Source organism: Caretta caretta, chromosome 5, assembly GCF_965140235.1.
Source record: "Caretta caretta isolate rCarCar2 chromosome 5, rCarCar1.hap1, whole genome shotgun sequence".
In the NCBI taxonomy this organism is placed as follows: domain Eukaryota; kingdom Metazoa; phylum Chordata; order Testudines; family Cheloniidae; genus Caretta; species Caretta caretta.
Genome location: NC_134210.1, coordinates 111905585 through 112980209, shown reverse-complemented (window position 1 = coordinate 112980209; position 1074625 = coordinate 111905585). Strand labels below are relative to the sequence as shown.

Below are 1074625 nucleotides of genomic sequence, written 5' to 3'. Positions count from 1 at the left end.
CCCATTTTCTTTTACGTTCTTAGCTATCAGATAATTAATGATATAGTGTGGTCATCTCTTTGGTATTTGAACACTTGGCTTGTACTACTCCTGACTGCATACTAGAGGTGTGTCTCAGCATTCCAAAGGCAGAAAAAATGAAACTCCCAAAACAATGCAGTTGCACAAGCAAAGCATATATAAATTAAAATTGACGTTTGTGTGGGTCATTAATCATTAAAATCCCCCCAGGGCTCAATCTCACCATCAATCTGCTCACACTGAATTTGTTGGTGTCCCCAATGCATAAAACTCAAAACCTACATCAGCCTATGGTACATTTCTTACCAGCTGTACTCTGGAACAAGCAGCAGTCATAATAAACAACTTCCCGATGCCAACATAAATGTTTTCTAGGTTTTCTTCATTATTTTTATGTTCTTATTAAGCACTTTTATGGCTTTGCTTCACACAAAGCAACTGATATGACGGTGACCTCAGTCAGATAAGAAATGGGGATCACTTTAAAACAGTGTACCATTGTTTAATGTTTGGTTACTATCATATGACACAATCAGATTCCTGGTTCACTAGTGACTGCTCTAAGTTCTATGATAAAGTAACTAGATCTAACTGAAAATGTTGATTGATGCTACATACTCTAGGACTCGCTGCAAAGTATCATTTTGAAGGTGTCAGTTATAATTCTGCAGTGTTCACATTTCCTTTTTTAATATACATCTGATGAAAGTGCAAATCCTATACAAATATTGGATAACTTTGCACTCTTAGAACTCAAAACATACAAACCATCAATCCATAAGGTGGCTAGGCCCACTTCTGTTATTTTTGGGTCTATTTAAAGTGGTTGAATGGTTCACATTTGGAAATCAGCTTTTACAGATTCAAAAAGCTTTCCCCCATATGTCACGCCCACACTATGTTTTATACTCGGTACTGTGGTATAGTTTCATGTGATACTTAGCTCTATACTAAACGACTCACATTTTCAGAATGATAGGCCTTATTCTTATTTACACTAAGATTCCTTTACACCACTGTGGAAGTATAATGATATTTTATTTAATGCCTATTTACACTGCCAGAAAAGCGTAAATAGGCCTTGTTTTAATGAGTCTCTGGCCCAATAATTGTAAATGGACGGGTATTTCTGTGTGTAAAGATGAAAGGCAGTGTTGTTTATAATCTAGGCTTTCAAGATCTTTCATTATAAATTTTATGGTTTATTTATCTTTTCAATTCAGATTGAAGTAATGTGAATTTGCCCAGCACTGCATCTCTAAAGTAATATTAAATACTATCCTAATGAAAATAAGTTATGAGACCTAGCTAGGGTGTTTACAGCCATCTTTTTTCAAACTGAAAAAGTAATCTCAAATTAGGTGTTTTTTATTTTGCCAATTTAACAAAAAGAATTTTTCTGATCATATATTAAACCCTACCTCATCTTTTTTTCTTCATCACAGTAATCCTCCATACAGGATTTTTTTGTTAGGAAATGCACAGAAAAGTGGCTGCAAGAAAGAATATTTATTTGGGGCCAGAATGTGGCCTGTCACTCATATCCATGTAAAGGTGTAATGCGATGTAAAGTGCCCCCTTGACCTGTAATGGGGTGTAAGGTTCATAAGGTGCTCTCAATACCATTTTCATTGGTAATATGCAAAAGCAGCCTCTGCTGGGTTGTTACTCCCCCTGCAGGTGAGTGGGCAGTCAAAAGGTGACCCTGGTCAAAATGCCTGATCAAACGGTGACCCTGGCAGCCCTGGTCATTACTGCTGACTGGGCCATTAAAAGTCCGGTCGGCGGCGCAGTGGGGACCCGGGGCTAAGGCAGGCTCCCTGCCTGCCCTAGCTCCACGTAGCTCCCGGAAGCGGCTGCCTCGTCCCTGCAGCCCCTAGATGCATGGGCGGCCAGAGGGGCTGCACACACTGCCCCTGACCTCAGGGCTGGTTCTGAAGCTCCCATTGGCCAGGAACTGCAACCAATGGGAACTGCGGGGGCAGCACCTGCGAGTGCGAGAGCAGGGCACGGAGCCTCCTTGGCTGCCCATGAGTCTAGAGGCTGCAGGGACCTGGCGGCCGCTTCCTGGGACCTGTGGTAAGCGCCGCCAGGACCCTGCACCCCGACCCTCTCTGCAACACCCCAACCCCCTGCCCCAGCCCAGAGTCTCCTCTCATGCCCAAACTCCCTCCTGGAGTCCACCCCCAAAACTCCAACCCCCTGCCACAGCCCCCTCCCACACCACAAACCCCTCATCCCAAGCCCCACTCCACAGTCCACACCCCCAGCTGGAGCCCGCACCCCCTCCCGCACTCTGAACCCCTTGGCCCCAGCCCAAAGCCCCCTCCTGCACTGCAAACCCCTCATTCCCAGCCCCACCCCAGAGTCTGCACCCCCAGCTGGAGTCCTCACCCCCCACACTCTCCAATCCCCCTGCCCCAGCCTGGAACCCTCTCCCTCTCCCACACCCTAAACCCCTCATTTCTGGCCCCACCCAGAGCCCACATCCCCAGCCCAGAGCCCATATCCTCCTGCACCCTAACCCCCTGCTCCAGCCGGAGCCCTCTCCCACACCCCAAACCCCATATCCCCAGTCCCACCCCAGAGCCCACACCCCCAGCCGGAGCCCTCACCCTCCTCCCACACCTCAAACCCCTATCCCAGCCCAGTGAAAGTGAGTGAGGGTGGGGGAGAGTGACGGAGGGAGGGGGGATGGAGTGAGCAGAGGCAGGGCCTCAGGGAAGGGTGGGGCAAAGGGCGGGGCAGGGGTGTTCGGTTTTGTGTGGTTAGAAAGTTGGCAACCCTACCTCAAGGCGCCAGAGAGCACAGCAAAACTGGGCACCAGAGGAAGTAATCTGTACCAGGTTTAAGGTACTTATGCATTGCCCATTGCTCAGAACTTGTGGAAAAGCCAAAATCTTTATTTTGATTCATCTGGCACCTATCCCAGGCTCCAGTCCATAGGTGCCGACTCCAGGGGTGCTCCGGGGCTGGAGCACCCACAGCGAAAAATGATGGGTGTTGAGCACCCACTGGCATCCCCCTATCAATTCTCACCCCCCCGCCCCCCAGCACCTCTTGCCTGCCAGCGGGCCCTGCAGATCAGCACCTCTCACTCCCTCCCCACACCTCCCGCCCTCCATGATCAGCTGTTTCACGGCATTCAAAAGGCTCTGGTGAGTGAGAGGGAAGGAGCGAAGATGCGGCATGCTTGGGGGAGGGGACGGACTGGGCAGGAAGAGGCGGGGCGGGGGTGGAGCAGAGGCAGGAAGAGGCAGGGTGGGGTGGGCCCTGGGGGAAGGGGTAAACTGGGGGCGGGGCGTGGGGCTGAGCTGGGGGTCAAGCTCCCCCTGGCTCTTTGGAAAGTCGGCGCCTGTGCTCCAGTCATCTCACATCATATAAAATACAACAGTCACTGTAACATTGGAAATCTTCACTGCAACACTTTAGTTGTTGAACTATTGGACTCCCCACACGAATAATAAAACTATCCACCAGCCTGGAGCTATGCCAGCCTAAATGCCACAGTTCCACCTCTTAAAAATTCACAGTTTTCTCAAAAGCCTATGAAAAAAGATGGGCTTTGCAGCATAGCTGGAGGTATGTCTACACAGCCGCAGAGCACAATTTCTAACGCAGGTGGGTAGACACATGCTAGGTCTGCTCGAGCTAGTGTGCTAAAAACAACTCTGTGGCCCTGGCAGCACAAGTCACAGCTCAAGAAAGCCACCCAAGTACGTTCCAAGCCACTGCCCATGCCACCATGGCCACATTGCTGTTTTTGGCTTGCTAGCACGAGGAGGGCTAGTGCATGTGTTTTACTTGTGCCAGGAAGTACCCTACCGTATGCTGTGTAGTCATGCCCAAGAGGGTTAACAAATCCAGACGATGCACACGTCCAGTTGAAAAAGGGTTGATACATTAAAAATCATTGCACTGAGTTGACTACCTATATCCTAAGTTTGTGCCTGGTGAATACAGGTACAAATTATTAATTTCCAATTAAGTGGTGCATAGATTTTATGCTGTGTTTCTTAATGGAATGAATTTCCTCCATTAAGAATACTGTGCACAGATATATATATATTATGAATATGCAAAAACATCAGCAAATAAAATAGCATATGTTGGGCCAGAACTTCAGCTGGTGTAAATTACCATAGCGCCATTAACTACAATGGAGCTATGCTAATTTATACCAGCTGATGATCTGGCCTGTTATCTGAGTGCACCACAGATGGAATAACATTCAAAATATAGTATTCTTCTTATGGAAAGATCACAGCTAAATGGCATAGCTCCACAGATAATGGACGATCCCTAATTGTTCCATCTGTGACAGCACAATGAAGTGAGTTACAGATGTAGTGATTTGGCATTTCCTAGCTTTTGTTAGTTTAAATGATAGTCTTAGTGGTATATTAATATAATTATGTCTGTTGATTTAATGCATGCTACAATTCTGGAACCTTGATTTCATATGGAAAATATAAACTGGACAGTAAAATGCTTTTCTTTCTGACCATTAGGTGGGGCTAAATATCCTATACAGTTGAACCTCAGAGTTACGAACACCAGAGTTACGAACTGACTGGCTGGTCAGCCACCTCATTTGGAACTCGAACTACACAGACAGGCAGCAGCATGCAACAAAACAAACAAATAAACAAATAAATAAAAAGCAAATACAGTACAATGCTGTGGAAAATCCAAACTACTAAAAAAAAAGGGAAAGTTTAAAAAAAGATTTGACAAGGTAAGAAAACTGTTTCTGTGCTTGTTTCATTTAAATTAAGATGCTTAAAAGCAGCATGTTTCTTCTGCATAATAAAGTTTCAAAGCTGTATTAAGTTAATGTTCAGTTGTAAACTTTTGAAAGAACTACCATAATGTTTTGTTCAGAGTGATGAACATTTCAGAATTATGAATAACTTCCATTCCCAAGGTGTTTATAACTCAGGTTCTACTGTAAATGGAAAAGATGGCTTTTTAAAAGGTCCTCTCACAATACCAATGGGGCTGACCAAGATTTCATTTTTTTCTCCTCTGAATGTGGCCTAGTGCAATAGGTTGCATTCAGAAAATTCCATCCCGTATTTCAATATTACCTGAATAATTCTTTAGAAACTTAATAATAAAGTCTTCTTGAAAATGAAACCCTCTTCAATTATACTGTGTTTTTATCTGCCTGTATTTATTTTTACAGAATTTGAAGTGTAGTTGATTGCTTTGATGCTTTAATGGTAAGTCAGAGTGAATTAATAAAAGACATACCAAAAGGAATAGCCAACATGGATATGTCAAGAATAAATCATGCCAAGCCAATCCAATTATCTTATTTGAGAGGGTTAAAAGCCTAATGGATGGGAGGAAGCGGTAGTCATGATATATCTTGATTTTAGTAAGGCTTTTGACATAGTCCCACATGATATTCTCATAAGCAAACTGAAGAAATGTGCTCTAGATGTACTTATTATAAGGTGGGTGCACAATTGGTTGAAAGACCATACACAAAGAGTAGTTATCAATGGTTCTCTGGCAAACTGAGAGGGCATATCCAGTGGGGTTTCCCAGGGGTCATTCTTGGGTCCGGTTCTATTCAGTGTTTTCACTAATGACTTCGATAATGGAATGGAGAGTGTGACAGGTTCCCCCGAGGGTGACACCTGGAACTGGGATACCACTGAGCCCTCTGACTCACCAGCTTGGGCTCCTTCTCACATTGTACTGCTGTGACAAACTGCAAAGCCCTCTAATCTGCACTTTCACCAGCATTCACACAGGTAGGGAAACACCCAGCTGCAGTTTCACACAGGCTCTCTAACCACTAGCTTCCCAACCTCAGGCCCCAAAGCAGTACCATCCTGCCCTGGTCAAATCTGGCCAGTATATGGGTTTAATACCCAATCCGCCTCTACCTCAGTGTGGAGAGGCAACAGCCTTTCCCCCTTGAGCTACAATTTTCATACACTTCTCTCCAAATCATTGGTTTAGATAAAGCAAAAACAAGTTTATTAACTACAAAAGATAGATTTTAAGTGATAAGCGATCAGATCAAAGCAGATTACCTAGCAAATAAACAAAAATGCAAACTAAGCTTTATATACTAAATAGATTGGATATGAATAGCAGATTCTCACCCTAACTGATGGTACAGGAAGACTTGTAGGTTCTTAAGGCACGAGCTGCATTAGCTTTACAGCTTGGGTTTCTCAGGTCTTCACACACAGGCTAGAAATCCCTTTAGCCTGGGTCCAGCACTTCCCTCAGTTGAGTCTTTGTTCCTCAGGTGTTTCCAGAACACTTCTTGTGTTGGGAGTGCATATGGCGGGAACCCTTTGCTTCAAAGCTTGGTTCCCAGACTAGTTTGTGGAAAAATGCTGACATCCCAAGATGGAGTCTAGCATCATGTGGCCTGGTCACATGTTCTTGTAGCGTTGTAGCAGCCATTACTTACAGGTTATCTGTAGCGTTCTCAGGAAGGCTCACCAGGTGGGGGATAAGCTTCTCCTAAAGCCTATTGTTTTTCCTAATGGCCCATGGCCTTGAATAGGCCCTTACCCACCCGCTATCTAGACTGAAAGCATCTTGTCTAGTGAACATTACCCAGGTGTAACTACATTTGAAGTACAGATACATAGTCAGTATTTATAATTTCAGATACAAAAATTATACATACAGATACATGCATGCATGTTCAGATACATGTATACAAATAGGATAATCATATTCAGCAAATAATAACCTTTTCAATGACACCTTATGTGACCCGTCTTCCATACAATGCATCATAATTATGCCATAATCATATCATAATATCACTGTGAAGAATATGGGGTGCAGTGTCACAGAGAGTATGCTTACAAAATTTGCAGATGACACCGTACTGGGAGGGGTCGCAAGCACTTTGAAGGACAGGATTAGAATTCAAAATTACCTTGACAATTAGAGAATTGGTTTGAATTCAACAAGATGAAATTCAATAAAGGTAAGTGCAAAGTACTTCACTTAGGAAGGAAAAAATCAAATGCACAACTTCAAAATGGGGAATAACTTGATGACTTCTCAAGGTCCCTTTGAACCCTACATTTCTATGATTCTATAAGCTTTAAAATGCAGTATGGCCCAGATTCCATGAAACATTTAAGCACATGTGTAAATTTAAGCATGTGGGTAGAGTAATTGAAATCAATGCTTAAAGTTATTCACATGCTTAAAGTTACAGTCTATCTCAGTGCATCTTGAGCTTGATGCACATAAATTGCCTCTACATTGAGAATGAATTCAATGGAGCTAAACTCATTTACACCATGCTTTTAAGTGTAAGTGGTTCTAGATATCCTTATAATGCAGGTTTCAGAGTAGCAGCCGGGTTAGTCTGTATCCACAAAAAGAACAGGACTACTTGTGGCACCTTAGAGACTAACAAATTTATTCTAGCATAAGCTTTTGTGGTCTACAGCCCACTTCATTGGATGCATAGAATGGAACATATAGTAAGAAGATATATATATACATACAGAGAAGATTGAAGTTGCCATACAAACTGTAAGAGGCTAATTAATAATAATGCAGATTTTATTATTAAGTACCATGAGCTATAACAGTTGTCTTGTGTAAGGCCATGATCTTGCAGATGGATTCACGTGGGTGCACCCTTTACTCTGTGCAGTGTTCTATTGAAGTCAACTGGACTCCCCATAGGCACAGGGGTCTTCCCACCCAGATCCAATTACAGGACCAGGCCATAATTTGGCATATGTGTATTCCAGCTTTGTTTGTGTCTCGGAAAAGATATAACTGCTCCATGAAAATAATAATGGTCTTGTGATTTACAGGTTTTGTTATGCACTGAGGAAAAAAATTCAGATCATTCAACTTTAGAATTATTTTTTGTAGAATAAGGGAAAATAGTTCAAATTTATAGTTATTTCCCCAAATGCCTTGATCGTATGCTTTAGATGATAAATTATCCAAGGACAAAACCACAAGCTAAGTGTATATTTCTTAATGTTCCATGGAGACAGTACAAAAGATTCTTTCCTGTGGGAGAATTTTTGGCTGTTCTTTCTCATCCTTCTATGGTAGCCCTTCATGGCTCTGTGTAATAGTGTTATTTGTAATGTACAGGGCATTCATGTGGAAGTACTTCAAATGTCTTTTAATCCACCAAACAACATTGCAGGCAAAGATTTCTCTTGTGTCTCCAGTGAGACAAACTTATGTATATTTGTGTCACACAGGTGTAGAAGTTAATATTCTTTTTAATTAAAAAGTTTAATTCATGTGTTTTATATGGAAAAAATAAATTCGTGCTGCTGCTGATGATTTATGTAAAACCAATATAATAGGGCTGAACTGACAGGGTGACAATTGGCAGTCAGAGCTGAAGCTTCCATCTGGTTTCTGTGACAGTTTTATTGTGGGTGGGCAGAGTTTTAGCATAACTAGATTTGTGTCCACATATATAATTATTCTGTACTATTTTAGGGATTCATCTTGCAAATCATCACTCGCACAAATAGGGCTCAGTACTGCACCCAGTGAAGGCAAAACTTTCATTATTTTACAGCACTGTAGGATCTGGTCCATAGTCTTCATTCTCTTCAAATGTAACTCATCTCTGTGCAGAAAGCCAGTATAAAGCCTTGACACCACTTACATCCCCTGAGGGCTTCATTGTGACTGAAGTGTTGCATATGCACTTTCCTGACGCTCTACACTGGGTCAAATTGCCCCCTTAAATGTGCCACTGAAATCCATGGGCATTCTGCCTATGTTAGGACTACAGCATTTCACTAAAAAGGTTAGTAGTGATTAGACTAACATAGTGAACGCCAGTGAAAATGAGGTAGGGATCAGAGGCTAAAATAGGAAAAGAACAAGTTAAAAATTATTTAGAGAAGTTAGATATCTTCAAGTCACCAGGGCCTGATGAAATGCATCCTGGAATACTCAAAGAGCGGACTGAGGAGATATCTTAGCCATTAGCAATTATCTTTGAAAAGTCTGCACAGGAGAGATTCCAGAGGACTGTAAAAGGGCAAACATAATGCTAATCTATAAAAAAGGGAAATAAGGACAACCTGGGGAATTACAGACCAGTCAGCTTATCTTCAGTACCCAGAAAGATAATGAAGCAAATAATTAAGCAAGCAATTTGCAAACACCTAGAAGATAATAAGATAAGTAACAATCATCATGGATTTGTCAAGAATAACCTAATAGCTTTCTTTGACAGAGTAACAAGCCTCGTGGATGGGGAGAAGCGGTAGCTGTGGTATATCTTGACTTTAGTAAGGCTTTTGATATTGTCTTGCATGACCTTCTCAAAGGCAAACTAGGGAAATACAATCTAGATGGAGCTACTATAAGGTGGGTGCACAACTGGTTGGAAAACTGTTTCCAGGGAGTAGTTGTCAGTGGTTCGCAGACAAGCTGGAAGGGCATATTGAGTGGGATCCCACAGGGATCAGTTTTGGGTCAGGGTCTGTTCACTGTTTTCATCAATGATTTAGATAATGGCATAGAGAGTACACTTATAAAGTTTGCAGACGATATCAAGCTGGGAGGCGTTGCAAGTGCTTTGGATGATAGCATTAAAATTCAAAATGATCTGGATAAACTGGAGAAATAATCTGAAGTAAATAGGATGAAATTCAATAAGGACAAATGCAAAGTACTCCACTTAGGAAGGAACAATCAGTAGCACGCATACAAAATGGAAAACGACTGTCTAGGAAGGAGTACTGCAGACAGGGATCTGGGGGTCATAGTGGATCACAGCTAAATATGAGTCAACGGTGTAAAACTGATGCAAAAAAACCAAACATGATTCTGTGATGTATTACCAGGCGTATTTTAAGCAAGACACAAGAAGTAAATTATCCGGTCTACTCTGCCCTGATTAGATCTCAACTGGAGTATTGTGTCCACTTCTGGGGGCCACATTTCAGGAAAGATGTGGACAAATTGGAGAAAGTTCAGAGGAGATCAACAAAAATAATTAAAAGTCTAGAAAACATGACCTATGAGGGAAGATTGAAAAAAATGGGTCTGTTTAGTCTGGAGAAGAGAAGATTGAGGGGTGACATGATAACAGTTTTCAAGTACATAAAAGGTTGTTATAAGGAGGAGTGAGAAAAATTGTTCTCCTTAATCTCTGAAGATAGGACAAGAAGCAATAAGCTTAAATTGCAGCAAGGATGGTTTAGGTTGGACATTAGGAAAAACTTCATAAGTGTCTGTGGTTAAGCACAGGAATAAATTGCCTAGGGAGGTTGTGGAATCTCCATCATTGGAGATTTTTCAGAGCAGACAAATACCTGTCAGGGATGGTCTAGATCAATTGTGGGCAACCTGCAGCCTGCGGGCTACACGCAGACCGTCAGGGTAATCTGCTGGTGGATCGTGAGACAGTTTGTTTACATTGACCATCTGCAGGTATAGCTGCCCACAGCTCCCAGTGGCCACAGTTCACCATTCCTGGCCAATGGGAACTGTGGGAAGTGATGGCTAGCACGTCCCTGTGGCCCGCACCACTTTCTGCAGCTCCCATTGGCCGGGAACAGTGAACCGCAGCCACTGGGAGGTGCAGCTGGCCGTGCCTGTGGATGGTCAATGTATGTAAACAAACTGTCTTGCAGCCCGCCTGTGGATTACCCTGGCAGGCTGCGTGTGGCCCACGGGTCATAGGGTGCCCACCACTGGTTTAGATAATACTTAGTCCTGCCATGAGTGCAGGGAACTGTACTAGATGACCTCTCAAGGTCTGGTCCAGTCCTACAATTCTATGATTTGGCCCTCTAAGAATATTCAGTCACGAGAGTAATTCAGTTGCTGGTCATCCCCTTAGCAATTTGTAATAGAAGTGAAAATAGCAAAGTTAATAAGAAGAGAGACAAATAAAAAGACAGCCTACAAAGAAAAAAACTGATATTATTAAATACTACTAATGAAGCTAGTTCAAAATACCTTATGCCTAAACACTGACGTAACAGGAAAGATCTTTTCACAGCAACACTGAATACATGCTGAAACAGACAATACCTCTGTCCTGATAATGTGGTTAGAGTTTTCATATGTATTTTATATAATATTCTTTCATATGCATCGCAAGTCAATATTTAGGTTGATGCAGTGGATAGATGGCTGAACATTGAGGGTCGCAAGGTGTTGCAGTCCACACTCCAATCGTCTGATGGTGCAGACTCTCATCATGTTTGACCATCTGAACTGCTGCTCTGCACTCACACTGTGAAGACTGGACTAAGCCAAATTTCTGCATTGTGGCAGCCACTCTGGCCTTTCCAGACAGCAGTCCGTTAAGCCTCATCTAGGACCTGCATACTAAGTGCGAACAGGTGGGTATAAATTAGGGCTTCTGAAGTTCATCAGCATGCCTGACTTGCTATCCCAGAGCTGCTGCCACTCTGAGAGGACATAGTTGTTGCTCCTGATATACCGTTGTTCATCCACAGCTGGCACTGGCCCACCTGCACTGGACATGAACATATGAAAGGCTGTGGCAAAAGGATGTTGCAAAATCAGTCATGGCAAGTCATCAGGAACGGCAGGGGAAGGTATTTTCTTCTGGAGTTGGGCAGATCTTCTTGTGGGAAGTGTGCTTATTTGCACCTACTGGAACCATTGTTAGGATTCTGTGCAGCAGGTTGTTTTACTCAATCTTAGCCCTTCAGGCATTTTTAAGGGCGATGGCATCTCATTGAATTTTTGTGGAAGCTATATGAGCCAACACATATACATTATATGTTAATGTGTAGCTAACGGAACTACTGATGATATGGTCAGGCGTATTCAACTCTGAATCAACGAGATCATACGCCAACTTCGGTCCCAAACTGCTGCACAACATTCCAATGAAATGAATACGAGTGCAAGGATGGAGGTTTGTAAAACATTTGTTCTGCTCCCCAGGAGATTCCTGCTAGCTGCTGGATCAAGACATTGTGGGAAGTGATTGGGGGACAGGTGTACTGCCTCCTTGTGGTGTCACCCGTGAGTAGTGAAAAGCAAAACAAAAGGAAACAAAATGCAGAACATAGGCTACACTTTATGCAATGCTGCATGGCTGCTGTTGAATAATTTCCTCTTAAAACATTATTTCCACCTTTTATGGTCTTCATACTTTTATGATGATACATGTTTAACTGTACAATTTAACTATTACATAAGTCTTAAACTTTGGTCAGTCTCGTGGCAATTACACATTTACACTGCACATCTACTGTAGACTTTCACCTAGGGTAAAGGTCCCAGATTTCAGTGATGATGCCACTTGTGCTGTGTCAGCACTAAGGGCTTCTCTACATGGAGAACAAGCTCGGAGTATCTAATGCAGAGTAGTTAGTACACTTTATATTCACACCCTAGCTCACTCCACACTAACTTCCCTGTATAGACAAAACGTAAAAAATGGAATAGTTGCTCAAAATGGTTTTCAGCAAGAATCCCCTTTAAACCACAATTGAAAACAATTTAAAATGTGTTTCTATCCTCAAAAGTGACTTTGTAAAGATGTCATTGCAGCTGACTGAGTTCCATATCAAATTAGCTATTTGAAAGTATCTACATACAAACTTATATAACTGCCAACTCCTCCTGGACTCTGACTGTCAAGCCTGGGTTCTTTACATCTCAGAGAACACTAACAATAGAGGTTCTTCAGGCAAAACTATGCCTTTGCCTACAGTTTACCCCATTAACCTTGACTAGGTGTAACCAGGGGCCATTGAGAATATAACCTGAAGACAATGGGGTTGCACAAGTGTAGCTCAGGGTCTCATTTGGCCTGGAAAACAGCTATTACTGGCAATGATGGATGAGATGAAAAGAGTCTAGCTTGACTGTCAGAACCATGTGGAGTTTGTGGGGCTGGCAATTAGAAAAAAACTATTTTTAATCACTAAGTTTGATAAAGAAATCAGAGCCATAGTAAAAAGGAACCTCACAATGCATTTATAAAAAGTCATTATTGAAAACAGAATTGCACATAAAGTATTAGTATAGATATATAGACAAAACTGTTTACAATACTGTCTGGTCTACACTAGCATTTACACTGTTTTCAATATTGGTCCAGGGAGACTGTTGTCAAAAACCACTTCTAGCAACAGAGTAATTTCTAAGGCATTGCCTTAGCAAAATTTGGACCCATAGTTCAGCTCTTGTGTAGTTCCATCAGCAGTAACTACAGTAGAAGAGGTAGTGTAGGCAAAACTGGGAGCACCATCACATAGATGTTGTTGACTGGCACAGATGTTTGACATGCTCTGAGCAGGGTTACATGACCTGGTGGTAAAAACAACAGCAGCATCTGATGACTCATCTACTCTAGGGTCCCCAACATTGCTACCAGCAGTGGAGCTGCATCGGTGGGGAATTACAGGTCCTGTAGACTCATCCAAACTGTGTTGTTGCAGATGGGAATACTGTAACACATCCACACTAGTTATCCTATTTTGGTTGCTTATGCTGCATTACATCCACACATAGCACTCCTTATCGTCAGCAGAGCAGATCAGGATTGTTGCACCTCTTCCACAATGCCATACACAGATGCTTGGAGCTTCCTTGTAGCAGGTGCATAATATGTCTTTGGTATGTAGGCCTCAATTCAGAGCAAAGCACTTAACTATGCACTTAACTTTAAGTATGTGAGTGGCCTCAGTGGCTACTCAAATGCTTTGTTGCATTGAGGCCACAATGTCTGTTTGCACCTTGTTCACATTTTTTGGTTTGTTCTATTAGCTAATTTGAATGGTTAGATGAAAACACTAGGTGCTGTTTAATGCACTCCTTGGATGTGCCGGAAGCATGTCACAGGGCATCTAAAGTGTACAATAATTAGCACCATCACAAAGGCTTGTTACCTCTTTTTATTATGTATTTATATGGTAGAAGTGCCCAGAATATGCTACACACTTTCCAAATACAGAATAAGAAACAGTGCTGTATAACTGAATGGAGTAGGGAAAACAAATATTGCATCAGCTACTAGACATTCAACATCAACTTTAATATAGGCATCAACATTCAAATGTTAGAAGAAACATCAGACACCTTTTCATAAGAACATAAGAACGGTCATACTGGGTCAGACCAAAGGTCCATCTAAACCAGTATCCTGTCTTCCAGCAGTGGCCAATGCCAGGTACCCCGGTGCAGAGGGAATGAACAGAACAGGTAATCATCAAGTGATCCATCCCCTATCACCCATTCCCAGCTTCTGGCAAACAGAGGCTAGGGACGCCATCCCTGCCCATCCTGGCTAATAGCCATTGATGAACCTATCCTCCATGAATTTATCTAGTTCTTTTTTGAACCCTGCTCTTATCTTGGCCTTCACAACATCCTCTGGCAAGGAGTTCCACAGGTTGACTGTACGTTGTATGAAAAAATAGTTCCTTTTGTTTGTTTTAAACCTGCTGCCTATTAATTTCATTTGGTGACCCCTAGTTCTTGTGTTATGAGAAGGAGTAAATAACACTTCCTTATTTATTTTCTCTACACCAGTCATGATTTTATAGACCTCTATCATATCTCCCTTCAGTCATCTCTTTTCCAAGCTGAAGAGTCCCAGTCTTATTAATCTCTCCTCATAGGGCTGCTGTTCCATACCCCTACTCATTTTTGTTCCCTTTTCTGAACCTTTTCCAAGTCCAATATATCTTTTTTGAGATGGGGCGACCACATCTGCACGCAGTATTCAAGATGTGGGCGTACCATGGATTTATATAGAGGCAATAGGATATTTTCTGTCTTATTATCTATCCATTTCTTAATGATTCCCAACATGCTGTTCGCTTTTTTGACTGTCGCTGCACATTGAGTGGATGTTTTCAGAGAACTATCCACAATGACTCCAACAGCTCTTTCTTGAGTGGTAACAGCTAATTTAGACCCCATCATTTTATATGTATAGTTGGGATACATTTCATTCCATGGTTGTTCTTGATTTTTTTCTTTAAAAGTCCTGCTCCTGTTCTCATCAATGTAAATTATATAAATTTCATTTAAATCAATGGTTTCAGAGTAACAGCCATGTTAGTCTGTATTCGCAAAAAGAAAAGGAGTACTTGTGGCACCTTAGAGACTAACCAATTTATTTGAGCATAAGCTTTTGTGAGCTACAGCTCACTTCATCGGATGCAATGTGAGCAATAGTGGGTTTAAAAATCCATCATATTTTACTGTAAATCCAAATGACGTAAACATATAATTTAACACTGAGTATATCTAAATAAAATATTTTCCGTATATTTAAACAATACCCATAGATTATTCTGATACTAATATTTTCTTAGAAGTCAGTAATAAGAAATAAGAAGTATTTTTTGGAAATAATGTTTTAACTTTGTAAGAAAAACATTCATGTCTACAGTGAATTCTGTACGCATTACAACAATTACAAATCTATTGTAAAGTCATAGACAGCTGCATACAAATCACTTTTCAGACCATATAAAAATGTAGCAAATACTTATAACGCTGAAATCACATACATGAAACATGTTATGCAGAAACTGAAATGCTTTGAAAATAGCCTACCATTCAAATACTGTATCTTTCCTTTTTCATAAAACCAAACATTAGTTCTGCAGTAATTGTGAGGCATTTTGGAATGTTCTTTGAATCCATTTCACTTCAGTTCAGCTGTAAGTATGGTCCAAGCACTAACACAGAGTTCTCCAGAGAGAATAGCCATATTTGACTATTACTCAGAAAGGCATGCCAGTGATATGTCCCTAGGAAGAATGTAAGAGACCTGGACAACACCTCCAGGGGTGGAGTTAAAGTTAAGATGTTGAAGAAAGGAGTAGAATAGACTCTCCTAAAATAATCTGTGTCATTAAGGAAGAGAACAACTTTACTTGGTTCAACTTTATTTTTATACTTTGAAAAAGGCTTCCTAGGAAAAACAGGTCAGAAATGTAGGGGTGAAGAGAATCAAAGAAGGTATCAAAATGCAGTCAAGTTAAGTCAAAAAGATCAACATGAATAATACTTATACATTTGTATAACTAGCTATTACTTGAGCCTTTAGCGCAGGGACTCTCCGTTTTTAACCTAAATACAGACTGTGTTGGAAATTTACCAGGAGCCCAAAATCTGCATCTAATTTGGATAATATTAGAGGTCTAATCACATAAAAAGTTGGTATGTACTATGGGAGACCAGGAGTAGAAAGCTTGTGAATAACTGATTTTTTCAATTCATGGGCAGTTTAAAAAAAAAAAGTGGTTCAACTAGAACAAAAACTGGAATTTTTCAAAATTTTTGGCAAATCAAAAAAATCGTAACAATTTCATTTTGAGTTAAACAAAACATTGCATTTGGGTTATTTTTAATAAAAGCAAAGGAAATGAAGAGCCAGTTTCACAAAAAAAAACAACCTCCCCCCCAAAATGCGGAAGTAGTGTCCCCCTTATACTTAATAGCCCAGTGGTCAGGCTCAGTTTCCAGCTCTTCCACAGACTGTGTGTGTGACTTCTGGCATGTCACTTTAAGATATCTCTACATTGGGCACTAAGCCTGGGCCCTGGCTTAGGTTCTAGCCCAAGCCCCACTTCAACCCCCACAGAAATCAGTCTGTCTTGGGTCAGTAAGCACTCAGGACCTGCTATAGGGGTGAGTCAGAGGCCAAGTCCTAGTCCAAGCCCTGTCATTTTGCAGTGTGGATGCATCTTAAGCTGCAGATTCAAGTCAGAAGGTCTTTATCGTGCAGTGTGGACATGATAGCATAGCTGTGAGACCCAGGTCCAGCAACTGTAAGCCCAGATTGACACAGCAGGGTGACTGCTCAAGCATGGGCTTCTAAACATCAAGTCTGCAAGCCTGGGTCCCACAGACCGGGGTTTACAATGGCGTGTGTTGTGGGCCTGCGGGATTGGTCGACACTACGCACGGCTCATGTGGCACTTCATGGTCTCAGACATCATCCGATGGTCCAGGGACATCTACATCGAACACATCACTGACCACCGACAGTACCAGGAGATGTGAGCTGGAGTGACATCGTGCATCAACTATGAGAAAGGGACCGAGAGACTTTGTCCATTGGACCATATGAACTGGAACCATAAACTCACTGAACGTTAAATCTCACCAAATGAGGGTCAATCCATCCTCATCATCATATCCACTCATTATACTTCACATCTGAACATAGCCATTATATGAACAACATACCCTCATATCTCAGTGTCTGTACTTTGACCCGTCAACCTTTTACCCCCAATCGGGGATATTGCAGATTATGTATTCCTTATGCCATCCGATCCTAAACCAAACTTCACACCTCTTGATAATCTGTATGTTATTTCCTGATAACAAGAAACTTCTATGCTTCAACTCTGTACCATTCACTTTTTTAAAACATCATCTTAATAAAATTAGGGGGTGATTGAAAGACCCTTGAGGTCATTGACTTCAAGGGGCTTTGGATCAGCATTTAATCTTTGTGCTTCAGTTTCCCATTTGTAAAAACTGGGATAATACTTCCCTTTGCCCACCCTTTGTCTGCCTAATCTCTTTAGACAGTAAGGTCTTTAGCGCAGGGACTGTTTCTCACTATATGTTTGTACAATACTTTGCATAATGGGCCCCTGTTCTGAGCTAGGGCCTCTCTGTGCTACTGTACTATAGATAACAATTGTTATGGTCCTCAGCTACACTAATTTACACTAGGGAGCAGACCAATGCTTGACCTACTGAGGAGCATAAGCTTGTAAAAATGGATCAGAACCAGCATTGCAATCTCCTTTCCCAACTGCTCCAGGCACACCTGGCCCATCTATTGTAAAAGCAAAGTATTTTTATTGTAGAGGATGATGCTGTTCCAGTTCTCTGTAGAAAGCGCCATCAATGTGCCTGAAGAAAGCAGAGTGAATTTAGAAATATGTAGTGATGCAGAGAGTTAATAGTGGAGAATGAGAATTACGCATGGCTTCCTCCAGTGTATGAGGAATTTACAGCTGTAACTCCCATTAGTTAATAGTTCCTAGATTTAATGGTTTTTATGGCATAATTAAAATGACAGATCTGAGGTTGCTAGGATCTTATTGATACAACTGAGTTCCTTTTGGGAAAAATAAGTTTACAAAGAAACGGAAAATATTAGTATGATTCTTTTTGCAATAAGTTTTGGCTGAAGGACCCAAGATTTTTTTCTTTAAAATAAGAGATGCCTAAATCTTCATTACAAATTGGAGGATGGAAAAATATCAACATAGGAGATCAGAGGTGGAGAACAGGTAAGGAAAAGCTGATACTTATAAAATCTTCTCGGAGATGCAAGATGGTAAGTGGTGGTGGCGGCTGAGAAGGACACAGCCAATTCTGAAAGGATGATCATATTTGGGAGGCTGTTGTAACAGCCAAAGGTTTTTTTAAATTGTAAAATGGAACCCTCACGCCAGCAACTTCTTAGGCATGTGAGAGGGAAGGGTTTGCAGATATGTTTGTGAAGATATCTGTAATGTTTGTTTCTGTTGCAGGCTCCATGATCCTCTAACTTGATAGGAAAAATGGCATTGTTAGTGAAGGCCTACTGGAGGGATATAACAAGAGTTAGGCCATTGACATTGGATATCTGGTAGTTGTAAAGGGCTTGAAAGGTCAAGGATTATACATTTGTTACCTGAATATTTATGTCCTCAGTATTTGTATAAGTGAGGTTACTATGCAGGCAACTGATAAAGAAAGGGGGTTAGGGTGGGGATTGTTGTCATTAGTTACTCAAACTGTTCCCTTTCCTTGTCATCTTTGGTGATCAATGGACATTGGTTCTGATACAGGAGGCCTTAGGACTTTTGCAAATGGCAAGGAGAAAGGTACAGAGAAGTCAGCAAAAGGTGCAGTGATTAAATATGACACAGTCATAGTAAGGCTCTGCAACAAGCCTGACGTACCCCAGTCCCCACCATATTAGCAGGTGTTGATGCTGCAGGAAAAGAGTGAGTGGGTTCTTTTTACCCACTGAAGCACATGGTTTCTTACCTTCCACATCCAGTAAGCCTGGTTCTTTAGAAAGGGAAGATCTAGGATTTAACCTGAGCAGTTTTGAGGGAGAAACCCTAAGAGCCATCAAATCTGGGGAGAAGGGTGGAGGGGTGCTTTGTTATCTTATTGTTTTCTTTCTAAAGAAAGCCACGCCCCAGGATGGGGGTGCATTTTGACTCTACACAGTGGGCAAATTTTTTTTGTTGAGCAGATTAGCCAAAAACCTGCATGCACAGTGCTACCAAGATTGTGTAGCTAGAGCAGGGATTTTGACAAGCGGAAAAAAGAGCAGTAACTGTTACAAAAGTCACTGGAGACTTGGCAATTAATGTAATGAAGAACAGGAGAACCTGGGCTCCAGTTGGGTAGTGTTTGTGAGATAGTGGTACTTTCCCAAACTCTGTCCACAGGCCAATTTCCACTTGCTTGAGCTATCCAAGTGAGTTGCTCCTCACAGAGATTTCACAAATGTTCAGACTGATTGCTCATGCTCTGCTGGCTCTTCTTTGGTGAGGTGGATTCTGCGGGGCTCAGCACCCCCTTGATGGGACTCCATTCCTCCTGGGCACCAAAATGGAAGGTTTCTCATATAGAGTCTACAGACTCCTCCTTGCTTTGGTCAGCAATGAAGCAGCTAACAATATTCACAGGGAAATTATAATGAATGGATATTTGACTTAAAGCCTCATTGAGGTGAATGGAAGAGGTCACACCTCTAAGGCTATGTCTTCCGAGCATAGAGAAGCATAGGATGAAATGCTGGCCTTGTTTTCATCAGGCAAAAAGGTGTGTTCTTTCTTCATATTAGTTAACATATGGTAACTAAGGTGAGGTAAAATTCTAGTGAAGGTAAGGCAGTGCCAACACAAGTTAGCACATCAAGATAAACCCTAGGCTTCCCCAGATCTTTACCTCAACCTGTTACTATGAGAAAACTGGCATTCACAAAATGGCAGCCTAATAAAAAGTACCAGGTGGCCTACCCAGCCCAATTCAAGCCCTGGGGAGAACCCTGGATCATCTTGTATTTAGGAAATGTGGGAGGAGCACGTATGGTTTGGGGACTAAGGATCCTGGAAATCAGATGGATCACTCTCAGCAAGTTCTCAAGCCTGACCTGCTCCCTGTAGTTCTTCACTAGACTCTTTCCAGAGATATAGCTCCTCTTCTCCCGCAAGAGCATGTTCACAGCTCTGTTTAAGTAGTCATCTGTCTGAAAAGCCACAGTTGGGGTCAGTCATTATAACTAAATCTCCATCACACTTAGCTAGGTCACAGGCAAGATTGAGCCCAGCTTGTCATAAAGAGCCAGGCAACCTGTCACACTCCCACAGTCTTTAATTCAGTCTGTTAAGTCATGTGAAACCTACAAACTGCCTTGTCTGCACTAGGATTTTATCTTGAGTTAGTTAACTCAGTTGAGAAAACACCTTTTATTTCTGAGTAAAGACAAGGCCTCAGGAGCTGAAGATTTGATCCAGCATCCATTAATGTTAATAGGAACCTTTCCACTGACTTCAGTGAGCACTGGTTTAAGCCCTGAGCAGGCAGTTATTCCCCTGTTTGCTGGCAATGAGGAAGGGGCACCTTTAACCAGGGTCCAGTGACAGAATGGCAAAAGGAAGAGTGACCAATAGATCAAAAACTGGTTGTATGCACAAAGGGCCAAAACTTGCCTTTCCCACCACTGCAGACCACTGCCCTCTAGCAGTAGAATGAGCGCAGTGCCACTGCATAGCACAGCAGGGGATGGGGACCCTGCCTGCCCCAAAATCCCTGTGTCGGGGTGGCCCCTCCATGTTATTGCACATGAAAGATCTGGGGTGTCTGGAGCTGGTAGAGCCACCTCCGCACCAATCCACGGACCATTCTGCCGCTCAGAGGACCACAAGCAACACAGGTGGTTACTCAAGCCCTGAAACAGAATAGCCATTGAAAAGCAGCTGTTGTGCCACTCTACAGCCCAGAGGGAAGTTGCCTTCTTCCCCCTCTCAGCCCCGAGTGAACTCTTCAGCATATAGTGCAGATGTTCAGGCTGTGTTCTGAGCTCAGGGTTTGGGTCAAAAAGAGAGTTTGGCCAATGGGGCCTTAAAATCTTAGATGACAATATCAAAGTAGAATTTCAAATCAGTGCCAAAAAACAATGGTTGTTTACTAACTGCGAATAAACCAGCTGCCCTGGAAAAAGTATCTCATAACAGACTACACAGCAATTAACATTTTGACATCAGGAACAGAATTTCCACCAGAGGTGAAATTTACATCCTATCTTTACTGCTGTCTCCAATGTCAGTCCTCTGCATTTTGAATTTAAAGCCATCACTCCTAAACAACAGAGCACCTCAGAGAGTGGGAGCAATGTAGAAAGGCCTTACAGTGGTTTAAATAGCTCAATGTAGAGTAGATTTGGGCCAGTCTGGGACCCTCCAATCAGGAGACCTCTTTGCCAGTAGCCTCTCCCCTGGTGATTGGTCTGCTCTGGAGTCAGCCATGAGCTTTGTTTTGAATGCAGCTGTTCTCTCTACTCTTTGCAATCACTTCTGTCCCAACTGGAATGCCATGGAAGTGCAGCAGTTGGCCAGGGATTGCTTACATGCTTCCCTCTTTGTCCATCTTCATGGTGACCAGGCCAACTTTCACCTTGGGTCAGGCATCCCTTGTACCTGTGTTGCACAAATATATTGATATACAGTTATAGCTAGGCCTGAGCAAAAACTTTGGATCAGAATTAAATCTTCCCCAAAATCTGATGGCACTTGGTCAAATCTTAGTATTGTGTTTTGATCCACCTCTCTCTACAACATCCATGAAACCCACTCTGAACAGAGTGAGTGCTTTAATTATCCTAGCTAAAACTGTATAAACAACAGAGCCAGCTCTAGGTTTTTTGCCACCCCAAGCAAAAAATTTGCCGCCCAAAGCGCCGAGAGCGCAACTGCCCAAGCAAAAAAAAAAAAAGAAAAAAGAAAGGGATGGCCGGAATGCGGCCCCTGGAATTGTGCCTCCCCAAGCACGTGCTTGCTTTGCTGGTGCCTAGAGCCAGTCCTGATGAACAAGAAGCCTACAACTGACAGTTTATTCTTATAAATAACAATGACTAATAAATAATAATAATATAATAACAACAATAATAAATATTAATTAATAGTTATATTATCTCTACCTCCGTTTTCCCATCTGTGAAACTGGGAAACCCTCCTTTGTAAAGCACTTTAAGATCTATGGACGAATAGCACTACATTATCACTAAGAATGTATTGTTTACAGAGCATCTTCCATCAGAGGACTTCGAAGAACTTTATGAGCATTAATTAAGCCTTTGATTAATTAAGCAAACTGATTAAACCCCACAACATTTCTGTGAAACTTTTTACAGATAACACTGAGAAATCAAGTGACTAGTCCAAAGATACACTGAGTTAGTGTTACAGCTGGGTATAGAAACTTGCTCCCCTGATTTGCAGTTCTATGTTCCACTAGCAAGACCATGCCACCTCAGATACATGCTGTATAACAGGGGTCAGCAACCTTTAGAAGTGGTGTGCCGAGTCTTCATTTAATCACTTTAATTTAAGGTTTCACGTGCCAATAATACATTTTAACGTTTTTTTAGAAGATCTCTCTCCATAAGTCTCTATATTATATAACTAAACTGTTGTCGTATGTAAACAAGGTTTTCAAAATGTTTAAGAAGCTTCATTTAAAATTAAATTAAAATGCTGATCTTACACCGCCGGCCCGCTTAGCCCGCTGCTGGCTTGGGGTTCCATTCACCCTAGGCCGGCAGCAGGCTGAGCAGGGCCTGTGGCCGGGACCCCGGCTGGCAAGGGGCCGGCAGCCAGAACCCCAGACCAGCAGTGGGCTGAGCGGGGCCGGCAGCCGGGACTCCAGACCGGCAGTGGGCTGAGCAGCTCAGCCTGCTGCCGCTCAGCCCGCTGCCAGTCTGGGGTTCCCTCCACGGGCTCCTGCCAACCAGGATCCCAGCTGCTGGCCCTGCTCAGCCCGCTGCCGGTCTGGGGTCCCGGTCCTGTCCACATAGAGTAGGTACCTACCTTCTCCCTGGTGCTAGCCATTCTCTTCCTCTCTCTCTGCACTGAGATGAGGGTGGGAGTGTGCTGAGAACAGGGCTGGGGGTGAAGGAGCAGGCTGGGGGTTGGGGTGCAGGGTCTGGCCAGGAGCTAGAATGAGGGAGGGGGCTCAGGGTTGGGGAAGGAGCGCTTACCTGGGCAGCTCCCATTTGGTGCGAGGGCTGCAGGTGGGAATGTTTGTGTGGGGTGTGTGTGCAGGAGCTCCCGTTTGGTGCTCAGGGTGGGGGTGGGGATGTGGGGGGTGCAAGTGTCGGATCATGGGGTGTCGAGGGGCTGGGTATGTGTGGTGGGTGCAGGAGTCAGGGCAGGGAGCTGGGGGGGCTGGGGATGTGTGGGGGGTGCCGGAGTCAGGGCTGGGGTTCTGGAGGGGTTCAGGGGTCAGGGCAGAGGGCTGGGGTGTGTGGGGGAGGTGCAGGGGTCAGGGCGGTGGGCTGGGGTCGTGGGGGTGCTCCCAGCCCCCTGCCCTGAGTGGCTCATGGCAGGGGGCTGGAGGGGATATGCCGATTCCACCCCCTTCCCCAAGGTCCCTGGAGCAGAGAGTGCGCTGCGGCTCCACTTTTCCCTCTCCCCTCCATAACAAGGGTCCTCAACTGATCGGCGGCAGGGAGGGAGAGGAGGAGGGGCAGGAACCCAGCGCGCTGAGGGAAGAGGCGGGGGGAAGTTTGCCAGCCCTGCAAGGAGAGAGCGGTGGGCGGGGGGCAGAGAAGAGCAGGCCGGGCCGGGCAAGATTTTTAATGGCACGCTGCCATCTTTGGCACGCATGCCATAGGTTGCTGACCCCTGCTGTATAACTTTGGCGGACCATGGCAACTGTTTGCAGTACATTTCACCAACTAAAAATCTGTCCAAAGAACATTGTTTGATTTAGCAGGGTAGTGACCTTTGTATTCCAGCAACAGAGGAGTCATTTCTTATAAATCATACCATTGGAGCTAAGGTCCAGTGGAGTTTAACAAGGTTCATTAACATTTTGACACATTACGTAGTTGCACAACAGTATCTCATGTTGTAAACTGATTTCTTCTCAAAGGGACACTGCCCAATGTCTGTTCTGACAGTGACATGCTGCTGAAAAAACCACATCTGGCCCTGTTCAGCTGAAGAGAGACTAGCGTGACCAGATGTCCCGATTTTATAGGGACAGTCCTGATTTTTGGGTCTTTTTCTTATATAGGCTTCTATTACCCCTCACCCCCGTCCTGATTTTTCATACTTGCTATCTGGTCACCCTAAGAGAGACTTGATGAGATGTGGAGCCTTCAAAGGATGGTGAAGGGAATAAGTGGAGGGATTGGGGAAGAGATCCCAGAGAATCTCATTTCTGATGCAACAAAGGAATTCTTGCAATGTTGTTACCCCTACAATTTGATTTCCTTTCCAAAGCTTTTAAGGATAGATCCTCAGCTGTTTTAAGTCAGCATATCTCCAATGATGTCCACAGTTACACTGATTTACACCAGCTGGAAATCTGGCCCAGTTTTCTTTTTCTACTCCAAGGAAACCAAGGTATAAATAGAGCGAGTTTGAATGGGTTCATATCACTCAGTCCCCACTGCCCTTTAACTTTTCCTGTCATAACTTTTTCTTAAATATGTTTTCTCCATAACCCCTCTGGTAGCCTTCTTCACAATAGCTTCCCTTTATAGCAAGCCCTAGGGAAACATTTGTGGTTATTTGTAACTTTATTAATTAATGCTTTACCCTGATAACAATCACACAGTATATTTAACGGGTATATGTTGCAGACTTCTAAAACACACCCATCCCATGTGTTTGGGGGGCCTTGCACTTAATTAGGGCCAGTGGGTGACACTGTGATAATGCAGTGTCATATTATCAAGATCTATACCAGTGTTTGCAAAAGCATGAGGCACAGAAGATGTATACATAAAAGTTGTAGGGTGTTAAGAACTTATGGCAGGACTGCAGGAGGGATGCAATTGGCTTCATTTTCCTGAAGCTTTCAAACATTTGGGAAATACTACTTTAAATAATTCAAAACTGTATTGAACAAAGCACTGGAAAAGGTGCTATAGGGAACAAGCCTGCATTGCTAGAGGAACAGACTGGACTAGGCAACATAAAAGGTCATTTTTATTTCTAGTTTCTCTCCTTGCAAAGGTCAGGAGCTAAGTGATTCATAGTAACAGTTCCAGTGGAAATCCCCGAGTCACTGACCAAACATTTTTGAAGGATGTCCAGCTACAGGCAAGGATTCAAAGATCATTTCCCTGGGTATCTGAAGTGTTATATTTTCAGTGGTTGTAGTCCTCTTCAAAAGCAATGTCAAAACAAGAAAACACCACTGATAAAAGTTAATACAAACACCAGAATGAACCAATCCACCACACAGTACTAATTCTAGTAGAATTTAGCAACGACACCTATAAGTAAAGAGAAGAATGTTATGAACTTGTAACGCAGTAAGGCTACATTTTCAAAAGCTTTGCACCGTTAAAATGGGCTCTTGCACCCACATTTACAGGTGTAAGTAGAACTTGGGTTGCTGAATATTTTCAGCTCGGTGCAGTGGAGGCACAAGTGAATTATATTTGCCAGGAGTGGGGGTAAGAAAAATGTCCACACCATGGAATTTTCAACCAATCACACTGGGAGAAGCAGAATTTTCCCTAATCTGTATCCAGTGAGAAGCCCACACTTACCTTATTAACCCCACCATGTTTTGTGGGGCAGATGTTGGGAAACTAGAACCAACTGTCAATTGGTGACAGAGATAGCATGGAGCCTGTAAACATTTTGGGTGACAGCGGACACTGAGGTCCCTGAAGGAAGAAAGATCAGAGAAGGTGAAGGAGGGGGCCCAAAGGAGCCAGGCAAAAGAAAGAATCAAACTGTACTCTGCTAACAGGACCCACAAGGGGAGAGGTGGAGAAGGCTTCTTGGATTTATCTGAGGAAGAAATCATCTGAAGATACAAGTTTAACTCTGCAGTTGTCCTGCATTTCTCTGCAGTGTTGCCCTGGTTTTGAGACTCAAACACAGAAGAGCCATACTTTAACTGTAGTAGTCAAAATCACCTCAGCTCTGGGATTCCTTCACAACGGGAGTATTTCAGAGACTGAATGGTGGCCATCACAGGAATAAACCAGTCTGTCATCTACACCCACGTTAATCAGTTTCTTCATGCCATTCTCAACAGTTTAATTTATATTGATTTCCTCCCACCAACAGATGGCAAGTCCTATAAGATGTGGTCATCTGTGATGAATGCTGTACTCGTGTTCCCCCTAAGGGGACCTTCAGCCACTGAAACCCCCTTCAGGGACAGAAAAAAGCTCTACTCTATACATGTGCAGATTACCTACCATGCTAATTACATCATCACAGAAAAACTGACCTAGTACTCAGAAGAATGTCACAACTCCTCCATTGGCAGGTTCTCTGGACTAGCTGGGGAGTTTGGGACTGGGTGGAGTGCTAGAGCCTGGGTAAATACAGATAATTTAGCTACAGTAACCTTAGGAGTCTTGGTTATGCGTTTACCATGTGCGAGACTGGTTGATATGCACAAGGGAAATGTGCATATCAACCAGTCTCGCACATGGTAAACACATATGCACATTGATATGCACATTTCCCTTGTGCAGGAGTCAAGGCCCAAGTTATGGATCATAACTCACACTGCAAATCCCCCAGAAATAAACTATAATGCAGCTCTTCCTGACATCATTCTGTGACGCTCTGGGGGTTTCACCCAGACCAGTAAGAGGTTGTGTCACTCCCTGCTCTGTAACCCTAGATGCCGCTATGCTGTGCAGCTTTGGCATCAGCAGCCTGCTTACAGCCTCACCATAGCTTCCACCAGCCTGGTTACTCCTTGTAGGGTGACACTAACAGCCCTTCCAGTCCTGAGTGTCCCCAGAACTGTCTCCTCTGTCGTGCTCAGCCCCTCTCACTGTAGCAGTCACAAAACCTTATCAAGTGTGTTGCTCCTTTAAAGAGACAGTCCACAGCACCAGCTTGTTAGTTTGGCTGAAGATTTTACTCCTCAGTTTGAAACACTACACTAAGACAGTTGTTTAATAAAATAAGATTACATTTATTAACAAAGAATAGATTTTTAAATAATATCAAGTAAAATGAATTGGCTACAAACAAACAAACATACATTTTTAAGACCAAAACCTAAATTAACAAACTGGAGTCTTTTGTTCAAAGTAGTTTTCTCACCCCCAGACTTCCAGCATGGTTGGCCAGTTTTTACACAGAAGCCAATGAATAGCTCAAAGTGTTTGGTTTCTTTGTCTTTTTAGGTGAAGGATGCCAAAATGGCTTTTTCTCTCTGTTTACATTCTGAAAGTTTACCTTTGTTTTCAAAGCCAGGAAGCCCTCCTGGGGGTTCAGCTCGCTATGTCCCTACGGGAGCGGACACAATGTTAGTTTTTGCAGTCTCCTCCCCATATCGTGATGGTTAAGTGGCTATCTCCCCCACTTGCTAATTTAATCGCTTTGTTCACCTTTTTTGTAAATGTGCTCCCATGATCTCTCCTTGCTCAATTTACATTGGAAACCGACATTCGAGTAGACAAAACCACATTCCTTTGTCTAGGGCCAAGCAGATTTTAAGAACATATTTCCAGTACACATATAATTCTTTATACGTTAATGATACCTACTTCACATAAGGCTATTAATGATCAGTGAGATATTAGTTTTCCAGTGATATACTACAAGACACCTATTAAATTAATAGCATGACAATACTGTGTGATGTACACTGAGCTGGTCAGGCCAGCTGAGACTCACTCCTGCATACCAGGGAGCCCTCTGACACTGGGGTGTTCTTAGGGTCACACATTCCTTCTAAATTGTCCTTTTTTTGGATCGGCTCTGTTGCATTTGTCCCTGTGAATAAACACAGGAGAGTCACAGTGCTGCAGGGTCAGGGTGTGTGCTGGGGTGGGCTTATTGTGACATGCTGCAGTGTGACATGGAAGCCTGTAGTGATCTTCCTGGGAGGGCATATTGTTGCCATAGCAACATGCTTGTTGCCTGCCCAGTATTCTTCTGATACCTGGCATGGATGGACAACAGTGGCTGAAGGAATGGTGACCTCCTGAACAATATGCAGGTACATGCAATTGGTATTGTGCCTCCACCTCCAACATGAATGATCCACACCTCACTTCCCCTCCTGTGTGTTTTACTTCACCAGGCTTCTCCCACCTATGACTTTGAGCACTGTGCTGTCCCCTGTATGGACAATGGTGTTTATCTTTACCTAGTGATATTTTTGTTCATCCATGGCTATTTTGTTTGTCTAGATGCTATCCTCTAAATCCTTGGAGGTAACCACATTGGAGACGGGTGCATGATCACAGTGACCACAAACGGGATACTTCAACATTATATCAATCTGCAGATGATACTTCCTTATGTAATCACCTCCACCCTCTGCAGTCCTTTTTGTGTTTCATTTAGTCTTGCATCTGTATCTCTCCTGGGGGAGTAGGTCACTTCCCCTCTTCTTGCCATGCACAGGAAAAGAAATTCTTGAATTACTACATCTGTCCATGGGTCCTTAAGTCGTCTGCAGCCCAGTAAATTGGTCTTCTGCCACCTGCTCTTGCAGCTTAGGGACCGATCTCTTCCCTTCCCTTTCTGTGCTATATTTTCTAGAAATCAGATGTGTGGATGAATGTATGCTAGATACAGACAATTGTGCAATTCTCTCCCCACTTGCTTTTGCTCCCACCTGCTGTGCTCACAATTGTTGAGTTCCAAATGTTTGTACCATTTTGCGTATTTAAACTGACAGGACATCAGTGTAGCTCTAGTTTATGGCCTCTGCACAAACAACTGTAACTGCAAGCTGGCACTTTTGAAAATTTAGCCCAAAGAAGCAAGCTGTTGGAAAGATTTTGCAGTGACAACCACATCCGAAGGAACAGCATAATAAGACAATATCTAAAACCAAGATAACTTGTGAACAGGACATACTAAAGGTAATGGGAAATCTCAACAATCAAGTCACAAATTAGGATCAAATTCAACCCTGCTATAACTGCACTGAAGCCAATAGAGTTTCACTGTAGAAATAACATAGCAGTTTTGAGGACACAAGTACAAGGCTGCTTTCTTGCACAGAGCCACAAACAGAAACCCACAGGAGGCAATGAGATAGTCAGGAAAACTCTGTTTCCTTTAGTGTTTAAAGAAAGGAAATAGGAAAGGGGCAATTCTCAACTGTCACAGGAACTCAGTTCCAGTAGAATAGGTGACAAAGAAAAATTAGCAACTGGTTTTTGAATGTTATAATTCTTGACTTCTGATTCTCCGACTGGTTTTTGAATGTTATAATTCTTGACTTCTGATTTGTGTCCATTTATTCTTTTACGTAGAGACTGTCCAGTTTGGCCAATGTACATGGCAGAGGGGCATTGCTGGCATGTAATGTGCTCCTCGTATTCCCTCAGCTCCTCAGAGCAGGGTTACAAAACATACTGGTAGGAATGCCTGAGTTCATGTAAGTATTGTCTATGCATCAGTTTCTTCCATTGCTACCACTGGTAGAGGTGCATTACAAGGCCCAAGAGACTGAAACCTGAGTCAGTGTTTAGTAGGCAGGAAGCTATGATGAGGTTGTAAGAAACAACCAGCAGGCTAAAGATACAAGCTGGTTATCGTCCTTTTCCTTATCTATAGGTTGGTACCTCTTTAGATGATCTCTGACAGAGTTAGGGCTGGATATGTTTACATTAGGTATGTTCAGTCAAAATCATATAGTATAGTGATGGGTGTGATATAAGAACTTAGAAGATCTTTTAATATTATTTCCTAATCAATAATATTGTTTTAATAAGATGCATATGGCCTTAGTCTATCTTGTTGCAGAAATTCACACAGCACAAGTGATAACAAATCTTCAATCACTAAGTGACACTAAAGTAACAAAGGTGCAGACCCCCAGCCCTGCAATTTGTTGCATGAGGGTGGAGATTTGCACTCAGAACCACATTGAGTTAAGTGAGGCTCCATGCAGACACAAGTCACAGGATCTAACCTATACCTCTTAAGGTGTAGAAGGTAGGCAAGGACTATGTCTTACTGTGTGTTCATCTATCCTAGCACAATGGGTCCCTGATTTTGGTTGGGGCCACAAGCTGCTATTGTACTACAAATAATAATAATTAATGGTATCTGGAACCTAACCCTGCTCAGAAATGTCAGACAAAAGGCAACTGTCCTATAAGGTATGTTTTGGTCTTAGGGATATAATCTGTGTTACACAGGAAATGCCTCATTACTGTGGATGAGAATCAAGTTACAGGAGCTTAAGAACTGTCATGCAAGAAGAGATTTACTGCACCAGTAGGCAGCCAAAGTGTTTAATATAGGTTAAAGTGAAGAGGCAGAATAGAGACACTATGCTGAGATAAAGGCACCCCACTCTGGCTGGGCCAGGAAAGGATTCAAAGAAGCTTTAGAATAAAAGAAGAGAACCAGCTCCTCTACAGAAACAGCCTATGGGTGCTGTCTGGGGTCCTCTGCTTGGTAACTCCCTCTGGCTCTCTACTTACAGTTCTGTGACCTGTCCCTGTTTTATCATTAGTTGTCCCTTAGAATTGCTTGGGTTTTGGATCCAGTAGCTCCTCCCCTTAGGCTGGGGAGAGGAATCTTTAGCTGTGGGCAGGCTTGTACCCACCCATCCCTGGATTCCCAACAGGCATAGAAACAGCGCTGTCTGGGGTTCTCTGCTTGGTGTCCCCTTCTGGTTCCTTGCTTTTGAGTCCATAACCCTCACTCCCATTCCTGCTTAATCATGCGTTGTCCTCCGACTTTATTTGAACCCTAGGTCTAGTGGCGCCTGCCTTTAGACTGGAAGCCGGAACTTCCGATGCAGTGGGGCGCCAGCAACGGGTACCCTTAGCGGCCAGGCCCAAGAGCTGACCACAGGGGAATGCGAACTGATAATTGGCATCAAGTATCAGAGAGGTAGCCCTGTTCGTCTATATCCACAAACCCAACAGAGGAGTCCAGTGGCACCTTAGAGACCAACAGATTTATTTGGGCATGAGCTTTCGTGGGTAAAAAAAACCCCCACTTCTTCGTTCTCCATCCTCGCTTGTGTTGGAGCCGATAATGACTCGGAAGTAGCACAGACACACGCCAGCGCGGGGGGGACACGGGCAGCCAGTGGCCGTACGGAGAGCACTTCACGACGGCCTGCCTCCCTCTTCTCTTGCCGCCGGCGCCCCACTGCAAAGCAAACAACGGCACGACCGCAAGGGGGCGCTGGCTTCTCTCCCCGCATCAGCCAGCGCCCCGGGCAGCCCGGCAGCAGCGGGGCGTCCCCCGCCACGGGCAGGCCGGCCCCAGCGCTGGCTCCCCGGGCCGCAGCAGCGCACAGAGCAGCGCCCCGCCCGCACGCCGCCCAGCGGCAGCTAGTCACGTGAGAGGAGGCGGAGGCCGCCGCAGCCGTGACAGGCCGCCATCTCGCGAGAGGAGAAAGCGGGCCCGAGGCAGCCGCTCTACATAAATAGCCGGGGTAGGCTGCCCTGGGTCACTGCAGTGTCTGGGAGCCGGTGGGAGGCGTGAGGCGTGAGGGAGCGAGCCTGCCGGGGGGGGGTCCAGGGCGGCTTGGCGCTAGCGCAGGGGGTGTCTCTCGGCGCAGGAAGCCCGGCGTTGGCGGCGGATCCGCAGCGCTCTCCGCGCCCGGGTGAGTGAAGCCGCCCTTGGCCGCAGCCCCTCACCGACCGCGGTGGCGCATTTGAAGCGGCTGCGGAGCCGGGTTAAACCCCCGGGCTCTCCCCGCTTCCTGCCCGGAGCTAGCCCGGCGCTGCCATGGCTCTCGCCCTCCTGTGCCGCTAGCCCAGCTGCGGACAGCCCCGGGGCAGGGTTGCAGGGGGCTAGGGCAAAGCGTGGGGGGACAGGGGTGGGGCTGCATTTCTGGGGTGTCCCGCTGTCTTAATCTGGGGGGGGGGTTCCCCCTTTCCGCTTCCATCCTGCGCTCACCTGCGAGGCTGTTCAAGTCCGTCTCCCTGGGGGTAGAGGGGGGTTTTTGTTATTGCTTTAATGAGGTATAGAAAATTTTCGCTCCTAACGGTGTGTGTGTGATTCGCCTCCTTCATTCAGGTGGCCCTAGCAGGAGAACTCCGTTGACTGTGGTCCTTGCAGTTGGAGTAGCCTGTGAAGGTGACCAGGTGCCCCTCTGCTATTATCACACATGATGCTGGGCCAGTTTCTGCCCAGTGGGTCACTGAGAAGCTGCAGTTACGACATCCATAGGCAGGTGTTTGTCTGCAGTTTACACCGAGCTGATAGGAACCAATCCCTGTGTCCACTCAGTGTATTGAGTGGAAAGGGGGTTTCTAGACACCTTGCTGGATGGTTGAAAGCCATTCGCTTCTGTTCCTCTTTATGAAAGTAGGAACAAAACTTCTGACTCAATCTGCTTATTCATTTTCCTGTCTGAGCGGTCTCTAAAGTATGTCTTCATACATCTTGCAAAAGCGCTTCCTTTGGTTAGACCCACATTCCCTTTTAACTAGCAGGGACTGTAAAAGTGGCTGAAAATATACAGTAGAGTTCTTGTGGGGTTATATTCTTGTAGTGAACTCTAAAATATTTTGGGACCTGCAGTAGTTATGGTCAGGAGATGGCTTAAGCATTGGATTAGCTCCTGGAATGAGAGGTTAAAATCATGCCAGGAATGGCTAAACTCAATCCTTTCCATGAGAAAGGAATTCATTATGCCCTCTATGGTGTGGGTCTTTTGGACAAGACCTTTAAAAACTAAGGTCATGTCTGATCTGCATAGATATTAAAACTTGCATAGCTCTTCTCCTTGCTAGGTGCTGCTACCCCATCCCAGTGTTGCGGTACCTTGCAGTCCAAAGGTGGTGAAGTTTTTTCAGTTGTGTTCTGTGTATATAGATAGTCCAGGGTGGATTTGATTTAAATCACTAGTCAGGAAGACTCAATTTAATCATGGATTTCTACAGAAGTGTGTTCTTGTTTGTTGCAATAACCTTAATACATGTTCCTCACAACTCAGATGTAGGTTTCATTTTTAGAAGTACACACTACATTTTAAAAGTGACTTATTTAAAAAACTTTTCAGATTAGTGTTACAGCTGTATCAGAAAAGGAATGATTGTTTGGTTATTTCATTTACCAAAGGTAATTGAAGCAAATATTTATGAATTTATTGGGAGGTGAACTATTGCCAACTCAACAGGTTAATCATTAATATTTGGAAGATTTTCTTGCCATTATGTATTAAGAGGAGAATATCACCAGACAGGCATTTAAATTGTTTAGTTTAACTAAAACAACAACATTATGTAGTCTGGATTTTTTTTCTTCAATAGCAAACATATTTTAACAAAACAAGTATTTGAATTTAAACATTCAAGTTTTTTTTTAAAATCAGGTTTGTTTTTTATTAACTAAAATAGTTAAATGAATTAGTCTATTTAGTGTGGGGTGTGTGTGTTTTTTTAAAAAAAACTGTTAGCCAGGTCAACCTGAGAAACTTAAAATATTTACTTCTGGAGCTAACTCTGTCATATCTTCACTTTTATTTTCCTGTTTGTTCATAATCTGGAAAAGAAAAACAAGCTTTCCTGCTTTTTCAGGTCCCAAAAAATTTCTCAATTTGGAATGAATTAGTCCAAAGGAAGAAAATATTCTTTCTACTCCAGCAGAAGAAGCTACTGCTGTTAAAAGTGAGATTATTGCTGCAACAGTCTCTGAATCCAAGTGCTTAAGTAACTTCCACCAGTTCACTGGTGTGACTTTCTTTAAAACATCAACAGACCTATTTCTTGAATGGTTCTTATTCCCACACTGGGTCGCTTTTTTTTTTTTTTTTTTTTTCCAGCCTGCTGCCATTGTAGGTTTTTCCCTTCTAGTGAGAGAACGGTATGGTAGATAGCAAATCAATGAAGGCTACACTCAGAAAGACCTCAAGACTTCTCCAATATGCTGCTCCAACAGTTTCACTCTTGTTTCTGCTGCCTGTCCCTCCCTTCTCACATTTACCTCCAGACTTCTCCTTGTCCAGATCTATTCTGCCCTCAATCTTCTATTCATTGAACTTTTTGAAACTTTGCACCTTTTAGAGAGGTAAGGGATTGACTCTGTGTACACAAATTTGGAGAGGGACAATAGGGTTGAGATCTGTTTTCTCATTTCTGTATAGTTAACATTTTTGCTGTTAACAAGCATGTTCTCTCTGGAGACACAAATCCACAGTTTGAGAACTGCAAAACTAAGCATCTCCAACAGTATCTTCTAGACTGAGCCCTGAGACCCATTGGGTAGATAGAAAGATTAACCTTAATAATCTGTACAGAAGTCCCTGGGGCTGCATAAGATTGAGTCCCATGAACTATTGGAACTTATTTACAAAACTTTTATTTAAATATTACATGAATATGTCTCCTATAGAATTGGAATTTACAATCCCTATTCCATGATGAGACTACATAGCTCAAAGATATATCTTAATAAAAATTCTCTTTAGATAGCTTTCCTCAAAAAAGCATTTTTATAAAAAAATCTGATTTAAATCAAACAGTTCTTTTGTTAATCAATTATTTTTATCCACCCTGATATAGTCTATCAAGGAACTTAATAACATTTTACATGACTGCAGTATTTTATTGTCTGCTGATGTGGAATCTATCCTGTAAGCTTTAATACTCTTTATACTAAGTTTGTGTGTATGTGCGGTGTTTTTTGCACCTGTCCATTTGTAGTCCTTAATAATAATCAGCTGCATGCCACATTGGTTCTGCATACAAATGGTGGCTGATCTTATTACTACATGGGGGGGTTACAAAAGGCAGCTGTGCATGGTCATTCCCTGTGGGTCTTCCTGCTGTGGCCACTGTCAGAAGGCAGGATACTGGGCTAGCTGGACCATTGATCTGACAGGCACTCTAATGTTGACTACTGTAATGTGCACCAGTGTTCGTAAACATGGAACTGTTTGTCAGGAGCTCCTGACAAACCAATCCACACACAGTGTGGTGTGTGTGGTTTTTTTATAGTTCTTTTGTGGACTATATGGTGGCGTCCTAATGTCCTGAGATACATGGGTCTTGTGAGAACAAACAGACCCTTAAAAAGGCGCAGTCATGTTTGACTCTAACAAATAAAGAGCACTTGTTCTTGTGTCTTCTGTCATGTCTCTCGACACTATGGAAGTACACCATGATGGATCGTTCAGGAGTACTAGTATATCCAGTCCTAACTGAATTATCTACTCCCTCTATATTCCCAGAGAAAGGGATGAAAACCTGGCAGATTTAGGGGAGTTGTGTGGGAGGACTGCCATACTATCTCCCTGGCCCTACAGAAGTCCATCTGTGGAGAATCGAGATGGATGAGTCTTCATGTGACAGCTGCTTCTCTTCCAACCCAATGTGATTTGGCAATAAACATTTACCCTGCCAGCACTAATTCAGGGTTTTCTCTGCAGTGGGGAAATCCTACCCTGTATATGGGATAAGTGACCTTGGCACAGATAGCCCAATCCTAAATGATCTAGAGTCTGTGTCTTAGGAGCGACAGGCCGAAACCCTCTGCCATTTCAGTGCAGATGGGGAAGGAATCCAATACAGATGCCAGCTATAAAGACAACACCACTCTATGAATTTGTTTATGCTGCTACATTTTAAATTCTTTGTAGGAGGTGCAATGACACTACCTCTTGTACAGCAATATGTCCACTAGAATCTGATCCTGCAAAAACACATTTACCTTAATCTCACTAACAACAATACACAAGTAACTTGTGTGCTTAAAGTGACAAATGTGCAAGTGTCTGCAGGATTTGGGATTCTTAGATACATCAATTCTAACTTTTTTCCCCAAGATTCTCCTCTGCGTTGACCACCTTAAAATCTAGTCCATTTTGAAATATTGGTTAAAAGTAGCTGTAAAACCCTGGGTCCTCCCACCTACAATCACAATTTTTAGCTCTTCAGTATTTTTCTATTGCTATGTGGAAGATGCATCCAAACAGGGGTAACCTAGATTAGAAACCTAGTGCTGTCAAATAATGAAGTAATCAGTGAAAAATTTGTGTTACAAACCTCTCAAACTATTTAGTTGACCATCCTGTTTAGTATCTATTACCTGAACTAGTGAATGTAGCAGAGAAACTAAGCTTTAGCTATCTAAATTATTACAGTATAAGCTCTAATTCATTACAGCCCACACGGTCTGGAGCCTTCTCATGAAGGGGATGGTACACTCTCGTATTCAAAAGACTTTTTAGGTGCCTTTCTTAAGAATAACTGCTTTTTTCTCCAGAAGGGAAGGAACTCCAGCCTAGATGAGTGGAATGGTGGTATGGCTACTGGGGACTTAATGAATTTTTAATTTGGATTATCTTATTCTTGTAGAATCTACAAGATTCAAGACCTAAAAAAATGGCATTAGTAGCAGCTGACTCTCAACAGGTATGTATGAGTTGATGATTAGTCAGTCTTTGGTATGTAGCCAAGAAGGATGTGAGTTTAACCTTCTCTCTGTTTACACAGAATGTGGTAGCCAGGGTTGTCAACCTTCCCTTGGTGAGTTCCACCTATGACATGGTGTCCTCTGCTTATGTCAACACAAAAGATAACCATCCCTATCTGAAATCAGTCTGTGAGATAGCTGAGAAAGGAGTGAAGACCATCACTGCAGTGGCCATGACAAATGCTATGCCTATCATCCAGAAGCTGGAGCCACAAAGTAAGGCATGACTACTTTTCTGTGCATTTATGCTCAATTATTCCATTGAGTTCCTATATAAATATATAGGCTTTGGGGGTGGGGGAGCAGGGGAGGGTGCAGAAAAGAATCTGGGGGCACTATGTGAGGTTAAACCTACTTGTAACAAGTCCATGACAGCAGGAAAACTGTTACCTTGCTTTGTGCAATAAGCCATGAGCAACTGTAATTAAATGAGCTCTTATAAACAAAGTCTGAAGTTAAGCGAGCTCTAGATCTCCTAAGAGTGAACCTCTAATGACTTGTTCCTAACTAACATTGATTTCTAAGATGATTGCTTGAGCAAGAGGCTTCTTACTCAAGCAATCAACTTCTGTCCTAACCGTTCACAGTTTTTTTAGCTCTGCATCATACTTCCCTTTCACCTACTTCTGAGTATAACTTGCAGTTACAAATTTGGCAACTGTTTCATGGCTGCTTGCTCTGGGTTTAGCTCAGAGCCTGTTCTTATGAATTGGCAAATGGCCAGACATTTCATCAGTCTGTTCTCAAGGTCACTTCCTTGAAAAAGATGTCAATTGTTTTTTGCACTTGCAAAGTGCTTGAAAGCTTTTGTAGAATTAAGCTGCATAAACATTTTTTCTCTTTTCTTTTAAGGAAGAAACTAAACAAACTGTTACTTGTTTGGATTGGGCTTCCTGTTTCAACAAATGTTAACCTTTAGCTTTGTGGGTTTTTATTTTAACATCACAAGGGCAACTTAATCATTCTTGAAACTTCTTCTCTAGTTGCAGTTGCCAACAGCTATGCATGCATAGGACTGGACAAAATTGAAGAGAGGCTGCCTATCCTATATCAACCAACTGACAAGGTAGATTCAATTACTGCATTTAAATCCCTAAGTGGGATAACCAGAGAGATTCAGTAATTACTGATGTAGCAAGGCTGGGAGCAGAGCAAATGTTGAAAATCTGGAACTTTTGTTCTAACCCTGGGTTTGTCCCAGACACCCTATGGCCTTTGGAGTCACTTAGGGCCTTCTCTTCCTCCCACCCCCAGGTGTGAGTATCCAGAACTCCAACTGAAGTCAATGGCTGTCTGGCACTCTTGTGATTCAGACCCTCAATATGTTTCCCTCTCCCCACATTTAAATAGGGATAATACTTCCCTGGTTTGCCAGAGCAATATAAGGGTTAATGTTTTAGCAATACTTCAGATAGCGAAGCACTCTAGAAATGGCTTATATGTAATTGAAGTGGAAAGTTTCCATATTAAACTTGCATTAAAATGACTTAATCACTTCATAGAAAATGTTTATATAACTTAAAAATGAGCTAACTATGAAATGAAAGTTTTATAGCTTTCACTATCCATTTGGGTGGAAAGGAAAACTAAGTAGTGAATTTATAACTTATCTATATATTGCTGTAGTGCCAAGGGTCCCATTTAGGATGAGGACCCCATTGTGCTCAGTGCTGTCCAACACACAGGAAGACAGTCACTGCTCCAAGACCTTAATCTAACCTACTTCCCAGTGGCTCAGCATACTGCAAAGTAGGAAGATCTGCTTTCCTACACTGCAAGTACAATGGAAGAATACTGCTTGTGACTGAGCTCAGTTTTCAAATTTTCATTGCAAAGTCTTTCTAAAAATTTCTCTTGTAAGACACTTAACACTACTGCCTTCTAGCCTGAAGTCTTTCAAGGTCTTCTAACTAATAAAGCTCATCTCCTGGCCCTCCCTTCATATTGCTACTGTCCTCAGAGTAGTTGGAAGCTTCTTTGCAGGGGTTTATAGGTGTTTGGTTTGGGGGATTAGGGAACCTCTCATCAAGTAGTCTCCTACATGGTGCAACCAAATGGACCACATAGCTGGGTTCCTGTCTATTGTGATACTTCGGTTACTTTCAGTAGTGATGCTTCAGTACTACCTGGAAGGTTGGCTAGATATGGAGAGAGACTCAAACATCTATGACTATTTAGTATAAATAGCCTAATTATGACCTGGTAGTATAAAATCCACTGTAGGAAGAACAAATCTTCCTAACCCAACAGACTCCCTTGATCAGAACTAGGGCATTAATACTTGGTCCCTCTAAAGAGTTGCAGGTTAGGCACCCAAAACTTTTTTATTTTTTCCTATCCTACTCTTTCTAGGCTTGCATCAGTGTAAATTACAAATTCACTTTGTGGTAGAAATGCCTCCTCTAATGCTGATTGAGTAGCTGTAGCTTTTGGCTTGCTATGACAGTCAAATTTCTATCACTGTAGTGAATGCTTCTTAAAGAATCCTGAAACTAGTTGTCTCTACTTTTGGAAAGTGTGGGTGTGTGTAAATCCAGAACTTAAATACCTCCCCACTATTAAATGAGGAGTCTGCCTCTCTTCCTTGCAGGTGGTTGCCAATGCCAAGGATGTAGTTGTTGGTGCAAGAGAGGCTGTAACAATCACTGTGACTGGAGCCAGGGATACTGTTGCCCACACAATTACTGGAGTCATGGACAAGACTAAAGAAGCTGTGCATGATAGTGTGGAAATGACTAAGTCAGTTGTCAATGGCAGCATTAACACTGTACTGGGAAGCCGTGTGGTGCAGATGGTGAGCAGTGGGGTGGAGAGCGCACTCAGCAGGTCGGAGACTCTTGTAGACCATTATCTTCCACTTACTGAAGAGGAGCTGGGTAAGACTAATTGAGATGAGACTCCAACTGGGGATGGGGATTGGGAGTGGGGGAGAGACAAGTGGTGTCACTTGACAACCCTACTAGTTGAATGGAGTGGCACTGTATTGACACTAGTTTCAGACATGGCCCTTCACCATGCCAACCATGATGCCTTCTTGTCAGCAGGGAAGGCATATGAAGGAAAGTGCCTTATTCAGAATGAAGGGGTAGAGTTTTTGTTTGCCCTATCCAGATATATGTTGGACTGCTGTGTAATCCTCTAGAGGTTGGACTGCTAACCTAATTCTTTAAGTCTGACTAAAATAACCTTTTTTTTTTCTCTCTCTAGCAAAAGAAGTTACAAAGGTTGAAGGATTTGAAGTTGGAATTCAAAAGCCAAGCTACTACATTAGACTCGGATCCTTGTCCTCAAAGGTCCGCACCCGTGCCTACCAACAGGCCTTAATCAGGATTAGAGATGCTAAGCACAAAAGCCAAGAGACCATTTCACACCTCAATTACACTGTCAGTTTGGTAAGTTAAGAACTCTGATTTGGGGTGTAAATAAACTCTTGGTAGTCTTTTTGTCTTAGAGCTGGTTTGCCAAAGAAACATGGATAACTTAACCAAAATTGTTTCAATATTTAAATCAAAGGTTCTTAATGGTACAGAACACACCTATTATCTTTGAAGTTCTCATCTTACACTAAAACTGATTCAGTCTCAACTCCCAAAATAAAATTGCATCTCTTTTGCAAGACTAATAGAAAATGTACTTAATACCAGTTTAGACCCTGAAGTGAATGTCTTGCAGCTCTATTCAAGAATCCTACTCCATTCCATTAGTATCATAGCAAGACTTAAAGAATCCTACTCTAACTAAGACCTGTACATGATACTACTAGAAAACAAGAGAAGGCAGATTTTTTTTCTCCTGCCCCCTCCTTCTTTCTCTTCCCCCCCCCCCCAATCTTAATGTCCTTTCACCAACAAAACTGTCTCTTGAAACGAATTTTTTGCAAAAAGTGGGCAGGCTAGAGAACATTTATAATCGCCCTAAACTGTGTTTGGGATCCTTGCTTCACTACCTCATTGGTTGTTTTCTAGATTGAGTACACAAGAAAGAACATGAATAGTGCCAACCAGAAACTTCATGATGCCCAGGAAATGCTATATCAGTCCTGGGTAGAATGGAAGAAAAACACAGGCCAAAATGATGGTGGTGATGAATCTCACATCGCTGAGGTAAGTAAATGTACCAAGAGTGTAAATTACATATTGCAAAGTATATACATACAAGTAACTTGGTCCTTGTGTTTTCAAAATTATTCATGAAACCTCCTATGCTGCTAAGATGCACCACAAGCATGAAGAACCTGAATGGTGACTCTCCCTTTCTCCACTGCAGGGCCCCACTCCCTCCATAATTGCTCTGCAAAATTAAATTCAGCTATATGGTGGCCAGCTTAAGTAGTAGTTATTGGCGCCAGGCATAATTAGTGATGCAAGCTAATGGCTACACCTACTGAGTTCATTTCAACAACAAATTTTAGTTTAACTAGATGCAGATCTTTCCTAGAAGAACCCTGAACAACATTGCAGTAATGGCCTGATGTAGTAACTGGGTGCCATCTTCTACATTCTCCAAATGCTGCTATAATTTTAGCAGTCAAGCTTCAGCATACTTGTTTCAGAGTAACAGCCGTATTAGTCTGTATGCTCAAAGAAAAACGAGTACTTGTGGCACCTTTCGAGACTAACCAATTTATTTGAGCATAGGCTTTCGTGAGCTACAGCTACTGTCCAGATAGCAATGGTTTGAGCCTGTGAGTCTAGGGGACAAGCTATTGATGACTTGCTCTCCCACACCTAGTCAGGCACTCATATTTGTCCTGGACATCTTCTCATCTGATTTTCCAAAGATAAACTAGAACAACTTGGGTGGGACTGACAATGCAATTTTCCAATCCTCTTTCTTCTCCCCACCCTGCTAGACTATTCCCTTTCCTCCCAAGCCTCTTGGCAACCAGTCCTGATAACTGCACAAATGCAATATGAGAGAGTATTTTAAATTCAGCTAATCAATTAAGTGCTTGAAACTTTAAGCTGGAAGCATTAACTCTGTTTCAGCTAACTGTACTGTAGTACAAGCTCAGTAATTCACTTTGTTTTAGTGAGACAAACAGCCAGACAGTTTCTATATGTGACATGTAGTGCACTTCAGAGACTTGCAGCCTTCAAGGGTTCATGTATCCCAGATCTGTCGGACCTGTTTTCAAAAGCAAGGACCCTAGTAAACTCCTTCAAGCGAACAGCTTAATAGTTTCTTTCTAAGAGCAGGTCATCGCTAACTGCCAGATTGGCGGGTAGTGATCTATCTGTTGGGGAACAATTTATCGCATCTAGTCTTGACACATTAAATCAATCCCAGAACACGCTCCCTGTTGACTCCAGAACTCCAGCTTGTAAGAGGTGGAAGTGGAGTCAATGGGGGACTGTCAGTGGTCTACTTGCCACTATCCTCATGGCCAGTAAGTCAACCTAAGATGTCGACTTCAGCTACACTATTTTATGTATATCTTAGGTTGACACCCCCCCCCCCCGCAGGGTATAGACCAGGGCTATGAAATGAAGGCCCTGCTCTCATCTGCCACAGCTACAATTCTCCACACCATGGAATGAAGGGGAGATGAGCTTTCAGCAATGGTAGGGTTGCTGCAGCAACCAACCAACTCTCTGGTCAATGAAGTGCTTAACTCTAAAATGCTATTATGCTTTGTTTCCAGCACATTGAGTCACGCACACTAGCTATTGCACGGAGCCTGACTCAGCAGCTTCAGACCACTTGCCTCACCCTGGTGTCAAGCATACAGGGGTTGCCGCAGAACATTCAGGACCAAGTCCATCATGTTGGGGCAATGGCAGGAGACGTCTATAGGAACTTCCACTCTGCTTCATCTTTCCACGAAGTATCAGATAATATTCTCACCACTAGCAAAGGACAGCTGAAGAAAATGAAGGAGTCTCTGGATGATGTGATGGATTATCTTGTTAACAACACACCACTCAATTGGCTGGTAGGTCCCTTTTACCCACAACTGGCTGGGTCTCAGCATGCTGAGCACAAGGGTGAAGGGGAGAAAATTGCCAGCCAGGACAACAAACAGCCTGAACACAGCACAGATTAAATTGCATAGCGCACACATACTCTGCAGTCTGAGCTATCAAGGTGACTTAACTACTGTAGCTGTCACCTGACACCTATGGGGGAAAATATCCACAACATAGGGATGGTGGAGGCCTAAAGATCTGAATGTGTCCTTTCATTAGAAAATTATTTTGCTGTCCTGTCTAAGTGCCTCTGGAAATAATGACAAGCACCAAGTGCCTTGAGGCTTGACACTTCAGGAGCTTACAGCAGTGGTTCACCTTATTACTGGTTAAGAAGCTTCTTGTCTGACAGCTAAAGTGTCCAATATCATGACCTTAAATGGAACTCATTGCAACCAAATACTTTGACTAGTCAGGTGATCTATGCAGGAAAAATAGAGAAGTAGTATGATCTCGTTTAGCGCTCCATTTAAAAGCCCTGCAGCTCAGCAAGAACTTCAAACTTCCACTGTGGTGCTTATACAGACTGTAAGATTGTCTTAATCACTTCATTGGACAGCTCATATTAAGGCATTATGCTTTTGTGAATCTGCCACTTTGCTTTCAAGTAAGGACTCTAACTTGTTCAGCCAGAATTATTTAAATGCCATGAGTTTTCATTGCCCTTATTTTTTTCAAATCTTTCTAAAAAAAATCCTTTTTAACTACACAATAAGTCAACTAAAACCAGTACTGAGAATTAAATCTGCAGTATGGAATATGAACACATGTTTGTACCAGGGTGCCTAGTTTCACGTGTCTTTGTAGTGCCTTTTCACTTTTTTGTAATTCATTCTGTATGTTCAGTAATAAATGCTTCAGCAGCCAAAGTCTGTCTCACTTGACTGGTGTAAAAACAAGCATTATAGAACTTATTGAATTGGGTCCAGGAGAAGGCAGGCTTGAAATGCAAAAAAAAAGTAGATATCAACTACTGGTTACTAACCCACATCAGATTCATTACGCATAGAGATGGGTCAGATGTTGCTGCTGCATTTGTTTCCTACCCCTGAATCCCCATCCATCCTTTCACTCCCTCTTAGCTTTATTCCAGCTTGTCTGTGTGTATTGTCTGCCTTTAGAGAGAGAACTTGAACTGCAGAAATGGCTGCTCAGTAATGTTAAAGGAGGTGGTCTGTGCAGGATGGCCTGGACAGCTGTTTGCCCTGCTTGCAGTATGGGCATTCTTGCATGTGACTTCTAATACCTACTGCATTTGGCTGTAGGAGGACTGCCAAATACTCTTCATTGGAAAAATCAGAACTGAAAATAGATGGCTGTGATTAAAAACAAACATGCGTTTGAAACTACAAAGATCTGAAACTTAATCATACTATTTTAATTTGCTTACTACATGTGCTGCATATTGTACACTCTGGAGAGAAATGTAATTTAAAAAAAAAACTTCGGATCCAGTACTAATGGACACTAGTTAATTGTTCTACCCTAGGCCAAGCTTGGGCTAACCTGTTCAGCCTCTGGGCTCTCCATATTGGCCCAACTAAGTGTGGGTGGGTGGGTGAGATTTTTCTGCTGTTCCCTTTAGAGATTTCAGAAGGTAAAATACAGGTTAATCTTTTTTTTGGGGGGGGTTGTTCTGTTTTACAAATCTAAGTAGGACTGTGGATACTGGAACAATTGTTGGTAGCTCAGACAACATCCTGCATTCTCCCTCATAATTATCAGTGGAGGACAAAGTCCTAATTGAAACTAAGGCACTCCCAAGCTAGTATAACTTACATATTGAGGGACCAAAAAGGTGCAGGAGGAAAAGCCTAACAGGAGGATGTAAATTAAAGTAGGAGTCATAGTGCCTTTTGGCAATAAATTACACACAACTTAGATTGAGATGAATTCAGAGGATATATAAGGAAGTGTAGCACACCATGAATGAGCAAGTCTGTCTGTGTAACTTACTTGCTGAAGGGACTTGGAAGAAGGAGTAGAAAATCTACAGCTGCTTAGATCTCTGAATTGGCCCTAAACTTTCTCCATGGTAAATGGACAGTTTAAGAACACCTTTTAAAACACTTCTTTGCATTTTTTTAAATGCACAGGTCACACAGCGGAGTTTCATGATCAGTTGAACTGAGTTGTTTGAAGAGGACTGTTAGTAAAAGTACTTGCTGCTACAGTAGCAAGGACAAATGGGTTGTAGTGCTAGACCAGGGGTCGTCATTTAGACGATGGGCCAAATCCACACCACCAGACACTGTTGAACAGACTGCAAAATCTTATTTACTTACCATTATTGTTGCAGTATGAAAAGTGTTTCTGTAGTCTGGACCTTGACTATACCTTCAATACATTTGGACTCTGACAAAAATAGACTACCTCTGTGCTAGACCCCATACAAATGGGTGCCTGTGAAAGCATGATGCTGTCAGCTCTCCCAGTCTGAGCACACACACACAGAGTCTTGGTCTTCCCTCTACTGCTACTCTCAGGTAGACTGAGAGATTCAGGATTGAATTTCCAAATGTCAGCTGTTTGAGACTGGTGGGTCCCTGGGAGTGGAGATCTTGAGCAGCCCTGGTCAGCCAGTCTCCTGATCTATAAAACTGAGCAAAAGCATTTGGGTGACTTTCTGCACTGACACCTTTCCAAGAAGGTGAAGGGGAGCAGTGTGATTCATGAATGCCCGTTAGTTGTGATCAGTTAACTGATTCAGCTCTTTCCTTGCGACACAGTAGCCATGGGTATAAGAATGTTCCCAAAGCAGCTCCTGCTCCATGTACTAAGTCAGTTGTGCCTAAGCTCCTGTTTGCTAGCTCCAGTGCTAAATTACAACACTTAGCGTAGGTGCATCTGTAGGCTGTTCTAGGGTTTGACTGTATCCATAGTTGCCTGCCAAAGCATTCTGAACCAAATAACATTGTATCACATTTCCTATGGGTCTAGTTTGAAGCTAGAGGCTAAAAGCCTCTCAAATGCCCACTGGGGAGAATTGGTGAACCCTTAAAGCCTTGGTAAGGGCAGAAGCTGTTCACATTAATGTCTGACTCTTTAAACCTTTCTCACCATGCTTGCATAATGAACAGCTCAGCTACACTTTATAAAAACTCTCCACTCTACCATCAGCCTGAGAATAAACATGAGATTTAAACTTTTTTTTAAAGGCAGTGGGTTTGATACATTGCATAATGACTTGCTGGAATGGTGTGATTTCAGTGACACTTTGATTTTTCTCATACTAAATAGTGTTTTAGCCCATCTCAAACAATCAGATAATCTTCTAGATGTTGGTAGAGGAAAACAAAAAGCCAAACTACCATACATCTCAGCTATTGATTTCTGTGGTCCACTTTGCCTCCTTTCCTACACCATGACAATCATTTGTAAGCTACAAAAGTTTTAAATATACTGACTTATAAACAAGTGCACTGACCTCTAAAACAAAGAGTTAGAACAGTAACAATTTGTAAAGTTACACCTCGCTTAGTTGTAATGTAAGATCTTTGACATAAAGATAGGCCTGACTGACTCTACACCTGCTTTTAGATACTAGTTACTTTTCCTGTTTCAGTTTTTGGCTTAGAATAACCATTTAAGGTTCTAGAAAACACTTGTATGCTGCAATGCTTTTCTACCCCAAATGTGAATACTTAACCTGAGGAAGTTAAGTGCCAGAATCTGTACTTGCATAATCTTACAAAATATCTGTTGTTACTTTACACAGCGCTCTTCAGAACAAAGAGCGTTGTTTCCATCAGTAACAGTCTGCTCTATTGGAGTTGCACAGAACTAGCTGAGAGTAGAATGTGTTCCAAGCTATGAAAAATGAAGCTGTCTCTATCTTAATAAAACATATGTTGGTGCTCTGTAATATTATTACTGACTACACCAGGACTCTCATGCTCCTTAATGCATTGATTGAATGCTGCTTACAAAACTTTTTTTTCTACATGAGGTGGAAAAAATTGCAAAAGTCTCATCCACAAAACTGAGGACCAATATTCTAACCTGCGATTATCAATGAATTTTGCTGATTGCTTTCTCAGTAAAGTGTTACACTCAGGCAGTGCAGTGCTTGGTATTTTAACAATTGGGCAGTAGCATTGTGAATACTCTGGATATCAATATTTAACATTCTGAATTTATTATTTTTGTACATGAAGATTAAAACTTGTCTTTTGAAGTTTTCAGTCTTAGATGCATGCAAATAAAGGCTGAATCCATGTGCTAAAACTGTAAAGTAAGGAACTGCTTTTCTATGCTGATTGTATGTAGTTCTGTTTCAAAAGTCTCTTAATAGCACCCCATATTTTTCTTACTAAAGTTACAAAATACAAATTCTGATAAGACAGTGGCTAAAAGCACATATACTGGAGTGTAGTTTAACTTTTTATGGACTAAAGTAACTTAATAGAGAATGTAACTAGTGTAGATGGAGGGGGAAGGGATGCAAGAGAAGTTTTTACCTGGCTTTTTTTGGTCATGATCACAAGAAAAATGAGGGTTACATGTTCTCCCATTCCCCATCAAATATGAAACTATAAGGGCAAATACAGAGGTGATGTAGAAATTAGAGACTCTTACATTAGGGGCTTTTGCATTGATCTACATGTGGGTTTTCATAAATTTTTAAATATGTACTCCACTGGTGCAACTTAGCAGATTGAAAATAAAGATAAATCTGATGCAAATCCTGTTGTAGGCTGACATAGTGCATTTATACAGGGTTTGCAGCTGGAATCGCTAATGTTAATAGGGCCTAATTTAGAGTCTCTTAGAGTTACTTGCGTCCATTCTTCTAACATCTAAAGGAGTTTAAGTCCAAGTAACTTGACAAGGTGGCTGGAGAAGGTGTAAATGACTGACTCCAATGTAGACTCCCTTAAATATGCGTACAGGGAGTAGAAGTAGTTCTGCAGAAGTTTAGTATAAGTCTAAGGCTATGTGTACCCTGCACACAGTACTGCTACAGCTGTAAGGTACTCCAGGTAGCCCCTCTTTGTCGGCAGGAGAGAGCTCTTCTACCAACAAAATAAAACCACTTCCAATGAGGGGTAATAGCTTTGGGTGAGAGAGCGTCTCCCACAGACAAAGTGCTGTCCACGCTGGCGCTTTTCATCAGGAAAACCTTTGTCAGTGGGGGTGTGGTTTTTTCAAACCCCTGACCGACAAAAAATTTACTGACAAAAGTACAGTGTAGACATAGCCTAATTTACCATTCACCTCCAAATTTGGCTCTTGATATCTTGGTTACATTGTTTTAGACTTCCTAGTTTGTTACTAGTGTGGCAAGGAATGCTATGTACAGATCCTGAAAGTATACTGAAAGAAAAGGAGGACTTGTGGCACCTTAGAGACTAACCAATTTATTTGAGCATGAGCTTTCGTGAGCTACAGCTCACTGCATCCGATGAAGTGAGCTGTAGCTCACGAAAGCTCATGCTCAAATAAATTGGTTAGTCTCTAAGGTGCCACAAGTACTCCTTTTCTTTTTGCGAATACAGACTAACACAGCTGTTGCTCTGAAAAGTATACTGAGTTATTTTAAGTGTGTTACTAGGTGGAGTCTTTCTTACTATGTGGATGTTTTATGCAGCAGGGTGCAGAGCAATTTCTGCCACTAGGGGGACGGAGCCTCATTCTTGCTGCCATTTGGAGTCAGTGGGATTAATGACAGGTTTCAGAGTAGCAGCCCTGTTAGTCTGTATTTGCAAAAAGAAAAGGAGTACTTGTGGCACCTTTTAGAGACTAACAAATTTATTTGAGCATAAGCTTTCGTGAGCTACAGCTCATTGCATCACTTCCCCATATGATTTCTTCAGAACAAGATTGAGGCTACTGCCTCAATTGAGTGCAGCGTAGAAGAGCTTATGTTGATATCACCTGTGCTGTATCTGTTCTGTGAATAACCAGGCTCTCCATTAATTTTTTCTCAGTCCCTCATTCCCCTCTGAAGTTTTGAAGTGGACTGAAGATAAAGATGATATAGCAAAGATATATAACACCTCTAAATTGATGTGAGATATAATATACACTAAGTCTTTGCAAGAGACCAATCTTATTAGAAAACCTTCTTAACAGACCACCCCAAAATATTTATGAAATGTTCTGTGTTGAGGGCAGTTCTGTTCCACCTTTCTTATAAGAATGTATCTATTAATACACTAATTTATATTGCTTAAGATGTTTCTGTCACTCTAGGGCCTGATTTTTGAGGTACTGAACACCTGCAGCCCTGGTTGACTTCAGTTGGAGTCCTGAGTGTTCAGCTCTTTTTTTTTTTTTTTTAACCTTCACATTTATTTGGATTTCTTCTTCTGCAGGTGCCAGATTTCACTATCACAGACTTGTCTTCAGAATCTGATGATATTCCAGACATTTTGGGTTTGGATGAGGAAGACCAGCAAGATTTTTCACGCACAAATGGCCCTATCACCATGGAACCAAGAGCTGAATAAATATCAGGCACAAAACTGTTCTCTTGATTTGATGTTTTTTTTTTTTTGCCATGTTAACTTATATTTCTGCTTTTTAAAAAGAAATCTATCTAGCTCTTGAAGCATACAGTTTTTGGATCAATTTTGTTTCACTTAGTTGCATTGAAATTCTGATTTGCATCTCTTTTTTTTTTTTTTTAAGGACTGCATTTAATGTAACGCTATAACATTGGTGTCAAAATTCCATCCTTCAGGCCTCCTATGGCCCAATTGTACTGACTGGTGTACACATCCATTTAAAACTGCACTGCTATTTGGTTTGCTGTCAGCAACAGCCAAAACAGCACTCCAGCACTGCACAAAGGGCTGTCAGCAAAAAGGAAACTGACTAGGATTTGCTGATAAAAGTTTCCCTTTTTACTCTATGTGTAAAGCACTTCTGCATCTACCTCTTTGCTGCTGGAAAGGACTACAGGCTTGATCATGGGATCCTAGTCAGTTTTGGTGAGACTCTGTGTCTAAAGAGCTTGAAACAGTGTCCTTTGTAAGAAGTGTTTATAATGAAAGAACTTCATTTCCCACTGCCTCCCTTCCATGTGTAAGTATTTCTGCTGCTGGGGGGAGACTAAGAATGGGAGTTGGGGTTAGAAGAGCCCAAATATGGGGCCAAGTGCAGAAAAATGCAAATAAGAAGGCAGAGAACACAAAGGGAGAAAAAGGAAAGAGAAAAGGAGAAAACAAAGAAGTATGGAGGAGACATACAAATAATTATGGGCAAAAGACAAACAGAAAGAGGAGAAACTGAACCAAAGGAGAAACTGTGGTAATAGTAACTTAGACCCACACCATTTTTTTTTTTTTGCGCGGAGTAACCAAATAGAGCAATTAACTTTAATAACTTAATAGCCTGATACTGCACTTCTTGCATGCACCATTGACTTCAGTGGGAGTTTTGGAGTATGCGTGGAATGCTGCAGGATCAGACCCAGTGTTATGTTGTTATCTATAGATCATGTTCTACTCTTATTCTTTGTGCAAAAATCCTACTGTCATCACTGGGAAGCCATTGTGGATTTGTGGGTTTGAAATGGTGCTAATTTTGTAGACCAGGCCCACGGATCCTGATTAGGTTCTCGCTATAGAATGAGGTTGACACCCCTACTCTATCATAATGTACTATCTGATTTTTGTGAAAGCTTTGAAGTCTAGTCACTGAGATGCCTTGAAATAAAGTTTGAGCTATAAATCTTAGAGTTGGTGTGGTTGGACTTCTCTTCTTTGTTGTCTCCTGTACTTAATTCCTACCTAAAGAGCTCTCATTTTGATGATTTGAAGCAGGGGAAAGAATGCATTTTAAAAGGACCAGATGGGCTTCTGATTCACAAATAGTCACACACACTGAGTTGCACCTGACCCTATGCAGGCAAGGGATAGACTCACTTTTGGGGCTCACAGATATCCATTTCTGGGACAAACAAAATTGACTCCTGTATTCTGAATGCAGATTCACAGAGCTAGATAGGTACTGATTATATTTGTTTTAATATAACAGGTGCTATCGCAGGGGTTCTCAAAGTGGGGATTGGGACCCTTCAGGGCAGAGGTGGGCAAACTACAGCCCGTGGGCCACATCCAGCTTTTGGGACCGTCCTGCCCGGCCCCTGAGCTTCTGGCCAGGGAGGCTAGCCCCTGGCCCCTCCCCCGCAGCCTCACCTCACTGTGCCACGAGCGCTCTGGCCCGCAACTCCTGCTGAGCAGCGCAGTGGTGTGGCTGGCTCCGGTCAGGCGGCAGGGCTGCAAGCTCCTGCTGCTCTGAGTGGCATGGTAAGGGGGCAGGGAGTGGGGGGTTGCATAAGGGGCAGGGAGTTTCGGGGGGCAGTCAGTGGACAGGGAGCAGGGGGCGGTTGGATGGGGCGGAGGTTCTGGGGGGGGCGGTTAGGGGACAGGGAGTGGTTGGATAGGTGTGGGAGTCTTGGAGGGCCTGTCAGGGCAGGGGTGTGGACAGGGGTCGGGGCAGTCAGGGGACAAGAAGCAGGGGGGGGTTGGATGGGTCGGAGGTTCTGAGGGGAGTAGTCGGCAGCAGTAAGTGGGAGGGGGCGGATAGGGGGTGGAGCCCAGGCTGTTTGGAAAGGCACAGCCTTCCCTACCCGGCCCTCCATACAGTTTCACAACTCCGATGTGGCTCTCCCCTGCCTCAGGGGGTTGCGAGGTTATTACGTAGGGGGTTGTGAGCTATCAGCCTCCACCCCAAATCCCGGTTTGCCTCCAGCATTTATAATGGTGTTAAATATATAAAAAAGTGTTTTAATGTATAAGGGGGTTGCACTCAGAGGCTTGCTGTGAGTCCACCAGTACAAAAGTCTGAGAACCCCTGTGCTGGTGTGATGATTTTATTTGCACAGTGGTAGATAATGTTGTATGACAACAATGTAACATGAATGATTTTGACAGGGTATGTCTACGCTTAAAACGCTACAGCAATAGAGCTGCAGCACTGCTCTTGTAGCTCTTCAGTGTAGATGCTCACTACAAGTGACAGGAGCGGTTCTCCCATCACTGTAGTTAATCCACCTGACTGAGGCTATGTAGAAACTACAGTTTATGTTGATACACAAGTGCTGTTGCTTAGGGGTGTGAATAAGCCACCTCCCTGAGAGACATAAGTTACACTGACCTCAGCACCAGTGGGGAAAGCGTTATGTGGGTGGGGGAGCTTCTCTTGCCAACATAGCTACTGCTGCTGGCTGGGGCTGGAGTAATTAAGTCAGTGGGCGAGTTCTCTCCCATCGGCTTAGAGCATCTGCCTTAGCAGTGCTAGAGGGTGGCACAGTAAGCTATGTAGTGTAGCCATGGAGTGCTGCCTACACTGGGGGTTAGACTGTCATGGCTATGTCTCTCGGGTGCGGATTTTTCACACCCCTCACAGATGTCGCTACGCCAGTGTAAGTTTTCAGAGTAGACCAGCCTGTATTAAAATATTCCAAAAGATGGCAATAAGTCCAGTCTTTTGGGAGTTGCCCAACATCTGCCTGGCTGAGGGAGGTGTGTTTAATATGCATTAATGTTACAAATTGTAGTTTGTAATCTTCTTTAAAGGTGCTGTGTGTATGTGTGTGTGGGGGGGGGGGCGGGGGGCTGGTTCTCTGTTTGTTTATGACGTATAGAGAAGTCCTGGATGGTTATTGGTGGGTTGGCTATCCAAGTAGTAAACCCTCTATCCCCGGGACAGGCGTGCGTTTTACATTAGAAATCCAGAGCCTTGTTTTTCCCTGCAAGAGTCTCTCTGAGAGCTCCTGATGCATCCCAGCAAAGCCCGGGTTCCCCAGGCTGCCCTGGGGAAACCCCGGCCCCGTGCCTCCCATGGCCAGAACAGCGGCTTCCCTTAGTAGCTCATAGCCATCGAGACTACAGTTGCCAGCTGGCAACGAGGCCGAGACTACAGCTCCCAGCAGGCCATGCTTTACCCAGAAGGAAGGGAGTGTGCCGCGTTGCACGCTGGGACCTACATTTCCGCATCTACGAATCCTCCTGGTAGAGCGTTCTTTCTTACAGCTGCGCGGGAGGGGTTCTCTCCGGGCTGTGATTGGTCGGCGGCGGGCGCGCCCTTATGGCGTCACTTCCGCTGCGAGGGACGCTCCGCGCCCTGTGTTTTTTCTTTGGCGGGTTAAAGGAAATGGCGGCTGCGTTAGGGAGCGGGAACGGCGGCGAGAGAGGGCCCCGCCGGAGAGAGAAACCCTCGGAGTAGAGACGCACCCTTCCTCCGGCCTGCGATCCCGCCCCGAGGCCGGTAGCGCTCCCGGCTCTCAGCATGAGCGTCTGGGAGAAGGAGCATCTCTGGCACTGCCTGCTGGCGCTGGGCTTCGAGCCGGGAGCGGGAGCCGCCGCCGCCGCCGCCGGGAAGCTCAGCACCCACCTCAGCCTGGGAGTGTGAGTGCGCGGGGGGGAAGAGGGAGCGCCAGCCGGCCCCCCCCCCCTCCCCAACCAGGGTGCCCAGGCTACTGCGAGCCAGGGGGCATCCGAGCTAGTGCTGGCAGATTTGGCGCGGGGGCGGGATCCCTTGAGCGGGAGATGCCTTGCTCGGGTGTCCCCTGGCCAGATCACCTGGGAGCATCTCCTATGGTGCTGCGGGGTGCAGACGCTGCACAGTAGGGTTACCATATTTCATTCATCCAAAAAGAAGATGCTGTGGGGTTGGGGAGTTGAAGGGGGTATCTGTGGCGGGGGTACTCACTGGAGGTGGGGAGCAGTGCCGCTCCCTAACACAGTGGCAGAGTGGCTGGTGGAAGCCCAGGACATGTAAGTCAGCAACGTCCTACAGGGCCCCTTCCCCAGGGCTGGGAGCCAGGACCTATGTGGGCAGCTTTGGATACAGGGACGGGACCAACTAGGACATGGATCAAGTGAGGTTCTTTCTGAGCTGCAGTGTCTGCTCTGAAAAAATTCAAACATTTCCTGTTGTTTGAAAAATCTGCCCCGACGGAGGATGGATCCTCCAAAAAGAGGCAATAGCCAGAAAAACCTGGATGTGTGGTAACCTGCACAGGGCCTGGCTCTTCTCCAGTAAACCCTGCCCATGACAGATGGTCAAAAGGGAGTGGGGCTCCCACCTTGAAGGCAGGGTGGGGTGTGTCCGTTCTTCTTGGAGAAGCCTGTCCCTGACTTGCTGTGGCAGCACATCTCTTCCACCAACCCTACATCTGCCAACATGGAGCTAGCTGTCCCTGCAATCCCTCTTGTGGGTATCGACCAGCGAGATGTGATGTTATGCGTGGTGTTGTTCACGGGTTTGTAGAAAGGCCTTTCATGTGGAGCAGTCAGACTTTACAGTGCTGTGCACTGGATCTCTGGTAAACAAAATGGGCTTTTCATTGGGTTGCTTCTCACTACAAATAATAGTGTACATGATATTTGTCAGAAGAAATGAGGTCTGGAAATAGCAACAGCTATTGCTGTGTGGATTTGACACAATTCGATGCAGTTTATATGGAAACAGTCACCTTGGTAGTGTATTGACACTGAACTGACGTAACTGCTTTTAGGACAATAAACTCTCTGGATGGGATTGTCTAAATGTTATTAAGGAGCCTAGAATGCTGCAGAGTCCTTTATTGGATTAAAAATTGTTAAAATAATCTGGAAGGGTTCTGCCAAATTTGCAGACCAAAGAATTTGAGGGGTTTTGTAATCTTAAATTCATATACAAACCTTAAATTAGTTTGTTTGAATGCTTAAATTTCAATTATTTTGGTTGTTGTCACTAATTACTTTATATTTATCAGGAACATGTTTGACAAGCCGAACAAGGATGCTTTTCATGTGGTTGCGCGCTTCTTGTTTACTAAACTGGATCATTCACGCTCAGTAGAGGTTTTCCGGTACGCACAATTTTTGTGTAATTAATAACCGTGTTCTGTGCACACTCGCAATAGAATAATCACTGATGTCTCTGGGGTAGAGGTAACCTGTTTGGAGAATGTGTTACAAAAATCACTTACAAAATTACCATCTGTGTAGGTTTCTCACACTTGGGGTACAGCTTCTTAATGCGTGGCAGACAACTTACCTAGGTCAAATTTTTACGGCAGTAGTCGTAATGTAGACGATTTTGAGGAAGCTTTTATAGAGACGGCAAAAGGCACATCTCCTCACCTCTAACCAAATTTCAAGTATCAGGTTCAAGCTATAGAGCCTCTCAATGAAATGACAAGCATTTTTTTAACGTGGGCAAAAGATTTTCCCTGATCTGATTCTCAAACAGTGAAACAATTTTATCAGAAACTTTCTAAAAAGAAATTCCATCTAAAGCAGACAGCTGGCATGGAAAATTTCAGCCCAAGGAGCTGGGCAAATTTATAAGCAGTTGGAAACAGGGTCTTATAATAGGAAATGACAACCTGACCAGCTTTGGGTATAATGTATTAACTATGAACCCTAATAGCAAAAACCTGTGCGTGTGAACTGTTTCACTGCTAGTCATTTTAGCAAACTTCCAGGTACCCTTTGATCATAGTTTGAGTACTGTTACTTCTTTCCTCCCTTACCTTCCTCCTAAAAGGAATCACTACAAACTTTTGCATTTTTCAGCTACATACTTAAATAGGTAAATTAGATTATTTACAAATATACTGAAACTGACTTTTCTTCTTTTGGAATGGAAAGATTTTGTTGCCCTCCAGCGGATAAAAAGGGAGATGCTGAATTCAGGAAGCAGTGCTGCGAATGGCTAAAAAAAATTTCAGTAAGTATTGGCAAGAATGAAATGATCACTGCAGGGAATTCTTGTCTGTTTAGAGTACCACACGTATAAGTAGCGTTTTAGGTTATTAAACAAAGTACCTGCCATCAAAGAATAACTCTAACTTTCCCAAGTACAATATATGGCATAGGTCAATTTTTTAGACTTATTTGAACTGAAAGTTACAGCATGGTATGGTAAAGCTTAGACTGCAAAGCTGATACATTTGGGCTTCATGCATGCAAAAAGCTATAGCCATACACTTAGCTTTCTGTGTATTTCATGCCTCAGACAAACCTGTAGGTGAACAGGCTTTCTTAAAAGGTAAGTTGGGAAGAGTTTATTTCAACATAAATATTGTATGTTTCAATTAATTACAGCCACTGTAGAAGACATTGGTATTGAGAATGCAATTTGATATAAGAAACTTTGCAGCTCTAGAATATTCGTTTGTCCTGGGTAAGGGCAAAGCTGCTAAAGTTTAAACAAGCTTCTTGAATAGAAATTATAAACAGGCCCAAAGCAAAATTGGTTCCCTAACTGTATTCTGGGTTCTTCCTCTACGCTAGCTTCTGTCTAAATGGGGTTCTGCTAATCATTGCCTTTATGCTTAGAGGGTTTCCAGTATGTCACAAGATCCTAACCCCTTTCCTTAATGGCAAGTTGGGTGAACTCTGTTATGCAAAATCACCTGAAGAAAAGGAAAATAATACAGTGACTGCCTTTAACGTGGAAAAGAAAAAGTGGCAAAAGTATTTTCCAGGACACAGTGTAATTGGAATAGAGCACTTACCTATTAGGGGGTTGGGACAGCAGAGGAAATCTAACAGATATCCATAACTAATCCTGACCATAGTCTTGAAACAATTTGTTCCCATCCTGGAGATGGGGAGGAGGGGATCCAAACTTTCAAATTACTATATCACGACTGTCTACTCTTTTGACAACACATAGACTGGGTTTGCTTCAAAGTTATGTAGCAGCTAAAGACCTTTATCCCATTACAATGTTCTTGTATTTAATTAAATGTGTGGTAGTTTTTGCTTTGACAAAATCACTTCTTGGGAGAATTTATTAATAGTAACCAATTTCATTTCCTTAGGATGAATGTGGAAACAGCTTTCCCCCTGTTGTAGCTTCACTATTTCTGTCTCCTGGTGGTCCTAAATTTATTCATCTAATGTACCACTTTGCAAGATATGTAATAGTACAACATATGAAAAAAGATTGTGAAGGTAAGCTTTAGTTGTCTGATTTTTTTTTTTTAATCGCTTCATTCATAATATGTGACACAGTGTGAAACTGTTTAGGGCTTAATCTGTTATAAAAATCTTAAAAGGTCCTGAGCTGTTAATCCAGATCTTCATTGGAGGTTGGTAGGGAGTGGGTTCAGATCTGGTCTCGTTTTAAAACCCATTTTCAATTAGTATTGGTGCCCCATAGTATAATAGTTTTGTTTGGAAATTGATTTATCTAATATTATCTTTTCTAGTTCCTAACAAAAAGCACTTGTCTGTATCTTGATGCTAAAATTTATGTGCATGTTCTTGCTCCATTTAGTTCTAAAATACTCATCCTCACAGAAATGGCAGCCATTTAGAATTTCCTTTTTTTTTTCTAAATGGAAAACTGGTAATCAGGCAGTACAAATCTCCATAAGTGATAAAGGTGTGTGAGGTTCTAAGGGTTGATTTTTATTCATATGATGGAGTGAAGTGATGATAAATATTTCTGTCTGCATGTTTCAGAATATTCTGTGAACTGATCTGGCAGTTTGTCTCCAGTTGTCTGAGTATCAGTAGCACTAGCTGATACACTTGTTCAGCAGTGAGTCAAGATATGTGCATGAGCATGGAGACTAAACTACTCACTTCACTCTTGCAGCTTGTGCTTAGACAAGGTACACTAACTTAAATAAACTGGTCTGGAAACAGGTTTGAGGCACAATGATGCAGCTTAGGAATCTGCTGACTGTTCTGTCTTTATGTAGAGAGCTTCAGTCTTCTAGTGTGCACATCAGGTACCTTTTGTAAGTACTAAATGCACTGGTATGGGATGAGAGCAGCAAAACTTTCTTCCGTTATCAACCCCATCTGGTCCAAGCTAAATGAAACTTAATCATAGATTTTAAGGTCAGAAGGGACCATTATGATCATCTAATCTGACCTCCTGCACAATGCAGGCCACGGAATCTCACCCACCAACTCCTGTAACAAACCCCTAACTTATATCTAAGCTAGAATGAAACTAAGTGAAACATGACTTCTGAAATATCTTTTGCAAGTGCTTCAGAAATCATAATTAAATTCATTCTGATTCTGGTGCAAGTGAGGAAAATGCATAGAGGCTATAGCATTATACAAGTTGTGTAGGAACTTAGAAACTGCAGTCTAAACTCTTAGTAGTATTACCTGTTTTTGTATTGTTTCCAGTGTTAAACTTGTTTTGCTAATAGTGGCTGCAGGGAGGGTCTTCGGAAGATGGCAGAGTTTTATTACGGTCTAATTGGCGAATAGAACAAGCATGTTGTCAAAAATAAGACTAGCCTGCTATTCTTGGTGGTCTGAGTTACTGCTTACTAACATGCTCTTTATCACTTCACCTGTTTTTAAAATGGAAACTAAAAACACTTAGACGGATGATTGAGATCTCACTGTAGTTTCTTTGGGTAACTCCAGCTCTTATGAAAAGCTGCCTTAAGTTAAAGGGACACTGTCATCTTATCTGTATTTTTCACCTACTATTGTTAAAGTAGTTGGTTGTTTGTAACTGAAAGACAAGCTTTCCGTAGTTGGGTTGCTAGGCGCACCTGACAGTGCTTTGTGCGTTTATAGTGGGGTGGTAACACTAGTATAGTTAAGGTGGTTCTTGTGGAAAGAACGAGATGACATTTAAATGTGACTTTTACCTAAAAAACTGGCAGGGGGAATTTAGTTTCCCTAAAACTAGTTTAATCACTTTCTGAAATTGACTAAGTTGAGTTTCCCTCTGAGCAAACTTAGTCAAACACAACCAAATACCCCTCTGTTACATGCAAGTACTGTGAAGTAGAGGAACCAGTTTCTTCATGCTCTTATGAGATACTATGTTAGTGTTTCCTAATCTGGGGGTGAGTATTCACCATATTAATCCAAGAAGGATAGTGGCATGAAAGGTTATGTCTACAGAGCAAGCAGAAACCCACAGCAGTGAGTCTCAAAGCCTGGATCAACAGACTCAGGATTGCACTGCTGTGTAGATGTAGCTTTGGCCCTGAAATGTACAGAAGGGGTTGGGATTCAAAGCCCAAGCCCAAATGTCTGCACAGCTATTTTTAGTGCTGTAGCATGAGTCCGAATCTGTAGACCAGGGTTCTGAGACTCAGTGCTGTGGTTTTCTGCTTACCATGTAAACATACCCTCTTGTACAGTAGTGCTGGAAGGGAAAAGGGCATGTCTTTCTAGACTAGTCCTTCTCCTCCTTCCCGCCCCATTGCAAAAGTGTTCATGCAGCAGCAAGTAAGTCAGCAGGCAGGGTCTTAAAATCTGCCTTTCCTTCCCAGCTCCTATAGTGGTCCTTGCTGCAGGAGCAGTTTTCCTCTACTCAGCTTGGATAAGCTTGGGCAGGAAAGCTACTATCTTCTCTGTTCTGATGTCACTCTTCACAGCACATGTGGGTCAGCTCTATGGAGTCCCCAAGGAGCAATTTTCCCCCTTTCCAAGGAGCATATAGTCTTCTGGTGAGATGGTGAGGGAAAAGTGCAGAAAGAATAAATGTACCCTGAAGGGGAAAAAGGCGAAGAGAAATGGATAAAAGGACAAAGTGAATAGGGGCCACATATGTTGATCCATCCCATCTAAAGAGATGGGAACCTCTGTTTTATATTTTGCATTTAAATTAAATCACCGAAATTAGAAACATGTCTTGTTACCTATAATTTTGATGGCACATTTTGAACTTTATGTTTAACTGATTTATATAGACACCAATGTACATTTTCCGGAAGCCGTGAATTCAAGACCTCATGACTCATATAAGGCAGCAGCAAGATACAGGGTGGCATGTATTAGATTTTTACGGTCTATACAAAGGGAAGATTTTGTAATTCGAGAGTATCAAAGAAAAGCACAGTAAGTAACTCTTGTGGGGGAGGATATTTTTAATTGAAAGTCTTCATAAAAATTACTTATTACATGAGTGGCAATATAGATAAAGACTTTTCCAGCTTAAAGTAACATTTTTGCAAATGTCTTGCCTTCTAGTGTTAAGAACTCCCAGCTTTTTGCAATTAACAACACTTTGTGCATATTCGTTTCAGTTGTTCCCTGTGTGCTGTTTTTGTAGCCCTTTACACGTAACAACAGAGAAATTTTAAACATTTAAAATGTGATTGTTCATCCAGCAAAATGGCTGGAGCACTCTGGGATGGGTATAGAGTAGACTTTAAGTTATAGTGTATTTAAAGCCACTGCTGTTTAAAAAACAAATAGTAATTATTTTGTGGTTATAAGAGCCGTTTGGCCTCTGAGTTTATCAGAGTGGGATATACTTTGTCAGCATCATCCTTCAGTTGTCTTACTAAATTATCCTCTTCGGTCTTCAACCGGGACATATCCAGTCTCTTCCTGCTGAGGAATAATTAACATCCTGACTTGCACCGAGTTACATCTTTTCAAAGCTTCCACTTCTTTATTTTTCGCGTCAAGAAACTTCAGAATACTTGAAGATCCTGTTGTACTTCTAAAAATCAGGCCATTTATATATAAGTGGCAAAACAAAAAATCAAATTAGGCTGCTAGGCTCTTGGGTCTTGAAAAGTTTAGCCACTGCAGTTATGTAAATCCCAGTGCTCTGGCTCCTAGTGGGTACTAGTCAATTGGAACACAGAATTTGTATGCCAGACAGTTGAGAAACTGTGTATTAACATGTAAATTGGCCCTCAGCCATAATTTAAGTACTTGGATAGCTGAGAAATAACATTTCTGGTAACTATATCATTTTTGTAGTTATTGAAAACTATTTCAGTATAATGCAATGGAACACCGTCAAACTTCCAAGTCTTTGGTAAGATCTTTAGGAAAGATCTTGCACAAAATAACTTGTGTGAGCCTATACAGTGAACTGTGCAAGGCTTCAGAGCTATCTGGATATTCAGGTTTGGGCTGAAACAGCCTGAAAAGTAAATTACTATCTTCCCTTCATATTTTCCATGTCAATGACCATTAGAATTGGGATATCAGAAAAAAAAAATGCAAGCCTTCAGCTTGATATAGTAGCTCTGTTTTGCTCATTTGTTTTTTGCAGATTATTGACTAAACAAATAAGAGATGCAAGATCTGAATGTGCAGAGCTGCACAAACTGCTTCAAAAGTAGGTATTCCTTCCTAACTGTTCTTCAGATTTATGAAGCTAAAGGCAGACTATTGGAAACTTTTAATCGTAGTTTCATCATAGCTAACTCAATTATCTATTTTTTTAACTAGAATGGAGCAAAATAACCAAAAGCAAAGTAACAAAGCAGAGAGAGTTCAAAAGGTGAGGATTTTCTTCTTGATGGCAGATGGCTGACTTTATTTTTTTAGTTAACATACTCCTCCAGCAATTATTCCATCCCAGATACTGCTCTCTACTTCAAACATGCTAGCATTCCTCATTTAACTTTATGCATTTCTGGACTTGTCACCAGGATAGTGTGGCAAACATTTGAGCCATGACATTTTTTTTTTCCCTCCCCCATTAAGGTTCGCTCCAGGTGGGCATCTGTAATGGAAACCCTTACATTCTTGGAAAAGGAAAAAGAAGTTGTAGATTCTGTTGTTGATGGTCACGTGGACCAGTATGCTTTAGATGGAACTAATGTCACTATCAACGTTCCAAGGCTGCTGCTTGAAAAAATTGAAAATCAAATGTACAACGTATGTCATTGTCTTTAAAGTACCTAATACTTGTCTCTTCACATTTGTGCTTTTTATTCCTAGAACTCCTAGTTGCCTTACAAAAGTGACAAGTAAAATTATTCTCACTTAATGGAGCTACATGTCTGTTTTGCCATCTGTTATGAGCCCAGAGTAATGCAGCATACTGCTCATAGACCTGGGAACATGCCTTGATTAGTGTTGCATCAGATGCCAAGTATTCTTACGTAGCAAGGGAGAACGAATAAATCTGATCTGATTGTATTTAATGTCCTTACTGTAACCTGCCCTACAAACATGCACAAGCTATTCTCTTAAATTATCACATTTAAAAATGTTTAAACTGCAGTAATGATATCATGTTTGGGTGAAGGGAAGGCCTAGATTACTTTTGGAAAAACTCATAGCAGGAATTTCTAAGACATATATGGAAAACATGATCTTTCCTTAAATTAAAAAAAAAAAAAAGTTTAGGGAGGGAGATGTTGGTCATTGTCAAAATTGAGGAATAAGGAAAAGTAACGAAACAATTGCTTGGGGGCTTATTTTCTTCTGCATTCAAATGTACTTGGAGGTATTGAGGTAAAATGTCTTATAGTACGGTGTTAGGTATTCTTTATTTGAAGTCCTGTTTCAAGTGTAAATCTCACTAAAGCTATTAAATCAATAACTGCATTGCTAATCCCATATTAAAACGAACACTTAAAACTAATTTAATTTTTTTCTGATTATATTTTGCATTTCACTCTGCTTGGACAACAAAACTAGACTGGTCAGACTCATGCATTGTGTACAGTGATGTTCAGGTTCATAGAATTGTTGAGTGGTGATTACAAATGATGTTTGTTAAAATGCTTTAATTTCATATTAATATTAAGTTAATATATAACCCCTTCTAAGCACCCTTAATTTTCTGGATCTCAACCAAGGTGTGTGTCTCAATTTTTTTTAAAAAGTACAGATTCATAATCATAGGAGTTTTGTAGCCCTCTACTATACCTCCTCAGAGAAAAGGTAGCGATCTAATAACTGATGTATCTATGAAACTGTTTACTAATTGGTTTTCTCTTTTTTCAATATTTGAAGTTGCATATAGGAAATATATATGAAGCTGGAAAACTCAATCTGTTAACAGTCATTCAGTTATTAAATGAAGCACTGAAGATTTTAAGACATGAACGTCAACAAGTTGACCATGAGGCACTAAAATTAGATCTTCAGTACATTGAAGGGAAGACCAAATTTCAGAATAAAATTTTATTGGGTCTGAAGTTCATGAGGTAAACTGTTAGAATTTTTTCTGAGGCTCTTTATGCTTATTTTCTTGCACAAGGGAAGGTGTAGTCTCCTGCATGTCTCTTCCAAAATAACACAACACTTCATATTTTGGCCTTATTTGCTTTACTGAGAGAATATGCTGACTTCATCAGCTCTGCTCTTGATAGATATTTTGGCTGACAAATGTTTTGGTGTTACTTGGTGTTTTACATCTACAGAGGCATCTGCAAAATTCAGCATTTTCCCCTCTGCTCTCTTTATGAGCAAGCCAGTTGTGCTCCTGGCTGTGTGAAAACGGAAGCTGGGCATCTTAGTTCAGTGATGGTAGTGAAGGATTCTTACTCCTTTGATCTTAAATGATCGGTGAGAAGTCTATTGTACTGGCTATATTTTAGCATAGTAAACTGAAATTAAGATTTTAAATCTCTTGTATTCACCCTTTAATTATTTTAGGTATTGTGTTCTTTAAAGACTCTAATGACAGTTTTTGGTCAGCGTTTGTATTTTTAGTCAGTTATCTATGCTTTCTTTGCAAAGCTTGCATTTGGCATATAAAACTGGTTTGTAAAAAAAGAAACAATGGGACACTTAAGATACTCTAGAACCCTGTGTCTCGTTAAATTTCATTGACTATATATTTACATTATCTGACAACTGTTACAAGATAAACAAAACCAACACCCAAATACACTTTGATAGCACGAAGTTGTCCATCCCAAGCAATTGCAACATTACCCAGAAAAACATCTGATCTCTATCAGTCTGCTTTCTATGTAACATGATTTTACTTCCAGTACAAATACTTAGGGTCCATTTGTTTTTAAAATGTTGCAGGCACAAACTGAAGCGAGAGGATCACGTGTCGATAGTGGAATCAATTGCTGAAAAACAAAGAGATTGGGATATGAAGTGGGAAAACTTCCTTGGGCAGTCTCCCTTTAGTTTAATTAAAGATCAGAATCCAGTAAGTAATGAGTTTTTTGGAGAAGTAGAGTATGGCTGTTTTCTGGGGTTGGGAGAGCTGAAGCAGACTTCCTAACAAATATATAACTGCAGTAGAATCCTTTTAATGCTTCCAGTGTACCAGATATTAAAAATGTTCTAGTCTCCTTGGCCTTTTTAAGATGAGTAGGTGTAAGTTTAGTTCAAAGTACACGAGACCTTTATGATAACCAGTCAAAGTTGGTATCCTTGTAGGTAATTCAAAGTTGGTCCCTTCAGGTCAGGAGTGAGTCGTAGCAGCAAATCAATGGGCAAACTTGCATAGCAATTACCTCCTGTAACTCTCTGTAGTTAAAAGAGCACTTAATTTTCAAGTGGTGTCTGTCTTTGAGCATAAAATTTACTTCATAAAATTTGACCAGGTAAGTTTTTAGTCTATTTCCAGTGAACGAAGGATAACGGTTTTATAACATCTGCTAAACATTTGCTTGTGATCTCGCTGCCTCTGGCCTTTAGTTTTAAAAAAATACTGAATCACTTTTAGTAGTGTTAAATACTACTGATCTGGAGTTTTTCACAAAAATAATTGTTGAATAATTTATTTTTATTTTGAAAAGGTACTTGATTTGTTACCAGCTATGTCTCCTCTTTCTTTTGATCCTGCAACAGAAGAGGCTTATAAAAGCAGTGTCTTCTGTAAATATCCAGCATCAATTCCAGGTGAGTAAATTGGATAATGTTTTTGGTCATCCCTAAGGTGTTCTTTGTCTTGAAAGGATTCTCTGCTTGCCTTTGATACTCCAGTCCTCAATAGCTTCTTGTCATGGCAGTTGCCTTTCTGACAGATGAGTGCTGAGCACTGTTTCTTTGGAGCCTTTCAGTACTGCTCCTTGTTCATGGAGGAATAAGGAAACTTGGGCTGAGAACTCAGCTCTTATCAGAGGAAAACTGCTAAAACATGGATTTTAGTGCCACTTTCATCTCACTAATACATGATGAGCGTTTTAAAATATATTGTGTCTTGCAATTGTTATGAGCCTTGTTTCTCCCCCACTTAGTCAACATTCATTTAAAAAAAAGTAAAATCCTTATTAGATTTCTAACTGCAATAACTTAAACCTGTTTCTAGTAGAAACATGCATGTTTCGGCTGGATAGGTAACATACTACAAAAACCCAAGGAAGTCTCAGAATTCTGGTAACACTTCCATAGCATGTGTGTTTTCCTTGGCTTTCTTGCATACAGATTCCTGGCTGGAGGTTTTTTTAATTTGCAGTTTTTAATAATTCTAGAGAACCATCCTGGTTATTACTCTGCCTTTGTGATCTATGTGTCTGCTTTAGGACAGTGTGTTTTTAAGTTGGTTAAAATTGTGTTCACTAACATCCACTTCTACATAGAGCTGCCTGCATATTAACCGTAGCTAACTCCTAGAGCTTAATTTACAATGTATTGGCATTGTAAATATAGTGATATAATGAGAGGTTCCTGTGGTTGAAGTGGCAATATCTTTGATGACTTAATTCAGAAAACCCTATCATGTGGGTTGAATTTTTATGCCTGTAATGAATCAAAATACTGAATTTCTGTTAATTGAAGAGCGCTTGTACTAAACTGTGTATGTGTTTGCTATTTGATATCTGCACACTTTTCTGCCCACCAGCTTCGTTCTATAACTCATCTTCTGGTATTGGCAAATCACTGTAGAGTACATAAGGGCTTTGTTAAATTGACATTTTGAATAGCCTTTTGAACTAGTCTGCTTATAGCACTCCTAGATCTAAAATTGTTGTGTGTCACCTCTGGTCCTTCATAATCAAAGAAAATAGACGAGGCAAAAAGTGGTAACAAATCCCTTCCATTTCCTATTCTAGATACGCCAAAAAGGGATTGTCAAGCAAATGACGATAAGAGAGAGGATGCAGCATTGGAAAGTATCATGGACACAACATCTACAGTAAGGTATGATTAAAAAACTATCTTGGACCATTCAATGCATGAGTAAAAGAGGTCAACCGGTGCAGACTGTTACTTTCCTCATTAAGATTCTTCCTCTGAACACTTTCTTTTATGAAGCCTTTCCATAATCCCTACAAAGGGTGAAACTATATAACTATCCCTATTTTGGGTGTCCTGAGTTACATGGCAGCTGTTTACCCTAGGAGGTCCTCTATGGCATTTTAAAAGGTTGTATTTTTCATACACCCACATAAAGACTCCTACAAACACCTGAAAGCTGTTGTTTGGAAAAAATAAAGGGAGTAAAAATTTCAACAAATTTTGACTAGTTATCTCATTCCTAGAAATCAGTTCATATCTGCATCTGAGTTCTCTTCAGATTATCAAAGCAGTTAACGCTAGACTTGTGTTTACTGAGTGACTTTATATAACTTTCTGAAAATTCCAGTAAAGTAAATGTGTAACATGGACAGACAACTATGTTATAAAAGTGGTAAAACAGGTCGGAATACTACTATACATAATTAGATTACTTGCTTCCTAGTGAGTAAACTGAATTTTAATAGCATAGTTTTTAAAAGAGAAATAGGTAAAATTACTTAGATGTAGTGATGATATTTAGTTTAGCTTTCTTCTGCTTTTCTTTGCCCATCAGAACTGACTTAAACTTGTACTAGTAGCCAACTATCTGACTTCATAAAACACCTAAAACACAATTCAAATCCACAAGCACCAAAAGGCTTACAGGCAGGTTACTTAACACTTAAAGAATACATACTTTCATGTGGTGTGACAAGGGAACTGAAATACATTGATACTTAAAATGATGCATTTATCCTTCAACAGTTTGCTTTAGAACTCCAGTTGATCTCAAATTCCCAATATGAATAATACACATCTCTTTATATAAAGTTCCACTATAGAAGTATGTGTGGGGGTTTCATATTTATTACTGCTTGGGAGACTGATACACAAATAGGGCTAAAAATCCGCTCTAATTGTCACAAGTCCTCCCTATAGTAAAACTGCCTTCTGATGACCGGGATGAATTGAGGGAAATCATAACGGACAGGTACGGGGCAGACAGTATACTGAGCTTCATAAGACTTATATGCAGCATGTTTGGTTTAATTTCAATAACTGGAATGTTGTCTTTTTCTAGGATGCTCTCACACTTGCAGTCAGCTACACGGAGCTTTCTCACAGCTGAACCCAGCAGTATGGTACTTGAAAAGGTCAGTTTTTAATAGCTTAAATTGTCTTTGGGGGAAAAAGATAAACACTTGAGACGTTTGTATTCTGTCTGCATTAAGAGATTGCAAGGTAAACTTGGCATACTTTCCTGAGTCCTGCTGGTAGATTGAAAATGGTTATGATGTTACCATCGACACCTAGCAGAGGATTCCCCAGGCATTGGGAAAATCATCAGGCTGCATAGCACCTGTGATAAGTTTCCACACCCGGCTCCCAGCTTAGGAAGTGTCTGTACTACACCAGTAATATCTGGTTATTGGAACAGCTTCTTATGGGGGCTGTGAAGTGGCAGCTCAACTTCAGTAGCATCAGGGCCAATCCTAAATTATGCTTCAGGGTTTGCATGGTGGTCCCAGGTTGAGGAATGCAAGTATTGTCTAAAAAGCACCTTTGCTGCATCTTGGCTGCCCTAGACACAGAAAGGGCAAACCCAAGGGCTTACTGTTCTCTATATGCAACACTTCACCTACGTAGGTATGCTTTGTGTCAACTTAAAATCTGACTGGAATGAGTGTTTGTCAGTGTTTGATTTACTATTTGATTAAACGAACGCTGACACTACAGGTGCTGTGCAGTTGAGTTTGGTAGTTCCTTCAGATTGTGCATTTTTCAATATAAGACTTAAAAACTTCTTTATGTTCCTTTAGGATGTACATACTACAACTCCCAAAAGGAAAGAACGGTCGGTTTCTCAAAAAATCTTAAAATATGCAGTTCACAAACCTAGACCAATAGAAGCTTGGAAGAACGAAGACACTCATGTACTCCAATCACCAAGTGCAGTTAAAAGAGAAGATCCTGTTAAGAAAGCACAAGAGGAACTGGCAGAAGAGGTTAGGAGAAGCTTCCCTTCTTAATTACACTTCATTCACTAATCCTGATCTTCTAAAGATAATTTGATCTTGGTACTCAATTGTTTATAACTGTTCTTATTTAATTGTAGCTGTCTAAGCTTCATTTTTGACTTATGTAAGAAGAAAAGGATGAAGGCTATAATTTAAAAGTACACATTGCTCAAATACACATTGCTCAAGTACAATAGAATACTCTTAATTGGAATATCCTAGTGGGTGGTGGCCTTTCTGATTTACCAGGAGAAAAGTAATGCTGCTGTGCAGGAATCTGTAAACCCCATAATATTACTGGAGAGTATTCACAGTGCTTGGATATTTCTAAGGCGCCTCATTTCTGTATTTGTATTGGATTTCTGCAAATAGGCCTACTTCCACGGGAAAGGGCCTAAGCCTGTCCCTCTGTTGCATCTACTGCTGACATTGTGCAGTAAATAGAATAATAGTCAAGTATATGTAGCTGCCGTTGATGGAACAAACTAATAGCCCAGAAGAGGGAAGGTAGAAAGTTTGAATTCCTTTTGTATATCACACAAATATAGAAGGGACTGAAAGCTACTAAGGCAACAAACTATCAGAGCCAGTGTAAGACTCATGAAAGGGTACCAACTAAACTGTGGTGTTAATCAAAGATTACTTGTTCTCATTAAGCAGCCGCCGTTAGTCTTCCCTGGGAGAACTACGTGACTAAGCATACCCTGGTGACATAGAGCTGCTTATACCATTCATGTATTTTGTTTCTAGGCTTGACAGAGTTGATGCTTTTCCTTTGTTTCACTTACTGAAAGCTTTCTGCAGCTTACAAAACTGCTCTTAGGTCTATAACTATTACATATTTTGGCATTTAACTATAGCATCTGAATATTGTTCGACAAACATTTGGACATGGCAGGTGTGTGCAGGCACTTTAAGTCCTTCAAAGGGAATTTTTGTTACAAGAACCTGAAAGTTGTGCTATATAGTGAGATAGAAGACTAAGTGTCTTCATCCCTGAAATGGTGTAGTTAATTGTCAGCTGCACTCAAGAATATTTGTTCATTTATAGAATATTGACATCCCAAGTGACATGATTTTCCCATAATTGTTCAGATTGGAACTCTCGAAGTAAAAGCTTAATACTTCTCTTAAATGCTTTTCATCCAGGACTCTCAATTCCTGGTTGTTAGTTAATCTCACTTCCTCGTCTCTCAGGGAATCTTGTCTCCATTTTAAAGAAAGATGAACTAAAGCATGGGCTGAAACAAGTCAGTGATAAATTAGAGAACAGAATGCAGAATTTGACTTCCAGTTTCATATTCTGACCAGGAGGCTTTCTGTTCTTTTTCACACTTACTTACTTTAAAAGGAGCATTTTCCATAATTGTACACACACATTTAAGCAAGGGCTGTGGAACTCCTAATGCTCTGGAGTGGGTGGAGAGAATGGGATTCATTCAGTGCTATTATTGGCAGGAACAAAAGTTTTATAATCTTCCTCAAGAGTTTCCATTCTCTAAACTTTCTCCTACAGGTTGCAGATGTAGTGGTATCAGAATCGACTCAGGGCGGTGGTGGAAAAGGAATGGAATTAGATGACCTAATTGGCTCATTGGCTTCTAACCCTTTCTTAACAAGGAAACAGATCCCACGAACTCCAGAAAATCTGAGTAAGTTCTGTTCTCATAATGGAGAGTAGTTGAACTTCAGTGAATTTCTGTTGAATAGAGATGCTGCCATATTAAAGGACACCCCTCCCCCCCCCCAAAAAAAACCCCACTGCTCAATCAGAATGGCTTTAACTCTTAACAGTCGTCGTCATGATGACATACTTATTATAGGTAACACAACATAGTACCTGTAACAAAACAAACATAGTATGACTAAGGCGAGAGAGAGCAGTGTTTCTCAATGACTGGAGCACAGACTCGTACCAGACCCAAAGATCTCCCTGACACAGTTTAGGAAGGCAACAAGTGGTCTCTGGTATATAAAAGGTTGAGAAAGACTGGTATAGAACTCCTATGCCATCACCTCTGTGCCGTTGGCATTGGGGGCATGGGTGGGGAAACATCCATCATTTCAAAAGTAGCATGTTTACACTTCTATGAAAGTAGAAAAATAGGTGGGTAAACAGTATGTAATTGCAATTAAATATGTCCTTTATTTGTTTCAATCTTAGTTACTGAAATTAGAAGCTCATGGAGAAAAGCTATTCAAGCTGAAAATCCTTCAGATACAGAGTTGGTTCAGACTAAAATGGTGACAAAAGAAGCTCCATTGGATCTAGAGTCTGCAATTTGTAGCCGAATAGATACTAGTATGGCCTGCTTTATGTCTTCATCTCACATGTCTGACCTTAATGTTTCTAACTTATTAGAAGGGAAATCTTCATTAAGTTGGATGACACCTGCACCTAAAAAGCAGTTGGCGGTTAGCCACATCAGTGAATCGCCAACACAGATACCAGCTAAAAGAATGCCAGATAACGAAAGATCTTGGGAGCTTGGATCAAAACATACTGTTTCAAGTAAAAGTCTCTCAGAAGATCCAGAAGAATCTGTCTTTCCAGCTGTAGATAAGAGCATGAATCCTCTGGATAATAGTGCAGAGGAATATATTAAAACAGATGCTCTATCACCTTATCTTTGTCAGAATTCTTCAATGCATACAACTCTGTCGTGGGATGCTTCTCAAATGGTAAGTGGTACTAGTTCTGACAGTCATGAAGTTATCCAGTTTGGAATACTACATGAGACTCTTCCAGAGGAACTTGGCAACATAAGTCTTAATAGCTCTAAAAGTTTAGAGACTGATGATGAAGTCGAAGGTAATTCAAGGGATAGCAAGTCCTTAGCAAACATAGTGAAAAATGATTGGGCTGCTCAAGAATGCAAACTGGATTTACAATCTATTCGCAACAGGTATGAAGCACTGAAAAAGACAGTTTTTGGAAATGAGGCAGATTCATTTCAGTCACCTTCTAGAAAACAATTTCTGAGATGTGGATCTGAGAAAAACCTTACTCCAGGATGCACAGAAACAAAAGAAGTATTTAGTCCTGTAGGAAAACTCTATGCATTGGATGCAGAGTATATCAAGACACCTTCACGCATGTCTCTTTTTGAAAGAAGGCATACTCTTTCTCCACTGATTGCATTTTCTCCAGTTCAAGCACAAAAGAAACCTAGAGACTTCCTGCATAACTTGAAGGGTAAGCTTGTGTTTGTGCTTTTGACAGGATTGTGCCACTATCTGTACATGTAGAACTCTTCACTTCTGGGTTTCCTGGACGTAATCTGAGCACTTGGCTTCTGCTTTAGGAGTTAGGGGGAAGAAGGGAATCACCAAGGTAGTGGATTGTTGCCACAATTACAGCTACTGTCTTTCTCCCTGGAAGGAGCAATGTAGATGCATATATATATATATATGATCATGGAAGGAGGGAGAAAGATGCAGATCTGATCTTTGGGTTGAGTGCACTTTCTGATGTCTTAGTCTTTTCAGCAGTGGAGCAGAGGGAGCCTTTTAAACTTTTTAAAAAGTGTATATTCAAGACAGTCATCCTCCAATCTACTAGTTTCCAAAGATTCACATATGCATAATTTTTCTTCCTTGAAAAATGATACTTCTCCCCAGAGGTGGATATTTAAATTGATAAAGTCCATATCTTGCAAATTACTTTTTCCAGATATGGAACTATGGGAGTCTTTGCCAAACTATAGACACCAAAATGTGGGAGAGATCTAGGTAATACTTACGCTAATGAAACACAGTATAGCTTCCCACACCAGAAACAGAAATACAGTGGCACTAGGCACTTACTGGTACGCCTGTAAGCATAATTCAGTATACTTGAGTAATTAGTACAACAGGAATTAGCCTTGTAAGTGCACTAGCATTTAATGTGGATTTTACTCAACTGTCAGTCCACAGTAAGTATCCAGGACATTTTCACTTAAATGTCAAATGGAAAAGTTGATAAGTTGAATTTAACGGGCTTATCTTAAAGGGACAATGACAGACTGAGACTGCAATGCACTCTATGGGGCTGCATCCTGCAACTATCAATAAACTGAAGATAGTAATGAATGTAACTGCTTGGTTAAGTGGTCCTCCATAAATTGTACTTCCTGTCGGTTAACTTATAAACAGCTTAGATGACACCTGAAAGCTAAAAGTCCTAAATGATTTGGGACCAGATTGCTTATTAGAAATACATGCAGGCCCATAGAAGGAAATCAAGCAGATGCTTAAACTAGTTCTCCCTTGGCCCTGCTTGCTGGGAGCTCTGAGGAATCTACATTCAGTAACCTTCTGATTTATTGGAAGTGACTTAAAGATCATCATCCCTGTAGTCCACATTTGATAAGCCTTTTCTCCCTCGGTAGCAGGTAGCGGGTAGCGGGTCGTTAATATATATTGCTACATAACTGGTGCTGTTACATTTTTATTGCTACTTAATGTATGTAACACTTTAAATTGGTTGCATACAGGCTGTACTACCAATGCTGGTGCACACCAGAATCCTCTCTAGTTATTCGCTGCAACTTCTTTGGTTGTGCAGATATGGGAATTTTTCCTTTCCCTGATTTGGAACAATTGCCTCTGTAGGAAGTGTCCCCAAACACTAGTCTCTTTTTCCTAAGAGTATGGTATGTCAGATTTTTTTAATACTATACATTTATATAACAATACATTCTTTTTCTAGAAGAAGAGAATTTGAAGGAGAAGCTGGATGCAAAAGAATCCTCATCAGATATAAAGACACGTAAAGATGAAGCAGTTTCACACTTAATAGAATTATGATGCACTTGGATGTGTAATGCTTGTGTACTAAACAATTAGACTCATAATTAAAATGCTATTTGTTGTTTACATTTTTCAATCCCATTTCAGACTGAAATTCTGCCAATACGTACATTTAAATGCTTATTTTAACTAACCTGGGAAGAAATTTCCTTAGTGTACAGTGTCCATTAAGGCTCAGTTCTTTCTTTGGTTATTGGTCAGAGGGACTTGGAGATTTTTGACCATTGATATGAGAAGACTAGTAGTCGGATGTGTGGAATCAAACATTTGTTGGATTGTGTGGTTAAGTAATGCACCCTGAAACGCCTGAGGCTGACGCGACTTCCTAAAACAGTTCACATTTTAATCTGAAGTATTAAATAAAAATAAAAAAACTAGTCAAGGACCCTGTTGAAAAATGACATTTAACCATGTGCATTATAAGGTATGAAGGATATCATCCTTTAATTTTTGAAGTCTAGCAAAATTGGAACTTTAATTACCACACAAATTGTGAAGGGACTTTGTAGAAGAAAGAGGATGGATTCTTTTAAAGGCCGCCTCCTACGCAATTCTCTGTTTGGGAATGACGTTTGCCTCCCAATATGACTTGTCAGGTTTATTTTATGGAGGCCCTTGTTGGGGCACCAGCTCTGGTACTCTAACTCCACAGCAGCATGATTCCACTGGTGGTACCCTTGGTTATAGCATTGTTTGTCAGGAGAAATGATGGGGCTATTCAGAAAAGGCCTGGAGACCTTTCCAGGTTGGACTGAAGGGGGATAAATTTTTATCCATCCTACCCTGTCCATTGTAAGCCACAGAAAACTTCTGCATATTCAGATCAAGGTGTGGGTATGATTTAGCCTAATTTATTGACTTGCAAGGGAAGAGAATGAATTTGGTAAGATGGAGCACTGATGTCTGTGGTCTCCCATAAACAAACCCCTTGATTTAAAACTCTGCCTTTAGTTCTACTTGAACAGTCATGTCCCCAAAGTGTGGAAAGATTTAGGGAGAGTGGAGTCAAGTGGAAGAAAGGCATATGAAGAGTAGGACAAAGGAGTGCTCACAAACACTGTAACTGAGCCCACTAACAAGACCAATTAGAAATCCACTTGTGGGTTAAAGTAATTTAGGATTTTTTTGTCTAACTTTAGATTTCATGTTTGACTTTGTCTTGTGTTTATTTAAACTTTTTTTAAATAGTTAATTAAAATGAAACCGTTTTCAGTCTTGTTACAGAAATATTTAATTTTATAAACTTCATCCTGCAACCTCAGTCTAAGATTTGTCTACTTGTGTTCTAGGCAATGAAATGGGACTAGATATCTAAAGTGACTCTGCATTACTATGAAATAAAGAGAATTAACAGCATATTTACTCTAGAAATCATAAACTGAGCTCCAGTCTGGCATTCAGCTGAGGACTTTGTAGAGTTGTCTTTACCATTCTTAAACACCAGCTACTGTGCTCATAGTATACAAAATGATATGTTTAAATGAATTTCCATTTTAAATGGTCAAAATAATTGACACCAAATGACCAGGATTTGCTGGATAAGGTATTCTTGTAGAAAACAAGCAGGTGCTGTTGGAGCAAACCCAGTAAGATCTAGATAATCTTTTTTGTCTTCAGGAGAAACAATTGGATATAAAGTTTTAATTCCTAAACATGTTAGAAGGGTTGGATTGTTTAATCATGGTTTTTTCCATCAGCCTGCCTAAGAACAGACAGTGTGGCTGCCTCCCTTCTTATAATTCTCCATTGCTATAAAAATGCTTACACAAGTATTTCTTCATACTTGTTTTGTTTTTTCAAAATCTGCATTCCATGGACTAGGAAAGATGGAGTTCTCTTCAACAGACTATGCAAGAGTGAAAAAATAAGCCCTTTATACAAGTCTTTGAGCTCTTGGGTCCCCCATGTGAATTTTGCATTATGCCTTTGTGATGGCAGGTGAATTAGCAAATGACCATCACCTACTAAATTGCTAAGTAAAATGTAATCTCAGAAAAGTATATTTCCATCGTTTTGCCATCAACTTTCTCCTACCACATTAACTCATTAGTCCCACTTTACACAGTGAATTCTGATGACTGCTAAGTCTGAATTTGGAAGGCAGAGCAAGACTACTTTCACTAACTGAAGCTGTTACTCTGGAAAAAAAAGTACATTGTGGGCTTGTGTATCCTCAATTTTCAAATCAGTATGCATTGATCTAAACAATCAGTCACTCATTCTGTAATCCACATTTAGCTGCCACTGTTGATGCATGAATCTAGCTCACTGTTCGCTATTAAACGTGTAACTGTCACATTCAATGTACTGGTGCTTTGTGATATACTGATGGGCTACAAGGTGAGGATATGGAAGAAAAAGCTGAACGGTGCCATACTAAAGTTGCTTTAATCTAAGAATCTGAAATATGATATGAAGTACCTTTAAAACTGCATAACCCGTTCATCCTATAAACTGTGTGGTCCAGACTCTAGATGTTTGCTATATTGGCAGCATCATCATTAATGGAAGCAGAGTAACTGTGTTGTTCGATAGTCAAAGCGATGTTACCTTTACATTAAACTAGTGTGACAAATCAAGATTAAAAAAGAACATAGCCTAGGTGGAGGCCAGAAGCTGTGCCCTGCAACAGTTGAGCAGCATGTGCTGCTGTCAGGACTGTTCAGAGTGCCATCAGCAGCAGGTGGATTGCAGGATAAGAATTTGAACAGAGAAGGGAGAATTCAAACATACCTGCTTAACTTATTGACAAACACAAATTTCCTATTGCCAGCACTGGTACTACATTGATAGTTGATCCAGTGCATTTACTGTTTGTTACATATTTAATACATTTAAATATAGAAAAGGTTCATTATTGTTAAACTACATTATGCGCAAATGCATTTTGCTATGTATACTATAGTGTGTGTGTACTGCAGGCTACTGCCACAGTCACAATATGGCAGTAATATTAAGGTTGCAGTGACTTATTTGTAAGACAAAGCTATGGAATGTCCTTGCTGGTGGGGGAACCTTTCCATTCCCACCACAATGAAATAATCAGCTGTAGATGTCAGTTCATATTTTATTGATGCCTTTTTATTTAATCCTATGCTTTAGGTTATAAATGCATAACTCTTTTACACAATATTTGATTTTATGAGAAGTGGTTATAAGTGACTTTACTTTTATGTACCTTTTGCATTCTTCCACATCAAATGAGCTCTTGCGTACTTCAGTTGCTGTGTGTAGTGCACACACTACTGCCAGGTATCCATCGCTTTGGGAAGAAACATGTCTACTGAGTACCTAATACCTTCACCAACAATTCAGGACAGAAGAATGTTGTATCCCCGTGTTTTCTAACTCTTCTGTAGTTAGATGACTTCTTAAAACAAATGTACGCTGCCTAACTTTCCACTCTATCTCCTCTTCCTGGTGAGGTAGGGTGGCTGTAGTTTAAGAATTACTGCTATATCCTGCATGACAGGTTACAGAGTGGTAGCTGTGTTAGTCTGTATCAGCAAAAACAACAAGGAGTCCTTGTGGCACCTTAGAGACTAACAAATGTATTTAGGCATAAGCTTTTGTGGGCTAAACCCCACTTCATTAGATGCATAGAGTGGAAAATGCAGTAGGGTATAAATACACAGCATATGAAAAGATGGTAGTTGCCTTACTAACCTGAATCATAGAATATCAGGGTTGGAAGGGACCTCAGGAGGTCATCTAGTCCAACCCCCTGCTCAAAGCAGGACCAATCCTCAACTAAATCATCCCACCCAGGGCTTTATCAAGCCTGACCTTAAAAACTTCTAAGGAAGGAGATTCCACCACCTCCCTAGGTAACACATTCCAGTGTTTCACCACCCTCCTAGTGAAAAAGTTTTTCCTAATATTCAACCTCAACCTCCCCCCTGCAACTTGAGACCATTACTCCTTGTTCTGTCATCTGCTACTACTGAGAACAGTCTAGATCTATCCTCTTCAGAACCCCTTTCAGGTAGTTGAAAGCAGCTATCAAATCCCCCCTCATTCTTCTCTTCCGCAGACTAAACAATCCCAGTTCCCTCAGCCTCTCCTCATAAGTTATGTGTTCCAGTCCCCTAATCATTTTTGTTGCCCTCTGCTGGACGTTTTCCAATTTTTCCACATTCTTCTTGTAGTGTGGAGCTCCAAACTGGACACAGTACTCCAGATGGGGCCTCACCAATGACGAATAGAGGGGAACGATCTGATCCCTCGATCTGTTGGCAATGCCCCTACTTATACATCCCAAAATACCATTGGTCTTCTTGGCAACAAGGGCACACTGTTGACTCATATTCTGCTTCTCGTCTACTGTCACCCCGAGGTCCTTTTCTGCAGAACTGCTGCCGAGCCATTCGGTCCCTAGTCTGTAGCGGTGCATGGGATTCTTCCGTCCTAAGTGCAGGACTCTGCACTTGTCCTTGTTGAACCTCATCTTTTGGCCCAGTCCTGTAATTTGTCTAGGTCTCTCTGTATCCTATCCCTGCCCTCCAGCGTATCTACCACTCCTCCCAGTTTAGTGGCATCCGCAAACTTGCTGAGGGTGCAATCCACACCATCCTCCAGATCATTAATGAAGATATTGAACAAAACCGGGCCCGGGACCGACCTTTGGGGCGCTCCGCTAGATACCGGCTGCCAACTAGACATGGAGCCATTGATCACTACCCATTGAGCCCAACAATCTAGCCAACTTTCTACCCACCTTGTAGTGCGTCCACCCCCAGCCCATACTTCTTTAACTTGCTGACAGGAATACTGTGGGAGACCGTGTCAAAAGCTTTGCTAAAGTCAAGGAATAACACGTCCACTGCTTTCCCTTCATCCACAGAACCAGTTATCTCACCATAGAAGGCAATTAAATTAGTCAGGCATGACTTGCCCTTGGTGAATCCATGCTGACTGTTCCTGATCACTTTCCTCTCCTCTAAGTGCTTCAGAATTGATTCCTTGAGGACCTGCTCTATGATTTTTCCGGAGACTGAGGTGAGGCTGACTGGCCTGTAGTTCCCAGGATCCTCCTCCTTCCCTTTTTTAAAGATTGGCACTACATTAGCCTTTTTCCAGTTTTCCGGGACTTCCCCCAATCACCATGAGTTTTCAAAGATCATGGCCAATGGCTCTGCAATCACATCTGCCAATTCCTTTAGCACTCTCGGATGCAACGCATCCGGCCCCATGGACTTGTGCACGTCCAGCTTTTCTAAATAGTCCCGAACCACTTCTTTCTCCACAGAGGGCTGGCCACCTCCTCCCCATTCTGTGCTGCCCAGTGCAGTAGTCTGGGAGCTGACCTTGTTTGTGAAGACAGAGGCAATAAAAGCATTGAGTACATTAGCTTTTTCCACATCCTCTGTCACTAGGTTGCCTCCTTCATTCAGTAAGGGGCCCACACTTTCCTTGGCTTTCTTCTTGTTGCCAACATACCTGAAGAAACCCTTCTTGTTACTCTTAACATCTCTCGCTAGCTGCAACTCCAGGTGTGATTTAGCCTACCCTAGACTTTGCACTTCAACTTCCCCACTCTGGAGGAGGAAATTCCATTCTTTCTTACCCAGCAGTCCTGCTCCACCAGCTGGGGCGAGCGCAGGTGGCTAGTGCCTAGATGTGACTACCTCGTCACTGTCTAGAAGAACTGGTCCTTAAACCATTAGTGGCCAGTCTATACAAGTGTGCGTCTCTCTCCCCCATAACATTTTTAAGTAGTGTAGACGAGACCCAAGTGTTCTATCCAGGTGCCAATCCAGCCTCCTTGTGCCCAGCCCAGGGGGAGGGGAGTCATTAATTGCCTGCAGTGTAGGGACTACGCTGGCAGCAGAGCTGAGCGCTAGGGCTTTCCCTGGTGACCTCACAAAGGCTCCCTGGGGGACCGGGAGGTTGTAATCCCCTGGACCCCGCAGTGCTGTTGAGGGCTGGAGGAGAAGCGAGATTGAGGAGAGGCTCGAGAGCAGAGGTGGCCGCAGGGAAGCGGACCAGCTGTGCTATGTAGTTCACGCAGCGCCGTTCTCACCTGCTGCAGAGAAGCCGGCTTCTAGCCCTGCCCCTGGCGCTTAGGGGAACTTTCTCCGAACCAAACCCTTGGAGGGGCTGCCACCGGAGCGGCTCTCGGTCCCAGAGCTTTCCGCTGCGGGGAGAGACAGCGGCTCTAGCTCCGGCCCATCGCCGGGATGTCTCCTCCCGTGACTCCGCCCAAGACCCTGCCCGCCAAGAAGTGCATCTGCCAGCTCTGCTCCTGCGGGTATGTCAGAGAGCCGGCCGGACTGGCAGCTTCAGGGCAGGACCCTGCTGCGCCGCCGCCATAGGAGAAGTCTCGCCCCCCAAAGCAGAGGTTTCCAGGTTGGATTTTGGTTAGATGTTAAATTCCCCTGGGCCTGGGGCAGGTGTGACTGCATCTGGTAGCCACTGCCCCAGTTGCTAAGATTTCACGGCGGAGGGGGAGGGGGATGAGTAAAGGGAAGAGGGGGAGAGAGGAGTTGGAGTAGATTGAAATCTTTTCTAAAATAATCTTATTAAAATATATAGGGGTGTAATTTTTCTGCGTTGGATCCATCTGCGACTGTATCACTCCATTATTTATAACTTGTTTTGTTTTATATTGTAAAATCTTCATTCTAATTTTTCATTATTTATTTCTAAACTTTCTTGTATGTAACTGAAATGTTCCCCCAATAAGAGAGCTTTAAACTTCTTGGCTAGAGTCATTCTGAGGGACTAGTATTCTTGTGACAAGTCTTTGCTCTCCTGTAGTGAAAAATGATAGTGCTTCTTAAAATGTGCTTGCTCCACAGGGTATGCAGGGTGAGAACGGGAGAAATGGAGCAGACACCTAAAAATAACACTGTTCATTCCTGACTTTCTAAATCTCAGTTCTCTAGTGGCTGCTTGTTCACAGCAGTGGTCTAGAAATAACCAGATCTCCTTTTTCATAGGATCCATCCTCCCAAATCTGCAGACGAAAGAGTAAGATCATCAATCAATACAGTCTTTCCGACTGCAGCTCAGTTCTGATAGTCACCATAGATTTAAGACTATAAAACACTCCTAACTTCCCTAGGGTGACCAGATGGCCCGATTTTATAGGGACAGTCCCAATTTTGGGGGCTTTTTCTTAAATAGGCTCCTATTACCCCCCCACTCCCACCCCGATTTTTTACACTTGCTGATCTGGTCACCCTAAACTTCCTCTTAAGGCAAAGGAAAGCTCTGAATAATAAATGAGGGGAAATAAAAATACTATAGTTTATACATTTATGTGAATGTTATCCTGAGATTAGTCTATGCTCCAACTTGCTTGGGCTTGTTAGTGAAAAGAATTCTGCTAAACACACTTTTGTATTTCAACTATGACAATAGAGAAATTTTTGCAAAATTTCCTTCTTTATTGTTCCCCCTTATGGTCTGTCTAGTCTGTCGGTCAACAATTTAAATTATATTATGTTAATTATTTTTTATTTAACGTTTATATTGTGGTAGAAACTAAAAGGTCACAACCAGGTTGGGCCCCATTGTGCTAGGTGCTCTACAAACATAATAAATGACCATCTCTGCTCCCAAGAATATAAAATCGAATATAATTGTATTAATCTAATCTACCTGTCTAGGTACTTGTATCAAACTCATGGTAATATATGAGCATCTCTGTTCATTCCTTTCATCTTTCTAGCTCTACTTAAAAAAAAAAAAAAATCCATGTCGATACCTCCACTTTTGGCTCTGTCTGGGAAATGTGACTGACTTCAAACAATGGTGAAGCTCTCAGACTGACATTGTGCTTTGGATGTGGTGATGGAGCTAAGTTTCTAGCTTTATGGACTGGATCCACCAAGATGTTGCGCATTTTGTCCCCTGCAGAGCAAAGTACTTAAGCACATATTTATCTTCAAGCACGTGAGTAATCTCATTGAAGTCAATGGAACTACTCACATGCTTTAAATTAAGCACATGGATGTTTTGCTGGGTTTGGGCCTGTTTTGGCAAAATCTGGGCCATGTTCTGGTCTCTGGTACATTTATCTTTTGATGGCAATGAGCTAACTTGCAGGAGTTAAGAGTGTTGAACATCCAAAAATGTTTCCGGCTGGGTTGTGAAGCTCAGGTATGCGGTTAAGGCTGTATATTTGGCTCCGAGCGTGAAAGGGCTGTTCACTCCTGGAACCCTTTTACTGCTTGCTGACTTGTGGAGTTGTCCATGCTGAAGGCAGCTACTTGCCCGCCCCTTAGTTTAATGAGGTGTGCAGCAATCTTGTTTTAGCTTAACTAATGTAAAGTGTTTTTATAATTATGCAAATTAGCTATTAGCACTTACCCAGTACTAAGCAATGTTCTCACTTACTGAGGATTGTGGTGACTTTTGTCCCTTATGGCCAATAAGAGTTTAAAAGTCAGTCTGGCTGTATCTTTTTCAGAATTAAAATTGAAGCCGAAACAATGCACTCTGCTCCTCTTGGGGAAAGACTGCCTCATGTTGCTTAACTGAACAATTAAAGAGGTGGAGTTGGTAAACCCCCAAAAGATTCTTGCCAAGATGTTGGCTGCTGGGTATAGATACAGTGTTGCACACATCTTTGTGCATCTTATTATTTGAAAACCAGGTCTTTAGTGTCCAAAGCTATATCCCACTGCAGCCTAGCGCAACTGTCATGAATATGTCACAGCCCAGATTTGCCCACCTTTAGCATGCTGGTGTAAAAAGGACCATTTTACTTACCTCTCATAGTTTGCCCAAAACATCAGAAAGCTGTTCTTACGTCCCCTCCTCACCAAAGGGGATAAGCGTTGTCACCAGAGGATGTTCCACAGTGCAGAGTATACATTGGTTTCAACTAACATTCCCAAGCGTTCACTTTCTGTAATATAACATCTGGTGTAGGTAGCTATAACAGAATACATCTGTCTACAATTTTAAGCAGGACAGCAGAGATCAAAATGTGTGATGTTTCTATAGAATGTCCTATAAAAACGCTGCACTTCCAGTGCCAATATGTTGGGCCATGCTTTTATTCTGTGTTTAAAAATAAATAGCCTAGAGGACAACATGAGTGAGGTGAGGGTACCAATTTTGAACATGCCTAGGTTTACCCATATGTCTTGCCTGACTTTCAAACATACATTGGTCATAAAAAAGTACCCTCAAAAAGTAAGCGGGTGAAACATCCCCACTCTCAGAATAGGAATACCCATCCTCCTCTTCTAAGGGAGGGGACGGACTGGGCTCGATTGGGGGTTGGGGATGGGGACCACAATAACCCGCATGTGACTTGCAAAGCATCCCCTGATTGATAGAAACATCTAATAAGGGGGCATCGGACTGCATGGAAATGGCCAAATCACTGTGTGCCATAGACGTCGGCCCCAAGTGGTGCGGTGCCGTGGGCGGGCCTGGTAATAACAAAGCCCCTGCTGCCTGGAGATACTAATACTGGCATTAGTAGCTCTGCTGCTGGAGGAGTCAGAGCTGCTGTGTTAAAAGCAGCCACAGCAGCAGGCTCCAAATGCAAAGGCACAGACAGTGCTGCCCTGAGCACGCCTGGAGCAAGTCGGCGCTGCAGGGGTCCGTAACTGAGCTGGGTGTTGGAGGATGAGCACAAGTCAGCACGGCAGGAGTCTATCACTGAGCTGGGCGTTGGAGGACGGGCAACCTCACAATGAGCTGGTGGTGCAGGCTGACAGCTTGGAGCTGACCCAGAGAGCAGAGGAGCTGGCAGCAGACAGCAGCAAACATGGACACCTGTGAAGTCTTCTAGGCTGCTGCCTCCCACTGAGAGGAGGAGCGAGGGGCTGCTTCTCTTCTTTCTGGAGACAGCAGAGGGTGAACCAACCCCTTTTCTCTCTGAGGAGGTCTTGTGAGGAGATCTTCCTCTGTGCTCCTCAGAGCAGCGATGCCTGTCACTGCTCACAGCCGCCACAGAGGCAGGAGCAGGCAGATCTCTGGAGATTAAAGCCATCACTGGGACACTTTTCATAGAGGACTCTCAAAATTTACAGTTTTTTGGTGGGGGGCAACATCACACCTGATTCCCTTGTACAGAGCAAAAACTAACCCAGAAAAAGCTAACACTTCCTAAAAGCGTTATACTAATCACTATGCTAAATACCTCATCGAAATCAGTAATTAACCATTTACAAAATTGTAATAAAATTTGCATTTGGAAAAAAGAGTCGACACTGCTCCCTGGATCCATCTCACAGCCAGGAGTGGTTAAAAGGAACTGAGGGTCAGTTGGTTGCTCTGCCCCCTGGCTACCCTCAAAGGGCTAGGGGCTGTAGGTCATCAGGGGAGCAGGTGCTACCAATGAGCACTGCTGGCTGTCAGAGCCCTCTGGTCTCCGGTGGTGCACGCGCACCGGAAGTGGAACACATGTAAACAAGTATTCAAAGCAGAAAAGCTGGCTACTGTGTCTTTAAGAATGATTATAAGGAGAACACAAATGTAGTTGTGGTCTGTCTTCATTCCTCAACCAGAACTTCCATTAATGCCCAGGGGAGTTGTGCATGCAGTTTGAGAGAAGTATATGGCCCTTAAGGGAAACATGCACTGTCTTGTTACAGGTATCAGGGGGTAGCCGTGTTAGTCTGTATCCACAAAAACAACAAGGAGTCCGGTGGCACCTTAAAGACTAACAGATTATTTGAGCATACGCTTTCGTGGGTAAAAACCTCACTTCTTCAGATGCATCAGTACTCATCTGGATGCAGGGAAGATAAGATTTTTCTTTAACCACCAGGGGGAGTCAGAAGGACACTTTTGAAGCTCCAAGAATCTTATGTTCAATTTTGTTAGCACTTTAAGAGGGTAGGAAAGGAATCTTATTTGAGCTAGTTCTAGTATAATGAGTGAATTGCTGGGATGTTGATCCCATTTGGCTTCCCCATATTTTCTAAAAATTGTAATGATACTCAGCACTCATCTAACATGTTGTATCTGCGAATGCTGCCCAGACATCCGCTAATTAATTATAAATAGTATTTATGAATGGTTTTAGATCTGGTGTATATCTTTTATTCCTTTAGGGGCAAACCCAGCCCCCCTCCACATGAGTTCATAAGATCTGAAAAAATGGTGGAATGGCACGGACTTTGTTGCCTGGAGCATGTGGGAGATGATGCTGGGGTTCTGTCAGGTTCTGTGCACCATGGATCAGTGCTCCATGTTGGTTCTCTGTGCTGCACCGCACCACAGTGAGGAGGGGGTTTGGGGTAGGCCGGGGGAGGGAGTGTGGCCAGTGAGCTCACAGCTATGTGGATTGTAATGAGGCCCACACTGAATCAGGGCAGGGAATAGAGCAACGCTGGGCTCGGGAGGCATGTTCTTTGTGGAGGAACAGTTTAAAAGGACACTGGTAGCCCAGGAGAAGGGAGGAATTAGCTCTATATGGCACAAAGAAGCAAAACTGATGCTGAGAGCTGTGCAGGGAGTGGCAATGGCTTTGTGAAGGCTGCTCTAGCAGCAAAGTCTCGGGTCCCTGTGCCAGTCAGAGTTGAAGTCCCTCTCTTAGGGCCTGACTGAACTGGATGATAAGAAACTGAGGGAAGCCTACTAAGCCTGTGATCATGTGCCAAACTGAGGCACTCCAGACTAGGAGGAAGTGACTCAGGGGAAACACAATTTTGGGGTAGCTCAGCAACTGGGCTGGACACTTTGAGAGTCCCCTAAGGCCCTGGGTCAGGGCCCAGTGGAGTGGGTGGGCCTCAGTCCCCCTACCTTGTTTTCCCCTGTCATCTGCAAGCTCCTTGGTAGTAACCAAGCTCTGAGGGACCAATCAGAGCACAAGGGGGTGAATGAGGCTGCAGCTGGAGTCCCCTCTGGATGACTAGAGTGGCAGAAACTGTAAGGCCATGAGCTGACCACAAGGCCAGCTGGCCACCAGAACTTCCCTCTACATGGATCCATTGGCAAAAAACACCCCCTTGTAAGGTGACCTCAGGGACAAGTTGCTGTGGCCCAGCCAGCTTGGTGCTCTGTGGCCTGAATAAAAAGTTCTGTTTTACTTCTCCCTTGAGTATCTTGTGCAAAACCTATTTACTCCCATTGGAGTAACATTTGGCCCTTGATAATTACATTTGCCAATAGAGTGAAGCCGCCTTATCTGGTCACTCAAAGGATGAACAAAACTCAATGGAGGTAATCTTCTAATAGACTGGAGCAGAATTTTGTTCACTACATTTGGGGATATGTTGACGTGGTCTCCTAAGGCTGGAGCTTGCCTAACAATGACCCTCTGCTTTCACTGAATGCATTACGGGAAGAATGGGCTGAATTCATCTCTGGTGTAACCCTTGTGTGTTTTCACAGGGAGGAATTCGGCCAACAAAACTAACACTGCTTAACTATCCATGATAGTAAGTGGGAATTCTTGACCTGTTGGCTTAAATCCAGTATGGTATGATCATGTCTGATGCACCCTCTCTCAGGCATCCTTGCCCCTGGGGTGGGATGGACTCAGTTGGATGTATTCTGCCTCCTACTGCCATGATTATACTTCGGATTAAAAACTAGCAAACCCTGACGTCTTCATTTCAGTCTCCCCCAGGGGCGGGCATTAGCATTCCTTCCGTGGAATGGATTTATTTCAAAAACTATTTTAAGTATCTGCAAAGTATCATTTTGTGGGTCTTCTCTTTTCATTTTAGAGGGGGAGTGAGCATGAGTGGGATGATGGCCCCTCTGGGTATGTCTACGCAGTAATAAAAACCCCATGGCTGGCCATGCCAGCTGACTTGGGCTCACGGGGACCAAATTAAGGGGCTGTTTAATTGCAGTCTGGCATTTGGGCTGCAGCTCGGAGACCCTCCCACCTCGCTTAACACCGACCCTATAAGCCCAGAATTGGAGAAACTTTCTCTTCTTCCCACCCCCACCCTACCCTTGTAAGGAGGCCTGGATGTTAGTTGTCTCGCAACTTGTTAACTCCACTCCTCCTGCCACTTGAGCATGAACCGAGATGCACATCCACGTATCTATAGTGAGTGAACATTCTGGCCCCCTCCTTGCTGCTGGTGCAGGAAGTGAATGATGAAAGAAAGCCTTTGCATGGCTGTATGTTCCCTGCCACTAAACCACCAATCCAGATGTTTCCATTCTTTATTTTATTTTCTAAGCTGGGAAGGAATCCTGAGCAGTTGGATGGCTGTGTCAGTGTCGTCTTCATGTTAATTGTTTGCTCTTAAGACCGTCTGTGCCCGGTCTCAGCTGTCTTCCTCTGTTAGGGAACTAACTTTTTTCCTTTTTTATTTAAAAAAAAAATCCTTTTCACCTAGGAGGTGTATGTGTGCTTTGGTTAGGGGGGTCCAATGGGATCCTTGTTTGAAGGCCTGAGTGTATTTTTGGCCTGATAGATAAGCTGTGTCATAAAGCTAGAAGCAACACTCGCCCTGAGGAGGCTGCTGTTAGTTAAAGAGAGAATTGAGCAACTCCAGGGTGGATGGTGGTAGGGACAGGATTTTACAGAGTAATTACACATTGCTGAGGAAGGAAAAAAGTGAAACCTAGAATCTCTGAAGAATTACGCTTGTATTTTGTATCAAAGCCAGGGACTGGATTTCATATTTTCTATCTTGGGTACAACACTGAACAATTAACACCTGCAGATATAGGGTGAATATGAAAAATGGTCAGTAAGTTTAGCATTTATGGATCAAAAGATGAAGGGAGGTTACATGGGTAAATGATGCTGTGTAGGGAGGTGAGACGGCTCCAAAGGGTCCTGTGTGAAGATGGAATTTGTGGGCATTACAATGAGTAACTTGCCCCTTTTGACTTAGGTCGGCATGGTTCTCATCAGCACAGACCGCACCTCAAAGAAGATGGGCATCCGTAGTCTGCATTTGCAGTGGGGCCAATGTCATAAAGCATGGGGAGAAGGTGTGATCAGAGGCTGGTTTAGCTTGGTGAGCAAAGGCTCAGGAATTGGGGATGGGGGTGGGGTAAGTAGGTTTGCTCATCTGTGTGTAGTATATCACTCGGGTGGAGTTGCCATGGGTTACAGCTGCGCTGTGGCCTGGTGTGAGTTCTGCCTAGCCAGCTGCAGTGCTTGTGTAAGTGCATCTGGGATAACTGGGGACTATGCCTGGCTCTGGCTGACCCCTTGTTTTAAGAGTGCTGCGGCCTACACTGCTTCCATGTGATCTGTGATCACCGGATGCTGTCCTCATCCCTATGCCCTTCCCCCCGTCGCTTGTAAACTGCTCTACAATACACGTAGCCTCACGTGTCAATGGCTGACAGCATTTAGGAGTGATCTGGTTGCCTTGAGCAGGGCTTCATAACCTTGACGCCCCAGTCTGTGGGAAGCTGTTTAGCTGTCTGTGTCTGGAGCAATGTGTGTGGGCTCACAGCTGGGGAACTCCCTGTAACTATCACAGAGCAAAGAGACACACACATCGCCCACAGTTAGTCCATCTGTGTCTTTTTATTTTGGGTATATTAACACTTCTGCATAGCATTTCACATCTGGTGGTGCTTTTCCATGGTACTGACAGTGGTTTCTGATCATTTAAACACAGTCACACCAGCCGTCAATCTGGTCCATGATTGTCTTAGTCACTGGTTTACCTACTGTGTGGCTATTCAACCATCCCATCCAGCTGCATGCATTTCAGCAGTTAACATTACAGATGTCCTGCCGTGATATCTGCAAGAAGCTGGGTTTGGGTTACATGTACAACGCTGCACACAGCCAGCGGCACCATAACACTATTGTGCAAATGATTTGTGTTTGTGGCAAGACGCTTACGGTGTGCAACACAACATTGCCTCGTCAATAGGCAATATTTATTTTATTTTTAATTAAGCACTGACAAAGTATTTGATTCTGTACAAGAGGCAAATAGACACAGTTCTTGTCCCAAACATCTTATAGCCTAAAACGTAGACAAAGATCTAACTAACAAACAACCTCCCCTCAACAACAACAACAATAACAAAAAACAACCCACAGCAAACAAAACAAACAAGCACGCACACACCAAAAGAAACCCCACTGGGAGACCGAGAGGATGGATGTATTTTTAAAAAGTGAAATCAGGATGATCTAGTGTTTGAATAAAGAGAGGGAGGGAACCTGGCACCCTGGCCAGAGAGGTTGTTTCAGGCCTAAAAGGTGGCATGAAAAGGAGTGGGAGAAAGAAACAAAGGAAGAGGAGGGACTGGCATCACTGTTGAGTGGGTGAAGTAGGACATAAGAGACAAGAGCACAGATGTATGCGGGAGCAACGTTGTGCAGAACATAGCCTTCGATGTGACAAGGCACATAAGGGGGAACTTACCTGGTTCTTTGACATGGCCTGGAGCAGGATGTGCTAAAGCACCTACACCTCAGTGGATACTCTTTCCACATTCCCCCCTCCCCGCCCCCCCACCGGCTCTCTTACGTAATGCACAACCATGTTTAGGATCTAGGTCAGCTTGTGGTAATGGGAAGAATGCTAAGAACTCTTGACAGTAACCTCTCCAGGGGTCTTGCTCTGATTTGCAGTATTGGGTGCTGTTGACTTCAGGTGAGGGCATACTCAATTTGTAGATCATGTATGCAGTTGGCTGCATTTCTAATAAAGGAAAACCAAATAAGATCCCAATACCAATATGCAGAGCCTTACGCAGAAGTTGCATTGCCTTCAGTTCAGGTATGTAATTCATTCTTTTCAGAGGCTAGATTGCAGGGGAAAAAAGGTTGTACTTTTCCAAACTTTGTCCACAAAATAAGCTCCCCCCATTTAAGTTGTCAAAACAAGACTCTATTCATAGTAGATCCTACAGATGTTCAAAACATGATTGTGCAGCTCTCTGAGCTCAGCTGGGCTCCTTTGCTCCCTCTTGGTGGGTCTTGTATATGCCCAGGGCATTGCTAGGCTCCTTGGGCTTGGCTCTTTCTTGATTGGGGGAAATCAAGTGGGGGTATTGTTCCATGCCCTCTACAGATTCACATAGACCTCTCTACGTTAGTTACACTTCCTACACAGTTTTGAGATTTTTCTTCACAAACAGCTTCTTTCTGTCTTTTGAGTTGAGATTCTGGAGAACAAGATAGTAGCTTCAGAGAGGTGCTAGCAAGATATATTGGCATACACTGGCTGTTAACTCAGTTGTTGTATTTTTTTGAAATGATATTGTGGCAAAATTGTTGTCAGTGGGCACTCAGCCCCTTTGAATATCAAGCCATTTATTTTGGTCTCTAGTAAGAATATAGGAATCTAAATGCAGGTTTCCTTTTCCTTTTGGAAAATCTTGGCCTATAATGTTATGATGGCATTTTGGTACTTCATTCAGTTGTTACGGTCAATGAGGTATGAACAATCAACGCCAATCAGACAACACTGTATATTTTGATCAGGCTAGTTTTGCATATATAGGCATCTATAATAAAAAACATTTTTTAATGAGCTGCATGTCATCACTCTGTCATTTGCAAGAGAATTCTTCTTCCAATGCTGAATACCAAGTCCAAAAATATTGCTAATAATTCTTCTCCTGACATGCTTTTATACCAACTCCAGACATTCAGTGCAGTGATACATTGCCAGAAGCTGGAGACAGTAATGCTAGGATGCTGAGTGATTTCATTCCCCTGTGAAAGGGGAATTTTCCAGATTACTCTTGCCAGTTCTTTCTCTCTCCTCTAGCAGACCTTGCCAGATGGACTGTGCAGTTTTTAATATTTATTTTTAGATTTTTCTTGAGCCTTGCATGGAGCATTTACTCTCTTTTCCAGTGAGGGCTGGTATGGGATGGGGGCACCGGAATGGGGGGGGGGCAGTGGGCCATGGCCCCATCACTTTTTACCCCCCCTTAAGGGCGAGGAGGTGGAGAGGAATGAGCAGGGCCTCAGGGGAAGGGGCAGGGTGGGGCCAAGTTCTGGCAACCAGTGGGCCCCCCCCTCACTTCTAGGGAGCTTCCAGTGCTCCTGGGATAGGAACCATAAGGCTGAGAAACCTGCTTAAAGTTTAGATAAGCATTTCAGTGTTCCGACCCTTCACCAAACTTTTTCTGAACTGGGATAAGCTGAAACTTCAAAACTTATTGAGGATCAGAAATTCTGAATTTTTTTTCCTGAAACATTGAAACAATCCTTTTACAAATGTTTTGATGTCAAAATGTAATTATATGTGTGTATATGTAATATAATATAATATATAACATTGAATTCAAAGTTAATTTTTAAACATCATTTTGGTTCAGCTTCTAAACTCAGAACAAAATGAAACAAGCAAGTAAGTTGAAATATTGCTGAAATTGGCACAGTCCATGAAACATTTCAAACAGTATTTTCCAGCAGAAAACTGTTCTGTTGGACATTTTTTGAACAGCTTTAGTTATAATAGTGCTTGGGGATCAGCTGTCTGACAGCTCAGATAAGTGCTCTGAGATGCTTTTAGAGGCAGTTTTCAGGAGCTGTAGGTACTGGTACAGTTGTTCTGAGGCTGCGTAAGTCAGCTAGGAGTTTATGGCCCTCAATTCATTCTCCAGTTCCTTTCTTGGATCTTATCTTTCTCTTTGATAAAGTGTAGGTTTGAATTTTTTCAGGAGATATCTAAGTATTGTATTTCCTGTCCCTTGAGGTACCATAATATTTTTGACAGCCATGTGCTGTCACTTATGAGAGCCTCAGCTACATGAGGGGATCATAGAAAGCGTCACACCTAATCCTTCACTACATGACCTGCCAAAGTGCTGTGGCAGACAGTTCTTCGTTTTGTACCTTTGGTACTGTTTGAGAGTTAATTGACATTAATCGGTAATGTCTCCACTGTGATCTGTAACAGGAACATGTATTTTAACCTAAGTGTCTCATAGATAGTAGCCTTCATAGAACTTACATTTTGATCAATGAATTAAGTTCTAATTAGTTAATTTTTTAAAGTCTCTTGAGATCCTTAGAGAAAGGGTCCTAAATTATTTCAAATTATTATTATTATGTATTTCGTGTTCTGTTTGGAAATTTTAAGCATCTAAACTGATGCAGGAGAGCAAATTTCTGATCCCCATTTCTTATCTCCTCTCCCACTTCTACTGAGACAGAGAGCACTCATTTGGTTGGCTCTGCAGATGAATAGCTGTTCGTTGGAGTTAGGTTTCACATGCCCAAGTCCATTCTTGCCTCCCCTTGTAGAAGGGAATAATCACTCACAGATTTCTAGCATCCCTCTGTATTCATTGTCTAGTAAGGAGGAACTATGCCCAACTGTCTAGACTAACACAAAGAATGTAAAAGAAACAAGATTTCCTAGCTGGGAAAGTGAAATAATGGACCAGATCCTCAGCTGTTGTAAATCAACAGAAACTCTCTTGAAATCAATGGAACACCAATTTTCACCAGTTGAAGATCTGGTCAGATTTATACTTTAATTTGCTTAGCTTCGAGTAAAGTTAGTATTGAAGAATTTAATTAATATACATCCACAGTAAATGGCAGAATATACTTTTGACAAGTAGCTGGGCTGACTGATTTATTTGGCTAATTGAGTACAGTAACTGGTACCTTTTATATTGAATCAGGTTTATAACTCTGAGCATTTCCATACAAGTTACTTAGTTATGACCTCACTAGAGACGTTGTATTCAATGGGAAAATGAGAACTATGAAAGGAGTCACCACTTCACTACTGAATGAAAGAGACAGATTCATGCCTGGTTTGTGTCTCATGAGGTCTCTGTTACAGCACCTCATATACTGCTTGGATACTGTAAAGTATGACACAATGAACAGAGAGTAGGACTATCTAGGTCTAGTCTCTAGACTATGGTTCAGTCACCAAAAAGACTCATAGTTGTTTTTAGCATTGTAACTGTGAAGGTCCCAGGTTATGAGACAGACAAGGTAAGTGAGGCAATATCATTTATTGGACCAACTTCTGTTCCCTCAGGTGACGCTGGTCCAATAAACTATATTATCTCACCCACCTTGTGTCTCTCATAAAAGTTTCATGCATTCTTTAGCATCCTGACTTCTTCTAACCAGAAGATGGCAGCATTCTACTAACCAACCATGTGCTATAACTCCAGCCAGCGACTTTGTGTCATGCCTGTGTTATCCTCTGGCATATAAGAGAAGGAACAAATAATTCTAATCAGGCATATTTCTGTCACATAGTGTTGTGTGATGGATGGATACGGTGTTAAATACGTTGAGCTGAATAGCTTGTCACAGCTCAACAGTTCACAGTAAGAAAGAGGAAATTGCAAAGAATCAGGTTTCAAAGAGTTCAGTAGGTTTAGAGATTTATAAATCTCTCGGCATCACATAGCTTTAAATGGCACAGATTTTTAAACATAGACTTACTCAATTCAGACACAAAAATGTGCATTGTGCAAACTGATAGAGGGACTGCCATTTACCATGTGTATGTACAGTGACTAGCACAATGGGGTCCTCACATAGTAAAGGCCCCTAGGCACTTCACAAGACAATAAAGAAATAATATAAACAGATTCAAATGGTTTATTAGGCTCTCTGTGGCCAATCCTTAGACAGAGTGACTGGTATTAAAAGGGGGGAAAAAGTTACAATTCTTCTAGGGCAAATTTAATAGATTTTCTTTTTAAGTCCAGAAGGGACCATTGGATCATCTCTTCTGGCCTCCTGATGAACACAGGCTGTAGACTTTCACCCAGTAATTTCTGTATCAAGCCTAGAACTTTTGGTTGAGGTAGAAAGTCTTTTAAACTCTTGATTGAACGACCCCAAGTGATGGGGAATCCACCACATCCCTTGATATGTTGTTCCAGTGGTTAGTTACCCTTGCTGGTAAAAATGTGTGCCAATTTCCTCTTTGATTTTGTCTAGCTTCAATTTCCAGTCACCGCATCTCATACCTGTGTCTGTTAGATTAAAGCAGAGGTTCTCAAACTGGGGGTTGGGACCCCTCGGGGTCATGAGGCTATTACATGGGGGGTCGCAAGCTGTCAGCCTCCAACCCAAACCCCGCTTGCCTCCAGCATTTATAATGGTGTTAAATATATTAAAAAGTGTTTTTAATTTATAAAGGAGGTCACACTCAGAGGCTTGCTATGTGAAAGGGGTCACCAGTAGAAAAGTTTGAGACCCACGGGATTAAAGAGCCCTCTCCTATTAGAAATCTCCATGGGTTGGTACTTGTAGACTGTGATCAAGTCCCCTCCCTAACCTTCTCGTAACCATTTCTCGTTGGCAATTTGGGAACCTTAGTAACTTTTCAAATGACCTTGAGGGGGAGATTTTCTAAAGCACCAAGGGATTTGGGCACATAAACCCCACTGACTTTCAATTGGACATGTGTTCCTAAAACACCTAGTTGCTTTAGAAAATCTCCCCTTTAGCCTGTATATCTCTGGACATCAAAGGCAGACATAGGCTTATTCAGCCACACATTCGTCCTTTTCATGTCTCATGAACCCACCTGATGTGCCAGCCAGAACAGCCTGCACAGTCTGCTGTCCATACTCCCATCTGATTGGAGCCACAGGTCCTCAACAAAGCCAGAATTCTCTAAGGGCCTGATTAAAAGCCCTTTCCAGTAATGGAAAGACTCTCTTTGATTTCAATAGGCTCTGGATCAGGCCCTAAATGTCCTCTCCCGCTTTCTATTTGGAAAGCTCCACCATGTTGCCTCCTGATGCATGTAATAGGAGCAAGAAAGGTTGCAGAGCCTCATAAAAGAGAAAGGAGTTCTAACAGCCTGAGCAGGGGTTACAAGAAGGCCGTCATGGTCATTGGGTGTCCTGTTAGGGACATCCAGTCACAGGTGTGGGAGAGAGGCCCTGCATTTGTTGTGTTGGAGAAAACCTCGTCCAAGTTAGGGTCAGCTCAGGCACTGTGCATGTCATGAGACAGTAAGGAGTGTGGCACAGGGTTGAGTGTGACATACAGCCAGCATGTAGACCCTGTAGGGATCTAACAAGCAGTAGGCTAGAGAGAGAAACATGGAGTTAAACAGAATAAGATCCTGAATCCAGCATGTTGGTGTTTTATGCTGGGTTTTTCAAAGGGGCTGAAGGGAATCAAGTACACAACTCCCAAGGAATTTTGATGGGATCTGGGCTAGGGTGGCCAGTGCTGGCATTCCAGTCCTGCTTTACCAGAACTACAGGATGGTGCCATTTAAAGAGCACATCACCATGGCCCTGTCAGCCTGACCGTGTGCAAAGTCATGCTGGTGGGCTGGAGCAGCACACTCTTCAAAGCGGCATTCTTCCTGCGTGAAACTGGACAAAATCACGCCTTGGTTGATAGCAATATCGGACAGGAGGGCAAGCCTCCATAAAACCCCAGAATTGCCTGCCTTAAAACCAGATGAATGGCCTGCCTGATCTGGGCACCTGACTCCATTAGACTCTTCTGAAAATCCTGGCTTTCGTTGTTCCATAAGAGCATTTCACTGAAACCTGAGAGTCCCTGCTCCCTGGAGAATGCTATGACAGACCCAGAGCTAATAGAGCTGCGGCTTAAATCCTATTGCATTGGTTACGTATAGCCTTTTAATTCTGGAAAATGTTTGCTTCCATGCTTGGAATTAATTTCCCTGGCAATAAACTTTATTTAGTTAAATACAGTGCGTGTTCACTCTGAAACAAAGAGCGAAAATGAAGGCGAGAGGACTGGAGTTGATATTACGTTACAGGAAGAATTCTTGTTTTTAATGAAAAGCCTGTCTAAATATTGATTAAATAAAAGGTGACATTGAACAGCTTTTGCAGATACTGTGCAGTATCTCTGGTGGAAAATCGTCTCTGTGAGCCAAAAAGCAAAAGTTGTTTTTTCCCCTGCAGCCTTGAAGTAACCTTTATTGTACTAGCTGTTTTCCATGTTAATCAACGCGGTATGTCAGTGTCTAGATACATTATGGGTTGTCTCCTTTCTGTATGCTCAAAACAATTACAGATAATTTTGCTGTTGGCAAAATCTCCTCTGAAGAATGTAACCATCTGCATTTTGTTTTACTTCTCGTCTAAGAGAATCCAAAATATAACCTACTATCAACCGTCAGATTTCGGTTTGATAGAACTTTATTTCAAGCCCCGGAATTGGAATGTGCCAGGCAAAGGCCCTAGTCCTGCAAGGTGATCCATACAAGCAGATGCTCATGGAGTCCCACTGAGGTCATTGGGGCTCTACATGGGCACAGGAATCTAGATCAGCTTGCAGGACTGGGCATCAACTCACTGACTGAGACAGAGTTGCTTAGTTAGATATCTTGCATAACTGCACCAGACTAGCAATAGCATAGGCGCTGTTCATGGCGGCTGTTACTCCTTCCCACAAGTTGATATCTAACCTGCATCTTCAGTGGTGACATGCCAGAAGCCATTTTTACAATGCTATTTGACCTAAAAATCAATAGTCCCAAAACAAACAATGGGCCTGATCCAAACCCCTTGGAAATCAAGTCCTAAGGAAATCTTTCCAATGACTTCCATGGCTTCCTATGGAAAATGTGGTTATATGATCATGTAATTAAAGACTACCTCATAATGCATATATACAATGCATATATACAATGGGGGGGGAATTAAGGTGCCACAGGCAAAATTAAGGCATTTCCTAATTTTTGAGTGCTTGATTTTGCAACTTTGTTCTTTTAATGTAGTTTTAAAAAAGGTAATTATATGTATAACCTTGGGTGAAGTCCTCTAGAGAAGTATTATCTAAGTCAACTTTCAGATCCATAAAGTGAACACATCATTTGCAGTGATGATTACAGCTTTTGATGACTACTAGGGAAGAGGTTTAATTAATTCATGATGTGCAATTAATTTAGGATTTGCACCTTTTCTCCTAAAGGGAGAGGCTAGTGCACGAATGCCCTCACTGCACAATGTGTGTGTCTGTGTGTAATAAATACTCACATTTTCAAAGGGCCTTCAAAAATGTACTTACCTAAAATGTGTCTATTCACCTGTTTGCACAGTCAAAACCTGAAATTGCAATATTGGTGCACCTCATTACAAGATATTTGTGCACACATGGTTTTGTCCATCTTTATCTCAGAATTTTTCTCTTTTGGTTAGCCATACAAGCATGGGTATCGCTTTATTGCTGTGCTCATAAAGCTGTTGTTTCATATAAAGCGGGTCCTTTTGTGTCTTGTTTCTGAATGAAATCAAGTTCAGACCTGACTGCCCTAATTCTCTTGTCTTCCTTTTCCCTTCAAATAGGTGACTTCTACTTGTAGCAATTCTGATTTCTCTTTTTTTCTCCTCTATTACCTCTGTGAATAACTGTTGTCTTTTGCCCTTTGTACAACAATATTGGTATGAAGAAACCACATGGGCATGGTAGGGCCAAATAACTGTTTTCTCAATCACATGCAAGGCCTATTTCTATATAAATACACTCACTGCAGTTCTGGCTTGTTTGCAGAACACAGTGGGCACCACTAGAGGGTTCACAAACTATTTAAAGGGATACTTTTGTCTTTTGTTCCTTTCATTAAGTTTGTTGTGTAAAGAACTACCAGGGTTACTAGGCCCTCATTGCACCCAATCTACTAACTATAGATGACGTACAAGGCCTGTCTACCTATATACGCTGCTGCTCTGGCAGGGTTCTCTGGTGGCTTCTGCCTCACCGAAGAGAGGGAAGGCCCTAGAGGGCTCACAGACTATTTAAAGTGCTACCATGCAATTCCTATACACTACAACTGATTGCTAAACCTCTCAGAAAAGCTTGTTAACGTTCCCAGAACATTCCAGGACCCATATGCGGTGTGTAATTATTTGTGACCTTGTCCATTACAGTGTTTGTCCGCATTACATGTGAAGAAGTCTATATCTATCAACAAAAAGGTATTTAGTCTATGCTGTGGAGCCAGTTTTGGGATCTCTCTCATAGCTGTGCAGAGTGCTGGGAAGTGGTTCAGGAATGTGTGTGTCAACAACGTCAATACATCTGTGGTTATATATACTCTCCTGCGTGGCTGTGTTTAAATTTCCAGACTGATTTGCACTTTGCTGGAGAGATTTAATCATATGAGAAGCTATTATCCAGATTAGAGTAAAAGAAAAAGAGTAATTAAAATTCCACTCCTGTACATTGTGCAAGTAATTTGGAAAGTTGGCCAAATGCATAAAAATACCCAGTATGACAGATTAATATGACTTTGTTTACTTTTAAAGAAGTCATTCAGCACCTATGGGGGTTCCCACAATTAATTTGGATGAACAAGCAAAGACTGGACCCAATCCTTCCCACTGAACTCAATGGGAGTTTGCTGGGAACAGGAACAGACCCAGTAGTGGTATATAGAAAAAAGCTAGGTTAGGGCTAGCTTTATCAGCAGTATAAATATATATTAAAATTGCTGTTAATAGAATGATCTGTCATATTGATCCAGAATTCTGAACACCCTCCAAAGATTTGTTGCTGGTATCTGTCTGAGAAGGCTACTTACATGTCTATTATTATTATTATTATTTTATTTATTTATTTTTATAGCATTCATATATGGCTAGGAACTCCTTGGGAAACACCCATCTTTCCCTCTCCAGAAAGCGTGCACTGTACATATGCACCTGAGAGACAAGGGAGAGCAGAACCTTCCACAGGAATGGTTCTTCCCAAAGAGAACAGAGGCCCTGGTTACAGTAATAAGATTATACAGCTATTCAGTTTAGGAAACCAAGATGATTTGGGTTTGATCTTATTGTTTATTATTTGTATTACCATAATGCTTAGGAGCCTGGTGCAATTTCTTATCTTTACGGAAGCCCTCCCTTAATCTCTCAATTCTAACACTTCCTCTCTTACAGTTCCATGCTATTAACTCTGGGCACAATCAATCCCTCCTGCAGGAAGAGCCATGTGGGTCACTGTGGGCTCTCTCTGTGAGCTTTACAGACATTTCTCCCTTGTTGTTCTGCCTTGGGGGGCCTGAGGTTTGTCCCCAGTGGACAAACCACAGGACCTGTCTGCAAACCTTATGGGTCCCAGGGCAGACCTCAGGGGATAAGAGAGAGGTCAGAACCTTCCACACAGAGGCTCTGTGCCTCGGTAGCAGTTCTGGGCCCCTGTGCCTCTGGTCTAGCTCCTTGGCAGAGTGGATTCAATGGAGCTGCAATCCTGACCTCAGCTCACCCAGGGCCTTTGTGAAAGAGAGAAGCCCCAGTCACAGGCTATATTACTTTCTGCCAAGACAGGGAGAACTGTGTAGGGAGTGTCACCTCTGTACGGGGATCTTGGGGCCACATCTTTGGACCATCACCTTAATTATTATCCTGCAGACAAACACAAAGCATCAATGTCTACCTTTCTGTGGGCTGATTAATTCTCACCATGTAAATAGGAGTCTGTACACCTTACTACCTCTGCTAATTTTTGTTTGGTGCCTTCTGTGGCAATGCTTCCTTTCATGGTTCTTTTTGTATTCTTCATAAACGTGTAAAACAATGAGAAAATGGCACTGTGTTGTTTATTGTTTGTATTATGGGGACTCTCCATTGCACTAGGCACTGTGCAAACACAGTGAGAGACAGTCCCTGCCCTGAAGAGTTTACCATCTAGATAGTCCAGACAAACAAAGGGGATGCAGGGGACGAGACACAGAGAGATGAAGTGACTTGCCTGAAGTCTCTCAGCAGGTCACTGGCAGATCTAGGATTCTACTACTCTTTAGTATCACCATGTTTTATCGGCAGTGAGTAGCTTGGGTCTGATTAGTTCGAATAGAGATTAGTGGAAACAATAGCATTTTTTCTAGAGCAGTTTTTCCTATTTCTCATCAATTTGACACTGCAACGGGTTTCCACAGGGTGGCAATATACACTTTAAAAAGCCAGTGATTTTCTGTAATTGCATTTGCCTACTTTCACTGCACCCATACAGCTTGGTGCATGTATTTTAAACTTTTCTTTATTTTAGAACATTTTCTAAACATTCAAGCCAAAATTTAATAGGAGTTCTGGGTGCTCCTTGCCTCCATCAGACTGCTTTAATTTAGGTGGTTCAATATGGATTTAGGTGCCTAACTTTAGACACACATCCATGAACATTTTGGCCTCAGTTTATATTGATTATACTTTTTGCTACTGATAGTTTATTACACACAAATACTGTTTTGGTTTTTAAAGTAGCACAGACTAATACTTGTAACGTGATACATAATAATTTGGAGATTTCATTCCTGGTGGAGAAACTTGGGGAAAAAAAATAAATAAAAAGAGAAAATAAACCAATTTTCCCCCTAAGGATAACATATTTTTACTCTAAATAAGCTCACTTCAGCTTTTAATTAGGAGAAGTACTATAATCTAATGGTTAAAGAACAGATCGAGGACTCAGGAATGGGGAAATGGAACTGGTAAAACACCAAATTATGTACCAGTTGCTAAAAGGGACACACCCTCAAATTTAAAAAAAAGTGCTTTAACCCATTAGCACCTTAGTTATAAAAAATGGACTGACGCATACAATCTAATTTACTTGTCACTGTTTATGCTTATGATGCTGACAGCCTGCCAGAATACCGATTCATAGATTTTTAAGGCCAGAAGGGACCATTGTGATCATCTAGTCTGACCTCCTGTGTGGCACAGGCCACAGAACTCCCCCAAAGTAATTCCTACAGCAGCAGATCTTTTAGAAAAACATCCAGTCTTGATTTAAAAATTGTCAGTGATGGAGAATCCACCATGACCCTTGGTAAATTGTTCCAATGATTCATTACTCTTACTGTTAAAAATGTATACCTTATTTCCAGTCTGAATTTGTCTAGCTTCAACTTCCAGCCATAGTATTGTGTTTATACCTTTCTCTGCTAGACTGAAGAGCCCATTGTTAAATATTTGTTCCTCATGTAGGTACTTATAGACTATAATCAAGTCACCCCTTAACCTTCTCTTTGTTAAACTAAATAAATTGAACTCCTTGAGTCTATAAGACATGTTTTCTAATCATAGAATATCAGGGTTGGAAGGGACCTTAGGAGGTGATCTAGTCCAACCCCCCTGCTCAAGGCAGGACCAATCCCCAATTTTTGGCCCAGATCCCTAAATGGCCCCCTCAGGGATTGAACTCACAACGCTGAGTTTAGCAGGCCTATGCTCAAAACACTGAGCTATCCCCTCCTCCCCCCCTAATCTTTTAATCATTTTTGTGGCTCTTCTCTGAACCCTCTCCAATTTATCAACATCCTTCTTGAATTGTGGACACCAGAACTGGACACACTATTCCAGGAATGGTCACACCAATGTCAAATACAGAGATAAAATAACCTCTCTACTCCTACTAGAGAGTCATTTTTATGCATTTCAGGATCACAATAGCTTTTTTGGCCACAGTCTCACAGTGGGAGCTCATGTGCAGCTGATCCTCCATGACAATCCCCAAATCTTTTTCTGAGCCAGTGCTTCCCAGGAGAGAATCCCCCATTCTGTAAGTATGGCTTACATTCTTTGTTCATAGATTATTCTGAATCTGTGACCTGTCCTCTTCATTATTTATCACTCCCCCACTGCAACCTTTATCAGTGATTTTTGTGTTTTCTTTCTTTATCTTTAAGATAAGATACTGCCAAGAACTATCCCCTGTGGGACTGCACTGGAAACAGTCCTTCTTGATGACAATTCCCCATTTACAGTTACATTTTGAGACCTATCAGTTAGCCAGCATTTAATATGTGCCATGTTAATTTTATATCAGTCTCTAGTTTTTTAATCAAAATGTCATGCGGTACCAAGTTAAATGCCTTACAGAAGTCTAAATATATTACATTAACACAGTTATCTTTATCAACCAAATTTGTAATAATCAAAAAAAGATATCAAGCTAGCTTGATTGGATCTATTTTCCATAAACCCATGTTGATTTGCATTAGTTACATTTCCTTCCTTTAGTTCATTATTAATTGAGTCCCATATCAGTCTCTCCCTTATGTTGCCCGAGACCAATGTCAGGCTTGAGAGGCTTATAATTATGCAGGTCATCCAGTTTATCCTTTTTGAAAATTGACACAGCATCATCTTATTACCAGTCTTCTGGAACTTTCCCAGTGCTCCAAGACTTATTGAAAATCAACATTAATGGTCCAGTGATCACCTCAGCCAACTCTTTTAAAACTCTTGGATGCAAGTTATTAGGACCTGCTGATTTTAAAATGTCCAACTTTAGTTGCTTCTGTTTAAAATTCTCCTGAGGTACTAGTCAAATGGAAAGAGTGTTATCATCATGAGACTGCATCGTCTACTTTCCCCCCAAATACAGAACAGAAATATTTATTGAACACCTCTGCCTTTTCTCCATTATTATTGATAATGCTACCATTTCCACCTAGTAATGGACCTATACCACTGTCAGGGTTCTTTTTTTTTCTCCAGTATATTTTAAAAACTCCTCCTTATTGTCCTTACCTCTGCTAGATATAGGTTTCTCCTTGTGTCCCTATGCTTCCTTTATCAATTTTCTACATTTTAAACTTCTGATTTATATCCATTACTGTCAATATATTAATTACTATATTTGTTACCTTTTTTTTTTCATTTTTTACAACCGCCTTTACTTTTCCTCTAAAGCAGGTTGGTTTTTAAACCAACACAGCCTTCTGCTTTAATTGTGGCTTTGTGGGCCTCTAGTAAGTTGTTCTTAAATGATTCCTAATTATCATTCACATTTTTCTGATTAAGTTCTTCCTCCTAGTTGATTTGGCTCATAATTGTTTTCAGCTTTGTGAAATTATGAGCATCAAGTGTATATATTACTACTCCGTTTAATTCTGTTTGCACATTATTAATGTGATCAAGTCACCATCATTTGTACCTAAACTACCATCAACTTTTAGTTCTGTGATCAGTTCCTCTTTATCTGTTAGGACAAGGTCGAATATAGAATTCTCTCATGTTGGCTGCAACACTTTTTGAGTTAGGAAATTGTCATCTATAATGTTTAGAAATTCCAAGGATGTTTTAGTACTGGTTGCGTGATGCCTCCAGCATGTGTCACTCAAATTCAAGTCCCCCATGATGTCACTGTTATTTTTCTTACTTCTAGATAGGCACATAAGGAAGTGATCATCTGGTTCCCTAGTGTGATTTGGTGGTCTGTAGCAGATACCAATTAGTATCCCTCTTTGAGCTTTATCTGTTAAGACGTTTATCTATAAGTATTCAAAATCATTTTCTTCTGAGTTATCAGTGACTCGGAAACAGGTAATACCATTTTTGACACAGAGTGTCCCCTCTTTTTGCCCACTTGATCCTTCCTAAATAGGTTATAACCACTGATTTTTAACATTCTAGTTGTGCAAATCATCTCATCAGGTTTCAGTAATACCAACAAGATCGAATTTATGCTAATAAATCAGCAATTCCAATTTTTCTTTGTTTGTTACTCAGGCTCCTGGCATTAATGTGTAGGCAATTAAAGGTTTCAGAGTAACAGCCGTGTTAGTCTTTTTTCATGCTTTGTGTGTATATAAAAAGATCTTCTACACTTTCCACAGTATGCATCCGATGACGTGAGCTGTAGCTCACGAAAGCTTATGCTCAAATAAATTGCTTAGTCTCTAAGGTGCCACAAGTCCTCCTTTTCTTTTTTAGGCAATTAAAAAATTTCTTCTCTTCATGTCCTTTGATTCCTTGATTAATTGCATCTTGAATTTGTGCTGAGTGCTCATATCTTAAGTATGTATGAGTATCTCAACCAGAGGGGGGAGATCCATGCCTTTTCTCCTGTTCATGTACCACACATAGCAGATGTTGGGCATGTCACTTAATGCACTTCTGGAAGCCACTCAGTTACTATGGTGATGAGGGCAGTATAAGACTTATATAGACTAGAATAGCAGTCTTGATCATATAATGGAGTCTATATAATTCTAAGCACATAGTGAGTTGCATTTTTATCTTTTCCCCCTTACACTCAGCCTTGTTCTCAAGGCCAGATGGGATCATTATGTTCCCAGATTTAATCACAGGTTTCTTCTCTTGCTGCCAGTTCAGTATGTCAGGCATTGTGTTCCTTAACTGGACAAAGACACTGGAAGCTTTAGTGTATGCACAATATCAATCCTGTTTTATATTTATATTCAAACAGTTCTCTCTTGTTTACATATTCTGATGTACTGAGGCCTGTGTCTTGGTAGGCATGGCTGATACAATTGCAGATACTGAAGGAAGGCAAAAGGGAAATCCTCTCTAAAGTCTAGTTTCTCTTTTGAAAAGATGTGACATACTCCTGTGTGGCTCCTGGGGTCATGATCTGATACCTTGCAATTAAAAAAAATTATTTGAAATCATATAGTGATAATAGACTTCAGTGGGAACGGGGCCTCCAAATCCCTTAGGTGGCTTTGAAAGTCTCAGCCGTAGTTCTTAAGCCCAGATAAGACCATTATGTTCATCTAGTCTAATAGATGATCTAGTTTGACCTCCTATATGATGATTAGAATTTCACTCAGTACTTTCAGTATCAAACCCAATAACTTGTGGTTGAAATACAGTTAATAACCCTAGCTACTGTCCTGCACTCTGCACTCAGCATGCTGCTGATAGTCCATCTGTCTCTCATGTCAAACTGGATGTGGAGACAGATCCTTTTTCCCTGTCCACCCAGCGGAGGAATGCCAATAACTGAGCATTCTGCAAAAGCCAGGTCCAGTCATACAGCTTCAAGAGACCTAGTTTTAGTTGTCTCTTTTGTCATGTTTGTACTCATGAAACCATGTGCTTAACATTTTAGAGACAATTTGAGGAGATGCATACAAATCTTGGAGGGGATAACTACGCAGGCTACGTTCACTCTGCCTCGCTAGCTAGTTATTAGGTGTGCCTATTCCAACAGATTTTTTTCTGCCTTGCTTTGGCAATGGGAGACAATGACCTGTGTAAAGATCTTCTGCTGGATGAGGAGTTCAGGGTGAAGGCAGAAATGGAATCTAGGCACTCAAATCCTGTTGACTTTCAGTGGAGGCTGGACAACTTTCTGCCTTTGAAATTTCCTCTTTAATATATACTAAGATTAATTAAGCCTTTTGAGGGGAATGGCAGGTGAGGCAGGATCCATACATCTGCTGCTTGATTGTGTAATCTGGGGCAAATCCCATAGCATAACGTTTGGAGGCATGTACTACACACTCTAATCTGTCTTTGTACACAGTACATGCAGTAGCTTTAGCTGCTCTAGACAGACGCTGTTGTGTCATCCATGGTGTTTGTTCCTCACCTGGACTGTTATACACTCTTGGGTTATTGCAGTTCATTTGAGCGGGGTTCTGGCAGGAAAACTATGTAACTGGGGGGAGGAGGGGAGATAAGGAGGCAGCCTCTAAGCAGCTGGCAATTTAGCTTTTAGTTCTGCTTCCATAACAGCAACTCAGAGGGATGGCACACTGTATGTGGTCATGATCAAAGGTATCCTTCCCAAATTTCATGCATCCCGGGACCTTTACCAGAGGTAGCACCATTCAGTATTGTCAAAGGCCTTCTGGCATCTACTGCAGATAGCGCAGCATGTGACTTTTTCAAGGATCTTCTTGAGCAGGGTATCCTTTTGCCCTCTTGATGTGGTTATCTGTAGCTACCCTCATGTGGATAAAATAATGTGGCCTTCGGTTAGGGCATTGGGCTGGGACTCTGTCACAGGCTTCCTTTGTGACCTTGGGTAAATCTTACTCATGCTGTGCCTCAGTTTCCCATCTGTAAAATGGGAATAATATTTCCTTTGCCTGTCCAATTTATTTAAAGTATAAACTCTTTGTGGCATGGACTGTGTGAATGTAAGCTCCTAGCACAATGGGGCTTCAGTCTTGGTTTGCACCTCTAAGGGGTGTACAATATAAATCTCCATTGTACACTCTACAGTTTAAATGATCAGTTCATCGATCTCTTTTGCTTTTCTTCCACTTTCAAGAATTTTTGGACAAAATTGTAAAGTCATTGTTAGGAAGTAAAATGGCATGATAGTCACAGCATTCTGTTAGACGTGCTGCTTAGATGGCGCACTGTTGGGCACCTTGTAAATAAATTAAATTGGATATAAAGTGTGCTTCTCTACCTGCTCGTAAGATTTTGCACAATACCCTTATCAAAAACGTGGCTCTTTTACCTAGAAGAAGTTAACAAAACATGTAGTGAGAAGCCACCTGTGCTTATTGTTGTTTCCCCATTCAGTCGGATGTGAAAATGTTGACCATGATAATTCAGAACCCAGCTTTAATTTGACTGGTGAAAGTCGGCCAGTATAATAAACCGGAGATGAAAAATATAAAGGCCATTTTCACACAAGGTGATGCAGAGCTAGAAAATAAATCTCCCCCAGGAGGACTGAATATTCTTCCCTTTGAGAAGCATGGAAATGTTGAAACCGAGCAGCAAAGGAAAAGCAGTGATTGTTTCAGAGAGGAAGAGAGCTAAAGAATTTCAGGATTTCTGACTGATTTCCCATGGCTGAACTTCTTCTGGTCAGGGAATAGGTCAGCCAGAAATGTTGATTTTTCCTGATGTTTGGCCCATTTGTTTATATTTTTTCCTCCATATGATTTAAATTCAAACTCCTTTTTATGACTACAAAACTTCCATCCTGTGTGTGTGTGATTGGATCTTTAATTGTTCGCCAAAAAACTGCCTGTCGCACTCTCACCTAGAAAAAGTCTTAAAGCCGCTCACCTCCACTGGGGTTCTCTTTCCATGCTGTTTATATCATCAGTGGTGTATCTCCCTGTGCCTAGCCAGATTTTCCCATATTGAGTCAGCTTGCAGTTGACGAAGTGGGGGTGGCAGAAATAGGGCTTTTCTTTTGTGCTGAAAGGTGCCGTGTTGGTGTAGCGATGAGTCATTTCTAAATCCCTATTCCTGCTGCTTATTCCCGTGCACATTCTGCAGAAGATATTAGAAAGAACTCAGTGCACAGCAAATAGAAGTTGGAGACTGTCCGGCACAGTTTTATCAATGCTTCCAAAATGCTGGGAACAGTTGGTTAAAACAGCTTTGGAAATTGTTTTGGGAAGGCTTTCAGTTTCATGTGGCATCAAACAGCTCAGGTCTAATGGAAGAATACAGGGTCTGAGTCCCCTGTCAGTCACCTGTTTTACACCAGTGTCACTCCATTGACTTCAGATGAGTTACTTCTGACTTACATCAGTGTGAGAAGAGAATCAGGCCCCCAGAAGCATAGCCCCATTATCGGACCATCCACAGCAGTTTTTTTAAGCCCATTTAGCAAAATAGCTGTTTTTCCTAAAACCACTGGGACCCCGCCTCCTTTGTAGAAACAACTTTATTTTATGGGGCATTTTTATAGAAACAATATCCCCCATAGCCTTTACAGAACTAAATATGATGAGACAGTGATGAGTATATGGATAAATTACAAAAACGGGGGTATCAGGTATATGTGGATAAAGCATCTGCTTGGTTAAAAGAACAAGAACTAAGGGAGCGAGAGAAAAAAGCAAGCAAGCTCTGGGGCCTGGTGCTCAGCTGGTGTAAATCAGAGTAGCTCCATTGTCTTCAGTAGAGTTCAGCAGCTGAGGCTCTGGCTTGTATGTTTTCATGTGAGGTTTGGAAAGATATGGGGAGTCCTTGAGCTCGAGGGATGAAGGAAGGCTGTTAAAAAATTACAGAGAAGCTCTCATAACAATAGCAGTGAGGCTGTGAGAAGAGACATAAAGGAGTACAGTACTGCATGAGCTTGGAGAGCCATCCACCATGCTACTAATTCATTTTCTTCCATGGTGCAGAGGGAGACCAGGGTTTTCCTTTGCCATGTTGGTTGTTGCTTTTCTGTGATATCCAGGGATCAAATCACGATGTCTGACATTTATATTGGTAGGCAAATTGCTGTGTGTTCCTCAGGAAAATCTTTTTTTCTAAGGGCTGCTCTACACTGAGAATTGAGGCCTTTTCAAGTTTTCTTGCCAAAAGCTGCCTTTTTTTGACCAAACAGTGGGTGCATACACACTGCGCTTTGTGACTTGTGTTGGGAAAAATGCCGGCTTTGGTGACTAATTACATCCACCCCGGTGAGAAAGTTATGGCTCTTTCCTCTACATTTTTTTGACAAAGTGCCAGTGTAGACACCATGCTTGATTTCATCACTTTAATTGGCCTTCAGGAGGTGTCCCACAAAGCCCATCCTGAATGGTACTGAACCAAAACTTGAGATCTGAACCTTGAGCACTTTGCGTAAATCTCAGTCCAGACTCAGGTCTGACCTTTGTGGCTTGAACCCATCTCTTGTACAGACATGTCCAAATCTCTGCTTTAGTGACTACTGTGTAAGAAACACATGCATTCCTCAAACAATCAGAGTCACGCCCTTTTCATGGTCAGATCATTATCTCCTGTGGCTTGAGGAGGTAATATGTTTAGATGGCCCAACCTCAGGAGATTAATAGAACCAGAGCTCTTTGAGGAAGAATGCACATTATTTACATCCTGGTGGGACACCATGAGTACCCTTTGTCTTATAAGGTGGCTCCTAAAGTTTCCCCCTCTGTTTGTGCGGTCCTCACAGATCACTATAGTTTACAGATAATCTGCTGCTGCTGCTACTCCTGTGCAGGTAGTGGGAAGAGCTTTGGGAGGCAGTGTTGATCAGTGGATAAAGGACCGGACTAGGACTCAGGAGACCTGGGCTCTATTCCTGGCTCTGCCGCTGGTCTGCTAGGTGACCTTAGGTAAATGACCTCAACTCTATGTTTCAGTTTCCCCATCTGTAAAATGGGGATAATGCTACCCTTTGTAAAGTGCTAAAGATCTACTGATGAAAAGTTCTATATAGGTTTCCCTCTAGGATAGTGCAGCTATATACACTCCCCTTCCCCAGGGCTAGTGGCAAAGTCACTTTAGCCCTAAATGAATGACAACTCTCATATTAAAGCCCCTTTCCTGTTTCACTGCATTGACATTGTATTCAGTCTCATCTGAGTCGAGGTGACATTACACCTGAGAATTAAATTTACTTAACAGTTTACAGCAGTGGCTCTCAACCTTTCCAGTCTACTGTACCCCTTTCATGAGTCTGATTTGTCTTGAGTACTCCCCAAGTTTCACCTCAATTAAAATCTACTTGCTTTGGCACAAAAGTGTCAAAGCACACTATTACTGAGAAATTGCTGACTTTCTCATTTTTACCATCTAATTATAAAAGAAATCAATTGGAATATAAATATTGTACCTACATTTCAGTGTATAGCATACAGAGCAGTATAAACTAGGCATTGTATGAAATTTTAGTTTGCACTGACTTTGCTAGTGCTTTATGTAGCCTGCTGTAAAACTAGGCAAATATCTAGATGAGTTGATGTACTCCCTGAAAGAGCTCTGCATACTCCAGGGGCCCATGTAACTCTGGTTGAAAAACACTGGTTTACAGCAAAAAGAGGTAGGACATTCCCAAGTAAGATTTTTCTTTTTAAATTTTAAAATTGATGACTTTCTTTTTAAATTGGCATCTCAGATCCAGAAGGCAACATTCAGCTGATTATCCAAGCAGGTTCCATTTCCCACGTCTAATCCTGCTGAGCACCTGCAGATCAGTTTCTCCATCAAATTCAATGAAAGTGCCATTCAGGTCGGCTCATTCCAGAAGCCGTGCCTCCTACTAGCTGAGCCCTTCTGGTTGCCAGGAAAACTGCCCTCTTGCCTCAGGAACTCGGTGATCTCCCACATCCTTCCTCAGGGAAGCCTCTTTGTTAGATTTAGTTTATATTCCTTCCATTTGATGGGTATTTGGGGTCCTAATAGTTGCACCTGCTGGTGAGCTGTACAGTTCAGGCCTTGTCTATACTGGCAGCAGCATGTAGGGTATGTGTAGATACGCGCTGCAGTGAAAAGCAGACTGCGGGGTGTAGCTGCATGTGGCCGGTAAGGGCACTGGCAAGGGGAAGGCAGTGGGGAAAGTCTCCAGCAGTTGGGCACTATGCTGCTAAAAATAGCAGTGTAGATGGGGAGGAACTGATTGGGTGCATGGAGCCATATAGGTACATACCCATAGATTCTGGTGTGTCTGTTCTCTACTCGCCTAACCAGCGCCTCACCATCTACGCTACTATATATTCCTGTGCTAACTGAGCGTGCGGTGTATGGCGTATACACACCACAGTAAGTGTAAGTAAGTGTAGACATAGCCTTAGTTAGCTATTCTCCACATAGAGCCTGGCTCAGGTCCAGTACCCATCTTGTCTCATCATCCATCTTTTTTTGAAGAGTTTGGCCTTTCTGTAAGATTTTTTTCCATTTGCTATCTGGATTTTAGAAGGCTGCCAATGTATTCATTGAATTGTTCTTGTACTCTTCGCATTGGAACCGAATATGTGACTGACTATTTGCACTATTAAATCACAAAAAGTTCAGATTCAGAGTCCCAAAAAACAACTTATTTTGTTTGGGGCTGGTTGACACCTGCCCTCAGACAATCAGGGTCCTTTATGGTGTCTCAGGTGAGGCACCTCAAATCACTAGTCATGGCTTTAGATGAGCTGGGCCAGGGGCAACAGGCAATGAGGGCAGTACCCACCACAGGAAGGCAGAGATTTTAATGAAAATGCCTGCTTTTATTTCCATTGGACTTAGTTGTGCTTTGCACAGAAGGGAGAGGTGTGCTCCTTAGGCTGCATATGGGGTGGTCTTCAAGATTGAACCCCTCTTCCATCTTCCCTTGCTATAAGCGGGACTTTGCATGTACATTAATGCTGCTTTAGTAGTGTAGGATTCCATCATTGTTTATGGCTCTTTACCCTGTCCCCATTGTGGGCCAGAAGTTGGCCCATAGCTTTTAACCTCCAGTCAAGCTTTCTTAGGCCAGGAGGGCTTCCAAAGAAAAGTGTTCACATACCTTAGTCTTATCATGATACATTAAATGAGGCTGAACAATGCTTGTTCATTCATTGGTGTATATACAAATATACATAGTCAAAACACTTCTCCATCATGTCCTCTGTAACAGTGATAACCCTCATATCTCGCACTGGGACTGGAATTAGTATTATATTAATTTATTATGGTAGGTCCTACAGCTTTCACAAAGCGTGGGCCCCATTGTGCTAGGCATTCTACAAACAAAGGGCCTGATCAAAGGTCTCTGAGATCAATGGAAAGACTCCCATTAACCTCAATGGGCTTTTGATCAGGCCTATATAGTAAATGATAGTCATTGCTCCAAAGAGCTTACAGGCTACAAGACAAGACATAACAGGTGTCTGCTTGTTTGATTCATCCTAGTGCAGTACAGACAATGGGGTAACACACAATATTTTTAGCAGAGACAAATACTCTGTCTCTTTAGCATATGACTGAATACATAATTTATATGAGGAAATGTTTACTAGTAACCTGGTTTTCTGAGTTCTGTTTGACTTTGCGTAAGACATTTAGCCATTCCATGCCTCAGTTTTCCCATCTGTAAGGTGGGCATAATACTATCTACTTTACAGTGCTGGGAGGCTTAGCTCACCCCTGGGAGATATTTGATTAAAAAGTATCCTATATTTTACACAATAAAACTTATTATTTTGATGCCCTCCCAACGATAGGCTAGTCTCATTAGTTTACACAGTACATTCAGATTTTCAATACCTTCTTTCTTCACCGTTCATCTTAAGTCTGCACAGCGTCATTTGGTATGTGCTATGTTTATTTCCAGTGTAGTCATGACTTATTGTTGCTGCAGATGCTAAATTACTAACATAGAAAGGAGTTACCACATATGCCAATGAGGTACTCAATAGATACGTGGAGGCTGCACTTTTTAAATTATCACTTGGATCACTGGGGTACTCATTTTAGCTTGGACTTGCCAGTATTTTCTGCTGCCTGTGGGGTGCCAAATGAAGCCATCTGGAAGGAGGATCATCCAATAATCCAGGATGTTTCCTAAGCGTGGATATGGGGTTTGTATGACAAACTCACTCCATGTGTATCTGTGCATGCATGAGTGTATTGTGACAACAAAGGGCCTGATTCTTCTCTCTCAATGCTTTTACACCTGTGTCATTCCATTTCTTTCAATGGAATTACTCTCCACTTACTTGGGGGTGAAAGCAGCATCAAGTCCCATTATTCTGAAACTGGTGCATTTATTCCGTTGAGCTGCTTTCAAGTTTCACAGATGTTTCACTTCTCTCAGCCCAACTTCTTCTACTTCTCCCCCTCCGCTTCATCTTCCACGTATGTGTCATTAAACAGGATTTTGCTCTTATTCTTACAAGTGCATACAGTAAAACATGAATTGAAATGAGAAGAACTGTTAATAAAATATAACACGTAGAGATGGACTGGAATCACAAAGTTCTGCTCAAACTCCAAATCCGCCCCCCAAATCTAGGTGGTGTTAGGATGTTGGGTTTTGGTTCAGCCTGATATAAAGATAGAGGCCATACATGAAGCTTGGGTCCATACTTAAAGTCTGGGAAGTTCAGACCCAGGGATGTGATTCACATGCATCTTTAAATACAGAATCTACCCACCTAACTGTGTGCTTGTACGGCCATCAGCACTGAAAAAAAGTAAATCCAAAAATCACACCCACCCCTTCATGAAAACTGATATTTTCCCATTGATTTTTGTATAGTTCGACCATAGCCTGAACTTTTGAACAAGTAACAAATAGTTTGGGAGGATGGGGGCTATACTTATTTCCCATTTGCGATGATAAGGTAATTTTACTGCAATTAAATGCAAGTTAACATTTGAAATTTTGCTGTGTGTTTGAGAGTGAGACACACACACTTGCATCCTTCTCCTCCCTCCCCATCCCACACAAAGACCAGTAATAAACTGGTCCATGGTACTTACAGGAATTGTTGGTCACCTTTAAGCTAAATCATTTTACATTAGTAACTGTTCAGTATAGGTGCTGTATATTACTGCCATGTGAAACGCCAAATGATCATAGTACATATAGGAAATTAAGCATGAAAGAACCATTATCCATCTAATCCATTCCCCAGGACCAACTGGCCTTTCAGCAGGCACATCCAGAAATGTTGGAAAGCCCAATCTGTGACCTTTGCATTTATTTATATTTCATTATAAAGTCAACAGCCAAGAGCTTTTTACCAGACAGAGAGCCAAATACCGCCCTCTGTGGGCCGCACAGTGCTCCCATACATATCAATGGGACATGCAATGCTGTTCCAAGGGCAGAACCTTGCCCTAGACATATTGCTGCCCCTTCTCCCGACATCAGTGTCCCAGTCTCACATCAGCATTGCCTCTCTGCAGTGCAATAGCAGATGTCTGGGGCCTTGCAGGTTGCCTTCCCAGAGGAGGAGAAATCAGCAACAAGGAATCTGGGTATAGTCTTAGCATACCTTGGTTTATTTATACATATAGTTGTCCTGGAAAAAAGATGATCAAACAGCATGCAGAACAATCCCTTTTTTTCAGGAATCTTAACCCCCTACCGGTGCCCAGTTCCTAGAGAGCAATTCTGCTTCAAAAATTGACTCTAAGCAGAGATCAAGGCAGAGAACAAACTCTCCTGCTGGTCTCACAGATCTCTCTCCAGTGATCACTGGCTCTACACAATGCCTTGTACAGCCCCCAAACTAACAGTGCAGCATGTCTCTCTAAGACTGAACATTTGCTCAAATACTAGGAAAAAGAACTTGGAAAACTATACGTAAATGCACCTCCTGGTGATGCTTGCCATAACAATATTCAATTCATTATATGTCCTCTTTCCATCTATCAGTCCATTTATTATTATGAATAAGTCAAGTTCCCAAATCTGTCATTATGGAAGTTCCAATTGTGGTTCCATAGTGAGGGTTGAGTGAGTTTTGCACGTAAAGCAGGGATTCAACCCGTGTGTTGTGTGAGGAATACAGCATATTCTCCACAAAATTACTGCACTTACTCTTTGCGCATAGAATGAATTATCTGAGAATTTACAAGTAAATCTATGAATTAGATTGAATTAAAATTAATTAATTTAAAGATATTCTTTTATATTTATGAGTTCTCCCTCTTTCAAATATACATGAAGGGTGTATGTGTGTCTGTTAAAAAGCTTAATTTATGGTAGACCTATACAAAATAAATCAAAAATATGAGGGCTCATGCAAGAGAGAGAGTGATCCTGGATGTATATTTTCCTTGTCCTGAGAGAGGTGTGTACACATGGGAACAGAGTAGAACCTCACCAGTTTTCACAGTGGTAAGCCACAAAACCTATCATAGTGAGTTTGTGCAAAACATAATACGCAATGCATGTATTAATGTGTTTAAAATCTAGAAACCATTCAGCCATGACATAAGGAGGGCATTACACCATGTCATGGCAACCTGTGATTGCTCTCTCTGGGAGGATAAAATCTTAATCCTCAATAGGAAAGCACAGGTAAATCAGTATTTTTAGTTTATGAAAATAAACTCCGTAGCAGTTATCCACCAAATTTTAGCATACTTCGGATACTGATGTCTAGCTGCCTGCTGTCAAGATAATATCGTTTACCTATTTTAAAAGATAGCTTTCTTGTAAGTAATTTACTTAAATGATTAGAACATATTGTGGGCCTTCCTCTTGCTAATCATTTGAATCCAGCTGCCAAAGCTAACACAGCCTTAATACATTTATTCTGCACTCCCACTGGGCTCCTTGAACTAGTGAAGCACTGTGCTGGCATAATTTCATCACTGGTTGCTATATTTGCTAAGTTTAGTCAACTCTGAAAATCCAGATCAGTCACTCCCCTTTAAATCTAAGCAGTGTAATGCGATAATTTCCCCACCCTTGACTATGGATAAATGACAGCTAAAAACAAACATGCTAATTTCCATTGATTTCAGTGGTGCTGGATCAATCCCTCGGTTTGTCCCCAGACTCGGCGCTCAACATGTCTGAACTTTGGGAGTATTCAAATGCTGAACCCAGCTGTGAATTTTGAAAGTGGCCCAGCTCTTCATGAGAGGCTGAACCAAAACCCGAGGTCTGGACCCCTCCAATCTTTGGGCAGCTGGCAGGTGCACGTGCGCGCACATATGCTCTGTCACTATCTTTAAAAGATGTAAACCTCAAGGAGAAAGAGGAATTATTTAGGATGGTCCAAGAGGGTATAGCTAGGAGTAATGGGATGAAATCAAGAAAAGATATATTTCAGGCAGAATATCACAAAAATTCCCTATCATTGAGATGTTAGATTGTGGAATAGCCTAAGGGAAATGGTGAAAACCCCAGCTCTTAGCCATTTAAAACTTCCCTTCATGTCTGGAATGCTTTGATGACAAATCTGCTGATCTATGTTAGAACATCCTGTGCCAGAGCAGGGCAAAAATCACTCCTAAGCAAAACCAAACTCCCCATGTTCAATTGACTAGAATATATAAAATTGATGAAAAAATTCTCTCATTATCCCTCCCCTCAAAAAGTGGTTGCTCATTATTACAAGGGGGCCCTACTGGACTGGGGACTGATCCTACCCACAAGAGGGAATGGGCATTTTGCCTTGACTTCAAAGGGAGTAGGATCAGGCTCTGGTAAATGGAGATGATCCCAAAAGTCTGTTCAATCTTTTTTAAGATTATTAGGTCATTTGAAATCACCTGTAAGGGCTGTTACTTTTTGCGAAGCCATCAGTTTTAACCATCATTGCTATGCTCACTGGGCTTTCTGTTTTAAATGGTATATGTAGTTAATCTCTGCTTATATTATTATTTTATTATAACTCCAAAGGGGGGGACATAGCTGTTATAACAATAATTAATAAATACTCACCGTTTATATACATTTGAAGACTGTTAATGGGAACATTTGGACAGCAAAATGAAGGCAGACATATAGCACCCCTTGAAATGTATTGGAGCAGATGGGTTATTTTGGTGTGAGACAGCATGAAAAAAAAAAAAAGGGAAAAACATTTGTTCACAGTAGAGACTGTCTGTCCATACCAAAAAGGGATATTTGGCATCTTTGGGAGCAAATCTAGGAAGGTGAGGGTTGTGGGTTGTTGGTTTTTTTTTTGTTTTTTGGGTATAATCTTTTTTTTCTTGACTGCTAGAGAGAGGGGGAAAAGTGTGCATGAAGAAAATAGCTGCTAGGCATTGGGGCTGCCTTGTGAAATATAGTGACCTCATTGTGGATCTTTTGCTGACCCGGTGAACGTTCCGCAAAGACGATGACCGTGGCACATTATCACAAAATTCACAATGTTGGTTAACAACACACTGTTGTCCTCTTTTTAGGATGTTGAGCTCATTCCAAATGAATAAAATGTTCCAAATTGTTGATAAGTGGTGGCAGAATCTGTCACGGCCTTCAGAGGTGGTCAAGAACAGAGGCTAAGCTTTTGTCTTTCACAGTTGAACCACACTTAAAGAAAACCCACAGCTTTATTTTGCCCACAGAGTGCAGGCTCTGTGTACGTGTGCATGTACATGCCAGCTTCATGTGAAATAGAATCTCTCTTTACTGTTAGCTTTTTGTGTGATATGACCCATATTTTTTAACATGGGGGGGGGGGGGGCGCAGAGAAGTGAGGTTTATCATCCAAAGTGTAACATTACACCCATGACATTAAGAAAACTGTTTCTGAGCATTGTGGGAATTACAATTAGCCTGGAAAAGGTTTCAGATTAAAGTCTTTTTTTACAGTTATAATCACAGAAACGTCAAACTCCTGCTCTGCTGAGGGAACAGTTGCCTTTTATTGTGCATTTAAGTCTTATTTAAAACCATGCACCATCTAAAAGCAACATATTCTACATTCCATATGCCTTCATGTACAATGTGTTTCCATTTTCCTGGTAGTGTTATCACACCCAGTGTATGTATGTGGTATGTGATACATTTTGACACATTATGCATAGTATGTGTTTTTTTTTTCCTGCCTAAACATCTATCTATAATCTAATCATATGACCGAACCTCTGATTGTTCCTCCATGGCTTGGGAGAAAGGAGACGTCTATAAATATAGACTGAACTTCAGTGAATTGCTTTGCAGTCTGCCCCAACACTAGATTCCTGCAGTAGTGCTAGAATGTGCTCCCCAGTCCTTTGTTACCGCCTCTCTCACGCTTCCTCGGGTGTTGTCCTAGGGACGGTAGCATCGGCTCTGAAGCAGAGATTTGTAGGCCTGGCCAGCACTCAAATGAGAAACCTCCAAGGCAAACCCAGAGGCTGCAGGAAATAGTGCTGGTGACCCAGCAGGTGAACAGTAGGGGAGATTGTGCTGTTGGATGCAATATAAAACCAATGCTGTGAGAACCACTTCTGGTTAATTCATGAGACTTTGCTCTTCAGTACTAGTCATGGCACCCATTGATAAGTTATCCTCTGCTGTGTGTCCAGCTATAGACAATTACACGGAAATGCTTTAATTAATAATAGTTACCCAGTTGTCCTGGCCAAATTCTAATGTGGGTACTTAACATTTTGCTTACCTTACATTCTTGCTACAGTTTCAGCTGGATACAATATTCTCCTTCACTTTGTTTATTATTAATAGATTTTTCTGTGGAATCATTGCGCTAGTATGAGACGCTCACAAACATTACTGAATTTATTCTCAACCTTCTGTAACTATGTTATTAGCCACCTTGTACAGATGGGGAACTGGAGGTCAGCAAGACTGAGGTCTTATTTAACCATCAGATGACAGGTTTTAGCTGGCAAATCATCATGGCACAAAAGCCAGGCAATGACTTAGTAGCTGAAACATATGCTGTTCCATGTCTAAATAAGCTTTTCTGTAATACCTTGCACTACAGAAGGCATGTTATGATGGAGAGAGAAAGGTATGGCCTGCAGATTCTTCATTGTGTGAACTGACACTGGGAGGCGCTAGCCCTTTTGATTTGAGAGTTTGTAGGAAGCTAGGAATTGCATTCCAGATGACATCAGTGGCCATCTAGTCTAGTATCCTGCTTCTGATAGCAGCCAGCACCAGATGAATCAATGGGCAATTTGAAGTTACCCTCAGCCAAAAGGGAAAGAATTTTCTTATGCCCTGAAGCATGAGAGTGTATCACCATTATATATATTCCACTTTATCAAACAGTAGATGATCTTTCTCATTATCCATACAAACATCCAATCCTTTTAGGAATCCAGAAATGCTCCGGCCTAGTAGCAATGAGTTCCACAAGCTAATTCCATGTGTGGAAAGATATTTCTCTAATTTCATTTTTAAATTGGTCACCTTTCAAATTCTTTAAACATCCCTTTGTTCTTGAATCACGAGAAAGGGTAAATAGGAGCAGTCTATTTCCCTTCCATCCTATATACCAATCATAGTTCTGAATGCCTCTATCATGTCCCCTCTTATTTGTTTATTTACTAAACTAAAGAGTCCGGATCTTTTCAATCTCTCTTTGCATGCAAGTGTCTCCAAGTCTCTAGCCATTTTGTTGTCCATCTCTGCACCCTCTGTATTTCTGATAAAATCCTTTTCGAGATAGCCTGGCGAGAACTCCCCACAGCATTCCAGGTGAGGGCATATCATTGACTTATGTAATGATGATAAAATATTCCCAGTGTCATTTTCTATTTTATTTCTTATGCACCTTAATATTGTGTTTGGTTTTTTGTCCAATGTTGCACAATGAGCAGAGGTCCTTCCCCTGGTGCACTGCTTTGGGATCCTTTGGAATGAAAGGTGCTGTAGAAACATAAGATAGTATTGTTACAACAGGTGGCATCTTTGGCATTTTTACACACATCCTCCCAAGTTGTTTTTTGTATGGGGTGAGCAAGCTTTGACTCTTGCAAAGACATGCTGGATTGGTTTAATTTTTGGTTATGCAAAGTTTTGTGTAGAGGTGGCTTCGGGAGAGAGGAATCTGTGTGAGCAGGAGAGGTCGCTCTCTGCTTGGGCCTCTGATAAGAGTTAATTCTTGAAGCACTTGGTGTTTGGTGTTGGGTTAAGATTCCTGGGAGAAGAGATTGCCCTGCATGTTGTTTGACCACCTTCCTTCTAGGACTGGCTTGTATATGTAAATAAAGCAAATTACACTCAGAGTCTATCCAGACTCTATGTGACTGATTTCTCCTCCATTAGGAAGCTGACTTGCAAGACCTGCTACCCCCTCAGTAGAGGAGCAACACAGGTATCAGAACTGGACTTCTGAATAAGGGAAAACAGTTTTTTTACAGGGACATATTCTGCTTAGCAAGATAAGTGTCTTGAAGAAACTACCATAGTACTATCACTAACCACTTATATCATGCATCATAGGCCAAATTTGGCCTTCATATAAGTGGGTGAAATTTTGCTGTAGCACCCTCTTACACTAGGACTGAATCTGACCCTATGTCTTCAAAGATCTGTAAGAAAAAAAAAAAAACACCTTAACTCATCAATCCTAAAGTCAAGACCAGGTTATGGTGCTGGGAGAGAAGAATTCAAGATTCTGCCCTTTTTTATGGAGCCCCTGAAATTAATGGGCCTTAGTTGTACCCTACAGTGGGAGACTACAGTTGCTGAAATCCATGGGAGTTGGCAGAAGAGTAAGGTCCTGGGAAAGCTGTTGAACTCCGAAGTGACTGAATCATAATCTCAGCTGTTGGTAGATATGGATAGTAGCGGGCAAGCTACAAAACACTAAGTGATCAGCCACTGTTGTTCTAGCCTTGTTTCAGAGCAACTTCAGAACAAGCATTATTTACAAGCCCTTTCAAAACCATTTCTAGGAGGATGAAAAAAGCAGCCCATGTGTTTAGTGCATCCTAACTGGCTCAGTCAAAATGTGGGGCAAAGCCCCAGTCGGTGTAAACTTTCATTGCTCCATTGATGTCTATGAAAGCTGAAGATCACCCCCACAGTATTTTAAGATGGCTTAGTGGTTCATCAGTATAAAACTTGTATTCTGTATCTTGTTTACCCACAAAGAAAACGCTGATATGTGCTAACCACTTTCATGTTGGCAACACATTTACTTGTTTTCCTAATAGTGTCCATATAATATTGACTATGGGACCTGCATTTTTGTTTTCTTCCTTCTAAAAATTACAGAACTCCTCTATTTGGCTCAGAGTTAAGTAGTTGTATGAGACGCCATTATTATGACTATCTTATATCTACTGCTCTTCAATATATGGCTTAGCTTTGATTGATGATCACAAAACAATACTGCACATCTACCTCTAGTAGTGAGGACTCTTTCTTTCTTTGGATTTACATTTGGTTTTTCATATATGTGCTCTAATTTCATGGCCGGAGGATATAAAATTTGCTTGCTCTGTGTCTAATGGCACTTGGAAAGTTGGCTGCCCTATCATAAGACTTGATCCTGCAATACAATGAGCATCTTCTAAAAGGAGCCAAGTGACCTCAGGAACAAGACTGGGCCCTTTTAGGAATGAGTAGTGATTGCCTTCACTATGCTATGGTCTAATGTATGTGTAGTGTGCATTAATGTAAAGATGCCCATGAAGTATGATTAAGATTAAAGCATTCTAGTCTTTTGGGGTAACTGATGAAATGAAAATGTTAGCTGTGGATGGATAGGGTAGTGTGTATTTCTTATTTTCTCAGAGCATGGCCCTGGAGGCATTTAAGGAATTTATGTGCATTGTCTGAGACTTGCAACCTTAATTCTGCATTTCTTGGGTTTCTGACACTGCTTTTTCATTTTTAGTTTTAATGTTCTTGAAAGGTAATGTGCTCAAATTTCTGATATGTGCCTGCAACCTTAACCACACCACGGTTTTGTGTGGAAATATAATTATTTTGTTTACTCCCGCCCCATTCCGTAGCCTCATGACACTGTCCATAGAAAAATTGTTTTTTTGTTTTTTACATGACAAATCTCCTCAGCAATTGGGATGCACTTTGAGGTCTACCACTGCAAGGAAACGTGCGAGTGATTTACATTTTCTTAAATGAAAGCTTAGGTCTCTAGCACTCTCTGATGTCCTGACCTAAGCTTGCCCACACATGTACCCCATAGCTACATTATCACTCTTCTTACGGAAAAAAAATTATGAAAAGCCTTTTTGAACACTACTGAATATCGCTCTGTCTAGAGTTCCACCCTTCAGGAGCCAAGGCCCCACATCCTCATAGGTATTTAGGTGCCTAACTCCCATTGATAACCATGGGAGTAAGGCACAAAAATACCTTGGAGGAGCTAGGCCCAAGTGTCCAATCCACTCCATATTTTGTAGAAAAATTCTATGTTCTAGGCCCAGACCTAAACTACTAAATTTTGGAGTCAATATTACTTGAAGGATTTTGGGCTGCAAAGTCAGATTTACACTGGAAGCTCTCTGGTGGTACTACTATTGTTTCCTAATTATTAATAGAAATTAAAAACACAGGGACTGATTCTCCTATTACTTATACCAGTGTAACTCAATTGACTCCAGTGGAGTCATGTATAATTTGTGCTGGTGTACGTCAGAGGAGAATCAAGACTATGAAGCACCCCTGGGAGCATAACAAATGTCACAGGTTAGGGATAATCATGGGGTTAGAAATTAGGGTGCCATTGGACATATGTCGTACCAAAGCCAACAGAATCCATGAGGTAATCTCCTATCATCTGCCCAGCTGTATTAACTATTAAACTCTGACTGACATACCGACTTACCGTGTTCAGATAACAGTGTCTTCAGTGCCTAATGACCGTGTAATTGTTTTATAAATATTTATAGGGCCAGAAGGAACAGTAAAGTAGAGCTCAAGGTTTGCTTCAGTATTGGTCTACGCCTTGTTTTTAAGTATCTTGCTCTGTGATTTACATTAGTGTCCATTTAAAACATTTTTTTAAGAAAGGCTCTCTCGATGCAAAAGTGGCTTATTTTATCAGATGTCAGTTGTGCATTAACACCAGTTTATCCTTTCCCCTGCTCGTTCTGTGTACGGGATACTGTAAGTGTAAGTGTGTGCATACATCACAATTTTGGGCAAAGAAATAGAAGGCAAAACACTTAGAGATTTTTTTTTCTCTACCCTGCCACGGATGATTTATTTTGGGTAAGCACTTGCCTCAACAGCTAACTTTCAGACACCTCCAAGTGTTGTTTTCATAATCTGATAATAAATATAAAACATACACTTGTATAGCTTGGGGAATGAAAAAATAATTGAAAGAGGCTGAGTGTATATACTGAGGCAGGCAAAGAGTTTGGGTTTAAACCCAGGCCCATCTCCAGACCAAGATGGGCTCTGCTCAACACAATGAATGTCTGCCCCGGTCTGCCACAGTTCCATGGGCATGGGATGAGGCTGTTTGCAGGAGATTGAGGTTATTTCCAGGCCCTTTCCCATTACAAGGATCTTCTCCCTCCTGAGGTCCCCCATCACTCAAGCAATACCTTACCACTGTCTTCAGGGGAGCTGATTCCTGTGACCCCTCTGTTCAGCAAATGAATGAAGGAGAGAACCAATGATAGAACAGCTAGTGAGCAAGGTATGAGGTCAGGGTAGAGGAAGGAGTCTAGAAGTCACATGGTACAATTTCAGCTCTATCTGGTCAGGGATTCTGGGGCCGGAGCTCTGAGCAGCATTAATCATTGCAGATTTTTGCTGTGAATTTTAGGTCTCCTGTAATCTTGCCAGGAGAACCTGCAGCTTCACGGCTCTGCACTTCGTTGGCATGGCAAACTCATCTATATGCAATTTGTAGCAGAGCCCTCAAATGACCGATGTTCACATGGAGGGGCTGCTCCCATCTCCAGGCAGAGTGAGGGCCGTGCACACATAATTGCTGCCCCCTTCCAGGCTGTGCAGAGGACAGGAGTATCTGGTACCTATTAGGTGAAATTAAAAAGCATAATGCAGAGCACAGCTTTGTTGGAGGGCAACCAGAGAGGCACGACTGTTGGGGGCAATGTTTAGGAAAAGTGGGGAGTGCGGCTTACTTCTGCTTGGTTACTTCGCATTATTGTATGTTCTGTGTCTCTGTTTATCCTTAGATTTATAAATATCCGAGGAGCTGAGACGGATCAGAAAGGTGTTTCCTGTGTTTTTACAAATCCAAATAAGTAAATGAATGAAATCACTCCTTGAATTAAGGTTGTCAGCCTTTTAGGACCTTTGATTAAGATTGTTATATAGAAGAACAGAGGGGACCTATCTTTCGTATCTACTATCAACAGTATACCCAGGGCAAGTGGATTTTTAGCTAGTGCCGGTAAAGCTCTGTGTTAAGTATCCATGCTCCTTGTAAAGCACCTATTAGCTTGGCACTACCCCTGCTTGGTGGCATACCCCATACTTTAGGACCCAGTTCGGACCCAGTTCATTGTTGCCCTGCATTGCGTGCAGCCACCTACTCCAGTGTAAAGTGAACTCTTTGCACTTTCTTTGCTCTGGTGTAAAAGACTGCCCATGATGCAGGGCAATGACAAACTGGGCATGAGGTGTCCATCCTGCTCCGAATGCCTCCCATTTTTTGCAGCATAGATGTTTTCTCCATAGTCTGAGTAGTAAATAACAGTTGCTGCAGTGGATTCAGTGTGGTTCTGCTGTAACTGGCTGGGTATCGGGGCCTCGTGCACTCCTTGGTCACTGCAAAGCTGAACTCAGCATGTCCAATCCACAGAGGAAGGAAAGGAGCTTAGGGTCAGGCAGGAGGCCAGCACATTTGAGGCTGGAAGGATCCAGGGGCCATTTACTCCCCTGGAGGGCTAAGGAGGAATTGCTGGGGATGCTATGAGACTGCATTAGAGGTCAATGTGTGTCTGGTGCTTCTGAGTGGCCTCTTGTTTGGGAGGACTAAGTGTTTTTTCCATCCCCTCAAAACCCTCTGCACCAAGGCCAAGTTGGGTTAGGAGTGGGGGAAGATTTGCCCCTTATTCGGTTTCCTTTTTGTTCTCTTTCCATCTGTATAAAATCTGGGATTTTTCAAAGACACCTAAGAGTTGACCTTGAATGGGGATTGGTGCCATTTTCACAAGCCTTTCATTAGGAAATGGGTTCCTACCTCTCTTAGGCTTTTTTGAAATTGCCAGTTTAAACTTAATTCCTCAAACATGGTAACAAACTGGGATGATCTCCTTCATTCCACCATTCATCCAAGCCTTAAAGCCTCTCCAAGGCAAAGATGAATCTACCGGGGCTCTTTCTGATTTACGGTTTCATGGAAAGATTCATAGCCAGAGTAGAAAATTGGCTTGTCAAGCAAAGGCTGAATTTTATCTGAGCGCAGTCTGTCCTTCCCTTGTGACCTGCAGTTTGGAAAATAATTCAGAATCTATGTGACCCCATACATAGCTCAGCGGCTACCACTGTAACTTTGGGTAATCAGACATTTACTGACGCTAGATGGACAAACATTTGATTTAACAGCTACTTTATTAAGTATTGAAGCCCCATTACTTGAATAACTTGAAAGGAGCCTGGATAGAGCATTGGAGAACACACAGAAGGGAATAATCACACACTGGCAGGAATGATGCACTAGACATAAAAACCATAGGTCTTTTCTAGCTGTAATCCCTGTCGGCCCATTCCTGAAGTCTTTACTCAGCAAAACGCACATTGACATCAACAGGAGGTTGAGTTTAAAAAAGAAAAGAAAAAAAAGAGGACTATAAAGCCCCAAGTGTCAGGGCATGAACTGGTCACTGAGAACCTGGTCAGGAGCCTCTCTGAGACAATACGAGTCTTTCCCATACTGGCTTGTGAACACTGATACTTGGAACAAGGTGTAGCAATAGCTAGTCCCTTCATGCACTTTCCAGCACTCCCAGAGAGATATGTGTCTGCCTCAAGCCCTGGCTTAAAGCCACAAATGAGCCATTAAACTTAATTGTTGTACTCAACACCATTTCATTACTTCTACCATTGTCTAGAGCAATATTATTACAATTTACCAATTAAGTCTTTCATAACACTATTCTGAATCTGGTTTTAGATCCCATGATTTGGATGAATCCAGTTTTCTTTAAAGGGTCACTGCCACCTAGATTTGTAACCCTCTCTTTGGGGCCGTGCCTGTCGTCTTTGTGTCTTGTTTGTACAGCACCTGGCACAAAGGGGCTCCTTGACTGGGATTCCTGGATGCTCCTGTAACAGCAAAGATAATTACTACAAATAACTTGAAATCTTGTCAATTTCAAAATACAATTTAAAAGGAGCTCCTTTCTACACCTACCTCCAAGTCCCTTTGGGCCTTGGAGTGGGGGAGGGGGGTACCGTTACATTTTCTATGGGGCAGTCTCTCCTTTGTTGCAATGTGAAAGAGCCATATAAGCAAGAGGTGAAACTGAGTAACTAACCATACAGTGAAACTGACTATACGTAAAGTGCTGTCAATGCACAAAGAAAATATCAACCCTCCCCACCAGTTTCTTTTCAAGTGATTTCAGGGGCTACTTGGAACCATAGTATGTAAATACTTTCCAGACATAAGAGTGGTTTTTAAGTAGAGGGAGCCTCTTTAAAATTACAGATAGCATCAATCAAGCTTTGGCTAATGGTTTTGAAATGAGTATATTATTTGATGATTTCCATAAAGCCCCTGACTTACTATCACTGACAAATGGAGTGACTTTGACTTTGGTTTTGATTTGCTTAATCTGAAAGAGAATGTTTGTTTAGCTCAGCACTAGATGTAAGAATTTTTTTAAGCTTGTGCAGAGCATACCTCAGGGATCCATCCTGAAAGGTTTATTGTTTACAATGCTGGCTTATGACCTGCATCAACTTGAAAATCCAGAGGTATGCAGATGTTGCCATGCATTATGCTGCTTTGACAATGCAAGATGTGGCGAGAGCCAAAGAGATGGTTTTAAGTGTGCTGAATGCGAGTGTGGTTTGTAAATATGTTTAAAAGGAAGTAAAGCACTGTAAATTTGCCATTTGGCAGTAGATTGTAATAGAGTGTTTCACAACCTGATGGGCTTTCAGGGTTTCAGAAGACATAGCCACCACGTCTCAATGGGAATTGCGAGCACTCAGTGCCTTGAGTCCCTTTGCGTCTGCTCCTATTGATGGAAATGTTGTCACTGTGTCAATGGGAGCAGGCGTATGCTGTTAAGGCTGGATTCGCCCTTGTCTTGCACTTGCATAGCCCTTTAACGCTGCTGTGATGTGAGTGTGAAATGCCCCACAGCGGTGAGTGCTGACCTGGTAGTACTTCACACACACTTTGCATAGCTTTGGATAACTGCACAAGGTTCTGGCTGTGGAGAATCTAATCCTTAATCAGAACAATTGAGCAAAAGGGTTTAAATGGAGTGCCCAGCCTGGCACAGTAGGGTGTGTTTAGCTAGAATCAGTGAACCTTTTCTAGCTTGAGTTAACGCACTGTTCTCACTTATGGTTGGTGGTGTTGTTTTTTATAGGTTGTCATTATTGTACCCAAGGGAAGCGTCTCACTAGTTTCATAGGCCAGGACTTTGCCTGATGATTCGTAATGCCCTATAGTTAGTTGTAATTGGTGGGTGATTTGTAACCAGTGCTGCTGAAGCCCTGCACCAACATCTCTGCTCCGCCCTGGGGCTCAGTCGATAACATCCATGCTACTCTCTTGCACAGACGCCACCATTGCCCACATCTTCCCACCAGGATCTATGAGAAGAGCGAGAAGCCATGCTTCCTGTCGGAGTACGTGGATCAATACCCCCTGTATCCCTACGCCCATCCCAGAGACTCGTTCAAGCCCAAGGCAGAGTACCAGAAGCAGTCAGTGGCTGTGGAGGGAATGACAACTTTCAAGTAAGAAACAGTGAAAGGGCGGGAGGGTGAGAGAATGAATGTGGGGGTGGGGAATAAGCATTGCTTCCCTCAAGGAGAGCATGAGGAGAACAGTTAGTTAAATGCTCCATACTGGGGCTGTGATAACTTTGCTGGGGGTTAGGGAATAATGTAGGGAGCCAGAGTTTGGGGTGAGCTGCTGCTGGTGATCTGCTGAGAGAGCATGTGTGCACCACAGGGGCATGGTTGGGCTCTTGGCTTTCTCCCTAGTTTTTACTCACTTGCAGCATTGGGCAGATTCCCTGGGAAGTCAACAGGAATTCTGCACGAAAAAGAACTGAGTAAGGCTGGCAGGCCGAAGCTCATTGGATCAGGGATTGTCTTTTTATACAGGGCCCTGGTCCGAGAGTGGAGCTTCTAGGCGCTAAGCCGTACGTACAGTAAGTGGCCATGTGTTTTTAATGATGATGGGGGAAATGAGATACACACAGAGTACCATGCCGTGCAAAGCTCAACCATTTTTGAATCCCCGCTGTGCTGCTGTTCAGATTGTGAAATTTAAACACAAGACCTCGGGTTTAACTGTGCCCCTTCCTGACTTCCCCCTAAATTAATCAGCAAGCCTGCTCCCTGCTAGTGGAGCATGTGGTGTGTTATGCTACTGAAATGCAAGACTCTGAGTCTTCGATACATAGCCAGCAATTTGATTTCTCTTTCCTCAGCTGAAGGCCTCTGGCTGATGTTTGAATATATTGCTGTTTACTTTCTCTGTGACCTCAGGCTCTGTCATCAATAATCCCTTCGTCATCTGTGCTCCATTTAATGTGAGACCCAAAGAGCTGCCGGGGAGGGTACTTTTCAAGCCCACCTTCTCTCTTTGAGGGGGATGCACTGTTGTGTGATGGGTCAGGTGATCCCCATAGCAATTTGTGCAGCCATGGTTACATTCATTGCTGAAGCAGGAGCAGCTGGACGTGGAAAACTTGTCCAGAGCTCATACAAATGCCGGACTCAAGTTCCATGTGCAGGAGCCACTCAAGGCTTTCAATCATGGCATCTCTTTGTTAGTCTAGTGGAAGTGTAAATTTCCATCTGAAATTCAATTTCCCTATTTCCAAATTCTCACTCCTCTGGTTAGATTTGGTGACTTTTGTATAACCCGCAAAAGCCAAAGGCCGAGATCCTTGCTACACACAGCACCACTCAGGGTGGGGTGTGCTGTCTCACTACTGGGACAGCTGTTGTGCTGGTTTGGTCCTCTGGCCAGTGACCCCAGGGGCAGATGGAGCAGCAGGGTACAGAGAAGCCCCCGCTGTGTTCCCTCCATCAGCAACAAGGTGTAGTGGCACAATTGTTGCTATATTGTCTGATGTTGGAAAGATCCTTCAGGGGATGGTTACTGTAGCTTTGGGCTGGTGCTCTGGTGCAAAGTGGCTATGGTGCCCCAGAGGAGCTAAGCCATGACATAAGACCATGCTAACGAAAAGACCGGTCATCCAGCATTGGTCTCTGGCTGTTTATATACAAAGTTTCGCTGGAGGAAGGTAACTCTTTAAAGACATTGCATCCATTTTTTTTTATAATGCTACACACAGTAGAAGCAGATCCACACAACCACACTGAGAACAGAAAAACACCAGCTGAGGAAATGGTTAACATCTTTTTCATTAATAGTGCCCCATCCAGAAATGCAGGAGCCCCTTCATTGGCTGGGCTGCTGTGGAAGGCACCATCAGAGGCTATCTGCCATGCCCCCTGCACAGAGGGGGGTCTTGCACGTGTCCTCCGCAAAGTAGTCATGGGGCTGAAATACTTTGATTGGGCTTTTAAACGGCACCTAAGGGAGATAGGTGCCCAACTCACATTGAATGTCAATGGTATTTGGGTGCCTCATTTATTTAGGCACCTTTGAAAAATTCCAGCCTTAAAGAAATTATGGCTTGATGGTGTTGTCTCAGGCCATGCACATTACAAGCCCTGGCCCAGCTCAGTCCTTAAGAGAAACATGCCCCCCTGCTCCACCAATGTGGACCTTACCTATAACGTGGGCCTCCAAATAGAGTGATGGGCTTTGTGATGTGCACAGATTAGAATGAGTCCACGAAACTCATTGGCTAGATTCTTTCCTGGTCTAACTTCATTGAAGTCCATAATTAACTCTGTGTAAACCCACCGCGTTCGGACAAGGAGGAATTTGGCCCACCTGAAGGAGTCGATGGTCCTGTTTCACACATACTGTAATTACAGGAGTATTGCCAGCTTTCTACAAGTGAAAGTCTTGTGTATTGCACTAGCTACCCTTATTGCATTATCCAAACTTTCTTTGGGTGCCCAGCAAAAGGAACATACACTTAGTCCTCAAGGCAGACACAAATAAGATGTAGTGCCTTTATTATTCACAGGAGAGATTACGTACCTCATGAAGTGTTGCCAGTGAAATTCAAACCACCTGAAAAGTATGTCAAGAGTGATGAGAATATGGATTTGATCTCAACATATAAACAAGACTACAACCCCTATCCTATCTGTCGAGTTCCTCCATGCTTACCTCGCGAGACTAACTATACCTCCAATGTCAAGATGGACACAATACCTACGTACAAAGGTATGTACCCTTGCAGCTGTTTTGAAGGAGGGCTTCGCTTGTAACATCTTGCTTCAAGAGAACAGAATGAGGCTACACAGACTTCTGCATTTGCTATTTCTTATATTGGTTCTGTAGGAGCCTTAAGAGAGTGACTGAAAAGTTAACTAACCTGGGCACTTTGGGCTGGACTGAGGCTAAGGAGAGAATTTTAATCTAATTTAACGTTTTTCTAGGTGTCAAGTTTGTCAGGCCCTTATTTCAGGGTGGGAGTGGGCTGGCTGTTGGGTCTTTGAGGAGCCTTTCCCTTCTCTTGCCCCTTTCCTAGGGCAGTGCTGAAGGTCTCAGTGATGCTCTAACATCAGCCATGAGGGGAGTGGGGGGTGCTGAAAACCAATGCTGAATGCTTGCCTGTGTGGTCCAGGGTAGCCCAGGATCCTAACTCATTCCTGATTAGCTGAGCAACTCAGTCATTGGGGCCAGCCCAGTTCAGAATGCCGTCTAACACAAGGCCAGATTCTGCTCCCAGTGATTGTGAAAGTGACTTGGGAGCTGCTCCAGTGCTTGTGAATTAATTATATATATTTTAAAGAATGAATAATTGCTGCTGTTTCCTGTCCTGAGGTGTGTGTGTGTGGGGGGAGAGGGGCTCGAATGGCAATGGCATTCTCCTTGTCCCTCCAAGGTGAAGGAGTCCTTTAAATTCTGACAACTGCGCCAACAAATAACGCTCACAACTTCTATAGCACTTCAGTCATAGCCCACAAAACACTTCAAATAAGTGTGCAAGTATTCCTATCCCCATGTGACAGATGGGGAACTAAGGCATAGAGGGAGAGATTAAGTAACTCACCCAAGGCCACACACCCAGTCAGTGGCAGAGCCTGGTCTCCCAGTCTTGTTCCCTCTCTACTGGACCATTACACCCTATTTAATTTTTACTGCCCTCACCAGAAGGTATCATCTTTCTTGGGTCAATGAGTGCTAAATGCTACTTCCTCCCAAACCTGTAAACGCTACTCATGAAACAGCCATAGAATGGCTAAAAAGCCACCTGCACTGCTTCCTTCTTTCCCTAGGGGTTGAGTACACTGGATGAATACTGCACTCAGTTATACTAGCATGAATCCAGAGCAACTCTGCTGGCTTCAGAGTTGTTTGTCATATGACACTAGGGCATTTTGCCTCTGCTGGATCAGGGACTTGGTCTTAAATAGCGATCTGCTAGCAGCAGCCTGTTATGCTACCACTAGAGGGCTGGGCTAGCACTTTGTGTATTACTTTAAATAAGCGTGGAATATTATTGTTTTTCTGCTGTAAAACAAATAGCCTACTTACTCAGGCTGATTGCTAGTATGAGGGTTTGGCCCTATTCAGCATAAGTAATTCTCTGTTTAAAATAAAAATCAAGCAAGAAAATAAAATGCAAGCAAACCTATGTGAATGCAATGTTAAGGTCACACAATTAAAATGACAAAAAGCCAGAAAATCGGTGTCCATGTAAAAGTAGTTAAAGCACTCGAAGCCTCAATGCTTTATACCAGCGGAGAGTCTGTCCCTATGTGTTTAGATATGCTTACATTCGAACTAAGAACCATATGTAAATCTTTTTGTTTTAGCTGTGTTTAGGTCAGGACCTTTACTAGTGCGCTCAAGAGCTCCAATAAAATGCAGCACAGCCACATTTGGTTGTAATTTGCAGTATTTTTCAAAACACTGTGCAAATGGAAATCTCCATCTAACAACCCCACAAAGATTTGGTTCCATATTGAGTTAATTCATTTTAAAAGGCCACAGGCCACAAATGCGAAGGTTTTCAATGTGCTTTTACCTATTGAGCCTTATGGCACAAAATGGTTTTATTAATCACCTTTCAAGGTGCAATTTATTTGTAATGTGCTGCTCTATGAGGTTTCAAATAATGCCACTTTGGCAATAAATGCCTTTCATATGAAGTCGTGAGTCCACACAACCCAGTGGTATCACAATTAATGTCTGACAGCTTTGCAACTTGATTTCTTAACACTGCATGAAGCATGGTTTCAAAGTTCTCATCTCTTCTTAGTCGTGTGTGTCTATCTACAGGTATATAATCGAATTAAAACGTTGTCTAGCTTGGTTATATGGAGAGCTGCCTGAGCTTAGGAACATGTGGTTTGTATCCTAGGCTCCTTCCCATACCCCCTAAAGTTTTCAGGACGGTGATACATGGTAAACCATTAATATCTACTGGAAAAGAATTAGTTTCAATAAAACTGTAACATATTTTGAAGGGATAGTAGCATTGTTGGCTTAAACTAAAGTAAATTCATAATGCCTAGGAGGACTCCAAATGTGTGGCACTTACAGAAGTTTAAAATTGAAGACACATGGAAACTATTTTTAATATTTTGCAAAACTATAGTCTCAGTGAACTGCCTGGACTAGATTATTACCACTGACGCTGGGAAGCCCTGAACGGTTTTGGGGTGCAGTTCGGTTTTGATTAGCTACATGTGAAATGTCAAGCCTTTTCAACTGGATCTACACTTGCTTGAAGACTGCATGTCATAAGCAGTGGAGACTCAGAAGTCACCCACTTCTTAATAAGCCCCTACAGCCTCTCTTCTATGATTCATCTTAACATGTGCCCCTTGTTTCCCCTTCTGGACCACCTACCTTGGTAAAGTGATGTGGGCCACCAACCTTTCAGTTGGGTCTGGGAGGGTGCTCACGTCAAACTTCTCAGCACATGCCTCAGAGATCATGATGCATGTGTGTGAGGCTGGAGTTAGCCAGAGGTCCGGCCCCGCTGTGCTGGGAAGTGTGACGCGAGTGCCAGGGCAGCTTTCGCATTAGGCAGGACAGGTTGCCGTCGCCAGGATGCTACCACATGGCAGGGGCGGGGGTGATGGGATGACTTTATTTTAACTCCCTAAGTCCTTCTCTGAGAACCAAGCAAGGCTGATTAGGGGGCTAGTCTGAGCAGCCCCAAAGGAACGATACGGTCAAGTATCTGCATTGGCTTGAGCCAGCTGGAAACCGTGATGAGTGACTCAGCAGTCCCAGGGGTCTAATATTGGGGCTGGTGGCTGGGGGTGGTACCTTATACAGTTCATCTCATCAGAGCCACCAGTGGTGTTTGACAGTTTAGGAACACCAACCACACTAGGGACTTGGGCCTAGCTCTGCCTTGTCTTTGTGCAGTTCGACTGGCTGGCAGCCCCCTTGGCGGGGAGGACAAATGACTCCAATGTCTTCCCTCCCTCCATACCTGCATTGCAAGGCTTTAAAGGTAGATGGAAAGGGATCAGCAGAGGGGCTGGAGTAGCTTGGGGATCAGTGGGAGGCTGCAATGGGCAGATGAACTAACTTAGAAAGGACAGGTGGGATAATAGCGAAGGGCATTGATCAGAACGAACATGAGCCTATTTGGATCAGTCCTTATAGTTTCCAGGACTAGTCCACCCATCCATGATCATCACAATTTTACCTTTAGCTCATGACTCTCATCCAGGTGTGTACCGCATCGCTTTATATACTTAACTGATTGTGCAAGCTGCACAGAGTGGGCATGGCCATGCAAATAGTAAATTTCTTGAACATCATCAATGCCACTGCTATTTAGGTTCCTATCAGCAATCTGAGCATTGCTGATATCTTTGAGTGCCTGGAAAATTTAGGTGTGCTGTGGGTGGCAAAACATCCTTCCAGATCGCACTATGGCTAGACACCCCCACATATCTAGTAGTGGAGCCTGATCCAAAGCCCCCTGAAGTCAATGGGTGGCTTTCCATTGACTTGAGCAACATTAGGCCAGGATTTTAAGGCCATATTTTTAAAGGTATTTGGGCACCTAACGATGAAGATAAATGCTTAGTTTGGGAGCTTTTGAAAATCCCGCTATCTGACTCCCATTGATTTCAGTAGTAGCTAAACTTCTAGGCACTTTTGAAAATCCCATTAGGCGCTTATCTACATCTTTAGGTGCCCAAATACCTCTAAAAATCTGGTCTTTAGTACCTAAATACGAGGAACGCTGGTGCTATGTAAACACTTAAAATAAATTAGGCCAGATTAGATTAGACAGATCTTCAAACTGCGGAAGAAAATAAAATCCTGGCCCCACCGAAGTCACTAGGAGTTTTGCCATTGACTTCAATGGGGTCAGGATTACTACTGCCACTTCATGCTGGGCATCGGCGCAGAGGGACTGGAGAACAAATGCTTAATTTAAAAATAACCTTTAATTTTTCAACTTCTCATTGTAATAAGCACAGCTCTAATATAATTGTAATTGTGCTGTATTATAGCACAGTCAATACTGTTTGGACTGGAAAATTCCAGTTGCATCATTTACTTTCTGGTACTTTGAAACCCAGACTTCCTTCCTATAAAGAATCAGCTGGAACGTTGTTTGTCTCATGCCTCTCAATGTGGTTTGAAAGCAAAAAAATAAGACTTGGGTTACTGCCAAGGCTATTTCATTTCAACTTCCTACCAGTAACCATATTGCTCTCTAGGGGCAATTGCACAAGATTAGTAAGAGGGAAGAAAGATGGGTTTGTGGCTACAACACTGGTCTGAGAGCCAGGAGTTTTTGCCAGAGTTTTCCAGTGTGCTCTGGAAGTCACTTTAACTCCCTGTGCCTTGGTTTCCCCATCTGTGAAATAGGATATAATATGCACCCATCACACAGGAGTCTACAGAGAGTGTACTAATGTTGGCAAAGAGGTAGATTATACTTAGTCTTATACTTAAGATTGTAAGCCGTTTGGGGCAGGAACCAACTCTGTTATATGTTTGCACAGTGCCCAGCACAATACTACTAATTAATAATAATAATTGAGGTCAGGGTTCTGCACATGTTGATAGCACTGCTAACATATAGCACAGTGCAAAGAAAGCAGGAAATACTTCTCTCTGCACTGCTCTAGATGTCAGCAAGAAGAAACCCTGAACTCAGTTCTGGGCAGGGAACAACTGTCTAGCCCATTGAAAAAATCAGTTGTTATCGAAGAGGAAGACACAGCGAGGAAGGACTGCCTTGTAGCCGAGGCTCTAGATTGGGACTTAGGAGATCTGGGTTCAATTCCCAGATTTCTCCCAGACTCGGTGTGTGACTCTGAGCAAGTCACTTGACTCCCAGTGTCTTAGTTCATCATTTTAGTAAGATGGGGATGATGATAATACTCCCTTCTTCCCACCATTCTCTGTGTGGTATATTTAGATTGTAAACTCCTCAGGGGCAGGGATGGTCTCTCAGAATGTGTTTGTACGGTGCCTACCTGATTGACACGACTAACACAAACAACAAATACTAAGGATAATTAAAACTAATAACCAAAGCATAGGCTATTATATTTTTAAACTAACTACAGAACTTGTGCATTGATGGACACTTAAATTAGATTCTTACATTTCAGGTGACTATGTGCCATGGAATGAATCAAAACGAGAGATGATTAAACCAGACAATAAATTCCATCCATCAGAAGCAAAATTTGACTACAGAACCACTGTCCAGGATGATTATATATATAAAGGACCAGTCGCCACTCACAGCTGCAAACCTCTGAATCCAGCCCACATGACCAAAGCACCTTTGGAGGACCTGACAAATTATAAGTTGAATTATGTGCCACATCCCTTGGAGAAACGCTTTGTCCATGAGTATGAGAAGTATAAACCCAGTGAAACCTCATTTGATGGCCTCACCACACACAAACAGTCATACAAGGGGCTGGCTGGCCCGCCTGCCAAGATGGTGAAACCGTACCAGTCAATGCCGACCCACGATCTCCCATTTTCATCTTCCACAGAGTTTCGGGAAAAATACCAAGCTTGGCCACAGCACCCCATGGTCACCAGAAAACCTGATGTGTACGTGCCCCCCGTAGAGAAAATGGACCTTCAGACAACTACTCAGGTTCATTACACATACCCTAAGGGACAGCCAGCCAAGACATGTCGGCCCTTGGGCCATGTTCAGAAAAACACTGCACCCTTTGACAGCTGCTCCACCATGAAGGATGATTACAAGCCATGGCATGGTAAGAAAGCAAAACCCATCATACATGCCCCAGAACTTACTTTGCCAGCAGAACCAATGGAGAACCTGACCACCTTTCGGGCCCATTACGTCCCTCACCCCCCCACTTTCACGAAGAGCTTTAAGCCAGGTTGGTCAGTTGGGAGGCCTAACATACCACTCGATGGAGAAACCACCTACGCCACCAGCTACACGCCAAAGGAAATTGTCAAGTGCCTTGCCTCCTACAAAGAGCCCCCAGGCTATGTGTTTCAAGAAATCGATGCTGTTGGTCACAAGTTCTACTGCCCCGTATCGGAGGCTGAACGCCCACTGAGTTCAAAGACTAAAGAGCGAAGAAGCAGCATTTCTGGGAATGGACTATACCTACCTGGCCCAAAGGAACTACCCATGACAGCCTGATTTTGTTTTTTGTAACCCTCTTTTAAACTGATCATTGATTTTATTCCTTTAAAGAGCTTAAAATAGCTCCCAGGGCCTCGCTCCTGGTGGAACACCTGAATAATAAGAATCCTAGTGTCCAGGGAAAGAACATTTTAATCTTCTGGTTGTCAGTGTTTTTTCTATCTCCCAAACTCTGTCTTTAGTTAAGCAATGTCTAGGTCATGGTGACAGATTTCTTGTTCACAAACATATCAGGCAGTAAGTTTCCTCCATGATGAGTGTGGTACAGCAGCCTAAATCGATGGATAGGTAGACAGATCCCTTAAGTTACAATAAAAATAGAGGTTAGATGTGAGTGCAGGTAAATAGCACAAGCCCAAAGTCCAGCCTCATTTACTGAGTCCATAAAAGACAAGAAAAAAGGTTGCTTAAAATTAGATTTTTCAGCATTGTGTATCTCTTAATAATTACAAAATTGTAGGGCTGGAAGGGACCTCGCAAGGTCTAGCCCCCTGTGCTGAGGTAGGACCAAATACAGCCGCCGCCTTGGAAGTTTATTCCAGTGCTCAACTATTCTTATAGTTGGAAGTTTTTCCTCATAGCTAACCTAAATCTCCCTTGCTGCAGTTTAAGCCCAGTGCTTCTTGGCCTGCCTTGAACAGACACAGAGAGCAAATGATCACCAACCTCTTTAGACCAGCCCTTAACACATTTAAAGAATTATCAGGTCCCTGCTCCGTCTTCTTTTCTCAACATTAAACAGGCCCATCTTTTTTTTTCTCTTTCATCTTTCCTCATAGTCCAGCTTTTTGTTGTTGTCCTCAGAAATCTCCCCAACTGATCCACATCTTTCCTAAAGTGGGGGCACAGAATTAGGTGCCACAGTACTCCAGCTGAGACCTCACTAGTGCTAAGTGGAGTGGACAATTACCTCCTGTTAATATATCCCAGAATATTAGCCTTTTTTGCAACTGCATCACATTGTGATCCACCATAATCCCCAGATCCTTTTCAACTATACTACTGCCTCGCCAGTAAGTCCCTATTTTGTCCTTGTACATTTGATTTTTCCTTCCTAAGTGTTTTGCACTTACCTCGATTGAATTTTCACCTTGTTGATTTCAGACCAATTCTCTAATTCGTTGCGGTTGTGTAGAATTCCAATTCTGTCTTCCAAAGTGGAACTAGGGCAAATGCCTTCGTAAAATCAAGATATCAAGTTACATTACTGCCCAGAACTAGAACACTAAATGGGAAATCTTCAAATCTCACAAAGTAGGAAGGGTCAATACTTGGATAGGTTTACCTTGGAGGTCTCTTGCTGCAGGAAGTTGTACTAGTACTTGGAAGTCTAGGTAGCACAGCAGTTCTGAACAGGGGCCCTGCGGCTAAAACCCAGAGCCCGAGCACTGGTCCCTCCCACAGGGCTGAAGCCCCTATCCTTGGCGGCCCCCACGGGGCTGAAGCCCCTATCCTTGGCGGCCCCCACGGGGCTGAAGCCGGGAGCAGCAGGGCTGAATTCCGGAGCCCTGCTGTTCCCCCTGGGGCAGAAGCCCTGAGCCCAGGGGCAGAGTTGGAGGGTGTTGCACACCACGGAAATTACAGTGCAAGAGCAGGGCAGTCCCAGGGCAGCTCCACTCCCCCAACCTCCTTCTCTCCCTGCACCCTGGCCAGGTCAGAGGTGGGAAGCCAGAGCCAGGCAGTGAGGGACGGCTGATGCCATGGAGCAGGCAGCCATGGCATTCCCTCGCTTCCTGCTGCTGTGGGGGGTTGAAGCTACTCCTCAGCTCCCAGCCCCCTTTGCTCACACAGCCGGTAAGAGCTGCCTGGGCAGGGGACCCTGCTCCATGGCTGGCAGAGGCCTTGGGGAGCAGGGAGCCCCTCCCTGCACCCTCTGGTACCCCCCTGCCCTCACACAGCCCCTAGCTACCTGCTGCCTGCACCCTGAGCAGTTTTCAAACTTTTTGAGTTGAGCCCCCCCCACCTTTGTGTTATAATTTTTGATTGCCCCTCTCCCCCAACCAGACAGGCTGGGTGGCCTGCTGAGGGGAGTCAGGGGGTGGAGGTGGTGCTCCCTCCCTGGACCCCCCCTCGCGGAGCTGTCTCAAGCCCTGCTGGCCCCTGCCCACCCAAAATAGAAGTCAAACTACGCCTATGCCCGAGGATTCCCCCACTGGGCTCTGGAATTTTTATAGCATGTTGTGAGGGGCCTCAGAAAGCAAAAGGGTGAGAATCCCTGAGGTAGCACATTTCCCTCTGAGTCAGTGCTAAAGCAGTGCCCATGCATGTTGCTAGGTGGGTCACAGTGCAACTGGAGGTGGCATCTTCTGGCTGTGATGCAACACCAAGGCCCTGACCACCGGTGCTTATGTAAGTTCCCAGGGTGCTTTGCTGCAGGATAGATGCATTAGTTCTGTTATCCAGGCCAATTTCCTAAACTCCCGCCCTGAAAGCAGTTGTAACTTAAGCAGTGGTTCTCAACCATTTCAGGCTCTCAACCCATTTGTAAACCTTGATGGCTTGTCATGACCCAGGAAATAAGCGTACTGTGCATACCATAGTGCATCTGCTGTCCCAGGTGTCTGGCTGGGCTTAGCTCTCTGCTCTAGGCTTTGAGATCGCTGGAGTTGGAGTGCCATTCCGGTTTGGCCCAGCCCCCTGATGGGGGGGCTCATTGGACCACGTTTATGAGCATGGCATTGCAACCTGGAGTGGGGTTACAGCAGCACTCACTCAAATTTGGCCTGGACAGCTCCCCTCCCCCCCAGCATCAAGCAAAGAGGTGGCTGGGAGAAACCTGAGCAGCACTCTGACCCTTCTCTCTCCCTCCCCTCCAACCCCCTGGCTCCCGGGCCCATTCCCCACAGGTGCAGGAACTCCCTCCCCCACCCCCACGCCATTGACTCAATTTTGGATGGCTACCCACAGGTTGAGCAATCATGATCTAAAGTAGTGTTAATTTCTAATCTCAAGTGCTAAGCATTGCTGCTGTGCAGTGTTGCAGAGAAGCTCTTTTTCAACCATTGAGGTGGCTTCATTTAAATAGATTGAAGTGATCCCAATGTAAAATATGCATTTTAGTTATACGTGTGAAGCCCTCTGAAGCCCTTGGGAATGGAAGTTCTACATAAGTGGTTGGAAACTGAAGCTAGACAAATTCAGACAAGAAATAAAGTGAATATTTTTTTAACATTGAGAGTAATTAACCATTGCAACACTTGAAGTCTTCAAATCAAGACTGGATGCCTTTCTAAAAGATATGCTCTAGTTAAGCCAAAAGTTCTGGGCTTGATGCAGGAGGAACTGCATGAGATTACAGGGTCTGTGTTATACAGGGAGGTCAGATTAGAGGATAGAATGGTCCCTCTTGGTTTTAAAATCTGGTAAATATTTTCTCACCTCTGATGGTGCAAGAACTCTCTCCTTTTGCAGCTTGTGCCACCTGTAACAGACTTTATGGCGCATCAACAAACCATCTGAGGTCACATCTAAACTGAAAAGATTTTACTAGTCTCTCTCTTGCCGTTTGCTGCTATTTATTAAACAGTTATTTTGAAAACTCTCTGGAACACAGGTTCTATGAAAGATGCTACTCAGGGTAAGTGCTGGGAAAAGGATTTGTCTTTTTATACAGTAAAGCTCTTTAACACTCTCACTTTAACCTGAAAATGAAAATGGAGCAGTGTGTTTCTAGGATGTAAACCTATCTTTTTTACTGTATTTTGCCATATGGAATTTATCAGTATCAATATGGATCTAAGTATAAATGTTACAGCGCGTGAGTAACTGCTGGTTTTCAAACATTAATAACAAAAGTCCAGATTCTGCAAACACTACACCAACTTCCACTCCCCAAAAGCATGTGCCAAATCAGTGGAACTGATTTTTTTCCAGGGATTTCACAGCATGGGAGCTAGCTATGTATTTTTCCTGACTTGTACCTTAATAAAATGCTTTAATGTTTTAAAACTAAACCAAAATGATACAAGGAGCCTAATTTATTCACATGAATAAATAATTTGCAAAATCCCACTAGAATGTCCTTTGGTTGGTTTTTTTTTTTTTGGTCCACATAACACCTTAAGTGTACATGGTGCAGTGTAACAAGTAAAATGACAAAAAACAAACAAACCAACATTCCTGCCCTGAAGATCTACAAACTAAACACACAAAAGCCCCCCAAACAACAGGACTGCTACTACTTCTCAACAGAGGTTTCTGCTTAGAGCACAAGGAATTTCATGGAAAAGTTCTAAATTGCACGGTGTCTGTGTTGACTTTTAAAATGAGCTTTAGTGATGGGTCTAGGTTTGTCACATGCATAGCATGAACATAACTAGCATTAGGACTTAAGTTAGAACCGGTGACTCCAGAACAGTGACTTGGTTCTTTTTCTTTGCCCTCGTGTTCTACAGAAACTCAGCTTCTTTCCCATACTTGGGACACGGTGTACCCTCCCATTCTCTCCCTCCTGCATGACAGGGTTCCCCATTCTCTGTGTTCCCCCATTCCTGGATTTTTTTGCATTCTCCCCATGCCAGGGGCACTGGGTATCTCTTCCCCTCCCCACCAAATAGCTTTCTTCCCTTGGACTGCAAGGGACAGGCCGAGAGCTGGCATCTCTCCCACTGCATGAAGCAGGCACTGGAGATGTACTTGTGAGCTAGGAGGGAGGAAGGAATGAAGCCTCCTTTACTCTCCTCTCCCTCCTGCTGACTAAACAGCCACCCCATAGGTGTTAGGGATTTTACGGCGAGTTAAAAGCAACTTTTAAAATGATGATAGGTCTTCCAGTTTTCACTAAAGTCAATAGGGGTCTGCCTATTGATGCATAGAACATTGCCTAAACATTTGCCATCGATCAGACGTGGCATTCAGCAGTTATCATGTTTCATCAAGACAAGCAGGCAAACAGAGAAATGCTGGGCCTCGTTTCACCTAGTCCATGCCCTCATCAACTATTCATCCACTCTGCCCCTCTGAAAGAAGTAAATAAAATACCCCCCTTGAGCACAGCTGCATTTAATTTGCTGTGATTTGTATACAACGGGTTGACACGGAGGTTTTCTTTTTTTGATATTGAAACCACTAGGATGGCCTGTTGTTAGTTGAAAACTGACTCCATAAATGCTTCAGTAAGTGAAGTGTTTTAACAAGCATCCACCAACCTCAGAGGCTACTTAAACCAATAATGTATGCTTAAAAAAAACAGTGCATGGAAAAGGAAAAAACAAACCTTTTGCACAGCCCAAACCAAATTACTCCTCAGCCCAACCATTAAACGTTTCCTTAAAGAAGGCAAGGAAAATGTCCTGGCTCCTTGCTTGGTGATTAAGCTCTTCGTGGCTTGTCTGGTCTGATCTTTCTGGTTCAGGTTTTATTTTTGTGATTCACCATCAGCCCTGGGGATTTGTAAATGAGGTCAGCCCAAACCCCACATGAGATCTAGAGGCAACAGATGGTTTTATAGTACTGAGGAGGGTGCTTGGGGAAATGGTTTCCCATGCCGCTGTGATCTTAACCACGTATGTGTATCTAAATGCTGACCATGAACTCAATCACATCCTGCTAAGTGTTCTGCCTAAACAAACCCTATTTATGTGCACCAAGAGTACAGGCTTCCAGTGCCCACTTCCTTCTCAGCCACATAAAACTGCCCTGTTTTACTTATGTCGGAACACAAATAAAACATTTAGTTAGTAAAAGCTTAAATGCAGAGTTTATAGAACACATTTATATGTACAGCCTTAGCAGAAAGGCTGGAGGACCACATCCAAAACAAGTGACATTTAGCTTGTTCACCCTCCCTGTAGGGGCATTAACTAATAGCACACCTCAGCCATGCTCCTCCTGTCCCAAGCCAGCCAAATTGCCCTGTATGGTTGAGAGCAAATGCTCTGCAGTGTGCAAGGGGAGTGGACTCTCTGGGAAGTCTCACAGAATTGAACCATACCAGTTCTGCAGCAACCCCTGTATAGGCTGAAGGATTTAGCTGAGTGCATGGACGTCTCATTGGCATCAATAGAAAAAAATGTATAACAAACAAATGTGGAATATCCCATAATGCTCCACGGTGCAATTCCAAGGGGAGAATTTTGTCTCTAGTGAGGAACGAACCCTTAGTGATATCAGGATAACTCCTGTCCTTAGTTACACCAGTGTAGATCTGGAGTAACTCCCCCGAAGCAAAAAAAAAAACAAACAAAAAAACCGGGAACACAAAACCATCTTGCCCGTCAAATAGCACAAGTGGACACATCACAGGAAGAGCAGTGTTGTGGCCTCCTTCTTCAACCCACTTGATGATGGAGAAGGTAACTTTGGAGAAGACGTGGAGGGTGTGTGGTGGAATGGTACCGCGCCTTTAAAACATTTTAGTGTGCTTCTGTCTTTAAATGGCTTGGTCTTGAAGCTCATGAATAAGTTCTCACTGTGAACAAAGCTGCAAAAAAAAAAAAAAAAAAAAAAGGAAAGAAAAAAAAAAGTAACGGGGCAAATCCTAAGCTGCCTCAAAGTCAGCATAACTGGCCCAGGAGCTCTGCAGATGAGGTGCCTCAGCGGACAAAGACCTAAAGTAGCAACGACTGTACCATCATCCCACCTCCCAATGACTGGGACAGAGAACGTGGGTAGGGGTTAATGGGCATCCCCAGAGCAACCCAATGGTCTTAGTGACCCCTGCCTGCCATAATTGATCATTAGGGCCATTGGCAACTGGTGCAATTTAGAGAAGCCTTCAAGCTGTTCCAAGTTGTGCTGGGGGACTTACCTGATGTAGATCAGCAGAGAATCAGGGGAGCACAAAAGAGTCTTAAAGGCACCCTTGCACCACCCTGTCTAGGGAGGTGTGCCACGGACTCCTCAGCCACCATGCAGGATCTGGGCCAACAAACGTACACTAGTGTCAAACTGGTGTAAGTGAGGGAGGGGGAAAACCAGGCTCTGTATGCCTGTTGTGAAAAAAAATGAAGCATAAATCACATGGGAATGAAGGGTCTCTTTTTAATGTAACGTGATGATTATATTCAGCAAATATTCCAGCTTTTCATAGAATCATAGAACTGGAAGGGACGAGGTCATCTAGTCCAGTCTCCTGCACTCAAGCCAGGACTATGTATTATCTAGACCATCCCTGACAGGTGTTTGTCCAACCTTCTCTTAAAAACCCCAATGATGGAGATTCCACAATCTGCCTCGGCAATTTATTCCAGTGCTTAACTACTCTGACAGGAATTTTTTCCTAATATCCAACCTAAACCCCTCTTGTTGCAATTTAAGCCCATTGCTTCTTGTCCTATCCTCAGAGGTTAAGAACAATTTTTCTCCCTCCTCCTTGTAACAACCTTTTATGTACTTGAAAACTGTTATGTCCCCTCTCAGTCTTCTCTTCTCCAGGCTGAACAAACCCAATTTTTTCAATCTTCCCTCATAGGTCATGTTTTCTAGACCTTTAATCATTTTTGTTGCTCTTCTCTGGATTTTGTCCATATCTTTCCTGAAATGTGGCGCCCAGAATTGGACACAATACTCCAGTTGAGGCCTAATCAGCACAGAGTAGAGCGGAAGAATTACTTCTCGTGTCTTGCTTACAACACTCCTGCTAATACATCCCAGAATGATGTTTGCACCAGTGTTTCATATTAAGCTTGTGATCCACTATGACCCCAAGATCCCTTTCCGCAGTACTCCTTCCTAGGCAGTCATGTCCCATTTTGTATGTGTGCAACTGATTGTTCCTTCCTAAGTGGAATACTTTGCATTTGTCCTTACTGAATTTCATCCTATTTACTTCAGATCATTGCTCCAGTTTGTCCAGATCATTTTGAATTTTAATCCTATCCTCCAAAGCACTTGCAACCCCTCCCAGCTTGGTATCATCTGCAAATTTTATAAGTGTACTCTCTATGCCATTAGGTAAATCATTGATGAAGATATTGAACAGAACCGGACCCAGAACTGATCCCTGTGGGACCCCACACATTATGCCCTTCCAGCATGACTGTGAACCACTGATAACTACTCTCTGGGAATGATTTTCCAACCAGTTATGCACCCACCATATAGTAACTCCATCTAGATTGTATTTCCCTAGTTTGTTTATGAGAAGGTCATGTGAGACAGTATCAAAAGCCTTACTAAGTCAAGATATGCCATGTCTACCGCTTCTCCCCGCCATCCACAAGGCTTGTTACCCTGTCAAAGAAAGCTATTTGTTCTTGACAAATCCATGATGACTGTTACTTATCACTGTCACAGGTTCGGTCACAGACACTCACTTGGGACTGTCACCTGACATGCTGAAACGACCTCTGAGCCCGTTTTCTCTGTTAAGTTTGGGACTCCAGAACCCTGCCTTGTTGAGCCAGACATGCAAGCCTGCTGCAACACAGACCCAGGGTCTGAACCACGTCCTCAACGCTGCAGGCTTTAATTGAAAACCACTCAGTGGGTACTCCTGACTCCAGCACCCACACACCCAGCTCCCAATGGGATTCAAGCTCCAAATAAATCCATTTTACTCTGTATAAAGCTTATACAGGGTAAACTCATAAATTGTCCACCCTCAATAAGAGTGATAGAGAGATATGCACAGCTGTTTGCTCCTCCAGGTATTAATCACTTACTCTGGGTTCAATAATAAACAAAAGTGATTTTATTAAAAATAAAAAGTAGGATTTAAGTGGTTCCAAGTAATAACAGACAGAACAAAGTAAGTCACCAAGTAAAATAAAACAAAACACGCAAGTCTAAGCCTAATACATAAAGAAACTGGCACAAGGCGGGAATTCTCTCTCTCTCTCTCTGGGTCCCCCCACTCCTTCTAAATGGGAAAGCACCAGGTTAAAGATGGATTCCAGTATCATTTGACATGTTCACATGTCCTGTGAGACTTCATTACCCACTCGCTGGCACACAGGTATACAGAAAGGCTTACAAGTAAACAGAGCCATCTACAACCAACTGTCCTAGTTAATGGGGGCCAACAAGATTCCAAACAACCATTAACGGCCCACACTTTGCATAGTTACAATAGGCCTTCAGAATTATATTTCAGATTCCTAATTTCAGATACAAGAATGATACATTCATACAAAGAGGATGACCACACTCAGTAGATTATACGCTTTGCAATGATCCCTTACAAGAAACCTTTTGTGTAAAGCATATTCCAGTGATATCATATTTACACTTATAAACACATTGCCACAAACATATGGAGTGCAACGCCACACCCTCCTCCTAAACTTACTGCTGGAGTCTTGGACGCTGTCCATGGCAGAGGCAGTACATGTAAAAATCCCTGTTTGTCTCTGGTCACACTCCCTCCCAGTACCTTTAAACCCTGTGATGTCATTCATAGGTGTCCTAGCAAAGTTCTGGGTGCTTGAAAACACGTTGGGGTGTATTGCTATCAGAAGGCAGACAGCAGTATCTGTTGAAGTGTAGGTGTCTTTGCATTTACCCACCAATGCCATGAGGTGGCGTGCCTCAGTTCCCGCTTCCACACAGCAGTGTAGGCCTCTTATGCTTCTGCTGCTGTGCCAAGCTCTAAGCCTGTTTACAGGTATAAGCTGAAAAGCAACATGCTTGTGGGACTGTCTTGTTGCCATCCCTAGCATGTACAAAAGTTTTTTCCACAAATGAGGTATGTTACACATCTTTGAAGGGTTTACCATTAGTATTAACTCCCTTCTCTTGTCCCATAGATGAAGCAGCAAAAGACAAAAGATTAACAGCCAATTTATGACAGGCAGACTTTGTTCACACAGTTTGGCTTGTTCAGTGTCTATTCCATTTTCCAATCCCTTTGTGCACCATGGTAGGTGCTCAGATACAGATTCTTCTGCCCCTTTGGAGAAGGCTCTTAATTCAGGCATGTGTTTGAGGTTTTGGCAAGGAAAGGGTGCACTGCAACCATGCCTGCCCTCAGCCCCTCCCTCTGGAATCTCTTTGTGTTGGATGTCACCCCCTTGTGAAGCTTCCCAAATGCAAAGTTTTCCTTCTTCCAGCCTTGAAGAGACAGTGTTATCTCTCACAAGGGTAGCAGGAACAACATTTTTCATTGGAATGCTTTGGATTGGGAAGATCCCCTCGGTCACCCCATTCTCTGTTCCCAAAAGTTAGCTTGCTGGACTTGCCCCTCCAGGAGATCTGACCCCCGGTCTTCCCTTAAAACCTGATTCATAGGTGAGGGGTGTGGCATTTTAGATACAGATCCTTCACCCTCCTCCTGGGGAAAAGCCTTCCTACAAAAGGTGGGCGGATCCTCCTGTCCCCCCTCACCTTCCATCTGGGCTCCCCTCTGAGGCAGACACTCCTGTGTCCCTAAAAGGGAAGGTGACCCTGATCCAGCTGTGGGCTCACAGCTACCAGCTATGACAGGCTTTTCACTGGCCAGCAAAATCCCACCCTTTCACTCAGGTTGGGCTTACTTCCAGCTACAGAGACCTTGGGGTCTGTTCCCACCACAGCAGTCACCAGGACCCCAACTTCCATCTCCAGGATACATGTCTCTGTGCACCCCAGGACAGGACCTGTCCCCTGCTGACCTGCAACTTCCTGGCAGTCAGCAGCTGGGAAGGCCTCCCTGTTACAAGGTGGAACATCCCCCTCCCGCAGGGAGATAATCACAGGACAGGAGCTGGTTCTATCCAGCCCTTCTCGCAGGGACCTGCCTTGAGCCCCGGGGCTGCAAGAACTAGTTTCGACCACCCCTGCCCCCAAAGCTGCATTCTCCACTGCTAGAGGAATTAAAGAGACACTCTCTTATTCCCCCAGCAGCACATGTGACTTCAGCCTCCCGCCTGGGGCTTTTAGCACAAGATTCCTTCTTGCTGCTAACAAACCCTGGGGCAGGTTTTGCCACATCGAAGAAATCACTCCCCAGTAGAAACGATGCAAAATTGTGTGTCACTGCTGCAACAGTCAGTTCAGCCTGCAAATCACCAGTTTCCATGTGTACCTTAGCTAAAGGTGCAAGGACTTTGTAACCTCCCACCAATTCTAATTCTGCCATTTTTCCTGGTAACAAAACCTTCTCCTGGATCAGGTCCCTCCTGACCACAGAAATTTCTCCACCAGTGTCTCTCCATCCTTGGAGCACTTTGCTATTAAGCTTAACGGCATGCATATGCTCACTGCTTGGTTGTGTAGAAGCAACCTTTACAAATCCTGCGTGGAAAAAGGCAGCAGCCTGGGATACCCCTGTGCTCTGAGAAGCAGCAGCTTCATGTGTTACCTGCTGTCTCTTCCCACTTAGCCAAGGACACTTATTCCTCAGGTGCTCAGTGGACATACAATGACAGCACCTTTTGGGCTCCTCTGCTTGTACAGGAGACTTGGGATGAGTAACAGGGGAATGGGGAGGTGAACGCCCTGCCTCCTTTTTCCCCAGGGGTAAAACGGTGATTCTGCTTTCCCCCAACCTTGTGCCCCTCTGCCAGTGGTTTATGTTTAACTGCAGCTTGTGACTGCTCGTAAGAATCTGCAAACCCAGATAATTCCCCCCACTGCACCCACCTATTTGTCCCACAAATACTGCTTTACATAATCACTGCACATATTCAGGAACTGTTGCTGAGTAACCAAATCACACATTTCTTCCAAGCTGGTAATGCCTTTTCCCCTCACCCACTTGTCTAACAAATCTCTCATTTCATTTACATAAGCCACATTACTCAATCCAGATCTCCTCTTAAGACTCTTAACCCTGTAGGTTTCAGGTGTAATCTGAAACTGTTTCAAAACCAGTTTCTTAAATTAACCATAGTTTAAAGCATCAGCAATAGGCATCTTATTGACTCTCCCAGTCAATTTTGCAACCAAAGTGGTCATTTTTTGATCTTCAAGAATCGCATGGAGGGTGCACAGTCTCTCAAAGGTGATGAAATATTTAGCAAGATCACTGGATCAATCATACTGCGGGCATAATCGTTCCTATTTGTGGGGTTTTTGGGAAGTAGAGCCAGCTGCTGGTGGGTTTTATCTCTTTCACTCCATTACAGCCAGTTCATGCTTCTGGGTCTCAATCTGGGCCTGTATTCCTTTGTCTTTTAACTCCAGCACTAGCTGCTTCTCTCTTTCCTTCTCCACCTGGACAGCTTTTGGGCTTCAAGCTCTTTGTCTTTTAGCTCCATGGCTCTTTCATGAGCAGCTTTCTGTACTTCAGTTTAAGCCTGTTTCTGGGCCTCCATGGTTTCCCTGGCCACAGCTGCTTCTTTGACCCTCATTTCTGCCTGCCACATTTGAAACTCATGGTCCTTTGCCTTCTCTTCCACTTCCAGTCTGGCCAGCTCTAGTTTTGTAGCTGCCTTACTGGTAGTCATTTTCCTGCTTTCTTGTGCTTATTTCCCTCACTCAAAATAAACCAACAGAAAATAACAAACTAGCAACCACTTTGTCTGTTTTCCATCCACCACACTTAAAACTCACTTAAAATCACTACCAGTGTCTCAAAGCAATCAGATGTGTACAGATCCTGCTGATGACACCACTGTGACGGGTTCGGTCACAGAGACCCACTTGGGACTGTCACCTGACGTGCTGAAACTACCTCTGAGACTGTTTTCCCTGTCAGCTTGAGAGTCCAGAACCCTGTTTTGTTGAGCCAGAAATGAAAGCCTGCTGCAACACAGACCCAGGGTCTGAACCACGTACCGAAAGCTGCAGTTTTTAACTGAAAACCACTCAGTAGGTACTCCTGTCTCCAACACCCAGACACCCCGCTCCCAATGGGATCCAAACAAAAGTGATTTTATTAAGAATAAAAAGTAGGATTTAAGTGGTTCCAAGTAATAACAGACAGAACAAAGTAAGCCACCAAGTAAAATAAAACAAAACACGCAAGTCTAAGCCTAATACATAAAGAAACTGAATCCAGGAAAATCTCACCCTCAGAGATGTTCCAATAAGCTTCTTTCACAGACCAGACTCCTTCTTAGTCTGGGCCCAACCCTTTCCCCAGTACAGTTCTTGTTAGTTCCAGCAGGCATCTTAGGTGAAAAGCAGGGGATTCCACATGACTGGGACCCCTTTGTTCTGTTCCACTCCCTTTTATAGCTTTGGCACAAGGCGGGAATTCTTTGTCTCTCTCTGGGTCCCCTCCCCTTCTAAATGGGAAAGCACCAGGTTAAAGATGGATTCCAGTATCATGTGACATGTTCACACGTCCTGTGGGACTTCATTACCCACTCGCTGGCACACAGGTATACAGGAAGGCTTACAAGTAAACAGAGCCATCTACAACCAACTGTCCTAATTAATGGGGGCCAACAAGATTTGAAACCTCCATTAATGGCCCACATTTTGCATAACTATAATAGGACCTCAGAATTATATTTAATATCCTAATTTCAGATACAAGAATGATACATTCATACAAAGGGGATGAACACACTCAGTAGATTATACGCTTTGTAATGATCCCTTACAAGAAACCTTTTGGGTAAAGCATATTCCAGTTACATCATATTTACACTTATAAACATAGTTCCATAAACATATGGAGTGCAATGCCACAATCACCTCATTATCTTCTAGGTGTTTGCAAATTGATTTCTTAATTATTTGCACCATTATCTTTCCGGGTACAGAAGTTGAGCTGACTGGTCTCTAATTCCCCGGGTTGTCCTTATTTCCCTTTTTATAGATGGGCACTATCATTTTAAGTGTTTTTAAAATGTTGCTTTTCACATCTAGAAAATGTCTAGCTATTGCCAAGTTCAGGTCACAGGATATGGCCTTTACCTCAGTCTCCACAGCAACTGTGCTTATGGGGTTCTTTTATTCTCAAACACTCTTAGCCACAGAATAGCATGAAGCCATTTTACATAATGCTACCCCTGTCCCTCCTCTCATAAAATCACCCATTACAGGTGAAATAATATACAAAGTCTGGACTTTGGGAAGCTGCTGTTGACAACCTTATGTTAAATATGGCCCCATGTGCTACTTTGTTACCAGAGTCCACAGAGCAAGGTAACATCCGTCTTTGTGGAAAGGGGCTTTTGTGGAATCCTTTTGTCACTGTTGAGCCGTATTCAGCTGCCAGTAAACTCAGAAGTGACTGTTAAGGGTGAGGTTTTAATTAATCTCTGTTTGATTCTGATTTTAGATTACACGCCTCCCAGCCCCCCCCAGGCGCAAGTCCCCCCCCCTTTTAAACCAAAAACTTTTCCATGTGGAATTTCCTGTGAAACTTACAATTAAAAGCCACCTATTGGAAAAACTAGATCAGGTTTTGAATTACAGGAGAGTGAACAAAATCACAATTCCCTTTGTAAAAGAGCTGCAACCTTACTTGTTTGAAAAGGGCTACAGCAGAAACTTGGCACAGACATTGTCCTAACTGAGGTTAATACCTTTGCTTGCTTTAAAAAAAAAATTTGATTTAACGAATATATCACTTGTATCAGTCTGAGCATGCCCAGTGGAAACCAACAGCTGGGCACAAACAGATGCACCATACCTGTGTGTGCTGAATTTGGACTCATTGTTTATTCAGGATTTGTAGGGCTGGGAGGACAGAACATCTGCCATGGAATGACAATCCTCCTTCCCAGCTGGACCTGGGGTACGGATCAGCTGTACAACCACTGTACAGTCACTTCTGTTTGAAGCTATTCTAGTGGCTGCAGCATACTACTCTCTTCTTGCACAGCCCGTGTTTGTGAGCAAATCTGTGTAGTTCCTGACTCATGGCCCACCCCCTCTGCTCACATGGGGAGAGTTAGGAACAGTGCTTTTCAGGCTCGGTGTGCCCGTGCAAACAGAGGCAGGATTTTCCCCCAAGTATGCATTTGATTGTTCAAGAAACTTACGAGCTCCATAGCTGATGGCCCGGAGATGATTAGCTTTGCAAACCTGAGCAACTGTGGGGATAGGGGAGGAGGCTGGAGAACCTTGAAAGCTCTGCTACTCTGGTAGCTCCTGTTTTAAGGTTAATAAAGAATGAGTCAGACAAAAGTAGTTAAATAAATAAGCTGCATTATCTGTACAAAAAATGATATAAATACAGGTTTTTTAGGGGAGGAAATCCTACTTCTATAATACTCAGCAACCCTCATCATCTTATGGGGATACTGCCAAGTCACAATTCATAGGACAAATATCTGAAATTATATTTATACTGTGTGAAGGGGACACAGTGGCCTTGCCAGACCTTGGCTCCAAATGTTTATCCTAAGCACAGTTACACAGCTAATATCCAACATGGGATTGTCTGAATATGTTTTGTTATTAAAAAATGTAAATACTTCCCAGCACTGCTTTTCATTAGCTATTGTACTAGAAACAACCACCAAATTATTAGTAAGGAATTTGTCTTTCGTTCCATGCACAACTATAGTTTCACAAGTAGGAAAGCCTCTCCCCCCAGTTGTCATAGTTTACGAAGCAATCTGTACATAGTGAAATGTATCCAAAGTTAAATGAAAGTGCTGATAAAAACAGGAAAATTACACTATTACCACTGATTTTAGGGGAACAAAATTGCAGGGAGATCACAAAAAAATCCCCAAAATAGTTTTTATCTGGACAACAATGTACAATTATTAATATTGCACTTTTTATACAAGGAATCCTAATAAATATACACAAAAAGATATACATTTACATACATAAAAAGACTTTTTTTGTTTGTTTTTAAATAAAAGTTACACTGATTCTTAGCAATGTGATTTCTCAGAGACCCATTTGTAGAGAGAGTGTTCCCTGCCAGACACACTTTGGAATGACCAAACTGGAGGCAATTTAATGCAATGGACCTGGTGTTGACCTCACAAGAGAACTTCCAGGCTTGTTGAAAAATCCACATGTAAGGTAAGCTGCAACATATCAATACTTGAACAGTGTTTTATTACTGCATCACAAGAAGAGAGTCCCACTGGGGGTGACACAAGAGGCACAGCCAAACCTTACATTTAGAGATAGTCCTAAACCAAAACTCCGGATCTGGACACCTCTCCCTCAAACTTCAGGGAAGTTCAAATCCAAACTTTGTAGTTCAGGCTGATTTCTGCAAGGTGCTGAGCAACCTGGATTTCCACTGACTTGAGGATGCCCAGCATCTTGAAGGATGAAGCACTTAATTTTTGATTATCGATGCAATTAGGCGAGAGAATCACAATGAGCAGGCAAAATCATGTTATAATTGTGAAATTTGACTCTTACTTCTCAGATCACCTCTGACTGCAGAGTTCTATTCATAGATTGCTTCACTTTCTAGCATCCACCTTTTTTGTGAGTCTTTTAGGAATTTGTGCAACCACTTTGGGGACAAAGCTGATGATGCAGCATTCTGTATGTCTACGTGACAGAAAGAACTATAACAAATCAGAGCAGCTGTGTTCTCCTTCTTGATAAATTAATAATTATCACTGGAGGATTTGGCTGTAATGAGAGAAAAATTCCACACTGGCAGGACATAGAAATGATTTCTACAAATCTAAAGTTAGAAATAGACCAAAAGCCCAGATCTGAAAGCCCAATAACTCTGGGATCTCAGGCTTCTCTCTTCCCCAGATACATTTTAATCATGTTAAGATGCAGCATGGTAAGTAGCTCTTGTTGCCACAAATATATATAAAGCCCCTCCTATAAGTGCTCTGCACAGAGCTGTGATGGCAGGTATGCACGGCAGTCTGTCAATAGCAGATCATTCTGTCACTCACTTTCCTTTTCTGCATAATACTGTACTTCATTTTTTCATGTTGAGGGAAAAAAACTTGGTGCACTTATTTAGATGCATTTTAAACTCATTAATGCTTCAGCACAATGTTTAACCTCCTTTTCAGATCCTAAGTTCTTAGCATGAGAGAGAGAGAGAGAGAGGGACAGAGAGAGAACAGGAACACAGCTTTAGGACAGCAATTTTAAAAAACTAAAACCACATGCTTATGTTAACAAACCCTTCTAGGGCAAACGATGTCTCTGCCCATTGCTTAGCTGAATTTTTAGTTCAATCCCTTTTTTCAGTAGCCCATGATCTGTCAAGCTGTTTGATCCATGCCCTGGTGGTCTGATCTGCTGCTAATGGGAGTTTTTGCTTTGGTGTTTTCCGCCCATCTGCTGGTTGATGTGTATTGCAAGGCCTATAAAAGGATTCCTAGACAGCTCTGTTCCACTCAGGCCTGACATGTTGCTTGTCTTCTCTTTCTTTTTGGTCTCCCACCACAACTGTGCTTTGCTGCATTCCATCTCCCAGTCTCACTGAAGGGAAAACTTGCCAAGTCCTTTACAACAACGATTCAGTAAAGTTAAAAAAAATAAAATAAAAATAAATAAATAAAATGAAGAAAACTGAATTCTGTCCAATTTGTTTTGTAACAGTCCTTCCTGTAGTGAAGCAAAGGCTGATGCCTCTGATCCCCTATCTCAATTGCTCTCATCTTCATGCTTTTCCACAAGTCCCACAGCAGCGAGATTTGAACTGGGTGAGCTGGCAGAGTTTGAGCTGCTTCACCTTCTCACAGTACCTGGTGGTGTCTCTGCATTCCACTGGCAAAGGGGGAACAAAAAGGAGATGCAATGAAAGAACGGTAACTTACCTCCCAGTAACTGCAGCAAAGAGTCCTGTGGCACCTTATAGACTAACAGAAGTATTGGAACATGAGCTTTCGTGGGTGAATACCCACTTCGTCAGATGAATTTAGTGGAAATTTCCAGAATTTCCACTACGTGCATCTGACGAAGTGGGTATTGACCCACGAAAGCTCATGTTCCAATATGTCTGTTAGTCTATAAGGTGCCACAGGACTCTTTGCCGCTTTTACAGATCCAGACTAACACGGCTACCCCTCTGAAACTTGACTCCCAGTAACTGTGGTTCTTCAAGATTTCTTATCTGTGTGGACCTTCCCTGGAAGTGCCCATGCGCCTCAAGGATCTACACAGACATGGGTTTGAAGAATTGAACATCCAAAGGTTGCTTTTAGACCACACAATCAGAGAGGGGAGTCCTGGGTTAGTAGTAGTACTGTTGACTGGTTAGTGGGATACCTACTTCTTGGGGCTGTCACTGCACTCGTGGGGGTTTTGCTCTCCAGTACCACAGGAGATATCCCCATTGTCAAGTTGGCATTAAAAATATAAATAAAATAACGAGCTGCTTTTTAAAGAGAAGAAGTACTTGTGGCACCTTAGAGACTAACAAATTTATTTGAGCATAAGTACTCCTTTTCTTTTTGCGAATACAGACTAACATGGCTGCTACTCTGAAACCTTTTTAAAGAGAGTTGCTCCATGGCACCTTTATGTACTTTATCGGCTTGGGAGGTCCACACTGGTTGGTCTGGAGCTTGGGAGGTCCATACTGGCTAGTTCTGAAGTTATCAGGTGAGATTCTATGTTGTGTTTCTAACACGTGGAGCACTGAACCCTTCAGCCCAGGGACAGGGTTAAGCAACCTTTGCACTCTCCTAATCCTGGGCTCTTTCGAGGCCCAGCAACCCTCCCAATGTAACTTAGACAGCCCTAAGGACCTGTCTCATTAACAGCAGCCTCTTGGTGTTGCCCTATGGGCTGCAGCACTGCCTGGAATCTCCACAAGGCTGTGTGTCCTGGCCCCTACACACCCTCCCCCATGCCAGCTTGTGAGGGGATCCTCAGAGGGCAGCATTCTTGCTGTCTGCCATAGTGCTGGTGCCAAAGGAATTCTCCCCTGACTGGAGCTGTGGCTTTTAGGGTCCCTTTATGCCACTCCAAAGAAAGAAGCTAGAGTGCGGGTGAGGGTCTCGTGCACCTCCTTTAAACTCCACTCCTGTCCTCCCTCAGCAAGCCAAGCCATGCTAACTGTGTTTGGGCTGGCTTTACTGAGCACCTATATTTGCCTCTAGAGGTGGGAGAAGGCCTGTAGCACGCCTTCTGTAGTCTAGTGGTTCTGCTGCTGCTCCACAGCGCCCAGCCTCTGCGGAGATCCCCAGCGCCCAGCCTCAGAATTGCTGGCTGCACACTAGACTCCAGGTTCTGGCCCTTAAACACAATGCTTCAGAGTACTTGGGAGCCATGACTGGCAAAGAGGTTGTGATTTATACTCATGCTACTTGGTGTTCCCAGGTGAACACTGACATAACAGGGCTTGGTTTCCAAAGAGGCACATCTGTTCCAGATATTTATTCCTTTTGCAATATTTATAATGTGTGTGTTTTTTGGCAGGCCCAATTAAGTTCTAGTCACCTGAAAGCCTCATCCACTGCAGGAATTCCCCGCACTAACCAACTAATCTGCCTCAGGTTTGCTTGATGTTAACATCAACTAACTACCTGTTTATGATTTATTATTTCTCTCCATACCAATAATGGAAACTTAGGGCAGCACCTATTACTTTTAGCCCTATTACCAGGAAGATGAGATCCCAACTCTTAGAAAACAACATCAACAACAAACAATGCTGGAGACATTCCAGTAGGAACACTTGATTTTTCAGGCTGCAATTTGCCATTTTTCAGACAAATGTTTTCCCAAGCAGCCCAGCAGTGGGGCCCAACACCGCGCTCTGGGGACCCAGCTCTGCGGCGAAGATTCACAGGTGGCTCCTTTCTCCCACAGGAACGTACTGTTTTCGCAGGGGGTGATGTTGCAGCGTTGCCAGTTCGCAGGTCTTGGCCTCCAGGAACAGTAGTGCTCCTGCACAGGTTTGTTGGTGCGGACATGCACGCATTCCACTCGCCTGGACTGGAAGCCGTAGTTCCCACACGTAGCTGTACACAGGGTCCACAGACTGACCCTCCAGTGCACACCACAGATGTCTGTCCAGCAGTTCTGTGTGCTCAAAGGCCTGTTAATAAAAAGGACAGAGATATTATTATACCACCAGGCAGGAAATAAGAGGCTTAGTCACACTGGGTATTCCTCAAACACTGGGGATACCACAGGCCCTATAGCTCTGATCCTGAACCTCTCTGAATACTTGCTGGACCTGATCCACAGTGGTTGTAAATCAGCATAGATCCATTGTCTTAATGGGCTGTATTGAGGGTCTGGCCCATTGACTTCAACTGGCAATTACAGAACGGGACTCAAAAGGCCAGATCCTCAGCTGATGTCAATTGGCATAGCTCCAATGAAGTCTATGGAGCTATGTATCCATTTACACCAGTTGAGGATCTATCTCAAACAACTTTAGCACTCCTTCTGTCCATAAAGTAGTTAACGACCAGATACTACTGAGGAGTTGTAATGAACCAAGAAGTGGCTGATGTAAGCCACCATAGCTTTGTTAGTATAAATGCAACAAGCTTGGGTTTCAGATATTGTTGTTAGGGTTTTACAAATGGCACAAACAAAAACCGGTGTTCAGAACTCATCCTTTTCCTTCTGTACACTTGGTGCTCATTTAGTTATTGCACAGGAGAAATGTTGATATACTACCAAGCAGTGCTAACTGGGATGGCTTTGGCAATGTGGATGCTCATCCACTAGGAAAAACTTGAAGGGAGAATTGGGGTTTCTCTGTAAAAATGGTATCAAACATGCACAGAGCCCAATTCTCCTGTTATTCCTGAGAGATGAAAGGAGAATCAGGACCTCAAATCCAAAAACCTCCAAAGGCAGTAAAATCTCTGGCCTAATTCATAGGTCTCTGTACAGAAGAGCCGTTCTGATGATGAGGGATTCTGTAATACCTTGGCAGGGCACTGCACTGGTCAGAAGACACGGAATTCCCATCCCTGGTCTGGCAGAAAATCTGTCTGTGCTGTACAGCTAGTCGCGGTCCGATGCATGGCCCATTACACTGCAAAAGTAGAAAAAAGACATTCAGTGGCATAAAGAGAGAACATGCCCTGCTTTTATGAAACCCTTCTTGGGAGTCAATGAGCAGAGATGCATGTTGCTGAGATGCAGATGCTCTCAGTCACTTCATAGAGATCAGTAGGTTTTGAGTACAAGTGCACAGTCTTCTTGTATCCCACACAGCCTCCCCAGGGCAGCATTAAAACTCATTTCTGTATCTGCTCTCTAGATTAATTCCCCTCCCTCTTTGCCTGTTTCAATCTTAAATCCATCTGTTTGGACAAATAAAAAGCTCTCATCTTATTAGCCCCGAGCTTGTGATCCATATAGGAAATCTTGCTACAGTCCCTTTACTGTGTATTTTACAGCTTGTACTGTCACAATTTATAGTCAGGTGGTTCATAGCAAGACTGAATCGGGCCAGCAATGGTTTTTGCTTTAACACAAAGACATCCTAACTTACTCAAACCTGTCAGTCAGCCTCTTGTGGTTTAATTTGTTTCCCCTCTTCCCAGTTTAAATCACAGACAGCTAAAGGCATGAAGCATGTGACTTTGGCACCATCTTTCATCAACCCTTATAAAACTGCCTGGTTTCCAGGCAGCCAATATCTGGAAACTGGTTTTGGGAGGGGACTGCTGATTTGGAGATGGACGAGAAGGGAAATGAATGTAGGGATCAAGGAGTTTCCATCAGTGCAAAGGTGGAGCAGGTTGGGATTCCTACCTGGCACTAGCTCTGACCTGTGCTACCCGCCTAGTGCCAGAAACCCTCTTCCACCCTGGCATGCCCTCCTCACATCTGGTACTAGTTCTCAACCAACACCTGGACCAGGGTCCAGCAGAAAAAGAGGAAGCTTGGTTGAGCTGGAGTGGGGAGACCGATGAATTGATTGCAAGGAAGGGTGTTTTGTGAAAAGATAAGTAGGCAGGGCCCTCAGAAGGAGGAGAGGGAGTAATCACCAGCTTGGCTGGGGTCAGAGAACCGATTAGGTAGAGTGAGAGGGATCGAATATGCTCAAATTCATCTTGAATGTCCACCAAAGACCTAAGTGGTCTATAGAATAATACTCTACTGTTAGGCAGCCTAATGCTTTGGTGCAGGCGCAATAAGGATAGCACTTCCCCGCAGGCTGAAAGAGAGAGACGTAAGTCAATGCAAGGCTTTTCACAGGGGGCACTGGCTCAGGTGCATGTAGGTGTCATTAATTTGGGTACTTGGGGCAGGACTGCAATAGCTGTACGTGCTGGCAATCTTCATCATAAACAGGCCTGAGTGAATGGAAATCTTAGGGGATGCGTCTTGAAGCTTTGTTGGACTATAAGAAAACCAAAGCTGTGGAGGTTAAATAGCCCACAGTAATCCACTTAAAACTAAATGAAAGAAGGTGGGAGGTACAAGAAAGTAACAGGTTTTGAAGTGGGGTAGGTCATCTATTTATTTTCACTTTAGTCTGGGAAAGCTAATCACTAAACCTGACCAATATGAACCTGATGTCCCCCGGCGTGAAACCTATGATACAATGGAGAAATGTCACTGATCCACAGCCAGTGGTCTGTTCCTAATTGTAATTAATGTAATTGTCTTGTAGACATGTCTTGGAACAGAGCTGTATAGGTTTACATGGAGCTTGAGAAATGCTTTTTTCAGGTAGGAGAAATATTATATTATAAAGCACAAAGGTCAGGTATAACAGATGAATTCATGCGTCTTTGATGATTGAGACTTGGTATGATATCATAGGGAATGAGGTAAATCACCACGGGTTACAACCACCCATTTGAGTTAACTGGCCAACAGCTAGCATTACACAATCCTTACTCGAAATTTCAAAGAAAGTACAAATTGAGCAATTTGCTTCTCTGTTTTGAAAGAATGTTCAGCTCTTTACTCATAAATGCAGCATAACTCAGTCTATGTTCTGAGTGAACTTTCTCCAAAATACACAGACATAGGATTTAATGAAGTTATTTTCAGCTCGCTGGCAGTAACATGTCTCATTTCAATGATGGCACTGGATGCTTTGCAATAACCTTTGTCCTATGAACATTTCATAAAATGAGTTACCGACCTTGATGGAGCAAAACAGTCAATGTTGTATGCTGTGTAACGAGTAACTTTGGTCTACAAGGCTGTATTTAGTATATTCATATATACTATATATTATATATGAGATTATATATGGTCATATCAGAAATTACAGAATTTATGTGGCTAAGATCTACTATCATATCACTATGAAATCAAACAAAATGAGATCATGTGATTTATTTGCCATTGTTTCCACATTGACTTACCAGGCACTAATCATGAAAAGCTGCAAAATATTTCAGGGTAACTCAGTCTATATTGAGAATGAAGCCAATCCCTGCGTGCTCAAAGCTGACTCTGCATAATATTTTTATTAGGCTTTTGTTGTGTGCCCCTAAACTTGATTTCCTTAAGTGTTTCCTGATTAGTACTTTTTAAGGATATTGATTTAAAAGTATGACCTCTTCAGGTTTGTTATAGATGAACTGTTCTTCCATTGAAAACCTTTCGTAGGCCAAATGTAATGTTAAAATAACAACATTAATATCTGACTTTAACTCATATAATCAAGTAAAACTAGCCTGTGGATTAAACTCTGGCCTTCACTTATTCCACTCTGCCCCTGGATGAGTCATCATCAGGGTGGACTGAACATCGGACCTTTGCGTCTAAATATATGAACCTCTTCTACCTAAGCTAAAATTCTCACCAGCCTGTACGTGTGGGCCAGCTACAGCTGAGAGGGAGGGAGACAGAGTACCACAATGACTGGCTGTGGGTTACATTTACAGCACATATATGCCACAATCCTTTCTGGAGATCTGCTGACCCACAGAGATCCACAGACAATAAGGGGCTCTCCCATGGATCTCCCCAATAGGAGGATTCCACTCATAATACTATGAATCATTCACTATTTACAGAACAACTTTTTAGTATCTGAGCACAACATGAAGCAGTAAGGATAGAGTTTCAGACTGACTTGTGTGGGAGTCTTAAAATGCTTTGGACCCAATGTCTTGTATCATCATTACAGTTTCCCTTACATAGTGGTTCAAATAAATCCTGATTTTATGAGGTGTTGGTGGATATCCGAAACTTTTGTGAAACTGGGGGTTTGTTAAAAAACACACGACAGCCCAGAACAGGACCAGATATAAATGTTGCATAACAGAGACAATCAGGGTCTGGAAATGTGTGTGTTTCACTGTGTCCAGATACACAAGAGACAGCAAGGATTGACTAGGCCATGGAAACTGACCAGTTTCTCCAGGTCATTACTGAGGTACATTGGCAGAACAGGACGGGGAAGCTTGAGCTGCCAGTGTCCATGCTGCTCTGAGAGAAGAGGGAGGATTTTGCTCTCCAGGGTTGTGTCCATCACTACAAATAAATAAATACATAACAAGAGGCTGCAAGAAGAAGCCTCTTCTTCTGTGAAGACAGTCCAGTGGAGAGGAGTGAAGGGCCAGATCGTGACTAGCTCTTCTAGGGTGTACACAGATCTGGGGATGGGAGAAGAACTTTCCTCTTCTCCTTGCTTACCCCAAGCAAAGACTGGTCACAACCACAGTCTCTGTACTTGGAGGAGGGCTCGGATTGTTCCCTCAAGATTGCATATCTCCCCAAAGGAAATGGGGGAGATGAGGAAGCAGGACCACATCACCTTACAGAGCAAGCTTGGACACTGCAGGGGATAGGGAAAACAGGCCACACTATCCCAAAGGATGACTACTGCCCCATTGAGCACTGGGGAGCAGTTATGCGTGCCGGAGACATAATCCCTCCATGAGCTCCCCCTGGGACAATGTGCCTCCATACTCAAGGCAGTGCCGATCTGGCACAGTCTAGCCCTGTCTTTTAGGCTGCTATCTCTTTCATGAAACGTGTGAAGTTTGGTTATCCCAATCATCCAGTGCATTAAACAAAAGACATGAGTCTTAAAACCTCATACGATGCATTAATCACAGATGCAAAATTATTGCTCTCGTCTTCAGGCACCTCTTGTCACCCAACTGTACGAGAAGTTTTGTATGTCTGTGTGGCCCTTACCTGACCCCAGGAGGAGGCCACCCACTCCATGCACAGCTGCCTGTTACAGATCTGGGTATCCACTGGGCGTTTGGCAACCTGGGCACATGCCTCATTTGACATGGGGACGGAACTGCCCATAGCGGTCAACCTCTGACAAGTCACTCGCCGGGTCTGGACCCCTCCACCACAGCTCCGTGTACAAAGGGACCAGGATGTCACCATCCACCTGATAGGAGAAACGCAAAGGGGTCAAGGAGCAGTACAGAATCATCAGGCAGAAATGACAGTGTCACAGGGATCTCATAACACTGCTCCTCTAAAATCACAGAGGCACTTGCAGAAAGCCAGCCATTTGATCACTTTGGGCTCAATCTTGGGGGATGCTGAGCAGCCTCACCTTCCACTGAGGTCAATGGGAGCTGAGGAAATTCAGCACCTCGTGGGCTAGGGACTAAAGTATGTTACATTTTAGCACCTCTGTCAAAAGGGGTTGGGCCCAGAATAGAAACTATTCTATATTTTCTTGGCTCTGTTTGCAAAACCCATGTAAATACTTCTAACCCTGGGGTGCGGTGTGGTCACTTTGCAGCATCATGTTGGCAGATTCTGGACCTAAGGCCAGTATTACAAGCCATGGGAGGATCAGCCCAATAAGGGGACTCTTCAGTTATGTAAAGACCACACAGCAGCTCCCACTCTCAACTTGCTGCTGACATAGATGCATAACTTGTATGTCTCTAGCCCTGCTGACCCCTGGTCGCTATATTGCCTCCTTGGGGCCACTGGTTTCCTGGATAACTTACAGCAGCTTCTAGGCTGCTCTTACTCCAAGGGAATGGGCTGGTGCACAGCCAGACAGGAATTGGGGAAGCACAAAGGGCATTGTGCCATTTTCCCTGAGCTGCATGGCTGAAATAGAGGATCTGACCCTATATGTATTGACTTTTTAAAAACACTAAAACAAATTAACAAAATAACATTTAATACATAAATAAAGAAATATAATATTATTATACTGGTCTACCATCTACTACTAACTGGGTAACAGATTTAGTTGGTTGTTCAGAGATCAGCAACCTTCCTCCAATCCTGGGATAATGTGAAATAGCCTCCCACTCAGCTAGTCTGCAGCTTATTACTGGCTGTTAAAACTGCTATGCGGAATGTGTGAAAGAAGTGAGTCTCTTGGTAATCATGAATCACGGGCCATGTTCAGGCATGCACATGGTAGATAATGGTGATGCTGAACACTGCAAGAGCTGGGTCCATGTGCCAAGCAGTTGGCACAAGGAGGCAAAGAGAGTTGTTTCCCAATGGAGTGGTGCGATATTTACCCAGATGGTTTCTGAAGAGAGGTTGGAGGGAAGGAGGAAGGGAAGTGATTATTAGTTCCAGGGGGAGAGTTCTGGTCAAGTCAGGAGCTCTGCTGAAATAGGCTTCAGGCTACTTTGCAGGATTTATGTGTTCTGGGTGGCGGAGGGAAAGCCCAGCATCTCCCCAACCAGCAGCACCATATTTATGATTACTTTACAAAACAGGCAGTAGGTGCTTTCCAGTCCCTTGGAGCTCTGATACTCAAGTAAAGGCATCCATTATATTTTCATTAACGCTCTGCTGACTGATTCCCACTGTTACAGAAACAATAAAATAAATAGAGTTCTTGGCAAGGACAAAAAATACTTCTCCTCTGCGTATCATAGAGTTTGGCGAGGTTGATTCTGCAGCTTCTCTGCCCTTTGTAAAGCTCAGCTCTGCATTTCAATCAACTTTTATTTCCAAACATACACTTCAGCAGTTTTCTCGGGAGCCGGGAAGAGAAGCGTGGGCTGCATTATAGCTCAGGAAGGGGATAAAAGGACATAAATCATTCCTGTGGAAATATTCCCATCAGCAAGTCAAACTGCTGATATTAATGAGCATGTTTCATATTTCATCAAGTCTCTCGTGGTTTCAGCTGTTCCTTATGACTCAGCTGGCCATCCAGAAAACATTTGCCTAAAGAGAGGTGCAGGAACACATTATAGAAAGGTAATGAAAGGGCATCCTAGCTGCCCCCCCAAGCCACAGCCAAAGCAAATGGCTGGAAAGCTGGCTGCTCTCTGCTCATCAGGATACTTTCTGATTCTCAGCTTCTCCGCTCGTGTCAGAAATTGTGGCCAGATTCTGATCTCAAATATATGAGTGCAAAACCAGAGTCATGCAGGTGAAGTTACTGGAGTCACTCTGGATTTTTACCTGAAATTTGCAGTTTGGGCCTATCTCTAATTTTGATTTGTTTATTTCTGATTTGTTACAAATGTCCCATCACATAACATAATATTAATACCGATACCGTTCTCAGGGGAGTCACTAGTTGGCATGGTTACACAAAGTTTTGCAAGCAATGTACAGTCATTGAAGAAATGGTGTATTGTTAGTTTTGGGATGCAGTTTCATTTGAGGAAGCTGTTGGAGGCAGCTGGAGAATTTACTCTCTCCCTTTATCTTTCTATCTGAAGTCAATTCTTGGGGCAGAGTGGCTTCTTGGGAAGTAGGCATTGGTGCTGGGGCTGAATTTCTGAAACATGGGTTTGTTTGCATGCTGTTTGTGACCACCTCTGTTTAGGGGCTGGTATATATACAGTATAAAAAACCAGCCATGCTAAGGCTATGTGTATACTATGGGGACTATCCTGGCATGGTTATGTTGGCATAGCCAACTTCACAGGAGGAGTTTTTCTGTTGATGCAGGAACATCACCTCTCTGAATGACATTAGGTACCCTGGCAGAAGCACATGTCCACTGACATAGATGCATCTACACCGGGGGGCGGGGGAGAGGAAGGCGGGAGGAGTTTTTTTGGTCAGCATAAATATGTCAGTCAGGTGTGGTTTTTCACACTCCTGCCCAACATAGATATGCCTATATAACTTTGCAGCGTAGATCAAGAGTAAGAAAATAAACAGACTACATATCATTGATTTCCTCTCCAATGGGAAACTGACTTGCAGGGCCCTGAAATCTGCTACTGATTTGCAGAAGGACAAAAATACATATATATTATGGTAGTACCCAAAGGCTCCAATCAGGATCAAGACTCTCTTTCCTGGGTGCTGTACAAACAAATAGAAGGGCACAGTCATGCCCCCAAACAGCATATATTTAGTCTGGAGTTGACAAAGGTATGGTTAACTAGTGAGTCAAAGAGGAAAATTCAGTCCTCTAGCTAGCTTCGTCTAACAAACAGCATTCTTGGGCACTGATCCTTCCTGGGAAGGATCCAAAAGACCATTAGGTTGTGAACTTTGCTAATAAAAAGAAGACGATAAACCCCTTTAACAGAAGGAGTAGACATAATCTCTGCCATGTACTGTGAATGTTTTCCCCAATCCACCACCATGCCCTCTAATTTATCTGGATTAAGATTCAGTAAATTCACTTTCAGATACAATTGTTTCTTGGACAGACACTAGAAAAGCAAAGATAACATGTTGTCCAGGGCAGAGTATTATTAAATGCAGGGGTGGGCAAACTTTTTGGCCTGAGGGCCACATCGGGGTTCCAAAACTGTATGAAGGGACGGGTAGGAAAGGCTGTGCCTCTAAACAGCCTGGCCCCGCCCCCTATCTGCCCCCTACCACTTCCCACCCCCTGACTGCCCCCCTCAGAACTCCCCACCCATCCAACCCCCCCTGCTCCTTGTCCCCTGACTGCCCTGACCCCATTGACGCCCTCGCCCGCTGACAGGCCCCCCCGCTGGGACTCCCACGCCTATTCAACCCCCCGCCGTTCCCGGTCCCCTGACCGCCCCCCCCGCCAGAACCTCCACCCCATCCAACCGCCCCCTGCTCCCTGTCCCCTGACTGCCCCCGAGGATCTCCTGCCCCTTATCCAACTCCTCTGATCCCCACCCCTTTACCATGCCGCTCAGAGCAGCATGTCTGGCAGCCACGCCGCCCAGCCGGAGCCAGCCACGCCACCGTGCTGCCTGGCAGGAGCTCGCAGCCCCGCCCTCCAGAGTGCTGGCGGCATGGCGAGCTGAGGCTGCGGGGGAAGGGGGACAGCAGGGGAGGGGCCAGGGACTAGCTTCCCCAGCTGGGAGCTCAAGGACCAGGCAGGACGGTCCCGCGGGCCGGATGTGGCCCATGGGCCGTAGTTTGCCCACCTCTGATTAAATGCTTCGTAAAAGCATACACAATATACTACAGCGCAAGGACAAACCTTGAAGGGCAGTCTCTTCTGTTACAAGCAACAGGCTGTAGCACTGGCTTGGGCTTCTCTATACAGTGGGATGTGTTGACCTCAGTCCCATCCAGTAAGCACCTCAGTTGCGGTTGCTGCACTCCCCTGTTACCACAGGAGGCCGAACATGCCATCAGTCTGTCCGCTGACCACCAATATTCTGCCACAAGCACAAGACACTCAAGTTAACATTTAAAAATCAATCAGAAAAGCTGATTAATGGTAAAATATCAGTGATTGATACCAAGGTGCTCTGCCATTTTGGAGACGTTTTGTAAGATAAAAACAACAAGGAGTCTGGTGGCACCTTAATGACTAACAGATTTATTTGGGCAGAAGCTTTCGTGGGTAAAAAACCCACTTCTTCAGATGCATCCCCAGTCCCCAAATCTGAAACGGTTCGTCAGATGCAAAGTGGGTTTTTTACCCACAAAAGCTAATGCCCAAATAAATCTGTTAGTCTTTAAGGTGCCACCAGACTCCTTGTTGTTTTTGTGGATACAGACTAACACGGCTACCCCTCTGATATAAGATAAAAGTGACTCCTACAGAAATGTTTAAAATAGGTGAATTATGTATAGGAAAAGCATGTCACCCTATGAATCATCAGGCACTGAGCACAAACAGAGGTGGGATACCAGCCTTTGTTAGACCATCAATCCTCTCTGATATGGTAAATCCTATGTTTTGGAACTCATCACGATAAGGCATGGCGACTAGGTGATATGTGACTTCAGCACTGGCCAGTGGATGGGCCAGTAGTTAAGGTGGAAGCCTGCAACTCAGGAGACTAATTTAATTCTCTGCTCTGTCACAGATTTTCTGTGTGACCTTGGACAAGCCACCGAGTCTCTCAGTATCTCAGTTCCCAGTGTTTAAAATGGGAATAATAGCCCTTCCCTGTCAAATGGGGTGGTGTGAGGATAAATTCATTCCAGTTTTTTAGGTGCTCAGATACTGTGGTAATGGGGGCTATATAAGTACCTAAGATATATACATACCACACTGGGGAAACAGGGCCTGGGGACTATTGTATTAGTCCCACATGATACATATCCCTTACGGAAAAGTCCCACAGAATTTAACAGAAAATAAAAACCTTTCTACAGATTTTTTAAAATCATCCTGAGGAATTTAAAGGAGAACATCTCTGATACAGAAGAGTATAGGACACTTAAAATAGTATAGAAATTATTTCAATATAAAATTCTATCATTTTTTAGAAGAATTTCTGTAGAACTCTACAAAATTTCTATAGATGCCCTTTAAAGTAATCCTGTTAAATCCAATAAGACTTTCCCATACTAGATAGGAAATAAGCATATTATTAATCCATGCTGTAAATCAATCCTTCCATTCCTTTGCAGAAAGGCAGCAATCCACACACTAGATGTACTCCCGACAGAATTCTGTGCCCCTTTGGGGGTGTAAAATTCATAAGGCCCGCATTTTACTGTGCCCCCCGTGCAGAAAAAGGCAAAAATAAATCTGCCAGGGGACACGTGCCTCTTCCCAGGGTGCGCGACTGTTCCAGCATGCCTTGAGCAGCCACAGACATGGGGGAGGAGGGTCTGGGCATGCATGCCTGCGTGGTTGATCACTGTCAGGGTGGGGCTGGGTGTACGTGCATGCCAACAAGCGCAAGAGAGAGAGAAAGAGACACTCTGTCCTTCTCGCTTGCTACTGCAGCTCACTGGCATGGAAGGGTAGGGCTTTTTATTGTGCACGAGGCATGCTTAGGCAGAAATGTAGCAGCCTGCCTGTTAGTTAATTGATCTCATTCTCTGAGGCAGAAATGTAGCAGCCTGCCTACATAGTAACATTGTTAATGTTCCTATTGTTAGTTAACTGTTCCAATTCTCAGTCAATTCCCCCAGGAGCATAAAACCTGTGAAAGTTTTAAGGCCCCTACCAGAGTGATGTAAATGAGCCTTATTATAAATGACAGTAAGAGAATCCTCAGCTAGGAAGATCTATGTGCTTTCTCACTTTTTTCCTGTGCTAAAGTGACACAATGGGGTTAGATTACAGCTCAGGATATTTACATACCCATTAAAAAAAAAGACGCTGAGGGCAAATAAAACATTTACCAAGCAGCCAATAAAATGTCAGGACAATCAGAACCAAGCACTTTCCAAAGTACCCAGACAGTTCCAGGACAATGATTAGCAAAACTGTATGACTTTCATGTATGAAAGTCTGAGCAATTTAAAATGATGTACTTTTTTTTCCTGTTTGGTGTTCTCTAATGTAATTTAAATGAAAATCCAGAATTATAACTGGAATGAAGGGTATTAGTTACCAAGTGTTTGTAACTTAACTTTCATGTGTTTAGGAAATGCTGAATAGTTGTTGTGACTTTTTTCTGTATTGTAATTTAAATAAATTACCAAAAAAATTGAAACTGGAGCGATGCATTATTTTGACAAATAAATATGCATAATTTTACAGAATTTTGAACTTTTTGGTGCAGAATTCCCCCAGAAGTAAACATTCATCTTAATAATGGAAAAAGAATTCTCAGTGGGCCACATCCTGAGCTGGTGTAAATCATCAGAGTTCCATTGAAGGCAGTGGAGTTACACAGATTTACAGCACCTGATGATGTGGTCCAGTGTCACTCAGAGATAGGCTTAAATCAGAAAATTTGGACCCAGGTTTAGACACCAGCAAATTATGGTATTTGAATTTGATGTTTAGGTTTGGTCCTATTTCTAATTTCTGCATGAGACAGTTCACCCACACAGATTAATTAGAGAATGATTGTAAAGCACTTTGAAGATGCAGCTTCACTTACTTCAAGTATAATGTGCTAAATAATATTATTCAAGGAAAACATATCTAAATATAGAAAATAAATCAACATTCTTGATTTTAATTGTGCACTTGCATTATCATTAATTCCTAGACGCAAGAATCTCAAAAGAAAAACACGCAGTAATTTTGATGCATTGTACAAAGTTCTAGATGCATAGGTCCCATAGATGCTATGGGTGTCATGGGGGTGAAACTCCAATGCAATGCTTTCAAGGGACATAATTAAAGGGGCACCAAAACTATTTCACGACTTCCTTTGAAAAAAACCTACCCTTAAAACTTTAACATCAAAGCTTAAATTTAATGGAAATAACTACCCTAAAGAGGTATTTTTAAGAGGAAAGGAATCACGCATTAAAAGATCAACTTGTAAGATTAAGCAATTTTTTTTTATAGCACCTAGAAGAGATGCTGCCAAAATAAAATTCACATATTTACATTTAAAAACCCATTACTTGTGTTAATAACAAAAGACTCAGATCACTGCTTCTCAATTGGTGGGTCATGACCCCCCATGGGAGTGATAAAAGGCATTTGGGGGGTGGGAGGTCAGGAGATGTTGAAAATATTATTACACTCTAAAGGAAAGAAACTCTTGCTCCCCTACTCCTGCACACCCTTACCCTTGAAGTTCAAGTATTCCGTAAATTTCTTGGAAAACCCACACGTGCACACACACACTATGTGGCTTGATCGTTTTTCTCATTGATATATATTTCACTCTTACTGTTATATCAAATATAAGATGTAGCAAAATTTTTGGACTTCAGATAAGGTCCTCAGCCTGAAAAGGCTGAGAAACACCGTCATTAAAATTGGTGGCTTCTAATATTGGAGTGATCTGTATGTGCTCAACAACCCTGAAAATCAGGTCCAATGCATCTCAGTGTAGGCCTCTAAAAACCAAGATACCAGAATTATTGGGCATATCTACAAATTCACTCTTAGCGGCTACGGCACCAAAACATCCCTTGGATGCCATTTCTTGTGGCCTCAGAGTGAAGGAATCCAGAATGATGCTGATACAGTTAACAGCACCACCCTGGCCATGCCAAGATCTTATAAAGGCAGCAGGATAGAATTATTTTACCTCGGATTGTCAGAGATGTTTTTTGCATAAGTGAGCCAGCTTCATTCTGAGCCAGGCAGCTGAATTCACCCTGATAACCATCACTGATGTTTAGTAGCTGAAGAATCTGACCAGCTGCCAGGATGTTGTGTCTCATGTTGATGGGTTGACCAGCATAAAACCAAGTGATGTTTGGAGCTGGATGACCATCCACTGGGCAACCTAGAAACCAGGGAAGAGAAATAATAAGCCTTCTGCCAGCAAAATGACAGTAAAATCATCCCTGAGTTACCTACAGCAGAACATGCTGTTTTGAAATCAATACAACAAGAAAAAAAATTGCTATTCTCTGATTTTCCCTCTTCCGCGCAATAATCAAAGCGCTAAGAGACGTTTATAATGGGTGCCTTCCTATCAAAGGAAAAACAGTTTTAAAATGGTCAATAATGCTTTGCATTTCCATAGTGTCTTTTATGTGAAGTTTTTAAATCACCATACAAACCTGAGTGAATAATTCATGTTAAGCCTTGTAACCCTCCTGTGAAATAGGGCAATATGATTCCCCTTTTCGTGATGAGGAAACTGACGCACAGTGAAGTTAAGTAACATGTCCTTGGCAGAGGCAGAAACAAAACCCACATCATTTGATGCCTAGTCCTGTGCTTTAAACCACATGATCATCTTTCCATTTGTGATTTAATGGGAAAGAATTAGCATCCATAACAAGTGCAGGGATGTGCGTGTGTGCAGGTATGTGTGTATAAACACACAAACACAAAACTTGCAAAGTCAAGCATTCAAAACTAGGAAATGCCAGAATTAAGGTTGTCAGTGCATTTCCTAACTTTTGAGTGCTTGACTTTGCAGTATTTATGTTTTTTTAACACAGTGGCATCATATTGATGCCCACATGGTTCGTCCCTGACACAAAGGCCACACCCTTGCCAAATTTCAGGTTCTTGCTCCAAACATAGAGCATCTCAAAGCAAGGGTCACCAGAATTTTTTTTTAACATTGAAAAAAATATGTTTTTCCCCCCCAACCTCATTCTTGGAATTGTCTGAACCATTTTGGCTGACATTTACCCTGACTTCCCCCCCAACAAAGAAAAAAAATATTAGCCTGATGCAAACACCCAGCACTGGAAATTTTAGCCTAAATGTTTAAAATTCACCAAAGTTATAAGAAACTGAAAATAGGGTCTTATAATGGAAAGTGTTGGGCAATGTTATTAATAGGCGGGGCCACCAGCACCACATATAACATTCTAACATATATAGGTTTTTTTTTAGGTGATTACAAAGAGGTCTCTCAAAGGTCAACATACAGACATGCAGTTAATTCAGTTTTATTGTGTGTCTGCAAAATCAACCACCATGGTTTAAAATGAGAAAGTAGAAAGATCAACCCAACAACAAGCAAATACAAAGGGAACTGAAATTAACTACAATCCATAGCTGAGCTCTTTTGTTTCTTTTGAAGATTTTTGTGCCAAATAAATTAATTACTGCTCTTCCCATCACTGCATATTTTATTTCCATCATCTAAATTTCTTTCCCCAGATCTATATATAAAATAATGGGCTATGGGAATAGCTAGTAGCCAATAATAGGGGAAAAAATCAATCCCCCATTCTTTCCATATGTATTACCAATGAATAATTAGTAATTTTTTCCACTTCTAATGAAAAAACCTTGCCTGTACCTATGAGGCTCGTATGAAATGGATATTTCCCATTTGTGTACACAGAATGAGCATCAATCACCCTTCACAGGATGATATATCCTACATGTATTCACTTGGACAGATGCATAAACTGCGGGATCATATGTTAGGCATATTTAGCAAAGATCAGACTGTAATGAAAAATATGTTCCCATAACATCCCTTTCCCGCTCTCCTCCCAGCAATAATATGAATACCATTTAATGCAGATTACCAACACCTATTTTCCATTTCCTCCCAAACATGTCATCGTTGACTGTTTTATTCTTCCAGTGTTCAGCACCTGCCCCAAGCCTGGGCTAAACAGTATGGGAGTGAAAAACTGTTTTCATCTCTAGCCAGTGCAGTTACTAAGGGGTGTTAGTACAGCAGGACTCTTATGGCGGGGAAGCAATATTTGGCAACGTTTCCTGACTAGAGAGAGCCCTGGCAGTAGAAGGCCCTTCTCTATCAGCCCTTCTTAACCAGTGAAAGAAAATATTGCTTTTAGGCCTCCTCTTCCAGGTCCGTTGTGACTCTAAATTGATCTAAAGCCAGGGTATGATTCACAGATGTGTGAGATATTTTTTCTTTTTTTTTTGGAATTGCAAATAAAAATGTATATAAATTATACATTTCTGTGGGCGGTGGGACACCGGGGAGAAATGGAAAGTTAATATTTCAAAGTTAGCAAAAAGGGGTTGGCCGACAGGAGACGAAGGTTCTACAGCAATGCCAATGACTCCATGAGAGGAAAGAATAAATTAACACTGCAGGCCAAATCCTGTTCTCAGTTACACTAGTGCAACCTCATTGCATGGCTGTAACTGAAGAACAAATCTGGGCCAGCAGCGCTAAAGCTAAGGGAACAAATCACAGAACAGACATAACTCCTCTTTTTCACCTGAAGGACAGAAACAAATGAATCCAGCCACACTGCAGTTCTTCATTGGGTGCAGTTTGTTACTGCATGTGAATATAGAGCTCCTTTTAGAAGCCTGTTACAATTCCCAGCAGAGCCCTATGGACAGCAGTGGTGAGAACGCCAGATGTAAGCCTTGCATTTGAAAAAATGAATGGAATTTTCTTTAAAATAAAACAAAACAAAAACTAAAAAAACCCCAAACCCCAAAACAATTACAAATTGTTCTTAAGCTCCTGCGTCTGACTAACAAAACATTCTTTGGGATTCTTCTCAACCTAATACTAGTGCCCAGCAGATCTTTCTAATGGTTATTAGAGATAGGCCTAAAGTGCAGTGTTCAGATATGGACTGGATGTGGGAGAAGGGGCCTCTGGATTTTGTGTTCCTGTTTGGGCCTAATAATAATACATAACGTTTATGTAGAGGTTTTCATCCATAGACATTAAGTGGCTCACAAAGGAAGATATCTTAATCTCCAATTTAGCAATGCATAAACTGAGGCATGGGGAGGTGAAATGACTTGCCCAAGGTCATACAGCAGGTCAGCGGGAATCAAACCCAGGCCTTCTGAATCCCAATTCAGTGCTCTTATCACTGGACTATACTTCCTATTACAGGGACAAGCCCAAGTGGCTAAGTTTGGATCTAGATCCAAGCATTCCCAAAGTTCATGGTGGGACTTTAGGCCCATCTCTAGCATTTTCCTGACTACTGATGGCTAAATGTACATTTTTGGTCCAGTTCTTAAGCTTCCTAGAGCAAGATAGCCAACAAAGTGAAATGTGTACATTATGTTAGGTTAGAGCTGTTTTAACCGGCCAAGGTAATCGAAAGCTGAGAGTAGGAAGTATTCCAATTGGTCTATAACTGCGTTCCAGGGCACCTGAAAGCATTTTAATGCACCTTGTTCACAGTTAATGTTAGTCATCCCTGCTAGTCAGAACGTATGACTCTCGACCCCTGGAGCTCCCAGGTACTGGTCTACACAGAACACTTATACTGGCATAGCTATGTCGTGCAGAAGTGTGAAAAAGCCAACCCCTTGATCAACTTATCTATGCTGTCAGACCCCAGTGTAGATGCAGCTGTATCAACGGGAATATTTCTCTTGACATAGCTAACGTCGTTCAGGGAGCTATACTTTCTAGAACAGAAGAAAAACTCCTCCCGTCAGGGTATGTTGTGTCTACACTGGGGGGCTATGCCGACATAGCTATGCTGATACAGGCTCTGTAGTGTGGACGTAGCCTAAGCCCTTGTATATAGACAAAAGTGTGCTGGTTTAACTAAATCAACTTTTAAATACCCAATCAAGATAAATTGATTTAAGACCATCCACATAAATGGTTTAAATCAATCAGAAGAATCCTATTTAGCTAAACTGCTAACAATTTCATGTATATTCAAGATCTGAGGGCTGACCTACATGGGGAAGATTTTTCAGTATAATCTAAGGTGTGAATTTCAACTGATATAGTTGCTGTTTGCCCTTGGGCAAGTCACTAAGAGTTATGTCTACACTAGCACTTTTGTTGGTGTAACTTACGTCACTCAGGGGTGTGAAAAGAACAGGGGAGACGCTCCGGATGGGGAGAGGTGACACACACACATTCATGTACACCTCTCTCATGGGGGTGGGGTAGGAGGGAATGACTGACCGACCGACTGGACCTCTCCACCCTCCATGCTTGGCTGGGCCCCAAGGATGGACCTGCCTCTCCTGGTACCTGGTGCTGCATCTTCCCGAGGCAATGTGTGTGTGTGGGGTGGGCATGCAGGGTCACATCACCATCCTCCCCAGATTTCTGTCACGGTTCACATCAGAATGTGGCCAGCAGCAGCCTTTCAGCACTGTGCAGGAGGGAATGGATGGGAGCTGCTCCCAGGCACTGGGTGGGGCGGGGGAGAGCGGGATGACCTGGCCCATGTCTTTGCAGAGGTCATCTCTTCTCCCCCACCTCCTGGTGTGGCTGGAAGCAGCTTGTTCCTTCCTGCCTGCACAGTGTCGAAAGGCAGCTAACACTTCCAGGCTGCTGCTGGCCACTTACATAACCAAGCTGCCTCCTGTCCCCCAGCTACAGTGTGGGCAGGAAGGGGTTAAGCCCTAAGGATGCATTGTGCACAAGGGCCCAGAGAACCTGACTCTAGGGGCTTCAGGAAGGATCAGAGATGTGGCTCAGCAGGGGAGGGTGGGGACAGAACATATAGTGGGGGGGAGGTATGGGGGGGAAGAGGGTGCTAAGCCCCAGCAACGGGGGTTGCTGTGGAACCTGCAGGTTGGAAGTATGAACAGGCTTCCTTTCCCCACCCGCCACTCCAGAGCTTAGCTGAGGGGTGAAGAGACTTCCCCGTGCCAGTTCTGTGCGGGGCTTTGGCACACGGAGGGCTCAACTACTTCTGGCCAGCACCCCAGGACGGAGGTCCTTGGGATTTCCTGGGGTGCCGGCACAGCCAGAGGTAATGGGGGAAGGAAGGAGCCTGCCGGCCAGGCTGTTGGTGAGCTGAGCACTCTGACCAGGGGCTTGTTCTCTGCACAGTGCTTGGAGCGGGATGCATACCGATGGGGGAGATATGGAGGACCAGCAGGGATGGGGGTGTGAAGGGGCAAAGCACTTACAGCAGGACTAAGTATTATCTAGACTATCCCTGACAGGTGTTTGTCTAACCTGCTCTTAAAAATCTCCAATAATGCAGATTCCTAGGCAGTTTATTCCATTGCTTAACCACCCTGACAGTTAGGAAGTTTTTCCAAATGTTCAACATAAACCTCCCTTGCTGCAATTTAAGCCCATTGCTTCTTGTCCTATCCTCGGAGGTTAAGGAGAACAATTTTTCTCCCTCCTCCTTGTAACAATCTTTTATGTACTTGAAAACTATTATCATGTTGTCCCTCAGTCTTCTCTTCTCCAGACTAAACAAACCCAATTTTTTCAATATTACCTCATAGGCCATGTTTTCTAGACCTTTAATCATTTTTGTTGATCTTTTCTGGACTTTCTCCAATTTGTCCACCTCTTTCCTAAAATGTGGCACCCAGAACTGGACACAATACTCCAGTTGAGGCCTAATCAGTGAAGAGGAGAGCAGAAGAATTACTTCTCATGCCTTGCTTACAACACTCCTGCTAATACATCCCAGAACGATGTTTGCTTTTTTTTGCAACAGTGTCACACTATTGACTCATATTTAGATTGTGGTCCACTATGACCCCCAGATCCTTTTCTGCAGTACTCCATTGGGAGTCATTTTCCATTTTGTATGTGCGCAACTGATTGTTCCTTCCTAAATGGAGTACTTTGCATTTGTCCTTATTGAATTTCACCCTATTTGCTTCAGACCATCTCTCCAGTTTGTCCAGATCATTTTGAATTTTAATCCTATCCTCCAAAGCACTTGCAACCCCTCCAAGCTTGGTATCATACACAAACTTTGTAAGTGTACTCTCCATTTCATTATCAAAATCATTGATGAAGATATTGAACAGAACCAGACCCAGAACTTATCCCTGGGGGACCCAACTCAATATGCCCTTCCAGCTTGACTATATATCTTGGTTATATAATACTCCACGTTATTTTTCTTAGAAATCATGTATGTAGTGCTGTAAATTTATACAATATTTCACAAACATAGATACAGATATGTTCCCCAGAGAGATTGCTAAAAATGTTTCCAAATACATAACCACATAGTGGCCCCTTTAAGAGATCAAAGGGGTTTCAAACTGTTGAGGGAAATAAGACATTTGTAAAATAATTCTGAAAAGCAGAATCTTTTACACCAAGATACAACTTCACAATATCAGTAAGAGTCAGGCTGAAGCCACTTTACAGGTATGAAAAAGGGAAGCTGAAGTCTGAGAGGATGGAAACTGAAGGCTGAAACTCCATCCTTAACTCACTCTGATGTGTCTGTTCATGGAGTGACACAGATTGAAAAAGAATCTGCCATAGTTCAACTCTGCTCCACCACCACAGCAGCCGCAGGATAGCCATATATTTATACCTGAGATGAAGGATGATATTCAAAGCAGGTATCCTGAGAGGCACCACTGCACCGTATGGAGTTCAACAACAAGTCATGGGAAGGAATGACTGCTCAATATGAACACCAGAGTGGATTACCAAGGTCAGGGCTGCTATGGAAGTAAGAAGTCCTTTTTGTATTTATTAAGCTGATATAAGCCTGCTGAGTCCCGAGACTCTGGCAGTCCAGAAACTTCCCGACGAAGCAAGGAAAATCACAAGCAAGGAAGAGAGGAGGTGGTGGGGGAGAGCACAGGAAAGCCAGTGTTGTGTGTTTCTAAAGAAGCTGCAGTGTAACTTCTGTCCGGCTAACGAGGTGTTCTGACAGTGATCGACAGGCTTTGGCAACCAACCCAGGATAGTGTATGGCTTTTCAAAGCCTGTAGCAGAGAAGTCCTAGAGACCACAGCTCAGAAACCCCCCAGTATCGGAAAGGCCATCTGCAAGTTCTATTCTGCTTATCCTACAGCAATGCTTAGGGTGGGCACAAGAACCTCAACAAGACTGAAAGATCTTTTGACTGTTGTAGTAGGAGCCAAAAGAATGACAGATGCCCAGACTGTGATACACAGGGCCACACTGTGATCTCCCATCAGCTTTACACCAGAGCAATTTCATTGACTGTAGTGGAGCTATACCTGGTTTATGTCAGTGTGAGTGAGAGCAGAATCTGGCCCAGCTAGTCCGGACGGGCTTAAAGCCATGAGCTCATGAGTTGCAACCCTCATACATGGTATTAATCAGAAATGGCCCCAGACACTCGTAACATTATTTAATATGGCAGCATGTTGAACCATTAGTGCAGAAAGGGGGTTCCCAAATTGCTTCACTCTTGACCAGTTCTTAAAAATGGAGATCCTCTTCCGGACCACTTCCCTGCCTCTCCCAGCTCTAATCCCAGACCCTGACTATAGCAACAGCAGTGCTTATTACATGAAGACAAAGTAGTACTTATAGGTAAATTTGATCAAATATTTCCCCTTGAATCTTCTTCCCAGTGAACAGGTGATTTTTGAGTGGAAAATGTCAGCTTTCTTTAAGAATTTCCTATATTTTGGCCAGGTCAAAAACCTGAAATTTCATCAGAAAACAGAATTGTTTTGGTTTCTGTGCAGTTTTTGGCCAAATTTTTGGGTGTCTGGCAGTTTTGAGATAAATATTCTTGTGTTTTGAATGCTAAAAACTGGAAAAATGTTGGAGTACGGGCGTCTGGAAGTTTTGGGGCAAATATTCTTGTGTTTTGGATGCTAAAAACTGGAAAAATGTTGGAATATGGGTTTCCATTTTGATGAAAAGCCAAAATTTTCAGCAGAATGCCCTTCCCCCATTTTCTGATTATCTTTAATATTAGAAGAGTATAAAGGACACTCCATAAGAATCAGATACTACAGTAGAAAACATAACTGGCTGGTTGGATAGACCACTTATATGTGATGGGTACACTTCTAGAGGGTGTGTCTAGACAGAGGGGTGGCTGGCCAAATGCTTGTGCCTATTAAATTGTCAGTGTGGAGTATTGTGGGACGGCTTCTAAAAGTCAACTACACTTGATGTAAGCAACAGAGTGTCTACACACACACTGCGTCGACCTAACTACATTGACATCAACTCTTTACCTCTAGTGGAGGTGGAATTATTAAGTTGGTGTAGTGGGTGAGTTACGTTAGGGGGAGTGAAATTTTGGTGTAGAAACATAGGTCATTGTAAGCTGCCTTGCGTTGCCATAACTCGGTAGAGGAGACCACGGCTTTGGGTCTGTCCACCAAAATTGACTACACTTTGCAACATTTTTCAGATTTAGTGTTGTCTGCTAATTTGATCATGAATGAATTCACATCAAAGAAACATCAAGCAATGAATAAAGTTTTGCAGGGAAGAAAAGGACTTTTTAGGGGCTTAACTCAAAAAGTTTGAATGTTTACCTGAATCTATTCAATTTGGGAAACTGTGCTGGAAATCTCACAGGAGCAAGAATTCGTGAGAGACTACTAGTGTTTCCTGCTTCCAGTGAAGCTGGTCACACTGAGACCACAAACTTTCTTAGGGCATTTTGTCTCTTCCACTTTTGGACCCAGCAAGAACCAAGAACTGAAGAGATGAATGAAAATAAAAAACAAAATAAAAAAGGGTAATCGAACTTTTATTTTTTTCTCTTTGAACCTTTGAAAAGGTTAATTTTAAGTTTTGGACACATACATTCTGTTCAGGTCTTATTTTATCAGAATCTGTCCAAACCTCGTTATATGAATGTGTCTTCCACCTAACTCTGTCCCTGGTTTAATTTGGTCAAATCTGCAGGAACTAAGCCATGTGTGTTACAAAAGAACACAACCACCACCATTTATTTTGATCTGTTTTGACCATCTTAGACAGATACTATTGGAAAATCCAATTACTAGCAATAGGGAGTTGCCATTTAGTGCTAAATGTTTGACCCACCCTTAACTGGGCCTCCATTGTTGAGGATTCAGACTGTCATTGTCTCACAAATCAAGGACTTACCCCTCTACATGACCTAAATTGTGAGTGCAAAATTGTGACTGCAAAAAAGGAAATATGACTGAAAATCTGAACTTTAATGAACAAAGTTCTGAACGAGACTAAAGAAGAAATAGGCCAGAAAAGGCCCATCTCATAATAAGAGATGACTATACCCAAAAGTGTGTTATTTAGACACTGTCATTGGCATTGTGCTAAGTTCTGAGGCCCTTGTTTGAGCAAAACTTCCACGGACTGCAGTGAAAGGAATTTTAAAGGACCTAATTTTTGGCTAATTAAACATTGCCATGTGCTATGCAAGCTATGGAATGCTCCCAAGTATTGAGTGGTTAAGAAGAGCAACTGTAACACCGATAGACCCCGGTCGTTGGCAGGCAGGATCGAACCCGGGACCTCTGAAGCTTAATGCATGAGCCTCTACTGCATGAGCTAAAAGCCAACTGGCCATTAGCTAAGACTGTAGAGCAGACTCATTTTACCTCTCTCTCTAAGTGGTCTCGGTGCCACTAGATGGGACAGAATACGACACCCCAGAGGTATGGGGATTACATACTTCACCCGAGGGAGAAGCTGAGGAAGTGCGTCCTGAGCTTCAGAGACTTCCCAGTTAAAATCCTGGATGAGCCCCCACTTCTAATGCCAACAGAGCCCGGTTATCGGTGGGTGGAATTGAAGCTAGGATCTTTGGAGCTTCGTGCATGAGTCTCGACCACATAAGCTAAAAGCCAACTGGCTGTAGGGCCATTTTACCTCTCTCTCTAATTGCGCTGTTAAACAATAATAGAAAACTATTTATATAAATATTTTTGGATGTTTTCCACATATTCAAATATATCGATTTCAGTTACAACACAGAATACAAAGTGTACAGTGCTCACTTTATTTTTTATTATAAATATTTGCACTGTAATAAAAGAAATAGTATTTTTCAATTCACTGAATACATATACTGTACTGCAGTCTCTCTATCATGAAAGTTGAACTTACAAATGTAGAATTATGTACAAAAAATAACTGCACTCAAAAATAAAACAATGTAAAACTTTAGAGCCTACAAGTCCACTTAGTCCTACTTCTTGTTCAGCCAATCGCTCAGACAAACAAGTTTATTTACATTTGTAGGAGATAATGCTGCCTGCTTCTTGTTTATAATGTCACCTGAAAGTGAGAACAGGCATTCTTATGGCACTGTTGTAGATGGCGTCACAAGATGCACTAAAGATTCATATGTCCCTTCATGCTTCAACCACCATTCCAGAGGACATGTGTCCATACTGATGATGAGTTCTGCTCGATAATAATCCAAAGCAATGCAGACCCATTCTGTTCATTTTCATCATCTCAGTCAGATGCCACCAGCAGAAGGTTGATTTTCGGGTTCTGTAGTTTCCACAGTGGAATGTTGCTCTTTTAAGACTTCAGAAAGCATGCTCCACACCCTTCTCGATCAGATTTTGGAAGGCACTTCAGAAACTTAAACCTTGGGTCGAGTGCTGTAGCTATCTTTAAAAATCTCATATTTGTATCTTCTTTGTGTTTTGTCAAATACGCAGTGAAAGTGTTCTGAAAACGAACAACATGCTGGGTCATCAGCTGAGACTGCTATAACATGAAACATATGGCAGAATGCTGGTAAAACACAGAGCAGGGGACATACAATTCTCCCCAAGGAGTTCAGTCACAAATTTAATTAACACATTATTTTTTTAATGAGCATCATCAGCATGGAAGCATGTCCCCTGAAATGGTGGCCAAAGCATGAAGGGGCATGCGAATGTTTAGCAGATCTGGCATGTAAATACCTTGCAATGCTGGCTACAAAAGTGCCATGCGAACGTCTGTTCTCATTTTCAGGTGACATTGTAAATAAGAAGCGGGCAGCATTATCTCCCATAAATGTAAACAAACTTGTTTCTCTTAGCAGTTGGCTGAACAAGAAGTAGGACTGAGTGGACTTGTAGACTCTAAAGTTTTATATTGTTTTGTTTTTGAGTGCAGTTATGCAACAAAAAAAAATCTACATTTGTATGTAGTGCTTTCATGATAAAGAGATTGCACTATGGTACTTGTATGAGGTGAATTGTAAAATAATATTTCTTTTGTCTATCATTTTTACAGTGCAAATATTTGTAATAAAAATAATATAAAGTGAGCACTGTACACTTTGTATTCTGTGCTGTAATTGAAATCCATATATTTGAAAATGTAGAAAAACCTCCAAAAATATTTAACAAATTTCAATTGGTATTCTAATGTTTAACAGTGCGATTAAAACTGTGATTAATCACAATTAATTTTTTAAATTGCGATTAATTTTTTTGAGATAATCGTGTGAGTTTACTGCGATTAATCAACAGCCTACTTTATACCAGTGCTTAGTATCAAATTAGAGTGATAGCATCATATTGGTGAATGAATGATATGGTTCCTATGAAGTAATATATATCCAGTGAACTTCTATTTGTATTCAACTTTGATCTTCACAAATATACAACTTACAATGTGATTTATTATTTATATTTAAAAATCGATATGAATGGAAATGTTATCATTATGCAATCTACAATTGCTCAACTAACATTATTTAAAATGAATTCATGCTTTTAAAATGCACTGAAGTCCAACTTCTTATAATAATGAAACACCCAACAATGTTCTGAAAAACAGTCCCTTAGATATTCCTGAATTTATCTCACCCCTAATATGCAATTTCTGTCTGTTCTTTCTTCCTTGGTTTATATACTTAGTCCTGCCATGAGTGCAGGGGACTGGACGAGATGACCTCTCGAGGTCCTTTCCAGTCCTATTATTCTATTCCACAAGGGACCCGAGACACCTGATTTATCATAATTACATAAGCTTTTCCCTATTCTGTTTCTTTGTGCACAGTGTAAATTATTCTGTATTTCTATCTATAGTTTTTTAATCATAAGAGTAATTGCCAAGCCTAGGAAGATTTACATGAGAGAACTGGGAAGGGATGGGGGAGGGAACAGGACAGGAAGGTATTCAGGAAAATTTGGATGTTTCAAGTGGATGAAGTAATCGCTTTTGCATATATCATTGAGCTTCGCATTGGACTCATATCTACAGCTCTGATTATATTAAAGAGTATATTATTTTGGTTAATTTCACACTGATTTTTAACAAATATTGATACTCCATGTTAATAAGGTGAATTTTCTGATACTCTGATGTCCTAAGTCCAAGAAAGTGTTGATACATCAGTGTGGGTCTTTCCTGGTCAGCCAGCCAATCACACTGGACTGTACTCACCACAAAACACCCCACAACATCCAAATGAGACGAACAAACTCCTTCTGTTCATCACCAAATCCAGCTATACTCCCAAGTCTCCAGAGATGAAAATACTAACAATAGGGATGAGCCAAGCTTCCGGATTTGAACTCCTCTGAACTTTGAGTTCTGCAAAATCCAGGTCTCAATTTTTGCAGATTTATAATTAGTTGTCTAATCACACTGTGTAAAGAGAATGTGCCTATAAATAATAGCTAGATCCAGAAAAACAACTACACAAAATGACACCTAACTACTGAACCTGTGATATCTGCTCTCTATGGGCCTTATTCTCCTGCCACATCATCAGAGCATAGGAGAGAATGACTCCAATAGAAAATCCATGTGAGATACTGTTGTGGTGCAACTGAGCCATTTGTACCTTTCAAGTGAATTCTGCTTTCTCTACTGATGGAAACGGGGGTTGTTGGTTTTTCAAACTAGCATCACCACCAAAGAGCCTGTTTATTTGCAGAATAGGAAATTGTAGTCTAACTCTTCTGTCTCCTGAATCAAGAGTAAAGTTCGCAGCTAAGTTCTGACTCTCCAGTCATTGGGAATAAGGTATAAAAGTCAAAAGGAGATTGCTTTCCAAGACTTTGCTCACAGTGCTGGCAGTTAGGAAAATCTTGTTCTGACCTGTGAACTGAGCAAATTTGATATGGAAGTCACCAAGGGAGCTCACAATACATATGGAACAGCAGGATTTCCTTTTTACAGTCGATTGTACTTTTCTGGTCATAAAAAGCACACTTCACCATCTAACTTTACTGTTATTGTTCAGTATCCCCTACAGACAGGAACTTTGTTATTGTTTTAAGCATGCCACACTGAACAGGCATGTTATAGTTTGGACCCGCCCCCCAACGAGTCCAGTGCCTCCTCCTGAGGTGATGGTCAGGTTTCCATTGAAAGAATGGGTGTATTGTGATAGCCACACATTTTAGAGCTCCTAGTTATATGACCCCAGAGTATCTGGGCACCTCACCATCTTTTGATGTATTTATCCTTACAGCGCCCCTGTGAGGTAGGGAAGTACTATTACCCCCATACTACAGAAGGAAAACGGAGGCACAGAGAGACTCTGCCTGCATAACCTTGGACAAGTCATGGACCAGTGACTGTGGCACTAGCCTCGGAGTTGGAAGATTCTAATTCAGTTCTCTGGTCCATCCTCTTCTCACGCTCTCAGATACCCACTTTGGCTGATGGTCTGTGAAGGCTCCTCAAGGTAGGCGTTGCTCTCCTAGATTTGAATCCAGAACATTATGATCTTTACCCATACACTCCAGACTGGCTTTGAGAAAACCAGTCAGATTACAACCACTTAGCATTAATCTCCACAGGTTCCATGGCCATCATTTACAGCATGATTGCTAAACAAACTGCATCCCAGGGGCATTCCTCTGGCTCCCAGAGATTTCATTATGAGTGGCACAGGCACATCTGAGGGCAGCTGAGTCCAGAACAAAGTGAAAGCACCAGAAATGCTGGCTAGAGAACCAGCAACTACAGTTGTAAAAAAAGGTTTTGAAATAAAATATTACACTGAGATTTTTAATTGAAATATCAACCGGAACAACTACAAAATAAAGGCCAAGAATTTTCACAAAAATGTTGCATCCTGTATTTTGGCTAGCTTTTGAGCTAAAATGTTTAAAATTCAGAATTTCAACTCTATTTTTTGTCCAAAAAGTTCATTTCCCCCCTCCCCCCATGATAAAATACCATCCTGTTTTTTGACCAGCTCTTCCTGAATGTAGGTACCATGGAAATGTGTGCTTTAAAAATATACACCGACAGGCACAACAAACACCAGTGTCAGAATATATTGTAGGTATCATTAGCAGGGGTATTAAAATACCCAACATTTGTTTGCTATTTTCTCTCTTCTTTAGGATGATGCTTAAATTCTTCTCACAGTTCTAAGCAGTGGCTGGAGCAGATGGATTTACTGCTTTTGTTTCAGTTCCCAGCTATTTTAAATGGTACCTATGTTCCAGTCTCTCTAAATTCATGAGATTGAGCTTTATTCCAAAAAACTGCAGCATCTCTTCCTGTGGCTGCCTTGTAAATGCCGTCCAAAACATTTATTTGATTATATATCGCGCATGCTGCTGTGCTTCTCCCTCCTTCTATATACTGATCCTCGGGTGTGCATTATATTTTCAAAAATCACTACACATCAGGAAGATTGTATTTCTGCTGATCTGAAAAAACACATGCAGCTTGTGGACTGATGCTTTGGGGAATGATTTATCAAATGTTTTCATATCCATTTTCCAAGCAACAACAAGCTGCTAATCTACAAGGAAATATTTAAATGAAGAAACAGATGCCAAGTAACCTCATGCTATTTTAAAAAAGTGGTCAAAATATATTCTTCCTCCTTCTAGTGTCTGTCATCTCTGCATCTGATAGTTAATCACTGTTTTCATCTGCAATGCATCTTCAGACTCCAGTGAGCCTGAAGGCAAAAGCCCTCACGCAAAGATTATATCTCATGTATACAAAAAAGGAGCCATTAAAGATTCTGCATTCACCATGCCAAGTATCTGCTGTTACCATGGCATTTTACTATACTTCGATGAGGAGGTATCATTATACCATAATCATTGGGGAATTACACATATTATATTTTTAATGGCAACCTCTCTACTTCTACAAACTTCACTTAGGGCCCAAGCAAAGTTTGACTCCAACAAAACTCAGCTTTTCCAGAGTAAGGATTTCAGGAGAGACCCTGACTTTCTAGCTGACATCTTCTCTAATGTAAGAAAATGATGATCTTGGGCCTGAAATGATCAATTCTGTCTCTGTTGTAAACCTGCAACTTTTACCATGTCTGCCCCTTCATAAATGAAGGCATGAACTCTGCTGCCCTGAGATGCATTCTGACAGGTGCTGAGTGCCTTCTCAGACACATCAATGCACCATTAGACCTCACTGAATTCCAGGGGACCTCAGGCACCTCACTCAATGGGAACTGATGTGTTCAGTACCTGGAGGAGATGCCCAGTATTTTACAAGACCAGCCTCCTTGCTTGCACATGGAATACAAGCATGTGTGAATGAGTTTGTGTAGTTCCTGTCCCACAAATACACATAACATGCTATCACTGGTACAGTTTGAGATGAGAGTCCATTGCCCAATTCATTTAAAAGGGTTGCTCACTTCCACCATTCATGGGTATGATGTTACTCATGGATAAAACATCAGTCTTCTTTCCCCCTTATTACTGGGCAACCTCATTTCAGCAGCAGCTATCATATGGCATATCGCTCTACAGCATCACTTGCCACCATACTTCTCTGTGACATCTCTTCAGCATTAAGCGTCAGCAGCAATTGTTGTGTCAAAATACACCACACTACAAGCAAAACTGCTTGCTGACTTTTTGAACTCCAAACTTGGATAGGTCATGGAATGATATTCCAGTGAGACTGTATCCCAGTGATCCCATGTGGGCAGGCAAAGACTTTGAATTAAAGCACGGGTCTTAAAGAAAGCCCCCACTCCTAGAAATATGGATAAGGACTGACTGACGCTCCCATCGAGGTAACATAGTAGAAAATGTGTGTCTGCCTATTTGCCCAGAAGGCAGAGCCAGAGAGGAACATAGCTCTTTATGAACAATAGAAGTGATTTATTTCCTTTCTAGCTGGGGGAACCTTTGCAAGCACCAATGCAGAAACAGCCTGCCCCAGAGTCAAAAATAGGCACCATAGCAAGAAGACACTATTCTTCAGCATGAGGTAGAGTGTCCTCCATGTTTTCTCACATATGGGCAAGTAAGAGGGAGTTTCCCATCAAATCTACTACATTTCTTACTATTAAATTCAAGGGGAAAGGAACTTAAAAAAAAACATGCATGAGGAACAGTCAGGCACACAGCAGCAGAAGTAGGAACATGGGTGCAAAGATGCCCTTTAAGCCCTCTTTACACACCATGGCCCAAGTTGCACTCTGTAGTTTGATGGCAGCTCAGACCTGGCCCATAGATTACTCTTATGATTACATTTTGCCTATGAGCCAAAGGATGGGCAGATTGTGGTGACTTCCAGCAGTATCTTCCATAGAGCTACTTGTGTGGGTAACTGCTCTCACCAGTAGGAGTAAAGGAGTCACAGCCTGGCTCAGTTTAAGCAGAGGTGAAAGTAAGCCGGTGTACCGGTAAGAGCTGGTGTGCCGTACTGGGACCGGCTTTCCCAGATGGCAATTTAAAGCCCTGGGGTAGCGGCGGCGGGGATTTAAAGGGCCCCGGAGATCCGCTGCTACTGCCCCAGCCCTTTAAATCTCCACCTGAGCCCTGCTGCTGAAGCCCTGGGGTAGTGGCGGCGGGGCTCTGGCAGGGATTTAAAGGGCCCCGGAGCTCCAGCCCCCGCTACCTCCCCGGCCCTTTAAATCCCCGCCGCCACTACCCCAGGGCTCGGGCAGCAGGGCTCAGGCGAGGATTTAAAGGGCTCGGGGCTCCGGCAGCCGCTACCACAGCAGAGCCCCAGGCCCTTTAAAGCTCTGTCAGAGCCCCGAGCCCCGGGGTAGCGGTGGCAGCCTGGAGCCCCCAGGGCTCCTCAGTGATTTAAAGGGCCCAGGGCTCTGCTGCAGTAGCGGCAGATGGAGCCTTGGGCCCTTTAAATCACCCCCAAGCCCCGGGGTTCCCAGCCGCCTCTGCAGCTGGTAGCTGGGGGGTGATTTAAAGGGCCCAGGGCTCCCAGCCGCCGCTACCGCAGCTGGAGCCCTGGCCCTTTAAATCAAGATTTAAAGGGCCCAGAGATTTAAGGCCCTGCCTCTTCCGGTTCAGGCCACACCTCTTCTGGTTGAGGCCACACCCCCTGCTCAGGACTCCGGCGTACCGGTAAGTCCTTTAAGTTATTTTCACCCCTGAGTATAAGCCACATATTCCAATTTTGTTGCCTGAATAAAGTGGTGAGAAAATAAAGTTAAAAACAAGACAAAACAATGTCTTGAGAATTTTTTTTTTTTTTTAAAGAGTCTGGTATCTCTGAAAAGTCCCCTCTTGGCAGCTCTCTAGCAGCTATAGGTAGCAGCCTGCAGAAAAGGCAAGCTACAGTAAACACTTTAGGACAGCACCTAATAATAGTTCTGTTAGTTTCAGAATTTTGCTGAATTGGTCAAATTTGGCCCACATTTTAGCTTTTGTCCAAACATATATTTACTAGGGCTGTCAAGCGATTAAAAAAATTAATTGCGATTAATCGCACTGTTAATAATAGAATACCATTTATTTAAATATTTTTGGATGTTTTCTACTTTGTCAAATATATTGTTTTCAATTACAACACAAAATACAAAGTGTACAGTGCTCACTTTATATTTATTTTTGACTACATGTATTTGCACTGTAAAAACACAAAAGAAATAGTATTTTTCAATTCACCTAATACAAGTACTGTAATGCAATCTCTTTATCATGAAAATTGAACTTACAAACATAGAATTATGTACAAACAAGTTTGTTTACATTTATAGGAGATAATGCTGCCCGCTTCTTGTTTACAATGTCACCTGAAAGTGAGAACAGGCGTTCTCATGGCACTGATGTAACCGGCATCGCAAGACAGTTACATGCAAGATGTGCTAAAGATTCATATGTCCCTTCATGCTTCAACCTCCATTACAGGGGATATGCATCCATGCTGATGATGTGTTCTGCTTGATAACAATCCAAAGCAGTGCGGACAGATGCATGTTCATTTTCATTATCTGAATCGGATGCCACCAGCAGAAGGTTGATTTTCTTTATTGGTGGTTCGAGTTCTGTAGTTTCTGCATCAGAGTGTTGCTCTTTTAAGACTTCCGAAAACATGCTCCACACCCCGCCCCGATCAGATTTGGGAAGGCACTTCAGATTCTTAAATCTTGGGTCGAGTGCTGTACCTATCTTTAGAAATCTCACATTGGTACTTTCTTTGCATTTTGTCGAGACTGCTATAATACATGAACTATATAGCAGAATGTGGGTAAAACAGAGCAGGGGACATACAATTCTCCCCCAAGGAGTTCAGTTACAAATTTAATTAACACATTATTTTTTTAACAAGCATTATCAGCACGGAAGCATGTCTTCTGGAATGATGGCCGAAGCATGAAGGGGCACATGAATGTTTAGCATATCTGGCATGTAAATACCTTACAATGCCAGCTACAAAAGTGCCATGCAAATTCCTGTTCTCACTTTCTGTTGACATTGTAAATAAGAAGAGGGCAGCATTATCTCCTTTAAATGTAAACAAACTTGTTTGTCTTAGCAATTGGCTGAGCAAGAAGTAGAACTGACTGGACTTGTAGGCGCTGAAGTTTTACATTGTTTTGTTTTTGAGTGCAGTTATGTAACAAAAAAAAAGTCTACATTTGTAAGTTGCTCTTTCACGAAAAAGATAGCACTTCAGTACTTGTACGAGGTGAATTGAAAAATACAATTTATTTTGTTTATCATTTTTACAGTGCAAATATTTGTAATAAAAATAGTATACACTTTGATTTCAATTACAATATGGAATATAATATATATATGAAAATGTGGAAAAACATGCAACATATTTAATAAATTTCAATTGGTATTCTATTGTTTAACAGTGAGATTAAAACTGTGATTAATTTTTTGGGGTTTATCGTTGAGTTAACTGCGATTAATCGACAGACCTAATATTTACAAAACCCAACACCATTACAAATGGTTCCATGGGGCTGTTTTAAAAATGCCAGTGTTTTTTTATTGTAGTGTAGGCATACCCTAAGTACACTTAAATGGTTACTGCAGCTATAGCACTTCAGTATAGACATTTGCTATACTGACAGGAGGGGTTCTCTCATCAGTGTAGGTAAACCACCTCCCCAAGAGATGGTAGCTAGGTTGTTGAAAGAATTCTTCCATCGATCTAGTGCTGTCTGCACTGGAGGTTCGCTTGGCATACCTAGATCTCTCGGGGGTATGGATTTTTCACACCCCTGAGAGACAGAGCTCTGTCCTTGTAAGTTTCCAGTGCAGAAAAATTCACATCTCTGAGCAGCATAGTTAAGCCAGCCAACCACTAGCATAGACAATGCTAGGTCAATAGAAAAATTCTTCTGTCAACCTAGCTACTGTCACTTGGGGAGGTGGATTAACTACAGAGACAGGAGAACCTTCTTGTCACTGTAGTAAGGCCAGGTTTACACTAAAAGAGTAAAGTTGACCCACACCCCTGAGTGATGTAGCTAAGCCAACCTAACCTCTGGTGTAGACAGCGTTAGGTTGATGGAAGAATTCTTCTGATGACCTAGCTACTGCCTCTTAGGGATGTGGAATACCTACAGTGACAGGAGAACACCTCTCATCACTGTAGTGTCTACACTTCCCACATAGGCACATTTGAAAACTCCACGTATAGTGCTTATTACCACGTATAGGTCCCAGTGAAGTAAAAGTGACTACTCGTTGATGTTTGATAGCAAATCAATGTTTGATAGCAAATGTATCTGGCATGAGGCTCTTAGTTATTAAAATTATTTTAATTTGCATGAGTTTTTATTGGGACTGTAGGTAAAGGAATTCTAGTTGAAGTGTATTATTATTAATCTTAAATTGTCTTTTCAATCCAGAAAAATAATTCTGCATTTTGATAGTGGCTTAGAAAAGTGCCAAGTGGCCACAAATATGGTTATAAAATCCCAGCATGTGAGAGTTAACAGTAACAGCTTCTCTTTTTGCTTGCTTATCTCCCTCATAGTAATCTTGTGGTCAATTTTTGAAGAACTGTGTCCAAAATAAAATATTTTTGTATTTCTCACAGAAAATCTTGTAGAATAGGGACTAATCTGAAAACTTTCAAAGGAAATAAGTGGAATTGCAGAAATTTACTACTGTTTCCCAGATATAAAAATAAATGTTAATTTTCTATTGGTTTTCCATGAAATGCTAAGTTTGTGTCACTTTAAAGCACTTATGGAAATATAAAGCAAAGAACTGGACCTGTGACATGAAATCTTATTTTGCACATGCCACAAGTTAAGTAAACCAGAAATTATTGGCATACATAATATATGGCTCATCACTCATTGCCAGTTTCAGTTCATATAAAAATTGGGTAAGTTCCCAAACTGAGAGGTGCTGCAGGTTCTACTATGAGAAAATCTTGTCCTTAATAGTAGGAGCTGAGTTTGGTAGATAGCTGAGCAGGGCCTGCCATAGGGGCATCATAAAAGGGTTGCAGGGAGAATGGATGCATAGCTGGATGCATCTTACTGATGATTTGATAAGGAGCAATGGTACCCTCTGGTCACTACCTGAGAAAGATAACTATGGTGTGCTAACTAGACAGCTGGTGGGCACGGCTATGGAGACTACTGTCCCTTCACCTCTAAAGGTGGTTTGCTTCTGTGACCTCTAAAAAGGACATTGTTTAAGGGCCTGCTCCTCCACCTTTGAAGTCAATGGGAGTTTTGCCACTGACTTCAATGGGAAAAGGATGAAGCCCCAAAAGAACTCCCTCTCTGCCCCTGCAGCCAAAATGACACAGTTGGGAAGTGTGCTACTGAAGGATCTCTTTCACCTGGTGAAAAGCAGCCTGTAAAACTTGGCACCCACATTGTGGCCCCAAGACTCAGAGCTTCACCACAAGGGAGGTCCACAGGGGTTGAGATGGGATGGCAAATGGAATGGCAAATGGATCCATGTAGTCATTGAAAATATATTGGGGCAGACACACTAGAAGAACGTATGCAGCATAAATGACGGGCTGCAAGCCTTGTCCTTCAGCTTTTAATTCTCATTCAATTAAGTAGTACATTCTTCTTCTCAATGTGCAAATTTAGCCTTCTCATCTTCTCATGCTTCACATATTTTCCTCTTCCTGTTAAGGAAGCTGTGTTTAATGAGGTAGCAGGCAAACCTCACCAATTCAGATTCTCATTTCATGTAAATCCTGAGAAGTCTGGATACTTATCAGAATTTACCCAAGGGTTTCAAAGTTCTCTTCTTTCTCTTGTCTCTTAACTCCTTCTCCTCACTGAATCCTTCGCTTCCATGATACCCAACTTTTCCCTGAGAGAATTCTCCACTTACATCCTGTCTCCCAATCAGTTGACTCCCAGGTTCCTGTTTCCTTGCAATTCCCAACAGCATCCTCTTCATTCACCACACCCTCCCAGCATCAAGTCTTTTAGAATTAAATTAGAATATCACCATCCAGAGCATGTGAGATCTCTGTGTAGAAGATGGCTCAATGCTTAGGAGGCATTAAAATGGACCTTCTGGATTACAGAATAGGAAGGACTAGAGGGGACAGCCAGATGGGGTAGCTGTAGAGAGGGGTTATGGAGATAGAATGTCTATTAGATAGTTGCAGAGAAACAGAATTTGGGAGCAAAAGGGAAGGGAGTCTTTTATCCTAGTCCATGCTGACAAAATCCTAAAAATTAATCTAGTGTCAGTTAAAAGAATGGCTGAGGTGTGGGCCAATTGTTTTTGCAGAAGTAAGTGGTCTATCTGTAGCTGAATGCAGGTAGGACAATACGTGGCTAACTGCAGACAATAACTGGATAATTTGCACGTGTATCGAATGCTTTGCACACATGTTTTGGCTATGCCATGTTGTGTCACCCACTTACACATGGACAGTTTGGTTGTATCTGTATGAATTCTAGCAGACTGGATACTTCAGTCCCAGCCCATCTCTTATTAGAATATCTATCAAGAACTTTCTTATGTTTTTATAATATCAGGTCAACTTCAGCAATGTGTATCTCCACAGAATAAACAGAAGTACATCAAGAATAAATTTGGCTTGATATTGGGAACTCCTGGAGTTTCCTGTACCCTAAGCAGGAGCAGCAGGCTAGGGGATGATATGGCCCCATGAGACTAAAGTAGAGGTTATTATGTACAGACAGATGCAAAACACATTTTATGACTGGTGCATTATCACTTTCAGATCTCAACAAAAAAACTTCTAAAGACTTTGCTTGGAAAACCTGAGAGGAAATGGATGAAACAGAAGTGACCAAGTCCTAGGACTGCGAATGCAATAAAACCACACCTGAAATGATTTATTGAATGCTATCAAATACCTTCAGATATTTCCCCCCCAAAAGAGCTCCTTAACTGCAGGTTTGGTGGAAGCACAAATGCAATCCAGAGCAGCTTGCTAAGAAACAATTACAGATGGACACAGATGTCAGCACTGAGGGAAAAATAAACCCCAAACAAAAATAAAAATGTAAATAAAAATTCCCCTTATAGAAATATTTGCTATTGAATGTAAGCAAAGAGCTGGTAGGAGGCCTGTGGAAAGGAATACAATCATTCTTATCAGCACTGAGACAAGGTACAGATCCTCTGCTAAAGATTTACAATCCTGCTTCTGCCAGGTTAAAAATCAGTACTGAACTACTCGATGATTTCAGTGAGAGTCATGATAAGGCTGCCTGAGAAGCTGGTTGTTTAACTGAGCCTCATATTAAATATGACCTCCAAGATACTGGAAGAAAGGGAGCTTAGAAATAACAAGAAAAGAATGAGAATCTTTTTGCAAACAGACTGTGTCCATAGGCCTGAAAACACTCTACAATATACGGTAAGGGTTGGAGTGCAGAGGAAAGAAAGACAAAACAGAAACTAACTAGAAGATGGAGAAGAATGAAATAATGGAAGAAGAAGATCATTTCATTCAGAATTATTTGCTTGTAAAGCTTGGAGCACACAGAAGATTAAAACAAATACCACAATGAAACAAACAGCTTGCAAGAGCAAAGTAAATGTAGAGAAATGGACAAAGCTCTGGGAGAAACCCTGCAGAAAGGACAACAGGAATGGATGACTGAAAAGTAGAGACCAGTAGTTATGTGGAGAGGAAAAGGAGACCGAAGCACAATCTAGAGTACCTTTAACCTCATCCTGACTCCCTCATCCCTCTTTTTGTTACATCCACTTCCTGTGGCTCTTACTTCGTGTATATACAGTGTCCAGCACAAAGGAGCCCCTCATATGCCCCTGATCTGGATGAACATCTGGATCTGAATTTTGCATGTTCAGCCCATTTCTCATACTTTTATCCAACAAACTTTAGAGATCAACTTACCGATGAGGACAGAACTTCCAGGATTTAGCGCCAACCTTGTTCCTGAAGGAGAGGTCAGCACTGAGGGAATATCCGGCCCCGAGATTAAAAGCATTGTTGTCAAGTCTTCTAATTGAAGGAGGGTTTGTGGGGGGTCTGGAAACAGATTGAGAGACTGAGATGACAAAGAACACCATAGCGGATAAGGTATTGAGGAAGTTTTAAATCAGCCGTCACATTATTTGCTGTGCTGGATCATCAACATTCCAAAGGGGACATACTAGGCAGTACTGGACAGCGTTAGAGGTGTGCTTTGCCTGATGTGTCAGGCACACGAGGAGGCAGGGAAGAGGTTAAAATAATAATTCAGGGTCAGGCACAAGCCCTCAAATGCTAAGAAAATTTGCATTAAGGCTATTACAGCATCCTTACTGTGACTAGCTAGGCACTGCAGCACATTTAGTTCACTAACAGATAGAGTCGCTCAGAACAGATGGGAAATTCACACAGCACAGCCAATACAGTATCTAGTCATAGCACACTACTGCTTGAAGTATGCCAGGCCACACTCCAGGACTTTCACTGCTCTGTAGCTGTGTCCACATGAGACTTTACTGAATAGCAAGCTGGTGCAATGTAGATTCACCCGTTGGCTTGCCACCCAGAAACTTGCCACATAGAGAAGTCTCAAATCACAGTGACAATATTAATGGTCTGATCCAATGCCCACTGAAGCCAATGGGAGCCTCTTTATTGACTTCAAAGGACTTTGGATAAGGTCATAATTCAGGATTGTTTTAGCACTGAGCCAAATCTGGAAGGCTACTCAGGCAAAACTCCAAATGCCTAAGAGCCCAAGTTGCAGAGAGTTATTACTGTGAATACAGCTACTCTCAAGTAATACTGAAGTCAATGGGACTCTGTGCAAGAGTAACCGTCTGCGTGAGGATCACTTTTCACAGGATCAGTCCCTAAGGACTGTAGGATTTGGCCCATTATTAATTATAAGATGACAGTGATCCAATTTTTGTATTTTGTTTCCTGTTTTCCCCACCACTGTCATTTAAGTGACAGTAAATGTGATAGAGGAGAGAGAAAGTGGATGAGGTGATATCTTTTACTGGACCAACTTCTGTTGGCGAGAGAGACAAACTTTTGAGCTCACACAGGTCTCCTGCTGATAATAGCTCATCTGAATTAATTAGCCTCCTACTCCACCTTTTCATGTTCTCTGTATGTATGTATATATATATCTTCTTACTATATGTTCCATTCTATGCATCTGATGAAGTGAGCTGTAGCCCACGAAAGCTCATGCTCAAATAAATTGGTTAGTCTCTAAGGTGCCACAAGTCCTCCTGTTCTTTTTGTGGATACAGACGAACACGGCCGCTACTCTGAAACAGGTCAAGACATAGTTCAATGAAAGATACTACCTCACTCAGCTTCTCTCTCTCTAACATCCTGGGACCAGCATAGCTACAACAACACTACAAACATTAAACTTGATGTAAGTGAATGGTGGCCCCTTCCCATTCAGTTAAATGGGGCTGCAAGTTGAGCCAGGGTTGCTACTGTTATGTGTACTCATTATGACATATATATGGCTCAGGTGTTTCACACTATTTCTTTTTATTAAAATGATTGTGAAAGTGATTTGCCTACAAATGGGTATAAGCTACCTGGCAAAACAACAGTAACATTGTATCTTTAAAAAAGAAGCCATTTTTCGTGAGCAGGAAAAGGAAGCCATGTGAGAATTATGACCTGTAAGATGAAACTCAGGTTGTCATTTTTTAAAATCTAGGCAGATAATTTTTAGATCAAGTTTCTAGGGTTGATCTGAAGTCACATGGGACCCATGTGAACATCAAACAGAGGCTTTAGCGCTGTCCTTAAGACTGAGAACTTTCACTTTCAAATCTTCCCCAAGAACTGGAGGCTTTGAGGCAGCAGATTCTGTAGGGCCTAGGTTCACCCTGCAAGGTTGAATAGTTGAGATTTAAACAGGCAATATAATAAGCCCTGAAAACAGAGTTCTGTAATGGGCGCTTTTTAATGGTGTTGCTGCAATAATATGTACATGGTTACAAAACGTGCACACTTCATTACCCAACGTACAGTAGCGTTTACATAGTCCTGCCGGATCTTTCATCTCTCAGACAGCAGGAAATGACACAGATGTGTTATTAGGGAGGAAAATACATCAGCAAGCACAATAAATCAGCCGTGGGTAAAACTTCCATCCATGCTTTGGGCCTGACAATATCTTTCTAAATCACCCAGCTAGACATTCAGCCTGCCACCGTGAAACCCAAGACAAAGTAAACTTCACCCTTCAATGAACCGAGTTACTGTTTTGTAAAAGTGCACAGGGTTTATGCATCTGTTAGTGAGGTGTGAAATTGCTCAGTGTCACTCAGTGTTTTACCGGGGGGGGGCTGCTTCTTGGAGATGGAGCATTACACAGGATATTGCCTTCATTTCACGGGTGCCATTTTGGGGAATGGTCGGGGAGGGGACTGGTTCTTTCCTTAGCCATAAAATCTGAATGTGTGAAAATTACATAGTAAAGATTTTTTTTTAGCTTATTCTTTTTTTCTCTTCTAACCCACGTACCCTTCCCCCCTCCCTATTCCAATATCTTCTGCCTTCTCCACAAATGAAAACAGTCTTGTTCCTGCTTATGTAGGCTGCTAACACAATTAGCAATTTTTTTCACTGGAACACAAAGCGGTTTATATTACTCTCTCTTCTGTTATGTCCTCTGACTAGCTTCGAAGACAAAAATCTGTTTGGTGCCTAGGTTTCGTTACTACAGTGACACGTGGGAAATGTCATGAACAAATAGCCCTTCCATAGACAACGTGCATTTCTGCAGCTTACCAAGAATCAGCAGCTGTGTGCTTTCAGTCACCTCTCCACGAAGATTGGCTGCCTTGCAGGAGTATAACCCCTGATCAGACAGAGTTACATTTGCAATCAGCAATGAGCCATCATGCAGATGATAGGCAGGGGCCAGCTTGATCCTATTCCTCAACCAAGTAACTTCTGCTTCAGGTACACCTGGAAAGGCATTAAAAAGAATAGGAGCTGGATGGAGGTTTTACTACTAGGGACAGACAAAACAGTTGGAATAAAATAATAATCAAAACAAGCCTTTAACCAAACTTCCCGGCCAAGGGTTTTTGAGGTTCAAAAGAGTTTGGTCAACTCTTTCAATACATTAAAATATATATTAAAGATAAAATAAATGCCTTTGGATTTCCTGGATCCACTCTGGCCTGGAAACAGAAGGGCCACGCTTTTCTGAGGGAGGCTTTTCTAGCAGGATTTGTGTTCTGACTATAAGCAGGCAGCACCACTGGAAATCCTAAGAGAAAGCTGGTTCTTATGAGATTTTCAGTCTAATTTAGCAGAGGGAAACGACACCTTTTTCTATAGCTTCTTCTCATGTCATGATCTAACACAGGGGCAGCATACAAGGAACAGAACACCCCCCTCTGCAGCACCAGGATGGAGGTACCACCACCTGCGTAGGACTGTCTCACCTTCATTGACTGTTCTCTATGTAACATCACTGAAGAATGTTCTGCATTTTACAATGCTGTGCAGATAAACAGGGAAGATACACATCAGGATAAGCAGTTGATTTAGTGGAGCTACTCCTGGCTAGAGAATTTTTCAGATTTCCACGCCTATGGTTCAAATTTCAATAACTCCGTCAACTTCCAATTTGCTGTCTGATCCCAAGGTTCTTTTACTTTTTTCACAGTGCGAAGCGCACATGAAAATGGCAACTGTCTTGTGGGCCACCCTCCCAATCACGATCATATAACATTCTTGTGGCAATCGCTTACAGAGCAAAGTAATATTTAGGAACATGCTGAATGTATTTTTACTGTCTTTTAAGATGATTTAGAAGCTGAGAACATGGAACAGGAGACAACACCATGTGATGAGCCAGCTGTTCATGGGCCACTAGCAAGTGCTCTACAGACCATGAGTGGTCAATAGATGACATTTTGTGAACCACAGGTCTAATCCTTTGATATAGGCTGAGGAGACTCTTCCTTGGAGCTGTTACCCCGACAGGAATTTGACTGAATGAATGTTTATCTGTGACTATATGTTCAGAAAGGTAGATCTTCCCAACAAACTAATGGTTTGCAGCAGTTGGGAGGGTGCTGTACGTTCTGTGGTAAGAAGTCTATTAGACTGGAAGAGGTCAGTTATTTCTGGAGGGTATTAAGATACAAAGTGACCTTTTGAAATCCCCCAGACCTGCTGCAATTGACTATTAATGTGTGACCCTACCTTCCACTTCACTCCAAGTCAACTGGCAAGGACAGGGTACAAGAATTTAAATAAGGTTCGAAGTCTGCCTGTCAGTTATCCCAGTTTGTAAGACAGACAGGCTCCACCTCTGATCTCTGTACTCTTTCACATAACAAGGATACTTCTGTCTTCACTGGGTGGCTCAGGGGATAGAGACTTTTGCCTCTAAACCAGTGGTTTAAAGCCACCCCAGCTCACGTAATTCCTTGCCATCGGACAGCTGTTCAGTAGCGTAGGCGGAAGGAACTGGTGGTCTTGATACAATCCTTGTGGTAATGTGCCCACATCATGAAAACCATCATACAATTGGCAATTTTGTTGTCAGTCACAGCAGAAAGACAAGGACCCGGGGGCACAGAGAATGAACACATCTCTAGGGACTAGACAGGCACTGTGTGAAGTCTCAATGACTAACTGATTCTAAATGATTCGTGGGGCCAATAAGCAACATACAGTGCTAAGCAGTCAGAGCTTGAAAGAGAACAGCTTGCCCACTTCTGCAGCATCAGGGTGCACTGCCTGTTTTCCATCCCCGCTGCACCACCAGCTGACTTTGCCAGCATTTGGCACTTGCCTTCAGTGCCACCCCAATTTAGGCACAATCTATTCTATAATAGGTATTTCTGCTTTCTAGTCTAATACAGTAGCTGCACTACTTCAGGATGCTTACATTGAATCACATCTTCATGTTACCAGCACTGCCAACCCCAATCATTCAAAAATCATGAGCCAGGCTTCAAAAAAACAAACCTCCCCGCCCCCAGGAGATTTTAAAAAAATAAGGTTGGAGCTCTTTTTCTTTGCTTTCTGAGCCTTTTGGGTGCACGTGGTCACATTTTCAAACTTTTATCTGCAACTATGAGGTTAGAAATTTGCCTTTTTTTTGTTAATGAAAGTGAGATCTCCCATAATCACATGACCCCAGGAGCTGGGACTTTAAGAAAAATATCAGCTATGGCAATGCTTGTGATCACGACAGTTGACAACTGTGCTACACTAATTCACTTCTTTGCAGATGATTGCATGGCTGTTCAGATGGGCCAAATCCTGAAAGGCTTACCCAGCTCTTACTCTGGTAAAACTCTCATTCATGTCAAAGAGAATTTTACTTGAATAAGTACCACCAAGGATTGCAGGATCTGGTCTGTAACACAACTGTATAATCTGCAGCTACCTTTGCGACAGAACAGATAACTTTGCACATCCAGAGTCCAGAACATCTATAAATGTCCTTCTCTGACCACCTGTACAGAAAGGTCACTCTTCCTTTCTTCTTTAATCTAAAGCTTCCAAGTTAAACATAAATGTATTGAAACCAAATGTTATAGCTGCACAGAGAAAATTGGATGGGGAAGGATGAGAAGAAATGTACCTCTCAATGAGCAGCAACTTTGTTTTTGTGTATCCTTCTTACATGAGTGGCTTACACAGTTTACACCAAGGAAACAGGCAATGAAACCAAGATTACAGCAAGCTGGCAAACACTTCAAAAACTGAAATATAAAGATGCAGGTGCAAACATGTGCAAAGCCACTCTTCCAAAGCCTCACCACAAGGGGGAGCAAGAGCATTTCAGTCAGCCCCAGCTCTATGTTTTGTCATGCAGTTGTTGTCCAGAGGAAAAGTAGCCTAAATAATAATGTCCAATATAGGAGAGAATGCAGTTTAAAGAAAATAATAATAGAAAATGAATGGCTGAGAGAAGGGAACTCAAACCAAGTCTCCAGCATGAAGCCATAGTACAATATTTTTCATAAATGTGAAGGAAAGAGCAGCCTAAAATTAAAGTTTCAGATCCTCAGCTGGTGAAAGCTGGCATCATTAATTTGGTTTCATTGGAACTACATCACTTTACACCAGTTGAGGATCTGGCCCTAAGCCATTTAAATTCCCCTTTGGAAGTAAGATTCTTTTGTCTTTATGAACTTTTCTTTTGTTGAGCCTACTGGGCATTGAATGATGGTGTTTACCCCGGCAAGCCAATACTTGCTAATAGTATTTGTGCCCCCTGAAGACTTTCCCTTTTCTCCATTCTTCTTCAATAGCAGACATCAACAACTTTATTCCTCTGCCTTTCACTGGACTTAGTTTATTCCTCACACAAAAGGCTGACTGCTGTAAGTGACAAGCAGTGTGCTAATTCCCCTGCTCCTTTAGCTATATGATGTACATATTCTGTTAAAGGCAGCAGAGCAATTTGGAGATCTTACAACAAAAACTAGTTTCCAGTGCTGTGATGTTCTGAAATAGTGATACTTTTACGGACGGTGCTGTAGTCTGATACAGGTGATAATGAGCAACCAAGGCTTAAAGAGAAAGCCAGGAGCCCAAAAGAAAACTCCTGCATTTGAACGAACCACAGAGGGAAGAAACAGGGAAGAGTTGGAGGAATGAAAAACATAAAATACAAGGAAAAGAGAGAGTTTGCAAAAAATATTAAGTTGCCCCTTCTAATTTGTCCCGCGTCAGTAGTGACCAACACCAGATTTTTAAAACCGACCTCAACATTATTTCCAATTGTAACATCGACCATTTTGATATCTAAGGAACTGCCACGCAGATACAGTGAGGGTATTTGAATTTAGGACCTGAGCTGATGCCAATTGTAATGGAAAGACTTCTATTGACATCTATATGACCTAAATTGCACCCAGTAGTCATTATGTGAGTACCACCGAGCCCACAGACATTGAATCTTCAGACACAAAAAGGGTGCTCGAATTAGAGACGGGCTGCAGATTGCTTCCAAAAAGGCACTGCCACCTGCAGGCTGCCTCGCAGGCTAATGGATAGGCGTTGTTTCTCTTTGGCCTGGTCCACATGAGAAAATTAGGTCAGCATAACTGCATCACTCAGGGGTGTGAAAAATCCATATCCCTGCATGGTTACTTAAGGCCCTTGTTGACAGAAAAGGAAATTATTCAGCTTGTGCGTAACGATTGTGCTTCTAGATGTGTCCCCCCCTATAGTGCTCCACTGTAGGTGTATGTGTGTCCCTGCGCTTCTGATCAGAGATGTTTGGTAGCAGTATCTGTTCAGCCCACCCATGTGCTCTCCCCTCCTCATGCTCTATCACAAGGCCAATTAGTGCTGCATGGGCGAATCCCCTTCAGTTCCTGCTCTACCGCAGAGTCCTTACCAAGAACTCCGAAGTAGAGGGGAGGAGGGTGGGTTGTGGAGCACCCATCGGACACACATCTTGAAGAACCATCATTACTGCACAAGGTGAGTAACTTCCTCTTCTTCTTCGAGTAGTGTCCCTACAGGTTCTCCACTGTAAATGACTCCCGAGCAGTATCCCTAATGGGAGGGGGCTTTGGAGTCCAGTCTGTTATAGATGATAATACGGTAGAGCCAAACTATCATTGGAAGCAGAGTCTCCAGGAATCGTATAGCGTTCCGTGAAGGTATGTACAGATGTCCAGGTGGCTACTCTGCAGATTTCCGAGAGAGGGACTGTCATAAACATACAGCTAAGGGTAGCATAAAATCCCTCCTTTACCTGTAAGGGGTTAAGAAGCTCAAATAACCTGGTTTGCACCTGTCCAAAAGGACCAATAAGGGAAGAAGATCCTTTCAAATCTGTGGGGGGAGGTTTTGTTTGTGCTCTCTTGGGAAACAGAGAGGGACCAGGCAGGGAAAAAACCTCTCCTAAAACCCTACCTGAAATAAGCATCTAAGATTACAAAAATTGTAAGTAAATCAAGGAAATGGGTTAGATTATCTTTTGTTTTAGCTTGTGAATTTTCCTTATGCTAAGAGGGAGGTTTATTCCTGTTTTTTTGTAACCTTAAGGTTTTACCTAGAGGGGAATCCTCTGTGTTTTAAATCTTATTACCCTGTAAAATAACCTTCCATCCCGATTTTACAGAGGTACTTCTTTTACTTTTTTTTTTATAATAAAGTTCTGCTTTTAATAACCTGATTGGTTTTTAGTGTCCTAAAAACCCAAGGGTCTGGTCTGTGCTCACCTGGTTTACCTATTTGGTTGGTATATTATTCTCAAGCCTCCCCAGGAAAAGGGGTGAAGGGGCCTGGGGGGATATTTTGGGGAAACAGGAACTCCAAGTTGTTCTTTTCCTGAATCTTTGTCTAACTCACTTGGTGGTGGCAGCAATACCATCCAAGGACAACGAAGAATTTGTGCCTTGAGGAAGTTTTTAAGCTAAGCTGGTAGAAATAAGCTTAGGGGGTCTTTCATGTGGGTCCCCAAATCTGCACCCCAGAGTTCAGAGTGGGGAGGGAACCCTGACAGGGACATTCTTGAGGAAGGCGACAGAGGAGGAAACTGACCTTGTGGGGTGTGTGCAAATTCCAATGGAGGTACTATATTGTGCACATGCTGGCAGAGCTTAATACAGTTCGAGACCCACTTTGAGAGCTTCTGGGCCAATACTGCTGTGCCTTTAGACCAGAGGTGGGCAAACTATGGCCCGTGGGCCACATCCGTCCTGCCCGACCCTTGAGCTCTTGGCCGGGGAGGCTATCCCCTGGCCCCTCCCCCACAGCTTCAGCTTGCTGGGCCGCCAGTGGTCTGGGTTGGGGTGGTCAGGGGAGGTGGAACGGGGGCGGGGTTGGACAGGCGTGGGAGTCCCGGGGGGACTGTCAGGGGGCAGGGGTGTGGATAGGGGTAGGGGTGGTTGGATAGGAGGTGGGGTCCTGGGGTGTGCTTAGGGGCGCGGGGTCCCAGGAGGGGCCGGTCAGGGGACAAGTAGCAGGGAGGGTTGGATGGGTCAGGAGTTCTGAGGAGGTCTTTCAGGGGGTGGATAGGGGGTGGGAGCCGGGCTGTTTGGGGAGGCACAGCCTTCCCTACCTGGCCCTCCATACAGTTTTGGAATCCCGGTGTGGCCCTCAGGCCAAAAAGTTTGCCCACCCCTGCTTTAGATCTTTCCACAATGGAAAGGAAGAGCTTGGGAGATTTGCCAGAAGTCTTCATCCTGTCCAGGTAGAAGGCCAGGGCTCTCCTTAAGTCTAGCATGTGCAGCATGGCCTCTGTTATCACGGGGAGGCTTGGGACAAAAGGTTGGGAGGTAAATCAGTTGGTTCATGTGAAAAGATGAGGACACCTTGGGAATAAAGTTTGGGTGTGGCCTCAGAGTAACCTTGTTGTGAAAGAATACTGTAAAGGGGGTGCGCCATAAGGGCTGCTATTTCCTCTATTCTCCTCACTAAGGTGATGGCCACGAGAAATGCTGTCTTCATTGATAGGTGTGTAAGTGAACAAGTGGCCATAGGTTCGAAGGATTGTCTAGTCAGGCTCTTTAAAACTAGATTCAGGTCCCATGCTGGAGTGGGGCATCTGGGTTGGGGAAACTGGTTCGTTATGTCCTTGAGGAATCTCTTTGTAGTTGGGTATGAGAAAACTGAGTATCCCTCTACTTGTTGATGGAAAGCCGCTGTGGCCACCAGGTGTACATTGAGCGAATGGAGGGATAGGCCTGACTTCTTGAGAGCCAGTATGTAATCTAACACCACGGGGAGAGTAGCAGATGTCGGCATAATTTGCCTGGAGTTGCATCAAACCTGAAACCTGGTCCACTTTTGTAGGTAATTACGACAGGTAGCTGATTTCCTATTGTGTAGTAGTAACACTTCCTGTACCTCCTTGGAGCAGGAACTCTCTATGTGTTGGAACCATGAAGGAGCCATAGCCTTAAGCTAGAGTATCTGCATCTTGGGATGGAGAGTGTGTCCTTCGTTCTGTGAGAGGAGGTAAGGCGTGGGTTGAAGAGAGATCAGTGGACATGTGAACACATCGCCAGCTGTACCATGTCTGTCTCGGCCAGGTGGGAGCAATCAGTATAACATTTGCTTTTTCTCTTTTTATTTTCAACAGGACCTGCAACCACAGAGGGGGCAGGGGAAAGGTGTAAAGAAGGCCCTTGTCCCATGAAAAGAAGGAGAGCGTCCCCCACTGAGTGCTGTCTAAGCCCGGCCCTGGAGCAGTAGTGTGGGAATTTCCTGTTCAGGTAAGTAATAAACAAATTTATTGTTGGTGTCTCCTATTGACAGAATAAGCTGGGTTCAGCTCCCACTTGTAGTTGTGTGAGAACTTGCGACTGAGACTCTCTGCTATTGTATTCTGCACTCCTGGCAGGTAGGCTGCTGATATTAGAACATTATGGCAAATGCACCAGTTCCAGAGCTTTAGTGCTTCTGTGCAGATGGAGGATGATCTGGCATCTCCCAGACGATTTATGTGATGTTGTCTGTCATGACCTGTGTGTGTGTGTGTACCTCTGATCAGTGGGAGAAAGTGAGCTGAAGTGTTCCTGACTGCCCTGAGTTCGAGGAGATTGCTGTGGAGAATCACTTCCATGGGCAACCATCTGTCCTGAGTTGTGAGGCTGTTGAGGTATGCTCAAAATTGTTCCCATTGTGATTCTGGGAGACAGTCAATAAGGGTGTTTAATTTGTGTGACGGGGCAAGGCCAGATGGCTATAGAAAAGTAGTGGGAGATAGATATATTAGCTCCAGGCTAAACAAATCCCTGGTACCAGGTTAAGTGAAATGGAAGCTGCTCCAGGTCAATTAAGACACCTGGGGCCAATTAAGAACTTTCCAGAAGGCAGGGAGAATGCTAGGTTGATTGGGACACCTGAAGCCAATCAGGGGCTGGCTGAAACTAGTTAAAAGCCTCCCAGTTAGTCAGGTGGGGGTGCATGTCAGGAGCTGTGGGAGGAAGTTGTGCTGTTGGAGAGGCTGAGTAGTATACACCATATCCGGCACAAGGAAGGAGGCCCTGAGGTAAGGGTGAAGTGGAGCTTGAGGAAGTGAGGGCTGCTGTGGGGGAAGTAGCCCAGGGAATTGTACATGTCATGTTTCTAAAAGGTCAGCTACCATAGCTGATACTATTAGGGTCCCTGGGCTGCAGCCCGGAGTAGAGGGTGGGCCCGGGCTCCCTCCCTTTTGCCCCCTGATTAATCACTGAGACTGGGAGACAACAGAGACTGTGCAAGGAAGGATAACTTCTCCTCACCTCCCTTGCTGGCTTATGATGAAAGTGGCTCAGTAGACTGTGACCCTTGTCTCTAGAGAAAGAAGGGTTATGTGGAGGGTCACAGTGAGCCTCTGAGGCTAGCGAAATCCACCAGGAAATGTGGGACCCACGGAGGCAAGGACAGAGCTTTGTCACATTTGGTATAGTTCATATGTAGTCAAACTTTGTTGATAAGGCCTAGTAATTTGCAATTCTAAATTTCAGAGTAGCAGAAGAGTAGACCTTTCATCCAAATAAGTCAAGGTGCTCCCAATCCCTATCCTAAAGGGTTGACTTGGAATGATGTTGCCAGACATGGAAGTTCACTGCATCTACCATGATGGAATTAGGTGGAGTGTGGGGAAAAAAGAAATTCTGTATCCCTGGGAGGTACATAATATTGTTTAATCAGCCTGTTTGCATGTCAGTGTGGCCGCTGCTGGCATTTGCCATATAAATTTAGCTGGATCCAAAAGCGCCTCATTGATGGGGAGAGCTATCCTGGAGGAGAATGATGTATGTGGAATATCCAGAAGCTTATGGTGAGTGTTTTTTACCTCCTTGAGAGGTATTTGTAAGGTATCTGCCACTTTCTTAGTCAGATCTTGTAAGAATTTAAAATCATCTGCCATAGACGGTGGCTCATCTGGAGAGGAGGAAGAGATGTTAGTAAGTGGTGTAATCTCCTCCTCTAGTCTGACCTCCTGCTCCTCCAAGATCTCCTGAGGAGGTTCTGAGGCTCTAGAGATGGTGGCTGAGTGGGAATTGCTCACAGTCTTTCGGTCGGTCATGCTAGATGCCAGAGAAGCATGATGACTATAGGCTACCCACAGATCCCAATAGGGCTACTGGGGCAGTGGAAAAGGCATGGGTGGTTGAGCCCATGCTTGGTCATACTACAAGGGTTGTCCATACTCCGGCTATGAGTGGACAGGCCTAGGTTGATTGTGGGCAGAAGCATGATGGGAGTGGCGGGAGTGGACCGTCTCCTGGTCACTATCCGACTCTCCACTGGAAAACAATGAAGCTGATATGGAGAGTGGAGGTGCAAGACTTGGTGCTCGTGGTGATTCCTGGGCTCAAGATGCGCATGGTACCGGGAACCAGGTACCAATTAGAGGAGACACTAGTACCTCAGACAACGTGAGGTCCTTAGAGAAACTAAATTGCTGCAGTAGTTGGCACCATCAGTGGTTGCTGGTATTGAGTCGGCAGAACTGAGGGAGCCGGCAATCTTGTTCGCATGAAGCAGTCCAGTTGTCTCGCAGTTGTCGGTACTGAGAATGTCCATACCAATGCCATCTGCCTGAAAGTGGTATGGCTTCAACTTCAGGCCCTGACCCATGGTACTGCTGCTTTGGTGCCTGTGCCCACAGGGTCTTTAGGCATACGAGCAGTATCTGTTTCACTGGTCTTGGAGGTAGAAGGCTGCGGAGAAGTCTCATGTTGCCTGGGAGTCTCTGGGCATGGGACAGTTGCAGGCTGAAGAGCTCCCTCCATGAGGAGCAGCTTTAGTTTCAGAGAAAAAACTAAAGCAAGCCCCCTGAAATTAAGAAGAAAAATACTAAAACAAGCTAGGAACGAATTCCTAAAGAAGGTAGGTATCTGTGAGTGGACTGCTAATTGCTCTATGTCTAGCCAGCGGCGGTTGAGAAGGAACTAAGGGTGGTTCGCCTGTGCAGTGCTAATTAGCCTCGAGGCAGAGCATGAGGAGGGGAGAGATCATGTGTGGGCCAAATGGACACTGCTACCAACGATCTCCGATCAGAAGCGCAGGGATGCACATACACCTACAGTGGAACACCCATAGGGACACTATTCAAAGAAGAATTCTTTGTCAACCTAGCTGTCAGGGAGATAGATTACCAACACTGATGAGTTCTCCTGTTGTAAGGTAGCACTCCAAGTATAGATAAGCTCTTAGGCTCAGTACCAGAGGGATCCTGGGATTGGTCACAATCGCTTACCAAGTCTTCAAACACACCTTGGCCTCTCTAGACTAGGTGCAAAGTCCCATTAGTTAAAATATGTTTTTCCAGTATGATGTATAGTCCCAGTGGGGCCAACCCACAGCAGCATCCTGGAGAAATGAGAGCAGAACTGGGTCCAACAGCTGCACATGCCTTGGGCCACATTCATCCTTGGTGTAACTCAGTCAAGGTATATCAAGCAGGAAGTTAGCCTCTTTTAAAAACTACTATAATTTTTAACTACTTTTAAAAATATCTATAATTCATTTCAGACCACAGAATTTGTCAGCATTTATGCCTCCTAAAAGAAATTAAAGAGCTATATAAAAACAGTTCCCCAGGCTCTAGTAATGGTCCTTTTCATTATCTCTTATTCTCGAAGAAACCACGCTTATCAGCACCTGTCAGCAACCAGACCCTATTCCTGTCTCCTGGCTGCAGCAGCTACAGCAAATGTCATAATTAAGCCTTGCAGCTAATATTTCTTTTCTGTGTATGTTCATTCTGCTGCCCTGCAGACTTTTGTTAAAAGCATTTCTCTTCATGAGCCAGAGCTGCAAGTTGAGGTCCGTTAAAGCCCTCCATCACGGACAATTCAGAACAGTGCCATCTGCACAAAGCTTCTAAGGATGAGGTGCGCTGGGCTTTCAGTTCAAAGGAGAAAATGGCTCCATGGCTGCTTTTTGGAGCAATTCTCCAATTGTTGTGCTACTGGCTGTGGTGCACCCTTGAGATTCATAGAGAAAAGAAATAAGGTTTTACAAACTCTGGAAAGTTTCTGCCGATAGAGTTTCCTGACATTGGCTCTGAAAATATCACTTTGACCTCTAATTCTCTCCTCTTACCTCCAATATTCTGCTTCCTTTCCCTCAGTGTCTATAACAGGCTGTAGGATCAAGTACTCTATATGAATTTAGTAGCACTTTCCAACCATTCCTTTGCCTCTAGCACGTTGAACAAGATGTTCTGAAGAGCTGCTCATGACACCTGGGGAACTGTGATATTACATTCTGCCATCAGGTTTGTCTACACTGGGAAAATTCATTGGGTTACAATACATTTACTAACCAACATGTCACACGTGATTTTCTCCTTAGAGTGGACAAGGGCAGTTGTGTTAAACCACAATCAGATAACATAATCCTTGTCCACACTAAAGGCAAAATTGTATTTCATGTCATGATAGTTTGCTGACAAGTTTTCTAAGATGGTGCCTTTTCCCACAATAGACAAGACAGCAGACAGAAATCATTTTGTTTCTATGGCCATGTCTACACTACAAAGTTATGTTGATTTTATGTAAGTTGACATTGAGACCCCGATTTAAGCAAGTCGCTCTTGTGTGTTCCCACTGTGCTCATTGTGTTGGTGGAGTGCATCCTCACTAGGAGGGCTTGCATTGATGCACGGAGCACTGCACTATGGGTAGCTATCCCACAGTGCATGTAGCCGAGTAGAATTTTGGCCTGGGCTTGCAATGCCTTATGGGACCAAAACATTTGCATGGGTGGTTATAGGAACATGGCATTAGCCTCCCATGATGCACTTACCTCCCTCCCTCCCTGAAATCAATGGCAAACAAACCAAGCCTCTTTCGCACCTATTTTCATAAGTCTGGGTTACCCGTGCAGACACCATAGCACAATAAGCCCGGGCCATGCTCAGCTGTACACTTTGCCGTCAACTGGTTCTGTGAAGGGATAGGCTCCAGGGTTAAAAATAGTTTTTGGCTGTTGGGGACAATAGATCCTCCGCTTGCCTGTCTCACATTCTCCTCCTCCTCCTTGTTGTTGCTCGAGGTCGCCCGGAGTTCCTGGGAGGTATCCACAGAGTGTTTTGGGGTAGTGGTGAGGTCGCCGACGAGAATCGCATGCAGCTCCTCATCAAAGTGGCACGTCTGTGGGGCAGAACCAGAACGACTGTTCACCTTCCTTGTCTTCTGGTACACTTGCCGAAGCTCCTTTATTTTCACGCGGCACTGCTGCGTGTCCCTGGTGTAGCCCTCCTCCCCCATGCCCAGCATGTTTTTGGCATAGATGTCAGCATATCTTCTGCTGGATCAGAGCTCTGCCTGCACAGACTCTTCTCCCCACACAGCAATAAGATCAATCATCTCCCGTGTACTCCATGCTGGAGCGTGTTTGTGGCCTTGAGTCTCCATGATCAGCTGTGCTGGAAAGCTCTCCACGCTGATCAAACAGGAAATGTGTCCTTGGAAGTAAAAGATACTGCGGCAACTTCGCGCTGCCACATCCTCCTCCCTGGCAGCATCTCCACCAGGGGAGATTTGGTTTATGCTGGTGGAATCCAGTGTTAACTCAGGGTGAATTTAGCCACGGTTCCTTAACAGTATTCACCATCTGAATCAAGGGCATTTCCCAGGTGCTGCTGCAAAAAGCCCAGCATCCAAAAAAGGGAAAGCTATATGTCCATATTTAATTTGCTCTCCTTTATATTCCATCAATGCTGGTAGCCATGAAGGTGCTTTGGGAAAGTTAACAGAACCTTCCTTCTTCCCTTCCTTAGAAGGCACTGGGAATCAGTCTGATTGCAAGGGACTTTGGCATGAGAATGCTGCAGAATTACTGAGTTTAATCCTCCTTGAGCTGCCAGGAAGAGTAATAGTGTAATTTTCTTTTGTTAATCCCAGAGACAGTAATTAAATTATCTGGGATCCCATCTGAGTGTTGTACTCCACATGCCATTTGGACTGTCTTTATCCCCGCTGACCAGTACCACATGTACCTTATTAATTTAAAGATGACAACTCAGTGCAAAGATGCGTCATGCACTCGTTACAGTCAGGAATTTTGGGGGAGGGGACTGGAAGGTGGGGTGGAAGAAGGAAAGTTCACACAGACTATATTGTGGAGAGACATGCTGTTTCTCCATAGTTAAGGTTGAAACAAATCTCCTGTCAGAAGGCAGGATTTCCCTCCTCCTCCTGCTCCAATTTAGTCAAAAAGGAAGGAAACAATCAAACTTGGTACTTATCTTCCATGGCCACAACATAAACATTTCCTATCAACTTTGGTGTAGGTCAGAAAACTGGAGTTTGTGTTAGTAGAGCAGATCCTCCACCCCCATTCCAGCTGCTCTGCACTGTGAATACTTTTCCAGGTATCCCTTATACAAAGAAGTCCCAGCATGGTTATACCACCTCTGCGCCACACACTTCTGATCTCCCGGGTGTAGGGAGCATATTGCGGACTGGAGGGGGTATGGCCAAAGCACCCTGGATGTCAGAGGGGGCTGTTACTGTCAGCATAATTCAGTGATCACTCTATATCTGATCTATCAGTCCTCATCCTCAAAGGAAACCTGCACAACACATTTACAAAGATGAGCCCAGGAGCTTAAATTCATAACTTTGCTAGACACAAAAATCATGGTCTTAATAAAGATACTGGATTTATGGCTTATCACAACAAGCTAACCCACTAAACCCCCATTTTGTCTTATGACTACAAGGGTGTTAATAGGTCACTTTCACCTTGAATGGTCCCTTATAATAGGTGCTAACTACTTATGCTGAACGATCTGTTCCGTATTTAACTGTGACACTCTGGGAAAGGTATTCAGAGGGTATGTCTATACTGCAATTAGACACCTGCGGCTGGCCTGTGCCAGTTGACGCGGGTTCGCGGGGCTCGGGCTAAGGGGCTGTTTAATTGCGGTGTAGATGTTCGGGCTCGGACTGAAGCCTGGGCTCTAGCTCCATGTGATGCCCAGGGTTCCAGCACTTGGGCTACAGCTTGAGCCCAAATGTCTATGCCACAATTAAACAGCCCCTTAGCCTGATCCCCGCAAACCCAAGTCAGCTGGCACTGGCCAGCCACAGGTGTCTAATTGCAGGATAGACATACCCTCTGAATACCTTTCCCAGACCTGAGGAATGGCTCTTTGTATCTCAAAAGCTTGTCTCTCTCACCAACAAAAGTTGATTCAATAAAAGATATTACCTCACCTACCTTGCCAGCATAATTTAGAGTAGTTTTGAGCAGCTCAGTGGGTCCAAAGAATCTGGTCCATTGTGTCTGATATTGTAAAGTCCCCTCTTTAAAAATGATTCTAATGTCTTACTGGCTGCTTTTCTTTCACTTATTCCTTCAACTACATGCTCCATAATCATCCTGTTTTCTCCGTCTCCGTAAGAAATGGGGCCTTTCACTGTCCTCTCTCTCCCCAATTTATTGAATACCTGTTGTACTATTCCCATCTGTTATGAAGTAGAGACAGCACTCAACATGCCTTATGAAACATAATTTGATGTGCCCATTTGCATACTTTGCTACTCTGGACAGGTATTTTTCTATATACAAGAATAACTGCAGTGTATAATTAAAATCAATGACCAATTCAACAGGGAACGCATGCATTTGTATACGGAAATGAAAAAAAAAAGAGGTCACTTCTACACAAGGTAGAATAAAAAATGTGTAAGGCATATCAGCTCTCATGCTTCATGATAGAAGTCAGCCACTACCTGTCTGAGGTTAGGAGTAAAATTCCCAAATAGGCATAGAATCACAGAAATGCAGGGCTGGGAAGGATCTCAGGAGAACATCTGGTCCAGCCTCCTGTGCTGAGGCAGGGCCAAGAAAATCTAGACCATCCCTGTCAGGCGCTCATCTAAAATGTTCTTAAAAACCTCCAGCGATGGAGATTCCACCATCTCCCTTGGAAGCCTATTCCAGTGCTCAACTATCCTTATAGCTAGAAAGTTTTTTCCTAATATCTTACCTAAAACTCCCTTGCTGCAGATTAAGTCTGTTGCTACTTCTCCTATCTTCAGTGGATGTGGAGAACAATTGATCTCCATCCTCTTTATAACAATCCTTAAAATATTTGAAGAACTGTTATCAGGTCCTCCACCACCCCCAGTCTTCTTTTCTCAAGACTAAATATACCCAGTTTTTTCAACTTTTCCTCATTGGACAGGTTTTATAAGCCTTTCATCATTTTTGTTGATCTCCCCTGGACTGTCTCCAATTTGTCCACATCTTTCTTAAAGTGTGCTACCCAGAACTGGACACAGTACTCCAGTCTGAAGTCTTACCACTTCCAAGAATAGCAAGACAACTATCTTCCATGTCTTACATATGACACTCCTGTTAATACACCCAAAAATGATATTATCCTTTTTCACAACTACATTAATTTGTGATCCTCCATAACCCCAGATCCTTTTCAGCAGTACTATTGCCTAACCAGTTAATCCCATTTTGTAGTTGTGCATTTGATTTTTCCTTCCCAAGTGTAATAATTTGAACTTTTCTTTATTAAATTTCATCTTGTTGATTTCAGACCAGTTCTGTGATTTATTAAGATCACTTTGAATTCTAATAATATCCTCCAAAGTGCTAGCAATCCTTCCCAGCATGGTGTCACCTGCAAATTTTATAAGCATACTCTCCACTCCATTATCCAAGTCATTAATGAAAATATTGAATAGTTCCAGGATGCCCACCAATTCTCCATTACGGGGATTTTATACTTTCATCTGAAATAGTTGTTATTGACCTCTACTGGAGACAGAATACCAGGGTATATGGGCCATTGATCTGGCATGGGATGACAACTCCAATGCTCCCATGGTATGAAAGCAAAGAAAAATGTTGCTTGAGACCCAAAAATCTGAAACAATGGCACCTCTGCACAGACACTGACATGCCAAGGAACTTCAGAGGAAATCTATAGCTAAACCCAAACTTGATACCTGCTAGCTATAAGGACCGAGCCGTCTCTCACCTGCAACTTGGCAGCTAATGGTAACATTTGCACCTGGGATTGTTTTCACTGTGCTTCCAATGTCAACTGTGACAGCGGAGGACTCTGTGTTGATCAGCGTAGCTCTTGATGCTTTGATCAGTGGTTTTCCTGTACATAAAAGACACCTTAGTTCACAAAGCAAAATACATGGTAGTCACAAAGGGAAGACTGTGAACAATATGCTCGATATAGAAATACAAATGGCTGATGTGGGACAGCTAACTGCCAGTGTGTGATGCTGGAGTATGAGTAATGCAGGCCACCTGCTCTTGGCTTTACTATATTATTGAGGAGTTGCTCAATTTCATAGTTGACGTTGCTTTGAAAAAAATCACTTAAAGCAGTGAATGAATAGCATTAAAGTCATGCCAGCACATCTGAGAACCAGCTGAACTAATAAACAGCAATACAACCGAAGCAGCAGCAAGCTGTTCACCTGATCTTGCAAGGCAGACAGTACCATGTGCCAAGGACCAAACATAGGACAAAGCCCCCAAAGGATGGATACGGGCTCTTTAGCAGTGCAGGAGGCTTAGAACAACATGTGATCCATTTCTTTATCATCAGTCATGTTTTCCATAAACTCCGTTTTAGGTGCACAAAATAATTAATAATAACAGAAGCGAGACAACATCAATTCTGGATGGGAGCAAGGTATATGTGCCAAAAACTGACAGTCAAGAATTCTAGCCCTTGACTGCTGCCATTCTGTTTAACTATGGGGTTGTGCATCATGTTGCTCTGGGACATTCTCTTAATGTATGGCATGGTGACATCCTAAATGCTAACAGAGGGCAGCTGGCAGAAGAGAGAGAAGGGCAGTCTATGCAGCAAGCTCAGCACTTAGAAAGCTGCGCCTCGGGGGGACTAAGATGCAATGGCAGCTAGCAGCGTGACTGTAAGAGTGGCATGGGAGCAGCCGGTGGTGGAGGTGAGTGTGGTGTGTGTGATGGTGTGAGGGTTGGTACAACAGCATGACCGTGGGGAGGGGGCGGGGGGCGGGCAGCAGGGGAAGTGTGTGTATTGATGTGTGCATTGGGCCATAGGTGTGTTTGAGAGTAGTGGCGTGAGAGTTGTATCACAGTGACACGAGTGCAGGGAAGCAGCAGCCTGTGTATCTGCATTAAATGGGACTTGGGGTTGGTGTGGTGTATGGGTCAGTGCTAGGTTTAGGCAATCTGGGGCTCTAGATGCACTGCATGTGGAGCCCTGGCCCTGTATTTTGGCCCACTCCTCTTGGGAATTGCAGTGGCCACCCATAAAATGGCCGTCTGATGGGGGCCCACTACTGCTACATGTTACACAGGTTGGGCCTCTTCTCTCTGTTTTCAGGAGGCCTGGGTCCATCTTAGTGGAGGGAGAACTCCCACAACCAAACAGATGAGGGAAGGGGGTGTCTGTGTGGTCCCTGTTGAATCTTCTGTAGATCCATGACAGGATGGTAACAGCAAAATCCATCCTTCTTGGGTGATGGTAGTAAGGGACCCAGCTGTGGGGTTCAAAGTTAACCACCCATTAAAATATAAATTTCAAACCTGTCAGAGCTATTATTTTAGGATGTCTGCAGGCTCAGGCAGACGACATTGCCTCAGTTACATCTGACTTCATTTTCCAACTCATCTTCACCATCATAAGGGTTAGAAATATTTTTTTTTAAATGAAAGCTTAGATTGTGACACCATCATGCAACTTCAGGGGCCAGGGCCCTAGGCTAGTGCCTATATTATTTATGACTTAATCTGGCTGTAAATCTGCAATTGCAGCACAGGAGGAAACTGGCCTAAAAAGCCTGAGTGGAGGTAAGAAAGAGGGGGAAAAAAAACGTTCAGTTTGTTTTGGTTGGATGGATGATTTTGCTCAAACTGTTTCAATTGCCCCTAATTAAAATCCATAAACTGCCATGTGGATTTAGAGTATTTCCAGGACTGTTAAAAGCATTTTTGATATAGAGTTGCTAGTGTATCAATCCATCTATCCATCAACCTACCGTGTCTATCATGTGAATGGAATATCCAGCAACAAATGTTTTGCTTCACTGATGAAATGCTCACAAAGTTCTGATGTTTTAATGCAACTACTAAATCATAAAAGAAGGAAAGAGACCTCAAATAGCAACTCAGCTTTTATTTTCCCAGCGGGGGTTTCATGATCTCTTCATTAGATTAAAAATCTGTCAACTGTTCAACCAATAAAAAATAGCAAACCACTCCAAAAATGGAAGCACATTTTCTCTGTCTCTCTGCATATGCGAAATTCATCAGAGAGACCAAGTCCTTCATTTTTAATGAGATAAGCTTTCCCCACATTTCCCAGTTCCTCTGAAGAAGCTCTCTGGCCTTCAATGCATTTGGGAAAATACCTCTTTTGTGCCAAAAAGTTTTGTTGCGTTGTTTCAAAAATTACCCATTATCTCATCCGTACAACTGGGGATCATCTTGCAAGGTGCTGGCGGAAGATGAAGATGCACAGCACCTTACAGGAGGAGCTCGGGGCCACCAAGATCATGCCCAGGAAGTCTGCAGTTGACAATTCACCTCAAAGTCGATCCAAATTTTGGATAATTCATTACCTCAAAAGGGCTGCTGGGTCTGTAAAATCCCACGTGCACGTCTGAGTCTGTGTGGACGCTTCTATAGCTTGAGAACCATTTGTTTCCATAAATTGCCTGGGATGAAAACTGATTTGACCATCGAGGCTTCCAAATTCACATATACAGAACTATCCCACAAGGAATTCATCCATCAGGACTATAAGGACTGCAAAGCCTCTTTACCACTATGCCACTCCCTAAAGATGCCATTTTAAAACTGCATGTTAAATTCATCTCTGATGTAACTCCAGAACTACACTATGTATGAACTTTGTCTAATATTTTATAATATAGTATCAATACAAAATTTAGGGCCTTGCACCAGTTTTACTGTGACATCACTCCATTGAATTCACCGGAGTACTCCAGGTGAGAGTAAAATCAGGCCCTTTGTTTTTGCAAACTTTAAATTTTTAATTAAAATATTGTCTGATTTAGCTCTTCCCTTTCCCCCGCAAGAGCACCAGCTGCTTCTACTCCATGGGGTAGGTGAGGTGTCTTTCCAACCAATCTTATTAAATGAAAGAGCTGCTTTCAGCCCAGACCATGTCTCGCCTAGTGCTCCCTTGGTCTAGGGTCAGCCTGTGTTCTGGGTTGAAACACTCACTCACAAGTCCAATAATACACCTCTGCCTCTCTATTCAGCACACCCACCACTGATGATTATTATTTACATAGACACATACTGGGGACCTGCAGCAGTGAAACATGAGTGAGCTTTACTGTCAGATATGGAATTTCAAACTACTTATTGGTAGTTTTACTAATATGTTTTCTTCAACCCCTCTCTCTCCCCTTGACAAACACATTCCACTTCCTCTTGACCTCTTTGTCTTGCTACAACCCCTGAGCTTTGACTGCCTCTCCTTCCTTCTCCCCATCCTTCGCATCCATTCCCCATTCACCCTCTCGCTGCTTTGGTCTTCTCCTCCTCCCCCGCTGTGGCTCTGAACCTGCTGGAACCCTCTGCAGATGTGTTTCCAAAAAGATGAAGACAAGTACAATCTTACAATTCTCTTGTTTTTCCCAGGGAGGTTTTTATTAGCATTGACGCCTAAATGAACAAAGAATATTTAGTCTGGTGTGGAACTGAACCATTACTGGATACACATGAAGCAGAAAGTTAATCCTTTATGAATCTTTATTTCCCAGTGGGTGGAAGAATGTCAGTCATGATTTGGTGAGAACAGGTTAGAAAGGACATACAGCTTGATTCTGAAAAGTGCTGAGTGCTCTGATCCCAACCCAGTGAAGCACTTGCTTAATTTTATCTACTTGAACGTTCCCCTTGATTTCAACAAGACCATTCCCAGGTTTAAAGTCACGGTTTATGTGCTTAGCTGGATTGGGACTAGAGTGCGCAGCGACTACAGGATGGCGCTAACAGTAACTAGAGCCCCATAGGATGCATTCTGTGCAAGGGTGGTGAGAAAACCACTGATGATTTGAAATAGTCATTGAAAATGCAAATATTTTATAAATGAAAGCTCTCTGCATAATTTGAAGCTTGACCTTGGGACATGGCCTGCGGCTGTTCAAAATTCTGGATATTATCTGTCCGGCCTCAACACATATCTTCCCTCAAATCTAACTCATTCACTGGGGCACCTAGCTAAAAGAGCAATTTCCAGTGGAACAAAGTGGATTGATGTTATTTCCATACAGACACGAGAGGGAATAATTTATGTTGTCCATTTTGACATTCGGCTTAAGAGATCCCATGTTTTTAGTCACACAAGATTTGGGAGGAGGAAATGTTTTGGGGCACCACAGAAACTGCCTGGCTCCTCCGGTGTTCCCAGGGCAGTTGAGATTGTCCAAGGTGCTCAGGCTGCCACCCCCAAGTTTAATTATGCACATCGGGAAGAGGGGCTAGTGGCAGGGTGCTCTGGGTGTGGGAAATTGTGGAACTGTGGAATGCATTTCCAGTCTCAGTTTGCTACAGCTGGAACCTGCTCATCTTCAGACCACGCTGCAAATGCTATTTGACTTTCCAGGGTTTTTCTGGCAGGGAGGGATAAATTGGTGGGCATTGAGGGAGAGTTTGGGGATAATTTTGGTGAGCTTTGGAGAGTTGTTATTGTTTTTAGGATTTTGCGATTTGTGTTTTAGTTACATAGTAACTGAATGCGCGTACCCATCTGTACTTGATAACATACCGGTAGCAGAAAGAGTTCTGTATAATTGATCTAACTTTTCCGTTACCTGCTAAAGTGACCGCAATGGAGACAGAGTCAGATCCCAAAGCATTAGTTGCATTGCAGGTGTAGAAACCCACATCAGCTTCCACTGGCGCTAAAATCTGCAAAGAGTCATCTGGCTGAAGGAGTATCCTGGAGCAACAGAGAAATACAGAAGCAAAGGTCTCAGCAAGTCTGTGTGCAAACTCTTTAGCAAGGATTAAAGAGTTATATTTAAAGAGACACAGAATGACAAGTAAATTACATAGTTTTGCACATGTTGGGCCTGCAGATTTTGTTTAAATAAAGAAATAAAGTTATGAAAATCAGGGGTTAAACATCTTATGTGGTGATTGTGATTACATGCAAGTTAATTTAATTCTCAACACTGCTGCACCAGGTTGCTGATGGAAGAGGCAGAATGGTCCAAAGGCTGCGCACTAGTCTAGCACTTGGAAAAGTGGGGTCTCCACTCTGTCACAGACTTCCTGTGTGATCTTGGGTAAGTCACTTAGCTTTTCTGTGCCTCAGTTACCCATCTATACAAAGGGGATAATAGCACTGCCTTACATCCTGGGGCATAGTGAGGATAAATAAATAAATAATACAATAAATTGTTTGATGCTCAGATACTGTGGTACTGGAGGCCAGGTAAGTACCTTAGCTAAACAGGACCTAGCTCGCTAGATTAGCTCGACATGCCTTGGAGTGTGGGGCAGGTGTAGCATGTAAGAACAGCTAGCTGAACTTTTTGGACTGTATGAAAGCTGTCTTTAATTTGTCTGTATTGGACAATGACTCTGGTGAATCCTGAAGACCAATCAGCAAAAAATGATGGGTCTGATTCTGCTCCACTGATTTAAGAGGGATCAGGATCAGGCCCTACACTATAAATAACTCAAACATTAAGAATGATTCAATTGATTTTAAAGAAAAAGGTACCTTCACAACTGGATTGTAAGATACAATTTGTTTAAAGTCTCTTGCACTGGAAATCTTCAACGCTACTGTTACTTAAGTAAATCAATTCACACAAAGAGCAGGACTCCAGTCTATGGCATATACCGGTAATAACCACAAAGGCTTTCTAAACCTTTTATATTTTCCAGTCTTTCTTTACAGGTCACATTTTCAAATAATTGCCAGATTTTCTACAAATGATTTACCCACCTTTTAACAACACTGCACAATAAGGTGGTACATATTTTTATTTGGTCAAATTGTAACATCAAATTTTGCTTCTTACAAACTATCTCACAAAAATGATATAAATTGGGGACAACTGAGAGGCTTGAGGCACTGCTAAACTGCTACAGTAATTGCACTTTAAAACACTAATTTAGTTTTTAGAGAGATTCCAGATTCCAGCAATATTCCCCATTTTAAGTTTAGGGACTCTCTCTCAAATGGGTAGTATCTTTCAAAATGGAACAAATCTCTGTAATTAGTTATTGTTTGTTTTTTGGTGCTATCTGGATGCCTCAAGTGAAATTGAAACCCTACTGTGCTAGGCACTGTACAAAATCATAGCCAGAGAAGTCCCTGTCTCAGAATGCTTACATTCTAAAGAGACAAGACAAACAGAGGGTGGAAGTGGAAATGGAAGCATCACTATTGCCAATGCCACGTCTTCAAAGCCACGATTCTGGAGGTCCTAACTCATAAGTTTAGCTTGCAAATCAGGAGGTTTTAAAAATAATAAAACCTTTATTTGGGGTTCTCTTTATTTTCTGTCTCTTTCTGGAGCCTTTTGAAGTCACATTGTCAAGCTTTTCTCTGAAATAATAATAATAACCTGCTTTAGAAAAAAAGAAAACAAGAAAAGAAAACAGATTCCCTCATAATCAAAGGGACCTCAACATTGGGGGTTTAAGGAAAACACTGAACATTGAGAGACCTGTGATTAAATTGTGAGAGTTGACAACACTGGGCACAGAGTGGTGAAGTGAGTTGACCAAGGCCACACAGCAAGGCAGTGGCAGAGGTGGGAACAGACTCCAGGTCACCCTGACCTACACTGTGGAACTTTGTATGAGCTGAGAGCACAGAGGCTTGATTCTACACCCTCTCAAACTAGTTTTACATCAGTGTAACTCCACTGACTCCTGATTTTTGCTGTGTAAGTGAGATCAAAATGTAGCCCTGAGAATCCAACTAACACGTATATCAAATGTCCTCAACTGCAGCACTATGTATTTCCTGTTAAGGTAGGAATATAGAACCTACTTCCATTCATTCGTAGATTTAACTAATGACAAAACCTAATGACAAATTTGCTTTATACTTTCAGCAGCTGTTCTGCATAAAACCCTTAGCCAGGATGGTGATTAATACAGACAAGGGTGGGAGTGGGAGAGGGAAGAGAGATGGAAGGAAAAAGCCCATCCAAGTCATGCAATCGAAGTCTGATCCACTAACCCTGAGCTGATGAGGTTTTTTTTCTTGAATGAAAACTGCTGTCTCATGGACCACAAGGCTAGGGATATTTGATCGTGCTCAACACCATGGGTGGTAGTTCTCTAAAACAAACCAGATTCAGGCCACCCATTGAATTCTATTAGGATCAGAGAGGAGTCTGATTTCCTTTAAAACCCATTTTTAAAATAATAATCACAATAATAGAGATTCAGCTTGTGCCAACCATGTCTTGCAAGTGCTTAGTGAAATGCAGAGTCATTTACAAGCCAAAATGTTATTCATATTTAAATTGCTGACATGCTTGTGTAGCAAAAGAAAACAATAATTGATAGAAGCCCCTCCTCCAGACTTAAGGATTGTTTTATCTCTTAAAAACCTTTGAATTTAAGGGGCAAATTTTCAGTGAGCCTGTGAGATCAGGCCAGCAATTTTTGCATATGCAAACAGCTGTGCATGCAAAAATTTGGTAGTTAGAGGTCTATTGGTTCAATCAGCACATAAAAATTATTTTAAACCCACAAGACTTGGCAATTTTTTCCCAGTAGCATCCTTCCAAATAACAACAAGGAAATGGCTTCACCTTGCTTTCGGGGATATATCAAAGAATCCAGACAACAGCAAAGCAAACACGTTAGTGCAAAGCATTGTGTTGATGTCAAAATGAAAAACACTTGATGTTGATGCACAACAGGTATCCTTGTATCTTTCAGTCTCAGTCCATCATATTTAACTGTGGCTGATTTAACTGGTTCAAGCATTTCAGCTGACTCTTGATGAGCCTTCCTGAGCTAAAAATGTGTGTGTTACGCACCCACTCACCCCACAAATATAGACTCAGGGCTTTATATAAACTGACAGACTGATTGATCCCTAGGGTTAAAGTAACACACACACTTTTTTTTTTAAACAGACAGGAATCTTTTCTAAAAAGTCCACATCACCATCAGGGTAGGAATACATTTCTTTAATTTAGCTGGTTCTGGTTCTAATGCTACTATAGTGCTGGTACAACAGTTGATTAACTCTGGGTGTTTCCAATCTGTTTTGGGGTGAAGACAAAAACATAAGGGGCTAGATCCTCAGCTGTTGTAATTTGGCTCCATTGACATCAATGTAGCTGATGATCCAGCTTAAGTCCTTTTAGGAACAGGAAAAGGCCAACTGAGTTCAACACACTTGCCTTTAAAAAAATAAATCAGTTTCATTTGAGCTTCTGGTTTTTTCACCATGTCTCTCAATCCCCTCCTTATCTAGAAATAAATCTAAGTTTCTCTTAAATTCATTAACACTTTTTACTTCAATTGCTTTTCTTCGAAACTTCTTCCACATTATTATCCTTTGCATGAAACCATTGTGCCCTGAGATTCCTATTTACTCCTAGTCTCCTGTTTTTATTGTTAGGTTTTGAGTGTCTTATCTGTTGTAAAAAAAATACCTACCAGATGTAACAATCCTAGGTCATTTCAAAAACCTGTTTTTTTCCCCTATAAAAATACCCCAGCTCCCTTCACATTTTAATCTGTCTGATCTTGGTTGCCCTACACTGCATCGTCTCCAAGAAAATATATTTTGAGCCATACTGACTAATTCTGTAGTTCGGATGGCATCTAACAAATGCTTAATACAGAAACTCCTCATTCTCAGGTTCCCATATTCAAAGGGTTCTTACCACTGGAAATTAGAGAATATTTGGAACACAAGACACTTTTTATAAAGTTATTGAAGCTGGAGCAATTGAGCAATTCATAACCTCTTACAAAGATCGGTATTCCTCAGACTTGATTTCTCAAGTAGCTAATCTGACTACCTTCTTTGCCTATATTTACTTTCCATCATTTATAGAAGGCCCAGGTGCTGGAATTTGGACTTTCCTCCTCTGAAACTGAGTTGGCTCTGAATAGTGGATGAAGCTAGACAGAACACATGATGGTGTCACCCTGGGTAACACTTCTTTTAAAACTATAGTGTAAAAAGTGACAATGTAAAGTCAAGGATCAGAATTCCTGCAAGTGCCATCAAACATATTTGTCCACTGAAACTTTTTATGATGTATGTTTAGTTTGCATGAGCAAATACAAAAAATCACTGCTCTTATTTTTTTTTTGGCCTGTCCAGTATACCGAGAGAAGTAGAACTATATATCAGTAATCATGGATGCTTTTGGGTTGACTAGGTGGCTTGTGGGGCTTGGTAATGGGCTATAAAGTCTTCCATTGGAAGGTCATTGGTTCAAATTGAGCCCATATCATACAGTCTGAAAACTGAAAAGGAGTACTTGTGGCACCTTAGAGACTAACCAATTTATTTGAGCATAAGCTTTTGTGAGCTACAGCTCACCTCATCGGATGCATACTGTGGAAAACACAGATGTTTTTATACACACAAACCATGAAAAAATGGGTGTTTATCACTACAAAAGGTTTTCTCTCCCCCCACCCTACTCTCCATAAACTATTACCAGCAGGAGAGTAGGGTGGGGGGAGAGAAAACCTTTTGTAGTGATAAACACCCATTTTTTCATGGTTTGTGTGTATAAAAACATCTTTTGTATTTTCCACAGTATGCATCCGATGAAGTGAGCTGTAGCTCACGAAAGCTTATGCTCAAATAAATTGGTTAGTCTCTAAGGTGCCACAAGTACTCCTTTTCTTTTTGCGAATACAGACTAACACGGCTGTTACTCTGAAACCAGTCTGAAAACTATTACCACTATTCACGAGACTCAGTCCCTGACACAGGAGCATACAACCTAAATACACAGACAACCCAAATCAGACATCAACAGATGGCTTGGCCACCACGGTCAAGAGCTGATGCAGGAAGTGGTATCCACATTCTTTTTCTCCTTCCTTTTCGTCTTGGGAGGTGGGCTGGCAAATTATCTCCTCTCCCTTGTGTGGTCAGCCAAGCATGAAGAGGACAGACTGCAGACCTACTGGCTACATGCAGGCTGCCTTGTCAGACCTAGTGGAAAACACCACTTTTGCTCCCATTTACATGGGTGATTGACAGCTAGCAAGTGGCTATTTAGCCAAGAAAGGAATGCTGCTTTGAGGTACCTCGCAACTCATCTGTGGCCTGATTTTCAAATGTGCTGTGGTCGCTCAGTTACCACTAACTTCAGAGTTATTGGTCCTCAGCACACCGGAAAATCAGGGCACTGGCATTTAGTACTTCTCCCACCCAATCTGGAGGGAACATGCAAGGGGGGATGGCAGGATGACAAAATGAACACGGCCTGCCTGGCTGTCTGAAGTAGAGCTGCCAAATGGTACCATGGGCCACCAAATAACTGCATGCCCCTAAGAGCAGTTCTGATAATATGTTTCAGCATGTGTAGTAAGCAGTCTGTTGCCAATCCATCCAAAATGATAGCATATCATTTGATGCTATTTCAGCCAAGTAGAACGGAAAAAAATTGAAAAGCATAATATAGACTATTGCTAGGTGTCCAGTTTTTGACTGGAAAGTCTGGTTTTCAGAGGACCTATACAGTCTCCGGTCAGAAGTATTGACTGGATACCAAAAGTCTGGTTGCCACAGTTTCGTTGTCAAACCAGCCCATGGCCCCTTTAACCCAAGAGTGCTGGGCCCAGAGCCAGGGAGGGGCAGAACTGGAGGCTGCTAGTCCTGGCCAGGCTGAGGAGGGACACTTCATCTTCCCCTGCAAAGGCTGCTCCCGGCGCCAGATCAGGCCCATCTCTGGGAACCTCTCTCAGTTGCAGGAAGCTCCCGCGCCACAATTTCCTGCTCCCATCAGTCCCTGCAAACTCTTTGCCTCAGAGCCACTGCTGGACGGAGAAGGAGAGACGCAGTCCCCTTCAACCTCCCTCTTCTCTTTATGGTGAGTTCAGCCTTTGGATGGGGGGGGGGGGGGGGGGGCTTTGTTTTGTAGTGTCCAGTTTTGAGAAATTGGAAAGTTGGCAACCCTAAATATAGTAAATATATATTATTTAAATTAAATTTTAGAAATCAAAGGCTATTTGTTCTTTACCAACAAAACAGTAAACCATCTGTTGCTAAATTATGGTTTCTTATATGGTGTGGGATAAATATATAATTTTCTCATGAGTCTAATATTCAGCATAAACCACAGGTGGACTTTATGTAACCTATATTCTCTTTAAAGCATGCCACAAAAATCACAGTAGTTTCAAACAGAAGAAATCACTTGATGGCAGATTTCCAACAGGATGTAACCACCAGCAATGGAAATCTGTGCGTGCAACTTTTTGGGGGCCAAAAAGATATTTTCACAGGACTACGTCCAACCAAATGTATACTGTAGACCCAAGTCTTGATTAAGACTGCATGTGGTTTCCACAAGAGATACATTCTTGTTCTCAGAACCAAAAAAATAGTTCTCATTTTTTGTCAAACTTAGCACTCTATCTGCCAGAAAGAGAAAAGAAAAAGAATCAGAAAAAGCACAGTTGAAAGGGCAATGACACTGCAAGTGCCAATAAATTATAGAAACCATTGAGTCTGGAAGCGATTCAACCATGAAAGTGAGAAAGGAGCAAGCAAACTAACTGTATATCTAAACCAGGGACAAACTGCACCTCTGATAAATCAAGAATTTACTAGATGTTCCACAGCAACAGTGCTTGAAATTAATGTTAGCCTTGAGACTACACTCCTGAGTTTCTTCTCATTTCCCAGGCTGACCCTGGTGACCAGACTTAGATGTTTAACCTCACTCCTATAACTTATGCAGAGGGAACTGGCAGCATATTCTTGGACAGCTGGCTTGTACTACATCAGCTAATGTAGCTGCCTCCAGGCACACCATCACTTCTTGTATGCTACTTGGCGTAAACCATAAAATCCTGAGTATACATAGGATAACAGCATGTTACCAACATATAGCTAAGTACATAACTAGAATATAAAGTGGCTGTGTGTTTGTAAATAATGGTTAGTATGTACTAGTCTTTCATAGTGCTCCCAAAAATGTGTTGCAAATGGGTACTTGAGGGGTCAGTCTAAAGGTTTATAGGAGTGTGCAACTTTCTTTCCATTTAGCAAATAACAAAGATAGGATGCAGCATTCTTCACACAATGCATTATGACATTTTCATTCAGCAAAATTCTTTTAGCAACATTTCCAATGTTTAAGGGTTAAACAAAAAATGTGGCTTTTTCAAACCCAATTTCCTTTACCTGCCCCTTCATTTGAACTCCTGTCTAGTGAAAACACCCTGAAAAATAAATGATTCTTCCCACATCAATTCTATAGGGGCTAATGATGGCTAGAAATGCAGCTCAACCCAATCTGTGGCTACCAGTCTGCCACAAAGCAGCGGAAACAGCAATTGTGTATGTTCTGTATATGCAGAATGTATCAGAGAAATATGTGCTACGAAGCTCACTGGAGCAATCAAGGATAAAGGCTGGACTCAGCAGACATGGCAGCATTTCAGCCATTAATAAATTAACATGGAAGACCACGGACAGTATTTTTCCTGCAGTTGTTCTCAGGCCACACTCAAGGGCAGATTTTTGCATACTGGCAGTCATGATGCACCTAGTCAAAGCAGAAGACTAATGCCTTTCATGCAATGGAGCATCATGTTGTGCTTGTAGCAATGACGTCTGAAAATAGCTGTTAAGCATGATCCTGACATATTAAGAATAAATATGACTGACAATTGTTGGAAAACACAGCAGTAGCCAGCTCAGTTTGGTTCTCTGGTATGGACCACGCTTTGCTGATTTGCCCAGGTTAACTGAAACCAAGTTCAATGTCAAGACAATTACCCTACTGATGGACTGAATATTGTTTCCAATCATTGTTCTAGCACAACTGGACAATTGGTGATTGTGGAAGCAAACTATGTTGCATCCATCTTCTAAAACAGTTTTAAATATGGTTACAAACTCTAGGAATATAGCCTCATCAGAGAACCTGGTTAAAGTGCAGTTACAAACATCGCTCCAATTCATAGTGGAGATGGGACCCTAACCAGCAACCATAGAATTCACTCTTTGCCAGAGAACTGTACCCCAGAATCTCACTTTTACTGTTTCATTGCTGATCATTTTAGAAGAAACATCCAGCAAATGTGTTTAATCCACTACCCAAAATTGCTTCCTGCACCTCCCAATGTGTGGAATTTAATATCAAAATAAATAACACAGAGCACTGTGCTGATTGTCTCATTTTCACAATTAATTGAAAATTTCATTTTTTAAAAATTTAATAATTTTTTAATTTTATTTTAAATTTTAACACCAGACTGCTCCAGAATCCAGTTACCGAGCTATAGAGTTAAAGTCCAGCTTGCTACTGCATAAATGTGGCCTTATCTGTGCCATGTAATCAGACTAAAGCTAAATATGGTTCTATTAGTAATGTAGACAGGCCCTAAAAGAAAGGGAACTGAAAGTACTTCTCCTACCTGTCATTGTATTGCACCTCTGCTCCATTTTTAGCCCAGCTAATGGTGGGCTTTGGGTTCCCAACAGCCTCACAGTGAAGCAGCACACTTAGGGTCCCGCTGGCTAAGACGACCGTCTGTCCCAAGTGAGTGACAACTTCAGAGGCTGAGAGCTGCTGAGCTGCAGAAATCTTCCTGAGGATTGCAGGCTTTCGATGGGGCCTGCGTGAGCCATTCCCCAGCTCCACTGAAGTTGGCAGATGTGCTTCGGCAGACGACGTTCTCAAGGAACTGGTGAATCCAGACACCTGTTTGCGGAAAGGGAACTCTGCCATAGCTGAACCAATTCTTCTCCCCTGGACTTTGAAAACAGATTCTTGATTTTCCAAATAGCTCTTGAAGATGTCATCAGCTAGCTGCACAACAAGCTGCTTGCTGTAGACATCCTTAAGTTCCTCAGGCTGCTGAGACAAATTCCTTATGATGTCATCCAAGCGTTTCTGCTCCGTGACCATGGTAAATGGAAGGCTGTACTCCTGACTCTGCTCCTCCTCTGAAGAGGCATTTCTCTCTGTTGACTCCTGAGCCTCCCAGGATTCCAGGTTTTCCACAGGCCAGCCTCTCTGCTCCAGAAGTCTTGAGACAATGTCATCATACTGGCTGCTAGGATCAGCCAAATGCCCTCGTTTCTCGGCCTTGCTCCTGTTGAAGAGAATCCCATTCTGATGCTTCTCCTGAGTGTGCAAGGCTTCATTCAAACTGGACTTCCGTGTACCTTCTTCCTCTCTAATCCCAGCTGGTTGGTTGATGATGATTTTATTGTTGCCTCCAATTAGTTTAATCACAAAATGTTCCCGGGCTGGCCCTGCTATGCAGGTGTACGTGCCAGCATCCGAAGGCTTTAAACGGTGGATCTTTATGTACCCGTACGGTGCAATGGTAATGTGAACTGAGCTGAGGAGTCGCTTGTTGTCCTTCTCCCAGGTGATCATTGATTTACGGAACCTTCTCACCGGACATCGGAGGACAACAGAAGTTTTGGGCAGTAGGTAGGCATAGCCACCCACAATAAAGTGTAGCTTCTTCTGCTTCTTTGTCTGGATGTAAACATTCTTCAGGGCCATAATATGGGGGCTTTGCTTTTGAGCCGGCCTGTTGTGCCCTGAAATGTAACTAATAATATTAGGATGTGGGTACTGTTAAACAAAACAAGCCACTTATTTTGGCACTGGCAGTAATTTCAACTATTACATTTTATGGGAGTAATTGGTTACCAGCTGCTGAACATCAAGCTACCACCATCAAAATGCAAGAAATAACAAGGTGCCATTTAGCAACACAAATATCATCCTGCTGAGGTTAAATGTAGAAGCCGTAGTGCCAGGGATTGGACTGAGAAGGGAACTCTGTGAGGAAACAGAGTCCCTGTTGGGTGAGTATTTAAATGAAGAATGTGGGTTAATAGACACGGAAAGAGGACAAAAGGGAAGGAGAGTTCCTCTTGTTAAATATTTACCATTCAGGCCCTGCAAGGCACCACAACTTTGTAGCTCATAGCTCTGAGAAGGAGTGAAAGTGTTACGACCTCAGGGATTCATATTAAACAGAACAAATCTGTTTAGAGTAGGTTTAAAACCCCAGGGTGCATAATATTATACTTAATTAGTTATGTGGGTCCCTCCAGCTTCCAGATCTCTCTGCCAGACAAAGGAAAAACATGCCTCCATGGGAAGCACAGCATAAAGCAGCAAAGGTATATTATTAGCAGAGACGGATTGAATCTGGACATTTGGTTCTGGGTTTGGCTCTGGATTTCAAAGCTTCTGTTTCTCTTCCCCTCTCCATCCAAAGTTTATGAGGTTTTGGATCTGGGATTCTGGTTCAGCTCATTGTAGAGCTAGGGACAGATTTGCTTTTAAATCTCCCTGCACCAGACTATCCTGCTTCATCCGAAGGCAGGGCATACAGGAGTGCTGCCTACTGTCTTCCCAAAGGGTCTCCACCAATGGGAAGCAGCTTTAATTTCTGCTGTAAGGTCCCATAGGAGCCCAGCTGGCACAGGCTGCTGAGGGGATGTGCTAAATGAGCATGTCCTCAAACCATGACTACACACCCTCCCCAGCCAGTGCTGCCCACTTCATTGGTGGTTCTTACTCCCTATGGGCCCCTGGCAGAGAGGACATTGTAGCTGCCAGGAGGGTACTGTGCCTCTAATCCCTAATTGTGAAAGTTAGATCTGGGTTTCGGTCTGGATCACTCCTCACCAAAATGGAAGAGGTTCCCGTTCAGGGGGTTTGTTTCAGACCCACCTCTAATAATCACCATTAGAGCTCCCATTCCTTACTTTGTCTTGTTGCTAGGTTCACAGCTAACACTGGCAAAGCATCAGCTGCTCAGCTCTCTTTATAAACCATGGGAGAAAGCCCCAAATAAGAAAATACAGGACCCAGTTGTCATTCAAGGTGCTGAGCACCTTTGACTCTCAGTGAGGTAGTTGAGAGCGGAGGGCTCCCAGCACCTTGCGGTGCACTTAGCAATCTTAGTACCAGATACTTAGTGGTGGAGCTCCTGCCCTCTCTCTACAAACACGCCAAAGTTTCTTGTGCACTCACTTGTGCAAGCAGTTAGTGCACAGGACCTGACTAAAGAAGAGAGAGGCAAAGGTGGGCACATTGAGGAATTGATGATGACAGAACCTCCAGTTTTCAGCATCTTCCTGCAAATGGCATTTCGAGTCTGGGTGCCCTCTCCACAGCTCACTGAACACTAGAAACAAAACGAGAAACAGAATGTGAAGCATTAGGTTTGACATATATCCCCCTGCCCAGATATACTATGTAGTCAAACACAATGTACATCTATGTTATAGCCAACAAACCTATATATGGGGTCCTGTGGAAAAAGCAATACAGGACAATGTAATTAAAAACTTTATCATAATGGATATGCACAAGCAGGATGAATTAAGGTAGCATGGGTAACCATAATTCTGGCATTTCCTAACTTTTGAACATTTGACTTTACAACTTCAACATTCTTTTAATGTAGATTTTTTTCTATGTAATTTCCTATTTTTTTAAACAAACTGAAAAAACTAAAATAGTATTATGTGGAACTATACTGACTCCCCAGTTTGGGTCTTCAGAAGGGTTGGATCCATCACACAGGCTTCTGCCTCTTGAGACAATGTAGTAACTGATAGCAGTAGTAGGTTGTCATCCTCTGTGTAGACCCTGCACTAGCAGGGGGATGAGACACACACTTGCCAGTGGGTTTCATAGCTATTTGCTGAAAGCAGAGGAACGTAGAGACTCAGCCACTCTTGAGATCAACTCCAGATTTTGGAGGGGAGTGTCCTATATTGGTTATTCAAGCAATTGAAAACTGGGTCTTATACTGGGAATTGTCAGGCAACCTTAACTATAGTAGTGATGTGAGTGAGCTGCTCTTGTGAAGGCTGAGTGGGTGTTTCCATGATATATAAAATCCCACTGTCCATGTTTCTTTCTTTGTCCTCTTCAAATAAGCTTGATTTTGGTACTACATGTACCTTAAGATCTAGCTTTTAAACCACACCTCTGTAGAAGGGGAAGTGTGGAGCCATGCTCCACCAGGAGGAGTGTCAAAGGCACAATCTCTCCCAGCACCGCTCCTTCTGCCAGGGGGTTGAGCAATTTGATGCATTCATTGGAACAGAGCAGATTGCTCCCCTTGGTGCATTAGCTCAGCTCTGAGTGGAAAGAGGGCAGGGCCATAACCCTTCTTCTTTCTTGCTTTCTCTTCAGCAAACACCTCTCTGGAAAGGGGAGCAGAAGCAAGCAGTTACTGTGCTACTAAAGAGTAGGCAGCACAGCTATTGCTAATTGCGTGTGGCTGTTTTGCCAGTTTGCATCAAGGTACTTGCACACAGCCATACAAGGGCAACACACAATCTAGCCCTACCTTGTCAAATTTGATGCAAACTGGCAAAAATTCTTCAGACTGCATTAAACCTTTGATTTTCTGTTTTACTGTTGTAGAACTATTAAAAATTAACCTGGGAGACTAATGATGCAATGATCAGATGCAAAAGAGATGCCCGTGTGCAGTTGTCCTCAAATTATGGTCTGTGCATTATGGTCCATGAAGCACTTGCTGGTGGTCCACTGATATGATGTTCATGCTATGAAAAAGTTTGAGAGCCCTAGCTCAGAAGGCTTGACCCAATCCTGGACCTGGTACACAGTTTCTTGGGAGCTGCTATACCAAGTATTTTTCCACTGTGTGTGTGTGTGGCTGGCAGTCTATGTTACAGAAGTGGGCATGAGAGACACAATGAGAGGAGGGAAAAGAGCTGAGAGTGATCAGAGAAAAAGAACAAACCAAATGAAAGGCTACTTAGAGCAGAAAAAAAAATCAATTTAAAAAAGTGCCAGCATGACAAACATGAGTTGTATGGATTTTAATGTAAATAATGTACAGTAAAAATGTTAAAGCTGCACTCCTTGGGATGGAGGATAGGTTGAGGGGTAGGAATAGAATTACCCTCTTTGCTGCCAGAATGGGTGTGTGTCCTGGCAGCAGATTTCATTAGAAAATCCATTTATTTGACTGGAATGTCAAGACAGATCGCCACACGTGGGGTGGAAGTGGAACAGCTTCCTTCCCCAGCATGACTGGTGCCTCCTTCATGATGAAGTTATTAATCATCTCCTTGTGTGAAGGAGAAAGGGGGAATTTAAACGGGGAAGAGTTTACAAATATCCTTTCATTAAAGGACCAGAATCTGTTCTCAGGTATGCTGGTTTAAATGTAAAGTAATTCCTCTGAAGTCAAAGGGCCAAGTTCTGCTCTCAACTTGCAAACCATGCAGCCCCTTGACTTCAGCTGGGCCACAAGAGTGTAAGTGAGAGCAGAATTTGGTAAAAGGAGAGCAGGGGGAACGTATCAGGGTGTACTATCCCTTAAAGGGCAGGGACAGCCCAGTACTCCTGTCACTTGACCTTGGCCTCTCTGAGGCCAGGTATTCTGGGGGTTGTGGACTCATTAGGGAGCATGTGACTGGGAGCAAGGCTTGCTGAGAAGAGGGAAAGCAGGATAAAAGATGGGTTGTTCCTCAGTAAGAGGAAAGACTAGGGATTTGTCAGGACCTGGGGTAGGGCTCTGCTCTAAGGGAGCTGTAGAAGTAGCCCATGGAGGAGCTTGGGAGAAGGGCCTGGGAGGAGGGAATGCTGGGGAGGCACAAGCAAGTTCAGTGGAGTAAAAGTCTGCTTGTGACACTGAGGGGGTGAGGTTCAGAGGTGCAGGAAAAGCAGGAGAAAGCACTAGCCTGGGATGACAGAAGAGGTGTAGGACTGCGGCCAGGCATGTGAACCTTTTCTCATTTAGTGGCCCAGGCTGGTGCTTCGACAGAGAATCAGAAGAAGGTCCCTTCACTTCTCTGCATCCAGGGAAAATGCCAAGGTGGGCTCTATTGGCATCAGCCTGCATCCACAGAGGGAACCCTAACAAGGGGAGGAAGCCTGGGGGAGGGTAAACCACTCTTTGCAACCATCAACAGAAGTGAAGGTGGTGGCCCAGGAAAGCTCAGGTTATTGTTTTGTGTTTGGATTCTTGCTTACCCCAGAAGGAAAGGTCTTTAGAGTTTGGCTGGAGGACTGCTTCACATCAGTGGAGCCAGTCTCCAGAGAGGGGCCACGGAGTGAGTGGTCATACTGGATGCCAGTAAGATAAGAACCCCACCACAGGGATATAGCTGGGTAAAACTGACTCCTCTTTTTGCAGTCTGAACATAGGACTCCCATTGTTATAAATAGTTTCTGCTTCATCAGACCCTCTAGTGCTGAGGATTTGCCTTTTTCATTTCTCTTGTCTCAAGAACTTTTACCTGATATTAGTAACTCAAAAAAGACACTAGGAGATGGCCCCTCTGGACAATGAGGTTTATTTCCAGTATTGGACACCCCACTTATACAGATACAACATAACCACATACCTGTGTCCAGTCAGAAAGAAGCCATTCACTGGGACAGTCTTTGTTTTTGCAGGCTTGTTGGGAAACTGGCCTCGGAGTGGAGCAGAAGGTTTCTGGAAGCTCCAAAAAACTTCCATCTGCCATGCGCTGCTTACAGAGCACATCTCGCTTCTCAGTGCCTGCTCCACATGTCTGTGAACACTGGGGGAGATCGAGAGAAGCTGAGGGAGTGGGAGTCATCCATTCTGACCTTAAATTCTGACTTGTGGCCATTTCCAAGTAAAGAGCAAAGAAACAAACAGCACAATGGAAACTGCCTGTTGGTCTTTCAGCTCACTCTGAAACCATTCATTAATCAACAAACCCAAACTTAGCTCCCCACCTTAAAGTCCTGAATTTGAAATACATACTGCATTGTGGGATTTCTCAGATTTTTAATTCGTGGGAAAGCTGCACATGGCCTCTGATCTGCAGCTACACTAAACAATTGGTTTATAAGGTTAGTATAATAAACCCATTAAGCAACCACATAGCCCTTTATATTTATGATTGTCAGTGACAACAGTGTGTGCTGTTTCCAAAAGGGAAGGAGGAAGGTTTATTTGACTCGATGTAGATCTGGGAGATTAATTTCTAGGGATTCCAGCTACCCGCTCTCCTAATATAAATAACCTCCTCCATATCCAATTCCACCCAAGGAGGGTAGGAACTTTAGAACAAGCATATTTAAGAGCTTTCTTTGACCCTCTTCTATAAACGTGGCAGCTCAGCCCTACTTCCTGATGCACTTGTCATTTGGCTAGAAATACGCTCATTTTCTCCTGTACGATCCAACTAACACAGTTCCAGGTCTGTCTCATCCTATCAGAGGAGAAAAGAAAACCTGAACTAATCTTCTGAAATCAATGGGAGCTGCTTATAATCTGCAGCAGGGGAATGGGACCTGAGAAGTAGAGCATGAAGTAGAAAAATGTTAACAAACATATTCAAGTAGTTAAAAAATGAATGCTCTATAAAACATTGTAGACATCCTGGGGGTCTCTCTCTCTTTCTCACACACAGACATGCTTAAGTCCAGGCCTCATGTTACTAGAATGTAATTGGTCTTGAAAGACAAAGTGGGAAGTGTAGCCATTAGAATTGTGTAAAAAGATTTGCATTCAATTTTGTTTTGCTTTCTGAGAACTGAAGCCTTGTGGTCAAGAACAGAGAACAGGTAAAGTTTATTATTATTGTTATTGTTAGAAGTAATAGTATTGCAGCAGCACCGAAGTATTCCAGTCGGAGATCAGAGCCTCATTGTGCTACATACTGTACAAAACACCTAACAATAAGATGCTTCTTGCTCCAAAGAACTGACAGTCTAATGTCCGGGAATCACCCCTCCTTTCAAACCCCTTGAATTTATTGAGAGGAGAGGGAGAAAACAGAATTTTTCTACCAATTCTTTTTTCTCTGGCCAGTCAGGTAATCTTGTTCTGTGAAAATTAATCAGCTACTCTATATCAGCCTCGGTATTTCAAAACACTGGAAAGAATGCAGAGATGGCAACAGATTCCCTCTCTGTCCTGACGACTCTATCTAATGCAAGGCTAGACTAAAACACGGGCACTATTAGCTCCCAGAATCATGTTATTACTTCAGACTTTTCTTTTAATGGAAGATTCTAGCCCTCATGGCTTGCCCCTTGCATCTCCATGGTGTGCGTTAACTCTTTCTACTGCTCTGGGGCCCTTCATCAACACCGCTCCAGCAGAGGACTTTGTGAGTGTGGCAGGAGGAGAAAAGCCTAGAGGCTAGGCCCATTCACTTACGCAGGCACACTGGGTAAGTCCTGGGGGGCCACCGTGCTGCTAATCCTTCTTCCCCAGGGAGTGGTGCACAAACTGTGGAGAACAGAGAGGTGTGGAGAAAGAAGGTGGGGCAATGCCTCTGTGCCCCATCTTTGCCAGTTCATGGAGCTGGCTGAAAGTTCTGAGGGATGGTGCTGCGTATGCAGTTCTCCCTGCCCACTGGGGCATTCGGGAAGATACTGCACCTCCTAAGGACACCCCAACCATCCGCCCAAGTTCCTCCTGCAGCAATGCAGAGCTGCATTGCCCCCTACACAGTCTAGCCTTCAAGCATGGTTTTTACTGTATAAAATGACTTGCTTCTATGGTTCCGTAGCAAGGCAGAGCAGCTGCGATGGGAGCCTAGAGCAGGCATTTTCCTGCCAGCAGCTCTGCAGGATCCAGCTGGCTCCTAAAGCCTGCCACTTCTTAAATTTAAAAAGACATTTTAAAAGAAGGAGAAAAGTAGCTTGGAAAAGTTTGAGGAGGGCAGTGGTTTTCCAGTGCTGATCTAGGTCAGGCAATTGTCGCAGAGTAACCTTAGTGACAGGACAGCACTAAGCACCCACAGAGAGGGACAGGCCTGAGACTTTGGCCTTTATTCAGTAATAAAACCAAAAGAGATTAAGATTTATTAATGTGACATCTCCCACTTGATCCCTGTAGAGCAGATATTTACTAGGGCTTGTAAAAAACGAATACTTATATCCACTTTCCTTCAGAAACGCACTACTGAAAACAAGATAAACATCCTAATGGCTCGATCCTAGGGACACAGCATTTTTAAAATAAATATAGTCTTGAATTTATAAGGATGTATTTTTAATCATTCGGAATCTTACAGGCGTTGATGATTATCGGGACTTTATTTGCCAAGGACATTGGGGCTTTTAAACGCATCTAATTCAGACCATCTTCCTTTAACAAACAAATAGCCTCAGAGAAGAAAATATCATTCCTGAACCGTTGTAGGTTAAAACTTTTGTTGTTTAAAAATTACCAGGAGGGACTGCTATGAAAAGCAGAACCATAGACATTACATGGGCAAAATTCACAACTAGTCAGGAGGCAAGCACAAGGGCCTGTGTGGCACCTTAAGGGCTGATGTGGGACCTTAGGGCTTGTCTACACTAACAATTAGCCTGTGGCAAGATGGGGTGTGAATCTACCCTGCACTAGCCTGCCATGCTGTAGCTGTGGTGGACCCTGCTGACGCATGTTAACAGTTCGTTAAGGCGCTTTGATCCAGTTCTGTTCCAAAGAGGATTTCGAACTGCTAATGTGCATAAGCAAGGTCCACATGGACAGCTAGATCATGGCAGGCTAGTGCAGGGTAGATTCACAACCCAGCTTGCCACAAACTAAGTGTTAAAGTAGACAAGCACTAAGTGATTCATCAACTTTGCATGGGCCCTGCACAGTAGTAGATTTCACCCTATGTAAATTCTACTTTAGATAAAATGCTTATAGGGAAATTGCAGCCTATCTTGCTGTGGGAAAGGTGTGTGTTCCGATAGGGGCTTGCTTCACCTCTGCTGGAAATGAACCCTCCCCTGCAACCTGCGAGGGGGATTCGCCCTGAGTCAGGGTAGGCAGTGTTTGAACTCTTCATGGAAAGTTCTGCAGCTTTAAACTGTGGCCAGACCTTCACATGAGTCCGCCAGTGGAGGTTCCCTGGGAGATAAGCTGAAACAGCACATACCCCACCTCTCAGGCCAGATCCTGTACCCCATATCGTGAGGGATGCACTGGCCAGTTGTGGCTTCCCCAAAGGAGAAGTAGCTGCCGACACCTGGAGCCATCACCATCCAACTCTGGGTGTCCTTTCTACCATTGTATGCTCTGTTCCGGAAGCCAACCAGTGCACTGTACACTCCACAACAGTGAAGAGTAAGAGAACTCACAGCGAGGGACACCAGAGGAAACTCTTACTCTTACAAAAAGGCCCTAGAGTGCAGATAGGGCCTCAGTTTTAAAGCCTGCTTCCAAAAACCAGCCTCCTCAATGTCCTAATGTAGATAGGACTGCAGCATACTGATATTCTGATAGTTCTTAACTACATTAGAGCAGTTTGTACTCTGCAAGAACTTGTTATATGTTTTTGTGTAGGCACAGGCAACTTTAAATCTGGCATTTCCTAACTTTTGGGGCACTTGACTTTGCCACCCTAGCATTCTTTTAATGTAGTTTTTTGGATGTAGTTTATAGTTACAGTACGTATGTCCAGGGTGTTGGATAGACACATTTAAAAATGTGTGTAATATATATATACACACACACACACACACCCACCCCTTCATATTTTAAATGTGTAGATAACATTGAGTCTTTTTCAAGAGAAAGGAAGGACTCATGCTGTGTGGTTTTAGCAAAACAGCACACTAAATCAGAGACTTGTCGCCAAGATGGCTGCATAAGCCTGGAGCTCCCTCATGTATTACTGCCGTACGAGTTTAATAGCACCACTAGGTGAATATATTAACATGTCATCTAACTCAACTGGCTTTTAAAAAAGTGGCATACATTACAGCTGGAGCCAGGCATAGCATGGGAAAGTACTGGGTAAAACTCCCACTCATTTCCTATTGGGCAAAATTAACCCACATACAGAGGGCCAGCAAAAGGCAGATGTATCACTTAAATCCTACCCAAACCATATTTTGAACATTTAAATGGGAGGTAAGTGGTGCATTGGCCTTTTTTCTGGCCTCTCTGTTGGGGAGTGAATTTCACAGTCAGTCCTGACCCGCAAGACCTCTTGTTGTGCAGGATTACACCTAACTCAAGTACTCTCAGTTATGTCAAGAAGCTCAGAGTTTTCTTTTGCATCTAGATGGCAACAAATTCATTTCAGTAGTGATCTAAAACAGATCTTCCAATTGCCTTCCAAAAACACTGACCCAAAATATCACACAATTTAGAAGTAGCTTTTTAGACAGAAGGCAACTCGGCACCCAACTACCACTGAAAGTCACTAAGACTGAATGGCCGTTTGTGACTTTGAAAAATCTCACCCTTAATCATTAGGGGACAGATCTCTCCACAACTAAAGTATTTCTTTCATTTTCAAGGAGTGCCCACAAACTTGTTCTCGTCATTCTCTCCTCCCACATCTGGTCTCAATACAATCTCTGTATAGCTCGACTCCTATGGACCCCGAAAGCCGTATGATGGCAGCGAAGAATTGTGTGGTGGTGGCACCTCTTTTCATTCCTCGTGACTCTGATTTATGATCTTTTGGATCTGAAGCGGATTCAGAGACAGTAATAGTCAATATCTATTTGTGAAAATTGTAATTAAAAATTAATAAAAATCACTTTAGTGAAAAAAAATTCTCTGTCTCTTTGTTTTTATATTGACCTTGTTTAAGATGAGATAACAAGATACCACTGTCCTGGGATCTTCAAGATAGACATCTATGTTTCATTTTTTAAATGAACTTACCATGCTGCCCTGTGTGATAAATGAATCTTCTTGCCTACACTGAACGACTATGTATCACTGACTAAACTAGATCAGTCTGTTTCATGAGCATCAGATGGGATACAATGGATTAGGGGCACCCTCTTACCTGTTGCCATTGTGTAGGGTACCAGGATGGTGGGCAGTCAAAGCGATTGCAGGCTTGCACTAAGGTGGGCTTGGGTTTATGACACAGCTCATCTGCCGAAATTACCGTCTCATTTGTCTCTCTTGAGAGGAGGTGAGAGCAGAAGACATCTCGAGTCTGCAGACCAACTCCACAGGTGAGACTGCAGGAGCTCCATTTCCCAATCTCCCACCTGAGAAGGGGCAGAAAGAGGAAGCCTTGAGCGTACAATGAAAACAGCATCATCTACTTCCTATCCCAATGATAGCTGGACTGGAGAAGCTATGAGTGAATGGAAACCGCTGAAGCTTCACTTTCAGATTAGTTTGGGTTCTTTTGCCCTTCCTCCCCTGCAGCATCCTCATGTCTGAATTAAAAAGGTAAACAGAATCACTGATTGGTTATTGTTGTTTTGTATTGTAAATTCAAGTCAAATGCTCTCAGCAGCCTGCTGTCCCGTGAAAACATTTCTGCCTCACAAAAAAGGGTTATTGCTGGCTGGAGCACTTGAGGCTAAAGAGCCTCAAGATAGAACATGCTAAAACAGATTGGCTCTTTTGTGGAAGGACAGGGAGGAATAATCTAGCAACAATTTCATCAGTGTAAATGCTGCTGGCGCATTGGGGAGGAATCTCTGCCAGGAGATTAGGTTGTAGGATTCCTAATGACTTGCTGTTGTGGGTGGGAAATGCCATTGCCTTCATGAATGGCAGCAGGATGGCACCATTAGTGTTCCGAGTCACTGGCTGGATGCCGACAGCTACAAATGTCGCCTCTGTATCAATAGAGGGACTGTAGGTGCCAGTATAAACCTGGGCTGAATTTAGCCCTTAAAAATACCCTTACGTTCATCACAATAAACACAAAACTTTCTTGCACGTGGGTCCCGCCCCATCCCCACAGGTTAATTTAGGGAACTGACTGTTGAACACATTTACTAACATGGTCAACTATGCACAGACCCCAGCAAAAATAGCTGGGCCCGACACCACAGGAAGCCAGTGACTGACTTAAGGCTCTGACTTACACACACATTATTAAAAAGGAATCTTATGTTCATGATAGCAGCCCAAAATGTAATCTCATCAACCTTCCCCAAAACACTAGGGCTAGCCTTGAATGCTCCTATTTATGTATGGAAGACATGAGGGCTGGATTCTGCCACCTTTCCTAATATTGAGTCATACTTTCCTTCCTGTGTAGTCCCACTGAAATCAGACGGTGTGGGAGTAGGGCAATACTAAGGCGGAAGAATCTGTCACAGAGGAAGCAAAACAAGATAGAAACCAAAGGAAATGAGCATCAGGAGAGACACGGAAGTTGGAGACTCTGAATGGGACACAGGTAGAAACTGAAGGAAGACTGATTAAAAGCTGTAGAAGGAGCAGGAGGGAATCATTTAGAGAGCCATTTAACCTCACAAATCACAATAGTTATTCCGCCCATGACAATACAGAGCTGAATTAAACTGAGATCAGCAGCCACATGGAAATGGTGGGAGTCCGAACGTCGAGCACATTAAAGTTAGATAGAACACTGCACTAATAAATGCACTATCCAGAACCACCCTGCACTGGCAAGGAGATGGACTAGATAAAGTAGCAGATACATTCCATCTCCAACTCTTCTGGTTCTATGAGAAGGCTAGGTTCTATATTTGTTTTTTCTTTCTTACAATTATGTCTACATCAAATTGTTCAGGTTACAAGTAAAAAGATTCCCTCCCCCAAATGACAGGGCTGAGCTGCTCTGAGTGGGACCCAAAAGCCACAGCGTGCTCTTACTGGGCCAGATCTGTCAACAGGGCTCTGTCATTTGACACCAGCAGAGGCTATGCTTTGTACACCATCAGAAACAATAAAGATTCTGTAGTTGGAACTTAGATGCCCATTTGCTGGTGAAATCCAGCTCACCCTTCTTGAGCTGGTTTGGCTCTGCAGAGCTAGTGGCAATAATAAAAACTTGTTTTTGTCAACAAAATAACCCTATATAACATGGAGCACAGACTGAGTAAGAAGTTGCCATTTTTACATAGTCACTTTCCTGACCATAACACATTCAAGGCCAGTAAGTCTGATCAATGAACCAGCAGCTCTATTTCTTTTGAACAACAGTTGACATCTGGCAGCCAGTTCTGCTAATCCAGTGTGCTTCCCTTACAAATGAGAGTATTAAATCAGATTTCCCTATAAAGTTGTCAATCAAAATTAATGTGGATATCAGCTACCCTCTGTCCACTGAACATCTTAGACTAAGATATTTGAGTTGGATGCTAAAAAGAAGGCATTTTCCTCCTCATGGATCTATTTTGATACAGGGCTCATTATATCAGCTGCCAAAATTTCTTGTCTTCAAGAGTGGTTAGTAGCTGTTGCCTCCAGCAACTCGCTGTTTGTTTTGGTGTAAATGTTTCTGTTGACAGTTCACATCCAAGTGGATAGAGTGCCACAGTAACACTTCCTAACTCTTGGCTTCTGCAGAAGAGGATGTTTGTTTCTTTATACAAAGAATAATGTCATTTTTCGATAGGAAGAAAAGATTTGCCTTTGCAGCATTTAAATTTTTCTGTTGAAAGTTTCACCTATGTGTAACACTGGCTTGTTCAATTTTCTCCATTGACTCCAAATGGGAGAGTCTTAGAGGAGATCAGGAAATATGGGGTCAAATTCTTCCTTTGCTTACACTTGTGCAACCTCACTGACTTTAATAGCGTTTCAGAGGTATAAGTGAGAACAGAACTTGGTCCTTAACGGGGAGGTCTGAATAACCAGAAAAAGCAGGAGTTATGTGGATAATCAGTAGTATTTACAACCTACCAATGAAAAAGGACAAAGATCAGTGATAACATCACAGAAAATTATCACAGAATGTTTAGTACGGACAGGTTGGTTTCAACACTATTATTACTAGAACTGCCTAACACTTCCCATTATAAGACCCTATTTTTTCAGTTGCTTATAAAACTGTCCCAAACTTTTGATAATGTTCTTTTAATGCATGTGTGTGTGTGTGTAATTTTCTAGATTTTTAAAATACTATTTTTCCACAGGACCCCTGCCTCATTCAGTGCACCGGATGGGCCTCCTCTGGGGATAAATCGGATTTGTGTGGTGAAGAAGACTGTTGTTTGTAGGAGCCCTGTTTCATTTGTTGCAGAAATTGGAAGGTGTGTAGTGAATGAGGCAGGGGATTTCAGGAAAAGAAAGGATCGTCTTGTGGTTAAGGCAGCTGAATGATGCCCTAGGGAATCGGATTCTATCCCTGTCTCTGCCCCGGAGTTCTAATTTGATGCCAGCGAATTCACTTAAATCAAACTTCTGATAGGTGGTCACTAATAGCGTGTTCCTCATTTTCTGAGCTTGACCTCAGATCGTGGAGTCTGATTTGCAGAAATGCTGAGCACTCACAGCTGCAAATGAAGTCAATCAGAGTTGTGCTTTGAACATATAAAATGCAAAATAATGCTACATACTCTGAAAAACCAGGTTCTAGGAGTCTCATATAGGGCACCCAAAATTAGGGAACCTTAATATCTGTGTGTCTCAATTCCTCATCTGTAAAATGGGGGTAACGACTCCCCTCTTCTCACAGGGGTGTTGTGAAAATAAATTTATGTTTGTGAAGCACTCAGATACTATAGTGATGAATACCATAGTGAAGGCCATAAGGAAATTAATAATTCTGTCTTCAGAACAGGGTTTGAATAGTGTGCAGTAAATAAGATTTGGAGCCACACACTGAACAATGGGGAGAAAGACAATATCGAATAGCTGCTGATTAAATGAGCATCATCTATTCTGTGCTTCAGTGAGGCAAGGGGCATGTGGAAAATATATCATATGATCACGCAATTAAAGACTTTATCATAATTCATATGCACAAGGGGGCTCAATTAAGGTTGTGCAAGCAATCTTAATTCTGGCATTTCCTAACTTTCGAATCCTTGACTTTGAAATCTTGATAATGTTCTTTTAATCTGGTTATTTGCTGTGTAATTATATATGTGTCTGTCAAACTGCAGATATTTCAAAGTCCTTTATAAGGATGAGTTAAAGACTGGTACTTCAGAATGGCTACATAGGCAACGATTATACTCTCCCTGAGCTAGCCTTGGGCATTAAAACCTGTTTTACAAAAATAGAGAATACTGGTTAGGACAAAGGGTTAACTCCTGTTCTTTCTGAGATGTCATGGGATCTTAACTTACACTTGAACCACCAGTGATAGGCACCTGATGAGTTTAGAGACTCATCTGAAGAATGGCTGCTCTCATGACACTATGGTGAAAGTTGCTATATTAGGGTTAGATTAGATAGCACAACATCTCTTCACCCCATGGCTGTGGGCATAACTCAAATCCTGTTGCTGGTAACAGTACTGAATTATTATAGTCAGTTAAGGTCTGATCTTATACACTTGAATAAAGTATTTGAAGGGTCAGGAACTGAACAGAGAGAGGTTTGTTTAACTGGAACTGACTGTGGCAGTTAGAATAAAATAATATATAAAAAGCTATAAGGAATATTTATTCTTGCTAGTTGACAGACCAGCTGACAGTTTTGGCTTTGTACTCTCTCTATTGTTTCCTGAAAGCCAAAGAGAAAGATTGCATGATCTTTGTTTGAAACACACTCTTTGTCTCTCCTCCCCCACACATCTGCCAGTGCCCAAAGCAATATCAGTAAGTAGCAGCAGAACTGCAATGCCATTCCAGCTTTTTCCACAGAAAACTTTGGATGTGTGTACATCAAGCCATTCGGCTGTGCTTGCTGTAGGTCTATTAGTTTACCTGTAAGGGCAATGCCTGAAACAAGTAACCTCCCCAAAACCTTTCCCCACCCCACTTAACTCCTGGAAAGCAGTTTTATATTTTAAAACACAAATGAGACGCCTAAAAGATTTCAGCGACCATACCTCACAAGGACCAGAAGCAGAAAGCTTTTGACCTTTGCATGGACTTGCATACATACGCCACACTGAACTTTTGAACTGGCTGAAGAAAAACTGTTAATACTGTTACAGAAAAACAAAGGCATTCAGAGATTGCTGAAAAGAGGAAGGGAAAATAGAGGGGGAAAAGACTATTCACAGCGCTTGATGTGTTTGGGATTTTTTCCCATAGTTACACTTTGCAAATGAGCGTAAATGAAAGGAGGTTTATTTTCAAAGGTTCCTATGGAACTGCAGAGTATGCAGATGACAATCAAAATAATACATCCTGATTATTGCCGTTGCTAGGTCGTGTGCAAAGTTTATGACAAAACTGAAAACACCTGATTTTGTATCATTACAAACTCAAAACGGACCAGTTTTCTTAGAAGTTTATGATCCTTTCAAGTGAAGGTAGGCCACTTTCCTGCGGATCTTTATTATTATTTCGTATTTGCTCAACACTGACAATACACTTGGAGCTGTACAATACACATAAAGACAGCCATCAGCCCTTGTATGGAACCTGGGCTGGTTCTGCAATGAAATGGTCAAAAGGTGCAGTTTCCAATACATTTTATTTTGAGGTTATGGGTTCACGTGTATGCAGCTTCAGAGGTACATTGGAACTGGACAAAATGTCCATGCAAAGCCCTGAAAATCAAAAGCAATAAGTGTCATGTATCTCTAATAAGTGTTAAAGAATAAAAGAGGAGTAGTGATGTATGGTGTGATGGATGTTATAAAGTCTGAAAAATTACAATTTCAAGACAAATTATGTGCACAGAAAAACCATCCATTTAGGAAATCTAGAGATCAGCTCCTGCACGGAGGTGGACAAATAATCTGTAATGAATAATTTGACTAATTCCACCTTTTTTTCTATTTTTTAAATTGTCCATGAACAGACTGTGAGTTTCCTGAATGGATTCATTGTCCAAATTTAAGCCTGATCGAGCCAAGTACTTAAGTCTGTGCTTAACTTCAGGCATGTGAGCAGTCCCACTGAGTAAACTGAGGACCAGAGTGCTCAGCAATTTGCAGAAGAAAGAGAACAGGATAGAGATACAGACAACTCAAATATAGCAGCAAAAGAGCTAATGCACCAGAAAATGCCTTTACTCTGCAAACCTTCATTCATAATTTGGGCATTAATTATACTATATTATTATTATTACTCATAATGTGAAACTGAATAAGTAGTTTCTAAAGCAGAAGCACAGGTAGATAGTAACTTAGAGCTGCTCTAAATTAAGAGTCTGGTTCTGTAGCTGCTACACAGGAAAAGCTCCCAGCACAGTCAATGGGACTTTTGCCTGCAGTCCCTAAACCAAACGTCTTCATCATGTTACAAGGCATTTTTAGTTGTGCAAGGGCCTACAGCTTGGAATGGGAGAGGACCCAAAGGTTTACATTCAACTTTTAAGTTTTACAGAACCTAATATGAATGGAAAGTTTTTAATGGCCCTTTAAAATAATTTCAATAAAAGGGTGGTGTTTTTTATTTTTAGATTGAAAGAAAAGTAACAGAAATTATGGCCTTGCAGAACTGGATAGAGTCTCAGGACATCTGGGGTCAATTCCTGGCTCTGCCACAAACTCCAATGCTGATTCAGCAAAACACCTCAGCACATACTGGACTTTAAGCATGTGACAAGTCCTATTGACTTCCATGGGAGTACACAAGTGCTTAAGTGCTTTGCTGGTTCAGGGTCAATGGTTCTGTGCCTCAATTCTGCATCTGTAAAATGGGTATAATGATACTTCTGTTCTTTCACCCATTGTCTGTCTTAGCCCTGGTCTACCCTAGGACTTTAGATCGAATTTAGCAGCGTTAAATCGATGTAAACCTGCACCCGTCCACACGATGAAGCCCTTTATTTCGACTTAAAGGGCTCTTAAAATCGATTTCCTTACTCCACCCCTGACAAGTGGATTAGCGCTTAAATCGGCCTTGCCAGGTCGAATTTGGGGTACTGTGGACACAATTCGACGGTATTGGCCTCCGGGAGCTATCCCAGAGTGCTCCATTGTGACCGCTCTGGACAGCACTCTCAATTCAGATGCACTGGCCAGGTAGACAGGAAAAGAACTGCGAACTTTTGAATCTCATTTCCTGTTTGGCCAGCGTGGCAAGCTGCAGGTGACCATGCAGAGCTCATCAGCAGAGGTGACCATGATGGAGTCCCAGAATAGCAAAAGAGCTCCAGCATGGACTGAACGGGAGGTACGGGATCTGATCGCTGTATGGGGAGAGGAATCCGTGCGATCAGAACTCCGTTCCAGTTTTCGAAACGCCAAAACCTTTGTCAAAATCTCCCAGGGCATGAAGGACAGAGGCCATAACAGGGATCCGAAGCAGTGCCCCGTGAAACTTAAGGAGCTGAGGCAAGCCTACCAGAAAACCAGAGGGGCGAACAGCCGCTCCGGGGCAGAGCCCCAAACATGCCGCTTCTATGATGAGCTGCATGCCATTTTAGGGGGTTCAGCCACCACTACCCCAGCCGTTTTGTTTGACTCCTTCAATGGAGATGGAGGCAACACGGAAGCAGGTTTTGGGGATGAAGAAGAAGATGATGATGAGGTTGTAGATAGCTCACAGCAAGCAAGCGGAGAAACCGGTTTTCCCGACAGCCAGGAACTGTTTCTCACCCTGGACCTGGAGCCAGTACCCCCCCAAACCCACCCAAGGCTGCCTCCTGGACCCGGCAGGCGGAGAAGGGACCTCCGGTGAGTGTACCTTTTAAAATACTATACATGGTTTAAAAGCAAGCATGTGAAAGGATTAATTTGCCCTGGCATTCGCAGCTCTCCTGGATGTACTCCCAAAGCCTTTGCAAAAGGTTTCTGGGGAGGGCAGCCTTATTGCATCCTTCATGGTAGGACACTTTACCATTCCAGGCCAGTAACACGTACTCGGGAAACATTGTACAACAAAGCATTGCAGTGTATGTTTGCTGGCGTTCAAACAACATCCGTTCTTTATCTCTCTGTGTTATCCTCAGGAGAGTGAGATATCATTCATGGTCACCTGATTGAAATATGGTGCTTTTCTTCAGGGGACACTCAGAGGAGCCCGTTCCTGCTGGACTGTTTGCCTGTGGCTGAACAGAAATGTTCCCCGCTCTTAGCCACGGGGAGGGGGAAGGGTTGAGGGGGTAGCCACACGGTGGGAGGAGGCAAAATGCAACCTTGTAACGAAAGCACATGTGCTACGTATGTAATGTTAACAGCAAGGTTTACCCTGAAAGACTGTAGCCACTGTTTTATAAAATGTGTCTTTTTAAATACCTCTGTCCCTTTTTTTTTCTCCACCAGCTGCATGTGTTTCAATGATCACAGGATCTTCTCCTTCCCAGAGGCTAGTGAAGATTAGAAAGAAAAAAAAACGCACTCGTGATGAAATGTTCTCTGAGCTCATGCTGTCCTCCCACACTGACAGAGCACAGACGAATGCGTGGAGGCAAATAATGTCAGAGTGCAGGAAAGCACAAAATGACCGGGAGGAGAGGTGGCGGGCTGAAGAGAGTAAGTGGCGGACTGAAGAGAGTAAGTGGTGGGCTGAAGACAGGGCTGAAGCTCAAATGTGGTGGCAGCGTGATGAGAGGAGGCAGGATTCAATGCTGAGGCTGCTGGAGGATCAAACCAGTATGATCCAGTGTATGGTTGAGCTGCAGCAAAGGCAGCTGGAGCACAGACTGCCACTACATCCCCTGCCTCTACAACCCCTTGCCCTGAGCCTCTTCCTGAACATCACACCCCCTCCCACACCCCGCACTCCCTCCCGCACCCCAACCCCCTGCCCCAGCCCTACATTCATGGCCCTGCATGCAATTTCTCAACCCAGATGTGGCCCTCAGGACAAAAAGTTTGTCCACCCCTGCTCTAGGTACTACAACAATACAAATAATAGTAAACAGTTAATTTTGTTTTCAATAATCTTCTATTCACCATAAAAAGAAAAGGAGTACTTGTCGCACCTTAGAGACTAACCAATTTATTTGAGCATAAGCTTTCGTGAGCTACAGCTCACTTCATCGGATGCATTCGATGAAGTGAGCTGTAGCTCACGAAAGCTTATGCTCAAATAAATTGGTTAGTCTCTAAGGTGCCACAAGTCCTCCTTTTTTTTTTGCGAATACAGACTAACACGGCTGCTACTCTGAAACCTATTCACCACAGTGATTGGTGCCAGTATAAGGTCCTAGACAGAGACATAGATCATAGTTTTAAAGATATGGGAACTAGAAAGCGATGATAGCTATTAACTAACTATTCATAGAAGGTGAAACTGACAAATCTAGTTTCACTGTCAAAATTGTGCCAAAAAACTCTAGACTGCTCAGACACCATGGTGATAAGCATGGTATAGATAGATTAGATAGGCAGAAGTTTAAAAATGTGAATTAGCTGCTCCAAAGCCTGTTTGAGGCCAATGGAAAGAAGTCTTTTGGATCAGGCCATAAATGAGGAGCAGAAATGACAAAAAAACAAGTAGATTTTAAAACATTCTTAGAATTGAGATGTTATAAGAATGGAACAATTTGAAAGATATACAATTGTCATCTTGACAGTTTCCCTTCAAGTAATGCCAAGAAAATTGAACGGCACACGAGAAAAGCAAACAGTCTTCTACGCAAAGACCTCCCAGCCCAGTTATAAAAAAAATGAAGTTTTCATTTTACTTGGTTAAAACCGTATGAAAATGATACAAGAGGACTTATTATTTTTAAAATAAGCATTCTTCAGTTTGGAGTGAGGTTTGTCTGTGAGCCTCTTACCTCTTAACATCTGGTACCTGCACATAGAGACACTCTTTATTGTTCAGGGGCTGCATGGCAACAGTGTATATTCACAAACATCAGACTGAATTAATCACATATTACATCAATACTGGGCTTTTTCTCTCTGCCTCTCACCTACACATCCTGCACCAGACACTGGAGGCAGAGAAATCTCTGATGGGATAGCACACATCCTTTTGATTTTAATTCCAGTGCTTGATTTGTATTTGTGGCAATGCAACCCAATTCTCTGTGTGCATATATGCTTGTTGGACACTCGGTTATAACATTCACCAGGGGGTGAATCAGTTTAATCAATGTTAGATTTTAATTGCTGACAGGAAATCCAAGATCCAGTTGTAAACCTATCAGCGTTAATCCTGCAGAGGAAAGCATTGCCTTCTAATAGTTAGATCAGATCAGACAGGACTCTTGAGTTTTATTCCTGGCTGCTTACTCATACTGGTTTCAACCTAGGATGCTTTAAGTTAAGAACCTAAATCCATATTTGAGCACCTAAAGAAGTGGCCTGTCTTTACAGGTGCTGAATACCCATATTTCCCATTCCTTAGCTATAAGAGCTATGGATCCTCAGCACCTCCAAGAGCCAAGCCACATATTTAGGTGTCTAAATATAGATTTTGGGGTCTCATTTCAAGCACCCAAGTTTGAATTTTTTAATCTTATATTTCCATGCCTCGGTTTCTCCATCTGTAACACAGGGCTAATAATAAATACACACATACCTCAGAGAAATGTTGTGAGGTTTCACTAATGTTTGAAAAACTACTTTGAACCTCAGATAAAAAAGGGCTGCATTCATGCAAAAAGTTATTATTAACAACAATAATAACCATAAACAACATTATAACCATTCATGTTTATAGCATGTCAGTGCTAATCTGACAAACTAAGGCCCAGGGACTAAAGGTCTAGTGGTTTGATTACCAGTCTTGGCAGTGGATCAGAACTGCTCTGTACAACCTAGTGGGTTCTAGGGTTCTTTGCGAGCAAGGTAAAGAGATATGCTTTATCTCAAAAAGCATCCATCTCATAACTGAGGAGAACCTATGAAAAGTGATAATTGTACAGCATTTCAGCCTCTTTAAGCCAGTGCATACGGACATATCAAAGACTTACTGAGATTACTTTGGGAGCAGACAGAGGTGGCCTGCATTAACTCTGCAGTTTTATCAGTATCAGTGAACACTGCAGCTCATTATGAATAACTGTGGGAGGGAGAAATATTTCTATAACAAAGCAAAATAGAGAAAAACTGATGAAGAACTCTAAAGCCAAAGAGGGAGAGAAGTTACACAGAGCTGGTACTGCTGCCTCCTGGAAGCAGCATCTCCAGTACTGACCATCCTGATTAGCTCATGTTTTGACTTTTTGATGAAAACTAAAATATTTCAGGTAAAATGTTTTTGGATGAAAACAAAAAAAATTTGAAATTTGAATTTTTTTCATGAAAAAAATTATTTTATTTGAAGACACAATTTTCCATTAAAAACGGTACAGATGGAAAAATTTTGATGAGCCCTAGGAGACACCTCTTTTCCCAGTGTAAGAAGCCAATTAGATGGATGCAGTCTAACACACAATGTGGGTTTCCTAGTGGACAATGCCAGAATTACACACATCACATGGACCACAAGGGAATTTGCAACAGAAATACAAGATCAACGAGTTACAACAGTGAGAGAAAATGGCAACCGCATAGTTACTACACAGAGTTTTGTGACCCAATATAGCAATTGAGGCACTAAGGTATGATGGTGACAAGCATGATAGAAATAGGTAGACAGATTAAGTTAAATAGAGACACCCAACTAGCTGATTCAAATCTAGGTTCTCACCCAAAACAGTAGTGACGGAAATTAGAAGGCTGTTCAGTGGTATATGTGAAATACAATAAAACCTTGCCTTGCTAACATCTTTCATAAAAACATATTCCAAAAGATTTTACATAATTAAATAACACAATAACAAATTAAAATGCAAAATAGGAGCAGCAGGGGAGAGAAATTAGTAGAAATAGGAGCAAAGAAGGAGAACTGGTGAAGGAGATTTACAGCAAGGCTGTTATTACAGATGACAAGAGCTGCACTTGCACCATCAGAGTGAAGGACTGAGAGACAGCTAGTACAGGATGAATGTAAGGTACAGGAATGACAGAGAAGGGCGCAAGGCCTATCAGACAGAGTTGAGGTTTTTAAGATGAAGGAATGGTCTAAATCCAGTTTCCTAGTGGAAAAGTGTCCACACCACAAAACCTATCATCCTCTTGGCATTCTTGTTCAGAGTATAAATAGAAAGGCTACAGATTGAATGGGAAAGGAACTGTGAAGCACAATACTGTCCTAGAGGTGGTTCCTCCAGGAGTCAGAATGAGGAAGTTTGCGTGGTTGCTGTCCACGCTGTATCTGCTTTTTGGATGGAATGTGGATTTCAGCTGCCAAAACTGTCAATCCAATTGATATCCCCCTTGGCAGGGGTCTTTCAGAGACTCCATCTCCTTCTATGGTGGTCAAATAAACCAACACCTTTCCCCTCCATTAAGTTAACTGGAAAAAGTGAAAATGGACAACACAACACCACCCCCGACTTTAAAATGACTATTTGCAAAAGGATCCATTTTTAGTTAACATTAAGGCAGCCAGTAAAAAGTGAATTGACAAAAAGGCTGCCAATACTAGAGAGCAAATGTGTATGAAAGTGTTCAATCGGTGGGGGAGAAGTGTAAGAAACTTATTTCCTTCTCATGGAGAAAAACACGTTTTAGAACCTGCAATGAAATGTTTTTAAAATGAACAATGTACCATGTGTCAGCTTGAATTGTCTGTAAGCTGCATGGAAAAAAAAATCACAAGCAGAGCCTCGACTTCATAACCTGAAAGATCAATATTCATCAACATGAGATTTTATTCCACCATGTAACAAGACACTCATCTAGTCGAAGGATGCATGTGCTGAAATGGAGTCAGAGAAAAAAGGAGAGAGGAGGTGTTACCGAAACAAATGAACAAAGAGAGTAGATTCACGAATGAAACTGTGTTGGAAAAAGTGGTCTACAGATTGAAGTAACCCCCTGTCCAGTTGCACTTCTGCAACCAGCACAGATAATGCAACTCTCGGTGACCCTGGCTGGCAGCATTACAGAGATAATATTTGCACTGGGATGAACTGTTCTTGAACTATTTCCCTAGAGTATCAGGCACAAACAGTCTCTCTCTCAATTTCAGGCATGCAGGTCTTTTTGCACATTTTTCCATCATAAAAATATATTTACAGCATTGGAATTCCCAACCTCTACTTGTGTTTGAACTCCCCATCCTGATGCCCCTTTTGCAACATGCTGGTAGTGATGCAGCATAGAGGCTTGTTCCAAAATCATGTCCAAACCTGGTGTTCTCTCTTTAATTCTCCCTTTGAGATAATGCTGCCATAGCTGGACTAATACTCTGTTTAGTAACCACTTCAGTCTTTTGGAATAGAAATTGATTTTCCTCATCCTGGCATACAGAGATCCAAACACATGCGTGCAGCTGCTCCAGATGCAGAGAGCCAGATTGCAGTCTCAGTTACACCGCTATAAATCTGGAACTAGCTGATGAAGTCAATGGATATATAGCGCTGCAAATGAGATCAGAATCCTGCTCAGAGGGTCTGGAAGCAGCAGCTTTAATGGTATCCAGGATGATGGCAGCTGAAGTATCATTATGAATAACAGTAGACTTATGCTGAGGCACTTCTACCAGGTGCCCTGAAATTAGCCTGTTAGGCCTTGCCTACACACAAAATTTGTATTGCTTTAACTATATAGGCATAGTTAAAGTGGTATGACCCAGCTAATGTGTGGATGCCGTTACACCTGTATAGAAGTGTCTGTTCCCACATGGGACGGGGAATAAGCTATACTGGTCTAAGACACCTTTATACCAGTATAACTGTGTTCACACTAGAGGTTGTACTAGTAGTATCACTATTTCGGTAAAAAAAATTCATATCCCTATCCAACGTATTTAAACCAGGCCAAAATTTGTGCATAGACCGCGGGATGTGGTATTATTGTGTCAGTAGCATGGGGGGGGGGGGGTTCCATGGGTGGGACACAAATTTAGGTGTCGACTCCTGCCAACAAAACTCTGTAGTGTAGACCAGGCTTTTAGAGAATTAGATGGTCCAAGTGATTGTAATGAAATATAAATTCTTCACCAGTGGTTCAAATATCTCTCAAGGGTGTTAATAACCAAAAGTTGTAAACATCTGCTGCTATTCAGAAGTTTGTACGAACTGAGTTTGTCTTAGTCCTGTCCCTACTGGCAACAGTGCACATGACAAAATCTACTACTACAGTTGAACCTTTAGGTTAGCAGAGAGGCCAACGACTTCATGGGAATGGAGCCTAAGGAGCTACATCCTCATCCTCAAAGAAAGTTTGATGAACACGTGTGGGGAAGTAATCCTGCTACTCCCACGCTGCACCTACTTTGTGGATACAGAGCACTTTGTTTTATCAATCTGGCACTTTTCGTGGGAACGTACTTCACTCCAGATCCAATTACAAATGAAAATCAACCTGTTTCCTCCCTTTATTTGATGAATAAATGTGACTGACTGAATTAATTATACAATTCCTTTAGAGTATGTCGGGTTTGCTTTTATTTGTTCTTCTAATGGAAGCTGCCTGTTTTCATTAGTAAATCTTTATTGATTCCACAAATATCAGACACTCGTCAATTTACTACAGTAACAAGATGCTTTAACAGAGTTGTGATTGGAAGATAACGTGATGCCAAGATACCCTACTTCATGTTAGGCCTCACAGAGGCATACTGATGGGTTTTTAAAAAAATTAAAACTGGGAGATCATGCAAGGTATTTTGCAGGATAACACAATAAATCTGAAATTAACAAAGGCCATTGTTGTGCAACGTACTGGACTTAAGCAATTTTATTTTTGGCAGACTCCCTCTTTAGACCCACAGTTGGGAAATCATTCCTTTTGTAGTCAAAAATGTGAATTCCTTCTGCTGAGGCAATTAAGAGGAGACCAAGAATAAGAAGTAAAAGTAGAAAATGGGAAACGGAGAGCACATGTCTTTCAAACATTGAAAAATATTATATGGCAGCAAGTATTCGGTTCTGACTAGAGTGGGCACTAGAAAAGAGAGGGGTGGAGGTAAATAGACTGAAACAAGCTGGCTGCAACCAGGAAATCAACAGTGCCAGGAAAAGGCAAATGAGAAATTTTCCTCTACATGGCTTACAAAGACCCTATCATAGTGTAAGCACAAACTCATCACAAACTATTCTATGAGGAAAAGTACCAAATTATACTCCAGTTTGGGGATATACTAACATGGCTGTCAGTACCAAGATTTGTGACCATGAGATCTGTGCAGAGAAATGCATCTATCTAACTATCTGGTTCTCTGACTGAGTAGGGTGATCTGATGTCCTTAGAAGTAAGAGGGAAATGTGGAATGTCCAGAAGTCATTTTCAAAGATTATTTAAAGATGTGCTCTAATATTTCACAAACATATTGGACTATGAATTGAACACGAGCTGAAGTGAAGGAGAACATCCATGGGTAAAAACCTATGTTATTAAAGAACCAAAAAGGCTGAGGAAAAGATGACTATTAATCTAGAGGATTTGGATTGAGGAAAAAACAACTGCAAAGGAGTTTCTAAAGCTGTTTTATTCAAACAGACAATTTGGAAGTTGTTACATGGTTGACGTGTAACCTGACTCTTGGTAGGAATCTTAGTGCTGGAAATGAAGTCTCTGTCTGGGCATGATTGGGTAGGCGTACTGGGACTGCTACAGAATAAGATGTACAGGAGTACACATTTGATATTGAATCAGAACTGATGGCTATGAATATCCAAGGATAGCTGGGAAGGTAAATTTAAAAATTGAGCAGCTTTGGGCATGGCAGTCGCTTGATATCTTTCGGACAGCCACTAAACAGGATGCTTCTTGAAACAGAAGGGTTAACAATGCTTGCAGAGATTACAAAGAAGATAAATGGTTCTCCAGGTCACAGATTTATAGATTTTAAGGCCAAACAGGATCATCAGGATGATTTAGTTTGACCTCCTGCATAGCAAAGGCCATAGATCCTCACCAAGTGATTCCTGAACAATGCCCAGAACTTCTGGTTGAACTGGAACATGTTTTAGAAGACAGCCAGTCTTGACTTCAAGTGAGGGAGCATGCACCACAGAGGTGCTGGAACTAGGAGTGCTGCTGCACCCCCTGGCTTGAAGTAGTTTCCATCATACACAGGGTTTACAGGTTGGTTCCATGGCTCTCAGCACCCTCACTCTACAAGTTGTTCCAGCACCCTGGTGCGCCACATCCCTTAGTATGTTGTTTCAATGGTTAATTACTACCCGCCCCTACTAGGCAATAGCACAGAGAGACAGTGAAGACTGGCAATGCATGATATAACTCAGGCTTTTTCTGAGAAATGGCTGCAATGAGAATAAGAACAGGTATTTCCTGCCAGTGGCGCTGTATTGTAATATCAATATACCAGTGATGACACAACAAGAAATCACAAGTCACAATTGTTTTTCAAGGAACAGACTGAGAGGCTTCAATTCAGCCTGGCTGTGTAGGATGGGCAGACTTCTTATGGTCTCCCCCAGACACTGAGCACCTGTGTATGGGTCAGAGGAAGTACCTCAGGGTTTGACCCTTAGTACATGCCTAATTCATTTCAGTGTCTAGATGGAATTCACTTACAGTAGCCTTGACCCACAAACAATCTGACACCTCCTGATTCCCAAACAAGTAAAAAAATAAATTATTTTTCCTCCTGTATAGCTTGAATTCAATTGGGAAATGAGAAAGAACAAAACAGGGAAAAAATACAGCATCCAGAAGAGAAAACAATACATTTAAATGTGTCCTATGTTATACAAAAATAGAACAGGCAGCACCAGAGGAAAAAGAAAAAAGGAGGTGGTCGCTGAGCATTGAGTGGGTGCCCAGCCTGGCTTATGGTGCCTTGACACCTCAGCCATGTACTGGGTCCATCAATTTGCTCTTACAGTCCCTTCTCTGTTCTTATTAGAGCTACAGGCTTGAGAAAGAGGAGGTAGGGAGAGGTGGGAAGGAAAAGCTTGTGTTATTCCTGGAACTGTGCACTTTTTCTTCACTGTTTATCTGTTCTGTACCATTCAGCTGTTCTTTGTTGCACAAGAATAAAAGTTTAGTTCTGAAAGTATGTGAGAACAAAGCTGCAAAAATTGCCTAGAATTTCCTTCTTTTTCAGCCATCTGGCTTTCATTGCTTTGCTTCTCTCCCCTCCTCCACGCACGTTTACCAAATCTTTTCAACATGCAGTGACCAAGCTATTAAGCAGTTATAATTAAGAACACAGCCATGGCACACTCTTTCTTCCTTTTGGTAGTGTTCAATGGTTTATCATGAGCCTTTCATGCCATTGCAGTTATAACCCAGGGTGATTACATCTGATTAAATGATGACTGCCTTTGTATTTTGGGTTGGGGAAGGAAATGTTTTTAGACATGGGTCAATTTTGCTGTCAAAAAGAGTGAAGACATCACTGGAAATTAATTCTTCAGACTATTTTTAGAACAATTTAAAATACAAACATAGCAATCAGAAGAAATGTGTGTTTTTATCTCTCAAAGAAATCGCCCTCCCAGTGGAGTCGGGGGAAAACTTTTTTTCAATTTTTAATTGATGAGCTATTCTGAGTCTACTCTGTGTAGATCTAGTCTATCAATTGCTTACAGCTTGATTCTGCACACCTGTTACACCTGATTTACACTGATGTGAGATCAGAATTATGCCCTCGGTATCTCTCTGTTGTGTGCACTCAGAAATAACAAGTAAGGATACCTAAGGACAGTCCATTCTATTCTGTTAATTTCTAATGTACCAAAAACCACAGTATTGAGGCACCAATTTCAAAAATAAGAACTGCCAGTGTCCTCTACATTCCACCGTTCCTTGTTTCAACAGCTATTATTTACGGGGCGGTTTTGTTTAGCTGTATCCAAGAGAAAAGTCATTGGGCTTTTCTTCTGCCATTTTTCTTGAAGGAAAAACTTCCTCACAACAAAATCCAAAACCATGGGACACTCAGCTGCTTTGAGGTTTGAACAAGGAAACAAAACCAGCCAACTTTTGTGTTTAACGTCTCTGGGCTCTGAAAATCTTCTGTCTAAACTCAAAGCATAACTTTTTGTTGACTCCATATAGCTGTGGATTTTTGAAAACTTGAGTTTTGTGGTTTGGTTTTGGTTTCTCACCAATAGATGTATTTACAGTGTAAAGGTTCTAAGATAGCAGGCCAGATTTAGAAAGACCTTTAGGCACCTAAAATGCAGGTAGGTGCCTAGCGGTATTTACAAAAGCAGCTAAAGCAGGGTAGGTGCCTCATTCTATTGGAAGTTAGGGGCCTAACTCACTTAGGTGCTCTTATAAATCCCATAAGTCTGCAGTCCTTCAGCCTACTCCCCTTATCCTGACTTAGAGGGAGAAAAGTTGTCACACTGTAAAGATCCCTTCTCCCTGGGCTATCTCAAATGCCCAAGAAAAATGATGGAATAAAATGATGGAATAACAAATAGAGTGAAAGCCGTTCTTTTCAATTCCTCCTGTGGTAAGTAATTTTCTGCTTTGAAAGGGTCTTCTTAAAAAAATGGCCAATTATAAAAAATCTTCTAGAATGCAATTGTCCACTGCTCTTGCACTTACAGTATGTAACAAATAAAGCTGGTTGTTGCCCAGGAAAAGCTTGTTTTTAAGCCTTATGCCTGGCTGGGATAACCCCTTGAGAAGCTATGGAGATTGCCATCGATAACCCGAGAGTGTCTGTAGCAGAGGTAAAGCCCTTAAGCCTACAAATGTTCTCACTCTTAAACCAACAGGAAGTTCTTAAAGTGGATTAGACTCAAAATGTAACCATGTTTTGTCCCTTTGCTGGATGAATCTCCACTGAAGCAGTTTCCCCTGACTGCCTAAATAAAAAGGGAGGGAATTCTCATTTTATAGGGCAGGGATCCTCAGAATTTTTCACAGTGTGAACTACAGTCTAGTATCTTAAGGGCCACCTGCCACCCCATTTGCTATGTCCAATGGACTCCCTCTCTTCCTATTCACAATAAACACAACTACAGCAGTCACTTACATGGCACAGTCATATTAGGAAATCATTTAATATATTTTTAGCTTCTTTTAATGTAGTTTAGCAGCTGGAAACAAGGAGGAAGAGCCAGCACCAGAAGATGAGCCAGCTCTGCCCATAATTCATCAGCAAGAATACTGGGAATCATTATGGATTTCAGTTTGGGAACCTCTGTCGCAGAGGCCTCAAAGCACTAGAGGTGAAATCCTGTCCCCAATGAGGTCAATAGGAATGCTGCCATTGACTTTAGTGGGGCCAGGATTTTACTCTAGATTGCCACCAGAACTCCTGGATCAAGATTTCTTGAGTTAAGATTCTGAAGGATCTTTCATTAGGATGATAGGACTAACAAACAAACAAACCTTTCTGATGTCATCTGTGCCCCTTTGGAGGCTGCAGACTGTTGTTATACTATTACTTGGTAATTTATATTTATATAATGCCATTAGTGTAATGGCACTTTGTAAGCTTCTAGGAAACAAGGCTTCTGTCCTAAGGAAAGTAACGTCTGATTCTCATTTACACAGTAAATGTAATTTATGCCTACCTTAAGGCCCCTTTACATTGCCAGAATTGAGTTCAGAAGCCTTTAGCCCAAAAGAGAATCAGTCCCTTACCATCTAACCTAGATATACTTATCCAATTGAGCTATGCCACTACATCGACCACAACTGCTGTGGATCTGTCCTATTATACATATCACAACAGGTGATAGTTCAACTCCAAAGCAGTGCTGATAGCAAGAGAGAGGAGATTAGTGTTGGAAACTTTCATGAAATCATGTGTTAAGGGGGGATTTCAAAGGAGAAAGGAAGGTTGATTGGTGCATGGGGAGTGGGAGGCTGCCCCAAACCAGGAGGCAGTATAAAAAGTTACGAAGCCAAGAGTGCAAGGTGGGAGGTAGGCTGGAGAAATGCACAGGGAAGGAGGGTGGGGAGAACATTTAGGAGGAAATGCGAAGAGAGACATAGGTGTGAGCAGATTGGACCTACATACTTCCCCTTTTCCTATTCCCATCCTGACTTTCCATCAAAGGAGAGTTAGATATGGCTATGTCTGGAGACCCTATAAATCTGTTTCTTGTGTTCACCAAGAGGTGTCACTACAGAGTGACACACTCTCCCCACTGAGGAGATGAACCGGCTGCCTCCCCAATACTTCCAGCCGCTGCTGACAAGCAAGCAGAATAGAATCTGAATCCTCTGCATACAACTGACCACACACAGAGCAGCCACTAAGGCCAGATCCATTAATTAATTTATTATTATTATTATTATTATTATGTGTCTATTGGTATTACCTAGAAGTCTGTCATTGGCCAGAACCACATTGTGCTAAGCATTTACAAACAGAACAAAAAGACAGCTACTGTCCCAAAGAGCTTACTGAAATTCTTGTTTTGTCTGGATTTTTAAATAATATTGAAAAACCCCACCCTTTATATAATTCAGGCAAATTCTTCAGTGTACACATACCCTCCCACCAGCTGAAAGTCCATTTGGTGGGTCAGATCATCAGCACATCTGGACCAGTATCTCAGTCTATCATATCATCACTAAAAGGAACACCAAAAAGGGAATAACTCTAGATGAGCACCTCCAAATTATGTTTACTTGTCTATTTCATACTGCCAGCTATATTCCAAAAAGGGTAGTGCTTTCCACCCACATAGCCAGCTGTCATCATCTAGAAGGGAGAAGAATCAAACTCAGATCCTGCTGGCCTAGGGCATGCTCCAGGCCTCTCAATCAATGGGTATGCCTATTCTCCATGCTAGTCTTGGTAGGTGGGTTAGCTATTTTTTCTCTCTCTCTCTCTGTACTTAAAACAGGAACTCTCCAGCAGTGAATTCTGTCTCCATTAAGGTAAGGGTAAATGTGTGATACCTATGGACAGATATACTACTGCTTCTTAACATTTATATAATGCTTTCCATCGTCACAGTGCTGAATCAGCATTAACAAATGTGTGTGTGCTGTTTATACATCAAGACATGCAGGCTGAATAATAGAACGTAACTGCTCAAGAGTGCATTATTCTGCTTATAAAATAGTTCTTGTACCGTATTGGAAAAGCGGTTCAGCCCATTTGGCTCTCACTATTGCACAACTCAGAATCTTCATCATCCAACCAAATTATATCCAGTCCAAATATCTTTATTATTCTTGGACACTGGACACACTTGATTTCTAACTTTAACCTCACAGTGCACCCTAAATCTACTGATATACCAGCATAACCATACACCCCTGAGTATACTACTCACACATATAGTACCATATACGTGCATACGTAAAGGCTAAGAGCTTCTCATTTGCACCAGTGCCCATTTTATACCACTCTATCAATGTAAAGGGGCATTAAAGTGGACTTATGTTATGTTTAAACCCATTTTAAGGTCCTTTACATTGCCAGAGCAGTGTAAAGGGGCCTTGATGTAAAAAGAATCAGGTCCTAAATAATTAAAAACATATACATAATATGGAATAATTACTTACAGACCTGGAAAGGCCTAATCACATCTAAACAAAGCCCTAAGAATCTTTTAAAAGCCATTTTGCTTCATGAGTGACATAGATTTGACACCCTGCCTTTTTCCTGGAAATGGGGAAGTCTGCTATCTTTAGGGTGAGGGTTTTCCACAGCATCCTCCACCATAGTATCTAAGCACTGGGAGGAATAGGTTCTGGAGGACTTTTGAGGGCAAGGTGTATTGAGAGGAAGGAGGGCGGCCAATGTGGGCATCCAAAAGCTTCAGGTAAGTTTGGGTAAAGTTCAGACAAACAACCAAACATTTGGATGCTTATCTGATTTGAATGTATGAGCCTTCTGAGATATGCCCCTCCATTTTAGCACAGCTCTGTAGGGGTTGTCTACATTACCCGCAGGATCAATGGGAAAGAAATCGATCGCTGAGCACTCTCCTGTCGACTCCAGTAGTCCACCAGGACAAGAGGTGTAGGCGGAGTCGATGGGGGAGTGTCAGCTGTTGACTCACCGCAGTGAAGACACCACAGTAAGTAGATCTAAGTACGTCGACTTCAGCTATGTTATTCACGTAGCTGAAGTTGCATAACTCAGATCGATTCCCCCACCCCAGTGTAGACCAGGCCTAAGCAAAATAATACTATAAACTGAAAAGGTTATAACACATTACATTGTGTGTGTTGTGGCGTCTGTGTTGTGCGCATGTGTGTATTGCGGATATTGTTTAAATAGCTTACACTGAAATCACCTCATGCTAGTATATTTGATTTGCCTCTTCTGTGGTATCTTTAAATCGCATTGAAAAATCTTCAAGTAAGCTCATGCTCTTGACCCTTCCATCACTATGGTACACAGCTAATCATTTTTAAAGCCAGTAGGGACCATTAGGTCATCTAGTCTGACCTCTTGTATAACAAAGGCCATAGACTTTCATCCAGTTAAATTCTCTTTCTTCACTTTACAACAATTAAGAAGAATCATGTGGGATTGAAACAAAACATTTGTTTAGTCCAATTCACTGAATTTATGAGGTGCCATTGGGCTAAAAAGCTCAGGCCCTGATACTGTTCTCAGTTATACTCATATACACATAGAATTCCAGTGAAGTCCAGGTTCAAACCAGCAAATCTGGCCCCAAATGTCCTAGTTTCACAGACATTTAAAACAGTTTTAAGTGGGAGTTTGCGACACTGCAAATTAGTTTCAGACATCAAATAACAATAACAACAATAATAATTTCATAATACAAGAACACGGGGCCACCAAATGAAATTAATAGGTAGCAGGTTTAAAACAAACACAAGAAAGTATTTTTTCATGCAACGCACTGTCAATCTCTGGAACTCCTTGCCAGAGGGTGTTGTGAAGGCCAATACTATAATGGGGTTCAAAAGGGAGCTAGATAGATTCATGGAAGATAGATCCATCAATGGCTATTAGCCAGGATGGGCAGGGATGGTGTCCCTAGCCTCTGTTTGCCAGAAGCTGGGATTGAGTGACAGGGCATGGATCACTTGATGATAACCTGTCTGTTCATTCCCTTTGGGGCACCTGCCATTGGCCACTGTCAGAGGACAGGATACTGGGCTTCAGGGACCTTTGGTCTGACCCAGTATGGCCGCTCTTATGTTTTATATTAACTCTTCCTCTCCTGCATGCACAGGAAATCATGTGCTGCTGAAGGTAAGGATGTAAGCTGCCTACCTTGGGGGGCAGGGCTCCAGATTACAGGCTTTCAGTAGCTGTGGAGGACGGCGGCTGGTCACACACAGAGTTTCGTCTGCAATCTCTCTTGTCTGTTTGTTCAAGCACGTCACGACAGCCTCTTGGACACCTGCATACAACATTCCAGTCAGGACTCAATGCACAGAACTCAAGGGGTGATGAAGTGCAGACATGGCACCAGCAGGGGTCCTGCTAAATTGCTGTGGGGGCCTCTGCACATCAGAAAATACAGTTTGATACTCAGGATCATCAGTGGAGTCAGTTCAGACATTGCTACCAAACCTGCAGCTGAGGGCAAAGGGAGGGGCTCCCAACCCCGATGAGCAGGCTGACATGCTACTGTGAAGTTTTGCTGCTCATGCTTTACAGCCATGTAGTGTGCAGGGCGAGGTGTTCCATGCTGACTGGCAGCTCAATGAGGACACTAACATGAGCACCTAAAGGCTAGGAATGCCTCTCCTGGCATGTTGGCCCTGAAAGACTGGGGTGAATCACAGGCTTCCACTCCCTTCTGTTTTAACAGGAAACCTCCATCTACAATTCCTGTAACTCTCCAGAAACAGACATGCCTCTGGCCACATTCACCATTGCCTCTGCTTTCCTCCTGTTCCCCACCTACCTGAAGGTAGGGTGACCAGATGGCCTGATTCTGTAGGGACAGTCCTGGTATTCGGGGCTTTGCCTTATATAGTTACCTGTTACCCTCCACCCTGATCATGATTTTTCACACTTGCTATCTGGTCACCCTACATGAAGTTCCAATTAAATAACTAAAAAGGAGGCCCCAGCTTTGTTTCAATCAGCCATTGCTGTCAATCTCATAAAGCAACTTTATTAGGGTGACAAATTCCTTGGTCCCGCACCTTCCACAAGTGTCACTGAAACAAGCAGAAGCACAAAACAAATGTCCTTCTGACACTGAAACAATGAATGCAACCAGACTGCATACCAGCCAAGGCAGTGATGTGATCATTCAATTAAGAGGGGGTGTGGTGTTAAAGATGGCCCATTTATATGTTCTATTTTAAGTAGCAACAGGATTGTTCTAGGTGCAGAAAAAAAAGTGATGTGATAATATTCAACATTTGTGAACAACAGCTGTTGTCAGACTGCCGCATCCAGACACTACAGCTCTAACTTGCACTCCCCGAAATCTAATCCTTGAGGTCACAGGGACAAACCATCCCGATGTGTCGAAAGAATAGTAAAGATGGCCGGCGACCTGCTTGGCTTAACAGTGAAATCCTTGCTGATCTTAAACACCAAAAAGAAGCTTACACGAAGTGGAAGATTGGACAAATGACCAGGGAAGAGTATAAAAATATTGCTCGGGCATGCAGGAGTGAAATCAGGAGGGCCAAATCACACCTGGAGCTGCAGCTAGCAAGAGATGTTAAGAGTAACAAGAAGGGTTTCTTCAGGTATGTTGGCAACAAGAAGAAAGTCAAGGAAAGCGTGGGCCCCTTACTGAATGAGGGAGGCAACCTAGTGACAGAGGATGTGGAAAAAGCTAATGTACTCAATGCTTTTTTTGCCTCTGTCTTCACGAACAAGGTCAGCTCCCAGACTACTGCACTGGGCAGCACAGCATGGGGAGGAGGTGACCAGCCCTCTGTGGAGAAAGAAGTGGTTCGGGACTATGTAGAAAAGCTGGACGAGCACAAGTCCATGGGGCTGGATGCATCCGAGAGCGCTAAAGGAGTTGGCGGATGTGATTGCAGAGCCATTGGCCATTATCTTTGAAAACTCATGGCGATCGGGGGAAGTCCCGGACGACTGGAAAAAGGCTAATGCAGTGCCCATCTTTAAAAAAGGGAAGAAGGAGGATCCTGAGAACTACAGGCCAGTCAGCCTCACTTCAGTCCCTGGAAAAATCATAGAGCAGGTCCTCAAGGAATCAATTCTGAAGCACTTAGAGGAGAGGAAAGTGATCAGGAACAGTTAGCATGGATTCACCAACGGCAAGTCATGCCTGACTAATCTAATTGCCTTCTATGATGAGATAATTGGCTCTGTGGATGAGGGGAAAGCAGTGGACATGTTATTCCCTGACTTTAGCAAAGATTTTGACATGGTCTCCCACAGTATTCTTGCCAGCAAGTTAAAGAAGTATAGGCTGGATGAATGGACTATAAGGTGGATAGAAAGTTGGCTAGATTGTCGGGCTCAATGGGTAGTGATCAATGGCTCCATGTCTAGCTGGCAGCTGGTATCAAGTGGAGTGCCCCAAGGGTCGGTCCTCGGGCCGGTTTTGTTCAATACCTTCATAAATAATCTGGAGGATGGTGTGGATTGCACCTTCAGCAAGTTTGCGGATGACATTAAACTGGGAGGAGAGGTAGATACGCTGGAGGGTAGGGATAGGATACAGAGGGACCTAGACAAATTAGAGGATTGGGCCAAAAGAAATCTGATGAGGTTCAACAAGGACAAGTGCAAAGTCCTGCACTTAGGACGGAAAAATCCCATGCACCGCTACAGACTAGGAACCGAATGGCTCGGCAGCAGTTCTGCAGAAAAGGACCTAGGGGTGACAGTGGACAAGAAGCTGGATATGAGTCAATAGTATGCCCTTGTTGCCAAGAAGGCCAATGGCATTTTGGGATGTATAAGTAGGGGCATTGCCAGCAGATCGAGGGACGTGATTGTCCCCCTCTATTCGACTTTGGTGAGGCCTCATCTGGAGTACTGTGTCCAGTTTTGGGCCCCACACTACAAGAAGGATGTAGAAAAATTGGAGAGTCCAGCGGAGGGGAACAAAAATGATTAGGGGGCTGGAACACATGACTTATGAGGAGAGGCTGAGGGAACTGGGATTGTTTAGTCTTCAGAAGAGAAGAATGAGGGGGGATTTGATAGCTGCTTTCAACTACCTCAAAGGGGGTTCCAAAGAGGATGGATCTAGACTGTTCTCAGTGGTAGCTGACGACAGAACAAGGAGTAATGGTCTCAAGTTGCAGTGGGGAGGTTTAGGTTGGATATTAGGAAAAAATTTTTCACTAGGAGGGTGGTGAAACACTGGAATGCGTTACCTAGGGAGGTGGTGGAATCTCCTTCCTTAGATATTTTTAAGGTCAGGCTTGACAAAGCCCTGGCTGGGATGATTTAGTTGGGGATTGGTCCTGCTTTGAGCAGGGGGTTGGACTAGATGACCTCCTAAGGTCCCTTCCAACCCTGATATTCTATGATTCTATTCTATGATTCTAATCTGGACACTGGTCATGCAGGGGAGTAAGGCACCTTTGAGAGTTGGAGGCAGGGAACAGAGCAGGAGCAGCTGTGGGAACTAAAAAGGAGAAAGTATAGTCTTGTGATTAAGGTGATGGACTGGAACTTAGGAGCAGAGTTCGGTGAATAAAGCATTTTTGACGTTGCTGGACATTTCAAAGAATCAAAATAAATTTGTTTTGGATCAGACTGAAAATGATTTTTTTTTTTTGGCAAATTGAAAAGTTAAAAAAAAAGGTGGGGTAAACAAAACGTTTTGTTTTGCTTCTGACCATTTAAAAACTTTTTTTTTTTTTTTTTTTTTACAATTTTTAAAAATGAAATGGAAATTTTGAAACAAGTAGTTTCAAACAGAAAAATCAAAATATCTATTTTTGAGGGTTTTTTTCCAAAATGAAAAATTCTGTGAATTTACATAAACTCATTAAATGTTTTGGTGTCACCAGATCTGCATTCTTCACCTAAACAAATTTTTGGATGAAAAATTTCACCCAGGTCTACTCAGGAGATCTAAGTTCTGTTCCCAGTTCTGCCAGCTTCTGACTGTGCTTTTAGGCATGACAGTTTCTCTCTGTCTCCCATCACCCAAGTGTAAAATGGGGATATTAGTACTTCCCTGTCTCACAAGGATGTAGTGAGGTTAAAGTAATTAATGTATGTGAAGTGCTCAGATATTGCTGTGATAAGCACCAGAGAAAAACCTACATTTAAGAAAAATCCACGTAAACTAATTTACTCTTTGAGCCCCTTGAACTGGTCCAATACAAGGATTCACGTAAGTTCATGATTTGCCTATGCTACCTAGATAACCCAACCTTCAGTAATTCAAGGGAAATCTGAGCACACTTTCTATAATCATGACTTCACTTAACTGGGAAAAGTTTAACTAGACTTGTCCTTGAATAACTGGTCCACCATCACCACAACAGTAATCTGTTTTCCAAAACACGCCAACCCCTCTGAAGATGACAACTTTCACAAAAAAGTGTTTGACAGGCTTGAGTAACTATGGGAAAGCAGCCAGAATAATATTGCTGTGTGTATAAACAGAACCTGCAATACGCTGTATTATTTTTGAAGCTAAAACTGATGCCACTAGGAAAAAAACAGCACAATATTATTCACCAATATGCAACAACTTACAATAGTGCTTCTGGAGTGCAGTTTGTTCAAAGTCATAGATCTTCCTATTCATGAATCTATTGGTCCTGCTGCTCTGTCCTCTGCCCCCAACATACACTGCAGGCTAGGGTGGTGATAGCCTCATAAAGCACAGCTCCATAGTATGCAAGGGATATAGACATGAGTGGGCTGCTAGAGTGCTGCACATGCCTATTCCAGGTGTGCACAGGACTCCAGGAGCTATGTCATTCCCAGGTGTTCAGGTTGCAGCCACAGAGAATCAGAGTAAGGGAAGAGGGAAGGGAATCCACCTCTTACTGAATATTTACATCACGTGGGACACTACTGAAATCCCCAAAGTCAGCCAATATCATTGTGGGGTTTTTCCCCCTACCAGATGGCCCAGAGAATGGTATTTATAAACACAATATTTTATTAGACACTTAGAATAGCCCCCAAAGATGGTTCTATTTGATTTTTAAAAATAAAACAATAGAGTATTTGAGTGAGTAAAACAAATGTCAGTGATTTATGTGTACGAAGGGAAAGCAAACAAATTCCCTACATGTTCCCTACCTTTAAATGTTCAATAACTTTCTAACCAGGTCACTTGTCTGCTGAATGCATTATTATATGCTCTAAAGGGAACACTGTTTTGACCATCCAAGGGTCTTACAAATATTGGCTGAATAGTAAAGCATCATTGTGCTCAGGACACTGGGCAGTCCTTTGGGGTGGTTTCTTGTACAGACTTAACTGTACAGAGTGTGTTACGTGAAAACAACAATCAAGGTGAGAAGGGGCTGCCAATCAATGCGGATGGAAACCAAAGAAAATGGTTTCTACCACCTCCTATGAAATGAAACCAATGAGTTTCACAAAGGTCTTTGACAACTGGCTAGAGATAGGCCTGGACCACAACCGTGATAGGAAACACCTTCAAATGTTCAGATGTGGATTTTGCAGCTAAAGTCCATCTCTCCTATTTACTTTGATCTGGTAGCTTCAGTACCTCTTTGTGGCTTCCCCAGGTAGGAGTTTCACAAATAAATTGCTGTCTAATGTTATATGCAACATAAAAGTGTTAGCATTTTCACTGTGCTTGCCTTGGATTTGTAATCCACAAGTGGTCTAATCCTGAAAGTGCTGAGTCTAATCCCTCTCCCCAACCCTCACTACAACTGAGGAGTCTCTACAGTTCTCAGGATCAGTCTCTTAGGCTACTCTTTACCTTACAGTATTTTTTTTAAAACTTCCACGTCCTGTTTCTCTCTCCTCCTTGCTTATTCAGTCCATCTAAATTGTCTCTCAGTGTATGTCCAGTAGTTTTATTGTCTATCCTGCCAGGATACAGCCCCACTCATTAGAAAGCATGCTAACTTTTGAAGAGATTCCAGATTTTATTTCAAAACAGTTATGTCAATGGAGGGTGAAGTGTTTGAAACTTATTACTAAACATCCCCTATCCACATGCTTTAACACTGACAGCAGGTTTCAGAGGGGTAGTTTGTTTGTATTTTGCTGCAACAGGCCATTGCAAATCTAAAGTCATGTCAATATCAAAATATTTAGCATGAACTGCAGACATATGAAGTAGCATGTTCAATTACAGTTGACTGGCAATGCCAACAGAATGTTTAAATTAATATTCCAACATATACACTATCATAACAGATGCAGCCAAATATTCAAGATGTGTTGCATGCAGTCTCAAAACCTTCCAACAATTATCCAAGATAGGAACAGACTCAGGTATTATTTATTGCTTGTATTTGCCATCTAAGCGGCCTACAAGCCAACAGCATTATGATAACTTTGTAAATTGCACCGTACAACTTCTAGGGTTAAAGCCTCCCCCTGCTACACAGACAAATATGGTGGCAGAAGGGGCATAAGAAGTCAAAATGCAGTGTGGAAACTGTGGCGCTCATGATGTGGACTGGACACAACATCTAGTCATAGTGCATAAACTTGAACTTTCATTTCCCTCCACTTCTAATATGATGGGACAGGCACCAGAGCCACAGGGGTCATGATTATTCAAGCAGAGAGCATGGCTAGCACTCAGTCCAGCAGACATGATTTCTGCCACTATCAGCAAGTGCAAACAGCAAATAAAGGTCACAGCACAGTATGCTGGCCCTATTGTTAACACCTTGCCCGATGACTGCTGGATGTCTCTTGCCTGCCCTGTACATATCTGGCTCCAGTCTGCCTGCACTTTGCTGCCACAGGGAGTATTTGGATTTGGCCTTGGGAAATAAAAAAATCTCTACCTTTCTAACGAAAATGAAGAATTCTCAAAGGAACACATTGCAAACTCAATTTTTTAAAAAAAAAATTGTTTTTATCGCTATGCATGAAAAGCTGATTTCTCAATATAAATGTTATAGGCTCAATTCACTAGTGTGATCCCACTGATTTGAGTTACCACAGTAGCACAAAGGAGATGGAAACCTGGTTTAACTGGCACTAGGGAGACTCTCCGAATATAGGGGACTTCCAGTGGCACGGAACCACCATAGTGGCTCCAACACAGCCTGCCATCTTGTCTGCCAGTATAACTGTTGTGGAAAACCGGGGTGGTGGCTAAGAAGCCCATGAGTTCATCTAGTCCTTGGCTGCCAGACTGACTCCTGAAGGCTATGGTCAGAGGGTACAGCCTGTAGTAACTTGTGCCAGGAACCAAACAGTCTTCTGGCTTTCCCCAGTATCAGGGGAACATAAAGGTGGCTCAGAACAACTTTTGCCTGCCCACCCCTCCCCACAATCTCACACTTAGTGTGTTTCAGCAGGCTAAAATAAACTGTCCCTATATTTTGGGTAGGCCAATGCATGTAATTGAAGACAAGTGTTAAATCAATACAAGAACCATTGCTTAAGTCCTCCAATATTCTTCTTCCATTACCTGTCAGAAACTGTGCAGCAAAGTACAAATAAAAAGTAAGAAAAGGCTGCTCCTTCCACTTTCCAGAGGACACTTGTTTGAGGTTCACTTCTAAATATTATTTATCACACAACATTTCACCATAATGAAGCTGTCCTGCTTCAAACTGTTTTCTTTCAAAATACCTATTAGTTCATGCATGGGAAATTAAAATGTAACAAGGTGCAAGGATGGAACATGAATCTAAGAAGTTTAAATTCACTTTCAATATACCATCAAATGGGATTTTCTATGTTTATATCTACCAGAATCGCATAATTGTTACATGATATTTGATGACAGCTCTGGGAAATGCAGCCACTAATGGCAGACGAAATTACTAACTAGTTCCTTCTGGTTGCTACCTCTCCAAGGTGAAAGGTTACTTCTATGTCTATCCAATTTCATCTCCTGAGAGTACAAAACCAATAAAATTAGCTTGACCTGTCTTGCATCTGTAGCTACAAAAATTTTGATTTAGAATTTATTTCTTAATCTGGCCTATTTTTGGTTGACCAGATAACAAATAAATAAATAAATAAGTAAGTAAATCTCCCAACTAACCATCTTTGTCGATAATCCAAAGATCTTAAATTGGTAAAGTGTTTCTGTCATAATAATTTACGTACGTTCTATGTGAAAATGTCTACGTATATATATACACTGTATGTATTGAAATGATTTCCTTTTAGTTCAAGGGGACATTGCTTGAGCTAGTCAAGATTCCAGGTTCAAAACACAAGCATTACAAATCATTATTGGCCAGTCAGACTCAAAATACAGCGGTTGCTATTAAAAAGTCAGTGTTTGCCACTAGTCAACATGCACTGGTAAAATTAGTTATAATTAGAGCAGGAAATAATGGTGGTAATTGTTAGAAAACTGTATGTTAACAGCAATCAAATGCCAACTACTGTAGCCAGCAATATATAAGCACTTTGTGATATGCTTTGCATTATAGAATCACTGAATATCAGGGTTGGAAAGGACCTCAGGAGGTCATCTAGTCCAACCCCCTGCTCAAAGCAGGATCAATCCCCAATTTTTGCCCAGATCCCTAAATGACCCCCTCAAGGGTTGAACTCACAACCCTAGGTTTAGCAGGTCAAACCACTGAGCTATCCCTCCACCCTTTTCTATCTTCTGGAACCTTTTTCTATTGTATTTGACTGCTGGAGGATCAATATTTAGCCAATCATTAAACTTCAACCCACTATTGACCTCTTTCCAATTCTACAACATCATTCCTATTTAATATATAAAATTGATTCTTTTGGCCATATTTTTTATCTGCATTCTTTTGTAAATGGCCTGAAAATTGCCTTTAAAAGGGCAGCAGCTGGGAAAGCCTAGGATTTTAAACAATTGCAATGGGAAAATTTTTCAGAACCAATTGGACAAAAGGTAGCATAAACTCAAATTAATACTAAACAATGTGTAAATAATTATCATAATAGGCATAACCTTTGACTTTCATCAACTTTTAGACTCTCCAAATGCCAAGTCTGTTAAGCTTTAGGCAATCAAATGTTTGGCTATTTTTGCCATATGTTTTCTTTTTGCACTGGGATCCAAGCTAACGTCAGATGGTACTGTAAGCTACAGAAACCAGCTGAGCCCCCAGTAGTTCAGTAAGCAAATGCATCTGCAGTGGCAGAATTATTTGGTTCTGTATGTGTGTGCATATATGACCATATCAAGAGACAAGCACAGAAAATGATGCTAGTTCATCTCACTAGGCTGCTTTATGTTATTCTTCCTTGTGTGAATAAAAAATGTAAGTCATCAAGAAAGAAATGTAAACAGCAGTATTAGCTGCATTAATCATTCACAGCTGAGAGCATGAGCATGGCATTTGATATTCAATGGGCCCAAATGGGAAATACATGTAGTTTATTCTTAATAGCTTCCCATTGAAGCCTTTTTTATTCTTCAAACAGATGTAGCAAAGCCGTCTTTTAGACAGTGCGCATTGCAAAGCACCGTATACCGGAAAAGGGGAAAGCAAATTAACCAGAGCAAAAAGCAAATTGCCCTCACCTCCTCCACAGGATTCTGAGCATTCCGTAAAGCCCTCGTATTCCCAGTCATAGAGTTCATCAAAATCCTGGAGGCCCCCATAGATCAGTTCGGTTTCCTCAGGGTTAGATTCAGCAGCCTCCCCACTGCAGGGGCCGCCGTAACAGGCTCGTTGTGATGCAGGTTTGGGACCTTCACATTCGTCAATTGGCAGGTCAGCCACAGACTGAGAGAAAGACAGGAGCACCTGACATTTCACTGGCCGCACCTGGCTGCCCACCCCACATGTGACACTACAGGCAGACCAGGCCTCAGGAATAAACCTATGGTAAGCAAGAGAGAGGGCAAAGTAAGCAGCAATGTCCAAGATAATTGGGCAGCATCCCTTGTCCAGTGGTTGCAGAAAACATCATGATTTGTCTGGGAAACGAGTGCTTCATCTCATCATACAAGTACTTCTGTAAAGTGCTCATCACAGCCATGCATCTTGGACACCTTACGGTTCTTAGGGCAAAACTCAGTATAATCCTAACGTCTCTCTCACGCCCTTTCTCTCTCCTCTAATCAACACACACAACATTCAGAATCCCAGATGTGAGAAATGAAAGACACCTATTACATCATCTAGTCAATTTATACTTAAATAGATAAAATACACAAGCAGACAAAGAAAGAAATACTGTGTTACAGCATCCTGGAGCCCTTTAGAAATGGGAGACGCTATATAAATACCGTCTATTATTATATAATTTCACCATGCTTAGCAGCTGATAAGGCAAATACTGGAAATAACTTCAGGAATTTATATTTTTTGTCCAGCTTCCTAGACCCAACTTTTACATTATGAGTTCTAGGTCCTTTCTTCTTCTCTTTCCCTCCCGCTCTTTCAGAGGACTCACTCACTCACTCACTCTTTCAAGGGACCCACTATTAAGAAGAGAAGGGAAAACTGGAAAGAGGGCCCTTGGTGACCTTGTTCTGTTATGACTGACCTTATAGTGTCTGTTGTTACTGAATGTCTGGAACACAGTTGACATTATGGAGTCCAGCTGTGGGAAAGTCTGAAGGATGCCACTGTCTGCCACCCCCCAGAGGGCGTCTCTGTATTAGTGGCACTGACTAGTCCGTAAAAGGGGAGGGTTGGGATCAAAAGTGGAATACTTGACAAAGAAAAATATGAGTTAAAAATAAATGGTTCTTTTAAAGAAAGCCATGTACTTGTTCCTTTTAGGTGCAGACACCACACAGCCTTCTCCTATTACAAGAGTTTCCTAGGCTCCTTGCAAAATGACCTATCCTGTATTTAAAAGAGGCAGTGTATTTTCCTATAGGATTTCTTAGTTGCTGCTGTTAGGCATAGTGCACAGGACCCATTTCAGCCGAAAAGATTTTTGCTGTACCATTTAGTATTTATGCAAGGTTCATAAAAATGTAATAAATACAGCAAGCCAAACCGTGCACATTGCTAAGTTGAATAAACCCAGAGTAGCGTCATTGACTTCAATAGATTTACTCTGGATTGATGAGAGTTTGGCTCATTGGTTCTGTAACATACCTAACAAACCTTGATGAAAATATAGTTTAAGGAAATGTGGAAATTAAAACAAAAACAACATAGAACATGAATTTGTAAGGCAATAAATAACAGTGGGCCAAATGTTCAAAGGTCCCACCATCCAGCCTTCAGTTTGCACATACAATCAGTTGCATGTGCAAGTGAATAGTGCTTGTATGTGAAAACCCAGCTGTGCATGCCAATTAGATACACATCCATTTACCTACTTTGTGTATATTAGCACTATTTGCATATGTAGGCTTTTGCATGCAGAAATAATTGCACCTGCCAAATTGTGGACACCAGAATTTTTTTGAAAACAGGTCCTCATTAAATTCAATTTTAATTTTTCCAGACTGATATTCAAAACACAAGATGACAGTTCTCTTGTTGTCTCATGTGGTATGATGCATAGTATTTTATCTCTCTCCCTCTTAGTTTAGATAGCATGATCTCAGATCTTCTATAATTATGTAAGGGAATTTATTTCAAAATTCAACATGATTGGCACTCAGAATGTGGCTTTTCAGCCAAAGATCATCTCATTTATAAAAACAACATAATGGACTTTGCTATTTTAAACAGATATTTGTGGTGAGAACGTCCATACTTTGTTCTGTCATGAAATGATCACATTAATTTAACTTCAAAACTCTCAGGAGGGCAGCTGAGCAGCAGTGCATACTTTGCTTTGTGAAAGTAGCTGCAGGAAAACTGGTGAAGTGGGAGTCTGAAACATAGAGCCTAATCCAAGACTCACAGTTAACTCATGACTTCAGTGGACACTGGATGAGACCCACATAAAGGTGACCAGATGTTCTGATTTTATAGAGACAGTCCTGATATTCGGGGCTTTTTCTTATATAGGCGCCTATTACCCCCGCACTCCGTCCCGATTTTGCACACTTGGTATCTGGTCACCCTAGACCCACAGCTGGCCCTGTTGTCTTTATGGGGAGATCCAGACCATTCTGTATGACTGTAAGTACATGGGTGCTGCTCCTTGAGAATCTGCGTATCCAGGTATATTATGAAGAATCAGAATGAATACTGACTGACAGAACATACATGATCTAAGGTGCAGGGTGAAAACCTCTTTTCCCTTTCCTCACTGCCACTCCTCTATCTGTTCCATTATGCTTCCTTTTGTCCCTTTCTTAAGATACCATTTACATTTTTTTAAATCCTCTTTGGGTTACTCTGGGGTTCAGCTTTAAGATCTGGGTGCTCAGAACCTTTGAAAAATCACAGGTGTCAATTTAGGCACCCAAAAAATCAAGATACCCCAAAGCAGTGGCTACTTTTAGTGACTTGCCCAAGGTCACAGAAGGTGTCTGCAATAGACCCACGTCTCCTGACTGCCAGACCTGCACTTAACCCCAATACCTCCTCTCCTTCTCAATACGTGGCACTCTTCCCCTAAAGTACTGAACTAATGCCACAGCATTATCACAAAGAGCACTGTGCACTTGGATGAGATGTTCAGATGAGACATAAAACAAGATCACGATCACTTGTCATTCAAGATCCCAAGGCTCCATTTGCCTGGAATAGCCCAAACACACTGGTCAAATGCCAATCTGGGTAATTACATTCTTCCCTACATGTTCCTTGCAGTTTCAATTGAATGTAATATTTTTCTTCACATTGTATCACACCATTTTGTAGTCTCAGTGTTTAGTGTTAAACATTTACTGTTTTTCTCCCCAGTAGTGGATACAGCAATCTGATATACAGTATGTACATACTATACACGTTAACTCCCTAAGGCACTGTGGGATCCTTCTAAATGAAAAGACACAAACATTATCTAATGTTAGTTTAACACATGTATGATCTTTTATGCAGCTGCACTTACAGCTTAATTGGATATGATTAAACCCCAATATGGGAAGAAGTTTTCCCTGCTTTTGTTTCTTCTTCTGTTTCCTGAAATTGATGGAGAAAAGCACTGACAGACTGGTCCTGTTGGTAATATTTGTGTGTGTCATTACTGCCATCTTGCTCAGTCAATATATTTGGCAAAAAAAATTAAAAAATCATATATTTAGTATTTTTAGTCTATGTTGGAACAACTTTTAGTTCACTTTTAACCTGCTAATTAGTCAATTTCTATGTATAAATATCTAAAAGCTGCACTATTTTAATAGGAAAAATTGAATAAACTATATATGAATGTTTGCATACACAAAAATCTTATTTAAGAATGTGAAATAGTGCTTAGGTGACTCTGGTACACTGATCTTTCTGCCTATGTGAAATTCCCTGTGGGTTCTGTTCACACAGATGCATGTCAGGAATTTCCTTTTGTTTCTTACTGAATCAGCCCCATCACTAAGCTGGTGCCATCTGGCATCCAGATATTATTGTTTACCCTCTGTTTTTTATGGCTCACACCAGGTTTATTTATAGCAACGTTAAAAGCTGGGTATCAGGTTAACATAGAAAAGTGTTTTTAAGAGTTACACAGCAAAAAACCCACCTTCCCAACAAAACCAATCTGATTAAAAATAGAGGACCCCATACCTTTTCAGTCATGTCTGCGGCTCTTTCTGACTCTGGCTGTCATAGCGTGTTGGTGTAAAACTGAGCCCCAGTGAAAGAGCTCTCACATAGATATAAATATCCCTCATGTACGATTTTCTCGAGAGTGGTGAATGACCATTCCCCACATGGGTAATGTTAGATACATTATATATGTAATGACAAAGGAGCACAAAGACTTCTAGAACTACCTTCTATAGTTTTAATAACCATTATGTGATTTTCTTTTCATTCTAGGTTCATTCATATAAAAGGTGTCTAACTCATTATTAATTATTATTATTATTACATTAGTATTTCAGGAGCATGGCGAAAAGAAATCCTATGGCCTGTGTTATGCATAGGCTTGGAAGGATTAGATGCTTATTGGTAAATGTAGATAAACATCAATTTCACCATACAAAAAAAATATTTCCATCTATAATAATAGAAATTTACTGATAGGCAGAGTATGAAAAATGATACTTGAGAGCTAGGAGTTTGATGTAAGGATATTTACTTTCTATATTTTGACATGTGATGTTGACAATTTGTGTTTTAAAGGTTATAAAACTAACTTTTGAATCTCAGCATCTACGGTCACAAAAAAACTACTCAAATTCCAAGCCCAGAAAGAACGATTGTGATCATCTAGTCTGACTTCCTATACAACACAGACCATAGAACTGTCCCCAAATCATCCCTAGATCAGATCTTTTAGAAAAACATCCTATCTTGATTTAAAAATTGTCAGTTGATAGAGAACTTATCACAACCCTTGGCAAATTGTTCCAATGGCTAATTACCCACACTGTCAAGAATATATGCCTAATTTTCAGTCTGAGTTTGTCTAGCTTCAACTTCCAGCCCTTTGATTATGTTATACCTTTGTCCTCTAGATTGAAGAGCCCATTATAAAATAGTTGTTCCCCACGCAGATACGCATAGACTGTAATCAAGTCACCCCTTAACCTTCTAGTTGCTGAACTAAACAGATTGAGCTCTTTGAGTCTATCACTATCAGGCATGTTTTGTAATCTTTTAATCATCCTCATGGGTCTTCTCTGAGCCTCTCCCATTTATCAACATCCTATTTGAATTGGGAGCACCAGAGCTGGTTGTCTGATCTACCCCCATTGTTCTACCGCCTACCCCCACCCCCAATTATTTCCTGAAACGGTGAAAATTTAAATAAACAAAAACAAATGGTTAAAACCCATAACTTTGAGCATCTATGATAACTTAAATTGATAATAAAAATACTTCTAAATAAACATTGAAATCAAATTCTGCCAAGCCTAATTATGCAGGAGGTAAGACTAGATGATCATAATGGTCCCTTTTGGCCTTACATTCTATGAATCAATCAGACAGCTAGGTCCCATTATGCTAGATAGTGTATGCATATGAAATTTTTAAAAAAGAGTCACTGCTCCTAGAATCTTACAAATTTAGCATTGATCACAGACAACAAGAGGATACAACAAACAAATGGAAGGGATGTAACTGTGAAACACCCATGTTTAATATAATGCCACAGTCACAATGCACCAGCTGACAAGACATTGCTATGTGTCTGGTAGGCAATCAGGACAGAAGTAAATTTTATGACTGATGATGTAGTGGCTTTATGGACTTTTATGGGATGGCATAGTAGAAAGAGTGAAGGTGCTTGGGGGAAATTGGATTAACTGGCGACAATGGCTGGCATTATTTACAAAACAGAGGCAGGAGTTGATGGCTTCATAGCATATTAGAGATGACAGAAGCTATCTTGTCAAATGTATTGAAAGAATTACTATTTATTCACAATTAATCATGGGCTGGTACAATGTAGGCAGGAACATCTCATGGACATGGAATGGATGAACAGAGCAGTCTGACTGGCTGAAGAGACTTCCAATCCTTATAACGGTCTTCAAGAAAACACAGCCATCAAAACTGTGTTGTCTCTTCACCAACCAGATCACTACACTTCCAAATCTGCCACTCAATTGAATAACAGGGGCTTCTGTTTTAAAAACCATTCCCCTTCTCTTTCTCCCTCTATGCACTTCTTCTCCTCCCCTCCTTTCCTAATGAAAAGCGAAGAGGGGCTCCAAAGGAGAAGCCAACAGGCCTGCTCTCCTGAGCTGAGCCGGGGGGCTTCAACGGAGAAGTCAACAAACTTTCTCAGATGAAGTCCTGCTCCTGGAGCTCAGCTGAATGGAGTGGAATAAGATGGATGGCTTCCTTTTGGAAGCCCTCCTCCTCTCCCTGCCATATGAATAAGAGATGGTGAGGTAAAACTGCAGCATTTTTGGAGCTATTTTGTACAATGTTTACAATGAGTTGACATGTTAAAACAGAACTGTATCTCTTAGGTGGATGAATTTTCATAGATATATGATCATATTTCAGTGGTTCAAATTCAGAGCTGGTATAAGAGGCTGGAACTCCATTCACCGTCTTATACCAGTGCTGTATTTGGCCCAACGTCTAAAAATGTGTCTTACCCCATCCCACTACCCTACCCAATAAATTCAAGAATAAGGGCAACAATACTCCAGTGGGTGCTAAAATATGCACACTGTGGATATGCTGAGGCACATGATTCTAGCTTGTGTCTCAGTATACTCAAGAGGTGTGTATACTGACTGTCAGATTCACTCTCATGTATTATTGGGTACTTAACAACGAATGTTTATGTTGGTATTTTTTTTGTAATTCCTGTGTGTTAGACTCTGACAAGTGACTGTATAAAACCAGCAGTTTACAGCATCTCAGCAAGTCCAGAGTAAATTTTCCTCAGTTTTGTTTTCGTAACTCCAGCCCAGCAAACCCAGCTTGGGATCTGAAGGTTAAGGTTTGCTCCTTCTGCCTCATGTACCACCAGATAGGGACCCAAACTAAAACCCAAGATTTGGACATCTCTGCTTGTAGAAGATTGAATATGGATGGACCTTTTGCAACGTTGTCTCACATCTATTAATCACCATTAATAAAAACTCTGTGGTAGGATCTTATTTAATAACTGTGTTGATTACGCAAGGGCCATAAAAGAAACCTGCCCACTCTCCCAGAGTGTTCTACTTTTTGTAAAAGTGTTCTACATTTTACTCCTGTGCTGGCTCTGCAGGGCTAATAGGAGTAAAATGTAGAACACTTCACCCTGGTTTCTAGCATAAGCTCAGAATGGTGCGCCATTGATGTTCCACATGGGACAGGATCTGCCTATGCAGATCTCTTTGCAGGATCAGGACCTTAATTTGGTCACTAAAGTGAGCAAATATGACTCTACATACACACCAAGAGCAGATCTGTTCTGTAAGAAGGTATCATAACCACACTTTAAATATTATAAAATTCTTAGCTTCCTTTCATCTTATAACCCAAGCCCTGTTTTTATATCATGGATCATATACTCATTTTTTCTCCAGAGTATTTTGAAAAGACCTCTTCAGTATTTTCTCTGCAATTCATTCACCTTTTGCTAAGATCCAGCCATGCTGCAGTTCACAAATCCCTCATGTTAATATTAAAAAAAGAATGTAATAATATATAAAACAAATTAACATATTTTTTAAAGCAATGTCAAAATTAAATTCTCAAAATTCAGCTTAGAACTGTGGTCAATAGGCTAAGATCACAGCCTCCTCCCTTCGTCACTTTCCAGCAGAAATGTGGGCTGCATTTCAAATCATCATCATATTTCAGTTTAAGCAATATGATTCCTTTTTTATAAATTTGCTGACAATACAGCATTTTCATTATGCTTTTAGAGAGTAAATATAGTTTGTTAAATACATATTTAGAGAAGTGGTTTAATATGGTAGAAAAAAAATAAAAGCTGGAAGAAATCACCAACTGTTCTCCACAAGTTAAAAAAGATTCAAATAGGTTCATGTGTTTTTCTGGATCTTGTCTACGCATGAACAAACTGAACATATGAAGCACATAAAAGACTATGTATACACGTCACCATATTACATGCTACAGCTGGAACTCATCTGTATATCGGGGAGATGGGGTAAAAATAATTATTGTCTTGAGCACAATATTATACATTTCCTTTGCTTTATACCAGTACTCCAACTATAATCTACTTCAGTTTGGATTAACTGTGCCAGAACTGCAATTTTACTCCATGAAGGATAACATTTACGAGCCTAATAGATGGCTGTAGTTACGGTGGAAGGAGCCATGTGTTTAACTGCACCATTCTGATTAAAACTATCAAGAATTTATTATAAATACACATTTACCACTGTTCCCATGTCAAATAAAATAAAAATGCAACATGCTCATTATGTATTAGTAATTTCTCTAAAGAAGCTTCCTTTTCATAGCAATTTAATTGTCCTAAAGATGTTTAATTGTCAATAAACAGATTGTCTAAGAGACTGTAATTTATTAAACATCTTGAGCACAATTACATTGCTATGAGAAGGAAGCGGCGGTGGAAGTAATGGGATAAATGCGGGCAGTCTCAGCAGGGCCACAAAACTTCTTGAGAGAAATTACAAATACCATAATGAGCATGCTTCCTTCTCCCCCGCCCCCCATCCCGCCACACTGGAACGGTGGTAAATGTGTGTTTCTGATGGTTTTAAAAACCACTCATAATCCCATATTTATTACTGTATTCCTACTGTGAATAAATACCACACATACAGTATGCTGTAGTTCAATCTGGCTGAAGCATATCTCTTATTGTGGCTCTAACTTTGTGTGCATCACGAACTTGCTGGGATCAGATTCCTGCAATCCTGGTGCAATCAAAATTCCTACTGGTTTTACTAGGAATGCAGGTACTCAATTGAAGAGAAAGTATTTAGCATTTTTATCTCCCTTTTTAGGTTCTTGTTGAAATGTTTTGTTTTAATTTTGCAGCATTAGCTGTAACTGTATATTTTCCTTTAGTTACACTGCTAATTTTTCCACAGAAGCATTACAAGCACGAATAGGAACAAAATATCTGTGTGGTTTAGAATGCAAAAAATGCATAGATTTAGAAAAAAAGGCATAGGGACATTCATTCAGGAAATCCTGTGTTCTGACTTTTAATTTATGGATGTAGCCCAATCTGCTGTTCAAATGTGCCTGCCTCATGATGCAGGGATACTACCTGGTCACTGGGGAACAAGGTGTTAACCAAGATCAACTTTGCATAGGCACTATGGGGAAGAACTATAAACTAGATGCTCGGAAGACTAAGGGGAAGAACCCCTGTAGGGGTGACAGGATTGGGTTAAACCCTAAGGCTGTAGAGTTTTCTGATTTATTTTCTGCTTATGGTAATTAATTTCACTTGCTACTGTTGCATTAGCCCTTGAGGAAAAAAGCCCTTGCTGGATGCTTCTGTATTTTTCTCTGCTAAGTCATTTCACTATCTTACAGGGCTAATCCTGCAGCCTTTCCACACAGAGCTCCCACTGAAATCAAGAAGGAGTTTGCATGTGAAAGGACTGTAGGATCTGTAAAGAATGTGATTGAACATCATTAGTTTTAAAGTGATGCTGGTCATTGGTCCAACCTGTACTTTCCCAAATCTATTGTGTTGTGTCCACTTGAGAGGAAGGATGGTCCAGTGGTTAGGGCATTAGCTTGGGAGACCTGGGCTCAAGTCCCTGCTGTGCCACTGACTTCCTCTCTGACCTTGGATAAGTCACTTAACTTCTCTGTGATTTAGTTCTCTACCTGTAAAACAGGGATAATAGTGCTGCCCGACCTCACAGGGATGTTGTGAGGATAAATAAAGACTGTGAGATGCTCAGATAGCATGGTAATGAGGGTCATACAAGTACCATAGACAGACAGACTTTCCACACAGTATTATTTTAAATGCCCTAAAATAAACGGCATCATGATTATAAGTTTGCTTGAATTCAGTCTAAATCTTCAATGTACACCATAGTCCTGTACTCAGTTTCTCCAGCTCTTATCTAGAGCCTGATACAACTTCCACTAAAGCCCATTAATTTCATCAGGATTTGAATAAGGCCCTTCTTTCCTAATGAAAGAACCAAATACGATTCAAGGTAAAGTATTATTTTAATGCAGGCCCTGAATCCTGATCTGACCATAGCGTGTTTTCAACAAATTATGTTTTAAGACTTACGATGGTTCTTCAGACACCATTGCTCCTTCTTCCAGCTCTTGTGCCTGCTTGTACCATGGCAGTTTAGCTTCCACAGGAAGTTTCTCTAGAGAACATACACAGGCACATGAAAACAAAAACCATATAGCTATGCACACTGCTTTGTTTCTGTAAGTGACTATATCTGCATTTCTGTAATGTTCTTGTGTGTATGGATGTACATGTGCATACTGAGCAGCACAGAAGGGGCAAGGGAGAGAAGAGACACTCCACTATGGTACAGAATATATAGTCTATAAAGAAATATAGAGTTTCTGTGAAGAAAGAGAGTTTGTTTTTATAATGCTAGAATGGCAAATTAAATGCCATTTTAGAGGAAAGCCAAGTGGTCTACACAGGTGGGCACTTTAGCAAAGTATTTTTCAAAAACTCTTCTAACATCCAGGGGGAGAATCAGATTTTCATCTACACTGCAGAGCTACAATATTCATGATGGCTGTTTTGGCTTTGAGTTCTGTATTTGCACAATAACTGCACTGCCAATAATTGTACTTCCCACACGGAGACAAATAATTGGAAATTGCAGTGCATCAAATTCATCTGCTCAAGTAACAAAGGGGGAAGTCCACTTTTGTGCAGGGGGCCAGTCCAGGCCTAGGCATGAATTAACCTCACATAAGCCCTCAAACTCAGGCTTATTAGGAGCCTAAGTAATACATAAGCCCTTGTGAAGAAGGCACCCCAAAAGACTTTCCACGGAGTGTGTGTGTGGGGGGGGGGGGAGGGGTGAAGCAATCTCCATATTAACATTGTTGCTGACTCTAACCTTGCATAGCCCTGTGTGTATCCTTAAATTTTACAGCCTCATAAAGTACATTAAATTCACTTTTGATAGATTATGACATTGAAGAAAATCCACATCTGATGAGTGATACTGCAAGAAATAGAGAATCCAGAGTGAAATAGTTCAGTGATGTTCTCTGACTCTAAGCTTATCAGTTCATCAGCTATGTGGATTTAAAAAAATGGGTTGGATATTTTTTCTGTCATTTTTGATAGAAAACAGTACAGATGCTTTTTATTCTCCAAGATCTGCACTAAATATAATAAGTTGCTTTTGGGGAAAAAAAAAGTCCACGTTATGAGCCAAATTCTACTTTCACAGCAGTGTGAATTCGGAGTATCTGCATTGAAGTCAATGGAGCTGTTCTGGTTTTAGAGAGCAAATTTGGCACAATTTCTCTGAAATCAGCTCTGCATTTCTTCTGAGTAATTTGTGTCAGGATTAGGAAAAAACAGATGAAAATACAAAGAGTGGCATTCAGCCCTATACAGAGAACCAGTGCAGGGTCTATGTACCATCTGAGTTCCATTGAAGCCTTTTGGGTTTAAGTGGCAGACACACCTCAAGCTGGCCTGCCGCAGAGAATTAATTTCACCCCAAATACATGAGAATTTTCAGGAACTTGGTGCATACACTGGAATTTTTGCATAAACATGCAAACTACTGAAACCGTCAGCAGCAACATTAGCAATGTACAGGGATCATAACTTGCCATTTGATTTCACAGCTACTGCAGCTTCAGCTGAGCAATACAAAGATTTTTGGGAGTAAACCAGTGGCTGGGAAGAAAGGGTGCCGTAACAGTTATTATGCCTTCACCTCCAGAAATAGCAGGCCAGGATTCTACTCTGATATATTTATTAGTGACATTTAAGGATGAATATGTGCCCGCACAGCTTTTAGTTTACCGCATTTGTTATCCAAAATATGTAAGAGACATTTTTATTTATATACCATATAGCTTATTTTTATGAGGTTTGGAAAGCCAGATCTTACTCTTTTGCTTTCCTTTTTGAATGCAAAGTCTTGTAAAAAGCAGTTTGTGCTCTTCTACACAGCTGACTGCAAAGTGACTTTTATTTTAACCTTTCCTTGTTATATGTTGGTGGGGAGAAGTAGGTAAAATCAGTTCCAATAAACTGAACTGTAAAAAAAAAAAACACTTCTGTATTAGAGATGTTCACTTTTATTAAATAACTTGTTACAAATAATGAAACAAAACCAATTTCTAAAGTAATTTAGTGAAGAAACCAAGACTTTGGAGATAAAACAAAAGCCCCCTGCTTTTACAATAGATTCATGTTTTTAGCCTAATACAAACTCTTAAACTCTATGCCTTGTGTTGTGCAGGAGGACAACTATATGAACACAAAACCAACAAGGAGTCCGGTGGTACCTTAAAGACTAACAGATTTATTTGGGCATAAGCTTTCATAGGTAAAAAAACCCCCACTTTTCAGATGCATAGCATGCAGAGCCACTGAAGAAGTGGGTTTTTTACCCACGAAAGCTTATGCCCAAATAAATCTGTTAGTCTTTAGGTGCCACCAGACTCCTCGTTGTTTTTGTGGATACAGACTAACACGGCTACCCCTCTGATATATGAACATCCTTCCTAGCATTAGAAAACACAAATCACTATTTAACTTAGGGATATCTTAAATTTTCCCTAGGATTGTCCAGTACATTATGACACACCTAAGAGCTTTAATGAGCTAAGAGTGGGATAAGTTACAGCAACTGCATACCCTTCATTTTTATTTAGCAGACGTATATTAAGATAAAGACTTGCTCTATATTTTTTTCTTATAGTCTTGACCAGCCATAATCTCTGATTTTCTGCCCTGTGGTAATCCATTTTCAGCATAAAGAAAAGGAGGACTTGTGGCACCTTAGAGACTAACCAATTTATTTGAGCATAAGCTTTCGTGAGCTACAGCTCACTTCATCAGATGCAATGTAGCTGTAGCTCACGAAAGCTTATGCTCCAATAAATTGGTTAGTCTCTAAGGTGCCACAAGTCCTCCTTTTCTTTTTGCGAATACAGACTAACACGGCTGTTACTCTGAAACCTGTCATTTTCAGAATGCAATGGCAGGCTTTGTTGAAGCGTTGACTAGCAGATGCATACTTTGCCACAGGTATTGACTCGTTCAACTGTAATTTATAATTTTACATTTATTAAGCAAATCACCTCTTTTTGGATAGATTTCTAGCAAGTTTCAGCCCTGCAAGTGCATGAGGCAGGAAACTGTACCACCCGGCACTTGAAAGGGCAACTGTGAAAGAGGAGGCATTTGACCTGAAAAGGACAGCAGAGTGTATTTTTAAAATCACACCAAGCCCTCCCCACACCCAGAACAAAACTCTGCCAAACCAAAATGCTACACTGCATGCACAATTCTCCCCTCTGGGGGGATAAGAGAAAGAATGAACTATATGTCACAGATGTTGGTCACATCACTTAATGTGCTCCTGGAAGGCACTCAGATATTATGTTGATGAGGGTGGCATAAGAACCTACAAAGAACAGGACAGAACAGAATACTGGATCAGAAGAATAGCTTTGCCATGTGGATGGGGTTCCATGGGAGCCCCACCAGCAGAGGTTTCAAGGGTTGGCATCTTGGCATTGGTGCTCTCACTTATCATTAGCCATTGAGTATGGAAATAAAAATTCCAACTTTCTTCTTTCCATTTGTGGTCACTAAAAAGTTATAGGCCACTTTTATTTGATTTCAACCATTCAAGTGCCCTTAATGTGTATTATCCGTAGTGATTTACAAAATTATATTAGTTTTATTTCTGAGTGGATCATGTTGGGTCTGGAGCCTCCAACTCAGAGAAACGAAAGTCATATTTATCGTATTTTAGCCAGGAAACTTTCCATTAAAAATAAACTGACCTACACACATCACATGCATGAGAAAGTTATATCCATGTGGTTATATCCATATATATCCATCTATGTATAATTATAGAACCATGTGATAATTTATCAAGGACCTTTGCTGCACCTGCCCCCTGCCCATTACTCCATTTACCCCAGGATTTACTCCTACATTCCAACCCCATGAGCAGCTTCAAATAGCTGCCTTATAGAAATCAATATGCCTCAGCAACATTTCCTCCTCCCCTAAACCAAAGTGGGGAATTCCTCCCAATATCACTTGCTGTCTGAGGCTCAAGACAGGGACTATTCAATTCTGCAGCAGCAAGGGGCTCTCTACACATAAAACTGTTGTGATTTTCAAGTCTGTACAATCTTGTAGCCTGGCTAGTAATAGGAGCTTCTATATGGGACATAGAGCGCTTGCTTCTAGCTTAGTTAAAGCTGCTGATTTGTCTGAATGCTGTTTAAACCTATGGGTAAGTTTAAACCAGTCACTTTAAACATGTTTGTTTCCCTTTAATAAAGCACTATGGACCAACTTTAGCCCTGATATAGTCAGTGAAGTTGCACCCACTTACATCAGGGTTGAATTTGGATTTTTATCTAGGTTGGTGGATCACCAACTGACAGTAATAAGATCTGTTTTGTTTTGAAAGATCTACAGGTTGCCAGCATTTCAAACACCACCACTTACATCCAAACTGGTACAGCAATGGCAGAGTCTCTTGATAGAAAGTCATGAATTACTGCATTCAGACAGACTTGGGAACTTGCAGCCAACAAGCATAAACAGCTCCTTAATGTGGCAGAGCTGTAAAGATTCATCTGCCTTTTTACCTTTGGGTTTGTAGCAAGGAGTGGGAACAATGCATTCTTCTTTTATATGAGGCTTTGTTTTAGGGCTGCAGCCTCCTGTATGCATCCCTCTGTGATCAATGCAGAGCACCACACGGTATCTCAGCCCCTGGCCACACGTTACAGTGCACTGAAAGAAGAAAAGAAAAAGTACAAAGTAGCTTTTTTTTTTTTTTTTTAAACCACCCTGTGGGAAAAATGGAGTATACAGCAATAATGTAACAGCATCAGAGGGAAAAACTTGGATCAGAAACAGCCCATACTGGCCCATAAATTACTTGTTTGATACTGGTTAGGGACAAAGTTGACAAACAATCGCTGTTTTTTTCCTTTCTGTTCTGCACAATTGTTTGGTTTAGAGATTCAGCGGCTGGATTTCTCTCTCAGTGTCACTCTACTAACTCTCTCAGCATTGGTCACTTGGCCTCTGGCCATCAGTCCCATACTGGATGTATTCACTAACACCTTGTCAGTTTCAGCTGTGGCCACGTCTGCTCTGCTTGGACCAGGCACTGGAACTTATGGGTTAACGAGTGTAACAACTAAATATTTTGGAACATGGCACTGTATAGAGTGGGAAACAATTTGGGCTTTAAACTCCATGCATTTTCTCAAGCTGAATTCTTTTATATGGCATGTCATTTCCCCCAGGATAGTGGGTTTCTGAAGCTGCAGGCACCAACCAAACAGGAGAGAAGCAAAGAGTAATAATAATGCTTTGCACATATCTACACTCTTTAATCTGAAAATCACCAAGCACTTAACAGATAATAACCTACCACACCTCACATTTTGGTAAGGTAAGTAAGTTTTTAAAGTCAGTTTTATCGGTGAGGAAACTCAGGCATAAAGAGGATAAGTGACTTGACGAAGCTCAGACCTGTTGGAATAGGACCCAGACCTCTTTTTCCTCCAGTCTTGTGACTTCAGCACAAGTCTTAAAGAAAAAGAGGTGAGTCAGGGTTAGGCAAGCAGGTGGTGACTATGGTACTAAGCAGTGATTATAGAGCAAAGACTTTCATGACTATGCTTGCATGGCTGCTTATATTTCAGACTGCAGAGCAGCAGTCCAGGATATTTGACTTGTGGACAAAGAGTACAAGATAAATGTGTATTAGAACGTGTCCATTAACAGCTTGTGTCTCTCTGCCTGTGCATATATGTTTCTATTTCATCATTTATATCTGATCGTTATTTAACATGACCGATCCGATTTGCTCTTCCATCATTCTCCTCAGCTAATGTTATAAATCCTGAGTATTCACTCTGCAGTATTCACAAATACCATTGCTTGAAGCAGGAAGATCGGAAAATTCCACAAGGTAAATAAGCTTAGTGGCCATTCTTATTCTACTAAATTCTCACACACATTAACAAAACAGAAGATTTGTTCCCAATGCCTGGCTTAAATACAAACAACAACAAAATCCAACAAAGAACTGTGTACCGGAGACCACTCCTGGGCCAGCCATTTTGGGCAGTCAAATATGTTACAGGGCTGGACAATGGGCATCTTTGGCGTGTACATGCACTTCCACTCCTCCACAGGGCTGATGTGCCCCTGAATGTCTTCCTCCACACAAGAGACTGTGCGGCTCTGAATGCCCCCTCCACACGAGGAGGAGCACGCTGTCCATGGAGTACTCTCCCATCTGCAAAAAAAAAAAAAAAAAAAAAGGCATCAATGAAGGGGTAAAAACACCCCAAATGCTTGACCTTTCCTTGTGGTCTTTTTTTGATAAGATTATTATTATGAGCAAGACTTGTTCATTTATATGTATGGCCCCAACAACCACACACTCTTATATCTGGCTCCTTTAAAAGTTTTCTTGCCGTTAGTATTTAATTTACAAGATGCTCCCTTCTCCCCCACCCACCCAGTAGTCCAGGTTATTGCCACAGAGAATTTAATTTATGTTAATTAGGGAGACTATTATATCTTGGCACTATGTGCCACATATTGGGAGACCCAAGTTCCAAGATGCTGAAAGCTCAGGGCTTGTCTACACTTACAACGTTACAGCAGCATAGCTGCACTGCTATAATGTACATACTACCTACACTGATGGGAGGGATTCTCTCCTCAGCGTAGGTAATCCACCTCCCTGAGAGGCGTTAGCCAGGGCAGAGAAGAATTTTTCTGTTGACCTAGTGCTGTCTAAATGGGGCCTTAGGTCAGCTTAACGCCTCTGCTCAGGGGTGTGGATTCTTTTATACCCCTGACTGATGTAATTGAACCCACTTAATTTTCTGCTATAGACCAGACCTCAGTGTGCTATGAAGTTGATGTCCTTATTTGCTTTGCAAGAGGAAGGAGCAATGCCATCCTTAGCTGCTACAGCCATCATATGCACAGTGGGTGAGGGGAAAACAGAGATGGAAGCAATTTTCTCATGAGAATAAAATGACTGTGTGATGAAGTGTGCGCGAATGGGGGATAAAGCTATAGCTAGCGTTACACTGATATGGTTAGTGACTATTAGAGAAAGACAGGTTAGTTTGGGAAACACTGTTGCTTTTGTCTGACTGCTATTGAGGTAACAAGAAGAACTTTTTAATTTGATATATAACAAGTGACATTTTGTTGAGAAAAAACAGTGAAATGTGTGTGCTCTGGCTGCTTTATGAGAATGTCTATATATATACATATACACATAGATTTCAGAAAAATATATATACTGTATATATGCATAAACAATGTGTGTGTGTATATAGAATACACACACACACACACACACACACACAGAGTGACATTGCTTCTCTTGAAGTAGCTGTATTAGCCATTGTCACACATAGGATCAAAGACTAGATGGGCCCTGGGTCTGATCCCGACTGGTGATTCCTGTATATCTGCCCACACAGTGAATATATATTAGAGCTAGTCAACAGTTTTCAGTGAAACATTTTTCCTGGAGAAAATGCTTTTTCAATTAAAATGAAAGTTTTTGCAAAAAACGAAACAAAACAAAGTCTGCTTTTTGACAAACAAAAACAAAAATTTCATTTTTAGGAAAAACCAATATCTCCCCCCTCTCCAGTCTTTATTCCAGGAGATAAAAAAATAAGCAATAAAAAAGCAAGAGTGGTGCTCCCCAATCAAAACAAAATCAACATTTTAATTAAAAACAAATGAAAAAATTCACGGAAAAATTCAGACAGGATGAAAAATTTTCAGTTCTTTTCAAATGTTTCACCAACTACACTTACCTTTTTCTGACTAGCTCTAATGTATGTATATCTGCACCCACACTAGATAATGGCTGATTGTATTGTATAAAGGTTTTATTGACAACAGTGTGAAATGGCCACATTGTTTACCAGTGGCAAAGGCATCGATGCGTTATGTAGTTTATCTCAAAGGAGTGCCAATAAAACTTTTCCACCACACCCTCTATTCTGCAACTGCTGCAGAAGTTAAAGAAAAGGTATTCTTAGAACTTAGTTTTAAAATATTTTGCTAGGAAGTCTTTCCAGTAATGCTCCCCTTGTAGAGCCAGAGTTCCATAGTTACGCTGAGCCCATCTATACAGGCCTAAAATTGGAATTAATAAACAGTTAGAAAGCCTCTAATAATTACCTACAATAATTTTTCCATACATAAAAGTGTGATGATTAGAGTCTGATATCTTGGGACTTTCCATGGGAATCCAAGTCTGCCCTTTTACGGCAACTTTCCAGCTGCTTTGTTTTACCTCAGCACTACAAAGCAGCACAAACAGCTGGCCAAGAATTTGGCCCTCAGGTACTATTCCAATATAAAATTGTTGAAAGAGTTTCTGGGATCAAGGCTCTCAAAGCAGAGGTCACAGTCACCAGAGACTTAGGGAGGATGTACCAACTACCAGGAATTTGGGAAGAAAGTGGTGCCCAATGAGGACTCTGGTACCACAAGAGTGTATTACATGCAATAGACCACGTCATCCTCTCTCCATGATAAAAAGCATGGCAGAGGGAAGTTCCTACACGGATTCCCTTCCAGACCTCATCTCAACGTGCTCCCAACCTTTCAGATCCAGTGGAGCCTTGCTACCTACTCCACTTGGTGGTAACCAGCCATGCAGTGATTAGGCTACACAGAAAAGACAATATAGCCTATAGAGCTTACAGCCCCAAATTGTCTTCCCTCTGCATCCCCCTGATCCTGGTCCTGCCTCAAGTCTTCCTAAATCCTCCCTCTGGTCCTTTAACCTCAGCCCATTCCTTCCCCAAATGGATTCTAGACCTGTCACATCTAGAGTGGGAGTGGTGATGCCAAGGAGGGGTCTGACCATGATCCATGCACAGAGGGTTCCAATCCATATGTGGATTTGGGGTGAGGGAAATGATACCACCCATGTGTAGAATGGTGGTGGGGTTGAAGTAGTGGATCTAAAGGGATTGTTACAGGTTGAGACCAAAGCCCGGAAAAGCTGAGAAGCACTGCCTCAAGCCTTTGATCATGTCCGATGGACTGATATTTTCTTTCTTTTTGTGTTGCAGAAAGGCAAATACTTCAGGGCATGTCAACCCTTTATTCTGGATTTTCTTTAACTGTTAGAAAACCTCTGTCTAGCCGCCAGGTTCAGGATGCTTTTTGCTCAAATACAGTCCTTCCACTGCTGAGTGATGCTGGTTCATCCTGTGATCTATAAAATTCTGTCTCTTTCTCTCTTTCTGTCAATGTTCAAGAATTTTGTTCATAATGAAGACAAAATACTTTTTTACCACAAGACACTCAGATCTTATTAATGACTGTCCTTTACAACCCTTTTTAAATCTTTTGTAAATTTTTGAGATTGGTGGGTTTTTGTTTTATAGGAAAGAGAAAAGAGGTTTCCAGAAATGAGGGACAGAAAATGGATATGTATTATATAAGAGCATAAAATATAGCGAGATAAATGACCAATATATTAACTCTGTGTACATATATGTAAACATGCAGCCGTGGGAAAAAAAATCCCTAACCCACCCAAAATATGTATCTAACGTTAGTAGGAGGTGAGCAAGACAGGCATTTGGCATATAAATATAAACTATACAAATCATACATCAATGGTGACAATGTAAGCGGCAGCCACAAATGCAGGCAAGAGCTGCTGTCCTCCATGTCCTCCTAATTTCAACTGGGTGGTCTGTTGTGTGGTCCTATACCATATTTCAAATCTGAATGCGCTGCCTTTTTTCACACACTACAGCAGAGCTCTGTGGTACCTGTGTTAGGACTCACTGTGGTTGGGGAGGGATCACTTTCTCAGCGAGGTGAGATAAACACAGTGGCTAGTAGGTGCCTTTAGTGCTAGAAGGCCCAATGACACAATAAACTAACAGAAGGAAACAAGGCAGAAAATAATACTATTTCAAGCTATTGCCTCAAGACAGTGCAGATCCTGGTTATTGATGGGGTTGCTTCAACTGGGAGACCACCTTTGTTAGCGCTTTTACTCTTACTCTATTATTAATACAATCACCAATGTAACAGACCTATATTTCCTGTTCTTTTATATTCCAGGTTTCTAATGACACACAGAAACATGGCTAATTACATGAGATTTTCAAGCACCCCCTCATGCTTTAAAGACATTCTTAACCATAAAGTAATTAATAGGATATGTCAGAACTCTCTTGCATTGGCCATATTTTGATGGAGAGTTAATTCATCGCAAGCTGAGGTGTAAATTTATGATGCTCTCGCTTGCTGCACACTAACTGCTGTGTGGAACTTGCTACGGCACACTAAAAATTCCATAGTGCGCTTACTTTTAGTAGATGGTAGCAGGGTCCACTCAGCCAATAAGTGCGTGGCAAGCTATAGCACTGTAGATTTACATCCCAGCTTGATCCTGCAAATACATGTGAGTACATTTACCCATGGAAGGCAGGTTGGGTGCAAACATATGTAAAGAAAAGTTACTCATGTGGAAATGTTTGCAGGATTGGGACTTTGAACACTATTCATTTTAAAAAATAGAACCCCTCACAATTAATAAGCTTGTGACTTGTTTAAAAGAGAATTTAATATACAAAATGGAACTACAGAATCTGGAGTTCTACTTTCATAGCAATACAATACACTATGGCACATGCTAGATACTTTTGAGGGGGAAAAGTTGAACAGTTAGTTAGCCACAAAGCCACTGGTTTAGGTACCATTCATGGAAGGGCGGTGGGGGGAGGGAGGTGGAGACGAAAAAGAGACACAGATATCCAGTAGACAATCAGACTGAATTACTGCTTCAACTTACTTTGATGTAATTTTAGCTCTGCTTCAATAGTCTTTATAGCAACAAGTTTAGCGCTTGAGCAACTCATGATTATTCCATAGGAGAGTTCAGAACAAGGGGCAGGCAGCATCAATTGTCTTAGTTCTACAGAAAAGCAGCAATGCAGGAGAAAAGCAGTAAACTTATTTGCTAATCCTAGCGTCTGGTTGATTGTTTTACATACCGAGGAAGGGGATGGTAGAGGTCATAGGGCATGATCTGCTTGTATCCATCACTGTTAGGAACAATAATGCCAACCCTCTGAGTAGAAGGTACACACAATAAAACAAACACTAAATGATTACATTATACAATTGTTTTTACACGGTATTAAAAAACTGTCAAAATATTCTATCCACATTGCTAATGTTTTGAAAACAAAACATAAGAAGCCTTTCCAGAGCAATCCTCACAGTTCGCAAGTCGTTCTATAAGTTAACCATTTAGCATACCAATTAACCCTCTGCTTCTTATTAAGCTACCCACCATGTTACCAAAAAGTTGGTTCCACTGTTACAAATGACACCAATAAACACAAATACTCTCTTCACTTACAAAGTAATTACATGCCATGAGGGATCATTTTTATTAGTACTCGGAAAACTTATACATTTAGAGCTTGATTCAAAGTCTGTAGAAGTCAATGAAGAGACTCCCATTGACTTCAGTGGGCTTTGGATCAGGCCCTTACTTAACATTTATATGGTTGTTTCTGCCCTTCAGATGAAAGAGTCCACTAGATTTACAGCAACTTGTGATGCGTAACTAAAGGCATTTTCCATGCAGGGTCCTTGACACTGGGATTCACATCTCTCCAACCCAAAGAAACCCAATTATGTTCCTCTTCAGCCCTCATTTATTTACTTGGGCCTTTTTGGAAGAAGTGTTTTGTGGAGTGAGGAAGACAGCTGTTGTATTTTTTGTTGTTGTTGTTTAGCGACCGTTCTTTGGGGAGTTTATGGTGTTCTTGTCGGATATATTATTATTCATGTGTCTATAGATTGTGATAGGCACTTATGTAAATCAAAATATGTAAAACTGAGGATATCATGCAATATATGAAAATGTATGAAGTTGATTATTAAAAGGTGGACAGTACCTAGGAAATGGCCACTTGGGACGGGAGCAGGAAGGTCTAACTAGAGGGGTCTTATTTGGTTAGCCCAGGATTTTAAGTTTTGCTGGGGGGGGGATGGGGTTCGAAGAGCTTCTTACCTGGAGTGACTCTCTCCCTGATCCTTGGTCAGTGTTCCCAATGTCACCCATATACCCATTATCATTTTGTCAGGCTGGGAACCTGGCAGAGGCTTGAAGTAGGAGCTCACGGAAGAGCTGAAGTAAGTCACATTGGAATGAAGGAGCTGGATGTGGAGGCCAAGACAGGGATGATTTTAGAGAGGCTTTGATAGCTGAGAGAGGTTGGGTGAAAGGGGATGAGGGCATCTGTTAGGGGAACAGGTAAGAATAAAGAATTGAGAACAAGTATTCTTCATCCTCAGTGCAATGTACTGAAGAGAAGTTCTCCAAGAGTTAAAAAGGGTCTTGGCATGTTCAGGCTAAAAGGTTCTGTTCTCCTTTTGATGGGCAGAGTGTTTATGTGGATTATTCCTCCACAATGGGAGAATAGATCCCACTGTACTTCCACAGTGAGGAGTCACAGCTAGGTCAGTGTGATGGTATTTTCCAGCTAATGCATTAGAAGAAGCTGAAGCCACTAAAGTGTGTGTGATGAGAACTGGACTGCTCTCTGTCAGGTTAACAACTCTCTGAAATGACAGCAGTTGTGTGTACGTGCACTGAGTGGAGTCTGTGCCTCCCCATCGACTTAAAATCTGAGAGAGTTACAAGATTTGGGTAGGGTTGGAAATGGGAAGGATGGATCAGTTAAAGTTTGTTCAGTAAGCAAATCATTCCAGTTTTGTTCTGTCTGACGAGAGAGTGGTACTGATTTGGGAAGCTCTTGGTAATATTTTAAATATAATGGACATTTTGTCATGCTCTTGCAAAGTACACCCTCCTTCCCCACCACTCTACTAGTGCTGCTCCACTCAAAAGTTGTTAGCTCACTCCAGCTCCTCAACCTGCTGAGAAACATTCAGGAAAAGATTAATACCAAGTCCAGAACTGAAGCAATTATACTGCCAACGAGGCTACACTGTTTGAGAGCCAAACGAGTTTCAAATCCTAATTTGTAATTCTTTGCCGTAAACAATTAAAACTTTTTAATAAGTTTTTCTTCTAATAAAACTTGGTTTGAACAGTTAGTCAGGAGACTGAGTCTTGAGGTTACACACTGCCATCCCAGGGTTGTTGTGAAGATTAATTAGTTAATGTTTGTAAAGCACTACAGAAGGGCCAGGCAACACTATTATTCGGGATGTACAGAGTATTTGACATTGTAAAGCATTTTGGGGCCACAGTTTGTATTTTCATTCACATGTAATTTGTATCATATTGTTTATTAAATTGCTGTGTATTTGGGAAATATTGTCAAAGGACCATAATACCATCTCATAAATTCTGCAGCATAACTACCAGAAAGAAGCTGAAAAATTTATTGAACTAAACCCCAAGATGTGATTTTTCAAAGCAGAACGTATTTATCCTATTTCTTTGACAACTTTTACTACAATGACTTGTTTTGCCATTGTTATATGCTGACTAAATTCCCACCCCCCCTCCCCCCCAAAAAAACTACCTAAGGGTATGTCCACCCTGCAATTTATGGTGTGACAGCAGTATGCATACACATACACACACACCCCAGCTAGCTTTGATTTAGCTAGTGTAAACACAATAGCAGTGAAGATGAGGCACCATGAGCTGTAGAAACCCACCAGCTGGATGTGTACTTGAGTGGCTAGCTTGTACAGCAATTTTGCTGCGAATGATCAAAGCTAGCTCAGGTATATCTAAAGGTGCTGTAGTCACATCTCTGACTGCAGTGTAGACATATCCTAAAATTGGTTCTCATACAGAAGTATGCATACTCCTGGGGGTACACAGAGGTCATGACCCTGGGGGGGGGGGCTTGCAGGATGGGTTTATGTGGGGGTCGCAAGTGCAGGGCCAGCGTTAATGGGTGGCAAGTAGGGCAATTGCCCGGGGCCCAGATACCCTAAGTTACATGCTTCAGCCCCGGGTGGTGGGGCTCAGGCTTCAGACTCCTGAAAGGGGTACAGTAGTCAGGAAAGGTTGAGAACCACTGTCCCAAAAGACACAAAACAATACAAGACGATTACTGTAAAATAACTGCATCCTAGCTAGCCAGTTTACACAACATACCTGTTGCTACCAATCAAAACAAACAAAAGCAATTCACAAAAAATACATTTACTTAAAGATCTTCTCTACAGTTCTGAATTGTCTGGTTTCTGACTCAGGAAAGGGTATTTCTGGGTTTTTAAAACTCTTATTCATCAGTTGTAGCATCATTGAAATTAATGATGGAAGAGATCTACAGCCAAATCATGGACCCTGACTCTGTTCACTTTGTGCTACTCTGACCATGCCAAGGGGAGGCAAAGCTGGTCTAGGAGGGCAGTTGGATATTCCTCTGATGTAATGGAATCCCTAGGTAGTGTGAAGCTGGCATAACTAGCTCTGTGCCACCTGCTCCCAATTTTGGGCATAAGGAGCAAGTGGGAGTGGGTGGAAACAGAGTAAAACATGCACCAGAGGCAGAGAAGTCTCCAGGGAACTGCTTCAGCCAGTATAATTTAAAGCAGACCCCAAACTGCACTAAGATATACTGAGGTCCAAATGGAAAAGTGTCTTGACCCACCATTCCTCACCCCCCAGTTCCCGCACCAAGCACAGCTCAACTAGACTCAGGGGACTGGGCCCAAAACTTTTAGGTGACATTTAATAATACTTTGGACCTCTTATATATAGGGGGAGAGAGAGAAAGCTTGTTTTATAAGGCTGCTGTGGGAGAAACAAATGGGACTTTTCATGCACCACATGGCACAATCCTACTCTGGAAGGGGCATAGGCATGGACTAGATTTTAGAAGACTGTCCTCTCTCTAACATGTAGAATTATGTTTTCTCCCAGTTGACACTGCAGTTTTGCTTTATTCTACATGGAACCTAGCAGTTTGCTTTTTGAGCGTATCTGCCCTGCTGCCTTGGGAATGAAACGTGCCAAGGCTGGGTGCACTACAAAGGCTGGCTATCTACCTAGAATGTTCCTTTTTCACTGTTAAAGCCACAGAGCTGGTTCTAGAAGCTGCTGCTTTTCAACTGTATGGAAAAGCAGCACTGCACTTCCATGGGATGAATCTACCTTCTAGCCACCTGGGGCCCTATTCAGGGCTATGTCAGGGCCGGTGCCGACACAGGGATACAGAGCAGGCAGTTTGCCTCTCCCCCTGCTCATGGTGAGCAGGGCCTTGAACAGCCCCTGGGTGCTGGTTAAACCAGACCTCGGGGACACAGAATATCTGGGACACGAGCCTGTCCTGGCCATAACCCCTCTTGCCTCTGATCTGTTGCCCCTGGCATCAAGGGCTCATGTGGAAGTGGCTTGGAATATACTCGTGGGGGGAAATTTATACCTCTGGAGACAGTCGAGCATTGCTGATGCGAAGGGCCAGAGGCTAATGATGACTAAGCCCTGGTCTTTTTGCCTACTATTGGTTTAAATCAGAGATATTCCATCTTTTAGGGGCTGGAGCCCCTCCTTTGTGGTGGATCTGCACCTGGGCCACATATGTACCTAGAGCAATTGCTGCATCCCACCTCTTCCTCATTCCCTCCCTTTTCTCATTTTTAATGATTTTGCTGTCAATTTGTGACTCTTATTCTTCCCTTTCCGTGCCCCTCTGTGATGCCACCACTTCTTAACCTCTCTCTCTCTCTCTCTCTCCAAGTTCTCTCCCCAGATTCCTCTCCCCACCAGTTTCCCTTCACTGTTACTCATAGATCCCTCCCAGTAGGAAAAATGTGGCCAGGGACAATTCTCCTAATAATCAAGAACTCTGGGGTCTGCTAGGTCCCCAGCCAATAGACAGTTCTTCTGGCTTGGGGGTGAATTACAAGGGTGTTTTCTTCTTAAGACGTGCGTGAAGCATGGATAGAAAAATCACTGAAAACTCACCAGCATGCATATCAACCCCCCAGCTGTCCCAAATTTCTGGCTGATGTTTAGTGTAATTCCCTGAAAAAAGTGTTAGCCCCTTTCTCCTCCTATAGTCCCCTGGTCTCCCCTCCATCCCTTGTGGCTTAACTCATCTCCCCAAATGGCTTCCTTCCATAGCTCAGCCCATCTGCCCTGGAGACTCTGACACAGAGTGCAGGCTCCTCTCCTGGCTGTTAGTGGCCTCTTCCCCCACTTCACTACATGTGTCTGGCACCCAGATCTGCCACCTGTTGAGCTGAGCACAGTTCTAGAGGCAGCTGGGAGCAGCAACCAGCAGGAAATAGAGAAGGGGACTGCAGAACAGCCGTCTTCCTCACAATCTCAGGATAGTGAGTACAAAACTTCTCTGTGATGGGCTCCAATTGGGTCTGTTCTCACCTAACCAGGACTATTGGCAAGAATGCTGGTAGCTTTCAGTGATTACTGGAAGAATCTATGAAGAAGGCAAGGGCAGGATCTCTTGGTGCCTCTTGACTATCTGTGAGCTCCAAAGGGAGCAAAGAAGGAAAACTTGGCATGAGCAGCTGCTTGAAGAGAAGTCAGGTTGGCGGCTAAAAAGGAACCACTGGACCATCTCTTCTCCCTGGTTTCAGCCTTCTAGCTAGAGAGCATTGGAGGGCACGTCTGCACAGAGGGCAGGAATCCTGCAGATCCCTCATCCCCACTTCTCTCCCCCAATCTCTGCAAGACTTTCTGCCCCGACCCCCAAATCGCATTGGGCTAATTGTGGCACCTTAGAGACTAACCAATTTATTTGAGCATGAGCTTTCGTGAGCTACAGCTCACTTCATCAGATGTTTACCGTGGAAACTGCAGTTTTAACATCTGATGAAGTGAGCTGTAGCTCACGAAAGCTCATGCTCAAATAAATTGGTTAGTCTCTAAGGTGCCACAAGTACTCCTTTTCTTTTTGCGAATACAGACTAACACGGCTGTTCCTCTGAAACCTGTCATTGGGCTAATTGGAAACAGAAGCAGCCCCCTTAGACACTACAGCTTCTTTTTGTTTGTTTTTTACCCTGTGCTGCAGGCTACATGGCACCAGCAGTCATGCAGCTGGAACTGCTACATTTCCTACCCCAGGGTTTTGCACCAAGGGGGTTTAGATTGTAAACTTTTCAGGGACTTTGTCTTTTAAATGACATTCTGTAGGTCATCAAGCATATTGCGAGCAATTGAAAAGAAAAGAGCCAATGGTAGTTCAACTTGAGAGTGGAGTGTCACTCCTGTGGAACTCCTTGCCAGAGGATGTTGAGAAGGCCAAGACTATAACAGGTTAAAAAAAGAACTAGATAAATTCATGGAGGATAGGTCCATCAATGGCTATTAGCCAGGATGGGCAAGAATGGTGTCCCTAGCCTCTGTTTGCCACAAGCTGGGAATGTCACACTTCCACTAGTGGTCTGCACCTGAAAACGCTGCCATATAAAACTAAAGTTACTATAGAGGCCAATATTCACAGGAGAGTCATGATTTCATTGCACTGTCCCATGAGAAAGTCTCATATTTTAGGTTAGGCTTTCTGCCATTAAGTCACAGTGTGATGATGCTGCATCCTCACATTAAGAGGATGTGACACCACGACCATGTGAGACAATTGCATTGTGATTGTTTTGTCCTGAAGAACAGATACAGTACTCGCCCTTAAAAAGGAAGCATTTTCCATATATTACTATCTGAGATCACCACTCTTTCCCTGCAGTCTGAGGAGATATCTGTGTTAACTGTGTGGTAATGGTTGATAATTGCTTTTTCATTTAAACTTCTGTATGTGAGCAGCCTACTTCCAAAGTAGAAGCACTCCCATTTCTGGAATCTGGATCATCACGCTTAATCCCCAACTATATAGCCAAAAGACAAGTGCCTTGCACTTCACCAGTGTCAAAAAGCCACAAGTGTAATATTATATTTATTAAGTTGACAGTGCCTTACATCTGTCTGGTGCATTACAGATAGGTAAAAGCCAGTTTCAGCTCTCCAAGGAGCTTACGAAACTGAGCTGATTGTCAGTGGCTACTTAAATAGTCTTATAATAAAAAAACCTGCAGATGATCCTTTTGAGAAAGCCAACTTTTTCATAGCTCTGGCTCAGCATTCTAGAGTGTCTCATATCTAGATATTTGTGGATTCTCATCTCATTGATCTAGAGCTATAATGTCTTGTTATCGTAACAAATGAAAGCGACCTCCCTGGGGTGCATTTCTTTCATTTTCCCTTGCAGAAACGTTTGGTTAGTATTTACGGGCCATCGCTATAGACTTCTGAAGACCAGTTCCAGAATCTGTATCAGACCTTTTGAAGCCCTTGTAACTGAAGTTAATCAAAAGTGGCAAACTGATATATATATATATTTTTTTTTAGAAAAGTGGCAAACAACTGATTTTTTAAATTATTTTTTTCAGAGGGTAATGTTGTGCGTTCTGATTAGGCTTGGCAGTTTATTTAGATGCCCTGGAATGGGTATCTTCAATTTAAATTGGGAAGCAGTAAAAGCACAAAAGTTACTTTTCTTTCTGTGGCACATACAATAAAGCCCCTTAAAATATGCTGTGCCACCAATTAAAACAGAAGGTGTCAAAAACAACAACATTTTCATCTAGTTTAACTTTTCCATAGTGATTTAGACGAAATCTGATGCACATAGGGATTAAAATTTGCGATATCTTCTTCCACTAAACAGCTACAGCAGAATATCCAGCGCAAACCGGCCATGTCTACGCCGGCAAGCTTACAGCGGCACAGCTGCACTGATGCTGTTGTGTCACTGTAGGAGCGCTCGTGTAGCTGCTCTGTGCCAATGGGAGGGAGCTCTCCCGTCAACATACTTAAACCACTTAAACCAATGAGTGGCAGTAGCCGTGTCAGCAGGAAAGTATCTCCCTCCAACATAGTGCTGTCCACATGGGTGCGTCTGTCTGTGTAACTTGTGTCGCTCAGAGGGGTGTTTTTTCACACCCCTGAGCAACATAAGTTATATTGACAAAAGTGCTACTGTAGACAGAGCCAATCCCAGTAGCCAGCTGTCTTTCTATATTTGCTGGAGTTTCATTCTCAACGAGTAACTTGATTAGAAGAGCCTACACTCAACTTTAACATATCTTCTGCTAGGACAGACAGAAATCTGAGTTTGGTGCAAACACTAGCATGGAAATTGTTCTCTGCCATGTAGTTTATTAACTGCTGCTGATGGCACTCTCCTTGTTTCCTTTATCTTATCTCTTCCTTTAACATTAAGAGCCACTTGTACACTGATGTTACTCAACTGCACATAGCTTTTAACACCTTGATTAACACCTCCCAACCCACCCTTCCTACCTGTCCTAACAAAATCATCTTGTGGCTTCATTTCAGATTCCTTCAGCTCTATGCAGAGTTTCTGTTTTTTACCTACATGTCTGCAAAAGAAAACTTCTTCTTGAGGCAAGCAGAGCATTCCCAGGCACAATTCTATTTTATCCATCTTCCTGTACAACTCTAATGACCCACTTGCCATTACTCCGGTATCATCCTTGACTCTAACCTCATTCTCTTCCCATATTTCCTTTGCCTACAGACAAGGTTACGCCGACAGAAGCGCCAATGTGGACAGTGCTATGTTGGTGGGAGCTTTATTGTATGTGCCACAGACAGGCCAGTCCTTGCTTACAGACAGCAACATTGCTTTATTGCATGTGCCACAGAAAGAAAAGTAACAGTAACAGTTACAGACAGCTGCCCAACCTGAAGCAAATACTCACCAGCGACCACACCCCCCCTTAGTTTAACTTATGCCAGCCTCATTTCTTTAATCCACACAATTTCATCTGCATTGATGTGAGAGCCACCTTCTTTGCATGTCCTACCATCTGGAAAAGGCTTTCTTTGTTTCATCACCTCATTGACTTGATCTATTTCTAAATTTAATCCAAAATAATCTTTTTGCCTCTCTCTGGTTAAAGTCTGCAATTAAATTATGTACAGTAACTGTAAGGCCCTTTGGAGCCATTTTATATGGAAGACTATTCAAAATAAAGTTTTTTGTACATCCCACTGGAGGGCAATAGGGATAAGTGAACCATCATCTCTCAGAACCTCTTCATCACAGATTTATTGCTGCTACTGCATGCATCAGAGAAAGCAGGCCCCTTCTCTTCAGAAATGTGCCAGAACTCTAATTTCATTTATCTTCTGACAAAGAGTGCAGTGAAAACAGGAATACTGATTTACTGCGGTAGTTGCCTCATAATTGCTATCAAATTAAATACATTTAAAGGAGGTGATGACAAGCTAAAAGGAAGGCAGTTGGCAATTTCCTGCACTGGCTGCCAATTTGTAATGAACCAGAGACCTTTATGATTAGTTAAGAAAATGTCTTAGTCCGCTTTTTAATTGTATGTATTCATTCATGATACTGAAACACTAGCTGCCTCTCTGATGAGATTCACAAAAGGTCACCACACAAATGTCTTCTATTGTTTGTTGAAGAAATACTAGTGACCTTCACAATCAAATCATCACTGAGTGAAGTGGACTATAAAGTCCATGGGATCCTGTGCTCTGATGGGTTTCCAAGTACTTTGGTTTGATCTGAATGGTCATGACATACTTGGAATGCTTTCATGTGCTGTGATTTGTAACATGCTGCTGCTGTTAGAATAGCTAAAAAGTTAATAACAATTACAACTAAAAAAATAGGGACAACAATTTTTATTTAATATTGAGGTTTCATTTTGCTTCTTGGTACCTATCAGACACTGTACCAGATTAATATTACATATACTACATACACGCACATGCGCATACAGAAATGATACGTCAGAATGCTAAAGGAAGATGGTTTGTTGCAATTTTGCTGGGAATGCTAAACACCAAAGGTACGCTTGGGAATGACCGCAGGTATCCAGGTGTTGAAGGACATGTCTGAACCAGAAAATCTTCCAAAAAATTCCCACTAGTGTTAGCACCAGTTCTGGTGGGAACCATAGAGGCAAGGCTTCAGGTGACCTCTGGCCTTTTTACCAGTGTCAGTTAAGCAGGTGTAATTGATGAAGTGGTCCAGCTGCCAGGGGCTTGTCACAGGGAATACTTTTTAAGTACAGACAAGGCTTATAGGTGAAATTCAACTTGGTGAAGAGGACCTGCACAAAGCCATACATACCATTTAAACCACCCAATAAAGCAGTTCTCAACCAGAGGGCCAGGGCTTCCTGGGGTCGGGGGGCGGGGGGGTGGCATGGGCAGGTTTCAGGTGGTCCTCCAAGCAGGGCCAGCATTAGACTCACTGGGGCCCAGGGCAGAAAGCCAAAGCCCCACCGCATGGGGCTGAAGCCCGGGCCCTGGGCCCCGCCACCTAAGGCTGAAGCCTGAGCAATGTGGCTTCATGGGGGTGCTGTGGCATGGGGCACCAGGCAACTGTCTTGCTTGCTACCCCCTAATGCCAGCCCTGGCTTTTATATGCAGAAAACCAGTTGTCATGGCACAGATGGGCTGTGGAGTTATTATAGCATGGAGGGCGGGGCGAGGGAAAGCTCAGAAAGAAAAAGGTTGAGAACCCCTGACATAAAGGCCTAAGTAGCGCTTAAATGACTCAAAGGACCCTAGGTTCAGAAACAAAGGAGATAGGAATGGTATAAGATCATGGAGTATATAGAAAGAGTTCTGTGCATCAGTGAATGTCACCTGAGATAGCTTGGGAAGCTGGCATCTAAATGCAACTTCAATGCTGGAAATGGGGGTAGGGTTCATTGGCTGTAAACAGTGACCTGGAATGGTGTGTGAAGTGAAAACCTTTCAAACTCTTGTTATCAACACTGCTTTAAAGAATGTCTTTGAATTATGAAAGGAACAGTTTGTTCAGTTTACAGTACCTCAAAGATATAAGCAAGTCCACAGCACACATAGTCCAAACAGACTTCCTTTCTCAAACAGGAATAAAATTCCATTCTCCGGTCATTAGAAAAGGGAGTCATTTTATGCAGCCTTCGGGAGGCTATCGGAGACACCTGAACTTCCCATCAAGTCTTTTTTCAGCTGAAAGCTCTCCATCATGTGAATGTTTTGGAAAGTTAAAAGAGGGCTGCTATGAATTTAGTGTTCACGAAAACCTCAGAGACTGAAGTCCTGAATTTTGCCCAGATCAGGTACAGCACAGGATTTGGCAGCGTAAGCTTCCCCACGCTGCTCCTCAACTCTGAGCTGGAGCAACCACCCCTAAAGAAGAGCGGGTGGTTCGTTTTCCATGTCCATTCAATTCTTGGCCTCTCTGCTGCTGACACTGCCAAAAACGGTGCTAATTATTGCCAATAGGGAGCAACAAGCTAGAGGTAAAAGACTGTACGTTATAGGCACTGTAAATCCCCAGAACCACGGAACACAATTATTAGAAAACAATGCTGTCCTTCCCTTTCAGTCTAAATTCAGATATAAACTACACTACAGTAAAACCTCTTCATTTCTTTTTTCAAAACCACTTACTTTTATCAGCTTTCCTATGGCACTTATCACCATAGTATATGAGCACCTGGCAAACATTAGTAAATTAAGCCTCGCAGCAACCACGTGATATAGGGAAGAATTATTATCCCATTTTTACAGTTTGGGAAATTGAGGCACAGAGATTGTGTGTTTTAGCTACTCATATAGTGAATCCATGGTAGAGACTAGAACCCAGAAATCCTGATCCCCCCAGCCTATGCTTTAACCACAAGACCATCCTTATTGTCTATAGTTTTCTGAACCTTATTTTCTTCTTATCAGAGACTGTCCTTGATTCTGAGTCTGGGTTCCTGATTCTGTGTGTTCTCCAGAAAGCCATGGTTGTCAGTAACTTGGCATTCTGTGGAGACACTTCCATTAAGTTGAGTCATTTCTGGTACTCCCTGTACATTAGGATAGCATAGCTTTGTTTCTAAATGACTCTCCTCCCCAGGGTCTTTATGTCAACAGCTCTGCCTAGTTATGTGCCTTGGACAAAACAAAAATTACTTCCTGACATCTGCCCAAAAGTTTTTTTCCCTCTCTCTTTCCTCCCACATACCTTGCAGCCACCTGCCTTAACATTTGAGCATGTGGAATTTCAAATTATTGAAAAAAAAAAAAGTCTTGGGGTAAATGCCAGAGAGAAAAGACATGTGTGATCCAGAACTGGATTAAAAAAAAAAATAACAAAAACCAGGTCAGGTAACAGTTTATTAAAATCAATGCCAAAGTAAAATTATCTCATTACAGTAAAAAGAAAAGGAATACTTGTGGCACCTTAGAGACTAACAAATTTATTTGAGCATAAGCTTTCGTGAGCTACAGCTCACTTCATCGGATGCATGCAGTGGAAAATACAGTAGGGGGATTTTATATACACAGAGAATATGAAACAATGGGTGTTACCATACACACTGTAATGAGAGTGATCAGGAAAGGTGAGCTATTACTAGAAGGGGAGAGAGAGAGGGGAAAACAAACAAACAAACAAAACCTTTTGTAGTGATAATCAAGGTGGGCCATTTCCAGCAGCTGAGACAAGAGCGTGTGAGGAACAGTGTGTGTGTGTGGGGGGGAATAAACATGGGGAAATAGTTTTACTTTGTGTAATGACACATCCACTCCCAGTCTTTATTCAAGCCTAATTTAATGGTGTCCAGTTTGCAAATTAATTCCAATTCATCAGTCTCTCGTTGGAGTCTGTTTTTGAAGTTTTTTTGTTGTAATATTGCCACTTTTAGGTCTGTAATCGAGTGACCAGAGAGATTGAAGTGTTCTCCGACTGGTTTTTGAATGTTATAATTCTTGACGTCTGATTTGTGTCCATTTATTCTTTTACATAGAGACTGTCTGGTCTGGCCAATGTACATGGCAGAGGGGCATTGCTGGTACATGATGGCATATATCACATTGGTAGATGTGCAGGTGAATGAGCCTCTGATAGTGTGGCTGATGTGATTAGGCCCTATGATGGTGTCCCCTGAGTAGATATGTGGACACAGTTGGCAACGGGCTTTGTTGCAAGGATGGGTTCTTCGGTTAGTGTTTTTGTTGTATGGTTGCTGGTGAGTATTTGCTTCAGGTTGGGGGGCTGTCTGTAAACAAGGACTGGCCTGTCTCCCAAGATCTGTGCCATTAAATTAGGCTTGAATAAAGACTGAGAGTGGATGTGTCATTACACAAAGAAAAACTATTCCCCCCCCCTACTGTTCCTCACACACTCTTGTCAACTGCTGGAAATGGCCCACCTTGATTATCACTACAAAAGGTCCTCCCCGCCCCTCTGTCCTGCTGGTAATAGCTCACCTTACCTGATCACTCTTGTTACAGTGTGTATGGTAACACACATTGTTTCATGTTCTCTGTGTATATAAAACCCCCCTACTGTATTTTCCACTGCATGCATCTGATGAAGTGAGCTGTAGCTCATGAAAGCTTATGTTCAAATAAATTTGTTAGTCTCTAAGGTGCCACAAATACTCCTTTTCTTTTTGCGAATACAGACTAACACGGCTGCTACTCTGAAACCTCTCATTATAGTAGGTGCTGCTCACGCCTCCCTTTGAGCCAGTGGTGTGATTCCCAGCTCAAGTAAACATACCAACACTAGCTCAAATAAAGCTAACCTGCTAGAAAAATGAAGTGTTGCCATGGTGGTGCAAGTGGTGGGAGGGGCTAGCCAACATGAGTACGTGTCCACGGGAGATACTAGGTACGTATTGGGGGCAGCGAGCTTATGAAGCCTCGGCTGCGTTTTTGCTTTGGCCCACAAGCTGTATGAGAGCTAGCCTGAATAGGTTTCCTTGAGCAGGGAATCACATCGCTAACTCAAAGTAGAGACATACTCACAATACTTGAGGTTGTAAAATGGATTTCCATTATAACCTGCTGTTTTTCCATAGTCACACTTTCTGAAATGTTTTAGATTTAATAGTTGACCATGGTCGGTCTGTGCTCACTGGAAAATTTGTTTTGAGGAAAATCAAAACAGATTGTAATTGTTTCAGTGGAAAACCACAGAGAGCAAAAACCACACAAAATGTTGCCTTATCATCAAGGACAAAAGAACACTGAATCCATGGGAGGGAGTGGGGGGGGGAAACAGATCCAGTGATTTCAGTCTGTCTGCCTTTATCTAATCTATGGAGGGTTTTATATTGCTGCTCATTGCTGTAGTATCTGAGCACCTTCTATTTAAAAATCAACAGCCATAGCAAAGTCCCTAATGGACTTCATGGAATCTCTGGTTCTTCTCTCTTTCCGGGGTATGAAACCTTAGTTTGGAGCATGGTTATGGTTTGTTTGTTTGTTTTTTAATTTGTTTGTTACTTTGAGGGGTTGTTTTTTTGTTTATTTTGATCGAGGGCGAAGAAGGCAAGTAGAAGAGTGTGTTGACAGTGAGTGTCATTCTTGTTCTGGTGGAAAGGCTTCGTCAAAGAGAAGGTTTTGCAGTGTTTCCTAAACATGGCCAGCCTTTGGAAGGCCTAATCTTCTGTGGAAGTTTGTGCCATAACCTATTCTCAATTTGGCTGCATTCATCAATATTACGCTATTTTCTAATCTTTCATTTTTTTCAAGATAACGCTGCTTCTTGTACTAAAGTTTTGGGCATTGTAGTCTAATCCTGGATCTGTAAGACTCACCAAGGGAATAGTGAGAGATTGCAATACTATGACTTCCTTCTGCTTCCCAGCTCATTTCCCTTTGTCACGCCTAACTAAATATAACCCCTTATTAGGGTTGAGACACTGAGCTAAATTCTGCCTGTAGATTAGATGCACATGACTGAGAGCCAGCGCTGTGTGTTAGGGTGTGACAGAAACACACGAAAGCCAGGAATATCAAGTCCATCATCTCCCATTGCACACTCCCTTCTCATCACAGGGGCAGTGCAACTTAAGGAAGGTTGAGACCAAATTCTACCTTGACTTAAATCACCTGCAATCCTCCTGACTTCATCTTTAACTTTGGATTTCCTGCTTTTACACCAGTCTGTGTCACATCATTAAACATATCTGTGTGTTTTGTTCCCCTCTGTCTTTTTGAAAGATTCTACAAGGTGTATTTATTGGAGTCAGAGTGAATGTACTTCAGGTTTTTGTCAAGTGTGTAACACTACCTGTTTCCATGACTGTAGGAACTTGAGTGTTTTCCCAGTTGTGACGAACCATCCACACCAATGGCTCTATGTCATTTTTTTAAGGGATCAAGGGGCAGAGTCACCTAATGTGAGAGCAGCTTTGTGCTCCTCTGCTGGTGCAAACCTAGCCAAAAGCCAGTTTATCTGGTTAGAGGAGCACCACCCATAAGGGCTCCAGACCATCCTCCTCCTCCCTGAAGCTGGTGCTGGGAGGGGGTTTGGGGGTGTCCTTACACCCTGGTGTACCAGAGGGTATACATGCAGCGGGGCCACTGGCAGCCATTGAGGCTGCTTTGAGTGTGGTTTGAGCCTGGCACAGAGCAACCGCAGGGTAAAGGGAGAGAGTAGGTGTCTTTAAGGCATCTTTGCTCCTAAGCTGTATTGAGCACACTTATACACTTGCTCTGTATTGAGCAGAGCCATGAATTGGGACACAGACATTTAGAAGATACATGTAATACATGATTTGTGAACAGTTACAGCCCCACCATTCAGTGTGCTGAGCACCCTTAATTCTCACTGAGTTCAGGGTGCTCATTACCTCACAGGACTGACCCCTAAGTGGCTACCTGTTGAATTTTAAATGGATCAGAGAGCTCTAACAAGCTAGTGGATGCCCTGATTTTGTCCCTCTCCTGTTTCTGCAAGTTCTATGGGAAGGGGTTCTTGGCAGGGGACAGGGAAGAGGTCTTTTGCTTTTGGTGAAAGGTCAGAGGATGTTGATGATTAGACTACGTTCCTGCATTAAATTTTCACAAGCAGCTGTTGTGGCAAGGAGTCCTTTTTTCAAAGGCAAAATGTAATGCCCATAAAAACAAGATCTACCCCCTGCTAGCCACATGTTTTCCCCTTCAGGATTTGTTACGATCTTACTAACACTTTTAATGACCTGTGGTTATCATAGGATATTATCCTGGGTAGTTTGTTTTCCCACACATTACAATACATAATGAGGCAGAAAGTAATCTGGAGGGAAGAAACAACCATCTCTAAAACTGTTCTTTGCACTGTACATGGGATAAACACGCCAATTTTACTTTACCCAGTACACACTGCCCAGCGAAAAAGGCGGAGCTATTCTATAGGTCAATCAACAAACAGGAAGAGGAATAAATAGATATTTGGTTTTGCTCAAGTAACGCCTGGTCTCTTCTAATGCTAGAGCTGACTGACCTGGCAGGACAAGGGTCCAAGTTGCACTCCTGAAGTTTTGGCTTTGGCTTGATGTTTTCAGGGTAGTAGTGACAGTATTGATCAGCCACCACCCGGCTGCTTCTCAGATCATAACATTCAGCAGATGTCAGCTGGTAACCTGTGACATTCAGAGAGTCAAAAGACAGAGCATCTGAGCTAAATTTCTTTCTCTGTACATGTATTAAATACAAGTTAACTCTGGTTTTGTAAAACACTATCCAAAGTGACGCCCCCGCCCCCAATGTAACAAGAGGCTTACCCCATATTTAACAAACTTATTTTACAAAAAGATTAGGTGTCCCCCAAAACCTTCATAAAACAGATTTTCCCCCATACATTGCCCATTAAATCTATTAAATATAGATAGGATCAAGGTATATAAATAGATCTATAAAGAAACACATACTTTAACTCACAAAAATGCCTACACTACTGAAATTACTTCTTAACTTTTATTTATTTTATTTTAGAGCCACAGGAGCAATATAATTCTGTTAACACTGCAAAGATAATAGTCATGTCTCACAGTTCATACTATTGTATTTCTAAAAGCACATACATTAAAGACTCAAGAGCTGATTTGGCTCTGACATGAACTATTATTTGTAGAGCCCGCCGTGGATACAAATTTACACCCGCGGATGCAGATATCTGTGGATATAAATTGGTATCTACAAAACTGCAGGGCTCTCCCGGGCACCACAGTGGTAAAAGGAGCAAAGCATGGGGACGCCATTCCCAGGAGCCCAAGGTCCCACTGTGAGTCTGTGACAGTCAGGAATGGAACCCAGATCCCTTGAGTAACAGTCAAATACCTTAGCCACAAGACAATATTCCCTGTTAATGGTGTTATGCTGGTGTAAAATTTATTTCATTTATGCTAGTATAAAAACAGTACAAGTGAGATCTGCATTAAGGCAAGAAAGCCCGGTTTTCAAAAGCTTATGCCTAAACTGCATGTGCAAATGGGCATTTAAAGGATAACTGTGCACCTCAGTGGCCATTTAACGCATCGACTTTAAGGTCAGAAGGGAACATCATGATCATCTAGTCTGACCTCTGGCACATTGCAGAACACAGAACCTCACCCACCCACTCCTGTAATAGACCTCTAACTGCTGGCTGAGTTACTGAAGTCCTCAAACCATGATTTAAAGACTTGAAGTTACAGAGAATCCATCATTTATACTAGTTTAAATCTTCCAGTGGTGCCCCATGCTCCAGAGGAAGGTGAAAAACCCCAGGGTCTCTGCCAATCTGACCTACTTTTGAAAATTTTTACTTCAGACCCAACAACCCAGTAAGTAACACTGTACTGGCACTTCAGGGAATTTGCACATTTTCTTTTCACTGAGTTCCTTTTGATTTGTGTAGTGGGGTGTTCACCCCACCCCAGCCCTGAAGGGGTTAAAAGCGGCCCTGGAGAGGGCTGCAGCAGGGAAAGGGATTAAGAACCGCTGGGGGAAGCTGACTATATAGCTGGTTTAATCAGGTGTGGCTGGCTTAATCAGGGCCCAGATGGCCCTTATAAGAGGCCTGTGGGCCAGAAGCTGGAGAAGTCTCACTCTAGCCCTGGAGTGGGAAGGGCTAGCTGCCTGGGAGCAAGGTACCTGAAACTGGAGCAGTGCTGGGGAATAGGGCTGGGGAGCTCCAGCCTGGTAAACTCCCAGGCTGCAGGCCTTGGTGAAGGCCTACACAGGTAATGGGGTTGCAGAGGTGCAGCCCAGGGTTAGGCAGAGGCAGCTGGTCCAACCTCCTTGCCAATGATGAGTAGCCATTACACTGCAGTTTGCCCCTTAGTGAGCAGGGGCTAGATGATGACTGGCAGTAGCCACTGAGGCAAGGTAGGTTTAGAGGGTTGGGGGGTTCCCTGGGAGGGGAGACCCAGAGTGTGGGGACACTGCCAGGGGGCAGCACCCCAGGGTGAGGAGGCACTGGGGTCCGGAAGAGACATGGGGCCAGTGGCAGGTGAGACACCAGCCTACAGAGGATGCTCTGGGCTGGAAGAGCTAATTCCTAGGACAGCCAGCAGGAGGCGCCATGCCAGTGAGCTGTCACATTGCTACAATTTGCCTACATATCTAATTATCTTATATATTCATTGAATTGTGTTATCTATTATTGTAACTTACCCATATGTAATCAATGTGTGATGAATAGATTAAAGTTGTAGGTAAGAGTATAGGAATACATAGGGTAGTATTATGGAGGTAGAGGATTGATAAGGATGTATTATTGGTAAGAGTTTGTTAGGTATATAAGTAATATAAGGCAGTAAAGCAAGACTTACTTGCCTGAGGCCTGCCAAATTTCCGCTTAGCCATATCCGGCCTTAAATCTGAAAGAAGTTGACATGACTAGCTTGTAACAGTAAAGTTTCAAGATTATTGTAACAGATGTGTTAATAGGTGATGGGAAAATATGCCACAATATGCCCATCACTATTGCAAGATGCCCATCTGTAACATTATGGGAAATTTTGTATTGAGTGCAAATTACCATGGGGACTTGTTGATTTAAATCTTAACGAAGATAAGGGCAATTAAGAAAATGGCCTCTGCAAAGTGGAGGATCCCAATATTTATGCATCAGGGTTATGAGCGTGAGCGTAACTCAGGATAAAAGGAGTTCCCTGGCATGAAAAAGGGAAGAACCACCCATCAAGGGTACTTCTGGCTGAGGCATGCATAGTGCAGCTCTGGAAGGGGAAAGTAAAGAAAACCTTTGCACTCCCAAGATTCTGGGCCTGCAGAATGGCACCCTGGTCCCAGGAGTAACAGCTCTAAGGGGGCAACAGAGCAGCCACAGATCAGCATGAAAAGGAAGTGCCTGCCTATGTTCCATTTTTCCTTAGTCACATCCCTAGGCCATCAGCAAGGGAAGAGTGGAGCTATTGACTAATATATAACATGTGTTATCCACATCATGTATGTATGTTAATCATGCTGTTAAACAATAACAGAATACCATTTATTTAAATATTTTGGATGTTTTCTACATTTTCAAATATATTGATTTCATATATACGTTATTGATTTCAACTACAACACAGAATACCAAGTGTACAGCGCTCACTTTATATTTTTTTATTACAAATATTTGACTGTAAAAAACAAAAGAAATGATATTTTTCAATTCGCCTAATAAAAGTACTGTAGTGCAATCTCTTTATCATCAAAGTTGAACTTACAAATGTAGAATTATATATGAAAAAAACTGCATTCAAAAATAAAACCATGTAAAACTTTAGAACCACTCAGTCCTACTTCTTGTTCAGCCAATTGCTGAGACAAACAAATCTGTTTACATTTACAGGATATAATGCTGCCCGCTTCTTATTTACATCACCAGAAAGTGAGAACAGGCATTTGCATGGCATTGTTGTAGCAAGATATTTGCATCACAAGATATTTACGTGCCAGATGTGCTAAAGATTCATATGTCCCTTCATGCTTCAACCACCATTCCAGAGGATATCCATCCATGCTGATGATGGGTTCTGCTCGATAACGATCCAAAGCAGTGTGGACCAATGCATGTTCATTTTCAACATCTGAGTCAGATGCCACTAGCAGAAGGTAGATTTTCTTTTTTGGTGGTTCGGGTTCTGTGGTTTCCACATCAGAGTGTTGCTCTTTTAAGACTTGTGAAAGCATGCTCCACACTTCGTCCCTCTCACATTTTGGAAGGTTCTTGAGATTCTTAAGTCTTGGGTGGAGTGCTGGAGCTATCTTTAGAAATCTCACATTGGTACCTTCTTTGCCTCTGTCAAATCTGTAGTGAAAGTGTTCTTAAAATGAACATGTGCTGGGTCATCACCCGAGACTGCTATAACATGAAATATATGGCAGAATGAGAGTAAAACAGAACAGGAGACATACAATTCTCCCCCAAGGAGTTCAGTCACAAATTTAATTACAGCATTATTTTTTTTTAACAAGCATCATCAGCATGGAAGTATGTCCCCTGGAATGGCAGCTGAAGCATGAAGAGGAATACGAATATTTAGCATATCTGGCACGTAAATACCTTGTAATGCCGGCTACAAAAGTGCCATGCGAATGCCTGTTCTGACTTTCAGGTGACATTGTAAATAAGAAGTGGTCAGCATTATCTCCTGTAAATGTAAACAAACTTGTTTGTCTCAGTGACTGGCTGAACAAGAAGTAGGACTGAGTGGAGTTGTAGGCTGTAAAGTTTTATATTTTGTTTTTGAGTACAGTTATGTAACAAAAAAATCTACATTTGTACGTTAGACTTTCACGATAAAGAGATTGCACTACAGTACTTGTATGAGGTTAACTGAAAAATACTATTTCTTATTTTTACAATGCAAATATTTGTTATCAAAAAGAATAATATAAAATGAGCACTGGTACACTTTGCATTCTGTGTTTTAACTGAAATCCATATATTTGAAAATGTAGAAAAAAATCCAAAAATATTTAATACATTTCAATTGGTATTCTATTGTTTAACAGTGTGATTAAAACCGCAATTAATCAGAATTTTTTTATCACAATTTTTTGAGTTAATCGCATTAGTTAACGGTGACTAATCGACAGCCCTAGTAAAGAGATTTTATAATGTGTAAAATCATCACACACATTTCAGCTGTTTATTTATAACTTGGGAAGCACATAACGCTGTAATGTAAGGCTGCACAAGATGGCTTCCCAGAGACTGGTATCGTATAGACCCTTTTTCCCTGTACTATGTTGTTGTTGTTAGCTTAGAGCAATAAGCCTGGCTGACATTGGTCATTTGGCATCTTGAGTATATTTTATAACAAACCAAAGTGAGGTCAAGCAACTGACTAAACAATCAACAGTAGCCATCACACCAGCTTTATACCATTGAATCTGGGCCATTATTTGATAGCTGTGTCATTCACTATGGCCACATGGACTTCAAGGTTTCAGCAACCATAGAACTTAGGACCTTCTAATCCAAAAATACAGGCTAATACCATGGATTCTAATACAAGAGAATCTCCCTTCCCTGCAGTAGTATTCGTGCTCATGTTTTCTGTAGACTAGCCACGAGAAGGCACAGTCACAAATAACTGAGCAGGTCTGAGCTATCTTGTAGGTGGGATCGCGCACACACACACACAAAATATTACCTCCTCCACAAGATGCGGAACAAGGAAAGAAATCAGTTTCCCTCCATCGGTGAATGATGGGTTGATAGAAGATAAACTGAACCGCGCTGTCAGCAGCACCAGCATAGCGGACCTGAAAAAGACGTAATGGGAATGGAAAAGCTGCCACAGTTTGACACTAACAGTCATTTTGCTGTAAGGATCTTGTAAATACCATGCATTACATGAAATACCAGAGGCATTTTATAATTAAAAAATGAGAGGCACAAACAGAATGTTGCCTCTTGGCATTCAGACTGAACCACTGCCAGAAATTACACTCTCACAAACTGTTAGCGAGTTGGGGCCATAGTGTTTTACAGCCTGTGTTCTGTGATGAGGAAGGAACAGAAGTGTTATTGCTAGTGGAGAGCTACCATACAGAGGACCTGGACTGAACTTCGCACCACCAGGAGATCATCCACCGGCATTTACTGATTTAAAACCAACACCCCTTTCCCCTGCCTCATTCCAATGAAGGTTACATTCTTAAGAGCAGGAGTGGCTTCAAGACCATGAAAAGGCTAAATACTGTAGTAGCATAGAAAGAAAGACAGCAGATTGTACCAAAGAGAAACACATGTGCATAAAAGGAACAGATGCAACTATCAATGTTACTTTAACATGTAAAAAGAAGTAAAATACTTCAACTAGAGCAAACTAAAGCTTTCAGGCAGATCTAATTCTTTACTGTGCCAGGAGTATCTCTTATTCTGCCTGTAATACATTCATACTCTCTCTCTCTACTGTGGTACTGTTCTATATTATAAACTAGTCCTTTTATTGAATTGAATTTTGGATTCCCACATACAGTTTAGGATCCTACTTGGGATCCGATTGCATTTTTAATTACAGGCTCAGGTTCTTGGTCTTGGCCAAGGAGCATATGCTGACACTCAGGAGGGGTGCACGCGCATGTGTATTAGTCATTCTTTGTGCTCCTCTCTGCCCCCCCCCCCCTTCTTGGGTGATCTGTGTGCAGGACTGGTCCCCTGGCATAAAGCACAGTGCCTGCCTGACAATGGCCCCACGGGGTTGACCACAGCGAGGGACTGTAGGGAACAGGAAAGCCCTGGTGCCCCTCCCTTTCCCCCAGTGATGCTTCTTACACTGACAGTTGGAAGGGAGAGAGCATGGGAGCTGCTGTGCCACTAGTGAACCCCCTAGGCTGGGTGTCATTGTCGCTAGGGCTGCTCTGCACCAGTGTCATGGTGCAAAGGGGACACAGCACAGGGGAGAATCTGACTCACAAGTCAGAAATGGAGGCGGCTTATTAGGTCACCTAGTCCTTCCCCTTGCCAGTGCAAGATTGTTTCCTGAAGTGAGTTTTCTAGTGCTTTATCCAGACTAGTTTTAAATGTGTGTGTGTGTCTCTCTCTCCATATAGTCAAGTAGTTGCCCTGATTTTAATCTTTTGGGCTCGAATTGTTTTTAACGCTGTCTTTATTTCTCCCTCCAAAAATTGAGAGGCACTGACAAAGGGAAAGGGACTAGACAGAAAAACAAGAATGAAAAAAACCCACAAATCAAGTTGAATTGAACAGCAGAGTCTGTGTTGTGGGTTTCTCCCCTGCCCCTCCGTAGATGGACAGAAACATGATAACAAATCACAGCAAATCTTGAACTGCATGAAGGGGGAAGGAAGAAAACGGAAATGCTGCAGGATATGTTGGGGGCCACAAGAGTTCTGGTCCACTGAGAGTATGCTGGTCTCTTCTAATTAGAGTAAACACTGAGGTAAATTCCCAACAGAAAAAATACAGCTGTGACAATACAGGTTCCTCAGCAAATGAGAGGCCTCTTGTATGGATTCATATCATTTAGTTCTGTATGTCAGAAACAGGATATCTAATTCCTTGTGCTGGGATGGTCCATTAATCACACTCTTCAGAAAGACTTTTCTTAGTTCACAAGAGCCCAGCACGCTCCTGGGACTAGCACAGTATCATGCTGGAAACCATTAGAGAAGGTCTCTGGTTTGAACACACAGAAACAAAATTCACCTGGGAGAATTTACTTTTCCTCTTTAAAATAAAGATCAACAATGATGCTTAAACCAAAATGATCCACTCAGCTGTGCGGTCTTAAGTGGAACGTGATAAATGAGAAGATAGATTACACAGAGCTTAGTAAAAGGGGGGGGGGGAGAAAGGGTTTCACATCAAAAGTCAGGAAGACATAATAACCCATCTCCCCAAAGATTATCCGTGTGTGTCTGTGATTGTCTGTCTGATCCGACAGAGAGAAAAGGCAGATGCGGATCTTTTCCAGAGCTAGGTGGAAGTTACACAACCATGACAACCACATGGTACAAAGGAATTGCAATGAGCTACAGATGCGAACTGAATGACACTAAATAAGTCAGGTGAAAGAATGAGACAAATCACTGTTTATTTTCTCTGTTGAGTACTATAAGCATAGGAAGACCAGTGTATACTGATTCCACGCAGCAATGTCTTTTGAATGTTGTTTGACAATTTGTTAAAACTAAGGGTTTGATCCAGCAGAAAATATCAGTGGTTGTCTAATCCAGGCAAGATCCAGAGAGTAACACATGCTGGCTCTGTAGCACATCAAATGCTTCAGGAGACCGTTCAGATTGTTGCATAGGGCGAACTCCCACCCACAGACAGTCCAAACCGGAAGACTGGGGAACTTGTGAAGCTGTCCCATCTCCAATAGTCCAGCTGTCCTCCTCCTCGACTCCGCCCTGCCAATGGTGGAAGCCACCACCCTGAGAAGAGGAGGCAAAGTCTTGTGTATCTTTTAAAACAATAATTAGAAGAAACTCTTTAATTGACGTTGATTTGCTGTGTGGTCCTAGGGATATCATTGAGTCTCAAAATGGAGAAAATGGTACCCATTTCATAACGGCATAGAATGCTGAAAAAGTGCATAGCACTATCAAGACCAGAAGTGGCTAAGATGGTAAAAGCATTTAGGACGCTAGGCTGCTAGCACTGTGCTTAATCCTGGTAGCTGTGTGCGTAGGTAGGTTGAGCACCCCAGCCTGTTGCCCTCCACTCCCATTGAAGTCAGTGGGAATTGGGGGGAGGAGGCTCAGCACATCAGATAGGTGCTTAGCATCTTTCAGGAACAAGACATAACAGAAGACCACCAGTTCTGTGAAGATTTGGGGAGAATGCATATGCTCGTATCTGCCTCAGGGGAACCAACTGGTTACTTCCTCTTTGACAAACAGTCACTATTGATTTTTTTTCCCCTCCAAGGCAGAAAGGAAGGAAGGGCCCCCGTAATTAATTCTTACCCCATATTTCTCTGCTTTTTAAAACTGTTTTTGTAAATCATTTATCAAAGCGGTGTGTGTGTGTGTGTGTGTGTACACAGGCACCAGCTGTTTAGTTTCCTGTTGAATAACTGCACTTTGACTTTGATAAAATACAATATTGATCTGGGAAAAACTGCAACGTCCTAAATGAAAACCAACAAATAACCTAACATTTGAAGCACAAAATTAACTGTGTTTTGGAACAATTACATTTTCAAATGGCCCTTCTGTAGCAACTATCAGCAGATTGAAATATTTAGGCTTTATTTTACATGGTGCTGTGCTGTCCTTTGAGTCATCAGAACAAAAATTAGCCCATATCATTAAAAAAAACCTCTTTGGTTTTTTGCCTCTGCAATCTATTTATGTCTGTTATAGATCACAGTAATCTGACCTCCAGGACTGTACTAAGTTTACATCCGCAGTTGTGCTGTTTAATCAGCAGGCATTATTAATTCATCCTTTCCTGCCCATCAGGTAGTTGTCAGTGTACGATATATGGTCAAGTAAGGATGTCTGCATTCTAATAAAATGCCCAGAGACTTTATGGAATCTGTGCGTGTGTATGTGTGTGTTTGTGTTCTTTTTATGTATAATCCAAACCAGGGGTTGCATCACTCGCACTCTCTTTTGTCTAGTCAAGTTTGATCTGGCGTGTTATGATCTAACTCAGTCACCACCATCCCTATCATAAAAGTTCTGAAGGATTCTTCTGCATCATTATCACAGATGCTTTTGCAAGTGCCAAATCCCAAACCATCATGTTTGATTTCTTAATGGCATACTGAACATTAAAGCCTTATATTAAATAACATATAAGGGTGGGGGGGAGAGAAGAGTGAGCCACATCTGGCATATGTAATTTTGACCTTTTTATGTTAATAAAAACAAAAATGGCAAGATTCTTTTGTACAAAACTTTCCTTTCTATAGTTACAGTGCTTTAATATTCCTAATTATAGCTACAATTAGAGAGCTAGGGTGTGTAGGAGATTAGTTGCTGTTCATAATTTGTATATGAATTTATATAGGCAGGAAAAACAATTTAAGATGATCTTTTAAAATAAAACAATAAGCACAACAGACTAAATAAATAGAGATGCCGAAGGCTTTCAATTGTATAGTATAAAACAGAACTAGAGGCTGATTCCTTTAATACTTTTTCTGTCCTTGGAGGAAGAAATGCATGACCTTTGAGCCCCCCGGATTACTCTTCTTGTCCATTTTTGGCCTCAACTTCCCTTAGTTTCAAAGGTCCCCTGAGTGGCTCTCTTTCTGACAGAGGAGAGCTCCCTCTGGTGCCTGTCAATGTCACTTCTTAATCAGCCAAAGGAATCACCAAAAAATGACAGGAGGCACTTTTACTGACCAGGGACCAAGCACAAATCTTTGTAGTGGTGTCAGCCTCTGCTCACCAGGAAGAAGAGATCAAGCAAGAGCACTGGGGAGACTATTAAAACGGACTCTTTAAAATGTCTTTGAACGTAAGCTTTCTACAAGTCTAAAATAAAAAGCTATCAGGTTCAGATGACTGCTTGACTCTCAGTAAAGTCCCCAAGGAAAGAACCAGCATGCAAATGAATGGAATGGAATGAAATGGGGGAGAGTGAGAAACAGATAACTGCAATGAACAACCTACATCACTCACACTCACACATCCATCAAGCAGGCCAGGCAAGTTTTTTGTTTCATTTTTTTTTTCAATTACATTACTGAAATAGGCCCTTTCTTTGTTACTATGGACTTCATGAAGAAAAGCAAAAAAATATTTGTGAGGGTGTTTTAGTAAAGTTAATTAGCAGGTATTCATTAAATTGGTTGTAATATTCTTTACAAGGCAAGTAGTCCATATTTAGAAAGGCAGTAGAATGGGTAAAATTCAACCCTGTGCAAAGGGACAGCAGCCCTGAAGATTCAGGTAGCCCTATCACAGCTGTGACTGACAGAAGGATTTCAACATCACCATCATGGGAATGCACCCTTATCACGCACCTAATTTTGTTGGACTCCTGCCAGGCCTATTCCCCACACCTCAATAGCTCAACTCCCTCTCCTGAGTGACTTCTCTCTTATTCATAGAATCATAGGACTGGAAGGGACCTTGAGAGGTCATCTAGTCCAGTTCCCTGCACTCATGGCAAGACTAAGTATTATCTAGACCATCCCTGACAGGTGTTTGTCCAACCTGCTCTTCAAAACCCCCAATGATGGAGACTCCACAACCTCCCTAGGCAATTTATTCCAGTGCTTAACCACTCTGACAGTTAAGAAGTTTTTCTTGTCCAATCTAAACCTCCCTTGCTGCAATTTAAACCGATTGCTTCTTGTCCTATCCTCAGAGCTTAAGAAAAACAATTTTTCTTCCTCTTTCTTGTAACAACCTTTTACACATTTGAAAACTGTTATGTCCCCCCCCCCCCCCAAGTCTTCTTTTCTCCAGACTAAACAAATCCATTTTTTTCAATCTTCCCTCATAGGTCAGGTTTTTTAGACCTTTAATAATTTTTGTTGCTCTTCTCTGGACTTTCTCCAATTTGTCCACATCTTTCCCGAAATGTGGCGCCCAGAACAGGACACAATACTCCAGCTGAGGCCTAATCAGAGTGGAGTAGAGCAGAAGAATGACTTCTCGTGTCTTACTTACAACACTCCTGCTAATACATCCCAGAATAATGTTTGATTTTTTGTAACAGTGTCACACTATTGACTCATATTAAACTTGTGATCCACTATGACCCCCAGATCCCTTTCCGCAGTACTCCTTCCTAGACAGTCATTTCCCATTTTGTATGTGTGCAACTGATTGTTCCTTCCTAAGAGTACTTTGTATTTGTCCTTATTGAATTTCATACTATTTACTTCAGACCATTTGTTCAGATCATTTTGAATTTTAATCCTATCTTCCAAAGTATTTGCAACCCCTCACAACTTCGTATCCTCCGCAAACTTTATAAGTGTACTCTCTATGCCATTATCTGAATCACTGATGAAGATATAGAACAGAACCGGACCCAGAGCCAATCCCTGCGGGACCCCACTCATTATGCCATTCCAGCATGACTGTGAACCACTGATAACTACACTCTGGGAATGATTTTCCAACCAGTTATGCACCCACCTAATAGTAGCTCCATTTAGGTTGTATTTCTCTAGTTTGTTTATGAGAAGGTCATGCGAGACAGTATCAAAAGCCTTACTAAAGTCAAGATATACCACATCTACCACTTCTCCCTATCCACAAGGCTTGTTACCCTGTCAAAGAAAGCTATCAGGTTGGTCTGACTCGATTTGTTCTTGACAAATCCATGCTGTTATTTATCACCTTATTATCTTCTAGGTGTTTGCAAATTGATTGCTTAATTATTTGCTCCATTATCTTTCTGGGTACAGAAGTTAAGCTGACTGGTCTGTAATTGCCCAGGTTGTCCTTATTTCCCTTTTTATAGATGGGCACTATATTTGCCCTTTTCCAGTCTTCTGGAATCTCTCCCATCTTAAATAACTTTTCAAAGATAATAGCTAATGTCTCGGCTATATCTCTCAGATATTAACTCTCTCTGCTCACTTCCCAGCCATCTAGGGATGTGTGTATTGCAATGTAAGCCCAGGGTTAGCAGAACTCAAATTAGCAGAGCCTGGGTTTGTTAACCTAGGACTTGAACATCTACACTAATTTGTAACCCCAGGTCAGGAATGCTTGTATCCTGGGTCCCAATCTAGGTCTCCAGCAGCTACACTGCATAATGTGGGCTCGAGTCCCATCACCCATATCCCAGTCTTCCTAGCACCCTCCCAAAATGTGGCCACTCTAGCCAGAGGTGACACGTGGGGAGGGGGGGACACATGGGGCCATATGCCTCCCAGATTGCTTGGTCATATGATGTGGCTGGGTCCCCTTCCTGGGGGGGAACTGAACCAATGAGCTGTGAGCTATGCCGGTCAGGGAGAGGGAGAGGCAGGAGAAACAGCTGGAAGCTGAAGGGAGGGGGAAGGCTCATGACTCGAGCTGTTCCAGGGTTGTGCCCCCACCCCCTCACTATCAACAGGCATGGGTCATCTCTGGCTTTGTTCATGTTGCAATGTGGGAAAACTTGACTGTCAACCAAACTTGACTGTCCAGAGGACAAAAAAGTCAGCCTGTGATACTTTTGGCAGACTTTCAGAATATGAGTCCAGTGGGGTTGAGTCTACACTGCAAAGGTCCTGGCTTAACTCAGGCTTGGACCCCATACCCCATGAGGTCTAGGGACCCTGGGTCAATGCGATTTGTGTGTAGATGAAAAGGGAATTAGGTTGGAGTCCGAGTTCAAACTATGGACTTTCACTGCAGTGTAGACTTACCCCAAGAGGTTTTCAGACCTTATGGAGCTGGCTGGTCTGTTTTGTTCCTCTATTACTGAAGCCAGTCAATTATTCAGCTACTCTACCTCTTTGGACACTCGGGGTATGTCTACACTTCAATTAAGAACCCATGGCTGGTCATGCCAGCTGACTCATGGGCTGTGGGGCTGTTTAATTGCAGTGTAGACTTCTAGGGTTAGGCTGGAGCCCAGGCTCTAGGACCCTGTGAGGCCCATAAATCTACACAGCAATTAAAAACAGCCCCATAGCCTGAGTCCCAGTAGCCTGAGTCAGCTGGCATGGGCCAGCCATGGGTGTCTAATTGCAGTGTAGACATACCCACAGTCTACTTAGCTCTTTCCTCCTCTCCAAGAGCCCTATTTCTCCCAGCAACCAAAGCTTGGAGTAACCACTGGCTCCCCACACTGCCTGGCCACCAACTGCTTAAGTGGGAATTAAATGGAGCATTGGCCCCATGCTGGCCACTGTACAGGGGTGAGGAGTTTCACACATTATGGACACTAAAAACAACAACATGGAACTAACTGTCAGGACAACTCCAGGCTTTCCCTCCTACATTTCTAGAGACCAGGATTCTTTAAAAACGGAGTTGGAGTTTGCATTCAATTCTCCTGACCATTCATATATTCTATGACCAAATTGTGGAAGCAGATGATGGGCGGCTGGACAGCACACACCTCTCTTCCAGTGATCTATGGACTCAAATACACCACTTACTATTACAAAGTAAAAGAAACCAAAACAATTATTTCAGTACAACTCCTGTAGCATTTTGCATGCAGTTGCTTCCTGCAATTCAGAACAATCAGTACCTAACCGTAAATAAGCCCAAATTTCAGTCCTCCTTTGGTTTCTCACTTCTGGTTGGCAACTTTTCAGCCAGTGGGAATGTAATGCTTGCATACCTGGGATTAAAACAAGTTTGCTAACTTGACTCTTCTAAATGAAAACATTTTCAGCCAATCTAATAAAGATCCTAGGAGTGTTTCAAGAGACAACAAGCCCCTGAACTAGAGCCCTTTTTATTACATTTTCACTTAGCTCTGTTTGCACAAGAATTGCTTTTCCAGGAAAGTAAATCAGGGCACCCTTTGCGAGGAAAGCTGGCTGCCGCCACTGTAGGGCCTTTAATTGGCTTTTCAGAGATACATTCGCTCTGCACATTGCAGGCAAAACACTCAGCGCTGTTACGGGCAAGCCTGGTTTGGTGTGGGGATGCCTGCATTTGTATATTCTGCCTTCTGAAGAGTTAGTCTCAGGGTAAGCCTGACAGAGGGAAAATCTAGCAACTAAAGATTTTAAAAAGGGGACTAATTAAATAGCAAAGAATAATGGGGCAGGGTTTGTTGTATTTGAGGATAGCTGTTGGCTAAATACACATTCATCTAGTCTGCTTCTGCTCTTACACTTACTGTGAGTAAAAACTGAAATTGTCTACATATTTAAATAATGAAGTGTGAGAAGGATTTTATTCCTGCTTTAAGGGCCTGATCTACAGCCAATGCAATCCTTGGAAAGATTCCCAGGGACTTCAAAGGGCTTTGGTTCAGGTCCTATATGCAAATTTCTATGCAACCTTAATGAGAGATACGCTAAAATGCCTCCATAATTTTCTTGTGTGAAAAAAAGAGGACAGAGCCTGTCTTTGCTTTTTGTGTATTATGCAGCACCACGTACTTTATCAGCATTTATCAAATAGCTCCTTATCTTCTTCGTTTCTTATTCTGCACTGAACAATTCCATTTTTATACTGCAACACAGGGACATTGTTGAGTCAAATTTGGCCAAAAATTTACCAGCAGGTTTTGGGAAGATAAGCCTTTACATAACCTACGACCAATAGAAATGTTTCCCTGCATTTATTTATTTTTAATTCCAAATGAATATGTTATAAATAGAAAGCACAGCCATAACTTTCCCCTGGTACAACTGGAGCCCGTACATAGTGGCCTGGTGCTAGGGAAAACCTGAAAGCATTATGGACTAGAAACACATGATACCTTCCATTGAAATCAATGGCAAAATTTCTATTAAGGTCAATGGCAAGCAGGAGCAGACTGTAGAAGCTAAGCATTTGCAAATAACACCACCACTTAGCTCTTATATGGCATTTTTCATCCATGGGTCTCAAAGTACTTTATAAAAGGATGAGGAAATGGAGGCATGGAGAGGCAAAGGGACTTGCCCAAAGTCACATAACAGAGCAGTGGCAGAGCCTGGAACACAATCCAGCTGTCCTGATGCTCAGTTCAGCGCCCTGGACCATGTTGCCTCCAGCTATAATATTTCATTTGTCCAAGCCGAATGAAATTCCCAAACCACTAGTAAATAATGAAAAGTAAATTAAATCTAACAATCTAAGCGAGGGTGTAATTTGTAAAACAAGAAAGGATTTTTTTAAATATATAAAACATTTTTAATTGAGAAAAGTCTTTTGAGTTTGGATATATTCAATCAGTGCTGTGAGGTGACATTTCAAGGGTTGAACTGCTCTCTTTAAACTATTCCCGCCTTTGACCAGGAAGATATAACTTCAGCTTGTTTTCCTTTGGCTCTTTGTTCACCAGACATTTTTGGTTGCGGGGTCTGGACTGGATTAGGGGCCGCTACCATGCTGAGAGAGACAGAGGACAGTGCTTTAGTGCACTGCTCCAATCCAATCCAATCACCTATCACATTTTCCAATACAGCATTCATACTTCCAGCTGCCACAAGGTCATCAGCATTAGCTTAAATCAAACGTCCTCTGGCTCTAGGTCCCATGATGAAAAATTTATGGAGTCCTGGACATGGTACAAGTTTTACAGCTTTATGGATGAAATCCTTCAGGTCTCTCTGACCTACTGAAAAAAGGATTACAATAAAATAAACCCCCAAATGTTCAGTTTTGTGTGTGCATTTTTCCTACAGAATGTGTGCATTGCTTCCAGCAATGTGTTTTGTATTACCTGGAAGAACAGAAAAGCGCTAATGGGAGGAAACAACTTGATTCTTATTGCCAGTGCAACACAAAACAGAACCTCCAAACAATACAATGGCTTCTTGACCAAAGCCATCTTGCTCACTTTGGGGTCTTGGGGCCTAGTTCTCAACTCTATTACACCCATTTTACACTTTCAGTGGGGCTACACTGGTATAAAAAACATCAGCATAATGGAGTGAAAACTTGGGACCTCAGTCTTTTTTTTTCATGTCACTGCTTGGCTTTCAGTTTATACCTATCCCAGACAACATCTACGGAAAGTAATCTGCCTTCTCTTACCATTAGTCCGTCTTTTCTGCATAAGACACACATGGCATGTGTGTTCCTTTCCATAAACTCAGTCTCCTTCCCAAAGAGCTTCCAGTGAAACTTTTATAATCTATTTATCAAGAAATCCAGAGAGGGTGCAGGAAATAGCCTTCTCTAAGCCCTAGATATAAACATTTCCTGGCAAAGGATGCTCTCTAGGAAAGATCCCTGTGGTCTTTCTGCTGCACCAACCTGGTTTCAATATGGGTTTTTGTTTTTACAAAGCCATGTTTGAGCCACCTCACCTTGACTGTGAAGTCTGCACTGAGAGGCCCAGACATTCTCAGTATCTCCTTGTCCGGAAACTTCTGGAAGTCAACGCTAGAATTGTCCACCAGGAAAGAGCCTGTAGAGCTGAGGCTGTTTTCTCCCTTCACGCCTTGCAGAGTCTTGGTTTCCAAATCTGACAAACACAAAAAAAGATTACCCAGAGCAGGCGAGCTCATGACAGTTACAAAATAATAATACCATGGGGATGGAGTGTAATAAATAGTAAAGGAAAACCAGGCCCAAATTAACCAACATACACTCAGTGCCTCTCGGGGGCAGGGGGTTGGAGGTGGGGCAACCACCAGATTTGTGTTGCTGGCATTGGAAATGACCAACACTGATTGCTGTTGCGACCTTGTATAAAGGGTCACAGAGCCACTCAGGTTTGGCCTGGACGCCCCTCCATCATGACGGGGAAGGGTGCGGGGGAGTGGGATTGGTCTGGACAAATTTGAGTGAGTGGCATTGTGCCACGTGATCCAAATCCAAATCACAACCTAGTGATTTCATCTGTGCCCCACTGTCCCAAATCTTCGCTGAGGCAACATCTCATTCCAAAATAAAACAGGTCCCGGATCAACCTTTTCTCTCTTACTTCTAAAAATTGCCTCTCTTGGCTGCCATACAGCTTAATTCCATTGCAAAATTTTGCTAGCTTGGGAAAGAGCATGTTTGCTGGGAGAGAAGGCAGGAGCAAGGGAAGAGGTAAAGTCATTCACAGGGAAAGGAATAACAACTACACTAGAGCAGGCCAGGAATATCCAAGGGTCCACTTAAAAAATTATGCATTTCAGAGGATTTGAACTTTTAAGAAAATGTTATGTATTTTTTGTTCTAGTTTATAACCTGTAATTTGCTGGTGATTATTCACAGCTCTAAATCTAAACAGCTATAAAAATATTAAGTAACTACTGCTATCTCAACACAAATAGCAGATCATATACTGGGATTTCCAAACACACCCTTTCCATTGTACCAGGATGCAAGCACTTTGGCGTGATTTCCTATGCATTTCAGCTCCGTGCTATTACTAGTGCTCTGTTAACGTTGACATATGGCCTGCTGTCTCTTACTGGGTCTACGCTGTCAGAAAGTTGTGTCCGCACTTGGGGGAGAAAAACCACTACAGTATTTTGTAATTTCCCCAAATGCTACATCTTACCAGTTACACTCCTTTGAATGTTTGGGGCTATTGTTAGAGAATACTGCAGTATTTTCTTCTATAAAAGCAGGGGAAGATTACTTGGCTCACTTGCATTTTGATCTATCTTCAGTGCCACTGCTGAAAAAGAGGCAGCAGGCGGTTGGCTACTGCATAGGTATGCAAGAGAGGGGAAGAGTGCAAAGGGCTTTCCCGCCCTGTCTTGTGTCCTTGCTCACAGACCAGTCAAAAGTTATCCACTGTATGACACAGAACTTGTGTTCTCCTGAATGCAGAGAATGTTCTCTGCTTGCACAGTCTGGGGTACATGGCACTCCAAAAAGTGCAGGGAGGAAGTAGGGCCATCGTCCCCTCTCCTGCTCCCTCCACACCAGCTGCAGATGTTGCAACCATGAAAGGGTTAGTCCAGTCAGTGGGCTCATCCCCTCTGGGGCAGGGTGACTCCTTAACTGAACAGTTTGGCTCTACACATGTGTATCCTTTCCATTCTTCTCACTGTGGATGAATAGGGTGCATGTGGGATAAAGAGAGCAAGAGATTTAAAGAAGAACAGAAGCATGTGCTAAACTCACGAGCAGTTTGATGACAGAGCTCAGCAGCAGAGAAGCCTGTACTCTAACCTCCTCAGTATCTCTGCAGTCAGTGGGATTTTTTTTTTTTTAAAACAGAAGTGCTTGGCATCGAATGAGTCAGCCAAAAGATGAATACACAGAAACGGTTGAAAAACTGTGGAGGGACAGAAAAAGTCTGAGCCTTTGGCCACATTCTACTCTCTGATGCATGTGCAAGTCCACTGATTTCACTGGGATTGTCCAGAGCACCCGAAGGCAGAATTCTGTCCCGTGTTGAAATCAGTGATTTGAGAGAAAGAAACCAGACATTCCTGTTGTAAATAAAACACCAGAGGATACCAAGGATCTTATAAAGCAACACCACACCAGCTTTTTCTACTTACGTAAGTGATCAGGTCCTTTCAACACTAGACGAACATGCCTACTTCCATAGGGAACAGCGACAACAGTATCTTCCGCTGCAGAGAAATGCAAAAATGCATGGAGTCAGTAAGCAAAGGACACCCTCCTGTCTTCAACCAAGCATTGAAAGAGCTGTTCGCGGGAAAATTAAAAGCCAAGCTTTTGGTACCATAACCCCTCGTCCTCTCCCCGGCAAGTTCCAACAAAAGGCAAATGTCAGCAGTCATCTTAAAGGGATGTTCACATTCCAACCTACTGATTTCATTTATACTCCACTGTTACCCAAGTGTCTAAAGTGGGACTGATAGCTTTTTATTTCACCTGACCTCCAATTAAAACAAAGCATCTCTTACTCTTCCAAATTATTTTGGCATATATATTTGTGCTGAATTTGGGAAGTATAAAAATATTCAAATGCTCAAAGGGAAAAGTCAAAGCACTGAACTCTAGAACTCCCTGTTCCTTCACATACTACATGATCCACTCCCAGCTGAACCCTCAAAACCCTTTCCCTTCCATATGCCTTTGCATGCCACATGATCTCCCAGCTAAACTCTGCAACTCCTTCCCTATCTCACAGCAGACCCTACTAAGACATGCCCCTACTGTGGTGGTATAATTGTGTTTTCCTTTCCATACCACCCACAACAAGCCATGGTAGTACACGGGCCCATTAGACCTTCAGCATAAACAGGCTCTTGGGGCCTGATCCTGCACCATTGAAGTCTCTGGGAGCTTTGCCACGGACTTCAATGGGAGCCAGATTGCGCCCTTAATGAGTCCAAGGCAATAGTCACTAATCTGCTCTCTCCTGCAGTTTACATGCTGCTGTTAGATCAATGATGCTAAAGAACCAACTATCTGAATAGCATCTTGGTGCTCTGCAGGGGTACTAAAGAGGGGAGAGTGTTGTGGCTCCAGAGAGCAGATTCCCCACCTTCCCGCTAATCAGCTGCTAAGCCAGGCAGGCAGGAGAGTGCTCAGCTGCACTCAGTAGCAGCCTCAGGCTGTTCCCTCCTCCTCTCTCTGCTTCCTGTCTCCCCCGCGCCTCTCGAACTTGATGCTGACCGTTGGGGGCAGGAATGACAATAGTGTTGTCCCCCTCAAAGCTGAAATTTGCAGAGGATAAGCTATTACCAGCAGGAGAGTGAGGTGGGGGGAGAGAAAACCTTTTGTAGTGGTAAACATCCATTTTTTCATGGTTTGTATGTATAAGAACATCTTCTGTGTTTTCCACAGTATGCATCCGATGAAGTGAGCTGTAGCTCACGAAAGCTTATGCTCAAATAAATTGGTTAGTCTCTAAGGTGCCACAAGTACTCTTTTTCTTTTTGCGAATACAGACTAACACGGCTGTTACTCTGAAACTAACAGGAAGATCTGTACTGTCACTGGGACTTTCTGAACAGCAGTCAGACATAGGCAAGGAAAATAAAAAAATTTACAGTACTCAGGCCCAACCCTGGATCCTAGAATGTTGAGCATTTTTATTCAAAACAACTAATCATGAAATAGTTAACAAGGTCAACATTTTAATTGTCATTATTGTGGTTCAGAATCAATGCCCTGTTGCGATGAGTAGGGCAGTTCAAACATCTCTTAGAACTATTCTTTCGGTCTGCAGGCTCAAGAAGATGACATGTGCTCTGTTCTCTCTTCTGTTTTATTCATAATCATAACAGCCAAAAAGTTATCCACTGTATGACACTGCCTCACAACGATTTTCCATAAAGGAAAGCTTTGGGTTCTTCGTAGATATATTTAAAATGCTGCAGACAGTGGGAAAAAGGTTGATGGAGCCTTTAAAATTACATCTATGAACATTTTTAGTACAAATGTATGTTCATAAAATTTAATGGACTGAGAGTGCTGAAAATAGAAAGTCTCTGTTTACCCATAGGTCATGGAAAGTGCAAGCAAAGAAACTCTCCATTTTAGCCCTCAGTGTGCTCAGTTCAGCCTTCAAAGGGCTCCCCCCCATGATTCCCCACCCTTATTCTCTTGCAAAAAGTGATTCAGTGTCCACACTACTGTATGACCCTCTGATGACCAGATATTAGCACCTCTGTCAAATTCAGTGTATAGTTATGGAGTTTGTTTATAAGCCAAGTTAAAGTCTTGTAACTCAGTTCACTGAGTCATGTCACCGTCTAGACTTGTGGATGTAAGACCAGTTCAGTATTTACAATACTTTCTATCTAGCTGCCCGATCAATAGGCCGTGAATCTCATCTGGTCCAGACACCACAAAACTGTTCCCTTTTTTGGCCTGGTGCAGCTTTCATAGCATGAGTGAAATACTGAATAGAAGATACAGCTTTCATTTATGATTGGTTGGAATATCACTAAAGAAAGCTTTCTTCCTAGGGAAAATATTTGGGAGCCATTAAGTCATAATCAATTTAGGACTGTCAGTGCTGGGAAAAAGTTCAGCAAGCTTCCCTGCTGATGTCCTAAAGGATCTTTTATCAGCTGATGCCAGTGTGTTTTTGTGGAACAGTGGCCAAATAAGAGCTGACAGTATGTGTACATGCATGGCAAGGAGAGGCGGAGTAGGAGGAGTGGGAAGCCAGAGGAGGAAAAGACAGGGATTCTTTTATACAGTAATGATAGTAAGTTCATTCAATCAAAATTTGATTATCCAAACCCTGGTTAACTAGAACACTGTCTTATCAAAACTTTGGATATGTCCCTAAGGGTCTACTGAAGCTATTGTCCAAAAGATCTCCCAAATATTCAACTACCAGATCCTAGAAGCAGCACAAGTCTGAGCTGGGGTCCAACAGTACTGGACTGATCTCTTCTGCAGCACAATTGTGCAGAACCCTTAAGTGCTGCAGGGCTAAAGCTCCAGTCTCATGGAGCTCCTACACTTTGCAAAAGAGAAGCTTCAAAGCCAGCTAGACTTGGTGAAGCCAGCTAGTGTCTGTAACTGGGGGAGCAGCCCAGAGGATTTGAAGAGTATTGTTCAAGGTTTCCTGATGCTAATTAGTTTTCAAAATCTGCTGGGACAATTTTCTCTATTACCCTAACCCAATATTATCCAAAGGCTTCAGGTGTCTTCTGAGACCTTTGGAAAACTGAAGTTAAAACAGTCAACTGTGTTCTGTAATGTATCCTGCATGGGTGTGTATCTGGTATCATTCATGACAGCAAACACACATTTCTTTCATTTTTACACATAGGTTCTTGTTCAATTATTTGACCTGCTATAGATTCTTACCTGTTTCACTGTATATTAACTGATTTCCCCGTTACCCTTGTGGCAATAATGTTTAAGGAACCCAGTAGCATAAGTATCTTTTCTTGCATGAGGCTCATGACTATGACACGTAGTTTCCCTGCTCATCCAATTTTCTGAGTGGGTTTCAGAAAACAGAATATAGTGTCACATTTCCAAAAATGTTAATATTCTGTTTAAAAATGCTATATTTAAAAAAATCACTAGACCTCCCCATCTGTATTAGGAAGCTTATTGTTATTGTTCAGTAGCTCACACTGACAGCGTTCCCTTTGTTTTATGAGTTTTGTGCTGAAGAAAATAGAGAAAATTGTCCCAACAGATTTTGAAAACTGTGATTAGTGGCAGGAGACCTTGAAAGAGTCTTCAAATTAAAGACCTACTAATGTGCCATGGAACAATTGGAAAATCTTATTGTTTAAAGACCACTCAGATTATATCACATAACTTCTTTGCATTCTTTCTCTCTCCATTTTATTACTAGGGATATAATTCACTTGCTCCTATTGCTTCTTCTCCATGTGAAATCATAGCACATTCTTTGTGAAATGGCATCTCTCTAGGGGATTCCTTATTATCATAGCACATCCTGGAAAGTCTCAGCTTATGTAAAGCAGCAGCAAGACTGTAGTACCATTCTTGGGGCTTATGAGGAGGAGAAGGGAAGTGGACACATTTCTCCCTTGTCCCCAAGAAGAGACATGGTGGGAGTGGAAGAACACCTGGTGACTGAACTCACAGACAAACAATGTGGCAAGAAGAGGGTCAACTGGCTGCCCTATGAAGCTGAATGGAGAGAGGGTGGGAAGAATATGAGGCCTCTGGCTTCTTCCTCAGAAGATACATAGAGATATTGTGAAGGGGGAGCCCCTGGCTTGCTGGGTGGAGGGAGACAGAGGAATTGTGAAGGGGATTCAAAAGTCCATGATCACCCAACTCTTGATGTTTCACGACCATGCATAGAAATCCAAAGTCAGATCAATTCTCCTGGCTTTGGGTTTTGATGCAAAAAGTCTGCACAGTCCTATCAACAATACTCATGCTTAAGGGCAGGATCAGAAAAATAATCACCCTCTCCTGCACATTATCTAGTAGTATTGTATAAGGATGGGGGAGCTGTAACTACATTTGAAGCATATGAGAAAGACAAGGTAGATAAAGTAATATCTTTTATTGGACCAACTTCTGTTGGTAAAAGGTACAAACTTTCCAACTTTACAGAATTCTTCTTCAGGACCTGAAGAATGAATGCACTCTTTTGTACCAAGATCTTTTAATTATTTTAATGGGCGAAAAAGGGCATCAGCACAGGGGTTTCTCCTGTAGAAAAATGCAGGTGGGAAATCAAGGACACATCTTTTCCTACCCTGCTGCATTTCAATTGCTGATGCCTTTGGCACAGATAGACTGTCCCTATAAATACTGAGGAAGCCATTTCCGTAGCAAGTGCTAACTGTTTTAAAGTTCTGTGAACTTCTTCCCTTTCTGGCATTATCCTTTCCTCACCCATCTGCATGGTATAAAGAGTGTGGAGAACAGAGTTGGATACAAGCACCAAGAGAAAATGAATTCAGTGTGACGAGCACAACAGCACGTTTGGGATGGTTTTGAGAAAATAAACCATTTCCAGCAACTCTTGGCACAGTACAAAAAAGCCGCTGCCCAATTCCTCCTGCACATCCTGAGAAATGCGTGTTTGTAAGTGTTCCAACTTACATTAAGGGAAATAAAATCATATACATGCCCATGGGACACCTACGATGACTTCTAGCCACCTGCTTCACATACGCGCCTACTGATTTTTCCTGTCTCACATAACAACATGGCTCAAAAGTCTCTTATTGCTGCCCTCAGAGTTGTTCCTGGGGGACACAGGAAAGAAGCATGAGAAAGGAAATGTGTCCTTCCTGGGCCAAGCAATTCTTTTTAAAGAGAAGGCCTGACAGGGCCGGTGCAAGGATATTTTGCGCCCTTGGTGAAACTTCCACCTTGCGCCCCTCCCCCCCCCCTCACTTTCCCCTCCCCCGTCCGACAATCTCCGAAAACTAGTAAACTTAGCATTATAAACAACCTGTCAGAAAGCGTAACGGCTGTTGTAATGTTTCTTTTTTACCTTTAAGGCGTTTGTTTATATTTGCCATTGCCTCTGATGGTGTCCCATTCAAAGTCTTACTATTGTGCAAAGCTAAGCAACTGAGCCTTGCATTGCATCACCAGCCAGGTTAGGCAGGGTGACAAATCCCCCTTGCCCCAAAGGGCCATTATCCCCTGGTGACTAATTTCTACTCCAAGTCTATAAAGCAGACTTTTAAGGTAAATACATTATTCCTTCAATATGCACACATCTCACAAAGATTCTCACTCTTGACAAGTCACCAGCCTTGTGTAGATCCCTTCCACATTCCTCTTTGTGGGTAAGTGCCCTGTAAGACACATGTGGGGTGCAGCGAGTTTGTCAGGCCTGCGGTGACAGCTGTTTGTGAAGATCGGGGGCCCTTTGCCAAGGGCTGCTTGTGTCACAGTGAGCTTGGGGTGGCTGAGAGTATGGGGCAGGGCACTGAGGCTGGTGGGGCATGTAACACGCACTGGGCTGGAGGGCAGGCGGTGCTGGGATGGGGCAGAGGCAAGTACCTGTCAGTCTTCAGCGCTCGGGCTGTGCCAGGGTCAGCAGCCTCTTCACCTAGGAGTCTCCCCTCTTGCCCGGGGGCCACTCCTCCTCTCAGGCTCCCCGGACGCTGCCGCCGCGGCCACCTGGGACGATGCGAGCCGGGGGGGGGGGGGGGGAGGCACTATGGAGGAGACGTAAGGGGCCGGGCTCGGCTGGGGCCCTGCACCTGCCGGCCAAGAGCAGCAGGAACCAGGTGCCGCTCAGGGGGGGAGCCGGGTGGCCCAAGCCCAGGGTGGCGGCAGCCTCCGCAGCAGCAGGGGCAGGAGAGTCTGCACTGTTGCTGCTGCTGCTGTTTCGAAGGCTTCTGCACCATACGGCAGGGCCGGGGAGCCTGAGAAGAGGAGTGGCCCCCGGGCAAGCAGGGGAGACTCTGAGGTGAAGAGGCCGCTGGCCCTAGTGCGGCCCAAGCACTGGAGACTAACAGGTACCTGCCCCTAAGCAAGAGTATAAAAAAAAAATTTGGGGGCACCGCTTTTTGATGCCCCCAAATCTTGGTGCCCTAGGCGGCCGCCTAGTTGTTACACCGGCCCTGAGGCCTGAGATTAAACTGGCCACTACTCAAAAGTCACCACCCATCCCAGAGAACAGATGAGGCCCTGATCCTGTGAACACTTAAGTACATGTATACATTTTACTCTTGGAATTAGTCCTACTAACTTCAGTGGGACTATTCAGATGAGTAAAGTTATCCTTGTGCTTAAGTGCTTGCAGGATCAGGGCCTAAGGGCCTAATTCTGTCTTCAAACAGGCATGCATGACTTGCACTGGGTGAAATTTTTGGTCAAATAGTAAATTTGCTGAAAAACACAGTTTTGGGGCAACTGAAAATATTTGCAAATGTTGGTTAAATCAATTATTCCCTCAGTTCTATGCATGACTCCAGTTTGTTCCTCTGGAAGTCACACAGGTATATCCAAGAGGGGAATTGGGTCTAACTGAGTTTCTTAACCTGTTTTTTCTTGTCAGATGTTTGATGCATGCTGAATGATAATGGAGAGAGGTTACCTTGTACCTCTCCACCACATACATGTATCTGCCTGTTGTTTCTTGTCTTATACTTAATTGCAAGCTCTTTGGACCATGGACTGCATTTTAGTTACGTGTTTGTACAGTGTCAACATGATCCTTGTACCATGATCCTTGATGGGGGCCTTTAAGTATTACCACAGTACAAATAAATGATAATAAATATGAGCTATTCATAACATACATTTGTAAATAAATTCAGAAGTGATTTCAAGTCTGAGGACTGCACAATCTGCTCATGAACATTTCAGAGGTGAGATTCCACACCTTGCTTTATGAATTATTCCCTCGGCTCTGCCAGATGCAGTCCTACCTCAACAACGCCAACTCCTTCCACAGATGATTCTTTTCCCTCCTCCATACAACAGAAGGTCTCAGCCCTCTCCCTCCTGCCTCAGCTAGCACATTAAGATCCAGAAGGTCACTGTGTTAATGAGTGGTGTGTGCTGTGCTCCCTGCTTAACAAGTTATTCTCTGACAGATCAAAGATGATTCTGTAAACAAACGCCTCTTATTGTTCCCACAGAAACCAAATGCAAATATAAAGAGCAAGATATCCAACAGGAATCCACAAATGTATGTACACACCCTCACACGAAATTACAGTGTTATTTAAAACTTTTAGATCACATACCATGTAGCATTAAAAAAAAAAGAATGATAAAAATATAGAGCTGGCTCATGTAACTCCAATGGAAATCACTGAAAGCGTAAAGAACGTGCAGGAATTGTAGGACAAAGCATGAGCTCCCTTAGGGTTAGACTCAGCTGATAGCGTAAAGCATAGCTATACCATCCCAAGAGGAGCTCTGGTGTAGAAATGTGCCCAGAAAGACATGCCAATTCCTCCCCCGCTCCCTCTGGTACTGGTGGGGTGACATAAGTTACTTCTTCACCCCTAGTCAGGATGCAACACACTCCAGGCTATGTGCCCAACCAGCTAACCCGAGTAGTGAGTGAAGTGGATGAAGCCAACATTCTTCCCATTCCCTACCCACTACCTCGAAAGGGGGAGTAACGGGCAAGAAAGAGAGGCTTTCCCACTCTCTTCCCTCTGCAGAGCACCACAATCTGAGCAGTCCTTACTTGGCCAAGGAGGGGTTATTGAGGATGGGGAGGACATGGCCTGACTCCACCTTACTCACCTGCATGGCTTAGTAAGGCCTGGGGACAATCTAGCCCTTAAGAGGCTTGTGTACTTCACTAAGAGGAGGAAAGTTGGCACTTTACCCGCCTACTTGTCCCTCTGACACCTCATCACCACTTTCAGTTCAGAAGGCTTGTTCTTCCCTTTGAGGTTAAAGTCAACAGCTTACGTTTATTTGCTGAGAGCTGGGATTTAAACTGGCCTCGAACCAGCCGGCAGGTGGACCCATCGCCATTGCAGACCCCACAGTTATCTTCCTTGACAGTGCTTCCCAGCTGGTGATCACAGCCAACGATCTGACAAGAAAGAAAGATGTGCAGTTCAAACTGAGCACCTACGGACTGCTGGATCCATCTCTGCAGCTAATTACCGCCAAATTTCTCTCACATCATCCCCAGAGGGCCATAAAGTACATTAGCAATGAAAGAATCTGAATGAATCTGGCTGAGAGCTTGAATTGAACTCAGGAGCTAGATACTCAGCAGGTCTGCACTAAATGGCTTTTGCAGTTCAGAGAAAGAAAAAGCATGTTGATTTTTTTAGGGTCTTGTGAATGCTTCTTGGTAACGGTCCTATCAGAGATAACATTTTTAAAAGGTTTGTAAAGAAAAATATATGATTCTAGTTAGACTGATAGATACTTACAGAACAGATAACTAAAAAGCTCTGCTGTGATCTCAGTGGTGTCTTACCTGATATGCAGTTGGGAAAACCATGTGGTTTTAATTACATTTGACAATAATCCCACTCCACACAATCAAAGCCTGCATTCGGATAATGTTAAGGATTTGATGAAGGAGGGGAAGAATAGTTAAAACAAAGAACTGAGAGCCAGGAGATCTGGATTGTATTCCCAGCTCTGCAATAGGCTCTCTCTCTTTGGGCAAATCATTTTAGTTAAAATTTTTAAATTTGGGTGAACAAACTGGGCTCCTAGATCCAGATGTAGGCTCCTAAACAACCTGTAGTGTCCACTGAAGTAAATGGGATTTAAACTTTTTTTAAGCCTGGGGTGAATTTGGTCTTTTATCTGAACTGATCCTGGACATGAAATTATGGAGTTTCACCCAACATTGCTTTAAAGCCAAGAAAATAAGCAAGTCCATATTATACATATTAAATAAGCATGAAAGGCCTCCTAGCACTCTGGCTTCCAAAGCCAGCCATGGACCAGGCTTGTACATAAAATTCTTTTCTACAGTGTTTGTGCTAAATTTAGAATAGATGTAAACAGTAGTGAGTTATGAATAAAGTGTTCACCTTAATGCTAAATCTGCATGCTTCCGTGGGCTTCACTTAAATTCAAAGTGCCAAATTTTAGAAGGCGATTATAACAGGTGCGGCTGTAAAAATGTATGCTCATCAGCTGGGCTCATAAAAACACACATGTACATGTGCAAATTGGGTTACTGAGCACTACAATAATGGTGCATGCAAATGGGTTTTTAGACACAAGTCCCTGACTTATATGTGCATATGGTTGGTTGTGTTCTGCTGGGCTTTGCTGAAACAAGGGGTGTTCCAATTATTTTTGTCAGCTCCCCCTTTATGCTCTCCTGGGAAATATGTGGAACCCGTTTAATGTTATGACTTAATATTAACTTTTTAGTGGTTTAGTTTCTCTCTCTTTTTCTCTTTTTTTTTTAAAACTTAAAAATTGTGTAGTAATTGGCCCTCAATTACTGTCCCAACTGGCAGAGGGCACACCGTACCATAACCCACATCAGGCCTGACATACGCACTGCCCCAACACATTCTTTTCATAACCTGTATTTTAAAAAAAAGTGTCCTGTTAGGTATCATATGCAAACTCGTAACATGCTGGTCAAAAATGTGTATGGAGGTGTATAAAGAATTAGAGATGTGTGATGGAAATATGGTCTCAGAAGGGGTTTTGCAAGCAGGGCATACACACAGCCTGTCCTAGACAAAGGAATGCTGTTTTGCCTGTCTTCCTGCCTATTCACTGAAATTTAATTGAAATTCATTTTGGAGGACAATGAAAAGCAATCTACGTAGAAAGGAAACAGAGCCATAAAGCTAAACCAGCAGGGGGAAAGACCTCAAAGATCACAGGGGATGGAGCCTACACCCTCAGGAAGCCTTCTTGGTTCTTGAAATGGAGACAATAGACTTTGGGAAACATAAGCAAAGGCAGAAAGCCATTTTGGCATCCATGAGAGGGGACAAAGGATGAGCAGCATCCTAAGAGATCACGAAAAGTGGATCCTCTTAACCTAACAACAAAGAATAGCTGGAATTGACTACAGGTGAGAAACCTGCTTGGATAAAGATTATAAAGTGCTGAAATTAAGTTTTAGTCACTAGAAAGCATGTTTTGTTTGACTTATAACCATACCTGTGTTTTCTGTTCTACTTATTGTAACTTAAATATCTGTTCTTTGTTAATGAACATATTCTTGGTTTTACTACAAAACCATCTCAGTGCTGTATACTAAACTGAGGGGTGAAGTCCTCAGCTAAACGAACAGGCTGGCACGCTCTGCCTGTTTGGAGGCAGTAAACTTAATATCTTCTGTGAGTATCCAGTGAGAGGCACTGGACGCTGCATGGGAGATGGTTTTTTGTGGGGGGGGGGATCAGGACCAGAAGCGCTGTTGGTGTCACCCTGCCAGGAGTAACCAGGCTAGTGGAAGTTGGGCTGAGGCCATTGTGCTGCGAAGAGGCTGCTGGTGTCAGGGCTCTGATCTAAACCTGCACAGCACAGAGGCACCCAGGGTTACAGGTCACATGGTGACAACCCCTTACTGGTCTGCGTGAACCCGCAAAGTGTCACAGTAATAATAATGATATTACTCCCTGTACCATGAAAGCTCCTTCAATTAATGTTAGTCACAACACACTATGTAGACTTATTATAAAACACAATGGGGTCAAATTCAGACTAGACAGAACCAGACAATTTCTTTGACTTCACCCACTTCAACCCTGTTCAATTTGGCATATATATTTATGTGTGAAGCCATAATGACTCTATAGAAGCTAACAAAGGCCACGGGGTAAATGTTAAACATTTTTGATCAGATATACATGTATAAAAACTGCCAAGATAGAAAGAGACACTGTTCAGCTGTGTAGCAGATAAAGATGAAATAATCAAGTTTATAAAGTTACTTCTAACCTGAGTGGAAATTACTTACTCCATTTGAAGCTTCTGCATATAGGTTTATGAATCCTGTGGGTGGAGCCATACTAGACCTAATTTTACATTGTCAATCTTGACCATAGGTCTAGGGCCTTGTCTACATGCAAACTTATACAAAATAACTAAGCTGGCTTTAATTGGCACCTTTTGTTATTTCAGTACATATTCTGTGTGTGGACACTTTGATTCTGAAACAAATATCCACACACACACTTGCACTGAAACAACAAAAAGTGTGAATTACAACTGACCAGTCAGGCTATATATATATATATTTTTTTTTCTCCCGTATTAGGACACTAGGATATGAAATCAGACAGATACAACTGCATGATTGAAATACTTTTGCATGGAGCTGGATAACAGCCCACACCTACATACTAGGCAAAAAGGCTCCTGTTGAAGATCCTGATGCCAGAGGAACTGCAGGCATTTCCCCTTCCTCGATCCTGGCACCACACAATAATTTAAAGGTATGCTCCACAATGGAATGCAAATCTAAATGTGCCCACGCATACCTCATACTGCAAAGCACATCTGAATTCCTTTTGGTGTGAAAGGGCCTGGATATAAAAACAAATTCTGTTCCATCCATCCAATTTCAACATCAACTTTTATCCCCTTAAGCCTTCATAACTTTGCTTGTGACTCATCAACAGTCATATCACCTCTGGCTGTGATCTTATGATATCTCATTTATAAATTGAGCAATGTTGGACCAGGTCAGTACTTGGATGGAAGACTGCCAAGGAAAACCTCAGGTGCTGGAGGAAGTTGTGTTTGTGATTCATTATTCTTTTTGAGACGATATGGAGTCATTGACCCAGCAAGGCACTGTTCTGCTGGAAGTGCTGTATTTTAAATGGGACAAAATGGCGTTCTCTAACCGCTTGTATTCACTAAAAATCCTATGGCACCATATACAAGATCAGAGGCGTTAACCTCACTGTCTTGGCCAAATTCTAGTTTAGATCATTATATTCTGCCTGAGTAAATTCCTCTGCAGTTTTACCTGGACATAGTATTTTCTTCAGTTCTTCTCCTAAATTGCTGCCCAGTTTTGTTGTACTCTAAGTTATTTATGTCAAAGTATTTAAAATATCCCCATCCAAAACTCCAGGCCCCTTTTAAAGGTTATAATAAAAAAATCCTTATAGCAGATGGACTGGACCAATTGTTCCTTTCAAGACAACAACTGGACCAAAATTAAAAATGTTCCCCCCTGAAAAAACTTTCCCTCCATCTCATTCTTCACCCCCTCCCGCTCGAGGAAAAGCCTGGGAAAACAGATGTGTTATCTGTTAAATGGCTGCCACGTTCCATTCCCCAGAAGTATCTGTATTTAAGTGAGGTGGCTTGGGGGGAATGGGGAGAAATGATTTCTGCAGAGTTTGTAATGAGCTTGGTGATTCTTTAGGACGAAAAAAGATGTATAAAATCCTTTTGTGGAGTTTACAGGAAAGAAACTGTACAAGTTGGGTCTGTACTTGACTATGGTAAGTCAACTTAAAAAAACACAGAGCTCCTGAAATACCAAAGAGGCTGAAGCAACTCATCTATGAGTATAATCATTCCTTCCTCCACTAGCAGAGGGAATCTAGATCTGGTGGAGTTAGGGTAGAGGTGTGCCAGCTCTGTAACATTATTTTCACCTCCCTAGGACCTCACGAGGTCCTCTGCAAGGATCAAGAGCAGAAAGAGGGTGAGAGCAGGGCTATGGATATAACCACTATCCATGGCATTGTATCCCCAGAAATGCAATGCTCACTCAGTCAGCACTCTTTCTCTTCCTTCTCCATCTCTGTAATGTGAATCAATTCCAGAGAAGAGGTTCTGGGGTAATGGACATCAGTGCAGTAATAGGAGCACAATTCCTAGATAAATCCTTCTGCCATCGAGTCCAGGTTCAGTTGGGTTGAAATAGCTATGGAGTATTGCCAAGGCACAGGGCCCCCAGGCAGATTATTCCCAACCATCTGTCATCAGGACTAACTACTGAAAAGTGTACCATTGGAGATGTAGTATGGCCAGAGTTTGGCCCATGAGGGAGAATGGGGCCATGATGCACTTGAACTACAGCTCCCCTGAAGCCCCACGACTGCTCAGGTGGGCAGAGATTAATGTAGCCATGACTTGAACCAAAAAACTTTTTGACATTTCTGAATGATAATATTGCATGATTTTCATTCCACAAAAAGTTTTGAAATTTCTACATTTAATCCATGACAAAAACAAATGCCAAAAAATTGGAGTTTCCCTTGGATGGAAATTCTGGTTTTTTATCAACTCTAGCCCTGACTTTCATAGATCTCAAGAGAACATAGGATATAGGGTGATGAAATCCCTGCCCATTTCACAAAGGGTGGGGTAAGGAAAACCTGCCTTCTCCCACCCAGATAGAGTGATGAAGTATAAACTTTGCAAGTTGGAATTCTTGGAGTTTCTAATCCCTTCAGCGTGCTCTCACAGTGCTGGGACAATCTGTGCACTGCGATATGCTATAGCATAAAATGTCACAAGTAGCCATCATGCCGTTCATTTTGGGCCTGATCCCAAACCCATGGAAATCAACGCAAAGGCCATTACGTCAGTGAGTTTAGGATCAGGCCCTTATTTATTTGTATAGGCATTTCTATGGGGCTTATCGCTGTAGTACTTTTAATAGAATGAGACGCTTGAATACATCATGTCAAGCCTTGGAGGCACCCCGGCCTTTGTATAATATAAGGAAGATGACAGCTACTTTGCACACCCTACAACGTTGGGGAAATCACCAGTTTGATCAACAATGGTGTTTGCTCTCTGCACAACAGATGTTACCAAGTGTGTCATCTTCTGACAGTGCACACCCTTAGCTGAGCTGACTTTTAACTCTCCTTTTGGGGTTAGTTAAGAAACAGCCCAACAAGAAAAAGCCAGAACAGCAGCAGCTCAGCCTTAGTTGGCTCAGACTGTATTGTTCTCTGGATGCATCACAATGGCTCTGCTCAGAGGTAAAGGTTCAATATTGCATTTTAGGCTGAAGTCCCATACTTCGTGCTGCGTTGGATTCCTTCCCATCACCATATTTGACTGAACTGACAGCAAAATAAGCTGGAAGAGTTGGGATACTCCTGACATTTAGATACATACCTAAAAATATTTTTACAAGACACTACATGAGAAAAGAAGGCCATTGAGCTAACAACTGAGCTAACAATGAGCAAACTGCTTACGTGCAGTTTAAAGATCCCAAACGGAAGGTCTGAGAAGATGACTTGGAGCTGAGTGTATGTTGCCCTGGTGGACATGAACTCTGGCTCTGCTTAGCAGACTTTTCCAGGAATAAAACTGCACCAGCAATGACATGTTCTGGTTGAATCCTGCCTGCCTGCAAATGCCCTGGAGTAAGAAGTTTTCATAATCATTTCTTTTCAGCACTGAGAAATCTTGTGCAGGAAATAATATGATAAAAGTAAGCTTGCAAATCTAGCCAATTATAAATAAATCTGCTTTTCAAAGACCCTCTCTACACTACAAATACAAACTGCTAAGACCCCATTAGCAACACTGTTGTCCCTAAGCTGGTTACAAATAAGGGGCCAAAGCCTTGATTTGTGTGAATTGTCATAGCTCAATTGAAGTCAATGGAGCTGTGACCATTTACAAACAGCTGAGGATCTGGCCCATGGGTTCAATTTGGATCTTAAGCATGTTTTATAATAAAGCTGACATATTACGTGCCCTTGAACTTTTGTCTGGTTATGAAATAGGACTAAGGTCCAAGTTACTCTGCAAACTCACACCATGTTTGTTACTGAGTTATGGGACCACTGAGTTGTATGCCTTATATTCCTGGTCATGGCTGCATCTGCAGTGCAGATATGCAGTCCACTTACATTCTGCATTTGCACTTCTTGCAGTCTCTCTCAATATTTTTAAAATATTTTAAAAATACAGCCTTAATATAGTAAGTATGAGAGCCGAATTTGGCCTGCAGAGCCTTTGTCTCAGATTATTTATTAGTGGTGATGACGTCCAAGGACGAAAGAACCCTGTTTGCGATACAGATTCCAAGGTGAATTTGCAGAGTTAGCAGTAAGAAAACACACTTTTGATTTGTAAATCGAGTACAGTTTCTATAGAATTTGTTGCAAAACAAACACGGAACCCCACAAAGTCATTTCTATAATTACTTTTTAAAAATGAATTGCATTTTAATATTGCTGCCATATTTCTCTCCATCTTCCACTGTCACGATTATTATTCATTATTTGTATTATAGTTGCACCTAAGAGTCCCAGTCATGGACCTAGGGTCCCATTGTGGTAGACTCTGAACAAACACACCAGAAAGATGGTCCCTGCCCCAAAGAGTTTACAATCTAAGTTTGCTCTGCCTTTCTACCTATTATTTATTAATCCTTTGTTAAACCCAGACCATGACCTCAAGGAGCTGCATGCAGATGCCGGGGTCCACCTACCCAGACTATGCTGCAGAATCAAAGCCCAGGAGACAAAACAGCTACTGTTATAGCAGTAGGAAGAATGCTGTTGACATTCCCAGTGGTCAGAGAAGGAACCCATGGTGGCCATCATGCATCTTTGGTTCAAGTTACCCCATATTTAGAGGCTTCACATTTACTAAGCAAACCTCAGCAAAGAGAAATACAGGATACAAAGATGTAGCCTCCTTGTGAAACCACCCTTGATTTAAAGGAAAATCATCAGAGATGACCCTTCCTATGTGAAAAATGTTGCCTTTTCAGGCTCAATCATTATTAGCAGAACACAGCCAACCTACCCATTGGGGCCAGTCCACAGACGAGGACAGAAGAGTCTGGGAACAGAAAGCCATAGCTGGTTAGCTCTCTGGTTACAAAGAAATCCAGAAGCTGTCACGTTCTATAATAGGCACTATTTAAACAGGAAACAGTCCCCAATGGCTTATAAGCAGAGGATGAGAGGAAAAAACTGCTGTAGAAGAAAAAGGCTTCTGTAGTGTTTATTAACTCTTTTCCTTTATTTTACTTGGTTACTTTGTTCACAGTTTTTTTCTTTGTTTTGCTTCAGTTTGTTTCTGTGGACTCTACTTTGCCAGAGCAAAAATAAGTTTCTGGCCTTATCCCCTGGACATTCAGTAAAATCTGTGGGTTGCATTTTAGTGCTAGTGTTGACAAGTGAGAATGCAAGTGACTTTTTAAAAAAATAATAACTCGACTGTAGTAGATTCCTACTGAAATATTTATTGATTCCCTCTGTAGGAATCCTGCAGGTCCCTCCCTTGGATATTTAGCTCATTTAACTTTTTGAGGGGAAAAAGTTGCCAGGTTTTCCAGAAGAACAGGAAAATATCCCAGCAGAAGATCTAAGAATTATCTAGCACAGGACAGTTTAAGTTAAAACACAATGTCACAAGATGGTCAGGGCAACTCTGCACCAACATCCTCAGAAAAATGTGCTCTGAGAAGTTGAAAGTTATATAAAAAGTCTGCCCTCCAGTATCACTCTGGTCTCCCAGACTGTGAAGTATTATAACAGTGAGAGCATTTAATTTGCCCTTGTTTCACATTACACTGAATGTGATTCTTTGTCAATGGTGATGACTTCATAGCATACTTGGATATCACCACTAATATCCCCTTTTCTCTTGGGCATACATGCTTTCTGTTTAAACACAGGGCTCTTTTGTTGAATAGAGCCAGTCTTCTGTCCTGATGATAATGTGGGTTCTGCTGGAGTACGTCGTTATTGACAGAGACAATGCCAATGCAGGCCTTTCTGATGCTGCAGTCCAACAAGCAACCTGTCTTCTTGAGGAACAAATTGCATCCACAGCTCACATACTTAGAGATCCCAGTTCACCAAGCCGTTAATAAAACTCCTTGTGCTGTATCATTAAGCAATATGGTATCACAGCCTAACCTCCATGTTGTACAGGAATAAGTGTGTGAAAAAGGAATGAGATTCTCAACTATTTCAGAGGACTATGGCCTAATCCTGGGAGCTTTGCCATCAACTTCAATGAGTACAATCAACCCTAGGTCCCTTTCTTTGGAGATTTTTAAAACTGCTGCTCATTACAGACATCTCAGTGCAGGTCACCACAGCATTCTGTACATGACTTTAAGTTCATTAAGAAAAGATACCTTCTGAGGAAAATAATCAGAGCACCTTCTTCCAGCTCAGCAGGGGTGACAGAAACATTTCTTACTCTATCATGACCCCAAGAGAACAGGTCTCACCTGGAGCTATCATTTTTTAAGCATCTCCCAATTCTTTTTTCCGAGTAGAAACTTCCCCAGGAATCCTCACAACACCAAATATTACAACGTCTTTCCCTCCAGAAAAGGAAAGTGTGACATGTCTCTCTCTCTCTCTGTGGTGCTCTTCAGCGCTGTCCCTTGCAGCAGACATAGCTCTCACTTCTGAGCAACACAAAGTACTTGTTCTATTGAGTCACATGAATGCATTGCTGCTGCAATGCTGCCAATCCTGACTGGTTTAGGATGGGGAGATCTAAGCTCCGGGCCTGGAGAGAAAGGACCAAGCTAATGACTCAAATTCAGATTCTTCCACATGGCAGGGCCAACATGTCTCTTCGCTTTCTAGAGCGCCTATCCTCCTGCTAGCCCATACCACATGTATATTGGTAGCTGGCACCATGATGGCTATATGTGCATGGCCCTGGCTGACTAGAACACCTGTTGTGCTCTCCGCTTCATTCCTTTAGGAACAGTGCTGAAATTGCACTGAGAAAAGGCAATTTCTCCATGACAGAATGATGATTTTAAACAACAAACTCAAAATTAAACTACCTTACACACAAAAGGTCTTTAGATGTGGATGAATGTAACATGGAGAGTACTGGTCTAAGGATATGTCTAGACTCCAAGCTAGAGGCATGATTCCCAGCTTGAGGAGAGCAATGAGTTGGTGTGCTACAAATAGAATGTAGCGGAGGCAGTGTGAGGGGTGAGATAAGCGCCCCAAGTGCATGCCCATCAGAGATGCTAGGCATGTACTCGAGGCAACTCATCCCTTCTGATGCCCAGGCCACTGCAGCTACACTCTGTTTTTAGCATGCAAGCTTGATGAGAGCTAACACGAATGCATCTCCTCGAGCTGGGAATCACCCCCTGTCCCCAGCTTGAAGTGTATCCTAAACATTCAAACGACAATTAGTGATTTTGGGGGTGCCTCAGTTTTCAGGTGCCCAAGCCAAGACAACATAAAAGCACCTGATTTTCAGAGGGTGGGTGCTCAGCACTTTCTGAAAATGAGGCCCCATTCAGATGTCTCAAGTTGGCAACTAAAATTCAAAGCAGCCCAAAATCATCAGTAACTTTTTGAAGATATAAGTCTGGGAACCTACCACATACTTCAAGGGTCATGAAGCTATCATGATCAGCACAGGAGGATGTTATGCCAAGATAAAACTGATTAAAGACTGATCCCATCAATAATGCCTTCTAAATTTTTGGGAAGGTAGCCACCCTGGTACCTAGGAACTACAGTAATGGGTGCAACCCAAATATTAATGTTTCCATTTAAGAGGAAAAATTAAATTACCAAAAAAGGAGCCAAGGCAGCTGAATTACAGGAGACTGAAATCTCTGCAACATTTAACTAACTATGCTTTGTTTTCAATGCTTTCTTTCATTTCAGTCTGGGCTTCTGCACTACTTCTGTCATTGCCTTGAGAAAAGAAAGAAAATGTATCAACAGTAGCAGCTGGTACAGGGAAATCAAGTCCCTAAAAATTAACAGACATTGACAGCAGCCCAAATGCTGCTTGTTAGATAATTAACCAGAGTGTGTTTATTTCCAGTTCGCCATCAAAAGGCTTGTGATAATTGTTCCACTCCAGCCTTTCTCGCTATGGGAAGTGAAAAGCAACAACCCAAGTATGACAATCTCAGGGTTCAGTTACACTGAAACTTCAGTCTCACTTAGTTGTTATGGATAGTTAACGTGCTGTATTTAATTATATGGACATCTGCCATGCCTGGTCAGAAAATAATGGTGATAAGTGTTTAACAGCACTTTGCTGAAGCATATAAGAATATTTGCTACAATCATAGCCAAGATTTTGCAGGGTGTGCAAGGGTAACAACAACAAAAGTGAAAAAAAAACACTGGTGAAAAATGCACTTACATAAAAAAGAAATTCTTGAAATGAATGGTACACATAGAACAAGAGAAAGAGAATGAAGAGAGGAAGTAGAAAATAAAGCAGTCTGGAACTTTCAGTACTCTTATACAATTATAGACAATTGTATTTATTCTTCATGTGTTCTGTTTTTTTTAAAAATTCTTATATCGCCCCAAATCTTACCACATTATCATTCAATCAATATATCATCTGAAGGGAAGCCATTTCTCCCATCTACTGAAACTAATCTTTTACTATTGGCGGATCTGGATTCCATTATCTAGGTAGTGGTACAACAACTTTGCCAAACATAATACTGGTAGTGTTATATGCTTCTTCAACTGTGATAAATTCTGAATTGCAATGAAATAATGCAAGAATATTAAACTGTAATACCTGATGTCAAACTGGCTGTATCTGTGATCAAATCCAAAGGATAGGATTGTCTACTCGAAACCTCCCACGATATATTTAGAGCTCAATGCGCCTGATGCCTTATTTTGGACTGGACTGGACTAACCATATTTTACAGACTAGCTGAGTGTTGAGTGTTCTTTTTAGCACAACTAGTAAAATACTATTCCTCTATTTGCTTCAGAAAATCATTTCAGAGGACAACTGCGCTAAATCTTCCCTTATTTTAGATGTTTATTAGTTGTTCCATTAAGACCAGTTTAACGCTCCTGAAGAATATTTTACATTGAAAGTGGATTAATTAGTTCTGAGAATGTCATGTACGTTTTTCCCCTCCCCCTGGAAAACAGAGCCAATGCCAGAAGAATCAGACAACAGGGACATTGTACATAACAAAGCAATCCTAGCTTAGGTCAAAATTTTATGAATACAAGCTGCGTCTGGTTTGTGCTACTACAAAACATACCACATAATATAGCCAAATGCAGATTGACAGATTAGCAGCTAAGAGGTCCAGGACTGGAGCAATCAATGGTGTTGCAAGTCAGGACTGAGGAACATTGGCAGAGTTTGATGGGAATCTTGCAAAGTCCCTGCTCACAAACTCAGACCTGCCCAGACTTTTGCCTGAAGCCAGAGCGTCTTACATTTGAAACTTGATGCCTCACATGCAAGCCTTGTCTAATTTCTCATTAGCCTCTTTTGTTAGCTGGATGAGCACAAGTCCATGGCGCCGGATGCGCTGCATCCGAGAGTGCTAAAGGAGTTCGTGGAGGTGATTGCAGAGCCATTGGCCATTATCTTTGAAAACTCACGGTGATCAGGGGAGGTCCCGGACGACTGGAAAAAGGCTAATGTAGTGCCCATCTTTAAAAAAGGGAAGGAGGAGGATCCTGGGAACTACAGGCCAGTCAGCCTCACCTCAGTCCCTGGAAAAATCATGGAGCAGGTCCTCAAGGAATCAATTCTGAATCACTTAGAGGAGAGGAAAGTGATCAGGAACAGTCAGCATGGGTTCACCAAGGGCAAGTCTTGCCTGACTAATCTAATTGCCTTCTATGACGAGATAACTGGCTCTGTGGATGAGGGGAAAACAATGGACGTGTTGTTCCTGGACTTTAGCAAAGCTTTGGACACGGTCTCCCACAGTATTCTTGCCAGTAAGTTAAAGAAGTATGGGCTGGATGAATGGACCATAAGGTGGCTAGAAAGCTGGCTAGATTGTCGGGCTCAACGGGTAGTGATCAATGGCTCCATGTCTAGTTGGCAGCCGGTATCAAGTGGAGTGCCCCAAGGGTCGGTCCTGGGGCCGGTTTTGTTCAATATCTTCATTAATGATCTGGAGGATGGTGTGGATTGCACCCTCAGCAAGTTTGCAGATGACACTAAACTGGGAGGAGAGGTAGATACGCTGGAGGGTAGGGATAGGATACAAAGGGACCTAGACAAATTAGAGGATTGGGCCAAAAGAAATCTGATGAGGTTCAACAAGGACAAGTGCAGAGTCCTGCCCTTAGGATGGAAGAATGCCATGCACCACTACAGACTAGGGACCGAATGGCTTGGCAGCAGTTCTGCAGAAAAGGACCTAGGGGTTACAGTGGACGAGAAGCTGGATATGAGTGAACAGTGTGCCGTTACTGCCAAGAAGGCCAATGGCATTTTGGGCTGTATAAGTAGGGGCATTGCCAGCAGATCGAGGGATGTGATCGTTCCCCTCTATTCGACATTGGTGAGGCCTCATCTGGAGTACTGTGTCCAGTTTTGGGCCCCACACTACAAGGAGGAGTGTGGAAAAATTGGAAAACGTCCAGCGGAGGGGAACAAAAATGATTAGGGGGCTGGAACACATGACTTATGAGGAAAGGCTGAGGGAACTGGGATTGTTTAGTCTTCAGAAGAGAAGAATGAGGGGGGATTTGATAGCTGCTTTCAACTATCTGAGAGGTGGTTCCAAAGAGGATGGATCTAGACTGTTCTCAGTGGTAGCAGATGACAGAACGAGGAGTAATGGTTTCAAATTGCAGTGGGGGAGGTTTAGGTTGGTTATTAGGAAAAACTTTTTCACTAGGAGGGTGGTGAAACACTGGAATGCGTTACCTAGGGAGGTGGTGGAATCTCCTTCCTTAGAAGTTTTTAAGGTCAGGCTTGACAAAGCCCTGGCTGGGATGATTTAGTTGGGGATTGGTCCTGCTTTGAGCAGGGGGTTGGACTAGATGACCTCCTGAGGTCCCTTCCAACCCTGATATTCTATGATTCTCTTGCTTGCCCAGCAACTCCCCTTCACCACCCACCTCCAACCCTGTATCTGCAGAAGTTATGTGCGGCTCCATTAATCAATTCCTCTCCCTACTCTCACAATGGGCACCCTATAGCGAGAAGCTGAATGTCCATCTGAAGAGCGTTCTATGGTCAGTGTTCCCCAAATTACTCTAGGTTCCCTTCTGATCCTGTGTTTCAGGAAAAACAGAATGTGCTGATGATGGATTCCCTGATAGGAGGGTAGCACTCTTACCCTGGCAGCAAGAAAGGAGGCAGCTACTAACAAGAGAAGAAACAAATACACATTTACCGCGAGCCTCTGGTTGGAACCGGACAGCTCTTTGAATTTTGGGTCTAATTCTGCACTTTGGTCTACACTATGAGCCAAATGCTGCCCATGGTTACACCAGGGTAAACGTGGAGTAATTTCATTGACTTGAACAACAGGCAAGACTGTTAGCATCAAGCAGGTGTTTGTCAATGGACACAAAATCATAGATTAGAGTGGAATTGTTCCAGACTCATAGCAGTGTAACTGAAGGCAGAACTTGGCCTCATGCATCTTCCTTGATTCCTTGTGATATTTTATAAAATTAAGCAGTTGTTTTCTGCCTGCTTGTGTGTGTACCAATCTACCTACATTCTTCCATATCCAAACATGCACCTCTTCATGTCTGTATGTACATTAGTGACACTCCAAAAAGAAGCAGAGTACTAACAGGTTGCAATTCTTCATATGGTCAATTTTTTGTAAGTGACATCAGAATCTGTTTCATATGCATCGGTTTATAGCTAACAGACTTTTGACAGAATAACTTACATGCTTGCACCTCTTCAAATATTTAGCTAACAGGGAGCTATCTGCCTACATGTGTTTCAAAGTCTGATCCTTTAACCTGAAAAAGTTGGAAGTTTCAGAATGGGACTTCATTTAATGTCAAGACTGTCATCACAAATGGAGATAGATAAACCTCCCAACAACCTGGAGCCTCACAGATACTGAGTATAACACTGATTCACATACTTAGTCTTGGGCTGAGTTATCAAGAAGACTATTTGTGGAGTTAGCAAAAGTAGGAGACAAAGTGAAACAGAGGGAGAATAATGTGTGAGGGTTATGAAAACAGGAGGGACAAGCAAAGGGAAAACAGTGAAAACAGAAAAGGCGAGCAATGAAGAAGCAGCATTTCCCTGCTCACCAGAAGCAGAGCGAAATCCAAGGTTTTTGGTGGAAAACAGGGAAATGCTAGAAAGAAACTGGTCACTGTGTGACAGGATATAAGTTTTGTTTTTATTTTTTAAAAGTCTTAGTAACTTTCATGGACTATTGTTATGTGTACGCATCAATCAGAGAGGCCATGCTCCTCTCGGCTTCTGTGCTACAGACATCTGGCACTAACTTATGGTACATGTAGGCTGGGATTACGAGGGAAAGGAGAACTCCATAAACAGGCAGTTGATTGTTTGGATAACCAAGGAAAATGCTGCATCAGTTACAATGGGGACAACAGATAAGAACTAAGTCCACAAACTACAGAAATTTACTGAATGAATGCAGAGAGAATATGTAAATAAAAAACTATACATGAAACAGTTCAAGAACTTATAGATTGTTACTGAAGAAAACAACAATTCTACATGCAGTGCAGTGTTACTGAACACTGACTGGGGCCCAGACACTACTTGGGGCCTCTTGGTGCTACCATAATACAAATAGTGCAGGAACACCCCCATGTGAACCTTACAAACTTCCTTTGGAATACTGCCCTTGCAGGAGATCAATTTGGAGTGGGGAAACAGTGGAGGAGGGCGAGTATGAGACTTGCAAACTCTTCCAATCCTGGGGATCTGTGGGAAAAGGAAGCTGCAGAAATTGAATACTTATTAAAAGAGATTAACAGTCGATTTAAAAATCACACTTCTGCCTGCAAAATGTTCACCCTATTACTGCTTGCTAGAAGATTTACTACAGCTTACTGGAACTGAAAGAGGTTACAGAAAAAAAATATTCCACTGCATTTTCAGTTTGGTTCCTTTCAGCATATAAGAACATTTTTCATTCTTTTCTTCCGAACAGATAGTCACTCTTCCCCAATCTTTGCGTGGACCCTTCACACAGCAACTAGGGAGAGAAAACCATTTTAAAATGCAGGAAAATATGTTTGTAAAACCACAAAAATTGGGCAGGGAGGACTCATGGGCAGGTGTAAGACCTGAAACTACTTTAAATTCATTAAAAAAAAAGATTGTGAGCTGATGGTATGTACCTTTAAGTCTGCTTTCAAGTTAGGTGTGAGTTGCATAAAACAAAGTGACAATATAAGTGCTTTAACAAATGCTCAGAGTAGTTGGCTCACCCTCTTTGTTGCTGCTGGTGATGACGATGATTGAAGTATGATGAAAAATGGCAACCTTGATTTCAAATAAGTGTAATATGATATTTTATAAGAAAAGCAGAATGAAAGAACAAAGAGCCCTGTTATACAACTTAACCATTCAGCAGCCAAAGGAGAAGTTTCCACTTATATTCAAATTCCCATGTATTTTTTATTTTTTCATGCAGAATATTCTCTTTTTGAAAAAATATATAGCTAAACTGCTTTCATATCAGTTTACTTTGCTGTAGCTTATGCCTTTCTAATGCCAGGAGATCTTGATCCTTTGACATAGATTGAAAATTGAAAGTTATCAGTTATCATGACTCTAGCTAGAGTGACTGTTTCTGAAAGCAATTAGCAACTTCATTTCTCCATCAGCTCACAAGCAAAGTGTCAAAGGTAGCTACTGAATCAGAGATGGGAAGGCACCAACGATATCTGCACACAGTAGAGTCAGTGGATTTCTGATGTTCATTATGTTGGTGTAATTAAGAATCATTGGTGGAACAGAGATCAGAATGTAGCCTGTGATGCCAGGAAATCAAGATGGACCCATTAGTAACTCAAGATACTAAAGGGAGAGCTTCCAACAGCCTTTTGAGGAAAATCATTTTCACCCTCCCAAAGCCCAGATATATAGACTAGAAATAGGAAGAGCTGAAGTTAAAAAAGAAAAGGGACAGTTTTAAATTTCTCCCATCTTTTTAGTGTGCCAAGGCTCCACTTTCAGCAAGTTTGTAGCCCTCCAGACACTTTCTATTATAAAAACTACAATACTGATCCTGTAAACACATACCTAACTTTACTCATGTGAACATTTCCATTGACTTCAGTTCAAGTACTCATATGGGTTAAAGTTTACGGTTTGCAGAATGGGGGTCTAAACTAAGAACTGCTCAGTATTTCAGATCTGAATTTTATGACAGGAAAATGAGTTGAAGATAGAGACAAGAAACAGCTGCTAAAAGGCAAGATGAGCTTCTAGAAGATTGGAGGAAAGAGAAGGGGTTCAAATACTCCAGAAAACCAAAGAAAAAAGGAGATTTTAAATGGTTAGAAATAACAACAAACAGGAAGGGTGGGATTTTCAAAAGTCCTCAGTGTTGACCAAACATTGCTCCAACGGGGGTCAACAGCAAAACTCCCAGCAGCAATAGGCCACCGTGGAGCGCTTTTGAAAACCCCACCCTAAGTGTATTCTAAATATTAAGGAAAGTCTGTTTACAACATTATTCACACGATTCCTATCCTTCCACTAGAATCTGCCTTTCGTATCGATGGACACGTTGCATGACAACACACTAAAGCCACAATTAACAAATAGATTTATGGAGGATAGGCAAGGTAGGATTCTTAAACTTCTACTACTGATAAGAATGTACACTGTCATCGAGGTTTATGTGAAACTTCCATTTGCTTTAATGGGTATTGTACATCAGAACAAAGGCAAGATATGGCCCTTATGTGTTAGCAAATCGTTGCATATTGTAATCAAAGGGATCTGAAAAAGAAAAAGGGGGATACTGTGTATCTTGTAGGACTCCCTAAACAGCAGAGCCATCCTCTCTGCTTGCTACCATAGAAAGAAATAGTCAAAAGTGAAAAGGAAGCATTCACTGAATCAGCAACAACGACTAAATGGTACATTTCTCACACACACACCCGCCACGTTGTAAATAAAGATAACGTACGCATCTCTTCAACAACATCTAAATGTTCTCCTAATGAGTCTAGGATTCCTGATAAAGCTACTTCTAACTCCATAACACTACATATGATGCTAGTTTTGCTTATTCCGAATATAGTCAGAAGTCTGTGTTGATTTTATGCTAAACTGGTGGGTGGTCATATGTACAGCAAAAATGTCAACTTGCTTGTAATACTTATTACAAAAATCCTCATAAATATGACACTTAGCTACTGGGATCTCTAAACCTCTCAGCAATATGAAAAATAAGGGATAAAAACCAAAAATATATATCTTAAATTCTTTATGGAGCATCTTGAGAAGGAAATTAACAAATCCATACTCGCCAGTGGGGGGCAGAGAACACCACCTTCTACTTAGGGAATGGTAGTGAGTCACACACAACGAAAGCTAACTCTTTATTCCTGACATTATTACCTTTGGGAACAGCTTGTAGACACATGATATGCCACAGACTGACCCCAGTCACATAAACGAAGAAAGTCATCTAGCTGGGCTGGAAATTTGACACATATAGCTTATTGTTGGATCCACTGGAAAAAATGTACCATTTCTATAAAAGCCCATAGCTATCTTAATGTCACTGACACCAATGCAGAATTGTTACTAAGACTCATTAATCTTAGTAGCAATGTTTATATGCTTTATAAAGTGCACACATTTTTCTGTGTGCTATGTTGTTTCTATATTGTTTGTGACTTATAGAGAGAATAATTTGAATAGCAATATTCCAGGGCAGATTAATTTCCTCAATCTTGGGAAGTTCTAAAATATAGCAAAATATTAAATTGTTCCTTTTTAGGATATTTTTTCAATAGGATCAGCTACTATAGCTAAATGTATAAAATGCAGGAACCATAACCACATTTTTTTCAGGTGAAAAGAAGGGAAAGTCATCACCCCCAACCCTGAAAAAAAGAAAAGAAAAAAAGAAAAATCCCTTTGTTTCATGAACCAGCCCATCTCTTCCTATAGTAGTTTACAGAAAGCATATTAAAATGATTGTGAAAATAGAAATACATAAAAAGAAAACTCTACAGCTGTGCAAATAAAGAGGGGGGTGGAGGAGGAGAGGAACAAGGAGTGAGTGACAGCCAGACATTCAGGAAAGGAATCATTACTACACTTGCTAGAATAAGAACTCCCTGCTTACTTGGCACAAGCCGCTAATGCACATATCCAGTGACTCAGTGTAGCATCGCGTGCCGTCAAGAACCTTGGGAGCCAGTTCCACAACAAGGGTTGTCCCTTTGGCCTGGCACTTCAGTGAACATGGGTTGTCAGGGTCATTCAAGACAGGAAGCCATTCATAAAACTGTCCCTGGTACTTGACATCATTATGAGCAGAACACTGCTGGGCCCGAAAATCACCAGCTTCTGGAGGGCAGTCCTGAAGAGGAGAAAAGGGAGAGAAAAAGAGGTCAGCTCCAAAGGGGCTAATTACATCCTTGTCAAAGGATGCACAGCTGGCAGCACTGGAGTAACACACTTAGATGTAGGAGTTTTTCACTCAGGCACACACACTGGTCAAAGTATTCCTTGCCATTTTATCTGTCAGTAGTTCACCAGACTACTATGCATTCAGGCGGTTACTGTAGCAATACTGAAAAACATTAAGGCCACTGGGAAATGTTTTAGCATAGGACAGACATGTGCTTGTCTTACCCATAAAACTTATCAGTCATGAAACGTTCTTATTAACTTTAAAACTACCTACACACATGAATCTTTAGTGAACTTTTCTTTTTCCTTTGGGGAAAAAAAATCACAAATTACTCAATTCAAATGTTTGTTTGTATAAGCATTCCTAACTAGCTCCCCCCTCCCCACCCCCCAGTGACCTAAATCAGTCAGTGAAGCAACAAGAGCCAGAAAAATGCTACGTATATTTGTATTACTTCAACCTGACTAATACAGGCACAGATTTCACAATCCACAGAATCAGCAATTTTTTAGGTTTTGCTGTACAAATGTTAAAAACAAAATCCTTTGTTAAGCTCTCTAGGAAGGTTTCTGAAACATTTTGGGTGCAGACATAAATGCCCTAATTTGCAATAAATTATGTGATAAGGACTGCTAGCTGCTGACTATTCAGACCACCCAGTACAGATTTCACTTATTGGTGAATACAGATCTTATTTGAACTGCTCTCTCTGAGATAACAGTTGAATGCTTTCCATAGACAGAGATATTGTATCAGTATTGCTAAGCCTTAGCATTCAAAAATATTGAGTTGAGTCTCGTGAAATCATGAGATTCACTTAAAATCATGAGATTTCTAAAAATTGTAAAATTTGGGTTCTTTCTATTTATCATCCGCTTTTTGATCCCTTAGGGTTCACATTTTTAAGCTTTTCTCTGCAACCAGAGGGCTAAAAACTCCTCTTTTTATTAAATGGAAACAAAGAGTCTTGAATAATCACATGATTTCAGGCAGTGGGTCTACAGGTCAAACACTAAATTTCACGAGAACTGTGATAAAATAGCAAGAGTTTGCAATGCTGCTGCATTAGGATTTCAGTGGCCCTTGAGTCCTCCCTAACTCATCCTGTTTCTGCAGTCAAGGCTATTCTTCTTGGTGTTTGTTTAAGTGCTTGTTCAATGTTATATCCGTTACGTCCTTTATTTGGAGGCTATGTCTTTTATCTACTAAGGAGTATAAAAATGGACCCTGGTCTTGATTCAGTAGGTCTTTAGCATATCTAACTACAATGACCCTAGTACTCACAAAATTCTACGGTATCCTTATTAGCTTCCTGTATATCTAGTCTTGCCTTGAAGTAAACCTCTTCTCTGATGGAGATTCCAACATTTTTTGACAGCTTTGTCCAAAGAAAAGCCTTCCTGCTATTTAGCCAAAATGTGTCCTCTCTGTTTTATACCAGCACTCCCAGTTTCTTGTGCTAGCTATTTACAATACTTCCCTTGCACTTCCATTTGTTAACTCCTTGCTGGTATTTTTAAACAGTTCCAATTGCTACATTGTTCGGTAGGAAAGGTATAGTCATTGTGAGTGTTGCAGGTAAATTTTAAAACTTAAAATCTTTATGGCTTGTATTGATCAGGTTCTAAGAAATAGTATTTCTTACTTGGCAAGCTTTCAGATTGCTCTTGTCAGCAAACTGGGAGACATTTTTTATTGGTGCACTCAGGCTGCACAGAAAACAAATATTCTGTTTTGTGAAAAAATGCAATGTTTTGACATTTGTTTTTGTTCCACTTTGGAACTAGAACTAAAACTAGACCTTGCAAAAAAAAAAGTGTTAAAAAACAAGCAAGAACAGCCAATGGCCCTGTGTTTATGGCACTTACCTGGGATGTAGGACATCTGGGTTCAAGATCCTGCTCCGCCTGATTCAGAGTAGGTTCAATCTCTCCTGTTGGAGCTATTCCACTTTGTATAAATAATTAACTATTCATTGGGCCAGAAAGAAAGACTGACACAATAGCCAAGTGGTTCGCGCACTTCCTAGGAATCCTGCAAAGCCGGGATTTGAGCCTTAGTCTCCCATATACCATGCCCACACTGGGAGGGGATGGAAGTCTTCCATGCTTAAAGTGTGAAATGAATGGTGTTCCCACAGCATACCACAGACAATAGCACAACTTTATGACAGTCGGAGGAGTGGTGGGAAAAGGGACTTTGGCTGCCCCCTACTCTAGAGTAATGTACATCCAAGTTCTAAAATGATCCTCAATCGCCCTCTCCCTGTAAGTGTAGGGGATAAGGACAAAGTGGGTCTACTGCAGAACTCAGACAACATGCAATTTCTGTTAATCCATAATGGAAGAATACAAGAACACATACTGTTATGTCTGGATGCATTTATTTTCCATTCTAAAAAAAACCCTGTAAATTTTATACACAAGTTAGTTGTGCCCTTCCTCATGCTTCTGGCAAACTGCCAATGAGGCTCTGCTTGGGGCAAAGTTTGGGCACCCTTTACCCAGACCGAACAGAACAGATTCACATTATAGGTCTAGTTCTGCCTACATAGATGTGTATCTGCAGGCAGAATTGGGCCTTTGTTATGCTTTTAAGCAAAGGTGAACAAGGCAATCAAAGTTTGATCCAAGATCTGGTTTAACTATGTGTTCACTAACTAAGGAAGGGACAATCTGTGGCCTCACTTCCTGCCACAAAAACTTACAGTGCATATCCCTCTGAATTTTCCTGTCCATAAGTGGGGAGAGTCAGGTCTAATAGCTTGGCTTATGCTTTAGCTCACAGAGCCAAGCCAGAACTCTTGTTTGGTTCTAGCTTGGCTCTGCCTTCAAAACTTCCTGGCTTGTACAGCTTTATTTTTATAAAGACAAAAGGCCCAATAAAGTGCACAACATGGAGAGTTCATAATCCTTCTTTGTACACGTTTCACTACATTTGTTTATTTGGGTTTTATTTTTAAATCAAATAAATAAAAATACATAGTCAACATAACAAGCTCTCAGGACATTGCAGGTGACCAAGACCAAATGTTAACTACTTACAGTCTTTGATCTCCCTGATCAAAATAGAACAATGGATTTAAATAGCAGAGCTAGTTTTTAAAAGACGTTTTCATGGGAAACTTCAAGCCATTCAAAGAATAAATGTAAGCACCCATACATATACTGCATAAGCATACACATACTGGAACGCACATGCAAAAGAGGGTGAGAATTTGACCCTATTGTGCAGAGAACCAGTACAAGCCATATACGCCACTTCTTTCCCATTAATGCCCTAAGTCTGGCACTAAACATGTTTGAAGGCCTTGTTTGACCCTCTTCATTGGGCTTGGGGTGAATTTTACTGCCATGTACACACACACACACACACGTTTCTTTTGTGATTCTGCTTGGAAATGTAACCAATTAGTATCTTTTTACTTCCAAAGGGAGACCATTACGAAAAGTGACAGCCCAAATTCTTTCTTCCATTATATGGGGTACAATGAGGACACATGGAGTGAAAGTCAGTACAAAATTTGGCTCATTTTGTTTTCCCCTCATGTCCATACGTTGGGTTTTTCTTGGTAAGTATTATTATTTGTTGTTTGTATTATGGTAGAGGGCAGAGCCTCATTGTGTTGGGCATTGTGCAACCATTTAATTAAAGACAGAATACAGTCCCTGCCCCCAAGACCTTAGAGGCTAAAAATTGGTATTGTAGCTGCTGAATGAGCAAGCAAGACCAAGTCGTGATATTTGGCCACATGTTTGTTCCACCCTGTAAAATGTGATTTACTTCTAAACAATTATTACAACTTCATATAAGACAATAAGCTTTCTTTTCTTGTCTGTCACAATCTCCCTGCACCTCACTTTTTAAAATTTAAATGTCCAACCAGCAGGTTTTCAGTCAGCAGGAACCATAGGGTCTGATTTCATGATGCTTTCCCACTTCTGAAAATGCTTTGCACCAATGATTTTCTAAAAAAAGTGAAGGTCAGCTGTTGCAACTGGATGGGGTTGGAAGAGCTGGAAGATCCTCAGCTAGTGTAAACTGGCTTAGCTCCATTGCATCCCTGCAGCATCACACGGTTTTATACCGGCTAAGTATCTAGCCCTGGAAGAGTAACCTGCCAAACTGACTGAACCTGAGACGGGAGTTACTCTAGCTTAAGCACTACATTCAAATTTTAATATTTTTTAATAAAGATGGCTGTGGGTTTGTGTAGAAATAGGGCATAAAGGCCTTTCCTGGAGAATCAGAAAGAGCTGGATAAGATGGAAAGATTCATTCAACTTAAGTCTCTTTTCAGCTGCTTTCCCCTCCCTCCTCATTAAGGCTTCTCAGGGCAGGCAAAAGTCTAGTGAGTTTAAAAAAAAAAAAAGGCATCGGCTCCTGAATTAACTTTGCCTAGAATCACTCTGCTAGGTATAGAAGGCTGTTTCATGATCATCAACATGCAAAGGTTTGTGGAACATTTCTGACCAATGGAGTCAGTGCAGGATGTCTATAAACTCAGTTCATCCAGTCAGGTCGAGAATGTCTCCATCCCTGTGAAAACAGACTTCACTTTAAAGATGATCAGAAATCCCTTAGGTCTATGAAACCTACTATTTTAAAATAAACACAGAAGTTTCATCCTCATCTCTTACGCACCTAATCCTGACTGCATTATTAAGGCTTTATTCACTCCCTCCCCTCCAAATTGTTTTTTTAACCTGACCTCTTATTTGCCCCTATTGTAATTCATAAGGTCCGTGGAGTTCTGCCATAGTTGAATCCCATTCAAAACACTTTCTATTAATCAACGAGCCAGTGGAAAAGATAAGATGAATCCCAGATGTCCCTTGATGGCGATAGGTAGATCAGATTACATGGGACAAAAGAGGGTCAGGCTTTTTAAAGTTTACTTAGTGGGTGAAATGTAAAAGATCATATCTAGGCTGTTATAAGGTGGAAGCAGTTGTGGAGTCTTTAAAACAGTTTACAGTATAGATACTTGTATATTTTCAGAGGCCAAGAGAGATTTACTGTAGATTGAGCTTTTCCTTTCCACAAAAAACGGCTAACAACTGGACTATTCTGTGTAGCATCTGACATAACAGTTTATTGAATCAGTTCCATGGCATATGTGCTGTAGTTTGACTCCACAGTCAAATCCTGAGGTCCTCCTGCAGTGGGAGTTGGTCTGAGTAAAGACTGAGTAAGCACCTGAGAGTATGTCTACACAGCCTGCAGTAGTGAGCTTCCGAGCACAGGCTGACACACATGAACTAGCAGGGCTCACACGAGTAGTCTAAAAACAGCTACGTAGATAGTGCTTTGAAGCTGCAGCGCGGGCTGGAGCATGGGCTCTGAAACCTAGGAAGGGGGTGGGCTTCTCCACACCTATTTTTAGAGTGCCAGAATGAGCCTTGTTAGCCCAAGACAATCAACCCGGGCTGGGAGGCTTGTGGCCTGCCGCAGGTTCTACAGACATACAGTACCTGGAGATGCAAGCAATGGGAGAAGAATCAGCTGCAATAGGGGAGATTTTCTGTAAACGTAGGACTAACTTTACAGAGCTCTCACTACTGCTTAGCTCACTACTATTTTTCCCTCTGTACTATTCTAATTATTTTGCATAGCATCTTTGGGATTACACAACCTTAAGTTTGTTTGAGCCTTCCATAAAAAGTCTTTAAAAAGAGAGAAATTCATTGCATGATGTAATCCAAAGAAAGAAAGACCCACCAAAGTGAGGGGCATTTTTTAAAAAATAAGGTCAGGTTTACACCTATATTCTCTTTTGTTTGTTAAAAGCAAACTATCTAGAGGCTTTATCCCCACACTCTGTTCACATTGACATCAACAGCAAAATGCCCTGTGATGTAGTCGAACCTTCACTGGTCCCTAATGCCTTGTCTGTACTGGGGTTTTTTTTTGCACTGGTGTAGCTACTCTAATTCAAGTGCAAATTCCTAGGGCCTGAATATCCATTGTCCTGCCCCTTCTGTTGACTTTCATAGGACTTATGCACACGTTTAAATGCTTTGCTGAACTGGGGCCTATGTGGCAAACTTTCAGTGAGAACCACAGCAGAACTGCATCATCTAAAGAAGACGACAGCAATGTAGAATAAATAAATACTTACGAATAAATGAGGAACTGTCAACAGAAGCTTTTATTCTATACCAAACTCCAAGCTCTGTGTCACCACACAGTGACAGCACAACTAAGATAACCAGCCAAATAATGACTAAAGTCAGCCATTACTCCCATAAACCCACTAGGATTACATGGGTCTTATGTCAGGGTAGGATTTTGCTCTGAGAAGGCAAAGCTATGGTCACATATTTTTAGTTATCTTCAGAATAAATACACTTCCACTGCCTTTCCGAAGTTCATCCCTCAATGAACCCACTGAACTGAATACTATCAAAGCAGTTTCCAAGGAGGTTTGTTATCAGAGCTAGTTTGTGTTGTTTCTAATTGTAATTTTCATTTTCCTAAACCCAAAATACAATGAACATTTTCGCTTTATCTTTTCTAATTGAAATTGTTTCATTTCTGTTTTCAAAATGCAAACCAAAACACAATGTTCAGTTCAAAATGAAAATTTTGTTTCACACGTTTTTTTGTTGAATAATTTAAAATGCTATCGAAACTGAACAGGTTTCGTGAAAAAGTTTGAACTGGATGAAACAGTTTTTCCAAAAAACAAACATTTTCAGGAGAAAGGTTTTGACCTGTGATATGAGTTTTGTAGCTGGGATAGTACTATATCGTGCACTCAGCATTTGGAGTTTATCTATATGGAGACCTAGTGCCCGGCAAGCTGGGGTGTAAAATCTACGCTCTTACACTGTATCCACTGCATTTTAAAACCTATGGCAATGAGTATCAGAGCCCGGGTCTACAGCACTAGGAACAGCAGTATAGACATCTGGGCTCAGGCTGTGCAGCCGGAAGCGGGGGAAGCTTCGGATCCCATGCTTCAGCCCGAGCCACAACACTGACACAGCTGTTTTTAGCATCGTAGTGCGAGACCAAGCCTGTAGACCCAGGCTCTGAGACTCACTGCAGTAGGTTTTAAAATTCAGTGTAGACATACCCTAAATATCCATGTGGACCATGCTGCCATGTGCTAAAAGTTCCATAGTGCACTTTGATCTACTGCTGTTTCAGAGGGACAAGAACAGATTATCAAAGTGTTTCTAAATATGGGTAAAAAAATGTTTTCCAGGGGGGCAGTACTTTGTTTGTAGACTTCTAAATTTATTTCATTTCCAGTGCTGCTTATTTGTACACAGTGGTAATTCAACAGTTTTCCAAAGAAACATGAATCACTTCTGTTATCAAGTGAGATCAGGACATTAGTATGTACTTTACAGATGTACAGTAACTTGGTTTGTAAGCAGCACTGCAGATACCCCACAAAAGTCAACAGTAGCTCAACAGCACATACATTGGGAGGCTTTGTCTTTCTGCTAGCAGAAGCACCTGAAGAACAAGTTGATTAAGAATTCCCAAATTATCACAACATTGAGATCATATATGAAGACTGCTTTTCAAAGTCTAAGGGGAGTTTTTTTCCCCCCATCATACATAGTACAGCACAACATTCAACTTCTAATACTCAATGAGGAGCTTGTGGCTGACTATTTGAGGTCAAACCCAAAAAGTCACGCATAAAAATTCAAAAAAATTAATGAAGATCTTGAGAAAATTGTCTATCCAATTCTCTGACACAACCTTTAATTCAGGTTTCAGAGTGGTAGCCGTGTTAGTCTGTATCAGCAAAAAGAACGAGGAGAACTTGTGGCACCTTAGAGACTAACACATTAATTTGGGCATAACTCTCTAAGAAGAGTTTGCCTCTACCTATTACAAAAATGCTCACAACTGTAAGTTATGGTATAAATGTAGGTAGCATGCTGTCAAACTGAACTGCTCTGGGGTGTGTGTGTGTGTGTTTCAGGGGTTGGGATGGTGGGAATCTGGGGACACTTTTCTCATACTTCACTGAAATAGAGAAATTAAATGTGCAGTAAAGAATCACTGATTTGATACAGATTTGTATCAAATCACCTATTGTAGACTCTCTCATTTGTTATTTCATGTTAGCTGAAGAAGAACAGTGGATTGCAACCTGCATTTGCTTTGGGCTCTTGCTGAATAGCACAGCTATGTTGAGAAACAATATTCTGTCCAGCTGCAGAGCGATCTTCAATATGCCACTCTGGACACTTTGTGGTCTGAAGGGTGTATGAGAGAATAATATACTACAGAAAATGGAAATTCAAGGGTTTGAAATGAAAGACTTACCAGAAAAACTGAAAATGAATCCTATTAAATTATCCAGATCAATTATAGTCTGATCAGAATCCTAAAATGCCACTTGTGTAGAGGGGGCAGAGAAGAACACCTGCAGTGGTCCCCCTAGTCTGCCCTGCCAATCTTCTTGATGTATTTATTTAGGATAAAGCCTTCCTTAAAAAACAATGGTTGTGCAGGATCACAGTTATTTTGCTAGATGACAGGGAAACACAAATTCAGACCTTAAAGCATCTATCATTACAATAACATAGTTAATGGCACTTGTTCACTAACAAAGAAATAATTCTTAGGCAGTTACTATGAAAATAACTTCTGAAAATGGACATGTCCAGAGGAAAAACACAAACCAAACTCCTTCCACAATAAGGGATGTAGTCATAATAAGTGGTCTGAGTGCAGGAGAACTGTCATTTAAAACATAATTCAGTTCCTACTCTGGGAGTTTAAGTAAACTTGGTGTTAATAAAGAGACTCGAGTTGGCTTATGGTTACCTTCTTTACATGAGCAAATTTGCGCATGTTGGCAGCCTAGTCAAGTGCCTTACAGAATCATCCAAGTGAAGGAAAATGCCTACGTTTGTAACAAAGCCCCAACCTAGGTGGTTTTGTTACAAAAGATTTTATTGATATGCCAGCCACAGGAAGGTGGAAAAACTACACACTGCTAAATACCTGAACAGATCTGACATTCCCTCCGGCAAGGACTGTGCTGCCCACAAGTGCAAGCCATTACAACCTGTCTGAGAATATTGCACATCCCTTACAGGTCTGATATTTTGAAGTGTAACTATGTAACAACATTGCCCCTTTAAAAAAAAAAAAAGACGAGAGCGGTGTTGATGCTTGTTCACACAAAAGGATCACATGGTGGTAAGAAGCAGGAAGGGAGGAAGTCTGTATGAGAGTCAGAAGGTGGTGTAATCAAATAAATAGACTCAGATTACAAGGCCAGAAGGGATAACTGTGATTATCTAGTCCGATCTGCTGCCTAAACTGGCCACAGAACTTCCCCAAAATAATTCCTTTAATAAAATCCAATCTTGATTTAAAAATCATCAGTGATGGTGACTCCACAACATGTTCCAATGGTTAATTACTCTCTGTTAAAAAATGTACGTGTAGTGTTGTAGCCAAGCAGAGAAGGTAAGATTTAGGGGGAAGTGGTTATGGGCAATGCTCAGAAGGTTTGGTGGTTTGGTTTGAACTAACATCTATAGGTTCAACCTTGGGTCTGTATAATTGATCTAAAAGGTATTACAAATATAGGCATTCTTGTGAGATTTCTGGCATGTGCTTGTTTTCATTTGAGGAAAACACCACAAGAGCCTTATTTGTGGTGTTCGAATAGCCGGGAAAGATTCTTCAGTGTGTTATAACATACTGGCATGCTCGTGGGAAGGTGGAACAGGGTGGAATGTCAAACCTGCTCAAGTGCTCATCACTGTTTCTGTCTAGAACCAAGAAGCAGTGTATCAAAATGAAAAGTATTTGTGACAAATCTGAACATTTCAACTGTGCAAAAATGTTTGAATGTTGGGGACATCAGATGTTTGGGTCAGACAGAGAAAGCAGGGTGAAAGTTTGGTGATGGAGAGGCAGACAGAAAGGGTGACCAGGAGGTTGAATGATGGCCTTGACATGATAAATAGGAGAGAATCCGGTAGCTGAGAAATAGACTGAAGGAAAGAAAAGGCACAACTCATCAGCTCAAAAGAAAAAAAATCCATCTATAATCTGCCCACAATGCAGCATTGCAGAAGAATCCGGCTCCAGAAATTCCACCTAGAGTGAGAGTCCCTTTTTAAAATGTTTATTTTTTCATACCATAAAACGTATAATTATCAAAACATGTTTTTATTGCATTCAGAATAATTTTCTAAAGAAAACCAACTGGCTTCCCCCACCCCACCCGAATTTCTACAATGGTTGGAATCATATTTGGAATCAATATTAGTGTTTATATAAAAATGTTTCTAAAGTAATTAAGAACCCAAATCATCTTCAGAGTCTTTCATTCCTACTTTCAATATTTACACATGTGGCTTCATATTCATAATATTTCCAGTCTCTGATGGACATAAGGCAGTGTAACTGGTAAGCGTGCCAAATCAGATGTGTTCCTTTACAGGACTGCTCAAAAGCTTCCTAGACAACAGTGTCAACCTCTCTCACAGCCCCCAGCTGTGACTGGGGCTCTCAGAAGAATAATACAGGTCACTGAAGAAATAGATGCACTTCTCTATCCTCTTTCCTCTCCTCTCCCGTTCTACATTTCCCCCCCTGTAATCTAATTTCAGGATGAATTAAAAACAGCTGTGGCAAAAATCCCACAAATGATAATGTCTGTGAAAATGTGTTCATTGCCAAACTCCAAGAAGTACAGTTCCAGTTCTCTAATTTCATCCCCTCAAATAAAGAGTTTGCTTTTAGCATTTATAACTGCCCTTCTCCAAGAGAGGACAGTCATATAAACAAAGGCACATGAGCTCTGAGAGATAACTACAAATAAAAAGACTGGCTAATTTTATGTCCAGTTATACCACTAGTGCAGAAGTTATCCATGCTAACGTAGTGGTAATTGAAGCTCATGCATAAGTTGATCCCTCCAATAATCAGAAAGGAATTTTTCCATGTGTAAAAGAATGAAGAAGTGGCTAGATTCATTATGGATTTTGAAAACCCTTGCTAGAGGCAGAATGTTCATCCAGGATGGTACCTTCTCTGTTTTCCAGGTTTTTATGGAACAAAGTTTCAAAGCTGGATACTTGAGATTTGTGAGCAAAAATGCACATCCAACTGTGTCTCTACATTCTTGTACCTCGATACATAAGTAAGTAGCCATTTGCAGGACCAGTTATTGCATTTGCATGTATACTCATGATAATTGAGCATGCAAATACAGAGGGCATAGGTCAAAAGAAACATATGACTCTTACTATTCTCAAAGACATTAGGGATATCCTACTACCAGAGCTACATAGGGAATACATCTCAACCTGTTAAAAGAAAAGGAGTACTTGTGGCACCTTAGAGACTAACTAAGTTATTTGAGCATAAGCTTTCGTGAGCTACAGCTCACTTCATCAGATGCATCGGACGAAGTGAGCTGTAGCTCATGAAAGCTTATGCTCAAATAAATTGGTTAGTCTCTAAGGTGCCACAAGGACTCCTTTTCTATCTGGAAACTGTTTCTTGTTAATCAAGTATGCTAAGCATTCCAGTCAGATGCTAGGACCATCCAGATGACCAAAAGCATGCACAGTGGAGGTCTGAGTACACTAAGGTCTGAATCTAGAAGGTCTAATTAGGTTTATTTCAAATAGGTTTTTGCAGTGCTTGCACTATCTATTTATTGACAATAAGTGAACAATGGAGCAACATTCAGCATTGCACCTTCTTCAGAATAAGTTCATGTTAGAGTCACACAGTAGGGGTGAGATCCAGGCCCTACCAAAATCAAAAGCAAAACTCTCATTGACTTCAGTAGGGTCTGGATTTCACACCAGGAGTTTAAGTTTTGGCTAATTGATGTTGGATAATCAAGTGAATTTTACATTACTAACGTGATCAGAAGTTTGGAGCCAATATTGTTAAGTATTAGGTAAGTCAAGATATTTCTTCTAGGCAAAACTACAGGAGCTTTTATTCTAAAGAGAAACCATCCAGGTCCACAGGCCCAAAACTGAACCTAACCTAAAAATAACATTTACAAAAAAACCAAAAACCCTGTGTCTTGGAAAATCAGCTCAGCAACTCCAAAACACAGGGTTTTAATCTACATGAAATCACAGCTTCTCAGAAGGGTGATCCAGCAACAGCAAACCCATGCAGAGCAGGATCCTTGTACATTTCACTTCTCTCTCTGCTTACAGGAGCCAACCAGGCAGGGAGGAGGGCTGACACGATATGCATGCACTTCAAAACCAAACTAAAGCCGGTGGGTCTAATTTTAGGCCTATCAGCCTCGACAGTGTCTCTTCCCTTTGTTCCATGTCATATTCCGTGGAGCTACAGCTATGTGGCTTGACTGACACAAATTAACCTTCCTGCTCTCCTCAGTCCTGGTGTAGTGTAAGTGCCTCACAGTTGGAAAACAGCCCATGAAGCAGCAGGCAGGCTTATTTACTGAGGACTCAAGTTGTTGTCAGTTAGTGCAGCACATGTCTAGACTGAAGGAAGATTTCAGTGACCCAAAGAAAACCCCCCGGAGTAGCACAATTTTTGACTGAAGCAGAAGTGAAAGTCAAAGGGACAATAATTCTCTCTGCATGGTGATGCTAGAGCTGTGCAGAAATGACCAATTCTTTGAATTGTGCTCTGTGAAAAACATGAGCCAAATCCAGAGTAATTTACTCAGTTTTTTACCCTGCTGTTTCTGAGACATAGCTCCCATTGAGAGGCCTCTCCATCTGGCCCTGTGAGGTGTGAAAATTTGACCGAATGCATGACTGGCTTTAATTTAGATTTTTACCAGTGAAATTCTTGCTAACCCATGTAATCTGGGAATTTTTACAATTTTTAGCATAATACAAGACTTTCCACATTATAGTCCACCAGTGTAAACAGCTCTTTGTTCTGCCGAGAAGAGAAGTTAGAGATGCTTATTTTATTGTATTGAAAACTGCATTTCACCACCAGGTATAGCTGAAAACCTTTAGAATGGCAGACAATGGCAAAATATAATAGGTGAATGCAAGGGACCATCGCAAAACATCCTAATAAAATGTTCAAAACAGATTTCAACCCTAGGGAGGAACAGAAGAATGAGAGAGAGACACACAGACACATATTTCTCTTCAGCCACCACCTTCCTCCCATTCTCTGTGGAAGTCAGTCCTGTAGAGCTCAGTCCTGCAGCCAGACAAATCTCCTACTGAGGTCAGTAAGAGTTTTACCAAAGTAAGGACTAGAACAGGACCAGGCCCTTGCCTCCACCGAACTAGCTATACAGAACAGTGAATCCACTTCTCCATGCTTTATGGGTTTGGTCCAGTTTATAAAGGAAGTAAATAATCATGGCTGGAACAATGCTAGTATCATGGTTCTACCACGCCTGCTCCATACCCTCCAAATTAGCTCTAGAAATGGCGAGGTACATAACAGTATTCCCAAGGCACCCATATTATTTAAATAATTACATTATTAGTGCTACCATCCAATTTTTATTATTTACTTATTTTACATAATTATATTAATTACAAATACATTTTATTAGTATTACCATCATAAGTAAGGTTCACTTACCACATTGCTGCATGTTCTGTATCTAATATTTCGCCCTTCACAGCTCCTGTGTCCAAAAAGAAAAATGCCCCCACGCATTAATAACTTAATACCACAACAATACTTAGTGTTTACTGTATATTGCAACTTTTCATCCATAGATCTCAAAGCACTTTTTACAAAAGAGAGTAAGGATCATAATGCCTATTTGACAGATGGGGAAACTGAGGCATAACTGTTTCTTGAATGCAATTGCTTATTTGTTACTCCTAGCATTGATATTCCTAGCATTAGTTTCTTTTCCCCATTCCTTCCCTAAAAAACTCTCTCCTGATGTAGAGTGGGTTTCCTGAAGAAGTGCATCAACTACGTAAACAAAGTAAAGAAATGCAGCATCAGAAACTGAGCTTGAAGCCTATCCCTGAATTTCATCAGTAATTTTTCACACCTCCCAAGAATGCATAAATGTCCTTGCAGCAGCGTGTATCTGGCTGCATAACTATACTTCAGCCCCACTTCAGCCCAAATCCTAACACTGACGCATAGCCCTGGCAGCCAGACTGCATGAGGGGGTATTCCTCATGGGCTAGGAGGAAAGGAATCCTTTCACTAAGCCACAGGGCAGCAGTAGAACCGTACAACCTCCTCAGTGCTTGCCTCACATCTTACCTGGGAGGGCAAGAGGATCACTGTGTAAAAACAGATCCCCCAGCCCCACTCTACTCCCAAATCTGTGCTACAGAGCCACTGGGCCCTATGGAGCTTAGGGACTCCGCACCCCTTATATGGACTTTGCTAAATCTTTCTTTTTCCTCCCACACAGCAGAACCACACTAGCAGGGCCTTGTGTGTGTGTGCAGAAGACAGCTCCAGATCCGGATGTCTTTTCAGAAGTGTGGCTCCAGAACACACATCCCAGCTCACTGACCTCAAGGGGAGTTTCATAGGCTGCAGGAGTTCAGAATTGGAGCTCTGAAAATAAGGGATTTTTTGGGTTCTGGAAAAATCAAAATATTTAATTTCAACAAAATCAAAATGTTTCACTTTGATTTTTCCCCTCATTTTCAAATGTTTTGAATTTTTAAAATAAACTTAAAGGACATTTTGAAACAAAAATAATTTGAAACCAGCAAAGTCATTATGTTTTGTTTAAGAAAATGTTGAAACAAAGCATTTTGATATTGGGAGAATTTGTAAAAGGTATTTTCTGACCAAAACAATTGAGTGAAACAGACACAAATTTGCAAAATAGTTCAATTATGTTGAATCTGCATTTTTGCCCAAAAAAACGTTTGGGTTGAAAAATTTCACGGAGCTCTATTCAAAATATTCAGCAGAGGTTCTCAGTGAAAAACAGAATGGAGAACTTGGCCCTTACATTGTTCTTCATCTACACCAGAACGGAATTCCCTTCATTTTTAATTTCTCAGATTGAGCAAAGCATGCATTCCTTGAGGATTACACGCCTGCCAAGTCAAAAGTTTTAAACCCAAACCATTTTTGAATTATCCAAGTGCCAGGACAGTATCTGCCTGATTTTGAGGTTTTTTTTTTAATTATTAAATGATTGAAAAACTTTTTCCATTCTGAGTTAACTCTAAAGTCACCATATAGGTTTTCTTCAACCTACTCAAACAAACCAGAAAACTCACAAGGCTTAATGCTCTGCTGCCTTGCACTATGTGTAGCCATTTACACTTAAGTGAGTAGAAAATGCTACCAGATCAGAATGGGAGCTTTACACTGTATAAATAACTGCCCCAGGTGCTAAGGAATGGAGAAAAAATACCCATTCAGTCTTCTGGGATGAGAATGAGCGTGAGAAATTTCAGCCCAAAGGTAATAAGTTCTCAAGTAATTAATATGTAGGAAAACGCTGTGTGAACCATAACCGTAGCACTGCTGGTGCAATGCTTTCATGGTGCAAGAAAATTAATTCAGAGAAAAGTCTGACCATTTCGATATACAAGTTAAGGACCTAGTTCTCCTCGTAGGGCTTGTCTACACATAAAAAGCTATCCTGCTTTAAATATACATTAAATTTATATAACAGTATATTTAAAGCAGTACAACTTGCCAGGTCTGAGCACAGTGTATTAGTATAAAAGTACTTATACAGGTTTAGCTTATTCTGGTTTGGGAAGCAAAATAAGCCATATGGGAATATCTTTCTACTGGCAGATCTGTGTCCACACTAGCGCTCATTCTGATATATTAGTAAAAAACCACAACTCTAACTGACCTAGCTATACTGGTAATTTTTTTTTCTAGTATAGGGCCGTATACTAGTTAAACTGCACTATCAATAAAAGTGAGGGAAGAATGAGTCAGAAGACTCCCTTACTTGGTTTACAAGGCAGATTTTAGAACTTTTGCTCCGTGTAAAGTCACTTTTTTTTCCTACTCCAGTCACACCCCTTTCTGAAAGCATAAATGACGAGCATATAAGGCAGCGTATAGGCAAACTCAGTGCAGGCTTTGCAGCAAAAACTCTCATCAATCATATCAGAGCAACTCATTTGGCAGGCCTGATACATACCTCATTCATTAATGCCATGCAAACCATCAAAAATCTCTACCTCACACAGACCTGCTGTTATTGCAGCTTCAATTACTATAATTTATAAACCTCAGAACTGATGAACAACCATGGAAATGTAAACTTCTTTGACAGAAGCCTTCCCAAGGTTGGATCTCTGTTTTTTCGTATTGTCTGATCTAAAAATCAAGACTAACACTCATATTCATTCCCTGTATTTGGTGGAAAAACAAAGTACTGTACTTTGATTAGCCAACTGCCCCACCCCCAGCCATTTTTTCCTTCCACTTTCACTCCTTTGGCTGGCAGCTGTGCTTGTTCTGAACAAGTGTGCAGATCTGCATGGAACTAGAGCCACTATGACTCAGGAAAACTAGGAGTCGGTCTTGCAAAATCCTAATTATCCACTTGCCCAGAGTATGTAATTTTTCTTCTGTGTGACTACAGCACCTTTCTTCATTATCACCACTCATCATGATCAAGAGCAGGCAGGTAGATTTTTGTCTGGGCTGGTGCTTTTTCCTGGCACCTTTGCAAGGCTGCTAAGATTACTGAGCTATACAGGACAAAGTACCAGATAATCTTAAAAAATGAGAGAGACCTCTGTAGTCATTAAAATTTTATTCAAAATGGTGTGGGCTTAGGGAACCTCAAACCTGAAAAAGACAATGCTAGTAACCTCTGTACTTTAAACACGAAGTTATGTCTCGGAATATCTCAGCATTTAAAATAGGGCACTATGAGTATTTAATTTAGTTTGATAGAAACTGTTTGCACAACACTAACATTTATATAATTTCCTCAACTGTTTTTCACCCTGTCTAGATGCTGTGCTGCACTGTGGCTGCTTTGCAGTACACCCAAACCCAAAACTGCTTGAAAGCTGGCATGGTGGGATTGGAAGCATCCTCCTAGACTAGGAGGAAACCTCTGGGGGCACAGAACCTATGTAGCAGTGTCTTGACTCTCCTGCCATTCCCTTAGCCCCTGCTGACAAAGAGGTGTGGCTGAGAAATCCTTATGCTCCAATGACTATTAGCATAAATATTACACTGAGAGTCTAGCTCCATATCCGGAAAGTGCAAAGGCTACTGTTACACCTCTCCTCTTGAACTGCACTGTGCGCTCCTTGGCCAGACCTGACTATCTAAGACAATACATGCAGCAGAAGGCTGCCCTCTGTTGATGGATGTTGAAAGAGGTTGTACATTCCTCTGAAGTCTTTGAGACCTCCAAATCATTGTATTTTTTCAGAAAAGTGTCCAAAAGAACTGTATGTGCTGCAAAAACACCTTATCGCCAGGAAGAGCTAAATGCAGAGTTGTGGTCTAATCCTGCTCCCATGGATGGTAAAAGCATTATTAACCGCTGTGGTGCAAGATCAGACCCTTACTTCCATCAAAATAGGATTTATTATGGGTAACTGCAGCTATCTCCTGAAACTTGGTGAACATTCTAGTATTTCTAATCATACCCTTTTGTTCTCTGAGAAGGCATGTTTGAGAGCAATGATGATCCACAAAGTGTGCATCTGTACAACTGGGGCTGCTATCAGTAGGAACCAGACAGCAAATGTAAAAAATCAGGACGGGGGTGGTGGGTAATAGGAGATTATAAAAGAAAAAGACCCCAGAATCAGGACTGTCCCTATAAAATCAGGACATCTGGTCACCCTCGCTATCAGGCACAAGTTGTAGTGGATTTTACAAAGGAGGGGGCATGTTGGAGGGTGTGGCTTGATATGCAAATCAACTTGCAGGTTGTATTAATATGCAAATATGGAGGAAAAAACCCAGGCTGCTTGGATTTGAACAAGCAGACTTTTAAAGGAATACTAACAACTTCAAATTTGTTAAAATATCCACCCCTATTTAAAGTAAACAATGCCAAAGCTTTCTTACCATATTTTCTTAGAACATTTTCCCACAAAAAAAAGAAACCTCACTTTTTCTTTTTCTCTACAGATTCCTGTCTGCATGGGGGCTTGGTTCAAAGTCCCCTAATGTTCACAATGGAGGTGGATATGGTGCTCCTTGTGCTTAGCTGGATTTAGAAACCTTTCAGTGGGTCATGTAGTACAACAGCCCTTCTTCCAGTGCTGCAGCGGGCCCCTTTTCCTTGTATCTAGCAAGGGTGACACTAAGATTCGCCGGGACGGTATGACACCAGAGCCTATGGAAGTGTCCCTTCCCCCAGAGTTGCCAACATTTGAAATGTTTTTTTCCAGAAACAAATTGCCACATATGCTGGGGGTCTGGGCCACTAAGCTCCAGTCAGTGATGGAAATATTAATTTTATTTTTATATGACTATCCAGCACTGGGGTCTGAAAATGGATTTTGTTTTTAGATTGTTCTCATTCTCCTTTATTTGCATACACCTCCCCCCACCTTCCTTACCCCTTGCCCGTGTTGCCTAGGGAGATGTCTGGTAAGGTCCTATGTCCTCTGGGATTTCAGGGAAGTTTGAGCAGGCTACCTCCTTCCTTACCCCTGGAGGGGTAGATGTTAGGCATGCCCTTTGCACCACATATGGGCAACACTTCAGCCCTCTCTTTCCCCACAGTGAGGCCCTGACTTCCCTTGTTTAAACTGTTCCCTGGTATCATGTCCTCTCCCCGTTTCTGAAGTTCCCCATCTCTCACCCTTCCCACACCTTCACTTTCCTTTTTCCCTCTCCCACAGATTTCCTGTTCTTCTTCCATGTACAGTTCTTCTCTTTCCCCGTTTTGTGTTCATCCCCTATTCTTTGCTGCTTCCTGTGTCTCTGATCCTTTTTCACCTCTCCTGCCACCCAGGACAGCTACCAGAGCATTCTCCCCTGCTATGGATCCCACATGATTGTAGCAGTGAGGCACGTGGCAAGAAGGTAGCAGAAGCCAGTGAGGACTAGAAAAACAGGCAGCTTCTGCAGCCTATAGAACACACTTGAGAGTGGCAGTGGCCCTTGCTGGTGCGAGGCAGGACTGCAAAGGAAACTTCTGTCCTGTTCCAAGTCTTCAGAACAAGGTGGTATCTAACTGGGACCCCAAACCGCAAGATAGTGCTAACAAAAAAGGGTCTATCAGTAAGAATGATACCCCTGGGGAAGAGAACTCAAGTTATAGCCATGTCTTTCCTCTTAGGAAGAGGTATGGAAAGACAGCAGAAGCTCATTTCCTTTGCTGTGTCCCACTTCTCTCAGCAAGGAGTAAGGAAACAAAATGGGTGGCTCATTTCTCTTATATTCTTTTTCCTAGTCATGAAACATAGTGAGGGGGCAGGCCCAAGCGCTGAAAATCAAGGCAAAAAATTTGTTTTTTTTAAAATAACCTGGTGAGGTGTGCCTATATTGTGTGTGCAAAACATGCCATTAACATGCTCAAAATGAGAAATTGTCCAAAGAATTTACAATTTCCCATTGTTATGTTGCCACTGAGCTGCCCTGTGGTTTTCACATGCAACTTAGCGTTGCAGATTTTAGAAAATTTAGCTCTTTTAAGTTTAGAAGACTAACGCTTCTGCTAGACTCCCACACCTTGTCCCATGAAACATCAGAAATGTAATGGGAATAGGTTTCAGAGTAACAGCCGTGTTAGTCTGTATTCGCAAAAAGAAAAGGAGTACTTGTGGCACCTTAGAGACTAACAAATTTATTTGAGCATAAGCTTTTGTGAACTACAGCTCACTTCATCGGATGCAACATCCGATGAAGTGAGCTGTAGCTCACGAAAGCTTATGTTCAAAGAAATTGGTTAGTCTCTAAGGTGCCACAAGTACTCCTTTTCTTTTTGTAATGGGAATAGTTAATTTTAAGACAAGAAAAGGGGGCAGGGATAGACAAGCCAAAATGCCCTGGCAAATTTAGAAATACATCTTATGAATAACTTTCTGTAGCAGTAACAAAATAAACAACCAGAAGGCAAAATGCCAACTTCACTCACTGCAGTCAGCGAACTGGCTAGGAAAATCAAAACACAAGTCATACGTCTCAGGTTGCCAAAGGCCCACATGTGGGACGCGGAGTACGATAATGACCAGAAGTGAGAGCAAGCCTAGAAGTAGTAATGCAGGAGACTTAAAATAATTAGAGATTAATACCTGGGCATAAATAACATTTCCGACAATCTCAATTTTAGGGAATCAGCATTTCTGGTGTAACTAATTTATCATAATTAAAATGAAACAAACACTGGCCCTGTGTGTGAGGGCAATAAATATGGGTTTAAAAGGGCGACTCCATGCCAAATTCTGCTCTGTGTTACACTGATGTAAATCTACTGAAGTTTACTGAATTACTCTGGATTGACCCCAATATCACTGAATGCAAAATAAGGCTCTGTACTATAACAAGGGACACATTGTTATACAGAGTAAAAAGAAATAAATTACTTTAACTAAATGGCCTGAACCAAAATGAGGATGCAAACACCTTGAGACCTTGTGAGTGTTTGAAAATCTCAATTGCGCATGTAAACAATCTGTTTTTCAGACACTGAGGGTCTTTTTAAAATTTGATATTAATGCAAGGAAAATCTCTCTTCCCTGGTGTATGTCCTTTCATAGATATGAGCTGACTGACTTAGATCAGAGGTTCTCAAAGTTTTTCAGTCGGGCCCACACTTTAGCAATAGTCTTGTGGCTTATGTCATGCCCGACCCCTCCCGAATACAGAGCATTCCTACAGCAACTACAGCAATTGTTTCTATGGAAAAGTAATACCGCTAGCTCATTTTTAGCTGTTTTTAAATCCTCCTCAGTGGCACCATGGAGGAGAACCAGCCCCATGTTGACCAACCATCTCTTCACAGGACCACCAGTCACAGAACCACTGACCTGGATATAACTACTAGTAGAACTGATTGAAAAAGAAAAAAAAATGTTTGCAAAAGTTTTCATCTTTTGAATTCTGAAGGCAACTTTTATCAAAATTTGATTTTTTTTTGACAACTCTGCTCAGTGGAGAGCCTGATCAACAGTCAGGTATAAAAATTAGTGAACTTTAATAGTTTAATATCTTATTGTTAGGCAGGGTTTTCAGAACCCACAGCAGGGGCAACTTAACTATTTTACTCCAGGTGGTGTCAGGAATAAATTAATGGGAACACAGCAATTCCATTTGATAAGATTTATGCAGGTAAGCGTGCTTTACTTAAAACTGCAGTTTATTAGATTTAAGTGCACACAGACACAAATCTATAATAATAGATTTAGAGCATCCCAGATATTTACCTATATTCTGAGATGGTACTGAGTAATTAACAACGGGTCAGTGCTGGCCAAACGCCTCCTTGCTGGGGAGTAAAAATGTCAGGAAAAACATCTTTCCCATGATAGCTCCAGAGGACGGTTTCAAAGTATACTTTTTTATTTAATCTTTTTATAACTTTACAAAACACATAGGTTATAATGACCCCTATAAAATTATCAAGTTTTTTTAACTTAACTTTTAATATCAGACGTTTAAGACGTAAGGCTGTTTATTTACATTTTTTTTCATTTTTAGTTATTTACTTTTTCCCCCTTCTCCCATTCTGATTAGCAAAACTGCCCGTAGTTATGGCCTTGCTTCTGAAGGCCTGTTTTAAAATTAACCCTTAACTATGTAGCGTTTTATTTCATTACTTTATAGTGGCTGAGTGCACAAATATGGTTGCAACTAGCTTGATTACATTCTGGGGTATACACCCCTCAAATTCAGGGCGATATTATAGGCATGATCACTGCATCTTCCCTTAAAAAGCAGACACATTTTAGTCACCAGTGGAACAGCATATGAAAATGGGAGCACATACGCAATGCTGCTGAGCAGAGGAAAGGGAACTAAAATTGCTATTACTTTACTCTATTCAACCAAAAGAAAGTGATGAAGATAATGCTTAAATAAACTGCATTACCTGAAGATGCTAGACATGTGTTCAAACCCTAATCATTTATCTAACCTCCCTTTGAGCTTTGAGAATTCAGACAAACAAAGACCCTGGTCAATACCAGCCAGAATCACAATTTGGCTAACCAAATTCTTGACCAATGAGGTCTGGCAAAACCCAAATCACACCCTTGGTTTTGAGAAAAATGGGTCTGAGACCCTAATCACATTAGTTTTGGTTTTCTATAATCTTAACATGAGTTACCGGACTTCACAAAACCAAAGCCATGTCTGGGTCTTGCCTGTCTCTATAACTCAGAGTGGAATTTTCAAAACTGAGAGCATAGATTTAACTCCACTCCCAATGAACTCAATGGGGGTTTTACTATGGACTGCAACAGGAGCAAAGTTAGACCAACACTGTACATTTGAACATCTCACCCTAAAAATCTAATCATGAGAAGATTTGCACCAGGACTCCCACTGATTTCAGCAACAGTTGCAGAAAGAACCTACTGGAGACAACGAATGACATGGCAGTCAGCACAGTGGATGTTGCTATCTCTTTGAAGTGTCAAAATCAGGGATGGGTTGGGGACACAATTTGGATCCATATTTCAAAAACCCTGATATTTGCAGGCAAGGAGGGTTGAGATCCCAGAGTTTCATTTGGCCCATTACTGAAATAAAGGTTAGTAGCAAAATTTGGATCCTAGTTCAAATTCTAATATACACACCACACTCGTGTCCAGATGTGGGGTTTGGTCCCATAATGCTCTAGACCATAGTGTTTTGCTTTTTCCCCCCCATATGTGCCAGTTTCTACTTTCAACAACTCCCTTTGCTGTCTTACTAGCTATCTGAACAGTGAATGTTAGACTATAGTAATTATCTTCAGTAAGACATCTCTAGTCTGCCTAACTAAATTGGCAACAATAAAACTTGGGAGAAAGTTAGAGACTAATACAGATGGCTAAAAAGGAAAAAAAAAGTGTCCACAATTGGCCAGATTGCTTTTAGACTTCTGTTTATTTTCATATATTTAGTCTTTCTCTGGTTCGTTCGTCACTACAGTATCTTTGCTTTCCCTGAGAATAGTTTAAAACAATGCCTTTGGCTTTAGACTTATCAGTAAAATACACATACAGTGCATAGTGTATATACACACAAAGCTCATTACATTTGCAAATATTTTTGCAGTTGCTCACTAGCCAAGAGAGGCAGAGAATGAAAGGGTTAGAACTAAAATAAATGTTTTTCAGTAAAAAAACAATCACAGCTTTCTCCATCACTCCAATGGAAAGCAAGTACAGTACTAGAGGTTACTCTTCGAAACCTAAATGAATATAACCTGGCCTACTGTAGCACAGAGATGGGTCTGAGCCAAAAGCATCTAGAACATCTTTGGGACTCAGAATAATAAAATCCAGATCTGACCATGCCTGACCTCAGTAAAATCTCCGATCTAGATCCAAATTTTGTGGCTGGTCCCAATGGACCAAACTAAATCCTAGACTCTAAAACACAGGGGCCGCTAACAGGGAGTTTCGAGAGGGAGTTCTCCAGGTGAAGGAGGAGCAAATACAGGACCCTTGGGGTAAGTGGCTGTCTGTAGTGTGTGTTTGTGTTTGGGGGTTACGTGCTGTGTGCTGAGCTTGTGTTTGGCTGTCTGTCTGTGTTTGTTTGAAGGATCGTGTGCTGTGGCCGGCAGTTGGAAGCTGTGAGCTTCTAAACAAGGTTTGAAATCTAGAAGCCTTTGTTCATTGGCTGGGCCTTAGTCAGGGGGTGGGGCTATCAAGGAGGCCAGGGCTTTATAAAGCAGTGAGCAAGTGACCAGGGGCCGCTAACAGGGAGTTTCGAGAGGGAGTCTGGAAGGGGAGTGGGAAGGGGTGAGGTACACTTCTTTCATACCTTTACACTAAACTATAATCAAAATTTCTTGATTTAAACAAAAACCCTATCATTAACCTAGGTAACTGTAGGAGAAAATGCAGGCAGAAGCCCAGCAGCAGAGTGGGAGCTATCCTGTTTATTGCACTTAGTGAAGCATGTATGATTACCTGCCCTGTGGGCGGGTGGCGTATGTGTGCATTTGGTACAAGGAGCTCCTGGTCCTCAGAGACCACCATGTACGGGCTTTGGAGGCCAGGGTGGCGGAACTGGAGGAGCTAAGGGAGGTAGAAGGGTATGTTGATGAGGCTTTCCAGGACACTGTAGATTTGTCCCACCTCTGGTCAGACAGCCCCTGAGCTGTTGAGGAGGATGAAAGGCCCAGAGAAGGAGAGCAGTCAACAGGAACAGAGGGAAACCTTCCTATAGTTGGGATCCTCTTTCCAGATGATGTTGGGGTATCCTCTCTCACTGAGGTTACCTCTCTGGGGGAGGTTTCAGAGGAACAGCCGTGTTAGTCTGTATTCGCAAAAAGAAAAGGAGTACTTGTGGCACCTTAGAGACTAACCAATTTATTTGAGCATGAGCTTTCGTGAGCTACAGCTCACTTCATCAGATGTTTACCGTGGAAACTGCAGCAGTGTATATAAAGTCTGCTGCAGTTTCCACGGTAAACATCTGATGAAGTGAGCTGTAGCTCACGAAAGCTCATGCTCAAATAAATTGGTTAGTCTCTAAGGTGCCACAAGTACTCCTTTTCTTTCTCTGGGGGAGGGAACTCCAGCCATTAGGAAAATGCAGGTGCTAGTAATGGGAGATTTAATGATTAGAAACATAGATAGCTGGATTTGTGATGACCAGGAGAACCGTATGGTGACTTGCCTGCCTGGTGTGAAGGTTGCAGATCTCTCGAGGCATCTAGACAGACTTATTTGTAGTGCTGGGGAGGAACCGGTGGTCGTGGTACATGTAGGTACCAATGACAAAGGGAAGGGTAGGAGAGACGTCCTGGAGACCAAATTTAGGCTGCTAGGAAAGAGACTGAAATCCAGGACCTCTATGGTGGCATTCTCAGAAATGCTTCCAGTTCCATGCGCAGGGCCAGGTAGGCAGGCAGAGCTTCAGAGTCTCAATGTGTGGATGAGACAATGGTGTAGAGAGGAGGGGTTTAGATTTATTAGGAACTGGGGAAACTTTTGGGATGGGGGAGCCTATACAGGAAGGATGGGCTCCACCTAAACCAGAGTGGATCCAGGCTGCTGGCACTTCACATTAAAAAGGTTGCAGAGCAGTTTTTAAACTAAGAGATGGGGAAAGCCGATTGCTGCAGAGGCGCACGTGGATCGGACAGAGTCTTCTCTTAGAGGAGAATCTATTGATAGAGATTCTCTAGGTTTTAGTCAGGAGGAGGGGATGGAAGAGAATACAGTATGGGCCAGATCAGATGAGAAACATTCACATAAAGAATCTGACACATCAGAAAAGGGCAGACAAATAAACAGTGACAAGTTTTTAAAGTGCTTGTACACAAACGCTAGAAGTCTAAATAATAAGATGGGTGAACTAGAATGCCTTGTGTTAAAGGAGGATATTGATATAATAGGCATCAGAGAAACCTGGTGGAGTGATGACAATCAATCGGACACAATCATTCCAGAGTACAAAATATATGAGAAGGACAGAACAGGTCGTGCGGGGCGATATGGGGAGTGGCACTATATGTGAAAGAAAATGTAGAATCAAATGAAATAAAAATCTCAAATGAATCCACACATTCCATAGACTCTCTATGGATAGTAATTCCATGCTCTAATAAGAATATAACAGTAGTCATCTATTATCAACCACCTGACCAGGACAGTGATAGTGACGATGAAATGCTAAGGGAGATTAGAGAGGCTATCAAAATAAAAAACCTCAATAATAGTGGGGGATTTCAATTATCCCCATACTGACTGGGTACATGTCACCTCAGGACGAAATGCAGACAAATTTCTTGGTACTTGAAATGACTGCTTCTTGGAGCAGCTGGTACAGGAACCCACCAGGGGAGGGGCAACCCTCGATCTAGTCCTGAGTGGAGCGCAGGATCTGGTCCAAGAAGTAAATATGACAGGACTGTTTGGAAATACTGACCATAATATAACAACATTTAAGATTCCTGTGGTGGGAAGAACACCTCAACAGCCCAACACTGTGGCATTTAACTTCAGAAAGGGAAACTATGCAAAAATGAGGAGGTTAGTTAAACAGAAATTAACAGGTACAGTGACTAGAGTGAAATCCCTGCAAGCTGCATGGACACTTTTCAAAGACACCATAATAGAAGTTCAACTTAAATGTATACCCCAAATTAAAAAAAACACAGTAAGAGAACTAAAAAAGAGCCACTGTGGCTTAACAACCATGTAAAAGAAGCAGTGAGAGATAAAAAGGCATCTTTTAAAAAGTGGAAGTCAAATCCTAGTGAGGTAAATAAAAAGGAGCATAAACACTGCCAAATTAAATGCAAAAATGTAATAAAAGCAAAAAATGGGTTTGAAAAACAGCTAGCCAAAAACTCAAAACGTAATAACAAAATGTTTTTTAAGTACATCAGAAGCAGGAAGCCTGCTAAACAACCAGTGGGGCCCCTGGACGATCGAGATACAAAAGGAGCACTTAAAGATGATAAAACCATCGTGGAGAAACTAAGTGAATTCTTTGCTTCAGTTTTCACGGCTGAGGATGTTAGGGAGATTCCCAAACCTGAGCCGTCTTTTGTAGGTGACAAATCTGAGGAATTGTCACAGATTGAAGTGTCACTAGAGGAGGTTTTGGAATTAATTGAGAAACTTAACAGTTACAAGCCACCAGGACCAGATGGCATTCACCCAAGAGTTCTGAAGGAACTTAAATGTGAAATTGCAGAACTATTAACTATAGTTTGAAACCTGTCCTTTAAATCAGCTACTGTACCCAATGACTGGAAGATAGCTAATGTAACGCCAATATTTAAAAAGGGCTCTAGAGGTGATCCTGGCAATTACAGACTGGTAAGTCTAAGTCAGTAAGGGGCAAATTAGTTGAAACAACAGTAAAGAATAAAATTGTCAGACACATAAAAGAACAAATTGTTGCGCAAAAGTCAACATGGTTTCTGTAAAGGGATACCATGTCTTACTACTCTATTAGAGTTCTTTGAGGGAGTCAACAAACATGTGGACAAGGGGGATCCAGTGGACATAGTGTACTTAGATTTACAGAAAGCCTTTGACAAGGTCCCTCACCAAAGGCTCTTACGTAAATTAAGTTATCACGGGATTGTGGGAAGGATGTGGATAAATTGGAGAGAGTCCAGCGAAGGGCAACAAAAATGATTAGGGGTCTGGAACACATGAGTTATGAGGAGAGGCTGAGGGAGCTGGGATTGTTTAGCCTGCAGAAGAGAAGAATGAGGGGGGATTTGATAGCTGCTTTCAACTACCTGAAAGGGGGTTCCAAAGAGGATGGCTCTAGATTGTTCTCAATGGTAGCAGATGACAGAACGAGGAGTAATGGTCTCAAGCTGCAGTGGGGGAGGTTTAGATTGGATATTAGGAAAAACTTTTTCACTAAGAGGGTGGTGAAACACTGGAATGCGTTACCTAGGGAGGTGGTAGAATCTCCTTCCTTAGAAGTTTTTAAGGTCAGGCTTGACAAAGCCCTGGCTGGGATGATTTAACTGGGAATTGGTCCTGCTTCGAGCAGGGGGTTGGACTAGATGACCTTCTGGGGTCCCTTCCAACCCTTATATTCTATGATTCTATGATTAGAGGGAAGATCCTTTCATGGATTGAGAACTGGCTAAAAGACAGGGAACAAAGGGTAGGAATAAACGGTAAATTTTCAGAATGGAGAGGGGTAACTGGTGGTGTTCCCCCAAGGGTCAGTCCTAGGACTAAACCTATTCAACCTATTCATAAATGATCTGGAGAAAGGGGTAAACAGCGAGGTGGTTAAGTTTGCAGATGATACTAAACTGCTCAAGATAGTTAAGACCAAAGCAGACTGTGAAGAACTTCAAAAAAGATCTCACAAAACTAAGTGATTGGGCAACAAAATGGCAAATGAAATGTAATGTGGATAAATGTAAAGTAATGCACATTGGAAAAAAATAACCCCACCTATACATACAATATGATGGGGGTTAATTTAGCTACAACTAATCAGGAGAAAGATCTTGGAGTCATCGTGGACAGTTCTCTAAAGACATCCATGCAGTGTGCAGCGGCAGTCAGAAAAGCAAACGGGATGTTAGGAATCATTAAAAAAGGGATAGAGAATAAGACGGAGAATATCTTATTGCCCTTATATAAATCCATGGTACGCCCACATCTTGAATACTGCGTATAGATGTGGTCCCCTCATCTCAAAAAAGATACACTGGCATTAAAAAAGATTCAGGAAAGGGCAACTAAAATGATTAGTGGTTTGGAACAGGTCCCATATGAGTAGAGATGAAAGAGGCTAGGACTTTTCAGCTTGGAAAAGAGGAAATTAAGGGGGGATATGATAGAGGTATATAAAATCATGAGTGGTGTCGAGAAAGTGAATAAAGAAAAGTTATTTACTTGTTCCCATAATATAAGAAATAGGGGCCACCAAATGAAATGAATGGGTAGCAGGTTTAAAACAAACAAAAGGAAGTTGTTCTTCACTCAGCACACAGTCAACCTGTGGAACTCCTTGCCTGAGGAGGTTGTGAAGGCTAGGACTATAAAAGGGTTTAAAAGAGAACTGGATAAATTAAGTCCATTAATGGCTATTAGCCAGGATGGGTAAGGAATGGTGTCCCTAGCCTCTGTTTGTCAGAGGATGGAGATGAATGGAGAGAGATCACTAGATCGTTACCTGTTAGGTTCACTCCCTGTGGGGCACCTAGCATTGGCCACTGTCAGCTGACTGGATACTGGGCTGGATGGACCTTTGGTTTGACCCAGTATGGCCATTCTTATGTTCTTAATTTTGAATCTGGATCTGAACTACATGACTGTACTATAATGCTTGCTTTCTTTAAAGCTCCTACAGAGACAAACAGATTAGATGTGTAAGAATGACAGTATAACTTCTTGCCTGTAGATAAAACAGTTGTGCAAAATATTTACAATGAAACTCCAAACCACACAAAAAATTTGGCTGGTTTCACACTTTTTTGTTCAAAAATCAGAACAGGTTTGTTGAAAGGATTATGAACATGCAGAAACTCTTCAGGTGAACCCAGGCATATTTACGATCTAAATGAGGGATTCCCAAGCATTTTCATAGTGTGGGCTACATCTCAGTAGACAGATTGTTTTATGGACACCACTCCTATCATTCGCAGTTGCAGGAGCATCTTCTATTCCCATCCACAATCACATGGACCTCCTCTCCTCTCATTCACAATCATGTAACATCTCTGTGGCAACTACACCAACTGCTTACATGGAAAAGTAACACTAGGAAAATATTTCATGTACTATTACATGCTTTTTATGTGGTACAGCAGCTGAAAATTAGGGAGAGCCAACACCCTTTGACCAGCCAGCTCCTCAAGGACTATTAGCAAGTATGCCACAGATCATAATTTGGGAACTGATCACGTAAATTATGAGAAATGTACAGGGGTTTGCAGACTTTTGACTCAAAACTATGATTTAAAAATGGGGTTTTTGACATTATCTTAGTTGGAACCTGTAACATCTATGGAAAAATGGGGATGTTCCCCCATCAAATTAAAACAATGTAAGTTCTCCCAATCACTATGAAACCTTGTTTAGCCCACAGCGATTAAAACAAACAAAACAAAAACGATGCTAGGATGTTCAAATTAACCAAGTGAATTCTACCAAATAATGATATCAGAGTTTCTTGCAGATTTTAGATCTGTAATCACAGGACAATATTATGTGTACACACACACACACACACACACACACACATTCTCAGTTTCTATTCTAGGATGATGGTGTCAGTGAGAATCATTCTCCCAAATCAAATAACTTTGCCTGTACAAGCTGCTTAGTGATTCCACAAGTGTTATGATGACCCTATTTAATGATCATATGCGTTTTATTAGAACACTGTCTCTAAACTTTTGGATACATATGTTATTAATAACAATGCCACTTTTACCCCATAAACATTTCTGCTATGTACTGTATGGAATTTGTAATCCAGTGATAACAGAGGGAACATTATAAAGAATACATTTAAAAAGTTATTTTAAAAAAATCATTCCTACTCTGCTCTGAACATTTAAAAAGTGACTTTATGTAACAAAGGAAGCAGAGGGAATAATAACTAGAAGAGTTATTTATTTTAATTAGGGTGTGCACGTGTTACTTTCAAAAAGGACCCACCTCTAAATACAGTAACTGGGATGCCGTGAAATATGATTTAGAACAAAACTGGGACCAGTCCAGATGTAACCAGCCAACATAAATGTAGAAAAGAAAATAAAATTCAAAGGCAGAGATGATGACATAAGTGATTAAAAAGAGTCTCAGAGGGTGCCAACCAACATAGAAAAGCCAGCCACAAAGCCCTGGAGACAACCACTGATGACTACATTGCAATTAAACATCCACGGCTGGCCCTTGTCAGCTGACTTGGGGTTGTGGGGCTTGGACTGTGGGGCTGTAAAACTGTGGTGTAGACTCCCCTCTCATGGGGCCCCAGAGCTCAGGCTCCAGCCCGAGCCCAAACAACGACACTGCGATTTTACAGCCCAGCAGCCCTACGAGCCCAAGTTGAGCCAGTAACTGTTTAACTGCAGTGTAGACGTACCTTCAGGGACTCCAGATGTCATCCTCAGGGTAGGAGCTCCATTAAGAAGTCCCTGATCAAAGAAGGCCCTACCATCCAGCGTACCCTCTTGGAAAAGTCCCATACCAGGTTTTTGGAAACTACACAAAGGAAAAATAAAGCAGAGCTTAACAGAGAATGACAGCCATGTTAAAGAAGGTGTCATGTTCAAAACTGAGACCAGGAAATCTTTTTCCATGCAAAGCATAATTCGGCCTATGGAATTCACTGCCACAAGGTATGATTCACACCAGGAGCTTACCAGAAGTCAAAACAAAATTAAACATTTCTAACGAATAATAGAAATATCCAGAGTTAGAACAGTAAATATTAAAACGATAAGGAGTCATGGAAGGGCTATAAATCCTCATGCTTCAGGGAATAAGCCACCCCTCTAACTAGATGTGGGAGGAAGAAGGAGACTTTCCTGACGGCAGTTCAGCAAGTGTGCACTCTCCTTTGAAGCATGTTACTAGCCTCTGTCAGCAAGAGGGTACTGGACCACATGGGCCACTCTCTGATCTAATATGGAACTTCTTATGTTCTTAGAATTCTAAAGGTCGCTTTAAAAAAAACTATAGAAATTTTATTTCTAAAGAAATTTTTTCATTCTCTACTAAATAAGTTCTGTAGATAGTCTCTTGGGACAGAGAGAAAAAACCCTACCCATCTCCATTGTACTGGAAGGACACATGCTTTATATCTTCCTAAACATAAGGTTTCCTTTACACTACAACAAAAGAATTCTTACAATTTGTGGTGATCTGTGTTAAGATATTACAGATAAACCTGTCTATCTTCAGCTTGTCATTTGGTTTTTATGCTATTTGTTTCATGCGGCAAATATGCAAATACACTCATTGTATATGATCCAAGGTATAGTCTCATATTGTAAAGGTATACAAGGGCACCTCAGAGATCAGCATCATCATCACCCTCCCACCTTGTAATTATTATTCTTTACATCAATAATATACACCAGCTTTATGTGGCTGCATTTCTAGCCCAGTATTAGTTCGGCCTACATTTTTGCAGGTGCTCTGGCAATTGACGTTACTGAGACAGCTAAGTCCATGATTGCATCCACAAATCAGGAGTATAGACCTCAACAGTTATTCCGAACTAAGGCTTGGAAAAAGTGCTGGAGCACCAAGGTTAGTAATGTGATAATAGACTATGCTATGGACCTTAGAACCAAGGATATATTGCAGCAGTTCTTAAACACGATGTAGCATAACATATCTCAAACTCACAAGTACTTGGTGTACCATCTTCATAATGTTAATCAGTGTTGTTATAATGGGTTTTTGTTCTGATACTGCCTTTTAAAGCAGCCAGCGCACCACGTGAGTGCACCATACACACAGCAGTTTCAGGATCACAGGTCTATACGAGGTTGGGTTATTTTAATTCCTTAATTGATAATCTGCACGATCAAGAAGAGATGGCATCTGGTGGAACAAATCCACACCTAGACACTGTCCTGGAAAAATGTTACACAGGATACAGGCATCATAAAAGTATGCTACTTATCCTCTCTCATGCCACAAAGAAAAGGTGTCTGTCAATAGTTACTGTACTGAGTGACTGAATCAAGCTAGAGTAGAACCAAGGATCTTTCCAACTTAGCAGAGCCACTGGATCCGCTTCCCTAAAAATCCAACCCACTACGTCACTAGCTTCAAGCCCTCTGAGTGATGTGCATCTGCCAATCTGGCTCGATGGATAGCTTGCACCACTTGTAACAGCTAGTGAAAAAAAGAGTGGGACTGCTCCCCAGTGACAGCTGAATTCAGAGGTCCATTTTAGTCAGCAAAACAAGTGGGGCTGGTGCAGCTGGATTTGTGGTTTGGACAGATTATGAAGGAGAAGTCACCCTCAGGAAGGAAGGGAGGGATTTAAATAAGGGAAAAAATGAATTCAAACAAGTGACTGGACCAGCATGAAGCTGCTAAACAATGCTAGGATTGTGACTCACTCGTGTGGATTCCCTCCCTTTCTCACCCCCATTACTTTTATTGCTGAGTAGAGCTTGGCAGGAAGATGTTAATGTTTACTTTCTTTCCCTACCACACATATATCACCCATCTAATGTCAAGAAAACCTCCATCCTGTTAAGCAGTTTATACAGGATTTCCTAGAAGAAAGAATGATGATAATGGATTTTGACCCTTAAACTCAGATTCAGCAGGTCAGTATCCATGGGATTTCACATTCCACTAAGCATTCTGCTTTACATTCACACAGCCTAGCCCATGTTCCATCCTTCTGCCGGAAACAGCAGCAACAATAATGGCTCGGAATTCTAAGTAAATACTCTGGATTTTCAATTAACCTATTATCTCCTAAAATCATTCCTACAGCCCCATGAGTTTCAGCTTTCATGCTGTCTCCTCCTTCCTTACTTATTATAAATTCATGAAGAATCTGGAAGATTGCGGGGGAGGGGGTGAGAGGAGATCACATTTACCTTCCAGCCAAGACCAGAAGCAGCAGAATAATTTTAATATTATGGCAACACTTGCTAACATGTGAAGTACAATTCCAGAGCTCCCTGTGTATTTATAGGATTAGGGTGGGGTGAATTTAGATTAACAGAATTGATGTGACAGCTCTTTGCAATTGTAAGATATTTCCAATGAAAGTTGGACTCAAAACAGATTTGATATATACAAAGAGTTCCCAGCTAATTATTTTTCTGTGTAAATCCACTTGCATCAACACATGCGCTGGGAATATTCTCTACCTTGATTGCAATGTACACATATTCTTTCAGTTACAAAGTTGAAGGACATAATGTTATTTTCACTCCAGCTGGGTGCTGAAATAGCTTCAGTTTCTATAGTAGGCAATAAATAAGGGCTAGATCCTGGGGAATGGAGCCAAGCCAGTGTATAAGGGCTTTTCTATCTGGTCTATCTATGTCTTTCTAGGGCTCCCATAAGCATGGTATTTAGTAGCTAATACAAATTTGGTCTGTGTGAAAGCAGTGCCAGGGCTGCTACAACAAGGCATAGGAAGGAGCAGCAGATGTGACCTGCTGCTCTCCCATACCTGTGAATGTTGGATCAGTGGATGCATGTAATGTGGGGACCCACTGGACGTTCCCCGGGCTGCCATGTGTCAGCGTAATCTTCCTCTCCCTCTCAAGAAAACCTATAGAGATACTGCACGAAGATCATCCCCACAGTGCCAGGGGGTGTGGAATCTCCCTTCATCAGGTCTCCATTGCTGATGCTGCCTTGTGCTACCATACTGCAATTTAAGTACTTTGTGGCATTTTGTTGGCATACAGTGTGCCTTACCTACCCTCTTTACCTTAAGTCTCAAGAATGAGATCCAGAGACTGTGTCATCCCTTCTCCATAGCTCATGGATTTTAATATTGTGATGTCTTATTTTTTGGTGATAAAACTACTAATCAAATGGCAAGTCGCAGTACAGACAAGGCAGGTTGGAAGCTTCTGTTCTCCCTGTTTCCCAACACAAGAATAAGGGGACATTCCATGAAACTGAAAAGGTAGCCAATTTAAAATTGAAAAAAAAAAGAACTTCATATAAAATTAGACTGTGGAACTCGCTGCTGCAGGGCATCGTTGAGGCAAATAACTTTGAATCTTACTAAGAGGTATTAGACATTTATACAGAGAACATGAATATCCAAAGTTATAAAAATTTTTAATACTAACAAAGAATATTTGAAGGGATTAAAAGCCTCATGCTTCAGGATTTAAATCCATCTAACTACTATGGATTAGGACAATGTCTTCATGGAGCAGATTAAATCACATGTGGGAGTTCCTACACCTTCATCTGAAGCATCTGGCACTGGCCACTGTCAAAGACAGTATATTGGACTGGAGGGACCTTGGGTCTGTACCAGTCTGGCAATGCCTGTGTTCCTAATTTAGTTGTATTATTATTGGTATTACAATAGTTCCTGTAGTCCCCAGATGAGATCAGGACCCCTTGTGCTATGCACTGTCCACACATGCACTGTATGACAGTTCCTGCCCTGAAGAGTTTATAGTCTAAAAGACAAGCCTGAACATGTGGGAGAGGAAACAGACACAGAGAGGCAAAGTGACTTGCCCAAAAGTCGCAGAGCCAAGATTAGAACGCAGCTCCCCTGACTGGCAGCCCAATGGGCTGTCCACTGCAACACACACAAATAAGGATCACACAACTGGGTCCCACCTCTTAAATGTGCTGTACATGCAAAATACAATTGTGTGTGTGTGTGTGTGGGGGGGGTGACAGAGAGCTCAAAATCCACATCTTCTCATGATTTCTCCTTTGCATTTTGTAAGAAGTGTTAGAAGCAGTACAGCATAGCCCTTTTGTTTTTGAGGATATTATTTTCCCTCTCTTTTCTGCTCATGCAATATAATAATATACATTTGGCCAAATTCTTCTCTCATTTACACATGTGCAAGCCCCACTGACTTTACTAAGGGTTGTAACCATATAACTGAGACCAGAATTTAGCCATTATATTTAAAACCATATTTTCAAAAGGAAGTGGCTGCATTACTAATTAATTATATCTTACTTAACCACCAAAAACCTTACACCAGAACTCAACTCCAATATTCTGCTCCTCCTATAATACGTGTATTTATATCCCACTAGTATCAAAAGTAGCTCTGCACATGCAGAATATTAGTTTGGAGATAAACTAGGCAGCTCAGAGAGGAGAATTATGTCCTACGTACCCATTATGTTATTTTATTGACTTAGGCAAACATTGACTTTAATTGGAGTTTGCTGAATGTAAGAGCATCAGAATGTCAGAGTTAGGGTCTTCCACAGGGATCTGAAAACAGAATTTCAAGCTAACACTTCGTTCTTGCACAATTGCCACAAAGGCTTAATAGCAAAACAGTACTGGACCTAACAAATAGCAGGAGCACTGTGATACTAATCAGAACATTGGCAACTGCAAGTTGGAAAGAAATTGATTTCAGTTAGTCAGCTGCATTTCGTTTAAAAATGGAGCAAATATTTTTTGCATAGCTTCAAAGCTGACAAGATGGGCTCCCTCTCTGTTTTCCCTTGCTGTTCTGGGAGCCGTCACATACCATGAACATTCCTCACAGGAGAAGAAATCTTTAGGTTTGCTTTGTGGGTTGCTTTGTTCCACAATACTGAGCTAACCTGCCAATTTTTAATTTGTTAAAAAATTTCTAGCTTCCTCCTTTTAATTTGATTTGTTGTACAGTTCTCTGTAGCATGTACATTTCTGTAATGTGATCAAATGTATTAAGCAATGTTCCACACATATTCAGTCAGGTATTTCTTCATATAGTCTTGCCAGGTTGTCAACTGTCATATATTTAGGTTTATTTCAAAATCCCCAATGTTTGGGTGTATTTCTTTCCTCCCTCCCTTACGCCCCACCTGCCTTTTTTTTTTTAATTGTAAAATGCTTGCCCAGCACAAAAATTAATCATTTAACACTTTAAATTTGGAACTGCATACAAACCAGAAAAAAAGGAAAAACAGTTCTGCATTTATGACGGTGCTAGTTCAGGGTCAAATTTTACTGTTTACAATTTATTGTTACCGGCTAGCAGAAGTTGGTCACATAATAACCCCCTGCATTCCACATTAAAAATATAGATATCAGTCTCTGATTGGACACAAGCTCTCATCCGGTTTCATAAGGCAGAAAGAATAGATTCTGTATGAACGGGGCAGTGAAAACCTACTGTATTAAAGACAAACGGAACTGATTTATGAGTTTATTCCATAGACACTCTCTGACTCTGCCTTCTTCCTTCTCCTTATGTAGACACAAGGACCTGAAGAGCAGCAGACCCACTGGGACAGGAGGCTGCATAGGTGGATTCCACACACCCTTGTGCACTATGGAACATTGATCACTGCTCCTCCCTCTATCACAACACTGAAGGTAGCTGGGTGGGGCGGGGGACACAGATGTGGCCAGGAGGCCAGACATTACAAAGATCCTCTTGCCAGACATCAATCCCCACATAAGGGACGTGTGGCATGTAACAGATGCTACCTTAAGCTGGACTCAGTAGCATTCTTGATGTCCTGCATGCTTGAGAGTCACTGTGACTCCGAAGTATGGTTGGGTAGAGAAGGTTCCCATCCGGACATCTCCTGAGTGGATCTCCTGAGGAAAGCCTATGAGCTGTGGCTTTGCACAGGGACAAGAATTTGGCTCCCAGTATAGAAGCAGAACAATCCATTGGCACTTTTACCCAGGGAGGGAATGGAAATGTACAGTTTTCTCTTTGACTTCATGGGACACTCCCTTATCAAACAGAGCACTCTATGCATCAACCTAGTAATCAACAGTCAAGATCGTTGGGGTCAATGAGTAGCGATCAATGGCCCCATGTCTAGTTGGCAGCTGGTATAAAGCGGAGTGCCCCAAGGGTCGGTCCTGGGGCCGGTTTTGTTCAATATCTTCATTAATGATCTGGAGCAGTGTTTCCCAAACTTGGGATGCAGCTTGTGCAGGGAAAGCCCCTGGCGGGCCAGGCCAGTTTGTTCAGCCGATCGTGGCTCCCACTGGCCGCGGTTCGCTGTGCCTCGCCAATGGGGGCTACGGGAAGCGGTGGCCGGAACGTCCCTTGAACCCCTCCACTTCCCGCAGCCCCCATTAGCCGGGCACACTGAACCGTGGCCACTGGGAGCCGCAATTGGCCAAACCTGCAGATGTGGCAGGTAAACAAACCGGTCTGGCCTGCCAGGGGCTTTCCCTGAACAAGCAGTGTGCCAAGTTTGGGAAACACTGATCTGGAGGGTGGCATGGACTGCACCCTCAGCAAATTTGCAGATGACAATAAACAGGGAGGAGTGGTAGATACACTTGAGGGTAGGGATAGGATACAGAGGGACCTAGACAAATTAGAGGATTGGGCCAAAAGAAATCTGATGAGGTTCAACAAGGACAAATGCAGAGTCCTGCACTTAGGATGGAAGAATCCCATGCTCCGCTACAGACTAGGAACCGAATGGCTCGGCAGCAGTTCTGCAGAAAAGGACCTAGGGGTTACAGTGGATGAGAAGCTGGATGTGAGTCAACAGTGTGCCCTTGTTGCCAAGAAGGCCAATGGCATTTTGGGCTGTATAAGTAGGGGCATTGCCAGCAGATCGAGGGACGTGATTGTCCCCCTCTATTTGACATTGGTGAGGACTCATCTGGAGTACTGTGTCCAGTTTTGGGCCCCACACTATAAGAAGGATGTGAAAAAATTGGAAAGAGTCCAGCGGAGGGGAACAAAATGATTAGGGGACTGGAACACATGACTTATGAGGAGAGGCTGAGGGAACTGGGATTGTTTAGTCTGCAGAAGAGAAGAATGAGGGGGGATTTGATAGCTGCTTTCAACTACCTGAAAGGGGGTTCCAAAGAGGATGGATCTAGACAGTTCTCAGTGGTAGCTGATGACAGAACAAGGAGTAATGGTCTCAAGTTGCAGTGGGGAAGGTTTAGGTTGGATATTAGGAAAAGCTTTTTCACTAGGAGGGTGGTGAAACACTGGAATGCGTTACCTAGGGAGGTGGTGGAATCTCCTTCCTTAGAAGTTTTTAAGGTCAGGCTTGACAAAGCCCTGGCTGGGATGATTTAGTTGGGGATTGGTCCTGCTTTGAGCAGGGGGTTGGACTAGATGACCTCCTGAGGTCCCTTCCAACCCTGATATTCTGTGATTCTATAATTACAGGTACCAGGAGAGTCAGCTCTAGTCTCTGTGCTGTCTAGTTCTGATGCTAAAACACACAATGTTTTATTTTTGTCTTGTGATGTAATGTCTTATGCCACCTCATGTCTTTGCTAAGCAGTGTTACGTGTTGTAATATCAGACCTATGCAACATGTTCAGAGAATGCTTTTCTTGATTTGTTTTATTACGTTTTAATTTCATTGGTATGTGAAAGTAAACATATGCAGGATGGAAAATTATATTATATTCATATGCTACAATATAAAAGGTGTCAGAGAGAAGTTTTAAGCCACAAAAGTTACAGCTGGAGTTTTTCTTCATATACTTCTCTAGCAGATGTCTATTTATACCTATCACATAGGCTTGGCTTATGAGGGTTATATTGACTTGAGTAGATGTAAATAATACTTACTGGAAATATTTCAGAAATAATGCTTATCAATAGTACAAAGTGCTTTCATCTACACTTTACAGAATGGGAAACTGAGATACAGATAGGTTAAGTGATTTCCCCAAGGTCCCACAGCATATCAATAGCAGGAATAGAACCTAGGTCTTCCATCTCTCAGCCAGGTGTCCTGACTACTAGTGCATGCTGCCTCTCAGAACTATTTGGTAATTTTATCATATCCTGTGATGGAAGGAGACTTTATTGCATGAACTGTCTTTAGGGAACTCTGGTAAATTTGAAGAATACCATCTGTAGTGCTGTTATCAGTCTCACTTATACAGCCCAATATATTATTTTGTGTCTATGTGATGCATTTACAATCTCTATGCAGTGAAAGGTTTCAGGGTGCTAAACCTGAAGAATTAGCTCCAGTCCAGGATGTGGGTGTGAAAAGGATTACCACTCAAACACAGATGGTGCATGGGAGTTTCACTTCTCAGTAGCTGGCAGGGTACAGTACTGTGCAGAAAAGTTTGGTTCCTCTATGGGTTTCATATTTTAAATGGTTTAGTGGACTATCAAACCTGCTGGCTGGTCGCCCGAGTTAAAAAAAAATATGCAACCTTCTTCCACTGATGCTGAACTTTCAGCACCATCTAGCACATCCACTGCTCTTTATGCTGTGACATGTCAGCATGTTGTGTTCTAAGATAAAAGCATTTATCAACTTACTTGCTGCTCAGGCAGCGTCTGAGTGAATAGGAAGCCCCTCCTCCACAAGTGCGTGAACATTCGCTCCATGAACCCCAGGCATCCCACAGTGTATCTCGGTCTTCTTCAGATCGAGCTGTTCTGGAACTCTAGAAGAGAAAAAACAACACCACATAATCTAGGAGATTAGTGAAGAAAAAACTGTTTTAAATAAATCTTACTGTAATTCACTTAGCCTTTCTGCATATCAGATCTGCTGCAGGCCTTAGCAGACCCTGCAAAAAGCTGTTTTGCTGAAATTCCTAACTGCTTGGGATTAATGTGGTGTTCACAGTAGATGGTGTTTAAGGTACCTAATTTCATCGTTTTAGTGTTCACATTCCATCCCAGCCTCAAGACAGGGGAGGATTAATATGAAAGAGCATTTTATTCAGCAGTGAGATCGGGCATTTTCTGTGCTTGTGGGGAAGGGGACTGCCAGTAGGGCAGAAGAAAAAAATTCGGGGTTATTCATATGAATATTTTTGCTGCACTAGAAAAGAAGAAAACAAAGCTCATTTGGACAATTGGTTTTTCGAGGAGAAATTCCATAATCTGAGCAGGTGATTGGGCTTGTAAAGTATATGTGTACAAATGGAGGACAACTAAAGTATGCATTGAAAAACTGGCTCATTGCACTTTGGGCCGTCCCTAAAGAATGCTGCATTTTTATTTTATTTAGAACAGACTAGAGGAATGAACAAAAACAGGGGGAAAGCTTTTGTGGAGGACGATTTTAAGCATCATTACTAACCACTGGTATAGCGGTCTGGGAACCTGTGTTAGCTGTAAATCTGCAGGGATTCTTCTCAGAAGCAGAGACAGATCAACATAGAAATCAATCACCATAAACAGAGATATGTACAACTTTTGTAATGAAATCTGAAACCTGGCAAAGACTCCAGTGTTATTCACAGGCAGAAGAGAAAGTACGGACTGATCTGGGGCAGTGAACAGTTACATATATGTCTCTTCAGAACAGACTTAGAACATATCACAGCCCTAGACCTAGATCCAAATTCAAACCCTCAATATCCACTGAGTTGGGCATTATGCTTGCTACCCTCAGTCTTTAAAACTGTTAACCACCTGGGTCTTACATTGTGAGAAATGTGTTATTCAGTGTAAAGGTACCATTGTTTGTATTTGTAATGCAGGAACCAAGAGTTTATTATTTATCCTAACTTTTAATACTGAGGGAATGTTCTGAAATGGGAATTTTCTAATCCTATCAGAGATGGCAGGGTGTGCTGTAGCATACGTTCTCACAGTCACATATTATACAGGGTAAGCACCCAGCAACAAGGCTGGCTGAAGAGAAGACAACACTTTTACACAATGCCTCAACACTGAGCTCAGCTGGCTCTGCTCAAGCATCTGTACACATCTAGATTACATGGGCATGCTCAGAGGCTTAACTTTGGTGTTAGTGTAACCCCTCTCATATTAGTTACTTGATTACAAACAATTTGCCATGACTTAGTGGTACATTGTATGTACTTAACAAAATGTGGGGGAAATGAAAACTGAAAAGCAAACTGCCTTCAATGGAGTTGCACCCATTTACACGAAGATGAATTTGGTACTCTGTTCGTGCGTGTGAGAGTGTGTGTTCCTACGTCTGTGTTAATTCACGATATTAAATAGATGAACATTACAGAAATGTCTCTTTTTCACAATGATCAGTACACTATTAAACTCCCCACTATATTACAGTATGAGTTTACATTAATTGATGGGTCTCTATTCTTCCTACTTTATTCTGTTGGTTACATAGTGGTTTCTGCATTTGTTTTCCTTTAAGAAGTTGTTGCTACAAGTGTCTTACAATAAGACCCCTTATTACTTTGACATGTGTTAAGAAAATTTAGAGGTAGCTTACACTTTGGGAAATTATTGATTAACCCTATGCATGCTGTGCTGCAGAGCACATAGGAAAGCATTACATCTTTTTTCAAGGCATTCCTTTTAGTTTTATTGCCACAAACATCCATATGGCAATTCAGGTGTTGCTTCTCTAGGAACACAGTTAATCTGCAATCTCCAAATGCACTGAAGGGCTAAATTGATTGATAAAGATAGATTTTTGTAGTTCTCTGACGCCTCCTGAAGAGCCCCTTTCAGAAAAAAGTAACAAGTAATTTTTTTAAAAAATGCTTAAGTTTTGAAGGCTCACTTTTGCCCTCAGTTACATGAATGAGGTATATGGGAATGCACTTGACTAACAATTTAGTTCATGTCAAAATACTTAGACTTCACAGGTTGAAGAGATAATCAAATCGTATTGTTATATTCACTCCAAAGGCCTGATTCCACTTTCACTGATACTGATGTGAATCAGCAGTTACCCTGTGGAAGTCAATGGTGTTAAACCAGTGTGAGATCAGAGCCAGGCCATAAATTGGCAACTGTTAAGAAAAATTAAGATTTTCAGGGCAGCAATCAAGCCAATTTTTCTTCGCATCTCTGTACTTGTCTTTTATCTTGCTCAGTCTTGGAAAATGAGTCACATATATATGGGTGAAAAAGCAAGTTGTTACGCTCCAGCAGCAGCACTGAATACAGCTGTTTACTTTTAAAGAATGCCCCGAGTAAGTGGTGAGGCTAAGGCGCAGGGCTGACAGACAAGCCATATAACATCATTGTCTGCTGGACCCTGGCAATGGCACTGCATTCCTGGCACTATTGCTCACATATTCTTAGAGGCATAACAGTTTTGTTTTTTTTTAAATTAGAGTATACACTTTGAAATATACACGTGTGTAGAGCTCTGCCCCCCCAAGTAAACGGAGCTGGATATATTCGCCTTTTCAATTCTGAAGCCACCTCTATCCACTTGACACAATTCTCATGATACCAGATCCTCCTGATATACCCCTTTCAAGAGGGTATTAAGGGCCTGATCCAAAGCCCACTGAAGTCAATGCAAAAACTCCCCTATTATGTTTAATGGACTTTAAATGGATCAGACTTTAAAATTATAGGCTGCAAGCAGGCCCCAGCACAATTTGTAAGGTGGAGTGCAAAAGAGAATGTGATGAGTAAATGACTTGGTTTGGATCTTCTTTAAGAGATATGCAAGTGAATCTAGTGACTGAGGGATCATTGGATTGAGCCAGAGGCATACAGTGGGCAAACTTTTATCATGCAGGTCTACTAAAGCACCTCAATTGTGACCCTCCTACTCCATTACTGGACCTCTCCCATGCTGAGGTTGCCCGTCATGCCAAACTGTGTGGTGGTTTTGAGGATGTGGCCAGTCTCTATTTCAACTCTGCTGCACGGCATGGGTACTAGAAATGTTTCTTAAACAGGTGCAGTACTTTCTTCCCCAGATGCAGCTTTCTTAAGAGCAGGTTCTAATTTATATGGGTAATTGAATCATGTTTAAACCACTGTGACCAAGCAGGACTATACTGTTTTGCTTCGGATCCACCAGCTGTAAAAAATAGACTGAATTAATTTAGTAAGAGAGAACACTGGATCCAATCATTGTGTGTATTATATTGATTAGTCACACTAAATTCTATTCTCTCTTTCTCACCTTTATGAAAATGCAGCTCAACTTAATTTTGAATCAACCCTATAATTGCTTGGCATAAATGCAGCAATTAACATAAATATAAGGGATTAAACTCTTGACTATAGACAATCTTCCCCCCAGCTGCAAAAGATCACATATGCAATAGATTCCCAGATGCATTCCATCCCCTCGATGCAATATTATTAGCTTTTACATGGGAGATCAGAATAGCTGGAAGCCAGTTTACTGAGGTTATTTCAACTGGCTGTTTTCTGGCTACCGGCTTCATAAAACAAAATTGTGTGCTGCTTGTTTCTATTTTTCAAAGAAACAAATATCTTCAAATTGCATACAGATACATGTGCTAATTATTCAGCATTGGTAATAAGTCCTGTCTGAAGAGCAGATAAACAGGGTTACAAAGTGAAGCCACATAACTGAGGACTCTTACCTCATCACAAGTTACAAGCAGCCCAACTAGACATGCGAAGGGTCCAAATTTCTCTGAAATAAATTGCACACCCACCCAGAAGAGAGCCATGTGCCGGTTATTTGCATTCCAAGATTTGTTATAAGACCTATATATTCCCAGAAAGCATGTGATCTCAAGCTGGAACAGGCTCCAAGTTTTCTTTTAACAAGTGGAATAAACATAGTTCATTTCAACTCAATCCATGTTTAATGTTAAAGTAAAGTGAATTTCCCTCCTCTGAACTATGCATTTGAGACTGAAATCCTAGCATTGCCTTAAAAACCATTTGAAATCTAAAATCATTTGTTTATTGCAAATTTGAAGAGCCTGGAATATAAACATACAACATGTTTAATCCAGTTGAATCTATTTTCTTTTTGGTTTATGGCATTAACACTTAAGGATTTACTGTACAGTACAGATTTAAGACAAAAACTTATACCCCAAGGAAAATCATTTCAGTCCCACATAGTCAATGATTCTAGAAAGCAGATTTGACTAAACTGAAGAATGCATATTAAAAAAAAACAGCCTCCACATTGTTAGCCCAGAACATTCTACTTATGCTACTATACACTTTTGTAATATTTCAACCATTACCATAGAATTCTTTAGCAGATGAGAAGAAGCAGGACGATACCACGCCAGAGCAGCTGAGAAATTCTACCACCATCTGAAGCTTCCTTCAACTAACACTTATTTCCTTCTTGGAAAAGTCTATATAAGACGTTGGTTGCTTTCCTTCAGGTTGATGTTTCTCTAAATAGCACTAAATGCCAATTGCCCAGAATGCAGACTCTGGGCATGGCTCATTATATGTTTCCATTGAGATCAGAAGGGTTTTCCTCACGCTGGCAGTCATAAGCAGGACTCAGTTTGATCTCGCTTTTAGCCATCCACTGATTTGTCTACAGTCATTTCTATTATTTGTCCCACCAGCTGAGATATCAACTGCAGAAATATCACCTCATGCAAGAAATTCCCAACAATATGGTTACAAATGACAAGCATTAAAAAATGGCCAGGAATAACTGAAAGCAAATCTTTCCTTGTACCTCATTGCCTTAACATACACTTCACCTAGGACTGATCCTGCAACTACCATGTGACATAGCAACAGACCCCCGCCAGAAGAAAGGAAAGTGAAAACTGAAAAATTCTTTGAGTCGTCAGAGAAATCCCCATCATTATTGATTATGAAAGCTGGAAGAATCAGGCACATACATAAAGAGTGGTGAATGCACAGGGCTTATGGTCCCAGAGCCTTACAAAGGAGAATCAGGTTTTAAACTAGAGGACTGTACAAAACCTTTGCCTAACATATAAATAAATAGACTGGGTTTTTCAAAGGAGTCTAAAGGAGGTAGGCACCCAATCACAATAAACTCAGTGGGAGCTGGGTGCCATGAGGTACCTCAGGGTCTCCCTTAGGCTTCTCAGAAAACCCCATCTTCATTGTTTAACAATCAGCGTTTATTACAGTCTTCAGGTTTTCATGTTATTTGCAGAACAACAGGTCTTCCCTCCCCTAATACACAGCACGTAGTAGTCACTTAAACCATTTGGGAATAGTATGTGATACAACCCAAATGTCACACCTCTTGAGTTACAGCAGCTACGTCCACGGTGAGAGAACCATGTTTCTTCAGAGAGAGAGAGAGAACATGCATGAGCATATATGCGACGGGAGAATGGGATGGAGAGCAAGACCTCAATAAGCTCTATAAAAGAAGTCTGTCCCTAAGAAAATAAATGACTTGTTCACATACTGGAATTCAATTGAAAATTCTGTTTGGAATGTGAGCCTTCTTATTGAAACCAACTATTTGCTCGTGTCAAACAAAGACTACCACATGCAAACATAGATCACATAAGTTTAGTTCCTCCACCAGTTCCAAAGGTTCAGATTTTCCTCCTCCTCCAGTAAATTGCAGCTGGAGTCATATCCTCCAAGCAGCCAACGAGTTCTAGAGATGAACCAGTCACACAGCCCATTGAAAATGCCATTAACCCACTAACGGATGAGGATGCTGATGTGGAATCGGAGTCACAGCTATTCCCCAGATGATATTTGCTGCTGGTTTTGGTTAGGAAATTCAGATCATCTGGTTCTTATCACAGCCCCAGTTTGGGGATATGGTGATATGTCAGTGACAGCACTGAAGGCTCTTCTGAGGCCACTGCCCAAACTTGTCTTTTGCTACTGCAGAAATGAAGCCAGTAATAGAAAATAATATTTTCTCTATATAAAGCCCTCCCTCCCGACACACACAGTTATACCCCTACCTGGGTTTCTGCCAGGTTATGTATTCTCTCTCTTTTGCAATTGTTGGTGTTTCTTCTTCTTCAGGTATGTCTGACAGGTCAATAATTTGCTATAGTAAAACGATGCTGTCTCTAGTGCGTCAAGAATTAACAGCATGCAGGGCTTAGCTAGGTGCATAATGTCAGGAGACAGGAATAGTGACTTCATCCCTTTTTAAGGAATAAAGAATCACAATTTCCCCCAGTGTAAATATAGGTTTTACAAATTTTAACTTGCAAAATATTGTGCATCCTTCTTGCATTCCATCCAAGGTGACATCTGGATTAAAGCTCAGCTAGGAAATTGCTTGGAAATCTGTTTTTTGACAGAAGGCAAAGCTAGAAGATAACTTCACAGCCAGATAAATTAATATTGATAATTACTGTCAAACAAAAAGTTAGCTGCTAAGGCATTTCTGACTAGTAGTTGGAACTTCCTTGGCTATTATCTCTGGAAATCTCATGAATCAAATATTCTAAGAGAGTTTCTAGTGACCAGAGCATATGTTTAATATATTTAGGCACAAAGAGTTGTACACTGTCTGATACAGTACCACAGTATTGAGGGACATCAGCTGTACCAAAATATGTTACCATTCTCATATCTCACCATAGCAGGGAGCATAATGCTTATCAAGAATCACCAGGCTCTTCTGTGAAATGCATTAGTGGTCTCAGTCCAGCTTCTAGTGGACACATGCCCATTTCATGGAAACCACCACCACAACGGGTGACCCTCTGATGGCAATCTCAGTGGAGTTGCAAGGACTGAATGGGTGTGAAGACTGAACTAGCCTCTTACCTCAGAGGTGCTTCCTTCAGGTCAGGATGGAAGAACATTGGGAAGGTGGCGTGAGGTTGCTTGAATTGCTGTTACCCCTACTGTTCCTCTTCTAAGGCGAAATAGAAGACTCCAGTCTTCAGAGCTGCCAGCCCGCCAACTTTCAAGAGAGCCGCACAAACGGTAAGAGCTTGATCTTGGGCTCCTTGCACGTACAAAGTTACTGAATGCAAAGGGAGTTTTGCTTGCACAGAAGTTTTACTTTAAAAAGTAATGACAGGTTTCAGAGTAGCAGCCGTGTTAGTCTGTATTCGCAAAAAGAAAAGGAGTACTTGTGGCACCTTAGAGACTAACCAATTTAGAGACTTAGAGATGAAGTGAGCTGTAGCTCATGAAAGCTCATGCTCAAATAAATTGGTTAGTCTCTAAGGTGCCACAAGTCCTCCTTTTCTTTTTTTAAAAAGTAAAGAGTTAGCTGTCCACTGTTGTGGTTAGCAGCCCACACGTGGGGTTGTTTCATGACAACAACTCTGTTGGAGGAGGCATGATTTACTGTGTATTGCCTAATCAAAAGGATTTTGCTGCTTAGAAAAATACACAAAACCCTGAAAGCTCTTAGTTTTCTGGCAAGTACCATGGAAGGAAAGGGTAACGTTGACAGTAACAGTGAAGGGTGTAATTTCTTAGAGATAGAAGTCGTCATAGTCTGCTTGCCTTGTGGGTCTTCCACTTCATGGTCAGCTGTAGTTTCCTCCCATCTGCCAATGTGCCGCTGATGCGGCACTAGTTCAGTGCACTACAACTCAGCAGCCATTCAGCCTGGAAAATCCACTTCTCAACTGTGTCCCCTTTTGCACCAGCTTAACCCGGGCAAAGGGATCACAAGTCCGCCCTGTGGAATATCCTGGCACAGGACACCCCCAGTGAGCTCTCTCTGATCCACAAGAGAGGCTCCAGGGCAGAGGCATGGAGGGCATGTGCGGGGGGTGCAAGGGACAGCTGGCTATTTTGTGCTGGTGCATTGTCCTATAAGCCCATTTTTTAAGAGGACCGAGTTTGTTTTATACTATGAATGTGTTAAAAATTTCTAAACAGAAGATGCCTAGTTATTTCTAGATTTTTATTTTATTCTTTATTATAATTTGTTTGGATCATCCCTCCTGCAAAACAGGGAGAGGCAACTCAGGGGAGGAAATCTCCATGAGAATCCCTGGGCAAAAAAGTCTCTCTTGACTATTCTCTTTGTGTTAATGTGGGACAGAGTTCCCCCTTCCCCCAGTAGAAAAACTTGGCAGACCTGCACCAGCCCCAAGCTCCTGGCAGTGGAGGTCCAATGGAATTGTGATATCAGGGGCTTCCTCTGGCTGCAGCTACTCCAGAACTCCCATGGGGGAAGGAAAGAGCTCCATGGAAAAGATATTCCACCCTCCGGTTACACTAGCTTTCCTAAGGAATCGTTGTGAGGGCAACTGGGGTGCAATGAACCCTCCCCTGCACTCCTGTCCTTAGCCTGTATTAAGACCGAAGTCACCTTCTGAGCATCAGTGTCCTTAACACAGGATGACTAACCATAAGAATGGATGGACACACTTACTTCCTCTACTTATTCAGCAGCTCAATATGCAGAACAATATTTAATGGGAGGTGGCTGAAGGGAGCACATGGTCCATGTCATGCCCTCTGGCTTAGCCTCATGAGACTCCCATTGCCTGAACATGTGCCACGTGGCAATATGGCCACACAGCACTTCACAAATTGTATCCCTTCATGGTTTATAATGCATGCACTAGTTCACAGCAATAATTAAAAAGAAAAAAAAGCTTTCTTTAATAGCCAGACAACCATTTCTCACAGCTGGACTGGTGTTCGTATCCCAGGAGAAGCATGCCAAAGGTGCTCTCACTTGTTCCCCTTTAAAGGGCAGGAGCCAAGCCGGGGCGGGGGGTCGGAAAAGAGGGAGGTTGGGAGATTGGCAGAGTATGGCGCGGACACTGTATTACCTCAATATGTGGCACCCTATGCTCACCGTAATGTGTTATAACAATGCCTTATAAAATCAGTCACACTCTCATTCCGCTTAACCATGTAAAAATAAACACCAGTGGGGCAACACAAGTGAGAATAAGGGTATGTCTACACTATGAAATTAGGTCAATTTCATAGAAGTCGATTTTTAGAAACTGATTTTATACAGTCGATTGCGTATGTCCACACTAAGCGTATTAAGTCAGCGAAGTGAGTCCCCACTACCGTGGCTAGGATCAACTTACAGAGCAGTGTACTGTGGATAGCTATCCCACAGTTCCCGCAGTCTCCGCTGCCTATTGGAATTATGGGTTAATCTCCCAATGCCTGATAGGGCAAAAACATTGTCGCGGGTGGTTTTGGGTACAAGTCGTCGGGCCCCCCTCCCTCCTTCCCTCTGTGAAAGCAATGGCAGACAATCATTTCGCACCTTTTTTCCTGGGTTACCTGTGCAGAATCCATACCACGGCAAGCATGGAGACCGCTCAGCTCACCGTCACTTTACGTCTCCTGGGTGCTGCTGGCAGATGCGGTACTGCATTGCTGCACGGCAGCAGTTCCTTGCCTTCGTGGCAGATGGTACAGTAGGACTGATAGCCATTGTACATCTCCTGGCAGACCTCGGTGAGGTCAATCAGGGGCGCCTGGACAGACATGGCCATTCTCCTCTTAAAGCACTGAATGGGAGCCAGAGATTCCAGGTCATTCTCTTCTTTAAGTTTCGTCTCATGGAGAATCAGTCCTGCTTGGAATATCATGCAAACTGGAGGCTTCTGCCTCAGGCTGTTCTCTCAGCTGGCAGCACCACGCAGTCGCACCTACCCCAGCCTACTCCTTGCTCCCATGGCTCATGAAGTCTGGACAGTAGTAAGGAGCAGTTCAACTATAGGCTGAACAAGTGCAGAATGGTGGTAAAATTTGCCTTTGGATGTTTAAAAGCTCGCTGGCGCTGTTTACTGACTAGGTCAGACTTCAGCGCAACCAACATTTCCATTGTTATTGTTGCTTGCTCCATAATATTTGTGAGTAAGGGGGAAGACGTTTATGGTGGGATGGGAGGTTGAGGCAAATCGCGTCCAATTTTGAGCAGCCAGATACCAGGGTGATTAGAAAAGCACAGCTAGGCGCGCTGCGCATCAGAGAGGCTTTGAAAATTAGTTTCATCACTGGCCAGGCTTCGGTGCAACAGTTGTGTGTGTTTCTCCTTGATGCAAACCTGCCCCCTTTGTTGACTGTAATTCCCTGTAAGCCAACCACTCTCCGCCCTTCGAAATAAAGTAACTATTGTTTTGAAACTATGCATTCTTTCTTTATTAATTAAAAAAAAAAAGAGAGAGAAAATGGACAAGGTAGCCTGGGTGGGGTGGGGGAGGAGGGAAGGACAAGGCCACATTGCTTATTGTAGCCACACTAAAAATCAAACTGTTTGAATGACAGCCTTCTGTTCCTTGGGCCATCCTCTGGAGTGGAGTGGCTGGGTGCCCAGAGCTGCCCCCCTGCATTCTTGGGCGTCTGGATGAGGACGATATGGAACTTTGGGAGGATGGCAGGCGGTTATACAATGGATGCAGTGGGGGGTCTGTGCTCTTGTTGGCTTTCCTGCAGCTCCAACAGATGCTTCATCATGTCCGTTTGCTCCCCCATTAGCCTCAGCATCGCGTCCTGCCTCCGCTCTTTGCACTCACTTAATTCTTTCCTGGCCTCTGCCAGTGAATGCCTCCATGCATTAAGCTGTGCCCTATCAGTGTGGGAGGACTGCATGAGCTCGGAAAACATGTCATTGCGAGTGCATTTTTTTGCCTTCTAATCTGCGATAACCTCAGGGACAGAGATGATGAGGGAGTGTAGAAACATTCTACGCTCTACGATTCTGGGGGGACTGCATGGTCACTTGTGCTGCTTAGTTCGCCACGCTGACCAAACAGGAAATGAAATTCAAAAGTTGCTGGGGCTTTTCCTGTGTACCTGGCTAGTGCATCAGAGTTCAAAGTGCTGTCCAGAGCAGTCACAATGGAGCACTCTGAGACAGCTCCTGGAGGCCGGTACCATCGATTTGCATCCTCATTACCCCAAATTCAACCCAGCAAGGTTGATTTTAGTGCTACTCCTCACCGGGTAGCAGTACAGAAGTTGATTTTAAGAGCCCTTTAGGTCGACGGAACGGGGTTGGTTGTGTGGACGCAGTCATTTTTAAATCGACCTAATGCGGCTAAATTTGACCAAACCCTGTAGCGTAGACCATACCTAAGAGAGAGCGAACTCTCACATAGATGAAAGTTACAATACTCTCCTGTATTTTACTCATTCTTCACAAGTGTAAACACCAGAGATGGGTGATCCAATAGAGAGAAGAGTACAAGCTGGCTCAATGTCAGCCTTGTTTTCTAAATGAATCAGAACTGTTTTTAAGGCTTGGACTGGTTCAGTTTCAGTATGGGTGAAATCATTTTTGCAGAATTCTGAACCCATCCAAACATTGCCGGGTTCAGAAGTTTACCTTAAACTCCAGCCTTTTGGGTTCATATTCCATTTTGGCGACACTGGGGAGGAAGGGATAGGCAAAGAAGGAGCATAGAAAGGCAGGGTAAAGAGTAAATTAATTATTGTTTATGGTAAAGCTAGGTGCTTTGCAAAAACTCAAGAAGGGAAGCTGCTCCAAGAAGCTCACAGCCAAAGGACAGAGACAAGTGGAAAGAGGAACAACAATGAGAACAACAACAACGGGCAACTCAATTCACTGTAAGATGTGGGTAATTCTCAGAGACTTAAATATGCACAGGGCAGAGCAGGCATGTAAGGCCTGCTACTGGTACCACATAACTGATTATAACCTGCCACAGGTTGGGTGCTCCGCAACTAAACTAGGAACCTCGCCACTCATTGAATGATGTGCAGTATCCCAGATACCCATTGGAATGAAAAACAATATCCACAGAGGAATAACTCCATCTGGCATTGCTATCTTACAACTAGTTCTTGACTGAACAAAGGATAGGGGAGGAAAATCCCGAACTAAGTCAGCTCTGGAGAAAACATCAGGCAGTTAGCCCTGCAAGTCAGTTGTGCCCTACAACGTCTGCTGCAACTGTGCTGGCTTCCAAACATTGTGGTCTCCAATCTTTTGGGCACAGTCCGTATTGCTGAGGGTTCAGGGGAGGGCTTTGGTCCGAAGGCAAGCCTCTACCCTCCTTATTTTTTTTCTGCCTAGGCATAAATGCCAAAAGGTTTCTCATTAGTATGCCAAATGTTCTAGAGGAGATCAATGACACCATCACCAACAGAGAGCTGAAGAAGCTTGACATCAGTGTAGCTGCTCTCTCTGAAACCAGACTAGCTGACACAGGCTGTTGATGCAAGATGCATTACACCTTCTGGTGTGGAAAAAGCAAACAAGACTTTGAATACAAGGTGGGTTTTGCAGTCCAAAACGCATTAGCATCCATGGTTGAATGTCCCATTGCAACACCAGAATGTATCATATCACTAAGAATATCTACAACAGGTGGTTTTACCATCATCAGTACATATGTCTCACCACTTTCCTCCATCTCTCAAGAGAAGGACTTGTTCTAGCAGCACTGTCAGTAAGCTACCACTGGGTGATCAACTCTATCTACTGGGAGATTTCAGTACTAGAGTCAGCTCAGATAACAGGATGTTGCCACTGTGAAGCAGGAAAAATGGCTTATAATGAGCAAAGATTACTGGAGCTCTGCACCCACATTACCAGAACCTAATTCCAAGGGGTTCACCACTGGACGGTCTCCTGAGAAACCTTAGATCTGGACATTGGCACCAAATGGATTTGTCACCCATAAAAAAAAATATCCAGGATGTTCCCCATACTCACTGTTTTTCACAGTGTAGACTATTGCACAGACCATGTGCTTGTGTGCTGCAAAATAAGACTTTCATCATGGATATTTCATCATGCCAAACAAAGAAGTTGCCCATACATTAACTTCAACACAAAAGATGACTAAAGAAGGTATCACCAATTCACTATGAATCTCAGGGAAGCTATGCCATTGATTGCACCTCCTCTGAACGCTGATGCAGCATGGAACACACTCAGAATGAATATCCATCTAGGTGTAACCTTTTTTTTTGGTAAAAAGACTTTACAAGATAAAGACTGGTTTGCAGCATATCCTGAAGAAATACTTCCAGTTATTGAAGCAAAATGCACAGCAAGGCACCAACGCACAATGAATCCCACTCCTGAGACACATGCTAACTTCAGAGTGACTATGAGCACATTACCATGAACAGCAAGGCAATACATTCAGTCACGCTGGCTCAACCTGTGCGAGAAGACACAAACATCCTTTGAGAATGGAGATGTAAGATGTATGATGGAATCAAGAAATGAACAGGTGCCTCAACCAAGAAGACTGCCCCACTCAAATCTCTTAAAGGAGACAACATTATTGATAGAAGCAAACAGATGCAATGCTGAGTGGAACGTTATCATAAACTCAATTCACGTGAAATCACTGTTTCTGAAGCAGCACTAAATGCGATCTTCAGGCTCCACACTAGATCAACTATCAGCATGGTCTTCACACTGAGGCAACTGCAAGAAAAGTGTCAAGAACAAGGAAAACCTCTCTACATGGCCTTCACGGATCTTAAACAGGCTTTTGACCTGGTCAGCAGAAAGGGTCTTTTTTAATTGCTAGAGAGAATTGGTTGCCCCCCAAATCCTCCTCAGTCTGCTTTGATCCTTCCACAATGGCATGAAAGCTAGCTCAATATAAACAGTGACCAATCTGACAGCTTTGAAATCTGAAGTGGTGTCAAATAGGGATGTGTTTTGGCAGAAACACACTTTGGTATATTCTTCTCTGTGCTGCTGTGTCATACTTTTTCCATCTAGCATCCAACGTGTCCATCTCCATACAAGATCAGATGGAAATCTCTTTGTGTCTAAAGACAAAAAGCAAAGTCAGACACCTGCAAATAAGAGAACTTCTTTTCCTAGATGATGAAGTGCTCATCACACACTGCGAAGAGGAGCTCAACCAAATATGCAGTAGCTTTGTGCTAGCTTGTGATGAATTTGAACTACCCATCAATCTAAAGAAGGCAATGATTATGGCACAAGCTGTGTTGACTGCACCAGAAGTTTCAATAGCTAGACCACACTAGGACAAAGTTTTGCTATCTGGGATCAACTGCATTGAATAACTTATCTCTAGATGATGAGCTCAAGTCTCACATTGGAAAGGTGGCCAGTCAGTCAGTCAACTGACAGAGCATGTATGGGATAACAGAAAATTAACACTGAACACTTGAGATGTGGCTTTACCAGATGTGTGTTCTGAGCATGCTACTGTATGGTGGCAAGACCTGGACCACCTACAGTAGGCGTGAGTGGATGCTAAACACCACCTTCCAGATCCACTGCCTTCATTGTATTCTAAATATCAAGTGCAAAACCAAAGTTCCTGATACCAAAGTACCTGAGAAATCAAAATTGCCAAGTCTAATCCCTATTCTCAAACAGATGTCTCCATTGGCTTGGTTATCTGTGCGGGATAGATGACGGATGCATTCTAAAGGATCTCATGCATAGGGAACTTGAGAGACCAGTAGGCTGACCTAGGCTTAGGTTCAAGGATGTTTGCAAGGGGGACTTGAAAACTTTCAACATGGACACCACACACTGGGAAGGTGCAACTAGTAACAAGCTAGAGTGGAGAGTTGCACTGTGCCAGGGAGCAGAGAGGCTGAAGAGAGAGGAAAGCACACCAGGCCTCAAGTGCTAGTCTTGCATACTCTATGCCTTCCATATCAGAAGTGCACAATACATCCTGGGAAGGCCTCTGATTTGATATTAAATTTGAAATGGAGAGTGAAGGCTGTGGAATCTGCTTTCCAGCTAATATAAGAAGTAGAAGATCAGGTCACAAGTCCATGAGGTGGAATTCAAGGCTTGAGTAAACAGGTATGGCTGTAAAAGAAGGGTGATCACATGCAGGCTGGTTGATGGTTGGCAGAAAGAGTGAAAAACCAGGGAATAAAAGTGTAGCAGACTCATCAACTTTTATCTGGGGCTCAGCCATCCCTAGAGGGATGCAGAATATCACACAGAGGGTGAGAGTTATACACTTCTGCCTGGCTGGGGAAACTCATCCTGAGCTTTATAGGTTCACCCAACTCATAGCCCTATATGGGCTACTATCTGTAACACCTCCCACCCCACGAGTCATCATCTGCAGAACCTGAGATCTCGGGATCTAAAAGCATGAGTCTGTACTGCCTCAGCTGAAAATAGAGTGCTACACTGAGTAAGTGGGTGTTACAATAGGATGGAAGGGAAACAGGGAGACGATCTCTGGACAGTAGGTGGAAAATGTTTTGGAGTGGGGAGAGAGATCTCCAAAGATTTGTATAATTTCAGATAAGCAGCCACAATTTTGGGGCTGATCCAAAATAAATCAAACCTCCCAATCTTTTGAGCATCTCCCATCACTCACAGTTACCTCATGGACTCATATTTGTATTTATTTTAATGACGATAGGCCATTCAGAGGGTTCAGAACTTTAGCCCTACCAGAGCCAAAAAAGGGAAAGGCATGTGTTTATGTAAAAAATAAAGAGAAATAAAAAAAAAATGCATGAGCTAAGCTCAAGTTCCCGCATCAGAATTAAAATATTAAAAAAAGGGAGGGGGATGCATACAGAACACAAAGGAACTACTATAAATCTCGCAGTTTGTCTACCACATATTTTTCCTCTTAAATCATTGTAAAATATAGGTATGTTGACCTCATATTGGTGTGTGTATTTTTTTAAAGATGGAAAACACACCTTATCTCATTATTAGTTTATATATACACCAAGCAAAGCAAGGTTTGCTATGAGTAGCAGGGTTTTTTTTTTTTTAAATTGAACAACATAGAAAGAGAGAGGTAACACACATAAATTACCAGGATTTAAATTATAGCTGCCCTTACGAGTTCCCTCTGATATCACATGTGGAAAAATACATATTTGCACGGCCGCGCACTCTCTCTCAAAAAAAGTGACATATCCACACACTGGAGTCAAAATGTTTTTCATAAGGAACTGTTCTCCTATGTGTTCTACTCACTTTTGATATAAATCTTTGGTAAGAAGTTTCCACCCCCCTTCCCTCTTTTAAATCACTAGTTCAACTATTTAGTCTTTGAAAATCGCTGCCTGGGCTAGATCTTTAAGCAACACGTTGTTGATATCATTCTGACTTGAAATTTTCCTCTCTTTTTTTTTTTTGAAAGTTACAGTAACTATGAAAATGTCACATCCAAAGTACAATTATAATCATAACCCACCCACACACTGAAATGAAAAAGAAAGGCAGGGTGCGGCATGCATATCAGACAGTTATATTAGCCCTCAATGACAGATGGTTTTAACAGTTGGATGAAAGAAAGAAAGATTTAAATAAATAAATGAATAAATAAATAAAATTCTCTACTCTCATTTCAGTACCAGAGCAGTAGGAGTCCTTATTGCTTCCTTTATTCCTTTTCATTTCTGGTTCTATTGATGCAGCACAGGATTTGAACAATACTCTGGCAGACTTCAAATGGAAATGAAAATTATATCCAACTAAGTTGGGAGGGGAAATCTGACACCCCTACGGTACCTTCGTGTGGAAGCAAAATGACTTATATTTATTTTATGGGACAGTTTAAATTTATTATATGTTGCATATAATTTCCTGTCTCATTTCTTTCGTGTTCTTGGAATTTATTCTAGGATGTCTTACTTTATCACAAACCCGCACCCCTCTGCCCTGACACCCTCTGTTGAACTTGCTGTAAAGGAAAGCTCAGAAAGGCAAAAAGCCCAGAGCACCATTCTAAGAAACAGTTGAAGCCTTAAAAGAAATTCAGTAAAACCAATGAAGATGAAAATGGAAACTGTGTGAAAATTAATGTACTGTAGAATCAGTGTATATACCACTTATTTCTCTACGCAAATAGAAAAAGGAACCCGCTTATGAGATGTATCCAAATAATTCACAGGTGGTGAAACTATTAGAGAGAGTTCTGCAGATGCTTGCCTCATAAGAAGAATAAATCTCACATGCTACATACACTGCTTTCTCTCCTTTTTCCCCGGTCACCCGTCCATAATGCCTTCCGATTTCACCACAACTATTTTAGTTATTTTTACAAGAAATTGGGACAACGTCTATATCTGGCAGGCGAGAGAGGCTGCTCACATGTGAAAGGAAATTCTAACCAGTGTGTTTAAAAGGAAATAAAAGTGTTTATCCATTTCTGAGAAATGCAGCACAATCTGGGTACAGTGAAGTCTGATATGGTGAAACTCCATTGGACAGTGAAATAGAAGGAAAGTTCCAGATTGTTTCAATGGATTGCAGGGAGGCCTATGAAGTTCAGGTTATAATGAACCCCCAATTTACATACAAATTGTTCTGTGAAATAAAATGTCTCCACAATAAGACGATTCACAATCAAATACTACACAGAATACAAATCATGGTAATTGTGAATGATCACTTTTTAAAAGTGGATTCTCTCTATTACATGCACATGCTACACATATAAATGCTCACTTGAAATAGGTATTTTAGGAAGATACTTAGGCCCAGATCCTAAATTGGTATTTATCAGCATAGCTCCATTGAAGTGAAGAGAGGCAAACTGATTTACACCAGCTGACTATCAGTTTTCAGCTAGCACCACATTTACAAATGTCCATTTGAACTTAGTTTGGGCATTACTACTTTAAGTATATTTGCAGCTTGAACAGAGATGGGCAGATGTTTAAACACCAACTAACCAAATCCAGTCAAGGGAGACACTGCAATGACACCTATATACAGAGTTTTCTCTGTCATTCTTGATAGGAAGGTGAAGCATTTGAGAATGGCATTGCAGCACCATTAAATGGCATTAAATCTTTCCAGCACAACATAATCCCCACAAGAATCCTCTTCTGGATGTGTTCCTACAGAATGGATATGGAACTACTTCTCCACAGGTAACTAGATACAGAAGCTATGTTAGATTTCCATAGTGTGGTCCAAAGCAACACATAGCCTCAGGTTTTGTTACAAATGGAAAACCTCAGGCCTGCTGTGTAAGTTTGGAGAAAACCTGGAATAGGGTATATGTTTGGGTGGAAACTACGTGACACTCAGTAGATTTTTCATGGGTTTCAGCAGAAACTAGGCAATGCTAGGCGCCTTTAGCTGAGGCTTGGTTTGAACTTTTGGGGTTTCCCAAACCCAAAACCGCAAGGTTACAGTCAAGGAGTAAGAACTTATGTGCATTACATCTTCCAAGTTCCTACACAGCTCAGCAAAAAAAGCCAACCTTCTTGATGCTGGGGTGTGTGTATGGGGACAGGTAATACCCCAATGTTAATATCAAATATATATTTGCAACATCATGTCTTGATCATAAAGGTGAAATTCCCACCCAGGCAGAGAGACAGCACAATAGAAGTTTCCACTATGATTAACACTGCTCCACAAGGAGGCTTCTACCCCTCCCCCCAACTCCTTCATGTGTGGTTGCATCTCCTAGGGATGGACGGATTAGCCAAACTTTAGCCCAATCCCGGATTAAAATATTTTGTTTTGAGATCTTGATTTGTTCCAGAATCCTCTCTCTCTCTGCTGTCCACCAAAGACATCTCTATCTTCAAGGATAAAGATACAGGTCTCAGCAGGTGCAGCAGTTTCTCTGCTGGGCCCCCAGCACCTCAATGGCAAATCTCCCAAGCTCTAATATACAGTGAAATCTTGGCACTCCTGTCAGAAGGCAGCAAACCACGAGAGGGCATGATATCTCAAAAGATTCAGGTTCGGACAAGAATCGGCCATCACCAACCACCCAAATAAAATCTTGCCCATCACTAACTACCCCTTGCAAAGCTTTCTCCATCACTAAGCAGAGATGGGCTGGAACCTCCAATACATTACAGTGCATCTTTTAATGATTTATCTTCTCTGCCTATTTCTTCTTTTCCTTCTCTCTCCTTGCACGGTATTCTTTTTTCCGCTCACTCTCACTTTCCCTAAATTATATTTTCTACCTCCTCCCCCATATTTTCTATATCTTCTCTATATTGTATTCCTTTATTTCTACCTTAACCCATATCACACTCTCCTCCTACGCATCCCCATGCCCATCCTTGCACCCACACACACAGAGTTTGGAAATGTTACCAGACACCTAAAACCTAAAGGACTAAACCTAGTAGCCAGCAACTGATATGAAAGAGGATTCCCACTGACCAAGGCGATGTCCATGTGAGAAGCCAACTGCTCTCCTCTACAACTGCTAGAAAAGGGGAAGGTGTTGTGATTCCTAGCTGGGTGCTGTCCCTCAGTCCTATTTTGATGACTCCAACTTGTCTACTAGCGTTTGGATACATTTGAAGGCTGCCTCCACAACTCTGACTAGCTACCGAAAGAAAGATGGAACATTCTCTTTCTGCTGCTCTGTTCCCCATCTGGCCCCAGAGCATCCAGGTTGCAGCAAGTGGTGGGAACTGTCTTCACTACTCTACCCCGGGATCAGCTTGCTGGTTGTTGCTATGGGGATGACCTTGATACTCCATCCCTTTCTCAACCTCTGTTTCTGTGCCGGCCTCTGCTAATGCTCAATGCCATAGCAGAGTGAAATTGATCTGATTTTTCTTTTTTTAAAAAAATCAGCTTCACTGCTGCCAACAGACTGTACAGCAGTTTGAGAAAGCAGCTATGAGCAGCAGCAGAGGCAATGCAGCTGTCTGCAGTCTCAGACAGACAGCACTGCATCAGATATTCTTGGTTCACATTTGGATGGTTATCTTCATAACCCTAAAGGCTGGAGACTTTTTAAATGAAAGCATATATTATGTAGAAGTCTCCTCAAAAAGTTTCTTATTTCCTCCTGGTGAGTGGACTGTTCAAGCACTGCACTAACTGATTAGTCCATTAAGTTAATTATTGATTGACTAGTTCATTCAGTTAAACAGCATCCGGACCAACATTATTATGGCTGAATATGTTCTAGGCTCCAGATTCTCTAGGGTGTTTTATTGCCTGGCCTTTTTTATTTTCTCTTGCCAGGCCTAAGAATTATGCTGAAGACATAAAACCACCCGAAAAACCCAGCCCCTAATCCTCAGGAGACTAGTGACACCACTGAGCTAGCCTAATAGTCTTTATTCAGGTCCAAATCCCATTAATTTCAATGGGCATTTTGTCTGTGTAGGGATTTGGACCCAAAGAACAAAATCCCACCACTAACTCAGTTCATCTGATTAAAGCAGTTCTCACAAATCCTTGCCCTCAGTTAATGGAGGGACAGTAAATGATACACTTGGAAAAGCAATCTAGAAAAGTTCAGCAAAGCAAGTCTAGACATGAAACTCTAGAACAAGATATCAAGAAACCGACATATTACACACACTTACTAGTTGACTTGGCCATTCCTATCAAGAAACTGACATATTACACACACTTTAGTTGACTTGGCCATTCATATCAAGAAAATTGTATGTTGTGTGTATAGATGTGAAACATTCATATTGAGAGTTTATTGGCCAGGTTTTCAAATGCCCAAACTGTGCAAAGTTTTGAATGCACCCCATCTGCATGAATAAAGACTGACCTTGTACGTGCAAACTGTGTAGTTCAGCATGTGACTACCCAGTTGGAACGTTCAAATGCCAGTTTGTACACACAAATGAGCATGCATAGAAAGTGTACACGTGCAGGTTTGGAGGCTGCAAAATCCATCCTTATACAGCTATAAATGTAGAAACAGATGGGCATACATACAAGTGATAGAGAGACATATCTGCACGTGAAGAGAAATGAGAGAGTCAGCCTTTCTACATTCAGCTGTAAACAAGGAATTTAACATTCATTCCACAGACTAATTGTGCTTATGGTCATCCAAGACAGATCAAGTTAGATAATAGAGAGTAGAGTGCCAGAGAACCTGAAAGGAATGGACTATTTTGCTTGACTAGTTTCCATTTATAAATTAGTGCAGAGGAAAAAAAATAAGAAATTCTACAGACACATGTACTTTATTATAATTCCTAGTGTTATTCCTGCACAACTACCACAATAGCAGGCCAGAGAGCTAAAAACCACTAAAAAGAAGCAAAGAGCAAATGCAAATGTGATTAAATGCCTTTCTGACAAGAAGTGGCTTGACTTCAGGTTTGGATGAACACACATGTCAATGGCTGGTCTTAGACATTGTGGTTTGCTTGTGATGGGTTTTTATTTTTAAATGAATAGAAAGGGAAATCTTTGGAACAGGATGCCTGCTCATTTTTGTTTCCCTCAAAAGAGGTGTGTTACAACTTCCTCAGCATGCAAAAGTCTGTAGGACAATGAGCAAAATTCCCCAAATATCTCATCTTAGTCTGGAGAGAGGAAAATATATATTTGAAGTAAGTATCAAGTCTGCTTTAACTCTTCCAGACTCAGCCTCTGAGCACTATGTTCCAGGGCAATTAACAAGTTAAAAACCTGACCCTGCGGTCCTTCCTCAGGGAAAACACCCCATTGAAGTCAAAAGGAGTTTGCCCTGACTTAATCCTAAGGAGCCCTAAAGGACTGCACACATCAACACCAATTGTTACATCTTGGGGGGACAGATGGCTCAGTGGTTTGAGCATTGGCCTGCTAAACCCAGGGTTGTGAGTTCAATCCTTGGGGGGCCATTTAGGGATTTGGGGCAAAAATGGGGGATTGGTCCTGCTTTGAGCAAGGGGTTGGACTAGATGAGCTCCTGAGGTCCCTTCTATGATCTTTTTAGAAGGTGCAAACTGGTCTAATGGTCTGCCCTGTACTGGCTCTGCTCTGCTCATTGGTGTGAGGAGGCTGGGAGACTAGCACAGCAGCTGGCTCTAGAGTCCTCCAGTCTTTTAGCACCAGCAATGCAAGGGGTGGGGTTGTATCTGGACTGTACCAACATTCCATGCTGGTGCACCCAGGTAGACCAAGCCACTCGTTAGCCTTGAGCATGCTTTTCTTTCAGGAGGGTTTACTGCACACACATCTCACACAGCAACACGTGTGCTAAGTGACTTAAGAGACAGATCCTGTGAAGGCCTTCTACTGGGCGTAAACTGCTTACTCCCAGGAGCAGTCTCATTATAGTAAATGGGGCTACTTGCTGTAGTAAGGACCTCTCAGAGTGCTAACTTTTTGCAAGACTGAACTTACTTTTTAAGTACAGGTCCAAACTCTACTGCTGAGGTCAAGGGGAGTCTTTCCATTAATTTCAATGGGCTTTGCATCAGTCCTTTTATGAATATACTGTCTGGTATACTCTGGCAGTGACACATATATAAATATATCCCAACACTTCACCATATTAACATCCAAGTCAAAATCCTGTAGTCCTTACTCAGTCAAAACTTTCACTGAAACCAAATAAGGGATTTGCCTAAGTGAGTACTGAGAAAAAAAAAATGCCTGGACTCTGAAAAAGAAAGTTTTGCTTGTTTCATGTCACTATTCTTAAGGCACAAAAAGAGTTTTATTTTAAAAATCTCTGAAGGGGGAGGGGCAAAAAAATCACACAAACTGGTATAGTATTAAATATAATGCATAATGGTTGGCAGGAGAATGCACTATTTATTTTCATGAATTAGGGACTGAGTGTACAATTCACAAGCAGTGGAGTGAAGTAAGTACAAGTGGGTGAGGCTAGGGTTATTAACCTGGAGTCAAATCCTCCAGCCCTTACTCAGTCCTAACTTAGGAAAAACTCCTCCTGATTTTCCCTGAGTTAGGACTGCAGGATCTGGCTCATAATGCATAACAGTTGCTAGGCTAATAAACTTTTCATTTGTTAGGGAGAGCATGTTCAACCCTCTCATGCCTCTCTACAGTAATTTGTGTGGCTTACATTTCATTTTATATTTGAAAGAGCCTTTTTAACCATTTTTTTGTGTGTGGAATATATTCACATTTACAATTATGTTGGAAATCATATTTAATGATCTGCGACTAGCTGTTATTGAGACCTGACAAAGATCCATAACATGCATTCTGAATAGGGATATATTGATTTTAATACTCTCGTGGCTCTCAACATAAACATTAGCATACAATAATTAGCACATTTTGTTTCATTCACATGTATATGAAGACATAAACTCAGTTTGATCTTAATGGAAATAGATAATGAATTTGGAATAAAATAATGATTCTTCAGTTATTAAGTATATAAAATATGCACTTTGCATTAGAGTCAAAGTTGTAAATTAATGTTTTGTAAAAAAACAAGAGTTTTTGCTTTCGATCACTATTTACAAATTTAATCTAATCTTCAGATGAGGTTTACCTAATGTGCATGCCGAGGACACACTCCTGTTAAAAACGTGTGCATTACTATTAATGTTTTCACTGCAGACTTTCTGGAGAGTAAATGCGCAGCTCATACCCATAAAATTAAGTATGAGTCACAATGGAACATTTACTTTCAATCAAACAACGCAGCAATGGTGTTCAGCTGCAGAGCATCTTATCAGTCTCCTTGGGAGACACAATAAAATAAACAAACATCCACCAAACAATAACCACCAATTTTGCTTCTCTAATGTACACCTGAGATCACAGAACAATATTTTGCTTCCAAAACTTAAGAGTTAACTTCTCTCTAATAACTTACAGTAATTATCAGAGATAATCCGAGCTGGCTGCAGAAGTCCCAGTACATGCTGTACCTGGTTTCTCTGCATTTGCAGAGGAAAAAATAGTTTTTAAAAAGAGAAGAAAAACCCAACCCCCGAGTACATAAAATTCCAGGAACACTACAACATTTTACGGTTTGATTTCAACAGGGAAAAAAGGCTGTTGTCCAAATTCCAAGCACTCAATCCATCATTCACAGTCCATCTCTCCCCACGTTTATAGAATCTATGCCAACTTTAACCTTTTGGTTCTACCTGGAGCAACCTATCCTACAAGACCCCTCATAGTGTCCCGGAGCCTGGACATCTACAGTTTTATAGCCCCGCAGCCCAAGCCCTATGAGTACAAGTCAGCTGACACGGTCCAGCCCCGGGTGTTTAATTGCAGTGTAGACATACCCCTAGAACCCCTAGTTGGGTTAGAGGGGTTGATACCTGCAGAATCATTTCTTTTTACCTGGGTCTTAAAGATTTAGAAAAATGGATCTCTCGACTGCAATGGTTAAGTATTTATATAAAAGAAATGAAATTTACCAGGAGCAGAGACGCCAGAAGCAAGGTGCCAGCAGTTGCCCAACGGCAGCATTCCATGCTTGGATCCTTGCCGCAATCTGAATCGGACACTGAATAAGCTGCTAAGTGCTCCTCTGCCTGCTGTCACATCCAGTACTGGTGCTAACACTTCAGCCCTGCCTATCAGCTTCCATCAGCTCTGCTCACATTTCCTGACTAAGGGGTGGGTGGGTGGGGGGTGAGCTGAATGGAATCTCTCTCTGAGCAGGCAGCCAGCCAATCAGGCTCTTGCTAATCAGACATGCAGAATAACAAAGCCAAGGGGTCCAGGGAAAGTATAAGAGAGAAAGAAAGAGAGGAAGGAATGAGAGAGAGAGAGAGAGAGAGATAGAGAGAGAATGGCAAAGCTGAAGGGAGTGCTCTGCCTTTAGTTAACCCTACTCAAAGAGATCTAGTCCTTTACTTGCCACAAGCTCTTGTGGCTGTTGCGATTACAAAAGCGTTCCTTCTAACTGTGCATTGTTCCATTCAGGAGAGAAACAATCTGTGTCAATATGTAACACATGCCATAAAGGGCACAAATCATAAGAGACAGAAATTTGCCAGAGAAAAATAAATTCTACTTAAATAAGGTCCTCCTGTATTCCTTAAGGGAACATGGACTGTGCAAATCTTTTTGCCACTTTGTGGCAAAGGAGCGTATCTCCCCCTCACCTCTTGTCATTCACATATCTATCTATTTTTAACTGGTTTCAGGATTTCCTGCTTTACATGGATGGTGGCTGCAATGTTGTGGTAACCAAGTCAGCTGGTAAAGATGCTGGTCTGTAAAACAAAGAATTAAGAAAAACATTCTCCTCATCACCTAAAGAAAAGCAATTTCAATTATCCACATTCAAAAGGTCCCCAGATACTGACTGAGGGATGTGCTTGCTTAGCTCCTTCAACAGAGGAGTTAGGTAACTACCAGTTTAGAGCTATATTGACCAGTTTCTCACTGACGTCTGTGATGCCTATTATAGGTGCCTGTTAGAGCATAGTATCACCACCTATTAGTAAGGTTGCCACTTCCCGTCATAATACCTTGTTTTCAGTGGCTTATGAAAACTTGCCAAACTTTAACTGTTTAGGCAGAAATTTCCCCTGCTGGGTGTCTGCCTCATGCTGTAGCTTCCTGGAGAATTTCAGCCAGAATGAGTCAGCCATTGCTGAGAACAAGACTAAGGGAAAATAAATTGTTTTGCCCATGTTAAAAACTTCTGGGAAACTTTTCTTTCAGTAGCTCTAGCACCTTCTGGTTTGGAGCAAGGGCCTGAAGTTTGCCACATGGGTGGCCTTTGTGTCTGTGATAGGCCTCTTGCTGTCCTTGCTGCCATCTTATAAGCTTTTTTTTTTTTTTTTTTTTTTTTTTTAAAAATCACAGGTCACACATGACTTCCCACTTACCTATTGGCTCCCAGCCTCCCCACAGCTGGTCCAGCTCTTGTCCTCTTTGCATTCAAGTGAGGCAATTTTCTCCTCCATGCTGCAGGAGGGCCTCTCCAGTGCTCTCAATGACACTCCTGTGAGTAGGACAAGAGCTGGACCAGCGGGGAGCGGGACTGGCATAAGGAGCCCCCGGGGGAGGATACTGGGACTGGAAGCTGGCAGGAGATGGGGAAGAGACTGGAAGCGACTTGGCAAATTGATAGGGACTGGAAGTCAGGAAGGGAAATGTGAAGAAAGGTGGGGAAGCTAAGATAGGAGGAGGAGCTGTGGAGGTAGAATACAGTCAATGGTAAGAAGACTGGGACTGAGAACTAGAGGGATGTGTGCATGTGTGTGTGAGGGGCTGGGAAGGAGAGAGAGATCTGATGCAGAGCCAGGATGCAGGGGGAAACTGGCTGGGTGAAGAGACTGATACTGGGAGCTGAAGGGTTTGTGGAGAAGATTAGCTGGAGCAGGAGACTGGTACTCGAATGAGGAGTCTAGAGGGGTGAAACTAGGATTTGGGCAAGGAATGAGGGTTTGGGGCTGCTTAGGGTAAGAGAATGGGACTGGGATGAGGACCCAGGGGTGGGACATGGATGGGGAAAGCGCAAATGCAGTAAACCTTGAGGGAGAATGAACCAAATTGAAAGGTTCTAGTCCTGCTGATGAGCCATGTGGGTATCAATATATGGACTTTCTGGTTTTTTTCAGTTTGTTTTTTTTAGGAAGAAGTAAGAAAATACACAAGTTTAAAAACACTATGACAAAAGTACATTAAGGTTGCAAAATCAAGTACTCAAAAGTAAGGAAATGCCAGAATCTAGATGGCTAGCACAACCTTAATTCAGCGATCTTGTGCCACATTACGATAGCAATCATGTAATTAAAGATAGTATCACAATGCATACACAGCAGGGATCTGAATTAAGGTTGTTTGTGCAACCCTCAATTTTGGAATTTCCTAATTTTTTGAGTGCTTGACTTTGGAACCTTAATAATGTTTTAACACATTTTTGGTGTATAATTATAGTATTTTCAAAAGCAGCCTCTTTTTAGTGAGTTAATTTTTGGGCACTCAACTACCAGGAAACATTGTCATCATTAATACACTGGCTTGCAGTAGAATATATGAAGTGATCTCAGTAGGATGCTTCCAGACATGCACAAAATGCTGCTTTTATTTTTCAAAATCAAACTGCTCAATTCCTGACTACCTGAATGGTAGGGGATGTACCAATTAGAGATGGGCATGCCCTTTAAAATTCCAGTTCATATTTCTGACTGAAGCCAAAACACAATAATATATTCACTTGTTTGGTAGCAAACAGTTAATGTGGAAAAGCAGATACTGATACTACACATGCTCATCCCAGATTTACTGACCCTTGAAATGCCTTGTTCAGCTTTGGAAAAGGTAAATTGTTGCATTTTTCAAAGAAGACTCTCAAAAGGCAAATAACATCCTCTAACGCTAGTAAACTGGAGCCTTCACATGCACAATTTATTGTCCCACCATTATTCTGTGCATGGAATTCCCATTGAAGTCAATGGGAATTTTGCACGCAAAATCATGGCAGAAGAAATACATTGGTAGCGGCCAAATGGTGTTGCCTGCTATCCTCAGATGCCTAAAAAATGTGATTTGTCTGAAAAGAGCTCTTTTTTGTTCAAGACTGATATTCAAAACAAGAGCAGAGCTGTCCAAGACTTTCATAATGAAACAGAAAATGGCGCAAAACTCACATGACTTTGGATTTTGTTGCACATTTAAAACTCAGACCAGGTTCAGGAACTTAGGTCCTTTTTTGGTTCCAAGAGAAAGTCATGTAAAACCCAAGGTTTTGACATGAAGCCAGATGAAATGTCACAGTTCTGAGAGTTTGGCTTTGAGTTTGAATGCATTTGAACCAAGAACTCAAAGTGAACCTCAGGGAGTGGAAACTCACATGAATCAACTCCAAAGTAAAGGCCCATGCGAATCTTGCATTGCAAAAACATTAAGTTTCATAGACATTTCAGTCCAATCCTGAATCCATATCACTCAAAAACAAAACTCCCATTAACACTAGTGGAAGCAGGATTGGGCTCCAAGTCACAAGTGAAGGGCATCCACTCACAAGCCCTGAAAATGACCACTTCTGGTATCCATGTTGACCATTAACTACACTCCTTTTTCCCCCCCTTTCAGGTGTTTAAATTAAAGCAGTCTGCATATGTCTGTAAGCAGTGGTGCTGGTTAGCAGCACTACACAGCAATGACAGATTATGTGAAAGGAGAGCAGTAATGAAGGAGGGTGTCAGGACTGTCTGAAGCATCATTCCAAGCTGTACAGATTTCAACAATCCTTAATTTAAAAAACTTTAGCCCAGGAAGGAGAAAGTTAGTCACATCAAATATGCTTTATATCAGGAAAGAGTGAACTAAACTGTGGAGTTGCTCTCCCTGGGGAGAGTATGTTACAGTTTTCACTCAGAAGCCGCCTGTCTCTTCCCGGAGCTGAGCCTCCTTCCCCCCCCCCCCCCAATCAGATCTGCAGCAACCAATATTTTTTATTTCATTTTATTTTTCAGTTAGCAGTTATTCTTAGATTGCCTCCTTATAGTCTGGATTGGTTTCTGGGATGTTGGATGCTCACATAACCATGGAAAGTGGGAGGGAGCCAATACTTACGTAACCCTTCTGCCCATCAGAGTTGGCAGCAACAAGGGCCGGGTTCAGTATCTAGGGGTTCCAGTCCAATAACACAATTTGCAAAACCGGCTCGAGCCCCCACCCAGTGACCTGGGACAAATATACACCATCCCCGCTGGGCACCTCTAAGAGGCAATACTTCCCCTCTTGCAAGCAGAGTCTGAGTGTAGCAAAAGCCTTTTAATAACAGAGAGAAACAATGTGGCATTATGTTGGGGAAACACCACCAACAGGATTCATAACACAACCCATGAGCCAAAAGCCACCCCAAGCAAATTGGGCCATGTCCTCTTCCTTTGGTTCACAGCAACCCAAAAGTCACGCAAAGTCCCAAAAGTCCAGCAACCCAAAAGTCTCTGTTCCTGGTCAGTGCAGCCCCAGAGTTCGAAAGTTTATTTGCAGAGTTTTACCTCCTAACATGGGTGGAAATGGGGGAGGTTAAGGGGCACCTTATGTGGTCCGAAGCCGACTGCCCAACCTCTCCGTGGGGCTCCACTCCGCTCCACCAGCCGCCCCACGAATTGTTCTACTCCGCCAGCCATCCTGTGAGCCACTCCAGCCATCCCGCAAACTGCTCCGCTCCGCCAGCCATCCCATGAACTGCTCCGCAATATATCTTCAGGACCCCCCAATACTTAACACAACACTCAGTGATTTCAGCTTGTAGCAGGGGAGCCTCAGGACTGGTACACCATTGGCCCAAAGTGAATTCAGCTCAGCAGCCTGTAACTAGACTCCTAGTGGAATCAAAACTAGTGCTGATATTCCACCGTGGAGAGAGGAGACGATGTAATTAGCATGTAGGGCCCTCACCAGGGCCCATACCACCAGCTATTAATACCTGTCCCTAGTATCACTCTCAATACGCTGGGTTTTGGAACCCTAGCCTAGCGAGTTCTGCTTAGTTGATGGTGAGTCCCGCCATCATAACAAAAGACCAAGTACAGTTCCACTATCCTTGATTCACATAATCAGGATAATAACAGTTTATTCTTCCTGCCCCAATAACAGAGAAACTGGGGTTCCTACAGGAAGCCAAAGTGACCATCTAGGCGGGGTGGGTGTGCCTATGCAAATGAGACCAGTCCCTTAAGTGCTTTTCCATAGCCCACCACAATTGGCCACCAGATGTCAGGGTAGAGCTCATCCTGACTCTGCTTACACTTATAAAGGAGCTTCAGACAGGATTTGTGTGTGTGTGTGTGTGTGTGTGTGTGTGTGTGTGTGTGTGTGTGTGTGTGTGTGTGAGAGAGAGAGAATTTAATGGCTGTGAAAGATGTCAGATTGACAGCTGTGGGGACCACAATCTCCTGCAAGTTCACCCCTGTGCGCAAGGCTGATACGGCTCTTAAATCCATCATAATCACTTTCTTGAGGCTTATATGATGCATAGTCTTTGTGCAAACACTCCATACAGAAAGAAATGTCTTTCCACTGCAGTGTGCAGGTTTCCTTGCTTTTACCTGTAAGGATCACCTCCAGGGGTGAAAGGATAGTTCAGTCTCCAGATCCACTTGGTTCTTGGCCTTTATGCTGAGAATAACTGCCAAAAAGACTGCCAAATACTACATAAGAGCGGCCATACTGGGTCAGACCAAAGGTTCATCTAGCCCAGTATCCTGTCTTCTGACAGTGGCCAATGCCAGGTGCCCCAGAGGAAATGAACAAAATCAATCATCAAGTGATCCATCCCCTATTGCCCATTTCCAGCTTTTGGCAAACAGAGGCTAAGGACACCATTCCTATACATCCTGGCTAATAGCCAGGGATGGACCTGTCCTCCATGAACTTATCTAGTACCAGTAACCTGCAATGAGGAAGCCAGGGGATTGGACTGAGACTGTCTAGTTTAGGTACTTTTATGGCCCCCATCAGAATAGCAACTGAGCACCTTATAATCATTAATATATTTATCTTCCCCACCCCACGAGGTACAGACTAAAGAACACAGCAATACATGCATCTATATTTAACTGACTAGATATCAAGCTAATGGTATACCTTTAAATCATATGACACATTGTACCCCAACCTTGAAGAACTACAGTCTGCTTCATCCTCAAAAATGTTGGGAACATCTGAGAAAAGGAGTGGTCTCTCTTCTTTCTTGAGACGTGACTACATTGATCTAATTGGCGAGGTTGGAGCAATCCCTTGCATGTATCATAAAGCCACCAGCAATGCTATTTCACAGCTGGCTCTGGCTATTTTGAAAGGTTCTTAGCATATCCAGCAATGAGCCTGATATCAAGAAATAGGACAATTCCTCTGGATTACAGTTAAGGGAGGGAGTTAGTGGCAGATCAGGGAGGTGGACTGTGTGAAGTGGCTGTTTGTACTGCCTATTGTACAGCCTTGTTCAGTGGTAACAGTTCTTGAACCTTTGATACAACAAGACACCTCCCCTCACACACACAAGGAGCAAGAAAGATAAATGAATGTTAAAATAGTTCATAAAACTTGCATTGCACTCTTCACAATAATGTTATACTGTATTCACAGTTTTTGCACTGGTAAGGTGTGGTATCTTAGTGGCTTAACCAAACACCTTGATCAAGCGTGCTTCAGATCCGAGTCACAACATCAAAACAGGGAAATTCTGCATTAGAAAATACAAAACTGCTTTTCCATTCTATTTAGTAGGGGAATCTCAGGTACAATAGACAAGCAGATTTCCATCACTACACTTAGGCATGACTGGTTTATCCCCACTTGGTCTTCCTTGCACTGGCACCATTCTCCCTTGCATACCCTTAATACCTCTCCTCCCTTGTTGATAGCCCACCATCTTTCTTCTGGTCAGACTGAAAAGGTGAACACAGGCTTTTAACTCAATTTCAGGGCCAATCTGTGAGCTAGCACAATGTAATGCCCCGACATCAGCTCTCTATCAAGGTCTCCTTCAGAATGATCATGACATTTCTTTAATGCTCCACATTGAGCTCTGTCTCCTGATCACCTGACTACTTTCCCTCATCACTCCCTTCCTCCTACCCCCCATACCTAATTAATCACATAGTGGGAATTCCAGCCATCAGCTTGTCAGAAGCTATGTATTGCCCACATTTATGGTGCTGGTTCTAGACAACTGAAATATGTGGAGTTACTAAAAGTAATTAGTTTTGTAACCCTAACAACAAGTGCATTCGTCTTTGAAGTTACCACATCATCTTAAATGTCTTCAGCCTCCTTCCCCTGCCATTCTTAATATAGTGCTGCATATTTTACAATTCTGGAAACACTTGCTTCCTATCTTAGGTACTTTTATGGCCCCTCAATACCACAGTATCTGAGCATCTTTTGAATGTATTTATTCTCAGAACAGCCCTGTGAGGTAGGGAAATACTTATTTCCCCCATTTTACAAATGAGGAACTGAGGTACCGAAAGAGACTAAGTGATTTGCCCAAGCATGGTGGGGCAGGGAACTGAACGCTGGTCTCCCATGTCTACCAAGCACTCTAACCACATAGTACTTACTTTCATGTGTACTCCCAATTAAGTGAATAGGACTGCTCATGATATTAAGCCCTGCACCAGGGACAAGCATTTGTAAGATCTCGCCCTTTATTGTAGCTCTTTAGGGCAGGGTATTTCTCACTCTATTCTGTAAGGTGCCAGGCATACTTATGGCATTATATAAATAATAATACTAAAAGGACGTAAGGCCCCAATCCTGCAGTGAGCACTGTTCATACAGATGCCTGTGCAGTGCTGCCAACTCTTGTGATTTTGACATTATTGTTTATGTCTATGTGGAGCTCATTGAAAGAAAATGGCACGCACCCAACCCCCTCCCCCCACATTTGGTGAGCTTTCAAGTTAATTTGGACCCAGTTTGGGCTTTGAAAGTTATACCTGACTTTATTTAAAAAAAAACAAAAAACAAAAAAACCACACACACATTTAAGCCTCCTCAGCTCTTTAACCTGCAAGGCTGTGCATTTTCCCCCCTTGTAGGAGTTTGCAACGCCTACGTAATTCTTCGTGTGCTCTTTTGCTTTTCCAAAATGATACTCTTCTTTTTATTAACACAAAAACAAAAAAACAAAGCTAAAGACTCATGAGTAACCCTCAAATAAATCAGCGGAAACTGCCAAAAAATATCACTTTTAAGCTTGCAATAAATAAAGAGGAAGAGAAAAGAGGGTTTAAACTAGAGAAAGGCTCAAACTGTGCATTTTGGATCTGGATTTGAAAAACCCTTAGGATAGGGGAGGCAGGACTGGTGTTTGGCCCAGCTTAAAGACGGCCATTTGCAGTATTCACATCTGCAGCTAGATTCAGATTTCCAATGCTTCCAGAATCCAGGGGAGGGGTTTATGGTTTGGGCCCATCTCTAGTGTTAACAATTATGAAGAATGCCTGGACAGCATGAAGCAGAGTTTGAAATGATGCAGAAGGATTTTTGAATAGAGAACATTCTAAAGGAACCCCTTTTGTCATCTAACAGCTTTCATATGCCACAATATCAGTGAAGTGCTTCTGCAAATGGAACTCCCACCAAAGCTAATGGGAGCTCCCCCTGTAGAGGACTGGCAAGATTGGACATCAAGTCAGTAGAATTAATGCATATTAGCATTTGAAATAAATAGGATTACAGGTTACAGCATGGTCAATTTAAAAGCTGGAAACATTGTAGCTCCTGTGATTTGATGATAATGATTAGGGGTTAGTACTGGCAGAGAAGCCCACCACCCCCAATTTAAGTCAAAGCACATTTATATTAAAAAAACAAAAAAAACAAAACAAAAAAACTGCCATAAAACATAAAAAGATAAGTGATGGGATTCTGGAGCAGCACCAGACTCAAACTGCCTGCAACACATGCACGTAAATGGAAAAGGTATTTGGTGAAATATTTGAAACATATGGTTTTGTTTGTGTTTCTCGCAAATGTCTGAGAACAGTGAACAATTCCTACCTGTATACAGTCGTGACCATGAATGCACTATTATGTTGTAACAAAAATGTATTTATAAGCAACCAGTAAAATACTGGAAGAAATCATAATGTTAATAACTAAGAGGTTATCAAGTTCCATATCGAATTTCTCAGTGCTAAAGACTGCCATGCAAAGAGTAGCAATTTTTACTTGATGAATTAAACAGTTTTCAATATAGTAGAAATACAGGAAATGATTAAATAAAACAGATAAATTTCTCCCCTTAAGCTGAGCAGAAAAAATTTTCAGCCTCAGCTAAACAGGTGAAAAAGCAAATCTTTTCCGTATTCTAAGTTTCTCTCTATAACTGGAACCCCAGTGTGAACCCAAAAGTTTAGGGGATCTAAGTCCAAACCCAAACATGGATCAGAACTTCATCACTTAGGGCCATCACTCAGATTATTGAAAACCTGTTGCTGCTGATGCATCTGTGAAAGACTAGCTTAGCTTGAGCCATGCAGTTTGCAAGCTGATCACCCTCATCCTACACCTGCTGGATCCAATCTTCTCACTTACAAAGAAGAATTCAGGAACAATTGCACTGCAGTAAATGGAACTTTAACAGTCAAAAATTGATGTAAATGGGAGGAGAATCATGCCCTCAATTTATATTTTAGGCATAAAAGGATCAATTAATCATGGAACTCTACATGTGCAGGTACATTTTATTGGATAAAAGCCTATGTTATATTAAATAACTGAGCTGAAAGTCAAAGACCCTACCTCATATTAACTGAAATAAGTGGCAACAAGCATGACAAAGAATGCCCCCCCCCAAGTAATAAGGTTAGTGAAAGAAATGGACGTGACCAACAGTGTCAATGCCTTTCAACCTTGCATGAGGCTAACGTGACATTCCAGATAAATACATCTGCGTAATGGACAGGATCAGGATCCTGTGCCCTGCAACTGGTGGGAGATGAAAACAACTGATAATGAAGGACCATTGATGAGAAAATTCTTCCCAGATTTGTTTTATAAAAATGCTTTTCCTCTCCTGCAACATGTGTGTCTGGATCCAGCTCTGTCCCCAGATTCTGGGGGAAAACCACTTTGAGCTAGTCACGATTTTTCCATCAATGTTTTTTTTTGGTTGGAAATTTTTCATTTTGATAAAAAAACTTTTGATTTTCTACTAAAATTTAAAACTCATTTTGGCTGAAATCCTACCACTTTTGACTCCCTCCATCTTTTTTGCACTGGAAATAATTTTTATTTTTTGCTCCCAATTTAAATTTCTCCCACATCAAAATGAAATGAATATGTTAGAGGAAAAAAAATCACAAAAAGTTTGTTTCTTCACAAAATATATATTATGCTTTTCAAACAGCTCTCATTATTATTATTTGACTTTCAGTAGCACCTAGGAACCCCGGCCATGGGCCAGGACCCCACTCTGCCAGGTGCTGTACGAAAACAGGACAAAAGGGCAGCTCCAAAGAGCTAACAATTTAAGTATTAGACAAGAAACAACAGGTGGATGCAGACAGACCCATAAGGGAGCACAAGGAAACAACACCACAATTTTTAAACCTCCCCTTCCTTAAAACTGCAATAGCAGCATTCTTCTTTCACCTAGCTGGGAGAGAGGTGGAAGACAGCACTTCACAGACACCCCACAGGAACTAACTGGAAGGAGGTACTTATGTAGTAAATATCCACAGCTCTTTTACAGCCAGAAGCCAAACTCCACATCTCTGTGGCATTCCTGATTTCCACTAACCTGAGAACAAATAGTCCCAAGATTGTCCCTAAATCCAAATTCCAGGACTGAAACCTTTGCAGAGTCAAGGCTTAGCACTCATTTCTTCTCCCACTGATGTCAATGAGCATCACAGGCATGAAGCCAATCTTACCAACACTTTTCACTGTGTGGAAATGGGAAAGCACTTTGAATCCACTATCTTACCACGATTCCATTTTTGAGACGACAAAGAAAATCTGCACTCAGTTACACTGGTGTAAATCCACAATAACTCCACTAAAACCAACAGCGTAACTGTTACAGGATTTGACCTAGAGCTGAGTGAAAGTGGGCAGGGTTCACGCAAGCCTGTTTTGAATCAGTTTCATTTCAAGTATTCTGTGACATGCACCCTGCAGTCAGTTCTCTTGATTCTCCTAGTAATTCATTTGCCAGCCCAAAGTATGTGAAGTAACATGTCCCAAATTTATTAATCTAATTTATTAAGTTCTTACAGGCTACAGTTCTTTCTGGCTCTTCAGGCCCAAGCCTTTCTTCTTGGGGCTTCCAATTCACCTTTATTCTAGGCATTCAGATCTCATGTCCCTCCCCCACCTCTGAGCTCTGCAAGTCCCACTGTGGCCTGGAACAGTTAGGTCAGCTTCTACTTGGTCTATCTATTTACATATATTGCTCTCATCAGTGCAGAACTGAAACACCCCACAATCATTACTAAATCTAGTCTCACAACAGCCGTGTGAACTAGGAAAGTGTTACCCCCATTTTTACAGATAGGGAACTGAGAGACAGAGAGATTAAATGATACACCAGAGTCTCTGGCAGATCCAAGAGTTGACCTCATACTTTCCGAGTCACAGTCCAGTGCTTTGACCGGTGCAGGCCTTTAGGCACAAGACCATCCTTCAAATAAATCTTTGTGACAGTCTGAGCTGTGCCAACCACTAATGACTCCTGCACTACAGAACGCACAAGATGTGGGATTCTACCTCCCCTGCACAGGCGTGTAGAGACAGAAGGGAAAGGCTATCATGCCTTCCCTTGTCCTCACAAAAGAAACCAATAGCACCATTCCCACATAGTCTCCATTTGTCACCGATTCACAGTTTGCTCTCACTAGATAGTCCCTAATTTGCTAGTACATTTGACTTTGTTAGTTGTCCTTAGTTTTGCAACATCTAGCAGCTTGGATGCAGTCATAGTTATTGTAGGGTCTTCATCCTACACTCTTCTATATTCCCCATTACATATTATAACCCCCCATCCTTTTAAAGCTCCCTGCCTTTGAGTTTTACAACTTTTGCTGTTTGAATCTGATGCCATCTATTGCATCAGGGTATTTTGTGTATGTCAGTGTGTGTTTGTTTCCAGGTGCTACTTCAGCCCAGAACACAGAATAGCCTGCTGTATTTTTAGCTTGGAAGCATTTTATGCAGAGCCATCTTAATGAAGTTTTTGGCTTTGCCTGCTTCCTTTTATTTGAGTCCTGATTTATAATTGGCTTTTATGTATCTTTGACTTTAAGAATTGCTCTGAGCACTGCAGTCCATAATGTTATGCACCTGCAAATCAGCATTTGAGCTAGTAATCCCTAATCTACTGCTCGGGTATGCCTATATTCTAAATGTGCAATGGGAGCGTGGGGCAGGATTCACTTTCCTGCAAAAGCCTTACTACAATAATAGAAAGAAAGAAAGAAAGAAAAAGAAAGAAAGAAAAGCTGCTGAACCAAGGAGATGCCAGGAGCAGAGTCCGCTATAGGGAGCTGTAGATTAATCTTAATTGTTTATTGTATTTAGTATTATGGGGATACAGAATTTTTCTGCAGCACTCACCGTATTTTATAATATAATCACTGTGCACGAATTTACATTGCTGAACTACAAAAGCTGCCACTTTTTGCTTCCCACTTTGACCATTCCACCTATACAGCCTTGTGCCTCTGCCCGAGTTCAGAGTACGAGGAAAAGCAATGCAGACATGTTTGTACTGCTGGCCTCCACTGTAATTGGTCTGTGGATAACCAAAGCATTGTGATTTCCTTTGTTGGTAATTCTTTAACATTTATGAGCACAGACCTACACTACTCATTAAAAAAAGAGAGAGAAAGTGTAAATCATACACTGCTGGGTCATAAAAGGCTGTCAGCTCATCAATGGCTTCCTATGATGTCATCATCAACTGTGATGCTAAAGCAGTTAAGTTATAAGAAGCTGGAGATGAAATTACAGCTTTAGTATTGACCCAGCAATAGAGCTCAATAAGGCGAACAGAGTACACTTTAATATGCTTCCCTATCCCTATAAAATACATCAAAGGCTCAACTTTCAAAGGCTTGAGTATAGCTTGCCATTTGGAAAGACATATCCAGCACAAAAGACCTCGTTTGAAAATGCAGCCAGCAGTGCAATGTAACAGGTGAAATTTAGGAAGTGCAGTGCTCTACAGGATTGTAAAATCACTGAGTATTAGCACGGACTAGAACACTGGACATAACTACCGATTTTAGGTAATCTTAATGTACCTATCACAATGCCTTCTAGATACCAATAATATTTTGCATGTCTAGGGCCTTCTAAGAGAGAACTGAAAAGGGCTTGGATGCCATGAATTAATGTCGCCAATAATAAAACGTTACCTTATTTACCACTGTGAGGTAGGGAAGTACTGTATTATCTGGATTTCCCAGATGCTGAAAGTGATGCACAGAAAAATAAAATGACGGACTTGCCCAAGATCATACCAGAATTATCTAGCAGAGTTGTGAGTAGAACCCAGATCTCCTGACTCCCAAGCCTGTGCCTTATTACAATTTGTATTAATGTACCCAAATCACAAATGTAGTCTCTTCCTCCTTGGCTGTCTGGAATGTAGACAGAGACCACTGTTTTAAGAATAGACTTAAGTGTAGCATGCTTTGTGTACAACACTGGAAAAGTAAAGCTCCTCATAGCTACCTTAATTAAACTGCAGCTATCTCGATTGGGTATCCCAGATACCTAGGAAATCCAAACCCACAGATCCACACTCACCAGTGGGGAAATTTAACAACAAAAATAATTAGTTATGAGTAAATCAGTTACATGAAACAGTATTTTAAAACACCAAATTTAGCCCTGAGATGGGGGTACCTCTGGCTCCCTCTGCAGGCAGATTTTTGGTCCTTGGCAAAGTGTTAATTTGTTGGCCGGAGCTCTCTCAGTTCTTGGCCTGATTCTCCTCTCACACACGTTTGTGAATAAATTAGGAGCAGCTCCACTGGCATCTAACTGGTGTGGGAGAGAGGTAGGGTGACCAGATAGCAAATGTGAAAAATCGGGACAGGCGGTGGGGGTAATAGAAGCCTATATAAGAAAAAGACCCCAAAATTGGGACTGTCCCTGTAAAATCAGGACATCTGGTCACCTAGAGAGAACTGAATCAAGATCCTTAGTTGCTCACATTTTCCTGCATTTTTAGCAACACTTTTTAAAAATTAAAAAAAAAAAAGGATTTTATTGGGTAGCAAAAACTAGTGGACCCAATTCTAGCCTGACATCTATGCCCTCTGAGTCCAATAGGGATGCACTTGATATTAGCCAGGGCAGACTCCTACTGTGTAATTTCAAATTCACCGATTTGAAAATAAAATCCTTTCCCGCCTATATTTTTGTTCAACTCACAGTTCTTGTTCACGCTTATTCTTTTGGGGAAAATTGCATCTGCGTGCTTTTACCTCTATATCCCCATGCAACATGTGGACTCTGTAATGAGTCTGGTCAGCAAAGTTCATTGAACCTGTGTGGTGAGGAACCATGACATCACCCCAGTTTTCCAACAATATTTTGCATAGCACATAAGAAATCTTATGCATGTTGTTCATGACTATAGGTAGCTTAAAGAGAAAGTAATTAAAACAACATTTGTTTAGCAACAAATTAGCAAGGGTTTAATTAAACAACATACTTTTGAAAGTCCAAATAATTCCTTGCTTTGAGAAAAATTTCTCTGTCTCTCTCTGTACTTCAGTTCTTCTGTTTGCCATGCATGAAACATTTCAAAATTCAGGATCACTCTCACTGAATTTGCAATTCAGAAACCTGTACAGTTGACTGCATTACATTAAGCAGCATTCTGGGACCACGTTCCCAGCACTTTGGGTCAAGAATGAGGCATGAAACTCCTATCAAGAATAATAAGGAATTAAAAATAGAGAGCCAAATTCAAACCAACTGACACCCTCTCCCAACCATACTAGCCTCAAAGACATGACACAATATGCAGAATTTGACCCATATGCATTTACTTGACAACAATAAAAGGATTTATCTTCAGAATTCTATAGTATGTATTTTCAGAGTTTACAGAATACATACACAGCTACTGAATTCAGCACACAAAAATTTAGGTTTATTGTCACACATACAATGGAAGTACCTTGTGTGACTGAAAACAGTCCACGCATTTCTGAACATGCCCTAGTACATCTCTCGCTTCCTAATTGTGTATTTTAGCTTTTGCTGTGACTTGCCATGGTTCCTACCTGCACATTTCACATCTAGACGTAGGCTTTGTATGGAGCAACTGAAATCAGTTGAACAGTATTGAGCATAATGGGCCAATTTTTCAAATATACTTGTGCAAGAGTGGGCATGCAGCTTTGTGCACACCCAATGACTGGTGCTTGTGCCTGATTTGGGAGGTTTGCACAGGCATATGCCTAGGCACGTATGCACTTCTCACGTGCAGGCCGATTTTTGAAAATGTGAACCTAACTTTGCAAAGTCCACACACTGCTGACTGTCATGCCACTGCTGAATATGATTCCGATCCTGTGAAGTGCTGAGCACTTCCTGCCATGTGCTGAGTGCCCTCAACTCTTAGAACAACAGGATCAAGGCCTGCATCCTCATTAATAACCTCATTTGAGTATTCCCAACTAGGAGTTTCCACAGCAGGAGCGTGTAGTTAATCATATGATGTGATTATATAGTTATGTGATTGATTGCATTAATTTGTGTATTCACCTATTCTTGCAGTTAGTTTATGTATAAATCAATATGTGGTTAATAGGTTTAAGTTGCAAGATAAGGATAAGTAAGGTAAGGCTGCAAATTAAGGCCTACAGGCTTTAGGCCTGTAAGTGAGATTGTTTGGCCACAGAAGGTCTCAGGCCTGAAACAGGTTGACATGACTAGATGACCAAGGGATAACCCTGTGCCAGTAAAGATGAAAGATTACAGTAAAAGATGTGTTAATTGTTCATGTTCTGGAAAATATGCCCGAATGTATCTGTTAATATGGCACGATGGCGGATAGCAACTTTTCTGGGAATTCTGTAAGGACCTCATGTTACCACAGATTTCAGAGTAGCAGCCGTGTTAGTCTGTATTCGCAAAAAGAAAAGGAGTACTTGTGGCACCTTAGAGACTAACCAATTTATTTGAGCATAAGATTTTGTGAGCTACAGCTCACTTCATCGGATGCATCGGATGCTGTAGCTCACGAAAGCTTATGCTCAAACAAATTGGTTAGTCTCTAAGGTGCCACAAGTCCTCCTTTTCTTCATGTTACCATAGTAACTCAATGCATATGTTAATGAAAATACGGGAAGTTAAAGGGATCAACAATGAGAAATGGGGCACCCTTCTATCAGCGTGGTATACAAGCACAAAGAAAGAAAAGGGGCTGATATTTTTTATGCAAATACAGAAGATTAACACAGGATAAAATGTGCTGCCCAGCCTGAGTGTGTGTGTGGGGGAGGAGGGGGGAGAGCACATGAGCAGACACCCAACAGGACGGCCATGGCCACCCGATGATCATCTTACTCATCTATCTGGTTTCCCAAGGGATGAGAGTATGAAAGCACGGATGCTGGACATCCTATGGTTTATTTCCATCTCTGTGTATGTTTCAGTAGTTGGGGCATTGTTAATAAAAGGACATTTGATAACTTGTGAGTGTATGATGTATGGTCACAGTTCCTTGTGTATATCTAGAGTCTCTAAATCTAATGCTATTCCTAAGGGTGATTCTCAGCCTACTAATTCCAACATTGCATTCATTCAGGAGACGAAACCCTTCACAAAGGTCACTGGTTTAAGATACCCATTACTAATAATTGGTATTAGTAATGCCAACCCAAACATACCAATATTTTAAAGGCTACAAGTACATCCTTTTCAAAATATAGCACTGAAGATTAATTCTATAATGGTAGCATTAATAAAGCACATGAAATACCCATACAATTGATCTGCCTCCCACAACAAGTTTTGGATTAAGAAGCGATTTGCAAATTGAAATAGTACTTTCCTTCTGATGCCATAAAACCTACAGAGCAAGACTTCTGAAGCGGCACCAAATAGACACATGGATTCACGTTACATATACAGACACCCTAGTCCTTCCTGCACTGTAAGAAATAATGGAACCAGCTACCAAAAAAAGTCCGGAAGTGCTGGGCAGAGAGACACAGCAGGCAAAGAGTCATCTTGGTGATTATTTTTATAATTACTACCATACTTATTCCATTTGTTAGGCAGGAAATATCCCTGGACTATCATTTAAGGTTAACACACCTTTTCTCCTGTGGCATGCACACACTCAAACATAAACATACGTTTAAAAACTGCTACATGTTTGTGGAAATTTCAAAAGATACGGTCACTGTGCTTTTCAACAGCAGGGCCAGCCAGCTGTGCTCTGACTGCAGACCACAGCTAGGGAAGGGAATGCTACATGATAAAGACAAGCCACAACTCTATAGAATGAGAAAGCCATGCAGGAGCTTGATTTGCAGAGAGCAGTTCCATTAATGTAGACAGAATGGCCTAAATTCATCGCTGGGGTAACTCCACTGAAGCTGCTCAGGGTAGGTACGCCAGGAACGAATATGTCCTTATGTGTGTATGCAAGCACAGAAAGTGTGTAAGTGCATGATTAAGGGGAGAGCAAAACTTCAGCACTGATGTGCTGGCATAGAACCTCACACTAACACCCAACCTCACACTAACACCGTACTACAGCCCCCTCCACAGTACCACTGAGGAGCTGAAGAAGAAAGCAGTAGCAGGATGTGGTGGTGAGGAAGTGATAGTGGTGGTGGGAGACGTGGAAAGGGAAAAAGGAGAAGGAAAGAACGTGCAAGAAGACAGAAGAAGAGAGAATAAAAATACTTCCAGGGAGGAAGTCTGCAAAGTCCGGCTGGACATATAAGGAATAAATCCTCCACTGCAGTATCACGGGTATCTCAGTGATAAAGATCAACAGCACAGTGGGAGTTTGGGCTTCCCCAGTATGTGCCACTGGAGTCAATGGGAACAACAGCTGTTAAAGAGATCAAGCAAGACTTCTCCAGGTTAGGGAAAAAACCCACCATGCAATAAAAACAAGTTCCAGACAGGAATATTTTTAATATGAATTCCCATTAAATTATTTTGTCTCCACTGGGTTGGAGGGGGATTTTTTTTTCCAATTTGGCCTTTAAATAGGTCATTACTTAGAAGTGGCTTGTCTGGGTAAAAGAAAAGTTTGGCAATTTGGTGCACCAGTACAACCTGTCTTGTCCCTTCAAATGAGCACAGCCATGTTTACTTGATCTGGCCTGGAATGGAAAGGTGGGAGGGACTCATGTAGCAAGCTCACTAATGAGCAATACTGCTCTCCTTCCCCTCCCTCCCCAGAATGACTCGGGAATCCAGTGGAGATGGTGAAGTGCCCTGGAAATGCCATCTGGTGCTGGCTCTGAGATGATAGCAGAGATAACAGCTGGGTACATAAGTCATTTTCAAAAAAGGATTTAGTGGTAAAACTCAAGTGTTCAGATTAGGCCGTATATCAGACAGCTGTTGCTTTCTAAGCAGCGCTGGGCAGTGGGAAATGTCACATGGTTCCCTGGGATCAGTACCAGTATTTATTAAAATGCCTCTCATCACATTGTTAGGTCAGTGGCTTTGTTTCTAATTAGAAGATCACTTCTACAAATAAACCAGGAGACATGGCAACATGTGCTACTTGTCTAACCTTTCAGCATAGCTTATCCATTCACCCTTGACCATAAGCAGAAAGCGAGTGAGCATCCTGGACACAAATCCACTGAGCCAGATCCCCAGCAGCTGTAAAACGGGGTAGCTCAACCGACTTCAATGGTGTTGCACCAATTTAAACCAGAGGAATATCAGGCCCAAAGTGTTTTCAATAGCAGACGAGTAAAAGAACTCACAGCAGGTTATATTGATTCTATGTCAAATTAAAACTTAGACTGAATTGATTCAGAGGGCATCCCACAATACATTACACTGTTATTTGCAGTTGGCCAAATTCTCTCCTCAAATGAGTGCACAACTCCAGGTAAAGTCAATAGGACGTGGGCACAGGAATCCAACAGGCAGAATTTGGCTCACTGTACAATAGACTTTTCTTGCTGGCCCCTTCTTCCTAAAGAAACTAAGAGCAGGAAAATATAGGCTAAATATGAGGAAATGCTACCTGACAGAGAAATCTATTGGACTGTGCGACAGTCTCTAACCTGGCAATCACAAAAAACATTTCACTTGAGATAAGAGACAAAGCACTTATGCAGCTCTTAGGGGCAGGACCATCTTTTTATTCTGTTTGGGTACAGCAACTACCACAATGGGGTCCTGGTTTGTGGCTGAAGCTCCTAGGTGCTACCACACAATAATAAATACTGTACGCAGCAGGAAGATAGGAAAAGTCACCTAATAGGTCTTCTCCATCTCTAATTTCTGTCATTTCTTCTCTCTTGTTCAGGAGGAAAAACTAAAAAGAACTTTGTGAACTGACAGAACAAAATCGATGCAATCCTATCAGCTCAAAGAGGTAACTTTCTTCACAAGTAATGAAGAGATAATGTTGATGCATCACAATATTGTCACAGGATAATGGTTTCCTGCTGCTAGATTAATGCTATGGTAAAGCAGGGATGTTTATTTGCCCAACAGAAGACAGGAATCCTACAACAGTGATCAATTAAAATGACACTGTTTCTCTTGTATCAAATGATGAATGCAGAAAGAGACATTTTTGTCTCATAACGTTGATGTTGATACTGTGGGGTGAAAGCTGGTTCCTTTTACTATGACTGATTTTGAATTGGTTTGGGGAACACATTGTACGTGTGAATCTGTGTGCATGCACATATGCACTATAACCAGTCAGAAACTAGCTTATCCAAACACAAGGCCAAGCTTCATCTTTGGATATGCACAAACTGCTTCAATGGATTATAACGGGAGCAGCCCTGAATGCAGAACTTGGCCCATGGTACTACAATGAGCATGATAATTCGGCTCAGTAGAAACGCTCTTCCCCTCCCACTTACAGAAGCAGGGGTCAGATGGCCAGCAACACAGATTGCCTGGCAGAGAAATTATCTTTTTGTTTGTACATTTCCAGGGCTGACACGGTCTTGATCCTTGTCATGTTCAGCACCCAGCATATTGCTGTTTTTTTAACAAATAAATAAGTGATTATCCTCCATAGCAGCTCAGAGCTAAGCCGGTTTCAGTCCAAGAGCACCAGCTCTCCAAGACTGCGTTGAATAATGTATTACTTGTTTTATGATATGGAGTGTTATCAAGTGGAGAGACTCCTCCTATCTTAATCAAATAAGTTCTATAACGTGGGGTTACTATTTTGGGAATTTCAACAAAATAAATACAAAGTTAATGATTAGCTTGACAAACACAAATGGGGGTTTTAAAGATAACAAATATGGGTTCATTTTGATAATATTTGTATGAAAAGTTCACGTATGTTAATATTGATTAAATCATTTTTTTCAAAAAAAGGAAAGGTCTATATTTTTGCGATCTTCTTTACAAGGAGAACAATGCTATTGCTTTTCTGTCAGGGTTTACCCAGCGTTCCTTAATTATTTTTGGCACTGTGCCAAAAGCTAATAATTTTTCTTATGAAACTGACGAGCAATTGCTTTTTTTAATCCTCTGAGGAGACATTAGGAATAATAGACGAAATGTCAGGAATAAGTAAGAAAAATAGTGCTGTGTATATATACCCCTCCTAAAAGAAGAAATACATCCCTTGCTTTTAACCTTATTTTTTTTAAAGAATATAATCTGGGCTCAAACCAAGAGCCCAGTCGGGAAAGACTATTTTTTACCCACTAAATCAGCCTGCAGCATTTCATGACTTTCCTTCCAAAGATTACAATGATAATGTGATTGACACAAAGCGTAACCTTTATAGTGTACGCAGGAGACCATGAACAGCAGTGGTCAATTAACAAGCAGATATTTGGTGAAAAACAGAAACTCATGAAAAGTAAATTTAAAATTTGACTTATTTTAGGTAGTAGTTCTGAATGGCCAAAAATGCTCTCATTACAGCTGGATATCTTGGATTCAGGACTCCAGAGGTCACAATTACTTCCAGACATCAGAGATTTTAGCAGCCAAAGATACATTACACAATATTCCAATCACACACACTCCAGGATTTTCTCTTGGTCAGAGAATATTTTAAATATTAGCGATGCCATGGCACTGTTCAGAAGCATAGGCTGCTTCACTACCCTGGCCCAAATGTTATCTCCTGTAATTATGTTGTACCAAACTACATTCTCTCCTTTAAGACTAACAGATTAATAAATCTGTTCGTCTTTAAGGTGCCAGCGGACTCCTCATCCTTTTTGTGGATACAGACTGACACAGGTACCCCTCTGATAATTCTCTCCTTTGCTTCAACTGCATAAGTTCTTGTTCACCTTCCCTTCTAAACCCACTTCTTGTTCACTTTCCCTTCTAAAGTGGCTGTTTGTTGCTAGTGGAGAATGACTGCTGCATTCCATCTCAGAGTGGATGCACTTCAACAGAGGATGGCAAATTGATCCCTACATCTACAAAGCAAGGCACTTTGGGATGGAACACATTATAGCCATTTGAGAGATCCTTACTTTTCTGTTTCTCCCTCTAGGCATTGCCCTGTTCATCCTGTTCCAGTGCTTCAGTTATAAAATGTAGGACTCTCAGCCCTCTGTACACTGGAACACAGAAGAGTCTGAAATGAACATTGCTTACTTTAGGGTCCCCATGTCTTCAGGGGGCAGGTCTATTATCCTAAGGTAGCAGCTTTCAAGGCCACTCCCCATCTAGTCCCCTGGAAGGCAGAGAGGCATCTCTTTCTCTCTTTTTGTTTTTGAGGTTCTCATCTCTTTCCCCTCCATACGACCCCCTGAAGTTCACTCCTACAGTCCTTTCAACATGGGAGAGAGCAGCTTGCAATGAGGTAGAAGGCCAACCTCTCTTTTTAAAGGAAATTCAGTTTATAGTTCTGTAAAGCCAGAGATATTAGCAGCAGACAGGGAAATCAGAGAACTGGGTAGAAGGCCTCAGATTCCAGCCTCATGTCAAAGGTTAGCCAAGCCTCCACACGCAACAGAGTTCAGGGGTCTCATATCTGGTCGGTGTTTCTAATGTTTGTGAGGATCAAGCTGCTCTTAGAGGCTGTAAATAAATAGTCCTGAAGAAAGTGACACTAGACCCTGATGCATTAATGACTAAAAAAGTACCACAAAAATATCTGAATCTAACACAAGGCCCCTCCATTTGCAAGACTGGACAGCCAGGTACAGCTGGTTTGCCTTCTGCTGCTGCTACTTAGATCAAAGCAGTGATTTCTAAATAGGAGTTACTGATTTTTTTGAAAAGAAAAACACAAAACATAGATTGCAAATATGCTCTGGTTTTCTCCATTTTTAGTGAGCTCATAATCCTAGAAGAAAGAGCCTCATTCTCCTCTTGGTTTTTATCCATGTAACTCCATTGACTTCAATATGCCCTGAAATTTGATGGAGGCAGGCTACATTCATGCTTAACTCATTCCTTATCAGTGCTCATCAGTGAATGGAATAAAGCACCAAGAATTAATATTTAGGACACAAAACCCTGTTTACAGCATACAGTTGGTGGTGCTACTAAAAATGAGATGTTTACTAATCAGAGGAGGTACATTTACAGCAGTGTTAGCAATATTTCCCATTTTAAGGTGTACATTAGAGCATCCTGTAGCAAACCAAAACACCAGGGCATGGCAATGGCCCAGTATCAACAACACCCACAAAGATGCATGTATTATATTTATTGTTAATGATGCTCTGAATGCCATTCACCAGGTAAAATAATTTGGGAGTGTTACTCTTTGTGCAACTGCTCAGGATGTGCAAGATTCTAACTGATGCTTCCTAATTGTAGTATATTAATTTGGCTGGATTGTCTGGTGCTACGGAGACAATGCAATTCCCTTATGCCCTCATTATACTAATGTGAACACAATATTTTTAGAAGCCACGATTTTCATTTTCATTGATACCAAGTTAACTGAAAGCACCTCACAGAGTATTATTACAGATATTATGGAGAGTCTTACTGCTTTGGTTAACTGTTCATCAAGTAACTCCAAACCATTATCTCCTCCTCCAGTGCCCTAAAGAAAAAAGAAGAGAAAAGTAACCACAAGAGGAAAAGCTTTAAAAAGTAGGAATTAAATTAACATTTGGAGTGGAGGGACAGATCGACAGATTTTTTTCAATCATTCCTCATCATCAGTATAATTCTTTGCACTCCTACTACTTTCCGGTTGTCTCAAAGACATTTGCTGATGATATACTGCAGCCTTTACCACAGCTAAACTAAGTCAGCTATGTCACTCAGAAGCCAGCCTGTGTTCTTGTACTGGACACCCAATGGGAATTAGTTTATGCAGGACATAGCTTCCTTTAAATAAATTATAATCTTCCCATCCCATGAATGTTCAGATCCTGCATCTTAACATTTATTTTAGTTGAAAAAACACTGGCTGAGACAGCATGGTCTGGATCATGAGGCATATTCGTAATATAACCTACCCAGTTTAGAAACCTATGCTCTTTAAAGGGAAAGTTCTGCCTGACAGAAAAGCTATCAGAAAACTGAGGGAATGAGCAGTTTAAATATTGTGGACACTGAAGAACAAAATAAAAAAAGAAGAGCAGGAATATGGCACCAGAATATTCAGATCTTAAAAGATGTATATACACAAGGGAATATGGACAACAACTCATAATAGATTTGCACACGACTAATTTAAAATAAATTTGCGATGACCAATGCGACAAACTTTTGGCGTCATCTAGGATGCAGATACAGGATTTGATCAAAGGTTCTGTCAAGGTTCCTCCCCCACTCTGAACTCTAGGGTACAGATGTGGGGACCTGCATGAAAAACCTTCTAAGCTTATCTTTACCAGCTTAGGTCAAAACTTCCCCAAGGTACAAAATATTCCACCTGTTGTCCTTGGGCTGGCCGCTACCACCACCAAACTAATATTGGTTACTGGGGAAGAGCTGTTTGGACGCGTCCTTCCTCCCAAAATACTTCCCAAAACCTTGCACCCCACTTCCTGGACAAGGTTTGGTAAAAAGCCTCACCAATTTGCCTAGGTGATTACAGACCCAGACCCTTGGATCTTAAGAACAATGAACAATCCTCCCAACACTTGCACCCCCCCTTTCCTGGGAAATGTTGGATAAAAAGCCTCACCAATTTGCATAGGTGACCACAGACCCAAACCCTTGGATCTGAGAACAATGAAAAAGCATTCAGTTTCTTACAAGAAGACGTTTAATAAAAATAGAAGTAAACAGAAATAAAGAAATCCCCCCTGTAAAATCAGGATGGTAGATATCTTACAGGATAATTAGATTCAAAAACATAGAGAACCCCTCTAGGCAAAACCTTAAGTTACAAAAAAGATACACAGACAGAAATAGTTATTCTATTCAGCACAATTCTTTTCTCAGCCATTTAAAGAAATCATAATCTAACACATACCTAGCTAGATTACTTACTAAAAGTTCTAAGACTCCATTCCTGGTCTATCCCCGACAAAGACAGACTATAGACAGACACACAGACCCTTTGTTTCTCTCCCTCCTCCCAGCTTTTGAAAGTATCTTGTCTCCTCATTGGTCATTTTGGTCAGGTGCCAGCAAGGTTACCTTTAGCTTCTTAACCCTTTACAGGTGAGAGGAGCTTTCCCCTGGCCAGGAGGGATTTCAAAGGGGTTTACCCTTCCCTTTATATTTATGACAGGTTCAGTGAAGTCAATGGAAGTCTATTGACTTCAGTGGGCTTTGCATAAAGCCCATAGCATCCTTCTCTTGCTAGCAGACACAGGCACCTTGAAAGTCAACAGTCTCGAGCCTCTTGATTTGCATAGTGGCTTAAGGTTAGCACTCTTCAAGCATCTCCAACAAGAGATTCTTAAAATTAGATTAGTCCATTCTCCCTTTTCACAAATATGGGAACAGGGTTTTCAAAACACAAATCTGAAATTATTTGCAAATTGGAATGAAATAATCAGTTTCTGAAATTTCCCATCTGTTATTTTGAGAAGGGCTGGGTGGTAAGGGAATTTGGGACTGTTACTGTGCTACCTTACTCAAAACATGTCATCACCCCTCTACCAAATAGAGATATATATTTACATGCAGGTCAAAGGGCAACCTTTCTTGGAGTGCCTCCCTGATGCAGGCCATGGCATGACAGGCACAGTTTTCCCTCTCAGAGCCACCAGTAATTCCATGCAGGCTTATCCTCTCATTCAGCAATATGGTTATTACTAGAACATAGTTCAGAACAGTCCACAATAAGAGTCCCAAACATGTAGTTCATTTCCCATTCCAGTGCAAATGGTCATTAAGATCCCCTCACATCTCATCCATGATGCCCGACGTATCATAAACCGGTGCCTTCGACCATGCCTAGATTCTGTTGGTCCTCCTCTACCCTTGTACTAGGACAGCCACCCAGGCCTTCCATATAGAGTGAAAATCTGCTCTTCCCAATGGGAATCCCCCAGTCTCTCTGCTGGGAGATCATCCTTGCCAGGGGTGCATCCTTCACTTCCTCTGGCCCTCTCATAGCTCTTCTGGATCCAGCTCTCCATCCGTGGAGATGTCAGTGGGTAAGCTCCTCCACTACTCCCCTGCCTTCAACCCTATCCAGGCCTTCGCTCCAGCTCTTCAGCTTAGAAACAGCAGGTAACTTCTTTTTCCACTGCTCCTCCTCCATTCAGCCCCGTCCAGCCCTCTGATCCTGGCTTGGGGATGCCAGCCAGCAAGTACCTCTTGCTAATGTCCTGCTTTCAACCCTCTTCCAGGAACCAAACATACAGTCTCCTAGGCAATTCCTCTCTCTGCCCAGGGAGAGCCAGCAGAGAGCTTTCTGCAGCTTTCTCCAGAGAGCTCCTCCAGTCTCCTGACCTTTCCTGCCTCTCACCAGGACTCCCCAGATCCTTTATAGCTCCCAGGTACTACTCTAATTGGCTAATTAGGAACACTGGCTCTGGCTCAGGGGCACTGGATCTACTTTATTTACAGGGGCCAGCCACCCTATGACACATACACATCATATAGCTCACTCTAACTCTATATAATCATTAGTTGTATTAATATATAGTTTACTTTTTGTACACATTGATGTTCAATGTCAACAAGAAACCTAAAAACAAAAAGATTAAAAATTATCTCACTTTCCTGGAAACATGTTCACATTGTAGAGTTATTTTCTGTTAGTTTATTAATTATTTGCCTTTCTTTACTCTCCGTTCCACTCATGGGTTTACTTGTAACCAGCTGAGCTTACCTATTATCTCTTAGTTTTCTTACTGAAAGTGCTTTAATTATTTTTCACTTCCTCTCCCCTGAACTCATTTTTAGTGAGAGGATAATCACTTGGCCACTACACGATACCAATTTTTAATCCTTCATATAAGTTCTATTTGTCTTCTGAAAATAGGTATCATTAGCTGAATTCCATTTGAAAACAACTGGAGTACTTGTGGCACCTTAGAGACTAAGGAATTTATTTGAGCATAAGCTTTCGTGAGCTACAGCTCACTTCATCGGATGCATACTGTGGAAAGTTTAGAAGATCTTATTATATACACACGAAGCACGAAAAATACCTCCTCCCACCCCACTCTCCTGCTGGTAATAGCTTATCTAAAGTGATCACTCTCCTTACAATGTGTATGATAATCAAAGTGGGCCATTTCCAACACAAATCCAGGTTTTCTCACCCCCCCGAGTGAGTTCGTGTGGGAGGGGGGGAGAAAATCAAGTTGGGCCATTTCCAACACAAATCCAGGTTTTCTCACCCCCCCGAGTGAATTCGTGTGTGTGTGGGGGAAGGGGGGTGGAGAAAACCTGGATTTGTGCTGGAAATGGCCCAACTTGATTTTCTCCCCTCCTCCCACACGAACTCACTCGGGGGGGGGGGTGAGAAAACCTGGATTTGTGTTGGAAATGGCCCACTTTGATTATCATACACATTGTAAGGAGAGTGGTCACTTTAGATTCGCTATTACCAGCAGGAGAGTGAGTTTGTGTGTGTGTGTGGGGGGGTGTGAGAAAACCTGGATTTGTGCTGGAAATGGCCCAACTTGATTATCATACACATTGTAAGGAGAGTGATCACTTTAGATAAGCTATTACCAGCAGGAGAGTGGGGTGGGAGGAGGTATTTTTTCATGCTTTGTGTGTATATAATAAGATCTTTTACACTTTCCACAGTATGCATCCGATGAAGTGAGCTGTAGCTCATGAAAGCTTATGCTCAAATAAATTCCTTAGTCTCTAAGGTGCCACAAGTACTCCTTTTCTTTTTGCGAATACAGACTAACACGGCTGTTACTCTGAAACCTGTCATTTGAAAAGAACTGTAACCCCAACTATTTCCTCCCCCTCTCCCTGCCTTTTTTGACACAAGCTTGTTTTTGATTTTGAAATTATGTAAATTGATACCAACTGGTTTTGAAAAGCAATGGAGCAATACATACTAACAAAGCATCCACAAAATTGAAGGAAAAAAAAAAACAAACCCAGCAGTACAATACATGTTTATCTCTCTTTCAGACATGAAGAGAAGTGAAGAGAAATGAAAGGTCTGCATGATCAGACCCTATGTGGGACTTCTGTCAACTTCAGCTGGAGTTCAACATGTGGTGGGCCTGCAGAATCAAGCCCCAAAAATGTATGTGGAACCAGTAGGTGACTTTTGCACATGAAATCTGAGGCAATTAACTTACTTCACAGAACACAGAGAGGCCTTCAGGGTACTTCAGGGTAAAGTGTGATTTAACTTAAATCAAATTAGTGGCTGTAGAACTGAAAGATGAAATTTCATTTCAACTTAAAGACAACATCTCCTTCCTACCCTCAATCTTCCCCTATCACACACAGAGACACAAATTCCTCCCAAGCAAAAATGTAAACTATTTTTGGGGGGTGGGCAGGGGAAAAAAGAGGAGGTGTGCGCACATTTCCATTGTGCCACAAAAATCAATAATTTATTATGCAATAGAAATAAAGTTTTTGCAAAGGTAATACAATATGTGATCAAAGCTGCGAAAGCTATTAAGTCAAATTTAGAAAGTCTAAGCTTGTGGATTTTCAAGTGGAGTTGTGTAATATTGCCCAAAATAGTTCTGGTATTCTAAGAGTGATCACAGAATTTATTTATTGTATGCATATGTATAAAAGATTCTCCTTGAGGAAACTACTATTCCCTTTCATGGGAACATAATTTGGTATATTATGTACATTACAGATCTCACTTAAAAAATTGGGAAGACATTGTAACCTGTAGTTTACTTTTGATTCATTTTTACATAGTCCCAGCACATATAGTTCCAGAGAAACATTCACATATAGGTAACAGAAGAGCAATAGCTGAACTATGCAGTCTTTGAACTACTGTAACTGTTTTCAATTATATTTGGAAGATTTACAATGGGCACAGTGAGCTTTTCATGTATTTAGACACCACATTTCAACAATACAGACTGATAAAAATATGAAAAAACCTGGCTCGATTTTTTGAATACCTAAATATAATGCACTCTAGCATGACAACATGACAAGCCATACATAGCCCTTTAAGCTGTAGCTAATCACTTAGGTTGTACTTGTGACAACATGGCATGGTGCAGGTGTCATTCCACAAACAAAACTGCCTGGTGGTTGGGTGGAGACACACAAACCTTGACACGTAGTCTGGAGAGCCGGGACATCTCTAAAATGGGAGGGACCAATTCAGTTGGTGCTCCCCTCACCAAAACTCCCCAAAAAAGGTTATTGAGTAACAACATACTCAGCCAGTGAACTGTAAGATGGAAACATTACATCATCAGAACACGCTTTCACTGCCAAATAAGTGATTTTGAGAGCAAAGAACTATTGGCTGACAATTTCAAAGTGTTGTTCTCACTTGATTACCATTTTTGTGGGTGTCATTTACTCCCCCCGACATGCCATATACAGTACACAGATGACATGCACGACACATGCCACAACATTTTGCAGCTTCATCTTCTATTTTAGATAAATAAATCTTGTCCCTGTATGTTTGCCCACACTTGGTCTTGGGAACTCAAAAAGAAAACTGCACCCCTCGTGCTCCTTCTGGAAGCTATAAAAGATGACAAATTAAGTTCATAAATATATCTTAGTTTATGTCTCCTTTGAACAGCTTTTTATCTTTTGAAATTTCAAAGTGCTGGTCTTCTGAGGAAAACGAGTCAGGTTTCCTTTGACATAACGGGAGCAAGATATAACTGTCATGGAGGAAAATACTATATTTATGTCTCCACATAATCCATTTGTTGCTTTATGGAACTAAGGTCCTAAGGAGTGTTACAAATCCAGTTAATGCTTCTGCATGCTGTATTTTGTGTTTGGTTCTGTGATTGAGCTGACAGATGTGGAAAGCACATAAAGGTCTCTAAAGTAAATGTATACATATGCTGATGAGCTCAGCTTATTTCTGCTAAAGCTGGCATCAACCTGAGCTTAATTCTTTTCCTCCAGATAACGTTGCTTGGCTTGATGTGCTTTTTCTTACACTAATTCCACACATTCTGGGGCTCAACGAACATGAAAACAGAAAACACTGGGATACCATGTTAGTACATGAGCTCATACTCAGTCATCTCCCTACAGACAGGAGACAATATTGTTGAAAAAGAAATCTAAGTTAACCACTCCATTTCAAGGTCACAACTCAAACCCACAGCATTTGAGTTTTCTGCATTCAAACATCAGTGCCTCTTGTGATATCAGTGATTCACCTAATGTCACTCAGGGCCACCTGAACCTATCAGAGCTATACTGCCTTTCTCCAAAATGTGGGTGAGAGATGTTTAGGGCCTGGCTTTCAAAGACACACATGAAGTGACATGAGACTAAGTTCCATAGGATCATACACAGGTCATATTTGTACAAATGAGCCCAATGAGCATATGTTTAAATAATAGATTTTGCACACATTAGACATATATTTCTGACTATCTTGAACAGAGAAAGCCAAATTTCAAAGAAGTATCTTGTGTACTTCTAGTTGTGCTCTAATATTTCTAAAAAAGCTTGGGCGATATAGATTTCTTAATCTTCTCCTACATTTCCTATATCCTGTAGATAGAAGATCATAATAAAGAATGCTGTACTCACATGAGCATCAACTACCATGAGCAGAATATGGAGGACAGAGGACTTCATGAAGCAGGGCAACAAGGGCTTGGATCCACTAGTTCTATTCATACTAACTAGTGTACAAAAAGCTACAAAACATGACTGACCAAAGTGGAGCTGCTATGTAATAATGTTATGAATACTGAGCTGTAACAATTGTATGAACCCTGTCTGTGTTGTTGTAAACTGGGGTTATAAATCTTTCCTATGTGAATGCATTGATTTACTAAGACCTGAAGAACCACCAAGCATGGCTTCCCAGATAAGGACATCTAGGTCATCACTTGAAAGACAATGGGGAAAGTTACTGGCTTTATAGATTCTGTGTCCTGTCACCAACATGCTCTAAGCCTTGTTTTCCAGGAGCTGCCCAGAGAGTGCCAGCGAGCTCTGACAGAAAGACAAGGTAACACAGTGGAAAGCTCCGCAGAAAAGCCTATAGGCAGTTAGACATTCCAAAGTCCACACGTGGCAGATGGTCAAACATCTGGAAAACAGGCATGCATATAGGCTGTTTTATTGTTTTTAAGATCTGTTTTTCCTCATATGCTTTTGTTCTAAATAAAATGATACTTTGCTTTAAGAAGGCTGTTTGGTCAATGATTACAACTGTCACTGCTGCATAGGGAGTGGAACTGCAAAGTCTGAGCCTAAGGCCTGGTCTACACTACAGAGTTAGGTTGACATAAGGCAGCTTATGTCGACCTAACGATGTCAGTGTACACACTACCAACCTTGTTCCCGCCAGCGTAAGTGTCCTACTACTCTGACATAACCCCACCTCCATAAGAGGCGTAGAGCTTATGCTAGTGTAATTAGGGCGATACTGTGTCTGTGGAGAGACTACTTTCCTTACATCAACTGTTGGCTGTCTTGTCAATGTCACAGCTCTGCTGGAGCCATGAAATTGGGAAGAATGCTGGCTCCTGGCTCCCCAACTGGTCTGCTGCCAGGTCTCCACTCCAAGTCAGGCTACCACCCAGGCTCCTGGCTTTGCCTGCTGCCCCTGGAGTCCCAGCTCCCCGCTGGGAGAACGGCAACTGACTAGACTCTGGGCGCAGCTTACCCCCACACTCCCAGCTGGGAGCGCAGAGGCAAGAAGTCCTGGGGGGGGGAGGGCAGCTGGGCTCCCACCAGCCCCCCTCCCCCCCCACTGCCCCTCTTCACTGCGTGGAAGCGCTCCTGGTGAGGATGTGTACCTCCAACAGAAGGAAGGTAGTGTGGACATCGGGCTAATTTAAGATTGTAGTGTAGACAAACAAAGTCAGACTTGCTGAAGTAACCATGGGGACTGCAACCGAACACCTGGACTGAGAGTGGGAGAATCACATGATTCCACCCTGAGAGACAAGTGACTGCCAGAAGCCAGAGACCTGCAAGGGTGCACTTAGAGACACTAAAAGAGGTCAGAGGTACAGTTTGTCCAGTAACGGACAGTGACATCTGTGGTGAAACTCTCAGGATGGCAGATAATGTGTACAAACAATTTTTTTTTTTAACTGAAACCAAATTAGGAATGAAGTCCAACTGGAGAAACTTCCTTTCTGACCCTACTTGATGGAAGAGAAATCTCACATTGTCAGCATGATCTCCCTCCCCCAAAAGGATGTCTGCCACGTTCAGTAGAATGCTGCAGGCATGAGAGTTGCTTCAGGGGAGCTGGGGGAGGATAAGCCCAGAGAGAGAAGCGAGTGACTAGACACATTGTATAGCAATTTGAAAGCTTTTCTTTTAGATTATTCGATTCAGGACAAAATCTTTTATATATATTTTACACACACACACACACACACACACAGTGAATTCCTGTTTAAATTGAGCAGAAAGTAATTTCTCTCCGTGAAGCAATAAACCACCATGAGGATTTGGGCATGAGGCCAGATTTGCTCCTGAACATGAAATCCCTATGGGCCTTTAGGTCACCAGTGAAACGCCCTGGAAAATTTAATTAAAGTGGGTTACAGGAAGAACTATGGGGCTGATATAGTTAGTTAGCTACCACTAAATAAGAGAGTGTGTCTTATAAGCATGACATGCCCAAGTCCGGAATGAAAGTTAAATATTTCAATGACCTTGCTATAATACAAATAATATGGTAAACAGATGACAACACACACCATTTCTAGCTATTCTTAAATACAATTTTGGGGGGTAAAATTATTTCCTGCCTTTCCTCAAAGAAAACATTATTATTATTAGACACACAAAAAATGCTGATGCTACTCATTTTTAAAAATGACTATATTTTCTCAGAGTGAAATTATTTTTAGGAACTAATCAGCAGAAGTGGAATCAACTAACCCCTTTATATAGGAACTAGGTTTCAAATGATTTGAGAACCAAAATATCTGCCCAATGCACAGGGCACCTGATTCAAACAAACTATTTTATACAAAGAATATTAGAATAATTTTGAATGTAATTTTATTGTGGAGGCGGGGGAGAGAGGAGATGAGACTTGATAATGTCTCAGTAGTGAAAGAGCAAACAATAATTGGATAGCAAGAGCATAGACATTTATGAGGTATTTCATAATATTAATTAATCCTCAACTGAAGCAAGGCAGTGTGTTTTGTTTTTCCATATATAAAGAGCAACCATATACTTTCATCCAGAACGTCCTTAATAGAAAATAAAGAGAACAACCAAAACAAGAAAACAGGCAGATTTTCATGAGACAACACACAGGATTTGAGTCACTTTGGAACAAGGGGCCCACAAAATACAAATTGCTACTGTATGGGCTGATGGAACTTCTCTCCACTTAAAATACAGTATATAACAAACACATCATAACATCATATAACAAACACATCATCAAACACAATAGAAACAAGGAACATATACCAAAGTCAGCATTCACCCTCAGTCCCCACAGACTGATACCTGGGATAATACAATTATTTCCTAATTAAGTGCAGGGAAACTATTGTGATATTCCAAATACCTTGGATAACTCTGCCTAAATGATTTTTTTCAATGGCAACCAATTTAAGACATTGTATAATTCAATAGTTGTAATAGGTTTTTGCCTGGAATAAACAAAAAGAACAGGGTGATCTTACAGGACCCCTGAGAAATCTGCATCCAAGTTAACATATACTTAGGGCTGTCAAGCGATTAAAAAAATTAATTGCAATTAATCGCACTGTTAAACAATAGAATACTATTTATATAGAGATTTTTTTTGACAAAACTACTCGGCCACCCATTTGCAATAAAGTAATTCATGTATATCTCTCTTAAGATTCAGAAATGTAGCTACAAAAAAGACTTCTTGTTGCAGACACAGTATTTCCTCCTCAGATTTCTTCCTGCTCATAATTGCTTAATTTACCAATAATTTCTGGTTATCTAGGTCCTGCAGCAGGGGAGGGAGGTAGAGAGGCAGCAGGCCCAGGCCTCTAGTCCCTGGAGCTAGAGGAGGGAAGCAGAGAATCAGGGCACTCAGGTTGGACAGCACTTCCTGAAAGCTTTGTTCAGTTTCATGGGCAGAAAGTGAAGTTGACAAGAAGCCTTCCAGATGGGTAGTCCAGGTGTTTTCATGATAAATCAAAATGTTTTGGAAAAAACAAAATTTTCTCTTTGAAAATTTTGGTTTTGCAAAAAGGGCATTTTTCATCAGAAAATCATTCAGATGACATTTTTGACCAGCTCCAACTGTGATCCAATATTCCAGATTAAATGCCTCTAGTAGAGATGGACCTAACTCATGAAATTTGTATCTGTATCAAAACTTCTCCAAACTCTTAATGGATTGGTATCTGGTGTCAGGGCCGGCTCCAGCTTTTTTGCCGCCCCAAGTGGCAAAGAAAAAAAAAAGAAGCAGGGCCTGCAGCCAAATTGCCACCAAAGAGGGAGAGAGGGAGTGAAGCACCCGCCGCCGAATTGCCGCTGAAGACGTGGACGTGCCACCCCAGTCACGCACAGAGTGTCGCCCCTTTCTATTGGCCGCCCCAGGCACCTGCTTCCTTCGCCAATGCCTGGAGCCAGCCCTGTCTGGTGTTCAGCTCACAACCCATCCCTATTCTTGATTTTTACCTTCTGAGGAAGAAATCTCTGCAGCTACTTTTAAGGCCTATCTGGACACATTTTCAAAATGTGGCCTACATATTTGCAAAAAATCATTTGCTAATACCAGTGCTGGAATATACCCATGCAAAGAGAATTTGTACATTCTAGATTAGATGTCTGGTTGAGCCTGTCTATTTTAATGTTGTTCTTAATGCATGTTGCATTTGAATGCTCAAATTTGCTTTCCCAGCACAAGATGAAGAGGTGAAAACCTCTGCAACTACCTCAAAGTCTTCCTCCTGAAGTGGAGCAAATCCAAGATGGCAATCAGGATTTCATTGTTCCTGCAAAGGTGCATATTTTCTGCTGAATAAGACAGGACTCTAGCTACAGATGAATAAAGTGTATTTTAATTTGCCTCACACCCAGATAATACAGCTGCAAAAAAAGTTTGTAGGGCCAGATCCTCAGCCAGTGTAAACCAGCATACTGAGCATGCTAGAAGCTCAATACATATATTAGCACAGTCACATCCATTTTAGTGTTATATCGTCTTGTTTGCAGTCACCCTGATAGCAGTAATTTGATACCTGTTTCACAACCATGCTTCATTAAAGGGGAAAAAAAAAACAGCTTCATTTTCAGATATCATTTATTGGTTTCTGAGTGAGGGCGAGTTTGCTGTGCTGCCACTTAGAAACATGTTTTAACTTGTAGACTGAGGACTTTTGGGAAGAGGGCAAATGAGGGAGAATAAATATGGATCAGGAAAGTGATCTTTTACTGCCACTTTTTTTAACTGTATCTACCTTTTTTCAGATGTGATACTTTTCCTACAGAATGGATTACAGCTGGAGCAAGTCATTGGTTATTGGAGGAGTTAATTTATCATTATTTCCTATTACAACCCCTCTCCCCCAATCTTAAAACAGTTATTGTCTCTTTGCATTTTTAAATGGCATTTGTCCAAAGAGAGACTCTTTTAGGATCGCTAGGAATTAGGAGCTCAAATCCTATTTTCAGAAGTGATTTAGGAACTTGAAAGCCTAATTCCCATTAACTTGGAATGAAACAAAGGCTCCTAAGCACCCAAGGCATTTTTGAAAATGTCACCCTTTGTCTCTGATCAATACTGCTTAATTTCCCATGCTAACAACCTGTGTCTAAAGTCATCTAACTTTTCCCGTATAGGCTTTCTCACCAGTTCTTATTTTACGCAGGTTTCAGAGTAGCAGCCGTGTTAGTCTGTATCCGTAAAAAGAAAAGGAGGACTTGTGGCACCTAAGAGACTAACAAATTTATTAGAGCATAAGCTTTCATGAGCTACAGCTCACTTCATCGGATGCATACAGTGGAAAATATAATGGGGAGATTTTGTATACACAGAGAACATGAAACAATGGGTGTTACCATACAGACTGTAACAAGAGTGACCAGGAAAGGTGAGCTATTACCAGCAGGAGAGCCGGGGGTGGGGGGGGGCTTTTGTAGTGATAATCAAGGTGGGCCATTTCCAGCACTTGACAAGAACAGTAGGAGAGGAAATAAACAAGGGGAAATAGTTTTACTTTGTGTAACGACACATCCACTCCCAGTCTTTATTCAAGCCTAAGTTAATTGTATCCAGTTTGAAAATTAATTCCAATTCAGCAGTCTCTTGTTGGAGTCTGTTTTTGAAGTTTTTTTATTGAAGAATTGCCACTTTTACGTCTGTAATCGAGTGACCAAAGAGATTGAAGTGTTCTTCTACTGGTTTTTGAATGTTACAATTCTTGACGTCTGATTTGTGTCCATTTATTCTTTTACATAGAGACTGTCCAGATTGACCAATGTACATGGCAGAGGGGCATTGCTGGCACATGATGGCATATATCACATTGGTAGATGTGCAGGTGAACGAGCCTCTGATAGTGTGGCTGATGTGATTAGGCCCTATGATGGTGTCCCCTGAATAGATACGTGGACACAGTTGGCAATGGGCTTTGTTGCAAGGATAAGTTCCTGGGTTAGTGTTTTTCTTGTGTGGTGTGTGGTTGCTGGTGAGTATTTGCTTCAGATTGAGGGGTTGTCTGTAAGCAAGGACTGGCCTGTCTCCCAAGATCTGTGAGCGTGATGGGTCATCCTTCAGGATAGGTTGTAGATCCTTGATGCATTGGAGAGGTTTTAGTTGGGGGCTGAAGGTGATGGCTAGTGGTGTTCTGTTTTCTTCTTTGTTGGACCTGTCCTGTAGTAGGTAACTTCTGGGTACTCTTCTGGCTCTGTCAATCTGTTTCTTCACTTCAGCAAGTGGGTATTGTAGTTGTAAGAACGCTTGATAGAGATCTTGTAGGTGTTTGTCTCTGTCTGGGGATTGGAACAAATGCGGTTGTATCATAGAGCTTGGCTGTAGACAATGGATCGTGTGGTGTGGTCTGGATGAAAGCTGGAGGCATGTAGGTAAGTATAGCGGTCAGTAGGTTTCCGGTATAGGGTGGTGTTTATGTGGCCATTGTTTATTAGCACTGTAGTGTTCAGGAAGTGGATCTCTGGTGTGGACTGGTCCAGGCTGAGGTTGATGGTGGGATGGAAATTGTTGAAATCATGGTGTAATTCCTCAAGGGCTTCTTTTCCATAGGTCCAGATGATGAAGATGTCATCAACGTAGTGCAAGTAGAGTAGGGGTGTTAGAACAATGCTTCCTCAGGTCTCGTCCCCTAAGTCAGCCATAAAAATGTTGGCATACTGTGGGGCCATGCAGGTACCCATAGCAGTGCCACTGATTTGAAGGTATACATTGTCCCCAAATGTGAAATAGTTATGGGTGAGGACAAAGTCACAAAGTTCAGCCACCAGGTTTGCCGTGACATTATCGGGGATACTGTTCCTGACGGCTTGTAGTCCATCTTTGTGTGGAATGTTGGTGTAGAGGGCTTCCACATCCATAGTGGCTCGGATGGTGTTTTCAGGAAGATCACCGATGGATTGTAGTTTCCTCAGGAAGTCGGTGATGTCTCGAAGATAGCTGGGAGTGCTGGTAGCATAGGGCCTGAGGAGGGAGTCTACATAGCCAGACAATCCTGATGTCAGGGTGCCAATGCCTGAGATGATGGGGTGTCCAGGATTTCCAGGTTTATGGATCTTGGGTAGCAGATAGAATACCCCTGGTCGGGTTTATAGGGGTGTGTGTGTGCAGATTTGTTCTTGTGCTTTTTCAGGGAGTTTCTTTAGCAAATGGTGTAGTTTCGTTTGGTAACCCTCAGTGGGATCAGAGGGTAATGGCTTGTAGAAAGTGGTGTTGGAGAGCTACCTAGCAGCCTCTTGTTCATATTCCGACCTATTCATGAAGATGACAGCACCTCCTTTGTCAGCCTTTTTGATTAGGATGTCAGAGTTGTTTCCGAGGCTGTGGATGGCATTGCGTTCTGCACGGCTGAGGCTATGGGGCAAGTGATGCTCCTTTTCCACAATTTCAGCCCATGCACGTTGGTGGAAGCATTCTATGTAGAAGTCCAGTCTGTTGTTTCGACCTTCAGGAGGAGTCCACCCAGAATCCTTCTTTTTGTAGTGTTGGTAGGAAGGTCTCTGTGGGTTAGTATGTTGTTCAGAGGTGTGTTGGAAATATTCCTTGAGTCGGAGACATCGAAAATAGGATTCTAGGTCACCACAGAACTGTATCATGTTCGTGAGGGTGGAGGGGCAGAAGGAGAGGCCCCAAGATCGGACAGATTCTTCTGCTGGGCTAAGAGTATAGTTAGATAGGTTAACAATATTGCTGGGTGGTTTAAGGGAACCACTGTGGTGGCCCCTTGTGGCATGAGTAGTTTAGATAGTTTAGTGTCCTTTTTCTTTTGTGGAGAAGCAAAGTGTGTGTTGTAAATGCCTTGTCTAGTTTTTTTAAAGTCCAGCCACGAGGAAGCTTGTGTGGATGGTTGTTTTTTTATGAGAGTATCCAGTTTTGAGAACTCATTCTTAATCTTTCCCTGTTTGCTGTAGAGGATGTTGATCAGGTGGTTCCGCAGTTTCTTTGAGAGTGTGTGGCACAAGCTGTCAGCATAGTATATAAAAACTCTCCACTATATTGTCCACTGTATGCATCCAATGAAGTGAGCTGTAGCTCACAAAAGCTTATGCTCTAATAAATTTGTTAGTCTCTAAGCTGCCACAAGTACTCCTTTTCTTTTTATTTTACACAGTATCTCCAATCTAGCGTGCCACAATCAAATACAAAGCCTGATGATCAATATTACTTGTCTCCAAGCACATGATCATAGTTGACAGAGATGTCATAGCCAATGTTAATTAGCATGCAGTGGCCTCCAAAGTGCACAGTGGCAAGATGAGCTGCAGAGACTCATGCACTTCCAGATACCAGCTGCACGCTTCAGGTATGAAGTAAGGTATCAAATGAGTGGCCACTGACTTCAAAAGCCAGATTGCAGGTAGCAGCATTTTGACTAGGATTTCAATTAAATGAGAGTTTGTTAGTAATTTATAAACATATGTTTTCCAGCAGTCAGAGCCCTTGACATGGCTTGGAGAAGTGTTGCTCTTGTTCTTCAAAGCCTGTACATCACTGAGTATTTGTCCCAGTAATTGAAGTGAATTGAATATTGATGATATTTGCCATGTTCCTAACTCAGGATACTCAAGTTCTCCATTTAAAAAACTGATGCAGCACAGACATACAAGCTTCCCACGTTGCCTTAATGTGACTCAGCTTTGCCCTGGAGAGATCAGAGGGGAAATCCTGGCACCACTGAAGTCAATGGCAAAACTCTGATGGATTTAAAATGGAGCTAGAATTTCTCTCCCAGACTGGGGTGACTGGGTACTTTTCCTCCCAAGGTCCAGCCAATCCTTGGTCTCTTTACTTAGATGGCCATCAAGTGTATCCACTGATATAAAATCTGATCTTAATATCTGTTCACTAGGAACACCCTGCCCATGTGAAAAAGTTCTATAGTATTTAATAGAAAAATGATAACTTTTTATTGGTTTTTATTAAAGACCTTATGTTTATATCCCTGCTGAAAAATCCTATGAGAAAGCTCAAAAATCCTATAGAATGGATTTCATTGCCTACTGAATTCTGTAGTATTTAGAGAAATTTCTATAGAACCCACCTGGTTTAATCCCTGTTACATTCTATAGGATGTTCCCATAATGAAGGATTGAGACCACCAATTTCATTCACATAGACCAATGAACCACCATAAAATGGTGGTAACATTCCATCACTGCCAATCTGAGCCTCAGTCCTGCAAACACTTACCTACGTGACTAACCCTTTGCTGATGTGAGGAGTCATCCCATTGAAGTAACTAGGACTACTTGTGTACGTAAAGTTATACACATGCTTAAACATTTGTGGGCTCAAACTCCTAGGCTTGATTTGAATCTGTGTCCTAAAGATGAAAATAACCCAAGATAAGCCTTTTGCCATCCTTAGCGTTCTTTGTGGAGAGCAGCGGGCACCATTAGTAGATACAAGGGGAAGGTGTAGTAGCTAGGAGAATTTATTATGCACTCTATTTCTTCACTCTGCTAAAGAACTAGACAAACAACAGCAAAGCAGTACACAAATTCAAAGAAATTACACAAATATATAAATGATAACACCCCCTTTCTAGAGGTGGTGGGGTTTTTCCTGACTTGAGTCATCAAAAAATTCCTGAAGACTGTTAATTGCTATAATTTCACAACAGATTTTGCAAGAGTATACAAGCTTTGAAGTATCTTGGGTGTAATGATGCCGGTTTCATTTTTTGAAAAAAGGGAATGATATATGGCCTTTAAAATTTAGCAAACATTTTTTATACTAAAGGAGTTCTGATTTCATTCCATCAGATGCTTAAAAATGAAGCTGCATCAGCAGAAGTAGTGAACTGTTGCTATACAGAATGAAGGCAACACAGTAGATGGATGTCTGGTCAGCCTATGGTATTAAGGGATTTTCTGAAGAAATTCTGATGACCACAGAGCTTAAAACAATACAGAATTAATAAAATACTTATGCCAGCAATAGTAATAATGTATATTGCTAAAACATCTTTTATCCTGAAGGATTGCTAGAGCGCGGTTGCCACGCCTACTCCCAGAAAACCTAATGCTTAACACCTGCCAGCAAACCTAATGCTTAACTCCATTCTGGTCACCAAGATGCTCCAAAATACACTGCATATTACACAAAAGTGCTGCAAAACTAGTGACCGGACATCTTTCCAGTCCCCAGAAGACACACTTATTGTTGGGAGGAGCAGAGCTCTCTTTATCAACCCTCCTCAAAAAAAGGGGGTGGAGGGTTAGAGGCAAGAAGAACAGTGGGGCAAGCCAGCCAGTCTCCCCCTGAAAGCCCCAAAAAGTTGGGAATGAGCCATCTGTCTTCTCCTTTGGTATGTCTTGGCCAAAAGATAGAACTTCTATCAGTGGAGTGACATTTATCACCAGATTGGGGAAATGGTTCAGTACCAACTCAGAGGTTCACCTACTGAACTACAAACACATCTTGATTTTTTTCTGGAGGTCTCCCATACAAAGCCTAACCAGGCCTGTTCCTGCCTAGATTCTGAGCCTAAACTGAAGGTGAAAAAGAAGGAGCCCAACTCCTCAGTCCACACTGGACTATCTGAAATGTAGTATTATCATGCATGAAAATTCCCACTGTTATTCGTAGTATAGATTAGGTTTAAATTTTGTAGGTCTGGTGTTGTGTATAGATCCAGGATACACTGCACAATGGTTTTGCTTCATAATTTACTCTTTTAAAAAATGTACTAGCTTTGGAAGGAATTCAAATGGAATCCTATAGAGTATGCAGCCAACCTTCAAAGGTTCCATGGTTTGATTTGGATCTGACTTGAAAAATTGGAACCCTTATATGAATCTTTGGGAAATGAAGGAAGCTTGGAGGAAAAAACAAGAACACCAGGACCTTCTAAATAGTGACATGCCTAAAACAGTCTTCAATTACACACACACACACACATATAACTTCTGCACATAGTATATATATATATATATATACACACACACACACACACACATACATACATACTACTGTGTGCAGAAGTTATTAGAAACATTAATCAGGGATTGTATTAGATAGCTTCCAGTCCAGATTTATGCACTAATATAGGCAGTGTGGTCCAGTGGACAGAACATTAGCTTTGAATTAGGAGTCCAGAGTGCTATTCCTGACTCTGCAGCTGACATATTGGACTTTTTTTCAGTGTACCTCAGTTTCTCCATCTGTAAAATGGGGATAATGGTACCTGTCCTTCTTTGTAAAGCATCTTGAGATTTGCAAATGAAAAACATATACAAGAATTAAATATCATTAATTGAAATCAAAGTGTTACAAAACTAATGTCGACTTTGTGTGTATTGGATTTAAAATACTATTATATTGTGGTTTTCTGCTTTTTTTAGGAAGTAGATGGAGTTAAAAATATTTTTAATATATATATTAAGAATAATTGCTAATTGTAGCTTTTTTAATGTTCCAGATCAGAGAAAACAAAACATCTAGCATCCATGCTACACACCCTTAAAGAAACCCTGAAACAGCAGTTCACACAGTATAGGAACTGGCTGGATTATTGTTGCTCAGCTGGGCACTGTTTAACATCAGTAGCAGATGAACAGCTTTTTTGCTTGCAGGTTTGGGCATTTTTCGTTGCTTTTTTGTTTAAAAATGTATGTATTATCGTTATTAGTATGAAGGATACTAAAGAGAATGAGTAATTATTTTATTTTATTGTTTTTAATCTTTGAGAACCAACATTGCTAAAGAGCAATGCAGGGACAGAGCTTTACATGCCCACTAATGTTTGGTTAGAAGTGTGCTTGCTTTTATATAAAATGCATGAACAATGTCCCATTCTGCCTCAGATTCATTAGTGATTCTGCAAGGTATAAGAAAATGTTGTTTTAAGAGGTATTCCGGGTGTGCATGTGTAAGTAGCTGCACTCATACTACCCACCCTGCCAACCTGTGTACTTCATAGTGAGTTTTGTTGATCAATTGACATTAAAATATTACCAACTTCACGCTTCTGGCAAATGTCATTCTTCTACATAAAAATGTGTATCCCAAGAGCCCTATATTGTAAATATGCTGTTTAAACCTTAAGACATTTTACTTTCCCTACTTTATTTGTTCTGTTTAAATAGTCGAAACTTAGACCCCATATTGCAAGATGCTGAGCATGCTCAAATCTCATAGACTTCCATGAGTCTAAGATAATCAGCATCTTGCAGCATTAGACTTTATGCAAGCTAACTGGTTTCTGACACAGTCTCTGAAATGACAGAAAAGCTCCACGTCCCATAAGGGAGTGTAATTTGATTGATTTTACTGTGGTGAAGGTATGCCCATAGGTTCCCCATAAATCTGCTCATAGCTCATATGTGTAAGAAGTAACCTTGGTTTCTTTAATTCCTGGGGGTAAGGGTGGGGGAGGTTGTACTTTACATATGTTGACGATTGCTGTACAGTTTTCCTTGAGTGCCAGATACTAGTGCATTTTGCTTATGGAATACTTGCAATGTAACATAGCACCATTTATAAACATTAATAAACATTTATTTAACAAGTTAGACCTAAGTGCTCATTAAAAAAGAAATGTAATTTCCACACCATTTATGTCTACTCATAACTACTTCAGCAAAGATTCTTTAACAATCTGTTCTCTTGATTTTCTCAAATTAAATCTATATTCAAGGGAGGAAATCTCATCCTTGTTACAACGTGAAAGTCAGCAACCCTTATGTGTTTTCTGTTGCCAGCGGAACAGTTGTCCTTGAAAAGCCACAAATCACTGAGTATTGTTTTCTGGGGTCTCTCGAAAATCATTTTGCATTTATATCTCATGACTCCTCATTAAAACACACTTTTCTAGAAGCCTATAAACCCTCTTCCACCTCTCAAAAGAGTGTTTACCCAAAATATACAGATAATGTATTATAGAAAAAACAAAACTCATGGAAACAAGACACATGAGAAACTTGACAGCTTCAGCATTTTATTTTTTGTTGCATCCCATCTCCATCTGTACATGTTCTATTTTGATTTTTAAGCTCTTTGGAAGAGGGGTTGTGGGCCAGATCCTCAGCTGTGTAAATCAGCACAGTATACCCATTTATGCCAGCTAAAGATTTAGCCTCATATCACCTTATTGTTTGAAAAGTACCAACCACACTTTTGGCACAACATAGCTGTATCAAAATAATAATGTAATGGATGCGTTTTTGAACAAAACAAAGGATGAGACTGAATGCTCCATACTGTGCTCTGAAGGCAAAATTTGGCTCTGAAGCAGCTAAAATATAAGTTCTCCACTTATTCAGCTCCACTGGAGCAAAGCAGATTTAGGCAGAACCTTACAAAGTCACGTGTGGTCAGATGCATATTAAACCTATGTAAACTCACACAGACTTAATGTGAGCTCTTTTGAAAACAGGTTCACAAGACACTATTTCTTATTTTCCATGACATAATGCATTTGGATGAAATAATACTGAACCTGGAAATGGCTCAGAATGAGAATCAGAGAGAAATGACTGACAAAACTGTTTTGGGAATTGCTTGAGCTATTTACAAAATCTGAAAGTCAAACCTCCCAACACACACAGATCTAGTTAAATCTATATTTTCCAATATTAGCCATCAGTCAACTGTACCTAAGAATAGCATACAGAAGAACCAAGGAACAGTAAATGTAACATTATAACACTAAAATCTGCCAGTATGTTTATTACCCCCCCCCCCGCATCACAGTGTTTATAACTTGAATATAATGGGAAGCTTTCTTTTTTTGAGGGGGGAGGGGGAGAGGGAGCTGATTAAGTGTTCCATTTAATAGTGTAATGCAAAGATGCTTTTTTCTGTTACTTTACTGACCAAATGGAGCGCTATCAACATTTTTGTTTGTACTTGTTCAACTTGTATACAAAAGAATCAAACTGAATAATTCAATTATACATACACCAAGGTAAATCTTTCTGTGGCTAATACACTAAGTGCCAAATAGATTGGACCTACTTTCTTCTTTCAGCCCTCCTACCACCTAATCTCCAGACACATCTGACACAGCTTAAATCTGATTCCCTTTGGAACTCATCAGTGCCACTTCTTAATAATGCTAGAGGAGGTAACTTGTGTAATGTGGGGCAATTCACTCTCCCATTTTCTCCACACAGCAAACACAGAGCTTAAGTGTGCTGCTGCCTTTCTACATCTACCTACTCTTGCTGGCCAAAGCAACCAGGCTCACAATCACCTGGACCTAGGTGATTTGCCAAGGTCACATAGGTAGCCTGTGGCAGGGCTGGGCAGTGAATCCATGCCCCCTAACTCCCAGCCTAGCACCCCAACCACTGAGCCACCCACCCTCTCTAAGCCTTTTAAAGGTTTTCATCCACATGTACTGCCCTTCCCCCATTCTCTGTTCCTTCTCATTCCATTTTCCCCACCCTCCCATTAAGACTGTTTCTCCCTTGTGCAATCTGTTTCCCACATTATCCAAGCAACCAACAGGTACATGGCCCACATGATTAACATACCTTCTTCTCAAATACCTCAGCAAAATGTCCATGTTCCCTCTACATTGTTGGCCATGTCCTCTGGAACAAATGCTTTCATTTGATTCGTATCAGCCACATGAAATCAAAATGGGGATGGAGGAAAATTGGGAGCCATTGTGATTCATTTTGATTTATTGTTTTTCTCTCCCCCTTTCCTTCATTTTCTCCCATCTTGTGTGTCTGCTTTCTCAGTCTTCTCTCCCCCATTTGTGGCTCAATTTTCTCTCCCTTTACTGTCCTTTATCTTGTTTTCCTGCCAGCTCTGCCATCATTGCCTCCATTTCTCACTGTCTGCTGACCCCCTTGATTGCTTCCCTCGCTACCCACCATCCCCTATATTTTGCTTGTAATCAGAACAACGTGTTAGAGGTTCTGAGCCAGTAACATCCCAGAAATCTGAATCTTCACATAAAACCAGCAAACTAGAGTTGATGAGGCAGTAATTGCACAAAGATGGACTGCACCTTGACATCATACCACCCTACAGCTGTTGGTCCAGTAACCCGCATCAAGGCCTGTGTCTTGAGATCAGACCAGCTCTTAAGAAGCGCAAAGGCATTTCCCTCCCAGAGGCTCCTCCCTTGACATCAAACCAGGAGGCAGGTGGTGCTGATAAGCTAAGGAGCTAAAGAGAACTTGACATAAGCCTTGCAAGCTAGAGTTGTTTAGCCAAAACCCCAAAGAAAAGCCTTTGCCTTGATATCAAACCAGCAAGTTAGAGGCACTGACCCAGAAACATTGAGGCTTGTATGTTGATCTCAGAGAAAGAAGATAGAGATTCTGAACCAGGAACTTCAAAGAGGTTTCAGTCTTAACATTGTTACAGCAAGGTAGTTGTATTTACCAAGTAATCTCACAAAGACCCGTGCATTGGAATAAGCCCAGCAAGCTAGAAATGTTAAACCAGTGAGCTCAGAGAGGCCTGTCACTTGTCCAATGAGAGATACTCAGGAACAGCAGCTTGTGAGGGAGCCTGTGGGAGCATTGTTCCATCTCTACACCCTCCCTGAGACTTGGGGCAGCTTAGGTCCCGCAGAACTCTCCTGCCCCTTCACTGGCTGGTGAAACAAGGACTCACCAGGTGGAAGAAACTTAAGTGGGAACAGCAGGAGAAGCTGGTGCCTGGCTGGGGAGTTTATGGATCTCCAGAGCTTTCCACTAGAAATCTGGAGGCGCACCAGCACCTGATGGGAGAAGAACTGTCCAAACTGGGAGTCCAACTCCTTTCTTTTAGAGGAAGATTTCTCACTTTCCTCCAGTTCTCCCTACCCCACACTTCCCTCCCTTGTTTGGCTGGAAATACTCAGCTAAGGATTTTATTGCAGAAAACACTGATCATGTAGCTAACGAAAGGCAAAAAGATTCTGGAAAATGATCTGCTGTTTTGTCTTGACAAATTGGTCTGAAAGACAGTAGCACTTGGAATGCCAGTTGCCCCAGGCCCACAGTCTAACATTTAACTATCCAAACTTTGTGAACAGTCTTTCTAGCACAGCAAAGAAAAATGATGCCTAAGAACAAAACAATACACTTACTGTATTGTTAATAAATTCCAAAGTCTCATGCCAAAACTTAGAGGAGGAATGAACTGCAGTAAGAAAGATGCAGATGTACTGAAATAAGGGAACTTCATGCAGGTGTAAAGATCTGTCCATATGAACCGGAATGCAAGAGTTTTGCTTTGGACACTATGTCAGGTTGCTAGTTTCTGATGATAAATGCATTTATATCTCATAAGCCAATATGTATTTCTTTATTTTACCACCACAAAAAGGCAGGTAGGGGAGAAGTGGAGGGACAACTGAAAACATTAAGGTCAAAAGGTAACTGAAGTGACAGACAGTCCCATATCACTAAAACAAAATCCTGCCACTGTATTCTTAGAACAGTTTTCTTGTGCCATGTGTTGCTGGTTAGCAGCTCTAAATGTGGCAAGCATCAGAGAAAGTGAAATGTCAGCCAAGTTCTGCTTAGCAGTGAAGTACAAACAAGAGCCAAAACGACATTGTTAGATACTAGGGACTTTGTTTTTTAAAGTAATTAATAAAATGCTGCTTGCTGCAAGAATCTCAGGTTGTGATAAAAAAAAAATTCAGCTGCACTGATATCCCTAGATTTATTTTAATCACCATTGTTTGTTATTAATTCATCTGTATATGCAAAGTTCCTTGAGATCTTTCAATAAAAGAAGCTATTTTTGTGCAGAGAGCTATTATGTACGTATTTCTTTTGTCACAATAAGACTGGGCAAAGTGAATACAACTAATCTTACAGCCCTTAATCAGACATAACTGTCATAGCCAACAAAGGCCTCAGTCAGTTGGATCAGGCTTAAAGATCACCTATTAATTTTGTGAAGCTAACTAAGGGCCTGGCCCTGGTCCCACTGAAGTGAATGAAATAATCCCCATTGACTTTGATAGCAGAATGCTCAGGCCTTCTGTGTGAATAAAGGGCCAAATTTCCAAAGTGAGTTTAAATGGCCTCTCAAACTGTGTCTGCTATTTCTCCGGATAACATTTTTGTGTATTCAAAAACTTATAGATGGAAAATGCACCACCAGAAAGTTGGAAAGTGAAAAGTTCTGGGCTACTTTTGAAAGAAACTTGGCCTTAATAAACACGAGGTAGAATGATTAATTATTATTAAAGCAACACACAGAGTGAAAACAGAAATACTTTGCACTTTACAAATATAGGCCCTGATCCTTATGCATTTGAGTAACTTTAAGCACCAGGGGCCCCAATCCAACAAAACACTTAAGCATGTGCTTAATTTTAAGTACCTAAATAGTCCCACTCAATTCAATGGGACTTCTCCCCGGTGTAAAGTTACTCACAAGCTTGAACTCAGCAAAATTAGGATCACTGTGCAAGACATGGTCCCTTGCCCAAACTGCTTGAAATCTTTATATTCCTTTTACAACCTAAGTTTAAAAGTGGGATTTTCACCCTCTGCTTTTACCAGGATGACTTAAACACACTGATTTTTAAATGAGAGGCAGTTTTATTTATAAACAAACCAAACATGGACTTTTTTAAAGAGAACAGAAAAGATTGAAGTTCTTGAGGAGGAAAAAAAGAAAAGGAAACAAGATTTAATGTTTACTAAACCTTCTCTGTTGTATTAAAATCATTTATGTGATGCACCTAGCGCAAATAGCATGAGCTGGAACCTCTTACGCTGACAGTCATTTGTTGTTTCCATTTAAATTGAGTTTCCTCTATTCCTCTGGCTCTTAATGCTGTTCAAGATGACAATATAGAGTGTTTGGATTCAAAACACTCTTTTCTAAATCATCAAGCAAAATGGTTCCCATTGAACTGTTGCTTCCTAATGGCTGTAAAGTACTCTTTTGTTCAGCAGGATATATTGGCCAAAGAAAATTACTGGCCCTCTACCATTAAAGAAAATTCATTCTCTCGGATATCTGATCCTGTTCCCATTGAAATCAATGGCAAAACTCCCACTGACTTCAGTGGTGCCGAGACCCTAGATGAACTCTAAATGTTATGCCCTTCTTATTTTCATGCTGATTCTGATATTTCTGATATGACAATAAAATATTATTCATAATATTTATAACATTTATAAGCAGGCCTCCTCCTGCAAAGCAACCCAAATGAACATCCATATTCTGTGCACACAGCCAGCAAGATGCTAAATGGTTATGTTTATTAAAGGAAAAATGAAGTCTTTACATTACAGCCAAAGGGGGGAAATGAATAAGCTTCACATTTGGTCTGGATTTTGGATTCAGACCCCCAAAAACAATTGGCTGAATTTAAAATTCTAAATGGATACTAAGCCTGAAAAGAATGCACAGTGTGTGGGGGTGGGGGGGGAGAAGGGAGATGAACCTAAGAAAGGAGGAATGGGGTGGGTGTATACAATGCAGTGGTTAGCAATGGATTTGGCAAACAAATATTAATATCACTAAGATACAGCGTGATTATTTTCTCTGTTCACTCTTAAAACATTCCGATGTTTAATCACTGACCCTTCTTTACATCTGCAACAACCCAGAACACATTCCCATAGCCACTGCTGCTTTAAAAGCAGTGCTGATCCACTCCTGAATTTTGGCAGGAAACTGTGTTGCTGAATGCTGGAATTTTTCAATGCTCCTCCACCACTCTGCCCACCCCCGCAGTGAAGAACCAGCTCCCTGACACCTACTAACTCCTGCCAACAGAGATGAGAACTGGAAGCTCACTGTACTAACAACATGGAGTATTAGCTTCTCATATAGACAACTATCCTGGGCTGTAAACTAAAGCTGCCACAGACAGGAAAAAAAACAAACACACCATTTAAGGTAAAAGAGTAAGTTTAGCCCCACTTTATTAAACAAATACAACTAACCCCTGAATGTGGGCAATTTAGACCTGCAAAGCCATTATAAGGACGTCACACCTTGCAAAGTCACCATAGGCCTGTCACAATGCTTACAGGAGGTCAGCACCTGAAAGAACAGCTGGTTCAAACAGCCCAGCCAACTTCAAAGAGATACTGGTTGGAAAGGAACCTTCAAAGAACAAGCCAGAACACTGTCCTCCACTGCCATGAAAGACATCTGGCCCATTCATCAGAGTGAAATGAAGACCTGAGGACCCATATAATTCATTTCTAAACCTATGTGATCAGGCAGTTTGCAGCGAAAATTCATTTTTCCCTACCTCGCTCCTTACTCTCTGCTCTCAGTTATCCATTAACTCAACATCTCAGCAGTCTGCCTGGACATCAGCTGAGCAGGCCAGTAACCCCAGACATCTGTGTCTTGACATCAGCCAACTATGGTAAAGCTGTTAAGGTAATGACCTTACGGAGAGCCTTGTGCCTTCATAGCAGACAAGCAAATAGACATTCTGAACCAGTAGACTCAAGAGCCTGTGCCTTGAGAGTACAACAACAAGATAGAGAGAGATAGAAAGATATCCTCACCAAGGCCTGGGCCTTGACATCAACCAGAAAAATGAAGGAGCTCAGGCAGTGAAGTCACTGAGGTTTGAGCCATGGCATCCGGCTCACAAGCTTAAGCTGTTGCAACAGAGAGTTTAGAAATGTTGCTTTCTAGTTCTCCCTTCTCTGGAGGGAAAAAAGGGAGATCCTGCCACCCGATTCCCTAACTAGGACCCAGAAACAGAATGGTCCTATCTGTTCTTATTGCCCTCTTGGCATTGTAGTAGGGTATATGGATGGGAGCATGAGAGTTGATCCCCAAGAACTGCACACACTCTGTGCACACCTGCATGAACACACATCTTTGTAAAAAGAAAAGGAGTCCTTGTGGCACCTTAGAGACTAACCAATTTATTTGAGCATAAGCTTTCGTGAGCTACAGCTCACTTCGTCGGATGCATACTGTGGAAAGTGTAGAAAATCTTATTATATACACACAAAGCATGAAAAAATACCTCCTCCCACCCCACTCTCCTGCTGGTAATAGCTTATCTAAAGTGATCACTCTCCTTACAATGTGTATGATAATTAAGTTGGGAAATGGCCCAGACTAACACGGCTGTTACTCTGAAACACATCTTTGTCTACGCGCTTGCTTGAGGACATGGACTGTTCAGGTACAGCTTGTGCCTACTCTCTTCTCCCAGCCTATCCCATCTGCCAAAACAGGGACATTGTGAAATTGTTTACAGCACATGGGACTTATGCAAATAACATATTTGAAAATAGATGGAAAGTAAAATAAAGTGGGTCAAAATTCTCACGTAACTGCTGATTCCCATTGGCTATAAAGTCAAAGATCAGTCAGTCCTTACTCCTGGAAATCTCCCATTAGTGTCAGTGGCAGTTTTTCCTAAGGATAGGAGAACTGGCCCCACGGAGTGCGCCCAATTGGCCTTTAAACTGATCTTAAATGGATAACTTTGGAGGTTCCAACATCCTATACAGCATTTCTCATTGGCTGAATGGACACATCGCTCAGGGAAGTCAGAGTCAGTGATTCCTTCTCCCATCATCAGCGATTTGATTCTGTTTTCTCAGTTTTATCTTTCCTTCATCTTCCAAGAGCAAATGACAGCAAGGCTATGGAACAAAAACTTGTCTCTCAACACTAAGAGCTAGACTAACCCAAAAGGTAGCAGTGGAATGTGAATAATGGCAAGGACGGGGGCTCTGGGTAGTTGGGCGGGGGTGGGAGGAGAAAGAGGGTATGTAATAGATGGAAGAGAATGTTTCATTGAATAGCATGAAAGTGTTCTCTCCCCATAGTGACAGATTAAGTATAGGTCCACAATCCCACACACACAGCACTGTGATCCTTATCTATTCATTGCAAGCTCCTGTACAGTACAGTAGTGGCCAGTGGGTTCCCTGTGATTCTGCACACAGGAGATAGCTTATGCTTCTAACTAGCATAACCTCTCATTGTACTTCTAGCTTGGCGAACACACTGGGCAGTACATTCTCACTAGATCGCCTCGCCAGAGTCATCTCAGTCCCACTCGAATACAGAGAAGAATGTTTTCAGGCCTCCATTAGGAATGCAGTAGGTACAAAACTTAAGTAACAAATGCTAAAACATTAATATACTGTGACCTCAATTATGGTTGCCCCCAGGATCCTCTCCCTCACATCAGTGTTCTAATGCAGAAACCAGTCAGTATTCATGTTGCTGTGGGGCTTGTTAATGTATCTAATACTACTGCTCAGACACCAAGCTGAAAGTGTGGCTAGTCCTCATATGGCAGCGGTCTGGTGCTGAAACACTGCCTCCAAGGCACTGCCTCCAAGACCTCCCGAAGCCATTTTAACAGTATCTGACCTGCACTTGCAGAAAGATTTGGGGAGACCGCTGCTGCTCTGTTCCCCTTTCCTCCCAGTGCACTTCTGACAACAAGATTTCAAAATACTGACTGTTCTCAGTGCCAGAAATCGATGTAAGCAGTGTCAGGATGAGCTCCACCCTGACATCTGGTGGTCAGGTGTGGCAATTTGTGGAAAAGAACTTCAGGGGCCGATCTCATTTGCATAGGCACACCCACCCCGCCTAGAATGAGGCCATAGCTGCCCAAATGGTCACTTTGGCTGCTGTGGGATCCCCAGTGTCTCTGTTATTGGGGCAGGAAGAATAAATTGTTATTACCCTGCTTATGGGAACTGTGCTTGGAACTGTACTTGGCCTTTTGTTATGATGGAGGGACTCCCCATCAACTAAGTAGCACTTGCTAGGCAAGGGTCATGGGTTTTAAAACTCTGTGAATTGAGAGAGGCTGGGGACAAGTATTAATACTTGGTGGCATGGGCCCCTTGGTGAGGGCCTTACATGCTAATTGCACTTCCTCCTCTCTCCACTGTAGAATATCAGAGCTAATTTTGATTCCATTAGGAGTCTAGTTACAGGCTGCTGAGCTCACTTTGGGCTAATAGTGCACCAGCACTGAGGCTCCCCTACTACAAGCTGAATTCACCAAAGAGCTGAACTGACTAAGAGCTGAAATCGCTGAGTGTTGTGTTAAGTAGTGCGGGAGCCAGAAGATATATTGTGGAGCAGTTTGTGGGACGGCTGGAGTGCCTTGGGGACAGGCTGGTGGAGCAGTTCGTAGGATGGCGGGAGCTGTTGGTGGGACGCGGAGCAGTTTGTGGACCAGCTGGTGGAGCAGTTCGTGGGACGGCGGGAGCTGCTTGTTGGCCGTGTAGCAGAGCGGAGCGGAGCAAAAATGTAACCCTTCTGCCCGTCAGAGTTGGCAGCAATAAGGGCCGGGTTCAATATCTAGGGGATCCATTCCAATAACACAATGCAAACCGGCTCAAGCCCCCACCCAGTGACCTGGGACAAATATATACCACCCCCGCTGGGCGCCTCCAAGAGGCAATACTTCCCCTCTCGCAAGCACATAGTCTGAGAGTAGCAAAAAGCCTTTTAATAACAGAGAGAAACAATGTGGCATTATGTTGGGGAAACACCACCAACAGGATTCATAACACAACCCATGAGCAAAAAAACCCACCCCAAGCAAATTGGGGCATGCCCCTTTCCCTTTGGTTCTTGAGTCCAGCAACCCCCAATCACCCAAAGTCCCAAAAAGTCCAATGACCCAAAAGTCTCTGTCCCTGGTCAGGGCAGCCCCAGAGTTCGAAAGTTTATCTGTGGAGCTTTACCTCCCAACCTGGGTGGAGATGGGACGGGGGTAAGAGGCACCTTACATGATCTGAAGCTGACCGCCATACAGCTCCATAGGCCTTCGCTTCGCTCCGCTCCACCAGCCACCCCACGAACTCCTTCGCTCAGTTCCACTCCGCTCCGCAGCCCACAAGCAGCTCCCGCCGTCCCACGAACTGTGCTTGCAAGAGGGGAAGTGTTGCCTCTTGGAGGCGCCCAGCGGGGGTGGTATATATTTGTCCCAGGTCACAAGGTGTTATTGGAATGGATCCCCTAGATATTGAACCCGGCCCTTGTTGCTGCCAACTCTGACGGGCAGAAGGGTTACATCAGTATGTTACTTGCTGTAGCTGAGCCAAGCTCCAGGGCCCATTTTATACACACTAGTCCTCTGGCTCCAGGAAAGTGATTGCTTTCCTGAAGTCAGGTCCCCATTTAGCTAGATGCTATACAAACAGACGACGACACAGTCACTACCTTAAGGAGTTTACTTTTCCTGTGTACTGTAGATTAACCTGCTGCAAAGCAAGTGTCAGAAGCCATTTGCATCCATATAGCTCAGATAGAGCCCTTAGTTGGTAAAATAGCTTTTAATTTCTTACTCTTGCTAACGGATTGTGATTGTTTGCTTATAGCCAGCTTCACGTAGTTACCACAGCACTGATTATTATGTACAGTCTCAGGGTTGCACTTGGAATTCAGTGAGAAAATTGCATTCTGCCCACGTACAATACAGCTGCAGGCTGCCAAAGTTTATTAAAACTAACATTCTTTTGCCTGCTACAAGCATCCCTTTCTCAAACATAGATGTTACATTGAGAACATTATTGGTCCCTTTATAAGAAACTGACACCTTAAGATAAAGAACTTCCTAAGCTACTAGGTGTAGAGCCAAAAATGTTTAAAGATAATTCACTCCTTTCATAATGCTAAAAAGTGTTTGGTCCTCACCAGAGATGTGGCAGTTAGATCTGGAGCCAAACTTCCCCAAATATCCTCCAAAATTTGGATCTGGTAATCTGACCCAGGTTTATCCATGTCTATTATGCAAGACACAGGAGAGCATCTTTATCGAAACAGAGAGTTCTTTTGAAACCTAAAACAGATGATCATGAAGGAATAGGGATGGTCTTACAGTTAAAGCCTATTATTAGGACACAGGAAATCTGGAGTGCAATTCTGGTCTCCATGGAGCTTTGACACAGAATTCAACATAGCAAGATTTCACCCATGGGTCTATTCTTAGCTCTGCCACGGACTTCCAGGGTGACCTTAGGCACACCAGTTTCCCGATTGGCAAAATGGAGTTTAAAACATTTAATCCATTAATATTATAGAATATCAGGATTGGAAGGGACCTCAGAAGGTCATCTAGTCCAACCCCCTGCTCAAAGCAGGACCAATCCCTCAATTTTTGCCCCAGATCCCTAAATGCCCCCCTTAAGGATTGAACTCACAACCGTGGGTTTAGCAGGCCAACACTCAAACCACTGAGCAATCCCTCTCCCCCATTAGAGCCAGTTGAATAATGCTAAAGACTTATGAAGTTTTGAAATAATTTTTGTTTCACAGGCTCTGAAAAAAGATTCAAATTTTGTTTTAGCGTCCACATTTAAAAAAATATGTTGCAAAATGGGAAAGGATATACAGAAGAGCCACAAAAATTATTCGAGGGCTGAAAATATGCCTTACACTGTGAGATTTCAGGAGCTCGATCTGTTTAACTTATCTAAAAGAAGACAAAGAAATGAGTCGATTAAGGTATAAGTACCTTCACTGGAAGGAAACACTAGTCAGTAAAGGACACTTAAATCTAGTGGGAAAAGGCATAAGAAGAACTGATGGCTTTAACTTAAAGCCAGACAAATTCAAATTAGAAATAAGAAACACATTTCTCCCCCTCCACCATACATTTGTGGTTTTCTTTTGGGTGAAACATAGGAATTTGATAATGTTTCTGATTCCATATTTGCTAGTGTGACACACATGGCTGCCCTTATCTATACAGATGGAGATAGTGTTTTTCATTCACATTAACAGTGTGTAGTGTGAGCACAAGAGCCAGATTGTTTGGGGTTTTTTTAGGGGGAAGGATGGCACAAGAGAAATAATCTTTATTTCTTTGAGCAAGGGATGGAATGGGGCTGAAAGGCACTGGACATGTCAGAAAATGCTACTGCTGAACCTGGATAGGTCTAATATTGTAACGAGGAGGGTGCTGATGAAATTTGCTGATGATACAAAGTTGGGAGTCATCGTCAATACAGGGGAGGATCGGATTATTATACGGGAAGATCTGGATGACTTTGAAGACTAGAACAACAGAAATGGGATGCAATTCAATAGTACAAAATCCCAGGTCTAAGAAATTCTGCTGCATATGGTGGCTCATCTGTTGGAAGCAACAGAGGCGGAGAGAGGCCTCATCATATGTGTTGATCGCAGGATGACTCTAAGCTACCAATGTGATGCAGCTGTGAAAGAGGCAAATATGATCCTAGGAGGTATTAGGCAAGGTATTTCCAATAGACAGACAATAGGAGTATTAATGCCATTGTACAAAGCATTAGGGTAAGACCTCACTTGGAATACTGTGTACAATTCTGGTCATCCATGTTCAACAAAGATTAACAGGTGCAGAAAAGAGCTACTATGATGATCAGGGGAATGATCTTGAGAGAGGAAACTGGAAGAGTTTGGCTTGTCCATACAGCAAAAAGGTGGTTGAGGGCAGATATGATTACTCTCTATACATGCATTAGCGAGGGTGAAGAATTTAAGCTCAAGAACAAATGGATATAAACTGGCCATGAACAAATTCAGGATGGAAATTAGAAGGTTTCTAATCATTGGAGGGGTGAGGTTCTGGAGCAGCTTCCAGGAGAAGTTGCAGGGACGAACAACTGAATTCATTATGCGAGGGCTGGATAAATTTATGAGTGTGACTGTATGATGGGGTTGATTTTGATGGTAGGGGGCAGGGCTCAGCAACCCTGGAGCTCTCTCTTCTGGTTTATGTCTTAGGATTCTAGAGCTCATGCTTCAGGGTTCCAGCTGGCCCCCAGCAGGGGGTCAGGGAGGGACATTTCCCCCCAATGTATTCTGGGAGCTTTTTTGTTTGGTTGTATATCTCCTTCCTCTGAAGCATCAAGGATGGCCACAGCCATCTGGAGATGGGACATTAGAGAGGGAGGACCAGAGCTCTGAGGTGGCACTGACTGCTTGACTGACTGGTTCTTGCTCATATGCTCAGGGTCTCACTGATCACCATATGTGGAATAAGGAAGGAATTTTCCCCCAAGGTCAGATTGGCAGTGACTGTTGGGGGGAGCTTTCACCTTCCTCTGCAGTATGTGGGTTTTTGTCACATGCCAGGATTATCTGGGTGTATCTCATTTACCTGCCAGTGTGGGGGCCTCAAGCACCTAGGTCCTTCCTATTCTCTGCCTGTGAAACATAATAGTTGAATCTCCCAGGGGTTGGCATACTTTGGTCTCATTTCCATTGCTGGGTATAGTGTGTGGGTGCCGGGTGGTGTTGGTGACCTGTGATATATAAATCAGACTAGATTAGGTAGCGGTCACTTGTGACCTGAAACCATATGACTGTGAGGTATAACTCGAGTTTTCGAGAAATTCAAATGGATTTATATAGTCTACAAGTCATTACACAAATGATTGCTACATGCTTTAAGGGGCGGGACAAATACAGTGGCCCCTGTGCCCCTTGATCGGAGGGCGTACGAGAGAGCGCACCGTCACTATAGGCAAGCCAAAAACAAGAAAATGTGCTTCAATCTCAAGTCCCCGCTACGCTTAAGATGCTCTCATCCAATTGCCTTCAAATTACCACGATACCCAGGTCGCTGTAGACAGCAGCAAGTTCTTCCCACCCGATGTCCAAAATAGCAGTTAGATTGTGTCTAAAAAAACAACTCCCTTTAGCCACATACGGAGTAATTTTGGCTTTGGATATAGGGGTGTGTTATGCCACACTCTCCTGAAAAATAAAACTAACTAAACAAAAACAAACAAACAAAAAAGCAGCAACAGTGAATACACGTAAGTGAAATAGAGGATTTTCCCAGGCTTTGTCCCAGTCTGCACTCATGTATACAAGTCAGAATGAAGCCATACATATTTATCTGAAAGTCAAGCAGACTTCATAACTGGGGTTTTTTTTTTGTTTGTTTTTTAAATCACCACTACAAAGTTATTATTGAAACAAAGCAAATCTGGCTCAAGAAACCTCTTTCAAAAACCAAAAGATGGTCACTCCACCCACTCCTACTGTCCAGATATGTGGTAAGCAATGGAAACTTTTATCTGAGATAAATGAATGTCAACATTTAGGGTCATGTAGTAAAGAACAGATTTCAGAATGTCAATCTCATCATGCTTAAAATAATTGCCTGTTTTTTTCCATTGCTATTTATTGTTTTGTATCCAACAATACTTGGAATTTCCAAAGGAGCTGTATAAAGCTGTACATCAAGAATGCACTACATTTTAACAAACACGTATTTATAAGCAAATAAAAATTCCAAGCAAACCTAACAGTAACAACTAAAATAATATCAGATTCCATTACAAAAATCCTCTAGTGGCTATAGCTTGTATTTAAGGTTTGGCAACATAAGAAGTTTGCAATGTGATATAAGTTTCAGATGCACTCCACCCTTGTTAAAATACCAACTTTAGGAGACAGGCATTTTGCGTGTTAGCATAACGTATTATTCTATTGATGGTATGTATGATAGCTCTATCGGAGCCTTATACCAAACAGCATGTTAAAACAGAGACAGCCTCATAATGAGGGGGACAGTGTTTGTGTATGATAGATTATACAAACCTTCAGCTTGTAAATGGGATTTATTTGAAAACCTAACAGAATCAGGCAGAGTATGATGTTAATGTATTGTTTAAAAATGCAAAATAATTTCCAGATTGTGGGGAAAGTTTTGCCTTTCATTTAGAAATCTACATATAGAAATCTTATTCATAAAATAAGGTTAACACACATTAACCAGTCAGTTCTACTTCTTAGCGAAGGTAGTATTTTGTAATTTAAAAACAAACATACATCGCATATTACAACAGGTAATTTGTTGTTTGTGTCAAAGTTTGACTCAGACTCACAATTTATCAGACCACTCTGTTTTATTACCAAAGCTGCTCTGCTAATACATTTAGAAGTGAGCCCCCCGAGTGGGGCTTGTGTCTTTTAATTTACACAGTTTTTTGGAGAACAAGTTACAGAGAAGTTACAGACAAAAGAAGAAAAAGATTTTAGTCACCACCCTTCGAGATCCCTGAGATCAGTCACGTATCTTCAATTACCTGCCACCCTTAACAATCTCCTTTAACAGCTTCCAGTTAACTTAACTAATTGCCCTTCACACCTTCCATTCTGATGCCTGCTTCTTAGATGTGCTGGCTCTATCTTAATTGCTTCTCCATTCAAAAGCTAACTGTCCCTACGTGTGCTCCCTCAGATACTTTGTAACATGTTTTGGCATGCCCTCTCATATACAATGTATCCAGCATGTCCCCTTATACAATGTTATACTTCCACAATCCCCCCTTTTGTTCAAGGCTACGCCCATGACCAATGACTTACTGGATTCCATACATCAATTGTTCTTTTTCATTACTTTCACTGGTGGCATTTAACAACATTAGATTAGCACTCTGGTTAGGGGTAACCTGATGGATGGTGTGTCTTGTGCAGTTTTGGATACAACAAGAAATCAATTGAAAACACACAAAGATTATTAGAATTCCAAATAGGATAGTCAGGATTCCTTGAAACAACCAGTTTCCCAGACTAGAGAAACTGAATAAGTTACTTATCCATTTCCACAAGGAACTTGGTTCTTCGTGGGGAAGGTATGCAATTTGCTCCAGATGGCTAGCACGATTTATTACCTCATTAGTATTATCACGTATGTATACACAGCATTCTGTTCCAATTAGAGCACAGGTCCCTCCTTTGGCTGCCAGTATTATATCTAATGCCCGACAGTTTTGGAGGGCCACTTGTCGGACCGCTCCTGCTTCTTTTGCTAGAGCTTTTAAGCTCTCTCCTGTTTCATTGGCCATGATCTCAACCACCGCTTGTAACCTTAAAAGCCTTTTTGCATGGTGGATTTCCCCCCCCTACTGGGACTAAAGAAATGCCAACAGCTTCTTCCCAAGTTAGGGGGCTTATGTTATCCACATACCATTTAGCATCTGGCAAGTCCCTCCTTTTTCACCTGAAATTACGGAGGCGATTTCGTGGGAGGGATTGAAGCACCCGGAATTGTGGGAAAAGCTGAGCAGGATAACAGATACCTGACCAATTTGCTGGTAACACAGTGTAAGCATTTTCCCCACAAACCCAATGATGTCCCATTAAAGCTGGGAAGGGTTGACTGCAACCCTTTGACATGTAAGAATTTACGAAGGAGGAATAGTATCCCCCAAAGGGCACAGGATGATTTTCACTGGGAGAAGAGGTAGTATTCACATGACATTTGTAGATGGTGCTGTTTTTCTCAGGGAGGCTGTAGGGGGAGCAAGAGATTGAATCTTTGGTTTGATCCCAGGTTGAGAGGAAGTTTATCTTTCCATACCCGGTTCGCCATTCTCCAACCTTGTTTGAATAGTCCCATACACCATGGGACATGATGTATTGGAGACAGCTGCTCCTCCCTAGATTCAGCCCTGTCCCATTACACACCCAGCACCAGCGGCCCTTTCCTTTCACCACACTTATAAGTTTAGGAACATATGTTTTTCCCAGCCCCCAAGTGTCATTTTCCTTCCATGTCCTTTTAAGTGGATAGGGTTCTCCAGCAAGCTCTGAGGAATTCAAAGGGATTGCCATGGTGGGGATACTAGCTTGTGAGTGAGCTGGGATGTGGCTGCAGACCCAGCAATGAGAAATATTCAGGATCTGGGCTATCTGCACCTGTTGTTGGATGAAAGAATTGTCACTGTCACTCTGGATTCCCCAGACCCTCAGGACACAGTAGCTGAGGATTAAGCTTCTCAAAGGACACATGTTGGAAGCAGGACCCTTTCTGGTTCTGACAACCCCTTTCGAGGGAACCGCAGTCATGGTTTTACGTCCACCAGGCAGCAGGCGCTAGGCTCACTACTGCTTCTTGTTTGTTGGGTTCTGCTGTCTGCTTACCCTCTGCTTCTGGCAACCCTTACGAGAGCGCAGATTGTGAGGTATTGCAGGCTGTTCCTCTTTGTCTTCTGGGGTTGAAGCTGGTGCTTGGTCCCCTTGAGGTGGCGCTGGCTTACACTGTGAGGCGTGGATCCATGCAGCGATGCCGGATAATTTCACTGCTGTCTGGGTGGTGAGCAGTACCTGGTATGGACCCTTCCACCGGGGTTCCAAGGCTTGCTTCCGAAGGTGGTGCCGCAGGTAGACCCAATCACCAGGCTCAAGAGTGTGACAGGCAGCAGAGGTGGGTTCCGTCGGCCAAGCTGCTCGCACCTGCAAATGGAAGGAGCTCGCAGCTTGCATTAACCCTTTGCAGTACTGGAGGAGCGTGCTGCGAGTTAGGTTTAGGTCTGGGGCTGGGGTAATAGTAGCCATTGTTCGCATAGGGCGTCCCATGATGATTTCAAATGGACTCAATTTGTGTCTCTGGGATGGGGATGACCGAATTTCCATAAGGGCCAGTGGTAAAGCAGCTGGCCAGTTTAACCCTGTGGAACTACACATTTTTGCCAGCTTATTTTTAAGCACACCATTTCGCCTTTCAACTGCCCCTGCACTCTGTGGATGGTAAGGGCAGTGCAACAGGTGGGTGACATGTAATACCTGGTTTAGATGTTGAACAATTTTTCCAGTAAAATGTGTTCCCCGGTCACTAGACAAAGTGGCAGGAATTCCCTTGGTAGGGATAATGTGGTTTAACAGACATTTTGCAAACGACAATGAATCAGCTTTGCGACAGGGAAAGGCTTCAATCCAACCCGAAAACAGACATATTATAACTAAAATGAATTCATATTTCTGACACTTTGGCATTTGTACAAAATCAAGTTGCCAGTGTAGGAAAGGTGCTTGAGGCAAACCCCAGAACCCTTGTGTTACTTTTACAGATTTGCCTACATTGTGGCTTTGACAAGTAACACAAGCGGCACAGTGGCGGGTTGCAAAGGAGCTGAAATGGGGAGCCCACCACCCCACTTTACTCATAGCAGAGACCATCCCCTCCTTGCCAACATGCGAAACACCATGTAGCAGGGAGGCTAGAGACGGGTAGAGTGAGAGGGGGCTACAAAGGTACCGGTGGGCGATCGCCAAAGGGAATCAGAATGCAAAGAGCAACCCAAAGCACTCCAGGAGTCTCTCTCTGTTTCTGGGGCAGAATCCTGGAGCTGAGCGAGATGAGACAGGGATGGTGGCGTTACAGAGACAGAGAGGGGACCAAGAAACGCTTCTGGTGAAGGTTTTATAGTGGCGGCATGTTTTGCAGCAGCATCAGCAAGTGCATTACCTTTTGCCACCTCGGTGTCTGCCGCTGAGTGGCCAGTACACTTAACAATTGCCAAGGCAGACGGTAGTAAAACTGCATACAGGAGGGCGGCAATGTAGGGGCCATTCTTGATAGGGGTACCAGTAGAGGTAAGAAAACCTCGAGCCTGCCAGAGGGTGCCAAAGTCATGCACAACCCCAAAGGCATACCGAGAATCAGAAAAATAGTGGCAGAGAGCCCCTCGGCTAGAAAGCAGGGTTAGAGCAATCAGTTCAGTCACCTGGGCAGAGTTCACAGAGGGTAAGAGCGCAGCTTCTATGGTCTCAGAGAGAGAGACCACAGCGTACTCTGCAAGAAGGGGGCCTTAGTCATTTCTATAACAGGACCCATCAGTGAATAATACCAGGTCAGAGTTAGGGAGAGGTACATCTGAAAGGTCGGGGCGCGGGACAGTGATAGCGGAGACAGTTGCAAGGCAGTCATGGGGTTCACCATCACTAGGTAAAGGAAGGAGGGTAGCAGGGTTTAACCGGGAGCAGCGCTTAATAGTGATATGTGAGGCTGAAAGCAGCAAAAGTTCATACCTAGTGAGGCGAGCAGAGGAGAAGGCAGCAGTGTTGCATTGCAGAAGGAGAGTTTCCACAGAATGGGGAACCATGAGAGTGAGAGGAGAGCGGAGGACAAGGGACTCAGACATCTCGATCAGGCGCGCTGCAGCAGCTACAGTGCGTAGGCAAGGGGGTAAACCCTGGGCTACAGGGTCCAAGGTTGCAGAAAAATAAGCCACCGGGTGATTTCTGTCACCGTGCTCCTGAGTAAGAACCCCGAGGGCACAAGCAGATTGTTCGTGACAGAAAAGGGTAAAAGGCTTGTCATAGTTAGATAACCCTAAGGCAGGGGCAGAGGCTAAATTCTGCTTAAGGGAGATGAAAGCAGCATTTGCTTCAAGTGGCCATGGCATGGGGTTAGGTACAGAGGATCGAGTGAGTTCTTGGACTGGTTTAGCCAGAGTAGCATATTGGGGAATCCATTGCCTACAGAACCCTGTCATGCCTAAGAATTTTCTGACCTGGCGTGGAGAGCAAGGCTGGGGAAAGCTAAGGATGGCTTGTACCCGGGCTGGATAGAGTGTATGGGAGCCCTGGGAGAGAAGGAAGCCTAAGTATATGACAGAGGTTTGGCAGAGCTGCAATTTTGTGCGAGAAGCCTTATGACCCTTGTTTGCTAAAGCTGTGAGAAGTGTTAGTGAATCAGTTTCTGAGGCAGACAGAGAGGGGGAGCACAGGAGTAAGTCGTCCACATATTGGATCAGTGTGGATCCTGATGGGAAAACCAGATCAGCGAGATCCTTGGCTAGGGCTTGAGAAAAATAGGATGGACTCTCTGTATACCCCTGGGGAAGGGCAGTCCATGTATATTGCTGACCCTTGTAGGAGAAGGCAAAGAGATACTGGGATTCAGAGTGAACTGGGACAGAGAAGAAAGCGGAGCACAAATCTACAACAGTAAAGTGGGTTGCATTTGGAGGAACAGATGCTAGTATTGTAGCAGGGTTAGGAACCAGTGGAAAAGAAGGTATGACAATACGGTTAATAGCTCGAAGGTCTTGAACAAATCGCCACGATTTGCCATCAGCCTTTTGAACTGGGAGGATAGGGGTGTTACAGGGGCTGGAACAAGGGACAATAATTCCTTGTTCTTTTAATGCAGATATAACTGGAGCAATCCCAGCCTCTGCCTCAGGATTCAAAGGATACTGAGACAGGCGAGGCAGAGGTTTGGAATTGTCTACAGTAATCCGAACTGGGTCAGTATTTAATCGGCCCACTTCAGATGGGTGAGATGGCCATAGGGAGGAAGGAACCTGAAAGATTAGGTGCTCTAGGGACGGAGTTAAGGGACAGCAAGGGACCGGAGTGGAGAGGGAAGTTTCAGACAGCAGGGAGGCTACAGAATCACATAAAGAAGACTGAGGGATTTGCAGATAGAACAGCCAAGTTTGCATAGCAAGTCCCGTCCCAGAAGGTTTGCAGGGGTGGAATCAGAGAGGAGGAATGCAGGCTCCTCAGAGAGGGGACCGACCTGAACAGACAAAGGTTTTGAGAGGGGAAAAGAGGTAGGGATCCCTGTAATGCCAACAGCAGACACAGATTTTCCATATCGGGGAACCTCAGGCAAGTCAGAGGTGTGGATTGTAGAAAGAGAAGCTCCAGTATCAACAAGGAAAGGGACAGAGAGATCATTTACAGTCAGGACACATTCTCCAGTAGGGGACAGAGGTAATAAGGGAGCTAAAACTTTGTGAGGTTCCCCAGCATCCCGTCATTGTTGGGGTGAAAAATAGGGTTGGGGATCAGCTGGAGGAACCAGCGGGGGGTTCACTTGATTTCCCATACAATTATTAGGTCGTCTTGGACACTCTTTTTTCCAGTGTCCAGGCTGTTTACAGTAGTTACAAACCCCAGTTAATCCAGCCCCCCGCCCCCTTCCGCAACCCCGTCCCTGTCCCCGGTGTGGTCTGCTTAGTCCTGAATAATGCTGTATCTGCAGAGCCATTAACTTTTCGGAGGACTGTTTCTCCTTTCCTTTTAAAGTGCGGTGGCAATGCTCTGCTACTGCCAGCAATTTGTCCATGGTTTCAGTCTCCCATCCCACACTTATTCGTTTTAACATGGTGCCTGTGGCAGGGAGAAGACCATCAACAAATGCATGTGCCAAGGCCCCCTGCCCATTTACGTCGGGCTCTTGTATTCCTGAATGTTGTAGGAAAATTCAGTTAGCCGGGACCTATAGTCGCCTGGGCTTTCTCCTTGCCCTTGCTTACAGCAACGTATTGCTGTCCAGTTTGTTTTAGGAGACCACACTTTGGGAATGGCTTGATGCAGGCGCTTCCAAAGAGCCATACACCGGTCTCTGTATGCCAAATCTGGGCCAGTACTTTTTATGGTTGAGTGGCGTGCCTCAGCTGAGCAGTCTGCGGCAGCCAACCATTTTTCATAAGAACTGGCAGGAGCTAGCAATTTACACAGTTGGAGGAGATCGGTCTCAGAGGGTTCATAGCTTTCACAGATTAACAGAAACTCCTCAGCAAATTTGACAGAGTTTTCCTGTGGTTTGGGAAAACTTTTAACTATAGATAAAAGTTCCGTACGAGTCCAGGGCTTATAATCCCATATGGACTCACTTTCTCCCATCTTAAGGGCTCATAAGGGTGCCACAACAGTTTGATCAGAGTCTCTCATTAACCTCCCATCAGGTTCTCTTTTCCAAGAAGAGATGTCAAGAGAATCTTTGCAGTCTGCTTTGGATTTCTTCTTCATAATATTTTGCAGAGCTGCGAGGCCAATGAGGGTATCTTCTTCACTTTCATTATCTGTAGTCACTGAAGATTTTTCCTTTTCTGATTTCTTATTTGCGCAGGAGTATGGTGGGGGTCGGGTTTGATCCGGATCATTGCACAGGACTGGGCAAAGGGGAGCGCTCGGACTAGTGGTGGGACAGACTGCATCCAACTGAACTGTTAGTTTTTTGATAGAATTTTTAAGAGAGGTGAGTTTTGACTCAGTCCATCTATGATTTGCCTCTTCCCACCACTGCATGAAGCAGTCTACTTCTCCTCTCTCCAATTTGGTTTTTGGGAGGACGAGTTTGCTTTTTAAAGCGTCCACTCGATCCTTGTCCCAAGAACCTAACAGTGGCCACTGTAATTTGGGGTTCTCTAAAGCTAATTTGGACCATTTTTCAAGAAACCTACAAGAGTCCGGACCCCTCCTAAAATACATAAAATAAGCTGGAGTTCCCTTAGGGAACTGTTCTACCTTAGACTTCTGATTACCCATCCAGGAGGACTTCACACAGCACTCACACAAGAAGGAAATTTGGGCTCAGCAGAGCGGTACCCAGTGCAACACACAGAAAGGAGCCCAAAGGCTACTGCCTCAACTGCCCTTGCTTTCACACCAGGGGTTATACCCAAGGCGTGGTGCGGCTGCAGCTGTGCAGATTCCACTTATTCAGATCATGGGGACGGGGACCCCTTGGTCAGCCAGTCTCCGGACAGAGATGGCTCCCAGATTCACACACACACCACGGGGAAGACGGATAGACACAAAGACAAGACAGTCCTTAAACCGGTTAAAGCACAAAAATAATAATTACCTGAGACGTCTGATTCCAGAAGCTGGATCCAAAGACCCCTACCCGAACAGAGTGGGAACCAACAAGTTCAATGGTGTAGACTGCGCTGCTGCTGTGTACCTTTCTGTCTTGTGGAGGATCCCTTGGACTAAGCGTCCAGGCGCCAGCTGCCACGATCGTCCTGCAAGGCAGTCAGGGATCACACAGCCTCAGTGAAGCCGCTTGCCATCTCGGTGGGACCTCCAAATTGTCAAAGTTTGACTCAGACTCACAATTTATCAGACCACTCTGTTTTATTACCAAAGCTGCTCTGCTAATACATTTAGAAGTGAGCCCCCCGAGTGGGGCTTGTGTCTTTTAATTTATACAGTTTTTTGGAGAACAAGTTACAGAGAAGTTACAGACAAAAGAAGAAAAAGATTTTAGTCACCACCTTTCGAGATCCCTGAGACCAGTCACGTATCTTCAATTACCTGCCACCCTTAACAATCTCCTTTAACAGCTTCCAGTTAACTTAACTAATTGCCCTTCACACCTTCCATTCTGATGCCTGCTTCTTAGACGTGCTGGCTCTATCTTAATTGCTTCTCCATTCAAAAGCTAACTGTCCCTACGTGTGCTCCCTCAGATACTTTGTAACATGTTTTGGCATGCCCTCTCATATACAACGTATCCAGCATGTCCCCTTATACAATGTTATACTTCCACATTTGCAATATCTTATTTCATCCTGAAAACATTTCTCCTGATCTATTTCTTTTACTTGCAAACTGGGACATACTCTAATACAAGAACCAAACTGGCTCGGTGTGTTTTTTTTAAATGGAGCACTGGCCTTCTGGCTTATTGATGCCCCACTTTCCAGCAGCCTGCCCTCTCCCACCCATTCCAACACATTCACCTTATTTGATGCAAGTATCTATATAGCTAGAGACACAGGATTTTTTGAACCTCAAATATCAAAATCTCCATGTTCAAAATCAGTGATTGACCAAAAGTATGTGTGAAGTCAGAACTTTCCCCCCACCTAGTTAGAAACAAAATTAACCACATGGACCCAGTCCTGAAAATTCAAGGACACAAGAAACTTCCAAAACTCCTGTGCAGGGAATACTATATACCCCAAAAGGAAGGCACTGATGATCTGGTAAAATACCATGATGACCCCACCTATCCCAATGTAACCCACACACCTCCTGTGTGTGGTGTTCTGTCCCATCTAGTGGCACCAAGACGAGAGAGAGACTACTCTACAGCCTTAGCTGCCAACTTATGCAGTAGAGGCTAATGCTTTAAACTCCAGAGGCCCCAGGTTTGATCCCGCCTGCCGACGACCGGTGTCTGTTGGCATTACAAGTGGGAGCTTGTCCGGGATTTCAGCTGGGAAGACTCTGAAGCTCGGGACGTGCTTCCTCAGCTAGGGGAAGTACGTAACCCACACATCTCCTGAGTGTGATGTTCTGTCCCATCTAGTGGCACCAAGACCACTTAGAGAGAGAGATAAAATGAGTCTGCTAACAGCGACTTGTTTTTTAGCTCATGGGGTACAGGCTCATGCACTAAGCTCCAGAGGTCCCAGATTTGATCCCACCTGCCGATGACCAGGGTCTGTCAGTGTTACACCAACAACTGACATACTGGTTCCAAAAAGCTTTCTGGGAGCACACCCTATTCAGAGGATCCTGGTTCTCTGATTAATTCAGACAGCTAATGTGTGAAGACAGGAAGCTAGAAAGCTGGCGAAGGGAGTCTAGCTGTGAGTCAGACTGCTGTTGTCTAAGCAATTGTAACAAAACTGTCTCAGTAGCTCACCAGATCCTTCTTTGCCATCAGCCAAATGCTGAACAAAGACGCTGTTCCACCCCATAGGCCACCTAGTAACCCTGACTTCTTTCAACCACAGGCCCAACTACTTCATGCTGTGGGGAGGGAACACACATCCTCGATCATTGGGATGGAAAAGAGTAAATCCATGGAGTCTTTTGGGACTGGAGATAAACATACTGGAAGAGAAAACAGCAAGAATGCAAGGATTCCAATCCTCTGATACATAGGCCCAGTGTGGTATTAAAAATACTGAAAGAAGTATGTGACCTACTATGGTGCAAACAAAATTCATGATCCTCCTGGCTGGTCAAAAGCAGTGAGGTCTACCACTGATAGAAATACCTCCTGCATGGAAGGCATGCTTAACTGCCCTGAAATACTGGCCTGTTCTCAAAACTCTTAGGACTTCCTTCGCTACTGTCTAGTTTCAGACCACTCATTCCTCAGCAAAATTATTGCAGAGGACTCGGAGTGAAGCAGCTCCAACAATACATGACCTTCAGTTATGTCCTAGTCCCCCCAAATCTGACTTCAGGCCAGGGTATGACACAGAAACAGAACATAAACTGATGGACAAACCTCCTCATAGCACTGGAGAGTTGTGAAACACTATGCTGATATTACTTATTTGCCTTTGCCACTGGTGATCACAAAGTGCAGCTGACCCACCTCCATGACCAAGCAGAAGATGACAGAATTGCATTAAAGTGACTACGCTCATTTCTTTCAGAGAGTTCCTATGATAGATTATAGGTAGCTGCTCCTATCCTACAGAGATCTGACAGGTAAGGCCCAACAATGCTCTTGTCACCACTCTTATTAAACATCAACATACAACCAGATAAAGGATATAATGAAGTGACATGGAGCAAAGTGCCACCAATACATGAACAACTCTCTCATCTCTGTGTATCCTCGTCATCCACTATAGCTAGGGGTCTCCCAGCTGTCTCAGTGCACACAGGAAACTTCAAGGTGAACTTTCGTCCCTCTCTCTATGGAGGTCTCGATAAGAAGTTTACAAAGAGGCTGCAGTTAGGGTATAATGTAGCAGTCTGTGCCCTGAGTGGGATGATCTGTGACAGGTGAAGAGAGAGAGAAGATAGCGCACCAGTGACAGAAGTCTTGTACTAAAACTGATCGGCTGCAGCAAAGTAATTTTTACCATGGCTATGCAAAAGGGAAATACAGTAGTGCCTGCAAATTCTCAGTCAGTGTATTGGTTCAGAGTGGTGGGCACACAATGTTTCATTTGACTTTTTTTCAGCTGGCTGATGCATTGTGAGGAAATTTCAAGTTACTGATTGATAAATTTGGACTCAGAGCAGACTGTTTGTAGCAGGTACGTCAATATCTGGAGGAGTCATATGTTAAGTCTTCCCTGCTTGACGTTTGGGGGGAGACATTCTGGATGTATTGAGAACTTTGTGCCACACCTCGTGCTTTGGATCCTTGCCCTGCCTGGTGAAGCCTGTGGGAAAGTAGCAAGCCCTTTGTTGGGGGAGCCTGTCTTCACTTCCTTTAGAAGAGGGCAAGGTGCCAATTGCTTTAAAGGAAGCATGTGTTTGACCTCTGCTCAAAAAATGATCCCTTGATGATAACAGTTTGTTTAATTTCTGACTAGCATCTAATTAGCTCTCTTTGTTAAGAATACGGAAAAGGAAATGGTGAGACAACTCTTGCAGTATTAAAATGCCTCCAATCTCCTTCACCCTTATCACTTGGGTTCCAACCAGCAGATAGCAAAAAGACTACACTTGTAGCACTGGTTGATCTTCTCTTGGCAATGGATAAAGATCAGTAATCTCCATCCTCATATGATTAGATCTATCAGCTGCCTCTGATGCTGTGAATCATAAGGTGTGCTTGACTCACCTTTGATACTTGGTGGGCCTGGACAGAGATGCCCTCAGGGTGCATACATGCCTATTTCATGGGAAGAACACAAGGATTGGATTTAGGCAATTGCTCTTTGTTCCTAGAGGTCCTGTATTCACCCCCTCTATGTAATATATAAATAGGAGGCCATGCAGGCTGATGTACATACACTTTGCTGATGAGAGCCAGCTTAGCACAGCACTGAGTATTTTCGAGTCTCTCATTGACTGGACCAGACAGGGAATGGATGAGAACAAGTTGGCTGAGATTCAATCCAGATAACACTGATGTCATGATGGTGTGTTGAGGGGAAAAAAAACAGGAGGATTTAGCTGAGATTATACTAGTCCCTTCCAACTCACCTTTCAGTTCACCCATAATTTGTGACCAAAGTTTGCAACTTGCGGGTCTAGCTAAATTTCCAGGTGCTACTGATGATAAAATTGCAGCATCAATCAAGACTGTTTTTTGTTGTTGTTTTTTAACATCAGCAGCCCAGCACATTGTAACCGTGTCTCTCAAGGTACCAATATTGCTACTGAGATCCATTCCTTTGTCACCTCCAGGGTAGGCTCCTGCAATACACTGTCTGGGAATAGAACCTACCATCCATTCGGAAGCTGAAAAGGGTGAAGAATGCAGTGGACCACTTGCTGAATACTCTTTCAGGAGCAGGTGGTGCCAGTTTCTGGTGTTGGCTTTTTAAAAAAACATATAAATTCTTAATTGGCCTGGTACCTGCCGAACTTAGAAACTCACTCTCCTCCCAGGACTTACTAATGCTACTTATGGGCTGTGGTGGCTATGAGTAGGTGCATACAAGATGTGCCTCATTGCGGATGACCCAGGGTTCACGACAGTTAAAAGCATGAACTGCTACAGCCTGAGCTAAAGAGCCAGGTTCTGTATCTTAGCCCTGGTCTACACTATGGGGTTAGGTCAAATTTAGCCATTTTAGGTTGATTTTAAAATGAATGTATCTACACAACCAACCCCGTTCCGTCGACCTAAAGGGCTCTTAAAATTGACTTCTGTACTCCTCCCCGGCGAGGGGAGTAGCACTAAAGTCCACCTTGCTGAGTCGAATTTGGAGTAGTACAGATGCAATTCAATGGCATAGGCCTCCAGGAGCTATCCCAGAGTGATCCAATGTGACTGCTCTGGACAACACTTTGAACTCCAATGCACTAGCCAGGTACACAGAAAAAGCCCCGGGAAATTTTGAATTTCATTTCCTGTTTGGTCAGCGTGGCGAGCTCAGCAGCACAGGTGACCATGCAGACCCCCCAGAATCGCAAATGAGCTCCATGCTGTATGGGGAGAAGAATCTGTGCAGGCCGAACTCCAGTCAAAAAGAAGAAATGCTAATATATATGCCAAAATCACACAGGGCATCCAGGAGAGAGGCTACAACAGGGACACACAGCAGTGCCGCGTGAAAGTTAAGGAGGTCAGGCAAGCCTATCAAAAGACAAAGGAGGCGAACGGTCATTCCAGGTCAGAGCCCCATACATGCCGCTTCTATGATCAGCTACATGGCATTGTAGAGGGGGACCCTACCACTACCCCACCACTGTCCGTGGACACCTGCAAGGGAGGAGTCTCACGCAACAGGGAGGAGGATTTTGTGGATGAGGAAGAGGAGGAGAAGAAGGAGCAGGAGAATGCGCAGCAGGCAAGCGGTGAATCCATTCTCCCTGGCAGCCAGGACCTTTTCACCACCCTGGAGCCAATACCCTGCCAAGGCGGGATTCCCGACCCTGAAGCTGGAGAAGGCAGCTCTGGTGAGTGCACATTTGTAACTACAGTACAGGGTTTAAAAGCAATAGTGTTTAATGTTTGATTTGCTCTGAAGAATTGGGATGCATTTGCAGCCAGTACAGCTACTGGAAAAGTCTGTTAACGTGTCTGGGGATGGAGTGGGAATCCTCCAGGGACATCTCCATGAACCTCTCCTGGAGGTACTCTGAAAGCCTTTGCAGAAGGTTTCTTGGGAGGGCTGCCTTATTTCGTCCTCCAGGGTAGGATACTTTACCATGCCAGTAGCAAGTAGTCTGGAATCATTGCAGCACAAATCATGGCAGCAAATGATCCTGGGTTTTGGTCTCATTCAAGCAACATTTGGTCTTTATCTTTCTGTGTTAGCCTCGGGAGAGTGATATCATTCATGGTCACCTGGTTGAGATAGGGGAATTTTTGTAAGGGAATAGTAAAAGGACCCCGTTCATGCTGGGTTGTTTGCACTTGGCTAAAAGGGATCATCCCAGAGAATAGCCACGCGGTGGGGGGGGGGGTGTGCTGCACATCCACCCGAAAACCTCAGCCCCTCCTTTTAAATGTGCAACCCAATCGGCATTGCTTGCTATGGGAAAGGATGGCACTGCAGTTTGAAACCATTCCCACATGTTATGAAGGCGTAAAAAGCCAACCCTGCATACCAAAAAGCTTACCATAGCTGCCTGGAAACCGAATTCTGTTGCCCAGCCATGGGTGACGTGTCACCATACTGGCAGGCGCTCAATATAAAAGGCAAAATGCGACCTTGTACCTAAATCATGTGTGTTGTATGCTGTGAATTGCTTGATTCACTGTGAAAGAGTCTCCCTTTTGTTCTCAGAAACGTACCATCTTAAATTTTACTCTCCCTTTTTATCTCCCCCCAGGTGCAAATGTTTCTATGCTCCCCTTATCATCTCCATCCCTGAGGTTATTGCAGATTAGAAGGCAAAAAAAAACAAACGCACTCGCGATGACATGCTTTCCGAGTTCATGCAGTCCTCCCGCACTGATAGGGCACAGCTTAATGCATGGAGGCATTCACTGGCAGAGGCCTGGAAAGAATTAAGTGAGCACGAAGAGTGGAGGCAGGACGTGATGCTGAGGCTAATGGGGGAGCAAACGGACATGATGAAGCATCTGTTGGAGCTGCAGGAAAGCCAACGAGAGCACAGACCCCCACTGCATCCATTGTATAACCGCCTGCCGTCCTCCCAAAGTTCCATATCCTCCTCATCCAAACGCCCAAGAATGCGGGGGGGGGAGTGGGGGGAGGAGGTGTGGCTCCGGGAACCCAGCCACTCCACTCCAGAGGATGGCCTAAGCAACAGAAGGCTGTCATTCAAACAGTTTTGATTTGCAGTGTGGCTACAATAACTAATGTGGCCTTGTCCTTCCCTCCTCTTGCACCCCACCCCACCTGGACTACCTTGTCAGTTATATCACTTTTTTAATTAAGAAAGAAAGAATGCATGGTTTCAAAACAATAGTTACTCTTATATCATAGAATACCAGGGTTGGAAGGGACCTCAGGAGGTCATCTAGTCCAACCCCCTGCTCAAAGCACAACCAATCCTCAATTTTTGCCCTGGATCCCTAAATGGCCCCCTCAAGGATTGAACTCACAACCTGGGTTTAGCAGGCCAATGCTCAACCACTGTGTGATCGAAGGGGGGAGGGTGGTTGGCTTACAGAGAATTAAAATCAACAAAGGGGGCAGGTTTGCAGCAAGGAGAAACACACACAACTGTCACACCGTAGCCTGGCCAGTCATGAAACTGGTTTTCAAAGCCCCTCTGATGTGCAGTGCACCTAGCTGGGCTCTTCTAATCGCCCTGATGTCTGGCTGCTCAAAATCGGCTGCCAAGCAATTTGCCTCAACCTCCCACCCCGCCATAAACGTCTCCCCCTTACTCTCACAGATATTATGGAGCACACAGCAAGCAGCAATAACAATGGGAATGTTGGTTGCGCTGAGGTCTAACTTAGTCAGCAAACAGTGCCAGCGAGCTTTTCAACACCAAACGACACATTGTACCACCATTCTGCACTTGCTCAGCCTATAGTTGATCTGCTACTTACTACTGTCCAGGCTGCCTGTGTACGGCTTCATGAGCCATGGGAGCAAGGGGTAGGCTGGGTCCCCAAGGATAACTATTGGCATTTCAACATCCCCAATGGTAATTTTCTGGTCTGGGAAGTAAGTCCCTTCTTGCAACTGCTCGAACAGCCCGGAGTTCCTACAGATGCAAGCGTCATGCACCTTTCCCGGCCATCCCACGTTGATGTCGGTGAAACGTCCCTTGTGATCCACCAGTGCTTGCAGCACCACTGAGAAGTACCGCTTGTGGTTTATGTACTGGTTGGCAAGCTGGTCCTGTGCCAAGATAGGGATGTGTGTTCCATCTATTGCCCCACCACAGTTAGGAAACCCCATTGCACCAAAGCAATCCAGTATGACCTGCCCATTTCCCAGAGTCACTGCCCTTGATAGCAGAACGTCAATGATTGTGTTGGCTCCTTGGATCACAGCAGCCCCCACAGTACACTTGCCCACTCCAAATTGATTCCCGACTGACCGGTAGCAGTCAGGCATTGCAAGCTTCCACAGGACTATCGTCACTCGCTTCTCAACTGTCAGGGCAGCTCTCATCTTGGTATTCCTGCGCTTCAGGGTGGGGGAAAGCAACTCACAAAGTTCAAGGAAAGTGGCCTTATGCATGCAAAAGTTTCACAGCCACTGTGAATCATCCCATTTCTGCAACACTATGCAGTCTCACCAGTCTGTGCTTGTTTGCCAGGCGTTCCACTGTATCAACCAGCTCCACTGCCACTATGGTGTCCCAATTGCCACAGCCTGTGCTTTCAGGAACATGTGTCCATGTCCTCATCACAATCGTCCTCGTGCTGCCGCCTCTTAGCCCGGTTCTGCACATACTCCAGGATAACGTGTGAGGTGTTTACAATGCTCGCAACAGCAGCGGTGAGCTGAGCGGGCTCCATGCTTGCCATGGTGTGGCATCTGCATGGGTAACCCAGGAAAAAGGCGCAAAATGATTGTCTGCCATTGCTTTCACAAAGGGAGAAAGGGAGGGGCGACTGACGACATGTACCCCAAACCACCCTTGTCAATGTTTTTGCCCCATCAAGCATTGGGAGCTTAACCCAAAATTCCAATGGGCAGTGGAGACTGCGGGAACTGTGGGACAGCTACCCACAGTGCACTGCTCTGTAAGTCGATGCTTGCCACAGTATTGAGGACACTCCACCGATTTAATGCGCTTAGTGGGGACATGCACAATTGACTGTATAAAATTGATTTCTAAAAATCGACTTCTATAAAATCGACCTAATTTCGTAGTGTAGACATACCCTAAAGTCTGAGAGAGACCCATATCCTCTGCAGATCTGGTACTGAGGGGCACTGTAACACACACTCACCAGCAGGTTAAATGCTTTTTTTTTTTTTGGTCAGAAAAAGTATGCCCTGAGTATCTGAGGAGCACACCAGTTAGAATCCTGGATGTCCGACTTATGTGACAGCCTCCAGAGCTAAAAGGGTGAGCTGCTACAGCTTGATCTAAAAGCCAGAGAGTCTAGCTGAGACCTGCTGTAGACAAACATGCTCTGTGGATCAGGTACAGCGGGCAATACATCACAAACAAAGACCAGTGGGTCACATGTATGTGCAGCAGCAGTTCATAGGGACTCAGAGATGGGGTGGTTCTGTTTTGGAATATTTTGTTGCTGATTGTCTATTATAAGGTTGTGGGGATTTGCTGCTGTTTTGTTCTGCTCTAATTTTATCATGTTAGTATTTTTAATTTATGACAGGGTGCCTAGAGCCTGGCATGAGTGCTTTACATTTAAATCAAACTTAATAAATAAAAACAAATCCACAGCAAATGACAGTTCTCAGAAGATATTAAATTTGCTTTCAAGAAGAGTTTGCATGATCAAGAAGTGCAGCTAAATGTATTCTTTTGATCCCTTGTCTGGCCCAACTTGAGCTGTGATGTTTCCCCACTCACTTTGAAACTGAAGCGTCTCGGGATTGAAGCTGCTACTGCTTTAGAAAACAGCGTTTGACATACATTTGATTTAAATTCTGGAGCCAAGTTTAAGTGTGGCTCCACAAATTGAAGAGGGGGAAAAAAAGTATTAAAACACTATTTTCTTCATCCCTGAGATGCATCAGTTTCAAAGCTAATGGGCAAAAACTACAGTGCAAGTTGGGCCAGGCCAAGGATCAAAGAAGCAACATTACTGACTTTCAAAATGCAAGCACTTCTCAAAATACACTTAAATCAACAACAAAGCGACCTACACAAAATGCGGAGTTCGTTTTATACATTGTTGCATTTGGCTCTGTATAGAAAACAAAACAAAAAACAATCAAATCAAAACTAAACTGAATAAAAAAGGGATTGTTTTTAGTACATGAGCAATATCCCGAAGGCTTCAGAATCTCTCATTTTAAACCCTGTTGTAAATACCACAAAATGGTTGGGTGGGGTGAAAATGTCTTATGACAGCTGCCTTGAAAGATGGAATAAGACATGAGTTCAGAACAAAGTTGTAAGCTGTTGCCACCAGAAATTGGGTTCTAGAACAGCCCCCAAGAATCAAGAATTAGTGAGATTCAATACAGGTGGCCACACTACTACTTTTTAACATAACATACAACACATGGGGGCAAGCGCCTCGCTCCCCCCCACTCCAGACCATTTACACCAGGTAAAAGAAGCATAAAGGGGCTTGTGACGGGGCAGAGTGGCCACGCACTGGTATCGCGGGGGTTAACCCTTCCTGCCTGGCAGAGAAAGCCCCGCCCCGGAAGCCCTACTGGGCATGCTCCAACTGGGGAATAAGAATAAAGCCTGCAAAGGTGCTCAGTCTGGGCTGACCACCAGAGGAGAAGGAGGCGCACCGCCTGCTCTGGAGGAGGGACAGCCAAGCCAGGATGCACCTGACGCCCAAGACGGAGGTGTCGGCCATAGGGGATGGACTGGAGGACCCCGTCCCAGGAGTGGAGAAGGTGACATTGAGGGTAGGAAGTGGCCCAGGGGCATCTTAGAGACAGGCAGCATCAAAGCTGCACTGATGCTCGGCATGTTGCGGGCGGATCCCCAACGTGCTGAGCATGAGGGGAAACCCCACCAATAGGAGAGCCCTGGGTCAGGATCTGGTGGACAGGGCAGGACCAGGTCCCCCTACCCTTTCCCCCCACCATTGGGATACACTCCCCCGCTTGCGAGGGGGATTGTATGGACTCTGGCCGCTAGGCTGCACTACCCCGCTTGCAAGGGGGATTGTATGGACTCCGGCCACCAGGCCACACTGCCACAACATGGGGAGCGATTTATGTGGACCTGGTCTTTGGGCCACACTGCCCGATACTTGGGACAACAAATGGACTCAAGCCGGTAGGTCCCACTACTCCAACTAAGGGGCGAGCACAGGGAGACCGGCCATTGGGCTACATGGAACGCCCTTACAGGATGGGCGTGAGAACGTAGGAGTGGCAAGGCCCCGACACCCCATCCACCCCTGCCACAAAGGGGTGCTGCACCCCCACAAAGGGCTCTAAAAGCCTCCACTGAGAGAATTTCCTTGGTGCAGGCACAGCTGGAGACAGCAGTAAGGCTGCCTTCCAACGCCTTGTGAAAGGGGTGTTCCATGGTGCAGGGGCGGGGGGGGGGCACGGTGAGGTTGGGACTGCAGGTCTGTGGCTTAAAGCCACCTTAATCTTCCCTTGTCGTGGGCTGTGAATTCTGTACTGCAGGAGATAATCTAATCCCTGTGTTTAGATGGTAACATCGATCTCTTATCTATGTGGATGGTCATGGTTGCATATAGAATCGTAGGACTGAAAGGGACCTCAAGAGGTCATCTACTCCACTCCCCTGCACTCATGGCAGGACTAAGTATTATCTACATCATCCCTGACAGGTATTTGTCTAATCTGCTCTTAAGTCTCCAGTGATGCAGATTCCACAACATCCCTAGGCAATTTATTCCAACGCTTAACCACCATGACAGTTAGGAAGTTCATCCTAATGTCCAAACTGCCTTGTTGCAATTTAAGACCACTGCTTCTTGTCCTGTCCTGAGAGATTAAGGAGAACAATTTTTCTCCTGCCTCCTCCAACAACCTTTTATGTACTTGAAAACTGTTATCATGTCTCCTCTTAGTCTTCTCTTTTCCAGACTAAACAAAGCCAATTTTTTCAATCTTCCCTCATAGGTCATGTTTTCTAGACCTTTAATCACTTTTATTGCTCTTCTCTGGACTTTTTCCAATTTGTCCACCTCTTTCCTGAAATGTGGTGCCCAAAACTGGACACAATACTCCAGCTGAGGGACAATCAGCACAGAATAGAGCAGAAGAATTACTTCTCGTGTCTTGCTTACAACACTCCTGCTAATGCAGCCCAGAATGATGTTTGCTTTTTTTGCAGCAGTTTGTATGTGTGCAATTGATTGTTCCTTCCTAAGTGGAGTACTTTGCATTTGTTCTTATATGGATTAACTGGTATCCAGATTACACCGGGGAGCTGACTATGTGGTTATGTATCCTTTCTGGGTGTTGTGGGGCCTGCCTACACAATAGTTCCCACATTTCCCTATTATTTATGAAGTACCATATGCATGAACTATACATATAAATACAAGACAACATTCACGCAGGGGTGATGGAAGCTTCTTAGAAGTTGGGGGGAGAGGGAGGCCACTGGTGCCCAAACCGTGGCCCTGCTCCCCAGGCTGCCCAGTCTCCCTCAGGCCCCGCCCTCATGCCACCCCTTCAAGGCCATACCCTTATGCCGCCCCTTCCCCCACGAAGCCCTGCTTGCTCCTCTCCACCCCTTCTCCCCTATCACTCAACCTTACAGCTGGTAAAAAGTGATGGGACCATGGTCCCCGCCACCTCCTGTTCCAGAGCTCCTGCATTCACATCCCAAAAGTGAGGGCATGAATTCTCACTCCCTTGAATAGGCTTTTTTCAACTGAATAGTCTCAGTGGCTAGTGAAGGACTGGGTTATGGTTTGCAGGATCTCACCTTAAGTTGAGATATTCTTTCAAAAGTGATGGCAACTACCCCTAGAAGCCATAGGGGTGCTTTGAGCCATTTGAAATGGAGTTTGAGGGTCAATGCCCCAATGAAATCACTAAAATCCAAGATTATATAGACAAAAGATAAGTGGGGGTATGGTGGATACTCCAAGTCTGATGGTGAAAAAGAGAGAGAGAATGAAGAGGAGAAAAGATAGACAGCATCCTTCCTAAAGGCCTGGTCTACACTACGGGGTTAGGTTGAATTTAGCCGCATTAGGTTGATTTAAAAATGACTGCGTCCACACAACCAACCCCATTCCGTCGACCTAAAGGGCTCTTAAAATCGATTTCTGTACTTCTTGCCCCCCGAAGAGGGGAGTAGTGCAAAAATTGACCTTGCTGGGTCAAATTTGGGGTAGTGCGGATGCAAATCGACGGTATTGGCCTCCAGGAGCTATCCCAGAGTGCTCCATTGTGACTGTTCTGGACAGCACTTTGAACTCCGATGCACTAGCCAGGTACACAGGAAAAGTCCCAGCAACTTTTGAATTTCATTTCCTGTTTGGTCAGCATGGCGAACTCAGCAGCATTCAGCAGCACAGGTGACCATGCAGTCCCCCCAGAATAGTAGAGCATAGAATGTTTCTATGCTCCTCCTATCATCTCCGTCCCTGAGGTTATCGCAGATTAGAAGGCGGAAAAAAAACGCACTCGCGATGACATGTTTTCCAAGCTCATGCAGTCCTCCCACACTGATAGGGCACAGCTTAATACATGGAGGCATTCACTGGCAGAGGCCAGGAAAGAATTAAGTGAGCGCGAAGAGCGGAGGCAGGACATGATGCTGAGGCTAATGGGGGAGCAAATGGACATGATGAAGCATCTGTTGGAGCTGCAGGAAAGCCAACAAGAGCACAGATCCCTGCTGCATCCACTGTATAACCACCTACCCTCCTCACCATGTTCCATAGCCTCCTCATCCAGATGCCCAAGAACACAGGGGGGAAAGCTCCGGGCACCCAGCCACTCCACTCCAGAGGATGGCCCAAAGAACAGATGGCTGTCATTCAAACAATTTTGATTTGCAGTGTGGCTACAATAAGTAATGTGGCCTTGTCCTTCCATCCTCCTCCACCCCACCCCGGGCTACCTTGTCCATGATCTCATTTTTAAAAAATTAATAAAGAAAGAACACATGGTTTCAAAACAATTGTTACTTTATTTCGAAGGGCAGAGCGTGGTTGGCTTACAGGGAATTAAAATCAACGAAGGGGGCGGGTTTGCAGCAAGGAGAAAAACACACAACTGTCACACCAAAGCCTGGCCAGTCATGAAACTGGTTTTCAAAGCCTCTCTGATGTGCAGCGCTTCCTGCTGTGCTCTTCTAATCGCCCTGTTGTCTGGCTGCTCAAAATCAGCCACCAGGCAATTTGCCTCAACCTCTCACCCCACAATAAATGTCTCCCCCTTACTCACAGATATTATGGAGCACACAGCAAGCAGCAATAACAATGGGAATGTTGGTTGCGCTGAGGTCTGACCTAGTTAGTGATTTCATTTAAACGTCCAAAGGCACATTCTACCACCATTGTGCACTTGCTCAGCCTATAGTGGAACTGTTCCTTACTACTGTCCAGGCTTCATGAGCCATGGGAGCAAGGGGTAGGCTGGGGTAGGTGTGACCGCACGGTGCTGCTGGCTGGGAGAGCAGCCTGAGTCAGAAACCTCCAGCTGTCATGATATTCCAGGCAGGACTGATTCTCCATGAGACGAAACTTAAAGAAGAGAATGACCTGGAGTCTCTAGCTCCCATTTGGTGCTCTAAGAGGAGAATAGCCACGTCTGTCCAGGTGCCCTTGATCTACCTCACCGAGGTCTGCCAGGAGCACCCAGGAGACGTACAACAGCTATCAGTCCTACTACACCATTCGCCACGAAGACAAGGAGCTGATGCTGTGCAGCAATGCAGTACTGCATCTGCCAGCAGCACCCAGGAGACGTATGGTGACGATGAGTTGAGCGGGCTCCATGCTTGCCGTGGTATGGCATCTGCACCAAAATGATTGTCTGCCATTGCTTTCACGGAGGAAGAGGGGGGAGTCTGATGACATGTACCCAAAACCACCCGTGACAATGTTTTTGCCCCATCAGGCATTGGGAGCTTAACCCAGAATTCCAATGGGCAGCAGAGACTGCAGGAACTGTGGGATAGCTACAGTTCTGTGGGATAGCATCGACTCACTCTGTAAGTCGATGCCAGTCATGGTAGTGAGGACGCAGTCTGCCGACTTAATGCGCTTAGTGTGGACATACACAAATGACTGCATAAAATTGGTTTCTAAAAATCGACTTCTATATAATCGACCTAATTTTGTAGTGTAGACATACTCTAAGAGTGATTAGGAAGTGTTTTTAAATAGGACTCTAGCATGCTGCAATTTTATCAGAAATGGACAAACCCTGAAGTTGTAAAGATTGCTTTACAAGACTCCGAACTACCATCAATCAGGCCAATCATTTGATCACACGCGTCCACTTGATAATCCTTCCTCTCTCTCTCTCTCTCTGAATTTAGGGTTACACTCTCTCTCCTTGGCTTTCACAAATGTGAAGTCAGGGGTACTTCAGTTCATTACATCCCCATCTCTTAGTCTCTCTACCTGTGAAAAGCTTATTATTTCTGCCAGTTCAGGTTTTCTGCTCATACGTAATCTCTCAACTCTCTCCTATATTTTAGTGTTCTTCTCATATTTAAATAAAGATATTCCATCTCATTATAAGCTACATTCATCAGCAATATTAACAGAAGCCCCATCTGGCAGACCCTCCCTGTGAGGCTGAGCATTGCTTTTGAAAGGTTACATTGTTTTCCCTCCTAAGTGATATAATTTAAAGGACAGTGTATTTTTAATAAAAAGAAAAGGAGTACTTGTGGCACCTTAGAGACTAACGAATTTATTTGAGCATAAGCTTTCGTGAGCTGAAGTGAGCTGTAGCTCATGAAAGCTTATGCTCAAATAAATTGGTTAGTCTCTAAGGTGCCACAAGTACTCCTTTTCTTTTTGTGAATACAGACTAACACGGCTGTTACTCTGAAACCTGTATTTTTAATGAAGTTCAATTGTTGAGTGTAGAATTCCAAGTGCCTTCTCTGGATCTAATAAAGCAAGTTTAACCTTCATATTAAGAGGAGGCAGAGAACTGACTGAAGGGGCAGGTTCAAAGCTTTTGCCTGAGAGAGTAAGACATATATTGTTTCATCTTTCTGTCTTACATCACCTTTTGTTATTAATCATTTCTTCTATAATTTGAAATAAAGCCAAAACAGCACCTCCAAAATAAGAGATCATTCTTTGCAATAGTCTTGAGTATTAGTTATATGGAGAAAAATGAAAGAGGTTCAGTATGTTTGCTATGCCCAATATTGCCAAGTCAACCAGGTTGGGACATCCAGTTTTTCTTCCCCATGAGGCATGTGGAAGATGCACATTCCAACTGAAGGGTTCAATTTGTTAAATGTAAACAACTGGTCAGATCTAGTGCTTTATGAATGTTGAAGATAGCCAAGATCTTGGCTAACTTAATTCCAGTGGTCAGCGGGGGTGTCATGTGTTCTTCTTCATGTGGCTGATATACAGAGGAAATGGCGTCTGCGTCAGCCAAAATGGCGGCACGCAAAGTAGCTATGTACATGAGAGCAAGCCACCCCCCCTCCATTCCTTGTGCAGGGGCCAGCCATACTACTGCTGAGAAGCGGTGCCATTGCTCCATGGTAATGACATTGCAGACCCTTGCCTCCCCAAAGGGGAGCACTCACTACACCTGTTCAGAGGGGGCACCGCTACCACTGCAGTGCATGCTCACCGGAGCTCCAGGAGGGGCTCTGCTTGAGTTGCTTTTTTCCCTCCGCCCTTTCCAGGTCTTTGCTTCTCACTCTTTTCCCCTGGAGTAAGTCTCTTTCTAACCACAGGCAGTTAGTGGTCGGCGTAGGAGAGGTATACCCAGTCTCCTTTTATCCTGTCCGAAATATGGATACTCACATTACCCAGATAATTGTTGAAATCTTTTGTGAATCTGATTCCTTGACTGCAATGATATCTTAGCACAGCAAGTCCCACAGCTAGTTACGCTTTGAATAAAAACAGTAATTGTTTCCTATTACCAGTTTTAAATGCGTTGTTTCAGTTTCTTTGCATGTCTAACTTGTACTATGAGAAAAAGTAAATGAGAGCACCTAATTTACTTTCTCTATACCAGTCATTCTATGTCCATCTTTCATGTTCCCTTTTTGTCTCCTTTCAGACTAAACACTCTGAATCGCTTCTTCCATGCCTCTAGTCATTGTCATGATGTGCTGCTGGCGCCCTTCTACTTCTGTAGCACTTATCTTTTCCTTCCAGGCCTCCAAACACTAAGGGGGCAAGCAGTTAAAAACACCAAGTACTTAAGTAGATCTAACATTCACTACAGCAGAGTGCATTGGCACACAAACGCAAAAGCCAGCCAAATACACCATGTTTAGGTCATTTGAGCTACATTACAAGAAAAACAAAACAAGTTACACAAGCATACAGTAACAAAAAACATTATTTTATTCTGCCCAGGGAGGCACAACAAAAACTGCTAAGATCACTTTGCGACATGGGAATTCCTGCTCTTTTTTTTTTTTTATGTCCATGCTTTATCTATCAGCATGCCACTATAATGTGCATTTCTTTAAACAGGCAAAAATGTTATGCTGAAAGATAGAGAGTTGATTGTTGCAGGGGTTCTGACAATCTTATTTGGTTTGGTGTTTCAACAAGAGCTGTTCAAATAACCTGCTGCAGTAAAGAACTCCTCAGTGAGCCTACATAAGCATGCCACCCTCCACGCTACCAGTCCATGTCATGCTACATCTGGGTTTGTAAAATATTTAAGACCAACATGCACAGGATATGAATTTAGTGATTTTTTTTTCCAATAAAAAAATCTTTACCTAAAACATCACAACAAAAGAAAAGGTTGAAGAATGAGGCAGCTCCTCCCCACAAATATGCAGAACCATTGAAGAGGAATATAAATAATTAGTAACATATTTCAAAAGCAACATATTAGTAACAATTAGTAACATATTTCTTTCATACACATGCACTATCATAATATCGTTTCCAAATAAACTATTTACAATATTGATGTTCTTGCATATCTCCAACAGACTGGTGGTAATCTGAGGATCTGCTTGCAGTTCTCACCACCACATTTCCTTTTAATTTTGTGGATATCACTGTAAATGTACAAATAGTCTTTGGTATTCCAAGATTATCACTAGATCTAATTCTGGAGTCAAGGTGTTAAGAGGGCTGCTCCACTAATGCAAAGAAAAAATAGGCTTAATTGGACAAAGCAAAAGAAACCTCTTTAACTGTTGTAATCCAGTTCAAAAGGTTTAAAAACCAGTCTCTGCAAGGACAAACAGAGAAGCTACAAATTGCTGGTTCTATTCTTCCCTAGAGTAACAGTGGTGAAATCAGCAGAGTTACTCCACTGATTAAATTGACCTATTGTCCTATCATTTAAAGTGCATTTACATTTATATAGCACTAAAGGATTTACAATCTATTGAAATCATGATTTCCCAAACAAAACTTCATTTTAGAGGTTGAAAGTGTATTTCAGTGGAGTCCACCTAATTTCTTTCCTTTTGCAAAAAACACACGAAGTCTCAGTTCTGTTCCAATGTGGAACAGGAAGTGTTTTGAAATCTTGTCAAGTTTTATGAGAAAACTATGTCCTACCCAGCGCTAGTTGGGATTCTCATTTTCTTAACCACACTTGGACAATACTGAATCAGGGCTAGTGACATCTAAATGAGAGCTAATAAAACTGCCATGTAGAGGTGAATCCAGAGCTAATTTAATAATCAAGTGAAGGGCCTCGTGAACCTGACTTGAACAGGAAAGAGAGAGGCCTGCTGTGAGCACCCTCCTGTGATTTCTAGATTCCAGCAGAGACTTCACATTTGTCCATTGTTCGGATACAGCACAACAGTTGCTAAATCAACAAGTGCTTGACAACACTGTTCTGTGTCCATAATATACCTTTGACCCAGGATTGCTGCTCCCTCTAGGTATGGGAAGTAATTCAGTCTTCTGTAGCTCAGTCCAGAGGGCCTCTTCTAAATAGGGGCTGGCAATTGTACCAAATTGCACATAATTGCATGTGATGAATTTGTAATGCAGGCTAACGCTTGCTAGCAACTTAGCTGAGACCACCACACTCGTTTAGCTTGGTTTGAGGCCAATCCTTTATTCACTAAGCTACAAAGTCTCTGAAGATTTTTTTCTGCGCCACAAAAGTATCTGGATCCCAAACCAGAGCCTTCCACTCTATGAAAACAAAATCAGTTTGTAATGTGCTCTGAAACCACTTCATCAGTTGACTATCTATAACAGAGTGCTACATGATTTAAAACAAAACAAAAAAGACAGCACACTACTGAATTTCACAGCAACTAAGAAACCCGATTTTTTTTCTCCACCTTGGCACAACACAGCAGCATTTATGGAGCAACTAAGCAACATTTAAGAAGGATTCCTTGAAAAAAATTCAGGATCTTTTTGTTTTTAACCACATGCTTTGGTTTTGCAGTTGTTCATACTGAAAAGTGCAGTATAGAAAATAAAAGGGCTAGGTTTTGAACGAGGGATGAATGAATGACTACAGAAAACTAAGCAACAGCCTGAATGCTGAACTGAACTTGACAGCTTGGACAAAAGACACCCCTTTCACCTGGAACTAAGATCTACTCTGCACCCTAAGCTGCCTTTGGTGTTGTTCTGCCACATACTTTGCAAGGTCTTAGCAGGTCTAGCAGATTTCGATGAGTCAGATAATATCTTTGAATCTCTTTAGTTTTACAGGCACAAAATGCATTTTGCGGCACCACTGGCCTTGAGAATCCCAAGGACACTGCAAGATTTGGAGGCATCAGAGTGTGCTAGACAAGTCAAGATCCTACAATTGGTGTGGTTGAGTATCAGCAAAGGTAGAGAGTCTGCTCAAGGTGATGAAGTATTAGTGTTATGTAGGAATAAGAAGGGGACACAGTCTATGCTTGTTGGGATTGACCTCCACTATTCTTAAGTACTGTCTGAGTGGTATTTAGGGAAGGATCAGGCAGAGGAAGGGATACCAGTCATGAGCACCATATACATTCCTAGATCGACGCATACATCCATAGATGGGAAGAAGACTTCAGTGGGCATCCAATCTTGTGAAGCAACCCCATAACATTTAGAGGTTTGCCTGTTATTTAAAACACTAATTGTTTTGACACAAAATCCAAGGTTAGCCCACACATGCCAAACTACTCTTCTAAACCAGGATCAGGTCTTGGAATGAGAATTCTGAGCTTATCATAATAAACTATTGACATTACTTCAGCTTCACATGGGAATCTTGTAGATCTTCCAAAAATTCTGTGAAAGGCAAAAACAAGAGTTACCTAATTAGCCCCCAGAAGTCAACCCTAAGCAGAGAACATGCTGTACCTTTTAAAAAGGTGTACTAAGTGCTGCTTCTGAGCCATTCTCTCCAGTTCTGCCAGAGCCATTCTATCCTTCTTTGCTCTCCACAGGTATAATGCCACCAGCTGGATTTTGCCACCAGACCCCCAGCTATATGTGCTATAACAGAACCCTTAGATTGTACACCCCTTGGTGTAGGGATTTTGTCTCCTCTATGTTTTCTACAGGGCCGAGAACACAACTGGCACTAAATAAGAAATGATCATATGAAGCTGTCGCCTGATTAAACACTTCATTTCCCCTCCCCCAACATTTTAAAAAGAAAAATCTGAAGCGCATACACCTTGTTAATTTTCACATTCTAACTTTGTATTTTTTAAAAAAATATGACACATTTTAGCACAAAATATTCAGTGTAACAGACCGAGTAAGTTTACTGAAAATATTGTGGGGGGGAGGGGGCGGCTTAGGATGGGAAGAGGGGGAATTTGCCAAGGGAACTGTCCGGTCACAGACTGAAAACAATTGTGTGATTTAGGCTTGTAAGCAGACACTGGATCCATGTACAGAACTTTCAGTGGCAGCCTTCAGCTGATCAACCAAGAGCTGATCAAAAATTAGCCAAGATTTGATTAAAAAAAACAAAAAACAAAACTAGTACAACAATCAGCAAAGGTTTTGGCTTACAGACGATTATAACCAGATAACTATTCCTGGTTCTCCCAATGACCTGTTGTGTGAACCTGAACAACTGCTCTATGCCCTGGTTTCCCTGTTTATCAAATGGGGATAATGATACTCTCCTCTGCATAGTGATTTGAGACCAATAAGTTAAAAACACTGGCTAGAGTTAAGCATTAACATACACACTGTCCTGGCTTAATGGTGGTGTTATGGTAGTAATTAGCTTACTGAGGCAAAGCTGCAGTTGCATGCAGCAGGTGTTTTTAGCAGGGGGTTGGACTAGATGACCTCCTGAGGTCCCTTCCAACCCTGATATTCTATGATTCTATGTTTTACTGAGTGTAAGGTGACTGTTGCCCCCTTCCTAACATTCAGTGGGGGTGTTTTAGTTGCTAGCTTCCAGTACTAAAAGGGGGGAAGGGTCGATGGGGAATCAGGACCTGAGACAGCCAGTCCCTAGGAGCAATGTGGAGAGGCCAATGCTCCAGGTCAGCCTGGATGACAAGGTGGGCAGGCTAATCAGGGAGTCAGGAGGCCAGAGAGGTCCCGTCCTCCTGTGAGCTGGAATTGCCTGGGGCAGATAGAGTGGGGCGGAGCTAAGGAGAAAGCAGGGGCCCAAGCTGAGCTGGGGAGCAGAGCTGTGCCAGATCCAGAGGGACCAGAAAAGCAGCCCAGAGAGAGCAGACTTGCCCTGGGAGGAGAGCTGCAGCAACCAGAGCCAGAAGGGCCAGAAAAGCAGCCCACGAAGCAGGTCAGGGCTGGGAGCAGAGTCACAGAAGCAGCCAGCAGAACAGACCTGTCCTGGGAGCAGAGCTGTAGCAACCAGAGCCAGCGAAGTAGCACAGGGAGCTGGAGGCAGAGCAGCAGTAGCAGTGCAGAGACAGAGTGGTGCAGCTGGGGCTGGAGCAGTCCGGAGCCAGGTGCGGTGAGCAGCTGGGGAGAGTGAGGGGGACCCTGGGCAGCGGGCCCAGCACAGGGAGACGCCTCAGCCAAGAGGCTCTGCAGGCCAGGCTTGGATCGTAACCCCGACAGGGTGGGGGTGACACTGGGAAGAAGGGTCCTACCACTTAGAGCCTGAGAGCGTGTGGCCACCACCAGAGCAAGTGTCCAACCCACAGCATCCCTACAGCACAGCCAGGGCCTGAGAAGGCGGCCTGGGACTTACAAGGAACAGACTGAACTGCCTGGACATTCCAGAGACACTGTTTGTGATGTTCCCTGCCACAGAGCGGGTTGATGTGTTTCCTTTAACCTTTCCCATTTTTCCTTATTCTTTTTAAAATTAATTGTTGATTAAGTAACTTGCATTTGCTTTAAATTGTATGTAATGGTCAGTGGGTCGGAGAAGTGCTCAGTGCAGAGAGAGTACCCCGGAGTGGGGACACCCTAGCCCCTGTCCTAGGTGACCACAGCAGGGTTGGGGGTCGAGCCCCCCAGGAATCCTGGGGCCAGCCTTGTTGGGGTTATGAGGACTCTGCCAGACAGGAGAGTGGAAGGGGAGTCCTCAAGGGCAGGGAGTCCACTGGGTAAAGGAAGTGGGAGTAAAGGCTCAGATCCTTTCGCTAGCCCACTTCAACTGGGGTAGTGCAGAAGCCAGGAAAGTTCCCCACAATAGTGGGACTATTTCCCCCGCTTACATGAGCATAGACTGCAGGAACAGCCCCAAAGGGTGAAATCCTGGCCCTACTGAGGTCAAAGGGAATTCACCCATGAACTTCAATAGGGCCAGGTTTTCACCACAGGTGTTTAATGTCTGATAAGGAACACAGGAGGCTTACACCAAGTCCATCTTCCCACAACTGTCACAACACAGTTCACTGATTTTACAGCATCATCACCATTTTGGTGTCCCTAACACACACAGTCTCTTTATACAAGCAATCACCAAACGTTTTATGTGAGAATGGTGGCTTCCTTAAGGAAAGATAAATGTTCATTTTTTTCTGAACCAATTCCTTTCTTTGTGATTTTAGAAGTTATAGAACAGAAGTGGGGAAAAGGAATAAGAAAAATAAGACACTGCTTTTACATTGAGTGACATCTTTATGAAAATGACCAGAACGATTAGCTAAAAGAAGGCACTGGCTCCAGTTGACTAAATGTATCATGGGAAGTCTAGCTGCATTATAACAACCTGTTTTCTATTTAACAACTATTTTGATACTACAGTAAAAACGTAGGGTACGCTTATTAAAGTATGCCAGGACATCATATGACAAAGGGCTGTACCTAGCAGCTACAATAATACATTCTGCTTTAGGAGGTTATCACCACTCTGTCTTTGAAGCCCCCCACCCCAATTTATTATGAAATATAACAATTCTCTAGTGTCATACAAATGTAGGGGAGGGGGGAAAACTGCAGCTGATATGAGTAATTTGTCTGCTAAAAACAAATAAAACCTTATATTTATTATATTCGACTCCCAGGGCTTATTAGGATGATGTACAGAATGTGTGTGTTTTTAAAAATAATTGATCTATGTAGCACATAGTGAAGCAGACGCTCAGCTGGTGTAAATCAGTGTAGTGTCACGGAGAGCAGTGCTATAGGGGTCCACAGAGGGGAGAATATCACACGCACTAAATAAATTCAGGTTTGTAGGAAGGTTATGTCTTCTTAAAAGTATGTCTGGATTTTTCAAAAATCAATGGTGTTAACTGCCCAACACCCAATTCAATGGAGTGAAATTTGGACACCTTACTCCGATAGGCCACTTTGAAAATCCCAGCTACACATTTTGAGATGTCTGAAGCCTTCCGTTGAGAGGTCAAAGAGTTATTTTCATACAAGGATGCATTTTAAATGTAATACTGTCTTTTTTGAGCACTGGGAGTGGGGAGATCAACCTTTTGCAGTGCCCCTTTAGCGCAGAGAGCCACAGAGTAACCACCGCCAACATATTACATTATCTGCAACAGTCACTCAGTGCAGAGATTATGTTCAGGATGGTGGCTTTTAGCTCTAAAGGTCATTGCATATAAGTCTGCAACGTATTTGGAATGTGATAACATTTGTCTGTCTTAACAGCTTAATTAATGGGCCCGAATGTTTTCTTTCCCAACCAGCTCAATTAGTGGCACATACTTTATCTTTGACTGCAAGGAACCAGTGGTTAAGTTCTGGCACTGAGCAGTATCAGCCCTTATCAGCTCATTTTAACACCCTGCTTAGTACAGCATAATGCAAGGTGAAATATAGGGAAGTTAAGCTGGTTTATTCTAAGGCCAGTTATGTTCACTGGCAGTCTGAACCTTTCTCTCACAGGACCTCAACATAGTGAAATACTGTGCCTAGGGTTGAAAGATGTGCCATTTTGTGAATACAGCAGTTGCTCTGCTCCCAGGATCATCCATATGTGCAAGAGTAAAGTGGGATGTCACTCCCCAGGACGGCTATAGGTTGCTTTCTTGGTCAAATATTCAATATTTGTAATAGGAAGCAATAATGTACAGAGTCATATACTCTATTCCTGGGTGACCCATGTTTGCTTTCCAAGAGACATGTATCATACCATAGAATCTCTTCTATAACCCAATGGCTAATATGTGGACTAGTATTGACCAAAATGAAGTAGATTACTTTTTCCCTCCCAGCTAGCTCCTTAATGCCACAATATTTCATATAGCAACTTCTGTCCAGTGAAATATATAATTCATCCTAGAATTGGTGTAGCATCTCCACGCATACTGGGAGAATGCAGAGGCCAGACTGCACATTACATACAACCAGGAATGCAGTTTCTCGTGGAGGTTTCCTTAAGAAAAGCAAATATTTACGGTGGGCTGTTTAAAAGTGCTCAAGAGTGGACTTAAGTGTGCTCCCACTGAAGTCAATGGTAACACTTCCATTGGCTTCAAGGGGTATAAAGTTAGGCCAGTGCTGGGATCTTTAGAAAATCCTACCCTAAATATTTCAGTACTCATTATATGGTCTCATTTCAGCTACCTCAGCGGGATATTACAGGTAAGAGTTTCTGTAAGGAGGACAGAAAATTCACTTTGCTATCGCATGGAACTCTGTAGGCTGAGTGCCAATCTGGATGGAGCAGTTTAAATTTGCACATGTCCAATTTCACCCACAATCTACACAACTGCTGAGTAAATCTTTGTAGTGAAGTTTGGGGAAGCAAAACAAACACAGATTCTCTCCTGTGACCCGCTGTAAAGAGGCCACCCACAAAGGGGAGAAAATATTAAGGGCTCATCAGGAGCGTAAAAGAAATGTAAATGCAAGCTCTTAAAAAGCCACACAAAGACAATGGGATACTACTGTACTGTTTCAGAAAAACACAAAACTTCCATTTAAAACACATCTTTGGTAAGATCAGAAATAGTTAATTTACTTAAGTTTTAATGTCACACCGCACACAGTGACAAGTACAGTATTTAAAGCTAAAATGCCTATTTTTTTTTGCCAAAGAGAAAATACTTAGTGAGCCAAAAAAAAAAAAAAATCATACTCCCATTTAAACTGTTTTATTTGCAGAAGTCAAAACTCACTAACGCCCGTGTGCTAAATATAATCACCAAAGAACAGATACAGTTGAAAGTAAAAAAAAAAAAAAAAAAGCGCTGTCCATAGCACACGTGGTCTTTTTATATATAACGTAGCTATTAGAGTAAGAGGGTTGCAAAGAGTGGTTTGTTTATTAGCTAATGCAGTTTGTTCTACAGAACCAAATGGCAATTACACAAGACCAAAATACTCATGGCCAAGGGGGAAATAACAAGACTTAGAGAGATTTATCATCAGCGTTGGTGAGTGCATGAAGGGTGAACTCAGGTGCATGGAAATCTAGCACCAGTCTGAAGCCCCACAGGGTATAGGGTTGCCAGGTGTCTGGTTTTTGACCAGAATGCCCAGTCGAAAAGGACCGAAAAGCACTGCTGACTGGGCTGTTTAAAGCCCAGTCGGCAGCGCAGCGGGGCTAAGGCAGGCTCTCTGCCTATCGTGGTTTCACGTGGTTCTGGAAGCAGCGGCATGTCCCCACTCTCACTCCTACGCGTAGGGGCAGCCGGGGGCTCTGCACGCTGCCTCCGCCCCAAGCGCTGGCTCCAGAACTCCCATTGCCTGGGAACCGTGGCTGATAGGAGCTGTGGGGGCGGCGCCTGAGGACGGGGCAGTGCGCAGAGCTGCCTGTCCGCGCCTCCAAGTAGGAGCTGGAACGGGATATGCCAATGCTTCTGGGAGCTGCTTGAGGTAAGCGCCACCCGGAGCCAGCACCCCAGCCCTAATCCCCAATCTGCCCTCTGAACCCCTCAATCCCAGCCCAGAGCACTCTCCTGCACCCCAAACTCCTCATCCCTGGCCTCACCCCAGAGCCCGCACCCCCAGCCTAAGCCCTCACCCCCCTGCATTCCAACCCACTGCCTCAGCCCAGAGCCCCCTTCTGCATCCTGATCTCCTCATTTTTGGCCCCAACCCAGAGCCCGCATCCCCAGCCAGAGCCCTCACCCCCTCCCACTCCCCAACCCCTTGAGCCAGCCCAGTGAAAATGAGCAAGGGTGGGGAAAGTGAGTGACAGAGGGAGAGGGGATGGAGTTAGCAGGGGAGGGGCCTCGGAGAAGGGACAGGGAGGGGGTGGAGGGGAGGGCAAGGGGTGTGCAGTTTTGTGTGAGTAGAAATTTGGCAACCCTAACAGGGTAGTGAGCTGACACAAGGATGAATTCCATCTACAATAGAGGAATCTACAGAACTTCCACTCCATAATTCCCATTCTTTTGCTAGCTGCTCCTCCCTCAAACTAAGAATGTATTTATTTATAAAATGATTCCATCCACACCCTTCACTCTTAGTATTGCCACTGCTCACGTCTTTTATCATGATATTTGTGGGTTTTCTTAAAGCTCTTGCTTCTAGAAGTGAAGTGAATGTGTGAAAATCTCAGATTTCATTAATTTTTAAAGGACATTTCTAGGCCTTGGGGCTCAAGAGAAAGGCTTGACAACATGAATCCTAAAGGCCCAAAACCCAGAAGGCAAATAAAAAGAACCCAGCATTTATTATTTTTAAAATCTCATTATTTTTAAGCCAATCTCATAAATCTGGGGAGTCTGCCACATGATTTTTCATTGCTTGGGGTTGGCAATACTTCACTCCCCTTCCTGTCCTTCCTTGCTGGGTTACATCTATTTAAAGGCTGGATACTGTTTTTTTTCAGACAGAGTGCAGAGGCTGCACGTCAGCCAGTGCCCTCAGGAAGACTAGTGGCTGACTCAGGACTTCTGGGAAATGCCCACCAGTGTGGTGCCCCCAGACCAGCTCCTTTGGCCACCTTTTGAGGGACAGGAGGGTCAGCCAAGACCTCATTCTCACCTTATTCCCTCACAAGTACTTTCAGGGGTCCCAAAGGGACTGGGACCGGCCTCTCTGTAAGAATGCAAGAGTCAGGGAGACTCACTGACTTGCTGGAAATATATCTGGAAAGTTGTGGTATATTCAAATTCCCTGCTGGGAACATAGGCAGCATTCATTTTGGGGAGGAAAGTATGGAGGCAGCAAGACATATTGGCCCAGATTCTCATCCCACTTACAAAGCAAGGTATATCAGTAACGTCACTGACGTCACTCCATACTTGGAACAAAGTAAGCAAGTTCAGAATCTGGTCCCTTATGTTTGTAAGGGAGTATATACCAAGTCTCATTTAAAAAAATAAATAAAGACAATGTTGAACTGAGAGATAAGCCCAAACAAAAATCCTGGTTCTTAGCCCTTCTGATCTTTGCAAGGTTTCGGATGATCCTGATCTGAACTTTGCAGCTCTGAACAGACCTAGAAATATTTTCTTAGCTAATGCCTGCCGCCCCTGGGCTGGAGCCGGCATCTGGCCTGCCAGCATCACACTATCCCCACACTTTGGGGAATTTCAAATCCAGATCCAACCTCGTTGCTTGGTCCCATCTCTAGCTGGCAAGGATTACTTTGATGTGGTACAAGATTTCAGCAAGAGTGAGTCAAATTCAAGGTCACAAGTCCTTAACTTCAAAGCCCTCAATGGGGTGAGGAGAGGATGCTTTCACTGCTACTGTTCGTGCTATATGTATTCTATGGGGATGTCTTCAGTTTCCAGGGCTGTCAAATCCTGCCCCTTTCATCAAGTCTGAATTAATGAATATTTATAGAGACTAAAAAGTCAACATTTTAAATGAAAAAAATTGCCACTTCTTGCTGTGATAGAAGAGTTCCTGATGAATCAGGGTTTTGCCAATGCTCACTGCTACTTTTGGTTGGTTATTTAACAAACAGCACCTCCCTCCCCAGAGAGCAGATGGCTCCATATGACATTTCTCAGGGTGTCTAGGATGGAGAGTCACCATGCTACCCTCCTGCTTTCAGTGAGAGGGAGTCTTTCTGTCAGCTCTCTGACTCAGCCAGCCTTTCAGCCACTCAAGCGCTCTTTTCTGGGCTCTGCCACCCAGCTATGTTACCATGGAGATTAACACTGGGCATACCTCCATCCCCAAACTTTTCCAAAGCATCCCCTGTAGTGGCCAGCACCTGTCACTGGACACTGACAATAATTACCAGGTTCGCTACTCCCAAGGGAATTGATTCAGCTGAGTATCATCTCCAATAACAGGACAACGCCGTAATCTATTTATAGTAAAAACAAGTAGAAGTTTGTTAACAAAAGTACAGATTTAAGAGATAGTGAGAAAGGGTAATAAGAACAACAGATTACAATTAAAACAAAAAAGTATAAACACACTTCTACCAGATGAAGACTTAACTTTAATAGGCTAACCTTAAGTAAAGCAACTTCTTACCACACCCATTTTTGCAGCATTTCAACCAAAACTGGCTGCGATACTGTTCTCATGAGCACAATCACACTGCCTGGTTACCCTCTCAAGTGCAGGATAAAAGAGGGATCCTCGTGCCTTCCTCTTATAACATTGTTTATAGTCCATTGTTTTGTCCCCTGTGATTTCTTTCCCAGAGTGCTGGCTCCAAGGTGTCTTCCCATACACCTGCTTGTTTCACCTCCCTCCATCAACCTGTTTCTCCTATTGACTTTTACATGTAAATGATGCTTCCTTTGTGGTGGCTTTACAATGATTAATTTACATATGAACTGAGGCAGGTGATTTCACACCCCTTTGTTGAGCAAAACTCTGTGAACCCTGCCTGGGACACAGATTCTAAAACAGACTTTCAGTACATACTGACAACTTCTTAAATATCACCCGCACATACACCACAACGATTATGAGGACCCGTGAGACATAAGTTTCCATTAGACACCTGACAGGTCGCTTTTGAGGTAAATTCTATGAAAGCCGAGTGTTAAGAGTTGCTGCTACAGAACAGGGAACCCTTTTGCACATTGGCATTGAGGGGTTCTTAGGGTTACACTTCATGAATTAAAAGCATAAGTGCTTTAAACTAATGTGCCCAATCAAATTAATCGCAATTTATCGCTCTCTATAAAATGAAGACTGAGCTCTGTGTATATCTCAGGTGGTGTTACCTATTCAAAATCACAAAATCTATGACAGCAGCTATCATCATTGCTGCTCTCTACTGGAATTATTTAAAAAAAAATAGTTTAGTGGGGAAGGAGGAACAGAGCTGAAGTTCCAAGGCAGGTATTGCAAGGGACACAAATATTCTCCAGGAGTAATCCCTGAGGATTATATATTCTCCTGGTTTACCAGGCACGGTTGACTTTAAGCTAACCTGGTTCCTGTTGGGCTACAGTTTACAGTTAATGCTCACTTCATTTATCACTGCTCAGGCACAAAATGAGGCACAGGAAACCTCATTTTCAAATAGTAAAACTGGGGAAGGAGGAAAAAAGCAGGTATTAGGTATAGTGAAAGAAGAGAAGCTCTTAAACCTAACACAACTACTGGGGGATGGGGGGGAAGGGGACAACTCCAAAAGGAATATTCCAGTTGCATATGGGTCTAAATCAAGCTCCCACTCCACAACCCACCCATCCAATTTCAATCAGAGTTTGAAGCTTGGACTTTTTTTTTTTACTATACTGGGCTAAATCCAAACATCATACATTTCAGGAAAGCTCAGATTGGGTTCTAGGTTCCAAACCCTCAAATTTAGGTCCAGGGTTTGGGTCTGTGCCCATCTCAAATTTCAAAAGCACAAATCATCTGCTTCTTGATTGAATAAACAAGCCAGGCTGTTCATCAAGAAAGAAAGAGCAAAATCATACAACAGGGACGAGCCATGCCCACCCTATTTACTTTACGATAAAATGCTTCCTTCTTCAATGGCCATGCTCTGAAGCGGATAGAAAATTAATTTTCTGCAGTAAACTGCAAAACAGAGAAAGTGAATAATCTGAGAGTCAGAAGCTGATTCTGTGGTGTATTGAAAACTGTGTTAGAATGATAAGATATCCACTTTAAATTCTCAAGGATTTTCCTGGTCCCACTTGCCAGCTAGGGGGCTCTATAAGGAAGCATGCAACTGGGTCTTCAGAGTCGGTCTGAAAAGAGCCAGCCTAGAGCAAGGTGGGGTGAGCCTCCACTCTCTGTCTTAACAAGCCGCTTGCCTTCTGTGTCTCTTTCGGTTCTCGTATGTCAAGGTTCTGGATTTTAAGAAATAAAGTAATGTTATATTGCAACCTTCCAGGAAGAATATTTGATGTTTTTTTATCTAACTTCTGTTTGTATGCTGCAAACATAAGAGAGTCATAGCTCATTTGTTTTACCGCTCATTTTCAGTTAGAATACAACAATAGCACTAGGACAGGGGAGGGCAAACTATGGCCTGCAGGCCGGATCTGGCCCATCAGGAATTTCAATCCAGCCAGCTGGGCTAAGGCAGGCTCCCTGCCTGCCCTGGCCCCGTGCCACTCCCGAAAGGGGCCGGCATCACGTCCCTGAGGCCCCTGGGGGAGGGGAGGAAAGAGGGATCCATGCGCTGCCCTCGCCTGCAGGCACCGTCCCCCGCAGCTCCCATTGTCCGGGAACAGGGAACTGTGGCCAATGAGAGCTTTGGGGGTGGTACCCACAGGCAAAGCAGTGCATGGCAGAGCTGCCTGCCCCACCCCACCCCCAGGGCCCACTGCCGGATATGCTGGCCACTTCTGGGAGTGGCATGGGGCCAGGGCAGGCAAGGAGCCTGCCTTAGCCCCACTGCGTGCCACTGCCACCCCAGAGCCGCTCGAGGTAAGCAGCGGCTCCGGGCCGGAGCCTGAACCCCGAACCCCTCCTGCACCCTGAACCTCAACCCTCTGCCCTGAGCCCCCTAACCCACTGCTGCACTCCTCCTGTACCCCAAACCCTGCCCTGAGCCTCCTCCCGCACTCTGTAGGCCCTCCTGCACCCCAACCCCCTGCCCTGAGCACCTTAACACCCTGCCACACCCCTCCTGCACTCTGTACCCCCTGCCCTGAGCCCCCTAACTCCCTGTCGCACCCCTCCTGCACCCCAGCCCCCTGCCCTGAACCCCTCCCACACCCCACACCCCTCCTGCACCCCAACTCCCTGCCCTGAGCCCCTTCCTGCACACCACACCCCCTCCCACACCCCGCTCTCCCTCCCGCACCCCAACCCCCTGCCCGAGCCCTACATTCATGGCCCTGCATACAATTTCCCCATCCAGACGTGGCCCTCGGGCCAAAAAGTTTGCCCACCCTGCACTAGGACCAGATTACCTCTCATGGGTGTAATAGTAGTTGCTGGAGTCAGTGGACACGGACACCTGTCATGTGACTGTGTCCAGGAGACAACTTCCTGCTGGCACCCCTGTAACCTAGCAGATCTTTATTACAGCCACCACTGGCAGAAGCACTCATCCTCAGGGGAGGCAAATGACTGTACCAGTGAGAAGGATGGTTTATCACCCTGAGGTACTTATATGAATCCACTACCACAGTATTTGAGCATCTCACAATTGTTAAGGTATTAGTCCTCAACACCATGCGAGGTAGGGAAGTGCTATTCACTGTATTTTACAGGTGGGGCACTGGGACACAGAATGGGTAAAGGCCAGATTTTTAAAGGGATTTAGGCTCCTAAAGAAGAAGATAGGTGCGTAGTAGGATCGTCAACAGCCCCTAGGCACCAAGATCTCATTAATTTCAATAGGGATTAGATGCATAGGCTCTTAGAAAAATTCCACAGGCTGCCTATGTGCATCTTTTGATGCCTGAATAGCTTTGTAAATCTGGCCCTGAGTGACTTTCCCAAGGCCATATGGAAAGCCTGTGGTGGAGGAAGAAATTTAAATGAGGTCTCCCAGGTCTCAGGCTGGTGCCCTAACCACTGGATCACCCTTTAGCTCTAATATCTAATGGCTAGGGTAATGGACTGGGACAAGGGGACCTTGGCTCAATTTCTGCCTGAGCCACAGACTTCCCATCTTACAGTGGGCAAGTCACTTAACCTGTGCTTCAGTTCCTCCATCTATAAAATGGGAATAGTATTTCTCTGTTTCACAGGAGTGTTATGAGGCTAAACCCCATTGATGACCGTAAGGTGCACAGACACTATGGCAATGAGGGCTAGGGAAGTATATAGATGGATATGACCACAGGGCTCCTTCAAGGTAGAAAAACTTTATTTTACAGCCAGGACTCCAGAGAAGCCTGGCTGGTGGAATTTATCAAGCAGAGATTCTGAATCATTTAATTTCCAGGCCAGCCCTCTTCCTTCCAGGGCTCTCTGATGGAGCTAGATTCTTGTTTTACTATGTATATGTATTTATTCTACCATTGTCCCTTTTCTCAACATCCGAGACCCTTTGGAATAGTTTCTAGTTGTGATACAAAATAGAGAATTAGTTAATGGATACTTACCTTTCCTATACTCAATGTGCTATATACATTCCAGAATTTTTTTTAAAACAACTTGATTCCAATTATCTGTATATTCTTTGTCCTTTTTTTGGAGTTAAATTCACAGAAGAGTTTGTACAACCATACTAAACTATACATAGACTATATACCCTCAGTGCTGATGTGATTTTTTGTTTGTCTCTCCCCTCTGGTTGTTTTTTAATAAAAGAATTGTGTTGGTTTGAAAGCAATCTTTATTCCATTAACTGAAAGCAAACAGAGCCCTGCAAAGCAACAGAAAATTTTCTTATACCTTCACAGGGCATCGTCTGCACCAATCGCAATCACCTCCTAGCATTGCAAGCACTGCACTCCCGAGGATAGCAACAAATATTAGCAAAAACAATGAGGAGTCCTTGTGGCACCTTAGAGATTAACAGTAGGTGGAAATTAGTATCGGGGAAATTAGGTTTAGGTTTTGTAATGACCCAACGACATCAGCCACGCCATCAGGGGCTCATTCACCTGCACATCTACCAATGTGATATATGTCATCATGTGCCAGCAGTGCCCCTCTGCCAGGTACATTGGCCAAACCGGCCAGTCTCTACACAAAAGAAGAAATGGACACAAATTTGACATCAGGAATCATAACATTCAAAAACCAGTAGGAGAACGTTTCAATCTCCCTGGTCACTCAACAACAGACCTAAAAGTGGCAATTCTTCAACAAAAAGCTTCAAGAACAGACTCCAACGTGAAACTGCAGAACTGGAATTAATTTGCAAACTGGACACCTTCAGATTAGGCCTGAATAAAGACTGGGAGTGGTTGGGTCATTACAAAACCTAAACCTAATTTGCCCCATACTAATTTTCCCCTACTGTTACTCACACCTTGTGAACTGTCTGAAATGGGCCACTCATTACCACTTCAGAAGTTATTTTTCCTCCCTTGGTATCCTGCTGTCAGTTGAATGGTCTTGTTAGACTGACCTCACACTTGGTAAGGCAACTTACATCTTTTCATGTATTTATATCTGCTCCTTTATTTTCCACACCATGCGTCTGGTGAAGTCAGTTCTAGCTCATGAAAGCTTATGCCCAAATAAATGTGTTAGTCTCTAAGGTGCCACAAGGACTCCTTGTTGTTTTTGCTGATACAGACTAACACGGCTACCACTCTGAAACCTGTCAACAAATATTAGTAGCTTTCAGCTTCAAATTGCTGCCTTAAAGCATCCCTGATCCTTATGGCCCCGTGCGGCGCCCTTCTAATAGCCCTGGTCTCTGCCTGTTCAAATTCAGCCTCCAGGTGCTGAGCCTCAGCGGTCCAGCCCTGAGTGAAGCTTTCACCCTTCCCCTCACAAATATTATGGAGTGTATAGCATGTGACTATAAGCATAGGAATATTGTCAGCCAGGTCCAACTTCCCATATAGGCAACACCAGCAGGCCTTGAAATGGCCAAAAGCACACTCAGTCATTCTGCACTTGCTCAGCCTGTTGTTGAACTGCTCCTTGCTGCTGTCAAGGTGCCCCATGTATGGCTTCATAAGCCACAGCATTAAGGGGTAAATGGGGTCTCCCAGGATCACAATGGGCATTTCAATTTCCCCTACAGCGATCTTCTGGTCTGGGAAGAAAGTCCCTGCTTGCAGCTTCCTGAACAGGCCAGTGTTCCAAAAGTAGCGAGCATCATGCACCTTTCTGGACCAGCCTGCGTTAATGTCTGTGAAATGCCCACAGTCATGCACAAGTGCCTGGAGAACCATTGAGGAATACCCCTTCTGATTAATGAACTCGGTGGCGAGGTGGTCTGGTGCCAGAATTGGAATATGCATGCCACCTATCGCTCCTCTGCAGTTAGGGAAGCCCATTTGCACAAAGCCATCCACAATGTCAGGCATGTTGCCAGAGTCATGGTCTTTCAGAGCAGGATGCAATTAATGGCCCTGCACACATCCGTCAACATAAGTCCAACGGTTGACTTTCCCACTCTGAACTGGTTAGAGACCAATCAGTAGCAGTCTGGAGTAGCCAGCTCCCACAGTGCAATCGCCACGTGGTTCTCCAATGGCAGGACAGCTCTCCTTCTCGTGTCCTTGCACCGCAGGGGTGGGGCGAGCTCATCATACAGTCCCATGAATGTGGCTTTCCTCATCCAAAACTTCTGCAGCCACTGCTCATCATCCCAGACATGCATGTCGATGTGATCCCCTCATTCCATGCTTGTTTCCCGAGCCCGAAAGTGGCGTTCTACTGTGGTCAGCACCTCTGTGAATGCCACAAGCTTTCTCTTCACTAAAAGTTGTTCCAAGTATCTTTATAAATGTAGGTAAGAATCATCACTATCAAGGGGGATGGGATGATGTATGAAATCCTGGCTTCATTGAAGTCAAAGGCAAAATTCTCATTGGCTTCAATGGGGCCAGGATTTCACTCAGACTGACTTACCACAGGTTACATAGGGAAGCAGTAGCAGAGCATGGAATAAGTTCCACCTGTCCCAATTTCGAGAACTTTGCTCCTACCACAAACTATGCTGCTGTAGGATGTCAATGTAGGCAAGATGCATTTGAGAATGAACCTTGAAAACTGGTAAGTCACTACTGAAATACAATTCCGGATAGCAGTTGAATATTTAAACAAGTCTCTTGATTGCTTTGTAGCACTTTGTAGCAGAGAAGCAGGAGGCACCGGAGAGAAGGACCTCTTTCAGATCGCACAAGGGGGTGCTATGGGTGATGAGTGCGCTACCTTACAATGCACCACAAGTCAATGAAGGTAGTTAATATATACTTAGCCACAATATGAAAAAGAAAAATAGTAAATACTTCTTAGCACTTACATGAAGTTTTACATTTCCAGATCATTGTGAATGCAACTTATTAACTTCAGAAAACAAAAATCTTCCCTTTCTCCTCAAGGGTTTTAAAGTGGTGCATCATGGTAGTGACAAATGTCTAAGCAGACTTGGGAATAAATATTGATCTACTCACTGTATGAAATAGTCACTGATCTAGGGCGTGGCTAGCATGATGGGACTAGAAATCCAGGACCCAATCCTGTAAATCAGTCTCTCTTTCGCGCACACACACACCTCTCTCCTATGATTAAGTCCATAGGGTTTCTGCATATGGGTGGCTTGCTGGATCAGGGCCACAGTGCAGTTTGTCAGAATGAACTGGCCAAAGTTTGCATTAAGTGTAATGTAAACACATGGAAAGGTGGCCTTGTTTTACAAGTGTAAAATCACACACTAGGTTTTGAAGATCGCAAAGTACCCTGGCCCCAGTCCAAAGCTCATTGAAATAGTCCATAAATTTAAATGGGCTTTGGATCAGGCCTTGTATGATTATAAGTATTTGGACACATTTCAGCATGCAAAAAATTGATGTATTTCACAGTATATTTATATGGTGATTTTCCAGGAGAGTATTTTTACTTTCATATTCTCTCAGGCTTTAGTTCCATGTTCACTATATGGAAGACATTAGTACCTGAATAAGCAAGCACTCCCTTTCTTTTACTGGATCATTAGGCATCAATGAAGTAGTTTAGAGCATCCAATAAAACAGGAGCAGGCCTGCAATTTTGTTCAAAGCTTAAATCTAATCCAAATGAACCTCGTCTGAGATCCTAAAAATCTCTGCTTACATTGTTAATTTTACATACCTCTGCACTTCCTGGTTCTAGTTAAGACTTGAAGCAAAGTGGTAAAATACCAAGAGAAATCCTGTTCTGGTGAGAAATGCCTCAGAACAACAGGGCAACCTGTTACCACATCAGAAATGCTAAACAGACCTCAAGCATTACTGCACAGCTTGTTCCTAGACAGACAGTTGAAGTAATTGATACACTGATAATCTTTTGGCTGTACTCTACTTGTGTTTATTGTCATACCAATTAAGAGCCTGGAACTGAATTTATGCAATTTCCATCCCCAACTTGCTGATCAAGATTCTCTCTTGTTTTGGATCATAGCTGGAGTAAAGCATCTGAACATTTGGGGGGTTTTCCAAACTGAATCCAAATTGCAAACCTTTTGTGGTTTGTCTGCCTTAAAAAAAAAATCACAATTTTAAAATACTCTGCAGCCCAAATTTGCAAATGCGGGTGCCTCATATTAGGCACCGAATGCCTGATCTAAAAACTGATTTTTGGACCACGACAACTTTCAGTTAGTGTTATTTTTTTTAAACCTATATAGTTATACCAGTAACTATTGGCATTATATGGGTTTAAAGGAATCTTATGCTGGTATAGATTAATCCCCTTCCTATACAGGAATAAGCTGTACTGGTATAAACCACCTTTATACTGATATACCTGCATCCACACAGGTGTGGAGGATTAAGGGGGGGGTTGTATTGCTTTGTAGAAACCTGTGATGTAGATGAGGTTTAAGTAGCTAGCCTGATTGTCAAAAGGGCTGACCATCTTCAGCTCCCATTAACTTTACTTATTAAGCTGCCAAAAGTATGGATTTAGGCACCTAAGTTTAGTCACCCATTTGAAAATGATGGCCTATATGAACAAGTCAGTGTAATTGACAAGGATAGGTTAAGCAATCTGGAAAAAGAATAACCAAAATTTCCCCCCACAAAAACAAATGAACCTTTTAAAATTAGTTTAAAAAAATAATTTGTGCACCTCTGCATTTCTTGATTTTAGCTGACTGCATATATAATGAAATATCACAAAAAAGCTGTCATCATACAGTATTTCGGAATCAGGCAAAAGCAGAAAAAAGGGATATCTTTGGAAATCAAACTGATATCCCAACCCTCTTTAATCAGGTTTTGAGAAGTTTTAAGTAAAACTCCAAACTTCAGGATGCTTTTCTGAAGCAAATCCTTAAAGAAAGTTTCATCTTACTCACCAGTCTGTTGTATGTGCACATCAAAATCATATTTTTGTCAAAGTTAGAAGTCTTAATACTTATTAGTTTAGGTAGCACTGCATGGCCAACATAGCTGAGAGTAAGCTGGGTTCTATTCCTCTTTCTGAATCATCTGCAGAATTCTTCATGAAGTTTATACTTGTCCAGATAATGAGGTTGAACAGATGTGGAAGACTGAGTGGAAACAGATATATCTGAGGGCTTGAGACAACGTAATTGTCAACACAGATGAAATTGGGGTGGGATTTTGAAGAGTGCTTGGTGTTGGCCTAACTTTGCTTTTCACTCTCCATAGCCTTTACTACTGGTGGTGATGAATGAGAAAGAATAAACTAAGCTTGGCTGTCAGATCCCAAGTTGAATTGTCAGAGATAGTAGTTAGGAAAATACAGAAGTCTTTGCACTCACTTTAAACAACTCATGGGGTGGGAGAGAAGCGCAAACTGCACACTCTTATACCATTCCTGCAGTGAAAGGCCAAAGAGGGCAAAGCTTCTATACCCTGCCGAATTTTTCAACTTAACATTTTTGCACTGGAGATTCATGTATTTTTAAACCCTGTACTGATGGGGAGAGAGTAGATGAACCAACAGCCTCTTCATTGTCTATGGTTCTATGAAGATGTAAACCCCAAGATGCCCACAGGGGCTGTTCACCACCTGTAGAGAAAGTCTCAGCCTTGTTCCACAAAGCATCCAACAAAGTGAAATGATTTTGCTTTTTTCCTCCATTTAAAGGAAGTTAGCCAATTTAAAAGTTGGACTAACTTTCCATTCACCTGCAGGTCACCAACAGAATTGGGGTAAATTACAGAGCAAAATGCTAAGAATAATACACAAAACCCCACTCAATCTTTTGATTGAATCTGATTACACCCTAAACAGCTCTGGCACTATCTCAAGTAAATAACATTGTTTAAATAAAACCCCAAATCAACAACCATCCAAGCAGTCCAGTGTTACATTTAGATAACACAATGGATCTGACTTTAATTTGAGTTCCCATGCAAAAGTCTGAAAATCCATTAGTCCATCCCACTCTGTTGAAGCAGAACAAGCAGCACATGTGGTATCTAAACTATGCATGCCTGAAAGTGAATGGCAGCGTCAGAGTGCAAAGCAACTGGTTGAAGGCATTATGTCCCACTAGAGGGTTAGTTTTGTTCCTTATGTTGGAACAGTTCTCTATAAACCAAAAGTCCCAGTAAATATACATTTTATTATATTGAACACATAAGACAAGATCAGGATGGACTACCTCTCTGAGCAACTCCTTCCCCTCTTTCTCTTGGGTTTTTAAATTCCTACTTCTCCCCCAGCTCCCACACAATTTCTTACTTGTCTGAGACTCTCCTACATCCTGTGAAGCAGTTTTGTGTAGTTACTATGTTGGGGGCTTCCCCACATTTTTACACTAGCCAGTTTTAAAGGCCAAGCCACAGCAGCTGGTGGAAAGAATATCTTGGGAAATGAGCACCACAGAGGTGGTACTGGTTTCAGAGTGGTAGCCGTGTTAGTCTATATCAGCAAAAAGAACGAGGAGTACTTGTACTTTAGAGACTAACATTTATTTGAGCATAAGCTTTCGTGGGCTAAAACCCACTTCATCGGATGCATGCCGTGGAAAATACAGTAGGAAGATAGATCTACACACAGAGAACATGAAAAAATAGGTGTTGCCATACGAACTGTAACGAGACTAATTAATTAAAGTGGGCTATTATCAGCAGGAGAAAAAAAAATGTAGTGATAATCAGGATGGCCCATTTCAAACTGTTGACAAGAAGGTGTGAGTAACAATAGGGGGGAAATTAGCGTGGGACTGCTGTGACTGAATAACAAAAAGATCTAAGTAAAAGATGGGTGGGGGAGCCCTTGGAAAGCAAGGTACAATGTCTTACTAAAGACGTTCAATTTGCTAGGACAGAGTTATGTGACCAGGTTCATATTCTGGGCCAGAGGACTGGGCGTCAGTCAACAGACCTTGTTTCTTTTTGAAACTCTGATGCTGACTTGTCAATGTGATCTTTGGCAACTCAGTATGCCCACCTGTAAAATGAGACAAATAAGCTTATCCATTTGTGAAGTATAAGCAGTCATAATAAACTCAAAGTCCTACTTTCCCAAACCATGGCAATTTTACTGATCCATTATATTTTATATTAGAAATGGCCCTCCACCAAAACGCTAGACAGTAAGTCTCCATAACTCTGAAGACTCAAGATTCGTAACCAAATGTTTTGGCTCATGCCTGTAAGCTATATTATATAAACTTAGTCATGTTCATAAGTGAAATAAAGTAAGTTGAATCCACATCAATGACATAGTTGCTTCCAGGGTAAATAAATTCCTTCAAAGGGGAAAAAGCAGCAGCAAAGTTATTGCCATTTGTTTGCAAGGACCTTCCCAACTCAGTGATGCCATCACCAATTGTAAGTAAACAACCATCCTAAATAGAATGCATTTCAACTTTTATAGTATCCCAAATCACATTCTGTCCCTCATTTCTTCAGTATTACAAGTAAGAAAGGAAAGTTAATCTATTCATGTCTGAATAGTGGTGACGTAGCAAAATTTTCAGAAGTCTTCTTGATCCATTGCTAACTTCATACACTCAGCAACTGACCTCCAAGTGATCTACCATACACTGTCTATCCATCTTTATGCTGGTCATTCCCTGCTATGATATCCTGCCACCATTCCCTCCAAGATAACTTTCTCAAGGTTATTTCCATCTCTATGCCTGATGCAGCCAAAGTATGCAAGATTGAACCGATTTCCAAGAGCAGAGTCTGCTTCTCTCCAATAATAATTTCAAATATAAGTAGGGCTGTTGATTAATCACAGTTAACTCATGCGATTAACTAAAAAAAATTAATCGTGATCAATCGCATTTTAATCACATTGTTAAACAGAATATCAATTGAAATTAAATATGTTTGGATGTTTTCCTACATTTTCAAATATATTGATTTCAATTACACCACAGAATACAAAGTATACACCTCTCATGTTATATTACTTCTATTACAAATATTTGCACAGTAAAAATGATAAACAAAAGACAGTATTTTTCAAGTCACCTAATACAAGTGCTGTAGTGCAATCCCTTTGTTGCGAAAGTGCAACTTACAAATGTAGATTTTTTTGTTGTTACATAACTGCACTCAAAAACAAAACAATACAAAAAACTTTAGAGCCTACAAGTCCATTCAGTCCTACTTCCTGTTCAGCCAATCGTTAAGACAAACCAGTTTGTTTACATTTAAGGGAGATAATGCTGCCCACTTCTTATTTACGTCACCAGAAAATGAGAACAGGTGTTCCCATGGGACTTTATGTGCCAGATAAGCTAAACATTCGTATGCTCCTTCATGCTTCGGCCACCATTCCAGAGGACATGTTCCATGCTGATGACAGTCGTTAAAAAAATAATGCATTAATTAAATTCATGTCCAAACTCCTTACGGGAGAACTGTATGTCTCTGGCTCTGTTTTACCCACATTCTACACTATATTTCATGTTATAGCAGTCTTGGATGATGACTCAGCACATGTTCATTTTAAGAACACTTTCACAGCAGATTTGACAAAAACATAAAGAAGGTACCAATCTGAGATTTCTAAAAATAGCTACAGCACTCAACTCAAGGTTTAAGAATCTGAAGTGCCTTCCAAAATCTGAGAGGGATAAGGTGTGGAACATGCTTTCAGAAGTCTTAAAAGAGCAACACTCCGATGCAGAAACTACAGAACCTGAACCACCAAAAAAGAAAATCAACCTCCTGCTCGTGGCGTCTGACTCAGATGATGAAAGTGAACATGCGTCGGTCTGCACTGCTTTGGATTGTTATCGAGCAGAACCTGTCATCAGCATGGACGCATGTCCCCTGGAATGGTGGTTGAAGCATGATGGGACATATGAATCTTTGGCACATCTGGCACGTAAATATCTTGTGACACCAGCTACAGCAGTGCCATGGAACCCCTGGTCTCACTTTCAGGTGACATTCTGAACAGGAAACGGGCAGCATTATCTCCTGCAAATGGAAACAAACTTGCTTGTCCGAGCAATTGGCTGAACAAGAAATAGGAATGAGTGGACTTGTAGGCTCTGAAGTTTTATCTTGTTTTATTTTTGAATGCAGTTATTTTTTATACATAATGCTACATTTGTAAGTTCAACTTTCATGATAAAGAAATTGTACCACAGTACTTGTATTAGGTGAATTGAAAAATACTTTTTTTTTTATAGTGCATACATTTGTAATAAAAATAAATATAAAATGAGCACTGTATATTTTGTATTCTGTGTTATAACTGAAATCAATATATCTGACAATGTAGAAAACATCCAAAAATATTTAAATAAATGGTATTCTATTTTTAATTGTGCAATTAATCGTGATTAATTTTTTAATCGCTTGACAGCCCTAAATATTAGCATGTGTTGTATCTCCTGCATGGAAGAGATGCAAGAGTTGTCACCAGCACCACATCTCAAAGGCTTAAATTTCCTCTTGTCAGCAACATTCCCAGGATTCACATCCATAAGTTATGGGGGAAAATTAAGCTTTCCACCAGTTAAGCCTTTGTATATTTTGAGATGCCACAATTTTTCCATGCTTTAGTGAGGTAGGTCATGGCTGAACAAGCTATCTCTAGTCTTCTTCTAATTTCTTTGGGGGAGCCTCCTCGGTTGGATATATATGATCCTGAATTAATCTACTGCCTCTACAGCTTGACATTTATTCATGAAGTTCACTTGTATCAATGTATGTGTATTTCATTTTTGCCACATTCAGAAATATTCCATATTCCTCATTAACTATTTTTACAGACTTTAACATTCATTGCCTTGCATCAATCATTGCAGCAAAGAGTCATATCATCAGCATATCTGAGATACAAAAATAAAGATCCATGGTTAGTCCAATTAAAATTCAGGTTGCTCTAAAACAAATTTAGACACACACATACACACTGTACAGCCAACAGACTACTCTATCAAAGGTCAATTAGGACTCCAGAATAATTTTTAGTCCATGATTTATGGACAGTAATCCTAATTATTATATTACTATTATTCACTGATCACTCTGCGGTAGTGCTTAAAATGTTGTAGGCACTTTCCAAACACAGAAGACACAGTTCCAGCCTCAAAGAACATATATGTCAGACTCGAAACAAGACACACACCTTTTAACTATAACCATTTGAACAATTTATCTAGGGATGTACATTCTCCATCGCTTGAAGTCTTTATATCACAACTGGATATCTTTCTAAAAGATATGGTATAACTCAACGGAAGTTATGGGCTTGATGCAGAAATTACTGAGTGAAGTTTTATGCCCTGCGTCATGCAGGAAGGTCAGACCGAATAGTCACAATGGTCCCTTCTGGGCTTAAAAAGCTATGAAGAAACAATTGACATTCTGATGAGCTGAAAGAAATGAAAGCAAGGAGAAAAGTGATAAAATCGAGGATGACCAACAGAAAAAGAGAATGTTTGGGATCATTTGCTGGGTGTGTGCAGGAAGAAAAGTATAGTTTTGCAGCAGACCTGATCCAGGTGGTGAGCCTGAAGGTGAATCCTCACTGTTTCCATTCAGTAGCAGAGTTGAGTATTTCTGATTGTAAGGTATTTTAAATTTTAACTTCACAAATTGCTTGGATTGGGACCAAACCTTCAATATCCATGTGTGTGGGGGAGAGAGGGAGCGTTTCTCACAAAGACCACATTACACCAGCACTCCCTGATCTGTATTGGTTACTTGCTTATTTCCAGTGGCAATTTAAGATGTGCGTGTCATAACTTAAAGCCTATAATGGGTTGGACTCTGGTTACCTCAGAGGTTGCTTCTCTCTTCATATGACAATACAGTACAGTACAGTAGCTGAGAGAAGCTGAGGCACTTGAGCTGGCAGTCCCCTGAGTCATGAAGAAAGCTAGTGGCAGAGTATTTTCAAAGAGGAATCTCATCCTCTGAAATTTACTTATCTCATTGATTCTCCCAAGCTCAAATTTGTTAACCATCAGGCCATGATCACAAGCCTGTCTGTGCTCCTGGGCCTCTCTTCAAGGGGAAGGAGAAAGTGCTGAGTAGATGGGAGCTGGTGGTGGAATGGTTTTGGATTTGATTTGGAAGGGTCTGTCTCTTGGACACTGATCCTATTTGTTATGTAGTTTTACTGCCAAAGCTTGGCGGGCACCTGGAGCATCAGGTGAATCTTTATTTTAATACATTATATTAAATAGTGTGTGCGAATGAGAGCAGACTGTACATACACACATGCTTATGCTGAAGACAGAATGGCTTGTCAAGTCATATAATGTTAGGGTTTGTTCGACAGGAATTATTCCTTGCCTCCAGCTCTTGAATTTACTACAGCTGCCAAACACTTCCAAACCTCTCAGTCTCAATCCCAGTGCCGAAGAAATTCCATAGGCCAGGACGATCAGATTTCACATCAATATTTTGGTGGGCTGCTTGCCAGAGCCTTATCAAGAAAAAACATAATTACAGGCGAGACGGTTGCAAGTTGATTCTCCAATACACCCCCTTTCTGTCTCCACAACTAATACAATAAAAGCGTTATGAGATATGGTATCTGTTCTTTCTTTAATCTTATTTTCATTTTGGTTCAATTGCTGAACTGGGGAAGGCTCAAGATAATGTCAGAACTACTGACACCCATGTGCTTTAATACAGAGGCATCTGATTTAGTAATATTAGATCTTGAAAGTTAACCTGATAATGATGAGGGAAAATATTTTGTGGGGGAAGATCCCTGTATAGAACTTACAAATACATGTAACTGTAAACATGATATCTAAAACACCTACAACTTTGCCGCAATCCCTGGCATTCTGCATTTCTTTCCTTCCTCTGTTTGTATGTCAGAAGGCTCTGCGTTACGTGACTCAGAATTTGGGTCTCTACAAATCCATTTGTTCCTGGAAAGTTGTCATTTGTAAATGCACTTACCAATGCTATACTTCCCCATTTCTTTTTCTTACTCCTTGCATTATGTAGTATTGTTTCTCTTCATATTTTGATAGTGACAGTTCCAGTCCAGGGCACCCTGATGCAGGCCATAATTTGCAGCACAGTAATATCTGTTTCAGCTTAGAAAAACAGCTAGTGAGTAGCATGATTTCGGACTTCATTTCCTCTTACACACCGTACTGGCATAATTATTTCAGGCGCAAGCATCCATGAATGTCCTTGTGTATCTTTAACGCCAGTGATCTTCTTTAGCAGCAACATGTGCCTTACTCTTTTTGCAGTATCTTTGTAGAGATAATCATCTTATGGGGAAATGTAGTCACACTGGCAACTCAGTGAGATGCAGAGTTCAGGCAAGAGCTGCAATTGCAAGCAGGTCTGGCCTGGAGCTGAAATTCTGAGCCTACTTGGGACCTTTATAAAGATCCTGTTCTAGACAATAGGAGAAACAATTACCCCTAAAACCATGGGGGAGGGTGGGAGGAAGGAGATGGACTACCTTGCACTCTGCCTTAGTTAAACCATGTGTCCACTGAGCATAAATATCACATCTGGGTTCCTCACAGGACAGCATAGAACATATGGCCATTGGGCAGGCCTCACATTTTATAGATAGGTCTTTTGCACCACTTCTATGTATTAGCAGTATGTGAAAATCTGATGTCACTGGAAACTAAGTCTCCTTCCATACATCCTCCAGTACATGGGGAAAAAATAGCTGTCAATGCCCTCTTGCACTGCTGGCTCCTGCATAAACCAGGAAAGCCCTTCTGTTTAGAGAGGGTTAACACATAATTCAGAATGACACATGCCACATAAATATGGATACAGGCACGTGAACTACTTAGTTGTCCATAAAAAAATACCAGCATTTAATGTATCAGTTTGTTACTTCAATCTACCATCAAAATCTGATCAAATACTCTTTACAATGAAGCACTAAGAAACAAACCTTGAATGCAACACATTTATTTATATATTTTGCAGAGTAAGTTTTTCATTTCTGTTCCATCCAGGACTTTGCGGAGATAAATTCAGATGCCTATTTGACGCTACTTGTCGTGCCTTAGCACATAACAGGGCAGACCATGAGAAGGTTGTCGTCCCCTTCTACTACAGAAGGCCTAAATAATACCCAATCCAGAAAACACTTTGGGCTTGTAGTGCAAGACCTTAAAGAGGTTTTCCTGAAGATCAACGACAAGTAAAGTGGAAGGATACCAACGTTCTGAATAAAAACCTCTTCAAGGACCCAACCAAAGGACCCAGTGGCTTTTCACTCTCCTGGAAAATAAAATCCACTTTGAATCTTACCTGCACATTACCTGGCAGATGTGCCTACCTTCTCCATAAATGGGGACAGACTCAATCCTATTTGTGACTGAGGAAACAGACTTCAAACTATGGAACACCTCATCAATGTCCCAAACAATTATATAGGGGTATCTCTTCCATCCATGCCAGGTGACCTGCAGCAATCAAATGGATCACCAATCTAGACTTGGACATCTAACATTCATATTTCATATGACTTAAAAGCAGCACTTTTTTTTTTTTTTTGCCAAGCATGGAAATGTAGCATTATTTTTCTCTTACTTGGACTCGTTAGGCAAGGGTGTGTGTGTGTGTGTGTGTGTGCGCGCGCACGCAAAATGAAGAATACCCATTTTATTTTAATCAGGGCTGAAAGACAAAGACTGTATTTTACCCAAGTAATGACAGATAGACTTATTGTGTAGAAATTCTTACATGAGAGTTCCACAGTGAGGAACAAAAACAAAGTGAAAATGCAGCATAAATGTGGGAAGTAGAGTTCTGATCAGCAAACCAGTGACAATCAACTGCATTCATGCTAAAATGGCGGAAAAGACAAGTGCGAAGGCATCAACAAAGTTCTGGAAAAATCCATAAATCACTTTGCAATGCTTTATATTAAAGTACTGCATGTTAAATGCAAACTGCATGTTTAAAAAGACTTTTCTTGAAGGTGCAAGGAAGATTCTTGGCCCCTGCGCAGTGGATCAAGACAGCCAAAAATGACATACAAGATGGGGGAAAACATTTGAACGTACTCCCCAAGGCGACAGAGCGGAGAAAGGAAGCATTTTGATGATGCAGGTATTTTTTCAGCTTTCTATTCTGGAAGGTGCTCAGATACCACCATGACAATCATGGTAAAAGAATCTAAATAGAAGAGAAAAGGTATGGATGGTGACACCAGATTGACTGCTGTTGGGCTCCCCCAGGCAGAGCACACAAGTCAGACCCTCAGAGCACTGGGTAAGAAAAGAAAAGAAAACACTGGAGAGGGGCTTAGGAAAAACGACCTTTGTTTTCCCCAGAGAAAATGGCACTATTCTCCCCTAAGTTATTGTTTTATTTGTCCATCTCTATAGGCCCCATAGCCATAGTATCTGAGTATTTTCTTTTCACTCCTCTCCATACTGCTTTAAGTGGTCTACTGTGCATGCTGTCTGTTTCACCATCTGAGAGGGACTAAAACAACGGTCACCAACCGGACCGCAATTGACTGGTCAATCCTGGAGCCTCTGACAGCTGATCACGATCTCCAGGCCACTAAAAGTACAGTGGTGCAGCAGGGCTCAGGCAGGCTGCCTGCCTGCTGTGGTCCCATGCAGCTCCTGGAAGCGTCTGGCTGCTGACACATCTCTGCGTGCCCCTGTGGGGAGGGGGGCAGCAGGTTTCCTGCGCTGCCTGTGCCCACAAGTGCCGCCCCCACAGCTCCCAATGGCCTGCCTAAGCCCCGCTGTGCCGACAGCTGGGAGATGTCTGTGGTAAACACCTCCCAGCCAGAGCCTGCACCTTGCACCCCCTCCTGAAACCAACCCCCTGCCCCAGTCTGGACCCCCTCTGGCACCCAAACTCCCTCCCAGAGCCCCAGGCTCAACCAAAGCACACCCCACAGTTGAGAATGTTACACTGATCTGTGACAATCCCTGAAGGATTTTGGATTTATAAACCACAAATGACATTAATAAAAAGTAAAATTCATGAAATGTGCAGTGGATTCTATGAGATTAGGTGCAGTGTGACCATATGACCCCTGCACCCAAACTCCCTCCCAGAGCTTGCACCCCTCACTCCTGCACCCCAACCCACTGCTCCAGGCTCAGGCCCGAGCCCCCTCCACACCCCAACTCCCTGCCCCAGCCCAGTGAAAATGAGTGAGGGTGGGGGAGAGCGAGCGATGGAGGGAGGGGGAATGGAGTGAGCAGAGCAGGGCCTCGGGGAAGGGGCAGGGTAGATCCTGGTTTGAGCTTAAATTCAAAAAGTGATTGTGCATAAAAAGGTTGGAGACCACTAGACTAAAACATTCAGAATTGGGGGAATAAGGCAGTCTGGAGAGAGAAATCAAGAATTTGGGTTCGGGGGGGGAGGGGGGTGGGGAAGAGAACCAGACCCATGCCTTCTCACCCTGTAGCTACCTAGAGAACACAGTACTAGGCACAAAAGGAAAGTTCCAACATGGGAGAAAGTAAGTGGAGAAATAGTTTGTTTCTTTCTGCAGGGATGTGCTGAAACATTTCTTTAGGAAATTTAATATTGCCATGGCATTTAATGGTGAAATGCGTTCTATGAGTAAAAAGGTACAGTTTGAAGTAGAGTGAACAAACATAAAACCAAATATGTTCCCTGTTCATCTCACCTCTTGTGTGATAGTAGGGGGGTATTAGTCACTATTGGTGCATAATCAAGACCATCCAGTAGGTGCTGGGTTTCTGGGAAAGTCCACATGAGCATTCTGATTTCTCAGCTGGCATAGTGGTTGATTCTGTATCAGACATCTAGAATTGCCTGTAGCAGAGTTTATTGGTCGGTGAACATATTAGAAGTTTGATTTAACATACAGAGCCTTTCCGTACTAGAACTGCTTCTCTACTACAAGAATTACATAGTACTGGTGTCAGCATCCTTATCATGCTTGAAATGTTCCTGCTCAGAAAAGGGATGGTTGTCTTTTGCCATCTTATGAACTTTCATAACCTTAATCAATTTGAATATTTCCCCCCAAACTCCTGACAAATGCTACTTTTCATCTTCCATTAGTGTTGCTTCCCTTCTCTCACAGCCCAATTGAAGCACAGAAGATTTCCCTGTTAGCAAAATACCAATTTCTCTCATATGTAGGATAATATGATCTTGTGGTTAAGGCAAGGGACAGAGTCATGAGATCTGGGTTCTACTCCTTGTTCTGATACGGGCTGTATGACCTTGTATAAATTCACGTCTCTCTGCTTTGCTTCAGTGTCCCTGTCTCCCCACTGTATTTTCCACTGCATGCATCCGATGAAGCGAGTTGTAGCTCACGAAAGCTTATGCTCAAATAAATTTGTTAGTCTCTAAGGTGCCACAAGTACTCCTTTTCTTCCTGTCTACAAAATATTCCACTACTCCTGGTAGGCTGTTGATAGGCACTCAGATACTATCCTGATGAGCACAGACATGCCAGTCAAACCATAAATCCCTTAAAACTCGAGGCAAAATTTGCAGTGGCAAAAAAAATCACTTATGCAGTTAAAAAACAAAAGACGACAGGGTAGAAGAACTGACTAAAATTATTTGAATCAAACACACTTTCAAGGATTTCTAACTTCATATTAGAGTTAACATCTGAGAAACTAGAGCACAAATACAGCTTAGGGTCACTTAGTTTGCATTTTTCCAACTCAACAACGGCATCTGTAAGGAGCATGAAAGAATTTAGAGCTAACTTTTAGGAACTCAAAATGGTAAAAGAACACTAGTATCTATATTTTACCTTATTTAGTGTAGACATGCAAGTTATTACTGCATGCAGTTCTTAGCAACAGAAGGAGGCCTGACGGATAGCAGCTGACAGATTGCTCAGAGCACACATGATTATAAATGAAACAAAAGGAGCCAAAACAAAAAACGAGGGCTTGGGTTTTTTTGGTCTCCATAGCTTGCAACATTGCTTAGGTTCATATTACTAATAAGGAATCAATCTCTGTGTTACTCCAGGTTTTCAGCCAAAACAGTTAACTTAAATGCATATTGTATCAAATAATATTTAATGTCTGTAAACACATACTGTAGTGTTGTAAGTTTATGTACATTTGTACACATACACACACACCCCTCCCCCATGGTCTGAAGTTTTATAAAGAGTATATTGGTGAGAGTTTGAGATTGCTACATTACTGGCAACACACAATGGATATTGGAGATGCACATGTAACGCTGACAGACCCCGATCATCGGCAGGCAGGATCGAACCTGGGGCCTCTGGAACTTTGTGCATGAGCCTCTACCGCGTGAGCTAAAAGCCAACTTCCTGTAAGTTTAGGCTGTAGAACAGACTCATTTTATCTCTGTAAGTGGTCTCGGTGCCACTAGATGGGACAGAACACCACACCCAGGAGGTGTGGGGGTTAAACACACAACCACATCCCAACCTTTCACAAATCCTCTATACCTGTCAAAAATGCATGTGTACATTTTGTTTCTCTTTCAATTCAATTTCTACCAGTTTTTCTTCATGCTCAAACTGCTGTTTATTTGCCACCAATTGCATTCTAACTGCTTCTGCTGTAATTGCATCTGAGACAGGTGAAGACAAACCTTGTTTTCTGGTCACTGTCTCTTAGCAGATTTTTCAGTTCTTGCTCTGGGACTTTCTTAAAGGATAATCTCCTTTGTAAGCATAAATCTTCAAGGGCATTTCTGTCAAGACCCTTATATGATCATGACTCACTCATTGTAATTAATCTTTAGCCCTTAAAACTCTCAATATCTGTCATAAGGGAAGGGGAAACACCTTTAAATCCCTCCTGGCCAGAGGAAAAACCCTTTCACCTGTAAAGGGTTAAGAAGCTAAGATAACCTCGCTGGCACCTGACCAAAATGACCAATGAGGAGACAAGATACTTTCAAAGCTGGGGGGGGGGGGTGAAGGAGGGGAGAAACAAAGGTTCTCTCGGTCTGTGTGATGCTTTTGCCAGGACCAGAGCAGGAATGCAGGTCAGAACTCCTGTAAAAAGTCAGTAAGCAATCTAGTTAGATAGTTAGATTCTGTTTTGTTTAAATGGCTGATAAAGTAAGTTGTGCTGAATGGAATGTATATTCCTGTTTTTGTGTCTTTTTGTAACTTAAGGTTTTGCCTAGAGGGATTCTCTATGTTTTGAATCTGATTACCCGGTAAGGTATTTACCATCCCGATTTTACAGAGGTGATTCTTTTACTTTTTCTTCAATTAAAATTCTTCTTTCAAGAACCTGATTGCTTTTTCATTGTTCTTAAGATCCAAAGGTTTGGGTTTGTGTTCACCTACGCAAATTGGTGAGGATTTTTATCAAGCCTTCCCCAGGAAATGGGGTGTAGTGCTTGGGGGGGAGACGTTTCCATGTGGGCACTTCCCCTGTTCTTTGTGTAACACTTTGGTAGTGGCAGCTTTTAACCTAAGCTGGTAAGAATAAGCTTAGGGGTTCTTTCATGCAGGTCCCCACATCTGTGCCCTAGAGTTCAGAGTGGGGAAGGAACCTTGACAATATCAAAATTAAATTTTGAATTGCATGCAGGTTTTGATCCAAATCCAATTGACCTTGTTCTGTGGATCCTGCTGACTATGCCAAATGTGACTGGGTGCCTGGATGGGCCACACTGATATTGCTATAGTCAGGGCAGACTGCAAGGAATAGGACAGACAATCCTTTAAACTAGTGGTTTATTCTATAAGTTTTCACCGAGCCAGTAACAAAATAGTGTCTGTGATATCACACTAGTCATCAAGAAGCCAAATACAGTCCCCTTTAAAGCATTCCAGTCCTCAACTTCCATCTAGACAGCAAAGTCGAATATAGTGAGGGGTATTGAAAACCTGATGCACCAAATGCGAGCTCCATCAATCCCAAAGGACCAGACACTTATCCCCAGGTCAGTAAAAGTCTCAGATTTTATGCAGATGCCAATCCTTTAATAACTATAAGACTCAAGGTTTAATAATAAAAGGAAAAAGAAAGAACAGAGTTGCTGTGGTTAAAAGATAAATATACATACAGATATGTGAAAAGCCCTTAGATCAGTTTCATAGCAGAGAAGGTGAGGCTGTTGATTTGTAAATATATTTCTGGAATAAATTTAAAAGGCTATAGTCCAATAGATGCTCCATTTGTTCAAGTTCCTCCATGAGAATTCCAGGGTAAATCCAGAGTAAACCTGGAGACTTCAGTCTTGTGGTTTAGACCTTCCCAGTTAAAGTTTAAGCAGAACTGAGATAAAAAGGATCAGGTCCTAAACTTTCTCTAGAGTTCTCTAGCAAGCTGATAAGGCTCTTGACAGCAATTGTCTCAGCAGAACCTTCCCTCAATGAAGAATGGGTAGTGCAGATGGTTGCTTTAAAGCTAAACTTCTACTTTCCATGCATACACAGGTAAACCAGTTGCATTCATTTAGATAAGGTGTCAAGGTTCCGTTCCCACTCTGAACTCTAGGGTACAGATGTGGGAACCTGCATGAAAGACCCCCTAAGCAACCCTTATAAGTTTTTTAAGAGCAATGAAAAGCAATCAAGTTCTTAAAAGAAGAACTTTAATTAAAGAAAAAGTGAAAGAATCACCTCGTAAAATCAGGATGGTAAATACCTTACAGGGTATCCCTCTAGGCAAAACCTTAAGTTACAAAAGATACAAAAAGAGGAATATACATTCCATTCAGCACAACTTATTTTATCAGCCATTTAAACAAAACAGAATCTAACGCATATCTAACTAGATTGCTTACTGACTTTTTACAGGAGTTCTGACTTGCATTCCTGCTCTGGTCCTGGCAAAAGCATCACACAGACCGAGAGAACCTTTGTTTCTTCCCCCCCCCCCCCCCCAGCTTTGAAAGTGTCTTGTCTCCTCATTGGTCATTTTGGTCAGGTGCCAACAAGGTTGTCTTAGCTTCTTAACCCTTTACAGGTGAAAGGCTTTTTCCTCTGGCCAGGAGGGATTTAAAGGTGTTTTCCCTTCCCTTTATATTTATGACATAAGGCAATTAGCCATTCAAACTATCAAGACAGATCACAAATGGTTTACCATGTGGAATTACAAGTTTTGAGGCGAGATTAGGACAATAATATTACTACACCACAAGTCCCATCTAAATGATAATATCCTCTTCTGATCTCTGAAGGAATCGATAGAATAAAGTAATGAAGCATTATGAGACAGAAACAGTATTTAGCATCTATAAGCTAACTAGATCCTGTTGTTAAACTTCTAACATACAGGTGTAAACAAACAAATATACTTAACACCTATTCTTGATTCTCTAACAATATAGGCCAACATAATAAAGATTCGCATTTACTTAACGTGGCTTTGATAACTATCTACAAGGAATGGCCCTGTTTACTATTTCAATACCCTTTTGATATGTTCTTAAGGGCTGCTTCCAGGTCACCCAGCTTGCTGATTTTTTAACCGTCAGTGGCGCACTATGTTAAAACAGTAAAAACAGCAAACACTACAAGAAAAAAATATACAAAATTCTAAACTTTTTAAGGTGTGTCGTACACAAGAGGACACTAGGAGCTCTGACTCAGACCAAGTGGCCTTGAAAAGGAACTGGAGATGCAGTCCGTACCCTCTGTCCTTTATCACTTTGGACGAAACCATGGGGAGAGGCGAGGGTGTATGTGCAGACCAATGGACACTATTACTTTCAAATTCTCTGGCTCCAGACGCATGACATGCATGCGTGAACCCCCCCTCCCAGTGGAATACAATAGGGTCCATTACTTGAAGAACTATGCCTTTTTGCAATCAAGTATTTCTTCATACAATGCACAGTTAACCTGTGGAACACCTTGCCAAAGGATGTTGTGAAGGCCAAGACCATAACAGGGTTCAAAAAGGAACTAGATAAATTAATGGAGGATAGCTCCATCAATGGCTATTAGCCAGGATGGGCAGGGATGGTGTCCCTAGCCTCTGTTTGCCAGAAGCTGGGAATGAGCGACCGGGGATGGATCACTTGATGATTACCTGTTCTGTTCATTCCCTCTGGGGCACCTGGCACTGGCCACTGTCAGTAGACAGGATACTGGGCTAGGTGGACCTTTGGTCTGACCCAACAGAGCCGTTCTTATGTTAAACACAATTCCATATTTACACATAATCTCAATAGGCAAAGAAAAAAAATCCTTTTTAACAAGGAGGCCTTTATCCCATCAATTCTACTCAAGGGTTTGAACAGGAATTATATGTCTGTGTTTTCAATGTGTTTTTTTTCCATGGACTTTCTTAATGCCACAGGGATGTACAAGACTTAAGGCAATTTTTTTTGTTCCACAAACTATTTTAACATGTTTCCGTCATGCCAGAGTGTACTATTTCTTGCTTGCAAAAGGAAATATGTCCTTAAAAAAACAACAACTAGTAATTAAGGGTATGAATCTTGATTGTTAACATGGTTAGATGCATGGGCTCAGATTTTACAGCTAGATTCACTATTTTTGCAAAAAGCCCAAAACAAAACCATAAACAAAAGCACAACATTTAAATCATCATCATGATACATCCCAAGTGGACATGGCCTACTTGCAAACCAAGGGTCACCTGAATCTATCTCTGGCAAGGTGCTAAATTGGTCTGATTGTATATTCAGTTTATGTTCATCACTGGCAATCTTCTTGCGTCACCAAAGCTTTTGGCATCCACATGACTGCCAGCTGTGTAGCAGCTTTGGAATTTGTTGGTCTTCCAGTCTTATGTCATCTTCATATCCATAAATTTAAATAGGTAAGCTCCTCTATTATTTACAGGACATTATTTAGCACTTATCACTGCAGTACCTGAACACCTCAAAATCAATGTATTCTCGGAAACATCACTGGGAGATACGTTGCTGATATAATCTCAATCTTACAGACTGGTGATTGAGGCACAAAGAGGTGAAATGACTTGCCCAGGGTCACACTGAACACCACAAAGTCACAAGATCGTATACTATACTAGTTAGATGTAGTGTGTAACCAGAACTATACACAACCCCCAGAATGTATAGCCATTGTGTTTATTTGCAAGAAGAGATATGGAGAGACAGGGGTCTCTGTTCATTGTAATAATACATGGAATGATATAAAAATAAAAGTCAAATATTCAAAAACATCTTCACACGGAAATATACTGGTATCCTAACCCCATTGTTTTGATTAGCACCAATAGTTTGTACTTTATAGAACTTGGGACAGATCCTCTGATGGCATAAAATGTCATAGCTCACAATGTAGCTATGACAATTTGCTTTGAGGATCTGCCTAAGAGATGGAAATTGCTGATGTTATTGTGCGAGTCTGAAGACTACTGATTTCAGGCTCTATTGTGGCATTTCAGTTCCTGACTCAGTTCTGTCTGTCTCTCTCTCTGTATACAAGGTGATAAGTTAGCTCCCAAACAGGCTAAATGAAGTCACAAGATGTGCCAAGTGTTCCCAATTCCAGCCCAGGAAAAAACCAATTCATTGTCATTGGCAATCATCCAGTTCCCTCATGTCTGATCAAAGATAATCTTGGAAGAGGATGCAGCAGTGTCCTCTTGTTTGCTTCTTTTCCAAAATGTCAGTTTTTGGTTTAAAAAAAAAAGTTGGTGTTTGAAAACCAAACTTTTACCAAAACAGTTTGCAAAAAAAAAAAAAAAAAAAAAAAAAAAGCAGGGACGCTTACTGTTTACATCCAGTTTTAAAAGGATGATTCAGAATAGGATAGAACATCAGCGTGTGTACGAGATTTTTCCCTAGGGCTCCCACGATAGCCTACTCTAGATCAAAAGTGCCTCCACTCACATTCTTCCCCCATCTTGTCTAGGTTTTCCTCTGAGTCTTGCACTGACCACTTGTACAGATTTTCTTGTTTTTTAATATAGTAACGTGTATTCAGATCCACAAAATTGATTTACAATACATCTGGAAACAAAAAACATACCCCTCTAACCCATCTCTGTTATTTCTGGGAATGGATAAAATGACAGTGGTCCAAACTGTCAAAGAGGCCTCTCAACACAGCTTCTAAATTTGTATGCACAGTTTTACAAATGCAGTGACTTGGAGCTAAGCAATATACGCTGTGCTCACAAATTGGGTAATCTACCTGACCAGTTTCAGAGTAGCAGCCGTGTTAGTCTGTACCCACAAAAAAGAAAAGGAGGACTTGTGGCGCCTTAGAGACTAACATTTATTTGAGCATAAGCTTTCGTGAGCTACAGCTCACTTCATCGGATGCATGCAGTGGAAAATACAGTGGGGAGATTTTATATACACAGAGAACATGAAACAATGGGTAACACGAAAGCTTATGCTCAAATAAATGTGTTAGTCTCTAAGGTGCCACAAGTCCTCCTTTTCTATCTACCTGACAGGCATTCAAAGACTGTCGTTTGTGACTTCCTGGTTTGCAAAACACTATTTATATAATTTTTGCTCACAACATTATACACGAAAATAGAAGCAATTTTTTAAAAAAATATACCTCACATCTAGTTGGTTCTTCTAATACATTTAAATCTCTTCCTTTCCCACCTCATGGCTGTCCATGCTCATCTATTACCTGGTAATCTCCACTTCAGCTACTGCAACCTCAGTTCTTCATCTCTGACCTGTCTTTTTCTCAATCTTGCCTCCACTCACCTATCCAAAACACCACTACTGAAATCATTGTCCTCATCCACTGTTCATTCTTCATCCATCCTGTATTTGACTCTCCACACTAGCTTCCTTCCTCTCATCTTCTCTATCAAGGTCACACATCTCATCTTCCTCTACAAAGTCCTACTCCTGCTTACTGCTTTTCTCATGCCGTCAAATCACCATCCTAACCAGTCTCTTTGTTCCTTTATTTCCTTCTACTCTTCAGGCCTTCTTCCATGCTACCTATTATGCTCAGAACTTTCTTCCTTTCATTGTTCAAGTGACCATTCTTTCCCAGAGATATTATAAAGATATTCCTTCTTTGGAGTTTAAGATTAATCTGTAAAGCAATCAAAGAAACAGCTATAGAAATAAATAATGGTAATACAACAAACTAACCGCATTGCTAAACTTATGAGATTCAGGTTATCTGGTGCATAACACAATATGGCCCTGATTCTGATCTTCCTTATACCAGTTTTACACCTGTGTAACTCCATTAATTCCAGTAGTTACACTCCCAAGTCATGCCAGTATAGGCAAGATCACATTCAGACTTTGTGTCTCTACCATATTGTTCACTTTAGAAAGTAAGTTGCTTGCAGAAGGGAACTCATCTTCCTCTTTTGTTCGGTACAATTCTGAGTGCACTGACACTACTTATATGAATGATCATTTTAAAAATGAAAATAAAGAATATCTTTTTCCATCTTTAGGTTCTTTTTATTCACTTTAAGGACTTATCTATACTGTTCAAAACATTCCTTGATGCCATCCAGTAGAAAAACTGAAAAAAGTAGCAGGAGGGGAGGGAGGGAATTGAAACATGTCTCAGGTTTTAATCATACCTTCTTCTCTTAGCTGCACTGCAACTGAATTAATCAAACAGTATCAAAAACAAAATCCTGATAAGCAGATGTAATTACTGACAAACTTAACTGAATTTTATCTTATTAAATATAGATGCACAACCTTCATTGCTTTTTAAAAAGTAAGGGTTTCTGGAACAATGCCAGAATTTCCTTCTTATTTTTGGATTAAAATTGTACCATAATGCTAGGTACACTGCAGTCCATTTGTTTTTTTTCCCCCTTGGTGTTTCCTGCATCTTAGCAGGCCAGCATCACCAGTGATGATGCTTAACAAAAAGCAAACAAAAAATAGCAGACACAGCAAAATATATTAAATTAGAGGCCCACAGCATGTGCATTTAAGAGAAACTAGAAGAGGGCAATGATTCTGCATAGATGTATTTAAATTTACCACAATTGTAGAGATAAAAGTTATCTGTCTTTGTTCCGTATTTTCACCTGCCTCCAAATGAAGACTGCCAGTGTTTTCAAAAAGGGTGAAAGGTTGTCTGGTGCCAGATATTGTTACACCTTTCTATCACCAACACTGCAAAACCTTGTGCTACAAATGATAACGATACCTCAGCATAAGGGACAAACAGAACTAGTGGAAACAGTGTGGGTAAACTATGGGGTGGCGGGAGGAGCCAAGCAGGATCTGAGCAGTGCGTAGGGGAGAGAAGTACAGCTCCATGGAGGAATACTGGGTATTCCAGAGCAATCAGGTCTGGATTAAGGCCTTCCAGGGCCCTAGGCACATTAAAGCATCACATCATGGCTCCACCCCCACACAATGGCCCTGACTGCACCCCTGCTTGGAATGGCAATGGCAGAGGAGACCTCCTTCCTTTTCAGAGACAGAAACTCTTCTCCCTCTCTCTGGGAGCTGCAGTAGAGCAGCAGGAGTGGCAGCAGAGGGCTGTACTTACCCCAGCAGCTTGGTGTATAGCACAAACACTGCTGGGTGGGTTTGTCAGCAATGGGGATTGACTTGGGACCTCTGGATCTTAATGCAGGAGCCTCTATGGCCTGAGCTGAAAGCCTCACCTCTTTTAGCCAAGGCTGTATCAGCCTCATCAATTGCTAGATGACCTAGCCACAACTTGACGGGGACATAGTGTGATACTGAGTAGGCATGGTTTATAGGGGGTTGGGTTGGGCTCACTGCACTCACCTCTTGGCACACGCAGAATCCTCTTCTGGAGCAATATTGACAACCCATAGAGGTGAATGTGGCAGTTCACACACTCCTCACAGCTATAATTTCAGGCTCTAGGCAGGTCCAGACAGATGTTACTGCACTGGTTACACCTAGTATAACATTTTTCAAGCTTCATAAACACAGCTGCTAAAAATGTACCTCTTTTAAAAATAAAAGTGGAGACTGATGTAAACACATGCATCCAGGAGCTAGGGCTATAGGCATGGTTTGCAGTGCTTATGCCTCACTCCAGTCCTGTGTGCCATAAGCACTGATGGGAGTAGCTTGGGGGGAGCCACTGGCTCTTCTTAGATCTGGATTCTCTAGTCCTTGTTCTGTGTGGGTAGAGACAGTGCAGATGTGACAGAGTCTACCTCAAGCCTGGGGCTGGAACAGCTGCTGCATGTAGGTCAAATGACACTTCATGTTGGGGGGGGGGGGGGAAAGAAGGGGGTTCCTTCCTTCCTAGACCTCCAGAGATTCCCACTGCACAGCCCAGCTACTCAGACTGTGCCCTACTGAAAGGCCTTTGGCATCCAAGAGAAAACCTTAAACAGGAGTTTATGAAGATCCATAAGGATATTTGGTTTTGTTCTGAGCCAACTTTCATCCATCATAACCACAAGTTCCTCTGGCCTCATTCCATGGCTCCATCCCAACCCTCCATTCTTCCCCGAAACAATGCTCTTCTGGGAACTAGGAAGCAAGGATTAGGCAATATAAATTCTAAGATTAACATCAAGGCTGCATGACAAACTCCTTTCCAACACAAAAGCACTCCTAACTCACAGCAGCAACCATCAGCAGAAGCATCCATGTCCTGGCTTGCATCAAATCCGTGCCACAGCATTGTCCTCCTTAGGCAAAGGCCTCCTGCAATGTACTATTCCATATCTAATTCTGCCAATAGAGGCGGTTACAATAGCAGGATTTAACACCCTACTCCCCATCAGAGCAGACTGTACAAGTTCATCTCCACAATGCTCCCACAAAGCTCTGTACTGAAAGACCACATGGTACAATGTGAACTTTGATCTATTCTCGCTACCACCAGACCAATCCCCTGTACCTCACTTTAATTCACTTCAGAAGCTACCAATTTTAATTTTAAAAGCAAAAGGCTCTCCTCACGTTGAGGGAAATGTTGGCAATCCAAATTTCTACTCAGAGTGCTTACTTTCGGCCAAGGTACAACCCCCTGAAAATATAGGTTTATAATGGAAGCGCTGACACAATTTCAGATACAGCTTTGTGAATGGTATGCTACTATCTTTTATGAAATTTCCGTTTCACGGCAACGATCTACCTCATTCAAGGGTTTTGTTGTTACAACCTCAAAAGAGTGATGCTAAGCACCTATTGCCAGGTGCTTGCAAATTAACCCTGAGTGCCTCAGAACAAATATACTCATCCAAAGGGCATGCAGGAAAGCCTGGTACATTTAGCTCCCATTTCTTTTCCTCTTTCTCCTCCCCTCTTTGCCACCAGCTCTACATTGCTCCCTGCTCTTCCCTGAGTCCCCATTCCGACTTAGCCCCGTGTGCTTCTGTTGAAACACTGTGCAGGCCTTTTTACTTCAATGACTATATAGTCAACCATGCATTTGTTTAAATGTGTGGTCCTCTATGCCGGTGAGCATTCATAGTAAATGCCTGTATTTGCATTTCATATTGCAAATTTGCACACAGCCATTGCACATTCAAATTTTTTTGAATATGTGATCAGAGTTTTCTTACATTTAAAAAAGTAAAGATGTTTATGCAAAAACTGTCTTAAGCAACATTACAGTTGAAATTCTTCTGGGAGCAAAGTGTTATTAAATTTTCAATAATGTGAACAATGATCAAAATTTTCAAACGTAGGCACCAAAAAAATTAGGCATTTAAATCCATAATTAGACACTTCAGTTAGTGACCTGGTATTCAGATACTGAGCACCTTCTATTGTCTTTGACTTAAAACTCTTTCAAGTTCTCAGCTGGTCAAAAATTAGACCCCACCTATAACTTGCTAAAGTCCAAACAGCTCAAGTCCAAAAAGAGTGGTTATTTTGAACACTCAACAACTGTGGAATTTGCTTTAAAAAAAGAAAACAAGACTATATCCAGATAAATAATACTGTATTGCTCGTGTGCCAAAGGAGGCCAAAACCTATCCGATATTCATTTACACCAACTAGATTTTACATAAAACATTCTTTGCAATTGCAAGCACATCTCCTTGGATCCCAAATAAACACTGAAAATATAATGGATTACAAACATCAGTGAAATAAGATGCCCAAAAAGATAGAATTGCAGCCTAGGAACATTTATGATGATTCAAATGAAAGATTGGTATGTCAAAGCCATCAAACTAATCCTTCATCAAATTTTGTGGGCACCATTCCTTTTACAAAGAATGAGTCTACTTGCCCCTCAAAAATGCTGGAAATGTTAAGGTTGAGATTTTAAATACTATGTACTGCTTCCATATACTCATGCCTTGCATATGTTAAAGCACAAAATTACCATAACAAATAGTAATTTATCCCCCTTGCTTTGTATTTAGGACCCAATTCTCAGATTCAGCCAAGCCCTACTTGAAGTAGGAGACGGTTTTTGGAGATTTGTACATATGGAGACAAAGATGGCCCTTGCAGCTACTGCATTCTGGGGCCATCTGGAGGCCAGTTCAGTCCTCTTTGTTTATGGCAGAGCAGCCTATTAACTATTATCATTAAATTATTGTATTATAATAGCACCTTGCAGTCCTAGTAGACCATGCATAGTTTCCACTGGCAATGGTGCCACAGAACCACCTTGGGAACCAGACATGAAGACCTATTCCAAACACTTACCCTTTGCCCCAGTTTACAGCAGGGCCACAAAGGGGTGTACGTAAAGATGCTGTGCAGACCTTATGTAATATAGTGGTACAAAGGAGACAAAGTACACAGAATCATACCCATTTAAGTTTGTATTTTGTATATTTTTAACGTTTATTTGGGATCCAAGGAGATATGTTTGCAATTGCAAGGATAAATTTTAAATATCTTAGCACGTACAATGTTATTGTTGCTGTGCAAATCAAGCTGTGTTTATTTAAAATCTTTAAGGGCCTTCCCAAACAAAGTCACATCAATGATTAATATCTAGTTATGTATATACAGAAACTTAATATCCATTAGTGGAGAACTGAATAGCTATAATTTCTAGATTGCAGATACAAACCGAATTCAAGGTGGTAGTGATCAAGGATTGAAAAGCCATCAGATGGAAACAATGTAAAATGGAATAAATCTGTAGTCTGTTTCCAGACTCTTGAGGACACATGTCTATAAAACGGACATCATCAGAAGTGAAATATTGCCAACAGTCTCATTCAGTGCTTGTCTTCTGTAGAAACACATTGTAGTCCTCAAGTTCAGCATGGGGAAGCTTTCCTCGTGGACCAGAAGAGGACTCCAGGTGTTCTCCATCGCTCATGATTAGAGCTAATCCAAAAACTGGAACTATTAATAACTTTTTGTGCATGTGTTTTTCAACCAGTTACACTGGTCAAAGTTTTTTTGAAAATTTGTTTTAAAAAATTGTTAAAGCTTTTCTGGATTTTTTGACAACCTCTCCTACATAAGCACCTCCAAATGTACTCTGACACAAAGTTCTTAGGCTCAGTGAGGAGTTCTCTTCAAAGACGGCGTACTATCTATGGCCTCTATTCAGCAAAGCACTTCATATAATCTTAACACCACTGAGGTCAATGGAATTTAAACACATGCTTACACTTCAGTAGGTACCTAAGAGCTTTGCTGAATTGGGACATATTTTCCACACTTCTAGAGCACATCTAACTAACATTTAAACATCACCTTGTCTTGTTTGAAAAGATTGGAAGTAATGGCAGCCAGAAAATAGGACACGGCAAGTGGCACTCTAGTCATCCAGCTCCAGCAGTAGGCAGAGTCAAAATCCACTACAAATACCAGTCAACTGCTGCCATATTCACAAGGCAATATCCCAAGCTCACTGCATATAGAGTACAGTTTCATGCATGTGAAAATAGGGTAGAACTAAATATAAGGTAGGGATGTATAATAAGTGACGAAGAAAAAGAGGAAATGATTTCTCAGTGGAGTTTCCCCACTTTGGTTTGTGGTAGCAATTCAGTTTATTTCAAGTTCTGGGAAAGGTTGAGAGTGTTTTGGGTTTGAATGTAGCCCAAACCTAACTTCAGAGGTTTGTCCCATCCCCTTTTTCATGGAAATGGCATTTTTATGGTTCACCACCCGTTGAAACAGATTTGTTGTAAATTGAACCTTGACCTTTTTGTACAACCAGTTAGTGACTAACACTGTCCTGCTGTTTAATAACTGTACATGCTAAAAAAGAATATTCAAAATGTCCATAAACAAGCCATATTTGTATATTTTGAAACTAGCAACCCTCTAACTTCTAAATAGCATTCTATTATCAGGAATATTCATGGTGTCTGATTCCATCACCTGAGGACAGGGTTTTTTTTGCCTCTATGTACTGGTGCTTAACAAACTGACCCAACACTTCTAACACAGAGGATGGGGCCATCCATTCCCCCCAAGTATATTAATACTCTCACAATGGTACAATTTATGCTTTTTCAACTGACTGTCACTTCCTCCACCATTAAATTGTGATTGGGTGACTGTTTAGCTACAAAGCAAGGCTATATATCTCACCATCATTGACACCTAGCTCTTGAAAGCTTAGGTAACTGTGAGGCCCTTGATATTCAAGGTTATATATCAAAAAACAAAATGTCAGACTTGCAGGTTTTCCAGTTCTCTCATCTTTCTGCATCCAGGCAAAGTAAAGAATCCTCAAAGTAAAGCTACTAGACACTGTGCAACTTTCAATAATCTAACGTCATGCCTTCTTATCTATGATATACAGTGAATCTCGCCAGTCAGTCAGCTACATGTTCATGATTTAGGGAAGAGTATGTTGCCCTTTCTTTCTTTTTCTTTCATTCTTATTTTAGTCAAGCCACTCTCTTGGAAGGAAGCAAGAGAGAATTCCCAATAGTGCATAGGGAAATGAATAGAGGTATTGTTAGCCCAAAGAGGATCTGAATGCTTCATAAGAATATCAGAGTTTGCTTGCCATTTTCCTCTATTTCCTTTAAGTGTTTGGAAATTACTAAGCTGTTACCAAGAAGAGCCTTCTTAAATCTCATCCAGACTAATTAACCAGGGCTCCCGTTATGTCGGCAACCAAAAGAATAATTTAACAGAGTGTGTTAGTGGTTGTGAGGGGAGGGTAAAGTGGTGTGCGCGTGTGGGTAGTTTTAGGTGTGGTTTTGTTTTTCCCCTTTTAACAACATGTTAAGCATAATTATACTCCTGTCATCTGCACCTACAGGACAAGTTTTTAGTCACGATACCTTGCCTAGCATGTAGATGTTGACAGGCTCCTGTGACTCTATTCCAGGCAGTATTACTCTAAAGATGACAGGACTCTTGCCAAGATCCAAGCATCAGAATCCCTAGGATGACAAGACTGCCCTGAATGACTAGGATAAGAGAACATTACACTGGAGAAGGGTACGGTTAACTTTTGGGACCACTGGTTAGAGATCAGTCTAATTGGGATGAGGGACTTTGCTTCAGGATGTTGACTGTAACCTGCCTACACTTAAATTTTAACAGTTCAGAGTTCTGGGCAAAATGCTGTCAAGGCACAGGTTCAGTGGACTAGACCACTAATACACTTTTGTAAGATCCTTAAAAATAACTTAAACTGGCATGTGAAAGGGCTACCTAGAAGTACAACAAGATCATAGCTTAAATTTGCAAAAAGTCATTACTGTTGTAAGGAATGGAAGTTCAGAATGCATGAAGCACCACAGCAAGTGAAGTCACCTATCAATGAGTGTTTGTGGTTTGATGTCATTATCCATGGTGGGAAGAGGAGGGAAAATCTACATACACACCTCCAACAAGGACTGAAATATTCACCAAAACATTAAATATCTTAGTGCCTTCTGGAAAAGGAGAAAGACAGATTGATGCATATACATTAAAACACCACAGCCTACATCACACTGTTCCTCCACTGCCCTGCTAGAGGTACTATTGGCTTTCTAATTAAGAAATACATTCATTCAGATGGGTTAAGGGATCAGATCTTCCAATGCCCTGAGAAAAAATATTTTCAGCCTTGAACATTCTGCTTGGGATTTGGAGAGCAAATTTGGATGTTAATTAAGAGGGAACGCTTGTGGCTGATTTTGCAAGTCACACACTTAAGAATGGAAATGCCTGCCTTAAAATTCCCTGCTGTTTGTCTTGTTTTGACTGATGGCCTCTGCATTTCTGATAAGCACTTGGCAGTGAACCAATATGAATTTGATTTAATCACTTTACAGACTCATCCTTTGAGCATTTAAGGCATTACCACTTCTAAGGATAAATGATACCTGAAGAACCGCATTTTAGAGTATTGCTTGCTGTTATATTCAGTGTTCTGTAAATATACAACATACCATATGTTGACAAAAAATCCTGTGAGAAATGCACCAGCCCTAGAATTACCCAAAAGGCATAAAAACACCTGATTGAAGGCTTATACTAGAACGACACTTGAATTGCTTCTGGCTCACTGTAGGTTGATATGCAAAAGCAGCCAGGCCATGAGATTAACAGAAACTTCATGTTGGATGAGATCAAAAGCACGTTTTGCACTAGTGGTTTCAACTTTATCAAAGTTTGATAGCTCTCCTTGGAGATGTCACTGACACTAATTCACAGCAGTTCTTGAATTGTGGACAGCAGTGGGTCAGGTTTTCTTTGGCAAGTTCCTTACTTTATGGTATGAAATATCAAAAATAAATATCATATAGGGAACACATGATGGCGAGGCATAAAGGTTTTATCAGCATCGGTTAGAGAAGGCTGTGTGAACTCCCAAATGGCAAAGCCATGAATTGAGCTACGCAGGTCATCCAACAATAAAATATTTATGCCCCACCACACCATCTTATTTTCTGTACTGTTGGCTGAACTTGGTGCTTTGCAGCCAGGCCAAAGGCAAAAGGGAAAAACACTATGTTTTAGTTACAAACATTGCTAACCACTGTAGGAGCAGTTGTCAGAAAAAGAATGGACTTTATCAAGGTTTGTGAAGCTGACTCTTATAAACAGAATATACTGGGAAACCAGTTCTCACAAACAGAATTAACCACCAAGAATTGCTTACTTAGTAAGTACCAGACAATAGACTGCATCAGCTCACAAGTAAAATTTTATTAAACAAAACATGGGATTTGTTTGTTGTTGTAGTTATAAATATTATTTAAAAAGAGATACGTAACCAGAATAAGAAAGTAGTTATTAAGGAATTAGTATAGTATATTTAGAATGTTTTATATTCATGTTAAATGATGTTACTCTAAAATCATACTATAGTTAGGTCCTGTAAACTCTGGACGATTATTTCTCTGTATACTGCAGGAAAATACAACAAGACTTAAGACATATACTCAACCCTCTGCCTTTAGGTATTCTGCTATATTTGGCTACTACAGACCTCCTATCTTGCAAATATGTATGGAGTCAGATAAGAGAAAGTCTGTAAGGATTATAGTGTTAGCCAATATCATATACATTATTATATATAATATCCACATATGTTTTGTATAACTATGCATTTTATTCATGTTAATCTCTTCCAAAATGCTTTTTACTTAAGTTAAACTATCTAACTACAGGGAACTGTAAAATGTTGTGATTTTGGTGCTAGGTAATGAGACATTCCAGAGGGACAGGACAAGGCATAAATTCTATTAATGCATAGCTAATGTGCCCTCTATATCAAACTCTAGCTGGTACAGGACGTCTCTAAAGGTTTGCTGACTTTTGCTATGCTATGGTCAAAACTAGATCAACTGGTTACAGTCTCTGCCCAGTTTATTGCAGAGTTTGTGCCAGCTAGCAAAAAGTTTCCAAAGACATGTCAGAAAAAGATAGAGAAGAACAATGTGTTAGGTTTAAAGAAATAATGAAACCCTCCTCTGTTGTAAACAACCCTAGTATAAAAAAAAAGAGAAATAGAAGCTCAGATTTTGAGACAGTTGACCAGCTGCACTGCTGCCTCCCAGATCAGCTGGTAAAGTACTGGCCTTCCTGTCTACATTAATTTTTAACTAATAACCTATATGAATCAAAATTGATTAAGCCTACCTATTTGACATCTTGTTATTGAATTAAATTGAACCCGTAGCACTACATACCACATTACACAAACGAGCTATTTCAAAACAGAATTATTGGGATTATCTTGCATATCCTTCCACTTATAAAATGAGGCTTCCTTAATACCATGAACCCAAGTGTACTACAGTCAAAGGGAGAAAAATTATAACTAATATTTTTTGAACCCCCTAAAATTACAAAATAATGCTGCAATTTTAAGGGCTGGTATCTTCTTACCAGGGCTAAATAAAAGTGCTTTTCAGCATTAAACAAACTCCTATTTCTGGTCCAGATGGGGTGCAAAGATACCAGACTCTAAATCGGTCACTGGTACAAGACACAATATTACTCATCATGCACCTATGATTACTGTCATTTTAGGAGGGAATCCCACATTGTGGTAAAAAGAAGAAAATGTTTGTGTTAGGCTGTTGGTTTTTTAAAATGGCTGCTGTTTGAAGCTTCCAGGAGATCTGAAACATTACAGTGCCTAGCACAACGGGACCCTGATCCACAAGTAGGGCCTCAGTCTTCAAACAGACCAGCAGGGCCCATCACAGTAACCTTACCCAGTCTTCTTAGGTTCTGGGCTCAATCTGCCCACGCTGACCTGCTCATGGTTCTGCTACCAGGCACCCGGTCTTTGGCAGCCTTCCCTGGGCTCAGTCCTGCCTGTAATGAGCTGTCCACGATCCTGCTGCTGTTCCAGCCAGCCAGGCACCCAGTTTTTACCTCCTCAAGCTCCAGGCAGCAACTGACTGCTCTGTCTCTGCTGCTTCCTTTTATTCTGCCCTGATTGGTCACTCTAGAAGACCCTCTGATTGACTGCTCTCCTGCAGACATTCCAAGCTGCCTGGAGGACTTCTCTTCTCTTTTCTGGGGCAGGGTGAGGCAGGGCTGTGAGGCCTTCAGACCTAGTCACAATCACTTATTTACAGGAGAGATTAAAAACAGGGGGTCACTTTTGCAAGTTCACACTTGTAACTGCACACTGACACTGATTTTTGTTCCCAGGACATAAAGTCCATAAGTCTTATGTGCAAATGTCTTGGGACATACTACTTCCACTTTTGGAATTTCAATTGTTAAAGCAACTATTGGACACCTGCACCGAACATCCTTTCCCAGGACCTCGGTGGTCTATAAAAAGTTACCATGGACCCTCACTACTCAGGGTGGTGTAAACTCCTTGGCCAATTGTATAGTGTTTTGTGTTCCTTTTCAGGTTGAAGTTTCTCTATCAGCAACTATAATTCCTTGCAGAGAATTTCCATGCTGAAGCTTTTTCTAGTCTTAATATAAATATGCAACATAAGCCACTCAATCATCTATTCTCCAACAATCTTAGCATGTGTCAACACCAGCAAGATGCAATAGCTGGATAAATTATTAATCTCTGTATAAGACCATAAGAATGGCCACACCAGGTCAGACCAATAGTCCTGCAAGCCCAGTATCTTGTCTTCCAACAGTGGCCAACGCCAGATGATTCAGACAGTGAATAGAACAGGGCAATGTATTGAGTGATCCATATCCTGTAGTACAGTCCTAGGTTCTAGTAGTCAGAGATTTAGGGACACCCAAAGTATGTGTCCCTGACCATCTTGCCTAATAGCCATTGATGGACCTATTCTCCATGAACTTATCTAATTCTTTTTTTTAAACCCAATTACACTTTGGGCCTTTACGGCATCAACTGGCAATGAGTTCCACAGGTCTGCACACTGTGTGAAGGAGTACTTCTTTAGGTTTTTAGTCTGCTGCATATTAATTTCATTAGGTGCCCTTTGGTTAGTGTGTTATGTGAAGGGGTAAACACTTGCCTATTCACGTTTTTGATGCCATTCGTTATTTTATAGATTTCTATTATATCCCCATAGTTGTCTTTTTTCTAAGATGAAGAGTCCCAGTCTTTTAAATTTCTCCTCATATGGAAACAACAAGGAGTCCAGTGGCAAGTTATTCCATATCCTTAATCATTTTTATTGCCCTTCTTTGTAATTTTTCTAATTCTAACATACCTTTTTTGAGATGGGGTGACCAGAACTGCTCAAAGTGTGGGTGTAACAAGAATTTATTTGGTAGTAGTAGTATATTTTCTGTCTTATTATTTATGTCTTTCCTAATGGATTTTTTGGACTGCCGCTGCACAGTGACCAGATTTTCTCAGAGAACTAACAGTAGTGCCTCCAAGATCTCTTTCTTGAGTGGTGACAGATAATTAAGACTCCATCATTTTGTATGTATAGTTGGAATTATGTTTTCCAATGTGTATTACTTTGCATTTATCAACATTGATTTTCACATGTCATTTTGTTGCCCCGTCAACCAGTTTGAGATCGCTTTGTAACTCCTTGCAATCTGCTTTGGACTTAACTATCATAAGTAGTTTTGTATCATCTTCAGATTTTGCCATCTCACTGTCCCCCACCTTTTCCACATCATTTATGATTATCTTGACCAGCAGTGGTCCCAGTCCAGATCCTTGGGGTCCCTGCTATTTACCACTTTCCATTGTGAAAACTGATCATTTATTCCTACCCTTTGTTTCCTATCTTGTAACCAGTTACTGATCCATGAGAAGACCTTCACTCTTATCCTATGACTCCTTACTTTGCTTAAGAGCCTTTGGTGAGGGACCTTTTGAAAGGCTTTCAGAAAAAGTCCAAGTTCATGATATCCACTGGATCACCCTTGTCCACATGTTTGTTGACACCCTCAAAAAATTCTAATAGATTGGTGGGGCATGATTTCCCTTTACAAAAGCCTTGTTGAGTCTTTCCCAACAAATCATGTTCATCTGCATGTCTGATAATTCTGTTCTTTATTATAGTTTTAACCAATTTGCCTGGTCCTGAAGTTAGGCTTACCAATCTATAATACAATAGCCAGGATCACCTCTGATTTTTCTTTTTCAAAAATCAGTGTCACATTAGCTATCCTCCAGTCATCTGGTACAGAGGCGGATTTAAGCGATCGTTTATATACTCCAGTAAGTGGTTCTGCAATTTCATATTTGAGTTCCTTTAGAACTCTTGGGGGGAATACCATCTGCTCCTGGTGACTTACTACTGTTAAATTTATCAATTTGTTCCAAAACCATCTCTACTGACACCTTAATCTCAGACAGTTCCCTAGGTTTGTCACCTAAAAAGCACGGGCTCAGTTATGGGAATCTCCCTCACATCCTTCTGCAGTGAAGACATATGCAAAGAATTCATTTAGCTTTTCTGCAACAACCTTGTCTTCCATGAGTGCTTCTTTAACATGTTAATCATCCAGCAGTCCCATTGATTGTTTGACTCCCACTTCTGCTGTGTAAATTTTTTTGTTGATAGTTTGTGTCTTTTTGCTAGCTGCTCTTCAAATTCTCTTTTCACTTGCCTGAATTTATGTTTTCCTCAGTAGGATATGACTTCCAATTTTTAGTGTGTATCTTTTTGTCACTACCACTTCTTTTACTCCGTTGTTTAGCTATGGGTATCAATAACCATTTATTTTTAGAAGGGTGGAATAAGTTTCATCTCTATGTTTATGAGCTGTGTCTCAATATACTACTACACTGGGAGTAAACAAACCTTGTGGCCAGTCATTTATAACAACTCACTTTGGTTGGGCTTACCTTGAAAAATTTCACTTCATGTTAACTTTGACATATAGAAAATTATACATTTTGCCTAGTTACCTGTGATGTTTGAATGTATTGTATGTTAAGTATATTAGTTACCCTTCTTAAAGTATGTGATCAGTGTTTGTGGTTACCATCTTCCAGCAATAGACCTTCCTGTTAAGATATCTTTTGTCATTTCACTGAGTTTGTAACCACAATAATTTAAATATCTTTAGTTCGTCAAACTTAATCAATTTTTTAATAATAAGTCTGATTTCTTATGAAAGGAGATTTTATTTCCTCAGTCTTGACTACAGTACCTAATGACAAATTTAAACCACCATACCATATTTCAATGAAAACCAGATCACAAAGAGTCTGATCCTCTTACGTAAGTGTTACAGAACTGTGCACTTAGCAAGGGAGCTGTTTCTCAGTCTGAAAACTCATCTTCTATGAGTCACAGAAAACAGCTTCTGTTAGCTGGTTTAGGGGTTCAAGCCCAGAATCATTACTGATATACAAAGCTGTCTAATTATTATTAATCAAATCAATATTTTCTGGGTACTAACACACCATCCATAGAAAAGTTTTCCGGTACTGAAAGTTTTAGCAATATACTAACTCCTTGTAGGGTATGAAACCATATCTATTAAAAAAAATAACATTTTTATTGCCATCTTGCTTTTTCCTTCCTGCCGACTCCAACTCTTTTTAAGAACCAATCTCTCATGAACTCCTTGAATTAGAGATTAGTGCTTCATGACCTTTGAAAACTGGGCTTTAGTATTTTATATGGGATACACTAGAAACTACTTCTATAGCTATAACAAGATTTTGGGAGAGGGAACATAGATTGTAATGGCCTAACTATGCTCTCATCAACTTCAATGCGAGCAGCAATAGGTGAGGGCTGAGCACTTTGAAAATCCCATCCTAAAATCATATTGGAAGTGGATAAAGTCTGACAGGAATCAGAATATATTATATGATTTTTAAGGTTTGATGTCTAACTTGCTAGGAATATTTTTGCTGACAGTACAAAAATGTTCAGGACCAGTAAATAGGTTAATGTTTGTAAAGCACTTTGAAAATGTCAAGCACCATATAAATGCTTAGCAGTATCATTCTCCCTCTAGAACTGTCAAGATATGAAACCTTAGCACTAAAAATCTGACAAGATCCCAGTTTTTCAATTGTATACAACATTCATCCATTACTTTGAAAGTAGGTGATATTTTATACTTGAAAACTGTCACTGATCCCTTACTCTAGCAGTGTTTTTTTTTTTTTTTTAAACACATTGAGCCAGGTTTGACCATAACAAAGTCCCAGCCTCTGGACCAGTTTAATTTCTTGGGCATGAGCGTATTCAAAATTAAATACAAAGGTGAGTTCATAAGCTCTGCTTGTGAGAGAATTTTTCTGAATGAAAAATACCCTTAAGAATTCTATGCACTAGATGAATTAGAATTCTATGCACTAGATGTGTGTCCATCATTATTTCTATTATCGATAATTATTGTGGGGGAGTAAGGCTTTGATTTTGACTTTATTCCTTAATCAACAGCAGCACACAAGGTCTTAGTCAAAGATTTACCTTTATCCCCTTTTTGGTTGTTTTTGTTAAGCAATTCAACAGTTTTTATAAACATTGACGTGTACTCGTCCATGTATTGAGACAGGCAACAGTGGTGATATTTGTTATGCTAGTTATTCCAATGGGAACACTAATCCATTGGGAAGTGGACTGCATTCAAGAACTTCACATTTTTTAAAATGGGAAAAACAACCCCCGGAAATCAAATGGGATCATAAATTAAAAATGGTCTATATATATGTTCTAATATCAGCTAGCGCCAATAAACTGTATGTTCCACAAAGAAAATCATATGTAGTGTGTGGCAAAATACAGGAGGTCATTAAAAAAAAATCTGCTTAGGTTATGAAAAGTGTGGGCAAATACCTTATTCAACCAATAGACTCAGAAGGAACTGCTCCAGTTCATTCAGTATATACATCTTTTAGAAAATAAATATTTATACTCAACATGGACTGGAAACAATAGATTCTGGGGATCTATTGCATAAATATGGATTGTTAGGGTTTCTCTACTCCTCAAACTGCCTCATTAATGTAATTAGGTGAGTCAGGGAACAGGCAACAAAGGAGTTCACTTCTGAGTCATACCACTAAGTGTGCTTAAATGAAGTTGTTTCTGCCACAGTACCTGCAGCAGGGCCTATGCATTGGCATGGCAATTTCAGTCCCCTCTGCCATGACTCTGAGTACATCAAGCTCTTATAAATCAACCTCAGTGATAGGTTCATCCTTTGTCCTGGTCAGTAATAATGTAAAGTAGTTTACACATGATGGTTGTCCAGTGGCTTGTATGAGACTTCTCTCAGTCCATCCCCTTGTGGACAGTTGCCAGGAACAGAAAACCACACCACAATTGGCTTTAACTGACAACTTGTGGGCAGGCTGAGCAGAGAGATTGAGGAGTAAATGGACATGGAAACTGAACTACTCTCCCATCGCTTGTGCCTGCTGCATATCTTTCTTGGGAATAAATAGATGACATCATGACTACAGTCTACCACCTTCAATGAGCAAGAACAACAAGACTCCTATCTAATTAACTATTTACCTGAGGGACCAGTGTCTAGACTTAGGGCAACTCATGTTCGTATAAAATAAAGACAGCACTTTTGAGTTCTTAGAGCAGGAGACTGAGAATCAGGAATCCTATATTATATTCCCAGGTCTGATCTTGAGCAAATTATGTAACTCCTCTGTTCATCCATTCATAAAATAAGTCTAGTGGTACTTACATCAGAGGAGTGCAGCGATTCTTAATGTTTACAATGACTTTAGAAGAGAGACGCTAAGAGCACAATCGTCATTAAAACCTTGAAATAAGAAGGTTTTTTTCCCTTAATTATATACACAAACCCCAAATCATTTCAATTTAAAACCAAGACTTCAAATGAGAAAAAGGCAACAAATCACAGGCTAAGGATAGTGGCTCTGTTCTTGACCTGAATCATTGGACTTTCCTGCCCTATCATTATACGTATTCACAGGCTAGGAACAGGATATCAATGTTAAATCTACCAGAGCCAGGACAGTCAAAGTTAAGTCAGATTCTAAATGTTAAACATAGTGTTTTATATTTAATAAGAAACACATTGTTTCCTTAGGAAACAAAAAGAAAAAAAATAAAGGTTCTTAAGTAGAGCAGCAGAATCTCTTTACTTTTATCTACATACAACTTGCTAAACATACGGAGCTGAAAATAACCAGAGCTGAGCAAGAAAAAATGGAAGAGTGTTTTAACAGTGAAGTAAAACCACAAGTAATGACTTTAGGAGACAGGAGCTAGGTGGACAAGCAAAGCATTAGGGTTTTAAATATACGGTATTTGGCTTCACCTCCCAAGTAAGTGGGCTGGCACAAATTCAAGTAGGCTGGTCTGGCATGCTACAACCTCTGAAAGGGACCACACTGCCTGATGGAAACAACCTCAAAAGCCACAGAGAGCACTGGCTTCCAAAGCCAACAAGGCGGCAACCAGACTGGCAGACAAACAATGCCAGAGGTTCTGTCTTGGCAGAGAGGAGCCAGGCATTGGGGATGGGTTTCTCTGTCTATAAGAAGGAAAACCAACTATGACCAATAGAGGGGACACATGGCCATCAAGTAATATCGTCAAAGGCCACAATGAAAGTAAGGTAGTTAAAGCCAAGTATACTCCCAGGAAAAAAAAAAACAAACAAACCTAAACCTCAACACCCTGATTGCAGAAATTAAAGAAATCCTGCATAAATTTAAACTTACCACTATTTTGTCAATTTTTTTTTAAAAAGAGATGTCTTTTTCATCTCACTGATGATTGCCAAACAACTTTTATTGAACTATTTTCCCCTGTGCCATGTGATACACTGCACTGTTGATTAGCTGCCTTTGTTGCAGATACCTCCTGAGCATACAAACCAAGCACCATGGTTTCCCATGAACTTCTATAAAAAATTCTGTTTTTCCCCATTTCAACTGAAAACTAAAATTTTCTTAGTTTCATTTTAAACTTGATCTTTCACTCTGCCATATCAGACATGAATTTGTAAGAATTTGATCATGACTGATGAAATAAGTGGTGTGATAAACCAAGAGCTTTCATGTTTTATTACAACTTTGCAGGCAGCCCAGAATTTGTGAGAGGTCCCAGTTGGTCATCCCTTTATATATAATATCCAAAGAACACAGGTGTGTCAAACTACTGGGTAGGGGCTAGGATCTAATCCATTGGATACAGCTGCAGAATCCCAGCTTCAGTTACCAAATTATTTCTAGCCTTTATGGTTGCCAAGAAGATGTGAGTTGACAGAGCACCGTATTAGATAGCTTAAAACAACATCTCTAAAAGAAGCATAAGAGTACAACCTTTGCATCACAGTAGTGTGTTATCTCAAATGTAATTGGGACATTTGAGGGGCATATTTTCAAATGTTTTAGGCATGCAACCGAGTGCCTACTTTGCACAAAGTTATTTCAATGCATGTAAATCCACCATGCAAACAGCCAAATAAAGAAATATCAGAAACAGCGCTGATGCTAAGAACATCCTGGACCATTCCTTCCCAGAATGATGCTGAATAGACCAGTGACATTGTATTTGGTTACTACACAAAGGCTAAATTCTACATAGTTTTAATGTGAGCCTCCCCATTGTCATCAATGCAATCCACAGAGGATCAAAAGTAGTATATGGCCTTAACTTTACAGCTCTAACCAAGACATCATAATTACAAATATAAATTTGGCCCTCTACAGAGTGAGTTTGACACATAATGAGATGTGCTGGCACAATGGTGTCAACTTCAGTGAGACACTATTCACTTTCTGTAACAGACAAAGTGTCACAATGAAGATGGATGTGTGAAAATGATGCGGAAGTATAGTCAAGATCACAAATAATCTATATAAAAATTTCAAGCTGAATAGTTCAATTTGTTGCTCTTATGTTTCCATAGTAACATGATTGCTTTGGGTGTTCCCAAGCAGTCAGGTGTCTCTCTAGTCTAGTGATGGGATTTTGAGTGGGAGAGATCCTCTTGGGAAGAGGTTTCGTCTGGTCACACCTCACACACACAATTTAGCACTTTCCTGATTTATTTTTAACTCTCTGGTAATAACCTCTTTACCCAAGTAGCTTACTCCCTTCTTCCGGGGTATAGCTGGCTTGGGAGGTAAATGACTAACAAAGACAATAATCTTTCTTTAAGAGTTTCAGAAGCAAATTTTGGGTGCCCAACTTGAGACATGTTAAATAGGCTTGATTTTCAGACGGTGAGTGGTTAGCAATACCTAAAAGTCAGGCTTGAGAGAAATCATTGACACGGGTTGGGCACCAAAAAATCACTAGTCACTTTTGAAAGCACTGACTCCTCTCCTTCCCCTTGCTGACAGGACCCAGTAGTCACTTCATTGTAGTATTTGGCAATTTGATGAGTGTACCTTGAGTGTAAAACACCATGAGAATCTATTTTTCCTCTGAATCTCTCTACCATTTGAAAGGTGCCCAGTGGGAGATGGGTGCAGAAAAGAAGGGGAAAGGACTGGAGCATTGTGGTCAGCAGACCGGGTTTCAATATCTTACTAAGTAGTCTTTTGGTACAGATAGAATTTTTTCTTTAAAAACTAGCCTACATTTTGAAACTGAGTTACTCACGTGAATGGTTACTTAAGTATAAAGGAGTGGAAAGACATTTATTTTAGTTTCAGAACTCAGAGTCAAAAGTGTGCCAGGGGAACTAAGTGTAATTTGTGTTCCACTGACAGTTCTAGAACCAAAGCCAGGATTTCTTAAAGGGGGAGGAAAAAAGGTGGTAATAAGAATGCTTGAACTTTAAGGTCCAGTACCTGATTATTTTATGCACTCTGAAAATCAGAAGTGTGCAAATAGTATTCGATTTTCAGAGAGGGGATGAATCCAAAACCAATCATGGCTTTGCAAAACCAAAACCTAACTGAACACATTTTGGTAAAGCCAAAACCATCCTGGTTTTGCTTATTAGCTATAGCAGATGTAATTAATTTGAAGAAAGTGAAAGTCAGAGAAATCTCAGTGTTCTCAAGTAATGGCACAAATAGTGAACATGTGCAAATATTCAGCTTTTATTCATATGTAATTTAATTCCTATCCATGTTCCAACTAATTAAGTACATGTACTTCAGTTATCCATAGCGCCCTCAGTAGTAGTTTGTTTTGGTTAGTATTTCTAATGATCAGTTTTAATCCCTCACTTCAGTAGCTTCTGAAGTAGTTCAAAATGGAAAATCAAAATGGCTAGCTTCTTTTCTGTGGATATTGTCTGACTGTAGCCCCCTCTAATTTTGCCAGTAAACCAGTCTTCAGATTGCCATATGTACACTAACTTTACTACAAAAAATTAATATACATGGAGTAGATTAGGTAGTTAAGTTAAACTATTTCAGTTGACTTTGAATTGCCTAAACCTACTTCTTGATTTTCAGCACAAAATGACACATTTTGACATCCTTGGTGCTGCGCAAGTTCTACCTACAGCTGATCAAAACTTTGCTGTCTTGAGGGGCAGTTCATTCTTTAAAAGTTTAGATTTGCATTCTCAAATTCACACACTTCTGCCCTTGCATGTCAGTGCTTTCTGCCTCTTTGAGCAGGCAAGTGGGAAATTATATGATCTGTACACTTTTACATCAAACCACCAAGTAACTTTGTAACTACAATATTTTTGCTTTTCACAGTCTTAATCATGATGCAGTCAGTGCTCACTGAAAAGTAACAGCATTTTTCTGACTCTATACCAATCACGTTTTGAGAATTAAACACACAAAGTTTCATCTGTTTTTACTCTCAGTCTATCTTTTTAAGTTTGAAAGTAAACATATATCAAATGTAAATTATTACTGTGCCACTTTATCACCAGTTACAGCTAGCATATACTACAGTAAGTATATGTAACAGCACCCCCTTGTGTCTGATGTATTTGATGTTGTAACTTGTGCAATAGATATAAAACCTAACTTTCATTGTTTATCATCAAAGCCTCTAAAAACCAGAACTACTCTTTGAAATCAGCATTTGTAGGAAGTTAAAATGGCACAGAAATTACAAAAGAAAGTCTAGTTGGCTCCTGAAGAAAGACTAAAATAATTACATAGTATATAACTTGTCTCAAAGACAAAAGTGAAAGGAAATAAAATTGGGCAAGAGTATTTGAAGGGTGTAAACATCAGTTGTGGAGAGAGATGTTCAGGATGCTCCAAAGTGGTATAATTAGAAATAATGGATATATAAATAGCAAAGGTTGACTTTCAGGAAAGCCTTCCTAAGAGGCCAAGAGGTTTGTGGAATAATTTCCCAAGTGGCATGGTGAAAGGGCAGACACTCAAGCCATTTACAAAATGGACAATACAGTCAATTATATATGGTAGAATACTCTTTCACTGGTAACCAGCATCTACAACAACCTAATTCCGCAAGGGCCTGATTTTCAGATGTGCCAAACACTTGCAACTCCCATTGCCTTCAACTGGAGTTGGGGCTACTCAGCACTTCTGAAAGTCAAACTCTAAGACTTTTTAAACTAATTTATTTGGTCCCAAAATATTTTAAAAAAAGAAAATATTCAATTAAGAAGACCAACAATGAACTATGTGGCAATGCAGGGTGAATACACTTCTCTACAAGCGAACACAATTCAGGGTCACATCAGAACTCTCTCCTTCCAGACTTAGACCTATTGGAAGAAGGGTGAATGCGACTGTCTGGGACCTATTAAACAACAAGCTTCTTTGGAGCACTTTGTTACAAACTATGGATGAAAGGATAAGTACCAGCTTCAAAACAGCTACCTCCACAGTGGGATATGGCCTAACCAGTTCAACTGGAGAAGGGAATCTATTCAGGTGCACAACACAATCCCCCAAAAGACACTTTTTCTTAAGCAGGAAAACAAATTCAAGTATGTCAGAACAGAAGGTTTAACACTGGTCCCGATGAACCCCTCCGTGAAGGAGTAACCTACACAAGACTGGGGAGACTGAGTTTGTATGCATGCTTTCGATCAGATTTTTCCATTGGGAGTGTGGAAAAGGATTTCAGGAGAATTTGCCATTGTTAAAGGAGCATTCACCATGAAGAACCCACACATCACCAATTGCCCCCTTGTCCCAGGCTTCTAAACATAGCTCTTGAGATGTTCCAACCCAGGGCTTTCCCTGGGACACGGCCGCACAGGGGAAGGCTTAAGGTACTACAGTTGTAAGTCCGTCAGACCCCGGTCATGCATAAGCCTCTGCAGCGTGAGATAAAAGCGAACTGGCTCTTAGCTAAGGCTGTAGAGCAGACTCATTTAACTCTCTCTCTCTCTAAGTGGTCTCGGTGCCACTAGATGGGACAGAACACTACACCCAAAAAGTGTGTGGGTTACACAGTCACAGAGATAATATGCTATAATTAAAAGCCAAGTGTATGTCTTGAGAAGTGTGACTTATAATTCCTAAGTCATTTCCTGGGGGAAATGAGGGTCCCATAGAATATGTAACTTGATTGACATTGACCAAGGAGGTCTTCCACAATACAGAGAAATAAGGAAAATTAAAGGAGGACTATTAGTTATTGTGGATTCTTACAAAAAAAAGTTTCAAAAATATGCCACTCAAAACATTTGGTTTGGAGGTAAGCATTCCTCTACAATTCCACACTAATTCATGAAAACAAAGTGAAATGACTAGTCTATTTTTATTATTCAAGCTGAGTGAATAGAATCTGGTAAGAAAACAGCATAAATTAAGTGCTAGCCTCTGAGTCAGGCAACCTACATTCAATTCCCTGCTCTGACATAGACTTCCCATCAGACCTTGAGCAAGTCACCTCGCCTTTGTGTGTCTCCGTTCCCCATCTGTATAACGGGGATAAAAGAACCTCCCTGCCTGATACAGGTGTTGTGAAGATAAATACATTAACAATTGTGAGGTGCTCAGATACTATGGTGATAGGGCACACGAATAAGAAGGATTAGAGACATTTGATAGCCTGATATTGTCCCCTTCAACACAGTTTCAGGTTTCACAAGCGTCTATTCAACAGTCATTTTCTGCACTGCCCATTATGTATAGAACACCATCCTCGAGCCAGCATATAATAAGGCCACTCACCTGTCCTCCTCCAAAATGCTTTACTGCGATGCATTCAAGAAACCAGACAAATAGTGATAGCCCAGCTGAGAAGCTGGTTTTTGGCTGATATTGTGTTTATTTTTTTAAATGTAAATAAATACTTGGAAGTGATTCTGAAGTATCCATTTATGCCTCCCCATACAAGAAAAACAGGCTAAGGAGATGGTCTAAGGATGCTGACCAAACCCTGGACTCACAGGACAGGTTGAGATAAAATATAGGGTGTCGGATTCAGGATGGTTTGCTATTTTTCAAAGATCAGTAATTCTCTAGCATGCTTTGTTAAGAGCAAAGTGGTTTTGGTTAGGAAATTCCTTTGTTGTTCCTTGCTTGCCTGCCATGTTGTTTCTGAAGTGGTTAATCGAGAAGCTCAGAGCGCCCACAGAGAAATGGAACTTTGAGGGAGCACATATAAGAAACTGGGGTTTGGGAGGGATGGGGCAATGCTTCGGAGGCCTAAAGCAGCAGGACTGGAGTGCAGGGTCTCATTGCCCAAGAAGTGTGTCAGACGTGGGGTTTACACCTGGGAGTGTGCCTGACAGACCCAGAACTAGGAATAGTGATCAGTAATTGGGGGCTTAGAGGCACATTGGATTCAGCAGTTGGGTCCACCTACAATAGACTGGTGTCCTTCCAGAGAAGGAGACTGGGCTAGGTTGTGACACGTACATTAAAAAAAAGAGTGCTCTTAAAGTATGTTACTAGGTGGCTAAACAAAACCACTGGTGCCAAATTCTGCAGTCCTAAAATGGGGAAAACGCCCGGAGTTTCACCTAAGGACTGCAGAATTTGGCTATATAGAGGAGCATGGACAGAAGTCATATTAAAGAGGACACAAACCTATACATACTCCTCAGTCCTAACAAGAAAAGGGTTTAAATTTGTGTCTTTCATCTTCCTAGACACCTCCATAAATGCAACTGGATAAACAGTTGTGTTTTGCCACCTTTCCCTGACTCCATCCTCTAGACACCAGAGGGAAACCTCTAAAAATGATCATCAGTAACACCATTTTGGAACTTTGATTTTGTCATCCATCCATCAATTAATTCATTCCAGAATTTACACTTCTCATATCAATGAAGGCATTAATTGCTTAATATTATACAACCAAATTACTAACATTAGTAGCATTCAAAAACGTTAAGAATTCATCAGGTTTTTGGGGGGTGGGGGGATTTAGCACCATGAACCAGACTTGTTTTTTCTGGTTTGTCATTCCAAACCTCCTTCCTCTTAAAAACAGAATACTGCAAGAAACAAAAACAAAGAGCCATATCATCTCTGTTTTTAACAAATACCATATTATGATCGCACCTGTATTTCCTTCAGCTTGCTTGAGCACAAGTATCGTTAAAAAGTACTGCTCTTAAAAAATTAGTCTCCAGCCATATTAGAGCTCTGCCACCCAAACCATGTTGTGGTAGCCATTATTTAACCTAAAAAAAGAGTGTATACTATGGTCAACTATAGCCAAACTTCATGTGATATGGGATCTGAGCTAGAGGTTCAGAAAAATCATTCAACTAAAATGTAATTGAACACTTGAAATTGTTCTGCCCCATGGGAGTCTGTGCTTAAGAATCAGATTACAGTATTTGTAATCTAGATATCAACAAGAGGTGCAGGCTGTCACTGTGCCCTCAGCATTCATACAAGAAAAATAAGAGAACCTGCACTGTGATGATGATATAATACAGTGAACCTGTCCATTTTTGAGTTGTTGGCATGAAACTGCACCTCTCTTGGATAGATCTCAGTGTAGGAAGAGATGAAAACAGAGACTATTGGATTTTTAGGATTATTGTTCTCATTAAGATAAAGGGATGTACGCATTTTTGAAAGATTAATAGTCTCATTTAAAGAGAAGTGGTGTATATTTGTCGACATTTAAAGTCACAGTCACATAACTGATAACAGATGTTGCTAGCCTTATTTTCATGTCATGATGTCCAACTACCTTATCTTAAACCCTTGGAAAGATGTTTATTTTTATGGTTTAATTATTTCTTGTTTACATAGTGTGATATGTTTGGGGTTTTAGGGTTTCTTTTAATTACTTCTCTAACCCACATGGAGCATGGAGAGGATGTGATGAAATAATGTTACCATACATTCACACTGGGATGAGGAATTAAATGGTATGACAGAGAGGAACCAAAGTTATATTTACTGGTGCAAGAGTTTCTAAAAACAATAGGCACCAAAACAAGTGGCCTGATTTTCAAAAGTGCTGAGCACCCAACATCTTGCACTAATTTCATATGAAAATCTTGGTTTATTCTCCCTTTAGAGCAAAATTTTCAGACACTGCCCTCCATTTTTGCAGGTGCAGGCCTTAGGAGGTAAATTATGGATGTGACTTTGTCATAAATATAAAGGGAAGGGTAAACCCCTTTGAAATCCCTCCTGGCCAGGGGAAAGCTCCTCTTCACCTGTAAAGGGTTAAGAAGCTAAAGGTAATCTCGCTGGCACCTGACCAAAATGACCAATGAGGAGACAAGATACTTTCAAAAGCTGGGAGGAGGGAGAGAAACAAAGGGTCTGTGTGTCTGTCTTATGCTGGTTTCTGCCGGGGATAGACCAGGAATGGAGTCTTAGAACTTTTAGTAAGTAATCTAGCTAGGTACGTGTTAGATTATGATTTCTTTAAATGGCTGAGAAAAGAATTGTGCTGAATAGAATAACTATTTCTGTCTGTGTATCTTTTTTGTAACTTAAGGTTTTGCCTAGAGGGGTTCTCTATGTTTTTGAAGCTAATTACCCTGTAAGATATCTACCATCCTGATTTTACAGGGGGGATTTTTTTATTTCTATTTACTTCTATTTTTATTAAAAGTCTTCTTGTAAGAAAACTGAATGCTTTTTCATTGTTCTCAGATCCAAGGGTTTGGGTCTGTGGTCATCTATGCAAATTGGTGAGGCTTTTTATCCAACATTTCCCAGGAAAGGGGGGGTGCAAGTGTTGGGAGGATTGTTCATTGTTCTTAAGATCCAAGGGTCTGGGTCTGTAGTCACCTAGGCAAATTGGTGAGGCTTTTTACCAAACCTTGTCCAGGAAGTGGGGTGCAAGGTTTTGGGAAGTATTTTGGGGGGAAAGACGCGTCCAAACAGCTCTTCCCCAGTAACCAGTATTAGTTTGGTGGTGGTAGCAGCCAATCCAAGGATAACGGGTGTAATATTTTGTACCTTGGGGAAGTTTTGACCTAAGCTGGTAAAGATAAGCTTAGGAGGTTTTTCATGCAGGTCTCCACATCTGTACCCTAGAGTTCAGAGTGGGGGAGGAACCTTGACAGACTTTGTGCCCATTATTTAGACAATATAATTGATAAGCTGAGACAACTCAGTCTCTGGTTTGTGGGACTTAGATATCTGACTGACCTAAACTGCAGGCACAAAAAAAAAAAAATGTAGAAGAATTTTATTATTTACTCCAATTATTGTGGGACTGCAAATATAAAGGGCTGCTGAAGGCCAGGCTGAAAATTTGATTGTAGGCCTGAAACTTTTAGAGCACTTTAAAACCATTAATTAATTAAGTTTTACAACACACCTGCTAAATACAGTAAGTACCATTAAAAACACATTTGCCACCATTTACCACACACTGGCATCTTAAATACCACCATTTTCCCTATCTTAAGGGTACTGCAAATATCTCTCAGATCTCAGATGCCATTTGATAGCAAAGGTTTGCTAATGCTGACTTTAATATAGATCAAAAGAGGTTAAATATTATTGATAAACTGAGAAAGAGGTTAAAGAGTTGCTACTTCTCCCATTGAAGTCAATAGGAGCTATATTATTGATTTGATGGGAGCAATATGAGGCCTCAAATGACTTTCCAAAGGACACACTGCTGTTCTGTATCAGAATTGGTTTCAATTCCTAGGAATTCTGTCTCCCAGTCCTTATACTAACCATTAGACAATACACAGTGAGTGAAATCCTGGCCTTGCTGAAGTCAATTGGGATTTTGCTATTCATTTCAGTCGAGCCAGGATTTCACTCAACATATCTGAGACAATAGGGACTGTCTTTGTTCTGCATTTGTACAGCACAGAGCACCATGGGGTCTGGGAAGAGAAGAGAAGAGAATATAAACATTTTGTTGTCTCCCAAAAATGTACAGTAAAGCATCCAAAACAATTCTCTTACCTCTGTTATCTATATACTGTATTATAATCTTACTTCTACTTTTTAAAAAGAGCTGAAAACTAGTCATTAAAGCCTTAATTCGGGAAAGTTTTTAATGTGAGTACCCAGGCACAGGCTTAAGTACCTTGCTGAATTGGGGCTTAAATAAGAACCTATACTGTACAGAAATGACTCAAAAGTAAGATTTTTTTTTCTTTCAGGCCTGACAAATCATTGCAGCTCTTGCCCCAAAGCTGTGTACCTAGGAAGCAGTTTTAACTCCTTGCTACAATTCTGTTCTCCTCAGGATTTAGGAACAGTAATTTCAATCACATCTCCATCATGACTCATTATAGACTCATTCTCCACTACTAGAAATGCCAGCTAGTTCTGAAGAACCACTATAGTGGACTGCAGATTTGCAAAGCCCAAGCAAGTTCCTGGTGCATAGCACATACTGTAAAGTAATTACAAAGAATTATGATGCTGTGGTTTTAACATGCATGCACCTACCCCCTTGTTTTGTACAAACACACACCACATTTCCTTTGCAAAGAACCACCTTCTTTAAGGTGAAAAAAATATAATAGAACAAAACAGAACCACCATCTTTTCAAAGTGCTCTCTCTGTTTTAATGAGGAAAGGAGGGAAGTGGGGGGTGTCTTCAAGTGATATCTCTTCTTTTACAGAGCCACAACAAGTTCCTTTCCAGATCCAGCACTATTAAACAAGGCCCAGGTCTGCATGGCTTGCATCAGTCCCACTTTGCTCCCTCATACTGGGGCATCCAGGTGCAAAACCTGCAGACATCTTCTCTCTCTGTACAAATAAGTTAAAGGGGCAAAGAAAGAGAGATCACCCTGGGAGAGGTAAGATTGTAGTTTCCCCCACTCCCTATTTTCTCTGCCTGCGGTGCCCCTCATGGTTATCTGCAATACAAAGAAGCCTTAGGTGGCTAACCTATTACTTTTGACCACAGTGGTCAGGACTGCTTGTTGCATTGGTAGTGCCACAACCAAAAACGATTGCATCTTTGATCAAGAGAGGTGCCAGCTGGAGTCAACCACAATGGCAGCTTTTGTGGTGCAGACATCAGACTGATACTACCAACTGATAGATGCTGTGAAGATGTCCCAATTTCACTGGGCTAGTTACATTAATTGGGAACGAAGCGGTTATGTGCATGCTTAGAATTCTATAGCTGGGAGATCATTAAGAATACAGAATAATACAAAACTCACGAAAACAGCAGATATTTGCTTTGGCAGGTCAAATGTAAAACAGCGATGAAGGATAAAACTGAACAACAGTAACAATATAAAGACAAATTCTTTAAGTATATCAGATCCAGGAACCCCATGGGAGATTTAATGTCTGTAGGCCATCAGTGTGTTCAAAGAGTAAAGAGGATATACAGATTTCAGAGAAGCTAAATCATTTATTTGCATCAGTCTTCACCACAGAGGATAACAGGAAAATAGCTATCCGGTGGTTGCCCTGCAGTTAGAGGCACTGTCGATGACAGCAAAATTAGTGATCCAAGTGATGAAACTACTCAGGAAATTAAACTGGATAATTAATAAAAATATGTAACTTATACACCCAGCCTTTAGGTGAATTAGCAAAGTACATTCGGGGGAGTATCACCTCCAGAAGGAGTTAGCTGTTTTTCCACAGGAAACGGGAAAAGAAAGGATGCTGGCAACACCCCAAATTAGATGGTGCCAGGCAATGGAGGTTCTGAAGCTTACCGGAATGAGGCTCCTTTCATGGGTGGGGCTCTGTTGATGAAACTCATTTTCATTCCATAACAAAACAAGTACATTTTCTCCACTGGAGTGTCAGAGTTCTGGGTTTATATAAAAGCAGATCAAACCCACTGTTGTGTGATATTATACATACCTAAAGCTATTGCTGTCATAACCGCAACTAGGAAATGCATAACTGTTCAAAACTAGTCTGCTCCAACAATCAGCCTTAAGAGGGTTTGTATTTTATTTAAAAATTCCTTCTCCTCAGTCTTACTCATATAGAGAATGTGACAAGTACTGGAATACAGAAAGCTTCACTGCAGCCCAGAGTGAAAGCAAGCTGTTGGCCGGATATCCTGATCAGATAGCTATTGTCACTCTTGCCTATGGCTCTCCACAACACCGCCAACACCTATTAGTCTAGAGACGCAGAGAATTCAGAGTTCAAACCCTGCCAAAGGCAGATCCTTCCAAGCCTCTGCAGCTGCTTAATCACCACAATACTGAGTAAAGCACTGCATAATGTTTGCACTTTATGCTTTAAGGTTCGCAAAACATGTGACATGGCTATGTATGTCAACATCTTGGAAATATATACATTTGTTTTTCCAATGTGCAGATACATATGGGTAACATTTTCAAAAGTACTTCAGGGCTAGATTTTAAAGGTGTTTAGATATCTAAAGATAGGTACTGATAGTGGCATTCTCAGATGTGCCTAGGTACCTAATTCCCATTGATTTCTACTTATCTTTTGAAAATCCCACTAGACACCTCTCTGTATCGTTGAAAATCTGACCTTAAGAGCCCAAGTTTTGAAAAATGTTACTCATAGTATGTAATTTAGAGAGACATTTATACCATGATGTATGTGTATGTATACGCTTACCGACCCAGGAACAAACAATAAAAGGAAAAAAATATATTCCTAAGAATAATGTGAAATTACTATTAGTCTTCTGATTAGAATGATTTCTGTGGGAATACAGTGATATTTACTCTGCACCTTATAACGATTTGTAAATTGTAAAAAGAAACACAAAACAAAAATCTTTTTCACAAGAGGTTTAACTGTCTCATCTCATAGTTTTGTGGGTTTCAAAGAATCCAGAAATGCTTTTGCTATTACCAAATAGCGAATGTTACATCTATGGTATGTAGAATCACTATCTGCGTTATAGCATGAGCTTAAAATACGAAGAGAATAGTTGTTTTCGACTGAAATTCTCTCATACAGCACATAATTTTACTGATTCACAAATATTAGAGCTTTCTAAAAAGCTAAACATAGAATATTACCTCTATCTGCCAAGTACTGATTGCTTGATACCAGCCTACTACAAAAATTGAACCAATACCAAAAACCAAATCATAAGAACAGAAAATTCCAAGCAATGTATATTCTATATGTACCAATACTACCGGCCTCAGATAGGCAAAACTCCCACTGAACTCAATAGTTTTGCTTGAGCAAATGAGTACAGGTTGTACATCAATGTATAACATTTTTATAACAGCATTTTAGCATTTCCAGAAGGATTAAATAATAGTAACACAAAATGAGACAACAGCAGGTCTCTGTGGAACACTTGGACCCCGAAGTCGGAGGCTGTATTAGATAATGAGGAAAGAGCTGTGTTCTCCGGAGTGAAATAAACGCTGAAACTGCAATGACAAGACTCAAAGAAAGGAGCGTAAAATACAGCTGAAGTATGCATGGTTATTGTGATTCTAAATCTGGAATTTATCACTAGCCACTACATTTTTATGCAGATGTATATCAAAATGCTTCATATGCTGACTGATAGCTGTGGCTACAACTATCTCAGTGATAAATATCTACATTAAACAAACAAAGGGAAGAAGTTCTCCATCTATGGTTACCATAGCTGCTTTGAATTTAGGCATTATACATACGGTCCTTACTCCCACTAAACAGTTTTTCAAGCCCTATGTGGCTCTTCACATTTGCAATTAGATATTATACCCAAAATTTTCATGAGCATCCCAGACATTCAACATATATTTTAATTGTCATTTTGATATTTTACCAGTAGTACTGTATGTAGCATAAACTAGTGTTATAGGACCCTCTAATGGAGGAACATATGAGCTGCAGTGCCTACAGCTAAGAAGGTGCAGGGGTAGGAGGACTGTGTCAAAATTCCCTCATCTATGTGGTTCAGGGACAGACCCTCATTATGTTAATGCATTTTTATATGTCTTTCCTTTTTAAAAAGCAAAGAAAATACATTTATTTTAAGCCTTTTCTTTTTCACGTATCATCTTGTTAACTTGCACTTGAAGGCACCAATGCTGCAGTTTGTAATAAATGTTTGAAGATGCAGACTGAACCACCAGCATCATATGCTGGCAAATGCCTGCACTATCCCATCTATCCCTATTCTCTTTGCTAGAGCACCCTGAAGTTTGGAGCTGAGCATCTAAGAGATAGGTGGCACAACAGTCATTTTGCAGTTCTTGACACTTACCAAGATAGCTTAGGGTCAAGTCACCAAATTTGAATATGGATGGCAGCTTCCTCAAATCTTTAGTGTATTTGGATCAAAGCTTTCACGTTGGGCCATCTCTGCTGTACTATTTTTTTCTGTATCTGATTATTGTACACCTGTGGCTAGGTGTCTCAATCTACTGAAGGTCTCACTAAATTGGAACAATTAAGAATATGGATTTAAGAGGACGAGTACCAGGGTGACTCAAGCTGCTAAGATGTGACAAACATATTCTTTTTCACAGTAACTGCAAATCTACCTCAATCCTTTTGTACAAGACAAAGAAAGTTATTGCAGCTGATGGCAGGCTCAGGATAATTCTCCTGCTTTTAAAAAACAACTACAAAAACTTCACACAGTCTCAAAACTTGTTTTCCATTAAATGCTTTGGTGTCTGTAAGGAAGCCGGTCACCACCCGAGCACCTCCTCACAGTCAAAGATTGCTCTGCAACATCTTGCCTCTCTTCCCCCACTCCACTTCTATGGGCACCAAAAATCCACCTCCCTCTCCCTTGGTATCATTTGTCTGCATTCTCCATCATGTGACATACAGCAGGGATTCTCCTTCGCTTAACAAGGACTCTCTGCAATGCCCAGTCTCCTTTATGTAGGTTTATTTGTCCAAACATACTCACATAACAAACAAAAATAGTTGCTCAGCTCACTCTTTGTCTCAGGGGTCTCTGGTAACCCTGCTCTTCCAGTTTCTCAGTCAGTTCACTTCTCCCAGTCAGTTCTCATTTGGCCAGCTCTGTTCCCCTTCTGGAACACCAGGCACAAAGCTACCTCCCTGAGCTCCTGGCCCCTTTTTCCATGGACCCACAACCAGAGTTAGCTTCACTCTTCTTTAGTTCCCATCCCCAGGCACAGCTTGCCCAGACACTACTTCTCTTCCTGCTTTCTCTTAGGCCTTTATAGCCTCAGGTGTAGCCCTACCCAGCTTAATTGGCTCAATTCGGTCCACCTGCTGTGACACAGGGGCTTTGGGCCTGGTCTACTCAAGACCAACTACCCTATCACATCTTAAGGACATAAAAAACAAGAACAGGGGGAGGGAGGGAGAGTCAGAGACAGTGCTGTAGAAAAGTTGTTTTTATATTTGCTTTCTTGTCATTTTAATTTTAAAAATACAATGTCAATACCATTGATGGAAGGTAAACCTTTGTCTGCTGCTCTTCTTGGTACCCCATGTCCTTTAGAATCATTTACCTTACATGCTCTGCCACATGACAGTCAAAGGGCAATACAGGCCTTCTTATTGCTGAATGTGTAACGTACACATCAGGATGCTCAAAGGTTGGAGCATAAAATAACTAAAACCAAAAAATACTCTTCAATCCCAGATTGTTCAAAAGAAGGTTACTTCACTTGCTTTTTTTCATCAGAACTGTAACCCCTGTTCTCTCTCTCTCAAAAATTTAACAACACTACATTGTACAAATAGGGATTTACATTAACTTTGTATCCTTTCCCCTCCCCTCCAAAGCTTTGCATTCTACAGACACATTGAGATACAGCCAGATTTTGTCCAACAGCACTGAAATTAATTATTTGAGTCAGATCCTTCTTAACCTAAGGCTTCAGTGAGGAAAAGTGAAGGGAAGAATAAAATGAGGGTAACTGTCATTTCCCTAAGACTGCCACTCACGTGACATACTAACTGAATTTCCAGGCCTATGATGTGCTGTTACTAACCCAACCATCATTGCTCAGTACGGCATTTGTTTTGTAGTTTGACAGATAGGGGGTACTTTGACCTCTAATCCCACTAGAGGATGCTGGGTCATGAATTGTGTGTTTTGTGCTGGACTGCTACCTGCTGCAAATTCCCATCTGAACATATGTTTTTGTACATTGCTTTCAACACTATCAAGTAATTTGTAAAACAGGCCTCATGTCATCATAGAATAGGCCCAGAGGTGAGACTGGGGGGTGGCAGGAATCAAGTGGAACTCATTTTTATGTTGCTCAACAATGAACAACTTTCTTTGTTAAACAGACAGGTTCAAAGGTGAAATAAACCAAGGTAAGAATTTACAAGGAGCTGGCAAAAAAGAGCTCAACACAGGACTTAAAGTTTTTGGATTTTGCTTTAAAGTAACTGAGGAAGTGTGTGCATTCATTTCAGTGGCTCAGTATCAATACCTTATTTTTAAAACCTGCCCCCTTTTTTCTGTGGTCTGGTCTACACTTAAAAGTTAGGTCCACATAGCTACAGCACTTGGATGTGAAAAACTGAGAGCTGTAGCTATGCTAACTCTAATCCTTGTGTTGATGCAGCTAGGTCAATGGAAGAATTTTTCCATCAATCCATCTACCTCCACTCAGAGAGTTGGATTACCTACAGCAATGGAGAAAACCCTTCCATCAATGTAGGAAATGTCTATACTACATTGCTACAGCAGCATAGCTGCAGTGCCATAGCCATTCCGCTATAATGCCTCTAGTGTTGACATGGCCTCTCTCTTTGATGCCACGAATTCATCTACCAGCTGTAAGAGGATTCAATCTTACAGGAAAGCTGTGGCACATCTCTAGATCACAGCTGAGCGGGCACAAGAATCAACAGGAAATGTAACCGTCAAGGTTAGTATTCAAGTACTTTCTTTAAAAACGAAAAAAAAAAAATCTATCCTGCACCGACACTTCACTCATCAGTGTAAGCTGGTGTCTTGGGGGATTTGTAATGGGATACTGAGACTTTCACCTACAGATCACAAGCTCAAATATGGCCCAGACTGGTGATGACCAAAAGTTGTTACCCCATCTGCAAGTGGTTTCTAGTGCGGCCTAGCAGTCCATATGGCTCACCCCAAGTGTCAAACAAGGTGGTGGTCTCAATCCTGTGCTTGGTGAGAGAAATCTCCATCACCATGGAGCACTGGATAAGTAGGCAGCAGACCTGGTTTCCATTACTGGCTCTACCACAGGCTCTCTCGGTGAGCTTGGGCAAGCGGAGTCACCTCTTTGTGCCTCAGTTTCTTGCTATATAAAATATGGGATAATGATACATGGATAATGAGAGCTACAAATGAAAATGCTATATAAATATAACATGTATTATTGTATTATCAGAGAAACCATGAACAGAATTGATACAACCCCACATCTGTGGCACTGTCATCAAGATCCGAATGGGTTAAGGAAACAAACATCCGTTCCACTCCTAGAGGTAACCCTTCCAGGTCAGGACTGATTTAGGGTAGGGTGATGTGAGGTAGCTTGCACAGCTGCTGCTCATGTTGCACCTGTTCCATGGTGTGATGGGGCAGAGTGGCCATGCACTGGAACCTCAGGGGTTAACCCTTCCTTCCTAGCAGAGGAAGCCACGCCCCTGAGGCTCTGCTGGGCATGCTCCAACTGGAGAACAGATATAAAAGCCTGCAGAGCTTCTCACTCTGGGCTGACTGCCAGAGGGGAAGGAGGCTCCTGAGAAGGGACAGCCTGCGCTCCAGGATCCAGCCGAGCCAGGACACGCCTTTACGGAGTACATCACAGAATGTGAACAGACCAGAGGACCCTGCAAAACGGAGAACCCAGAGGTTATGGTAGGAAGTGACCCAGGGGAACTTTAGAGGAAAATGGTGTTAGAGCCGCACGGAGGCTTGGCCTGTTTTGGGAGGATCCCTGCTGAGCCGGTGGCAAGGACCCAGTGGAGAGGGTGGGCCTGGGTCCCCCTACCTCTCCCAGCCATCTGCCCCATCCTCCAAGTCAGGGGAGTAGCCCAGCAGAGGAATCCTATGGACTCTGGCCGGTAGGCCGTACTACCCTGTCTGAGAGGGGTGATTATATGGGCGCTGGCATTTGGGCCACACTGCCCTGATGCTAGGGCAACTTCCATGGACTCTGGCCATTGGGCCACACTGCCCTGACACTTGGGGTGAGCCATATGGACTGCTAGGCTGCACTACCCCACTTGCGAAGGGGATTGTATGGACTCTGGCCATTGGGCCGCACTGCCTGGATGTTTGGGATGAGTTACATGGACCCTGGCCGCTATGCCGCACTACCCTCCCTGCAAGGGGGGGATATATGGACTGTGGCCACTGGGCTGCACTGCTCTGATGCTGGGAGCAATTTATATATATATATATTTATATAAATTAAGAAATTAATATTAGTCAGTAGGTGCATATTCTTCCCACTTTTTCTTCTCTCTTTTAAAAGCTAACCATAGCACACATTGGCACTGGCTTCCACAAGCTGATATGTAGAATGTTGCTAAAAAAGTATCCATCTATATGAATGAATGCTGTAGGTATTCACTGTTTCACACAGTATTGGTAAATATTCTATACTCTAAGTGGTGTTGCAAGAAAAATTCACCAGGTGGCTCCCTGGTGACATTTCCATTGAATAGAGCCAACATTAATACTCTCTTCAAAACATGTTTAGAATATGTATTTTGAAGCTCTGGATGAAGACTTTAAAATGCATGTTGTTATTTTTAAGGCCTGGCTCAGTGAGGAGGACAGAAGAAAGGAAGGAAAAAAAGCAGACAAAATATAATCTTAACAAACTGCCATTTTCAGAGTTACGGATAAAACCAGAACCTTGAATATGAGAAAACAAAAACCTCAAACGAGCCAGAATTGATGCTTGGGATGAGAGGGACAAGTCACATTCACATCTCCAGATGCTAATTTGTTCCTGTGCCATTGGTTCTAGATTGGATACAAAACCAGAAGAGAATGTCAAACTGATACATGTACAATGAAGAGTGAATTCTCCTCTATGAACAATAGGGAACTGGTAGTCATAGGAGAAATTTCCACCATGTCAACTGGAGCAGTATAATTATCACATTATTTCAAGCCACCTCTTTATATCCTGGTGATAGGATAGAGTAAAGCAAAATAGAAGTAGTAGCCACACTCCTCCAGATAAAATCATAAAGAAAAAGATTCTAAGATTGGATTCTATGGTAAAATGTAGGTCCCGTTGAAAATTCTACAGCCACAGAACCCCACGGCACTTAGGAACATTTGCTTACAATATGTAGCACTGAAACACTGGTCAGAATAGACCTTTTCTGAGTCATAACCATGAGCAAACCTCAAAAGGCTCCGAGGTCTGATTAGGTTGTGGGGAAGCGTCCAAGAGACAAAGATACTCATCCAAATTTTTCCATATTACTTGGTAGAGAAATTTTGCACAAACAGGTTCTTGACAATCCTGTTCAATCAGAAATACTGCAAGAGCCTCCATTGTATTATGTGAAAAGCTGATAGAGAAATAACCCTGTTAAATCCCTCAGCAATTTAAAATGAAAAATGTTTTAAATGGGGTCATCGGTGGATAGGGCACTGGACGGGGAGTTTTAGGTGACAAGTATTTATTCCTGGCTCTCTCACAATCCTACTGTGTGACCTGGGCATGTCTCTTCACCGCTTTACCTCTGTATTCTCTCCTACCCTTTGTCTTATCGATTTAGAGTAGAAGCTCTTTGGATCAGGAGCTGTCGCACCCCAAATTTGAAGAGTGCCCAGCACAATAGGGCCTCCATTTTGCAATTTAATACCAATCATAATAATCTTCCATGGCTCCAAACCATTCAAATGCAAAACAACATTAATTTAATAAAGCAGCAGCTCTGCTATTTTCTAGGGAGCAAACCAGAATAGATCTCGTAAATTGGCCATATCCTCTTGAATGAATAAAAACAGAAATGGTGCAATAAATTTATCTGTAACTAGTTTTCTATCATAACAGACAAAAATTAGGAGCATGGACATTCGTTTATATCAGTCATGTAATTACCTGTAAATACTGAAATGCAGTCTTCTCCACTTAATCAGGATGCAAACTAACCAAGATGCAATAAATCAGAATGCCTCCAATTTAGCTTAATAGTGAAATTATAATGACTGCTCTTAATAATCACTGAATTACAGTAGCATACGTTCCATCAACCTGAACCTGCTGCTCTTATGTGACTTGTAGAGAATAAATTATGGACAACTACTGTTATACTCCACTTTCCTGCACTTTAGCTTAACTCTTTGCTGAAGCACAGGCCAGAAGTCCATTGTTTACATTGTGGAAATGCTTTTCCAGGGCTTTTGTAGTGCAAAGTCCTCATGTCCACGTTAGTAACGACTATCAGACAACTTCAAAGAGAGTACTACGCAACTGCTTAGTAAACAGATATTTACATTTAAGATACAAAACCATTTGTTGTGCCTTGCTCTCTGCGCAACATTAAGAACATGGGAAAGCCACACTTGTACAGATGGATTCCAAATAATCCTGTTTAACTCAGGTTGCCAACTTTCTAATCGCCCAAAACCAACCACCCCTGGTCTGCCCTCTGCTTGCTCCATTCCTGCTCCCTCTGTCACTTGCTCTTCCCCACCCTCACTCACTTTCACCGGGCTGGAACAGGGGGGCTGGGTAGAGGAGGAGGGCTACAGCTGGGGCTGCAGGCCTTGGGATGGGGTCGGGGATGAGGGCTTTGGGGTGTGGGAGAGGGGTACAGGTTAGGACAGCGTGTTTGGGTGCGTAGGGAGTATGGGCTCTGGGGAGGGGGCATGGGTTCCGGGTGGGGCCAGAAATGAGGGGTTCGGAGTATGGGAGAAGGCTCCAGGCTAGGGCAGTGTGTGGGGTCAGGTGCAGGCTCTGGGTGGGACCAGAAATAAGGGGTTCAGTGTGCAGAAGGTGGCTCCGGGCTGGGGCAGGAGGGTGGGGTGAAGAGTCCAGCTGGGGGTGCGGGCTCTGGAGTGAGGCTGGGGATGAGGGGTTTGGGGTGTAGGGGGGGCTCAGATGTGGGGCAGGGGGTTGTGGGGTTGAGGGCTCTGGCTATGTGGTACCAGCTCTGGGGTGGGGCTGAGGGGCTTGGGGTGCAGGAGGGGGCTCAGGATAGGGAGTTGAGGGGGGTGTGTGAGGTGCGGGTTTTGGGAAGGAGTTTGGGGTGTAGGGGACTCCAGGCTGGAATGGAGGGTTGGAGTGGGGGTACAGGGTCCCAGCGGTGCTAACAGAGGCTCCCAGTAAGTGGCCGCCACATCCCTGCAGTCCCCAGACGCATGGGCAGCCAGGGAGGCTCCATGTGCTGCCCTCGTGCCCACAGGTGCCGCCCCTGAAACTTCCACTGGTCGTAGTCCCCAGCCAATGGAAGGTCCTCCCTGGCCACCCCATGCCTAGGGGCCACAGGCGGCCACTTCCAGAAGCAACACAGAGCCAGGGCAGGCAGGGAGCCTGCCTTAACCCCAGGCCCCCGCTGCACCACTGACCGGACGTTTAACTGCCCGGTCACTAGTGCCGACTGGAGCAGCCAGGGTCCCTTTTTGACCAGGCGTTCTGGTCAAAAACCGGACTCCTGGCAACGCTATTATTAATTATATACAAGACCTAGCTACCCATGTACATACCTCCTCAACACTGCTCTTCTCTCTCATTTTAAATACTACAGTATAAAGCACTTACACTTAATGAGGCAAAACTCTCATTAAACTAAGTAGGAGATTTGCCTGAGTAAGGTCTACAGGATCAGACCCTGATTAGGGATTTATTTACCGAGTGCCAAAGGGTTAAACAGTGTTTAACAATACGTTTAAAAGGTGTAAAATTCTAAGTTGTAAGTTTGGTTTTATTTAATGCCACAGTTCTGAAGTAAGATTAGGAGAAGAAAGGAAGATAGAACAAAACAAATTCATTGTACTGCATTTTCTTCATTACGGTATTTTATTTAGTTTCAAAGACTCTCTGAAAAGATTTTAAAGGCTTCTTAACTGGGGCAATAGACTTTCCACTTGGCTGTCCAAAATAAGAGGTTTCTACTGTAATTAAATATAGGAACAAAGCCTGGCTATTCTAAATGCTATTCTAAGTAAGTACATTTGTTTTTCTGAAACAGGTCCTTTACGATTGCATCACTTTGTGTAATACTATAGCAACAAAATGTACAGTCACATTTGGGATTTGTTCCATCAACACTATATTCTTGGAGGAAAATTAATATAATTATAATTGAAAATGTCAGTATTAATGAAAAGAAATGGTATCAATAAAGAAGCCCTGAACAAAAAGTATATATTTGATTGTATTAAGCTAATTTCTCACATTCCTAAAAAGCATCAGTTATAACCTCTGTCATAATTACCCTAATAACAAGACCCCCTACACCCCCCAATTATATTATATGCAGTTATATATCTTTTCAGTTATTTGCTTACTTCAATAAGTAAAAAACAATGTTCCTAATGGTATGTTGTGATGGATTAGGGTGTGTGTTTATAGTCTGATATATGCATATACAAACTCCATTTTGCTTTGTGAATCCCATTTTGAGTATAAACTGCCCTGTGTCAGGAACTCAGCTGCTTCTGGGCTTGGCTACCAAGCAACCCAATGAGCTTGGCTGTGCTCAATAAATCTGCACTAAGGGACCATGCAAAAAAGCCCGCAGTTGCACCAGACCTGCTTTCTGTACAGCCCTTGCTGTACCCTTTTCCAGATCCACTCCAGCCCTAATCCCTGCCTGCTTCTGAATTCCTGATTCTTAACTCCTGGCTCTAACCGTTGGCTTGTCTCCTGACCATGACTCTGGCTCTGCCCTTTGGGTCTCTTTTGGCTGCTGACTTCAACCCTGGGCTCGACTCCTGACCACAACTCCAGCCCTGCCCTCTGATTCTGCTCTGACCACTAGGTCTCAATGGCTGGTCGCTAAGTAGACCAACAGCTTTCCTTAGCTATTGCTCTGATGCCACAACATGTAGCATTCCCCTAGCTACCCTTTACTCTCCTGGGGAATCTGGGAATAACTAAATGGAGGGGAACCAAACCAACCAAACATAACCACATTCCTGGATGTCTTTAAGAAACAATCTTGAAACGGTCTAACAGGAGAATGGTGATAAAAGCTCTGCATGTGCAGAAGGAGTGCAGCAGGACAGTAATCCAGTCACCTTGTGAAGCTACTAAATGAGAACAGCTAATGGAACATGCGCATACTCCAATACCATGTATGGAAGGTACCAGGACAAATGGAGAGTCCTGCTACACCACCTCTATATTCTGCCCATTGCCAAGCAGCAGCAGGACACTGTTTTGATCCCCATCAATCTAAATTAAATCTACAGTTATAAGAGACTAATGAAAACATACATGGGCTCCACTGTGTTGTATAATAAGGGCCCAATCCTGCTCCCAGAGAGGTCAAAGACCAAACTCCTATTGTCCTGAATGGAGGAAGATCAGACCTTTAATGACCAAGAACATGTTCAAATGACATTCGGAATGATAATAAATAAATCTGATTATTCAGAACAGCCACTAGTTTTTGTTTTTTTTAAATCAAGAGGTTAAGTACTGCCTGGTCCAAGTAATTATGAACTCAGTGTGAAAATACTAAGCTACAAAAGCTAAGCCAATATTTAAGGCTACTGGAAGAGAGTCAAGACTGGATCCTCAGCAGGTGTAACTGACAAACTCCATTGAAGTTAAGGGAGTTATGTTGACTTACCTCACTGAGGATTTGGATATGACAGCCCAATCCTGCAAGGTGGTAAGTGCCCTCAACTCCCATTGCATCCACAGGAAGATTAGGGCATTCTCAGCATTCCAAAAGAGGCACTCAGGAGCACTTTGCAGGATCAGGCCCTTGAATATGCTAATCTCCTATAAGATGACACTGGAGCCGTTCAGTGCCTTACACAGGTGTCCAGCTGCAAGTCTCGTAGTTTCTTAGGGAATCTGAAGCTCTCCAGACCAATGGCAAGATCTACTAATGATTTTCAAAGCAAAAGAAACACGCACGGGGGAGGGGCGGAAGAGAATGAAACTCAGGATCATTATGTAACTCAGAGTAAATCATCCTTGTGTTTCTTGTAGTGGTAAAGGAAAATCATTGTCCTCTGTGCAAATCTTCCAGTGGTAACAGTAATTTATATTGCTGTCACTGGTAAATGAAATCTAGTAATAAAACACAGAAACTAAAGACAAAAGGCTAAGCTTGGAATCTTGCTCTGAAATCAAGGGAGTAGCCAGATGAAAGCTTATAGCACAACGGGTAAAATCCAATAACACAGCAGGATGCAACACCGTATGAATTATTCCCCATTGTAGCATATCATTGTTGTGACACCCCCGATGTCTCAACTTCCTGTGCTTTCAGCTCTGCTTAAAACACAGTGAAGCAGCCACAAATCAAGGAAACTGTTGATAGATGGGGAATGCCATTGAGCCTTTTCTCATGCACACATGCACAATTTGAGTCATGAGAAAAATTTGCTGGTTATTAGAGAATCAGAATATCACTCCTGGCCATGACAGGGGGGCAGATCTGATTAGGGGAAAAATATTTTGGAAGTTGTTCAACATTTACCTCGTGTCTGCAGACAGAAAGGAAGTGGAGGGAAGCCGGAGGAGAAGAGGAAAAATGCTTGCCTTTATGGGAAGAAATATAAGATGGCAAGCAACATTATCACATTAAGATGAAGCTTGCATGTTGTTGCTGCATGCCTGGATTAATTATATAACCTCTGGTCTGTCACTACCAGGAATTACACATTTTCTGTACAGTAGCTGTAGGGTTTTCCTGTCAGTCATCTGCTGCTGTTGCTAACCCTCAGAAATTGACTTATATTGGCGGCAGACAAGTTTGTGTCAAATTCTTTTACCTTTAAGACTTTTATATGGTTTCCTCAGATAAATGACTAAGCGGGTAGAGCTTCTGTCCCTTGCATCCAATGGAATCAAGGCTCATCAGACAAACATATGTAACTCTGAGAAATGGGGTTACACCAGTTTCTTTTGACAAAGTCCACCACAGGAGGATAGAAGTGGTGGTACAGGCTAAAAAGTGGGCAGCATTGGCCTGGAAGAAAATATGGACAAGACAGAGAATACAGTGAAAGTAATGTGGCCCAATAAGCTGAGTGTGGGTTTTGATCTCAAATCTACCACTGGAGAGAGAGTTTTGATGGCCTCACCCTCAGCAGAAGGAAAACCAATCTCCTCAGCAACAGGCAGGCTAGAGTTGTCAGGAGGATGTTACACACACTTTTTTTTTTCTTAGTTTAAGAGATGAGCACTCATTTAGCACAAAATCAAGATGTTGAAGAAAAAAATTATTCAGAGACCAAAGAATATGAAGAGAAGAAATTATTTAAAAGCTGATGTGCCGATATTTAAAAAAAGGGTAAATAGGATGACTAAATAATTACAGGGCTGTCAATCTGACTGTAATCACGGGCAAGATAATGGAGTGGCTGATATGGGACTCAATTTATAAAGAATTAAAGGAGGGTAATATAATTAATGACAATCAGCATGGGATTATGGAAAATAGATCCTGACAGACTAATTTAATATTTTTGAGTTTATATGTTCATAAAAGTAATGGCATTGATGTAATATATCTAGACTTCTGGAGGCATTTGACTTGGTACCATATGACATTTTGAGTTAAAACTAGAATAGAAAATTAACAACACATTAAAGATTAAAAACTAGCTAACTGATAGGTCTCAAAACCTAACTAAATGTAGGGAATCATCATCAAGCAGGTATGTATCCCACAGGGATGTGTTCTTGGCCCTATGCTATTTAACACTTATCAGTGAACTCTAAGAAAGCATAAAATCATCACTGATAAAGGTTACAGATGAGACGAAAACTGGGGGAGTGATAAACAATGACAAGACAGGTCACTGATATACTGCAATCTGGATCACTAGGTGCAAAAAAGCAATGCACATTTTAATGCGAGGGAGTTCTCCAGGTGAAGGAAGAGCGATTACATGTCACTTGGAGTAATTTTGTTGTCTGTAGTGTGCATGTTTGTGGTGTACTTGCTGCTTGACTGAAATATACTGTGTGGTCTGTTTGGTTAGGTGTACCATGTGTGTGCTGAGCCTAGCAGCCTGCTAGGCAAGGCTGAGAGCTTCTTAACGAGGCTTTGATCTCTAAGCCCTTTAGCACCCATCAACCCTTAATCATGGGGTGGGGATACTCAGGAAGATCAGGGCTTTAAAAAGCCTGCTCCTAAGTGACCAGAGGAGCAAGGGAACAGGAGCAGTTAACAGGGGAGTTTTGCAAGGGAGTTTAGAGGGGGGAGTGTGTGGGAGGGGGCTAGATAAGCTTAGCATTCTTTAAACTTAAAGCCAAAACCACCCCCAATAAAAACAACATAGGAACAAGCTTCAGGAGTAAAAAGATAATGCAGACAGAAGTCCAGCAACAGAGTGGGGGCTATCCAGTTTATTGCACCCAATGCAGCATGTATAATTACCTGCCCTATGGGCAGGTGGCATACGTGTGCATTCAGTGGAAGGAGCTCTGGGCCCTCAAAGACCACATACAGACTTTAGAGACCAGAGTGGCTGAACTGGAAGCGCTAAGGGACACAGAGAGGTACATAGATGAGACTTTCCAGGACACAGTAGAATGGTCCTACCTCCGGTTTGACAGCCTCTGTGCTGTTGAGGAGGATGAAAGTCTCAGGGAAGGAGAACATCCAACTGGAGCAGAGGGAAACAATCCTATAATTGGGACCCTCCTTCCAGATGTTGTAGTACCATTTCACACTGAGGATACCTCTCCAGGGCAGGGAACTCCAGTTATTAGGAAGAGACAGGTAATAGTTATGGGGGGGATTTGACCATTAGAAACACAGATAGCTGGGTTTGAGATGACCAGGAGAACTGCATGGTGACTTGCCTGCTTGGTGCAAAGTTCGCAGATCTCGAGTCATCTAGATAGACTTATGTGTAGTGCTGGGGAGGAGCCGTTGGTCATTGTACATGTAGGTATCAATGACATAGGGAAGGGTAGAAGAGAGGTCCTGGAGGCCTAAATTTAGGCTTAGATTAGACTCTAGGTAAGACTGAAGTCCAGGACCTCCATGGTAGCATTCCTGAGTCAAATGAAAAGTCCCATTCAATTACATCATGTAATGGCAGACAGCTAAAAAGTGACAAGTATTTAAAGTGGTTATATACCACTGCTAGAAGTCTAAATAATAAGATGGGTGAACTAGAGTGCTTCGTATTAAATGAGGATACGGATATAATAGGCATCACAGAAACTTGGTGGAATGAGGATAATCAGTGGGACAGTAATACCACGGTAAAAAATATATCAGAAGGACAGAACAGGTCGGGCTGGTGGGGGAGTGGCACTATATGGGAAAGAAAGCATAGAATCAAATGAAGTAAAAACCTTAAATGAACCAAATTGTACCATACAATTAGAGCATGGATAGTAATTCCATGCTCTAATAATAAGAATATAGCAGTAGGAATATGTTACTGACCACAGGACCAGGATAGTGACTGTGAAATGCTCAGGGAGATTAGAGAGGCTATTAAAATAAAAAACTCAATAATAATAATAATAATAATGGGGGATTTCAACTATCCCCATATTGACTGGGTACATGTCACCTCAGGACAGGATGCAGAGATAAAGTTACTTGACACCTTAAATGACTGCTTCTTGAAGCAGCTAGTCCTGGAACCCACAGAGGAGAGGCAATTCTCGATTTAGTCCTAAGTGGAGCATAGGATCTGGTCCAAGAGGTGAATATAGCTGGACCGCTTGGTAATAGTGACCATAATATAGTTAAATTTAACATTCCTGAGGTGAGGAAAACACCATATCAGCCCAACACTGTAGCTTTTAATGTCAGAAAGGGGAACTACACAAAAAACAAGGAGGTTAGTTAAACAGAAATCAAAAGGTACAGCGCCAAAAGTGAAATTCCTGCAAGCTGCATGGAAACTTTTTAAAGACACCATAATAGAGACTCAACTTATATGTATACCCCAAATTAAAAAATATAACAAGAGAACCAAAAAAAGTGCCACCGTGGCTAAACAACAAAGTAAAAGAAGCAGTGAGAGGCAAAAAGGATCTTTGAAAAAGTGGAAGTTAAATCCTAGTGAGGAAAATAGAAAGGAGCAAACTCAACAAAGGAAGTATAAAAATATAATTAGGCCAAAAAAGAATTTGAAGAACAGTTAGCCAAAGACTCAAAAAGTAATAGCAAAAAAATCTTAAGTACATCAGAAGCAGGAAGCCTGCTAAACAACAGTGGGGCCACTGGATGATGGAGATGCTAAAGGAGCACTCAAGAACGATAAGGCCATTGCGGAGAAACTAAATGAATTCTTTGCATTGGTTTTCACAGCTGAGGATATGAGGGAGATTCCCAAACCTGAGCCGTTCTTTTTAGGTGACAAATCTGAAGAACTGTCCCAGATTGAGGTGTCATTAGAGGAGGTTTTGCAACAAATTGATAAACCAAACAGGACCAGATGTTGTTCACTCTGGAGTTCTGAAGAAACTCAAATGTGAAATTGCAGAACTACTAACTGTAGTCTGTAACCTATCATATCAATAGGCTTCTATACCAACTGACTGGAGGATAGCTAATGTGATGCCAATTTTTAAAAGAGCTCCAGAGGTGATCCCGGCAATTACAGGCTGGTAAGCCTGACTTCAGCACCGGGCAAACTGGTTGAAATGATAGCAAAGAACAAAACTGTCAGACATAAAGAGGAACATAATTTGTTGGGAAGAGTCAACATGGTTTTTGTAAAGGGAAATCACGCATCACCAATCTGCTAGAATTCGTTGAGAGGGACAAGTATGTGGACAGGGCGGGTCCAGTGGATATAGTGTACTTAGATTTTCAGAAAGCCTTTGACAAGTTCCCTCACCAAAGGCTCATAAGCAAAGTAAGCTGTCATGGGATAAGAGGGAAGGCCCTCTCATGGATTGGTACACTGGTTAAAAGATATGAAACAAAGGGTAGGAATAAATGGTCAGTTTTCAGAATGGAGAGAGGTAAATAGTATTGTCCCCTGGGGGTCGGTACTGGGGACCAGTTCTATTCAACATATTCATAAATGATCTGGGAAAATGGGTAAACTGTGAGGTTGCAAAATTTGCAGATGATACAAAACTACTCAAGCCTTTGCAAGTCTGCTAAGTCCCAGGCAGACTGCAAAGAGCTACAAAAGGATCTCTCAAAACTGAGTTACTGGGCAACAAAATGGCAGATGAAATTCAATGTTGATAAATGCAAAGTAATGCGCATTGGAAAACATATACATATAAAATGAGGGGGCCTAATTTAGGTGTTACCACTCAAGAAAGAGATCTTGGAGTCATTGTGGATAGTTCTGTGAAAACATCCTCTCAATGTGCAGTGGCAGTCAAAAAAGTGAACAGAATGTTGGGCATCATTAAGAAAGGGATAGATAAGACAGAAAATATCATGTTGCCTCTATATAAATCCAAGGCACGCCCACATCTTGAATAGTGCATGCAGATCTGGTCGCCCCATCTCAAAAAAGATATATTGGAATTGGAAAAGATTCAGAAAAAGGCAACAAAAATGATTAGGGGTATGAAAGGCCTTCCATATGAGGAGAAATTAAGAAGACTGGGGGACTGTTCAGCTTGGAAAAGAGATGACTAACGGGGGATAAGATAGAGGTCTATAAAATCATGACTGGTGTGGAGAAAGTAAATAAGGGTTATTTACTCCTTCTCATAACACAAGAACTAGGGGTCACCAAATGAAATTAATAGGGAGCAGTTTAACACAAACAAAAGGAAGTATTTTTTCACACAATGCACAGTCAACGGGTGGAACTCTTTTTGCCAGAGGATGTTGTGAAGACCAAGACTCTAGTAGGGTTCAAAAAAGAACTAGATAAATTAAATAAAAATGGAGGATAGGTCCATCAATGGCTATTAGCCAGGATGGGCAGGAATGGTGTCCCTAGCCTCTGCCAGAAGCTGGGAATGACTGACAGGGAATGGATCACTTGATTACCTGTTCTGTTCATTTCCCTCTTGGGCACCTGGCATTGACCACTGTTGGAAGACAGGATACTGGGCTAGATGGACCTTTGGTCTGATCCAGTAGGGCCGTTTTTATATTCTAATGTAAGGTCCCACACCAAAGATTCTTCAAAAATGTAAGCAGTCATGGAAAAAGAGGGACAGTCATCTCATGGATCAGTAACTGGTTAAGAGAGAGGAAACAAAGGGTAGGAATAAATGTTCAGTTTTCATAAGTAGTAAATAGTGGGGTCTCCCAAGGATTTATAGTGGGACCTGTGCTGTCCAACATATTCATAAATTATCGGGAAAAGGGAGTACACTGAGGTGGCAAAATTTGCCAATACTAATAAATTACTCAAGATAGTTAAATCCAAAGCTGACTTGGAACAGTTGCAAAGGGTTCTCATATAACTGGGACACTGGGCAACAAAATGGCAGATTAAATTCAGTGTTAATAGGTGCAAAGTAATGTATACTGAAAAAAAAAAAAAATCCCAGCTATACATACAAAATGATGGGGTTCAATGAGCTGTTACCGCTCAGGAGTTATTGTGGATAGTTCTCTGAAAGTATCTGTTCAATGTGCAGCAGCAGTCAAAACACCTAAGAGAATCATAACATTAGGAAAAGCATAGATAATAACACAGAAAATATCAGAATGTCACTATATAAATTTATGGTATGACCACACCTTATATACAACATGCAGTTCTGGTCACCCCATCTCAAAAAAGATACATTAGAATTGGAAAGAGTATAGAAAGGACAACACAAATGATTAGGGGTATGGAACAGCTTCCATAGAAAGAAAGATTAAAAAGACTTGGACTGTTTATCTTAGAAAAGAGTCAAGTGAGGGCAGGGGGAATGAGAGGTCTATAACATCATGAATGGTGTGGAGAAAGTGAATTGGGAAGTGTTATTTTCTTCTTCACACAGCACAAGAACCAGGCGTCGTCACCTGATGAAATTGATAGGCAGCGGTTTTAAAAACAAACATAAGGAAAGTACTTCTTCACACAATGCACAGTCAACCTGCAGAATCCATTGCCAGGGAATGTTGTGAAAGCCAAAAGTATAATGGGATTCAAAAAAGAATTAGATACGTTCTTGGAGGATCAGTCTGTCAATCACTATTAGCCAAGAGCAACTCCATGCTGTAGAGCTGTATCTGAAGTGCCAAGACATAACATACTCAATGATCAGGGTTTCTCCCCAAAACTTCTACTCCTTAAGCGCTGAAGTACATTTATACAGAAGCTCTAGGCTCCGATGAGGTACATATACTAGTAAAAGAAATGTAAAACTGCCAACATTTAAAATAAAGGAGAATCAAAAGGAAAGAACTAGAGCCTGAAGTATATAAAGATTACTACCCAACCCAAATGTGCCAGTGAGAACAGACAATGAAGAAACCCATCAGGATCTTACTTGTACATAGATATCACATGCTAGACAGTTCAGTGTCTCCCAGGTATGCTACACCAAATACTTTTATATACTGGTACATAATGCCACACTGAAAGGACTCTGCCTGAAGTCTTCATAATAGAATATGTTTAAGAAATGCTACAGCTCCCATTACCATTCTAAGTGATACACAAGGCCCCATCAGACTTCTACAAAACTTAAGTCATCTATTTATGTATCCACCTACAAGAATGCTACACTAAATATTTGTGTTTATACAGACACAGACATGCTGCACCAAATGCATGCACTATTAGCAGCAATATGGTACCGATAATGTTCAACTCCAGAGTACCAAGAATCTGTCTAGCCATCTATTGAAAACCTTTACCTGTGTGGCTACCTGTGCTGTACATTATTATATAAAAATAACTCCATATAAATTAACACTGTATGTACCTGTAAATGTCTATGCAAACACAAATATTGGTGGGGGAGGTCTATACTATTTGTTCTTATCAGTACTTCTCAGGCAACTGTGGTTTTATTACATATTTGCACACTCTACTTCAAATGTGTGCTACACATTTTCCCCCATTTGTGTAATGAAGCCAATAAAGAGAGAGGTTGTTGGGTGGGGTAGGTAGAATGGAAGCCTGCTCTGATAATTTTTTTTTTAAAAAGTACAATTAATTCCCTCCACTGCAGGAATTACTGAGTGAAATTTTATAGCTTGTATTATGCAAGACCTCAGGCTAGAGGATTAGAATTTCCCCTTCTGGCCTTAAAATCTACACAGGGAGAAGAGAAGACAATACTCAAAACAAACAGGTGTGTGCAAAATCAATTCTAACACCTTAATCCATGCTGGCAAATACAATCTAAGGATTTTCTGCCAACCAACACTCAAGACAGCAGTTTTGTACTGAAAAATCTCAACCATAGACATTACATTTCCAGTGTTGCCAACTCTTGTGATTTTACTGTCCGAGACTTGAATTTTATTTTAAGCCTCAACTACTGTAGTCAAGTGATTGTGAAAATATTTTCATTAAAAAACAAGCAAGTTTCTAGCACTCATAGTTGCAGAGAATAGCCTGAATACATGACCTAAAGGCTCAAAATCCAGAAGGCAAATAATCCCCCCACAAATTTATTATTATTAAATCTCATGGTTTTTAGTCACTCATGATTTTGGGGATCTGACTCTTGGTTTTTGAATGCTTAGGGTTGGCAATACGGCAATTCTCCAGCAATCAGATAAACTACATATGGAAACTCTTTCTCTGCTTTCCTATTCCCAGGTTTACTATCTTGGAAAGAGGGGAGGATGAGACTTATAGGAGGCAAATTTACTGCAAATGTCACATCAAATTATATCCAAGCTGAATTTTATAAAGCACCAAGAATAAAATGTTTCCTACCCTAATTAAAAAGAATTAATCTACACATGGATTTATGCCAGTCATTCGAAGACCAAGCCCTGAGATTTGAATAGGCTCATATAATCCAATTTTGTCAAGAGAGTGTAATTGGCAAACATTATTTCCAGGTTTAAAAGTAAAAACATGCAGACATTAAATTCCTTTGGGGACTTACAACAGATACCAATGTATTATAATTAATGTTATATGATTTATGATATGACTCAGTATAACAAACTGCAATTAAAATTAACTAGACTCAGCACCAGAAATGTTTTAAAAATGAACACTTCTGGATTTGATCTTTGCCATCAGTTCAGCAAGACATATTATCTAATGAAAGGCAAGTTGTTGCTGCAAATGCTGCAAGTTGTTACTGCTAAACTGTCAGTTTCATACATTGCAGCAAAAAAAAAAATGTTTTTAAATCCTGATTTTTCCCCCCCTTCTACATAAGTCGATGGCAAATTAATTGACTTTGATTGGAGAAGGACCTGGGGTAACATGATTTATGTACAGCATTTAAGTATCAGCTAGGGATAGAAAAATTTAAACTACAGGGTCAGTTCTTCTGTCTGTGACACGAATTGCACATAACAGAAGGGTGCAAGCTACATTAAATCGTCTCATCGGGTGACAGTCACCCTGTGCAGGTGTCATGTGCAGGAGTGCAATCCAGACCAGCGAGGGGTTGTGTCACTGCTTGCCTTGTAACTTTGGGTGCCTTAAATTGCTCTACTGCTGTAGCTCTCTTGTCTGGATGTTCAAAGCAGATTACAAGCACACACTGGCTGGCTGTGTGAAAAGCCACCCCGGACTAACAACTCTGACTCCAGCAGCCTGCTTGTTACACCCTAGCCACACTCTGGTATTCACTAGCTTTTTGGTTACACCTGGCAAAATGACCCCAACACACCACCACCCAAGTCCAACAACCATCTGTTGCACAATGTCCAGCCCTTTCCTGGATCATTCAGAGGAAACATAAGGTTTATTTTCGCTTCTCATGAGACAAATGCACAGCTTATCATTTTAACTGGAGCTAACTATCATTTCAATTCGGATACAGCACTGGGTTGGTTTAGATTAAAAGTAAAACAAAATGTATTAACATCTGGAGATAGGATTTAATTGAGTTCATGTACAAAATAGAATTAGAAATGGACAGAAGAAAATAAAAGATAAAAATGCTTTCTGGAGACTAAGACTTAACAAAACTACAGTCTTGGTTCAAGGTAAGATTCTTATCACACTTTCTTCCAGCAAGATGGCTGATAGGCCTTCTGATCAGAATCTCCCACAAAGTCCAAAGTGCTCAATTCCCTTGTCTTCCTAGGTGAAAGATCACCTGGGGTTCTTTGCCCCCTCTGAAATTCATTCAAGCTGTGAGGAACGAGACCTGGAGTCTGGTGGTGAAGGAAGTTCCTTCTGGTTTCTTACCCCCACCGGAATCTGCTAAAATGCAAAATGATCAGTTCTGGCTCTAACCCAGGCAAATGAATGACCACCTTGTGACGGGTTCAGTCACAGAGACCCCCTTGGGACTGTCAACTGATGTGCTGAAATGATCTCTGAACCCATTTTCCACTGCAAGCTTGGGACTCCAGAACCCTGCCTTGTTGAGCCAGACACGTCAGTCTGCTCCAACACAGACCCAGGTCTGGTCCATGCCCCCAAAGCAGCAGGCTTTAACCAAAAACTGTTCAGCAAGTCACCTATCTTCAGCACCCAGACATCCAGCTCCCAATAGAATCCAAACCCCAAATAAATCAGTTTTACTCTCTGTAAAGTTTATACAGGGTAAACTCAAATTGTCCGCCATCTATAACACTGATAGAGAGATATGCACAGCTGTTTGCTCCTCCAAGTATTAATCACTTACTTTGGGTTTATTAATAAAAGTATACTTATTATTAAGTATAAAAAGTAGGATTTAAATGGTTTCAAGTAATAACAAAGAATAAAGTAAGTAACCAAGCAAAATAAAACAAAACATGCAAGTCTAAGCCTAGTACATTCAGAAACTGAGTACAGGTAAATCTCACCCTTAGAGAAGTTCCAATAAGCTTCTTTCACAGACTAGACTCCTTTCTAGTCTGGGCCCAATCGTTTCCCCCAGTACAGTTCTTGTTAGTTTCAGCTCAGGTGGTAACTAGGGGATTTCTCATGACTAGCAGCCCCCCTTGTTCTGCTCCACCCCCTTTTATAGCTTTGGCCCAAGGCGGGAATCCTTTGTCTCTCTGGGTTCCCACCCCTCCTTCTAAATGGAAAAGCACCAGGTTTAAAATGGATTCCAGTACCAGGTGACATGGTCACGTGTCCTGTGAGACCCCAAGCCTCCATTCTTTCCCGCCTGATCCATAGGAACACAGGAAGGCTTAAAAGTAAACAGAGCCATTTACAACCAATTATTCTGGTCAATGGGAGCCATCAAGATTCTAAACCACCATTAATGGCCCACACTTTGCATAATTACAATAGGACTTCAGAGTAATACTTCATATTTCTAGCTTTAGAAACAAAAATGATACATTCATACAAAGAGGATGAACCCACTCAGTAGATTGTAAGCTTTGTAATGATACCTTACAAGAGACCTTTTGCATAAAGCATATTCCAGTTACATCATATTCACGCATATTTCCGTAAACATAGGGAGTGCAATGTCACACACCTGATGCGTGATTGTCCATTGATTCTGACAACACCTGGCTGGAGGCATCTGCTTGTCCTTTGTTTGGGAGAAATCTGCTTATCCACTTCCCAGACTTGCCCAGTAAAACACATTTCCCTCATATTTGTATGGTCCCTTGGACGCTTACCATACACACACACACACACACACACACACACACACACACACCCCATGAAAAAATATTAATGATCAGTGTAGTATTAGTATTCCAATGATACTTTACATGGCACGTATCGGACACAGCTTGTAGAGTAATGAATTGGGGTACACTGAACTGGTCAGGCCAGCTGAAACTCACGACCAGACACCACTGAGCCCCTTCCCATCTTGCATGGGGATGCTGTTAGGTCACAGCAGGATACCAGCCCACAGCCTGTGCAGCCCTTAAGTCTCTCATAGAACTTATATTGGACCTAAATGCTACAGAGATCTTGGGGTGGCCCCCTTCATGGGGTGAATTTCACCCCAAAAGGAGTAAGGTAGATCAGAAAAGAAGTAATCCTATGCCCAAAAGGGGTAGGTGGAGCATGACGGTTTGCTCATATTTTTGGCACCACGTAGAAAACATAGGTGAGACTAAAGTAAAATCCCTTACTTGGCATGCTCCCCTCCAAACAGCATGAGAAAGAGGAACAAGTTAAAGCTGCACAGTTTACAATCTACATATGCAGGATCATAGCAGACGTTAGTGCCAGTGCAGGGCCATATGTCAAGGAACTGTGGATACCTGACAACTACTGTAACTAAGTTTAATATGACCTCCACAACACAATTTCATAGTGACAACACAGAGACAATGAAACCTGTGTGTGTTGGGGTGCAGTCCATTTGGAACTTGAGAGGAAGAGTAAGCGGCTGGAGTGCTAACTTGGCCAGTAGGAGAGACACATTCAATTTCTGCTCCACCACAAACATCCTGTGGGACCTTGGGCAAGTAACTTAGTCTCCTGCTGCCTCAGTTTTACCATCTGTAAAATGGGGATAATAGCAATACCTTAAATACATGAATGATAGTGAGGAGCTCAAATACGATGGTGATAAAGGCCACATAGGTACATACATAAATAAATTGGTATTTGGGAGTAACTAATGCAGTGTGTAACACACTATGATTATTAAACATTTATTTATTTTTATTAGTCTCTGAGTAGGTTAGGTGCCTGTAATAGACGGGATTCTTGCTCATTTTACTGTGTTGCTGAATACTTTGGTGGAATGCCATACGTTGCCTTCCCAGCAACATGTGCATCATTGAGATTATCAAGCCAGAGCTGGCAGCCAGACACTGTACAGCAAATTTAATATTGTACATGCAGCACTATTAGACATGGTACATAGCATCAGTATCTGGATACATTCATACCTGAACCAAAGGAGCATTTCTCCTTGTACAACTCTGATTTACCTCCATTTTTATGGATCTCTCTCCTGGGAATAAGTACAGCAGCCCCATTTTTCACTCATCCTCCACACTTTCTCTATCTGTTTCTGCTCCTATCAGCTGCAACTATCCTTGTTCTCTGCATGACGGGCTTTCACATGCAGACTGACTGCTGTAGTTCAGGCATTCAGTTGTGCAGGGGGTTTCCAAGAGCCATAAAGAAGTGTGCTTCTGCATCATTTAAGTACACATTATCTCTTTTCTTCTTTCCTTACATCGAAGATCCACCCTCACTTAAACCACGTCAACTGTTGTCATTACTGCAATTTTCTGTAAGTTGGATGAATGAATAAAATGCAGTGATTTGCTTTCCTGATTTGGAGCAATTTTTGGAATTTTTTTTCCCCTGCTGCACTTTTTACTCAAAGATGAGTTAAATGCTCCAGAAGTCCAGGTTAATTTCTAAAACTGACACCACAGTAAGAAAGCAGAAAGGAGAGAGAGGGTGACAGACAGGCAGACACATACAAATGAAGTAAGGGAGATAAAACTGGGCTAAAGCAATCCATCACTAGCTATAGCCAGTTAAACTCTTAGTATCAATACCTGGTAAATTATTTAAAGCTATTTCTCAAAACTGTCACTAGGCAGCTGTTTCACAGTATTGTAGGCTGTGATATGGCACTTTGTGTTATTTAACTGTTAGCATGTGTCTGAATTTACAAGAGCTGTAATGCCATACTGTAAAATGGTAGATATTATGAAATTCTAGGAGATAACCTGGTGGTGTAATAGTAGCCAAGAAACTTGGTGCTAATTCAGAGTATTGTATTTGATCTCTAGTCTCAGTTTCGCAACTCCTGGCCCAGCAGAGAGTGCTTCAGAGCCAGCAAGCTCAGATAAAGGAATGTCTTACCCATTCAACAGCAGCCCCGCTGACAGATGACGTATGGGCAAGCTCTAAAAGGATACCTGTCTAATGATTGTCAGCAGGAGAGATGTTAGGCCTCCAAAAGGTACAAGGGGTGGGTAGGAAAAACAGAGGTCTCTCTCTCTCTCTTAGATACTTAGGGAGTGCCAATCACTTTGGCCGCAAAGAAAACTTCAACTGCAAAGGGACTCATACCATAAATCTTCTAATCTGAAGCCAGATGCCTAATCCATTAGGCCATGCAAACAGCTGTCAGGGAAGCAGAGAACTACAGGAAGAAACAAGGGAAATCAAATGGACTAGCAGCACGTTGTAGTGCTATTATCCAATATCAGTGTTTAAATAAAGTCACTGTTTATTAAACCTAGCCTCTGTCTATCATTGATAGATTCTCCCCCATAACACTTCCATTTTAAGACCCCACAAAATATCCCTCTAGCCAGTTGACTGTAAATACTGTGGTCCCTGAATGAACAGTTTAATTATACTTTCACCTTAATTCTTCTGATCCCAATAAAAAAACACATTATGTTTTGCTGACTTTCCATGTTTGGCCCAGACCAGGTCAAGAGCTAACTGCGTAGGAAGACTAAACAACTATATCATTTCAGTGAAGGGCTGACACTTCAAGTCAGGACTGAAGCAAATGGACAATGCCAAGTGGAGATGCCTCGCCCTGCCTTTAGACTACCTGCCAGTTGGCTGTTAGAAGGAAGGTTGATCCTCCATTTTTCACACATCATCAGAAACACAACAAGAATGAGCAGTTAACCCTTTGTTAATTCGATCAGTTCATCCTTAAAGTCATAACCACCTCAATAAATGCTGGAATAGAAGGCACCTTTATAATGTTCCTCACCCCACCCCACCCACTGGGACAACCCCAATGTAGAGAGGAACTCCTGTACTACTCAGAAAATACACCAACACTTTCCTTACACATACTCTAGCCTCCTCTAAAGTTGTGGTTTCCCACTTGACACTTCCCTGTAAGTACACTGGTTTTTCCAAAGACACCCCAAATCTTCCGATACGTTAATCACAGCAAACAGGGGGCACATACTCTCCCTTTAAAAAAAAAAAAGAAGAAGAAAACTCACATTTTGGTGCAGCTATTCCTTGTTTTAGCTGCATCCCATCCTGTGATGGCCATGTTACTGCTTTGCAGCAAGACTGCTGTTCTGTGAACCTGTACAACTGGAGTGTCCAAGTCACCAAGAAGCTGCTCATCTGGACTGTTGAGTCAGCAGAAAGGCATGCTCCATTTTTAGCTGCCCTAGGCAAACATTGCTCACATTCCCTGACACAAACACAAGCATCTTGGTGCTTTTGATATCACCTACGCCTCCAGGAGGGGTGGCTCTAGTCAGCAGCATGCACTGATATCTTGTGGCCTGTCATGGCACAACTCTGTGCTGTTCTCTTTCCTGGTGGAAACCCTTTCCCTATACGACTGAGTGCAGTCTTCCGTCTTTCTCATAGGCATGGCTTTTCCTTGATAGCTTCATCTAGATAAATTCACAGGAGTGGCTAGTGGCCAGAAAAAGGAAACACACACGAGCCACACCTTGCTAATTCAGCCATTTCTTAATTCAGGAAAAGGAAAAAATGTGCTCCCTATTCCAACCATGATGCAGAATTGACAGAAGGCGTTAAGCTGGCAGCGTCCGTACCATCACAGCTGTAGCCGCCCATTATTTCCTTTATTTACCCTGCATAAAATATTAGTTTCATACCCCGAACTAGGTTGGTAACCTCAACCTTGGCATTTCTTCAACAGAACAGCATTCGTAATTGCAGATGTCATGCTTTCTTTTCTTTGGACTAAATCCTTGGGCCTGGTTTGGAAGGCATGACAGTAACTATCCACTCCCACGAATGCTGAATCAAATAAAACCCATCCAAAGCATTAGTATAAATGAAACCACAATTTAAATCCACTGGGCCCAGGTTATACCACCAAGCCACTTTCCTTTGCAGACCCCTAAAATTTTGAATGGAGGTGTGAACCCTCCATAGTCTGCAGATTCCCAGGGATCCACCAACTACAGGTTGAAAACCACTGCTCTAGGCAAACATCAGAATGATTTCCTTTTACCTTGGAGTCCTGGTACTGCCCTTTCCCTGGAGGCTTTTGATTCAGTTCCTCTGTGGTAACAGTTTTACAAAGGAGGGTAAGAAAGTCTGTGTGCTTACTAAACTCCTGGGGAGGTAGGAATGAGGCCTCTCAATCTCCCGCCCCACGAGGATGGAAGAGTTGAAAGGAAGTCCTAATATTCAGCAATCTGTGTTAGCAGTCTCAGGTCACACTCCTCCCCAACTGTATCTTTCTCTCTGTCTTCCAGACCAACCAGCTTCTTCCTGACTAACTCTCCTAGATTACTTACTATTAGAAGGAGCTGGCCATTGGGATTTAAAGCCACAGTATCAATTGGGTATAGATATCACTCCATGATGTGTGCGCATGTGTGAGTATAGACACACAAGCATCAGGGCCAATCAGAGGGGAGGCCAGGAGGGCCATTTGGCCTGGGCCTCAAGCTCAAAGGGGGCTTCAGATTCAGACACTTGTTAATTTTTTGACATTTGATAAGTTTTGCAACTTGTTTTTATACACATCCCTTTCAGACCAAAATGTGAAAACACTCTCTCAGCTTAGAGCTGCAAATTTAAGCAAATAAGAGACGTGATTTGGTAAAAGACATAATTTTTTTGTTAACGGACATAGATTTTGTCATGTTAAAGAATTTAAAATGTTCATAAATATTAATAAAAATGCATTGGTTCTGATGGCACAAGAATAGACCGTGATAAGCGTGTCCTCTCAGATTAGCTGATTATATAAACCACTACTAGTGGCTGGTGCTGGATCAAGTGCATGTTGAAAGGTAGAGAATTGTAACATTTTAGTGTCTTTATAGTTTTATGTTTAGTTGATGAAGGAATTATTTGTGTGAGAATTCCTCATTATTATCTTCATATGGTAGCTAAAAGAAGTGACTGGTTGGTTGAGCCCTAGCCTGGCCATCATCATAGGCTTTCATAGTCTATAAGCCCAGATTCAAGGTGAACATTTGTGAGGACAATCTTGTACAGTGAGTTTTGTGAGGACACACGTTTGAAATTTTTGGACATTATCCCTCTATCTGTAGCCATGTCTCTGTTTACACTCTCTCTCTCTCCACACATCATCCCTTTGTCTTCATCTCAGCCTGTTATACCTTGCGTGCTTGAGTTTTGATTCAGTGATAAGGATAATAACCTGACTGTTTCATGTTGTGTTCTTAATTAGTTATTCCTTCGTTTTAAGTCTTTTCAGCATTTGTGTACCATTCAGCATTTGTGTACATGTTTATAGTAGAAGATTTCAAGTGTAGATAGGCTACTTATTTACAGCAGAATATTTCAAGTGTGGATAGGCTACATATTTACTTTAGAACATTTCAGATGTAAATAGATCAGGTCACTCTGAAGAGGAGATTTGAAAGTGGTACAAGCAAGAGACAGCGAAAACAACTGAGTGAAGCAGCAGCTAAGAGCTCAAAGCCAATAACTTACTTTCTCAATACTTAGTGCATTTGCACAGAAAAAGGCTAGAAAAGCATTTGTTAAATAAAAAATATTCAAATTATGTCGCACTCTTTATTTGGTGCCTTATTTTGTTTTCATGTGTTGTCATTTTTTATTTTTATTATGGCTAAGGGCCTCAAAAGCTAGAAGTGGCCCGGGCCCCTCTGTACCTCTGAGAGGGCCTGACAAGCATCAGCTATGAGGGGAAACATGACTTCATGGCTAAGACAATGAACTGGAACTCAGGAGAACTGACTTCAGTTCCTGGCTCTGCCACAGACCTTAGTATCTATGAATCTATGAGATTAAGTGACTTGTCCAAGGTCACACAAGTAATCTCGCTGTTCCTCATTTTTCCACCTAAAACGTGGATAATACTCCCATTTCCCCACTCTCTTGCTTGTCTATGTCAATTGTAAGCAATTTGGGAGCAGGAGTGTTTCTTACTGTGTTTTTGTACAGTGCTTACAATCGACATACCAAGAGAGAGTGGGGAAAAGGTGGGCATTATCCCCACTTTAGGTAGAAAAATGAGAAACAGCAAAATTACAATAATGGCCGAGGTCACACAGTCTGTGGCAGAGGCAGGAATTGAAGCCAGTTCTCCTGAGTTCCAGTGCAATGCCTAAGTCGTCATCATTTTGACAGACAGATGCAATCAGACATGTCCAATATCCATCCTGTGATCATATCTAGTCTTAATATTAAATTCTCCTGTTGCCATTTTCATTAACATGAAAAGCAAAAGAACCCTGCCAGTCTCTCTCTCTTTCCCTTCACTTGCACATAGATCCAGCCCAGAAACTAAGACAACTGAGAGAACCCAGCTTGCTGATAGGAGCTGCTTTAGTGTGGAATTTTTTGCCTCCAGTTACATATTTCAGTGCATTTTCCCCAGTGCAATTTTTTTTTTCTTGCCAGGACATTTGCCATTGTTACATCTGGAAATCTTTTCAGTGGCCAAGTTTTATATTATCATCTATGCCACATTTAATTGATATTTCAAAACATGATTCAGTGAAGAGAATAAAAAAGATATCACTATCACAAAATCTCAAAGCGCTGCTAGTTATACAGAAAGGACCCTGTGCTATAAGCAGTATAAAAGTTGACATCAGAAGAACTGCATGATCACTTGCAGATGTCTGAATTTGCCCCTTCCTCAGTGTTAGCTTAAATATTAAATTTAGATAGTTTTTCTTTTATTCACCCAACCAAACTGGGCTTTCTCTCACATTTCTCTAAAGTAAGGTCTGGTACATGAAATTAAGCAACAATACATCTTTCTTCAGCACTAAATTAATGGAATATTTTCAATAGATGCACTGAAGCTCTAGCTAACTCCAAAGTCTTGAAGTATCACCGAGATAAAGATTAATAGCACCTTTTACTGCCAACACAGAAAGCATTCGTATAAATGTAATCTACTTTTCACCTTTCTTCATCGTTCCCATTCTCCAGATTCAATTTGGACAGCGACAATGACCTGGTCACTTTCACCTTTTGGATCTTATGAACTTGCATAAGTTTCCAAACACTGTTTGGAAATGTTAAGAAAAACAAACAAACCCACACACACAAACCCCACACCTTACACAGATATTTTTATTTTTAGCTGTTTAATTTTAGTTTAATAAAACTTACATTTCAGTTTAGAGCTGCTCTAAAACTACACAGCCCTTTAATTTGAAAACACACTTGCATGAAACCGTTTCCTACTAAAACCTTTCTGCCAAAATCATTAGCCAGGCATAGACTCTGCAAAGCCTTACACCCACAGATGGACCCACTGAAATTAATGTGACAAGTTGCGTCAGTTAGGATTATTCACAATGGAATGGTCTTGAAGGATCAGTCGCCTAATGCATACAATAAGAAAGCTGAGAGCTAAAGCCAATAAAGTAATGAATTTGATTTGTTTTACATAGTAATCACTCAGATTTATATATTTGAAAGAGGTGCTCTCTCATATTAGCTTTAACAGTTCTTTACAAAACAAGGCTATATCCTTTATTATTTGTTCTGGATATCTGAGGGACTATAAATTGAAGTCTTGCCTAGTACAGTACATCCTGCATAGATTCAGGTACAGTACCTCAAAACAGAAGTTGTGCATTTGCCTGCATGTAAGGCAGAAAATATGCTATTTATAGACTTGGCATGCAGCCAATTTAATATTTATAATTGTGATTTTTTTTATTACTTGATGTAATTCATTCATGCATGATGTCACAAGGAGTTAAATGTGGTATGCAAAAAATAAATCATATCTGTTGGGCCAACATAGTACCTTGAAAAAACCTACATTTCAAATACTTGCAAGGGACTTTATCCAGAGCCCACTGAAGTCAATGAAAAGACTCTGATTAATGTCACTGAACTCTGGATCAGACTCTCAGAGAGAACAAAAGTATTAGTGTAAAATATTTTTATATATAAATTTTTAACCACAAAACAATGATTACATGAAGATGACTATTTGAGAATGTATGTGGTGAAAATGCCACAGTGGACTCTGAAAACTGCTAGATGTTTATTGTTTTTCATCAGAATGTTATTTGTGACACCAGAAATAAATGAATAATTTATTATACAGTAGAATTTAGTATCCTTTCACACTGTATGCAAACTACCTGACTGTGAAAATGCCATAAAAGTTGGTCTGAGTTCTTCTTACACATTAAGTTCTTCTTACACATCACATTACACTAAAACCGATGCCCAAATACCTTTGTTAGTCTCGAAGGTGCCACAAGTACTCCTTGTTTTTTTTTTGCTGATACAGACTAACATGGCTACCACTCTGAAACCATTTAATAGTACAGTACAACCTCCACAGCCCCTCTGATTACACTTCATCGTAAGAAGAACACATCTCGCTGTTGCTCAGGGACAGCTGTTGAGTACACCATATAGAGTACTGTGTATATAGTCTATAGTTACTCTTGCACAAAGTCTGGTCCCTGCACGAAAACTAAGGAGGTGGGCTGCAGTGTGATTCACTGGTAATTGCATGGGAACAGAATCCTTCCTCCATCTCTACTCCTAAGGGCATGAAGCAGTAATATAGTGGTTCCGCACCCTACCTGGCAGCTGCAGTCCCTTTGTAGGGGAGAAGGGGAAACTGGCTGGTGTATATGCATCATTGTGGATCTGCCAGCTCCATCTCAACCCCCATGCTCCACCCTTCTGTCATTAAACCCTTCCTATGACAATGCAGATGGGACTCCCATAGAGTACCACCCTCCCTGTGCTGCTGTTCTTGCAGCTGTGCACAGTTTCAGCTATCAGACAAGTGCACACCCTTGGAGAGAGGATTTGCCCCACTGGACCAAGTTTTCAGAGTGCCCTTAACCCAGGTTCTGACTTCACACACTAAGTGTACCCCTTTAGCCATATTTTTTCACACCCCAAAAGTGCTGTCACTCATGCCATTGTATTCACAAACTGGACATGCAATTTCAAGGGCCCAAAATTAAAAGCCCCTTTCGAAAAGCTGTCGCCTCTATATTTGTGCACACCGTCCTAATTCAAAAAAATGCTTTTAAACAGACATTTGTTAGCTGTTAATTTGAATGTTACATGCAAGCAATGCCTGGACTCGCTCTAGTAATGAATGTTGTAGCATATCAGATTTACAGCATTACACAAGTTTTAAATGAGGCCAACACAAGAACATAAATACTTGAAACGAGACAACTCTTTCCCCTTTGATAATACCACTGTATTGAATAATTCTACATGAACAAGTGAGAGGCTTGGGCAGATGCTCAGCTTCAATTAAGCAAAGGTACACAAACCGGTGATGCAGCTCCTGACTTTCATGCACTTGGCAGTCTTGTCAAACCGGTCCATATATCAGATAAAAGCCCACATATTTGAGAGATAGAGACCAAGATCCTTCCTGAATACAGAATCCTGAAGCCCACTGAAGCACTAGGTTAGGAACCCAGAGACCATGGGTTCTGGTCTTAACTCTTTCTGCTAAGTGCCCTTAATATTTCTGTGCAATCTAAAACTTTATTACTGACAAAGGACTTCTCTCTCTTCTAGTACTAGTGGAAATTTTCCAAACTCAATTTTACTCAGTTTTTCATCAGCAACAAAACTGAATGATTTTTTCATAAAAATTGTGAGACATTCACCCGTGTTTTCGAACAGTTAAATAAGTAGTTGAAATTTTCCAAATTTTGACAAAGCATTTAACCAACATTTTTAATTTCGATAAAAAGGACTTTTTTCCTCTCGACATTTTTTTGCCAACTTTTTTATTTTTTGAGCAATGCTAATCCCAACCCTACAGGCCAGCAACTATTTTTCAACCTGTCTGATATACCAGATAAGAGAGAGACTGCACAGAATGAATTCAGACAGAACTGGTAATGGAGCCCCAGTCTCATCCATTCAACAATGTTGGTCTTTCAGAAAATAGTGCCAAATCTGTGTGCTTGGTTTTCCTGACTGTAATCAAAGCTCTAACCATCAGACACCACTCCCAGAGCCAGGATTAGAACCCAACATTCTATTCCCGTCTCACAAATAATGCATTTTATATCTCCATTTGGTAGGGACTGGTCCTCAGAGGATAACAACCTACTTCTGCTGGCAGTTACCCCATTAGCCCAAATGGAAGAGGTCTGTGTTGAGGATCTGAAGGTTTCAGGTTCAAATTCTGCTGGCCATCATATGGGGGGAAATAGTATACTATTAAGTGATCAACGATATAGCGTAATGCTTATGTGAAAGAAGACATAATTCAGGGTGCACAGAAACTTAATTCTAACATTTCAGTGCTTGACACTGCAAAGTTAATATTCTTCTAATGAGTGGGTGGGTTGTATGTACATGTGCTCAGGGTCTAACTGATCACCATATTTAGTTTTAGGAAGGAATTTTCCCCTGGGTCAGATTGGCAGAAACTCTAGGGGCTTTTCACTTTCCTCTGCAACATGGGGCACAGGTCCCTTGCTGGTTTGAACTAGAGTAAATGGAGTATTCTCTGTAACTTGAAGTCTTTACATCAAAATCTGAGGACTCCAGTAACTCAGCAGAGGTTATTGGCCTATTGCGGGAGTGCGGGGGGATGAAGTTATGTGGCTTATGATGCGCAGGAGGCCAGACTAGATGATCACGATGGTCTCTTCTAGCCTTAAAATCTTTCAGCCTATGTAATAATAATATTGTGAAAAAATACTTAGAAGCAAATACTGGCAGCTCTTCCAGGAAGATTAGGGAGGGCACATGGTGACAGAGTGGTTTGCAGGAGAATGGGAAAAGTGGCAGGGTAGAGGAGGAGATTTTGTGGGAGCAGCATACGGAAGACCCTGCCTCACTATGTAAACTCCAATCTCATTTGGGACTGGCTGACTCAGGGAGTTGCTAATGAGCTGCTAAGCCTGTCACCTGTGCATCACCAGTTTTAATCCAGACCAGCTCCACAGAGATGTTTCCATCTGATAAATGCTGGGACCACTAGGAAAAGTCATCCCTCCAGATTAGTGCTGATGTATGTTGGCAGGGCAGCATCCAGCTAGCAAAACACAGGACTTCTTCTACCAGAACCATCTGATGCCTTTCCCCAGTACTATATCCACATAATTATTTTTCAGCAGCAGTTTATGGTTACATGCAAGCTCTGTGTATTTTAATATGCAAGTTAGCGCATTATATAATTTACATAAATGTCACATGGAATTGCACAAATCTTGGCACCTATGAGTACACAGAAAAACAAACTACTTATTGTAAGTAAAGACAATCTTATCTCTAGATCTGTAAAGAGAGACCTGTGATAGGACAATTGTGAAATTAACATTTCATGTTCATGGCTCAGTTTAATTTGCAGTGCTATCACTAACATTACACAGTGCCTGAGTAAGAAATGATAAGGAATATGCATGAATGTTAATTTTAAGAAAAAGGTTAATGTTGCTGTAAAAGCTGAGCCCTTAAAAAGCTTGCAATTTATGGCGATGACTTAAATATCCGTTGAAATTTGAGCAATCATTCCTCGTTCTAGGAATGGCGGTTGCCACAAATAAAATAAATAATGGTAACAGTGTTAAGTAGCAGGTTTTTAAGGGCTATGGATATGTGAAATACAAAATAGCCAATAGCGACTAACTTTGTTGTATAGTTTTGGGAAATTGTCATGTGCAGTAATATAACGTAACTCTTTTTTTCAGCTCTCCTATCAAAATTCCCCAGCATTCAAATAGATGTCCTGGCTAGTCTAGAACCACCATTGCTAGATGAGATAAAGTAATAAAAATTGGCAAGACCAAGCAAGCAATCTGATTGGATAACTGCACTGGTAAATCTGATTACCTAACGAAGAGTCCAGTCAATCTCATTATGGGACAGTCCTCACATAGATCGGAAGGTAGCCCAAGTCCCTTCCTCATAAAATCCAATCCATATACCCAAAGAGAAAGCAATGTTTTTCTTTTCATTTATTTTCCTATCCATTTTAATCCATTTCAAAATGCATTAAAAAAATTGGAGGCCCCAGGATCTTTAGGTTTCCTCAAACTGGTTGTTACAGCTTCAGACTGAGTTGTGGTGTCTGATGTTTGAAGCCTTTGAAGTATCTGCAGATTGGACTGACACTGCCCTAAGCAACTCAAGGGTGGAACTAGTGGTTTGAAGGGGGAGGGGGGGGAATGTCTGCTAACAGCCAAGTTTTGACTTATCCATCAGCTTCTTCAAATGGTTTCAAAGTGCAGACACAGCAGGGTTGGGACTAAACTAGACACTGGAAATTTTAGGATCCTAAGCTCAGTAGTGGTTTTTAAAATTAAATTATAGCACAGAGAGAGAGAGAGAGAGTTTCCAATCCTCTCAGATCTACTGATGGAAAGCACTAAATAAGAGGTAGATATTATTATAATACCACAGCCATTTAATTGTTTTTTTTTGTTTTAATTAATAATCTGTTTTATACGTGAATTAACCTGAGGGGTGAGAATGGTTACTACAAGATAACTGCTTGCCTCAAAAAGAACCTGGCCTGGTGCCTCACGATGACACTCAAGCAAGCAGCTCTTGCTTGTCAGGTTGTTATATATACACATTATGCATGTTCGCTTTCTGTTTACAGAAGTCTGAACTCCTGTGGCAGATGCATCAGCTAAGATATATAGGTTGTAATCAATACAAGAAAGAACAAACAATGTTTTTTAAAAATATATTTCATCATACCAAGATGAGCACATGCCAAAATTAAGTAACGGCATGTTGTTACTACTGTAAGACATGTCACTCCTTGCCTTACACCCTTTCTTCAGCTTGTTATTTTCATTTATCACATCAAATCAAAATTTTGGCTGTGATCCACACATGAACCCGGACACCTACAAAAAGCCCCACTGAAGTCATTGGGAGTCCCTGTGGGTGTAAGGATTTCTTTGTATAGATCAAGGCTTTATACTGTAAGCACTTCAGGGCAAGGACATTGGGCCTGATTTTGATCTCATACTACCGTAGATCAGGAGACTCCATTGAAGTCAATAGACTTCCAATACCATAAAACTGATGAGATCAGAACCAGGCCCCTTGAATTCATTTTCTTCTGTAAAGTACTGTTTTCTGTAATGTCTCTCATGCTAGTATATAAGTGATAGAACACTTTTGTATAATATAAAAATAGTAAATCATAGGTATTTATTATAGTTATGCCAGGATTGGTTTTTATTTTAGCTAGAATTCTCAAGAAGATTCAATTGTATAGAATGTGCATTTTTTTAAAAAAAACGTACAAATTATTTGACTTGGAATAGACAGAAACTCAGGCAAAAATGATAACCAAAATATTGTTTTGCTGTGCCCCGGATCCTCTGCAATGTGCTTCATGCAGGCAGCCCCTGGTGCTAGTGAAAAGTCACATTATGGTGCTGTGTGCAGAGGTGGTATACCATTACAGGTCTCCAGGCTAGAGCAGGATTCTGCCTACACAGGGCATGTCTACGCTGCAAGTAAACACCAGTGGCTGGCCCATGTCATCTGACTCAGGCTTATGGGGCTCAAGCTCCAGGGCTGTAAAACTGTGGAGTAGATGTTTGGAGTGGGAGGGTCCCAGAGCCCAGGCTCCAGCCCGAGCCTGAACATCTGCACTGCAATTTTACAGCTTCGCAGCCTAAGCCTTGTGACCCAAAGTCAGCCAACATGGGCCAGCCATGGGTGTTTAACTGCAGTGTAGACATACTCATAGTGCTCGTTGCAGGATGGGGCCCATGTGCCTACCTGTTATTCAATATATTAACTCACACCATTGCACTGTATTTTAATAGCCCTTTAAAATCAAACTGGGATGATTTCAGCTTATATCTCTACATCCATACATTTAAGTTTAAAGGCAATACTATATAAGATGAAAAGCCTGGATCCTTGTAGACAGAAACACTCCATTATCGAGATATTCTGTCACTTCTGATCGTAAGTGCCACTTTCATACACAAATCAGTACTCAGACGTATAAGAATATAGAATGCTGTGGAGAAAAAATAAAACTTTTCTTCATACATTTAGGTACTTCAGTGCAGGACGCAAGCTACAAAGCAAAAAGAATTAGCCAAAATTCTCATTTGTAGCACATGTCCTGAGTACCTATTACAGGTCCTGCAACAAGACAACTCCCTAGATTCCACAGTGTGTTACTAAACGGGGACTTCTAAAATTGTATTGGTAACCACTTATGCCAGTTTCTCAAATGGTATAGATGAACTGTTACCACACAAGTGGGAAATAGTACATAAACCTCTAAAGCCCGATCCAAAAATATCTATTGAAATCAATGGAACAACTCCTACTGACATCAATGAGCATTGGATCACATTCTTAGAAATCCATTCCTTCCATATCCTAGTCTTGCTTCCTATCTTGAGAGTTGGACTCCCTACTGAATGAATGAAACCAAATCAGATTTACTTAATTTCCAACTGTGAACACATGCCCCATCTCTCTATCGACAATGTGCTGGCCTATAGCTTTATGTTTCTGACATTGCAGGTGCACCTGAACTAAAGCCTCACTAAGACAATTTTAATAAAATAGTCAATACACAGAGAGATTTCTATATAATGTATGAGAGGGAACAATGTCAGATAATATTGGAAATATCACTATGTACTGGCATGGGTCCCTCCTTTCAAGGATCTAAGTATGGGTTATGGTCAACCTCATTTCAATACACTCTGATGGCCAGATAGTTTAAAAGTATCCTCCCACCATCCAGACCTATATGCACAAAAATCAGAGTTATATAAGCACATGTGCACTTATACAAACACATAAGAACTTGAGCATGTAGAGATCAGGTGCACACGCTTCAGAAAATGTCTAAAACACCACATCACACACAGCTTAGGGATGTGCAAGAACTAAGACAAAATAAACAGGACATTCCTATAACATGAACCTGTTTCTAAAATTGAATTCAAACTGTGACTTTCGTACATGGTATAGCACAGAAATAGGACTGTGGAGAAATGGAACATTCATACTCATCATGAATCCAGCTCAGAAAACTGCCCATTTTAAGGACAGGTCAGTACAGTTTCAAGTGATTTCTTAAATCAGGACACAGATTGGCTCCTTATGTGTTTTTAGTCATGTCTGCAGACTTCAGATTTTTTTTATTTATTTATTATTTTTTTTATTCCCAGTGGCCTCAATATGTCTAAGGATTCTACTCTCACATCAACAGAATTGTTAGCTCAATTTAAATTCCAGGGCCAAACTTTGCCCTCATACCTCTTCAACCCTGGAACTCTTTCAAAATTATGCCCTCAGTTTTACTTATGCAACCCCAATGAACCACAACATAGTGGCATAAATGTAAGTGAAAACAAAATAATTTGAAGGCAATGGAGCTGCACATGTGTAGCTGTGGGCAAAATATGGCCTGTATATCTATTATTGGTGATGATAGAAGGAACACAGTTTGTCCCTCAGACCTCAGGATTGGTTTGGAAGGTATGGAATTGAGAAAAATCATCATCTTTTTACACTTATAAAAGCAGCACATTTGATCTGGAAGTTATCAACAATGTCATTTTCAGAACACTGCTACATTCAAAAGTTTCTTAACTATACAAACACAAGTCCAGTTTTTCAAAGGTGCTTTCTTTTCAAACACCAGCTCAGATGCTGGGTGTAGAGTACTTTGAAAAGCTAGCTGCTTTAATTAGGTGCCTGAATAGGATCAGAATTCTTTGGACCTTCCAACCACTAATTTAGGTACCCAAACGGGAGCTATATAGCTGTTTTGAAAATGCAGACCATATTTTTGTCTTGAAATGGAAATTTCAATTCTCAAGTGATTGCCAACTCTGTTTTAAGATTCAAGAGAGTTGGACAGTTCTGGTTCCCTGAATAAGCGTCTTTAAGTATTGAATGCTTATCGGAGCCATACCTAACAATCAAACATTAGTGTAACAACAACAGGGTGACCTATTCTGCCATTTGTTGTTAATGTAGCCACCATAACTCGTGAAAATAAACATCACGCTGTTCCTGCAGTTAAGAGCCTCCATAACCCATAACCCAAGCAGTTTCCACCCCTCTCAAGTCAAATGCCTGTGGGTGAAAGGACTTAACTAGCCTCAAGATAAACACTAAACATGTCAGTTTGGTATTTTATGATACTCAGTGCAACTCTCAAGAGATGTAATGCCAAGTCACTAACCAGATATGGAATAATGACCTGGATATTGATATAAATATGGATCTGACTGGTAACAGATGCGAACATCCATGAAGTTATGATCTATAATAAATTTGTTCAGATGCAAGATTTTAAAATCACCCACAATCTTTTGACAGGTTTCAGAGTAACAGCCGTGTTAGTCTGTATTCGCAAAAAGAAAAGGAGTACTTGTGGCACCTTAGAGACTAACCAATTTATTTGAGCATAAGCTTTCGTGAGAGCTGTAGCTCACGAAAGCTTATGCTCAAATAAATTGGTTAGTCTCTAAGGTGCCACAAGTACTCCTTTTCTTCTTTCCACAATCTTTTTTTTACCATCAACCGCAAATGAAGGGCCAAATTCTGATCGGGGAGGGAAAAATGACATCCGAGTCCACCCTCACACAGGCACATCTATATGCTGGAAAAATGTTAATGCTTCCCATCAGTTTCGCCAACAGTGATCTCATCTGTGACCATCTGCAGCAGGATACTTATGGCAGGAGCAAGAATAATGCGTACATGAGGGTCTGCAAGTAGGTTCCAATCTTGTGTCAGGGCACCGGTGCACATCCACCCATGCTCCCTGTGATCATGCTGAAGAATGCTGCACCTGGCTGTTGTGGAAATGACATGAGGTGGCCTCTCTGTGGGGTTTTGGGGGCGAGGAGGGAATAACAGAGCTGATTTCCACCCCACACTTTGCCCACAAGCTGTGTTTTTTCTGGTATGCACGTCTGCCAGAATTTGGCCCAGTATTTGGAAAGACCTGCAACAACAGCCTCACTTACCAAGTACCACATACCATGAGTCTCATTATTCCATCATTTATGGGAATGTCCTCCCATTAAAATTATTTCTGGCCACAAATTCAGACACTTTATAGAGCTAAAACAACAAGCCCCTAAAATAAACCCCGTGCTTTATCTGCTATAGGTGTGAGTTATATGAAACCCTAAATGGAGCTGGAGATACTTAACACTCTTCCCCTGAAAGCCAAGAAACTAATCCTGAATATTTATATTACAGTAGTGCCAAGAACCCCCGCTCCCCCATCAGGATCAGGGTCCCATTGTGTGAGGCCCAGTACAAACATAATAAAGGAAGACATGGTCTCTGCTCCAAAGGGCTTACAGTCTAATATTATTACTAGGAACAGTAGGACGCAAGAGCTAAACCAGTTACTTTGTACCTACACATCTGAGACAAATTCTGTAATGCCTGGATTTCATTCATTGACATACTACAGCTGGAGTGACACTTGGGATGGACAGAAACATAGGATATTAAATCTTCCAGTAAGCATTCCCAGGTTTAAAATGTGTTTCTTTTTTTTTGGGGGGGGGGGGGCGCGCTTTGCTTTTTATTTATTTATTTATTTGGGGCGGGACTGAAGGGGTGTTAAAATTTATATCTAGATTTTTGCATAATTAGGAGCAAAGCATACATCAAATGAAGCCGAAGATGGAATATGTCACAATCATTGTGCATAAAATGTCACAGACTATTTAGAGAATACATTGTATACAAAGCTTTCCAAGACTATTTTGGCTGGACATGTCTAATCAACAGCCAGCTACCTGGTACAGTTAGTATCTCAAAGGATTGGTGTCTTCTGAAATTTAACTACTAAAGTAGTCTGGTTTTCCTCAATAAACTTCTGAAATGGCAGCATCAGTACGTGGAAAACAACTGTGTATTATTCTTTGCATCCATCAGTGTTTCCATGATTAACATTTCCCAAATTCCCATAAACCTTTTATTAAGCTTAGAGCCATCCTTCCACTTCCAATTGGCTGTGATTTCATATCAGGTTGCCACTAGCTAAAAAATGCATAACTAATCTCCCATTTAAGTTTTATTTTCCTTTAACTGGCATCCTGTGTATAGCAGAGTGACCACTGGGTTGAAAAGAATGTGAGCTTCAGATTTTGGCCCAGATGTCACTCCAAAAACAGAGGGGATTGGCTCTAGATCACCTGGCTGATTCTCAGTGAAACAGCTGGCCCAGAGCTGGGGGGTTAGTGGAAAGCAATTGCAGCTGTCTGGACCTTCACTTTGTGCCTGGAGAGAAGAGGAACCAAGGGAGCAGAAGGCATGCAGCTATAAGCAGCCACAGAAGTGCCAAGCCAGGAGGGCAGAGACAGCACAGCTCAGAAAATAAAGATGCAGCCCGGAAGCAGGGACCAACCCAGCAGCAACAGCACCAGAGTCAACTAGTGCAGAAGTAACAAAGACATGCCCCTCTGAGCTCATAACATGCCCCAGAGAGTATCAGAAAGGGAACTAACAGGTCTCTTTGTCCAGAGTCCAAAAGGCTGGGAATCAGGTTGGAAAGCATTAATATGTATATTACACATTGCTCTGTTGCTGGGGTAGGATATGTGTAACTCCCTTTAGGAATCTCCTCTTGGGATTCCCCTGGTACAGTTGGAGGGCTACTCCCTCCTCTGATAAAGGTATTGCTCCATGGGTAAGTGTAGCGTTCATTCCTAGGGATGAACCACTGCCTCCCGAAAAAGGGGCTGCTTTTCAGTTAGAGGTGATCGGGGCTCTGGGAACCACTTCACCGGCCCCAGGGGTCCTCCACCTGACACTTTATAGCTATTCCCCACAACATTTCATTTACTGACAGGGTGTTTGAACAGCTGACTCTTGGCTGTTGAGACTGTAATAAAGGGATTCAGCCAATCAGCATACTGCTGATTTAAATTCATTTATTTGTTACAGTCCTATTGGTCAAAAGTGGCTTGTGGGGGATGGGTTCAACACTTGGCTTTTTAAAATGTTGTATTTCATAGCAAGGTGGTCAGAGGCATGAAAGGGAACTTTATAATGACATCGGAGATGAACTCAAACTTATTTGTCATCTGCCATGGAATATGGCTTTATCTTTTAAATATGATACACATATATAGATCAGTGTAGGTCTATATGAAAACTACCAACTTCTTTTGATTCTACTATGCCTATGCTTTGGCCTTTTACCTTCCAACTTGTGCTGAAACCTCCAGGAAGGTGTCAGGAGAAATATTTACATCTAATAGATGGCTAAAAATGCAGAACAATCAATGGTCATTTATCTGGAGTGTCTCCCATTCAAATGCAATCACCCTAAGACAAAGCTAGTGCCACTCAAGGGACCAGTTCAACAAGGTGAACTTGTAACCAAGCTATGGGTCACCAGATGAGGGACTTGAAGTTACTGAGGACAGTCACCCTGCGGGAGAGCAGGGAGGACTGGAACCTAATAACATGGAGGCTTTCTCACCAGCCATTTAAGAGAGGGGAGCAGACCAAGACCTGAAGCAGACAAGGCTGAGCAGGAGGAGAGGAGGTGTCCTCCGTTCAGGTGTCCTGTGTTACTTGCTTTCAGTGTCACATAGTTCCTGATGGGGGGACAATAAGCCAAAAGAACAAGTTTCAGTGGAACTCAGAAGGTGCAACACCTATTGAAGAGGCTTACGAGAACCAGCTCTGGCCTCGGGGTCTAGATGATTGAACTGAGGGGTGCTCGCTGCCAATAGCAGTATCAGACACAGGGAGTGTAGGCACAGAAGTCTACAACCAGAGTGACAGTGCCTAAGTTCTGCACCACCCCAGCAACCCAAAAGCACACGGGACCCAAGGTTTGTATCCATGAGGGAGAGCTCCTCTAGCACTGTAACAATGTCGATATAGTTTAAAATGTTGTATTTTCTGAAAGACAACATTATATTTTCACTTTTTATCAGTAATGGCCGAACGTTGAAGGGTTTGAAGGCTCATTTCAGCTCCAATAACCAACCAAACATTTGGGTACCTATCTCAATTCACAGAAACTTCTTCAGTCTAGAAATCTCATGAGAACACAAGATCTCAATACACCACCTTGTAGTAACAGGCGGCTAGGAATATTGCAAGAATGTTCTCTGTTTTTATTTCAGTACTGTTATGAATATACAAAAACAGGAAACGGGCTCAGAAAAGTTAACTATGCTAACTTGTTTCAGAGTGGTAGCAGTGTTAGTCTGTATCAGCAAAAACAATGAGTAGTACTTCTGGCACCTTAGAGACTGACTAAAATGTATTTGGGCATAAGCTTTCATGGGCTAAAACCCAAGTTCTCAGAGTTCTCAGGTGTGATCATATTGTACCTGAATGGTCCACTCATCCTAAAAGAAGAGTATTTTCAAAGGGGCCAGATCAACTTCAAATATTATTTCACGGAGTCCTGGATTAATTTGTCAGCTATGGCCCATGTTGGGGAAGCAATTGAAGGATGGCACACAAAATAAAAGACGAGCAAGGAGAATTGTAAAAATATGGATGCATAACAAACTCTCCTCTTCTTTAAGCAAATGTAGCAAAGCATTATCTCAAACAGTAAAATAAATCTTTAGGCCAGAACTACTATTTTTCAGACAATTTCTCACATCAATACAGACATTTTCTTTGCAACGTGGATGTGCTGTTTTCATTTCTGGACTTGTTCTCGCTTACCGTGGAAATCCCTTTCTTTCCTCTAAATCCCAAAGATAATTTATCTGTGCTGTACTTTCTAAGAGAACATTTTGAGATCAGTCCAACGGGCAGGGCAGGCAAATTTTCTGGGGATGAAACCAAAAATATTTCCAGATTGCACACTGGCCCTCTTATGGGGAAGAAAAGCTTTGCAAAAGGTGCAGAAATAAGTAAAAATGGGAGTAAAAATTATCTGGCACTGTCCCCTGCCAGACTTCAAATGAGTTTTAGGGAGCCACAATTCTATCCTTAACGAACTAGGGACAAAAGGAAATGAACATATTATCTAGTGTCAAAAATCTCAGCACCCTGGCCCCTCTCCTTTACAGCCTTTTCAGTATATTGCAAAACACTTATCCAAGATTTAAAGAACAGAATAAAAAATAAAATAGAAAAGGAGAGACTTTTTTTTTTTAAAGTACAGAACAAGAGCCCGTTTAATTATGTTTCTACTTGTTTCCAGGTTCTGAATCAAAGTACAACATTTTGTAAGACAGCCATGAATAATTAAGTCATTATATCTGAGTGATCAATTAAATTGTTCCACATCCTGCAAAATGTAAGCACTTTTATTTACTGTTTAGGGTGTATCATATGATTTTTAAAAGCTGACATTTTTTCCCTTCAGGTAAACGATATAAAACAGTAGGTAAATTATCTAATGCCCTACAGCTAATAAAAGCCAAGACACATCCTAATTAAGATGTTAGGATGACTCACAATACAATACACAATATTCCCTAAGTGATGGGATTAAGTGTGGAGAAGGTTTCCAATACAAGATACTTAAAGAGATGCCAAAGCCAAATGTTTATGTGCAATATCGTTTACCAGAATGCGGGGTTTGAAAATCCATTGGGTAAAAGCTCTTCTCCTTGACTGTTGGGAGAGGTAGTATAGGGGTTTTAAAAGTACTTTATATCTTTTGTTAGCCTGGGTTAACTACCTGAATAATTCTCTTTTTGGTGGATGCCTTTATACTTGCTCATTTACACAAAACGTCCCTTGCTTCACAATAAGATTTCAGCTGCATTTGGTTAAAGTTCCAGGGAAAGAATAGCGTTAGAGAGTAAAACAAGGACACAGTAAAACAGCATAAACAATTTTTTTAAATGTATGAAATTCAGAGTGGATTTGCATGGGGTATTCTTTTTTTAAATTTTTTTTTTGCAGGTTGCTCGTAAATTCACATCCATATTTCAGTCAAAAACTAAACTCTAGCTTGGGTTAAAGCTTTTCCTTGAAAGTGAACTAATGATTCTGAGAACACCCATATGCAGAATTCCTAATACAGTCATGATTTGTTTTAATGGTATTACAACCACTATTCCATTATGCAAACAAAGACTATGAGTTACATATTAGGACTAATTTTGCAAACTAATCCGCTATAGCGCACATTCACAAATGGGTTCTGTTTGCTGTCAAATTAAACAGATGTACATAACTAAAAAAAAGGACTACAGCTTTTTATTTTTTTAAAATGATCAGAAATAAGAGATTGAAACATTTAATTCCAGCTCCAACATAACCTTTTCCCAGTAAAATCCTACAGACACAACGAAGGAAGGATCTAGACTGCCATTGTAACTGTCCCTTTATATATAAGGGACAATTACTGCGGCAGTCTAGATCCTTCCTTCCTTCATTATACATATAGCATGAGCCTACTGATCACTAGACAGGCAAAACTACTGAGAGACACAAGGTGGGTGAGGCAGTATCTTTTATTGGACCGTGTTCTGTTAGTGAGAGAGACAATCTGTCGAGCTGACACAAAGTTCATAACCTGAAGAACTTGTGTAAGCTCAAAAACTTGTCTCTCTCACCAACAGAAGTTAGTCCAATAAAAGATATTATCTCACTAAGCCACCTTGTTTCTGTAACATCCTGGGACCAACACGGCTACAACAACTGCATAAAACTACAGTCTATCATCAGGAACCAACTAACTTGATTTACATCTGCAATGTAAGCAGATGAAGCTGCTTACAAGCCTAACTGCTTTTCTTTGTCCTAAATTAGGTACTATTTCTTGCAGGATGCTGAACACCTTTCCCATTATCTTGATCCAGCCTATAGGTACCTGACCTTAATTTCTTCTGGAGATGACACTGGACATCTGTAAAATTCTCAGCAAGAGAAATACCAGAGTTCAGAAGGAAAGAAACATCTGAAAAATCTGACTGCTGCTCACCATGTTATCTCAAGAAGTGGAGGGCAAGGACATCAGAACCTATGAACATAAATAAATGCCATCCATTGAAAAATAGTGGGAGCATTTGTAGGATTTAATGATTGTCTCATTGGGACGCACCTGAAGTGCACAGAAACCTAGGCATGGGGGTTTTTTGCCTCTCAAAAGGCTCATGGAAATTTTCAGTGCTGGTAACAGAGTCATGCAAAACCTCGCAAAAATCCACATTAGGTCCAGAGCAATGTAAGCGAACCCAAAATGACAGGTTCATTTGACCTGAGTTCACATCTCCCGAACTTCAATTTTGAGTTTTAGGTGTGGATAGTCACTAGATTGGGAGTCAGGAGACGTAGGTCCTATCCTTGGCTATGCCATGGTAGGCTGGGTCCCCTTGAGCAAGCCATTTCACCTCTCTGAGCCTCTATGTTCCTTCCCACTCCTCTTTTTTGTCTGACTTGTCTATTCAATTTGTAAACTCTTTGAGGCAGGGACTGTCTCTGTCTGCTACGTGTTTTTACAGTACCCAGCACAAATGTAGCTTCAGTTTCAGTTGAGGACTCTAAGAGCTACTGTAATACAAATTAATAAAAGTGTAATAAAGACAAATAAACTTGCCAGTTTGTAATAAAACAGGCATGTTTTGCTAATCCTAGTACAAATACAAATCCCTCATCCATCCTACAGGTCTAGCAACCACTCCCCTGTTAACTGGTTTTGTCTTTACAAGATTGGGCAGTCATTTGCAGCCAACCTTCCCATCCTTAAGTCTTCAAGGGCAGCCATCTGAGCCTAACCCATCTTGCAACTTCAGGGGTCAGCCATCTAGCTTAACTGTTACGTTTTTACTGCTTTGAAAGCTGGCCATTAGGTCAGCTACCTCACAAATCATAGTTTGTTATTTCAAAGAAGCAAACTGGCTACTCCCTTCCCACAGCTTTTGTCTGGGCTTCCCATTCCACAACCACAGAAACACACTCAGAACAACCGGAGCCCTCTCCTCTTCCCCAGAAACGGGAAACACTGTCCCCTGACTGGATATGCACAGTACCTCAACAAAAAAGGTTCACTGCCTACCTCCTGTATATTCCTTCATCTCTGCTGAAGACAAAGGCAAAGATCTACACAGGTGAGAATATGGTACAACTACATGGAAGTCAATGGAGTTATTCCAGATTTGTATAGGTGTATCTGAGAGTAGAATTTGACCCCAAAACTTTGGGGCTTAACTGTCAGCGTAGTATCAGATGGACTGTGTCCAAGTGCTTGGCGAAGTCTAGAATTGTTTCAGAAGAGATATGTATGAGAGCAGGCCATCCTTGACTCAAGCCATAATTGACCTCAAAATGTAAAGCCAGCTTTGCCACTGACAAATATCTGGTGATCGCACACAGCAAATGTGCTAAAATCTGTATACACTCAGGCATAATGCTGAGATCTAAGGATGACAGTGGCCGGATTATCAAGGATTTCTTTGCTGTCTTCAGTGTAAAATACAGTTTGAACATCATTCAATCTGCCAGTGAAACTGCTGCATCTGGAGACCTTTTAATGCAGACAGATACAGATTATATTGTCCATGCATGCCCTCCAAATCTTACAACCTAAGTTCACAATTCACTAAATTTGCTGCTCATCCGCTGTTCAATCAAGTTGAATTCCTTTCCCCCTACCACTTCCCCCCCCCCACAAAAAAAAAAGAATTGAGAAGGAAAGAGAAATACAGGAAAACTTTATGTAAATAAGGAGCCCAGGGATTCTCAGTACAGCATACTGTCTTGCAGTAGGATAGGTTGACAAGTGGAAGGGAAGAGGTGGTGATATAAAGCAGTGGGTCTCAACCTTTCCAGACTACTGTACCCCTTTCAGGAGTCTGATTTGTTTTGTGTAAGCCACAAAAAAAGTCACTTAAAAACTATTTGCTTACAAAATCAGACATAAAAATACAAAAAGTGTCTCAGCCACACTATCACTGAAAAATTGCTGACTTTCTCATTTTTACCATATAATTATAAAATAAATCAACTGGAATATAAATATCATAGTTACATTCAGTGTATGTAGTATATAGAGCAGTATAAATAAGTCACAGTCTGTAAGAAATTTTAGTTTGTTCTGACTTTGCTTATGCTTTTCATGTTGCAAAACTAGGCAAATATCTAGATGAGTTGATGTACCCCTTAAAAGACCTCTGTGTACCCCTGGTTGAGAATTACTAATATAAAGGAACTTCGAAAGGGGTGGCCAGCGGGCATTGAGAATCCAATGCATTTCCACTTCCTGATCTGAAAAATCAGTACTCTACAGATAGGCTAGGTACAGTTCTAGGGTATGGGACCTGCCTTTAAGTGCCTGACTCAAACAAAGAAATAGGTAGAGTTATTTGTACTATTAAACATGCATAAGCTACTGCAGCCAGGATCCCCAGTATGGGGAGCCCAGAGTTGGGTTGCAGGCTTGTTGCTAACAATGACTACCAAGGGGATTTTTTATTGGCACTGCTGAAAAAGAGCCAAACCTGACAGAGTGGTGCTGAGAAACGTAAAAGCAGTAATTTGGGATTGACTTGAGGGGATGGAAAAAAGGGGGTTTACTATTGTCATAAATAGAAAGGGAAGGGTAAACGCCTTTAAAATCCCTCCTGGCCAGAGGAAAAACCCTTTCACCTGTAAAGGGTTAAGAAGCTAGGATAACCTCACTGGCACCTGACCACAATGACCAAGGGGGAGACAAGATACTTTCAAAGTTGGAGGGGGGAGAAACAAAGGGTCTGGGTCTGTCTGTGTGATGCTTTTGCTGGGGACAGAACAGAAATGGAGTCTTAGAACTTAGTAAGTAATCTAGCTAGAGATGCATTAGATTCTGTTTGTTTCAATGGCTGAGAAAATAAGCTGTGCTGAATGGAATGGATATTCCTGTTTTTGTGTCTTTTTGTAACTTAAGGTTTTGCCTAGAGGGATTCTCTATGTTTTGAATCTAATCACCTCTGTAAAATCAGGATGGGAAATACCTTACAGCTTATTTTCTCAGCCATTTAAACTCCATTCCTGTTCTGTCCCCGGCAAAAGCATCACACAGACAGACCTAGACCCTTTGTTTCCCCCCCCCTCCAGCTTTGAAAGTATCTTGTCTCCTCATTGGTCATTTGGTCAGGTGCCAGCGAGGTAATCCTAGCTTCTTAACCCTTTACAGGTGAAAGGGTTTTTCCTCTGGCCAGGAGGGATTTTAAAGGTGTTTACCCTTCCCTTTATATTTATGACAATTATCCTGAGACATCCCAAACGAGCTAACACAACCCCCACCCCAACCCCGAGAGGTCCATGATGAAGCTGTATGTTTATGGAAAGCTGAACTGCCAGGACACACTCAGCTCAAGTAGCTAATTAAAACCTTTTTTAGAAGTCTGGTAAACTGCCACAAGGTCTGAATTTCATCAAGGAAAACTCATCTGGGGGGAAACAATTTGAAAGAGAAATAAGATAAACAGATTGTCATCTGCAAAGCCAATGTCGCTGCACTCGTTACAAATAAGACTTACGGAGAACAACATCTGCTTTATACAGAATTCTGTCCATGGTGATGAATTCACCCACAAAGCCAAACTTCAACAGTTACTAGACCTTTGTGATCTTTAGGCCAAACAAACAGAGCATCACTAAAACTGTTCCTTCTGTAGCATGGAACGTTGTAGTATTAAGTTTCCAAATCTCAGACCTTTTCTACATGGGAACGTACTCTCAGTATAATCTCAGATGTCATTTAATCCAGTGTAACCCCCTGTCCTCCTCCAAATTCACACTCTGATTCTGGAATAAATGTGACTTTTTCAGTTTGGCATATGTCGGCTGGGAAATGGTTTACGCTAAATTGAAGAGTAATTCTTCTACCAGGATAAGCGTGTCCACATTGGTTTCTATACAAGTAGAGTTATACAAGTGTATATCTGGAAAAACTCCCCCATGTAGACAAGGCTTAAAGTCATGTATTCCTTGCCCTGGGGAAAAGGAACTGGTGAGTTTCCACTGACACAGGACAGATCAGAATTTAACATGGCTTAAAAGCACAGTTCAGTGAGTAAAGGGAATCAAGTCCCAGATATTCAGATCACTTCCTTCTCCCTTCATCTTGTACTGTAAAAATGAGAGTTATGAGGGATGTGCTTAAGACAACTGAGGTTCAGATTAATCTTGGCCTTTTTTCCTTCCCAAGCCCCAGACATGCACAATTACCCCCCAGCTTTCCCAACCCTGCCAATAGACTCCATTAAAAAGTCATTCATTTTTTTCCCTAAGAACATCTTGGCTGGCTCTCATTTCTAGCTCTTTTCCTTGCAAAGACAACCTTGAAAACATAAACCGCTATAAACCAGAGTAAACTGATCACTAGTGCTAAAAAGGAATGAGCAGCTGGAATTAGTACCACTTCTGGAGCTGGAGACTAGGGAGGGAGTCAGATCTGAAGATCCTCCATCTACAAAAAGCACTTTGTGTAAATCAAAACTATCCCAAACAACAGAACTGGCTGAAAAATGCAGAAATATTTTCATCAGTAGTTCACCATTTCTTTTCTTTTTAGCAGTACTTTCACATTTTAAAAAAAAATTGACATCTCTATAGGTTGTTAAAAATAGCAAATATATTTCATGAACACTAGTCTCTCTGAGCAGAGAACTCATCCATCAGTTAAATCTAGCCTGTAATTTGTCCCCTGGTTGTTGAAACAACCGTTAGATGTTAATCAGAAAAAGAGATTTCAGACAGGATCGTTTACTAACCAGACAAGTTCTGATATTGGGGGAGGAGGAAAAACTGAGGAACAGAGTATGAAATTCTATAATCTCCACCATAATAAAGCTGACTTGCTTGAAAAATAAATGTAGTTTGCATGGACTAAATGGAGTTTCTGGGCAATCTTATCTCATTCATACAACATTCTACTCTTTTTGCCTTGATTTCCATCTGTCTCCCTCTGAAAGTAAGCTGCCTTGTCGTGTGCTGATGTCTGAAAGCAAAAGTTGACACTAAACCACAAAGATTAATTTCTGCCAGATTTAAAGTATTGTGCATGGCCTATTTCTTTAACATCCTTAGCCTCTGCACAGAAGGGCAAGACATTTCAAGGAACATCATTAATTTTAGTCCTGAAATTACTTAGGTTGTGCACTAATGTGGTGCCTTCTCTGTTTCACCATTGAAAATTATTTAAATCAGAAATAAAGAACATGAAACTGAAGTTACAGAGTTATTTACAATAAAGGGACAAATAAAAACAGCATTTTAAAGTTTCCTACATGAATAATTTTGTACGCCTCTCATTTTAGACCTGTCACAAATTGCATCCCACATTTGGGATTTGGCAGGCTGAGAGGTGTGTGCCTGCAACTGTGCATCACACAACACAATTTGCAGTGGTGGCTTTTCCCCAGTAATAAGCTCACTAACCACATTCATTCTATTTTAACAAATAGACTGTATTTATGTCCATTCTAGACAAATTTGCTAGCATTAATCAGACAAATTCACTGGCGCACAATATTTAACAGACATATCTTAAACCAGCACAAGTTTTAAAATGTCTGTTGGACTTGCCTGTCCCTAAAACAAAGCACAGTGGTAATCATGCATTTTTCAAAAGGTGCTTCTGACTCAAAGGGTAATAAAGTAGGTGCCCAGTAAGAAACCAAAACCTGGTAATCATCTCCTAATCGATAATTTTACAAAAACCTCCAATGGTCTTTTCCCGACTGTCATCTCATTCGCTGATGTCCGTTCCATTTTTAATTACCTTCTGAAACAATTTAATTGAGTCTGAACTCTCCTGTCTCTGCCTCGACATTCTTTATGCCCACAGACAATTTCAAATCAAATACATTATTCTAGCTTTCTGCTCACACAGACCCTTCATTTTGTTGCTTTCTCACCTCTTGGGTGGGTTCTGGAGACATTATATCACATGCACCCGAGGCAAACATATATCTTCTGAGATATTTAAAGCATGCTCATCAAAGGTAACAGTGCAGAATTCTAAAAGGGAATCACACATTAGAACTAATTAGAGAATTAGACAGCCTAAGAGGTAATTAGGAAGGAGTCACCACTATCAATTGTACAGTCTTGTGAGAGCAGTACACCTGTAATTAGATAAACTCAGAAGTTTGAAAGCAACCTCTTCAAATCCATGCAATAATTTTAAATACTTAGTAACATGTTGTCAAGTTGTCTATCTGTGTTAGGAAAGTAATCTCTCTTGCCACGTAGCTCTGAGGAAGAGCACACATTTTAGGAAATGCAGACTTGTAATCTCAAAAGCAGGCATTCATTTTACCATATTTGAAAGCCAAGGCCAACATTTTAAAGAAATGGTTACCTAAAGTTCGTCTTCTAAGCCCATATTCAGTCACTAAATAAAAGGCCTGATTTTCAAAAGTGCTAGAATACACTGCAGTTCCCACATTACTGCTCATTAATATCAAGTCAAAAATTAAAGGGGCAAATTTTGCCCCTTGTTTCTGGCCACAGAGGGCTGCTTTTGCTAGTCTACTTCTGTTAAGCAAGAGCTTGATTTGAAGAGGCAAGACTGGTTTGCAATTCCTGTTTGCCCTTTAGCTCCTCTCCACAGCTGGGTTGCAGGCCAAACCCAGAGTGAGTGATAGTAAAGTCAGATGATTCATGTGTAGCTCAAGTCAACAAGCCACTGCAGCCTACAGAGAGGGACTATTACACACTCAGAGTTGCTGTAGCTGACATGAGTGCCTCAGATGTTGACATTTTATCACACACTGTTGCTTCATCACCTAGGGAGAGAGGATTCCTAGCCCTCCTCTCAACAGAATCCCCCTGCATCAAACCTGTCTCCTTAGTTTCAGGATGGAGAACGAAAGTGGATTTAGTCCAAAGAAGGAATTATACTGAAAAGTTATCAAATGGCAGATTTTCCTAGCATGAATCTGGAGATTAATGCAGTAAAAACATTCAGTAAAACTACTTCTTTTCAAACTGTGACACTAATCTTACATGCTCATTACTTAGTCAAAGTTGGACTTTGCACTAGGCCTTGTACTATAGTGGCAATAAACAGTGATGTCTTTGTACAATTACATTTTTAAACATTGCAATAAATGAATATGACCTCCCTTCCCCCAAACTGTTTTTATTGTAATATCAAATATGTTTTATTATAAAATAATACAATACATTAAACATATAAAGCTGTTCAGAACATTGCTTGCATTCTCTTTTGTTGGCAGTTGTATCAGGATGCTGGCCAGAAGGTCGTGAGCCAGTCCTCTGTTAGCCCAGCTCTAATTAAGAAGCATTAATTGGGGCTGGCTGAGTATGCCACACCTAATTGCTAGAAGGGAAGCACCTGCGGGCCTCATTAGCCGGGGCAATATAGGGCTGGCAGGAAGGAAGTAAAGGGAGGGAAGAAAGGAAAAGGAGGAGCCAAGGGCTGTGTATCCCTGCTGGCTAGAGAAGCTAGCTGTCTCCCAGGTTGCTGCTTGGTAATGGTCTGTAAATAGAAGGCAGTGGGAGCTGACACTGTAAATAAAAGGCACCGGTGATTGCACTCCGAAGAGGTCTCTGGCTGATTTGTTGTGAAGGGAAGGGAACTCCTTGCTATGCAGTATAATTTAAGAATGTAATCAGTGTCTCCTGCCATCTCTCAATTCCAGTAAATTGGATGATTAGCTGGTGGTTTACCTATTATATATTTGTAAATAAAACATTTTCCACTAAAAAATTCTTCCTTATGTTCAGTTATGCTAGATTACCATATGAACATAGCCAGAGATGTGTACCAAAGTCAGTTCAGAACAAAACTTGCAAAAACATTATGAAAAAGCCATTTGCTGTGGTACAGATGAAGATGAAACCAACATGACAAGATAGCTAATAAGTTAAAATGGCTTCAGAAACCCAACTTTATTCCTCAGAGTCTATAAAAGTCACATGGTCCCATAAAACAGGAAGGAAAATACTGATTTTTTAAAAATTGTAGCTCAATCCTGCAGTCCTTCAGAAGGAGTTTTGCTTGAAAAAGGACTGCAAAGTTGAAACCCAAATGCATGTGTGATGGTTGGGAGTGGTGGTGAGGCTTATTTATTCTTTTAAAATCAACAAATGACTAGTTCTAGATATTCCACTGGGAATTGTTATTTAAAGACTGGAAAAAACAGATCAAGTTGAAGGGTCTGATCCAATACTCTCTGAAGGCAATAGGAGTCTCTCTGTTGATTTCAATGATGTGGGATCACGCTGCAATTGCACAAAGACAAGACTTGACCCTGAGGAGTCCTGAGCACTGGCCCCTCCCACTGACTTCTCAAAGGAAGGTCCTTAGAGATGGAACTCCATTCTACCATATATCAGAACAAAACTTGAATCTTACCCCTTTCAGAAAAAAAATCTAACCACCCCACAAAAACTGGCCTCAATGAGAAAGCTTACGTATGGTCCCAAGTATAAATGGGAGGAATGGAGTGATGTTGAGCTAAGACGTATTTTGGTGGATTCTCAGAAAATCTTATTTTCTTGTAAGATATTTTTATTTTATTGTGAGAAAGGAAGGAAAGGGAAAGGAAGAGAAATAGATGATGAATAAGTATAGGTGTGCATAGAACTAGACACAGGCATAAAACTTAGACATTTACTCAGTAAATTAAGGTTAGAAAAAGAGGCAAAATAAACTTATGCTGACTTCAGTGAAATTGTATCAGGAATGAATTTGGCCCAGTATGTTTAATATGTAAATAATACAAATCACATAGACCAGAAACAAAGGACCATATTCCTTCAAAAAACAGCTTATCCTTCAAACCACATGACATCCTCTCTAAAACTCACCCCAAAAGCTTTTGTTTCATTATGCAATTCAGATATATTTAATCCAGATGCAGGCTTCCATTTTTTTTCCCACTGCTGTGTATTAAATTGTGCTGTAAGGGGCACTTTCAACAAGAATTATTTATGTAATTCATTTTAAGACATTCATTTAAAATACGGATATTTTCCAAGTCTTGCAAAACAAAAGTTCTTAGATTGTTCAGAATATCACGATTTCATATACCGCCAAACATGGATCTAATCTTTACCCAATGTGCTTATATTAGCACGCACAGGCAAAGAAGATTCTCAAATCCCTTTTCTCCACTCCACAGTTCCAACAGATGTCACCGAGCCAAGGGAGTTACACTTGTGATTTATTTGGTACATTAATACCAAATTTTTTTTGTGGAGAATGAGGTGGCTATCTATTATTTTTAATGAACATTGTGTACTTCAATTTACCTGCTAGATATTATTGTATCTGACTACATGGAATTAACTCAAAAGGGGTTGCTAGGCAGAATAGGGAGGAAATGAAACAATAGCCAGAGATAAGACACCTCTGTGTAAATAACTTTAAGGACTTAAGAGAACATTGGCTGGGCCATTAATTGGCAAGATGCTATTTCCAGGCACCAGCCAAAAGTAACACAGCTGGTTTGCCAAGGCTGCGGGCCTAAGGTCAAAAAGACAATGGTTAAAACCCCTATCTAGAGATGGAGAGCAGTTCAGCCATCAGCAGCTGCTCAAGGGGAGACACGGGCAGACCAAAACATAGGCCCTGAGGAAAAAATCTGTGGCAACCTGTTGTCCAGGCTTTGAGGGAAATTATAAATTTAGGTAAGACCCAGGTGCACCTAGGTCTTTGTCATTTTAATCCCTTTTCTCTGATTGCTAGTAACTTTGGGTGAAAAAACAATAGGTTTGTTTTGAAGAAGTTGTTTTAAAATCACTTGAGTCAACCACTGGTCAGAGGTTCCTGGAGAGAAATTTCTTGCAGGTGCAAAATGCAAGTTGGGGCCGTTATGGTGACATGGTTAACAGGGGGCTGCAACCCAGATATCTAGTCAAAGAGTGGTTGGACCATGAGGTTCCAGTCTTGAGAAGGGTGAAGGAAACAAAGTCTGCCGCAGTCAGGAGGGACTATAAAAGGGTCTAAAGACACAGCTCACCCTGTGGCTGACAATGTCTATTGAGCATCTGTTTAGGTAACCAGTGTGTTATAAAACTATTCCTGTTATGGTAAAACCCGGAGGTGCAATTAGGGCCCCATTTTGCTAGGCACAAACAAAAAGTACAAAACAACCCTGCTCCCCACTCACCAAAAGCTTACTGTCTATGGCCCCAGTCAGCATATTATCTGGGCATCTCACAGAGTTTAATGTATTTATTCTCTCAACACTCCGTGAGGTAGGGAAGTGTTATTAAGCCCATTTTACTGATGAGGACAGAGACACTAAGTGACTTGCCCAAGGTCTCCCAGGAAATCCGTGGTACAGCGAGGAATTTCCTATATTTCAGCTATAGGAAATATACATTTCCTATATTTCAGCTAGAGCCTGAACTAGTGAACCATCATTCCTGTTTCTAAGATCCCAGTCCAGCAAATCAGTTATGCATATTCTTAAGTATTTGTAGGATTTAGGCCTAAATTAAGACAAAGTGCAACTGTGGATGTACCAAACAATAGATAGTACTGGGGTGAGGGGTAAACAAAAACAAGACGAGGTGTAAGTACAGGCCAACTTTATGCACAGCTAAATGGCCTGGAGTGAGTTTTTTCCAATTATTACAAAGCTATAAATAACAGAAAATGAGATATGAGGTTGTGTGTGTTTGGTTTTGCTGAATTAAATGAATCTCTACACCATGAGCTGAACTTTTGACATTCTGACATGTCCTCTGCAAGTACAGATTTTCTCATTAGTCCCATATGCTTCTCAACTCATGCATTTCACACCTGGATTAAATTAACATAGTTAACACTAATAATCAGATACAGAGTATATTCCTGAGTAGAGAATTAAGAAAAAATCTGTGCATGAAATTTAGGCCAAAAATTCCTACCAAGTAACAGAGAACTGCCTAGCTGTTCTTTTTTGGAGGTATTGCCAATGCTATCATTACTCCAATTAAAGAGCTATTCTGAACTATCAGAAGGAAAGCAATTTATACATTCATACTAGGGTTGCCAACACTGAAACTATTCCGGGAGATTTTTCCCCCCAACATAATGTAATGTCATTTTCTTAAAATATCCTATTAAAATCTCCCAGTACTTTCAATAGTCACCGGGAGATCGATGCTGATTCCAAGAGACTCCAGACCAATCCTGGAGGGCTGGCAATCCTAATTCATATAATTCCGTTTTTTATCCAGTTAACTCCAAAGTGGTGTTCTTCTCTAAGGGCAAGGTCTTTGGCGAACTCATTCTTACACCACAGACTGCAGGACAATCAGTGATAACGCACAACTGTTGGTCTTTTTGCCCATGGGTCTGACTAGCTGGGTCTCTGTGCTCGAGTGATGCTAGGATGATCTTCCCAGTTGGCTGCACTGGAGACATCTCATTCTCAACTTTGTGAAAACAGGAGTCTCATGGCTGGGTAGGGGTCATCAGCACGAGGAAGCTCTCTCTTCTATTCATAAGGGGCAAATGTTCATAAAGGGGCACCAGGCAAGGACCTTCTTGTCATTTTCAGATATACTCATTCCATATAACAAACATGATACACAACTCGTACAGGCTGTATCCTTATGCATCCTATAATTATCTCACAACATATGTTTTCATGGACCGTGGGAATCTGTTATTGTAATTCCCTCTTAGAACATTCAACAGTGCTTTCCCATTGCTTGAAGGTAGTGCACAATACCACAGAATACCTATTCACAGGACTGAGGAGTCATGATCTTACTGTATCTGCGCTGGATTCTTTACACTGGCTCTCTTACAAAATGGTGCATTTATTTTATACTTGTTCTGTTGGCTTTTAAAGCCCTTAGCTGAATGGTACATGGTTATATCTAAATTTGTGCTCTTGTATGTATACTCTAGCCTCACATGCCTTATTATAAGATGCATTTACATGGTTCTCATCACTGTAATATAAGGGTGCATTTTAAAGGAAACCACCGTAGTAGGTACCTGAACTTTTACTGTCGTGGCCCCTACAGTAAAGAACTCTTCCCTTTTGGTTATCCCACTCAATCCATCCATCCCCAAAACTTCTGAAAACACTTCTCATGTGATCTAGTGTGACTAAGTTCTCTGAGCATGCTAAATATTAACAGTCAATTGTATTTTCTTTAAGGACTCTACTGAAAAACAGTAAATAAGCCATTTAATATATTTCTCCTCCAAAACAACTCATCCTGGTAAACAAATGTAAAATTTGCCGCATGATAGATGTGACGTGATGTCACCTAAAATTAAGGAATTTAAAACACTCCAAATCAGCAAGGAAGAAGTAGAAAAGAATTTCCTCTAACAGAAAGGGAAAACAAGTCTTCTTCCCATGGGTCTGCTACAGTTTGTGAAATGGATACCAAGGGGAAATGGTGGAGGTTCCATGGCTCAAATCATTTAGAGCTTGACTGGGCAAAACACTTGAGAATATGCTGAATAAAGCTCTCAATTCCTTTTTCTGCTGTGGAAGTGGGAGGGATAAGATGATTTAACAGACCATCTCTTTATTTAGTATCTACTATTCCACAAAGAGTTCTGTGGCACCTTATAGACTAGCAGACGTATTGGAGCATAAGCTTTCGTGGGTGAATGCATGCATCCAATGAAGGGGGTATTCACCCACAAAAGCTTATGCTCCAATACGCTTGTTAGTCTATAAGGTGCCACAGGACTCTCTGCCGCTTTTACAGATCCAGACTAACATGGCTACCTCTCTGATACTTCCACAGTCACTAGTGCCTGAAAAGTCAGGCTTTCATGGCAGTTGCTCTTCAGCAGTCCCATTTTTCCCCCATTAAATATTAAGGCTATTCACGTCTCTGTTTGATGGCACATTTTTAAAATACCTTTGCTAACAGCAGTCTTTTTACAGCATCCACCATCATTAATCTCCATTATTATCTAGTTACATGTCTCTAAAGCACTGTACTCCTCTGCAGTTCACCCCATATATCATTTCACATACTGTGCTGTGACATTACGTGTCTTATGAGAAGAGCAAAAAAGGAAAAGAGTTTTAGCGTATAGCCCTTTGGTGATACGCAGCTGCAACAGATATCTAGATATTTTCTAATAACCTGATTTTGTCGAGTCAATATAGTGAGTTAAAATTAAAACCATGTCACAATCTTAAGTCTGAATTATTCCTCCCCTTCCAACTTTCTATCCCCAAAAAAGTTTTCTTTCCAGATGTAATAGAATGCTGCAGATATATTCTATGACCAGAGAAGAATTTTTCTTTAAACATAAGGTTAATTGGACAAGCCATTTTTGAATTATGAGACTTTGAAAAAGTCCTATGTTTTCTCCTTGTTAAAATTTGTCTTAACATTTTTGTTTTCCATAACAACCTTCCATCAAAAAAGCTCTTTATAACAAAAGCTTCCATCATGTTTTGTACACTAATCCTCAATGATAACTAGTGCACAGCACTATTGCTATAGAGCTGGAGTGCCAATGTTCTTATAGATCGTTGAGATTGTATTTTTTGCCTGCCCTTGGTTGGTATTTTAGACATCAAGGAAAGGTCTAGTGAACATTACAAATGTCAATAAGTAGCTGGCTACTAGGAAGTGGTGAGTTTTAATTATTTCCAATCAAAAGATGCCTTACTGTTCATTCCCTTTCTTTTTTTAAATGGAACCTGGCAAATCTCTGTAAAAATTACAAGCGGTAAACAACCTGGGCTAGCATTATTGAAGTGCTGTTTATCATTGAAAGTGACAAATGTGAATAACCAATATCCTAGTTGGATCTGCAAAGTCTTACATTTCCTGTGGGATCTATCTAGGAGTTAGCATATGTTCTTATGACAAAAGTTTCATTTTTTGCTTTGTTTTTCATTTTGCTTCTGATTATCTGACCATTTCCAACAATGTAATGCACTCCTACACAGTAGAATATAGATCAAATTTTCTGAATTTATTTTAATCCTTATTGTTCTTTTCCCTTTGTTATCTTCACCCTGTAGGTTCAGGAATAGATTTGCACAAATGTACATGACAGTAACCTTTGACCCGTAGAATCCTTATTGGTAGTAATGCACAAAACAGAAAGAAAACTTTACTTTCAGATCCCAGACGGACTTTGAGGGGTTGCGTTTTAGGATGAGAAGTTCGAAAAAATGTTTTACTTGTGAAATGATTAAATCTGATGTGGAAACCACCGAGACACATTAAACCTGGAACACTGGGATGCTGTTATTACAAAGTGCAAGTCGACCCATGCTTTAAAGTAGATATTCTTCATTTGAAAGGGAAAGCAAAGAGATAGTAGGTAACGTTACCAAAGAATACCACTTAAGGAAAAATCTGGGATAAAATAATTTAAAAACTGTTAGATATAATTAAAAAATAGAAACAGAAAACAGGGAAGCTTGATCTCATTGACGGACAGGTAGAAGCTAGTTACATGCATATTTTTCTCATCTATAACACCTATTTCACTCAAAGAGTTTTTCTAGTTAATAGGCTGCTTTAAGCAGCCCCAGAAAACAGAAACATTTTTCTGGATATAATTCATATTGTCAAACTGTCAAATAAGTCATATTACCTATCACTGCTCTCAGGGTCCATTCTACTTAAGCATTATTTTCTCACATACTTACGAAAATAACAGGATTTTTCATTGAGTGGAAATGAAGCAGCAGGAGACTTCATTATAAGACCAAATCCTTTCAGCAGCCCATTTTCAGAATGTTATCATGGTTTCATCAAGAGAATGACTTTTCTCTTCAGATATTGGACATTAAATTTGACTTATAAAATCTAATCTAACTTTATGTCTGTTCATCATTTTTAGACGAACTACTCGACTATACACTACATTTCTTCTGCTTAAAAAAGAAAACTGAACAGAGATCTAAGAGTTAGTAGCACATTTATGAGTTCATGAGCGATATCACCAGAGTTCAGAAGGAGATTTTAAGGATCCTTTTGAAGTCCTGTATTTTGCACACAATTCAGCAATTTGATTTCCAACTGCAACATGTCCTGAAAGGTGACAGAACTTTTAACTAGAAAATATATGGTTTTCAATTTTCAGTTCCCTGTACTACCAAAGACGTCCTGTATGACCCTGAGCAAGTCACTTAATTTCTCTGTGGAAGTATTTATTCTTAAATTTTTTTCCTCATTCTAATGCAAATAAAATTATTGCCTTAGAAAGCTTTCCCCACCTCCATGCACTTTCCCAGACCTTAGCTTTTTTTTTTTTTATGGATAGCGGATATCATTACAAGTCAACAGTGCTCTATACACCGCACTTTTCCCTGCACAGTTCAGTGTGTTGGTTTTAATTTATAAAGCCCTATACAGCTTAGCTCCTAGCCACCTTAGACTTCTCTCTTTCTTTGCACTGTATCCCAACAGTTGAGATCATTTAGGGCAGTGGTTCTAAAACCTTTTTTTCGTGGACCACTTGAAAATTGCTGAGGGTCTCGGCGGACCACTTAATGATCTTTTCAAATGTTGTTTGTACCGTTAGCTAACTATTGTAAAGTGCTTTGGATAAAAGCGCTATATAAAAAACCCTTAATAATAATTAATGTTTATTTGTTCTACAAATAAAAGCACACCACTCATATTTTAATATCAGTAGTCTTACCTTTCTCATGCAATGGATGTGCCCTCTCTCCCCCCGCCGTGGCAGCCCCCAAGCTGGGGCTGTGAAGGAGGGCATTCTCTCCGTGGCAGCCACAGCCCTGGACCTGGGGAAACTCACCTCCTTCTCTGGCCTCCGCAGCCCTGCACATCCCAAATTCCCACCACCCCCTCTTCTCACGCACTGCCCCCTCCCACCTATTCCCCCCAGGGCCACCACCTCACCTTACATGTGAGTCTGCTCCAGGGTCTAGGCACCTAATTAGTGGCTCCACAGGCATGGCTCCACTAATTAGGTGGGTGGCCTTTCATTCCCTCATATGAGGCTGCCTAGGTGCGCACCTTAGAGGAAACTATCTGCGGATCACCTGAATGGAGTTTGTGGACCACTGGTGGTCCACAGACCATAGTTTGAGAACCTCTGATCTAGGGGGCTCCATTTAATGACTAACGTCAGTAGAAAGCCCTTGACTCTAGAACATGCTACTCCCCATGGGTCAGACAGAATCCATCTATTCACCAAGCTACTTTTGGCATAAATGGAGTAGATGAATATTAGGATGGGATGCGGGCATGAAATATACTACATTTGGCACAAATGCCCAGAGTTATCACTTATAGGTACATTTAATAAATCAAAAATAGCCAATACATACTAAGACACCCTAGAATCAGATACATTTTTACATCAGAGCACTGGAAATTTCATGTAATAAATCCTTTATGATTAAAAACCATATATGCATTTACACAGAGCTTCACAAAAGAATAAGACACAAACTTTGACTTCCATCACTAAGATTCTTCAGGTCAAAGAACACCACTGCTCCTTTCTCAAAGTTTACCCCTACCCCTTCACAGGAAAGTAGACAACCCCCACTAAGGAGAAGTCTACACAGCAAACTAAGCCCAGGTCTGCTACACCCAGGCTTGTGGACTCACGTTTCCAAGCCCACACATGAACATCTGCACAGCAGTAGACACCCAGAGTTCACGACCATGCTTGTGCAGCCATACTGCAGTACGCAAACACAAGTCAGAACTTCAGCTTCGGTGGGAGTGTACAGTCTCTGGGTTCCAAGTGCCCTTGCCAGCTGAAGCTGGTCTGGGGCTTTTTTCATCGTGGCTTGTGGAAGAACTTGTCTGTCTGTTCTGCAGAAGTTGACCAGAAGTGTTTTGTATGTTTTTATAGCCCACAAACACATCCAGCTGAACTATTTTGTAACTGAACACTCCCTGCAGCCAGAATCAATAGGGATCCCATCCTGGGGAAAGAACATCTCTACCTAATGCCGACAGTCCTATTTCAAGACATCGGTGGAGCATCTTAAAGATACTGGTGGACATCTTTGAACTGCCAAAAGCACCTCTTGGAAGAGGGTGCTGACATGCCAGCTGTGAATGAGCTGATGCTGATCATACCTGTTATTGCTTTAGCCACAGATTCCCAGGGCCACAACCACAGACTGGTGGGATCACATATTCATGTGGACCTGGTATGACCTGCAGTGGGTGCAGAACTTTCTCATGAAGAAGCAGACATTCCTGCACATGTGGGCAGCCATGCCGGTCCAGAAGTAGGTTGCTTTAGACATCTGGAAACTAGCCACCCCAGGCTGCTACAGGTCTGTGACTAACCAGTTTGGAGTTGGCAAATCAACTGTTGGGATTGTTGTGGCAGAGGTTTGTGAGGCAATCAGGACTGTGATTTACCCAAAGGTGATGGGCATAAGAAACGTTCCTGAAATAATTGCTGGTTTTCTGAGAATGGGCTTTCCAGTCTCCACCAGAGCTATTCCTGGGACTCATGTGCCTACAGTTTGCCCACCACAAGGATGACAAACTTTTTATCTTTTTCAGACTTGTTTTGTTTGTTTTTGTTATTAGTGATCCCATTTCAAGAGAAAACCATAACCTCACAGCTCCAGATGGAATTATCTGCGGTGGCGGGGGAGACTTGTTTCAACATCACATTTATCTTTGACACTGGGAACACGTGCTTTAGATATCCTCACAAGCTCCTATAATTAAAGGCAATGGTATGTTTCCCTCAGTGCTCCTTATTAGTGAGAAGCAACGTCCCTCACCATCCAAGCTGAATCCAGTAAAGAGCCTCGGAATGAGTAACTGGTTTCTGTATATCTGAGAGTCAGGAACAAATTTATTCTTCTAAAACGTGTTAAGATATAACTATTAGAAAGGCATGCACCAGAACCACAGAATTGGTACAAACAGGGAAAACATGGATCCAGATCCCCATTTTATGGCTTAGAACCATCTTTCACATATTATCTCTGTGTGTGTGCATGTGTGTGTGTACATTCATAGAAATCTGCATTAAACTACCCCTAAGGTCTGAATTACAACATGCCCGTGTGGATAGAAAAGTCTGCTGTGATTTTAGCCCCTACCATTGCTATTTAGGTTCCATTACACTTAAAATTTGACTGTTTCCCTCTCACCACCTTTTGGTAGGTCACTTTTCTTATATTGGAAGCTATTTCCCTCCTCATGTGTTTAAAGTATGTAACACAGGAGTTTAATTCTTCATATTGACAGTTCCAGTGGTATGTAGCTGCTGTAGAAAATCCTGATCAATCAGAGTGAGGCAATCCCTCACTTGACTTGGGCCAGTCCAAAGTAGGCCTTTAAAAGTGAAGCCTTGAAGCACTGAATTTGACACAGTATACCATGAAGAGAGGCAAGCACAGGAGCAATTTGCTTTTAGTGGTTAGTGTGACTGAGCAGAGAGCAGTGGCGGATTAGCCAAAGCGGCCTGTGCCCAGGGGCCTCGGTAAATTGGGGGACCCCTGGGAAAATTTCTTCCCTGTGATAAGCTAGCTCCCTCTGTACCCAATTCCCTTCTCCCTCTTCTTCATCCCTCCAATGCCCAGATATCACTGTAGAGACCAAGAGTATGCTTGAAGAGCAGACTCCCAGTGTGCACTCCTGGTGCTCAGGTATATTACTGATGCTTCCAACAATGTGAAGGTAGTCGACTGTACATCCATAAGGAAACAGAGCAATGGTAGCACAACTCAAATGACGATGAGCTGAGGCTGAAACAAAAAGTCTCCTTTCACCAACAGTCCTAGATACCTTTTCCCATTGAAATTAGAATTAATCATAGAATCGTAGGACTGGAGCGGACCTCGAGAGGTCATCTAGTCCAGTCCCTTACACTCACGGCAGGGCTAAGTATTATAGATATTACAATGTGTAAAAAATGGATATTACAATGGCGTTTCTCCAATCTAAAATGGAAATTATAATCACCAGGAATCACTAGGAAGTTAATTTTACACTCATAAAACAGACTAGGAATCTAATCTATTTTTTAAACCATTCTAACTAGCCACAACCTTATTTTAGTTAATTCTCCCTCTGTTATGAACTGTCTAAAAGCAAAAAGAAAAGGAGTACTTGTGGCACCTTAGAGACTAACAAATTTATAAGCTTTTTTATTATTATTATTATTATAAGCTTTCGTGAGCTACAGCTTACTTCATTGGATGCATTCAGTGGAAAATACACTGGGGAGATTTATATACATAGAGAACATGAAACAATGGGTGTTACTATACACACTGTAACCAGAGTTATCACTTAAGGTGAGCTATTACCAGCAGGAGAGCGCGGGTGGGGGGGAGGGGGAAAAAACTTTTGTAGTGATAATCAAGGTGGGCCATTTCCAGCAGTTGACAAGAACGTCTGAGGAACAGTGGGGGGTGGGGGGGAATAAACATGGGGAAATAGTTTTACTTTGTGTAATGACCCATCCACTCCCATCCGATGAAGTGAGCTGTAGCTCACAAAAGCAGCAGAAGAATCCATCCTATCTCGGGGCCTCTCCTTCAGTTCTGTGGTGACTTAGAATCCTTTTTTCGACGCCTCCGAATCTAAGGAATATTTCCAACACACCTCTGAACAACATACTAACCCACAGAGACCTTCCTACCAACACTACAAAAGAAGGATTCTGGGTGGACTCCTCCTGAAGGTCGAGACAGCAGACTGGACTTCTACATAGAGTGCTTCCACCGACGTGCACGGGCTGAAATTGTGGAAAAGCAGCGTCACTTGCCCCATAACCTCAGCCGTGCAGAACACAATGCCATCCACAGCCTCAGAAACAACTCTGACATCGTAATCAAAAAGGCTGACAAAGGAGGTGCTGTGATCATCATGAATAGGTCGGAATATGAACAAGAGGCTGCTAGGCAGCTCTCCCACACCACTTTCTACAAGCCATTACCCTCTGATCCCACTGAGGGTTACCAAAAGAAACTACACCATTTGCTCAAGAAACTCCCTGAAAAAGCACAAGAACAAATCTGCACACACACACCCCTGGAACTCCGACCTGGGGTATTCTATCTGCTACCCAAGATCCATAAACCTGGAAATCCTGGGCGCCCCATCGTCTCAGGCGTTGGCACCCTGACAGCAGGATTTTCTGGCTATGTAGACTCCCTCTTCAGGCCCTACACTACCAGCACTCCCAGCTATCTTCGAGACACCACTGACTTCCTGAGGAAACTACAATCCATCAGTGATCTTCCTGAAAACACCATCTGAGCCACTATGGATGTAGAAGCCCTCTACACCAACATTCCTCACAAAGATGGACTACAAGCCGTCAGGAACAGTATCCCCGATAATGTCACGGCAAACCTGGTGGCTGAACTTTGTGACTTTGTCCTCACCCATAACTATTTCACATTTGGGGGACAATGTATACCTTCAAATCAGCGGCACTGCTATGGGTACCCCCATGGCCTCACAGTATGCCAATATTTTTATGGCTGACTTAGAACAACGCTTCCTCAGCTCTCGTCCAATAATGCCCGTACTCTACTTGCGCTACATTGATGACATCTTCATCATCTGGACCTATGGAAAAGAAGCCCTTGAGGAATTACACCATGATTTCAACAATTTCCATCCCACCATCAACCTCAGCCTGGACCAGTCCACACAAGAGATCCACTTCCTGGACACTACGGTGCTAATAAGCGATGGTCACATAAACACCAACCTATACCGGAAACCTACTGACTGCTATACTTACCTACATGCCTCCAGCTTTCATCCAGACCACACCACACGATCCATTGTCTACAGCCAAGCTCTACGATACAACCGCATTTGCTCCAACCCCTCAGACAGAGACAAACACCTACAAGCTCTCTATCAAGCATTCTTACAACTAAAATACCCACCTGCTGAAGTGAAGAAACAGATTGACAGAGCCAGAAGAGTACCCAGAAGTCACCTACCACAGGACAGGTCCAACAAAGAAGAAAACAGAACACTACTAGCCATCACCTTCAGCCCCCAACTAAAACCTCTCCAACGCATCATCAAGGATCTACAACCTATCCTGAAGGATGACCCATCACTCTCACAAATCTTGGGAGACAGGCCAGTCCTTGTTTACGGACAGCCCCCCAACCTGGAGCAAATACTCAGCAGCAACCACACACCACACAACAGAACCACTAACCCAGGAACCTATCCTTGCAACAAAGCCCGTTGCCAACTGTGCCCACATATCTATTCAGGGGACACTATCAAAGGGCCTAATCACATCAGCCACAATATCAGAGGCTCGTTCACCTGCACATTTACCAACGTGTTATATGCCATCATGTGCCAGCAATGCTCCTCTGCCATGTACATTGGTCAAACTGGACAGCCTGTACGTAAAAGAATAAATGGACACAAATCAGACGTCAAGAATTATAACATTCAAAAACCAGTTGGAGAACACTTCAATCTCTCTGGTCACTCGATTACAGACCTAAAAGTGGCAATACTTCAACAAAAAAACTTCAAAAACAGACTCCAACGAGAGACTGCTGAATTGGAATTAATTTGCAAACTAGATACAATTACCTTAGGCTTGAATAGAGACTGGGAGTGGATGGGTCATTACACAAAGTAAAACTATTTCCCCATGTTTACCCCCCCCCCACCGTTCCTCAGACGTTCTTGTCAACTGCTGGAAATGGCCCACATTGTTTATCACTACAAAATTTCCCCCACCCACCCTCCCCGCCGCTCTCCTGCTGGTAATAGCTCACCTTAAGTGATAACTCTGGTTACAGTGTGTATGGTAACACCCATTGTTTCATGTTCTCTATGTATATAAATCTCCCCACTGTATTTTCCACTGAATGCCTCCGATGCAGTGAGCTGTAGCTCACGAAAGCTTATGCTCAAATAAATTTGTTAGTCTCTAATGTGCCACAAGTACTCCTTTTCTTTTTGCGAATACAGACTAACACAGCTGCTACTCTGAAACCTGTCTAAAAGCAGTGGAGCTTATGGAGCCGTTTTTCTTCTATTTCATGAGCCGAAGCTGATAGAAAAGATGGAGTATGAAATAATGCAGTCAACATTAGTTTACAGTTTTCCATTGACATTTATTCACATGCACACACAGATATTGTAGAGAACTGAAAAACTAAGTAGTAAAGACAAGAGGGCAAATTTTCAGCAGACTCTCCTCAACTGTGCTCTCAAAATTATGTGCTTACAGGAAATTTCTATGTGTGTACTGAAATGTGGGTTTGTACATGCAGAAAAAGAGTAATGGAGCAAATTTTGCAAGTACAATTTCAGAGGCTCCTTTGAAATTTGGCATGTACAGAAGAGGCAAATGAATGTAAAACACAGCAAATATATTTTCCTATGATTAAAATCCATGTTTCTCCCTTCAGTGGAGATTCAATTTCAAAATATAAATTCCACCCTGTTTTTGTAGGTCCAGGGAAGCCTGTATTTTGGGTTAGGGATAGTAGCCAGCCCATTCAAAAATATAATACAAGTAGCTGTCCTATTTGCAGGGTTTATTTTTCATTAGGATTTCTCTTCCCACACATCTCACCTAAACAGACTGCAACCCTGTGTGATTTGGGGCAAGACTTGTGAGTCCATGATAGTAAAATGGGTTTAAAACTGATCAAAACAAGTTCACCCACCCTTACAATACACACAGACAGCCATATTTTACATATCAATAACCTGCATTTGAGAAACCAGTCAACTCCAACACAATAGTAGCATGGTCTGCATTTTCTGTGAGAAAAAATAAAAATTGAAACTCTTTCATACGGCTGCTCCTTTAATAAATTACTCAGGTTTCCTCCTCTCTGTAGGCTGGAAAAAACTCTTTTGGGCCTGTTCCAAACACAGCAGGAATAGCTTTACTACATCCCACCCAGCTTTATTACTAAATCGGCCTTTAATCTTTGGGATTTTTTCAAAATTCTACACACTTTTCTTAATACATTTGAAATATTAATACTTTGCATTCTTACAATGCCTTCCATCTGAGGATCTCAAAATGTTTTACAAACACTAATAAACTTAAAAAAAATCCCTATGAGCTATTTTACAAATGAGGAAACAAAGGCAGCAAGAAGTCATTTGCCTGTGGTCACACACCAGATCAGTAACAGACCTTGAAATATAATCCCTAACTAACTGTCCAATGTTGGGACATTTGGTTCCCCAGGAACTCAGTTCGCAACTCCAGTCTCCTTACTCAGGTTCCTTATTTGCAAAGCTATGCTGAGTTGATCAGACTCAAGCAGAGACACGGATATGGGGCTAACCGCATATTCAGTGTTACATTGCAAATCTCTCCCTTTATATACATTTGCACATTACATTGCATTTACTATACATTGCATTAGACTTGGTTGCTTTGTAGGAACCAGTCCCAGTACAGCACGCACTGTACATGCACGACTAACTCTTTACCTCATCTTATGTTCCAGGCTTACCTTATCCATTATCATCTTGTTCATTGTAAATGATTCCCTGGGTGGTCCCCCTTATCTTAACTAGTACAGACATTCTGTTTACAGCCTGCTGATCCATTCACCTCCCTACCACTGTCTCCCAAGAAATGAGGCCTCACCCATGTCCAAGTACTCATGTTAAGACAGGCACACATCCTGTGATAAAAAAAAAATTGTTCCCTCTCTGTAGGGGGAAAAAAGGAAATACCCTTCAGGATAAAAAGAGAAGGCCAAAAATTCCAGTAGCACTTGAAGGAGTTAGGTACCTAACTCCTTCCTTAAGTTAGATCTGGTGTGTGACCACAGGCAAATGACTTCTTGCTGCCTTTGTTTCCTCATTTGTAAAATGGGAAAGGAGTAAAATAGCTCATAGGGATTTTTTTTAAGTTTATTAGTGTTTGTAAAACATTTTGAGATTATGCGATCCATCCCCTATTACCCATTCCCAGCTTCTGGCAAACAGAAGCTAGGGACACTGTAGTGGGGTGGCCGCCCCACTCCTATACTAGAGGGGGCTCCAGCAGGCCAGAGGGGCTGTGCGGGTGGGCGGCCAATCAGAGAAGGCCTGCTAGGGAGCCAATCAGAGGCTGAGTAAGAGATAGGCAATCAGGGCCAGGCTCAGCCCTATATAAAGGCGGCCCAGGAAGGGAGCAGACAGTCTCTCCCTGGCCTTCAGAGGGTGAAGGTCTGTCTCCTGTGCGAGGGGGCTCGCACCAGGGACAGTGCAGTGCGGGGCAGGCGAGGGGAACAGAAGGAACTCCAGCCCAGTATCTGCCAGGCTGCAGGCCCTGAGGGAAGGGCCAGGCTGGTGCAAAGGGGACGAAGGGGAAGCAACCCAGGGAGAGAGGCGGACAAGGGGAGAGGAGGAGGCAGGAAGGCTGTTGCCAAAGGGTCCCTAGGTCGGGACCCAGAGTAGAGGGCAGGCCTGGATCCATCCCCCCCCCCCTTTCCCCTTGTACATACACCCAGCCATTGGATGTGGTGATAGTGGATTGCACCAGACCCCTGGCAAAAAGGGTCAGACTTCGGGGTGTGGTTGGCCGCTGTGGCTGTGCGAAGTGAAAGACTGCTGATAACCCCTCCCTCCCCGTAAGGTGGTGAACGAAGACTAGGGGACACTGCCGGAGGGCAGTGTCTTGAAGAGGACACCACAAGAAGGGAGCAACACGGGTTCAGGCACCAAGAGAGGGCGAGAGACGGATGGGGCTCCAACAGTGGAGAGCGCTCCACACTGGACTGAGCTAATTCCCTGACGAGTCAGCAGGAGGTGTTGCGGTGGTGAGTCGGTGAGTCCCAACCCCATCATAGACACCATCCCTGCCCATCCTGGCTAATAGCCATTGATGGACCTATTCTCCATGAATTTATCTAGTTCTTTTTTGACCCCTGTTATAGTCTTGGACTTCACAACATCCTCTGGCAAGGAGTTCCTCAGGTTGACTGTGTGCTGTGTGAAAAAATACTTACTTTTGTTTGTTTTAAACCTGCTGCCTATTAATTTCATTTTTTCTTTCCTAGTTCTTGTGTTATGCGAAGGAATAAACACTTCCTTATTTACTTTCTCCACGCCAGTCATGATTTTATAGACCTCTGTCATATCCCTGCTTAGTCTCTTTTCCAAGCTAAAAAGTCCCAGTCTTTCTAATCTCTCCTCATAGGCCTTCCATACCCCTAATCATTTTTGTTGCCCTTTTCTGAACCTTTTCCAATGCCAATATATCTTTTTAAAAGATGGGGCGACCACATCTGCATGCAGTATTCAAGATGGGGCCATACAATGGATTTATATAGAGCCAATATGATAGTTTTCTGTCTTATTAGCTATCCCTTTCTTAATGATTCCCAACATTCCGAACATTAATGCTTTACAATGATGGCTGGAGTACAGCACTGTGATATACTCATGCACGAAGACTTCAGCACTTAGGAAACGTCAGCTAGGACAGAACACTAATGCAGCTTCTCAGCAACACAGGTTATTGCGAACATCAAACCAGTCCTCCACTCTCTACACTGGCTTCACATAGAATTTCTAAATAAGTTCAAGGTCCTGGTCCTTATTTTCAAGGCACTTCATGGGCTGGGTCCAGGATATCTAAAAGAACATCTAAATCTCTGGGATGAAGACCAGAGTCAACAGCTACACTCCTCTGTGGCACAACTGAACTCCCTATAATAAAGGTAAAGCTTATCTGTGTGAGAGACTAAATTTTTTTGGCGGCCAATCCAAGGCTGTGGATAGAACTCCCTCAAGACCTGTGGGCCATCACAAACCTCAGCACCTTCCACTCGAAGTCCAAGGTGCATTTCTTTGACCTGGCCTTCTCTAACAAATACGTAGCAATTTTTTTTTAAATGTAACAAATTTTTTTAAAAAGCCCAAACCCTACCAAAAACAGACACTCTACTCTACACACACTTCTCCCCATGGATAGAGGGCAAAAGAACAAAAACAGGTGACAGCTTTTAGTCACATACCTCAATGCAGTACTGGAAGGCATTCAGATACTATGGTGATAAGTGCAGTATGAAAACCCTATAGAGAACAGAATAAGATATTCTATTCAAATATTTTAGATCATGCTGAACAACAACTGCTATCCTGTTGGATCAGAATCACAGGAATTCCTCGGCAGGAAAGAGGGATGTGCAAAGGATTGCCTTGGCCTCCGAAAGAAAATGCAAAAATCTAAATGGCTCTTGTTTCCAAGTTCACTAACTATAGCCTCTATACAATAGAAATAAAACTACAATGAACTGGCACTTTGTAACTAGAAAGTTTATGTGTACTAGATCTCTGAGGAAAATTCTTCTGAGACCCCAAGGTCAGACTGCATCAAGAAGAGCTTACTGTCTGCTTTTCCTGAAAATATGAATCTGGAATCTTACAAACATCTCATGATAAGGATTGATGGAGCAGAGCCAAGATATTTGGATATGCATCTGTCTCACTGATCTGCATGCATTGCTAGCTGCCCACAGAGAAAAGTAGAGAAAAGCTTCTAAAAATAAAAATTTGGGGCATACATTAATGTAATCCTCGGATAAGGATTTAATAAGAATTATGGAATGTTAATTAAATACCATTTGATTAAATACATTGTGAGTTAACAATTACGGCATGTAGCAACTCATTATTAAAGCCACATTGTTATGTTTGACTGTACTGGAGCAGCAACACTATATTTAAAATGGAGATCATCATTTTATTCCAACTCCATTCATAGCTTTCTCAATCAATTACTTTAAGTATGCATAATGGAAGCTGGGCAAATACCACCTAAGTGGTCTGCAAGCATCCACTTGATTTTAATAATGGATTTGCTTTAGCCACACTTGTACTCTGTTTCACATTTCTTTATGGGAACATTCAGAGGACTGAGTTTTGCTCACACGAATGTGTGTGTGAAGTGTTTCATTAACTACTTGAATTATGGTAGCCCTGAGTTCAGGATCCCCTTTTACTAGGCCTTGCACACACAATAATATGAGTCAATCCCTGCCCCAGAGAGCTTATAGTCTAAATAGACAAGACCAAAGGATGGCAGGAGAAAGAGGCACAGAGAGGCAAAATGACTGGACTAAAGTTACACTGGAGGTTAATGGCAGAGCTAGGATTAGAACCCAGGTCTCCTGACTCCTAGTGCAATGCAGTGCCCTCTCTGCTTTCATAGAGAACGTGCCAGCACTGAAAATGAGGATACCCTGCTTAACACAGCAGAGCAGGGTTCCCAATACCCCTCATTAGCTTCCTGGATCAATGGCAATTAAATGAGCCAGAGCAGGATATGACAGCACGCTTGACAGCTAGGAAATATATAGGCATACACAATTACTTTGTGTGAATGTTACAAGAGAAAACTAAATTTAAACTCTGAACCCTGCCAATAAATTTTACAGTACTATAATTTTTTCTAGGAATGATGCCTTGGCAAGGCTTTGTGTGACCCACAAAGGAAGAGGTTTAAACATTTCTAATATTCTCTAAACCTTTGCAACTGCTACCTCTCCCTGAGTCTAACAGCACCAGTGGCTTCTCAGGCCCCCTTATTAGCTATAAAAGTCTTATGCTCATGCAAACAGGGAATAGGAACAAATATTTATTTGCTTTATAGTGCTCAGAGGCTCTCGTGAGGATCAAGGTTGCACTAGGCACGTTATATATGAATAGCAAGAGAGAGTCACTGCCCCCAAAGTCCTTACAGTCTTTGGCCCCAACATTCAATTTAGACAGAGGCACGCTTGGTGCAATTTGGGATGATGGAGCAAAGCATTTTGCAAAGGTGACTCTCAACTCCCCTGAGGCTGCTCCATTCCCCAGGCCAAGTTATAGCAACTTGAAGGTTGGCACTGGCAGGCAACATCTCCAGTTGGCTACAATGGCAGCTGGTGATCACCAGAGAATAAGGTCCTCTGGTCACACCCTATGCCAGCCACAGGGTGGAGGGCAGCATAGGGGCTGCTATATTAGTGGTGGATGACCAATTAAACCAGTTTTTATGCCAGCAGAGCAGCACAAGGCTGCCCTAATGCAGAGGAGAATCTAGGCTTACATGTATGAACACCACAATATGGTTTATATGATTAATTACAACTAAACAATATAGATCAATTGTCATATATTACAGTATCATACTGCTCACAAGAAATTCATTGAGTAAAAATTTCTGGAAACACATTCATTGGGTTAATTTGAATAATGGATGAAGTGCAGGAGGAAATTGTGATCTGCTCCTCTACGCATTTCTAGACAGCTTAGCTGTAGCCAGTTTGATTAAAGGAGATTCCACTATGTTCCTATGAAACTTCAGAGTTCTGAAATTCACACTGTAGACATGACATATACCTGCTATCTGCTCTTTTAAAAACTATCAAGCCTTCACAGAAAAGCAACAAAGTTGTATGCTGACTGTAACACAGAAATAAGAGGGCATAAAGAAATGCAAATTTGTGGGCTCTGAAAGTACTGCAATCAGTTTTATACCTGTTCATGCCCATAAATGAAGGGGGGGAAAAATAAACTGTCCTACCAAGCAGGCAAAAAGTTTTCCTGTTACTCTGGATTAATACTAAGTCCCACAAAAAAGAAAACTGATCACCAAAACATTTGAAATTAGCAATTCGTTACACCATACTACCTGCTGAAAACTTTTAGCTGTCAATATGCAGGTTTTCATCTACTCCAGAATAAACGGAATTTGTAATTCACCACCAGTACAGCTCCAGTCGTGTTAGCAACGATGGAAGATTTAGCATAGCCACAAGTCAGTGTTCTTACCACTTTATCATCCAACACTACTCAAGAGTCTTTTTCTATTATTTGTTTATCCTTACTGGTATTTGCATCTACATATCATAACAATAATCATACTGGGTCAGACCAATGGTCCATCTAGCCCAGTATCCTTCTTTCGACAATGGCAGGTGTCATACCTGAGAGGGAATAAACAGAACATAGCAATTATTGAATGATCTGTCATCCAGTGCCAGCTTCTGGCAGTTAAAGTCTTAGGGATACCTAAAACATGGGGTTGCATCCCTGATCATCTTGGCTAATAGCCATTGATGGACTTACCCTCCATAAACTCAGCCAGTTTGTTTTTCAATCCAGTTATACTTCTGGTCTTCACAACATCCCCTGGCAATGAGTTCCACAGGTTGACTGTGTGTTGTGTGAAATACTTCATATGTTTATTTTATATCTACTCCGTATTAATTTCACTGGGTGACCCCTAGTTCTTGTGTTATATGAAGGGGTGAGTAACACTTCCTTATTCACTTTCTCCACACAATTAATGATTTTATAGACCTCTATCATATCCCCCTTAGTTGTCTCTCTTCCAAGCTGAACAGGTTCAGTCTTTTTAATCTATCCTCATATGGAAGCTGTTCCATACCTTTAATCATTTGTGTTGCCTTTTTCTGTACCTTTACCAATTCAAAAATACATGTTTGACATGGGGCGACCAGATCTGCATGCAGTACTCAAAATCTAGAGTGTACCATGGATCTATATAGTGGCATTTATGATATTTTCTGTCTTACTGTCTATCCCTTTCTGAATGGTTCCTAACATTGTTAGCTTTTTTGATGGCCACTGCACATTGAGCAGATATTTTCACTTGCATCCATTTTGAATGTTTCCTCTATCCACAATGACTCCAAGATCTCTTCAAGGGGAATTCAGACCCCATCATTTTGTATATATAGTTTGACTGTGTTTTCCATTGTACATTACTTTGCATTTATCCACATTGAATTTTATGTGCTACTTTCCTGCACAGTTACCCAGTTTTGTGAGATCCCTTTGTAACTTTTCAGTCAGTTTTGGACTTAATTAGCTTGAGCAACCTTGTGTCATCTTCAAATTTTGCCACCTCACTGTTTACCACTTTTTTCCAGATCATTTATGAATATGTTGCACAGTGCTAGACCCAGTACAGATCCCTAGATCCTGCTATTTACCTCTTTTCATTGTGAAAAGTGACCCCTTGTTTAAAAACTTTTAACCAGTTACCAATCCATGAGGACTTTCCCTCTTATTCCATGACTGCCTACTTTGTTTGCGAGCCTTTGGTGAGGGACCTTGTCAAAGGCTTTCAGAAAGTCCAAGTACACTATATCCACTGAATCACCCTTGTCCACAGATTTGTTGACACCCTCAAAGAATGTTAATAGATTGGTGGGGATGATTTCCCTTTACAAAAGCCTTGTTTACTCTTTCCCAACAAATCACGTTCATCGGTATCTGCTAATTCTGTTCATTACATAGTTTCAGCCACTTTGCCTGATACAAGCCAATAAGCCTAACTTCAGTAAGTGCCACAGGATCTCCTCTGGAGCCTTTTTAAACATCAGTGTTACATTAGCTATCCTCCAGTCATCTAGTACAGGGACTGATTTAACAATAGGTCACATATCACAGTTAACAGTTGCGCAATTTCATATCTGACTTCCTTCAGATATCTTGGGTGAATACCATCAGGTCCTGGTGACTTCTTATAGTCTCTTCCCAATTTAGCTTAATCAGCAATTTTCACAAATACCATTTTAACAACAATTTGCTGAGGATATCAAATTGGCAGGAGTTGCAAATACTAGAAGACAGACTAACAAAAAGTCAGTGGGAGAGGGGTAGCAGTGCTTAGAGAGAGGGACACTGCAGTGAAGGTGGTAGTTTGATGGAAAGGGGCCCACAGTAATTTCATACAGCAAACAGAAAAGCTACCCCATACATACATATACCCATACATACATACTTGCTGTCTACACATTAAGGAAATTATCCATTGCTGAGAACAGGTGTCAGTGAGAGGTGCATATGAACCCATTTGAACACCGATTAACTATAAATGTAGACCAGGACAAACTGTGTTCTAGATTGTTTCACAAGTGGTAGTTAAATCATGCTCAGAGCACCATAGAATATCAGGGTTGGAAGAGAACTCAGGTGGTCATCTAGTCCAACCCTCTGCTCAAAGCAGGACCAACACCCACTAAATCATCCCAGCCAGGGCTTTGTTAAGCTGGGCCTTAAAAACCTCTAAGGATGGAGATTCCACCACCTCCCTAGGTAACCCATTCCAGTGCTTCACCACTCTCCTAGTGAAATAGTGTTTCCCAATATCCAATCTAGACCTCCCCGAATGCAACTTGAGACCATTGCTTTACCAATGTCAGTAAAGGGTAGCTTTCCTAATTTGGGCAAGGCTAATAACATTGTCTTTCTCAAGTCATCCTCCCTTTTCTCCTATGTCAACTCCCACACTAGATAGTTTTGGCAATTTTGGCAGCTACGGGACTTGGGAATGCAGTTTTCATTCAGCAGTGGTATCTTGATTGGCTTTCTAACAAAAAAAAATATATATAGCCACAATAATGGGTCCCAAACATTAAAAGGGTCATACTCCCATTTTTAAAGAGACATAGAAAAAATGTCATTGTTAAGAGCAGAGCAGGGAAAATGGACCAGAAAACAATAAGAACCTTTAAAGTCTGAATACATGTAGAATGGCTGGAATTGAGACACATGGGAAATGCCAATTCTCTGTCTACATTTTTGAAGATTCACAGATCCCTAAACATATTTTTAAAACTTTGCCTTTTCAAAGCAGATAAACCATTAAGATAACAAAAAGCTTTAGCAATTTAAAGGTCATTTAATCTGCAGGAAGCAAGCAACATTTTTGTAAAGTAAATATAGACACAGAAATATTTATTGGAGACATTTATAAAGGAAGGTTCTTTAAACAGGCTGTTCGCAAAGAAGCACAGCTTATATTCAAAGAACTGTGTGGACACAGGGACACCCTAGTCCAACTCATGTTCATGAAGTTTAATGCAATATATGTTTTCCAAGTACGTTGAGGGACGTCAAAGTGGAGAGCAGTTTATCACCTCATTTGAACTTTAATGCAACACATCATAGTACTGACAGGGCAACAATATGATTTATGAGATACCAGTTCTCTCACATGATGAACGCACGAACAAGCTCAGATGGAAGAAAGAATTCCTTTAATTAGAATTTTGTTCAAATTATATGGCACTTTCAGGTTGCACTCATATGGAGTGATTTTCAGATTCTCTTCCAGCAGTGGGGACCAACCTGTGGCCCTGGAGCCACCGGGGGTCTTGAGGGTGACTTCATTAAGAAAATGTATATTTGGTTATGAATTGAAAATGTGCTCCCTAAGCCTCAGCGTGGAATGGAAATTAAGTGCTTGAATCAGTCCTATTGATAAAGAGAGGAGGTAGGGTGTATCATCTCCCCAATTGCCTTCTGATACTTCCCCTATCGTCCCAGGAGCAGCTGTGGCATGAACTGGGAGCAATCTGAGCACCTGTTGTCCATTGCTTGATTCCTTGCCAGACTTTTAAGCCAGTCTCATGATTTTGGTGGCCTGACTAACAATTTTCAAATGCAACAATCAGGGTCCAGACAGCCCCTGGAGAAAACAGGGGATCTGATCCCCACAGAACAAACCACTGAATCAGCCAGTTGTATACAGTGTTATTGTGTATAAATAGATCACAAGTAAAGTCTTATGAATGCTGTCATAAATATAAAGGGAAGGGTAAACCCCTTTGAAATCCCTCCTGGCCAGGGGAAAGCTCCTCTCACCTGTAAAGGGTTAAGAAGCTAAAGGTAACCTCGCTGGCACCTGACCAAAATGACCAATGAGGAGACAAGATACTTTCAAAAGCTGGGAGGAGGGAGAGAAACAAAGGGTCTGTGTCTGTCTGTAGTCGTCTTGGCCAGGGACAGAACAGGAATGGAGGCTTAGAACTTTTAGTAAGTAATCTAGCTAGGTATGTGTTAGATTATGATTTCTTTAAATGGCTGAGAAAAGAATTGTGCTGAATAGAATAACTATTTCTGTCTGTATATCTTTTTTGTAACTTAAGGTTTTGCCTAGAGGGGTTCTCTATGTTTTTGAAGCTAATTACCCTGTAAGATATCTACCATCCTGATTTTACAGGGGGGATTTCTTTATTTCTATTTACTTCTATTTTTTATTAAAAGTCTTCTTGTAAAAAACTGAATGCTTTTTCATTGTTCTCAGATCCAAGGGTTTGGGTCTGTGGTCACCTATGCAAATTGGTGAGGCTTTTTATCCAACATTTCCCAGGAAAGGGGGGGTGCAAGTGTTGGGAGGATTGTTCATTGTTCTTAAGATCCAAGGGTCTGGGTCTGTAGTCACCTAGGCAAATTGGTGAGGCTTTTTACCAAACCTTGTCCAGGAAGTGGGGAGCAAGGTTTTGGGAAGTATTTTGGGGGGAAAGATGCGTCCAAACAGCTCTTCCCCAGTAACCAGTATTAGTTTGGTGGTGGTAGCGGCCATTCCAAGGATAACGGGTGTAATATTTTGTACCTTGGGGAAGTTTTGACCTAAGCTGGTAAAGATAAGCTTAGGAGGTTTTTCATGCAGGTCCCCACATCTGTACCCTAGAGTTCAGTGTGGGGGAGGAACCTTGACAAATGCACATAATGTTCTGAATCAGATGGCCATCAGGAAGTGTGCGTGCAGGGTAGGGTTATGAATGTGTGCATGTTGTAACTAGGGTGCTACTACAGCATCACCTCACAGTGATGTGGGGAAGCAATCAGGCATGTAGAGGCACCTCTCAGACTAGTGGCTCACATGAAGCACCTAGCACTGTACAACCTGGGAAAGACAATGGGTGGACCATTCAAGTTAATAGAAACTGAAAAGCAAAGCCCAGTCTTGGAACACTAAGGAGGGAGTTTCCTTGCACCATGTAACCATGAATGATCATATCCTGAAAGAAGGAAAACACATCTGTCAATCTTGTTAAAAGGGAAGGGGTTTGAAGTGAAGGCGATCCAGAAATGCAGGGCCAACATGTAAGCAGGGTGCTGTCTATGAAACTCGAGCTCTCCTCTATAACAGAAGGTACATAGGGAAACTGTTCAGAGGCAACAGGTAACTTGTAGTAGAAATGAGAATTTAGCTATATAGAAGCGTAAAGCCTGAGGTGACATCTGCGTGTTCTTTTTTCCATGTAACTTGTATGTGTTTGCTTTGTCTTACTATTTCATCTCTGAATCTGTGATTTTTCTCTTAAACAGACTTTTAGATTATTTTTACCCTACGCAGGTCTCTGTTGTGCCAACTGAGTGGAGAGTGCAATCCCAAGTGGACTGATAACTGGGGGAAGTTTTCACTCCTTCAGGGGTGAACAACCATAAGGGAAAAGTCTGGTAGTTAACAACCCGGGGGCAGGGGATGGATCTGGGGGGACTCAGGACAAGATGGGCTATTGGGGTAACGATGCAAAGAGAAACTAGGCTGTTGGAAGCCAGTACGAAACCTTTATGCTTGTAGGCCAGCTACTGGTGTCAGAGCTCTGAGCCATGGCAGTGTAGCATTAAGGCACATAGTTACAAGGCAGGCAGTGACAGAACCCCTTACTGGTCTGGGCGATCGCCAAAATGTCACATTTCGGGTTGGCAACACTGCTGGTTCTAACACCCTGGGGATGCTCTAACTAGCATCCAAGCAATGCTATACATCACCAGTGGATAGTTAGGAGGATACTGATGCCTCCACTCCCCGGTCTCCCCAATGCACTTTTCTTCATCTCCTGTGCCAGGGGCTCTGGGGAAGAGGGCATGGGAGCAAGCTATGCTCTCTCTGCACCTGCTGGGGACTCCCCCATTACCAAGGAATCACTAGCAGAGAATTTAGAGGTAATTTCCATTCCCTTTGTGCCACTCAGGGCAGAGAATCTGCCAGAAAGTATCAATTGTAACCTCAACCTTATGGAAACAATGCATTTGTACCTCTGCCTAGAAAGACCGGACACTGCTTAACTAGAGGGTAGGTAAGTGTTCTCTACCCTTCCATATCACTTAAATCACAGTAAAGTGTTTTTTTAAGAAATCAGGAACTAATGTACAAGAAAACAAAATCAATGCAATAGCACATGTGTGTGTGTATTTATACACACACACTTAAAATACTCTAAGAATTGTCCCCTCCTTGTGAAATGAAAAAGCAATAATATATTGGAAGCATAAGATTAAACTAAACACTGTAAAAACCAGAGTAAAACCTATGCTAAGATCCAATTACTGAACACAGAGGGCTTAATTCTACTCCACTTTACACTGGCGCAAGCCCGGAGTAATTCCACTGTGATGAAATAAGACATAGCCATAGAATACTTCAAATTTTAACTTCGCCTTTGTTTTAAAAATCATTGCTTGCTACAACAAAACTTGGTAATCCCTGTACTCATACCTCCAAGTCCCTGTGTGGGTGTCACAGACATGATGACCGCTATTTAACAACATGCTGCAACATAAAGAGTAAAGCAGTTGGAAAAACTATAAGACGACACTATTTCTAAAAAATAAAATAAAAAAACCTAACAAGTCTGCAAACTGTTTGTATTTGGTTACCGCTAAAGCCTCAAAATGCATGTGCACTATTACTTTGAAGTCTGTCCTAGCTTCCCTCTGTCCGTCTCTCTTTTTAATAGTTCTTTTGTTTTCTCATTTTTCAAGAAAAAAAAAAACAACCACTGTTCAGGGGATAGGAGATTCATCACTCTGCTACATTCGTTATTTTAATTACTGGCTTAGCACAGAATGGAAAATACTCAAAATATAAAATCTTTCCCCAGCTAGAGAAGCCTTTTGTACATCTCAAGTATCTGGGGTTAATGTTCTCAGTGCTATGTTAACAGGCTTGTTTCTCGATGATAGGATCAAAAGGGGAGTTAAAGGCCACAGTGTCAAAAAGCTCAGATCTACTGCACAGAAGAATAGGCAAAAAATAAGAAAACAGAAACATTCATTCGAGGTCTCAGGCCATTGAGCAAGTGGTGCACAAGCTCACGTAAGTGGGGTTTGTGTAATACTGTAGTTGAAATATGGGAATTACTGCACTATACCGGGTGTTATATGCAGTGAAGTAAAAAGTTGGGCCACTCCACATTCTACTTAACTCAAGAGTCCCCATATAGTTGCTAATAGACAGTGACTGCACAACCCACCAGCCACAGTGGCTGCAATAGTTACTTACCTGTAGCACAACTACGCTTGATCACCACCCAGCCCTTAGGCAGAGGCTACATGGTGTAGTTACAGAACCAGTGCTAAGTAAACCATATTATCCACCATATAGCCACACACATTTCCCTTATGAATGACAGCACATTGGGGCCACTGACCTCATCAACTGTGGCTGTCTAATAAATATATGCATGCCTTTGGTCAGAGACACGTCCCAGAGAGCAGAACTCCTTTCCTAGCACATTGTGGTCAATACCCCAACTGTGCCAGGTAAAGAAGATGATTAACTGCTGGTTAACATCTCTCTACTGGCTCCTCCTCCAAAAGGATTCTTGACAGGGGACCTTATGGCCTACCGCTATCCGAACCGGAATAACTTCTTGGGCTGCCTGAAACATATGCACAATCCTTAGGTTAGATAGTGAATGTGTTAATGGCAAGTTCCTCCTTTCCCATAACATGAAAACTCGAAACAAATTATCACATTAAATGCAGTGATTTTAATGTCTCAGCGCAGTTTGCAGTTAGTAGTTAGCTTGTTGATTTTTGCGAATTCAGAAGATCAGGAAATTAAATACAGTGGATGGATAATTCAGGTGAACACTAACAACATTTATTGCTTTGCTATCTGAAATACTGAAGAGTAATCTAAATCTTTGAGGTAGAAAGCAAGGAAGCCAATTCTCTGCAGGAATCAGAAGAGAACTCCCTCCTCCCACACTCACTCATACAGAATTTCATAAATATATGGAGGGTTTCACAGTTCCCTCTGAAGCAGAGATATTGGCCTCTGTTGGAGGCAAGATACTAGAGCAGACAAATTATTGCTCTGATCCACTAATGGCAAAATTTATGTTACCAGATACCCAAGATGAGCTTTCCTTGTATTAAACTGTCACTTCATTTTTTGTTAGAAATGTTTTTATTTGAAACATTATCTGCTTGCATTCCTTATTCCAAAAATATATCAGGATTCATTACATGTTTTGCTGATGTATCATTAGAAGTTGTATAAAGAGTAGACAACAGACACTTTCAAAAAGAATGTCTCATTTTATTATATGTGGCGCAGGTAGTGCTGCCTATGGTTAAGATCAATCCACCACTTTCCATTAAAAGAGCTTGTTTTTTAGTTACTTAACAACTTTGTCAAACTTTGTCAAAGGATGGTTTCATGGTTAAGGCAGTTCAATGTTACCCTGGAGAACTGGATTCTATCCCTGCGCGTCTGTCACACAGTTCTTATGTGATGCTAAACAAGTCACTTAAAAAATGAAACTTTCCACAGCTGGTCACTAATTGTGTGTTCCTCACTTTTGGAGTGCTTGACTTGAGATCCTAGAGTCTGATTTGCAAAAGTGCTGAGCACTCACAGCTGCAACTGGAATCAACTGGAGCTGTGCTTTGAACATATTAAGTACTATATAATGCTAGGTCTGAAGTGCCTAAAAAATCCACTCAAAATTAGTGGATACTTTTGACCTTAATCTCGCTGTGCCTCAGCTCCCCATCTTTAAAATGGAGATAATACCCCTCTCATTTCACCGGGGTATCATGAAGATCGCACTCAGATTGGTAGCAATGAGCAACTTGCAAAAGCTTAGGAGGATATTAATAATTTTGTCTTCAGAACAGGTTTGCATTATGTGTAGTAAATAAAGCCACACACTGAACAAGGAGAAAACAAAATATTGAATAGCTTCTCACTAGTTAAGCACCAGCTATCTTGTATATTGAAAGAGGCAGGGGTATTGTGGGAAAAAACAGTATGTGACCATGTCATTAGAGACTGTGCCAATATGCATATGCATAAGGGGGCTGAATTAAGGTTGCACAGGCAACCTTAAAGCTGGCATCTCCTAACTTTGGAGTGCTTGACTTTGCAACCTTAATAATGCTCTTTTAATGTAGTTTTTTGCGGGATGGAGGAAAACTTTGGGTAATTTACACAATGTTTTCACTTGTCAACAATATCCTAATACACTTGCAATCAGGCACAAGACCAAGACATTCCGAGACACAACAGGCCAAGTCAGTGATACAGACAAAACTGTAATAAAAAAGCTGCTTGCTAGACTAGCCTGCATGGCCTCAATAATTCTAATACACAGTGATTCAGGCCCCACATCATTACTCATTTCAAGGGGTGGGGGGAGGAGGGAGAAATTATACTATCTTCACAAAGAATCTTTATTGCACTGGCAGTAAAGCAGTTGCTTGATACTGCTCTGAACTCCTATAAAATTACAAACACTGATAAACGAAAGTGTTGATTTTGCCCAATCTGTGAACTCTTTTAGTGGGATTGTAAAACTCCAAGGACAGTTTGTCAGAAAGCAGATGGATTAGCACAAACACAGTGGATTGTTTAATGTTTTGTATTCCCTTTGTTCACTGGGTTCTTTGACCTAAGCAACAAGATTTATCAAAAGTCATCCCTTCAACGTCCCAGTACAACTATGTTCTCACAAATGGTAATTGGCTAGTCTTTCATGGCCTAGAAAAGATAACTTGAGGCATTGCTTTCCTAGACTACTAGATAAGTAGATATAGTATGCAGTAAACATAGTCACTCCAACCCATGATTATTCTATGCTGAATCTTCTTTTCAGTTTCTTGTTCTCTTTCCCTCACCCCACAGGATCATTATTCTGGGCTATAACCTCTAAGACACATCAGCAATCCCAGAATATATCTGCTGCAGATTTGCCACATTCCAGTTTAACCACAATGTATTAGAAAACATGAAGACACCCTTCGAAAGGATTAGGCCAGCAAATTTACTGTCATAATAAAATCATCTGATTTGTTTAGTTTCAAATGAAAGCATAATTCAACATATCACTCAGAACTGTTTTGCTCTGTAAATTTTTTAACTTAAAAGAATCAGAGAACAAACTGCTGAATATTCAGTTTGAAATCCCTCTGTTCTTTTAAACAGAAATCTTGCTCAGATACACAAGAGGTAGTGGAAACAGAGTCCATCATACTTTGGATAACAAGAAAACTTTTTTTTCTAAATCCATTCTTCTCTCTTTCTTTGTAGTGCCATTCCATCTACTAACTCTTCGCAAAGTGTCATTTATTTTGTCTATTGTTCCTTCAAAATGAACTTAAATACTGAAGTAGTTTTCAGGATGATATTTTCAAGTAGAGACTCTGAAATAGCCAGTGTTGTTTTCCACACCTAAGCTTCTTGTGGAACACAAAAATAATTGTGCAAACCGCCTTTGCGTGAGCAAATGAAATAAAGGCAGAAACCTAGACACCCAAAATCTCAGAGAAAGAATATTGCTAACCATAATTTTAGGGACCAAATTATGGCTCCTTTGAAAAATCTGTCCTTAAATGTACAGGAGGTATATCAAACACCAGCAATTTTCTACACAAGCCTGTCACTATTCTAATTGCATTTCTATTCTGGTCATTTGTTGTTTTCTTCATAACATCTAAGGCCTGAACTTTTCCATAAAGGGACAACAGAGCAAAGGACCGGATGCAAAATTTCACAGCCCAGAAAATGTTCATTTCAGTATGAAGTATTAATAAAATAAATATTTTCTTTTAAAAAGGAGTGTCCTACCGGATCTTCAGTTTTATGGTTATTCAGCAAGTCAGACAGGAAATCGTCATGGAGGCTCTCTCTCCGAATCAATGTAAATTCACGCAGAAAAACAGCTCCTTGGTTTTGGTCTCCACAAACCTAGAAAGATAATAGCACATTAAGAAAAGCAATGCCCCAACATTGCCATCAGGATCATATCCAAGAAAGAAAAAGAGGAGGAGACCTGGTGAACCAGGATATTTGTTAGTGGCCTTTTTTGTCTTTTAGATTAGAAAATTAATTCCAGCTCTGACCAGAGTGGCCGTTAATGAAAACGGAGACCTGCATTTAAAAGAACGAAGTAGTTAATAGTTTGCTCCGATGTCCAATGATTCGAAAGGTTTGTTGGTGGAACAAGCTGGAATTTGTTTCTCAAAAAGTATGGCGTGCAGAGCCGTAGATCATAGTTAAAATGCTATGTGGTGAAGTGATATCTTCTTAAAATACATTCTGAACTATAAAGACAGAATTCCCAGAGGCGTCCTAATCCATTGGGCCTATGTAAAGGTTGGGTGGTAAGAAGGGGAAATGTTTAGGTATGCGTAGAGATGGATGCTACTAAGGCCGAAATAATGTATGTATACAAGTGAGTGCATATGCATCTTAATGGGTAAGGAAAATAAAATACTGCAAATCCATGGTTGATCATTTTAATTTAATTTCTGATTTAATTATTTCCAAGCCTAACAAAGTTTGAAAAGCTGTTTGAGGCACAGACTGTTATTTCATTACATGTCAGAACAGTGCCTTAGGTGCTACTGTAATGCTCACAACAATAATTAATTTCTCATTGTGTTTCTTGGTGGTGTTATCAAAGCCAAAAAGAATCAAACCACATTTTTTAAAATTAGAACACGTGTTTTAAATTCTCAAAACCAGTGGTACTTATGGGTTTTTTCCTTCAAAGTTCCCACAAACAAAAAGCTGCCTTTGGGCTGAAACAAGGAATTCCACAGCAAAGAAAAATGTTTGAGGACGTTATTAACAGAAAATAGGGAACTCATTATCAACTGGAATTCTAGTAACTTTTCCAATTTAATTTCTGTTGCAACATATTTTGAACAAGGCTCAACTTGCTAAAGTAAAGTCTCACTAGATTTGTTTTATCTATATAGGTCCAGGTCTGTATGTAAACAACTACATTATGTTTTTATATTTTAGTAATTGGGACTACAGCCTATACATCTAATATAATATACATCCTTCAAGGGTCAACATTTATGATCAGATACTAAAGCATGTTAATTGTTGATTTTGGAATGGGAACCACTTTGGGTATATATATGGAATACCAAGTGCTGTAGTAATATATGATATCAGGGGTAACTGATTGTGAGCTTGAAAAGAGCACATTACTTACAAATGGCGAAGTATTACTCACAAATCCCTTATTAGACACCTGTCTGCCAGCTATTTTGTAAACAAGAAAAGTTATTTCTGATTTTTTCCCCCTGCTTCTGTTGATACTATTTCTTATATCCCTGCACCTGCAAACTAGATGCCATAATTAACATGAGTCTAGCTCTAAAAGGCTGAGCAGCAGAGGAGCATCTGGGAACCCCATGGATATGACATGAAGTATGTCCAATGAGAGGATGAAGACTATATCTACCACTGCTTGACAGCTAGCTGGTATTACAGTCTGAGAGGAGGGAGTCTTCCCTTCCAGCTGGGCAGTGAGAGCAGAGATGCTGCAAAGTCAGAAAAACTATAATGGGGTGGCTAGAAACAGAAGAACTAATAAGGAAAGAGGGGAGGAATTAGGAAATAATACAAAAAGGGCGACGGATGGAAAAACCTGGTATCTCTGCACAGAACAACCTGAATTATATGCTTATAATGCTTAGGAGAGCAGATAGCCGCTTCGGGATACATGGTTGCTGCAGTCAGATCGGTAAGGGGCACCTTACTCCTTTGAGCTACTTAGCTATAAAAGTAAAAAAAAAAGTTTCTATGAAAAGGATATGTTTTTAAGATGCAAGGTCTAATTTATATCCATCCTGACACACTGTAGCAAACATTGAATAACACACTCTTGTATCATTGTGTCATAGCAATGATGGATACATGAAATATAGACGTTTTCACGACCAAAAATTACCACTAAATTACATTTTCCACTAAAAAAAGATTATGGATTATAGATTTTATGATTACAAAATCTCCCCAAAGTAGCTCCTCATTAGTCCTCATTCATCCCATTTGTGACAGCTGTGATTCAGTGATAAAATGTGACGTCGGCAATAGAAATGATATGGTTTGGGGTTTTATTTTTTTAAAGTGCCTTTCTCTACCTGTGATTTAATCACCTAAGGTAAGTGAAACTAAGAATATAACTCAGGTCAATTAATGATTCAGGTCAAGTTTTGGGAAGCTGAATACAGGAGCTGATAAGCTCAGGGTTAACACACTTCACTAAATTTGTGTATATGTGTGGCCCACATGACATGTTCAGATTCTGCAGAAACTACGTTTTCATTTAAAAAGCAGTGAGTTACAAAGGAAATTTTCCAAATAGGAACCTTGCAAATATAAACAAACCTGTGGTCATCCTCTAGACAGCCTGAAATAAAAGGCTCTGGAAGCTCCCAACTTTCCCAGCCTTCATTAATATCATTGTGCTGTTAACTCTAAAGCCTAGCAGTAACACTTGACATGTCAAGTGTTAATGATTAACTATTTCAGTGCTAATCATTTTAGCAGATCGGATGAAAAAGGAGGTGGGAGTCTGAAGCTGCTATAGGGTAGGAGATGCTGAAGGAATTAAGGAGGAAGGAGACAGTGACAAGGCCCTGCAAACAACTTTGAAAGCAACGTTTGATGAACAGGAATATGAAGGGGGGGGGGAGCACAATTGTTGCTCACTATAAGGAAGGAGATCACTTCATGATTGTTTTACGGCTCTCATTGGTGCTATTAAATGATGAAGGTGCTCTTCCATTCCTTAAGGTTGCTCAACATTCAGTAAAGTGCTTTGCAATACAGTATGTTAGGGTGCTATTAAAAAAAACCCAGAAAGCGTTGTTTTATTAGATGGGAAGGGGGTAACATTAATTGTGTAAAAATCAAAGCAAGACTTATTTGGCTCAATTCCCATCTCCTTCAGATCCGTGTAAACCATGAGTAACTATTACACCTAATGGTGTAAACTCAGTGCAGATGAGAGCTCCGATCAGCCTACAGAACAAATACAGAACAGCAATAGAAATGAGTTAATGCTAACTAGGAGGGAAAAGATGCAACTTCTACTTCCATTGAGTAGTACCTCCCTCTACAAGTAGTCTCATTGACTTCACTGAGACTAGTCATGGAGTAAGATACTACTCATCCTGAGTAAGAATGGCACAGTCTGGCCCATGTCAAATATAAGTATAATAATATAGGGCTAGATTTTTATATCTTTATTAATGCATGTAGCCCCATTTATTCCAGTAGGGCTACTCACAAAGTATGAGTAGCCAAATGTGGTCCAAAATATATGTATTTCAAACACCTTTTTACACCTACCAAGAGAAATTTAAATATAACTGATCAGTCCAGGGGACTCAAACTATTTAAAGTCTATTTTAAAAATCAAACAGGAAACTCATTACTGTCAGAATTCTGGGTACAAAATATACAATGCTTGTATTATAAAAAGCCCCCATGGAAGAAATTTCTCAGCTTTATGTACCTGCCTTCTCCTACGTGAAAGAGTGCTATATTCTTCCTCTTCTATGAGCACTAAGTGAAACTCTTGACTCTATACAACAGTTACTTAAACAAGAAAAGGCACCCTAGAGCAGCCACAAGTATGTCCACATACCTGCTGGCTGCCAAAGGCACTTGTTGATTAGCACTGCTATGTTGCCTCAAAGGAGGATTTAACAAAAATTCCCTAAGAGGAGTGCTGAAATAAAATGAAAATTATTATTACTGCATTTGATCTCTGACAATTTTGGATCCTGGTTTTGATCTGAGCTCTTCTTTTTTGTCCTTGACTAGACCTGGATTCAAAATCTGAATCCAGCTCTGAATTTTGTAAGTTGACCACATCTTTACAATGGGCCAGACCAAAATTGCTGAATCCAAACACTGCTTAAATGTAGAAGGGAGGCTTCAATTTTGGGGCCTGAGTCTGTCACCCTTAATTACATTGGGTTGATAGCCCACAGGCTATGCACTGTGAAGCCCTATTTTGAAGGATGCCTATTGGGAAGTACCTTACTTGTACAGTCCCACTGTCAAAAGTGCAGTTAAGGTTGGCAGAATCAAAACCCCAAGATGGTAAGTTTACATAACTCATCCTGGATGCTCCTGGGGGGATACTAAAGTGATCATTTAGGAGTGTTCAAGGTCAACTACCTAGAAACCCAAAGAAAACCTCCAGGGGAACATCAAAGAGTGTGTGAGAGAGTCCCCTTTAGAGAAGGCTTTGCTATGTATAAATCATCTTTTCAGATTAAACCCAGTGAAGCCTGAAAGTGTTTCCCCCAATGGTAAACTGAAAGACCAGGTATGAACAAAATACAAAAATCTGTCTGTGGTGCAGAAGTAGCATGAATGCTACTGAAACACTCCATCTGTCCTATCTCCCGGCTGTCTGGCAGCCACTCATTGCTGCTCTGAGGTACAGGATGTCTATCAACCTTCACCTTTCCTTCACTTCGATAAGATATAAGAAACAAAACCTGGAGAATTACATGCCACTAATTTTTCATTTAAAAAGGCAGCACAAGCTAGGAACAACTGAAAGTTACTGGGTTTGATTCAACTCTCATTTTGTCTGGGGCAATGCTAGTGTAACTCCAATGATTTATTCCCCCCTCCATTCCATCACTCAACAAGCTGCATGCTGCTGGGTGTATGGTGAAGCCACCTATTTGGAGTTGAATGCCGTGGGAGCAGACAGAAGAAATTTGGGGTGACAGCTTACTGCCTGTACACACAAAATGCCCTTGTAGGCAGGAAAATTAGGAGTCACAACAGGAGCAGGAAGAGTAACAGACTTTTAAGGAGCAACCTGTCTCTACACCTACAGATTATCAAATGGCTCTTCCAGAGGGCTAAGTCTGGAGTCTCAACTGCTTTCTTCATCTACAAATGTTCCTTTCACCCACTCCATAATCCCACACTCCCAGAACTACTCTGGCACTATCAAAACTGGGAAATTCTTAAGAACATAACACTACCCATACTGGGTCAGATTAATGTCCCATCTAGCACAGTGTCTTGTCGTTCCACAGTGCTGAAATGCTGATGCCAGATGCTTCGGAGGGAATGAACAGAACAGGGCAATTATTGGAGTGACCTATTCCCTGTTATCCAGTCCCAGCTTCCGGCAGTCAGAGGCTACGGATGTCCAGAGCATGGGATTGAGTCTATGACCACCTTGGCTAATGTCCATTGATGGACTTATCCTTGAAATTATCTAATTCTTTCTTGAATCCAGTTATAATTTTGGCCTCCACAACATCCCCTGGCAAGGAGTTCCACAGGTTGACTGTGCACTTTTGTTTCTTTTAAAGGTGCTAGCTATTAATTTTATTGTGTGACCCCTGGTTCTTGTGTTATGTGAAAGTGTAAATAACATTCCCTACTCCCATTCTCCACTCCATTCATGATTGTATAGACCTATCATATCTCCCTCAGTTGTCTCTTTTCTAAAATAAACAGTAGCAGTTGTCTTCATCTCTCTTCATGTGGAAGCTGCTCCATACACCCAATCATTTTTGTTGCCCTTCTCTGTACTTTTTCCAATTCTAATATATCTTTTCTGAGATGGATCAACCAAAACTGCACACAGTATTTAAGGTGTGGGTATACCATGGGTTTATATAGGGGTATTATATTTTCTATTTTATTACCTATGCCTTTCCTAATGATTCCTAACATTCTTTTAGCTTTTTCCCCCACTACTGCTGCACACTGAGTGGATGTTTTCAGGAAACTAACCATGAGAACTCCAAGATCTCTTTCTTGAGAGGTGAACACTGATTTAGACTCAATCATTTTGTATGTATAGTTAGGATTATGTTTTCCCATGTTCATTACTTTGCATTTATTAACTTTGAATTTCATCTACTATTTTGTTGGCCAGTCACCCAGTTTTGTGAGATCCTTTTGTAACTATTCACAATCCACTTTGGACTTAACCATCTTGAGTATTTTAGTATTGTCTGCAAATTTTTCCACCTCAGTGTTTACTCCCTTTTCTAGATCACTTATGAACCCTAGTGCAGATCCTCAGGGGACCCTGCTATTTCCCGCATTCCACTGTTTGTAGTCTAAGTATTGGCTGCATTCCCTCTGCTTACTGCCCCCAACTGGTTTTGAAGCGGAGTTTATGTTGACATGGATCATGATGGGGGAGATTTTCAAAGGCGCAAATGGGAGTTATGTGCTCAACTTTCACTGATTTTTCAGTGGGATCTGGGTGCCTCACTGGTTTCAGCCTTTGAAAATCTCACTTTAATTTTGATACTGTTGTATCTGAGTTTGATAATTTAGTTTTAGAAATGGGAGAAATTACTGTTTCATCAAAAGCAATCCTAAAATGGCATTTCTAGATATTGCAACATGTTCTTCTGGGATCTGAAGAGAAAAGTACATATCTTGAAGAGGGGAGGGGGACAAAAAAGACCCCCCCTCCCAGCTGCAGTAAAGAAAATATCTAACAGTGGAAAACAAAATTGGGGGCCTGTATATCAACAATTTGGTTTTCTGTCTCTGGCCTTTTCAAACCATTGTATTGTGATTTTATTATATTTCTGAACCAGCAACTTGTCTTTTTGGAAATTAGCTATTGTGTGTCGTGGTTTTGTAGATTTAGTTCTGTGAAAGAAAAGGAGACTGTTATTTGGCTCCTCTGGAGATACTCACAAATGCCACAAAATACAACTACAAATATTTCCCCAGGGAATGTTTTATTCAGCTGGGAAGTGTTCCCACAAGAAAATCTTTCAGCTGGGCTTGAAATATATTTAATCTTTTTTCCCCTTTCCCCACAGAGACTTAATTCATGATTCTCTTAATGGTAATGCCCTGACTTCTTTTAAAAGAAGTTCTGTGAAGGAAAAGTGGCTTTTTGTGCTAATTATTTTCAGTTCTTAAACAGCCACAATAGAAGAGTCTGGTTAATGTATTCATTGGAGGAATTATTTAAGCTCCATTTCAGTCTCTCATTATAAGTGAACAAAAGAAAAAGTGATTTGCACTCAAGAATTACAGCGTGAAGTGTCCTTCAAACAAAACCACCGGCAACTAACATCTTCGAGAGACATTAGCAATGATGGGGATAAATTTGTAAAGCATACACACGCCTACACTTGACCCACAGTGTTCTGACAAGGGAGAAAGCTAATATGGCCCCATCAAATGGAGTGGCAAAAATGTAGAATGTATGAAAACACACCAGTCCTACTGCTGCCAAGCAACCTTTGCTGGAAAAAATATGAGGAGCAGACTGTGGGAATGAAAGATGAACTAACATAGAAGCAAACAAATCAATGCTACACAACTACTTTTAAATCCTGTTGATTAAAGCTTTCCTCCTAGCAGTTAACAAATCACCACAGAACGTGCAGGTGCAAAAAGGTCCTGTACCAGTCTGCTGAGATTCAGCTTTACAGTTTTACCTATTTTTTAATTTACAGGTACTCCGTAGACAATATTTAGATTTCTTTAAACTCCAGTTTAATAAAACAGGATGAAAACTAAACAAAACAAAACAATTTACTCTGCTTTGACAGTGGGAGCCATCCAAGGCTGGGCTCCATCCATGTGTTTCTTGAGAAAACATGCCAAACTGTTACTGTTGCTCAAAATACATTAGAGGGAGATACATGAATTGCTGTGGGACATTGCCATAGAAAAACCCAAAACATACAACCCAGGGAATTCCTGCTGCCTCTTATCTCAGTGCATTATTATTATTCAGCTTTTCTTAGACAAGTATAAAACCTCGTCATGCTATTCTTAGTCACTTTTCAGAGCAGAAACACATTTTAAAATGTGTTTAAAATGGTATGTGTAACATGAGGAACTAGATCAAGGCATGGTTTGGGAAAGCACTGTGTAAATTTCAAAACACAGCCTTACCAATGTACTTCAGTCCTGACTTGCCACACACTTCAGCCTCCAACCTAGTCTAGGACATAGGCCCTGCCTGCAGAGAGAATGCAGATTACATGGTGGTTTAGGACTGTGGATACATATTTACTTGGGACTAGTGAGACCCAAGTCATTTTTAGTTGTGACCTAATCAAGATGAGTTAATTTTCAGACAATGCTAGAATTAGGTCAGAATGTACTATTACATTGCAGTACACATTATTATGAATGTAGTTGGGTTACTATATATTTTACTCCACTTTGTTGTTGTTTTTTTAGAGTACTAGGAAATGCCTTTGCATATTAGGCTTGTTTTAAAGATCTGACAAACCATACAACCTTCAGTCTCACAGGAATCATTAAAAATAAATAACCTGATTTAGATGCAATGAAGACATTTATGAAAGGTTTTGTTTCACTATCTTCTTGTGCCACCCAAGTTTCATGTGGAAAATGGAAAGCTTGATCCTCCACCAGTGGCTTACAGAGGTTTTTCCTCATGGCTTTATTTCTCAGCAGAGACCATCATACTATTTTGATTTAAGATTTAAAATCCTTTAGCCTCCTTTTTTGCTGAACTTAGTTGAGATCCTGAAAGATGAAATAATAAGCTGTTCTACAGAAGATATGATCCGTCTTCCTCGAAACTCATTGCACTATATTCTGCTCTCGAAAATAAAACTTCAGAATGATGGGTTACAGTTTTACTTTGGGCTGGTGTTTTGATACTCAAGCGTCACATCCCTATGATCCATAGTAGTAAGTCAGTGTACTGCTAGCCAAGGGAGTCAAGAAGTACGATATACATTTTTAAGATATTCAGTTTCCAATAGCTAGGGCACTACCAAATTCATGGTCCATTTTAGACAATTTCCCAGCCCTAGGATTTTAAAAATTTTAAATTTCGTGATTTCAGCTATTTAAATCTGAAATGTCATGGTGTTGTAATTGTAGGGATCCTGACCCAAAAAGGAGTTGTGTATGTGGGGGGCGGGGGGGGTGTCGTAAGGTTATTGTAGGGGTGGTTGCACTACTGCCACCCTTACTTCCGTGCTGCTGCTGTTGCTGATGGTGCTGCCTTCAGAGCTGGGCAGCTGCAGAGCAGCTGCTGCTGGCTGGGAGTAAGGATGACATGGTATGGTATTAGCGTCCTTATTTTAGAGCTGAGCCCTCAATCAGCAGCTGCCACTCTCTGGCCACCCAGCTCTGAAGGCAGCAGCGCAGAAGTAAATGCGGCATGGTATGGAATTACCACCCTTACTTCTGCACTGTTGCTGGCAGGGCACCACCGTCAGAGTTGGGCACCCGGCCACCAGCCACTGCTCTCCAGCCACCCAGCTCTGAAGGCAACACAGAAGTAAGAGTGGCCATACTGCGCCCCTCCCCAAACTAACCTTGTGACCCCCCTGCAACTCCCTTTTGGGTCAGGACCCCCAATTTGAGAAATGCTGGTCTCCCCCATGAAATCTGTATAGTATAGGGTAAAAGCACACACAACACCAGATTTCACGGTGGGAGACCAGATTTCACCGTCCGTGATGCCTTTTTCATGGCTGTGAATTTGGTAGGGCCCTACCTATAACCCTTCATTTGGTTCATTGCAATTAGGTTCTCTTTGCTGCCCACTTTGTTGATAATGAAGACTACTTTCTTTTAAAATATTCTGGGAAGATATTTCCCTTGAGGACAAGTGATATTCCACTCTACCTTAGATCTGTTTTCTGCTTCATTCTACCTTCTGCCTAGAGTCCAGTATCTTTTCTATGCCCCCCCCCCCCCAAAAAAAAATTCAGACAAGATTCCATCTGCTCTAGGGACCTCTATTGGGAATCTTCCCATTGACTTTAATTAGCTCTGTATCAGACCCTAAAGTGCATTTTCCCGGAGAAGTTCAATTACTGGCTGTGAAAGTTCCAGATTCTCCTACTGTACTTCTGTCATATTAGATGGTACGAAAGGAGAGAACTCAAAATAATGGTATCTTCAGTTTGGTCACTCCTAGGCAACTATAGCTTGTCTTTGCAGTCTTGTCATAGGATTGGTCATCACACCAGTTAACTGATTAAATACGAATGAGAATTCCAACAACAGCTTAATTATAGCAGTGGGAAAATGACTTTTTTTTCATTGTTTCTACTGAGCAAATCTTATATGTAGTGTTGTTGTAGCTGTGTTAGTCCCAGGATGTTCTCATCCTCTGAACAGATGACAAACTCCCTTAGTTTTCTACCGCCAGTCCATTAAACTCTCTCTGGAACACTCCCACACCAGCATCAACTTCCTGGGCACCATGATCAGTTTCAGCAATGGAACCCTACAGACAGCTATATACAAGAAACCCACAGACCACCACACCTTCTTTCACAGATTCAATAACCACCCCAAACACACCAAGAAATCTGTTATCTACAGTCAGGCACCCAGATACCACAGAATATGCTCTGAGGAGAAAGTCTGGGATACACACCTTAACACACTCAAAACCACCGTCACCAAACAAGGACACTCCACCAGAGAAGTAGATCGCATCATGGAATGGGCCACCCTAATACCCCAAGAGAACCTGCTTCAATACAGAAAGAAAACCCCTTCTGACCACACACCCCTAATTGTCTGACCTACCACCCCATATTGGAATTCATATGGGGAATCATCAAACAACTACAACCCACTCTTGATGGAGATCACATCCTGAAAAGTCTTTCCTGAACCCCTCTTTCGGCTTTCAAACAACCTCCCAGCCTCTCCAGCTCATCATCAGAAATAAGCTCCCCACAGACCATGACACACTGACTCAAAGTGGCACCAGACCCTGCCAGAACAGCCAATGCAAAACTGCAGACACATCTCCACTGCTAAAATGATCAACAAGCCCCTCCCCGACATACCTTTTAAAATCCATAGCTCCTACACATGCCTATCACAACATGTGGTGTACCTCGTCCATTGCACTAAATGCCCCAATAGCAACCTTGTGGGTGAAACCTGACATTCACTATGCTCTTGAATGACCTCACACAGAAAAATAAAAGACAAAAACACCTATGGGTGAAAATTTTTAACAAAGCAATCACTCTATATCTGACCTATCAGTCCCCATTTTCAAAGGAAACATGCACGACACTTTCAAAAGACAAGTCTGTGAGCTTAAATTCATAACGTTGGTAGGCACTCAAAATCATGGTCTTAATAAAGACACTGGATAAGAGTCTGTTATAACAATCTGTAGCCCACTAATCCCCCTATGACTACAGTGTTGTTAACAGGTCATTCAGCTTGAACGGTCCCTTATAATGTGCGCTAATTACTTATACTAAACTAACTATCCAACCTTATATTTAGCAGTGACATGCAGAGTACCTTTCCCAGACCTGAGAAAGAGCTCTGTGTCACTCGAAAGCTTATCTCTCTCATCAACAGAAGTTGGTCCAATAAAAGATCTCACCCACCTTGTCTCTCTCAAATCTTATAAGTATTTACAACAGTTTAGACAACTGAAATGCCAATAACTGACGTCAGAATACAGTAGTAATCCTATCCATATAACCTGCAACTCAGTTTTGCTCTGGTTACCTCCTTCATTTATGATCTATTTTTGAAAAATTCTATTAAATCTAGGCTAATGGTTTTTTGGATAGGCAAATAAACAACGGTTAATTTTCCATTATCATGGCAGAGGGTTGTCATATGTATTTTGTGCCCAGGCTGGTAAGTTTTCATGAAAACTTGTACAAGGCTATAATAAAATTCAGGATTTTTGCATCATTCTGAAGGAATGAAACTTTAAAAGATCCAACATGAAATATTCTAGGGAACTAACTTCATACCATGAGGTAAATATGGTTCATTTGAATCAAGACCAATTGAAAGACCCACCATGGCTTAACAACCATGTAAAAGAAGCAGTGAGAGATAAAAAGGCATCTTTTAAGAAGTGGAAGTCAAATCCTAATGAGGTAAATAGAAAGGAGCATAAACACTGGCAAATTAAATGTAAAAATGTAATAAGAAAAGCAAAAAATGAGTTTGAAGAACAGCTAGCCAAAAACTCAAAACGTAATAACAAAATGTTTTTTAAGTACATCAGAAGCAGGAAGCCTGCTAAACAACCAGTGGGGCCCCTGGACGATCGAGATACAAAAGGAGCATTTAAAGACGATAAAATCATCGTGGAGAAACTAAATGCATTCTTTGCTTCAGTCTTCATGGCTGAGGATATTAGGGAGATTCCCAAACCTGAGCCGTCCTTCGTAGGTGACGAATCTGAGGAATTGTCACAGATTGAAATGTCATTAGAGGAGGTTTTGGAATTAATTGATAAACTTAACAGTAACAAGTCACGGGAACCAGACAGCATTCACCCAAGAGTTCTGAAGGAACTCAAATGTGAAATTGCAGAACTATTAACTATGGTTTGTAACCTGTCCTTTAAATCAGCTTCTGTACCCAATGACTGGAAGATAGCTAATGTAACACCAATATTTAAAAAGGGCTCTAGAGGTGTTTCCGGCAATTACAGACCGGTAAGTCTAACGTCAGTACTGGGCAAATTAGTTGAAAGAATAGTAAAGAATAAAATTGTCAGACACATAAAAGAACATAAATTGCTGGGCAAAAGTCAACATGGTTTCTGTAAGGGGAAATCATGTCTTACTAATCTATTAGAGTTTTCTGAAGTGGTCAAACAAACATGTGGACAAGGGGGATCCAGTGGACATGGTGTACTTAGATTTCCAGAAAGCCTTTGACAAGGTCCCTCACCAAAGGCTCTTACGTAAATTAAGTTGTCATGGGATAAGAGGAAAGATCCTTTCATGGATTGAGAACTGGTTAAAAGACAGGGAACAAAGGGTAGGAATAAATGGTAAATTTTCAGAATGGAGAGGGGTAACTGGTGGTGTTCCCCAAGGGTCAGTCCTAGGACCAATCCTATTTAACCTATTCATAAATGATCTGGAGAAAGGGATAAACAGTGAGGTTACAAAGTTTGCAGACGATACTAAACTGCTCAAGATAGTTAAGACCAAAGCAGACTGTGAAAAACTTCAAAAAGATCTCACAAAACTAAGTGATTGGGCAACAAAATGGCAAATAAAATTTAATGTGGATAAATAATGCATATTGGAAAAAATAACCCCAACTTTACATACAATATGATGGGGGCTAATTTAGCTACAACTAATCAGGAAAGAGATCTTGAGTCATTGTGGATAGTTCTCTGAAGACGTCCACACAGTGTGCAACGGCAGTCAAAAAAGCAAACAGGATGTCAGGAATCATTAAAAAAGGGAGAGAGAATAAGACGGAGACTATCCTATTGCCCTTACACAAATCCATGGTACGCCCACATCTTGAATACTGCGTACAGATGTGATCTCATCTCAAAAAAGATATACTGGCATTAGAAAAGGTTCAGAGAAGGGCAACTAAAATGATTAGGGGTTTGGAACGGGTCCCATACGAGGAGGAATTAAAGAGGCTAGGACTTTTCAGCTTGGAAAAGAGGAGACTAAGGGGGGATATGATAGAGATATAAAATCATGAGTGGTTTGGAGAAAGTGAATAAGGAAAAGTTATTTACTTGTTCCCATAATATAAGAACTAGGTGCCTCCAAATGAAATTAATGGGCAGCAGGTTTAAAACAAATAAAAGGAAGTTCTTCTTCACACAGCACACAGTCAACCTGTGGAACTCCTTGCCTGAGGAGGTTGTGAAGGCTAGGACTATAACAGGGTTTAAAAGTGAACTAGATAAATTCATGGAAGTTAAGTCCATTAATGGCTATTAGCCAGGATGGTGATAAGGAATGGTGTCCCTAGCCTTTGTTTGTAAGAGAGTGGGACGGATGGTAGGAGAGAGATCACTTGATCATTACTTGTTAGGTTCACTCCTTCTGGGGCACCTAGCATTGGCCACTGTCAGCAGACAGGGTACTGAGCTGGATGGACCTTTGGTCTGACCTATATGGCTATTCTTATGATGGAATTTTTAATGTTTCCTGCCAACAATAAAACTGGTTTTCATAACTGTTGAGTCATCTTTTTTGTTCTGTACAATATGTGGATGTAGTTTTTTATTTTAAGTATGTTTACGATGCTGGACATATTTCTTTCTCTCTCCATTTTTGGTATGCTGAAACTCTGTCACATGTTTTTGTTCATGAAGTGAGTTGGACCACACTCTTGCAATCAGAATCAAAACTGCTCTCTGATCTTTATGCGCTAAATATGGAACTGAACAGTTTCTGTAATTAACATAAGCGTGGGATATTCGACATACATTAGCAAATTATGGGCCAGATCTTTAGCTCGTGTAAAGCAGCATAGCTTTAAGTCAGTGATTTATACCAACTGAGGAACCAAATCAATACCTGCTTCCTCTGAAACTAACTCCTTCCTTTTAAAAAAAAATCATTTGTAGAACCATTGTTGAGAACGTTCAAAAAGATGACATCTTGAAGTTATTTTTTAAAATTTCATCCCTGTGTTTCTTCTTGGTGGCGGTCACTTACTAAAGCATTATGGCCTACATCCCACCTTTTGCAGAGATGATGTTTCCCCAGGAAGAATTCTGTCAGACAGGTGCACAACAGAACAGGACCCAAACAGCCCCCAGGGCTCGTGCTGCATGCCCTCCTCCCCATGTCCAGCCAGTAAGCTCAGCCACTTTCTCCACCTACCTTCAAGCAGCTGTCATCTTCAAAGCACCATCATGGTCTGTCCTCCTCAGCCACATTATAGGGTTGTGCAAAAAGAATACTCCTTGTACCCTTTTCCCTATTGTGCAACTATGCAAGGATTAGCCATAATCTATCCACGTAATATCAGGACAACAATTTCTTGGAATGCCAACAGTACTGCTTCTGTAACAGAGTTACCGGAAGTTTGTTTTTTAACATGCAACTCTCAGTTTCAGTAGATGATGCTTCAGAGCATTTTCAGAGATTGATAGATTTCTGAGTCCAGAAAGCACCATTATGATCAACTAGTCTGACCTTCTGCATAACAAAGACTAGAGAATTTCACCCAGTAATTCTCGCATCAGGCCATCAATGCATTCAGCATCGTTCATCAATAACTTGTGATTGAAGTAGCGCACATCTTTTAGAAAAGCATCCAAAATTGATGGAAAGACTCCTAGGGGTCTCAAGACACATCTCTCTTGTGTGGGTCTCGTGAGCAATGTAATCTTTTGCATTCATTTAAGAATACCATATTGGAGATACGGGCATTTTCATAGAATCATAGAATATCAGGGTTGGAAGGGACCTCAGGAGGTCATCTAGTCCAACCCCCTGCTCAAAGCAGGACCAATCCACAATTAAATCATCCCAGCCAGGGCTTTGTCAAGCCTGACCTTAAAAACTTCTAAGGAAGAAGATTCTACCACCTCCCTAGGTAACGCATTCCAGTGTTTCACCACCCTCCTAGTGAAAATGTTTTTCCTAATATCCAACCTAAACCGCCCCCACTGCAACTTGAGACCATTACTCCTTGTCCTGTCCTCTTCTACCACTGAGAATAGTCTAGAACCATCCTCTCTGGAACCACCTCTCAGGTAGTTGAAAGCAGCTATCAAATCCCCCCTCATTCTTCTCTTCTGCAGACTAAACAATCCCAGTTCCCTCAGCCTCTCCTCATAAGTCATGCGTTCCAGTCCCCTAATCATTTTTGTTGCCCTTCGCTGGACTCTCTCCAATTTATCCACATCCTTCTTGTAGTGTGGGGCCCAAAACTGGACACAGTACTCCAGATGAGGCCTCACCAATGTCGAATAGAGGGGGACGATCACGTCCCTCGATCTGCTCGCTATGCCCCTACTTATACATCCCAAAATGCCATTGGCCTTCTTGGCATCAAGGGCACACTGCTGACTCATATCCAGCTTCTCGTCCACTGTCACCCCTAGGTCCTTTTCCGCAGAACTGCTGCCTAGCCATTCGGTCCCTAGTCTGTAGCTGTGCATTGGGTTCTTCCGTCCTAAGTGCAGAACCCTGCACTTATCCTTATTGAACCTCATCAGATTTCTTTTGGCCCAATTTGTCTAGGTCCCTCTGTATCCTATCCCTGCCCTCCAGTGTATCTACCACTCCTCCCAGTTTAGTATCATCCGCAAATTTGCTGAGAGTGCAATCCACACCATCCTCCAGATCATTTATGAAGATATTGAACAAAACCGGCCCCAGGACCGACCCTTGGGGCACTCCACTTGATACCGTCTGCCAACTAGACATGGAGCCATTGATCACTACCCGTTGAGCCCGACAATCTAGCCAACTTTCTACCCACCTTATAGTGCATTCATCCAGCCCATACTTCTTTAACTTGCTGACAAGAATACTGTGGGAGACCGCGTCAAAAGCTTTGCTAAAGTCCAGGAACAATACATCCACTGCTTTCCCTTCATCCACAGAACCAGTAAGCTCATCATAGAAGGCGATTAGATTAGTCAGGCATGACCTTCCCTTGATGAATCCATGCTGACTGTTCCTGATCACTTTCCTCTCATGTAAGTGCTTCAGGATTGATTCTTTGAGGACCTGCTCCATGATTTTTCCGGGGACTGAGGTGAGGCTGACTGGCCTGTAGTTCCCAGGATCCTCCTTCTTCCCTTTTTTAAAGATTGGCACTACATTAGCCTTTTTCCAGTCATCTGGGACTTCCCCCGTTCGCCACGAGTTTTCAAAGATAATGGCCAATGGCTCTGCAATCACAGCTGCCAATTCCTTTCGCACTCTCAGATGCAACTCGTCCGGCCCCATGGACTTGTGCACGTCCAGCTTTTCTAAATAGTCCCGAAACACCTCTTTCTCCACAGAGGGCTGGCCATCTACTCCCCATGTTGTGATGCCCAGCGCAGCAGTCTGGGAGCTGTCCTTGTTAGTGAAGACAGAGGCAAAAAAAGCATTGAGTACATTAGCTTTTTCCACATCCTCTGTCACTAGGTTGCCTCCCTCATTCAGTAAGGGGCCCACACTTTCCTTGGCTTTCTTCTTGTTGCCAACATACCTGAAGAAACCCTTCTTGTTACTCTTGACATCTCTTGCTAGCTGCAGCTCCAGGTGCGATTTGGCCCTCCTGATTTCATTCCTACATGCCCGAGCAATATTTTTATACTCTTCCCTGGTCATATGTCCAACCTTCCACTTCCTTGTAAGCTTCTTTTTTATGTTTAAGATCCGCTAGGATTTCACCGTTAAGCCAAGCTGGTCTTATATGGCTTTATATATGGCTGTTCTCTCCTTTTCTCACCCTACCTGAACTAGAGCTAGTTTCCTCCTAAATTTGAGAGTGAAAGAAACACAACATAAACTGAGAAAAAGTAGTGTCCAGCAACCACTGAGAATCAGCAGGAGAGTACCCCTTTTATTTAAGGTTATGACAGAGAGGCGAGCAGAATTCCATAACTTGGAAATTCTGGAAAGAGACAAAGACCATTAAAAAAAACCTGAGGAAACCCTTAGGAAGCTAGGAATTTGTGCAATATGGACTGTGCTGTGTCCCAATTTAGCTCTAGGGAATTAAGAATTAATTCATTCTGAAGACTCAGTCTGAAGTTGTTGGAACTGTAAGCTACCTGTGTAAAACAGATGAATTTATTGCATCTATTCAAAGCTCAGCATATATTCCAAAGTAAAATATCTTGATCTGGAATGCTAATAGCTTTCAGCTCTTCTCCACTTATTACAATTCAAGGATAGAGTGCAGAATTCCTTGCTAGCATTTGCTTTCAAAAAACAAAGGATATACGTGAGCTACCAGAAAAGCTACGTGAAGAAAATTACTCATTTGATTGAAATCTCTTGGCAGTTTAAGTAGGATTCTTCAATATTTCTGATGGTCTTAGGCAACACATCTAGCTAATATGTTTATCCTGTGTAGCTTCATGTTTCATTAGTTTGACAGGACATTCCATAGAAACAAGTGTGCAAGTATTAAATATGCAAATAGCTAAACATTTTGACAGATATAAAATGTCTTGCTTCATCAGCACTGAGGGTGCTCCTCCCACCTCCTTTCCCAGAGCACAGGGTGATCAGCTTATTAGGTAGGTAAGAAAGTCCCAGTTTCCTGGGGTGACCCATGGTGTCACCTATCCACTTCCAATGATAGCTAAATCCAGATTTTGCCCGCACACCGAACACAGACGTGCTACCTACTGCACTGTAGGATTTGGAAGGTCCATACTCTCACTGGGCTCACCTTGCTGAATATGAAACCGCACAGGGGACACTCAGGCAGGAAAATCCAGGATGACTCTAGAGAGGAAGGCTGGAGCAGGACAGGAGTCATTGGGTGAGGGATTCTGGAATGCCTGGAGGAATGAGTGGTAACCCTTCTACTCATCCCTGCCCAGTGGTAAGTCCCTAACCTAAATGCTTTCAAAGGACACAATCCAAAACCCAGGGAAGTTAATTCCAATCCTGGTTCAAAGTCTTTCCATTAACTTCAGCTGGCTTTTGATCAAACCGATATGCATATACCATGGATGTGTGTGCATCTCTGTGCCCCCTAGTGGCTAATCTACATAAAAGGTTTATGAACTGCACCAGTTTCTAGCTATCTTAATTTAGTCATTTCACTCAGTAGGCAGAGGCTCATGCTATTAGCACTGATGGTCTGGAAATCCAAACCTTTTTGTTAATGCAAGAATGACTTGTTAGAAAAGAGGCACCCAATGTAGGGCTTGAACTCACAACTCTGGGATTAAGGGTCCCACGCTATCCTGACTCAGCTAATCAGTTATACATACACATGTGTACATCAGTGACTTTCACATGCTCTTTACCTAGGTCTTTAGCTTTGAGAAACCTATTGCTTCCCTACTTTACAAATTTCACTCAGAGAGCCTGCATCCCAGAGCCTGAACATCAACACTGCAATTTTATAGCCCCACAACCCAAGACCAAGTCATATGACATGGGCCAGGTACACGTTTTATTGCCTGGCCCATAGACAACCCCCACCCATAGAAAAAATATCCAGTTATTATAATTAAGGATAACAAATGTCATGATTCATCCAGTCGCTATTAGAAATCAGTTTAAGACCTAACAAGAAAGGGAAAGGGGGCGCACAGATTATCCCACATCTGCAGGTCTCTTACACCTTCCAGTGGAGCATCTGGAACTGGCTACAGACAGAGACAGAATGATCTTTGGTCTGGATCCAGTCTGGCAGTTCCTGTGTACCATTAAGAAAGCTGTGGGAATGGTCTGAAGTTTCTGGTGAAGAGCACTGACTTTGTAATTTTAACAGGAACTAAATTTCACATTAAGTTAACGGTGGCAAACAAAACAGTTGTTTTATATAAAGGGAGAAATGCTATAGTTTTTAGAATCTTTTTAAGGAAAGAGAACAAAATAGAGCGGCACAGACTCTAGTATTTTGTACTGAATAGAAAAAAAACACTCAATGTGGAGCAGGTCAAAATGATTTTTACATCTCCAAATCTTCTGGTTCTATTAAAAAGAGAAAAAATATATAACAAAGGAAGACTGTCATTTGTTCAGAAACACCTTTTTACATGGATCTGTTTTTCTTTCATTTCTGCTGAAGAAGAAAAAAAATTACCTTGAAAACACTACAAATTAGTCAACCCAAAGAATGTCTGAAGTCACCAATTACTAGGCAGTAGTTGAAAAAAAACATGAAATTATAAAACTAAGAGCTCCAGGGTTTAAGGTGGGAATTCTTGATAAGAGATTTTTCTTTTGTTGGGGTTTTATTTCAGACTGTCTTCTGGGTTCCCTGTAGCAACTGTGCAACCCCCAGGGGATAAATTCTACTATTACAGAGTAATGAAATGTTTCCTGAAAAATTCCACCACCAATTTTATTACCATAGGCCATTCTAACAATTTCTCTCCACGCTCACAGATTTACAATTAAACCATTGGGGACTTTGGTCCAAACTGGAGTCTTCACAGTTACACTCGTTTGTATGTATGACATTAACACTTCCAAAAAATATCCTTCTGTATCACCACCCAACTGAAACCAAGTAAAACATGAGCGAAATAGAAAAAGGGGAAATGGAAAATTTCCTCACTGTTTTCTGCAATTTGCAATCCTGTGTTTTTCTTTTATAAAGTTAATTTAGTAGTAATGAACAGACAATATCCATGGTGATTGAAGTCGTCGATCCCTTGAAGTAGAGAATGAGCTCTTCCACAGGTTTTACTTTTCATGGGTCGTTTGTTGACTGAAGAGCCTGATTCTTGAGCCACAGGCTCGTTGGCAGACATTGCAGGTAGCGTTGAAAGACAGAGTTGGCCTGTGATTGCTGCGTGACAGTTGTCTTTCCTTTCTTTTCTGGCATTTTTCTGTGACCAGGGCAAGGCTATTTTCCTCAAAAGTGGACGTTCCCTCTCCGACAAGTCTTCACCAGTTATCCGTATCCTGCTGTCTGCCAGCATGTGGTGTCGATGCCACATCTCTTGATGTTTATCTTGAGAGTGTCTTTAAAGCATTTCTTTTGGCCTCCCCATTTCTTTTCTCCTTTCGTGAATTGGGCATACAGCAGTTGTTTTGGTAAGCGTCCATCAGGCGTACGCACACAGTGTTCGCTCCACCTCAGCTGGTGCTGGATAATCAGGGCCTCAACACTGAAGACGCTGGCTAATGTGAGGATACTGACATTAGTACGATGATCCTCCTGCTTTATGTTGAGGCTCTTCCATAGAACGTGCTGGTGCTGGCGTTCCAGGTTTTTCAGGTGTTTTCTGTAGGTCACCCAAGTCTCACAGCCATAGAGGAGAGTTGGGATTACCCCTCCTTTATAAACTAAAAGTCTAGTGTGTGTTCTGATGTTGTGATTGTTAAACACCCGGCAAGACAGTCTGCCAAAGGCAAGGCTGGCAGAGCAAATTCTGTGCTGAATCTCAATGTTTATGTCTCCCCTCTGTGAGAGATGGCTGCCAGGATAGGCAAAGTATTCTACATTTTCCAGTTCTTCTTTGTCGATATACATCTTCCTTGCTGTGTCTGATGATTGACCAAGGACTGGCTGGTGGAGAACTTTTGTTTTGGCGATGTTCAGAGCTATCCCTAGGCTTCTGTAAGAATCAGAGAAAGAATTAAGGCAGTGATGGGCAACTTGCAGCCCATCAGGGTAATCTGATTGCGGGCTGTGAGACCTTTTGCTGGGAGCTGCAGGGGGCTGTGCCTGTGGATGGTCAACATCAGCAAAATGTCTCGTGGCCCGCAATCAGATTATCCTGATGGGACACATGTGGCCCACAGGCCACAGGTTGCCCACCACTGAATTAAGGGCTGTTTGAAGATCCTCCTTTGAGTGTGCAACTATAGCACAATCATCTGCATACTGGAGTTCATTTATTGTTGCCGATATTACTTTAGTTCTGGCACTGAGACGAGAAAGGTTGAAGAGGTTGATGTCAATCTGATATTGGATGCCAATGCCCTGTGGTAGATGGTCTTGGGTTAATGTTTTCATAGCTGCTAAGAAAATGGAGAAAAGGGTGGGTGCCCGTACACAGCCTTATTTTACACCAGTTCAGATGACAAAGTGCTTAGAGGTGGAGCCACTGCACAGGATGGAGGAAGTCATCTGGTCATGGAGAAGTTACAATGAGGATAAATTTGCTTGGGCAGCCAAACTTTGACATGATTTTCCAGCGAGCCCCATGGTTGGCAGAGTCAAAGGCTTTGGTCTAGTCGGTAAAGGCCATATACAGCTCCTGATGTTGTTCTTGACATTTTTCCTGGATCTGCCTGGCTGCTAAAATGTCAGTGGTGCCTCATGATGGTCTGAAGCCACAGTGGGACTCTGGAAGTACTTCCTCTGCAAGAGGGAGCGGGCAATTCAATGAGATTCTAGCAAGAATCTTCGCAGCGATGGAGAGGAGGGCAATGCCTCGAAAGTTGCCACAGTCGGCTCTGTCTCCCTTTTTGAACATGGGGACCATGTTAGCATTACGTAAGTCAGCAAGGATTTCTTCGGTGCACCAAATTTTGAGGAGCAGCAAGTGAAGCTTGTTAGCCAGTGAAGTAGTCATTCATCGAACAGTTACAACATGGGAGACCCTCACTGCTCACCAGCATGCTTCAAACTGACCTGAAAGAACCTGTTTCAGGAGTGAGAAGAGGTCATTCTCCATCATGCCTTGTCAGTCCTTGGCCTATCTACTGTATGACCGAGGGTAACAATTGTTGTCATGTCATGAGATGGGCACCTGCTAACTTCACTCACTGCCCAGTGGCAACAGAGTGTCTGAGTACTGCACGTAGTAGTACACTTGACATCTCATTGCTGCTAGCCAGAAGCCCAGAATTAGGAGTTAAGGAGGAGGGAGAGGAAGACACTGGCCCAACCCCCATCTTCATCCATGAAGGGTTGCAAAGGAGAGCAAGAAGTGGAATGCTTCACAGCAGAGGAATCAGCAGAAGCAGCCATGATAACAGGAACAAGACAGGCACTACACATCACTAGGATACACACACCTTGGCCCATTAAGTCATATCACAGTGTCATATTGTGACCACAGAGGACAGCAACAGGTTATAACATCTAGGAATTCCTCATGTGTCAACTTCTGGAGAAGATTGAGATGTTTGTACAAAAATGTACTACCTTTCTTGGGTAATAAGCAATGTGGGTCACCACTAACCTTAAGGTGGACTACCAGACAACCGTCTGACCTGGATAGCTTGTAGAATAGAAAACCTTCTCAACCTTGTTCAGCACTGCTTATAGACTCCATGACTCATCTCAAAATCTCAAGCATGGAAGGTGAAGGACACCTTCTCGTCCACCTCCCAAGAGGAGCTCCTGTGAAATTAAGTCCTTTGGGTGGCTACACATAATCTGCAAATCTAGAGACAAGACTAACACGAGCATCCTGCTAATCTACAGGCCTCATGACACTGACGGTTTCTGAGGGAAAGTGACAGACATGCTGTCAATATGGCAACAGTGTTCACAAGGCTCATCATGGCGAGAGACTTCAACATCCATGTAACATGCAGATAATGCCTTGAACACAGAGGCAAAAAACCTCCTAGACAAACTCCAGACAAAAGGCAGTTACCACTCTGGCCCACCTCCAAATGTTCATGGAAAACCATATTTTAAATTTTACTTAAAGAAAATTATAGTGAACCAAGAGACCAAGGAGGAGAACTGATAAAGCACACACATACTCCCTAACTACTGCAACTAATACAACTCTCACCCAGCTCCCACACCAATCGGCATGGTTCTCAACACAAGAAGCAGGTAAGATGAACTGTCAAACACTGGTTGTGGAAAACACCACATGACACAGTAGACTTTGGCACAAAGGATTCTCACAAACAATATTATTCACTACCTTGAACCTGAGAAGTGAAAACTTTTGCTATCCTGCTGCTTTTCCCACTTCACACATATGCAGTATTTTTATGTTCATGTTTCACACCACATTACTTGCTTAAAAATGGATCCCATTATCACATACTGCTGATCCCCAGCTTCAAAAACCTCCCAGTCACAATATTATTTCACGGGTTTCTGTTTCTCAACACACTTAAAACGTAACAAAACCTGATACCTTTCAATACATGCAACTCTATTTCTCCCAAACTTTAAACTTATGGTCTACTTAAAGTGTAATGTTTATGCTAAGGAATATCAGTAATTAGCACCTGCAGAAATGCCCATTCATGAAAATTATAGGAGCTGTAGATAAAGCACATGGCAGGCAGTTTAAGGGCTTGTCTACACAACCCGGCAATGTGGACTATGAGGGTGTGAGTTGCAACCGCACTGAAGTGTTGTACTGTAACTGCCCCTTGTAGACACTGCTACCGTGAACTAAAACATACCTCATTCATGTTAATGTAGTCTTGACTCAAACAGGACTGTGTGCTTATTCTATCAAGGGGTTTAAGCTGTTTCTGTCACCCACACGCGCACACACACTGCAGGACACTAGCTGTCTCAAGGGATTGATATAATTTTCACCTCTACATCACTGGTTCAAATGCACTTCAATAGTGACAACAACTAAGCAAATACTTTAAAAAATGTATTCCTAATTATTCATCAGAGTAAAACACATCAGTTTGCTTTGTTGGTACTCACAAAGCCCTTTCATTGAAGTTCCAATAACATTTGTGAGAGGGATTTGTTTTATTTTGTTCCCAAGAATGTTTGCTTGAAGTCTCACAAACACTCATGCAAACATTTTTGCATAAATATTCACACCAGAAGTTTGCAATCTTATTTCCTCATCCAGCTAACAAGTTATTTAGTCAGTTCCAATAATCTAGTGAAAAAGCAGAAATACTAGGAACATCGTATTGTTTAAGCAAATAGTTTGAAAGCAACACATAGGATAATCATTTCACAGCTCAAAGTAACAAACATTTGTTTATGTATAATTCACAATAGAAACAGCTAACTAGTTTCATTATTTACAGCACATAGTTTGTCAAGCTCCAATGGTTTCTGAAAGTTGGCTTTTCAGTGGACAATGATAGATGATGTATTGGTCTCAGCCCAGTTCGTAGAGGTCGGGTGATCCAGATCACAAAACCCACCATCATAACTGGTGACTTGTCACAAAGACTAAGGGCTGCATGGGAATGGAGACTAAACTAGAAAACCAGAACAGGGTTACACTAAGCACATGTGTAGATGTTTTCCTGAATCATGGATGGTGTGAGGTGTGATGCTGTCTAAAGGGGAAGGTGGCTGTCTACACTAATATGGACACTGCTGTTACAAAATTGTGATAAAACCTCTACAAAAGTATTCCTTGTGAGGCATCACTGGAAAAGTTGTAACCTGCTGAGTAGTATTTTGTTATAACGTGTATATTGACATTGTATGTGAAGCTATGAAATTTTGCTATATGTTTGTAACTCAAACATGTTATGAGTCTGAGAAATACAGGTTAGCTCTTCAGGGATAACAAAATAACTAAACGTGGGCCTCTGCATATCATTTCCAAAGACGTCTAAGTCACATATATGCCAAAGGTGCCAGCAAAATTTGTAATTCATATGAAGGACTGATAGCAAAGCATGTATGTCATGGAACTGCCTGACCCACAACACAGCCAGGATTTTTCCAGCAGAAAATGTCAAGATATAAAAGGAAGAAAAAAGGTCCCTGGCCACCTCTTTGCTACCCCATCTCTGGGCTGATGAATTCTAACTAGTGTGACAGGGTGGGGCCAGATGGCTACAGGAGAGTGATAGAAGGCAGATATGTTAGCCCCAGGTTAAGTAGGTCCCTTTTCCCTGGGTAAGGTAACAGGGAAGGTTCCAGAACAATCAGGAACCTTCTGGAAACAATTAAGACAGACAGGCTGATTAGAACACCTGCAGCCAATCAAGAAGCTGCTAGAATCAATTAAGGTAGGCTAATCAGGGCACCTGGGTTTAAAAAGGAGCTCACTTCAGTTTCTGGTGTGCGAGTGAGGAGCTGGGAGCAAGAGGCGCTAGGAGATGAGAGTGAGAACACGGACTGTTGGAGGACTGAGGAGTACAAACATTATCAGACACCAGGAGGAAGGTCCTATGGTGAGGATAAAGAAGATGTTGAAAAGAGGCCATGGGGAAGTAGCCCAGGGAGTTGTAGCAGTTGCACAGCTGTTCCAGGAGGCACTCTAGATAGCTGCATTCCACAGGGCCCTGGGCTGGAACCCGGAGTAGAGGGCGGGCCCGAGTTTCCCCCCCCCAAAACCTCCCAACTCCTGGTCAGACACAGGAGAAGTTGACCTGGACTGTGGGTTCACGAAAACGGCCAAACTGAGGGCTGCTGTGAATCTCCAAGGTGAGCAAATCAGCCAGTAAGCACAAGAGCCACCCAGGTAGAGGAGGAATTTTGTCACACTAGAGAAATTTCAAACAAAAGGACTGAAGTTCCCAAAACTATTTGGGCAACCCATAGAGACTTGTAGAAAACTAGCAGATTTAACATCCCTGCTATCCTTTTGGACTACATACTTTGAGCCAACTGCAATTATTTTATTTGCTTTGACCTTTCTTAGTAACTCATTTCTTTTTCCTCATTAATAACTCTTTAGTTAGTTTACTAAAGGATTGGCTACAGCATTGTTTTTGGTGTAAGGTCCTGAGCATCCACTGACCCGCATATGTGATTGGCCTCCTGGGCCTTGAAGATGTGATGATTTTTGGTTTTAATAACTTTCATCAGAGAAGTCCAGTTTGTCTGTGTGGTAATATAGGCTGCAGTGAGATATATATATAGGCTCTATGTTAAACTAGTAGAGTGATTCAGGAGCACACATTTGTTCCTGGTTTGGTTGAATCTAATTATAGAACATACAACCAATAGTTTTTTGACAGTCTGACCTGAAATTGGCCCTCTCAGCTGTGGTCCATACCAGGCCTGGTGACATAAGGTACTACTATTGAATATGAGTAAGGATGGTAGAATATTATGATTTTGATTACTCTCATAAATCTTGTAAAAGGATAAGATTTATTTCTCATGATAAGTAGAAAGAAGATGAGATTTATACAAATTTTAAAGATTACTGACAGATACGGGGCCTATTCTGGCTCTCAAGTGGCATAATTCCCACTGACTTCAGTGCAAACAGAATTTGACCCTGTGATGTTTATATAGCAATTGAGGGGTTGTGCATGTGTGATTGCAGCACATGTAGACATGCCTGAGCTAGCTTTAATCTATCAGTGAAGCTGCAGCAGCCCACTTGGGCTCAGGGGTCCTTACTTGGGGGACTAGCTCAGGCTGAAGTCTGTGCTGGTGTGGCTTCATTACTGACACCCGAGCTAGTGAAATTAAAATTAGCTCAGAAATATTTACACATGATGCAATCAAACCACTGAGTGCAGGGTAGGCTTACCCACAGTGTCTATGAACATAGGCTATTCAGACAAAGGAGTGGCCACAAGTTCATTAGAACTTCCTCTCTGACACATGGGTAACATCTGCTCCATGAGAAAGCCCAATCACAGTTTGATAAATCAAGCTTTCTTCCCAATTCCCATTTTCATCCTTTCATTACAACCTAATCATTTATCTTTTTGTTTATTAAAACTACCTATTCCTTTATTTCATATGCTGGTTGCTTTGGATTTCTCTTCCATTTTAAAGCTGTCTATAGCACCCACAGCAAAAGAAGTGGTCTCTTCCACGATGCTTCAGTCTGTGTTTTGGGATACTATTAATAGCAAGTTTCAGAGGAACAGCCGTGTTAGTCTGTATTCGCAAAAAGAAAAGGAGTACTTGTGGCACCTTAGAGACTAACCAATTTATTTGAGCATGAGCTTTCGTGAGCCACAGCTCACTTCATCAGATGTGTACCGTGGAAACTGCAGCAGACTTTTCCACGGTACACATCTGATGAAGTGAGCTGTGGCTCACGAAAGCTCATGCTCAAATAAATTGGTTAGTCTCTAAGGTGCCACAAGTACTCCTTTTCTTTTTATTAATAGCAAGAATCATCTCAGATTTCACCTCAACAGAAGAAGCAAGAAGGTATAAAAATTCTCTTGCTCAGAATATTAAGGTATTGTGTAGATAAGGAAATTGACTGATTTGGCAGAGTAATTATTCTGGAAAAAAAGTGATTTTTATTCTGGAATACAGTGTTCCTAAAAGGAGCTATTTGAGATTAGCTATTGCAGAATAGTTTATTCCACAATAGCCATGCCTGTCAATTTCCGCATCTAGACAAGGCCTTTGGAATGGCTATTATATTGTCCTACATTTTATTTCAAGGGTTAGGTTTTGTTCTCAGATGCATAGCATGAATCACCCCGAGCATATGCTTTCTTACATACCACTTTCTTCTTAATATTCAACTTGAAGAACAAGAATGAACTCAAAGTACCTTTTGGCAAATTTTACAAATGGATTATTTAAGGCTGGTTTAAAAAAGAATCCTGGCAAGCTTCAGGCATATTATACAGCAGATGAAAATTAATGGTACCTCCCTGTAATGCCTAAAAATGTTTTTCTCTGAGGTTTTATGTAAACTGTAGGAAGAATTTAAAGACTATCATGAACCAGAGATCACCACTTAACTCCTGTCAAATAATCATAAACCCACTCTACAATATATACTTTCTCAGCTATTACACTTTCTCAACCATCTGCAAGAGCTCTTCCTGTATTTAGTAGAAATATAGAGGGTTCTTTTCCTATAGTTTTAATTTTGCAAAATGGGAAAATGTGATCACTATAGTATATTCATATTGCAAAAATAATGCAAGAAACAGGTGTGCTCTAATAATAACTTGATTCCCAGTTGCACTCTTCTATTAAATAGATTTCACTGTTTTCCTCTTGCCTGACAGTGACCTGATTCCAGAATTATTCATGTATTTATTTATTTCTAAGACGGAACAGAAAGTAACATACGTGTTTAATTACTTCACATTTTGTTTGCAAGACAAATGATCATTTGAGTTTGATGCAAACTCTTATTATTTGGATTACTATAGCACCATATGCCCCAAACAGGATTGGGATTTTATTGTGCTAGGAGCTGTATAAGAACAGAATAAGTAACAGTTCTTGCTGGAACTACTCACTAGGGACCCATGAACTGGTTTGGAAAAATAAATACCTCCGTCTATTCACAAAAAAAATTTCATGTTTCTAAAACCAAAACCACAAATGAAACTTTTTGTGGTTTTACGTGTTTGGGTTCATGTTTTTCCCATTAGTTTTCATTTCTGTCAGGGTCTGGAAGTGCTAAACGCTTAAGACTGTTCTTGCAGTATTTCCAGCTCAAAAAGTGGCAGAAAGTACTGGAAGACTCACAAGAAATTCTCATGAGATTTCTGGTCAAATTTTGCAGATTCAGGCAGCACAGATACAGTACTTGGGATAAACATGAAAACTCTTGGGTGCTTATCCAATCTAAGCTGAAATCCAGACCTTCTGGGGTTTGCTCCTTCCCCTTCACTTGTATAAAACTGATCACCCAGGGCACAGTCCTGCAATGTTCTGATCATCCCCAACACCTACTGAAAAGGGAGCATCTAACAATTCAGAGGATTAACCCTAATGCACTGTCAAAAATGATGCACTCAAGCCAACTTTGAATAATGCCAAGCAAACAAACTGGCATTAACCATAAACATTTAAACATTTATCATTTTATTTCAAATTATGACTTTTCATATTGTATTTAAGCTCATTTGACTTCTTTTTTTAAGCAGAAAAATACCTAATATTGGCTCAAGTATTTCCTTCCTTCTTTGCTTACTTGACTTGCAAATATCACTTTAAAAAAGAAATGTAGTCAGCAAATAAATTCCTTCTGGGTAATTTTTTTTTTTAAATGTCCAAATGCATTAAGGAGTTTAAATCCCATTCTCTAAAATGAGGATGAATCTACACTACAAGAACTACAGCAGCACAGCTGTAGCACGGCAGTTATACCACTGTAGTATAGATGTTTGCTGCAATGGAAGGGATTTTTCCTGTCACACTAGTATTGCCTCAAGAGGCAGTAGCTTGGTCACTGGAAGAATTCTTCTGCCAACCTAGATGCATCTACAGTGGAGGCTAGGTTTACATAGCTACATTGCCCAAAGGTATGAAATTTTTCATAGCCTAGAGCAATGCAGGTAGATCACCCTAAGTTTTAAACGTAGACAAGGCCTATTTAAGTGCTTGGAGGCCTAAGTCTCATTGAAAAAATCAATGGCACTTAGACTCCTAAGAGCCAAAGTCACTTTTGAAAATGGTATCTAAGCTTGTAAGTCACTCAGGCTCTTTTCAACATTTTACCCATTAATCTTTCAATCATGCATCTGTCAGATTTGGACTCACACTATATATTGTATTTTACCACTGGTTTACTCACTGTCTCTGTTTTTCTGGCACAGAGTGGGAAGTTAAGCTAATTGTACCTCTTTGTGGTCTACATTATCTGAACAGCTGGTCACTTCCAGATGTGCGTGGGGGGGGATCAAACATAGTTCTAGTCAAGTGAAGAGATTTCATTTTAACTGTATTGGGCAATGTATGCAAAAAAAGACGTTACAGTCATTAACACATCTCTACCCAGTATATACTGTTCTAGCAGTATAATGCAGCTCCAATTTCCTTCAAATCCATTTAGAGTACTGATGCTTAAAAATTCTAAGACACCCTATGATTAATGATATGATTGAGAATAGAAGATTATTAAGATTAATCATAATTGGCCTCACAATAACATTTTGGAAAAAAGCCACTCAATGGCTGTTGAAAAGAGTCAAGCTACATGTGTCTACCAATGTCGAAATGCTATTATTTTGCAAAGACCTAGCAGGTCACTTTTCTGGCCTGATTCTCTATAGCAAACCACAGCTCAACACACTTTCTTGAAGCCTTAATTCATTTTCTAATCTGAAAATAAAACCACATCTAAGAGTAGTTCAACAGTTCATATTATAAAAAGGCAGATCCCAAATCAATGAGAAGATAGGGAAAGAAGCATTTGTTCACCACGTTTTGAGAGCTGAAATATAAAACAAGGATGATAAAAAGCAGAGCCATATGGTCATTTCTTAATGAGAACCAGAAAGATGTCACTGGAAAAGAATGGGAACTCATTTTTAGCACTTTCCCCTAAGTGTTCTGCATAAAAAGGGTTATCTTTTTATTGGATTTACTAGCCTAGTAGCACAGAAGAAATAAAACCCCTCATTGTCATAAGGACAATAAGGTTTCAGAGCGACAATGAGATGCTTACTATATTTTATCCTCTCTTGTTCCCTGAACCTCTGCCTTGGAAATCTCGAACATTGGGTCCCCAAGGATGAAGAGCTGCCAACAGTGATCCTCTCAAAGCAGATCTATGCTGCTAATTCATTAAGTGTCAATAAAAAAAAAAATTGTTCATTCTATTCCTCCAGCTGGCTGTCTGCAGTGGTGGGTGGTGACTAACAGAATGATGTAATCTGAAGTGGCCGTCTGTAGGAGGTCACAGTTCATCTACTTCCACTAAGGAGTTGCAGCTGTAGAATCAGCAGCTTTTACTTGGGAGTAGCTTGGCCACATCATGCATTGAAGTGTCTTGTAGCAGTTGCTTCTTTCTTCCCCAAAGTAAGACATAGGAAAGGAGGAAATTACAAGGAACCATAATGGGTCAGCAGTACGGCTGACATCCAGCATCAATGGAACAAGGACCATTATAGTAATCCCAATGTACTAAAACGCAGGGAAGAAAACTTGGGGGATAAGAGTGCTAAATCAAACAAAGTATTTTTTAAAGTTAAGTCAGATAAATTAAAAAACAAACCAAAGCAGCTTCTGCTTCCCTTCACCCTTCATCATGACTGCTGAGACAGGCCTCAAAGTACCCAGTTGAGTTTGCTTCTGCTGGACCCTCTGCACCCTTCCCACCAGGGTTAGGGTATGACACGGCTCACACTGTGACACTGCTACTGTGTAGCCATCTGTGGCATATCCAATCTGCTGTGCTGCTTCCCTGACCAATTGCTGTTAATGGCAGTACTAGGACCTGGACTCCTGCTGTCTGAACCTGTTTCTACCTATGGCTCTGGTGACTTGAAAGCAACACCAAGACAAGCCTCTCTGGAACCTAGGCTGTCCTCCTAAAGCCTTGTCTACATTAGGGATTTTTCCACTAGTTTAACTACAATGATGTAGCTGCACCCAAGCAAAGCCCTAACAGCACTGGTGCAAAACGTGGCATGCACACTGCAGCGAGTCCACAGGAAGGGTTTGCAACAGAGTTGGTTGAAAGTTTTCCACCAGAACAGTCTTCAGGCAGAAAATGTTGATTTGACAAATTCTGAACATTTCACGGGAACATATGACTTTTTAATGAAAATTATCAAAGCATTTCATTTCTATTAAGTTGAAACAAAGTGCTTTGACCTAATACATAAAAGCTGAGACAATACAACTGAAATGAGGTGCTTTGTTTTTCTGAAATTTTGTTTCCCAGGAAATTTCAAAAAAATGTTTTTCTGATTCAGGATGAAAGGAAATTTTATGATGTTGGAATTTCCCATGGAATGGAAATTCAGATTTTCAACCAGCTCTACCTTGCAGTGGTGCAGCTACATCAGGATAACTGCACTGATGCAAAAATCCCGAGTGACCATAAGCTCCAATACCTCCTCGCTAGCCAGTGTTTTCTTCCCCCTGGGTAAGGGCCTGTTCCTTCAATTACTTGGTAATAACCGCAATGCCTGACAGAGAGTCATGCCCTTGTAGTACAAAGCACCATATATGTTGTCACAGTTCCTGGGCAACTGCACCTATATTCCCCCTTCCCCACCTCCCCCTGTGGTTCACTGCAAGAGTTCCCCATCATGTCTGAGGTCTCCTGCCATCACCTGTCTCTAGATAAGGACTCTTGTCCCACTCACTTCTGACTGGGGGATTTTAAGGCTGCACAGCTCCCTGCCTTACACTGTTATAGTCCAAGCAAGCCAGTCTGCCTCAGAGCCAGAGCCTGTGCTTTGCTTTCTTGCTGAGGGTAACGATCGATGTGTTACCAGCATTTACAGGTTACCACACAGCTCTTTCTAAGCAAACACCTTTATTCTTAAAGTAAAAGCATTACAGAAACAAATAAAAATTCCTATGCACATGCTAAAAGCTCGCCAGAGGTCACCCAGCCTTCTGAAGGTGCCATAATAATTCAAGTCCTTCTAACCTTCCCACATGGATTGGGAGCCCCCCTTTTGGACAGAGGTCTTTTCCAATTGCTGGATCAGAAAGAAGGCCCTAAATCAGTTCAAACTCATCCTTTAATACCAAAAACCCTTTCTTTATCTCCTAGTCTCTTGAAAAAACAGTTTGAACCAGTTCATGTAGACCACTCTATGGGGTGGTACTGCTCTCTGGAGGTGGTTAATCTCAGTGATTCAAATTAATCACCTCCCACGGTTTGGTTCCTGTAGGAGCTGTGGTCACGCACTTCCTCTCCTCGGAGTGGAATACAATCATACCTAAATCATTCATACATTTAATACAAGATGGTCCCCAAAGATATTGCAGGCGATTGCAATATCTGTCACACATGCTTGATGGCATTTATAGGCATTACATTTGTTTATACACAGTTTCTCTTTTATAGCTGTGGATACAGGGATTGGCTTGAAAACGAGGGACTTTTTATAATGGTATTAATTACCCAGCAATCAGTTTGTTTCAAAGAATTGTTTTTCTAAATCACTGAGAATCTAAATTTTTAAAAAGTTTGTCTTATTTCAGAGCAAGTCTTCTAAAAAAGAACCAGCAGAGGCATATGGACTGTTATTTTTATACATCCACAAGCACGGGAGATGAGAAAGCATTAGGGTCACCCAGTGCCATTTTTCCAGCTCCATCTCACCACTCTAGAGTAAAAAAAATAATTAAAAAAAAAAACTCAAGTATTCAATGTTTAAAGTGTCATCAAATCTAAAACTGTAAATTGGATGCTCTCAAAACCTAGGATAATTTTAACCAAGGAATACATGGGTTCATTTCTGTGGAAAAAATGTATTATTTTCTGCCAGGAGCAGGAAACACAGTTAAATCTGAGGCAGAGACTCTCAGTCTTTGGTTCATTATGATTAGGGCTACCATTCCAGAGACCTATGTGATATTTTCTGCCCCAGGGCTAGACTGCTGTCAGCAGGCAGCCCCACAGTGCTCAGCCGCTGCTGGTGGGGCCCCCCAGCAGCTCCTAGCCCCTGGGCAGCAGGGGAACCCCAGAGCTCCCACTCAACATGGGCAGCTGGGATCCCCCCGCAGCAGCCCAGCTGTGACAGGCAGCAGAGAAGGGGGCCCCCCACAGCAGCCCAGCCACAGCAGGCAGTGGGGGACCCCCACAGCAGCTCAGTCACTGTGGGTGGCAGCGGAGGGTAGGGGAACCTCGCAGCAGTCCAGCCACTGTGGGTGCTGAACCCTCCTCCCTCCCCGTTTTGTCAGGGATACTTTTAGTAAAAAACAGGGACAGGTCACAGGCTTCCATGAATGTCTACTAAAAATATCCGTGACAAAATCTGAGCCTTAATTATAATGCAGTAGTATCTAAGGCCCTGATGCTGTAAATAGAACCATGCAGGTGAATCCCAGTGCCCCCACACAGCCACATTAAGGCCATATTCAGACCCATCTGAAAAGAGCCCCAGTGATGTCAGTTAGGCTCCATGTATGTAAAGGGATCTTCCCAAAAGACTCAGAAGCAGGGCCTTAAAATAGGGATTATTTCCTAGAATTTCAGTTCCGCTAAGATCTGATTCTGCAAAGACAACAGCATGGGGAGAACCCCAGAATTTGCAGACTCAACAAGAGGTTTATCTTGTTATCTGAAAAAAAAATTGGAATTCCAGAATTGCTAGCCCCAAGGGTTCAAAAATCTTAAATCGGATCCCAAAAAACATGAGATTGGTTTTAAAATCATGTACAAATAATAATATAAATAAAGAGACTGGCTTTTGTCTGCCTTTTCATGGTTTGCAGTTGTAGGGGTAAACTGCCATCTCCAAACTTGTGTGATCATCTCAGGGTCAAAACACAACCTTAAAACACTCACAAATTCCAGTTCACTGCTCACAGGGTATTTCGCTTACCCTCTCCTATCCTCTGCCATTCTCTCTCTCCCCCTACCTACACACGATAGGCAGATGCCCCACTTATGTGCTACTCCCAGATTCCTGCCTCTCACATACCCTCTACATTCACATGTTCCTGGTATTCCCCTATCATTCTTCTCACAGTCACTTGCCCATCACATGGTCTCTCTGCCATGGCACATTCCCCTGCTACTCCCTCTGCCAGCCTCCTGTTCCCCTGCACTCCCTCTCAGTTAGCTTCCTCCTCCCTTTGCACAGGCTCCTATCCAGTCTCCCAACACCTCCCTTGTCTGCTGCCCTCAGTCTCCTTACAGAAACCTCCACATTCTCCTCCTCTTCCTGGCCCTCACATGGAAACCAATCTGTCACCCATTTTCCCTGAGTGCAGCCTGACTTCAGCCCCATTGGGAAAAAATAAGAGAACATATCCTTCCTTGCTGGGGACAGCCTATAGGTTCAGTCCCATGGACACTGATAGGAGATTGTGATCATTTTGGGTAAGGACAAAATTTCAAGTCATTAAAGGAAATATCAATACATTCTTGAGAACTCTTTAAAAAAAAAAGGATCAAATATTGTGAGATTCACAATAAAATTGTGAGCCAGCAACATCAACCTTTATTTGCCAGATACAGACTGAAAACTTTAGGTTCCAGATAATTGACCTTAAAGAACAGAATACAAGACTATCAGATGTTGTTTCTTTTTCTCCTATTTATTATAAAAATGGTATCATTATTGTGAAGAACAAACATTTTAAAAGCAAACCCACTTTTCCCTTGAGGTGACAAAAGAAGTGTAACCCTTCTGCTCGTCAGAGTTGGCAGCAACAAGGGCCGGATTCAGTATCTAGGGGTTCTATTTCAATAACACAATGCAAAACCGGCTCGAGCCCCACCCAGTGACCTGGGACAATTACATACCACCACCACCACTACCACCTCCCTGGCCGCCCCAACCACCATCACCTGTGGCATGATATTGGGGAAACAACAAAAACAGGATTCATTTAACACAATCCATAAGCAAAAGACCCACCCCCAAGTAAGTTTGGCAGTGTCCTTTTACTCTCAGGGTCTTAAGTCCAGCAACCCAACAGTCACCCCACCCACAGTTTCTGCCCTTGGTCAGTGCAGCTCTAGAGTGGTTCTTGAGGCCAGCAACCCAAAAGTCAGCCCTCCGACAGTTTTTGTCCTTGGTCAATGCAGCCCCAGAGTTCAGAAGTTCATCCACAGAGTTTACCTCCCAGCCTGAGTGGAAGCGGGGAGATATGGGGGCACCTTACATGCTCCGCCGCTCGGGCTGATGGCCGGTTGCCATGCCGCTCCGTGGGGTTCTGCTGCAGTCTTCACCACCAGCTGTGCTGCTAGCTGCTCACCAACATGTCTTCAGTCCCCGCCCCCCTGACCCCTTTAACACAGCTCTCACTGATTTCAGCTTAGTGCTGTTAGTAGAGGAGCCTCAGTACCGGCACACTCAGAACCACTAGCCCAAAGAAGATCTAATGCTTAGAACTAGGAATCAGTGATTTCAGCTCTACAGCACATAACAAGACTCCTAAGGGAGTCAAAATTAGCTCTGTTATTAAACTATGGAGAGAAAAGCGGTCAAAGCAGTGTTTAGAACTACACTACCATACACATGTACCTGTCCCTAGCCTCTCTCAATTCACTGGGCTTTGGAACCCATGTCCCTTGCCTAGCGAGTGCTACTTGGTTGAGGGCGAGTCTCTCCATTATAAAATGCCAAGTACAGTTCTACTGTCCTTGATTCACATAACCAGGATAACAACATGTTATTACTCCTGCCCCCAAAACAAAGAGACGGCAGATCCCACAGCAGCCAAAGTGACCATTTGGGAAAGCAGTCCCATTGTGCTAGGCAGGGTGGGTGTGCCCATGCAAACTAGATCAACCCCTGAAGTCCTTTTCCACAGCTCACCACCAGATGTCAGGGTAGAGCTCATTCTGAGTCTGCTTACATCAGCAAGAGGTTAATAATGTTTTACTCCTTGGGGAATTCTGCGCCACTGTGCATGCACAGAATTTATGTCCCCTGAAGATTTCTTTGCTTCCCCACAGAAAAATGACTTTCCGAAGGGGAACAAAGGGAAGCCAGAAGAGCAGTCATGCGACCCTCCCCAGCAGTATATTTTGGGTGCCCAGGGCAGCCGGCAGAGAGGTAAATCACCTTGGGGCAGGAGGCGGGACTGGGGAAGATCCAGCTGGTGGCTCTTACCCTGCACCTGGCTCAGATGCTAGTCCCGGCTGGATTGGGGAGGACCGGATTTCCGCTTCCCCTACATGGTATCCAGGGCTGGGTCAGTCCCAACCCAAGATTTCTCCCCCGGCTGCAGGAAGCTCTGCAGACTTCCCTGCTCCTGCTTCCTGCACCCATCGCTCCTCAGATGCAGAGGGAGGGATCTCTGTATAGGGAGCTGCTCCCCCATCCATCCAGACCCCCCTTATAGCCAGACCCTCCTGCCAAGCCTCACCCCCCCACACTCAGGACCCGCCCAATGAGCCCCACTCCCACTGCACCTGGAGCACCCCAACGAGCCAGCTGCCCCCAGATCCCCACCCCACCAAGTCCCAACCAGCTGCACCTGGATCCCCACCCTACTGAGTCCCAATCCCCCAACATCTGGACCCCACCCCAGAGCCCACTACTCCCAGACCCCCCTGTCTGAGCCCCAACCACCTTCACCAGTACCCCCCTGCAGAGTCCCATTACCATTGCACCCAGAACCCCCCAACAAACCTCTATGCATCCAGATCACCCCAGCACCCAGATTCCCCACTGAGCCACCCGCACCCAGATTGCCCCACACAGAACCCTCTCAACCCACACCTAGATCCCCCCACACACACACTAAGCTCCTCCACACTTGGATCCCGCCTTGCTGAATCTGCCTGCCCACACAGAGGGGCATAGGGCCCTGGGGTGTTTCTGGGGCAGACCCAGCCCTTGCCTTGTGTCAGGGTTGGGTGCAGCCTTACTGATAAGTCTGTGTCCCAGGGAGGAGCTGCACCATGATCTCCCACCTCTGTGCAGCCAGTTGCCTTGTGCTCCCAAATCCCATGCTGGAGCCTCCACATTTATTTGACAAATAAAATTTGCAGAATTTTGCTGAATTTTAAAATACCGTGCACAGAATTTTTAATTTTTTGGCACAGAATGCCCTCGGGAGTAATGTTTAATGCAGTAAGTAGGCAAGCATCCTATGCTTGGACTCTAGTACTGTAGTCCTTAAATATACAAGGAGAAGGATCTATACATACAAGTTTTCTGAACAATTATTTAATGCCATAATTCAATAACCCCTCCTCCTCTTCCCTTCTCTCTCAGTACCTTTATTATTCACTTAAGAAATTAAACTAAACAGCTGTTTATTTTTAATTGCTCTCTTGTAGTTTTTTAGGATTGAGATTGTTAATTTGTATATAAACCCACCTCTTTAATCCTAAATGTTGTTTTGCTGCAAGATCACTTCATGTATTTGATATGATTGGCGAATATTGAACTCAGTTAAAAAAGCTGCATTAAAAGACCAATAAGGTTGCAAAGTCAAGTATTAACATTTAGATTGCCCTCACAACCTTAACTCTGCCCATTTAGGCATATATATTACAGTACAGTTCTCAATTACACAATCAGATAATGATTTCTACAGGACTCCTACTTTCTTCATTGAACAAGTTATATAGCAGGTGTTGAATATTCATTCGAGTTGAGCAAAAAAATTGAAATTTCTGTCCAGCAGGACATATCAATATTTCAACATTTGTTTTTCCCCTTAACTGGGACAAAAAAGTTGAAATATCAAATATTTCTGTGGAATAAGAAGTTCTGAAATGTTTTGATTCGGGAATGTTGAAACAAAACACTTCATTTCAAGTCAGGTCAATTTTAAATTGCATCTTTCTAAGATGTCACAGTGTATCATAGTTCAAATGTCTTAAGCCCTCACTCTTCTATAAGGGACAGGCTTCCTGGATGCAATACAGCTCCCATGTTGCACCACAGTCCTGTGTCACTCCCATGATGCACTACATGGCTCAATCAGAGAGGAGACCATGGTGCATTATGGGAGAGATAGTCCAGCAGTCCAGATAGTATCTTTTTGTAACTTAAGGTTTTGCCTAGAGGGATTCTCTATGTTTTGAATCTGATTACCCTGTAAGGTATTTACCATCCTGATTTTACAGAGGTGATTCTTTTACTTTTTCTTTAATTACAATTCTTCTTTTAAGAACCTGATTGCTTTTTCATTGTTCTTAAGATCCAAGGGTTTGTTTTGTGTTCACCTATGCAAATTGGTGAGGATTTTTATCAAGCCTTCCCCAGGAAAGGGGGTGTAGTGCTTGGGGGGATATTTTCGGGGGTAGACATTTCCAAGTGGGTACTTCCCCTGTTATTATTGTTAGACATTTTGGTGGTGGCTGTGTTTAATCTAAGCTGGTAAGAATAAGCTTAGGGGGTCTTTCATGCAGGTCCCCACATCTGTACCCTAGAGTTCAGAGTGGGGAAGGAACCTTGACATGGTGGCAGAGCGGTGGGATTAATTTGAAATCATTTTGAGATTTTATTTTTAACCAGAAGCACAGAAGGATTTTAAAAGATTTTAAAGGGTTTTGTAAAAGGGGACAAAGCAACAAGCATAACAAAAGGGAGCTTGCTTTTGAGAGCTGGCGTTTCTCTACCTAAAGGAAGGGTAGTTAACCTCCTGCAGGGAAATTCACAAGTTCTTCAGAGACCTGAAGAGGTTTTTTGTTTTGTTTTTTTTTAAGCTAAAGAGCAACTAGAGGGTTTTTCTGTCTATTTGCCTGGAGACAAAGGTGTTAGGTTTTTTTCTTTTTTAAAAAGGATTTTTCTGTAGGCTGACAATCACTATCAGAGAACATAGGTATCAAGTTACAGCACAACCTATTTTTTTGACAAGCCAAGTTTTTTTGGTTGTTTGTTTTATTTCTAACTCTCAGGTGTAAAGTTAGTTAAAAACAGAGAGGCAAACATGACAGAGCCCAAGGAAACAGCCAAAGAGGCTGCCCACAGGAGAGCTATGGAGGCAAGGGAAAAAGAAATGGAGGAAAAGGAAAAAGAGAGGAAGCATGCTGAGGAGGAGAGGAAGCATGCTGAGGTGGAAAAGGAAAAAAAGAGTGGAAGCATGCACTGGAGATGGAGAAGGCAAAGGCTCACCAGAATAGCAATCCTTCTCCAGGTACAGCTTCACATCCCAGGAAGTTCCCCACCTACAAGGCAGGCAATGATACCGAGGCCTACTTAGAAAACTTCGAAAGGGCCTGCCTTGGGTACAACATCTCTACAGACCAATACATGGTAGAGCTGAGGCCGCAGCTCAGTGGACCCTTAGCTGAGGTAGTGGCTGAAATGCTTAAAGAACACCTGAACAAGTAAGAACTGTTTTAAAACCCAGGCGAGAGTCAGAATGGGGCTAACACCCGAGCATTCCCGTCGATGGGTCAGAGCCCTAAGGTGGAAACCAGACATGTCATTTACCCGACATGCCTACCACATGGTGAAACATTGGGATGCCTGGATATCAGCAGCAAGTGTTAAATCTCCAGAAGATTTGCCCTTCCTAATGCAAATGGAGCATTTCTTAGAGGGTGTTCCTGAGGAAATAGAAAGATACATCCTAGATGGGAAGCCCACAACTGTAATCGAGGCGGGGGAGATTGGAGCCAAATGGGTGGAGGTGGAAGAAAAGAAAAAATAACTAGTAGCATTTGGGGCAAATATCAGAAGGGGCAAACCGGAACAAAACAAGTGGAGGGAGAAGAGAGGAACAATCCTGGTCGCAGCTGGAGCAGATACCAGAAGGGACACCCTCAGACCACACCCTACTACCGGGGGCAGCCCAAGGCCCCAACTACACCCCAAGGAACACTCCAGACACCTTATCATCCCGCCACACCATTCTCCAGCAACCCACCTCAGCTCAGTGACCCGTCAGCTGGACGATGTTTTAAACGTAACGAGCCGGGGCATATAAAGGCCAACTGCCCCAAGAACCCCAACAGATTACAGTTCATTGCACCGGAATCACACCAGAGATCCTCAGGCCCAGATACCTCCCAGATACCCTCAGATTGGAGGGAAACTGTGAGTGAGCGCAGGAAGAAGGTCACCACGTGGAGGGACACCGGAGCACAAGTGTCGGCTATCCATGCTTCCTTAGTGGACCCAAATTTAATTGACCCAAAGATTCAAGTAACAGTTCTACCCTTCAAGTCCAACTCTTTCAATTTGCCTACAGCCAAGTTGCCTGTTCAGTACAAGGGCTGGTCAGGAATGTGGACTTTTGCAGTCTATGATGATTATCCTATCCCCATGCTGCTGGGGGAAGACTTGGCCAATCACGTGAAGCTAGCCAAAAGGGTGGGAATGGTTACCCGCAGCCAGGCTAAGCAAGCTGTCATGCCTAGCTCTGTCCGGAAACTTCTACCCGGACCCGGTCAGAGGTGATGGAACTGGACCCTATGCCAACGTCTGCAACAGCAGTAGTGAATCCAGTCCCAGGGACCCAGACAGAGCCAGCCCCAGAACCGGCGGAACAACCAGCACCAGACCCATTGCCGGCACTGAATCCAGTACTTGCAACCCCAACACCCAAGGGCCCCACCAAACCTGAACCGGGAGCAGCCAATAACCCTACACAAGAGGCTCAGCTGGAGCCTGAACCCCAACATAGTGCACTAACAGAGAGCGGTTCACAGTCAACGGAAACAGCCCCATCACCTACATCGCTTCCAGAGGGACCAAGCCTAGGTCCACAATCCAATGAGAAACTGATGTCTCCAGCATCAAGGGAACAGTTCCAGACCGAACAGGAAGCAGATGAAAGCCTCCAGAAAGCTTGGACGGCGGCACAGAGCAACCCACCGCCTCTCAGCTCTTTTAATAGATCCAGGTTTGTTGTAGAAAGAGGAATTTTATACAAGGAAACTCTTTCTGGTGGACACCAGGAAGACTGGCATCCTCAGAGACAATTGGTAGTTCTAACTAAGTACCGGGTAAAGTTCTTGAGCTTAGCCCACAATCATCCTAGTGGCCATACTGGGGTGAACAGGACCAAAGACTGATGCGGGAGGCCATTCCACTGGGAGGGAATGAGCAAGGATGTTTCTACCTATGTCCAGTCTTGTGAGGTATGCCAAAGAATGGGAAAACCCCAAGACCAGGTCAAAGCCCCTCTCCAGCCACTCCCCATCATTGAGGTTCCATTTCAGCGAGTAGCTGTGAATAGTCTGGGTCCTTTTCCAAATAAGACACCCAGTGGAAAGCAGTACATACTGACTTTCATGGATTTTGCCACTTGATGGCCAGAAGCAGTAGCTCTAAGCAACACCAGGGATAAAAGTGTGTGCCAGGCACAAGTAGACATTTTTGCCAGGGTAGGTTGGCCCTCCGACAACCTCACAGATGCAGCAACTAATTTCCTGGCAGGAACTATGGAAAGCCTTTGGGAAACTCCTGGGGTGAATCACTTGGTTGCCACCCCTTACCATCATCAAACAAATGGCCTGGTGGAGAAATTTCATGGAACTTTGGGGGCCATGATACCTAAATTCGTAAATGAGCACTCCAACGATTGGGACCTAGTGTTGCAGCAGTTGCTCTTTGCTTACAGAGTTGTACCACATCCCAGTTTACGGTTTTCACCATTTGAACTGGTATATGGCCACGAGGTTAAGGGGCCATTACAGTTGGTGAAGCAGCAATGGGAGGGGTTTACACCTTCCCCAGGAACTAACATTCTGGACTTTGTAACCAACCTACAAAACACCCTCTGAACCTCTTTAGCCCTTGCTAAATAAAACCTACAGGATGCTCAAAAAGAGCAAAAAGCCTGGTATGATAAACATGCCAGAGAGCGTTCCTTCAAAGTAGGGGACCAGGTCATGGTCTTAAAGGCGCTCCAGGCCCATAAAATGGAAGCGTTGTGGGAAGGGCCGTTCACGGTCCAAGAGCGCCTGGGAGCTGTTAATTATCTCAAAGCGTTCCCCACCTACAACCAAAAGCCTAAGGTGTACCATATTAATTCTCTAAAGCCCTTTTATTGCAGAGAATTAAAGGTTTGTCAGTTTACAGCCCAGGGAGGAGATGATGCTGAGTGGCCTGAAGGTGTCTACTACAAAGGGAAAAGCGATGGTGGAGTGGAAGAGGTGAACCTCTCCATGACCCTTGGAAGTATGCAACGACAGCAGATCAAGGAGCTGTGCACTAACTATGCGCCGACGTTCTCAGCCACCCCAGGACTGACTGAACGGGCATACCACTCCATTGACACAGGTAATGCTCACCCAATTAAAGCCCAACCTTACCAGGTGTCTCCTCAAGCTAAAACTGCTATAGAACGGGAGATCCAGGATATGCTACAGATGGGTGTAATCCACCCCGCTGGCAGTGCATGGGCATCTCCAGTGGTTCTAGTTTCCAAACCAGATGGGGAGATACGTTTTTTCCATGGACTACCGTAAGCTAAATGCTGTAACTCACCCAGACAATTATCCAATACCACGCACAGATGAACTATTAGAGAACAGGATGGGCCCAGTTTATCTCTACCTTGGACTTAACCGAGGGGTACTGGCAGGTACCGCTAGATGAATCCGCCAAGGAAAGGTCAGCCTTCACCACACATGTCGGGCTGTATGAATTTAATGTACTCCCTTTCGGGCTGTGGAATGCACCCACCACCTCCCAAAGACTTGTAGATGGTCTCCTAATGAGATTGGGAGAATATGCCGTCGCCTACCTTGATGATGTGGCCATATTTTCGGATTCCTGGGCAGAATACCTGGAACATCTACAAAAAGTCTTCAAGCACGTAAGGGAGGCAGGACTAACTGTTAAGGCTAAGAAGTGTCAAATAGGCCTAAACAGAATGACTTACCTTGGACATCAGGTGGGTCGAGGAATTCCCATCCCTCACCAGTCCAGCCAGGGCCAGCAGCTGGAGTCTCATGTACAGTAGGAACCCTCAGCCAGGGCACCCCCCAGCCCTACCTCTCCCTGGCTTCAGGTCCAGCACCCCAGCACTTGAGAGTTACAGGGGCCAGGAGCAGGGGGAGGTGGGTTTGACTCCCCCACAAGCATGGCGCCCTGGGCGGTCGCCCATGTCACCCACCCATGAGGCCATCCCTGCCCCTCCCATACCATGCCACCCTCACTTCTTGTGCTGCTGCTGGCAGCAGCGCTGCCTCCAGAGCTGGGCTCCCAGCCAGCAGCCGCTGCTCTCCTGCCACCCAGCTCTGCAGGCAGTGCCGCCACCGGCAACAACACAGAAGTAAGCGTGGCAACACAGCAACCCCTCTACAATAGCCTTCCGAACCCCCCTGTTTGGGTTGGGACCCCACCATTACAACACTGTGAAATTCAGATGTAAGTATCTGAAACAGTGACATTTACTATTTTTTAAAATCCTATGACCATGAAATTGACTGAAAATGTGGTAGGACTGTATCCATGAGGCATTGCAGAACCCTAGGCAGATGCAACTGAAGGTCAAGCTGACTTAAAACTACATGCAATATGTATTGCTCACCTCAAGAGATCAAAATCAGCAGATGGACCCTAAAATCATGAGATTTTTTAAACGGCTGTTTTTTTAAGCCTGCCTTCACTTTTTTTCCTTTACTCCTCTGCCAACATGTGAAATAATTTCTGATTGATACAATAACCTTTAATGCATACCTCACCCTGGATGCTCCAAAGGAGACTCCACTAATCCTTCGTCTCATCACTGAGAGAGAGGAACGGCCATTCATTTCTTCTTGTCTTGACTCCCTACTCTCTTACTTTCTCACCTTCTGCTCAGATAACTTTATTCCCTGAATTTCCACCCTGGCATTCTCTTGCCCTACTACAAAGTCACCTGAACCTGCCTAAAACAAAGAATCATGAGTCTATTTTAGAAAACACTAGATTTGTTCCCCCCCAACACATACACACCCCGGAACTGAGGGGTTGCAGTACAAAACCCTAAGACAGACAAATAATGTGCACTGAATTCAATATGATCTTTATATGGTTAAGATTTAATGCCAGAGAGATTTACTGTTTTAGGCCACAGTTTAACATAATTACACAATCCATTTGGAACGCATGTATAATCTTTAAATATTATTTTTAAAATAATGTTTGCATTCAATCCATTTAAAAAAATTTTAAACCATTCTACCTTCTTTATATGGACTCAAACTAATACATTTATTCAATAATTTTTAAAAAAATCTGATGACCATTAATTGTACAAACAGCCAAAAATTTGAACTGGTATATGGCCACGAGGTTAGGTTTTATTTATCCTGCTCATTCACTGCTCCTGGACCCAGATGCAGTTGTTCCTACTCCCATCTTGTGCTGCCCCAACCCACTACTCCTTTATACTCAAACAGACCCTTCCCTTAAGGACAGGTTTATATTCTCCATCTAGAAAGTTTTTGCTCAGAGTTAGAAATATGTGGGAACCAGAACTTCCATTTCATGGGAAATTCTGGAGTTTCAAAATTTGTTCTCTTTCCAAACTGGAACATCAAAAATATTATTTTGGCAAAAATCAGTTTTCCCTGCAGTGCACTCCCACAGTATAAATACCAGTATGCAAAGAAATAGCTGATCTCCAAAAGCTCGAATCGATGTTGCAGTTGCAAATACTGAGCCCCATTATGTGTCCAAGTTCAGAATTTGTACGAATGTTGATTACTCCCTCCTCCTCCTCCTTCTACAATTATCTGAACTACCTGAATCTCTTACTACAAAAAACTTATAAAATGTTCTGGTCCTATCATAAAATGGAGTGAATTTAACATGTTTTTTCAGTTACATCAATTTTTGTCTGATTTACTATAGGAGTTTTATAGTTAAAATGCAAAGCATTTGACAACTCGATATAAATAATTAATACTTGGCAGGTTTCCAATTTATATAAAATACAGCGGCCATCTGCCAACCCTGACCCTCCTTCCTCCCTTCCTGCAATCTCCACAGATGATCTCTCTCTTCCCAGCCTCTAACTGTTTTGCTGACGCCTTTAAAATTGTTTTTGTGAAAGGTCTCTTCTATATAAATACTCCTAAATAGAAAACAACAATCCTTACAGAAATACCAGGGTATTTCATGCACTTCGTGTCCAGTATGATCTATATGCTATCAGAAATGCTACATGCATTTCATTTCTGTAGAAGTAGTGAACTGGGCTCCAGAAACTGCAAGTTTCCTCATGACTGTTTCCTGCTAATAATCTGAAAGTTGCCAGAGTAACTTGAACCTCTCCCCTCTCCACACCCAATCCCTAGGTCACTAACCTTCCCAGCACTGACAGCAAGGACTCTCTGAAAAAGAATGACAAAATCTAAAACAACTTTGCATATACAGGGAATGGTTTGCCAAAGATTTGAACTATGATACCATTATTTTTAAGAGCCCTTTGGTTATAGGCATATTAGGATTTTGCACTTTACAGTTAAAAACAAAAATACAAAAAAAAAAAAAAAAAACACCCAACCAAACCTGGCAACAGCTATGCAATTATTTGTTCAACTTGCCCTTAATTCTACTACTCCCCTTTTCTCCCCCATTTTATATCCTTATTACATCAGATAACGCTACGTCAATGATGTAGTACAATATAGTACAGTACATCTGGTGGCTTAGGTAATAAATCACAAGGCTATTTTTCTAAGCTCTTTTTAAAAAAAAATGTTTTATCATCTGCTTCTTTCCTACTAGCAGCACTATAGATCTAAATGGCCTGCTTAGCTTCATAAGCTTTAACACTAGCTCACCAAGCCTGGCACAAGAGTTTCACAGCTGTGCCATATGTTTGACAATGTTAACAGTGAGCCCCCAGTTACATTATGAACTTTTTATTTGACACTTTTTTGAAGTCTCCACTCGCCACATTATACCAGGATGAGGGACAGTTTGAGAGATCTGTCCTGGCCTCTCATCTGGCAACAGAGGCAGCAAACACTAAAACCAACCTTCCTGTTTGGGAACTCCCATCATCTTCTCAAAATGCAGCTACAACATACTTCCAGAACTGCAACAACATTTGACTCATAGGGTCAGAGTTTTAAACCAGCCTCGAGAATTATGAGCACAACACCCATTTGTGTAGTTAGATCTCAGTTACTCAATTTGCTGTGAACACACAGCATTGACATGTGCATTTCAGAGGCTTAGTTTGAAAATTTTGCCCCTACCACAAAGGATATGCCAAACCAGGATTTTTACAATTTAAATCTGTTCCTACCTTCCTTTTCTTCCTATTCCAGTCCTGTCAAACTACCACATTTTGCATATTGCTTAAAATACATATTTATTGCACTCCAACTGAAAGTAAAGTGCTTAACAGTAACCTCAGATGAGTCCAAGCAACATCAAGTAACAGCTGTGTAATCAGGATTTCTGCCACTGGTTACATGGATGTGCTTATACTCTTGTGCATCTTCAAATTATCCCAAACAGGAGATGAATGCCTGGATTTTGCAGTGGAGTCTCTTTTTCAACACATACAAAATATTTTAATAATCATGATACCAATGGATTTTATAGATTGAGTGTCTGATTAAAATATCAACTAGAAAAACTTGTGAGCCACACTGCAATACATTTAAATCCTGAGTTACTACTCAGTTTAAATACGTTTAATTCGGACAGTCACCGGTGAATTTTAAAGCATTTATCCTCTTTACATTTTGTCATATATCAGGTTGGAAGTGAACATATCGAAGGTGAAGTGGATGTGGAATGAGCATTGTGCAGAAGGAATCATCACTGTAAATGGGAAAAAGAAAAGGAGTACTTGTGGCACCTTAGAGACTAACCAATTTATCTGAGCATGAGCTTTTGTGAGCTACAGCTCACTTCATCGGATGCATACTGTGGAAACTGCAGAAGACATTATATATACACAGAGACCATAAAACAATACCTCCTCCCACCCCACTCTCCTGCAGGGCCTAATCACATCAGCCACACTATCAGAGGCTTGTTCACCTGCATATCTACCAATGTGATATATGCCATCATGTGCCAGCAATGCCCCTCTGCCACGTACACTGGTCAAACTGGACAATCTCTACATAAAAGAATAAATGGACACAAATCAGATGTCAAGAATTATAACATTCATAAACCAGTCGGAGAACACTTCAATCTCTCTGGTCACGTAATCACAGACATGAAGGTCGCTATCTTACAACAAAAAAACTTCAAATCCAGACTCCAGCGAGAAACTGCTGAACTGGAATTCATTTGCAAATTGGATACTATTAATTTAGGCTTAAATAGAGACTGGGAGTGGCTAAGTCATTATGCAAGGTAGCCTATTTCCCCTTGTTTTTTTCTACCCCCCCCCCGACATTCTGGTTAAACTTGGATTTGTGCTGGAAATGGCCCACCTTGATTATCATACACATTTTAAAGAGAGTGGTCACTTTGGATGGGCTGTTACCAGCAGGAGAGTGAGTTTGTGTGTGGGGGGGCGGAGGGTGAGAAAACATGGATTTGTGCTGGAAATGGCCCAACTTGATGATCACTTTAGATAAGCTATTACCAGCAGGAGAGTGGGGTGGGAGGAGGTATTGTTTTATGGTCTCTGTGTATATATAATGTCTTCTGCAGTTTCCACAGTATGCATCCGATGAAGTGAGCTGTAGCTCACGAAAGCTGATGCTCAAATAAATTGGTTAGTCTCTAAGGTGCCACAAGTACTCCTTTTCTTTTTGCGAATACAGACTAACACGGCTGTTACTCTGAAACCTGTAAATGGGAAAGTAATCGAGCAGGTTGACAAATATATTTACCTGGGTCAGCAGCTGAGCAGAGACAACTCATTCAAAGAGTAATGCAGTCGGAGGAGAAAGGCGGGGTAGGCAAGTTTCAACAAAATAAAGATGCCTCTAACAGATGATCAGCTGCCCATGAAGAAAAGGAAAGAACTGTTTAACTCCACTGCCAACTTTACTTTAACTGCCAGGAATGATATACAGAGCGGAAAGCTGGTCAACGACAAAAGCGGAGGAAGAAAAATTTGCTGTCACCCAGAGAGCAATGGAAAGGCGAATGTGTAAGATATTGCTCAGTGATTACATACCGAATATGGTAGGAATCAGAAGGCGTACAGAGTAGGGCTGTCAAGCAGTTAAAAAAAATAATCTCATGCTTTATCGCATTGTTAAACAATAATAAATAACTTGTATTCTAAATATTTTGGATGTTTTCTACATTTTCAAATATATTGATTTCAGTTACAACACAGAACACAGTACAGGGCTCACTTTATATTTATTTTTATTACATATATTTGTGCTGTAAAAACAAAAAAAATGATTTTTCAGTTCACCTCATACAAGTACTGTAATGCAATCTCTTTATCATGAAAGTTGAACTTACAAATGTAGAAGTATGTACAAAAGTAACTGCATTCAGAAATAGAACAATGTAAAATTTTAGAGCCTATGAGTCCACTCAGTCCTACTTCTTGTTCAGCCAGTCACTCAGACAAACAAGTTTGTTTACATTTGTGGGAGATAATGCTGTCCGCTTCTTTTTCACAAGGTCACCTGAAAGTGAGAAAAGGCGTTTGCATGGCACTACTGTAGCTGGCATCGCAAGGTATTTACGTGCCAGCCATGCTAAAGATTCATATGTCCCTTCATGCTTCAATCATTATTCCAGAGGACATGCCCATGCTGATGAGGGGTTCTGCTCAATAACAATCCAAAGCAGTGCACATCGATGCATGTTCACTTTCCTCATCTGAGTCAGATGCCACCCGCAAAAGGTTCATTTTCTTTTTTGGTGGTTTGGGTTCTGTAGTTTCCGCATCAGAGTGTTGCTCTTTTAAGACTTCTGAAAGCATGCTGCATACCTTGTCCCTCTCACATTTGGGAAAGCACTTCAGATTCTTAAACCTTGGGTTGAGTGCTGCAGCTATTTTTAGAAATCTCACATTGGTACCTTCTTTGCATTTTGTCAAATTTGCAGTGGAAGTGTTCTTAAAATGAACAACATTGTTGGGTCACCATCCAAGACTGCCATAACATGAAATATACGGCAGAATGCAGGAAAGAGAGCAGGAGACGTACTATTCTCCCCACAAGGAGCTAAGTCAAAATTTAATTAATGCATTTTTTTTAATGAGTGTCATCAGCATGAAAGCATGTCCTTTAGAATGGTGGCTGAAGCATGAAGGGGCACATGAACGTTTAGCACATCTGGCATGTAAATACCTTGCAATATCAGCTATGGAAGTGCCATGCGAATGCCTGTTCTCACTTTCAGGTGACATTGAGGAGGGCAGCATTATCTCCCGTAAATGTAAACAAACTTGTTTGTCTGAGCAATTGGCTGAACAAAAAGTAGGACTGAGTGGACTTGAAGGCTCTGAAGTTTTACACTGGTTTTTTTGAGTGCAGTTATGTAACAAATGAAATCTACCTTTGTAAGTTACACTTTCACGATAAAGAGATTGCATTATGGTACGTGTATGAGGTGAACTGAAAAATACTATTTATTTTGTTTACCATTTTTACAATGCAAATATTTGTAATATAAATAATATAAAGTGAGCATTGTACACGTTGTATTCTGTGTTGTAATTGAAATCAATATATTTGAAAATGTAGAAAAACATCAAAAAATACTTAATGAACTTCAATTGGTATTCTATTGTTTAACAGTGTGATTAAAACTGCAATTAATCACAATTTTTTTATCATGATTAATATTTCTGAGTTAATCACTTGAGTTCACTGTGATTAATCGACAGCCCTAGTACAGAGGTGACCAATGTAGTGCAGGTGATGTACGATGCAAAGTGGAGATGGGCTGGTCATGTAGTCCACAGGCAAGACAATAGGTGGAGAATCCGCATCAGTGACTGGATCCCCAGGGACCACAAGCAACCACTGGACAGACTGAAAATGCGCTGGACCAATTCCATGATAAAATTCTTTGTCCAGAAATGGAAAGAACATGCTTGCAACAAAATGGAATGGTGTGGCATCCACTTGCATTCGTGGAAGGGCAGACGAGGACAAGCTGGACAAAGGTGACATTTTTTCAAGTTTTGCTCCCACAAATGCACTTGCTAGTTTCACTGTTAAACAGTACAACAGATATTTTAAAGTGCTAATAAAGCACTCGGAATCAGAAGGGCAGAGTGGTTAAAATATCCCCAGGGAGAGTATCACAAACCCTATCTTGAGAATCCTGGCTCTACCAAAAATCAAAGCATGAAATAATACCAGCGCAGAATATTTTGTTTCCCTGCTTTTAAAACATGCATCTACAGTGAAGCAGAGAGACAGGTTACTTTAGGAATAACTATTTAGTGTGTAAGCAGAGTCAGGATGAGCTCCACCCTGACATCTGGTGGTGAGGTGTGGCAAGTTGTGGAAAAGAACTTCAGGGGCTGATCTCATTTGCATAGGCACACCCACCCCGCCTAGAATGAGGCCATAGCTACCCAAATGGTCTCTCTGTCTGTTGTGGGATCCCCAGTATCTCTGTTATTGGGGCAGGAAGAATAAATTGTTGTTACCCTGATTATGGGAATCAGGGACAGTGGAACTGTACTTGGCCTTTTGTTATGATGGAGGGACTCGCCATCTACTAAGTAGCACTCGCTAGGCAAGGGACATGGGTTCCAAAACTCTGAATTGAGAGAGGCTGGAGACAGGTATTAGTACCTGGTGGTGTAGGCCTGAAACATCAATTGCACCTCTGTCTCTCTTCACTGTGGAACATCAAAGCTAGTTTTGGGTCTATGAGGAGTCTAGCTACAGGTGCTGAGCTGAATTCACTTTGACCTTATGGAGAACCACCACTGAGGCTCCCACTACTACAAGCTGAAATCACTGAGCACTATGTTAAGGAGGGAGGAGCCTGAAGGTCTATTGCAGAGTGGAGCGGAGCAGTTTGCGGGATGGCTGGAACGGCTTGTGGAGCAGTTCATGTGATGGTGGGAGCTGTTTGTGGGACAGGTGGAGAAGCTTGCAGACCAGCTCCAAATCCTGCATAAAAGCATAATGTGTTGCAAAGGTGTGCACTGAACTCCACTTGGCTGCTCCCCCCACACAGCAGCCACAGAGCTGAGGCTGGGGAGGGGGATCTCTCCCCAGCAGCTATAGCCCTGGAGCTGGGGAAAGTCACCTCTTTCTCTGGTCACTGCAGCCCTGCATGTCCCAAATTCCCCTCACCCCCTCTTCTCACCCCACCTTTTCTGTTGGGGCAGGAATGCATATACCCAAGGAGCCTAACCCTAGATTTTTTCCAAAAACAGTAGCTAAGTAGCAGCCCAAGGTCACCAACCCCTCCTCCCTTTGCAAAGGAGTGCAATGGGTAATGCCAAGCCTCTGCCTTCTGACATCTCTACCATGCAAAAGAAAACAGTTCCTTTGCGCGCGCGCACATACATACATACACACACACACACACACACACAGTAATGCCAGCTTCTGCTCTTCTTCCTATTCATGTAGCTTGTACTAAGTTAGGTATCATCCTGTGGTAATGCCACACAATTCCTCCTTTTACTTTAATAATAATGAAGGGGTGAAGGTTGAAAGAAATAGTTAATCTTTCAACATAACTGAATCCAGATCACTTGAATTTTCAGTCAATCACATTTTGGATCATACTGCAGTTTTCAGGAGCCCCATCTATTCTTAAGTGTTGAGTGTAACTGCATAAAATCATTATGTCTCCATTATGTGATTAAAACAGCTCTTGACCATGTTGTTTCTATGTCTCACTTTCTTGTCAGCTTCTCCATGGCTCCAAAGTTTTCCCCTTGTCCCCATTAAAGGCAATCCCAGGCAAAGCTGGCCGCTCTGCCTCTTTATACATAGCACTCAGATCGTGAGTAGTGAGGGGCATTTCATGTAGGGATGTTCCTAACAATGGGACCTGATCCAACTGCCACGTGTTGCCTTAACTGAATGTTAAAACAAGGTAGGCTAACATTAGACAAGTGTCCTTGGAAAGTTATTAGCACAAGAGATAGTTTATTGCTGAAACATTCTTAAACAAAAATAGAAATGTATTTAATACAGTGTCTTAGATTTCCAGCACAGAAAAACTGTCTGAATTATTCTGCACTGTCTCTGCTCTTCTTAATAATAGTCACTAGCTGCACTGATAATCTCACTCTCCCCTTCCCTAAGCCTCACAAAAACAGCTAGCAGCTCTTTCATGGTTTGAAGTACCAAAAACAGTTTCAAGACTCTAATAAATGTCTAGCAGAGTGATATATTATAATAAATAACACTGTGCACTAGCTTTACTGTATCAGCTTTAATCCCAAACTTTCAAACCTTCACTAAATCTCCCAACAGCCTTGTGGGAAAGGAAGTTATTACCCCCATTGTACAAAAGGGGAAACTGAGGTCCAGAAAAATGGCTTGCTTGGGATCAGAGAGAGGCATTAGCAAAAGTCAGGTCAGGAATCCAGGAGACCTGACACAAGGAGAGAAGAAAAAAAGTAAACCAAAATGAAACAATTGAAAAGAGTATGGAGATAGAAATAGTTGGCCTGAATCTCCTCCCACACTGGATTTACAGAATTGTACTTCCATAGACATAAAGGACAGGAAACTCAGGCTCAAGGAATCAAATGGAGAGAAAAAGCAGCAAATAAACACTGGGAAAACAAGCCAAGAAAGAAACCAACTTGAAAGTTGTGTATTTTACGTACCAGACTTATGCTCGGGTATTTTATTTCTATGTCTAATACTATCATATATCTGAATTGGAAAGGAATGAAGGAATGGATAGGATGAGTATTCTGAACACCCATGTTCATAACATTGGATTATTTTGGATTCTTTACTTAAACATTTGGAAAAAAGACCAAAAATAATCTGAAATTTACAAAAATGCTCCCACAATGCTCCTGCAGATGGGGGCCGAGCGGCATCCAAAATCCTGCTGTATTTAGACAATAGTTCTTTGAAATGTTTTTTTTAAATAGCTTCACTTATGCAAGGCCCCCAGGTGAACATACTGAGTGCCACATGCCTTGCAGCAAAGGAAATGGATGGTGCCCAAAAGATGTCCTCTTATTGTATAAAGGGACCCATACTGCATGTGTATATATAAGTACCGTACTACCCCACCTTAATTCCCTTCTCCTTTCTTTCATTACAGAAACCATTGGGACAGATGCCTTCTTTACCCCCATCCCTTCCCATGTTTCCATCAGTACAACAGAGAAAGAGTAACACGTGGTAGGTAGGGAAAGCAGAGGTGGAGTCTGGCAGAGTCTAGGTCTTTCAATACAGCATAGCTGAGTGCAATCTTGTGAGGAAGGAGCTAGCAGCTTTCAAGCTCCATGCCCTCCAGGATAGTAGTAATGCAGAAACAGTCAGGGCAAGACATGTAGGCACTCCTAAGAGAGCTCCTCCCACTACTGAAAATTCAAAGCTGAGCTGAAATCAGAGCATGCTCATGGCCATCTTCTCAGTCCTCTTTGGGGCTAAAGAACATTTGCTTCAAAGCATGAGCACAGTCATAGCCTCAGTGAAGAGCTCCATCCCCATCTCAGAAGCAGCACGAGGGAAAGAGAGGCACTGGCCAGCCTGTGATTTTAAGGAGGTAGTGGAGAGGGAGGGAGGGACCGGGAAGTCTGTGAAGGGACATGGAAGGGGGGAAGCTGTGATCTGCAGTGGGTAGGGGAACAGGGAGCAGAGATGGGCTGCCTGCTCATTTTCAGGAGATGGGAAACAGTGGTGGGAGTTACAGAAGAGAAGAGATTGGGGGATGTAAAATTCATTTATTGTGGAAGGAAGAAGAGTTCTTAACTGTTCAGCAGGCCTGAAACCCACTGCTACTTTTAATGAGCTGTTCTTGAAATCCCCATCACATAAATTACTGAGCACCCTCTACTCCCAGCTCCCATACTCTGCTCCTACACTGTCCTCCATACTCAGGATTTCTGGCTGTCTTCTTCTCACTTCCTTTCTCTCAGCCAGAGAAGAAGGGGCTCTGGGGAGATAGGGAGGGAAGGCAGTAGCGGCTAGAAGCACTGGGACTACTGTTGCAGAGAGGGAGAAGCCTCACAGTAGCCCTTCTAGCTGGAGGCAGGAATTGCAAGGGTTTCATTAAAAGAACACCCTCTTCTCAATCCTCAGTGCTCTTACTGAGGAGATCAGATTACCAACACTCTAGTCACCTCCTGTCTCACTTTTTTTGACACAGGTTATCTGTAGATCAAGATGACTTGTGAGAACAAAGCCAAGAGGGGCCACTTGCTTGACATTAAGGGCAAAAGACTGTTACATAGTCTCAACTAACCGTCAATGGACCGGATCCAGAGGGGAAGAAAATTTCCTCTCTGAAAATCCTCTAATTGCACCAGCCCTGGAGGACAGAAACACGTCCCCCACCCAACAGAAGAGGTGTCTCTCCACTTCAAGCAGGAGGAGGGAGGGTCTTCATCAGAGTTGCCAGTCCAGAAAAGAACACCATCCTTATCTGATACAACTGACCTGAAAATTGAATTTTTCACCAATGTCAAACAAACTTTTTCATGTAGGTTTTATAAAAGCTGGGACCTCTCCACCATATATTATGTGCAGGTGATTGCTTCATTATTGGGCTTCAGTGCCACGCTTATAAGTTCCTACCCCTGAAAACAGGAACATTTTCATCTTAAAACCCTTTTTCTTCCCCTTCAAATAGAGGTTTTGGGGGTGTTATTTTTATCACCGGAAAGCTGTGAGGATCCTTTGGCATAGCAACATGCCAGTTGTAAGTACAGTGATATCTAACTTACTGTTAAATGCCAGTAGAGGAATATGACTTGAACTGAAGTCCACAACTGGTCTGAAATGGTCCACGTTTAATAACGTTATGGGCATATTGCAAACACTATTTACTTGACAGGGTTTGGAGAGATGGCTGATTGTATCCATTCCTGGAAAGGTGTGCTAAGGGGGCTATTTAGCTGCTTTGATTAGCTGGGCAAGTTAATTATTTGTTAGCTATTTTTTTTTTTGCTACTAGGTTGTGATCATTTGACTAACTTTAAATAATAGGTTGCCTTTTTTATTATTTATATCTAAAACAAACAAAATATAGAAAGGAAGTAGGAATACTGGCTTCAAAAAACAAGACTAAAATGCTAGATCTAGCCGTGCACTAAGCATCCCACCTCTGCTGTATTGTTCTCTCTCTGTGATTAGCCTCAGGAGAATATACTCTCTCAGCAAGAATACATCACATACAAATGCCATATGCCAACACAAAAAATGTTTGCGAACAACATGTCCAATGAAAAGTGAGGAAGACAGGCTACAGCTAGTTTTATCTTCTTTTTTTTCCCCTTTCTTTCTTATCCTCCTCTTTTGACCGCTTATTTTCATGGAAGAAACTGATATCTACTTATGCTTTAGTCAGGAAAGAGACAGCTGGAACTGCCTTGAACTACTTTCTGTAGTCCACAGTTCATGCAGTGGGAATTATTTCAGTTTATTATCTTCTAAACATGTTGCTCAAAAACTCTTTGGCACATATTCAATGGCCAACAAAGTTGGACAATTTACTAATAGAGCATAACTCATTTTCCATAAGTAAAATAAAAATTTGTTTCCAAAACAAGCCGTCTATTTAGATTAGAAAACAATACCATTCAAATTTAAGAATGGCTTCTTCAGTGCAGGGTGAATTTGCATTGCACCATAGTAATAAGCCTGTATTCACTGAAGGGAATCCATGAGTATCAATTCTAGTCAGTTTTTTTATTACAAAATATTTGTGGGCAAATTTAATGCTTGAGAAAGTTACCACTTTGACAGCTGTGGAGAGTTACATCTTCAACTCTTCCATGAAACAGGCACAGCAATGCCATGACAATGTGTCTACTACAGAGGAAGAGGTTCGTTTAGGCTCCATGGCCACTTAATTTCTTGGCTTCTCTACTAAGACTCTTAACATGGGTGGCAAACACTGCTAGCTGTAGTAGTGGTTTTCAGAATATGGAAGTAGACTGAAGCCAACAACCTCGGTTACATTAGTCACTGAACAGCCATCAGATGATACGTTTCCGTCACTATAATTTTCCCCTCACTCGATACTTATTGATAAGGTTTTTAAATACTTTTGTCACAACCACACTGCATAAGCAATACGAATAAATAGTAATAGTTTGTTCTGAGCTCGTTACCACCATGGATTCTGTTGTTGTTCCAGCTGTACAGAGTCCTTCTGCTTTGCCTAGAAGGGACTGCCTGCAGGAAAGTCTCTGGATGGTTTCCAAGACCTTGAAAGTTAGCTAAGTGAGTTTCAGTGTATATTTCATTCTCTTGACGTTAGTGAAAAAATATCACTGAATTAATGAGAAAAAGATGTCCAATAGGAAGATTCATTAATAACTACAAGGGGAGTGCAAATAAGGAATTGTCCTTATTTTGAAGGGACGGAAATCTGTTCAGAGTTTTCTCGTAATTCAAAATCCAATTTTGGCCTCCTAATGTAATTTCCCCCTTTTTTATTGGGCTAGTCAAAATTAAAAACAAAAATCCAACACTGACTGTTACATCACATCTATGAATCCATTCCATAGCTTAGCAATGATCATCTCTCTTCTAATTATTGTTAAACCTGTGTCTGTTAGAGCAGACCACTGTATTCAATACTCAATGTGTTCACTTATAATAAAGTAAAATAATAATAAATGTTTATATAGCACCACGCTTCCACAAGCGCTATAAAAACTGTTCGAGCTAGTTGGGAATTTTCCATCAAAATGGCTTTTTAAGACAGAAAATGCAGTTTCTGCAAAAATCAATGGTTTCTGTTGGAAAACTGAAATGCAATGTTTGGTTTCAGATCAGTTCAACCTAAAATCAAAACATTTTGGTTTGCTGAACTGAACATTTTTTTCCAAGTCAATTCAGCATGAAACTGCATCTGCCTACTATGCCATGGTGCCTCCTGGGACTTGTCCTTTAGAGTCCTCATGTACCCCTTCTCCTCTGTTAGCCAGCCTTCTTTAGTCAGACTACATCCTACATGATGTACTATAGTCTTCCCTCTGACTAAGCTAGTGTAGTGGATCATCAAGGGTCCGCAAAGGGAGTATACAGGTGCAGCTGCCGTGAAACTTTGACAACCAAGTCCAATAGAAACTGCAGAATTTACACAGGGAGAATTCTAATACATGATGCAAGTGGTGTATTGCAATCCCTGCTTAACATGCTGACTATTATCTCACTACTACCTTGTGCTCCACCATCTGGTTTTGTGATCACTTGTCTCTTTCCCTATATTTAGGGTGTACACTCTGTAGGGCAGGGGCCATCTCTTCATTATTTGTTTGCACAGTGTCTAGCATAATGGAGCTGAGGCCTATAGGCACTACTGCTATGCAAATAACTGAACAAGTTATCATTTGGCCAGGACACCAGAGTTAACCCTTCTACACTTTGAGTGAAAAGTACCATGGCATGTGATACTGAATGAACAGAAATAGCAAGGACCTTCAGATAGATGTAAAATGGTACATCTAGCAATACACTGCCTCCGAATGCCATGTTTGAGTATTGGTCTAATTTAGACTCAGATGGAAGAGTGCAGACTGCTGAATCAACAGCACAATTACACGGACCACACGGGGGGACTTCCAAGGAAACCCATTCAAGTACACTAACCCTGCTCATCTTGTAAGTTATGATGATATGACAGTCTGAACTACAACAGTGTGGCTGCAATTTTACTGAGGAAATCATTTTTTTTTAAACACGTTATCATTCTCTCAGACTTTTTTGATCCTCCTCTTGTACGGCATTGTTTCCCATTTCATCCACTTCAGTTGGGCAAAACATTTATTTTTGTGCAAAAGCCTTCTCACTTGTAGTTAGGTTTGAGAGGTTTTCCTGATGTGTTCTTCAGATTGCCAGCAGTTTCATCAGAAGGAAATTATAATGATACAGTCTTTCTTCCTGGCATTGCAAAATCCAGAATCAGTCTCATCTCACCATTCTCAATGTGTCAAGCATCAAATGATGTGGAACCAGCAGCAGATTTCTCTTGAGCAGCATCACTAGGATCACATTCTGTTGCGGAATTTGTATGTCACATCAAAAGGCCTAGGCCCCGACCAATCTTGACGGCTTTTTTGTTCATTCTCCATCGTCTGTCTGACTTTGTCATAAATGTGTTGACTGATGCTGCTCATGAGAAATCTGATGCTGGTAACACATCATTTGATGCTTGATATATTGAGAATGGTGAGAGGAGACTGATTCTAGATTTTGCAATGCCAGAAAGAAAGATTGTATCATTATAATTTCCTTTAGCACTGCAACAAGGTTGCCACTTAATACCATTTGTGACCTGAACTAGGAAGTGGATTGAAAGCAACCCGTTCATTGTTTGCTCATCACCAAACATTCATCATATAGTAATGACAATCACAATAAACCTGGGCCAGATTTAACCCTGTCAGGGCATGTCTATACAAGACATAAGCCTGAATGGAATTGCAGACATTTGTATCCTGGAATAGGGAATGTCCAAACTAGCCTTTACGAAAGTATTAACTCTCAAGTTAACTGGCAATCAATTAATAGGAGATGAAAAAAAAAACAAAAAAAACCTAGTGTGGATAATCCCTCAGGGGCTTAAGTGGGGGTAATTGTGGTAGTAGTAAAAGTAGCGATGGTATCCAAATCAGCAGCAGTTTCCACACACCCCATTTCAAATGTTTCCATGTACCATACCTTTCTTTCCTCACTTTTGTAGGAATAAAGAGTCACATTAGAGTTAAATGCCTCATCACCAGACATAAGGGTATTAGTCTGTTATGACAGTTACAACAGGACATACCTAGGATGTTATAGAATCAGACTATTCAAAATCAGTAGTATAGAAAAATAAATGAACTAGGTATATACAGGTTTCAGAGTAGCAGCCGTATTAGTCTGTATCCGCAAAAAGAAAAGGAGTACTTGTGGCACCTTAGAGACTAATAAATTTATATGAGCATGCATCCGATGAAGTGAGCTGTAGCTCACGAAAGCTTATGCTCAAATAAATTGGTTAGTCTCTAAGGTGCCACAAGTACTCCTTTTCTTTTTGGATATATACAGAAGCAATTCTCTATGCTCCCTGTTACATCTCACTTGTTTAAATTTCTGTTTGGAGAAGTCTGTGAACACCACAGGTCCCTCCACAGGCTGTGACTTCCCTCAATACTAACGATTCCAATTAAATTCAAATGCTTCATACCCAACATAACTAGTTCATGGCCGGGAGGGCAGAAAATCCATCTTTTCTGGTAAATTGTTTCCTCTATTACCCACAAGCACATTTGACTGGTTCAACTAAAATAAAAATGACTAACGACTTTTAGGTAACCTCTAATGGGAAGTATGACAGATATTATGGACATATGGAACATCTGAGACTATTGTAACAGCTTTATACACGTTATATGTATCTGTATGGGTTAGAGATTGTATTCTAGCTCCATGGGCGAGTTGCAGGCATTTCCTGGAGTGAGGGTGTGTGTAATTAATCCATATTCCTAGGCCAGTAACCGTTCTGAGAAGCCTCACCCTCTGGGATAGTTGTCAGACTTCTTCAGACAGGTCAAACTGGTATATGTAAACAAAGAACTGAAAACTGTATAAAATGACCACCCTAACATAGGGGGACAAGTCACTCACTCATTCCAAGAACTAACATCTGGTGATCCACAGACAGACCTGTAGAAAGGGTCGAATGTACCTAGTTCCTATCAGGGTCTCCACATAGAAGATGGAAAGTGGTTGGTAAGTTAAAACTTGCATGTACGTTGGGTATGGTTTTTAAGGTAAGTTTTCTCTGTAACACTTTTGTTCTGAAAAAATAATACAGTACTTTGCTTTATGAAGTCTGGCTGGACACTGGTTAACCCCATCATTGCCCCTGTGAAAACAGGACTGCAGATGCGGAACTAAAGTCAGACCTGCTAAATTGATCACAGTGAATTGCAGCCTAAATCCCCAGTCTAGGGGGAGAAAATATCACAAGACGCCACCCTGAGAAAGGTGACAGCTAGAAGCCTGAGACCTCAAGGAAGCCAGAAAGGAGTGAGTGGTGTAGTTACCTCAGGAAGTGTGACAGTAAGATCAGTTTTGAATGCTATCATACACACACATACTCATATCCCCCCATAATCAAAGACTGCATCGGATTTTAAGATTCTAGCTAAGCTGAAATGTGACTATGCAGTGGGTCAGTCAGCCAGAGAGTGAGTGATCTGCTACCAGCTAATAGACATCATGGGGAGAGAAATGTCAACTGCCATAGAAATAAAATATTTCCATTATAAATTGTTTTCACAGGGCCATAACTAGCAGGTATATTTACCTTTTGGGTAGAAGATATGGGTAAAAATCCCAGCCCCCTTTAAGACAATGACAAAACTTCCATTACCTTCAATGGGGCCAGGATTTTGTCCCCTCTATGTAAAGGTGAATTTATATTTATTTTTAAATAGGCAAGGATATTGCAAAAATAGCTGCATATTTGAAACATAGGCATATTACACATGCTATGCCAAATATTCTCTATTCTTTCCTTTGTTCAATGTGAACCTTATATATTTGTTATCATAAACAAACAGATTGTACAACAGCACAAAACTACCAGTGAAGGCTTAAGGTTGTTCTGGCAAAGTGAAAAAGTAAATCTTACATTGTTAAGGTTACATCAGGGTTTGGGTTTTGTTTTGTTGTTTTGTTTTGTTGTTTTGTTTTGTTTTTTTTTCGGGCGGGGGGGAAGGGAAGGAGGAAACAGAGGGTGCTCCTTTGAGTTCTATACAATCTCTGTGTGTACATATGTATTTTTTTAAAAAAGTGTTTAGTGTTTGAAGTTGCTTACTCATTTAAATACACTACTTCAGAGTAAGCCTCAAACTTCATTTCTAGTGTATACAATATAATGAAGTTTTGACAAAGGGAGCATGTTACTGCCTAGCTTTTAGGGTAGGCTAATGACAGATATCACCCTGGTTGCCAGTTTGCTATGGGATGCAATTGAAGATGTTTATTATTTACCAAAGCCCTAAATAGCCTAGCTTTTCTCCTATATCCTGTCAAATCAGTTCCAGCTGGCTTACAAAGAATATGTTTCTTGGTGTGAGATGACAAAGAGCCATTATGTATACCTACAGAGCAAACAAATCTATTATATTTCTATCAGCCAATATACACATGCACACATTCCAGCCCTTGTCCTACATGGCATCCACCTTTCCCACATACTGCTTTCCTCTGATGACCATGATGAGAGGTTACATAGCTCCTTGTAGTGTAGTTTAAAGCTTATACAAAAGGTGGTGAATTTCACCCCAGGGATACTTTTATGTATGTAATTACCTATACAAATACCTGTTGCCTTAGCAAACTAATTTATAAGCCTTCTGAATTTAAGTGAACCTATTAAAGATCTTCTTTGTTGGGGCCAAATTTTGTCTCACCTGTATAAAGCCCAGAAGACAAGGTCCCTGTTCCAAGGTGCTTACAAGAAAGATGGTACATACCAACACAGATATAAATATGTACAACATATATAATTTAGAAAGTTGATTGTCAAAAGCAGTTATCAGTGCCACCTCAAAGAGTATTTAGAAGGAGAAAGGGAATGTGGCAAGGGGCATTCACGGTTTGTCTAATGCACAACTTGACAGTAGTTCCAATTCACAGATTTGCTCCTAACCTCTAGAGAGAAATTTACCATCTCAGCTGTCATCTCATAGAGGGGAACTATTCTCTCCTTGCCACTGATCTAAATGGGATTATGCCATATCCATCTACACTGTTGAAATATTTCAGGTGTCTTTTCTGTGGAAAAATTCCATGATCCTTTTGTTAACATTTGGCATAGTTAAACTAAATCCTATTGAGCTGTGCTTCTCTCAATCAGTAAGTTTACTCCATTTCTTCTTATGTTGCTTTGAGAGTTTTACAACATGCTGTACAAACCCTTGGAGTATTGTGCCCCCTCCCCTGCATCAGACAATCCAGCATCCCAGACACAAGGCTGGTCTCCTGACTTATAAAAATATAGTAAAAGTTCAAAACAAAAAATGTGATTTCCCAATGTTGAGATAAGTGTGGGGCAGCAAGAAGGACTGGTTGAGCCAAGAGGAGATATACAGGCTTCGAGAGAGCCAGGAAAGTGTCAGACAACCATTAGGTAGGTGTCCTGAATAGTCAGGGGGGCTCTGAAGAGGTCCTAGAGACAGTTTTACTCTGACTCCTGGAAAACCAGGAAAAAAAATCCTTCATCCTAGATTGTGGAGCATTGTAATTGGAATGAACAGAAATCCACTTTAACTAGTATTAATTAGTATCTTAATGTGATAATTTTGCCACATCTTACACAATACTTCTTGATTTGTTCAAAACATCTTAAAAAATGTTACACCTGAATGCACATTTAAAAGGTATTACACACTGTGTGATACTACAATGCAAGCGTGTAGTCAAAGCAGAGATTAGCAGGAATGTACTATAACACAACAAGGATGGATTTCAACCAGGCAACTGCCTATCTGGTATGTTTCTGTTTGCCCTGGCATTAGTACTGTTTAAAGGCAGCTCCATTATTTCTAACACCACGAAAAGCTCCTTCTTAAGATACACACTGTTCACTTAAAATACGAGGACTATTCCCCATGAAGTGCCGAGTGAGACACCTAAACTGAGGGCATTCATGATCAGGGCTGGATTTACACCTTATGCGCCCTTAGGCACAGCATCTTCAGCACCCATCCCCATGCCCGCCGACAGCTGACCTTCAAGTTTTCAGTAAAAAATTAAACTTTTAACCCACTTAATTTTTGGCACCCCTAGAATGCCAGTTCCTCTAGACACGTGCCTATTGTGTCTAATTGGAAATCTGGTCCTGTTCATGATCATGTCCCCAAACTCAAATGCTATATTCTATGCCATGTTTATTTCTCGGAGAACTGAGAAAAACCATCGTGAGTTTTGGCATGTATCACAAAATATTAACCCATTTACCAAGTAATTGAGGTTGGTAAGAGAACACAAAATGAGACTGTAAAGAAAAGTAATTATACAAGAAGAAAGATAATTAAAAATATTACCACTTGAAAAGATTTAGATTTTTTCCCCTCCAGAAGTTATTTCTTGAAAGATGACTCGTTCTTTGTGCCAAGCATGATCAGTCACTGGGTTAGTTTGCAATTAGCTGTTTGTGTCAAATCTCCCACCAATGCAACTCCCTCTCTATCTCCACCATCAGCACTCATTTGCTGGTCTCCCCATTTTTCCACTCTAGTCAACACCACACCCAGGCCCATTGGTCAGTTTTAAAAATGGCTCAGCTGCAAAGCTAGGGTCAGTTATGATTCATCCCTAATTTTGCCTGTCAACAGCCTTGTTCTACTTCCCAGATATTCCAGCTTGTTGCCAAGTCCATTTTGTAAACAAAATCTCCCTTTTGAAAATCACCATATGAATATGTCAACAGGTCATGAAATATTTTCATTACAAACCTCGAAGAAAAACTAAGCTCTAAAGTAACAGTTTGGAAAAATGTCTATTTCATTAGGCATGAGTCTTGCTGGAAAACATTTACTTTGGCAACTCCCTTTTCTGTTGGTGGCCCAGAGGTATCCTGACTAGACTATCCTGGTGGGAGGCTGCGCTAGCTCCAATGAGGAAGCCATAGCAGATGAACAAGTCATTACAAGGAGCGTTCTGGTGTAGGAATTAGTGGTGCGCAAGTGCATGAGTATCAGCAAAGCAATTCCCAGTATTGGGAATTTAAATGCTACTTTAAGGTAAATTAACAACACTGGAAAAAAACCATGTTCACTTATATAGAATATTTCATTTGAGGACCTTCAAGTTCTATAGAAGACCACACAGCAATGTTGTGAGTTATGTATTATCCCCATGTTAAAGGCAAAGCTAAGGCTGCAGGCACAGCTTAGTGGTCTAGGTGCTTCAGACACACCATGAACTTTAACAGGCCTGTGCCTTCTCCATGAGGCACGGGATATTTGCTGGGGCCCTTCAATTGCCTGCTGGCTTTAGTTGGCTTCCCAGGGTTTCCCCAAAGCCAGAAAAAACTCAACAACCTTTCACACAAGCCAGAACAGGCTCATCTAGGCCCAAAAGCCTACAGGCTTGTCGTGGCAAGGGGTCAGGAGTGGGCCCTAATCAACTAAGGCACGGGGTGGACCCCCAATTAATCTAAATCTGCTGGGGAGGTGAGCCCCAGAGATCCTCTCCACATTCACAAAGGGACAGTGACCATTATGGGGCTCATCAGAGTACTCTCCCCCTAGCAAACATCCTCCCGAAGTTCATAGGAAGGAATGGATTGCCTCCAGAATCAGGACTCTGAACATACTTGTTCTCTCGAGCCTTACCACACCATTGCAGATGTCAAGGTCTGCAGGAGGCGGATCCACTTGCTACACACCTCAGGAGGCATGCACAGAGCAGGGACTGGGTGAGACTTTTGTTGTTCAGAGGACCATTCCCTTTTTCCTGGGAACAGTTGAGTCTGCAAGAGGGAAAGCCCCCAGTGAACCTTGGGAGAGCTCAGGCTCCCTTGTAAAGCCTTTAAATGCTTTTGGGAATCATACTCCATGAAACTTAGGAGCAGCTGTGAGCTCGAGTCCTGACTCCACTCTGTATTAAATACACCACTTCCAATGTGTTTGAAAACAGGAGCAGATCAAAGTGCATTAATGAACTGTGCACTACAGCAGGATTAACATGGACAGTTAGAGCACGGCAGGCTAGTATGAGGTAGATTGCTTGTCATGAACTAAAATGTTCATGTAGACAAGCTCTTATGTTTGTTTCCTGGTTCTACCATAGACTTCCTATGTGACCTTGGGCATATCTATATGTCTCAGTTGCTCCATCTGAAAAATGGGGATAATACTTACCGACCTTACATGTATGTTTAAGCTCAATGTTTGTAAATGTTTAAAATACTCACATGAAATATAAAATATTGCATGCTAATTTTTGCATGAAAAAAAATCAATAAAATTACTTATTGTGTGCTCTTCCTTCACTCCTTTACTTATTCATGGTTTTCTTTGTTATTTAGATCCCCTTTTAAGCTGCCTGTTGAAAAGTGTCTATGTTCCATATAATACAACCCCCAAATCCCAAAATATTGATTTTTGTAAACAGTCAGGCATGACAAATGTGCAGCCAAATGAAGGAATCTGGCAGAAGGAAACATGATGACCTCCACAGCAAATCGCCCCACCAGTAGAGGAGGTCAGAAGTTTTAACTGACGTATTTAGGAGGAGAAAGGTAGCTGTCTTATTTCCTGGGAAGTGAGAAGTCATTCCTCAATCAAATGCTAAAGATATTGGATGAAGCTCCCAGAAGGAAGCATCTTGCCCTTGCAGAGGAAGGAACAGAATTCTTATTCCATCTCTAAATACTGTTGGCTAAACTGTGCTCTCTGTTACACTGGCATAAATCTGGAAGGATTTCACTGATTTCAGATTTACAGCAGGGTAACAGAGAGCTGAACTGTGTGTTATGATTCTAAGTCTCATTTCACCTGTTTGATAATTATATCTCTCAAGCAATTTGTGGAGGTCAAGAAAACTGTCCTACAGATCATCATCTTTGAGATGATGTTTCCAGTGACTAAAATAAATACTTCATATTTAAATAGTGCTTTTGATCCTAATTTGCAAATAGTACTTGACTCTATGGCACCTTTCATCAGAGGATCTCAAAGCCTTTACATATATTAATTTAGCCTCACATCATCTCTAGGAGGTAGGTAAGTATTGCTGCCCCCATTTTACAGAAGAAAACATAAGTGAAGCACAGAATGAATAATGGCCAAAATTTTCAGAACTGGCCACTGATAAGCATCTTAAGTTTGGGTGCCAGACTGACTTGCCAAAGGGCTGATTAAAAGTGCCGAGCAACTACACTTCATACAGAGTCCTAAGGAGTTGTGAATGTTGGCCCCCCAAAACCAGCTCAAGTTGCCTCTTGATAGGCACCCCAAAATTGAAGGTAATTTGGGCTATAAACATTTGACTTACAATTGCACAGTTTATGACTGAAGCAGGAGCAAAACCCAAGTTTCCTGACTTCCCATCCTGTTTCTTAGCTTTAAGACCACCAACAGAAGTACTTAGAGGCATATGGTGAATTGTTTAATACAAAAAAATCACTTTTTTATGTAATACCTGGCTCTTTTATAGCCCTGTTCATCAGTAGAGCTCAAAGTGCTTTATAATGGAGGAGGAGAGTATCAGATAGGCAATTTTACAGATAGGCAAACAGAGGTGCAAAGGGGTGAAGTGACCTGCCCAAGGTCACTCAGCAGATCAGTGGCAGAGCTGGGAATAGAACCCAGGCCTTTGAATCTTAACCCAGTGATCTGTCTACTGTGCAATACTACCTCTCCAAAACCAAAAAGATTTATAATCACATGAGAGAGTGTCATGATTATGTGAATGTTTAAATCACAAACATACCCAACAATGCATACAAATGTAGGTTTCCATTATTAATTACACAACCACACGAGTGTAACCCAGCTCATAAGCATTTCCCCCACCCTCCTCTCCACCCCCATCAAAATCACTATGCTGCTTCTGTAAACAAAGAGTGATCCACCATAAATCTCAGGAAAGCACTGTAATGGTACCGTTAGTCTGCTGCAGATAATTAGCATTTTCAGAAAACCATAAAGAGGGGAGCTATGTACACCAGCTATATTAGAGCTCTACAGAATGAAAACTAACAGGGAGCTGGAACGATTTGCCAACACTAATATGGTAGTTTCTGATTAGTACCATCTTGTAGTATTGTGCTCTGTTAATGAAGGCAAGTTGTTAAACAGTGTAATTGCTACACAATGCAGCATTTACAAATTTGACCCAGTTTGTGTATATCAAAAACAACTATGTTTGTTTCAATGGATGTGATTTTTCCCACCATCCTAACCATAGCAATCTCCATTTTAAATATTTTATGGAAGGATTGTTTTATGTTCTTCTGTAAAGAGCTTTCAAAATGGGTACAAACAAATAAACCACAAGAAACTGACATCCTCTTTTCACTTTACAAGCAAGGAGGCCATCTCAGCAAAGGGGTACCCTATAGCCTAGGCTTGAGGATTCCTGTTTTTTTCCCTCTTGATTGAAGACGTAAGCATTCAGCGAGGAAAGCAGCACTGTTGGACCTGTTACAAATCCTTCACTGATCTTGGATATAGCAAGTGGAGAGTGAATGAATGACAAATATTCAAACACGCAATGTTTTACAATGCGAAACATACTGAATTTTAAATGACTCTTACCATGATCCACCTGCATGCAATTTTTTGCAAGACTTGTTAAATGTTTAATAGGACTATAGAGTACTATGATATACAAGGTCAGATGCAGGCTTGTTAACTGTTCCTAAAGATTGAGAATGTTTTATAAAGTGAGACTAACAGAAGGCAGGGGAAAAAATGAGGAGTTACTTAAATATCACGTTTGGGCACAGCGTCTCTTCTCTCAGTATACATCGAAATGCTGAAGACTAGAAATATAAAAGTCATCTGACAACCCTGACCATCTTACTGGGACACAGACCACTATTCATGTGATATTCATATCCTTGATGTTCTGCTTGCCTTTACAAAGCAGACTTCTTAAGTTGTACCATGCATTCAAGGATAGACTGTTCTAGCTCTGCATGCATTACTTGTAGAGATTCACTGTTGTGTGTTGAACTGATTCACACCACACATATACAGATGATTTTCAAAAGGTGTGAACAAGAAGAGTCTGTACTAGGAGTTTAATTACGTGCATATGGTGCTAGGGGCATTCCAGGGGTGTGGTTGCCCAATTAGGCATTTCAGTAGAAATCTTAAGCAAGCACAGCTGGAAAGACTTTTCCAATTAGGGATTTTAAGGGGGTTCTACAATTTTCACATAGGATGAAATTGAGTTAAAACTCTAAGACTGTTTCATATGCACCATTTGAGTCTCCCTTTCCCCAAACATGAGACAGGGTCAGACAAATTAAAGCACAAATGTATACAGCATTGGAAAGTCACATTTTAAATGCTATTACTAATGTTTAGATGACAAGTTTCAGAGTAGCAGCCGTGTTAGTCTGTATTCGCAAAAAGAAAAGGAGTACTAGTGGCACCTTAGAGACTAACCAATTTATTTGAGCATAAGCTTTCGTGAGCTACAGCTCAAATAAACTGGTTAGTCTCTAAGATGCCACTAGTACTCCTTTTGTTTTTAATGTTTAGATGAGAGGAGAGAAAGGAATATTTTAGTTGTGGTATTTACTATTCTACAGATAGAATTACCTCCCTAAATATTAGAGGCAGACAAGTGAAATCACTGTGCCTTTGGTGTGCAGGACACCACATGGAGTGATTATTTAAGTTTTTATAGTGCTTAAATATCAGAGTACCACACAACAAAATGAGGAAACTGATTTACACAGAGACTTTCTAATGCAGGTGGCTTCCTAATGACTATTATGAGTCCAGTGCAGGTTTGGAAGGGTTCTGTTGCCAGAACTACTAAGGTGGTTATTATCCTGATGACTAATGTTTGGCTGATGTGTGTGACTCTCCAGGTGCCCTTTAACTTCCTCAGGAGCTCAGCTGTTTGCCTTTTCTCTTGATGTCCTTGAAACACTTGCTCAACTGTATAATTGAGGAAGCTGACCTTTTGCCTTCAGGTCCCGTGTTTCAGGCCACAACATGCTCTCTCCCCCTCTCAGTTGCCAACATTGTAATGAAGACATTTTAAATAGGACTCCTCTCTCAGATGGATCTGTAACTCTCCGGTCTTCAGCGGGAGTTTTGCCCTCAGTGGAAAGGGAATCGGATAATCATCATGCTGTCATAGGCAGCCAGTATATTTCCCACATCAGATATAATTGCAAAGACACCACCGTTCACCTCAACAGGAACACTTTTTCCCTCCATTGTTCTGCCTGCTTTACCAGTGCATTAGTTAGCCTCATATCTCCCCTTACTCCAGTGTATTGTTGAACAGGCTGCTGTTTTCCCACAGCAGGTGCAGTAGTTCTGCATCTGGCTATATCATGTAGCATCCTTTCCCTGTTCCTTCTCCAATTCAATCCCAAGAGGTCACCAGAGTTCATAGTCCTCAGCTGTCTCTTGTTCCTTTAACCTCCCACAGTCAGAGCTCCTATTTCTTGCTAGTCATCTTTTTGGTGAGTCCCAAGGGAAGGAACATTAGTTGTATTCAGTTTATTCCCTGAATCGTAATCATCCACCTTTCCTTCCTTAGAGGATGCTGATGTTATTTCCCCATATGTAGACCTGAATTCAGCATCTCTAGCAGCACTTACATTTCATGTATAAGGTTTGTGTTCCCTCCTCCACACCCCTGCAAGCACCTGATAGCACGGCAAAATTGCTCACAATATGTGATGTATGTTTCCCAAGTTGTACTAAAAAAACCTCCATATGAATCTCTGACTTTCCTTACATTTCTCTGGTATCCAAGCCTGAGAACACATCTCTTCTTAGGCCTTCACCTCAGTCATCTGGCAACCATTTCCCAGAGGTTTGTTAGCAACTCCTTCCAGGATGTGTAGTTAAACTGGTTACTTTGTTTGGACAGTCATTCTTCTCCTTGGTTCTCCTTTTTAATTATTCTATCCCTTACTTTCAGGTTTCTAAAGACTTAGACCTTGTCTACACTACAGGGGAAAGTTGATCTAAGCTACGCAATTTGAGTTACGGGAATAGCGTAACTCAAGTCGATGTGGCTTAGATCTACTTACCGTGGGGTACACACTATGCTCTCTGGTCAACTCCCCTTACTCTTCTCATTCCACTGTACAGGAGTCGACGGAAGAGCGATCTGCGGTCGATTTAGTGGTCTTCACTAGACCCGCAAAATCTACCGCCGATGTATCGATCACTGCGCTTTGATCCTCTGGTCAGTGTAGACAAGCCCATACTATTTATTTGTATTGTGGTAGTACCTTGTGTCCCAGTGAAGGAGCAGGCCTCCATTGTGCTAGGCACTGTACAAAGTATATTGGAGAGAGGGTCCCTGCTCAAAGTTGCTGAGAGTGCACATATAAGAGGAGAGAAAAATGATAGATGATAGACAGAGAGGGGAGCGCACAAGGTTCGGCTGATTAATTGTTATTCTGTTGGCAATGCTTTTGCAGTGATATAGGTTGTATGTGGTCTAAACATGTAGGCCTTAAAATAAGTGTACCAACAGAAAGGCAGCTAAATCCTTTTATCACTATGTAGACATGGCTGAAGCAGACCAAAAGGGATTCTAAAAGTCTTTGCTTTTATGGTTCTGACAACCTCATGTGGCACATAACTGTCTATAGGAGCTGACAAATTGCGGGAATCACCGCAGGTACGCCAACTTGTTCAACGTTAATCTAGAGGGTTAGCAATTTGTACAGCTCCAGGACTAGAATCTGTCTCCATGAAAATCCTCCAGGGTGGAGTCAGCACAAAGATCTCCTGAACAAAAGGCAAGATGAGCCTGTTTAGATGCTGCTGGTGAACACATACATTGAAAGTGGAGGCTGAGGTCATGACCTCTTGAATCAGCTGTGTAACGGTCATGCCTAATTCAATGAATGCTACCTAGTATGGAGACAACACAAGAGGTCAGAGGAGTATCCAGCTCCCTATGTCTAAGCCCTCGATGTAGGGTTGTTCTAACACAGCCCAATGCAGAGCAGTAGTGTGTGTGTGTGGAGCATCCCAAACTGTGGTTTTTTTAAGTTTTCATCATGTCAACTCCATTATCTCAGAGCTTCATGTGGACTGTTTAGAGACATTTCTTCTCCCATCAAAGCATGTCCAGGAAAGCTTCTAACTGGAGGTTCCCTAGCATTGGCTGTCAACAGTTGCACAGTTTAGCATTTTTCCTTGGGAAATCTTTGTCTTGCCTCCAGTGCATCAGTAACTTAATTCCAGGAAAGATGGATGCTGCTTGTAAGAGCCCTTTTATCAGCATTATCCCCTTTAGTAGGGATCAGGGATAATGGTGTTAGCAAACAAGTTTCTAGAAGGGAGCTGGCAATGAGGGTCTGGTAGTTTTACAAGCCATCTCAAGCAAAAATTCTCCTCAGCTGAAAAGGCTGTTTAGCAGCCACCAGCTCATCTTAGGCAGCATGACATTCTCTCTGCCTCTGGAGAACCTATTTTCCAAGGCTGCCACTGAGCAGCACAGTGTTTCATAGCTTTCTGAGAAGTATTTGGCAGAGGTTTCCTGGAGATTCTAGAAGCCAGAGTGTTCTCTAGCCCTCTGCAAAGTACCTTGCCAAACCTCGGGGTGCTCAATTTCTACATGCTTATGCATAGCTGATGGGGAAATAGCATAACACCATGGTGGCTCTGAGAAACTATGGCTTTGCACACTTTGCAGTCAAGTTTTGCTAAATCAGAGTTTCAACTGAGAAAAACTCCCTGACAACACTGTTTCTTTTCTATCACTGTTCCAATTTCATCCCTGGAGTAATACCTTTCGCTTCCATGCCAGCTAGAACAGAGCTTGTTTGGACACATGCAACCCATCCCATCTCTCATATTTTCATCCTACTGCACAACTAACGAGGGCCAGATTCAGCTCTCAGTTACAACAGTGTAAATCCAGAGTAGCTCAATAGGTTAGTGGAATTATTCCAGACCAATATTACTGAGAGCAGAATTTGACCCCTCAAATAAAATGTAAAGAGATACCTCTAATCACAATTTTTATATTAAGCAAATTCAGAACCTAATACTACATATTGTATATGTTTACCAACATTATCAAAGGGGACAAGTTGACTTGGGAAATTCTACTAAATTAAGGACCAGCAATCATTTCACAAACTGAAGAAAGTCAGGGTATGATTAATATCAGAGCTGAATTCAGTTCAACCTCGACTTAAGATTTAGAGATGTACAGTACAAAGCTTCAGTAAGAGGGCTGAAGGGCCACCTGAGTAAATTACTGATGGCCAGGAGTATCTAAGCAGAAACTAATTTGGTGTTGACAATTTTCTGCCCAAATTTATTTTAAAACTGACTCCTGATGGACATACAGAAAGTCAACATTTCCATCCTATTAGCATGCTTAGCTATGTCTGATTATTCTGTAAGGATATAAGTAAGACAAGTAAGGATCCACCCATTAAAAACCAAGCTCCCTGACTTCAGAACAGGATAAAGTCATATATTTTGAGGCCAGAAGGGACTATTACAATAATCCAGTCTGACCTCCTGCACATGAGGCCAGAGAATTCAACCCAGCAATTGCTGCAGCTATTTTAACTACTTGTTAAACAGGAGCATACCATTTAGAAGGATATCCAATCCTGATTTAAAGCCTCCAAATTCTAGGAGAGTTTGCCACATCCCTTGGCAATCTGTTCCAATAAAACTGATTCTATTAACATTGATATTTCAATATAAATAAGCAAAACACCAGTTGTTCGAGGAATGTCCTCTAAATTATAAATATTCTTACTCACCGCTGCCTTGCCAGGAAACAAAAAACCACTGTGAAAGGGACATATTCAACAGAAAAAAGTGTTTCAAACTACAACAATTGATAGGGAATTGCAAGGGCAGGCACAGAACTCAACACTATTTTATCCCATTATTTAACTTGAAAGGTAGTCAATTGTTTTAACAGTGGAAGAAATGTCCAGAAGAGCCTAAGTGATTTAGCAGCTTAAGACTTTCAGTAGCACATAGGGTCCTAAGCCATTTGAGGATTTAGAAAAATTTTAACCATTACCCTTCGAATACACTGGATCAGCCTGTGCTGAAATAGGCCCCTGTGACAAACTGAACTATGGATGATTTTACGAAATTTGTGTCATGAAATCACAGTGTCATGGATGCAGATCCTCCAAGAGTTAGCAGGGCTAAACCAGGCAAGAGACAATGGTGAACAAACAGCACTCAGAGATCATCTATTCAAAGTAACATGCCTTGGGACAATAGGTTTGCTTTACCGAGGACAAGACACTTATTGCTCTTGTCTGAAGTGAGTGGGGTTTGGGAGTAATGGAAAATACAATCAGGCAGAAAAAAAAGTGGCAGGTGAGCCCAGGAGGCGTTTATGAAGGGGCTCACATGGGTGAATGGGACTGGGGGAGGGGGGCGGGAAGAGCCATTTATCACCAGATTAAGATTAGTTAGAGAGGCTGCTGCAGGGGCAGGGCAGGCAAGGGGGCAGAGGAACACACAGATGTCCTCCAAGCTCTCCCAAGGGAAGGGTGAGCTAGTAAGAGACATTACATCTAGCGTGTTTTATTGATTTGTACTCTCCTGTGCTTTATCTGTTAAGTAAAGAACATAAAGTTGATAGATTGAACATAATTGGCGGTGGGGAGCTGCTTCACAACTACTGTGTGCCCCAGAGGGAGTTAAACTGTAAACCAGAAGCTTCAGATCTTTTGTGGTGGAGTTCTGGGAGGGGAGTTTATTCAAGCACTGGGGAGTCTGCAGGGTCAGTGCTGTGCCCGGAAGGGCCAGGTGGCTGGACAGTGTGTTCCAACACTCAAAGAGTAGAAGCCAGGAAAAAGGTCTGAGCCCTGAAGTTGCGGCATTGGCTGGACTTGATTCGGACCCCAGAAGCTTAAAACACTCCTAGGAATCCAAAGCATAAATGCTTGGATACCCCTCACAGCATCCTCGTACGTGGCCAGTAGGCGGCACTTGCTAGCATCTGTGAAAGAACCTATGCTGCAATGAGCTTCATGCAAGGATATCCTTGCATGCAGCCCCCTTAAAGTAAATTGGACGATGAGTGAGCATAAAGCCCATTCTAGGATCAGAGTCATATTTGACAAACAACTCAGCCTGCAAAGCCATACTGACTATTGAACTGTAAGAAAAATGGAGTAGTAAGAGACAAAACAAAACCCCCTGAAGTTAATGGGAGTCTTTCTATACACATCAGTGGACTTTGGATCTGGCCCTATACAATTAATTGGCAAATGGAAAAAAGATGACAAGGCAGGAAATGAATGTTATTTTTAACTTTCCAGGAGGATTATTACACACAATGGAAAAATAAAAATAATTTAAAGTTATTTTTGCAAGTATTTGACACTGCTTTACTTTAAGTGAGTTAGCTCATCTTTTTCACTTTGTGTCAGAACAGTTTTCCCCACTCTTGGATTTTTACATATTTCTTATAAATCTCTTATTTTTATTATTTCACTTACCACATACATCATCTTTTTCTGGCAGCGTACAGACGTTCGGAACTGAGCTTCATTTTAGTTAGTTTAGTTTTATTGAAGGAAGTGACCCTTGAGAATTCTAAATATGTTTGGTAAGCAAATAAAACCATAACCGGAGTTATTCTGGTCAGATGGCAAGCCCTTTACTAACCAAGTGGCTAACCTTTCTCTCCACATGGCTTAAGCAAGAAGTCTCTTCTGGCATGCTCACTACAGTCGAATCAAGGCTAAATCAGTCCACAAATGTCGACCACTTGACTTAAATTGTACTTTCCCTTACTGAAAAAGGGTCCGGATCTACACTAGTGGGACAAAATATTAGAATTTACCCTTGCCCATTACTTCACTTTGGGCTGGGTACTCTACCACATTCACCGTCCCACTATTGGTCAGATACACCACAATATGATGTCAGGCTACATACCAACTTTTTCACATCTCTTTGAGCACAGGGCACAGATACTCAATAACCTATAGATAGCTGCAAAGTGGGCCCCAGGAGTTGAGTGTACCCAGTGTTGCCCAGGAAAGCATGAGTAATCCACTCCCACTCAGCGTAGGCTGTAGTAGGTACATCAACCTTTATCTGTGGCCTAGTCATCACTAGAGGGGGGCAGAGCTGCTGCACTAATTGATGCAAGTTACACAAACACAGGTTCTTATAAAAATATTGTATGTATTTTAAATCATATAAGAGAAGACACCCGATGAAGTGAGCTGTAGCTCACGAAAGCTTATGCTCAAATATATTTGTTAGTCTCTAAGGTGCCACTAGTACTCCTTTTCTTTTTGCAGATACAGACTAAGACGGCTGCTACTCCGAAACCTGACATTTCATGTAGTAACTGGCTGTGCATTTGCTGGAAAGTGTGATAGAGGATGTATGTTATGGACACTTGATCATCACTATTGTTGTGTTGAGAAGGTGATATTAAGGGAATATTGCACAAGCTGGGAGGATGAACCTAAATAGGGGATTTTCTAAATTTTTAAGGTTTGGCTTGGCAGCGGATGGATTTGAGTAACTCTTAATCTTATACAAATGTAGTTTTTTGGCAGGATTTCTGAAACATCAGGAAAGGTACTCCGAGCAAGGGAGGTTATGCAAGGAATAGATTTAAGACTGATGATGGGTGACAGCAACTCAAGTGAATATCTGTGGTATTTAGGCTTTGAACTACAATCCTCTAAATTCTTTTCTAAAAAACAACACTACAAATTCCCTGACTTTTGACCTTATGTAACCACATATCACAGTTCTAATGCTGTCAATTAATGGCCTATTTGCAATCTTAACCCTACTTTAAGGGGTATTTTTTTCAAAATATTACTAATTTCAGTTATCTTAAATGTTAAAACCTTAGCATATTGACAGCAATTTTAATATCTAGTGTGTAACTTTTAACTGTATGTTTACTTTTTGCATTTATCCCAGCATGAACATTGAAAGTAGTTCATTCCTCTGTTGTTTATAGTCAGTTCCTAGTTAATTAGTTACAGATTACTCACAATGCACACAGTTCAAGGATTCGGGCCTTTTTATTTTATAAATCTTACATGTTGGGCCACTGAGGCCATGTCTACACTACCACTTACGCCGACAAAACTTATGTCACTCAGGGGTGTGAAAAAACACACCCCGAACAACATAAATTTTGCCAGCGTAAGTGGTAGTGTGCACAGCACTATGTCAGCAGGAGAGCATCTCTCGCCAGCATAGCTACTGCTGCTCATCAGGGGTGGTTTAGTTATGTCGATGGGAGAGCTCTCTCCCATCAGCACAGAGCAGCTACGTGAGAGATCTTACAGTGGTGCACCTGCGCCACTGCAAGGTCTTTCGTGTAGACTCGGCCTTAGTTTAACAGGGTCTCCTTAAAATATGTGGGGCTTGTGGGTGGTTAAAAACCAGAGCATTTATAATCATCTCACCTGTGTATTGTGTACAGTATTTTGATGATACCTAGACACTGTTATAGTTAGTGATTTGTCTAGATTTCCATTATAAACCGTTGGTTTACTCAGAGGGAAACATTTCCTGTTGTGAAACTTGTCTTTGTAGGTTGAGACACATGAAGCCTTTTTTTAAAAAATAAAAAGGAAGGAAGAGAATTTGGGCATTTTAAAAAATGACATGCACACCAATGCAGATGCTCCTAAAACCCTGATAAGGTTTTTTTTAAAAAATTATTTAGGATTAAAATATCAGATTAACTTAAAACTATCCATCACAGAGGAAATTCATTCCTGGTGCAGAAAGCTGGTGCCTGGACCTCTGAACCACTTATGCAGTTCTACTGCATCCTTTATGGGTGTACATTTATCTGCAATCCCATATGGTGTGCCCACGAAGTTGGAAGGGCCACTAGATCCATGATGATAGTGGCCTAGAATCATGACATTGGAGAGGTGAATTAGCCGTGACTACAATTCCGGCAGCCAAGGAGCTGTACAGTGCAGCGTTGTGACTTGTTTGTAATTTGGAGGCACGAATTCTCGCTTCCATGGAGATTGCCATCTAAAGTTCAATCATGTGATAGCTGGAAGGGAAAAGGGGTGAGAGTAGGGTAACGTGTTAACTTCACTCCAAATGTTATAACTGATATAAGCTGAAGCATAACTATAAGCTTGACTGAAAATGTGGACACAAAGGGCAGCAATATCAGCTTGCAGTTGGAATCATTGTTGTTTTTCACTAACTTGAGACCTCACACTCTTAAAATCCAGAGAATAATCTTTATAAAAGCACATTGTATAAAAGCAGCCATTTCTCATGTGTAATATCGCCTTCCCAAAGGAATATCATGAAGATTTTTACAGTGTGGCCAAGTTAATTGGCTACACAACAGATATTAGTGGCTCCAAAAGGTGCAGGATGAACTTGAGGGTAAAATATTGCTTTCTAAGAAAATCCTTAACAGGGATGATAAATAAGCAAAATCCTATCCAACATGATAATTGAACAAATTATACAACAAAACCCATTTCACAGCCATGTTTCTCCTACTCCTTTCCCTTTCATTATTACAGACCCACAAATTTGTGAAGCCATACACATAAGAAATTGAAACAGTTAAAAACAATCTAAATTTCCCTTGCACTACTTCCAGAACACTCTACAAATGATGCTCAAGGGGCAGCACAAACCAAAACCTTTGTACACTGTAAGTAAGAGCTTTGCAAACAAAACAAAAACATTTGTTACAAACCCGTATGAAGCTTGCATGGATTCAGATTTCGTTATGCAAGAGAACTTCAAAGACTAAATAATCTAGCCCTTTCCAACAGTACTTGGGAACTCTCCCTCAAATGGCTGCTGTCATCTGGTGACAGGCTGGTGGCCTACAATCCCCTCAAGCCCCAGTATCTATAAGATGCTGGCTGGAGTCCTTCTTCTAGATATTCAACAGTGGCAGGCTTCCCTGCTGCTGCCAACTTCAGTAAGTGGGCAGTCCACCCCAGAGCCACCCCTTGGGAGCAGCAGGACCATAAATACACTGCTTCTGCCTACTTGTTCCGGTCCTTTCATGCATCCCAGAATACACAGACAACAAATGACTCTGATCAGAATAGGTTATTTTAATCTAGTCTGTTTTGATTTAATGTGAACCTGAAATTACAAGCCAGCCTGAGGGGTGAGCAAGTTGAACTTAATTGGTTTAGGTTCACAAAACCTGTGCAAATCAAACCAATTTCACACAAGGCCATTGCCAGTGCATTCTTCCACAGCTTCCATTGAATAGCGATGCTCAGTTGTTTGTTAATAATAGTTTCACTCAATCCAAATATATGAAAGGGCTTCACCAACTGGAATTAATCAAAGTTCACAATGCTCTTGCAAGGTAGGTGTTAACTCCACTTTACAGAAGGGTCATACAGAGTTGAAGTGATTTCTCCAAGGCTACACAGGGAGAGCATGGCAAAGAATGAAGTAGAACCCCAATCTCCTGTCTCTCAGTCCGGTGCTCAAACCACTAAACCATGCTTCCAATTCTAAAAATGCATCAGTTCCCTTGAAAGCCATCCGATTGTGTTCAAAGTTACCTGAAAAAGCTCATCCTTCTCCCCACTCCCGTGCATCTGAAAGAGGAAAATGCTTATGAGGGTGCTTAATGGTGGGAAAGTTTTGCTGGTGGCTGTTCTTCTCTCATGATGGGGAGTACCACAGGGATCAGTTCTTGGCCCTAAGCTATTTACATTTTTATCAATGGCCTGGAAGAAAACCTAAAATCACCGATAAAGTTTGCAGACATAAAAATTGGGGGAGTGGTAAATAGTGAAGAGGACAGGTCACTGATAGAGCAATCTGGATCACTTGGTACGCTGTGCGCAAATGGACAAAATGTCTTTTAATATGGCTACATGTAAATGTATACAACTAGGACAGACTATCTAAGCCTAACTAACAGGATGGGGGAATCTATCCTGAGAAGCAGTGGCTATGAAAAAGATTTGGGTTTGTGGTATAGTCAACTGAATGTGAGCTTCCAGTGCAACTCTGTAGCCAACAGGGCTAGTGTGATCCTTGGATACATAAGCAGGGGAATCGCAAGGAGAAGTAGAGAACTTTTTTCATCCTTGTATTGGGCACCAGCATGACTGCTTCTGGAATCCAGTGTCCAGTTCTGCTGTCCAGAATTCAAGAAGATGGTTGATAAATTGGAGTGGGTTCAGGGAAGAGCCAAGAGAATGATTGAAGGATTGGAAAACATGACTTATAATAAGATTATAAATAGATTGTTCGACTCAAAGAGCACAAAGAGAAGGGTAAGGGATGACTTTATCACAGTATAAATACTTACATGGAGAGCAAAAAATGGATAATGGACTCTTTGTTCTAGCAGAGAAAGGTATAACAAGATCCAATGGCTGAAAGTTGAAGCTAGACAAATTCAGACTAGAACAAAGGCACAAATTTTTAACACTGAAGGTAATTAACTACTAGAACAATTTACCAAGGGTCACGGTGGATTCTTCACAATTAGCAATTTTTAAAATCAAGATTATTACAAGATATGCTTTAGTTCAAACAGGAACTATTCTGGGAAAATTCTACAGCTTGCGTTATACAAGAAGTCATACTAGATTATCAGAGTGTTCCCATCTGGCCTTGGAATCTATGCATCTAGGACACTAAGCATTATTTATCAGGATTCAGGACCCTAATGTACTAGCTACTGAACAAATAAAAAAGACAGTCCTTGCCCAGAAAGCCCATAGTCTAAAATGGAGTTACAATGGCTGCAGTCTCGTCGTAACAAAAGGAATTTTAGATATTTGTATTTTCAGTTATATCAAGGGAGCCCAGAGCAAATGGTTAGGTACCCTTTTTGCTCTACACACACTGAAAGAAAAAAAAATATGTATTTAGTAACTTCCCTCATTGGGCTTTTCATCAGTCTACAACAGTAGAGCAATAGTAATAACTAATAGTAATACATTACTGGGCAGAAATCTATACTGAGCTGTACTACATAATGAATAATCTTTCTGAAGGCCACATTCTTCTGATTAAGCAATACCCTACTCCATTTAAATCCATGGGACTACTCACTGAGGCAAATACAACTCACCATGAGTAAGTGTGCCAGAATCTGTCCCTAAATCATACCCACAGTATAAGATATGACCTTCCCCCACCCCTAGTACCTTACTTGTTGTGCACCGTAGTGCAGGAAGGTTCTCACTGAAGTTTCCCTTTTTACTTTTGAGTGGAAAATGAACCATAGTAATTTACTTTGTTTTCAAGCCAGGAGGCGGAGCACTTGAATGACATTCATTAACTCGTTAAATTGTTTATGCCAAGACAGCTTGCAGTGCAGTACTTCATACAGCAATTACCTCTTCAAACTTGGCTTAATCATATCTTTTTGGGCAATGTTTGTTCTTCAGTAACAGTTGCATTTCTGATCTACCGTGAGGCATTCACCTCAACTGCTCCTTCCCTGCCCAGTTATAGCTCAGTTTCTTTGCTAAGCAGTATTTCCCACAGCAAGCTGTGCGTCCTGTGAATGTTGTGATCTATCCTATCAGTACCACTGAGCTGAATCACACTCAGCAATTTCCATGAAATTGGGAAAAAGGAACTGCAGGAATATGTAACTTTCATCTCAGCGCGGACAACACTTGTGCTCGCCTTAGCTATCATTACATACCCTTTTTAAATATCTACAGTATTTATCCTAGGGAACAGGCTGCTCAGGTGCTTCAGATGAATAATATACGTTTTACACAATCTGTGACAGTTTTGTTATGGGAGAGGGAGGGGGGATTTCTACCTGAAGAAACCTGAATACAAGAAACTAAACGTGGGGCCTGAATCTCCACTTTCTTCCCCATGTCTAATCATTTACATTTGTGGTGAATGGGTGTAAAATGTTACCATACTGATTTGTAACTACTCTGTGCACAGGTATAAATGACTACAAAGCAGTGGAGAAGCAGATCCATTACACAGTAAAGCAGAGACATTCACCACAGAGTGTTTTTCCTGAAATATCATTTAGACCAGGGGTTCTCAGGACAAATTATTTGGTGGCCTCAGAGTGCAGCCACCAACTCTTGCTGGTGGCCGCTCTCAAGTTTTTTCCTACAATAATTAATTAGCTTTAGGAAAAACAAATAAATATGCACATATAGACATCCAAATCCTTTCAATTTATTTATTGCTAGCTAGTAAGTCTTGTGAAAAGTGATACTTGTATGTTTGTTAACATCACTTTTCACAGCAGACTAACTCAGCCCCGGCAAGCCAAGGGACAAATTAAGCCCTGGATGCGGGGTGTTGGGCGAGGTAGCAAGGGTCAGGGGAGACAGGGTGGGGATGGCTTAGGGAGATAGTGGGGGGCCAGAACCTGAAGCCCCACAGCTGGAGGAACGGAGCCTGAAGCCGTGTAGCCGGAACCTAGGGTGTGGCCCTGCACAGCCAGAGCCCAGGGCTGGTGACCAAAGCCCCACCCCAGGGCTGAAGCCCAAACCCTGAGCCCCACCACCACTGGGAAGGTAGGGAACTCACGAGCTGCCTGCTCCTCAAGTACTGTGCCTCAGGTGTCTCCAGAGGGGGGGAGGGCCCATCCCCTGCTGGTGGCCCTGGCAGCCAACACCAAGGTGGTACACGTAGGAGCACCAAAGAGAGGGAGGGGCTGCTGCTTCTCCTCCCCCCACCCCATCACAGCCCAGGAGGCTGTGGCTGCAAGAAAGGCCCCTGGTGGCCGCATCTGAGAAACGCTGCGCCTGCCACACTTGTGCTAGGTGCAGGACTTAAAAAGGAAGAAAGCCCAGAAATAGGGGACTGGCTATGGAGAAAAGCAGTGACGCTGCACTGTGGCTGGAGAGCTGAGCCACAGGAATGGTGTTAACTCCTGTTGGAACATGGGGCCACCTCCAAGGAGGCAGCCTTGGGGCCAGTGTTCCACAAGAGGCACAGGGAACCGCAGAGGCATAAGACCATTGTGGCTTATGTTGTATTTGGACTCCCAGTGGGGAAAAACCTGGGGAGTCAGTGCTCTGATAAGAGAAGAACTGTGAGCTGAACCCAGGAGGGGCAAAAGACCGTTAGTTCCAAATTAACAGGAACAAATCTCCAAGGTGATTATTTGGGGACTTTGAGTATCCAGAAGGGGATTGACTAATAAGTGACCTGACTGCAAGACTAGGTCACAGAAGGCCCAGACTGAGGCCACCAAGGTGAAGACCTAGCAACCCCACACCCAGCCACCTGGGGGCACTGGCCAGTGGCTCACTTCTGTGTAGGTGAGGCTTGCTCTGGGGCTGGACCCTCTGACAGAGATTATTCACATTTTCATCCTAAAATGTGATATTAAGGGAGACTGAACAGGAACCAGAAAAGTCATTGATGTTTTCCATTATCCTGTGACCGAATGCACCCTTGTATTCACATCCTATCACTGTAATAATCTTTCTACAAAATGTGCCTTGTAAATTATCATTTTAAAACTAAATAACTCACTGGTCAATAATACCATGATGAAATGTGTGTAGTAACATTATACGTAACGTTATAAACAAACTGAAATTAGGTATGAAATGTGTTTACCAGACAAGTCTGGATTAACATGTTTCTCAGAGACAAAGGACAAGCTGACACTTTTAGCCAAGTGTCAAAGTTGATGGGCCATCAACTATCAAGTGGCCATTCTTTGGCAAGGAAATGGGGTAAAAAATGAACAGATCTGCAACTTATCAAACAGCATGAAACCTCTTTCACCACAAGACTCCTTGTCTCTGTCCTCACAGCGGGAATGAACTTTACTGAGGGGTAATCCTCAGGAAAATTTCAAAGGGTGATGGAACTATCAGAGTGAGGGGCAAAAACACCCCAAGGTCCCTCACCCTATATTTTTCTCTTTTATTCACCGAAGATGACAGATATATAGCCTTTCGGAGCAAATCCTGGCCTAAGAATTTGGTCAGTAATGTTACTGGAAATGTGGTAAAAGATTTCACCTTGAACCAAGTCTAGTTGTTAAGTTTTAGTACTAGGAATTTTTCTTGTGATCATTTCTGACTTTAATGCCTTATTCTTGTACTCACTTAAAATCTCTCTCTTTGTAGTTAAATAAACTTTTTTATTCTTTTATCAAAACTAATCCAGTGTTGTGTTTAAACTGAATTGTGTGGATAACTCTTTAAAATAGCAAACAGCTGGATACTGATGTCCTTAGAGGGGTAATGGACCTTAAGTATCTGAACTGTTCAGGAGAGTGCTGGACAGTGCAAAATGTGTTTTGGGGGAAAATTCAGGAGTGGGAACCAGCAAACCACCACAACATGAAGGGCAAAATGTGCTTGTGGCTCAAGAGCCTCTTAATCCCAGCTGGCAACAGGACACATAGGGGTTACAGGGAACTCCTGGATCTGGCCTGTACATTCTGTTCAAAGAAAGTCACGTGAGCTCTCAAATAAAAGCCAGTATCATACTGGTCATCAATAGCATTGCAAAACGCATGTATGGATGTTACGCAAGGAGTTAGGTATATACATTAAATATTATGTTCTTAAAGTCTGTTTAGGGACTAGTCACCAGCAAAAGTGAAAAAACAGGGTTTATGTCAAACAAGAAATGTTTATCTGGCTGTTTATATGCAAGTTAAGTAGTGTATGGTTCATAATGGGTCTTCTCACCTGTCTGAGCCAAGTGCTAATAAAGGATTGAAGAAACTTCAAATTAAGATAAGTAACAGAAAGTAGTAAACAGAGGGTTGTCTCTCACGCCCTCCCCCCAGTCTTTAGGTGAACAAAGGTTTGCTGAAGTATACTTGGGAGACAAAGACACCCTGACATTCTTCACCTAGGAAGTAAATGGCCAGTTTGCATTAATGAAAGAATAGTCTCAATCAGGTATGGCTGAAAATGCTAGTTAGAACTTTGGGTGAGAAACTCTGTTAGACAAAAGGATGATTTGTTCATTAAGTTTAAGTCTCTAGAAACTGTATTATGATTTTATTTTATATTGGAAATGGTTGCATATTCTTACTATCACTTGAATCTCTCTTCTTTGACAATAAACTTATATTTATAGTGAAAGCAAGAATATCTAAGTGCTGTGCTAATCCTGAGTTGAATCTTACAAGTTTGTGTGTACTGTTCCTTTAGGAACAGCAGTCCTGGTAATTCTGGGAGTGACCAGTGGATAAGGTACTAGACAACACAGGGAATGCACCGAGGACTTCCGGGTAGGGGTGCACCTTTACTAACTTGTACAAAGAGTGAGACATGCAAAGTAGTGTTTGTATGCCAGAGGATGGTAAATTCAGGGAGCTGATCCACAGCAGACAGACAAGATTGCCTCATGCTCAGGGCATGAGGTGCCTCACAACCTGGGTACCCTGGGAAACATTACAGTGCCCCTTTGGGAAGGCAGATAAATTAGTACAGCCTTCACATTTTGGGGGCTTAGTCGAGAAGTCTTTTTTACACATAGTTGCTTTTCTAGTTGCTGAGAAGTACTTGGAATTTTGAAAGTTATTTTCCCCTGAAGGTACCAAGCCACTCCAAACATTGAGTAATACTTGATATATTCGGACACCAATTTATAAGTCACTCACACAGCCAGGTACAAAAGTTCACTGGCAAAGCCAGCTCTGACTAACCATAGAATTTGGCCATCAACGAGCAGCCCTTACACCATAAATATAATTTTTTTTCACCCAGAGGCCAAACCCATTTTACATTAGCCTCTTAATAGCAAACACACTGCACTATCCACTTAATGGGAGGAAAGGACTTCACACAAGAAATAACAAAAGAAAGCTGTGTGACCAGTCATTAACACAAAAGAGCAGAGGGAGACATCATTGATCCCATGGGGACAATCAAGAACCAGATTGATTTACCTGATTTTCTTTTACATAATACAAATTGTCATATCAGTGTAACAGAGACAGCTGAAGTATGACACTGTAAAGCTTTCAGCTCCAGTAATTTTTAAGAATGCAAGATGCACGTAAAGTTATGATGTAGCATAACATGTAGCAGCATAAACAGCATCACCAAATTAATCAGATTTAGTCATAATCTAAAATCTCATCTGAAGTTTATTAAAACACCTGTACTCACAGGGTCCTCGAACACCAGTAGACACTGTTCAAATTGGAGATGATGGGCAGGAATTATCGACAAAGAAATGAGGATCCAGAGATCTCCCTCAAACAACAAGAACACGACAATCAGTTCACTTTCTCCCCATTCCTTTTTACTTTTCAGAAAGGTTTAGTGTCAATCTACATATTCCCCAAAGCAACAGGATCAATATGGTTAAGTTTACTGCTTGCCCAAAGTATGCTGAGTATTTTCAGAGTAATTTTCCAAATAGTTAGAGAAAGTTGTACTTGTGTATAGGACTTATCTCCCTTTACTTTTAAAATTTAATTAAAAAAAAAACCCCTCAAGAGATGCGGTAACAGAGGAGAGGTAAATGTCATTAGCTTGGTTTGGCTTTTATAACCTAGATGGAAATTAGAGTGGAGCCTGGCTCTTACACAGAACACCCCCTCAACAGGAGAGGTTTACAATAGCCAAACAATCTGTCTAACAGCAAGAGGCATGTTGTAAAAGAAGAGGCTGTGTTAGGTGACAGCCAAGCTATTCAGCAGAACAGCTTTCAAACAAGGGCACATACTGGAAAGAGTCCCAAAGTATCTTTTTTCTATCAGTTTAAACTCATTATACTTTTCAAGACTCAGATACTCTAGTAGTGGCATTTCCCAAGCTAAATTGTATTTCATGCATATATAAAAAAAGAGGAGGGATAAAGTAATGCCTGTCCTTTCAGAACAGGTTAGAGACAAATACCTGTCAGGGACGGTCTAGGTTTAGTTGGTCCTACTAAAGAGGAGAAAAGCTCTGACTAGTTTTTAAAAGGATACACTTTTTCTGAGGGGAAATATTTTTTGCAGAGACTGCTGGGGAACAGACCGATACCCAGACTCCCAAAGGTTAAAGTCTGGGGTAAGACAGACCTGCCTAGGACTTCAGGTAAGGTAGTCAGACATGTAGTCATTTGAGGTGTTTAAAATCCTTTTCCTCTTAATATTAAGAACAAAGGATAAGATTAAACAATACTTTGGTTTAAGAAGGCTTCTTTGGGGTCACCGTACTCGCTGCTGGTCAAACCTTGAAAGGGAAGAACCACACATACCGCAACCCAGATGGATCTGTTGGGCTGAGCACAGTTGCCCTGCAGGGTAGTGTAGCTTAAGACCTGGTCTAAGAATGGGAGAATCACGGGATTCACCCCAGAAAATAAAGGCATGAGGACTTATTCCTGAGCAAGATGCACTCAAAGGACTACAAAGGGTCAGTGGTTCAGCTACCCCATAACCATGACAATAAGCACGATACCTAAAACTGGCTAACTGATAGACCTCAAAATGTAGGACAGTGGGGTGGGAGGAGGTATTGTTTCATATTCTCTGTGTATATATAAAGTCTGCTGCAGTTTCCACGGTATGCATCCGATGAAGTGAGCTGTAGCTCACGAAAGCTCATGCTCAAATAAATTGGTTAGTCTCTAAGGTGCCACAAGTACTCCTTTTCTTTTTGCGAATACAGACTAACACGGCTGTTACTCTGAAACCTTTTTTTTTGGATCACTCCCCGATCCCTCCACCTGGCTATGCGGCTGAATGCAACCCTGGATGCAGAAACCGGGAAATCTTGCATATGAGTGGAGTGATTATTTTATCCCTGTATTTGGCACTGGTGCAACTGCTGCTGGAATACTGTGTCTAGTTCTGGTACCCATAATTCAAGCAGAATGTTGATAAATTTAAGAGGCTTCAGAGAAGAGCCACAAGAATGACTAAAGGATTAGAAAACTTACCTTATAGTGATAGGCTCAAGGAGCCCAATACATTTACCTTAACTATGAGAAGGTTAAGAGGTGATTTGGTTATAATCTGTAAGTACCTACGTGGGGAACAAATATTTGATAATTGGCTCTTTGATCTAGCAGACAAAAGTATAACACGATCCAGGGGCTGGAAGTTGAAGCTAGACAAATTCAGACTGGAAACAAGGTGTAAATTTTTAAGAGAGTAATTAACCACTGGAACAATTTACCAAGGGATCCGTTGGGTGTCTGGCACTGGCATTTTTAAAATCTATATTGGAGGTTTTTATAAAAGATAGGCTCTAAGAATTGTTTTGGGGAAGTTCCATGTCCTGTGCTACACAAGAGATCAGACTAGACGATCACTATAGTCCTTTGTGGCCTTGGAATCTATGGAAACCTGTAGTTATTGGCCAAAATTAGGCCCTGGGTTATTTGGTGATATCAGATTAAATTATGGACTACACAGCATTTTCTCTATATTAATCAGTTAACATTCTTCTCTGCTCCTTGAAAAGCATGCTGACCACCTGACAGACAACATGCACAGAGAAAAATGACCTTCTAAAGGCAAAATGATTACATAGCAATGCTCATCTCTTTTTAAGGCAGTAATATTTAGAACCGTTTCATGCCCCCAAAGACTTCCAGCCAGGTCCTCAGGTGTTATAAATCATTTCTTCACTGTGGATGTGGCCCATTATTTCCTAGGGTAACTTCTCTCAGTTAATTAGACCCACAAACACATGTGGAATATAAAAAGTGCCACAGGGAGGAGAATGTCCCCATTTTGAGGGGGTATGGATTTATTTTGAAAATCGACTATGGAAAAGTGGCACTTTCATAGTCAACTGATCTGGTCCCTCTATAGTCAACGCTGCATATTTTGACCTGACAAACATAAGCTTCGGCTGCTTTCTACCCCGTTAGCCAACTAGAGCCAGCACAGGCAGCTGTAGTCTATTCTTTCTTATGCATCATTAGGAAAGTGGTTTCAGAAGTTCCTATCCCAAGACCACGCAGTCCACCTCATAGTAACAAGGCTGCACAAGTGTAAAAGAGCATAATTTGGCCGCCAGAACTCTTATCTCTGGTCTGGAAATGAGAACCCCAGCTTGATTCTCAGATCCCATGTGAGTTTGCAAGGTTGGCAATTAGAAATGCCGGCTTTTACACTGGTAAAATTGGGTACATTGCATATGGATTCCTAAAACAGTAGGAGACCCATGTTGTTTTCTTTAAATGACAATGAATTAGCTTGCAAATGAATAAAGACATCAGCATCAAGACAGCAATGTAAGTGGGCTCATTTGTCATGTTGCGACTCTGAAGCCATGGCACAGACTTAGATTCTGAATGTAATAGGTATTAGAGTGGCATTCAGGACAGGAACATAAGGCTAGGCAGAGATTCAAGATATCAAAAGATTCAGACCACTGAGATTTTTCTACCAAGCAGTGTCATTTTATTGGTATTATTTTGTTTTGTAACAAATGCACACGTCATTTTCAAGCTTTGCAAACATTGATAAAAAAGGAGTAATCCACCTAACACCTACTGTATGGGTCAGGTTAAAGTATCGTACAGCCTGCAAGCCAAATCCTTTCAGGTACGTTTCATGCTGCATTTAATCATATTTGACAGTGATACACAAATGCAGGGATGAAGTTTGTTTGAAGTTTTCAGTAATACCTTCAATGAGCAGCACCAGGATGGGATCCAGTTGAAGGGAGATATTTAGAACCATAATCCTCAGCATGAAAGAAAAAATGAAGAGATGCAAACAAAAGGACTCACTGCTGCACTTATTCTTTGAATAAAGTTTTGATTCGGTGTCAGGCAAACAATCCAGAAAACTAAAATGCAGGCACCCCAATTGAATTTCAGAGCAACACAGACTTTCAATTTGGAAGCTCACATGGGACTGGCAGAGTAATGTGTTAGAAACTTAAGACTGGCAGTTACATCTGTGGTTTCTTTTGCTGGAATAATTCTGGTAAAAGATTTATGGGATGCAAACGTTCCTCTTTGGCTTATTCATAAAAAAACCCCACCATATATACACAATAGACATGCAGGCAATACTGTTTTCTCATATTTTATCTGTGTATGTCTACATGCAGATGTATATAAACAGGGATTTTTCTTTCAGAAGTTAGACAATGAGACAGATTTTCTGGGTAAAAGGGTACAGTACTTCCTTAGTCTTTTGGGTGATTATGTTAATATTTTATCCAAATAGCTTTCTTCCTCAAGGATCCCAAAGCATTATTGAACCTAAGTACTGTTTTTGCCATAAAACAAATACTCTAGAATACACACACACACACAGAGTTTAATACGGCTGAGTTACTGTCACTGTAGAATCTACATTTCTGCATTTGTTAATTTAAGCTGATCAACTTTAGAGTTTATTTGAGCATAAGCTTTCGTGAGCTACAGCTCACTTCATCGGATTCACACTTGCATGGTCCAAAATAAACTTTGAAGCTCACAAGTCACAGATGGGAATGAAATTCCCATGTTTGCTACCACTATTTCTGAGTGGAGTCGGGTGGGTTTGGAAACTAATTTCACAAAAGATGGGTTAAAAAGGGAGCAGCACTTCAATTAGGCCAGGATTTCACCCAAAGTCACAGTCTGATTTTGTAAGCAAGTAGTTTTTAAGTGAGGTGTAGCTTGGGGGTACGCAAGACAAATCAGAGCCCTGAAAGGGGTACAGTTGTCTGGAACGATTGAGAGACACTGCCCTGCACTAGGAAATACAAATAAAGTGAAAAGAAGGTCTGAAGATCTTACAATAGAGTCTTTTCCTCCCAAGCTCTCAACATGAATAGAAAAATAACCAAACTGTATAAAGAAGGAAATTCAAAGTTAAGGTTCACCTAAAAACAACACAATAGAACTAAAAACTGGAAACATTCAGAGATGAAAATGCCACCTACTGATGCCACAAAACCACTTCCTGCAAAACTGTGAATATCCCTCTGAGGTCTTTCCTTTATGTATTAACCAATGCCAATTCATCTTCACTGTGGACATTTCATGCGATCCCTGTGCAAATTGGATTGGCGGCAAATTCGGGTAAATATGGCAATAAGGGATTTCAGCTCTCCTAAGAAACATGATGTTGGATTAACCAAGAAGAAAAATGGTAGAAATATCTGTGAACATAAGCATTTATGGAAGTCTGATGGGTCGCTACTAATCTAGGATTAAGAGATTGTTGAGTTTATTATAATTCACATGAATATTCCAGACTGGGCATTTTGATTCAACAAGTAGTAATGAATGAGATTCCCTTGTTCTATATCCTCTAGAATACTATTGTATCAACATCTTCCAGTTTATCTGGATTACTTCTTCCCAAGGTTCAAATAGAAGAAAGTTAGTATCAGTTTACAAAATAGGGATCTTTTGTCAGAGTTAGACATGACCATGAACTGTTCTTGCAGAAAACTGCTAGATTATGGATAGATTCTGATGTAATGCACATAAATTGTGCTTACTATATATTCTTACATCTTGGCAAACTTGCTTTTTTAAGAGCTGAACTGCAAAGTTTTGTTTTTGCTTTTTAGATTTTTTTGTACGTTTCCCGACACAACAAGAGATACAAGTAGCAGTTTTCTGAACATTTGAACTAAGTTGGTTTGAACAAAGTTTTGAGCCATCATTAGGAGGAAGTCACCTTTAAAAATAATGGTATTTCTTTTGGTACTTGAACAACTTCATTTTACAACATTTTAAAAGTCACACTTGCCATGGACTTAGCCTTCACTGCAAGACAAGTGCTTTTAAAAAATCAGAGGCAACTTGTCTCAAAAAAAAAAAATCAACACTTATGAGTGATTTAAGATGATGTATGGTTGTATGTACTGTTTCACAACTTTCACTGTTTAGCCTTACTTGTGAACTAAATATGCATTTAGCCTCTATTTTGCTAAGAGTCAGATTAAATGCAGATCACTTAAACACTCAATTTCCCATATTTTTTCCTCCTGTGTACATGATATAGAAGACTACCCCTAAAAATCTGCTGTTCTTCACTGTGAGGCCTCTTTTGAGAGAACTGTATCATATGTTACATGAAATTTAAGACAACATATTTAAAATATCTTTTCAAATTAGAAGTTTCTCTTCTCTCATGGAATACAGATTTGAACTGTTGTGTTAGATGGTAAAGGAGGTTCCTTAATCAAAGGAATTAACCAATGCCTAGACAATTTAACATATATGAAAAGAACTAAAGCTGCTAAGTGCGCATGCAGTCTTGTCCTTTTATTTGTTTTGGAGAGGATTAAACCATCACACAGCCCCAGAGACCAAATACAGATCTCAACAGTGAGACTTTACATTGCCAATGAATACACCTCTAGGCTCACTAGAAAATGCATGGCCCCTTAGCCTTAATTCAAGTGATTTTTCTATAGTAGAGATAGCTAAATTCAGCATTTCCCAAGACTGTTACAAGTTCTTCACAGTGCATAGCTTTTGTTGGAGCAAACCTGATTCCATTCTAAGTTAAAATAAAAACATTCCTATGTGCACTTGCCCTCCGTTATATTTGGGTTTACTCTGAAATCAAAGTTTTGTTTCTTTAAAAAACAATCTTCATAGCTTTGGGGGGTGGGGGGAGGAGACAACATATACCAACATATGCACTTAAAGAATGCAAATGAAGGGCCCAATTCTGCTAACACATACTCAACAGGAACTGCTACATGAGGAAGGATGACCCACTGAAGAGCAAGAGAACAGGGTTTGTTTGTTTCAGACAAAACAAATGAAATTTTAGTTTTTCCATTTCACCTATTTTTCTTCTCTGAATTTCACCTGCCTGAATTTGCACTTATTTTGTTCAACACAGATTTTTTTGTAGAGGCCACCAATAGCAACAGCTATAGTTTGTTATACCAAGTCCCTTTATGTCCATTTCCCAGGTGATGAAACAGAAGCTATGTTGTCCAAGCTCACAAAGCAAGCTAGTGTCTTGCCAAGTAGTAGAACCCAGGCTTTTGTCTGGTCGATCTAGTTCACAGAGCTCCTAAGGCAAGTTGGTTAACTGGTTCTCCCCTCCATTCCCTGTGTGCCCTCACATGCAGTACATGGAATTATCCAGAGGAACATCCCCTGTGACGTCAACCACTCACCCCACCCTAACAGTGAGGGTCTGTGGCTCAGGGGGACGGGGACATGCAGACAGGAGTAAGGGCCACAGCCAGGGCACCAGGTGCAGGGCTGGGCCCAGGAGCGGAGCCCCTCCCCATCCCCAGTGGGGGCTGGCCAGGCCCCAGCCACGCCCTCCCAAACATTCCTCCCCACGCCCACAGTTTTGGGGACCTCTAGAGACTTTGAAGAGAGGGAATCCATTTGCCCCAGGTTTTGGGGTAGGAAATGAGAAGCCACTAGAATGGCTCCTTTTTCCTCTGGAACAGAAGAAATGTTGGATGATGCAGGCTCCCCCTCCTCCTTTTTTCCCTGGAAGGCCATCCTGTAGAGAGAGAGGAAGCAGACAGAAAATGAATTGCCCAAGAAGGGAGCCTCTATTAGGAGCTAGTGCTGCTTCACCAACTGGAGAGAAGACTTAGGGCCAAGAACCCCACAACCAGGCATCAGCTCCTCCTACAGTCCCCATTTCAGATTGTGCATATTTCACCAGCAGTTGAAAAGGAAGATACAAAGGGAGCTGACCAACCTCAAATGGCTCCTTCCTCTACTTTTTGCAGAGAAGGGGAATCTGCACGCTTCCCCTTCACTTTAGCCTCTACACAAACAGCACTATCTATAGTTAAGGTTGCCTAATGCTTTCCCTTAGAAGATCCTGTTTTCAATTGGTTATAACTGTGCAAAAACTCAACCATTCAGGCTGAAATTGCTCATGCCAATGCCAATTGCTCATGCCGTCTCCCCTCAGGATGACTATTTTTGGAAAGTTTCATCAAAAAGAGTTCAGCTTTCTCTCTCGGAATAAGGTTAGGGAAAACACTTTGGGGAAAAATGCATTGTTTTGCCCATGTTGAAAAAATTCTTACAGCTATTTCATTGAGAAACTAGTACCTCCATGCTTTGGAGCAGGGACTTGAAATTTGGCCAGGGGGAGCTAGCAGATGGGGCTGGGGATGAGAGAGAGACAGACACACTGCTGTAAGGATGTGCTTTTTAGCCACAGCTAAGAAAATCCACCCAAATTTGCACAAGTTATAAGCCTGTGACAACAAATTATAGTTTGCACACGCTCAGTAGTGCATGCTAAATTCCCAGAAAGTTCCACTTGCACTGGGCATGCTCTATACTGAGGCGCAGGGGCGAAGCAAGACCTCTCTGGAAATTGTTCTTCCAAGGAGCCAGGAGCTGCTGTGGCACCAGGCTCAGGAACCAAGAGGACTGAATGAGGCAGGGATCTTATGGAAAAAAGCAGTATGCGATCATGTAATTATAGACTAACATAATGCAGACAGACACACACAGGGATCAAATTAAGGTTGCACAGACAATCTTAATTCTGTATTTCCAAACTTTTGAGAGTAGAGTTGGAAACCTTAATGTTCTTCTAATGTAGTTATTTTGGTTTTAATATCAATAAACAACAGTAGCACAAATCAAATGATTTTACTCATGAAATTCTTATACTATTCAACCTATTATCCCAAAAGGACATAATAAAAAGTCACAGGTAAGACTGGGGTAAGAGCTACTCTACCATATTTAAATTAATGAAAGCATCTGGTTTTGGTACAAGTTGCTATTTTTTAACTGCATAGCACTGGACCAGAGAAGAAAAATATTCACCCACAAAGCCAACGTACATCACAAGGTAAAGGGAAAGTAGGACTGGTAAAAAGTCTTCCATTGAAACTCTGAGGGAAAAGTAGGATTTTCAGCTAAATAGGTTTTGTGAAGAGTGCTTTCCATGGAAAAACATTAGTTTTCAACAAAAGCTTTTGACCCAAAGACCAAAAAAAACTTTCAGTTGTCAGCTGACAATTTCTCAGTTGTTGGTTTGATTTTTTTTGTTTTTGGACAAAAAGTTCTGGTGGAAAAATTCCCCCCATTTTCATCAGTATTTTTAGCGGGTTCCCTCCCCCTAACCCCAAAAGCCTGCTCTAATAAAAAGCCATTTTACCAAGGAAAAAAAAGCAAGCATTCTCATAGCATGCCCCTTTCTTAAGGACTGTGTGATGGTAGAGAAGGAGTAAAGGGAGTGTAGACTTCTATGGTTGAGCCCTCTTCCTGAGGTAAAGGGCCTGATCCCTGGTTGTTATAAATTAACACACCACCAATGGAGTTAGGTCAGTTTACACCAGCTGAGATCTGGCCCAGAGTTCCTTCACTTAATCAAAACATCTACCCAGATCTGAGCAATCAGCCATGTACAGCAGTATTCATACACAGGCTTGAGGATTAAATACTATGTAAAAATCAGCCTCTGTAGATTTCTTCTCTGATTTACCTAGTTATCACAAATATTGGAAGTGATTTTTTCCTCAAGCGACTATTCCCACAGGACCCAATCCTGCACTTAAGTATGTGGGACTCTGGCCAGTGAGTTTGATGGGAGCTATCAAGCTAAGCTGTATAAATTCATGCCACATACCACAATGCCAGCTCTAGCTGCTGATGTAAGGAATACTTTACAAGTATCGTGGCAACCAGATTGTTCAAAATAAGCACCACAAATCCTCCTGCAGTACAAACATTGTACATACTATCTCCACAGCGGGGAGTTTGTCTGCGTTCTCTTTTGACCTGGGAAGTCCTCCCAAGTTTATTTGTGGCTCCAGGCAAAGTGAGAGGGTTAAATCCAAAGGCCAAGTTACTGCAAAGTTTAACAGCTGTAATCGCTCCGACAGTATTATTCACTTGGCACTTACTCACACTAACTGCACACTGACAGTGCATCTATTGTTGGATTATGAAATCTGGGCCAGCGTGTCAGTTGTTTACTGTAGGCTAAAAGGTATAAAAATATCAATAAGAAATACTAGTCACAGTTGAAACCACAAAAAAACAGAGCGGAGAAAAGCACAATAAACGTATGGATTTTTCCAACACTGCATATGTGGAGAAAAGCTGAGGAAGATCACGTAAAGCAGAAGGAATAAGAAATACTTTAAGATATAGAAGGTGGAAAACCCTATCAACTAAACATGTATTCAAGTGATATAATTCAGTTTTTTGGTATACAAGGCATGAAACAACAGGGATAGGGAAACTATTTTTATTTCCTTAACCATTTGACACTCAAATAGAGAATGTAAAATTAAACTGGGCTCTCCATTTCAGTGGGTCAGTTTCAAAGGTATTGCACTAAGGCACAGCGATATCAGTATATTGCAATACCAAGTAAATGTTAGCTTCCCTAAACTGAACTGAAGATTCACAGGTTACCCAAGTCCAGGTGCACATTAGAACAAGGGGATGGCTGAGCTAATATAAAGCAGTAGCATCCAAACAGAAGACGAGATATAGATTGAATTGTTTAATGAGCAGTGATATGATCCCAATATTGCTTAATTCACATATGAATCAACTGGTTCCCATCTTCAAAAATTCAGAACATACCAATGAAATATCTATGGTTGAGAAAATTGTGAGGAAACTGCCCAGTTAGCTGCACTTCCTGCAAAAGCTGATGAAAATTTTCAACTAAAACTTGCAGGAAATACTAATAATTGTCGGTGGTCCTGTATATTAGGCTATTGTGACTCATTACTTGTGCAATGTCTCATTGTGCAGAAACACAAGAAGTAGTTCATTTGTGCAGCATCCCTATAAATCTGACACCTTACTAAACACAAGAGAAGTGAGAAAGAGTTTCCATGTAGACATTCAACTCTTAGTGCCTGGCCAATGAAGTTTGACAAGGGGACACAAAGGGATGCCAAGATTACTGAAACACAGAGAGGCTCGACTTTTTAACAGTGCATACGTATCTTTGCATACACAAAATTGTTCCATACACATGGCATAAGTCAGTCAGGGTTGTGTCCACACAAATCCCAGACTCACACAGTATCACACATTATATGAACACTTAAGAATTTGGATCATGCTTTTCGAGGAGAAAAGTTCTCCGATGTGGAAGGACTATTCAGTGCAGATTAATGAGTGAGCAGGACAAAGCTTTATTTACTCATGAGCCAGCCAAATGGGGCAGGACTCAGGACAATATCCAGCAGTAAAAAGATATACTCAGATGATTCTTCATAAGCATTTCCATTTCAAAATGATTCACTCATACACTGACTTCTGAGTCTGTGATCATGATGAGACTAATTCAGTTTTTGATGCACTTGAAGTATTCTGTTTGCTGAATTTGGCACCATACATTCGAGATTAGACAAGAATTGGAGGCTGGAAGCAAAATTTTTAATCTCAGTTTGAGGAAATAGAAGATTCATGACTGCAGGAGGGTTCCAGTAATGGTGAGCAAAGTTTCTCCTTTTCACATTGCAAAGAATTCATGGCAAAACTGGAAGATGTTGCAAAAGTCGCCAAATTAGTTAAAATAAATAACTTTCGCAAATTTCACTCTGTGGGTTATATTGTTGATTCTTTGAGCTTTTTTTAATTATTATTTCTTTGTTCAATTTAACAGGAACCTTACATAAACCCAGGTTCTAACAGCTTTACACAATCTGAGTAGTACCTTATTGAGAGCAGTCCTGCTGAAAAAAATCAATGAGAATCAAAGTTAGTTACTACTTAACATGAGCAAGGGTTTCACAATTTGGATATATGTTTTAATGCAAAATCTTTCATTAAATTCCAATGAAATGTAATTAAGCTGGCTAAAGCAACCTCCCAAACATGAAAGTGCCTTTAAAGAAAAAGAGGTATAATTTTTCGTTATGCAATGATTGTGGTTAGAGGAGACAATATGAGAACTGGAGGGAGGGATGGGAAGAAGTGTTTTGTTAGAGTGGCAGCAAAGCTTTTGATAAGGCAAACCTAATGACTGTGTCCACGTCAAGGTTTGAGCCTGCTCTCTGAAGTCAACAGGAGTTTTGTCATTGACTTCATTAGGAGTAAAGTCTGACTCCTGCTGCTTTCTTCCACTTTCAGCCCCCAAAATAGCCAACACAAAATAAAAAGAAAAGGAGGACTTGTGGCACCTTAGAGACTAACAAATTTGTTTCAGCATGAGCTTTCATGAGCTACAGCTCACTACATCAGATGCATTCAGTGGAAAATACAGGGGGGAGATTTATATACACAGAGAACATGAAACAATGGGTGTTACCATACACACTGTAACCAGAGTGATCACTTAAGGTGAGCTATTACTAGCAAGAGAGTGGGGGCGGGGGGAACCTTTTGTAGTGATAATCTAGGTGGGCCACTTCCAGCAGTTGACAAGAACATCTGAGGAACAGTGGAGGAGGGGGGGATAAACATGGAAATAGTTTTACTTTGTGTAATGACCCATCCACTCCCAGTCTCTATTCAAGCCTAAGGTAATCGTATCCAGTTTGCAAATTAATTCCAATTCAGCAGTCTCTCGTTGGAGTCCGTTTTTGAAGTTTTTTTGTTGAAGTATTGCCACTTTTAGGTCTGTAATCGAGTGACCAGAGAGATTGAAGTGTTCTCCAACTGGTTTTTAAATGTTACAGTTCTTGGTGTCTGATTTGTGTCCATTTATTCTTTTACGTACAGACTGTCCAGTTTGACCAATGTACATGGCAGAGGAGCATTGCTGGCACATGATGGCATATAACACATTGGTAGATGTGCAGGTGAACGAACCTCTGATAGTGTGGCTGATGTGATTAGGCCCTTTGATAGTGTCCCCTGAATAGATATGTGGACACAGGTGGCAAGGGGCTTTGTTGCAAGGATAGGTTCCTGGGTTAGTGGTTCTGTTGTGTGGTTGCTGGTGAGTATTTGCTCCAGGTTGGGGGGCTGTCTGTAAGCAAGGACTGGCCTGTCTCCCAAGATCTGTGAGAGTGATGGGTCGTCCTTTAGGATAGGTTGTAGATCCTTGATGATGCGTTGGAGAGGTTTTAGTTGGGGGCTGAAGGTGATGGCTTGTGGCGTTCTGTTATTTTCTTTGTTGGGCCTGTCCTGTAGTAGGTGACTTCTGGGTACTCTCCTGGCTCTGTCAATCTGTTTCTTCACTTCAGCACTTCTTATTGTAGTTGTAAGAATGCTTGATAGAGATCTTGTAGGTGTTTGTCTCTGTCTGAGGGGTTGGAGCAAATGCGGTTGTATTGTGTGGTCTGGATGAAAGCTGGAGGCATGTAGGTAGGAATAGCGGTCAGTAGTTTTCCGGTATAGGGTGGTGTTTATGTGACCATCGCTTATTAGCACCGTAGTGTCCAGGAAGTGGATCTCGTGTGGACTGGTCCAGGCTGAGGTTGATGGTGGGATGGAAATTGTAGAAATCATGGTGGAATTCCTCAAGGGCTTCTTTTCCATGAGTCCAGATGATGATGATGTCATCAGTGTAGCGCAAGCAAAGTAGGGGCATTAGGGGACGAGAGCTGAGGAAGCGTTGTTCTAAATCAGCCATAAAAATGTTGGCATACTGTGGGGCCATGGGGACACTGCTATGGGTACCTGCGCAGACCACACCACACGATCCATTGTCCACAGCCAAGCTCTACGATACAACCGCATTTGCTCCAACCCCTCAGACAGAGACAAACACCTACAAGATCTCTCTCAAGTGTTCTTACAACTACAATACCCACCTGCTGAAGTGAAGAAACAGATTGACAGAGCCAGAAGAGTGCATCCGATGAAGTGAGCTGTAGCTCACGAAAGCTTATGCTCATATAGATTTGTCAGTCTCTAAGGTGCCACAAGTACTCCTTTTCTTTTTGCGGATACAGATGGACACGGCTGCTACTCTGAAACAAAATAAAAAGTAGCCTTTAAATATAATTCAGGCTCTGAATGACTAAACTAAAGGTCAATCCAAAATTGTAATTCTCCCAAATACTTTCAGTTATTCAAAATCTCTCTCTTGTGCAGTGAAGATAAGTAAAGCCAGTCAGGGTGAATGGAAGAGTTCAGCAGATGGAGAGATCTACTTATATTTAGAGCAGGACACTAACATCCTAGACCCCATGAGCCTATATGCAGCAAAAGGTGAAGTGGGTTACAAGCCAGGATCCTCGTGATCCTGTTAAGAAGGATAGGGATGGTATTGTAGTTAAAGCACGCGGTTGGGACTCAACAGATCTACATTCAACACCATTCTCCGTTGCAGTCTGACTGTGAGCAATTGACTTGCTCTCCCTGTGCCTGAGATCCCTGTCACTAAAATCAGGAGACTATCTCCTTACTTAATATGGGTATTTGTGAGGGACTCAGACTTCTGTGAGCCGGGCCATACAAATAGCTAGCTCAATCCTTGGCCCAGATTGTGACCAGACCTTGTGGGTAGTGCACAAGAGCATTATGTAAGGACCAGACAATCCGGAGGTGTAATGTGAATGCTTTATGTGGGCAGGTTGGCGCCACACTGCCCTTCACTCCGTGCTGTACCTAAAAGCCCCAACAGAATGTGTTAAAAATGCATGAACCCCAGCCTCTCCCCCTTCACAAGTTCCCTACAATTTCCAAAAAAGGGACGGAGGCAGGCACCATTGTCTTCCCTGTAATCATCACTGCTGCAGCTGACCGTGGCACAGCATACTATCTCACCTGTATCATCTTAGTTATACAGCATCATGAAAACTAGAAACTAAAGCAGCACTGAGAAGGGCAGTGGTGGCAACAGCATCCAGAATAAGCAATAGCATCTGCTGGGAAGATCAGTCTCTGAGGCCACATTCTCCAGCCCACTCTGTGCAGCCAGCTGAGAATTCCCTTTGGATAAGGGGAACTATCAACTGGTGTAAAGCTGGTGGAAGTGGTGTAGCCACCTGGCGTATGGAGGCAAGGCAAGGCATGTGTGGTGGGGAGGGAGATGTAGCAGAGCTCCACTATGTCTACCTTGCACTGGAATAAGGTCACTTACAGATCTCCTCTTGAGCTGCATTAACTTACACTAAGGAGGGGTGGTGCACTATTCGGGAGCCATCACTGGCTCACTGCAGCCCCCAGATTCTGCTCGGACACAGTGGAAAGTCTATCATCAAAATGTTCCATCACTTGATATTTGCATCACACAATGCAGTTAGGACCTTTTTAGTTTATGTATTTCTAACAAAGGCACAAATAGCTCTGACCTCTGATAGCGAATGATCCCCATTCGTTCAGGAGGATGGCCATAATCCTGTCTGTTGAGACCCAAATGCTAGACAGAGTTCACTATCAGGAGGTAATGAACCCACGATGTTAACATAGATTTATATTATGGTTCACTATTACCTAAATGGAGCCATCAAAGTATTTACTGTACACAGTGAGCACCAATGAATACCAGACCACAATATTGACTTGAACCATTTTCTATATTTACTATGCAAACATAATGAGTTTATATAATACCACAATTAAAAGATACTTTTTAAATAGTACCCTATGTATGTAAAATACATACACAACTGACCTGAACTAAGCTCTTGAGGCCAAAATCAGCCCACAAATATGTGCATTTAACTCCCCTGGATTCTAATGGAAGTTCCACATGGTGTCTATAGGCAGAATTTGGCAATTAAATTTTTTAAACTATACAATCAGTCTGAATAAAGGATTTTGTAGCCTTTGGGGTACACTGTCTGCAAAATATAAGATTTGCCATTTTATTTACACACAACGGCAGCACTCAAGCCAAGAAATGCACTGCCACAGAGCCCTTCATATCTGCGTGCGCCAGCTAGTGACTGACAAGCCAAACTGCATGGTCAGATACAGAGAACTTAAATTAATTTAAACTACTTTATTCAAAGAATGTATTCATTTCAGTGGTGGATTATATGTCTTATAAAATAATTCCTTGAGGTTTTATTGAGCTTCAGATGGCATATCTAAAAATGTGTTTTTGGTTTTGTTACCACAAGGTTTGTTTGCATCAGCAACTGCTGAGATTTGGCATTGTTTATTTTAAATGAATTATTTTCCCATTGTGAGGATTATGGATTTATTAGCTGCCTCCCCCTCCTCTTAGGTTCTGTTTTACAGATTATGCCATGAGTTTTAGTCCAAGGAAGAGACACTGAGACGAAGACCCAGACTTGGTTTTATCTATATACATACATACACTGCCCACCCCCTATTATTCCTACTTGTAAACTGCTGACAAAGGGCTGTGGGAGGAGACATCTGTATTTTTCCTCTCTCCCCCACACACGCACAGTGGTAAACAATAGGAATGTCAAATCTACTTCTCCTTGATAGAGGACTTCCTGGAAGTTTTAGGTCGGTATGTTGGAAACTCACAGTTGATAGCACTGGTGAGAACATCACTGGATTATAGTCCAGTTCTGGTGTCCACAATTAAATGAGGTTGAAAGTCTCATTAAAAAAGTTACAAAAATGATGGAGGTATGACACCTGAATTTCTGATGTGAAATACAAGTGGGGAAAGCCCCTTTATAAATCATGAAGCAGACAGAGGCATGAGCCCTGTTTAGGTTTCCTTTGCAGGTTACCATCTTCACACTGTTACGTCAATCTGAAGTATTTTTAAATGAGATAATAGCTGTGACAGTTCTGGAAACCTGTCTCTGTAAACTTATGGATTCCATTTGATTTTATGAACTCTTTTTAGGACTATAACCTTCAGTGTAGATTAAAGTTTCCATTTTATAGTTAGCAGACATGTTTGTGAACCTGAAAAAGGGTCATAACAAGAGTCATCAACAACTGATTAACCTTAGCCAGATAGTATTGGGGGAAAGGGGATGACAGGCTGAGCAATTAACTTTTAATAATCCTCTGCCAGCATCCCCGCTCAAGGGCCAGAAGAATGAAACAAGAAACAGAAAGAGGTGTCAAACCCATCTTTTAAAAGAGACAGGTTCTCTAACAAGATGGCAGAGAGACCATTGCCAGAACAGGATGAATGCGGGTAGGATGGACCAGACCTCCTCAAACACTACAGTTCAAAACTCAAAGGCTCCCAGGACTGAAAACACTGGAGAGAGGGGCTGCATTCAGGTTTTTGTTATTTTTCCTGGATCTGTATCTCTTCTATGATATCTATGAATCAAGTGAATGTTTTAGAAGTTCCTTTGCAAAGTTTGTGTGTTCCTTGCTTTCTGTCACATGTTCTCTGGAGAGTTAAATTGTCCATGAGAATGGAGCTCTGGGGAACGTGCATAAGCTACTGGAGAGACTGGGAGTGGTGTGAGGTTTCAGCACTGACCTTGAGGCCTAGGGCAGCTGGACCACAGGGTTCCTCATCCCAATGAGGGGGCCAGACAAGGAGACTGCACCCCCAGAAGTGTACCTGAAGTGCCAGAAATAGAAATAGTGCCACTCAAGCCCGGTTGCTGGAAATAAAGTTTGGGTCTTTAGTTAGATGTTTGACTGCGTGTGTGTTCTCCCTGTCTGCTGCCCCAGCTCTGCGCAGACCGACAGCACAACAGAACTCGAGTGAACCACCCAATGACCACAAGATCCATTAAGATACAAAGGCGCCAGGCCAGGTTTATTGTTGACAAAGCACAGTAATAGTGCCTGGCAGACTCTATGAGGATACCTAGGCAGGTATTCCCGTGACAATTGATGCAGCGGGACAATGGCGGGACTTTCCATTCCCCCCCTTGGCTGGACAAAGGCACTCCCTCTGAGATACATCTTTGTACTCTGATACAAACGAGTTAGTACTGCCTCTCTGACATAATTAGCTACTGCTCCCCGATGTCGCTAGTTATCACTCATCATCTTGCACATGTTGGTTAGATCAAAACATCTCTATTACATACTGTCACCCTGACCTTATCTTTTAGGAGGGGTCAGTGTGTTCCTATTCTCCTAGGGGAATGTTTTTGTACCATCCTTAATATTGAGATGTTCTGGTACTATTTATTTCGGGATGTATTTTTGTGAGCACTCTGTGACTAGCACTTCTTAGGAATGTGTATTTCTGCAATATCAGCCCTGTTCTTGCCAAATTCTGTGAGCAGGTCCTGCCTTATGCCAGGCCTCTGATACAAGGAATTATGTCTCAGGTTCTCTTCCTACAACAAGGTTCATTTACAATAGTGTGGTGTCCTGGCTGAGTCCCCACCTTGTGCATGGTGAGTAACACAGGCACATCATAGCTAATTGGCTTGTAAATAGTAAGTTAAAAGGCCATATAACTAGCCAGCGTCAAAGTAAGGCATTCCTGGCTCTCCTCCATTCACTCACTCCCACTAATTATGCTTTTTATTTCCAAAAACACATTGTTACTGTGAGCCAGTTACATATATAGGTTTCATATATAGTGCACTACTATGGAGGGGAAACTCACTTTAATTCTAAGGCCAAAGTTTTCAAAAATATAGGCCTAAGTGACCTGTTTTCAAAAGTGATGACCACCCATTACTCTTATTACCCAAAGAGATACTTCCCCCAGCATAAACAACTTAGTCCTCAAGCTTTGCCATTTTCAGCAGATCCACTCAGTGCATGTGATGGTAGCATTAAGGCCTATGAAACTTACAATTGTTCTGATTCTGTAACAAACATACCACAGTCTCCTGCACCCTAATAAACTGCAGAACGAGAATTAATGTAGAGTTTTTACTGCACTGTCCCACTTTGAATGTTTGGCATCTGTTAATCCGATTTGCTGAAGGAGTACTGATAATTACTTGTTTAATACAGCAAGGAATTTATGACCTAGGGTACAACTTTCAAGGGCACCTAAGATACATAGGATTCAATGGAACTTAGGTGCTCTTGAAAATTTTAACCATTAGTTTGGAGGACAAATCAAGTTGTAGGAAATTGACCCTGTTTCCAAAGCACATGGCATTGTTAATGTGATTTTGGGTGAGAGGGAGCAATTTGCTGTAAAGGAGGAACTAGTATCAATTATGTTCTTCTTTCTTTTTTTTTTTTTTTCCTCTCAAAGAGTCAAGCTGCTTTGCCAAAATATAAACAAACTTTTTATCGAAACATCACAAGTTGTAACACACTAACCATTTCAAGTTTTCATCAGAATTATGGGTATTTTATAAAACATTGACCAGCAGGGAAGAGCTGATGCATCTGCCTGTTGACCCCAAGTAGGGTTGCCAACTTTCTACTGGCACAAAACTCAACACCCTTGCCCTGCCCCGTGCCCCTCCTCTAAGCCCCCGCCCCTTCTCTGATGCCCCGCTCACTCCATCCTCCCCCCGCAGCCCCTTGCTCGCTCTCCCCACCCTTACTTGCTCATTTTCACCAGGCTGACTCAGGAGTTCGGAGTGCGGGAGGGGGGCATGAGGGCTGCAGCTGGGGGTGCAGGCTCTGGGGTGGGGCCACGGATGAGGGGTTTGGGGTGCAAGAGAGTGCTCTGGGCTGGAACCAAGGGGTTTGGAGAGCGGGAGGGAGATCAAGGCTGGGGCAGGGGGTTGGGGCATGGGGTGAGGTCTCCGGCTCGGGGTGAGGGCTCTGGGGTCGGGCTGGGGATGAGGAGTTTGGGGTGCAAGAGGGTGCTCTGGGCTGGGATCGAAGGGTTCAGAGGGTAGGAGGGCATCAGGGCTGGGGCACGGGAGGGGTCAGGGGTGCAGGCTTCAGGCAGCGCTTACGTCAAGCAGCTCCTGGAAACAGTGGCATATCTCCCCCCACCCCCAGCTCCCTAGGTGGAAGCACAGCCAGGCAGCTCTGCACACTGCCTCATCCGCAGGCACCAACTCTGCAGCTCCCATTGGTCGCAATTCCTGGCCAATGGGAGCTGCGGAATTGGTGCTTGGGGCAGAGGCAGCACATGGAGCCCTATGGCTACCCCTACACGTAGGAGCCGGAGGGGAGACATGCTACTGCTTCTAGGAACCACTCGGAGCCATGGCAGCCAGGGAGCCTGCCTCAGCCCTGACTGGACACCTAATGGCCCAGTCAGCAGTGCTTACCGGAACCGTCAGAATCCCTTTTCGTCCAGGCATTCTGGTCAAAAACCAGACACCTGACAACCCTAACCCCAGATCTCAACCGTCCTGCACTGAAGTTATTATTGCTTTACGATAAGCATCTGTAAGAGATATTCAAAAAGAAAGGTTCTCTTTTCCTCCCTGAAAGCCTAGCAAAGGCAGCCAGTCTCAACACTCCAAGACATCAACTCCGCAGTGACATTTCTGGCTGATTTAAAAGCAGCCCTGATGCACTCTGAGGTGCTTAGCATGAGGAACAAAATTTTTCAATTGGCAGAAACATCTGAGCATACTCAAGCACGCTTTTTACCAGGATTACTACATGGCTACACTCCAGAGCAGAAAGGCTTTGTCTGTTCAAAGAGAGAGTGTGAACGATGGGCTGGGATTTTGCTGCATTTTATCCTGCTTGGGATCAGTTTTTGAGCACATATCATACTATATCTGTTTCTCTCCCACAAAGACTACAGAATTATTGGAAAAACAAGACCAACTGCTTATGGGTAAAAGAAATGGTTTCAGGCGACTGGTACTGTATCTTCAAAACACACAGACATACACACACATACAGGTCCTCCATTAGATTCTATTACACTTCTCACGAATATAAGGGAGTTGATCCCAATGTTCTGTTTGAATTCTAGTGTGGATAACTGCATTCAGCTTGTCTGTAGTATTACGAACCCCAAATGCTCAAAAATCATGACCCAGACCTCTTTAAGGAAGGCTGACATCATCACATAAACACAACTGCAAAAGGGGGAACTTTTAAAAAAACAAACCCTAACACCCAATATCACAAAACTCATGATAAAAATCACAAGAGTTGGCAACTTTGCTTTAGTTTCATATGGATAAACTAGCCCGTCTTGTCACAACTTGGCAATGTGTTGTTAAACAACTGCCACTGTCCACTTTAGGGATGGATGATTTACTTATCCTTTTTTTATAAAAGGGAACACAAAAATGCAAAAACTTTGAATGCATTTGTGAACCCTGGCTCCTGTCCTCACTGGGAAAGAGAGGGGATGTACATACATTAAAAATAAAAACGTACCTACTCATTACACAGTGAGAAGAATCACCTAAATTTTCTAAGAAACCTCCCTGTAGTGTCATAAATGACAATAATACTTCTTGTAAGTGGCTGTATTTCACCAGCAGGTGAAGTGATCATGAATCCTTCCAAAAATGCTTTATACTAGGAGTCATACTTAAAAAAAAAAAAAGCCAGTTTTATTTTTCTTCCTAGAAGCACTGTAGGGGGGATTGAAAGTGATACATGTACTCCGTATGAAATGACATTAATGGGACATTAAAATTGCACGGTCAATCACTCAGGTCAGGAAATGGCTACATTAAGGCTGTAGGCGCAACCTTCACCATGTTCCCGTGTTTACACTTCATGATGCAGTCTTCAGTTGTGTGATCACATCACTCAGTGTTGCCAGATCTTATGATGTTTTCTGAGTGACATGATTTTGGCTTGGGCTGGAGCCAGTCTGAGATGACCAGAGAAGCTCCAGCCCTCTAGTGAATTTCAGCCTTCTAATTGGCTGCCTGCCCCCATCCTGGGCCAGAATAACTAATCAGAGCTGCTGCAGGCAGAGTCCCATCCCCTCACCTTTATCACAGGAGGGGAGGAAGGAGCAGGAGAGCCCAGCAGGTAGAGGGAGCTCTGCCCCCTCCTCTTGAGTGAGCAAAGGGGACAGGAGAGCACCTTGGCTCCTCCACCTTGCAACATCCAGCCTGGGAAGGGACAGAAGGGGGTCAAGAGCCCCTGGAGCTGCATCCACAGCCTGGAAGAGGGAGGAGGGACCCTATTGCAGCCCCTAGGCCTAGGAGAGAGGGTGAAGAACCACAGGATGAGCAGAGGGGAGGCTGAACTGAGTGGGGGTAGGGTCTGAGGGTTGCTGAACTGAAGTGGGTGGACAGAATTAATTGCTGGGCAAGGGATGGGCAGATATAGAGGTGAGAGCTCCTACAACAGGGGCCAAAAATTACCTTAAAAATTTACCTAATAAATTTGGGAACACTGGCAACACAAATTGTCACCCACACACACAGGGGATGGACAGAGACAGCTCAAAAAACTCAGAAGATAGTGCAAAATGCCCCACAAATAGTCTCATGATATTTGGGGTCCAATTCATGATTTTTCATCTCTTAATTTAGCAATCCTACACTTTCTCCAATAATTCACTTTAATTTAAATATTTCTTAAAACTTTGATATGCATGTAACACTATGTACAACCATGTCCTATTCTGTGCATGCCAAATAAACACAGCCCCTGGGATAGCACTGATATGGAAGTTGCATAGAATACAACAGACTGCATTTGTAATAGCCAAGAGAAGAACCATTCCCAAGAACTTCAAAGTTCTAGTGGCTTTGCAAAGAGACGAGACAACAACATATGTAAATTCCATAATCTGCAGCTCTCTCTAGACCCCACTGGAATACCCTGTTCTATAAAAGTCTGGAAAAGCCCCCCTCTTGCAACCTATGGTCTGGATAGTATCTTTGCCATCCAGCCTAGGGGGCAACATGATGCAGCACTGCACAAGGAATAGGGCAGAAACCAGACCCTGAATTCTAGCCAGACTCACTGTTGAGCCATACATGAGTTCCATAACCAAGGCACTCATGTGTACACTTTGCAAAGCCATGCCACAAATTCTGCAGGATCCCTTGCTTCAACCCAGGTGTACCTTTGGTAAACTTTTCACTATGCATGTGTGGTCAATTTAGTTGCAGGGGCTTCCTTAGTTCCACATTTGACAAGCTTTGCAGTTTTCTCCACCCCTTTAGTAAAATATACTGCACTTGGCCCATAGGTTTATGCTAAAAAGGATTTGGTCTGTTGGTTGGTTAACATAGGGAAATAGTTCCCCTTTCTGCTCTTAGCTCAAAGATGGCTGAACAGCTTTTGGTCAAACATTAAGTAAAAACTTAACCATTGTACAAAAATCAGTTTTCAGAGTAACAGCCGTGTTAGTCTGTATTCGCAAAAAGAAAAGGAGTACTTGTGGCACCTTAGAGACTAACAAATTTATTCTCTAAGGTGCCACAAGTACTCCTTTTCTTTTTATAAAAATCAGTGTTTACTGTCATAGGGCATGCCTGCCCTGTTACAGCCCTTGACAGACAGGCATGGTTCTGAAAGCACTCCCTGCCTTGATTTCCCCTCCCCATAGTTTTCTGTCTGTACCAGAGATTTGTGGAATGGAAATAGGGTGACCATATTTCCCAACGAAAAAATGGGACACCATGTGGGACTGACCGGCGCACCCCTCCCCTCACAGGGCTGGCCCGAGCCACTGGCCCAAGCCCCCCTCCTCGCGCAGCGCTGGCCCAAGCCTACCTGCCTCCCCCTCCCCCCCCCCCCCCCGCGTGGGGCTGGCATTGCCACTTACCCCCTGCATGTTCCTCCGCACCCTGCTTTTTTGGACAAAAGTGGGTGTTTGTCCCATTTGCCAAGTGATCAAGTTGGCAAGAGCAAATGGGACAAACACCCACTTTTGCCAAATAGATCAGACAGCTGGGACATGACTTAAAAAAGGGACTGTCCTGGCCAAAACGGGACATATGGTCACCCTAAATGGAAACCACTATGCAACCTTAACTATAGCTGTTGCTGTCTTTCCTGCTATATGTGTTTCCTATACCCTCACTGAATAGGACTACTCCCATGCTCAAAGTTCAGCATGTGCATCTTTCCAGGGTCAGGGCCTCTGGGATGAAAGGTACTTTTATCTTAAATACTATTAATATCACAATCATTTGTGTAATACCACTTACATTAGCTACTATATGATTTCATGCAAGGACCTGTATTTAATGTTCAGTAATAGTTTGTATTCACAGTGATAAGAATGATTTCTGCTGGATCAGAAGATGAGAAGGAGAGCTGAAAGCCTAGACTGGCTACCTCTCTACATGCTCATGTTCAAGCTTGATCTTGAGATACTTGGCAGAGTCTGGGGCCCAGATGACACCTATCTCTGTCTAATTTTTAGCAGAGCTACGATGTAACATATTTGATAAAAGCACTTCATGGATTTTTTGGTATTGTCTCTTTTCCCCCTACTTGGGGAAATTCATAAATAACTACAATAATATTTACTAGGGAAAAGTTTTTCAAAGTCAGGGAACTAAAATTAGGCTCAGAAATCCTTCTGTAGGTGTGACAGCCACCATCTCAGCCAACAAACCAAGGACCTCTCGAGCCAGAAAGCATGAGTTGCTACAGCTGGAACTGTAGAGCCAATTCTAAGTAGGTGGGGACTGTCACAACTGAATCCTCTGCAGATTGGAGGCAGTGGGGTACACAACACGTAACACACTTCCAAAGCAAGTGGCCTGATCTTTAACAGCACTGTGCACCATGACTTCAGTGCACATTGCTAGAAGCTCAGCATCTTTTTTTAAAGAAACAGGCTGCTTATTTGCAGACCTAAATTTAGGAACATAATTTTAGGCACCTACTTCTGAAAAATCTTGGTCTTTGAGTTCTGGGTGTGGTTGTATTCAGGTTTGTCACTTTAAGCCTCAGATATTCTGTGAAATGCATGCATTCCAAAAGACACTGGATTTTTGATTAAAGGACCTTGCTGTTTTGTTCAGAGATTAACAAACAGATACTGCAGGTTCTGACACTATTTTTCTAACCCAAGGTATGGAATTCTAACTACCCAGACAGCTCAGAAACCAGGGTGACTGGTGCAATACAAGAACCTTTGTAGAACAGAAATACGCACATCTGACAATTACTTCATCACCATTCAACTTTTTCCCCCTTGTTTCATAGTGATCACTCACCTCACCCCTCTCCCAAGATACAAAATACATCAAAACAGCACTCTCTCCAATGCCTCCAAGCTGCTGTGGCAAGGTAAAACTTACTTGTAGCACCACTGTGATCAGATCTCACTGCCGGAATAGCTGCAGAGATAAAGAATTTGACCAAGCTTTTTACCTTGGGACTAATTTCTTTGGGTGAAACTACTTTTGCAAAAATTCAACATTGTAGGAAGCAAATAGCTGGTGATGAATGTTTTAGTCGCAATGAATGTATTCATTAAGTGCGTTTTTTTGGTCAAGAAGTTATATGCACTGTACTTAAAATACACTGATTATTTTTGTCTCCACATTTTGGCTGCAGACCAGTTTAAATGCATGGGGACTATTGTAACGAGTTTCTAGCACGTCTCACAGGCATGTGGGGGGAAGAGCAGATAGCAAAAGGTCAGTGTTCTATCATTTTGGCTCCGGGAACAAACTTTTTTTGTTTGGGGGGGGGGGCGGAGGGAGAAATGGGGGGAAGGTAGTCTATACCAAAAAGAATTACCCTCAACATCAACTATATGGAAAGTTAGAAAATATTGGATGAAATCCTGCCCCAATGAAGTCAATAGTTTTGCCACTGACTTCAGTGGAGTCAGGATTTCACTCACTGCATTTATCCAAAAGCACTGTATAAAGGGGGAAAGAAAATGAAAAAGACATTGATTTTTCTTAAATAACTTATAGGAATAAGCACATAGTTTGGTCTTATTGATATTGATGGTGCTCTATTAGGGGCTAGCTTCCATTTACAAATGATTCAGCCTGACTTACCATTTAACCTCTTCTTAGGGAGTTATTTTGTTTATTTCATGATAATGATTTCCAAATCAGCTCAAGTTTGAGAGTTATTGCATCAAACAATATATTGCACTTATGTTGATCAGTGTCCCATTGTGCTAGGCATGGTATATAAGCATAATAAGAGTCTGCCCTGCCCTAAAGACCTTACAATCAAAAAGCTAAAAGTACCATCCCCATTTTAAAGATGGAGAAACTGAGGCACAGAGTGTGTCCTAAAGTCCGATAAGAAGCCTGTGTTGGAGCCAAGAACTGAACCAGATTTCTTGAGTCTCAGCCTAGAGTCTAAACCACAAGAAAATCCTCAATAACTATATTTATTCCTTTAATATTTGTTTTTATATTAACATTATTTGTAAAGTTATTTCTTTTTTTCTTGTCATATTCTAATTGTGTGTAATTCCGCAGAAGATGTTTGATTTTTGTTGATTTTTCCTCACTGAAATTAATTAGTTTGCAAAGTGCACACTTGGCAACCTATTGTATACCATTCCTGTGAACTCATTAAGTGGCTTCAAACAGAACTGCCACTTCAGTTCAAATGTTCTCTCTGCTCTGTTTTTTAAAGCAACCCAATGACAGTATTTTTGTTTAAGTGACTATAAAAACGGCATCATAGGACACATTTGTTGTATTAATGATTCAACATTGAAATTGTTTCTGTTTTCAGTTCAAGAGACTGTAAGCCTGGCAGTTGGAACAACAAACTCATCTTTAGCTCTGAAAGTCAAGCTCATACATCCTCACCGGTATGTTAGCTAAATTCTGTCATCAGTTACACCCAGCCAACTCCTTTGTCTTCACTATGGAAGTGGAAAGTGCTCGGCACCAATGCAAAATATCATACTACGTCTTTTTAGAGGTCTAATTTTAGGCACCCAGGTTTGAAATTCTTGGCCTGAAGTTCTTACAATTAGAAAAGTCTCTACATCGCCCAATGAACCAGAATGTTTTTAGAGCCAAAACACACACTAATGCAATCGGGGGTGGGGTGGGGGGGAGAACAGGAATAAACCTAGCCATTAGGATATTTCCTCCTATTTTAAAATTTGTTTGAAGTCACATTTCACCATAACAAAAAATGAGGTGTTAAGATTTTAAAAATTGTGAAAAGTAACCTTTGACAAGCACTTTTCAGACCCAGAGTCCTATAACAATGATTCATAGATTGATCACGTGAGTTTCAGCCTCAGAAGTCAGAACACTTTAATTTGTCAATGGTTGCTAAATCCGCTCCAATGAGACATACCTCTCTTGCATGCTGGAGCGTCGGAGTGCATTTGTATGTTTCAGTGATGCCATTCTAAATTCCAATAAGCTACATGCCTGTTTCTTTGGTAACTGGATGCCTCTGTGTTTTCACACACCGCTGCTAAGCAAGCAAGCAAACAAGCCAATGTCCCAGCAGTGCCTAGCAATAGAACCATTTTGTCCATCAACATCTGTTGCTAATATAGCCAATTGAACAGGTTGCCAACTAACAGGTGTTCTTAATCTAGTGAGCTATAAAACCACTATGACAGCTGTCAATAACAATTTTTTCCATCCTCTGCCAAAGCTCTCTAATTGCAAATTTTACATGCGACAGACATTAAACAAAGTATGTACATACTTATGAGGCTGCACTAGTATAACCTTAACCACACCACAATATTCCACTTGAAGGAAAAAACAACTCCAGTTGGGCTAACTGAAAAAAAAGCTTGCTAATTTATTGGCAGTGATACTATCACCCATGATATTTACTGTAGCATCATCATAGCATAAAAGGCTTAGATCAACAGTGTGCTAATACTTCACAATGACAATTTAATTCTTTTCATCTGTTCTGTATTTTCTGTTAATGCTATTTTTAGGAGGTACTGGTATTTGCAGAGGGATTTTACGGCCAGCTTTTACCTTAAAAGTGATTATTCAACAATAAAAATCAGATGTTTAACTTGTGAGGGAAATGACTGACATTCATTTTGACTACACTGTTTGCACCGATACAGGTTTCAGAGTAACAGCCGTGTTAGTCTGTATTCGCAAAAAGAAAAGGAGTTCTTGTGGCACCTTAGAGACTAACCAATTTATTTGAGCATAAGTTTTCATGAGCTACAGCTCACTTCATCGGATGCATACTGTGGAAAGTGTAGAAGATCTTTGGTGCAGTATCTCAGAACAGAATTAATACAGCATATACTGGCTAAGGTTCCCCAAACGCTTTAAAAAAAATCAGAGAACAGGATCTGCACTCACATGTAGTGGCTTCTATGCGTTTGCCCTGGGAGTAAGTCAAGGCAGGATATGACACCAAGTCTGACAATAGCCTTGTGAGGTAGGCAGTAAAGTCAAGCGCTTCCAAATCAGGAAGTGATACAATTAGGGCTGTTAATCCAACCTTAACGCTGTCCCTTTCTGTGAATACATTATGAGGCAGCGTTTAATTATATGAACACACGCTATTCCCCCGCCACCCTCTCACAAGGCACTTTCCTCTTTGACTGCACATATACCCAGTTTTGACTGGATATAATGGCCCAAGAAGCAATTTTGTTTGTATCTGCTCTGGATGTTTGCTTGTCTGTGGCTGCTTCAGAACTGTACAGGAGACTCAGCAGAGGGCTGGGAGCATAGGCAGTGCAGTTAGGAGCCTGAAAATTAAGGGACAGAGCTCTAAACAAGTTCTTCTGTGAATGTGTAAATGGAGATTTTTTTTTAAAATTTTTTAAACAGGATTATAGTTCAGCCAAGTCTGGATGCATTTCCACGGACACAGGAAAAGGCAGGTCTCTGCCAAATTTTGTGTTCCTGCTTGAAAAAACATAACACTATTAAAGCTGCTAAAATATATATCAAAGAGTCAGAAAATTTTTACCACTGGCAAAGCTGCCAATAGCCCTCTTCTCAAAAATGGCTTCATCAGTTTTGGTCAAACATTAAAAAATTATATATGGGGCTGAAACCAAGCACGGAAAATTTCAGCCTGTATAATTAAAGTCTGCCCTACTTATATGCAATTGCAAATTAGATTATAACAGGAACTTTGGGCAACTTGCTACCGGTAAACATCTACTTCATTTTAACAATCTTAAAGGAACACCTGGCCTCGGGAGTTCAATACAGCCAGCATTTCACCCCTTGGTTTAAACTTCTTATACTGGAGAAGAGTTTAATATAACCACTTCCCAGCTAAGCTGAGTGAAAAAAGATTAGTGAAAATGTATCCCATATCTAGTTGGTTAAATTCCATCATGAAAGGAAGGGAAACCTATACATACAACACCATATCGTGAGATGATACTGCATCACCCTGTGTGACAGGACATGGCACAGGGAAAAGAATGGAGACAAGGGAACAAGTTTATCTGTAGAGGACAGGGTGAAAGTCAGCTGGTACCAGCCTGTACGTTAATGTTACTGCCCCTTTTGTGTGCGTGTCCCCCGGGCCGCCCACTAGGGTGGGGCAAAAGGGGCAGCTGCTAAGGGGCTGGAGATTTAAAAGGGCCCCAGGCTCCCGGCCACCGCTGCTACTGCAGCAGCAGCCGGAGCCCCAGGCCCTTTTAAATTGCTGCTGGAGCCCCAGGCCACACGGGCCAGGCAGCGCAGATGGGCTGGCTAGGGGAGCCTGACTCCTAGCCCCACCCCTTCTGCCTGAGGCCCCGCCCCTTCCGGTGGCCCACAGCCAGGCCCCCATACCAGTAAGAGATTAATATTACTTTCACCCCCGGTAGACGGGTTCATTTCCTTAGGTAGGCCCATAGCTAGCAGAGACCAGATCTTCCCCTGTGTGGAGTATAATGGACCCCCAATTCTGAGGGGGCAATATTGCAGAAGTGCTAATAATAAAGCATGTTCAAAAATAAAAGCTTTTGGCTCTGTTTTAGTTGTCACATGTGCTACTCATTATCACATAATTCCTTATAATCTCATTGTTCACTCCAAAGTCATTTTCAAAAAATTTGATTTTTTAACAATAAAACTAAATTAAAACAGTTCTGTGAATCTTTCAGAGCTAGATGCAAGTTGGTACTGGTGAAACTGAGCCTTTAAAGTTTTTCCTTTAAGAGTGAAGGGTTCTATAAAGTTATTGTATAACCTTTATTCTTTCAAGACATTTATTGGCATAGGGAAGCCTCACTAGTGTCCCCTCTAAAAGAAAAATGGAGGAACACCATTATATATGAACTGATATGAAACCACAAAAGGTTTTCATAGGGTCATTAAAGCTATTATGACGTTTTATAGGGGAAATTTTGGAGTGAAGGAAGGTTTACCCATTCATCTGACATTAAAGTGCTCGCATGACTGGAATGATGAAAGACCAAGAAGCTTTCCACGTCTTAACAGGGTCATTATTAAATGTAACGAGACTATCAAGTGTCAAAATACGTTGTGCTGGGTGTTGCAAGGACGAGCTACATAAGCAGACTTGAAAGATGCTTCACATCTGTGCATGCTCTATTTGTTCACCACCTCATTTCCCCTCATCAATGTATCAACTACTGCTGTATTATAATTCAGCACTTTGAGAGGAAACAGAAGAGCTGACCGCTGGGAATGTAACTTGGATGCCTATGCAGTTCCTTGAAAATAAAAAATAATTGATGGGGCCTCTGCTGTGGTAGCAGAGCTGATGGGACTCTCAGTTTCAAATATTATATCACATTGTGACCTTTCTTTGATGTATCCTGGTGTGGCTGACAGATGTACTTCAGCATTGACATTCAGAAGGTTTCAAACTAATCTTGCTCTTCATGATAGGATTACAAGGCAGAAAGGGCCTTCTGTATGATCCAGCTTTATAATAAAAGTGAAAAAGATAAGTGAACCCCAATTCGGCTACAGGGGGCTGTCAAGATGCAATTCTACACCTCCTGAACAATATCAGTCTCAGTCACTCTAGATGCTGGAATGGTAGCAGGGATAAATTAAAGGAGATAATTTTGTATGTCAATGTGATTACTCTTTGGTCTGAGCTTCCCCTTTAATTCATTTTGTTTGTCCAATCACCATGCTGAGAAAACAAACTAAACCAGTTTCCAAATGAAAGGACACCAGGGATAATAATTTGAAAGGGTTGGAAAACTAAACATTCTAGAAACTTTTAAAGAGCTAACAGAAAATTTTGCTGCTTAAAGGAAATAGGTCTACTTGAGAAATATTTTTTCCCTGTAGTTTGAATGTTTTAAATGCAAATAAATGGAGTAAGAACTGATATACTGGAACAAAACAAGGATTCAGAGGGGGTCAGAGTGGCCTATGGCACACAATTCAGAGGCAAGGGTAAAACAACTTATAATGTACCTCACTTAATAGTATAGTTCTATAACATAGGGAGAAATCTCTTATTCAGTCTACCCAGTGATTAAATTTATGCCCAGCAATCTGGTGATTTTTAGGAATGGCACCTTACACTTGGGAAGTCCATATGCAAATGGTTACAGGTGGAGACACCTAGGTCTGTTTGTATATTTCAACAGTAAACTAGTCTAACTTCCTGTATAACACAGCCCATAGAATTTCACCCAGCAATTCCTGCAGCGCGGGGCATTATTTTTTCCAAGTCCTCGGAGGCTCTGTCATGGATTTGCAGCATAGTACCTCTTGGGTCAACAAGCCCAGTTTCCTGCTATGGCAGACAACCCACTCATATAATCCTGTTCATATACTTAGCAAGCTCCATCTTAAAACTAGTTAGGTTGTTTGGCCCTGTTCCTCCTATTGTACGGCTATTCCAGAACCTCACTCCTCATTTCTAGCCTAGATTTATTCATGACCTTTCTGTGCCTCAGTTCATCCATCTGTAAAGCACAGAGCTGGATCACAGCACTGAAGTTCTGATTTAGAACCAAAGTTTGGAGGCATTTCTGGGGGTTTGGTCTGGTGCATTACAGACACATTGAAGGGGCAAACCACAAAGTTCAGCATGAGGTCCAAATTTGCCCCAATTTCAGAGGTGTTCAAACAGAGGATTCTGGTTTTAGCCCACCCTCTCACCCCAGAGGCTATGAAGGTTGTTTTTCTCCAGATGGGAATGTGCAATTCATGCTGGTTTGTCTACTTACAACGTATACTGGCTTAATATTTCCCCTTTTATTGCCTTGCTGGGGTACTGTATTCCTGCTCCTTCTCACCTGTAGTAGGGAGGCTGCTAGCCTTTTATAGGAAAGTCTTATACAATTCCATAGGAAAAAAAGTCATCTGATATTGGCTTAGGCACAGTGTTGCAGTCTTAGAAATTTTCATCATGATCTCCTTTGCCCGATGCCCAGTGCTCCCCTCAGTGCCCATCATGGGGAATGGGCTGACATTTGAAACCAGGCAGTATGTCTAGCAGAATAACAAGTAGCAAAAAGAGAAGTTACCAGCCCTTCTCCTGATTCATAGCAGTGTAACAAAAACATTTACTGGTACAAAATGGACACAAGTCCACTTGAATGGCCTCAGTTATTGTATTTGTAATGTTGTGCAGCTGGACAGTTCTGTAGAATTATCCCACCTTACAACTCCTACTTTTGCTCTGCCAAAGATGCCAGCCACAATCACCTGTTCCTTCAGCAAGCACTTTCATGCTTTCTATGCCACCAGCACCTTAAAATCAGGAAATGCTCACAATCCATCCAGCCCTGACCCAATCTGTAAAGCCACCATCTTACCCTTCCTTGAGTTCTTCCTCAAAACTCCTCTTTTGTAATGCATATAGAAAACTGGCCCCTGATAACAGCTACATAGGTGGCAAATTGTGGTTTCTGCTCCTGACTAAGAATTCCACACATCCTATTGTTTTCTCTACCCTACAAGCCACCCTCCAAACCACCTTTGCATCTTATCTTGTGTCTTGCTTTTAAGACCGCAAGCTCTTTGGGACAGGGGCTATCATTTTTATGTTTGTACAGCACCTGTCATGATGGTGTCCAGGTCACAAGATGCATTTTAAGAGGACCAACTTGTTTCCAAAGGAGTAAGGGCTAACTCTGGATTTAAACACATGCTAGGTCAAAACAAAAGTGTATAGTTGCATAAAATAATTTGGTAATATTTTAAGCCATCCTAGTGTTCGTAAATGAATTTACTTTGCTATGGTACACATGGTAAAGCTAAATCCCTGCAAAACATAATTTGTTAACCCTTTGCATCAACTACACAACTCTTAAATAGCTTTAATGGTATAATGAAAAGTAAGTAGCAGCCAGTTTAACATTAGATGTTATTTTTTTGGTACGACACTTGATTTTCTCACCAAACACCCACCTTAGTGAAGTACTGCCTTTATCTAAAATTAGTACTTCAGTTGTGAAACATACACCACAGAAATACACAAGTATATTTCAGAAAGCTCTCAGCCTCTTAATACACTGCAACAAATCTGTAAATTGTATGACTGCCAAATTCATGCTTTGTTTTGGATATATGGTGGACCAGTGTCCAAGATTTCTAGCACCAAGTTGGTTCCATAGAAAGATGATGTTCTTGTGGTTAAGGTTACTGAACTAACACTTTGGAGACCTAGGATCAATTACTGAAACTTACAGACTTCTGGTGTGACCTTGGGCAAGTCACTTCATTTCTCTAGATCTCAAATCCTCAGCTGTAAAATAGAGTTTCTCTATCTCATGGGAGCATTGTGAAGCATTAATGACCGAGAAGTGCTCTCACTCTCATATTATGGTGAAGGGGTTGCGTAATTACCTAGTTAGTTTCACCCTTACGAGTTACATCTGAAGACCTACCTTCATGGGAGCTGGACCTGGATATTGGAACTCACTTATTTAAAGACCCTCACCACTGTCAGAACAAAGGCCCTGATCCTGCAAGGTGATCTATGCAGATGGTCCCCTATGCCTGCATAGAGGCCCACTGAAGTCAAGGTGGAATGTGAAAGTAAATCAAGCTATAAACATTCTGTGTAATCTGTTCCATTTGCTAACAAGTTATCCAAGCTTCACCACATTTCTGTGTGAGAAGAAAAAAAAAACCCCAAAAAAAACAAAAAACAAAACCTGCCTGTAATCTAATTACTCTGAGATTAAATCTTGGAGAAGTTCACTTATTAAATAATCATCATAATATATTCCTAAAAACATACTTAAACTATTATGCAGAGAATGTACAGAGAGGATTCTCCAGTGGCGTAAGGATAAGGTTGTGTCTGCTATGACACACCACTCCATTCCTATTTTCTGGTATGGAGAGTATGGCTGGGGCTTTGCCATGTTCCACTCATCCCCATTTGCTGTATGTCTCTCCTGGGAGACAATGGCAGCTAGTCTAACTTGGTGCAGCCTGCTTTAACTTATAATCAAAATCAGGAGCGGCAAGACTCCAATGCAAATCTCTGCCAGAGCAGCACTAGGAACTCCATGGCTATTAACAAAGATCTGGGCCAGTATGTTGTACACACCACTATAGAAAGGAAAATAAATGATTTTAAACAGTATAGAGCAGTGGTTTTCAACCTTTTTTCATTTGTGGACCCCTAAAAAATTTCAAATGGAGGTGTGGACCCCTTTGGAAATCTTAGGCACAGTCTGTGGACCTCCACAGACCACAAGTTGAAAACCACTGGTATAGAGAGAATGTTTGATAGTGGCATTCTCCCAATATATGGGAAAGAGAGAAGAGAGTCAAAGTTCTAATGAACTGTCTTTACAGGAAGCATAAGGATTCTCTGTTGCAGTTTACTGAGGGGACACTGCTCTAACAAGTTAGAAAACAATAGATAAGAGATACACAAATAGCAACTGCCTGTTTTTTAAACAAAACATTTACTTCCTTCTGCCTCCATTCTACCCCTACAAAGAGTTCTCCCAGTTTACTGTATGTCAGTGGTATTTAAAACGATGCATATTTCCCTCCCTCCGTTATCTAAAAGCATTTAAATATTACCGTAAATGTCCCTATTTACAGCACTGAAGTACTGGCAGGGATACAGGAATTCTAAGCAAAGCTAGTGAAATTAAGATAATTTTTCAGTCAGTTCAGAGCACCCAGTTCCCTTTTCAGAGAGAACAAATAATAACTAGAGCCTGAAAAGTTAGGACCTGGTCCTGTAAAACTCACAAAAATAGCGCTTACTCACATGAATAATCCATTTTTACTAGTTTTATTTATTTGTAAAGCAGACAGGCCTGTGCCCTGTTTACATTTATTCAGCTTAAAAAAACAAATTTGCAGTGGTTTTTCTTCCTTTGTTCCATGCTGCACCTCTCATTTTGAATGTCTCCTTTTAGGCGTCTCTACCATCCAGATGCAGCCAGCAAACTCCTTTTATATTAGGCATTCGTAAATTTGTTTTAACAAGACTCAAAAAGAAGTTGAATTCTTTATTGGCAATTGGATTTGTCAGATGTAGCATTCAACCGGTCACCAGTGCTTTCGAAAAAAAACAAACAGCAAGTTTTACAGGTTTTGTAATGTATCTACACATTGTTCCAAATTATCTCATTTGGGGGATTTTCTGTGTATAGGATCAAAAAGAAGGCCTGAATGTGTGTCAAATTCACATTAGGTGTTTTATAGACAATACAGCATTTGACAAGTTACAGAATTCAGAGATTTGCAACAGAGGAACAGGGGAGAGGGAGGAGAAGAAAAAAAGAAGACATCTCGGCCCCATCCATTCCCTCTTTGACTATTAAATACCTTGCTCTATTGCTCTTTCCCTCTCTGTAAGAGTCACAATAAGACTTTTTCATGCTGCTTATTCCACTCTTCTAATTAACTCTACATAAGCAGCATCCACATCCTTGGAACAGAAAAGCAGCACTTGAAAGTTTTCTTTTAACATAGTTGATGGCTACTTTATAAGAACCACTGAAGTTAGAGCCTGTAAAATCGACAAGATTTCCAAGCCATAACCTTAGCAGTGTTTTCTCTACTCAGTGGTTATCAGCTGTTCATAGATGTGTCTAGACCAGGCTTAAAAGGTCTGTTTTTAAGATAGCTGGTTAAGTGAAGCCTAGACTAACATGGCAACATAAAACCATAGTGTAGGCAAGACAAGTTGTAACATGTTTTTTATTTATTTTCAGACATTTTAACTATCTTCCATTTTAGTCCAGAGACAAAGCCTAGAAATCTGGTTAAGACACACCAAAAGTAGAACCTAAGGAAGCCACAGTGTCGGGTGTTCTTTAACCCAAATCAGGTTATTTGTATCAAATAAGGTCAATACTTGTGTGGCACTAACAGCTCACTAAAATTAATTAGGAGCCTATTTTTGGCAGGTTAGCTTGTTTATTTACAAAATATTCCTGTTGTGTTCTGTATGAGTTTCAGCTACACTCTAACTGATTGGAACAAGTCCAGCTCCATACACTAATCCTCTAACATAAGGACCCTGCTGAAGGCTAATAGCACTAATGGAATGTAGTAGTGTACTGGGAACCCCATTATCAAAAGATCAAGTTTTAGGCAACCTAAGTAAATGGAAGTACTATTTTTTCTCTCTGAAAAGAAATGGAGTTCAATTAGGCACTCTTATTGCCAGTTAAATGGAAATACTTGTATATTGATGGTAAATAGTGGAGCATTCATGACCCCAGTGGATTCTGTTACAAAGAGTAAGACAGCAGAAATGTTCCATTTCCAATGTGCTGTTGTACTGCACAATTTTTGTATTGGCCATTAAAATGAAAGGGAGAAATGGAGACGGAAGGCATAGTATAAAAGAAAGTGCATAAAGAAGACTGAAGTGGGTCAAAGAAGAACTCCCACAAGATTTAGGTAGAGTAATTTACAGCATATAAAGAAGTTTTAAAAAATATTTATAACATGAAGAATTGTAAATAGAACTGCAGTGTGCTTTAAACAAATCTAAAGACTAACCATAATAAAGTTATTGGGTAAAATTTTCAAAAATCACTTAAAGTGATTTGAGTGCCTAAGTCACTTTTGGAAATGATTGCTCTCTATAAATATATCAGAGGGATAAATACCAGGGAGGGAGAGGAATTATTTAGTACCAATGTGGACACAAGAACAAATGGATATAAACTAGCCATCGGGAAGTTTAGACTTGAAATTAGACGAAGGTTTCTAACCAGAGGAGTGAAGTTCTGGAACAGGGGGCAAAAAGCCATATCTGGCTTCAAGACTAAGCTTGATAAGTTTATGGAGGGGATGATATGATGGGATAGCCTAATTGTGGCAATTAATTGATCTTTGACTATTAGCAGTAAATATGCCCAATGGCCTGTGATGGGATGGTTAGATGGGGTGGGATCCGAGTTACTACAGAGAATTCTTTCCTTGGTGTCTGGCTGCTGAGTCTTGCCCACGTAGTCAGGGTTTAGCTGATCGCCATATTTGAGGTCGGGAAGGAATTTTCCTCCAGGGCAGATCGGAAGAGGCCCTGAGGGTTTTTCGTCTTCCTCTACAGCATGGGGCACAGGTCACTTGCTGGAGGATTCTCTGCACCTCGAAGTCTTTAAACCACGATTTGAGGACTTCAATAGCTCAGACATAGGTCAGGGGTTTGTTACAGGAGTGGGTGAGTGAGATTCTGTGGCCTGCATTGTGCAGGAGGTCAGACTAGAAGATCATAATGGTCCCTTCTGACCTTAAAGTCTATGATTCTAAATGGAATTTCGGCTCCTCAGAGTCTGTGTCCCACTGGGGGGGAAGGGAAGGAATCAGTGAGACTTAGCCCTGTTCTACACTATGAGTTTAGGTCAAATTTAGCAGCGTTAGATCAATTTAACCCTGCACACGTCCACATGATGAAGCCATTTTTGTCGACTTAAAGGGCTCTTAAAATCAATTTCTGTACTCCTCCCCGACGAGGGGATTAGCGCTGAAATCGACATCGCCGGGTCAAATTTGGGGTAGTGTGGATGGAATTCGACAGTATTGGCCTCCGGGAGCTATCCCAGAATGCTCCATTGTGACTGCTCTGGACAGCACTTTCAACTCAGATGCACTAGCCAGGTACACAGGAAAAGCATTGGGAACTTTTGAATTTCATTTCCTGTTTGGCCAGCTTGGCGAGCTCATCAGCAGAGGTGACCATGCAGTCCCAGAATCACAAAAGAGCTCCAGCATGGACAGAATGGGAAGTATTGGATCCGATCACTGTATGGGGAGATGAATCCGTGCTGTCAGAACTCCGTTCCAAAAGATGAAATGCCAATATATTTGAAAAAAATCTCCAAGGGCATGATGGACAGAGGCTATAACAGGGACCCACAGCAGTGCTGTGTGAAAATTAAGGAGCTCAGGCAAGCCTACCAAAAAACCAAACAAGCAAACGGCCACTCCAGGTCAGAGCCCCAGACATGTTGCTTCTATGATGAGCTGCATGAAATTCTAGGGGGTACCCCTACCTCACCCCTGTCCGTGGACACCTGCAAGGGGGGAGTCTCACGCAACAGGGATGAGGATTTGGGGGACGAGGAGGAGGAGGACGAGGATAGCGCAAAACAGGCAAGCGGACAAACCATTCTCCTTGACAGTCAGGAACTGTTTATCACCTTGGAGCCAATATCCTCCCAACCCAGGCTCCCGGACCAGGAAGCCAGAGAAGGTACCTCCGGTGTGTGTACCTTTGTAAATATAATACATGGTTTAAAAGCAAGCGTGTTTAATGATTTATTTGCCCTGAAGACTTGGGATGCATTTGTGGCCAGTACAGCTACTGGGAAAGTCTGTTAACATGTCTGGGGATGGAGCAGAAATCCTTCAGGGACATTAAGGGGACATTCAGAGGTCGCCGTTCCTGCTGGGTTGTTTGCCTGTGGCTGAAAAAAATCATCCCCGCCTTTAGCCACGTGGTGGTGGGGGGGTCCCGTTCATGCTGAGCTGTTCGCATTTGGCTGGCAAGGATCTTCCCTGATACTAGCCACACAGTGGGAGGAAGGGTGAAGCGATCATCCCAGAGAATGGGGGGGGGGGTAGTTGGGGTTTGTGCTGCACTTTAACCCAAAAACTGCAGCCCCTTTTTTAAACGGCCAATCCAATGGCTGCTTTGTATGGGAAAGGAGGGCGCTGGTGTTTGAAATGATTCCCACATGTTATGAAGGTTGAAGAAGCTGAAAGACTGTGGCTTACCATGGCTGCCTGCAAGCTGAATTCTGTTGCCCAGCCCTGCGTGTGTGATCTCTCACATCAAATCGGCAGGCCCTCAATATAAGAGGCAAAATACGACCTTGTACTGAAAGCACGTTACGTAACGTTAACAGCTTGGTTCACCGGGAAAGAGTCTACCCATTGTTCTCTAAAATGTGTCTCTTTAAATACTACTCTCCCTTTTTTCCCTCCCACAGCTGCAAATGTTTCAATACTCCCCCTATCATCTCCAGCCCAAAGGCTAGTGCAGATAAGAAGGCAAAAAAAAAAAACCGCACTTGCGGTGAAATGTTCCCTGAGCTCATGCAGTCCTCCCGCACTGAAAGAGCTCAGCAGAATGAGCGGAGGCAAACAATGGCAGAGTCCAGAAAAGCAGAAAATGAACGTGAGGACAGGAAGGACGAGCAAGATGGGAGGTTGCGGAAGCAAGAGGAGAGGTGGCGGCAGCGGCAGCGTGATGAGAGGAGGCAGGATGCAATGCTGAGGCTACTGGGTTCAAACTGATATGCTCCAGCATCTGGTGGAGCTGCAAGAAAGGCAGCAGGAGCACAGACTGCTGCTGCTGCCCCTGTGTAACCACCCACCCTCCTCCCCAAGTTCCATAGCCTCCTCACCCAGACACCCAAGAATGCGGTGGGGAGGGGGGAGGCTCCAGGCACCCAACCACACCACCCCAGAGGACTGCCCAAGCAACAGAAGGCTGGCATTCAATAAGTTTTGAAGTGCAGTGTAGCCTTGTCCTTCCCTCCTCCCCTCATCCACCACCCCAGCCGGTGCTTCCCTCCTCCCACACCCCCTCCCAGGCTACCTTGGCAGTTATCCCCCTATTTGTGTGATGAATTAATAAAGAATGCATGATTTTGAAACAATGACTATTGCCTCTGGCAAGCGCAGATCAAAGGGGGGGAGGGCAGTTGGCTCACAGGGAAGTAGAGTGAACCAAGGTGGCAGGTTTTCATCAAGGAGAAACAAACAGAACTTTCACACCGTAGCCTGGCCAGTCATGAAACTGGTTTTCAAAGCTTCTCTGATGCGCAGCGTGCCCTGCTGTGCTCTTCTAACCGCCCTGGTGTCTGGTTGCACGTATTCAGCGGTCAGGCGATTTGCCTCAACTTCCCACCCCGCCATAAATGTCTCCCCCTTACTCTCACAGATATTGTGAAGCGCACAGCAAGCAGCAATAACAATGGGAATACTAGTTTCGCTGAGGTCTAACCAAATCAGTAAACTGCGCCAGCATGCTTTTAAACGTCCAAATGCATGTTCTACGACCATTCTGCACTTGCTCAGCCTATAGTTGAACAGCTCCTGACTACTGTCCAGGCTGCCCGTGTATGGCTTCATGACCCAGGGCATTAAGGGGTAGGCTGGGTCCCCAAGGATAACTATAGGCATTTCAACATCCCCAACAGTTATTTTCTGGTCTGGGAAGTAAGTCCCTTCCTGCAGCTGTTCAAACAGACCAGAGTTCCTGAAGGTGCGAGCGTCATGTACCTTTCCCAGCCATCCCACATTGATGTTGGTGAAACATCCCTTGTGATCCACCAGTGCTTGCAGCACCAATGAAAAGTACCCTTTGCGGTTTATGTACTGGCTGCCAAAGTGGTCCGATCCCAAGATAGGGATATGCATTCCGTCTATCTCCCCACCACAGTTAGGGAAACCCATTGCAGCGAAGCCATCCACTATGACCTGCACATTTCCCAGAGTCACTACCCTTGATAGCAGCAGCTCAGTGATTGCGTTGGCTATTTGGATCACAGCAGCCCCCACAGTAGATTTGCCCACTCCAAATTGATTCCCAACTGACCGGTAGCGGTCTGGCATTGCAAGCTTCCAGAGGGCTATCGCCAGTGGTGAGCTGGAGCCGGTTCACACCGGTTCGCCAGAACCGGTTGTTAAATTTAGAAGCCCTTTTAGAACCGGTTGTTCCATGAGGGATAACTGGCTCTAAAAGGGCCTCTAAATTTAACTGGCCAAAAGTGGCGCCTTAGGCGCCGACTCCTTGGGTGCTCCGGGGCTGGAGCACCCAAGGTGAAAATTTGGTGGGTGTAGGGCACCCACCGGCAGCTCCCCGCCCCACCCCCAGCCCCAGCTCACCTGCGCTCCACCTCGTTCTCTCTGTCTGTGTGATGCTTTTGCTGGGACCAGAGCAGGAATTCAGGTCAGAACTCCCGTAAAGAGTTAGTAAGCAATCTAGTTAGATATGCGTTAGATTCTGTTTTGTTTAAATGGCTAATAAAATAAGTTGTGCTGAATGGAATATATATTCCTGTTTTTGGGTCTTTTTGTAACTTAAAGTTTTGCCTAGAGGGATTCTCTATGTTTTGAATCTGATTACCCTGTAAAGGTATTTACTATCCTGATTTTACAGAGGTGATTCTTTTACTTTTTCTTTAATTAAAATTCTTCTTTTAAAAACCTGGTTGTTTTTCGTTGTTCTTAAGATCAAAGGGTTTGGGTCTGTGTTCACCGATGCAAATTGGTGAGGATTTTTATCAAGCCTTCCCCAGGAAAGGGGGTGTAGTGCTTGGGGGGATATTTTTTGGGGGGAGACGTTTCCAAGTGGGCACTTCCCCTGTTCTTTGTGTAACACTTTGGTGGTGGCAGCTTTTAACAAGCTGGTAAGAATAAGCTTAGGGGGTCTTTCATGCAGGTCCCCACATCTGTACCCTAGAGTTCAGAGTGGGGAAGAAACCTTGACACAGGTCCTAAAAAGCCAGATACTGTAAATGGCCTTCCCAGTTTCAACAATATATGCTATCTTTGCATCCGAAGGTATGGGGTTTCCATTCAGTGTCATGTTAAAGAATAGCATAAATTTAGAAACAGTAAGCCTGATTTTCTAACTATGTCACTATTTTTGCAAGCATAGTTTTGTACCTGCAATGAACTGCACCCACATTTCATTCATGCCTTCAGTGAGCAATTCATTATTCAACACTCTTGAGGGTGTAAATAATATCTTCAAAAATAATATCTTCAAAAATAAAAGCAGTTTTAATACCAGGCTTTTATTATTTTACTGTTAAAATAATGAACTATGACAGACTATTACAACAGCTATTACAATTGAGTTCTCTGTATTGAAGAGATTGTATTTACAGAACTTGCTTTAAATATAGTTCAAATATTTCATTAACTATTTTGTTAACTATACACAGGTTCCACTGCATGTTTTAAACTATGGTGCTAACTGTGCATTCTCAATCCTATACTAAATGATTAAACCAAGTCTTTTCTCTCACTGAATTTTTTTCACGATTATTAGCTTCCTGATACCAGTCATGTTACGAATCAAAGAATATTTTTGGCATTAGGCAAACAGAAAGCCTACGAGACAGGGCTGTTAATAGTATTTTCATGGGCCCCTAAGCACAAATTCAAAGCGTTTTCCCCAAGCTTAGACAGCTTTGAAATTAATTTTCTCCAGCAAAATGGTTATTTTATATGGATGGATTCCTGAGACATCTGGGAAATCATATTTGTTGATTAACAATGTCATGATCTGTGTAACCAAAAGCGACCACAAGATATCCCAAGGGTTCAGAAAGCTGTTCCGTTTGGTTGGTCTGATAAACCCTACGTGTACACACACACACACACGCACACACACAAAGATAGTCATTTTGCAATTTAAAACTGCTCCTCCATTCTGTGATTTATTTTAATGCAAGGCCTGCTACAATGCAATTAATTTCACTGAGACGAAATACTGGCTTTAAGACACTGGACTAGGCCTAAGAATACCTGGATTCAGTCCTGTCTCTTTCACTGTTTTCCTGTGAGACCTTGAGGAAGTCATTTCATCCCCTCTGTGCCTTGGTTTCTCATCTGTTAGATGGGGTAACACCTGTTTCCCCCCACCTTTTGGCTGTCTAGTCTATTGAGATTGTCAGGACCTTGAAATAGGTTTTTACATTACTGACAAGGCATTGTATAATGGGGCCTTGATTATGGGTGGGGCCTCTGCTTCAGCAAGAGGGAATAGGATACTACACATTTTGGTTTTTTAAATCTGGGAATGCATCCTAATATGGACAGGGCACAGAGACAAGAAAGCACACACATACCAGGTGTCACAGATTTCATAGATACCAAGGCCAGAGGGACCACTGTGATCACCCTATAGAATACAGGCCACAGAAATTCCCTGGATTAATTCCTGTTCAAGCTAGAATCAGAACTTCACCTGATACAGTAAGCACAGCAAATCCATTAATGAAACCAATGAGCTGTATCTGTGGTGGCCACCATCTTAGCCAGCACATTGGGGAATGAACTAGGGACCTCCAGAGTTGAAAGCATATGCTACTACAGTTTGTGCTAGAGAGCCAGGCTCTATAGCAGAGGTGAGCAAACTACGGCCCGCAGGACCATCCTGCCCGGCCCTTGAGCTCCTCACCGGGAAGGCTAGCCCCCAGCCCCTCCCCCACAGCCTCAGCTCACCATGCCTCCAGCGCGGGAGGGGGCTGCACTGTGGGGGCATGGGAGAGCAGGGAAGGAGGCTCACCTGCAGCCTCAAGGGAGCAGGCGGGTGGTGCGGGAGCATGGCGAGCGCGGATGGAAGACTCAGGAGGAGCAGCGGGCGGCCGCCCAGCCGCCCGGAGAGAAGCGGAGCTTTGAAGGGGAAACCGCCGCTCCTCTCCGGCTGCGCAGCTGCCCCTGCTCCTTCTGACTCCTCTGCCCATGTTCACAGGGCCACATTCCAAAAGGGGCTTTAGAGGGGGGTTGAATAGGGGGTGAGGTCCTGGGGGGGCCTGTCAGGGGGTGGGGGTGTGGATAGGGGTCGGGGCAGTCAGGGGATAGGGAGCAGGGGGGGTTGGATAGGGGGTGGAGTTCCGGGAGGGGGCGGTCAGGGGACAAGGAGCAAGGGGGGTTGGATGGGTCAGGGGTTCCGAGAGGGGCAGTCAGGGGGCAGGAAGTGGGAGGGCGCAGAGGCCAGGCTGTTTGGGGAGGCACAGCCTTCCCTATCCGGTCCTCCATACAGTTTTGGAACCCCGATTTGGCCCTCAGGCTAAAAAGTCTGTCCACCCCTGCTCTATAGCTAGGAACTAGAACAGACTCTCATGATCAGGCAAAAAGGAGACCTGTAACACACACTGACTAGTGGGTTACATCGGCTGGTGGTCTGACCCTTGCTGTCTAGTCCAACAGTGGGCATTTGAGTTAACCGTGATTAGATTAACGTAACTAAGTCAAAAAAGCAGCAAAAGTTCTTGCGCTTTAGTGTGACCTAAAAAGCACTGAGAAAGCACTATACTTATTTGAAAAGGCCAATTTCTATTTTTACCATGTTTTACTTGGCATATAACTCCTATCAGTGTCAGCTGACCAGCTAATCCTTCTCTCTCATTAGGTGAAAACTTTTTCACATGTCTAGCAGACAAGATGGGCTCCCTATTATGAGACACTGGATTATCTATTAATGCCTCCTACAGTTTTGAAAGATCTCAGGCCTGGTCTACACACACTAATTTTAACCAGTATATTCATTTCTTTTCAGGGCGTGATTGACCAAAATCGTTTTGCTGGTAGAGTACTTAAGTGTGCTTGTCCCAGTATTGTTTATTCCCCTTGTTCTAAGGGACTAGCTATACTGGAATAACACACATTGTACAGGCATAACTATCCTAACTGTGCGGAGGCAGGGAGGGATGGGTGTCATACCACTAAATACAGTGGCATTGTTAAAGTGGTACCACGTGTGTGTAGAAATACCCATTGTGAAAAGAGCATAGGTTTTCCCCTCTCTCACGAGGAAGTAACATGAATGAGCACTAGTGGACATGTCCATCTAAGGAAAGAATATATTAACATTGCCCAATGCCAGACATGACCACCACAGGTCAAACCCATATTTCAGTTTCCTGCTTAAACTCCCTCCTCTCCCCCATAAAATTAGTTTCTTCTTTGGGGGAAGGATCCTGGTTTGGGTGTGGTTTGGTTTTTAATATAACCTTCATGGATTCTGGACAGAGATGCTCACTTTAATTCTTGCACCACACCAGAGTACTTCAGCATCGCATTTAGTACTTTTCAGTCGTCCTTCCCGTGCCCCCGCGCCAACTTCAAGCTGCTACTTCTTCATGAGAGACACATTCTTCCCACCAATAAATGATCATCCATCTTAAACAAAACCTCAGGTACCAGGCTTTGAAAAGCTGCTGGGAGCATCACAGGAAATTTAGTATTATTTATTTCTATTTATGTGACAGGACTGCGCGCACTGTGCTGGGTGCTGTAAAAAACACACAGGAATGCAGGGTGCCAGCCATAACAGAACTCAAATGCAGAATTATCTGGGGCAAGTAGCCTCCTGTGAAGATCAGTTGTTAAGTGACTAACAACCACAAACCTGACCAGAACTGTATCCATGCTAGACATGGGATGTCCGTCAGACACAGCAGTATTCCATATATGATGCAGGCAGACCAGGTGCAGTCTCCTGCCGAAGCCCTGCGCCAATTCACTTGTGCATCAGTACAGGTCATAATGATTGTTAGTGTATAAGAATGTATTTGATGTTTAAACTTCATGAAAACTAATGGTACGTCACTTGCATTGTCTTCAATTACCTGCATTCTGTTATAATGTAACAGCAAAGATTTACACTGTGTATACTTCTGTAAATAAATAACCCATCAAATGAGAAAGAAGCCTTTTGGAATGCAAATGAAGAACTAACAGAAAAGACCTAATTTCAAAGCAAGTGCTCATTGTGTGTGATGACTGGACGTTAAAGACTCAAAATGCATTCCTCACTCTGTCATCAAAAGGAAAAGCCCATGTGGGTAGTTACACTGTCAGCTTGTTTTCTGTGAGAAGCAGCTATAAGAATGGATTCAAAAAGGATCCTGCATCTGTGGGCTGTTTGGACTCTTACAGGAAGTGTACCAGATGCAAAGCAGAGATCCCCAGAGACAATTTGGGAACCCTGAAAAGACTTTGGGGAAACAGTTTGTTACATCACTGCCACTATTTGGAATTATGAACTCTAACTCACCTGTACATATATTTCACCTGCTTTGACCTCTCAATAACTCTCACATCCTTTTGTTAGCAAAATTACTCATGGGGGAATTCTGCACCACTGCGCATGCATAGAAATTATGTCCCCTGCAGATGTCTTTGCTTCCCCGCAGAAAAATGGCTTTCTAAAGGGGAAGCAAAGGGAAGCCACAGGAGCGGTCAGGTGACTCTCCCAGCAATGTGTTTTGGATGGCCAGGGCAGCCTGCAGATAGGTAAATCACTCTGGGGTAGGAGGCGGGACTGGGGAAGACCTGGCTGGTGGATCCTACCCTGCTCCGGGCTCAGCTGGTCCTCCCAGCTGGGCTGGGGAGGACAGGACTTCCTCTTCCCCTGAACGGCATCTGGGGCCAGGTCAGTGCCACCCCCAGATTTCTACCCCAGCTGCAGAAAGCTCTGCAAACTCCCCCCTCCCGCTTCCTGCGCCCATTGCTCCTCAGCTGCAGGGGGAGGGATCTCTGTTCAGAGAGCTACTCCCCCATCCACCAAACCCACATGCATCCAGACCCCCTCATACCTAGACCCTCCCACTGAGCCTCGCCTCCCACAACTTAGAAACCCCCACCCCTCCTGATGAGCACCTGGACCACCCCAATGAGCCACCTGCACACAGATCCCCACCCCACTGAGTCACACTCCCCCAGCATCTGGACCCCTCCACTGAGCCCCACAGACCCAAACCCTCCTACCAAGCACTATCCCCCCACACCCAGACCCCCGCCCTGCTGAGCCCCAGCCACCTTCACCCCCTTGCCAAGTCACATTACCAATGCACCCAACCCCCCTACCCCCAACAAGCCCCCAAGCATCCAGATCCCCCACTCAGCTGCCTGCACCCAGATTGCCCCACACAGAACCCCCTCAACCCATACCTGGATCCCCCCACACTTCGATCCTGCCTGACCACCCATACCTGGTGCACCTGGCATGGAAGGGCAGGGCTCTTGGCTGTTTCTGGGGCAGGCGCAGTCCTTGCACTGTCTCAGGGTTGGGTTCAGCCTCACCACTGAGTCCATGTATCCAGGGGGAGGAAGGGGGGAGCTGTACAGTGATCTCCCACCTCTGTGCAGCAAGTGGCCTGTGATCCCCAATGCCATACGGGAACCTCCACATTTATCTGACAAAATTTGCAGAATTTTGCAAAATTTTAAAATTGTATGCGGAATTTTAATTTTTTGGCACAGAATGCCCTCAGGAGTAACACTAATAAACCTTTTGTTAGTTTACTATAGAATTGGCTACCAGCGTTGTCTTTGGTGTAAGATCTAGAGTACCAATTGATCTGGGGTAAGTGACTGGTCTCTTGGGACTGGGAGCAACCTGATGTGGTGTGATTTTTGGTGTAAGTGACAATTTTATGACAAAGCCCAGTTTGCCTGGGTGGCAAGATAGACTGGAGAGTCTAAGGGGACTGTCTGTGATCCCATGGTAAGACTGCTATAGTGATCCAGGAGTTCACATTTCTCACTGATTTAGTGCAATCTAATTAACACACCTCCAGCTTGGGGGGGGGGGGGGTGTTTTCTGACAGTCTGCCCTGAGGTAGGCACTCGCAGTCATGAACCATTCCAGACAGCGTGATACCAAAAGGAACACACACACACACACACACACACACACACACGAACGACAGAATTTCTAGTTTCAGAGTAACAGCCGTGTTAGTCTGTATTCGCAAAAAGAAAAGGAGTACTTGTGGCACCTTAGAGACTAACCAATTTATTTGAGCATGAGCTTTCGTGAGCTACAGCTCACTTCATCAGATGCATACCGCTAGATAATTCCTCATTCCAACTCATTTTACAACCATTGCATTCTTCGTACTTTTTGCAACTAATCTGGGGTTGGGCTGGGTCAGGGGAGCTCTAGACCCAGCCTCCTCCTACAATTAAATCAAGTAATTCTAGTCTACCCAAGATCTCAGCACCAGGCAACAACTCTTTCCTGAAATGAACCCTTTATGCAGGTTTCAGCTGCTTGGAGCCAGACGCATAGACAAACTACATGCATAAGGGTCACCTTTCTGCTCTTTTCAAGCAGATTCACTGTCCCTTCCATCTAATTCCACCGCACAGCAGTAGAACATAGCTGATTGTGTCCAATTCTTGTTGGACAGCTCCAGGACAATTTATCTTGTTCACATGTCTGATCACTCAAGAGGATCTTCCCAACCTGCCTGAATCTTATTCTATCTGATGGGAATGAGCACCTTCATGTGTGTTTCTGATCCCACATGAGAGGGCATGAGCACTATGACCAGAATAATGTGTGTCTGACTGACACAATAGGATTGTTTTGAATTTTTCATATTAATACCATGAATTTTTCTTCACGATTTCAAACTACACTTAACAAACAGTATCCTTTTGTAGCAATTATGCCTTCCTATAGTTCAAGTCCCCTGTCTGTTGTTTTTAAAAGATATGCAACAGTACATTTGTATATCAAAGCAAAGTATGAGGTGATTATACTGTATGGATAAAAATCTAAGAAAAAATATTGTATCTGAATTATTCAAACAGCTAATTCAGTTATCCAAAGATAAACTGCCATGCCAGCAAGAAATGATGGTTATAGCATACAAAAATCTGTTAAATATTTTTCACTGATAAGACCTAATTTGGTGTTTAGAGCTCCTTGACAGTAATGGAACATCAGAACTAAATAGAATGGTAACAGAATAGAAGTGATGAGTTCAGACATGGAGAGAGATATTAATAAGCAATTTCCTACCACTAATAAATAATCAAATAAAGGCTTGACCCTTAATGGATACAAATAATCCTTACTCTCACAAGTAAGGACTGTGGGATTGGGCATTTTGAGTAAGATTCAGATTCCAGTTTTAAGTTGATTTTTGATAAAGGAATAGGTGGCAGATATTAGAATGCACGTACAAGAAAGCTATCAGTGTGTGACAAATGACAACATTAGGTATGAAAATTATGTCAAGTTTATTTAGGATTCAGTGTATTCAAACATATCAGATAAGGGATCTTAGCAGTTAAGAAGAGAAATACTAATTAATCATAATCATTTATAGGAAGAGGTTGGGCATCCACACTATCTCGAAAATAAAAATTCCTTTACCCTTTTGAGAGGTGCAAGCCCATTTAAACAAAAATATGCACATATAATTAGGGTAGAAATTTCAAGCAAACTTACATTGTCCTTGCACAAAGTACGGTGCTAATGATCTCTTTAAGAACACTGGCTTCATCAATAGCCTCCCTTTGTGCATTACACACCCTGTCTCAGAAGAAAGTATTGTTTGCATTAAATTGCTTTCTTTGTAAGCAGGCTTTATTCTTGAAAGCTCATGACAATGTGTCAGCTTGATGGCCTTCCCCAGGCTTGAGGTATCCCCTTTTAGTTTGGAGAGTTCTAACTATACTCCTAAAGTGTCTAAGATACGAAGAAACCAAAATGATTCCCATGTGTGGTGGTTGTTGTTTTAAATAATTATTGTTAGCTTAATTGAATAAAGGTGAATCCATACTATGGAATCTCTGAGAAGGGTTTCAATTACCAAAAACAAACCACCCCTCACCATACTACACCTAGCATTGACAAATTTGTAGTTCTCCCATCACCATAGTTTCTAGGCTCCAAATCATTTCTTCATTCGTTTCTAGCTGATCAAGTAGAACATGATACATTTACACTCATGCATGCACATATACATACATGTGCACAATTTGTTTCTCTGTAAGCTACTGGTCTCCTTTCACTGAGGACTGGGAGTGGTAACACCCTTTTACTGACTAAATAAAAAGGAAAGTAAAATCATTAACAGACATTAAAATTTTATTTGGCTACTTCTGACAGGTGAAGTCAGATATTTTATTTTTAAAAATGATACTTTTGGCTTTTTCATTCAATAAATTGATTTAATGAGGTAAGGACTGATAAGGGAGTTTTATATATTATAAACAACAACACATGGCCCTAGAGTGAATACTCTTGTGACTGATCACATCAGCAGAGTGCCTGGAGTGGCTTATAGCATATTCAACCTGGAACCATCTATTGTATTATTCCACATGTTAACTAGATAACTATATAAGCTTTCCCACAGTGGGAAGTTAAGACTAACAAAACCAGTTATGTAAGTTACATAATCTCTGCAGTGAGAAATAAATGTAAAAGTGCAGCAATATTGTATGCCTTGCATTGGGGAAACCGCTACAAAGTTTGAAAGCTCCAATCCTCTAAATGTAGAAGATAGTTCTGATTTCACTCAGAAAGGAATCTGCACAAATAAAATAGTACCTACAAGTCACTCATTCTTTGCCTGCACCTGTCACTTCACAGTTATTACAGCACATGACTTCCAATGTGAAGTACTGACTTAAACATCAGAATGAAGGGACCCAATAATTAACACCAGATAGTGAAGATTCAGAGACTTTGAACTATACTGATAGGCACTACAGAAATTACCATTTCAGTAGCCCCAAACACACGTGTAATTTAAGTAGAGATTCAAAAACACAACTCCAGATCCCTGATGGAAATCTCAAAGATTAGCTTGCAAGCCCTTCCCAATTAACACAGACGCTATTTGCAGGTAAACCAGTTCCAAGAGCAACCTGGGTTCTAACTCCCAGTGGCTAAATCAGCACTTTGTTTTCACTTTTCAATAGCAAGTTTATGGAACTTGACTCTACTGATGTGTTCTACAGAGAAAAAGGAAACCGGTCCATAAAATTCCCAATGGCTAAAAAGCAAAACCAGAAAGGTTTGCTGGAATTAAGAGCAGATTGCAGGGTGAGTTCCACAGCAGGGAATTCTGTAGTTGATCAGCCCCGTCCTTATCAAGTATCACTTGATGGATTATTTCCAAGCAGTTCTCTGGGTAACTGGGCCTGCAGAAAAAGGAAGAGAGCTGCAGCTTGATAGCCCACTACAAGAACAACCGGAACGTCCATTTGTTAACCCTCTTCAGGGTGAAAAATGAGACAGTTCCCCTCCTTGTTACCACCTGTAATAGGAATCTGTAAAGGATTAGGCCTATTTTATAGTGACTTTCTCCTCTTGGACCAAGTTCTGTTCTGCCAGTTCTACTCACTCCTTAGGCTAATTCACCTGAGATACCTCAAGGAATCCAAAAGCCACTTTCAGCAAGGGTATTTCCTTTTAATTAAGCTTTAACAATATAATTAAAGCCTTACAGACTCTTTCCTCAAAGTCTATGTAAGCATAGTATTCCCTCCCCCAAATCTCTCTCTCTCTCTTCAACTTTAACTTCACTATCAAGATTTCCTGGCTCGTACCTGAGAATCTCAGCAAAGAGCTCCCAAACAATCTCTCCCTCTTATCTGTTTGGTTCTCTGGAGCAGTTCCTCTCAGCAGTAACTCCAGTAACAGTCCATCAGGTTGACCAACTCAGGTCCCTCAACTTCCCGGAAGGTGCTACAGCTTTTTTCTTCTGCTTCCTCATTTCCTGCTGCCCCCCACCACTTTTTTAAATAAATAAGTAAATAAAGAAACAAAGAACTAGATAATAAAGTTCCACCTCTTTTTTTTCAAATGCAGTGGGCAGGGCTACTCAGATAGGTAGGCCAGCTCAAGTCCTCTGACCCCAGAGATACAGTATCATTTGCTCTTTCACAGAATCATTACATTGTAGATGGTCAGAGTCCTCCATCTATACCCTGCCTGTAAACTTACTGTTATTTATGCAACTAACCACCCTTTATCCACCTACATTACAGTGAACTAAGCTATTCTCTGGGTTACTCCACCAATTCTCTCCCTTTACACATCCATTTTTTTCATATTTTAGCACATTGTTTACTTTTATAATCTCTGCCAACTGTGCTGATGTTAAATATATTCTTAGGTAATGTTTGCACCCAGATAACAGTCTTTAAATCCAGTCATCTGTCAAGGGAAAAGTCAAACACTGGTACTGCTTTCACACCTGGTGCTTGAACAAATCCACTGTACTGTACTTTTACAATGCCACACTATGAGTAAGAGTTATCGTTTGCTCGCACAGGAACAGTGATGGGAGACATCTCACTGAAAAGTCCTCCATTCATCTTTGTCAAGAGACACCTCTGCACAGAGTTTAAGATGTGAAAATGGCTATAACCCACCATTCCTACCTAAACTGAAAGCATTTCTCATCAGGCTGTGTCATAGTTCGTTTCCATCCCACCCTCAACAAATACTTGGAAGGAATTTACACCAGCATTTACTTACAGATCTACTGACACCATCTACCTGTCCCACCCCTCTTCACATATATTTTTATGGATATCTATTAGCTGTTCTCCCACAGTTTCTCTCACTAATTTCCCCACTCCATCAGTTCCAACTGCAAGTCCTCCATCTACTCCTACCAGCCCAATGATTCCCTCTGTTGACTCTCACCTACCATAGCAAGAAACTACAACAAGAGCAACCAGTTCAACAAGTCAGGATCAATAAGAGCCCTTTAAGCACTGCAAAAGGGCCAATCTAGCACTAATTGGTGTACTAAAAAATAAATAAATAAAAATAAAGGCAGCATTACTAGGCTCCTCCTTTACTACTTTAATAACATCTCAATATCCTCAGCATACTCCTGAAAAGTATCAACTCCTCAGTCTCAGAGAGGAAAAAAAATAAGATGGTCACACGTACTTAATACTAAGTTGAAAAAGATAAGACCCCTGTTAATAAGGTAGAGCATTCAAAGAAACCAATATTTATTTAGATTGCAAATCCTCCTCAAAACTGATACTTTGCTACTTCAACACTGAACAGCAAAGATCAGTAGAATACTACAGCAGCCTGGATAGACTCTACTCAGCTGAAATAAGAATTTGGTTTAGTTTTGATTTCTTTTAAATAGACAAGTAAAATAAGATTAGCTTTTTTCATTTTGATCATCATGGCACAGCCGGACGAGAAATGTTCCGGGACCAGGCAAATAGATCATGTCCTGGGATGGGTTGCAAGCACTTTGGTGGACAGGATTAGAATTCAAAACTATGTTGACAAATTGGAGAACTGGTTCTGAAATCAACAAGACAAAATTCAGTGAACACAAGTGAAAAGTACTAGACTTAAGAAAAAAAAACAAATGCACAAAGACAAAATGGAGAAGAACTGGACGGGCAGCAGTGCTGCTGAAAAAGATCTGGGAACAATAATGAATCACAAATTGAATATGAGTCAACAGTGTGATGCAATTGTGAAAAAGGCTAATGTTCTAGTGTGTATTAACAGGAGTGTCATATGTAAAACACAGGATGCAACTGTCTCACTCTACCTGGCACCAGTGAGGCCCAAGCTGGAGTACTGCGTGCACTTCTAGGTGCCACATTTAATAAAGATGTTAACAAATTGAAAGAGTCTAGAGGACAGCAACAAAAATGATAAGCTGTTTAGAAAACTTAAAATCTGGGCATGTTTAGTCTTGAGAAAAGATGATTATGGGGGGACCTGGTAACAGTCTTCAAATATGTTAAGAGTTATAAAGAGGATGATGTTTGTTTGTGCTCCATGTTCACTATAGGTAGGGCAAGTAGCAATCAGCTTAATCTGCAGCAAGGGAGATTTAAGTTGAGGCATTAGGAAAAAACATTATATAAAAATAACATTAAATATAACATTAAATTTTGTAATACTCTTCCAAGGGAGGTTGTGGAATCTCTGTCACTGAAGGTTTTTAAGAACAAATTAGACAAACACCTTTCAGAGATGATCTAGGTATATTTGGTCCTGCCTTAGCGCAGGAAGCTGGACTAGATGACCGCCTGAGCTCCCTTCCAGCCATAGATCTATGATTTTATGCATCATATCAAACAAGTACTCTGAAGACTCATCATTTCTCCATCTGATTTTGTGCCTATATGTTCCTTTGAAGTGTGCTTTCTTAGAAAAATTATTTATCAGAAAAGTTGGATGATTGGAGATTCTTTTGGTTGGTTGGTTGTTTCACACCCTTCCTCTCTTCCCCCCCGCCCCCACCACTTTCTTTCTTTCTTTAAAAGGAGCCTCCAATGAATTCTGAACAAGTCAGGCCACAGACCATACAGTACACATTAATCAGGAGCAGAACATTGCATAGTATACCATACACGTGGATTTTGGCATCTTGGTTCTAGCAAGGACTAGAAAAGCAAAGCCTAATTGTTGCTGCTCTTAACTCACACATCTTTCAGATACATGGACAGTAGTCCCACTAACATAGTCAGAGCCCTTTTCAAGAGAGTGTATACACTTATTTTCTAGTAGTAGCTACTTTCACTACATCTTTAAACTTACTGCTAATGCAGCTATTCAATGCCTACTTTCTATAAAGCCTCACTATAGCTACAGATAGTCTCAAAATCCTGCACTATTGAAATCAAAGGGAGTTTTGCCATTGACTTCAGTAACACCAGGATTTCACTTCAGACAGCTATACTCTTGACTTAGTTTCCACTTATTCCCTATGCATTCTCAGATGATTCCCAACCAGAAGCAACATTAAGAAAGTTGTTTTTCTGACTACTTAAAATACCTTACCGTAGTGCTCAAAATATCACGCAGCGACTGGAATGCGTGCTTCGTTAGCTCCATCACCTCCATCCTGTTGTGGTAAGATCTCTCTCTTGGTGCTACAGTCTGCCATGGGAATGGCTTTACAGAATCCCTAAGACCTTTGGACATCCAAAATCATTGTAATGGGTTCCTCCCAGGGGTTACAGTGCAACACAAGCCATCCCTCACACCAAGTGGCAATGCTAGGTCTTGCTGTACACCATTTATGCATTTATTTTGAACTACAGGTGCCGTTCTTTTTTAACTATTCTTTAGGCAGTGTTGTCATACAGACATTCTGCTCATCTAAACTCAAAATTCCACAAGTTATTGCTCTAGATGCAGAGATCACTAGGTGAAATTCTATAGCCTATGTTAAGCACAAGGTCAAATTTCAATGGTCAAAATAATTTTTTCTGGCCTTAAAAAAAAAAAAATCTGTAGACCTAATAAAACAGTCAAAATTCCTGACAAGTAGGCACATACTCCCAGCACTTAGGCACCCTACACCCCTTTCTGAGGCCAGAAATACAAGTCAGGAAGGTCCAAATCGTTAACATTTTAAGGGCACACACCCGTTGTTTAAAGCAGTGGTTCTCAACCTATTTACCTATTTACCATTGTGGGCCACATATGCAGCTCTCTCTGTGTTGTGGGCCATGTCTACACAATATATATATACTACCTGTATGGCCTAGAGGATATCACATTGGGCCACAGCTGCGTGCTGATTGGGTCGCTGGTTCCACTTCCTAGTACCCAGATTTCCAGGTCTTTGCACTGAAAAGCCTGGACACCTGAAGAAGCAGCTGGAAACAAGGATGACACCATAAAACCAGGAAGCTCTCTGCAGATCACTCGTATGATTACACTTTGGGAAGGGCTGATCTATACTGTCTTTTTAATATATATAAATGGGGCAAGGGGGTTGGGAAGGGAAATATGGGATGATTATACATAGAGTTTTTTGTTCCACAGAACCTCTGAATAATTTTGTCAAAATGCCGGTAGAACTCCTACCCGCATAAGGGACCAAATTAATCCATGATTTAACTCCTTCAAACCCAATGATGTCATATCAGGGATGAATTTGGCTCAACTTGTTGCATATTCTGGTGGTTCTAGCATAGCAAGAGAATGTTTAGATACAGAATTAAGCCTTCAGATAGCTGTCTGGCAGTTCCTGATTAACAGGGCAAAAAAAACTATTTTAAACCACAAGCCCACACATTAGGGATAATAAAGAATTTGTTCCTGTCAGATGAGGAGATAAATGTGTCTTTTACAAGCTGAAAGACTAATTCCTGACTAGGAAAATTCTGACCTGATGCCCAAACTACATTTGGTATATTGTGTCTAAAAGCTTTCTATTGGTCAAAATGCAATGCACTGGAAACAGAGCTCTGATTATACAACCAAATAAAAGGGAAAGATGGACAGTTCTCTGAGCCTCAGGTCTGAACTGCCATTAACCCAATCAATCAAACAGAGCTGGGCACCTGGCCACCAACCGCTGCTCTCCAGCCACCCAGCTCTGAAGGCAGCACAGAAGTAAAGGAGGCAATACTGCAGCCACCCTAAGATAACCTTGTGCCCCCCCTGCAACTCCCTTTTGGGTCAAGACCCCCAATTTGAGAAATGCTGTTCTCCCCCGTGAAATCTGTATAGTATAGGGTAAAAGCACATACACACACAAAAACAAACAGATTTCACGGTGAGAGATTAGATTTCATGGTCTGTGATGCATTTTTCATGACCATGAATTTGGTAGAGCCCTATGTATTAACTAGTACATAGTTTAGTGAACCCAAAGACATCTGTAGGTGGAAATCTGTCCAATGCATTCACAAAAAAATAAAATTGAGCGTTTTCTTCAAAGGAAAAGTTAAATTGCAAGGTGATGGTCCAAAGTGGGGGTAAGCTATTTGTTTGGTCTCTCATCTGGCAGACTAGCAGCGTTATTCTGGGAAGCAGAAGAGTGAGTGGAGCTGGAAAACTGACTCAAGGTGGGTGGCAGGGAGAGGAAGGGAGATGTAGGGGCTAGAGAAGCTGTGGGAAGACAACTAGGGCCCTTCAGCTTGACTTGAGGACCCTTTCTCTTTTTGGGGACAAACTGACAGCCACAGAAGCCCAAGTAAAGTGAAACTTTCACGGTGGGTGGGGAGGGAGGGAGGAGAAAATAAATAAATCAAGATTTTGGCAGAGCTCTGTTCAGAAAGATTTGACCAAAAAAGATAAGGAGCAAGAGGAGGAAATAATGACTTATAACAAAGTTCTATTCCGCTTCTAAAGCAAGTGTTTCTGGGTCTATATATTCCTCCCAAGCCACCATTCCATTCAGAATGCAACATATTGTTTCATATTATTACTCAAAATGCCTCCCATGAGATCAGAGATTCTTTTGCCTGCTTGTTAATGTTCCAAAAGGGCTTGATTAACTGAAAATACAGCTCATGGTCTATTTCATTTTCACAATTAACTCTAAGACTTGTATTTTGGCCTGCTAGCAAGGATGTTACATACCACTAATCTGTGGATAACCTCAGCAGATCCCCAGGTTTACAAAATATTTGTAACTGGCGGGTATATAACAACTAATTATATATAATTAGGGCCCTACCAAATTCACGGCCATGAAAAAAAACATCACAGATCGTGAAATCTGGTTTCTCCCCATGAAATCTGGTCTTTTGTATGCTTTTACCCTCTACTGTACAGATTTCACGGAGTCAGATCAATGTTTCTCAGATTTGGGGTCCTTCCCCAAAAGGAAGTTGCAGGGGGGTTGCAATGTTATTTTAGGGGGTTGTGGTATTGCCACCTTTATTTCTGTGCTGCCTTCAGAAGTGGGCAGCCAGAAAGCGACGGCTGTTGGCCGCCACCCTTACTTCTGCGCTGCTGTCTTTGGAGCTGGATGGCTAGAGAGTGGCAGCGGCTGACCAAGGGCCCAGCTCTGCAGGCAGCAGCGCAGAAGTAAGGGTGCCAATACTATACCATGCCATCCTTACTTCTGCACAGCTTCTGGTGGTGGCTCTGCCTTCAGAGCTGGGATCCTGGCCAGCAGCTGCCCAGCTCTGAAGGTAGCAGAAGTAAGGGTAACAGTACCACAACCCTTCCTACAATAACCTGTGACCCCCCACAACTCCTTTTTGGGTCAGGACCCCCTACAGATACAACACTGTGAAATTTCTGATGATAATAATGACATTTATTATTTTTAAAATCCTATGACCATGAAATTTACCAAAATGGCCCGTGAATTTGGTAGGGCCCTCTATATAATGATATAATGTATTAAGGATGCCTCATTTAGGGAGTTTCTATTTTGAAACGGTATTGTATGTATCCATCTCAATCACTGTGTTACACACAGCTCTGTTCTAAATGCCATTTCTTCTCTTATAATGCTCAAACACACACTTTGGTGGAATTGTGGTTTTAGCTAAATAAACCAAACTAGATTGTGATTGTAGTTAATCAAAAATTATACAAATTGGCTATATTCATTTATTCAGTTCACATGAATTTACACAAACTGACATGCTTTCCAATGACCTTGAAACTAGACAGTTTTATACTGACTACCTTTAAATAATGATAAATATGTTTTAAAACTTTTTACATACTGTGGTCATGGGGGAAACAATGTCGAATTAACCTACATGACCTATAATTGCTTCACAAGTTTGCCAGCTTGTTACTCCCAAAGCTTCACATCCATAAACTCATTAAGGAGTCAACTTATTCCGATTTTCTTCAGGTATACCTCAAAGAATATAGTTTTATTATCTCTCAAAACTGGATTGTCAATTTCCCCATTAAGCTGATGCTGAACAAGATCTTGCATTCCAAATGTTCATATTCCCTTCCACTGTATAAAAGCACTTTTCCCTTTAATTTGTGTTAATATACAGTCACTTGTTGGAGCCCTTCTGCCCCTCTGACATGGCTTCTTTAGCAGTGGCCCCATACTGACTTACCACTTTCTAGATTTTATGGAAAGGTGAAGATACACCTACTTTAGAAGGCACTATGTTCAATCCCACAATTGTTAATTTGAAGTTATCTAATCAATGAGAGCATTCAAGGATGCTTTCTAGGTATTGATGACCTCAGTAAGGCCAAACTTGAGACTGCCTGATCCCACTCCTAAAAACTAGCAAAAGAACCTGCCAGAACTATGTCTGTCTAGAGACTTGAAGGACTGCTCCATTCTTTATGGTCTCACTTCAGTTTCAAAGACAAACCTAGACATGAGTTATTCTCTTGCTTCACCTTCCAGTACCATTGAACCCAGAAACGGACTGCACCAACAACCCAGGTGCTCTCTCTCTCTCTCCTCCCAATCTTTCAGATCATTCCCTCAAACCATGGATTTTCCAAACCTCACTAAACTCTGACTTCAGAGGAACCAAGTTTAAACCATGGAAAAGGAGAGATCGCAAAGGCAACGACAGGGAAAGTCACCTTCATACCTTCCATAGGAAATAGGAAGCTCTAGCTGTGCCCTTCAACTCTACTTCTCTAGTTCCTTCAGGAGACTCAACAGCATTGACCACCGTAGAGCAATGGCTGAGGTAAGAAGCTCTTGGTTACTGACTTACAAGCTAGCCAGTTTAAAACATCACTGTTCTTTTAGAATAGCCCTTCTAAAGTAAGAGGTATGGAACCTTCCCTTGTCAATGACAGGCATTCTGAAGGTTTATATTCAAGTCTAGGAATGGTTGTATCACCTTCCAGCCATTCTAAAGTGGGTTTCAGAGGGGCTAAAAATAGATTTTTCTTTTTAATCCAGTACAAGGTGTTCATTCTTCACAACATTAAACGCACATCTCAGGTTCTATAGGACACACTTCAAGAGGGTCAAATAAGTTTGTGATAAAATGGTCTTCATCTCCCCTGGAGCTTTTACAATGGCAATCCCTTAAGCCTTTTTATGAATTCAGCCTTTCACAAGGACATTCTGAAAGACTTTTGTGAACAGAAGGGATAGTCTTACAAATAATACAACTAAATGCTTCTGTAGTACAAGGGAAAGACAATGGAGCAAATAATCAATTTGTAAGCAACTAGAAGACAAGACAATAGGTAAGTCAGCATGGATTTGTCAAGAACAAAACATGTCAAACCAACCTAATATCTTTCATTGACAGGGTAACAAGCCTTGTAGACGGGGCGGGGGTGAAGAGGGAAAGCAGTAGACATGATATATCTCAACTTTAGATATGGTCTCACATGACCTTCTTGTAAGCAAACTAGGAAAATATAGCCTACAGGACCCTATGATAAGGTGGGTGCACAACTGGCTGGAAAACCATATTTAGAGAGTAGTTCTCAATGGTTCACAATCAATCTGGAAAGATAGCTATTGGCATAGCTATTGGGATCCCACAGGGATCTGTCTGGGGTCCAGTTCTAGTCAATATTTTCAAAACTGATTTGGATAATGTCAGAGAGTACGTGTATAAAGTCTATGGATGATGCCAAGGCCTCAACTGGACAATTGTGCCCAGTTCTGGGCATCACACTTTGGGGAAAATGTGGACAAATTGGAGAAAGTCTAGTGGAGACCAACAAAAACTAAATATGAAAGGTCTAGAAAACATGATATATGAGGAAAGATTGAAAAAAAACGGTTTGTTTAGTTTGGAGAAGAAAAGACTGAGGAGGGACATAAGTCTTTTAGTATGTAAAAGGCCGTTATAAAGAGGAGGGTGATAAATGTATCTCCTTACCCATTGAGGACAGGACAAGAAATAATGGACTTACATTTCAACAAAGGAGGTTTAGGTTGGACATTAGGAAAAAATTTCTAACTGTAAGGGTAGTTAAAAACACTGGAACAAGTTACCTAGGGAAGTTATGGAATCTCCATCACTGGAAGTTTTTAAGAATAGGTTCTACAAACACCTGTCAAGGATGGTCTAGATACTACTTAGTCCTGCCTCAGTGCAGTGGACTGGACTAGATGACCTGTGAGGTCCCTTCCAGTCCTACATTTCTATGATTCCTATATATCCAAGTTACAAACAAACCCTAACATTCTTCTGGAAAGGGGTATTGTAATAGTGGATGACTGTTGGTATGTGCACTGTTCCCAGGATATTTACCAGAATTGTGAGGCAAATTGTTTGTTTCCAGGCATCTCAGACTAAAGATGCTAATTCATGTGAATGACACTTTCATTGTTCCACAGAAATATTTCACAGAGCAGGGACTTTAACCTGGGTTTTCCATATCCCAGGTACGCGCTTTAACCACTGACTTATTGGCTATTCTGAGGCAGGTGGATCTCTCTTGAATTTTTTGTGAAAAAATAATAAAGGTCTCCATTTTGTCCTAATGCAGAACAGGAAACATTTTGGAATCTCATTTCCGTGGGATGGGGAAACAGTTTACTGCCCAGCCCTAGTCAAGAGTTCATGTTAGAGGAATTGAGCAAGGTGGTTACAGTCCGATAAGCACTTTGCATCCACTTCTCTTAGTTCAATCTTTCTGTATTATAGGAATAGACAGAGGTGTCTATTGCATACAGGAGGGAAAAACCCTCATATTTGCTTCTGATTTATGTATTTATCTTTTCAGTTTGCCTTCCCAAACCTCATATTGGTGCAGGGAGAACCTCAGTGTTATTAGACCCCACTCCTTTCTAAATTTTCACACTATACAAATCCCAGGCAGATGTCTGAAAAACAGGCTAGGGCTTATTTGATTACCAAAAAGCAGACAGGCTGTGGGACCACTAAAGGTACTTGTTACACTTAAACAAGATAGATGTGCATTGAATTTTGAAAGCTGTCAGCGGGTTATGGATTCCTCAGGGCATTACTATGTCAGACAACAGTGCTGTAGTGTCTTACCTTACAAAGCTAGGGGGAAGCAGTTCAGAGAGTGAATAACCAATCTGACAATGTAACTCTTCAAGTTATGCCAAAATAGGAAGTACAGTCTGTAGAACACAAAACCTTCCTGGGACAAAGCCTGCAGAAGCCAGTGCCTTGTCTAGATGCAATGGCCTGTGGAGAAAAGCCTCTGTAACACCAAGTTATTCTTCAAGTTGAGTCAGCTCCAGAGCTGGATATGCTTGCCAGCCTTCAGACTCACAACAGTGAAATTCTTCATGAGGTTTAAGTCTACTGCAGGAGGGAATATGCCTTGTTTCTGTTCCTCTCTCTTTCATTCCAACTATGTCAGAAGGTGTTGGCAAAAGCAATAAAGCACTGGCAAGGAAAGTGCCCCTTGACTCTACCCCATAGGCTTTTTCCCAGATCATTGTTTGACTCAATCTTACAAAGACGACCATCAGAAATTGTAGTCTTGGAGAAACTGGATATAGTGACAAGTCAGATAAGAGTGAAGTAAAAACTCTGGAGTGAAGAATTTTCTGATCGTAACATGATTGTTAGGGATTCTTTGCAAAATGCAGAAGTTTGGGAGACATTAAATCTTGATCTTGTAAAAATGCAAATCAACAGATCCTACAACAGTGAGATTTGGAATGGTCTTATCGGCAAAAATCTAAATCCAGAAAAATCATTCTTAGTAGTTAAATGTGTCATCCTAGAATAGTTGGCCAGCAAGGAGGCAGATTGCAAATATACTGCCATTAACACCTATGCTTCTACTTGCTTATTGGGATGTATAAGTAGGGGCATAGCGAGCAGATCGAGGGACGTGATCGTTCCTCTCTATTCGACATTGGTGAGGCCTCATCTGGAGTACTGTGTCCAGTTTTGGGCCCCACACTTCAAGAAGGATGTGGATAAATTGGAGAGAGTCCAGCGAAGGGCAACAAAAATGATTAGGGGTCTGGAACACATGACTTATGAGGAGAGGCTGAGGGAGCTGGGATTGTTTAGCCTGCAGAAGAGAAGAATGAGGGGGGATTTGATAGCTGCTTTCAACTACCTGAAAGGGGGTTCCAAAGAGGATGGCTCTAGACTGTTCTCAATGGTATCAGATGACAGAACGAGGAGTAATGGTCTCAAGCTGCAGTGGGGGAGGTTTAGATTGGATATTAGGAAAAACTTTTTCACTAAGAGGGTGGTGAAACACTGGAATGCGTTACCTAGGGAGGTGGTAGAATCTCCTTCCTTAGAGGTTTTTAAGGTCAGGCTTGACAAAGCCCTGGCTGGGATGATTTAACTGGGAATTGGTCCTGCTTCGAGCAGGGGGTTGGACAAGATGACCTTCTGGGGTCCCTTCCAACCCTTATATTCTATGATTCTATGATTCTATTACAGTTCTTTTGATTACAGTGTAATCTAGAGGCTGCTGCCAAGATAGAGGTTTTCATTGGGCTGGGAACTACATAAATAAATTAAAAGACGGGAGAAAAGATACACTACTATCCTCATTTTACTGGGGTTAACAAGAAGAAAGAAGTTCTGAATGGGAGCCAAAGCTGCCTTCATGACTTAATTTCTGGGTCTGAAGGCTAAAGCAGGAATACATCCCACTTCTAGAAGGCCTTTGACTGTGCACGACTTCTGGGACTTCCAGAGACACAGCACAGGACTTGCAGCCCAACGGCAGGGGACTAAAGCGCAGCCACACTGAACCCACCCTTCCCACTCTGTACCCCACTCTCAACACATGCTATACCAGGACTTGCAGAGGGGTCCTTAGAGAACTGTCTTCTGCTGATGGAATTTTCCCCAACCAGACACAAGGATTTTAAGTTCCCTTCACATTGCTCTGGTCTTTTTACCTGCTGTAAAGGACAAGAATCTCAACCATTGTATCTACACTTCAGCGTATGAGGAACAAAGCATCTTTCCGCTCTACTCCTTAACATATGTTAGGAAAGGGATTAAGCATATGAAACTACCATATTAGTGACACCTTTTCTGTATTGGGGCTATTAAACTTTCTCCTTTCCTCCATTACTTTAAACTTGTTTTCGTGCATGCATCATTTTCTAAACAGTTTCTTCCGTAGGTGGGAGGAATTTGCACTTAGATCCCAAGGTAACTTTTCTCCCTAACCCATCATCTTAAAAGCAATAGGTAATAGCATTTTTCTACAACTTAGTTTCTCCCTCTCTCCAACAGAATTATCTGTTCTAAAAAAAAAAAAAAAAAGGATCTGTTTAAACACATCCCAACTAATTGAGGTCCTTCCCCAAAATTCTGCAATTCCCCACTATGGCACTACAAACAATTTCATGCCCTTTTCCACCCTCTGCATCGGATATAGATACATGCTAGTTATTGAAACTTGGTCCTTTGATATCCTCTCAACCTTCTACAGTTCTTGCTTCTTTACTAGAAAAAAAGACACAAGCTTTCCTTTGGTTGGAAAGCTAAGGATTTATCTGTTTCTGGCAGATTAGATAATGCAACTGTGTGGGAGTGGGGGGGAGGAGGAGAATTTTCTATCCCTCAGCTCTGGCTTGTCTAAATTTGATCCCTGACCATTTCTATTATGGGCAGCCACTACTGTGTATTCATATCTATTACTAAATCAAAATACTTCAGGTTTAGTATAGCAGCTTTACTAGTAGATATAGTTATAGACTTAGCATGACCAATGTTTCTGTGTTGATTACATTGTTTAGATTACATTACACTGGCACACCTCAGGCGATGTTGAATTTCTGCATCAAATAGTGCCAGTGTAGCTTTTTCTTGTTTATGGCACAGGGTTTTTGAAGATCACAACATTTGGACAGACACCAAGTTTCTTGTTTATCAAGCTGTTATTCTCCCAACACTGTTGTAGGGGTCCGAAACTTGGACAACCTATAGACACCACTTGAAAGTCCTTGAGAGGCACCATCAATGCTGCCTTTGTAAGATTCTGAAGATCAAATGGGAAGACAGGCACACCAATATTAGTAAAAAGAAAAGGAGTACTTGTGGCACCCTAGAGACTAAAATTTATTTGAGCACAAGCTTTCGTGAGCTACAGCTCACTTCACTGGATGCATTGAGCTGTAGCTCATGAAAGCTTGTGCTCAAACAAATTTGTTAGTCTCTAAGGTGCCACAAGTACTCCTTTTCTTTTTGCAAATATAGACTAACACGGTTGCTACTCTGAAACCAATATTAGTGTTCTGGAAGAGGCAAAGACCATCAATATCGAGGCAAATGATCATCTGTCAGCAATTCCACTGGACTGGTCATGTTGTCCCCAGATGCCAGATCATTGCCTCCCAAAACAGGTCCTGTTCTCTCAGCTGAAGGAAGGGTACTGTAACATGGGTGGACAATGGAAATGTTATAAGGACTTGCTGAGGAACAACCTAAAAAAGTGTAATATTGACATTGACGCTTCAGAGACAATTGCCCAGGATCACTTATAAAGGAGTGAAGTCCTATGCGATTGTCCCCTGCATTTTGAACTTACTCGACGACAAGCTGAAGACGACAAGAGGCGCAGAAGGAAGGATAGACTGGCTTCCAGTCACGGTCAACAGCCTCCTGCTGAGCCTGAAAACATCTGCCCTCATCGTAATAGAGCTTCTGGTTCAAGGATTGGCCTTATTAGCCACCTGAGGACCCATAACTTCCATGGAATATGATCATTCTCGGTAATGAGTGATTGCCCATCTTCATCATCAGATTACATTAACAAGTTTTTTCTCTTTGTTGGCATACTGAACATCCAGGGTAAGCACCTGCATAGGTTTGGTTGATGTTTTTATGTTATGTTAATTTTTTATTAGAGGAAATATTTATTTTGTTTAAACAATAAGCAATGCAATATTTGACAAAGAAAGCAGAATCAAACACCTACACAGAATTCTCTTTGAAACGCTGGCAATGAGTCAAATAGCCCATCCTAAGAATACTTTTTTAACCATCATACTCCATCAGTGGCTGATTTCTAACTAACAGCGATACTTTTTGTGATGAAATATCCTCTCAAAACCTGGTGTAAATTCAAGAAGTGACTGAACTATTCTATTATTTCTTCTAATAAAAAATACTTTAATGTGTATTTAGTGCAATACATCTTCTGAGTGCTTTACAAGTCTATTACTTCCCACAATACCCTCTTACTTTAAGTAGGCACAATACCAGCATTTCACATATGGACAATCCAAAGAAGAAGTTTAAAATGATTTACTGAAGGCCACAAAGGGGGACAGTGAAAGCTGGCATGAAATTCAATTCCTGTGCTCAGATCATTAGTCCATTGTCCCACATATTTCTCCATTTCAATTCTTGGATTGCATTTAGAAGATGTATTACAAAAATAAATTTAATTTAATTACTATATTTTCTTTATGGAAAAATGGTCTTATTGTATTTACCTATTGTTATAATAACGCAGATCCTCAGCTGATGTAAATCTCACCAGGTTGGATCTATGCAAATTAAAAACAGCTGAAGATCTGCCCCCCATGAGACAGATGTTTGTAGACGGGGTAGATAGCCTTTAAAATGGAGTGATAACCTATCACCTACAATGTACTTTAGATGGACATCTCTTGATTGTGCTGAAATTGGAATCTACAAATCCATTTCCAGTCAATAAATATATCTATTATTTAACATAGTTGCAGTGAATAATAGAAGTTATAATCAATAGCTATACTGTCTAGTTAACCTTACACTTTGGGTACAGCTCACTGAGGTTCCAGTGAGTGAATGAGAATCCTTTAGAAATATATTCCCAAATATCCCTTGAATAGACTTCACGGTAGGGAGTACTGGATATCAAGTTTTCTTCCTAATTAAAACACATCACTACTTTCCTTATTGATCTAGACAATTACAGTTTAGTACAATTCTAGCATACAACATGCCTTTACAGTTATACTTGGAAACGTGTAAGTGGACTATTAGCCAATTGTGTTCCAATTTACCTATCATACCTGATTTGATATCATACCTGAATGGCTATGGACAGTCTCTCTCATTCATGAAACAATGTTTTTGTAAGGTGTCATTTAATATAATTATGAGGATGTTTAAGAATGTATAAAGAGAGGAAGATCTCCTTCAGATTTACTATAAGAGATGAAATGGCACATGTCAAATCATTACTGCTTGATCCAATAATTCAAAAATCTGTTCAGTTATTTACCAGTCCTCTGTTTAAAAACAAACATAAAACACTCATACTCCTCTTTGTGGAAGGATTATAATAATTAGGGGTTGGCTAGATTAACCCCATTTCCTCAAACCCGTCCTACCGCAGAGGATGTATCACTTATAACAATTTACAGAAATGTGTCGTCAGAACTGATGTGCATAATCTGATTGCAGCAAAACGTGCCAGAAGCAGCACAAACTGTTTATAGTTGTCTCCCACTTGAGTCCCAAGTGTACTGATGCTGCTCGATGATCCTGCTACTATTTGCCAATTTACATTAACTTGAGCTAACTTTAGCCTTATTTAAATATAAACCACTTCGGGGAGATCATCATGTACAAAAGGATAAAAACTATTTAGATTTATTCTGAAACACAATTTAAATAAATGTGCATTGTTGGTAATCTGGAGGAATATAATTTGTAACCCTCAGTTTTGTCCACTCTACTTGAGGCATCTCAGTTTGAATTTCCTTTAAAAGTATGTTTGCTACACACACAGTAAAGAAAATCCTGTACTTCAAGTCTGCCCAAAATGTGTCTCATGCCACGTGTGTCCTGAAGAATCCTAAAATCCAGCCCACAATCCACCTCATTCTGAGCAAATCCTTAATAAAGAATTGCAGCTAGCTGATTCTACATGATTCAACATATACTGCTTCCTTCCTAGCAATTTTCCACCCCATTAGCATACCAATTCATCACAGGATGTCTTGGTCAACAGATGATTATATATATTTGGATCCAAAAATCAGGCCTCCAGAGCTGACTCAGTAAGTGCAAATAAATACATCTTTGGGGCTTCTTGGATGACTAATAAAAATGTTCCCATCCACATGTGAGATTTTTAATTCCTACCTATGACTGAACTATTTTAAGGTCATCATTTCATCCCATCAAGGGGGAGCGCCTGCTGCTTAGAGACAATATCTTACAATACTTTGCATTTCTCTAGTGCCTTCAGAGCTTCAAGTTCTTCGCAATATTAATTTCTACTCATAACAATGTTGGGCCACAGGACCTTGTATGCCAATGTAGGCCACAAGACCTACATTGATGACATCTTCATCATCTGGACCCATCGGAAGGAAACCCTGGAAGAATTCCACCATGATTTCAACAACTTCCACCCCACCATCAACCTCAGCCTGGACCAATCTACACAGGAGGTCCCCTTCCTAGACACCATGGTGCAAATAAGCAACGGTCACGTTAACACCACCATATACTGAAAACCCACCGACCGCTATGCTTACCTTCATGCCTCTAGCTTCCATCCCGGACACACCACACGAACCATTGTCTACAGCCAAGCGCTGAGGTAAAACCACATTTGCTCCAACCACTCAGACAGAGACCAACACCTACAAGCTCTTCACCAAGCATTCTCAAAACTATGACACCCGCATGAGGAAATAAGGAAACAGATCAAAAGAGCCAGACGTGTACCCAGAAGCCTCCTCCTGCGAGACAAGCCCAAGAAAGAAACCAACAGAACTCCACTGGCCATCACATACAGTCCTCAGCTAAAACCTCTCCAACTCATCAGTGATCTACAACCCATCCTGGACAACGATCCCCCACTTTCACAGGCCCTGGGAGGCAGGCCGGTCCTCGCCCACAGACAACCCGCCAATCTAAAGCATATTCTGACCAGCAAAGACACACTGCACCATAGTCATTCTAACTCAGGAACCAATCCATGCAACAAACCTCGATGCCAACTCTGCCCACATATCTACCCCAGCGACACCACCACAGGAGTTTAACCAGATCAGCCACACCATCACCGGTTCATTCACCTGCACATCCACCAATGTAATACATGCCATCATGTGTCAGCACTGCCCCTGCTATGTACGTCAGCCAAACTGGACAGTCCCTACGTAAAAGGATAAACGGACACAAATCAAATATTAGGAATGGCAATATACAAAAACCTGTAGGAAAACACTTCAGCCTCCCTGGACACACAATAGCAGATTTAAAGGTAGCCATCTTGCAGCAAAACACACCTCAGGACCAGACTTCAAAGAGAAACTGCTGAGCTTCAGTTCATTCGCAAATCTGACATCATCAGCTCAGGATTAAACACAGACTGTGAATGGCTAGCCAACTACAAAAGCAGTTTCTCCTCCCTTGGTGTTCACACATCAACTGCTAGAGGAGGGCCTCATCCCCCCGATTGAGCTAACCTCATTATCCCTAGCCTGATTCTTGCTTGCATATTTATACCTGCCTCTGGAAATTTCCACTACATGCATCCAAACAAAGTGGGTATTCACCCATGAAAGCTTATGCTCAAATATGTCTGTTAGTCTATAAGGTGCCACAGGGCTCTTTGCCACTTTTACAGATCCAGACTAACACGTCTACTCCTCTGGTACTTGAAATACCTTGACAACCTGAGCCTTAGTGACTTGCTCAAAGATGCACACAGGAAGCCCAGAGCAAAATTACAGATAAAGTCCAAGTTTTATTACCCAGAGTCCTTTATCTCAACCACCAAGCCATGCGACAGAAGTTAACTACTACTAATGTGAAGACTGTTGGGGACAGTATTATTGTGCTGAATTCTAAAGCAAAACTTAAAACATTGCTTAAACTCTTTGATGGCGTTGATGATCTTAGAGTGTTTAATTGTTGGCATTTTAGGATTCTACTAGTAAAACTTCCAGGGTGAAAGTTTCAAAAGTAGCCTCAAACAGCATCTGTGACTATACAAGTCTTACTTTTGTACCTGTATTTGAATGCCCAATCATCTGCTTGTTTCATGTGCAAGTTAATTTGCATGCACAGCTCAGTTAGTCAAAAGTTTATCCCTATAAATATTGTGCAAGCAAAAACTTAAAACATGAGACATTCCAGACACAATTTTAAAGGCCAAGATGAGGCACCTTCGACAATTTAGCCTCAGTATTATCATCATCATGTTCCCATTATGCCTCTGGAGTTTAGGGCAGTGACAAAGCTCCTCCACTCCTGTCTGTTTCTGGCAAGTCTTTCAGTGGTTCCCCCCCACCCCAAGTATTGTATTCATTGCTTTAAAAAAAAAAAAAAAAACACACTTTGCTCAAAGTTTTTAATTGACTAAAAATGACTCCAATTAAGTTAGCGAATAAGCATTTAAACAAGTTTTCACACACACTTTTATGGCAATACAAAAGTGCACAACTATGAATAGAATGAAGGTATCACATCACTCCTTTAATATCACCAAAATCTGCCTTTTCCTATCATCCCTGTCACTAATGCCCTTACCCATACAGTGAAACTCTTGCCTTTACGGCACTGATTTTGCCTAAGTCTTACCTGAGCTGCCTCCAGTTTAATCTAAAATACTGCTGGTTCCTTCCTGCCATTCTTTTCACTGACCTCCTTACCTTTAGTGTATTAATGCAAGCTCCTGATCCCCTCTTCCAAGACCTATTCAAAGTCTTTCATTCATGTATATCTTTGTTCTCATATCCTTCATACCCTTCCCAGTCCTTTTAACATGGACCTCTTTCTCCCATTTTCAGCTTTTCTGTCATGCCAATCCCTTTGCCTCCAGCAGTTTCTCCTGTACTTCTCTGCCAAGTGTCCTCCCTTCAGCACACTCTTTAGCAATCCTTCCTACCTTTTTATCAAGTATTCTAACAGACTGTCTTTCTAGAACACTTCAGTGTAGGTTTTTCTTAACTCATTCAAGGACTATTCATGAAGGCAGGAAACATGTCTTCCTATTTATTTGAGCAAAGCTTTCGTGAGCTACAGAAGTGAGCTGTAGCTCACGAAAGCTTATGCTCAAATAAATTGGTTAGTCTCTAAGGTGCCACAAGTACTCCTTTTCTTTTTGCGAATACAGACTAACACGGCTGTTACTCTGAAACCTAAAACATGTCTTCCTATATATTTGTAAAGCACCACTGTACAAGCAATTCTTAATAATGAACAGGAGTAATGTAGGTTTCAGAGTCGCAGCTGTGTTAGTCTGTATCCGCAAAAAGAAAAGGAGTACTTGTGGCACCTTATAGACTAACCAATTTATGCAGTTCAGTAGTAAATAATATTTCCACAAACCTTTTTTAAATTTAGCCCCCACTGTATGACAGTATGGCTATCAAAATGACAGCATTACTTGGACCAGTGGTTTCGCTGGTTGTGGAAGATTTTACTTACTTTTTAACTATCATAGCTTTAGTCTACCTTTTAAAAAAGAAATGCTAAAATGCTAAGGATCGGTGCTAAATATAGAATAGAAATTAAATTAAAAATCAAGACACCACTTTAACACAGCCCGTAAAACATTACAACATAATTCCCTTGGTAGGTCATATACTCTCAGACTGCTATCCAACGTTACATATCATCTGTACTCCGCTATGGGCAAAGGATATCACAGCAACGTTTACCTGGCATGTCTTCATTTAACCTTAGTGAATGAATACTTTAACAAAGGTGTCTGTTTCACTGCTTTTTACTGTCCAACAGTTGTATCTTTCTGGAATTAATGGTAATTAAGCTGCAGCACATTGTCCACCACATGCACACATGGTTTTATGTAAAAACGAATAATACTGAGAGGCCGTAAAGAAATACATATAGTGCAAACAATATGCCACTATCTTTAATCAATATCCTGAATGCACTTAGTCTAAGCATATTCCTGCATATATTTCACCAATTTACCATGGTCCATGGCTTGTTTGTTTTTTACACATTCAAGCCTAAAGACAATTATTTCCTTTAAACATTTATTTCTAGGCAGAATTTCCTTTTTATTCTGAACTGCAGCTTTGGTTTCCTTTGTGAATTTGTTCAAAAGTACTGGGGGTGGAGAAGCTATAGCTGAGAACAATCCTCTTACATCATAAAAGATGCATAAAGGGTCAAGATAGATTTGATATGATGCAATATGAGGTTATAAAATACCCCAGAAAGCAAAAACAAGTATCAACAGCTAAAACAACAAGATCTAATCGATCACCTTTTTTTAAGGCCACACACTCCTCACTTTCTAAGATTTTACACTTTAAACAAATATTTTAATGGCCAAATGCAGATCTGAATACAAATGCCTACAGTAAGGCAGTGGGAAGAGAAGGGAATTGACATTTGCCCAAGACTGCAAGTTTCATATCTTTGGCGATTAGGAAAGGAAGTTTCAGAAGATGGGAGGAAGTGGAGTAGGAAATTCAGCTCATCGCCAGACACATACAGATGGGTGAACTGCAAAGACTTAAAAAGAACAGGAGTACTTATGGCACCTTAGAAACTAACATATTTATTAGAGCATAAGCTTTTGTGGGCTACAGCCCACTTAATTGGATGCACAGAATGGAACATATAGTAAGAAGATATATACGTGTCTATATATGTATATACACAGAGATAAGTTGGAAGTTGCCATACAAACTGTGAGAGGCTAATTAGTTAAGATGAGCTATAATCAGCAGGAGAAAAAAACTTTTGTAGTGATAATCAAGATGGCCCATTTAGACAGTTGACAACAAGATGTGAGGATACTTAACTTAGGGAAATATATTCAATATGTGTAATGACCCAGCCACTCCCTATTCAAACCCAAGTTAATGGTATCTAGTTTGACCTAATAGCAATATCAACAGCTGGGAAGGATACCAGAGCTGCAGAGTGAGCTGGGAGCCTGGGAGAGTGTCACAGCTAGAGATCCCAGGAAAAACTAAATATAGATAACAATGATAGGAGGCAGTGGTGAACAGGGGTAGTGAGATGGCAGAGACTAGCTAAGAACAAGGGAGTATAGCTCACAGACAGCAGGTGCCCATATGGAAAGAGAAAGATACCTGTGTACAAGGTTTCACATCGTTAGGGCTCTAGAGAAAAAGTTAGAGGGAACAGTCTTCTACTGCCATCTTAAAGGAGCAGAATCCCCAAAAAGGCTGCTTCAGGCAAATGCAAACAAGGTATCACAATTTTAGCCTTAGGGAGAGCAGACATGGGTAAACTTCATGGGAGACCCATTTGAGAAAGTTTGAAGGGGTTGTGTGTTTAAGAGGGCAGCAGGTGCACAGACCTTAGGAAGACATTAAACTGCTGACTAGGGGGACTCCTGTTTGGGGCAGTTCTTAATACAAGTAAAGAGAAAATGTACACTAAAGGCTTGTGAATTGAGCCATTTGGCACCCTGGCCAAAGAAAGCTACATGGCACCATATCAGATGTGGAATTTCCATGGTGAAAGTTGGGAGATGCTCCTAACCCATTGGGCATAATCTCAAAGAGAAGATGGGAGACTATTCCCTACGCTATATTATAACAGAAGAACAAAGAGAGGTGCTGAGGAAAACAAATGGAGGACACCCAGACAACAGACTCTGGGTTTAGCTACAGGCATGTAAAACCTAAGGACCAAAGACTTTATTGGTCTCTCGACCATGATCCAGCAAAGCACCCAGGGATGAGTGCAACTTCAAGAATATCGTTCGTGCCAGTGTCATCCATTAAAGTTACGCACATGTTTAAGTGCTTTGCTGGATCAAAGCCCACCAATGGGATGGGCTTGAAGTATTTCAAGTACTAGACCTGATAATACTTGTGGGGCAAAGTTATCCTTGCACCTGCCCCTTTTGAACTGCTAGGTCTTAATCTGTGACTAACCTTTTCTACAACTATAAATGGAAGAAACACTTCTGCAGGTGTTTTAAAAAACATTTTAGATATTTCTAAAATTTATAATATGAGTGAAATTTGAGTCAAGAATTTATAGACATTTGAAAAAACATGTAATACACATATATAAATTTATTATGTCAGATTTTACATTAGTATGTACTTTATCAAATACATCAGATTTTTCAAATATCCTATGTATTTTAAATATTTCAAAAGGGAAAAAAGCAACTGTGTAATATTAAAATACTATTTAAAGGTTGAAAATATCTTTAATATATTTTTTAAAATACATTTTTTCCATATGGGTAAGAGTTGTATTCAGAAAGTGAATGCACCTGGTCCTCTCTACTAACCAGAGGTTAAATAGGAGGGATTGTAGCTCCCCTACCCTGCTAAATACTAAGAAGCAACCCCCACTCCTTTTTCTTGCTTGACAGAGCAGGACTCCCTCTCCTTTCTGGAAGGTGAGGTAACTGCACACCAGGGAATAGAAACTAAGATGGGAACTGCTGGTGTCTGGCTCAAGAACTTTTTGGGGCTCCCAACCTTTCCCACCAGTAGATGGAGCCGCAACAGTGCCCGATGGGGGAAATTAGACAGATCACTTAGAGAAGAGGAGATGAATAGAGAATAACCAGGGAAAGAGTGAGAATGTCATGTGGCCTCAGACTCTACCTTCCAAGAAAGACTTTACTCAAAATCAGTGGATATCTCGTGTGTGTAAAGGGTGGCAGATCAGTATACAAGGAGAAGTATCTGGTGCACTACCATCACTTACAATACACAATATTCCTGTGAAGGAATCATTTAGCCTTTCCCATTACAGTTTGAGGTTTGTCCTGTGATTCAGTGCTGCATGATGGACTTTATTTTATTCTCAGTCAATGTGAGTAGGTTAGAGGGAAGGAAAGTGCTAATTTTTTTTAAGATGGGGTGACCAGAACTGCACACAGTAGTCAAGGTGTGGGAACACTATGATTTATTCAGTGGCAGGTCTTAATTAACCCTTGGGAGGTATGATATCAATCTTCTTATCTGCATTTTAGAAATGAGTATATTCAGCACAAAATGGTTAAGAGCTCAGTCTTTCACACATATGAGTGCTATCACACATTTCTATGACTGCAGGATCCAACACACAGCAAATCAGTGGGAAACCCAGGAACAAAACACAGGAATTCCAACTCCCAACCTCGTCATCTTATTTTTAGAAACACATTCAGTATTCCACCATAAAATAGAAATTCCTGAAATGATTCTTCTGCAGATTTACTTGTATTGGTATTCGATTTCTAATTGTTTCAATGGGACAGAAAAAATAAACAAAACTCCTGAACAGCTCTCAGATAAAACATTAGCAAAACAATTAATTGTCTCACAGCGGGAACACATGCATCTCTTTCATGCTTATAAGTGCAATTTGTTCATTACATGATTTAATTACTATCTCAGGAAAACAAACAGTTCCTAATCAAATTGTTTGCAGAGGGTACAAGAACGTTTTTCCCCTTTACTCTCCTGGGAGACATTTTACCAAAAGATAGTAGTCATCTAAGCTGCTTCGTTGCACTTGTATCAATCACCTAGGTTAGATAGCGGCAAAGAGTCCTGTGGCACCTTATAGACTAAGACATATTGGAGCATAAGCTTTCATGGGTGAATACCCACTTCGTCAGATGCATCGACGTTGCATCCGATGAAGTGGGTATTCACCCACGAAAGCTCATGCTCCAATACGTCTGTTAGGTGCCGCAGGACTCTTTGCCGCTTTTACAGATCCAGACTAACACGGCTACCCCTCTGAAGCAAGGTTAGATAATCAAACTGCAGCAACCTCCAACAGCAATTACATCATGAAATATTTTTTGGTCCTATGAAGGCTTGATTAACCACCCACTAAACCATTTTGCCAAGGATCTTGGCAAACAGTTTTACCTTGTACTACTATGTGTCCAGGTTAACTCTGTAATATATCCATTATATATAGCTATGGTTTCTGATGCAAAGACAATAAGACATATTTGGATTAGTTACACATGATACAGAATCCTGACGAGGGTTTAAATAAACTTTTTATACAGCTTTATATTTTACCTTTGTTCTATGTCCCCTCCTTACTTTCTATTATCTTTGGCTGCTAAGATTGTCTAACAAACCTAAGAAGATCTCAGCTTTTAGCTTTTACAAAAGTACCAACATCAAAATTAGATCTTGTTCCACACAATCAAAGAGAAATCAGCTGCGATTTAGGCAGTGTGTGGCAATAGAAGTCACTCAGTATATCAAGTTCTGTATTGAAATAGGCTGCTTTCTTCTATTAGGCTGTGTCCACGCTGGGAAAAAGGTGTGTTTTTGAAAACATGTTAACTAATATGTTAATCTTATTATAGATGGGAGTTGACCCCCTACCAACTAAAATATTAGAATACAAATGGCCTTGTTAGGGTTTTGACATGTTTTTAAAACACGTATCTGTTTTCCTTGTGTTCACCCTGGAGCTGAGCAAATAACTCATTTTTCAGTTTGCTGGCAGTTCCAACAAAATAAAAAACAGGGTTTCTGATCAAGGTAAATAGAAACTGAAAAGTTTTGCAATTTTCAGCACATTGAAGAAGTTTTTAAAAAATTGTTTCATTTCTCGGCATTTTTAACTTTTAGTTTAATAGAAGCAAAGGAAATTAAGGGCTAGATTCACAAAACCAATGATGGTGATGGTGGTGGCTGCCCTCTGATTACACTCTCTGGTTGAAGAACTTGAACCCCTCACAGGTGAAGGTGAGTGCCCTGACCACCAGACTATTGGTTATTCTGGGGCAGGTCTCTCAATTTCTTCTGCTGAAATTGATTAATCTTTGGAGCAGGAACTAGAATTTGGCACTCCCTCATCCCAGACAAATACCCTAGCCAATGGGCTATTGGGTATAAGGACAGCACAACCACCAGCAGCTTTGTTAATGGAATCTAAGTTCTTTAGGGGATAAATGCCATCCAAAAAAGGCATCTGAAACTATGTGGCAAATTTACCTAAATTTGCAAACAGTTTGTTGATCTAAAACTGCTTGTTTCAGCAAATAAACTTTTCATGCAAAATATTTTGCCCAGCTCTATTGGACACAGTTTTAGGGTAGTCTCAAATTCCACTGTGTCCAGAACAGAGCTGGGAGTAAGAGGAAATCTTTCTTACCCACCCTTGACTGCACATTTTCTTGCTTTCATGACTAATTCAAACCCTTCAAGTTATTTTAACAAACTCGTAGGTTTTCCTTTTTATGTTTTTGTCTAGATATAGGCCCAATGTCCTGGAAATGGTATGGCTTATAGATGGAATATACTTTGCAGTAGTAAAACTGCTTGAAAAGGGATGCAGTAAATATTCATGTTAACAGGGTTCCAGCATAGAGAAGTATTTAGAAGTAATTTGTGTAAACACATTTGCAGTGTTATTGTAGCCACGTTGCTCCCAGATATTAGCGAGACGGTAATACCTTTTTTTGGACCAATTTTTTTCTGTGAAAGAGAGAAACTTTCAAGCTACACCAAGCTGTTTGTCAGGTCTAGGAAAGGTACTCAGACTGTTTAACCATGAAAACATGTCAGTCCATAGTCTAGAAATCCAAGGGAAAGGCTGTGCCACACCCCACAGTGTTTTAAGGATTGTGTTAAAATATCAGATCTCATTCTGTCCAGTGAGCTATTTCATAGGAAAAAGTGCCAGTGCTAAAGGTGTGACAATACAGAATAGCTGTAGCTGCTCCATAATAAAGGTTGAAGGTTGTTTCTCACTTTAATCCTGAGGTCCAGCTTCACCAAAAGAGCGAAATCCCACTGGAATATCATTCCCCGTATGTTATGCCAAGGTAGAATTTTTCCTGAAAGTTTGGGGGAAGTTCAAGAAAACAAATATGAAAGTGGTAGTGTTTAAAAGTTTTTGACACTTATCTTAAACTGAAACAAATTATGAGCTTAACCTTTGTATCCTCCCACTTCTTGCATGCAATACATTCTAGATCATCTACTCGAGTTCTACAAGGACCATTCAATCTCATGGACAAGTTATTTGATCTCACAAAGTACACTGGTCAGTTACCCTTTAGAGTTTCTGGTGGGAGGGATTTCACAAACTCTGGGATTTTGTAACACTATGATGGATCTGCTCCAGAGCACATTAAGATGTTCAAGCAGCACACAAGAGAATTCAAGAGAGACTCATCTTCACTGGAACTAGATAAAGTGTGGGGAACAAGCCACTTAGTCTAATCTTCTACAGAAAGCAAGCCACCATAGTAGTCTTGGAGAAAGCCAAATATGAAAGCATGGGAACAGGACACCCTCGAGGGGAGACTCAGTCACTGGAAAGAAAAAGTAAGACAGCTGCCAACTTTCTTCCTTTAAAAGCAAAGAGATGGTCAGTGGCTCACTAAACTTCACCATAAAGATGAGAGATTTAGGAGGAGGGGCCACAAAAGTTAAGTAAGCAAACATTAGTAAACCATCACCATTACAGGTATAGCCTCCAGGTAAGGGCCGAGGCTGCCCTAGCAGGCCACTGTAGAGAATCCTACATCGCTGTGGTCCCTGCTGTACAAGTTAGGAACATAAGAACCGCTATCTTGGATCAAACTGATGTTCCACCTAGTCCAGTATCCTGTCTCCGACAGCGGCCAGCACCAGATGTTTCAGAGGAAGGTGCAAGAAACCCCACAGTGAGAGCATGTGGGATAATCTGTCCCCCATGCAAGTCTCAATCTAATCCCTAATAGTTAGAGATTATTTTAAGACCTGGAACATGATGTTTTAGAGCCTTTCCAAAACTTTCGTTTTAACATTAACTATAACAACAACCACCACTCTGGACATTTTTGCTTACCATATAGGTGCCCAGTGCCTCTTTAAATCTTGCTAAATTCTCTGCTTCAATGACATAATATAGCCAGGAGTTCCACAGTCCAGAAGTATTGTAGGTAGTATTTTGTTTTTATCAGTTATGGACAGAGGCCTTCACTCTCCATGATCTTGTCTACCTTAGGAAAATCAGCACCCATTATCCACCCCACTGCCCTTCACAGATGGTAGCAATATTGGGGCTACAGCCTGGGCAGGGTGCAGTCATTTTTCTCATGTCACCTCATCCTAATCCTAAACACACACCTAATGCACATGCCTCAGAGAAGCTAGCAAAATGCCAACTACAAGCTCATCTAACTGAAGCTAACATTCTAGACTCAGCACAATTTGGATTCAGGCTAGGACACAGAAACAAAACTGCCCTTGTGGCACTCATAGATAAATGTCCTCCTATCAGTGGATGGAGGATGGACACCCTTTCATATCCTTCTGGACCTCTCTGCAGCTTACGAAACTACTGACCATGAGATTCTGCTTTCTCACGTGACATAGAGGTCCATGGTAATGTTCTAAAATGGTTTGAATCCTTCCTGGAGGGATGCACCAATAAGATGTAGTGGGAAATTGTGCCTTCACCACTAGACCCCCTCATTAGTAGAGCTCAACAATGATAAATTCTCTCTCCAGTTTTGTTAAAAAAAAAATCTACATGCAATCATTAGGTGAACTGGTCAGACAACATGGACTCAAGTGCCCATAATATGCAGCTGTACCTACCCTTCACCACATGACCACATCACTATCACCAAGGTGGTCCAAGATGAGATCAGCTCATGGATGAAGAATGACTGACTGAAGGTGAACCTGAACAAGACAGAGGTGATGCTGGTGGGCACAGAAAAGTTGTTCAAAGAGTTTGCAGCCACAGTGCAGTCTCCATTGGACAAAAATACACACCCAGAATTGGTCAGATCAGTCCATATTCTAGAAATACTCTTAGATTCCTTGCTGATGCTGAGCTCTAACATAGCAGCATCAGCAAGTAATGCTTTCTATCCTCTCTTCTTGGCTAGGAAACACCCTCCCATCCTAGCAAATGAATACCGGCACCAGTTATTCATGCCTTCATCACATCTCAGCTAGATTACAGCAATGCAACAAACGTGGACATAAAGCCTTCAGCACTTCAGAAACCCCAACCAGTACAAAATGCCGCAGCGTTGTCTCCTCAGTGATACACGTCACAGTGAACATATCAAACCTGTCCTCCACTCTCTACATTGGCTTCCCGTAGAATCTTAAATCAAGTTCAAGGTCTCAGTTCTTATCTTTAAACCTAAATTAAAGTATATCTTTTTTGAGATGAGGAGACCACATCTGTATGCAGTATTCAAGATGTGGGAGTACCATGGATTTATATAAGGGCAATAAGATATTCTCAGTCTTATTCTCTATCCCTTTTTTAATGATTCCTAACATCCCGTTTGCTTTTTTGACTGCTGCTGCACACTGCACGGATATCTTCAGAGAACTATCCACGATGACTCCAAGACCTTTCGGTGCAAAAAAATAACCCCAACTAAACATACAATATGATGGGAGCTAATTTAGCTACAACTAATCAGGAGAAAGATCTTGGAGTCATCATGGATAGTTCTCGGAAGACATCCAAGCAGTGTGCAGCAGCAGTCAAAAAAGCAAACGGGATGGTAGGAATCATTAAAAAAGGGATAGAGAATAAGACGGAGAATATCTTATTGCCCTTATATAAATCCATGGTACGCCCACATCTTGAATACTGCGTACAGATGTGGTCCCCTCATCTCAAAAAAGATACACTGGCATTAGATAAGGTTCAGAAAAGGGCAACTAAAATCATTAGGGGTTTGGAACGGGTCCCATATGAGGAGAGATTAAAGAGGCTAGGACTTTTCAGCTTGGAAAAGAGGAGACTAAGGGGGAATATGATAGAGGTATATAAAATCATGAGTGGCGTAGAGAAAGTGAATAAGGAAAAGTTATTTACTTGTTACCATAATATAAGAATGAGGGGCCACCAAACGAAATGAATGGGTAGCAGGTTTAAAACAAATAAAAGGAAGTTCTTCTTCACTCAGCGCATAGTCAACCTGTGGAACTCCTTGTCTGAGGAGACTGTGAAGGCTAGGACTATAACAGGGTTTAAAAGAGAACTGGATAAATTCATGGAGGTTAAGTCCATTAATGGCTATTAGCCAGGATGCGTAAGGAATGCTGTCCCTAGCCTCTGTTTGTCAGAGGGTGGGATGGATGGCAGGAGAGAGATCACTAGATCATTATCTGTTCGGTTCACTCCCTCTCGGGCACCTGGCATTGGCCACTGTCAGTAGACAGGATACTGGGCTAGATGGACCTTTCGTCTGACCCAGTATGGCCAATCTTATATTCAACCACTCCATGGCCTGGACCCAGATTAGATGAAAAAAGGTGTCTAAAACTTCAGGATGAAGACCATGGTTGACAACTATGCTCCTGTGGAACTCTCAGTAATAAGAGTTTGAAACTCATCTGTGCAGGAGACACAAACTTCTCCAGGTGTGATCCCTGACTGTGGAATGAACTCGCCCAAGAACAAAGGACCAGCACAAACCTCACTATCTTCTGCTTCAAATTAAAGGCACATTTCTTTGCTGTTGACTTCTCTAATACAAATAGCAATGGGTATGTTTATTTTTAAAAACAATACACACACACACAACCTACACAAGACACTTCATTGTGCATACTTGTCTCTTTAGGGATAGGATGAGAGAACAGACAACATGTGACGGACATTTTGTCAGGTTGCTTAGTACACTGGAAGGCACTCAGATACTAGTGATGAGCACATTATAAAAACCTACATAGAATAAAATAGAAGATATCTAATTTCAGATCTGAAAATTGATGCCCTTCATGACTGGCTCTCATTTTGCTGCCTGACATTGGTTATGCAAGGAGCAAGCTGAGATTTCTGCTTCTCTGCTCAACTCCGTTCACTTCATTACCACCTCTTCCTCCCAACACCCTGTCACCCCATTTGTCTGTTTCATCTACCTCACATCTCCTATCTTTGTTACTTGTCCATTCAACTCCTAGCAGGATGGCATCCTGACCCTCGACTTAGGCCCTAAGCACTTGTGTAATAAACAGACATTAGATTTTCAAAGGGGCCTAAGGGCAGGTCTACACTTAAAACACTGCATCAGCGGAGCTGCATTGATGTAGCACTTTAATGAAGGCCCGCTAAGCTGATGGGCGAGAGCTTCTCCCGCTGACATAGCACTGTCTACACCAGCGCTTAGGCTGGTATGACTAGGTCACTCAGGGATATGGATTATTCAGACCCCTGAGCAACAGTTATGCTAAAGTAATTTTGCAGTGTAGACCAGGGCTAAGAAAACTAGGCAGCCAAATCCCATTGATTTTCAACAGAAGTTGGGCACATAGTCCCTCAGACCCCTTTAAATATCCACTGAATTACTAATTAAACCCTTTCTACACTATAGCCACCACCATTGCTAGCGGTGGAGGAGTTGCAACAATAGGGAGCTACAGATTCTAAGTTCACCAGCGGAGATTCAGCCCAGTTGAATCAACCCAGCACCTGCCACAAGCACTGATTTCACTTTAGAAAAAATAATTCCCACCTTGATATCTCTTCCTTGACACAGAGAGAAATGTTCACAATTCAAAATGCCATGTTCTGTTTTACAAGCAGCACAAATTAGAAGCCAAAGCAAGAGGACATCCTAATATGGGATTCAACTAGGCAGAGGCCCTATGTCTCAGAAAGCAAAACATAATAATGACCTTTTTCCATAGTGCCAACATACACTACTGTCAAAAGGATGTGCATTGGCATGGTTCCAGCTTTGGTGTGGTTCCAGGGGAAACCTCACTAGAGGTGCTTTCCCCTGGAACACTGTAGCCTTTGTACCTTGAAACAAACTGAACAAGCGTGCATACACATACATACATACACACACACACAGCATAGAGAGTGGGTATTGATGCTAAGAGCACCTGAGAACAAACACGGGATGGAGAGAGGGCATGAACAGTCTCATAATAAAAATGTAGATACAGCATCAGCACCTGGATAAAAAGAAAAAGTACTCTCCTGCATGCATGACACCTGTCAGGTGACACTTTCAAACCTATTGCTTTAAAACACACACACATTAACTGTATGCCATTTCTATTTGTACATAGCTCATCTCAGCACAGTGGTCTGCTATCATAAGGCATTCACTACCTCCTCAGTTCTCAGTCTATAAAATGGGGTAATAGCACTTCTCTGCTTCACAGGGGTGTTGCAAGGATAAATATATTAATGATTGTGAGGCTCATTCAGATACAATGATAATGGGGGGCATGTAAGCTCTAAGACAGAGATAAATTCCACCTTATTGCACTTGCAGTGTGGCTGCACTTTTTTCTGGCTGCAGCTCTGAATGTCAGGTTTCATGTTAATAGTTGTCACATTCCACTCTGAATGTATATATACATTCAGAGTGGAATGTGACAACTATTAACAGACATTTTAAGAAACCATTTAGTGAGAAAATTTTGGTTACAAATTTAAAAAACAGAAAAACTAAGTGTATATAAAACTATGCAACACAAAAATGGTAAAATTAAGTTAAAACAAATATTTCACCATTTAATTATCTGAGCTGAACTAGGGTATCAACCTCTGAATCTGTAGAAGTGTGCCAGTTTCATACAAAGGGCAGCATTCTCCAAGATGATCAGTTTTCAACACCTTGAAGTATTCCTCTCAAACTTCTTCATTGTAGGTATTCGGCCCCTCTCGGCACTTGGCCATATATGGGGCAGATGTAATCCATTTATGTAAATGGGTTGATAAGTATAAAGCTGCCTGGAACCAGAAGAGGATCTCAGAGAAACGGTATGAATCGAAGTCTGAAAAGCACTTTCCCTCAGAGCAAACACTGCCTTCAATTAATCATTCCAGCATGGTATAGAAACTCCGTAGATAATTTACTAGTTTACTTTAAGTAGCTTACCTCTTAGCAGCCATCTGCCACTAAACAGAATCGATAAATGCACTGTACAATTCACAGGTGAAGCATTGTCCTAACAATCAGGTGCCTCACAATAAGCCAAGCAATACCCAGTGCCATTACCTAGAAGCTAAAGGTTAGAAGTAAAGAGGCATTAGAGTGAGCATACCAAACATGGGACTTTTCTTCCAATATTTAGGACTGTGCAGACTTCATGCTCAATGCTGCAAACATGTAAGCCTGTGCTTAACTGTACTGATACGATTGGTTTCATCGACTTTGCTAGGATCGTTCAGGACTGATGTTACACTCACACACTTCATCATTTGCAACATCAGGGCCATAGTGATTTGGGGGCAAGGAGAAGGAAGGCGGGTTTAAGAGAAGTTAAGCCTGGAATTAAATTCCAGGCTTTTTAGTGGCCCCATCTTTTTCTTTGTGTGATGTCATAGATCACACCTGCTGCAGAGCACCCCTTCGTGTTCTCCACATGCAATGCATGCAGAAGGACCAGGGCCCTCCAGCCAGGCTCTCTGTAATGTCTGGCTCTTTAGGTGTTACAGAGTCTTTAAATGTCTTTCAGCTCATCTGCTCAACAGTATCCCAGGGGCCAATCTTTCAGTGACTGGGTTCTTTTTAGTTCTGACCCTTCTTTCATGGTCCAATTTCCTTCAGTCCAGACCTTCTTCCAAGGCCCAGTTTCAGTGCAGTTTTTCCCAGTGGGGGCTCACTGCCCAGAGATGTTCCTCTCCTCTACATCCTACCTTTCTCTTCCAAGCCTCCTCTCCTCACTCACTACCATGTCTCCTAACCCCTTTTAATTCCAGCACTTCCTCTTTTTGAGTGCTCTCTCTTCCTGAGCCACACCCACCCTTAGTGATGGTCAATTACCTTAACCCTTTTAGATAATCCCCATGTCTTAACTACCAATCATTAATCCTTTATTAGCCCCATTCCAGGCTAACTTCTCCCCATCTCTGGGAGACAGAACAAGGCCCTGTAAAGGGGCCACACCCACCCCATGACAGAGACATTTTGCAAAATTTGGATTTCACATGGAAAAATGCAAAAAAAAAAAAAAAAAGAAAAACCCCAACCTTTCCTAATGTCAGATGCTTCCAATTTAAAAAAAAGAAAAAAGAAAAAAAAGAGAACGCTATCAAAAGTGTCACATGAGGAGGCTAACTTGCGCCACTCAAAGTTGTCATAGTTGCCACTCACATCCTTCTTGTTGAGCAAGGAGCCATGACATTTGAGGTATTTCATGAAACTGGACCCGTTTTCACAAAACTTAGAAGAAACATGAAAAAGCGTAGTCATTTTATAAACATGCTGTCCATTTTCCCACCAGTAATTCCCCAGAATGAATGTGTATTCATTTACACATGCAGGACTGTCTTCTGCTCTGTGTTCCACTCACCAACCAATCACAAAACATTAAAGCTATAAACACCAATTTTTTACAAATCTAAAAAAAGCATGTTGTCATCCATCCATCCAAAGAGTCTTCTGCCTAACTCCCCACCCCAGGATGTAAGGCCAGATATTTATATGGAAAAAAGGGAGGGGTACTTTTCACATTTATGTAGCATAACCCAGATGTTGGCCAGGCATTTCTTTGGAAGTTAATACAGCTTATAGCTAGACTGATTCCCCCACCTTTCTCTAAAAAATTAACGATGGAAATAAAAAGAAAATGTGTACAGCCATGGAGGGCCAATTTTCACTATTGGAGCCACACAGACGTAGTGAAATTCATTTAAATGAAGTCTGTCTTCTGTGTCAGCTCTCCACAGAAAGACACCTGTGCAATCTAAAGAAAGGATTCTGCAGGCCGTGTGTTTTAGAAACAATGGAGACATTATAATCACATCAAAAGCCACAAACAGGAAATTCATTTCATTCACATCATACATATAAAAATAAATGCAAAGCTAAGTGAAATAATTATTGGCACTTTGCATAAAGCCATTCTCCCACTATTAAATGCCTCATTAAAAGATCTCACATTTATGTGGTCAGTTTTAAAAGAGTATTTGTATGGAAATTCTGGAAACATTTTGTCAAATCAAAAGCAATGGTATCAAGCTAGATTCCATGACCCATATCTAAGACTGATGTAATGCAGTCATTATTTATAGTACGCAGCCACATAGGACTGAACAAGCTGAAGCATGGATGCAAGAACAGGATTTGTTTTCCAATATCCATCAGAGAAATTAGAGAGGAGAAAGGCCTATCACATCCAGTCTATCCCCCTGCCATTCTAGAATTCTTCCATACAGCCTAAATACTACTGCTTTATCCAGTGTATATTCTAATAGATTTAAAGCAATCGGTTTTCCACTACTTCCTTTAGAAGGGCTACTCCACAGTGTAATAGAGCTCAGTGTTTGAATCCAACCTATATCTATCTTTGTTGTCTTAATTCCAAATGACACAAAAAACTTTCTAGTTTTAGAGAACCTCATCATGAGTGCGATGATTTGGGGGATCGGTCTGTACAAATTATGAATCCTGGCTGATTCTATGAAATTACTACTATGAAAATTTCTGTATCATAAATGCACCTCTGTACATGTATCCACCATGAGTGGGCAGGGCTGTCTCACTTCTCTGCCAGATCAGAGACCATGGTGGTCATTAGAACTCAACAGCCATCTATTCAAGGTAAAGTACCTTGGAATGATGGGTCTGCTACAGCATGGGAAAAGACACTTTCTCTTCCTGTCTGAAAGGAAGAGGAGGGAAGTGGAGACCAGTTGAAAGTTACCAGAACAGGACAAAGGCAGGTGACCAAAGCAAAAGGTTATAAAAGGACCCACTGGACATTTGGGCAAGAGAAGGGGAGAGGACGGACTGGCCAAGGTTAGAGAAAGCAAGCTGACCTAGGAGAATGGCTCCATGTTTCAGAAGAGAAGTCATGTGGCTCCAGAGGAGGGATTGTGAATCTCACAGAAGGTCCTATCCTCAGTCTAAAAAATGCTCTGGTGTGGTGAGGAAACCGAAGCAAGGAAACGCAGGTAAGGTTCATTATTTTTTGTATAGATCTGTGAATTTCTCACGTGATAAGCAAAGTGCAGCAAAGTGTTGAACTTCTATGCAAACGTTCTGTACCTTGTGGCCCCTTGAAGAGGTAACTCAGAAGGCTCCACACTTTGGGTGGAGTTCAGGGAAAAGGTATGCTTCAGCCAGATGCCACTCAAGACAATCTGCTGCTGTAAGCAAAACTCCAGTGTGCTACCCCCATGGGTGAACCCAAATATAGTGGGCTAGGTTGTGTGGTACAGTGTCCAGAGCCCTACAGTTCACTAGGCAGGGGGGTGAGATACAATGTGTGGAGCTCCTTACAGGGTGAGAAGAGAGCTCTGTGCAGGGGGCATGGCACTGGGGCTGTGGCTGTTGAAGTGAGTGTGTGCGCTGGTGATGGGGATAGCTCAGAGCAGGCAGTGCTGGTGGTGGCAAGAGAAGGCTGGGCCACAAGCATTCAAAAATAAATAAATACAGATTTTTTTTTTCAAGTTGTTTCTCCCAGCAATCTGCCACCCTAGGCATCTGCCTAGTTTGCCTACAGCTAGAGCAGACCCTGGCTTAACCTATGGGAGAGTCTGAGGGTCCAGCACTGGTTCCAGGGGATGGGCAGGGAACTACATGGTCTCTGTACCCCAAAAGTGCTTAGGGATCCCAAGATAGAGAAAGTTCCTGGGCTCTGTTCAGACTCCAGAAGCTTCAAACTCATGGGATCCAGCAATGGGTCCCCTTGGCAATCTGGTGAGCTGTCAGCAGGGGGAACCCAACCAGATCTGTGATGGTGTCTCAAATCCAAATATGAAGCTATTTTCCAAAGCAATTTAAGATCCCCAGAGCAGACCTTCCTGGTATATTTCCTAAAGATTCTATTTTGTCTCTTCCCCACCTCCATCCCCTTCAAAACATCTCCCTGAGTATACATGTAGGACAGTTATATTGACTGCACAATATCCCCCCCTCAAAGGGCACACAAAATACATAAACACAAAAGTCTGGGCTGACTTTAAAGAATGATTCTTTTGATAGGGTCAGATTTCACTTAAATAAGATATTCTTCACTGGCTGTTGTGAACTAATGTTGTATCATTGCTATGTGCTGTTAAAGGCATGTCATGTTTCATCCCAAAGGTGGCTGCATTTCAGATATGCAAAATGCTTCAAGAAACATGATGAAAGAAGCTATATATAAAGTGTAAGATAATAAATGAATATTTAAAATACCTGTATGTTTTATTTCCTTTTTTGAACATATAAGGCAAAGCTGCATGAATAATGTATATTTTATGCTATTTTGCTGAGGAGCTGCAGCCTTAAATTATGGACCTACTTTGGAAAGTCACTAAAAAATGGCATTCCACATTTATTAGGTCTCCATATTAATTTTCTACCTGCTACAGCCACTACCTCAATCTGATCCAACAACCAAGCTGAATTTGGTCTTCCTCAAGCATCAGCAATGGTAATAAATATCCCTCAGAACAAACTATGTCTTCAGTTGTACCTGTGCAGCCGCATTAGACTTCACAGGGCATATAGAGATTGGCCATTTTAAAAAAAGAGACTTTTTCGCCAGAGTAGAACTGCAGTTTAATACAAAGAATCTGTTTATATTCATGAGAGAGAATTTGGGTGGACGAGAAATTGGGTGGAACAGGGCAGCTGGCCCATCACATGAAACTGGGCTTAGCTCTCCTGTTCCACACTAGGTGCTCCCAGCTTGGTCAATTAAGAGGATGGAGCAGAATGTAGGCTATACAAGATTAGTTGGGAGTCACAGCAGACTGAGTCAATCAAGAGAAGGGCAGGAGAGGAGAGCTTCCTGAGACAGACAGTGATTCATGGGAGAAGACTGAAGGCAGGAGAGCAGAAAGAAGGGGTTGCTGGATGGCTCCAGGCCAGAGAGGGCAGAAGGAAGTGGGGAAGCAGTAGAGGGACTTACCCACTGATGACTCCATGCTGGAGAGCTGGACCCTGAGGAACAGTGATCGGGCCAGGGGAAGCAAGGGGTGCTCCCAGCAGATAGGCTGTGGGAGTTCCCAGTGGGAAGAGCAGGGTTGCACCTCAGAAGGAAGGGCTGGAGTGGATTTCCTGGCAGATTGATGGAAGAGACTGGATAAGGAATCTAGTTGTGACAGAAAACACTGGGGGTATGGTGAGCACAAGGATTAGGTGCACTGGGGTAATATGGAGTATATTTTGGGACTGTTATGGATTCTTTGCACTATGTTTTGTTAATAAGCTGTGTAGATGGACTAGAAGTCAAACTTGAATGGAACTACTGGAGACCCAAGAAAGAAACTGAGGCAAGGGTCCACCTGCATGGCTGCCATGAGTGGGAGCCTGGGAAGAGGTCACAAGTTTACCCTGGGCAATAAGACTAATCAAACCTAGATTACCAAAATTGATGCGGTCACTTTTGACTCCTGAAGAGCATGGTCTTCACAATCAATGCTCCAGTTAACACTGAGGGAGATAAGATATGTGCGGATTCAGAGTGCTCTATCTGCGTGACAATATTGTTAACCCAGCTACTGATAGAAATAGAGAAGAGCAACACCACATACTATACCCTTTGCTCTATGGCACTGACGTCTTGAAATAGGAATCCTGAAGATACTAGTGCAGAACCAAATCCGGTACACACATACAATCTGCTCCTATGCCAAGGAAATTAGACAAATATGATAATATCCTTGCAACAGCCACAATTCACTTGTCTGAAAAAAACTAGAGACCGAAGACCAGGTTATGATGTATGAAAAGTGTTTGAATTTAGTTTTTGCATACTTTCTCTGCTGTACAAAAATGTGATCCTTGTAATTCTGTATAAATCATGCACGGTCTATGGATCAGATGTGCGTGTTGACCATAAAAATTTGATATTAAATTTACACAAATATTTCCCCGACTGTATCTATATAAGGTCTCTCTCTCTCTCTCTCTGTCAAATTTGGGTGGATTTTCACAGAAATGGCAAGAGGCACATCCCTGACACACAGTCACCATGTTGCCAAATTTCAAGGCCTTGCTCCAAAGCATGGGAGCTTCTCAAAGAAGAGTCATCCGAATTTTTTTAAGTGACAAGACAATTTATTTCTTCTTAACCTCATTCTCTGAAATAGTTCCATTGTTTTGGCTGAAACTTTCAAAAAAGTCAGCCTGAGGCAGACACCCCTTATGGAAAACTTCAGCTCAGTTTAAGTTTAGCAAAATTATAAGCAACTAAAAACAGTCTCATAGTTGAAATCGTCAGGCAACCTTAACAGGAAGTGCTACTAGCACCACATACATTAATGGATGTTGCTGTAAAGAAAATATTCTCCCACATGGCTCACACCTTCATCACATAGTATAACAAGATCTGAAACTACTATGCAGTAAAGCTCAAAAAGAGAGGTCACCTATTAAAGAAGACAAACATCTAATTAGCTTGTTTCCAGGGCAAGAAGCATCTTTTTATGCATTTGTAAAACACCTTCGTAACAGAACCTTGATCCAGGCTGCAAGATACTATCATAATTCACATAATACACGTACATCAGATTAGGCAGATAGATGCTAATGATTTCCGAGGCTATGCTGTTCTGTAATAAAGATTTTAAAAAAAATCAAAAGGGACATTTTGATATTTGACTAGATAATTTAAGTTTGCTATCCTCATAGGATTCTGTCTCCAAGTCATTTTTGGAGATAAAAATGGTCTTTACATCCTATATGTTTTAAGGCTGAAGTTGTTTGATCTTTCAACCCAACTAACTTCCTAATTGTAATGTGAACCTAGTCTTCAAAATGTATGGATCGCAAAAGCATCTCTATTGACAGTGAGTTACCCTACTTAAAATTGGACGTAGTTTTTAATTATGTCATTCTTCTGTGTAGTGGAATACAAATCAACGTGTCCTTGGAGTAGACTAGCATGAAGTAAATATAGCATGGAAAAGAAGGCAAAGCTAGATGTAATCTTCTGTGGCTTTCAATGGGTAATGTTACTACACTACAAACATGTTTAGCAAAAGGATGTCCTTCACTCCCAAGAATAGCTTCCTATGCCACTTGTTAATATTTTATTATAGTGCCTAGAGGCCCCAGTAGGGATCAGTGTATTGTGTACATTTAGCACCTAGCACAAAAGCGAGATGTAGTCCCTGCAAAGAGCTTAAGATTTAAATGCACAACCCAGAGAGGGGAAACAGGAAGTATAATGACAACATCAAAGAGATTAAGCGGCTTTCCCAAAATCACATAGGAAGCCTGTAGCAGAGCCAGGAATTGAATCCAGATCTTGAGTCCAGCACCATCAGCGTAATACTTTGATGAAGTTAAAGAGTCAGTTTAGCTTCTTGCTCCCAAAAATCCAGGAGTCAGAAATCTGCTTTATTTTCTGTTATCTGACACTTCCAGCCTTCATAATTCCTGGGGGAATCTTATTAAACCCAATAAACAGTTCAATTTTATTTTCATATCAATGTGGGGAGAGAGAGGGCTTTGCATGTTAACTTTTACTAAAACATGATATTTTAATGCCATTTAAACACTTGGTTCATGGTCAAGATAGCATTTAATGCAGAAAAACCCAAATATTAATATGTACATTATTTATGCAATGCCAAGAAATTGTAAACTCTTCAAGGCAGGGGCCATCTTTTAATTGCGTGTGTGTTCTGTGCCTAGCACAATGGGGCTCTGATCCTCACCTGGGGACTCTTGCTAGCACTTTACCAAAAAAACAGCAACAGTGTGCTGGGGTGGCCCCAAGAAAAGTTTTTCACCAATGCAAACCATCTAAATGTAAAAATTGAAGGCAGCCATACAGTGAAGAGGCAATGCCAAATTCCACTACTTCAATTGTTACATTGAGTATCTAAATGAATTTCAATTTAGAGTTAAATATTCAACATAAGAGCCAAAGAAAACTTCACTGCATTTCTACTGCAGCTCTAACCCAGCCCCTCTGTGCCCTGTAGAACTACTCCACGGACTCTGAGACATGATTGGAATAATCTGAAAAAAAAATCCTTATACAAAAAGCAAGGGGTTACTTTGATCCCCTCAAAGAAAAGTTGTTTTGGAAGCAGAGGAAAGCTGAGACCCAGATAAACAGAGAGAGAGCAGGTGTGCAGAAGCAGGATAAGTAGGGACAGAACCCAGTATCACAAGGCAGATCTGATTGGTGTAGGGGCAGGGCTGAGGAGGGTGATAAGGGAGGGGTAGGCAGGAGTTCCACCAGGGAATCCAAGCTAATGTGGCTTTAATAACCTGTAGAATAAGGTGCAGGGCTTACTTGGTCTCTAAAAACAAGTCTCTTCCAGCATCAGTTTCCATATCATGGTGCAATCTGAAGACATTTACCGAAGCAGCCTAATATGTAAGCGCAGCAATACTATAATAGTAGTATTTTGCCCAAGTGTACTTTGGTAATGCACTTATGAGCAAGTCCAGAGAAGATCATACCTCTACATCTATACTTCCATTATTTTGTCTGTAACTACGATTTTCTTCACAGACCTCCCAGTGTTATTTCTCAAGCCCGGGAAATTAACTGATATCTTAAAAACACAATGATCAAAGATTCACACACACAGCTGAAAGTGACTTCAAAAACTGTTTGTCCCAAGAGCACTGAATGAGGATCCCCTAACTACACTCCCTGAAGTAAAATCTCTGCAACAGTGAATTCATGACTAAGCAAAGTAAATTACTTTGAAGAGCATGCAAGTGAGTGTAAATTATACTCATGAGAAACCCGTTGACACAGCCCACTTCAGCACACTGCTCTCAGAAAATGAAATACTCATTTGAAAACACAGACAGGATACGACCAAAGTTATTCTATTTCTTGGAAACATTTCCTCCCCATAAGAAGATAAAAACCTGCACTCCTGACATTCAGCAAAGCTTAATAGTATGCAACTTTTATTATAAAGACCCTCCCATCCTCCCTTCCTGAGAGTTATAAAACTAACCTCAATTTTAGTTTCAAAGACCTTTGCTAGGAAAGCATGACTATAATACAGGACCATTTATAAAAGTGATTGCACAAAAATCAGCCATCGCTGATGTTCATGTTAGTGCGTCTGGCTATAGATCAGGAAGGGAGGGGATAAGACTGCAGAAGGTAGTGGTCTGTTTTGGACACACAAGTTTGTAAGAACTGACTATTATTTCTTCTCTGTAGTTTGATGAAGGCCCTTTTGAGAACTGGGGAACCCATAGTGGCACCATACCTAGAACTTAAGATATTTCGTACAGGGACCCTGTCTATCTAAGCTCTGTCCTATACAGGTTCTTGTATCACTTTCATCCAAGCAGTATCCACCACCTTTCAGTAGGTGCATTAAGCAACCTTACTACCATTGGCCACAGGTGGCTCATTAGCGCTCCCCATTGGGAGACCTGTGTTTACAATCTAGAGTTAGTTTTGATGGTGTTTCTTGAACAAGACATGCAACATATCAGCAAAATGTTACATATACAAATACAAAACTAGTTAGCTGCATGCTCACCTTTTGTTAACCCAGAGTCCTTTCTGCGTGCCTGCCTCCCCACAACAACAGCTTCCCTCTTTTACAGGATGAGCCAAGACCTGATGACATCCCACCCGCCAGTGTGCAAGTTTCCAGCCCCACAGTGGCACTTCTAAAGAAAGCCTCTGTAGGTGCCCCCACTTACCCGCTGCTACAGGTGTTTCTAGCAACAGCCAGGAAGCGTGTCTACTCCCACACCCCAGGTGAGGCAGGGGCTTCTGCCCTGCATGGTACATTTGAAGAGGATGGGCCACTTGGCGTGTGGGCTGGAGGCAGGGTGTGAAAGGGGTGCTGCTACTGTTGTCCTGCCTCGGGAGGAGGGCACCTGCCCCAGATGGTGCCTGGAGGATAGCATAGGCCTCCCAGACCTTAGTCAAAGCTGAGGGGCATAGCCTGACCCGGATTTGCCTGCAGAGGTTGTGACCCTGTCCCCAGGAGATGTGCGGGGCCCCCAGAAGTAAAGAGTCCCCGCTGGGGCCAGGTGTGAGGAGAGCGGGAACCCCCAAACCCGGCTGCTCCTCCCCCCATCCCAGCTGCTCCCGCGGCAGCTGCCAAGAGGTGCCGGCTGCCCAGCCCACAAACCTGCCCAGAAGGCAGCCGCTCGGGGCACACGCGGGACTTGCCGGCCGCGCCGGGGGGAGGAGGAGGAGCCGCCCCCCGGCCGGCGCCAAGCGCGCGCGGTGCGCGGGGGCGGAGCGCCCGCGGGGGCTGGGCGGGCGCCGGACTCGGCTCCAGCCACCCCCGCAGCCGGCAAGAGCCGCCCCGCGCCCGCCCCGGCGGGGAACCTGCTGCGGGCGGCGCGATGCCCGGGCCGCCCTGCGGGGAGAGGCGCGGAACAGCCGGGCGCTGCGGCGGCCGCCCCTCGGTAACGGGGGCGGCTGGAGAGAACCGTGCCCGGCCTCCCACGGGGGCTGCAGAGCGAAGCGCAGCGCGCGAGAGGCTAGCCGAGGAAAGGGGAAGCAACTTCTCTTACCTGCGTAGCGGCGCACAGGAGCCACAAGGTGGCTGAGAGGATGGGGGTCATAGTAGCCCAGCTGCGCTGCCCCCCTGGCGCTGACATCCTCTCCCCGGGGCGGGGGGGGGGGTGGAAAGCTGCCAGGAAACCCCCCCTCACCTCGGACCTCCTGCCTTAGTCCGTCCAGAGGCGACTGCAGCTGCTCCGGCTCACGCTTCCCTTCTGGTGGCGCAGCTCAAGCTCCAAGTGGCTCTCCCTTGGTGGCAAGGCACTCTGTCCATGGGGCATAGGCAGGTTTGTGTGAATGGGGAGGGGGGGTCGGGGGTGCTGCTTGTCCTGGCTCAGGAGGGCAGGATAACGTGTTGAAACGCTTCCCCCTGCTCCTCCCCTCCTCGTGTCAGGGCTGCTAGAAGGCGGAGAGTAACAGACACCGATCCGCCCGGAGCTGCTGCAGCGGTGTTAATTTCAGGATTCAAGCGCCTAAAACACATTGTTACTAAATTTATAAGTTTGCTGAGCGGGCGGCTGGCTGGGGAGGGACTGGCCCCACCTTGCCCGCCTTAAAGAGACACCGCTGCTTTCCCTGGAGGGCTGAGGTTTTCATCTCACCCACTGTCACTCTCCTCCACTTCAGCTCTGGAGGCTTCCCCCGCTCCCCATCTCTCTCTCCTACAGCTGAGCTATTCATCCTATTGCCTTTCAACTGAAAAAATCTGAGATTCCAACTGGATCCCACAGCATTCCTAACCAGACACCGTAACTAGGATTAACCCCAGATCCAGTAGGATTTCGGGTGGTAAGTAAGGGGATTCCAAGTGAGGAAATTCACCAGTCCTGTGGTATTTGAAATGAGAAACTGCAACTGGAATTTCAAAAGGAAAATCGTGTGATATTGCTGTAAATAGTCTAATTAGGGGCTCCTGTTTAACACAAACAAATAATCCTTAGTTTGAGATGAATCCCCTAGACCAGTGTTCAACTGGTGTGGTTGGGTGGGAGGAAAAGCTAGGAGTTTAAAGTCATGCACGGAATCATAGCCCAGGAAATTATTTTAAATTAGCTAATGCTTGGTGCAAAGCAAAGGCCAAATATTTCCTATTAAGTCTTTTTATGAATCCCAGAGAACGATGTCTTGTAAGGAACATTTAGCAGCATGCAAAGAGAGGTGGTGAATTCCCATGGGAGGCAGGGAAATTCCCTGGCTGCCCTGCCTGCAGTCTGGTAATGGAATTTTAACAAGGGTCTGGCAGGAGCCTCTGAGAGCCAGGATCTTATAGTATTTCAGCAGAGAAACTTGTAATTGGGGAATCCACTGACCCTGTAGTATTGTTTCTATGAGTAAGGACAATGCATATTAAGATAGAGAACAGTTTATCATTGCTGTACTAATTCACACCTGCTAGTTGTCCCTATGAATAGAGGCAAAGGCCCTATTGTTGTAAGATACAGGAACTGTCATCAGTATTTTGTTTTGCTCTCCAAACAAAACTCACATTTTCTCTTCATCATTACAGCAGACCAGGAGAGTCTCTCTTTCTCTCCTAAAATGTCTCCTCTTGTAGATTTTTTTTTTCTGGTATATTTTCTGTGGTGGTGGTGGCGGCGTTGAAAGCTCTCTACCACAGAGTACATTTTTACCCAGTAAGTTTTCTAGAGGATTACAACATTTGTCTTCCCATTTCTTGGCAGGATGGATATAATAGGAATCTATCATTCAACAAAATCTCTCCTTTAGCTAGTATACAGTCTCATTAATTCCAATGAGTTCTTGAGCTAATTTGGTCAGACAAATATTTTAAAAAAGAGTAGCAGTCAGTTAAGGATAACTGGGATCCTGCAAACACTTACACAAGTGCTTAGCTTTAAGCATGATGTGAGTAGTCCAATTGAATTCATATGGGACAGATAATAAGCACAAGGCTAGGATAGGCTTTGGAATAAGATTCTCCTGGTCTGTTCTCATTGGTGATACTTTCATAAGAAGCACTCCGGTCCCCAATCATCACTGCCTGCTCCCTGTGGAGTCTTTTGCACCTGTTCAATATGGTTACTAGCTCAGAATGGTAGTTTTGCATGCTCACTTTACACTGGTGTAAATAACTACACAGCATGCAAGACAATGGAGAATCTGATTCCCAGATGGCAGTCTAAAGTCCCAGGCCTGCAACCACTTATGCTCATGCTTAGCTACAATTATGTGAGCGGCCCTGTTGTCTTCAAAGTGCTTATAAATATACATATTTAGGCACTTAATTAGACCTGGTCCGATTTGTAGAAGTGCTAATTAGCCTCAAATCCCACTGAAGTCAGCACAGCAGTTGCTCAGCATCTCTGAAAGTCAAGCCATTTCTAGTCAGGTGCCTACCTATGGATTTATTAGCCTAACTTTAGGCACTCAGGTTTGAAAATGTTGGCTTGAATGTACAGCCACACATCTGCCAACGGAAAAGTCACAAAACAAACTAGCAATCAGACAGGAATATCAACCTGGATGAATTTGTGTTGGCAGCTTGTGAAAGGTTCAGTGTATCTCCCATAAGTCTCTTCCAAAACCACAAGAAACTGTATTATTATTATTGTGCACATTTCTAAAGCTGCCACCATGTGTTTATGTGAATGCTCCCATAGCATCTGGGCATATAGTATTTACATACTTGGATTATCCCTGGAAAATGCACACCTCATCGAGGAGCCAAATAAATCATATGGGAATCCTAACTAAAACTATATGTTGATGAAGCAGCATGTGGATGTGGATTAAAGACTGCCTCATCTTTCTTCATCTTTTACATATTATGTCAGCCATTGTTGAGACATATTTTTGCCCCATGAAGAGAAAGCAAAATGGTTTTCATGTTTAAATTTAAATGTGTATTCCCAGCAACTATTTTCTATTGGGATTCATACCTTTGTTTCATTTAATAATTTTCTACAATCTGTTGTTCATATGATAAACACCCCCCAAAAATACAGTAGCTAAAATTAAAAATAGCAAGTGCTTATTCAAATACACCCACATAAAATCCACTAAGTGTGTGTATGGTGAATAAACTGCTAGCTTCCCTTGTTTACTTAAAAAAATACTGTTGAGTGAATATGTAAACTTTGTTTACTTTGCCGTTCTTATTTTTATTCGCACATAATTCTTGAGGTTGAAACTCCTACGGCTTTGGAATAATGTGGATGGAAATATGCCATAGAAAATGCATGGTCCAAGAAAAGTGATTTGGCTGAACAGAACATGACACCCAGTTTGTTAGGAATGAGCTGTTTACCTCACTAGCAGATTTCATATTGCCAGATAAGCTTATCTGCTTAAAGAAATAATGACCAACAGAGAGGGCATTACCTGGCATTTAAATTACTGGTTGAAACAGGGACTGAGGCTTCAAGGCAAAACCAAGGTGGACATTAAATACCAGGAAACTCCTTCTTTGTTGACAGTTACTGATGTTATAAATAATGTGATAATAGCATGGCACTGGCGCTGTTACCAACTCTCACGTGTTACCTTTTGGGGAAGGTGACTGAGATTGCAGTGGCTATTCAGGTGCACTTAGACTACTTTGGCTTTCATCTGGAGCTGAGACCACCCTGATTAGGGTCATGAGTACATTTCCTGTGGGTAGTAGAGCTATAGCTACCGGTTATATTGGCCATGCTGGATCTCTCTGCAGCTTCTGATACAAAGGATGCTGGGCTCTTGCTTTGGTGACAAAGATACATTGCTGCTGTGCCTAGAACCACCCTCCATTTTTTCCAGTGATACATAGAAGAAAAGGTCACTGTCTTGCCTTCTGTTTTTAAATCACACATGAGGCCACTTGGCAAGATGATTTCTAATAATGAGGTAGAGTAGGAAGATGCTCATTGTTCATATTTGTGAAGTCTGATCTCTGGGAATGTTTGAATAATATTGACAACTGAATGTATCAACGCTTCTTCAGCAGCAGCCCTTGAATCTGGGAAACAGAAGGTTTGGAATTAAATTTGAGAACCCCCGATTCAGGGTGGAATGAAGTTTGAGAACCCCGGATTTAGATAAAGAGGCTCATGCCTATGTGACTCCTCTTGTTCAGGGGAACTGAGTCAGGTTAAGAACTATGGTGTCAGTTTCAGACAGACCTTTAGCTTGACAAGCCATGTGGTTTGGCATGGTATTAAAGTGCTTTTTTTCCCCCACCAAGTGTGCCGTTTGTGCAGGCTGCACTCTTATTTAGAACACAATAACCCTGAGCCCTCATGATGACTGTGGTAATTATAGGACTGTCAGTCTGACATTGATCCAGGATATGATAACGGAACAACTCATATGGGACTCAAATAATAAGGAATTAAACAAGGATAATATAATTAATGCCAATCAACATGGGTTTATGGAAAATAGATCCTGACAGACTAACTTGATATCTTTATGAGATTATGAATTTGATAGATAAAGATAATAGTGTTGATGTTATATACTTGGACTTTTGTAGGGGTTTAACTTGGTACTGCGTGATATTTTGATTAAAAAACTAGCATGGCACACCATGACACTAAGCATCCTTGTATTCACACCCTTCATACCATTGTAATAATCATTGAACAAAATGTGCCTTGTGAGGTATCATTTGAAAACTAATAACTCACTGACCATTAATATTCTTGTGATGCATGTACTCAATGGGTATGAAGGGTTATGGAATTATAACTATCAAGTATGTCAGGGAGTTGTTAAACAGGTCTGTCCTAAACAAAACAATGTGTGTTTACCTCAATTTTCATATAAAGCAGTAAACAGACCCATCCAGGTAACAAGGTGTGGAGGCCAACCTCCCATTAACAAGAGGGGGAGAAGACAGCATGGCATCTACATTCAGCAGGACAGAGAAGCTTGGTCTGGGTTTTACTTTTCAGAAAAATCCATTTAAAAGGTTTGCTGGTCTATAAAGATGGGGTTGAACCTCAAGTGATAAGTAATTGAATCCAGTGGTTGTATACAATATTATTGTATTATAAGAGTGCATAGTGAGGTCATTTCTGAAAGCTAATGATACAGTGGTGATTAATATCACTGTGACATGTTTGTATCACCACCATATATTGGAATTATGGATACTCATAGATATTAAGTTGTACAGTTTGCCTAAACTGGAGAAAATGTCACAGCTATCTACCTGTCTCCTATGTAAATTAAGCATGATGTGACCAGATACACCGGAAGCTTCATTTACATAGAAATCAGCAGGGGGATAGGAAGCCCCAAGGAAGTGAAAAACACCCCTGCCTCCTGAAACAAGTTTCTTGGGCTTTGGAAAATATAAGCAAGGACAGAAACCATCTTTGTCATCCATCGTAGACAGACAGGGAACAGAGCCTTTACAAGCTGAGAAAGATGGGACTTTCAACCAAGGGGGTGTGAGAGGGTGATGAAGTGTCTGGAACTGAATATAGATGAGAAACCTGCGTAAACAAAGATCTTTCACCTAAGATGACAAGGGAAACCAACAGCTTGTATTTGTAGAAGGTCCTGACTGAGGGAAAGTCAACTGTGGCTGGGAAGAAAAATGACTGATGAGAGAAACCATCTTGAAAAAAAACCTGTGTTTTGCTAAATTAAGTTGTAGACTTTTAGATGCATGTTTTCACTTTTATTTGCTTATAACCCTTTAACTTTATTCCTTTTACTTAGCATCACTTAACATATGTCCTATGATTAATAATTTTGTTAGAAAGCAACTCAGTGTGGTATTTAAAAGGAAGGGTGTATTCACCCCAGTTAAGTTAATAAACTGTGATGTGGTTTTGTTTCTTTACAGGAGCAATGAACCATATGATTTCTCTGAATTGTCCAGGAGAGAGCTGGACACTGCAGAGCACATAGTTTTGGGAATATGCAGGACTGGGAGTGTATTAGGGTCACCCTGCAAATAGTAACCAAAGCTGGTGGAAGCCAGAAAGGTAGCCAGGCTATTGGGGTCACTGCTGATGAATCAGGGCTGTCTAGCACACAGACACTCAGGGTGTGACCTGCAAGCTGGTAGGCTGCTTGAGTGGCCCGTGTGGGAGCTGCAGCAGCAAAGCATTGTGAGATTCCCAAGGTTACAGGGCATGTGGTGACAACCCCGCATTGTTCTGAATTTGCACCACAAAATATATTTAGACTTCTATAGGTGTTTGACTTGGCATTGCATGACATTTTGATTAAAAACTGGAGTGATATAAAATTAACATGATACACATTAAATAGATTAAAAGCTGACTATCTGATAGCTTTCAAAATGTAATTGTGAACAGGGAATCAACATTGTACAGGCATCTTTCTAGTGGGGTCCTGCAGGGATTGGTTCTTGGTCCCATGCTATTTAACATTTTTATTAATGACCTGGAAGAATACATATCATCATGACAGATAAAGTTTGCAGATGTCACAAAAATTGCGGGAATACTAAATAATAAAGAAGACAGGTCACCGATACAGAGTGAGCTGGATCGCTTGGCAAACTGAGTGAAAGCAAACAACATATATTTTAATATGGCTAAATGTAAAGGCATATATCTAGGAACAGAGAACATACGCCATATTTACAGCGTTGGGGACTCAGTCTTGGGAAGTATGATTCTCAAAAAGATTTGGGGCTCATGGTGGATAACTAGCTCTACATATGCTCCCTGTACAACTCTGTGGCCAAAAGGGCTAATGCAATTCTTGGATGCATAAACAAGGGAAGTAGAGAGGTTATTTTACCTCTGTATTGGTGCAACTACTTCTGGAATACTGACGGGTTTGTCCACTGTTCAAGGAGGATGTTGATAAATTGGAGAGGATTCAGAGAAGAACCACAAGAATGACTAAAGAATGAGAAAACTTGCCTTATAGTGACTGAGCTCCTGGAGTCTATCTATTTAGCTTAACAAAGAGAAGGTTAAAGGGTGATTTGATTACAGTCTATAAGTACCCACCTGGGAACAAATATTTGATATGGGGCTCTTCAATCTATCAGACAAAGATATAGCATTATCCAATGGTTGGAAGTTGAAGCTAGACAAATTCAGATTGGAAATAAGGGGTACATTTTTAATTGTGAGGATAACTAACTATTGGAAGTGGTGAATGGGTGAATTCTCCATCAATGGCAATTTTAAAAGGAAGGCTGGATATTTTTCTAACAAATATGTTCTAGGAATTATTTTGGGGAAGTTCTATGTTCTGTGTTATACAGAGGTCAGACTAAATGATCACACTGGTCCCTTCTGGCTTTGGAATCTATGAAACAAAATAAGCTCATGATCATAAGACATGATTACTGTAATTCCCTCTTTCTCAAGCTGTGAGCAGACCTTTTCCATCACTGTTGTTTCTGCAGAATGCTGCAGCATGTTTCCTCACACATTTGCCTCTGTAAATTTATTATGCATACCCTACATTCTTTACAGAGGCTCTCTGTAAAATGGTAGATTGATTTTAAGTTGAATTGCTGGGACACACAGCTCTTTGTGGTATAGGCCACAGCAACACCATGGCACAACTGTCCAAGTGCCCCTTAATACCATAATGTCAATGGGAGTTGATATTCCTGAACACTACGCCTGAGGTTCTCAGAACTTTGCAAGATCAGATTTTTACAACCAGATTTTTCAATTGTTCAAAAGAGTGCAGCTTCCATTTAGCATTTAAATAAGGGACCAGAATTCAAGAGATAATCACCCAGCAGCATCCATTGTGGACACTGAAATCTTTTAAAAATCTGGTCTCTTAGCATGATGCCTAAAATGGGAGCTGAGCTCTTTTGCTTCTGCTTGTGTGCTCTGAGCATTCTGAAAATCTGACCGTTAATGTCTCACCCAAGGTTAAACAGAATGAAGCCCTGCTTTCCTATATTTCAGATGACTACTCACCATGGACATTGAAGATTGCATGGCACTTTTTGTAAGAACAAAGTTTGCCCTGCAGACTTGTCCAAATTTTCCCTTTCCCTTATGGTTGATAGCTAAAGGGCTGTTTGCAGGTTGATTGCAACCCTCTTCCCCCAAAGCAGTGGCATTTCAGATGTGCATTGGGGTAGTTTGAGATGAACGGCACTTAGTAAATGTAAGTTATTATTGGTTAATGCCACTTCCTCTAAGTCCTTGAAAAAGGCAAACCACACTGGTTTCTTTACAGTAAGATGTTCAACTTTGAACTAATTAATTTAAAAATCATATTCATAAATGTTCTTCAAATTTCTATATTCCATGTTTATTAATTTCCCATTATTTAACATAATTAATGACCAGCAAAAAAGGCATTTCTTGGCAGTTAACATCTGCTTGGTTTTGGCCTCAACCTTCTGTCAGATGTTAAATAATCAAACAGAGAAGGCATTTCAGTAAACAACCAGAACTTACAGTATGAAATTTTTCAGTGAGTTAAAGATCTCAATCCTGACAAACTGGATATCATTTTCTATTCTGCCAAGTCATCTTTCCTGTATTAGGCTGTCTCTGTGGTATATTCCCATCCACATTACTCCACAGCTGTAGGATTTTCAACCCCTAGAATTATGTGCTAATAAAAAGAAGAATGTTTACATCTTCACCCAACCATTTAACGTAAACAAAGGAAGCAAGTTGTTGGCTAAACACACATCTCCTGGATTTAATGTGGCTGTATTTGAATCCGCACTTGCCTTTTAATTTTAGCTACTATATATATTTTTTCACCTGTCCATTGTAGCCCTGATCCAACACCCAATGAATTCAGTCATAGTCTTCCCCTTGACTTCAGCAGATTTTGGAGTGTGTCCTATATGAACAACAGAATGTGGAATAGGAATCCCAGCAGAAAATAGCTGCTAGGAATTCACATTCAAAATTTAAACATTAAAACTAAGTCTTTTTCACAGGGGCAAAAAAAAGTCTCAATGTTATCTGTAACTTATCAATAGGTTATCTTTTCATTTTGCAATCTACAGTTTACTTGAAGAGGTCTAGAGAGCAAGCCAGAGAGAAGGGGGCTAAAATGAACTACTAGCACTCACTAATTGGATAAAATATTAGTATGTTTGGAACATGTACACTTAATCTCTTTAAGTTGGCTTGGCTAAATCTCAAACTCAAAGTGTGACATTTGTTTTTCTTAAAACATTAAAAAATGACATTGCAAACTGTTAAAAGGTTAAACAATATAGTGCAGCTTCAGTATTATTTTTTTTTTAAATCCTTGCTTGCATCATGGAAGAAAACCTGTTCTTTATATAAAAGCTCCCAAAAGGGACTGCATCTAAAACACTTAACATTCCAAAGTATAACAACATATATAAACTGTGCTGGGTGAGGCTTTCTGGGTGAGGCTTAACCAGCCACATAAAATCTAGGATTAATAACAATCAAAAATTGTTGAAATTGTCACTCACTGTGTTTAAAGATCTCTCCAAATCATAGTCTTGGACACAAATGGTAAGTGTTGGAGGTATGCAAAGTATTAAGGTATGAAGTGCTTCAGTTGCAGGTACAGTATTGCAAGGTTTTCTTCTAAGATTCTATACTGACATATCTGGGTAACTAGGATCCAGTTTTAGAAAACAGATATAACGTACTGACCGATAATTATTAAAAAGCTTGCACTTTATCACTAGGGACCACATGACTACCACAGAAATCAGATGGCAAAAGGGACAATAAGTGTCAAAAGCTACATACTTAACATAGAAGCAGAGTGTGTCATCAAAGTATCTAAGAAAGAATTGTCCTAAGCCGTGATGACTACAAAGCAGGTGCACAGGAAGGGACACCTTAGAAATACCAGTGGAGATCCCGTATGTTGCTGGCCAATGGTAAAAACACCAACAAGTTCCCTAAGTATCAGGTGGGATTTCCAAAGACAACTAAGGGAATTAGCTATCCAGCTCCCATTAAAAATTACTGGAATTTGGGCACCTAACTCCATTAGGTTCTTATTAAAATCTCAGCCCAGATGCATTTTAGCTCTTCATACGTGCACAAAAAAGCGCTATTACAGATAGGAAACTCAAGACCCCCTCATTTCAGGTCAACCGTACGAGACAGCATGATCCAGCGGATAGGACACTGGACATCAAGTCTGGACAACTGAGTTCTAATCATGGCTCTGCAAATGACCTGCTATGTGACCTTGAGCAAGTCTCTTCACCTCTGTGTCTGTGGTTCTCAGTCTGTCTTCTCTGTTTAGATTGTAAGCTCTTTGATGTAGGGTTTGCCTCAGTCCATATGCCTGCACAGCACCTAGCACAATGGGGCCTCAATCTTGATGGAAGACGCCAAGTGCTAGAGAATTACAAATAATATCAGCACCACCATTGCTATGAGAAACTCTGGTGTGAAACTCTGGTGTGGCTTATTAATGTTTCTTTAGCTCATTTAGAAACTTCTGCCTGTAATATCCATGAGCAGTTTGAATCATCCCTGAGTATAGTAGGATGCAGGGACCCCAGTAACAGAAAGCCTGCTTGGATGGGAATTGTGGTGGTCCAAGGTACCCCCAATATTTACTTCACTGAAGTCCTACATCTAGCCAGGGCAACCCCAAAAGTCAGTGGTGGGGGCAAGGGAGTGAGTGACCAGCCAGGAGATATGTTGATTATGGGCATTTCGTGAGCAGCCTCTGGGAGCAGAGCTTCACTGTCCTTAAAGCAGAGGGAGGACAGGGATGCAGGAATTGCCTGCCCCCACACAGGTGGATTCCTTTTGGTACTGGGATATGAAATCAACCTCCTTAATCAAATGGATGAACTCAAACAAGCAAAACACTATTGATCCGCTTGTTAAGAGCCCTCTGCAAGGGGGCAGAGCAGAGACACCCCAGGGGGAGCATTAACACACATCGTACCCCAAGTAATACAAACTCTCTCAGGGATGCTCCATGCACACAGAGTATACACATGCTGTGCCATCCATTAGGGAGTGCGACTTGATCTTCTCCCTCCTTCCCTAGTACACTGGCCTTCCACATGCTGGTGTGGGAACCTCTCCTGACGCTCTTTCAAATGACTTTCTCACCCAGTGGAGGACAACGCAAGCAGGACTTCTATTGTGAACAACCCTGTTCAGGCCAAGCAAGGGGCAGCAGTGAATAGCCTTCCCTCTCTCCTACTTGCTTGCACAAGGCCACTTGCAATATAGCCCTAAGTGTTTTAACACAATGCATGATATATCCAATACAGGAAGTTTAAATGGCATGGGAAACATTCTAGTGATACAGTAGTTCTCAGACAGTTATACATTCCAGCACAAAAGGCAGTTTTCTTCTATATTAGAATGGCATTCTGACATGAGCCAAATATTTTTGCATATTTTGGTATGTTTTCCTTCATTACAACATCATCCAGGCATAGGAGTAACTGGTGTGTGTGTGCGCGCTTACAGGCATACCTGGAAAACTCATAGTTGAACTACAGTACTTAATCCAAAACAAACAGCTGCAACTCCTACACTCTGTGTCAGAGTATCTGGAATATGCCCCTTGGAGCTTGTTTTGAATGTTTCTTAATAGTCTTATGTCTCACAATAGAAGCAGGCAGTCCAATTTGCCTTCTAAGAAACTTTTCAATATTATGAGCTTTTACTTATTCTCACCCATACTTTCTATCTGGTTGCAGTCAAAAGCAAAATAGGCTTCCTTACTTTGAAGTAACTTATCTGCAGTTTCCTCTTGCAGCACCAAAAGATGCCAATGACTTCTTTTAACCTGCTGTTTCAGCTCCTTTTAGAATACTATCTAATAATCTGTTGCATATAATCTAGATCTATTTGTTTTAAGTCAGTAAACAGACATGGATTAAAGACAGACAAATGAGGAGGACATATTTATAAATTAAACACACCAGTATGTCCTCTTCATTATTTGTCACTCACCCAGTCTTTGTGTCCTCAGCAAACTTTATTAGTAATGATTTTATGTTTTCTTACAGGACATTGATAAAATGTTAAATAGCACAGGGCTGAGCACTGATCCTTGCAGGACACACCTGCTCAATGATGTTTCCCCATTTACAATCACATTTTCAGACCTATCAATCAGCCAGTTTTAATCCATTTAATGTGTCCCATTTTGATTGGGTAACTCTAGTTTCTTAATTAAAATATTGTGCAGTTCTAAGTTAGATGTCTTACAGTGGTCTATTATATAGCACTATTACCTTTATCAACCAAACTTGTAATCTCATCAAGAAAGATAAAATTAGGTTGACAAGATTTGTTTCCATAAACCCATACTGACTGTCTTTAATGCTGATGGCAATAGATTTCTTCTTATGTCCCTTTGCTTCCCTTATCAATTTTCTACAATAACTAGTTTCTTTTCCCATTTGTTCTAATATATATATCACGCTGCTCTCTCATCCCATCTGAGCCGGTGGGGTGGGGTGGGGTTTCTTTAAGCATGAGAAGCCTGTAGTATTGAGGCTTTTGGGGCATCTAGGAAAAATGTTCTTGAACAGTTCTCAATAATCATTCAGATTTTTCTGTTTAAATTCCTTCTCCCATCTAATCTGGCTTATTATTGTTTCAGCTTTGTGAAATTGCCCCTTTTGAAAAACCAAGTACATATAAATATTACTGGTTTGGACTTTATTCTGTTGGCACATAAGAAGCGTAATCAAGTAGAGATCATTTGAATCTAAGGAACCACTAATTTTTAGTTGAGTACCAGCAGTTCATTTAGAGAATCTTTTGCCTTGTGTCTTCTTTTGTCCATGGGACAGGAAGGACCTCCAAGAAGACCATTTGGACATTCTTCTCCTTTAATACCTTTCAGAGTTCTCTGAAGTCATCTATAATCTGTGAGATATTCTGCAATCATACTGACCTCCTGATACTCAATGTACCAGGCCTGATCTATGAGAGGTGCTGATCACCCACTGCTCCAAATGAAGTTAATGGTAGCTGTGAATACGCAGTATCTCTGAAAATCAGGCCCATCAGTGCTGTTCATTGGCCTGATTCTCCTCTCACACCCGAGTAATTTAAATAACTTCAGTGGAGTTACTCCTGATTTGCAGTGGTGCAAGATCAAAAAGTCAGGCCCAGCACATGTACCTTTACCAGATTATGTCATTTGAAGGAATGTAGAGATTCTATGGAAAATTTGTCTGCATGGAATCTCTTTTAAGATGTGTTTCTTTACCTAGCATATACAGTGCATGCATAGTGAAAACATTTACCTTCATCAATGGCATGAAGAAATAACTGAAATGTTTTTCTTTTTGCCAGTAATAATAGAACAGGGGCTTATTTTAGTCTGAAAAACCAAAGCAATCTGAACAGTTTAGACAATCTTAAGTAACCTTCCTTTGGAACTGAGAAGCACTTCACAATTCTGTGTTAAAATACAAAAGTAAAATAAAGCAGAAATCCTGTTATCTGTACTAATTCTTGTGAAAACGGAAGCAGTAGCCAACAATAATGCATGTTATATCTTGATAGTTTGAAGCAGGACATTATGAAATTCTACAGGTGCATTCGACTTTCTGGAACAGTGCTTGGAAAAACTTGATCTCTTCCCTATTAGAGCAACAATAATAATTCTGCATTAGTGATCATGAGCTAATTCACTGAGGAGTGAGCTGCAGATTGGAAACACAGCTTATACTACTAGTGACAGAGCGCTGTGAAAAAGAAATCTATTTCCCTAATTAATTTACTGCTTGTAGATCCCTGTTAATTTGCAGAATAAACAGACATTTCAATGAGAAAGTACTTTTAGAACTGGTTGCAAGTGCTTTGGACAATAGGATTAAAATTCAAAATGATCTGGACAAACTGGAGAAATAGTCTGAAGTAAATAGGATGAAATTCAATAAGGAGAAATGCAAAGTACACCACTTAGGAAGGAACAATCAGTTGCACACATACAAAATGGGAAACAAGTATCTAGGAAGGAGTACTGCAGACAGGGATCTGGGAGTCATAGTGGATCACAAGCAAAATAGGAGTCAAAAGTGCAACATGGTTGCAAAAAAAGCAAACATCATTCTGGGATGTGTTAGCAGCAGTGTTCTAAGCAAGACACGAGAAGTAATTCTTCTGCTCTAGTCCATGCTGATTAGGTCTCAACTGGAGTAGTGTGTCCAGTTCTGGGTGCCACATTTGAGGAAAGATGTGGACAACAATATATTAATGAGGCCAAGAGCATACTAATGGCTTATCTCCAAGGAGAGTCACTGCATGGGAAGCCAGAGTGTGAATTTACAGTGCACCAGCTTGCACAGTAACTCGCCACATTCTGGGGTTGTCACTGTGCTGTAGCAGTGTCCACACAATGAGTTACTGCAAGGCAAGTGGATGTGCTGCAGCTTCAGATCCTGTCTTGCTGTGCAGTAAATTGCCTCATAGACATACTCTTAGGGCTTGTCTACACTACATGCTGGATCGGCGGGCAGCGATTGATCCAGCAGGGTCAAGTTATCGCGTCTAGTATAGACGCAATAAATCAACGCTGAGCGCTCTCCCGTCGACTCCAGTACTCCACCAGCATGAGGAGCACAAGTGCAGTCAACAGGAGAGTGTCAGCTGTCGACTTACTACAGTGAACACACCACGGTAAGTAGATCTAAGTACGTTGACTTCAGCTACACTATTCATGTAGCTGAAGTTGCGTATCTTAGATCGACCCCGTGTGGTAGTGTAGACAAGCCCTTAGAATCAGAAAAGGACTAGACATTTTACATGGAAAATGAGAATATCTATAGTCCTGTAAGAATAGGATACAAAAAATTATAAGGGATGTGTGTCTTCATGCTTTAGGGCATAAACAAAAAGCAGAGGAAAAATGAAAGGGTGAGACATGAGGAATAAGGTATCCACATTGCAAATGCTACCTCTACCACTGGTATTAACACCCTTCTTGATAGTCTCAGCAGAGAGGCAAAGGAATAGTTATAGATACTGAACTACCCTCTCACCCCCTCCATGGTCAAGGCAGAGATATATGAATAGAGCTGTGTGTGGTAGCTGGTGCTACTGTCTGTCCAGTGAAAGCATTTTTCACGAGAACATTTGAACAATGTTTTAAAATCACTTGCATCTGATAAGAGCACAGTTTTGATTTATGCTAATTATTTCACCTACTACAATAAAATAAGTATAGCTTCTGTTTGTCAGGGTTTATTAATTTCATGGGGGGGTGTTATTTTAAAGAATTTTTAATTTTTTATGTGTATGTCCAAAGAAATCAGGGTTTTTCAAAGCTTTCTTTTACTGTAATGAGTAACGTGTATTACACTAAATACCACTGTAAAGAGTAATGTATTGAGTAATCTCTTCCCTAGTGTGCTTTCACGTAGTATAGTTTCAAATAGAACTATGTTAAAGTACCCTAGGGAGCCTTTAGTGCACATCAGCAGGGTCCACATGAACCAATTAATGTGTAACACTTTAGTGCACTTTAGAAATCGTACCCTTGTAGTCCACAAGACTGTTCCAAGTACACAAGCCCTTAGAAACAAATAACCATTTCTGATGTCCTTCCAATATTTACTGGATAAATACCCTTTTTTTAAAATCTGGGTGTTTTATCAGAAGACCACCTTCCCCCCACACTCCACCCCAATAAAAGCACAAACAGCTCTATTTTCAAGAATAGTCAAGCCATAAAAATCACACCAGCTTTTGATGAACTGTACATGAACATTTGCACGTTCAAAGCTCTGACATGTTAAAAAACAATTAATCATAGGTTCCAAATAATACAAAATAGTTCTATTTATGTAAGAACTTTACGTAGGAATTTGTACATGTATTTTGATTGATGGTTTGCAACAGAAATTGCATGTGCACATTCTTAGAATTTTCTCAGTAACTTTTCTCTTTGTGCTCTAAGTACATCAAACATACAGAATGGACTTTAACAAAACTCCAGACATTAATGGCCATGCACTGCCCTCCATCTGCACACCCAACTCCGATCAAAATTATTATATGTACTATGGTAGCACCCAAACTGGAGATCCCAATCTGGATTGTGGGCCCATTGTGCTGGGGACTGTACAAACATACAGTAGAAGACAATTCCTGCTTCAGGAAACTTACATTTAGTCCATGGGACTCTTGCATCAGGAATGAGAAAAATTGCATTGACCTTGGCTTGTAGGGGACATTGACGCACTCACACCTGGAAAGAAACACAAAATATTGATCTCAAACATTTAGAAGCAATTAAAGCCTACAACGATGAAGAACATTTTTTGTGCAAGGTGTGTGAGCGTGTGTGTGTGTGTGTCTGATCACACTGAAAACATCCACATAACAAGTAAAGCATGAATAATGGTGGTGCTGCCTTCCCCACCACTATGCCTGGAGAAACCTCTGCTGGAGTGAGAAGGTAGTTCAAGCTCCAGGGCTCATTCAGCCTTTGGTCTGTTGGCTGAGAGTGCCTACAAATAGTGTCAACTTCATTCTGGACACTCGCTTATTTGAAACAGGAGTCCCAGACTAGTGCCATAAACTCATTGCACACAACAGGTCAATAAAGAGTAATCATACAGCAACAAGAATAGTCCAGGGTGCGTAGGAAATTTTGGAAAAATGAACCACGTTATAAACTATTTCCCTCTTCTTTAAAAGAGAAAAAGCCAGAATTTGGACCCCTGTGGAAAGCTGGAGTAAAATGGGCCTTGCACAGGAAAACTATAAATCTAGGAACAGACTTCTCCACCATGGAGTACCAGTGCAGGTGCTGCACAACCCATACATGGGTCCTTTGATCAGTGGAGCCACATGGCTGTGGATCCTTTGGCCACATCTTACTTTTCTCCCAGGCCTCGCTTAGCTGCATCAACTCCCTACTGCTGCTGCATAAACAGGTTGCGGACATTTAACAATCACATGCGGTAGGAGAGGTCAATGGGAGGTGCAGGTGAAAAGCAAGTGCTTTGTACTTCTGGGGATGTGGCTATACATTTGCAGTTGCATATTCACAAATACGTAACATTCAACATTGTAATTTCACATACAAATATTCATCTATGCCACCCTTCACCCACTTTGCAAACGGCAATTTTTGCATGTACAATGAAAAGTGCACTCTAACTCAGATTAATTAAAAATCTCCTGCATGCAAACATTGCAGCTAACAGGAATTGGCACATCCAATAACATTTGCTAAACTCTGTGTTAGCCTTGCAAGCTAAATGTGTTTTTTGGAAAATTTGCTCCTGAGATCACACTTTGAAATGTCTCCAAAAGCTGAAATACCCTTATCAAAGGCTTCACTACAATGGGACTACCATCCCACTTAAATGAATTCTATATTTCATTGGGGGTGAGGGGGAGGACGGGTGTGGGAGGGAAAGCTCAGAGTTCACTTGGAGTGTTAATCTTAAGAGTTAGAGGGTCTTTGTGAATTTACTTGTTTGTGCAGCATTCCACACTTTCCTAAGAAAGCCTATTGTGGAAGATGCCTAACTCCGACATGAACTGAGCCCTTCAGGGCTAAATCAAAATCAATACTCAGACTGAGTGAATCACGAAAGACATGTTTCATTATATTGCCAAGAGATATTAATTTCAAAATATATTAAAAGGCTACATCTACATCTAAAGAGACAATTTTAAAGACTCAGTTTTCCCTTTCTTTTTAGACTTAACCAATTATGCGTAACTTGCTTGCCAGAAGCGATTACATTTTTAGATGTAATGGAACAAAAAGTTAAAGGACCTTAAATGGTTAGGAATATATTGAGTATTACAGATAGTGTTCACATATTTTCCATATAAGTCTCCTCCTTTTATCTGTACCCATTTTTATCAAAAGAAAATGAGCATTGCCAAATAATTTCTTATAAGATCTTTACTACAATGAAAAACAACAATTTAGAAAAAGAGATGGCAAAGGACAGATGGATAAACCAATCTTTTTTAAAAAAAGAATTCAAGATTTTACATCCGGAAGACTACAGGAATATTTTAGCACTGATATTCTGCCAAACAATTACATGATCCACTGAACTACTCTGACTTTAGATTCCACTTCTTCCTAATCACTATGAGAGTGTGTTAAAATCTGTCCCATACAAAAATTTATTACCCACTTACACTTATTCAGCAGGCTTTGAAATATACTAGTGGACTGTTTTTGGAGAGCAGGGGTCTAACATCAAAAATAAAAACCAAAAAAACCTCCACAGCCATTGATTGAGAGATACAGCAGAGGGATGGAATGAAATGAAGGCTGAACTGTACTTATAGTAGGCTGACAGGTCCATAAAGATCAGGGTTGACGCACATTGGCAGAGTAATGTATGTGTGCTGCTGCTGCCTGTGCTGTACTTCTTCTATGGGCCGCACTTTCCAATGCTGTGGAAATGGTGCCTGTCGTGAACATTGGTCACAATTCTCCTTCTGATTATACTGGTGTAAATCTGGAATAACTCCTCTGACTAATGAGGAAACTGGTGTAACCAAGAAAAGAATTTGAGCCATTAAATGAAAAATTAAAATAACTAGAGAAAGAGCATGTATTAAGATGAACTGGTTAAAAATTTAGTAACCTAAGGTGTTATGTTTATGCATCTTTTGTACATGTTTTATCATTTTTCTTTTAATACCTAGCTCTTATCAATCAATTGATCTCGAAGCACTTTATAAAAGGAGGTATGTATCATTATCCCCATTTTACATATGGGAAAACTGAAGCACTGAGACATGATGCGATTTGCCCAAGGTGTAATAAACCACTGAAAATATGGGATTAGAATGGATATGCTAGCAAATGTTTAACCATAGATGGCAGCATTGCTATATACAGGACCAGATCCTAGCTGGTGTAAATCAGTGTAGCTTCACTGACTTCAGTGGAGCCACGTAAAATGTATGCCAGCTGAAGATCTGGCCCTATACTTTTACAGTTTTAAACCATGTTTTTAGAATTAAATCTAGTTTTGGAGCTGTCAGGCCTCATTTCAAGAAAGTACTTTAGTGCTTGCTTAATAGAGCTGGTTGGAAAATAGGAAAAAAATTATACTTTATCAGGAATTCAAATTTTGATTTATTTTTATCAGCTATAAGCTGGCTGAAAAAAAGGGGTGATTGCTTGTGAAAATGTTTGAAAAAAAGGTCATTATTTTCTTGCTCAAAAACTTTACATTTGGATATTTTTAGCCAGCTCTCATCTTTAATGTTAATTGCACAGTTAAATCCCATTGACTTCAATAGGATTTAAACACATGCATAGCTTTAACCATGTGCTTAAGTGCTTTACTGAACAGAGATACTTTCCTGAATCAGGACCTCAGTGTGGGGGTAAAAAAATGCTTTTTAAATCTCATGTGCTCGCCCCTGATCCTGGGCCATCCTTGTTCTTGATGTCAGCTAGAGCAGCCTTCAGGCCCTTCTAAATGGTGCTGACTGCCAAAGACCTAAAGAACCATTGCAGGAGCAAGTGATCAGCCAGGCATAAAGGAGCTGTGGTTACACCCTTTATCCCAGCCATAGAGGCATCTCAGAGGAGGCTGCTTTAGTGCTCTGCTGCAGGGGAATCCTTCAATGACTGTGTAAGCAGCTTGACACTGGCAGGGTGGTGTAAAGCTGTCCCCAAAGACTAGAGCATCAGACCCCGTTGGCTTTTGGGTCAAGGTGTTTTTAAAATTATGTAAGCTCTAGAAAGGGGCATCTGAAATCCCTTGGGCAAAACAAACTACACGTCCCAAGGGAGAGTAAATTTCAGGTAATGAACAAGTCAGGAGTGATCAAGAGAGAAACTTGTTGGATTGAAAACAACAGCTTTAAGAGCACAGCCTGTGATTAGTGCACAGAAGTGCCCACATACCTTACTTGTGTATGTGATTTCAGAGAAATGCTGAAAGTAAAAAAAATGACCATCTGCCAGTAAAAATGACTCTGAAGTGGTTGGCAACCTCAGCTGTAGCCATTTCCCATTTACTTAACATTATAAACATTTCAAAAGATTTAAACTATTTCCTGTGCTTCATGGTATGGCCTCCCACACCCGAACTACTTTACATCATCATGCTAGAATGTACTACAGGGAATATTCACGATTCAGCAAGGATCAGTTTTATTTAAGCACAACTGCATGGTTTTTAGGAAGCTTCTTTGTACTTTAATTTTACATTCAGACACTCCTTAAATCGCTGTTCTTCAGTTCGATAGGATATTTATGGCCTGATTTTCAAAGGCGCAGGGACACCGGCTGCTGCTGTTGATTACAATGGGAGCTGGAGTTGTCCAGAATCTTTGAATAATCAGGCCATTTAGCATATTTTATTCCTGTAATTTTGTTACAGGCCACTTATTCTTTGATATAAAGGACACTTTCAGGCAGTATTGTACTGTATACCATTTGCAATATACAATTATGTACATTTGTTTATAGTATGGTAGCATCTAAAGGGCCTCAAATCAAGATTGGGGCCCCGTTGTGCTGGATTGCTGTATGAAGTTGTCCCAATTGGAAAATGGGTTTTCTTTCCTGTGAAAAAAGTTGAGTTTTTGGTGAAAAGTTTAAAACCAAAATATTGCAGCCCTTATTTCAATTCTGAAATGCTGCTGCAATGCCTCATGGGAATTGTAGGTTGGGTGCTTCATGCTGCCATTCTCATCTATAGGCTAGGCTCCCTTGCTGAGCTATATCTTCCATGATGCACCAGAGTTTCCCCTCTTGGTGAGGGCAGGCCATGAATCATGACAATACCGTCATGGCTGCAATGTTTTATGGGAGATGTAGTTTGCCTCGGGTTCCCAGAATCAAAATATTTCTGGTTTTGGCTGAAAACTCCCTTCTCCTCCTCCCCCCATCCCCGAGCATGCAGAGTTTTTTTTTGTTTTGTTTTGTTTTTGTTTTAAAACAGAAACTCAAAATTTTTCTCAGAAAACTTACGTTTAACAAAGCTGCGTCCAAAAGCTGCGTCCAAAAGCTTTTCACCAGAGAATTACAGCTCACAAAGCAGATATTTTGCACACAATTTCTGTTATTCAAAAACCTAATTTTTCATTGAAAAATAGTTGACATAAAGTTTGCTACCAACCCTTGTATAAACTTAGAAGAGACAGCCCCTGCCTGAGAGATGGTTCTAAAGGTCTAATTTTTTCTCCTTTTTTCCTTTAGTTCCAAAGGCCTAGTACATCCCACAAATCATCGTATAACCTGCTTTGAATAAAAGTATCCTGTTTGTGAAGAACATTGGACTGTCACCTATTTCAAGTAATTTCACCTGAAGATAAACAATGCAGTCCAAAGATATATGCTGAAATAGATGCTATAGGCGCTATATAAAATAAAATAGCTAGTCTAGTAAATACATATGGCATGAACCAACACCCCAGATCAAAGCACTTCTGAACTTCAGATCCAGATCCAAACTTCACAGCTTAACCTCTCTGCTTATCTCTACTAATGAAACACAACAACACTTGTATGGTACTGATGAAAATGAGAATAGTAGGTTTAAGTAATTAGCTGTCACATTCTCATAAGATACTGCAATTCACTCATGTAAACCCTAGTGTAACAATAATGGGAATTATCCACATTAGTCACACTACAAAAAACAAAAACACCACTCTATGTACCAATAACCAAGGCTGTCAACCAGTGTGAACCAAGCAGTATAAATCACCTCACAGAGGTGCTTGAGGCTTCAGTAATCAATGTTTGTAAACACACCAAGTTTCTCAAATGAAAGGCTCTATAAAAACAAAAGTTAATATTATGAATTTCCAAGATTACATAGAAAAAAGTAGTTCCATAACTTACTAGATCTGCACTCTGTCGGAATGTTCTCCATGTAGAGAACCCACACACATCCTTTAAACAGCCAGGTCTTAGCAGCCCTACAGGTGATGTTTTGCCCACTGGATGTTGAACATGCTTGCATGTACAGTAATAGGAAGTTAGTGCATGGACACATGTCAATATGTCCAAATGGGGTCCATGTTATTATATAGCAGAATCTGTACCTTACACAGCACTCTGGCACAAAGAGGTGTCTCTCTGCCAGTGAGTAACGTTCAGTGTTATAAGAGTGCTCTACAAAAGATATACAAATTAATAATACGGAGAGATGCACCAAACTGTTGGTACTCTAAGAATATGCAGCATTGTTAATGAATGTTCAAGTCCTCAAGAGTTACTCACATTTATAGGAAATACATGGCAGATCAGCCTCAGCACAATACTCAGTCCTAATTCTGTCATTTCTATGTTCTGCATTCACATCCCAAGCTGTGATGGTCGGTTGTGCCCATGTCCACGCTGAAGAGATGGAGCAAAAGGCATGCCAGAATCTTAGGCAGAGATGAGGCTCACTATCTCTCTGCCTCTGAGTTTCATAGCTAATGATAGGAAAGAATCATACATTTCTTATTAGCATTGAAACATTAATGAGAATCTCTCCAAAAAGATGTGAGAGCGAAACAGGATCACACAGTGTTTCAGACCAGAGAGACAATGTAAAAAGCACATATGTAGACAATGGGATTTTCCGTGTAGGTGCTGAAGTCTTCAGGCTCCTTAACCTTTCACTACTTGCTGTGTCTTTACTAGGATCAGTCAACCTTTTGGTAATACCTACAGGTTTAGTAGCTTTTGCTTCCTTCTCCCTGTGGTCAAAAACAGATTTGTCTTTTGAGAACAAAAGACAGTGAATTATCCTGAAGACTTCTTAATATCTTAAATAAATCAAAGTTTATTAGAAAATGGAGAGAAATCAGATGAAATATAAACAAGATGAAACATGCTTAGGTCTAAACCTACCCTCAGACTTACTCAGGTAGGCCAAAACTTTTGGGAACAGAAAAAAATCTTGGGCTATATCCTCAGCTTCAGTAAAATGACATAGCTCCCATTAGGGACGCGTTTATCTAGAGTTCCTGTCTTTGTGTCAGCCTTTTATGGTGGGTCAAAGTCTTTCACTAGCTCTTAGTCTTTGGGATGCTGTGATGCTATTTCAAAATCAATGACCAACCTCTATATCATTCCGTTCCTATACTCCTGATAATCTTTCAAATCAAAGCATGAATCTGAATTTCCATATTAGCCCTGAAGTCCTATGTTGGATTCATAAAATGTTTGCTCATGTCCAATACTTTTGGAAAGCAAAATAATCCTTGATTCCTTCCCCATACAATAGCCATGACATAACATTTATTGAAAGCTCTTCTCTCTGTAGTTATTGTTCCAATTTCCTCTCGGCATTTCAGAAGGCCCTTTATTATATTAAGATGCTCGGATACTGTGGTGAATGGAGCTATATAAGTACTTAAAATAGATAGAAAGAAGAATAGTCAATATTGCATAGCCCTCCGTTGCACAATTCATTTGCATATTATCCCCTCATGTGCCTATGGCACCCATGGATGTATTTTCTTGAATGGTCAGACAGCCATTCCCTTTCAGCCCCACTCTTAATGGCAACTCATAAGCCACTCGTCTGCATTGGGAGCAGTGTGGTGCCGCAGTGCACCAGCTGGAGCTAAGGGCAGCATTTTGTCTCCCTGATATCCCTGGTTTGGAGTAGGAATACTCCCATGAGCTACTATGCTGACAGGAATACAACGTGCACTCTGCCAACTGGTCCAGGATGAGGTATGCTACAAGGGCATGATTCTGTCTCCTCTCCACCCCTTTTAAAGGTTCTAACAGTTTATACTGGTGCTGTCCTTGCTTCATGGACTGCAGTTGTGGCTGGACCCTGTGTACAGGGTGTAAAGGGAGGAGGAATTTCCTTGTACTTTCCTCTCTTGTATACTTGTGCTGGCAGAGTCAGGTCCAAAGTGACTATCTTTCTTTTCAATTCCTTATTCTTAATAGCACCATGTTATCTCAAATACAGTTTCTGGTTGGATGGTATCCACTCCACTAGAGCAGCCACAATAACTTATGTTTGTTGTTGTGGGAGGGAGGAAAGAAAGTAAGGGGGAGAGAAAGAGAAACACCAGCATGCTTGATGCAGGAGGAAAGCCTGTTTGTGTTTAATACATGGGAGAAATTGTTCAAGAACAGCCCATCCATGTGAAAAATATTACCCTTATATTGCTGCCAAATTCAGTAAGGCCTAGTCTGATCGGCTGTGTAAGTGCCAGTCCAATGAATTAAAACTGCCGGGATGTGGTTTCAACTTATACACCCAATTTTTCCAAGACTATAGAACATTTGGGAGAGAATAAAACTTGCTTATTTAAATCAGCTCCTTTACTCTTGTCTATTTGCTCCAACCAAATTTTTTTAAGGACATTGTTATTTGGCAAGTTCTACAAAATCAGCACCTAATTCCAGAAGCTGGAATACTGACATCACATAATCAAAAGGGACCTAACAGTACTTTAAAAATTACATGAGAATTATGTATTTTCATTCATATTAAACTCTTCTTCCCAAGAACCACTGCCCTCTATGCCCTCACCTCCCCAAAAATATGTTTTCTAATAGGAGGGTTACAGCAGAATTAAAATACTCTACTGAGCAACCACCCCCCCCCTCCCGCCCCAGGCTGAATAGCAACTCTAAGTAGGGGGGGAACCATTAGGGACCTGGGTATTTTTGTAATGTGGTGACATGTATGACATGATATATGAGCTGATGTATGCATGTAGGTGACAGGTATGCATGTCGTGCCATGGTGCTTCTTGTTTAAAAGCAGACAAGATTGAGAAATACATGAGAGGCATAGAGGGAAAATTTTTAGTTTACTGCCCTGCTCATCAGAATGGAACCAGACAGAAGACTGGAAGCACAGTACAACGTGAACACACCTGTGTAGCAAAACCCAACTGGTACAGGTATCCATTAGGCTACACGTCATGGCAGCACCCTTTAAACAAGAGTGCTGCATAAAGCATTTTTTTCCATTTGAATTGGACTAAATCCCAAGCTATATAAAATGTTGACGTGAAATCAAAAAGGAAACTTTTGTCTAGTAAGCTGGGCACATTCTGGACAGGTTGAGTGCATGCAAGTGCTTTGTAAGGAAGTGTTCTTTTACTATAAAACCTTAAAATATATATTCCATAAATGTAAATAGAAAGGGATATTCACTTACAACATGCCTTCCCCCTCTCTAAAAATAGAAGTATTAAAAATAAACTGATGAAAGCAGCAGCAAGGAAGCACTTTTTCTTTTAAAGCGAATCCACATCCGTGCCATTCTGTCATAAAAGAATAACGCTTGTCCAAAACAGACCAACTGGGACACTAATATACATGGAGCTTGCTCCTACTCCCAATGGCAACATTCCTCTTGACTGCAATAGGAGCAGGAGCAGTCCCAGGGTGAAGAGGAATAGGAAGATTCAAGCCTCTTCAGATCCCCAGCCTAGAATTAAACATATTCTAATTAGCTTATAAAAGTTCTCAACTGCTGAACTGAATCAATGCACACGTACCTCTTTTCCTTTGGGGTTTTGGGCAAAGTTCCACTGAGGTCTACTCCAGGAAACTCCTACTGCGATTGAGGGTAGACTAGGGTCATAAGTCCTGCAGGTTTATACTGGCGTGGTTTTGATTTCTGACTACATCACCTACGATTTTACATACCTAATGTCAACTCTCATTTCTGGCTGAAAAGTTCTCCATTGCAATTGGTAGCAAGTCTTGATAATTCCCTAAAACCTTGCAAAAACACTAGCAATAAGCTCAAACAAATTTTGAATTGCCACTAAACCTAGAGAAGCTGGTGGTCTGAAAGTGTTAGATTAAATAATCTCCCTAGATACATATCAAACCAACGTTTGAGCATATATTATTTGGAATGAACTTGTATATTTTTGTGAGGTATTTAGCCATTCGAACTAAGTAATCATTACTAATGGGGAAGTTCACAAAATGACAAAAAAAGGGCAGGGTAAAGGTTTTTGTTATAAGAATGCTTGTTCCTTGTTTAGATATTCACTTAGTCATATCAATTATACTCTCATTAAAAAATAAAAATGGGAATAACTTTCCATTTTTGGAACTAAAACTTACTCAGAAAGCAATCATATAGCACACAGAAGACCTAATCAGGGCGAGGCTGTTGGTTTGGCCAACAGATGCAGCATTTCAGAAGAAACAAGAGTAACATGCTTCATTTGTCTACTGTCATCCAGGTTCTCATCACACTGGTGAAACCAGATGCCAAGCCAAGAACTCACATAGGCCTCTGCCACCAGAGGACTAATGAATTCCCATCCAAGGCAATGTTATGTTCAGAGAAGTAGGTAGGGCCATATCCTCTTCTCATGTAAATGGGCACATCTTCTTTGAATTAAATGGAGTTTTGCCCCTTTACACTGAGAAGAATTAGACTCTGAAACTACCTATTCCATTATCTAGTCCATCCCCCAGCCAATGCATTGTCGTTTCCTAATCCAATACATTTTACAGTACTTGATTCAGCCTAATGTTAAAAGTTTCACTCTATTGGGCTTTCACTATGTCCCTTGCCCTTGGGAGTTTCTTCCCCAGTTGGTCAATCTATTTTTCCCTTTTTTCATTTAATCTCATTACTTTGAGATATATTGCATGGCGTCACTCAACACAATTAACTCTCCTGACTTACTGTTTATTTTCAACAATTTCAGGGAATTTCCTTCTCAAAATTTCAGGGAAAAGCAGGTTCCTCTTTTCACTGTGTTAACCTGTACATACATTATTGTTCTGTAAGATGTCTCACACTTTTTTCTAGAAGGGCAGAATTAGGCAAACAGGTGTCTTTGAAGTACCTCATGTAACATTTGATATGGGATGGTGTACCATTCATGGTGTAGCCCTCTGGTGCATTGTGCGCTAGATGGAGAGGGCAGAATTTCATCTCGACTGCCCCTTTTTATGCCTCTCTGTTACAGCTGTGTGGAGGGTGTGAGTTCTATTTTGCCAAAAAGATTCTGAGATTTCATAATCTGACTTTGTCATGAATTGAAACAAAAGCCAAAGATATCAAAATTCTCCATAAAAGGAAAATTTAAAAAAAAGGTTGATCTAAATATTTTGTTTTGACTATATTATATTATACATATAATAATATAATAAAATTAAAAACAAAAAAAGTCATTTCAAAATGAAAATTGAAATGTTTCATACTGAAAATGTTGAAATGGGACTTTTTGACACTGTTGGAACTTTTTGTCTCTCGTTTTGTTTCAAAATGGAATTGCAGTGAAGTCCTCTGATCAAGTTAATTTCACAAAGCATTTCAGTTTCAATGGATCTGCAGATTCTGATAGAATAGGGTTCTGTCAAAATTTCTCCAACCACAGATATACTATTTGTGCTATGGGATTTATTGTTTCATGCTCTAAAGAGGTTTTCAAGTTTTCCTATGTGGCCAGAGAGCGAGTTGTTTCTTGTTTGAATTCTCACACATGCACATTGTGGGCAAAGTTCTCTGCATAAAGCTGGGCAAATTTACATCAGCAGAGAATCTGGCCTTATTTAATATCCTGCTAAATCTTAGTTTCTCCAGATAAATATTTTCAACCTTCTCACCATCATTAGCATTAAGACCTTTCTTCTTCACAAACACTAATAAATTTATCTCAACAACACTCCTGTGAGGTAGTTAAGTATTATTAGCCCCATTTTACAGATCAGAGGACAAAGGCATGGAGGAGTTAGGAATTTGCCCAAGTCACAGTGGAAGTCAGGTGTCAGAACTTGTATTATAGAATTAAGGACTTCCTGCCTGCCAGCTTGATACTTTCATTGCTAGCTGACACCTCTGCCACACCATCTGTGATCATTTAAAGTCACATTTATTTTTTGTGAGTGTAAGAGTATCAGCTTTGATGTTCAGGTCAAATTCAAATGTGGCCAATGCTTTTTGCCTGCTTCAATTCTCTGAAGTTCCAACTGGGTACAACAGCCAAAATTTTGCTGTCTTACACACTCCAAGTCAAATACATGCATTTCTTATAAGTCAGGACACTGCCAGCGGGGAATCACACAGGCTCTTCTACTGCTGCTAACCTGGCTGGCCAGGAATCTTTGAATGTTCCTTCAAAACTTTACTGATAGATACAGGGTTTTAACTCATTTTGTTTTTCTCCTTTTCACTCTGCCCCTCTCCCAGCATCTAGAAGATTTAAAGGGCTAGTCCTACCATGTTGGCTACCCCCTCCTGCTACTGTCACTTAGCCCTCTCATCTGCATGTCTTCCCCACAACAGTAGCACCCTTCACAGAAATGCAAAGTGCCTCTTGCCGATGACAAAGACAAGAGTAAAAGGGATGATTTAACTGGGAATTGGTCCTGCTTCGAGCAGGGGGTTGGACTAGATGACCTTCTGGGGTCCCTTCCAACCCTGATATTCTATGATTCTATGATTCTAAAAGGAGAAGGGAAGACATGCATCCTTCCTCCACACCAGAAATCACTACTCCAGCAGCAACCTCCTTCATCAACTAGTTCTGCTAAAGGACCATCCTGCAAATCTTCTGACCTATAGCAGAGCACTGCCAGACCCCCAGGATCTGGAGAAGGAGAACACCAACCCCTTCAGAAGGATTTCAAATCACATTACCCCAGCCCTTGCCAAACCCCAGCTATCACTGGGTTGAGGAGACTTTTCCCATGAACCAGGATAAATTCTAGAACACCACACTCTAGCGTAAATCCTAAAACCAGGCATTCAAAGCCAATTGTTCAATTAACAACAATGTGAAACAGCAGAGTACAAGAAAACAACAGCTGGAAGTTGCTGAATGCAAGGTCAGTCATCAAACCAGCAGTGTCATTTTGGACAAAGTACCTGACCTTCCTTATATTGCTGAGATATGCCACCTCCAATTGCACCCTCATACAGCTAGTCCACATGGGATACCCTATGTCACAAGTCAAGACAGATTCCAGAATCCAGCAGAAAAAAAAAGAAAAGAGGAGGTGGAGAAGTAGTTCCACTCCAGCCTCAGCTACAGAAGACATTCCATCTCAGGGGAAAATATTAGAGTATATCCATATGATTTGTGAGGTGGAGGACAAGAGACACCTATAACTGCTAATGATGTACAGACCACCAGATGGAAACCCTGTCCCCCAGATTCCTTGTCCTCAGTGACCTCACCTTTCACATAGACAATCTCAAGATCACAGTGGTACTTGATCTCATGGCCTACAGGGAAATCATGGGATTCTCCCAGGCAGCCACTGGATCTACACATGCAGCTGGATATATGTTGGATCCTAACTTTAACCTAGGTCTGGATATTGTCGAAGTCATCAGCATACTAGTCTCCTTGCCTGATCACCACCTCATCCAGGCAAAGATCAAAATCTTTCCCACTTCTTATTAGGGGGGTGAGCAACCAAAGCTGGTTTGCCCTGGCCACATCAAAGACTGAATTTTGATTGATGAATCACCATAATAGCTGAGCTTCTCTGGGACAGTGGGGATCATATAGCCCAGGATGAAGGATATGGGAGCTTAGGACAAAACAGTCTCAGTCAAGGGAATCTTTCAGAGAAGATTAAGTGAATCCCGAGGCTGACCATCTTTAGAAAACAATGCAAAACCTTCCTCTTAGAGAATGTCTTTCCATCATAAGTGACTGTAACATGGCACATAGTCTCCACACTCTGATGTCCAGAAACCTCTTAGGCTCACTAGGGAGTGGCTTCTCCATGTTATTTATTTATATTCCCACCACCACCAATACAACCTTGTGCAGCCAAATATTTACAGTGGTTTCTTGCACTTTTTCACAGGACCAGAGAAGAACAGAGATCTCCCTCCCTTAGGACCTCAGAGCATGCTGAGATTAACTAACCCAATCCTCTCTCTGCCACTTCCTTCCTATCTTCTTTTATAGCCCTCAGCTGATGGCTAATTGGTTCATCAGCCCCCAGATTGATCAGCTAATTAGCCACATATTCCCCAATCAGCCTTCTCCAGGGAAACTAATTGGTGCCTAACTGATTAGAAGGCTGGCTCACTTGTTAACCTCCAGCACTCCATCACAAGGATGCTCACAATATGGATGGATACCCCTTCTATTGCCTAACTCCTACCATCTCTCTCCCGCACCCAGTAATAAACAAACTATCCCAAATATAGCTTTGACCCTGAAAAGAGGGAAGAACGGGACAGACTCCATAAAGTCCACTAGGGACTTCACTGTTGCTATTGTCTGTATGTGGAAGACACTCTGACGCTCCCATACAAAACCATTGGATTAGATTCTGTCCTAAACTGTTGTGAAGCATTATTGTGCACTGTTAAATTGCATGCTGAGTTGTGCCCCAGAGGAGGCCACCTGTTTAGTGCTGTGCAAAGCTGATTCCTGCAAGCAGTATATACAGTTAACACCATCCGCTGGAAAAGTTTGTAAATCATTTGAATATGTTTTCAGACACAAAATGTTTTAAAATGGAAAATCATTGCTGTAGCATGCTGGAACTTATGTTGTGTGAGGAATGTCCAGTATGATGGTGGACAATGCTTATAAAGTACAAGATCTAGGGATAGTTAAAAACTGACTTAGTACAACCAGTGAATAATGAATGGCCTTTAATACAGGACTAGCCTTAAGCACAAGTCCCAGAACTGCAGCCCCTGTGCAGAGGGGAGTACAGAGACTATTACTGGGATGTTACCATGATCACCTTGCCTGAAGTGGGAGGGGAGTAGGCGGTAGCATGGCTCTTCCTTCTACGTGCTGACAAACATTGAGGGCCAGCTACACTAGGAGCACACCTTAAAGGGGTGGTACAGGTTACACTCCTCCCAGTCCAATTGAGAAGCCTCCTGCTTCTCCTCAGTGGCCAGTGCAGCTCCATGCTTCCCCCAACGGAGCAGTGTGGCCAAATGCCACAGATTGAGCTTGCATATATAGATTAGAATGGTGGAACTATAGAAGAAGACAAACAAGTCCCAGTTCCCACACAGGACCATTTACCTAATCCACATTCTTACTTGGAGTCCCCACAAATTGTAAGGCTGGCCCTCCTTTACAGCCCGGTTCTGCTAACCTTACTTACTTTGAATAGGTTTCAGAGTAGCAGCCATGTTAGTCTGTATCCGCAAAAAGAAAAGGAGTACTTGTGGCACCTTAGAGACTAACAAATTTATTTGGGCATAAGCTTTCATGAGCTACAGCTCACTTCATCGGAGTAACTCATCATGCCAGTATCCCCACTGAGTTCAATGTGACAATTTGTGAAGGAAGGCACTGCTCAGTATGAACATGGTGGCTGGATCCAGCCCTATCAAAGAGAACTGTGTGATCCTGAACCAGTTTTATTAAATGTGTGCACAGTGCAAAGAGTGCAGTAGGATTTTAACTACCACACTCCCATTGCAAGTAAGTTTTCAAATTACTATACTAAAACAAAAAGACAAGTACTGCTCTTTCTCTCCCTCATTAAATATCTGCTTTACAGACATACGTATTCCTGCTTAAACAATACAGGACATAGCAAGTAGATGCTTAATACAAAACTGGGCTCTATAAAGCAAGAAGTCAGAATGTTGTGGTTTTGGCTGTGGAGCCTCACCGGACTTCAGCAGTTCAATTTCTGGAGCCCAAGTGTGATTCTGGCACCAAACATTTGTCTGCACACAGTTCCCGTTCACCTCAGACTCAGTTTTGTCTACATCCCTGTGACTTAGAGGAAAGCACCCGTCCTCCTAGCCCCACATGTGGAAAGTGTCCCTTGTGAATGAAATCATACTGACTGGATTTAACATGCTCCAAGTGAACACAGATCCTCGGACACGGGAGACACAGAAAGAATGAAAAAAAGCAACCCACCATTCTACAGCTAATGATTTTCTAATGGGAAAGCAAAGTTACAAGTGTCATGGCTTCCGGTATTCTGCTCACAGGTGTTTCCAAATCTGGCTCTTGATTATTACCACCTGCTGTTTGTTTTTGCAGGGGATGAGTATGTTTAGAGATTAGATAATACATCTTCTCCATTTGTTTATGTCCCACATGATGAGGAGTGTTTTTCATCTAGACCCTCTTCCTAGATGAAAATTCCCACACTACATAGCCTCAATCAAAAGAACAATTATTTACACATTTATTAGCTATTGTAGCATACTGTATTTATTGTTCAAATTCAATATGTTGACACAAAAACACACACCCACATTTTTGGCTTTCAAGCCCTCATCAGGGGGATAGTTTTATTAAAAAACAAAAAAAAACCAACCAAAAAAGCCTGGGTTTTTTTGGTACAGCTGAGACAGGTGGTGATGTCATCAAGTTATCCCATAAGGATTATTTTTCCCAGGCTCATTTTCATAAAATGTTCAAACTAGGTATCTGTCAATCAAAGATAACAGCACATGCAACTCAGTTGCAATTATTAATGTTTACAAAACAAGCAATAAATCAGCCACAAATGATAGTTCAACAACTCTAGTTCCTTGCCCCCCTAGATACCATGTCCCATTCTTGTCCCAGTCTACTCTCTGGTCCCCTCAGCTCCACATCCCAATTCCTTTCCCATTATGCTCCTTATTCCCTATATCCTCCCTATCCCCCCTCAGCTTTTCATTCTAGATTCCCCCCTGCCGTCCAGTTCCTTTTTCCAGTCTCCCCTGTTGTCACTCTCAAGGCCTGGCTCCTTACCCCTATGCATTCCATTCAGGCTGCTCCTCTTCCACACCTGACCACCATCATCAGCAGCATTGTGAGCACAGGAGAGAATCTCCCTGCCCTTAATTCCTGTGCCCAGAGCCACATCAGTCTCCAGAAGCTAGGAAAAGCAATTGTAGGGAAAGTCCTGCAGCCCTGGGCTGAAGCATGTTCAGTGCACATGGAATCTTTGGAGAATTTAACTTCCAAATTCCAACAAGTCCCTGTTGAACACGTGGAAGATGAGATTATCAGAGGCTCATAATTTAGCCAAATTTGGGCAGATGTTCACAATGATGGCAAAAGGCACACCCCTGACACCAGAACAATTGTCCTGCCAAATTTCCAGTCCTTGCTCCAAAGCATGGAGGCTCTAGAGCTTCTCAACAAAACACATGAGAATTTTTAACATGAGCAGAACAATACATATTTCCCCTATCCTTGTTCTGAGTACCTGCACTGCCTATACCATCCATGGAAGTTTGCACTTGTGAGCAGAAGACTGAAGTCAAGAGCTGCCCTGTGGATCTGAGAGGAAAATACAGCCTATAAAAAGTATTGCATGCACAAGTGAAAACAAATCCAGATCTGGAGGCAGTGTACAACTGCATATTCAACACAATTCAGTGCTGTATTTGGCACCTGAGTTTAATGAACATATTTGTTTATTTCAGTACTGAGGGCTTTTTTAGACAGCGTGACAATGTGCACTCTACAGGGGTGTTGCGTACTAACTGGCCCATGAAGACCCTGCTAGCATACACTAAAAGTTCCCTAGTGTATGTTAACATACAATTATGTGCATGCCAGCAGGCCATGTGCAATGCACAACAGTTGGTACACTTTAGAATTCGAAGGGTTCATGTAGCGTTCATGCACCTGGAAACAGTCAGGGCACACCCTGACTGTTGTGTAGGAGCAATGCACACATTGCTCTGCTCTGTCCAAGGACATGGACCATGGAAACATGGACCATCTGGGAAGTCAAAATAAGGACATCAGCCGTGGGAAGCTTCCTCGGCCTAAGCTCAAGGCCTGAGAACAAAGATTGTAGTAGATAGAGGCTAGTAAATAGGAATATTAATCAAAGTCATATTATTTCCTTTGTTGATGCCTTTTGCGGTCGGTTGGGGTATGTGATGCTCAGGGGGGAGAGAAATAAAAGAGAGGTGGAAAAGCTGACAGGGGCAATCTCGTCAGCAGACCAGCCTGCTTGCTTGCCTAAAGCCGTGTCCTGTCTTGTATTGAACCGCCACAAGAATTCACCACCCTCTAGTGTGTACTGCTTCATCATCCAGAGCAGTGGTTCTTAACCTGGGGTGCACGCACCCCCTGGGGGTGTGAGATGCCCTTTCTGGGGGTGCGAGACATGCAAGATTTTTTTAGAAGGTAAATCATCAAAAACACAAATTAAGCACAGACACGTAAGTACAACTACTTTGTTTTATCAAACCTATATATTTATTAACATTATACATTTTTTAATGATCACTGTAATATACAAACAAAAAATATATCTAGGTTTAAAGAACTGACCTACTTCAATGATTTTTGATAAGGGATGCAAGAACATATTTTGAGAACCAAAGGGGTGCAGGCTGCAGTAGAGGTTAAGAACTACTGATCTAGAGAGACAAGCCATAAGATGATGATTTACTTGGAAAGAACAGCTGATAAATTATTGCAAATTGAATTACCCTGGAATACATTTAAATTTCAAGTCAGAATGAATGAAAATGAGAGATTTTCAAACTAATAAAATATTTTTTTAAAACCTGTAAAGTTGGGCAAAACACCCCTCATGTCTCAAAAAACTCATATATAGGTGAAATAAACAAAACCAAAGTATAAGATAACATAAAAAGTAAAGCAGAAGAATTCTAATTAAACATAGGCCCAAACAAAAATCCAACATCTGGACACTCCAAACCCTGAGGAAGTTACAGTATCAAAATCCAGACTTTGCAGCTGCCTTGTAACAAGTTGAAGCAAAATCCTGGATCTGAAAACATCTGAATTTTAAAGACATTTGGATCTGGATTCAAACTTAACAGCTCTGGCCCATCTATAGCTATAATAAACATGTTTCAGAGTAGCAGCCATGTTAGTCTGTATTTGCAAAAAGAAAAGGAGTACTTGTGGCACCTTAGAGACTAACAAATTTATTTGAGCATAAGCTTTCATAAGCTACAACTCACTTCATCGGATGCATCCGATGAAGTGAGCTGTAGTTCATGAAAGCTTATGCTCAAATAAATTTGTTAGTCTCTAAGGTGCCACAAGTACTCCTTTTCTTTTTATAATAAACGTGTTTTTTACATGTCTGATCCACTAACACATACTTAAGCTTTGTGGGGCACAAAAGAAAGGTGTTACCACACCATTCTCCTCATACCGGTAAGGAACTCCAGAAAATTAGCCCACGTTGTTTCTGCTTAAGTCGCAATCATGCACGCACTTACATATATTTGTAACTTTTCACACTGTGAGTAGTCCATTGAAACTAAGCTACATAAAGTAAATCACATGTGCAAGTGTTTGCAGGATCTGTTCTAGGTTACAGGTCTGTATATGCATAAGAGTAGAGCTGTCTGAATAAAGGCTTTTTTGGTTAGCTAGCAACTCTGGGGTAGGAAAAATGGGGCAAAATTGTGTTGGTCAAACAAACTAAATATTTTGTTCTGACAAAAATTAAAAAAAAAATCATTTTGATTTTGACCAATTGTTTGATTTTTAAAAAAAACATTAAAGCAAATTTTAAACAAACTCATTTTGATCCAAAAACTCAAAATGTTTTATTTTGAAAGAGTAAAAATGAAATATTACAATTTTTAAAGTTTTTTTTTCTGCCAAAACAATTTGCCAAAACCAAAACAAATTCATGAAACATCTGTCTCACCGAAACTGCATTTTTTGCCTAGCTCTTAGTCTCCTGTATTTCTGAAGTAACCTAGTGCTTCTCTCACTCTGGTATGCGTATAGCAGGATGCATTTGTGCTAGGCACAATGGAAACATTGAATGTCACCTATTGAATTAAGCGTCTCTTTATAGTGTGTGTTTTCTCGCACAAGAGTCAGAATTCTCAACACTCTTTCTAAGCTTTTTCAAAAAATATTGAAGATATATGGTATTCACCAAAATATTTTCCAATTGTAAGATAAGAACCTTTTCTGTTTGAACAGAAATATGAGCAAAGAACACTTCCTTATTTCCTTGTTTACTGTCATACAGATCCATTCATCCTGTCATGCTGGAGATGAAAACAAAGCTTGTTCAAGTCTGGTTGGATTCTTTTTAAAGCCAATTATTTCACAGAGTGGGTGAACTACAATCGTGCCATAAAAAATACTTCACAAAACACAAGAGACTGACCACAGAGCTCAGAGACTAACAAATTCTGGCCAAAAATTAAATCCATAAGACCTGAACCCCACTGTAATATGTGTGGGACACACAGGTACACTGCTGAGAGAGCCTGACCTTTATTATCTGCCCCAATCTCCTCAGAAGGATGACCCTAGTTTCAAAGGGGTGATACTACTGTCACACAATGGGGGTTCGTATCCACCAAATCCAGTGGTTGCTCTTCCCCTACCTCCACCCCCACACCCATTCCTGAGTATACAGAAAGGTATGCCTGGGATTCTCTTTGCAATGCTTTGATCTCTCGTATGGAGAAAACATGCCAGTCAAAACCATGGAGACCTGCCAAGTATTTTTGGTATTTGGAGGATGCTTGGTGTTCGTCTCTGACTTTAAAGTGAAATTCAGTCCCTGTTGCAGATGGCTAACATACGACCTCATGATGCTCACGTTGGCCCAAAGGGTAAAATTCACGCTGGTGTGGAGAGACTGCATTTAAGCTTGTGGGGGCCAAATCCTGCTCTTGTTGAGGCAAATCTCCCATTGACTTCAATGGGAGCAAAACAGGATTCTTAATGTGGGGGATTAAGTAGTATGCAGACAGTATAAGGACTATACATCATTGATGCCCTCATGCCCAGCTCAAGTGGGACTTAAATTGTGCGTGGGCCTTGCTCTGGCATTCTCCACAGGAATGAATTTCACCTTAAATGCAGAGATGGGCTTTGAAGACTATCCCAAATGCTAAGAACACTCTAAGGGTCCTTGCTTAGATTGATTAGTGTAGAGAAAACAAAGAGCAAATAAGAAGGAAACCAATTTTCTACAGCCCAAAAAACATTCACCCCCCCCATTGAAGCATATGAGAAAAGGCTTTAAAACACACACACACCCGTAGAACTTGCTTTAAGTGGGGTTTTTTTAATGCCTGTTGAGAAAGATATGCATCAAGCAGCAATGCCAATCACTCAAAAATCATGAACTGGGCCTCAAAAAGAAATCTCATGATTTTGGCTTTTACAATTGTGGGATTCTTCTATTTTTTGAGGATGCACATTTTTGGGTCACATTTTCTAGCTTTTCTCTGAGGCTGAGAGTTGGCGGCACTAATTAAGTTAGCCAAAACACCAGCAGAGAAATGATCTAATTCCTGTAGTCTCACCATATAGCACTGAAATCATGTCAGAAGTATCGGCATGGAGAACCTCTTCTCGAATGTTGATTCAAAATGGGATTAGCACTGAACATAATATCCCCCTCCCCACCATCCTTCGGTTTATATAATAAGAGCTGGCAGCAGGTGCAGCACCAAAATAGACTTCAGATCATTTAGGCTGAAGTTCATGTCAAGGCACAGGTGTGTAAGTAATTTAAGTTTTGAGGTTTAGAGGAGGGCAAGGAACTAGCTATTGAGTGTTAGTCCCAAGGGTCCTTTTACATTGGCACCAGTATGTTCAACCAAGTCAGCACAAAGGGATTGGATTATTTCAGAACTGAGGAGAAGGAGCCAGGACATTACTTGATTGCACGAGGCGAGACTCTTTTCACTGAAGATCAGGTAAGACGAGTGAAATTTAGATCCTCAGTAATCATGATTAAGGTAATAGGATAACGTGCATCTGCTCCCACTGGAGGCTGCTACTGTAGCCCTTAACTATCCTTTGCCCATTGAAACATGAAGCAAAACATAGGGTTACTGTTCTATGTATTAGTAGTTAAATTGCCTACTTTTCAAACTAGCAATGCTTCATGAGTGATGTGGAAATTGGGGGGGGGGGAAATGCCTCCTTTCAAATGTATCACTCACCCTCGTATCTGCAGCCATTTCATTTACAAGATGAATAGATGCAATTAAAGTGGATAGCAGATCTAAAGTTTAAGACAGTGACAGCAGAATGGATACCAATTCATGTCATATAATGAGTGATATCTCAGAAGACTGGTAATGAGATATGGTGCTTTTTACGTTTAGCTCAGTCATCTCAGCCCAATTCCAAATGGACAGATTCCCTAGCATAAAAGCTATTATAACTGGCAATAGTAACTGACATCCTTGTTAGCAGTTTCAGCAGAGAAACCTAGAACTTAATGATCCTAGAAACTGAGCTACCCTCTTACCCTTAGAAGTGATCCTACAGTTTAGGATTGAGAATAATTGATAAGGCAGTAAGGGGAAGTTTGCTCTGCCATTGGATCTGCATTTCCACTACTGGTACCGCTCATGAGCACTCAAAGAAAATACATAATAGTGCATTATAGATGTCTTCACATTTTTTTAAAAATCAGTATTGGAGCTTGGAAAGTGACAGAAAGGCCAACATGAAACCACAACAAATAGAACAATACAGACAAACAAAATGTAATACACTCAGGCATTTTAACCATGGTGGGCTAGTGACTAGAGCACTGGGGACTCAGGAGACATAGGTCCTATTCACAGTTTTGCCACTGGCCCTGGCTAAGTCACTTCTCCTCTCTGTGCTTCTGTTTCCCCATCTGTAAAATAGCAATGATATTTACCTTCTTAGTAAAGCAATTTGAGGTCTGTTGCTTATCTAGCTGTTCAAAGCTAAGTATTACTAATTGTTTACTAGAATATGGTAGCTGACTCTTATTCCAGACGTTGTGCCAAATTTCACATTGTGTAATTAAGGTACAAAAAAATCTAATAATTCAGTGTATCCAGATATGTAGGACTGGCTGAGCAATGCTCAGTGCAGAGCTGGCTTGAAGAAGTGCAAATCTGGCATTATGCCATTATTGTGGATCTCTGGTTGTGGGGGCATTCTGGCCACCTTTGTAAGTTACTGCAGCTTCATAGCTACTCTAAACTAAAAGCCTGGTTGCTTATGGTCCTAAGGGTTGGTTCCAGTAGCTGGGAAAACTTGGAGCACAGATTTCAGAGGCTGTAACCATGTTAGTCTGTAGCAGTAAAAACAATGAGGATCCAACCACATCAGCCACACCATCAAGGGCTTGTTAACCTGCACATCTACCAATGTGATATATGCCATCATGTGCCAGCAATGCCCCACTGCCATGTACATTGGCCAAACTGAACAGTCTCTACGTGAAAGAATAAATGGACACAAATCAAACACCAAGAACTGTAACATTCAAAAACCAGTAGGAGAGCACTTCAATCTCCCTGGACACTCAATAACAGACTTAAAAGTCGCCATTCTTCAACAAAAAAAAAACTTCAAAAACAGACTTCAGTGAGAAACTGCAGAACTGGAATTAATTTGCAAACTTGACACCATCAAATTAGGCCTGAATAAAGATTGGGAGTAGCTAGGTCACTACAAAAAATAATTTTCCCTCTGTTGATACTCAAACCTTCTTGGCAACTGCTGGGAATTGGCCACATTCACCTTGATTGAATTGGCTTCATTAGCACTGACCCCTCCCCCCCCTCCACTTGGTAAGGCAACTCCCATCTTTTCATGTGCTGTATATTTATACCTGCTTACTGTATTTTCCACTCCATGCACCTGATGAAGTGGCTTATATCCCACAAAAGCTTATGCCCAAATAAATCTGTTAGTCTCTTAGGTGCCACAAGGACTCCTCATTTTTTCTGGAGCACAGAGATGCTCCAGCCATGGCCCCTATGCTGGACACTGTGAGGAGGGGTTAGCTCACACCAACTGGAGATTCCACTTAGGGGGTATGATCCTGCCCACTGTAGTCAGTGGTAGTTTTGCTATTCATCTGAGCAGAATCAGGATTGAGGCCATGCTGGGGGAATTCCCAGATAGCTAATTAAACTGGATTTATGATGCCTTTGCTCTGTCAGTTCAGCACAGAGGGAATTTAGCAGACCCAATAATTGTCCCAGAGTTGTTCTGCATGTTAAAATATTTATCTTATTTCATACGTGGCAAGCTGACAACAAAGTAAAAAACACTTATTAAAATAAATACACTAGCAAAGTCTGAGTAGTTTGTCAGATTTCTAATTGTAATCACACAAACCAAACAGGATTTATTACTTCTTTGAGGCTCAGATTTTGGCTGCAGTGTTTACTACTCAAAAGGTGCAGAAAAGTAAGAAAAGGAACAGTACTGCAATGAGGTTAGTGCTGCCTTGCTAAATAACCCTCTTCTAGGGAAACGCTCATGGATTCTGTACAAAGGACACCTGGTCACAAAGATCCCAAATCCACACCTGAAAGATTCCTTACAGGATTGTGTTGTGAACAATTTCATAGCATTCCTCAAGGTCAGTGAGAGTTAAATTTAGTAAGAGAAATTAGTCTGGATTAAAAAAAATTCCCCTTCAAAGTTCTTCTGTTAAAGTGTGATTTTCATACTGGAGTCCCTCAATAGGAGACTATCCTGCCACTTGTCTCAAGGATCCAACCCCCAGAAAGAAGCCTCCTACCTTAAGTGACCACTTTAAAAAGTATTCCTCAGCTTTCTAGTGCAGTTTTGTTTGACTGGCGATTAAAGGCATCCACTGCTAGGAGACCAATCTTTGTTGATCTCTTGGGTGGTCACTTCAGACTGGTTTCTCTATATTTATATGCAAAATAATTTAGCTGGCCCATCATTTTCTATATTTCATTTGTAATTTATTATCTGGCGTTTTTCTGCTTAGATAAGAACTTATTCCCTGACAACCATAATCCTACATTTGTGACATTGCATTGTGTTGCCATAGAAATTAACATAGTGTTACAAATAAAGGTTATTACAACTTGATCCAATGATCTAGTCGGAAGACGCTATGGACTGGAAAGGAGCAAAGGTCTATTAAACACAGATATCAGTAACTAATAAACAGGGCAAGAACAGTTTTGAGAAAGATGTGACTGCATTGTAAGTGGATTTGGGTGATAAATTTGACACAATTATAATGTTTCCTCTATTATAAGTCGTATTTTATCGCTTTATCCTATTCTGGCAAAAATCCCACTGATTTTAATAATGCAGGTTCAGGCCTTTAAAGAAAAAAAGGTCATATTTCAAGTTGAAAGAGGATTTGGAGAGATTGTGAGCAGTGGAATACGCATTAATGGTCCTTTAGATAGCCTACATCTCCTAGAAAACTGTCACTGTCTTATGTGTATGCATATTGTTGAAAAGCACCCAGATACAGTTGATACATCCATAATGATCCATCAACTCAGACATGAGTTCTTGGAAGGGGAGACAAAAGACAGTAATGGGTGGAGGGAAGAGATTAACAAGAAGTAGGGTTGCCAACTTCCTAATAGCACAAAACTGAACACCCCTGCCCCACCCCATACCTCGCCCCTTCTCTGAGGCTCTGCCCCCGCTCACTCCATTCCCCCCTCCTTCCGTCGCTTGCTCTCCCCCACCCTTACTCACTTTCATCGGGCTGGGGTAGGGGGTTGCGGTGTGGGAGGGTGAGGTGAGGGCTCTGGCTGGGGGTGTGGGCTCTGGCATGGGGCCAGGAATGAGGGACTTGGGGTGCAGAAGGATCTGGGCTGGGGCAGGGGCTTGGGGTGCGGGGGAGGTGAGGGCTCTGGGAGGGAGTTTGGGTGTGGGAGGGAACTCCAGGCTGGGGCTGAGGGCTCTGGGGTGGGGCCGGGGATGAGAGGGTTGGGGTGCAGGAGGGGATTCTGGGATGGGACAGGTGGTTGAGTACGGGGGGTTGAGGGCTCCAGCTGGTAGTGTGAGCTCTGGGGTGGGGCCAGGTATGAGGGGTTTGGGATGCAGGAGGGGGCTCGGTCCAGGTATGAGGGGTTTGGGATGCAGGAGGGGGCTCAGGGCTGGGGTAGGGGGTTGGCCTGGAGGAAGTATGGTGTGCGGACTCTGGGAGGGAGTTTGGGTGTGGGAGGGGCCTCTGGGCTGGGGCAGGAGGTTGGAGTGCTGGAGGGGGTGTGGGGTCTTAGCAGCCCTTACCATGGCTCCCAGGAAGCAGTTGCCAGGTCCCTGTGGCCCCTAGATGCATGGGAGGCGCCGCAGCACCGCATGGTGCCCTCGCACCCTCAGGCACTGCTCTGCAGCTCCCATTGGTCACGGTTCCCAGCCAATAGGAGCTGCAGACCCGGCACTTGGGTGGGGGTAGCATGTGGAGCCTCCCTGCACCTACGGGCCACAGGGATCTGGTGGCCACTTCTGGGAGCTGCGCAGACCCAACGCAGGTAGGAAGCCTGTGTTAGCCTCAGGCCTCCGCTGTGCTGCTGACCAGACTTTTAACGGCCCAGTCAGCAGTGCCGACCGGAGCCGCCGGGGTCCATTTTTCACTGGCATTGGGCATTCTGGTCAAAAAATGGACACCTGGCAACCCCAGCAAGAAGCCCTGAATATGGTTGAAGTCATTTCAAAATGGAACTGATGGGTGGGGAGAAGGCATCCCAGGAAATATTATTTTGCAGTGAAACTTCAACTTCTAACCTATTGTGGGCTAAACCAGACTGCTGTGCAGTGTAGTATCCCTGTCATCGAGCGAAGCAATAGAACGCTAGAGTTAGAATGTTCTAGAAGATTCTGAAAATTTCCATTGAAGTTAGGATTTGACAGTTGGACTTCAAATGTTGGTTCTTAGAATGTAGGGCCCCTGAAACCCTGCCAATTAGGGCAGAATGTATCCAACATGGCCTTGAGGAAGGAAAGTTCTGAGCTAAGAGAGAGGAGTTTTGAGGGTTAGTTGACTAGGTCTGAAATAACACATGGGTTGTTCTCAGGTGGGGAAGGAAAGGCAGACCAAAATAAATGGGAAGGATAGGACAGAAAGTAAATAGGCAAAGAGAAGACTAAAAAGGCAGAATGGAGAAAAAGAGTTTAAAATGTATTTATTTGCCTGAGGGAAGAGACTACACACTGAGAAAATGTAGGGATGGAACCAAACAGGCTTTTACCTGCAGAACACTTGAAAGAAAAACTAATGGAGACAATAATTTATTAAGTCCTGAAATCTGTTGTCATTAAAAAGGAGCTCAGAGCAGGCACATCGCCTTATAGATATGCAGTTTTGACACTAGCTAAAGTTATATCAGACATTAGATGTGGCCCTCCCTCTGGCACAGAAACATAAGCTCCTGCAGACTCCTCAAGTCCAACACATCAGGTGAATTTACAAAACACTATGCCAGCTAGGATTGGCTGCAGAGCTGAACTGTATTGTCACATGGCTTTGAGACCTTAAGATGAAATGGAACTAGACGAATGAATGGCTATTCGGGGGCTCAATAACCCGGTCACACAGTGCGATACAATGTAAAACAACAAGAACAAGGATGTGCTGTACGCCTGTTAGATTAAACGTGGTCAGTAAAAACGGTTCTCCACTAAGTTACAGGGGATGTTCTCAGAGTGGCATGCTATTTCATGTTCTCTCGTCATGCCTAGCCAGGAGGAATGCGTATAAGCAGACTAAACAGGGTTTAGACTTTAATATTCTGTCAGACTCCCTTGCAGGTAGTGCTCGGTGTGCCAGTCAAGTATTTCACTAATAACAGGCATAATTGGAAAAGATCTATTAGAACACTGAGTCTAGGATGCTAAATACAGGCTTTAGGGACAGACCCAAAGACCACTGAGGTCAGCTGAAAGATGTCCATTGAGTTTAATAGGCTTTGGAGGACATATCAAATCCACACTTTGTCTTAGGGCTAGTCTACACTACGGTGCTACATTGGTGCTCTCCTGTCAGGATAATTACTCCCCCTCAACGAGACATGAAAGCTATGTTGGTGGGAGAGCATCTCCCGCTGATGTAGTGTGATGTAGACACCACTTTCAGTAGATGTTACTGACGTTGCTCAGAAGGGTGGCTTTTCACCCAAGATGAAGAAAATAAATAAATGGAAGGATTATTCTTTACAGGTACAACAGCTGTGTTATTGTTCAGCCATTGAGGATTCAGATGCCCATTCATACATAATGGTCAGAGTTGGAGCAAATTGGCATTTAGAACTAAGGGAAAGAAATGATAAAGTAATTAGCATGCATATATAGCAGCATTCCTTAGTAGCTCTTAAAGTGCTTAACAAAGGCGGGTGGCATAGGGAAACCAAGGCACAGAGAGGTTAAATGAGTCAATGCCAGAACGAGGAATAGATCCTAGGTCTCTTGGTGCATAGTTACTGAAACATTTGGTGAATTATGTAAGCCATTTGTTGACCAAAAGGAGATGCAGAGAAAGTAGATAATAATTTAAGGTGAAGAATATAGATCAGTCACTGAGGTAGGTCTGTTGTATGCAGGTGGATTACATATTTTGTAATATTTCTTTTTTTCTGCAATGAAGTATTTTGTCCCTGATCTAGAGAATCCCAGGGTACAGGGCCTATTTACAGTAATCACTTACCATACTGGTATAATGTGGAAAAAATTGGAATAAGCAAATTCAGGAGAGATGGAAACTGTGTCATGAATGCCTAATGGACAGTATCAGAATCTATTGGCCAGATTTTGAAAGATCTCAGTTATATAAGTGTAAATTTGGAGAAACACAAGTGAAACTAATTGTTATTCTGGATTTACTTTGGTGTTACAGAGATGAGAATCTGACCCAGTGTAAATGAATGATCCCTCTGAATGATACAGAAAGTGTTTTTAATTAAAGAGAAACCAAAACTGGAACAAACCACTTGTCTGGAGACCACCTCCCCTACTGGAACTGTAAGGGCGTGGATGAAATACAACATGGTTTGAAACCACGTGTGGTTCTGGTTTTGCAAAATCAAAACCCAAATAAGGAGATTTTGCAAAACAAAAAGCACGCCTGGTATTAGCACAGAATACATATGATTGACTTACCTCTCTAAAGGTATGATGCCTAGGGATACAAATTATTGCAGATTTCTTCTTGCATATTTTTTAAGAGTAGGCAATCCACGAATGAAACATTTTAGGGAAGAAAAATGAGAGTTAACTACAGGACTATTAGAACGTTTAAATTCTTATTACCACCTGGTATCCAGTAAGATAAATTTGTAGTAAATGGAACTGTGAGTATAATGTGGAGTTTTGATTTTACCTAAACTAATGTCTGTGTAACGTTTGGGAAATGTAAAAGCTCTATTTTAGTGCCATTCATAAAATGAACAATTAAAGATAAGCTGAATGTCTAGATATTAGATAATACATTACAGTACCTGGTATATAGTGTGGTGTTGCAGTTAGACTAAACAAAGGACTTGAGACAAGGGTTCACTTCTCAACTCTGCCAATGACACAATGTGTGACATGGAGCTCTGACTTCTGCCTCAGATCTATCCTCTGATGGGTTACTTTGAAAATCTTGCGGGGGAAAGCATAATGAGTGCAAAGTATTAAGGCTAAAGTATTACAGCCACTCATGAAAAGTGAATACAACTTAGATTTTTCAATAGTTAATAGGTGCTTTCATTGGAACAAAGCAAAAATGAAACAACATATTAAACACTTCTTAGTGCAAACAATATTTCCCTCTTCATCTCTGAGAATCTTGCAAGGCAGTTTGACTGGATGGCACGTAAGCCTTTCCACTGCACTACAGGTATGTGCAGATATCTATTCCTCTCTGCCTTGGCCTAGTGCCAATGGCTTAAAATTGTTCAGTAGCAAGGAGGAAGACAAAACCTACCTAGTTTTACATGAGAATGGGCGTGATATCATTTGTTAAAAGATCCCTTTTTCTTCCTTTTGGCCTTCTTGTCATCCCTCAATTGTCATCGCCCCAGCCAAAAGCCTGTCTGATCTTTTACATTATATTGTTTTCTCATTTACACGTACTTAAAAAATGGTATGCAATACTCTACTTCAGCGGTTCCCCACACTTTTGTCTCTTTTTTTATACTGGGTAGACGAGAGAACACATTTTTCTTTCCCTTGCTACATCAAAAAGAACTAGGACAATGGAGCTTCTTTTATAAACCGAAAATATGCAGAGAATTCAGAAGGTGTGCTAATGTTGCTTGGACTAGGAATGTTTCTTATAACAGAAAAATGAGAGCGCTTACACATGAGCAAGCCAGAGATCCTAAATATGATAATGTTATGAGTTATTCCACTGTCCAGGTAGAACGTAAGGTTACAAGGTTTCCAAATATTGTGGATGAATTTAGTGCAGTTCCAGTTAATGTGCTGTAGCATTCATTAAATGATTTTAAAGGTATGTTCTGTGTGGGGAATAGATTTCCTGGTTCCTCAGTTACAACAGAAACTTTTATGTCAGAAACTGAAACAGATTGAGCCAGATACATTTTCAGTTAAGAATATGTGGGGAGAATACGATGCTGAAAATGTTTGCATCCATCATGCCAAATGGCCTTTTTCCATGTTGTAACCTCTGCTAGAAATGTATATTTTAAAAAAGAAGAAAATATAGCAAATTGACATGTGAGAATCTGAGGCTCACAAAGCACTGACTAAGGCTAAGTATTTTAGAGGGAAATTCAGTGCAAGCTTTATCAACAATGTATCTCAGTCCTGCCCCACATCACCTTTGTTTTCCAAGCTCTTGAGCAAAGGTTGCCAGTCACAGTCAGTCATACTGTAGCGGGGTAGACACCTGCTCGGGCCCAGAGGGATTTAAAACAGCCCTGAGAGAGGGCTGTTGCAGAAGAAAGGCAGCAGGGCTGATTGGGGAAGCAGCCTCAGCTGGGGGTCATGCCCCAGTCAGGGCGCAGCTGGCTCTATAAAGGCTGTAAACCAGGAGCAGAAGAGTACTCTCTCTACCTCTGAGAGGGAGAGACTTGGCTGCAGAGACCTGAATAGAGGACCTAGTTTGGAGCAGGGCTGAGGAAAAGCCAAGAGAGCTGGAGAGCTCTGGCCTAGGAAAGCCCCAAGTTGCAGGCCTATTAGGCACGGGGGTTGCAGGGGTAGGCAGAGGCAGCAGGTCCAAACCCAACCTTGCTGGTGATGAGTGGCTCATACTGCAGTCTGCCCCAGGGCATGGGGGCTAGCTGGTGACTGATAGGAGCCTGTGACTGAGATGAGGTAGGGATAGTAGGTGGGGGGGTTCCCCTGGGAGGGGGAGACCCAGAACTGTGGGGTAGTGCCAGGGGGCAGCACCCAGTGAAAGGGGTACCAGGGTCCTGGGAGGGACATGGGCGCCAGCAGCAAGGTGAGACACTGGCTTGAAGAGGGTGCTCTGTAGGCTGGTGTGCTAATTCTCTGAAATGACCAGCAGGAGGTGCTGCCAGTGAGTCTGTGTCCGGTTACACATACCATATTAAATTATGTAGGCAAATGTGTAGTTAAATGCTAATTAGGGGGCATGGTAAGGCATATACTTGGGATTGTTTGTGTCTGAGTAAATGCAATTTTTTTTATTAGAGGACACTTGTCAAGTAGTGGGACAGATGGTGCATAACAGGACTTAACAGGAGTTAATGGTGACATAGTTTGCACCAATACAGTGAATGTGTAATATGAAAACCTAGACAGAACTTTACCTGTACAAGTCTCCTACTGCACAGACCGCTTCTACTCACTCCCCCCTTCCCCTGCCATCTATTCAGCCATGCCACAGAGCTCAACCAGGTGATGTTCACATGAACTGACTATTGCAGGCTTAAACAGAATGGGAGACCCATTTGTTTTCCTCCTATCCTTCTGAGATATTGGGATTTCACTACTCTCATTCCTTTGTGCCACTGAGCAGAGGAGGTCTGACCTGATCCTGGATCTACATACCCACGTGAAATGATTCCAAGAGCACACCTATTCAGGGGGGAAAAAAAACTCATCTTAATTAGCTTAGCTATTTCATGAAAAGAAAAGGAGTACTTGTGGCACCTTAGAGACTAACCAATTTATTTGAGCATAAGCTTTCGTGAGCTACAGCTCACTTCATTGGATGCCACAAAACTCCTTTTCTTTTTGCGAATACAGACTAACACGGCTGTTACTCTGAAACCTGTCGTTAGCTATTTCATGAGTTCTGTTCACACTGAAAGATCAACCCCCTGTGCATATTTGCAGACAGAAAAACAATCTGGCAATTTTTGAAAAACTAGTTAAACCATATCCAGTGTGATTTAAATTGCAAGTTAAAACAACTTAAAAATCGGTATTCATTCTGGATTGAAGATATACCTCTTCTTTATCACTAAGAAGTTCTGCCTTAGAAATGTTCATCTGTAGCTTTTTAAACATTCCTCCTATAGCTATCTATTTAGTTTGCCTACCACTCTCAGAAGTTAAACTCTAATATTATCACTGCAAATTGGTATAAAGGCACTATGCCTATGATACGTTTTCTCTGTGACATTCAGTAGATTGTTATGACTGCTACTATGAAAGGCAAGTTTGGGGGAATCTCACTTGACATGCTTCATAATATATTGCTCCCAGTGTGGAATTACAACAGCACTTTATGTTGGCTTTCCTACTACTGCAGCAAATGTCAGTATGACAACTTCAGAGAACATAAGGGAAAAAGATAGAGAAATTAAGAATTGAACAAAGGATCCTAAAGTTGGAATTATCAGGGCAGAATTATCCATCTTCTCTAGTATCCAGCCTTACTGTGGCCAGATACTTCTAAGAAATCCCATAAAAAGACATTCTGGAATAACCTCTAGTCCTTATTACTATTATTTATTATTATTATAACCTCTAGTCCTTATTACTATTATCTAGTCCTTATTACTATTATTTGTAGTCCTTATTACTATTATTTATTTACTATTATTACTATAATTTGAATTATTATTATAATAGCACCTAAAATATGTGGGAAGGGAGTGAAGATTGTCAAGTAATTCAAATTCAGGTCCTCGTTAATATGTGCGTATATATAATAGGAAATATGCTTTAAAGTGCATGAGATACACTTAGTGAGATGGCCTCTTTCTAGCATGGTGGGAAACTATTTCCCCTATTTTCCTGAGCATATAATTTAAAAAAAAGGGGAGGGGGGCGGTGTCTCTAGACTTGCTCAGAATCATTGAATTGATAATATAATTAATGGACCTGGAAAATTCCATTACAGTTAAAAGAACAAAAAATAAATTTTACCTTTCATAGGATCATGTTTGCCCCTTAAATCCTACTGGCATTACCAACCCTTCCAAGCAGAACAGTGTGCCTGTGGAAAAAAAACAAACAAACCCCACTACAGCACCAGTGAACACTCAGACTCTTCAACAGTGACTGACCAGCCCATTCACCAGCACTCAGACTTCTCAGGCAAAAAGAATTACTCCAAAAAAGTTAACTTCATACGACAGGAAACTCAGTGGCTGAGGAATTGGCCAGTCCCTAAGCCTAGGGAGACAACAGCATGTAGAGCAGGGGATTTCCTTAGCCAACCTGGTAGTGTGGGAGCAATGCTATTTATTCCCAGGCAAAAAGAAAGCTCCAAAGGGCCACATCATGACTAGTAGGCTGCAGATGCCAGAAAGAATGTGAGCCACAGAAATTTGCCCACGGGTTGCTGGGTGGCTGCTCTATTGCAGCCTTTTGAGAGCACGACCATATGATTTCTATGCACAAATAGAGGCAATCTTCTCCTGTAAGCCTGCTGGGTTTACTGAGTTCACAGCTAGGGAATGTTCATTCTGAGGCAGATAAATCCTATCCCTGTTTAGTTTCTGCTACTTCCATGTCATCCAATCTTATTTACTTTCTTGGAGTTTACCAGGAAGGCTATATCTAGTTACGTATATTTTATTGTTGTTTTACAAAAACACATGAGGAGGTGACTACATACCTGTGGTGTTTAACGTGCCCTACAAGTTCTTATTCCTGAGTATTCCAAACTCTACCCCAGCACACAGGTTGAATCAAATTGATAGAAAACAACTTGGTGTCCTCTAAGGGACTGAAAGATGTTAATCTGCTAGGGACCGTATAACAATTATGTTATGTCAGACACTTTATAACTATACCAATTACCCTGGGTGGTAGGATGGATAAAATAAGAAGTAGTTCTTAAATGAAGGCTCCTAGAAGGCATGAGAAGAATGCAATCCAATTGCAGGAAATTCTGGGGCTCACACAAAAACAACTTCAGTCCCTGTCTGTCATAATAAAACCATGCTACTTGTTAAATAAATAAATAGTTTTGGCAAGGATATTAATGCAATTGACTTTGGCAAGAACCACCCAAACAGAAGAAATGTGGTTTGAACATGTGGGGGAGAATGGCTCTCCTATGATTGTCTAAGACTTCTATCCCATCAAATGAAAACTCATTAAATACAATTTATTGAGGGATCAACTTTAGTGGTTACATCAGGGGACCAAGAGTGAAGAATCCTGAGTTCTATTCTTGATTTCACATCTAGCTTTCATCTGACTTTTGAAAATGTCACTGATGGCCTCATCTTCAGAGGTTTTGAGCAGTCAGCTGTGGTTGTGGATGCTTACCACCTCTGAAAAAAATTAGGCCATTAGAGGGGAATTTTCTAAGGCCCTTTGGGTGCTCTGCAGAGAAGTAGTTGGTCAGCTTTGGGTCCTCGGTATGCAAAGGGAAGTTTCAGAGCAGAACACGGTTAGTGCTTGTTCACTGAAAACATGCTCACTTTGCAGTCAGGTCTTTAACACCCAGTAAAACTTCATGGGCTCTTTTGAAAATTCTGGGAGCTCAGCCAACATGGGTACAGCCAATTGGTTATTTAACTGGCTGCCCACTCCTGGGATTCTCAGATATCACTACTCTAGGACATTGCTGTCTCACTAATTCAAGAAGCCTCAGTCTTCCCCCTCCCTTTCTAAGGTCCTCAAGACACGTCAGCACCTCTCTGATATGGCATCTGCACACCTGGAACAGGAACAGTGCAATGACCTCAGCAGGTCTTGAACTGGTGGAGAAGGCTCAGATAGGGCAAAGGGAACAGGAATTTGGTCATTGTTTTTGTTAAAAAGTAATAATAAGGCAAGTTCTCTCATTCTGTAGTTGAGTGTGACAGAAATAGGATTAAACCACATAATGGGCAGATGCAAATACGCACTGTGATGCCCATCTAGGAGCTCAGGTGGGAGCTGCACACCCAAAGGATTTTCAGAGCTAGTGATTGGCTTTACCCAAGTTGGCCGAGCAACCTGGATTGTCAAAAAAGCTGATGAAGTTTTACTGGGTGCTGAGGGCATGATGGCAATGCATATGAGGTGCACATTATAGAATCATAGAAATGTAGGACTGGAAGGGACCTTGAGAAGTCATCTAGTCCAGTCCCCTTCACCGAGGCAGGACCATGTAAACCTAGACAGGTGTTTGTTCAACCTGTTTTTAAAATCCTCCAATGACAGGGATTCCACAACCTCCCTTGGAAGCCTATTCCAGCCCTTACCTGCCCTTATAGTTGGAAATTTTTTCCTAATATCTAATCTCAAACTCCCTTCTGCAGATTACTTCTTATCCTACCATTAATGGACATAGAGAAAACAATTGATCATCATCCTCTTATAACAGTCTTCAAATATGTTAAGGGCTGTTATCAGGTGTCTTCCCTCCCCCCCCCCCCCATTTTTCTTTTCTCAAGCCTAAATGTGCCTGTTTTTTTAACCTTTCCTCATAGATCAGGTTTTCTAAACCTTTTGTCATTTTTAGTAAAGTACATATGCAAATGGGGCAACGGTAGGTAAGAGGTGTAAAAAGGACTATTTTCAGACTTCATTAGAGAGTCAGGATTTGGGGCAGCCATGGGTGATGACAGAAGATGAGAGGGCAAGAGCTAGCCTAATTGCGTAGAGCCAGAACTTGATATCATAATTACAGAATTGATCTTCCTGTAGGAAAAGCTACTGGGCAAACGCTCCAGGCCCATATAAAGCAAAAGACGTGGCGTTAATGTGTAAACTGGATAAGTGCTGTGGTAGCAATGGCATAACAGAAGAGTTGTGGCATGATCGTGGACTCTACACTGTGCTATTTGTGTGCAGTCATTAACAGAAGAGTATATTTTTGTTGACTTCCTTCCCCACACTTGCCATCTCTTTGTTTTACTTGTCTATCCTAGTTAGGATAGACAAGGCATGGCTCCTGCAGCACAGCCTCTCATTTCCCCTTCAGATACATTGCAAAGGGGCATGATAGACTCTAGGGACTGAGTCTATCGGTAGCTCTGTATGATATGTGTATCTGTAATGTTGGGGAAAGTCCCCTGAGGCTCCTAGCCCATGTTGAGAGAGTAAGGACTCCACTTCCTTCCCGTGTCACTTCATGATGCATGCAGTTTACTCTTTTCTGCCTTCCCTAATCTAATCCTGTAAATCCACAGTAAATCCACTCACCCCCACACTTTCTCTCAAAAGTATGTGTGGGGTGGATCCTAGTCCTGGGAGTTGTCAGTTTTAAGGGTGCCCAACAATGAGGAGCTGCTGTTTCAGCAACTTAACTTGTGCCTCCTGGTGTAGATATGCCACGGACATGACTATCTTAGAGTACTCCTTGAAGCTCCTTGTGCATTTATCCCCAAGACCAAACCCCCACCATTTGGAAAGCGTAAGGCAGTGGGTGCTCAGATAACTTGGGCACAGCCAAAAAACAGCATAAAAAAACTCTGGGTGCCCAATGCCTTCTTGAGTCTTTCGATAGCTACCTGAATGAATATTTGAGCCTATCCCCAAGCTTTTGAAAATGTTGATCTCAATTGCTCTACGCCTCAGGGGCCCCACTTGTAAAGTGGATATAACAGAAATTCTTCCCTCCACAACTGTTTTAATTAATATTTGCAATTAAGTGTGAGGCTTAATTAATGCTTGTTATATAAGGTGTTATATACATGCAAAGTACTAATGTTATAATACCTTCTGGGCAACAGTGACTGGAACACACACAACTTTCCTTGTAAATGAAGGCTGATGAATGCATTTCATGATGAATATTTTGCACTTGACCAAATAGTTGCAGAAGTGATTCCTATTATTTATCTCTTCTGACAGTGAGCATCTGCAATTCTGTTATCGTAGCAGGGGAGGAAGACAAAAAATCCACCAAGCATGCGTGCGCCTGACTAAAATTATAAAGCTTCGAGCTGGAAGGGACTGTGCTGTAGCAGCTACAGATAACTAAATGTAATTTTATTACAGCAGATGGATGGTCTTAATAGTACGGTGCTAGTCAGCTGCCCCATTTCCTGTCTTTTTCAGCTGTTAAATGGATTGCATTAGCTAATGCTCAAAATGTATATGTAAAATGCTTCCATTCTGACACTGAGTACAACTATAGTAAGTGTTAGCCATTTTCATGAGTTGTTTATTTAAATATCCAAGTTTCATTCAGCAAATGCAAGAGCAGTCTTTGTTGCCTTCCTACATTTGACTTTGCACAGTAGCCCTTGGAAAAATTAGTGAGACCCCCTGCTTTTGTTAATAAAAATCTATTTAAAACTTTAAGCTAAAAGAAAACATAAACCTTCAAGTTAAATCATATTCAAATAAAATGCCAGAGTGCCCTCTACTGGCTGTTAACAAACACCAAGCAACAGGAAAATGAAGATTTTGTAACCAATGTAGAATCGTGGGCTGAATGTTAAGAACTAAATCGCAGGTGCTTTTATGGTGAAACAGTCTGTAACAGTTACACAGATTTGGTTCCCTCTCATTTGTGCTGAAGGAGTGGAGAAGGGAAAGGCAGCATGCAGCTTGAAGAGGTGACTGACTGTTCTCCAAAGATTGCTGATAGGGTCTGTACATGAATCATATGGATCTTGCAGCAATCAGAGTTTAATCATTACGCAGCAACAACTGGAAATATCCTTTGTAGGGTATGAAAATGGAAATCAAGTATGTCCCATTACACTTTATAAAGCTTGTGGGACTTTATCCCCAAAAATTCATTGTGACCTTCTCCCCCTCCCCGATCTAAAGCAATCCCACCCCAATCCCATTCCCTGGGGATCAATGATAATTATGGGCACTAGCCTATGGTTAATTTGGTAAACAGGTTTATAATTTGAACACAGAAAGAAATCTCAGACACCAGGCTGAGGTCCCTGACATAGCGTGTAATTTGCTGAAAATGGCAAGTGTGCTGTTTCTCAGCACTGCACATTTGCAACATGGCATAAATTTATAACAGTGAGTAATTAACCATTGGAACAATTTACGAAGTGTCATGATGGATTCACCATCACTGACAATTTTTACAAAATTGTATTTAAAAAATAAAAAAAAATACTCTAGAAATTTGGGGGAAGATCTATGGGCTGCATCATACAGGAGGTCAGACTAGATAACCACACTAGTCCCTTATCACCTTGAAATCTATGACTGGAGAGTGTTTTAGAAATAGACTGCAGACAAGGCAGTCACTGTGCTGCCAATTTGACCTACAAGCAGTCTTTTACTGAGAGAATGACAACTTGCTTACAATGCTACAAGTTAGGTTCTCTGCAGGTATAGGTGGAACCTGTTTATAGTAAAGTTGAAACTAGCAGTAACCACCCCAGAATTTATGGAACCCTTCACTTGTAGGGAGGGAGGGACACTATTATCTTTCAACTTAGCTTTCCCTCAGTAACATCTTTATCCACTCTTTCAAACCAGAAATCTACAAACAAATGAAATTTATTTCTATTTTTTACATGCTGGGAAGAAGGAAAAAAAGACATTGTTGCTATTATTTATATTTTTAAACACTTGCTAAGTATTCAGATATTGACGGGTGGGAGGGCTACATTTGTACCTAAAGACAAACAATCCTATGAAGTTCATTCTTTCTCACACACACACGCTAAAGCAATGGCTTTGAATCCAAGTCTTCTAGAAACCTGCCAGATACATTCTTAATTTGCAGGGCGTTAGTACCACCTGCTGCTCAGCAGTCTCTAAGACTACAATACAGGAAAACCTGCAGCTTGATTTCATTTGGGGCCCTCTAACCTTTTATTACACCCTTGCTGCCTAATATTTCTATAACCTTGGTGAAAGAGCTGAGGTAGAACTTGAGCCAGGTTTCTTGCCTAGGGCAACTACAATAGTTTTTATTTATCTACATAAATAATATTTGCACAGAGAAAATGGTCTTCAGAGCCTACCAGGGTCACTCCCTGTAGGTGTTTATCTGGCTCCCCCCATTATTTGAGTGGGGTAGAAATATTATTTCTCACTGTCTCTGTGAGGCAGGGAATTAGTAATTCCATTTTACACCTGGTGAACTGAGGCACAGAAAGATTAAGTGACTTGCCTCCCACGGTCACACAAACATTTCTCTGTTACCTCAGGGACTTGAAACTATGTTGCCTAAGTTACATGCCAAGTGCCTGGGCTACAAGACCATACTTCTGCTACATAGTATCAGTTTGTATAGGGGCAGTTTGAGGCTGAGTGACCTGAGGTACATCCTCTGCACCAAGAGACTCGCAGGGCAGCCCACATATTAACGTTTAAATGCTCAGAGATAAAAGCAAATGGCAGCAACTGAAAGGAAGAATTTCAGCTAGATCATGAGCCCATAGCTTTCTGCAGCTCTCAAAGGCTTCTCCTTCAGCAGTATTCCCAGGATCCAAACTCTTCTCAGCCTTTCTGCAATCTCATCAGGTTACCATCAATGTTACCTCTTACAGAGAGGTGTCTGGTCCTGCTTTTATCACTTCTCCTCTTGTGTCCTGGACACCTCAGACAAACAAGAGGGTGTTAAAATGCTGTCAGGCACAGTCAGACTCTCTCCTATTTCCTCAATGTCCATTACTTGTTCTCTGTGGGCACTGGGTCTGACTACAATCTGCAGACTAAGTGAGCTGATGAGCCTTCTTGTCATCATCTTTACTTTCCCAGTGCTCATCACTCAGAAGCTGAACTCAATAGAAGGCCAGAAGGTCACTCTGATATGTGAATATGCTGCACTTACAGACTCATTTAATTCAGGCCTCATTGTAACAGAAGAAAGAGAGTGATATGCTGCAGTCCAAGTCGATCATTCTCACACAGATAGTTTCACTCAATAGTTCAAGTTTGCATTATTTTGAAAAATAACCCAGGAAACATCCCAGTCACAAGCTGTTTGTATGCACTGGAATGCAAGTGCCATTCTAGTGCCTAAACCACAAGACTATCCTTCCTTTAGGTGCTGAGAAAAGGGAAAGGGGTTGTATTGCAACTTGTGTTTTACTCTACTGTGGAAGTGCTGAGATAAACAGAGTGCCTGATTCTGATTTCACTTTGTTTAGGGGTTAAGACAAAAGAAAGTACAAGAGAAGCACAACTCTGGGCCCATTGTTAAAATGAGATAAGACAAGTAAGAGCTTCCCTCCTAGGCATCCCCTTGGTCTTTAGCTGGTGAGGCAGGGGCATCCAAAGAGAATGTAGTAGAAAAAGATGGAACCTAGTTTGGGGAGTTTCTGGGTCTTGAAACTTTCCCCATCAGCCAATGGAGCAGCAGAGGGATCTGATGAAGTGTCCTAGGTGGGAGTCCTTTATCCACCTCCTTCTCCCAGATGATCTGTCCCCCTAGGTGCCTGTCTTCACCTTTTAGGTGCCTAAACATATTTTAAAACCTGGCCCTCAAGAGTACAGTGATCAGTGTTGTATAAAGCCATAATTAGTCCCCAGATTGTTCCCCTTGCTGCAGGCTGCTGTCAGAAGGTAAAAATGACACCTCATTCCCATATGATTTCAAGACCGCTGACAGCCACTATAAATTTAAGTTCTCCTTGTATGTTGATGTACTTTAATCACTAATTTTACAGCATAGGAATGCCATTGATCAATAAAAGAGCTCAGGTTGTTTAGGACCGCTGAGAATTTTTATTTCACAAACTAATTAGGGCATTAGGAGCCCAACTTTACCTAACCAAATTTGAAAATTTTAGCCAAAGATACTTAGCCACCTTTGTAAACCACTGTCAGTTCTATGGAAGAAAAGGTCTGAATAAATGTTTGATTATTATGGGTATCTGGGCTTTCCTCTGAAGTATCCTATGTAGACCATTCTCAGATAGGTTACCAGACTATATGGATCATTGTTCTGTCCTGGTAAAGCAAATCCAACAGTCCTGATTATAGGAAGTTCATGCATGAACAGCTAGTGTGTTAGTTAACAGGATTTTTGAGCACGGAAAAGTTCAATCATGAAATAAAGGAAGCATTAAACATACAAGAGGTTATTTACACACAAACAATTTACATTCCTTTTGGGCTAATTTTCACATTTTGCTTTAAATTACATGGTGCATACTGTGAACTTGAAAGAGAGTTTAATAAAATGGCATTTATTTGTGTCCTGTTGTAGAACTGAAATCAGAATTATACATGGATTTATCAAATCAACAAAACAATATACTCAGTCAACACCAATAGTTTGTTATACAGAATTAAAAAATAAATTTTAAAAAAATCCATCTATACCGGATGGAGAAACAGTTAAGCTAATAGCTGACTCAAACCAGTAAGGAAAAGATTTTCAGTGCACTAAAACCTGTGGGCCAGTTCCTTAGCTTGTGTCAAGCGGCATACCTCAATCGACCCTGATGATGCTATGCCGATTTCCACCCAGTTGAGAATATGACCCAATGTGGTTAAAGCTTTGTAACTAGGACAGAAACTTCAGTCTTCATTCTGCAGCATGAGAAAACCATCAGTTAGAACAAAGAATATTTTTATGTAGACAGTTTTGCCACTAGAGGGCAATCAAGTTTCCACAGTGTGAAGTATATACTCCAGGATTAATTCATGCCAGATGCAAGCCCTTTAAAGTCAATGCGGGCTGTATTTCACTGTATTTGTCACATAAAGGACTCTGCCAGCCTTACTCACAAGGAGTGGCATTTACATGCTCCAGTGGTCCCACTGACTTCAAAGGGGACTCCTGGAATAAGAATGTGCTACTCAGTGCAGGGTTAAAGTAAATTGGAGCTCCCCCAATCTCATCCCAATACACAATTTGTGCTTAAAACAAAGAGTGCACTCCCTCTTCTCCCTGCCTTGGGATAGCAGCTCTCCCCGACAGCACCCATTCTTTCGTGGCTCCTGCTAAGAGAGCTACCACTCTATTTCAGTTTGCATTAACCACTGACTCAGTAGCTTCAGCATAGTGCCCAAAACATTGGTAACAAACTACCTTGGGTCTGCAGAGATTCTCAACCCCCCATCTTTGGGGAGATAAATTGTAGAATTAGCCCCAGGGGGACTGCTGCAGCATTTTTTAGTTTGCTCCCCTCAGTGTGTCTGATCAGGAGCCAGTATGAGGGAAGGCAGGGGCACAGCCCTATCTCCTCCCTAACCTTTTGGGACAGGTGCACTGTCAGGGACATCACTTGTGACTGGTTGTGTATGAGACAGAGATGCACTCAATCTGGCCCATTGCAGGGGTGTGTGAGAACTATTTAGAGTTCAAAACAAAATACTAAGCAGGAGTAGTATGTAATGAATACAATATAGCTGGAAAAGGGCAAACATGGGAAGGAGGGTGCCAGTTCACACCCCAATAGCCATGGCTAAAATAGTCACTAATTTCATATTATAAGGGCCTGGCTCCCAACCTTTTCCTGAGAAGGTCCCCTGTGAGGAGGCCACTTGTTTCCAGTGAGGGCCTCCTGTTGGGTGTGTCTGCACCTGTACTCTCTGCTCACAGGGTCCCCTGTTGGCAGTTAAGCTCTCAAGCAGGTTTCCGCTGACTCAGCCCTCCGACCAAGGCACACACACTCTGTAGCTGTATAACAAAACAGACTCCTTCCATGGTATACAGTGTCTCTCACAGTGCCCTTAGCTATGTCTCTATTGCTAACCCTGTACCTGGGCTCAGTCCTCAGCCAGTCCAACAGGGGCCTATCCCAATACACTCAGTTAGCATCTTCAGCCCTCTCAGTTCAGTCTCCTTGTGGGTGGTATTAAAGTGCATAAAGGCTGACCCTATTTAGGGTCTTCAGCCTGCTCCATGGGCCTGTTTAGATCCCCCCTTTTCAGGACTTTGGCCACTCTACCAGTGGGTGGGTAGACCCAGACCCACCCACTACTCTGGGTCCTGACCCAGTGACCCTATAAATAGCAGCAACATGCTGCATCTCTCTTAATCTGCAGCTACTGTTTCATGGGCCACTTCCCTACAACCCCTGTTTTACCTTCACCCTTAAGCTAAGGCTGAAGAAGCCGACCAAGAATGCCCTCCTTGCTCCAGCCAGCAACTGCTCTGTCTAGGTACTGTAGCCAGCCAGGAGCACCATCCTTACTTTTTATAGGAGCCTGCTGGGCTCTGATTGGCTGCTCCCTGCAGCCTCTCTAGACAGGCTGGAGGACCAACTCTACTGCTGTCTTTTTGGGGTAAGGTGTGGTAGGACCAGGATTCCTCCAGCAGGGGTTCAAAGGGCCTAATACACCCTGTCACAACTCCCCATGGGGTGGACTGGTCAATGGGCATCTCCTATCTTCCCATCACCCTTCTCACCATGTCCTGATACAGTGGCTGCCATCTCTGCTTCTTTCTATGCCATTTCTCTCGTTTCTCCTTTTCTGTCGTCCTCCCCTCATCTTTTTCTTTTTACTAGTCTTTTCCATGTGGTTTTTATTTTCTTTACTCTTCTCTTCCCAGTTTGCCTCTGGTTGCTCCAGTTCCATCCTAGTCCTCATTCAACAAAAGACTACTTTTGGCCACCCCGCGATGATCTGACTGTCTGTCAGAGTAGTGCTTATTCACTAATATTTCTAGTTCTTCTTGTTTATTCCCCATTCTTCTTGCATTAGTATACAGACATCTGAGGTACGGATTTAATTTCCCCTCGATGTTCCCTCTTGCCTCTGCTATGATTGCCTGTGCTCCCCTCTCTCAGCCCCAGATTCCAACCATTCTCCCAGGTCTCCATGGTTTTTTTTATTTACCTGTGGGCTTTTGTCCCTTGTCTCCACCTAACCTAATTTAAAGCCTTCCTGACTAGGTTAGCCAGTCTGTATCCAAAGATATTCTTACCTCTTCTTGATTGCCTTGAGTGCAGGGGCCTGGACTAGATGATCTATTGAGCTCCCTGTCAGTCCTGCACTTATATGGCTCTATGAATACTGTGGAAGCAGAAAGGAGAAGAGTGGGCCAGCAGGTTCTTTTCTAGGCCTCCAGCCCTGTACATGGCAGCTGTTGCTACCACTAGCTACACTGGGGGGTCAAAATAGGAGCAGGAAGGAAAGGACTTCCAACTCCCTCACCCAATCACACAGCAGCAGGTTTGAACTGTGTGCGTAGGTGGGATGGTATATGGTGTCTTGCAGTCTCCTGCCCCAGTTTTCTTTGCCTCTCCCCAGCACCACCCGCCTTTTATTCATCTGGCATCCCTCAGCTTGGGAAATACTGATTTAATACACCCAAGAGAGAATTGCAGCCATTTGGACAAGGCTAGCAGGGAACTTGTCATTTAAAAGTCTCAAGGTTAAAGCTTGAGGCAAATGTAACCCATAGATTAATCAATCACTAATGGATGGCAGAAGCATCTCTGATTTTGAAAGTGTCTTTCCTATTTGAACTTCTTCCCCAGAATGAACACATTTCCCATAACAGGCTGGAAATCAAAGCTGAAAATAAAATAGAACTGAGCAAAACAAAGTTGGAGGCTAAAGCCAAAGAAGACCAAAGCCAAGAAAAGTCCCGCCAGCACTCCAATGATCCACGTAAGCAGGGGAAGATACAGAATATTAAAATTAGAAACATTTATATAAGTTTCTGCAAAAGCAATGTATGGGGGGGGGCAGAAGGTGGGGTCGTATGCTCTCCCCTCCCCGATTGCTCAGTCACGTGATGTAGACAGGCCCCCTCCCTGCACGGGAGCAGAGCCTGCGAGCTGTGCTGAGCAGGGAGAGGCAGAGGCAGGAGGAGCCAATGCTTTTCAAAAAGGGGTGGGGGGTTGCTTTCTGAGGGGGAGGGGAGCTGCCTTGGGTGGCATGAGTCAAGCTGTTTGAGGGTTGTGCTCCCCCTTCCCACTGCCAGGAAATATTATTAAAATACTCTCATTGATTTGCCCTAAATTCATGCACCGCTAGCCAAGCTACTGTCAGCCATTCCACCCTAGCCTAGCTTCTGCAGTAACTGCCTGGCCCACCTTTCCAAACCAGCACTAACAGCTTGAAGTGCCATTAATCACAAATGATTTTCCAAGTTACACCTATTCACAAACTAGTCAGATACATGAGTAACTTTCACACTGAAATTCACTGGTACTCTTACTTTCAATAGACTCTGTGTCTGTTTGTCTCTCTAAGGTATCTCTAAGGCACGCATCACCTTCTGTACAGCAACCACAGTGTAAAAATCAATGTAGAATTATTTCATTCTTCCTTGATGTCATTTTGTTCTCGCTTGCTGTCATTCACTAGCTGATGTGTTAGCACATTGGATTCAAATATAGATCACTTGAGAAATTAATTAGAGGGATGTCAAGACAATTATTAACTTTGGATGAATTTTCAACCAGATACTCCAGGATTAAAAACAGAATGAAGACATGTAGCAAATATGATTATGTAGCTGAGCAAGACTCTGCTGTGTAATTCTAGCTAGGGTTTCATTATTAAGATTGTCAGAAGCCCCCTAGTGTGATGTCTTTACAGTTCCAAGTAAGCTATTCATTAATTTGGGGGTCTGTTAGTACTGGACACTTAGAGGTAAACAACATGGAGAACACACCACAGTGCACAGCCATAGTAAATCGTAACAAGGCTATTTACGTGTTCCATTTGCATCCAAACTCCCCAGGCTTACATCAAGAATACACTTGGCCTTTGGAGGGCAAGGGTTTGTTTTATTTGAATCCTACTCTTAAAACTGTTTTGGGAACCTATAAGTTTGTGCGGTTTTTAATAACGAGGAATAGAAGGGAAAGGTGAAAGCCCCATTGTGACCCTATGAGCCCCTTTATGCCAACTGGCAAAGGGCACCCCCAACATACTGTTGTCAGACTATTTAGCCAAACAGTGTCTTCTAAGGTATCAGATAAAAACTGGGGACACACTGGTCATTAATATTATTGAGTGATGTATATACGGTTAACATGTAAAGGATTATGTACATTTCTAAAATATGTTCAGACCAAGCAACCTCAGTAGAGCAGATAAACATGTTTGTCATACAAAGGAATGTTGTTTTGCTTCTTTGCCTGCATCTCTAATGTAAATTAAGTTAGGTGAGGCCAGAGCCAATGGAAGTATCTTTACATCTAAGGTAAACAACTGATTAAGCCTATCGAAAAAGCACATTGATCAGAGGATAGGGAAGACAGCTACACGCCAGCAGTGCAGAGGAACTTTGTTTGGGTTTACTTTTCCAAGAATATATTTCAAAGGTTTACTGAACTATAAAAAAGGGCGGGAGAGAACCCCTTTGTTGTCCATCACTTACAGAACAAAGGCAACAGCACCCTCTGATTCTGATCCTCTGGGCTGAAGGTTTTGGTATGCTAGTAATTTGATGTGAGAACTGCTTAGGCAAAGATTTTAACTTGCTAAAATTGAGTTTTAGTCACTAGAGAGCATGGGTTGTTTTGGTTTTGTTTGTAACTATATATAATAGGGTCTACAAATCCCATACTGAACACAGACAGAGAGGGAAGGAGAGTCTCTTCTGTTTACAAGCAAGCCGCTGCCAGAGCGGCCAATCGTGGAGGCAGGCCCCCATAGCTGCAACTATTAGAGGAAATAGAGCCTGCTATAAAGGGAAGAGGAGGCAGAAAGTCCTGGGAGTAACAAGGTGGTGACAGCCCTGCATCAGGCTGCCTCCAAGAAAAAAAGCCAGGTGACTGGCAGAGACGACAAACGTAGAACACGACAGGCTAATCTGTTAAGGAGGGTGATGGTCCCATCACTGACAGCATACTAAGGGGGGTTAGTCTAGTGAAGCTGAGAGGCCCAAGAGGCTGCGACACCATACCTGTGCCTTTTCCTCTTGCTTAGTATCAGTTAAATCTGTGTTCTTTGTTAATAAACTTTGTTTTACTATAAACCATCTAACTGCAGTTATACTGAAATAAAGACGGACTCCTCTGCTAATCTAACAGGCTGGTTTGTATACTGTCTCTTTGGAGGCAGCAAACGTAATTGCTGTGAGTGGCCAGTGAGACGGATGGGCCACTGCAGAGAGATGTCTCTGGAGAATGTGGGCACTGGGATTCATTCATTGTTACCTGTGAGACAAGGTTAAGACCAGCAATGTCTTGAGGAGTTTGCTGGTTTGGCGGATAGACTGGCATGTCAGATCTGACACAGTTTAATTCCAGCAAATCCCCCACCCCCTTGTTAAGGCAGAGGGGTAACACTGGCTTATGGTTCTGCATGTGCTGAACAGAGCCTGACACCCACATAACCTCAGTGTATAACTTAATATGTAAGGACATTTTGATACATTCTGCTGCTAATTTCAGTTTCAGGATTTTCTATTTCCCTCTTTGAGGCAATGCATTCATTGAAGTGCCAGGTCCGGCAATGAGGTATTATGAATGTTCCTTAAGGCTACATGTACCCTGCAAAGAAAGGTGACAACAGAAGTCAAAGTCTACCAGTTACTGCAGAAGCCTTTCTCCAGCAGTAGAGGATCAGGCATGCTTCTGGAAGCTGACAGCCATGTGGTTCCACACCTAAAGCTTTGAAGTACCTGAAGCAATAATGAAAGAGGAGCAAGCAGCTTCTTGATTTAAGTGTCTCTTCATCCTGCCCATGAGCCTCTGGAAGACATGTGATCACTTATTTCATCCAGGAAAGGTACTGGAAGGACTTTGTAACTCTTCACGACCCATGATAATCTTTGAAGCCTAGAACCCTGAAATCTGCCTAAACCTCTTAATAAAGGCCTTGATTTTGCCACCCTTACTCATGGTCTAAGGTGCTTCTTAGTGTGAGTAAGGGTAGCAGTGTGGGGCCTACAATGGCTGGCAGTGCTGAGTACTAGTTAGCCTTCTGCTTGAATCAGATGCAAACTTAAGTCTTTCAGAATATCGCCTTACCATTGCACCATCTGGAGCAAACATTGCAGCACAAATAAAAAAAGGTTTCACTGGCTGAGATCCCAACATTGAGTAACACCTGACTTCAAATGGGATCACTTGTGAAGTAGGATACTATTTCCCTTGAGTAAGGGTATCAGCATCTGGCTCTTTGTTTTGGGTTAGGGAGCTCAGCATTTGCACTTTTCTTTTGCCAATAACCACCAGCTTAAACACACCATGTTACTGATGTATGTTCACCTGTTATCAAAGATACTTTGTTAAACTGCACATCTGCAATCTCCAGCCTCACAGCACTGCACCATAGTCAAACCCTCTGCAGTAGACTCTTCTCATGCTCTCTATCATAAATGAAACAGAGCATTAAAGAGGTTTCACTTTGTTACGGGTAAATGTAATCTACTTCTGCCCTGGCATGCAAATAATGTACACTATGTATTGATTGCTGATTGCTTGGCAAAAAAATTATACAAAAAAAAATTGAGTCGTCTTATAAGCCAATCCTCAGGAGTTAAACAAAAGCTGACCGATTCTCCAACCCTTACTCACTTTCAGTAGTATTTTACTTCATGAGTCATCCCAGGTTTTAGGAAGGGATGAGAAGCTGAGGATGTGTATGGGAAGAAACCACCCTGGCTTAACCAGGAGATCTTCACTGATCTAAAAATCAACGAGTCCTACAAAAAGTGGAAACCAGGACAAATTACAAAGGATGAATATAAACAAACACCACAAGTATGTAGGGACAAAATTAGAAAGGCCAAGGCACAAAATGAGATCAATCTAGCTAGAGACAAAGGGTAACAAGAAACCATTCTACAAATACATTAGAAGCAAGAGGAAAACCAAGGACAGGATAGGCCCGTTACTCAATGAGATGGGAAAAACAATAACAGAAAACGTGGAAATGGCAAAAGTGATTAATGACTTCTTAGTTTCAGTTTTCACCAAGATGGTTGGTGGTGATTGGACATCTAACACAGTGAATGCCAGTGAAAATTTGGTAGGATGAGAGGTTAAAATAGGAAAAGAACAAGTTAAAAATTACTTAGACAAGTTAGATGTCTTCAAGGCACCAGGGCCTGATGAAATGTATCCTAGAATACTCAAGGAGCTGACTGAGGAGATATCTGAGCCATTAGCTATTATCTTTGAAAAGTCATAGAAAACAGGAGAAATTCCAGAGTCTGGAGAAGGGGCAAATATAGTGCCCATCTATAAAATAAGGGAATAAAATAAGGGAATTACAGACCAGTCAGCTTAACTTCTGTACCAGGAAAGATAATAGAGCAAATAATTAAGCAATCAATTTGTAAAACATCTAGAACATAATAAGGTGATAAGAAACAATCAGCATGGATTTGTCAAGAACAATATAGTGTCAAACCAACCTGATAGCTTTCTTTGACAGGGTAGCAAGCCTTGTGGATGGGGGGAAGTGGTAAACATGGTATACCTTGACTTTCGAGTAAAGCTTTTGATACTATCTCGCATGACCTTCTCACAAACAAACGAGGGAAATGCATCCGATGGAGCTACTATAAGGTGGGTGCATAACTGGCAGGAAAATTGTTCCCAGAGAGTAGTCATCAGTTGTTCACAGTCATGCTGGAAGGGCATAATGAGTGGAGTTCTGTAGGGATCAGTTCTGGGTCTGGTTCTGTTCAGTATCTTCAATGATTTAGAACAGGGGTCGGCAACCTATGGCACGTGTGCCAAACATAGCAGGCGAGCCGATTTTTAATGGCACGCTGCTGCCTGCCGGGTCCTAGCCGCCAGCCCAGCTCAGCCGGTGCCGAACCCAGGCTGGGACCCCGGCAGGCAGCAGCGTGCCATTAAAACTCCTGCCCGCCCCGGCCCACTCTTCGCTGCCCCACTCCTCCCCTCCCCCAGGAAGGGGCAGGGTGAAGAAGCTTGGTCCTGCCAGCTGCTGCTGCAGGGCAGGCAATCTCCCCCGTCCCCTGCCTCTTCCCCCAGCGTGCTGCATTCCTGCCCCATCTCCTCTCCCTGCCGCCGATCAGCTGATGGCCCTTGTGAGGGAGGGTGAGAAGCAGAGCCGGGCACATTTGCTGCTTCTGGGAGGAGGTGGGGACGGGGCCTTGGGGGAAGGGGGTGGAATCAGGGCATATCTCCTCCAGCCGCCTGCCGTGAGCCACTCTGGACAGGGGGCTGGGAGCACCCCCATGACCCCAGCCCACAGCCCCAGCCCTCTGCCCTGACCCCTGCACCTCCCACAACCCCAGCCCTGACTCCAGCCCCTCCCCACATGCCCCCAGCCCTCTGTCCTGACTCTTGCACCCCGTACACCCCATGCCCTGACTTTTGCACCCCCCACATTCCCACCCCCACCCTGAGCACCAAACAGGAGCTCCTGCACACACACACCCACATTCCCACCTGCACTCCTTGCACCAAATGGGAGCTGCCCAGGTAAGCGCTCCACACCCAAACCTCCTGCCCCAACCCTGAGCCCCCACCCTCATTCTAGCTCTTGGCCAGGCCCTTCACCCCCAGCCCTGTGCTCAGTGCACTCCCACCCTGAGCTCAGTGCAGAGAGAGAGGAAGAGAATGGGCTAGAACCAGGGAGAAGGTATGTGGGCAGGGCCGGGATCCCAGACTGGCAGTGGGCTGAGTCTGGGGTCCCGGCCGCTGGACCTGCTCAGCCCGCTTCTAGTCTGGGGTTCTGGTTGCCGGGGTCCCAGTTGCCAGGGTCCCGGCCGCAGGCCCTGCTCAGCCCGCTGCCGGCCTAGGTGAACAGAACCCCGGGCTGGCAGCGGGCTGAGCGGGCCAGTGGCATAAGATCAGCATTTTAATTTAATTTTAAATGAAGCTTCTTAAACATTTTGAAAACCTTGTTTACTTTACATATGACAATAGTTTAGTTATATAATATATAGACTTATAGAGCGAGACCCTCTAAAAAAACATTAAAATGTATTAGTGGCACGCAAAACCTTAAAATTAAAGTGAATACATGAAGACTCGGCACACCACTTCTGAAAGGTTGCCGACCTCTGATTTAGAAAATGGCATAGAGAGTACACTTATAAAGTTTGTGGATGATACCAAGCTGGGAGGGGTTGCATGTGCTTTGGAGGATAAGACTAAAATTCAAAATGATCTGGACAAACTGGAGAAATGATCTGAAGTAAATAGGATGAAATTCAATTCTGACAAACGCAAAGTACTCCATTTAGGAAGGAACAATCAGTTGCACACATACAAAATGGGAAATGGCTGCCTAGGAAGGAGTACTGCAGACAGGGATCTGGGGATCATAGTGGATCACAAGCTAAATATGAGTCAACAGTGTAATACTGTTGCAAAAAAAGCCAATATCATTCTGGGATGTATTAGCAGGAGTGTTGTAAGCACGACAAGTGAAGTAATTCTTCTGCTCTACTCCATGCTGATTAGACCTCAACTTATGGCCAGTTCTGGGTGCCACATTTCAGGAAAGATGTGGACAAATTGGAGAAAGTCAAGAGAAGAGCAACAAAAATGATTTAAGGTCTAGAAAACATGACCTATGAGGGAAGATTGAAAAAATTAGGTTTGTTAAGTCTGGAAAAGAGAAGACTGAGAGGGGACATTTCAAGTACATAAAAGGTTGTTACAAGGAGGAGGGTGAAAAATTGTTGCTCTTAACCTCTGAGGACAGGACAAGAAGCAATGAGCTTAAAATTGCAGCAAGGAAGATTTATGTTGGACATTAGGAAAAACTTGCTGTCAGGGTGGTTAAGCACTGGAATAAATTGCCTAGGGAGGTTGTGGAATCTCCATCACTGGAGATTTTTAAGAGCAGGTTAGACAAACACCTGTCAGTGTTTTGCAAAGCTTCCTTATTTTTTCAGTGGGGAGTCGGTGGGTGTAGGAAGATGGGTGAGGGATTTGTATGATGTACATTTGTTTTTATTTAATTTAAAAATGTCCATCATAAATGCAACGCCTGAGATGAGTTATACTAACTTGACACCAATTTGGTCTGCATCATTCTGCTTGTGGGCAGCTGATCTGGTAGCACAGATGATGTAGAAGCTGTGAAACGGAGGGTACAATTATGAATGGGAACATATTTAGAGATGAATTTTGCCCTTATTTACTCCTCATCTATTCCTAGGAAAATTAATGAGAGCTGCATCTGAGAGGAGGAGTGAGCCGCTAGCCTGTAAGATTCTTGTTAGCGTGCATACAGATATATATATACACAGCAAGCAACTGAATAAAAATAAAGACTATTAAAAATAAGACTCTGAAACACAATATTGAAATAAAAGAAAGAAATCAGAACTCACCTGGTCTTTAAGCCTTAGTAGGTGAGTTGCAATCCGCAGCCTTTAATGATAGGTATTGTGTCTCCAGAAGATTGCAGGCTGATGCATCACACTGAGCATGACATTCTATTAATAGGCTGATAGCTTGTCTTATCCTGTTTACTTGGATCACTCTAGTTATGGCTCTGACCCTGCTCTGACCACGCTCCCATTGACTTTGATAGAAGCAGTGTTGGGGTCTGATAATACTAAAATAAAGGGAATTTTATGCTTTAGGATTGCCGCTCACTTTTAATGAATACGCTTTCTGAAATAAGACACTGAATGAACCGGCACTTAGCACAACCATTGTTCTTATACAAAGAGAAAATTAATTCACAGCATCATTCTGGTTATTCTGTCAGCATTATTTATTTGAAATATCAATACTTTCCACAATATAGTTTATACATCAAGCAGTAGGATTGCCTTCATTTCATGGGATCCAGTACTGAAGTGGCACATCCAAAGCAGCACATTCAACCTCTGAAAGTGTCTGTACAATTTAGATAAATAGAACTCTGGATAACTAAACTAATAGAACTTTTACGACTGTTACAAAAAGAATGCTGATAAGCTAGGCACAGCACTGTCCACACAAAATGCTGGAAGGGTGGGGAAGATTAAAGAACGAACTAAACTTATGGGAAACATTTTTGCGTATACGGCCACAAGTCTTTAATTGCTCAGCACAAAAATTAATTTTATTTAGTCCTCATTGAGGGCAGAATATGCACAAATGATGTTCAAAAAACACAAAGTAGACAAAAATAAAAAAGGACTGTTGGTTGTTGGGTTTTTCCCCGTGTATGAGTGTACTGAAGGCTCCCAGTGCTTGAATGATGTGATTTTGTGCCAAAACTTTACATGAAATACATAACAGTTATGACAGTTTTATTCCCCACCCTGCCCTCTTGCTGGCATTTTGTTTATTGTGTTCAAAGTTTCTGAACAGCAGACACATTTGGCTTGTAACCCAAGCTCTTTATTACTGGCCTTTTCCTTTTTATAGTTTGCAATTTACCTGAAGATTGAACAGGCTTGTTATTAACAATCCAGAATATAAAACCAGTTGCAGGTAGGCAGCACACACAGTACAATAGTAGCTCACTTTCAGAGGAACTGTAAGGTCAACATTATACTGGCTCGCTGAGAACAGTAACTGATTCTAAATCATTTTGATCAGAAGACACAGTGCTGGTGAGTCAATATTAGACCTGCGTGAGCCGTATCCTTGTGAAGGGAAAGATGAAATGTAAAGAACTTTTCCCCTCTTTTTTATCAAGAACTAAGACTTAAAAGTAATACAGTGGTGATAGGCATTATCTTCCCAACAACACACTGGATTTCCTCTACTTCACTGAGTCATCACTTTTGCTTGCCATTGTTTCCCCAATACTATACAAACAATGGCTCTGGTTACCGCGGGCTGGCACACCATAGCATACAAATCCGCATGCCACGTTGTGCTGCCTCAGAAGATACCACGCATCACCACTATGCCTCATAACAACACGTAAACCCGAGATGCTCAGTGGGGCTTGATGACTTCAACCACTGCAGTTTGTACTTGTGAGGTGTAGTAAGCAGCAGTTTGAAAGCAGTGGTATCAACATGACTATCTGGGTCAAGAGGTGGTGAGTCAGCCATCCTAATGGGGCAAAGGTACCAGAATATCCACATAATTGATAGGGAAGAAGCCCGACTGGCCATGAAGCATCCCTTCATACCAGTTCTCATCAATCTGGTTAGTGAGGGTAATGACATCACCCTCTTTAAAGCCCAACTCCCCTTCATTTTCAGGGTCAAAGTCATACAGAGCTCGGCAGCATGGCTGATCCATTGGAATACCTAAAAAGAAGGGACACAATGAAACAGTGCTTAGAAATCTTGGTAACTACAGACTCTCCTGGTTATCATCATTAGCATGTTTCACCATTTCTATTACAATTCCCATTGCATTTACGGCTCCTTGACATCATCCAAAACTAGAACTAATAAAATGCCCTCAACGCAGAGATCAATTTATGGTACAGGTACTTCTCAAACTCCCATATCTGAAGCTTTGCTAACTGGGTGTTCTAGAACCCCAGAAATAACAAGCTAAGCCAGGTCTACATTTAAGTGTTGCCAACATAACTCTGTCAGTTTGGGGTGTGATTTTTTTCATGACAAAGCAAAAGTCCTAATGTAGCTGCAGTTATACTGACATAAAAGTACTCTTCTTGGTATAGCTCAGACCATGTCTACACTACAGACTTCTGACAACACAGCTATGTTCGTCAGGAGTGTGAAGAGGTGTGATCCCCAGGCAACATAGTTATTGCAGCAGAAGCCCCTAGTATAGACACAGTTATACTGGCAAAACTTCACTTTTAATAGCTTCTTTCACTCAGGGCATGGGGGGCGGTGACAGTTGGTTTACTATACAGACAGAAAGCACAGCTTTGCAGGGGTAGATAAGTCCACACTAGGAGCACTTATATGGTACACTGGAGTTCCTCGTGGGCATGGATCAGCGTTCCTGTCACACTCACCATCAGGACCCAGCCCAAGCTGGGGAAGCTAATGATCCAACCAGCAGACCAAATTCAGTGATGAGTCCTGGTCATGTGCCACCTGAAGCACATTGCACATATGCCAAGAAGAACTGGGATTCCTATACCAGTAGAGCATTTTCTACTGTAGACATGTCACTGAGGGAACTAGCATAAACAATACAAGCAAGAGCACTTGTTTTTTTGCTGGTACAACTGTATCTACACTAGGAGGGATGGCAGTATAGATACACCTGTACAGCTATATTGGCAAAACTTTTAAATGTAAACAAGGCCTAAGTGCTTGAGACTCTTTTTTTCCAATTCTCTCCCATTCTCATTTTTGTGGTAAGTGGGTTCTGAAGAGCCTCTTATTCTACAACTTTCAAAGCATTAAACTCTCTGGAGGTGCTCAGCAATTCACATGATGGGGCTCCTACTGAGGAACCGTGGCAACCTATTCTTAGCAAAGTGTCCGAATGAAATGCCAGTATCTACCCTGAGAGAAAAATCTAGTTTGTGGAAGATACAGCATCATCTGCATTTAACTCTTTTTGAATTTCTGTTTCTGTAGCAGAAAAGAGGTAAACTTACATCACATCAGTCCTAGTCCCAGCACAAAAAAAAAAAGTGAAGAAAAAATAGCTAGTGTCATGACTGGAAGAGCATTAGTAAGTCACAGGCTGCACTCACGCACTAGGAATCTGTATCTCATCCCCTCTGGCACTGTGAGGGTGAGGAGGGGTGTTTGAAATTACAGGGCAGCTTCTAGCTGCTGTTACAGAATACAAAATGGAGGTGGTGTTGTGCATCCACATTGAGGATGTCAAACATGCACATCAAGATCTGACGGGGAGGAAGGAAATCCTGATTACAGAACTAGGGGGAGAAAACATCCAATCCTGCAAGGTGGTGTGTGCTTGCAATTCCCACTGGTGTCAATGGGAGTAGAGGGTACTCAGGGCCTTGCAAGATTGGGTTCAGGGAGAGAGAACGCCCCTTATCATAATGACATGTGATGACAAAGTATTCCTGTAAGGAGCAAAGTGATGTCATCTTAACATGTGAACATTTTAAACAAAGCAATTACTTAAGTTACTAATAAGACATTTGTCACTGTTTATGCACTTTGTTTAATTTGCATTTCTCTCATCTGAACAATGAACATCAGTTCCACTTTTGTTCATAGTCATTTTCACTTTCAAGATCAGCTAAAATATCTGAGTTACAAAGACTGCATAGGAGTGCTTTTTGGGTGGGGGAAAAAGGGGGGAGCAGCGTGATACATGTTCATGGAAATCTTTCAATTGACCTCTAGGTTTTCTAAGTATCCATTTTTACAAAATCTAAATTTTAAGGAAAATTTTATGTGACACCATCCCTTTAGGATGCTGTGATTGATGGACTCACTGGCCACTAAGCCACATATTTAATAAAATGGATCATCCTCCTCTCTAGGTGCTTGTACTATACCTAACAACATAGTATCTGAGCCCTTTATAAAGAGAACAGTGCCAGAGTTGGCCATTGGAGTAATTCCTTTAGTGTAATTGATAGTTTAGTTTCAATAGCTTTGCCCTCTTCTCCCTTATACCTTTACCCCTCCACCCTTCACTATGGCTGGTTGTATTCTGGTTGTGGGAAAGCTAAGCTGAAAAAGTGAACTTCATGCTTTTGCATCATAGCAAAAGATTCAGACAGACAAGACTACATTCTCCTTCCTCATTCCTTTTACCTGTTGGTTTTGGGGTGCTGGTCTGGGATATCCCTCCATTGTACTGGGTATTCTCACCACTGGAAAAATCAAGACTCATACGGGGTTTTGGCTGGTATTCTCTTCTGGGCTGAGTTGATGCTTCTTTTATTCTGAAAAATGTGAAGAAAGTTAAATATACAGAGCTAGTTTCTTGTCAACAGACCACACACTGAGATTAGTAAAAGATGGAGGTTTTTCTTCCTTTACTGCAAGGCTGAAGTTCAGGCTCAGTATTGGGCCACACTAAACAGAGTTTGGTATATGGAGTGGCCTCCAGCTGCTAGGTTAGTCTGCACTACAAAAAGCACATCATTTGACATCACTGTGTGGGGCTGCTAATTTTCTCTCCCATTATGAATTAGCATATTAGACTGGTTTGCCTTTGACTCATAGGCCTTGTCTTCAATGGCTACAAAAGGTGCATTTTTTAGCTCCAGATAACTAACACAGGTGACCTATCCTGAGGTAAAAACACAGCGAAGACCAGGTACTTTCATTTTTGCTGTGAGGCAAGCTCACCAAGGTCAACCCCTGCAAGCGGTATAAGGCTGTTTATTTCACCGTAAAACTGAAGTGCCTATTCTTCACTGTGTTTTCACTTCAGGATAGCTCATGCATGTTAGATACTTCCAGGTTAAACGCACATTTTTTTTTTTTTTTTAGCAGTTAGGACAAGACCATAGTGAACGGAGGCTCTCACGAAAGGAAAGGACAAACAACATAGCCTCAGGGACATATAGTGAGGGCAGGTGCTGCACAAGCATCTCTGAGCCAGCTCTTCAGCTTGATTCTGACCCACAAGATCTTTGCTGTTCCACTTCTGGGCCTCACCTGAACAAAGGTGCTGCTTTTTGAGAGGAGAACAAGGGTGGATAAGGGTGAGATTACCACACTGATTTTCAAGACCAAAGTAATTTCATTTGTAAATGGGGACAATTATCTCACAGAAGGGGTCACAACTGCAATAGATACCCATTCTCCCAATGGCAATGTTATGCATTGTTCAACTCAATTAATGATTCTTTTCATTATAAGGTGATAAGTAAACAGTCTACATGGATTTGTCAAGAGCAAATCATGTCAAAACCTTATATCCTTTTTCGACAGGGTAACAAGCCTTGTGGATAGGGGGAAAGCAGTAGATGTGATATATCTTGACTTCAGTACAGCTTTGAATACTGTCTCACGACCTTCTCATAAACAAACTAGGGAAATATAGCCTAGTCAAACCTGCTATAAGGTGGGTGCCCAACTGGTTGGAAAATTGTCCTCAGAGAATACTTATCAATGGTTCACTGTCAAGCTGGAAGGGCATGTTAAGTGGGGTCCTGCAGGGATCTGTCCTGAGTTCGGTTCTATTCAATATCTTCATAAATGATTTGGATAAAGGCATAGGGAGTATGCATATAAAGTATGTGGATGATACCAAGCTGGGAGGGGTTGCAAGCACTTTGGAGGACAGGATTAGAATTCAAAATGATCTTGACAAACTGGAGAAATGGTCTGAAATAAATAGGATGAAATTCATTAAGGACAAATGCAAAGTATTACACTTAGGAAGGACTAATCAATTGCGCAAACACAAAGTAGGAAATGAATGCCTGGGAAGGGGTATTGCAGACAAAGATCTGGGGTTTATAGTGAATCACAAACGAAACGAGAGTCCAAAATGTAATACTATTGCAAAAGGCAGCAAACATCATTCTGGGATGTATTAGAAGGAGCATCACAAGCCAGATACATGAAGTAATTTTTCCACTCAGCACTGTGTCATTAGAAGTTTTTAAGAACAAGTTCGACAAACACCTGTTAGGGATGGTCTAGTTAATACTTAGTCCTGCCCCAGTGCAGGGGACTGGACTAGATGACCTTTTGAGGTCTTTCCAGTCCTACATTTCTGTGATTCTGACTGCTAAAAATAAAAATCTCTCGAAAAAGAATTTCAAATGGCAGGGGCTAAATCCAGGAAGATGGTGACTCAATGGGAGCTGCATATGCTATGTGCCTCTCAGGAGTTAGCTCAGAGACTTCACTGGGAACTATACCAGAGTAAAAACCTTTGGATAGGACTCAGTAAGAGTTTTGTTTCAGTAATGTTGCTCAAACTTTGGTTTGAGCCAGGTTTGCTGCCATTAGTGCTAATGGTACAAAGCACATATATTAATATGTCTGCTATATGGCTTTTGTTGAAAATTCCTCTCTCACTTATGGCAGTTCTGATTCTTATATCCAGGGTCTGATCACCCTTTAAAATATTAATACTACTCAGCCCCAGATAGGTCTTTTCCTTTTCAGAGTGCTATAAAAGCATTAACTAAATAATAGAGCTGGTCAAAAATTTGATGAAAATATATAAAAAAAGTCATTAAAAAGTTTTGATCTTTTTTGACCAGTTTATAGAGAGGAGTTAATATTTTGCAAAAATTCAAAGTTCTGATGCAAAATTCTCAATCAGCTCTACTAATTAATCTTCACAAAGCTCATGTGAGGGAGGCAAGTATCATTTCCTCTCAAATTGTGAAACCAAGGCAGACAGGTTTAGTGACATGTCAAAAACCACACAGAGAGCCAACATCAGAGCTAGGACAAGAACTCACAAGCACTGGCTCCCAGAATGATGGCCAAACAACTCTACCATGCTAGTGTCTTCAAAAGTGTGATCTAAGCCTGTTTTTAATTTTTTCATTAAGATTAAAATGAAAAGACCAGTCCAGTATTGTAAACTCTCATGATTTTATTGCAAGGATCATGAAGTTCAGTATTTTTCTTACAGCCCCAGCTCCTGGAATGATGTCATTTCATGGAAATCTCAGCTTTCATTTAAAAAACAAAACAAAACCAAACCACATTTCTAGCCCACATGGTTGCAGCAGAAAGCTTGGAAATGTGACCTGTGTGTACCCCAAAAGCTCAGAAAACCGGGAAAATAAAAAGAATGCGACATTAAAATCTCATGATTGTTTAAGCCAGTATCATAGGGGCTTGCATGACTGCTGGGGACTTGACTCATAGATTTTGAACTCTTGGGGCTAGCAATACTGGAAGACCTGGGCTGGACTCTCAGTTCTTGTTTCAGGCTGAAAGAGGCTGGGAGTAGAAAGTGCACCTTGCCCCTAGAGGTAGGAAGGGCCCGCTTTGCATTCTTCAGTGCCAATACCTCAGGTTGATTAAGAGGTGGTAGCGATGGGATCTTTAGGAGCCAGAAGGTTTGTGGCCATGAAAAATGAGTGACCTAGGGGAGGCAGATAGGTGTCATTCCCAAATGAAACCCTTTTCAATGGGAAGTGCTGCTATATCTTGAAAAGTGACTGTAAAATTGGCATTGAGAGATTACATGTTTGTCTCTCAGTGACTGGGTATCAAATCAGCTCCATTTACAAGTAAAAAGCTTTCCCCCCATCATGGTTGCTTTGCAGTGTACAGGAAATTCATTTCAGTTCTTTGCTACTTGCATAACACCATCAGTAAAAAAATCACATAGGTCCAACTCTGCCATTAATGACACCTGGACAAGCCTATGGGTGTGAAGGTTGCGCGAACCCAGGTGTAATCGAGGCATAACTGCTAGAAAATGTGGCTGGAAAGGTGTAATCAAGGCATAATTTGTTCTGCAGAATCTTTATTGCTGGTGATGATGAACAGTAACATATTTAAGCCATTGCTGCTGACCAGACTGGTGCAAGGAGCTCGAGATGCTGAAAGCATCCTGACCAGTTATATAAACAAGGTAAAAAATCTAGACATTTACCAGACATGTGAAGAGAGCAGAGGGGGATCTGCACTGGGCTAGAGGCTGGCTGGCTGTGGGTCTTAAAGGGAGAGGAGGCATGTCCACTTTGGCATGTGCTTGTAACATAACATCTGGACTGTGACCCAACATGTCTGATCATTTTAATGCTTCTACACAATGCGTGAATTACAGTATTCATTCAGAATGGCTTGGAAATCCTTCTTTGCTGGCTGCTTACACTGTTCTGCAAACTGCAGCCAAAACCACCCTGCCAAGCAGTCTAACTGCCATAACAAGTTCTGTACATTATGCTCAAGCTGCAACTGAGCTAAGACAAATGTAGGAGTCAGGACAGTATAGGATGTGTGTGCTAGCAAACGTGTGCGTTAGCAAATAATGAAATGGCAAGGCCTAGTGTTACTAGAAACTAGACTTATAGCATTGACAGCAGAAAATAAAAAACATGAAGACTTTGCTTTGTATTAAGTTTACTGAATGTGCGAGAACACTATATTAACATTAGCAGCTGTTCAGATTTATGGTCACTTCCTTCCATGTCCAAGATTTTAGGAGAAGAGTCATTCAGGATTAAATGGAACCAGAGAAGGCAAATAAATCCCTTGCGTTATCATCTGAGTTTCTCTCAGATCTGTTTTCCAAAGTGTGTGTGGGGTGGAGGGGGGACCGGGGGGTGGATGAGAGATTTTCTTTTTAAACAGCAATTGTCCTCTTTTCAAATGGAACCAATCTGTTTAATCTAGTTGCAAAGAACTGCATAAGTAACAACAGGTTTGTAACAGTAAAAAGACACGGTCAGTTCTGAGAGGATATGCACAGCCACAGGGGAGTAGTGGAACGGGGCAAACTCAATGCGACAACCCTTGTACAAATGGTGGCAGATCATGGGGATCCTCAAGACCCCATTTGGGTCATGGAGTTCACTGTGTGTGCAGGGTGATGGGGAACAGGATAAAAAGATATTGTCCTTCAATTAGGATAATTTACAACTCATTTACTTTTTAGAAAGCCAATGCAAAACTGATGCATGCCAAGGCTCTGATTCCTGAAAGCAGATTAAGTCCATCCATCCAGAAAAGCACTTAAACATATGCTTAACTCCCATCACTTCAACTGGACAGAAGCACATGCTTTCAGTTAAGCACATGCTTTACTGAATAGGAGAGTTTTTTCTCTGAATTGGGGCCTAAGTCAGGAGCACTTGAATAAAAGTGCATGATTTTACTTACTAATGTCTCCAGCCAACATGAACATAGACTTGCAACGGTCTTAAATGACAGCACTGTTATGACTGTAAAATGGAAAAGATCTTTTAAATGTCTTACAACCAGCACATATTTTGCCTTTGTAAGAAGAGTAAATTCCAGAGTCTGATGAGAAGTGAATGTTACCTCTCTTCCAACTTGGCAGTAACTTGCTGTAGGATCTGTGTTGCCTGTCTGTGGTACTTCAGCTGGGCTTCTACAAGAGCAGAAAGCTGACTCACTTGTTCAATCTGAGGATCAACATGAAAAATCAAGTCTTAGTTCAATACTGTTGAGCAGCATTATTCAAACAGCTTCCACGGAACATTACCGCGCTGACACTGCAAAGGTACCTTTCCTTTCTCTCCGTAATCTCGGCTCCTCTTTATAAGTCAGATAATAACTAGGGACCAGTTAAGCTTGGCTTATCTATTTGTTACTGCATATGGTTAGGCCACTAGGCCACATATATGGGGCCTGCAGCTACAGCTCTTTCTCAGCTGATCACCTCCATGGGCTTAGTCACATGTGCAAGGGGCCTCAAGACCTACCTCGTTCTGAGAATTCTGCGTACAGAAGAACGAGAAAAGGGCAATAAGGAAGGACGGCAGAAGGAACCTGCCCTCACATTGTGCAGCCTGAGTTTGAGGCATGCAGAATGACGAGGGCCATAGCTCTGCTTTCCTTACACACAGGGCAGTAGAGCTGGCTGGCCACATAGGGAAAGAGTAAAGTGCCCCTCAAAATGAGGTATAAGTAGTGGAAGTGCAGTCACTGTCTCTTCCTTAGGGAGAATGCCTCCCAGTGCTCCCTCTGGGGCAATGTGACTCCCCACAGAACTTCTTGACAGTGTCAGAATGATACAATCTAGGTCAAGACAAACTAGCCAAGTGGGGCTAGATAGAAAAATTAGTGAAATAAAAAAAAATATCCAGACTGTATTGAGCAGTTACCCTTTTCACTTGTATGCACTCCAAGACAGCTATATTTATTTTTATGTACATAGTTTCAGATATATTAAAGCCCCTTTCCACTGCTCTGGCAGTATACAGGGGCCTTAAAGTGGGTATGAATTTAAATCTAAATAAGTCCACTCATTTATCTATTTCACTTGAAACACTGAATCTGTAGATTCAAGTGCATAGAAAATAAATAGAATATATTTCAGTTTAGAGGAATTCTTTCCTCCAAAAGAAGGAGTAACATTGACTTCTTTCGATTTTGCAGTTTTCAACCTTATTTATGAAGGGAAAAAAGACTCCAGTCTCTTTGGTTTCAGTTAATGCTACTCATTTTTCCAGCATAACGCTCAAGTCTCACCTATTCTATAAGCAGAAGTTACATTGCCAAGCCATGTTTGAGTAGTCATGTACCAGAGTTTATGGGAAATCATGACTTGTGGACAAGCATTTATATAATTCTGATCATGGAAATACTCTTTCTTTTGCCATAAATAACCTTAAACTGTTAGTGAGAATGAAATATTAACAGTGGAATAATTTTTCTCTCTCAGGTATTTATATGGCCCCCTTTAGCATAATATCTGAGTCTCTCACAATCCCCTGTGAGGTAGGAAAGTGCTATTATTCTCATTTTCCAGATGAGGAACTGATCAACAGAAAGGCTGAAAGATCGAAGTCACACATGAAGTCTGTGGTGGAGCAGGGACTTAAAGTCAGTCTAGTGCCCTCACCGCTGGACCATTCTTCCTCTCATTTCAAAACTTGGTTCAGAACATAAATAAGAGATTTCCTCACATCCATCTCCAGAAGGTTATACATGCTTGACTCGGCTATTTCTTTGGACTCATCAAATTTCTCCAGAGCTTGGCGTAGCTCCTCATCAGGAAGCCTGCCTTGTCTTTTCTTTTTGTAATCAAAGTCCAGGCGTCGACCTTCCATTTTCTTCAGGTGGTGCTGAAAAATATGAAAGGGAAATAGTGTATATATGATGGAAACTGTTTCCCAACTCCTCTTTCTTTGCTTTAAGTCCACTACAGTCAGTCAGTCAACAGAGGTTGAAAATATATGCTGCCAATCTACTATACATAACACTTTTACCGGAGTAAAGGAGTATAGAAAAGCAAGGTAGGTTTACACTTCAAAGGGAGCACCATGGCATTTCATGTCAAAACATCAAAGCAGCTCCATCACAAAGTAATTTATAGAAAGAGTACACAATGGCAAATTGCAGTGACACCTAGAAACATGAGAGCTGATAGTAATTTATAGTTCTATTTATAATCTAGAATTATCTGCATATTGTGCATATCCCCCAGGAGTTTAGGAACAATTTTTTCTTTACATTCTAGTTTTCTTTCCCTGTGCAGATGAGGGGATAATTTTTGCAGTTCTCACAAGATCAGCAGTGCATCTTAATTTCCGAGTGATTTATTAACTTACCAGACATCACTGCTGTCACTATACGTAGTTAGCAAATTCCATATTAGGTTCACTAAAGCATTTTTTAAAAGAGCAGGATAGAGAAACACCTGTCAGGAATGGTCTAGATAATACTTAGTCTTGCCATAAGTGCAGGGGACTGGACAAGGTGACCTTTTGAGGTCCCTTCCATTCCTATGATTACCAATGCCACTGCTGGCCCAGGGGCTGAGAAAGTAAAGAACTAAAGCATGAGTATTTTAGTTTTCATTACCAAAATACAAGAAATAACTTGTGATCTGACATGATTCACTCAGCAAACATTAAGCAAACTTTTAAAACGTCAAGGTACCCTTCTGAGGCCCCAATTCTACACTTACACATATGCTTAACTTTATCCCGGGGGGGTGTCATTGAATGCACATGTGTGAAGTTACACACATGTGTAAGGGTTTGCAGAATTGGGACCCAAATTTATACCGACAATTGTGTGTGTGATATCACTTGCACCAGCAAAAAACAAATGTGTGTGTATATACAGCATTTCCACCTGCAAATAAAGTAACTGGCTGACTACCTAATTTGCACATGCAAATGAAGATTGTGTTTCAAATTCTGGGGAGTTTGTGGGCGCAAATAGCCAAGCATATAAAACTACAAGTGCAAATTCAGAGGCAGCTATTCAAAATCTGGATCTTAGGTAAGCCATCATTAACACTGGCCTAAATTATTTAAATGCACACTAGAAAATCACTTATAATTTGTAAGTGAATGTTTTATGCTAGAATTAGAATACAGCAGCAAGGCCTGCACAATAATGGATTTTTCAGGACAGACAATGTAGTTTGTCACTAAAAATAATGTTGGCATTTTGCTCCTGAACATTTTAGAAAGCCATTGAACGGAAGAAAATTGATTTGACTTTTATTATTCAAAGAGAAAAAATGAGGCCTTTTAGAGATTTACAAAGACCTCGAGCCTCACAGCTGAAGTAAGAGTCTTGAAAATATACAGGGTATTTATCTGGCTTTCCAAAATCATGCAACTCCATCTCTGGCAATACCTGTATTTCTCTCAGATCTTTATCATGGAGATTCTGCAGGGGATCTATGAAGTTCTGCTTCACTTCAATGTCCAAAGAATCTTTGACTTCAGAAAGCTCTCTCATAGCTTCCCCAACATCACCAAGGGCTGGGCCTGGAATAGAAGAGTATGCCTAGTTTACCTTAAATACAAACAGTGGGATGTGGTGCTGCATTAATACAGAACAGAGCCAAAACACAGAACTCAATTAAGAATAAAATTTAATCTTCAGTTTTAAATACATGGCAGAAAAATGAGGCATTGTGGGAAGGCCACAATTGATGTTACAGTTTTGCAGCCACAGAAATTGAACTGTACTTCAGAATCCAAGCTCCTTTTAAAAAAAGAAATAAATAAATCAAAGGCCCACATGGTGGTAAAAGAAAACCTGCCAGAGATAAACCATCTACACCTGATGCAGTGTTGTCTTCTGTAGGCTGCAGATTCTGTGAAACAGTCATTCTACAAGAGGTCTGACCAGCCCTATTAATTTTAAATGGGGTGTGTTGACTCTGACCATTTATATGTCAAAATCATTAGCAATGTCACTGCTGAGCATTTTATCAGAATCATCATACTGACAATCTGACAAACTGACTACTTATCCTGTAATTTACGATATCCTAGTGACAAAACCTCCAGAAACAACTTCTAAAATGCAATTACTCACAGCCCAGTAAAGAATTATTCAGTGCTCTGAAAATTCAGATTTTAAGGACAGTGCAAAATAAAATTAATATTAAAAGCAGAGGGTATCCCCTGTACTGGCTATATTATTGATTTTTATATTTAATTCAATAAAATCCTCAGTTTCAAAATGTAATATAGAGTTGACCTTCATAAACAGAATACACTAGAAGTCAGTTGGAAGGGTGAGCCTCTGAAGATCAGAATCTAGATGTTTCAAGTTAAGCACCCAAAAATGGAGGCAAAATCCATCAACACTTTTGAAAATGTTAGCCTAAGTGACTTGCCCAGTGTCGTGCAGGAAGTCCAAGACAGAACTAGAAAAAGAACACAGGAGTCTGAACTCCCATTCCTATACACTAACCACAGTACAAGCCTTCCTCTTTTCAGGGGATCAGGATTCTGTGCTTCTCCTCTCGAGTGGATAACATCCCAACTGCGAAGTTAGGGAGCTGCATTCCTTAGGGGGTCACATCTGGTATTAGATGTGTCATCATCTAATTTGGTTTGGTCTCAGCGCAGGCAGCTGGACTAGATGACCTACTGCAGTCCCTTCCAGCCCTACTTTTCTATCATCCTTTCTCTCACAAGGGGAAGACAGGACTCTGAACTCAGGTCTGGGCAGGTAAAGAATTTATTTTACTTTCACAATGTATTTATTTGTGGTATTAGGGCTATCAGTGCATTTTCTTAATGTTTACAGGCTTAAACAGTTCTGGTTAATAGTAGATGTATTTTTTTGTAAAATATCTTCCAATTCACCTTTAAAATTTTTTACTCATGTCCTCAAAGCAGTAAGGAAACAAAACTTGGCCAGTTTAAACAACTGTCACATCAAGAAAATCAAAAAGTCAAATTCAGTAAAGAGTCAGCTTTTAAGTTTTGCCCTCCCAAAGGGATATTTGAAGCAATAGTGAGAAAAATCGTATTTTAAGCAAAAAATATTTTGATCATTTCCTTTTAAAATGAAACTGCAGCACCATCACTACGCTATTCCCAAGGTAAGGCTAAATTTTTTAAAATTCCTCCTAACATTAAATGCAGGTGTTGAGGCTCAAAGAAATTGGTTGTGCAAAACTAGGACCTGCAGAGCAAAGCAGCTGAAACCTTAATAAGGGACACTAGCTATATGAGCACTAAAGAATGAAACTTGTCCTTACTAATAGAAACTGTGTCTGGGGCAGTGTTAGCCACATATATGTTCCCAGAGCTTTCTTACTATGCTGGACATGGCTGGGGAAATTGTAGGGTGCACACTGCTGCTCTTCTAAAGCCCAGTCCTACAAAGATTCTGAGGGCCTCCTGGAAGGTGCTGAATACCCTCAACTCTCATTGACTTCAGTAAGATATGAGGGAGCTTAATACCCTGCAGGACTGGTTCCTTAGAAAGAATCCGCATGCTACATGCAACAGCACAAGTTCTAGGGGGTTAATGTCCTCACTTTGATCCTAGATAAGCAAGCCAGGCTTCCTTGGGGCAGTGATGCATCAGCAGGTCAAGGAGTTTAGCCCACCTCCCAATACCTTCAGTTGTTATGAAAGAGTCCAGCCCTATTGCTGGGAGAGATGATGGTCATTGCACACCCAGTGTAGCCACCAAACACCAGTGGTTTTGAACCTCCCCCACAACTGTGGTCCACAAAAACTACTCTTCTGATCTGTCCCATGAAGCAGTAGCAGACAATCCAAACCTGGTTTGATACTTGGAATGGAGGAAGAGAGTCTAATTTTAAATAAATTGTTTATGAAACTAGGACCTGCACACCAAGAAAAGTAAGCCTGCCGAACAACAAATCCCAGTCATTAGCTTTGTCTTCCAAACAGAGGACCTCACCAACATATCATATAACCAGAGAGCCTGCTCTAGGCATCCAGAGGAATGATGACTAATACCTAGAAGCAGCATTAGTAGGTAGGAACCTATGGTATAGCGAGGCTGCCTTTTGCCTACACAGCAATTTGTTCAGATTACACTTTATTAAGCCAATCTGTTAAAAATATGGTTTGAAATTTAGCATGAGAGAGAGAGAGAGAGAGAGAACTGATTTTAAAAAAAGCCAGCACTGTTCAGCAGAATCAGTCCATGGCTGCTAAATTAATTAGTAGGTAATTTGGGTCTAGGAGGTTTAAACCAGACCAGAAGACACCTTTCTTCTGCAGATGTCTTCATGTCCAGGAATAGAATTTTATTAAAGCTTAGAATAGAAGAGAATTTTCAAGCTATTGTTCAAGCAACCTACCTGTTGCTAGTGTATAACTGACTGCACAGAGCTACACACAAATGGGCTATGGAGATACAACAAGAACCTGTTGTGGATGTGAGCTCACTGATTAGGCTGAAGATGACCTCCACTGATGAAAAGTATCTTCAGTATTCCTTACCCAGCAAAACTCCCAGTGACTTCAATGGGAGTTTTGATGGATAATGAATGAGAAAAGTGTGTGGACTAGTACCCTAAAATGTAGCAGCAAAAAGACCAGGTAGAGTGAGAGGAATTAACATTTTCAACTCATTATTGTACATTGGATTTTTATTTGTTGTTAGCCTTTATTCCATATCTGCAGTGAAGGTAGGGACATCCTCCTGTAAGGAGTCTGAGGACAGGTGAGCTTTTAGCATGACTGTAGGAGGACATGAACTCCCTATAATAGTATAGCTTCTGACCATTCAACTCTTTTGGTCACAATGCATCATCACAATGTACACAGTAAGGCAGTATAAAGCCGATCTAGATATCACCCCAAATGAAAATGGCTTGGCTTTCACCAGTAAGAAAACAATCTCCACTTCCCATCCTGGGAAGATATTGGATCTACGTCATCTTGATTGACATAGGCCTGCTTGGAATTGAACAGTCTGACAGTATCTGGGCTTTGCATTTATTGCAGGCTGTTCTTCAAAGCTCTTACTCTACACAAGCACTAATATACTTGCATAATTTAAAGGGAAGAAACCACATTACCAAAGTTGCATTCATCTCCGAGTTCTCTTGCAAACTTCAGCATAGCTTCTGCCAATAAGGCCTCAGCCTGAGGGTAGCCTGGTCCTTTTTCCTGCCCTCGAATTTTTGACATTGTGTTGATCATGTTGAGTTTAGCTCTGGAAGCTGCAAGCAGACCAATAACAGAGTTATCAAAGGGTAGTAAGTGGGGGTATAGACTGTATAAGTACTGCATCTTAAACTGCAATATGTAGAGTATGGGAGAGCTCCCTTGTGTTCTCAAAAAAAAAAAGGAAGAATTACTAAGCTACTTGTAACATGTTCAAAGTACAATAGAAGTTGCTACTGAACACGTATGTTAGATAAATTGAAGATTCACTCTCAATGTTCAGCAAATTTTTGGAGAGAAGGGGTGAAATCTTGTCCCCACTGATATCAACAGGAAGTTTGCCATTGACATCAGAGGTGACTTAATTTGACCTGGGATGTTCACTGGATTTCAAGAGAACAAAAAAAGCCCCAGGAACAGTCTAGAAACTAGTCCCTGTTACCTATTGCATCTCAGGGTAGGGGAAAATGAAGGAAGCTCTAAACCATTTACATTCTCCCAGTCTTCAGGTCAGTGGGCAACAGTCCAGTCTCATGGTGCAATCTAGACTCATTTACCAAAAGGCTGTTACAGCAGCTGGGGACCAGCAGGGTATGCTAAATCCCCTGTCACACTCCCATATGCCCAGTCATATGCCCTATACTGCAGCCGTGGTGGTGAAGAGGGGGCATAGAAACCACTATGCTGGCCCTACTACTCTTGGGAAATCCTTAGATAGCCAGTTAAGCGATCACTGCAGCAGCTTTGCACCAGTGGATGGCCAAAGATGATGCAGTAGGGGCCAGAATCTGGTCCTCCATATTTCCTAGATGTAATATGTTTTTCTCTCTTTATTGAATATAACATATATCAAATATTATCTCAGAAAATATGGGCATATAAAAGCCTGCAATCCCCTTGTTATTTTTACTAAGATTTTGGGAAGACACCTGGGTTGATATGAAAAAGAAATTGTGTTACAGCTCATATTTCCCTCCAATACACCGTTGCAAAAAACTTACCTCCCTTCCCCCCCGGCCCAAACAGTGATTGTTTAAAAAGATACCTGGATTATCAGAATTGATAAAAACAAAAATAAAGATGAAGAAATTAACTAATTCAATAGCCCATATTGTGTGGTGAATGCTGCCACCGCAGAAAGAGTTTAAGAATGGCATATACAGTGTGCTTTCATAGAATCATAGACGATTAGGGTTGGAAGAGACCTCAGGAGGTCATTCCACCACCTCCCTAGGGAACTCATTCCAGTGCTTCACCACCCTCTGAGTGAAATACTGTTTCCTAATATCCAATCTAGACCTCCCCCATTGCAACTTGAGACCATTGCTCCTTGTTCCGTCATCTGCCACCACTGAGAACAGCCTAGCTCCAGCCTCTTTGGAACCCCCCTTCAGGTAATTGAAGGCTACTATCAGATCCCCCCCTCAATCTTCTCTTCTGCAGACTAAACAACCCAGTTCCCTCTTCATAAGTCATGTGCCCTAGCCCTGTGATCATTTTCATTGCCCGCCGCTGGACTCTCTCCAATTTGTCCACGTCCTTTCTGTAGTGGGGGCCCAAAACTGAACACAATACTCCCGATGTGGCCTCACCCAGTGCTGAATAAAGGGGAATAATTACTTCCCACGATCTGCTGGCAAGCTCCTACTAATGCAGCCCAGTATGCCGTTAGCCTTCTTGGCAACAAGGGCACACTGCTGACTCATATATAGCTTCTCATCCACTGTAATCCCCCAGGTCCTTTTCTGCAGAACTGCAGTTTAGCCAGTCGGTCCCCAGCCTGTAGCGGTGCATGGGATTCTTCTGTCCTAAGTGCAGGACTCTGCACTTGTCCTTGTTGAACTTCATCAGATTTCTTTTGGCCCAATCCTAAAATTTGTCTGGGTCACTCTGGACCCTATCCCTACCCTCCAGCGTATCTACCTCTCCCCCCAGCTTAGTGTCATCTGCAAACTTACTGAGGGTACATTGTATTATATTTCTAATATTGTATTATATTTCTAATTTTGTCAGCTACAATAGATAAGCAACTGTACCATTGTAAACCATTGCACAATAGGGAAAAAATTTAAACCACAAAACAAACATACATTTGAATATTTCTATGCGTCTGATCTGATTTAAATTCAGAAGAGCAAAAGCAATTCAAAATTAAGGAGGACATGCCATCTGTAATCCTCCCTGTTGTGCATCAGTATTGTGGCACAGATGCCAGATTATTCAGTATTTGGACACCACAGCAGTACATAAGCACAATGGATCCAAGAAGTATTTTACTCTTCGCTTAATTCACTCTTAGTGGAAATACTATGAATGAAGATCTGGAGACTGCTGCTTTTCACATTGTGCCATTTATGTGCTAAAACCAGGAAATTGCCTGTCTACATATTTTGCCTGTGAAGAACATTATGAAAGAGTAGTGTATTTTTAGCATAGTGTATGTTTTTGCAGAGTCCTCTCACTACCCAAAAGTGCCACTGTACCATGCTACTCTGAATTTTTGATGCTTTCTGGTCCCAAACTGTACAGAACTACAGGCAGAAGACTGACAATCCAATGAAAGAGACTCAATTTTAATGAGGTGTCCACAGCACACTCCACCTCTATGCCACAAAAGGGAGCATTCTTCTGCTATTGCTGGGTTGGAAGATGTCTAACACTTTATTCTCTTAGGACCTGATCCAAAGTTCATTGAAGTCAATGAAAAGATTCCCATTGTCTTCAAAGGGCTTTGAATCAGGTCCTTAAGATGCCAGGATACCAAAAAAAAAAAAAAAAGAGCAGTCTGCTAGCCCTCATGTTACCCCCGGCTAATGATCCTGAGATGGGCGAGGAGAAGAAAAGAAGCTGGGGAACTATGGGAAAGAAAAGACGAGGGCTCTGACAACTGAACATAATGGAGAAAACAGAAGAAGGGGGGAAAGATAAGAGAGAAAATATTGGAACATGAGGAAATAAAAAGTACAGATAGCCGAGAAAGGGAATGGTGAAGAGAAAGACAAAGAGGAGGCAGTAAGGTGTATTTAAATGGGAAACAAGGGGAATATTTTTAAGAAAGAAAAGGAGAAAGGAGACACGAAAAAGGGAAAAAACATGAGAATAAATAAAAGGAGGGGGCACACTCTGGCCAGATAGGAAGGTAGGGGGAGGGGGATCAAAAGCAGAGAAGAGAATTGTCAAGGCTGATTCCTGACTCTGTTACTTCGAGTGCAGAAGCTGGGGGCCTGCCAGGGTTCTAAAAATTAATACTGGCCACTCCAGGTTTGTATTAAACTCCCAAGGTCACAGTTTCTCTCTGACCTTGGATGGGCAGATGCTGCCACCACTCAAGTGCAAAAAACCCCTTTGGACCCAGGAAGGAGCACTTGGGAACTCCTCCCTGTGGGATACCCTCAAGCCCTTTCATTTTCTGATCTACTTACAAACCTAAAAGTTTCAAATGAGTAGTCTCTAGGTATGATCTGATGGGTTTTCATACCTGGCTTAAAGCTCCTTATAGCATTGCTGCCATGTGTCCCCTCTTTCTGGAGAACAACCACAGACAGACAAAGGGAAAGTTTTTTTCCCAATTTTAAAAAGTTCTAGCCCTCCCATTGGCTCTTTTGGTCAAGTGCCCACTCCCTTCCTTTTACCTATGGGCTTTTTAACACTTTACAAGTAAAGCAAGTAGAAAACTAACAGGGGATTTTACAGTTAACTGGCTGGCTAGGTGTTCACAAAAGGGAGCTACACCCCTTCATTTATCACAAGAATGATGAAATGTGGAGATGAAAAGGAGAGTAGGGGAAAGGGACAAATAGATGAACAACAGAGGAAATCAAGCATGACAAATATGTTAATGAATTCATACAATGATAAAGCCAGAAAGGACCATTGTGATCAAAAACATGTCACCTGTAAAGGAATTTGAACCCTGGATCTGCAGATTAAGAAATTGATTCTCTACCAAGAGAGGGATCCATATTAATCCATGTTCCTACATTTCACAATCTGCTGACATGATACTAAACACAAACACAGTCTGTGTCTGCACAGTGTTTAACACTGTATTCTAACACAATGTAATTTTCCAGTGTGTATAGACCAGTTCTTCACATCTCATTCACTTTGGCAGAGAACTCACAACACTGAAATATATAAAAAAGAACAACAATCAGTTTAAAAAGCTGCCATAATAGAGTTTAAAACAAACATTGCCAGCGGCTTCAATTTCTCACTGTTTATATCTAATGTCACATTCCTTCCTCATTACTGTTTTTTTAAGTTAGCCAATTCAACCCTGACCTTTAATTATATTAATTTTTTGTCCCCTTCAATCTCCCATGAGGTTATTTTCATGGTTAGGCAGTTCTGTAATTATTTTTTTCATTTGTGATATCTTCAAACCCAACTTCCCTTTCAGTAAATTCATTGCTCTTCTGTTAACAATATGCTCTCTTTTCCCTGAAGTGAGAGTTTGTTAGCTTTCGAGTGCAAAATCAAGCTTACCACACTGTGGTGGGGCAGTGCCCCATCCCCCAGGCAAGACTGGGCTACAACAGGCCAGAGTGTCTGCACAGAATGGCAGCCAATCATAGAGGGCCTGTGGGGGAGCCAATCAGTGCTGAGCCGAGGGAACCCAGGAGAGAAGCCATCAGTTTCTCCCAGATCTTCAGAGGGGAATGTCTGTCTCCTGAGCTAAGGAGAACAGCACCTTGGACAGCGCAGTGTTGGGCAGGCTCGGGGGAGCAGAGGAGAGCTCCAGCCCGATACCTGTCAGATTGTGGGCCCTGACCGGAAGGGCCTAGAGGGTGCGAGGGGAGAGAAGGAGGGCAGAGAGGCTGCCACCAGAGTAGTGGGTGGGCCTGGGTCCCCCCCACCTTGTACAGCACCTGGCCATGGAAGAGTGGCCGTGATAGACTGCAGCCAGCCCTTGAGCAAAGGACTAGACCTTTGTGGGTTGTGGTTGGCCACTGTGGCAGGAGCGAACTGGAAAGACTGCTGTTAACAATCCCCCCTCCCTGTGGAAGGGGGCAAGGATGGACTGGGGGCACTGCCGGAGGGCAGTGTCCTGAAGTGGACATCGCTGAGTGGGGAGCAACGCGAGTCCAGATGCCAGCACAGCAGATGATGGATGGGACACCACCGGCAGAGGGCACTCCGCAACATACAGAGTTAATTCCCAGATGTGCCAGTAGGAGGAGTTGCGGTGGTGAGTCCCAACCCCGTCACACACAGCATCACGAAAAGCTTGTCCTATTTCCCATTTCTTCATTCCAAGTATATACCAATGTCAGGTAAAAGATTTTTTTAAAATTTGAAATTAGAAACTAACAGTGTCAAACTAAAGTTTTGCTAAACTCTCACATCCCAGCCTGCAGAATCAGATCTCCTCAGGGTGCATCATATTAATCAGTAGAGCTCTATTTCATCTCAACCTTCCCCCTTGCCCCCAACAAAAGATATTTTATTGAAGAAAATAAGTTTGTGCAGAAAATGTTTGTCTCCTTAGAAATTTTCTGAATTTTCAATCAAAATCAAAATCCAAACCAAACAGGAAATGTTTCTGTTTACAAAAGCCAATAAACCTGTGTTTTGTTTTCTGAAAATTTGCACTTTTGTGGTATCTCATCAAAAAACAAAAACAACAAAAAAAATAATTGTAAGAAGAAATTTGGGGAATTTTAAAAAAAATTCTGGGAGAAAAAATAGTGTTTCTCAACCAGTTCTATTTACTAAGCAGACTTCCAATGAAGCCATGGCCAGATTCATTGTTAGCTCCAGTTGCTTTATGCCTCTCTTGCTTTGCAAAGCAACTGTAACCAAGCAGTTAAGTTGGGTGTATGGCTACCTTTGCACTGCCAGATAGCTGCAGAGCAGCTGGAGCTTGTGGCTGAATCTGGATAACACTGTTGAATGCCTCAGGCTTGAAAGGGGAGCTAACAATTTTACTACTATGTCCATAACATGTATCAAGCTTATTGCTTTCTCTGCAGAGTGCTTGTTGATGATGATGAGCAATGAAGCTTTGGACCCTATAATAAACAGTGCTCCATCTGTTGACATAAAAGCCACTTTAATTACCATTGCTTTCTGTTTAGTGCTTCTTAAACTCATAAATATCCTTCTCTCCTGTTTTCATCAGCAGCAGCAGTATCATCAAATTATCTTCCCTACTGCTGTGGTCTTACACACAAATATCTCCAATTAAGCTGTGCCAGTCACATTCTTTGATTCATCAAATTGGAGGGAATCTGTATCATGCCAATTCAAGTAATTTTCCAGTAGTTAGAAGACCGTCAGTGATGCAGCATTCCTGGTCACTGTATTTGCACACAATTGTATGTCATTAACTGAAAACACAGGGCCTAATTTTCATCTTGTGCTAGTTTTACACTGGCATAACTCCATTGACTTCAGTGGAGTTGTCACTGATATGCACTGGTGTAAGTGAAAGGAGAATCAAGCCCTTAATTTAATGGGTTATTTTGGAAATCTTTGAACTGGGTTTGAATTGTTTAAGCTACTGCCTCATTTATGACTACACCATCACTGGCTACTTTCTCATGTTTGGCAAGTACGTTCTGAAAGGCCTTTCAATGGTAGCCTTCTATTCTTTTAATAGTTTTGAAATAATGTCTGCTGAGTGATCAAAGATAATTTACGGCCTAGCTTTGCAGACTCCTATTTTTAGGATAATCCACTTCCAATATCTGCTGCACTATGGCGAAGTTATGCCCAGATCACTGCCTCTGGTAAAAGTGGTGTTGGTTTAGCATGAAAGAGGGACACACTCCTCCATGAGTCTTGTCAGCAATCCTTCCTGTTCTCCACTCTTCACAAAAACCAACTGTTTGGGTTCTATTTGGAAGGTCGAGCTCAGTCACTCATGATCCCATTTCTCTTGCTTATCTTTGAACAAGAAGTTACTGCAAGCCTCTGTTCCCTTCCCCAATTCATTGCCAGGGTCTCTTCCCTCCTCCCCCCCCCCCCCACTGATGGCAGTGACTGTAGTAAGGAAGAGCATCTACCTGAACACTACAGGACAGCTTCATTACACTGTCTCCTCTCCACATAAGCTCATTGTAGGGCAAAAAGAGCTGCTGTAGCCCTTTGTCCCTTCTCCCAGTCCTCTGCAGGCTAGGCTGGCCAGCCCTGCATCTTCCTTTTTGTACTCAGAGCAGGAAGACCTGAGGAGAGGGAAGAGGCAGGGGAACAGATAATTTGCCCCATTCACAGGCCAGGGATCTTCCTTCAGCTTCTTCCTTCAGCCCTCTTCCTTCAGCTTGGAGGGCCTGCAATTCTGCTCTGTTGCATTCCCCTCACCTGGCTGCACTAGCTGGTCTCTCTGTCAGATACTGCCTCCAATTCCCAACTGTTCAAATGTGCTGACTGCAGCCTCTGAGACTGTGGTGGCTCACATGGAAACAGCTCCCAGCCCCACAGAGAGGCAACACTTCATAAAGAAAATAACTTTCCTATTCTCCTCACAGCACAATTTGAGTCAATACTTGAACGTGAGTAGAATAGAGGCATCTACTTTGCTAATTGCAGGTTTTTTGTTTGAACCAAAAGTAGTGTCAGCCGGAGTCATAGCTCCTCACCTCTCAGCAGCGGGCAGCATGGTGATGTAAAAACTGACAGTACTGACTGCAGCACAGATTGGACTTTCTAGGAGCTAGGGATGTTATTTATTCAGGCTATGACTATAACCATAGGAGTTGTGTTTGCTAGCAGTAGGGAGAGCTGCTGAGAACTACCAGAAATGCAGCTGCTAGAAGGATAGGGTCCTCCCTGGCATAACTCCTCACCTTTGCTGTAACCACCAGCTATGCCTTTCCCATCCAGTGTTACGGTGGGAGGCAGGCTCCTGCAAGATTCCTGCCTGTGTCACGATGTGAGGCAGAGGAAAGGAACCACTGAAACACAAGCACACGCCTGTGTCATAGTATGAGAACATCTGCACACCAACCCGCTGCTGACTGCTTCTGTGTCATGGTGCACAACAGGAAAGGTGGTAGCAGGGAGACCACTCCAAACCCCTCTGCCCCCTCCTGTGCATTTCTATGGGGAAGAGACTTCTGTGACTATAGAAAGTTGAAATAAAAATTTGTGTGGGGAGCTGCCTAAAGTGGGAATTGAGCACAGAAATGAAGACTGCACTGCATAGGAGCACCCAAGAGATCTAACTGCTTTTGTCAGTAGATTTGCTAGCTTTCTCCAGCAAGCCTCATGGCAGGGTAGGGGCAGTCAGAAGTAATGACAATATGTTAGCTGTCTATTAATTATACATGTTTACATCACTGTTAGATTACTGATCTGTTTCACACAGCATATGGAATGCTTACAGGATTCATATATAGTGTTGATACATTACATATGACTCAAATGTTCCAGCTCTAGAATATTTAAAATAGATTTTTATGATTTTGCCTTGGTTCCTCTTGGTTAAGCTGCCTAACTGTTGCAAGTGCTGTCTGTTGTTTCTGTCTGATCTCTGCAAGCCAACCATTGCAACACTCATAAATGGACCATTCTATCACACTAGTCCAGTGTTTCTCAACGACCAGTCCCTGAACCAGCACTGAGGTTCCTGAGATCTCCCTGACACAGTGTAGGAAGGCAACAAGCTGGTCCCTGATAGCAAAAAGATTGAGAAACAGTGCACTAGTCTATCCTTCCACCAAACCTGAGTCTTCTGCGTGCCTGTAGCTCCAATCCAACAATGAGCTCCATGCTGGCAGATCCTGTATGAGCATGGAACCTTACTAAAGCACTGTGCAGCACCATGGCCCAAGGAAGGAATCCTGTAAGGTGCGGAGGCCATGTGTGTATTTTTAAACACTGAGCTAAGATTTTCAGAAGTGACTTGGGGTTCTTCAGATTTTGGGTGCTCAACTCAAGAGATCTTTAAAGGGACTGATTTTTCAGAAAGTGCTGGGCATCTCACCTCAGCAAATTGGCCCCTTTTAGATGACTCAGGTTGGATCCCCAAGAGACTGAGGCACCCCAAATCATTCGCACTGCTGAGAATCTTGGCCAGAATCCAGAATATAACCAATGTAGGCTCCCATTCAGCAACTATTTCCAGAACTATGTTTTAGAATCACATTTGTAAGATCTGATTTTGTTTCTCTTTTCTGTTTATACATGTTACCGGTCACATTTGCATGCTGCAGAGGTAAGACCCACAAAAGAGGAAGATACGATACCTTAATACTTACTCACTCAAGGAGAATGAAAATTGGCCAATTACCCTGATAAGAAATTTGTCTGGTTAATGGCCTTTTATTTTATTTTATGCTATGGCAGATGTCTACACACTTCTGCAGACACACAAACCCATTCAGCTGTTAGCTAATTACTGCACAATATGCCTCAAAGAATATTATTTATTCAAATGAAAGCAACAAGACCCAGGGACTAAGTCTTATGTCACACAAACTGGTTTTATACTACTGCAACTGACTTCATAGTTACTCCATGGTGATTTCAGTGGAGTTACAACTGATGTATACAAGATCAGAATCAGCCTCTAGGTTCTTCCACAATGCAATCTTTTTAGCAGGGTAATAAGAGAGTGGAAGGGTAGTCTGATGGCTAGGGCACTCTAGGACTTGGGGGACCTGGGTTCAAGTCCCTGCTCCACCACAGACTTTCTCCATGACTTTGGGCAAGTCACTTAGGCACTCTGGGTCTCAATGCCATGCTTATCAAATGGGGCTTATAGCACTTCCATACCTTACAGGATGTTGTAGGAAGATGCATACATTAACGATGATGAGGTGCTCAGATAAGATGGCAATGGGGGCACATAAGGATCTAAGATAGAACGAACAGGTCTTGGCACACTAGTTAGGGAACAGAGGTGCAAAGACTACATCTACACTGGAATAAAAGACCTGTGCTACAGCTGTGGGTGGACCAGGTGAGCTCGCTCAGACTTGTGGGGCTAAAAATTGCTGTGTGGTCATTCAGGCTTGGGCTGGAGCCTGAGCTCTGGGACCCACCCCCCTCACAGGGCTCCAGCCTGAGCCTGAATGTCTATACAGCAATTTTACAGCCCCGGTCCAATGACCCTGAGTCAGCTGACCTGGGGCAGCCACAGGTGTTTAAGTGCTGTGTATACATACCCAGAAAGGCTAAATGACTTGCCCAGGATCACACAGGAAGTCTGTGGCAAAGCAGTGGTTGGTACCCAAGTGTCCCAAGTACCAGGCTACTGCTTTAACCGGTGGACCACCTTTTCTCTCAAGACTTCCTTCCGATTTTATTCCTGTCTGGTATTTATATATCCTTTAAGACAACCCACTGAAAGCTAAGCAACAGCTTTTCAGACTAAATTGAACTTGGATAAGTGTAAGGTAACTCACGTTGACAAAAAACAGCCAAACTTTTCACATGTACTGGCTTGGCCAAGTTCTTCTCATAGTAAGTCATTGGTATTACTGAGAGACTGCTGTAGCTATGTATGATCTGATGGGAGCCTCTAATGTAAAATGTTTAAGAGTTATGAAGCCTAATGGAAATACTTTGACTATCCCCGTGAACAGTTTGGCTTATCCCAGGTAGCTCAATAGAGATATCTGCTCAGAGTGCAGTGGCAGTTAGAAAAGGAAACTGGATGTGTGAGGTCTGTTAAAAAATGCAATTTGTTTGAAGGCATTATAGCGGCAATGGAACACTTTTTTGACACTGCTATGTTCACCTGAATTTAAGAAACATGTAGGCTGGAATTTTCAAAGAAGCCTCGGTGAATTAGGTATGTGTGGATGAGATGCCTGCCCCCGTGTCCCATCTTGTGGCTGGGTGTCTCTGTTCTGCCTTTATTCTCCCTCTTCCATGCCCTTTTACAGAGACCCCACACACTTGCTTGTCCAATTACCACCCTTATAGGGGCTTAGGTTTATTCAGATAACAACTCAAAAGTAGAATTCAGAGTCCAAGGCATAGCCTGGTGAGTGAAAGGGTTCCTTCATCTAGCCTTTTCCCTTTTTTCAATGAGTTTTAAGGGGGTGATTCACCTGGGTTTCAGCTTGCCACTAACTCCCCTATAGACTTACAGAGTCAGCTCCCTCAAGCAACTGCTTCAGCTCTCTTATAAGGAACCAGCTGCTTGTGGTTCCCTCCCCTCGCCAGATGTCTCTGGTTAGCTTGTTTGGCAAGCCTACCCCACCTTCAAGTCTCCTGCAGGCATCTCCCTCTCCCAGTGCTCAGAACCCCATCAAATTTCAATGGGAATAGGGTGCTGAAGTCCCTTTGGTTCCTTTGCAAATCTGAGCCATAACTGAGATTGAAAACAGTCAGATAAGAGCAACAAAGATGGTTTATGTGAAGTACAGTGGGGTTTACATATGATGGGAGAGGCAAAAATTAGGATTATTCAGTCTTGAAAGAAAAGGAAGAGTTAGATGGATTGATTTAATGGTAAAGTTCAAAGGGTTTGGCTTTTCAAATTTGTTTTAAATCTCCAAGATTCCAAATGTTGATAAAACAATATGTAGCCATTGCTCACAAATGTATTGAGTGCTGAAGATGAACAAAAAATTACCCTAAAATATTTGCTGCCTTGCTAAGGGCCCAAGATAAAACCCTTTGATCTCAATGGAAGTCTTTCTACGGACCTCAGTGGGCTCTGGATCAGGCTGTAATGGTACCTTTTCACAGGAACAAAAGACCTGTGGCATGGCCACAACTGGCCCAGGCCAGCTAACTCAGGTTCTGGGGCTAAAAATTGCCGCATAGATATTGGATGGAGCCCAAGCTCTGGGACCCTCCATCCTCGCAGCGTCCCAGAACTTGGGCTCCAGTCCAAGCCCAAATATCTACACAGTAGTTTTTCAGCCCTGGAGCCTGAGCCCCATGAGCCTGAGTCCGCAGACCTAGGCCAGAACGGGGTTTGTTTAATCCATGTGTAGACATCCCCTAGACAATGAAAAGTTTAGAACTGTATCATTCCAGGTTTCTCTGTCAACCCAGGCTTGAAATAACTTTCCCATTCTAAAGCCCTATCTTGATTTCCCTCACATATAGTATTTCTGATGCCACTCACAAGGTAGGAGTCTCAGGTTCTTTTTGGGAAGGGTAATTTTATTAAAATACAGTGACAGTTATACTTTAAAGTAACACTCACTCAGTGGGTAGCACTAGACTATAACTCAGGTTACATGGGTTCTAGTCCCAGCTCTATCATCATTGTAGGACTCTCAGCAATCACTTTCTAAGCCTAAGTTTTCCTATCTATAAAATGGAGATAATGATAGTGAGACCTTGATAAAGCACTTTGAGATTTACAGATGAAACATCTTATGCAAGAGGTAGGCATGATTAGCATCTCCTTTTTTGCATTCTTAAAATCAAGTTTTTTAAACTTTCAGCAAAACCTTTTCAGTTCACTTTTAAGATCCTGATGCAAATATTCATCCGTTTCTACTTTCTAGATTGTTCCATAATATGAGAGTGGAGGATCAGTGAATTTAATTATAATCAAATCTCATGCTCAGACACTGCAGTAGTCAGCAGAAAGCATCTGAAATGAAACCAATACAACAGATTAAAAAAGGAGGTTGCCCAGGAAGGTTAAACAACTATGCAAACCATCCTGAAATGTACTGAGTGCAACTCTATTTTACCTATTTTAGGAAATTACCTCAATTAAGCAAGTAATTTTTGTGAAGTCTTCGAATGGTCACATGAGAGAGACTTCACCAAGCTCGGCTGAAAATTCAGGAGAACCCCACACCACTTATTCACCCACATTTTAACTCCCAGTGTAGCCTACATTGATTAATTGCTGGCTACTGGGAAGGACAGAAAACTATACTTTCTAATTTGAAACGGATGGCTGTAATTCTGAATAATCTGATGCTACTATTGGCACAACTGGCCTTGGTACTAGAGAAACCATCACCACCACCTGATCTCATTTAATGTAGTTCACTCCAATGTAACTCCATTAACTTTGTGTTAATCCTAATTTACACCAGCATAACTGAGATCAGAATCAACACATGTATGTGCAAGGGACACATACACACAATACACTGAAACATACTCCACTGGAATATACCAGAAAGAACTAGTTCCCAAGAGAAGCGTAGTGACGCGGTGTGGTGCCCCACCACCCCACCGAGGGAAGAACCTCCCCGGACACAAAAGCGGGTGGAGCCAGTGGATCCTGCACCCGCCCCCCTCCCCCCAAGAGGTCAAGGCGCAAGACAGGAAGTAGAAAAGCCCAACCCCAGAGCTCAGTTGGGCGACAGCAGCTGGAGAGGCCAGATACCCGTGGCCTGGCTCCGGCTTGGGAGACCCGGTAAGCCGCGGCTGACCCGAGGACTGGCCGGACCGGCCAATGCCGGATGCTGACCGACGCCCAGAGGAGTGGCCAAGTCTACCCCTCGCCTGTAGACCCAGGTACCCTCTAGAGGGAGTCCGGAAGTAGCCCGGGGGCAGCCGACCCCAGTCTGGCTGCAGCACAGCCAGAGCCCATGTCAGTGTGTTGCGGCCAGGATCCCCACTGGCACAGCAGCGAGTCTTCGACCACTGCTAGGACCTCGGGCTGGGATGCAGTGGAGTGGGTGGGCCTGCGTCCCCCCTGCCACCCACCTCGCGGGTGGCAGTCTCCCCCTGGTTGCTAAAGCTAGGAGCCTGGTCTTATATTGACTATTTGCTCAGCCTCTGCCTGAGGGTCTGAGCCCTTGACTGTTTCTTTGCTGCCCTGCCCTGTCTCAGGGCCTGGGCTTATATCAAACTGCTTGCAGGACCTAGCCTGAGGGCCTGGGCCATAGACTGGGTATTCCCCAATCCAGTAGAGAGCGTAGTGAGGCGATGTGTTGCCCCACCAAGCGACAAGTCCCAGCTGAGTTCCCTTACAAGAAGGGTGGTTAAGCAGTACAGTGGCAAAGGCTACTGACAAAGTATTCTCTAAACTAGAACAAGCAAGAAACGGTTAACATCTTTAAAGCATACTGCGACTCAGTTAGAAGTTTCATTACCTGGGTTGGGCTGAAGATATTCTACTGTCTTGGTCATTATTTCCATCACAGCCCTGCTGGTGACGTCTACTTTCTGAAATTATAATGAGAAAAATATAAAAAGGAGAGACACAAGACAGACAAAAGTGAAATTTTGAAGAAAACTCATTTTTCTTCTTCTTAGATTTATTCCCCTGAGGATTCTTGTTGGAGAAGGTGAGTGATAAGTGTAGCAGTGGTGCTGGGCGGGGTGATTATAAGATAACATACCTGGTGAACGGTTATACTGCATAAACAAGCCATCTCCTGAGTTGGAGCAGAACCACATGTTTGTAGTCCCAGCTCCCAAGGAGATTCCAAACCCTAAGCAGCAACAAGAGCGAAGCAGTGGTACAAGGAAAAAAGAGATCTTTTTCTTCAAGGGAGAGCTAGCCATTGTAATCCATACCTTACTGCTGGACTACTAGTTTCTCTACATCTGACCATGTAACTCCCTGCAGTTGGTCTCCTGAGAGGGCCTGACTAGTGAGCTGCTATCACACCAGTACATCATACCCTGCACAGGCTTCCCAGAATCAAATACCCCTCCTCATTTTACAGTCAGCTGAATAATCTGCCTCTGGAGATGAACTGAGGCCATATTACAGAAATCCAGAAAAACATGCTGCCCTTCTTTAGAATCAGACGACATGTTCTCACTTGTATGATGGCAGAAGTTTGTTACTGTGCAAAGGTCCTGAAGCGTCAATATAATCTCAACATATTGGCTGCTGTAAGAAGTCTGCCATGCACCTGGGGTTTTGTGGCTCTTTGAGGTTCTCTTTGGATAAGAACAGTAAGTTATCCTGAGTAATCTCACTTTCTTTTCACAACAGCAGCAATTCACAAATTACCAACATATTTATTTTGACTTTATAAATACACCTGTAACACAGCAAACAACAAACAATAGGTCATGCTCAAAATCATCTCAAAAATACCTCTCCCAAGCACGCTTTCACCATCAGTTATGTTGGGACTCTGGCTTTGTTTCCAAGAGTATAGATTTGAATTGAGTTCATAGTAAACTTCTCTGTTACAATTGCTCATATTGTTGGAGTCAGTGAGTTCTCATGTACCTTTTTGATATCTGTTCTTGCACCCATTTTCTTTTTAAAAACTTAATTGTTTTTAATGTTATAGGAGCATTTTTTAAATTGTAAGTTCTCCATTAGCTTTTCAATAAAGTTATATGGGGAAAATATGTGTAACGATAGTTTATGTTTAAAGAAATACTTATTTTATAATTTATTTCTTTAACAAGAAGAAAAGAATGGTTGAGATCCCAGATCCATAAGGGCCAGATGTATTTGACTCTGAGCATCCTCAAAACCCACTGATTTCCTTGGGTGTTCCAGATAGTCAGCACTTGCCAGGGGCTATGCAGCACCTCTCAGGATCAGGCCCAAACAGAAATATGTTGCTCTGAGTCTGCTTCCGTAGATCTGTGGTTCTCTATTACATATTGTGCATGCATGCTGCACTTACGCAAATACATTGTTGTACTTCTCTACAGTACATCTTCTGTCCTGCAGAGTAAATTTCTCCAAACACTACATTTTTATTTAAAATTTTTTTTAAAAAAAATCACCTGAGATGAGCTAGTCACAGCTTCCTCTGCCTGCCCTCCCTCCCATAGTATCTTGTCTTTATCATCTGTCAGCTCTGGCTCCTTCCCAATAGCGAAGGGCAGCAGGGAGTAGCAGACCTTCCTGGTACCGAGCCCAGAAGTGGCTCTGTGTTGAAGAGCTGGGTAGCAGAGCATGTAAAACAGGCAGGGACTATGCATCAGGGGAGAGAACATTTCCAGTGTTTACTGAAGGGCTGGAAGCGAGCATCTTGGATAATGAAGACAGAGAGGAGAGTTTTCTCTGCTCCAATCCCTCACTTTAGCATTCTCAAGAAGAGTAATCTCATCCTTACATTTCTAAGCCACACAACACTTCTGTGGAAGGTAAAGTTGGTGAACAATTTTGTTTTAAAATGTACTTATTTGTAATGTTTAATTCCACCATGCTTGTATGGAGCCTTCACAGCTGAGAAGGCTAATCAGGGAGTACAGAATCTCACCTGTTGACCATGTGTTGCAATCCAGATAGATCATAACACGTTAGTTACTGTGGCATATCATGGTAGCTCAGTGACCTATGGAATACGCACTGATGATCCTTTCCTAGCAGAGTGCTTTCCATATGAACAAACACCTCTAGATTTGGCTCTAATTGGCAACCATATCAGCAATCTTTGCAGAGAGCATTGAATGAATGGCCATGGGGACTGAGCTGGTCACTTCTAGAGCTGGTCCCTCTATGTCAGAGTTGAAGAACTATGGTGTGGGTTGGTGCATATGACTTTGCTGTTCTGTGGATAAACAACAGATTTCATTCTCTGGGGGTGCCAATCTCACACTGTTCACAAGCATAAAATGGAACTCACCCTTAACTAAAGCATTGTCCTAGTTTTCATTATAAATCTCAACTGCTGAGAACCTTCTAAAAAAATTGTTTTTGATGATAATTTTTATGTTTTGCCTCAGTGCAAAGCAGGAGCAAAATAAATTCTACAGATGTTTAGTGATATGAGCAAGGAAAGGCCCCCACTTATGCTTTTCCTCTATGTTCAGGATGACATTTTTGCAGAGAGAGGGAGAGCTAAGCATACAGGTGTGGAGTGTTCACCCCTCTAGATGAAAGATTGTGTGTATACACTGTCATGGGATGCATCACTCACCACTGGTCTGGAGCCTCCTCCTGGTCACTCAGGGGATTAGCTCTTGAGGCAGACTCCTCCTTCCGCAGTTTGTACACCGTCGCTCTGACTCGCTTTCTGGTCTGCTGACCCTTTCTCATTCCAGAAACTGCAGTGTGCTCTTCACAGCTTAGCCCTCTGGCTAGGTCACTCAGCATTTCCCTCCTTCTGGGGTACAGTCCTTCAATCCTCTGTCACTCCCACGGTGACCCAGGCAGTATTCCAGTTCACTGCCCCACTGGTCTATGCCACACCCTCAGTGCCTTGTAGAGGAACCTGGGCCTACCCCCTATTCTGGGTTCCGGTCCAGGGACCCTCAACTCAGCAGTTCTGGGCTTTTCATTCTCACTGCTTCCTCCCTTTACCGCTTCCTATCCCCCGTCTCCCCTCCTGTCCCTGGGTGTATCAACTCCAACTCCTGCTTCCACTTCCCAGGAAGTGACTGCAGGCTGCATGCCTCTGAAGCCTCCAAATACTCCTCTCTTTTCCCAGGGAGTGACTGGCCTTTCCCAGCAGCAGCCCCTGTCTGTTGCCAACTACCTGGCTTTATAGCCCCCCCCCCCTCCCACCCATATTCCTGCCCAGCTAAGCCTGCTTTCAGTTAGCTTCCTGCTCTCCTCCAGGTGCAGTCTGTAGAGGTAATTGGCCTACCTGGCCATCTTAATTCCTGTCAGTCCTGTGTTGGGTGGACACCCCATTACATACACCCACACAGTATTCGCAAAAAGAAAAGGAGTACTTGTGGCACCTTAGAGACTAACCAATTTATTTGAGCATGAGCTTTCGTGAGCTACAGCTCACTTCATCAGATGTATACCGCGCTCAAATAAATTGGTTAGTCTCTAAGGTGCCACAAGTACTCCTTTTCTTTTTGCGAATACAGACTAACACGGCTGTTCCTCTGAAACCACACAGTATTGTAATCCCTTTTCTTCCAAGAGGGATTCACAGCCATGGGAAGGCAGGTGCTGTTGTCACTTTCAGCATCCGTGGAGTTTCTGATGGGGGAAGGCATATCTTAACTGCAGCTCTAGATCCAAAGGAGCTCTGCCCAGTGAAGGCTGCTTGGGGGGATGCTCTGAAACTGCAAATATCCTAAGCATCTTGGATACAGTCTTTCCTCAGCCAGCTCTGCCCTTCTTGACTGACCTCAATGAGCTGAGGATTGTGGGATCTTTGTGCCATAAGAATATTCATCCATCCAGGCAAACTTTCTGCTTTCAGGGATCCACTACAGTGGATTAACTCAGGGCTAAATTGAGGCAGATATCACTGATCTCTGCATGTAATATTTGTTATTTATATTTCTTTATTAGAAAATAAAAGGGGGTAACAGACCATAAGTGCAATTCAGCTGTACAATGATTTAGGAATATAAGTCAGGAGACTCATGCTGCTAAATCACTTATCTTTTTATGGTGGATTTAAAAAAAAAACACAAAAAACTAATACTTATGTTCAGACTTACCCTCTCCATTTCTTTGAAGTCATCATCTAACTTAGTTCCTTCTGCACCTCCAACCTTCTCACTGACTTTCTGTGGATTAAAAACAAAAGGTAAGATCAGAGATGACTGAAGATCTACACAGAATTCTCATATATACATTGGTTTCCAGTGCAAAGGTATTTTCCTATAAGAAACTAGCTGGTATAGTGTGACCAGATGCATCAGCCAATCACCTCTGCAGAACTGAGTTTAAATATATGACCTATGTCAGGCGTGAAAAATAGCTTTGTGGTCTATTCTCTTAGGCCTCAATCCTACATTACTGTCAATGGGATTACACATGGTGCGTGAAAGAAGTCTTTGCAGGATTGGGGCTCTAGTCATTTACATCTCGGGGGGATGAACCCAGGATCTCAAAGAACAAGTCTTTACTGCTTGAACTAAAAGGACCATATCCATCACCTCTGAGCAGAATCAGCCTCACAATCCCCTATAAGCACTCTAGCTACTTGAAGGGGCAAACAGCCACACAGCTTGTTAGGATGAGTTGCACACTCCCCCTGGACAGGGATGCTCCCTCCTGACCTTCAGATGCATACATGGCTCAAGCCAGAACTCAGCCTCATATCATTAGAAATCAAATTTACATCCCAATTTTTCCCTACATAAAAGAAACATCCATAGAAAATCATTCTCATACCATGCATGGGCTTGTAGTAATTACATGAACAAACAATTATATCAGAAAGCAGTGGTGGTCATATGAGATATGTATAAAAATATTAAACTTGATGAAATTTCAGTTGAAATAAGGAATAAAGTGAACTCCAGTGACATAGCTTTGACAAGTCTTCATTTCTCACAAAATGCTCAGTGTGGAGATGATTTGGAAATGATTTTGTGATATCCTTTCATTTTCCTGATTCATGTTGGAACACATTAAATGGAGTTTCCCTTTCTCGTCAACAATACGAATGATAATGGATTGTACTGGTGACTGTTATACAGCACCAGTCACCAATGAATCTGTAGGAAACTCACTGTAATAGCACTGTTTGTAACAACGGGCTAAATTTATGACTGGTGTCACAGAAGTCAATTAGATGGATTTGGCCCACTGCCTGTTCTCATCATACACTGTGTCTGCATTTGTCACACTAAATTATACACTGTTTTCAGTTTTTACTGTAATTTGCGATTCATTATACTGTACATCATTTAATTGTACATATTCTTCTATGAGTCTGATTCTGATCTCTCTTATACTGGTAAGAAACAAGTGTAACTACTGAATTCAATAATGTTACTCCTGTTACACAGGTGTAAATGAAGTCAGAATAACACGTGTGTTTCCACTTGGTTTCAACCACTCTGTTTACTTTTTGGCTAGCTTGGCACTAAGCAGAGGGAGACCTCAGGGGAGGTGCAGTCTGGCATTTTACTGTTTCATTAGAGGGGGGCACAAGTCCCCCTTTCTATACTTGCCTATGGTGAACAAGATACAGAAATGTGATTAATCTCATCAAGTTCATTCATTCTTGTAAATCAGCAGTGCTGCAAGGTACCCACACTTGAGCACTTACTAATGCAGAGCCATTGCACACACAACATTACCTACCAAATAGGAAACAGTTGTAGCTTCTCTTTGTTTATTGTCGTCAGCTCCTCATTGAGTAGTAGCCAAAACCTGACTAGTACAGATTCATTCAGTTGTGTTAATCATGCACCAATACTAGGTGGCTTCCACCAAAAAAAAAAAAAAAAGAGAGAGGAAGCACTTTACTTATCTCATTTCCCCAATAAAGAAATGAAAAGCTTCCATTCAGACACACTCCTGCTGCTACTCTGAATGCAGATGAATCTGTGTGGTCTGCACTACTGAATCGACATGAACAAGCACTCAAATAAGAAAAAACGGTTACCTACCTTTTCGTAACTGTTGTTCGAGATGTATTTCTCATGTCCATTCCATTCTAGGTGTGTGCGTGTCCACGTGCACGGTTGTCTGAGACTTCTGCCTTAGCAGTATCCTTAGGGCCGGCTGTGATGCACTCTGGAGGGCCGTGCTCATGCCTTGGTATATCAGGCACACCGACCCTATACCCTCTCAATTCCTTCTTGCCGACAACTCTGACAGAGGGGTGGGAGGGCAGGTAATGGAACGGACACGAGCAACACATCTTGAAGAACAGTTACGAAAAAGTAGGTAACCGTTTTTTCTTCTTTGAGTGCTTGCTCATGTCGATTCCATTCTAGGTGACTCACAAGCAGTAGCTACGGAGGTGGGCTCGGAGTTCATCGTTTGGTGGCTTGCAGTGATCGGGACCTGCTGGGTCAGTGCATAGTGGGATGTAAAGGTATGGACCGACGACCAGGTGGCCACCCTACATATGTCCTGGATAGGCACTTGGGCCAAAAAGGCTGCCAAAGATGCCTGCACCCTGATAAAGTGGGTGGTGACGATCACCGGGGAGCGGCACCTTTGCTTGATCATAGCAAAAATGAATGCAGGCAGTGATCCAGGAGGAAATTCTCCGAGTGGAAACAGGGTGACCTTTCATCCTGTCGGCCACAGCAATGAATAATTGCATCAACTTATGGAATGGCTTGGTCCTTTCAATGTACAAGGCCAGAGCCCTCCTGATGTTCAGGGCATGTAGCCTGCGCTCCTCCTCTGATTAATGCAGCTTTGGAAAGAAGACCAGTAAGTAAATGTCTTGGCTCAAATGAAACTGAGAGACCACCTTAGGAAGGAAGGCCAGATGAGGTCTTAGCTGGACCTGTCCTTGTAGAAAATCATGTAAAGTGGCTTTGAGGTGAGCACCTGAATCTTGGCTATCCAGAAGGTCGATGTTACCGCAAGCAGGAATGCGACCTTCCAGGAGAGGAGAAGGAGAGAGCAGGAAGCCAAAAGCTCAAAGGAGGGACCCATGAGCCGTGATAGCACCAGATTCAAGTCCCACGGAGGAACAGGATCCCTGACGTGCAGGTAGAGGTGCTCCAGACCCTTGAGGAATCTGGCTGTGGTATCCTGAGAGAAAACTGATCTGCCTTCAAATGGTAGATAGAAGGTCAAGATGGCCACTAGATGGACCTTGATGGATGAGAGCAACAAGCCCTGAAGCTTGAGGTGAATACGGTAGTCTAGAATCACCTGCAATGGGGCTTGCTTGGGACAGACCCCCTTATTCACCATCCAGCAGGTGAATTCCTTCCATTTGGTCAGGTAGGTGCCCCTGGTGGAGGACTTTTTACTGCCCAACAGGACTTGTCGTTCTTGCGCATTTAGCCGTGCAGCAGCCAAGCCGTCAGATGAAGAGGTGCAGAAGACTGCCATGGTTCTGGGACAACAGGTCTGCCCTGAGCACCATCTGTGATAGGGTTTTGCCACAAAGAGTTCCAGCAGCATGCTGAACCAGTCTTGGTGCGGCCACACTAGCGCTATGAGGATGACCTTTGTCCTGTCCTGCTTGATCTTCAGGAGGACCCTGGGCAGCATGGCACTGGAGGGAAGGTGTACATCAGAGCCCCCAACCACAGAAGCAGGAAAGCATCTGACAGGGATCTCCTGTCACTGCCCTGGAACGAACAGAAAACGTGGCATTTTCTGTTCTGCCTAGATGCAAATAGGTCCTCCTGGGGAGTTCCCCACCTGCGGAAGATAGAACTGACCACCTCCGGGTGAAGGGACCACTCATGAGGAGAATGTCCTGCTGAGGCTTTCCGCCCAAGCTTTCCTGGCCCCCGGGAGGTGAGCGGCCATGAGATGGATGTCGTGCTGCAGGCAGAAATCCCAGAGCCGGAGCACTTCCTGACGTAGGACAGACGACCTGGCTTCCCCCGCTTGTTGATATAGAAGACCGTGGCTGTGTTGTCCATTAGATGTTGAACCACCTTGCCTTGTATGTGAGGCCAAAAGGCTTGGCAGGCTAGGTGAATCACCCTGAGTTCCCTGATGTTGAGGTGCAGGGATTGATGACCATGAGTACTGAGATCGCCTGAGTATGCTCCCCAACCCAGGTCTGAAGCATCAGAGACAAGAGTCACCGACAAGACTGGGGGAGTGAATGGGACTCCCTCCAGTGCCAGTGTAGGATCTTTTTCCACCAGGTAAAAGACAGTACGCTATCTGGAATCCTGATCACCCGGTCCATATTGTGCTGGTTGGGGACTGTGCTGGATGATGCCAGCCACACCTGTAGGGGCCTGAGGCGGAGTCACACATGCCGGATCATGTAAGTGCATGCTGCCATGTGACCCAACAGTCTCAGGCAGGTGTGGGCAGTGGTGAGTGGTTGGGCACGCAGAGACAAGATGAGGTCCACCATGGCCTGGAACAGAGTCTTGGGGAGGAAGGCTTTGGCTCGAGTGGTGTCAAGTACAGCCCAAATGAATTCTCTACATTGCACTGGGGTGAGGGTCAACTTTTTGTTGTTTATTATTATTATTGTCACAGGTGGAACAGTCCAGATTGAGATGCCTCTGCACCTGATCTGAGGACCGGCCCCTTAGGGGGAAGAGTCAATGGAGACGACACCAAATATGAGTCCCAGGAGGATACAGGATGGGTTGAAGAGGATTATAAGGGAGAATAGGAATGGAAAGAATTTGCAGCCAGAGGGAACAGGGGCTAGACTGGAGAATAGCACAGTCACCAGGAAAAGGCAGGTCTACGTGATCGGGGACTCTTTACTGAGAAGAATAGACAGGCCTGTAACCAGAGCTGATCCAGAGAATAGAAGGGTGTGCTGTCTTCCAGGTGCTAAGATACAAGATATAGACCTGAGGTTGAAAAGGATCCTAAAGGGAGCGGGAAAGAATCCCCTACTTATCCTTCATGTGGGAACAAATGATATGGCTAGATTCTCGCTGGAACGTATAAAGGGGGACTATGCTAGACTGGGCAAGATGCTTAAGGAAATCGAGGCTCAGGTGATCTTTAGTGGGATTCTGCCTGTTCCTAGAGAAGGGCAACAAAGTTGTGACAAGATTATGACTATATAGATGGCTTAGGCAGTGGTGCTATAAGGAGGGCTTTGGGATGTATGGCCACAGGGAGGCGTTCATGGACAGAGGACAGTTCTCTCAGGATGGACTTCATCTGAGTAAGGAAGGAAATAGACTTCTAGGATGGAGGCTGGCACAACTGATTAAGAGAGCTTTAAACTAGGAATCTGGGGGGGATGGTTGGGAGATGTCCAGGTAATCTCCATGCCAGATTTTAGCATTGAGAGGAAAGAAAACAAAGTAAGAAAGGATACAGCTGTGGGTAGGAGAATGGACATCATGAGGAAGGGCAGTGTGGATACCAGTCTAATTGGTCATACTGGCTGTAGAATGACCATGTCTAATCAAGTACAGAATGTGAGCGAGGCCAAACAGCAAAAATTAAGATTTTGTACACCAATGCGAGGAACCTAGGTAATAAAATGGAGGAATTAGAGCTACTGGTGCAGGAAGTGAAAACGGATAGTATAGGGATAACAGAAACATGGTGGAATAGTAGTCATGACTGGACTACAGGTATTGAAGGGCATATGCTGTTTAGGAAAGACAGAAATAAAGGTACAGGTGGTGGAGTAGCATTGTAGATCAATGATGAGGTAGAATGTAAAGAAATAAGAAGCGATGGAGTGGATAAAACAGAGTCCATCTAGGCAAAAATCACATTGAGGAAGAAAACTACTCGAGCCTCCCCTGTGATAGTGCTTGGGGTGTGCTATAGACCGCTGGAATCTAATTTTGATATGGATAGAGCCCTCTTTAATGAAGTAAATACTAATGGAAACTGCGTGATCATAGGAGACTTTAACTTCCCAGATATAGACTGGAGGACGAGTGCTAGTAATAATAATAGGGCTCAGATTTTCCTAGATGCGATAGCTGATGGAGTCCTTCATCAAGTAGCTGCTGAACCGACTAGAGGGGATGCCATTTTAGATTTAGTTTTGGTGTGTAGTGAGGACCTCATAGAAGAAATGGTTGTAGGGGACAATCTTGGTTCAAGTGATCATGAGCTAATTCAGTGCAAACTGAATGGAAGGATAAACAAAAATAAATCTGTGACTAGGGTTTTTGATTTCAAAAGGGCTGACTTTCAAAAATTAAGGAAATTAGTTAGGGAAGTGGATTGGACTGAAGAATTTATGGATCTAAAGGCAGAGGAGGCCTGGGATTACTTTAAGTCAAAACTGCAGAAGCTATCGGAAGCCTGCATCACAAGAAAGGGGAAAAATTCATAGGCAGGAATCATAGAATATCAGGGTTGGAAGGGACCCCAGAAGGTCATCTAGTCCAACCCCCTGCTCGAAGCAGGACCAATTCCCAGTTAAATCATCCCAGCCAGGGCTTTATCAAGCCTGACCTTAAAAACCTCTAAGGAAGGAGATTCTACCACCTCCCTAGGTAACGCATTCCAGTGTTTCACCACCCTCTTAGTGAAAAAGTTTTTCCTAATATCCAATCTAAACCTCCCCCACTGCAACTTGAGACCATTACTCCTCGTTCTGTCATCTGCTACCATTGAGAACAGTCTAGAGCCATCCTCTTTGGAACCCCCTTTCAGGTAGTTGAAAGCAGCTATCAAATCCCCCCTCATTCTTCTCTTCTGCAGGCTAAACAATCCCAGCTCCCTCAGCCTCTCCTCATAAGTCATGTGTTCCAGACCCCTAATCATTTTTGTTGCCCTTCGCTGGACTCTCTCCAATTTATCCACATCCTTCTTGTAGTGTGGGGCCCAAAACTGGACACAGTACTCCAGATGAGGCCTCACCAATGTCGAATAGAGGGGAACGATCACGTCCCTCGATCTGCTCGCTATGCCCCTACTTATACATCCCAAAATGCCATTGGCCTTCTTGGCAACAAGGGCACACTGCTGACTCATATCCAGCTTCTCGTCCACTGTCACCCCTAGGTCCTTTTCCGCAGAACTGCTGCCTAGCCATTCGGTCCCTAGTCTGTAGCTGTGCATTGGGTTCTTCCGTCCTAAGTGCAGGACCCTGCACTTATCCTTATTGAACCTCATCAGATTTCTTTTGGCCCAATCCTCCAATTTGTCTAGGTCCTTCTGTATCCTATCCCTCCCCTCCAGTGTATCTACCACTCCTCCCAGTTTAGTATCATCCGCAAATTTGCTGAGAGTGCAATCCACACCATCCTCCAGATCATTTATGAAGATATTGAACAAAACCGGCCCCAGGACCGACCCTTGGGGCACTCCACTTGATACCGGCTGCCAGCTAGACATGGAGCCATTGATCACTACCCGTTGAGCCCGACAATCTAGCCAACTTTCTACCCACCTTATAGTGCATTCATCCAGCGCATACTTCCTTAACTTGCTGACAAGAATACTGTGGGAGACCGTGTCAAAAGCTTTGCTAAAGTCAAGATACAATACATCCACTGCTTTCCCTTCATCCACAGAGCCAGTAATCTCATCATAAAAGGCGATTAGATTAGTCAGGCATGACCTTCCCTTGGTGAATCCATGCTGGCTGTTCCTGATCAAATGTAGACCAAGCTGGATGAGCAAGCATCTCAGAGAGGTGATTAAGAAAAAGCAGAAAGCATACAGGGAGTGGAAGATGGGAGGGATCAGAAAGGAAAGCTACCTTATTGAGGCCAGAATATGTAGGGATAAAGTGAGATAGGCTAAAAGTCAAGTAGAGTTGGACCTTGCAAAGGGAATTAAAACCAATAGTAAAAGGTTCTATAGCCATATAAATAAGAAGAAAACAAAGAAAGAAGTGGGACCGCTAAACAGTGAGGATGGAGTGGAGGTTAAGATAATCTAGGCATGGCCCAATATCTAAACAAATACTTTGCCTCAGTCTTTAATAAGGCTAATGAGGGTCTTAGGGATAATGGTAGCATGACAAATGGGAATGAGAATATGGAGGTAGATGTTACTATATCTAAGGTAGAAGCGAAACTCGAACCACTTAATGGGACTAAATCGGGGGGCTCAGATAATCTTCATCCAAGAATATTAAAGGAATTGGCACATGAAATGGCAAGCCCATTAGCAAGAATTTTTAATGAATCTGTAAACTCAGGGGTTGTGCTGAATGAGTGGAGAATTACTGACATAGTTCCTATTTTTAAGAAAGGAAAAAAAAGGTAATCCAGGTAACTACAGGCCTGTTAGTTTGACATCTGTAAGACATATGCAAGTCTTGGAAAAAATTTTGAAGGAGAAAGTAATTAAGGACATTGAGGTCAATGGTAAATGGGACAAAATACAACATGGTTTTACAAAAGGTAGATTGTGCCAAACCAACCTGATCTCCTTCTTTGAGAAAGTAACAGATTTTTTAGACAAAGGAAACGCAATAGATCTAATTTACCTAGATTTCAGTAAGGCGTTTGATACTGTGCCACATGGGGAATTATTAGTTAAATTGGAAAAGATGGGGATCAATATGAAAACTGAAAGATGGATAAGGAATTGGTTAACAGGGAGACTACAGTGGGTCATACTGAAAAGTGAACTGTCAGGCTGGAGGGAGGTTACCAGTGGAATTCCTCAGAGATCGGTTTTGGGACCAATCTTTTTATTACTGATCTTGGCACAAAAAGTGGGAGTGTGCTCATAAAGTTTGCGGATGATACAAAGCTGGGAGGTATTGCCAATTTAGAGACAGACAGGGATGTCATACAGGAAGATCTGGATGACCTTGTAAACTGGAGTAATAGTAATAGGATGAAATTTAATAGTGAGAAGTGTGAGGTCATGCATTTAGGGATTAATAAGAATTTTAGTTATAAGCTGGGGACATATCAATTAGAAGTAATGGAGGAGGAGAAGGACCTTGGAGTATTGGTTGACCACAGGATGACTATGAGCCGCCAGTGTGATTTGGCTGTGAAAAAAGCTAATGTGGTCTTGGGATGCATTAGACGAGGTATTTCCAGTAGAGATAAGGAGGTTTGAGTACTGTTATACAAGGCACTGGTGAGACCTCACCTGGAATACTGTGCGCAGTTCTAGTCTCCCATGTTTAAGAAGGATGAATTCAAACTAGAACAGGTACAGAGAAGGGCTACTTGGATGATCTGAGAAATGGAAAACCTGTCTTAGGAGACTCAAGGTTTAGCCTAACCAAAGGAAGGCTGAGGGGAGATATGATTGCTCTCTATAAATATATCTAACTACTAAACTACAACTAACTAAATCACTGACTGAACAACAAAGGAGAATGATCTGAACAGTGACAAACTGCTAATGCTCTTGCTAAGCAAGATCAGGAGTTCCAACTAACCATCACAGGTGGTAAGAAAGAACTGAGAGGGCATAGGGCTGGCAGTGCCTGATACACTGCGGCATGAGCGTGGCCCTCCAGTGTGGATACCGCTAAGGCAAAAGTCTCTGACCACAGTGCATGTGGGCACGCACACACCTAAAATGGAATTGACATGAGCAAGCACTCGAAGAACTACTGCAACAAAAGGGTGTCCCAAAGCCCAATTCAGATCTGAACATAAACATAAATCAACAGTAACCCCACTGAAGTCAGTGGAACTACGCACCAGATCATAGTTGTAGTGAGATCGGATTTGGGCCCTATACTTTTAACTTGCAACTGTGTTTTTGATAACCTGCTCTGACACTTGTTTGCCAACTGCAATGGGTGCTATGGATGAAGGATAGTGACAGCACATTTTCTCCACAAGCAGAGCCCATACTATAGCCATTATCATTTCACAAAGTAATTCAAAACTGTTCTGTACAACTATGCTACACAGAATTCGCAAAGACTATAACATCACATACTGTAAGCATCCCTGACTGTAGGCGTTGCATATGTGAGACTGATTCCATAGGAACGCTGGCTTGCTGAAGGGAAATGAAAACGTCTTATTTACAATGTGGTTTTTTTTATTAGCAGGACGCATCACGAAGAGATAGAATATATAAAGAAATTAAATATGGGATGCTTGCCTATATTAGCCTTTCTTACAATTCACTTGAATGCACAAATCTAGATGAGTTTTTTTTAAATAAAAAAAAGAGAACAATGAGGCTGCTATAAGGACACAGATCCAGTTTTCAAAAATCTAACTGGAAGGATTTGCATCTGTTGATGTAAATGAGCCCTTTTACAACAACTGAGGATCTCAGCCACTAGGAGTGAATTACACACCTATCTTAGGGCACTCAAGAAAAAAAGAGGGAAAGCGGTTTCTTTGAAAGTGTAAATTCACTAACTGCCCTTTTCCTGGTTATATTCTCCATATTGTTTTACCAGCGTATAAGAATACAACATCACCATAAGTTGGTTCTCTTTTATACAGCCTTATAAATCCATTTGATTCGGTTAGCCAAAGCCAGTTAATGTCCTTTGAAAATATTATGCCAATTAAATCAACTGGCTTCGCAGGCTCATGTACAATCTTTCCACTTTCATCTTAAATTGTGCCAGTACCCTGTAGTTGAAAAAAGGGCCAGTACAAAAACATGCAGGTAAGACATGGAAGGGATGGTATTCATGTTTTTTTTTTTACTCAAACTAAAAAATGACATGGACAATGAAAGTACACTCCACCCCCGGCTGAGTGCATGAGAAAGCTATTCTACAGAGCCTGGCCTGATCTCACTTCCATGGATTATAACCTTTAAATCCCCACTATCTTCAATGGAATTACTTCAGAATTACACTGGTGCAAGCAAAAACAGAAGCAGAGTTAGAAAATGGATCCTCATCTTTTTTATGTTTGTCATACCCAAACAATGCAAAATGTATTTGCTTCCAGTCCAGAGGGATGATTTCAGATCAAAATGAAAGAACAAAAGAAGAAGAAATGCAAAATTTCCATGAAAGAAAAAGCGAAGTCTCTCTCCCACTCAAAAAAACTTCTCATGAATCCTCTCACAGCTCTGTCCCCATCAGTCAGACATTTTACTTTTAAAGTAGTAGTATACAAAAAACAGAATCACAGCTACATGCTGGGAGTAATAGTCACAGCTCAGGAAAGGTATGCATGAGAATATAGTTACAGTAGAACCTCAGAGTTACTAATACCAGAGTTACAAACTGACCAATCACACACCACATTTGGAACCGGAAGTATGCAATCAGGCAGCAGCAGAGCCAATGAAAAAAAAAGCAAATACAGTATTGCTAAACGTAAATGAATAAAAAATAACGGAAAACCAGCATTTTTCTTCTGCATAGTAAAGTTTCAAAGTTGTATTAAGTCAATGTTCAGTTGTAAACTTTTAAAAGGTCAACCATAATGTTTTGTTCAGAGCTACAAACATTTTGGAGTTACGAACAACCTCCATTCCTGAAGTGTTCATAACGCTGAGGTTCTACTGTATTAGTATTAAATCATCATCTGACGTGGATAGCAACCTCACACATAAAAGCTCATCTTCAGTCAGCCTGATCAGAAATGTACCTTTGTATTCATCAATATACAATTATCAAGATATATAGTTTTTAATTGAAGTACTGTGTGGAATTTTTCTTGCATTTGAGAAAAAAATCTATTGAAAAAGCCTTGTCAAAACAACAGGCCCTAATTGCAGGAGGAAATAATTCTCCCCCAAGCAAATCTTACAAATAGTTAGTCCCACATTTTGGAATGTAAATATCCTGCACTCTGCAGGAATGTATATTCACCGGGGATTTTAAACTACACAGATTCCTTTGTGGGAGTTGGCTAAAGAAGTCTGAGACCTAGAAAGTCAATGCCAATTTCCCTAAGAATTCCATAAAAACTGAGAAAATGTTCTGAGTAAGAAAATAACCAGAACACTTGATGGGACAATGGGAGAGAGAGTTACAAATTTACAAGTTCCAATACCAAATTTAGGAAGAAAAAAAGGGGGGGGGGCTTTGCAGGCTCACAAGGCTAGCTACATCCATACCTGTCCATGTGTGCATACAGTTACTCAATGAAACATTAAGCACCTGCATTTGTGCCTTTGAAAATCAGGCTCAATATTCCTCCCTAGGTTTCAGAACCGTGATTTGTCATAAGAACAAACTCTTAGTTTCCAGAGAAGAAACATATGGATGAAGGAGTATTAAATATTATATTCCATCTGCATGAGAAGCTGTTTAGCAGTCTAACCTAATCATGCAGGGGAAACAATCCCAACCTCCAAAATCACAAGTCTTGATTCTGTCTCTTATATGGTTACTTGTTTTAGAACACTGTGTTTGACTTAGTTTCTGAAGGCAATTAAGCTGAGCCAGAGAGGAATAAGAGTCATACAAGAATGCGATCAGTTTAAAATGTATGGAAGATTCTTTGCCAGAACTGAGCTGTCCTAGTGAAGTTCAAATCTAGAGAAGATCTCAGATTATCTGGGACTGAAAGGTCACCGAAAGGCAGAAAGCCCTAGCATCCGTCACAACACTGACTGCAGGCTGCTGATGTACCAAGGAACACAGAGGGTTCACTGCTGGCAGCTTATCAAGGTGGTTGGCATTTGATTAAACATTTAAAATGAATTTCTCTTCACAGCATTATAGAAAACCACAGAATGCATTTATTGCCTGTCTAGAATTCCTACACAGAAAACTCATTTTTAAGACAATACTAAAAAGGAACAGTGTACTACATCAAGTGGTCAAATCAAGGCATCGGTGGTTCTCAAACTCAGGTCCCAGTTTTGCCACTGAGTTTTGTACTTTGTGCTGTGGCTCTGTATAGCTTTTGTCAAATCACGATAAAATTAAATAGACCTAACTTACAATGGCATACAGCCACCAAAGTAATTACAGCACTTGTGAATATCTATACTTCGTTCCGTGTGTCGGCGGTGCACATCCTCACCAGGAACGCTTGCACAGATTGAACGGTCAGTGTGGAACACGGTAGGCTGGCTTCTGAAAGCCTGCAACTGTTGATGTAAGCAACACAGTGTCTACACTGACGCTATGTCAACCTAACTACATTGACATTGACTCTACGCCACTTGTGGGGAGAGGGAGGTTATTAAGTCAGTGTAGTGGTCAAGTTACGTTGGTGGGAGTGAAATTTTAGCATAGATACTTACAGAGTTGGGTCGAAGCAAGGCTGCTTACATTGATCTCTCTTTGTAGTGTAGACCACTTACTCCGTTTGACTTGTATCTGAGGCCAGGTCTACACTACAGACCTATATCAGTATAACTATGCTGCTCCGCGGTGTGAAAAATCCACAGCCCAGAGCAATGTATTTATACCGATCTAACCCTCAGTGTAGACAGCACTATGTCAATGGGAGAGCTTCTCCCGTCAACATAGCTACTGCCTCTCAGGGAGGTGGATTAACTACGCCAATGGGAGAAGCTCTCCCATCTGCATAGAAGAGTCTTCACTTAAGTGCTACAGCGGCACAGCTGTAGCTCTGCATGTGAAGACAAGCCCTCAGTTCACCAGAGTAACAAGGCAGCTTAGTTATCCAGAGCCAAATTCTGCTACGGTTACTCATTTATTCCAACTGGAGTATTTACAGAGTACAGTTCTACTTAATAGAAAGGTAGCAAAATTGGGCCCTTACTCTTTGTAAAGTGACTTCATATTCTCAGAAGAAAGGTGCTATGGGCCTGATCCTGTCCCATAGAAGTCAATGGCAAAACTTTCATTGACTTTTCTGGTGCAGGATCAGGGCCTATTTACCGTATGTGCAAAGCAGTATTACTAACATTTTCTTAAATGAAATCTGAGAGCCTCATATGCTGTACAAGCTGGAACAAACCAACTAGCCAAGACTTACCACAAAATCATGGGAGCTGGCGACATTGCACTAGTTTCGGACTTGACAAAAGGTGACAGAGAGAGGGAATTAATTAGGATGTAGACATTGTATTAATTTATACAATTTTGCATGTGGACATTAAGATATTTGAAATGTCAGTATGTCAGAAATGATTTATGCCAATTCCAGTGATAATGATAGGATCTGAAGATCTGCTCCTTAGTGACTTGCCTACCTTCTCTCCAGTTTCCCCAACTCTAACCTAGGCAAACGTAGGTTTCAGGGGGTTGGACTAGATGACCTCCTGAGGTCCCTTCCAACCCTGATATTCTATGATTCTATGATAGGTGAAATTTGAATTATATTGCACAGGCAGATATTATTTACTCCTCATACTAGTCCTTAGAATTTAGCGCAAAGGGTTGATGGCACTATGGAATCCGAAAATGCAAGCAGCTCCCCATTGTTAACAGAAGTGATTATTTGCCTACCTGGCCAATCTCCATTATTACCTCTGTTAATAATAGGGAGCCACTTCCACTTTTGTATTCTGTATTGCCAAAATAACATGTTGCTAAATTCTGTGCATGATGCACTAGGCTCCTAATATAGTCACTGAAATCTGTATCAATAACAGCAAAAATAAAAACTATACAGGATTTAAGATGTACACAGCCAAATGTAAATATATAAGTATGTATATAGCTTTTCAAAACAGAGTGCAGGAAATGGGGCTCAGATGTTGACATAAATAATATCTAACCTGTGCAATATAATTCATATTTCACCCATGTTAAACACCATTGTGCCCACTATAGAGTTGGGGAAACAGGAGGAAGGTAGGTAAGTCTTAAGGCACAGAGCTGGTAATCATTTGGAGCTCTGGGTTCCGATCCTGGTTTGCCACAGGCTTCTGGTATGACCTTCTGCAAGTCACTGACTGTCTCTGTGCTTCCCATTATAAAAAGTGAAAAATAATACTTTTTTTCTCTGTCTTCTCTATTCAGACTGTACACTCTTTGGGACAGAGGCTTTTACTGTGCGTATGCACAGTACCTGCCACATTCTTTAAACATCAGAGTCCTCTTGTTGGTAAAGACCAGAAATGTGATTTCTGTCTATTAAAACAGGCCCCCAAACTCTGAGGAACTGATATTTTCATGCTACTTCTTCTGTGTGAAGCATGTGGCACACTAGTTCCCTTTCATGAGAGGGAGTGGGCATGAGCTGGGAAGAGAACTAGAAGTCAATTGTGCTCTGCCTTTTGATTATGGTCGTCTGGTCTCAGACATCTGAAAATAAAGTCTGCCACCTATCCATTCACACTTGCCCTGCTATCCAATTAACAGGAGTCATGAAAGGCCAAGAGACTCATCATTTAAATTAGGGAACACCTTTAAAAAAAACCAAAACACACACACACACAACACCAGAGGTAAAGAGAATAATGCTGCTTATATGAACTCTCAGGCAACCAGACAGTCAATAAACACTTGTTATGGGTAGGTTTACTGGTGCTTCTCTGCCTAGGCTTATCAGCCTCTCGTGCTTCAGGGTGACCTGTTCTTGCCACTCCTGGTTGATATGTGGTGTGAGATAAGGCTCTGACTACTTGTACGCTGGATGTGCTGGGGCTGCTACACGAGCGATGAGAAAGCAGGCAGCAGTTTACTTCCTTTCCCCTACTCCTTCTCTGGCTTGACCATTACAATGAAAGTCCTTCTAGGCAGTAACTGTCTTTTACCATGTGTATGCACAACACCTAGCACAATTGAGCAGGGGTTTGGACCAGATGACCTCCTGAGGTCTCTTCCAAATCTAATCCTCTATGATTAGGCTTCAGTCTACGTCAAGGCCTGTAGGCACTACTATAGGCATGAAGACTAATGAAAACCATATGTATAGGGGTTAGTGGACACCATTTAACTAAAAATTTCATTTTACTAGGTAAAATGCACCAAAACCAGATTCTCATTTCCAAAGGCAAACTGGCCAAGATAATTGATAAACTCCAACATGTTAATAAAAATAGCCCTCCAGAAATTGTTTGTATAGGACTATCCAACATTCTGTATTGTATATCGGTTATGAGACCTACAAATGTAAAACAAAACAGATCACAACACTACATGTCATGAACAATCATCAGGAAATGACAACTCCAATCTATGATTAAATAGATCAAATGATACCAAAGGTCGATAGCTTCAAATCCTTTTTTGTAGTCATTTCTTGCTAATAGCTCCTCAAAATTCAAATGCCCCTCTTCTCAAAGGGAGTCAGCCTTTTAAAGAGCCAACTGTTTAATAACGCATCAGATTGTCAATGATGCACTGATGAGGAAAATGTAAGTAGATGCTGATGAGAAGAAGTTGGAACTCAGCCAAGCAATATGCTATAGCTAAATATGTACCTCGACTAGTGCTCCAGACATTGTGTTTAACAGCCCGTTCAACAGAATATACATCCCAATGATGAGCATGAAAACTGCTCACTCATCTACATGTCAACTCCATATCATAAGATATTGACAATACTTAGAAATACGATGTTAGTGCTATTTAGTAACCCGAGGTAGGTAGATTGCACCATAAATGCAGAGTGCTAAGGTCAGCACACACTCTCATCAATACCACCACCTGGGCCTGTGTGACACAGTGGCTGATTGTTGGTTCACTACTCTGTCATTAATATTCTTGTGGGATACACATACAGGGTGTGTACAAAGAGTTATGGATATGTGCTAGAATTATGTTCTTAAAATATGTTTGGCAGGCAGTGCATAAACCCAGTTTGCCCTAGAAAAGGAATGTGTATTTGTATGTCACCAGGCAGACTACAATGAAGGCACATTTATATAAAGTGGGAAACAAAGCCATCAACCCAGTGAGTGAGGGAGATAGCCTCTTGCCGGGGTCTGAACCTCAAATGATAACCAACTGACTGTATACAATATTACTGTATTATAAAAGTGTATCAGGTACAGTCTTTTATGAAAGCTAATGACATGATGGTGGGTCATATCGTGAAATGTATGTATTAACATTCTAGGAGGAAATATTGTTACTTAAAGATATTATGCTTTAAAGTCCACACCAGAGAGAAGACAGATATCTATCTGTCGTCAATTAAATTAAGCAAGATGTGTCCAAAAACCATGGAAGCATCATTTACATTTGAATCAGCAGAGAGATGGGAAGTCCACAGGAATGGAACACCACCATGAGGTCATCCTAAATCTGGAGACAAAATAGTGAGTTGGGGAAGATATAATGAAAGAAAAACCATCCTGATTTCCATTACTGGACAGACTTAAGGAGCCAGAGATCTTGCAAGCTGAGAAATATAGGACCTTCACCCAAGAGGGTTGAAATCTCTAGGAAATGAATTTATGTGAGACCTGCTTAGGCAAAGATCTTTCACCTATAAAGACAAGGGAAACCAGTATCTTGTACTTCTATGCCTGGTCTTGACTGAGAGAGGGTCAGCCATGGCTGGAAAGCAATGATAAGAAACCTACCTTGAACCAAGGCTGTAGTTTGTCGAGTTAAATCCTCTCCCTTAGAAAATGTATTTTACCTTTTTTTTTTTTTGCTTGTGACAGTTTAATCCTTTGTATTTGAACTCACTTAAAGCCCCTCTTTTTTTGATGGAATGAACTTGTTTTAATTTTACCCTAAAAGAACTCAGTGCTATGTTTGAATTAATATAATTGTTAATGCAAATTAAAGTCATAAGCCATGCTTCTGTCTCTGTAAAGGAGCAATGAACCTTATTAATTCTCTGAGTGTTCCAGGAGAGGGCAGCACACAACAGGGCAGATGGTTTGGGAAAAGTCTGCAAGTGGGGGTGTGGTGGGGTCACCTGGCAAGTAGTAACCAAGACTGATGGAGACCTGGGTGGAGCTGCTGTGTTATAGACAGGCTGCTGGAATTAGAGTTGCTGAATGAGGACTGCTTAACACACCCTCAGTGTGCTGCATGCTTGTATACTGGCTAGGAGCATCTACACAGGGAGCTACAGCAGCAGAGCATTTTAAGGCACTCAGGGTTACAGGACAATCTCTCACTAGTCTGTGTTGCACCTGAAAAACATCACAGCCTGAGTCACCTCTCATTTACACCAATGGAACTTCAATAGAGTTATTTCTGTTTTATAAATGTACCAAGGAGAGGTGTAAGGACTTTGTGGTTGTATGTGAGAGATTTTACATGGCAAAAATTTTTTAAAAAACCCTTCCAATTAGGGAACTACCCTACCAAACATAGTGAGAGGACCAAAAAAGTGTCACCGAGGCTAAACAAAGTAAAAGAAGCAGTTAGAGGCAAAAAGGCATCCTTTAAAAACTGGAAGTTAAATCCTAGTGAGGAAAATGGAAAGGAGCAAAAACTCTGGTAAGTGAAGTGTAAAAATATAATTAGGAAGGCCAAAAAAGAATTTGAAGAACAGCTAGCCAAAAACTCAAAGTAACAGCAAAAAAATTTTTTAAGTACATCAGAAGCAGGAAGCCTGCTAAACAACCAGTGGGGCCACTGGATGATTGAGATGCTACAGGAGCACTCAAGGGCGATAAGGCCATTGGAGAGAAACTAAATTAATTCTTTGCATCAGTCTTCATGGATGAGGATGTGAGGGAAATTCCCAAAACTGAGCCATTCATTTTAGGTGACAATCTGAGGAACTGTCCCAGATTGAGGTGTCATTAGAGGTGGTTTTGGAACAAATTGATAAATTAAACAGTAATAAGTCACCAGGAGTATTCACCCAAGAGTTCTGACAGGGCTCAAATGTGAAATTGCAGAACTACTAACTGTGATATGTAACCTATCAATTAAATCAGCTTCTGTACCAGATGACTGGAGGATAGCTACTGTGATGCCAATTTTTAAAAAGGGCTCCAGAGATGACCTCAGCCATTTCAGGCCGGTAAGCCTGACTTCAGTACTGGGCAAATTGGTTGAAACTATAATAAAGAACAGGTTTATCAGACATATAGGTGAATATGATTTGTTGGGGAAAAGTTAACATGGTTTTTATAAAGGGAAATCATGCCTTACCAATCTACTAGAATTATTTGAGGGGTCAACAAGCATGATCCAGTGGATGTAGTGTACTTAGATTTTCAGAAAGCCTTTGACAAGGTCCCTCACTAAAGGCTCTTAAGCAAAGTAAGCTGTCATGGGGTAAGAGAGGTGGTCCTCTCATGGATCAGTGACTGGTTAAAAAGAGATAGGAAACAAAGCGTAGGAATAAATGGTCAATTTTCAGAATAGATAAAGGTAAATAGTGGTGTCCCCCCAGGGGTCTGTACTGGGACCAGTACTGTTCAACATATTCATAAATGTTCTGGAAAAGGGGATAAGCAGTGAGGTGGCAAAATTTGCAGGTGATACAAAACTACTCAGGATAGTTTAGTCCAAAGCAGACTGTGAAGAGTTACAAAGTGATCTCATAAAACTGGGTGACTGAGCAACAAAATGGCAGATGAAATTCAGTGTTGATAAATGCAAAGCAATGCACAGTGGAAAACAATCCAACTATACAGATAAAATGATGGGGTCTAAATTAGGCTAGTTCTCTGAAAACATCCACTCAATGTACAGCGGCTGTCAAAAAGGCTGACAGAATGTTGGGAATCAAGGAAAGAGAGAGATAAGACAGAAAATATCATATTGCCTCCATATAAATCCATGGTATGCCCACATCTTGAATACCGTGTGCAGATCTGGTTGCCTCATCTCAAAAAAAGATATTTTGGAATTGGAAAAGGTATAGAAAAGGGCAACAAAAATGATTAGGGGTATATAACAGCTTTCATATGAGGAGAGATTCATAAGACTGGGACTTTTCAGCTTGAAAAGAGACAACTAAGGGAGGATATGATAGAGTTCTATAAAACCATGACTGGTGTGGAGAAGATAAATAAGGAAGAGTTATTTACTCCTCAAACATGAGAACTAGGGGTCACCAAATGAAACGAGTAGAAAACAGGTCTGAAGCAAATAAAAGGAAGTATTTCTTCATACAACGCACAACCTGTGGAACTCTTTGCCGGAGGACGTTGTGAAGGCCAAGACTATAACAGGGTTCAAAAAAGAACTAGATAAGTTTGTGGAGGATAGCTCTGTAGCCAGTGATTTTAGTTTATAATCCATTTATTGTGTGATGTTATGATTAATCTATGTTACATTACATAGGTTCATTGTATGTTAGAGTTAATTTGTAGGATTATAAAAGTATAAGATTGATCAGTATTTAAAGGAACCTAGTATTAGACTTGAGTAAAACAAGCTGAAGTGCAAGAAACCATAGGCTGACACCTGCAAGACTTTAGCTTAGCTATTTTAGGCCTTGAAGACAAGAAATGATTACTTAAACCAATGACCAAGAAATAACCCAATGCTCTAAGATTATGGGAAAAGAGGTACCAAGTGGTAATATTGCACAAAATTACCCAGAAGATTACTATTAGATGATAAAAATACTGTAAAAGTGCGTCTTGTCTCAAATGTGTCTTAACTACAGGATACAGGTTGTGCTAATGAGAACAAAGAGAACTTATACAGCCTATAGAAAATTGGGGTCCCTTAAGTTTTCAGATGACAAAGACCAAGAAGAGAAAAGAGGCTTGACACTTTTATGGACATGAGTCAAATGTAGACAGAATCACTTCATAAAAAGAGGGTGCTCAGAATGGGAAAATTGAGCTCCCTATGGGAGACTCCAGCAGGAGCCATCTCTCTGCTGATGATCAAGCCATGAGAGACCCATCAGACCCCAACACTGTTGTTAAGGATGTGAGTATAACTATATTTGTAACTGTATAGAATTTCTATATGCTTCGGTAATCATAACTTTAAGTGTAACTTTAATAAAACTTGTAAAATAGACTAGACTTTGTACTGGTGAATGTGCATGTGGTCATGACCCTTGGTCTTTATGTGTTCCCAGAGACTAACTCTGAAGCAAGTAGCGGAAGTGACTTTCACTCTGTTAAGCTTGAAACAGTAGCTGCCAGAGCCGAACCCACAGTGGTATAATACCACATTACAAAATTCACTTTAAAAGGCTACAGGTCCATCAGTGGCTATTAGCCAGGATGGACAGGAAATCAAAACCATGCTCTGAAGTGTCCCTAGCCTCTGTTTGCCAGAAGCTGGGAATGGGTGACAGGGAATGAATCATTTGATGATTACCTGTCCTGTTCAATCCCTCTGAAGCACCTGGCATTGGCCACTGTCAGAAGACAGGACAGATGGACCATTGGTCTGACCCAGTATGGCCATTCTTAAGTTCTACACTGTCAAATAAATGAGCCATTAATCTATACGTAACTTTTGTGAGGCCAGATAATCAATTCTGCTTAGCCATTCAAGGACATTGTGATGTTCAATTTAAATGTTTCATTGTATAATTAACTGTTAAGACTTAATAAGCTTCCCTCTCTGCTAGAGGCAACCAGGAGTTGTAAACTAAGTTATTTGATTGCACTGTAATGAGATGTTTGAACTATTCCACAGCAGCCTGCTGCACCTAATAAAGGGTTTTTACTGTAACCTTATCATTTGGAAAAGTTGCAAGTAAGTGCCAATTACTCACTGTGCCCTTTCAGAAGGAATGCTGATTTTTCAATTACCCATGTCCATCTTCTCAGTAGTGAAAGTGGTCAGAGATTTTCAAATAGGCCTCCGTAGCTTTTGGAGAAATATTCTGATGCAGTACCTGGCATTGCTATTATCTCTGCTCAGTAGGTTCCATGATTTAAGGTGAAAAGGACTTATTTTGTTATTTAAAAGCTATTTGTTTTCTATGTTTTCTGGCACTAACTGATCATTGCTGGGGCCAAAAAGGATCCAGAGTCAGATTTTAAAGGTATTTAGGCGCTTAACAATGACAACAGGCGCCTGGTGATATTTCTGACAGCACTTAGGACCCTAGGCACTTTTGAAAATCCCACAAGGTGCCTATATCCCTCTTTGGGTGTCTAAATGCTTTTTAAAATCTGACCCTAAGTAAAAGCCTTTGGTGATTTGAGAGGAAGAATGGTTCTGTAGTTAAGGTACTGAACTGTATCAAGAGATCTGGGTTCAAATTCCACTATTAGCACATGCTTCCTTTATGACCATAGACAAGTCACTATGGCCCAGAAGCTATTTAGGTTTTGCTTCACTCAGAATTGCAAGGTCTCAACGGTTTAGGAACCTAAGTCTCATTTTCAAAAGTGATTTAGGCACTAGGCTCCCAAATCCCATTGACTTTCATCTGGGCCTAAATCTCTCTATACCTCAGTAGTCATGATACTTTCCTTGTTAGTTTACATTGAGAGCTCTTCAAGGCAGGGAGTGGCTGTCTCTCCAGCTGGGCACTGAATGTCTAAGTGCTATTGTAATATAAATAATTAATAATAACCCAGTTCTTAGCTTATGCAGTCCACATATAATATGTAGTATTTTTAAAACAATTTCCATCTTCTAATTTTTTTCTAAATTACCAGTTTGTTTACAACATTACATTTATCTTAACATTTCTGGCTTGGGACAAAGTCTTCGCTTTGGCTCTAACAAGAATGAGCTGGTTGGTTTTAGATGTCAGAAAAAGAACTTATGCTTAAGAATCCATTTGTAAAGAAAGCAAATCTTAAAAAAAAAAAAAAAAGAGTTCTGAGTGATTACTGGTGCAAATTAAAAAATAAACTACAGAGCATCTCAGCATATGTGAAACTGTTGGCATGACTAATCAACCAACAGCTTAGGAAGATTTTCCTGTATGGTTTGCAATTTATCTGCAAAAAACTGGAAAACAGACCTTATAATTTTAGGGAGAAAAAACTGAGTTTTATGATCAGTTTCACATGCATCATAACTTATGCTCACAGATCTTATTGTAGCATATGCAAAGTCAGAATCTTTTAACTTAAGTATTCATAGTTATTCATAAACAGTGCACCTGGATCTCTAAAATCAATTGTGTTATATCAGAAGTAGGAAACAGAAGAAATCTTATAACTGCAGAAACAAAATGATGTGGATCAATGCAATTAACTTGCAAGCTATGAAGGAAATAACAGGCTGATGACCTGTGGCAAAATATTTCAGCACAGATGGACACCCCACTGATGACATAAAAGTGCTGCATGTATCCATGCTGTGGAAGACAGAGCATGAATTTTTCATTAGGGTGAATACTTGAACCTCTCAGGATTTATACTCTCCATAAGGAATCCAATTAAACAGTGTGTGTAAGTAATGCAGTATATTATACGGTACAATATTCAATACAATCTAATACAATTTTAACAATCCCTCACAACTGTGTTTTGGCTTATATTCTCGTCCAAGTCAGTCCTTACATTCTTGACCTGAATTCATATTACACGTATAATTGTGCCCGTGGAGCTCTATGTATTTACTACTGAGTTACATTTGTACATTTAAAAAAAAATCTTTCCTTAAAGATGATGAACATAAGCCTCCTTTTTGGTGTAGAGCATTGTCAAACTGACTTTTACTTGTTATTTGCCACGACAGTACTGATACACGTCACATGGATTTTAAACGTGCTGGTAGTGCTCTTGACATGTGAGCTGCAGAGCCTGCTGTTACAAGTAAGCAATGGGAAGACAGACCTATTTGCTGCCTTCAGTCTCCTTAATCTGACTTTTGTATTACGCCAATTCCAAGCTGGAATTTCAATGGTACGTGGCTCCTAAATTAGCCCAGAAATAAATATTCAGAGAAGAGAGGGTTTTAAGGGAGCAGGGCATAGCTTTGCAATGCAGAGCAATAAAAGTGCCATCTTAAAATATGTGCACAAGTATATATGTTGACTTCACATTTGATAATTTTCAAGCACAATGCTTCATACACTACTGATTTTTAAAATCCTTTTAAAAACTGTGTTTATGTATCAAAAAAGCAAATCTTAGGACCCTCAATTGTACAGTAATTGGATGAAAATACTGTGGCTGGCACAATTAAAAATGCAACCTTTGCTACTACATAGTGCTTGTGGTAATTACCGAAAGCACGGAAAGATAGCAGCAGCAGCACAGTTCAACCAACGATGAATATCAACTTTTTACAGCACCTGTTGCACCTATTACTTCAGGCACATAGTGCCTAATTCATCTCAATTAAGACCTTGATTCTCAAAAGAATCACTGTTCTTGAGCACATGCAAAGCTTTAAGCACATACTTCAGTTCAACTGATTTCACATGCTTAAATGGTCTCCTATATTGTCAGAGTTATACAGCAATGAGTTTTGTGTTCTCCATACCTAGATCTTCCTGTAATGCAGTATCTCTGACGAGCTATGGGACAGAAATCACGGTAGGTGGAGGATTATAGGAATAATTCTGAAGACATATGTAAAGCATACGGTCTTTTGTAGGAGATTAATTTTTTTAAAGATCCATTATGCTATTGTACAATTTTAGGCATGACAAGAATCTCTCTCTGTGTCATAGAAAACTACTATACAGAAATAGCAACAGAATCCACCCCTCACCCCAACACTGCAACCTATACCATTAATTAGAAAACAATTCTTTTCTGCAAGCATTCTCTTTGGCAGGTAATTTAAAATGTGATAAAACACATGGATGGCTGTCAAATTTATTTCTCAAACATGAATGTTTGTCAAAATCTATTATTTATTATTATTACATAAGACACTCTACAACACACTGAAAACTGGTAAATATGCTAGCTTTTCTTCCATCAGTGTTAAAGAAACGTTCTTTTCAGTTAAGGTCATATCACGTAGTTTGTTTTGGTTAATTGTCTCCGACTCTGTGATTTGTGCTCTAAATTCTGAACAATATTTTATGCCCAGAAATGAATCTTCCAATTAAGCTCCACATTTCGTGTTTCAAGTTCTGAATGCTTAATGAGCAGTACTGTATAATATTCCTTGTGTGAAGAACTCCTGCAGTATTACAGAGGAAAAAAATTAGCAAAATCAACTGGTCAGTCCCCAGGACAGGAATACATTTAAGGAAGAGAACAGACTTCCACATCTCACCGGCTTTCACTATTGTTCAGTCTTTTTCCTTCAGCTTACACAAATGTGTAAATGTGCACACCATAACAGATAGCCCAGGGGAGTGAACTCAGGTTTACAATTCACACAGGGAGCATTGCTGAAGTCATAGACCCACAAGAGCACAACTGGAAGGGTTATGAACAACAGCAGGGTTTCAAAAATGAATTTGGCCATGTATTCATATTAATACGGTCATCTAGAGTCCTGACCCGTCCCCACTATTCACCCTTCTGAAAAACCATCTCAGATAGCTTGCACTCACTCTCCAACCCCCAACACTCCCAAATACTGCATCACACAAACAGGGTTGCAATCCTAGCAGTTTCATTACTGGTTCAGCCAACATGATGGTTTTATTTTTGATCATAGGAAAGTCAGATGGACCGAGTCAGAAACCATACATGAACAAAAACAATACCAGACTTGAAGGAGAGAAAAACAGAGGCCCTGTCTCTCTAGATGCTTTTTAAAGTATCCCAGAATAGTCCTAGGTCTGAGACAAAATTAAAGCAACCACAATGTTCCTGCAAAGCATTTGCACAGAGATGTTTTCACCAGTTAGCATTAAGGTAACTGCTGCCCAGGCCAGGAGACAACAGGGGTGAGTTTATTTTGTAGGGTGTCAAATGTAACTGGGAGGGTTTGGGAGTGGGAGAGAGTTAGGCACTACAGTAATATGATTACTTGGTGGTGCATTTTGTTTTATTTCTAAATATGGGGAAGGAACCCAGCCCTAACCCTAGAATTTTTGCACCCATAGGCAATCACCTTTTCTGCCTGTATTGTACAGCCAGCTCCGCTGGAGCATAGTCAGAGGTCCAAGTCCTGTTTCCCTATTCTTCACCCACAGTTTTACAGGAAAGATGCTTACCACAGCTCCCTCCCTTTTCACAAACTCCCCACATCTCAGTTAGAATCATAGAACATCAGGGTTGGAAGAGACCCCAGGAGGCCATCTAGTCCAACCCCCTGCTCAAAGCAGGACCAACCCCAACTAAATCATCCCAGCCAGGGCTTTGTCAAGCCGGGCCTTAATAACCTCTAAGGATGGAGATTCTACCACCTCCCTAGGTAACCCATTCCAGTGCTTCAGCCTCCCAATGAAATAGTTTTTCCTAATATCCAAGGTAGACCTCCCCCATTGTAACTTGAGACCCTTGCTTCTTGTTCTGCCACCACTGAGGACAGCCTAGCTCCATCCTCTTTGGAACCCCCCCTTCAGGTAGTTGAAGGCTGCTATCAAATCCCCCTCACACTTCTCTTCTGCGTACTAAATAAGTCCAGTTCCCTCAGCCTCTCCTCATGTCATGTGCCCCAGCTCCCTAATCATTTTTGTTGCCCTCTGCCTACCATATTTGCTATTCTTTCTGCACATCAGAATGGTTTGTTTTGCACCCTCAATAAGGCTCTTTAAAATACAGTTATACTCTTGTATCCCTTCCCTTCTCACAAGCACCCTATGGGCATCTAACTCCCTCTCCAAAACCCAGCATGCTGGTATCTCCATTCCTCCTCAGGACACGCTCCCTACTCCTGTCTCCCTCATAGGCCTCCCTCCCATCACAGGGCTGTTGCAGTGTCCAGCTACAACTCAGAGACATCCCAGGTGCTGTGTTTGTAAAATCTTGCACTAGTTGGTGAACAGGGCCATGGGGGAGACAGAATGGCACTGAGGAAGCAGTAGGGTGCTACAGAAACTACACCACTCAACCAAGTGCTACAAAGTTTATGAGGTTTGACAGGAGAGGTATTAAGATGCCTCACAATGAATTCTCAAAAGGTTAGCTTACTATGGGGAGATAGGAGATAGCCATGAGGGGCCATGCTAGATGTATCAGGAAAGGCAGGCATGAGAAGCCTCCAGTTCTTTGGTAGCTTATGACTGAACCTGCAAACTGATCACTAGTTCTGATTTCCTATGTGTGGTGTCAATTTTTATACATTCAATGTAGGAAACATGCAGTGCAGTGACAGGCAAAGATTGGCATTTACTGACTTGTGCATTTCCAATCTCAACCATAATGTTGCTCCCATATAATTTTTCTGCAATTAATTGCTTGATTTCTTAAAATGGAAAAACAACAAAAAAGATGAAGCATATGGCTGCAACATATTTATTTGCCTGTGCAATGGTTCGGCTGCACATTTAAAAGTGTGCCTGTTAGCGCAAATTCAAACAACTGTACACATCTGACCTGATGATTCAAAGGCATACATCAGTACTTGCAGGTGTGCTGGTGCTTCCATTCATTTCCTCCTCGATTCAGAATTTAGATGCAGTTTGGGGCAGGAAGGGGTATTTCCATTTACATCCAGAATGTGACCTTGTATGGTTATTTTAAGTGTTTAATTTATAAAATACTAATAATGGACATGGCTTCTCAGTAAGAAATCACTTCCTTGGGGCACGGGGACAGATAATGAACCAATGATCTGTTATAAGAGATTATACAGTTTAATCCCTGCAGGAAAAATAGTCCCTTCAATATGATGGTACCATTACTACTAAGCTTCAGTGGAGCCACTTCCTTAAAATATCTCCAGTGTTGACTAAACTTTAATCACACATAACGGAGGGGTTTTAGACAGTTATTGGTGTTGTCAGTCAATCCACGTACTCTCTGCATTAAGTAGATCTCTCAGTTCTTAGGTGAAATGCTTAATATGCAAGACTTAGTCATTTATTCTGAGAACCCTGCCCGTGTGTTGTCTAAGTTCCACCAACATTTTTTCCCTGTTGTTTTGTACCATGCTGAGCTGTCCCGGGCTGCAGCTATTAGCTTTTTTCCAGATACAGGAAGGAGCATTGTCTACATTCAGGGCAGAGTAAAATGCAGGATTAGAGAAGTTGTCATAAATATAAAGGGAAGGGTAAACCTCTTTGAAATCCCTCCTGGCCAGGGGAAAGCTCCTCTCACCTGTAAAGGGTTAAGAAGCTAAAGGTAACCTCGCTGGCACCTGACCAAAATGACCAATGAGGAGACAAGATATTTTCAAAAGCTGGGAGGAGGGAGAGAAACAAAGGGTCTGTGTCTGTCTGTATGCTGGGTCTTTGCCGGGGATAGACCAGGAATGGAATCTTAGAACTTTTAGTAAGTAATCTAGCTAGGTATGTGTTAGATTATGATTTCTTTAAATGGCTGAGAAAAGAATTGTGCTGAATAGAATAACTATTTCTGTCTGTGTATCTTTTTTGTAACTTAAGGTTTTGCCTAGAGGGGTTCTCTATGTTTTTTAATCTAATTACCCTGTAAGATATCTACCATCCTGATTTTACAGGGGGGATTTCTTTATTTCTATTTACTTCTATTTTTTATTAAAAGTCTTCTTGTAAAAAACTGAATGCTTTTTCATTGTTCTCAGATCCAAGGATTTGGGTCTGTGGTCACCTATGCAAATTGGTGAGGCTTTTTACCAAACCTTGTCCAGGAAGTGGGGTGCAAGGTTTTGGGAAGTATTTTGGGGGGAAGGACACGTCCAAACAGCTCTTCCCCAGTAACCAGTATTAGTTTGGTGGTGGTAGCGGCCAGTCCAAGGACAATGGGTGGAATATTTTGTACCTTGGGGAAGTTTTGACCTAAGCTGGTAAAGATAAGCTTAGGAGGTTTTTCATGCAGGTCCCCACATCTGTACCCTAGAGTTCAGAGTGGGGGAGGAACCTTGACAGAAGTGATAACAGTTTAACATTGCATCCTGGCAGCTTCTCATCCTACAACAGGGTTATCCAAGTCATGAGTAAATGGGGCTAAGCTGATGGGACTTTCAGACCAACAAATAAACGCTAAACAAAACAACTGTAAAGGCAAAATGACTCATGAAAGCATCTGTGTATTATTTCTATGCATGTGTCTTTTCATAGCTACACGATCCAAATTTGTTTTTTGCAGGAGGATTTCTAATTCCTAGAAATTGCTAAACCTCTTGGACAGGCCCTCTGCATCTGTAGTCTTGATTACTGAAACCGCTTCTTCTCTGTCCTCCCCCTCCCACACATTGCCTCCTTCTTCAGTCCACATGAAAAGACACCACTACGATTATCTTCCTTGCCCATCATCACTTTGAACACTTCAAAAATAATTGGTACTGAACAAAACTCACAAAAGCATTTAAACTCCATGGGACAGGGATGATCTTTTTGTTGTGTGTTTACACAGCACGCAGCACAATGGAGGTGCTGACCCAGGATTAGTACTCTTAAGTACTACGGATTACATATGACACTAAATAATAATTTGGCTTTTCTACTGGGGTGAAACAAGCTGTTAATCTAGAAAGAATGGTTTATTTAGTTATACACTGGCTAATATTTTGGCTCCATCAAAGGGAGAAGTTTTCAAGTCAGTTCACAAGACAGCTCTGGCTAAACCATTCTCTCATATGGTTTTGCCAGATAATGTATCTGTAGCTGAGAAATGCTAGAACTTCATTCAGAAACCTATCAGACATATTTCTGAACACAGTCTAGCTCCAGCTACATCGTGTGGCCAAACTGTGGTAGACTATGGTTCAGTAAGTGCTATGTTTGACTACATTTTAAATCTAGGACACAATTTCCTCCTCATGCTGACAGGGGCTTCAGAAACGTAGCTCCTGGACATACCATGAAGTAATTGAAACTGCATCTACTCTTTGATGTCAAATGCTACCAAACTGAGGGCTAAGTTATTAGGATTTTATTAAGCTTTTTTCAAATAGTAGCTATAAACAAAGATGGAAAAGGGTGATATTTATACCTTGCTGCGCAATGGACAATAATGAAGAGTCCATAGTCTTTGTGTGTTAAAAGAATCTTCTTTGGGTTTAGTTTATGCAATGAGCTAGTGTGCGTGCTTTCACCTCTCAACATCTGGTTTCAAATCCTGCTTAAGTCGACTAGTGAGAATGTGTTTGATGTCAGTCTTGTCCCTAGAGACCACCTGTCTATATCATCAAACCACCACCGAGTTCAGAAAGGGCAGCAATCTCCATCTGAGAAAAGTTCCTAGAAGGGGCTGAAGTGCACAAGCAGAACTGGAATTTACACAGGGCCTGTTGCTTTATGCTTATCATAATCCTATTAATCATTGACTGTCATGACTACAAAATGCAGCAGGCTGATTAGGACTCTCATTCCTCCAGAGGGTAGAAGAGGTGATGTGGCCTAAAATCCAACAGACTTAGAGCTTTTCAAGTAACTGTAACCAATCACTAAATTGCCAGATGTTATTATGCTTTTCCTACCTCGAAGCTCTTAAAGAGACAGAAAAAAAAAGTCATCTTCTAGGTGCAAAAGGCAGAGAGCACACAGTTACCTGAAATGGATCAGGACAAGGTTCAGTCAGGCTCTTGGAAGTAAATGAAATAGAGAATTTATGGCTACATTCAGTATTGATTCCCACTTACATCCTCTTTCCCCCCACCCGCCACCCAAGGAACACAATTGCTGGAAGGGATTACTTACTGAGACAGCAAAACCTCTACAAAAGAATGCCCTTAATGGGTCTCCTTCCCTCTTGAAAAAATCTTTATTAGAAGTCTCCTTCTGTTAAGCAGCTGGTTTTTGTCAGCTGAGTAGTTTCTTGAGCCAGCTTTTACTATATATGAATAGGTCTAAGTTATTCTGATTTTTGTGTGTGCATATAAACATCTGATTTCACAGATCTAGAATTTTAGCCAAAGTTACTGATAAACATACATGTCAGAGACAGAAATTAAGATTTGGCATTTCCAGTCTTCTTATAGACTGTCAAAACATTTCCATTATGTTTTTGTTCAGTACATATATTTTAAAGTGTTGGCTGTAACGTGAAAGATAGTTAATAATGTATGGGTATAACAGGCACTTGGAATTTTAAAAATCAGACAGGATTAAGTCCTAAATATGTATTGCAGGAAACATCTTTGTTGGGAAGAGGATGGGCTAGTTGTGTCTTTTCCATCCATAATTTCCACAATGCTACAAAATGTAATATTGATTCACCCTATTCCATGCTAACATTTGTAGATGTAGAGTTACAGTGGGAGTACAACCCCTTAATAGAAGTGGTAGAAGACGAATATCCCTTGAACAGCATGAAGGAGTTGCAAGCAGCAGCAGAGACATCCAGTGAGAAAGACAAGGTTCAAAAAGGGAAGCGGAAAGACAAAGAGCTGAAGAAATGGTGGCAGCCATAGGAAAAAACAAATGAAAAGATCCAGAAGCAGAAACAGAGGAAAGACAAAAACAAGAAAAATGGAGGAAAGAAAATAATGCAGAAATAGAAAACGGAAGAGGAAGTTGTAGAAAGAACCATGAGTAGCAAAGTAATTATAAGGAGAGAGCATGAGAGAGAGAGATAAATACCCAGTCAAAGGGAGCGGTTCTGAATCCCACAAAACCCAGGATAAGAAGGAAGTCTGGGACAGTGCAATAAGGACAGCTCATATTCACCAACATGTCAAATCTGAGCCAGATGAGCGATACAGTAGGAGGAAGAGAGCCACCAGACCATGAGAAATGACAGTGAAATGACAGATGGAGTCTTTCAAGTGTGGAGGGAATACAAGTGAGGTCCCTGTGAGAGAGAGAGGGTACAAGAGATTTTCTTTAGGCTGGTGGCTTAAATTTCTGCAAAACTGCATAGGGGAAGGTTTATAACCCTCTTGAAGGAGTCTGGGCCAAGTTCTTCTCTCTTAGGGTGAAATGTACCCCTATATAGAGGGGCACAAGTTCTGTGCACCACCTAAGACCTACAACAGTACTGAATTCATCCCTGCACCAGGGAGCGTCTCTTAGAGGCAAGGGACAGAAGGAGCTGAAATGTCATATTGTTCAACATCTTCATTAATGATCTGGATGATGGGATGGATTGCACCCTCAGCAAGTTTGCAGAGGACACTAAGCTGTGGGGAGAGGTAGATACTCTGGACCCTATCCCTACCCTCCAGCGTAACCTAGACAAATTGGAGGATTGGACCGAAAGAAATCTGATGAGGTTCAGCAAGGACAAGTGAAGAGTCCTACACTTAGGATGGAAGAATCCCATGCACCGCTACAGGCTGGGGACTGACTGGCTAAGCAGCAGTCCTGCAGAAAAGGACCTGGGGATTACAGTGGATGAGAAGCTGGATATGAGTCAGCAGTGTGCCCTTGTTGCCAAGAAGGCTAACGGCATATTGGGCTGCCTTAGTAGCAGTGTTGCCAGCAGATTGAGGGAAGGGATTATTCCCCTCTATTCAGCACGGATGAGGCCACATCTGGAGTATTGCATCCAGTTTTGGGCCTCCCACTACAGAAAGGATGTGGACAAATTGGGGAAAGTCCAGCGGAGGGCAATGAAAATGATCAGGGGGCTGGGGCACATGACTTCTGAGGAGAGGCTGAGGGAACTGGGCTTATTTAGTCTGCAGAAGAGAAGAGTGAGGGGGGATTTGATAGCAGCCTTCAATTACCTGAAGGGGGGTTCCGCAGAGGATGGAGCTAGGCTGTTCTCAGTGGCACATGACAGAACTATCAACATGAAGAGAGGGGGAAAAAAGCTGTGTTTGGACAGGAAGACAGTCCAAAAAAAAAAAACAATCTGGTAGCAACAAAAGTATCTCTCCATATTATGAAATATGTAGTGGTATTTGCAGTAACATGTGGAATCATAAAATCATCAAATGCATAGGCTACATTTAGTTCTCTTCTACTAGTTACAACATTTACTGTATCTCTCTGGTAGCACGTCTTGCTGAATCACAGAGAAATCTAAACTCTTGTAGAGTCTTGAACCTCAAAAGCTCTTGACTCATTTGCAGTCTTGTATTCAGTTACACACCCTGTAATGTTCTCACATTCTAACTTGTTTTGTTTTACCGATTCCCTAGCAAAAATTGTTTCCTCATAACTAAAACACTTAACAAGCAGAGAAATATCCCTATTCTTCAAGGAGGAAAGAATTCAATATTGCACTAATCTAAAGTGTACAGTGGTTGCCACTAAAGTGTCAACTTTACCCTCCATTGCCACACAAAGTAGCGTGCTAGAAACATTTTCCTCTATTAACACTGTGTGGTAATGGATTTCAATGGGAGTTAGACACCTAGCTACTTTCAAAAATCCCATTAGGAACCTATCCGCATCTATACATGCCTCAGTGCCTTTAAAAATCTGGCCCCAAGTAGCTAATCCCACAGCCTTTACTCACCCAAGTAGGCCCATTGGAGACTACTTACTTGAGTGACCAGTGCAGAATTGGTCTCTAAATCCAAGAGTACATATCATAAGGACAGTACACCAGAACAGATACAATAAAAAGGACATTTGAGTAATTATACTGTTTGATCAGAATATGGAAACTATGTAGAATACTTTATACTTCCATATGTTTCTCACAGTAAATTTGACAACTGCTGGTTTACAGACCAGTTAATCCAGACAGAGTCTGTTCTAACCTTTGGCAAAGAAAATCAGAAGATCTATATGGACAATGTACAGGAAAGCAATTTGTTCTGAACACTAATGTTTTTACCTGAAAACTAATTTATTTTAATACCTAACAGATCTGTTATGTACAGGGATAGAACTGTAAAAAAAGTTTCAGTGTAACAATTTAGAAAGCTAGTAAATTGGGTGAGTAACCTGAAAAAAAAAATATTACTCTTATCCAAGAAACACTGAACTAGAGGAATGAGAGAATTATATGCTTGATGGGAGAAGTCCATTACACTAGCAAATCAGTGTCACAGCCAGCACAATGATGTGTTGGTCTCAAACATGCCACAGAAATCAAATAATAAGCTATTTCAATTTGCTATATTTCTAACACAATACAGACAAAAACCTTAGAGCGTTCACTCCATCAAAACATATTGCTGCCTGACTACATCACCTCAATTCCCTACAAGAAGAACAGAACCACACAGAACAGAGTGGTCAGTTTAGATGAGCTATTACCAGCAGGAGAGTGAGTTTGTGTGTGTATGGGGGTGGGGGGGATGTGAGAAAACCTGGATTTGTGCAGGAAATAGCCCGACTTGATTATGTAAAGAGTTGTCACTTTGGATGGGCTAGCACCAGCAGGAGAGTGAATTTGTGTGGGGGAGTGGAGGGTGAGAAAACCTGGATTTGTGCTGGAAATGGCCCACCTGATGATCACTTTAGATAAGCTATTACCAGCAGGACAGTGGGGTGGGAGGAGGTATTGTTTCATATTCTCTGTGTATATATAAAGTCTGCTACAGTTTCCACGGTATGCATCCGATGAAGTGAGCTGTAGCTCACAAAAGCTCATACTCAAATAAATTGGTTAGTCTCTAAGGTGCCACAAGTACTCCTTTTCTTTTTGCGAATACAGACTAACACGGCTGTTACTCTGAGAACTATTACAGTGGACTCCTTATTGTTATTACAGTGGAAGAGCTCAGTATTATCCTAATTCAAAATATGAAAGGTGCCCAGTACAAAGAGAGAACATTTTCTTTTCTTTTAATTAAGGACTCATGAAATGTAGGACTCTCATAAATTGTCAGGTTGACAGCCCTGGTAAAAAAAAACAAACAACAACCCTCTATACATAGAATGACAGTAAAACCTTCCCTAAAAGTTGCCATCACACCTGTTTCTGGCAGCAACAACCCTAGAAGTGAAAGATGAATTAGATCTCCTTACAATTCTTGTTTTCCAACAAGTCCGCCAATTAGCACCACGTATGCTGGGAGATTAGGAACTGGACTGAAATAATTAATTCCTGGTAACAATTTTTAGTTCTTCTTACCGACCTGATCACGATATGAACTGGTGACTCAGTTCGAAGGCTCTGCGTCCCATTACCAACCCATGAACTATAACTACCTTCAATCAGTACAATTTTATGGTTGTAAGAAACTCAGTCACAAGATTCCATGTGAGAACGTGTCCACAGCCCTTACTTTGTCTACATGGATAGTTTCGTGTTAGCAATCTATTGCAGATCTATTCAGAAAATGGGTGGGAGGCATATTGTGAAAAATATATTCCTGTTTTTCATCAACATTTTCCAGCAGTCTTGAAATAGTTGCTTTTCCTTCTCTTGCCTAAATATTCTGTAGCCCACTTCCTCAGATAATTCAATGTGGTGTAGTAGCTCCTAGGATTCCCTAAACACATCTCTTTCTCCTGAGGAAGAAAGTGGGCAGATTTTTCTTTCACTAATATCAGAGGAGGACCTATAGCTAGCAACCTGAAAAGTGCACCCAGACTGGCCAGTGAACTATTCCCACTCCTCAACGGTCAGCAGCCTCTCAAAGAGGATATGTTGTTTTGCACAAGGGGCCGAATTAATTCTTGGTGTAACTTTGCAGAAGTCAGTGGATGTACTGAATGCAGTTAAGTCAGCGATTCTCAACCTATGGCCCAATTAGCACACAGCTGTGGACCAGCTCAGCTGTGCGCTAAAGGCCACGGAGTCCAGACTGCCAGCTGCCACGTGGCGCCACACAGCAGGGTGCGGGATTGTGTCAGGGTCTGGAGCTGGGGTCCTGAATTCCCCCCTGGCCCCACATGGCAGTGTTCAGGGTTGGGGGTTCCCACGCAGCAGGGTTCAGGGTCCCTGCCCTGTGCTCAGCTCTCTGCTCCTAGCCCCACTCTGTGGAGGGGTCTCTGGGTGGAGTTTGCTGGGCATAATGGTTGGGTGAGGGGCTAGGTAGGGGGCACTGTGGTTCTCAACCTGCGGCCCAAGTAACACTTTGTGGGCTGCATACGCGGCCCACAATGATAAATAGGTTGAGAACCACTGAGTTAAGTCAGTGGAAGTTGAAGGCACTCAGGACCTTGCAGGCCTGGGCTCATGATTTCTAAAACAGAAGATGCGGCTACATATACTGTAGACATCTAGAATGGGTGAAGAGAAGAATTAGATAAAGAACAGAAATAAACCCTGCCAAGTAATAACATAAGAAATGATACCCTAGAAAAACTGTAAGCCCTGTCTTGCAGGCTAAATAGCTGCCTATACCCAAGAGAGGCGAGAACATGGATCCAGAGCATTCTAGATGTTCTTGTTGTTGTTGCAACCTCTAACGACTTTCAGGTAGCCCTCAACCTAAAAGGTAAGCACACGTGCCTGCGGTGTAAATACAAGGGATGTCCTAGAATGTATGTAGTAGGTCATTGCTTGAAAAAGTAGTAGAAGCAGAGCAGTGACTATTTATATTAATAGCCAATCCAGAAATGCTACACACTAGTGTTCTGTCAAGCAAAGAGGGAGATGAAACATAGCATGAGCCTGTTTTAATGAACTGAAGCCCCAGGGGTGTACAACAACCAAAATCAGCCTATAAAAATAGATCAGAGTGTTGGTGAGAACACCCATCACATAATATCTGCTGCACATCAGGATTTCTCCTTCACATCCAAGAAATAAATTTAATAAAATCTCAAAGTAATTATTTTCATCACCCTTGGAAGCCTCATTGCAAACTGCTCAGCAAGTCAAAACTCAGATATTCATTGATAAGATTTTCTGTGTCCCCCTCTAAGTGGGCAGTACCTAAGGCCTGGTCTACAGTACACAGGTCAAAGTAAGGCAGCTTACATCAACCTAATTATGTCAGTGTACACACTACAGCCCTCCTCCCACTGATTTAAAAACTGATTTAAGTGCCCTACTACACCAACATAACTCCACCTCCACAAGAGGGGTAGGACTTATGTCGATGTAGATAGGGTGACACAGTGTCTATGGGATGGGGAGCTGAGAGTCTGGGGGCCAGCCGGGCTCTCAGCGGGGAGCTGCCCTGGGTCTCAGCCCCCACACTGCCCCTCCTGGAGGGGATGTGCACCACTGACAGAAGGAGGATATTGTGGACATTAACCACCTCAGTAATTACTGTGGCGGCTGTAAGTTGACCTAACATAGGTCAACTTACTTCTGTAGTGTTGACATGTCCTAAGTCTTCCAGTCGTAATAGGTCTTATACTGATGTTCTAACCTCCTGCAAGATACAAATCCACTTGCCACAGACCATGGAAGCAAAGATTTGTACTACAAGAGATTTATTTATTCTCTTGTTAACATGTGTCATAAACATAAAGGGAAGGGTAAACCCCTTTGAAATCTCTCCTGGCCAGAGAAAAAAATCCTCTCACCTGTAAAGGGTTAAGAAGCTAAAGGTAACCTCACTGCACCTGACCAAAATGACCAATGAGGAGACAAGATACTTTCAAAAGCTGGGAGGAGGGAGAGAAACAAAGGGTCTGTGTGTCTGTCTATATGCTGTTTCTGCTGGGGATAGACCAGGAATGGAGTCTTAGAACTTTTAGTAAGTAATCTAGCTAGGTATGTGTTAGATTATGATTTCTTTAAATGGCTGAGAAAAGAATTGTGCTGAATAGAATAACTATTTCTGTCTGTGTATCGTTTTTGCAACTTAAGGTTTTGCCTAGAGGGGTTCTCTATGTTTTGAATCTAATTACCCTGTAAGATATCTACCATCCTGATTTTACAGGGGGGATTTCTTTATTTCTATTTATTAAAAGTCTTCTTGTATGAAAACTGAATGCTTTTTCATTGTTCTCAGATCCAAGGGTTTGGGTCTGTGGTCACCTATGCAAATTGGTGAGGCTTTTTATCCAACATTTCCCAGGAAAGGGGGGGTGCAAGTGTTTGGAGGATTGTTCATTGTTCTTAAGATCCAAGGGTCTGGGTCTGTAGTCACCTAGGCAAATTGGTGAGGCTTTTTACCAAACCTTGCCCAGAAAGTGGGGTGCAAGGTTTTGGGAAGTATTTTGGGGGGAAAGATGTGTCCAAACAGCTCTTCCCCAGTAACCAGTATTTGTTTGGTGGTGGTAGCAGCCAATCCAAGGACAAAGGGTGGAATATTTTATACCTTGGGGAAGTTTTGACCTAAGCTGGTAAAGAGAAGCTTAGGAGGTTTTTCATGCAGGTCCCCACATCTGTACCCTAGCGTTCAGAGTGGGGAAGGAACCTTGACAACATGCTTTGCAGCTCCATAGCACCTTCCATCAAAGGACCATTAATGACGTAAATCTCAGAACACTCCTGTGGATATTTGTCATTGTTATCCTTATTTTATAAAAGGGGTGTTTGAAGCACAGAGAGGGTGGCTTTCAAAGGCACAAAGGGCAGCTAGGCACACAACTCTCATTGAAAGTCAAGGATGGCTAGGTGCCTAACGCTCATCTGAAACATTAAAAATCTCCCCTGGAGGGTTTAAGAGACATGGCTGAGACCACATGAGGAATCCACGGTAGAGACAGGGAGATCTACTGATCCTCAGTTCTGTTCAATTCCATTTTCCTCCCTATTTCGTGTGTGTGTGTGTGTGTGTGTGTATTTATTACATACACATAATCTATCTTTAAGCTAGATTCTGCAACCTATATTTGCATTGACTTCTACCCTACCCCTTGAGCAGTCCTACTGATTATTGACATGACATCTAACACACAAGCATAGATAGGTGATATGGTACATGTGTTCTGAAGTCATTTTTCTATATAGATTGTCAGGGAACACTTGCCCACTTTAGGATATGGGACCAATTACTGTGGCAGCTATAATGGGCCAGATCCTCAAATGGTGTACATTGGCACAGCTTTGTTGAAGTCAATGGAGCTACACTAATTTGAACCAGTTGACTCTCTAGATATATCATCTGTTTACTTGTTGCCTTGCAGAATGCAAACCCCATCTCTTTAACATAGCTTTTCCACAGCAACCCTCTCAAACGTAACAGCATCCTTGCCCTTTGTCTCCTACTCTGTGCATAGTAATTTACCCCACGGCTACATGAGTAAAATACTAGCAAACCCAAATGATAGTGTTTTACACTCACTTTCCAATGGTGAGTAGGAATCAGGATATACATATGTCCCAACTATAATCTCAAGGTTATTTATGCTGGCAAGGATGATAGGAAAGTATTGTTGTACTTATTCTGTGGAAGGCTACTCTGATACCACAGTGACCTTATAAAAGCCTAGTTAGACAACTCAATATGGCCTTGGCTTTCAGTCTTAAAGCAGGTCTACTCAGTTCTTTCTGCACATCAAACAGTCTTGGGTCCATTGAATGATCTTGGAGACCCTCACTCTTGGGTGTTGTGCCTCTTTCTAAAACGTAACTCTAGGCAACAAGAAGTGCTATTGATAGGAAAATTGGAGCTGGTTCATGGGGTGCGAAGGGCGGGGGGAATTGTTCTCTTTCTAGCAATCCTTTTGATAATGATAATATAAAAACTTTCAAACCTGAGAATGGTAGGTGTCATTTTGGAACTGGAGCTATTTTTCACAGCTCCTTTAATGAGCCTTGAACAAATGATTTTAATCACTTATGGAATATGGTCAGGCTGAGGTGCCTCCTTGACAGGGAAGTCCTGGAGATGCTGATTTAATGACTTTGCTATTCTTAGCTTAGAATTACTGTAATTCATTATTTGCAGGGCATACAGAGGGTGACCTCCACAAACTCCAATTAATACAGAATGCAGCTGATCAGCTTCTCACTGGGACCAGCAAGTCACCCTTAATTCTTATCTGTCATCACTGGCCCCCACAGAAGTTCTGAATCAGCTGTATGATTTTGTTACATTTTAAAAATATCAGCACTGCAGATCCATGCTGTCCTTTGGAACTTTCAAGATTAATAGGGGTCAGACATAGATCAAAGGAACATTATAACACTAAAACATATTACATGAAGAAAAGGAGTACTTGTGGCACCTTAGAGACTAACCAATTTATTTGAGCCACAAGTACTCCTTTTCTTTCTGCGAAGACAGACTAACACAGCTGTTACTCTGAAACATATTACATGCTTGCTCACTCATGCAAGCTACTTCTCCACAGTCCCATGCAACTGCAAAATAAACTTGCATCCATGAGGAAACTGAGGGGGAGGGTATATTTTCACCAGATTCATGACAAGAACAAGTAGGTTCTATTGAGTGACAGGAAATTCTGAAAAATAAAAATGGCTTCTTGTCCCAGCAAAGCTTGAATCTAAAGAAAAGATAAGGAGATAACTTCCGGTCTCCATAAGCCTATTTCATTATTGCGGAGGTAGTTTTCTCATATGCCGGCGAGAACAGGAAAGTAGAAATGTTGAATGCACTAGATTCATTGAACTAAAACAGTGTAGATCCCTACATTGCCAGCATTATCATCAGCGCTTACTCATCTAGTACCTTTCCCAACTCCCTAAAATCTGTCACTGTCCACCCCTTGACTCTGGCACTCTAACTCTCCTTCTCAGCAAGAGGGAAGGGCTTCTCTTCAACTACAGGAATATTCTCAAAGACCGTTTCATCACCTGTAGTCCCCTTCTTAGCTCAGACTGCTCATTTCCTTCCATCATCCATAAACAAAATCCTGACAATCATCCTTGGCCCAGAATTTTCCTTCTCCTCCCACATCTTCTATGTCTAAAAATCTGCCTATCACCACTACCACAAAACTTCCTGTGCCCCTTGCTGACTTGACTCCACCTCTGCTGAAATCTTCACCTCACCTCAGATAGACTGTCCCTGCAGCCTCCCTAAGTTCCATCTCGCCAGTTGAGAGCATGTCCAGAACACTGCTGCTGGCCTTTTCACACCTACAAAGAAATATGACCACAATTCTCCATCCTCAAATATCTTCAAAACCCTCCCCCTCTGCATTAAGTTTCAGGATCCAATTCAACACAGAGATCCTTAGACAAGACTCTGTTCTGCCTCTCTCAGGTGGTGCACCGTAGAAGACAGCACAGAAAAGGGCAGGTCAAGGTGGCTTTAAGCCCCCTTTATGCATCTTAGAAGCAAGTATGCTCTGGGGGCTAGTGTTACCCACTTCATATGCTAGAGGAAGCATGGGGAATTGCAGTCAGTTCCCAACTTTCATTATCCTAACTTCTCATTAATTCTTAATGGTTTAAATTGCACATTTTCTGGAATTTTTAGCTCAGGCAAGACAATTTCGTACAGAACAAGTGGCACCAGAAGGTCTAAAAAGATTCGTGTTCTGTTGCTTGGAAACAATTTTGCCACAACTCCCTTCCAATCCATCCTCCAACGGCAAGTTAATCTAGCTGTAATTCTTACTGTTCAACTGAAAAATGGATACAGCCTAAATCACAATCCCATAGAATCTCCAGACAACTAGTCACACAACTACCTTAGAGTAAGAGTCATATGTTAAAAGAACATTAAGGTTGTAAAGTCAGGCACTCAAAAGTTAGGGAATGCCAGAATTACAGTTGCCCATGCAACCTTAATTCAGCCCCCTTTGTGCATATGCATTACTATACAGTCTTTTATTACATGATCATGTGTGATTTTTTTCTGCTTCACTCAGTGCATAGGATGGATGCTCACTTAATGAGCAGCTAGTCAATATTTTGTTTTATCCTCACTGTTTGATGTGTGGCCCCAGGCCTTATTTACTTTGCACTATTCAACCCGTGTTCTGATTAAGTTCTTCGTGGGCATGTCTGTGGCACTCTTCACTATAGCAACTGCATATTTCACAAACATTTATTTTTACAGCACTCCTGTGAGGTACAGGCAACCTTAGTTCTGCCATTTCCTCTCTCAAGTACTAGACTTTACAACCTTAATGTTCTTTTAACGTATTTTTGTGTGTGTTTTATATATCTACACGCACAAAGAATAACTAAAGTGTCCTAGACAGAGTCCTTCATTGAGCATGTCCTCATTTTGAAATATTAAGAGGTACACGCTGTCAGACATTTGGATGACTCCAACCAAATTTAATTGTAGCTATGCAGCTAAAGGTCTATGCAAATGTAAAACAATCAGGGCAAAAGATACAAAATTGAAAAAGCACTTTGGCCTCCCAAGTAAATTTAAATAGGTTTTTTTTACCTTGATTTCTGCTCTGAAGTCACAGGTCTTGTTGAAAGGTCTGCTTGATGGATGGCTGGTCTTTCTGTGACTCCCAGATGTAATTAAAACTGTATCAAGTTGTTGTAAGGCTTAAACTACAAGACCTGCCAACAGTCATTGGCACAACCTTACCAGGTCAGCTGAAAATTTCATTTCTTTACTATAAAACATGTGCAGTAATTACATGGAGAGATACTAGAACATTGTGGTTCCAGCAAATTTATCAATTTCTGATCCTCCAAGAGTGAATGGAGTGGCCAAATCTGTGGTCCTTATAATAATTAAACTCTTAATGCAGTCCATTATATTCATATTTTATTAAATATGGATGCACACCAAACTGAGTGTTTTTATAGATTAATTATTTTTAAGTTATACTAAAAGGGATCTTCTTTAAAATATCTACATTTGCAAATACATGAGAGTTTTACAGAATGAAGAGAGAGTCTGGCCCAGTGAAACTAATCTAAAAAGACAATAATATAAACAACTCAGATTATTTTTCTACAATTGTGTTTCATTTTTCCTTAAGGAAGGGACAATTTCCTTATAGTTTGGGCATAAGGCAAAGTTCACTCATGCATGGATAATCTCATAAATCCCTCCCTGCTGAATTTTTCATTTTTCAGAAGCCTTAATTTCATTGTAATGAAATATCTAAAAGCTCTCTCCTCACGAGAGCAAATGGGATATGTGACTCCACCCTAGAACTTGACCTGATTTTTCCCTCCAACTCTTTGTTCAATTCACATGTATTTCAGTTAATGACAGTGACTGGGCAAGTACAGGTAGATTAAAAGTGTGTTTCGATGCAGAGAGCTAGATTTTCAGCTGGTGTAAATAGATGTAGCTCCAGTGAAATCAATGGAGCTATGCCAAATGTACACCCGCTGGGAATCTGTCCCTCAATCAGCAACCAAACCCACTTTTTGGCCTAAAGGTTAATATACACCAGCCAGGCTTGTTCTTGCTGAAGCTATGATGATTTATAGCAGCTGAGGATCTGGCATCCAGTGCAGTGAGGCTCCTGTGTGGACACATTCCTGTATTTACTTTTTGGGCACAAGGTATGTTTTTACCTCATTAAGATCTTCCCTCTCCCTTGCCCTGCCGGCAAAGAGAGGCCACTTGAACTTTTCCAAGTCCTAGCGAGATATTTTCCACACTAAATCATCATTAAGCTGAAAGCTTGTCTACCCCAAAGAGTTGAGTTGGTGTAACTTAAGGTGTGATTTTAAACAAGTTTACTTAAAGTGACTTAGGCTAAGCTGAAATAAGCCTGGTTTAAACAAAAATAAGAGTGTCCACACAGACTTTTGAACCAGTTCAACTATGGAATCCAGGCATGCCCCAGTGAAATGGATTATCTGTGAAAGGAGAAGCACAGATATCTCCTAGTTGACATAGATGCTTATGGAGGCAAGGAGTGAGCAGCAACAGCTGCCATCATTTTGGCGAGGGTTGGTGCCACCAGGAGCTAGTCATCCAGGTAAGAGAACACAGAGTGTCCCAGGTAGGCTGCGATAACTGCAAAGACCTTGGTGAAGACCCCTGGGGACATGGCAATGCTGAAAGGGAGGATTCTGAACTGATAGTGATAGTCACCCATGTGGAAGCAGAGGAATTTGAGGTGGTCTGGGTGGATATTGATATGGAAGTAAGCATCTTTCATGCCAGAGCTGCAAACCATGCCCCCTGGGAAGGGAGGGAATGATTGATGCTAGCGTCACCATATGGAACTTGGTCTTCCTGATGAAGATGTTGAGTAAGTGGAGACTGACGGTAGGGCAGAGGCCCCTGCCCTTCTTTGGGATGAGAAAGCACGGAGAGTAGAAGGCCTTGGCAACGAAGAGGGTGGGCATGAGAGCGGAAGGTGAGGAACTCTATAGAGTAGGCATGTTGCATGATTTCCAGGATCCAGCAATCTGTGGTGATCTTGCCCCAGTGGGCTGAATAGGGCAAGATGGCCCCTGAAGTTGGGGAGCAGGGCGGAAGTGCTGATGCAGAGGTTCACAGAGCTCAAACAGATGCATCAAAATTGGGCCTTCAGTTGGTGCCGTGGCGTGATGGGGGAGATTATGGTGGCCAACGGGTGTGGCTGCGGGGGCTAAGGCACTGTGGGGCATGCTCGTCATACTGGGTGTAGGCAGGGTGGTATGGGGGAGGGGTAGGAGTAGGAGTGTGGGCGGAAAGGTGGCTTATGTTGCTGGCGATGGGAGGGGTGGGTGAGGGTTGTAAATCCTCAGACTGCAGAGTAGCCCTAGAGTCCTTCAGGGAGTGGAGGGCCTCATCCATCTTAGTGAAGAACAGTTTGTCCTCATTGACATGAAGGTCCTGGATGGTGGATTGGACCTCCCTGGGACAGCCCGAGGATTGCAGTCAGGCCTCTTGGCGCATACCACCACCCACGGCCAGGGAGCAGGAGGATGTGTCTGCTGCATCCACTGCTGCCTGGAGGTAGATCTTGGCCATCAAGCAGCCTTCTTCCACCAAAGGCTTGGAACTTGTGCTGATGGTCTTGCAGAATATCCTCCAAGAACTCTGCTAGCTTGGCCTAATTATTAAAATTATATTTTGCCAGCAGAACCAGGTAGTTCAAAATGCAGACTTGCAGGGCTGTGGAGAAGTAAAGTGCGTGTCGGAGCCGGGTCCAGGCACTCTGCTGTCTTTCCCAGCAGAGTGGAGGTGGGGGAGTGCTGTCTTGCCCATTCTGTTGCCAGGTGTACCACCAGCAAGGCCAGGGCAGGGTGGAGAAAAATGGAAATCAGCTCCCTTGGACAGCACAAAGTAGTGACATTCTGCCCCGAGGCATCAGGGCGCAGGATGCTGGTGTGTGCCAGACTTCTCATGCAGGGTGGAGCATGGCCTTGTTAATGGGCAGAGCCACATGTGCTGGTCCACAAGGCTAAAGAGTGTCCAGCAGCTGATGGGATTGGTCCTGGACCTCCTCCAAGGGATACCCAAATCAAGGCCCACCTCCTGCAGCAACTCCTGGTACTGGTGGTGATCACTGGGAGGTGAGAGGGTTGGTAGAATCAGGACTCCATCCAGATAGGAGGATGCTGCCTGCAGGACTGGTGGCACTGGATCATGCTCTGGTTCTGCTTCCAGGTCTGAGATGGTTCTGGTGGAGAGGCCCAGATGGAAAGGTGTAAGACCTGTGAAAGTGGGTACAGGTGGTGGTGCAGATCTTATGTGGGCCATTTCTGCCATGGAGCTGGGACCGGTGGGTACTGTGGGCCATAAGGATACCACCCTGGTGGGACCAGGGGGATAGCCTGTCTAGTGCGGTGGACACGCCCAGGAGTCTAATCTGTGCCAGGACAACAAAGAGAACAACATCACTTCTGCTGAAAAGCCCTCTGAGACCAAAGAGGCCTCCAGTAGTGGCAGGGCCATTAATGCAGGTGGTCCCACGACCGTTGGGTGTGGATCCCGGCTCGAAAGCAGTGGTGCATCCATCAATGTAGGTTGCCACCAAGCCGAGATGAGTGTGAGGGTGGGTACAACACGTCGAGTTGTGCCATGAGGAGCAGCAGTTCAACTCATCTGAGCATCCAGGGCACATCCTGGTGACTGCTGAAGTGGGGGAGAGTGTGGGGCCTCCTGTTGAGATGGAGGAACACGCCTTGGAGGGTTATCAGGGTGCATGGCCAGCATGTGAGACAATGGTACCAGTGCGACCTCCTTCCCTCTTGGCCTTCCCCCTCCATGCGTAGTATCAAAGGAGGCGGGGCATCGGGTTCTGCATGCGACGTCTTGCCCATCCAGGCCTGGCTCAAAGAGGTAATGCTCTGCATTGCAGCAGTCCATGATGGGGACCTGCTGTGAGATGTCCATGGGAGCGCATGCAGCTCTCCTTGGCCTTGTCATGCTTTGGCAGTGTCGCCGGATCCGAGTGGGAAGTAAAGGGTGGGATGCTCACTGCCAGTGAAGGGCGGTGCACTGCCAGCTCTGCCAGTCTGGGGTTGGACACCACACAGGGCCCCAAGTGCTTCCCCCATGAGGCATCTGTGGAGACAAAGGAGATGAGCCTTGCGGGCAGAAAGGACCTGCAGACATCGCAGCATGCTGCAAGATGTGCTTCCCCCAGACAATAGAGGCAACAGCTGTGCTCATTGCTCACCGAGAAAGAGTGAGGGCATGAGGCACAGTTCTTAAATCCCAGGACATGGGCATAGTCCCCTAACAAAGTCGGGGTGGGCCGATCTCCACTAACTACAAGCTATGTACACAACTAAGAACATAACTGAACTAACAATATACAGTGGACAATCGTTCTTGTAAAGGCTATGAGCAGTAAAAGGGAACTGAGGGAACGTTGTTCTGCACGGCCCCTTATTAGCTCACCTTGAGCATGAGGGAATGTAAGACACACATGCGAGGCAATGGACACTACTGCTGAAAACTTCCAGCTCCGGCACATGGCACACACATGCCGCCACATTTGAAATATATATATAGGAACTATCACTTGAAGTGGTATTAGCATCGGCAAGAAAGAGAAAAACACTTCAGCACATGCTTAAGCACTTTCCCTGTTATAGCCTTAAATCACTTGAGGCCATAGTCGTTGTCTAACTGATCGACTCTACCTGAACCATATGAATTCAGAGTGGAAAGGATTCAAAGGTATACTTCTGAATATGGAATGTTGCAAGCTGATGAGCTGAAATGGTTTTTAGATTATTTGTACCAGTTGCATTGTTAAGCAAGAAGTGCTGAAGGCTGTTTTGTACTACTCAAGTGTCAACACGCTTCCTTTCTCATTGGGGGAAATATGTTATCCTGTGATTTCAGTTTTAGAGAAAGCTTCCCTTAAGCACAGATGATATATGGTTCCATAAATTAATAGTTTTAGCATTTAGATTGCTTAACTGGAAGGCTGGGTGATTTCTTTTTTTCAGTACACACCTCTATGAGTTATGATTTTATATGAACGGTTTTATTTTTGAATAGACAGTTATTGAGACTGTCATAAGAGCAAAATGTCAGTGGTGTCTAGTCACTCATTGATTAGTATTAATGTGAGCTGCCCTTGTAAATGTTCCTCCCTTTGACAGGAGAGGAAGCTCCACAGGGCTAAATTCTACCCTGATTTACAACCTGTGGCTTTAGTGTAGTGGCAAATGCCACAAAGAGGCACATTTTGACCGCTAGTACCTCTGTAAGGTCTCAAACACACCCAGGACGTACAATGTTTTTAGAGATGTAGGGGGAAAAAGTTCTCACTCCTCAAGAAATTTGGCCTGAAAAAGAGGAAGAAAAACAACTCACTTATATTTTACTGTTGCACTGAAAGCCTTGAGCCGAATAGCAACACTGGGACAGGCATATTTGTGAGACCACTTGAACCTCAATATATAATTAAAGATATTTTTCCTTAATTTATGTCCCAAGGTATCCTAGAAATTGGTGTTTTTTCTCTGGAGGGGGAAAAAAAGAAAGTGGTGCACAATAGATAACATGAAGAGAAACTAGGTGGTTTCTAAGGAGATTAATATAGCTGCAGTGAGAGCACTAAAGTCTTTCTGTGAGTTGGAAAGTTTAAAGTTGTCTCTGGTAATAACTCTACCTCCCCTAGTCTTTGCCTTTTACATGGTCTCATTCTGAAATTAAGACAGAAAAATGACATTCAAAGGAGACACCTGATGGGCTAAGCCTGTGACCAACTGGTAACACAATGAATATTGACTCAGAGTTGGTGGGCTTCTTTTTAGGAAATACACATTACCTCTCCAAAGTGGCAGAGATTGGGATAGAGTACTTCATGCCTCACTCCAGCGACCCACAGGCAGATAAAGGAGCAAACACGCAAGGTATACAAATATGTACCTCATTAGCATGTTACCGAGAATCAATGTTGGCCCACCAAAGAGGAGGGGTTTGCGGAGGTGACCATGCTAAAACTTGTTAAGTGGGAATCTCACCTTAAGTGCAGTACACCAATGCTCTGAGATGTCTGCACCTAGTGGCTTCCAGGTGAGTTTAAAGTGTTAGCTGTGACCTATATAGACCTAAATGATTTGGAACTTGCTTACTTGAAAGACCATCACCCTTTGTCAACCCCATACTTGTTTTTAAAGGGAGGGAATTAGTGCCAGGGGATTCTCTGTGAGGGCTCCTCAACTTTGGAATTTGTTCCCCCACCTTAGTTCAAAACAGAGTGCAAAAACAGAGAAACAAGCCCCAGAAGTCTCATTGTAATTCATGGACGATGGCTCCAACCTTTTACCCTTAGGATATATCTTCACTGCCGAATTAGCAGGGGTGAACAGCACATGTATGTGAGCACTTAAATTGGTTTAGCCCAGGCAACAGCCGCCACTTGCAAAGTCACATTTGACACTAGTGCTATAGTTAATCATGTGAGGCGCGAGCCTTCTGGGGTCATATCCCACAGTATTCCTTGCAAGGCACCGATCTGAGCCACTCTATGAAGGTGGCTAGAAAATACAGCTCAGGGTAATTGTGGGAAGGCATTGGTCTTTCATCACTTGTGTGACTTGGGCCTGCATCCTCACAGCAGAGTTGTCAGGTTATCAGTTAAAGCGTCAACAGCATTCATGCTTTTAACCTATACCCCTGGAAGAACCAGCTAGGTTAGGTACAGAGCACTCCCACACTCAAGATTGAGATGTGTGTGTGTGTGTGTGTGTGTGTGTGTGTGTGTGTGAGAATAGGACTCAGGTTAAGAGCAACACCCAAGTAAGAACTTGAGTTAACTTTGCAGCAAAAAGAAACCTAGCCCACATTATGTTGTGCCTCATGAGTAAAGATGGCAGAATTGGAGCCAGTATTTGTGATGTAACCAAATGGCATACCCTGGGATAATCAAAGTGAACCAGGGAGTCAAGAGAGGAATGTCTTAACAGAGGGGAGTTTCTAGGTGCTACAATACAAATAATATACATTAAGAAGGTTAAAAGCCATCAGTTAAAATTTAACTCTATGCGGCTTCGGTCTGGTTCACGGTGATAGTGAGAACAGAAATTGATACTTGATTCAATTTGCTTTTGGCTTTTCAGTTCAGTTCTTTTCTTTAATTCTAGCTCATAGCAGAGAGATGCATCTTATCTTAGCCAATTGCTTTAGACAGTGAAAAAACTTAAGTGTTTCTGTAATTCCAGGTATTCACTACAGTGAGTATAGAGACCTACAAGAGCAAGAAACCGAAATAACCTTATTTAAGGTAAAAATCAATATTTTTTAAGGTGAAACATTACATGGTGACGTTGCATTGTAAGTGATGTGTATTGTATACATATTACACTGATTTCACCAGAATCCCCACTCCTAGTCCCAAACAGATGAATATTACATAACTTAGGCTACAAAAGGGTTACCCACTCCAGTATCACATCCTATCACAAGTTTTAAAATAATTCATCAAAAAATGCAAAGAGTAGAGAGCAGAGATGTTAATTAGCCAGGAAGACTCTGAAGAGAAAATACTAGCATTTTTTTTTAAATTATTCAGTAACGTGTAGGGCTCAATTCTTCCCTGCTGTACCCCAGTGACATTGCATCCGATCAGAATTGGGCCCCTAATCTTCTTAGGAACATGTGTTTTGTGTATAAGCAGCATGTATGCACTCTATACATGATAGTACTTTGCATTAAGGATGCAACTTACACAGTCAGAAAAATGGTTTTTCAGGCCCTGGTCATTTTCCTCATTAAAAAAACCCACAGACACAGAGGCAGGTGGTATTCAAGGTTGCCTAGCAACTAACGGAGTGGGGAAAAGGGCAGAGGAGGGTGGCTTAAAAATTAACTATATAGAGTTAGTTAAAGGAGGCCAGCTACTGTTTGGCTTTGCCCAGCTTGGTTTTCACTTAGTCAGCCATCTGAAATATTTCTTAAAAACAGGTTTCAGAGTAACAGCCATGTTAGTCTGTATTCGCAAGAAGAAAAGGAGCACTTGTGGCACCTTAGAGACTAACCAATTTATTAGAGCATAAGCTTTCGTGAACTACAGCTCACTTCAACAGATGAAGTGAGCCGTAGCTCACGAAAGCTTATGCTCTAATAAATTGGTTAGTCTCTAAGGTGGCACAAGTATTTCTGAACGAGGTGCACGACAATCCATTTAAGCCATCTGCACCTTCCTGAACGTGTCCGGGATATTCATTTTGCATCCTGCTGGAAAGGTTTGTTTCCCTTGGCTGATGGGCTGGATTTGTTAGATCAGCCCTGACTCCCTCACTGCACAGGGCAATTGACTGTCAAGAGACTGGATGTCTGCTATCACTGCTGTGAATGGGAGGAAAGGGGAAAGCAGTCAGAACCATTTACAAAACACAACCCAGTAGGAAAAGGATGACTGTTAGAAGGAATAGAGAAAACAACTCAGATCTGTATTGCTCTTCCTCCTTTCCATAGCTAGAGAGAAGAATTTTTTAAATATGGAACTGCATGAAAATGTTACCCGAGGGGGCATGCCCTGGCTTTTCTCCCCCTCACATTCTGAATTTATATCTATCTATACAATGTACTAACCTCATGCATGTCTGTATGCAAATATGACTGTATTAACAGCACCAATGAAGTAATTTTTACTCCAAATATAACCTGTCTGAAAAGTTATACAACAGGAAATATGCGCCTTACTCCAATTTGGCATTTGTGGGGGTGACAAAATTAGGCACAATAAAAAAACCCAACACTTAATCTCTGTCCTAAACACAAACAAAGCTGTGTGTATAACATAATGGCAGATGTTCTTTCTGTACCTGTTTACTCACTCCGCAAGCACTGACATTTAAATTTAAAGGGCGTGGGGGAAAGTACACCTTGCTCCCATTCAAATGGAGTATCATAACATGCTGCACTAAAGGAAGAACAAGCATCTCCAGGGATGCATATCAAAGTGGGAGGTGGTGAGAAAAGAACACCAGCTAGTTTCTTCTGATTTGTTTCAAAAGATGCATTTTTATTTTATTCCTGAACTAAAATGGATGCCAATTATCTTTCAAAGACACTGCCAAAAGGAATTACAAGATATTGCTCAAGTTCCCCTGACATTACATTTGATCAACTTACTAACTTTTGGGAAGTTCAGTCTGTTTCAGCATTTAAAAATCAGATTAAAGAAATACACTTATTGCTGCTCATGTTAACTGGATACCTAACTCCCTTTGGCTCCTTTGAATACTCCCAGGCACAGTGTTTAATTTCACACCACCAGGAGACTCTGGGGAAGCATACTGTAGGATTGGGATATGTTTCTGCTGTGTATAACTCACAAGATGAAGTACTATGGGAGGAAAAACAATCATTTCTGGTTTACAAGAGGCTGCTTTCTTAGTCTGAACAGGACTAAGGTGACAACAGCTGATTCCAAATTAACCTCTACAGTAGACAGATCATGGGAAGGAATAAGTAAGACACACACACACAAAAAAGACAGAGGCCCAGTTTCCCAAAGATATTTAGACACCTAAATACCACTGAGAATCTGGGCCAGAATGTCCCCATGTTACTTATTGAATGATTATTCTTAGAAAGTTTCAGGATATGAAACTGCCCTATTAAGAGGCTATAAAGGTTGTTAAGGACTGTCACTGATTTATTGCTTCCTTTTGTACTGGATGACATATGGATAATTAAGTCTAAGGCTAAGTACCTGTAGATTATTAATAACCCCAACACTAGCTAGGTAATGTCAATAGTGATTTACTGTTGCTAGAGAGACAAGGTGGGTGAGGTAATATCTTTTATTGGACCTACTTCTGTTGGTGAGAGAGAGAGACAAGCTTTCAAGTCACACAGAGCTCTTGTTCAGGTCTGGGAAAAGCTACTGACAGCATCACAGCAAAATGTGGAGTGGAACAGATTACTTAGCATAGGTAGTGAGTCCATATTGTAAGACAGTTGTTTTCACAGTTTGCTTCGCGACTTGGTACTGGGTTGTAACATGTAAAGCACTGAGTCGCCTTGCTCAGTGACCCAGCAGCTCTGGTCAGCACTGCCATCCGGGACATCAAAAGTCCCGTTGGCAGTGCTGCCTGGCTAAGGCAGGCTAGTGCCTACCTGCTCTGACACTGCACTGTGCCCCAGAAGTGGCCAGCAGCAGGTCCGGCTTCTAGGCAGGGGGGCCACAGGGCTCCGCACTCCCATTGGCTAGGAACCAGGGGGGCCGGCGCCTGCAGGTGAGAGCCGCGTGTAGCTGCTTGTGCACCTCGGTCTAGGAGCCAGACCTGCTGCTGGTCACTTCCGGGGTGCAGTGCGGTCTGAGGTGCCAGGACAGGCAGGAAGCCTGCCTCTGCACCCCAGCTGCGCTGCTAACTGGCAGCCCCTGGAGGTAAGGCCACACCCCAATCCCCTGCCCCAGCCCTGAGTCCCCCCAAACCCAGAACCCCTTCTTCTACTCCAAACCCTGCATCCCTAGCTCCACCCCAGAGCCTGCATCCCAGCCCAGAGCCCTGACCCCCTTCCCACACCCCAACCCCCAGCCCTGAGACCCCCCCAAACCCAGAGCCCCCTCCTACACCCAAACCCCTCATCCCTGGCCCCACCCCAGAGCCTGCACCCCCCAGCGCAGGGTTCTGACCCCCTCCTGCACCCCAACCCCCTGCATCAGCTCAGAGCCCACTCCCATACCCTAAACCCCTCATTCCTGGCCCCACCCTGCAGCCCTCATCCTCACACCCCAACCCTCTGCCCCTGCCCCTCACACACCCCAAACCCCTCATCCCCAGCTCCACTGGGTCATGGGCATGAACAATTTTCTTCAACTGGGTCCCCAGAAAAAAAGTTTGAAAACCACTGTTGTAAGGGACCATTCAAGGTAGAGTGACCTGTTAACAACTCTGCAATCATAGGACAAAAAGAGGGGATTAGTGGTTACAGATGGTTGCAATAAGCCATAAATCCCATGTTTCTGTTCGGTCCATGATTTTTAGTGTTTATCAGAGTAATGAATTTAAACTCCCTCACCAACAAAAGTCAGTCCAATAAAAGATATTACCTCACCCACCTTGTGTCTCTAATATCCTGGAACCGACATAACTACAACTACATTGCGTTTACTGATACTGACAGTCATTGGTTTGTGTGTTTATAAAACACATATACATTGTCTTGCAAAGTACTTATGAGGGATTATACTGCTCCACTGATTAAAAGAAATAAAAGTGAAAAGAAAAGGAATGCAGCTTTCAATTAGCAGCATGATGTTCTTTTCTTAAGCTCACCGTCTGTTTGGAAGAGGAACAGTCTTAATTGGGTAGTTTACAGAGGATTTTTGACTAACACAGATATTAATAGTTGTAAGATCATTACACCTCTGCCTTTATAGTCACCTCTCTTCCCCATTCCTCTACAAATAGCGGTCAACACCAGTCTTTAAATAAAAATGTTGCAAGAATGATCCTGCCTATTGTTCATTTCTTGTACTTTCCAGTATTTAACAAGTAACAGACATGTATGTAGGAAATATCAATGTGTTTGAAGGGATAGTATCCAGGCTGACTAGCTCAACATTTGAACAAGCTCAGTAGTTAACAGTTTTTTCCTCCAAAATATGTTTTTTGGTTCTGGAAAAGTAAGGAATGAAACATTATTAAAATGTGGGTTTCTCTGCTGGACAGCCTACTGTACTAGGACAAGTTCAGGGTGCTGAATTTTATCCGATATTAACTTGTAGGACATTCCCTGTCATTACTGTGCTTGGTGGCTCCATTATTGTGAGGAGTCAGGGTTTTGAAATTTATAAAAGTCCTTTTCTCTGCCTGCAAACCAAAAAGAAGCAGGGGAACATCTATGTTTGGGCCTAGCAGACCTGATAGTGCCTTATTTTGGTCTATGATTATGTCTCCCCTGGGGGTGCTACTAACATGTAGCTGTGTAAAGCTGGGTTCAAATCTTGGAAGAGCTCTGAAGCCAATGGCAAAACTCTGTGACTTTAGCTGAAGCAGATGCAGGTACCAAAAAAGAGTGAGATTTGCAAGGGAGTGTGGTCTTGTTATGCGAGTTTGGGCAAGTTACTTCATCCCTGCCTCAATTTCCCTATCTGTAAAATACGGATAGGGTATCCATTACTGTAAAGCACATTGAGATTATCCAGTGAAAGGCACTGTAAGTAAAGGGTTATTACTGTGTAAGTGAGGATTTAGCTAGGTGAACACCAAAGAATTTCTTGAGGCCTCTGTCCCCTGCATATTTTAGCACAAGATACTACATATCTAATATGGCCAACAGGTCAGATTTCAATTGCTGAACACCCACAATTCCAGCTGAAGCCAAATGGAAGCAGCAGGTTCTCAGCACCTCTGGAAAAATCAGGTGGCCTGTAGGTGAGAATAAAAGATTCAGAACAACAGCCTCCTTCATCATAAATGATGAAACAATTGCTAAGTTCAGCTTTGTGGAACGTGGCTGGTGGAAACTGGGGGATAAGATTGTGATGCTGGCAGGCCAGATGCCAGTTCCTGCCCAAGCTGCAGGCATTAGCTAAGAACTGACAAACTCATAGCTGGAGACCAGACCAGTTCACCTTTATGCTAGTTTTGCTCAAAATAGGTATTAGCCATGTAAGAATGTATTTAGTGTTTAGACTACGAAATGCTTGTAAATTGCTGCACACATTAATCTCACGTGTAATGTTTGTATTTTGTGCTATAAGAAAATGTGTGTTTTGCTTTATAACTTTGAAAATATTTGCTCCGAATTTGTGAGCCTATGCACAGGATTTGCCCCTCCCCCCCCCCCCAAATCCAGGAGGGCTATCAAAATTTCAGTGGGCCAAAGGAAAAAAAGCTTTGTTAATTGCCCCATCTGACCATGGAGAAGTACGTGCAGACAGCCTTGTCCCATCACGGTGAGTGCTGGAGGAGGGGGAAAAAGTAGTTGATGAGAAGATTTTTCATCTCCTTGCTGTCTGAACTCTCACAGGCCCAGAGACACCAAACTGAAGCCAGAGATCACCAGGAGCTGCTTCCTGGGTCCTCACTGAAAAACACTTTGAATTGACAGATCTCTACAACTCTGCCACTCAGGATTTAGATTACAACTCGTTTGTGCATATGTTTGCTTGCTTTAACCTGTAAATAACTCGTATTCCTCTTTCCTTTAGATAGTTCATTACTAGACAATGTCTGTAGCCAAAGATCTTGGGCACCAATTAATCTGGGGTAAATTACTGGTGTCAGGACTGGAAGAAATCTAACTAACTGTGTGATTTTTGGTATAAGTGACCAATTATCACTTAGTCTAGTTTGCCTGGGTGGCAAGATTGACTGGAGAGTCTAAGGAGACTGCCCATGACTCTGTGGTAAGACTGTTAGAGTGATCCAAGAGTTCACATTTGTTACTGGCTTGGTAAAATCTAACTAGAGAACATATCCCCAGTTCGAAGTGTTGGCTCTGAGGTAGGCACTCACGGTCTTGAGCCTCTCCAAACAGTGTGACAAAGACACACAGGTTTTGCTTCAGGACTATCTAAGAAAAACAGTCAGGATCTCTCATTGGTAGCAGTATCTGGATATAGTAAATCAAATTTTGCTACAAACCTGTCATAATTTAAAACTGATCTCCCTCCTCCAACTCCCTCTGTGCTGCAACAGATGTCTACTAAATCTGTTTGAACGGATTTATTTGCTCTAAACTCTCAGGACCACATCCAACCCAATTTACACCAGCTGAGGATCTGGCACAGCACACAGTAGTCATTTGGGTAGCTGCAAGGAAACCAAAACATTATACTTTAAATTCTTCACTCCAGTACTTGCTAAAAATATGTTTTGTTCCTAGGGCTGCCAGCAGGTTCCATTGTCCTGTGGACTGAACATTAATGATTCTTTCATAAAGAGGTAAATGCACCAGGTCCCCTCATATGGGGACAATTTACTCTAATAGCATCTAAGTTCCATTAACCCACATGTACCAGAGTGAGCTCAAATTTTCAGCCTTATTTATTTTTTCTTCACATATTTCACTTTCCATTTACAGCCAGAGTTCTGCTCCATAGCAATGCTGCAGCCCTCAGAGAGAGGGAAGAGAGAAGTAGTTTTGATACGTTGCACTTTTCTGGATATTCATTTAGCTCTTCATAAGGACCATAACTTTAAAGAATTCTAGAAGGCCTTAGTGAGTGTTAAATTAGGCTGGGTTACAACCGTAAAATGACGTGATGCAGCTCACTGCTGTTATCCAGGGAAAGATTTTTTTTTTAAATTTAAAAAAAGAGGGGGTTTATGAGGCAAAGAGATTGGAATACCCCATTGAATGCTGGGGACTAGATGACTCAGGCTCAGTGGAACTACAGGTACTCACACTCAAAGTTAAGCACTTGTGATTAGGATTCAGGTTGGTGTCAGCTACCATCTGCTAGCTCTTTGGTGACCTCTGTTTAAACAAGTTGCTGATTTCAGTCCTGTTCCTAGTGTTGTCTAATTTATAAAACCAACCACCACTATGATAGCCTTTTGTAGGGCAGCCAAGGACTTGAATGAATATGGAGACTGCACTACTCTGCTTTTCCTGTACATATTCTTTGGACAGAGGTCTTCAAACCCCCAGTTATAGAATGATAGAACTGGAAGGATCTCAAGAGGTCCTCTAGTCCAGTCCCCAGCACTCAAGGCAAGACTAAGTATTATCTAGACCATCCCTGACAGGTGTTTGGACAATGATGGAGATTATCAATCCAGCCCCTTTCAGAAGTACTAAGTAAATGTACCTAAAAAAGGCTCTCCTTCTGTTTCTGGGAAGGACTGTGGAGCTGGGTTTCACCATATTTAGTAGGGATAATTAGTTAACCAAAATGACAACCAAATGTGTACTTTTTACTGCCTCTACGTAATGGTTTAACAGCATCATGTTACAGTTGTATCACATTATCCAGTAAGAAATGTCATAAAACATGTCCTTTGGGTAGGAGTATAACAACAGAGGTTGGCAGCAGCCCTGTTTCTACAGCATAAAGTAGCAGCCAAGGCATGAGGGGAAGATTTAGAGATCACAAAGCATAGCACAAAAAGCAGACTTCATACAACACCCCAGTAAAATAAATAAGCTGCATTAGACTTATTGTGCAGATAGGGAAACGGAGGAACAAAAAAGGGTAAATGAATTGCCCTGGGCCATATAATAAATCAGTCGTACAGCCAGTAATAAATTCTCATTTCCCTGCACTAAGCATTAGACAAAACTCTCTTCCTTATCTGCACTTTTTTTGTGGCATACAGCTTGTGAAGTGATGATATCTATTGTGTGTGAAGTGTACCATATCAGTGGGATTTAAACCACTGGAATTCTAATATATACACAGTTTTGAAAACTAGCATTGCATTCTCAGAATATCCTGGCTTCAGTAAAGTGAATTTGCAAGCAATGGGATATAGTCCCATCTCAGTGTGCTGGGAGTTAGTTACATAAATACCAATTGACATACATTCCTCCACGTTAAGAAGAATATCTTGTACCCCTCAACAGTTAAATCAAAACTATAGTGTAACTGGGTGACACTGACATTGCACTCAGCATATTTTCATAAAAATCATAAATGACTGAATATAACGTAACTGGAATATGCTTCATGCAAAAGATCTCTTGTAAGGTATTACAAAGCTTATAATATACTGAGTGTGGTCATCCTATTTGTATAAATGTATCACTCCTATATATGAAACTAGAAATATGAAATATAACTCTGAGGTCCTATTGTAATTATGCAAAGTGTGGGGCATTGACGGTGGTTTGGAATTTTGATGGCTCCCATTAATCAGGGCAATTGACTGTACTTGGCTCTGTTTACTTGTAAGTGTTCCTGTATACCTGTGTGCTGGCAAGTGGGTAATGAAGTCTTACAGTGACATGTGATCATGTCACCTGAACTGGAAACCATCTTTAACCTGGTGCTTTTCCATTTAGAAGGAGAGGTGGGAACCTAGAGAGGGACAAAGGATTCCCACCTTGTGCAAAAGATATATAAGGAGGTGGAACAGAACAAAGGAGGCTGCAGTCATAAGAAATCCCTTAGCTATCACCTAAGCTGGAACAAGGACTATATCATGGGAAAGGATTGTGCCCAGACTAGGAAGGCATCCAGTCTGAAAAAAAGCCTATTAAAACATCTGAGGGTAAGATTTACCTATATTCAGTTTTCTTACTGTATTAGCCTTAGACTTGTGTGTTTTATTTTATTTTGCTTGGTAATTCACTTTGTTCTGTCTGTTATTACTTGGAACCACTTAAATCCTATTTTTGCATTTAATAAAATCACCTTTTACTTATTAATGAACCCAATGTATGTATTAATGCCTAGTGGGGTAGGCAAACAGCTGTGCATCCTCTATCAGTGTTATAGAGAGTGAACAGTTTATGAATTTACCCTGTATAAGCTTTTTACAGGGTAAAACCAATTTATTTGGGGTTTGGACCCCATTGGGAGTTGGGTATCTGAGTGCTGGAGACAGGAGCACTTCTTAAGCGGTTTTCAGTTAAGCCAGCAGCTTTCGGGGGACATGGTTCAGACCTGGGTCTGTGTTTATAGCAGGCTAGCCTGTCTGGTACAACCAGGCAGGGCACTGGAGTCCCAAGCTGGCAGGGAAAACAGGCTCAGAGCACGTCAGGTGGCAGTCCCAAAGGAGGTTTCTGTGACCCAATGCGTCACAGTGACCTATTGGGTCTTTCAATTTCTATTTCCGATGAGTATAAAAGAGCTTGCTGTGTCAAGACTAAGGACAGAAATGACAGTTGCTCTAATCACACCTCAGATTGTGATGTAGATATACCCTGCATAAACACTACAGCATTCAGCCCACACTACAGCATTCAAATACTTCATTTGTACCTTAAACCACAGAACAGCTCACGAAAGCTTATGCTCAAATAAATTTGTTAGTCTCTAAGGTGCCACAAGTACTCCTTTTCTTTTATGTAAGTCTGAAATTTCTTAAATTTTTCATGGGAACTTTTGCTTCCATACCCTTTGAACTTTGCAAAACCTACCTAGTTTTACTAAATAAAGTAAAATAGTAAAATACCTAAAGATAGGTATAATTAGCAAAACTAGATTATTATTAGATTACAAAGGAGAAATGTCCTCTCCCATGATACTAGCCATGATCTCTTGCAAGTTGTCCACATCTTCCGATTCCCCTGCAACCTGTGTTCACATATGGAGGAAAGATCAGTAGGTAACTTAGTAACAAGGGGCCCAATCCTGCAAATGCTATTTAAGTATACTGCTTACTATTAGAGCTGGTCAGAAATTCTCTCTTTTGTTTTTTTTTTTTTTCCTTTTTCTCCCTGTAGAAAATTTTAACTTTTAGAGAAAAAAGTTTACAGATAAAAAACCAACAATTTTGACCCAGAAATGCCACTGAGCTGTAGTTCTAATGCCTTATGCCCTCATTCTCTTCTATGGCCAGGGCAACCTAGCCTAACTATCTCCCATGATACACCAGGATCTCCCCTTCTTGCTGAGCCCCTGTGGTGCATCATGAGTGCTATGGCTGCAGTGTGTGGACCCCAGCCTATAAAGGAGAATAGAGGAATTTTTGTGGTGGCATTTCTTATAAAGCACTGAGGTGGCATTTCCTATTCAGAAATTTGGGTTTTGGAGGGGTTGGGTTTTTTTTGATGAAAAGTTAAATTTTTCCACAGAAAGCAGAGAGTTTCCATGAAAAAAAAATTTAGAAGAAAACCCAATTTTCAGTCAAAAAAGTTTAATCTGAAAGTTTCCGACCAGTCCTACTTACTGTCATAATCAGCCTCACTGAAGGCATTAGGAATAGTCATGAAGCCCTAAAATTCCATCTTCCCTTTAAAATTAGGTTCCAGTAACTAAACACTGATTTACCATAAAGGTAGTCCCTACCTACAGGGCAACAGGGCTGCATTTATGGGATTCTTCTTATAGCTTGTCATAAATATAAAGGGAAGGGTAAACCCCTTTGAAATCCCTCCTGGCCAGGGGAAAGCTCCTCTCACCTGTAAAGGGTTAAGAAGCTAAAGGTAACCTCGCTGGCATCTGACCAAAATGACCAATGAGGAGACAAGATACTTTCAAAAGCTGGGAGGAGGGAGAGAAACAAAGGGTCTGTGTGTCTGTCTATAGTCTGTCTTTGTCGGGGATAGACCAGGAATGGAGTCTTAGAACTTTTAGTAAGTAATCTAACTAGGTACGTGTTACATTATGATTTCTTTAAATGGCTGAGAAAAGAACTGTGCTGAATAGAATAACTATTTCTGTCTGTGTATCTTTTTTGTAACTTAAGGTTTTGCCTAGAGGGGTTCTCTATGTTTTGAATCTAATTACCCAGTAAGGTATCTACCATCCTGATTTTACAGGGGGGATCTCTTTATTTCTATTTACTTCTATTTTTATTAAAAGTCTTCTTGTAAGAAAACTGAATGCTTTTTCATTGTTCTCAGATCCAAGGGTTTGGGTCTGTGGTCACCTATGCAAATTGGTGAGGCTTTTTATCCAACATTTCCCAGGAAAGGGGGGGTGCAAGTGTTGGGAGGATTGTTCATTTTTCTTAAGATCCAAGGGTCTGGGTCTGTAGTCATCTAGGCAAATTGGTGAGGCTTTTTACCAAACCTTGTCCAGGAAGTGGGGTGCAAGGCTTTGGGAAGTATTTTGGGGGGAAAGACGCGTCCAAACAGCTCTTCCCCAGTAACCAGTATTAGTTTGGTGGTGGTAGCGGCCAGTCCAAGGACAACGGGGGGAATATTTGTACCTTGGGGAAGTTTTGACCTAAGCTGGTAAAGATAAGCTTAGGAGGTTTTTCATGCAGGTCCCCACATCTGTACCCTAGAGTTCAGAGTGGGGGAGGAACCTTGACATAGCTAAATACTGATGGCAAAAGACCTAATTAATTACTGTATTACAGTTTTATGTGGGCATAACTCCCATTGGTTGTAGTGAAATTACACCAGGATAAAAAAAAAAAAGGGATAATAATGGTGAATTGGGCCAAAAGGTTTTATTTACAGAGGAGTAATACATCATCCTCGCTGAACTCTAAGCACTTTCTGATTGAGTCAAGGATGCCAATTAACGTCTTAACATGAAGCCCCAAACTTTATTAGTATGAATTGGCACCTCTCAAATGTCCAGGACCTTATCAGTTATATTGGTACAAGTGCGATTAGAACCAGACTCAGGGTCAAAGACAGTGCGAAGGGGAAACAGCATCTTAGGGCCCTGACTGACCTGCCAGTTGCAATCTGTAGTACAAAAAAATTAAATAAAAAATAGGAGGTGGTCAGAGAGATTTTTGTTAAGGAATCGTCACTAAATTAAATAGATATGGGGCTTAAGGCCATGGTAATAATGTGCTTCCTGTCACAGAACAAAAGAAATTCTTGAACTAAAGAAAGAACACATCTAAAGATCAACAGAACAATTTGACCAACAAGAATAACATGTAGAAATCTCTTGAGTAAATTAATGCACAGGGCCTTAGGGATGACTCAGAAAAACCATTAGAGAAAAAAAAAGAATGTAAAAGAAATATTGCTTTCATTTGCCTGTCTCCACATCTGGGCAGTTAATCCTGTGAGGAACTTTTTAGAGACACGTACTATATGTTCACAATTATGTTACACCAGTTGGGCTAGTTTCGGATATGCTTACTCACAGTGAATAGTGCCTTGCTCTATGCATTGTCACAGTGACTTCAGTGAACTAAGGTGCTACTCAGCACGAACAGAGATGTCAGAACCGGTTCCATAAAACCTTATAGTTAGAATCCCACAGTGTCTGCATTGTACAATATGGGCCAAGATATTCAGAAAGGACTAAATTATTTTGGGTGCCTATCTTGAGAGACATTGGGCAAATGCTCAGGCCATTTGAAAATCAGGCCCTTTGAAGGCATCTCAAGTTGGACACCTCTAGACTATCATCTCTGGAATCTAAATTTTCATTTAAAGTCAGTTTATAGCCAATGCACATTACTTTGGTCTTACCAAGTCTATATCCTCCCTGCCTGAAAACACAGAACTGCCCAGAAGTTCCCCAATTCATCTCCACAAGACAACCATTTTGATAAGTCATTCTTCAGGGAAATTAGTTCTCAGTCCAGTCACCTAGACTTCAGCATTTAGATTATAATTTTCAAAAATGGCCACAGATTTTAGGTGCGTAAATTGATACATGCTGGACTGGCTTTTCCAAAATATTGAGCCATACCATTTTCATCTACTTTGCTGAGAGCTGTAGGTGCTCAGCCCCTCTGAAAATCTGACCTGTGGTATATCGAGTCAGGCATCCAACAACTGAGATACCCAAAATTAGTGATCACTTCAGAAAACTTTGACCTTATTACTTGTAAGGGCTATATTTTCAAAGCATGGTTTCAAATGAGCATGCCAATGATACTATGCATAGAACTGCTGACCCAAAGTTAGAACCACAATTCTTGCAAATGCACATGTCCAGCATCTCGGGGCATATGTTACATATTTTTAACTGTACTATTCATTCCTGAGGAAGTTGTTGCCAGAACACATGCCCATTCAAGCAATGAGACAGTTAAATAAGCTAAGACAGCTTGATTTTATTTAGGTTTTGATGCAGGGCACTATGCAACAAATAAATGAATAAAACACAACGAGCGAGCACTGTTACCCATATTTATGAACTGAACATTTCTAACCTTGTTTCTAGTTAGGTTTAATGATATTAAGGCAACTGTAAAACAAAGTCACACTTCTCTGAAGCCTACTATTATTAAAAGTTACACCTAAGATAGTATAAATGAAAGAATAAAGGGGGGAAATTTTAACTTGTGCATTTGACAGCATTTTGTGTACAAATCAGTTTGTGTTTTCTCTGCAGAGTTTGTTTCCCTTGATTGTGAGAGGTCTTTCAAAAGGGAATGTTAAAAAAAAATTAAAATAGGAACCTGTTTTTGTAAAGATCATAAACCTGGTAGGGTGACTTAAGGGCAGGTGTAGTAACTGAAGAAACATTTTACTCTTTTTTTAAAAAGCTGAATAGATTTCAAATTGATTGTGTCTATTTAAATTGCTGTAAATGCTATTAACTGGATGCACATTATTTAACTGCATAAGTGGGGGAATTTGTTTAATCAACAGAAAGGGGAAAAAAATACAGATTCTTGCATATTTTCTATGTGATGATATTTCTTGAGCAACTGAGATCAAAAGTAGAGAGCGGCATATACACAAAATTCAAATCCAGATCTAGATTTTGAACACCCTGAAATCCAAGTCCAGGGTTTTGGTTTAGCTGTCTCTTGTCCCAAAACTGAAATACTGAAGCTCTAAAAACTAGAAGTGATAAGAGTGATGAAATATTGTTAATCTACTATACAATATTAAAAATATGCTTGTTTTGCCATCTGAATTTCTCTTAGGTAGTTTAATACTGGGTTTTGCTGGAGCGACTGCAGCCAGCTCCTGGCACATCATGTCTTTTGCTTACATGTTTACTCTTAGTAGTTTGGTTCAGAGTGTCCTTAATAATAATTGAATCTCACATCTATAAAAGGTAACTGTTTTTAAAAGCTCTCCGCAAGAAGTAGCGCACTGTTTTATTGTCGGGTTTGTTTTCTTTTTAGAATAAATTAAGAACTAATTATTTTTAATGACTAAGTTCACCTGCTTGGCTAAGCTCTAATTCTGCAACCACATGTATGAAGGCTGACTGCTGCTTCACAGAATCTCTTTGCAGGACCAGGGCTAACATTGAATCCCCAACTGCATGAAGAGAACTTTGGGACAAATAGTGCGGTCACATCCCTGAACCTGTATCTTGGGAACTTACATCTCTGTGATTGTTAATAACTCAGTCTACCTCATCTTTATTTCTCCAGATTAGCACTTTTGTAATTTTGGGATAACTCAAGTGTAAAATGCCCTGACTCACCTGCAAAAAAAAATAAATCACAAAAAACACAAACAACCCTTTTCATACCCACACGCTGGTTTGAAATAAAGGCTACCCCAGGGGTGAAAGTAACTGAGGACACTTACCGGTACGGGGCAGGGCCTTCGTCAGAAGGGGCGGGGCTGGGGGGGGTCAGCATCCACCAGCCAGCCCTTCCAGGCCGCCTTTCCTGTGCTGCCCGGGGCTCCCGTGTTGATTTAAAGGGCCCCGGGTGCCTCTGCTGCAGCGGTAGTGGCATCCGGAGCCCTGGGCCCTTTTAAATCACCAGCCCCAGGGAAGCTGCTCCCTTTGCCCCCACATCGGTGGCCGGGGGAGGGGGCACACGCAAAAGGGCAGGGACATTAAAGCACCGCAGGGTCAGCGCTTTAACGTTGCTGCCCTTTTTACCTCCCCTGTCGGCGGCCCTGCTGGTACGGACCCTACTGGCAGGGCCGCCGACAGGGGAGGCAAAAGGGGCAGGGGCATTTAAGTGCTGCTGTGCCAACTCTCTAATGTGGGCTGGGTATGGGCCGGTGCTGGTTCTTACTGGTACGCAGTACCGCCCCGTACCAGCTCACTTTCACCCTGGGCTACCCTCTTTGTGATCAATTTCTCTTGCGTACTGGGGTTCCACAAATCTCTACAAGCTATTACAAAGTTCCTCCTCCGCCTTGGTGGGTCCTGTGTTTTTTGGTGGATTTGCTCGCCTCAGAGGTTCATGGCAGCCCTCAGTTTGGCCGCTTCTACTAGAGGCTCAAACCTGCCATTCACTCAGCTAACATCACTGGCCAGCATGGGAGAAAACGCAAAATCCCCGCAGTCTCTGTGTCCCACCTAGTGGGTCAGGGACAGGCCAGATCCCTTTCCAAATTATACCTTTCCTTCTGGTGTTTCTCACAGACCAGGTCAGCGCCTCCTGTGTCCAATCAGAAGTTGTGGGGGGATGGGGGAAACCCAGGCCCACCCTCTACACCAGGTTCCAGCCCAGGGCCCTGTGGACAGCAGCTATCTACAATGTCCCCTGTATCAGCTGAATGACAACTACAACTCCCTGGGCTACTTCCCCATAGCCTTCCCCAGCACCTTCTTTATCCTCACAGCAGGATCTTCCTCCTGAAGCCTGATCATGCTTGTACTCTTCAGTCCTCCAGCAGCACACCTTCTCACTCCCTGCTTCTTGCACACCCCCCACACTAATTGATGGGAGGTCCTTTTTAAACCAGGTGTCCTGATGAGCCTGCCAAAATTGATTCCAGTAAGTTCTTAGTTGGCTCCAGGTGTCTTAATTAGCTTGAATGTCTTAATTGGTTCTAGAAGGTTCCTGATTGCTCAAGGGCAACCCCTGCTCTGGTCACTCAGGGAACAGAAAACTATTCATCCAGTGGCCAGTATATTTGCCTTCAACCAGACTCCTGTAGGCCTATTTCCGATCCTCTGTCCGTTCACGTCTCCGAGCGGAGTTCCTCTGGGCGGCGTCCACCGACTCCCTTGACGCCTTTGAGGAGCGGTGGGCGCTGTCCGGGGTTCTCTGCTCGGTGTCCCCGTCCGGTTCCCTTCGTTTGACCCTTTGACCGCACTCCCGTCCCTGTTTTTCATTAGTTGTCCCCCGTAATTAGTTGGCTCTCCAGGCCCTGTGGATCTCCCCCTTAGGCTGGGGGGGGCTCCTTTCGTAGTGGACGAGCTCCGCCCGCCCACTTCCTGGATCCCAATAGGACCAGACTCCTGTAGGCCTATTTCCGATCCTCTGTCCGTTCACGTCTCCGAGCGGAGTTCCTCTGGGCGGCGTCCACCGACTCCCTTGACGCCTTTGAGGAGCGGTGGGCGCTGTCCGGGGTTCTCTGCTCGGTGTCCCCGTCCGGTTCCCTTCGTTTGACCCTTTGACCGCACTCCCGTCCCTGTTTTTCATTAGTTGTCCCCCGTAATTAGTTGGCTCTCCAGGCCCTGTGGATCTCCCCCTTAGGCTGGGGGGGGCTCCTTTCGTAGTGGACGAGCTCCGCCCGCCCACTTCCTGGATCCCAATAGACCAGACTCCTGTACCCCACTGGTCTGGGTCTGTCTCAAAGCCATATTAAACTATCCCTGCACTGTTTATGTCGTAAAGTTGCAGATTCTAATAATTGCATCTATTCAGGATTTCACTACAACTACAACAACAACAACAACAAAAGATGCCTTTGCCAATAATCACAAGTTTTGAGGTCTGATCCTGAGAAGCAATTAAGTTTGAGTCAGCCTATGAATCTCAGTCTGTCCTTGTGATAAATTTTTCATCCTCCTCTCTTTCCATCATGAAGTCAGAGAGGCTTCCCCCAGTAGTAAGCACTCTGCCCAGTAGTATTTGCATGCTCAGGCCCTAAAACTGTAAGCTCTTCAAGGCAGGGATATTTTCTTTTATTTGTCTGTACAGCACCAGACATGTTTCATGGTGACATATGTAAATAAAAATAATTTAAATGATAGTAAATGTGGAGGCAAGTCCTTGAAGAAGAGGAATTAGCCCTGATACTGTTTAAGCATCTTCCTTTCCTGATGTATACTAGTGCTACTGCAATCAAAATTTCACTTGTCAAAATGTAATTCAAAGTGTTTCTAATAAATCTGAAAGCCTTTGAGATCTTTTAATGTTTATGGAGGGGTGACAGCTCTCAATCTTATTTATAAACTAAATGGGAATGGCCTTGTAGAAAGTCTATGGTGGATATAATATTTGTCACTTTGTAATTGGTTATACTGCTGCATATCATATCTCCAGGTTTCTTTGTACAGCATTTCAAAGCGTTCACCACAGCATTCTAATCAATCTTTGAAGCACCTGTTGCTTTAGATTAGGAACAGGCCACGGATTTAAAGGGACAATCTCAAGGCTGATGAAATTAAAATTGAACCTCTCTGCAAAGTCCATGTTTATTTACTGTATGTAGAGTTTTGTCATAACAGATGCTTTAATGCTGTTTGTAGGGTAACTACACCTTTGAAAGTCACTTTTGAAAATTGTCATAAACCAGTGCACATAAAGTATGGAGAGAAAAATAAGAAATAAAGAAAAGATTTCAATTACAAGCTTCCTAGAGGGGGGAATTCTCGTGACTGTCCTTTCAAGTGCCATCACTCATTCGTTTCACTGAAAGGTAAGGTTTTTATATGTCATTTTTTGGGGAAAAATCCACTTTTAAATAGAAGAATTGGTGCTTTCTGAAAAATGATGATACATAAAAGGAAAGTGGGCAGCATGGATCCTAAAGACCTGCACAGCGCATCAGTACCTACAAAATTAAGTGATTTTGCTTCTGTATCTTTAAAAGAATTAAACAAAAACCCCACAACCATTACCACACAAGCATTTCCATAAACCCTATTAAAAACAAACTGTTCCTTTGTAGGGTAACATTTTAAAAGAATGAAGTAAAACATCTAAGAATGCCAAGCAAGTGTTGCATGCTAGATAAATTTAAGTTAGCCTCTGGACACCTCTGATCTCAGTTACACTTTGATTACAGTAGAAGCCATTAAACATTTGGCAAATGTAACCAGAGGCATCTCAAGTGAAATCCTGGCCCAGTGAAGTCAGTGGGAATTGACTTCAAAGGAGTCAGGATTTCCCTCTTATAAGTATGGAAGCACAAAGGAGACAAACTTTTGGCAAATGGTGAGCTTTTTTATCATCATTGTAAAGCCACTGAAGTCAATGGAGAGACAATCCATGTCTGCACTGGTACAAATGATAAAGGAATCTGGCCCCTAAGTCCTTTCTCATCACATGAAGAGTTGTGCCTGACAACCCTGAGGAAAGGTCACAAGAACTGGAATGTCTAGCTTCTAGTAAATGGGAAATTGTGAGTCATGACAGTGACGCTACAGAAAATGCTTCTAGTATATTTGCCAGAAAAAGAGCCCAAGAAACACTGAGCTCCCAGCAAATGTTTCTGAGGCTGAGTGTCTGTAGATATTATATAACATATATGTAAGTCATATACAGTTTATCCAAGACCTTGAGTAAACAAAGCCTTCCTTCACATAAACCAAAAGAAGAGAATCAAAAAACAAAATTGTGCCACCTCATCCGGTAATAAATCAGTTTAAAGGGAAAAAGACTGTCCCACAGTTGCTAATTAAGCTGTAATTTCTCTATCAGTTGATCTCAGGTTTGCATCTGTCTCTTGGGAGACTGCAGTAATGGGTGTTATATAAGTACTGTAATGCTCTTAAATCAACTGGAAGAGGCCAGGCTGAGGGTAATATAGTTACCTTTATTCTTCCCTTCCCTCAGCTTTATAAGTAGCTATAACTGGACTGTGTCAGCAAGGGTCTGATCCCAATCCCATTGAAGCCAGTGGGAAACTTCTCACTGGTTTCACTGGGCCTTGAATCAGACCCCAAATGCTTTCACACTACGTGCTTTCCAGAAAGGGAAATCAACACTTAGTCTATTGTTGCATTAGTGTGATCGAAATGTATTGATTCTCTGCTGGCATTTGCAGTGGCTCAATATGAGCAGTCAAACACATGCAGGGAGAGCATGTGCTCAGATTTACAAACCACAATGGAAAATATAGGATGCAGTCATAGGACACTATGCCAGCATTTAAATCAGGTATTCATTACTTTTCTAACAATTAACTGCAGGAACTGAACCTTTATTCATATTATTCAACACTCTGAAAAAGACAAAGTAATGCAGAGTATTCCGTGGTAAATGAGTTTAAATGGCAAAGATCAACAAAGTGCTTTCAATGGTGATGAGGGAGAATTTGATAATTAATATTATTGATACAAGTCCAACAGGGCATTGGACAATTTGGAGACAACCATGACGACTAGACAAGAACAAATGGATATAAACTGGCCATGAACAAATTCAGGCTGAAAACTGAAAGGTTTCTAACCATCAGAGGAGTGAAGCTCTGAAACAACCTCCCACAGGAGTTGTGGGGGAAAACAACTTAATTGGTTTTAAAACAGAGAGCTGGAGGAGTTTATGAGTGCGGTTGTATGACAGGGTTGCTTGTGATGGGGCGGGGAGCCCCACTGGCAGCAGCCTTCGGGATAGTCTATTACTAAAATTGATGCTTCAGGGCTTCAGCTGGTCACTAGCAGGGGTCCATAATGAATGTTTTCCCTTCAACTACAGTGGCTTATTTTTGGTCTCCTTCCTGTGAAGCATCAGAGATGGCCACAGTTGGAGATGAGACACTGGATGAGGTGGGCCAGTGATCTGAGGTGGCAATGGAGCATTCTTCCACATTTTTAGTTGGATGGTTCTTGATCACATGCTCGGGGTCTAACCGATCACCATATGTCTGGTTGGGAAGAAATTTCCCCCCACATCAGATTGGCAGTGATGCTGGGGTTGGGCTGGGTTGTTTTTTGGGGTTCCCCCACCCTTCCTCTGCAGCATAGGTCACTTGCCTGGATTATCTGGGTATATCTCATTTAACTCGTTGGCACTGGAGTGGCCTTTGGCATGGGTGTATCTTGGTCCCTCCTCTTCTCTACCTCTGGCACATAATAGTTCAGTTTCCTGGGGGCTGTAATGGTTTGGTCTAATTTTGGCTGTGGGGTTTCATGTAAGAGTGCTGGGTGGTGTTGGCAGCCTGCAATGTACAGGACAGACTGATGATGATCTGGTTGTCACGTCTAGTCTTATACTCTGAGCTTTCTACCCCAAAGGACCTAACGCTCGAAATGCAACGTAATAGAAGCAAAAAGCCATGACTCTGGTTTAAGGAACTTGTGCCTCCTCTCATTGTTCTAGGGATTGCACCCAGTTGAGCTCTTCCTCCTCCCTTCTCTCCCTCGGGCCCCCCAAAAAAAGAGTGAGGTCTTTTACAGGTTGATAGAATTAGACATCTATCACTTACTGGTGTGTAGGGCACCTTCTCTGCCCAATCCACAGAGGATCTGAATCTATTATCCCCTCAATTTAGAGAATTTTAGCTCAAGCTATAGCAGTTTATGCCTACTGGGCCTGGAGGTCCTCCATTCAATGATTGGCGTGTTGGCCCTGACAGTGCCTATACGGTTGCCAACCCTCCAGGATTGTCCTGGAGTCTCCAGGAATTAAAGATTGTGTCTGTCATGAAGTCTCTAGGAATTCATCCAACCAAAGCTGGCAAGTCTAAATGGCTTTCATATACATAAAGGCCAGAGTCCAGGCTCTCTAGCAGAGACTGTAACATGTAACATTCAAATCCACTATGGATCAGCACAGAAGGGGGCATGTAACTCACATTCACCAGTGCTCTACACTACACCGTGAGAACTGAAGTGATTGAGCGATCAGAGTTCAGCAACCATCTTGTTCACTCTGATTTTTGTTTAGGATTTCTATTTTTCTCTGTTATAAACAAAATTATGAAATCACTTACATTATGCAAAAGGGGGCCCTCAATTTTGTGATGTTATCTTGACTGTGCAGGTCATTTACTTACAGATAGACTATGACTGGTCCTGCTTTGGTGCAATGAGGGTCAGAGTGAGTAGAGAGCCCCTTTCCACCTGGGACATGCTTGCAGGAGGCAGTCATTATCTGGCTGCAAACTGCTGGCAAGCACAAAAGCAGAACAGACAACAAGCTCCCACTTGGGTGTGGAGGAGGGAGTGCAAAAGACATTAAGTGCACCTTCCGACATTCAAGAAATATTATATCATACACAGGGAAAGGACTAGAGTAAATATTTTCATTCCTCTGTTCAGGTATGAGAGGCAAGTAGAAAGTAATGTTAGAAGATAGAGTTAGTTGGCTGCAGTTCACTGGGGAATCTCCACTCATGTCACTATTTATTCAGCAGAGAGGATACAGAATAATGAGAACTCTCTTGGTTAAAAGCAATAAAGCTCCAATTCAAAATGATTGTTTGTCACAAAACAATTTTCAGACCACAACAGATGCTTGGGAAAGCCCCAACTGTATAGGAGGCCTGAATTACCCTGTCAGACATGATTACACTGTAAACAACAACAGGGTCCATATGGCTGTAGAAGAAAGCTAGGCAGTGACATATATGTGTGTGTGTGTGTATATATATATACATACACACACACACATACTGTATTTATTCTGTAGATAGAGGACTTGAACCACCTATGAGCAAGAAATTCACTTTGTTACTTCCTACCACTCCCACCTCCACCTGGCATAAGATCCATTTCAGCAGCATAAGATTTGCTCTGCAGAAATACTGTACAAGATCCAGTGATAAGTCACCTTGGTCTGAGAGGCTTTAGCAGTATCCAGAAGGACAGTGGCTCACCCATCAGGGGGCTCGAGCGCACCCCAATCTTCCCTTAAAGCTGATGGCAGATTTTCAGACAAGGGATTCCTAGGACAACCCTGCAGCACATTGTAACTTAGGTACACATTAGATATACAATCTCTCCATCAGAGGTAGAAAACAAAGCTTTGCAACATCTTTATCAAGTTTAAAAGGCCGCAACTCAACTCACTTCTAGTAAATGCCTTTTTCTAGGTACACCTCTACCCAGTTACAACACTGATTCGGATACAACATGGTAAAGCAGTGCTCTGGGGGGACGGGGCTGAGTGCTCCAGTGGATCAAAGCAAGTTCAATATAACACGGTTTCACCTGTAACACGGTAAGATTTTTTGGCTCCTCAGGACAGCGTTATATCGGGGTAGAGGTGTATATGCTAAAACCACTACTGCATTGTTACTATTGCTGTTGACATAATTTGTTTACTATTAGGGTCCAACTACTACAATGCTATTTTCATTATCAAGGTCTCCTAGCATACCGTCTAGCAGAGTGGTTTTCCAGTGGGGGTCCGCAGCCTATGTTTAAGATGTCCAAAGAGATCTGCATCGTCATCTGAAAAATTTTTAAGGGTTCACAAATGGAAAAAAAAAGGTTGAAAACCAGTGGTCTAGAACAAGAAGAAAACATATGCAACAAATATGGTAGCAAATTTCTGCTTCAACATTTTCCTCTTTTTATTTAATATAAATAAACCAAACCATAATCAATTAGTTGAAGCTCTGCATTGGATTTCCTTTCTGAAACAAGCCTCTGTCATCTTTGAGGAAAATGGGTCAACAGATTACACAGTATCACTTTGTTTTATTGATATCCTTCAGTGGTTTGGTTTTATTTTTAATTATTTATATGGGGACATGCAGGAAGAGTAACATGCTGTCCAAAATGTCCCCGTCGCATCAAGCAACATGATTTGTTATCATTTTCAGTATAAAAGGCTGACTATCTTTTGGTACAATGTTATCAGTGAATTGAATCAATCTCTTTTGTTGCTAAAAATGAGCATTTCCTCTGTTTACTTAAAGAATTTAGCCACCATTATGGAAGAATCTTACAAAATTTAAACCAACCGGGTACCACAGAAATGACTCTAAATGCCTATATAATTGAATGAGGAATAATGCCCTTTCCATAGTTTTTTTTTTTTTTTTTTTAAGATTCATTCGATAGAAAGGGTCTCATACTTCGTTAAATTCTGTAGGATTTTTCCCTAAGGTCAAGAATTATTTTTAAATATTCACGTTATTCTACAAGAACTTGTTTCACTGCGACAGTTGCTAGACTTTTCAGGGACAAGGAAAAAAGCAAATGGGTGTGTTGTGTAGCCATTTCCCTAAACCTATTTCTCCATGCCTCTCACATTAGACACCTGCCTCCTGTTGCGATGCTACACAAAACCAAGTACATGAACAGAACCATATTTTTACTCTGGCACCTTACTGCAACATGGTCAAACCCAATTGATTTCCCCAATAAAAGTTTAATTTAATTATTTTTTCTCCCCTAACTGCTGTTGATGCTTTGTTAATTTTTTTCCTTTTGAAATTCAGACGATTTCTGCATCTGAAAGAGAGCCGCATAAAGCAAAGGAGAGAGAGCGAGCACAGGATGGGAGAATGGTGTTTTTCTTCATTGCAAGAATCATCTATTTTAGTCCAAGTATAATTCTGACTAGAAAAGGGATCGAACCTAAAGAAAGACTTGCTGGAAGAAATATACATGTAAACCATGAAGATAAGTTAACATTTCCCTCATAGGGCCCTTTCTTAGATAGTGAAGGAAAATCCCCAGAATACAGGTGGATTTCCTTTAGGAACAGAATTTGTTACAGTGGTGCAATATGTTTTGGGAAGCCACTGTGTTACATGAGTTCTGTCTTCAAAACCATGATAGCACTCCCAACCCAACGAGACATCACTACTTCAGTGTCACCAATCTTTATTTGGACAAGCAGGGGAGGGCAGGAAAGTGGGCGAGTTATTTTTCCGATTGCCAGCGTTTTTGGGAAACCTAGAGGAAATATTTCAGAGTGACCTTGCAGCACAGCAGTGACTAACGCACTGCAGTGAATTTAAGGTCCGTGCTAGGATCTCTCATGAGCTGATCATCCGCTCCTCTCCTTTTGTGCTTCTTGAACTGCCAAAGTTTTAGACATAAAAAGGCATTTATTTTAACCGGCCATAAAAAAAAAAAAAAAAAAAAACCCCAAACACTGGGTTTTTAGCTATTGAAAATTTCCTAGGGTGATAGATGCCCCCCAAAAGGTTTTGCAGCTACTGACTGGTATAAAACAGGGTGTTATTTGCTTAATAAATGGTAGTGACCTCGGGGGGGGGGGACCCACAACAACAACAACAAAAAAAACACGACAGCTTTTTCTCAGGGAGAAGTTTCTGGATCCGTAGAGCCAAGGAACAGAGCATTTAGATAGGAATGGCTTCCCACCCTTCCAAAATGGAGTCACTGTTTATTCAAACACTCTCTTCAGCAACTTCAACCATGAACATGGCTGCTGTGTTTTTGTTGTTGCAAGCAAGGCAAGTGTTATAGGACACAAGGAAGCTGCTAATTGACATGGTCTTCTGGAGCAAATCGCTCCAGGTGCTGTGCTGAGCTCCCACTCTGCCCTCTTCCCATTGGCCATCCCACCCCACCCCAGCAGGGCAGTTTCAGTCATGGAAGGGACTCCAAGTAATACAGATTTTAGTGGTTTTAACTCCTGTTTGTTTGCATTTCAGCACTGATACCTGCTGGAGAGTAGACTGCAGAAAGCTGCTGCTCCACACCAACTGGTAGACCCTGAATTCAAGCACAATTCAAACCTTATGGACTGCTTAAATTTGGAAAAGCTGCTCTAGGAGGTGAAAAACATGAGTGCTTTCATTCAATGTTCATGTTGTCTGTTCCTTTGGGCCCAAACCTACCCTTATTTAGCCCTATGCAACTCAATATCTCTTCTGTGCAGGCTAAACATTCGTATGTCCCTTCATGCTTCAGCCACCATTCCAGAGGACATGCTTCCATGCTGATGATGCTTGTTTAATGCATTTTTTTAAAAAATTGTGACTGAACTCCTTGGCGGAGAATTGTATGTCTGTGGCTCTGTTTTACCCACATTCTGCCATATATTTCATTTTATAGTAGTCCTGGATGACCCAGCACATGTTGTTCATTTTAAGAACACTGTCACTGCAGATTTGACAAAAAGCAAAAACGTACAAATATGAGATTTCTAAAGATAGCTACAGCCCTTGACCCAAGGTTTAAAAATCTGAATTGCCTTGCAAAATCTGAGAGGGATGAGGTGTGGAGCATGCTTTCACAAGTCTTAAATGAGCAACACGGATGCAGAAACTACAGAACCCAAAACACCAAAAAAGAAAATCAATCTGACGCAGCTGATGAAAATGAACATCAGTCATTCTGCACTGCTTTGGAATTTTATCGAGCAGAACCCTTATTAGCATGGACACATGTCCTCTGGAATGGTGGTTGAAGCATGAAGGGATATATGAACATTTAGTGCATCTGGCATGTAAATATCTTGCCACGCCAGTTACAACAGTGCCATGTGGATGCCTGTTCTCACTTTCAGGTGACATTGTGAACAATAAGCAGACAGCAGTATCTCCCATAAATGTAAAACTTGTTTGTTTGAGCAATTGGCTAAAGAAGTAGGACTAAATGGACTTGTAAGCGCTAAAGTTTTGCATTGTTTTGGTTTTGAGAGCAGTTATGTAAAAAAACCCCTACATTTGTAAGTTGCGCTTTTTGATAAAGAGATTGCACTACAGTACTTGAGTATTTTTCAGTTCACCTAATATCTTCTTTTTTAGAGTGCAAAATTGTAATCAAAAATATGAAGTGAGCACTGTACACTTTGATTTCAATTACAACACAGAATATTATATTTGAAAATGTGGAAAACATCCAAAATATTTAAATAATTGGTATTCTAGTATTGTTTAACAGCGCGATTGTTTTAATTTAGTTGCATGATTAATCGCAATTATTTTTAATTGCTTGACAGCCCTAAGGAACCAAACCTGGGAAAACTGTTTGTACTAACATTCCTTTCTGAATGGAAAGTTCTCATTTAAGATTCCCAAAACAGAAAATCGAAGTCAAAATTTTATATCCTTGCACAAAGCCAGAGTGAGCCAGCCTTTCACAGGAGACCACCATGACTGTACTGAATCCTCTCTATGGGCCAGTGGGTCTCAACTGTGGTCCACCATTTGTTCAGGGGAAGCCCCTGGTGCGCTGGGCCGGTTTGTTTATCTGCGGCATCCACGGGTTCGGCTGATCGTGGCTCCCACTGGCCATGGTTCGCCGCTCCAGGTCAATGGGGGTGTAGGAAGGGCAGCCAGCACCCTCGGCCCGTGCCACTTCCTGCACCCCCCCATTGGCCTGGAGTGGGGGACCGCGGCCAGTGGGAGCCACGGTTGGCCAAACCCGCGGATGCCACAGGTAAACAAACCGGCCTGGCGCGCCAGGGGCTTCCCCTGAACAAACGGTGGGCCACAGTTGAGAAACACTGCTATAGGCACAGAGTACCACTTGACCTGTAGTTGCAGCTCTGTGTGACTCGTCACACAGCCATAGGGTTTTGTTCAGTGTATCTATGCCATTGCAGATCGACTGCCACCCTATGCACGTGCTACAGTTTCACAGCAGGTGTTCGAGGCTCCCAGTGCAGCCTTCCAAACGCCTCTCTGTTCTGCACAGCAGAACTACCATGGCATCTTCCACACTCAGGATCCAATCCTACCCAATTAAAATCAATAGGTCACTGACTTCACGGGGGCAGGCTCAGGGCCTCAAAGCAGGGGTAAGGGATAGACTGTGGTCCTTAATGCTGACAAAGAGGAGGCTAGTCTTTGGGCACATACTGCATTTGATAGCAGCTCCCTCTGTCTTACAGTATCACACCGCAGTGGCCCACAGTCAAGTTTGGGGGGTGGCTTGCATTGCTACATGCTCACCGACAGCGAGTACACTGGGGCTTTGTTTCTAGCTGTCAGAGCCCTGTATTTCTAAATGATCTTTTCCACTCCAGGTACTTAAAGCTGCTTCAACAGCAACAGCTGCCCATCAATGCAATTCCTCAGACAGCTTCGGCTTTTTCTTTTATCCTGCTGGACCCCAGACCACAAGTCTGCCACAAGGTTGAACAGCCCTGCCACAGCAGCATGGGATGTGGACTGGTCAGTGTGTGGGGAAGTAGGGGGAGGATGTTCTGTTTCCGCCCCCCCGCAGAGAAAACAAAACAAAATTATTCATCCCTTCCTATGAAAGGACCTACATTTTTACCCCACACAGATTTCATGCCCCCTACCTGACACTCTGAAGAGCCACCTCAGGCAAAATGCGCCAGTGACTGAAGTCATAGCTAATAAAGACAGCTGCAGCAGTCATGCTCCCAGGCTGAACTAATGCTAGTGAATGGGGCAGGTTTCTCCCCACTGGAAGACTGAATGCATCACCACCATCATGAAGCTAGCCTCTATTGGGCTGTTAAATAAAGAATCCCAGAACAGTTCCCAAATTGGGATTTTCCTCTATGGACATGCTTAACTTTGGCCTCCTGGTCAATGGCTTTGCTTTCATTTATGCTTTTAGCAAAGATTGTATGGGTCACTTTTTTCTCAAGTACATCCCAGATTCTTCTCTTCAGTGTTGTTATATTGCAAAGGCCTAGAACTGCCTGTTCTAGGGATGAAACTAAGGAGATGGAATTACTGTTTTAATTTATTTTAAGCTTGTCTGGGGGCACTCATCATTGTAGCATGCAAGTGCCTCACAAACATTAATGAATGTATCTTCATACCAGTCCTGTGTGCTAGGGAGGCATTATTTCCATTTTACAGATGAAGGAACATGAGAGAGAGAGAGAGAGACTTACCCAAGAGTATACTTACAGGGAGTCTGAGGTATAGCTGGGAATGGAGCCCAGATCTCCTGCACCCCAAGCCAGTACCTCAACCACGAGGCCAGATTTCCTTTCTATATCATCCTGCCCCAGGGTGGATTTTACTGCTGGCTATCAGCCGTTAATGATTTTGTGGCAATTTGCTGGTTTCTTGGAGAAGCATACCACAGAATAGTTGCACCTAGAGTATGACCCCCATTAGACTATGTCCCTGCTTCATGCAGAGGAGCTGCCAGCAGGAAGCAATCCTACAATCTGATCACCTTTTCAATTGGCAAAGCCTGCACAGACCCCATTTCCACATGACTCAAGCTGTTGCTCCCCTACACACAAGAGAGGGACCAAAGGGTCAGGGAGAAAAAACACTATATTCTGAATGTGCCACACTAAAGGCAGCAAGAAACAGTTGTAAGTTTTACTGCTGCTCTTTATTTAAGATGCTGTAAAAGGCAATTAAGCACTTGGTATTGCCCAAAACAAAGGAATATGTGAACCCCCTCTGGAATTTGAACCATCTAGGCAAAGAGGCCTTGCAGCTGGATATTATTCTGGCTAAGGGAGGGTGGAGGTGCATGAGAAAGACAGACAGTACAAGAGGAGAGAGACACAGAGATGGAGAGAGACAGAAGGAATTGAAAGTGAGACACAGCCTGAACAAGCTCGAAGGAAAGCCTAGAGAGAGTTTTTGGGCAATGCTGGATGAAAGAGGTTTGAGGCATGGAACAGTCTGCTGTTGTGTGGTTCCTCCTTTGTTCAGGGAAAAGGACTTTATAAATAAACAGGATTGCATCAAAAAGGTACCAGACTCTATCCATTTCTCCTCCCAGTTGGAACAACCTACATGACCCCAAATTGTAGCAAGCTGCTTGGGTCAAAAAAAGGGAGGGTAATAGTGTTGAAAGATAAGGGAATCTACACATTTGCTTTACTTATATTGAGCACACCAGGTAACAATTAATTTTCATGCAAAGATCAACAGCAGATTTAAATATACTATATACCTCAAACTGAACCTACTAACCTTTTGGAAAGCTGTAGGCATTTGCTTCCAGTGATGCAGAAAAATTGGATCACACTGCTGCTGTCTTTCATTTCGTAACTTCATTAATAAAGCAATGAGACTGCTGTCACCTCTTAACTTAGATCTCCTTGTGTCCTAAAGCTAGAAATAGACTATCCTGCTATCACTTCACCATGCAGTGTAATCACTTGGTATATTTTTCTAAAACTGGTAGGTGTTAGTTTTTGCTACACTTCCCCCCCATATAGTTCATATCATTACTAGGTCAAATGAGAAAATATATTTGAGAATTCAATTATATAAAACAAGTTCAAAGAAAATCACTGTAAAGAATCTAAAGTAGAAGAATAATCTCCCATTTTCCTTCCAAAAATGGACATATTACTTCCATGATGGAGCACAATAGATTACATTAGTAATAATTAAGATTAAGAGCTCAAACTCAAAGACCTTTTAAGAAAAATCAAGACTTCTGTAGTTGCAATGAAATACAGTAAGGAACTCTAAAAATTACCTACACAGATTCATTAGATGTCTGTGCCAGCTTAACACACTACTCAACAACTCCTGTTAACTTCCAGAATATCTAATTCCTCTCTCCCTCTCTATATTTATTTATATAAATAAAAGAGCAAATGGAACATAAATTGTGCGGGAAGGATGAACTTCTCATTACCTGCACAAGGCCCCATTAGCATGTTTTCCATATGTGATCTGTGCAGTGTGGGGCAAATCATGATACACCGGTGCAGTCACTCTACAGCTGCTGCTTGTATCCCCCCAGGCTGTACTAACTGCCTGAGCCCGCAATGCTGTTTTTTTAAAAAAATAGTCATGAATCATGCAGATCCAAAGTATCTGCTTTGCCCTTGCCTCTACCCACATTTCACTCTATCCCTCACTGCCATGCAACAGCTCTCTACAAGGGGCTTGGCATGTGTAGCCTGCTGCCCCTGCCCAGTGCAGCAGAGCTCCTGCAATGCTGCTGTGTTTCTGGCCTTGTGGTCCCAAGAGGGGCCCTGATTTTCCACATTGTATACAACTGCAGAGACCTGTTTATCACTATATGTGGGACAGCATGGAGGATTATAGGGAGGAGGATTTTAAAAAAAAACAAAAACAAAAAACCACACACACCACACACTTTGCAGGAGATTTGAGAAGAATATTCTTGGTGGCATATTGTACCTTGTTAATCTCAAGAACATTCAAAGGAGTTTTCCCCTCTGCTGGTTTAAAAAAAAAAAAGGGGGAAACCCTGTTATTATAAAATAAAGGAATGTACAGTAATTGATTAAAGCCTGCACTTATCAAATGAATCTGCCTGGAAGGGTATTGGATAGAGTGCTATCCCTGACAGAGAAAAGGAAATGAATGAGACATTGCCCCTGATGAATGATAGGACACAGTTAATCCGGGGGGTGGGGATCTAAAAACTTCCAATGCAGCCAATTCTTTTGATTTTTATCATAACTCATGATATTTGGTCTTTTCTTAAAACTCAAAGATCCTTGAACCCTGTAATTGGGGAGAATCTCAGCTTTCATTTTTTTTAAAGAAGTGAGTTTCTAGCCCTCATAATGGTGGAGAAAGTCTTGAAAACATGAACCCTAAAAATCTCAAAAAACAAGAAGGCAAATAAACATAATCCACATGTATTTTTTTTAAAATCTTTTAATTTTTAACCCAGTCTCATGATGTGTAGGGGGACTGGCTCATGATTATTAAATATTTATGGTTGGCAATACTGTTCAGTGACTGAAAACTAGTATTTCTTGTACTGCAAAACAAGCATACTTTACAGTGAGAGAGATGAAAGATCACTCAATACTTCAAAAGCCACTTACATCTCTTAATACATAGCAGGGGTTCTCCCTTGTCAAGTTCTGTTAAACTAGCATCCACTATCTTTCCCCTCCCCACTCCAAAGTAATCACCATATTCAAGAGCGATAGAATAATTTGTATTCAAACTTTATTCTGTTAAGATATCCAAATGACATGCATAAGACACAATCTTACTGTACTTTACTACAACAGGCAACCTGGACACATACCACCATGGAACTTCCACTCTTAAAAATAAATGGAGTTGAAAGAAATTGCATAAGATTACAAGCCCAGTGGTACAAGCTGAATGGCATTTAGACAAGTGACTAGTCCATCTCTAGCTTTGGTAGGTAGATTATTCAAATACCATTCATTTGACCATGTGTAGGTCTTCCAGATAAGATCCTGCAGACCACCAAAAAATGTTAGGAGGATCGGTTTCCTCAAAAATCTCCTCTTCAATGTTGTGTAATATGCCAGGTGCTGGCAAACGACATTTCAATGGATCCGTGTATATAGCACAATTTCTGCATGCTTTGGGATCCTTCAGGATGGAAGGTGTCATACATGTAGAATGTTAAGGGCCAATAGATAAAAATGTGTATAAACATCTAGTGAAGATTCAGAGACAAGTTGGCTCAAAAAGATCCTCTGAAATCCATCATAGTGAGATAATAGCATCAGGTCCTTTAAAATATAGGCATACAGTAGAACCTCAGAGTTATGAGCACCAGAGTTACAAACTGATCAGTCAACTGCACGTCATTTAGATCCAGAAGTACACCATCAGGCAACATCAGAGACAAAAAACCCACAAATACAGTTCAATACTGTGTTAAATGTAAACTACTAGAAAAAGGAAAAGCATTTTTCTTCTGCATAGTAAAGCTTCAAAGCTGTATTAAGTCAATGTTCAGTTGTAAACTTTTGAGAGAACCACCATAACATTTTGTTCAGAGTTAGGAACAACCCCCCTTCCCAAGGTGTTTGTAACTGAGGTTCTAGTGTATTACTCTTTTGACAATGCCTAAATGTTGAAGACCAGCTGCACCAACATGCACTAGCTGTTTTGTGCCAACCAGGCATGCAGTTGCTTTGTGTCACTGAAACAGCATAAAGCAGTTAGAGTTTATTAGCAAATCTGGCCCTAGAACCAGAAACATTTCAATTAGTTTGTATTGGCCAGAGATTAACTTGACATTTTCCCCTCCCCACAACCTTGCTCTAACCTTTTCCCCCAAAAGATGTTAGATTCCCAGAACTGTGGTGGGGATTCCTGCAAGTCTGCCATCCTGGCATTTGAAAAATGAGACACAATAAAAATACACAATTGCATTGTCTGAGTATAATATGCTCACATTGCTTGCTATGCGTGCTTACTAAATAATCATATACCGAGCTGTGGCAACACGATTCCATTCCTTGTAACATGTGGGGCATGTATAAAGGAGGAACTGGGCACAAGAGAGGACTGTCTCCCCAAAGGGACTCTTATTAGATTCCAGAATTTAAATTCTTGCTCCAAATGCAATGGGGAAAGGGAGTATGTGGTGATGGAAATCAAAGCTGTGAGATTAGCCATGGAAACGTTTCAAAGAGTTGTGGGTGGAGTGGTGGAAATAACCACTGCCTGTAAGCAACCAGATTTGTAATGCAAAAAACCAAATAAAAGTAGTGGAAAAACTGCACAATTTACAAGCCAGAAGATGAATTATGGGATAGTAATTACCACACATTCCTTCACCTTGAGAGGAGCACACTGCCGACGCATCTAAAAAATATCCTCTAAGCATCAAGCTTCTCCAGCTTAGCCACTTTATGCCACATCACAAGTGGAACCTGGCTGTGTAGCCATTTTAACCAACCCAGTGAGGATCTTCCCACTGCATCGATGACCACTGGAGAGTGGCTCTCATACCATTCCCTTTCCTCCGCCAGTAGGAGGGTGAATGGGGCATGGCTGCAGGAAGCAAGGTGTGGTTGGGATGTCCCTCGGTTACACTAATCCTTGCAGCCATTTGTAGCCTGCTCTAATTCAGCCCGGCACAAGGCTGCATCAACATCAGGTGGGTGCCAAGATGTGATACATTACCTTTGAGCACACATCTCTGACCTATGCTCTGTGCAGATCAACTGCCCCTCAGTATCTAGCCCCCAAATGTTAAGCACAGCATTCACGTTCCATTCTGCCAATTCTGCAAGTGACCAGTTGAAACTAAAGAACAAAAGATGGTTTGCATCCCTACTTGAGTGGCCAAGAACCCTTCAGATTTAGGTAATATAGGGTACAGAAAACCGACATGAACCCTTAGCACAGCTGCTGTGTTGCATGACCACCAAAAAAAAGACAGTACAGAGTCCAAGAAACAAACCTGTTAGAGAGTTTAAAAAACTGCCCAATTTAGATTACTACACTGCATCATGAGAAAGTACTGTATGGAATATACCTGTAAAGCCTTGGAGTTTAGATTCAGGGACAATTATGTCTGTCTACAGATCATGGCAGAGTAGATAGCAAGGGCTTCCTATGCCTACAGGTGCAAATAGTTAAAGACTTAATTTTCTGGGGTGTAACTGCTGCAATTGGCAGCACCAGACCCCTCTGTTGTCTATAGAGGTAGAAATGCCCTGAAACAGGTTACACTAAACAGAAGGGAAAAGACACCATAACATTACAACATCCCTTCTTTACAGCTTGTTAACCATTTTTTCACTTCCTTTATCAGTGTACCACAGTAATATTGGTGCTCCAAACAGTGGTTGAGTTCTGGGAGTCAGTACCACCCACAATAATTACAGGCTAAAAACAAACAATGAGACATCTAGTTGTTCTAGGATGAAAATATTCACTTGTAATGCATCTTGTTGGCACCATTGTACTGTTCCATTCCTGCCTACAGTGAGCAGGAAAGCTACATGATTAATATTTAAAGGAGTGTCTGAAGAATGTAACTGCAAAAGAAAATGCATCAAGACCAGCTGTGTTGTTCTGACATTATCCAGGGGTTAATTGTTTGTGAGTAGGGTTTTTGTTTCCTTTTATAAATCTTTTAATTGTATTTCTTACTTTGATTTGGTCTTTTTCGTCAAGCCTCTCTGGCATGGTTGAAAACTGAATTCTTACAAAAGACAGGTTTCAGAGGAACAGCCGTGTTAGTCTGTATTCGAAAAAAGAAAAGGAGTACTTGTGGCACCTTAGAGACTAACCAATTTATTTGAGCATGAGCTTTCGTGAGCCACAGCTAGTCTCTAAGGTGCCACAAGTACTCCTTTTCTTTTTGCGAATACAGACTAACACGGCTGTTCCTCTGAAACCTGTCATTATGCAAGGCACTGTATTTAGCCGTATGGAGTGGAAATCTATCAACTGCATGAAAAAATTGGATGAAGTGAGCTGTGGCTCACGAAAGCTCATGCTCAAATAAATTGGTTAGTCTCTAAGGTGCCACAAGTACTCCTTTTCTTTTTACAAAAGACAGTACTTAAAAGCATTTCTAATTCTGACGGGTTCATAAACACACATCCACACAGAAAACTGTCTCCAGTATGCATGAAACTGGAATAGTTCAGAAGAAGCTATCTCTACAGTCCAGCTGTGGCCTTTTGATATCTCCCAGAATCCACTGCTTCAGATCAGGGAGTTGTGCTGGGAACTGTGGGGCAGATGCAAAGAGAGCATTGCAACTGAAACTGTATAATGCTAGTGTGGATTTGGGGCAATGCTGAAACTACTCAAAACATGAACACCACAACCAGCGAGGACACAGAGAACCATGTGTACTTAAAAACCATTGCAGCTGTACTGGTTCAGTAAGGAGGAGCTCTGTTTTCCAGTACAGACATGGCTTTAGGGCTTCATGAAAAAGCCTAATGAAGCCAATGGACTGCTTTCCATCAATTTATGTAAACATTGGATCAAGTCTTTAGACCTGACTGTGCCTTTTCACATAGTTAGAAACATTATATAGATTGCACTTACAATGATTTCTACCTGCAAAAGGGTGACCATTTTTTAAAATCTGGGTTTTAATTACACAGATTAGAATTGCATGTAATTCTAAATCTGCCAACTTTCAAGTCCATGACTTTACTTCTGCCAAACCTTAAGGACTGGATTTTGATGTGAAACTCAGACAGCAATGTCATTTTGTTATAAACATGACAGAACACCAGTCCCCTCTCTAACGGTTCCATTTTCTATTTGTAACCATGCCGACAGTCACACTCCTCCTGGGATTTTGAACAATCCCTGCCCTCTCTCAGTCCACAGCCAGCTTCCCTGAAACATGTCTTCTCAAAAGGTTTTGCTGTGACTCTGCCTAGCCCAGCACACCCTTCCTATTCTCACTTGTCTCTCTCCAGGGGTTCCTGACAACAGTTATCCCTTATTGGACAAACTTGTTGGTGAGAGAGACAAGTTTCGAGCCACACAGTGCTCTTCTTCTGTCTCTCGCCAACTGAAGTAGGTCCAATAAAAGATATTACCTCACCCACCTTGTCTCTAATATCCTGGGACCAAAACAGCTACAACTACACTGAATGCAACAATTATCCCATCAGGTAATAGCCACTATTTCCAAATTTACAGTGGTTTTTTTTTTTTTTTTGGGGGGGGGGGGGGGTTATTAAAAGTGTTTCTCACCCAAACAAGACAGGTATAATCAATAATCCATCTCCCTGATTGCAGTCTGTCCTCGAGGAATAGAATGAAAAATGACACATTTCAAAGTCTGTGTAGGTTCTTATACCCACTGGTTTAACATATGGCCACTTTGGAGCTCTTGCCAACTGGCCTTAGCTGTCCTCAGACTGGAGTAAGCAGAGAATGTTGATCTTCTAGGCACTCACACTTCCAAGCCACGAATATACAGAGATGTTGTATTCTCAATCTGTAACTCACGCAGCAGATACACATGCTACTCAATCCACGAGGTTCTTTTAGATACACATGTATTGCAGTGGGGGTAGGAAAGGCTAAAAGGCACTGTGAAAGGTGGAGTAGTAATGGAGCCAATGAGAGGGCTAAATCCTGCTTTTCTCCACTGATGCTGCAGGAGAGGCTGAGTGAAGAAAGAAATGGTAGTGCCTCTGTGATGATTACTAGAATCTTTGTGATGGTACAAGGCAAGATGTCCCAGGCTAGGTGAAACATGGTGTCAAGGTTCCTCCCCCACTCTGAACTCTAGGGTACAGATGTGGGGACCTGCATGAAAAACCTCCTAAGCTTATCTTTACCAGCTTAGGTCAAAACTTCCCCAAGGTACAAAATATTCCCCCCGTTGTCCTTGGACTGGCCGCTACCACCACCAAACTAATACTGGTTACTGGGGAAGAGCTGTTTGGACGCGTCCTTCCCCCCAAAATACTTCCCAAAACCTTGCACCCCACTTCCTGGACAAGGTTTGGTAAAAAGCCTCACCAATTTGCCTAAGTGACTACAGACCCAGATCCTTGGATCTTAAGAACAATGAACAATCCTCCCAACACTTGCACCCCCCCTTTCCTGGGAAATGTTGGATAAAAAGCCTCACCAATTTGCATAGGTGACCACAGACCCAAACCCTTGGATCTGAGAACAATGAAAAAGCATTCAGTTTTTTACAAGAAGACTTTTAATAAAAAATAGAAGTAAATAGAAATAAAGAAATCCCCCCTGTAAAATCAGGATGGTAGATATCTTACAGGGTAATTAGATTCAAAAACATAGAGAACCCCTCTAGGCAAAACCTTAAGTTACAAAAAAGATACACAGACAGAAATAGTTATTCTATTCAGCACAATTCTTTTCTCAGCCATTTAAAGAAATCATAATCTAACACATGCCTAGCTAGATTACTTACTAAAAGTTCTAAGACTCCATTCCTGTTCTGTCCCTGGCAAAGACCAGCATACAGACAGACACAGACCCTTTGTTTCTCTCCCTCCTCCCAGCTTTTGAAAGTATCTTGTCTCCTCATTGGTCATTTTGGTCAGGTGCCAGCGAGGTTACCTTTAGCTTCTTAACCCTTTACAGGTGAGAGGAGCTTTCCCCTGGCCAGGAGGGATTTCAAAGGGGTTTACCCTTCCCTTTATATTTATGACACATGGAGCACAAAGTATTTTCTCTTTCTGTCTAGCACATGACAGCAAGAGTGCTGGGGGCTTCCCTATGCCCCATTGAAGGCAGGCCACACCCAGAAGGGTTGGTGGAGCATCAACAGGTGCAATAACTGAGACCTGCTTTGGAGTGCTAGATAAAGAAGGTATACTGTGTTATTGTTACATGGGTATGCTGAAAGTACTCTATAATATCTCTTTTTTCCATCCCTCCAGCCACATCCATGCAGCTAAGGACAGGATTTACCCCCAAAATTGTGTAACAACCCACCCACCTCCCCAAAAAAGGAAGGTAAAACACGTACACAAGTCAGGGTGATTGTCAGTGTGGAAAAGGCATAGAACCCTCTCTCCCCCTCCAGATACACAGACACAGCTAAAGCAAAATCAGAGGTGGAAAAGCCAGCCTGCTTTACCTCTGTACGGCAATCAGTCTGTTACTGTCCTCTCTAAACAGGGAACTGTTTTCAAAATATATATTGAAAGAGTAACAAATTTTGTGGCAGATTAAAACCTTATTTAGGAGAAGTAGAGTTTATTACAAGCCACCAGTCTTAGATGAGGTCCCTGGTAAAGTGCAGCCAGGAATTTTAAAAGTTGGTGAATTAAGATCAGCTGGGTGTCAATGCAGGGGATTTTTCATCTCCAAATAATCTCTTTTCATCCAAATCCCCATCTCTTTTGAGGGATTAAACGCAAGTCCCATAAACAGAGATGTATGGTAGAGGATGTCCTTGTCACTCTTGCACATACAGCTAAATAGCTGAAGGGCCATATTGAGGCTAAAAATTAAGTGGGAGTGTCACGCTGGGATAGCAAGTGAGCATGCAGTGCCAGAGCAGCAGCATTGAAATATATTCTGCTTGAGGAGGCCAGGAGAAGAATTATGCCCAAGGAGGCCAGGAACAGGCACTAATTCACAGCAGCTCTTTTGATATCTTTTTAAAAGATGGAGCTTTTGGGCCTCACACCCCCATTGTCAGGAGTAAGGCCCTCAATGCACCTGCTATGTACTCCGGACACCCTAACAAGCCAGCTATACCAAGCCTGATTGTCTGAGGAAGCCAGCAGGCTGGTTCTCAAGCCCAGCAGCAGCTTGCTAGCTGCTCAATCTCCCTATGCTGCTCTCTAACCAAGCCCTGCACCTGCTCTGCTCCTCCACAGTTCCAGCCCAGATCCTGCCCTGCACCCAGCCTTGTTCCCATCCTGTCCCAGCCTTGCTCCCGCCTTGGAACTAAGCCCGCTCCTGCCTTCTCCGACTCCTGGTAATCCACTTCTTACTCTCATCTCAGATTTCTGTCTTTATCTTGACCCTCAGCTTTGCCATTTGCCCTCTGACTATTTCTGACTCTCAGCCCTGCTTCATGGTTCTGGACTTCTCAACCCCTGGCTCTGGCATTTGCACTCCAAACACCAGGCCTGACTCCCATTCTAACCACTAGGCCTGACCACCTATGACCTGGTCTCCTGACACCCATCCCACTGGCCTCCAGGTACTCTCCTGTGCTCCTATCCCTATAAGGCACCCTACACGATTCCACAGGGATTTAGTTAGTCAGGGCTTCTAATAGAACATTGGCCTTGATGACTAAGGCAAAACTTCCACTGACATCACGGGGAGCAGGGCTGGGCCCACAGTCTACTGGAAAGAATACTTTTAAATAATTGTACACGTCAATCACGGACCAGAGAAATTTTTCACAAAAAGTAGCTCCAGCCAATGACATTGTAATCACCTGAACTTACAATGTCCTGTGTCAGGGGGAACCTCCTACAAAACCTGAAATTGGGAAGCAAAATACTTCAGCAGGAGAGCCAAGCCTAAGATCAGAGAAGTTGGTGCAGCATGTGTTCTGATGGCATAAAAGTTCTGAATCCCATCAAGAATGAATAGAGACACACTATCAAAAATGCAACACTGACCAAACATTAATCATAGTAGCCTGGCAGCCACATCTCAAAGACCACCAGTGCAAGTGCTGCTAAACACGCAGAGAGACTCCCTCTCACAAGCTTACAGATGGTCTTTCCAGGCCAGGGCTCTGCACGTTGGTGAGACAGTGGGGGCATTAAGTCCATCAATGGCTATTAGCCAGGATGGGTAAGGAATGGTGTCCCTAGCCTCTGTTTGTCAGAGAGTGGAGATGGATGGCAGGAGAGAGGTCACTTGATCATTACCTGTTAGGTTCACTCCCCTTTCAGGCACCTGGCATTGGCCACTGTCAGTAGACAGGATACTGGGTCAGACCAAAGGTCCATCCAGCTCAGTATGGCCATTTTTATATTCTTATGGAGAGAAGCTACCACTGCCAGTTTCCACATAGTAGATGAACAGAATATTTTAGCCACCAGGGCTATCCATCTGGCACCTTTCATAAGCACTATCATCACTTAGTGTATGTCTACAAAGCAGCTAGACAACCCGCAGCTAGCCCGTGCCAGCCACCTCAGACCTGCAGGGCTTGGGCCGTGTGTCTGTTTCATTACTGTGACTTCCGAACGTGGGCTGGAGCCTGAACTCTGGGATCCTCCCACCTTGCAGGGTCCCACAGCTCCTGCCCAGAAGTCTACACAGCAATGAAATAGTTCTGCAACCCAAGTCCTGTGAGTAGAGTCAGCTAGTACAGGCCAACCACAGGTTTTTCTTTGCTGTGTAGAAATACCCTTAGGGACAAATACTGCCCAGCTCTTACTTGGATGTACATTGAGGGGGAGCAAAAAAAGGAGACATTCCTCCACCTTCCCTGGGCCACAGAAGACCCAGGCAGAACTACAATCCCCCAACAAAGGAGAGCATGGAAATTGCTCCCCAACTAGTCCCCAACAGTGTTTAGTGCCCCAAAGGCTGCAAGGAGGGGTGGAGAGGCAGGAGAGCCCTGGCCCTGCCCTCCGTATTTTGATGAGTTGGGCTGACTAACCCCACTGAAGAGAAAATATTCCTCACCCCTTAGTGGAAACGTAGCAATGCACATGTTTCATTCTGAGCACTGGGGAGCCCAAGGCGAGATGCTACCTCCATGAGGCAGAGTGCCTCTGTACCATCCCCAATTCAGCACGGTGCCGAAATGGCACCATCTAAAGTGTAGATAGAAGAAATAAAGGAACTTGTTTCATAGACTTCCAGCTGTTCACCACTCCTTCCCCTTTGTTCATTTATAGTCTACTCCTGCCTTATTCCTAAAATAAAGCATCTTTCCCCTTCCCCCGCCAATTCATGTGATTTCTGAGTTATGTCAGCTTCTCTTCGTTTAGTTATCTGCATTCCTCTGCACCAAGGGAGTTAGTGGCAGTCACGAGATTTGCTATATTTAAATATTAGTCAACACTTCAACAGAACAGACCATTTTTCAGAGCTTTGTAAGAATTAGGCCACAAATATTCACCTCACAAAGAAAATCCCTCCTAGGCTCAGATGATTTTATGCAAATTTTACAAAGTAATTGGTGTCACCATTTCCAGGTAATGGAAATAAATTAGAGAGGGGCTTATGGGTTTCAAGTTCCATTTTTTGGTAGACATACAGATCAAAAATTGCTTTAGAGTAAGAAATTCCATTCGCAAGACACTTAGCCCATTACACGACCAGAAGAATTTCAGTAACTGGAGGGAGGTGCGGTGGGGAAGGGAATGTACATCCACCAATCAAAGACTTGTCATGTATTTGCAAACAGACATAGCTGCCAATGGAAATTTAGAAAGACTGTTAAGACAAAATTTTACCAACTTTCTGTGATATTATCAGGAATCTCATGATATATGGTGTTTTTCTTAAAACTCCAACTCCCAGTGTTGAGATTATAAGAGAAAAATCAGCTGTCATGTTTTTAAAAAATATTGAAAACATGAACCCTAAAGGCTCAAAAATCAGAAGGCAAATAAAAAGAACCAAAATTTCATGATCTGAGGGCCCAACTTATGATTTCTGAATGCCTAGGTTTGGCAATACTGCAAAAGCACATAGTTCAAACAATACAAAAGGTCTGACTCAAGATGACAAATTCAAAAAAAAAAAAAAAAGCAGCAAAATCTGCAGAATTTAGGCTAACACACTGTTCTCCCACTGTCATGCTGTTGTAGCACATATGGCAGGCAAAGTCTCCCATCAGCTGGGGCACCTGCTTTATCTGTGCACAGAAGTCTCAAGAAAAAGCAAAATTCTGGCAACAGTGTTGAATGGCTTGGCTTTTGATAGCTTACTCACAGTCCCTTCACAATTATAAGACCTTTCATCATTATATTAATGTCACTTTCTGGTTTTAAATCAGGTTGCTTTACAATTAAGATCTATGTGTTGTTGTTATATAATCCAGGGAAGTTATGTTTACACGGGGTATATTTTTTACTGACCACTTGCCATTTAACACATTCTTGTTTACTGTACTGCAGTTTAACCTAGAAGCCAAACATTATTTCAGGAAAGTCAAGGGACTGCACTCATTTCTTCTCAACTCATTCCACCCAATCCCAGGGATTCAGGTGGTGCAAAGGGAGTGAAAACCAGCCCCAAGTCCCCTTCTGGTCTGTGGGAATCCCCAGTGGCCCTAAAGCCAGCGTCGCTATGACCTATGTCTTTATCCCCTGGCAGCATCTGGCACAGAGGTAGGTCAGTGCAGGGAGGGGTAGTAGCTGGAGGATGGCGTACTCCAGCTATCCACCATTGGTAGATGGTCCCAAAGGAGCTGTAGCCTGATGGCACAAGAATAGCTGTCAGGCTGGGGTAGAGAATCAGAAGCTGGTTGTTGATTCTCAGCTTCTCCACTTTCCCCTTTCCTGGGCTGCCAAGTCATGGAGAGGAGCCATCCTTTGTGATGTGCTCCCCTGAAAGCAGGAGGGACCAGATGAGCTTCTATCCTGCTTTCCCTGAGACTCACAAGGAACATAAGAACAGCCCTACTGGGTCAGACCAAAGGTCCATCTAGCCCAGTATCCTGTCTTCTGACAGTGGCCAATGCCAGGTGCCCCAGAGAGACAGAACAGGTAATCAAGTGATCTATCCCCAGTTGCCCACTCCCAGCTTCTGGCAAACAGAGGCGAAGGACACCATCCCTGCCCATCCTGGCTAATAGCTTATGAACTTATCTAGTTCTTTCTTGCAGGGGGCAAGGTGGCTGCCAGAGATACTGTCCTCCCTCCCCTGCAGTGCAGCAGGCAGCCAAAAGGGAAGCTGCTGAACCTACTGGAATAAAGTGACCCCAGCTCACTTCCTAGAGCTGCAGGGGAAGTGGCAAGGGTAGCTCCTACCTTCTCCCTGTAATGAAGGGGACGGATTCCAACACTTCACTATAAAAATTGCAGACATGGCTCAGGAAGCAGATTTTCAATTCAGAATCAAATACACATTTTCTTCTTAATACAGTCACCTTCGAGGATCACACTTCTGAGCCTTGATAGCCCCAGAATGGCCACCCCTGCTGAAGTGTTCTTTGCTTCCTTAATACAGAGATGCTTCTATAGTTTTCTACCCTGCTATGGCTATGTCCACATGGTGGTACAACAGGGAGAGAAGAGAAAGCACAATGAAGGAGCCTTCCTCGTGTGCTCAGGAGTGGAGTCACTGCTCCATTGTAGTGGTGAGAACCACCTCAAAAGGGGTTGGCGGAAGGCAAGGCCCATAGTCCCACCCCAGCCAGAGCTGCTGATTCAGCACATACTCCCAGAAGCTCCAGGACTCAGATAGGATTTGTCCTGTAGCTTCCCTGGTAGTGCAGCCCTCTCTTCCCACACTCCCTCTCCACCACAGGGCTGTGCCTTGAAAGCACACTCTAGCCTTCATCATCTAATGAAGATGTGTTACTCCTCTCCTAGCTGCCAATGTATATTCCCATGTTTAATTTAACTGAGGAAGTGAATAAATAATTCCCCAGAAATACTATTTCCAGTGACAATTTGTGATAAAGATTTGAAGAACTATTTGGAGGATTCTGCAGAAAATGGATCTATGCAAGTTTGTAAAATACATGAGAAATTTCATTTGACACCAGTGCAATAAATCACCAAAAAGCAAATGAGAAAAAGATATAGAATTAAAATAGTCCACTTTATTGCAGCCTCATTAAATTTTCAAGCCTGTCTTGCTCTGATACTCTCAGCAAGAAAGAAACCTCTACAGAATGAGAATGAAAGACATACTAGCACAACTCACCATGTTTCAAGAACCTTCTAAGTCTGCTTTGGAAACAGTTTTCTTTTTATATAAGTTGCTGCCAATCTCACTTACCACTTGATTTAAATGTACAACTACGGGACTGCTTCTGATCTCAAGAATACGAGCACAAATCAGCTACAACTCCACTGAAGCCCATAGAGTTACATCAGTGTAAATGAAAGGAGACAGTGTCCTTTGTTTGGTTATTTTCTCCCTTGACCATCTTGTCGAATTCTCTCCGCTGCACCCTGGCAAATATTTTCAGAATAGAAAGCCATTCTAAATTCTCATGTATTGTTAAGTAAGTCATTTATTCAGTATTTGTATTTCAGTAGTGCACAGGGACCGCAATCATAGACCAGACCCCATTGTGCTAAGGGATCTACAAACACAGAAATGACTGCCCCATCCCAAAGAGTTCACAAGTGCTTTAAACCAAGGTAGTTAAAAGTGTTACCGGTGCACGAATATGCAAAATCAAAGTGTCTTCACCATGTGCAGCATGTGACCAAGTCTGAAAGATGAGGCTTCAACCATCCCTTCCACATGCAGAGGAGCACAGCTGGATAGCTGGTAAACCAATTACTATGTTCCATGTATGCATAAGAAATGCATGGAGATATATGCCTGAGATTCAGTGGCTACCACCGAACCCTGAGATTCACCAAGGTACGCTTTTAATAATGGGAAGCTAGAGTTCAAGGAAATATGCTAATACGGGAGCTCAGCATTTACCCAGTACCCTTATGTGCTCAGTTGCTAGTTATTAGAGTTGGTCAAATATTTCAAACAAAAGCTGCCTTTTTTTTCCCTCCTTCCTAAAAAATGAAATAATGTCCATCTCCCCCCACAGTCTTCAGTCAGGGGAAGAATGAGATGACAAAGTGTGTGGCATTAAAAAGGTTCCCCTCAGTACTGGGTAGCTGAAGACTGAATTGTTCAGATACAAAGTTGAATGGCAAGTTCCACTATGGGCAGAGGGCTAGCACAAGGTTGCTTCCTAAATCCCATTTGAAATCTGTGTTGGGGTGATGATTAAGTGTTTTTTCTTAAAATAGTTACACAATAGTCTCTAAAGAAGTAAAATAAATCAATTCCTTCTTCCGTCTCTGCTTTTCATGGTGATTCTGAGAGATGGGTCTTGTGTCCATGAGACAAGATCTGGAACAGATAGGGTCAGAGACTGAGGAAGACAACAAGATCTCCCCTTCCCCATCATTTTAGACTCATCTGTTCCCTACAACTATCCCCTCTTGCCTTCACTACAAGGCATTTTTAACCCAGAAAGGCTGAAACTTCCATGCTGATGCCAGAAACCATGTGTTGGGTGTTCAGACTGTAAGCAATTTGGCACAAGAATCATTGTTTTGTTCTGTGTTTCTACAACCCTTAGCCTAGCACAACGGAGTCCTGGTCCATGAGCAGGGCTCCCAGATATTACAGTAGTACAAATAACCAATGATAAAAGGCAGGAAATGCTACATGGTGGCTTCCTATTGGTGCATGTGATTCCCATGAACAGTAATGGGAGCTCTTCACACTCAGAGGGTGATTTTATTCTTGGCTTCACCTGATGAGGCCATGTCTAGTCATTTTCATGCCAAGCAATTTAATATATCAGGTGCCCACTCTACAGTTAAATTAGAAAAGAGAACGAGCACTAGGAACTCTGATTTATAGCCATGCAGCCCAATTCCATTTCAAATTCCAATTTTCACAGGTTATCACTAGGCCAAAAAAAAAAAAACCATCCATTTTGACACTTGACATGCCATATCTTCGTGAAGGCATTTTTCTGTTAAAAATACAAATTAAGAAAAGTCTGTTCATCCCTTTTAAATTAAAACAGTAAAGCAAAGCATTTACTATCAGGTCCAGGAATTTGGGGGTTTAAAAAAACCAAAAACAAAAAAACCTACTAATGCCCATGTAAAGTTTACATGGAAACTAGCATCTAGCTCTGAGTGATGAGGATGGGCTTTTAGTCTGCAGTGTGTAGTCTACAGTGGGGATGGAGGAAGATGACCTCTCTGCAGGAAAAAAAGTTAGACGGAAAATTCTCTACTGCAGAAGTGCCTATGCTTGCACATTCCCTCAGCATTTAAGCTATCTATGACCTTAACAGCATCCCAATGCACGAGGTTCACTGAGATCTAGTAGTAAGTTTCAGCTGGCCTGAACAATTCAGTGTACCCCAACTCACTAATGTCATAACATATATCTGGAACACAAAAGAATGGCCATATTGGATCAGACCAATGGTCCATTATCCTGTCTTGTGACAGTGGCCTGTGCAAGATGCTTCAGGATGAGTGAACAGAATGGTCTATCCCTGGTCATCCACTCCCAGCTTCTGGCAGAGGTTTTAGGGACACCCAGAGCACAAGGTTGCATATCTGACCATCTTGGCTAATAGGCTCATCAATGGCTATCTAATTCCATTTTGAACCCAATTATAATTTTGGCCGTCACTATATCCTTGGGCAACAAGGTCCACAGGTTGATTGCGCATTGTGTGGAAACACACCTCTTATTGATTTCATCTGGTGACCCTGGGTTCATGTGCTATATGAAAGGGTAAACAACACTTATTCACTTTCTCCACACCATGCATGATTTTATAGACTGCTATTATATTCCTCCCCACCCCTCAGCTCTTTTTGAATATGAACAGTCAGTCTTTTTAATCTCTTCTTATGGAAGCATCTCCATAATCCTAATAATGGGTGTTGTCTATCTCTCTTTTTTGAGATGGGGTGACCAGCACTGCATGCAGCATTCAAGGTAGGGGCATATCATCAATTTATATAGTGGCATTATGATGTTTTCTGTTTTATTTATCTATCCCTTTCGAAACAATTTCTACCATCTGTTCGCTTTTTTGACTGCTGCAGCATGTTGAGCAGATGTTTTCAGAAAACTATCCACAATGACTCCAATATCTATTTCTTGAGTGGTAACAGCTAATTTAGATCTCATCATTTTGTATGTGCAGTTGGGATTATGTTTTCCATTGTGTCATGTAAGATATCAATAAAAGCTAATATACTGGTCATTAATATTATTGTGTGGTGTATGTACAGAAAAATTCAAAATTACCAGTGTATTGGGAATTATGTTCTCAAAGGGTGTCTGCCAGGCAGGGCTAAAATTACACCACCCTAGATGAAGGAATGTGGGTCTGCCACCTAAAATGTATTTCCAAGGTATATTGAGAAACAGTAGGAATGCAATCTACATAGAAGGTAAACATCAAGCCAACAAGAGGAGGAGATAACCACTCAGCATCATGGCAAAGGGAGGAGATTGCCGGAAACAGATCAATTTGCATTTTAGCAAACACCAGCAGGGGAAGAAACCTCCTTTCACAATCAAAGCTTCCTCACAGCTTGAATGAGCTTTACTTTGAGGATTAACCTTCAGAAAAATATATTTCCAAGGTTCACTGGCCTATAAAAAGAAAGGGGCAAAGAGTGATCCATCTCCTGTTGCCCATTCCCAGCTTCTGGCAAACAGAGGCTAGGGACACCAGCCCTGCCCATCCTGGCTCATAGCCATTGATGGACGTATCCTCCATGAATTTATCTAGTTCGTTTTTTAAATAATATCTTGACTACTGACTAATCTAATCACCTTCTATGATGAGATTACTGGTTCTGTGGATGAAGGGAAAGCAGTGGATATATTGTATCTTGACTTTAGCGAAGCTTTTGACACGGTCTCCCACAGTATTCTTGTCAGCAAGTTAAGGAAGTATGCGCTGGATGAATGCACTATAAGGTGGGTAGAAAGTTGGCTAGATTGTCAGGCTCAATAGGTAGTGATCAATGGCTCCATGTCTAGTTGGCAGCCGGTGTCAAGTGGAGTGCCCCAGGGGTCGGTCCTGGGGCCGGTTTTGTTCAATATCTTCATAAATGATCTGGAGGATGGCGTGGATTGCACTCTCAGCAAATTTGCGGATGATACTAAACTTGGAGGAGTGGTAGATACGCTGGAGGGCAGGGATAGGATACAGAGGGACCTAGACACATTGGAGGATTGGGCCAAAAGAAATCTGATGAGGTTCAATAAGGATAAGTGCAGGGTCCTGCACTTAGGATGGAAGAACCCAATGCACAGCTACAGACTAGGGACCGAATGGCTAGGCAGCAGTTCTGCGGAAAAGGACCTAGGGGTTACAGTGGACGAGAAGCTGGATATGAGCCAGCAGTGTGCCCTTGTTGCCAAGAAGGCCAAATGTATAAGTAGGGGCATAGCGAGCAGATCGAGGGACGTGATCATCCCCCTCTATTCGACATTGGTGAGGCCTCATCTGGAGTACTGTGTCCAGTTTTGGGCCCCACACTACAAGAAGGATGTGGATAAATTGGAGAGAGTCCAGCGAAGGGCAACAAAAATGATTAGGGGTCTGGAACACATGACTTATGAGGAGAGGCTGAGGGAACTGGGATTGTTTAGTCTGCAGAAGAGAAGAATGAGGGGGGATTTGATAGCTGCTTTCAACTACCTCAGAGGTAGTTCCAGAGAGGATGGTTCTAGACTATTCTCAGTGGTGGAAGAGGACAGGACAAGGAGTAATGGTCTCAAGTTGCAGTGGGGGAGGTTTAGGTTGGATATTAGGAAAAACTTTTTCACTAGGAGGGTGGTGAAACACTGGAATGCGTTGCCTAGGGAGGTGGTGGAATCTCCTTCCTGAGAAGTTTTTAAGGTCAGGCTTGACAAAGCCCTGGCTGGGATGATTTAATTGGGTTGGGTCCTGCTTTTGAGCAGGGGGTTGGACTAGATGACCTCCTGAGGTCCCTTCCAACCCTGATATTCTATGATTTTATGAACCCCAAGCTACCTTTCACCTAAGACCACAAAGGAACCAAGCACTTTAGACTTTGTGAGAGATCTTGACCAGAGGGGGGTGGAGGTTAGGGGCGGGGGAGGGACAGTCAGCTTGCTGAAAGGTAGACTGGTAAGGACACTACCTTGAACAAACCCTGTAGCTTGTTTTGTAAAGCTTTAGCCTCTAACCAGTGTTTTTCCACTGAATTTGCTTGTTACCATTTCTATCTCTATTCTTTGTATTTGAACTAATTTAAAAATCTTATTTCCTTTTATTAAATACTTTTGTTTTACTTGTAATCTAAACCAATCCAGGGTGATGTCTGATTTAAAGTGAATGTTAACTCTAGTTAATGTAGCAAGCTACTGGATATAGTATCTTTAAAGAAAGAAGAGGACTCTCTCAGTGCTCCAGGAGAGGGCTGGACATTGAAGAGCATGCAGTTGGGGGAATTGTGGGACTGGAGCTCCTTGGTGTTATCTTGCCAGGGGTAACCAAGACAGGTGGAGGCTTAAAACAGAGAGGCTCATTGCTTGTTCGTCTGCTGGCTGGAAGCATCCCACCAAGAAAGCTCCAGCAGCAAAGTATTTTGAGGCACCCAAGATGACAGGCCAAGCAAATGATGGAATTTCTCACTGGTCTGGATTGCACCCTAGAATGTGACACCCTCCTCCCCCCTACCTTGTCTAGTTACAATGATGAAACCAGATCCTCTGCTGGCAAAAGTGGGTGCAAGCCCATTGCGTGCAATAGCGTCACACCCATTTGTGGCAGCAATGGATTTGACTTACATGTGGTCATATGTTCTCAGTACTTCCATAGAAAGCAGAGCAAATCCCCTGTGGAGCCGCAGAACACCACAGTAACCGGTTTTGAAACACATACTAATTTTTAGAAAGTCAAGAACACTAAAGATAGTGAACTCCCATTCACTTCAATAGGCACAAGACCAGGCCTTAAAACGCCATTTGCATGACAGCTACAGCATAGCTAAAGGAATGCATGTTCAGCTTGGGAAAGGGCTTTAAGAAAACAAACCAGAGGTCACCACTAACGCATTGTCAGCATGGGAAAGTTTTACCAGTTATACGTGGATTCTCTTTTTTCAATCCTGAGAGTGGCTTCCCAAGCAACATCATTTTTTGTTTTTTAAAAAAAAGCCTCTCTTACACCAGAATAAGCATCAACCTGGAGATAATAAGGCTATAGCAGTATAACTGTAGTGGTTTAACAGCAGACCTTAGGTTATGATGGTGTAACTTTTCCATATAGACAAGCCCTAAGTCACTGATCTGAAGAATCAAAGCTATTGTTGACACCTATGTTTCATGAATTGCTTCTTGGTGTTTGGGGCCTCCAGACTGGTTGAGGAAGCAAGAGAATTTTGGCTGTAAACGGGGGGGTTCTACTCACCACAGATGCACCTCCTTAGGGGTGAGTCTGGGAATTAGCTCTCACCCAATCTAGCATCTCCTTCTGTTGGTTGCCCATGCGGTAGCCCTTCTCTTTCCAGGACTCAGGGTGCTTCTTCTTCATGACTCAGCCCACTAGCCAGGTCACTGTGTAGTCCCCACCACTTCAGAGGTAACAATCCCACCAGACGAGCTCTCTGGACATTGTCTCAAACAGTCTCCCATTCCAAGTTTAGGTTCAATACCACTTTCCCAGTACTTGATAGGAGAACCTGAGCCCACCTGCTACTCTGGGTCCTAGCCCAGGAACCCTAAGACTACATCTGTTCAGCCTCAGACCCTGCTTCTGTTTCCCCTGAGCTCCTTCCTGCACCCACTTTCTAGGTCCTTGCCTGACTCTGGAAGTGGTGATTCTTGTGCGCCCCATGGCTACTTCACTTCTCTAGGCATCTTGTAAAAATATCTAGTCCAGGGAAAGAACCTAGGATTTATTCTCCTGCTTGACCACCTCCTAGTCCCTGGCAACTCCTTTTCCCTCTAGGATGCAACTACAGACCTCCTCCCTCTTACAGCCTCTTTCTGCTCACACTTTCTGTTTTATAATCCTAACCCTATGTCAAGATTCCTCCCCCACTCTGAACTCTAGGGCACAGATGTGGGGACCTGCATGAAAACCTCCTAAGCTTACTTTTACCAACTTCCCCAAGGTACAAATTAATTTTATCCTTTGTCCTTGGAATAACCACTGCCACCACCAAACTCTAACTGGGTTTACTGGGAAACGTAGTTTGGACATGTCTTTCCCCCCCAAAAATCCTCCCAACCCTTACACCCCACTTCCTGGGAAAGGTTTGGTAAAAATCCTCACCAATTTGCATAGGTGACCACAGACCCAAACCCTTGGATCTGACAATAATGAAAAAGCATTCAGTTTTCTTACAAGAAGACTTTTAATAGAAATAGAAGTAAATAGGAGTAAAGAGATCCCCCCTGTAAAATCAGGATGGTAGGTACCTTACAGGGTAATTAGATTCAAAACATTAGAGAATCCCTCTAGGTAAAACCTTAAGTTACAAAAAAGACACACACACAGAGAAATAGTCGTTCTATTCAGCACAATTCTTTTCTCAGCCATTTAAAGAAATCATAATCTAACACATACCTAGCTAGATTACTTACTAAAGTTCTAAGACTCCATTCCTGGTCTATCCCCAGCAAAAGCAGCATATATACAGACACACAGACCCTTTGTTTCTCTCCCTCCTCCCAGCTTTTGAAAGTGTCTTGTCTCCTCATTGGTCATTTTGGTCAGGTGCCAGCGAGGTTACCTTTAGCTTCTTAACCCTTTACAGGTGAGAGGATTTTTCCTCTGGCCAGGAGGGATTTTAAAGGGGTTTACCCTTCCCTTTATATTTATGACACCCTACACCTCCCCCAGCTGGGCTTCAGAAGCATAAGGCTTTATCACACCTGGCTTCCCTCCAGGTGCAGCATGTAAGGTTAATTGTACCCCTTCTGGCCTACATTAACCTGCTCAGGGCTTATGCAGGGTGGATATTCTGTCACATTAGCCAACATCCAGACAGATATGAACTATATTACAAGGGCTAGAAAGGCAATACTTTCGTAACATTGTCATAAGTCTGGATGTATCAGCTAATCAAAAAGATCAGATCCTGCTCAGAAAAGGCCATAAAAGAAGAGCATGTGAAGGACAATTCCTGGGGAGAAAAATTCTTTTCAGGGAAAAGTCCCTTGGAGGAATATTTTATTTTACCTCTGTTGGCATGTGTGTTTGCTTTCATGTGTTAAATATATTTTTTTTCAGGAGTAGGAGCAAGCAAGTCATGTCTGGCCCCTGAGCCTTTTTTAATATAGTGATTAGCTGGGGTGTGTCCTGGTTCCTATAACATACACATAGTAGCCTCAATCCTGTACAAAAGTAAGGCAAAGCATTACTGGAATGCGGTATAGCAAAGTGCTAAGCTTAAGCATTTTTGCATTTAAAGCTGGTAACAACAACTGGAATTTAAACAATCCTATTAAAGATTAAAATAAAAAAGGGGCAGAAGAGGGATGAAAACATTTTAACAGTTTCTGGTGTAAATAGCTTTTCTGACATCGGAGAAGAAAAGGGAATAAAGGAAACAATTCACTCTATTTTAAAACATCTGCTCATAAAGCACTCAGCATAATAGCTTAATTTCAGAGTGCTTACAAATTCAAGAAAATTGTGAAAGAGAAAATAAAAACCCAATGGAAATTACCTCCATCAAATGATGGCTGTTCAGTGGCCAGTGAAACCAACTGGTAGTCTCTGTCCATTTCCTAGTGGGTAGAAATTCACATTGCAAACCCACCAACTAATTATTACACGTTGGCAGCATTGTTAGCAGTATCAGCAGATAGGCCTTTCACGCTTATGAGTGGTTGCTCCAGGACAGGAAGAAGTCACCTAGACAAGCCAGTGACAGAAAGGCTACATGGGCTACTTCCTCATCTGTACCTTTTCCAGGGCCAAATAATGCCTGACCCTCATATGGATGCACTGGAGGGGGAAGTTGGGGAAGACAGTGAAACCCTAACCTCCCTGCCAACTGTGACACCCATATAAAGCCAGGCACAAATGCAGGCCAGAAGCATGGGGGGCTCAGCGGCAGCGCCTTTCAAACAGCACAGAGACAAACTGCACCCTCACATGTGTGAGGAAGAGGCAGGGACATGGCCTTTATATCCCTCTGCACTGGCCAGCCGAGTGGGATCAGCACATGTTGGGGAGACTATGCTGCACCCTATAAAAGCATGTAGCAGCGGGTGCATTGCCCATGTCCCACAGAGCTCCAGGTGGCTCTTTCTGGGTGGGCCAGTTCTGCACTACACCAAAAGCTGTGCTGTGCTTTAAAGACACAACTGAGGCCTCAGTGAAGAACACAAGAACAGCCATGCTGCATCAGACCAATCGTCCATTTAGCCTCGTATCCTGTCTTCCAATAGTGGCCGTTGCCAGATGCTTGAGAGGGAATGAACAGAACAGGGAAATTATCAAGTGATCCATCCTCTTGTCGTCCATTCCCAGCTTCTGGCAGGATTCAGTTGCCTGAATGGTTGCCATACCACCTTCTTTTGAGTGCTAAAGCCATTCCCTTTTGTTTTAAGGAATAGTAATCATACACATGAATACACAGCCCTTCCGGCCCCAACATTCATAGCTTTACTCTAATAAGCCATAGCATGTTGATCTTAGCTCTGTGTGAATGCTGGTATCCACTGGAGATAGAAATCCTTTGATGTGAACCAATTAGTGCATAGTGGTAATACTGTACTGATATCCTTAGCTTCAGAGGACAGAGTATAAGGAGCTTGTCAGCCTGGTTAGACCAGCGACTTGTAAAAACGACCACCATTGGCCATCTATCTATTTATCCAACTACTTATATGTCCCTCATCATGGGAGTATCAAACCACCATCCTAGCTGAAACCTAGAGAGTTTGCTGAAAATAGTGCAGGTAACTGGTATGTGCATCACCAAATCTTCATCACCAGCAAAGATCTTCTGATATGACTCATCTCGGGGAAGAAATTACATAAAATCCTGTTGCTGCTCGAATAAGGGTGAGTTCTCTTTAAAGTATATAATCTGATGGAAACGGATGGGGAAAATACAGTCAATGAGAATTTCATCCTTTGGTTCAGAGTAATTCATTTTGCAGAGAAAATATATCAAAATGCTTTCAGTTTTGTGGCATGCTGGATAGCTTTCTGAGACATCTGCCACAACACCAGGTTTTTAAAAAAAGCTACTATTTCTGTTCCAAGATTAAGTACAGGATTAGGTAAGCAATGTGAGGTTAAGTAATTCTGCTTGTGACAAAGAGAATGATGAAAATACTTTATACTAGTGCAGTTTTTCTTCCTATGCTGGTCTCTGCACATTTAAGATGGGCCCAGCACCACCATTCTCCAATAGGCGGTGCAAGGTAAAGAGAAAATGCTAAGCCATATTCACAGAAGATAGCACAGAGAGGTGTAAATTAAAGGCCTTTTGCTCTAGAAAAATTCAGTAGGGGAAGGCAGCTTTTATTTCTGTTGAGGGTTCCACAGGAGCTGCGCTAGGAGAGGCTAGCTAGGGCTGTGATGACCTAGTCATTCTGGTCCCATCCCCTTTCTAGTCAACTGCAGCTACTTCAGGAGTCTACTGGACCCCTATGTCCTGTCAAGCTGTTTTCCACTGCAACCGCCTCCTTCCCTGGTGGACTTTCCATGCTTGGGACCTCCATCAGTAGGCTGTTGGGTTGTTGTTATTGATCTTCAAGATCCTTTCGCCTTCTTCCCCATAGTAAAGGAGAAAGACCACTCCAGCACCTCTGTCATATTTCCATTTGGGAGCCCTGACAAGCTACAGTACCTTCCACAGGGTAACCTCTGCAAAGTCTCTGGATTCGTTAATGGTGCTTCAGCACTTTTTATGAATACTATTAACATATAAGTCTCAGGGATGGGAGGTGAGTTAAATCTCTCAAAGACACACTTGTGCACTACTGACCAGCAGCAGGCAGAGCTTTATTTCATCTTGTTATGCAGTACTCTGGAAGGACCTGATGACAGATGAGATATAAAATAAGACTCTGATACAGGCTATGTTTTGAACATTGCATCCCTGTCAAGGTTCCTCCCCCACTCTGAACTCTAGGGTACAGATGTGGGGACCAGCATGAAAAACCTCCTAAGCTTATCTTTACCAGCTTAGGTCAAAACTCCCCCAAGGTACAAAATATTACACCCTTTGTCCTTGGATTGGCCGCTACCACCACCAAACTAATACTGGTTACTGGGGAAGAGCTGTTTGGACACGTCTTTCCCCCCAAAATACTTCCCAAAACCTTGCACCCCACTTCCTGGACAAGGTTTGGTAAAAAGCCTCACCAATTTGCCTAGGTGACTACAGACCCAGACCCTTGGATCTTAAGAACAATGAACAATCCTCCCATCACTTGCACCCCCCCTTTTCTGGGAAATCTTGGATAAAAAGCCTCACCAATTTGCATAGGTGACCACAGACCCAAACCCTTGGATCTGAGAACAATGAAAAAGCATTCAGTTTTCTTACAAGAAGACTTTTAATAAAAATAGAAGTAAATAGAAATAAAGAAATCCCCCCTGTAAAATCAGGATGGTAGATACCTTACTGGGTAATTAGATTCAAAAACATAGAGAACCCCTCTAGGCAAAACCTTAAGTTACAAAAAAGATACACAGACAGAAATAGTTATTCTATTCAGCACAGTTCTTTTCTCAGCCATTTAAAGAAATCATAATCTAACACGTACCTAGCTAGATTACTTACTAAACGTTCTAAGACTCCATTCCTGGTCTATGCCCGGCAAAGACAGAAAATAGACAGACACACAGACCCTTTGTTTCTCTCCCTCCTCCCAGCTTTTGAAAGTATCTTGTCTCCTCATTGGTCATTTTGGTCAGGTGCCAGCGAGGTTACCTTTAGCTTCTTAACCCTTTACAGGTGAGAGGAGCTTTCCCCTGGCCAGGAGGGATTTCAAAGGGGTTTACCCTTCCCTTTATATTTATGACAATCCCCATCTACTATCCCATCCCTGGCTGTTGGGGATATTTGCTTGTAGCAGTCACAGATGGGCCATATGACATTGTAGGGAATCTCATCATACCATCCCCTCCATGAATTTATCAAACTCGGTTTTCAAAAAAGTTAGGTTTTTTGCCCCTGCTGCTCCCTGTGGAGGGCTGTTCCAGAACTTCACTCCTCTGATAGGGTTAAAAATTTTTGCCTAAGTTCAATCCTAAATGTATTGATAGCAGGTTATTATCCATTTGTTCTTGTGCCAACATTGGCCCTTAACTTAAATAACTCTTCTTTCTCCTTGGTGTTCATCCCTCTGATGTATTTATAGAGAGCAATCCTATCTCCCCTCTGCCTTCATTTTGTTATGATAAACAAGTCAAGCTCTTCTAGTTTCCTCTCGTAAGTTTCCATTCTCCATTCCTCTGATCATCCAGGTGAGATCTCACCTTATGTGACGGTAATAACACATTCCTGTCTCTCCTGGAAATACTTTGCCTGATGCATTTTCAGATCGCATTAGCCTTTTTCACGGTTTCAGGACGCTGTTGGCTCTTAACCATCCTGTGATCAACCAATACAGCCAAACTAATACATCCCCAGTTTATAGCAAAAATTCTTGTTATGAGTCCATGAGTACATGACCGTACTATTAAATTTCATCCCATTTTTATTAGTCCAGTTTTCAAGGTCATCCAAATCATCTTGTTATTAGGGCTGTCAATTAATCGCAGTTAACTCATGAGATTAACTCAAAAAAATTAATCACAATTTAAAAAATAAATCACGATTAATCACACTTATAACAATAGAATACCAATTGAAATTTATTAAATATTTTGGATGTTTTTCTACATTTTCAATATTGATTTCAATTACAACACAGAATAAAAAGTGCACAATGCTCACTTTATATTATTATTTTTATTACAAATATTTGCACTCTAAAAATGATAAACAAAAGAAATAGTATTTTTTAATTCACCTCATACAAGTACTGAAGTGCAATCTCTTTATTGTGAAAGTGCAACTTACAAATGCAGATTTTTTTGGGGTTATATAACTGCACTCAAAAACAAAACAGTGTAAAACTTTAGAGCCTATAAGTCCAGTCAGTCCCACTTCTCGTTCAGCCAATTGATAAGACAAACAAGTTTGTTTACATTGATGGGAGATACTACTGCCTACTTCTTATTTACAATGTCACCTGCAAGTGAGAACAGGCGTTCACATGGCATTTTTGTAGCCAGTGTTGCAAGGTATTTACATGACAGATCTGTTAAACATTCATGTGCCCTTCCATGCTTTGGCCACTATTCCAGAGGACATGCTTCCAGGCTGATGATGCTCGTTAAAAATAATGTGTCCATTAAATTTGTGGCTGTACTCCTTGTGGGGAGAATTGTATGTCTCCTGCTCTGTTTTACCTGCATTCTGCATAGATTTCATGTTATAGCAGTTTTGAATGACAACCCAGCACATGTTCATTTTAAGAACACTTTCAAAGCAGATTTGACAAAATGTAAAGAAAATACCAATGTGAGATTTCTAAAAATAGCTACAGCACTTGACCCAAGGTTTAAGAATCTGAAGTGCCATCCAAAATCTGAGGGGATGAGGTGTGGAGCATGCTTTCAGAAGTCTTAAAAGAGCAACACTCTGATGCAGAAACTACAGAACCTAAACCACCAAAAAAGAAAATCAACCTTCTGCTGGTGGCATCTGACTCAGATGAGGAAAATGAACATGCGTCAGTATGCACTGCTTTGGAGTGTTATCAAGCAGAACCCATCATCAGCATGGACGCATGTCCTCTGGGATGGTGGTTGAAGCATGAAGGGACATATGAATCTTTAGCGCAACTGGCATATAAATATCTTGCAACGCCAGCTACAACAGTGCCCTGTGAATGCCCATTCTCACTTTCAGGTGACATTGTAAACAAGAAGTGGGTAGTATTATCTCCTGCAAATTGTAACCAACCTTGTTTGTCTGAGTGATTGGCTGAACAAGAAGTAGGACTGAGTGGACTTGTAGGCTCTAAAGTTTTACATTGTTTTATTTTTGAATGCATTTTGTACATAATTCTACATTTGTAAGTTCAACTTTCATGATAAAAAGATTGCACTACTGTACTTGTATGAGGTGAATTGAAATAAACAATTTTTTTGATTTTTAAAGTCAAATATTTGTAATGAAAAATAAATATAAAGTGAACACTGTACACTTTGTATTCTGTGTTGTAACTGAAATTAATATATTTGAAAATGTAGTGAACATCCAAAAATATTTAAATAAATGGTATTCTATTGTTGTTTAACAGTGCAATTAATCGCGATTAATTTTTTTAGTCGCTTGACAGCCCTACCTGTTATGATATTCTAGTCCTCCTCTGTATTGGCAATACCTCCCAACTTTGTATCATCCACAAATTTTATGAGTACACTTGCACTTTTTGTGCCAAGATAAGTAATGAAACTGTTAAATGAGATTGGTCCAAAGACACATCCTTGAGGAACTCCACTAGTAACCTCCCTCCAGCCTGACAGTTCATCTTTCAGACCCGTTGTAGTCTCCCCGTTAGCCATTTCTTTACCCAACTTTTGATTCGCAAATAAATCCTCATCTCCTCCAATTTAACTAATAATGTTCCGTAGGGAACTGCATGAAATGCTTTACTGAAAGCCAGGTAGATTAGATCTACTACATTTTCTTTATCTAGAAAATCGGTTATCTTCTCATAGAAAGAAATGAGGTTGGTCTGACATTATCTACCTTTTTAAAAACCTTGTTTTCATTTGCTTATCTTTTTATTTTAAATATTAAGCAGGAAAAAACTCCTTCTAACTTCTGTAGACTAAGCATATTTCACCATATCTTCTCTAGCTTCAGTGATTTACCATATTCCTGTTTATCTACTGTGCTTGACTGTGGCTGTCCATCACATTCCAGTAGGTGCATCTTATCCACTAGCTTCCCATTACAATGCCTTACAAAAGCTTACAGCTAGGTATGCGCCTGATATCACTATGCTTCTGTCCCTCTTAAGGAACAATCATGTTTCAGCAGAAGCAGATCTAGACTAATACCCTTTGGAGGTTTGCAGCACAGTTTGTGTGTGGACTGAGCTTCATTCTATGACTACATATCAAGTTAGAGTGATAATGATGGAGTTTTACTATATGAAAAATATGGATTCATATAGGAGTAACTGGAATTTAAAAATTCAGTTTTTCTATAACACATTTGCTAGAAATTCAAGAATACATTTCAATGATTTAAAAAGACTCCCAGCTTTTATAAATAAAGCAAAAGTTTCTGGTTCTCATTAGGAATACAAGTAATAATTACTGGTGTATATAAAATACTGAGAACAGTGGTGAGAGCACAAGCTTAACCAGGTGTCATAAATATAAAGGGAAGGGTAAACCCCTTTGAAATCCCTCCTGGCCAGGGGAAAGCTCCTCTCACCTGTAAAGAAGCTAAAGGTAACCTCGCTGGCACCTGACCAAAATGACCAATGAGGAGACAAGATACTTTCAAAAGCTGGGAGGAGGGAGACAAACAAAGGGTTTGTGTCTGTCTGTGTGCTGCTCTTGCCAGGGACAGAACAGGAATGGAGTCTTAGAACTTTTAGTAAGTAATCTAGCTAGGTATGTGTTAGATTATGATTTCTTTAAATGGCTGAGAAAAGAATTGTGCTGAATAGAATAACTATTTCTGTCTGTGTACTTTTTTTGTAACTTAAGGTTTTGCCTAGAGGGGTTCTCTATGTTTTTGAATCTAATTACCCTGTAAGATATCTACCATCCTGATTTTACAGGGGGGATTTCTTTATTTCTATTTACTTCTATTTTTTATTAAAAGTCTTCTTGTAAAAACTGAATGCTTTTTCATTGTTCTCAGATCCAAGGGTTTGGGTCTGTGGTCACCTATGCAAATTGGTGAGGCTTTTTATCCAACATTTCCCAGGAAAGGGGGGGTGCAAGTGTTGGGAGGATTGTTCATTGTTCTTAAGATCCAAGGGTCTGGGTCTGTAGTCACCTAGGCAAATTGGTGAGGCTTTTTACCAAACCTTGTCCAGGAAGTGGGGTGCAAGGTTTTGGGGAAGTATTTTGGGGGGAAAGACGCGTCCAAACAGCTCTTCCCCAGTAACCAGTATTAGTTTGGTGGTGGTAGCGGCCATTCCAAGGATAACGGGTGTAATATTTTGTACCTTGGGGAAGTTTTGACCTAAGCTGGTAAAGATAAGCTTAGGGGGTTTTTTCATGCAGGTCCCCACATCTGTACCCTAGAGTTCAGAGTGGGGGAGGAACCTTGACATGGTGGCACAGTGGTGGGATTAACCTGAAATCATTTGAGATCCAGTTGAGATTTTTTGAACTAGAAATACAGATTTTAAAAAGGAAAATTTTTTTTTCTTTGGAAAGAAAGTCCAGAAAGCAGCTTTGAAACTGAAAGCAGCTTGGTTTCTCTCTGCTTTGTGGCCAAGCAGAGACAAAAGGGGATTATCTTGTGAATTGCAGGTTTTTTTGCCTGGAGGCAGGGTACTTAACTCCTGCAGGGAAATTCACAGTCTTCCAACCCATTGTTTTTTTTTTCTTTTCTTCCTAAAAGTAAATAGGGGGTGTGTGTTCTACCCATTTGCTTTTTCTTTGGGCTGGGTAAGCAGGTTTCCAAGTAGTTGGAGGTTTTTTGCTTTAATTTGGGCCCAGAGCAGAGACAAGGGAATTGTCTTTTTCTGTAGGCTGACAATCACTATCAGAGAATAGGTATTCTATTGCAGCACAGCAAAATTTTACAGCCAAGTTTTGTTTGTTTATTTCTAAACCTCGGGTGTAAAGTTAGTTAAAAACAGAGAGGTTAGAATGACCAAATCCTCAGCTCGACTACAGCTGGAATTAGCCAAATTTCAGGCTGAGGAAAGACAAAGGGAACATGAAAGACAGATAGAACTCATGCGGCTGGAGAAGGAGATACAGGAGGCTACCCACAAGAGGGAAATGGAGGCAAGGAAGCATGTGGAGGAGGAGAAGGAAAAAGAGAGGAAGCATGTGGAGGAGGAGAAGGAAAAAGAGAGGAAGCACGTGGAGGAGGTGGAGAGGATAAAGGCCCAGCAGAATATACCAACAAACCCTAGCAATCCTTCTCCAGGTACCACTTCCCATCCCAGAAAGTTCCCCACCTACAAGGCAGGTGATGATACTGAGGCCTTCTTAGAAAACTTCGAAAGGGCCTGCCTTGGGTACAACATCTCTACTGACCAATACATGGTAGAGCTGAGGCCGCAGCTCAGTGGACCCTTAGCTGAGGTGGCAGCTGAAATGCCTAAAGAACACATGAACAAGTATGAACTGTTTAAATCCAAGGCGAGAGTCAGAATGGGGATAACGCCCGAGCAGTCTCGTCAGAGGTTCAGAGCCCTAAGGTGGAAACCAGACATGTCATTTACCCGACATGCCTACCACATTGTGAAACATTGGGATGCCTGGATATCAGGAGCAAGTGTTGAATCTCCAGTAAATTTGCCCTTCCTAATGCAAATGGAACAATTCTTAGAGGGTGTTCCTGAGGAAATAGAAAGATACATCCTAGACGGGAAGCCCAAAACTGTAATCGAGGCAGGAGAGATTGGAGCCAGATGGGTGGAGGTGGCAGAGAAGAAGAAAACTGGTTGCAGTTGGAGTGGAGACCAGAAGGGACCACCCCAGACCACACCCTATTACCGGGGGCCGCCCAAAGCCCCACCTACCTCCCAAAGAACCCTCCAGACCCCTTATCGTCCCACCACCCCGTTCTCCAGCAACCCTCCTCGCCCCAGTGACCCGTCAGCTGGACGATGTTTTAAATGTAACGAGCTGGGGCATGTAAAGGCCAACTGCCCCAAGAACCCCAACAGATTACAGTTCATTGCACCGGAATCACACCAGAGGTCCACAGGCCCAGATACCTCCCAGATACCCTTGGAGCGGAGGGAAACTGTGAGTGTGGGCGGGAAGAAGGTCACCGCGTGGAGGGACACCGGAGCACAAGTGTCAGCTATCCATGCTTCCTGAGTGGACCCCAATTTAATCAACCCAGAGATCCAAGTGACGATTCAACCCTTCAAGTCCAACTCTTTCAATTTGCCTACAGCCAAGTTGCCTGTCCAGTACAAGGGCTGGTCAGGAATGTGGACTTTTGCAGTCTATGATGATTATCCCATCCCCATGCTGTTGGGGGAAGACTTGGCCAATCATGTGAAGCAGGCCAAGAGGGTGGGAATGGTCACCCGCAGCCAGGCTAAACAAGCCGTGAGGCCTAGCTCTGTTCCGGAAACTTCTATCAGGACCCAGTCAGAGGTGATGGACCTGGACCCCAGGCCAATGTCTGCAACAGCAGTAGTGGATCCAGTCCCAGAGACCCAGACGGAACCAGTCCCAGAACCGGAACCAGCCGAACAACCAACACCAGACCCCGTGTCAGCACTGAATCCAGTACTTGCAACCTCAACAACAGAGGGCCCCACCGAACCTGAACTGGCAGCAGCCGATAACCCTACACAAGAGGCTCAGCCGGAGCCTGAATCCCAACATAGTGCACCAGCGGAGAGCGGTTCACAGTCACCAGAAACAGCTCCATCCCCTATATCGCTTCCAGAGGGACCAAGCCTAAGTCCACAATCCCATGAGGAACTGATGTCTCCAGCATCAAGGGAACAGTTCCAGACCGAACAGGAAGCAGATGAAAGCCTCCAGAGAGCTTGGACGGCGGCACGGAGCAACCCACCGCCTCTCAGCTCTTCTAATCGATCCAGGTTTGTTATAGAAAGAGGACTTTTATACAAGGAAACTCTTTCTGGTGGACACCAGGAAGACTGGCATCCTCAGAGACAGTTGGTAGTTCCAACTAAATACCGGGCCAAGCTCTTGAGCTTAGCCCATGATCACCCTAGTGGCCATGCTGGGGTGAACAGGACCAAAGACCGTTTGGGGGGGTCATTCCACTGGGAGGGAATGGGCAAGGATGTTTCTACCTATGTCCAGTCTTGTGAGGTGTGCCAAAGAGTGGGAAAACCCCAAGACCAGGTCAAAGCCCCTCTACAACCCCTCCCCATCATTGAAGTTCCATTTCAGCGAGTAGCTGTGGATATTCTGGGTCCTTTTCCGAAAAAGACACCCAGAGGAAAGCAGTACATACTGACTTTCATGGATTTTGCCACCCGATGGCCGGAAGCAGTAGCTCTAAGCAACACCAGGGCTAAAAGTGTGTGCCAGGCACTAGCAGACATTTTTGCCAGGGTAGGTTGGCCCTCCGACATCCTCACCGATGCAGGGACTAATTTCCTGGCAGGAACTATGAAAAACCTTTGGGAAGCTCATGGGGTAAATCACTTGGTTGCCACTCCTTACCACCATCAAACAAATGGCATGGTGGAGAAGTTTAATGGAACTTTGGGGGCCATGATACGTAAATTCGTAAATGAGCACTCCAATGATTGGGACCTAGTATTGCAGCAGTTGCTCTTTGCCTACAGAGCTGTACCACATCCCAGTTTAGGGTTTTCCCCATTTGAACTTGTATATGGCCGTGAGGTTAAGGGGCCATTGCAGTTGGTGAAGCAGCAATGGGAGGGATTTACACCTTCTCCAGGAACTAACATTCTGGACTTTGTAACCAACCTACAAAACACCCTCCGAACCTCTTTAGCCCTTGCTAGAGAAAACTTACAGGATGCTCAAAAAGAGCAAAAAGCCTGGTATGATAAACATGCCAGAGAGCGTTCCTTCAAAGTAGGAGACCAGGTCATGGTCTTAAAGGCGCTCCAGGCCCATAAAATGGAAGCATCGTGGGAAGGGCCATTCATGGTCCAGGAGCGCCTGGGAGCTGTTAATTATCTCATAGCATTCCCCACCTCCAACCGAAAGCCTAAGGTGTACCATATTAATTCTCTAAAGCCCTTTTATTCCAGAGAATTAAAGGTTTGTCAGTTTACAGCCCAGGGAGGAGACGACGCTGAGTGGCCTGAAGGTGTTTACTTCGAAGGGAAATGTGCTGGTGGTGTGGAAGGGGTGAACCTCTCCATGACCCTTGGGCGTATGCAGCGACAGCAGATCCAGGAGCTGTGCACTAGCTACGCGCCAACGTTCTCAGCCACCCCAGGACTGACTGAACGGGCATACCACTCCATTGACACAGGTAATGCTCACACAATTAGGGTCCAACCTTACCGGGTGTCTCCTCAAGCTAAAACTGCTATAGAACGGGAGATCCAGGATATGTTACAGATGGGGGTAATCCGCCCCTCTGAAAGTGCATGGGCATCTCCAGTGGTTCTAGTTCCCAAACCAGATGGGGAAATACGTTTTTGCGTGGACTACCGTAAGCTAACTGCTGTAACTCGCCCAGACAACTATCCAATGCCACGCACAGATGAACTATTAGAGAAACTGGGACGGGCCCAGTTCATCTCTACCTTGGACTTAACCAAGGGGTACTGGCAGGTACCACTAGATGAATCTGCCAAGGAAAGGTCAGCCTTCATCACACATCTCGGGCTGTATGAATTTAATGTACTCCCTTTCGGGCTGCGAAATGCACCCGCCACTTTCCAAAGACTTGTAGATGGTCTCCTAGCGGGATTAGGAGAATATGCAGTCGCCTACCTTGACGATGTGGCCATATTTTCGGATTCCTGGGCAGACCACCTGGAACATCTACAAAAAGTCCTTGAGCGCATAAGGGAGGCAGGACTAACTGTTAAGGCTAAGAAGTGTCAAATAGGCCTAAACAGAGTGACTTACCTTGGACACCAGGTGGGTCAAGGAACTATCAGCCCCCTACAGGCCAAAGTGGATGCTATCCAAAAGTGGCCTGTCCCAAAGTCAAAGAAACAGGTTCAATCCTTCTTAGGCTTGGCCGGTTATTACAGACGATTTGTACCGCACTACAGCCAAATCGCTGCCCCATTGACAGACCTAACCAAAAAGAAACAGCCAAATGCTGTTCAGTGGACCGGAAAGTGTCAGAAGGCCTTTAACAAGCTTAAAGCGACACTCATGTCTGACCCTGTACTAAGGGCCCCAGACTTTGACAAACCGTTCCTAGTAACCACAGATGCATCCGAGCGTGGTGTGGGAGCAGTTTTAATGCAGAAAGGACCTGATCAAGAATTCCACCCTGTAGTGTTTCTCAGCAAAAAATGGTCTGAGAGGGAAAGCAACTGGTCAGTCACTGAAAAAGAATGTTATGCCATTGTCTATGCTCTGGAAAAGCTACGCCCATATGTTTGGGGACGGCGTTTCCACCTGCAAACCGACCATGCTGCACTGAAGTGGCTTCACACCGTCAAGGAAACTAACAAAAAACTTCTTCGGTGGAGTTTAGCTCTCCAAGATTTTGATTTCGACGTCCAACACATCTCAGGAGCTTCTAACAAAGTGGCTGATGCACTCTCCCGTGAAAGTTTCCCAGAATCAACTGGTTAAAATCGTCCTTGAGATGTGGAAAATATTGTTAGTCTTTATGTACTTGGTAGTATATTTAGAGATGCATGTGTCTTATTAACTCTGTTTTTCCTGGAGCTCCAGGAAGAAATCCCAGCCAGTGTTTCACCCTAGCTGAGATTTGGGGGGCGTGTCATAAATATAAAGGGAAGGGTAAACCCCTTTGAAATCCCTCCTGGCCAGGGGAAAGCTCCTCTCACCTGTAAAGGGTTAAGAAGCTAAAGGTAACCTCGCTGGCACCTGACCAAAATGACCAATGAGGAGACAAGATACTTTCAAAAGCTGGGAGGAGGGAGACAAACAAAGGGTTTGTTCTGTCTGTGTGCTGCTCTTGCCAGGGACAGAACAGGAATGGAGTCTTAGAACTTTTAGTAAGTAATCTAGCTAGGTATGTGTTAGATTATGATTTCTTTAAATGGCTGAGAAAAGAATTGTGCTGAATAGAATAACTATTTCTGTCTGTGTACTTTTTTTGTAACTTAAGGTTTTGCCTAGAGGGGTTCTCTATGTTTTTGAATCTAATTACCCTGTAAGATATCTACCATCCTGATTTTACAGGGGGGATTTCTTTATTTCTATTTACTTCTATTTTTTATTAAAAGTCTTCTTGTAAAAACTGAATGCTTTTTCATTGTTCTCAGATCCAAGGGTTTGGGTCTGTGGTCACCTATGCAAATTGGTGAGGCTTTTTATCCAACATTTCCCAGGAAAGGGGGGGTGCAAGTGTTGGGAGGATTGTTCATTGTTCTTAAGATCCAAGGGTCTGGGTCTGTAGTCACCTAGGCAAATTGGTGAGGCTTTTTACCAAACCTTGTCCAGGAAGTGGGGTGCAAGGTTTTGGGGAAGTATTTTGGGGGGAAAGACGCGTCCAAACAGCTCTTCCCCAGTAACCAGTATTAGTTTGGTGGTGGTAGCGGCCATTCCAAGGATAACGGGTGTAATATTTTGTACCTTGGGGAAGTTTTGACCTAAGCTGGTAAAGATAAGCTTAGGGGGTTTTTTCATGCAGGTCCCCACATCTGTACCCTAGAGTTCAGAGTGGGGGAGGAACCTTGACACCAGGTATGCAGTGCTGTGGGGAAAACCCTGTTTACATCAGTTTACCTAGTGTGCAGGCATATTTATCTTGTCGGTTATGCTACGGTTTAATTATGCTCAATATTATTTGAAATATATCCAGTCAATTAGAAATTTTAGGTATTCTGTGTAAGCTGTCACTTATATAATATATACTCAATATATTTAATAGACCTTTCCCCCTCACACATGGATATATTTAAGGGGGACAATATATATTTTCATAATGATTTGGGATACCCAATTTGAGACACCAATAAAGGGGCCTGATATTCACAGGGCAGCTGTTTAGCACTTTCTGAAAATCAGATCCTTTTAATATGTCTCATGTTGGGTACCCCAAAACTGAGGTACCCAAAATCACTTGTCATTTTTGAAAATGTAAGCCCTAGCTTTTAAGCCAATGCACATTAACAAACAGAGCTGTTCAATTATTTTCTGCCCAAAGAATTTGGGGCTAAATCTTGACTTCCTTAACAAGGCACGTTCCCACTTCTGTCAACAGGATGTTCCTGAATAAGAACTAAATCAGAACTGATGAAGGATTTCAGCATGTGGCCCTTTGATATGACCTGTCAGTTCCTTTACAGGTATTCCAGCTTTTACTCAGTATCTTCCTATTACAAAATACTTGGCCCCAGTAAGTGTAGCTCAAATTTTTCCACTTTATCCCATACAACAGATCACAGACGGAAAAGACCTATTAGGTCACCTAATCCATCTGCAGTCAATGTGAGATTGTTTCCAATTTTGTATATTTACTAGAGTTCTGTCCAGTCTAATTTTAGATGTCCTAAGAGACAGTGCTTCTGGCACTTGCCTTAGGAGGATAGTAGAACATCCCACTGCAGTATGATGTGAAGCATCACATTGCAAATGCCTTAACAGACCAAGACCAGAATTTTAGCATGTCAGGTATCATCAAGAAGTTTTTATTCAAGATGGCATGATTTGCTATAAGCAAAACAAAGTAACAGCCATATTGGGAAGAATACTACATTATGTAGCTTCCAATACAGGCGCACACAGGTTGTAGAAATATAAAAACTCTCTTGTAATTTTTTGGGGTGGAGGGGTACATAAGGAAAGAGGACACGATACATGCTCGTTTTGGGCAAGATGCAGCTCCTGTTGATTTCACTGGGAGTTGGATCAGGCCCTTTCCCCTTTATATCTCATATTATGTAATACTCAGGAGTCACTGTGGGTTACAGAGAGGTTAGCAGAGGAATAGAATCAAGAGAACCAAGTTCTAGTCCTGGCTTTGCTATCGAGTCCCAGGGTGGCCTCAGACAAGTCATGGAGCCAACATTTTTAAACCTGGTTGCCCAAAATTAGGCTCCTAAATAAAAGCAGCTTGATTTTTCGCAGTGCTAAGCACTCGCAGCTCCCCTTGGAGTCAATGGGATATTTGGTTGCTAGAATCTCATATAATCAGGCCACTTTTATCGAGGACCCTGAATATGGATTTAGGCACCCAGGTTAGGAAATGTTGGTATCTAACTCTGACTCAGATCCCTGATCTGTAAAAGAGGACTAACAATATAGTAAATTCCTTACCTACCCCACAGTGGTGTTTTGAGAATTAATCATGTGTGCAGAACACTTTGAATATGTGAAGGGTACAGCTTCAGTCCTTGGATTTCCTTTCCCCATCAGAACAAACAATATTACACTGTGACCTTAGCATCTCTTTTTTTATTTGATCAGATGGACCATGATCTAGCAAAGCCTTGAAGTATGAGCTTAACTTTAATCACAGTTCAATGGAACTACTCATGTGCTTAAGATTCAGCATATACTTAAGTGTTTTGCTGGATCAATGCCATGAAGCAGACTCTTCCAGAGCACTCACTACATGCAGAACCTAACAGTCATTATTTCAGTCTTTACACCCACCACTCCTAAGGACCCAATCTTACAAATGGATCTGTGTAGACAGATCACTGAACCCAGGCAGAATCCCTTTGAAGTCAACAGGGCTTATGTGCCTCTTGAGTAGATACAATTGAAGGATCAGAGCCTAATTTGTATGCCAATTGATTTTTGTTATAAACCCAGTGTTATTTAGTTTAGACTGTTACTAAGCATTTTAACAGACTGTTTTGTTAAAGAGAAACATTGTACTTACCATCCAAAAGGTCTGCTTCATAACAAGTTACTGAGAGCTATAGGCAAAGTGGCAACATGTATGACACAGTCAAAGTGGAAGTATTTTTCTTCAAACTTTTTTTCAGTAATAACCATATTTTTTTTACAAGAATACATACCCAAGTCTGTGTCAATCTCTACATTAAAAACAAACAAACACATTTCTCTCTTAAAGGGACATTGCCAAGTTTAAAACAATAGGCCAAATCCCGTGCCTTACAGGGTAACGTGACTCCCTTCACTCTGTCCATTTAAATGTCACTCATTTTCATAGACTCCCTTCAACCTCATCACTAGTGCCCAGGTGGGATGGAATGATGCACTCAGCTGCCAGTGTTTTGTTAATTTTTTTCACTATGGAATTATTACTTTTCTAAAAACTCAGTCTTGATAGTGTGTTTGAGACACCAGATTTATTCCATACTATGCAGTACATGCTGCCATGAAATTATAAAGCTGTGGTTCCTTTGAAGCAACTCCATTTTTTTACATGCTAGTAAGTCTACATCTAAATCAATGCTGGCCAAGAACCAAATTTTACTCTAGGACTTCTTAAACCAACACAAGTCTATTCTCTCCTTGATATGACCATAATTCCCAATAACGTTAATGAAGCTAGGCTTGTGCATCTAGGGGAGAACAGACCCTTTAGTGTGCACTGATGCAATGACATTTTATTTGCCCATTATATATTCCTGGGAAAATATCTGAAGTAGTCTGTATAATTGCAGATTGTATTCACAGCAGATACATGGTAGCTTCAGTTAACATTTTAGTGGTGTTACGTTTGTTCCTCGGGTGCTGTGTGGACACAATAGTAATGAATTCCATACTGAGCTGCCTAGATATTTTGTAATTCTGTATTAAACTCACTCGGAGGGCCTGACTCACCCTCATTTATATCATTGCTACTTTCACTAGAAGGTCGGTAACGTGATGTTCAGTGGCCAGTTGACAACATTGATACATTAGTGAATGTGCACAAAGCATGAAAAACACCAACACTTAAAGGAGCGCCACGTGAAGGTTGTCGTCTTGCAACCACCAGGTTTTGATTTATGTCGGAAAGACTGATGCAGATTGAATTGCATCAGGACATCTCATGGGAGATGTGTACAAACCCTCTTTAAATGGAAAAAGAGGCAAACACCTGTATGCGACTGTGGTCATCAGGCACAAACGATGGAGCACATTATATCTGAATGTCCTCTTCACTCTTTTGCCAGGGATCTAAAGGACATTCATCAGCTCACTGCTGTGGCAATGTGCCGGCTATCAAATCTAGATATAAATTTGTAATTGTTTCTACCTACACAAGCCATACAAAAGAAGCCCTCATTTATCCAGGTATAAATCTTGAGTAACTCCTCTGAAGTCTACAGAGTTACACTGCAGTAAAACTGTTGTGAGAAGAGAAACTGTTCCACAGAATGGAAAAACAATTGCACTACTCCTCACTAGCAAGTGCTACATTTGCCCCCACTTTTCATTGACTAACTACTGCTGCTCTTGATGCCAGGGCTTCAATATATAGGGAACTCTGCAAAATTTATTCCAATAAATACCTTATACACAGTGTGTAAAACTCTATAGATTGTTTTGTTTGTTTTCCATTTTATAAAGTAAAGAAGGAATGAAAAACAAAATGTTGAAATTGGATAAACAGAGAAATTTAATTCATGTGATTTTGAAATTATGGTCGGTACAATCAACTCCTTTGTATGGAAGAAAATGAAGTTAACATGATTTTTAGTAGTGCCGAAAAGCTTTATATTTTGTAACAGGGAAATATTAGTGTGCTTATGGTCAGAAATTATGTATGTGTGTGTTTGAGAGAGAGAGTGAGACACACACACACACACACACACACATACACACACAAAGGGGAACAATGTTATGAACGAGTATAATAGCTTCAGAGGTGGAAGTGTACAAAAAGAATTAAATGCTGTAGAATGTTTCTCTGGACTGAAGGACACAGTAAGCCTAGAAAATTACTTTACAACTTAATGGTATACAAAAAGAATTGGGGTCTATTAACAAATGAAATGTAATCTTGCTGGTAAATATCTCAAACATTTCATTTCTCAAGTAAAATTTGCATATTTGCTGTGGTAGAGGATATAACATTCAGACACCTGTATGTATTCCGCACTGCTTTCCACAATAGGACCTAGCTAAAATCTAGGCAATAAAATAATTTGGTCCTTGCAACACCCTGACACATTTAGAAACCAATCTTGTGTTTTCAAGAGAAAACAAACTATTCAAGAAAAAGCAGTAGAAAGTACAGGTGTAAAAAAGAGAGTACTCTAGGACACAGCAAAAATCAAATGTTCCAAAGTTTTAAAACACTCCCTGTATGGTTTGGGAGTACACTGCAACAAAACAGGTCACTTGTGAGTAGGTATTCATAGATTCCAAGGCCAGAAGGGACCATTGTGATAATTTAGTCTGAGCTCTTGTATAGCAAAGGCTATAAAAATCCCCCCAAATAATTCCAGTTTGAACTAGAGTAAATCTTTTAGAAAAACAGCCAGTCTTGATTTACAAATGCCCAGTGATGAAGAATCTGCCATTAAGCTATCATAGGAAGTAATACCTGCCAGGTAAATTTCCTACCAACTGTGAAAATCACTGAAAAGGTGTTTGTTCTTAGTTGATAGACCTCATTCTATAGCAAATATAGGCCCATATCCTGCAAACCCTAATGAATGGGACTCTCATGTGAGTAGGGTTGGCAGGGATGGGCCTTTGATTTTTCAATCAGCAGCATAAGTAAATAAAGGGCCCGATCTTGTGACTCTTAATCTTTAGTAATTTTCACTCATGCCAGCATTTCATGGCATGAGTATGAATTAATTGTATAAATCAGGGTTGGCCTCCAAAATCCCTAAGTTGTCTGCGGCCAGGTTGCTAAATTTGGAATTGGACTGCTATTTTGGTTCCAGCTAGTTCAAACTCTTCCGACTTATAAATGGCAGTATCGCTGCTTAAAGGAATCCTCAGAATCAGCGATGTAGTATGAGAATGTCATCTTAAGGATAGCACAGTATAGGTGCACCCATGTAGCATGCTCCATCCAGGAATGCTTCTTATTTACTCCTACTGTTCATGAAAGGATTCTCTTTATTGTACTATGAAAAGGAGACTGCGTAAATTTTACCATTATAAAGTAGGCTTCAACACACCCTCTCCTTAGATTTGGCTAGTACAGCACTGGAATTTTTACGTTGGGTACTAGATTTCACTGCAGTGATATTGATTTTTTGGCTTCTAATATGCATTGGAGGAAATAGAGGGAAAATAATAGTTGGTTGTCCCAGGGCCTTAATTGTAACTGCTGTGCATCTGTCATGACCATGACAGGTTGATGTGAAGGATATTTAACAAATGATGCAGCTCAGTATGATATGAATGACAAGATGCAATGTTTTGCTCTGTGCACAGTTGTCAATAAAGGTATACACCAATATACACCATTACATTCACAATCATAATGCCTTTTATTTATTTTTAGGTTGGAGGAAATCACAATTAGAACCAGAATTTGAGTGAGTCCTCTACTGGATGGAGTTAAGGAATTGTTGCATTAGATCAACAGGCACACAAAAATAGGCACACTTTTCCTAGAAACCTAAAAGAGATGAGAAAAGGAAAAGGCACAGGTTCCCAAAAGGTGTTATACCATATTGAATTTTGCAAGCCTACTTTTGGAGTGTATTTACAATGGCCTTATGCTGTTCCCTGAAGACACTTCACAATAAGGATTACTATGTAACATCTGATATTTTTACCCATTTTATATGTGAATGGAAGACAGAGTCAAATTTTAATGTCAGTCACAGCAGTGTAAAAGCAGAGTAACGCCACTGACTTCAATGAAGCTATACTGGATTTCCACCAGTGTAATTGAGATCAGAATATGACCACAGATTGCATTTTAAGTACTATTTTAAGTTATTTTTTAAAATAAATTTGAGTTTGGTGAAACTTCCATCCTGCTCTCTCTAAAATAATGTAGAGCACCTACAGGAGCTGTAGGCCGGAGACCTGGTCGATCCCCCACCCCCATATTAAACCAGCCATGGGTGAAACTCAGGAGTTCACCACTAATTGAAAAGAAAAAAAAGGAATGTTTTGCAGCTGATAAAACAACCCCACCTCAGGAATGTCCCTAACGAGAGTTATAACCCCCAAGGCTGTAAAGTGGAGACACCCGGGTGCTAGGAAATTGGGGAAGATACAGAAAGAGACTCAATAAATGGTAAAATAAGCTCTAACCAGTGTTTTTATGCCGATCATCTGCATAAACAGAGAGGGTCACAACTAAGTTACAATTTAGGTATGAAAGATAACATGTAAAAACTTGGGCAGGAAGGAGGATACATAGGTGCCAGTGTGTAATTGGTTAAAATTTCTGTTATTTAGGAGTATGGGATAATGTGATAGGTTTAGTAAATTTGGAGGACGTAGCTAGTTTTACCTGTATAATGTAAATGAAAAACAATGTTCTTTGGGAACCATTTCCGGACTGCAGTTTAACATCAAGCTACTGGAACTCTGACCCCTCTGCATGACCGTGACGTGCAAAGGCATCACCAGGAATCCCCAGATGAGTGGATCCTGACTGGCCATTGGGTGAAATTTGTCTGTATATTGGGAGTGGTGAGCATAAGAGATTTGCTGGGTATATGTATTCTGTGTTGCTAATGAATAGATGTTTAGAGCACAGCTGTTTAAGGCTCTTTCACTGGGAAAAGGTTCTGCAGACCTGAGGAGCCCTGATCCCGAGGGAAAGGGCGGGTATTTAAATTGACCAGGTTTCTTCCTGAGCCCCATGGGTAAGGATAGGTGCCTTACACCCTGAGCCTTTGGAAGGGAAAGGGTGGGGGATGCCTAAATTGATTGGATCACACCTTGTGCCCTTGGGAGGGTATAGGCAGGGTGCCCTAGATTTTCACAGGTAACACAGCTGGTTCTCCTTACCATACATCACACCACCAGCTAACATATTGGCTGTAATCTGAATATTACAGTATATTGGTGATTTACAGAAACAATGAGAAGAAATCCAAATGAAACCCAGGCTTGTGGGATGTGCAGTGTAAAAAGTCCCTATTTTAAGGCCGGATTTCTAAACCAGCCTGTATGTAACATCTGAAATCCAACAAAATTAATTCTTAAATTAGTGCGAAGCCTACTTTGGGATTCAAAGAGCAAGCGTGTCCTGACATTAGTTTAACTGTAGATAAATCTGCCAGAGGTCTGAGTAGGGCTATGCAGTTACAGGACAAATGAAACCAACACAGATGATCCTTTGGGAGGGTTAAGAGGGGAGAGAGAAAGCTAACCATAGCAGTTCAGAACACTGTACAACTGCTCCTAGGATGGAGATTTCAGAGAGTGCTCCCAGTGCAAGGTCACAGGAGGAGGAGGACTTTACATAATCTCACAGGCGGCCACACAAGGAGGCGCAGTTTTCACCGATGAAATCATACCCCAAGCAGCCCAGGGAGCAGTTGTGGCAGATGCACCAAAGCGCATCCCGGGGGGAGAAGGGCGGCAGAGCGGGTCCTCCTGGAGTACAGTAATTCAATTGCTAAGCCGCTCTGCGGCGGCAGCGAGAAAGAGGAGCCTGCAGCGCAGGACCCGGCAGCAGAGGCGGCTGCCAGCCGAGCCTGGGCTCTAACTGCTCAATAATGCAGCTGCGGCTGCCAAGCGGGGCTGGAGTGAGGGACCCAGTGACCGCGCTGCGCGCGCCTCCTCCTTCCCCGGGGATGCGGTACCTGCTGCAGGGGCCCTGAGGGGAGCAACCGCCCAGCTCCCGCAGCCGCCTCCCCCCCCCGCCCCACTCCCACGTACTCCCCAATTCCTCGCAGCGAGCTGGGTCCTGCAGATCAGCTGGGGGGTGGGGGGGGGCCGCACAAGTCAGGCGCGCGGGGCTGGGGGGTGGGTGGGGTCTGACTCCTTCCCTCGGCAGCTGTCCGCTCTCAAAGCAGCGGCACCAGCCAGGATCCCCCCACAACTTCCCTGAGGCGAAGCAAGTCAAGGACCCCCCCACACACACCCCAGTCCGCCGTGATCGCTGGGTCCGACCACCCCGGAGAGCTGCGCCCTCCAGGGATTGCCTCTGGGCATTGCATCACCCCATCCATCCATCCCTCCCTAGGGCTCCACACCAGAGCTCCAGCTTCCAGGGTCCGGCTGGTGCCCCCCAGTCGCGTGGCCCCCCGCAGAGCCCCCCACACACAGACACACACAGACACACATTCGCCTCTTGCTCCAACTTCCTTCCCCGCGCTGGGGGAGCGGGCGCCGCAGGCAGCCTGAGCCCCGGGCAGACACCAGACATTCCCCCTCTTCCGACCCGGGCCGCTCCTGTACCTGGGTGGCTTTGTGGAACTGCTTCTTCAGCCCGGCCACGGACATGGTAGGATGCTGCAGGGAAGCGCCCCGGCCCCGGGAATGCTGCTGCTGCTAAGAGGATGGGAGCGACTCGAGGACCAGATGGCTGATTGCTGCTGAAAGGGGGATTTCTCTCGCTCGCTCGCTGCTCTCAGATCCTCTTTAACCCAGCGAACAGGTTATCAGAGGCCAGTCTGTGGTGCAGAAACCCTGACGTCAAAGAGAGGGAATCCAGCCTCTTAAAGAGAAAGCTGTCCTCCCAGTCCTCCTTTCCTTCCCCAACCCTCAGGCCCTGGCCTCAGAGCAAGGGTCCCTGCTTCCCCGGCTTTGTTCCTCACAATATGACATACGCAGCCCCTGATTTCTCAGCTGTAGAATTGTTTAAATTAGAGCATGGAATTAAAAAGAAAAAAAAAACAATCAGACTGAGATCTTTATTTATAATGCGTGTATAGGATGGATTTCCAAATCCTGAGCGCCCTGCTTTGAGCTCTGCCCCTATGGCTGTGTGCCAGGGCTCAAGCCCTCATTGGGTCGATTTCTTGCGGCACTTTTTCTACAATTGTTTATGTGCCGGAGGCAGAATTCCTATGTGGTTAGAATGAGGCCCTACTTTTCAGACCCTGAAACCCCTAAGATGACAAATGAAAGTGACCCAATCTTCCTAGGGGCTCAGCAGCTTTGGCCTGCACTCAAGTGAAATTGGAGTACCTCTGGAAATCTGGCCACTTTAAGACACAATCCCTGAAACGCTTATGTGACTGCTTAACTTTCTGCCCATGTGCATAATATTAAGTAGGTGTGTAAGAGCTTGCAGGGTTGGGAAAGGCTGTTGGCCCTCTCTGGGAAGAAGATGTTTCGGGGGGGCTGCAGAGATGAGTTGACTGAAGTTCTCCAGGAGAGGAGGGAATGAGGAATGTTGCAAATCCCCAGAGGAATGGGGAAGGCTAGGAGACATGGAAACAGCTCAGGAAACAGACCTTGACTGCTGCGTAGAGGGCCCTGAGCTGGAACCCAGAATAGATGGCGGGTTTCCCTGGCAGCCACTCCGGGAGTGGCACTGTGAGGCAGTGAAAGAGAAGCCTGCCTGAGACTTCTGGAGAGCAGAAACCTGGATGCACTCCCCCTGGAAGGGGAAACCACATTAGTGACCTGGCCGGAGGACTGAGGCATGAAGAGCATAGTTGCAGCTCCTGTGAGTGAGAGACTGCAGAAGAGAAACTGATGGGGTGTAATCACTGGAAGTGGCAGTGGCCTTGACTGAGCTAATTCCCAGAACTGTCCAGCAGTAAGCAGAGCAACCCATCACATATGGGCAATATTTAAGGAACAATGTATTTATATTGAAAGTAGGTTGTCTGGACTTGGGGTATGTCTACACTGGCAGAGTTACAGTGACAACAGTTACAGTGCTGCTCAGAGAGCGCTGAAGGGAAACCGCTGTTGTGTGATCACACTGTCAGCTACCTGAGTAATTGCGTGTGGCACTTACAGTGGTATTTGGAGCAGTGCACTCTAGGCATCTCTTCCTCTTCTGCCATTAAGAGTTGTGGGAAGGAGGAGGGGGTCGCGGGGCATCCTGGGTCCTGTCCCACTGCCCCGTGATGCATTGCTTCGCATCCCAGCAGTCCCTGTGCTTCCGTCCACATCTTTCAACGATTTGTGTACTGCACGCTTTGCCTCTTCGGTCTGCAGGAATGGATCCCGCACTGTTGACCAATATGCTGCTCGCTCTGACTAACACGTCACGAGTGGCAGTGGAGTTATTCCTTAAACTATAAAGGCAAGAGGAGTGCAACATTGATCTCACCACGTGTACTATCTACGACACGAGATTGCTTGTGGCATTCACGGAGGTGCCAACCACAGTGGAAAGCTGCTTTTGGGCTCAGGAAACAAGCAGAGTGGTGGGATCACATCATCATGCACGTCTGGGATGACGAGCAGTGGCTGCAGAACTTTCAGATGGGGAAAGCCATTTCATGGGACTGTGTGATGAGCTTGCCCCGCCCTGTGGCACAAGGATATGAGAATGAGAGCTGTCCTGTTGCTGGAGAAATGCGTGACAACTGCACTATGGAGGCTGGCTACTCCAGACTGCTACCAATTGGTCACAAACCAGTTCGGAGTGACAAAGTTGACCACTGGACTCATGTTGATGGACGTGTGAAGGGCCATTAATTGAATCCTGCTCCAAAAGATTGTGACTCTGGGCAACGTGCATGCCATTGTGGATGGCTTTGCACAAATGGGCTTCCCTAACTGTGGAGGAGTGATAGATGGGACGCATATTCCAGTTCTGACACCAGATCACCTAGCCACAGAGTACATTAATCAGAAGGGGTATTCCTCAATGGTTCTCTGGGTGCTTGTGGATCACCGTGGGCATTTCACATACATTAATGCATGCTGGTCTGGAAAGGTGCATGACGCACACATCTTTTGGAACACTGGCCTGTTCAGAAAGCTGCAAGCCGGGACTTCCTTCCCGGAGAGAAGATCACCATAGGGGAAGTCAAAATGTCCATTGTGATCCTGGGAAACCCTGCCTACCCCTTAATACCGTGGCTTATAAAGCCATACACAGGGAACCTTGACAGCAGCAAGGAGCAGTTCAACAACAGGCTGAGCAAGTTCAGAATGACCTTTGAGTGTGCTTTTGGCCATTTAAAGGCCTGCTGGTGCTGCCTATATGGGAAGTTGGACCTGGCTGATGACAATATTTCTGTGCTTTTAGCTGCATGCTGTATGCTCCATATTTGTGAAGGGAAGGGTGAAAGCGTCACTCAGGGCTGGACCACTAAGGCTTAGTGCCTGAAGGCTGAATTTGAACAGGCAGAGACCAGGGCTATTAGAAGGACACATAATGGGGCCATAAGGATCAGAGATGCCTTGAGGCAGTAATTTGAAGCTGAAAGCCACTAATAGTTGTTGCTATACTTGGGAGTGCAGTGCTTGTAATGCTAGAAGGTGATTGTGATTGGTGCAGACAATGCGCTATGAAGGTTTAAGAAAATTGTCTGTTGCTTTGTAGGGCTGTTTGCTTTCAATTAATGGAATAAAGATTGCTTTCAAACCAAAACAATTCTTTTATTAAAAAACATCAACCGGAGGAGAAAGACAAACAAAAAACCACATCAGCACTGTGGGGAATGGGGGAAGGGAAGGTCCCAGGAAGAGGAGGGGTCCCAGGACGGTTAAAGATTTGTGTATGTCCAGATATCATATGCAACCTTCTCCTCTGGAGTACAGTGCAGCTTGTACTGTACTTCAGCAGGACTAAACTGCAGAGGGAAGGGTGTTGAGTGCAGTGCGTACTGGGAATCCACAGGGCAAGATTGTGATGGGGCAGGAGTGGAATGCAGAGGGTACAGACTGGAGCAAGGAGGTTGATAAGAGTGTGTTGGCGGTGTCTTGCAGGGGGGCACATGGGAAAGAGTTTTGCAACAGCAGCTGCAGGGGAGGGTGGGCGTAGAGCTGCTTGGTTTGCAATGCTAGTAGTGCCTGGAGCGGGTCCACTTGGCGCTCCATAACATTTAAGAGCTGCTCCGTGGCTTCATTCTAGTGTGCTGCATTCTCCCTCTTCTTGCTGTCTCGCCACTTCTTCAATTCTTGGGTTTTGGCCATGGAGTGCATCATGACATCAAGCAGAAAGTCCTCCTTAGTTCTTCGTGGCTGCTTTCTAATTCTGCACAGCCGTTCAGCTGGTGATAACAAAGAGGGAGGCTGGGCTCCCAAGGTCATCTCCGTGAAGCTAAAATGCAACATTTTTCAGAAGCAGTACTGTTTGCAACACAGACCACTGATTCAGTGATTTAAAACACAGCCACTATTCACGTACCCGTCACAAACTGGCTGACCCCGGGCAAGCCCACATGAGCCACAAGACCCCCAAAATTCTGAGTAACTGCAGAGGCGGGGGAAATCAGTGTTCCAGGGCAGTACTGTACACTGGGCACATGGCTCTTGGGGAGAGCCAGCACTGTAGGGGCGACCTTATAATCATTCCTGTCCTCACATTTTCCACATGCTGTGTTCATTATGGAAGATATCTCACTGCTGAGGGTGAGCAGGGAATCAAGGGAGGGTCTTCTCCAAGACTGCGGCTTCCATCCTGGCCCTTATGCAGCTCACCTGTGTGCAGCAATGGTCCCCTCCCCAGTGATGGCAGAGTGGCATGGGAAAGTTACCCTTAATGGGGCAAGAAATAAAGCAGCTCTGCCAAAGAACCTGTGGCAGTGGATTCCCAGTATCTCCATGAGAGTTTCCTGGAGATCTCTAAGACAGATTCTCATGAAGTGAGGGAGTCAATCAACACCCTGTTCCACCGCTCAGACTAGGCATATGGTGGTACACACATCATACAGACACAAGCCTGTTTTCTGCAACCCTGCACTGCAGTGTGTCCCAGTCATGGCCCCTTTCTATCATGCACTGTGAAATCTGTCCATAGGTATCATAATTCCTACGGCTGGAGTGCAGCTGGCACTGGATGGCCTCCTCTCCCCAAATGCTGATGAGGTCCAGCGGGGGATCGCCTGGTGCAAGGAGCAGGCCTGGCCACCTGGAAGATGCGCTGAGACCACTGCCAGCATCACCGAGCAAACAGGAAGGGGACTTTCAAAATTCCCAAGGAATTTAGGGGTGAGGATGACAGTTGGTCTCCTGAAGGCAGGACAGTAGAGTTCAAACCTGTCATAAATATAAAGGGAAGGGTAAACCCCTTTGAAATCCCTCCTGGCCAGGGGAAAGCTCCTCTCACCTGTAAAGGGTTAAGAAGCTAAAGGTAACCTCGCTGGCACCTGACCAAAATGACCAATGAGGAGACAAGATACTTTCAAAAGCTGGGAGGAGGGAGAGACACAAAGGGTCTGTGTCTGTCTGTATGCTGCTTCTTGCCAGGGACAGAACAGGAATGGAGTCTTAGAACTTTTAGTAAGTAATCTAGCTAGGTATGTGTTAGATTATGATTTCTTTAAATGGCTGAGAAAAGAATTGTGCTGAATAGAATAACTATTTCTGTCTATGTATCTTTTTTGTAACTTAAGGTTTCGCCTAGAGGGGTTCTCTATGTTTTTTGAATCTAATTAACCTGTAAGATATCTACCATCCTGATTTTACAGGGGGGATTTCTTTATTTCTAATTACTTCTATTTTTTTATTAAAAGTCTTCTTGTAAAAAACTGAATGCTTTTTCATTGTTCTCAGATCCAAGGGTTTGGGTCTGTGGTCACCTATGCAAATTGGTGAGGCTTTTTATCCAACATTTCCCAGGAAAGGGGGGGTGCAAGTGTTGGGAGGATTGTTCATTGTTCTTAAGATCCAAGGGTCTGGGTCTGTAGTCACCTAGGCAAATTGGTGAGGCTTTTTACCAAACCTTGTCCAGGAAGTGGGGTGCAAGGTTTTGGGGAGTATTTTGGGGGGAAGGACGCGTCCAAACAGCTCTTCCCCAGTAACCAGTATTAGTTTGGTGGTGGTAGCGGCCATTCCAAGGATAACGGGTGTAATATTTTGTACCTTGGGGAAGTTTTGACCTAAGCTGGTAAAGATAAGCTTAGGAGGTTTTTCATGCAGGTCCCCACATCTGTACCCTAGAGTTCAGAGTGGGGGAGGAACCTTGACAAAACCAATGACCAGAGGGGCAAGAACAGGCACTGTGGGACACCTCCCGGAGGCCAATTGCAGCGCTGTAATCAACCAGGGTGTCCACACGGGCACCGCAGCGCTGTACCCCCCACGCAGAAAGCTGTACGCCTCTCGTTGGGGTGATTCTTTTACAGCTCTGCTACGGCGCAGTTTCTGCACACTAAGTGGCTTGGCAGTGTGTACACCTTGGGAGTTACAGCGCAGAAAGCTGCTTTACTGTGCAGAAACTTGCCAGTGTAGACAAGGCCTTGGAGTAGAAGTTAATCACCAAAGCCGTGTCTAAACTGCTACTTACAGCGCTGAAACTTTCTTGACTCAGGGATGTGAAAAAACACCTCCTGAGTGATGTAAATTTCAGCGCTGTAAAGTGGCAGTGAAGACAGAGCTTCAGAGCTGGGAATCGCACTCCCAGTCTGGGAACTCTTCCCCTCACGCGGGTGGTTTTATTACAGCACCGGGAGAGCTCTCTGCCAGCGCTGGAGTCGCGACTACACAGCCACATTAAAGCACTGCCTCTGCAGAGCTTGAACGTCGGCTGCGTAGAGATATCCCAAGAGGTAATGGACCTCAGAGATGGCCCATCCGAGCAAGAGGGCGTTATCACTCCTCCCTAATCAGCTGGTGAGGTAATCCAAGGCTCAGTTGACCAGCTTTGCACCCTTCCAAAACTATCAATGGAAAAACCATCAGAGGAACGACCAATCAATCAAAACCACTTAGGAGTGAAAAAGGAACCTTAAGATAGAGAGTCACCCTGGCTGTGAATAGAAACAAAAGACACTCTGGATCCATTCACTGAGGAAAACCCTTTGCAGAAGGGGTACTTTCATGAAGGTTTGGATGATGTTTACTGAGAACCCAGTCAGCTCTGCAATAGACTAAACCTTTTTGTGGGGAGGAGGGCAAAATCTACTTTATTAGATAGGAAAGGTAACTATTAATAAGTGTAGACCCCAATTAATATTTATGGTTTTGTTTTGTATTGTAACCATTTGTGTCCATCACACTCTCATCTCCAGTAAAATCTTTATTCTTTCTTAAATAAACCTATTTTTGTTTTAATAAAAGTGCTCACAAGTCCTGTGTGGCTTACAGGAGTAGTGGTTTATGGTACAGCTGGTAAATTGGAGTTCACTGCACCTTTGGATCTGGAAATTCTGTGAGTAGTCAGTCTCAGGGGCTGGATATCAGAGAAGTATAATTCAAAGGGCTTTAGGGTGCACCTATTCATAACCTTCAAGGTGAAGGATGGGCTGGTATAAGCCCTGAGGAGGGAGCTTTCGTGGCTGAAGGGCTGGTAGTGTTGAGGAGCTAACACCCAGGTACCACAAGAAAGATTCCCTCTCACTGGAGGCCGGGGTTAACAAGGTGACTCTCAGTTTTGGGTAAGCTGAGATGCATCATCATCCAAACACTTTCCCTATTTTTTTTTTCCTGTCTCATCATCAAGATATTTGATCAGAAGGTTTCAGAGTCAGTCTCTGGAGGAGGATGAAAGGTAAAAGGAGCTGCTTACAAAAAAAAAAAGGGTGGGAGGAACAATTTGAGCTCTCTTCAGATCAGAGCTTTGAATAGAAATTGCTTTCCATTTTTTAAACTAAATCTTTCTCAGTTAAATGGAAAGAAACATTGCTTCTGAACTTTAAAACTGCACTGGATAAAGCATGAGAGAACATATCCTCGGAAGCCATGCTGACCTGTCAGGGAAATGAATTGGATAACTTAACACATTTTTCACATTTTACCTCTATGATTAACTGGTTACCATATTCTGCCATTGTTTTTTTTTAACATATGATTAAAAGAAATCATATTTAATTTATTTTTAAATGAATACATATACAGATAACCAAACAAGCTAAAATATTAGAATCTGAAACTCCACTCCTTTCATATTCTTCTAAGAGGTGATGATAGATGGAGAAGAAACTTTTGCCCTGAGAGGAAGTTACCGGAACTTCCCATTGATCATAAGAGGTTTTGTTCCAGACTATACAAGAGTAGTAAAACAAATACTGTATGTTATCTATATTTCAGTTCAGTAAGCCCTCAGCAGAGATAACAGTACAATGTCAACCGTCAATGATTGATTCAGAATTGTAGTCAATCAGAAGTTCAAACACTGTTAAGTCATTGTTATATACTATTACCCCCTCTCTTCCCGGCCTCCTGGGAGTGCTGGATCCCTTCTGTAGCTAGGGGCTATGCTGGGAAACTGTTTTAAGGCTATAGGTAACGCTAATTAGAAAAAGGATTTTATCTAATATGAAAGTATAAAGCCTGAGATTGTGTCTTTACGGTTATTTTCTGTGTCGCTTGTATATGTCTGCTTTCCCCCCTACTATTTTATCTTTAGATATGTGATTTTTCTAGTAAATAACTTTTTGTTTATTTTTATGCCAAACAGGTCTCTGGTGTACAAATTGTGTGGAGTACATATGCTAAAGTGAGCTGGTAACTGGGGGGCTGGTTTCATGACTTTGCGGATGATGAACCAGAGGCAGTCAGAGTGTCTGATAATTAAGAACTTGTGCAGGGTGGATTTGGGGAGACCTGGGATTTGAAGGGCTGTTCATAGGATCACAGAAGATTAGGGTTGAAAGAGACCTCAGGAGGTCATTTAGTCCACCCCTTTGCTCAAAGCAGGACTAACCCCCAATGAAATCATCCCAGCCAGGGCTTTGTCAAGCCAAGCTTAAAAAAACCTCTAAGGATGGAGGTTCCACCACCTCCCTAGGTAACCCATTCCAGTGCTTCACCACCCTCCTAGTGAAATAGTTTTTCTTAGTATCCAACCTTGACCCCGGCCCCTCAAATGCAACTTGAGGCCATTGCTCCTTGTTCTGTCATCTGCCACCACTGAGAACAGTCTAGATCCATCCTCTTTGAAACCCCACTTCAGGTAGTTGAAGGCTGCTATCAAATCCCCCCTCACTCTTCTCTTCTACAGACTGTTGGCATCACCCTACAAAGAGTAAGTAGACTGGTGAGAACCAGGGTGAGACCATATGCTTGTTGGTAGGCTACTGGCATCAGGGAATTGAGCCATAACTTCAACACATAAAGGACACAAAGTTACAGGGCAGGCAGTGACAGAACCCGTTATTGATCTGTGTGGACTCCAAGAATATCAAACATGAGCACACATGCACCTATCTAGACACTTTAAAAAAGAACCTTCCATTTATAATATCTAGTTTATCAGTAGATCTCATCTTTTATCTCTTTCATCAATAGATCTCAAACCACTTTACAAAGGGGTCAATATTATTACCCCCAACCATCTCCCCAGAGCATCTTTGTGGACATTTCCCTCTTCTCTTTCCTTCTCCTAACCTGAGATTCCCTCCGCCCCTCTTTAGTGATGTCCTCTCACACTCTATTTGTTGTGGCGTCTCTCCATTTCTTCCCTCTATCCCTATACTGTATAGTATGCCTCCCTGTATGGTAGGTCCCTCCTTCCTTAACGTCTTTCTGGGATATCTCAGCCTCTGGCATGGATTTTCACCCCTCAAGTATCTTCCTTTTTCTTCTTTCCCCTACCATACGTATATTCACTCCCAGTGGCTCTTTCTGACAGTTGGATCCTAGCTTCATTCCCTTCCCCATGCTAGATACCCCCATAAAGAGTTCCCATTTCCTTCCCCTTCCGCCACTGCCACATGACCTATTCCCCATTGGTGGTCTCCCCATTCTCCAGTTCTTTCATTCTCTCCCAGTTCTCCCGGCATTGAGACACGCAGCGTGAATATGTGAAGTTGACTGAGGGAGCAGTGAAAAAATAGCATGAGAAGCACAAGAAAGCAGCTTCTGAATGTCCATGGCAACAGGAGCAATATTCTCTTGCCACATGAGTGGGGAACCGCAGCCACATTATTTATTTCAGGCCTGATTTGCTTTGGACAGTCAGGAAAACAGACCAGAAACCTGAGGTTAACCAAGGCCAGGTGGGATTTTTAGCGAGCATGCAACACTTCCTTCCACAATGTCAGCATGACAAGTAGAACAACAATTTAAGGCTGGTTTGCTGGGTACTGGTTTACAGCCACAATCCTTACCCCCCAAATAAAAATCTATATAATGTCATATTGCAGTCCCAGTCTAATGGTCTATAAACCATAACAGCACACTAACTGAGGTGACTGTCACTGTGTTGGCTCTGCCAACCAGGCCCTAAACAATAGAGCCAATTTAACCACAAGGCTAAGTTCTCCATCTAATGGCTGAACCACTGGCTCTCTGCGCATCCTACAAATTTCCACAATCAAGATTTATATGGACACCTGCGGGGCCACTAGGCAGCAGCAGCTCTATCAGAGGAGCTAAAAACAAACTCCCCCTCCAGCCAAGCTAGTAGGAATAGTGCTAAGCTTATTTCTGCTGGAATTGCTATTTGCATAGACCCATGCAATTAAATTTCTATAAAAATGCACAGCAAGTTACTTGAGAATGGGTAAAATTATCAAGAGGGCCTAAATGATTCAGCAGCCTAAGCCCCATTTTCAAAAGTGAAATGTCAGAAGTGACTTTAATGGGATGAAAGAAGAAAAGGAGTACTTGTGGCACCTTAGAGACTAACCAATTTATTTGAGCATAAGCTTTTGTGAGCTACAGCTCACTTTATCGGATGCATACTGTGGAAAGTGTAGAAGATCTTTTTATATACACACAAAGCATGAAAAAATACCTCCTCCCACCCCACTCTCCTGCTGCTAATAGCTTATCTAAAGTGACCACTCTCCTTACAATGTGTATGATAATCAAGGTGGGCCATTTCCAGCACAAATCCAGGGTTTAACAAGAACGTCTGGGGGGGGGGGGGGGGGTAAGAAAAAACAAGGGGAAATAGGTTACCTTGCATAATGACTTAGCCACTCCCAGTCTCTATTCAAGCCTAAGTTAATTGTATCAAATTTGCAAATGAATTCCAATTCAACAGTTTCATGCTGGAGTCTGGATTTGAAGTTTTTTTGTTGTAATATCACAACTTTCATGTCTGTAATCGCGTGACCAGAAGGATTGAAGTGTTCTCCGACTGGTTTATGAATGTTATAATTCTTGACATCTGATTTGTGTCCATTTATTCTTTTACGTAGAGACTGTCCAGTTTGACCAATGTACATGGCAGAGGGACATTGCTGGCACATGATGGCATATATCACATTGGTGGATGTGCAGGTGAACGAGCCTCTGATACTGTGGCTGATGTGATTAGGCCCTGTGATGGTGTCCCCTGAATAGATATGTGGGCACAGTTGGCAACGGGCTTTGTTGCAAGGATAGGTTCCTGGGTTAGTGGTTCTGTTGTGTGGTATGTGGTTGCTGGTGAGTATTTGCTTCAGGTTGGGGGGCTGTTTGTAGGCAAGGACTGGCCTGTCTCCCAAGATTTGTGAGAGTGTTGGGTCATCCTTCAGGATAGGTTGTAGATCCTTAATAATGAGTTGGAGGGGTTTTAGTTGGGGGCTGAAGGTGACGGCTAGTGGCGTTCTGTTATTTTCTTTGTTAGGCCTGTCCTGTAGTAGGAGACTTCTGAGAACTCTTCTGGCTCTATCAATCTGTTTCTTCACTTCCGCAGGTGGGTATTGTAGTTGTAAGAATGCTTGATAGAGATCTTGTAGGTGTTTGTCTCTGTCTGAGGGGTTGAAGCAAATGCGGTTGTATCGCAGAGCTTGGCTGTAGACGATGGATTGTGTGGTGTGGTCAGAGTGAAAGCTGGAGGCATGTAGGTAGGAATAGCGGTCAGTAGGTTTCTGGTATAGGGTGGTGTTTATGTGACCATTGTTTATTAGCACTGTAGTGTCCAGGAAATGGATCTCTTGTGTGGACTGGACCAGGCTGAGGTTGATGGTGGGATGGAAATTGTTGAAATCATGGTGGAATTCCTCAAGGGCTTCTTTTCCATGGGTCCAGATGATGAAGATGTCATCAATATAGCGCAAGTAGAGTAGGGGCGTTAGGGGATGAGAGCTGAGGAAGCGGTGTTCTAAGTCAGTCATAAAAATGTTGGCATACTGTGGGGCCATGCGGGTACCCATAGCAGTGCCGCTGATCTGAAGGTATACATTGTCCTCAAATGTAAAATAGTTATGGGTAAGGACAAAGTCACAAAGTTCAGCCACCAGGTTAGCCGTGACATTATCGGGGATAGTGTTCTTGATGGCTTGTAGTCCATCTTTGTGTGGAATGTTGGTGTACAGGGCTTCTACATCCATAGTGGCCACGATGGTGTTATCAGGAAGATCACCGATGGATTGTAGTTTCCTCAGGAAGTCAGTGGTGTCTCGAAGGTAGCTGGGAGTGCTGGTAGTGTAGGGCCTGAGGAGGGAGTCTACATAGCCAGACAATCCTGCTGTCAGGGTGCCAATGCCTGAGATGATGGGGCGCCCAGGATTTCCCCTTGTTTTTTCCTACCCCCCCCCCCCAGACGTTCTTGTTAAACCCTGGATTTGTGCTGGAAATGGCCCAACTTGATTATCATACACATTGTAAGGAGAGTGATCACTTTAGATAAGCTATTACCAGCAGGAGAGCGGGGTGGGAGGAGGTATTTTTTCATGCTTTGTGTGTATATAAAAAGATCTTCTGCACTTTCCACAGTATGCATCCGATGAAGTGAGCTGTAGCTCATGAAAGCTTATGCTCAAATAAATTGGTTAGTCTCTAAGGTGCCACAAGTACTCCTTTTCTTTTTGCAAATACAGACTAACACGGCTGTTACTCTGAAACCTTTAATGGAATGTAGGCTCTCGAATGCTTAAGTCATTTTTCAAAATGGGATGTAGGCTCCTAAGTCACTTAGATACTTCTTAACATTTCAACTGAAATGTATATCCTGAAAGAGAGAAACAAACAAATGCCCTGCTCATTTCAGAATGGGAGAATTAGAACAGCATTAGGCTTAGTGTAGTAACAGGATCTCACCCCCACCCCCAACAGCCTGATCCCATAACCACTGAAATCAATGAGTCCTTTCATTGACTTCAATATTATTATTTAATATGTGTAGAGCAGTTGCACCGAGAGAGCCCAGTCAGAGAGCAGGGCCCCATTGTGGTAGGTGCTGTAAACGCACATAACAAAAAGCTTACACTCTAAGTAGTCTGTGGGTTAGGACCTTATACTGGAAGTATGTGCAGTCCAGAGGGGCAGGAGCAGGACTCTGCTCGACTGACTATTTGGTAAAAAGCTCCTTGCTGTGACAACACCCACAAGTGTAACTGTGTGTGGCCATTAGGAAACCACCATCAATGTGAATTTACCCATAGTATTGTCAGCTCTCACAATGTGATCGTTAGTCTCAAAACATTCGGTTATTTCCTGGGTAAAATCCTGCCTCCACTGAAGTCAATGGTAACACTTTTACTGACTTCCAGAGAGCCAGGACTTCATCTTGGCTTTGCTTATACAATGAAAGTCCATTTTCAATGAGCAATGCATCTTAAGCAAGATACAATCACCGCTTGCAGAGGCAATAAAGTCATTGTTGTTTCAAATTCATGCATTCTTTATTTATTCATCACACAAATAGGGGGATAACTACCACGGTAGCCTGGGAGGGGTGTGGGAGGAGGGAAGCACCGGGTGGGGTGGTGGATGAGGGGAGGAGGGAAGGACAAGGCTACACTGCACTTCAAAACTTATTGTATGCCAGCCTTCTGTTGCTTGGGCAGTCCTCTGGGATGGAGTGCCCGGAGCCCCTTCGCTTTCTTGGGCGTCTGGGTGAGGAGGCTATGGAACTTGGGGAGGAGAGTGGTTGGTTACACAAGGGCTGCAGTGGCAATCTGTGCCTTTCCTGCACCTCAACCATATGCCAGAGCATATCAAAGTTTGATCCTCCAGTAGCCTCAGCATTGCATCCTGCCTCCTTTCATCATACTGCCACCACCTTTCCTCTTGATCCCGCCACCTCTCTTGTTGCTCCAGCCATCTATCCTCACATGCGTCCCTCCTGTCCTTGCGTTCATTTTGTGCTTTCCTGGACTCTGCCATTGTTTGGCTCCACACATTCTGCTGGGCTCTTTCAGTTTGGGTGGACTGCATGAGCTCAGAGAACATTTCATTGCGAGTGCATTTTTTTCACCTTCTTATCTGTGCTAGCCTCTGGGATGGAGATGCTTGTCGCAGCATTGAAACATTTGCAGCTACGGGACGAAAAAAAGGGAGATTAAAATTGAAAAAGACACATTGGCCATTTAAAAGAGGGGCTGATGTTTTTGGGATAACGTGCAGCACAAACCCAACTAACCCCCCCCCACAACCAATTCTCTGGAATGATCGCTTCACCCCTCCCCGCACCGTGTGGCTAACAGTGAGGATGATTTCTTTTCAGCCACAGGCAAACAGCCCAGCAGGAACGGCCACCTCTGATGTCCCCTTAATAAAATTCCCCTATTTCAACCAGGTGACCCTGAATGATATCACTCTCCTGAGGATAACACAGAGAGATAAAGAATGGCTGTTGCTTGAATGCCAGCAAACACCAGGACCACACGCTGCCATACTTTCTTATGCAATGATTCCAGACTACATGCTACTTGCCTGCCGTGGTAAAGTGTCCTACCATGGAGGATGCAATAAGGCTGTCCTCCCCAGAAACCTTTTGCAAAGGCTTTGGGAGTACCTCCAGGACAGCTTCATTGAGATGTCCCTGGAGGATTTCTACCCCATCCCCAGACATGTTAACAGACTTTTCCAGTAGCTGTACTGGCTGCGTATGCATCCCAACTCTTCAGGGCAAATTAATCATTAAACATGCTTGCTTTTAAACAGTGTATTATATTTACAAAGGTACACTCACCAGAGGTGCATTCTCCGCCTTCAAGGTCCGGGAGCCCGGGTTGGGAGGGTATTTCCTCCAGGGTGATGAAGAGTTCTTGGCTGTCGGGGAGAACGGTTTCTCCACTTGCCTGGTGTGTGCTATCTTCAACCCTCCCCTCCTCCTCATCTTCCTCATCGCCAAAATCCTCATCCCTGTTGTGTGAGACTCCCCCTTCCAGGTGTCCACGGACAGGGGCGGGGAAGTTGTAGGGGCACCCCCTAGAATTGCATGCAGCTCATCATAGAAGTGGCATGTCTGTGGCTCTGACCCTGAGTGGGTGTTTGCCTCTTGGGTTTTTTGGAGGCTTGCCTGAGATCCTTAAGTTTCACGTGGCACTGCTGCAGGTCCCTGTGATAGCCTCTGTCCTTCATGCCCTTGGAGATTTTTTCAAATATTTTGGCATTTTGTCTTTTGGAACGGAGTTCTGATAGCACGGATTGGTCTCCCCATACAGCGATCAGATCCGGTACTTCCCATTCGGTCCATGCTGGAGCTCTTTTGCAATTCTGGGACTCCATGGTCATCTCTGCTGATGAGCTCTGCATGGTCACGCCATGGTGGCCAAACAGGAAATGAAATTCAAAAGTTTGCAGGGCTTTTCCGGTCTACCTGGCCAGTGCATCCAAGCTGAGAGTGCTGTCCAGAGCAGTCACAATGGAGCACTCTGGGATTGCTCCCGGAGGCCAATACCGTCGAATTGCGTCCACACTAACTCAAAGTCGACCCAGCGATGTCAATTTCAGCGCTAATCCCCTCGTCGGGGAGGAGTACAGAAGTGGATTTTAAGAGCCCATTAAGTCAACAAAAATGGCTTCATTGTGTGGACAGGTGCAGGGTTAAATTGATCTAACGCTGCTAAATTCGACCTAAACTCACAGTGTAGACCAGGGCTAAATCTGCAATAGTGCACACTGAAGCACACACTGATATCTATTTATTATGTTCATCGTTCACCCTCCATTCACTGGGGAAGGATACTCTTCTTGGTATCTATTAAAGTACTTATATGGTCCTTATCATTGCAGTATCTGAACGTCTCACAATCATTAATGGATTTTATCCTCACACCACCCTTGCGAGATAGGGAAGTATAGACCTCATTTTACAGATGGGAACTAAGGCACAGCATAGATTAAGTTACTTTCCCACTCTCACCAATGAAGGCTGAACCAGAAACTTAAGCCAGATTTCCTGAGTCCCATACCAGCTAGATCAGTACACTAACAATGATGAGTGCATTACACAGATCATTAGATTCTGATAATCTTATTTATGTAAAAATCATGCTTATTTCAAACAATGGTGAGAAAGATGGAACTGAGGCATCCATTGTGTCCATATAGTATCTTAATTAAAAAAAGTCTCTCTAATAATGCAACCGATTCTTCCATTAAAAAGAAAACATGGTAGCCACCTCTTAATGTAGAAATAAAGACAAGATACAGACAAGAAGTTCCCCACAAGAAAAGGTGGAGAAGTCTGTCTTGAGACAAGCAGGATAGAAAAATATCTTTAAACATCGTAGTGTGAGTTACTGGAGCTGTTTCATACAAAAAGAACGGAATAAAACAAGGTACATTTTGTCATTCCTAGCACTGACATTTTATTGCTCTCCCAAGCAATGTGGCAGAGAAAATAAATAGCTGTGTTTCTGTAACAGGCACGATATAAATATAAATCCCCAAAATATTTAGCCCTCAAAAGCATCTGAATCCAATTCTTCATCTTCACAGCTTTAATCTTCTTTCTTAGGAGGTTAACAGATCAAGTGTACCCCAAAATAAAGGTCTTCTCTTTATAAAGGTACACAAAGCTTAATTGGACACAACACCAATACCTTAACATTTCCCTCAACAAATGCACATTAAACCAGTGCAAGCTCTTTCTTACCAGGCTCAACAGCAAACAGGAGACATCAATACTTTCCTGCAGTACCCCTGAAGCAAGTCTTTATTTTATCTTGGCAGACAGAAACCTGCAGTCAGGAAAGTCTGACAGGGCTGCTATCATTGGGCTCCCACTGCACTTGTTGTCCCTCTCAAAGGCACTTGTATCGCTCTTTTCCATATAAAATGTGTCCTTTTCCTCTTCCTCTTTTGCAAAATTCTTGGGCTCCTCAGTTCCAACTCCATATGTGAAAAAGTGTTCCAGGACTATATCACCACAAATCTTATTGCCCAGGGGTGCAGTCTAACTTGAGCAGTAAGCTAGTACGGAATGCTTGTGTGTATGCTGAACTGCTCTATGCACATAAAGCAGAAAGTACAGGTTGATATAATTCAGAAGTCTCTTCAGTGTTGTTCTCTGCCTTCAGGCCAACATCAACAATAATCTAACTGGGTTGAGATTCTCATCCCTTGTACACGGTACACTGGCCAACCTGTTAAATAAATAGCTTGGTCCTCTAACCAAGATACACATCTCACTGCTCCAGAACTCATTTTTAGTGTCTTAATTTGTTGGTCTAGCTACTTTTAGTGAGTATTTTCTATCTCATAATACCCTGTGACCACTGCAGGAATAGGAGATTTAACAATAGTCAAGACTTACAAGTCTTTGGCAGATAGATCTGATACCAGAATTTAGCCAGGACAGTTAGGTGCAGGGTAAAAAGGTAACAGTGATCTAAAGCGGACAGAGGCTGCTTAGAAACAGGCCCCTTTTGTAAGGCTGCTACTAGTAGCATACGGATGCTGTCTCAGTCAGATAGGTCTGTTCCTCCTAGCCACTCTTCCAGCAATGAAACTCGCAGCACTCTATGAACAATAAACAGAGAACAGAGAGGAAGTAGTACTCAAGTACTACAGAGCGGGTGTTGCTTGCCTCTGTGCATCTGTGCGCGTGCGCACACACACACAGATCATCTTGTGGCAACAGTGAAAGAGGAAACTCAGAGTTAATTATTGGGACATTCCCAGAATAATTTTTCTCCATTCTGCACTGGTGAACCAGAAGACTTACCAACATGGCCCAGAATGTGCCTGGCGCTTTATGGGTGCACAGATAGGGGAGGCTTCATGGAGCCTTTCCCCAACCCCCACTTATGTCAAGCACAATGTCAGACTGTTGACTGCTCCCTGCTAGCTGCCCCAAGGACATTAGCCACCTCAAAGAGGGCCGGGGGGGAAGTGCCAATGCTCTGCCCACGTGTAACGCTGGCTGGCCGTTGAAGGGAGTGTCCTCTACATCCTCCTAAGGAATGGTGCAGTCCCCACCCACTGGATCTATATAGCGGCAGATCCTGCCACCTTTCACCTGGCCTGCACGCCCCTGCACTGATTGGTCTTTATGGAACAGGTACCTTTAGCATTATGGCACCTTCATGGTGCCTTGGAGAGAGGGTGACTGGATTGCAAGTGTGAAAAATCGGAAGTTGGGGTGGGGGGTACTAGGTGTCTATATAAGAAAAAGTCCCAAATATTGGGACTGTCCCTATAAAATCGGGACATCTGGTCACCCTACTTAGAGAGGCAACAGCCCCTTGATGTGATCACTTTGCTCATGCCCTTGCTGCATTGCTCCACTGCTGGGGCCTAAGTGGTGCATGGGGCCCTGGACTGCACATCGCCTCAAGCAAAGAGGGCTAGGGTGGTGCGATAACTGCAATGGGCCTGACTAGTTTTACACTTGATTTATACCAGTGTAATCGGAAGAAGAGTCAGGCCCAATGTCTTACATTCAATTACTTCTCTATTAGCAGCAGATCCTGAGCCCCTAAGCTGAACAGACGTTAGCACTTCCACGCTGTCTACTCCCAGGAGACAGAGCATTGCAAAGAGGTAAGAACCATTTGTACATGCTAAAATTAACTAATGCTTCCCACAGCCTGTGTATCCATGGGCAGTCTCACAATCAAAGTCCTGTCTCAGAGTCCGCTGGGGAGAGAGCACCGTAGCAAGCAGTGGAAGTATTTCTGATAACTGCATGGGCTGCCGCATCTATGCATGTTTGTGTACCACAATTCCTTGTGTTCATTACAGATGAAGGACCTGCACAGATATTTCCTCACACCGATGGAAGCTGTCTGGATGGATTGATAAATAAGCATAAACTAAAGATGTTTCTTGCTCAGACTTTTTTCTTTGCTTGTTTTTCCAGTTGAGTGAGTGAGTGAATGTTTCATTGTTCTATTTATTGTTGCTCCATTGGGGATATTCTTTAAACGTCTTTCAACCTGTCACTTAAAATCTAAAAAAAACATACCTGGAGCTGCAACTGCAAATCTGGAGCCCCTAGAAAATCACTTTATAAGACCCAAGGCCACCTTCCTCCCCCTGCCCCATCCCTACCATCGTATCAGCTTCAAATTGCTCTGCTAACTGGGAAGGCCATTCAGGAGGTGCTGTTAATAGAGAATGTGTTCTGAGCTGTCATGTGCACTGGGGCAGAATCAAGTGAAATAGTGGATGGAGCAGGGGATCCTGTGAGGTGCCACACCCAGGGTCATTATGAAGGGGGAGATATCCTGATTCCCCAGAAGCTTCGGATTATCATGCGAGCCCTCACACAGGACAAAGTGGTTAATGTTCCATTCCACATGACACTGGAACACAAGCAGCAAACACCACACGACTATTTCAACCTCACAGCAAGAACTGCAGGCGTTAGTAAATACTGACCTCTGAGAGTCCTGTGTCAGAGATATTAGCCTTTCAGAACCCTGACCCATGTCAGGTGCATTGGGCTGTGGGGGAAAAAACCAGTCAGGCTCTTACGCGCATTCATGTGTGGCACACCATCATGACGAAGCTAGCCTTAGGGAGGCAGATGATGAACTACAAACTGAGGTTTGGCAGCACAGTCTGAGCCAGCCCTGGCCATTGCACTCTTGTGCCCCAGCAATAAATCTATTTAGATAATGTTATAAACAAAATCTGCAATTACTCAAATTGGGAACAGCCAACCAATGTAGTACATTAACTGCTTATCATCTACTTCATTAACTACACATAGCAACTGTCTACAAGCAGCAGTACATTATGGCAATGCAGTTCAAGATAACTATCACCTATTCTCCAGCTCTGATACATACATGAATGACATTGAGCCAACCCCAACTCCTCTTCCACAGGCCCTAACCATGGCACTATTTATTTTAATAGTAACAAAAGCTAAAAACAGCTGTGTCGGCATTGTGGCTGGGGCTGAAACTTGGGCTCTGAAGCCTGGGGATGCCCTTAGGCACCTCTAATGGGTCATAAGCAAGGACTGAATCAGGGA

At 42.1% G+C, this 1074625-nt stretch overlaps 5 protein-coding genes, 1 long non-coding RNA gene and 1 other non-coding gene across 15 annotated transcripts; 4 read left to right on the top strand and 3 right to left on the bottom strand.

The window, feature by feature from the left end:
• Positions 1–15111: 15111 nt before the first annotated feature.
• Positions 15112–23723, bottom strand: LOC142072219 (uncharacterized). The gene is made up of 2 exons (XR_012668633.1): positions 23079–23723; positions 15112–21689 (listed from the first exon to the last, which is right to left on the bottom strand). It is a non-coding gene; the product is annotated as an uncharacterized LOC142072219 (long non-coding RNA).
• A 7772-nt stretch (positions 23724–31495) lies between these two features.
• PLIN2 (perilipin 2) lies at positions 31496–50262 on the top strand. 3 transcript variants are annotated; one of them, XM_048849511.2, is made up of 9 exons: positions 31496–31623; positions 36494–36550; positions 36632–36827; positions 37595–37677; positions 39202–39487; positions 39819–40003; positions 40577–40714; positions 42256–42546; positions 48898–50262. In XM_048849511.2, exons 2-9 carry the CDS (start codon positions 36521–36523, stop codon positions 49030–49032), a joined length of 1344 nt encoding a protein of 447 aa, XP_048705468.1. In that variant the 5' UTR covers positions 31496–31623; positions 36494–36520; the 3' UTR covers positions 49033–50262. The 3 variants fall into 3 exon arrangements, with proteins under 3 accessions (XP_048705468.1, XP_048705466.1, XP_048705469.1); XM_048849509.2 differs by lacking the exon at positions 31496–31623 and adding an exon at positions 31649–31794; XM_048849512.2 differs by lacking the exons at positions 31496–31623; positions 48898–50262 and adding an exon at positions 31649–31794 and having other exon boundaries at positions 42256–43449.
• A 2374-nt stretch (positions 50263–52636) lies between these two features.
• HAUS6 (HAUS augmin like complex subunit 6) lies at positions 52637–74508 on the top strand. 2 transcript variants are annotated; one of them, XM_048849507.2, is made up of 17 exons: positions 52637–52938; positions 54291–54386; positions 55171–55249; positions 56349–56481; positions 59208–59355; positions 60530–60595; positions 60709–60760; positions 60967–61140; positions 62227–62420; positions 63253–63382; positions 63978–64080; positions 65235–65322; positions 66482–66554; positions 67221–67406; positions 68935–69070; positions 69583–70614; positions 72115–74508. In XM_048849507.2, exons 1-17 carry the CDS (start codon positions 52820–52822, stop codon positions 72207–72209), a joined length of 2904 nt encoding a protein of 967 aa, XP_048705464.2. In that variant the 5' UTR covers positions 52637–52819; the 3' UTR covers positions 72210–74508. The 2 variants fall into 2 exon arrangements, with proteins under 2 accessions (XP_048705464.2, XP_048705463.2); XM_048849506.2 differs by having other exon boundaries at positions 52638–52938; positions 72112–74508.
• Positions 66277–66408, top strand: LOC125637488 (small Cajal body-specific RNA 8). The gene has a single exon (XR_007356968.1).
• A 3883-nt stretch (positions 74509–78391) lies between the features above and the next one.
• On the top strand, positions 78392–133815 carry SAXO1 (stabilizer of axonemal microtubules 1). The gene is made up of 4 exons (XM_048849505.2): positions 78392–78462; positions 124549–124728; positions 127110–127312; positions 132697–133815. Exons 1-4 carry the CDS (start codon positions 78392–78394, stop codon positions 133722–133724), a joined length of 1482 nt encoding a protein of 493 aa, XP_048705462.2. The 3' UTR covers positions 133725–133815.
• Positions 133816–142336: 8521 nt separating this feature from the next.
• Positions 142337–830112, bottom strand: ADAMTSL1 (ADAMTS like 1). 5 transcript variants are annotated; one of them, XM_075128816.1, is made up of 31 exons: positions 829672–830112; positions 651100–651219; positions 436959–437015; positions 389446–389573; positions 363564–363609; positions 349722–349958; positions 330677–330803; positions 322408–322482; positions 320266–320423; positions 309061–309172; positions 303915–304053; positions 287688–287738; positions 282712–282916; positions 281247–281394; positions 276694–276778; positions 266537–266838; positions 257200–257329; positions 234102–234312; positions 228720–228899; positions 225358–225511; positions 222767–223907; positions 213973–214100; positions 209157–209285; positions 193004–193183; positions 190139–190273; positions 166631–166831; positions 162703–162883; positions 158520–158727; positions 154328–154437; positions 153260–153480; positions 142337–151202 (listed from the first exon to the last, which is right to left on the bottom strand). In XM_075128816.1, exons 1-31 carry the CDS (start codon positions 829756–829758, stop codon positions 151096–151098), a joined length of 5493 nt encoding a protein of 1830 aa, XP_074984917.1. In that variant the 5' UTR covers positions 829759–830112; the 3' UTR covers positions 142337–151095. The 5 variants fall into 5 exon arrangements, with proteins under 5 accessions (XP_074984917.1, XP_074984918.1, XP_074984919.1 ...); XM_075128817.1 differs by lacking the exon at positions 287688–287738 and having other exon boundaries at positions 829672–830111; XM_075128818.1 differs by lacking the exon at positions 436959–437015 and having other exon boundaries at positions 829672–830111.
• Positions 830113–897951: 67839 nt separating this feature from the next.
• SH3GL2 (SH3 domain containing GRB2 like 2, endophilin A1) lies at positions 897952–1055179 on the bottom strand. 2 transcript variants are annotated; one of them, XM_048850882.2, is made up of 9 exons: positions 1054921–1055179; positions 932293–932361; positions 928059–928131; positions 913998–914141; positions 910328–910461; positions 908641–908799; positions 907031–907134; positions 901871–902001; positions 897952–899449 (listed from the first exon to the last, which is right to left on the bottom strand). In XM_048850882.2, the coding sequence occupies exons 1-9, from the start codon at positions 1054963–1054965 to the stop codon at positions 899250–899252; spliced, it is 1059 nt and encodes a 352-aa protein (XP_048706839.1). In that variant the 5' UTR covers positions 1054966–1055179; the 3' UTR covers positions 897952–899249. The 2 variants fall into 2 exon arrangements, with proteins under 2 accessions (XP_048706839.1, XP_048706840.1); XM_048850883.2 differs by lacking the exon at positions 1054921–1055179 and adding an exon at positions 973818–973957.
• Positions 1055180–1074625: the final 19446 nt, after the last annotated feature.

Excerpts from the sequence above, each read along its gene's own strand:
- PLIN2 (XM_048849511.2), top strand. The coding sequence starts at position 36,521 with ATGGCATTAGTAGCAGCTGACTCTCAACAG. Across the intron at positions 36,828-37,594 it reads CCAGAAGCTGGAGCCACAAA|TTGCAGTTGCCAACAGCTAT; the intron begins GTAAGGCATGAC and ends CTTCTTCTCTAG. Across the intron at positions 39,488-39,818 it reads ACTTACTGAAGAGGAGCTGG|CAAAAGAAGTTACAAAGGTT; the intron begins GTAAGACTAATT and ends TTCTCTCTCTAG.
- ADAMTSL1 (XM_075128816.1), bottom strand. The coding sequence starts at position 829,758 with ATGTCAGCGCCAGGGGGGCAGCGCAGCTGGGCTACTATGACCCCCATC. Across the intron at positions 309,173-320,265 it reads GTGCAGACTTCACAGTCAAG|GTCCGCTATGCTGGTGCTGC; the intron begins GTGAGGTGGCTC and ends CGTCTTTTTCAG. Across the intron at positions 234,313-257,199 it reads CTGGAGCCCTGCCCCCCAAG|GTGGGAGATTGGGAAATGGA; the intron begins GTAGGCAGCTTA and ends GCCCCTTCTCAG.
- HAUS6 (XM_048849506.2), top strand. The coding sequence starts at position 52,820 with ATGAGCGTCTGGGAGAAGGAGCATCTCTGGCACTGCCTGCTGGCGCTG. Across the intron at positions 59,356-60,529 it reads GAGTATCAAAGAAAAGCACA|ATTATTGACTAAACAAATAA; the intron begins GTAAGTAACTCT and ends TGTTTTTTGCAG. Across the intron at positions 70,615-72,111 it reads CTTCCTGCATAACTTGAAGG|AAGAAGAGAATTTGAAGGAG; the intron begins GTAAGCTTGTGT and ends TTCTTTTTCTAG.
- SH3GL2 (XM_048850882.2), bottom strand. The coding sequence starts at position 1,054,965 with ATGTCCGTGGCCGGGCTGAAGAAGCAGTTCCACAAAGCCACCCAG. Across the intron at positions 928,132-932,292 it reads ACTTCAAAGAAATGGAGAGG|AAAGTAGACGTCACCAGCAG; the intron begins GTAAGTCTGAAC and ends TTATAATTTCAG. Across the intron at positions 899,450-901,870 it reads CAGCACCCCAAAACCAACAG|GTATTCCAATGGATCAGCCA; the intron begins GTAAAAGGAATG and ends CCTTCTTTTTAG.
- SAXO1 (XM_048849505.2), top strand. The coding sequence starts at position 78,392 with ATGTCTCCTCCCGTGACTCCGCCCAAGACCCTGCCCGCCAAGAAGTGC. Across the intron at positions 78,463-124,548 it reads TGCCAGCTCTGCTCCTGCGG|ACGCCACCATTGCCCACATC; the intron begins GTATGTCAGAGA and ends TCTCTTGCACAG. Across the intron at positions 127,313-132,696 it reads CACAATACCTACGTACAAAG|GTGACTATGTGCCATGGAAT; the intron begins GTATGTACCCTT and ends CTTACATTTCAG.